Source organism: Schistocerca cancellata, chromosome 6 (assembly GCF_023864275.1).
Source record: "Schistocerca cancellata isolate TAMUIC-IGC-003103 chromosome 6, iqSchCanc2.1, whole genome shotgun sequence".
NCBI lineage: Eukaryota > Metazoa > Arthropoda > Insecta > Orthoptera > Acrididae > Schistocerca > Schistocerca cancellata.
In genome coordinates this window covers 168,816,665-169,970,097 of record NC_064631.1, presented here as the reverse complement: position 1 = coordinate 169,970,097, position 1,153,433 = coordinate 168,816,665, and the positions used below count along the sequence as shown (strand labels likewise).

The window sequence follows — 1,153,433 nt, the reverse complement described above, 5'->3', positions numbered from 1 at the left end:
CATTTCGGCTACTTCCGAGTGGCGTGGCTGTCTTGCTACGCCACAACAGTTTGTTCCATAAATAGCAAATGGTGTCATTCATGCAAACTACGTGTGAGGTAGCGACACGTGGTCCTCCACATCTGAAGGCATCTCAGTTGCGACTGCACCACCGTCTAACAACGAGTCGTGTAGCGTCAAAATGTCTGTTCGAATAATTTATAAACGACACATTTTTACATAAAACGACGACGCTCTTCTGACATAACTTTCTGGCTGTGTCAAGTTCACATCGAACCTGTATGACTGAAAAACTGTCCGTTCTGCTAGTATGTAATTTACGCATAAATTGATTTCCGATTGAGTTACTTTGTAGGTTTGGTGCACTTGGTACGGAAAGATACGTCTGTCTTATTACCTTTTACGATCTGGTCTTACATTGTGTTGGTCACCATAAACCGAAATTAATTTGCCTGATGTGTAGCAAAACGAAAGTAATGAAAAGAATCCAGGTAAGCGGCAGTATGAATCGCATACTGAGGATTCCCTACAAACTTAATTGTACATAATAAATGCGAGACGGCCACTGACCTCTTCAGTGCAAATGCACACCAGGCTGGAGCTCTCACGGGAATCAGCGAAATGCCGCGAGAAAAGAGGGTAGTGGGCAAGGGGAGATACATTAGTAGTGTGTGCGTTAAGTTGAGAATCTCGGTTTGACGGAAGGCGCGATCGTGTAGTCAGTGCAGTTGCGATACCCACTGGGTCTGGATGGTTTAATGGTCAGAGTATCTGCCTCGTAAGTAGGAGTCTCATGTTTTGAGTGCCAGTCCAGTACAGATTTTCAAATTTCGCCACTGATTTAAATCAATGGCCTCTGGCGGCCAATGACAGTAATTCCTTTGTGTCTCAAAACTCAATTATTCATATAGACAGTCAGCATTCCCAGGAATCGATAATTTATCGAAGAATTTTGCCTGTTATCGATACCGATAAAAACAAGATATACATCAACCCGTTACTAAGGAAAACACACCTTAACTGTAAGACGACAGGCAGTCGGATAAGTGACAAAAATATTTTTTTTTGGTGTGGTACAATTTAAATGAACAATTTCGGACTTTTTCCTCTACTGGCACTGTGTAAACTAGCTGCTTAGAAAACAAGCGAGTATTATCAAAACATGTGACCCAAGTGGTCGTATCTTTTGACCGCATTGACTCAGATATTTATTTTTTTTTACCGACAAAGGACCGTAAACCTAAAGATTTGACAAAAATTTCCGCTTGATGCGTCTACCCATTCCCGAGAAACAGAATTTTTAACAGTCGGAGAGACAAAGGGACACAGACAAACCTACAACAAAATTATTCTACAAGGCACAGACCAACCAGGGGCCGGTGGTCCAGATCTGGCCCGCGATTGGTTTCAATCCAACCCGCGGAAGAAATTCCCAAACCTACTGCCAATTGTTTGTCGACAGTGTGTGCCCATCTCATTACCGCATTTTGTTTTTGTAGTCTTTCTCATATTAAAATTAGTACACAATTGTAGTCCGTTACGGAAGTATTAGAATACTGCAGCTGTTGAAAATGAAAGTAGTTTATAATGAAATAGCTGGAACCACTCGCTTTTATATACTTTTATTTTTTTATGATTATATTTCATCATGTCTGGCATCCCCTGTTCAGACTTTTACATATGTAAGTGTAGTGTACATTGTTTCATTACTATTGGCCTTGTAGAATTGTGCAACGTAAGTTTCTGAATGTTCACTATGCATAAATAAATATAAACAACTGAAGCTGGAGTGAACATAAAATGAATGTACTCTTAAAAGCTTTTGTTTTGACGCTTAATTTTTTGGTGTGGCGTCTCGGGTAAAGTGCACCTTTCATATTGGTCCGTTACCCCCGTCGCCAACGCAGTTTCGAATTGATGCGCTGGGATCGCTGATGTCAGGTCACGTGATGAGGCGGCCTGTGACCCGCCAAGTATGTATTTGAATCAGGCCCATGCGTCTCTAAGAGAGCTGTAAAGGTTCTGTATCTACCGACTGAGATACACAGCGTTAAAAAAAAATATTGTGGTGTGTAAACAGTATAGTAGAACGAGCACATGATTCAATTTGTTGGTGATTTCGGTGTATAGGGTGCGAAATTTAGTTCAAAATAGTTCCAATGGCTCTGAGCACTATGGGACTTAACATCTGTGGTCATCAGTCCCCTAGAACTTAGAACTACTTAAACCTAACTAACCTAAGGACATCACACACATCAATGCCCGAGATAGAATTTGAAACTGCGACCGTAGCAGTCGCGCGGTTCTGGACTGAGCGAAATTTAGTGCACAGAGCTGCCACTTGCGGCAGGAACTTTGGCTCGAACCCGGCAGTACTCTCAGTCTAAATGGGCTTGGTAGACAGTTTCGAAATATGTCACTCTGTGCTGCTTCAACTGTATGCCAGAGTATCGTAGTGGCTGGCAACGGGTGGTACGCCAGTCTCCTGGAAACCTACGACCAGAGGGTTTCAATCGATGAGAGATCTGGAGAGCCTTCTGGTTAGGCAGTACTTAGAACATCCTTTATATCGCGCTTGCTCAGGAGAGCACTCGCAACAGAGCGTTATCTTAACGAGCCATACGTGAACTTCCGAGGTGATGTAAGTACAGCCAGTGCTTGTCTGAAAAGATGACGTGTTGTTACGGGATTCAACTCCAGTACCGTGTCAAGCGAAGTTGCAATATTCGTCACCATGTTGTCAGGCTGTGATTCTCCAGGCGTCGTCTTATTGATGAGGGCAAATTTGTCTTGTTGCAAACGAGATCATTTCCAGACTCAGGACACGTGATGTGGATGGCAGATCCTGCATGGACAAGAGACTAATGTGTCTGTCCTCTCGGGCGTTAGGCGCTTGGTGTCTTGAAATCCTTCTATCTCATCGACTTTCATGAACACATAACAGACGTGGGATCCAGAGCAAGTAGCAATACCACGCAGCGACGAATATCAATCTCTATAGTCCATGATCCTGCCATTGTCGAATTCGGACGCATTCTCTTTATGTATTCTTCACTTAGCATCACACGATATTCTCGCAAACAAACTACATTCAAATGAAACTTGTGCATGAGGAATAAACTACGTAGTCTTTCCTTATTCATAGAAAGCACATAGGAACATTCCTACCTTCTTTTTTCGGGTGTGTTGAAACAATAATCATCTGCATATGCAAGTCCTAGTGTAGTACACTACCACCATGTATTAATGAGAGAATTATACCTCTTTCATTTAGAGCCAGACTGTTAGGCTGTACTGATACTACACTCCTGGAAATGGAAAACAGAACACATTGACACCGGTGAGTCAGACCAACCATACTTGCTGCGGACACTGCGAGAGGGCTGTACAAGCAATGATCACACGCACGGCACAGCGGACACATCAGGAACCGCGGTGTTGGCCGTCGAATTGCGCTAGCTGCGCAGCAAGTGTGCACCGCCGCCGTCAGTGTCAGCCAGTTTGCCGTGGCATACGGAGCTCCATCGCAGTCTTTAACACTGGTAGCATGCCGCGACAGCGTGGACGTGAACCGTATGTGCAGTTGACGGACTTTGAGCGAGGGCGTATAGTGGGCATGCGGGAGGCCGGGTGGACGTACCGCCGAATTGCTCAACACGTGGGGCGTGAGGTCTCCACAGTACATCGATGTTGTCGCCAGTGGTCGGCGGAAGGTGCACGTGCCCGTCGACCTGGGACCGGACCGCAGCGACGCACGGATGCACGCCAAGACCGTAGGATCCTACGCAGTGCCGTAGGGGACCGCACCGCCACTTCCCAGCAAATTAGGGACACTGTTGCTCCTGGGGTATCGGCGAGGACCATTCGCAACCGTCTCCAGGAAGCTGGGCTACGGTCCCGCACACCGTTAGGCCGTCTTCCGCTCACGCCCCAACATCGTGCAGCCCGCCTCCAGTGGTGTCGCGACAGGCGTGAATGGAGGGACGAATGGAGACGTGTCGTCTTCAGCGATGAGAGTCGCTTCTGCCTTGGTGCCAATGATGGTCGTATGCGTGTTTGGCGCCGTGCAGGTGAGCGCCACAATCAGGACTGCATACGACCGAGGCACACAGGGCCAACACCCGGCATCATGGTGTGGGGAGCGATCTCCTACACTGGCCGTACACCACTGGTGATCGTCGAGGGGACACTGAATAGTGCACGGTACATCCAAACCGTCATCGAACCCATCGTTCTACCATTCCTAGACCGGCAAGGGAACTTGCTGTTCCAACAGGACAATGCACGTCCGCATGTATCCCGTGCCACCCAACGTGCTCTAGAAGGTGTAAGTCAACTACCCTGGCCAGCAAGATCTCCGGATCTGTCCCCCATTGAGCATGTTTGGGACTGGATGAAGCGTCGTCTCACGCGGTCTGCACGTCCAGCACGAACGCTGGTCCAACTGAGGCGCCAGCTGGAAATGGCTTGGCTAGCCGTTCCACAGGACTACATCCAGCATCTCTACGATCGTCTCCATGGGAGAATAGCAGCCTGCATTGCTGCGAAAGGTGGATATACACTGTACTAGTGCCGACATTGTGCATTCTCTGTTGGCTGTGTCTATGTGCCTGTGGTTCTGTCAGTCTGATCATGTGATGTATCTGACCCCAGGAATTTGTCAATACAGTTTCCCCTTCCTGGGACAATGAATTCACGGTGTTCTTATTTCAATTTCCAGGAGTGTATCTTTGACTGGATTTGGCAGACACCATATTCATTTTGGTGTATTTATCTTTTTAGTATTATAAAGTACAGTATATCTTTTGACGACCACAGTGGATTACACAATTACCACAAACACCTGACAGATATAATGATATCTGTGAGGTGTTTGTGGTAGCTGTGTAATCCAGTGTGGTCGTCAAATGATATACTGTACTTTATAATACAAAAAAGATAAATACACCAAACCCCAAGATTATGGCGCATGAACTATTTAAACTTCCAAGAGATACTAAGATAAGCAAGAATAAAACTAACAACAGAATGACTTTAAACTAGAGGAATGGATAATGTCGAGAAGTGACATATTGAAGAAAGGAGGTTTTTCTTCCACCTTAACGTTGGTAACAGATTTCGCGAGTTTCTTATGAATGTAGTACAAGTATGTTGCACAACATTCGATGTTATTTACAAATCCGTCTGATTAGAAAACTAAGGATAAAATAAATATTTGGCTGCTTAATTCCGAATATATGGCACATTCGGAGTATGTGATTAGGCAGGAACCTAAGAGGACCGCTTAAACTGGTGCAAGGGAAACGAACAGCAATGAAATTCAAATGGTTCAAATGGCTCTGAGCACTATGGGACTTAACTTCTATGGTCATCAGTCCCCTAGAACTTAGAACTACTTAAACCTAACTAACCTAAGGACATCACACACATCCATGCCCGAGGCAGGATTCGAACCTGCGACCGTAGCGGTCGCGGGGTTCCAGACTGTAGCGCTTAGAACCGCTCGGCCACATCGGCCGGCAATGAAATTCATATTTTTCCTTATCACAAATACTTCGCGTTTTATTTCCAAATCTCCGGCATTTTCCGAGTGTTGGACAGAAACCTAAGAATATAGCATAAATTACTGCGAAGGAACGAGCTTCAATAACAGTCATACTACTTCTTGTCACAAATATTTGGCTATTTATTTCCTAGTGTATGCGGAGATCGTGAAGAGACAAATACTTCACATGTTACAGCCAATGGTGCTTCCGATTTGTATAGTTCTGTCACTAACGATATGTGTACACTACATGCCCATTTGAAATGAGTTGCATGCCATCTACGTATGTATAATTGCATTTTTCATGCATTGCACAAACCACGTACTGCCCATGACTGATTATCCCTATGTGTTTATTAAAGCTGTAATGCTGTTTAATGAGTGCTCTTCTGTAAGATGTAACATCATGGTGTTAAAGGAGAGCTTTTCCGTAACTGCTGTATACTGTATTAATAAACCATTATTCCGATGAGGAGCTTGTTGTTGTTGTGGTCTTCAGTCATGAAACTGGTTTGATGCAGCTCCCGATGCTACTCTGTCCTGTGCAAGTTCCTTCATCTCCCAGTACCTACTGCAACCTATATCCTTCTGAATCTGCTTAGTGTATTCATCTCTTGGTCTCCCTCTACGATTTTTACCCTCCACGCTGCCCTCCAATACTAAATTGGTTATCCCTAGATGCCTCAGAACATGTCCTACCAACCGATCTCTTCTTCTAGTCAAGTTGTGCCACAAACTTCTCTTCTCCCCAATCGTATTCAATACCTCGTCATTAGTTATGTGATCTACCAATCTAATCTTCAGCATTCTTCTGTAGCGCCACAATTCGAAAGCTATTCTCTTCTTGTCCAAAATATTTATCGTCCACGTTTCACTTCCATACATGGCTACAATCCATACAAATATTTTCAGAAACAATTTCCTGACACTTAAATCTATACTCGATGTTACCAATTTCTCTTCTTAAGAAACGCTTTCCTTGCCATTGCCTGTCTACTTTTAATATCCTCTCTACTTCTACCATCATCAGTTATTTTGTTCCCCAAATAGCAAAACTCCTTTACCACTTTAAGTGTCTCATTTCCTAATCTAATTCCCTCAGCATTACCAGACTTAATTCGACTACTTTCTATTAACCTCGTTTTGCTTTTGTTGATGTTCATCTTATATCGTCCTTTCAAGACACTATCCATTCCATTCAACTGCTCTTCCAAGTCCTTTGCTGACTCTGGCGGAATTACAATGTCATCGGCGAACCTCAAAGTTTTTATTTCTTCTCCATGGATTTTAATACCTACTCGGAATTTTTCTTTTGTTTCCTTTACTGCTTGCTCAATATACAGATTGGATAAAATCGGGGAGAGGCTACAACACTGTCTCACTCCCTTCCCAACCACTGCTTCCTCTTTCATGCCCCTCGACTCTTATAACTGTCATCTGGTTTGTGTACAAATTGTAAATAGCCTATTGCTCCCTATATTTTACCCCTGCCACCTTTAGAATTTGAAAGAGAGTATTCCAGTCAACATTGTCAAAGGCTTTCTCTAAGTCTACAAATGCTAGGAACGTCTGTTTGCCTTTCCTTAATCTTTCTTCAAAGGTGAGTCGTAAGGTCAGTATTGAACCCACGTGTTCCAGTATTTCTACGGAATCCAAACTGATCTTCCCCGAAGTCGGCTTCTACCAGTTTTTCCATTCGTCTGTAAAGAATTCGCGTTAGTATTTTGCAGTCGTGACTTATTAAACTGATAGTTCGGTAATTTTCACATCTGCTTTCTTTGGGATTGGAATTATTATATTCTTCATGAAGTCTGACAGTATTTCGCCGGTCTCATACGTCTTGCTCACCAGATGGTAGAGTTTTGTCAGGACTGCCTCTCCCAAGGTTGTCAGTAGTTATAATGGAATGTTATCTACTCCCGGGGCCTTGTTTCGACTCAGGTCTTTCAGTGCTCTGTCAAACTCTTCACGTAGTATCATATCTCCCATTTCATCATCATCTACATTCTCTCCCATTTCCATAATATTATCCTCAGGTACATCGTCCTTGTATAGAGCCTCTATATACTCCTTCCCACATTCTTCTTTCCCTTCTTTGCTTAGAACTGGGTTTCCATCTGAGCTCTTGATATTCGTACAGGTGGTTCTCTTTTCTCCAAAGGTCTCTTTAATTTTCCTGTAGGCAGTATCTATCTTACCCCTAATGAGATAAGCCTCTACATCCTTACGTTTGTCCTCTAGCCATCCCTGCTTAGCCATTGTGCACTTACTGTCGATCTCATTTTTGAGACGTTTGTATTCCTTTTTGCCTGCCTCATTTACTGAATTTTTGTATTTTCTCCATTCATCAAATAAATTCAGTATTTCTTCTGTTATCCAAAGAATTCTACTAGCCCCCGTCTTTTTACCTACTCAATCCTATGCTGCCTTCACTACTTCATCCCTCAGAGCTGCCCATTCTTCTTCTACTGTATTTCTTTCCCCAACTCCTGTCACTTGTTCCCTTATGCTCCCATTGAAACTCTGTACAGCCTCTGGTTTAGTCAGTTTATTCAGGTCCCATCTCCGTAAATTCCCATCTTTTTGCAGTTTCTTCAGCTTTAATCTACAGTTCATAACCAATAGATTGTGGTCAGAGTCCACATATGCCCCTGGAAATGTCCTACAATTTAAAACATGGTTCCTAAATCTCTGTGTTACCATTATATAATATATCTGATACCTTCTAGTATCGCCAGACTTCTTCGATGTATACAACCTTCTTTTATGATTCTTGAACCAAGTGTTAGCTATGATTAAGTTATGCTCTGTGCAAAATTCTACCAGGCGGCTTCCTCTTTCATTTCTTACCCCCCCCCCCCTCCCCAATCTATATTGACCATCTACGTTTCTTTCTCTTCCTTTTCCTACTATCGAATTCCAGTCACCCGTGACTATTAAATTTTCGTCTCCCTCCACTATCTAAATAATTTCTTTTATCTCCTCATATATTTCTTCAATTTCTTTGTCATCTGCAGAGCTAGCTGGCATATAAACTTGTACTACTGTAGTAGGCGTGGGCTTCGTGTCTATCTTGGCCACAATAATGCTTTCACTATGCTGTTTGTACTAGCTTACCCGTACTCCTATTTTTTTATTCATTGTGAAACCCACTCCTGCATTACTCCTATTTGATTTTGTATTTATAACCCTGTATTCACCTGACCAAATGTCTTGTTCATCCTGCCACCGAACTTTACTAATTCCCACTATATCTAACTTTAACCTATCCATTTCCTTTTTAAATTTTCTAACCTACCTGCCCGATTATGGGATCTGACATTCCACGCTCCGATCCGTAGAACATCAGTTTTCTTTCTCCTGATAACGACGTCCTCTTGAGTAGTCCCCACCCGGAGATCCAAATGAGGGATTATTTTACCTCCGGAATATTTTACCCAAGAGGACGCCATCATCATTTAACCATACAGTAAAGCTGCATGCCCTCGGGAAAAATTACGGCTGTAGTTTCCCCTTGCTTTCAGACGTTCGCAGTACCAGCACAGCAATGCTGTTTTGGTTAGTGTTACAAAGCCAGATGAGTCAATCATCCAGACTGTTGGCCCTGCAACTACTGAAAAGGCTGCTGCCCCTCTTCAGGAAACACACGTTTGTCTGGCCTCTCAACAGATTCCCCTCCGTTGTGGTTGCACCTACGGTACGGCTATCTGTATTGCTGAGGCACCCAAGCCTCCCCACCAACAGCAAGGTCCATGGCTCATGGGGGGGGGGGGGCGATGAGGAGATGCAATTCATTTCAATTATTTACATTGCTTGAAAGTATGCACTCAGGTGAATCTAATACCAATCGTTTTAGATATAGGTAGAAATCTCTGTTGAGTGATGGGTTTTAGTAGCGTTTTCTGTAAACTTGATATGTTCAGCCAACTATGAGAATGATCAAGAGCTCGAAAGGGGAGTGGGGCAGGCAGACACTAAAACGTTTCCGTTGAAAGCCAGGAGTCAATCAGGTACGGGACGAGAACAGAGTTCTGTTTTTTCAACCGACATAAAAACACCAGACGGTCGGTGCGGTGCGGTGCGCGGCAGGCCGACAGAAAGTGCGCAGCATGTTATAAGCTTTCAGAAAGCGAGGAGCTCAAAATATACACTTGAAAGGCAGCGGAACAACATAGTGCCCTCACGGTGGGAGACTGACGTTGCAGGCCGAAGGAGATCACAGTTGTAAATGTTTAAATTTTGTTAGAGTGACTATGGTTGGCTAACGACAATGAATTTCACAGAGGTGGCCGTGAATTGCAGATTTTTGAAGTGGACTAAAGGTGGAAACATGCAAATAGTGCGAGAAAATATCTTTTACTGCACATTCTAGAGAACGCTCAGAAGTATTGGTTAATGACGACAGTTTTGTGACGAGACGGGAAATGGTTGCATTTGTTGTAAAATTTTCGTTCGTCCGAACGTAGGAGGTTTCCGTATAATGAGATAGCCTACCACGATTCCTGTACTGGGAGAACCAGCCAGATGTTCTGGAGGAGTGAAGAGAAGACACTTTATCTTGGGGTGGCGTACAGAGCACACTTTAACAAAGGGCGTTAGAGTGAAGTGTTTTCACTTTAAAGCTCATCATAGGTACTAGCTCTGAAGTTAGGATTCCATTGCACATAAGTATCACCAGAATGGTAAACATGAGCTGCCATCATGTACATCGTAATGAGGGGCCCACAAAGTTATTTGTAGTCAAAGTTTAGTTCTTCTGACTTACTACATATCCAGCTAGCTGCACTCAGTACTCATTTAGGCACGAGCAACGGTGCTTGTTTATACTTCCCTGTGTCTTTTCTTTAGGCTATGAAGTTATTCAGCAGTCATTGGCGATATTCGTGGAACTACTTTTCGTTCCATCCTACCCCAAACCCACTCTCTTGTGTCAAGGTCTTTCGTACATATTTTTGCACCCTTGTGCCTCCTTGTAATTATTTGTAATGTTTATTCAGTGACTAGAATTATATTAATGCATCTATTATTAAATCACCCGTGTGGAGTTGCTAGTCTCCCATCGGGCGCCTCCCCAGGTGGCGGATAGGGGAATGCCCACCAGATATGGAGAGTACCGGGGAAATAAAATACCCGGGGTGGACCAAAACTAGCAACTACTGCCTTGTAGTTTAGGTATTGGATTACCAAAGGCTAAAGGAAGAAAACCTTGAGCAAAAATTACCTGGTCCTCCAGGTTGGGGGTTAATGCGATGGGCCAACTCCCCATTCATTGGAAAAACCTCACTGGTTAAAAAGCCTATAAGATTACAGCAGGATGGATATAATAGGATACGAAAAAGGCTAAGAAAACGGACTGTCTTAATTGGTGTATGGAATATACAAGGATTACAAAATAAAGTAGGAGAAGTGATTAAAGAAATGGAGGCTAGAAATCAAGATATTATTATACTCCCAGAAACTAAGAAAAAAGGACGAGGTATTGAACGAATAGGATCATATACACATTTCTATAGTAGTGTCCCAAAAAATCAAAGAGCAAAACGGGGGATATCGATATTGATGAAAAACAAATTCAAAAGAATGGTCACAAACTGGGAACCTATTGATGAAAATCTGATTAAAATTAATATTGATATTCATGGATACAAAATTACTATTATAGGAGTATATGGAATAAGCGAAGATGAACCAATTTGTAAAAAGGATGACTTCTATAATAATTTAAATGGAATCATAGAGGATATCGGGAAAACCAGGGAGATTATTATTGCATGGGATTTTAACAGTTGAACTGGAAGTAAAATTGGAAATAAAATTATAAGACCATTTGGAGAAAATGTTACAAATGATAATGGTAATAGACTTATTGATATCTGTGAACAAAATTCATTGAAAATATTAAATGGCTTTTATCAACATAAAGAAATACATAAATACACATGGCATAAAGATACATTGAATCAAAAATCAATAATAGACTATATTATAATTAAACAGCAAATGAGGATAAAAATACATGACATAAGAGTATATAGAGGGGTAACTCTTAGCGATCATTATTTGGTAAATTCCAAATTTTTATTCCCCTTCAGTGGAAAAAGCACTGAAGAAAATCGAAATTGTCCTATAGAAAATATACAAACAGAAATCAAAATTCCTAAATATAATTTGAATAGTTTGGAGAATGAAAGCACAATATTTTTATATCAAAAGAGATTAGATGAAAAACTGGTAGAAACAGAGTTTGATAATACAGAAGATCAATATCATTATATTGTAAATAAACTACATGAAGCCGCCAAGGAAGCTTTAGGAGAAACAGAAGAAACACGTACAAACCATCCATTATACTACTGGAATGAAGAAATTAAAAAGGAAGTGAAATTAAAGAAAGAAAAATATTTAAACTGGTTAAATACCAGAAATCTTCAAGATAAAATAGAGCTTAATGCACAACAAGCGAAAATCCGGAAAAAGGTTGCAGAAGCAAAAAACAAAGATTGGGAACAGTCATGTCAAAAAATTGAATCCTATATTGGTGGTAAAAGAAACACAGAAGCATGGAAAACTATAAAAAATTTAAGAAGGAATTCCAAAGAAACAACACATATTAAATATATTACTCATGACTCTTGGGAAAAATATTTTAAAAGTTTATTAACAGAAAACAGGGAAGAATACTTGGGAAACCCTGAATATAATGAAATGATAGATCTACAAACAGAGAATTACATCCATTTGGAAATAGAGACAGTGAAAACTGCAATAAAATCTTTAAAGAATGGAATGGCTACAGGCATTGGAGGTATTCCTGCAGAATTATTAAAATTAGGAACAAAGAAATTAATGGAATTGTTAAGAAACCTTTTCGAAAGATGTTTAAATGGGGAAGATGTCCCAAATGATTTGAAAGTAGGATATATTTCAGTGATACATAAAAAGGAGCGAAAGATGAGTGTAAAAATTATAGGGGAATAACAGTGACCAATACCTTCAGTAGATTATATGGAAGAATTATTAAATATTTGTTAGAACAAGAATACAAAGAAAAGGAGGCTGAAGAACAAGCAGGTTTTAGAGCTGGAAGATCAACAATTGATCATATCTTTTGCCTACAACAAATTATTGGAAACAAAATGGTTCGGGCACAACCTATACATTTAGTATTCATAGATATAGAAAAAGCCTATGATAGTGTGCCTTTATCCAGTTTATGGAAAGCTTTAATATCAATAGGAATAAATCCAAGAATAATTAAAGCAATTCAAAATTTATATAAAAATTCTATTTCAAAAATAAAAATTGGTAAATATCTGTCACATGGATTCCAAGTCACAAAAGGATTACGTCAAGGATGTAGCATCTCACCTACATTGTATAAAATATATACAGAAGTAACTTCACAGAATTGGAAGAAAAAATGTCACGCTATGGGAATACCAATAAATGATAGAACAATATACTCGTTACAATTTGCAGATGACCAACTGATTATAGCCCAAGACTATGAGGACATAGAGTATATGACCAGAAAATTGATTCAAGAATATAAAAAATCAGGTCTAAATGTAAACATGAATAAAACAAAGTACATGGTAATTGGTGGAATGAATGGAGACTTAATATTAGAATAAGGGATGGGAACAATATCAGCTACTGTGGAATATAAATATTTAGGTGTGAAAATTACAAATGATGGGAAACAGGACAAAGAAATTAGATCAAGAATAAATTCTGGAAAGACGACAATCTCTTTATTGAATGGAATTCTCTGGGACAAACACATAACAACTGATAACAAAATAAGGATTTTTAAAACAATAGTTAGGAGCATTATTACATATGGTTCAGAAGTGTGGACAACAAAATGGCAACTGAAATCAAAATTATTAGCCACAGAAATGGATTTCTGGAGACGTTCAGCAGGAATATCAAGACGAGAAAGAATAAGAAATGAAGTAATCAGAGACAAGATGAAATGTAAAAATTCAATTATTGATTTCATCGAGCACAAACAACTTAAATGGTATGGACACATCAGACAAATGGAACAGGAAAGGCTACCAAAATGCATAATCGACTGGGTACCAATTGGAAGAAGAAAAAGGGGACGACCACCTGATACATGGAAACAGGGAGTTCAGTCAGCAATGAGGAAGAACAACATTCCTGAAGATTTATGGACAAATAGAGAAGAGTGGAGAACAATAATTAGTAACTTACTGTAATCTAGAATAGGTGCTGGAAAAATGTACTCACATTGTAAATCCAGAATAATAATAATAATATTATTGAATCAAATTCATTTAGCGACCTCTGGCTTCATTTAGTAGCTCGATGGAAACCCTTACAAATACTATTATGTGAGTTGTGTTTCACATGTCTACGTTCAGCTGGGCCGTCCTTGTTTAATTCAGATAGTCAAAAAGTTATCCGTTACTCAGCTTTGCCTTTTATTTCACATGGTCTAATGTGGAGAGATCACTTGACTGAACAGGGCACAGGGTTCCGATCTTTTGGCATCTCAGGGATATGCTACATGATGAACTGATATCCGATATACGAATATTTCGACCCTACTTCTGGATTGTTCCGGGACACTGGGAGTTTTCTGATGTACGTCCAGTTCGCCACAGTTTTAAAAATTCAACCATTTACTACGTTCTAAAACCAGGAAAGTTCATGCAAACACTATAATAATAAAGAACTTCAAGTAACTAAAGTCGTATTAAGTTGCAATTGCTGTGCTAGCTAGTGAAGATTAGTATAGCCAGTCGTTGTCCTGCATCGCACCTTAGAACTTTTGTGGAAGTGCTTTATCCGTGTTTCTGTTTTTAGCAGACATTATTGGGTCTTATTGTATGCACACGGTAGAATCTTCGTAGCAGATGAGGAGTGTTTTTACTTTTTCATTTTTGTGTGCCTGCATCTGAGCATGTCGAAATCAACCCATTCTCGTGCATGCAGTTTGGAAACATCAGTAACATGAAGTGCTACAAATCGTGCACCAACGCCTCCAGTTCTGGCACCGTTTGATGTCCAAGCCTTTCTGATTGAAACGCCGTAAAAAGACGAAAAACATTACAAAACCGCACAGGAAATAAAAGAACATAACAAAGTAGTGGAGGAAATTTCTGCAAGGGGCAAAGAAAAGCTAGCAGATCATTGGAAACGGTCTGACGAGAATTTCTCCATGACGGATAAGGAAATCGGTGAGGAGATGAAGAAGTCCAAAGTCAAAATGATGGCACAACGGATGAACTGCATAAAGATGTAGATGTGATCAATGAATGGGAGTGGGAAGTTACAGAAGGAGTATCAAAGGTTAAGCAGCTCTCATTGCTAAGTGACATGGAATGAAACAGGACTGTGGCGACTAACTTAGAAGACTAGACACAGATAATGAAAGTAATGCCAACAGTGCAAATGAGTGAAGTGTTTGTATCAAGGGTTAGTATTCAGATGCTTGGCTCATCATCCCAAAACTGACGTAATCATATGAACTACTTAAGTGGAAAGTGTAACAAGTAATGTGAATCAAGTCACAGAAATTCACCAGGTGAGTGAAAAAGCATTGTCGAACTGGACAAAGCAGTGAAAAAGCATTGTCGAACTGGACAAAGCAGATCAAGGAGCAAAGTAGCTGATATAGTCAATTGCTCAACAAAATGGAAAAAGAGAGAGAGAAACTGGGTAAAATGAGGGACAATTTGCGAAATGATTAGAAATTTTGGAAGGAAACGGAAGGGAAACCGAAACATGCATCACTGAAATAGGAAAGAAGAGGGTTGAGTAGTCCCAACCAGATGAGAAGATACTAACTGCAAACATAAACGAGCAGGGGCATAAGACAGATATAGCTTAAACACGATCGTGCAAGGGCAGTGAACCGTTACCATGGAAAACCATAGCAAATATCTAATAATAAGAAATATAGGCTATGATGAGTGTGAAAGACGAAATGAACAAAGAGGTAGCCATTATGACTAATAAAATAGAATGATTCATAGACAAATACATGCCACGGTTTGCGACAAACAAAAGCAGTGACAAAGGTTCAGGATGGACGCAATGATGATATGCAATGCATAGATACGGAACCTGACTGTGAAGAGGATTCTGGGAAACGACCTTCTGAAGTTTTCTTAGTGACAAAGGTTCAGGATGGACGCCTTGCAGATGTGAAATGCATAGATATGGAACCTGACTGTCAAGGCGATTCTTGGAACCGACCTTCTGAGGTTTTGTTAGCTACCAAGGTGCAGGATGCACGTATTGAAGATGTGCAGTGGATAGATATGGAACCTGACTGTGAAGGGGATTCTGGGAACCGACCTTCTGCAGTTTTATTAGTGACCAAGATTCAGGATGGACCTATTGAAGATGTGCAGTGCATCGATATTGAACCTGATTGTGAAGGGGGATTCTGGAAACCGACCTTACGAAGTTTTATTGTGTAGTATGGGACCTAAAACAAAGATATACGTTGGTGTGAAAGTAAAAGTCAGAGACAAGTACGATGGTTTGACTAAGAAGTGTTTTGATGTTTTAGTAACTGTGATCGCTGGAGGGGGTAAAATGCTATTATAAAATCAGGATGAGGGATCAATGGATGCAGCTGAGGAGGGTTTAGACGAGAGTAATGAAGCCGATGTGTCAGACGTTGTGACGAGAAGGGCTGCGACGCATTAGTAGTCGAAGAAGAGGTATGAAATTCCTGAAGGAAACCACAAAGATGATGAGGATGTGTGGGAATATGTTTCGTCCAGCAGCTCCAAAGGCGAGAAAACACATTACCGATACTTAGGGTATAATACTTTAGGAGAGGCTAGTAGTGTAGCTGATGCTCTTGTACACATCCTCTTAACTGAAGAAGTCATGGCAAACAGATTAGCAGAAGAGAATTATCCGAGTGGAGACGAGTTTAAATAGTGTATGACTAGAGAAGGTGTGCTGAAGCTGTGGGAAAAGAAACATGCTATGGACATATGGGTCCCAGATGTTCTGATGGGTACAATAGAGATAAAAAAAAGGAAGGACACTGAACGATGATAGTGAGGATGGCCTGTGGGGCATTCTGTTTGAGTTAAGAAGCGAGTACGAACAGTAAAAAGTGGAATCAGGTGGTGTATACGCTAGAAGTTAGTTAGTGAGAGAGGTATTGATGTGAGTACTTGTGTAGATTGAAACGGAAAGACACGATAGGACAGATTAAGGTCGCTCATCTCGATAAAGTTCTATTAAAAACAAGAAAACGATAATAGAGAATTAACCTTATAAGCTACAAATATCGCTATGATAACTGTGAACCATAATACGTAAGGAGAATTATTCACAATAATGTTGTAGAGATTGAGACTATTAAGAACCACAAATCGAAGGGGCAGCAACAAATTTCCCACCTCATCCAATTTAGAGAACAAAGAGAGTCTAAAATCATACAGTTCACCCCTGTGGGCAAAGGTATGCTAAAGAGCAGGAAATGTGAACAAAAATGGTTCAAATGGCTCTGAGCACTGCGCGACTTAACTTCTGAGGTCATCAGTCGCCTAGAACTTAGAACTACTTAAACCTAACTAACCGAAGTTCATCACACACATCCATGCCCGAGGCAGGATTCCAACCTGCGACCGTAGTGCTCGCTCGGTTCCAGACTGTACGCCTAGAACCGCACGGCCTCTTCGGCCGGCTGAAATGTGAACCAATCCTTGTTTGAATAGGAGAGAAATTTTGGTGAAGAAATAAGGATGAGCCGGCCGCTGTGGCCGAGCAGTTCAAGGCTCTTCAGTCCGGAACCGCGCTGCTGCTACGGTCGCAGGTTCGAATCCTGCCTCGGGCGTGGTTGTGTGTGATGTCCTTAGGTTAGTTAGGTTTCAGTAGTTCTAAGTCTAGGGGACTGATGACCTCAGATGTCGAGACCCATAGTGCCTAGACCTATTTGAACCATTTGATAAGGACGAAAGCACTGAACAAGGTATTGGATGATTTTTTTCCAGTCATGATGGTTTGCATGTCGAAGTTCTTATTAAGAGCCAGTAGGGGCATGCATTGCGCCACGTCTGACTATAGCATGGGATCACCAAGCTTTGTTGATTTGCCAGCCGCGATGGAGGGCCATGTCAGACTTTTTTCTGTAAATGTTTAAGGGGGCCACTAGTGGGATGCACTGAGCATTTAGAGGGAGAGATAGTGTGTGTATAGACACAACACTTCACTTACAGATATGTAAGTTTGATGAACTGAAAGTGCAGGATGTTTATTCAAATAGAGGTACAGCTTATTGAGGAAACAAATATGGAAAGAATAATGTAATCTGAAGAGAGGGAAAGGTAAGAATGCAAGTTCACAGGTATGAAGACAGATTTATAAAAGATGAGTTTGTAGTTATTCAGCTGGGAATCGCAAGCCTAGTAATTTGTATGCGTGTATGTCATGTACATTAACTATTTTCATTATTAAAATAAGAAGTGAGACATTAGCATGCAACCCTCAGCACATGGATGCCAGTCAATCGAGACAGTTCTTTTACTCGGGCACAGAAACGACATTTATAAATTGAGTTTAATGGTAAAAACACCAATCATTTGTAAATTTAGAAAGCATAAAGTTTTTCTTGACTGTCGTTGTTACTTATAAACTTTATTTCTTGTATATATAAATTACACTTGTGGAAATGGAAAAAAGAACACATTGACACCGGTGTGTCAGACCCACCATACTTGCTCCGGACACTGCGAGAGGGCTGTACAAGCAATGATCACACGCACGGCACAGCGGACACACCAGGAACCGCGGTGTTGGCCTTCGAATGGCGCTAGCTGCGCAGCATTTGTGCACCGCCGCCGTCAGTGTCAGCCAGTTTGCCGTGGCATACGGAGCTCCATCGCAGTCTTTAACACTGGTAGCATGCCGCGACAGCGTGGACGTGAACCGTATGTGCAGTTGACGGACTTTGAGCGAGGGCGTATAGTGGGCATGCGGGAGGCTGGGTGGACGTACCGCCGAATTGCTCAACACGTGGGGCTTGAGGTCTCCACAGTACATCGATGTTGTCGCCAGTGGTCGGCGGAAGGTGCACGTGCCCGTCGACCTGGGACCAGAACGCAGCGACGCACGGATGCACGCCAAGACCGTAGGATCCTACGCAGTGCCGTAGGGGACCACACCGCCACTTCCCAGCAAATTAGGGACACTGTTGCTCCTGGGGTATCGGCGAGGACCATTCGCAACCGTCTCCAGGAAGCTGGGCTACGGTCCCGCACACTGTTAGGCCGTCTTCCGCTCACGCCCCAACATCGTGCAGCCCGCCTCCAGTGGTGTCGCGACAGGCGTGAATGGAGGGACGAATGGAGACGTGTCGTCTTCAGCGATGAGAGTCGCTTCTGCCTTGGTGCCAATGATGGTCGTATGCGTGTTTGGCGCCGTGCAGGTGAGCGCCACAATCAGGACTGCATACGACCGAGGCACACAGGGCCAACACCCGGCATCATGGTGTGGGGAGCGATCTCCTACACTGGCCGTACACCACTGGTGATCGTCGAGGGGACACTGAATAGTGCACGGTACATCCAAACCGTCATCGAACCCATCGTTCTACCATTCCTAGACCGGCAAGGGAACTTGCTGTTCCAACAGGACAATGCACGTCCGCATGTATCCCGTGCCACCCAACGTGCTCTAGAAGGTGTAAGTCAACTACCCTGGCCAGCAAGATCTCCGGATCTGTCCCCCATTGAGCATGTTTGGGACTGGATGAAGCGTCGTCTCACGCGGTCTGCACGTCCAGCACGAACGCTGGTCCAACTGAGGCGCCAGGTGGAAATGGCATGGCAAGCCGTTCCACAGGACTACATCCAGCATCTCTACGATCGTCTCCATGGGAGAATAGCAGCCTGCATTGCTGCGAAAGGTGGATATACACTGTACTAGTGCCGACATTGTGCATGCTCTGTTGCCTGTGTCTATGTGCCTGTGGTTCTGTCAGTGTGATCATGTGATGTATCTGACCCCAGGAATGTGTCAATAAAGTTTCCCCTTCTTGGGACAATGAATTCACGGTGTTCTTATTTCAATTTCCAGGAGTGTATTTCTTGTATTTCTAACGTGCAGTTATGCACCACGGATTGAGAACAAACTCGATGCTGGAGTCGGAGAGTGAAGGAGACGAGAGCACAGTTGACGGTGTAGCCAAGAGCTGAAACGCGACAAGTTTGGCCCACTTACCGGCGCCGGCATGACGAAAGTCCGACCTGAGTTCCAGCTGGGCGCGCTGTTAGCTTCTGGGCACTGGGACGCGGCTACCGGGGATGCACACCCCGGACAGGGTGTGCCATCCCACCGATTTACTGTCAGAGGAACAGAACCAGTAACTGGTGTTACGGCTGAGAACAAAGGGGACAAGTATCTGCCAACGTTAATCAGCAGCCATCCGCCTGCACCTCCGCGACAACAGGGCAGCGTTCATTAATCCTTCTTGGAACATCTACATTGACTGCTGCCGACAACGTCAAGAGGTGATGCTTGAGAGGTCAAATTATCCACTGCCACAGCAGTAAATACCACAGACGCTTCCAGTCGGTCTGGCACACCAGCGGTCTTGTGTGCGGTCTACACTAACCTATAATGGTATTCATCACTGTATTGCCCACACGAGGAGACGCCACATTATGCAACATCATCTACGACTGACAAATGTGTGACGCCAACCATCTGGAAGACATTAACAGTGTTACTACCTCGGATTATGTGTGAGGACGAACGTCGCTAGGCAACTATATGCAGCGTCACTTCTTGTGAAGCGATCATAATGACAATTCACAAATGGGTAATTAATGTAATTAGGAAATGATGATCTATCAGATTCTGTAGTCTTCAACGATTCAGTGACAGACATTGAGAGGAGTGGAGATAAGAGAGATCTAGTTTCTGTTTAAAAACGTGTTTCGACATGAATAAACACATTAACGAGCCCTTTGTCCAAAGTAGAGGTATGCGAACAATCAGTCAAAGGAAATCTTAATACGAACTTACTGATGGAGATGTGCTTTTGCGAAATGAACTAACAAACTCTGCGAACATTACTCATTCCAAAACCGTGTGATTTCTCGTGTCAAACTTCGAGTATAGACCCAAACAGTGCAGTGCTTTTCAGTATTTTTTCTTTGATGTTATCCTTTACAGAAGCATTTAAAGACGTGCGTTATTTCGCACTCTTTTCATATTGTAAAAATAAATAATCCTGCTGTGATATCTTTATAGTATTTTGATATGGCAATTCCGTACCTCGTCTGTTCTTAATTATCTACAACTAAAATCGTACTGACACGTGAAAGAGAACGGTAAAAATGCAATTCTTTTTTTATTTTTTTAAATACTTGAGTCTCTCTTAAGTAACTATAATGGAGTCTTACTCCCGTCAAGACCGTTTAGCTTGAAAGCGTAGTTTGCTCCTTTGAATGCATTGTAGGGGCAAAACATGCTTCCTTTATTTATTCTTCGAATCAGCGGTATCAACCTTTCCAAACTTTCCCCTCCTGCATGTCTCGAGCCATAAAGAGGTCCCTCTGGTAAATTTTGGCGAACCACAAGTCATTCTGCTGCATTCTGGCTGTTTGTCGGAACAGCGTGTACTTCCCACGGCAGTTTTGTGCGATCACATTAGCCAGAATGGCGAGCGCCACTTTCCGTCCCGTACCAAGTCGCGTCTCCACTTCCAACACGGGACAGAGACACACAGCGGCAGAGTAGTGCTCCTGCAGTCGATGGATAAGCATGTGTTCCTAGTGGACACAGCTTCAGGCTACGTCGCGATAACTGTATTAACTTTGGAATTCAGTAAGCCTGAAGGCATCAGCGCTTTCTTGTTCGCCTGTCTATTCTCACCACAGTTCTTTTAATGTTTTACGTGTGAATTTCATTGAATGTTGAGCTGTTTTGGACTCAGTGTCTAACTTTTTGTCTGTTAGTTAGGTCTCACGCACTTGGAGATACTTCATAACCTCGTTAAGTAAATTCACCTGCTTTTCATGCATTTGTTTATAACCTTTCAAAGACAAGCATCCCCTTTCAGCGAATCAAGCGGAATCTTATTTCGTGTCTAGCAATAATACACGTTGATTCGTTTCCTAGAAGGAACTACATGCGGCTAGTGTTTCGTACGTGTAGTGGTTGGAACGCCAGGTCTATTGTAATTTTTTGGTAGCAAAGTTCAGGCTCCAACATTCTTTCCTTTTTCTCACTTGACTCTTTACTAAGAGACTTAACTGATGAAATAAGTGCTTTGCATATGTTGTCTTAAATTTTGGTAGGCTAATCATGTCCCGTTTGTAATTAATACTTATTTGTTGCAAGAAACTAATTTTGGAAATTCCTTCTTTTAATTACGTACAAGTCCAACCAAGCCGTAGATGACACGAATGCAATTGTGAAGAACATGTAATGGCCTCCGAATGAGGAACATATAAGTACATATACTGAGAGGTCAAACGTTTCACTTCAAGACCCGTCCCGACCACTGCACGTACGAAAGACTAGCCGCATGTCGTTCCTTCTAGGAAACATAGCAACGTGTCTTATTGCTAGACACGAAATAAGGTTCCGCTTGATTCGCTGAAAGGGGATGCTTGTCTTTGAAAGGTTATAAATAACCTTTTATTCCTTGAGATCGTCCTATGAAGGCAGTCTTCCTCATTCGCCCTCTGAATATCGACGTTTATGGCGAAAATTTTTTGTCAAGGGATCATTACTTTACCTTCTCGCTTCGATGAGATATGATTCCTAGCAAAATCATATACCACGCTCACACGCATCTCTTTTAAGGGGCTCCGGAACGCCCTATACTTGCAATGTTAAAATAACGCTTATAAATTACATCTTTCCTCACAAAGTATTTGAGGTAGGAAGTTCAACGTTTTACAGATTATTTATTGGAATATGGGCTACAACTTAACACAGGGATTTTACAAAATTTTAGTTCAGTTATTAAAGATGAGTTTTTTTCAATTGTAATGAAAATTCACAACATTTTTTTGCAATTTTTTATTTATATATTAAAAAATATACAGTTTTTTGGAAAAAGGCTGTGTTAAATTATGCAGAAGGTACTTGTAACACCACAGCTCTTATGCTGTATGGATTCATTTTGCTTTATTTAATGTCACATTGTTGATTTTCTGTAAGTGTGATTGAATCGATAACATAAAATTGTGTACTCTTTTCTTTGCCAAACCTTTGATGTCATGATTTGATTCTATGCAAAGTAGTGTATCTGCAATTTATATTCTTTGTCCCATTTGGAGGGAACAGAACTTATTATATGTAATTGTAATTTTGTGTGAATAAATTTTTGTTGAAGTGTCAATATGTGATAATGTTCTGTTTTATTTAATGTATTTGTTTGCTGTTATGTAAATTGCTGATCCTCACTTAGGGCTTTTAGTTATTTTGTATGTAAAAGGTGTAGTGGTTCCCCTCAGGAACGGAAATAAGTAGCGCGCGCAAATTGTGGTTGGCTTAGGTGAAAAAGGTGGAACTGATAGTCAGTCGGAGACGAGCCACCAGTCGGAAAGGAGCTACCAGTCTGTGCACTGTCAATGTAAAGGTGCATATCATGCTGATTCAGAGAGAGGCTTTTACTGCTTCTTTCCAACGCCTCGGATGGGTGGATAAATAGCTGGATCTATTCTGGAATTTTGTATGAATCATCGCCATGAAGATACGATAAAGTCCGGCAATTCTACCTGTAATTCCACCTACCAACATGCAGTTGCCACCACATTGCGCAATCACTGTAACGTAATACTATATTGATGTACAGTGAAGGATCAGCCTAATGGATGTGTTAGTGTGCTGAAATAAAGGTAATTCATATCGGAATTTATTTACCTACCTTGATTTTACTCCTCATCATAACACCTCTCAGGATCCTCTCCGTTTGAAGTAAAGTGATTACCGAGTGTCCTTACTGAAAGTACGTTGAAGCCTAGAGCTTTGTTAAATAATGCCTCTTGAACTTATTAAAAAGATAGTTAAAGCTAATGGGGTAACAGAGTGAGTTAAAGCAAATGTTATTTGTCCATTAATAATTTTCCTATTGAAACTGTTATTTAAAGTGCTGTTACCAACTCCAAACTTTAGGCTGAGTCTTATAAAGTAAATGATCACGTTGTTGTCTGTAGTAAATTCTAAAAAGGATAGTCAGTTTCTTGCAATTTTGTTAACATTGTGTTTCGTTGTAGTAAAAGTGAGAAAGCTGCAGTTGTGAAACGTTACATTCTCATGTATGCCAAGTGTTTGTCTCTCTTGTGTGCATATTAACAGTATAAAGACCACTCAGCTTGTGTAAACCCTGAAAGTGATAGTGTTTTTCTGTACCTGTTATAATTTTGAAAATAGTTCCTGCTGCTCTAACTGTTAGCTTCAATCTTAAAACATATGTGTGTTAGAGTTCATTGCACTCGCGTGTTGCTAAGTCTAGGTTGTGTCTGTTGTGTTGTCCATTATAGTTACTTATACCTACTTTCATAAACGAGAATGTTCATCTTTCTCTTGCCTAATTAGGCTGGCGACCGTTTCCCTTATTCTATAAACAGTATAGCTAGGCAAAATTTTGTTTGTCACTATTCCAATATTAACGTAATTCTGACTTTCATTTCCGATAAGCCACTTCCATTAGGAACAATACGGTCAACTTAACAAAATTCCTCTCAGAGGGTAACAATGCTCTGCTGCTTTGTGCCATAGTTACTTTTACAAAATTGTTTTATGTTACAACCTGCTTCTGGCATTGAGGTTATGGTACAGTAGTTAGCAGACGGGGAGTGTTATACGTGGCGCCGCGTGACAGGACGTTGTTCAGTTTGCACCTACAGACGGAAAAAATTATAAGTAGTTAGCATTTTACAAACATTGAGTGAACATAAAACGTCCAGCGGCACGAACCTGTACATTACTTGACAGAACTAGTAGTGAAAGTTCAGTTTAAATTAAAAATAAAAGGTATCAGTACTTAATAATAGCTAAAATGGACAGGAAATTAGAAATAAATTTAGATGCGCGAGAGCAGAATGCAACCGAGAGCAGTTCAGGCAGCACACCAACAGATGGCATGACACGCGAGTTAAATTACGTACGTTATCACGCAGACGTTAATAAACAGATCGAAGCTATGTGTGTAGCGCGTACTAAGCAAGACAATGTAGGCGATGTTGTCGAAGACAGTGGCTATGCTGATGAATCGAGGGATATGTTTGAATCACCAAAAACTGAAAGGGAAGTAGAACTCGAACGCAAAAATGTAGCAGAACCTAAAAGTGAGAAGACACCAGATCTGACTGATTTACTTAGAATACTGTCTGCGCAATTTGCAGCGCAAAATGACAATATCAATGACAATATTAAGGCACAAATTGCAGCGCAAAATGACAATATCAATGACAATATTAAGGCACAAATTGCAGCGCACAGTGACAATATTAATTCACAAATCGCAGCACAAAGTAAACAAATCGAAATGCAGGGTACCAGACTTAGTAAACAAATTGAAGAAGTCAACTCAAGGGTAGGAACAGTGAGTAATGAAATCAAAAGTATCAAAAGCGAAATTACTGTCATCAATGGCAATATTGCCAATGTACAAGGACAAATTGATGACATTAACGAAAGATTTGACTCTGAAGTAATTAAAATTCAAGATCAAATTGAACCCTTAGTCTGTACTAAAGTTGACGAAAAGGTATTCGGTATTAAATCCGAAATACAAAGCGAATGTAACGCAGAATTTGCACAGATTAAACAATCTGTAACAGAAACAAGTAGAGAATTAACCAAACAGATTGTTACTTGCGAAAAGAAGTGTGAACATAACGCTTCACAAATCCAAGGCAAAATGTATGACTTGGAAAGAAAAATACAAACCGGACCTACACATTTTACTGAAAAAATGCCTTTCAGTAAAATATTAGAGGGCGAGGAAAAATTCGACCCAGCAAAGAGGCATAACGGATGGCACCCCCTAGACTTTGTAAAGAATTGCGAAAGAAATTTTCCTGAATATTTGTCTGACCAGGAAAAAATTAATGTCGTAATCAGTGCTTTAACAGGAGAAGCAAAAAGGTGGGGGTTGAATCTTGATACTAACCAGATGTCTTTTGAAACCTTCAAACAAAAATTTATTGACGAATACTGGTCAGAACAAAAACAAGACCAGTTGTGGCGTGAATTTCTAATGGCCAGACTGTATGATGTCAGAGGTAGGCAAACCATGAAAGAGTTTTGCGAATCATGGTACAGAAAACTAATACACTTAAAAGCAAGAAGGACTGAAGCCGAGATCGTTTGGGTTCTTTGGCAGAAACTGCCTGAGGATTCGAAACGATATGTTGGGAGTACACACAGTAGTTTTTCTGCGTTCTTGGAAAGGGTAGAGGATGAAGATCACTGGCGAAGAAATCGCGAGTACCGTCCCCATAATAACAATATTTATTCGCGAGAAAGTAATGACCAAGCTGAACGACACGAAAATGAAAGATATCGTGTAAACGCGATTCAAAGAGGTCATGCGAGAGGCAGGGGAAATTATACGACGCGCGGCAGAGGATACATAGCACGTAATTCCCAAACTAGAAACGAAATGGAAAACTAAAAACCGCGTGTGTTGCGGGCCGGATTCACGCGTAAACCGGTTTTGGGCCCAAAGAAAAGATGCCAAATATTGGATTCGAGAAGGAAAGACGTGAACTACGGGGCAGGAAGGTTAAGGGCGCGCCTATAGCAGACGGGCGCGGAATGATACATAGTGGCGTTCCCAGTGCGAAGTCACGTGACCGTTCGTGCTCGGGCCAGCCGTTGCCGAAGCAGCGTACATTGCACTTGGCAGCAGACACAAATGGCAGACGTCGGAACAAGATGGCTGCCGTAGAGAGAGACAGAAGAGGCGGGATCGGACACTTCCGATGGCCGGTTTCAGTAATAAATGAATGTAGAAATGAAAATAAAGTTAATATGTCATATGATAAAGATAACTCGGTATCGGAATCGTGCGAAAAGACTTTATTAAAGAATAAAAGGGAGCCAGAAAAGGCGAGTGGAAAGGAGAACATTTGTACTGTTAATGATGTGTATGAAGTAAAAGACGTAGATGTGGGGGAGGTTGTGATGAATAAAGAGGAAAGGGAGGTAGAATATGCCACGCAAAAGACGTGTACACAATTAATAATAGGTAAAAATGAGGTAGAGGAGGACGTTAGTAATCATGACATTATGAGCAGTGCAGAGGAAATTATTGTTGATGGAAAGGTGTTTAATAGTTTTGATGCAGAAGGGACTAGTAAGAATTTCGCACGATTACCTGAAAATGACAGCATGGAAGAAAATGAAATGAAAGTTATCGAAGTATGTGACGATTATACTAAGTATGAAGTTAAGGCTGAAATCGTTCAAAGTGATATAACAGAAGTGCCTGACTGTCCAAACGATGTGCATTGTGTAGAAAATGAGTCGGAAAACGAAGTGACTGAAACATCTAGTAATAATCTGCCTCACTGTTTAAAAGTTGCCTTCCTGCTCAAATCCGATAACGAAATAGAACCTAGTGATAGTTCAGACGAAGGAGAGACGACAGATTCAGATACAGATGAATTTTCGGGGGTCGACAAACATAATTATACCTTTACAGAAAGAGGTTACGAAAAAATTAACGACATCTTTTCGAAACAAAATCCGGAATGTGTAACTGAAACAAAACCGAAAGAGCCGCCGGATGATACTATATTAGGGCGGGCTTTACTAAATGAAATGACAGAAATAGATTTACAGAAACCTAAAGAATGTTCAGAGATAAATATAGTAGACCGTGAACTGTTAAAGATCTGTAAAGATGTAGAGGTCCACAAACCCAAAAAGCCACCTGATATACAATTGAAATCAGTAGGTAATATTTCCTGGAAAGACATTATGGTTGAGCAGGATTTATTATGGGAAGAACAGGAGGTAAAGGAACAGAGAATTATTAAACAAACTATAATACCTGTAAATGTTTGTAACACTGAACTGCAAGTACCTTTAGACACAGGATCCCAAATCAGTGCCATATCAGAATCTTTCTTTAATCATATTTCATGTAATCCAGGGTTAGTAATAATGTCAGTTAGTGGAGTGAAAATTATAGGAGCTACTGGTAGGTCCAGCAAGCCCATTCAAAAACAAGTATTGATGGACTTTGAAATAGGAAGCCAAAAATTTGAACATGATTTTTTAGTGGTCCCTGAACTAAGTGCTGAAATGATTCTAGGTATTGATTGGCTAGACAAGGAAAAAGTAATTTTAGATTGTGGTAGTGGTATTGTTAAGATTAATAGGGAAACCGAAACAATAGAAATTAGGTTTGAAGGTGACAACCAGGTCCAAGCGGTGAATGTAGAACCCATTTTATTAAAAATAGAATCTGAAAATGATGGTTTATCCCAACTATATGAAATATACCATGTGAGAGGTTTATTGCAGGATGATCAAAAAACTGACAGTTTTAGGGAAATTGTTGATGTTATCCAAGAAATATCATGTAAACAGAAAGATGATTTATTTAATATCTTGAATAGTAATAAAAAAGTGTTCTCTGATAAACCGGGTGTCGTAAATAATTTTGAATACCGTATGGATATCCTGGAACATGAACCATTCTTTGTCAGACCATATCCAATACCTATAGCTAAGAAAGAGGCAGTACAAGCTGAAATTGATAAAATGTTGGAATGGGGGGTAATAGAAAGAAGCAATAGTGAATACAATAGTCCACTTATTATAGTCAACAAAAAGGATGGAGGTGTAAGAGTAGTCATCGATGCACGGACATTGAATAAAATTGTCAGGAGAGAAGTAGATAGGCCTGAAAATTTAGATGATTTATTACAAAAGTTTCATAATGTGAAATATCTAACCAGTTTAGACCTTACTGCTGGCTATTGGCAGATCCCATTACACAAAGATTCTAGGAAATATACAGCTTTTTTGTTTGCAGGAAAATGTTACCAATACAAAGTTGTACCATTTGGTTTGAATACTTCTGTTTCTGTTTTCATTAGGGCTTTGGATTCTGTATTAGGAAAAGAACTTTGTGCCAGATTGACTGTATATGTGGATGACCTATTGATTGCTACTGATAACTGGGAAGAACATTGTGACCTGTTAAACAAAACCCTTATTGCTCTTCAAGCAGGGGGCATGACGTTAAAGTTAAAAAAGTGTGAATTTGTGAGACAAGAAATTAAGTTTTTAGGACACATAATAACCACATCTGGGATTAGCAAGGACCCAGAAAAGCTTAATGCTATTGAAAAGTGCCCTCCTCCAAAGAACAGGAAACAGTTGAAAGCGTTTTTAGGTCTTTGTGGGTTTTACCGCAAATTTGTGAAAGGGCAAGCTTTTAACAGCCCACATTTGAATAGCTTGTTAAAGAAAAATAGTGTATATATTTGGACATCTGAATGTCAGAAAGATTTTGAAAATTTGAAAACCGAATTAGTAAGGGAAAACATTTTACATCATCCAGTTTTAAGTGAGCCATTCCACATGATTACAGACAGTAGTGCTTATGGTATTGGTGTTGAAATATTTCAAGAAAACACAGAATCTGGGGAAACTGAACATAATACCATTGCTTTTGCTAGTAGAACATTAACTAAATATGAGAAAAACTATACTATTTCAGAGAAGGAGGCTTTAGCAATCATTTGGGGATTAAAGAAATTTAGGAATTATTTATGGGGTCATAAAACTATAATTCATACAGACCACAAGGCATTAACCTTTTTAAAAAACTGTAGACTGTTTACCGGCAGGTTGAGTCGATGGGCCCTGTACTTACAACAGTTTGATTATGAGATATTATACATTAAAGGTAGTGACAATTATGTAGCTGATGCTTTATCACGGTTGCCTGAGGGTATGAACAACTTACCAAGGGAATATAATGAAGATGGCAAATTTCATGTAAGATATATTAAGGAGGTTCCAGGTAGAAAAAGAATTGAGCAAATTTGTAAAAGTATGAGGTTCCACCAGAATGAGGATGAAATTTGGAAATCAGTGAAAGTTAATTTTAGTAACCCGAATTACCCACAAATCTGTAGATTTTACAAGATATTTAATGGAATTTTATACAGGAGAAAGAATACCAGCACTGAAGAATGGAAGGTGTGTTGGCCTAGGCAATTTGAGACTGAAGTAATTGATTATTTTCATCTTGCCTTAGGGCACTGTGGTCCTAAGAAGTGTATCGAAAAATTAACTGATGTGGTTGTGATTAATGTAGGTGCTACTAAGAAAATTACTGAGAGAATAAGATCTTGTGATGTATGTCAGAGGGCAAAAGTAACAAATAAAATAAGTCAAGGTTTCATGCAGAATACAATACCCGAGGACACATTAGAATTATTGTCAGTGGATTTGTATGGTCCTTTACCTAAAACCTTAGGTAATTGGTCTTACATTGTTGTAGTATTGGAAGTGTTCTCCAAATTTATTAAATTATTTCCAATCAGAAAAGCCACTGCTAAAGCAGTCTTTAACAAGATGACTGAGTATTTTAACACTATTGGTAAACCTAAAGCAGTTTTATCTGATAATGGACCACAGTTTACCTCAAAAATCTGGAAGGAAGGTATGAAGCAACATGGTGTTCAAGTTAAATATATTTCAGCTTACCACCCAGCTAGTAACCCTGTCGAAAGATATATGCGTGAATTAGGGAGGTTAGGTAGAACCTACTGTCACCATAACCATAAGGCTTGGGGTAGATTCGTAAATGACTTTGAAAAGACCATGAACACCTTATACCATGAAACCACAGGTTTTACCCCTGAAGAAATTCTGTTGGACCATAAAAGTAAAAGTATTATTGAAGAGATCTTGCAATTCCCCCCTATTGTAGGAATTAACCTGCATGAAAAGAAAGAGTTAGTTAAGAAAAGAATGAAAGAGAAAGCGGCCGCTAGATCTAAAAGGCATGACAATAACCTCAAAACAACTAAATTTAAACTTGGAGATTATGTTTTAGTGAACACCCATGAAAAATCTAGCGAAATTAATAGTGAAATTTCTAAATTCAAATATATTTACAATGGACCTTTTGAAGTGCAAGGAACTCCACATGCAAATGCTTATTTTCTTGTGTACCCTAGGTCAAGGAAGCCTTTAGGAGTTAGAAATATAGTTGACCTGAAAATGTATGTCCACAGAAACCAATAATGAATGAAATGTACAACCCTCAGGGGGCAATGCACTCTTTGCATTGTCAGGTGCCTGACGAGCACCAGGGACCCGAGTTGTTGTCAGCACTACTTCCATTTCTTTTCGTGCTGCCAACCTTCCTCTTCATCATTCAGAACTTTTACTATCTTCTTTCTTTCTTCTCTATCAGAGTGTATTGAATAGTGTGGCAATAATGTAAGATACTGTGTATTGTTTGTGGACAAGTAAATGGAAAAATAATATGGGTACACTAGAAAATGACCAAGAATAATGAAAGTATAGTGGGTACTGTAAAGGAAAAATGTAATGGAGAAGTAAAGGGAAAAGTGTAGATGAGAAAAGAATAGGTTACTGAAAACAAAAAGATAAATGAATGCCATAATATAATTAAATGTAAATGTTTTTGAAAAAGAAAGGGGCAAATATGGTATTGAAAAACTGTATATGTATTTAAAACTGAGGAGATGAACCTGACTAAGGTATGTGAAATAGGTGTGTGAGGTATGTGTCTAGTGCCAGCAAAAGGGTTGGCAGAAATCACTTGCAATAGGATATGAAATTATTGTCCTGATCTGGATGTATGTAATGACCTAACTGTGTGTGGAAAAGCAATGATAAAGGAGTAGTAAGAAATACTTTATTCTAACTTGATCCTGAATATGACATTTAATTCTTTCTCGATTAATGTATATGTTACCTGATTGTGTCATTTGAAAAGAAATGGTTTTGTTGCCAGTGTCTAATTACTGTTTCAAAGTTGCAGGTTTTATGTTTTATACCATTAATGCAAATTTTACCAAAGATGTGACAGAATGATGAAAAGCTTAAAGGTGATGACAATAAACTGCTCAAAAATATGTTGATGGGCAGTAAAACAAGACAAAATAATAAAAATGCTGTGGTCCTGAAGCTAAGGACTACAAAATATACTATGTGAGCAGTAGCAAAAGGACTTGCCATTGTGGGGCAAGAAGTTGATAAGTGGTCACGAACTGCCAAACCTAGAGGATGGGGAAGTGTGTCAATTTAAAAATGTGTTTTTGTTTTTTGTGTGTTCTTTATCTAAATTGTGTTTTTGTGTCTAAATGTGTATGTAAAAAGACTGCTAAACCAATAATGGGCAGAATGTGTAACATGGACTGCTAGTGCAGAGGCAAGCAGTGAATTAAGTTAGGTTTTTTGAGCAATATGTTATGAACTGACTATTCTTATTGAAGTCAGTGAAAAGTTATTATAAAATATATATGCAACTTATTTAAATGGATGTAGATGTTTTTGAGACTAAGTTTTCTTGGATAACTTAAAGTTTTGGACTGCCTTGTTTTAAAACACAGCAGTGATGATTAAAGATAGGCTCTGAATATGTTAGTGTGTTTATGTGTAACAAATACTTTGGACTGCTATTAGTGAAGAGCAGCTTTAAAGTTAATTAATTTGAAAAAAAACCTTGCAAAGTTACTTTGGTATTTAAGGAGTCAGTTGGAAAAAGGTTCTCATAGTTGTTTGTATAAATAATTGTGCATATCCGGATGCAAACTGAAATTTTCAATATTTCGTTAATTGCTGAACCTTGTAAAATGTACTGTGATCATTAATATGCTTGTGTGTCTGTGAAATTCTTTTAAAAATATTGAGAGACAAACTTCTGTTTTGCTAACTTAGAATGTTCTGTGTTGTTGTATATGTGTATTTTCTTTATTTTATTTGAAGACTATATCATATTCTACTAATATGCAGATTAATTTTGTACTGATTGCCTATTAATTGAACTGTGTGTGTATGAAAAGAACATGCTTGAAGATATCTTGTGTAATGGTGCAAAATTAGTTTCCTTAAACCAGTGTGAAATTGAAAATTGCTTTAGATGTTTTACTTTGAAAATATTTTGGAAGAAATACATGCAATTTCTTAATGTATATACTGTATATTTGTAATGTGTGTGTGTGTTTTTTTTCTCCCAACTGAAGTTGGATGGAATAATTTTTTTTTGCAGCCAGCACCACTTAGGTGTTATGGATGTTTCCTTGAAGTATCCCTGACAGGAAACTTCAACGAAACATGGGGCATGTGTAACACCACAGCTCTTATGCTGTATGGATTCATTTTGCTTTATTTAATGTCACATTGTTGATTTTCTGTAAGTGTGATTGAATCGATAACATAAAATTGTGTACTCTTTTCTTTGCCAAACCTTTGATGTCATGATTTGATTCTATGCAAAGTAGTGTATCTGCAATTTATATTCTTTGTCCCATTTGGAGGGAACAGAACTTATTATATGTAATTGTAATTTTGTGTGAATAAATTTTTGTTGAAGTGTCAATATGTGATAATGTTCTGTTTTATTTAATGTATTTGTTTGCTGTTATGTAAATTGCTGATCCTCACTTAGGGCTTTTAGTTATTTTGTATGTAAAAGGTGTAGTGGTTCCCCTCAGGAACGGAAATAAGTAGCGCGCGCAAATTGTGGTTGGCTTAGGTGAAAAAGGTGGAACTGATAGTCAGTCGGAGACGAGCCACCAGTCGGAAAGGAGCTACCAGTCTGTGCACTGTCAATGTAAAGGTGCATATCATGCTGATTCAGAGAGAGGCTTTTACTGCTTCTTTCCAACGCCTCGGATGGGTGGATAAATAGCTGGATCTATTCTGGAATTTTGTATGAATCATCGCCATGAAGATACGATAAAGTCCGGCAATTCTACCTGTAATTCCACCTACCAACATGCAGTTGCCACCACATTGCGCAATCACTGTAACGTAATACTATATTGATGTACAGTGAAGGATCAGCCTAATGGATGTGTTAGTGTGCTGAAATATAAGGTAATTCATATCGGAATTTATTTACCTACCTTGATTTTACTCCTCATCATAACACCTCTCAGGATCCTCTCCGTTTGAAGTAAAGTGATTACCGAGTGTCCTTACTGAAAGTACGTTGAAGCCTAGAGCTTTGTTAAATAATGCCTCTTGAACTTATTAAAAAGATAGTTAAAGCTAATGGGGTAACAGAGTGAGTTAAAGCAAATGTTATTTGTCCAATAATAATTTTCCTATTGAAACTGTTATTTAAAGTGCTGTTACCAACTCCAAACTTTAGGCTGAGTCTTATAAAGTAAATGATCACGTTGTTGTCTGTAGTAAATTCTAAAAAGGATAGTCAGTTTCTTGCAATTTTGTCAACATTGTGTTTCGTTGTAGTAAAAGTGAGAAAGCTGCAGTTGTGAAACGTTACATTCTCATGTATGCCAAGTGTTTGTCTTTCTTGTGTGCATATTAACAGTATAAAGACCACTCAGCTTGTGTAAACCCTGAAAGTGATAGTGTTTTTCTGTACCTGTTATAATTTTGAAAATAGTTCCTGCTGCTCTAACTGTTAGCTTCAATCTTAAAACATATGTGTGTTAGAGTTCATTGCACTCGCGTGTTGCTAAGTCTAGGTTGTGTCTGTTGTGTTGTCCATTATAGTTACTTATACCTACTTTCATAAACGAGAATGTTCATCTTTCTCTTGCCTAATTAGGCTGGCGACCGTTTCCCTTATTCTATAAACAGTATAGCTAGGCAAAATTTTGTTTGTCACTATTCCAATATTAACGTAATTCTGACTTTCATTTCCGATAAGCCACTTCCATTAGGAACAATACGGTCAACTTAACAAAATTCCTCTCAGAGGGTAACACTGCTCTGCTGCTTTGTGCCATAGTTACTTTTACAAAATTGTTTTATGTTACAACCTGCTTCTGGCATTGAGGTTATGGTACAGTAGTTAGCAGACGGGGAGTGTTATATACTGTGTAACGTTTACTGAAAGTTTGAAACAAATCTGTTTGGAAGATCCTTAGAAAACATGTAATTAGTATGAGAAAATAAAAGTTTTGGGAATCGAGCGACAAAGATTGGATTAACTTTTTAGGGCATTCCAGGTCCATAGGATGGATTATCTTCATCCTCTGCAAACTCCTCCTCCAGCTTCCTCTTGTTCCTCCTCCTGTTTACTCTTGCTTGTATTTCTAGACTCTTTACAGCCCTGTCTGCAGCCCGAAGGCGTTCCTTGTCTAAAACAAGCATCACTCGTACCATGTTAGAATGTTATTATTTACAGTAATAACACATACCTTTGGCTTTCCAACATTTCTCCTTTTCTTAAAAGCCTTCGGAGGATTTCTAATAATTTTACTTTTACTCATTATTGTACTTCAACAAAACAGAGACTCAAGAAACAGAATTAATTACGAATATTTTCGAGATAACGACAGAGTAAATAAACATGAAACAATCGACAATCACACCAGCGATATATATTGAACCATCACAGGTTAGCCAATTTATCTCACATCACTAAAATGTACCTGATGAACACGGACGTTAATAATAACACCATTTGACAGCAGTTTAACAGCGCCACAGTGGGTCACGCCCATGTAGAACACATTTAAAAAAAATTTAAAAATAGTTGTAGTCTTCGGAATTGAATAAATTATATATTTATTAAAAGGTAATAGTCTGCAGATTTAGAAAACGCAAAAAAGTAAAAATTGAACTTTTCATGATTTTGAGCCTTTCCGGAGCCCCTTAACATCCTGTATGAATGTACTCATATATGTGTTTGTCTATAAACGTGTTAGCAGCAACTGATCTATAGGCCCATAATATCTCGAAATTAACTCACATAACCACAAATTGGCATGTAATATGGGAGAGCATCCCTGTTTCGTAAATATCCGCACGGATTGGTTCAAATGGCTCTGAGCACTATGGGACTTAACTACTGCGGTCATCAGTCCCCTACAACTTAGAGCTACTTAAACCTAACTAATCTAAGAACATCACACACATCCATGCCCGAGGCAGGATTCGAACCTGCGACCGTAGCGGTCGCTCTGTTCCAGACTGTAGCGCCTAGAACCGCTCGGCCTCTCCGGCCGGCCCGCACGGATTCTCATCACATTAAGGTCAGGTTCTCACTCAAAATTGTCGAAACTTCGATTTCTTTGACTGCATTTTTCGAAAAGTGTATGTGTCTACAACGTCGCGACGAAAAGGTTTTTTAATTCGTGTGTTACAAAGTTTCTACAGCTCATTGTTCGAATCAGTGTCACGACCGCCGAGGGACGCGCTAAGCTACAGATTTTGGTTTAGTGACGCCAAAAATATACAATAACATTTAGTTTTCAAACGAATTCAACTAGTAATACATATAAAAGTTTTCCCGAAACTTCAAACTCAAAAATGATGATCGGGCGCTTTTATATACCACCTGGGTCAGGATCTGTAGTTGTAGAGCGCTCCGGACAGAACTTGCAGAATATCATTAGTAATTTTCCTGATCGTGACGTTGTAACAGGTGGTGACTTCAACTTGCCAGATATAGATTGGGAGTGTTATGCCATCAACACTAGTGCCAGTCATAGGGATTCGCGTGGCATCGTTCTGGGTGTCTTGTCCGAAAATTACCTTGAGCAGATAGTTAGAGGACCAGATCGTGAGGCTAACGTCTTAGACCTCCTGGCAACAAACAGACTTGAACTTATCGGATCAGTTAACATAGAGGAAGATATGAGTGATCACAAGGCTGTGACAGCATCTATAACGACGGGTCCTACAAGGAATGTTAAGAAAGGTAGGAAGATATATTTGTTCAGCAGGGGTGACAGGATACAAATTTCAGGATATCTAAGTAGTCAGAATTATATATTCGGTGATGAGGACAAAGATGTGGAGAACAAATGGAAATAAATTCAAAGGCATAGTTCAATATGCCCTAGACAAGTGTGTTCCGTGTAAGGTATTAAGGGATGGGAAAGATCCAGCATGGTTTAATGGTCGTGTTATAAAAGCGCTACGTAAACAAAGAGCACTCCATCTCAAATTCAAGCAAATTCAAGAGACGTAAAAACCTAGCTGATAAACAAAGGCAGAACGAAGCGGAAATGAAAGTATGGAGAGCAATGACAGAAGCGTTCAATAATTTTGAAAGGAAGATGTCTTTCGTCCTGAGTAAAAACCCTGAGAGATTTTGGCCATGTGTAAAATCAGTAAGTGGGTCAAAATCATCTATTCAAACTCTCAGCGACCACACCGGCACCGAAACTGAAGATAACAGAGAGAAGGCAGAAATATTGAATTCAGTCTTCCGAAGTTGTTTCACGGCGGAAGATCGTAGCACTGTCACTCCTTTAGATCGTCGTACGAACATCGAAATGACTGATATTGAGATAACAGATCGCGGAATTGAAAAGCAGCTACAATCGCTTAGTACGACTGGAAAGGCGTCAGGACCAGATGAGATACCTGTAAGATTCTCTAAAGATTATGCGAAAGAACTTGCTCCCCTTCTAGCAGTAATTCATCGCAGATCGCTTAAGCAACGAAAGATACATAACGGCTGGAAAAAGAGCAGGTCATTACCGTTTTTAAGAAAGGCCGCTAGACAGATCTACACAATTATAGACATATATCGTTGAAGACAGTATGTTGTAGAAATATGGCTAAATCATAGCCTCCGAACATATCCTTTGTATGCATTTTCAGTGTCTCAAAAAATTTCCAAACTTTGCCTTCTTTTTGCTCATTTAACTGAGAACCCAGTTTTAGCCGCTACGTGATAAAACAAGTGAATTCTTGGTCCCTAGCCACAACATCGTACAAAAAAGTCACGAATTTATCAAGAGGTTCCTCTCCAAGAACTTACGCATATTCCCCACACTTCAACGTGCCAAAAATACACGATGGAAAATCGGCCACAGCAACAGTATGTGACTTCGCAAAACGGATCATGGTAAGGAACTCCAATCGATGTGTAGTGTAGACACACTAATTTATGAAACATTAGATCATAGCAAAAAACTGCAAGGCAAATCATTTACGTACCGAATCAAGGTAATATTGAATCCGAGCAGGACAGCGAGGGGTTTGAAGAAGACCCATTGAAGGAAAGATTTTAGTTTTCAGTTTCATGAATCACTTCACAAAATATGGCCTAAATAATGAAACTGAGAAGAGGTGTACAAAGACAAAAAGAGTTCCTAGTTAGTGATTGCTGTCTCGGCCCAGCTCAGCATGGCAAAAGAACATATTACGTAAGTATTGTGATAGGTGTATGAAGACCTATAGCAGACAGAGTCTCCTACAACAGTTAGTGTGACAGAGGCTCTTTGTTTTCCACTTCATATCTAAATCCTTGAGCTGCGGACCCAGGATGTACCAGATGCCTGTGGTTACAGGGCTACCTTAGGTCGACAGTCAGTTGTTTTACTAAAACAAAGCTAATGTGACATCTTTGACTAACATGACAGCTAGAACAACCATTAGAAATAAATGAAAAAGAAGAAAAAGAAAACTGAGTGCCCCATAGACGGCCAGTAGTAATGGATAAGATTGAAAGGCTACGCAATAATAATAAGTTCATTAACTTTAGAAAGAATTTCAAGAAATGCATGAAAACTTTGCTGTACTGAATTTTTTACACTAATTTCTAAAAGGTTCGGTTCCGAACGATCGTCTAGGAAAACAGAAAAATAACAGGAGTTTTATATGTCATACAATACGCAACAAGTGAATTCCATACTACAGTTTAAGCTAGAACACATACCAAACGCTCACAGCAGGTCAGTGTTATTTATATAATGTAGACTGAATCTTGTGTGCCTCAGCTAAACGATGCAAGTTTACTTACACTGAGCGTTTCGTATGTGCTCTAACTTAAACTGTAGTGTGCCATTCAATTGTGTCATGTTGTATGATATGTGGAAACGGAATAATTTTTATGTTTTTCGGAACCCGATGGCGTAGAACAGAACTTGTTAGAAATAAAGGTTTACAATTCAATACAGAAAAGCTGTCTCGCATTTCTTGAAATATGTACATGATGTTGAGTGTCGCCTACAAAAAACTTTTGAAATAAACTGCGCTGCTAGACAACATTGTGCCGTTTGTGGTCAGTATTAACAACATCATTGGCCGTTTCTCGCATGCTATGCAGACCAAGGTTAGTTTTGTAGTTGCTATACTGAAAATGAGTTGAAAACAAGACGAAAGGGCAGTAGTATCATATTGCATCGGACTGTGTAAATGATTTCGAACGTTAGGGCAGATGCGTACAAAAACAGAAGTGTTAAGTAATATCTCTCAGAAAACATAGGAAAGACGTTTTAAAAATTTTTATTAATGCGAAGCTATGACTAAAGGTGTAAATAGCTATTTATCTGTACGCATTTATTGCTTACCCGAATATAACCCTTTACCGTAAGTATTATTGCATAACACGTTTCCATAACGATGTCACAGTTACTTTAAGGTGGAACTGCACTTATAAATTTCAAGTCCTCGAAAGGGTTGGCAGTGTTTTCTTCTTTCCTTTTTGTTGAGGATGCCAATATTTGGGGAAAAAGGACGGCTATTCCCAGCGATATCAATTTTTGGACCTCAAAAAGCTGTGATAACGTTTCTTTTTCCTTCACTCTCATTTAAATCACCAAATTTTCGTGAGTGATCTGCGACGCTCCTTGAAGCAATTTTTGACCCCCCTTTTTTCTGATTGCAACAAAGTGGAGCAATTGTCACAGGAACAACGTCTTTACCTTCAAACATTCCGAACCACAATATTATACCGCAGTATTACCGGCAATGTTACTCACCGGTCTAGGGAGAACGACAGTAATGTTGCCCAATATTACTGTGCTACATTATTGTGCGACATTACGATGTATGGAAACCTCTCTCTCTGCTCTCGCGCACTAAATATGTAAAACAGAAACGTAATAAAAATTTAACTGCAAAATGTTTCTCAGTTTCACATAGCAGGAAACTTTCACACCCTATAAAACGTATGACATTTCGCTGCCTTCCGACTGCATGCCAAAGACAGAAAAACAGCATCACACACACACACACTCACACACACACACACACACACACATACTCCAAATCTGGATAACTGTGACTCCCTAGGGAATGGGTGTGAGTGTGAGTGCTGTCCGTAGGGTTAAGTTAGTTTAAGTAGGGTTTGAGTCTGGGGACCGATGACCGCAGCAGTTTGGTCCCTTAAGAAATCACACACATTTGAACATTTTGTAACTGTGAGATAGATGCGATCAGTCATACACGAACAATGAAGATTCGTGTGAAAGGTAGGTAATGCTGTGCAACCTTTTATCACGTCGTTTGCCGTGTAGTAAACACCTATTTGCTGGTCGACTTTACATGTGCATCCCGCAGCCTGCCGAGATCGACTTCTCACACTATAACAAAGCATTAATATTGAAGTAATTAAGTTCATTCTTTCTCGGTACTGTGACTATATTTATTGTAAATGATTAGTGCCACTATTGTAAAAATAATGTAAACTAAATATCAGAACTAAATTTGTCATAAGTGAATTATTATCTGATACTGTCGAAGACTTCGTATAATATCGAGTCACTGAAACTGTTTGAGTGGTTGAAACAAAACCTTTTGAGAGTAGAAAATCTTTGACAGAAATGGACAGTAAGCTGCGACTGAGAAAGAACGCATGTGTGACTTTGGTGCAGCGAATTTGTGTACTCAATTTCTTGCGATTGCGAAAGGCACTGCAAAGGATCACAGTCCATCGGTTGTTTTTGCTGTGGTTCCAAGCGAATAAAGAAAAAATTATTGTTTGACCACAGATGGAATAAGTATTGGTTCAAATGGCTCTGAGCACTATGGGACTTAACTTCTGAGGTCATCAGTCCCCTAGAACTAGACATCAAACACATCATGCCCGAGGCAGGATTTGAACCAGCGACCGTAGCGGTCGCGCAGTTCCAAATTGTAGCGCCCAGAACCGTTCGGCCACCACGGCCGGCGGAATAAGTAATATTTGATTCGGGAACGAGATGCTACAATTACAAATTATGAGACATTGTTGCTGCTGGGCTACTAATTCGAACTTGCAGCATCCTAAATTCTAAGATTGCATCATTTCAGAGTTTCAGCTTTGCATAAGTTTTGTGAGTGTTTGGAGTAATTCGGACAATTTATTTTTGTCTGAATTTTAACCATGATTTCATAGACATCATTTACAAACCTCATTATTACCTGGGACATGATCCATGAACTGTTTCCCTATATTCTGTGCAACGCATCACGAATCCTAATTTGAATAATATCAAAGATATTAACTTTGCCAATAATTAAGGAAAGTCTCCCTTGATTTTTAAGTTTGTATTGTTTTTCATTAATTTTTTCTTTAAATAATCTTTGACCAGAGCAATAGCGACTAACTTTTAGAATCAATTTTTCAAACGACTTTTGAAACGATTTAATCGTGGAAATGGCACCAATTCTTATGGAACTATATTGATTAAATTACTATAAATCTGGGTATTTTTTGTATCGATTTCTTTTTTGCCTTATTGACGATTACCATGGCGGTTCACAAATAATTCCAAGTGATTAACGTTTAAATGGGATAATATCAAGAGCGAATTGTAAGTATTTGGAAAAGTTTTCCTTTGACAGTTTCTACCAATAAAGATAATATTATAAAGAGGTTATCCTACGTCACGATTATAGCGCTGTGTGCTCCAACGATCCATTCACTTTTCCCTATGTCTATCATTACTTTCAATATTTCCCAAGTGTTGAGTAAGAACTTACAATTAACTAAATATTTTTGATCCTATGAGAATTCACTCCCTCGCAGATAAGAGTCTAAGCTCATAGATACGTCTCTTACTGATTATTGTATGGACTTAAGTCTGTTTGTAAGCATTTTGTCTTAGAAATGAAGTTTGCTTTTAGACCGGAGACAGACTTTTATTGCACGATTTGAATTTCACAAAATATAAATTTTAGATAATGACAAATTCGACCAGCGAATTTAATTGGACCTTTGCAGTTACACTACTGGCCATTAAAATTGCTACGCAACAAAGGCGACGTGCTACAGACGCCAAATTTAACCGACAGGAAGAAGATGATGTGATATACAAATATGCAAATGATTAGCTTTTCAGAGCATTCACAGAAGTTGGCGCCGGTGGCGACACCTACAACGTGCTGACATGAGGAAAGTTTCCAACCGATTTCTCATACAAAAACAGCAGTTGACCGGCGTTGCCTGGTGAAACGTTGTTGTGATGCCTCGTGTAAGGAGGAGAAATGCGTACCACCACGTTTCCGACTTTGATAAAGATCGGATTGTAGCCTATCACGATTGCAGTCTATCGTATCGCGACATTGCTGCTCGCGTTGGTCAAGATCCAATGGCTGTTAGAAGAATATGCAATAGTTGGGTTAAGGAGGGTAATACGGAACGCCGTGCTGGATCCCAACGGCCTCGTATCACTAGCAGTCGAGATGACAGGCATCTTATCCGCATGACTATAATGGATCGTGTAACCACGTCTCGATCCCTGAGTCAACAGATGGGGACGTTTGCAAGACAACAACCATCTGCACGAACACTTCGACGACGTTTGTAGCAGCATGGGCTATCAGCTCGGAGACTATGGCTCCGGTTACCCTTGACGCTGCATCACAGACAGGAGCATCTGCGATGGTGTACTCGACGACGAACCTGGGTGCACGAACGGCAGAACCTCATTTTTTTCGCATGAATCCAGGTTCTGTTTACAGTATCATGATGGTCGCATGCGCGTTTGGTGACGTCGCGATGAAAGCACATTGGAAGCGAGTATTCGTCATCGCCATACTGGAGTATCACCCGGCGTGATGGTAAGGGGTGTCATTGGTTACACGTCTCGGTCTCCTGTTGTTTGCATTGACGGCACTTTGAACAGTGGACGTTACATTTCAGATGTGTTACGACCCGTGGCTCTACCCTTCATTCGAGCCCTTCGAAACCCTACATTTCAGCAGAATAATGCATGACCGTATGTTGCAGGTCCTGTACGGGCCTTTCTGGACACAGAAAATGTTCGACTGCTGCCCTGGCCAGCACATTCTCCAGATCTCTCACCAATTGAAAACGTCTGATCAATGGTGGCCGAGTAACTGGCTCGTCACAATACGCCAGTCACTGCTCTTGATGAACTATGGTGTCGAGTTGAAGCTGCATGGGCAGCTGTATCTGTACACGCCATCCAAGCTCTGTTTGACTCAATGCCTAGGCGTATCAAGGCCGTTATTATGGCCAGAGGTGGTTGTTCTGGGTACTGATTTCTCAGGATCTATGCACCCAAATTGCGTCAGTTCTAGTACAATATATTTGTCCAATGAATACCTGTTTACAATCTGCATATATTCTTGGTGTAGCAATTTTAATGGGCAGTACTGTATAAATTTTTTTTTTGTTTACACTAAATATTAATCAGGATGGTGAATTCAGTTGCCACTTTGCTCATATGTACTACACTTTCCCCATCACTTCTTCGAAAAGACATCGGAATGAAAGCTAGGTACACGTAATCAAGCTCGTTGCTATAAATGTAACTAGGTGGTGAGGCTGATAGGAACTGATAGTAGGTTCTGTAAAAATTGCCTTTGTGATGTACGCGAGTGACTCTATTTGGACTACAAGAGATTTCAGATGGTGCCTGTGAACATTGTGGTCTCCTCAACTCGAAATTCATTTCCTAGACATTACGAAGTGCCCCCATCAGCTTTCTTCCAGAACGGGGACAAATTTATTACGTTAACGACGGGGTCCAAGATCTTAATGTCAAACACGTTATTGAAAATAGTTTTCATTGTGTTCGGAACGGAAGTAGAATCTATAATTTAAGAGACAATATTTGGTATGTATGACAAACGCAACATAGAGGCATGATAATTGGTGTAGGGAGATCTGCCTCAGTTGTTGTACTTATTTATTCAGAGCACAGCCCTTTGTGAGATTTTAAAATGTCGCCTTCAGGTCTATAAAACTGTAACATATAAAGGAGAAAAGTGAAGAAACATAATGCAACGTATCTGTAAAAACCAAGAAAGCAGATTACGGAAGCAGGGCAGCTTACTTATTGCATTCGGTAACACGTAACATGCGGTCGGGCCAGTCAGTGTAAGAACTCCAAATCAATGCACATTGGAGAAACTAGTAAAAAGGGGAGTGCGTAAAAATTGAACTGACCGGAAATGTAACGTCGAGACGGGTGGAACGAAGGAAACAGAAACCGAGATCAAACACTGTACGCTCACTGTGAGTCTCCAGGCAGCCAAACTGTGGGAGCGCCAACCACGACTCAGCGGAGGTGTGGGGGCGCGGTGCGCCGCAGGCACCAACGGTGACATCATCACCAAACACACGGAAAATACAGACCGACTGGTCCGAGCATTTACAGTACTGCATTTAAGAACATATCAGAGTACGAACGAGCTGTGGTATGTCGAAACGCCAAATAACTTTCAAACATGTGACTACATGTTTAAAAAAAGGAAGTATAACTCCTGAAATTAAATGTATCGAACCAAGTGAGCGTACAGTCTAGATGGCAAGAAACTCGTAACCACAGACAAACCGCAGTGTCAGGAGCCTATCATATTAATTGCAATGACTGTCAATTCCTTTAAGTTGGACAAACAGGACGTACATTCGTAATTCGGTTCAAAGAACACCAGGATTTTAGTAGTTCAGTATATGCCTTAACTAACTATCTACAAACACAAAAGCACTCTAGCCCTTATTTCGGTAGTATCATCTATATACATCCGAAAGGTCGAGTTCTTAACTTACTGGCAGAGTTTGATATTTTACGTATTTCAGCCAGAATTCACTATATACACTAAATGAAAAAATCACGTTAAAAGTAGGGTTGTATTGAATAACTATAAAATTTGGAAATTTGTGATAAGGTCTTATGGGGCCATACTGCTGAGGTCATCGGTCCTTAAACTTACACACTACTTAATCTAATCACACCCATACCCACGGGACGACTCGAACCTCCGACAAGGGGGGTGGGTAGAGGGGGTGGGGGTGGGGGAGCCGCACGGACCATGGTGACAAGACGCCTAAGACCGCGCGGTTACCCCACGCTGCTCTGAATAATTATGAGTTTCTAACATAATTTACTACAGGTTCAGGCCTATTTCTCTAAACTCCCATTCGTTTATTAATTGTTTTACCTGAAGTATATTTCCATATTAGTATTATTTCGTCTAATAAGGGATGTTAATGCCAGTCCTGTCAATTTGTCATTTCGCTTCTACCATCGCTATACTTAGATAGAAATTTTATGATGGTTTTTATATTTATACATGACTATACCCACCACTTGAACACAAATACACGTAAATGTCGTGTGGCTATGGTCTCCCGTCGGGTAGACCGTTTGCCGGGTGCAAGTCTTTCGATTTGATGCCACTTCGGCGACTTGTGCGTCGATGGGGATGAAATGACTGTGATTAGGACAACACAACACCCAGTCCCTGAGCGGAGAAAATCCCCGACCCAGCCGGGAATCGAACCCGGGCCCTTAGGATTGACATTCTGTTGCGCTGACCACTCAGCTACCTGGGGAGGAAACTTAATACCATAAAGTATATTATATATGTATATATGATGATCCACCCATTACTTTTTACCACTGCTTTTACTGTATAATCCTATCTTCACTCATTTGGCCTATCTGCCATTGCCTTGTTGCGTATTAGGGCATATATTTTAACAAGCCTTTGAGTTTCAGTCTTACTTTTCTCCCAGTCGTTTGGTTCCTTCCCGTCTTAGCCGCCTTTCAGTATCATTACTGCTTTGTATAATGCACGGCACCCAGCCTGCTAATTTTTGTTTGTTGTTTCGCTGCTTCCATTACTATACTCTCATTTCAGATTAGTGGTAGTTTTTATATATTTTCATTTTTGTCACTCGAGACCTTAATGCATCATACGAGGAACGCCCGGAAAGCAATGCACCGCATTCTATTTCTCATCCGAAAACAATGTCACGAATGTGAAACGTTACTTATGTATTATTTGAAGTCTCCTAAGTGAGCACGCCAAGTTTCCGTCAGTTCCGACAGGTACAGTAGCTGCAGGACAGCTTCAAAATGGCGTCTGTAGGTGATGTACATTACAAGCAATCTGTCGTCATTAAGTTTCTCACTGCGGGGGAAGAAACGGCGGGGAATATTCGCAAATGCTTGGGCAGAGTCTATGGAGCATCTGCTCTCGCAAGAAGTACAGTTAGTCGCTGGGAACGAAGGGTGACATTATCAGAAGACGGTTCGGTGGAGCTTTACGATTTGCAGCGGTCGGGGAGGCCATCCACAGCTGTCGCATCTGACATGTTGCAGCGAGCTGATGCTATTCTTCGCGAGGGCGCCATTCGTGGAAGGCGTTTTGAGGACGACGAGGAGGTGATGCACACAGTGAAGCACTGACTGTGCCACCAGAACAAGGACTGGTACCGACAGGGCGTACACGCCCTTGGCTCGCGCAGGAGGAAGGCCATAGAACGGGACGTAGATTACGTGGAAACATAAGGTGTGTAGGTAAAATACCATTCCCTCTTGTGTGTACTTCTCATTATGTTCTATAACGAACAAAATAGGCTACATTACTTTCTGGTCAATACTCGTGTATGTGACGGCCTACTGTACTTGGCATGGTTTATGTTACCATTAATTTTCATCACTTTTGTTACTGTTCTTATCCCTTGTTCATTCATTTGATCTATGCACCATTGCCTTGTTACCAAGAAACGTCTCATCTTCTCACATGTTTGAGGATTACTTGGCCTCTCCGCGTACCACAGCTCGTTCTTATTCGATTTTGTTCTTAAATGAAATATCGTGAGTGTTCGGAACAGTCAGTCCATATTTTCTGTATCTTCCCTAATAACGTCAGTTTACTAGCTTGTACACCATCGCCACACCGCGCCTTCTGACCTCCGTCGTGGCCCTTCACTAAGGCAGGGTTGGCGTTCCTACCGTACGGCTGCCTGACGGCGCACATCGTGAGTACAGTGTTCGTTTTCGCTATCACTTTCCTTTGTCCCACCCATCCAGCTTTATATTTTTAGGTCAATTTCATTATCAAGGGCTCCCCTTTTTTCTAGTTCCGATAACGTGCAGTGATTTGGAGCTATAGCACTGATTGGCCTGACCGCATGTTATGTGTTACCAAACACAACAATCAGTCTGCTCTTTTGCTTTTTTCAGATAGGTTGTATTATATTTCCTCCATCTTCTCCTTTGTATGTTATAGTTCCATAATCTGGAGATGGGATTTTAAAATCCCGAAACCGGTCGTGGTTTGAATAAATAATTATTACGACTGAAACGTATCTATCTAAATTAATTATCGTTGTAATGTAAGAGCCTTCTCTTATCAGGAACAGAATTTGGTCCGCACATGCGGAAAAGGGCAAGCGTAAAGGACTTCAGAAACGTCCTGCATACATTTTACGGAATCATCGGTCTCTTTATTACGGAGAAAGGAGACCGATCATCAGTGTGAGCAGCTAACAGAAGCCGTCCGGAGTGGCCGTGCGGTTCTAGGCGCAACAGTCTGGAACCGAGCGACCGCTACGGTCGCAGGTTCGAATACTGCCTCGGGCATGGATGTGTGTCATGTCCTTAGGTTAGTTAGGTTTAATTAGTTCTAAGGCGACTGATGACCTCAGAAGTTAAGTCGCATAGTGCTCAGAACCATTTGAACCATTTTTTCTAACAGAAGTGGGTCCTAGCGGAAATTACAGGCAGCCCTTTAATTTCACGTTGTGTATTAGCCTTCTTATACCTCACATGTATGGAGGTGAAACATGGACGATAAGTAGTTTGGACAAGAAGAGAATAGAAGCTTTCGAAATGTGGTGCTAAAGAAGAATGCTGAAGATTAGATGGGTAGAAAACATAACTAATGACGAAGGATTGAACAGAATTGGGGAGGAGAGAAATTTGTGGCAAAACTTGACTAGAAGAAGGGGTCAGTTGGTAGGAAATGTTGTGAGGCATCCACGCATCACCAATTTAGTATTGGAGGGCAGTGTGGAGGATAAAAAGCGTAGAGGAAGACCAAGAGATGACTACACTAAGTAGTTTCAGAAGGATGTAGGTTGCAGTAGGTACTGGGAGGTGAAGAAGCTTGAATAGGATAGCGTAGCATGGATAGCTTCATCAGACCAGTCTCTGGACTGGAGACTACAACAACAACACAACCTCACATTGAATTCAGTTCTCGTTGAAGGAAATAATGCTTGCTTCATATTATGAAGGAAACATTGCCTATTGACTGTACTCCACAGGCCAATATCGAATGTTCCGTGTGTGTCAAATGCTAAGCTGGATGAACTGGTCCACGTAATGCAAGACTATAGAACATGAACAACACTAATAATTTTTAAGAGGAAACCACGTACACATATATAAATGTTATGTGGAGTCAAGAATACCCTTAATAGTAACTCCGCATGACGGTTAGTCTGCCCGAGTGCTATGTAGTTATAGAAAATTGAGACGAATGATACGCAGTCTCACTTGCTAGGTCAGTTAGGTTTACACTATAGAGTACTACTATTCATTTATTTCACCTGAAGTTCCGTTAGTAGCGACCTGTGAATTCATGTCAGGCTGCCTAACTTGGCTCTGCGGCCGTGGTCGCTTACATTCTCTGGAGTCAAAAATGGTTCAAACGGCTCTCAGCACTATGGGACTTAAAATCTGAGGTCATCAGTCCCCTAGAAGTTGAACTACTTAAACCTAACTAACCTAACGACATCACACACATCCATGCCCGAGGATGAATTCGAACCTGCGCCCGTAGCGGCCTCGCGGTTCCAGACTGAAGCGCGTAGAACCACTCGGCCACAGCGGCCGGCTCTGTGGTCAAGTAGGAAGCACGTAGCCATCCCAGCGCCTTCGGACACAATGCCCACCTGGAAAGATTAGCGGAAGCAAAGCTCGGTTCTACAGTTCCCTGTAAGGAAACGCCGGCGCTGGAAAACCGTCAGATGTTTACACCTGATGTCTCTTGAGAGAGTGGGTTCCCCCAAAACATAGGTTTTTCCACCTTTACCGACACGAAGCCAGAATACGGAGATTTTTCCGCTTGAAATACAGGTTTCCCATTCGTTAAATATGACGAACTGTCAAACAGAGATTGATTGAGGTATTCAGAGAAGATGAAGAGTAATTGCAACGGAGAGGGCTTGTGGTAGGAAGAAAAGTAAGTGTTAGAACTTGAAACGAACGACACCAATTTCTGGAGACAGCGATGTGGGAGTCGAGAGGACATTTCCGCCTTTGGATAAACTGGTGGTTAAGCACAATAAACTATAACATTAGAAGGAGAAGTTTACAAAAGTAGCAACAATTCGTTTCGCTGAAGTCCACCACACCTGAGAGGCAGCTCCACCTCATGTACATAACCGAAAAGATAAATGTTATAACTTAAGAAACGACTTGTTTTCTGCCGCCGAGAAGCACTGTTGTTGCTGACTTCATCCGAGAGGCGCCGTTCCACGATACGATAAACCGCTACAATCCGACCTTTATCAAAGTCGGAAACGTGATGGTACACATTTCACCTCCTTACACGAGGCATCACAACAACGTTTCACCAGGCAACGCCGGTCAACTATTGTTTGTGTATGAGAAATCGGTTGGAAACTTTACTCACGTCAGCACGTTTTAGGTGTCGCCACCGGCACCAACCTTCTGTGAATGCTCTGAAAAGCTAATAATTTGCATATCACAGCATCTTCTTCCTGTCTGTTAAATTTCGCCTCTGTAGCACGTCATCTTCGTGGTTTAGCAATTTTAATGTCCAGTATGTAGAAGGTGAATTACCTAAAACTAGCACCGGAAGTATTGCGGAATGTGAAAGTGCTGTTGGTGTGACGTTTTCACAGAATTAATTGGTATTCATGTGCTTGTATTGTTAATCAATATACAGATTGTAATAATACTTAGAAAGTGTGCTTTTTGTACAAACATACTTTTTTAACGTGGAACCATGCCTATTGACATTAAAAAACTCAAAGTGGGACAAATTAGAATATTAGTGATGTTTGCGTCTTCTGTGAGTCGTTTACGAAATAAAGTGTTTTGACAAGTTTCCACACCGACACTTGTTTGCACTATGCCACTTGCGTAGTTGTTAGGTACGATGTTGTAACGTTTTCTAACAGTGTGCCTGTTTGTTCCTGGAGTGCAGTGCGACTTGCTAGTTAGTGTGTGACACTCTAATCGGGAGATAATGAGTGGACGATGGGATTTACGAATGCTGAGAAAGTCGACATGCTAGTGGTGTACGGAGAGTGTAGGAAGAATGTAGTTCGTTTTTGTACGGTATATGGGACAAGATATCCAAATAGACGCCAACCATCTCGACAGTTATTTATCAACCGCTTCAACCAGTTACGTGAAAATGTAAATTAACTCTTAAACAACGCAACAGAAGGAAACAAGTGACGACAGAAGAGGAGCAAGTTAGTGCTTTTGCTGCTGTTGTAGTTGCTACGTACGTTAGCTCCCGTGCAGTCGCAGGAGGAAGTGCGTGAGTCAGGCAAGTGCCCAAACGATTATGAGAATCGTGTTAACTTCTGTCAAAGGTCATTAGGACAGGATACTCCAGATGTACCACGTGTCTTGTTCAGTACTTAAGCCACATGTACCAATCACGGTCAGGAAAACCGCAAAACATGCGTTACTGGTCTGCTGACAATCTCCGTCCGCTTAGGCAGGTGGTACGTCAGCGTCCATGGCGTGTAAACGTGTGGTGCGGGATCATGAACCATCAGCTCATAGTACCGTTTTTTAAAGACGGAACACTGAGCGCGCACATGAATTGCAGCCTCCTAACCAACCATCTTCCGCAGATGCTAGACGACGTCCGTCTGCAGACTAGGAGGAGCCTGTGGTACCGACATGATGGCTGTCCAGCCCATAGTGCAAGATGTACTTCAACATGTCTTCACGAACTATTTCCAAATCGTTGGATTGAATTCAGAGGGCCTGTACCTTGACGGACCCGTTCACCAAATTTGACGCCTGTAGACTTTTTTCTGTGGGTAAAGCTGATATACGAGTCTACAAGGACATACCAACTACAGCCAATGACGTACAACGGTGTAACGACGTATTACTGTAGCCTGCTCAGACACGTCCGCCGAAATGCTAGCACTTACGCAGGAGTCGTTTTTTACCAGACGGGAAGTGTATATTGCAGATGCCGGTTGTCATTTTGAACACAGCTTGTGATGGTCAACTGTCTCGTTGCTGGCCAGAATCCACATATCTAGTGCATGCACTCGTGTTGTTCTGCAGTGTGTGCTGCTACAGGTGGTTTACAAATGTCAGTGTGGGATCTTTTCAAAATGCGATATCTCGTAAACGAATCGCATTAGAATCTTGCAACAAACACCACTGACATTCCAAATTACCCTGCTTTTAGTTTTTACTGCCAATAGGCATTGTTCCATTTAAAATGTGTATATTTGTACAATGATATTACAATTCGTCGAGTGGCTTCAGTACAAGTCCCTGACTACCAGTCCATTCTGTGCAAACCGCAAATCAGTAACACTGAATATCTGAGGTGCAAGATTTACGTGATTCATCCTGTACCATACGTAGACAGACACACCCATACGGGGAGAAAAGGCATTTCATCGCCGGTGTTTTATATGGTTTCTCTGAGGTATACTCTGAATACTTTGGTACTCACACATACGTAGTCTCAGTCGCTCGTTACAGAATAATTACATTTAATTCTTCTTTTCCTTACCCCCATTTATCTTTATATCCGTATTTCACAGAAAATATTTGTACGATTTTGCAGATGGGCTCGGTCTTGTTAGGAAATAAACTTGTTTGTTCTGTGCCGCGCGGTTTTAGCCGAGCAGTCTAAGGCGCTGCAGTCATGGACTGTGCGGCTGGTCCCGGCGGAGGTTCGAGTCCTCCCTCGGGCATGGGTCTGTGTGTTTGTCCTTAGGATAATTTAGGTTAAATATTGTGTAAGCGTAGGGACTGATGACCTTAGCAGTTAAGTCCCATAAGATTTCACACACATTTGAACATTTTGTCCGTTCTGTCATGCTACTTGTTGTCGAAAACAGTAATGCCTACTTTGCTCTTCATTATCAAGCTCAAATCAGCATTATTTGGTCCCCGCTTGGGTATGTTTTTTTCGGCTGTTTGTTATGCGTTAACAGTAATAAACAGAAGTATAGATAGGTCTACAGATGAAGAGTTAATCTATATGCACCTCGTATATGGGTTCACTTAATACAGTAGTAGAGCGACAGAACTACTCTATGTTGACCTATTCCCTCAGAGACGGCGAATACATTGCAACTATTTAACACACGTGTCTTTGTTGCTTTACTCTGCGTTTTGTGTTGTAAGTTTTGGAGATATCTGTATCACATATTCCTAGATTTGATGCTGTTGTGATGGTACTTTCACATAAAATAATCTAAACAGTGATATAAACTAAATAATAGTAATTGTCTTTATTATTCTGAACGAGCAACAAGAGAGTACGGGTCTCTTATACGGAAATACTCAAAGAATATGCATGAGAAACATCATCAAAATTTGTCACTGTAGTGGCAGTTTACAAAATAATTACTCACTTATTATCAGGCATATGCTTCTTAATCAATAATATTTAAACAAAATTTATTAATCTGATCATTTAATTCAAAATGTTTACACCTTCAACTCTGAGGTTTACCACATTCCATATCAGTAACGGAGGGGTCAAATTTTTAATTGGCATTCTGGTTTCATTGCCAGATCAACTTCTTGATCGACACACATGGCAGGCGCCACAGCCATATCTGGAGCCAGAAACCCTTCTAGTAGATTTTGTTCTTCTGTTTCTTACAGTTCTTGTGCTTAAATGTCCAGCCGTTACTACTAGTGTGTTTCTCGCTGCTGATGGACTGCTCTTGAATTGTCTTGATTCGCGTTCCTTCTAGGCAGCATAGATCCCAAAAAATTAGAAATTTATTCTCATCCGGAGATTTCTAAACGTCGCTGAATATGTTGCCGCAGATCATTGGTAGACACTGTGGTGCTGGGTGGTGTCCGTTTCCTGTGGAAGAGAAAACCAGGAATGATTATGTCCTTAAGTGGCGTAGAAATTCTGCGTTTGCCACTACAGATACGTTATGATAGGGGAATTCCAGCGTGCCCCTCAATCCACTAGTAACTTGGGATGATAAGTCCAGCCTTATTTTTCTTTCGCCATCACTAATTGTAATGATTTTATCGTGATAACGAACGTAGGGGCAGTTCTTATTCCATTTCTTAGAATCAAAAGGGCAAATTTTGTATGTTACTGTTCTTTCTAATACATATGTTTAAACGAATCCTGGATAAGTTTTAGAACACAGAGTCTACGGATAAACTGATTCAGGAAATTGAGGATTAAGATACCTGTAAAGAAAATGTTTAGTATTAGTTCCGCAATGGATTCACAGTTTGTCTATGTGTAACTATGTGGTCAATCGATATTATTGTAAATAAACTACTTTACGCGTAACATGATTATAGAATTATATGCTGATGCAGGTACCTCATCGAATCACACAGGGTGGCTGGAGCGATAACACACAAAACATGTAAGTAGGCTGTTCAGGTTTTTATGTTGGTAACGCCACGTAGCGCTCTGTATGAAAATCACTGGCTGTGCTGTGTGCAGTCTGTGGCTAGTTTACATTGTTGTCTGCCATTGTAGTGTTGGGCAGCTGGATGTTAACAGCGCGTAGCGTTGCGTAGTTGGAGGTGAGCCGCCAGCAGTGGTGGATGAGGGGAGAGAAATGGCGGAGTTTTGAAATTTGTAAGACTGGATGTCATGAACTGCTATATATATTATGACTTCTGAACACTATTAAGGTAAATACATTGTTTGTTCTCTATTAAAATCTTTCATTTGCTAACTATGCCTATCAGTAGTTAGTGCCTTTAGCAGTTTGAATCTTTTATTTAGATGGCAGTAGTGGAGCTCGCTGTATTGCATTAGTTCGAGTAACGAAGATTTTTGTGAGGTAAGTGATTTGTGAAACGTATAGGTTAATGTTAGTGAGGGCCATTCTTTTGTAGGGATTTTTGAAAGTCAGATTGCGTTGCGCCAAAAATATTGTGTGTCAGTGTTAAGCACAGTCATGTATAATTTTTCTAAGGGGACGTTTCATAAGTCGACCCTTAGCTGAGGATACCTCACTGGAATCTTCTGATTTTTTCTTGTAGTTTGTGTAATTAGTGTAGCTATTGTTTATTGCTAGCGCCTAATCACAGAGAGAATTTCCTTTGTAGTTGTAATTTTTCATTGTTGTACAGTAAGACTGTTGTGGCATACATGTAGATTTGCACCAAGTATTTCGCAGCTGCGCTTGCAATTAAGTAGATATTATTTTCAGTGCTATGTTAATGTGTTCTCTTATTTTTGCTCTTCAAATTGTGCTTTTGTGTGTTATCGTGTGAAATATTGTGACAATAATGGCGTGTGAAAAACGTAATACTAGGCTCCAAAGTAAACTGAGAATTGCCAGTGACAACGAAAGCAGTGTGTTAGCGCCGCCGAGTAATGAATTAACTAATGTTCAAAGTAGTAATTTGGTAATTGTGCATAGGGAAATGGAGCGGGCTGCAAATAATGGCGCAGACAGTGAAACAAATAGTGAACAGGGAAGCATTATCGATCGATCGGTCGGCAACAGCTCGCCTCAGGAATCCGAAATGACAGGGCACAATCTTGCAACTACTGTAGTTTCAGGTTTTGCGTCCTCACAGTTTTCTCAAATAAGTCAAGACACATTTTCTGATTTTCAAAATGCGAATATTGCCGGTTCAAATGCACTGCCGAATAGCACTGAGGAACATGTTTCAGACACCAGTGCATCGTTATTACAGTTAATGCAACAAATGGGACAAAGGCTACAAAAGTTAGACACAATGGAACAAAATCTTCAAAAGTTAGACATGATGGAACAAAATCAGAGACAAACACAGAAAAAGCTTCTAAAGTTAGACACAATGGAACAAAATCTTCAAAAGTTAGACACAATGGAACAACACCAGAGACAAACACAGCAAAAGCTTCAAAAGTTAGAGACACAATGGAACAAAATCTTCGGAAGTTAGACACCACGCTTGAACAAACACGTGAAGATTTAACTACTGAGTTACATAACATTGAATCGAAATGTCAAAAAGTCTGTAATGACGTAAAATCACAAATTTGTGAGCATTTTCAACGTATTTTTTCGCGGCATGAAAATGCATTACAGATTCACGTAGCAGCCATAAAAGAACTGCAAACTATTGTTCATGAAAATCATGAGACCTTGCAAGCTAAAATTGACTGAGTTGCATGTACCGATTCGGTTACGCAACTTGCAAAAACTCAGGAAAACTTAAAGGACACAGTAGATACGATTTCAACACAAATGGACTCTCTCAAACTTGGTTCAAAAAAACACAAAGAGGAGATAATTTCACTATCGGATAAAGTAGCCGACCTTTCAGATCAGTTCACTAACTTATCTACAAAGGTAGATGATGATCTGAATGACACAAGACCTGTATCCTTCACTGACACTGAAGAGTATGAACAAATTAGTAAATTCAAACAAAATCAAAATCAAATCAATAAACAGTACAAAAGAGAAATCCATGAAGTACAAGATCAGTTGGCACAAGTAATACAAGAATTACATATTTCAGAGGACACTAGCGCTCCAGTACGGGAAGAAGGACTTAGAAATACGGAAAAGCCACAAAATAATAACACGGGGCATTTCGGAAATTATGAAAGAAATTTGGAAGGTGCACCGAATTTTGAGATGGAACCGCTGACAAGACGTAACAATGACCGATATGCGACTCGCCGACACGATGATTTTGACTATAAGCTGTTCATTACTACACGTAAATTCAAAACATTTAAGAATTGTGGCAACGACATTCATCTACAAGCGTGGCTCCATCAATTCTCTCATTGTCTCCTCCCAACTGGTTATTAGAGCACAGATTAGAATTTATGTGTGGTTATTTAGAGAATGAACCATGTGTAAGAATGCGATCGGTCATTCACGATTGCCACAGTGAAGGAGAATTTTATCATGCCTTCTGTGGTGTCACCGCCAGACACCACACTTGCTAGGTGGTAGCTTTAAATCGGCCGCGGTCCATTGGTACATGTCGGACCCGCGTGTCGCCACTGTCAGTAATTGCAGACCGAGCGCCACCACACGGCAGGTCTACAGAGACGTACTCGCCCCAGTTGTACGACGACTTTGCTAGCGACTACACTGACGAAGCCTTTCTCTCATTTGCCGAGAGACAGTTAGAATAGCCTTCAGCTAAGTCCATGGCTACGACCTAGCAAGGCGCCATTAGCCTTACAGTGCTTGTATTTAAAGACTCTCAATTGTATCGTCACGAGCGATGTACCACAATGATGGAATAAAGTTAAGTATTCGAGGAGCTACGTACTTTTCTTTATAGCAATCATTAAGTATCCTGTTTCAGACCTCACGCCAGCCAGCGTGTGTGTACGCGTGCCTTTCGGTTACCCGTCACTGTGTACTGGCTGTCTTGTCAGTCCACAACACCTTCCTCTCAGCATATTGGTCTCAAGCTACACAAGACCGAATAAAACATAGCATCATAATGATGAAACATTTCGAACAATCTTAATCCTCCAGTCTTGTGAAATATTTTGAAGACATGTTGCACAAGAATCAGTACCTGTAAAACCCATACAGCCCCTCAGAACTCATCCGCATTTGCTTAATCAAATTACCTGAACATTTTCGACATATTATTTTGGCAGGACGTTGCAAAGACGACATTGAAGCTTTTTGGGGACTCTTACAAGAATTAGAAATTGACACTGACAATCGCGGAACGCGAAAACAGGAACACAACAATTACAGGTCACATCCGTCGCAATTCCGCGATGAAATAAATAATAACTGGACACGACAACGCTATTCTCACAACACAAATCGTGACCAAAACAGACACCACCCCTATGACAACCGTTGGCAGAGTAGTAATAGTTACAGAGAAAGATCGCACTTCCGTAGTAATGAATATGACAGAGATAACCATAGAAACAGACAATATGGGAACCAAAATAATTATTATCAAGGGAGACAGAATAACTTTAGATGCAATGGTCCAGCGCACAGTTACGATTCAGAGAGAAATTCTCCACCACATGACTGACAAGAAAGAAACCATGGAATCTACCAACATGACGACAGATGATATGATCGTAACAACAGACCAGAATTTCATCAGAACTGGCGGGATGCAAACAGGGCTGGGCCCTCTCTACAAGGTGAATTTGTAGAAGTTAGATCTCCAAATCCCAATAATGACGCGTGCCAACAAAGAGACAAGAGGCAATGACTCGCACCGCAGGCACTGATGTATCATATACCATATGATAATTCTGTTCAAGCTAGAGCTCTGCATAGTAGGAATATTAAAAGATTGCACCACATTTCACGTGTAAAACCATTTATTGAAAGATAATCTGCTTTTTAACTTAGCCTTTGCCATAAAATTTTTCACTTCTCATTACTAGTACATGTTGTCACACTTAGAAACTGTTTTCATGCAACAGTGTTTTGAAGTTAACTATCCAGTCTAGAAACTAGGGAACACATTTAGGCAGTAATTACCACTGCATTGTGATAGTGATCAGAGGACCCAGAATTATTGTGTGTGTACATTCTTGCTTGTTAGTTGCACAATTACGTAACGAGTATAAGGCTGACATACTTAGAACATGTACCGGTACTGCTAATGAGATTTTAATGCAACATTTTGGTTTACTTGAAAATACATTCTGGATTTAAAGTACTCTCTGTGAGATACCAGATGACACAGTGGTTAGTTTATGTGACGGCTACACGATTTTATCACGATGCTACTAATGTGTGGTACAATTTACATTTTTGCTTTTGTGGTGTATCTGTTTCGTATCTGCACAGTTTTTCTGTATTATTCTGGAAAGTAAATCATGTTTTAGTAGTAACTTTTGTGGTATAGCTACAATGAGATAGCCTTTTCCGTATATAGCGTCCCCAGTGCTATGTTGCAAAAAGACTTAAAAAACAGTATTTATAAAGAAGAGACATTAAAAAATTGAATAATATACTTTTATCATGTAGCCATAAAATAATAAGTTCTCTGTGTAGATTTAGATTGCAAAGAAATAATTTATGACAAAATGATCTAAAGAGACGACAAGATACGCTCTTTTGTTAAATTTTTAGTCGACTTTACTTCCTATTTTGTCTTGAGTGTGTATAGACGAACATCTTTCGAGTACTGACAAATGTAAGCATATTTGTATGAGTTAAGCAGATAATATATTAATTGAATATTATTGTGCACTTTTAATTTGTAAGAGGTGATCCCGATTTCATGTCCGCCTTCCTTGAATTAACCTGCATTCAAGTAATTTACAGTTCAACAATCGCAGCGGCCGATGCAGCGATGCAGCCAACGACGCCATTACGTGGCGATATTAACTTATGAAAATTAGCAGAAGCGGAATACTCGCCCGCTATTAACATAATATTAATTTTTCTCCACAGCTGCACGAAGTAGCAGAAATATGTAGCTTTAAAATTCTTATTTTCACTACCATAGCCAACAGCCAGAGCCAGGACTCCGACTACAATACAATGGTTAACGGAGGTAAGAAAAATACTCTCGCGCGTGTGTGGGCCGCAATTATAATTAATAACTAAAGATCTTTTGTTTTAAAGTGAACTGACTAGCCGAGGAAATTAATATGAAAAGTTTATTACATTGTTCAGCTTGTATGCTCATGTTTTAAGATGCAGTAAGTCTAACATTCATTAACGTAACAAATAATTTGAGATTAATATTGTTAAAAAGGAGAACTTCAGGAAAGCATTTAACCGTAAAATCCAAATTGAATGGAATATCATTTTTATTAAGGCCCACCACGTAAGTCGGCAACAATAAAAATAATAATAATAACAATAATAATATATTAAATTACGATGGCCGATGGACGCGAGATTGGCGCCCAACGTGGGGTCCGACCAAAGAAAATTCGAGATTTATTAATATAATACTTACTATTGTATGGAATGTAATTATGTATGTGTCTAATTGTTGTAAAATATTAATGCCTATACGAATTCTTTTACATGTACAACAACAAAACCACACCCTGAGGAGATCTGGAGAAGAAAAAGTGTAGAAAAGAAAAAGGATTGCGAGAAAGAAAAATAAGTAAGGTAAGGCCTATTGTGCAAGCATCCTGTGTAGCTCTGTGCGGAATATCGAACCCATGTATACATGAGATACCTTCGGTGTTTTGTGTATTTATGTGTTTATTTTTGGAGGGGATAATTATTTGTGTGTATATCAGTGTTAAAGATTCGTCAGTGGCTTAAAGTGAATTTATTATGGGTAAGATAGGACAAGCTAAAGCATCCGTACCAGACGAACAAAATTTTGTTAATATTTAAAGTGAGGGTCATTTGCAATACGTAAACGAATCCCAAGCCACCGCCTTGGATAACATAATTTCCGGAGCGGGGGGCGAGGATCTGTGGACGGTGAATGACGCTCCACAGCAGAATGGGAATAAAGTAACAACTCCACTGCCTGGGCAGGGGGCCAATCGAGTGCTAGATTAAGCGGGGTACCAGTATGGTCACCGATTGCAGACACATTTGCAGAATTTCTGCGCAGGTTAGAAGAAAGAGATAGGGAAAGAGATCAGAATCTGGCTCAGATGCTCTATGAGCAAGAGCAACAAAGAGAACAGAAAGAAAGGGAAAAAGAAAGAATGTCAGAACAGAGGGACAAAAAAAAGAGACGAAAAAGTGGCTCCGATGCTCTATGAGCAGGAGAAAAAATTAACGCAAATGCTACATGACCAAGGGAAAGAATTTACGCAAAAGCTCAGTGAGCAAGAGCAGCGCAGTGAAGCGAAACTAGACCGTATACAAAGTGAATTTGCCGAGATGCGGGACGCGTGCAAAGAAATACCCGATCTTGTGCATAGCTTAGCCGGCGAGATGCAAAAACTACAGATATCGCAGGCTAGGCTTGAAGACAATGTCCAGACTTTAACCACCCGCGTGGATAATGTGGAGATAGATGCACGGAAAAGTAATGATACATATTTGGAAGCGCAAGCTCAAAAAGTCGACAAAGAATTCAATGAATGGCTAGAAGTAAAGGATCGCGAGATATGTGCAAAGATTGAAAGCGATGTAAAAACAGCTGTAGAACAAGCGACTGCGGCCGCGAGTGTAAATATTGACGCTAGCGCTGGCGCACTGCACGCTGAATTAACACAGATCAAATCCCGTGTGACAGTGGAGTTGCCAAAATGGCAACAGGAGGTCGCGCGGAGACTGTCTGTGTTGGAAAGCAATGTAAACAGTGGCGGACAGATGAATCCGACTCCGCGTACTGACTACTATAATAACGCAGACTGTATGCAGGGTGCGAGTGCGCAACCGCAACCTAATGTGAATTACGGGCACGAACAACATGCGATACCATGCAGCGCACATCTCGAAGTAATAAATGTCACAGAATGTAGCAATTAGATGTGCAAAAAAGAGGACAATGTAATAAAACACAGAACATTCCAACCCTTCAATAGCGAAAAACGAAATGTCCACCCTGTGGTATTTATTAAGAGCTTCAGGAATGTGTTTCCCAGGACATGGACGGAAAGACAAAGAATACAGTTCGTGGTCTCCTTTATTCAAGGTGACGCGGCACTGTGGGCCACCGACGTGTCCGAAAAATGTCTAACGATGCAACAGTTTGAAGGTACATTCTTGCAAAAATTCTGGTCCGATAGCGCCCAAGAAAGACTACGAAAGGAGTTGTGCAGTCCAGAAATGTACAATCCTAAGATGGGAACGTTACGCAAATATTTCGGAAAGTATATAAACAAAACCAGGTACTGGGACGAGCCAATGTCCGATCGTGACATAATCAGATTGATAAAAATGAAGTTGCCCAGTGAAATTAAAAGATATTTCATCAATGTGCCGGAATACGATACAGAACAATTCATGGAAATCGTGGATTCTGTTGACTTATTGATCGAAGATATGAAAACCGAAAACAAGTGGAACCATGCAGGCCGTAATCAACAAAAAGCCGATTACAATAGCAGCCACAGTAACGGTAGTAACAACGGGAATAAGCAAGAGCACCGGCAACAGAATCGAGGCACAAACAATGGCAACGGTTATAACGGCAACGGTTATAATTGTCAAAATCGGAAGAGACATCATGATGGACGCATTACTAATGGATATAATGGTAACGGCAATCCGCAATGGCGGAACAACCGAAACCAGTGGCATGGTTGTAATGAACCGACACCACAGTGGTAACAGAACACAGCACCACAATGGAACGCCAACCCAGGTCCGTCACAGAACATGTCAGGGAGTTACAACCGACCACCGCAAAACCAGAGCCATACACAATATCAAATTACACCATCGGGGAGGCAGGGTGGCCAACCCAACAGTAGCAACAACAACAACCAGAACCACAATGTGAGGTTAGTGGAAGTGACAGACAACTGTCAACCCACCAATGCTCATCCGTTAAACTAAAGACAGCCACAATACGCTCTCCGTTGTCGGCTGCAGGACGGTGTAGTGACGGCACATCCACGGATGACAGCCATAAACTTTGTATGCTGAGATACAATGAGGGAACAAAAATAGAAAAGGAACTTGTAGACATACCGCAGAAATGTAACCGAACCGACAAAAGTGTTGTGCAGGCTATATTGCAAGCAGATATGTACGGAGCACCAATACAGATAGTCGATACCGGCGCTTCAACCAATGTCATGAGTGCAAATTTTTACAAGTACTTGAGTCAAAATAATAGAATACCAGTATTGCCAGTGAAGAATTGTCGTGTAACAGGTGCAATAGGTGCACAATCTCATATCATAAAGCACCAGGTGCAAGTCGAGTTTACGGTAGCAAATGAAGCAATGAAAAGCTGGTTCCTAGTAGTTAAAGGATTAGGTGTTGCTTGCATCCTGGGGATGAAATTTTTACGCCAGAGGGACGCAAAAATCGACCTCTTGTGCGAGGAAGTAAGCCTTATGAATGAGGGTAGACGGGTAATTTTGCCGTTGTTGGGGACAAGGGAAGTGCACGGTAAATATTGCCGGAGCTTTCAGTCGAGATTCGAAGGAATACAGGTAATGAATTTATATTCTGACTTAAGTACAAGACAAACATGTTTTAAAGAGTTTATTACTGAAGACAGAGAGGAAAAAAGGAAACTGATAGCCATGAAAGTCAGGGAGTGAGAACATTTGACTGAAGCACAACAAAACGAATTGACACAGCTACTTACAGATTATGAGAATGTGTTTTCGGAAAAACCCGGTGTTATCGAGGGCTACACCTATAACATCGAAGTGGTACCTCACGATACTTTCTGTCACGCAAACTACACCATCCTGTGGTCAAATAAGGAGGCAATTACGAAGGTAACAAGAAAAATACTTACAAAGACTTAAAGACGTTTGCTCAGTAGAGCAACTTTTACATATGTGAATAATAGGTTAAGTTTAGAGTGTATTTTTTTCTGTGTGCAAATGTTCAGATTTTAGTGTAACATTTAAAGACAGTCAGGCACACAAGATTAGTGTGATTCAATTTTGTAGATGTTAAGGAATAACAGTATTTTTAAGCAATTGCATTTTGAAAGAAAAAAATGAACATAGGTTTAAGAATATTTTACAAATTTCATTTTTAAAAATGCTTTAAAAATATTTTTAAAAAAATTCAACAGCATGTAATGATGAAAGAATTTGTCATTAGTGTGTCATGAATATTTTTGAACTGTAGTAGTAATGAAACTTACGAAAATTCAATATTAAAGTGTATATGTTGTTCCATGTATGTATGTCTATACCGATCCTGAAATATGCTTAATCATAATTTACTAAACAACATGAGTGCGGGGTGTACATCACCCAAGGTACCTCATGTGTTGTGGACAAGGCACAAAGCAAATCAGTAAACGCGACTACCGCTAACCACTGTTAAAATATATTGCCATCTGCTAAGGCAGAGATTTGCACGAATTTATCGTGTAAACAAAAGTCACAAATCTAACATTAATCTAGGAACTTGCACGCTAGGACTAGATTATAAAATGTGTACAATAATGCGAGAGGCAAAGTTTTGTAAAGTCGAGCCTGGCTCTGGAGGGCAAGTACGCAATGAGTGGGCAGACATGACATGGGGACTTACCTCAGATGAGACCGAAATACTATTGTATAGTAAAAAAAAAAAAAAAATCTGAAGGCAAGTACGACTCTAAGTGGAAAATGAAAAGAGATAATTAGTGCGAGAGACTGGTAAATTCCAGCACGAGCCAAAATCTAGTTCAGACTGAATGAAGTACGTTACTTTAAGCAGTGTGAAAAATTGTGAAGGTGAAACTGTGAAACGGACAGTGAAGTGCTAGTATTGAACGTTCAACAGAGGCAAGGACGCCAAACGCCAATATTACGCACGAAAAACTGCGAATTTGCTTATAAATATGAACTGTTAACGTGAAGTGAACCCACAGTCAATATTTTTGGGACAGACTGTAATTTCAGTGAGTACAATAATGCGAGATTGGAATGCGATGCGTGGGCTGTTGCAAAACAGCGACCGCAGAAACGGCGAATGTTTGTGCTAAGCTCGTACTGGGACACTCACCAGTGCCTGCGAGTGCGGCGAAAACATAAATAATTTTATCAAGACAAAAATTGACGTGTAATGGTAACAGTGGCGTATCAAAACTTCATTCACGGGAGAAGATCCATGTCATGTATTTTGCAAGACAGTGCTAGCTTGACACTCTGAAACTGTCGAAAACTTAACAACAACTGCTGCACTAATAAATGCTTCTTTCCCACTAGCGTAACCATCTGCAGCGGGAAACAAATATTAGGTTGGATGTGTGTATGTTTCATGTACTACATCGGAGATGCGTAGTAGAGCTGACTCCTGCCAATAAGCGCAGGAGGCGAATATCATCCCACTCCGCCACGCCTGGGCGAGACAGAAGCGCATTGCCAACCGTGCAGCCGATCAGCTGATTCTGACGTTCCGCGACGGCGAGAGACACGCTGGCGACAAGCGGGCATTGACCTCTCCGCAGCCGCCGCGGACGCCGAGCACCGAACACACCAACCGGCGCCGTCGCAAGCTAAACGTCGCGGCGTAGATCATCGACACCGCAACCAATTGCTATAATGACCTCATTCTTTGCATAGTGCAACAAAAAATCTTTGTAATGTATGCACATCTTGTACTCCAATGACATCCCAGAAACATTTAAGTGAAAGTGACCAAAGCAGTTAGTCTGTCGCTCCGCCGAGGTTTTCCCCAGGTTTCCCTACGGCCGCGCCAAATGGGGGGCCAACAGTTGACACCCCTGGGACTTCAAGTTTATGGACTAACTCGTGATTGTATACCTTTGAACACTGCAAAAGTTGCAACCCTAAAAAGAAGCAGCCAAAATGAAACTAATTGTATTCTATGTCCTTTTCTTTTGTACATGACTGTACCAATTGTATATTTTATTGTTATGTAGATAACTTCATCTGTATTACACCTTGTGTGCAACACGCCTCAGTAATTACTACGGTGTAAACATACGATGTGACATATGTAGAGTGTGAAAGAAAAATCTGCCTGTGGACACTACGGACATGAAAGAGCAAATATTTATGTCAAAAAACACGAACATTTTTTATGACATAAACATTTTGGGGGGCAATATAGCGTCTCCAGTGCTATATTACGAAAAGACTTAAAAACAGTATTTATAAAGAAGAGACTTTAAAAAATTGAATAATATATTTTTATCATGTAGCCGTAAAATAATAATTTCTCTGTGTAGATTTAGATTGCAAAGAAATAATTTATGACAAAATGATCTAAAGAGACGACAAGATACGCTCTTTTGTTAATTTTTTAGTCGACTTCATTTCCTCTTTTGTCTTTAGTGTGTATGAGTTAAGCAGATAATATATTAATTGAATATTATTGTGCACTTTTAATTTGTAAGAGGTGATCCCGATTTTATGTCCGCCTTCCTTGATTTAACCTGCATTCAAGTAATTTACAGTTCAACAATCGCAGCGGCTGATGCAGCCAACGACGCCATTACGTGGCGGTATTAACTTATGAAAATTAGCGGAAGCGGAATACTCGCCCGCTATTAACATAATATTAATTTTTCTCCACAGCCGCACGAAGTTGCAGAAATACGTAGCTTTAAAATTTTTATTTTCAGTACTGTAGTGGACAGCCAGAGCCAGGACTCCGACTACAATACAATGGTTAACGGAGGTAAGAAAAATACTCTCGCGCATGTGTGGGCCGCAATTATAATTAATAACTAAAGATCTTTTGCTTTAAAGTGAACTGACTAGCCGAGGAAATTAATATGGAAAGTTTATTACATTGTTCAGCTTGTATGCTCATGTTTTAAGATGCAGCAAGTCTAATATTCATTAACGTAACAAATAATTTGAGATTAATATTGTTAAAAAGGAGAACTGCAGGAAAGCATTTAACCGTAAAATCAAAATTAAATGGAATATCATTTTTATTAAGACCCACCACGTAAGTCGGCAACAATAAAAAAAATAATAATAACAATAATAATATATTAAATTACGACGGCCGACGGACGCGAGACATAGCACAACAATACGTTACATTATAGTACTTTCTTGATCATGGTAAGGTACGTAATAACTACGATATCTATACGCAAAGCATTTCACTTTCGTTTATGGTGAGGTAAGTACATTGACTTCAGCAGAACTTTGCTTACAGAGGACGATAACTACGACACTTCCACAGAATTATCTTACAACAAGATGCACATTTAGCGCTACAGGACACGCATTTGAGTGATTAATTTCGTACTTAAACCATTTATTTTTCAAGATTTTTCAATTACAAAGAAAGTTTTCTGTGATACATTTCATTCCATTGCTGTAATCGGTAACACCTGAGGGTATAATTACATTCATCCTCAGGGGCTACACACCTACATTGTGTACTATGTGTCTGGCAAGCACAAGGAGCCCTAGCTAATATGGTATTTGCTTATACAACTTTACACATCGGTACCATATTCCTCTAACACAGAATTACACAGCTATCTGATTATTTAACAGAGACACAAACAATTTTTTTACTACGTCAGTGACACATGTTTACGCAGTTACACAGTGGGATAACTTCACACTTATGAAATTATATTTTGTCTGTACTTTGTGAACTGTTAATATATTTTTTCGGAACCATTGTGGTACTATGAGAGCTTTGAATTTTGTGATTGGTATGGGATCATGATATTTAAAGCACGTTTGAGGTAGATGACACTATTTAAATGAGCAGATAATTTTTTTAGATTTTGAAATTGTTGCAGAAAGCTACAACGTTTTTGAGATTTGACTGAGGTGTTATGATGTTATTATTACAATGACGAAGTGTATTATCCTGTTGCGGTATGTTTATGATCAATAAGCTGATGCTATATGAGGAATTTGATTATCCTATGTATTTATTATGATGAAATATTGAAGTGTCGCTGCAAGATTGACGTGTCGACGAATATGTACATGTGTAATAAGGTAAGGAATAAGGAGTAGTGGTTAGGGACTCTGATTTATGAAAAGGATGTTGGAAACCAAGAATCGTACTTTAGAAGTTATGAAATGTGTGTATATGCGTGAATGTATCACAATGACGCCGAAAATTTTTTGGACACTGTTATATTTACAGGATTTTGTTTCTACACATTTGTAATGCAAATTTTCGACCTGTGAAATTTTTATATGAGACTGTCACTGTAGCAGAAACTGCTGTCGTGAATATTTCGGTAAGAAAGGTAAGTGACCGTGACGTAATGCGTTGTGAGCGGCCAGGTGTGCCTGCCGCCTTGAGAAAAAGCCATTAGGTGGAGAAAAAAGAGGCCATTATCCTCGCTATTGACATTTCTTTGTATAAAGCATCGCAAATATGACACGCTCAAACTTGAAAACATGATTACACTGTAGAGTTCTTAATTTATGATATTTACTGAAATTAAATGATGAGGGACATTTCACATCTATTGTCTTGCTAGTTGAAAGATTGTTTACTGCATTATGAAATGCCATATGGCTAGTGAATGACGTTTCACGCCTTGCTTTGCCTATTTTGTGTAATATCGAGTTTCTAGCTGCACTGCAGCATTGGTTAAAATAAAATTTTGTAGATGTACTAATATAAATATTTTCTGTCTACAGATCCAGTAAATAATAATTTTGTGATATACATCCAAAAAATGAGGGAGCACAAAAAGACATTTCCCTTCACAGGAACTGCATACATAATTTTCTTTTCAAGTACTTGGTAATTTATTTCATAGAATAAGTTTTTGTGGTGCACCACTTTAATTACATAGACATTAAGATGTGATTATACATTTCTCTTATCTGCATTGTTGTCTTTAGTGTACTATTTTTTTGGCTTGTGGGTTTGTCATGTTTAGATATAAGTTATTACAGTTACTGCTGCTTGCTTTGCCAATTTGCATTTTTTTGCCATTGCTGTTTGTGTTAATTGTTTGGTGCTGCTGCATTGCCTCGTCCCTTAGTTTATGCACCTGACCTCAGTAGATTTAAGTTAGCTTAAGATGGGGTACGCTCTATATGAGAACAAGTTATGATGAATTGGATGAAATGCACTGAAAAGCTATAAGAAAATGGTCTGGCCAAAAAAGGATTTTAAAAAGAGGATATGAACCAAAAAGTAGGGTATAGGGACAACAGGTTTAGGTAGGATTTTCTTGGAAATAAATGATGAGGTAAGATAATGGAAAATAAATAATGAGGTAACAAATATGTGAACATATAAATACAGAAAGCATGCTTGGATAGGATGTTTTGGTGGAAACAAATGTTGAAATAAAACGAAAGATCTATGGAATGAAATCTTGGCTTGGACTGCAGTACCAAATGTTACCCTGAAAACGAACCCTGTCTTTCCTTTTGTATTATTCTGCTATGTGTTTATGTATCCTTGTGTATTTGTCTTTTTCCTGTCTTTATGTGTTTATCTGATAAGAGTTACGTTGTAGAATTATTATGATGATATGTTTTATACTTTGTAAAGATGTTTAGACATTATTTATTCGGTTTTGTCTCAATGCTCATGAGTGAAATGAATGTTTCGAAAACTATTCTCATTATTTTATATATTTACTTATTTCATAATTTCCCCTCAGCATGATTATTGAAAGCTATACGATGGCCGAATACAGACTTTATTCGTGAGATACCTGACATATGTTCTTTGTACGTTACTGCAAAATTTCGACCTGTTTGGCCGATGTATATTTTCTCACAGTATCTACATTAGATCTTGTACACTCCTGATCTGGTAAATATTCCATTATCCTCACTTACTGTATGTCTTAATTTTTGTTGTAAAGTATTGTCAGTTGTAAATGCTATTGTTATTCCAGAGTTTTTGAATAAATTAGTAATTCTATCTGATATGTTTATCATATATGTCATCTTCATATATTGTGGATTACCTATTAGTGGAGTACTTTGTGATTGTTGTACTTTATTAAAAGTGATATCTACCTGTCGTGTGTTGAAAGCATTGGTTTTTGCAATTTGTTTTAAGATGGTCATTTCTTTTTTGATCTCATTAGCTTCTAGCGGTAGTTTTAGTATTCGGTGTGTCATAGACTTAAAAAATGCTTTTTTATACTTATCACGCTCACATGATGTGGCATTAATAACATCAGTGGTTGTAGGTTACCTGTGTATGGTGAAGAAATGTTTCCCATTGTTATTAGTTATAGTGAGTTCTAGGTAGTTAATAGATTTTCGATTTTCATGCTCAACCGTTAATTGTAACTTCGGATGCATAGAGCTTAATTTTATAGCTAGCTTCTCAATTTCATCTTTTGAACCATTATAAAGCAATAATGTATCATCTACATATCGCTTGTAATATATGATTTTATTTGCGATATCAGGGTTATTTTTCAGGAATTGCGTCTCAATGTGGTTCACGAAAATGTCTGCAACTGTCCCAGCCAAAGAATTGCCCATTGCTAAGCCATCTTTCTGACAATAGATTTTAGTATTAAAAGAGAAATAGTTGTAATCTAAAGTGCATTCAAGCAGTTCTATAAATTCGATTATTTCGTCTTTAGTCATATTTTTGTATTGTACTAAGTTATCCCTAATTATATTAATCATATACAAATTTTTATTATCTAATGAGGAGAAACTGGCAGTAGTTGTAATGTCTATATTGTGGATTTGTTGTGCTAGTTCATAACTGTTTTTGATACTGAAATTGCTGTCATATATATAGAATGCTTTCAAAATTTTATTAAGTTTCATATTTAGTTTATATGAAGGACTACTTTTGTAATTGACAATAGGTCATATAGATATCTCTTTTTTATGCAGTTTAATCTGTGATCTTAATTTAGGTATTTGGGGATTCATATTTTTCATCATATTCTTTTCTTCAGGGGTCAAGAGGTGAATATTTTCATCGACTAATTTCTTGATCTCTATCTGGAATTTTGGAGTGGGGTCTTTAGTTACTTCGATGATCCCATTTTCATTAAAAAATGAGTGTTTTAAATATATAATCGTCTTCTCTAATAATAACAAGGGTATTTCCTTTATCGGCCTTTACTACAATTGCTTTCCCTGCTAGTAGTTTATTATTGATATTTTTAATTGTTTTATCTTCAGTTTTTCTATGTACTTTATTTTTATCTTTTAGAATTAAATCTTTTTAGGGCTGTCTTACATGCTTCGGGTTTATTTATTTTCGATATTTTGCTTGTTCCTATAACATCAGCAATTATGTGTTTAACATTCATATTATTTAGTGGCGGAGTTAGGTTATATTTTAAGCCTTTGTGAAGTAGCAACATTTCGAACTTTGTGAACTGAATATCTGTAAGATTCATTGTCCTTGGATAAAATTCTTAACCTTTTCTAAAAGCTTATATTGTTGTTCAGCTACCCAGTAGATCAATTTTTCTCTCATGTCTTTGGGTAATCGCTTTACGTAAAAAGTCTATTTTCTCATCAGTGCTGCTTAGTAAAATAGAAAAAAATCAAAGAAGAGAGTTCATTACTTAGCAATTAATGCAGACTATATTATTCGGAACTTCCTGGCAGATTAAAACTGTGTGCCCGACCGAGACTCGAACTCGAGACCTTTGCCTTTCGTGGGCAAGTGCTCTACCAACTGAGCCACCGAAGCACGACTCACGCCCGGTACTCACAGCTTTACTTCTGCCAGTACCTCGTCTCCTACCTTCCAAACTTTACAGAAGCTCTTCTGCGAACCTTGCAGAACTAGCACTCCTGAAAGAAAGGATATTGCGGAGACATGGCTTAGCCACAGCCTGGGGGATGTTTCCAGAATGAGATTTTCACTCTGCAGCGGAGTGTGCGCTGATATGAAACTTCCTGGCAGATTAAAACTGTGTGCCCGACCGAGACTCGAACTCGGGACCTTTGCCTTTCGCGGGCAAGTGCTCTACCAACTGAGCTACCGAAGCACGACTCACGCCCGGTACTCACAGCTTTACTTCTGCCAGTACCTCGTCTCCTACCTTCCAAACTTTACAGAAGCTCTTCTGCGAACCTTGCAGAACTAGCACTCCTGAAAGAAAGGATATTGCGGAGACATGGCTTAGCCACAGCCTGGGGGATGTTTCCAGAATGAGAACATTTAAAAGATCTTTTACCTTAAAAGCTTCTCTAATATCAGATGTAATCCATAATACACTACTCTTTTGTTGTACATATGTTACATTACTAGATTTGGATTGGATATTGATTATAGCATATTTTGGTATGATATGTTCCATAAGGCAAGTTTTATTAAATTTAATTTTCATACTGAGTTTCATAATTTTGGTTCTAATATTTCTAAACCTTAAGTAATTTCCAATTGCCTGACTAGACAAACTTTGTACAATTTTGGTAAACATTTTTGGAATACAGTGATCAGTATAATATTATATTTTGACGTAAGTTCAGTCTTGATCACACCATTTATGTTTCAATGACATAGGTAACCGCTTTCGGTTATTTTTACACAACCATCATCAGACCTGTGGATTAATTTTAGGAAATACTAGAAACCAATCTTTAAATAAAATGATGTGTCTAATGATGTCAAAATTTAACAAGATAAAATAAAATTAATTATACCCATGACTCCCTCAGGATGGTATGTGGAGCTCACCTCAGCTGCTACGAAGTCAACTGATGGTTATGAGTGCTAGGCACGAGCTTAAATATGCAGAGGCTCCGCCTACTTCCTGTCACACTACTTCACAGCTTCCAATCGGCGTTCGTAATATGACGCCATCGTCAAAGTATAAAAGTAGGAAATACATAATAACATAAAAATGATTCATTTAAAATGTCTGATTAACAGATAGTTAGTATGTGTACAGCTTATTTATATTTTAGATAAAAACAGTATACTACGCTGTGTAATAGTTGTGCCCTCCATGGGCAACCTTAATATTATTACAGTGTCAGTTACATCAAAGATGTGAAGGGCCTTGGAGTTGTGGTATATATCGATTATACCGAGTCACCTACATCACAATTGCATCTTTGTTGGATGTTATAGAATCGTCTTACTTTAACTGTCGTTGTCATAGTAATATTCTTTATAGCAGTAGGGTAGCAGCCAAGAGTACGTTCCGCATTATGTATATCTGAATAGCTGATGAGACCACTGATTAAATTTTTTAGAACTCATGAATCTAATGGTTTTTATAATAATCAATGTCAATTTAATAGAAACGTTTATATGTTGTACAGCATATTTCACATACATTGCTTTTGCCATGGGTTTAACTAGTCTTATATTTCAAAAACAAAAGAGTAGGTGCTTTTATTATAAAATTTCGTCAAAAAGGTCGTAAAAATATTTTTCGCGAAATTCTAATTGGTCATTGGGCAGCATTGATTATTTGGTTTTCAAATGAGCATATATCTCGATTTCTTCTACGATATTCATAAGTAAGCCTTTACTTGCATAAAGAAGAACTTGTAAATTCTGCTCTACTGTTCCCTCAGCATGATTATTGAATGCTATATGATGGCCAAATACAGACTTTGTTCGTGAGATACCCGACATATGTTCCTTCTACATTACTGCAAAATTTCGACCTATTTTGCCGATGTATATTTTCTCATATATGACTAAAGACAAAATAATCCAGTTTATAGAACTGCTTGAATGCACTTTAGATTACAACTATTTCTCTTTTGATACTAAAATCTATTGTCAGTAAGATGGCTTAGCAATGGGCAATTCTTTGGCTGGGACAGTTGCAGGCATTTTCGTGAACCACATTGAGACGCAATTCCTGAAAAATAACCCTGATATCGCAAATAAAATCATATATTACAAGCGATATGTAGATGATACATTATTGCTTTATAATGGTTTAAAAGATGAAATTGAGAAGCTTGCTATAAAATTTAACTCTATGCATCCGAAGTTACAATTTACAGTTGAGCATGAAAATCAAAAATCTATTAACTACCTAGAACTCACTATAACTAATAACAATGGGAAACATTTCTTCACCATACACAGAAAACCTACAACCACTGATATTATTAATGCCACATCATGTCAGCGTGATAAGTATAAAAAAGCATTTTTTAAGTCTATGATACACCGAATACTAAAACTATCGCTAGAAGCTAATGAGATCAAAAAAGAAATGACCATCTTAAAACAAATTGCAAAAACCAACGCTTTCGACACACATAAGGTAGATATAATTTTTAATAAAGTACAACAATCACAAAGTACTCCACTAATAGGTAATCCAAAATATTTGAAGATGTCATATATGGGAAACATACCAGATAGAATTATTAATTTATTCAAAAATTCTGGAATAACAATAGCATTTACAACTGACAATACTTTACCACAAAAATTAATCATATTGTAAGTAAAGATAATGGAAAATTTACCAGATCAGGAGTGTACAAGACCTAATGTAGAGAATGTGAGAGAATATACATCGGCCAGACAAGTCGAAAATTTGCAGTGAGGTACAAAGAACATACGTCGGGTACCTCACGAACAAAGTCTGTATTCGGCCATCATATAGCATTCAATAATCATGTTGAGGGGACAGTAGAGCAGAATTTACAAGTTCTTCATATTGAAATTAAGGCTTACTTATGAATATCTTAGAAGAAATCGAGATATATGCTCATTTGAAAACCAAATGATCAATGCTGCTCAATGAACAATTAGAATTTCGCGAAAAATATTTTTACGACCTTTTTGACGAATTTTTATAATAAAAGCACCTACTATTTTGTTTTTAAAATTTAAGACGAGTTATACCCATGGTAAAAGCTATGTATGTAAAATATGCTGTACAACATATAAAAACTTTTATTAAATTGGCATTGATTATTATAAAAACCATTAGATTCATGAGTTCCAAAAAATTTAATCAGTGGTCTCATCAGCTACTCAGATATACATAATGCGGAATGTACTCTTGGCTGCTACCCTACTGCTATAAATAATATTGCTATGAAAACTACAGTTAAAGTCCAACAAAGATGCAATTGTGATGTAGACAACTCTGTATAATCGAGATATACCACAACTCCAAGGACTTTCACATCTTTGATGTAACTGACACTGTAAAAGTACTAAAGTTGCCCATGGAGGGCACAACTATTACACATCGTAGTATACTGTTTTTATCTAAAATATAAATAAGCTGTACACATACTAACTATCAGTTAATCAGACATTTTAAATGAATCAATTTTATGTTATTAGTTTATTTCCTACTTTTATACTTTGACGATGGCGTCATATTATGGACGCTGATTGGCAGTTGTGAAGTAGTGTAACAGGAAGTAGGCGGAGCCTCTGCCTATTTAAGCTCGTGCTCAGCACTCATAAACATCAGTTGACTTAGTAGCAGCTGAGGAGAGCTCCACATACCATCCTAAGGGAGCCATGGGTATAATTAATTTTATTTTATCTTGTTAAATTTTGACATCATTAGACACGTCGTTTTATTTAAAGATTGGTTTCTAGTATTTCTTCAAATTAATCCACAGGTCTGATGATGGTTGTGTAAAAATAACCGAAACCGGTTACCTATGTCATTGAAACATAAATGGTGTGATAAAGACTGAACTTAAGTCAAAATATATTTCATAATTCCTGTAACACTGATGTATATGTTTATTTCTATTCTTTTGTAAAGTCTGTCTTACTACAAACGTTATCTGTATTGTTTGTTCTTTAATGATGTATTTTGTACCTTTGTTATTATATTCTTAAGTTATAAAATTGTAATTGACACCAGTTCATCAAATTAAGTAACTTGTAAGTTACATATCACTGCACAAGTTTCTGTTGGTCATAGTATATTGACAATATGTGAGAAGTAGGAACTGTTAGTGTTTGCACGTGTGTTAATAATTCAGCAAGGGACTGGATAACAGCATTGCTGGTTCGAAGGACAATTCCAGAAACATTGTGAGTGCACAAGTGGTGGTTTATGGACTTGCTATATTGTCCGCAAGACTCTTCGATGGTGCTTGAGCACCTGCACAGTTGCAACAGATGGCTGCTTGCTGTCTGTACAAGGACTATAGTGGGTCTGCATCTTTGATGGCCCACCAATACCGTAATCTCTACCAGGACTACAGTGAGTCTACTCTGTGATGACCTACCTACCAATATTCTTCAAAACTTCGACTGACTCTGCGGTGGGTTTGCTCTGTTGTGGCCCATTATGTGTCTGCATGTCAAGAGTAAGCACAGTCTTTCCGTTGGAAGGACAACACTACTTCTTCAAGACTGCACGGAAATCCACTACTTCCGTGTGCATTTTCTTTTACTGCTCAGACTTCGAGAAAAAAAAAAACACAGCAATTTTACTGTGATGAATGATCAGGACTGTCTTTATGAACTGTGAGAAAATTTTAGCGTTTGACCAACATTGTATCAATAAGTGTGTGCATTTGATTTCTTTGTTATTGTAATTATGAAAAATTTTTTTCAAATCTGTATTTGCCACTGCCCAAAACAATTTGTAAAATTTTTTGTGGGGAGAATAGGGGCTATGTAAGTAGGCTGTTTAGGTTTTTACATTGGTAACGCCATGTAGCGCTCTGTATGAAAATCACTGGCTGTGCTGTGTGCAGTCTGTGGCTAGTTTGCATTGTTGTCTGCCATTGTAGTGTTGGGCAGCTGGATGTTAACAGCGCGTAGCGTTGCGCAGTTGGAGGTGTGCCGCCAGCAGTGGTGGATGTGGGGAGAGAAATGGCGGAGTTTTGAAATTTGTAAGACTGGATGTGATGAACTGCTACATATATTATGACTTTTGAACACTATTAAGGTAAATACATTGTTTGTTCTCTATCAAAATCTTTCATTTGCTAACTATGCCTATCAGTAGTTAGTGCCTTTAGTAGTTTGAATCTTTTATTTAGCTGGCAGTAGTGGCGCTCACTGTATTGCAGTAGTTCGAGTAACGAAGATTTTTGCGAGGTAAGTGATTTCTGAAACGTATAGGTTAATGCTAGTCAGGGCCATGCTTTTGTAGGGATTTTTGAAAGTCAGATTGCGTTGCGCCAAAAATATATTGTGTCAGTTTAAGCACAGTCATATATAATTTTTCTAAGGGGACATTTCAAACATTTTTGACTTTTAAGATTGTTTCGTGGAAATGCTCTCGTTCATTCTGTAATGGCTAACCCACTTCCCACTGAATAGTCATTATCCATAGCCGATAAATGATTCATAGCCGATGACTGCTTCAGACGAAGCTCCTACTAGAGGACATATTAATTGTTTCTGACACATTTTCGAGCTATACGGACTAAGCAAATTGAAGCAGTGCTCATCATGGAGACGTCAGACACTGTGACACTTTAATTTCGACGAGTTTTATCATTCTAGTCGGGGGACACTTGACAGTAAATTATGTGAAGGAGCGTGGGTGACTATGCTCTCGTTTTATGAAAGCTCGAGGTGAAACATCATGTTTCAGTAACCGATTCGGATCGAGCAGAGTCATTATAGCTCAAGAAAATATTATTGACGCCCATCATACCTTAAGATAACAGACTAGGATGAAAAAATAGTCCTTATATGCAAATTTATCTAGACATGTACATCATCTGAAAGTAAAATGCAAGCAGCGGCAAAGCACAGCGATGAAGCGAGGCTGCCTACGTACTCGGCATCCGCTGTTTGGTGGTGCCCTTGTTCAGCTGATGGCACAACTCTATATTTGCTTGGAGTGCGGTTGTGCCGGTAACCAATACCATATCCGAACAAGTGTATCCTATTAGCAGACAGTTATTTCCAGAATGATGTTAGTTATTAACAAATTATGTAATGGTACGCACAGTCCATGACAGAGAGCGCAATTGATCTCATACCCTTGGAACATGGCAACTCATGTGACCAGAGGTGATACATCGTATCGCCTGTCGTTCCTCGGACTTACGATGTATGTGGGACTCTGTTTAGGTAAATATTCATTTTCGTAATTATTCATGGAAACAAAAAAGTTCGAAACTCAGCAACACAGTCCGCATGGAATGGATGTATCGCATGCAACAACCGATCAACCAACAATTCTTCAGTTAAATCAGTGAGAGTCAATGGCCCAGGTAAATTCGTTGAGAGCAGCTCAGTAAGAAATTAATATAATATACACTATGTCACCAAAAGTATCCGGATACCCACAAAAATATACGTTTCTCATATTAGGTGCATTGTGGTGACACCTACTGCCAGGTACTCCATATCAGCGACCTCAGTAGTCATTAGACATCGTCAGAGAGTAGAATGGGGCGCTCCATAGAACTCACGGACTTCAGTCGTGGTCAGGTGATTGGGTGTCACATGTGTCATACGTGAGATTTCCACACTCCTAAACATCTCTAGGTTCACTGTTTCCGATGTGATTATGAAGAGGAAACGTGAAGGGACACGTACAGCACGAAAGTGTCCAGGCCGACCTCGTCTGTTGGCTGACAGAGACCGCCGATAGTTGAAGAGGGTCGTAATGTGTAATTGGCTGACATCTATCCAGACCATCACACAGCAATTCCAAACTGCAGCAGGATCCGCTGCAAGTACTATGACAGTTAGGCGAGATGTGAGATAACCTGGATTTCATGGTCGAAAGGGTGCTCATAAGCCACACATCACGCCGGTAAATGCCGAACGACGCCTCGCTTGGTGTAAGCAGCGTAAACACTGGACGATTTAACAGTGATAGAACGTTGTGTGGAGTGACTAATCACGGTACATGATGTGGCGATCCGCTAGTAGTGGGTGGGTGTGGTGAATGCTCGGTGAACTCATCTACCCGTGTGTGTAGCGCCAATAGTAAAATTCGGAGGCAGTGGTGTAATGGTGTGATCATGTTTTTCACGGAGGGGACTGCAACCCTAGTTGTTTTTTGTGACACCAACACAGCACAGGCCTACATTGAGGTATTAATCACCTTCTAGCTTCCCACAGTTGAAGATCAATTCCGGGATGGCGATTGCATCTTTCAATACGACCGAGCACCTGTTTATAATGCACTGCCTGTGGCGGAGTGGTTAAACGATAATAACGTCCCTGTAATGGGCTGGCCTGCACAGAGTCCTGATCTGAATCATACAGAACACCTCTGGGATGTTTTGGAACGGCGACTTTGTGCAACGCCTCACCGACCGACATCGATAAATCTCCTCAGTGCAGCACTCAATGAAGAATGGGCTGCCATTCCCCCAAGAAGACTTCCAGCCCTTTATTGAACGTATGCCTGCGAGAGTGGAAGCTCTCGTCAAGGCTAAGTGTGGGCCAACACCATATTGACTCCCAACGTTACAGTTGGAGGGTGCCACGAACATCAAAGTCATTTTCAGCCAGGTGTCCGGATACTTTCGATCACATAGTGTACTTTAAGTGTCTACATTTATTTTTGGGGGAGACGTCGTAGGTGTAAAGAAAGGAGAAGCGAGGAATCCACGGATAATGCAGGAAATAATTGAAGTTACAGAAAGAGAGAAGAAACTATAATCATAAGAATGAGTTCCGCAGCCAGTATTGTAGGTTGCTTATGATTAAATTTAACATAGAGAGAAAATGGGCCAAATCTGAATACATGTGATGACCATGTAAAGATACTGAGAATAACAGACTTGTAACTTATATAGCAACCAGCTTGCAGGTAGATTATACGTAAGTTTGGGTAAGTAATATGTAAACTAATGAACCTCATAGATACAGATCTAAATGCTGTAATACATGTACCGCAAAACTCTAATGGTTGACAGGAGTGTATCGAAGGCCTGTGCAAGGAATTGTTGTTGAAGTGTGACAGAAGACTAAGGGGAATTGGAAGTGATATATGGTCAAAATATGAGGTCTGAGCCTCCCAGAGCGATCAATGATCTCAGCTCAAACAAATCAGTAGGTGTCGATGATACCTCTTCGGAGTTACCGATATCTGCAGTAAGCTTATATGAATTGAAGTAAAAAATACATGAAATGGTTTTCTTACCACCACACTATCCAAGAAGATTTGTGCCTATGTACAGAAGTTGGTATGACAGCTTACCCTTTTAAACTACTAACTAAAATAATGTACAGAAGAATAAAAATATACGTTTAAGACGTAGTAGACGAAGAACGGTTTTAGCTACAGAAGAGGTACATCTACACCTACATCTACATGTAAATGACTGCTGTGGAATTCACACATAAGACTTTGTCAGAGGATACATAGAACCACTTTCAGACTAATTCTTGACCATAACACTATCGAATACCTCATGACAGTGGTAATTATACTAAGACTCGCTTTACTTTATCTTGAATGCGCTGACGAGTATGTGGGCTCTTGGAATAAAACATTAGCCAATTTGGAGCCTAACTGAAGATTCTTTGTGAATGGCCTCCGATTGCACTAGACGAGAAAACGTGTGTCATAGGAACCAGGTGGAATGACTAGAGGTCCAGTAGATACCTACGGCCACAGCAAGAAAACAAGTGACAAACGATGTTTGCCTTATTTTAATAGAAACAAATGTTATCAAAGAAGCTGAATCCCATTCAATACCAGCCATAGAAAGCTGATAATAAATTGCGTGGAATGACTAGAGGCCCAGTAGATACCTACGGTCACAAGAAGAAAACAAATGACAAAAGATTTTTGCCCTATTGTAGTCGACCCAAATGTTATCAAAGATGCCGGATCCCATCCAATACAAGCCATAAACAGCTGATAATAAATTATCCTTTTCAACATATCTGCGTTGCTTAACCAATTGTGCAACCGTAAGACGGGTTCATTGTGGGAATGTGTCATGGATATCGACTACGTATCCCATAAACATGACAATGTGCTTGTGGTGGTGGAGAGTAGTGTCTGCATGCCTAACTGTTGGACTGGTAATTTGTGTACTGCTCGATGAGAGACTGTTCGAGCAAGTGAAGTGAAAAGGTCGTAGACTCTTGCCTCTGCACTTCCTTGTAATAATCTGAATCCATCTTGTTTGCAGGACAGCGTAGTAGCTTCAGTGGTAAGGAAGCGGTATCATTATCCGTCTACTGGACAAACCTACGTTACATAGTATTGGATAAGACCATTGTATTTCCCATCACATTCGGTAACGATAAATCTCTGGTTTTTTTATTTTCAAAGATGATCGATTAACAGAAATGTGTCAGAATTAAGCAATGATTAAAATGTCTGCTGTGGACAGTTACTTCCTTTTCTTCTCCCTTATGTGAATGGAAAGCGCAATTCGTACAACATAATCCATATAAAATTGTCAGTCTACGAAGCCTTATTGGACTTCATGAAAAAATATTCCTCTTCTGCTTAATCATTTACTTAATCTACACTGCATCACATACGTCTGAGGTGGTTTACCAGCAGCGTTACATTTCAAGCGCTAGGCAAAAAATCTCTTCGTATGTCAGAGGAGATGTGCTACAAATACAACAAGTTTTCTTCAACAAACCCAAACAACATATCGAAATAAACTCAGCACACTTTAGAGCTAAATTGTCCCTTGTACGACTCACTTGTAGGTTGAGCAAAAACATGAAGGCTTGGCTAGATACGTTGTGACCAGATGAGTCAATTTCAGACAGTATGATAATTTTTTCAAGTGTACGTGGGACGTGGACATGTGGACCGCCACGTGAGCTGTGGTATTTGTCGTTTCGGATTCCTAGTTGATCTAATACCAGTATTAGGACGACAACATAAAGGTAGATGCACTGGTAACGTTCAGTGTTTTTGGTTTGACATAGCTCTTCACGCTAGTCCGTCCCGATCAGTTACTGTCATCTCAGCGTAACTATTTGAGCCTACATCCATTATAAGTTGCATGCTGTGTTCAAGTCTGTGCTTCTCTCAAAATATTTCACATGTTTCACCCCACACGCACTTCTCTGCAAGACAGAATTAACAATTCTTTCTAGTCTCTCAGCGTGTCCTGACAATATATGGCCTCTTTCACTCTAATTGTGCCATGAAACACTTTTCCGCCAAATTCTGTTCAGTATGTATTCATCCGCGGCTCTACCCACTCATCTGAACGTCACCATTCTCCTGTATTATCACATTTTAAAAACAGCTACTTTTTTCTTGTCCGTACTGTTTATCTTCATTATGTAAATATTACATAATGCTACACTTTAGGGAAATACGCTCTAGTTCTGTCATCCTCAGTTCCTGCCCAAATAGCAGAACCTGTCTACCACATTTCCTAATCACATTTCCTAACATTCAGTTAATTTAATTTGAATACGCAACATCAACATTTTTTACTATTATCCATTTTCAGTATCCATTCTATCTTGCAAGACGTTTACGGGCTCTGGCGAAGTTAATATGACATCATCAAAGCTTAAAGTTTCGTTTTCCCTTCCTGAACTTCCGCTCCTCTTGGAAGTTTTGTTGTTTTACTGTACTCCTTGACCTATTTAAAAACTTTAATGAATCAGGGGTAGGCTACAACTCTATCTCACTCACTTCTCAACTACTGTCCTCTTTCATGTCCTTGGACCCTTCGTAAAGCAGTCTAAAATCTGTAGAAGTTGAAGATAATCTGTCGCTCACACTGATGAAGAAATGTGACTATTAATAATATTGCTTGTCGTCCACTCGGATGCCATCGCAAACTTACCGTGCTTTTATTTCTTCGCTGATGTATGGAGACGGCACGAAATATCAGACGACCACTTTCATAAGCACACTGTTCGCTTAGGGGTTCTGTAACTGATGTGGAACTGCTAACAGATGATCACGTGACACTCCACCATTGACGTAAGAAATGACAGTGAAGTGTAGGGCTTGGCAGACAATACTCGCGTTCGAACGGGATCGAGATTTCCCGAAACACCGCAGCGTCCGATACAGTATCGAGCTTGTTCGAACTACCACGTAACGTTTGACTCGCACGGAACGAATGCAAGGGATACACAAGAAACTACGAACTTGTCACATGCGCCGCCAAAGCAACAACTGCCGTAAAGACATAAAAAAAAACAGAGACGAAGTAAATGTACACGAACCTTATGTGTTTCACCGACGGATTGGGCGTCGTAAAATTTTCTTGTTTTTTAGTAAATATTAAATTTAATCTTAGTATTAAGGAGTAAACTTCTAAAATTATATTAACTTCTATGCAATTGATAAGAGAGAAGAAGGCTCCTAGATTGTTCTCTCCCTCTCTCTTCGCTTGTTTCTTGTAACAGGCAGCAGACATATTGTACCGCGAAAATAATGTAAGCATTTGTAGCGTTTGTACTGTTAACCTTGTTAATATAGTACGTTAAAGTTTATATGTGAGTTATTTCGATGTACAGTGAGCCGTCTGTCATGTTCCTTGCACTGAATTAAGTTTTCATAAGACATTTACAGCTCCATAATTTTAGCGGCCGCTGCTTCAAAGGACGTCATTACGAGTCGACCTATAAAGCGGAATCATAGCGGAAGCACAGCGATCACCCGCTTTAACATTTAACAAACATTTCTTCACAGCAATGAGCCGCAGCTGAGAGCGACGCTAGTTTTAAGATTTTACTTTTCAGCTTACGCCAAAAGCCAGGATTCGATTACCACAGCCTGAATATGATGGTGAGAGGAGTATTCTTAGAGTGTTGTGTGGGACCACAAAAATTTCAGTATTTGAATCTATGCTCTTAAAGTACAAGTACGCCGAGGCTAATTTTAATACTGTTATATTTTCAAGTAATGTTCCTGGAAGTAAGTCAATCGATTATGTTTCATGATTTTTCTTCAGTTGTGAGTTACGTAAAAGTAAAAGCTATTTTGAAATAATTTTCTAAAATAGTTAAATAACTCAACCATTAAATTCTCTTTGAATGATAGCTGTCATGTAAAAATCACTTAACAATTTTTGCGTATTGGACCACACTATTACACTCATTCTTGTTTTTAAAGACACCAAACTAATGAGAAAAAATATAAATAAATAAATAAATAAATATACTCCTCCCAAAGAGGAACTTCACATAACAACAAACTATGACTCTGCATAATCTTTACAATTTTGTGAAAAAGTGGAGCAAGCAGCGTTGTATCCTAGCACTGCACAAACTCGTATTGAGTTTAAACAAATTTACAATACGAGGTCTCATACAGTATATATGTATGTACGTACGTATGCATGTAGATGTAAACATTCATGCCGATGAAGGTAACAGACAAAGTTGAAATTATTGTCCTCCAAAAAAATAAATAAATAAATAAATAAAAATAAAAATAAAAAAAATCTTTGAGTGAAACCAGCATAATATTTTATTTCCTTACGAGAGCTGGTAATGATTAACCAAGTATGTTGCAAAATAGCAATTCAATCCCTGTTCACATATCAGAATAACAGATTGAAACGTCCCCTTTGAACAATTTTACATGTGAAACGTCCACTTAGAACAATTATACAAGCCTGTGCTTAACCTGACACACAATATTATTTAGCGCAACGCAATCTGACTTTCAATAACCCCTACAAAACAATGGCCCTGACTAACTTTAACCTATACCTTTTACAAATCACTTACCTCACAAAAATCTTCGCTACTCAAGCTACTGCAAAACAGCGAGCGCCACTACTGCCAGCTAAATAAAAGATTCAAACCACTGAAGGTACTAACTACTGATAGGGATAGTTAGCAAATGAAAGATATTAATAGAGAACAAACAATGTATTTACCTTAATATTCATAATTGACATTCAGTCTTACAGATTATCAAAACTCCGCCATCTCTCTCCCCACGTCCACCACTGCTGGCGGCTCACCTCCAACTGCCCAACGCTATCTGCTGTTCACATCCAGCTATAGCAGTTCATGACAACAATGGCAGGCAACAATGCAAACTAGCCACATACTGCACACAGCACAGCCAGTGATTTTCATACAGAGAGCGCTACGTAACGTTGCCAATAAGAAAACATAAACATCAAACTTACATAAAGAAAACATAAACAGCCTACTTACAAGATAAACACTTTGCCAGATTTTAAGCAGTTTGAAAACAAGACTGCTACATTCAAATGAAACGCACTTGATTGCGGAACGAGCGAAATCTCGAAAATTACACGCAATCATGATTTAATCTTTTATTTATTTATTACTTGTCGTTGTTATGTGCGACCTGCCCTGTAGAAGATATTTCAGTCCCTCATTCTGAATTATTGTTGTTGTTAAAATCCGCCGACACAGCCCTAGTAAAGTAGTGTCTGTGCTCCAATAGACAGTGCGGAATCATTGCATCGAAATGTAGACATGGCAGAAAGGTATAAAGGAGTTGTCATTTTTAAACATGCCAATGACAACACCTTTGCCCGATTTGTTCGTGTATTAATGGGCACAGTACAATATGCCTACAAGGAATGGTGTGCCACTCACAGCCCGGACACAGAGCCTTAAGACAATGGTCGCAAAAATGTCCGACGGGGATTGGTGACAGCTGTCCTGCCTTGTCAGTGACAACAGATCTAAAATCAAATCCCAAAACAATTGTTGCACACTGTTTCACCTCAACTCGTGTTCGAATGAACGGTGGCATATAACGCCGTACGTCGTCACAGCTAAGCAATACAGTTGCTAAGGGGGCAAGTAATGTGTCCGGTCAGTCTTGAGTTTGCCTCTTTTCGCATGATACACGCCATCGAATTTACCGACTCCCAACTGGTGCTTGTAGCATTCCATGGGTGTGTGTGTGTATGGGGCGGGGGGCTACATTCAGGTCCGAGATGTTCCTTTCATTTTTTGGAATGTTTTCCATAATATAACTAGGGGACACATATTTTTGTTGCCGTGAATGACAACCAGAATTTATATTTAAACATTCTCGGTTGTCAAGTGTTGCTATTGCTTCTATGTACTGCGTGGCCACAAAGAGTGGGTTCACAGTGAATTCTAATAAATTCCGATAAATATTCAATATTCTATAAGGATTAGTAAGTAAATAACTAACAATAAAATAAATTCTAATAATTTGTTTCCGAATTGAATGATGATTCTGTCTGAAGAAGAAAGAGTGAAGTTGCTACTTTTAAGTAGACAAGAAGTATGGTAGTATCGAAAAATTGCGGAAAAATTTATTCTTCGACACTGCCATCGTCAGCGTATTTGTTTTACTGACGTCACGAAATTAATCAGCAAGTTTAAAGAAACAGGCAGTCTGTCGCTCAAATCACGTTCCGGAAGACCAAAGACATCAGACGAAACGAAAGAGGTGTCGTGGCCAAGGTCTAAGCTAGCCCAAAGAAATCGCTTCGTCGGGCACCAACGGAGTTTGGTGTTCCAAGGTCAACCATCCACAAAACCGTGGTAGAGGAGAGGTTTCATCCGTACAAGTTACAGATATTGCATCACTTAAATGAAGATAACCCCAATAGAAGCAAGCGATGTTGAATGGTTTGCAAATAAATTGGATGAAAATATCAGTTTTACTAAAGACTGTGTTGTTCAGTGGCGAAGCTGTGTTTTACGTTAATGGTGAAGGGAGCGGACAATATCTTCGATACTGGTGTCAAGGCAATCCACATGGGGTGAGTCCATCCAAACACCACAACTGCCAAAAGGTGATGGTGTGGTTTGTGGAAAGCCCAATTGCTAGGATCTTTCTTCTTTGATGTACATGTAACATGTGAGACTTGTCGGAACACGTTGAGAGACAAACTGATGCCTCAAACTGAGCGTCTGGAAGACAGACTTCCAGACCGGTTTCAGCGGGATGGGGCCCCTGTCCATTTTGTCACAGCTGTTAGAGATTGGTTGAATAACAATTTTCCTCACTGGATTGGGAGAAGTGGTCATGTAGAGAGGTAACCTTGTCCGCCAGACCTTCCTCCCTTTGATTTCTTTTTCTGGGGCATGCTGAAACTGAAAGTTTACTCGCTGTAGATTACAAATTTAAACCACCTGACAGAATGCATTACTAGTCAGTGGGCTAAAATCGACGGTAATTCAGACCTTTTCCATCTAGTTCACCTTAATCTTGCAGAACGCATCAAATTTAGCATTGAAAAGCACGGAGATCGTGTTGAAAACGTTGTTTATTATCATTAAGGTGACCATAATGAGCTCTATTATTATTTGTTAGAATATACAGAAAGATTCCCACGCTTCTAAACATCCCTAGGTCCACTGTTCCCGATGTGATCGTTTCATGTAGGGTTTAAATACACCATATTATTCCCCAATATTTTGCCTACAAAAAGATATTTTTCAACATAATTTCTGTTAATTGCGACGGTCTTACGCGACCTTCCTGGGAGGGTCTGTATGCCTGCATGGTACCACTTTAGGAGTCTTGCTGGATCAATCACCTCCCCTCCATCCAAGCACTGCTTCCCGGAGTGCATCCTTCATTGGCCCCAAGAAGATGCAACTTAGGAAGCGCGAGATCCAGGCGATAGGGTGGATGAGATGAACAGCCAGCCAGCCGTTGTGGCCGAGCGGTTCTAGGCGCTTCAGTCTGGTACTGTGAGACCGCTGCGGTCGCAGGTTCGAATCCTGCTTCGAGCATGGGTGTGTGGGATGTCCTTAGGTTAGTTAGGTTTAAGTACTTATAAGTTCTAGGGGACTGATGACCTGAGATGTTAAGTCCCATAGTGCTCAGAGCCATTTGAACCATTTTTGAAGAACAGTCCATTGAAGTTTTGTGAGCTCTTCTGGGGTGCGGAGACTTTCGTGAGGCACTGCGTTGTCATGGAGAAGGAGCTGGTTGTTTGCATTTTTGTGACGATGAGCACGCTGAAGTCGTTTCTTCAATTTCCTAAGGGTACCATAATACACTTCGTGGTTGATTGTTGCACCATGATGGAGGACATTAAACAGAATAAACGCTTCAGAGTCCCAGAAGACCTGTGCCGTGAGTATGCTGGCTGAGAGTGAGGTTGTGGACTTTCCCTTTGGAGCAGAAGTGGTGTGGCACCACTCCAGGGAATACCATTTTGTTTCCGGATCGAAATGATGAACACATGTTTATCATTTTATTTCCGGATCGAAATAATGAACACATGTTTCACGCCCGTGACGATATTCAATAAAAACTGTCACAATCAGCCTCGCAATTTCCGAGAAATTTGGCACAGATGGTACTTCGTTGCACTTTATGTTATTCGGCGGGAACCCTGTGGGCACCAATCTCTCACTACTCCGATTGGTGGACGAGTGTGTCAGCATTACCAAAAGAGACTTTCACTAGTGGAGAGAAATGGTTGACTACGATCGAATGAGAATTTCAGCAAGTTCCAACGCTGCAGGAGTCATAGCTGTGTGCGGCAGGTCACCAGCGGGAGATGGGACAGAGTGATACACTATGTGATCAAAAGTATCCGGACACCAACAAAAACATGTTTCTCATATTAGGTGCATTTTGCTGCCAGATACTGCCAAGTACTCTATATCAGCGACCTCAGTAGTCATTAGACATCGTGAGAGAGCAGAATGGGGTGATATTTCCACGCTCATAAATATCCATAGGTCCACTGTTTCCGACGTGATAGTGAAGTGGAAACGTGAAGGGATACGTACAGCACAAAAGCATACAGGCCGACCTCGTCTGTTAACTGATGGGGACCGTCGACAGCAGAAGACGGTCGTAACGTGTAATAGGCAGACATCTATCCAGACCATTACATTCGAATTCCAAACTGCATCAGGATCCACTGCAAGTAGTATGAGAGTTAGGCGGGGGATGAGAAAACTTGGATTTCATGACCGAGCGGCTGCTCGTAAGCCACACATCACGCCGGTAAATGCCAAACTACGCCTCGCTTGGTGTAAGGAGCATAAACATTGGACGATTGAACTGTGGAAAACTCTGTGTGGAATGACGAATGACGGCACACAATGTGGCGATCCGATGGCAGGGTGTGGATATGACGAATGCCCGGTGAACGTCATCTGACAACGTGTGTAGCGCCAACAGTACAATTCGGAGGCGCTGGAGTTATGGTGTGGTCGTGTTTTTCATGGAGTGGTCTGGTACCCCTTGTGCTTCTCCGTGGCAGTATCACACCACAGGCCTACATTGATGTTGTAAGCACATTCTTGCATCCCACTGTTCAAGAGCAATTTGTTTATGGCGATTGCATCTTTCAACACGATGGAGCACCTCTTCATAATGCTCGGCCTGTGGCGGAGTGGCTACACGACAATAACATCCCTGTAATGGACTAGACTGCAGAGAGTCCTGACCTGAATCTGTACAACACCTTTGGGCTCTTTTGGAACGGAGACTTCGTGCCAGGCCTCACCAACCGACATCGATACCTCTCCTTAGTGCAGCATTCCGTGAAGAACGAGCTGCCATTCCCCAATTAATCTTCCAGAACTTGATTGAACTTAGGCCTGCGAGCGTGGAAGTTGTCATCAAGGCTAAGGGTGGGCCAACAAGATGTTCAATTCCAGCATTATCGATGGAGGGTGCCACGAACTTGTAAGTCACTTTCAGCCAGGTGTCATGATACCTGTAATCACATAGTGTAGTTCTCTGCTTGGAATGCACCCGCGTTACATATGCCACCTCTATCCGAAATCCATGACACTGTAGGGGCTGAAGCGGGAATGTTTTACGATATCCCACAACGAATTCCGCATTTTTTCAACTGAAACTGGCCGAGAGAGAAAATTGTGTTTCATTACTTACTGAACGCCTCTCGTTTATTACTTCACAATAAATGTTTGTTATGACCATTTGTTATGCAACATTATTCATAACTATACTATTATGTGTGTAGGAGCTACTGTCTGATTTTAAGAAACATGTTTCGCTTTTTACATCGGCATAAATTATCGCCCATATTATGATTGCCCTGGTGGGAGAACCCATACAGGTATATATATGCTTTTCCATCCAGCTGAGATATAATAAAACTGATATCAATAGTTGTGGATATCCTATGCCCAAGATAAATAGCATATCGACAAACAGTAATATACAATACATATTTGGCGTTAGGCACTGAAACAGTATGGAATGATTCGGAAATGTGGTCCACCATAAGATGGAAGTTTGCACTGAAGTTTAGGGCTGCCATTACGTTAATTTTGATGTTAATTGCTGTGGGGCTAATGATAGTATACAACTTATACAGCTGAATGTGTGATATATTACATTTATAAAATCTCACCTCGCCGGGTGTTGCCTCTAATGCCACGGAAGCTTTTGCTGTTCTGGCGGCAGTGGTGTCAACGGCAAGCTGACCTCAGGCTGAAAACGCGAAAAAAGCAATTTCTGTAAACCATTCCAATATCTCATGAGTGCATGTTTAGCGTACTTCTGCAGGTATCTCCATGCGCATTTACCTTCCCTTAACAAACAAAAATACGAAAGAAGTGAGTAATGTTATACTGCAAGAATGAGGCAATATTGTTAGGTCTTAATAGAAACCATCATATGTCTCCAGACACAGATAGGCGTGGCTGAAAGCGAAATATACGTCTTATTACTTTAGAAACGGGATGTTGACTGTGTTAAGTAGATTACTAATTAGGGTAACTTCTTAAATTTAGTATTTGCAAGAAATGTAGGCTTCATTTGAGAAAGATCACTTTGTGTTCAGGCCGCTTCATTATGAAATACTAAACAAATTTAAAATAACCTCGTTGTGATAGAGCGATTCATTTCCTAGATGTAGAAGAATACGATAATCAAGCGGCCAACTGGGACATAAAGTATACAGGAAACCGAGATACACCAACGTACACTCTAAGACAACAATAAGAAAAAGCGACCAACGAGAATGAATTGTAAGTATTCGACTGGCACAGAATCGGTAATTGTGACGTACTTGTGCAGGAAAACAAATGATTGCAACATCGGCAAAATTGGATGATTCATTTAAGACAAAGAGTTTCGCCAGTTGGTAAGTCAGTAACGTGTTTTTTCACCTCAGGCAGCTACTCGCGTTGGCATTGAGTGACACAGTTGTTGAATGTCCTCCCGAACGATATTGTGCCAAATTCTGCGGAACTGGCGAGTCAGATCGTCAGAAGCCCGAGATGGCTACAGGAGGCTGTCGATAATGCTCCAGACGTCGTTAACTGCGGAAAGATTCGGCGACCTTGCTGGGCAAGGTAGTGTTTGCCAATTTTATTCAATTGTATTGTATTGCATTACACTGGGGACCTAGAAACGATGGAGAGACTTCGTCCAGCCGTAGCCCTCAGTGGTTCACAGCCCCACAACAGGCTACACCGATCCCAGGGTTATTGTCGGTTCGACCCCCAGTGGACCCCCCCCCCCTTCCTCCCCCCAGGAACGTCTCATACCAGACTTGTGTAGCCCCAAATGTTTGCGTGGTAGAGTAATTATGGTGTTTCCGAACGTGGAAACGGTGTTTTCTGCTGGGCGGATTCGTGCCGGGTACCGGTACGCCTTCCTGCTAGGGAACCAGCTCGTTAACCGCCCGGGTAGCCGGGCGAGTGCAGTGTTTTCCAAGCACGATGACAAGCAGTATAAAACCCTCGCAGTGTGCGGACAAGCATTATATTGCTAAAATGTAAGCTCAGGATGGCTTTCCGCGAAGGGCAACAAAACGCGGCGTAGAATATCGTCGACCTACCGCTGTGCTGCAAGGGTGCCGTGGATTACAAACCAAGGGGTCCTGCTATGAAAAGAAATGCACCGCACACCGTCACTCTTGGTTATCGCGCTGTATGGATGGCGACAGTGTACTTGTTATTGCACTGCTGTCCGGGGCCTTTTCCGTCACGTCTTCGGCCTGGAACTTCATTGAATGGAGTAGAATTGTCTTCATTGATGAGTCCCGCTGCGAACTGAGCTTCGATGACCAGCAAAGACGCCTTTGGAGACGCCCCAGACAGTGGTGGTCTACCAACCTGACAGTCGCTCGGCGAACGGCCTGACAACTACGAGTAATGGTCAGGGATGCCACTTGTTTTCACAGCGGAGCCCGTTTGGTTGTCATTGGCGGCACCCTTACGGCAAAGAGTTACGTCGACGATTATATTCTAAGCCCCGTTTTGTTAACCTTAATGACAAGTCATTCTTTGATTACTTTTTAGCACGATAACGTGATCCTGTACACGGCGGGAGTTTCTGCTGCTTGTCTTTCTGCTTGCGAAACCCTGCCTTGGCCAGTATAGTCGCCAGATCTTTCCCCAACTGAGAATGTTTGGAACACTAAGGGCGGGGTCCTCCAACCAACTCGGGACGGTGGAGATCTAGCGCCCCAGTTGGACAAATTTTGGAGTGATATCCCTCAGGTGAACACCCAACAACTCTATCATAAGTGCCAAGTTGAAGAAGCGCTTCCATAAGGGCCACAGGTGGACCAACGCTTTACTAACCTGCTCAATCTTCGAAGCTCTTTCTCTTGAATAAATCATCCAATTTTTCTGAAACTGTAGCTACTTATTTGACTGTACATGTACATCACATCTACCGATTTCAGTCCCATTCGGATAATTTCTTCGTGGAGCGCCGTTTCAAAATACAACCAGCTATGAGGTGAGGCGCAGTGAGGATACGACAGACAAATGAACAGAAGACCCTCTTACGTGAGATGCGTCATCCGCAGTGTATGTAAATTGCTGCACCTCATGGGAATTAAGACCCTCAAAGGATTCCTAGAGTGCTTTTACACTATAGACGCCTACGAACTTGATGTGATGTGGTGAAATCTACATCAGTGAAATTGGGAGACTGTTTAGCACTCGCATGCCAGAGCATGAACGCTACGGACCACTGGAACAACACGAGAAATTAGATATAGCACGAAACCACCAGGACTGTGGTCGATTTAATAAATTTCATAAACTTCTTGTGCTCGCTAGGCGCCCGTGGATGCAGCAGTGAGAAATAAGAAAGGCTGTCGAAATAATTAAACGCCCCAGCGGCATGAACAGGTAGGACGACTGCAAGTAATCGGCAACTTGGATACCAACGATTCCCGACCAGCGGAGAACATGTGTTCAACAGCGAGTAGCTCCATATGACCCTGGTTTGGCGCTATACGGAAGTGGCCACAAGAGAACTGCCGCTCGGTATCAACCCATCTCTGCAGGAAAGATTGACACGGAGTACGAGCTGCCGATTCGGTATTGCCTACCAGTCACTTGCCGTTGTAATGAAGACGAATAGCCCACTGTACAGCCATCTGTCCACATAAAAACTTCGCATTCTGGCCCAGATGAATCAATGAAGACTGACCGTCAGTCGTGTCATCCTCTGTCAATGGCTTCACTTTGGTGCCGTACGGAATGGCACGGTGTGCACACACCGTTCTCGCGGTCATCATCGGCTTTCTTGACTTTGGAGCCACTGCTAATCCGTCAAGTGGCTCCTTAATTGGTCTCATGAGACTCAGGTGGAGCCCAGTCCAGTCCTCCCATCAAGGAAAAATCTCTGGTAATAAGGGTAATCGAATCCTGATCCTCCGCAAACTAGTCAGGAAATCAGATCACGCAGCTACAATCCCTCTATAACAATCTACCTTGATTTGTCAAACGGTATACCAGAATATGAGAACGGTAATCACCTAACAACCAAATTCACGCAGTATGAAGAGGAAGACAATTATCGGAATCCGGCATTTGGTCGCCCTTGGAAGAATTGCTTCAAATTAAACATGAAACAAAATATCAGACAAATTTCCTCCACGGTTTCGTATGCACACACCCACTCTGTGTAGAAACATTTTGGACACTCCAGAGCACAGTTCCGCTTGAATTTGACCCATGACCCGTCTTATTTCTGTCTTTTCGGTTGGTTCCTGGATTGTTCAGATAAATACAACATTTTACATACCCCTACAGAAAAGTCACATGGTGTCGAATCACACGGCCTCGCCATTGCGAGAGATGAGACGAGCAGGGAATATTTCTCTCAGCGCCATAGTTTTTTCTACATCAGTGTGGCAGGTTGCCCAGTCTGTTGGAACCACATATGTTCCACATTCAATTCTTGCAATGACGACCACGACAACCGTGTGATCATGTGGAGATAACGATAACCAGTTATTGTCACTGCTTTTCCAGTCTCGTCTTCAAAAAAGTGCGGCCCATTTAGTTAGCCCGCCCATAACTCGCACCAAAATGTCACTAGCTTTATATTAAGACACTTCTCACGGATCGTGCGAGCATTCTCCGCGTTCAGTATCTTTTTATTCACATAACCAATAATCTGTAAGTGTGCCTCGTCATTGAACATTATTTTGTTATGAATATCACTAGCCGCACGGGATTGACCAAGCGGTCTCGGGCGCAGCAGTCACGGACTGTGCGACTGGTCCCGACGGAGGTTCGAGTCCTCTCTGGGGCATGGGTGTGTGTGTTTGTCCTTAGGATAATTTAGTTAAAGTAGTGTTATAAAGCATCCTAAGAAAAAAAAGAAAAAAAATTTTTGTTTACCGCTACTACTACTAGGTTAATTATTGTTTAGCTCTACAGGACCTTTATACCGAAATGTTCCCCCACACCACCTTGTATTGTCTTCCTATGTGTGTGAGTAACTGTATGTTCACTGTTGTGGGTAAATACATACAGCGTACACAGGGCGATGTGTGAAACTGATAGCGATTACACGCTTCCGCTGTTGTAGAAATCTGCTCCAGATGCTGCTGATACCGCGTTGAGCTGAAAGTGGTAACCAAAGTACGGAGAAATATTCTTCGGGGCTCTGTTGCATAGCAATCAGATTGCTTACAGTTCTGAGAAATGTCCAGGTACTATTGTGGATTTGAATGATCCATGAAGTGACCTCTTTTCCGAAGAAAACATCGAACTACACTCCTGGAAATGGAAAAAAGAACACATTGACACCGGTGTGTCAGACCCACCATACTTGCTCCGGACACTGCGAGAGGGCTGTACAAGCAATGATCACACGCACGGCACAGCGGACACACCAGGAACCGCGGTGTTGGCCGTCGAATGGCGCTAGCTGCGCAGCATTTGTGCACCGCCGCCGTCAGTGTCAGCCAGTTTGCCGTGGCATACGGAGCTCCATCGCAGTCTTTAACACTGGTAGCATGCCGCGACAGCGTGGACGTGAACCGTATGTGCAGTTGACGGACTTTGAGCGAGGGCGTATAGTGGGCATGCGGGAGGCCGGGTGGACGTACCGCCGAATTGCTCAACACGTGGGGCGTGAGGTCTCCACAGTACATCGATGTTGTCGCCAGTGGTCGGCGGAAGGTGCACGTTCCCGTCGACCTGGGACCGGACCGCAGCGACGCACGGATGCACGCCAAGACCGTAGGATCCTACGCAGTGCCGTAGGGGACCGCACCGCCACTTCCCAGCAAATTAGGGACACTGTTGCTCCTGGGGTATCGGCGAGGACCATTCGCAATCGTCTCCATGAAGCTGGGCTACGGTCCCGCACACCGTTAGGCCGTCTTCCACTCACGCCCCAACATCGTGCAGCCCGCCTCCAGTGGTGTCGCGACAGGCGTGAATGGAGGGACGAATGGAGACGTGTCGTCTTCAGCGATGAGAGTCGCTTCTGCCTTGGTGCCAATGATGGTCGTATGCGTGTTTGGCGCCGTGCAGGTGAGCGCCACAATCAGGACTGCATACGACCGAGGCACACAGGGCCAACACCCGGCATCATGGTGTGGGGAGCGATCTCCTACACTGGCCATACACCACTGGTGATCGTCGAGGGGACACTGAATAGTGCACGGTACATCCAAACCGTCATCGAACCCATCGTTTTACCATTCCTAGACCGGCAAGGGAACTTGCTGTTCCAACAGGACAATGCACGTCCGCATGTATGCCGTGCCACCCAACGTGCTCTAGAAGGTGTAAGTCAACTACCCTGGCCAGCAAGGTCTCCGGATCTGTCCCCCATTGAGCATGTTTGGGACTGGATGAAGCGTCGTCTCACGCGGTCTGCACGTCCAGCACGAACGCTGGTCCAACTGAGGCGCCAGGTGGAAATGGCATGGCAAGCCGTTCCACAGGACTACATCCAGCATCTCTACGATCGTCTCCATGGGAGAATAGCAGCCTGCATTGCTGCGAAAGGTGGATATACACAGTACTAGTGCCGACATTGTGCATGCTCTGTTGCCTGTGTCTATGTGCCTGTGGTTCTGTCAGTGTGATCATGTGATGTATCTGACCCCAGGAATGTGTCAATAAAGTTTCCCCTTCCTGGGACAATGAATTCACGGTGTTCTTATTTCAATTTCCAGGAGTGTATTTCACTAGAACTGAATGCTCCCGTCGGAACTGTTCTCAAGCTGGTGTTTATTAGTAAATCACAATAGAAGTATATCGCTGGGTGTATAATAACACGTACCTTCTTGAAATGAACAATACCTTACTGTTCTATTAACTGATTTCCTTCCATATACACATATATTTTACGATGTGAATCAAAAACTCGCAATGGCGTCGATTTTTACATCACAAGAATGACTCTCCTCTCCTAAAATTTTTACTCTTAAAAAGAACAAAAGCTCTATCTCCTAAGAATAATTATGTGAGCACTGACCGCCACAGAGTAATAAACAATATCTTTCTCTCTCTCTCTCTCTCTCTATCTCTCTCGCTCTGTCACAGCAAGTTACGCTGCATAATACATCATGTATCTTTTTATTCACATAACCAATAATCTGTAAGTGTGCCTCGTCATTGAACATTATTTTGTTATGAATATCAGTAGCCGCACGGGATGAGCCGAGCGGTCTAGGGCGCTGCAGTCACGGACTGTGCGACTGGTCCCGACGGAGGTTCGAGTCCTCCCTGGGGCATGGGTGTGTGTGTTTGTCCTTAGGATAATTTAGTTAAAGTAGTGTGTAAGCTTACGGACTGATGATCTTAGCGGTTAAGTCCCACAATATTTCACACACATTTTAACATTTTGAATATCACAATCGAATTCTGGTATTGCGAATACCCAATCGGTAAATGTTGGACGATTCAAATGGTCCACCTGCTTCCGGTCTTGTGTTAGTTGGATCGTAAAAGAATGCAAATGCAGATCTTTAATTAAAATTGAATGGAAACTGCTTCTCGGAATGGTGGATTGTTGAGAACGGCGGCGAATCGAGTTCACAGAACTTGTAGCGACAGTCCCTCTGACGAGAGTGGCTTTCTCTACTGATAGACGAGAATAGCGACGTCCAGGTGGTTAGGTGTTCACTGTCGATCCTGTATCTTCAAATGTCCTTCCCAGTTTCCCTACTGCTGACACATTAGCCTCATTTCGCCTACCCAAAATTACATGAATTCTTCGAACGGTCTCTGCACAGCGTTCGCCGAACTTGAAATGCACTCTCAAAATCTGAATGCGTTGATCCATCTTGTATTGGTCCTTTTTAGCTGATAACAACATGCCTGAATGCCAAATGACCATAAGAATCGGTAGTCGAAATATCAAGAAAAAAAGTCCCATGCTTATTGACAGAGCGTAGGGGAACGACGCGGGAGACCCGCACCGCCGCACTAGGCAACGTCCTAATGAAGGTAGTTTTCCATTGCCTTCCTCCGATTGTAATGGGGATGAATGATGATGATGAAGACAACACAACAAACACCCAGTTATCTCGGGACAGGTAAAAATCCCTGACCCCGCGCTCGGGTAGTTAAGAGCGCTACCGTGAGACCACGAGCAGCAGAGTCAAGAAATGATAGTCGGTTATATTTCAGGTCCAGGAGCCTAACAAATTGAGTGAGGTGCTCAGTTTAAAAATTGCGTTATTTATGGGACACCATTTATTATGGGTCTGATTTTTGAGAATGTTGTTCATCCGTGGTTGTGTGGTCTTAATTGTCCCAGAACTTACGCAAACTGTGAGGTTAATGTTTACATGCGGGTGATAAATATAAACATATTAATAAGCGTCAACTGAGGGCGAAAATGGCAAGTAATCTCTGACATGTGACGGAGTGAACCAAGTCCCTATCTGAATGGAGAGTGGAAGTAATACTAGGCATACATTGACCACAATGAGCATTGCGTGATATTTATGTTGTTTCCAGTGCTCTCGGGTGCCCAGCCGGAAGCGATCGTTGAAGTTCCACGATATTTCGGCGAATCGCTTGTATCTGTCGAAAACGGGTGAATGAAGACTATTATGCTGGGCAACAGATCGTTGCACTAAGGTGCCTCACTCATGGCCGTTGACATCAGTAAAGCTGTACCCCCTATAGTTCCTCGTAGTATTGTGGAAATTTCTCCCTGACATCGAACAAAGTTCCTATTATCTTGTCCCTTCTAATAATTAATGTTTCGAACCTATCAATTTCCTTACTGTTTCTGCGGAGAAACGCCTTATATCGTGTATTATCTGTCCACATACTTTTCAGCGTTCATATGTAATACCACAGCTGCAACGCTTCGATTCTCTCCTTTGCTGTTCTTCCCACAGTCCACGAACATTGTCTATACGGTGCTTTGCTCCAACCGTATATTAGCAATGTCTCTTTCTCAGATTGAGTCTTACATTTGGTACTAGGAGAATACTTTCGCCGAAGAACGCTCCGTTTGAAGCTGTTTTTCAGCTTGTTGTGTCCTTTTTGCTTCGTCTGTCAGGCGTTATTTTGATTCCAGGCAAGTAGAAATCATTCAGTTCATCTGCCACGTATACTTTACTTCTCATGTGGTGTTTAACAACAATGTTACTTATCCCTGAAAGCTTTTATTAATGATTCTGTCAACAGTTGTAGTGTTTATTAGGTTCGAATCTTTTTCTGAGGCTCCACAGACAGTGTCTGATCTTAATAAGATACTTCAAGATCAGGCACTGTAAGTGCAGCTTCAGTTAGCCACGTTTGAAAATCAACCAAAAAAATGGTTCAGATGGCTCTGAGCACTATGGGACTTAACATCTGAGGTCATCAGTCTCCTAGATCTTAGAACTACTTAAACCTAACTAACCTAAGGACACCACACACATCCATGCCCGAGGCAGGATTCGAACCTGCGACCGTAGCAGTCACGCGGGTCCGGACTGAAGCGCCGACAACCGCTGGGCCTCCGCGGACGGCGAAAATCAACCACCAAGGGTTCAAAACCAGTCGCCTGACAAATACTGCAAATGTTGATAGAACCTTCGATAAACACTAAGGAATTTAAACAAAGTTTCTGTTCCTTGTCAACGAAATACTGAAACTGAAGAATGTAATTTGTTCAGCCCTTCATTACTCATGTCTTACTTTGGCTTACACTCAGTCCATGTTCAGTCTCATCGACGTTTCATTCCACTGATCATATCATGTAACGTTTTTACAACCGCTGCTAATCAAATCTTCTGTTTCTGTCTCTCTTCTTCGAAGTACAGGTTGAACAGTAGGCGAGATAGCTGCAACGCCTTACACTCTTTTTAGTCGTAGCACTCCTCTTCGTCTACGATTCTTAATAATACCCCTTGGAATTTGTAGATCTTGTAACAACACAGCAAAAGAATTTTTCATCGCTATGAAAAGCCACGCTAATACGGTGACACCACTTCTATCCAGTTAATTGTCTATGTTTGGCGAGGAAGAGAGTCCACGAATGTCTTCAGGTATACCCTTTCCATCTGAAGCCACTCATTGATAATTAGATCCCGTAGAAACACTAAAGTGCAGGGATATCTAAATAGTCCGAGACATTTTCCATGATATTAAAATGGATGATGTAGAGGTCCAGTAAGAAAAGTCCCCCGACTGTTCTTTAAACTGGGAGCGAATACACGCTACCTTGTGAACACGAATTTTGTCATCCTGGAAGCCGATGCGTGATCACAACGCAGTCACGATGAAGATGTAGATGAAAAGTCCCAAAGTGTATTGAAATAAATTTGAAGCTCAAGTTCATGGTAACCTAAATGACTGGGCCCAAGTCTTGCGGATTCACAACGCCCAAAATACCACAGAACCACCTCAGACTTGAGCTTTATTCTTAAGACAGTGTGATTTAATCAGATGTATGGGTCGTCGGTGCACTTGACCCCTTGCATCATTGGAAAAGTAACGGGCCTGGTGGCCCGTTGGTAAAGCGCGTCCCAGGAAGCTGAGAGGTCGTGGGTTCGAATTGGTAGAACCCACGAACTTTTCTAGTTGGCTTTAACCTAGCCTGTCACGTTTCCTAGTTAACCCACAATACTGGACTGATTTTATACAACCGACTGACACATACTCAGATCTATTTTTTTTTTCTTTCTATTTACGGGCTTTTGGGTCGTGCCCATTGAGCAATGTCAGTTATGGAACGTCAAATAAGACGATACCAAAGTGACGACAACACAACACCCAGTCCCCGGGAGTTGAGAATCTCCGACACGGGCGGGAATCGAACGAACCCAGATCCATTCGGTCAGCAATCCGCAGCGTTTACCGCGCAGCTAGGGGACACACGTACACAGCACTTGACTACCACGACCTACGCCACCAGTGGAGGACCACGTGAGGACCTGGCAATAGTTCTACACCGTCTACTGTGTTCCGAAGTGACCTGTGTCCTCCTTTAACAGGGTAACAAATATTTAGTTCGGTGAGCTTAAATTACCGGTGTTTCCTCATAGCTTATATCTACTATTTCTGAGAGTTGCAAACATATTTACATTGTCAAATTATTTTTCTACTACGATAAATTCTGTAAAGTATTCTGGATTTTTCTTAAATTTTGCCTCTCGCGCATTCCAGAACTGCCTCTCTGGTACTTTCACGTTACCTAGCGCCATACTGACCGTAGTCTAACGGATTCTCAATTTTCTCTTCATTTCTTCTGTATGCTTATCGTAGCTCTTTGGCTCCATGGGCTGTTAAGATGACCCTGCCATAGTTCAAATTTGTCTTCATTTTGACATCTTTCGGGTTGTGTGGTTGTTATTTTTCCGAAATTTAGATTGCATGACTCTGGTCTGAAGGATTCTGCACACTAACTAGAGTTGGTTGTCACTTCTTCCTGTTATTTCAGAAATTCCGAAAGTATGTTAAGTATTCCCGTTATCTCTTCCTCAAAGGTGACGTTGATTTCTTTTTCTATCTCATCATCAGGCAGTTGCTCCCCTTGCAGAGGCCCTCGATGTACCCTTTCTACTATCCCTGCTCTCTCCTCATCGTACAACAGTCTTAATGCCTTGCATTTTAATTCAGAGAAAGTTATTTTTACTTTCCTGTATGCCTAATCTACGATCCTTACCTTTCCATTCTATTCAGTTTTCTCCTGTTCTTCCTACAGCATTTTCTGCTTACCTTCTCTGCACTCCCTTTTATTTTCATTCTTTAGTGACTTATCTGCTGTATACCTTTCTTGTCTTGAACATATATGAATTTCCTTTCCTTATCGATCAATTGAAGTTTGGTATTTCTTCTGTTAGGCAAGGTTTCTTCTTTCAATTTCACTTCACTAATTCCTGCTACATCAGTACTGAGCATCTGCTTCGGTTTTAAAGATTTTCTAGTTTCTCTACTTCTCTTCGACTCTCTATTTCTCGACTCTTAGACTGTTACCCTTTCGTCGATTTGTCAACCTTTTTCTCATGTCACCTCTCCTGGAGTTCTGAATGGTGACCAATCAGATTTTTTTGGCAATGGAGAGACGTCAGCGCCTTTATACGTCTTTATACAGTGGTTTACGTTGCCTTCTTCGTCTCATTTCATTGGTAATTCCTGATTCTACTGTTTATAGGGAAGTTTCTCACATCGAGGGGAATATGGGGCCATAAGCATCTAGTCTCTCTCTCCTGCCCTCTTGGACAGGGCCGCTGGCAGAATGAGTGAGGCTCCTTCTGCTGGAACTCTTGGGATGCTACTGTAGCTTAATTTTTATCAAAAGCCTCCCAGTGTCTGGGACTGAACCCGTGACTTATGCCTGTAACACTTTTGCTGAATGAAATTAGATACGGGCGATGAAATGGACGACTAGGATGGTAGTCAAAGGCGTTACTGAGTTTAGCGTGCATCTTCCGAAAGCTGACTTCGTCTGTTAACGGCAGCTGCTGCCAATTCAATTCGCGCACCTCTTTCTAACAGGATTACATGTAGTCGCAGCGTTCGTCTTTCATATGAACTGGGTCTTTATCTAACTGCTAAACAGCGGAAAATTTCACTAAACGAAACGTCAATCATGAATGGCAGATCCTGTGGAGCTCTGGACACTTTTCGTTACGTTCCTAGTACCTCACTTTTAACGCTCAACTACGTGGTACACCTCGCTTAAAACTGCTCTGTTGTCCCCTTCCCATCAGATGTCGTATCTATGAGCCAATTCTCCGTGAGTGAAACATTTACCGGTAATATTGGACAGGTACTCTGGTCGGGTGGATTCATTCTGGCAAAATGAGGCCAAGCAGTTCCATTAGCTGCCGAAGCTGTGGATTTTTAGTGTGTTTCCGACTCCGCTTCGGTATAACCGATGTTTCTCACATCTCCTGGAATTAAGGAACACCTGTAGACTAGGAAAAGCCACTTCTCTATCCAGACGGCTGCTTCGGCAGGCAACCAAAACTGTAGTGATCAATTGTCGTAATGACTACAAGGTGGGTGAAACAAAACTGGTTGTCCCCTTTGCCGATAGTATATATTGGGTGCCCTATCTTCCTCGGAATAAATAAATTACCAAAAGAAAGGCGAATATGTTCATGTTTAAAATACTCTGAGATGGGGTACCAGATGCCTTATTCTGTTTTTCTCAGCACCTTTAAAAATTTTCCCTTGCAAGTTTGGCATGCGTAGATTTCACGCTGTTATAACATGCTACACATCTGTGACTCCCCAAACTCTCATAACTGTAACTCGTTCATACCCACTAGTCCATCGCTGTAAGTACCTATTCACATCCATTCCCACCACTCCCACTTGCCCATTCTCACTCACTCATTCATCACAACTTATTTTCATTACCTGTTCGTGTCTCTATAGCTGTCACTGTCTCCTGTCTCATAGCCATAGCCTCCTCCGCTCTATCCTTCTAGTACTGCCTCCTCTGACCTTCACTGTTTACCTCTTGCTTCGTGATACTGCTACTTTCTCATACATTCCTGTCCGTTGTTGCTGTTGCATCTCACTGTCGCTATCTCTGTGTTCCTCGTTGTCATTGTCATACACTCTGTCTCTCACTATCAATGGCTCCCACCCACTTCCAGGTTTCAACGTCTCTTTCTTTACTCCTCTCCCAATGGCTTTGTCTCCTTCACTTTTTCCCTAGCACTATTCTATCACTATCAACTATGGTCCAATGCCCGTGCGTCCCACTGTTTCTATCACACTGCCATTTTCTCCTTTGTTCCTTCTGTACCACAACCACTGTCTATTATCTTTCACTATTTATCAATCTTCCGTCTCTTTCCCACTATTAATGTTTCCTTTTCTCTAATGATAAAAAAAGCGCGAATGTGTTCGCTGCAAGAATCGTTTGGAAATTTTTTAAAGGTGCTGAGGAACGTAGAACGTGGCAGCTGGAACCCAATTATTCATTCACTCTTTTATCAGAAGCATCTTTTGTGTTCGGAAAGGAGGATTTTTCTCCTGGTTGCCTTCTTTTCCCTGATACAGCAGGCCTTATCGCTAATATGGAAAGAACTTTAGGGACAGTAAAATTTTAATAGTTTACTTACGTGAAAATGAGAGAGCGCAGCATTACTTTTACACATCATACCAGGTTGCAAGTGCACAAAAATTTTCCATGCGCTACAGTACTACAACGTGGGGTTCAGAGAAATCTTCTGTTGACATCGGAGACTCTTTACAGTATATTTCTCCGTGATCCTTCACTTTAAAAACTACGTTTTCGTCTGATACCATGTTTTACATGTACAGGTAGGGTAACTTCGAACCTGTATATCAGAAACGGGCAAAAATATCAAGAAAGTTTTCAAGGTAATTCGAGATTGTGGTCTTACGAATACATAAAAAAAATTACACTCATTTTCTGTGCATAGCCGGCTCGGACTTGGAACGAAAATAAGTTAAAAACCTCTTATTTGGATTTTCTAAGGAACCGCCCGTGAAATAATAGTGCGTCCAAAAGCTCCTTAAGGCAAACCACGAATGACAGCAGACGCAAAAATGTCCAACAGATTTTCTCCATTTGTCTAAGCAGGAGGAAGTGTATAGTATTGATACTTTGACCCTGTGATGTAGGATACTGACACAAAGACGATTCTTCTGCTAGGTATACAAATGATTCCGAATCCAAGAGCTACCCAGAACGTTACCTTCCTGAAAACCCGAGAAATGAGCCCCGAAAGAATCACGTTTTAATGCGTGGCGTTTTGGAACAAATAAGGTAGCGCACGTTCTCACATCCTGTGCGATAAATAAAAAGTCCTCTCCTAAGACTATAGGTGTAGGTGTGTATATAGTAAAGCAGTTTTACTGGAGGAAAAGTGTGTTGGCTGAGCAGTGGTCGCAGTCTCACCTGACAGTCCTTCTCTGTGTCCTGCTGCTGCCGCCGCTTCCGGCGTTCGTACATCTCGGAGAGAGACTCCGTGGCCGCGACAGAGAAGCGCAGGCCGGGCTGCGCGCTGGTCGCCTCCCCGGGAACGTGGCCTGCACAGTTAAAGGCGCGCAGTCATCACTGTGCAGGTAATACTTCGAGACCATTGTCAGCCGCACTCACATTGTGGCTTTACACAGCCCATCGACAAGGAAACTGATAGTGACGTTGTCTCTGAGACAGACTGGTTCCGTTGGCAAAATATTGTGTCTAACTTCTCGCCTACCTCTGAGCAAAGTATTATCTTCTACATCAACATCTATGTACATACGCCACAAGCCACTGTGCGATCCTTGGCGGAGGGAACTCTGTACCACTAGTAGTCACTACCTCACCTGTCGTTGTCGCACATAAAGCACGCAGAAGTGCCGCACCACGACGTGACATGGACATGACTGATATCTGAAGTAGTACTGGAGGGATCTGACACCATGAATCCTGCAGGGCTGTACATAAATCCGTAAGAGTAAGTGAGTGTGGAGATGTCTTTTGAACTGCACGTTGCAAGGCATCCCAGATATGTTCAATAATGTTCATATCTGGGGAGTTTGGTGGCCAACGGAAGTGTTTAAATACAGGAAGGAGTTCCTGGAGCCGTTCTGTAGCAGTTCTGGACCTGTGGGGTGTCGCATTGCCCAAGTCCGTCGGAATGCACAATGAACATAAATGGATGCAGGTGATCAGACAGGATGCTAACGTACATCTCATCTGTCAGAGTGGTATCTAGACGTATCAAGGGTCCCATAGCACTCAAACTGCACACGCCCCACACTATTACTGAGCCTCCACCAGCTTTAACAGTCCTCTGCTGACATGCAGGGTCCATGGATTCATGAGGTCGTCCCCATACCCGTACACATACAGTCGCTCGATAAAATTTTAAACGAAATCCGTCATGTTTCCCGTCATCAACAGACCAATGTCAATGTAGAAGCGCGCATGTGGGGTGTAAACGTTTGTGTCCTGCAGTCGTCAAGGGTACACGAGTGAGTCTTCGGCTCCGAAAGCCCACATCGATAATGTTCCGTCGGGTGCCTCGCGCGATGACACTTGTTGATGGCCCAGCATTGAAATCTGCAGCAGTTTGCGGAAGGGTTTGCAGTTCTGCCACGCTGAACGCTTCTCTTCATTCGTCGTTGGTCCCGTTCTTGCAAGATATTTTTCCAGCTGCAGCGAAGTCGGAGATTTGATGTTTACCGGATTCCTAATATTTACGGTACACTCGTGAAATGGTCGTACGGGAAAATCCCCACCTCATCGCTACCTCGGAGATGGTGTGTACCATTGCTCGTGCGTCGGCTGGAACACCACGTTCAAACTCACTAAAATCTTGATAACCTACTACTGTAGCAGCAGCAGCCTATCTAACAAGTGCGCCAGACAATTGTTGTTTTACGTAGGCGTTGCCGACCTCCGCCCCGTGTTCTCCCTCTTTACATATCACTCTATTTGAATACGTATGCCTACACAAGTTTCTCTTGCGCTTCAGTGTCTATACCTCCGTATGAGCCCTAATTTCCTCGTGGTCCTTGTGCAGAATGTAAACAGGCAGAATTGTCCTGCAATCAGCTACAAATGCTGGTTCTCTGAATTTTCTCAACTGTGTTCCTCCAAAAGAACGTCGCCTTCCCTCCAGGGATTCCCATTTGATTTCCCGAAGCGTCTCTGTAATATCAGCGTTTTCTTCTAACCTAACGGTAACAAATCTAGCAGCCCGCTTCTGAATTGCTTCGATGTCTTCCCTCAATCAGCCCTGGCTCAGAACCCAAACACCCGAGCAGTACGCTAGAATAGTGGCTGTAGCCGGCCGCCTATATAAGGCCTCCTTTATGAACGAACAACAGTTTCCCAAAAACTGACCACTAAACCGAAGTTGACCATTCGCTTTCCCTACTAGAATCCTGACACGGTCGTTCCATTTCATATCGCTTTGCAGCGTTATTCCTAGTTGTTTAAATGAAGTAACTGTGTCAAGCAGTACACTACTAATGCTGTACTCGATCATTATGCGCTTGTCTCTCCTACGCATCCGCATTTACTTAGATTTTTCTATATTTGGAGCTAGCGCCAATTATGACACCAACTATACATTTTGTCTAAATCATCTGGTATCCTCCTATAGTCATGCACCTCCAACACTTTCGCGTACACGACAGCATCATCAGCAAACAACCGCAGGTTCCTACCCACCCTGTCCGCCAGATCATTTATGTTCACTGCTAGCCTTTAAAATTGCTACACCACGAAGATGACGTGCTACAGACGCGAAATTTAACCGACAGGAAGAAGATGCTGTGACATGCAAATGATTAGCTTTTCAGAGCATTCACGCAATGTTGGCGCCGGTGGCGACACCTACAACGTGCTGACATGAGATAAGTTTCCAACCGATTTCTCATACACAAACAGCAGTTGACCGGCGTCGCTTGGTGAAACGTTGTTGTGATTCCTCGTGTAAGGTGGAGAAATGTGTATCACCACGTTTCTGACTCTTATAAAGGTAGGACTGTAGCGTATCGCTATTGCGGTTTATCGTATCGCGACTTGCTGCTCGCGTTGGTCGAGATACAATGACTGTGAGAAGAATAGGGAATCGATGCGTTCAGGAGGCTAATACGGAACGCCGTGCTGGATCCTAAAGGCCTCGTATCACTAGCAGTCGAGATGACAGGCATCTTATCCGCATGGCTGTACCGGATCGTGCAGCCACGTGTCGATCCCTGAGTCAACAGATGGGGACGTTTGCAAGACAACAACGATCTGCACGAACACTTCGACGACGTTTGCAGCAGCATGGAGTATCAGCTCGGAGACCATGGCTGCGGTTATCCCTGACGCTGCATCACAGGCTGGAGTGCCTGCGATGGTGTACTCAAAGACGAACCTGGGTGCACAAAAGCCAAAACGTAATTTTTTACGATGAATCCAGGTTCTGTTTACAGCATCATGATGGTCGCATCCGTGTTTGGCGACATCGCGGTGAACGCACATTGAAAGCGTGTATTCGTTATCGCCATACTGGCGTTTCATCCGGCGTGATGGTATGGCTTGCCATTGGTTACATGTCTCGGTCACCTCTTGTTAGCACTGACGGCACTTTGGACGTTACTTTTCAGATGTGTTACGACCAATGGCTCTACCCTTCATTCGATCCCTGCGAATCCCTACATTTCAGCAGGGTAATGCACGATCGCATGTTGCAGGTCCTGTGCGGGCCTTTCTGGATACAGAAAATGTTCGATTGCTACCCTGGCCAGCGCATTCTCCCGAACTCTTACCAATTGAAAACGTCTGGTCAATGGTGGCCGAGCAACTGGCTCGTCACAACACGCCAGTCACTAATCTTGCGTGAAAATGTAATCAAATGTCAGTTGTAGTATAATATATTTGTCCAATGAATACCCGTTTATCATCTGCATTTCTTCTTGGTGTAGAAATTTTAAAGGCCAGTAGTGTATATAGAGAATATCACACTTCCTTCGAGCACTCGCCGTCGAGGATTTGTTAACAGTCTGCTGTTGGGCACCGTGTCAAATGCTGTTCGGGAATTTAGAAATGTGAAACTTGCCTGTGCCATCATCCACATTTCCCAATATTTCATGTGGGAAAATGGTAAGTCGAGTTTCGCACGAGCGACGCTTTCTAAAACCATGTGGACAGTAGCTTTCCGACCTCAAGGAAATTTGTTATATTTCAATTTAGAATATGTTCAAGAATTCCACCAACGTTAAGTATATTGATCTGAAATTTTTCTGATTCATTTTTTACCCTTCTTATACACAGAAGTCGAAATCGGCCCCTTACTTAACTTTTATTTCCCACGAATTTCTCTCCCAAGCCACTGGAATAAAGCGCAGCTGGTTCCTATATATCAGAAGGATAAGAGAACGGATCTGTAAAATTGTAGGCCTATTTTCTTAATTCCAGATTGCTATAGAAATCTTGAGCATGTTCTAAGTCTGAAAATAAAAAAAAATCTTGAGAGATAAAATCTTCTGTCCGCAGAACAGTTAGACTTAGAAAGTATCACTCGTGCGATACTACTAAAATACAATATCTCTTCGCTTCCAAGAGGAATGCTTCTGTTTAAGACAAATACTTCAAGCTGAATAGAGTCATCTAAGAGGGATGTGAGAAAATATAACAGATAGTAGCGCTAGTAACCGATGATAATACCGTAAATGAAGAAATAAAAGGCAGGATTGCCGCGAGAAATGGAGCTTACTGAGCGATGATTAAGAATACTGCCACGTCTCCAGAGTAGAAATTGAAGGTTACTGTCTGTCATACGGTTATAGGTCCGGTGATAGTGAATGTCTCAGAAACACGGACAATGACTGTGGCAGAAGAGGAGTTCCTGAGAAGATGGGAGAGAAAAATATTAAGACAGATTTTTGCGCAAGTGAGCGAGTTAGGGTAATGATGAATACGGAAAAATAAGGAACTGAAATAACTATACCGTTATGCTAACCTAGTTTCGGAAATCAGAAGGAACAGATTACGGTGGTTGGGCCATATAGCGCGAACGTCGGAGGGTAGATCTGACAACAAGGACTACAGAGGTAATCCAGGTGGCAGAAGGTCCAAAGAAGGAGCACGGAATGAATGATTGGATGACGTGAAGGATGAAGTGAGAAAGAGAGTAAAAAGAAGATGGACGAAGCGTGCAGAAATTTTTCAAGACTGGGCTGCGATAGTCAGAGAGCTCAAGGCCCTACAGGGTCTGTACCGCCAAGGAGAAAGTAAGCAAGTCTGGAACCGCGCGATCGCTACGGTCGCAAGCTTGAATCCTGCCTCGGACATGGATATGTGTGTTGTCCTTAGGCTAGTTAGGTTTAAGTAGTTCTAAGTTCTAGGGAACTGATGACCCCAGATGTTAAGTTCCATAGTGCTCAGAGCCACAAAGAAAGTAAGCAAGCTCGAGCACAACTCAGCTTGCCCTGTCCTCATTTGACGTCCTGCGAATTACGGATGAAGTGCAACAGGCAGCTTCCATATTCCTAGATTTGTGGAATGCGTTTGACATGGCGCTCCAATATAGACTTTTGTACTGTTAACGGTAGTGCTAGCATACTGAGTAGATTTCCAGGTGCGTTGGTACCTGAGAGAAATTTTAAGTAATAGAATCCAGTACGTTGTTCTGGGCGGAGAGTGTTCTTCAGAGACGAGGGTATCGTCAGTAGTACGTCAGGGGACTGTGATAGGACCGCTCTTGTTTCCTGTACACTTGAAAGATCTCACAGACCGTGCGAGCAGCAGTTTGCGACTGTTTGCTATGACGCTGTCGTGAATGGGAAACTAAAGTTGTTGAGTGATTACAGAAGGATACACGCTAGGTCAGTGGATGACTTCGGTTTGGTAGGAGAAGTCTAAGAGAGTGTTCTTCATGTATATAGGAGGCCAAGTATAGAATACCAGAGCAACCCATTCTTGAGTACTGCTGGAGTGTTCGGGATCCCAACTAGATCGGATTAAAGGAAGACTTCGAATCGATTCGTAGGCGTGCTGCTAGATACGTTACTGGTAGGTTCGATTAGCATGTGAATATTACGGAGATGTTTCGTGAACTCAAATCGGAAGTCCTGGAAGGAAGACTACGTTCTTTTCGTGAAGTACTATTGAGAAAATCCAGAGAAATGGCAGATACGTCTGACTTTAGAACGATTCTGCTGCCGCAGACGTACATAGCGGGTTAAGTAGAATGAAGTTAGGCTAAGAGAGATTAGCAGTCGTACGGTAGCATACAGACAGTCGTTTCTCCCTGTTTCCACTTGCGAGCGAAAACGGAAAGAAAATGACAAGTAGTGGTACAAGGTACCCTCCACCATCTTCCGTATGACGGCTTGCGGAGTATGTGTGTAGATATAGATATACACTCCTGGAAATTGAAATAAGAACACCGTGAATTCACTGTCCCAGGAAGGGGAAACTTTATTGACACATTCCAGGGGTGAGATACATCACATGATCACACTGACAGAACCACAGGCACATAGACACAGGCAACAGAGCATGCACAATGTCGGCACTAGTACAGTGTATATCCACCTTTCGCAGCAATGCAGGCTGCTATTCTCCCATGGAGACGATCGTAGAGATGCTGGATGTAGTCCTGTGGAACGGCTTGCCATGCCATTTCCACCTGGCGCCTCAGTTGGACCAGCGTTCGTGCTGGACGTGCAGACCGCGTGAGACGACGCTTCATCCAGTCCCAAACATGCTCAATGGGGGACAGATCCGGAGATCTTGCTGGCCAGGGTAGTTGACTTACACCTTCTAGAGCACATTGGGTGGCACGGGATACATGCGGACGTGCATTGTCCTGTTGGAACAGCAAGTTCCCTTGCCGGTCTAGGAATGGTAGAACGATGGGTTCGATGACGGTTTGGATGTACCGTGCACTATTCAGTGTCCCCTCGACGATCACCAGTGGTGTACGGCCAGTGTAGGAGATCGCTCCCCACACCATGATGCCGGGTGTTGGCCCTGTGTGCCTCGGTCGTAAGCAGTCCTGATTGTGGCGCTCACCTGCACGGCGCCAAACACGCATACGACCATCATTGGCACCAAGGCAGAAGCGACTCTCATCGCTGAAGACGACATGTCTCCATTCGTCCCTCCATTCACGCCTGTCGCGACACCACTGGAGGCGGGCTGCACGATGTTGGGGCGTGAGCGGAAGACGGCCTAACGGTGTGCGGGACCGTAGCCCAGCTTCATGGAGACGGTTGCGAATGGTCCTCGCCGATACCCCAGGAGCAACAGTGTCCCTAATTTGCTGGGAAGTGGTGGTGCGGTCCCCTACGGCACTGCGTAGGATCCTACGGTCTTGGCGTGCATCCGTGCGTCGCTGCGGTCCGGTCCCAGGTCGACGGGCACGTGCACCTTCCGCCGACCACTGGCGACAACATCGATGTACTGTGGAGACCTCACGCCCCACGTGTTGAGCAATTCGGCGGTACGTCCACCCGGCCTCCCGCATGCCCACTATACGCCCTCGCTCAAAGTCCGTCAACTGCACATATGGTTCACGTCCACGCTGTCGCGGCATGCTACCAGTGTTAAAGACTGCGATGGAGCTCCGTATGCCACGGCAAACTGGCTGACACTGACGGCGGCGGTGCACAAATGCTGCGCAGCTAGCGCCATTCGACGGCCAACACCGCGGTTCCTGGTGTGTCCGCTGTGCCGTGCGTGTGATCATTGCTTGTACAGCCCTCTCGCAGTGTCCGGAGCAAGTATGGTGGGTCTGACACACCGGTGTCAATGTGTTCTTTTTTCCATTTCCAGGAGTGTAGATGTACATTAGGAAAAAGCACAAAGTGCATAGTATTAACCAAAACGATAGGCAGTTTACTGTCAGCACTTACAAACACAGGAGTCGAAACGTTAGGCAGAAGTTATGACTAACACTCAAAAACCATATGCCCCAACACAACGTAACGCTAGCCAAGAAGCCTTACAGTATATGTACAAAACTATCACTCACTAGCACTCAGTCTTCAGGCCACAAGTGGCCCAACGGGACCATCCGACCGCCGTGTCATCCTCAGATGAGAATGCGGATAGGAGGGGCATGTGGTCAGCACACCACTCTCCCGGCAGTTATAATGGTTTTCTTTGACCGGAGCCGCTACTATTCGGTCGAGTAGCTCCTCAATTGGCCTCATACTCCGAAAAATGGCCACAGTGCATGGTGGTCCGAATGGTCACCCATCCAAGTGCCAGCCACACCCGAAGGTGCTTAACTTCGATGATCTGACGCCAAGTGGTGTATCCACTGTGGTAAAGCCGTTGCCATGTTTAACACTAGCCCATGTACAATACACGCGTAGCGTAGCAAGTTTGTTTGAGAAACACCCAATTATCGAGTTCAGTACATTCTGTCTGTACCCATTTGCTGCTGCAATATTAGATAAGAAACACTTCCTAATGTTCTACAAAATTACATTTATTTGGTCACGAATCGCCTTTCGGCACCGATGCATATATAATTATTATATTACTATATTAAATCATAAAATTGTTAGATATCCATGAGTATAATTGTTTTTGTGACATCTCTGATCATAGGTTTCGGTTTTAACGAAATGTAATTTCTTGATTTTATATTTCTTATCTCAGTGAATATTAGAGCGCTAATAATTAATAAAGCGCTTCAGTATTCTGCAAGGATTTTTCAGTGCGCATCAACTGCCGCAGACAAATGGTAATTTTAGTAATGATCACTTCTATGGGCGTGAAGTGCATACGTGTAAATTAGTTCTACAATGGAAGACGAGAATTTACAGACAGTTATAAGACGGCAGGAAAGAGGAGACAATGAGATATAAACCTTACCAGTCCGTAGCGGCGGTGAATCAAACACTGGTTTAATCTCGCGAGTGGCCCTCCGTTTACCTCCGTTTTGGCCACAGAATCCAAAATCTTGGTTTGCACAGGAGGAACCAAATTTCCTCTATAATGGAATAACGAACGTTAAGACAGAGTTCTCGTATGTGGACAGCCAATTTGGACAAAAATATGGAAACACCGCTAGAAACGAATGCTAGAACCCTAAATGCCGATGCTAGCAAAGCCTCACGGTTTAGCTGTAACATTTGATCGTGAACGGCACCTATGCAATGTACTCAATACGTTGCAGGTGTCACTCGTGGTCGTAATAGTGTTATGTGTAATTTTGTTTGCATTATGTCGGATCTAAGTGAATTCGAATGTGTGAAATTGTTGTTAGTATGGTGGCTCTGAGCACTATGGGACTCAACTTCTGTGGTCATCAGTCCCCTAGAACTTAGAACTACTTAAACCTAACTAACCTAAGGACATCACACACATCCATACCCGAGGCAGGATTCGAACCTGCGACCGGAGCGGTCACGCGGCTCCAGACTGAAGCGCCTAGACCGCACGGCCACACCGGCCGGCAGTATGGTGGCTTCTACCTTAACCAAGGTAGCCGAAATATTTGGTGTTTCAAGAGGCACTGTACTGAAGATTTGTCCCACAAAGAAACAAAGAGGGAAAACATCTTGCCCCTAAATCACAACGTGGACAAAAGTGTGTGTTGAGTGATTGTAGCAGACAGTCATTGAAGAGGATTGTGACGAAAAATAGGGGGACGACTGCTGCAAAAGAAGTTCATATTAAACATTTTGAAAGAATCGCAGCTTATCTCGATCAAGCGGTCCTTTCACTATCCATTCGACGTGCTCGTGGAAATACTGGATTCCGCAATGTAAATTATGTTCTACACCCACATTTACTTTAATCGAGATTTCTGTGTGGCGAATAATGCAGTTTTGTACGTACCTGCATATCCAGGAATCATCGGATGGCTATACTTGATGATGCCACAGGTGCGGTGCTGCACAATGTCTATGTCACGTTGAGTCGGGCGCTTCTCCTGGAATATGGGAAAAAATAAGTCTTTCTCAAATTAGGAACATTAAAACTGAGAAAATTCTCTCATTTATGCAGAGCCATTTTGGCGTATACGCCTGAGAAACTTTCTGGAAATTCTATAAAAGAAAGGTAGGTGGTCTTACAGTATGTATATTCTAAAATTTGCGGGAAACTCTTCGTATCTGAAAGGAGACAACAGAACAACAGTCCATTTCTAACCCTTACCCTTTCATTAGATTCTCTCGGTGACCATATCTGCACATGGTGTCTATATCGAAGCAAGATGTACATACGTGCGACGAAACCTGGTTGCGAATTATTCCACAAAACATAAACTGTATTCAGATTGTGTGTGTTAGCATAAAAATGTAATGGTTATAGACTGGAAAAAAGCAGAAAATTATCACCGGTCATTTCTTTGAGAGATGTGCAGTAATGCATATAATGTACAGAATTAGGTTTAAGATGTGGGAGTATAAAATGGATAGCGATCCTGTAGGTGAATCTTGTTTTGTTAGAATATGGCAACAGGAAGACGAACATGGACTCATGATTCCATCCAGTTGGGGTGGATCTGAGCAGTAAAGATTCCTATGAACGTTATGAAGGTAATAGATTTCCCAGATGTTTAGTAGTCAAAGTTTTTGGAAATAGATCATTTCGTTGATTGAGAGTGAAGTCATGTACCAGTTTTGAATGTAAATCGACAACCCTTATGAGCAGAAGATCTGTTATTTTGTTTATCTGCAAAAATAGCCCAAAACTTAAAATTTTGATTATTATGTAATAGGATTTATTAAGCTCTCGTTTCGTATATTGTACTAGGTTTGTCAAAGCAGTAGTTGGCATCACGACGTGCAAAGTAATCGGAGGCGGCAAAGAATCATCTGAACGAGCCATGGGGTCAAGGAATTACAACGACTAGGAGATCATAGTAATAAAGTAAATACTGATGTACTGATGCTCTCGTTTCTCTTCGGAAGTTTGGAGTTTGTTAAAAAACAACATGTGTCCAGTTGAATAACCTCAGATCACGTTTTCTAAGTAAAGGCATAAGAAAAGCTTTCCTATAAAGCAGAGTTGATTAATTCTGGTTTTGGTAGAAGAAGAGATCTTCTGGAGACAAAAAAAGAATTTTCATCGAGTCAGTGGTTCGCACACTTCTCGGAGCTGAAGACCAGCGACGAGGTAATTTATGAACCCTCGCAACATACAAAGCAGGTCTCTAAGTACATGCTCATTAGTGATATCGCGTAGTCTATCAGTGCCCATGACCCTTGACTTGAAAACGAACTTACTCATGTTGTGTATATGATGTTTCCGCAATCAACACTAAAACGCCACGAATACTGATTACGGGTTCCACACCCTGTTCTTTCAACGTGAATGGTTTGATCGTTCAAATTAAGAACAGTGTCCCTCCTCAAATTATAATAGGTATGTTTGCTACGTAAATAATTAGAGTTCCGAAAGTTATGATGCCACCTGTTCAGCCTCTCATACATTGCAACTGTAAAATTTCGATTCAAATCGTGAATCGTTACTACGCGTATACAAAGACAGTGCAGATGTTGACATATAAGCTGATTTACCAAAATACTTATTTGCAAGTTCAGCGACACGATAGGTACGATAAGCAATAATGTCTCTATCAACAAAACTTTCCAGTCCACCAACACTAGGTACACCTGTACCTCCACGTACTGTGAGCCAACCATTACCGTGTGAAAATGTGTCATTAAGGTCAATACTAAAGTTAAGTCTACAACCACAAAAAACACAAGGTCCTTCGACAAGGGCAGTAGCAGCAACACTCTTGACTGGTATCCGATTCTTCTGATCACCAACTGTTGTTGCGAATTCTATGTTCTCGATGGTTGTAGACTTAACTTTAGTATTGACCTTAATGACACATTTTCACACGGTAATGGTTGGCTACAATGAGGTATGTTAAGCAGACAGACCCAAAGGCTCGAGCTGTGACTGAATTATGTGACAAAGGGTTACACTGATGTTCCACATATAAAGGATTGGTGATTGGTTTAGGGAACAGATCAGATTTTCGGCGGTAAGGAAAGCGACTCAGCCATAAGAGAAATGATTGCGTTTCTTTGCACGATGAAATAAAAACAACACACGGAGGATACGTGAAAGTAATTAATAATAGGAGCGACGGAAATTCTCGTTGCAGCAAAAACGTCTCCTGCTGTCCACAAAAAGCGACAATCTTAAATGAAGTCTGTGGGAAGTATGAAAGTAAGAGACAGAAAGGTAATCCCAATATGAAAACAATCCATTGACCCTCCTGAAAACATATGGTGTAATCGATGCAAAACATGAAGTCAAATTACTAATAAGTTACGAATAAGAACCAGGATTCAAATGAACTAATAGATTTCAGAGAATTATATTTCTCGAAGATACAGATCATAGCAACATACTTACTAGGTTAACATTCTACCAGTTTATGACACACTAGAAATATTCGATTGCACATCAAAAAGTTGGACTGTTATCTGAAAGGTGAATGAAAGAAGTAAATTGTAGAAAAGTTACGTAAGAATAAATGCGACATCACAGTGGCTTGCTAATCTTTTGTAGCTCAATAACGAAAATATACCACCACAAATAGTGAAAATAGATGATTCTGCTACGAAGACAGTGTAATGAGAGTTATGTATCTAAGCTACATGGGAACAAGTAAATTATCTGCGCCACATTCCGATACTAGACCAATGTAAGTTCGCTGTAAATAGTGTCCATGGAGTTAACAAGAAGAGCAACAATTTAATGGAATGTGTAATATGTAATATAAACCAAACTAAAATTAATGGAATCACTACTAGAAATAAGAATTACACGCATAAAGATTTAAAATCACTTTCTTTGGTCGAGAAAGGTGTCCATTGTTAATGAGCACACACTTTTAGTGATCTTAGATTTAGCATATAAAAAGTTTGCGAAGAGAGTGTAGGAACTGTTGAAGGTCAACCCCTTCTTCCACGCTTAAGGATTTCGTAGCATAAGCAGTTGATGTAGACATTATTAATAGTATCAGAGTACCTGAGTGTTACGCAAAACCTCATATCTGCACATATTCAGCACTGAAATAATATCAATGTTACTACGTGTTGCAGACTGATTTTTTGTTTGATGATACGTGGATAAGAATTGCCACAATATTTTCTTCAGGCAGCTTTTGACAACAACAATATTTTGGGAAAATTGCATGACCAAAACAGTGCTGTTTTGTAAATTAGTAAATGACAACCGGTTTCGGTCATAAACTATCTCCAAAGTGGAAAAATATCTTTTACAAAGGCAACATCGCGTGGCATTCATGTTTTTAACCATGAGATGAAGAACACTGACTACCTGAGAGACGTAAGAAAACCCGTGTACTCAGCAGCGTAACACTGACTCAAACCAGCACAAGTAGATTACTCCATCTACCTGTGGTGGTTTATGACCGAAACCGGTTATGAAGAAGTGATTTACAAGACAGCACTGTGTTAATCATGCACTTTTCCATATTATCATAACAATTCCCATGTATTAAGCATTTACATGTATCACGGAAATTTTGTTTCACTTCTTCAGCTAAGGGGTACCACCTCTGTACAATTAAAAAGAAACATTTTTACTGGCTTGAAAATGCGTTGAACCTTCCAAAATATGAGGCAAAATGTGTAATCCCTAAAAAAAATTATTGTGTGGAATTCTGAGTCTTCCTCTAGCACCTCGAATGATCCGAAACGGCCTACCTGCGCCAACACAATACCTCCAGTAGTGTCTGGGTGCAGTCAGAAGCATTTCAGAACAATAATACGTTCGCTTGGCGTCAAAAACCGTCCGTACATGCACAAAAAAGACAATTCGTTTGCTCGGAATCTTGATTTTTGTGTGCAGAATTACCTTTTGATGATTTATTTGTTATCTCATAGTATACAGTTTTGTCTTTCAAGTAAGAATGAGTGGTAAGAAAGTGTACTCGGGCAAAAACGCTACGAAAACACTGAATCCAACGCGCCGTCGAAGCAGTGGCTGCTTCTGCTAAGAAATTGAAAGACAGTGACCAAGACTTTGATATGAATTACGGATAGAACTACAGGATTATAAATTTTCTTGCCGTTTTCTCTGTTATTTCTCAGCACATTGAAATGTAAAATGTGAAGTGCAGACATCACGCTGCAAGAACGTAGTCCTCGATGTTTACAAAACACAATAATTGTTTGTGGAAAGTGCCCAGACGTTGCTGTACAAAGGAGATAGCTTATATGGAACGCATATGGAATCAACCGTCAAATCGTCCTAGCAGTGTGCCGGCTTGGGGTTGGGCTAATCGGAACTGTAAAGCTTTCTGCTTTCATTTCATTGCCACGAATGATATTTCAATCGTTCTATGGTATATTAGTGGATATGATTCCAATCGCAAAGCCTTCAGTACGACAGGAGAGTCATGAGATTTTTTTAATTGTTCATGTCTATAACACATTTCAAAACTTCAAATGCGTTTTTCCCGGAATATAGTTTTTCTAAATGGCACACAGCGTAACTCCAACAGTAAGTAATCTTTATATCTGAAAGTTTAACAAAACAACTTTAAAACAGTATTTCAAAGTCAGTCACCAATATTTATTGACAAATGATCATCCTTTCTTTTGGTGAAAATCGAACTATTTTATTCAAACACACGCCAATTGCACGAAGTCAATTTTTTTGAAATCCCCTACGTGGTTCAGTAGCTACGCTTATGTACGAGAATCATTCAAACATAACCTTTGCCTTACACGTAAGGTGGCACCACGTAACTGCGGGTATGATGGCGCCATCTACTGGCAGAGAGACTGACGCGTGAGCACAGTTTGATGTTGCATAGCGCCAGAGTGGTTTCACGCCGCAGATAAGGTGGTCACACAAGTTATCGTCCACTACTGAACACGCACGCGAGTAAACAGGAACAACGAGAAGTAATCCGACTTTTGGCGGCGTAGGGAGTAGGAGGCCGTGAAATGTATCGACGGATGAAGGCCGTGTACGGTGAGCACAGTCTGAGTAGCTCAAGTATTGTGGAATGGCGCAAACGATTCCTTGTAGGGCGCGTGTAACTGGAAGACGATGCTCGTCCTGGACAGACTGATCGTGCCATCACCTCGGAAATGGTTGCGGAAGTGAATGCTTCAGTCTTTGACAACCGCATAATCACCGTGGACGAGATCTATCGGTTACTCGGTATTAGAGTGGGCACCGCTGACCTATAATGCATCAACGCTTGAACTTCCGAAAAATCTGTGCGCAGTGGGTTTCCCACCAACTGACCGCCGACCAGTGCAATACTCGAATGGCGCTATCTTTGAGTCATCTGCAACGTTACCGTGAGGAGGAGTACGGCTTTCTGCCTCGTATTGTCACAGGTGACGACACATGATGTCACCATTTTGAACCGGAAAGTAAGCGTCTGAGCAAGCAGTGGAAACATGCGACTTCACCACCTCCAAAGAAATCAAAGGCCGTGAACACCAGTTAAGGTAATGTCAGGATTACTTCTTTTTTTACCACAAGTGCCCACTGCTTTTCCAGTTCCAGGAACGGGGAACCACCATCAATCCCCTGCGTTATCAAGCTGCTTTACAGAACTTTAGACGAGCCATCAAATCGAAACGCCGAGGCATGTTGTCCAATGGCGTTATCCTCCTGAATGATAATGCCCACCCACAAACAGCCAATGCGGTGATGACATTTCGGCAGTTTCGGTGAGAAACGCTGGAACATCTACCGTACAGTCTCGACCTTTCACCGTGTGACTTTTTTGGACTTCTAAAACAAGCTATTCACGGACACCGATTCGCAACGGATGACGAAGTGTGCGATTGGATGCAGGCCTGGATCCGACAGCACCTTGCTAGCTTCTTCTAGGATAGCATCGACCGGCTAGTGTCGTAAGGGGATAAATGTGCCAACAGTTTTTGCGACTGTTTTTGAGTATGTGTACTTTGTATAACTGCAATTTTAGTTAATAAAGTCGTTACCGTTACTTTACACTAACGACCGGGTTTTATTTGAATGCCCCTCATAGATTATATTGATCTTTTTCTTTTTTCCAGAGCCAATCTGGCACCGGTTATAGTGCATGCAGCTGATCGCCACATGCCTCGGCAGAATTGCAGCAGTACTGTATTTTTTTTGTTATTTTGCGACAAAAATTTTTTGTAATGTATCTATGTGGATGCTCAAAAACTGCCCCAGGTGTTATTTCTCTCCCGTCTTTCGTTCCGACCAAAAGAAACTGTCAAGGAATTGCTTTTTTGAGACCACTGCATTGGTGTTACCTCTTAGGTTCTTTGACTTATTCCAAATGAGTGAGGACCATTTCACTTAGGACTATGGGAGCATCATTACGATATTTTTGTTTGTAAATACACTGATAAGCCAAAACATTGTGACCGACTGCTTAACAGCGTGGTTCACCTTTGGAGCAGGACACTGTAAAGATTGTACGCGGCATTGTTCCTACTACTTCTTGGTAGGTTTCCAGAGCTATTTGGTTCCTGATGTCTACGCAAGGTTCAGGTTCCGTCGCGTTCAGATCAGGCGAATTTCATGGCCAAGACATCAATGTCAATTCACTAACATCTCCTCAAGCCACTGCAGCATGATTTTGGTCTTGTGACATGGACGGATATTCTGATACAAGATGGCATCACAGTCGAGGAAACATATCGTGCATGAAGAGGTGCGGGTAATCCACAATAAGGTTTATGTTACACTCATGTGTCATAGCGCTTTCGATTACAACATAGGTTCAGTAAATTCCTAGATGAATGTTCTCCATTGCATAATACTGCCGCCACAAGGGTGCGTCTGTAGCATGGTACACATTTGGACCACGCGTCTGCGAGGACGACTGCGTGTGGTTAGCCAAACATCGTACTAGTGTACAAAAAAACCACGAATTAGCTGGCCATGTGACAAGGATCCATTGATCTACGGTCCATTCTCGGTGAGTCCGTGGTGACTGCCATCATTACTGGCGGTGCAGTTGGGGCAGTCCTCGGCCCCAAGGCCCCATCTTCAACGATGTCCGCTGAGTGATGAACTCTGAAACACTGAGACCTTCACCAGCATTGTCCTCTGTCATCAGATCAGCCACAGTTCGCCGCCTGGCTTGCTTTAAAGAGTAGGTACGTCCCCGAGATCCACGTTCTCTGATTAGCCGTAGACGTGCAACACCTTGTCGCCCACTCGTGATTTCACCACGCTTCAACGGCTTTCCATAGATGATTACGACGGAGGCAGACAAACTCCCGACCAGCTTCGACGTTTCCGAGGTGCACGATTCCAGACTTCAGGCCATATCAATTTGCCATATCTGAAAGTCGCTTATGTCTGTAGATTTCCCCATTTGCGTTACACATTGTCACTCGAATGAGTCCCCGTTTGTCTCTGCTCCGCTTGCGCACGAGATTCTTAACCACCTATGGGAAGGTAACACACACCAACAAGCGACAAACGTCGGCAAGCCCCTGCATATCAGCAACGTTGACTGGATATACCAGCTGCTATTAAAGCCGACCAACAGGCTACTGCAGGGAAACCGACGAGCGCGCCCACTGACGCACAAACAAATCGCCAACATCTCCCTACACTGTGCATCTCATATACGACGTATTGGACACAAAACGATGATGGACCTAACTGTTGCAGGTTTGCTGACGCTGACGAAGAGATCAACATCGGCACCCAGCGGCAGCCGCCAAGTAACAGCACCGCCCAGCGTCAAAGGTATCGACATGCAGGATACCAACTACTAACAAAACCCACCCTTGCATGACCTGTCGCAGGCAGCAAGACATCCGCTCCTGCTATAGCTACCCGACCTAGCTATCGCAGACGTTTTTTCCCTTGACTCTTGCCTTGGCACTTTATATTTTCCTCTGTCCTTCAAACCAGTCCCCTCAGTTAGACTTTCGACCAAATCTATCTCCAGATGAGCGCGTATTAATGGTTATCCTTAACCAGACGTACGCAAACATCGCAGTACGCACATCTTGCGACACCTTACTTTAGTGAAAAATATCCCTTATGCAGAGATGGCAGCAGTCCTTTTTAGTTGGCCATCATACCGGTGTGGGCGTGGAGGGGCTCCACCTCTTGAGTTGTATGTACGAGAAGCGTTCAATAAGTAATGCAACAAACATTTTTTCTCAAACCAGGTTGCTTTCATTCAGGATTCCAATACACCACATCATTCCCCACTCTTCGGCTGCAAATCCCTATTATTCAACATGATCTACTGAAACGTCCCCTTTCAACAATTATACAAGACTGTGCTTAAACTGACACACAATATTTTTAGCGCAACGCAATCTGACTTTCAAAATTCCCTACAAAAGAATAGCACTGGGTCTGCACGTCTGATGGCCCACCAATACCACAATCTCTACCAGGACTACAGTGGGTCTGCTCTGTGATGACCTACCTACCAATATTCTTCAAAACGTCGAATGACTCTGCTGTGGGTTTGCTCTGTTGTGGCCCATTACCTGTCAGCATGTCAAGAGTCAGCACTGTCTTTCCGTTGGAAGGACAACACTACTTCATCAAGACTGCATGGAAATCCACTACTTCCGTGTGCATTGTCAGACTTTGAGAAAAGAAACGGCAGTTTCACTGTGATGAATGATCAGGACTGTCTTTATGGACTGTGAGAAAATTTTAGCTTTTGACCAACATTGTATCAATAAGTGTCTGCATTTGATATCTTTGTTATTGTAATTGTGAAAAAATTTTAACAAATATGTATTGGCCAGTGCCCAAAAAAAATTGTAAAATTTTTTGTGGGGAGCATGGGGGCTATGTAAGTAGGCTGTTTAGGTTCTTATATTGGTAACGCCGCCGCCACGTAGCGCTCTCTGTATGAAAATCACTGGCTGTGCTGTGTGCAGTCTGTGGCTAGTTTGCATTGTTGTCTGCCATTGTAGTGTTGGGCAGCTGGATGTTAACAGCGCATAGCGTTGCGTGGGCAGCTGGAGGTGAGCCGCCAGCAGTGATGGATGTGGGGAGAGAGATGGCGGAGTTTGGAAATTTGTAAAAATGGATGTCATGAACATGTATATTGTGGTTTTTCAACACTATTAAGGTAAATACATTGTTTGTTCTCTATTAAAATCTTTCATTTGCTAGCTATGCCTATCAGTAGTTAGTGTCTTCCGTAGTTTGAATCTTTTATTTAGCTGGCAGTAGTGGCGCTCGCCGTATTGCAGTAGTTCGAGTAACGGAGATTTTTGTGAGGTAAGTGATTTGTGAAAGGTATAGGTTAATGTTAGTCAGGGCCATTCTTTTGTAGGGATTTTTGAAAGTCAGATTGCGTTTCGCTAAAAATATTGTGTGTCAGTTTCAGCACAGTCTTGTATTTTTTTTTTAAAGGGACGTTTCACTACGATCAATGCGGCGGCCTTATGTCACCTTACTGGGAGGGTCTGTGTACCCACATGGTACTGCTCTACTGGTCAACGTCAGAGACAAAGTCTTGCTCCATCAGTAACGTCCGCATTATCCACGTACTGGTTCTCACGGAGTGCATTCTTCACTGGGCCAAATATGTGAAAGTCGGAAACTACGAGATCTGCGCTGTAGGGTGGATGAGAAAGAACAGTCCAGTTTCTTTAGGTTGCGGAGATTTGCGTGAGGCCTTGCGTTATCATGGGGAAGGAGGAAGTTCGTTTGTATTTTTGTGGCGACGAGCACGCTGAGGTCGTTTCTTCAGTTTCAGCGTGCGGCACTGAAGGTTTTCTTCGTAGGAGAGCTGGTGTCGCACCACTCTATGGATTGCCGTTTCGGTTATCGATTCGAAGTGATGTTTCATCGCGTGTGACAGTCCTTGACAAAAAATTGTCATGATCAGCCTCATAACTCGGAAGCAATTCCACGGAGACGGTCTTCCGTTCCTCTTTATGATCTTTTGTTAAGCGGCAAGGAACCGAGAGAGCATGCATCTCTGAGTGCCGCAACTGGTGGACGACTGAGTTGGCACTACCAACACAGGCGTCCAGTTGAGCAGCGGAGCGTTTGGTTACGATCAGTTGAGCACCTCGAATGAGAGTGTCCGCACGTTCCAACACTGCAGGAGTCACGGCTGCGTGCGGCCGGGCAGCCCGCAAGGGATCGGACAAGTTCGCGCGACGTTGTTGCTATGACGGTATACGCATTGCCCAACGACTCGCCGTGGTTTTGTTCACCGCCAGGTCTTCCTATACATTCTGCAAGTGCCTATGAATATCCGCGTTGCTCTGGTTTCCGCTAATAGAAATCCAGTGACAGTTGTGTGCTTCGAACGCACCTCCGTTACAGCCGCCATTGTGAAGGCTACGTATACCGCCTCCAACTATCAGAACTTCATGAATTTAGGGGCTGAAGCGGGAATATTCCACAGTGTCCACCAGCAAATTTCGCATATTTTCGAGCCGAAAATGACAGAGAGAAGAATGTGTTGTTATTCTTATTTAACCCCATTTCCTTGCAGATTCGAGTGCTTGCAACGGCACCAAAAGGTACTGAATCTTCCGGTAGACAATGGTCGTAAGGTCTCAGCCCAAGTGTATGTTTTATGTATTGTTGTTTTAAAACATTTTCTGCGGCCCTAAGTATCTTATCACTATGGATCTATGGAAGAAAAAGTACATCTAATCTAATGAAAGAACTACTTGTTCTCTGACGGGGGTTGGCATGGACGCTGTACTGACCTGATAGGGCGGTCCCTTGATGGGCGCCAGTACGGTCAGCGCCTTCCCCACGAGCAGCAGGTGAGTCGCGTGTCCCTTCGTGCGGCCCAGAACGTACTTGAGGCCCGGCGTGTGACCAGTGTACCTGCGCACCGGATCCACGATTTAGTCACCACTTTCATTTATAATGGAGTTTCTACACCCAATGATCTGATGAGCTGTTTCAAAAATTCGGCAGTAGAAATCCATTACTGATGATGAAATGTGGAGCAAAATACTAGGAAGGTTTATAGTGGTTCAAATGGTTCTGCTCACTATGGGACTTAACTGTTGTGGTCATCATCCCCTAGAACTTAGAACTACTTAAACCTAACTAACCTAAGGACATCACACACATCCATGCCCGAGGCAGGATTCGAACCTGCGACCGTAGTGGTCGCGCGGTTCCAGACTATAGCGCCTAGAACCGCACGGCCACCCCGGCCAGCGAAGTTCATAGTGTTTGGAGATCAAAGATGTAGACGATAACATTTATAGAGGTTTAAGTACAGCAGTCCCAATAACACTATCAGAACTAAGAACAACATTAAAAGGCACTTTAAATGTAAGAGCTTGTGGTCTAGACTATGAACTGCTAAAATATAGGAGAAAGTTTTTCTTAACCACGGTTCTTACACTTCATAAACGACCGCTGGAAGAAGTGCAACACACCATCTGCATAACACACAAATGGATTAATATCTTCATTTTAAAAAAATGAAAGAAAAAACTGCGAAAACAACAGCAGGATTAGCCTACTTAACTGCATTTATCGGCCCATGTACTACAGTGGACGTAACCATTATGTTCAACAAAATGGTGTGCTAAAATGCAATTTTGCAGGAGGTCATATTTCGCGTTCTGTTTAACCATGAGGGAGGATATCAAACAGAATAATCCCTTCAGAGACTCGGAAGGCCGTCGCTATGGCATTACCGGCTGAGGGTGCGTGTCTTGGACAGCCCTAGGTTTAGCGACCACTTGTATACCTATTGGAAAAACAGGCGTATTGTAGTTATCTTGTAGTACAGGATCAGAATTTAAAAAAAAATTACGCACTTCCTACGCCCAGGAAAGCTGAGAAAATGGGAGTGGTCCATCGTAAACCTTAGACGGTTTATAAAAGCACCATTTGTTCATGAGCAGTTCCTGAGGAAACCTCGAAATACAATGATATTTGTTCACGAAAAGTACCAGTTGTGGGGAGGACCACTTCTATAGTTTCTGTTCATGGAAAATCGTCGAAATTCTTACGATATATTCTCACGATGACATTCTCGGTGAAATTCGAAACTTTTTTCGCTTTATCCGTTACCGAGATCCAGAAGTTCAAATGTACCGTACTTACGCGGAAAAACAAAAAAAAAAAAAAAAGAAAAACGCAAAAGCGAATTATTAGCCATTTTTGCACTGTGGGCAGCATTATTTAAGGAACTAACCATAGCGAATAGGTCAAAGTTTAACCGTACATTCTTTAGGCATTCACTTAGGAAAACCATATTCGTGTTTTCAAACAATCTGTATCCGTTATCGGGATACACCCTTGCATTTCTAAAGTACCAGTTGTTGCGATGGCCATTTCCATAACTTCTACTCATGGCAAATCGTCGAAGCTATTACCATATATTCTTAAGCTCATGTGCTAGGAGAAGCTTGAAACTTTTCTCGACTCATTATTCATTACCGAGATCCAGAGGTTCAAAGTTACCGTACTTACGCACGTAAAATATGCACGTAAGATCCGGTGTGAGGCGTAAATGTAATTTTAATTGACGTACTGAACATGTGCCAAGGGTACTAGGTTTATCGCAAGAGTTCCGAGAACGCCGAACTACGTTTTCCGTCAGCATATTTTCACCAATAGTACCTCGTGACGCGCTGTCCCTGTATAATGGGCACTACAAAGTGGAACTGCAGCGACAAAAAGTGTGGTGAAAACGGTCTTAGCACGCTTGAAAAGGATTTAAAATGGCTGCCAAACTTATGTAAAACTGGAAAGACTGAAAATTCAGTAAAATATTTCTAATGACTTTTTACTCTTTTTCGATACAAAAGGCCAGGTATTTTCGACGAACTGCGATCGATAAGCAAAGCATACAGAAAAATTGTAAACAAAAATTTTTATGTTAACCTTATATTATGAGTATTATTTGTCGTTTATATCTGTAACAGTATATAGTCCGCAGCTCGTGGTCGTGCGGTAGCGTTCTCGCTTCCCACACCCGAGTTCCCGGGTTCGTTTCCCGGCGGGGTCAGGGATTTTCTCTGCCTCGTGATGACGGGGTGTTGTGTGATGTCCTTAGGTTAGTTAGATTTAAGTAGTTCTAAGTTCTAGGGGACTGATGACCATAGATGTTAACTCCCATAGTGCTCAGAGCCATTTGAACCATTTGTAACAGTATACTAATGTTTCGAAGTATACGAATAAACTGTGCAAACTTCACTGGTCTGTAGAATTTGTTTTATATAGGTAGCACACCCTGAGGCAACAGGAAAAACAAGCGAATCAGCGGGAAAATGGTCTTTTCGGAGCCCAAAAAAGGCAGATATATTCCTGTTTGAAAGACTCTGGCAAAATGCTGGGAACCAGTTCCCACAATCCTCATTCCCCCTTCCTCACAAATATTTGGGCAGGCTGTAACATTCATTTGCTGAAAGAGAGTAGCAAACAGACAGGGACGGTGGAAGTGAAACGAGACAGCGCCAGAGGGCGATCAAGGGAGAGGAGAAAGTGATGGAGGGAAAGATAAAGCGGCAGAGAAAGACTTAGAGCGAGGGTAAGACAACAGCAGTGGCAGACAAGATACAGAGGAGATATTGATGATCAGTGAGAGACAGGGGAAATAAAAGAAAAAAAGAGTTGGATGGAGACAGAATTAGTATGAGCAAAAGGGAGAGGAGACTGTGGAAAGGACGAGACGTTTGTAGTATTTCGTCCACATTATTTAACATATACATTTACCATACGTTAAAGAATGGAAAACAGAGATCTGGGATAAATATAAATCATGGTACAGCAGTAGTTGTTTAGTTGCTTGTGAATAATCCTACATTTATACAGGAAAGAGAGGATGATCTTTAAAGATACGTATGCTGACCTTATTAAATTACCAAAGAATATAACACAAAAATATCGGCAGGGGAAAGTGTTCCTTGTAATAGAACTTTTCCTATTCCATTTTTAAATTATACCTTTCTTTATAGATACCGCCGTCTTTCTCCGAAATTAGAGTAAGTTGTCAGGAGAATCAAGTTTTTTTCACGTGTGAAAAACTGTTTCAAGGCACAACATGGTCATGTACCTAGGAACTAGTATTTTATTTACGTTTAAAAGGCTTATAATTGAGAAAAATCTTGTCGGTACTGTATTTAGTTGTCTGTGTTACATCATTTACCTTCTGTATGCCAATAATCAGTGAAGGAAATCAATCTGAGATTAAATATTATTCAATAGCAGTCAAAAAATTACAAGCTTTTTGAAATAGAAGCTACTGCCAGCCAACTCATATTTCTATTTTAAAGGCGGGGACAGTTGCTGAAACATCCAAGGAACTCAATTTGCACGTACCAAATGTTCCATGGTAGAAGACCATACATTTCAAGATAGAAGGTGGTGCATGATGACCAAATATAGCTTAAATGTCCTCATGTTATGTTACTAGTTTTAAAAAAATACAGAATTTTACTCACCATAAATCTCTGTAACTGAAGAATTAAGAGTATCCTCCAAATATATTTAATATATTATACAGCACCTAAATATGTCAAACCCGTAATGTTTACAAACGCTCCACAAAAAACAACCTCATATCCTACAACAATAAAAACTGTAGAAAACAGCGGAAATTGTTTATATACGTTCCTTCTTGTGATTCTAGAGTCAGTCACTAGATTAAAATACTGACCAGGAAACATTAAGTTTTCGTAGGTACATTAGACTGCGGTTGCTGCCCCGTCCCATACCCAAGGCTAGAATAATGGCATTTTGGGCAAAATACCCAATCCGTTCAAAACCAAATGAAAATCCGTGGAGCTATATTCTCACTTCTGTTTTCTAGGAGCAGATATAAGATACAATAAAAATAGTGCTAGAGAAACTAAGACTCACTGTTTTGAAACATATGAGGTGCTACAAACTGAAGATTGAATAACAATGCTAGAATTAATAGATGAGAGTGATACTTGGGCACGGACATAGACAGAAATGAGTAGGATACAAAGAGCATAGACGAATACGTACCGGAGACATAAGAACAAAATTAAATGTTCACCTATTTGCGAAAGAGTGAACGATTACGAAGAAATCGAAAAAACAAACAAACATATGAACAGAATTAATGAAGATAACTGCCAAAATAGGTAAGCCTTTATAAGTCACAACAAAGGAGAGATTCTGGAAGACATAGGGAAATAAGGGAACAAGTACGAATGTGAGCTCAGAACAGGCATTACTACCTAAACAGTGGTCTGCGGAGGAAGAAGGATTCCATGAGGCATCTCTTGTTCGCGCACGGTTTGGTATTCACTGCGAAGTTTTGGTATGCATGCTTATTGAGTCTTGATGAAAACATTTATATTACTTCTCAATCACCGCGTATGTTGTCCTAAGCGATACCATAAATATTTTGTTAGCATAATCAGTAACTGTTAAAATAAAAGCTAACCTCCGAAAGTGCTCAGAGCTGCAAAAACATTTTTACCTTGACAGTTGTCATTGTCGTTACTTTTACTACAGTCGTGACTCTATTGCACATTTGTAAAAGATGTAAAATGATTTTTGTCAGTTCTGTCTCGGTTCTGCAGACGTATGTGACCTACAATCAGTAATACCGCGGCGTAAGTATCGTATCTCAGTTTGGTACATATTCGTTCGTAGTTTAAACGCGAAAGAGTAGCCAGAGGTTTGACTGCTACTCAGTAATACACGAAACATGATAGGACTTGTAAATCGGGTCAAGTGGTTGTACATCCACGAGCACTGAGCAGATTGTTCCTTGGCCATTGTCATGTGGTAACCGACAGTCGAGTGTGTGTGTGTGTGGGCGCGCTCGCGCACGTGTGTGTGTATGTGTGTGCGCGCGCTTTCGTGGATGGGTGGGTGGGTCGCTGTGGGTGTGTGTTTTGTGTTTTAATTTCTGATCTATTAACGTTACTTCAAGTGACAGGGAACTACCAGTGGACAAAATGCCGCTTCTCAGCCACTGAACTGCATGATTTACAATTTTAGTATAATAAATTTAATCCCCTGTAGGGATTCGTTGCCTTCGCCAATGAGGGTGATTACTAACTGCATTGTTTTTGTGTTCTTGTTCACATTCAGAAGCATGTCCACCTTCTTGCCCTTTCAATATTGCGAGGGATCCTGCGACGCTATTTTGCCATTGTATAATTTCAGAGACACCAGGAAGTCGCCGATCGGCTCCTCTAAGCCATACTTTTCCCCTGCCTGGTCCCTTCGACACAAAGAAGTGTTTTTCCTTTTTGAGCGCCATGCAGTTACAGTTTAGTTTTGTTACATATGTAAAAACACAAAAGTCCATTAATTTTATTCAGTCGGCACAATGTCGTAGTTAAGTGAGTATATAAGTACGGGCCAACATAGTTCTATCCGGTACGAAGGATAGAAGCATGTCCACGCCCTTGACCTTCCAATATTGCGAGGGATCCTGCGACGCTATTTTGCCATTGTATAATTTCAGAGACACCAGGAAGTCGCCGATCGGCTCCTCTAAGCCATACTTTTCCCCTGCCTGGCCCCTTCGACACAAAGGTGAACTACGATGGTGATTGATGTATATTCTCTTCATTATAGGGATGGTTTGAAGGGGGCTCTGGTGTTTGTGGGTAGTGATTAAAATGTGCAAAATAGTAGAAAGGATATTACGTAAAAAACAATGTCATATGTAAGTAGCATAGGTGCAGGAGATTAGTGGCATGATATAAGGGCAGAGGAAGGATATGTTAGAGGTTTCATTAAGGATAGGTAGGGTTGTTTATGAGTGAGTGAGAGGATGAAGTATGCTGACGGAAAGACGTCTCAGCACCAAGAAGGAGTTGTGAGACGTAAAGACAGTTGCAGTTGGTATTCGTGTTTCTACATCTGAAAGATGATGTCTGTTCAGATTTCGTGCCAATCGGATAAGAGTGGCACTAGTATCGCCGCTGTTAGGATGCAAATCAGGTTTACTTTAAATACACGCTGTGTCGGTCGTGAGCGTTAGTTACCTTTGAGATTGGACGTGGTGAGTTGATGTTAGTCACGAATGACTTTAAGGCGACAGAGACACCGTTATCAAAACGTTACTGACTATGAATGAGGTCTTGTAATAGGACTACGAGAAGCTGGACGTTCCTTCTCCGATACTGCAGAAAAACCTGGCAGTAATGTAGCTACTGTACATGTTTGCTGGCAGCGGTGGTCACGATGACCTGTCTCCAATCCAGCACGTAAGGGACATCATTGGACGACAACTCCAGCGTGATCTACAAACATCACAAACTATCCCCTTATTCACCGGCCAACTGCAACAGGCAACAAGGCAACGGCTCCGGAATGACACGTGGCGCTACCGACAGGAAAGACCATCGTGTTTGGCGTATTGGTCTGACACATCGTACTGCATATGTAGCAGCAATCTGGGCAGTAGTAGGCACCACAGTGACACAACGAAAGGTTACCAACCGGTGACTTCAAGGACAGCTCCGAGCCAGACGCCTTCAACCGTGCATTCCACCGACCCCGAATCACCCCCATTTGCTACTTCATTGCTGTCAAGCGAGAGCTAATTGAAGGGCACGATGGAGTTCTGTTGTGTTTTATGATGAAATCTGGTTATGTCTCGGTGCCAGTGAGGGCCGCGTGTTGGTCAGGAGGAGTCCAGGTGAGGGCTTGCAACCAAGTTGCCCGCGTGTTACACACACTTCACCTATATCTGGAGGTACGGTGTGAGATGCGATTTTGTACGGCAACAGTAGCAATCTAGTGGTTATCCCATGCGCCCTGACGCTAAAACTGTACCTCAGTCTGCACGCTGCTGTGTTGCCACTCATGAACAGCTGTCCGCAGCTCGTGGTCTCGCGGTCGCGTTCTTGCTTTCCGAGCACGGTCTCCCGGGTTCGATTCCCGGCGGGGTCAGGGATTTTCACCTTCCTCGAGATGACTGGGTGTTTGTGTTGTCCTCGTCATTTCATCATCATTCATGAAAGTGGCGAGATTGGACTGAGAAAAGGTTGGGACTTCGTACGGGCGCTGATAACCGCGCAGTTGAGCACCCCTCAAAGAAAACATCATCGTCATGAACTACTCGGTGTTTTCCAGCCGACTAACGCTCACGCAAATACAGCTGTCGTGACCCAAAATGCTCTACACAGTGTCAACATATTGCGATGGCCTGCTCGATCGCCCGACCTGTCTCCAATCCAGCACGTAAGGGACATCATTGGACGACAACTCCAGCGTGATCTACAAACATCACAAACTATCCCCTTATTCACCGGCCAACTGCAACAGGCACGAAACTTTACCCCACAAACTGACATCAGGCTCCTGTAGAAACAGTACATGCATGTTTGCATTCTTGCATTCAATATTCTGGTGTTTACACCAATTATTATTAATGTAGAAATTCTTCGAATCGATATGTGGCATACAGCAAACCAGTGCTTAACAGTATTGGTTAAAAAATGTCTTGGTTGAAATTTTATTTTTTTTAATTTTTCAATGACGCGTTTCGCCTTATTTAGGCATCTTCACACTGGCAATGACGTGTCTCGCGTTTATCTTAACCTGCTACCTCCCAGTGTTAATCACTTACACATGTTACCTAGATAAATGTTCTCCCGGAATTTCGTGAATCTATGTTAATTGTTATCTGGTGTTGCGATTTTTTCCATCACTGTATTTAACGAATGAGTTAGTGGTCTGGGGAAGGAGCACAGAAGGACCCAGTGAGTTTTCGGCGGATAAGGGTGTCAAGGAAAGGAAAGGTACCGTCGTTTCAAACATCCGTCATGAACCTGATGACGTCATGAATGCCACTGAGATTTAGCAACGGCATTCTTTGGAAATAAAAGGGACATAAAACTGCACTCAGAGAGACCGCTGTCATCATGAAAGCTAATGACCTTTACTACAGTGCAATTAAAATATCTATAGAAGTCGAAAGCGCTAGTCAAGTCACCAACAAATACGGATTTTTGTAGCACAGCACAGTGTGCAATCCAACCATCTAGAGGAAAAACCGGGCGCGTCATATTAGAAGCCAAAGACTTTGTTGCACAAACACAGTCGAGTCACATTATCACAGCCACGGCCTATATTCGACGTGAACTTGCAGTAACCACTCCTAGACAGCAGGTGGCAGGGTATATAAGCCTATCCTGCTGGGCGTCACACAGCTCGCAGTGTACATGCGTGGGTGTAGGAGCACCAGGATGGGTTACCGTACTCCACTCGCCACCAGACTCCCGGATTTAAATCCGATCTAGAATGTGTGTGACCCCGTCACTCGAGCTGTTTGCGCCATGGATCCACGACCGATAAACCTAGCGCAGCTGGCCATCGAACTGGAGCTGGCATGCTCCACATACCTGTCGGTACCTTCCAGAACCTCACTGACATCCTTCTTGCACCTCTCACAGTGGTCCGGCCCGCAATAGGTGGTTCTTCAGGCTTCCGATAGTTTGTCACATTAATGTGACTCGACGTTGTATATGTACCAACTAATGGGTACACCTCAGTTGTACCACCACCGTATAAGGACTTGGCCTGTAACCTCACTGCTGTCAGTTATCACTCGACAGTGACCGAGGAGTACTCGGCTGGCAGCTCTTGTATTTATAACAACTTGATCCGGATGGGGGCACGATGGATGGAAGGAAGTAGAAATAGGGTTTAGAGCTCCGTCGACAACGAGGTCCTTACAGAAGAGCACAAACTCGAGTTAGGTACGGAAGTGGAAGATAATCTGTCGTGCCCTTAGGAGGACCCCTCCCGGCACTTGCCTCAGATGATTTGAAGAAATCATGTAAAATCTAAATTTTTATGGTGAGACGGGGATATGAACTTCCGTCTTCCCGAACGTGAGTCCAGTGAGCTAACGACTGCCCCACATAACTTGATTGGGCGCTCGAGAAGATTTTTTTATTCAGTCACATAGGCGCGAGACTACGCATTCATACAATACCCGACAGTACATTTTGCTGCTGTCTTATAATTATATGAATACTGGAAAAATGTAGGCAAATGTCTAGGCTCTTTGAAATTGGTGACTGATGGCTCAAGCAAACAATATTTTCTGTTATACATCGGAGTGATCGCACTGAGGTCATCTCCCTAGCCCCACTAAGAAAAACAGCATTTGCACAGTGACATGTTGTTTGTTGTTGTGGTCTTCAGTCCTGAGACTGGTTTGATGCAGCTCTCCATGCTAATCTATCCTGTGCAAGCTTCTTCATCTCCCAGTATCTACTGCAACCTACATCCTTCTGAAGCTGCTTAGTGTATTCATATCTTGGTCTCCCTCTACGATTCCTACCCTCCACACTGCCCTCCAATGCTAAATATGTGATCCCTTGATGCCGCAAAACATGTCCTACCAACCGATCCCTTCTTCTAGTCAAGTTGTGCCACAAACTTCTCTTCTCCCCAATCCTATTCAATACCTCCTCATTAGTTACGTGATCTACCCACCTTATCTTCAGCATTCTTCTGTAGCACCACATTTCGAAAGCTTCTATTCTCTTCTTGTCCAAACTAGTTATCGTCCATGTTTCACTTCCATACATGGCTACACTCCATACAAATACTTTCAGAAACGACTTCCTGACACTTAAATCTATACTCGATGTTAACAAATTCCTCTTCTTGAGAAACGCTTTCCTTGCCATTGCCAGTCTACATTTTATATCCTCTCTACTTCGACCATCATCGCTTATTTTACTCCCTAAATAGCAAAACTCCTTTTCCTAATCTAATTCCCTCAGCATCACCCGACTTAATTTGACTACATTCCATTATCCTCGTTTTGCTTTTGTTGATGTTCATCTTATATCCTCCTTTCAAGACACTGTCCATTCCGTTCAACTGCTCTTCCAAGTCCTTTGCTGTCTCTGACAGCATTACAATGTCATCGGCGAACCTCAAAGTTTTTACTTCTTCTCCATGAATTTTAATACCTACTCCGAATTTTTCTTTTGTTTCCTTTACTGCTTGCTCAATATACAGATTGAATAACATCGGGGATAGGCTACAACCCTGTCTTACTCCCTTCCCAACCACTGCTTCCCTTTCATGCCCCTCGACTCTTATAACTGCCATCTGGTTTCTGTACAAACTGTAAATAGCCTTTCGCTCCCTGTATTTTACCCCTGCCACCTTCAGAATTTGAAAGAGGGTATTCCAGTTAACATTGTCAAAAGCTTTCTCTAAGTCTACAAATGCTAGAAACGTAGGTTTGCCTTTTCTTAATCTTTCTTCTAAGATAAGTCGTAAGGTCAGTATTGCCTCACGTGTTCCAACATTTCTACGGAATCCAAACTGATCTTCCCCGAGGTCGGCTTCTACCAGTTTTTCCATTCGTCTGTAAAGAATTCGCGTTAGTATTTTGCAGCTGTGACTTATTAAACTGATTGTTCGGTAATTTTCACATCTGTCAACACCTGCTTTCTTTGGGATTGGAATTATTATATTCTTCTTGAAGTCTGAGGGTATTTCGCCTGTCTCATACATCGTGCTCACCAGATGGTAGATTTTTGTCATGACTGGCTCTCCCGAGGCCATCAGTAGTTCAAATGGAATGTTGTCTACTCCCGGGGCCTTGTTTCGACTCAGGTCTTTCAGTGCTCTGTCAAACTCTTCACGCAGTATCTTATCTCCCATTTCGTCTTCATCTACGTCCTCTTCCATTTCCATAATATTGTCCTCTAGTACCTCGCCCTTGTATAAACCCTCTATATACTCCTTCCACCTTTCTGCCTTCCCTTCTTTGCTTAGAACTGGGTTGCCATCTGAGCTCTTGATATTCATACAAGTGGTTCTCTTCTCTCCAAAGGTCTCTTTAATTTTCCTGTAGGCAGTATCTATCTTACCCCTAGTGAGACAAGCCTCTACATCCTTACATTTGTCCTCTAGCCATCCCTGCTTAGCCATTTTGCACTTCCTGTCGATCTCATTTTTGAGACGTTTGAATTCCTTTTTGCCTGCTTCATTTACTGCATTTTTATATTTTCTCCTTTCATCACAGTGACATATTAGTTGAATTAGTAGCAGCTCCTGGTTTCGTGCACGGAATCGATGATGCATTGAGTATTGTGATCTCTCGAGTGGAAGAATCTTAACTCTGATATTGGATGCTGTCTTTAGATTTAGGTTTTACTGCAGTATCAGGTGTCGTTGTGAATTGCTTCATCCAGTGGACCCTCACCGACCTGCGCTGTTTCTTTTACTTATCGGAACGATATCTTGTTCTCTTGGAAGACGTACCGTTATTCTTCAACTATATTTACACGCATTAGGAGGCTTGAAATTCGTCAGAGAGTGTTAGACTGGTTAGCCGCTTAGGACTCGATATTCATCATCTGATAATGGCTTATATTTCTCGAAATCTACTTATGACGTATCTTTATATAGGCGAAACTGTAGCCATGCCACTTAAATCCAGATAGGTGAACTATACTTTCTTCGGCCAGTTATTATCAAGGGAAAGGTTTCTTGCGAACTCAGTTTTGGATAGGCTACACGAAGTTTGTGATTCTGAACCTTGAGTTGAACATCATGTGAGACCTTAAGGTAAAGTGAAAATGTCAGAGATTATCAATTAATAATATACTGTCATCAGTCTAAATTTATTTATTTTATAATTTTTGTCCAACGCATTTTAGAGATGCGACTCCGTTTTTAAGGACTGTAGGAATATAAAGGGTGTTACGTCTCCTTCCGGTTATGCACCTAACAGTAACAGAACGACACAGTAGATTTAACAAGATAAACTATACTTGTTTAGGGAACTAGTGATACTAACTACTGCTTCCCAATATGTTTATTACTTAATGAAATTTGTCATTAAAAATATATCACTTTTTAAAACCAGCAGCTCAACTCATGAAATCCATACTAGATATAGAATAATCTCCACAAGGATTCAAAGTCACTTACTCTTGTACAAAAATGTGTGCATTATTCGGAAACACACATTTTAAATAACTTGCCAGCAGCCATAGAAAGCTTAAAAACCAATGAAATTCAGTTTAAGAGAAGCCTAAAGGATTTATTGGTAGCCAACTCCTTCTACTCCAGTGATGAATTTCTCAGTAGAACCAACTGATTTGTGGGTGTGTATATAAGTACAATCTAACTTCTGCACCATTTCAATGCAGTAATGTGTTCATTGTAAAGAAGTATTGTAGTAGTTATATGTTTATTATCTTATAAATAAAAAAACCATTTTTTTGAATTTTAAATTCAGTGCATTAATGCGATCTTAGTAAATGAGTGTTTGTAAAATGATTCTTTCATATAGTGTTCATTAAAAAGAAACGACGATAATTCCACTTGGGACCTGTGAAAGGCACTTTAGATTATTTGTTTCAGTTGTAAATATTTGTCATGTATTATTGTTTTTTCTGACATGTTCAACATACTGGAGGACCTCCTCATCTACGGATCGATCGGAATGAAAGTAAATTTAACTTAATCTAATCTAGCCTCACGAAGGATTAATGAGAGAAAACTATAGAAATGAGGGAAATAAAGTATCATGACATATTACCTTCAATGGACAGCATAAAATTCGTCTTCTGCATTGGCGAAAAAATTCCACATTTGCACTTACGTTTTAAAACTATTTAACATGAACATGGCAGCACTACAAAACTTAAACGGCGCATATCTCACCTATGTTACAGTGATTTTAATGGAGTATAGCATTTACTACTGTTTCCATTTATACAACTGACGAAATTAAACAGGAAATAAAACAATAATTAGGTGAATTTGATATTGGGGTGGAACTCGCTTAATTGGTTCCATGACGGAATATTATTATTTAATAATGCTTAGCCTAGAAGGTACAGTCATGAACAGCCCAAAGCTTAATGTCCATAATGACGTAAAGGTGCCTTGTGAGTCAGAAAGAGGCATGTATGTGTTAAAGAACTACTCGGTTCAATTAGCGACAGCGATACAACATTCAACAGACCACGGTTCAGAAACGGAGTAATACCCACCTATGCACGGATTGTAATGAAAATTAACGGCAGAAATGCTACAAATATGATTGCACGTGACAAAAACTGTGGATTCTACGCAAAATGCACTCTATTTATATAAAAAAGAAATATATCAATAGAGCCATATACACATTACAACTGCAATTTGGTATGGTTACACATACGAACGAATATGAAAACATAATAACACTATTAATGATAAAGTGGCAGAGACAACGAAAAAGTAGAAGAAATCCTTTCCTGGAAGCTGCTCAATCTTGAAACACGACGATATCCGTCAACATTTCACGATAATATGCAGAAGTGCCAGCCTCCAGTCATAAACACAACAGGTATCCACTTTGAGAGGGACGAAATCTGTCTGCAGCAGAAAGACCTCAGTGAAAACTTTAGGCACAGGTTACAGCAACAAACAATGGATCATACTCTCAGTGTTGTTACAAAAACTGCACAATTCGGAATAAAAACTCCTCAGAAAACGTAATATTGACTCATAAGGCCACTTCAGACCTAAAACTGTATGATGTCACATTTAGAGAGAAAAAATATCACTAATATTTAGTCAAAAACTGAAAGAAAATATAGACATAACTATCAAATTTGACAAAGAAAATGCCACTGTCATAATGAAGGTAGATAACTGTACGAACAAGAGTGAAGGTATTTGTCAAAAACAACACCCAAGAAATTAGGAAAGATCCCATACAGTGTTTCAAAATTCAAGAAACTAAAAATATAACAATGATGAAACCTCAAGCCCAAGTCAAGTCCTCAAGGATTGTGCTCCATCAAGGCTGTAACCAACTCCAGAAAAATCCCAGCATTACAGTTAATGAAGAAACTGTCCAACATTCTAAAGAAGGAAAGCACCATTGAAAGCAACAGATCTATTAAGAACAATAGAGAATCCACTCACGCGGTCACGAACTTGCAAGTACACAGTGAAGCTAGACTAACATCTTTTAAAGTTGTGAATTTGTATGCCAGTGTCGCAATAAAACCAACATTAGATATCATTAAGAAAAATTTAAATAAGCTAATTGCAACAACAGAAGTTAAGGTTCTTATGGACTTCCTTGAACTTGTGATGAACCATAATTACTTTCAGTTCAGCAACTAATTTTACGAACAGCCAGGTGGACTCGTCACGGGATCAGGTTTCTCTGGCTTGTTAGCTAATATCAGTATTGATAATTTAGGAAACCATGTTCTTTGTCTAGTCAGCATTACTTAGTAAAATAATTTACTGTTACGGATATGTTGGTGGGATAATCATAATTTTCCAATGCAACAACACTGAAGTAGGGTAGCTGTGTAAACTATTCACCAGTTCCACCCCAATACAAAATTCACTGTCGAACGTGAGGTAGACAGCACGTTAAGTTTCTTATGCTTAACTGTTTACATAAAAACCAACAGACACGCCTTCACCACACACAGAAAGAAAACAGTTACAGGTACAAACTGTTCACAGCAGTTCCTTCCTTCTTGCTACTCACAAAATAGAAGCATATAGATGATTAATAGGGCAGTGAGTATCCCAATGGCACAGCATGATCTTGGTGATGAAACTGAATTAAACAAACAAATAGACACTAGTACTTGCTACTCTCATCATCCACAATAAAATTTATCACCTCTTTAATCCCATGAAAAAGGAAGAAAATAGAAAGGTAATAACACACTTGTTACCAACAGATACCGAAACCATAAAATCTTCCTGTATTTCATTCATCGGAAGAGCTTATAAAATTGCTAACCGAGAATTTACAGTCACGGCCAACCCTCCACTTCATGTCTATTAATAATATAATGTGAAAAGAAATGAACATTCCTGAATACATTGTCAGAGACCTTTAAATTGATCCAAAGTCTGCCGGCATGAGAGACTAGTTTACAGCCATAGCGTATAAAGAGCCATTCCAAGTCGATCAGTAGTTAACAATCTGAAGTCTCCTGTTAATAACCTTGATGGAAAGGTTTCAAGGCTTCCGCTATCCAGTACCCACTGAGACACGTGGCTCAGCCGGTAGGTCGAAGGAGGCACATATCTGCAGTCCGTAGGGGCTAGAATCTAGGCTCAGGTACGTCTCTTCGAGTAGGAGAAGTAGCGTTTATGTGATTCTTCACGGCCTCTGGAGTATTGCCACGATACGTTGTGACTTGATATCCGTCGTGCACAGTGTATTTCCGTTCTTCTCACTTTGGCTGCACTGTGTCAGCTGTTTACGCGTAAAGAACGATTAACCAACTACAGCCTCTGTTTTCCGATCAGTGATGTCTGTAACTCTTTTTCAGTCATGATCTCAGCTGGTATAACTAATAACAGACGTAAAATGGTATTACTTGCTTAGCTCACTCTGTTAAGAGATGACTTGTGCACGAAGAGTGCCTATGATAGAGGAAAGTGGTGTCTGTGAAAATCGCTGATGAAAAGATTGGTAGACCAGATGATTTATGAAGAAAGACATTTAAGACACAAATAAATCAGGAAAAGTTTTTAGGCATCAAGGAGTAGCTAAACTGGCAGTAGAGGGAAGTGTAAGTGGTAAAAATATAAGAAGGATAACAAGACTTCGCTACAATCAAGCAGCGTCAAGTGGATGTAGTTGTGCAGAAAACATGAGTCTTTCAAAAGGATAGAATAGAGACCTGTGTTCATATTAGCCCTTATAAGTTGGTATTACTTCACTTTCAGTATTCAAATTAGTACATGATTCTCTCGTAAAATACATTAAGCGACTGGAAACGGAAGGAACTCTAGTACTGGCACTATGGAGAGATAACTCTAACAGCACCTCACACCGTCTGTCATAGTTTGGATGTGGATGTAATGGGTGGCCATAATTAAAGTTCCGGTTTCAAAACACTATAAAAGTTTACCACTGTCCAGAATGATGTAAAAGTTGAACAGCATATTGCTCACGCAGGGGCAGACTTTATGAAAAGGAAAAAAAAGGAAAAATGAAAACAGTGAAATAAAGAATTAAACGAAAATTTTACCAAAAGACGGCGGTGTAAGCGTCTTCACATAAACGGGTCAGGGAGTCAGCTACAAATGGCAGATGAATGGCAATAAGACGGCTATGGACTGAGTTGCACATTACACCATTAGTAATGTTCATTGTGCACGGCTGCACAAGATCGGTTGTCAACAGTTGTGGCACTGTAACTTTAGTGAGCCCATTCACCTCGGCAACATCTTACCACATCGGGTGTAAAAGGGCAGTTTTTAATTGTTCTGAGGCCACAAACCACAGAAGATGAAAAATGACGTCAGTTTTAATTCTTCCTGGGCCAAAATTTGCATATAAACCAAGAACCGAGAAAAAACAAAATGACATCGGTGTTTTGCTGTTGTAAGACTAGCATAAGACATGTTCTATACGCTGTCCACCGTTTTACGTCACAAGTTGAAATCGAGAAACAGCGTATTCCACAACAGATTGGAGTGTCTCGGGGGTCACGTTCAGAATGCTTTGCGTAATGCGTACCTTCAATTCAGCTACGCTCGTAAATGGAGCACTGAACACATCTTTCAGATAACCCTGCGGCCAGAAGTCATACAGATTAAGATCAGGTTATCTGCATGATCAGGCTGTAGGGAAATGCCGGCTGATAATTCCAGAATTTCCGAGATAGCTCTGCACCAGCTGCTTCACTGTTTGTGCAATGTGCAGAGAAGCTCACTTTTGCTTAAAAATGCTCGCCTCCACGAAGAAATACGGCTTACTATAAACGATGCGGTCAACTCGCACCACACTTTTACGGAATGAGGTGGTACCGGACGACATACGAAAGGATTTTCCGTGCCATAGTCTACAATTCGGCGTATAGACAAATACTGGGAGACGGAAATGGGCTACGTCTGTCCACAGATTGTTCCGTGGTCTTTCATCGTCCACTAACACGCGAGCAAGAAAATACAAAGGCAGCGTTGGTTTTGCTGGCAGCTCAGCAGGAAGCATCTCCTGAACATGGGTGATTTTTTATGGATAGCAATGAAGGATGTTTCATAGGATATTTTGCACCGTGCTCGCAGGCATGTCAAACGTTCGGTCAGTTCACATCATGTTTGCACACCACCGTTCGACCCCTTGTGCAGTGCTGTGGCTGCATCTTCGATAGACGTCGGATCAACTGTTTTCCTCCCTCTGCCACATTGCTCTCGAAAGAACTTGTCTTTTCGAATTTAGTAATCATTTTCTCCAAATCCTTCGTAGACATCGGACCAGTGCCTTTTTTCATGCTCCTGAGTGTCCAAAATGTCTGCTACTGGCGCACAGTCACCGTTCTTGTAAAAGAGCTTCATATGCTGCGCGTGATCCTTCATGAAGACAGTCATGTTGGGTGTGTGGGACGCAAACAGAGGAACAGCTGTGTGCCACATGTATGTTGGTGATCATGTTCTGCCGCTTACAGCGCCATCTACCAGCGTTTTCAAACTGGAAATTTAATTATGGACGCCCTGCATGTATAACTTGGTGATCCGGGTGTTTAGCGCATATTGTGTGAGATACGAGGTCTGCCACACAAATTAAAACAAGTAAAGAATGTTGACAGGTCATTGCTCTTCATATTATTTACCCATTCATGACACACGTCGTCTGGATATGTTATAACAATTTCCAATACGAGTTTTTTGGACTTTAGCTTTTACATCTCCATTGAGTACATCCACGGATTTAATGGAACAAATACAGTCGTTGACGGTAGAGTTAAGTATGTCTGGAAGCACAATCTATGTAGACCAAATGTTCCCAAAATGGTCCTTTCTTACGCAACAAGCCGTAATCAGCTTTTTCGTCTCCTCGTATCCTTGTAGGTTTCGACAGCCACAGTAATATTTTCCACTGGGTGCTTCGCTTCTTTACTTAGTGCAGAAATTTACTGTCATGAATCGTGGACAGTGATGAGAGGTGGCGAATCGACTGTTTGAACTGATTCCAAACGGGTGTCCATAGCTTTGTGAGTTCCGACAAGGCCATATTTACGCTACTACCTCCATTTGCACATGCCGTCCGTCGTTTACTAGCCTGTATAACATGAAAATTATGCTTACTGTTCCTAAATTAGTCAAATTTGGCACTCCTGTGAAACACCATCCACTAATCACATGTGCTTCACCTTTCCAACTAAGGGTACGGAATACAGCTCACTGTCTCGGAGGTACTGTGATGCCGACTACAGTCTACAATAAATCATAAACATTACGGTAACTTTTATAGACATTGCCGGCCAGAGTGGCCGAGCGGTTCTGGGTGCTACAGTCAGGAACCGCGCGACCGCTACGGTCGCAGGTTCGAATCCTGCCTAGGGCATGGATGTGTGTGATGTCCTTATGTTAGTTAGGTTTAAATAGTTCTAAGTTCTAGGGGACTGATGACCTCAGAAGTTAAGTCCCATAGTGCTCAGAGCCATTTGAACCATTTTATAGACATTAGAAACAGTATAGATATTTTTATTTATATCGTATTTCGTACTAGTCCGACTCTACGCTCTTTTGTAACACTTCTCCTTTATGACGAAACACCATGCCGGAGGAGAACTTCCTACTATATTGCGCACACTTTTACAGTTTGGTAGTGTTTTCTCGGGCGTACAATGAAGACATATGATAAAATGTAAATGTCGTGTGACAAGGGCTCCCGTTGGGTAGACCAAAAATGGCTCTGAGCACGATAGGACTCAACTGCTGAGGACATCAGTCCCCTAGAACTTAGAACTACTTAAACCTAACTAACCTAAGGACATCACACACATCCATGCCCGAGGCAGGATTCGAACCTGTGACCGTAGCGGTCGTGCGGTTCCAGACTGTAGCACCGAGAACCGCTCGGCCACTCCAACCGGCTCGGGTAGACCGTTCGCTGGGTGTAAGTCTTTCGATTTGACACCACTTCGCCGACTTGCTCATCGATGGGTTTGAAATGTTGATGATTAGGACAACACAACACCTAGTCCCTGAGCGGAGAAAATTTCCGACCCAGCCAGGAATCGAACCCAGGCCCTTACGATTGACATTCTGTCGCGCTGACCACTCAGCTACCGGGCGTGAACAACACCTATGATGAGTAGTACCGAAATCCCAGAATTGTATTATTATTCCGTACTGTTTAGATCTGGTGCTAAAGGAAAATAGTTTAAAAATCACGATAAATAAGAGTTTACCGTAGATTTACTTCAAGTTTATATCGTATCCTGGGCAAGAAAATATTTTACTGTGTTACTTAAAATCTAACGTAACACAAACATCGAAACAAAGGAAAATGAATAATTACTTACGATTTACTCACCCAGGTAAATGGTGCGGCTCGGCTGTGGCCACCAACTCGGTCATTTTAATGCGTAATTTAGGAGCTTTCCGAAAAGGTCACAGGAATTTGAATGGAGACGTATCTAAGCAACGAACGAACATTGTTGGCGGTATTAAGTATTTGTGCAGCAGTACACTTCATTTTTTTCAAGAACGAAATAAATACTTCTCAAAGCTTAGTCGATTTATTATCGTAGATATATAGTTTTACGTCAGTTTCAGTAAATATGGATTTACTTAGGTAAAAATACAGTTTAGGTCGATTTCTGTTTACAATCCGTCGTAGTTGGATGCTTTCTGAACCTAGTAGTGTCAGTGGGATACGTGTGTTTAGTTACAATTATACAGCAAAATCAAAGGTGTAAAGCATTTTATATTGGTACCGACTTTAATGAAAGTGTATTTATACGGAATTTGTTGCATTTTGTATTAAAAGGAAAAAAGCGCTGATCTTACAAACCGTTGTAACTGAGCCATGTATTGCTAGACAGTACGACGTGGATCAGGAAAACCGATGTGCAGGAGGTCGTAAAAGCAAGAATGTATCGAAAATTTGTCGGAACAGTATTAGAAGAAGAAAACCATCACTTACACAAGGCACGTGGTCAGAGGAACTGTCATTCGTCAGCGTCATCCACCGTGGCAACGATGTGTTTCCGGACACATGTGCTTAGGACCTTCTTCCCTCCATTTCCAGTCAAGAATCCGTCCATGCTGTTTGTTGGTTTTATTAATGTTCAACTTGAATAGGCGTTTAACGCATCGGTCCCTCAGTGCCTTGATAATCCTCCCCACGATCTTTTCTCTTATTTGATACTGAACGCTTCTTTATGGGTCATTCTCCCTGTCCACCAAATCTCTCGCTGTTCTTCAAGGACTTCTAAAAAGCCGATAACCTCTTCTGGCTTCTATATTATCCATGCCTCCTAGCAGTGTATGGCAACGCTCCAAACAGAAGCTTTTACATACTGTTTCCTGCTGTTTAAATTTAGGTAATTCCATTTTAGTTGCTTTCTGGCCTAGTTGAATGTTATCATAGCTTGTTCCGTTCCACAGTTAATCTCCTAGCATTATTTACGACCCTCTGTTGTTGTCCTACGCAGGTACTTGCCACTGCTGCAGATCATCTCAATCAGAGGTAGGTTTGCTGCAGCTGGAACTTATACTAGGATTTAGGTTCTGTTCTAAAAAAAATGGTTCAAATGGCTCTGAGCACAATGGGACTTCACTGCTGAGGTCCTCAGTCCCCTAGAACTTAGAACTACTTAAACCTAACTAACCTAAGGATATCACACACATCCATGCCCGAGGCATTCGGGAGGACGATGATTCAAACCCGCGTCCGGCCATCCAGATATAGGTTCAAAAGGCTCTGAGCACTATGGGACTTAACATCTCAGGTCATCAGTCCCCTAGAACTTAAAACTTCTTGAACCTAACTTACCTACCACACACATCCATGCCCAAGGCAGGGTTCGAACCTGCGACAGTACCGGTCGTGCAGTTCTGGACTGAAGCGCCTAGAACCAGATGTAGGTTTTCCGTGATTTCCATAAATCGTTCCAGGCATTCAAATGCCGGGATCATTTTACGTCCCCACCCTAAACACAATCCATGCTTGTACTGTTTCTCTAATAACCTCGATGCCGACAGGACGCTAAACCCAGTTTTCCTTTCTTTGTCGAGAGGAGCAGTGTATGTCTAGAGTTGTCAGTGCTAACAGATAAGAAACACTATATGAAAGAACCACAGAAATCTATGTGGGACGCTTGATTATCGTGTCCGTTAGGAGAGTGCGGTGGGATTTGATATTGCTGGGCTGTGGCAGCAGACGACTGACGCTAGTGTCTTTGCTATCAGCACGACATCGCCGTCAGCCCCTCTTGTCGGTTCGTGACCATAAGTTTTGGACCATAGACGATTGAAAAACCGTGGCCTTGTCAGATGAGTCCTGATTTCCGGTGGTAATAACTGATGATGGGATCGGTGTGTCGCACACCCCACGAAGCCATTGACCCAAGTAGAATACAAGGCACTGTGCAAGCTGGTGGCGGCTCCACAATGCTGTGGGCCGTATTTGTATGGACTGGACTGCGTCCTCTGCTCCAACTGAAGCGATCATTGATTGTAGTTGGTTAGGTTCGACTACCTGGAGACCATCTTCAGCCATTAATGGACTTCATGTTCCCAAACAACGATGGAATTTTTATGATGATAATGCACCATGTCACCGGGCAGCAGTTGTTCGCGAATGGTATGAATAACATTCTCGAAATTCGAGCGAATGGTTTGACCACCCAGATCGGCCGACATGATTTCCATCGAGTCGGCAACACTTCACAATTATGGACGGCTGTAAAGGCAGTATGGCTCAGTATTTCTGCAGAGTACTTCAAAGACATTGTATCGCTACCGCCCGGGTCCGGACACTGTTTCAAGTATACTCACGTGTACTCAATGAATGTGACGAAAAGAGTGTAATATATTACCACCTAACTTTCTCGACATTTGCGTCCGGCAAGAGCCTGAATACAGCACTTCTTTGGAGGAACGGACACAAGAAAGAATCATGATAATATGTGGGACCTGAATCTACACTTTCGTAAAATAATTTTCTGAACTCCGATTATTTAACAGCGCGCGACTCACCGCGTTGTTAATATAGGATTGCGTGAGGTGCTTTCCGAATTTGTTGAAGCTGATGTCTACGTGGAGCGTTCATACTGACAAAAAAAAAAAAAAATAGAAAATAATCCCAGGGATTGAAATTCGTGTTGTCACATTAAAATATTGTCGCAGGATATCTATACTGTAGTGAAATTTAATTAAAAGAAACCTTGTAATGAAAGAAAGTATTTCCCTTTTTTTTAAACGTAATAATCTTCTTCTTGCCGAGAAGTGGCCTATATCTGAACCAGTGTGCGATTTGCAGGGGGGGGGGGGATGGGGGTATTTGCCCCCCCCCCCCTGCATCACACCATCCACCCCTCTGGTTTTAGTTCATGCATCCCAACCTGGGATGTTTATTTCCCACGCACTGGAGTAACACTTTACATATAATTTAAATTTGTGGAGACGAACACTGAAAGTTGTTAATACAGTCTTACTATTAATACTGTTAATATGTTTGCTTATTAATTTTGAAAAAGTGTTATGTAGTAGGTAAGCATTTCAAACCGATAAACGTATTTTCTGATGAAATAAAAAAAACTCGTATAACGTTGGGAAAACTGCATTGAAGTCGAGGGAGGTTACGTAGAAAAATAACGCATGTTTCAGTTTTCTATCATCAGAATAAGTACAGCTTTTCACAAATGTGCCTTTACTTTTTGAATTCCCCTCGTATACCTGTATGTAGATGATTTTGTAAATAAGCTTTACCTATAACGTACTTTTAAAGATATAACAAGGGATGGCTTTTCTGACAGCGCTTACGTGTCAGTAGTAAGTTTCGGCACTAACATCTATTTATAAATAACTGTTTAACCATGGGTAACGCCACGGTCCAAGCTAGTAACATATATAATTATACTAACCCCCTAAGACATTTCCCCCCCCCCCCCCCACTGGTAAAAGCACAAATCGAACACTGATCTGAACTTAACTGAATGTTCTTAGTTTTTACCTTAATGCCACATAAATTAATATATTCAATTTCTTTTCCTTTATAATTGTGTGCGAGTCTTATGAAGCGTCCGTTGATTACGGACCGCAATGAAATTATAATGAAATCATTCCTACGCAAGACGTCTGCCAAGAATGACGGATAGTTCGGCCGTTCTTGTTAATTACCCAGCGTACTGAAAACCTTACAATTAGTATTTCTACTTCTGCATGAAGGTCATTAGGCATATGAAAGAAAAATTCACGGTCAGCATAGATTACCATATATTATTTAAAAATTTACAACTTACAATGCGAAATGTCCACCGTAGCTTCGAGACTAGAGAGTGAGCAATAACGCTGGTCTTTTCAGATTCTTCCGCCAGCGAGTAAAAGAACAATTAACTAAAACATCCTAAACAGTTATAGAGTCTGTTTGTACCATTATTATTTCACTTCATTATAAACTACCGTTATGACAGCTAATTGCACGGGCATTTTCAAAGCTTTTTATTTTTAATTTTCATTTTATTTTGTTTTGCGTCTGACTTGTCGTCGCACGATCTAATATATTGTACCGTGTATCGGTACACGATGCCACGTCAAGTTGCTGCACTGCTCTGGGCAAAGGAGGTCCGACACGACATTAGTAGATACCCGACGCCTTTTGTCGCCCTGATGCTGAGACTGCAGTAAACGAATGATACGACACGTATGTTGAAGGAATAACTGTAGATGGAGAAAGTATAAGGATTTTCAGATGATATAACTGTGTTACCCGAAGGCAATAGGAGGCCAAACAACGTACTTACAGCAGCTCAAAAATGGTTCAAATGGCTCTGAGCAATATGGGACTTAACATCTGAGGTCATCAGTCCCCTAGAACTTAGAACTATTTAAACCTAACTAACCTAAGGACATCACACACATCCATGCCCGAGGCAGGATTCGAACCTGCGACCGTAGCTGTCGCGCGGTTCCAGACTGAAGCGCCTATAACCGCTCGGGGACTCCCGCTGGCCTTTCAGCAGCATTTAATATAAATATAAATAAGAACAGAACGTGGCCGAACGGTTCTAGGCGCTACAGGCTGGAACCGCGCTACCGCTACGGTCGCAGGTTTGAACCCTGCTTTGGGCATGGATTTGTGTGATAGGTTAGTTAGGTTTAAGTAGTTCTAAGTTCTAGAGGACTGATGACCTGAAATGTTAAGTCCCATAGTGCTCAGAGCCATTTGAACCTATATCAGGGTGGACGGACGTGGGTTTGAATCATCGTCTTCCCGAATGCATGTGCAGTGTGCTAACCACTGCGACATCTCGCTCCGGCGATGTGGAGGCATGTGGAGGCATTTCGGCGGTGTGTCGTCCGTTGTGAGAGTTAATGCCCGAAATTCGTTATTCTCAGCGCACACTTGACATTGTGGACCTCGGAATACTCCAATTACCACTCCGCGTTCAAAATCTGTTAATTCCCGTCGTGCGGTGATATGTCCGAAGCCTCTTCACATGAATCACCTGAGTACAAATGACAGCTCCACCAGTGCACAGCCCCTGTATACCTTATGTACGCGATACTACCACCATATGAGTATGTGCATATCGCTGTCCCATGACTTCTGTCACATCAGCGTATAGTGATCGATTCTCAAAGCAGGATTAATTACGTCACAAGAATGTGAGGTTGCATTATACAGCGATACAAGGTCTATGGAATGTTTCGAAACTAAATGCACTTATTTAGTATCAAAGGCACTTAGCAGTGATGTCAGGAGTGCCTGGAAAGAACGTAGTTCTTTCTTTCATTTAATGGCTAGAGCATTTACAAACACACACTTGCTCCACAAGCATCATCCAATATTCACATCTAACGTATTGTTTGTCCATTCCGCGCTAACATCGTAGGTATGACACCTGAGATGATGTCCGTTGTGTACCGATGGCATATAATGTTGTAAGGAATCCTAAATCACCTTATCTGTACTCCACCAATCTTACTGTGTCATCAGCGTCAGCTTCAAAATTGCTTCTTCTGCACTGCGATGACGTTACTCTATTTGTACAGATCCTGAATGTCTATATTTTCTCTTATCCTCCACAATTTGATAAATTCATCGATTACAAGTCAATAAATTAGTGTTTATGTTTCATTTTAAAGTTATAGTTCATATTTTGTTCCAAGCTTTAAGCTTTCAAATCCATACAATATTATGGAACTAATATTAAATTAATGTACGAAAATTCTGAAGTTAGTTTCAGTGTGCTCGCCCTTGGGATTTTGGCGTAACTGTAAAATTTTCTCCCAGCAGTTCGTTGATGTACATAGAATTCTGCACTGACAGGAATGATGAAGAATCTAGAAGACATGGTCGGACGTCAGACATCAGAGTAACTTCGTTCATGTACACACCGTCGGTGGATGTGTAAATTATTAGGGTTGCAATTTTCTGTGCCAGGTGCTACGGCCACCAGAGTGCATCAGTTTTGTTCGTGTTTAGTGTTCTTACCTGGCCTGACAGAGAATGTAGCGTCAGATGTCGAGTTATCATTATGTAGGAAATGAAGATGCCGCAAACTTGTGTGGGGCCGGCCGCGGTGGCCGAGCGGTTCTAGGCACTTCAGTCCGGAACCGCGCGGCTACTACGGTCGGAGATTCGAATCCTTCCTCAGGCATGGATGTTTGTGAAGTCCTTAGGTTAGTTGGGTTTAAGTAGTTATAAGTTATAGGGGACTGATGACCTGAGATGTTAAGTCCTATATAGTTCTCAGAGCCATTTGAAACATTTTGAACTTGTGTGGGACAGTGTTTTCATTCGTCGGCATCTGGGATGGCCGGCCGATCGAATCGTCCGATATCAAGATTTTCGGGTCATTCGATGTGGTAGTGGCAGACAACGTCGGACCATCCCAATGGATTGAGAAGATACGATCCCTACCGCTTTTTTTTAGTAACACTTGCAACCTACGTCTTCAGCGGTTTGCTGGATGTATTCATAACCCCGGCTACCTCTACAGTTTTGCCCTTCTCCTGCTCCCTCTGCTACCATGGGAATTGTTCCCTGGGGTCTTAATAGATGTCCTATCATACTGTCCCTTTTTCTTGTCAGTCTTTTCCATATATAACCTACCTCGCCGAATCTGCGGAGAACCTCGTCATTCCTTAGCAGTCAGCCTAATTTTCAACATTTTTCTGTAGCAGCACATCTAAATTGTTTCGCTCCTTTTCTTTTCCGGTTTTCTCACAGTCCATATTTCACTACCATACAATACTGTGATCCAAACGTAGATTGTCAAAATAAATTTCCCTCAATTTAAGGTCTTTGTTGACACTAGTAGACGTCTCTTGGCCAGAAGTGCCCTTTTCCCCAGTGCTAATCTGCCTTTCACTTCCTCTTTAGTCCGTCCGTCACTGGTTATTTTGCTGCTGCGGGCTTTCCAATAGCAAATGAATGGAATGATTTGGTGTGGTGGCCTTCAACTACGTACCCTCCGACTCAACGTTTCAGTATTAAAAGTTTTGGCTGGTTTCGTTGTCTAGGGGCTGGGATATGAAGTCGCTGCAATACAAGTCAAATACTGCAGAGTCTACAGTATACGATAAGAATAAACACATGAATCGAATGGTCAAAGTTTTCTATCACTCAGCAATTGCGAATTATGAATGTAACATATAAATTTATAAATGAAAGATTGCAGTTAAATAAAATCTGCTGGTACTACCTTAACGACTTTAAATGACAAGTACGATAGTGGAAGTCTTCTTGAGAATGTTGTATATTTCGGCAAAGCACTTATTGGTGTCGATGGTCCAGCAGTTACATAAAATATAATTTGAATAACAGGGAAATAACAGATTCCTACTGCACGTAATTAGTCATGAACAACAGCATAGCTCGCGAGATATTCACTTCTAAGCGATCGCTACGTTTTCACTGTAGAAGCCACGGAAATGACACAAGTTCACAAGCCCTCACTCCGAGGTATTTCTACCACTCGCAAACCGCCCCACACTACCAGTCCCTCTCACGACCGTGCGTCCGCCGCGCCGTCGTCTCCAGCACTTCCTGTCCTTGGCGGCTGTCCCTCGTGCCGCACTCTCCCGAACTCCTCACCCGTACTCGCTTCCACCCGGTCTCCCCATTCACGAGCGCTGTGATTGGCTAGAAAGCTCGCGCCATGTCTTCATGCCAACGCACCCACACAAACATAATGAAACACGTTCGAAATACTGGATTTACATTTAAATAACTTGAAATTATAAAAATATTCCTACGGCTGGACCATAAACAGGCTGTAACAGACACTATTAGATACATAAACCAAATAAATAAACATATATCAAACGAACAGAACAGAAGGTAGGCCAGTAGCTTAATGTCTCTGTGCTTAAGGGGCTCCGGAACGCCCTATACTTGCAATGTTAAAATAACGCTTATAAATTACATCTTTCCTCACAAAGTATTTGAGGTAGGAAGTTGAACTTTTTACAGATTATTTATTGGAATATGGGCTACAACTTAACACAGAGATTTTACAAAATTTTAGTTCAGTTATTAAAGATGATTTTTTTTCAATTGTAATGAAAATTCACAACATTTTTTTGCAATTTCTTATTTATATATTCAAAAATATACAGTTTTTTGGAAAAAGGCTGTGTTAAATTATGCAGAAGGTACTGCGTAACATTTACGGAAAGTTTGAAACAAATATGCTTGGAAGATCCTTAGAAAACATGTAATTAGTATGAGAAAATAAAAGTTTTGGCAATCGAGCGATAAAGATTGGATTAACTTTTTAGTGCATTCCAGGTCCATAGGATGGATTATCTTCATCCTCTGCAAACTCCTCCTCCAGCTTCCTCTTGTTCCGCCTCGTGTTTACTCTTGCTTGTATTTCTAGACTCTTTACAGCCCTGTCTGCAGCCCGAAGGCGTTCCTTGTCTAAAGCAAGCATCGCTCGTACCATGTTACAACCTATCTTCATTCCCATATTTCTAAATACCTTGCACCTTACAATGTTGCCATCATTGAAAGTCCCAACAGCATCATACACACCAAAGTGAAGTGTTTCTATCCCAACAAATACAGTCTTGGGGATTCTCGACCATATAACGCTATTTACACTTTCATTGGGGTTTTCAGTTTTTTCCGTGAATACACTTTTTCAACAGTTCAGCTGCTGCTAAGTCTCTGAAAATAGGTTAGCCACAACACATACTTTATATCACATCACTAAAATGTACCTGATGAACACGGACGTTAATAATAACACCATTTGACAGCAGTTTAACAGCGCCACAGTGGGTCACGCCCATGTAGAACACATTTCAAAAAAAAATTAAAAATAGTTGTAGTCTTCGGAATTGAATAAATTACATATCTATTAAAAGGTAATAGTCTGCAGATTCAGAAAACGCAAAAAAGTAAAAATTGAACTTTTCATGATTTTGAGCCCTTCCGGAGCCCCTTGACCAATTTCTTTATGAATAGCGTATAGAGGATACAAACAAAGGCATAGATGAGTAAATATATTTATAAGCATGCTGCTACTGTTTTGTGCCGTGTGCTCCTCCGATTTGATTGTTCCGGTGTATCTTTCGATTCGCTTTGCCGTGTGCGGGATGGTGCGCCCTCTGGAATTCCGTGCGGGAAGCCGAAACGGAGTCTCGGGCAGAGAGAGAGACAGAGTCGAGCCGGTCTGGGCGGAGCGACGCCGGAAGACCGCGGAAGTCGCGTCGGCAAGTGGTGTGAGTGTGGCAGCTGCATTGGGGCCGGCCGAGCAGCCGAACTGGAGGTGCTGCAGTGACTCGCTGTCGTTCGTTCTGTTTACGAGTTCAACCTTCCTCACCCTGTGGCTTCGGACTGGTGTTATTCTGGCCATTGCCTTATTAGCTGCATTTTGATTAATATTGTTAAAGGTGAGCTGTTAGTCTGGTGCATCTTCATCTGGTGGAGTTTCAGAGAGACATGTCTGCCGTATTGTGGCTTGCGCTGCTAGAGCAGTGAGTGTTCCCACGTCGCGTGTCGAAATACTGACTTGTGCTCTGGTTGATTTAGGTATGAACAGGAGCGCCTATGTGGGCGTATTTGCTTAAATTGTTGATGAAATGTTTCACAGTACCCTTACTTGAGTGTCTTTAAATTTCATTTCCGTTTGTTACTGAACTTCTGTCCGTTAAGGGACGCCCAAATTATCACGCTAGTCAACGAAAGTTTAAGTCTACTGTGACACCTCTGTTTAACCTGTTGGATTAAAATTAATTCAATCTTAACCACAGATAGGCAAAATTCAAGGCTAATTGTAAGTGCCGTGTGTGTTTGTTTCTTTTGTCCTTTTCTCTTACTCACTACTGTTGAGTGTTAAATTGTTTTGGAAACCCCTTTTTCGCCATTTCTCGGTGTGGTTTTAGAAAGAGTTCTGTGGGTACCGTTGTTAACAGCTCCTGTTGCAACGGGGTTTCTGGCCCACACATCTATCGCACGCCAGGGGTTTAGTGCCAACCGCCAACAGTGTGGTAACTTGTTATCAGTCCTTTTCGAATCACCGTCTGGCCTACGACTATCGATGGATTTCTGTGGTAAAATTCAAATAGAGGCACTGCCTGGTTAACTTGTCTGAACTGAATATGCGTTCCTTATAAAACAGTTGATTACTGATTCTGAGTAGTTTAATCAGTGGTAGGACACTCGTTGTTCTGGACCAGACTGTACTTGGCATTAATTGCATTGTCTTGGTAAATCGGTGTGCTACGTAAGATTATAACGCAAGCGCCATTGTGCGTAATATTTACCACTTAACTACATGAGTTGTGAATCATTGTGGCTCACAAGGTTACGTAAGACAGTGCTGTAGTGGGCAGATATTGCTGTACGTCTGTGATATTATTTTGTGTAAGCTATTGTGCCCATTAGGTTATGTAAGGCTTAAATACAGCGACCAATTTGGTAATTTTCTGTGTTTCGTAATAACATTTTACAAGCATTAAAATTTTGGGAAAGGTTTAAATGTTATATTTGCAGATTGTTTAATGCTAGATAACGTTTTGATGATTCATGTTAAATCAGCTGATGTGCATTTAAACTGAACAAGTTATATGTCAATATGTTCTTACCAGTACCTTGCATGAATAAATTAAATTTTATATTCTATCCTCAATTTGTTGCTCAGCCTTCCACTCCAGCAGTCTCTGTATCCTGCTCCCACCCATATCAGTTTTTTAGTGTAACTGTAGAGTACTTATGGCCTGACGTGATCGATAGTAATCGGCCTCTTTGACCTCCAATAACTCATGAACTATTTACGTTACATGCCTGTAATTCATACCAATTTAGGTCTACACTAATAGCTTTCTAATGACACGTAGATCGACGAAATCGGATGAACCGTTTAGATTTTGGAAATTCGTTGCTGGGTGTTACTATACAAGTTATCATCAGATACTAAACTTTAAACTAATAAATATATTGAAAATCTGATTACACCATCAGAATCGTCGCGCAAATAATAGCAATGTTCATGTTTCTTTTTGAGGTATCATGATTCATCTAGCTACTATTAACTTCTATACGAACTGTGAAATGTCTGCCATTAAGGTTTTACGAAGTCCGCCATCTTTGGCCCTCCCAGCTCACAGCGTCACCAAGGAATTCCCAGCCAGGTGCTCGATGGACCACGCGGTGGGGGGCTACCCCTCTCGTCCGGCTAACGTTCGCCACCAAGTGTTTGCTGCCGGGCCTCTGCTGGCCGAGCGATCCGTGCAGCCATTGCTTCCTCCGAACTTATACACTCCTGGAAATTGAAATAAGAACACCGTGAATTCATTGTCCCAGGAAGGGGAAACTTTATTGACACATTCCTGGGGTCAGATACATCACATGACCACACTGACAGAACCACAGGCACATAGACACAGGCAACAGAGCATGCACAATGTCGGCACTAGTACAGTGTATATCCACCTTTCGCAGCAATGCAGGCTGCTATTCTCCCATGGAGACGATCGTAGAGATGCTGGATGTAGTCCTGTGGAACGGCTTGCCATGCCATTTCCACCTGGCGCCTCAGTTGGACCAGCGTTCGTGCTGGACGTGCAGACCGCGTGAGACGACGCTTCATCCAGTCCCAAACATGCTCAATGGGGGACAGATCCGGAGATCTTGCTGGCCAGGGTAGTTGACTTATTACACCTTCTAGAGCACGTTGGGTGGCACGGGATACATGCGGACGTGCATTGTCCTGTTGGAACAGCAAGTTCCTTTGCCGGTCTAGGAATGGTAGAACGATGGGTTCGATTACGGTTTGGGTGTACCGTGCACTATTCAGTGTCCCCTCGACGATCACCAGTAGTGTACAGCCAGTGTAGGAGATCGCTCCCCACACCATGATGCCGGGTGTTGGCCCTGTGTGCCTCGGTCGTATGCAGTCCTGATTGTGGCGCTCACCTGCACGGCGCCAAACACGCATACGACCATCATTGGCACCAAGGCAGAAGCGACTCTCCTCGCTGAAGACGACACGTCTCCATTCGTCCCTCCATTCACGCCTGTCGCGACACCACTGGAGGCGGGCTGCACGATGTTGGGGCGTGAGCGGAAGACGGCCTAACGGTGTGCGGGACCGTAGCCCAGCTTCATGGAGACGGTTGCGAATGGACCTCGCCGATACCCCAGGAGCAACAGTGTCCCTAATTTGCTGGGAAGTGGCGGTGCGGTCCCCTACGGCACTGCGTAGGATCCTACGGTCTTGGCGTGCATCCGTGCGTCGCTGCGGTCCGGTCCCAGGTCGACGGGCACGTGCACCTTCCGCCGACCACTGGCGACAACATCGATGTACTGTGGAGACCTCACGCCCCACGTGTTGAGCAATTCGGCGGTACGTCCTCCCGGCCTCCCGCATGCCCACTATACGCCCTCGCTCAAAGTCCGTCAACTGCACATACGGTTCACGTCCACGCTGTCGCGGCATGCTACCAGTGTTAAAGACTGCGATGGAGCTCCGTATGCCACGGCAAACTGGCTGACACCGACGGCGGCGGTGCACAAATGCTGCGCAGCTAGCGCCATTCGACGGCCAACACCGCGGTTCCTGGTGTGTCCGCTGTGCCGTGCGTGTGATCATATATATACACACTCCTGGAAATGGAAAAAAGATCACATTGACACCGGTGTGTCAGACCCACCATACTTGCTCCGGACACTGCGAGAGGGCTGTACAAGCAATGATCACACGCACGGCACAGCGGACACACCAGGAACCGCGGTGTTGGCCGTCGAATGGCGCTAGCTGCGCAGCATTTGTGCACCGCCGCCGTCAGTGTCAGCCAGTTTGCCGTGGCATACGGAGCTCCATCGCAGTCTTTAACACTGGTAGCATGCCGCGACAGCGTGAACGTGAACCGTATGTGCAGTTGACGGACTTTGAGCGAGGGCGTATAGTGGGCATGCGGGAGGCCGGGTGCACGTACCGCCGAATTGCGCAACACGTGGGGCGTGAGGTCTCCACAGTACATCGATGTTGTCGCCAGTGGTCTGCGGAAGGTGCACGTGCCCGTCGGCCTGGGACCGGACCGCAGCGACGCACGGATGCACGCCAAGACCGTAGGATCCTACGCAGTGCCGTAGGGGACCGCACCACCACTTCCCAGCAAATTAGGGACACTGTTGCTCCTGGGGTATCGGCGAGGACCATTCGCAACCGTCTCCATGAAGCTGGCCTACGGTCCCGCACACCGTTAGGCCGTCTTCCGCTCACGCCCCAACATCGTGCAGCCCGCCTCCAGTGGTGTCGCGACAGGCGTGAATGGAGGGACGAATGGAGACGTGTCGTCTTCAGCGATGAGAGTCGCTTCTGCCTTGGTGCCAATGATGGTCGTATGCGTGTTTGGCGCCGTGCAGGTGAGCGCTACAATCAGGACTGCATACGACCGAGGCACACAGGGCCAACACCCGGCATCATGGTGTGGGGAGCGATCTCCTACACTGGCCGTACACCACTGGTGATCGTCGAGGGGACACTGAATAGTGCACGGTACATCAAAACCGTCATCGAACCCATCGTTCTACCATTCCTAGACCGGCAAAGGAACTTGCTGTTCCAACGGGACAATGCACGTCCGCATGTATCCCGTGCCACCCAACGTGCTCTAGAAGGTGTAAGTCAACTACCCTGGCCAGCAAGATCTCCGGATCTGTCCCCCATTGAGCATGTTTGGGACTGGATGAAGCGTCGTCTCACGCGGTCTGCACGTCCAGCACGAACGCTGGTCCAACTGAGGCGCCAGGTGGAAATGGCATGGCAAGCCGTTCCACAGGACTACATCCAGCATCTCTACGATCGTCTCCATGGGAGAATAGCAGCCTGCATTGCTGCGAAAGGTGGATATACACTGTACTAGTGCCGACATTGTGCATGGTCTGTTGCCTGTGTCTATGTGCCTGTGGTTCTGTCAGTGTGATCATGTGATGTATCTGACCCCAGGAATGTGTCAATAAAGTTTCCCCTTCCTGGGACAATGAATTCACGGTGTTCTTATTTCAATTTCCAGGAGTGTATATATATATATATATATATAGCGTTCCGTGATATATATATATATATATATATATATATATATATTTATTTATTTATTTATCACGGAACGCTTCTTACTTGCAAATAAACTGAATTACTTTAATAATTTTTCCCTGTCTCGAAAACGGAAATTTGATTTTAGTTGCTAATAGATTTCATTTCATAGTGGTTTCAAGTTGTAATTGGCTTTTCATAATACTCTTCTTAATGGGATTTCACATACTATTTATTATTTTGTAGTAAAGTAATAATGTAGCAGATAGACTATTAAATAAAGCATTCAACAGATTGAAACACTTTTCAGTTTGAATACAATGGTTGTTTCCAGGAACATGATCATTTTATACAACGGAACAGTTATTCACTTAAAAAGAAAAAAAATTACTTTTCTGAAGTAATTTTTGTAACTTCAGAAAATGACTATTTAAAGCGAAGGCTAAAGTTTCAAAATCATTAAGAAAATTATTTTCAATGACATGGTTGACTAGAGCCAGAAGTCTGAACAGTGTTACAAGGTACGACACTCTCCGTAGAGTTTTATTCGAGTTTAATTCCGTTTCAGTGAATTCGTAGTTGGCGTACAGAAGATAAAGTCGAACAATACAGTAATATTTGTGAACGTATAGCGTTGGGCAGTAGTGCATATGAAAATCTACAAATGTTCGCTATCTTTAATTCTGGACTGTGGAGCAGCTTATAACTGTGATTGTATATTCGACTGCGATAAATATTGCGTGAAACACTGCAGTGTGGGATAAATTCCTGGCAGTACACCTTCACAAATTACGTTCTCATTACTGTAAAGTAGAGATGCACATTCCTATAACAGATACATGGAAACGTATCGCCAGTGGAACCACGACCATGAGAGATGTTGTGCGAGAGGGGCACAGCTTTGGAAGACGCGGGATGATCAGACAGATCATTCGTGATGCGTTACTGACGTGCACATGTCTACTTCTAAGTAACACATGAACTGTTAGGTTGTTACAACCAGCCCCACCCTCATGTTCTTGAGGCGCTGCACTGCATCAAAGAAGACAAACTGTCACATTAGCCACAGCCATTATACAAAAATTGTGAAATATTAAGAGTAATATTAATTGGATCACAGAATTTAACGAAGATATAAGAGGACTCCAAATTACAGTAGACGACCTAAAAAACAAAACAGAGAAGATCAGAATCGTGGATAACCCACAGACCAGGCTACAAACGAAGATCAGTGGCTACAGGAAATGTGATCTCAGACACAGAAAGGAAGAAAATATCTGAAGGAATGATTAAGTATTAGGCAGAGAGAAGAGCAAAACACCCTTCATATAATAATAAATTATAATTATCGTTGTATAACCAATTGAATTGTCCTGTTGAATGATTGTTGAACTATATTGTACTATTGAATTACGACAACCTGTATAAATCTTTGTACAATTGACTAGAGTGGTCCACCGAAGGCCATAAAATAATAATAATGGACATATGACAATATTGAGCCCTGGAAGACTCACCAATCATATGATCACCAATTTACAGGAGAAGAAAACAAATGGGCCTGGTTCACAGAGGTGCAGAAAGATCTTAAAGCAGTGGAGATCACCCATGATGACACCTTAGAGCGTGTCCCACTCAAGTAGAAACTTATGGCGTGGCAGGGTTTCCAAGAAGAGCCAAAACTAAAACAGGAAAGACCTAAGAGGGGAAGAAGCAACACCGAGAACGAATTCAGCAGCACTGGGCAAACATCAGAACACATAAAGCAAGACAGTTGAAATAACGTTGTCCAAAGATGCCTATACGAAATGAAAGAATGCATTACTAGTAATAACAATAATACAAGACTCACAGATTAGGGAACAAAGTAAAAACACAATCTGCATGTTCCTCAAGGCAATAACTTCCAAGTACTTTATTGGCAAGTAATGCTGCTTGATGATCACGTGGTCTTTGGTCATGCCTGAAACCCTTGTGATTTAACATCGGCTATTTTGCCCATTTACCATATATCCATAAATCACAGCTTCTCCAATGCGCATAACTAAACTTTTGACATTCAGATATTCTCGTTTAGATCGATTACCTGTTATAGCGCCTTGTAAATCATTCTTATCAAATCTGTCAACTTCACCTACTCATTATGAAGGCATATCTCTTGCGGAACTTTAGAAAATTCGCGTCCGTTAGCATTAAAAGACGTGTTCGCTTCGTTCATTGTTAATAGCATTAAAAGACGTGTTCGCTTCGTTCATTGTTAAAGCTAGAAAGGTAATGATTACTATTATATGTACTCCTTATTTCAGCGTTATTTTGTGGTGTTACAGTTCGTTTTTAGAGCAGTTTCTCGACATGAGATTTGATTTCATAATTCTGAAGGTAAAGTGCCGTATGGGGTGATTGTTTAATTATAGCTTAGTTATACAGAAAAACATTATGTTTATAGCTGCGGGAGTAGTGAATTTCTATACAAATTTCGTCGTTTTGTTACGATTTATTCAAATAAGGTGGTGAAGAATGGCATGTGGAGGTACTTGCACTAAGCAAATATGTCAGTGGAAAAGCGTAATTCGATTCCCGGTAATGTAGAAGTTCAGTATTATCTTGGATCTTCTACAACAGAAAAAAAGTGGAGATTTTTGACAGTCAGCTTAGGACAAAGTCTTTTTCGTACCATACTCATGTGTACTTCTACAAAGAGAGACTTGACTACCTCAAACTTTCCACAGAGTGGTTGGCAGATGTCACGCAAAATGATATGACTTTTCCGAACACTTTTACAAAGTTGACTTGAAGACACGAGAATTGTAGGAACCTGTGGTAGTTCTTGCAGCTTCCATGGAAGTAACTTATCATAGGTAGATCGATTACAAATGTTTTAAAGTGTCATGGGCCTTGCTAAGACCGAGTATGATTGTTAGCATAAATAGCACCCTGCTTTTTTTCCGGGCTCTTTTCTGATAAAACCTCACTGTTTTCTTCTTTTCTGTTGCAAAAGGCTTTCAGAAAGTTTTGCACAGTCGTCTCTAATTTTTTTATTTTTAGCAGGAGGAGAATGAAGTTTTTTGTGAATGCACTCGGAACATTTAGCTATACATTGAGTCTACTAAATGTAGCCTCCATCATCTGTGACGCATCTGGCCCAACGTTCTTTCTATAATGTAAATGCTCTTTGTTAAAATTCTGGGGATTGACAGGAAATAACGTCTTTCTCACTATCAAATGTTTTACCGCGCAGCCGGCCGGAGTGGCCGAGCGGTTCTAGGCGCTACAGTCTGGAACCGCGCGACCGCTACGGTCGCAGGTTCGAATCCAGCCTCGAAAATGGATGTATGTGATGTCCTTAGATTAGTTAGGTTTAAGTAGTTCTAGGTTCTAGGGTTCTAGGGGACTGATGACCTTAGAAGTTTAGTGTCATAGTGCTCAGAGCCATTTGAAGCAAGTTTTTACCGCGCAGGTGTAACTTCTGACGGAGCCAAGTCCGGACTGTAGGGAGGATGAGGAACAATTTTCCAACCTGTTTTCCTGATATTCTCCTGCGTCATAAGGGCTGTATGGGGTTTGGCATTCTCATGGTGTAGTCTGAAGAGCTGACGCCCAAGCTGTGGTCTGTGTGCGTCTTGATGGCACGTCGCAGTTTGTCGTGTCGTTCCACATCTGTCATGTTGGGTGATTTGATGAAGGGTCTCCTTTTCACATCACTCACTGCCGTCGATGGTTTACAGCATCATGGATTGTCCACCTTCTTGCAACTTGCAACCGCCGATGGATACTGCTGCGATCCACTGTGTCCTCCCCATAAACAGGGAGCAACTTCCTGTGAATCGATGTGGCGGAATCGTCGCCGTTCTTGAAGAGGAACTCCATCACCAACCGTTGTCGCAGCTTGACATTTACTTCACGGTCCATTATGGATCACTTGTAAATAAAAGAAAATAATTTTATATAGCAACTTATAGCTAAATGTTCCAGGTATGCTCACAAAAAATTTCATTCTCCTCCTGCAAAAAATTAAAAAAAATTGTGAAGACTGTGCAAAACTTTTTGAACGCCCTTTGTACATTACGTTTGAACTGTACGAGGAGAAAATCTGAACTCATACAAACTATACATCGAGTAGTTCTGAAACATGACTAACTTCTTCACTCATGTCAATTCACAGTTTAATTTATAACCGAGCTGAACACTTAATACACGTAGGTAGGTCTAACAAAATAATGTTGGAGACATACAGTTCTCTCAGCTGACACTCACGACATTTGCTGTCTCACATGCGCCAAACATGTCTAAAATCGACAAATCCTACTGTCTCTCCCTGAGTGCGACTCCTAACACACGTGTGAAAGAAAGCATGGCCCAACTGATAATGTATTATGAACTCCATATCAGTAAGTACTTGCTCCGCTGATAGAAATTGGAGGAATAAGAAACTACCGAGCTGGCACGAAGCAGTTTATTTATTTATTTATTTATTTTTTTTTACAATTAGCTATAGTGACTCGAGCATACAGTCATCTCAACAGTGGAATGTCAATTATGACGAACGAACGTAGGGACAACGCAAAATCCACTTCCGGGCGGAGAAAATCTCCGACCCGGCCGGAAGTCGAAATCGTGCCACTTCGGATAGCAATCCTCTGCGCTGACCGCAGAGCCACCGGGACGGACAGGGCAGGAGGTTTGTTGGCCAGACAAAAGGGAGAGTAACAAAACATTGCCTTTGCATTATCCCGCTGAGGATAACGAGTTGGAAGAATACGGCAGATAACAAGTCCATGATCTGCACATGGGGAAGGAGACATGTCAGTAACGAAGCTTCTCCTGCAGTGACGGAACAGTGCTTAGAATCTGGTGGGACATTCGTTAGTAACGAATACATATTGTATGCACAAGCCCATCTTAATGACCGCTGCACTTTGTCGTGGCCTGACAAGACAGAGGAAGTTTATCAGAACTTGAGGGGGGTTCAGGACAATCTGCAATTTTCGTGCTGTTAGGAGTAATTGCAGAAATAGAAACTTCCAGTGATGGCAGGCGACTTCTCGGATCAGCGCCAAACACTGCCACAGGGCAACTGCGGGAGGTGCGGATTTTGTGACTCGATACATATACTTGTAGAAGACTCGATAAATATGCTTTTAGAAGACTCAAGCAATTCAAGGGTAAGAATAACACTTGTTAAATTCAGACTAAACTACTATGCTAAAGACTACTTCTAGTCACTAGCAAAAGCGAAGTATTCGATTATTGTCACAAATGGAAGTCAGTTTTTGAGTCCAAGAGGTGGGAGCTAACAGGCGCAGCAATCACTAGCAGCGTCAAAGATGTAAAAACATTTGAGCAACACTCCAAGTGAGAAAACTTAAATCGGAACTTACCCAAGGATAGCGTTGAGCGACAAGGTGCTGGCATCTAAACACTCTGACTTAGAAACCTTTTAATAGAAATCGAGGGATTTCAGCGGATTTTTGCTGCCCAGTATTTATCCTTACCTTTAGTGGGCCCGCCAATCCACCGGCACACCACAGGAATTGACCAATCTTACGTGAAGCTCTGCACCTCCCTCGTGACTCTGGCCAACCACCTTTAAGTCCTTTTCCTTCTCTGTAAGTAGGAACGTACCTGGCCTTTACGGTTACAAACTCCATCGTTGGTAGCAACAGCGATCAGCTGATTACTAAACGTCGCCGCCCATCCTAGGGCATCTGACAACAACAATGTTCTAAGTCACTTTACTCCCCCCCCCCCCCTTATGGGTAGAGACTTCATCCTCATTTCTCATCTCACTCTAACCTGGGTCAATCCGACAGAATTTTCTCATTCTGAGGAGACAGAAGGAGCGATCTGTTTTACTTGCTAAAAATTTTCTAAAGCCAACATCACATCAATAATCAATAACTCCTTGTTTAAAAGAACCGTTATCGACAGTCTTTGCTATCATCTTATGTCCAGTTTATGTAAACAGATGTTCTACTGTGTATTGTGTTTTTGTAACGTAATAAACATGTGTTAGCGGTATATACAGGGCTATTACAAATGATTGAAGCGATTTCATAAATTCACAGTAGCTCCATTCATTGACATATGGTTACGACACACTACAGATACGTAGAAAAACTCATAAAGTTTTGTTCGACTGAAGCCGCACTTCAGGTTTCTGCCGCCAGAGCGCTCGAGAGCGCAGTGGGAGAAAATGGCGACAGGAGCCGAGAAAGCGTATGTCGTGCTTGAAATGCACTCACATCAGTCAGTCATAACAGTGCAACGACACTTCAGGATGAAGTTCAAGAAAGATCCACCAACTGCTAACTCCATTCGGCGATGGTATGCGCAGTTTAAAGCTTCTGGATGCCTCTGTAAGAAGAAATCAACGGGTCGGCCTGCAGTGAGCGAAGAAACGGTTGAACGCGTGCGGGCAAGTTTCACGCGTAGCCCGCGGAAGTCGACGAATAAAGCAAGCAGGGAGCTAAACGTACCACAGCCGACGGTTTAGAAAATCTTACGGAAAAGGCTAATGCAGAAGACTTACCGTTTACCATTTCTATAAGCCCTGACACCTGATGACAAAGTCAAACGCTTTGAATTTTCGGCGCGGTTGCAACAGCTCATGGAAGAGGACGCGTTCAGTGCGAAACTTGTTTTCAGTGATGAAGCAACATTTTTTCTTAATGGTGAAGTGTACAGACACTATGTGCGAATCTGGTAGGTAGAGAATCCTCACGCATTCGTGCAGCAAATTCGCAATTCACCAAAAGTTAACGTGTTTTGTGCAATCTCACGGTTTAAAGTTTACGGCCCCTTTTTCTTCTGCAAACAAAAAAAAAAAAAAGTTACAGGACACGTGTATCTGGACATGCTGGAAAATTGGCTCATGCCACAACTGGAGACCGACAGCGCCGACTTCATCTTTCAACAGGATGGTGCTCCACGCACTTCCATCATGATGTTCGGCATTTCTTAAACGGGAGATTGGAAAACCGATGGATCGGTCGTGGTGGAGATCATGATCAGCAATTCATGTCATGGCCTCCACGCTCTCCCGACTTAACCCCATGCGATTTCTTTCTGTGGGGTTATGTGAAAGATTCAGTGTTTAAACCTCCTCTACCAGGAAACGTGCCAGAACTGCGAGCTCGCATCAACGATGCTTTCCAACTCATTGATGGGGACATGCTGCGCCGAGTGTGGGAGGAACTTGATTATCGGCTTGATGTCTGCCGAATCACTAAAGGGGCACATATCGAACAATTGTGAATGCCTAAAAAAACTTTTTGAGTTTTTGTATGTGTGTGCAAAGCATTGTGAAAATATCTCAAATAATAAAGTTACTGTAGAACTGTGAAATCGCTTCGATCATTTGTAATAACCCTGTATTAGTACGTGACCATTTGTAGAAGGTGCTTTATCTTTTTAAATATTTTAGTTATATCAAACACTTTATAGTGTGCTGTTTTCTATTCACAATTTCCCGTGAGTCCAATTAAAAATGAACACCTTTCATAATGAAAAGACCTGGATATGACAGCAAAGTCCGTCGAAGCCAGTCCCATCAAATAAAGAAATGTTGATGCTATCTTGGCTTTAGAAAGTTTTTAGCTGTTTAAGTCCACCGACGTTGCTGTTCTCAGAAGCAAGGATCGTGGTTGTTGGATATGCTAAGACGTGCCTGTTTGCGACTAATGTCCACTGTGACACCCTACAACAGGGACTAGTCGGTGTTTGAAGTTACAAGTTAATTCTATGAACTGAAACTGCTACCCTAGTACAACTGTCCTGGGGGCCGGTAATTCTGAAGCTACTCCTATTACCGTGTACATCATGTAACCTAAACGCTACCGTGTACGCTTTTGGCCTGCGTTATGTCTCTGGTTTCCGTTCTTGGAGTTCGCTAGCTGGCTTCCAACAGCCTCCAGTTTAAAATGGATAACTCAATAAGTCGTCAATATATGACAGCCATTCTACATCCTACACAATATCCTTCAGATTCTTTTGTGTGCCGTTTGCCCAAGATAAAGTGGGACCCCGTGGGTAGACACTGGTTGCCTACTAGTCTTATCAGAAGACATTATGTACACGAACCATTACAGCGGGAACTTCTTTGACCGAGACTGCTTTTTTATCCGCTGCCTTAAGGAATAACACCAGGGCAATGTTGTCGTCCGCACACGCGTGCTTAACTGGAAAACGATAATGTAGATCCAAAGTTCAGTAAAGCGTATGAACGCACAGAAATAAAGGGACGGGAATATATTTTATTACAAATGCAGTCAGGACCACAAATGTTCATCGATCAAAATATGTGCTTCACGACTGGATTTGTATTAAAATAAATACTTCCTGTATCACGCGCATGCCTTAATATGTCTATATCGCTACTTGTGAAGGAATGAACTTAATGTCTACGGGGTGAAAAAAAAACAAATTTTCTTGCTACTCTACAGAACTTTAGCAAGATGTTTACAGCTTGTGGTGCAACAGAAGTGTTTCATAAGATGACATGAGAGCAGAAGAAAGAGGGCAGACTGCTGCATTGATTTAGTGGATTCATGTTTATAAGCTCAAACTCTTGTTGTTCTTTTTCTTCTTCTCCTTGTGTGTATCTTATGACCGCTTTCAACTAGAGATAATCCATTGAGTCCTGTTCTGAGCATCTACCTCCATCTACTTATAACTTCATCCTCTTCTACACTACTGGCCATTAAAATTGCTACACCTCAAAGATGACGTGCTACAAACGCGAAATTTAATCGACAGGAAGAAGATGCTGTGATATGTAAATGATTAGCTTTTCAGAGCATTCACACAAGGTTAGCGCCGGTGGCGACACCTAGAACGTGCTGACATGAGGAGAGTTTCCAACCGCTTTCTCATACACAGACAGCAGTTGACCGGCATTGCCTGGTGAAACTTTGTTGTGATGCCTCGTGTAAGGAGGAGACATGCGTACCGTCACGTTTCCGACTTTGATAAAGGTCGGATTGTAGCCTACCGCGACTACGGTTTATCGTATCGCGACATTGCTGCTCGCGTTGGTCGAGATCCAATGACCGTTAGCAGAATATGGAATCGGTGGGTTCAGGAGGGTAATGCGGAACGACGTGCTGGATCCCAACGGTCTCGTATCGCTAGCAGTCGAGATGATAGGCATCTTATCCGCATGGCTGTAACGGATCGTGCAGCCACGTCTCGATCCCTGAGTCAACAGATGGGGACGTTTTCAAGACAACAACCATCTGCACGAACAGCTCGACGACGTTTGCAGCAGAATGGACTATCAGCTCGGAGACCATGGCTGCGGTTACCCTTGACGCTGCATCACAGGCAGGAGCGCCTTCGATGATGTACTCAACTACGAACCTGGTTGCACGAATGGCAAAACGTCATTTTTTCGGATGAATCCAGCTTCTGTTTACAGCATTATGATGGTCGCATCTGTGTTTGGCGACATCGCGGTGAACGCATATTGGAAGGGTGTATTCGTCATCGCCATACTGACGTATCACCCAACGTGATGGTATGGGGTGCCATTGGTTACACGTCTCGGTCACGTCTTGTTCGCATTGACGGCACTTCAAACAGTGGACGTTACATTTCAGATGTGTTACGACCCGTGGCTCTACGCTTCATTCGATCCCTGCGAAACCCTACATTTCAGCAGGACAATGCACGACAGCATGTTGCAGGTCGTGTACGGGCCTCTCTGGATACAGAAAAAGTTCGACTGCTGTCATTGCCAGCACATTCTCCAGATCTCTCACCAATTGAAAATGTCTGGTCAATAGTGGCCGAGCAATTGGGTCGTCACAATACGCCAGTCACTACTCTTGATGAACTGTGGTATCGTGTTGAAGCTGCATGGGCAGCTGTACCTGTACACGCCTTCCAAGATTTGTTTGACTCATTGCCCAGGCGTATCAAGGCCGTTATTACGGCCAGAGGTGGTTGTTGTGGGTACTGATTTCTCAGGATCTATGCATCCAAATTGCGTGAAAATGTAATCACATGTCAGTTCTAGTATAATATATTTGTCCAATGAATACCCGTTTATCATCTGCATTTGTTCTTGGTGTAGCAATTTTAATGGCCAGTAGTGTAGTATCGTTATTGACACCAGTTCTCTTCCTACCCATTCCCCTCAGTCCTTCCTGTTTTTCATTTTTCACTCTATAATTCTTAGTTGCAGACAATTTCTTGGCAGTATCTGTTCCAGTCCAGATTTTTGCCTCTTTCTTATCACTTACAGCAGTCTTACTCCTTCCCCTATTTTCTTCAGTACTCCTTCATTCTTAAATGTAAGTCCATTTTACCTTAAGCTCCTCCTATCCACACCCGCATTTCAGAACTCTGTAAATATCCTTCCTCTTCTTTTTTTAACTGCCCATGATTCACAGTTTTATAACGCTTCACATCAGACAAAACATTTGGTATATCTTTTATCGGGTTTGATTCCATATGGAAACAGATGTGCCAGAGATTTTACTTATTACAAGTAATCGAAGATACAGCAATCAGCTACAAATTGTGTTTATTGCAAATCCAGATTTCGGTCACTGTGTGGCAATCTTCTAACATTTACTGCGCTGAAGTTGGCCACACTGTGACCGAAAGCGAGATTTGCCGCGAACATGATTTGCGTATGATTGCTGTACTCCCTACTGCTTGTAAGAAATCTTTTCCTCGACTCCACTTAAATTGTTTTAGATTTTAGCAACTGCTTCACCTTTTCACATGACCTCTTTGTCATAGATATACGAGATACGTACTCCTTCTTATTTCTTCTGTATAGCTTCCCTTCAGTGTCATCAAAACTTAAGAGCTACAGAGAAGATTTTAATTTTTCTCTGTTTTTTCCATAGAAGAATACATTAGCTGGGGCTTATTTATTGCTTATGCTCATCGCTTTTGCTTGCCTGTACTCATCGTCATTCCTTAGTCGTGACCCATTCTCGCAGTTCTCTTCAACATCTTCTGTATCTGCTCTTCTAAGTCCTCTCTCTCTAAGGGCGGTCGAAAAGTATCTAGCCAGAGATAGTTACCGTAATGTCTTGCAGAAACAATATTCTTTGTGGGTATAAAAGTCAAATGTCACAGGTCCAGCTTCGTTAGTTTTGCCTCTAGGATGCGTTGTATATTGTAGTGTAAGCAAATTGGCGAATACAGAGAGAATCAAGAACTGTGCTGTGATTGAATATCTTCATTTGAAGTGAATGACGCCCAAGAAAATTGCGGAGAACATGCGGAATACACTTCAGGACAGTGCTCCGTCTTATGCAGCAGTGAAAATCTGGGTGTCCACCAAGCAGCGGAAGGCTTGTCACCGATGCCACTGAAGAAACGGAGAATGAAATTCACGATAAGATTTTGCAGGATCGTCGAACAACGTTGCAGGACATTGAAACCACATGTGGAATCTCCAGTGGGTGTGCTCATGACTTTGTCGTGGATATTTTGGGAATGCGGAAAGTTTCATCTCGGTGGATCCCGAAAGACTTGAATGCAGATCAGAGACGGGAGTGTGTGCAGTGCTGTGAAGGTATCGCCCGCTAATTTGAAGCGGATGAAGACGGCTTTCTTGCAATGTATGTGACATTGGACGAAACGTGGGTTCACCTCATTGATCCTGAAATGAAAGAACGGTCACAATAATGGAAACATTCTTCATCCCCTACCCCAAAATAATTCCGGGTGCAAAATTCAGCCAGTAAGGTGATGGTATCGGTCTTCTGGGATGCAGAATGGGTAATTATGGTGGATCACTTGCAAAAGGGCGTAAATATCAATGTATCATACTATTGCACGCTCCTGCGCCGTTTGATAGAAGAGATAACAAATAAAGGCCCGGAAAACTGACACGTGGAGTTCTTTTGCATCAGGGCAACACACCGGTGCACAAAGCCCTCACGACACGGGAAACTCTGCATGACTACCGGTTCGAGCTGTTACGTCATCCGCCATATTCTCCACACTTGGTTCCATTAGACTTTTTTCCACACTTTTTTTCCAGTGACAATAATGATGCAGTGTTTGATGCTGTGAATGCTTGGTTGGACTCGGAATAGATGATAATGCTATAGCAGAGACTTATTTGCAGCAGAATGATCGAATTTTCTGTCCATTCGCGCGTCGAGCGATGGAAAAATGATTATCGATATGCGTCAAATGGTTCAAATGGCTCTGAGCATTATGGGACTTAACATCTGAGGTCATCACTCCCCTAGACTTAGAACTACTTAAACCTAACTAACCTAAGGACATCACACACATCCATGCCCGAGGCAGGATTCGAGCCTGCGACCGTAGCGGTGGCGGGGTTCCAGACTGAAGCGCCTAGAATCGTTCGGCCACACAGGCCGGCGCCGATATGCTTCTATACGCCCTAATCTTTCGTTTCTACCTACGCAGCATATACAGTGTGTGGCAACAGAATTACCTCACAGTCTTCTTCGAATACGTGTTGTCTAATTTTACCAAACGGACTTCTCGAGAACTACGTCGTCTTTGTTCAAACGATTCCCATTTAGGTTTCCACGTAAGTCCTATTACACTTTCGCATAGGCTAAACCGGCCGTATACAAACCCAGCAGCACATTTCTGAATTAGATCGGTATTTATTGTCGTGCCTACTTGACACGATATCCAAACGATGGAACAATTAACTGAGCTGCACTAGCAGTCATGAATCTCACAAGCGATTTACTAGATTACTCGATTTTAAACTTTTCCCACATTTCTTCGCCGTCCCCGTGAGGAAATCATCAAGTCGCTACGCTAAAGAGGAAACGTCAGCGTGTTCGCCATGCCAGCCGCCTTTTCTGCTCCCCGGCCTCTTCTCCGTAACCCGGCTGCCGCTAACAGTGAAACACAATTTTCCCGAACACAATGCAGGTCGACGCATTGTAAGAGCGAGCCGGCTGCCTCCCCCACCCGGGGGTGCACGCCGCACGACGCCTTACTCCAGGGGCAGGTGAAGGACGCGTGCATGCACCAATGCACGAAATACGTGTCGCGTCGCAGGGCGGGCGCCTGCTCGAGTACCTCCGACAACTTTCCGCCGGCGTCTGCACCCTACTGCCAAGTTAATGGCAAAGTTTAACCCACTTCCGGGCCTTTATGCTGTTCTTTTTTTTTTTTTTTTTTTACCTCCAGCGCTTCCGTACCGGAATAATGTAATTATAGGAGGAAATTGAGTGAGCAATTTGGAATTCAGGAGCGCAAAATTGTGTTTGAAAAAGTTAATGAGAGAGTTTAGTTTCTAACGGAGAGACCCTTGCCACTAGCAGTCCAGGTTATTTCCAACGATCCTAAAGAGATGTTTCATTACCAGCATTTTTCAACGCTCCTGTGGCATAAGTAGCTATCATATCACTGCAGTAATAGTGAACGGTTTTTAAGTGTCTTCGTTTCGTCTCAGTATAACAATAAAATTTAGTATTTCCGGAACCAATCGTGTTCCAGTAAATGAAATCGTACGCTTGTTGATTTCGGGCTCAGTCTCTGGAACGATGTTATGGCAGGGTACTTGATATTATGGAAGTCAAGCCAAAAGTGTTTATTATCATAACCGTTGCCAACATTTATCACATGACCTTGCTTCTTTCGATCCATTAGCGTACATGTTTCTTTCGCCGGTTACCTCATTCTCCTTGCTGATGACCCGTGACGTATAGCGTTAGCAGATGATGAAATGATGGCAATCCTTGAGGGTGTTTTCGTTCTGTCGTTGCAACTACACCAGGTACGTTTCCCTTTATTGAGGTAAAGCATCATCTGGTCTAGGTTGTAATTAAGTTGTTTACATGTTTTCTGTCTTAAAATCAAATCAAATTGTAAACAACTTAATTACATACCACTCATGATGCTTTACCTCGATAAAGCGAAACGCGTCTGATGAAAAAGACACACATTTTTGTAATTGCAACGACAGAACGAAAATACCCTCAGGAATGTAAAGCAACTACGGACAATATGACCACACAGACGAAGAATTGAAGGCAATCCATTAAATATTTATGTTGGTGTTTTTATTGAGCGTAAATCTTTTTTTCATCGTTCTTCTTTTCTCATGCAATATATATTCGACAGCATTTAATTCTCCATAGATTTTTCATTCATTCACCCGAATTTACTTATCCACGTTTCGATACAGAAACTTGTAGCTGTGGTAATCATTGTATAAGCTTACAATAATCCTAATGTATTATTCTGCACCACATTCCTGTCCTTATTTGTTTCACTGCGCTAACTCTCTAAATGCAAAGACATGTTAGAAAACCTGTACTGTCCTACCGTTACACAGATTTCCTTTTTTTGTATCACATAATTGTTTATCCGTAGTACGGCGGTACATAGGTTTTTACCTTTAGTACTTCGAAGCTATTGCTTATTTTGAGCTTGTTGAACGAATGACTGGTAATTATAAATCAGTTTCAGTTGTCTGATTGTTGTGATGAGGGTGGAAAAAGGCAGGAAGGAAGACAGGAGTTTACCAACTCGTAGGCAACGGGGTCATTACAGACGGCGCATTTGCTCGGATTAGTGAAGAATGAGTAATGAAACTGGCCGTGTTTCCTTTTCAGGAAACCAACGCTGCATGTGCGTGGAGTGACTTTGAAAAATCTCGGAAAACCTAAATCTGGGTGACCGGACGCGGATTTGAACTTCCGTCCTTCCTAATGTGAGTCCAGTGTGCTAACCACTACACCTCTTCGCTCGGTGGTTGAATACTGTCATATATATCCTCAGTAATGCAGAAAATCTCATTATTTGTTATTTATATGAAATAATCTAGAATGCTCGCTTTACTGTCGATATCTCGGACTGTAAAATTGCGTCTAACTATTATTTTTGTGCCGTGGAAAAGTTCTTCAAAGTATATCATTTCAAAGGAAAGGGCGATTAGTTTTACTACAGACGTAAATTTGCACTCCGCTTGAACGCAAAAACGATTGAGCTTGAGCGCAACTTCATTGAAAACGAAATGCAAGAACGATTTAACGGTGAAATAAACGGATGCACAAGTGTGGGGGCTCATGAGGTTCGCTGTTTGAAGGCGACCATAACTAACTCACCATGCTTAGTGCATAAATTTAGAATCGAAGCCATGGTTCTTTGTTACCACTCATTGTACACGACCCAGCAGTTGTTAAATAACATTTGGGAAATTTGGAAAAAGGCATCAGTAACGAAGCTAGACGATATTTATTTAAGTCTTTCCTGTGGACTTATTAAACAATGACATATTTAAGTCTGTCTGGAAAAAATCTTTATGGCAGTGACGCACTACATATATACGGACATTACTTATTAAGTTAGAGCCGGTCGCGGTGGTCTAGCGGTTCTAGGAGCTCAGTCCGGAACCGCGGGACTGCTACGGTTGCAGGTTCGAATCCTGCCTCGGGCATGGATGTGTGTGATGTCCTTAGGTTAGTTAAGTTTAAGTAGTTCTAAGTTCTAGGGGACTGATGACCACAGATGTTAAGTCCCATAGTGCTCAGAGCCATTTGAACCATTTTTTTTTTTTTGTTAAGTTAGAACACCACTTCAGACAACTGTTTGGACTTCCATATATCCTATAAGAGCTTTTGTAAATATGCTAACTTCATTGAACGCTGTTGTTGCTACCTCTAGTTTCTTGTAGTTTTCTGGAATGACATTTTTAATATACTCTTTGTTCCTTCAGCTGAACCATTATATTCTTTTTCTACGTTATTCATTGCGTTAGGACTTTACCATGTAGTGATTAGCTCCGGTCTTGGCTATCATATTCTATCTTGAAAGCTTGCATGGTTGATGCATTATTAAGTGACATTTAATGATAATGATGATGTGCTTGTGATAAATTTTCAATGCTCCGTTACAATGAAACGGCAAACTACAAATTATAAAACAAGTGCGTTTCATTCTTAATTTACTAGTTACTGACGATAGTAGCTCACTCCTAAGGGAGCACTCTTATGTGAAATCATTAACTTACGATAAATCATTACGTGACATAGCAATAACTATAATAACACTAGCGTGAAATTTGGTGAGAGGCCCGTTTCAAATGCGAACGAAATTCGATAGCTGATCATGCGATCGTCGATATTGTATGTGATTTCAAAATGACGTCACGTTTGCGGGAATTTTGTGGAACGAGCATTCTCTCGCGTGAACAAATTACTGCATACTTTACCGACAGAAGTATATTTAAAAGCCACGGCTTAAGTATGTCTAGTAAAGAGATAAGTTAACGCTCTTTGATTATAGTAAAAGGTTGAAACAAACTACTTGTGTTAAAAGGTGAGAGTACTTATCTTGTCTGAAGAGTGTTGGAGTGCGTAAGAATCTATAGGTAGATTCCATCCACATAGACATCGGCTCCAATGAAGAGTAATTGCCGGTTCTAGGCTGAGCACGGTCCAATTCCAAGGAATTGGATCCCTTTTGCATACCTGTCTTTAAATACACTGAGGTGAAATAAGTCATAGAGTACGTCCTAATATCGTGTCGGATTTCTGTTGCCGAATGTAGTACAGCACCTCGACGTGGCATGGACTCATCAAGTCGTTGGAAGTTCTTTGCAGAAGTTATGAGCCATTCTGTATCCGTTGTCGTGCATAGTTGCCAAAGTGCTGGCGCTTCAAGATTTTGTGCGTGAACTGACCTCTCGATTACGTTCCAGAAATGTTGGATGGTATTAATGTCGGGCCATTTGGTTGGCCAAATCAGTCGTTCCAACTGTCCACAATGTTCTTCAAACCAATCGCAAACAGTTGTGGCCCAGTGACATGGTGCATTGCCATCCATAAAAATTGCTTCGTTGTTTGGAAACATAAGGTTGATGAATTGCTGCATATTCTCTCCAAGTAGCCAAAAGTAACCACATCCAGGCAATCATCGGTTCAGTTTGATCAGGAGGCCCAGTTCATTCCATATAAACTCAGCTCACACTATTATGGAACCATCACCAATTTGAACAGTGCCTTTTTCACAGCTTCGGTTTATGGCTTCGCGGGGTCTGCGCCACACTCGAATCCTACCAACGGCTTTTACCAACAGAAATCGAGGCTCATTTGAATAGGCCATGGTTTTCGAGTCGTCTAGGCTCCAATCGATGTGGCCTCCAGCCTCCAGTGCTGTTAGCAGAGGCGTCGGTCGTCTGCATAGCCCATTGACGCCAAATTTTGTCGCCCTGTGCTAAAGAATACGTTAGCCGTACTTCCCATATTGATTTCTGCGGTTACTTCATGAAGTGTTGCTTGTCTGTTAGCACTGACAACTCTACTCAAACGACGCTGCTCTCGGGGGTTAAGTGAAGACCGTCGGCCCCTGCGTTGTGAGCGGTAACACTTCAGATTTGGTGTCCACGGCACACTCTTGGCACTATGTACCTCAAAATATTGAATTCCTTAACGATTTCCGTAATGGAATGTCCCATGTGTCTGGCTGCAACTGCCATTTCGAGTTCCCGAGTCCGGCCGGAGTGGCCGTGCGGTTCTAAGCGCTACAGTCTGGAGCCGAGCGACAGCTACGGTCGCAGGTTCGAATCCTGCCTCGGGCATGGATGTGTGTGATGTCCTTAGGTTAGTTAGGATTAATTAGTTCTAAGTTATAGGTGACTGATGACCTCAGAAGTTAAGTCGCATAGTGCTCAGAGCCATTTTGTTAATTCCCGATGTGCGCCCATAATCACGTCGGAAACCTTTTCCCATGAATTGCCTGAGTACAGATGAGAGCTCCTCCAATGTACCGCCATTTTGTACGTTGTGTACGAGATAGCACCGCCGTCTGTAGGTCTCCACGTCGCTATGCCACGGTTTTTGTCACCTCAGTATCGTAAAGCTTTTCCTCAGTCGGATCTCAACATCCAGTTTTCACTGGCACAACATCGCACTACCTACGTGGTATCAGGCTTGCCTAGCGTGAATCTTGAATAAGAAGTGGTTAAGTAACAGATATCGACGGAGTTTAACAGCAACGAAGGCGCTGAGTGGAGGAGAATCTTCAATTTTCACCAATTTTTGCTCTCAGCTCTACGAATCTGCGGCGACAGTAATATTCAAGTATACGTTTACTGTAAAACGCGGCTAGATAAACTACAGAGTTTAAATAACTTATGCTTTTTCTGTGGGTCAGATAAATAGTAGTAACATTAACAGAAAAGGGTCTTCTATGCTGGTAAGTAACGTTTGAATTTTTAGTTAAGTGATATCAGCCTTCCATTCTTTTTGAAAATAACATTTTAGTCACACATTTCATGCGAATACTTTTCCGTAAATAATAAAAAGCATTGCTACGACCTATTTTAACCAGGTATTTACTTCTTATTGCCTGCGAAGTTGCCAAGTGGAGCAAACTGCAGGGTACTGTCTCTAGATGATAAGCAGGAAAGAAGGTCATGTTGAAACACAGCCGTAGAGGGTGTTACACCAGCTTGAAGGTGGGGACAAAAGATTTTTGACAGTATAGGTTTCAATGACTGCAAGTACACAAGGGAATACACCAAGCCAGGGCCAATGTTCTGCCTTTACAAGTGTTTCAATTTCACATTCATGCACCCAGACATCGTTACTATAGGGGCATGCGTTTCACTGCTGGTGTCGCCTCACTCTGGTATGACCATGTGTTATGTAGTGCAGCACTGAGACACCAGAGCCCGAGATACGACACAGGAACAGGCCGACATTGATTTTACGTACGGACAGGCAAACAACAAAGGAAAGGTGGCAGCACAACGGTACCGGCTGAATTATCCTCACTAACAACACTGTACCATAAACTACTTGCAACAATGTTTCGTTGTTTGTGTAAACAGTCTTTACGGGAGTGGGTAACGACAAAAGGCTGGAGGGCAACTTGCGTACACAGGTCTTGGTGGAAGTGATGTTGTGCACTATAGAATACGACCCTGGTATCACCACTAGAGATGGGCGATCCGTTCCTGAACTGATTCAAAGAGACAGAGTGTTCTAAGCACTGTACGATCAGTGACCCAAATAAAAGGAGCGATAGCGCATCTAATGCGAACTGACTCTCTATTAGCGATAGGCAGCAGAACAAACAATCTGTGGCAAGCTGCAGCAACAATGTCTTGCGCCATGTGCTGAAGGAAACGTTTCCCACTCTGAAAGAAAAACACAAAATAAGAGAGAGAGAGAGACAGAGAGAGAGAGAGAGAGAGAGAGAGAGAGAGAGAGAGAGCGCTAAGCTGCAGCAACATTTCACCATACCATGTGCTCAAAAAACGTTTCCCAGCCTGCAAGAAAGAAAAAAAAAAAAAAAAAAAGACAACGCTATACACCATGTTCATGTATGGATTTGCAGATATTTCTATGAGCAGCTTTTCTCAGCCATGAAAAGAACAGAAAATGCGTTTATATCAGTTCTTTGGAATACTACATTAGCTCTGGAAACACTTAGATGCCTTAAACATGGTGTAAACGATAACTTTTACAGTGTACCGTAGATGTGTAGAGGAATTCGAGATGAACTATCTCACGCAGGACACTTGTAATCTATCAAGTCGTGAAACAACCTCAATTTGGCCTAGAAAAGAATCTAATCTACAGTGCATGTGTGTCATGTGAGATTTTCGGCACTGTCTCCCACTCTCTGGGCAAGCTGTTAGTACTAGAGTAAAAATTAACAGACCCACTTTTTTAGGAAATCTAATTTAGTTTAATTTTGTACTGGGATACACTTCTGCTAGCATAAAAGCAACAATTAAATACTTGATTTGACTTCTTACTACAGAAACACTGTAGTAGTTAAGTTTATATTAAACTATAAATGTGATTCGTTTTTACGTAAGTTCATAAAAGCCTTTTTTCTTTCATTACCATCACAGGAAAGTTTAAAAATGTTAGCAAAATGATCGACAAAGCCCACTGCGCAGTAGCCCCGTCAATGAAGACAAAAGGAGATTGAGTATGGAATATAGTTTTTTTTGGTCATCAGTATTCTGACTGGTTTGATGCGGCCCGTCACGAATTCGTCTCCTGTGCCAACCACTTCGTCTCAGGGTATCACTTGCAACCCACTTCCTAAATTATTTACTAGATGTATTCCAATCTCTGTCTTCCTCTACAGTTTTCCCCTCTACAGTTCCCTCTAGTACCATGGAAGCCACTCCCTCATGTCTTAACAGATGTGCTATCATCTGTCCCATATCAGTGTTTAAAACATATCCCTTTCCTCTCCAATTTGCGCAGAACCTCCCCATAGCTTACCTTATCAGCCCACGTAACTTTCAACATTCGTCCGTAGCACCACATCTCAAATGCTACGATTCTCTTCTGTTGCGGTTTTCCCACAGTCTATATTTCACTACCATACAATGCTGTACTCCAGATGCACATTCTCAGAAACTTCTTCCTCAAATTAAGGGCGATGATTGATATTAGTAGACTTCTCTTTGACAAGAAGGCCCTTTTTGCCAGTGATAGTATGCTTTTGATGTCCTCCTTGCTCCGTCCGTCATTGCTCATTTCACTGCCTAGGTATCAGAATTCCTTAAATTCATCTACTTCATGACCGTCGATCCCAGTGTTAAGTTTCTCGTTGTTCTCATTTCTACTACTTCTCATTACCTTCGTCTTTCTTCGATTTACTCTCAATCCATACTCTGTACTCATTAGACTGTTCATTCTGTTCAGCATATCATTTAATTCTTATTCACTTTCACTCGGGACAGCAATGTTATCAGCGAATCGTATCGTTTCATTGATATCCATCCACCTTGAATTTTAATTCCGTTCCTTAAACTTTCTTTTATTTCTACCATTGCTTCCTCGATGTACAGATTGAACAGTACGTGCGAAATGTTACAGCCAAGTCTTACACCCTTTTTATTACGAGCACTTCGTTCTTCGTCGTTCACTATTATTATTCCTTCTTGGCTTTTGTACATATTGTATACGACCCGTCTCTCCCTATAGCTTACCCCTACATTTTTCAGAATTTCGAACATCTTGCACCATTTTACAGTGTCGAACGCTTTTTCTAGGTCGACAAATGCTATGAACGTGTCTCGATTTTACTTTAATCTTGCTTACATTATTAACGACAACCTCAGAATTGCCTCTCTCGTGTCTCTACTTTTCCTAAAGTGAAACTGATCGTCATCTAGCGCATCCTCAAGTTTTCTTTTCCATTCTTCTGTATATTATTCTTGTAAGCAACTTGGATGCCTGAGCTATTAAGTTGATTGTGCGATAATTCTCGCACTTGTCAGCTAGTGCCGTCTTCGGAATTGTGTGGATGTGCTTTTCCGAAAGTCAAATGGTATGTCGCCAGACTCATACATTCTACACACCAACGTCAATGGTCGTTTTATTGCCACTTCCCTCTCTGCTTTAAGAAATTCTGATGGAATGCTATCCATCCCTTCAGCCTCATTTGATCTTAAGTCCTCTAAAGCTCTTTTAAAATCTGATTCTAATACTGGATCCCCTATCTTTTCTAAGTCGACTCCTGTTCCTTCTTCCATCACATCAGACAAATCTTCTCCCTCATAGAGGCTTTCAGAGTATTCTTTCCACCTTTACGCTGTCTCCTCTTCATTTAACAGTCGAGTTCCTGTTGCACTCTTAATGTTATCACCCTTGCTTTTAATGTCATAGAAGGTTGTTTTGACTTTCCTGTATGCTGAATCTGTCCTTCCGACAATCATTTCGTTTTCGATGTCTTCACATTTTTCCTGCAGCCATTTCGTCTTAGCTTCCCTGCACTTCTTATTTATTCCACTCCTCAGAAACTGAGTTTCCCGGAACATTTTTGTACTTCCTCCTTTCATCGATCAATTGAAGTATTTCATCTGTTACCCATGGGCTCTTCGCAGTTACCCTCTTTGTACCTATGTTTTCCTTCCCAACTCTTGTGATGTCCCTTTTTAGTTATGTCCATTCCTTCAACTGCACTGCCTACTGAGCTATTTTTTATTGCTGTATCTATAGCCTTAGAAAACTTCCACTCTATCTCGTCATTCCTTAGTACTTCCGTATCCCACTTGTTTACGTATTGATTCTTCCTGACTAATGTCTTGAACTTCAGCCTACTCTTCTTCACTAAAAGTATTGTGATCTGAGTATATATCTGCTCCTGGGTACGCCTTTCTATCCAGTATCTGATATCGGAATCTCTGTCTCACCATGATGTAATCGAACTGTAATCTTCTCGTAGCACCCTGCCTTTTCCAAGTATACCGCCTCCTCTTGTGATTCTTAAACAGAGTAATAGCTATTACTAGCTGAAATTTATTACAGAACTTAATTAGTCTTTTTCGTCTCTCATTCCTTGTCCCTAGCCCATATTCTCCTTTAATCTTTCCTTCCACTCCTTTTCCTACAACGGATTTCACTCCCCCATGACTATTAGCTTTTCATCCCCCTTTAAGTACTGTATTACCGTTTCAATATCCTCATACACCTTCTCTATCTTTTCATCTTCAGCTAGCGACGTCGGCATGTATAACTGAAATATCGTTGTCCGTATTGGTTTTCTGTTGATTCTGATAAGAACACCCCTAACACTGAACTGTTCACAGTGACATACTCTCTGCCCTACCTTCTTATTCATATCGGATCTTACTAGTGTTACAGCTTTTTCTGCTGCTGTTTATATTACCCTGTACTCATCTGACCAGAAATCCTTGTCTTCTTTCCACTTCACTTCACTGTTGTTGTTGTTGTGGTCTTCAGTCCTGAGACTGGTTTGATGCAGCTCTCCATGCTACCCTATCCTGTGGAAGCTCCTTCATCTCCCAGTACTTACTGCCACCTACATCCTTCTGAATCTGCTTAGTGTATTCATCTCTTGGTCTCCCTCTACGATTTTTACCCTCCACACTGCCCTCCAATGCTAAATTTGTGATCCCTTGATGCCTCAAAACATGTCCTACCAACCGATCCCTCCTTCTAGTCAAGTTGTGCCACAAACCTCTCTTCTCCCCAATCCTATTCAATACCTCCTCATTAGTTACATGATCTACCCACTTTATCTTCAGCATTCTTCTGTAGCACCACATTTCGAAAGCTTCTATTCTCTTCTTGTCCAAACTATTTATCGTCCATGTTTCGCTTCCATACATGGCTACACTCCATACAAATACTTTCAGAAATGACTTCCTGACACTTAAATCAATACTCGATGTTAACAAATTTCTCTTCTTCAGAAACGCTTTCCTTGCCATTGCCAGTCTACATTTTATATTCTCTCTACTTCGACCATCATCAGTTATATTGCTCCCGAAATAGCAAAACTCCTTTACTACTTTAAGTGTCTCGTTTCCCAATCTAATTCCCTCAGCATCACCCGACTTAATTCGACTACACTCCATTATCATCGTTTTGCTTTTGTTGATGTTCATCTTCACTTCGCTGACCCCTACTATATCTAGATTGAGCCTTTGCATTTATTTTTTTTCAGATTTTCTAGTTTCCCTACTACGTTCAAGCTCCCGAAACTGCACTCCTCGACTCGTAGAACGTTATCCTTTCGTTGATTATTCAACCTTTTTCTCACGGTAACGTTCCTCTTGGCAGTCCACTGCCGAATATCCGAATGGGGGACTACTCCGGAATCTTTTCCCAATGGAGAGATCACCATGACACTTCATCAATTTCAGGCCATATATCCTGCGGATAGACGGTACGTGTTTTCAATGCAGTGGTTTCCATTGCGTTCAGCTTCCTCATGCCGTTGATCATTGCTGATTCGTCAGCCATTAGGGGCAGTTAATAGGAAAATAGTTATAGCCACAAAATTTTGTACAGTGGTGGTAGGGAGTGCAATGCCTGGCCTGTAGGGAGTGTGTGTGCGTGCAGACGTGCATTTGAAGATTACTTTTTACATTTTTTCAGCAACTCGAAAAATTAGGCTTGTAACGAAAATGTAACCCAGTACAAATTTAAACTACATTAAATATGCTTCAAAACAACTTCTATTCGTTTTTTTTAATCTCTTGAACTTACAGTTTGTGCAAAGACAGAATATTGAAAATCTCGCACACTGTGCATGTGCTGTAGCTTTGATAGTTTATCTAGCCCAATTTCAGGTAGTTTCCTGACCTGAAAAACCACAAGTGTTCTGTATCAAATTCGTCTCAGCCGCCTCTGCACCACTTAAATACGATGTAAGCAGTTATATTTTATACCATGCACTGCTCTCGGTTTGAAAAGAAAATCTCAAATTTCACAACTCCAATAAACGTATACATGCTTCTGAGTGAGCTGCTGCATTACATTTGGCGTATCGTCGGCGATTATGTGAGTTGCAGGAGCTGCGATCAACAGGCAAGACTTGCATGGAGAGAAATGCGAAGTAACTCAGGAGTCAATCAGCTTTCCACGGCTCATACATCGCGGATCACAAATTGACACAGGAGTCACTCCACTTTCTATGCTTTTGGCTCATTCAGTGATTAAGCTCTCTACTCGCTTTCTGGCTCTGTGCCTTTCCGTTTCAGTTTGGCTCTTCGGTATTGTTAACGATAGTAATAATTTGGTGTAAGAATATATCACATAATTATTTTGACATACATGAAAGAGAATATATACACCACTTTCATTTTTGTTTGTGTACCCCTATACGATTAATGCCTTGAGGATCCCTCTTACAGCAGACATCTTGAAGATCTCCTGCCCACTACATAATAATTCATTACTGAACTTGGTATTTTGTGGTTTTTCATTCTCATTTCAACATGTTGTAGTTTGTACTGACATTGTACTACAGAACATGGACAGTATTTCCTTTGATACTTTAGTTCCGAGGGTTCTAGATGATGGTCCGAATCATTCTGAGAAGCTCGTAAGACTAATGTAGGGAAATCTGCTCTGAGAAGTAGATCTTAAGAAAAAAATCGGTATGTTGCGCCATTTCCGGCTAATTAACATTGAAGATAGCCGATCAGGCCGTTGTGTGCGCAAATCAAAGCGGCCCACCACGGTCAGTTAGTGTCAGTTGTTCTCACTGCACAGAGACCGCTCAGTCTTTGGCTTAGGGAACCAAACGAAGAATACGATCGGCGACACCGTCTCTGGCTGGTGGCTTGAATTTACGCACTCTACGGCCTGATTGGTCCCCTTCAATGCTGATTAACTCGGAAATGACACAACGCATCCAATTTTTTTCTTAAGAGAGATTTCCCAGAACAACCAACCCTGCAACAACCATACAATTTTCTCACACTGTTTCTGACCACGCTGCAAAAATAGCTCCGCTAACGTAATTAAATCTTTCTAATGCATTTTTTATGGCTGAAAGACGTATGGTAATCTGATACATCTATCAAAGCATTATAATTCTCCAACTCGCCAAATAACAATATTTATTAACCAGTCTGGTTTGTATACGATCTGGTCATACGAATGCTAGGACATATGTTTTATTTTCATTTTCCCTATATCGCTATGAGTGGTCATCAGCCTCTAGTTTGTGCATATTACAAACCTTAGATGATGTGCATGTTGTGACTTAGCAGCGTGTACGAGCTGTCTTCTTCTCCATCTATCTGGAGGAGGCTGGGGAGAGGGTCCATTAGCTTCCCCAGGACAACAGCAGGATGGACCGTCTCAAAGGCACCTGCACATTACTGTATGGCCTACGTGTCGAGTTCGGCGTACTCATTCTGAAACTTTAGTGGCATATGTGAAGCCTCCCACCAATTTTAAAGGTGAGACATGTTAATGGCTCTTCAGCTTTCCTTGTAGAAACTTCTAGAAGGTTCGAGAACCTTTTGTCCCGTTCTGGACGGATACTAGGTCTTACGCAGTATTCTTTAAAGCAGTACTTAGGGGTAGGGAAAGGGAATAAACTGTTGACAGCCAAATTACCTTTATGTGAACATAGACTTTTTATTCAAACTTAGTACTTGGTTGACGGAAGTTAAACTGCTCTTGTAAGTAGATATTTTATACAACGGAGATGTAGCCTTACCTCGCCAGTCAGGTTCTGTGTTAGTTCTAGAGCGCTTACTATACGAGGTGCATTCAAGTTCTAAGGCCTCCGTTTTTTTTTTTTTCTAATTAACTACTCACCCGAAATCGATGAAACTGGCGTTACTTCTCGACGTAATCGCCCTGCAGACGTACACATTTTTCACAACGCTGACGCCATTATTCCATGGCAGCGGCGAAGGCTTCTTTAGGAGACTGTTTTGACCACTGGAAAATCGCTGAGGCAATAGCAGCACGGCTGCTGAATGTGCGGCCACGCAGAGTGTCTTTCATTGTTGGAAAAAGCCAAAAGTCAATAGGAGCCAGGCCAGGTGAGTAGGGAGCATGAGGAATCACTTCAAAGTGGTTATCACGAAGAAACTGTTGCGTAACGTTAGCTCGATGTGCGGGTGCGTTGTCTTGGTGAAACAGCACACGCGCAGACCTTCCCGGACGTTTTTGTTGCAGTGCAGGAAGGAATTTGTTCTTCAAAACATTTTCGTAGGATGCACCTGTTACCGTAGTTCAATGGCTTTGAGCCCTATGGGACTTAACTTCTATGGTCATCAGTCCCTAGAACTTTGAACTACTGAAATGTAACTTACCTAAGGACATCACACAACACCCAGTCATCACGAGGCAGAGAAAATCCCTGACCCCGCCAGGAATCGAACCCGGGAACCCGGGTGCGGGAAGCAAGAACGCTACCGCACGACCATGTTACCGTAGTGCCCTTTGGAACGCAATGGGTAAGGACTACGCCCTCGCTGTCCCAGAACATGGACACCATCATTTTTTCAGCACTGGCGGTTACCCTAAATTTTTTTGGTGACGGTGAATCTGTGTGCTTCCATTGAGCTGACTGGCACTTTGTTTCTGGATTGAAAAATGGCATCCACGTCTCATCCATTGTCACAACCGACGAAAAGAAAGTCCTATTCATGCTGTTGTTGCGCGTCAACATTGCTTGGCAACATGCCACACGGGCAGCCATGTGGTCGTCCGTCAGCATTCGTGGCACCCACCTGGATGACACTTTTCGCATTTTCAGGTCGTCATGCAGGATTGTGTGCACAGAACCCACAGAAATGCCAACTCTGGAGGCGATCTGTTCAACAGTCATTCGGCGATCCCCCAAAACAATTCTCTCCACTTTCTCGATCATGACGTCAGACCGGCTTGTGCGAGCCCGAGGTTGTTTTGGTATGTAGTCACACGATGTTCTGCCTTCATTAAACTGTCGCACCCACGAACGCACTTTCGACACATCCATAACTCCATCACCACATGTCTCCTTCAACTGTCGATGAATTTCAATTGGTTTCACACCACGCAAATTCAGAAAACGAAAGATTGCACGCTGTTCAAGTAAGGAAAACGTCGCCATTTTAAGTATTTAAAACAGTTCTCATTCTCGCCGCTGGCGGTAAAATTCCATCTGCCGTACGTGCTGCCATCTCTGGGACGTATTGACAATGAACGAGGCCTCATTTTAAAACAATGCGCATGTTTCTATCTCTTTCCAATCCGGAGAAAAGAAATCGGAGGTCTTAGAGCTTGAATGCACCTCGTACATGATAGTCCGAATTTACCCTTGTTTCTTTCCACTATGTAACAGAGATACCATAACACCAGCATTCACAGGAACCCATCCATTAGGAGAGTACAATCCCATCAATGCACAGAGGTGTCCCTGTTCTGCCGTAACCACGAGGGCCGGAACGACGGAAGAACAGCGAAGGCGGTGAGGAAACGTCGGCCAATGGTGCGCGGAATAGGACCGCGGCGTGCCAGGAGCGACATCTGAAAGAAGTGAATATAAGAGCCGCTCCTGCCAGCCTCGGGCCTCAGGTCACCTCAGTGTACTGACATTTGTGGAACGTATTTGCGGAGCATGCTACAGAACAACTAGTTGTGACCCTTATAAGTTAGATGTCTGGACTTTGCCTAAAGGGAGAACTATTACTGTTTGCATGTTACTTGTGACACCTTTCTATCTCCAAAGTCAGGTATTGTCAATTGTTTTATAGAAATAAAACTACTAATGTTATTTGTTTGAATTGTTATATAGCATTCCGAGAACGCTACATCCCTTAGGCACCCTATTAGCGACGAGTGGGCAGGACCTCACAGTCCCAATGGTGATCGCATTGCGAGCTGTGTTAATTTCCCACAACAAATACACATGGGCAGTCGCTTTTAGACACCGTCTAAATCTTGATCTTTAATTTTGTGTTCAACATTCATACTAATTTAATGAACTGTAAGCTTTACATTTACTTCATTCTTTGCTAGAGTAATTCATCTTGTTCCCTCCTACTTCAGCTTTGGCGTCTGGTATCTCGAATCTGAATACGAAACAAAGCAAGGCCCCAACACAAGACTATATCGAGTTTGGGTGTTATCCTTGCGTGGATTTTGTTAGTGGATACCTCAGTTTAATTCAGGGCTTTGGTTGTTCAGGAAGAACTTAGATCTGGGCGTAACCATTGCACTTAGGTGAACAAACAAACAAAGAACATGAGGTAACAGCAGAATATTGGGAGCATATTCATAGGACGTAATTCAGTAAATGACCGACACTTTTTCATAAACAGCAACTAATATTACAAACCTTCAACAGATGCTCCCACCTTGTAAACCAAATTACTAACTTTCATGTCCATATCTGTCATGAATCAGACAGTATTTCCTAAGAAGCGTACTCTTTCTATTTTCTGATCATTTATTGCTATTTTGCTGTGAATTGACCCTGGCATCTGTAGCCACTACTTTTGTTTTCTTTGAAAATACAGAGAGACTATATAACTAAGCTGGTCTGGATAAAATATAAGCAGTAGTTTGGAGTGTGTCTTCGGCTCCAAGGAAGTCACGAACCGGGGCATGCAGCTATTGTTTATCTGCACACATAATTAACTGAGACATATTTGTCTAGGAACAGCGATTCCTTAACTGGTGGGTTCAAATGGTTCAAATGGCTCTGAGCACTATGGGACTTAACTTCTGAGGTCATCAGTCCCCTAGAACTTAGAACTACTTAAACCTAACTAACCTAAAGACATCACACACACCCATGCCCGAGGCAGGATTCGAACCTGCGACCGGAGCGGTCGCGCGGTTCCAGACTGTAGCGCCTAGAACAGCACGGCCACCCCGGCCGGCCTATCTGGTGGGAAACGAGAAAAATGTGTAGCAATTGTTTCTGAAAATATAGTATATCCCCACCACGTCGGTATCCTAACATCACATCTTAAAAAAAAAAAAAAAAAAAAAAAACCAGAAGAAATAAGCACTAAACAGAACCTAGTCACTTGGGGCAAAATGAATCAAATTTTATTTAGGAACCATGATATTGACTAATTTTTTTCTTATTGGGTACGTATATTGTAGTACAGATTGTAAATTACGACTTGAAACACTTAATTACAATTACGATTTTACTCTTAGAGTGTATTTTATTTCCAATAAAAGTGTGAATATATATGAGGAGACAGTCATATTTTTAATAATTTCGGACTTGATAAAAAGATAATTAGGATATTGTTGTAATATTTTTAAGTTTTACAACAGACGAAATGTAGAACTTGTCAATCTTAGAACTACTAAGGACGTAACGTAAATTTATTATCGTTTATTGCATATTCTTTCAAAATAGGACCAAACCAGGTAAAAATACAGTAGAGAATCTTGAACTAAAATTGATGGGTGCCTTCCTTTTATTTATTTTTCGAGTGGATGGAGAGTGGTGAGTCATGAATAAGAGTTAGTTTATACCAGTGAGTCTTCTGTTCTGATCCAATCTCTGAGAAGTGCTGTTTTGCCCATCTCCAATAGCACTAGGCAGGTGGCCGACTAGCATAAGGGTAAGAAACACGACCATGTGATATCTTACGATACCGCAGTGTCTGTGTTATTCTGAATTACGATGCAAAGTTCCTTTGGACATGCATAATTGTCCAGTGGAACTTGGTATCGTAATTCAGAATAACTCAGGCACTGCAATATTGTATTTATCAACTGACATCGGGCTAGTGACATTCAAGTAAACTGTCTCACCTGTACGGGAATATATATAATGGATGTGCGAGTACAGGTTGTAGATGCATGGTTGACGACCTACGGAAGTTTGGGTGTGGCTGTGAGTCATTCACGAATAGCCAAGTGGTGAGGCGACCACTCGCGATAGGCGGGAAACCTGGGATCGAGACCGGCCGGGCACAGATTTTCATCCTCGTCATTCCTTTTACAGCTCATGATGGTCCATATTCGCATTTGATGATATGTTTAATGTGCAGTCTTCTCCACAACTATCACGATTTGTATCACCTGCAATTTTTGCTGGTTGTCTTATCTATGGACTTAATTCCAGGGTGGCAGTTCCGTTGCTTGTTCATTGCATGGCCTGGAATTTCGGTCATTCACGCGATTCACGGCTGAGGAGTGGAACACTCAATGTTCACAACAGCCACCTGTGGGCTACAGGGAATCCCCGTGACACTTTATTTATTTGTTTGTTTAATCTGATCTGAAGAGAGCCATCAGGCTGTCTCTTACATTGGACCAGGGTTTCACACATACAGTAGCCTGTTTACATCATAGTTGGCTAAGCAATAATAGCTATAATTTGAAAAAAATTATTAAACTAATTTGAGTGACTATAGTAGCAATGTGAGTATATATTAATGACTAATAACTATGTCCGCCCCCAGTAGCTGAGTGGTCAGCACAACAGAATGTCAATCCAAAGGGCCCGGGTTCGATTTCCGGCTGGGTCGGAGATTTTCTCCGCTCAGGGAGTGGGTGTTGTGTTGTCCTAATCATCATCATCTCATCCCCATCGACGTGCAAGTCGCTGAAGTGGCGTCAAATCGAAAAACTTGCATCCGGTGAACGGTCTACTCGACGGGAGACCCTAGTCACACGATATTTATTTACTAATAACTATTAAAGTTAATAACGGCAGCACTTGTACTGCTGCTGCTACTGCCACTAATAATAATAATAATAATAATAATAATAATAATAAACCCCGTGGAGGCCCGGGAAAAGAATAGTCCTCCGGTATGTTCTGCCAGTCGTAAAAGGCGACGAAAAGAACAAACCACTAATAGGGCTAACCCCCCTTTTAGTGTGATTACTTGGTTCAGGACAGAACTAAAGAAGCCTCGGACAAGCGCCATCATGGTCGGGGATGACGCTTGAACCCTATGCCCGCCCACAATGGTAACGACACTGCTAGCCAACTGGAAAATGATTTAAATCGAAATAGAGGTGTTTTGCAGGATATGCTCCCTGCAACCACCCTAGAAGGAAAACAAAGACAGAGGATGAGATGGTCAGATGAAGTTAATCGACACCTCATGTTCTGTTATTACCAAGCAACAAACCTAGGAACCAACACAACTGGATCATAAGTATACACAACATTTATTACCAGATACCCGGAATTAAAATTTTTAACAGAACAACGACTAGCTGATCAGATTCGTGTAATAATAAAAAATAACAGGATACCCCAGTCAGAATTAGAAAACATCAAACAAAAGTACAACAAATACTGGAACAAAACAATGTGCAATTAGAAGAAGAAAAAAATACAGTAATGGACTCAAACATCCCAGAGAAAACAAACAAAGAACAAAACGCGTCAATTAAACAATCAGAGGGAAACGAAATCTTAAGACAGCCACCAAAACAAGCACAAATAGAACATGAAGTGACACACATGTTAGATATAGAAGAAAAATTTCAGTTGACATATATAGAATACAAAGACACAAATACAGACATTAGACCATTATTGCATAGACCACCAAATAACCCACAAGTCGAAACAACAATAACAACTATCAACACAATCATACACAACAAAATAAATGAAAAGACAACTATGGAAGAGTTACAACTGCTGGTTTATGTAGGAGCACTCACTATACTAAATATACACACTAGGCAGAGATCAGAACCAACCAACACACAGAAGAAACCCACAAAACCAGCATGGCAACACAGGCTACAGATCATAATAGAAAAACTGAGAAAAGACATCGGACAGCTAACACAATTTATAAGAAATGAAATATCAGACAAAAAACGAAAAAGGATAGGTAAAATCTCACAACAAGAAGCAATAGAGCAATTAGATGAAAAGAAGCAGAAATTACAAGCATTGGCCAAACGACTTAGAAGATACAAAAAAAGTGAAATAGAAGGAAACAAAACCAAACATTCAACACAATCCAAAAGAAATTTTACCAAACAATAGATAACACACACATTAAAATAGACAATCCACCAAGCATAACAGACATGGAACACTTCTGGAGCAACATATGGTCAAACCCGGTACAACATAACAGGCATGCATGGTGGATACAAGCAGAAACAAACTCATACAAGATGATACCACAAATGCCTGAAGTGATAATTTTGCAACATGAAGTCACCCGAGCAATAAATTCTATGCACAATTGGAAAGCCCCTGGAAATGACAAAATAACAAATTTCTGGCTAAAGAAGTTCACCTGAACACATTCACATCTAACTAAATTATTTAACAGTTACATTGCAGACCCATACACATTCCCTGATACACTTACACATGGAATAACCTATCTGAAACCTAAAGATCAAGCAGACACAGCAAACCCAGCTAAATATCGCCCCATAACATGCCTACCAACAATCTACAAAATATTAACTTCAGTCATTACACAGAAATTAATGACACATACAGCACAGAACAAAATTATAAATGAAGAACAAAAAGGCAGCTGCAAAGGAGCACGAGGATGTAAAGAGCAACTGATAATAGATACTGAGGTGACATATCAAGCTAAAACTAAACAAAGGTCGCTACACTACGCATACATTGATTACCAAAAAGCTTTTGATAGTGTACCCCCCTCATGGTTACTACAGATATTGGAAATATACAAAGTAGATCAAAATTAATACAGTTCCTAAACATAGTAATGAAAAACTGGAAAACCACACTTAATATCCAAACAAATTCATATATTATCACATCACAGCCAATACAGATTAAATGTGGAATATACCAAGGAGACTCATTAAGTCCTCTCTGGTTCTGTCTTGCTCTGAACCCACTATCCAACATGCTAAATAATACAAATTATGGATATAATATTACTGGAACATACCCACACAAAATCACACATTTGCTATACATGGATGATCTAAAACTACTGGCAGCAACCAATCAACAACTCAACCAATTACTAAAGATAACAGAAATATTCAGCAATGATATAAATATGGGTTTTGGAACAGACAAATGTAAGAAAAATAGCATAGTCGAGGGAAAACACACTAAACAAGAAGATTACATATTGAATAACCACAGTGACTCCATAGAAGCGATGGAAAAAACAGATACCTATAAATACCTAGGATACAGACAAAAATAGGAATAGATAATACAAATATTAAAGCAGAACTAAAAGAAAAATATAGACAAAGACTAACAAAAATACTGAAAACAGAATTGACAGCAAGAAACAAGACAAAAGCTATAAATACTTACGCTATACCAATATTGACCTACTCATTTGGAGTAGTGAAATGGAGTAACACAGACCTAGTAGAACTCAATACACTTACACGTTCACAATGCCACAAATATAGAATACATCACATACATTCAGCAACAGAAAGATTCACATTAAGCAGAAAGGAAGGAGGAAGGGGATTCATCGACATAAAAAACCTACATTATGGACAGGTAGACAATTTAAGAAAATTATTTCTAGAACGAGCAGAAACTAGCAAAATACATAAAGCAATCACTCATATAAATACATCGGCTACACCACTGCAATTTCATAACCACTTCCACAACCCTTTAGATCACATAACACCAACAGATACGAAGAAAGTAAATTGGAAAAAGAAAACACTACATGGCAAGCACCCATATCATCTAAAACAGCCACACATCGATCAAGACGCATCTAACACATGGCTAAGAAAAGGCAATATATACAGTGAGATGGAAGGATTCATGATTGCAATACAGGATCAAACAATAAACACCAGATATTATAGCAAGCATATTATTAAAGATCCCAATACCACAACAAATAAATGCAGACTTTGCAAACAACAAATAGAAACAGTAGACCACATCACAAGCGGATGTACAATACTAGCAAATACAGAATATCCCAGAAGACATGACAATGCAGCAAAAAGAATACATCAACAGCTTGCCATACAACATAAACTAATAAAACAACATGTTCCCACATACAAGTATGCACCATAAAATGTACTGGAGGATGATGAATACAAATTATACTGGAACAGAACCACTATAACAGATAAAACAACACCACATAACAAACCTGACATCATACTCACCAATAAAAAGAAGAAATTAACACAACTAATCGAAATATCCATACCCAATACAATAATTATACAAAAGAAAACAGGAGAAAAAATTGAAAAATACATCCAACTGGCTGAGGAAGTCAAGGACATGTGGCATCAGGGTAAAGTTGACATTATACCGATTATACTATCAACTACAGGAGTCATACCACACAATATCCACCAGTAAATCAACGCAATACAGCTACATCCAAACGTATATATACAACTACAGAAATCCGTAATTATTGATACGTGTTCAATAACCCGAAAGTTCCTAAATACAATGTAACATATACCGTACAGTTAAAAGGAAGTCACGCTTGATGAAGGTCCGCGTCACTTTCCATTTTTAACTAGACCTAAAGTCTGAGAAAAATAGAAATAATAATAACGGTAATGGTAGTGGTAACCATAAAAAAGACATCGGAATACAAAACAGATGTTTTCTGATATAGCGAGTTCCGGGGAAAGGAAATTGAAGGAGACAGCAGCAGTTAACACCAATGGGAAATATGGAAGATCTGATAAGAATGAACAATGTACCACAACGAGTGAGTTAAGTGACTATGATAACCATAATAGTTGCTTTAGTAGATATGTCATTAACTGTCTTCTATAGCTGGAGATGTCGTTCAGTTCTCTAATAGAATGTGGAGCTTACTCTGCAGTTCCGTTCCTGCTGATGAGAGGAAATTTGAGGAAGTGACTAAACGATGGAGTGGGATGGAAAGGATTTTGCTCTGATGGGAACGGGCGTTCCTGTCATCTAGTTCCTGTCATCTTGTTTAGACGAGAGTGTTCGTTTCGAAGAATGATTTGGGGACAGTGTTTGTTGATAAAATACAGAATGTATGGATATCTCTGCAATTGTCCACACGCAGCTAGGATAGCTGTGCTAATGATGGTGGAATATAATCAGTGAGTCGAACATCTTGGATATACCGAACAGAGTCAACCAGTTCCGGGCAGTGTGAGCTTTCCTGAGCATAATCTTGCAGGATAGCATCATTGCAATCAATAATTGGAAGTATGAGTGTTTGTACAAGTTTATTTTTCAGGTCAAGGGAGAAGAGTTGTTTACATCCTCGCAGGGCATGAAGAAATGCTCTTGTCTTCATGTACGTTGCGGTTACGTGCTCAGTCTAATTTAGATATTTATCTGTTATTACTCATAGACTGTTTTCTGAAAAAGAGAAGTCGATATTTGTCCCATTTAGGGCTAAAGATTCTGGGGATTCCGGATATTACGAACTAATGAGCCTAGAAGGACCAATCATTACAGCTTGGGTATTGGATTGGCTGAGTTTTAACCCTCTATTCTGCGCCCTTTCTGACAGCGTACACTAGTCGGTATTGAGATTCTCGATAGCTGTCTTCAGGTTCGTTCCTTTTTCTCTTACATACAATTGGAGGTCAGCAGCGTACATATGGTACTTTCAGTAGAACAGAACCGACGCCTTAGCACTGACGTTCAATTAAAAGCGTATAGGACCTAATAGAGAACACTGTGGGACGCGTGATACTACCTTCCTCCATTGTGATGCCGGACATGAGGCAGTGCTGGCGAGAGGCCAAGTATCGTAAATGGAAATGAGCGTTTGGCGTCATTGGCTGGGAGGCCCCCTGCGGGGCAGGTCCGGCCGCCTTGGTGCAGGTCTTATTACAGTCGACGCCACATTGGCGACCTGCCCGCCGGATGGGGATGAAATGATGATGAAGACAGCACAACACCTAGTCCCTGAGCGGAGAAAATCCCCGACCCAGCCGGGAATCGAACCTGGGCCCGTAGGACGGCAATTCGTCACGCTGACCACTCAGCCATCGGGGCGGACGCCAAGTACGGTGACAGCAAAGCAGCAGCACCGGTTAGGCCTCAATATGTGGGGAGGGGTTACTGGTGACCACCACGTAGGACCACTCATCCTTTCACAACGCCTCACAGGCGAGGAATATCTGCACTTCACTTGCTGTGGGTGACCCTGCCTCCACTGCTGGCCTCTGGTGTTAAGAATGGCAATGTGGGTAGTACATGAAGGTGCTCCAGCGTACTTCCACATTTCCCCTGACTGATGATTTGGAGGATATGGTCCCTTCTCATAGCCCACTCGGTCGGCGGACCTTTAGATTTCTACCTCTGAAGGCATCTGAAAGAAGTCGTGTATACGGAACGCATTCTCGACGTGCACCCCTGAGACGCGCTCATGCTGCTTGTCATGCCATTCGGTTGCAGGATTAGACAAGTGAATGTGTGCATCAGTTGCTGCTGCGTCATGTTTACTATTGCTTAGAGGCCCATGTGCACCACTTCGGTAGCCATGTCTATAAGTGATCTCATCACAGCACATCGCACACTATCGTATGTGTATGATGAAATAAAGAATACGCTGCAGAAAAGACGCCATGCATTTCCGACCCCATGTTCATATGAACTATTTTGCTAGTTATCAACTCAGGGATCGCTTCTCCCTTTTTGTCAAATTTAGAAAATTCTGCCTGTATAAATTTCTCTTTTCCTCGTACGTTTCCTCTTTCATTTACCATGGTTTACTTCGTTATTAGAATGATTTCTGGACATCTTTCTAGGAAGACTAATTTCAAATATGGTATCAAGTTAATTTTATCCATTTCAAGCGCGTGAGGTAAGAGTTGTTACACTTCAACAGTACAGATTGCCAGTAGTCACCTTCACTGTCCTATGCAAGACTCAACGATGCATTTAGAGACAATTCTCCCATTATCGGGTTGTCACGCTTATCTCATAAGGTTAGAATACAAAAAAATCTACATTTGCTGCATTCATAAAATGAAATACAACAAAAACACATTGAACAGTGGTGCTATCTTGTGTCTTGTCTATAATTTCCTGACAATAATTGGAAAAACCCGTTAAGAAAGAATCTTCTATTCCTTAAACTGGATGGCCTGTTTCACACGTACAGTTAGGAAAAGCTGACCAGTCGCGGTTGCACACTCTGAATTCATGTTTATGACTCTTGTATCCGATCGAAAATGTTCTGCCCGTCTGCGCAATTCACTTTGCATCGCAGGACGTGTAGTATATTTTAGAGACTCACATTATTTGAGACTTATCTTTTAACCAATATCATGCTTCAGCCTTTGCTTAACTCGATTATTTTATGGAACGCTATTTTGACAACGACAGTTTTAAAAATTTTTGCGACCTTTCGCGAGTTCCGCAGTATGGCTAGTGACAACTTTCACTTTTTCTTCATTGAGATTAATCTTCCTCCCTTTTTAATGTTTGTGCACCAATTTATTAATAATGTATGCTTTGTAACCGTCATTAACGGCTGTCTTCTAACTGATGTTTTGTTCCATCTCTGTGTCCTTTCTGCTCATTGGTACATTGACTGCCCTGCGTATTAAGCTACAAAAGGCAGCCCTCTTTATAGGCCTGTGAATGGCGTGAGTTGTTGGCAATTACAACATAAGAATACAGTAAATGCGTGATCGTTGCCCTGCTTTTTAATGTTCAAATCAAGGAGTCGCAAATGGCTGTCAGTTTCGTGCTCCACGGTAAGCTCAATTTTACTGTGTATGTCCTAAGCTTTTATACATCCGCTCTTATTTTTATCAGAACCATTATACATTGTTGCTTGTTGATGGTTCTGACGAAGACATAAAGGAAAAGTAAAACAAAACTCTTGACGAATTTATAGCTTTTTATTACAATTTTAATAGTAATAATAATTTATCTCCTATGGCGTATATGGGTATAAAGTTATGTTATCTTGTTAAGATAAATTTAATATTCATTCAGTTTCCAGTGGAGTTTGCTGATTCAGCTGTAGCTATACACGTGCCAACATTTTACGTGGATATAATGAAACTAAAAATTTTACTTATTTGGTGTTCTTTGCAAAAATTAGTCTTAGCGCATCACAATTTGTGCATAAAGTGTAGTGTTAACATTTTTTATGAAATAGCCGTATTTGAGGTTTAGAATACTGTGGGAAAATGACATTGATGAACTCACTTTCAAACAGTACGTATATTTAAATACGAGATATTAAGCAAACGCAAATATAAGGTTAATAAGTAGTTTTAAGTTGTGGTGATAGTGTCCTTCAAATTTAGTGGAAATTACAGCCCTGAAGTTGAAACGCATGTAGACATACACATAAAATGTTATGGAAATTAAAATATGAAAGCACTGCGTAGACATAAACTATTGTCAAAATTTTCGAAGTGAAGAATTACATGAGCATAGTTTTGGTGCTGTATGAATAAATGTATCTAAATAATTATAACTGACAAAGTGAGAAAAGTATATAAGAAGCGTCACAGCACTATGAAACTGCAGACGTACGTCTCCATTGCAAATCACAAACGTGTGTTAGTCATTAGGAATTGATCTCAAACTAGATTATTTCATGTTCACAAGGACTTCCATGTGCGCAGTTCCATTCAGCTGGCAAGCCATCATATTTAAGGGAATAATTTCTATTTGATTCACCTGCAGTGATACGTGAACTGCAAAAAGAACCAATTACCGTGCTGTCGTGCAACCGCAACCACAACAACAACAATGTTAAATCATTAGTCTGTATACGGGCTTTGCGTAAGTGTATTTAAACGTGAATTAATTTAATAGCCAATAAAATCGTTGCGGTAAATCGTGCATACAACCCGTCGAACTAGCTTACTCTGTAACCAATTTGTTCGACATTTAAGCATCTATAGAGGCATAGTGCCGTCATAAAGTGAGAGCTCAGTTTCAAGGAAATTCTCGGAAGCACATCGCTTGCACAATTTACCCAGACGACGTGCGACGTCCAGTCAAAGATAAGGACAATCCAGAAGAAGAACATCTTACGCTAAGAGACGCCTCTACATTTAACGTTCAATTTAAAGCTAGTGTACTGGGAACCATCTTTAAAAGCTTTTGTGCCATAATATCTAGATCATGACTACGATTCTATTTCTCTAAATGCGACACAAAACCTCGCCAACATCATCTGCAGCTTAACAGGTTGATTCTGTTTTTCTTACAATTCTGAGTGGCATACTACGATGTAGCACATTTTCCATTGATAACGAAGATAGAACGATACGGTCTATCCTGGGAGATGTATCCTGTATCGATATATGTTTTGTGGAACGGGGTCAAGTATATTAAGATGGTGAGTGAGTGTTAAAGATATGCGAACGCAGTATTTTTGCTGCCCACAGTTTTTATGCAGGGCCAAAGGTACTCGTTTCGCTAACGATCTTGTTGAACACAGACAGCTTTGGTGGACGTACCTGTTAAGGGAATGCAGAACTACCTATAGCTGTTACCTCGAGATATACTGAAAGGCTACTCTCTTAGGATCTGAAGAGTGTAAGTGCTTCACCACAACAAAGAGACAGAAGGATAACTCTACACTATCCGTTTACAAGATATGAGATAGGCTCTGGAGTGGATCCCACCGTATAGTATGTTGGCGTTACTCTAAGAGGTGATATTTAAAAGGCCCGTCGCGGGAAACCAATAGGAAGAGCTAGAGCTGGAGCGACTTGCGAAAGTGCAGAGAATCGCATACAAGGAATCCAACTCTGGAGTTCTGCTCCAGCTTTTGGATGACAGCAGAAATCTAAAAATTTCAGGGACACTACCCTACGAAAGTGCAGCGGAAATGCTTAGAAACCGTCTTGTGTGGGTTTAGAGAATCAGTGTCCTTGGAGTAACATACTGTATGCTTTGCACGCCAAGAGCATGAAATTCATGAATGGTTTCGTGTGCTCTACCACAGTCGTAACATCGAATACTATCTCCCGGTAACTTCCCTGTTTCTGTTGATGTCCACTCCATTCCTTCATCTCTTGTAATCTTAATATGGGACACGCTGTCAGAGATTTTCAGAAAGCTGTGCCCTGGACACATCTGTATGAGGTTAATGTTGTGCTGGCTGTTGAAGACTAGTCCGAGCGTGGAAAAACCATCTTTAACAGTGCGAAGTACGCTACAGCGTATGCCGGCCGCGGTGGTCTAGCGGTTCTGGCGCTGCAGTCCGGAACCGCGGGACTGCTACGGTCGCAGGTTCGAATCCTGCCTCGGGCATGGGTGTGTGTGATGTCCTTAGGTTAGTTAGGTTTAAGTAGTTCTAAGTTCTAGGGGACTTATGACCTAAGATGTTGAGTCCCATAGTGCTCAGAGCCATTTGAACCATTTGCTACAGCGTATAGAACAGTGAATACCTGTCAACACAGGCAAATAACTCGGACACCTGCAACATGTATGGTCTATATCTGTCAATGATAAATAACTTCAAGTGCCTTGACTCTAAAATACTGCATAGTCATTCCCGAAATCAGAAATATCCTTAGCAATGCCTGTCTTCAACAGCAGACAATAATTGATGTTCTTTGTTTTCAGAAGATCCCGGAAGGACTCAAGTCAAAAATATACCGCCCGTCGATAGGTTGCCCTATGCGGTGTAGTGTGTTGACTCGCAAACGGAGTGGCATGTATCGTTGAGAATAATAAGGGAAGCTGTCTAAGCTGGCATGAACATGTAATTCTAGATCAATAAACGGCAGCAAAACTCGGTTTTTGTCGCAGATCGTTGGTATGACATGTAATGGGGGACTGTGGAAACGTTGACTTGACAGCCTCCATGTACACTTAAAGTGTAACACTTCTGCTACTACATGTAACTGGGTTTTAGCTTTTGATGCTAGTCAATTGTCAGGATGAGCATTACTGCAAAGGGCTTTTAATTCTAAAGCATAATGTCAGGGTGAAAAACACTAAATAGATTACTTCTCCTTTCTTAACAAAATGTGGGCAGGGTAGGTTCTTCTTTGGCTCCGGTATGAGGTAGAATGAAACAGCATTTTTACATAAGATAACTTTTATTGAAAGTTTCGTAAAACCGTTTCCTTACTGGACTGTTCTGGCTGGGGGAACGGCAGGTGTGTCGCTTGCGAAGACTTCTGCTGCGGCAGCGGCGGCGTCTGATTACGCGTGACGGTGTGTATCTCGTGTCGCCGTATCGTCCTGTTGACTGGAGACGCGCAGCGTGAGGTGGCCCGTTTAATTATTGGGAGCGAAGTCGTGCATCGGACGGTGATACCTCGTATGTGGCGCCCCAGTGTTTCTCTTCTCTAAGCGGCCGCGTGTGTTGTGCGGCGGCCAGCGGAGCGGCGCGGCGGGGGAAGGCCAGTGTCCCGGACTCGAACAACTGACTCCCGCTTGCCAGCCTTCGGCTGTCAGATCTTCATCCCAGCTCACAGGTGACTGCTGATGTGAGGCCGTCTCCTTCTCGTCCTCACGAGTCACCCGGTTACGTAAAAATCAGACTTCAAATACCTTTTAACTTCTGTCTTCTGGCGCCGAGGCTGCTGCTTGCTATTCCATTACGGCGGCGGACTTGGTGCGTCTGTGTATGATGTAGTCTCTTCTTGCATGACGGTCTTCAGCACCGAAAGTGACTGAAAACTACTGCTACTCTCTTTCTTCCTTCTTCTCGGGGCCACCGCGTCTCGCCACACTTTTTTTAGCGTGATAAATTTGTGACGTTATGCTATTTCGGCGTTTCAGTGTGCACCACAGGCTTTCGCTTATAGCTCCCTCGGCGGTGAATTAAAATAGTCCGATGTGCACCAGGAATATTCGCACAATGCGATAATCAATAACCGCTGTGTTAAAACTGGAAAATTCCCTTCAGTTAATAAGTTACTTGATGCCGTGGCTTTATAGAGATAATTTGAGGGTCAATAATGCAATGCAACGTATTACGAGAGTAGGTTTACAAATTTATTGAGGCATCGCCAACCATTTGACATGGACGCTGACCCCTAGGGTATTATCCTGTGTGGAGCTGATACATTATGTTGTACGCTAGCAGCATTGATATTGAGCTCATGCATATTTACCGATTTTTGCAAAAGAAAAAGAACGTGGGGTTATTAGTTTGTAGAAACTATTTCGACTATATATATTTGCAGCAATACTGCGCTACGTTTTTTGGTCAGATCTTCATGTTGTTGAATACACCAACTCTTACGCCAATTATGCAGGTGCCCTTCAGTGTTGTCTATAAGACAGTGTAACGACGCAATAGCATCTGCAGAAAATATGACGATGGCCGCATGAGTGTACGCTCATATTATGTAAAAAATAATTTATGAATGTCAACTAAGCATATGATTGTAAGATGCGAGGGTAAAGCTGATAAATAGCCAGAAATGATCAAACGCATTCATCAGGCAGATATGAAAAGTAAACTAGTGGAATATTTAACAACTGGAAGCTAGATTAAATTAAGAAACAATGTCATAATCTTACGAAGTAAAATTATGGTAGCAAAGTTGAAAGGGGTAATAATGAAACGAAAGTGCATACATAAACAGAAAAAGATGTCGAGGCTTCAACAGAACAATGTTTATTCTGAAACTTCCTGGCAGATTAAAACTGTGTGCCGGACCGGGACTCGAACTTGGACCTCTGCTTTTCGCGGGCAAGTGCTCTACCAACTGAGCTACCCAAGCACGACATCCCGAGATCGAGTCTCGGTCCGGCACACAGTCTTAATCTACCAGGAAGTTTCATATCAGCACACACTCCGCTGCAGAGTGAAAATCTCATTCTGGAAACATGCCCCAGGCTGTGGCTAAGCCATGTCTCCGCCTTATAAGGAGTGCTAGCTCTGCAAGGTTCGCAGGAGAGCTTCTGTAAAGTTTGGAAAGTAGGAGACGAGGTATTGGCAGAAGTAAAGCTGTGAGGACGGGGCATGAGTTGCGCTTGGGTAGCTCAGATGGTAGAGCACTTGCCCGCGAAAGGCAAAGGTCCCGAGTTCGAGTCTCGGTCCGGCACACAAGTTTTAATCTACCAGAAAGTTTCATATCAGCGCGCACTCCGCTGCAGAGTGAAAATCTCATTCTGACAATGTTTGTTCTGAAAGAGCTTGAGATGATTCTAGTTCTGTTTTTTCTCATGGTTTAAGTAATCGGACTCACCAGAAAATTAAATCAAACCACTTCATTATACTTTCAGCTGTGATACAAGAGCACTGTCAATGGCCGATTCAGGCCTTCTTATTTTCATTAAGCATCAGTCCGACCTTTAGCAGAGATAGTTCGACGACCTAATTCGTATTTCTCGGAGACAACCGATGCCAGCCGATACAGAATTCGCGAGACCACTCGCCTTTCCGTTATGCTGAAATGCAAAGCCTTGCTGGCTGTTACTTAACATTACAGGCAAGGAACACAGTGCAACCAAGATACTTCAACCCACCGGTGGTCCTACTATGTCTTACAGGAAACATGAAGTGCGATACCAACTGAATCGAAGTTAAGAATTAACAAAAGAGGAATTTTAAGCAAAAATGTTTCAACAAAAAAGGGTTAGTATTTTCTACCATAAAACGGGAAAGAAAATAGTCGTATACGAACGTCAAAACTTATAATAACAACATTCTTCGTGACAGGAGGTTTGCTTTAACGAGTGAACTAGAGCTCATAAATCCATTTACTAACTGATCTGCAGTTCTATTTTTCCCATACCGTTTTAAGCTCTTCACGACTGTCGCATTGTCACATTCTTTCCTACATTCTTGTTCAAATGGCTCTGAGCACTATGGGACTTAGGTCATCAGTCCCCTAGAACTTAGAACTACTTAAACCTAACTAACCTAAGGACATCACACACACCCATGCCCGAGGCAGGATTCGAACCTGCGACCGTAGCGGTCGCGCGGTTCCGGACTGAAGCGCCTAGAACCGCATGGCCACACCGGCCGGTCCTACATTCTTGTCATCGCACCTCCAGTGTATGGAGATACCAATAATAATAATAATAGTAATAATTTTATGAAGATACCAATAATAAAAATACGAATTTATTAGGCATTTCTAAGGGACCCCCGTTGGGTCGTTAAAGAGCCTATAGCGATACCTTCAGAGAAAGATGAGACGAAACCCTTCATCCTATATAATCGGCGGTATTAAAGTGAATTTATGTATACAAGTGAATAATGATATGACTTAATGTAGTATGTTAGTTGCACTAAAATCCACATAAATTTTTTCTGTTATTTCTGTCAAATATTTACGTAAAAAGAAAACAGCCACTAACAGCACTTATTCCTAGGCGAAACTGACTGGAGGAATACTGTTTTTCACCCCACTCCCCCTTGCCCCCCACGTTACGAAGCTCTAGAGGCTACAGAAAATATGCTCTGACTGTGGAAATTCAGGTAGCCACTCAGATGAGGGATGTGTGAGATTAGAAATCGCAGAAATCCAGTTGTGATTCACTACTTCTTTAGTGATACCCTGACAATTTAAGTGAACAGCCAATAATGTCACGTAGAAATAGGTGTAAGTAGCTGTATAACGAACACCAACTTCGCTTAACGAAGGTTTATTTTGCACTTGCACATACAAGAGCTCGGAGCGAACTGCCTCCGGGCAGAACACACATGGTATATATACAGTTACAGAACAATCCAGTACAATGATTCTTGACATTTGTGGATCTTCAAGAATAAACTCGAACCATGTATAAGAATTAAAATTCTACAGTACACTTGAGTTTTGAACACATGGAACTCCATGCAACAGTTCTGTGTCATAACCAATACACCACGCTGCTATTCAGCTTCTGCTGCGACATTGCTCCCTCCTTAAGAGAACAACGTCTCGGTGTTAAGTCGTCCTAGTTCGGGAACGAGTCATCGGTCCTGCATACTCCGACTCCCGATGACTGATGCTCCCCCTCGCAGTGGCTATCTTAGAACTGCTTTTGCCGCTACGCTCTTCGTCACCTTTCCACTTTTTGTCTATCGCTGGAGCTTCGAATTTACCCTGGGCTGCGGGATCCTTATAGGGCTTCATTCGAAGGACGTGGACCGTATCTCAGATCTTTCGTCGTCTTGTGTCGGGGTCGAAATCTTCAACTTCATAAGCAACATCAGACAACTGTCTTACAACCTCATAAGGTCCAAAGTAGCACCTGAGGAGCTTCTCAGAGAGACCAACCTTCCGAACAGGAGTGAAGATCCAGACGAGGTCACCAGGCTGGTAGACAACAGGGCGGTGGTTCGTTCTCTTGAGTCTCCAGCGTGCGGAGTCGAGATAACCAACGAGCTCCTCAGCTCCGGTTAACACCTGGCCGATGTAGTCGTCGTCCACGTCATCAGGATGTAACGGAAACACAGTGTCCATCATCGTAGTCGCCTCACGCCCATGCACCAGGAAAAAATGGCGTAAATCCTGTGCTGTCTTGTTTGGCAGTGTTGTAGGCAAACGTCGCGAAAGGTAGCACCTCATCCAGTTGCTCTGCTCAACATTGACGAACATTGATATCATGTCGGCCAAGGTCTTATTAAGGCGTTCAGTAAGCCCGGTAGTTTGCGGATGGTAGGCAGTCGTCATGTGATGAGTAATGTTGCGCCGACGGTTTATCTCTGTCAGAAGATTCGATTGAAAAACTTTCCCTCGATCTATAGTTAACGACCTTGGGGCACCATGTCTTAATAAAATGTCTTCCACGATGAATTTGGGTACCTCGGATGCTTCGGCTGTTTTCACAGCTTTTGCAATGGCATAGCGTGTCAGATAATCATTGCGAACAATAATCCATCTCCAGAATGAGATTTTCACTCTGCAGCTGAGTGTGCGCTGATATGAAACTTCCTGGCAGATTAAAACTGTGTGCCCGACCGAGACTCGAACTTGGGACCTTTGCCTTTCGCGGGCAAGTACTCTGCTCTTCTTGCGGGCAAGAGCACTTGCCCGCGAAAGGCAAAGGGCCCGAGTTCGAGTCTCGGTCGGGCACACAGTTTTAATCTGCCAGGAAGTTTAATAATCAATCTATTGCCACTAGCAGACGTTGGAAATCGTCCGAGGAGATCAATCCCAACACGCTGGAAAGGCGTTTCGGCTGGTGGAATTGGTATGAGTCGGCCAGGTGGTTTCTTACTACTTGCCTTTCTCCTCTGCCACTCTCGACACTGCGACATATAGTGACGTACACCCCTAAATAAGCCTGGCCATAAAATCTGTTGCGGATTCTATCGTATGTCTTAATAAATCCTAAATGTCCGGCCTCATGTTTGTCATGGAATTTCTGTAGAACATCTAAGCACATGTGTTTGGGAATCACTGGTAACCAAATCTTTCTAGCAAAGTAATCCATTAACTACCTTCAATTGTCCTTCCACATCCTCTGACCGATTTAAGGCGGGCATAATTTGAGATATCTTGGGGTCCTTCTCCTGCTCAACAGAGGGATCCTGGAGTGCAGCAAGACAGTCACTAACTTCATCAAAGTCTTGATGGTCTTGCACAGGGTATCTTGAGAGACAGTCGGCATCTTGGTGTTTTCTTCCACTTTTGTACGCAGTGGTAATGTCATACTCTTGAAGACATAGTGCCCACCTGTCGAGTCGTCCTGTTGGATCCTTAAGACCTGTCAACGAACAAAGTGTATGATGGTCTGTAACAACAGTGAATGGCCTTCCACAGAGATACTGTCGAAATTTGCGCATGGCCCAGATCACATCAGCACATTCTCTTTCTGTAGTTGAGTAGTTTCTCTCGGCGTTTGTAAGTCTCCTAGAAGCATACGCTATAATCTTCTCTTTTCCACCCGAAATTTGCACCAGAACAGCACAGATACCATACCCACTGTCATCTGTGTGTAGTTCTATAGGTGCTCCTCATCATACAGACCAAGTATTGGGTCAGTCGTCAGAGTTTTTCGCAGCACATCGAAAGAATCTTGTTGAGCACCACCCCAGATAAATTTAGAGTCACCTTTTAACACCTCTTGAAGTGGCCTGGCCTTGATACAAAAGTCTTTGATAAAACGATGGTAATAAGAACATAATCCGAAGAAGCTTCTCACATCTCTAATACTTGTACAAATAGGAAATTCACTTATAGCTCTCACCTTTTCTGGGTCGGCCGCACACCTTCGTATGACATAAGGTGTCGAAATATTTTGATTTCTTTTGCACCAAAGCGACGTTTTCTTGGATTAAGTTTCAGTCTGCCTTGTTGGAGACACCTTAAGAACGGCCCTTAGTCCTTTTATATGTTCATCAAATGTCCCTGAGAACACTATAATGTCATCTAAATAACAAAGACACATAGTCCACTTCAGGTGACGTAGAAGGTTATCCATCATACGTTCAAAAGCTGCGGGTGCATTACACAAACCAAACGGTATTACCTTGAACTCATACAAGCCCTCAGGGGTGATGAATACAGTTTTCTAGTGATCAGCCTCATCTACTTCGATTTGCCAGTATCCGGAGTACATGTCTATGTTTATCTAGTGTATCTTCAGTTCGTGGAACAGGGTAAACGTCCTTTTTATTTATCTTAGTAAGCTTCCTGTAATCAACATAAAAGCGCCAACTGCCATTCTTCTCCCTGACAAGGACCCCCGGTGACGACCATGGGTTCTGCGAAGGCTGAATGATGTCATTCTTCATCGTTTTCTCTACCTCGTCGCGAATTATTCGACGTTCCGTTGCTGACATACGGTATGGTCTCTGCCCTATTGTTCTCCAGTGCTAATCCGGTGTTTCACCGTCGATTTGTCTAATTTGATCTTCACCTGTGGATTGAAGAATTAAGAGAACTCGTGAAGAATGGCACTTCTCTTCTTCTGTTGTTCCTTAGTGAAATTTGGTGATAGTCGAACTAGAAGATCTTGTCTGGTAGTGATAGCGCTAATTTCGCCCACAGACTCGGCAAGGGAGGTTTCTATGACACTCAGCTGTTCTCCAATTAACGGCTGAGCGTTTGCTACACACATGTGTCTTGGAAGGGTCTGTGGTTCTCGGCGACAGTTAACTATCCAGAATAGACCGAATCTGTTCTTAAACGAGACGACTGAGGCTGGGATGACCAATTTATTCTTCAGTGGGATGCTTCTCTTACATTACTCTACAAGATACATGGTTAATGATTGACACATGACAGTTACCTTTCTAGCGCTAAAAGCAGGAATGATCATTCCATCCACCACGCATAGTCTCCACATACTCGGATGCGCGTCTTCCTGTCCACAGTATCCCATCTCGTCTAGTATAATATTTGAGCGACCACAATCTATAATTACCTGAGAAGCTTACAAAAAGTCTCATCCAAGAATGAGTTCATGATTACACTCTTGTAAGACGATGAATTCTAAGGACTGTGTATGGCCACTTATACCCACACGAATGGTACATCTTCCTTTAGTTTTTACATATTTCCCATTAACCACCTTCAGCAGAGATATTTTTCTCTCGACGAATACGGTTTTCTGCAACTGGCGACGGTACTTCTCCAAAATTACTGAATATGATGCTCCAGAGTCCAAAAAAGCTAGGGTTCGCCGGCCATTCATGAGGATATCGACGTAGTTTCCTATCATTTTTGTGGTTATCTTCGGCGGAGGATTTTTCTCTTCGGCGGCTTCACCTCCAAGGAAGGTCGCACCCTTTGGTTTTCCAGGTTGCGGCTGCTAGGTGATCGGCTGTAGCTTCGGCGAGGGATACCTTGATCGGCGTGCAGGGGAGCGTCCTCTCCAGGGTCTAGCTCGCGGCGATGGTGACCTATGTCGTCCTGCACCCCATCTTCTTGTTCATCTTCGTCGTTCTGGAGTTGGCGTCGGCTAAGATCGATCTTGTGTCTTCTGGCGCGGGCATCATCAAATATCCGCCGCCTTTCTCGACAATAGCGCACCATTGGTCCCGGTCGTCTGCAGTGGGAACATACTGGTTGGTTAATCTGGGTCCTCGAGACGTCAGTCTTCCTTGGTACCCCAACAGGTTCTTCATGCGGCATTGTAAGAACGTAGCTCCTCCAGCGTCACGACCTTTTCACCGTTTTAAAGGGTAATGAAGGACGAGAGATTGGGTTCAATGTCTGTTCCACTTCCTCCCTTATGACCACTTGAAGCGTCTCGGTTTCTTGCTCGCTGTGTAATCCAGTGCCTTCTGAACTTCCTCTCTCACTACCTAACGAAGAACCCTTGTGAAAGCAGTTGCTTCCTCCATCACAGACATCGATACGACGTTTGGAAGCCGTTCAAACTTCTTATTTTTTGATAATTTGTCTCTATATACTGGCAACGTTTCATGAAGTCGTCTGCTGTCGATACCTCCTTCAGGAGTAGGGCTTGATACATGTCCTCAGCAACACGCTTCATGAGATGTGCAACCTTATCTTCCTCCTTCATTCTAAGGTCCACTATTTTACACAGCTCGAAGACGTCTTGAATGTAGGATGCTGTAGTTTCTCCTGGACGCTGTGACCTGCACTTTATCTTCATCCTTGCACTTCTGTCGTCGCGTGTCGCCGAAATACATGCGCTGTTCCGCGTGGAATACATACCAGCTTGTGAACTTCTCCTCGTTGTTCTCATACCATTGCTTTGCAGTGCCCTCCAAGTAGAAAAATACGTTAGCCAAACTCACGGACTCCTCTATTTGTTAAATTTGGCTATACGCTCATATACCTTCAGCCACTTGTTTGGATCTTGGCCATCTTCACCAGAGAACCCGGAAGGATGTCTCATGTGGTGGCACATAGTTGCTATCATCGTAACGCCCTGTTCTTCTTCTGTCTCCGGTAGATTGTGATTTGTTGAATATGGCTCGAACTCGGGTTTCTCGGCACGTAAACGGCGGCTCTGTCGTGGTCTGTTGGGAGCCACTGTGTCCTCGATAATGTGAGCTGTCACAAGTTCCAATAATCGGCGCCTCCACCAGTATAATATCACGTACAATAAGGTGTAAGTATTTGAATGACGAAAACTAACTTCACTTAACGAAGATTTATTCAGCACTTGCACATACAAGACATCGGACCGTACTGTCTCCGGCCAGATCACATACAGTATAAATATATAGCTACAGAACATACCAGTTCAATGATTCCTGACATTTGTGGACACTTCTGGAATGTACTCGAACCGAATGTAGAAATTGAAATTCTACAATGGATGTGAGTTTTGAACTCACGAGCCTCCATGCAGCAGTATAGTATCACAACCACTACACCACGGATCTATTCAGCTACTGCCGTGACAATATTCTTGCATTCGCAGACAACGCGACCTGCTGTGTACGTCATCTTGAGTGAAACATGCCGAATGTTGAAGTCAATATTTAGGGCATAATTCTCGTCACTTCCATTTTCTCAGTTATTACCTATAAAAGTGACGCCAAATATGACATACAACTAATGAGAAAGAAAATTTTCATTAGCTGCGTTCGAAGTTCTGCGAAGGGGCTTAGTTATTTGCATTAAGAGCAGTTTCTCCCAAAGCGTACTGTTATCCTTCGTCCTGTTGCTCAACACTTCGACGAAGAACAAAGCAATATGTAGGTAGTATGAGATGTAACAATCTTTATTGGAGCTGCAGCGGGGCTGTTTCAACACTTCGATGAGGAATCTATTCTTACCTTCCATAAAATGACTATTGATAGTCGAATAACTTACGAGTGCCGGCGTAATACTCCAGGTGATGATGGCCGTCAGCTTATTTGGCACAAGGAAGCAGCTGGTATATATGCGGCTTGAAAATAATATCGGCATTTTAGGGCTTTGTAGCGTTTATTATACTGAACTCACACTCGTAAATAATACATGCAATGCAAGAGAAACTCAAACATTTCAGTCTGTATACCCGTGTTTGCAAAGGAAAGACTATTAAACTACCAAGGGTGACTGAAGAGCGTGTTGAACTACTAAGAGAGTCTTCTCGGATGACCGAAGAAATTAATTAGGAAAGCTAGAAGTGAGTGAGCATTTTCAGTGATGTCTGCGTGGAGACTTTTAAGGTGACGATTGTCGTTTCCAAACAAAGTGTTGCAGCATGACGATGAAGATTTTCTTGATCGTGTCGTCTTCACTGATGAATCGATATATCACGTAAAGGGAAATGTAAACACACATAATACGCATATCTGGCAGTCCGCAAATACTCACGAAATGGTACAGTTGCAACGAGGATCTCCTAAATTAAATTTGTTTTTGTGCCGTATGTATATGGACCTTTATTTTTCGATGAACTAACTGTAACTGGTAATTCTTGTCTTGATGCGCTAGAAGTGTGGCTCTATCCTCAACTGGAAAAAGATGAACCAAAGAACTTGACTTGGCAGAAACATGGTTCGCCGCTTAACTGGCATAACTCAATACACGATAGGTTCAATGACGTTGAACCCGCATGATGCATTGGGACAAGAGCCCGGATCACAGAGCTTCTTTCGCATGGTCTCCACATTCACCCGCTCTGGCGCCATGGGAGTTTTACGTTTGAGTGTATGTGCCTCCGCAACCAAATGAGTTGTTCGACTTAAGAAACATGATTGAAGCAGTTGTTGCAACAACTACCCCAGACACACTAATCAAGATTTGGGAAGAACTCGCCTATCGACTCGATGACGCCGGCCGGAGTGGCGCTACAGTCTGGAACCGTGCTGCTGCTACGGTCGCAGGTTCGAATCCGGCCTCAGGCATGGATGTGTGTGATGTCCTTAGGTTAGTTAGGTTGAAGTAGTTCTAAGTTCTAGGAGACTGTTGACCTCAGATGTTAAGTCCCATAGTGCTCAGAGCCATTTGAAATATTTTTTGTACTCGATGAGTGCCGCTTGACGAACGGTATTCACACTGCACACGTGGAAGCAAAACTGTATGAGGTGATGCTTTATTTATAATTGTAGGTTGAGTCTAATAAACGCTACAAAGCTATAAAACCCCGATATTCATTTTGAAACACCCAGTATTATGACGTCGACTTCACAAGGCCTAGAAAGCCTTAGGAACAGTAACAAATGGAACCGAAAGGAGCTAGGGACACTTTGTAGTTTTGGCTTGCCACAGAAAGACATTACGGAAATAGGTTTGGACATCCACAAACAAAACGAATATGCAAAATACTGAGTTAGGAAACAGGATAGTACGAGTAACCAGTAACGTATCGATTGCTGAAATTGCTAAGAAATCATTTACTAGTTGTAGGACTTGTTTTTCCATGACGGTCACAAAGAAGACATTAGAACAACTAAGGGATTACCATAAGAACGATCTTTGAACTGTTTGTCTTTTTCCAGAGAAGTGTCTGAATATTACTAGAAGCGTACATCAGATTGTGAAAATAGCTGCACAGCTGCTCTAACGTCGCACTGTCCAACCTGCTGAAGAACAATAAGTTATTTTTATTGAACTACTACACTAGAAGTACTAAATTCAAATGAGAGGTGTTTCCAGGGATGGACATGCAATCTCAGTTTTAAAACCGGGAGAACACTATAAAAATATTTTTCTAAGTTTGGTTTCCTATGATTTTAGCGATAGGAAAAACAATTCCAGCATTTCAGAAACGTTATTTGATGTCCGAATCGAATGTCGAGTACGTATCATTTGCGTTTATGACATTTGCTTTAAAATGAGTAGTGCTTGGTATTTCGGTTGCTACGGAAATATGTTTCAGACAACCATTAGCGGTAATTGCCATGTTTAAGGAATAAAAAGTCGTTACGACATTTTTCGGCACAACTCTTATCATAAAGTGACGATCTCTTCCCGTGATGGTCTATGAGTAAAGCGAAATCGTAAGGACGTACATGTTGAATATCAGTAATATACAGAATGGCCTGAAACAATCTGCAAAGCTTGTGACGGTGTTGCAGTGATGAGAAATGGATGTTAAGAAAACAATTCGATTCGTTACACCGTTTAAAATCTCATTAGCATTGAAGTTAGCAAATCAGCCAGTCGCCACGCCAATTCAAGCGGCTCGCCGGATACAGTTTGTGTCAGTTGTTCTCATAGCGTAGATCATATTGAACGAGACAGCTCGACCTTTGACGCCGATCTTCGGTAGCGTCCCATGTCCAGTTTCGGTATTGCTCTCCGGTTCGGTTTTAGAAAACAGAACGAAGAATTCGTTTGGCGACACCGTCTATTGCTGGCCGCTTGAAACGGCCTACTGGCCAACTTCATCGCTAATTAACTCGCAAATGGTGTAACATATATAATTTTTTTCTTTTCTCAGCGCAATCTATCCTGCAACACCATTACAAGCTTTTCTGACTGTTTCTGAATCACCCTGTATAAGGGGTAAGCAAACAATTTCCGTACGAAGGCTGTACAGTCCAGAATCGGTATACCAGTCGAGAAAAATCGCGGTGATCACTGTGGAACTCATCCCACCGACGCGCCAGGTTGAAGAGACCCGTTTGGTAAAGCGCTTCGTCCTGCTGCATGACCAACTCCGCACCTGCCTACTGCACAGTTTCATCCGAAGGAAAACTTTGGCCCATCAATGCCTTCTTTAAGGGACCGAGAACTTGATAATCGCGTATTGAATGAGGCTGGCCTTCCAGATCGACTGGCGTCTTGTTACGAATAGCGACCAGCGTGGAGCTTGGCTCACATTCCGCAAAGGTGGTGTTCTACAGATGTGGTGCCCCATATACATTCTTCATTCTCCGATAGATGTCTAGCCGGTGTTAATCCTTCGGCAGTGAAGGAAAGAATAACAAGATGTTGGTCCTGTGGTAAGCATTTACTGATAATGTCGTCATAGTTCACGTTTTAGCGTTTACCTCACGCATGTACGAGAGAAACGAATGCTACACTAGTCTCGCATCGGTGTCGCGCTGCCTTACATTTACGCTGAAACCACGCCCTCAAACGGAAACCTTTTGACCTGTCCTCATAATAACAACAACATGTGCAAAAGTGACGTATTTAACGTTCATGAAGCACACGCAAATAACGACAAAACCGATTTGACCCAGGAGAGGTTTGGTTAATGCCACTTTAAAATAAGTAAAAAGTTAGTTCGTCCTTTATCTCATGCATTGTCACAATCTTTTACAGCATGCTGAATATTGCCTCTCAGTTATGGGTAACTGTGTATTTTCTTTGAATGTACAGCGATAAAATTCTGTATCTTACTTAGAGACAAGCCAAACACCTAACTTTGCTAATCCGACTTGTAATCTTCATGTTCTGAGGATATCCGTTTAGAACTAAATTATACTTTATACACTAGTTTGCGCTCACAGACCCAAGTGTGATCAACAAAAACGATTACGGAGAAACAACGATACTTTGTGACCAGAGCATAGATAAAGATGTTACCATGAGCTATGGGACAGTTACACCTGCTCTTATTTATATGAGCGGCAATTCAGTACTCGATAAAAAACTAATACAAATCACAGCACTGTCCGAACAAGAAACCAATAATCCTTGGAGAAAACAGCTAAGACTATGACCAGTTTACCGCGGTGTATCTCTGACGACGTCAGATAAGATTGCCATGCTTGACAGAGTTTCGCGTAGGAATACGGAACACCCCCCCCCCTTTTCCACTCTGGTTGAACACATTCGAGACGTCGAGACGTACAGCTGTATGTATTGGCGAGGTCCAAGACCTCAAATGACTATTGCATGTACACACATCAAAAAAGGTTTTTCATCACCTCGGTTACGAGAGTTCCGGAACCTGTACGGGAAAACTGAATAGAGATCAACATAAACATCATTCCCGCCCTTCGAAAGGCTTATGAAAAGCACACATTGCATGTAGCACCACCATAAAGCGAGACCTTCTGAGATGGTAGTCCAGACTGGTATAAACTCCGGTACCTCTCACACCCAGCAGTACGTCCTCTTGCATTGATGCATGCCTATATTCGTCGTGGCACACTATCCACAAGTTCATCAACGTAATGTTGGTCCAGATTGTGACACACCTCAACGGCGATCCGGCGTAGATCCTTCGGAGTGGTTGGTGGGTCACGTCGTCCGTAAACAGCCTTTTAAATCAATCCATGGCATGATCGACAGGGTTCATGTCTGGAGAACATGCTGGCCACTCTAGTCGAGCGATGTCGTTTCCCTGAAGGAAGTTATTCACAAGATGTGCACGATGGGATGTGCGAATAATCGTCCATGAAGACGAATGTCTCGCTAATATTCTGCCTACATGGTTGAACCAGCGGCCTACGTAGGCCCCACATTAATGCCATCCCAAAACAGCAGCGAACATCTCCACCTTGCTACATTCGCTGGACAGTGTGTCTAAGGCGTTCAGCTTGACTGGGTTGCCTCCAAACATATCTCCGACGATTGATTGAAAGCATATGTGACACTCATCGGTGAGGAGAACGTGATGGCAACTCTGAGCGGTCCATTCGCCATGTTGTTGGGCCCACCTGTACCGCGCTGCATGGTGTCGTGGTTGCAAAGATGGGTCTCGCCATGGACGTTGGGAGTGAATTTTCACATCATGCAGCCTACTGCGCACAGTTTGAGTCACACGATGTTCTGTGGCTGCACGAGAAGCATTACTCAGCATGGAGGCTTTGCTGTCTGAGTTCCGTAGGTAGCCGTCATCCACTGCAGTGGTAGCTCTTGGGCGGTCTGAGCGAGTATGTCATCGACAGTTCCTGTCTCTCTGCATCTCCTCCATGTCTGAACAACATCGCTTTGGTTCATTCCGAGACTCCTGGACACATCCGTTGTTGTGCCCTTCTTGGCACAAAGTAACAACGCGGACGCGATAGAGCAGCGGTATTGACCGTGTTTTCTTGGTTTAACTACAGACAACACGAGCCGTTTACCACCTTCCTTGTGGAATGACTAGAACTGATAGGCTGTCGGAACCCCTCCGTCTAATAGGCGCTGCTCATGACGGTTGTTTACATCATTGGGCGGGTTTACTTACATCTCTGAACAGTCAAAAGAACTGTGTCTGTGATACAACATCCGCAGTCCACGTCTATCTTCAGGAGCTCTTTGTTGTGTGTAGTTCCCTCGTAAGCAACGTTGAGGAGATGTTGGCTACAAAGTTGTGTGGCAGCTGTAATCGCGGGAAAGATGGATAGGAGCAGAGATGCCTAGCAAATAAGTTAACACGGTAAACAAAAGAATAGCTTAACATGTATTTTTCCAAGTGTGCGAACACTTATTATAAATAACGTAGTAAGAAACATGGTCCAGCTATCAGAAGGTCAACATGAAAGACGCTCTATGAACTAAGCACGAACGACGGCGTGTCAGCAAAGGGCTCTAGGTGCGAGTATGGCTGTTTGACTGCCTCCAGCCATCCTATATCGCTGCGGCAGAAGGTGATAGTCGGAGTCGCTGGAGGCATGGCTTAGCAGACGATCTCCATTGGGGCCGCCAGATCCCACAAGAGCACTGTCGGCGTCAGATGCAAACCTGCAATTCCACTGCCAACTGTATGACGTGATTCCAAAGTCTCCCTTGCAGTGTTAGTCGCTGAGAAGTTCAGGTGGCCCTGCTTTCACTGACACCAGCAATTCGTGTCGAATTTGGAACGGATAATACCGCCAAGGCGCGACGCACGTTTCCTCCGGCCCCTACTGCTGAGGATTCCTTTACGTGCACCGCTCTCGTACCGTGTTACACAGGGTAATCCTTACTAACGTTTAAAAGCCTCAAAGTGATGTAGATGTCGCCGAGGCAATTAATTTGGTGTGAGACATATGGGGTCGCAAAAGTCGGGAAATACCCCAAAAGCGGATGAGAAATGCTGAACACGTGAAGTCCCTAGATGATGTACCTCACCGTATGTGCAGCGGCTGAGACTATCAGTGTGTCGCACCTGACCATACCTGTGGTGTCACCGCCAGTCACCACACTTGCTAGGTGGTAGCTTTTAAATCGGCCGCGGTCCGCTAGTATACGACGGACCCGCTTGTCGCCACTGTCAGTGATGGCAGACCGAGCGCCGCCACACGGCAGGTCTAGTGAGACGTACTAGCACTCGCCCCAGTTGTACAGCCGACTTTGCAAGGAACGGTTCACTTACAACTACGCTCTCATTTGCCGAGACGATAGTTAGCATAGCCTTCAGCTACATTTGCTACGACCTAGCAAGGCGCCGTATTCAATTGATATTGAGATTCTATTAATGTATCATCAAGAGCGATGTTCTACAAATGTGGATTAAAGTTAAGTATTCCAGAAGCTACGTACTTTTCTTTATAGCAGTCAATACGTATCCTGTTTCAGACCTCACGCCAGCCTGCGTGAGTTTAAGCGCGTGCCTCTCGGCTTCCTCTCATTGTGTATAGGCTGTCTTGTCTAGACACAACATATTTGGCGACGAGAGTAAAAACGGTCTTCTTCTTTCTACTTGCTTAAGTTAATTGTGTCATGGCTTCGCCACAATCTCCAGATGTACTGTCCGAATTTTATCGCTTGCAGAATCAGCAGACGCAGGCGTTATTGGATGCCCTTGGACAGCTCGTCCAGGGTCAACGTGCAATGCTAAACGATGCGGCCGCCGCCGCTCCACCGCTACAGCAGCCACACCACGCTGTTGCACCACCTTTTCGCTCGTTTGATGCGGCGTTGGAAAGCTGGACAGAGTGGTCACGCCAATTTGTATTCCATCTCGCCGCCTACAGAATTCAAGGTAACGAGCGGCAGCCTTTTTTGTTAGCATCCGTCGGGGTGCAGACGTATCGTGTGATAGTGAAATTGTTTCCCCGACGCGATGTAGCAACTCTGTCCTACGAAGAAATTTTGTCTGCATTAGATGCCTATTTCAAAGAATCAGTCAATGTCATTGCAAAAAGGTATACTTCCTTTCGTACAAAACGTACGGCCGGTTAAACTAATTGGGAGTGGGTTGCAACTTTGCAAGGCCTTACTAGGGATTGTGCTTTTGAGTGTGAATGTGGCCCCCCTTATTCCGATACTATGGTAAGTGATGCAATTGCACAGAATGTTTCTGATGTTCGTCTACGGGAAGAGATTTTGAAACTAGTCAATCCCTCCCTTCAACAAGTGATAGACATATTGGATAGGCAAGACACACTTGACTTGGCTCAGGAATCATTTGCAACTTCGCCAGCCGTGTGTCACGTTAACCGGCCCGCCAGGTGAGCTGCACGGAACTGTAAACAGCCCTCGCGCACGTCCGCACAGCCACGTGTGCCGCACAAGCAAGCAAAATCATGCCCGCGGTGTGCAACTAGACATTCACGTGAGAATTGCCCGTCACGCCAGGCTATTTGTTTTTTCTGTAATAAAAAAGGTCATGTTCAAAGTATTTGCCAGAAAAAGCTCAGAACGGACACTCATGGCCCTTTGGTTCGCACCAGACTCGAACCAAGAATACTCGGGCTCGTGAACCTTCACCCATGGAAATTCATGTAGTTAATGCCACTCCGCCCAGTGCTTCTCTCTCTAACAGTGACTGTGTACATCCCACAAAAAGTGTGCGTCGACATCGACGGAAATCACGCCAAGTCGTAAGTGACTCTGTATCAGTGTCAGTTCACGTTGCACGAGACAGTCGCTCTTGTCGTCAGCAGGACAATAACCTTTTTGTAGATTTGGTCATAAATGGCAACGTGATCCCATTCCAGCTCGATAGCGGAGCTGCGGTTTCTCTGATCAATCACGACACGTACAAATAGCTGGGCAAACCTCCGTTGCATGCCGCAAATGTTAAGCTCCGTAGTTATTCAGGACAGCATATCCCTGTGTTAGGACAGTGCAGCCTTCTTGCAACATACAAGGGACAAACAAAACTTGTGTCATTTTACGTCCTTCGTTCTTCTTCTGCAGTGAACTTGTTTGGTTTAGATTTGTTTCAGTTGTTTCACTTGTCTGTCGTAAAGGAAGTCCTATCAGTGAACCAGACTGTGCCTTCAGCCAGTGTTTCTCGTCTATGTGAAGAATTTGCAGACATTTTTGCACCGGGCCTTGGTTGCGCTAAGGACTATGCAGCACATTTGGAACTGAAAGTAAACGCGCAACCGAAATTTTTCAGAGCGCGCAATGTTCCTCATGCATTGCGTGATGAGGTCGCAAGAACATTATACGTTTTAGAATCACAAGGTGTCATTGAACGTATGTAGGCTTCTCTCTGGGCTTGACCCTTAGTCATTTTGCAAAAACCTTCCGGAAAATTGAGACTTTGCGTGGACTTCAAGGCAACAGTGAATCCACAACTAATGACTGCTACTTTTCCTTTACCCCGCCCGGAAGATCTTTTTGACAAACTGTGCCCGGGAAAATATTTTTCAAAGTTGGACCTAGCAGATGCGTACTTGCAAATACCGGTGGACGAAGAATCCCAGCGCGTATTGGTGGTTAACACGCATCTTGGTTTGTACCGATTCAAAAGACTGCCATTCGGGTGTGCATCGGCCCCTGCATTGTTTCAGCAATATTTACAAACTGTTTGTGTGTCGGTCCCTACTGCAGCAAACTATCTGGACGATATTGTGATCTCTGGAAAGACAGAAGACGAACATTTAGCCAACCTCCGAACATTATTTCAGGTCTTGCGACAAAATGGTCTTCGCTTGCGGAAGGACAAATGTGTGTTTTTTGCTCGTGAATTGCCCTATCTGGGACATGTACTCAATGCCCAAGGCATACATCCCAGTCCAGAGCACCTCTGTGCCATACAAGACTTGCTTCCGCCCCTGCATTGTTTCAGCAATATTTACAAACTGTTTGTGCGTCGATTCCTACTGCACCAAACTATCTGGACGATATTGTGATCTCCGGAAAGACAGAAGACGAACATTTAGCCAACCTCCGAACATTATTTCAGGTCTTTCGACAAAATGGTCTTCGCTTGCGGAAGGACAAATGTGTGTTTTTTTCTCGTGAATTGCCCTATCTGGGACATGTACTCAATGCCCAAGGCATACATCCCAGTCCAGAGCACCTCCGTGCCATACAAGACTTGCTTCCGCCCCTGCATTGTTTCAGCAATATTTACAAACTATTTGTGCGTCGGTTCCTACTGCAGCAAACTATCTGGACGATATTGTGATCTCCAGAAAGACAGAAGACGAACATTTAGCCAACCTCTGAACATTATTTCAGGTCTTGCGACAAAATGGTCTTCGCTTGCGGAAGGACAAATGTGTGTTTTTTGCTCGTGAATTGCCCTATCTGGGACATGTACTCAATGCCCAAGGCATACATCCCAGTCTAGAGCACCTGCGTGCCATACAAGACTTGCTTCCGCCCCTGCATTGTTTCGGCAATATTTACAAACTGTTTGTGCGTCGATCCCTACTGCAGCAAACTATCTGGACGATATTGTGATCTCCGGAAAGACAGAAGACGAACATTTAGCCAACCTCCGAACATTATTTCAGGTCTTGCGACAAAATGGTCTTCGCTTGCGGAAGGACAAATGTGTGTTTTTTGCTCGTGAATTGCCCTATCTGGGACATGTACTCAATGCCCAAGGCATACATCCCAGTCCAGAGCACCTCCGTGCCATATAAGACTTGCCTTCGCCGCAGAATTTGAAGCAGCTACAGAGTGTGCTGGGTAAAATAAATTATTACCATCGATATATCCCCCATGCCTCTTCCATTTCAGCTCCGCTTCATCGCTTACGCCGTAAAGGTGTTCCGTTCGTCTGGATGACGGAATGCGAACGCGCCTTTCCCCAGTTGAAATCGGCGATGCTTTCCAATACTTGCCTTACGCCATTCGATCCCCAGAAACCCCTTTTGTTGATGGTAGATGCATCGGATTTCGGGATCGGTGCTGTGCTTGCGCACAAAGATGGATCGCATGATCGCCCTATAGCCTTTGCGTCCAAATTGCTCTCGTCAGCGCAAAGAAATTATTCACAGATCGAGAAAGAATCATTGGCACTCGTATTTGGTGTTACAAAGTTTCATGATTTCTTGTATGTTCGTCACTTTACCATCATTACAGACCACAAACCTTTGACATCGCTTTTTCATCCGAACAAGCCTGTACCTCCACGTACAGCGCAGAAATTCATTCACTGGTCTATTTTCCTCTCACAGTACCGCTACGATATCTTGCATCGGTCCACTGCTAAGCACGGAAACGCCGATGCGTTGTCCCGTTTACCTGTTGCTGCGGATAGAGTATTCGATTCTTCCGAACTTTCTTGCATGTTCATTGATTCGGATACCGATGACGTGGTCGAATCGTTTCCGATTGATTTTCGTCGTGTAGCTACAGCCACAGCTGCTGACCCTGTCCTTGCTACGGTTTTGCGTTTAGTTGCTACGCAATGGCCCTTGTCAAAGGCACGGATCGAGGATCCGTTGGTTCGCCGAATTTTTGCTCACAAGGAGAGACTTTTTGTTCGACGTGGTGTTCTGCTGTTGCGTTCTGATAATGATCAGTCCAGGGTCGTGGTTCCACGTTCGTTACAGTCCTCTGTCTCCACCAAGGACATTGGGGTATAGTGAGAACGAAACTACTTGCTCGTCAGCACTGTACTTGGTTCGGAATCGATGCTGCGATTACGAATATGTGCTCTTATTGCATGGCGTGTGCCGAACAACAATCCGCACCACCGCAGAAATTCTTTGCATGGCCAAAAGCCACTTCCACTTGGCAACGCTTGCACGTCGATTTTGCTGGTCCATTCTGGAATGCTCGATGGTTGGTTCTGGTCGATTCCTTCAGTAATTTTCCTTTTGTTGTCCGGATGTCTTCCACGACGTCTTCTGCCACCATCCAAGCGTTGTCCGCTATCTTTTGCATTGAAGGTCTACCACAGACTATTGTTTCCGACAATGGCCACAATTCATGTCCGCAGATTTTCAGTCATTCTGCAAGGCCAATGGTATTCAACATCTGATATCCGCGCCGTTTTCGCCTCAGTCAAACGGTGCCGCTGAACGTTTGGTCCGGACTTTCAAGTCAGAGATGTTGAAATTGAAAGAGTCGCATTCTCTGGAGGACCCGTTATTGCTCTATTTGTCCTCGTATCGCTATCAGCCCCGCGATGGTCGCTCGCCGGCTGAGTTGCTCTATGGTCGTTCTCATCGAACCTTGATGTCTTTGCTACATCCGCCGCATCAGGTTCCTGTGCAGCGGCGGACACCTGCTTTTGGTCCCAGCGACGTTGTATACTATCGCAACTATCGCGGTTCACGGCGTTGGCTCGCAGGCGCATTCTTCGCTGCCTCGGCCGCGCGATGTATCTGGTTTTGGGGGCCTCTGGTGAGGTGCGTCGGCATCTCAATCAGCTGCTCCTCTGTCGTCGCCCGGGTTCTGCCGCTCCCCGTCTGCTTTCAGCGACGGTGCCGTCCGGTCAGCGCCCAGGGGACCCATCTACTGGCTCGCCTCATCCCCAAGTGTACCGACGCTGCCTTCCATTTTGCCCCATGGCGACGAGCCGCCGCCGCCGGGCGCCTCCCTGGGTCACGCGCCGCCGATCGCTTCCCGTGACCAGTTGTCCTCCGCCATGGAACTCTTGCCCGCTCCGGACCATCTGTCGTCTTCGCCAGTCGGGTGCTCCGACTCGATGGAGGTCGACCCTATCTTTGGGCGCATACACCGCATGTTGGCGTGCACCCTGGACTAGGTTTTCAGGCGTTTCCTAGCTCCCCTCAGACCGAATGGCCGGGTGCGGGGGGCAAAGCCTCGCTTGTTGTTAGGCTCCCCACCTCGTCGCATACGTCAACATGGGGTCCTCCCCACGGCGGGCGGAAGCCGTATACCAGTGCCGTTCGCCGATTTGCGGGGGAGGAATGTGGTGTCACCGCCAGACACCACACTTGCTAGGTGGTAGCTTTTAAATCGGACGCGGTCCGCTAGTATACGACGGACCCGCGTGTCGGCACTGTCAGTGATGGCAGACGGAGCGCCGCCAATTGATATTGAGATTCTATTAATGTATCATCAAGAGCGATGTTCTACAAATGTGGATTAAAGTTAAGTATTCCAGAAGCTACGTACTTTTTTTATAGCATTCATTACGTATCCTGTTTCAGACCTAACGCCAGCCTGCGTGAGTTTAAGCGCGTGCCTTTCGGCTTCCTCTCATTGTGTCTAGGCTGTCTTGTCTAGACACAACAATCCCAACCTAAGTCACGCATTTCTACCGTTGTGCCTCTGGGTTCATGTGCGCCACTTTAGCACATATTGCTCAGTGTGCCAGTCTTGTATTTGGCAGGCAGTATTCTTGTCATTGCGTTAGAAAATTAAATGCCTACATTGAGGTACAATTTATTATGTTATTTACCGGTCTCGCGGTCTCCGATACTTTGTTACGAAGTAACGTAAAAGAAAAAAGTGCTAAATTGCGTCACAAGTAAATGAGTGTAACGTTCCGAATTGCGTCGTTAGCAGTAAATTATCTACGTCTACATCTACTTGAATACTCTGCTAATCGCACATAAGTGCCTGGAATAAGGTTCATCGAACCTCCTTCACATTGATTCTCTGTTATTCCAATCTCGAACAGCGCGCGGAGAAAACAAACACATACATCTTTCCGTCTGAGGTCTGATTTCCCTTATTTTATTATGCTGATCGTTCCTCCTTATGTACGTTAGCGTCAACTAAGTATTTTCGTTTTCGGAGGAGAAATTTCGTGAGAAGATTCCATTGCAACGAAAAACGCCTTTGTTTTCATGATGTCCGCTGCAAATCATTTCAGTGACACTCTCTCCTCTATTTCTCGTTAATACAAAACGGGCTGCTTCTCTTTGCACTTTCTCGATATACTCGGTTAGTCGTACCTGATGAGGATCCCACACCGCGCAGCAGTACTCCATAAGTGGACGGACAAGCGTAATGTAGGCAGTCTCCTTAGTAGATCTGTTGCATCTTCTAAGTGTTCTTGCAATAAAACACAGTCTTTGGTTCGCCGTCACCACAACATTTTTTGTGTGCTTTCTAATTTAAGTTGTTCGTAACTGTAATTCCTAGATATTTAGCTGAATTTACGGCCTTCAGGGGTGACTGATTTATAATGTCACCGAAGTTTAACCGATTCCTTTAACGGGTTTCTTTACTGAACAACGCCTGTAAACAAAAGCCGGCCCCGTTGCCCGAGCGGTTCTAGGTGCTTCACTCCAGAACCGCGCGACTGCTACGGTCGCAGGTTCGAATCCTGCCTCGGGCATGGATATGTGTGATGTCTCTAGGTTAGTTAGGTTTAAGTAGTTCTAAGTTCTAGGGGACTGATGATCTCAGTTGTTAAGTCCCATAGCGCTCAGAGCCATCTTTAAACAAAACGTGAAGGGACAAAACGAAAGAAACGCAAAATATGAACAGCTTTTATATGGATACAGCGAAGACAGTAATTTTGTAATCTCTACGTTTACAATAGATCATATTTACAAAAGGTGTTCCAAATTTACACCATATTTTCGACTGCAAATATTGCGTCGCTCAGTCATCCCTTCACAACTTGGTGACGTCACCTATTCCACATTTCCTATTTTTGGGATATTTCCCGACATTTGCATCCCATGTCTCTAACATAAAATCATTTGTCTCAGTGTCATCTATGTCACTTCTGGGGTTTTTAGTTGTTAACAAGAATCAGCCTGTATGGCTTCGAGTCGCTAACAAATCAGGTAGCTTCATTCAGGGTTGGGTAGCGGGCACGTCTTAACACGATACTTACTGACAGCTATCCTGTCACGTCTCCACATAGATCCTCTGTACTGCAGCGATTCCGTACAGCTGACTGATACACAAACATCATCCTCACTGGCATGATTTACGTCACATGTGGAACTTTATATGAGTCCCTGGTATCAATTTTGTATCTTTTGCATCGCTCTCAGTGCATGAAATGAAATGAAATGAAATGATCGTGTGGCATCGAATATCGGGAGGCCCCTTCCAGCGAAGTTCGGCTGCCGGGTTACAGTTCTTACTTCAGGTAAAAAATGTCATGTGATAAGGGCCTCCCGGCGGATAGCCCGTTCGCCGGGTGCAAGTCTTTCGAGTAGACGCACTTCGGCGACTTGCGCGTTGATGGGGATGAAATGATCATGATAGGTCAACACAACACCCAGCGCCTGAGTGAAGAAAATTTCCGACCCAGCCGGGAATCGAACCCGGGACCTGAGGATTGACAGTCCACAGTCTTTCGAGCTGACCACTGGTCCTTGCGAACGTCACATGACATCCGTTAAAGTTCGTTTATTGATCCTTCAACTCTGTTTTTTTTTATTACGGAGGCCAGCCAGCTCCCTGACCGAACGCGCTGAGCTACCGTGCCGGCATTCAGCTACCGGAGGCGGACTTACTTCAGGTGACACCACATCGGGCGACTTGCTTGTCGGTGATGATGAAATTATGATGTGGACAACACAACACGCAGTCCAGTAGCGGAGAAAATCTGGGAATCGATCCCGGGCCCACTGCGCGCTAGGCAAACACGTCACCACTCAGCAAAACAGGCGGACTCAGTGCGTAGGAGTAGTCACCGTAACAACCAATATTCACTGCAGCCGCTGGTATCTCGTAAGACAGCCAGAAGCTCTCTCACGGAGCGGCTTCTACCGCGACCTTCGACAATTCCTCTCCGGTGGTTCTTTGCGTCGAAAATGCTACACCCGCCTCCTTGCAGCAGACGGCACAAAGAACCGAATTATTTCTGAATCAGAAAGCATTGTCGCGCGGCACATTAAGAAAGATAAATATCCGCAGCAACTTATTTATCACGGCCTGACAGTTTTAATAAAATGCCGGGCGGCCGTAATTGAAGTATTAATAACCGCCACGGGGCGGCAGTCGACTTGGCCGACGACGACGAGATTGATGGAGCTGGGGAGGCGCAGGCGCTGCCGATAGACTGCGGCCAACGCACAGAGGGGGCGCAACGCCGCACTCGCTACTCCAGAAAATGAACCCGCCTCTCGGCTACCGGCTGCGTTAGCGCCGGCTCAGGAAATGCGATCTATATCAATAAAACCGCGCCGTCACGGCCGCTGGTTTACGAGCTCAAAGTGCGGGCTCGCAGTGAATTCACCCAGTATAAACATTTAACAATGCTGACTGGAATAAAGTCTTTCAAATGTATAAGTTATCCTACGTAAAATACAATGGTCGGCAACAAATTGTACATAAACGAGACTGTAGGTCTAAGAGACAAATGACATGAAATAGAAGGAGTCTTTGACTATGGAGTGCCGGCCGGAGTGGCCGAGCGGTTCTAGGCGCTTCAGTCTGGAGTCGCGCGACCGCTACCGTCGCAGGTTCTAATCCTGCTTCGGGTATGGATGTGTGTGATGTCCTTAGGTTAGTTAGGTTTAAGTAGTTCTAAGCTCTAGGGGACTGATGACCTAAAATGTTACGTCCCATAGTGCTCAGAGCCATTTGAACCATTTGACTGTGGAGCAAGGAAAAGTTATGGCCCATCCTCCATCTCACTCAGTCTGCACATTAAGCAAGCACTAAGGGGGAATTTGGAAAGGGAATTAGAGTTCAAGCAGAAGGGATAAAAATCCTTGCAGGCGACAGTTTATTGCATTGATATTTAAAACAATTCTCACTTATTCTTCAGCCTTCGAAATACTTTGTAAATACATGACGTGTTTAGATATCTCTGGAGTATCTTCCGATCCGTGTAGTAGCTTCAACAAGCGGTCGTTTCTGTGTGAGAATCTCATATTAGAGTACTGTCACCATACAGGCAGTAGGCGCCACACTGACAGTACTCTGATGTTAGGTTCTTACGCGGACACAATGGGTCCCTGATGTAACTACTCAGATCTGAAGATGGTTCTGAGATCGAAAAGTGACATGTACAGGGCTATTACAAATGATTGAAGCGATATCATAAATTCACTGTAGCTCCATTCATTGACATATGGTCACGACACATTACAGATACGTAGAAAAACTGATATAGTTTTGCTCGGCTGAAGCCGCAATTCAGGTTTCTGCCGCCAGAGCACTCGAGAGCGCAGCGAGACAAAATGGCGACAGGAGCCGAGAAAGCGTATGTCGTGCTTGAAATGCACTCACATCAGTCAGTCACAACAGTCCAACGACACTTCAGGACGAAGTTCAACAAAGATCCACCAACTGCTAACTCCATTCGGCGATGGTATGCGCAGTTTAAAGCTTCTGGATGCCTCTGCAAGGGGAAATAAACGGGTCGGCCTGCAGTGAGCGAAGAAACGGTTGAACGCGTGCGGCCAAGTTTCACGCGTAGCCCGCGGAAGTCTACAAATAAAGCTAGCAGGGAGCTAAACGTACCACAGGATGGTGCTCCACCGCACTACCATCGTGATGTTCGGCATTTCTTAAACAGGAGATTGGAAAACCGATGGATCGGTCGTGGTGGAGATCATGATCAGCAATTCATGTCATGGCCTCCACGTTCTCCCGACTTAACCCCATGTGATTTCTTTCTGTGGGGTTATGTGAAAGAGTCAGTGTTTAAACCTCCTCTACCAAGAAACGTGGCAGAACTGCGAGCTCGCATCAACGATGCTTTCGAACTCATTCATGGGGACATGCTGCGCCGAGTGTGGGAGGAACTTGATTATCGGCTTGATGTCTGCCGAATCACTAAAGGGGCACATATCGAACATTTGCGAATGCCTAATAAAACTTTTTAAGTTTTTGTATGTGTGTGCAAAGCATTGTGAAAATATCTCAAATAATAAAGTTATTGTAGAGCTGTGAAATCGCTTCAATCATTTGTAATAACCCTGTATTTTGTTATGTGTAACTGAGGCTGAATAATAAATCAGAGATGTTTTAAAATTTAAAAAAAAGCAGGATTTGCCGAAGACATTATATTTACGTCAGAGAAGCCAAATGATCGGGAGTTACTGGAATTTAACGTAAAGTAATATGTGGTCAATGCTAAATAGAAACATATAAATCATATTAGGTTTGTAAGTAGAGTCGATAAGGCGATGGCTGCATGGTCTGGATCTGAAACGACTAAATTAATAAGAAGTCGTTGGTAAAAAATAATATATATTGTACTTAACTGGTTGTACAGGATTCTTCTTGGCTGCATACACATAATTATGAACAGATAGCTATTGAGGCCTCACTTAGGCCATACGTTACCAAGCACCTTGTTAGAGGTTGTTTCCTATCAGCTGAAGGCTATGCTACTTTTTTTTTTAAATTTTTTATTCAATTCATTGCATTATACATATTCAACCCACTACCTGACTGCATTAGTGGGTCCTAATAATGATACAAAGAAATGCAACTTTCTATTCTACACTACAGGTGATTTTATTATTATTACTATAATCTTACCGCTATGTGCTTCTAAGCTACTTAATCAACAAGGAAACTTAATGCTACCTGCAGCGTTACAGGTGTGCCAGTGCTGCTATAAACCTGATGGATGTTGGCCAGACCCACTGAGCTAATCCCAGTGGGCATGCCCCTGGCACTGGGCTGGCCCTCAACTTTGTATCGCTGCAGTCTATTCTAAGGTCTTATCCTATCTTCTACATCTAATCTAAGTTGCATAAGTCATAATTGGTGCGTGTTCCAGTCCGGTGTTTTTGTACCCCCCTCCCTCCAAGTCCGGGGCAAGGCGGATTCCAGCCGTGAAGCGGCTATCCAAGTCCCTACCCAGCGGTACAGGAAGCGTGCACGGCGTCTGAGTCAGTGAAGAAATTTATTGTCCCTTAAAAAGTTCTTAAGGACTTTTTTCGATATTTCGTCTGTGAGTTTGTTTAAGATGTTGAAAGTGGTGTCGTGCCTTAGTAAGTGGTACGTGTCATTGTTTGGTAGCTGTTGTCTTAGGTCATGGGCTACGTCATCGAAGAGGTGGCACTCATACACCAAACGTTCTGGGGTGCCTTGCACAGCACCACAGTCACACGCAGGTGTAGCCTGCTTCCCAAACCGACATAGATATGTTGGGTATGGTCCATGTCCAGTAAGAAAGTGCAGCATTCCTCTCGTAGGCGTGAAGAATGTAAGTTTTATCTGTTCCTCTATGTCCGGTAGCAGCTCATAGGTTCTGCATCCCGTATCCTCGTTGCTCCACTGTTCTTGCCACAGTTCGATCCCTGTCTTTTTGATGGCGTTCTTATCCCCAGCATAAACCCCAAGTATCTCCCTAATTTTGTCCCTGTTCTCCTTCTTCGCCCAGTAACAGGTGGCCTGCTCACGAATTTTTATGTCCAGTGGACAGATCCCCATTAGCACTAAAAGCGCTCCCCCAGGTGTTGTCCTGTAGGCCCCTGCTGAACGTAGGAGCATGTTCCGCAGCACTCTTCTTACGGCCATGGCAGGCATGACCCTCGTGAGTCTGTGTGCCCAGACCCCTGATCCGTATCCTACTATTGAGGTCAAGATGCTATTATGATATAATTTGATTAAGTTGGGTGGAAGGTGAAATCGTTTGTGACCAATTCCAATGAGATTGTTTAGTAAAACCAAGGATTTTTGAGATACGGTACCAATGTGTGATGCAAAGCTCCACCTCTCATCGATGATTACACCTAGATATCGGGCCTCGTGGTGCCGAAGAACTGGCGAGCCATTAATTCTTACAGTAGGGTTTCTGACCAGTTGGCCCTTGAGAAGTAGGTATGTAGATTTATTGGGCGCAATCATCATTTTGGTTTTATTACACCATGATGTAAGTATAGTTATGGCTCTCTCCACATTGGGCCCTAAGTCCTCGCGGCTTCGGCCGCCGACCAGCAGGAGGAGGTCGTCTGTGTATGCTATGACCTCTAGCACATCGTCACTGTTCTTCAGGTCTTCCAGTAATGGCTCCATGTTGATGTCCCAAAAGAGAGGTCCTAGGACAGAGCCTTGAGGACATCCTTTGGTCACAGTCTTCCTGACTATGCCGCTAGGGGCCGATAGCCAGACCTCCCTGTCTGCACAATAGCTCCTCAGACAGCCATATAGTAGCCCTGGACAGTTCTTCTCCCGCAAGCAGGAAAAGAGTGAGGGCCACCACAGGTTGTCGAAGGCGCCACTGATGTCCACTATGATGCCGACGACATACTTGTGCCGGGTGGAGCCGCAGACTTCGGCGGCCAGGGCGATTGCGTCAGACGCAGAACGCCCAGACCGGAAACCGAATTGTCCGTCACTCATCCCGCACAGCATGCAGTGTGCTGTCAGTCTGTTTGCCAGTAGCCTCTCAAAAAGTTTGCCCAGTATGTCTAGCAAGCAGATGGGTCTGTATGATTTAATTTCGGTAGGATCTTTATCTGGACCCTTTTTGATGATAATTATATTTGCTTTTTTCCAAATTGCTGGGAATTTCCCGAGTCTCAGGCACTCGTATAACTTAGTGAGGGGAGCTACGAGCTGGGGGGCAAGGAATTGCACTACCTCTGCAGTAATGCCGTCTGGGCCAAGAGCTTTTCCCCTCTTGAGGGCCTTGATCTGGGCAGCAACCTCTTCTTCAGGGAAGCGGTAAGTTCTGATATTATTGTCATAATCCCTTAGGTCCTCTCTCCTTATTCTTTTCTGTTCTTCTGTGTCATTTTCCTCCACATCGTCAGGTAACAGGACCCAAAGGAGGGCGTCAGTAGTTTCCTGCCATGTGCCCATCATCCAGTCCCCGTCCCTGACGGTGGATAGCACCATGGGTGATCTTATGTTTTCCCGTACCAGTTTGTACGGGACTCCCCAAGGGTCTGTAGCCAATTGGGTTTTCACGTAATTTACCCCACTTCTGAACCTTAGTGCCCTAAGCTCCTGCTGAAATTGTTCCTTGCTTTCTCTATAGATCTGCAGCTATCTTTGTTTTTCTTCCCAGACGACACTCCGCTGGTAGTACCTCCTTGCCCTCCTTACAGCCTGGCGCATGTGTCCTAATTCCACCGACCATGGTGTGGGGGTGGCCGCAACGGCTCTCCTCCTGGTTGGTACAGCAGCTCGCACCGCCCTGGTGATCGCTTGTACCAGTTCTTCAGCGTACTCTTCCACGTTTTCGTCACTCTCGAGCAATGCCGGGATGTTGCACTCTTCCGCGAGACAGTCCCAGTTGGTCTTGTTGTAACTGAGCTGCAGCTACCACCCCATGTCCCAGTGGCACTCCCTTTCCCCAATAGTAAAGGTGATTACGTTATGATCACTGGTGGTTGCACTGTCCCACACTTTCCAGTTGGCGACTTTTGTAATGAGGTTTGGTGTTACTAGTGTAACATCAATATTTGTGCCTTCTCCCCCGCCGCCGGAATAGGTGGGGGTTCCCTTGTTGGTTGGCAACCACCAGTTGCAATGCCTTGATTGTCTCCTCAGCCTTTAGCCCCCGATCGCCGTGTGTGCCACTGAACCATAGGGGGGACTTTGCATTTATATCTGCCGTCACGAGCATCCTGCGTCCCTGCAATGCCATGGCAACTTGTGTAAGTGTCTCCAAAAATTCGTCTATTTCCCTTTCATATTGAAAGTATATGTTGGAGATGTATAACACTCCTGTGGGTGTTTGCAGTTCCACGACATTGCAGTGTTCGCCAGAAAACTGCGCAACGACTGTGGCTCTAAATGTTCTGTTGATAATTACCACTGCAGCTTTTGGCTCTGTGTCAGAGTGTATTACTTGCCAGTTGGCAGCCATGAATGGGATCTGCCCCACTTGGGAGTACGGTTCCTGCAAACAGAGTACATCTAGACTCTTCTCTTCCACCACCTTCCGGAGTTCCTGCAAGACTAGTTTGCTATTGTGGGTGTTGATCTGACTCACGTTTAGTTGGCTCACGTGGGAAGTAGGTATGAATGTGTGATTCTGGCCAGTTTTTGGACCACTCGTGGGCTACTCTGCCATTTGTTATTACTGATTGACAGTATAATTCATCACTCGTCTCTTGGTCAGCCATGTTGATTGACGAGTGAAAAAAGGTTGGGAGCCCGTCTCTTGCCCCGGACCCGCTCCTCTGGCATGGGTTGGGGGGGGGGGGACTTTTGCAGCTCGCCCACCGGCCTCGCCCCAAGGCCAATGGCACTCTTCGAACTGCAGGGTTCAGCGCGCCGTTGCCAGCGCACTGAGCCCCTTCGGTGGCTCCGTCATCGTCGATTTCACCCGACGCTTCTCGGCAAGTGCACCCTGCACTCCGGAGAGGCGGATGCACCTCTCGCCATTCGCCGCTCACTACCCCGAGCTTCCACCTCTCGGCCAAGGACCCACTCCTACTCAGGTGGTGGGTCGGTCTCCCAGTCGTTCAGCGGTCTGGACCCATCTAACCAAACCCAGGCGGTGTCACCACCTCCTGGGTTTGGCAGAAAACGCCCCGGTTACCCAGGGGCGCGGCGAAGCACCCTTGCCGACTCGCGCCGCGATCCCACGCCGACAAACGAGGTCGCTGGCATGCAGAGCACCTGCTGGTCTGTGCCCTGCGAACAGAGAGGGACTGGTGTTCGGTCCCTCGACACAGCTCCCCCATTGCCACACACCCTTCGCTTTCGCATCGGGTTGGTTTGCAGCTCTCCTTTTTGTCGCAAGGCAGAATGCCGAGCTTAACATCTGGCACCACGGGAAGGCGGAAAGAGCCACTTGGGAAAGGAGAGGCTATGAGAGACGCATCACTTCCCCGAGTGAGGACTGCCGCAGCACGCCCAACGAAGCGATACGCCCCAGTGCGAGCTTCCGTGCTATACGGCGCGCCGGCAACGGTCGGGTCTGCGCCGAAACGCGCCGTCAAGCGACTGACCTCACGCCAGACAAGGCTATGCTGCTTTACTACTTGACGTCCCGATCAAGAGTGGACGAGAGCTCCCTAGAAACTTGATGCAAGCCGCTGAGCGGCGCTAGCGGCCATGGTCGCGACTCGCGGGTCCAACGATACTAATACAGACTGCTGTCGATAACTGCAATCCCTAACAACAACCTCTTCATTTCAGAGATGCATTTGCAACCAATTTCCTCAATTATTTGTGTGTATTCCAGTCTATGTCCCTTCTCCTTATCAGTATTTTCCCCATATCCATTTCTTCTCCAGTTCTGCACAGAACCTCCTCATTCCTTACCTTATCAGTCCACCTAATTTTCAACATTACTCTGTAGCACCACATCTCAAATGCTTCGAATCCCTTCTGTTGCAGTTTTCTCACAGTCCATGTTTCGATACCATACAATGCTGGGCTTCAGACGTACTTTCTCAGAAATTTCTTCCTCAAATTAAGGCCCATGTTTGATACTAGTAGACTTCTCTTGGCCAGGAATGCCCTTTTTGCCATTGCTAGTCTGCTTTTGATGTCTTGCTTGATCTGTCCGTCATTGGTTATTTAACTGCCTAGGTAGAAGAATTCCCTAACTTCATCTGCTTCGTGACCATCAATCCTGATGATAAGTTTCTCGCTGTTCTCATTTCTGCTTTTTCTCATTACTTTATTCCTTCTTCGATTTACTCTCAGTTTATATTATGTACTCGTTAGACTGTTATTTCACTCAGCAGACCATGTAATTCTTCTTCACTTTCACTCAGGACAGCAATATCTTCAGCGAATCGTATCATTGATATCCTTTCACCCTAAATTTTAATTCCACTCCTGAACCTTTCTTTTATTTCCACCATTGTTTCTTCGATGTACAGATTGAACAGTAGGGGCGAAAGACTAAATCCCTGTTTTACACCATTTTTAATCCGAGCACTTCGTTCTTGGTTGTCCACTCTTATTATTTCCGTAGCGTTCTCGCTTCCCACGCCCGGGTTCCCGGGTTCGATTCCCGGTGGGGACAGGGATTTTCTCTCCCTCGTGATGGCTGGGTGTTGTGTGCTGTCCTTAGGTTAGTTAGGTTTAAGTAGTTCTAAGTTCTAGGGGACTGATGACCATAGATGTTAAGTCCCATAGTGCTCAGAGCCATTTGAACCATTTTTTTCTTATTATTTCCTCTTGGCTCCTCTCCCTATAGCTTACCCTTATTTTTAGCATAATTGCGAGCACCTTGCACCATTTTACATTAACGAACTCTTTTTCCAGGTCGACAAATTCAATGAACGTATCTTGATTTTTCTTTAGTCTTTCTTCCATTATCAACCGCAACGTCAGAATTGCCTCTCTTGAGCCTTTATCTTTTATACAGCCAAACTGATCTTTATCTGGCACATCATCCATTATCTTTTCCATTCTTTTGTCTGTTATTCTTGGATGCATGAGCTGCTAATCTGACTGTGCGATGAATCTCGCACAAGTCAGCTCTTGCAGTCTTCGAAATTGTGTGGATGATATTTTTCCGAAAGTTAGATGGTAAGTCACCAGATTCATATAACCTACCCACCAACGTGAATAGTCGTTATGTTGCCATTTCCGAAATTATTTTAGAAATTCTGATCGAATGTTATCCAACCTTTCTGCCTTATTTAATCTTAATTATTCCTAAGTTCTTTTAAATTCTGATTCTAATACTGGATCCCCTGTCTCTTCTAAATCGACTCCTGTTTCTTCATCTATCACATCAGACAAATCTCACCCTTGCCTTTAATGTCACCAAAGGTTGTTTTGACTTTCATGAGTGCTGTCCTTCCGAGAATCATATCTCTTTCGATTGCTTCGCATTTTTCAATGCATCAATTTCGTCTTAGCTTCCCTGCGCTTCCTATTTATTTCATTCCTCAGCTACTTGTATTTCTGTATTCCTGAGTTTCCCTGAACTTTTTTGTGCTTCCTTCCTTCATGAATCAACTGAATAATTTCTCCTGTTACCCAGGGTTACTTCCCAGTTACCTTCTTTGTACTTATGTTTTTGTATCCTACTTCTGTGATGGACCATTTTAGAGATGTCCCTTTCTCTTCCACTAAACTGCCTACTGAGCTATTCCTTGTTTCTATATCTACATGATTACTCTGAAATTCACATTTAAGTGCTTGGCAGAGGGTTCATCGAACCACAATCATACTATCTCTCTACCATTCCACTCCCGAACAGCGCGCGAGAAAAACGAACAACTAAACCTTTCTGTTCGAGCTCTGATTCCTCTTATTTTATTTTGATGATCATTCCTACCTATGTAGGTTGTGCACAACAAAATATTTTCGCATTCGGAAGAGAAAGTTGGTGACTGAAATTTCCTAAATAGATCTCGCGGTGAAGAAAAACGTCTTTGCTTGAATGACTTCCATCCCAACTCGCGTATCATATCTGCCACACTCTCTCACCTATTACGTGATAATACAAAACGAGCTGCCCTTTTCTGCACCCTTTCGATGTCCTCCGTCAATCCCACCTGGTAAGGATCCCACACCACGCAGCAATTTTCTAACAGAGGACGAACGAGTGTAGTGTAAGCTGTCTCTTTAGTGGACTTGTTGCATCTTTTAAGTTTCCTGCCAATAAATCGCAACCTTTGGCTCGCCTTCCCCACAATATTATCTATGTGGTCTTTCCAACTGAAGTTGTTCGTAATTTTAACACCCAGGTACTTAGTTGAATTGACAGCCTTGAGATTTGTACTATTTGTCCAGTAATCGAATTCCAACGGATTTCTTTTCAAACTCATGTGGATCACCTCACACTTTTCGTTATTTAGCGTCAACTGCCACCTGCCACATCATACAGCAATCTTTTCTAAATCGCTTTGCAACTGATACTGGTCTTCGGATGACCTTACTAGACGGTAAATTACAGCATCGTCTGCGAACAACCTAAGAGAACTGCTCAGATTGTCACTCAGCTCATTTATATAGATCAGGAACAACAGAGGTCCCAGCACGCTTCCCTGGGGAACATCTGATATCACTTCAGTTTTACTCGATGATTTGCCGTCTATTACTACGAACTGCGACCTTCCTGACAGGAAATCACGAATCCAGTCGCACAACTGAGACGATACCCCATAGGCCCGCAGCTTGATTAGAAGTCGCTTGTGAGGAACGGTGTCAAAAGCCTTCCGGAAATATAGAAATACGGAATCAACTTGAGATCCCCTGTCGATAGCAGCCATTACTTCGTGCGAATAAAGAGCTAGCTGCATTGCACAAGAACGATGTTTTCTGAAACCATGCTGATTATGTATCAATAGATCGTTCCCTTCGAGGTGATTCATAATGTTTGAATACAGTATATGCTCCAAAACCCTACTGCAAACCGACGTCAATGATATAGGTCTGTCTGTAGCTCGATGGATTACTCCTACTACCCTTCTTGAATACTGGTGCGACCTGCGCAATTTTCCAATCTGTAAGTACAGATCAATCGATGAGCGAGCGGTTGTATATGATTGCTAAGTAGGGAGCTATTGTATCAGCGTAATCTGAAAGGAACCTAATCGGTATACAACTGGACCTGAAGACTTGCCCGTATCAAGCGATTTGAGTTGCTTCGCAACCCCTAAGGTATCTACTTGTAAGAAACTCATGCTAGCAGCTGTTCGTGTTTCAAATTCAGGAATATTCCATTCGTCTTCCCTGGTGAAGGAATTTCGGAAAACTGCGTTCAATAACTCCGCTTTAGGGGCACAGTCGTCGGTAACAGTACCATCGGCACTGCGGAGCGAAGGTATTGACTGCGTCTTGCCGCTTGTGTTCTTTACATACGGCCCGAAGTTCTTCGGATTTTCTACCAAATTTCGAGACAATGTTTCGTTGTGGAACCTATTAAAGGCATCTCGCATTGAAGTCCGTGCCAAATTTCGCCGTCTGTAAATTTTAGCCAATCTTCGGGATTTCGCGTTCTTCTGAATTTCGCATACTTTTTCCGTTGCCTCTGCAACAGCGTTCGGACCTGTTTTGTGTACCATGGGGGATCAGTTCCATCTCATACCAATTGATGAGGCATGAATCTCTCAATTGCTGTTGCTACTATATCTTTGAATTTGAGCCACATCTCGTCTACATTTGCATAGTCAGTTCGGGAGGAATGTAGATTGTCTCTTAGGAAGGCTTCTAATGACACTTTATCCGCTTTTTTAAATAAAATTATTTTGCGTTTGTTTCTGGTGGATTTGGAAGAAACGGTACTGAGCCTGGCTACAACGACCTTGTGATCACTAATCCCTGTATCAGTCATGATGTTCTCTATTAGCTCTGGATTATTTGTGGCTAAGAGGTCAAGTGTGTTTTCGCAACCGTTTACAATTCGCGTGGGTTTCTGTATCTATAGCCCTAGCGAACTTCCAGCACATCTCGTCATTCCTTAGGGCTTTCGTATCCCACTTCTTTCTTGAATTCTTGAATTTTAGCCTACTCGTCACCACTACTATATTGTGATCTGAATCTATATCTCCTGCTGGGTACGCCTTGCAGTCCAGTATCTGATTTCGGAATCTCTGTCTGACAATGATGTAATCTAACGGAAATTTTCGCACATCACCAGGTCTTTTTCAAGTACATCTCTTTCTCTTGTGATTATTGAACAGAGTATTCGCTATTTCTAGCTGTAATTTATTGGAGAACTCAATTTGTCTTCCTCCTCTCTCTTTCTTTGTCCCTAGCCCATATTGTCCTGTAACCTTTTCTTGTACTCCTTCCCCTACTACTGCATTCCATCCCCCATGATTTTGAGATTTTCATTTCCCTTTCCTTACTAAATTACCCTTTCACTACCCTCATATATTTTCTCTATCTCTTCATCTTCAGCTTCCGATGTAAGCATGTTTACCTAAACTATTGCTGTCAGTGCTGGTTTGCTGTCGATTCTGATAAGAAGAAGCCTTAATCACTGAACTGTTCACAGTAACACACTCTCTGCCCTACCTTCCTAGTCATAACGACTCCCACTCCTGGTACACCTCCTTTCTGCAGCTAATGATATTATCCTATACTCATCTGGCCAGAAATCCTTGTCTTCTTTCCATTCCATTTCACTGACCGCTACTATATCTAGATCAGGGCGTAACAACTGGCCGGTTTTGAGCGCGAGTACTCGCGTCTGCTCAGGCACGTGCTCGCGAGCAGCTGCAAGGTCGCGGAGTAGGGAGGTTGGGGAGGGAGGGGAAATGCGCGCGCACGTTTGAATAGGGCCGCAGCGTGCCTATTGAATTCGCGCCGATTGTGTAACGTTTAAAGTACTACGATCAGCTCTTAACAGTCACTTCGCTGGTTAAGAATCATATGAAGTCGCCGTTGTGTAACCCCAACCATGCTTTTGCAGTTCAACCCCCATTGGGAGGAATTGTATCTGTTTACTGAAAAAGATGGTATTGCAAAATGTTTAGTATGTCACAAAACGCTGAATTCTTTTACGAAATTTAATTTGCAGCGACATTATATGTCGTACCACGCGAAAGACTACGGACGTGGAAAATGTGATTGACCAGATCATGCACAGGAAGTTATTAAATGGAAGCTACCCGAAGAAGATCTGGATGACGAAGAAAAATCAACTGAGGCAGCTCTCAGAGTGGGTTACAAAATTGCTTTGCCTTTAGCAAAATCCCTGCGCCCCTTAACTGATGGCGATTTAATAAAAGAATGTTTGGTAGTTGCAGCGGACCGAGCGAGGTGACGCAGTGCTTAGACACTGGACTCGCATTCGGGAGGACGATGGTTCAATCCCACGTCCGACCATCCTGATTTAGGTTTTCCGTGATTTCCCTAAATCGCTCCAGGCAAATGCCGGGATGGTTCCTTTCAAAGGGCACGGCCGACTTCCTTCCCCGTCCTTCCCTAATCCGATGAGACCGATGACCTCGCTGTCTCGTCTGCTTCCCCAAAACAACCCAAGTTGCAGCGGAACATTTGTGTCCATCTCAAGTTGAACAGTTTCGGATTGTGCCATTATCTAACATGACCACTATGTGTCGCATACAAGACATGGCAGACGTCCAGAGCCAGCTTGCAAATATCTGTAAAGATTTTATGGCGTATTCTCTAGCTCTGGACGAAAGTGTTGATATCACTGGAACAGCGCAGCTTGCCATATTTATTAGAGGTGTTAATAGAGATCTTCAGGTGAGGGAGCAGCTCCTCGATGTAGTAGCCATGAAGAACACTACAACCGGAGGTGATATTTTAAGTAGTGTTGGAGACAGTGTTGAAAATATAGGATTGTCGTGGAATTCTTTAATTTCAGTGTCCACAGATGGTAGAGGCATACACTAAGCTAATAAAATTATGTGGCACGTGTACATTCTCCTTTTTTTTGTTTCATTTGTCGCAGTAATAATTCGTGAGTGATATCCCTGCAAGTGGCCGCGGCTTTACATCGACTGGCGGCAGCTGTTGTGTACCCCACGTGACTCTCCCCACTCTCCGCTCTGGTCCGGTAGTGGGGGTAGCGTGCTCGCTCTGCTCTGTGCTCGCGCCTTGCTGCTCACAGCTTGCTCCGCGAGCACGTATGTTGTGAAGCCCTCATCTAGATTGAGTCTTTGCATTTTCCTTTTCAGACTTTCTAGCTTCACTACCATATTCAAGTTTCAGACACTCGTGGAACATTATCCTTTCGGTGATTATTCAATCTTTTTCTTATGGTCACCTGGCTCTTGGCAATCCCCTCCTGGAGGTCCGAATAGAGGACTATTCCGAAATCTTTCGAATGGAGGTATCATCATGACACTTTTTCTATTACAGACCACATGTCCTATGGATACAAGTTACATGTCGTTACTGCAGTGGTTTCCATTGCCTTCTGCATCTTCATGCCGTTGATCATTGCTGATTGATCCACAGTTAGGGACAGTTTCCCATGCCTAGGACAACCGAGTGTCCTGAACGTCTGGCCATTCGTCCACCCTCTTTAATAAGGCCGTTGGCAGAATGTGTGTGACTTCTTATGTTGGAAGTCTTAGGCCGCCAATGCTGATTATTAATCATAATTTGAGCAGTGGTGGGTTTCGAACCCAGGACGTTTTGATTACAAATCAAAGACCCTACCCTCATTTTTGCGGTGTCCTTTTCAATTTTTTTCAAAAGAGTAGAGTAGAGTAGAGTAGAGTAGAGTAGTCAGCTCTGAGCTGGTGGAGACAGGGTGGGCAGCAGTCGAGGTCCAAGGCCTGACCACGATGCCTCCCCCTTCCTATCCCTCAATCTCTCCACTCAATTTTTTTTGTCCGGAACTGGGTAAGTGCGGTAAGTGATTTGCAGGGAACTGCCCAGCGGATGAAGCGTGGAGGCAGGGTCACCCGCGTGTGGCACCATCCAGCTGAGCGGGAGTGACGTAAATATCGCGTTTAGATAATAATTGGCGAAGAAGGCGCGGTAGCGCGATCGGTGCTTGACTTCACTGTGGGTGGTTTGTAAGTACTGCCTGAAGTCAGGGACTGATTTATCACTATTGCTATACATGTAGTTGATGGTCCACCCCTAGACCCATACAATCGCATAATTTTTGGTGGCGGGATAATAAGTATCCCCAGAATGGATAAAAATCCACAGGTCAATCGAATCCGGGGTAACGCGGAGGTAACAGGCAACGAACCGTCGACCAAGTTTCCATACGTCACTGGTGGCAGCACAACTCAGATTTTGGACGTCGTCATCCACGAGGTGGCAAATTGAACAGAGTGGAGGGTCCAATAGTCCGATGGCGTGAATACATTGATTTGTGACGAATTTTCCACATACAACGTGGTACCATGTTGCCCGGACGTTGGAGGGAAGAAAAAGCTGGTGGACATGACGCCAAACCGTGGACCACCGAGTCGACGGATGCCTAAGTTCGATGTTGTTGCTGGATATGTAATGAAGCGGTGGGGTGTAAAAGTATTTAGGTCGAAGAGAACGCGTGTTTGGTAAGTTGGCGTAACAAAAGTCGACGATGAAATCAGAAATGTATGTCATATGATGACTGATGTGTGCGACGGGTACTGGTGGCGTTATGGTCGCGGGCATAAGTATTTCCAGCAAGCTGCGCGTAATGCATGGGCCCCCCGTTCCACTGCTTGCACATGGTAGATATGTACAAGGGCGCCGCTAGGAGTCGCACATTGACAAGGCCGAGGGCTCCCGCTTGCGGGGGGAGGCTGAACGTTGCGTAACGGACCTTAAAGAGAGTAACGGTCGTAAGGAAGTATCTTATAGCAGCTCAGAGGCTGCGTCCAATAGATGATGGCAGCGCGAGTACCTGTGGACCACTTTGAACGCCACATGTTGATTGAAATATTGGACACGTTGTAGAGAAGCGAGTCAGCAGAGGAGATTTTATCGCATCGCCTTGCTCAAAATGTGGAGTGCACGCCGAAAATTGATGGCAGCGGAGCGAAGCACGGTGGACGTGAAAATTATACCAGGTATCGTAGTTTCTGTATACACGGGAGAGGTGCTAAGTCGTCGTGTGAGAGGCCGTATCCACTGGACATCGCCGTGGATTTAGCCACATTCATGTTACTGGCCGCTGCAGTTCCGTATGTTGATATAAAATGAAGTACCGTTTCTATTTCATTCCGTGAGCGGACTAGGAGGGGGAGGTCGTCCGTATACGCACGACATCAAAACTGTGCTGCCGCAAACTGAGACCAGAAGGGTGGCTCATCAGTCTCCCAATGAGTGGTTCCAGGTTTATGGCATAGATAGGGTCGAAAGTGGGTAACCTTGCCTTATGGAACTCCGGATTGGCACTGGTCTCGCCACAAGGCCATTGACCTGAATCGGGGATGCGGTGGTGCTTTACAGGTGCCGGATGACATCGATAAAGGCAAATGGAAAACCCATTAGGCTCATGAACTGAGAACAGAAAACGATTCCGCACCTTGTCGAATGCGCTGTCAAAATAAATAGCAATCACGGCGACGCGGAGTCTATCGCGTCGCCAGGAGACGTGTAAAAATTTTATAGTCTGCGTCAAGCTGAGTCAGGGAACAGTAATGTGCTGTCGTCACCCCCCGGTGTCGGTTTGCGCATGGGTATAATAATTCAGGTGACAAAGGACGGTGGTACGGCGTTCCCCATCGTCATTAGTGCATGAAACATCGTCGTCCACCGTGACGCCATCAGCGCGAGGAGAGTGCGATAAAATTCTATCGGCAATCCGTCGACCCCAGGTGACTTATTCAGAGCACCTTTGTTGCTTTGCTGGCTCCATCACCTCGTCCGCTTCGTCGCTGAGTGGCGGTGCGATTTACGTGTGGTAACACAAACTCCTCAGCGTGGTTGTTGGTAGTCTCCTCCTGGTACACTGTGCGGTAGTGGTTTACAAAGGCATTGACGGTATCGGCCTGGCAAGTGACTTGCTCGGCGCGACTGGTGTAGATCTCTGCGATGAGTCGTTGTCGCCGGTGATTCCTATCGGAGGTGATACGATGCATGGTGGAATGTTCTTGTTCCGCCGAATCTTGACGTTGAGTCCGCACGCAGTCTATGGCGTGTCAGTGTTACAATTTTTGACTTAATCCTGCTGCGTTCCCCCTGGGTTTCAGGGGTGGGTGGCCGGGCGTCCAGGCCGCGCAGAACGGCGTAGTGATAGTCGATAGTGTGCCGGAGTCACGCAGCTACTTCCTTGCTGTACTGAATCAAGGTACGCGAATGGCAGGTTTGGCACGTTCCAGCCACCAAGTTAACGTCGTGCAGTACTTAGGTAAGCGACGTTCACAGATGGCCCATGGCTCGGTAAAATGTTCAAGACATTCGGGATCATGAAGATGGAAGGTGTTTAGCTTCCACGGTGCACGATGCGCCAGACCACTTGTTGCGAGAGGAGACTGTTGCAGATGTAGGCTCACTGGTCCGAAAAGACCAAGGGCCACAGTTCTGCACCTTGGACTGGAGGTGTGAGTTTCCTAGAGACGTAGCTTAATCCTATCAAGGCGGCTCGTGGAGTGTATGTCCAGGTGCGTCACAGTGCTGAACTTCACAAGTGTCGTGGAGCAACGGATCACGGATGACAAGGGGCAGTTCTTGACAGGTGTTGTAGTGAGGCATATTAGCCTTAGGTTGCAGATCACAATTAAAATAACCCCCAAGCAATTAACGGTCACAGCGTCCAAGAAACAAAGGGGCGATTTCTTCGAAACAGAAGTGTGCCCTGGCGCGTCTGCGGGTGGAGCCTGACGGAGCGTAAACGTTGACAATACCCGTCCCCATGTCGGTGACGGCCATGCCTCTGGCGGATGGAAGGTGTGTGATATCAGCCACCGAAATGCATTCATGGGCGTAGATGGCTACGCCGCGTCCCACGTGGTCACCAGGACAAGGATAAAAGTTAATAAATGTTATATCCTGCGATGTCTGGAAATGTGTCCAAGTGTTCTTGTACTAGTGCGATGTCGACGTCCGATGCCCATATCATTTGTCGCAGCAGTTGAATTTTCACAGGGGAGCTAATGGTTTTAGTGTTGAACGTCGCTACTTGGTAGGATTGGAGCCGAACCCCGCCGTGGAGGGGAACTCCATCAGCGGAGGGTGAAGAGGGGCGAGGCAACGGCGAGTCATGCCGTACGCCACCTGACGGCGTTATCGGCAGCGTAACGTACCTTCAGTCTTGGGTAACTCCATCCGCGGCGTGTGGTTCGGGCCTTCGTCGACGTAATCAATCCACACCATTGAAGCAGCTTTCGTTGTGATGTTCTTACGTTGCACTTCGTTCGTAGGTGCGGAGGACGTCTTGGCGGCAGTCGCAACGGTGGAGTCCATTGGTTGAGGTGCACCTGGGCGAGCCAGCAGATTAGGCACCGGCACAGCCGCAGCCGGCGTGATGTCGTCTTTCGTGTCATCGTGCAGGTTCTCCGAGGCCTAGTCGGGCCGGACGGCCTCTGGAGCCTCAGGGGAAGGTGATCTGTCTCGTTCTGAAACCACACGGCGCCTCCTATTGCGCCTTTTAGGTGAACGTTGTTTGCCTGTTCGTCCCTCTGTGTCGGAAGATGGGAGGTGGTCGCGGCGGTTTTGGAGGAAGGCCGACGCGGGAACTATAAATGAAGGGGAGTCCATATCATCGGCCGGGTGGGGATCAGAAGTTGTCGCTGTTGGTAGATGTGCCGGAGTAGCGTCAGGTTGTGAGCGCGACGCGTCGACCCCGGCAGTATCCGTAGCAGCAGGAAGGGTCACCAGTACATGGTCTGGAGGACGGCGGCCGGTGGGGGAGAAGAGAGCGTCGATGCGTAGGTGACCGGTAAAACCATCGTCGGAGCAGGAGGCGCCACGGTAACGGCTGACAGTAGGGTGTTTCGTCGCTGAAGACACTACAACCTGAGGTGGCCTTCTTTGCCGCACCCGGATCAGGTCTTGGGTTGGTCGTGGTATATGACGACCGCGCGACACTCGCTGATTTGTAGGTAAGATGGCACGTGGGGATGGAGATCGATGGTGAACTGTCGTACACCGTTAAGAACGGGGTACGTTTGGAATTGCGCCCAGCATTCTGCATTGTGGCCATGTACAGTCCCATAGGGGCGGAGAGCCGCGATAACGTCTTCCGCCGGCAACTCGAATAGGAGGTCGAAAACTCGTATGGTGCACGTTCCCGGGTCTGCGTGGTCGGCAGTGACCGCACCCACATTTCCGTCTGCGTGGCAAAAGCCTAGTCAGTATTTGGTGTCACAAAGTGTGCTTTCGCACACTGCGTCATTGACGACTTAGACGTACACCATACTGCTTAATATGGGCAGATGGATACCCAAGATGTCGGAAGCTGGGATCTTAGCAACGTCTTGTAGAAAGCGTTCCATTTCCAAGGCCTTTGGTCGCGTGTATTCCTTGCAGAAACTGTATCGTAGTGTTGGGTTTCTAAAACGGTTGGCCATGGTCCTACTACACTTCAGCGACACGTAAGTGACGGCCGCTGATAAGTAAACAACAGTGACCGCGCGTGTTCCATAGGCGGAAACAGGAGCACGACCACACTGCATGGCTGTGAAAGCCGGACCTACCTCTAGACGACGGGAGTGTAGATGAATGATATGAGATGATGGCGTGAGATTTAGATTATGAAATGAAACACTAAAAGCAGCACAGGAGTTTCAGTAGTTGTACCTTAAAACAACTCCCGATGGAGTAAATACAGAGAATAGGTCATGTAGACTCGCATTAAAAAGAAATTTTTTATAAAACAGAAAAACGTATTAATATCTGATACCCAATTTGTGTCGGAATGTGTTTTCTGAAAGTGTTTGCGTTGATTGGGGCGTTATTTGAATGCGATAAACAGTACAGTAAACAATACAACCTCCTTGAATGCGGTGCAAGTGCGAAATATTAAACTGAATTGTGCAGATAGGGTTACTATGTATAAGGTACTGACTCGAACTTGGAGGAAGGGAAGTAATGGCATAACTTCACTAATAGATATGACAAATCCATAGAAAAAAATCCTGCCATCAAATAACAGCTTCGTGGGTAATTCTGTGACTTGAATGGCACCCGGTCGGAAATCCTGGAATCAGAACAAGGCTTGACTACAGTAAACAAGTTGAAATGGATATGGAGAACAGTATTTATGCAGAGATGAAGAGGCTTCAACATTACAGCCTAGTGTGGAGAACTAGAGGAAACCACAATAACATTCTTGACATTTAGTTAGCGGTTAATTAAAATGCTGTACAAAAGAAAACTGAATTCGTTTCTAGATTATATACGTGATACACTGTTTGCACCTATGCTAGTCATTTAGAGGGAAATATATGGAAGAAAACGCCACACAAAACTTTTGCTGACATCGAAAAATGTGGTATGGTAACACCTTCTGAGTATTATGTGTCAGATAGGTACGAAATACAAAGATAGGAAATTTATTTGGTAAATAGATAAAGAGGAAGTGGCATTGGTAAAGTATGGAAAACAGGAGCAAAATACAAAATAAGGTGAGATGTAACAAAGGAATGCTCATTACTAAGAGTGTCATTGGAAATGGAATGGAAATGAGCGTTTGGCGTCATTGGCCGGGAGGCCCCTCGCGGGGCAGGTCCGGCCGCCTTGGCGCAGGTCTTATTACATTCGGCGCCACTTTGGGCGACCTGCACGCCGGATGGGGATGAAATGATGATGAACACAACACAACACCCAGTCCCTGAGCGGAGAAAATCTCCGACCCAGCCGGGAATCGAACCCGGGCCCGGAGGACGGCAAGCCGTCACGCTGTCCACTCAGCTACTGGGGCGGACAGAGTGTCATTAAACAAGTGCATTCAAAAAGCCATTTAAGGAATCAGACAAAGTTACGAAGAAAATAAACTTGTCTAAGGCGATAGAAGAGACATGTTGCCATTCACTCGTGACGTAGCAATATCTACGGAGGAAATGAGCAACTGAATCGTATGATAATAATAATTCAGTCAGCATTGTAAGGAAAATACATCCTAAAGTTAAGCAAAATCGATACAAACACTTCCGTGTGTGAACAACACTGGTAAAGAAACGAACATTTGCATGTTAGGAAATACACAAACACATTTTAATACAAATCTGTGATGGCCGAAATGATATTACAGTTTTTACTCCATTACCTCTTTATGGAACGCATGAAATAATCAGATAGCTTTAGTGCTCTTTCACTTCTTGTCACCTCAAAATTTCTTCACCCTGTAAGTATGACCTCGCCATCTTTTTAGTGTTCATGGTTATTTGACTTCCAGAGGGCTTTCTGTCACATTTCAGGACGTGAACTCACAAGAGACGAGCTAAGGATTCTATATGGTTAATGTTATAACTAGTGGGTAACCATGACTTAGTGAAACAGTTTTTGGCGTAAGTTAGCTATAGTACTTTGGGTTTCCGATTCCGTTAATGATGGAGGTTTTCTTGATTAATCGCATGTTGTTCAATTGGCGTGCTGAGAAAACAGCGAAGGGAAACCAAGGAGAAATTAGGAAAGGGAATTAAAGTTCAAGGAGAAGATACTAGTATAAAAACTTTGTATTTGGTTGATGAATTTGTATTCAGCCAGAGACTGCTAACTAGCTGGAAGAGCATCTGAACAAAATGGATAGTGTCTTGATAAGAGGTTACAGAAAGAACATAAACATGAGTAAAACAAGAATAATGGAATGTCGTCGAAGTAAATTTGGCGATGGAGAGGTATATAGATTAGGAAATGAGACACTGAAAGTAATACATGAGTTCTACTATTTGTTCACCAAAGTAGGGACCATAGAAAATTCTCACTATTGACAGCAAGAAAAGCATTTCGGAAAATGAGGCATTCGTTGGCACCTAATGTAAAGTGTTAGGGAAGTCTTCTTTGAAAGTACTTGTCTGGAGTGCAGCCTCATCGATGAAATGTGGACGATAGGCTGTTAAGGTAAGAAAAAGATAGAAGCTACGGAAGAATGCTGGAGAATCAATGTTTACATGGAATAACAAATGAAAACGTGCTCAATCGATTTGAGGAAAAAAGGAACGTTCAGTAAAAGGAAGGAATCGGTTGATAGGAGACATCCTGAGGCAGCATAGATTTGTGAGTTTGATAAGGGAAGTGGTGAAGGGGAGGGAGTACAACTTGTAGAGAGAAAGACAGTAAGAAGGTTTAAATAGTTGGCGGTAATCGTGCAGAATTGGAGAGCCCCGCACAGCATGACTAGCGTGGAGACCTGCAGAACCAGTCTTTGGAATGAAGACAACAAAGGCCACACACTAAGTCCTCCAGTTGGGCTACAAGCCTGCGAAATTTCAGAGGTCATTTTCCTGTAGTAGGTATAATGGGAAGGTATTTTTTGTAATAGTTAAAATGCTTCACAATGTTCTCAGTATATCTTGTGAAATAGCAGCCGCGCTAACCGTTAGCATACACACGCGATCCGAAAATAACAATAGAAGCATTTCTGTACAACTGATGTTCAAAATGGTTCAAATGGTTCTGAGAACAATGGGACGTAACATTTTAGGTCATCAGTCCCCTAGAGCTTAGAACTACTTAAACCTAACTAACCTAAGGACATCAACCTAAGGACATCACACACATCCATGCCCGAGGCAGGATTCGAACCTGTAACCGTTGCGGTCGCGCGGTTCCAGACTGTAGCTCCTAGAACCGCTCGGCCACTCCGGCCGGCTGTACAACTGATGTACTCAGCTTACTAGGATTCACTCATGAAGACCTTACCACAGCGGGAGATTTTGTGTTTCGTCACACGAAGATCATAAACTACAAACGGTAGCGAGAAACTTTGATACTTCATTAACGGTCTAGATACAAAGGATGTCAGGGAGCTACATCACCAGGGCATCCCTGCACGCACATCAGCAAGCAGGTTAGACCACTTTTACGCATCACGCAACATGTGTTCAAAATATCTAGGATACAAATTTGGACGGTCACTTTTACAGATCACAGTGCTTATCAATGTCCAATAAACCTACATCGTTAGAATAATTATACAGATCGAACTTTGTCGAACTACATGCAGTGGTCTTCAAAAACAATCACATATACAATGAGGTACGACTGAAATGGAAACAACGCAGAGAGGTTAATGGAAAACAACACAAATATAACCCAATGGTGAATAAAATTCGGGAAGGCAAAACTCAGAAGAACGTCCACACATTCGTCTATAACTATACGCGAACTGCAAAACTCAAATAAAGAATTTCTGTTCCACGCTCGAAGAAACTTTTACGAGAAAAACGATACAGCACAAAGCTCGAAAATAAATGAGCGAACAGTCAGTCTTAAAGGAAAACAAAAATTTGGATTCCAAACGAGAGCCAGACAACAATCCATGCTACAAGCCGGATGCTTTTCTTCTTACCACCAAGAAAGGCCTAACGCGAAGAGAAATTAATATCCCGAGTAAACCCAACTGATGTAAGAAGTATCATGATCCAGTGAGTAATACTAGCGATAATGGAAGACTATCTATTCAGATTATACACAGAACAATTGACAGACGAAAATGAGATGAAAAACTGATAACCTTCCTTCAAGCAGACGTCAACGAAAAATGCATTATTGATGGCACAGATCAGAGATCAAGAGGTGTTTGACGTCATTAAAAAGAGCCCCATCAACAAGGCACGAGGCCATTGATAGCCTACATATTGAATCTTGTGCGGAATGTGGGAAACCGCCGAAAATTCGACAAATGGATATTTGTAATGAGATGCAACATAGGAGAGACCACGAACTCTGCTGATTTTAAGACATGCACCAGTATAACTGTGGAAAGGTCCGCCCCGATAGCTGAGTGGTCAGCGTCATGGATTGCCGTCCTACTGGCCCGGGTTCGATTCCCGGCTGGGTCGGGGATTTTCTCCGCTCAGGGACTGGGTATTGTGCTGTCTTCACCATCATTTCATTCCCATCCGGCGCGCAGTTCGCCCATGTGGCGTCGAATGTAATAAGACCTGCACCAAGGCGGCCGGACCTGCCCCGCAAGGGGCCTTCCAGCCAATGACGACAAACGCTCATTTCCATTTCACTGTGGGAAGAATGAAACTCTTCGCAATTAAACATGCCCCTAAATATACGGCTTGTGTCTGGAGTGGAAGATCCAACCTTCTATTGCACCGCAAAATAATTTTATGAAAGCTCTAAGCGGCGAGTTCGGAATATAGTAGTTTAGCACTGGTTTGGTGTCCGAGTTGTTATGTCAACACAGTACAAAAAAATGGTTCAAATGGCTCTGAGCACTATGGGACTTAACATCTATGGTCATCAGTCCCCTAGAACTTAGAACTACTTAAACGTAACTACCCTAAGGACAGCACACAACACCCAGCCATCACGAGGCAGAGAAAATCCCTGACCCCGCCGGGAATCGAACCCGGGAACCCGGGCGTGGGAAGCGAGAACGCTACCGCACGACCACGAGATGCGGGCAACACAGTACACCGCTATTACAGTAGACCTTGGAACAGGCAAGTGGAGCCGCAAGCACTGCTGTGCTATTTAATGAGGTATAGTGAGGTAACTTCATGTAACTTCACCACCTCCAAAATGAAACCTAGAAGGAAAGGACAGACCTCAGCCACCAGAATCATCATTGACATCAGCATGGCGAGGCAAGGAGCTCCGACGGATGCGATGAGTCAGAACAAACGTGCTCACACATCCAAAGCCACTATCTCACAGGCGCGGGTTCGACCCGTTAAATGGAGATTCTTTCGGTGATCGAGATAACGTTCTGTCATGCTGCCATTCTGTCAGCGTCGCTAAAACCAGTGTGAATGACACTCTATATTGAGTTTCTGTGAAACCACGACACACAGAGGTCGGCCAGCCTGCTACTTGATTGTTGCTTCTGACACCGAGGGGCAGCCAACCAGATGCAAACCAAAGTCGTGGTATGCCACTACTGCCTAGTGGGTCATCACAGATGAGAAGACTGGGATGCAGCCAGCTCTCCTCCACTACTGGGTCATCACGGATGACCTGCAGGCTGCCATCTTGGCACAGATCATTGGAGGTGCATCCTCGAAGCCTCCTGCCAGTTCTTGAGCATCTGCCGCAATCTCGATCGATCCAGGCTAAGTGACCTGGCCTCGAAGTCCGTCATCCAGGACCATAGTCAGCATCACGGGTTATCTCTGATAGCGCAGCAGTGGTAGGTGTAACAGTTCATCGCAAAACGTCTTGGCGGGCAGTACTTCCTCATCCTGACACCAATGCACAGCACAGCACATGGCCGAGGCACCAAGCTGCAGCGGCGACGTAACGACTCAGTGACGAGGCGTCAGCACTCCTTCGCGGCTAGTGCACACGCGTCCGGCCGCCAACTGCAGCTCTGAAGACAGTTGTACAACTGTAAACTCTGCTAGACCAACAAACGTTATTACAGGTATTGCTGTATCACTGACGCCCCCGGTTATGCGCTGGACGACACACCCTCACCCTATGTTCGACCTCTTGATCACAACGCGACCCCAGCACTATGATGCCGCAACGTTGGTGCCAGGCAGTGACTGGTCTCAACACTGGTTTCTGAACTGGCTGTCAGATCAAGACTCTGCTGACAGGGAAGCGGCATGTACAACCCCATCTGGCTGTCAGATCGAGATTTTGGTGACAGTGAAGATGCATCTACAGCCCCATCAAGCAGTTCCAATGTGTTGGTGGGTGAGCTTTCTCTTCGTTGGAGGCTTCTGGTGTGTATTTGTCTATTTGTGTACTTGCTTTGGGCCATGTCAAATAACGAAGATAACAGTAACACTCTTAAGGTGTCATTTGTTAAATCACACGACCCTGTGGATTTGTCGCTATTTAAGGGAAATGTTAGGGAAACCTATTTAACACCAGTTCGGTGTAAGTTCTGGAACGTTTTTGGGCATTAACGACCGTGTGCCAAGGGGGATTTCCCATTTATGTGTAATACTTGCAAGCGATATGGGCATGTGGCAAAACAATGTTGTGATTCTCATTGTGTGAAAATACGCTGAAAATATTAGTGTGCAATTAATGTTTATGTGTTGGAGGTACTGTTTTGTATTTTTATTTTGTTGTTGTTGTTGTTGCAAACGGCAGTAGTGAATTACGCAAAATGCCAGTCACATGTTCTATTACTATGGGTGAGACCTTTGCAACATTGACGGAGCAGGTACACGTATTGCCACGGTTGAATTCCCGGCAACAGCAGGAGATGGAGGAGTTAGTAGGTAAATAGAAATGTAGCAAGCTGTGGTTCAGCAGTTACAATAAGGGTGTGAGAAATCCGCAATTATCTTTTGTTCCTTCGTCAGCCACATCAATAACACACTTTCGTTTCAAATAAATACAGGGAGTAACTGCGTTCATTGACAAATTTTAATGTTGCTGCCGCAGTGAGTGGTTTGTCAATTGAGATTACTCTGTATGACTCTTAAGAGTGACAGGCGAAGCTAAGATATACATACTGTGCCATCAAGTCCTCAGAAAAAAAGCAGAGACATTCCGGCAATTAGCTGGTGTGTTACGACAGGATCATTGAAAACAGAACAGTACGAGGTTTTTCCGGGAAATATTGAGTTCCTTAACACAGAAAACTAAGGAATATGTAGGAACATTTTCGGAGAGCATACGGAATGCTAATTTCCAGGCTATGTAAAATGTAAAGAACATACACTTTTGGTGGACACAGCTGCCTACGTCTCAGTCGTCAATCTAGACCTCGAAGGCAGGAGGTTGCCCATACCACATAACAGTGTAGAGTCATTGGGTATGACACTGCTCATTATCAGTATTGAAACTAGGGCCTTTCAGGAGTATATGGAATTGCTATCATACTTAGATGAAGGAAAGTACAGGAGATAAACTTAGCAATGTTTTAGCACATAGCAAACGTGGAATTTAATACAGGAAGGCCAAAGTGATACATGTACGTACTCCAACCAGTCCTAGAGATGAATCTGCAGTATGACCCTTATAGAGCAAGGTGGACAGTAATGTGAAAATGGATTCAAGTAAAGACGTGGGACGTGTTAATTATTTATGATTATAAAAAAGCTCACACACTTATTCACCAAGGCACCTACCAAAGTGTTTGATGGAGGATATCATCACTGGTCCAGCCAGAGAAGTGCAGATTGATGCACTGACATACGAAATGCAGTTGTGGTAATGGAAAACATAGGCAATAAAATGTCGTAAAAAATATTGGCACCTCACTCTCAATTATAAAACAAAGGATCACGTTGGATATACTCAGTCTTTTCATCGAAAACTGCAGTTATAAACTTCTATAGGGAAGGAAAATCTCAGGGCATGATAATGTCCGAAGCACATGCCATAGGTATTTTGGTGAGCGGTATAACTTGTGTGTTATGTGGGACGAACGTTCAACCTCCCAACTGCGCTTGCGGGTACGACTACTTCACGCTCTCTGTATCGTCTTGGTCATGAAAACCGTTTGAGATACTGCCACGATAAAATCTAAGTTACCCTAACAACAGGTCGCAGGTACGAATCCTGCCTGTGGCATGAATATGTGTCATGTCCTTAGTTAGGTTTATGTAGTTCTAAGTTCTGATGACCTCAGCTGTTAAGTCCCATAGTTCTCAGAGCCATTTGAGCCATTTTCAACCTTAACAACAAAATTTCCATGGGGCGAATTTTACAACGTTTTCAACACCAGGAGAACCAACTTCGAAATGTGGTAACCTTAAGCGTTACGATCACTAGTTTTTCCTTGCAAATGATAGCACTCTGCATACTTTACTTTCTCCTCTGACGTAGTAACATCCATCCCCACACTTACATCAGATACCTGACGAGTGATTAAGTAACATAAATAGAGAAACGTAGAACAAGGAATTTGTAAATTAGTATAGTTTGTAAGAAAAGGAAATAACGACAATGAAGCGTAACTGTAAAAAAAGGATCAAACCCTAGTATGATTGTACAGAATTAGGAAACGATACATGTGATGCGGCTCCCAAGAGCATCAAAGTTTTCTCTGGGAACAGTTACGTAAGAAGATCTGAGAAATAGTGTTGTGGACAAGCAGAGCCAAATTCGTGCCGATGTTTCTGAAACAGGGGAGAAGTGTTGCGCACCAGAAATATTTTATTGGGCAGGATTAAAAATTTGTTAAAGTTCTACCAGGCGATCTCGGAACAAAGTTAATTTGTGCTGGGATGGTGTGCCAGCCTTTATGTTAACAAGGGGTACCGCCATTGCAACGGACCTCAGAACACGGAAGACAGAAACACAGGCGCTTCTGTATTACTTAACAAGGCACTTCGAGGTTACAAAATGTACACTACGGGCCATTAAAATTGCTACACCAAGAAGAAATGCAGATGATAAACGGGTATTTATTGGACCAATATATTATACTAGAACTGAGATGTGATTACATTTTCACGCAATTTGGGTGCATAGATCTGGAGGAATCAGTACTCAGAACAACCACCTCTAGTCGTAATAACGACCTTGATACGCGTGGGCATTGAGTCAAACAGAGCTTGGATGGCGTGTACAGGTACAGCTGCCTATGCAGCTCGAACACGATACCATAGTTCATCAAGAGTAGTGATTGGCGTATTGTGACGAGCCAGTTGCTCGGCCACCATTGACCAGACGTTTTCAGTTCGTGAGCGATCTGGAGAACGTGCTGGCCAGGGCAGCAGTCCAACATTTTCTGTGTCCATAAAGGCCCGTACAGGAGCTGCAACATGCGGTCGTGCATTATCCTGCTGAAATGTAGGGTTTCGCAGGGATCGAATATAGAGCCACGGGTCGTAACACATCTGAAATGTAACGTCCACTGTTCAAAGTGCCGTCAATGCGAACAAGAGGTGACCGAGACGTCTAACCAATGGCCATACCATCACGCCGGCTAATACGCCAGTATGCCGCTGACGAATACACGCTTCCAATGTGCGTTCACCGCCATGTCGCTAAACACGGATGCGTCCATCATGATGCTGTAAAGAGAACCTGGATTCATCCGAAAAAATGACGTTTTGCCATTCGTGCACCCACGTTCGTCGTTGAGTACACCATCGCAGGCGCTCCTGTCTGTGACGCAGCGTCAAGGGTAACCCCAGCCAAGGTCTCTGAGCTGATAGTCTATGCTGCTACAAACGCCGTCGAACTGTTCGTGCAGATGGTTGTTGTCTTGCAAACGTCCCCATCTGTTGAGTTAGGGTTCGAGACGTGGCTGCACAATCCGTTGCAGTTATGCGGATAAGATGCCTGCGATCTCGACTGCTAGTGATACGAGGCCGTTGGGATCCAGCACGGCGTTCCGTATTATCCTCCTGAAGCCACCGATTCCATATTCTGCTAACGGTCATAGGATCTCGACCAATTGCAGCAATGTCACGATACGATAAACCGCAATCGCGATAGGCTACAATCCGACCTTTATCAAAGTCGGAAACGTGATGGTGCGCATTTCTCCTCCTTACACGAGGCATCACGAAAACGTTTCACCAGGCAACGCCGGTCAACTGCTCTTTGTGTATGAGAAATCGGTTGGAAACTTTCTTCATGTCAGTACGTTGTAGGTGTCGCCGCCGCCGCCAACCTTGTGTGAATGCTATGAAAAGCTAATCATATTCATATGTGAATGCTATGAAAAGCTAATCATATTCATATCACAGCATCTTCTTCTGTCGGTTAAATTTCGCATCTGTTGCACGACATCTTCGTGGTGTAGCAATTTTAATGGCCAGCAGTGTAACTTCGCTACCAGAGCGCAACTACAAAATGAAATGAAGACAATAAAGGCAGAGCTAAGATACCCAAAATCATTATTGAAACTAATATGGCGAGGAAAGCTCTGACGGGAACGATAAATATGGACAAACGTGCCCATACGTCCAGAGCCACTACCTCATGGGCGCTGGCTCGACCAGTTAAATAGAGAGCTCGAGAACTCATCCTGTGGTGCTGCCACCAGTAAGAATGACAGTTTACTGAGTTTCAGTGAAGCCACGACTTGGAGATGACGGCCAGCCTGCTACTTGCCTGCTGCCACCAACACAGAAAGGCGGTCAGCTTGATGCATGGCACAGCTATGGTCTACCAGTGCTGCCTATTGGGACATCGCACTTAAGATGACTGATCAGCAGCCAGTCCTACTCCATTTATTGGGTTATCGCTGATAACATGAAAACTGTCACATTCGCACCAACCTTACGAGGCCCATTCGTGCAGCCTCCCGGCTGACTCGGGAGCATATTTTGCATTCTTCATCGATCCGTGTCAGATCACCAGGGCCTAGTCTTCACGAAAACCGTCATCGTGGACAGTAGTCGGCAGTGTCCACCAGAGTGCATGATGGGCTGTCTTCGGGAGAGCTGAAGTGCTAAATATATCTACAACTACATATACTTGATATCTCTGCAGAACACAACTGAGTGCCTGGCAAAGGGTTCACCTTTAAGCTACTTCGCTGTCGTTCTGCTCTCGAACAACGCGCACGGTCCATCAGTGTTCTGTGGCGGAGTTCTGAACTTTACTATTAGCAACAGTGATACCTTGCAGCGTGGTAACGGCTGGGTAACCGTAGCCCTCGTCCGTAGACGCAAATTCGACAAAGTTCCCGGGCTAGACAGTTTCAACAGCCGTGACGACACCGTTTATCGGACATTTCACATCGCAGAGGTCTATAATAGAGATATGGGTAAATCATATTTCCTGTCGACCATGCCTTTCGTTCTCAGGACCAGGGATCATCGTAAAATAAATGAATTGGAACCAGTGTCAGTGTGCTGACAACTGTAAGAAAATTAAACTCGTCGGCGATCTCACACATTATTATAGAAATTAAATAAAATCATTCATTTCCCTTATCCTCACCAAAAAAATATATCAAACAAAGAAAAATAATTAAATAGTCTATAGCATCAGCCACATGGGAGAAACTCTGTGTGAGCGTTGACCCTGGTCCTTACGCAACCGCTTATCTCTCTGTGTTTACAAACATGACAAGCCAAGTGAGACTTGAATCTTTACGTGCGAGCTCTGACTTCTCTTAATTTATTGCGATGACCATTTCTCTCTTTGTAGGCTGATGCCAACAAAATATTTTCACACTCTGAGGAAAAAGTTTGTGATTGAAATTTCATGAGAAGGTCCTACCGCAGAGAAAACGCCTTTGTTTTATTGACTTCCATCCAAATCTGCGCTTAATATCCGTGGAACTCTCCCCTATTCCGGTGTAATACGAAACGAACTGCCCTTCAAACTTTATCGATGTACTCTGTCAATCCCCTCTGATGCGGGTCGCACACTTCACAGCCGTACTCCAAAATAGGGCGGGCAAACCTAGTGTAAGCAGTCTCTTTAGTAACTCTGTTGCATTTTCTAAGTGTTAAGACAGAAAATTACAGTCTTTCGTTTGCTTTCCCTACAGCATAATCTATGTGACTTTTCCAATTTAAATTATTCGTAACTGTAATCGCTAAGTATTTATGTGATTTATAGGCTTTAGATTTGTGTAATTTATTCTATAACCGAAACTTTGCAGATTATTTGCAGTGCTCGTGTGGATGACTTCATATTTTTCATGATTCAAAATCATATACCACCTTTTGCACCCTACAGATATCTTGTCTAAATCATTTCGAAACTCGTTTTGATTATCTGCTAGCATTAAATGACCGTAAATGACAGCATCATTTGCTTCATTGGCGTCATCTGCTCAGATTGTCTCCTAAATCTTTTATGTAGATCAGGAACAAAAGAGGGCCTATAACACGTTCTTTGGGGACGCCATAGATTACTTCTGTTTTACTTTATGTCTTTCCGTCAATTATTACGAACTTTTCTGGCAGGAAATCACGAATCCAGTCACACATCTGAGGTGACACTCGATAAGCTCGCAGTTTAATTAGAAGTCGCTTGAGAGTAACGATGTCAAAAGCTTTCGGGAAATCTAAAACTACGGAATCAATTGAGCTCTTGTTTGACAACTAAGTTATTGCTAAAAACGTAACTTCTTTACATAGTACTGTGGTTCTACTGCTACGATATAAATTCAGTATTTCCGTATGTGGACCACATGGAAAACTTTAAGCGGATGTGGTACACGAATCTGCTCTTCAAATGCGTCGGAGAAATAATTCACTAAGTGACGTTCGGGAACATCTAAAAAACGTGTAGATATCAAGTCTTCCCTTGTCAGCAGGGATAAACATTATGCACTATTCCTTGAGGCTATAGAGAGTGTATCGTTTAGCGCAGGGTCACTAATTTTTGGGCCGCGGCGCTGTTTCATGTCAAAGAATAATTTAACTTTTATTCCACCAAAAAACCCAAAAAGGTCATTTCATCAAGCGTCTTTCATATGATATCGAATTACAATAGGAATATCTCAGTTCACTGATTCAATTTCCGTTGTATATTCGTCTATATTCATGTTTGAAAAAATCGTTCTATTAGATTTATTTTGAAAATATTGCGCGCCATCTTGAAGCAAATATAGTTCGCATTGGCGATAAGCAACCAACAATCAGCAGTATGGATTGCGCAACCAGATACGTTTGTTGGGCAGCGCGAATGAGACGAGTGCCAGACATAGCCATTTGTTGTTGTTGTTTTGGTCTTCAGTCCTGAGACTGGTTTGATGCAGCTCTCCATGCACAGTAAAGCTGCACGCCCTCGGGAAAAATTACGGCTGTAGTTTCCCCTTGGTTTCAACCGTTCGCAGTACCAGAACAGCAAGGCCGTTTTGGTTATTGTTACAAGGCCAGATCAGTCAATCATTCAGACTTGCCCCTGCAACTACTGAAAAGTCTGCTGCCCCTCTTCAGGAACCACACGTTTGTCTGGCCTCTCAACAGATACCCCTCCGCTGTGGTTGCACCATCTGTATCGCTGAGGCACGCAAGCCTCCCCACCAACGGCAAGGTCCATGGTTCGTGGGAGGGACATAGCCATTACATTCTATATTTAATTTTTCTGCAAACTCACAACCCTACCGGCTGTAAAGTTACGGCCCTTCACGTGTATGCGGAGTGCACATTCGATTTCGATAGACCTCTCACCACTTCAGGTAGCTAAAGCCAGCTGTTACCTTTTTACAATTAATCTGTGATGCTTGTCCTTAATTTTAGTTTGCTTATATTTATTTTATGTATTCAGTTATAGTGCGTAGGTACAGCAATCGACATTTGCAATGGTTTCGGCCTCAGTACGTTCTTTTCATTTTTTAAGTACAAAATAAATATATACTTAATGTTAACCATGTATTTCTACTGATGACGTTTAAGGATTCCGCATTGAAAATATAAAAAACGGACCCTCATAGTGCAACTTCACCCACCTGTCTTTCTCTCTTATTTACATCATCTAATAATGTTATCGACTTCAAATGTAGATTAGCTTTAAGAAATATTAAAGTAAGATTGCTAGGTTAAGTTTAGCATACGTAACTTTTTATATTTACCAGGGCCGGCCAAACGCTGCACAGTGTGCAGACGTGCGGAAGTGCTGCACATGTGCGCACGTGTGCGACAGCGAGCAACAGCGACATCTGTTATTAGACATGTGTCCTAAATGAACGGCGGCGGCTCCACTTCCCTGTTTATGTGGTACAAGCAAGAGCTTGTTTGTGAAAGATTTTTCTCGGTGATGAAAATGAATAAATCAATGTTTCGATGAAGTATAAGTGATGAAAATCTTCACAACTGTTTGCGTTTATCAATGAGCCGTGCTTTTGCGCACGATTTTAACTATATCATTTCTCATAACCAGTGATAAACGTGTTCGGATTTATTCCTCTCATAATTAAAAATTACTGTTAACTAATTGTGCATTATTGCCTTATTCTGCTCCATGTTACATTATTATAAGGAAAAGTGGTCATTAAACCGATAGTTCCAAAGTATACTTACATTTAGGGGTTTTTATTAACGTGAGTAGGGCTACGCTCAGCTGAAGTCGATAAAACATAACATTCATCTAATTGTCGGTTATTATGCAGATTTCAGACGGAACTGATGAAAGATATAGCAATAATGGTACTGAAATAACAGCCCATCATCGAGAGGTCTGCGGTTATCATTCTGTTCCAAGATCAGTGAGACAGAAATTATGTGGGTGTAACTCAGGGCACCGAGAATTAGTTATAGGAGACCTTGCATTAGTTTAATGTTACTTGAAATCATGAATAAGGTTCGCTCTCTTTCTTAAATACTAGCTCAAAAACATTACACGTATTTACGTGCCGTCAGTCAATCTGCCTTAATAAAAACCCACGGTTGTTAACTGTATTGCTTGTCTTACTGGGTTAAACTGTTAACATGAAAGTAGACGTCTCAATGAGCAGTGACAGTAATGTTTAATAGGCGAAATACCTTCCCATGGTTGACTTGCAAGCTGTGGAATGAGCACTAGAATTCGCCGGTACAGAGTATCCCAGCAAGTGGATAAAGTGTTATCTGTGCGTAGATACATGCACCACATGAACGCTGACGGCTGCGGCGTACACGCTGTGACCCGGAAGTTGCACATGTGCAGGAGCACCGCACGCGTGCAGAATTTCTTTCCGGGCCTGATATTTACGATACATGGCGCTCAAAACTAAGATATCAGTTTCCTAAAGCAGTGGAATAGGACTCCCCAAAATTCTCGAGAGAACAGACTATGAAGTTTCCCAAGTGCCTATAATACTGAAAGACCGATAATTCGACGAGCAGTCCTTCGGTCACCGAATCTGTTGTTGAGAAGCGTACGAACACTTCGACAGGAGCTCCATCGCGCATGAATCACATGTTGTGTCGTGCTTGTAAAGGCACATGTTCTAGCAGCACAGGTAGAGTATCCCGTATGAAATCATGATAACGTGCTCCATTGAGCGTAGGTGGAAGAACATGGGGCCCAATCAAGACATCACCAACAATGCATGCCCAAACGTTCACAGAAAATCTGTGTTGATGACTTGGTTGCACAATTGCTCGTCAGCCCACACATGTTGATTGTGAAAATTTAGAATTTGATCACGTTGGAATGAAGCCTCATCCGTAAAGAGAACACTTGCACTGAAATGAGGATTGACACATTGTTGGATGCACCATTCGCAGAAGTGTACCCTTGGAGGCCAATCAGCTGCTGATAGTGCCTGCACACGCTGTACATGGTACGGAAACAACTGGTTCTCCCGTAGCACTCTCCATACAGTGACGTGGTCAACGTTACATTACATTGTACAGCAGCAACTTCTCTGACGCTGACATTAGGGTTATCGTCAACTGCACGAAGAATTGCCTCGTCCATTGCAGGTGTCCTCGTCGTTCTGGGTCTTCCCCAGTCGCGAGTCATAGGCTGCAATGTTCCGTGCTCCCTAAGACGCCGATCAATTGCTTCGGACGTCTTCCTGTCGGGACACATTCCTTCTGGAAATCTGTCTCGATACAAACGTACCACGCCACGGCTATTGCCCCGTGCTACTCCATGCATCAAATGGGCATCTACCAACTCAGCATTTGTAAACATTGCACTGACTGCAAAACCACGTTCGTGATGAACACTAACCTGTTGATGCTACGTACTGATGTGCTTGATGCTAGTACTGTAGAGCAATGAGTCGCATGTCAACACAAGCACCAAAGTCAACATTACCTTCCTTCAATTGGGCCAACTGGCGGTGAATCGAAGAAGTACAGTACATACTGACGAAACTAAAATGAGCTCTAACATGGAAATTAAGCGTTTCCGGACACATGTCCACATAACATCTTATCTTTATTTGTGTGTGAGGAATGTTTCCTGAAATTTTGGCCGTGCCTTTTTGTAACACCCTGTACATTATTGCCAATACGTGTGAGAGCATTGATAACGCGGTCCCAGCTTTCATATAGACTTGAACATGCTTTCTCTCTTGCAGACAAACGTGTTTTTGATAAACATTTTATCGTTTTGCTTCCTGGTTTCATGAAAGAAAGAAGTTCACCCCAGTGCTGTGTAGAAGCAGAGAAAAAATTATAAAGGTTTTGCACTACATTGAAAAATGAACATGCTTCCCGACAACAGCTTGCGGCACTAATTCCGGCTACATTTAAAGAATGCGCTGCACAAGGCACACAATGCACTTTCCGACTTCATTCTGTAATGCTTGCCTGCAAACCAGTGTAGGTTCCTGACATATTGCTTGCGTTGTCATGTGACTGACCTCTACAGTCAGTAATATCAACAGAATTTGTGGACAGGACTTATAGTACGTCCTCAGCTAAGTTTTCGGACTTTTGTCCCAGGTTTGTTAAAAACAGAAGGAAACGTTTAAGAGGGTTCACCATTCGTTTTTACATATCCTAATATAATAGATAATTGATCAATATGTGAAATGTCCAAAGAAGAATCTATTATTATATACACTCCTGGAAATTGAAATAAGAACACTGTGAATTCATTGTCCCAGGAAGGGGAAACTTTATTGACACATTCCTGTGGTCAGATACATCACATGATCACACTGACAGAACCACAGGCACATATACACAGGCAACAGAGCATGCACAATGTCGGCACTAGTACAGTGTATATCCACCTTTCGCAGCAATGCAGGCTGCTATTCTCCCATGGAGACGATCGTAGAGATGCTGGATGTAGTCCTGTGGAACGGCTTGCCATGCCATTTCCACCTGGCGCCTCAGTTGGACCAGCGTTCGTGCTGGACGTGCAGACCGCGTGAGACGACGCTTCATCCAGTCCCAAATATGCTCAATTGGGGACAGATCCGGACACCAGTGGTGTACGGCCAGTGTAGGAGATCGCTCCCCACACCATGATGCCGGGTGTTGGCCCTGTGTGCCTCGGTCGTATGCAGTCCTGATTGTGGCGCTCACCTGCACGGCGCCAAACACGCATACGACCATCATTGGCACCAAGGCAGAAGCGACTCTCATCGCTGAAGACGACACGTCTCCATTCGTCCCTCCATTCACGCCTGTCGCGACACCACTGGAGGCGGGCTGCACGATGTTGGGGCGTGGGCGGAAGACGGCCTAACGGTGTGCGGGACCGTAGCCCAGCTTCATGCAGACGGTTGCGAATGGTCCTCGCCGATACCCCAGGAGCAACAGTGTCCCTAATTTGCTGGGAAGTGGCGGTGCGGTCCCCTAGGCAATGCGTAGGATCCTAAGGTCTTGGCGTGCATCCGTGCGTCGCAGCGGTCCGGTCCCAGGTCGACGGGCACGTGCACCTTCCGCCGACCACTGGCGACAACATCGATGTACTGTGGAGACCTCACGCCCCACGTGTTGAGCAATTCGGCGGTACGTCCACCTGGCCTCCCGCATGCCCACTATACGCCCTCGCTCAAAGTCCGTCAACTGCACATACGGTTCATGTCCACGCTGTCGCGGAATGCTACCAGTGTTAAAGACTGCGATGGAGCTCCGTATGCCACGGCAAACTGGCTGACACTGACGGCGGCGGTGCACAAATGCTGCGCAGCTAGCGCCATTCGACGGCCAACACCGCGGTTCCTGGTGTGTCCGCTGTGCCGTGCGTGTGATCATTGCTTGTACAGCCCTCTCGCAGTGTCCGGAGCAAGTATGGTGGGTCTGACACACCGGTGTCAATGTGTTCTTTTTTCCATTTCCAGGAGTGTAGAAATATTTTGCCTGTTTTATTTCACTGATGATAATTATTTTTATTCAGTCAGAAAGAAGCTCTGTTATTTCATCACAGATTGTAGAAGAAAGATAACTTGTATGTCCCTGCCCTGTATTTCAATATCGGTCAATGTGCTCTACGAGAAAAGTATCAAACTCGGCCATAAGTTCAAGAGACATCATAAATTGACCATTATGTAATGAATGGAATCTTTCAACGTATCTACGCAGGGGAAGCCCACGATTTGTTAGCTTCTTCACTACTGCAAACACCCATTTCAACATACTGCACCACTACTTTCTTTCTGTCTCAACATATGACTCGAAATGGTTATAAATATTGTTCCAAGTGACTTTGAATTGTTAAGAGTGATAACTCAGAATTTCTGTGTTCTAGTGAATTCTCATGATGAGATAAAATAATAGAGATATTTTTCCAATGTGCAATACTATTAGTAGCAATCGCGGCCTTACCGCTGAACAGTTTACATGGTGCACAAGAAACAGCAGCGGTGCTACAGGAGTATACTAGAATGTCACGCAAAGTTGTTTCACCATTTAAAAGTTTAGGGTAAAATACATTTTTTTTTTCAAATAACTCGTTTGGTTCGCCTATTGATCTTCTTGAATTAGAAAAACCATCGTTACAATTTTGATTGATGCCACGTTGTAAGAGAATGTCGAATGTTGATTCATTAACACACCATTCTGCAGGATCATTACTTACGAGGCTATTTTGCGAAAAATTTATCTACTCTGTCAAGCGTTTTTTGACCATTGGCTTCTCGCTCTCACCTTTCCTTCGATAATTTCCGAAATGCCACCACACTTAATTTAGCACGTTTGCTTTTTTCGCTGTTATTCACGTTCAGGCACTTGCAAAATTGTCAACCAACAGTCAAAACAAAAGAAAAAATTTGTAAAAGGAAAGAAAGAAAGACTGTATCCAGTTCCCATCGTATTACACCGTACGTGAGCAGAAAGTATTTAAAGTGAAACACGGCACACGAGCACAAAGATTTTGCCATTAAACACGGAACGATGAACTGACCAACTCGGATTACTCGATGTAACTGTGCTACGAAAGAACCACAATGCAGAATAATTTAATTTCATTGTCACCTGTTTCTCTGTTGTCAATGAATAGTAGAAGCACACCTGCCGCCTAGAATTCGTCTCGTAAAGAAAACGGGACAGTCCCTTTTTTGGCTTCTGTTTCCCGCGTCCCGGAATTTTGGGCTGGGACGCAAATATGTTCTGAATATTCTTGACACTGTCTTTCTAATTTAAAAAGCAAATAATTTTTGCAATATCTTCCAGTGAGATGTGCTGGATCGACTCTTATTCCACTTGTTCTTATTATATTTTAGCGGTTTGTGTGTGTGTGTGTGTGTGTGTGTGTGTGTTTGTGTGTGTGTGTGTGTGTGTGTGTCTGTGAATTCTTAAGGGATTAAACTGCTGAGGTCATCGGTCCCTAAGCATATCCACTACTTAACCTAACTTAAAGTGATTTACGCTAAGGACAACACACGCACACACACACACACACCCATGCCCGAGGGAGGATTCGAACCTTCGGCAGGGGACTTACGTGGGCAGAGAAGACAGAATAAGTCTTGTTGGCAGTTGATGTGGTGTGTTGTCATTTGCGTGAAGACTGCTGTAATGTTTACACGGAAATGCACCTTTTGTTCGAACACAGAATAAAAATAACTTTTCCTCGAAGAAAAAAGGCTGAGTTAAGAAGTTTAATATAAAATTTACAATACCACGTTCAGTTCGATTGCACAGAGTGGGAACTTCCGTATTGTGTAGACCGCAGCACGATAGATGAGACAAACAAAATTTGGTTTCTTCCTCTTTTTTAGCCAAAAAAAAGTAACTAAGTAAATATAAAAATTAAATTTTTAAACTGTTGTGAAGTGTATTTCACACATTATTAGATTTCTGCTTGTGTTCTTTTCGTATAAACATGTGTATAAAAATGTTAAATATTCTCAGTGTCAACATAGTTGTTGAGCCGATGTTACTAAATCAAAGATCAGATACTGAAGACCACTGAGCTTTCACTTTCATTATAGTACTGGGGGTTGATTTGATACTTCCCCGTAATTTCTACAAAAAATATAAGTAAAGTCTGATTTTACATACTGAGGCCCACATATGTTACAGTATTTAAGAAACTGCTGATTAGTTTATCACAGCTTTTCAAGAGTACCAGTGATTTCATTGGGAAAATATGGTAAGATTAAGTAGAAGCAGACAATATTCTCGGAATAATAACGTTTCAAACATTGTATTGCAGATTGCCGTCCTGACAGCTTACTTCAAAATATTTTGAACTATCGTGAAGATCATAATAGACAGACACCCAATGTTTAATTTCCATTCAGTAACCAAGTAAACTATGTATATTCACAAGCTTGTATTGTCGAATTTAGTTCTTAAGGCTTATTTAAACTAGAAAATTGTTTAACAATATTAAAAAATTTTTTCGTTTGTAAGCGCAGTTATTTTACAACGTAAAAGGTTGAAATGAGTACAAAGCAAAAAATGCCGCCTCCCTTCAGGCGCCTAGTGGGCCTATGTGTAAGTCCACCACTGGGAGCAAGGAGGTCAAGGCGTAAACTTATTTTGCGTAGTCCTGTATACTGGTAACTGTTATTTCGTTCGCTGTAACTTGTATGATTGAAATAGGGTAAGATGGTAAAATTTCGATATAGGTAGAATTCCGACCAACATGTGGTCTCCCGCCATTTGCCAATTTTGATGTGTTCGTAGCTCTTGCCTTTGTCTGGCGTTGCAGTGGAGATAGTTCCTGGAGCTCCTCCGTCTTTTCTCTGAATACGCCAGTTTATGCCACAAACATATATTATTTTTTCCTTGTTGGAAAGCAAGTGAAGTTACTTAGTTTTACCCGCCCTTACAAGCTGACTAGTTTCAATTTGCTTCTAAATTCTTCATTAGTGATTTTCAAGACTTGTTTCCCGTTCCCACATTTTCTGACGCTTCTATAGAGGAAGACTGTGTGCCATGTGCTGTCATCTCTTGGTATAGTTCATTACTACTTATTCATCATTTCATCCTCACCAACAGCACATTTCCGGTCAGGAAAAAGGTACAATTTCGATACCCTAGAACAATTCCGATCAGTGCTGTTCTTTAATCTAGTCGAGACTGGTAGCTCTAGACGTACTAAACACTATTACTACAAATAAGTTCTGTATATTGAAACACATTTTCTCTCTCGAACTGGCCGCTCGGGGTAGCCGTGGCGTCTCAGGCGTCTTGTCACGGTCCTCGCGGCTCCCCCCGTCGGAGGTTCGAATCGTCCCTCGGCCATGGGTGTGTGTGTTGTCCTTAGCATGAGATAGTTTAAGCTAGATTAAGTTATGCGTAAGCCTAGGGACCGATGACCTCGGCAGTTTGGTCCCATAAGACCTTACCACAAATTTCCAAATTTTATAGTTATTGAATACAACCCGATTTTTCAACGTGGTTGTATCATTTACTATATATAGTGAATTCTGGTTCAAATACGTAAAATTTCAATCTCTACCAGTACGTTAAGAACTCAACCTTTCGGCTGTATATAGAGGAAACTTAAGTTACTACCTAAATCAGGGCTAGAGTGCTTATGGTTTTGTAGATGGTTAGTTAAGGCAGATCCTAAACTACTAAAACCCTGGTGTTCTTTGAACCGAACTAAAAGTAAGTCCAGTTTGTCCAACTCAAAGGCATTGATAGTCATTACAATTAATGTGATTGACTCGTGACATTGCCAAAAATTTCCAGTTTATTCTCTCGAGGTGTAAAGCAAACCCTTATTATTCCTTTGGATGCCCCGAAAACGACCAGAAAAGAAAATCTACAATAAATGGATTTCAGCTGCTTTACATGAAGCGATAAGGAATGTAACGGACGAATATTTCAGCTTTCGAGCCGCATTAGAATTATACGACATTCCTTTGAACACCCTGCATGGTGAAGTACAAATTAAAAAGGAAATGCAAGCTGGATTACCTCCAACGACAGAAAACAGAAGTGATCATCCAATGGCACCCCATTCTGATATGGAAGCTGCTTTGGTGCAGAGATCTTTATTCCTAGAACAGCAAGTATTGGGTTAGCAAGTAAGGTTGTTGGAATCGATTGGTTAGAGCATTTGTTGAGAAACACGCTAACCTTGGTCTGCGATAACCTGAGGTCTTTCAGGAGCAAGAGCTGAAGGCTTAAATAAAGCGGAAATAAGTGAATATTTCCAGAATCTGGAAGAAATCGTAAAGGACTTTAATTTGTTTGATAAACCAAATTGTATTTATAATGTGGATGTATTTGGCTTTCCTATTAACAAAAGACACCAAATACAATTAATCGTGAAGCTAAGCGAGAAGTTGTTTCTCTACCAAACGCTGAAAGATGACAGAATATGACTGTTGCTGCATGCATGAATGCATCTGGCACGTATTTACCACCAATGCTAATTTCCAAAGGAGTGAGGAAACGCCTTAAATTGCTAGACACCTTACCTCCTGGTTCCATTGTGGAGATGAGTGAACCGGGATACGTTGATGAAGAACTGTTTATGATCTGGCTTCGACACTTCAAATTGGGTAGTATTACAGTTCTTATTATTGAAAACCATGGCAGGCATACCAGCATGGATGCTATAGAGTATTGTCGGGAAAATGGGATAGAAATTTTGGGACTGTCGCTTCACAGTACACATGGAGAAATATAAAACAAAGATTCTCTCCTGGTTTTTTTTATGCCTGGAGCAAAACTGCATGTGTTGGATGTTCAATCAATGGGTTCCTGTGCTCAGAAATAATGCCCTTCTGCAAAGATATTGATATTGTTGCTGAGAAGAAATTTGCACCTTTAGCAATATTCGAGGCTCCTGCTCCAACAGCCCCCACCGGTCAGGCTACTACAAGCATTCTGGACGAAGAGCGTGTATCTTTAAAAGATGTAACTGAAGTGCACGGCAAATCCGTAACGTCAGCATCTGGTGCCATATCTCAGCACCATGATGTCAAGGACATGTTGCCAATTGCAGAGAAGGAAGTGTCTCGAAAAAGGAAGCAGAACGCCAGTCTACTCACTTCAGACGAAAAATCTGGATACCCTCAGCATCAAGAGAAATCTTTTTCAATAGGAAACAAAGAAAGAAACAAACAAATGCAACAAGAACAATAAACAAAAATGTAGGTCTATGAGAATTGTACGAAGACGTTATCGCAATTGTACCTAATGTGGTATATTTTCGAAGAATTTTATTCAATTCTGTAACCTTTTGTTGTGTTTAAACCAACACTTGTAATGGTGTAATATTTGTGTTGATGTTAAACATCAAAGAACATGTGCCATTATTTAAGTTATTTCTCCTTGCTATGCTTCCAGTTACAATAGCATTTTTCCGAAATGATCGAAACTGTAACACCTTACCCTATAGATTTTGCTGCTCAGAAATGACAAAGTATTAGGTGTAACGGAAGTTTTTAAATAATGTACATTGGTCAGATAAGAAAATTTGTTTTCGTATGAAGTTAAATACCTGTTCAGAAGAAAGATCCCACTGAAGGCAGCGAGGGAAAGAGGGTGTTCTGGAGGTTGTTAGACTTTAAAAATTAGAAGCATCTGTCATGAAACTCCTGTGTGGTTCACCATTTTTACGCGGCCTCGGCAGAATTTAGCATTCCAGTAGGAGCAGGAGGCTGGGACGGTATCTTTTTGCTTTAACTGTGATCAGGTAACTACTATTAACTTTTAAAACTGTTGTACAGTTGAAGAATAATGCTAATATCTGTCTTTTTACAGTTTTTTTAAATATTTTTAGACAAAATTCCCGGCTGATAAATGTATAAAACTGCTTTCTTACATTTCGCCTCCAACTGCGGGAGAGGTAAAACAGCTATTACCAGTAAGACTTAAGGGGCTATAATATTTATAGACAGTGTAGAGTGCACCACCGTACGTCACGTGACTATCTCAGATGACGTCATCATTCCCGATTAAAATTATTCGAATGTCATTCTGTGACGTATGTGCCCTGTAAATGAAAGAGCCCCTCAAGCCTTAGTGGCAGTAGCCGTTTTATCTTCGAATATGTCTCCCGCAGTTGGAGACGAAACGTCACAAAGCAGTTTTACACATCTACCACGGCCCCTCAGCCCGGAAGCTTTAACCAAAGAAGGCTCCGGCTGTGAAAGCCCACATCGTATGTCACTACCTTAATAAACATACGGTTAAAAATACGTTTGACGAGAATAAATTGTAGGAAATCTAACGCTTTACAAGAGAGGTCAAAGAACGACGTAAAAAGTTATAGAGAAAAATCTGAAGAAGGTACTGCAAAACATTTTGCAGTTTTGCGGCTCCTCCCAAGTTATCACCGAGATCTCTAACTCTAAAACTTGGATTCTACGCTAGTGCCCTCCTAGATCCAACATACTAAAAGTTGAAAAAAGTCGGACCAGTATACCTGTCCACTGGATCGAGCACATTCTCTTTGTCTTTGATCGATGTTAGCTGACCTAGTTTTGGCCATCTCTACTAAGTGTATTCTGCCCTTTCGCATCTTCTGTAAGCGTCAGGTAAGGTCACACTCTATGCCACCACCCGCTCCTAGGGTCGTGCTGTACGCAACCCTAGTGATGCGACGCATTGGTCCGGAGAATCCCTCAGAAACTTTCGTTAGAGGACGCAGATTGCTTTTACGCACTGATGCACACGTACTGTCATGTTAAATAACGATCGCGAGCAACAGTTCTACTCTCGAGACAGAGTTCAAATAATTACTTCTTCTATACCAGTAAACAATGCCCTGTAGGAACCCACTTTCGAAATTCTCTTACTTCCGTCCACTGGGCTCGAAAACAAGCACGACAAACAGCTACTACACCGTCTCCCTTCAGTTTATACCATCTCTTCCATAAACAATAAAGGATAAAAGTGTAAGCTGAAAGAAAGAGGTCTACAACAAAAAAAAACACCACAATTTTCTGCTGGAACAAATGGGAATTATTTTCTCCTATAAGACCTCATCTAATCGTTATCAAACACTCCCTGCAGTCAGCTCCCCAAGCTGCAACATGAGACGTCTTCTAATGTAGCAAATCTCCGCCCCCGGTAGCTGAGTAGTCAGCGCGACAGAATGTCAATCCTAAGGGCATGGGTTCGATTCCCGGTTGTGTCGCAGATTTTCTCCGCTCAAGGACAGGGTGTTGTGTTGTCCTATTTTTTGTATCCCGCCTGGAACGCGGCGCGTGGGTAGGAGCAGGAGCAGTGAGTAAAAGTGGTTTACCGGTGCAAGAAAGAGTACATAACTTTGTACAGATGCGAAGTCTTAGACGCGTCGTATGTAGAGCAAAGCTGAAGCGAAGTTTCCTGGCTGGCTGCATCTGATATGAAATGGGCTGGATCATCTGTAGCGGAGCTCGTAGAGCTGCACAGTACCAGCTAGAGGGCGCTGTCGTCGGTGTCTCTTGGAAGTGCCAATCTTTGAAACTATGCCGTGGCACCGTTGCTATCGATACCACACTAATCATCATCATTTCATCCCCATCGACGCGCAAGTCACCGAAGTGGCGTCAAATCGAAAGTCTTGCACCTGGCGAACGGTCTACCCGACGGGAGGCTCCCTAGTCACACGACATTTCATTTATCTATCAAATTGCTCTCTTATTAATTCGCTCCCTTCCACTCAAAAATCGGAAAGCAACTTAATCGTCTACTCATAATCACTCGTTCACGACTTCGTACAGATTAAAAAGCTTATCTCCGGCCCACAGGACCGTCAACTCCCGACCTACCCCTGCTAGGGCTGCCAGGTGACTTCCGATTTCGTGAGCTAGCCAAAACCACTAGAAGAAATTGTTTACCATGCAGATATATCGGTCCGTCAGCTTGCAGAGCCGAAAGTAGGCACTTCAATTGACAATTTCTTCCTAACGCTCCCAGCACTTTCTGTAAGGTGATGCTTCCTGTCAGTCCTCCCAGAAATTTCTTTTCGAATGGGATTTTTAATATATTAAACATCCTGTGGAAATCACTCACGTACGTTTGGACCAGGTAAATGGGAAGGTTACCTCATTATCTCCAGGCTGGAGAGTTGTCCCCGGACCCTTGAAAGCGGAAATCCGGCGTTGTCGTTCTCAAAAGCGTCCCCCACCTGCCGACACACACAGCCAAGAACTGATACGTTAACAGGCTATCATTTTTTTCCAACGTGATGCAGAAGGTGTTCGTACGCATCACTAAGTCGGTGTTTCAATGCAGCGGTCACCTGTCGTGGTTCCAATCTTGTGGACCCTCTCTGAAATTTGAGTACATCATGTTAAGTGTGGTACACGGAACCAGGACTAACACAGAAAATGTTAATATCACCTATAGTTAGGTTCGACAATATGAAAACTCATACATTAGGGTTTAATGAAAATCGGTGAAGTAGACTTGTATAGCTACTGGTTTGCATCTTAGGTAGTGCGAAAAGACGAGACAAGAAGACGAGAATGAAGAGTGAAACGGCCTGTTGTTCAATAATTTTAACGCTTTTCGCAACGAAGGTAGTCTTTCAATAATTTATTTCTTGTTAATGAGGCTGAAGTGGTAAAATACAGTTAATTCACCAGACAAAATTATCTCTTGGGTAAACTTGCTGAATTTTTCCGTGCTTTGTAAGAACCTATAATCTCGAACAATTTAATGTCGAGGATTCTACGAAACTGATTTTTTGCCTTTCTCAGAAGCTGAATTTCAGTCGTATTTTGGTAAACACCAGCACGTTTATTTATTACTTCCATATAGTGTCGATTTCTGTGAGATTAAATTCGGAAGAACAGATCCTACAAATGCCCTTTCTTGATAGCCTGAACTGATATTTCCACACGGAACCACTGGAATTAGCTTCTCCGAAAAGCAATAAGCGTTTGTATGTAACTCGTACCCCGCGCATATAATTTTTGCTGGGAACCGCCTTCAGAATTTCGCTAAACGTAACGGAATTACCTCGGCGCTAAACTATTTTGCAGAGATGCGCCAGAGAAGCACTGCAGGCGCGCCGCTACGGCAGTGGAGTTCCGCTTAATATCAGTTCTATTAATCTCCCCTTTATTCTCCGAAACCGGTCGGGAATTATTCATAGCGGCGACTCACCTCCAATTCCAGGCAAGTTGCCGAACAGAACCTGCGTAAACGAATCAGCCTTATGTTGAATGCAAGGCCGACGGCTGGTAGCAATGTGTATACATGTCCATCCTCCAAGTCACGTCCCGTGAGCGAAGTACACTGGGGATGTAGGTTTAAGCACTTGGGATACCGAATTGACCCTTGAACCTTCAGCATACTGAAATCCGCTTAATTTTCATCAAAGTCTATAGGACGCAGTCTACAGTACTTTTTACTACGCTGCCAACGAGGCATTTGTTGGAAGAGTCATCTCCATATGAATTTACGTCACTTAGGACACTTCTCAAAAGCATTTTTGAAAGTGACTACGGCCTTGGAGAGTCTATGTAACTAAAGTGACGAAAACTAACTGTTAGTTTTGAATTCAAATAGAGAAGATTCTGATGATGGCATACATGGAGCAGATAATACTGTCGCGGTTGCCGGTTTAGTGGGACGTGGTCCTGACACGCCTTTGCAACATAACTGTGTGTGCTGGTGTCTATTACTTTCTATTTCACCTTGGAGGGCAGTATTAAACAATGGACGGAGATAAAGAACTTACAGGCGATTGATGATTTAATGGCAACGAATTTTCATAAATGTTGCGTTAACTATGCAGAGTGCAGAAATTTCGCACGTCAACAAACAGCAATGTTCGCACCATGTAGCTACTGCTAATGCCATCATAGACTGAAAGTTACTTCTCCTGTTAACCTACAGACCCCTTTAGAAGTTGTTCCACGATTTCTTGACATATGTTCTATCGTCCTGTCCGTTTTACTAGTTTTCCAAACACACCTTTCCTCAACACTTCCATGGTTGAAGTTTTTTGTATCGTCACTCCAATTCATTTTCAGCACTCTTCTGTAACAAAACATCTCAGACGGTTCGATTTTCTTCTTTTCTGGTTTTCTCACAGTTAATGTCACTTCCATTCAATGCTGCGGCCCAGAAATTTCTTCCTAAAATAGAGGCCCGTATTTCATAAAAGAGGACTACTTTTGGCGAGGAATGTGCTCTTCAGCTGTTCTATTCCGCTTCTTACGTCCTCCTCGCTTTGTTTGCACCTACCTACTACCGTAGGTACCAGAATTCCGCCCACTCGTCGCCTACGTAATCCCAAAGACTGATGTTAAATTTTAGCTTAATCTCATTTCTGTTGCTACTCATTTCCATTTTCTCGGGTTCATTGTCAGCTCATATTGTGCGCTCAGTATACCATTGCACTTCAGAGATCTTGCAGATCTTTCCCACTTTCACTGAGAATGGACCGTATATGTAACTTTAGTCACTCATTTCTTTCTCATTGTATCGGTCACGGGCTAGCTTTTGGGCTGTCATTTGCGACTGTGAGATAGCCAAACATATTTAGTCTGTGAAAGAAGAAGTAACATTTGCTTTCCTCAGCGTTTCGATAGGAAGGAGGAAGACAGTCTTGTTTGAGTTGTTTTTGCTGTGTCACCATTTGTCGCGACATCGTCCGTTTTAGAGTGAATATTCCACCATTAGAACAAAGGAACGAGAAGTATTATCTTCGTAGAAATTTGTAGTCGTTACGACAAGCGCGAAAATACTAAGAGCTTTTCGGAGGACTACAAAATCATATAACGGAGGGGTCTTTATAATATGTAGATCATATTTGCGCTATGTATTGACAGTCTAAAAGTGTTATGCTTGCGTGTATATCTTGAGTTACGTAAATATCAAAGAACGCCATGATTTATATTTCCAAGTGACTGCATGTATGTAATGACAGTAAAGTTATTGAAACTGTACGTAATGACTGTAGCACACTTTATCACGGTATAAGTATATATGTATTTGTGTGTGGCCACTTTATAACGGGATAGTTATATATTTTTATTTTTATAATTATATTTTATGATTTTGGTTGGGATAGCTTTAAATATTGTGCGCTAGCATGAGAATTTTAATTAACTTATACCGCGATAACACTCGTACGGACATCGGCTGCCCCGAAGTACGTACGATATAACATTTTTTTAAACACAACGCGCGACTCACCGGCTTCTAATAAATAGTTTGCGTGAGCGCTGCTATTTAGAAAAGAAAATACGCGTATACTTACGCAAACTGTAATTATTAATATGGGTGTCAGGGGCTACTGGTTATTTACGTACCAAACTACATAAAGATTAACTGGGATATTGCGAAATGTAATGATTTGCAATATTTCTTGTTCATTATTTGCAAAGCAAAACAGGAGAGAATCTCATCTGCCGTTAGACGGCCAAAATGGAACATACTGAACTCATTCAGTGCTGTGGATTTTAGTAAGTGAAATTCATCACTACTGTCTTTAAGTTTTAAATTAATGAAAGATCAAAACTGAGAAGTCTCTCGCATTTACATTTATTATTATGATATGAAACTTTAATTAAATATACAGTCAGCGTAATGGCCGACTAAATCCTACTAGGGGAGATGAGCTCCCTGCACTACGAAGATCTGTAAAAATTTTGATAATTATAATTAAAGGTTGCTATCATGAGAGGTGACAACTAAGTCAATAATGCATACTTTCTAATAACAATTGTAAGTATATTTTACTAAATTACAACCAAACTTACATTAAATATTATCCAGCGCTACAATGGCGGCCTCTCTCTAGACGAAACAAAACAGGAGAACTTTCAATAAAGCAATCGTCACTGTTCATGTTCATTTTCATTACACAGATAAAAAGAATGTTCTTTTATCTTTTATATCACATCGCTGTTTGTGATTTTTGGTGGCATTACTTAACTTCTTTTTAATCTTTCTTATACATCGCGTACTCGTACACAGTCTTGAAATATTATACAATTCACACGTGACACTAGCAAAAACCTCTTTTCTTTTAGTAAAATGTCAATTTATATGACGTACCGCCACAACTTGCAGCCATAACATCCGTTGTTATTAGATGCTGCTTGAAGATGATCATGATCGTTAAAGCCCGCATAAAAGCAAAATAAAGAAACTATAAGCAGCAGCTGGGATGAATTTAAAGATCTGTGTCTTCCGTACGTACTGATGAAACTTCAAACGAGGAAAGAGATTTTGTGTCCTGGCGGCAAAATGGAACAAATCAGAGGTAACGATTTCGTTCCATGAACAGCATATACGAATTACTCAAAGCTGGGAACCTACCAGCGTCACAGTGTATTTCGTATCTTTTCATGCAAGATATTGTTATAGACTCTTATATCAGCACATAGATCGTTCTACCGGGCATTTCTGTGCGAATCAGAGAGTCTGTCGCCAATAATCGGCTATAAACTAATCTCTTAGCTTTTCTTGTCACATGTGCTGTTGTGCCTGATTTGAATCCTGATCATGAATTAAATCTGCAAATCCAGAATTTGGTCAGCAATGATGGCACAGCATCTCCACTGTCAGGATGTGTGCGAATGTGCTCCTTTTAAATTCATACGGCATTCTCGCGCCAGGAAAACGCAGAGCACACTTGATTATAATCCCTGTGACGAATTGAAACGTTTATCTCTGCTGCACCGTCACTGTTAGACGAGGGAAATGTGCTTTGAACACGCTGCGAGCTGCACCAACTCCTGTTGCTTCATTCAGCCAAAGCTTCAAAGGATGTGCTTCACGAGCAGTCCTCATCGTCGTTTATGCGGTTATAGGCTTAAAAATTTATCTACGTACTGGAGGAATGTAACTACGAAAGATGTTCAAGAAAAAAATACCTCGCTAAATGTTTCAGAATTTGTGATCCTCGACGGTGATTTTATGAACAGTTGAATGTATTTTATTTTACTAGCACTATTGTTCACCTGCACACCCAGTCTTGAGTTCGATTTTGTCTACAAACTAATTAGATACGTAAACGAGACACACATATTATTTACGTCTGGGGAATAACAGCAAACGTTTTTCTGTGGGGAAGAAAATGTGGCGTATGGCTGCAAATAGAACATGTGCTTTAGACGTATGGATGGGAAGTTAAGAAGCCTCGAATAGGTATGATACGCCTCACTTCAATAGCGTGTACATATTAACAAAGCAACGAGGTATTCTTCGCATGTGTAAAGAAGCTAATACCTTGTTGACAAATGAAAGAATATTAGACCCGTAATGTTTGTAAGAAAATCAAAGTGAGAGGTGGTCAAATAGAATGAAAGTAAAATTCGATTGATGACGTATTTTAAGAAACTACCCCAGACGTAATAATCTGTGAACGAAAAAAATCATTAATTTATACGGTCGCTCATTCGTTAGACTGGCATTGAAATAGAGGATGGAAGGAAGAAGGCCGTAATACAGTATCTAGTGTGCCAAACTGTTCCGCTGAGCGTTATTCTAATTCAGTCGCCTCACCATGAACGATACGGACCTAGGCTCTCACAGAATAGAAAGCTGACTAATTCCGAAAAAAGAAGAAAAGTCTTAAATCACTGTAGTTGAATCGGCGTAAGTTGGTGCCCGGCAGTTGTAGTGGGATCGGTGCGAAATCTTCGCGGGCCTACATCAACCAATAACGCATCACGATTTTGTAAACGTCTCTGTGGCAATGCGTCAGTATTGTCAGCTCTGTAGACGGCTATTGTTTTCGCCTGCAGCCGTCAGAGCTTCGCAATAGAAAGCTGGTAGCAGCGTTGAGAGCGACCAGGGACCTTCTTACGCCGTATCGGCTACAGCTTCTTTATCTTTCCTCGGAAAATGGTACCACCTGTAGCTGCAGCCAGTAGTTGACAGAATTCTTGAGGTCATCGCCGGTCGTGAAATGCAGAGTAGCTAGCCAAGCCTTCATTTGCGGGAAAACATTAAATTGCTTTGGTGCCAAGTCCGGACTTGAGGGGGGATGCTGAAAAATACCCAGCTGAAAAGTGTGAGACTTTTAATTCTTCGATTCACAGTACGAGGTGATGCACTTCTCTATGACAATATCACACGGAACTGTCCTTGAAATTTTCCGGCCGGTGTCGCCGAGCGGTTCTGGGCGCTTCAGTCTGGAACGGCGCGACGGCTACGGTCGCAGGTTCGAATCCTGCCTCGGGCATGGATGAGTGTGATGTCCTTATGTCAGTTAGGTTTGTAGTTAGAAGTTCTAGGGGACTCACGACCTCAGATGTTAAGTCCAATAGTGCCCAGAGCCATTTTTGTCCTTGAAATCTCGGGCAAATCTTCACTGAGTTTGGAAACTGTGATCCGACGTCTCGCATGCGCTTTTTTGGCAGCTTACTGGACAAGTTCATTGGACACATCTGAATATCTTCCTCGATCTCTGCCATCAAGCACATCTGCACGACCATCCTTGACGTCTCTACACTACTCATAATGGAACCCCATTCTTCCAACGATCGTCGATGAATCTCACCTGTGGTGAGACTTACTGCTTGTGTCGAGAGAATCACAGGGCGTACATTGCAATTGGAGGGAGGCGTTACAGCACCGCTCATTTCAGTCGCTTGCTGCTTGTACACTGAGAAACGCGAAAGACAGCTGAATAACGTAACATGACCTCCGGAGTCCGTTTTACATACCACGCAAGCCGCCATGCACCCACTAGCCTCTATTTTTAATAGTAAACCGGAGGTTAATTTAAGAACGGACTTTGAAATATTGTTTTATAATCGTTAAGTGTAATCAATTAGCTGAAACACGTTACACACTTTACATCTACAACTACGTAACAAGCCACCGCTCAGTGCGTGGTGGAAGGCAATTTGAACCACCAGTAGGGAAATATGGCTATCTATACGCCTCGGAATGAGCCCAAATTTTAATACTTTACCTTCGTGGTACTTAAAGCGATACGTACGTTGGTGGCAACAGAACAGTTCTGCCGTTAGCTTCAAATGCCGTTTCTCTAAACTTTCTCAACAACGTTCCACGAAAAGATCTTCGCCTTCCCTGCAGGGATTCCCATTTGAGTTCCCGAAGCTTCTCCATTGCACACGCATGTTGATCGAACCTGGTAACAAAATCTGCCAGCTCACTTCTGAATCGCTTCGATGTCTTAGTTTAATCCGACCTGGTACAGCTCCAAAACGAGCAATACTCAAGAATGGGTCACACTAGTAAACTATAGGCGGCGATCTTTACAGAAGAACCACATTTTGTTAAAATTTCTCCCAGTAAACCGAATTCGGACATTCGCCTTCACTACTACCGTCCTTGCATGTTCATTCCATTCATATCACTTTTCAACGTTACGCCTGGATATTCAACCGACGTGACTGTGTCAACCAGGACACTACTAATGCTGTATTCCAACATTATTGGATTGTTTTCCCTCATCTGGATTAACTTACATTTATGTACATTTAGAGTGAACTGTCGCTCACCACACCAACTAGAAATTTGGTCTAAGTCATCCTGTATCCTCAATGATGACATTATTCTGTGCATCACAGAATCATCAGGAAACAACCGCAGATTGCTTCTCACGCTGTCCATCATATCATTTACGTATACAGGGAATAAGAGCAGTACTATCAGATCTCGCTGCGGCTCTTATGACGATATCCCTGTCTCTGATGAACATTTGTCGTCGAGGACAAGACATTGTATTCTCATACTGAAGAAGTCTTCGACTCACGTATCAGAGAACTTATTTTGTATGGTCTTACCTTTGATAACAGTGGCACACCGTGTCAAACGTTTTCCGGAAACCTGGAAGTCATTCTTTCTCACCATTATTACATACAAAAGTCACCTGTGATTTTTTCCAGTCGTTTGCGACGTCGTGCTACACGAAGATCGTGATAAATACAAGGTAAATGCCATAGTTTGTCTCTGTAAAATCGAGCTGTGATTCCATCCGGAACTGGCGACTTTTTTGTTTTCAACTCTTTCAGCTGCTCTTCTACTCAGTGGATCCCTATTACAATGTCTCCACAGGTGAGTCTGTACAGGCGTCAAGCGAGTGTACGTTTGTACGATAGTCCTGCATAATTGGTATCTTAAACATGAAATTTGAGGCTTCGTCTTCCCTTTTGCTACCTTTTATTGCCATACCAGGCTGGTCAATTGACTGGGTAGAAACCTTCGATCACTTAATGACTTTATGTAATACTTGAGTTCTGTTAGGTTTTTGGCCAGAAATTTCGCTAAGGTATGACGGTGTTAGATGTTGTGCCCTTTACACATCGATCTTTTATAGAAGCACGAACTTCTTTTAACTTTGGACAGTCGCCATTGGCGTTTTCTTTTTCAACCGAGAGTGCAACAATCTCCATCCTTCCTTAGCATTACCGGATTCTGTTATTAAAACATAGAAGATCCTTATTCCACTTTTCTGGCACGTGCTTGTCCAGAGCAAGACTTACAGTCTCTTTAAACTTCGCCAGTAATCCCTCTACACCCATAATCCTAGAAGTAAATAATGTCCATTCATTTTCTAAGTGAGACGCTAACTGTTGGTTATCTGCTCTTTGTAGTAAAACTACTATGCTAGCCTTCATGATTGATACTTTAGTAGCCATTGTCGATATGATGTCATCATGATGACTAATCCATGTCTTTATACTTATAAAGTAGATCACGTTAGGCCTTCTGCAGCTGCAAGGTCTAAAATATTTCCACTGAGTATGTAATGTCGTATTAGCTGTTCAAGACAGTTCTAGGAAAACGTGTTTAAAAGTACTTCACAAGATTGCTTCTTCATACCACCTGCAATGAAATCCCAGACGTCACAGTCTATACTCGATGGGATAAAACCGCCTCTCACTAGTACTGCATGATCTACAAGACCTCTTCATCTTACCTCCCTTACTCTGTGATCTGAAACACATCAGCAAAAAAAAAAAAAAAAAAAAAAAAAAAAAAAAAAAAAAAAAAAAAAAAAAAATCTTAATCGATTCCAAATTACGTACGGTAGTCTTTGATTTTTGTAACGCCTCACGTTGAGTAGTTGGTTAACGTAGTGTTATGTTTATCTTCTTCAGGACTATATTTACAGTCGGTGTATTACAAGTAATATGAGAATTATGACATCTTTTTCAACTGTATAAACTCACGTTTGGACGAAATGCGTTTCGATGTATGTGAAGCGTCATTAATGAGCAGTTTTCTTTTTTGCTTTCTATGTTTTCTTCTATACACGTGAGTTGGATTTTTACCGCATTGCGCTGTAATAGGCACAATATTTTCTCGTCTTCTTGTCTAAGTGTTTTCATACAGTCTCATTCGTTTTGTTGTTGCGTGTACTTCGTTTCGAAACACGTAACTGAGATGTGAACATAGATATATAAAAACATGTAGACGAGAAATAATTGTGGTTAGTCCATTGCAGTGTGGTGAAAATCGGACGCCTGTGTACAAGAGAAAACATGAAAATATTGTAGCAGCCGAAAATAATAACCACATTTCACGCTACAAATAAAGCACAATGCGTATGTTCCAAATAAGATTTCACACAATCGCTAAAGACGGCACACCTCTTGTATTATTTATACTGAATATAATGTTGGATTTAGTTCAGGGCCTACGTTGGACTCCACTCACATTGTGTTGGATTCTTGTTAAGGCTCAAACTGGACAAGTGATTACTGTTGATTATATTTATTAGTTACTACCTTAGCGCCCGCTGCTTCACTCGGGCTGCAGAGATATTTTTTTAATGTATTCGAATTTTCATGTCATTTACAAATTGCAACACTTCTAAGATTTTTATGCTAATTAAGGCCATATATGCATGGTCTTTTCCGAATGTACTTCTGACCAAAAAGCGATTTTACTAGCTAGAGTTCAAAGTTCATTGTTAATCATGCCTTTTGCATTCTTGTGGAGATATTTCCATAGCAACTTCCATCGCCTGACCAATGTTTCACAGAAATGAAATAAAAATTTACATAAATTTAGCAGAAAATTTTTTTAATGTAAGGAAAAAGTTCATTAAGATGTTCATCCCCTGTTGCGCTTCCTTATGCGTTGAATTTACAGACACCTGAAACACGTATTTTCTTTTATTTCTAACCGAGAAGTCACATACCGGTTGTCATATTTACAGCCGTAAGAGTACTTTAGTACTTCTCTAGTAATTATTTATTTTCAAAAAACTTTCATCCAGTCTTTTCCTCGCGTAGTGGTTGAAATTCTGGAGAGAAACCAAATACCAGTTTTCGTAGTTCTAGTTTCAAAATTTTCTTAATGGAGACATAGTTTCAGAAAACCTTTCATCCCCTCTTTCACCCCCTTACAAGTGGAATTTCAGACTATCCATTATGAAACGATGTCTACAGTGTGAGATCCACATCCTCTCCAAACTTCAAAATTTCTATCCTCAACGGTTGGAGCTGAGTGAGTATGAGTGAATGAAACAGTCATGCACTATTTCAGCCCCATAGGGGTTGAATTTACATGCGTATAATTTATTTATAATACACAAACCAAGTACACATTTTCAAAGAATTAGCTTCAAAAATCCTTGCACAATGAAATATTTCTATGAAAATTTTCATTCCCCTTTTCACCCCCATAGTGAAACACTTATTATTTTCATTTCTAACTGAAAAGCCAAAGTTAAATTTTCATAGATTTATGTTCAAAAATGCTTTAATAATAAAATATTTTCATAACAAATCTCATCCCCTGCTTCACACTCATTGAGGTTGAAACATTCCCTTAGAAAAAAATTTATAATTGACAGTGCTGGAAAACCTCAAACAGCTGAGCAAGACTGAACGTACCCAGACATTTTTCTCTTTACTTATTCTGATCATCACTAAACTGACACACAACATATTTTTTAACGCAACGCAATCTGACTTTCAATAATCGCCACAAAAGAATGGCCCTGACTAACAATATCCTATACCTTTCATGAATCACTCACCTCACAAAAATCTTCGTCACTCGAACTAGTGCAATACAGCGAGCACCAATACTGCCAGCTAAATAAAAGACTCTAACTACTGAAGGCACTAACTACTGACAGGCATAGTTATCAAATGAAAGATTTTGGTAGAGAAAAAACGATGTATTTACCTTAATAGTGTTGAAAAGTCCTCATATATATATCTATCAATTCATGACATCCATCTTTACAATTTTCCTGTTGCTGGTGGACACACGTCCAGAGCGTCTGCTCTCAAAACTCCGCCATCTCTCTCCCCACATCCACCACTACTGGCGGCTCACCTCTAACTGCACAACGCTACGCGCTGTTCACACCCAACTTCCCAACACTACAATTGCAAATATTCCAACAATGCAAGCCAGCCATAGACTGCACACAGCACAGTCAGTGATTTTCATACAGAGCGCTACGTGGCGTTACCAACATAAAAATCTAAACAGCCTACTTACATAGCTCCCATGCTCCCCACAAAAAATTTTACAAATTGTTTTGGGCAGTGGCCAGGACTGATTTGAAAAAGTTTTTCATAATTACAATAATAACGGAAAGACAATTTTGACTCTTGATATGCAGACAGATAATGGGCCACAACAGAGCAAACGCACAGCAGAGTCAGTCGATGATTTGAAGAATATTGGTAGGTAGGTCGTCACAGAGCTGAACCACTGTATTTCTTGCAGAGGTGATGGTACTGGTGGGCCACCACAGGTGCAGAACCACTGTAGTCCTTGTAGAGATAATGGTATCGTTAGGCCATCAAAGGTGCAGACCCACTGTAGTCCTTGTAGAGATGACTAGCAGCCATCTGTTGCGACTGTGTGGGTGCACAATCAGCATCGAAGAGTCTTGCAGATAATATAGGAAGTCAATGAACCACCACTTATGCACTCACATAAACTTTTTTAAATGTTCTTAAAACCCGCAATGCTGTTAACTAGTCCCTTGCTGAATTATCAACGCATGTACAAGCACTAAAAGTCCCTTTTTTTACGTATTTTTCATATGCATTGACGAACAGAAATGTGTGCAGTGGAATGAAAATACTTAATCTGAGGAACTGGTGTCTATACAATTACAAATTTACGACATGAGAATACAATTAGAAAAGTACAAAATACATCATTAAAGAACTTAATAATACAGATAACATTTGTAGTAATACGGGCTTTCCAAAAAGATAGAAATAAACATATACATCAGTGTTACAGGATTATTACATAAGTAAATAAATAAAAACATGATAAGAGCTTTCGAAACATTATCTTCACACATGAGCATTAAAACAGAACAGAATAAATAATGTCTAAACATCTTTACAAAGTAAATAACACAGGATTAGAAAAATACTACAACATAACACATATCAGATACACATATCAAGACAGGAAGAACACAAATACACAAGGGTACACAAACACATAGCGTAATAACACAAAAGGAAAGGACAGGGCATGTTTTACTGCAGTATTTATAGTATACGATTTACAAACAAAACTTTCTTTAGTTCTTGGAGATCTCCCTTAGTTCATCATTATTCCCAACAAGTTCTATCTATACCTTTTGTCCCTAAACCCTACTGTTTGGTTCATATCCTCTTTCAAAGTAATTATTTCTCATTCTACAATACTCATTTTCGCCCAAATCTTTTTCATATAACTTCTCAATGCATTTCTTCCAATTCATCACAACTCATTCTCTTATATACCCTACCCCATCTTAAGCCATCTTAAATTTACTGAGCTCAGATGTATAAACTAAGGGACGAGGTAATGCAACAGCGCAAAACAATTAACACAAACAGCAATGACAAAAAATGCAAATTGGCAAGGCAAGCAGCGATAAATATAAATTAGCAAAGCAGATGCAACATTACAACTAATATGAGCCAATGTGCAGCAACAAGAAAAATAAATCTGTAATGAAACTGGCTTAATACAGTATAAAATTCTGTAGAACTATGCCTGGCAAACAGCGGCAACAAATGCAATATCTTATACCTAAACATGATAAAGCTCAAGCATAAAGAATATTACAGTAAAGATAGGAAATGTCTAATACCTATATCAGATCTTAACACTAGAGTGATACATCAGAACAACTTACACTGCCAAAAACTTAACAAATCGTTGAAAAAATTATGTATGCAATTTCTGCGAAGGGAGCTGTCTATTTGTGCTCCCTTTTTTAAGAAAGTAGATCATAAGATTATTATATACAGAGTCTGCATACAGAAAATATTTCTATTAGTACGTCTATTAAATTTTATTTTAACCAATGCTGCAGTGCAGCTAGAAGCTAGATATTAAGCAAAGTGAGCAAATATATACATAAACCAAGGCGTTAAACGTCATTCACTAGCCATATGGCATTTCATAAGCAGTAAAAAATCTCTCAACTAGCAAGAGAATAGACGTAAAATGTTTCTCATCATTTCATTAGGCATTTCAGTAAATATCTGAAATTACAAGCTCCAAAGTGTAATCATATGTTTTGTAGTATGAGTGTAATGTATTTGCGATGCTTTCTACAAAGATATGTCAATAATGAGGTTAATGGCCTCTCCTTTTTTTGTTGCGCCTCTGAAAGGAACGGCTTTTTTTTTCCAGGTGAATGTTGCATAGCTGGGCGTCTACAGTGCATTACGTCAAGGTCACTTAGCTTTCTTACCGAAATATTACGATAGCAGTTTCGGATACAGTGACGGTCTCATATAAAAAAAATTCACAGGTCGAAAAATTATAGTAGAAATGCGTAGAAACAAAATCTCACGAATATCAGTGTTGTGATACATTCATGCATGGACACACGTGTCATAACTCTTAAAGTACGATTCTTGGTTTCCAACATCCTTTTCCACAAACCAGAGTCCCTAACTTCTATTCATATACATGTAAACATGTATTCACATTCCTCATATAGCATCAGCTTATTGATCATAAACATACCTCAACAGCATAATACACATCGTCGTCGTAATAATCGTAATAATAACATCATAACAGATCAATCACATCTCAAAATCGTTGCAGCTTCTTTCAATAATTTGAAAACCTTCAATAAAGTCATCTACTTCAAACGTACTTCTAAAATCATGTACCCTTACCAAATACAACATTCAAAGCTCTCATAGTATCGCAATCGTTCCGAAAAAATATGAACAGTACGTAAAGTACAAACAAAATAAAATTTCATAATTGTGAGGTTATACAACTATGTAATTGCATAAACATGTGTCACTGACGTAGTAAAAAATGCAGGTTTCTCTGTTAAATAATCAGATAGCTGTGTAATTCTGTGTTAGAGAAATATGGTACCTATGTGTAAAGTTGTATAAGCAAATACCATATTATGTAAGGCTCCTAGCGCTTGCCACACACTTAGAACACAAAGTAGGCGTGTACCCCCTGAGGATTAATGCAATTATACCCTCAGGTGTTATAGATTACAGCAATGGAATGAAATGTATCACAGAAAACATTTGTATCTTAGTAATTAAAAAATCTTTAAAAATAATTGTTTTAACTACAAAGTTAATCACTCAAATACACTCCTGGAAATTGAAATAAGAACACCGTGAATTCATTGTCCCAGGAAGGGGAAACTTTATTGACACATTCCTGGGGTCAGATACATCACATGATCACACTGACAGAACCACAGGCACATAGACACAGGCAACAGAGCATGCACAATGTCGGCACTAGTACAGTGTATATCCACCTTTCGCAGCAATGCAGGCTGCTATTCTCCCATGGAGACGATCGTAGAGATGCTGGATGTAGTCCTGTGGAACGGCTTGCCATGCCATTTCCACCTGGCGCCTCAGTTGGACCAGCGTTCGTGCTGGACGTGCAGACCGCGTGAGACGACGCTTCATCCAGTCCCAAACATGCTCAATGGGGGACAGATCCGGAGATCTTGCTGGCCAGGGTAGTTGACTTACACCTTCTAGAGCACGTTGGGTGGCACGGGATACATGCGGACGTGCATTGTCCTGTTGGAACAGCAAGTTCCCTTGCCGGTCTAGGAATGGTAGAACGATGGGTTCGATGACGGTTTGGATGTACCGTGCACTATTCAGTGTCCCCTCGACGATCACCAGTGGTGTACGGCCAGTGTAGGAGATCGCTCCCCACACCATGATGCCGGGTGTTGGCCCTGTGTGCCTCGGTCGTATGCAGTCCTGATTATGGCGCTCACCTGCACGGCGCCAAACACGCATACGACCATCATTGGCACCAAGGCAGAAGCGACTCTCATCGCTGAAGACGACACGTCTCCATTCGTCCCTCCATTCACGCCTGTCGCGACACCACTGGAGGCGGGCTGCACGATGTTGGGGCGTGAGCGGAAGACGGCCTAACGGTGTGCGGGACCGTAGCCCAGCTTCATGGAGACGGTTGCGAATGGTCCTCGCCGATACCCCAGGAGCAACAGTGTCCCTAATTTGCTGGGAAGTGGCGGTGCGGTCCCCTACGGCACTGCGTAGGATCCTACGGTCTTGGCGTGCATCCGTGCGTCGCTGCGGTCCGATCCCAGGTCGACGGGCACGTGCACCTTCCGCCGACCACTGGCGACAACATGGATGTACTGTGGAGACCTCACGCCCCACGTGTTGAGCAATTCGGCGGTACGTCCACCCGGCCTCCCGCATGCCCACTATACGCCCTCGCTCAAAATCCGTCAACTGCACATACGGTTCACGTCCACGCTGTCGCGGCATGCTACCAGTGTTAAAGACTGCGATGGAGCTCCGTATGCCACGGCAAACTGGCTGACACTGACGGCGGCGGTGCACAAATGCTGCGCAGCTAGCGCCATTCGACGGCCAACACCGCGGTACCTGGTGTGTCCGCTGTGCCGTGCGTGTGATCATTGCTTGTACAGCCCTCTCGCAGTGTCCGGAGCAAGTATGGTGGGTCTGACACACCGGTGTCAATGTGTTCTTTTTTCCATTTCCAGGAGTGTACGTGTACTGTAGTGCTAATCTGTGCGTCTTGTTGTAAGATAACCTCTGTCATTACTTAGGGTAAAGAAATGCCAAGTGTCGTAATTATCGTCGTCCATAAGCAAAGCTCTGTAGAAGTCAATGTACTTACCTCGCAATAAACAAAACTGAAATGCTATGCTTATAGATATCGTAGTTATTATGTACATTATCGTGATCAAGAAAGTACTATACTGTAATGCATTGTTGTGCTACAGAAAAGGCTGTTTCATTGTAGCTATAACACAAAGGATATTACTAAAGCATGTTTTAATTTCCAGAAGAATTCAGAAAAACTGTGCAGATATGAAACAGATACAGCGCAAAAGCAATAATATGAATTGTGTCAGTAGTGTCGTGATGTAATCGTGTAACTGTCAAATAAACTAACCAATGTGTCATCTGGCATCTCTCAGAAAGTACTTTAAATCCAGAATGTATTTTCAAGTGAACCAAAGTCTTGCATTAAAATCTCATTAGCAGTACCGGTATTTGTTCTAAGTATGTAAGCCTTGTAGTCGTTACGTAATCGTGCAACGAACAAGGAAGAAGGTACACAAATAATATTGTGTCGTCTGTTCACTATAAAAATGCATTCATAATTACTGTCTAAATAAGTTGTCGAGGTTCTTGACTGGATAGTTAACTTTAAAACATAGTTGCATGTTAACAGTTTCTATCTAAGTGTGACAAAGCGTACTAGTAATGTGAAATGAAATATTTTATGGCAAAGACTAAGTTAAAAAGCAGATTATCTCTCAATAAACCGTTTTACTTGTGAAATGTGGTGTAAACCTTTACTCTTCCCAGTACGCAGAGTTTCTACTTCAACGCAGTTATCACGTGGTATACGTCGAATTTTGTAAGGCCCATCGTAAATCAGAAAGAATTTGTGACTCAAGTGATTCTTCTTAAGTGACAATGAATGAACTTTAATGAGAACTTTCTGACCAATATACAGTTTCTTTGCAATTGCTTTACCACGTAGTTTTCTCCTTTTGTCTGCAGCAGAATTTATGTTTTTAATAGCCAAATCAATTATATCTCTGTGTCGAAGTTTACGTGTATTCGGAAAAGATACAAGCTCTCTGATACTGTTTGGTGGTTCTTCATTCTTCAGTATAAGAATAGGTGGAAAAGCAGTGGAGTCATGAGGCATTTCATTCAGCACGTTTTGAAATAAGTGCAAATATCTCTCCAAATACTGATGCTTTCTGTGACAATAAAGTATGCAAAGCTTATTGATTTCTTTCATAATCCGTTGAGACAGATTACAATGTGGTGAGTACAATGAAATAAAAACAGGTTAGATTTTACAATTCCGAAGCATGAGTGACCAAACAGCAAATCTGAATCGCGGTCTGTTATCTGAAATGACTTTACTAACGTGTCCAACTTCACGTAAGAAATTTTTAACAAAGGCGTATGAGACCGTCCAGTGGCTTTACATAACGGTGTGAAAGAAACAAATTTTGAAGTAAGTTCCACAGCGACTAGAACGTACGAAAATCCATTTGATGTTCTGACAAGGGGTACCAAGAAATCAACAGCAGCAAATTCTTTTAATTTATGACGAATGACAGGAAACAATGGAGCACGACGTGAGATAGTATATGGTTTAGCCTTTTGACAAAGTTTACAAATAGACAAGAATTTTTGAATTCTCTTTTCCATATTGTTAAAATAATAAGTCGTCCGAAGAATATGATAACATTTTCGTGGACCAAAATGTGCGTAGCTGAAATGAATGTACCAAATGAGCTTATTAACAAAATCGTCAGGAATGCAAAGTACCCATAGCTTGTCATCAACAGTGCAGCGTTTCAAGACTATGTTGTTTCTAACCAGATAATAATGCCGAATCTGTGTGTTTCTCCTTTCATGCCATTTACTTTTGATCTCTTTCCAAATTGGATCCTTATCTCGTTCAGGAGCAATGTCCTTTAAAGATGTGGTGATGAAGTTTTCAAAGGAGACTTTCTGAATGTAAAGAATACTGAATTTTTTGTCTAGGTTGCCTTCTGTGTTACTTATCTCAAGCCCCGCCGGTGTACGTGATAGTGCGTCCGCAACAACGTTATCCTTGTTCTCCTTGCTGGGAATGTACACTATTGTGAAGTGGCATTCTTGCAGAAACAATGCCCAACGATTTAACCTGTCATGGTTTCATTTTGAAGACATAAGAAATTGTAATGCACAATGATCACTTTATACTTTTACGTGCTTACCAGAAAGAAAGAAACGGCATTTGTTAAATGCCAGAACGATAGCTAAAGCTTCTAATTCAGTAACGAAATTTTTTTTCAGATTTTGTCAGCACTCGGCTAGCAAAATCAATGGTTTTCTGAACAGTAGTGTCATTTTCTATGGCTTCTTGAAATAAATGGGCACCAGGACCGACTTTAGAAGAATCCGTGCTAAGGCAGAAATCTTGTGACAGATCGGGATGAGATAGAATTGGCACGTTAAGAAGCGCTTCTTTCAAAGAATTGAATTCCAATTGTGCCTGTTCGTCCCAGTTCCAAATAGTATTTTTTCTATTGAGAGAACAAAGTTTTGGTATAACTAGAATTTGCATACTCGTTTTTTTTGTGTGGAAGCAACTGGAATGGCTCTGATTGCTTCTAACTTTTCAGGATCCGGTTGAATGCCTTCAGAAGAAATAATATGTTCCCAAAAACTTGACCTTTAACCTAACCGCATTCAGACTTTTCCAAGTTAACTGTAATTCTAGATTCTGCAAAAATACGTAACACACTGTTGAGGATGCGATTATGTTGTTTCCATGAGGCTTCTGCTACTACAATATCGTCCACATACAAGGTGATGTGACGTTTTATGATCTCAGGTAATACGGAATTTAGCCCACGAATGAATGCTGCTTAAGAAATGTTCAAACCAAAAGGAAGTTTACGAAACTGATGACAAACGCTGAAACAAGGAAAACCTGTGTATTTTCTACATTCTGGATGAAGTGCGATCTGATAAAAGCTGGATCTGAGATCAATAGAAGAATTGAAGAAGTTCTTCCAACGTTTTCGGCCTGTCTGTTTCAGGAATGATGATAGTATTGATTTGTCTCTAATCTAAGACAAGCCTGATCGATCCATTTTTCTTCTCAACAACTTTTAATGGATTGTTGTATGAGCTTACTGCAGGCTGAATAATGACCTCGTCAAGCACAGATTGTATTTCTGTTCTAACATGGTCCCTATAATGGCCTAACACAAAATTTAGTATGCTAACGAACACGAAATTGGTATTGGAATCCCTTGACTGTTCCTGTTTTGTGAGTAAAAATTGTGGAATGTGCTTGTAAAATCTCAAAAAGGTTCTGCCTATCAGTGTCATTACAACTCTCTTTTGTTTGAATTTTCTTCTGAATTCGCTCTTTAGAATCAAATACGTCGTCGATATCATCCTTGTCAATACATGCAGAGTGTTCGTTACTGTCCAGTTCCGTCGAAAATTCCGAACTGTTGTTTAACAGAAAGTAAAGCCGATTAATTTTTTCGTCATGGTTTGAGAGCCAATCTTCAAATTTCAAAGCTATTGACTTACCTTCTTTCTCTAAACTTATTTCAGCATCATGAATTTTTAGATTGCTTTGTATTCATACAAAACGTCTACTCCCAGTATAATTTCCGTCGACAATAATGGAACAATAAGAAAGTTCAAAGAGAAACTGTGGCTTTGACAAAAGAATTCTAAGTTTGTTTGTTGGCGTACATCTACACTTTTTCCAACGATTGCACTTTGTAATTTAATCTTACGTAACGGAAGTGTGGTGCAATTGTTCGATTTGTTGCATTTGCTAAAGGCTGTTTCATAATTACTGAAATGGGACTGCCAGAGTCAAGTAGTGCCGTAAATTTTACGTCATTTACTGTAACGTGAATTACAGGATATGCAATGTTGTTATGTTTTACGTCATGTTCCTGGAGTAAGATGTCCCTAATGTCTTCCATTTTTACTTAATTACTAGCCACGGCAGCTACATCGTCAGCTTCATAAGTATGTTTTGTGGCTGCCAGCGGTGTGAGTCATTGCCTATTGTCTCTTTGTTGGCGTGCGTCATTATTGGGATTTGGAGATCTAACTTCTACAAATTCACCTTGTCGAGAGGGCCCTGCCCTGTTTGAATCCCGCCACTTCTGATGAAATTCAGGTCGGTCGTTATGTCGGTAGTTTCCGTAGTTTCTTTTTTGTCGATCATGTGGTGGAGAATTTCTCCTGGAATCGTAACTGCGAGGTGGACCATTGCGTCTGAAGTTATTCTGTTTCCCTTGATAATAATTATTTTGGTTCCCATGTTGTCCATTTCTCTGATTGTCTTTGTCATAGTCATTACCACAGAGAGGTAATCCTTCCCTGTAATTATTATTACTCTGCTAAAGGTTGTCATATGGGTGGTGTCTGTTTTGGTCACGATTTGCGTTGTAAGAATAGCCTTGTCGTGTCCAGTTATTGTTTCTGTCGTCACGGAATTGTGATGGATGTGACCTGTGATGATTGTTTTCCTGTTTTCTCATCCCACGACTGTCTGTGTCAATGTCTAATTCTTGTAAGAGTCCCTGAAAAGCTTCAATGTCGTCTTTGCAACGTCCTGCCAAAATAACGTCTTAAATGTTTAGGCAATTTGATTAAGCAAATGCGGATGAGTTCTGAGGTGCTGTATGGGTTTGACAGGTACTGATTCTTGTGCAACATGCCTTCAAAATATTTGACAAGACTGGAAAATTCAGATGGTTTCATCATTATGATGCTATGTTTTACTCGGTTTTGAGTAGCTTGAGACCAATATGCTGAGAGGAAGGCATGATAAAATTCTCCTTCACTGTGACTATCGTGAATGACCGATCGCATTCTTATAGCTGGTTCATTCTCTAAACAGCCACACATAAATCCTATCTGTGCTGTAATGACCAGTTGGGAGAAAAACAATGAGAGAATTGATGAAGCCACGCTTATGGAAGAATGTCGTTGCCAGAATTCTTAAATGTTTTGAATTTACGTCTAGTAATGAACAGCTTACAGTCAAAGTCATCGTGTCGGCGAGTCGCATATCAGTCACTGGTACGTCGTGTCGGCGGTTCCATCTCAAAATTCGGTGCACCTTGCCAATTTCTTTCATAATTTCCGAAATGCCCTGTGGCTTTTCTGTATTTCTAAGTCCCTTTTACCCTGTTGGAGCGTGAGTCTCCTCTGAAATATGTATTCCTTGTATTACCTGTGTCAACGGATCTTGTACTTCCCGGATTTCTCTTATGTACTGTACTTTGTACTTTGATTTGATTATGATTTTGTTTGAATTTTCTAATTTGTTCATACTCTTCTGTATCATTGAAGGCTACCGGTCTTGTATCATTCAGATCATTATCTACCTTTGTAGATAAGTAAGTGAATTGATCCGAAAGTTCGGTTACTTTCTCCGATAATGAATTGATTTCCTAAGTGTGTTTTTCTGAACCAAGTTTCAGAGTGTCCATTTGTGTTGAAATCGTATCAACTGTGTCCTTTAAGTTTTCTGAGTTTAAGTTGTGTAACCGAATCGGTAGATGCAACTGAGTCAATTTTAGCTTGCAAGGTCTCGTGATTTTCATGAACAAAAGTTTGCACTTCCTTTATGGCTGCTTCGTGATTCTGTAATGCATTTTCATGACGCGAAAAAATAGGTTGAAAGTGCTCACAAATTTGTGTTTTTACGTCACTACAGACTTTTCGACATTTCAATTCGATTTACGTAACTGAGCAGTTAAACCTCCACGTGTTTGTTGAAAAGTGGTGTCTAAGTCTTGAATATTTTGTCCCACTGTGTCTAACTTCTGAAGCTGTTGCTGTGTTTGTTTCTGATTTTGTTTGATTTGTTGCATTAATTGCAATAATAATGTATTAGTGTCTGGAATCTGTTCCTCTATGCTTTTCGGCAGTGCATTTGGGCAGGCAACATTCGCATTTTGAAAAGCAGAAGATGTGTCGCGACCAAATTGAGAAAAAGGTGTGGACGCAAAACCTGAATTACAGTATCTGCCAAATTTTTTCCTGTCATTTCGGAATCCTGAGGCGTGCTGTTGCCGACCGATCGACCGATAATACTAATTTTTTCACTGTCTACATCATTATTTGCCGCCCGCTCTATTTCCCTATGCACAATTACCAAATTATTACTTTGAAAGTAAATTCATTACACGGTGGTGCTGACACACTGCTTTCGTGTTCAAAATGGTTCAAATGGCTCTGAGCACTATGGGACTCAACTGCTGAGGTCATTAGTCCCCTAGAACTTAGAACTAATTAAACCTAACTAACCTAAGGACATCACACACATCCATGCCCGAGGAAGGATTCGAACCTGCGACCGTAGCGGTCTCGCGGTTCCAGATTGCAGCGCCAGAACCGCGCGGCCACTTCGGCCGGCGCTTTCGTGTTCACTGTCACTTCTCAGTTTACATTGGAGCCTAGTATTACGTTTTTCACAAGCCATAATTGTCACAATATTTCACACAATAACCCAGAAAAGCACAATTTGAAGAGTAAAATAAGAAAACACATTTAAATAGCACTGAAAATAATATATAATTAATTGCAAGCACAGCTTTGAACTATCTGTTGAACATCTACATGCATGCCATAACTGTTGTACTGTACAACAGTGAAAAACTACAACTACAAAGAAGATTCTCTCTAGAATTACGCACTAGCAACGAACAGTAGCTACACTAATTACACAAACTACAAGAAAAAATCAGAAGATTCCAGTGAGGTATCCTCAACTAGGGGTCGACATATGAAACATCCCCTTAGAAAAAATTTATAAATGACAGTGCTGGAAAACCTCTACGTTATTTGTTTTTCAAACAGCTGAGCAAAACTGAACGTACTCAGACATTTTTCTCTTTACTTTTTCTGATCATCACTAACCTGACACACAATATTTTTTTTTAGCGCAACGCAATCAATAATCCTCACAAAAGAGTGGCCCTGACTAACAATAACCTATACCTTTCATGAATCACTCACCCCTAAAAATCTTCGTTACTCGAACTACTGCAATACAGCGAGCGTCAATACTGCCAGCTAAATAAATGACTCTAACTACTAAAGGCACTAACTACTGATATGCATAGTTAGCAAATAAAAGATTTTGATAGATAACAAACAATGTATTTGACCTTAATAGTGTTCAAAAGTTATATATATATATATATATATATACTCCTGGAAATTGAAATAAGAACACCGTGCATTCATTGTCCTAGGAAGGGGAAACTTTATTGACACAATCCTGGGTTCAGATACATCACATGATCACACTGACAGAACCACAGGCACATAGACACAGGCAACAGAGCATGCACAATGTCGGCACTAGTACAGTGTATATCCACCTTTCGCAGCAATGCAGGCTGCTATTCTCCCATGGAGACGATCGTAGAGATGCTGGATGTAGTCCTGTGGAACGGCTTGCCATGCCATTTCCACCTGGCGCCTCAGTTGGACCAGCGTTCGTGCTGGACGTGCAGACCGCGTGAGACGACGCTTCATCCAGTCCCAAACATGCTCAATGGGGGACAGATCCGGAGATCTTGCTGGCCAGGGTAGTTGACTTACACCTTCTAGAGCACGTTGGGTGGCACGGGATACATGCGGACGTGCATTGTCCTGTTGGAACAGCAAGTTCCCTTGCCGGTCTAGGAATGGTAGAACGATGGGTTCGATGACGGTTTGGATGTACTGTGCACTATTCAGTGTCCCCTCGACGGTCACCAGTGGTGTACGGCCAGTGTAGGAGATCGCTCCCCACACCATGATGCCGGGTGTTGGCCCTGTGTGCCTCGGTCGTATGCAGTCCTGATTGTGGCGCTCACCTGCACGGCGCCAAACACGCATACGACCATCATTGGCACCAAGGCAGAAGCGACTCTCATCGCTGAAGACGACACGTCTCCATTCGTCCCTCCATTCACGCCTGTCGCGACACCACTGGAGGCGGGCTGCACGATGTTGGGGCGTGAGCGGAAGACGGCCTAACGGTGTGCGGGACCGTAGCCCAGTTTCATGGAGACGGTTGCGAATGGTCCTCGCCGATACCCCAGGAGCAACAGTGTCCCTAATTTGCTGGGAAGTGGCGGTGCGGTCCCCTACGGCACTGCGTAGGATCCTACGGTCTTGGCGTGCATCCGTGCGTCGCTGCGGTCCGGTCCCAGGTCGACGGGCACGTGCACCCTCCGCCGACCACTGGCGACAACATCGATGTGCTGTGGAGACCTCACGCCCCACGTGTTGAGCAATTCGGCGGTACGTCCACCCGGCCTCCTGCATGCCCACTATACGCCCTCGCTCAAAGTCCGTCAACTGCACATACGGTTCACGTCCACGCTGTCGCGGCATGCTACCAGTGTTAAAGACTGCGATGGAGCTCCGTATGCCACGGCAAACTGGCTGACACTGACGGCGGCGGTGCACAAATGCTGCGCAGCTAGCGCCATTCGACGGCCAACACCGCGGTTCCTGGTGTGTCCGCTGTGCCGTGCGTGTGATCATTGCTTGTACAGCCCTCTCGCAGTGTCCGGTGCAAGTATAGTGGGTCTGACACACCGGTCTCAATGTATTCTTTTTTCCATTTCCAGGAGTGTATATATATATATATATATATATATATATATATATATATATATATATATATATATATATATATATCAATTCATGACCTCCGTTTTTACAATTTTCCTTTTTCTGGCGGACACACGTCCAGATCGTACGCTCTCAAAACTCTGTCATCTCTCTCCCCACATCCACCACTGCTGGCGGCTCACCTGCAAATGCGCAGCTCTACGCGCTGTTCACATCCAGCTGCCCAACACTACAATAGCAAATACTCCAACAATGCAAGTCAGCCACAGACTGCTCATACCACAGCACGTGATTTTCATACAGAGCGCTACGTGTCGTTACCAACATAAAAACCTAATTAGCTTACGTACAAGGTTCACTTTCCAACAACAATGAAACACCAATTTTTTTATTCAGTACCCACAAGTAAAATACCAATGTTCAAGGCTGTGACTTTAAAAATATTTCATTATTTATTTAATAATTATATATTTTCAAACAATGCTGCCACCCACTATTTCACCCACATATCGTTAAAAGTCATCCGAATAAAAGTACAAACCATACAGAAATACTTTCTGTTGTGACTTGGCAAGGCAACCATAACAATATTGAGTATCTCAGAATATAAACTGAAGAGCCAAAGAAATTATTACACCTGCCTAATATCGTGCAGGGTCTCCGTGAGCCCGCCGAAGTTCTGCAGCACGACGTGACATAGACTCGACTAATATGTGAAGTAATATTGGAGGGAACTGACACCATGAATCCTGCAGGGCTGTTCATAGATCCTTAAGAGTACGAGTGGATGGAGATCTCTTCTGAACATCAGATATGCTCAATAATGTCCATGTCTGGGGAGTCTGGTGGCCAGCGGAAGCGTTTAAACTCAGAGGAATGTTCCTGGAGCCACTCTGTAACAATTTTGGACGTGCAGGGTGTCGAATTGTCCTGCTGGAACTGCCCACGTCAGTCGGAACACACAATGCACACAGACAGACGCAGGTGATCAGAGAGGATGCTTACGTACGTGTCACCTGTCGGAGTCATATCTAGACGCATCAGAGGTCCCATATCACCCCAGCTGCACACGCCCCAAACCATTACAGAGACTCCACCAGCTCGAACAATCCAGTGCAGACATGCAGGTTCCATGGACTCATGAGGTTGTGTCAATACCCGTAAACGTCCATCAGCTGGATACAATTTGAAACGAGACTCGTCGACCAGGCAACATGTTTCCAGTCACTAACAGTCGAATGTCGGTGTTGACAGGCCCAGGCGAGTGTAAAACTTTGTATAGTGCAGTCATTAAGGTACACGAGTGGGTCTTCAGCTCCGAAAGCCCACATCGTTGATGTTTCTCTGAATGGTTCCCATGGTGACACTTTTTGCAGGAATTTGCCTAAGGGTTGCACTTCTGTCATGTTGAACGATTCTCTTCAGTGGTCGTTGGTCCTGTTCTTGAAGGATTTTTTTTTCTGGCTGCAGCCGTGTCGGAGATTTGACGTTTCACGGGATCTCTGATATTCATGGTACACTCGTGAAATGGTCGTACGCAAAAATTCCCGCCGCGCGGGGTAGCCACACTGTCTGGGCGTCTTGTCTCGGCTCGCGCAGCTCCCCCCATCAGAGGTTCGAGTCCTCCCCCGGGCATGGGTGTGTGTGTGTGTGTGTGTGTGTGTGTGTGTGTGTGTGTTGTCCTTAGCGTAAGTTAGTTTAAGTTAGATTAAGTAGTTTGTAAGCTTAGGGACCGATGATCTCAGTAGTTTGGTCCCATAAGATCTTACTACAAATTTCCAAAATTTTCGGAAAATTCCCACTTCATTGCTATCTTGGAGATGTTGTGCCCCATCGCTCGTGTGCAGACCCACCTTCAAATTCAGTTAAATCTGGATAACCTGCCATTGTAGCAGCAGTAACCGTTCTAACAGATGCGCCAGACGCTTTTTTCTTATACAGGCGTTGCCGAACGCAGCGCTGTACTTTGTCTGTTTACTTATCTCTGTATTTGAATGCGCGTGCCTATATCAGTTTCTTTCGCTCATCATATTTGGCAATTACTTAAAATTTGTTGCCAAATACTTACACAATATGTGTAATCAGTTTCTAAATGAAATATTTTTAATTTTTAGAGTAAAATGCCTAATAATTTGACTAGACGTTTTACTCCAAAAATTAAAAATATTGATTGTATATGGTTTATTTTAGGCTTAGCAAGCGAAAAGCAGAGGCCAGGTCTCGTGGCCTTTGGGATCCTGAAAGATTGAAGGAAGCTATTGCCTGAATACAGGCGGGAGATAAGTCTTAATTTTAATGTTTTCAACCACCAATAAGCAGACTAATTACCTAAAGCAGTGAACTACTTAGATTTGCAAATATATTATACAAAAACTCCTGACAACACTTCGATTTTTCAACACCGCCATGGTGGTTCTGCGGTTTTTAGGTTGCGGTTTGTCACCCATGGGATAAGGAACAGACACCGCAATGTAAAGATGTTTTCATGGTCAAATATCATGTTTAAACATTACACTGAAAAAATCAAAAATTATGTCACAGCCAACTGTCGTGTTTAGTTGTACACAGTAAAGTTATAATAAAAGTGCTCCATGTGACTTGACATATGCAATTTTGAGAATGTGCACAATCTCTGCCAGGTTTATCCTATATACCGGGTAGTTATAGTTAAACTTTCCTTATTTAACACGTTATAACACGGAAACTAATTACCGTACGAGTAACCAAACTTGGTAGCATTAATGTCCACAGTACGGCGCGCATGATTCCGAAGCGTCACAGCGACACCGCCCAGTTCCAACTGCGGCCATCAGGTGCCGCGAACAGTCGTCGCGGTTCATAGTCTCACACACCTGACCTGTCGCAGTGCAGTTGTTGACATGGCAACATGACCCTGGACAAAAGGAGCAAGACATCTAGTATCAAAACAATAGTAATGCTGCAGCTGCACTTCGAGAATATCACATGCTGAAAGGATAACGGTAGGGTCCTCTTTCTCTTCCTGATGTGCGGAGGTTGATGAAGAACTTCAAATGAACTGGAGAACTGGGCGTCCCTCAGGGGAGAGGCCGACGTCCGGTTGCACCACAGGTGGTCGATAAAATCGCTGTTGCTATGGCAGACAACCCTGCGCGCGATTCCCGATTGTCAGCCAGTGCGCTTGCTGTGCCACGACAGTTGAACATCCCGTGGTCCACTGCACGGAAGGTGTTTCGAACCTTTCTCAAATGGTATCCGTAAAAAATCCATATCGTACAGCAGTTTGCACCACAGGACGCACAACAATGTGCTAACTTTTCTCTACACTTTTTCTGGACCGTCTTATGGAAGGATGAAACTCATGATTCCCTGAGGGGTGTGGTGAACACACTGAATAGCCAAGTGTGGGGGATCTTCACCTCCAGTCACTTTGCATAAAGTTCCTCTGTATGTTGAAGTGTCACCGTATGGTGTGGCTTCACGGCTACGTTCATCATTGGCCCATTCTGTCTTGAACAGGCTGCCGCTCAAGGACCAAAGACCGTGCAGCGCGACTCGCCAGCGTTACTGTGATACGCCTCGCTAGCATAATATGCCGGCCCTGCAGGAGAGTAACTTATTGAACTCAACAGTTTTCATGCAAGATGCGGCCCCACAGCACATCGCTGGTGAAATTCACCTGCTTCTCCGAAACACATTTGGAAACGATCGAATTATCAGCCGATCGTTTCCAAACGCTTGGCCAGCGCGATCACCGTGTCTCACTCCCTGTGATTCCTGTTTGTGGGGGGTATCTGAAGGACAGGGTTTACCAGGACAACATTCACATATATGTTGATCTGAAGAGCAGCATATCAAGAGAGGTAGCCAGCATACATACTGGCATGATTCGTTCTGCTGTGCAGAATGCAATCCTGCGCTTTCAGATTCTTCTGGACGCTGGACCATTCATGAGGCTTCACATAAAGTGAAACACATTTAGTCAAAATGAAATGATCGTGTGGCATTGTGGGTCCAGCGGCCCCAATCGGGGAAGCTGGACAGCCGGGGTTCAAGTATTATTTCTGATGATGCCACACTGGGCAACTTGCGCGTCGATGGTGATGAAATGATGATGAGGACCACAGAATACCCAGTCCGCATGTGGAGAATATCTCCAACCCCGTCGGGAATCGAACTTGGGCCCACTGCATGGTAGACAAACATGTTACCACTCAGCTAAGCAAGCTGCCACATTTGGTCCACACGATACTTTATACAGTCGCAAAAGGCGGCATAACTCATTTCATTAAGGAAACGTTTTTAAACAAAATCTATAAAAATTGTATTTAGATTCTTCGTCAGAATTAAAAGAATTCGCATTTCATTGCTTTTGAAAAATTAACCACTAAGGGGAGTGGAATATGGGGTGAAATTCTCTATGATAATATTTTACTGTGAAAGCGTTTTTAAGGTGCAGTGTGTGTAATAATTTTGTATTAAAACTATGTGCTATATATGGTTTTTCAAAGCAGAAAAATACGTAAAGACTTATTATAGATTAAGTGAACATTTTATAGAATTTGACACGTTAAGCCACAATATTCGGAAGCGGCAGTAGTGGAACAAGGAAGGCCGGCACTTGTGTGACTTTGGTCACGTTTCAGCCCAACATGAAAAGGACTATAACCAGCGGAGTATGTGCAGCAGCATTCATCATTTCGACAGATCATCGACCGAGTAGACTGACAACGCTTCCAAGGTGAAAAACGATCAGTACTGTTCGTACATCAGCGGTTAATGCTCCAGAAACTGTTAGTATACTAAACTCACGTGCGTGACTTATCTTGTGATGCGGAGGAGGACGACAGATCAATGCCCGACCACGCCAGCATAGAGGTCAAACGGTGGCAAGCCGGCACACGCATGACATCGGTCACGTTTCGGCCCAACGTGAGACGCATAGATCAACGACCGAAGAGAGTCGCTACCCTAGATACTTAGCAACATTGGCAGAAACACCGAATAAATACCTCCGACAAACAGGGGTGAGGGGGTGCTCCTCTGAGGAGGTCCTTCGAGAGGAGAAAGAAGACAAGAAGAAACGTCGCCTGAACGGACGGACCGATGGTGAGTCAGCGGACGTCATATTTCGCTACAACGATTTAGCCGCTACGTCGCTCGACAGAAGAAGATGTCGGTACCGCTCCAGTAGGTCCGCGCAGAAACGCTATGCCAGATGATACCAGAAGACGTTCGTGTGATACCTACCCAGGTGGATGGGGAGGATGAAGGGATGCGGTCTCACCAAATGGGTCTCCTGTTAACTTAGAGGCTGATGAACTCCACCAGAAGACGCCGAACCTGAAGGTCACTGGTTCGATTCCAGCACGGGGCCCTCCGTGCCACCTCATAGCTGCTTGTTAATAACGCAACGAGCGATTTCACAAGCAGAAGGCTGCGCCGCCGCCTAAGGGTGCTAGGGGCACTGTACTGAATGGAAGAATACGCTGTCGGCGCGCCGCTGTAACACGAGCCGTCGCCGCGGCGGCTGTCACCGGAATTTGCACGCTATGACTCCGCCCCCGCGAGGAATTGAGCGAGTTTGTTAGTTTAAAGAATCTTATATCTCAATAAATGACTGTTAATGGAACCACCAATGTTCACTCACACCTCACCCACTGAGCCAAGAAAAGAGCCCCACTACACCACCCACGAAGTGCCGCTTCCTTCCCGTCATCTTTGACAAAATAATTACCTTTACTCCCCTCTGTCACTGACGCACAATATATAGTGTCACTAAACTCTGAACCGTCACTAAAGCTATAAGAATGGTAATCGGTATCTGGCCTCTCGGTTAGAAATTAAAAATACTGTTTTTGCAAATTCAACCCCTAATGTGGTGAAATACTAGATGAAATTTTTTTAGAAATATAGTTCGTTATTAAGACAGGCACAGACATTCGATGTTAGAGGACATTGATTTAAATCAGTGGGGAAGTTGAAAATTTCTGCCGGACCAGGATTTGAACCAAGATCTCCTGCTTACCAACCTGATACTCTGACTGCTTTCTTTGTTTTTTGTCTGTTTTTTTTCTTTCTCCTTTTGTTTGGTGAGTGATCGTCCGTCTTAGTGCTTTTTTGATGCTCTGGCCATTTTCTTCTTTTTATTTTTTTTTTTTTAATTTTTATGATTGAGAAAAGGAGGCGATGGAAAGTTTTATTGCATAATGGTGTACCAAATAATAAACACAAACTACTTCTTTCAGTAGAAAACAACAACGGGCTATGTCCATCTTCGTGACCACGCTCGAGCTCAGGGATTTTCACCTGCTTTTAGATGACTGGATGTTTGTGTTGTCCTCATCATTTCAACAGCATTCATGAATGTCACGAGATTGGACTGAGTAAAGGTTGGGAATTTGTACAGGCCCTGATAACCACGCAGTTGGGCTCCCCACAAATAAAAAATCATCGCCGGCCGCGGTGGACGAGCGGTTCTAGGCGCTACAGTCTGGAACCGCGTGACGGCTACGGTCACAGGTTCGAATCCTGTCTCGGGCATGGATGTGTGTGATGTCCTTAGCTTAGTTAGGTTTAAGTAGTTCTAAGTTCTACGGAGCTGATGACCTTAGAAGTTAAGTCCCATAGTCCTCAGAGCCATTTGAACCATTTTTGAAACATCATCATCATCGTGACTACGCTCGCCGATCACGTTGTGCCTCACGCTGCAGCCGGACGCGTCGGAACTCAAAAGTAGGAAAAGAATATGTCGTTCTTGAAGGTCGTTCCAGAAGTCCAGCTCATTCTTCAGGCCATCACGAAGCAGATTCTGCGCCTTGGGCTCGTAGCCATGTCACCGCGTTCATCTTGGCTCGTGGGTAGTACGTTGTGTCCAGAAGAGAGCAGTCGTAGATTCAGTGGCGTGTTGCCTTAGGCGTAGAATGAAGAAAATTATTGGATACCACATTTACGCAGATGCGCCGTACATAAAGACCGGTTCCCACTATAGTGCGGCAGCGCGGCGTGTGGCAACGTCAGCGGCAAGCGTTTTCCGCTTTGACGCGGCGGCTCGCGGAGTTGGCGTTCCCACCCGGAAGCGGCAGTCGCTAGCGGTAGCCATTCACAGACAGCCATTGAGAAACGGGTGGGGGCCCACTAAATGGCGCTTCTACGTTCACTTTGGAGAAGGGTTCATTCGCTAAGGTGGCTCGTACCGGTGACTTGGAATGTGCGGTTGCAGTGCTTTTTAATGTGTCCGTGCAATCCCTGAAATGAGATGAAATCTGCTGCAAATACGGCAATGCAAATGACTAACAAAACTCTAAAATTATTCGAAAGAGGGAAAAAATGGAAGCGCCAGAAATGGTTTGACGAGACAGAGTACCATAATATGCAGTATGGTGTGCACAACAAAACTGTGGTTCGTGCCTTGCATGGGTCATTTACAACAGCTTGCATCTGCTGTTGCCACGCAACATACAAGAAGAACGAAACACATAGCGTGCTGCATCCACATTCTGTGCAAACCACTGGAAGCATACCACGGTGACAAGTCCCGGCGCAGATTCTGGATATGGCCGATCCTTCGTAATAGAGGTGAAGGAGAGTTTCACACCATCGCACGGGATATGCGGGAAAAGCACATACAGAGGTTCTGTATATATTTCCGAATGACACCCCAGAGGCAAATATATGTTACATTTGATGGTTCAAAATGGTTCAAATGGCTCTGAGCACTATGGGACTTAACTTCTGTGGTTATCAGTCCCCTAGAACTTAGAACTACTTAAACCTAACTAACCTAAGGACATCACACACGTTGATGCTAGAGGCAGGATTCGAACCTGCGACCGTAGCAGTCGCGTGGTTCCGGGCTGAGCACCTAAAACCGAGCGGCCACCGCGGCCGGCTTACATTTGACGTTCGTAACTGAACAGTTAAGCTGTAGTATGCCACGATAGAGATGCAAGAGAGAGCAAAATTTTTAAACATTAAAGGGCAAGTCTGTACAGTCTGTACAACAGCTAAAGAGGCATGCCACCCATTTCTAAAAGACATAACTTACTAATATTGTATTATGTGAAACACGAAGCTAGTTGAAGACATACCAGTTTTGAAAGTTCTTTACTTCTTTTCTTATTTACATAATATACTGTAATGTATTTCATTATTTGTCGCCGGCCGAAGTGGCCGTGCGTTTCTAGGCGCTGCAGTCTGGAACCGCGAGACCGCTACGGCCACAGGCTCGAATCCTGCCTCGGGTATGGAAGTGTTTGATGTCCTTAGGTTAGTTAGGTTTAAGTATTTCTAAGTTCTAGGGGACTAATGACCTCAGAAGTTGAGTCCCATAGTGCTCAGAGCCATTTGAACCATTTGAGCCAGTATTAATAGACAAGGTGAGTTATTCTCAATGATTGCTCTGTACGTCATGAAACAGACGACTAAATTTAGAAAACAAATCACCCCAGAGGTAAAGCTTGCCACAACACACAGGAACAGGAAAATACAATAGTTGAAGCTGTTATAAGAAGAGTTAGCTGAAATTGCTGTTCGTTGTTTTTGTATGCAGTTCTACATGTCTGAGTTCAGTTAAGTAATGTGCTGTACTACTCACTGCATTTTAAAAATATGTTTGTGAGACTAATTTTCTTTTATTTTACTACAATCTAATTGAAACTAATATTGACTTCGATCACTTATGTTGTTATACGTTTTACGGCAAAACATTTTCTTGCACTGTAGGCTTGCCATATATCACCTGTATATGTCATGTACGCCATTTTTACTCGCTGCATTCAGCCTGCAACGAATGTTACAATTCTAAAGAAACATGCTGTGTTAATTCCAGAAGCATATAAAATACTACTGCTTCAAGCAGTGTTGAGTACAAGTCAGCAGCTTAAATGAATTTTGCCTTTAACGACCTTGGAACAACGTGTAGTTACTAGCTGCTGCTGATAACATATTGTACAAATAAGTTGAAATGGTTCAAATGCCTCTGAGCACTATGGGGCTTAACATCTGAGGTCATCAGTCCCCTAGAACCTAGAACTACTTAAGCCTAACTAACCTAATGACATCACACACATCCATGCCCGACGCAGGATTCGAATCTGCGACAGTAGCTGTCGTAGACCGTAGACTGAAGTGCCTAGATCCGCTCGGTCACAGCGGCTGGCTACAAATAAGTTCTGCGTTTGATGTAAATCATAGTTAAGTTACTATTACTTTCACACACTCATATGATATAACAATCTGTAACAATCTTTCTCTTGTCAATTGAAAATGTATTTTATTTGTTTGCAGATATCTCGCTCACGGTGACAGACCGCAAGTGATTGCACTGACTGACAGTGTTGAACGATCAGCTATATCCAGGGGTATCCGTAAGACCTGCCAAACACTATGGAACGTCCTCCAGCCTAAGTCAGATCCGAAACCAACAAGGGACGATTGTTTAAGCATTACTTACGATTTTCGGATGAAGTGGCTGTTCCCAAACTGTGTAGGGGCTGTCGACGGCAAACATGTAGTAATGCAGTGCCCCGCAAATTCTGGATCAGAGTATCAGAATATTTCAATTATGAAGGGACCCACAGTGTAGAGTTAATGGCGGCATGTGATGCCAATTATAAGATTACGTTGGTGGACATTGAAGCTGCAGGAAACGACAGTGATGGGGGCATTTTTGGCTACAGAAGATTTGGAAATCGCCTCATGAAGCAAACATGTCCGCCTCCGGTTACTGAGTGGTCAGCGTGACAGACTGTCAATCATAAGGGCCCGGGTTCGATTCCCGGCTGGGTCGGAAATTTTCTCCGCTCAGGGACTGGGTGTTGTGTTGTCCTAATTATCATTACTTCATCGCCATCGACGCGAAAGTCGCCGAAGAGGCGTCAAATCGAAAGGCTTGCACCCGGCGATCGGTCTACCCGACGGAACGCCCTAGTCATACGACATTTACCTTTCAATTTATGAAGCAAACGTTAAACCTACCTCCACCATCTGTGCTACCTGGCACTGATGTCGTCCTGCGACATGCATTTGTTGCAGACGAAGCTTTTCCTCTAACACCAAATATCATGAGACCAAATGCAGGCTGATCGAACGACGCGCTACTATCTCCTTGTGAGGCAATTTTTAATTACGTCTGTGTCGGACATGCGGATTAATTAAAAATACGTTCGGCATTTTGGCAATGAAATGGAGATTATGCCATCGTGCTATAACGGATGATGTAGAAACAGTGAAATTAATTATTATGGCAACTGTGGCCGTGCACTATTACTTGAATCTAGCGGACTGTATTGTTCACCAGGACTGTAGAATGGGAAATTTGCGTTTAAGAAATTATACATGGCACCGGGCGTCGAGGCGTATCGCAAGAGGATACAATTAGAGATGTTCGATCCTTTGGGAAAAGAAATTACAACAGAGTTGCAGAAGCTAAACGCTGTGCCTACAAAGACTACTTTAACAGTGATGCTAGGAAGACCAGCTGGCAAGCAGGTGTTGTTACACGTGGCTGTAGAGGACTGTAACAGTAAAATATAAACAAAATGAAATAAGTAAAACTAGTAATTATTTAGCATCCATATCCTGTGACTTAGAAGTAAACTTTTTTTCGGTTAAAGCTCAGTGGGCCTACAGAGAATATCGTGGTAATTATGACGAATAATTCTGATTGTATAGTAGCATTTCTGCTGCGTACAGAACTTTGTAATTTCATTGCATATTTACGCAACTGCGCTGTTCTGGTTCCTTTTTGACCACTGAGTGATTGCTATTTCTGCGCATATCCACATCGTTTATTTTTGTCCAAGAAACCAATATTATGGTTCTGAGATTACAGTCTGGCGTGCAATATTGGGTAAGAAAAGGAAATATGTTGCTGCACTCTAATAACGAGAAGCCACACATTATTGTGCAGACTGTAGTATTGATGACATAAAAACATTGTTGCAAGGCTTGTAGTGCTTGTTAACACTTTAAATAAAAAAAACCATTGCATATATCACCTACGGAAAAGAAAGAAATAACATATATTTTTCTTTTACTGAAATAAATTATAGGCCTTCCGCTGGCTTTACGTTGCCTCATTAGATTTACTTGGTAATTCTAAATCATATAGCAATTTGTCAGTTCCGATTTTTGCCTTTGCGCGGGACCGTGTGTCTAGTCGGCGTAATATAGCAGCACATTCAAGCAATAATAGTATTCAGCATCATCTGTGGTTGACGTTTTTCACAACATCCCACTGAATGCCTGCAGCATGCTGTCGAGGTAACCACTGGTTTTCATGTTCATTTTGCTGCTGGAGGTTTTCACTGCATCTAGAAATTAGAAAAAAAATGTACACAGTTATTAAATTAACTTTCAGTGTCCGTCATATTACAGCAACATTTAGGTAGACCATGTACCACTATTTTTTTGCGATGACGTTCTATGATTGGTACCTGGAGTTGGAAGTGTTCCACTGCATAATGTTGCATGTGTTGGGATCTGATGTAGCAGACAGAGTTATGGCCACCTTCTTTGATTCTTCACACGTAGAGGAAGGTAATTCCCGATCTTCAGAACGACTGCTATTTAGGATTCTCTATTCCTGGTCTGCTTCACCAAGACTGGAAGCTTCGCTGTCCAACGTATCCGTAATTAAAGAAGAATACATATAAGTTATAAAGCACAAGTTCCATAACGGCAATTTACTGAAACGCTAGTACTAACCTGATACTTTAAAGCCAGAATTGTTGGCGGGGGGGGGGGGTGATTAGTGTTTAACGTCCCGTCGACAACGAGGTCATTAGAGACGGAGCGCAAACTCGGGTTACGGAAGGATGTGGAAGGAAATCGGCCGTGCCCTTGCAAAGGAACCATCTCGGCATTTGCCTGAAACGATTTAGGGAAATCACGGAAAACCTAAATCAGGATGGCCGGAGACGGGATTGAACCGTCGTCCTCCCGAATGCAGAATTGTTGGCTTCTGATTCGCTTTCAGCGGACATGGAGGACCAGCAGTTGCCAGTGGTTCTGAAAATAAAATCAACGTTTACTCGATATGTCAGATGTAGAAATATTGACCTTGCAGTTAAATGCTAAATAACACGCTACTTTTTTCATCTTACGATTTATAGCGTATCACTCATCTCATAAACTCCATTTGCTTCATCTGGGGCCACGTGCTTGTGACCTCTGCGCCAGATCCACTGGGATGCTGCTGCTCACGCACTACTTTGCAGTACCGATGGCGTAAACACTTCCATTTACTTTTTGCGTCTGCAACTATAACTCACAACTATTCAGAAAAGAGCTCAAAAGCTGGGTAGAAAGTGCCATACATCTTTCACATGACATGTCTCCATAAAAGCACTTATGTCGAAGGAGTTGAGAAAGGAAGGAAAAATGTCAATGCGAAGTTCTGCGAAAATTTTGTTCGTTGAAATTATTTTTCTTGGATGTTGTATCCCTGATATATACATAACTCTTTTGCACTTCACTCTGCCAGTTCCTTCAGTTACAGCACAGAGATAGTTTTATAAATTAAAACCAATCAAAATGTTCCTCAGAAACTCAATGTCCGACTCCAGAGTATGTGCTTTAGTAGTTCTACGTATTACACATAAAACATGTTATTAACTTAACTTCGATGACGTTGCTGATAAAATTTGTTTTTGAAAGTCTAATGATTCATATCCGCTCTTTGAAAGTTTATTAGTAAACAAGGCCCCTTAAATTCATTTGCAGAGGACCCCCTTAACCTTAGTTACGCCACTTTTATTTGTCGTTAATTTATAGGTATATACTAGAACACTCTGTACGATATACGTACAATTTCTTGACTTTAATTTCAGCCTGAGTGCTCCTGAGCAGGCAGAAATCCTTTGAGTCCTAACACGGAACAATCTCAATTAACACCATCGTCTCACATGAAAGCGTATATTAGGTACGTTTCATTTGCGTGTATAATCATGTACGTAGATGCTCGATAAACAGCACGCATTTAGCGCGAGGGAGGTAGCTACTGTTTTCCCAACCCTACGCTGCCACTCTTCATGCGGAAGTCAAGATGTGTGCAGAACTTCCTTCTTTCGTGTTCTAGCCCTGGTGTCAACTTCAAGTTCACACATATAATTTGAACGATCTAGCGACTAATACTATCAGCTCTGGAAGAATCTTTGAAATACTGGATGTTGATGAACAGTATAAGTTATGAAATCGAACCGTGACAAGATTTTGATCAACTAAGTTATGCCGTCTACGTAACTGGACTGGTGCAAAACGAGAATCAGATATAAAATCGACAGTTATGTGGAACACATTACAGGGAGGTTTCACAATTATAAAGGTTGCTAATTAAGAAATATACTTAACAGTGTTTTCGAAACGATCTATTCACAGAACTCGTGTCCATACGATGTACAGGATATCTCAGGAGGAACTGTCACTATTCAGGGATGTGACGAACGATCGTTCGATGAAAACAATCTAGCTATGAACACTTTATCTTCACGCATATGAAACACACGTCTTCTGCTGAACAAGTGATCATGACTTTCAGGGCAAGAACTTTAGTGCCCATATTTACTGTACTTTTTCCTTCGAATAATCGTTCGCGTCATATCCGTGAATACTGACAGTTCCTCCTCCGACATGCTCTCTAGTAGATTTTCGCATCTTTCATTAAAGAAAGGCAGTTCCAAAATATATTGCACTAACGTATATCTTACTACACAGGCCCAAACTGCTTAAATTACGAAGAGATTTTTACTATCGAGCCACAAAAACATTTTCCGTTTCCCTACTCGTGGCGAAAAAAGTAATATAGGTCAAGCCTTAGGTTTAATATTATTGTATACTGAGCCACACCTTAATATCAGTGAGTAGTAAAAACGCCTCAAATTCCTAACCGTTAACTTTTACAACAGTTTTCTATGTTTATTTGTGCGTAAGTACAAATTCTTAAGCACATACTACGCTAAACTAATTTAGCGGCCAGAAATATTTTCCATTTTGTTAGCCGCGAATATGATTAAGCATCTACGGTGACGCCGGCCGAAGTGGCCGTACGGTTAAAGGCGCTGCAGTCTGGAACCGCAAGACCGCTACGGTCGCAGGTTCGAATCCTGCCTCGGGCATGGATGTTTGTGATGTCCTTAGGTTAGTTAGGTTTACCTAGTTCTAAGTTCTAGGGGACTAATGACTTCAGCAGTTGAGTCCCATAGTGCTCAGAGCCATCTACGGTGACGGGATTTCATAATAATGGATAGCATTCTATCAACGTATTAAATACATACCTGTCATCCCAACAGTGTTGGAGAATGTCTTCCAACCATTTCTTTTCCGCTGCACATCCTTATTTTCTGGGTGGCGATGGTCGTAGAGCCACGGATAATTCATTAATGAAGACGTCTGTGTTGTCTGACATCTTGCTTTGAAGGGTATCTGTCGTGAAACATCTGGCACACTCATGACAGGTGAATAACTGTTAAATAACTTGGCCATATTTATCTGTAGCACAATGAATAGCAGAAGAGGTATAACTGCGACCGGAACGGCCGCGGGGTTGCCGTGATGGAAAGCTCGGCGGGACCCACGGAGCGGCCCGTGAACAAAAACACAAACGGCAGACGATGGACACAAACAACGAGGGACAACCGAGCGACATCTTATGAACCACAACAAGCAAGAAACAACGGAGTCACAAGAACACCTAATGAATCAACCGCGTCCACTCGTAAACGGAACAAAGTAACATAAATAATCTGTCTGAGGCGAGATGTCAATAGATGCATGCAAAGATTAGACTGACTGGCTGAGCTTTTTTTTCTTTATTGTGATTTCATTCCCCTGCCCCATATGGGCAGGGGAGGGCTGTCAGCGGCACAATCCGCCTCTCTTCAGCCGAGAGACACGACAACTAAAACAAGAATAAAATGATACATACATAAGGAGATAAAAAAGGGGAACATAAAACAGAGTTAGGGGAGGAAATGGAGGTAAAAAGAAGTGGACAAGTAGACGTTAATGGGGGACAGTTAAAAAAGTCACCATAAAGTTAAAAAACACAGTTGGCGATTCTTGAAACACAGAGAAGACACTGAATGCGCATGCACAGGTTAAAAGTTGGCCACAGTATTAAAAACACTGCGAAACAACACACTTAAAACCCACTTGGAGCACACATGACGAAGAGTAAAACTACCAGGTGGGACCTGTCGAGGGAAAGGTCAGAGAGGATGGAAAAGGAGGAGAGAGCGTGGGGCAGCTGAGGAAGCAGCGGGATGAAGAGAGGACGGGCAACCGTGGGTTCACAAAGAGGCAGGAGACACGTGGGGTGGGAGAGGAAAAGGGAAGACAGGGCAGGAGCGAGCGCAGAGACACTGAAAGGAGGCACAAGAGATGGAGGGGGAGTAGGAGGGGAAATCCACTCAGAACGAGGGAGGGGGAGGAGAGGGAGCCCTGAGGAGGAGGCAGGAAGAGGGGGTTAGAGTTGGTAGGAGGGGTAGATATCAGGGCGAAGCTCATCGTCTGGGAGGGGTAGATGGTGGAAGTTGTGTTGGGAAAGGAGATGGAGGGTGAGGAGAAGGAGAGAGGGAGGGACACAACAGTAAAGGCGCAGCAACTGGTTGGGAGTGGAGAGGAAGGTAAACATCAGGGGGTGAGGGGGATCAAGGCGGCGGACAATATATAGTGTGTGGATGTGTTCAAGGAAAAGGAGAAGGTGGGGGAAGGGGATGAGGTCGTAGAGGATGTGTGTGGGGGACGGTAGGCGGATGTGGAAGGCGAGGCGGAGTGTATGGCGTTCGAGGATTTGGAGGGCTTTATAGAACTGGGGAGGGGCCGAAGTCCAAGCAATGCTGGCATAACAAAGGATGGGGCAGATCATGGATTTGTAGGTGTGAAGGATGGTGGAAGGATGCAGACCCCACGTCCGGCCGGACAGGAGTTTCAGGAGGCGGAGGCGGTTGTGAGCTTTGTTTTGGATGGTAAGGAGATGGGGAGTCTACGTGAGGTGGCGGCCGAGTGTGAGGCCAAGGTATTTGAGGGTAGGAGTGAGGTGGATTGGACGGCCATAAATGGTGAGGTAGAAATCATGGAGGCGGAAGGAGCGGGTGGTGCGGCCTATGATGATCGCCTGGGTCTTGGAGGGATTAACACGGAGGAACCACTGGTTGCACCAAGCGGTGAATTGGTCAAGGTGGGTTTGGAGGGTACGTTGGGACCGTTAGTGGGTAGGATAAAGGGCTAGGAAGGCGGTGTCTTCAGCGAACTGGAGAAGATGAACAGGAGGGGAAGGTTTGGGCATATCAGCAGTGTACAGGTGACTGAGGAGAGGGGAAAGAACAGAACCTTGGGGCACGCCAGCAGAGGGGTAGAAAGTACGGGAGTTGGGATTGTGGATAGTCACATTGGAGGGACGATGAGAGAGGAAGGAAGCCACGAGATGGACGAAGTTGATGGGGAGAGTATAGGTCTGGAGTTTGAAGAGGAACTGGCTGAGCGAGAGGCAGGCGCTTATATACATGAACGGGAACGCCTGGATTGGCGTTGGGACCACGTGTTCCACTGTGGCGCCCTCACACTAAACGTGGGCCAGGAGGCGCGCGCCGCCACGGCCTACGGCGCGATGGTGCAGAGACCTCTAGGGGTGTTCGACATCCATGCCGTCTGGCGCGGATTCAAAATCCGCGGAGCGCGGTACCAGAAGTAGGACGTAAAATGGACTTTTTCGTGGAAATACGTAAGCATGCACTCTGGTCTAAATTTCACTTTTATGGTCGGAACAGCAGAACAAAATAAGAATCTAAACAAGTAATAATTGAGTGATGTTTGCTGTTCTTCGTAACACTCTCGGCTGAACTATGAAGTCACATTTAGAACTGAGTGTTGGACACCAGCACGATTTATCATTAATTATTAATTATGTCAAGGTCAGAGGAGTCTTTCAAACGTGACATTCACGCACATATGCACATACAATAGAAATTCAGGACAAGTATATGGTATAAGAACGAAGAAAAACACCAGTGTGCACTTGGTTGGCAAACGGTCGTTCCCTTGTCTTGAGTGCATGAAGCAACGTATTAAAGCAGTTGGTGGTGGTGGTGGTGGAGGTGTAAGTTCCTATGGGACCAAACTGCTGAGGTCTCGAAGCAAGTGAACAACAATTCACAAATAAGAAACGACTTTTAACAGTTGCTCCACACAAGAGGTTCTGAAACTGATTTGAAAGTTTTACCCGGAGAATCAGTAACTGTGACACTCAATGACTTTCACAATCCGCGAACACGTGCTCGTCACAAACAGGAAATCTGGTTAAAATGAGTGCTAAAATTCAGAAAATCTAAGCAAATTAGACAGGATATATTACTTTGAGATACGATCTGCGGACTTAACGCTCTCAGATCCGTACTTAATATGTGCTAAGACGTCGACACTGACGTGCTGACAAGTGGAAACTAGATTATGAACTAAAATCTAAATTAGCGAAGTTTACGAAATGTGTTCAATTATAGTACACTCGTGAGATCAACAACGAACTAAATCAGACTGAACTGAGAAGGTACTTCACGAGTCCACATATTTGAACAGAGGTACAGCGGAACAATAGATTACATTCTTGGCTAAATGCAACTGCTCGTAATGTTCCAAAATTAGGTTGAAAAATTCCTCATACCACTCAAAGAGCGATGAGCGAAGTCAGCAACAAACTGAACTGAAATCCACAACAATAAGATAAAGAATGAACTATGAATAAGCACTTGGTGTCGCCCGTCTCGCGTCTCCCGGAACAATGCCGAACGAATCTTTGGGACCCACCACGGATTCCGTTCTTCCGGAAGTGTCCGAGAGCTCCTTATTGTGCCGTGCCGACTTGTGCAAGAGCTTTGTCCAAGGCGAACAGAAACCTGTTTCCTACGTGGTACGTAATTTATAGGGTTAACTATTCTGCCACAGTAGCAGACTGCTTTTACTCCCACAGATGTAGATACTGAAATAACTTATATGTATTCTTCTTTAATTACAGATACGTTGGACAGCGAAGCTTCCAGTCTTGGTAAAGCAGAACAGGAATAAGGAGTCCTAAATAGCAGTCGTTCTGAAGATCCGGAATTAGTTTCCTCTACGTTCATTCATGCTTTTCATTCATCAAGAAAGAGGAGGAAAGCATATGTAGACTGACGTACTCAAAAATGGCTCTGAGCACTATGGGACTTAACAGCTGTGGTCATCAGTCCCCTAGAACCTAGAACTACTTAAACCTAACTAACCTAAGGACATCACACACATCCATGCCCGAGGCAGGATTCGAACCTGCGACCGTAGCAGTCGCGCGGTTCCGGACTGCGCGCCTAGAACCGCGAGACCACCGCGGCCGGCAGACTGACGTACTGCATGATAGTATTGAACTGGCGAGTGGGGCTCCTATATTTACAAAAAATCGTAGTAAAATGTGACGTGAAATAAAGATAATACACCTTGTGGCCACTATAGATAAACACAGGTACTCAGCCAATTTTTTTTCCTATAGTTTACAGTTTGCGACCAGAATTGACCTGCCAGAGATGGATACATTAAGTTAAAAAACAAAATGATGAAGACCCTCATGTACACACCCTTCAGCTTCTAACTAACAGCCTTGCCTACTTGCTCTGTAACATACGAAAGTAGGCGCCCAGCGTGTAACCCATCCACTTAACATATCGCCTAACATCTCGCCGTTAATCATATCGGCCAGTATCTCAAGAACGAAAAGACCTACTGTGCTCTCAGTTTTAATATAATTTCGATACGTTGCCTACATTTCATATGCATTAATGTGAGACTCAAAACGTACCAAATGCAAAGTCTACCCAATGTTCTTTTATCTCTGGAATTTCTTTAAAATTTCGTGCAATCTTTTACTTGGTTTCGTGCAGCACAGCAAAAATGACGAATAGCGAAAAGAAATGCAGTCCTTTATCGAGGGAGGACATGAGGCTCTGAGATGGAAAACAGTATAACTTTTTATCACGGGATATTTTCTTACAATCAGGTGATAAGTATGTCATAGCAGCGGGTATGTCCGCTAGAGCGCTTCGCCGAAAATTCTCATAGTTCCGAGGGCCACACCTGACGTCAAGCTCAGATCCATTCAATGAATCACAGTAAAAGATTGTTTCCTAATGTATTCGACTACATTTAGAAAAGTGATCAATCCAGAATAACAACTTCTCAACCCTCTTATAACAGTTTTTAACATTGCGATTTGCAGTACCTATATTCAGTTTACTATAATGATGGTAAATTACATTTAATATGGTAGGTAGTTATTTGTAACTGAACATGTCTGTCAGTTGATCTTCAGTATTTGGTCTATTAAGATCACGTATTTCAACCACTCTGCGAGTATTTGATAGTGAACCAATCAATGAAATTGTTTCACAATACTCAACTCCATCCTAAACTGCCTTTAACATTAGCATAACAAATAGAGACATGAATTAACACCCACTCACCAAAGTACAAGTTCACACGTCTGCCAATACCGCAGATGATGAACAGTCTGGAAAGATGTACTGTAAAATAAAGAAATTATTCAGATTGTTAAAGGAGACAAAAATTTGAAATATAATGAAAGAATGGAATTCGACAGCAGGGACTGAAATATGAAATAGTAGCAGAAGATGGACTAGGAGGAATGAATGAAAGTGGGAGCCGCCTGATAAAATTTCGCGCAGAGCCTAACTCAATCATCGCTAAATCTTTGTTCAAGAATCATGAAAGAAGTGCGTGAACATAGCGGACTTCTCGAGGTAAGATTTTAAATTCTAGGACATTTCCAGGTGTACATGCAGACTGAGGATAATTTATTGCTTATTACAACGAAAGACACAGCTAAATGTAGTGTATTAAAAGATGAAATCTGAATAAGTTAAGACCATAGCTTGTCGATAACCTTAAAGGGGACAATAGCCAACGATAGATTGAAACAGAGGAAGGAATACAGTACAAGATGAATGGGTGCCTTTGAGAGAACACGTATTGAGACCAGCAGAAGATAGAAATAGGAAAAAGGTGCAGTAGAAAGATTTGCATTACACACCATATATTGACTTGAATTGACAACAGAAGAAAATGTAAGGAAGGTGTAAGTCATGTGGGCAACAGGAAACCCAGAAGTCTAAAAAATTGCACTGGCAGAAAGTGCAAAATCGTTAATCAAAAAAGTCTTGGCAGTTGCACATGGAAAAGATAGATGCTGCATGTAGGACAATCAAAATAATAAAAAATCTTTGGAGCAAAGAAAAGCAACTGTACGAATTTCAACAGCTCAGGTGGCAAGCCAGAACTAACCAGAGAGGGGAAGACTGGAATGTGGAAGCAATATGTATATGGGGAGGAGGAGGCTATATAAATAAAACTGAGCACAATGTTAAAATCCTGTGAAATATGTGAACACGCGATACAATACTGATACTAAAACCTCTCTTAATAGACAGGCAGAAGAAAGGCAAACCTACGTTAATGGTTCCAGAATGAGATTTTTACTCTGCAGCGGAGTGTGCGCTGATATGAAACTTCCTGGCAGATTAGTCGGATAAGACTTCAAAGGTATTTGGTCAGGTCCTGGTGACGTATTGGGCGCACGTAGCCTACAACTTCTACCACTTCCTCCTCGTTAAGTTCCTCCAGTAGTATGCCTTCCATCTCTCGATCGAGTGACCCGAAGAGCTTGTGAGTAACGTCTTGTAAGGCCTTCTGTCATTTCTGTCCACTGTGAGTGTCCGTGCCCAGATGTAACCAGTGCACACTTTATCGCTGGTTTGATACATTCCAGCTACCAATGTAATGTTTGTCGACACCCTTCACAAGACTGCCAAACTCCTTCACCAACTTGGTGACACTCCAGAGTGTTAAGTTGGGCCACATTATTTTTCCACAGGGTGCGTGCGACTTCTCTACACCTGCTGTCTGTGGAGGGTGACAGTACAGATAAACACCATATTATCAGTGAAAGACCGCTGATAATAGTTTTGCGGCATGGGTGGTGGTTTGGAGGTGGTTTCGTGATGTACACGCGATCAATGCTACTTTGATGGCGTGGCTAGTTATATGTGCAGTTAGGTTTCCATGGACACGTTCCCACGAATCTACGAAGTGCAGATCTCGTACCAATAATCTCATTTCTGGCGACTGTTATAACTTGGGAAATGATCCTTCTAAATTTTTTTTGAGGATGAATCAATTTTTTCTTTATTTTTTCTATCAACAATAATATTTTCGAATGTTCTCCACTCGGAATTCGTTGTAAATGAGCTTTATAATAATATTTAGCAATAATTTTCTCACAGACACAAGGAATTGGATTTCCATTATAATTTTTACGTGATATTTATTTACACAGTGTCTACACATCGTTCGATATCCATTTTTAGTATTTTTCTGTGAATTAAAATTGATTTCTTAGTTTCCCAATATTTACAAAGTTTGGATTTCACAGGACACATGCTCTAGTTGTTGTTGAGCCTGCTCTATTTATATAGCCAAATTTTATTAACTGGTGTAAAAGCAAAATTTTCTAAGTGATCTTTCAATATATTACCTTCTTCCAAGAAAGAAGAAGCAAAAAAATATGTGATACTCATGATGTTTTACCATCCATTAGGAAGGACACTGAATACAAATTACAAAATAAAATGAATTATTTAGGAAATAAAGCAACGTATGAAAAATAGTAATAGAATTATGTTCAATGTTGCTAGAGATATAAAACAAGAGAAAAATGACATTGTTAAATATCATACCACATCTTCAAACACTAATCAAGATAAACATAGTGAATTTACTTTAATTAAGGAAACTCATATGTGGAAATACCTGTATTATGTTGTAAGAACTTAAAATATTAGATTGAATGAGTTACAAGCAGATTATCCAGAAATGGAAATAATTTTGAGAATCAAGACTCCAAACTAGATAGGTTTATATAATTTAAAGAAAGAAAGGTTACCAATAAGTTCTCAAAGAAAATATAAGAGATATAAGGGATGCCAAAATTGAGCCTTAAATAATTGCATCATCTCTATTTACACAATGATTGTGTGAATTATCAAATCTCAACCATTTGACATAAATGTTATTTCCTTTCTTTCTGAAAACTTTTTCAGTGATATATACATCTGGATATTTTGTTTTCTGTGATTCATATTCGTGAAAATTTCCTTTTATTTCTTCTCCTTCTAGTGACTTTAATTTATGTGACTGGATTAGAATGAATAACAAAAATTTATGTTGACCAATTTGCTGTACATCCTTTCTCAAATATTCCTTTTAATTTACTAATTCTAACTTTATCACCTTTCTTTATTTTTATCATTAGTTACAATGGTGCCTATCTTATAATTCTTTACATTTACTTCTATTAGTTTCATATTTAGAGTTGAATGAAATGTATCATTATGCTTCCATTCTGTCATCAGAATTATGTTCATAAAGTAATTCATCAAACGTGATTAACTGACCTGAAACAGGTATATTTTTAACAGATACATTTAGAGATATAAATATTTTATCTATATTTTTCATTTCAAGTGATGGACAATCAAATTATGTTGGATATAATATTTGCAGTTCATCACCAGTGAATCTTTTTATCTATGTTTTAAAATCAGTTGCTGGCAGGTAATGATTTACATTGGCTCCAATTAAAATAATTCTCTTGATTTTTGCATCATACCCTAATGTGTATTTCAGCATTTCTATACCAATATTAAAATCAAATTTCAGTTTATGTTTGTCACACAGTTTTTCTAAAGGTCACTTATTGAACTTATATATGGTGTTAAATCTGCCTTTGAAAAATAATCTGTAAAAGCTTTTCTATTTCCTTTTTTGTAAAGAAATTCGTTATAATGGAATAATTATCAGTATGAACCAGATTAATTTTTCATTAAGCAGGGCTGCAGTGACATAGTTATTGAACTGTGTTAAAATACTTATCTATTCTTGTTTTGTAACATATTCTCATTCTCTGTATTGATTAGCAAGTGCATCATAATCATTTACCAGATCTTATAGAACTGTCATGGTACAAAGTTCTTTATGAAAATTTTTGATTAAACTTTCTATTTATGAATCAATTCTGTTTTTGATTTTTTCAAAATCTCCATTCATTAATTTCACATTATTTACCCACCTTCAGACAGTAGTTTATTTCCGAAAAAATATAATTAAAAATCAAACAACAGTTCTAAGACAAAAGAGACACAAATAACCACATATTACTTCATCAAAATTTTGAATTTGTTGTCCATTATAATAGAGCTCATTTGAACCAATTCTTCAGGAATATTTCCTCCAAAAGAATCAAAAACAATTTTTTTATCATTATCTTAATTATAAAAAATCCAGTGAGTACCAACATTACCGGATGTATCTAAATGTACTATTCCTGATTCATATGTTTTTGGATTGTTAGATAGTTAATTAATCATGAAGACATATATATACTGATTGATTTGTAATCGTTTAACTTTATTTCCTGTGCGAAAATAAGGTGAAGGATTAATATGCTGTTTGATTATTTTTTGGAAATCTTTTTTGCTTTTTTGAGTCCAGCACCAACTTTCTTTTCCATTGGTTCACTATGTCTTTTTTGTTCTTTCAACTTTTTGTCTGCTTTCTTTTTATTAATAACTGAATTTTCTACTGCTGCAAATCAGCCAGTAAGTCAACCAATCGTTGCAAAATAAGTTAAAGACGCTAAACGTAAAGGCAGACACCACCATCATGTTGTGTTAGTCCATTATCTTCCTTCTTTCTTGTTAGACATTCATTAATTTTCTTTAACAACAGGAATACCTGATGAAGGAAGTAAATTCCCACCAGTTTTATCTCTTTCTTCCTTTTTTGAAAATCAGTAAAAATGTTTGAATAGTATTTAATGGATAATTATTCAATTTAAGTGTAACTGATATTTTTTTCAGTTTTGCCACCTTGTAGCAAAGTGTAATCAATGCTAAGATCATTCATTTATATAAATTAATAATTTATTATTAGTTTTTACAATTCCCATCCATTTTCATCCACATCCATACCCATTCCCAATTTTCTTTTATTCCTCTAACTGCAGTAGCTGTAATTTTATCTTTCAAAATAGCATCTAAACTGCACATGCTTTCTTTTGCCACTCACTGACGTTTTTTGTCAGCTTGATGTCTAGATTCTAAATCTTTATGATCAAGACGGGGACTTTTTCCTGGATCACCACATGCTGATCTTTCTTCTAGTTTAGTAAGAGGTCCACAGTATGAATATCCTGGTAAATGCAGTTACGACACTGGTAAGTTATTTAAAGCCAAATGGACAACTATATTGCATATTTTTCACTTTTCCAAAATGTATGTGGTAAATAATTAATAATCTAATGAAATTCCATTAGGATTTTTGATTAAAAATCACTAAATTAGCTTTTCACTGTGATTATTTTTATTTTGTACTGATTGTTCAAAATCCATTACTACTATTCATTTGATGAAATCTCTTACATCATTCATCCAAAAATTTTCAAATGGTTTTTCTATATATTTTTCAACTAACCCTTTAACCTATTTTATCAAATGAACTTATTTATGAAGGATCTGAAGAGTCTGAATCTCATGGTTCTTAATGTACTTTTGGAAAATAAATGTTAGTGACTTATATTATCAGTTTGTTGTATTTTTTCCTCTCCTTGATTTTATTTAATTTGGATTATCTAAAGAATATAATGCTCCCAAATGGTACAAAATATCTGAATAACTGGATAAATCAATAGAAGTGAAGTTTTCATTTAAATCATCTATAGTAATTAGTTTCTTAGTTAAAAGAATATTTAATCCATCTGTTCCTTCTTATTCTTTTCCCCTAGTGTTTAATTTGTTGCCACCGAATTCAACCACAAAACAGGCAACTAATTCAAATCTATCGACAGGTTTTTATACAAAAGTGGGATCTTCACTATGATTAACGTACTTTCACTTACATTGACATTTCTATCATTAGCCTCATGTATTTTTTATCATCACTCCTTGCTCAGCTTATATTTCTTGTACTTTTAGTCTCTCCACCTATCTTTGTACTATTAGACTCTTCTTGATACTTCTTCAGTGCATCTTGAACTTCTGATTCACTTAATGCATAGTCATACTTTCCTGGAATATCATCAGACCAATTAAGTAATTGTTTCATTGGTTATGAATCTCCAAAATCTTCTGTATCATGAGTTACAGAATCATTAGTTTTTAAACTTCTCTGCACTCTTCAGTAGCTTTCAAAACATTGAATTTTTTGATTCATTGTTAAGTTGTTCAATATGATTGATAACTGGTTGATCTTCTTTTTCATATTTTTCATACTCTGTGCTTGGTTGTTTTTTCCAAAGCTTGAATTTTGTTCGCTTCTACAACTTACTATTTTGTTTGGATTTTTTAACAACCTACTCATCATATTTTACATACATTTATTAAGGATGAAAAACATTAATTAAACATTTAATGATTATGTTGTACTTTCGTTTTTTTATGAAATGTTGTATTTTAGTTCTGAACTTCCCTTCATTTGGTTTTCTAGTCATGCCTATCATAAAAAATGCAAACTCATCATTCCAACATTTACTACACTTTACCTTAAAATCGTCAAATTTTAAATCACCTTTAATAGTATCATGATAAACGTGATTTAAATTTGTCATCTTCTCTAAATATATTCAAAAAATTTAAATTGCCTCTGACTATTTGTTTCAGGACTTTTGAATGAGTTGGACCTAAATATAAACAACCTATCTCTTTATGTCTTCTTCTAATAAAATATTCTCTAACAAAACCTTAATTTTTTAAAATGAAGTCATCAAATACAGCAACTGAATTTTCTTCACAATCAGTAATATAATAATTTCATAATAATTTTAAAAAAACTAGCAGTTTTTACAATATTTTGATTTTAATTTTTTTAACAATTTTAACATAGAGTATTTTGGCTTCTGAAAAGTATTTGAATAAATGTACTAACGATTAATTTTATTCCAATTCAACCATTCTGGTGCTAGAATACAATTGTCAATCATTAATGTTGTTTTCCATATACGCTCAGCCCAATTATTGCACATAAGACAGAATTAGGTAAGAGTTTACTGTGTTTACTTTTTGATTTCTTCTTTGGAATTCATATTTTTGATTCCTAATCAATTTTATTTATTTATTTAAAATTTTATTAATCAGTAATCCAACTATTTCAGTTGACCGTTAAGTGATCTGTTCTCGAAAAAAGATCGACTGTACCCATAGGAGATAGTTAACTTACATTTCAGTTGTTGGTTTGTATACAACTTTTTTTATATACCAAAGGAGAAGCAATAGAAATTCCTATCGGTCAGTATGGTTTTAAAAATGTAAAAAAATGTGTGAAACCAAACATTTACATTAAAGCAGACGCAATTTTACATAGAGTTACTACTGAGAGTGATGTTAAACTATAATGGATAAGGAGGACTGTATTGGCCAAGTTTTATGAATTGACAGTCAGATTATTAAGGCTAATAAAAAAACTGTTGCGAAAGATGTCCCTAAAATTATTCCATTTGCTTTAATAAATATAAATTTTAACTGGAGAGATGGGATGTTTGTATGGCATGCTAATCATTTTCATTGAGAAACTAATATTGTTGCTTCCTTTAAACCAAATGCTGAATTTGGAGGACCAATAATTCATGAGAAACATTAACCCATCAATATTCCAATTTTTGATCCTACTCAAGATCCTAAAATAACTGTAATTGATGAAAATTATAATCTAAGTATCTTTAATGAAGTTACAGTAGCAGTAGTTTTAGAAATGTTTTATTCTTAACAAATTTTTCCCTAATAAATCATCAACAAAATCGAGAGTTATCAATTCTACTCATTTCCTGTGACTAAGAAACCTGAAACTAATTTAAATATACCAAATAATGAGAAATTGAAATAGATGTTAGCAATGGATGGCTTCATCCAAATCATGGACTACTTTATATGAATTACAGTATTATTGGAACTGATGGAGTAGATTATCAAACATATGATGGAAAATCTAATAAAAAATTGATAGATAATTACGTGGTAAAACCGTTTGTTTTTATAACCATAAGGAAAGAAAATAATATTCTATCTAGAATGGAACATGGTTTTATTTCCTCATTAGTTTTACTCATTTAACTTTACAGCTAAAATAAGCTTAGTATGGCTTATACTTAAGAATGGAGAAATAAATAGTAAGAGAAATTAAGTACTTTATTCATTATCAATGCTTGGTGTTTTTTTTTAAAGTCTGTAAGGATATTACGTGGGAAGGAGATTTAACTATATTTCCTACTGGTGGTTCAAGTTCTGGAGATATAATTCTTCTAGGGTCGGATTATATTGATGCCATAATTGAAATAAAAGACACTCCTCCAAAAGAAGCTAAAATTGTTATATAATCGATGGATATTCGAGAACTAATTCTTAAATATGAACCACATTACAAGTTAGACCAATGAGAAAATATTCTGAAAAATCCAAAAATTCCAATATCTTTTTCATGAACTGCAAACTGTAGAAGTAGCTGGATTAAGTGGTAAAAAAATTTTGAGTTACACATCACAAATGAATATAACATAGTGAAATTTGATATGCCAGCTTTTGTATTTGTTTCTTTTCTGAAAAATCGTAAAAATAATCAGCTAATTGATTAATCATGGTTTGATAATGTTAACCTACAGAGTATATATTTGAAAAATGGAAGAAACGAAATTTTCCCGCAGGAAATGTAGAATATTAATCCTCAATATAATTTTCTCAAAGAATATGATGCTTTTCTTCAGTTTAAACCAGTCACTCTATTAAAGGAGAGGTAGATGTGAGTAGATTTCGTTTCATAAGAAATTATCCAATTTATGTTATTAACATGACTCAAAGAGAAAGTATTGTATCTTCACAAAAAACGACTATGATATTTTGCACAAATTTTAATAACAAAAATTCTGCAGACACTTTACAATATATAGTAATGTATGGGAAGAATAATCTTACATAAGTTTCACAACACTTACTTACTGAAAACTTTTGAATAGCTCTTTATATTAGCACTTTGAATTTTTAAATCGGTTAATAATTTGGGTGAAAAATCGGTTTCGCTACAGAGAATACTTACTTAAAATTTTGGAATAGTTTTTTACATAAGCACTTTGAATTTTTAAATCGGTTAATAATTTGGCTGAAAAGTCGATCTGCATACATACAATACATATCAGATAATATTAACTCCAAATTTTCAATTGTGTATTTTCTGGATAACTCTTTTGAAGTAGACAAGAAGAAAAAACCTTCCAGGTTTCCCTTCAAAGGCACCGAAGATTTTGCACTTTTGAGAACGAATTTATTTTGATTCATTTTATTTTTTTCCTATTGAACTTTATAGTCTTTAAATGGAACAGTTTAAGGAATGTAGTATAAACGAATTTTACAAGGATAAACGTTGAAAAGTTGGATGTTGTAGAATGTGTAGAGTATATAGTAAAGCAGGGCTTCACAACATATGTGCTGGTGGAGCAAGCTGTGAGCAGCAAGGCGCGGGCACGGAGCAGCGCGAGCATGCTATCCCCCCTCTACCGGACCAGAGTAGAGAGTGGGGAGAGTCACGTGGGGCACACAACAGCTGCTGCCAGTCAGTGTAAATTTGCGGCCACCTGCAGGGATATCACTCACGAATTATTACTGTGACAAATGAAACAAATAAAGGAGAATGTACACGTGCCGCATAATTTTATTAGCTTAGTGTATGCCTCTACTTTTGTATTAATTTGTGAACTGTTACACAATAAAAGGTGTCACAGAGGTCTGGGATTCTCTGTTATCTTGTACTTTTTACCCTTTACAATTGCGTCTATGTTCGGAGTAATCGTTCTTGTGCATCGTAGGCGCAGCATGCAGTTTAAATTTCGATCAGACAATGTGTTTCTCAGGCGCGTCTTGTTACATTTCATTGCAGAGAACAGTTATTCACAAACATACATGGAACCGAACATTGATATTATTCTAGCCGCCAATTTGTGCAAATGAGGAAATCTATCCTGAGGGAAGTGTGTAAAATTCCAAAATGTTTTTCTTGTTCTGAAATTTGTCTCTGTATTCTCAGTCACACTGCAGGTCAATAATTTCTAGTTGCAGCTCAGGACGAATCTCTTCAATATTCGCTGAATATGGAGAGGAGAACAGATCAGACTTACTATCTAGTGCTGTCAGATCTTGAAAGCGTTTATCAAATTCTTCCTTAAGGGCAACTAAACTATGAGAATAACGTTCACACTCTTTGCAAACATCTTGCATGGATGATAATTTAGGGAAATGAGCTAGATTTCCTGTTTCCAGCTGACTCACCCAAAGTGTCAATTTCATTTTAAAACCTAGTATTCGATCTATGAAATGAGTAATTAGCAGATCTTTACCTTGTAGTGAAATGTTCAAAGCATTCAGATGGCTAGTTAAATCTGCTAAGAACGCACGATCACATTTCCAAGAAGGCTCTTTCAATTCAGGAAAACACACGTTATTTATTTACATGAACATATTTATCTAATCTCATAGGCCAAAATTAGATTTAATAATTCGCCACGACTAAGCCAGCGGACCTCGCTGTAATAAGGCAGGCTACCATACTGACTTTCTACATCCTCAAGAAAGCTTTTAAATTGTATGTGTTGTAGCCCATGTTTCCTTATACAATTGGTTGTGTGAACAACAACACTCATCACATTTTTTAGAGTGATACTCTTTGCACATACGTTTTCCTGGTGGATCACACAGTGAACGCCCCTTATTTCATTCAGCACAGTAAGTTTTTGCATTTTCTCCTTCACCAGCGCAACGAAACCTAATTTTTTCCCTGTCATCGCTGGTGCACCGTCTGTAGACACTGAAACTAAATAATACCACGACAATCCTATATTTTCAACATTTTCTTCAACACTACTTAAAATATCACCTCCGGTTGTAGTTTTCTTCATGGCTACTACATCGAGGAGCTCCTTCCTCTCCTGAAGATCTCTATTAACACCTCTAATAAATATGGAAAGCTGCGCTGTTCCAGTGATATCAACACTTTCGTCCAGAGCTAGAGAATACGCCATAAAATCTGTATAGATATTTGCAAGCTGGCTCTGGACGTCGTCTGCCATGTCCTGTATGCGACGCATAATGGTCATGTCAGATAATGGCACAATCCGAAACTGTTCAACTTGAGATGGACACAAATGTTCCGCTGCAACTACCAAACATCTTTTATTAAATCGCCATCAGTGAAGGGGCTCAGGGATTTTGCTAAAAACAAAGAAATTTTGTAGCTCGCTCTGAGAGCTGCCTCAGTTGATTTTTCTTTGTCATCCAGATCTTCTTCGGATAGCTTCCTTTTAAGTTTAATAACTTCCTGCGCACGATCTGGTCCATCACATTTTCCACTTCCGTAGTCTTTCGCGTGGTACGACATATAATGTCGCTGCAAATCAAATTTCCTAAAAGAATTCAGCGTTTTGTGACATACTAAACATTTTGCAACACCATCTCTTTCGGTAAACAGATGCAATTCCTCTCAATGGGGGTTGAAATGCGAAAGCATGGTTGGGGCTACACAACGGCGTCTTGACATGATTCTTAACCGCGAAGTGACTGTTAGAGCTGATCGTAGTACTTTTAATGTTACACAGTCGGCGCGAATTCAATAGGCACGCTGCGGTCCTTTTCATACGTGCGCGCGCATTTCCCTTCCCTCCCCACCCTCCCTACTCCGCGACCTTGCGCCTGCTCGCGAGCACGTGCCTGAGCAGACGCTAGTACTCGCGCTCAGCACCTGCCAGTTGTTAAGCCCTGTAGTAAAGGATATCAGAAAATTAAAGTTACTTGTGAATGTGGCAGAACTGTATTCAAGAAATCGCTCAAATAACACAAAAAATCAGCAGTTCATAAAAATCTTATCGCTGCTGACGAACAAAGAATGAGAAAAATTTTAGATAAGGTATAGATTGCCAGAATTGATTATCTTATGTTCACTGTTTATAAAAGATTGTATTAAATTTATTTTCTTACATTCACCTCTTATAAGAAATATATTAAACTTATTTTCTTACATTCACCTTCTAAAAATATAGTGAATTTGGCCTGAAAGAGTATTTTATAGTAGCTAAAAGAGGTGGGTTCAGAGCAAATAGCTCAATTTTTAGTGAAATTGGGCTTAGCTATTGGGCCAAAACCAGCCTTTCTTAGGTACTACAATCCATTTGGCTATACCATCAATTTCATACCATCTCAGATTACTACAGTTCTCACAGTCAAAAGCCTTAAGCCTTGCACGATACACTGAAAATATCAGCAAGTACTGTTTTATTTTTGTTTGTGGATTTCATTATGAAATGGTCTAATGACAGAGCATCTTGTTAGTAACATAACACACGATCTTCATGCATCAACACAAAAATTCACTACACTGCTATACTTTACTTATTGTGCTTGATTATGAGAGACATTGGTGGAATCAGATCGCTGATTTTTGTATATATATGTAATACAGTTTTTACTTATCTGTTGTTCTCGTTGTCTAGAGGATTATTACTCATAGGTAAGGATTTTGGTGGTAATTTGATAACACAATTTACAAATGAACTGATTCACTTATCTTCGTCCCATTCTTATTCCTTTATTGAATCTTATATTTCAACACAGATCCAAAATTACCTAATAAGGAAAGTTCACAAAAACTGCCAAGGAAATTTTTTACACATACATACATTCTTACAGCATTTTCACTGTGTGAACCCCTCACAAAAGTGTACAATAAAAGCTTGCATGATGTTGTTGTTTTGCTAGCATAGCCTATTTAAGTGATTATTTGTGTATTTACGTATGAATGGTAAAAGTTAAAATTGTTGACCTTTCTCAGTTGATACAAAATGTAATTTATGAAACTAAACGAATTTTAAATATTTTGCACCACAGATTTAGACAGTCTTAACTACCTCCATTATACTTAAAATGAGTAGAAATAAGATTAATTTTCACAAATTTATCAAACTTTGCTGTTTCAAAGAACGTGAAAAATTTACAATGGAGAGACAATTTTTGAATAATACAAAAATTTATGTTCGAAGCAGGGCTCCAAAACAGGATAATTTTTGACATGTCAGGTTTCAAATGACATCTAAACTAGGATAAAATTGTATTTCTTAAATCAACAGTATATTTAACAATGTAATGCATAACTTACATAATTACAATTTATATAAGTGAAATTAAAGTATTAATTCATTTGTCTGTGGTCTGATGACAATTATTTTCATGTGAATAATAACCAAACAGCGTTGAAGCACTCAGAAATTTCATATATGCGCATGTACATGACCTCAGAACAATTATCTCCTTGCACTGATCGTCAGAAAGGTACTGTCATATACTTTTTTACACCTGTTTTGAATATAACCATCTTCATATGATGGAAGCTAGGGATAGACACAGCTTCACTCGAAGGTCACTGTGTTGACTGCTGGTCTCAGAGCCACACATTGAGGACTTGTCTACACTGACACTCAAGAAGTCACAATCGTAATCCTGGTAGACTCGCGTTCAACGCGACAATATACATGGTGAATCATATAAAACTTGCGCTCTCTCAAAATCAACATACATGGTGAATCACATAAAACTTGCAACACAGATATTGCAGGAATGCACAGTGGTATTGATGTGCATTTTTAACAGAATGATAGTCAAGGCCTCGTGTTGTTAGCCGATCAACACATCATAATACTATTTAGAAAGTGTTTTTTTGCGCAAAAATACTCACATTAAATGGAATAACGCCTTCTGACGTTAACAAGCTAGATGTAGAGTAAGCTAGAACGTCTGTGGTGTTTGCTGCAGGATTCTAGTGCGAATCGTTTATGAGATATCATATTTTGAATCATTCCTACACCGTCCCTTGTATAGTACTTGTGGTAGCACATCACTAAAGAACAGTACAACTGCATGCACTAGATATGAGGATTCTGACAAGTAACGACACAATTAACCGTGACCACTGGCAATGGCAATACACGCTACAGTCTGTTGTGGAACGACTGCTGCACGAGTGCATGAGCATTTCTGCAGAGATGTCTGAGTTGGCTGCTGTAATACCTCATTGCATGTCACCGGGTATATCTGGTATTTCCTCATAGACATTAGTCACAAAAATTAGTTTATATGCATCAAATCTGGGGCATGGGCCAACCAGGTTACATGACTTCCATGAGCAATCCGACGGTTTGGAAATAGTTCATGAAGACATGCTGTAGTACTTCGTGTACTACATGGTGGACAGCTGTAATGTCGATACTGCAGGTTTCCCCTAGTCTGTTGAGGAACATCTTCTGGTATCAGTGGTAAATGGTCTGTTAGGAGCCTGTGATACTTATGCACGTTTAGTGTTCTATCTTCAGAAAATGGGCTTATGAGCTTCACTGTCCCACACCACATGTTTACACTCCACGGATGCTGACATTCCACCTGATGAAGCCAATGGTGATTGCCAGCAGACCATTAGTTCACATTTCGGCGGTTTACCTGTCGATGACTGGTAAATGGGTCGTAATACATCTGGAGTTTCTCTCTTAATGCCCATGTACAGAGGTTAAGACAATTCTCATAATCGTTTCCATGTACCTCTTGATGGAGAGAGATGTGAGAGGGATATGACGTACGTCGATGGAGAATGTACAGGGCACCTGCCAGACTCATGCCACTTCCTCATGGGATTGCGCGGGAGCTAACCTGTGGATCGACAACAATATCTGCAGGAATGTTAATTTCCCCCTCTTTTGTCGTCACTTGTTTCCTTCTGTTACGTTGTCTAAATGTTACACTACCACTTTCAAGTAACTGGTTGAAGAGATTGATAAATAATTGCCGAGAAGATTGGCGTTGGATATCTCGCCATATGCACAGTATACCATGCGCCATGCACCACACACGATAAGCATGTCGACTTTTTCTGCTCTGGCAATTCCCATAGTAACCTACTGAACTAGTGCTTGGACTGTCACACAGTAATTGACTAGCAAGTCGTAATACACTCAAGGAACACACAAGCACACTGTGAGCATACACTGATGAGCCATTACATTATGACCACCTACTTAATAGCCTGTTTGTCCGTCTTTGGAACGAAATACATCACGGAGCTGGAACAGTTGCGCAGAGTGACGTTTTAGGGAAGTGACACTTGCACGGAGACTGGGACTCGTTCTGGCTAACAGGTACACACGCACCAAGAAGTTTAGCAGTTCAGCCCAGTTGCACTTGCTATATGGCTCACGTTCACAACAAAGCACTGAGCAACCACGTACCACTTTAGGGTGGCCTATTAACGCGTTTCGTGACAAATTTAAGACTGTTATATTAATGTGAGCTAACAATGAAATCCAACAGAATGAGAACTGACTATGAAATGCTACATCTCTAGTAACATTTTGGTCTTACAAGAGACAGGGAACAGCTAAGTAAGAAACATAGTGTTTCTTATGACTGTAGCAGCCTTATGATGGCTGCCTTCTTAGAACGAGATTTAAGTTGACAAATTTATATTTCATTGTCATTTTACTTAAATGTTAAACAGAATAACACAGAATGTCAATGAATATCACTTAAGCTTTTCACTAAAGGATCAATGTCTGGTACCACTTAATTAATGTTGATTCGAAGACAAGCTCTTAAGCTGAAGTCTGCCAGCCAGCTTCTGTGGTTTGATGTGATCCATTCACGGCGAAAAAAACAGCATGTACATGTAAGTCGATACGTCGACATAATCTCAGCCGCAGACTTGTAAAGTCGTCAAAATTTACATTGAGGAAACAGAAGTCTACGAGACTAATTTTGCTATGAAACTAATCACGCAAGCGTGACACAGCAGGTGTATAAGTTCTAACTGTAGTTGAGTTTCCACACTGTCAACGTAACCTGGAAACCAGAGAAAAGCGCAACCCTTCGCAAGCTGAAAATCGATATGGTAATTTGAGCTAACGGCAGATTCATTCACTTAATGTTGTTCTTGAAAACAAAAATGTGTTTTCGTAGTGAAAATATTGAGAAAATTACTGAAACGTTTATTTCTCTGCGCCCTTGTGATGAATGCTTTCATCAATTTATCGTTTCAAAGCATTTTTTCTTTTTCTTTTCGTGGAATCTACTGTAATTTTTTCGTTGTGTTCAAAGTTCTGAAGCACGTTAATAAGACACTAAGCATATCAAGACATCATCACAGAATAAACATGTTGACGAAGTATCCTGCATTGATACGTTGACGATGTGTCTGACAGCTGTGAAGTTCCTACCCCAACCGTCAGGCTATTTTTCATCCCTTTAAAAACGGCTACTCTCCATTTTAAGGGGAGATTCCACCATAAATTTTCTTCAAAAATAAATTACTTTGCCTGTTGACTGTGTAAACATAAATTTAGGGAACACACGGAAGTCGTGTTAGTATAGTCAACAGGTTCCAAGGGAGTAGGCACGAACTTACAATCAGATATCCCTACAACTGCGCCTCCTCAAGAAGACTGTGAGTAAATTTTTATTCAGAAAATCCAGGAGAAAGGCTACAAATATTTTGAAAGTATAAGAAGAAACTTCGTAAAAGGAGGAAGGGAAAACGTTATGGAGGTAGTGAAATGTAATGCATATGTGTTGTAGCTAGATTCATTTCTTGCTAAAATGTTTAAAATCAATTTTACCAAAAATTTGTTTTTCTAAGCTCAGTGCCTACTTTTTGATCATAAATATTAACCAGCCTGAAGGAAATTTTTGCGGCAAGTTGTCTTGATGTGTTTTCATACTTGTATGCACGAATATTATCGAAAATGTCATTTATTCTACCATCTCAGTTGCATACCGATAATTAAAAAAATGTAATGGTGAAATTTTAAATAAAGGCTTGAGAAAAATTATTAATGTTTGTCATAACATTAATACACAGAACCGTTTAACTATGTCTTGTGACTGTACCTGTGAAAACTGCGGTGTAAATACCAAATGCTGATTTTAAACAATACCATTACAATCATAAATAAAATTGAAAACTCGAAAACCAATGAAGTTGTGGAAGTTATGGAGTTCGTAATTCGGGTATTGTTACATCTTTACACAATGGATACGATTTTTAAATTTAATTGCTACCGGAAAAGTAGAAAAAAGTTAAATTTTTGGGTGAAGTCTCCCCTTAAGCACTGCGCTGTAGGCTCTTATCTATGGATACGCCGAACGTATTTATGGTCATTCCTCTGAAGTAAAGACATTCTTTGCACTTTTCCTGCGATACTTGTCGCCCGTCCCGCGCTGAGTAACAACGTCAACCGTCCCGTTTTACCGCCAGCAAACACAAACCAGGTGGCGAGCGAGCGTTCTCTTCGTCATTGTAACATATGTGCATAGCCACACAAACGAGAAATGATTTTGTTTCCTTTGGTTTGGAGTATTTTTAAGCGTTTACAACTGTTTCGTCAGTCTTCATTGTTGATTTGTTTGCGTCAGACTTTACAATTTGTTGGTAACCTGGTGGCCGTGGTACTCTACATCACCTTGAAGATTTTTCACTAATGAGTAAACACTCGGATGAACTTTTGATTTTAATGTATTTATCGTTCGGTTCCATCCTTCTGAGACGTTATTAGTGTTGTGGCACCTTCCACTGGAATTTCACATCTCTCGTAGTATATGTTCGTTCCCGAGCCACTGGTCCAAAAAATAGTCGTAAAAGTCCTGAAGCTTCTGGTTTTCGTGCGTACTCTCCTAAATATGTAGCCAAACATAGCCCAACATTTCCCGGGAAGATGTGCTAGAGCAGAACACATTCTTATGTGACAGCGTATTTCCTCGTTTTCCTTAAGGGCTGGAACGAGGCCGCAACACTGAAGTTATTTCCACAAACATTGATTAAAATGATAACTGCAACCAGTAATCTCTGTTCCAGGAAGGAAATTGTTAGCTGCTTGGACGATGGCAATTTCGAAGTCCGTCATCAGAGATGCCGGTTCCATACAGGTCACTGTTTCAATAGCTTAAAAAATGTTCATAGTTTCTCGCTCTTTATTTGGCAGCAAAGCGTAAAGAACTGGAATGGCGTTTGTTCCCTCCCAAGAACTATTAAGCTCTGCGAGGAGTATAAATAACTGTCCAAATTGCTTACTCAAACTCCTGAACGTTCCCTCCACAAAGAATGACTCGCAGTTTGTGAACACGCTTTTCGCTGGCATACACCAGTATTCCGTCTTTCCAAGCCATGTTATCATCGTCAAAAAATAAAATAAAATAAAATAAAATAAAATAAAATAAAAATAAAAATAAATAAATAAATAAATAAATAAAAATAAAAAAATTAAAATTTGCTACCAACATTGATCAGCAAATCATATTCTTGGGACCGTGTGTGGTTGCCACATATTTTCTCGTAATGCAATGTAACGATTATTTCACACTTCTTTGTGATGATAACGAGGTTATCAGGTCGTAGCCTCGATTGAAGAGCTGCCCTACTTCTTGTATGTAAACTGATGAAAATGTAGCGTCTGTTTCTTTTGCTCGCTTCTTTGAGCTGACAAAATGTTTCGGCACTTCATTTGCTGCTCCATCTGGAATACAAACGAGGCTCTCTTCCCCTAAAACTGTTATTTTTGGTTCTTAGTCTTCCTTTGCGTTTGTTCTTTTTAAAGTTTTCGCAACGCCATTAAGTCACTTCTTGATTGTTTGTATACCCCACTATATACTGATGCCCGTTGTAAATCAGTACAGGCTTAACTTTGGTGGTCTCGGTGAACTCAGTGATCTCAGTATGAAAACACGGAACGCTACTTGCCAGTAAGAGGTCACATGCAGTACTGAACCCTGGGAGAAAGCCATACACACTACGAACTGGTGCAGGGGCAAGGAACTTTGCGCACGACAAGGGCCTTTACCTTCCCCAGAAGACGTCGCAGGTAGCGGCAGACAGTCCGGTGTATCCTACTTCTGGAACATCCTGTCCGCTGCCTACAGTGTCCTGGACTCGGTGGAAATTTCTACACATTGCCTGTCCTTACAAGTGCCAGTCCGTGCAAGTGTCACAAACTCATACATTACTGATACTGCGTTTCAGAAATCCATCAGTTTGCTCGTACGTTTGTGAAGCATGTGGCACTAGTGTCTACGCACAGGTAGTGAAATTCGGAAAATAACGGGCAGCTGATTTGCGTACGCGGTGATAACGCCCGATTGCGAACCGGATTGTGTGTTAACTACAATCCTGGAAATGGAAAAAAGAACACATTGACGCACCGGTGTGTCAGACCCACCATACTTGCTCCGGACACTGCGAGAGGGCTGTACAAGCAATGATCACACGCACGGCACAGCGGACACACCAGGAACCGCGATGTTGGCCGTCGAATGGCGCTAGCTGCGCAGCATTTGTGCACCGCCGCCGTCAGTGTCAGCCAGTTTGCCGTGGCATACGGAGCTCCATCGCAGTCTTTAACACTGGTAGCATGCCGCGACAGCGTGGACGTGAACCGTATGTGCAGTTGACGGACTTTGAGCGAGGGCGTATAGTGGGCATGCGGGAGGCCGGGTGGACGTACCGCCGAATTGCTCAACACGTGGGGCGTGAGGTCTCCACAGTACATTGATGTTGTCGCCAGTGGTCGGCGGAAGGTGCACGTGCCCGTCGACCTGGGACCGGACCGCAGCGACGCACGGATGCACGCCAAGACCGTAGGATCCTACGCAGTGCCGTACGGGACCGCACCGCCACTTCCCAGCAAATTAGGGACACTGTTGCTCCTGGGGTATAGGCGAGGACCATTCGCAACCGTCTCCATGAAGCTGGGCTACGGTCCCGCACACCGTTAGGCCGTCTTCCGCTCATGCCCCAACATCGTGCAGCCCGCCTCCAGTGGTGTCGCGACAGGCGTGAATGGAGGGACGAATGGAGACGTGTCGTCTTCAGCGATGAGAGTCGCTTCTGCCTTGGTGCCAATGATGGTCGTATGCGTGTTTGGCGCCGTGCAGGTGAGCGCCACAATCAGGACTGCATACGATCGAGGCACACAGGGCCAACACCCGGCATCATGGTGTGGGGAGCGATCTCCTACACTGGCCGTACACCACTGGTGATCGTCGAGGGGACACTGAATAGTGCACGGTACATCCAAACCGTCATCGAACCCATCGTTCTACCATTCCTAGACCGGCAAGGGAACTTGCTCTTCCAACAGGACAATGTACGTCCGCATGTATCCCGTGCCACCCAACGTGTTCTAGAAGGTGTAAGTCAACTACCCTGGCCAGCAAGATCTCCGGATCTGTCCCCTATTGAGCATGTTTGGGACTGGATGAAGCGTCGTCTCACGCGGTCTGCACGTCCAGCACGAACGCTGGTCCAACTGAGGCGCCAGGTGGAAATGGCATGGCAAGCCGTTCCACAGGACTACATCCAGCATCTCTACGATCGTCTCCATGGGAGAATAGCAGCCTGCATTGCTGCGAAAGGTGGATATACACTGTACTAGTGCCGACATTGTGCATGCTCTGTTGCCTGTGTCTATGTGCCTGTGGTTCTGTCAGTGTGATCATGTGATGTATCTGACCCCAGGAATGTGTCAATAAAGTTTCCCCTTCCTGGGACAATGAATTCACGGTGTTCTTATTTCAATTTCCAGGAGTGTATAATGCTCCTCAAATCACTGTAGCACGGTTCCGGCTCCGAGGCTCGGACAATTACACTACTGAACGATGACATCGCCGTCGCGGAAGACATCAAGCATGAAGGGATGCAGATGGTTTCGCATTTGTCAGTGTGTCTTCGATAACTGCTCCCAGCAGCCTGTGTCAGTGGCGCGCTGTACGTCTCGTGCCGCTGTTTAAATCGACGACGGCGTTTGTGAGTACGACCATCGGCCTATCGTAACTCAGATGTGATTCATCCGAAGAGCCGACACGTATCCATTGATGGACGGTCGAATCCCCATGGTCCCGTGCCCACTGCAATCGTAACTGACGTTGTCACTGGGTCAGCATGTGAACACGTAGGGGTGATATGCTGTGGAGCTCCATGTTCAACAGTGAACTACGAACAGTGTGCTCCGAAATATTTGTGCGTGCACCAGCATTGTGCTCTTTCTTCAGAGATGCCACAGAACACCATTTATCCTACTTGACAGAGCCCCCGAACTTCATTTTCTGTGAAGAGTCGTGGACGCACAACCGTTTAATGCCTAATGGTAGTTTCACTGTCCTTCTACCTCTTTCCGGAGATGCTCACTATGATAGCACTTGAACATTCGACCTGTTTCGCCGGTTTAGAGATACACGTTAACAGGCTCTGCTTGCTAATAATATGCCGTTTCCCAAAGTCGCCTATCTCAGTGGATTACCCCGTCACTAGTGTGATCCCCCTTCCTTGTCAGCTTTGCTTACATACTCTTGTTACCTTATCATGTGCCCGCAACCCCATCAGGCGGCGTCCAGCGTCTCGATGGGCAGTGGTATAATGATTTGGCTTATCAATGTACATAACAATATCGTAGCTAGCAAACGCTGAGGCTGAGTGGGACAAGTAAGTTTCGGTGTGGAAACTGTCCAAAATACGATATCTCTTAAACGACTGGCAGCAGAAGCCTGCAACAAACACCACTGACTTTCTGATTTAGCCTACTATTACTCTGTTAATATGAAGAGGCGTTGTTCCTTTCAGACAGCATATGTTTGCACCCAAGATACATTTTGTACGTTTTATTTCATTCTATGTATTGGCTAAAAATACGAGCCCTTGACTACCAATCCATTCTGTGAAGCAGCACTTCGATAGCACTTTCCATTTCCGCAGTATTTGTGGTGTAAGTTTTATGTTATTCACGCGTTATTGATCAATAGCGACAACTACGTGCTATACAATGCAGTAGAATTTGTTAGGGAATAATACCTCTAGGTAAAAATACTTTTGCATAAGAATGAATTAAGGTATCCACAAGGTTGTGAAGGAGGCTTTGAGCAATGGGACAAATGGATATTAAAAAGGCACGTAAACATTTGCGGGATATGTACTCATGATGAACCGAACGGAGATAAACTGAAGCGGCGAGCCCAGCTGAAGTAAAGTGTGAACAAGTAACATTGTCACCTACCGTAAGTCAGAGCCCACCTTAATTCTCGCGAGAAAAACCAACCGCAGTCATTGCGGTGAAATGTGAACAATAATTCCCTACCAGTGAACTGACCTAATGAGTAATGAGGGACTATACGAAAGTACTTCCGCTTTTCAGCCGTGCGCAAGTGTTTCTGTTTGGTGTGAAAATTTCGCTGATTCCAGAAAGTATCATATTTTTCTTGTTGTTTCACTTTTTATATCTTTGTAGCAGTGAGATATTGCCCATATCTTTGTTGATGCATGTGTTACGTACTGTAGCAGACATGAGGTGGCTTGTGTTACTACGACCTTAAACCGGCCCTGGGCGAGTGACATATCGATGGTCAGGGAGTCAAACACTGGAGTGCAAAGACAATTCAAGTGTATGCAGGGAGTAGATGATCGATTTTGTGTCGGAATAAAATCTGAAACACGCACTGCCGAACACTTACATTCCGATTATAGTACGGGCTTGATATCGTCATGAAACTACTATAGCGTAACGAAAGTATTAAACAGGACTACACTGTGCGAGCCTCGTGAAGTGCTTCAGACTATACTGACGATGTATACTATAGTAAGCCGTGGCAGTTGCTTCCCTTTAATGAACTGGTTGCTTTGACGTGAACTGAAGAAACTGATATCCATACCGATGTTATAAATGCGAAAGTAACTCTGTCTGTTACGTTTTAGCGACTAATTTGCTTTACTGTTTTGGATGGAATTTGGTATAGAGTTTACTTGAATTCCGAGGAAATACCGAAGCTACTGTAGAAAGTGTGTAGTAGAACACATTTATTTATTTCAAGGACATTACGAGAATTAGGAAAAATTGAAAAAGACATGTACTCTTTGGCTATATCACATTTACGAAAGTGCTTTTATTGCTTGATTCGTTCTCCGTTGCTTGTTCACCGAAACGAGCAGCAATAAAATTCATATTCTTCCTTCACACACACATCTGGCTCTTTATTTCCAAATATGTGGTGAATTCGGAGTGTGTGGTTAGGCAGGAACCTAAGAGGACATCTGATATTGCTGCGAGTCAAACGAAGAGCAATAACCTCACTCATATTCAGAATGAGATTTTCACTCTGCAGCGGAGTGTTCGCTGATATGAAACCTCCTGGCAAACTAAAACTGTGTGCCGGACCGAGACTCGAACTCGGGACCTTTTCCTTTCGCGGGCAAGTGCTCTACCAACTGAGCTTGGGTAGTTCAGTTGGTAGAGCACTTTCCTGCGAAAGGCAAAGGTCCCGAGTCCGAATCTGGGTCCGGCACAGAGTTTTAATCAGCCGGGAAGTTTCTGTCATTCATATTGTTCCTCGTCAAAAAGTCGGTAACAATTCCCGTGGTTGTCGATATTGCGAGTGAAGTCAAAATGACGTCACGTTTGCATAAAGTCTTGTGAGATGAGATGTTACTTTAAAAGTCCACTTCTCACAGAGTATGTAGCTCGTCCTAAGAATAATTACTTTGGACAGTTTTGCGATAGAATTTTCGAATTAAATCAAATACTGCACTGACCAGTAATCACCATGAAACCTCACTATACTTAAACACCAGAGAGAAAAACCCGAACAACAAACTAGAACAGCTAAACTACTGTAACTCACTTCAAATACATTTTAAACTTTTCATAATTTACACGCTGCGTCCTGTATTCTCTGCGTATCTTTAAATATTTCAAATATTTCAGAAATTAGTTGCAATAAATGTCTGGCCTGGCGCAACATGAAATAACGTCCGTCAATGAATTGTACAGGAGCAAGACTGTCTATACAACATTTAATTTCATGTTATCTTCCAAGTAGCTCCATGGCAGCCGGAATAAGGTCACCCCTGCTTTCTCAACCAAGAGGTCTGTACAAGCAGTCTTGGCTGGGCACCTTTATCTCATAGAGTGTGAAACGTCCCCTTAGAAGAATTGTACACGACTGTGCTTAAACTGACACACAATATTATTAGCGCAACGCAATCTGACTTTCAAAAATCCCTACAAAAGAATGGCCCTGACTAACATTAACCTATACCTTTCACAAATTACTTACCTCACAACAATCTTCGTTACTGGAACTACTGCAATACAGCGAGCGCCACTACTGCCAGGTAAATAAAAGATTCAAACTACTGTAGGCACTAACTACTGATAGGCATAGTTAGCAAATGAAAGATTTTAATAGAGAACAAACAATGTATTTACCTTAATATTCATCAAAAGTCATAATATATACAGCAGTTCATGACATCCATTTTTACAAATTTCAAAACTCCGCCATTTCTCTCCCCACATCCACCACTGCTGGCGGCTCACCTCCAACTGCGCAGCGCTACGCGCTGTTAACATCCAGCTGCCCAACACTACAATAGCAGACAACAATGCAAACTAGCCACAGACCGCACACAGCACGGCCAGTGATTTTCGTACAGAGCGCTACGTAACGTTGCCAATAAGAAAACATAAACAACCTACTTACATAGCCCACATGCTCCCCACAAAAAATTTTACAAATAGTTTTGGGCAGTGGCCAATAATGATTTGATAAAATTTTTCATAATTACAATAACAAAGAAATCAAATGCACACACTTATTGATACAATGTTGGTCAAAAGCTAAAATTACCTCACAGTCCATAAAGATAGTCCTGATCATTCATCATAATAGCACTTACAGTTTTTTTTCACAAAGTCTCATTAGTAAAAGAAATTGCACACAGAAGTAGTGGATTTCCATGCAGTCTTGAAGAAGTAGTGTTGTCCTTCCAACGAAAAGACAGTGCTGACTCTTGACATGCAGACAGGTAATGGGCCACAACAGAGCAAACCCACAGCAGAGTCATTCGACATTTTGAAGAATATTGGTAGGTAGGTCATCACAAAGCAGACCCACTGTAGTCCTGCTAGGGATTGTGGTATTGGTGGGCCACCATAGGTGCAGAGCCACTGCAGTCCTTGTAGAAATGGTGGACAGGCCCACTGTAGTCCTGGTAGAGATTGTGGTATCGGTGGGTCATCAGAGATGCAGACCCACTGTAGTCCTTGTAGAGATGGCCAGCAGCCATCTGTTGCGACTGTGCAGGTGCCACAATCACCATCGAAGAGTCTTGTGGACAATATAGCAAGTCCATGAACCACCACTTGTGCACTCACAAAAAATTTGTTTGAAATGTCCTTAGAACCAGCAATGCTCTTATCCAGTCCCTTGCTGAATTATTAACACACGTGCAAACACTATCAGTCCCTACTTCTCACATATTGTCCATATACTATGACCAACAGAAACGTGTGCAGTGGAATGTAACTTACAAGTTACTTAATTTGATGAACTGGTGTCATTTACAATTTTATAACATAAGAATACAATAACAAAGGTACGAAATACATCATTAAAGAACATAACAATACAGATAACATTTGTAGTAAAACAGGCTTTACAAAAGAATAGAAATAGACATATACATCAATGTTACAGGAATTATGACATAAGTAAATATATAAAAGATCAGAATAATTATTGAAACATCAACTTCACACATGAGCATTAAAACAAAACAGAATAAATAATGTCTAAACATCTTTACAAGGTAAATAACATATTATTAATGCCAATTATATTTGAGGATAACAGTATTCCTCATCATAGTGAATGTAACTTAATATTAAAAGAAGAAAAACTTCTATGAAACTACACAGAGACAGGAAGAAAACAAATACACAAGGGTACACAAACATATAGCGGAATAATACAAAAGGAAAGGACAGGGTTTGTTTTAGTGCAGTATTTTGCAAACAAAACTTTCTTTACTTCTTGGAGATCTCCATTCATCATTATACCCAAAAAGTCCTATCTATACCTCCTTTCTGTATTCAAAATAATTATTTATCATTGTACAATACTCATTTTGGCCCAAATCTTTGTCATATAACTTCGCAATGCATTCTTTACCTATTCTCCATAGTCAGTTTCTTATATAGTCTACCCCTCTTAAGCTAACTTAAATCTACTGAGCTCAGATGCTAAACTAAGGGACGAGGCAATGCAGCAGCACAAAACAATTAACACAAACATCAATGACAAACAAATTTAAATAGGCAAAGCAATTGCAGGACTACAACTAATATAAAGCACTGTGCAGCAAATAAGAAAAATAAATCAGTAGTAAAACTAGCTTAACAGAGTAATACAAAGTGAAATTTAGTAGCACTATGCCTGGAAAACAGCAGCAGCAAATAACTTATATCTAAACATGACATAGTTCAAGCAGAAAAAAAAACATTACACTAAAGACAACAATGCAGACAAGGGAAATGTATATTCACATCTTAATGTCTATGCAATTAAAGTGGTGCACCACAAACACTAATTCTACAAAAAATTACCAAGTACTTGAAAAGAAAATTATAGATGCAGTTACTGTTATTAGTCCCTTCTTATTGTTCTCTCCATTCCAAGAGCTCCTTTTTCAGAGAATGTGGATCAGAAAATAATTATTTAATAAATCTGTTGACAGAAAGTGTTCACACTAGCAGATGCATTTAAGTTTATTTTATAAAACCAATGGTGCAACACAGCTGGAAAACAGGTATCAAATGAAATAAGCAATTATGCAAATCAAAACATAAAAACATCATTCAATAGCTATGTGGCATTTCGTAAGTCAGTAGCTCTCAACTCTCGTAGAAAGACACTTGTCATAATCAGGTGTGCAGATGTACGAATATTTCCCATCAATTCATAAGCATTTCAGTAATTAGCACAAAGTACGAGTAATCATATGTTTTCAAGTAATGAGCGTGTCATATTTGCGATGCTTTCTACAAAGGAATGTCAATAGCAAGGTTAATGGTCTCTTTTTTTTTCTCCACCTCTGCCTCTGAAAGGCGCACACACTAATGGCTTTCTTTTGTCAGACAACTACCTCTCAGCTGGGCGCCCAAAACGCATTACGTCAAGGTCACTTACCTTTCTTACTGAAATATTTATGACAGCAGTTTCCGCTACAGTGGCAGTCTCATATAAAAAACTTTCACCAGTCGAGAATTCATGTTGCAAATGTGTAGAAACAAAATCCTATGAATATAACAGTGTGCAAAAAATTTCGCCTGCATTGTGATACATTCACGCATTTACACACATTTCATAACTCTTAAAGTACGATTCTCGGTTTCCAACATCCTTATTCACAAACCAGAGTCCCTAACCACTACTCATTATTCCTTACCTTATTACATATATACATATTTGTCGACACTTCTTCAATATTTCATCACAACAGATATGTAGCATAATCAAATAACTCATATAGCATCAGCTTATTGATCATAAACATACCGCAACAGCATAATACACATAGTCATCGTAATAATAACATCATAACACCTCAGTCAACTCTCAAAATCGTCGTAGCTTCCTCCAATAATTTCAAAACCTAAAAAAATTCTCTGCTCATGTCAAAAGTGTCATCTGCCTCAAACGTACTTTAAAAATCGTGATCCCATACCAAATATATCATTCAAAGCTCTCATAATATCACAATGGGTCTGAAAAAATATGAACAGTTCACAAAGTACAGACAAAATACAATTTCGTAAGTGTGAAGTTATACAACGGTGTAATTGCGTAAACATCTGTCACTGATGTAGAAAAAAAATGTTTGTCTCTCAGTTGAATGATCAGATAGCTGTGTAATTTATGTATTACAGAAATATGGTACCAATGTGTAAAGTTGTATAAGCAAATACCATATTAGCTAGGGCTCCTTGTGCTTGCCAAACACATGGTACACAAAGTAGGCGTGTACCCCCCTGTGGATTAATGTAATTATACCCTCAGGTGTTACAGATTACAGCAATGGAATGAAATGTATCACGGAAAACTTTCTTTGTAATTCAAAAATCTTTGAAAATAAATATTTTAAGTACAAAATTAATCATTCAAATACGTGTCCTGTATCGCTAAATGTGCGTCTTGTTGTAAGATAATCTCTGTGGGAGTGTCGTAGTTATCGTCCTCCGAAAGCTAAGTTCTGCAAAAGCCAATGTACTTACCTCATGATACACAAAAGTGAAATGCTTTTCGTATAGATATCTTAGTTATTACGCTTATTGTTCTGATGAAGAAATTACTGTGCTGTAACGTATTGTTGTGCTACGGAAAAGGCTGTCTCCTTGTAGCTATACCACAAAAGTTACTACTAAAACATGTTTTCCTTTCCAGAAGAATTCAGAAAAACTGCGCCGACATAAAACAGAAACACCGCAAAAGCAACATTGGAAATTGTCACTCATTAGTAGCGTCGTGATAAAATCGTGAAGCTGTCACATAAACTAACCACTGTGTCATCTGGTGTCTCACAGAAAGTACTTTAAACCCAGAATGTATTTTCAAGTGAACCAAAATGTTGCATTAAAATCTCATTAGCAGTACTGGTAAATGTTCTAAGTAAGTGAGCCTTATGGTCGTTACGTAATCGTGCAACTAACGAGCAAGAATGTACACACACGATAACACTGTGTCGTCTGTTCGCAATAACAATGCATTCGTAATTTCTGTTTAAATAAGTTCTATTGGTTCTTGACTGGATATTTAACTTCAAACACTGTTGGATGTTAACAGATACTAAGTCTGACAAAGCATACTGGTAATGTAAAGTGAAAAGTTATATGGCAAAGACAAAGTTAAAAAGCAGATTATCATTCAATAAACGGTTTTACATGTGAAATGTGGTGTAAACCTTTACTCTTCCTAGTACGCAGAGTTTCAACTTGAACGGAATTACCATGCGGTATACGTCAGTGAAGAATGCTAAAAATTTTCTCAAGGTTAGCGTCTGGAATCTGTTCCTCTACGCTTTTCGACAGTGAATTTGCACCGGCAACATTCACATTTTGACAAGCAGAAAATGTGTCTTGACTTGTTTGAGAAAACGGTGAGGACCCAAAACCTGAATCTACAGTATTTGCAGTAGTGTGTTCTGTCATTTCGGATTCCTGAGGCGAGCTGTTGCCGACCGATCGATCGATAATGCTTCCCTGTTCACTACCTGTTTCACTGTCTACACCATTATTTGCCGCCCGTTTCATTTCCCTATGCACAATTACCAAATTACTGCTTGGAATGTCTGTTAATTCACTACACAGTGGTGCTGATAAGCTACGCTCGTCGTCACTTTTATTTCTCAGTTTACTTTGGAGCCTAGAGTTACGCTTTTCACACGCCATTATTGTGACAATATTTCGCACGATAACACAGAAAAGCACAATTTGAAGATCAAAAATAAGAGAACACATTAACACAGCACTGAAAATAATATCTAGTTAATTGCAGCTGCTAAATACTTGGTACAAATCTACATGCATGCCACAACTGTTTTACTGTACAACAATGAAAGACTGCAACTACAAAAGGAGATTTTCTCTACAATTACGCGCTAGCAATAAACAAAAGCTACACTAATTACACAAACTACAAGGAAAAAATCAGAAGATTCCAGTAAGGTATCCTCGGCTAAGGGTCGACATATGAAACGTCCCCTTAGAACAATTGTACTTGACTGTGCTTAAACTGACACACAATATTATTAGTGCAATGCAATCTGACTTTCAAAAATCCCTACAAAAGAATGGCCCTGACTAACATTAACCTATACCTTTCACAAATCACTTACCTCACAACAATCTTCGTTACTGGAACTACTGCAATACAGCGAGCGCCACTACTGCCAGCTAAATAAAAGATTCAAACTACTGAAGGCACTAACTACTGATAGGCATAGTTAGCAAATGGAAGATTTTAATAGAGAACAAACAATGTATTTACCTTAATATTCATCAAAAGTCATAATATATACAGCAGTTCATGACATCCATTTTTACAAATTTCAAAACTCCGCCATTTCTCTCCCCACATCCACCACTGCTGGCGGCTCACCTCCAACTGCGCAACGCTACGCGCTGTTAACATCCAGCTGCCCAACACTACAATAGCAGACAACAATGCAAACTAGCCACAGACTGCACACAGCATGGCCAGTGATTTTCGTACAGAGCGCTACGTAACGTTGCCAATAAGAAAACAGAAACAGCCTACTTGCAAGTGCTACCGGACGCTGCATGGCGTCGCAATTATGGTTTCTAAGACATTTTTGCAACCAATAAGTGTAACATAAATACCTACTTGAATTTCCGCCACGTCATAATTCAGCAATGTTCTCCAGTACATCCTCCTATCCTTATTATTTACAAGGGGAGTAGATTTTACATAATAACAGTCGTTACAGGTGAACCGTTATATTACTGACGTCAATGAACTACAGTTCAACGAAATGACTACAATACTTAAACAATCCTAAACATGTTTAATCCTTACTTTCACAATAATTTTATTGAATGCGAAAGTAATTCTGTCACGTTTTCATGACTAAACTGCTGGGTGGACATAGCTTGAGCCATGAGGATGAACCTAGGTTACATAAAAAAGTATAATAAAAAGGAGTCCCCTGAGAAGTTGACGCTTGAAATCGAACATCTTTTTCTACATCACTGAACATACACAACGTTAAAAAGTTATAAAATTTGTTGCATAATGTACACGTTGTTTAATGTGTAGCTGCCTCATTAGCAGGATGTATAGATGTGCAATCCTGCTCACGCCGTTTCGCAGGCACCGCTCGTCTGCGACGCTGTTCTTGCTGCTGTGTCGTGGGTTTGGGGGTTGGGACATCACGAGTTATGTTACCTGGAAAAGCTGACACACCAGGACAGCAGACGTTATTGCACTTACAGTAGCTTACCTACTGTCCTCGCCGTCACTCACCTGTATGAAATTCTTGTATTGAAAAGAATAGAAAACAAAAGAAAAGGAAGGTAGCTAGCAGCACATGTCACTCATATTGGGTATTGGTGGGAAAGGAATGTTAGTCGCTTTGCGGCGTTGCAGTTCATCTTGTTGCCACGAGCAGCACCTCATGAATTCACAAGCAGAGAAAAAGAGCTCTCTTATTGTCTGTGTTGTCGGCTTCACGCTTCCCGTTTGTCTTCAAGATGGCCTAACATGATGATGAGAAGGGTTTCGTCGAACAGTAGTGATTCTAAGCTTCACGATAAAATCTAGTTTCGAAAGTAGTCTATATCTACATGGTTACTATGCAATTCACACTTAAGTGCCTGGCAGAGGGTTCATCGGACCATTTTCTTACCATTCCGCTCTCGAATGGCGCGTCGAGAAAGGAACACCTAAATCTTTCCGTTCTAGCTCTGATTTCTCTTATTTTATTATGATGATCATTTCTCCTTACGTAAGTGGGAGTCAACAAAATATTTCCGCATTCGGAAGAGAAAGTTGGTGAATGAAATTTCGTAAATAGATATCGCCGCAAAGAAAACCGCCTTTGTTTCTATGACTGCCACCCCAACTCTCGTACCATGTCAGTGACACTCTAGCCCCTATTGCGCGATAACATAAAACGAGCTGCCTTCTTAGCACTTTTTCGATGTCCTCCGTCAATCCTACCTCGTAAGGATCCCACACCGCGCAGAAATATTCCAGCAGAGGACGGACAAGTGTAATGTAGGCTGTCTCTTTAGTGGGTTTGTCGCATCTAATAAGTGTTCTGCCAAGAACGTGCAGTCTTCGTTTCGCCTTCCCCACCATATTATATATCTGGTCTTTCCAATTTAAGTTACTCGTAATTGTAATCCCTAGGTATTTAGTCGAATTGACAGCTCTTACATTTGTGCGATTTATCGTATACCCAAAATTTTTCGTATTTGTTTTAGTACCCACGTGGATGACCTTGCACTTTTCTTTGTTTAGTGCCAATTGCTACTTTCCGCACCATACAGAATTTCTCTCTAGATCATTTTGTAATTGGAATTGATCGTCTGATGATTTTACTAGACGGTAAATTACAGCGTCATCTGCAAACAATCTAAGGGGGCTGCTCAGATTATCAGCTACATCATTTATGTAAATCAGGAGGAGAGGAGGGCGTGTGACACAACCCTGCGGAACGCCAGATATCACTTCTAATCTACTCGATGATTTACCATCTATCACAACGAACTGTGACCTCTCTGAGAAGAAATCAGGAATCAAGTCACACAACTGAGACGATACTCCATATGCACGCAAATTGATTAATAGTCGCTTCGGAGGAACGGTATCAAAAGCCCTCTGGAAATCTAGGAATATGGAATCGATCTGGGATTCGTTGTCGACAGCACTGATTATTTCATGGGAATAAAGAGCTACCTGTGTTACACAAGAACGATATTTTCCGAATCAGCGTTGGTTATGTATCAAAAATGGCTCTGAGCACTACGGGACTCAACATCTGCGGTCATCAGTCCCCTAGAACATAGGACTACTTAAACCTAACTAACCTAAGGACGTCACACACATCCATGCCCGAGGCAGGATTCCAACCTACGAGCGTAGCGGTCGCGCGGTTCCAGACTGTAGTGCTTCGAACCGCTCGGCCACACCGGCCGGCGGCTATGTGTCAATAAGTCATTTTCTTCATGTAATGATCGTAAACTATTTGTTTTGTCGCACTTTCTCTGCAAACGTACTTATTGTCTACACTTGTACGCAAATAAAGCTAATTAGTATAATTTCTGCTATACAAAAAGAAGTCATTTCTGACAATGAAGCAGGTGAGCATGCTCTGAAGATGAAGCTGCTGATGTTGCTACTGTCTCCTCCCATCAATCTGTCTCTTTCCACTGAGCACTGGACAGACGACGACACTGCCGTTCCACAGCTTCCAGTATTTGAAGAATTGTGTAGAATTCAGATTGTCGAGAATTCATCTGTATTTGACTGCCGTACCTACATTTTTGATGAATTACCTCTGAAGATGGTAAAAATAAGACACGAACCGCTACGCTACAACAATCTCTGACAAGCTAAATGCAACAGGGAACTTGAAGCCGCACTCAAATGGCATAGGTGGAGATTTTGATGCGGTTTTCCTAATGTGCTTTATTAGAAAACCGAAACTGACCGACTACTGGTCCACTTATTCCGTGCTGCATACCTCCTTCCCAGGAAGGTGTTTACTAAGACATATTTTTCTCTCAGTTTTGCGAATGTTACATCTCGTAGATAATACGACTTCCATTTCAAAAAATCAAGAAGGGCACGGCCCTGTTCATAAGGTGAGATTCATCTTTGATATGTTCTTGACAAAAAGTGAAAGAGCGTACAAAGCCGAAGAAAATCTCACTACAGAAGAAGGAATTTTGCTGTTGACGTAGTTTCAATGTCAATATGAAAAATGAGCCTAAAATATAGGACATAACATTTTGTATGTTATATGAACGTGAAAGCGGACACATTTTGGTATGTGAATGAAATTCTGGAAGTCAGGCAAATGCTAATAATAGTGTTTTGCACGTAAAACTGTGTGAATTTTTCCATGCTAAAGGCCATACCCTATACGTGGATTGTCTTTGCACTGGTCCTGATCTGCTCGACAAGTAATGGAGAAACAAAACTAATGCAATTGGTACGGTAATGAAAACTAGAAACGACTTAGCTGAACATCTAGTAACACAGACGAGTCGATTTGCTGTTTGTGAAATGGAATTGGCTGTGATTGTTCACTTAGCTGTCACATGCGCAACAGCGTGGGCCGCTTTCCACGTGTGTCTCCTAAGGCTCTGTCAGCATCCTGAAGACCAAGACAAGGTGCTGCATAGTATTCTTGTATTCTTTGGCACCGAATCTTGTGAGTATCGAGTGAGTTGGTGACATTGTGGCGGACTATTATGGGCCTCTTGTCAGTTCTTCTTTACTCTGGTAGCCTGTGGCCGCGATATTATCTCAAAAATGGTCAATTGTCTCTAACCACTGTGGGACGTAACACCTCAGGTCATCAGTCCCCTAGCCTTAGAACTACTTAGACCTAACTAACCTAAAGACATCACACACATCCCTGCCCGAGGCAGGATTCGAACCTGCGGCCGTAGCAGGCGCGCTGTTCCGGAGTGAAGCGCCTAGAACCCATGGGCCACAGCGTCCGGCTTTATTTCTACGTGGTCTTGAGAGCTAGCTCTCTTCCTCCTGGTTCTCCAGTGACAGATGAGATCAATTATTCTTGTTCTACTCCTCCCGCACATCTGAAATCCGAGTAATGTGTTTACTCACCTGTCGAGTTTTGAACAATACCATGGCCTCAAGTCGGTCGTGTATTGTTAAGTTAGAAATCGGTAGCTATTGTGAGTAACAGATACCACTAATTCGTTCTTTGTTTAGCGTAACTACTTCTACATGATTACTCTGCCATTCACAGTTAAGTGCTGGAAAGAGTGCCTTCTCTTACGTTTTATGTATGTGGCTCGCTTGTGGTAACGAATCTATGTTCTAAGCACTTCTGTCCAAATCTCCTGCACTATAAAATGCATTGTAAAGGGTACAATGATGATTGCTGTTTTAAAAAACGCACAAAGCACCCATTTGACAGTGGGGTGTGTGCCTGTATATTACTATTTTTAGCCAGGCTATTACGTAATATGGTTTTTCTTAGTTTATCACCCCAGTGTAAGTTTCCAGTTCTAGCTGTTATTTAGCTTTTCAAGTTCTGTGTATTGTGGAGACCTTTGGTTACAAAAATTGGCTGCTTAGTTCCAAACTGTCGTTACTATCCTTTGAACTGTCTGATTAAACTGAGTGTCGTGCAGTACAATAAATCGTTTCCTATAGGTACATACCATTTTGAAAATGCTGTGTGTCCATGATTAATATATATGAAGAAGATACCTGTTCTTTCGGACATGTCCCTGCAGTCGCACTATCCTCTGTGTCCTCGGTGGCTCAGATGGATGCCGGCACGATAGCTCAGCAGCTCTCGCAGCGGTCGCACGCTCCTCAAGTTTGCTCCGTGAACGTTCAGTGCTTACACCAGTGTTTTCGTGTTTCGTGCTCGTTTATTGACGTTTTGCACGTGAATTAAGCGTTATCATTTGAGCATTTGGTCTTCATTCGTGTCATCTTTCTACGTAGTGCCGTGGGATTTCGGCGTTGTCCGAGATTTCTTCGCTGCAGAACACCATGGCAAACTCCGTGAGAAAAAACACCGTGCTTTTCAACCTTCGACAAGTACACCCGTCGAGTACAGCCCTCTGCACTTGAAATACGCGACTGGATTACCGAGGTAATTGGCCTTCATTCTGAATCTGTTCGTACCATGCAGCTAGACTCTGATGAGTACTGCATTTTTGTAAAGTTTAACGATTCCGTGAGTGTAGAGCGCTTTCTGACAAAATTTGGTCATGAAACGGAATTTATACACCGTGATGGTACTTAAAGTACTGTCAAACTCCGGAATTCCGAGTCTGTAATTAGGAATGTTAGGGTTTTGAATATTCCCATAGAAGTAGACAACTCGAAAATTAAAGATGTCCTTTCAAAGTATGGGGTTGTCAGGCAAATAGTCAACGAAAGGTGGGCTTCGCATTTCAAGCTGCAGTGCTTTAACGGCATTTGCTCAGTGGAGATGGAAGTGAAGGCAAACGTTCCCTCCCACATCTTTGTTGACGGGCACAAGGCGCATGTTATGTACTCAGGGCAAACCCCTACATGTCATGTATGTAACGAGTCTGGTCACCTCCGTCAGGACTGCCCTCGCCGTGTTTTTGTGCTAACAAATAACCTTACGCAACGCCGGAAATTAACACTCAACGATTTGTTGCCAGCCAGTAATACAACAGAGCCGGCGGCTGTCGTGGATCCTGTTACTATGTCTGAAAATTTTGCACTTAATGTTAATGACTTTCCGTCTTTAAAACCTGCATTAAGTGCTGAAATTCCGTCCCGTGACAGCGAGATTCCCACTAAAAAGCGTCCTCTAGAGGACACTGAAAAAAATGTTGATGAGGATTCTTCCTGTGGAACACCCGTTGCCAGGAGGCCGAAGCCCAGTCCTGAAGATCTGTTGGAAGTGGAAAAAGGAGATGGAATGCAGGTCGATGTGGCTCCCACTTCCGCACAAGGACTTATACCGCCACGAACAGATAGTGACGCAGCTGGTAGTGACCTTTCACGTAAATGTGACCCTGAGCCTGACGTCACTGCTGAAATAACCGCATCAAGTGCACAGCCCATACAGTGCGAACAGTACGAGAAAGTACCAAGTAAACAACCTGCTGACTCCGAAGGGCAACGCCGCGCCGAAGGAGGTAATAAACAAGCATCACCGCCTCGCCAGCAAGACAACACAACAGACACCACGCCGGAACCAAACACTGACGAATCGCAAGCCACGGCCGTTGCCCCATTCAGCCACCGCCGGCGGCTGCGACCGAGACCGGGTCTTGCTGTCACGCGTCATCAAGCGAAAGCCACACCAGAGAAGAAAGACATCAAGAAAAAGAATATTAAATATGAAGTCATCAGGGCCAACACTGACGAGGAGAAAGAGAATGGCCACAGTGACTTATAGCAATGCTTTGCCAGGATTTCAGGATACTTTTCTTCTCAAGCTCTTTGTTTAAAAGCAGTGCAAATTTTTCTAGGAAGTTAGTACATATAATGGACACACAGCTTGTTAAGATCGTGCCTTGTAGGGAAGCACGTTGCTGCTATAATCATACCGATCCTCATCCCAAATAGCTTCTTCTGGTATGTCTGTGATGCAAGGTTATAGCATTACTACTATTAACATTAATAAAATACAGTCACCCTTGAAATTGGCAGCACTAAAAGAATTCTTGTACCAGTCCGGGACAGATATCGCGTTGCTACAAGAAGTTGCGATAACAGAATTTCGGATCCCAGGCTTTTTTGAAATTGTTAATGTTTCTACGGAAGCCAATCTCGGTACAGCCATTCTTATAAGGGAAGGCATTCCGGTGACTGAAATCGAACGACTAGAATCAGGAAGAGCCATAGGCATAAAAATTTTCGATGTGACAGTGCTTAACCTTTACGCCCCATCAGGAAATTCCCACAAATTGGATCGTGCGAAGTTTTTCAAGATGAACTGATTTATTTATTGAGGAAAAATCCGTGTTCTCTTATACTAGGTGGAGATTTTGACTGTGTTTTAAACCAGAAAGATCAACAACCCAACTTCAACTACTCGCCACAGTTAAAAAAGTTAGTAAGTGATCTACACCTTAAGGATGTGTGGGAACTTCAGCACCCAACGTAAGTCGGGTTTACGTATATAACTAGCCACTCCCGCAGCAGACAAGATAGAATTTACGTGTCACCAAATTTGCAAAATTATTTATTAAACGTTGAAACTATTCCCGTGTATTTTAGCGATCACAGTACACTTTTAACTTGCTTTAATTTAAGTGTACAGCCAACCCGTCGATTCAGAGGCCAATGGAATTTAAATATCTCTGTTTTAACTGACGAAGAACTGGAACAGGAAATAAGAGTAGCGTGGACTGTGCGCCTCCGCACAGTAGAAAAGCACCCAATAGTCATTGACTGGTGGACTAGGAGGGCTAAACCAAGGCTGCGGAAAGTTGTCATGCAGTATAGTGCAGCGAGGCCCAGGGAGTTGAGGAATACAATGGAGTTTTATTATAAAGTTTTAAGAGACTTACATCAACAGGCCCATGACGACGTAATTCGACTGAATGATATCAAAAAAATAAAAGCCAAGTTATTAAGCATTAAACGGCAACAGATGGAGGGACTCAAAATTAAATCGAAAGCCACATCAGTCGTAGCAGATGAAACAGCTTCTCTGTATCACTTGGTGCGGCATGCTAAAAACAGACGTCTAACTTTAATTGATGAAGTCCAGACGCATACTGGTACGAGGCTCACATGCCAGAAAGAAATACTGGACGAAGTCCACAGGTACTATGAAACCTTATATGCCCCTACCACAGTGGAAGATGCAGCTCTCGAGGACTTTCTCACTATTTTAGGTCCACAATTGTCGGGAACAGACAACGCTGACATTCTATCACCTATTACTAAAGATCAAGTGCATGAGGCAGTGCGTAACTCACCTCTCAAAAAATCTCCGGGAGTCGATGGCCTCCCAGTGGAGTTTTATGCCCGCTACTGGTCTATAATTGGGGACAAGATCACTTCCATGGCAAATGAGGTCCTGAACGGAAAACCGGTCCCTGAAGAGTTTAAGGAAAGTAAAATAGTACTGATTCCTAAGAGTAAAGGCAAAACCAACTTAAACAATTTTCGGCCTCCTTCGCTACTAAATTCTGATTACAAAATAATTTCGCGTATCATCAACAAAAGACTCTCTGCCTTTTCCAACAAAATATTGAGTCATCATCAATATTTTTCTCCGACCAGAACGATATTCGAAAGTCTATCTGCATACAGAGACGTCATTGCAATTACCTCAGTGACAAGTATAAAATGTGCGTTAATCTTTATAGATTTCAACAAAGCTTTTGACCGCGTTAGTCATAGATACCTCTTTGCGACGCTGTCAAGAATGGCTTTCTACCCCCTGATTGTGAACATGCTAAGGAATATTGCAACAGGTATAAATGCGAAAATAGCAATCAATGGCCAGACATCTAAACCCATACAGTTGAGGCGAGGGGTTCCACAGGGCAGTCCCTTATCTATGTTTTTATTTTCCGTATCTTTAGAGCCCTTCCTCCGCACTGTCCACGCAAGATTAACAGGCATAACATTGAGTGGTGAGAAAACTGTCATACGAGCTTATGCTGATGACGTGGGCGTTGTAATAAGGAATAAGGAGGAGACAGTTACACTGGAAAGAGATATCCTAAGGTATTGTCTAGCGTCGGGAGCGACAGCAAATGAAAACAAAAGTCAAATATTGAATCTACGGGGCCTAGATCACCTTCGACTGGCATGGGCAAAACAAGACAACAAACATAAAACTTTGGGAATAACATAAATGGCATGTCCGATGCGGATGGCTGCTTTTAACTGGACGGAAACTAGGAGGAAAGTTCATGGTGCTGTAATGGAGAACATCCATCGAACTATGGACCTGGTGCAAAAAGTCAGATTCATCAACTCATGCGTTTTGTCTAAAGCGTATTTCACTGCGCAGGTATTTCCAATCCCTAAACTAGTAGCGAAAGGGATCATGTCCACTGTTACTAATTATTTATGGCGAGGAGACATATTCAGGATTGGTGCGACTACTGTTATACTGGATGTCAGAAACGGGGGCCTCGGTTTGGTGGATATTCGCAATAAAGCGTCTGCTCTGTTCCTCAAACGGACTTTCCATATACTCAGAGAACTTCCACAATGTATAACCGCAAAGCTCTTTGAGGCTGTGACACCCCATAGCCTGCAAGCACCGATTGATGTGCGAAGGATTAATGCCCGTCTGCAGTATGTGAGGAACTTTTTCCTCGAAGCAAGTTATCTTAGTGACGAAATCAGAAGCAACACACGTATCACAGCGCGCGACATCATACTTGAAAGGAAGTTAAATGAGGGTAGAAACAAAATTGACACGAAATTCCCAAATTGTGTCTGGAAAGCTGTATGGCGGAACATCAACTAAGCCGGGCTATCTACAGACGCTATTTCCGTATGGTACAAAACAGTTAATAATGTCATCAGCACCAACGAGAGACTATATGGAATCGGTTTAAACCAGACACACCTTTGTGGAAAATGCAATCTGGTGGATACACTCAGCCACAGATTCATCTGTGGTGGCAATGTGCATAACTGGAATAGGATCAGGCAACAAATCGCCTTTCTCACCAGATCCTCCACGGAATATATAACGCCATCGCTCCTCCTGAGACCGGACATGACATACTTTCCGAAATTAAAAACCAACGCCATTAGCTGGTTACTGGGAAAATACACTCCTGGAAATTGAAATAAGAACACGGTGAATTCATTGTCCCAGGAAGGGGAAACTTTATTGACACATTCCTGGGGTCAGATACATCACATGATCACACTGACAGAACCACAGGCACATAGACACAGGCAACAGAGCATGCACAATGTCGGCACTAGTACAGTGTATATCCACCTTTCGCAGCAATGCAGGCTGCTATTCTCCCATGGAGACGATCGTAGAGATGCTGGATGTAGTCCTGTGGAACGGCTTGCCATGCCATTTCCACCTGGCGCCTCAGTTGGACCAGCGTTCGTGCTGGACGTGCAGACCACGTGAGACGACGCTTCATCCAGTCCCAAACATGCTCAATGGGGGACAGATCCGGAGATCTTGCTGGCCAGGGTAGTTGACTTACACCTTCTAGAGCACGTTTGGTGGCACGGGATACATGCGGACGTGCATTGTCCTGTTGGAACAGCAAGTTCCCTTGCCGGTCTAGGAATGGTAGAACGATGGGTTCGATGACGGTTTGGATGTACCGTGCACTATTCAGTGTCCCCTCGACGATCACCAGTGGTGTTCGGCCAGTGTAGGAGATCGCTCCCCACACCATGATGCCGGGTGTTGGCCCTGTGTGCCTCGGTCGTATGCAGTCCTGATTGTGGCGCTCACCTGCACAGCGCCAAACACGCATACGACCATCATTGACACCAAGGCAGAAGCGACTCTCATCGCTGAAGACGACACGTCTCCATTCGTCCCTCCATTCACGCCTGTCGCGACACCACTGGAGGCGGGCTGCACGATGTTGGGGCGTGAGCGGAAGACGGCCTAACGGTGTGCGGGACCGTAGCCCAGCTTCATGGAGACGGTTGCGAATGGTCCTCGCCGATACCCCAGGAGCAACAGTGTCCCTAATTTGCTGGGAAGTGGCGGTGCGGTCCCCTACGGCACTGCGTAGGATCCTACGGTCTTGGCGTGCATCCGTGCGTCGCTGCGGTCCGGTCCCAGGTCGACGGGCACGTGCACCTTCCGCCGACCACTGGCGACAACATCGATGTACTGTGGAGACCTCACGCCCCACGTGTTGAGCAATTCGGCGGTACGTCCACCCGGCCTCCCGCATGCCCACTATACGCCCTCGCTCAAAGTCCGTCAACTGCACATACGGTTCACGTCCACGCTGTCGCGGCATGCTACCAGTGTTAAAGACTGCGATGGAGCTCCGTATGCCACGGCAAACTGGCTGACACTGACGGCGGCGGTGCACAAATGCTGCGCAGCTAGCGCCATTCGACGGCCAACACCGCGGTTCCTGGTGTGTCCGCTGTGCCGTGCGTGTGATCATTGCTTGTACAGCCCTCTCGCAGTGTCCGGAGCAAGTATGGTGGGTCTGACACACCGGTGTCAATGTGTTCTTTTTTCCATTTCCAGGAGTGTATGTTAGTCATGTCATCCACACACTTGGCTCGGACAACGAGATAGAATTCCGCGTTTACGTAAGTGTGAATATGCAAAAATCAGCCCGTATCGCAACCACAAGAAGCACTAAGGCAACATGCTGAAGATCATTTTTGAAAGAATGGGTGTTGGTTAAATATGTGGAACCACAACACCTTGAACCAGAACGAACAGAAGAAAATTAAAAGTCACTTGGTTTCTTATTATTATTTACTATTACCTTGCTTCCAGAACATTTGTTTTTCTTTCTTTTTTTTTCAAAACATTTTGTTCAAAATTACTCGTGTTCGACTTCCAAAGTATTGGTGTGATTCGAGAAGAATTGTTAAGTTTTTTATTGTTCTTTTTTTTTATATACTCAGAGAAGAGGTTTCTTTGTCTATCTTACATCGGAGAATGGGAATATTGTGTTTAGATTTCTGCACACTTAGTGCTATGACCCAGCAGGGAACACGAAAGAGGGGTGGGAGGGGTTTAGGCCTCGACGCACTGGCAGTGCCGTGAACAGACCCCACTGCTAGTGCGGCGTGTACCACGCCCTGACCATCCTAAAAATACAAAAAAAATAAATAAAAAAATAAAAAATTAAAAAGAAAATAAAAGTGGTTAATAAAAATTAGGTCGCTGGAAAAAAAGGATGGATAAAAAAGTGGATAGAGAAAACTACAAAAAAAGATGGAAAAAAGTGAAAAAAAAACAGAAAAAAAGCGTGTTCGGTCAGAGAGCTGGTTGGCCTCTGTAATAAAAGACTGAGTGGAAGGATCAACAAAACGAACTTTCACGGATGTCATGTGACGTCCGCAACGACCAAACACAACGCACAACACCGAAAAAAAAATCGATAGGGCGTCTGCCATGTAAGCAGGAGATCCCAGGTTCGAGTCCCCGTCGCGGTACATATAGCTCGTGGTCTTGCGGTAGCGTTCTCGCTTCCCGCGCACGGGGTTCAGGGTTCGATTCCCGGCGAGGTCAGGGATTTTTCCTGCCTCGAGATGACTGGGTGTTGTTGTGTTGTCTTCATCACCATCATCATCATCACCGTCATTCATCCCCATTACGGTCGGAGGAAGGCAATGGCAAACCACCTCCACTAGGACCTCGCCTAGTAAAGCGATGCGGGTCTTCCGCATCGTCCCCTACGCTCCTCTGAGTATGGGACCTCGTCATCAGCCATCATGGTAGCTCAACCTGATCTGTCAGAGGGTTCGTTGCCTTTTGTAATAAAAAGCTGAGTTAATCGATCAACAACGAAATTATACGGGTGTCTCACGACGTCCACCCCGAGCAAATGCAACGAACGTAAGCGAAGAAATATGAGAGTTAAAAAAAAATTGGATAGAGTGCCTGCCACGTAAGCAGGAGATCCCGGGTTCAAGGCCCGGTCGGGGTATACATTCTCAACCGTCGCCGTTCATTTCTATCAACGCCTGTATGCAGCTAGGAGAATTCATCTTATGTTATAGCTGCTAGTTCACATTAGCTTGATCACGTGGAAATATTGTAACTGGATTACGTCAAAATTACGTAAACACAGTTAACTTGTGTATCAAGTGGATATGTTGTTTCATAGCTATCTAAAGTCTATTAAACTCGTTTGAGTTTTGATACCTTCTCTTTTCCTGAGCTATTTGCACTGTGTAAAGTTTGTGGTTTCAGCGTGATTACATATGGGTCACCATCAGATTGTTAAACTGTTATATCTTGCAGCATGATATCAGCAGAAATCGTAATATGAAGTACAGAGCATGTGTTATTCATTCTGTGAAAGTTAAAACAAGTTTTTTGGGATTTAATATTGACGTTTTAATTTCTCTGTAGTAAATTAATTAAAGTGCATGCATGAAAACTACACATGCCAGATTCAACATCAAGGTCTGCTTTCAGATCCAATAGCAGTGAAAACAGGAGTCAAGCAAAGCTGCATGCTCTCACTGATACTTTTTAACATAGTACTTAATCTTGTAATGACGCAAGCAATAGATAAAGTGAGAGGAATAAATTGGAGCAATGGGACACAGCTAGAAGACCTAGATTTTGCAGATGACCTCCTATCCCACAGCCTCAACGACATGAAAGAGAAGCTAGAAGATCTGAAATCTGCAGCGGACGAAGCTGGCCTGAAAATTAAAGCCCAAAAAACTAAAGACTTGGGGGCAAATGATAATAGCACTGCAGAGCTTAGGCTTGGGAGCCAGATAAATCAAAAGGTGGATAAGTTCGCTACCTTGGAAGAATGATTACACCAGATGGCGGTGCAACGGAGGACATTGACAGCCGCATCAACAAAGCAAGAGGAGCTTTTAAAACTCTACGCTCCATCTGGAGATCGAAGGAAATATCACTGAGGACTAAATTGCGGATACTTGAAAGTAATGTAAAATCTGTGCTCCTTTACGGATGTGAAACATGGAAAGTGACATTCAACAACAGATGCCTCAGGGACATCCTGGGAATTCGGTTGCCAAATGTCATCTCTAACGAAACTCTTTGGGAAAGAATAAATCAGAATCAGAAGCTAATTGAGCTGCAAATCAGAAGCAAGAAGTGGGGATGGTTAGGACATACTCTCAGAGGGCCAAATGAACATATTGCGAGAGAAACACTTGACTGGATCCCGCAAGGACGACGGAGACGAGGCAGGCCCAAAATGGCATGGAGACGGTCAGTTGAAGCAGAAGGCCATCAGGAAGGAATAGGATGGGAAGAAATGAAGATACTAGCAGAAGACAGAGCTAGATGGCCATCCTTTGCTGCAGCCCTATGCTCCGCATAAAGAGTTAAAGGAATTAATAATAATAAATAGATAAATTATTTAAAGCAAAGTGTATAATGAAACTTCGATCCAGCGTCTTACCACTTCCTTTCCTCTCTTACCACTTTGGGAGCCAACATAGGAATCATAAAGCTGATCAAACCTGATTGTATTTTGGATGACATAAAAAGAAGACTTCTGTGGATCACAACTACGCTAATTGACTACTGCCCTTTTGAGAGCAAACAAGTAAAATGGTGGAAGAAAGCTTTTTTACATCTTTATGCGATGATGGCCATAAATGAAATGTTTCAATATAAAGTCGAGGCCTACTAACAAACATCATGTTAAACTCATTACTGAATTGGCAGAGGCTTTGGTGAAAAAAGGTGGGTGGTATACTTGAATCAATTTGGACCAAAAACAATTCACTTTTAAATAGACTCAGTGGAAGATGTTTTCATAAATTGAGTGCAGCTTGATAAAAGTCGAAATGGCCTTGGAGGAGGTGTAAGGTTTGTGCAAGATCGGTCAATTTGGGAAGCAGATATACCAGATACTATTGTGATGAATGTGATGTAGCACTTCGTTTCCCGGAATGGTTCCAAATTTTGCACACTAAACCAAACGTAGGCCGGTAATTTTCAATAAAGGAAACTACACTTCGAAACAGTTTTATTTTTAGAGCAACAAATTTTAATCTTGTCTCCATTTAGAAAAGTAAAGAGGAAAAATAATTTTGTTGTAAAAGCAACAAATTTTCATTTTAATATAAAACAGTGTTGTATAGTAGAACCTGCTACATAAAATTTAGAAAAATCACAGTATCAGCGGGTTGAAAAACAGCCCAGCCACCCAGTCCTCAAAGTAAAAGTAATTACAAAAACAAACTGTTTTCACCATGTGAATATTATTCACCAGACTGTGAGTTCACTGGTGTGAGGAGTGTGGAAAAACAGACGAAGCGGAATTTATGTTAAACGAGTCGACGTGACTTTCTCCTGCTTTAAAAACTGTGAAATTTTATATTAAGAGTTGTATGGTGTGGCAGAAATGTTATCGTCGTGCGTTTACTGTGGCGTTACTCCGTATCGGGAGGTGTGTATAGAAGACTATATTTAGAACTGTGTATCAGCTCACGCACTCACGATTCTGACCCCATCAGCGATTATTAAAATCTTTGGTTCAAGTGAGACAACTAGCAATTCGTGCCTAATATTAAATCACCACAATATGTACAACAGATATTTACTAATGATTGCCATTAATATTGATCTGACTGCGTTGTAGCTATATTTATTCCCCGCACGTAATAAAAAAATTCAGACTAACACTCATCTAACAAAACCCTCCGCAAACATGATTTCTTTTTGACGTCACAAGTAATACCGACAGTCGGTGCAGTAGGAGTCATATTCAAAAATGGTTCAAATGGCTCTGGGCACTATGGGGCTTAACTTCTGAGGTCATCAGTCCCGTAGAACGTAGAACTACTTAAACCTAACCAACGTAAGAACATCACACACACCCATGCCCGAGGCAGGATGCGAACCTGCGACCGTAGTGGTGGCGCGGTTCCAGACTGTAGCGCCTAGAACCGCTCGGCCACCTCGGCCGGCACGTCATTTTCATTTTGGCGTTTAATAGGTTTTGTATTATAACGTTTCAAAGTAACGGCTCACCGAGTGTTTATCAGAAACACATCACCATTATAATTAGTCAGTTACTAACGCATCAAAGATGTAGGCCTTGAAGAGATACTATAATAAGCAAGACAGGGGACCTAAATTACATTATCGAGCACTGGCGTAGTGGATAATGTCGTGGTTTACGAGTGCCAAATTTTTCCATCTTACCGCTGTTAACATATTCTGGATCTTTCTTATAAATGCCATACAAGTAAGTTGTGCAGTATTCGATATTATTTACTTTCGACTGATTAGGGAACGAGTGGCGTAGAAAATATTTGGCGATGTTCGAGTGGGTGGTAAGGCAGAAAACTAAGAGAACGTCTTAAGCAGTTGCGACTAAAACGAGCTGCAATAAAATTCATATTCTTCCTCCTCACACACCTCTGGCTTTTTATTTCCAAATATATGGTGAATTCGGAGTGCGTGGTTAGGCAGGAATCTAAGAGGACAGCTTATATTGCTGCGAGTCATACGAAGAGCAGTAAGACTCATATTCTTCCTCGTCAAAAAGTCGATAGCAATTCCCGAGGTTGTCGATATTGCGTGTGACGTCAAAATGAAGTCACATTTGCAGAAAGTCCTGTGAGATTAGATGTTACTCTAAAAGTTCACTTCTCGCAGAATATGTAGCTCTTCTTAAGAATAATTACTTTGGACAGTTTCGCAATAGAATTTTAGAATTAAATCAAATACTGCACTGATTAATAATCGTCAAGAAAACTCACGATTCTTAAACAACAGACAAAAATTCCCGAACAACAAACCAGAACAGTTAAACTACTGTAATTCACTTTAAATATATTTTAAACTTTTCATAATTTACATGGTGCGTCCAGTATTCTTTGTGTATCTTTAAATATTTCAAATAATTAAAAAATTACCTGCAATAAAAGTCTGGCCTGGCACAGCATGAAATAAAATGTCCGTCAGTCAACTGTACGGGAGCAAGACTGACTATACAGCATTTAATTTCATGTTGTCTTCCGAGTAGCAACAGCATCTCGACGCTCCATGGCAGCCGGAATATGGTCACACCTGCTTTCTCCAGCAAGAGGTCTGTACAAGAAGTCCTGGTCGGGCACCTTTATCTCATCGAGTGTTACAGGACGCTGCATGGCGTCGCTAATACTGTTTCTAAATCATTTTTGCAACAGAATAGTGTAACATAAATACCTACTTGTGTTTCCGTCCCGTCAGAATTCAGCAATGTTCTCCAGTATACTCTCCTACCCTTACTATTTACAAGAGGAGTAAATTTTACATAATAACGGTCGTTACAGGCGAACCTTTATATTACTAGCGACAATGAACTACAGTAGTAGTTGCTTCCTTGCAGCCTATATCCAGAGGGAATCGAAGGAGGCGTTTTATTGTTGTCAAACGAATTATGTTCGCATGAGGACGATGTAACCTCTGTACTTTAACATTATTTATTTATATTTATTAATGTGTCCTTCACAAGTACAGCCTATTACGTGAGAATCTAAAAAAGGCCGTACAACTCACATTTCCGAGAGATCATATTTATTCCTGAGACTTAATAAAAATGCTAACACTACAAAAATGCTAATACTGCAAACACTTTTACCACGACGAGCCGGCTACAGTTTTGCACACGGCATTATCCAACACGTACACATAAGCAACTTGCATTGCATTAACCTCTACAGAGGAGGCTCTTTACAGCCTCTGAAGGTGGTTCAAATAATTTCTAACGTCACTTCTTTCTAACTGTCTTTATGAAGTACTTGTTTCTTTCTGTAAAATGTCCGTGCGAGTGGAGAGTTTTGCATCTTCATATGATACTGACAGGGAAATATCACCAACTTAACGTTACGTTTTAAGCAACATAAGGAACACTCGCAAGACGCCAGCCCTAGCAACCGACCCCGCGAGAAACTCTGAGTCATAATTCTTATAGCACGCCTGAATGATGTTTCCAAGGTACAGCTATTAAACTTTCCCGTGCATCTATTCGTTGTCAGTCACATCTCAACACTGCAGCTGCGTAGTGTCTGAGAGAGAGGGGTGGGGCGGAGAGGAGGAGAGGGGGAGGGAAGATACATCTGCCAAACGTATTTCGAAACCTCGTTCGAGAACACGCGAAAAGAAGGTAAGTAACATGAGTACGTAATGTGTCGTCAGACACATATACGTTAATTATTATTTTAACATAATTATTATACTAATATTGCGCATCAGTTTTTATGCATATCAAAACGAATAAACTTAAGCAGCTGAAGAATTAGTACGCAACAAGCTAGCGCCCCCTGCTTCACTTGCGTAGGCTCTATAGCCTGCACAGTGTTATTGTTTTTCCTTAACGGAATTTTTATTTTGTTCACAAACTGAACACTTTTTAAACTTTTCACGTTAAATAAGCCTATAGAAGCAGTCTTTTCCGATTATAAGTCTGACCAAAAAGCGATTCTAACAGCAAAAACAGAGTATTTGTTCATCATGCATTGTGCTTTCCAGTGGAGGTATTTCCACAGAAACTTTCGTCCCCCAACGTATATTTCTTTATATATAACCGAGCAGTGAAATTCCAGTTTTCTCAGATTTAACGTTACATTTTAAAAATATAAGTAAATATTTCCTTAAAAACTTCCATCCCCCTATTTCACAGCTATAAGGACAGGATATCCAAAAGCAGTGAAACATATAATTTTTTATTTCTAACAGAGAATCCAAATACAAATTTTCACAGATTTTTCTTTGAAAGTGCTTCCATAATGTGTAATAGACTTTTTGAGGGGAAAGAAAAATTCTGTGTTGAATAAGCATGCTGAGTAAGACAAAGAATTCATTTAATAAATTTATATACATGTGATAGGCTTAAGACATAATATCTCAGGTAATATTTATTTCTAAAACAAACGACAAGACTTTTAATTATTATTCTTCTGCTCTGTCTGATAGAGTTTTAAGTGGAACGTCTTAGAATAATCTAACAGACACTCTACAATTATTTAGTTGATAAAGTAAGTCATCAAAGAGTATCAGTGTTTTTTTTTTTTAAATAACAGTATACCGAACCCAGTTGGTCCTGTCACAAACAATTTGTATTTGTGTAGTATTATTTCGCAGCAATCAGCGTGGAGATAATTGACGACGGATAATGGCCATTAACTAACATTTTACTAGCAGTCTCGTATTATAATACGTGCCATTTCACACCAGAAACTTGTATCTTTTAAATACCGAAATCTGTTGTTTCCTTGTCGGGCGACCGTAAGTCACAATATAATATTTTAATTGTTTCATTTAAAAGAGCCATTATTCCTTCGAGGCTTTCGCAAAAACCTCTAAAAAGGAAGTCATCATAAACGTCAAGCAAAGTTACATTCATATTAAAATCGAAATTCTAATTGAGACATCACATCTCAAACCTGTAATACGAAAATTTATCTCAGCCGCAAATTAGCCACCTTTCATTGGCGGCATGTAAATATTGTAATTGCGTGTTAATGTTTATTTTATTTATTGTTTCATGCCATGAAACAGTAGATGTTCGAGGAATCAATGGAACAAAAAACTAAAATTTATCTGACGAGAAAATGAAAAGGAGAATTTACGAGAGAAGAAGCAGAAAAGGTGAGGTTCAGGAAATACTTAGCGGCATCATATTAGCCAGAGCATATATGTGTCGTGGACTTTATTATGTGAACAGTTTGAAGCTGATGCAGCACTTATCATTTCAAAATTCATATAACACACAGTCTCACTACAATAGAGTATAAAACGTAGAACATTGTTCAAACAAGATGGCTTCGTTTGGCTACGTGATACATAAAATGGCGAGCCGCCATTAAGAAAATAATATTGGTACCGATTTCTTTTTTATTTTTTTTTTAAATTTCAGTTTACGAATATTAGGAGCAGAGTGTGTTTAAAAATCAGACATTTGCTATCAAAATAAAATTTTATTAATAGAATTTTTGTACAAGGATGGTTAAAACACGTAGCTACACAATTAGCAAAAATTGGCAATAACATTGAAAATGCTGATTCTGACACGGACAGTATTGTAGCTAACAGAAATTACTGATGTTTCTTACAGAATATCACAGTAACTACACAAAAGTAGACAATAATGAAAATCTGTTAGGTAATATGTTTAGTAGGATGAATACATCAGAACCTTTGATGGGGACCGGCGTATTACTGTTAGACGTGACGACTGTGGTATAGCCTACGCCGTCGTCAAACATCACTGACCCGTTGCAAATCATATTAAGCAAAATCGGACACAGTCCAAACTAAATTGAATAGCATACAAACTGATTTCACTCCTGTAAAAACCAGACATGATGAAATAAAATGAGAATTAGTTACACTGCAAAACAGTTACACTGCAGTAAACACCTAAGCTGACGAAATAAATACTCGGGTCGCTGGTCATGTTACAGGTTTAGACAAACTGAATAAAACGATTAGTGAGCAACAGGGCCAATCAACTGGTAAAAGTGAAACTTTGTTTAATGAGGATAAGGAATATGAGGATCAGCAAAAGTTACTTGTATCTGATGTTGAGAAGTTACGTCCCAATCTTGATACATTCAGTTACAAATAGTAGGTGTTGATGAGGCGCAAGCTACTGTAAACACTCGTGTCACAGAGCAAAGTACCAAGGTAGATACCTTAGCAAATACTTTGAAGGACAGTTTGCAATTATAAACCGACAATCATTTCAGTCAAGGTAACAATGATTTTCACACTTGGATGGGAGAAGAAGGAGAAGAACTTTGAAAGTTGTTTACCACAACATTTGCCTACGATTGTCAATGACACAGTTAAAGAAATTTTAAAGGGTGATACATATACGGTACATTTTCCACCACAAACTGACAGACACTTAACATAAACAGTGAAATATTTACATACTTAATGAGCACACAAAACGTACGGGTAGTAACATACACGCAAATGAAAAAAGTAGTGATGGTTTTAATGCTAATCGTAGATATCCTTGTGAGTCAACAAGTGTATGAACATGTACCGCCGTCATATAACAGTAATACAAACAACATACCCTCTCCAATGTGTATGGGAAACGAACATATTTTAAAGCAGGGGGCAGGAAATGCATTAGCTCAAATGTTACAGGATGAAAAGTTATCAAACTACAGGCAATTCTAAGTCTTCATTTATGTAAAGAGAACAGTCCATCCAATTGTTTTTCCCAAATCTTTTAGAAAAACGTGTTCCTGTAAATGGACAGATAGGCAAATGATATGTTATGTCATCGAATTCGTACTAGGTGAAGCAGCCGTATGGGCTTGTAACTTTGCCGATCGTAGTACATATTATGAACAATTCGAGCGAGCTTTTCTGAACAAATTCTAGTCAGCTTTGGTTCAGGAGAGGCTTCGAGCTATGATTTTCGAACCAGAATCGTTCTATTCATGGCACGATAATCTTCGTTGTTACTTTCAAAAGCTTTTGAACAGGATATATCACTGGGATGATCCCGTGTCTTCGTGAGACGTAATCCGTGTATCAAAAAACACGATTACCATGCCACATAAGGGAAAAGTTAATACAAGTACCAAATCATGATGTAGAACAATTTCTTTCGGTCCTAGATTCACTTTATATCATAAATGAAGACATGCGTAGTGAGCGGAATAACAGTTACGGCACAGCTCAGCCAAAAATGCAAACAGCGCAGGTTAGTCTACCGAATCCACACAAGCAGAATAATGTCAACTGCATGGCCCAGCAAAACAGGCAACCATTTCTGAATGCGTACAATAATAAATAATGGCACGCATTCAAATGCTGGCAATCAAATTAAAAAAACGAAACGCCAGTAACAATAACAGAAACTATCGCCGTGAAAATAATCACAGTTACAGTCGACATAACATGCAAACGTCACCGTATCAAAACAATACGCAACCACAGTATTGCGGAAACAACTACGGACATGTTGGCTTTTCATACTTTGATAATTAGCAAAGTCATTGGCAACCACAACCAATGTTACGCAGCAAACCAGTAATTTAATGAATCAGGGTCAACCAAGCAACAATAATTCGACGAATCAAAACACGACACCACACGCACCAAGACAACAAAACGGTGACTGGAACATACAATTTCCGACTGTAAATATTGTGAAGGTAGTGTGTAATGTCACTCCAACAAAATACATTCGACAAACTAAATAAAGCCACAACTCACCCCCAGGTGGTGACTGAGGAATACCTGGGGGCGATAATACAGTAACAGACATGTTTGACTCACCAAATGAAAAACAGTACACTAGAGATGCAAACAAATCATACACACTTTTACTGAGGTGTGATCTCGATGCACCTTTTACAGACCATCTACTTGAGTATCATACTCAGTGCCGATCACCAGTAATAGATGTGGGTCTAACAACGACTAAAGGTATTGTAGGTGGTATACCGACGAGTAGCACGATAGATACGAGAGCGATGATTACCGCCATATATCACAATTTTTATAAACAAATTGGCTATTAGGAGCGATACCAGAATTTCTGTTCAAAAATGCCGAATCTTGACAGCGGTTGGATGCTAATCAAATAGGGTAAGTATGAGAATATTTGTCGCTGTGGTACTAGGAAACTGTACAGTAGACTGGCCGTTCCTTGTTGTAGAAATATCCTGGTCATAAACTGCCTGACTGGCGTAGTTTTATTAAGAGAATAGGACAGTATGATTGGCTTCTCAAAAGGTAAATGTTTTATGAAGCACAATGGCAATCAGATCGACATTAGTGTGGACAAACAGGCACTGAACCACAATAAATAATGTTCGGGATACAAGATCCAGTTGGTATGTGAACAATATGACACTACTAGCAATGAACCTGTATTTGATCATCAAATGGAAAACCTATAATCCCTAATTAATGGTAGACTAAATGAAACAACAGATTTAACAAGCAACAACAAGAAACGCTACACAGACTATTGCTTAAGTCCATCTACCTATTTACAAAGGCACCATGTGTGATCAATATGGACGTACATATCACGGAAGTTAAACTTCAGGAAATCTTTTGCTATAACACATATAAGATTTCTCTCGCCAAGCAGCCTGCGATGCGTGAATAAATCAAGAAAACACTGAAGAGGAACACCATAGAACCTTTAATATCTCATTATTGTAGTCCGTTATTAACTGTAATCAAACAAAACGGAAACGTACGCTTAGTTTTGGATGCGCGTGTGATCAACAAAATCATCGTGCCAGTTCGCATAAAACGATAAAACCTCGAAGAATAATTGCAGAAAATTTTAGGAATAAAGTACTTATCAACTGTGGATTTAAAGAAATTCGTTTTGGCAAATAGCTCTAAGCAAAGAGTCAAGGAAGTACACTGCGTTAATTTTTGGTGGCCGCAGTTTCCAATTTTGTGTTCCACCATTCGGACCCAGTGTTAAGTTCAGGTATTTTCATTACTGCTGTTGATACAATTCTAGGCACAGAATTACTGGAAAAGGTAAAGTTGTACGTTGATGATATCCTTATAGCCACAATGACATCGGAATATCACATACATAGTTTAGAAAGGATATTATTTAAATTCGCACAACCTGGTGTTACAGAAATCAAAGCTGGCACGAAATGAGATTAAGTACTTGGGACCCATTATCAGTTGTGATGGCATTAAACAAGACCCTAGTGACTTGGATACCAGGGAACAAATAAAATCTTCCCTGCGTTTAGCCTCATTTTTAGGCGCTTCGTGCCAAATCAGTTACTCCATAGCAAACACTTCGTGGCACTTTTAAAGAAGAATCGTGCTTGGGTTTGTGTGGAACAATGTATAGGAGATTTTAACATAATAAAGGAAGCACAGGTAAACTCAAATGTATTGTCTCATCCTGACCTTAATGAAGATTTCTGTATTGCAAGTAATGCATCATGCATAGGGCTTGTATCACATCTTTTTCTGGTAATAGGAACTGGGAACGATAAAGAGGTGAAAGCTATTGGTTTTGGTAGTCGAACTCTAAGTGAGTGCGAACGTACTTATTCAACCACAGAGTTCGAACCTTGAAAATTATATGAAATTTTAAGATATTTAACTATCATATCTTTGGAAGACCTGTGAAGGTATACACTGACCAGCAGGCGTTAACTTCTTTAATGATATGCAGACTCGTAATTCACGATATCCACGATGGGCAGTGATCTGACAGAAAAACTCGTTCGAAATAGTATACATTAAAGGTAAAGACAAAATAATTGCAGACGCGTTGTCACGTCTACCCCAAGGACAATTTCATGACGTAGATGATCTGGAGAAAATGAACGATTATCGCATCTTGTTGATGCAGAACAAACACTATCGTTAATATTATCTAGACTTGTGTAGGAATACACTCCTGGAAATTGAAATAAGAACACCGTGAATTCATTGTCCCAGGAAGGGGAAACTTTATTGGCACATTCCTGGGGTCAGATACATCACATGATCACACTGACAGAACCACAGGCACATAGACACAGGCAACAGAGCATGCACAATGTCGGCACTAGTACAGTGTATATCCACCTTTCGCAGCAATGCAGGCTGCTATTCTCCCATGGAGACGATCGTAGAGATGCTGGATGTAGTCCTGTGGAACGGCTTGCCATGCCATTTCCACCTGGCGCCTCAGTTGGACCAGCGTTCGTGCTGGACGTGCAGACCGCGTGAGACGACGCTTCATCCAGTCCCAAACATGCTCAATGGGAGACAGATCCGGAGATCTTGCTGGCCAGGGTTGTTGACTTACACCTTCTAGAGCACGTTGGGTGGCACGGGATACATGCGGACGTGCATTGTCCTGTTGGAACAGCAAGTTCCCTTGCCGGTCTAGGAATGGTAGAACGATGGGTTCGATGACGGTTTGGATGTACCGTGCACTATTCAGTGTCCCCTCGACGATCACCAGTGGTGTACGGCCAGTGTAGGAGATCGCTCCCCACACCATGATGCCGGGTGTTGGCCCTGTGTGCCTCGGTCGTATGCAGTCCTGATTGTGGCACTCACCTGCACGGCGCCAAACACGCATACGACCATCATTGGCACCAAGGCAGAAGCGACTCTCATCGCTGAAGACGACACGTCTCCATTCGTCCCTCCATTCACGCCTGTCGCAACACCACTGGAGGCGGGCTGCACGATGTTGGGGCGTGAGCGGAAGACGGCCTAACGGTGTGCGGGACCGTAGTCCAGCTTCATGGAGACGGTTGCGAATGGTCCTCGCCGATACCCCAGGAGCAACAGTGTCCCTAATTTGCTGGGAAGTGGCGGTGCGGTCCCCTACGGCACTGCGTAGGATCCTACGGTCTTGGCGTGCATCCGTGCGTCGCTGCGGTCCGGTGCCAGGTCGACGGGCACGTGCACCTTCCGCCGACCACTGGCGACAACATCGATGTACTGTGGAGACCTCACGCCCCACGTGTTGAGCAATTCGGCGGTACGTCCACCCGGCCTCCCGCATGCCCACTATACGCCCTCGCTCAAAGTCCGTCAACTGCACATACGGTTCACGTCCACGCTGTCGCGGCATGCTACCAGTGTTAAAGACTGCGATGGAGCTCCGTATGCCACGGCAAACTGGTTGACACTGACGGCGGCGGTGCACAAATGCTGCGCAGCTAGCGCCATTCGACGGCCAACACCGCGGTTCCTGGTGTGTCCGCTGTGCCGTGCGTGTGATCATTGCTTGTACAGCCCTCTCGCAGTGTCCGGAGCAAATATGGTGGGTCTGACACACCGGTGTCAATGTGTTCTTTTTTCCATTTCCAGGAGTGTATGTCAACACTGCAGAAGGTTGTCAGTAGGTGCAGTAAAGTAAGATCGACAATAGCAAACAACCCTCACCATCCTATTGGAAAGCATCATAAACTGTATCAGGAGGTCTCATTCAATTGTCGACGTACAGACAGTAGCCAATGGTGCGTCTGTATTCCACAAGAATCAGAAGCAAATCTAATGTGGGGTACATAATTTACCTGGGGATACTACGAAACAAAGAAATGTAGGCAGAAATCAAACACTCACTGTTATTTTACAAAAACGTGGAGGAAAATTTAAAAACTTACCAAAGCATGTACTATTTGACAGACATAGGTGGAACGTATTCTAGATGCAGAGGCGGTGTCAACTATGTACTCCCTCTGTATGATCTTTTCTCAAAGTATATGAAACGATATGCTATAAAATGCGTGACAGTCAACAAAATCGTTAAACGGATAAGTAGAGATTATATACCTAGCATTGGCGAACCTGTCGCCACCCTTCGGGCAGTGCATCATATTACACAGGTTATAAGTGGAGGAAGTTTCTGAAAGATAATGGCATCAAAATTATCCTCATTTCAATATTTATCCCTCAATCTACTCCGTGTCAAAGGGCATTCAAGGAACTAAACCGTTATAAGCGAACGTACATATCAGTGACTGGAATTCGATATTAGGAAATGGAAGAGAGGAGAAAGTAGCAGATGACTATGAAATGGAGATAAGGAATGAATTTTGCACAGAGAATAACTTAGAAGAAATTTGGTTTAAGAATCATGTAAGAAGGTTGTGGAAGAGACCTGGAGACACTGGAAGGTTTCAGATAGATTATTATATGGTGAGACAGAGATTTAGGATCCAGGTATTAAATTGTAAGACATTTTCAGGGGCTCTCACCACAATCTGTTGGTTATGAAATGTAGATTAAAGCTGAAGAAACTGCAAAAAATATGAGAATTTAAGGAAATAGGGCCTGGACAAACTGAAAGAACCAGAGGTGGTAGAGAGTTTCACAGGGAGCATTAGGGAACGATTGACAAGAACGGGGGAAAGAAATACAATAGAAGAAGAATGGGTAGCTTTGACAGATGAAATAGTGAAGGCAGCAGAGGATCAAGTAGGTATATGACGAGGGCTGGTAGAAATCCTTGGGTAAAAGAAGAGATACTGAATTTGGCTGATGAGAGAAGAAAATATAAAAATGCAGTACATGAATCAGGCAAAAACGATTACAAACATCTCAAAAATGAGATCGACAGGAAGTGCAAAATGGCAAAGCAGGGATATCTAGTAGGCAAATGTAAGGATGTAGAGGCATATATCACTAGGGATAAGATAGATACTGCCTGCAGGAAAATAAAAAGACCTTGGAAAGAAGAGAACCACTTGTACGAATATCGAGAACTAATATGGGAAATCAATTCTAAGCAAAGAAGGGAAAGCAGAAAGGTGGAAGAAGTATATAGAGAGTCTATTGAAGGGCTGTGTACTTAAGGGCAATATTATGGAAATGAGAGAGGACGTAGATGAAGATGAAGTGGGAGATACGATACTGCGTGAAGAGTTTGACAGAGCACTGAAAGACCTAACTCGAAACAAGGCCACAGGAGTAGACAACATTCCATTAGAACTACTAACAGCCTTGGTAGAGCCAGTCCTGACAAAACTCTGCCATCTGGTGAGCAAGATGTATGAGACAGGCGAAATACCCTCAGACTTCAAGAAGAATATAATATTCCAATCCCAAAGAAAGCATGTGCTGACAGATGTGAAAATTACCGAACAATCAGTTTAATAAGTCACAGCTGACAAATGCTAACGCGAATTTTTAACAGACGATTGTAAAAACTGGTAGAAGCCGACCTCGGGGAAGATCAGTTTGGATTCCGTAGAAATGTTGGAACAAGTGAGGCAATACTGACCATACGACGTATCTTACAAAATAAATTAAGGAAAGGCAAACCAACGTATCTGCAATTTGTAGACTTAGAGAAAGCTTTTGACAATGGTGACTGGAATACTCTCTTTCAAATTCTGAAGGTGGCAGGAGGCAAATACAGGAAGCGAATTTCTATTTACAATTTGTACAGAAAGCAGATGGCAGTTGTAAGAGTCGAGGAGAGAAGGGAGTGAGACAGGGTCCTAGTCGATATCCGATGTTATTCAGTCTGTATAATAAGCAAGCAGTAAAGAAAACAAAAGTACCAAAAGTACCAAAAACCAATATGAAGAGTGAATAATACGGGTGTGAGAAGCAGTGTATAACTCAGAAGGCGAAATGTTCTCGGAAACGTGTAGATAACCTACAAGCCAAGTACAGCATCCAAAACAGGGGACAATGCTGCTCTTCTGCACGGCTCTGCAAAAAATTAGTGGGTTATGGCACTTGTTCCCACCATGAAGACCACCAGATGGACATCGTTGTGTGCGTGTGTTCTACAAAAAAAAGGGGCATCATAAAAAAATAAAAAATGAAAATAATAAAAAACGTTTTGTGTAAAGCATGGAATGGACATTGATTATGAGAAAAGACTCTTTTAACAATGTCGTCGAATAAACTGTTTTCAGAAACACTAACCTTACTTATAACGATTTTAAGTATGTCTGGGCACGTAGCGAACACTGCACATGGTGGAAAATCTGTAGAGTCATTAAAAATCATTAAATTGATTCATCACTATAATATTGTAAGTATACGCAATATTTATTTTCTGTGTAAAAAACGAATTATATTTATTGTACTATCTGTCACCTATTTATCTAGGCATGATTTCCTCTTTTATTGAAAATCTTGATGTTAAAAGCCAAATATTTAACCACGTGTGACAAAGTATTGAACTGTTACACATTGCACTGTGGAAAGACTGGCATAGTGCGAGCTACTGTGCGTATCAGAGACAATTGAAATATAAACGTTGCGTGGCGTCCACTGTGACGTTTTCTGTTCGCACTGAGAATATGAGTATAATAATGCGCCAAGAAGCGCAATACGATGAAACGTCCCCTTTGAACAATTATACATGACTGTGCTTAAACTCACAATATTTTTAGCGCAACGCAATCTGACTATCAAAGATCCCTGCAAAAGAATGGCCCTGAGTAACATTAAACTATACCTTTCACAGATCACTTACCTCACAAAAATCTTCATTACTCGAACTATTGCAATACAGCGAGCGCCACTACTGCCAGCTAAATAAAAGATTCAAACTACGGAAGGCACTAACTACTGATAGGGATAGTTACCAAATGAAAGATATTAATAGAGAACAAACAATGTATTTACCTTAATAGTCATAATATATATAGCAGTTCATGACAAATTTCAAAACTCCGCCATCTCTTTCCCCACATCCATCACTGCTGGCGGCTCACCTCCAACTGCGCAACACTACGCGCTGTTCACATCCAGCTGCCGCTGCCCAACACTACAATGGCTGACAACAATGCAAACTAGCCACAGACTGCACACAGCACAGCCAGTGATTTTCGTATAGTGCGCTACGTAACGTTGCCAATAAGAAAACATAAACAGCCTACTTACAACAAGAATTTAAATTTGGTTACTGTATATAAATGTAAAAGAGGACTGGTATACATATGTTTCTAAAGAATGCGGTAAACAAACCGTATAAGTAAACAGTTGGACTGTAGTTTCATACTCAGCTTCACTATTTAGGGGGCAGTATAATAGGTCTCTTTTAAGAGAAAAGAAAAATTCTACATGGAATAAATATATCGAGCAGCGTCAAAGAATAATTTATATCGTATGATAGGTGTAAGAGAGAATATCTCGGGTAATTTTTATTTCTAAAAAAGAAAAAAAAAATTCAATTACTATTCTTCCGTTATATCTGTTGTGAGAGGAACGTCTTAGCGTAATCTACCAGACGCTGTATAGTTATTTAGTTAGTCATCAAAAGTATCGGTGTTTCATTTAAGTAAAGTTATGTAAAACAAAATTTTAATTGCTTTAATTACGAGAGCCATTATTCCTTAGAGACTTTCGCAGAAATCACTAAAAAGTAAGTCACCATAAAAGTCAAGAAAACCTACTTTAGTATTTAAACTGAAATTCTATTTGAGAGACCATAACTCAAACCAGTAAAACGAATATTTGACATATCTGCGAATAAGCCAACCTTTAACCGAAATAATTTCGCAAATTTTTACATCGTCTAATCCACATGATTAGGGGGTTGAATTTCCAAAAACACTAGAACAAGTATTTTTTTTTTCAATTTCTAATCAGCGTCAAATATCATTTTTATAGCTTTAGTATTAAAAATGCTTCAGTAATTCCTTTGGCAATAATTTATTTTCAAAAAAACCTCTCATCTACTATTTTAACCCCTTAGTGGTTGAATTTCAAAAAATTGAGAAACATATATTTTTGTAAATTCTGAGTGAGGAACCAAATTCCACTTTTCGTAGTTCTAATTTCAAAATTGCCTTAATGGGGACGTGTTTTCAAAAAGCCCTTTGTCCCCTATTTCATCCCATTAAGAATGTAACTTCAAAGAATCCTTTCCTAGACGAAACCCACAGTTAGTCAGTGAGTTAGTGACACGGGGACATTATCTTCACCTGAGCAGTGGCTGGATCATGTTACGCGTTGGATTAAGCCTTGGTTGCTATTCTGTGTTTAGTCTCCCGCGGTTATCGCGACTGTGCTGTTATCCTCTTTCTCCGCGAGTGGAAGCAGCGGCGTGTATCGATATTTGCAACTTGTACAACATTTGGCCCGGCGCTTTTAGTTTCCGGCTGTGCTGTGTGCAACCAGTTGTTCGGCTGGCGTGGAACAGTGAGGAAATCTCTGAGGCGTGTAGTTTGGCCAGGGGCCGCGGGTGGCGTCTACAGGCGGTCGGTGTGTGTGGCGCTGTTCCCATTGCAACGAGATCCGTGGCACACCGATCCTGGTCACGGAAGTTTAGTTTTCACTTAATCTACCAGCAAGTTACGACTGTTCACATTGTGTTGTTTGGATTTCGTTGTCGGTTGTTGGGACATTCCCACGAGCAACAACGTGCGTTTTCAAGTTGGCAAATTTTAGCCACCCTCATGTGTAGTTTAACTGTATTTGGTTATTTTGAACTGAAGTGCACCAGCGGAATCTTCAGCCTTGTGGCCGTTAACGTTCCGGTTACCTGCCCTTGCCGTTGGGGTTAATTCAGGCAGTGTATTTTCCTCATCGTGTTGTGGCTGTCCAGCAATGTGTGTAGTTTGAGAGCTCAATGTATAATTGGTTGTGGTAGCCAGTGCTTTCTACGTTGTTCCATTTTACTCCCTGTTGTGTGCTGGTCGGATGGAGTGGAAGTTATATCGTTGGTGGATACGTTGACTGTCTGTCGGTTGGGGTGTCGTCGGATCGAGAATGGTTGGGCCGACTGACTGTCCCACCTAAGTGAGCGTTAGTGTTTGAATTCCAGGCTGACCCTTGGAAATTTCTGAGCGCCATTGGGTTTACTGCCTTTTCTTATTTGTTCTTGTTGCTTGTATTTGTATGGCTTCCAGCCGCTTTTTTAAAAATTAAGGCTGTTTTACCCTTAAGGTGTAAGATTGCTGGGGCCTTCAGCCTGATTTAAATAACTGTGTTAAGTAAGGCCTTTGGCTTTAAAAAAAATTAATTTTGTTGAATCTTAAGTGATGAGCCTTCAGCCGATTTTGAATTAAAGTTGTTTTGCTCTTAAGGTGTTAGATTTTTTGGGCCTTCAGCCTAATTAAAGAACTGTTGTATGGTAAGGCCTTCGGCCTTTTAAAAATTTATTTTGGTTTGAGTCTTAAGTGGTGGGCCTTCATCCGATTTTTAAATTTCGTTTTGCTCTTAAGGTGTCAGATTGTTTGGGCCTTCAGCCTAATTAGAGAACTGTTATAAGATAAGGCCTTTTGCCTTTTAAAAATTCTGATTTTGGTTTGAGTCTTAAGTTGTTGGCTTTCAGCCGATTTTAAATTAAAGTGGTTTTGCCCTTAAGGCAAGAGATTGTATGGCGTATTCAGCCGCTTTTTAAGTTCAAAAAATTTGATGCTGGGTTTTGTTTTTTAAATTTTCTTGGCTTTTGTAATGTTTGGTCAAATGAATAAAGTTTTATGTTCGAGAGTAACTGACAGCCGCATATTTTGGTCCCTTTCCACAATTTAAACTACCTATCCTATCAGGCGGGTTTAGCAGGGCGTCTCATTATTTTACAATTTAGTGGTGCCCCTCACGTTGAACAACAGCTCAACAGCTGCAGAAGTAATTCACTTTAACAGTACCAGCTTGGCAGTCGAAGAAAGGTAACCCATAACAGCGACGATAATGTATGTCAATAGCACAACTCTATTTCTTTAATGACACTCATTTATAATATTAATTTGCACTGCATTTGTTAATCGCTAAATGAGTGTGATCATAGGAAAGACATCTCTGGCACCAGCTACAGGTTCGAAACCGTGTACTTTGACACAATGAACAAAGCACTATCACTTGTTGGTTCTCGGACGTTATAAGCACACGCCTCACTCGACTGTACAGTACGAGTACATTGCACTTGGACATTGGGCGGAGCAAGTAGCTAACAATCTGTGCGTGCGAATGATTAAAAGCTATGCTTTCAGATGGTCGTATTGCGTACTGTCACAATTGCGGCCAAAATTTTCGCACGGGTTGACACCTGGGGCTGACTTTAAGCTAGCGTTCTTTTTTCTCCCGAACAGGACTTAGTACGTAAGTAAATAAATAAGCACGTAAGTAAATATTTTTTGGTAACGCTGGCAGCGAAACTGGTGTTTTCCAGCTGTTATGAGAATAAAATGTTTTTTCATTACGGTTCTGAGTCAAATATTTACGCCCATTCACGGTGTAAAGTCGATAGTTTAATCTCTCCAGAGCCACTTTCATTACTGTGTGTGTTAATGGCTGCCTGCATCGATGACGTCGAGAGAAAATGAAAAATAAATGAACTTCTCTTAGACAGAACACGCTACAAACGTGTGCGCTCCATTTTAATTCGTTTATTACTACATTGAGATCACTGTCACTGAAACTAGATGCTCCGTTATTCCTGATGCGTCCAGTTACGGTGTGGACAGGTTTTGCTGTAGGCACATCACAGAAATCCCTATTTGTATTTACGGAATGACCGTGGTACAGCGAAAAATAATTCCTCACCCACGGCGTAACTCGAATCTAAGTCGGCAGCGAGCGCCCCTCTCGCTTTTTCCCGGAAGCCCGGGCATCCACAACTGCAAGGTAGAGACCGCCTGCGAGCACTCAATCAAACTCTTAATTTTTCATCCCTCCTCCTCCTCCCTGACGCGTATTATTCTGGCTCCTAATGCCTCATTTAGCCCTGTCTGAGGTGCTGATGCTGGCGCTCCAGGCGGGGGTTGAGGGGGAGGGGTTAGGGGGACGCGCTGCTGTGGGAGGTAAGGGAGGCTCGGCGCCGCGAGTGAAAAGTTAAACCGGAGCTATCGGTAACGCCGAAGAGATTTCTTGCGATTGGGCGCACGCCGCGCCCGTAATTGAATATTCCGCAGCGTGCTCATTTTTAAGTCTTCCGGCCTCTTGCTGCCTCTACCCTCATTAGAGGCGCTGAGTAGTAGCGGGTGGAGGAACGGTGGAGGTGGGGGTGGTAGGTAGGCGGATGTGGGGGAGTCGGCAGTGGAGTGAGGAAGCCGAGATGCCGAGGCAAGCAGCGCAGACTTCCTTTGCTTCATTACTACGTCGGACGCCGCATAAATTTGGGGAAACATCGGCCTGTCAGGGAAGAAGAGATGGGCGGTACGCAACCGAAGCTCTGAAACCGCCAGCCTACCCACTGATCTGAACCACAATGATCCCGCAGGGCGCCTGTTTCCCACGCGAAGAGCAACAGTCACTGCCGGCAGCGGTCGCTACTTTGTGTGCAGGTACAGTTAGCGACAAGAAACTCATTCAGTAAACGATGTTTGTAAGTGTCTTGGCGAGATCTTACAGTACGTATAAACAGGCGGTGAGATATTTACTGGAGGTAACATCTTCCTCGTGACTGGGGAACATGGTATTTCATTTAAAAAAAATGCCCCGAAACTTTACGTCTCTAGATCATCTAAGGAACTCTTGTGCCCTGGGTGCCAGGCATGAAATTACGAGGAAGGCCGGCGGGAGGTCGTGACCATCAAAACATATTTCGGTAAATGTCGTTAGTTCGCAAATTTATCGGCTAATTGTGGGAGACTAAAGTAGCATGAAAACTAATTCTTGAAAAGTTATGGAATTCTAGAAATTACTAGCTATGAAGCGTGACAAATAATTACGGTGAATGATTTTGTTAGAAACATAGTAATAAGATTACACAGAATTTGATATAATATCGTACAAAGTATTCTCCTTGGCGAGCAGTGCGGTTATTCCAAGACTGGAACCATATCTGGAATTCTTTTGGAGGGGGGGGGGGGCGGTTTTTGAGCTGTTTTGTCGTGGCCTTCTCAACGTCAGGAATGGTGTCAAAACGTTCTCCTTTCAGCATGATTTAATTTTTTGGGAAAGTGGGAAATCACATGTTGGTAAATATAGTAAGGCGAATGTGAGCAGACAGGAACACTTTTTCGCGCCAAAAACGCGACAGTCAAAAGCGATGTGTGGCGCGTCGGGTTGTTGTGATGAAGAAGGAAGCCGCTGGCTACTTTTCCTGGTCTCATTCTCCGCACGTCGTTTCGCGGACGTTAGAGTAAGCCCTAGCATAATTCATCGATTACAGTTGTTCCCCTTGCAAGGAACTCTATTTGCAGTATTCACTCAGTATCGAGAAACCAATGAACGTCAACGTGACATTGATATTCCATTTTGACTGCCGTATCTTTTTGTGGCAAGGAGATTCACTGGTTTTCCATTGGAAACCGTGAATTTCCGTCTAGTGTCAAACCCATCTCATATACAGCGTGGTCGATTGATAGTGGCCGGGCCAAATATCTCACGACATAAGCGTCAAACGAAAAAACTACAAAGAACTAAACTTGTCTCACTTGAAGGAGGAAACCAGATGGCGCTATTGTTGGCCCGCTAGATGGTGCTGCCATAGGTCAAACGGATATCAACTACGTTTTTTAAAATAGGAACCCCAATTTTTATTACATATTCGTGTAGTACGTAAAGAAATATGAATGTTTTTGTTGGACCACGTTTTTCGCTTTGTGATAGATGGCGCTGTAATAGTCACCAACATGTAAGTACGTACTATCACGTAACACTCCACCAATGCGGACGGTATTTCCTTCGTGATACATTACCCGTGTTAAAATGCACCGTTTACGAATTGCGGATAGGGTCGATATCGTCTTGATGTATGGCTATTGTGATCAAAATGCCCAACGGGCGTGTGCTGTGTATTGTGTATGCTGCTCGGTATCTTGGACGACATCATCCAAGTGTCCGTACCGTTCGCCGGATAGCTACATTATTAACGGAAACAGGGAGTGTTTAGCCACATGTGAAACGTCAACCACGACCTGAAACAAATGATGATGCCCAAGTAGGTGTTTCAGTTGCTGTCGCGGCTAATCCGCACATCAGTAGCAGACAAATTGCGCGAGAATCGGGAGTCTCAAAAACGTCGGTGTTGAGAATGCCACATCAACATTGATTGCACCCGTACCATATTTCTACGCACCAGGAATTGTATGGCGACGACTTTGAACGTCGTGTACAGTCGTTTTTCTGCGGGGAAAGTTGGAGGATATTTGCTATCGTGATCCACCGACAACGCCTGACAACATGCGTCAGCGCATTGTCAATGCATGTGCGAACGTTACGGAAGGCGAACTACTCGCTGTTGAGAGGAATGTCGTTACACGAATTGCCAAACGCATTGAGGTTGACGGACATCATTTTGAGCATTTATTGCATTAATGTGGTATTTACAGGTAATCACGCTGTAACGGCATGCGTTCTCAGAAGTGATAAGTTCACGAAGATACATGTATCACACTGGGACAACCGAAATAAAATTTTCAAACGTACCTACGTTCTTTATTTTAATTAAAAAAAAAACTACCTGTTACCAACTGTTCGTCTAAAATTGTGAGCCATATGTTTGTGACTATCACAGAACCATATATCACAAAGCGAAAAAAGTGGTCCAACTAAAATATTCAAATTTCTTTACGTGCTACACGAATATATAATAAAAAATTCGGGGTCCTATTTTAAAAAACGCAGTTGATATTCGTTTGACCTATGGCAGCGCCATCTAGCAGGCCAACCAAAGCGCCATCTGGTTTCCCCCTTCAAGCTAGACAAGTTTCGTTCTTTGTAGTTTTTTCGTTTGACGCTTATTTCGTGACATATTCGGCCCTGTCACGATCAATGGACCACTCTGTATATACAGGATGGATAAAATTTGTGTCACGAAATTTGAAGCCTGGACAGTTCATGCCAGTAGGAACCAAAATTACTAATGTTGTGTAGGTCGACAACACACAATTTTTAAACAACGGAAACTTGGTGCCACGAGCTCCGATTGGCCAGGGGATTGCCCTGTTGCCGGATGCTCTCGACAACGCACGACGGAGAAAGCTTTGCTTGCGGGAGATCTCGATGAATCCAAGACGGTGGTAGCGTGCCAGCCTTCCACTCTGGCGGCCTGGGGGAAGTTGCATGATAAAACGTACTGAGAACAAACCCGTCAACAGCTGTTAGTTCGTTTACAGAAAGCTTCTACAAATTGTGTCAGCCCTGAAAAAGGCCTTCTTTTTTAGCTAGGACGTTGTTTACTTAAAGTAGGTGGTCGAGCTGGCGACCCTCTGACGCGACACAAGCTTGGTAACGTCCAATGGGGTTTTGCCGAACTCTTTCAAAGATTCCTGAAATTGCTCTGATGTGATTGGTGGCATGTTGAATGCGATACATTAATTCCTTCGTTTCTAGGTGGTTCGTGTCCCTCGAAAAATCCCCACAGGACAAAGTCCTGTAGCTTGAGGTCTGGCGAGCGCGGGGGTCATGTCCAACGATCACCTGTGACAATTATCCAGCCGTCGAAGAGTTCATTTAAATATCTGCGCACAGCACGATTGTTACCTGCGCCCCCCCCCCCCCCCCTGCAACCCTGAAACAACATGCGTAGCAGTGTATCCAGAGGAATGTCTTCCAGCAGGCCAGGTAAAGCTTTTTGCTAAAAGTGAAAGTAATTTGCCCCAGTAAATCGAGGAAGTAGATATTTGTATGTGTGAACCGAAAACCATAGCGCGCTGCCCGTCAACCGACGAACGGGAACCGGGGAATCCCACAGCCAATTGGAGCGTGTGTCGCCAAGTTTCTGTGGTTTTAAAATGGTGCGTAGTCAACCTACAAAACATTAGTAATTTTGGGTTCTACTGGCATCTGCTATCCAAGGTTAAAATTTCGTGACATAATAGTTCTCCACCCTGTATATATGGTTTTAGTCGATCTTTCGATACATAGCACTGAAAATACGGTGTTCCGAGTTTGACCTCATTTTTTTCAAAAACTGGGGAGTATCTAGTGAAAATCCGAAACACGTATCTCCTTATTTTTAGTATACAATATCCCTGCAAAACTTGATAAAAATCGGTGACCCGTTTGTCGGCCCTAGCACTTGTAAGAAAAATACAGCAGACTGTCTTCTCGGATGAAGGCGGCAAGAATCAACACGCCAGTAACGTACATACCCAGAAATTTTCTACGGACCTTTGTCCACAATCGTAATGCTAAGAGAAGTACTGATAATGCTGAGTGCACACTTCTGCTTATGTTGTGTGAATTATAACGTCGTGCAACTTTGTGAGGATTTGTTGCTATTTAGTTCTGCGTGATACACCTACCGGTATTTCTGAAATTTCACCTCTTAGTCAGGAACTAACCTCAATATTTGTGCCTGCAGGGTGACTCAACAATGTCAAAATCAATATAGCGTCCACTTCTAAAAGGCTGTTTCCTGACGTTATTTTGAATTAATGCAGTTACTGGGTAAAGTTTTTGAGAAATAATAATTAGGTAGGTATTGATAGCAGAGCGGAAAGGAGCCGGCGAGGAGACACATTATCGCCGCCATGCTGCTGAGGTGCCTTGTGATGAGTTTTTATGTCTCTTGTATTCCGTTGCTGGGCAATTACTTCCTTGTTGGCAGGAATCCATGAAACTGAACATCTTTATTGAAATTGTACTATCCTTCTATAAATATTACTAGCACTGACATGTAATTAAAATTTTTAGTCTTTACACTTACTTCCTGGTGCTCCTCTACCTCGGATTTTGCATCATATTTAAACGTTTTAATGTTGTAGTCCTCATACCAATGCTATGACAGAATTTTACTTAAGATGACGGTTACTAAAGTAGCAAACGATTCCCTTAATAGAGGAAGGGGGCTATTCTTCGTTCCTTGTATTTCATCTGAAGGCCCCATTCAAAAGTCGTGATGAGAATAGACTAAGACCTTACCAAACATATGATTTTACCTTCAGTTTAACAGCGACTCTGGCACTGCAAGCAGTAGGTCATATACATACATTGGTCACAGCAGGGGAAGTTTGATTGGGGGACATGTGACTGGCAAGTTGTAGCACAGTGGGCGTGCCAGATTAGTTAGCAAGACTCATCGCACGGTCACAGAGGCCACAGAGAGAGAGAGAGGCGAGGCGTTGGTAGGTCTCAGGTCGGCTATTGGGTGGATGTTGCTTCGGACTCCCCACGGGGGAGAGGGATGAAACTAAGTCACTGCCTTGCTGTGGACGCTGAGGTGTGTGCTGTGGTTCTGACTGTGTTTAAATCTAAAATACTGTATATATATTCACCAAAACACTAAAACTGGCTCCAAAAGGGGTACAGAAAATGTGGAGACAACACTGATATCGAGGTAAAGAGACAACTCCTATAGTTGTTAACATTTGTGTATGAAATCGTTTATATGAACAGTAACGAAAGCCACAGACACATAACAAATGCCTGTGATACTTCATGTGTTAGGGTTTTTGAAATCAGCTTTTAATGAACATACCTGACGCACAAATAAACAGATTATGCACTTACTATAAACGAAATATATATGTTATTACTGTGTATGGAAACAGAGAGTTTTCCTCAGTTACACGAAAAGGTTAGTCTCTGGATGAATTACTTGTGATAATGTTTTTACATGTCTAAGTGTGTTTCGTGACAAATATGCTTATTAATATTAGCAGAGAAGAAATTTAACTAACGTACTGTGGAACTCACGAGCCACTATAGATTAGCACATTTGACTAGTGGTTGTTCTGGTTTAAGCGGCATTCAAAATGTATTAAAAATTTCATTAAATAATTCTATATGAATGAAATGAAATGATATTAAAACGCATTTACACAAATATCTATTAGATGTAAATTAGGGGTACTTAAATCTTATACAGTGTGTTTGTAAGGGAATGATACTCATGCACGTAGATATTCGTTTGACCACGGTGCATTTGGAGCGAGCATAGTACGTGGGTGTGAATTCCTAAGGGACCAAACTGTTGAGGTAATCGGTCCCTAGATTTACTCACTACTTAAACTAACTTATGCTAAGAACAACACACACCCATACCGAAGGGAGGACTCGAACCTCCGGTGGGAGGGGCCGCGCAATCCGTGATATGGCGCCTTAAACCACGCGGCCACACTGCATGGCAGTAGGGTACGTCTTGGGGTCTTGTGCTCTTTTTCTCTTCATGGCTAAGGACGTTATGCTATTGGGCGAAGTGAGCTGCAAGTTTGTTAAGTGACAGCAGAGTATGTAGTTTGGACTTATGATATTTTAGGGCGATAGCCACTTTGAAAGTGCGAAACCACTGAGCAATGGTATACACATCTGTAGCTCAACTCTGTTTTAAAAGATGGAACATTGCGCTTAGTCATGAACAAATACTTTAAATATTAGAAATTTGTTCACATTATTGGTTTGTTGTTGAGCATTAAAAATTTATTTTGATACATTATAAGTACACTAACATTTGACCATTCAGACAGCATGAGGAACTACTGAAGCTGTTACGTTATATGTACACAAAAGCAATGACGTTAAATTGGCAACCTTCACAAACATAAAATTATATATGAATTAAACCGATTTTTCCACGTTTCTAAGAATACTAATTGAAATTATCTTTAAACAGATGAGGTTAAAAGAAAATGATTTATTGTAATTTTATTCTATATTGAAAAACGTTAATTAAGAACTTATGTTGTAAACAGGCTTAAGCCCAATGATTATTTTCATGCATGTATACTTTCTACTTTTAGCTTTAACTTATACAAAAAAATATTAAATTGACTTTTTAATGTCTTCACGCCAGACACAGGATTTCACTGACACGCAACCCAGTATGTCGATACCCTTCACCCAGTCACCGACTTTTTTTTTCTCTACACAAACAGATTTCACAATAGTTTCGACATTGGATTACACTTTAGAGTTTTATCATTTATGTTCATGAACGCCTTCCAGATTAGTTCTAATGGATCTTGTTGATCTTAATGGAACTCAAAAATCTTTTCAAACCTACTGTTATCTTATTTTCTTGTTAATTACAAAAGTATATACATTGTATAATGTATTAGTGAACTACTGATTAGACTGAGAAAATTCTGCTTTAAATATTTGCAACTTTATGGTCTCAGCACGATTTAAAGCTTGAACAACACATCTTACCTACTTCGCGAATACAGCTCATCTGCTGAAAGCAGAATAATTAGAGTGTGGATGTGTGCAACGCACATCCAGATCCACCTGAAATTTTATAGTTACTCTCAATAAGAGGAGCATCATGTCTTACTACAAGTACAACTTTAACATTAATATGTTCATCCCTAACTTAACTACATCTACATGTTTGGTTACAGCTAATGGACTAGAAATTTTGGTCATCAGCCTCGTGAACTTTCATTTTACGAATATAAACTGTGTAGAACTGTACAGCTACACCCAAACCATTGATTATAACGTAAAAGTTACGTTCTGTGTTCTGCTTAAGAGCTCTTATGAACGTCAGTCACTTCGGTGTTTAGGCAAATAACCATTCATTACTCGCAAAACATCTTAAAGGCCAATACATACACATACTAGAACTAACTCTTGAGATTAGGAGGAGGAGGAGGAGATTAGTGTTTAACGTCTTGAGGTTAGGAAACTAGTGATTAGTTTACATCAAAGAAAATAAGTCTCATTTCAGACAAGATGCTAGTTTAGTATTACAGTGCTTCTTCAACTTTAATATGCATCCATGTCACATATAGGCACACAATTCGCAAAGTACATAATTTCGCAGTATATACTTGCATATCGTTCTCTTTTTCTCATTCGAATAGCCACATAGAAACATATTCGTTTGCAAATTTCAGCTAAAACCGGTCAGAGTTTTATGCCTTATTTGCTATACTTAAATTGGGTAACTAAAATAAAACTATTTAGATACGAAATCGCTTAGACCATACTTATCGGTGAACCGTACTCATAGATTTTCACCTTTTACATTTTCTCAGTTCAAAGGAATGCAGATATGATTTTTTTTGAGTCATCAGTCTTCTGACTGAGTTGATGGCGCTCGACACGAATTCCTCTTCTGTGCCACCCTCTTCGTCTGAGAGTACCACTTGCAACATACGTCCTCAATTATTTGCCGGATTTATTCCAGTCCCTGTCTTCCTATACACTTTCTGCCCTCCACAGCTCCCTCTTGAACCATGGAAGTCATTCCCTGATATCTTAACAGTTGTCATATCATTCTCTCCCTTCTCCTTATCAGTGTTTTCCACATATTCCTTTACTCCCCGATTCTGCGCAGAACCTCCTCATTTCGTACCTTATCAGCTACCCTAATTTTCAACATTCGTCGGTACCACAACATCCCAGCTCCCCCGATTCTCTTCTGTTCCGGTTTTCCAACAATCCAAGTTTCACTACCATACAATGCAGTGTTCCGAGCGTACATTCTCATTAATTTCTTCCTCAAATTAAGGCCTAGGTTTGATACAAGTAGACTTCTTTTGGCCAGGACTGCCCCTTTTGTCAGTGCTAGTCTACTTTTGATGTCCTCCTTGTACCGTCCGTTATTTGTTATTTTACTGCCTAGGCAGCGGAATTCCTTAACTTCATCTACTATGTTACCATCAATCCTGATGTTAAGTTTCTCGATGTGCTCAGTTCTGCTACTCCTGATTAATTTCGTTTTTCTTCGATTTACTGACAATCTATATTCTCTACTCATCACACCGTTCATTCCGTTCATCAGATCGTGTAATTCTTCTTCACTTTCACTCAGGATGGCAATGTCCTCAGCAATCGTATCATTGATATCTTTTCACCGTGAATTTTAACTCCACTCCTGAACCTTTCCTTTATTTCTATGTTCTTCGACGTACAGATAGAACCGTAGGGATGTAAACTACATCCTTGTCTTACACCCTTTTTAATCCGAGCTCTTCGTTCTTGGTCGTCCACTCTTATTGTTCCCACTTGAGTCTTGTACGTGTTGTATGTCACCCGTCCCTTCCAATAGCTTACCCCTACTTTCTTCAGAATTTCGAACATCTTACAGCACTTCACACTGTCGAACTCTTTCTCCAGGTCCACAAATCCTATGAACGTGTCTTGATTTTGCTTTAGTCTTGATTCCATTATCCACCGCGATGTCAGAATTGCCTTTCTGTAGCCTTTATCTTTCATAAGGCCAAACTGATTGACATCTAACACATCCTCAATTTTCCTTTCCATCTTTCTGTATATTATTCTTGTGAGCAACTTGGATGCATGGGCTGTTAATCCGTTAGTGCGAAAAATCTAGCACTTGTCAGCTCCTGCAGTCTTCAGAATTGTGTTGATGGTATTTTTCCGAAAGTCAGATGGTATGTCGCCACACTCGTACAGTCTACACACCAACGTGAATAGTCGTTTCGTTGCTACTTCCTCGAATGATTTTAGAAATTGCAATGGAATGTTGTGTATCCCTTCTGCCTTATTTGATCTTAAGTGCATCAAAGCTCTATTAAATTCTGATTCTAATACTGGATCGCCTGTCTCTTCTAAATCGACTCCTGTTTCTTCTTCTATCACACCGGAAAAATCTTCCCTCTCACAGAGGCCTTCAATGTACTCATTCCACCTGTCCGCTCTATCCTCTGCATTTAACAGTGGAATTTCCGTAGCACTCTTAATGTTACCATCCTTGCTTTAATTCCACCGAAGGTTGCTTTGACTTTCCAATGTTCTGAATCAGTCCTTCCGACAATAATTTTTTCGATTTCTTCACATTTTTCATGCAGACATTTCGTCTTAGCTTCCCTGCATTTCCTATTTGTTTTATTCCTCAGTGACTTTTATTTCTATATTCCTGCGTTCCCCTGAACAATTTTGTACTTTTCTCTTTCATCGATCAGCTGCAGTATTTCTTCTATTACCGACGGTTTATTGGCAGTTATCTTGTTGTACCTTTGTTTTCCTTTCCAACTTCTGCGAAGGCCTGTTTTAAATATGTCCATTCCTCTTCAGCTGTATTGCCTCCTGAACTATTCCTTATTGCTGTATCCATAGCCTTAGAGAACTTCAAGTGTATTTCGTCATTCCTTAGTTCTTCTGTATCCCTCTTCTTTGATCATTGATTCTTCCTTGCTAATCTCTTGAACTTCAGCCTGCTATTCATCACTACTGCATTGAGATCTGAGTCTTTATCTGCTCCTGAGTATGCCTTACATTTCAGTATTTGATTCCTGAATCTCTGTCTGGCCAGTATGTAATCTAACTCAAATCTTGTACTACCCCGCCTTTTCCAGTTATACCTCGTCGTCTTGTGATTCTTTAACAGAATATTCGATATTACTAGCTGGTATTTATTACAGAACTCAACTAGTCTTTCTCCTCTCTCATTCCTTGTTCGAAGCCCAAATTCTCCGGTAAGCTTTTCTTCTACTCCTTCCCCTACAACTGCATTCCAGTCTCCAATGACTATTAGATTTTAATTTCCCTTTATGAATTTTAGTACCCTTTCAACATCCTCATACATTTCTCTAATTCTTCATCTTCGCTTGCTGCGTCGGCATATATAGCCGAACTGTCGTTGTTGGTGTTGGTTTGCTATCGATTCTGATAAGAGCAACCCTATTACTGCACTATTAACAGTAACACTCTGTGCTGTAGCTTCCTATACATAACAAATCCTACTTCCATTACTCCATTTTCTGCTGCTGTTGATATTACCCTGTACTCATCTTACCAGAAACCCTTGTCTTCTTCCTAGTTCACTTCATTGACCCCTACTATATCTAAATTGAGCCTTTGAATTTCTCTTTTCAGATTTTCTAGCTTCACTACCACGTTCAAGCTTCTGGCATTCCACCTCGACTAGCAGAACGTTGTACTTTTCGTTGGTTATTCAATCTTTTCTCATGATAATGATTACTACCCATGCAGATGCATTTCAAATCTTGATGACTATAAAGTCTTTGAAACTTCCTGACAGATTAAAACTGGGTGCCGGACCGAGAAGTTTCATATCAGCGCACAGTCCGCTGCAGAGTGAAAATCGCATTCTATAAAGTCTTTAAATTTTACTGTATTTGGAAAATCCGAAAGGTAGCCCACTGAGTGTGGGATCTGGATAATTTTGTAGGGTTCTATCTGCAGTAGCTGCCATTTACTATTTCCTATCTGCTTGGCTGATGATTTCAGATGAGATTTTAACAACTGGATTTCTCCTGCTGAGTATTTTCAACCGTCTGTCACAGGCATTCTTTCAAAACCTAGCCTGATCAGTGAGTCCAGTGAGCATATTCCTTACCGCTTCTTCCAGCATTAATCCTTCTTCAGCCAATCGTGGCAGTGGATTTATCCAATAATTAACTTCTTTACAATTCATTAACAGATCTGAGGATATCTAAAGGGTGGCGTAAATTGACAGTTTGTTTCATATGTACTCAGATGGTTCAAGGACTTTCCAACAAAGCACTCGTTTTACTTCTCGAGAAACAGCCTTTCGTTTCACTCACAGGATGGAGTAGGATATCGGCCAAACATGTCATATGGCATCATGTCCGTGTGCACACATATATATTTATTATGACTGGTCTTCCGTCGAATATATGTAAATACTTCATAAGTATATTTCTTAATTTTTGTCGTTTTTCTGAACCGAGGTCTGTGGATTCCGTTACTATGTCGTGGATGTAAGGATTGTTATCCTCATTCTAAGTATAGCGGCTTGAACAATTATTCACAGGTACAGTCTTTGTTATCAGGAATTTTACCTTAATACCTGGGAAAAAATTTTCGATATTCCCCTGGAGTTTGCGTTAAGTCAACCACGATATCTTTGCCTTCGGTGCGCCAATAGTATTTACCGAAAGAACAGTTTGTATTTAGTCAACATACCATGATGACCTCAGAGTTGACGTCACTTGGGCAGCGTAATAGCCATTTCGCTGAGTCGTGTGCTGGTCTTGCATGTGTAGCTAGTTTGGCGGCGGCATTACTATAATCTTTACTGTCATTATTGTTTACTTTTTCATGTTCTCATATTATTAAATCAGGTAGGCTGCGATGAGCGGGTCACGTAGCTCGAATGGATGAAGGCAGGGCAGCGCGCAGGGTATTGGTAGGGCACTTAGAGGGAAAACGTCCTGTGGAGAGACTGAGGCGTAGAAGGGAGGACAATGTGAAGGCTGATTTGAGGAGCCTAGGAATTGAAGGTGAATGGAAGGAAATAGCCAAAATAGGGACAAATGGCGAAAATACGTTGCTGCGGTAATGGACTCTCGAGTCCGGTATGACCAGTGAGTGAGTGTGTTGTGTGTGTGTGTGTGTGTGTGTGTGTGTGTGTGTGCATGTGTATGTTCTCGTATCAGATCTATGGAGTGTAGTATTGATATAAAATGACATCATCCGGTACGTGTACTAATTTCTCGAAAATGTCTAAAAGCAACTTCGCCTTCAGAATTCTTAACATGTCTTTATGAGAAATTTGCTCGTCCCTAGAATATCATGGAGCGGCTCAGGATTGAGTATCTGTGTCCTGGCCCTGTGCTGATGGCATCTTGACCGATACTTAGACATTAATGCTCGTTGAAATTGTACTTATGTTTGATAAAATTCTGCTATGTCCGTGACGGATAGGGCGCCATCATCTTGTATATATCCTGTTATAAAGTGGACATTTTGTTGTTCACTACAGGACTGGAGTAACCCAACAGAATGTGGTGGCTTCTGGCAAAGAGATTTGGAATTTTCTGTGTTTGGTTGACTTACTTCAAACAGTATTGAAGATAGAGAAAGCACTACTCCTGCTTTTGTTACCATACATCATATGACGTGGTAGTGGGACTGCTGTAACTATCTTTTTTTTCCAGATGACGGGTGCTTTGACCTATGGCCCAAAACACAAAGAATACCTGTTACACTGCTGTAATTTGCAAAGTCACTTGGACATGCCATTCTAGCAAATTTTGGCTTAACGTGATTTTTATCTGTGCTAATTCAGGGTTATTGATTCGCCAGAATTTTCCCACTTAGACAAACTGGCAGTGAACATTTCACTTACAACAAGTTGTAATTCTGGATTTAATGTATCGTTAACTTCTACATATTTGTGTGAAATACATTGTGAAAAGTCATCAACGATGTGCTTTCACTGATCATGAAATTGCTTTCGTATTTCACGTTCTTCGCGAAACTATGTAATATTTTCTAATTTCTCTGCAGTTGCTTTAGATTGTTTTTGTTCTTTAGAAAAGGCTGTATGGCTTCTTGAAGACCACGAGAAGCCTCTTTTAATTGTGAAATAGATCTCTTAAAGTACTATACTTCACTGACAAAGTGTTAAAATTAGCAGTCAGTTTCGCTACATCATTGGATTGTCTTTATAAACTGTTGGATTGTTTTTGTGATTCTTCTGGCATTTTCTGCTGCGCCACTTGCTTCTGGGATTACGCCGATATGTTGCTTCCACTGCTTTAAAATATTGTATCAATAGTGTAATTGGGTCAATGGGCTAATCACTTATTTGCACGTTCGATTTGATCATTTACTTCAGGTGAAGCTTCATCAACTTGAACAATCACATTACAAGAAGGATTGTCTGAGTCATCATCTACTTCACATAAAAGATTATGATTTGAAATATTTGCATCACTTTCAGAGTGCGACTCTAAAGAGTGCTCTGAACTGCATAAATTTTCAATTTTCATGCCGGTCGTCAGTTCACTTTGCTCAGCGTAAAACTTCATGTTATCATTTTCTTCCATAGTCATTTTTCCGTTCTTTTGTATTTTCACCATAACACGAAATCTAAGAAAAAACGTTTACAATTACTTTGAGTAACTTAAGATCTGAATAAGTACTACAGGTAATAGTTCTTAACACTCACGATTACCGGAATAAGGAGTTAAAGATAGTGTGTACTACAACTTGACACGACTTCGCCATTACGTGGACTATGTTATTAGAATGGTCGTCTTGTGAACAGAGAAAATGTTACATAATGAAATTTGTCTTACATGAAATTAAAAATTTTTACTTGCAATGAAGAAACATCTTAATGTCAAAAGCCGCGCGCAGATAAAGACAAAGAAACTACGTCTATTGTCTTTACATTAAGCAGCGACGTCTTGTTAATTATGGATGAATAGTTCCCTTCTTTTATATGTTCCTGTTTTCTTTTGTAATTTATTATTCGCTTTCCATTACATGGATTAGTTTAGTACCCTTTCTCGCAATATTTGTTCTCCATCAAACATAAAACAGACAGTGTGAGATTTCTTAAGTCCTGTTGCGGTCTTACCACAGTAATTCTTACTCCTCTTGAGTTAAAAGTTAGATGCAATTTGCTTTATCCGATTAGCAAAAAGAGGAGGCGGAACTACTTTAATGACGGGAGCGGAAGTAAAATCAGCACAACTAATGATTGTCGGTCCATTATTAACAGAGTGATGCCTGACAATGAAAGAAATATGAATATTTCAATGCTAGTATTTGTGTTGCATAGCAATCCTTCTTTTAAAAGGATCGGTCTTCCTGAAATGGATTTAGAATAAGCGCAGGTTTCATTATTGATCATCGAATATGCATTTGAGGCAGTATCAAAGACGGTTGATGAGTAGCGTCACCGTATTAGTAACACACAAACGTCATTACGCACTCACCGTTATAGAGCTGTAGAGATATTTAAAACAATGTTAGAGCAGGAAATATTAGTAACATTAAATAAACTTAATACAGCTTTGAATTGTATGTAACTGATCTAAATTGTACAACAACATCACCTTCTGCCCGCTTTGCGATGTAATCATGGAACGGTGTTAGATAAACCGAAATTCGCATATTAGTATGGATTCAGCGTTTTGCTATGTGATTGCACACATGTTTCTAATTAGTCTGAGTCCTGATGTGTGTGTGATTACGATGACGTGGTTTTGACAGTCGTTGACAATATTAGCAGCTGATTATAGCTATTTACCTCCGCATGTTATTAGATACTACTTACTCCGATTACCTTGCCCTGGTTTCGCAGCTCTGCTTTCAGTTACCAGGCGAGACAAACGCAGCAGTTGCGAACAAAAAATTGAAATAAAATTACATCACGAATTCTCTTGCTTTCAAATACTCGCAAACGTCGAAAAACGAAAGTTACATGTAAACGTAAAAAAGGAATTCAGCTCCAGGCAGCAACGCAGAGTTTTGAGTGGAACAGTTTGTATTTTCAGGAAGTCCATGAAATGTATTTTTTGATCTACTCAAGCTTTCGACGCGTCTGGTTTTGAGTTACGGTCACAACGAGTTCGCTGACGCTGCTCGACTAAAACTGCGAAATAAGGTTATTCCGACGCATTTAACAAGCTGCGATTTTTCTGCATGATATGCTGACACAGGAGACTTACAAGTTAGACACCGCAGCAAGCGACATACACGCGAATGTTATTGGAGGGCCCCTCGTAGATTTATAGCTGTAAGAATTACCGAGGAGCGCGGAAAAATTTCCCTCCCCATTCATTAATAGGTGTGTTGCGAGCAGAATAACTTATTGTAGCTTCCTCTCCGTACTTTCACTTGCCTAAAGCTTTTTTATGCATTGTCTACGAGATACGCACGAATGTGTCTCAAACAACTTGTAGTTTCTGCCCAGAAAGAAGGTTCATGAAGATTTCTATTTTTTTCTTGTTACCCACCATGTATAAGACCGAAATGCTCATTTAGTGCGACCTGATACTAGTTCCATACTCTTTATCAGTATTCAAGTATCGGCCGTATACAGTGACGTGATAAAAGTATAAAAATACTTCTAATGGCTCTGAGCACTTTGGGACTTAACATCTGAGATCATAAGTCCCCGATAACTTAGAACTACTTAAACCTAACTAACCTAAGGACATCACACACGTCCATGCCGAGGCAGGATTCGAACCTGCGACTGTAGCGGTCGTGCTGTTCCAGATTAAAGCGCCAAAGTCCTTGGATAGCGATGTCCACATATATAGATGGTTGTAGTATCGCGTACACAAGGTATAAAAGAGCTCTGCACTCCCGGATCAGTCCTTTGTATCGGATGATTCATGTGAAAATGTTTTCGACGTGATTATGGCTGCGCGACGGGAATTAGCAGACTTCTATCGCGGAATGGTAGTTAGAGGTAGACGCATGGGACATTCCATTTCGGAAATCATTAGATAATTCAATACTCCGAGATCCACAGAGTATGCCGAGAATACCAGATTCCAGTCGGTACTTCTCACCAAGGACAGTGCAGTAGTCGGCAGCCTTCACTTAACGATCGAGAGCAGCTGCGTTAGCGTACAGTTGGTCAGTGGTAACAGACAAGCAACACAGCGTGGTATAACCTCAGATATTCACGTGGGACCTACGTCGAACTTGTCCGTTTGGATAATGCGGCGAAACACGGCATTAATGGGCTACGGCAGCAGACGACGAACGCGAGTGCCTTTTGCTAACACCACGATATCCCCTGCAGAGCTGACGGTAGGGTTCGCGAGTGCTGCAGACACCACGAATTCAAAGTGCGAACAAGGCTTTGATGAGGTTGATGGTGGTTTCTTATTGGTGTGGGCTGTGTGTATATGGAATGGACTGGGTCGTCTGGTCAAACTTAACCCATCATTGATTGGAAATGATTATATTCGATTATTCTGAAACCATTTGCAGCCATCAGTTGATTTCATATTCCAAAACACCGACGGGGTTTTTGTGGATGACAAAGCGCCATGTCACGGGGCTACATTCTGGACCATTTGAGCTAATTATTTGACCCGACATGAATCTCATGGAACATGTATTGGACATAATCAAGAGGTCAATCCATGCACGAACTCCCACTCACTTTGCAGTCATGGACAGCTCTACAAGCAGCACGGCTTAGTATATCTGCAGTGGACTTCCAGCGACTTGTTGAGCCCATGCCACGTCGGGTTGCTGAACTTTACCGACCCGCTATTAGGATTTCTCCCGTAACTTCTGTCATCCTAACGTGTGTGTTTTGTATGGAGTCCACTTTGTACTTACTGCACACTTTAACTTGGCGCCTCTCTTGTCGGCGAAAGTCAGCTGTCTTCGCCCCGCTCCGGAACGTTTACGCTCGTTGCCTATTTTAGGTACTTAAGACTATCCTGGGCTCCAGTAATAAACAGCCACTGTGAAAACGGTGTTGATTACCGTGTAGCGCTCATGCTGATTACTATTATTCAGAAAAATGAGTGAAGAGGCTGAACCTCGACCATTTAGAGGCTCGTCATCAACTTTCGTGCCACTTCTGCGACACATTGGCCCGTAGTATGTTCCTTTCAGTTACAAACTACTGCTATGGGAGAACGAGGAAGGCTTCGTCTCAGCAGCCAATCCGCTGCGAGCCATACGCAAACTTTCGCACTCAACATCTTCTGCAAAGGGGCCAAGTTAATGTGTGCGACTTGTACGAATGTTATAGTTTCCTAGTACTGTGCCAGTGAATCGTATTTTTACATTTGCTTCAACTACAACGAAGTTTATTTGATGGTCTCAGTTCACATTAGTTAACTTTGTTAGCAGTTACCCATCTTTTGATTGGGGTGAAATTCTCATTATCAGTACCATAATACGCGAGAAGTATGTTATTACAACTATTCACTGAGTCATTAATTCATCGTAAACACCAATAAGTAATTAATGTATAATAATGATATTTCGCGAATACATTTGTCTGGTTAAAATATTTCTTTGATTGGCGTTGCAAGATGACAGGGTCTATGTAAACGAATTAATGACCGGTGTAACTGCAAGAATGTTGAATGCAAGCATGCATACCTGCATGTAGTGCGTTGTACAGATGCCGCACGTTAATTTGTGGCATGGGTTTCCACGCTTGTTGGCTGGCTGGAGTGGCCGAGCGGTTCTAGGCGCATCAGTCTGGAACCTCGTGACCGCTACGGTCGCCAAAAATGGTTCAAATGGCTCTGAGCACTATGGGACTCAACTGCTGTGGTCATAAGTCCCCTAGAGCTTAGAACTACTTAAACCTAACTAACCTAAGGACATCACACACATCCATGCCCGAGGCAGGATTCGAACCTGCGACCGTAGCGGTCGTGCGGTTCCAGACTGTAGCGCCTTTAACCGCTCGGCCACTCCGGCCGGCGCTACGGTCGCAGTTTCGAATCCTGCCTCGGGTATGGATGTGTGTGATGTTCTTAGGTTAGTTAGGTTTAAGTAGTTCTAAGTTCTAGGGGACTGATGACCTCAGAAGTTAAGTCCCATAGTGCTCAGAGCCATTTGAACCAACCATTTCCATGCTTGTTGCACTTGGTCGATCAACGCATGGATGGTCAATGCTGATTGTGGATGACGCTGGAGTTCCCATCTCATTATGTTCTATATGTGCTCGATTGGAGAGAGATATGGTGACCGAGCAGGCCAAGGCAATATGTCTACACTTTGTGGAAAGTGCTGGGTTTAGCGGTGGTACGTTTTCGAGCGTTATCCTGTTGGAAAGCACGCCAAGGAATGCTGTCATGAATGGTAGGGCAACAGGTCGAATCACAAGATTGACGTACAAATTTGTAGCCATGGTGCGTGTGATAACCACGAGAGCACTCCAGCTGTCATAAAAAATCACATCCAGGACTATAAGTAGAGGTCCAGTGTATCTAGCACGCAGACAAGTTGGTAGCAGATCCTCAACTGGCCTGCTTCTAACAACATATCCATCACAGGAACTGTGGCAGAACTAGCTTTCATCAGAAAATCCAACAGACCCCCACCGTGCCCTCCAATGAGTTCTCGCTTGACACCATTTACGCCGCAAATGGCGGTGGTTGTTTCTAATACATTTCACCTATACAGCCCTTCAGTATACTCATTCTACTATACAGCTTTATCTTCTATCCTTGGCATTGGTTTCCCACCTGAGCTTTTGTCACCCCGTAGATAAATATGCTTCTGCATCCTTAAGTTTGTCTTCTAACCATTCCTTCTTAGCCATTTTGCATTTTCTGCCAGGTTCATTTTAAACTTTTGTATTCCAGCTTCATGTGCTGCATTCTCATATTTTCTCCGTTGATCAATTAAATCAGTATGTCCTGTGATATCGAAGGGTTGCTGCCAGGCCTTGTCTTTTTATCTATTTGAACCTCTGTTGTCACTACCATTTCACCTCTCTCAGTATTTTTTCCCCTGTTTCAGTCAATCATTGTCTAGCTCTTCCTCTGAAACTCTCAACAACCTATGATTCATTCTACTTATCCAGATTCCAACTCTTCCATATACTATCTTCTGGCAATGTCTCCAGTTTTCATCTTCAATTTATAACCAGTACTCAGGGCCTACGTCTGGTCCTGGAAACGCATTACAGTTTAAACTCAGGATTCGAAATCTCTGTCTTATCGTTATGTAATCAGTGTGAAACTGTTTATTGCCACCAGACCTCTTCCACGTATACAACCGTCTTTCATGATTCTTACACCAGGAGTAAACGATCGTTAAATTATGCTCTTTACCAAACTGTACCAGCTTTCTCCGAGTGTATATTCACCTACCATTTTACCTCCCCTTCCCTTTCCTGCTATAGAGTTCCATTACCTTGTCACTATTCTTCTCCTTAGCTATCTCACTGATTTCTTTTATCTTATCACCCTTTTTTTCCAATTTCTTCTTCATCCACAGAGCTATCTGCTATATAAACTTGTACTACAGTGACGGATGTCCGCTTTGTGTCTATCTTGGCTACAATAAGCATTCACTATGCCGTTCGCAGTAGCCTTCCTGCGTTCTTCCTTTTTTATTCATTGTTGATAAGGGGGAGCGGTGGGGAGAAGTGGAATCGAAACTGCCTGAGATAAATTTATTTGCCAGGAATATCACATAAGACTTTATTGATAATTGCTTAACTCACAGATACAGAATGTTTTAATCATAAGATAACAGATAATCTTTCTATAGTTACTGAAGAAAATCCCAAAATGGCAACAGGAAACGCAAAAGGCGTTTCAACTTACAGTTACAAAACATTTTATCAAAGTATAATTAAATAACCTTTTTAAAATTACTAAAAAATTCAAAAACAAAATAACAGAGTTCGCAGAAGGCGATCAGGAACCAGAAGACAGTGTAGTTTATATAAAATCACTATTTGCTAAGATTTCTCAGTAGGCGACTTACTGCATTTAGAGAAAAAAATGGTTCCAATGGCTCTAAGCACTATGGGACTTAACATCTGAGGTCATCAGTTCCCTAGACTCAGAACTACTTAAACCTAACTAACCTAAGGACATCACACACATCCACCCCCGAGGCAGGATTCGAACCTGCAGTAGTGCAGTTCTGGACTGAAGCGCCTACAACCGCCATTTAGAGAATAATTCACTTGAAAATTTTAACAGACACGGAGGCAGACTGAAAGAAAACACAAGTAGTAATCAGCTGAAGGCTCTTGCTTAAATGAGAGGCACTATTATTAAATTACTATCGTGCAAAGGACACTATTTTGAAAGAAATATACTTGCAAAGCAATTTCACTGCACTGCGAGATTACTCAAATTGCACAGAAACCAACTTACAGCGTTAAGAATCTATGATTTGTGTTATGAACATAAGGAATCAAACAGAAATACCATAGTTGGCGAAACGCAAAACAAAGGAAAACAGTGAAATTAATTTTATTTGAATGCCAAGCACATTCAAAGTCCAACCACCTAGATTGTTTCCGCTTATTGTTGACGATTTAAAATTTACAGTGAACAGTCTCGCTACTAGCCAATTGCCCTTCAAGAGCTTATCCGCTCTAGTAACATCAGATTAACTGTAGGTGAATGGCAGACCAGCAAAGTCCCCAAAACAACTCTAATTGCAGCGCAGACAATAGTGACCAGCACTACAACATGTATAAGTCACAATTAATCTCTATAGAATCTCTATATAATTAAGACCGTAAAACCGGGGGAGCACGTATCTCACCGTTAGTACATATAAGCCTTATTAATTCGAGCAGTCATGGACTGTGCGGCTGATCCCGGCGGAGGTTCGAGTCCTCCCTCAGGCATGGGTGTGTGTGTGTGTGTGTGTGTGTGTGTGTGTGTGTGTGTGTTTGTCCTTAGGATAATATAGGTTAAGTAGTGTGTAATCTTAGGGACTGATGACCTTAGCAGTTAAGTCCCATAAGATTTCTAACACATTTGAACATTATTAACTCGATTCAGAAGGAAATAATGCTATAAGGTTAGCTGAACTACAGTATAATTTTTTTGCTTTATCAAATTATCCACTCGATACTGAAGGTGATTCAACTGTTATTTCGGTGATGGCAACTACAAACGTCTGACATGACGAACGTTACATTTGAGTCTCGTTAACCACCCCCGACAACACGGAGAGTATAAGATTCACAAACCACTCACCATTCAATCTTTTCTCGGGGACAACCAGTCCACATTGCGTACAGAAATTGACCAACACTCATAAATTCAGGCTGACTTCCTTTCTGAGAGACAATTCCTCATAACCAGTGCCACTTAAAGATCGACACTAATTTAGATCTAAGTCCGCTGCACCGCGTCACACATCACAGGCCAAGTTGACTCCGGGTGCTATGACTAGCCAGCAGCCGTGAGGAAAACCCCGTAGTCACTACTGTAGTCGGTAACTTTCCTCTACTCGTCTGCGGAGCCGCTTAAATCGTCCCCCTGGTCATGCTCTCTCCCGGCCAGCTAGGGAGGTCATAATATTCTCTGAGTAAAGATAGACTAGCGTAATAACTATAGATATGCACGGATCAGTTATTACACCTACGTCTGTAGTACCCCTATTTGATTTTGTATTTAGAATACTGTGCATACGCAGGCACAAGTCCTGCCCATCCTATAAGCGAACTTCACTAATCACTATTACATCTAACTTCGAAGTATCCATTTCACCTTTTAAGTTTTCTAACCTATCTACCGCATCCTTAGACTACCAGGTTTGTTCTTCCTCATAGCGACATCCTCCTGCTTAATGAATGTAATTCCATCTTCTGTCCTGCTTTGTCTCACACCGGTATATACGAACGGCAGACTATTCTACTTCCGGAATAGTTTACCCACGCGGCTGCCATCGTCATTTAATAGCGAAAAACAACGGCTGTAGTTTCCCCTTGCTCTGAGCCATTTTAGCAGTACCAGCACAACACAGCCATGTTGGTTCATGTTACATGGGCGCATTAGTTAATCATCGAGACTGCTGCTCCTACAACTACTGAAAGTTGCTGCCCCTCTACAGCAACTGTACGTTTGTCTGACCACTCTGATACCCCTCCGATGTACACTGAAGAGCCACAGAAACTGGCACACCTACCTAATATCCCGTAGGGCCTCCGCGAACATGCAGAATAGCTGCAACACGACGTAGCATGGACTCGAATATTGTCTGGACTAGTGCTGGGGGGAAATGACACCATGAATCATACAGGGCTATCCATAAATGCGTATGAGTACGGGAGTGTGGAGATCTCTTCTGAACAGCACGTTGCAAGGCAACCCAGATATGATCAATAATGCTCATATCTTGGGAGTTTGGTGGTCAGCGGAAGTGTTTAAACTCGAAAGAGTGGTCCTGGAGCCATTCTGCACGCTTGGGGTATCGCATTGTCCTGCTGGAATAGCCCAAATCCGCCACGGAATGCGCAATGGACACGAACGGATGCAGGTGATCAGACAGTATGCTTACGTATTTGCCACCTGTCGGAGTCGTATACAGATGTATCAGGTGTCCCATATCGCTAAAACTGCACACGCCTCACACCGTTACACAGCATCCGCCAACTTGAACAGTCTCCTGCTGACATGCAGGGCTTATGGATTCATGAGGTTGTCTACTGACCCGTACACATCCATCCGCTCGATACAATTTGAAACGAGATTCGTCCGACCAGGTAACAAATTTTCAGTCATTAACAGTTCAATGTCGGTGTTGACGGGCCCAGGCGAAGCATAAAGCTTTGTGTCTTGCAGTCATCAATGCCACACGAGTGGGCCTCCGTCTCCGAAAGCCCATATCGATAAGGTTTTGTTGAATGGTACGCATGGTGACACTTGTAGAGGACCCAGCATTCAAATCTGTAGCAATTTACGGAAGGGTTGCACTTCTGTTACGTTGAACGATTCTCTTCAGTCGTCATTGGTTGCATTCTTGCAGGATCTTTCTCCGGCCGCAGCGATGTCGGATATTTGATATTTTGCCGGATTCCTTATATTCACGGTACATTCATGAAATGGTCGTCCGGAGAATACCCACTTCAGCGCTAACTAGGAGATGCTGTGTCCCATTGCTCGTGTGCCGACTATGACACCAAGTTCAGACTCACTTAAATCTTGATGACCTGCTATTGTAGCAGCAGTACCCGATCTAACAGCTGTGCCAGACTCTTGTTGTCTTATATAGGCATTGCTGACCGCTGCGCCGTATTCTGCCTCTTTATATATCTCTGTATTTGAACACGGATACCTATACCAAAAAAAAATGGTTCAAATGGCTCTGAGCACTAAGGAACTTAACTTCTAAGGTCATCAGTCCCCTGGAACTTAGAACAACTTAAACCTAACTAACCTAAGGACATCACACACATCCATGCCCGAGGCAGGATTCGAACCTGCGACCATCGCGGTCGCGCGGTTCCAGACTGTAGCGCCTAGAACCGCTCGGCCACTCAGGCCGGCTACCTATACTAGTTTCTTTGACGCTTCAGTGTAGTTTCTACTAACGTACGGTTATCTATATCGTTGAGGCATGCAAGCCACCCAACCACGTCAAGGTCCATTGGAACGTGTTTGCCTTGGACGTATAGAAACACCACGTAAACCTGGTTTCCTATATGCGTATCACTGCGGTTAGCACGTGCTAGGAGCGTCAGCTGAGATGTTCTATGTAAGTCGTAATCTTTGGACTAAAAATATGTTCAATGGTTCTGCTATGAAATAGTGTAAGTTTTTTTTTGGATCAGTTGTTTTCCTGTTTGGCAGTTGGGAGCTGTATCTCTTCTCACAGTTCTCTGAGTTTCCTTTTAGGAGGTTCATTTGAAGACAGAATTTAAGGTTCTATGCCGCTTGATCTATTTGGCTTTCTATCTCGTCCACACTTTTCGAAATCTGATTTTTGTGCCACTGGCAGCTTCAGCACTTTCCCAAGCTTTCTAGGGGTTTTGGAGCAGAATCTGTGACTATCATTTGCGACGGTAGCTACTGAACGCTTCGCTCAGTGTGCTTCTGACATCCTACCACTTTTGAAGTAACACCTGAGTACATCCGGATTTAAGCTTTGCTTTGTATCTACTCTGTAGTATGCGCTGTTTCTTAAAAAACTTCTTGATATGGTTTGTATACCCATGGAGATTTCCTAGTCTTTAACTATTCTGCTGTGCACATATTTTTTTTAGAACTTGGCCGTTTGTTTGTATGAAACTGAGTCACAGTTCCTCTATCTGTTTACTGTGCTGTAAAGAAAAGTTAGCTTGTTTTGGAGAAATGAGATAAATTCTTCCTTATCCGTTGTACTTATCGTGCAGACTTCTGTGGTTACTTTTCTAGCGGTTTATACGTTGGTGACCACTGTTTATACAGTTGCATCGTAAACACATGCTATTTACGCTAAGGAATTGTGCAAAAGAAATGTTAAAATACGGACTGTGAGGGTAGAATAGCTACTTAGACGCAAAGGGATATTACAGTGTATAACGAACAGTTTTTTTTTATAAGATGGCAACGAGACTCAGTCACAGACATTATGATGCAGGAACGGAAGTTGTTCGATGACTCATAATGGGTGGTATATTAGATGCGTGATAGCTCGTCTGAAGACAGCTCGTATTACGAAAGACACAGCTGCACGTGTTATTTATATTATTGTCCAAACTGGTTAAAGGAGCATGTTCGTCCCGCCTCCTCTGTTTTAGAACTTTCTATACATTAATACATTCGTGTTTTATTCAGAATCATTTCACGGGATTCGCATGCAGTCGAGCAATATATTTGCAAAACGCAGCTGTGCGTTTCCATTATTATTTCTCATCAACATCTAAGACAATACTGTTGCACCCAGTAGTTTGACTGGGACCTTGTCTCTTCTTCGTAAGTCATGTTGCCCCCACCGCAAATTACCGCACAACGATCGAGCGCCGTATAACGTTCATCTTTTCAGCCCTGATGCTTTTTCGTTTTAAATTCAATTACCTCTAGTTTTAATTTGTTATGCACTCTCGAGTTATATCGAGAAAAATACGAAAGATATTTTTTTTCAAAACGTTAACGAAGAAAGCACCCAAAGATCGTTGGAGTTGGAGTTCACATACATGCAGTACATTTGACAAGTATTTAATACCAGGACTGAGAGATGATCTCGTATTTGTCTCTTCTTAATGCGATTTAATACTTTAGTATTTATTTATGTGTAAACTACAATATGAATTTGAGTAATCAATTTAAGTGATTGGAAACAATCACATGAAACCATTCATGATAATCTAACAGGCTAAAAACCTATTACTTCTGTATGTAAAACTGCCTGAATCATTGATATGCTATTAAAAAAAATCTATAAGAGGCAGTCAAATGACAACGAGACACACAGAAGACAGTAAGCAAACTGTTTATTTTTTCAAAAATGAAAGTCGTAACTGTTAATACATTTATCCCTCTGTGAGATTAGGTGGTCAATGCCTTCATGGAAAAGTGTTTTCGGTTACCTAGGGAACCATGTTTGTATACAGGCGTGCACCTCCCCATCCGAAACAAACCGAAAACCACGAATTTCCTGCTTCAGGGCTCCAAATGTATGGAAATTGCATGAGGAGAGATCGTGACTGAATGGAGGATGTGTAAGTGCTTCTGAAGCGTACTCCAAATAACTTTGGCAGCCATGTCGCGTGCCATCATGGTTCCATAGGCAACCGCAAATATTTTTCTATGAAGACATTGACTGTTATATCTCACAGTGGTATAAATTTATTAGTAATTATGGCGATTATTTTTGAAATAATAAACAGCTTATTTACTTTTTTCGATCTTTTCCATGTTCATTAGAATGCCGCTTGTACATTGCAATTTTTGCACTGCATTTTGGTTTTGGTACTACATGATGTTAACTCACACATTCGTGGAAAGGTCAGATCACCAGCGATGGAGATATAATCGTTACAATCTACTCTGCTCTGATCGCAAGGAAAAGGGGTGGGAGGACTGCACGGTTTCGACATTTTACATGGCTCGGTTTTAGCTTCGTGTTCTGCTCGTATCGCGAGTGTTTCTCTTCACGGGAGTTGACAAACAGCTTCATAAATTTCCCATCGCAAGCACATGTTACTTTCCAGAAGAAATACAAAATATTTTTCTTTTCAATTTACTTTCTGGATACATTCATGCTAGTCAGTTTCCTTTATATGAGTTAGGTTTCTTCAGACTAATAATGAATGATACGTTTGATTGGTGAGACAAAGTACGTGTCCAGATGACGAAGTTTTCTTTTTCTCAGACATGGGCTAGGGGAGGGGGGGGGAGGCGAGTGGGCAGCTACTGCCATCGCCCCTTCCCCCTCCCCCCTCCCGGATGCACAAACCCTTCTGTGAGTTAACACCCCCTCATCGAGGTATCAAGGATTTCTCCTTTAGTGCAAGCGCGCTCGATTATTTTAATTGGCATGGGATTGTTCATATACCGAACTCGTCACCAGTAACAATGAAACTACCACGTCTGTAATAGTAGCACGTTGGAACTATTCTGTTGCTTAAGTCAGGGCCCTGGTAGCTTGCAAAATAGCTCCTTCTTTGAATTCAAAAAGAAGATGCTATCCAAAATTTTCGGGACTGGTGCTGCCATCTGCTGAAAACCTTATCTTTGGGTTAATGGTCACCATCACACTCGCAGTACACTACTGGCCATTAAAGCTGCTACACCAACAAGAAATGCAGATGATAAACGGGTATTCATTGGACAAATACATTATGCTACAACTGACATGTGATTACATTTTCACGCAACCTGGGTGCATAGAACCTGAGAAATCAGTACCCAGAACAACTACCTCTGGCCGTAATAACGGCCTTGATACGCCTGGGCATTGAGTCCAACAGAGCTTGGATGGCGTGTACAGGTACAGCTGCCCATGCAGCTTCAACACGATATTACAGTTCATCAAGAGTAGTGACTGGCATATTGTGACGAGCCAGTTGCTCGGCCACCATTGACCTGACGTTTTCAGTTGGTGATAGATCTGGAGAATGTGCTAGACAGAGCAGCAGTCAAACATTTTCTGTATCCAGAAAGGCCCGTACAGGACCTGCAACATGCGGTCGTGCATTATCCTGCTGAAATGTAGGGTTTCGCAGGGATCGAATGAAGGGTAGAGGCACGGGTCGTAACACATCTGAAAAGTATCGTCCACTGTTCAAAGTGCCGTCAATGCGAACAAGAGGTGACCGAGACGTGTAACCAATGGCACCTCATACCATCACGCCGGGTGATACGCCAGTATGGCGATGACAAATGCATGCTTCCAAAGTGTGTACACCGCGATGTCACCAAACACGGATGCGACCATCGTGATACTGTAAACAGAACCTGGATTCATCCGAAAAAATGACGTTTTGCCATTCGTGCACCCAGGTTCGTCGCTGAGTACAGCAAAGCAGGCGCTCCTGTCTTTGATGCAGCGTCAAGGGTAACCGCAGCCATGGTCTCCGAGCTGATAGTGCATGCTGCTGCAAACGTCGTCGAACTGTTCGTGCAGATGGTTGTTGTCTTGCAGACGTCCCCATCTGATGACCCAGGGATCGAGAGGTGGCTGCACAATCCGCTACTGCCATGCGGATAAGATGCCTGTCATCTCGACTGCTAGTGATACGAGGCCGTTGGGATCCAGCACGGCGTTCCGTATTAGCTTCCTGAACCCACAGATTCCGTACTCTGCTAACAGTCATTGGATCTCGACCAACGCGAGCAGCAATGTCGCGATACGATAAACCGCAATCGCGATAAGCTACAATCCGACCTTTATGAAAGTCGGAAACGTGATGGTACGCATTTCTCCTCCTTACACGAGGCATTACAACAACGTTTCGCCAGGCAACATCGGTCAACTGCTGTGTCAGCACGTTGTAGGTGTCGCCACCGGCGCCAGCCCTGTGTGAATGCTGTGAGAAGCTAATCATTTGCATATCACAGCATTTTCTTCCTGACGGTTAAATTTCACGTCTGTAGCATGACATTTTCGTGGTGTAGCAATTTTAATGGCCAGTAGTTTAGTTACCATCCTTACGTACTCACTGGTCCCAGCGGTTCTGCCACTGGTCAAACGTTTTCTGAAAGTCGTGTTCTTTGAGGGTGTGTATCACGGCCTGCGATGCTTCTTCAATCCTCTCTAGAGAGTCGAACCGACGGCCTTTCAACTTGAGTTTCAGTTTTGGAATAGCGTGAAGTCGCAAGGTGCCAAGTCTGATGAGTACAGTGGGTGGGGTACAACCGCCATGTTGTTTTTGGTCCTGTTGAGCAAGGACGTGTGACAGGGCGCGTTGTCGCGATGCAGCAGCCAGTTCCCTTGACGCCCAAGTTCGAGCCGTCGTTGGCCGCACGTTTTCACGCATCCATCGCAAAACTTCAGAGTAGTACGCGGAATTCACTGTTTGGTTGAGTGGGACGAATTCTTTGTGCTCAATTCGCTTGGTATCAAAGAAAACGTTGATCATGCTCTTCACTTCGCTGTTCACCTGTCTCGCTTGTTTGGGTCTTTGAGAGCCCGGACTCTTCCACTGGGAGGATTCTTGCTTTGTCTCTGGTCATAAACATAAATCCAGATCTCGCTGCCGGTGATAACCCGTGACAAGGAGGTTGGACCATCAGATGCGGTCTGACGCGCTGTTCTGCTCGCGGATCCATCGTAAAATCGCCACACACCGGAGTACTACGGAAATCACCGTGGACACACAACACGTCCTCCCACCTGAATGCCACTCCGCACACTGACTCATCATATACGCAGCTCTCGCCACCTAGTGGTGCAAATATCTACTACTGCTACTTTCCAGATAGCAGCACCAGTCCAGAAAATTTAGGATTCAACCTCGTATGTTATTGAGAATATATCTGCTGTTGATAGCCGAAGTAAATTCTTGTGCTGGTCTATCTCATCTTTTTCTGGTGGATAAAGGAATGTGGTCCAGTTGGGGTGAGTCACTGTAATTGGGGTCTACAGTAGCAGTATTACACGAGAAAGAAAACAAGAAATCCAGTCTAAGCGGGAAGTACCCTACATAGAGTCACGTGTTACTTTGCGGTGCAGTCAGAGAAAGTGATCGCGGAAATAGCTTGCTGTTAACGTCATTAATTTCATTGACAACATGGAGATAGGAGAGACAATTCTGAAGGAAATGTTAGAGGAACGTGTAAACAGGTAGCTTGGTTCAAATGGTTCAAATGTCTCTGAGTACTATGGGACTTAACATCTATGGTCATCAGTCCCCTAGAACTTAGAATTACTTAAACCTAACTAACTTAATGTCATCACACAACACCCAGTCATCACGAGGCAGAGAAAACCCCTGACCCCGCCGGGAATCGAACCCGGGAACCCGGTCGTGAAGGTAGATTGAGCTACGTCGATGATGCGTAAAATATAACGGGAGGGATGAGGCTGAGTGGAGAGTATCTAGAAGCAAAGTACTCGCAATAATTATCCCATTGACGATACGGACAAATGTATTGTTAAGCAACTGTTTCTAAGGTATTCTGGAGAACCTTAATGCGCGAGAACCTCACAGCCCTTTAATACAATGAAGCCATCGTTCCACAGAATTTTAATTCCAGGAAACCAAGCGATCTTTGAGAAAAATTATGCTGTTGGATTCGGAAAAAAGTATGAGAGGTCACGAGTTGCCCTTTGTGTGTGAACAAGATGAATTAATTTCGAAAAAGCATACCACATTTTAATTTTCACAAAGATAAAAAAAGGTATAGGCATTTATGCAGACGAAACGTGGATTCATACGCATTACAGTGTTAATAAACGTCAAAGGGTGCGAAGAGCATAATTAAACATAGTGCCAGTCGTTGTGTAATTATGCGCTGTGCTGTGCCCTGGCATGCAGATATGTAGGGTATGACGGCGCATTCCTTTTCTGGGAACGCTGTTATTACGTCGATTACCTGTGTCTCGGGTTTAGACCTGACAGTGATACCGGTCTGGCCAGGTCTTTACTTTGATTTTCTGAGTAACAACTGGACTTAGTTAAACGATAACTTTGGAGTACTTATCAACACTCATCTTGCACCAGACCTTTGTAACCATCTAAACATAATTTATCCTGAATTTCCCTGAAAAGCCTAGTTAAAAGCGCTAACAAGAGGTACATTACAGAACCATATATGATCTGCCAATGTTTGATACCAGTATTTATTGCTAATAAATTCTAAAGCTAGAATTTATTCTGATTTAAGAAAGCCGTGTGTTAGTACTAACACAATTCCGTGGTCGAGTGTATGTATTTCTTACTTACTGGAGTGATTGAGCGGTACTGTACATTCTTAATTCATCATTGAAGCGGTCAGTGTTGTAGAATTTTATCTACAGTGTGTTTACTCCTACAACATTCTTTCATCAATGTTTCTAAAATATTTTGGAGATAATTCATTTTAATTAGTTCGTCAGTTGCGTAATTCTGACCGAAAAAGACCGGTTGGCCGTAATTCTAATTCATAGTTCTGCATAGCTGGTGATATTAACGTGAAACCGATTTAAAAGCGCTGAAGAATAAATTTTTAAAAGAACAATACTCGTAACGGTGGCTCTCTATACGCAAACTTTACCTTTACGTAGTATTTGCAAGTTCATATTTAGCTACCTAAATTCCGAATGGCGTATTTGCCTAACATGTTCTCTATTTGCATGTTCCATTCTACATAAATCCAACTCAGCTGTTCCGCTACACCTCTTGATATTCAAACTATGTGGCAACTCCAGAAGATTGCAACTGATCTTTCAATCCGGTACTGTCAAGTTGTTTGTGTTCTTTACTGTTGATATATTGCAATTATCACCATTTAATGAGAAGTAAACTAAGTCCTTCTGCATTATCTCTCGCTTGGAAAGCTGGCTGTTCTTTCTTTCGGAACCAATACTTCTGATCGTACCACTGCTACGCACTTGCACATGGCTAATAGGTCATTTACTACTACTACTACTAGTAGTAGTAGTAGTAGTGCGTGTTCCAATGTTAAAATATGCTTGACATGTGACATGTTGTCGCCGGAAAAACATATTTCTACTCTTAAAGACCAGTTTTCGTTCTACAGAATATACGACAGCTGGTCTACAAAACCATAAATATGTGTTTTCAACGATGACACGTCAAAGACTGGTCAGGCACATTCCAGTATTTCAAAATGAACTTGAGAATGACCATAAGGTTGAAATTATGAATGTGTAATATAAATGTAATATAAAGTGTAATATAAACGAGCCAATTCGTTCAAAAAATTCCGCAGGAAGGTAAGACCACGTCTAAAAATGGGTTCAATTCGTTACTGACCAATAGGAATATCTGTTTCATCTAACGCTCTGACAAAAAAAATTATGAATGAAAATTTGCTCCGATTTATTCAAATTAAAAAGTTACGCCCCGAATTCATCAGCTTCCTTGTCCTGTGACAGCTACATCGTCATTCTACAATACACTAAACTACATGAAACAGAAATGTGACTTAGAATAAAATAAAGATGTAATGATAATGGAAATAACAGCGGTAAAAAATCTAGAAAGACAGCGGTCTCTGTCCAAAGCTATGCCGAAAACTGACGCTTCATTGTAATATCTGCATACGCAAATAAACACAAGATAACAAAGGGAAACCCATCTAACATGGATATCACAAAACTATATCACATATGGTCAGCGTGTCTGGATACATACGTGTTATAGCCGCAATGATATAGAACGAGTGCTATACATGGAAGAAGACAAATTTAATCGCTACGAAAGCTCTGCATGACGTGGCCTTTTACGCAATATCGGAAAAGACGAGTCATCGCGAGACTCGTCACGCTTAGGTGATTTATGACACATGATCGCAGCAGATATCACAAATTGGAACTGTTATACCCGTAAAAGGCGCATCTGAGTGTGGGCAATTACTTTAGATCAAACTTTACTACTTTGAACAGTTGTATCGCCAGAATTTATTTTTAACTTCTCATGACGCGTTTCGGTTAACCCGTAATTAGATCTACAGCATAAGGATGCAACGAAAGACTGTTACGTAACACGTGATGTAAAGCTACATACGTTTTCCTATAAGCACCGCACTGAGGCTGTACACCATTTGGCTGTCTTAAAAACGCTGCTGCTTCCTCCATCCCATACATTATAATAGGTTTCATTCTCATGCACTGTGCAGCTTGATGCCTAGTTAAAGGATTCACTGGTTTATTTTTAAATAAATGGGGTTAAATCGCTTGTTAGATAAGTTGTATAGAATTTCATTATTTGTTTCCCAGAATCCAATACCCTTAAAAATATGATGCATTCGTCTGGCAAATTGTAATGTAAATGTAATGACAGTTTCGATAACACAAACATTTTAGACCACTGGACTTGGTTCAAATGGTTCAAGTGGCTCTGAGCACTATGGGACTTAACATCTGTGGTCATCAGTCCCCTAGAACTTACACCTACTTAAACCTAAGTAACCTAAGGACATCACATACATCCATGCTCGAGGCAGAATTCGAACCTGCGACCGTAGCGGTCACGCGGTTCCAGACTGAAGCGCCTAGAACCGCACGGCCACAACGGCCGGCACCACTGGACTGTATATGGCAGAAGTCCTATGTTCTATCAATATGTCTAATATCCTTGGCTCCTGGGTTACCATTTTTAACTGCTCCTGTATTAATTTTTTTATGTAATAGAAGTTAAATAGCTTATGTACTTGTAATAAGCATTGCCACAGGATTTCTGATACTGACGGTTACTCTGCTTAGTGGCGAAGACATTTACTTTATAACATGCAGTATTACCAGAGTCATGTTTTGCCCTGATGTTGTAATGGATTGATTATAAGGCACACCTCTGACAGGAAATCACATATCCAGTCACATAACTGAGACGATATTCCATAAGCACGCAATTTCACTACGAGCCGCTTGTGTGGTACTGTGTCGTCAACTGTCTGATGTAATGACAGATGACAGGAATGGAAAGTTTGTAGATGCATGATGTGAGTGACACTCGTATGGCTGACATTCCTTGGCAACATGTCTCGTACCACTGTGCGGACTCACCCGCGTCGTACCCAGAACAGATTCTTCGTGTTCTCTCTATAACTGAAACGAGGAAAAGATAATGTTACTTTTGGAACAGTACTGCAGAAGAGAGAGAAAAAGGGCGAGAGATGATATAATGGCATCGTGCTAGACTGGATTAATCAACTTATAGTCAGAATATTTGCTATCTAAATTATCCGACAGAAGTATATAAATAAAGAGAATATCTACTTCTACTGGAAGACTGAAGAACGAATGAAAATTGCCGCAGGAGAAATTCAGCATGGCAGAAGAGAAGAGATAAGAGATCGCGAACCGTTAATGGCCGACAGCAATCACTTCAGGTTTGAAGAATATTAGTAACTGTGTGAACCCTAATTGGAGACACGTGGGCAGAAGGAGAGAAGGAAGGGCTGAGTGGCAAGTGCAGTAACGTGTCATGTTTATTGTTCAGCAAAGAATAGTGAGTAGCATGAACTGTGAAATGGTATTTAGAATGTGTATCGGCGGGTATTTTCATGAACTTGGGGATATAAACAAGTTAAAACTATTAATTCTGTGATCTTCATGATTTTACTATTGACATTCCCATCTCCAAGATGACAGCCGTGTTCAGATGACAGCATTCTTACATTCTCGGTTTCGGTAGCACTGAGGCACGATATGGCACCTCGACTGGCCTCTGAATCCTGTAGAAAATCGCTGATGCAATTTGCAACAGTGGGTTCAACACAGCTGTCAATATTCCTGCTGTCTGGTAAATATAGAGGATCTCATCATATGTGTTCAGCTGCATATGTCGTACCCGGAAAAATTTGTGGTCCGACTCTCTTTCGTTGTCAAGTCTAGAGGCGGTCTTACACGGCAACAGTGTGACCTTCTGTTGAGTGCCGTAATTAATTTTTAATCTGGCGTGCTTACATTCGTCTTTGGCTCTAGTTACATAAGGTGGCCTTTAGGGTCAAATTTTCAGTTGATTACCCTGCACATTGTTTGTGTCAAAATGATACATATTCCAGGTTTGACTTTCTTAGCAGATTAAAATTGTGTACTCGAACGTGGTTTGAACCCACTACCTTTCCCTTTCGCAGGCAAGTGCTCTATCAATTGAGCTATCTAAGCACGAATAACGATCTCACAACTTCACTCAATACCTCATCTACTAACTTCCAAACCTCATAGAATTTCTCGTATGAAGCCTGCAGAACATTGCTTAGCCACAGCTTGGAGAATTTTCACTGAATAAATTTTTCACTGCGTAGCGGAGTCCGGACTGGTTGTCAGTCTTGCTTGGATAGCTCACTTCATAGAGCACTTGAAAGGAAAAAGGAGTTTTAAACCGCCAGCATGCTTCGTATCAGCACAAACTCCACTGCACGGCGAAAAATTAATTCTCGATATGATAGAGATGATGTTATCAAAATTGCCCACCCGTCTGGCCGCACAGTCTGTGCGCTGCTTCCCGAGCGGGAAGGCGTGCCGGTCCCCGGTACGAATCCGTCCGGCGGATTAGTGCAGAGGTCCGGTGTGCCGGCCAGCCTGTGGATGGTTTTTAAGGCGGTTTTCCATCTACCTCGTTGAATGCATGCTGGTTCCCTTTATTCCGCCTCAGTTAGACAATGTCGGCGATAGTTGCGCTGACACCGTTTCCAGGTACGCGTATACCATAATTACTCTACCACGCAAGCCGGCCGCTGTTTCCGAGCGGTTCTAGGCGCTTCAGTCCGGAACCGCGCTGCTCCTAAGGTCGCAGATTCCAATCCTGCCTTGGGCATGGATGTGTGTGATGTCCTTACGTTAGTTAGGTTTAAGTAGTTCTAAGTCTAGGGGACTGATGACCTCAGATGTTAAGTCCCATTGTGCTCAGAGCCATTTGAACCATCTAATAAGCAAACATTTGGGCTGGTATGAGACGTTCACTGGGGGTCCACTGGGAGCCGAACTGCACAATGACCCTGGGTTAGGGGTGGAGCGGCAGTGGGTGGGTGTACTGCTGTGGCGTGATGTGGGGCTGTAACCACTGAGGGATACGGCGGGAAGAAGCCTCTCCGTCGTTTCTAGTCCCCGGTTTCATACAATACAATGCAATACAATACAATCAAAATTAATTTGACTGATAGAATGAGATTTCATAGTTTCTATCATATTCTGCCTGCCGTGGCATCGGATTGACATATAGTGATGTTCTAGTTTACTGTTGGGTGGGCTGCGGTGGGTGGTGGGAGCGCTTCTAGCATACGCAAATAAGTGAAATTGTCAGAGGAAACTGGCTAAAAATTCTTCACTCCTCACCCACAGTATGGATTGCAGCAAAACCACTACCCTCATTAACATTATAAACGTAATTCCTTGTGTGAGTCAGCAATATTTTAGCTACTGTCAGTTATTTATTCTGTACGAGACGACAAAGTACTTGACAGATCAGTTGAGCAGAATGAATAGTGCCTAAACATGACAAATGTTCAAATGTGTGTGAATTCCAAAGGGACCAAACTGCTGAGGTCATCGGCCCCTAGACTTACAAACTAATTAAACCAACTTTAACTTAGACTAAGAACAAGACACACACCCATGCCCGAGGGAGGCCTCGAACCTCCGGCGGAATGGGACACGCAGTTCGTGACATGGCGCCTCTAACCGCGCGGCCACTCCGCGTGGCCTCAAAATGAGAATGAGAGGAACAAAAGCAGCAGTAAAATAAGGGAACTGAATGTAGTAGATGAAATCAGAGATAATGAGGTAATTAGAATGTAAAGTGAGACGCTTAAACTTGTAAATGTCCTTTAGTATTTTCGCAGAAAAATAACAATGATCGCAATAGACAGGAAAAACGTATATGACTGCCAAATAGCAATAAAAGAAAAAATTGTTAAATGTAAGTACTAGAAATATTATGAAAGTAACTGGAATTTAGATTTGTAGGGAAGTGAAGCGTGAATAATAAACAGTTCAGACAAGGAGACAATATCTCGATGGTCGTAGGCCTCATCTTCCACCTCGGAAGTGCGTTATGCAGAACGGCCTAGTATATGGAACCAAGACTATTTCGGACTGATACCACTTCCCCGCCTACATTAATCATCTGATATCGGTCATAAAAAGGAATTTATATTCAGCCGTCTGTGACGTTAGGTCAACACTAGCAAACCAACATACGATTCCGTTGTACACCTACATACGTACTTGGCAAGCCACCGTACGTTGCGTGGAGAAGAGTACCCTGCATCACTACTAATAATTTCCTGTTTCGCTCGTAAATAGAGAGACAAAAACGACTATCTACATTCCTCCATATGAGACCTAATTTCCAGCATCTTGCCTTCATGGTCCTTATGGGAAATGTGTGTTGACGATAGTAGAATCATTCCGCAGTCAGCTCCAAATGTCAATTCCATATATTTTCTCAATAGTGCTTCTCGAAAAGAGCTTTGCCTATCATTTAGAGATTCTCATTTCACTTGCCGAAGCATCTTCTTAACACTTGGGCGTTGTTCTAACCCACCGGTAACAGATCTAGCAGCTCGCTTCTGGTTTGCTTCGATGTCCCCCTTCAGTCGTTCCATTGCGACGCAGAAGTTCGAAATTTAGCTCGAAGGTTCCTACAACCTTCTTCCGTCTTAGAGGGTTTCTGTTTTATTCAAGCGTGTATCGATGTTGCACTCCGATGAAAAACGTCACAGAGCGGTGCGGAAAAGGATGGATGAAAAAGCATAAACACATTTTTCTGTTTCAGGTTCGTTCAAATTTCGTGGAACGCTTTTGAACGGTCTCCAGTGCTTCCACTCTGAGTACCAGAGCAAATATTGCGCTCACGCTATACTCCGAAGAGGTGCGGTTGGAGGCCCGTCACATCCTTAGAGAAACTTGCAGTTGTCAGCAGTATTAAATATAGTCGAGAGCGACGCCCTGTTGCACGTTGCACTGCAAAAAGCCGTTTTTGTCCAGGAAGATCGAACACTCCAGAGGAAGGTGTGATTTTATTATGACACGTCCTGATATTTATTCGGCGAAGGTTTGTAACGTGCGCGCGTGGGGCACACAGTACTCATTAAAGCCTGTACTATGGTAAGTGAGCGGGGTTGACCTTACGAGACAGGATTTTGGTATAGATATTGACCGCGTGTACCTGAATGGTGGCTAATCAGACTTACACCCACTCTGTAATAACAATGATCCGTCAAGTAAGTTCAAAATGCAATTACACGTCAGTATGTACCAAAAGCAACACTGAAGATGCTACCAATTTGATCATAATACGGTCGCCAGCCTAATTAGGCATTAACTGAGTTTCTTCCCTGTACAAGCTGATGTATATTCATGCAAAACAACACGTAGTAACACTGCATAATATAGTAAAATTTTAGAACCAGAAAATCTATTGAACTGATAGTTTCACGTTCTGTACTGATATGGAAAAACCATGAATGCATAACACTACACTAAATGTATACTACAAAACTTCGTACTGTCTATTGATCTGGTTAAAATCGGGCAAAGGTTATCCTAGAAATAGCACTTTCGAGCCACACACAAAATGTCAATTTTGATAAAGATAAAACACTGATAAATTTTGGCTTTTATATTGACTTTAACTTTTGATGGTCAAATCAACACTTCAGAATTCCAATGAATAAAAAGAGTGGGGGTGGGACCCTGAAACTGTTATGATCACTATATTAAAATATTTGATTACTGAAATTATCATGCGTTCAAGATTTCCAGTATATGAGTTACTACTCTTTTTGTCTTATTTACTTCTCATTTAAATACCTTTATATGTGTCTAGAAATAATTAAACTTCATTACAACATCAATATTAAAGTTACCTTTCAACTTCGTTAGACCTTCGTTATTCATTTACTGGTTCATTAACAAAAAAGTTCTTTAAACACCATTCTAACATAACTAGGTCTGCAAGTAATTATTATTAACACAAAATTTAATTCTTCATTTGGAGACACTCAAATTGCACAACATTTGGAAAGGGCCCTGCCTAGGTTAGTTGCGAGGATAATTAAATGAAGGGAAAATTCTGGTAAAATTTAGGTTATTATTGAACAGTTCACTCTATGGTCCATACGCATACAGTACTAAAAGTTTCAACCTGTTTGTATCGATGCGGCGGTTGGCGGGCGGCGAGATGGCGAGGCACAGAGCACACATACAACCACAGCTATGGCTCTTGACGTATCGGCACTTTCATTCTTCTTAGCGTCGCAATACTTTTCCATTTAGCGCCTATGGAATATTGCCATGCTGTGTGGGCGTTGGAACAGCATACCCGAGGCTCAGTGAAACTAAGTCTTCCAGGAGAGCCTCCTCGCTCCAGAAGGTGTTGCTCAGACCAATGCCAAACTCCAACTACTACTGCTGAGCCCGTTGTGCCGTGCAGTGCCCGTGTGCATTTCCCCGCGCTCGCCTGTCATCCACCTTTTACCGCTCCCTGACAGGCCGCGTATTCACCCGAGGTTTTGCATTCTACATATCCTAAAACATTGCCTACGTATGGACCAGACGCGCAGTTACAATTTTAAACATCTTACAACAGTTTCAAAATTTGTTACATTTCAGTTCTATCACAATATTGCTTGACATTTGACATAAACATTAATATTCACATTGAAACTTGTTTACAGTTTTCACAACACAGTGGGATGAAACAAAAAAAAAAAAATGAAATCAGAACATCAATTACACTACTTTACCGAAAAATAAAAAAAGTGTACTTATATATACAATAGTACAGCGTCGTTGTTGTTACAGGTTTTCCTCTGCCACTCATAAGAAAACTGCGTAATGTCAGCGTTGGACGTCCCGGTTCTTATCTCCGTTGCACGGGTGTCAAGAGAAAGGTTGAGATACGAGTGAGAAGAGATGTGACAACCTTCACATCGTGTGTCCCGTCCTCGGTGTTGTTGGCATTGTGGTAAAATTTGCTGCCAATGTGACATCATTAACGCGCTTTGCACCTGACGTGAAATTCTCAGGTCTGGTATTATTTTTGCACTTGTTCACATCTTCCTGTCTGAAGCGTGGCCAACCCCTGGGATGTCATCGCAAGACACCACGCTCTACCACCATAAAAGAGAAATGCTGTAGGGACGTTCGAACCATATTTTTAACTTCAGTGTCGTAATTCGAAAAAATGATGCTGTTTAAAAAAAGTGGCCCTTTATTTTTGACGTTTAATTTTGGCGCGCATAGTACTATTGTCAGTACAGTAATTGTGAATCATGTTTCATTATGGAATGTCGATTATTTACAAAACTCCACAATCTGTCTAACGAGGCGGTGCTGATACGATTTTTTTCTCATCCTTCACTGTCCTAGAAAGTTGATGACTGAAGTATATTCTTGGCATCTTCAAAATTCATCTTACGGCCCTTACTAACGGCGTTGCACTGTCATGATGTTTTCGACGTTTATGAGGTGTAAGTGTTCACTGTACCGCTCAGACACGGTACGAATCTACATCTACAACATTACTCCACAACCGTCTTTACAGTTCTTGGTGGAAGGTACCTCGCACCAATATTAGCGGTTTACCGTCCTTTTCTCCATCCTCTTGTTGAGCTCTCTAATACACTCCTGGAAATGGAAAAAAGAACACATTGAAACCGGTGTGTCAGACCTACCATAGTTTCTCCGGACACTGCGAGAGGGCTGTACAAGCAATGATCACACGCACGGCACAGCGGACACACCAGGAACCGCGGTGTTTGCCGTCGAATGGCGCTAGCTGCGCAGCATTTGTGCACCGCCGCCGTCAGTGTCAGCCAGTTTGCCGTGGCATACGGAGCTCCATCGCAGTCTTTAACACTGGTAGCATGCCGCGACAGCGTGGACGTGAACCGTATGTGTAGTTGACGGACTTTGAGCGAGGGCGTATAGTGGGCATGCGGGAGGCCGGGTGGACGTACCGCCGAATTGCTCAACACGTGGGGCGTGAGGTCTCCACAGTACATCGATGTTGTCGCCAGTGGTCGGCGGAAGGTGCACGTGCCCGTCGACCTGGGACCGGACCGCAGCGACGCACGGATGCACGCCAAGACCGTAGGATCCTACGCAGTGCCGTAGGGGACCGCACCGCCACTTCCCAGCAAATTAGGGACACTGTTGCTCCTGGGGTATCGGCGAGGACCATTCGCAACCGTCTCCATGAAGCTGGGCTAGGGTCCCGCACACCGTTAGGCCGTCTTCCGCTCACGCCCCAACATCGTGCAGCCCGCCTCCAGTGGTGTCGCGACAGGCGTGAGTGGAGGGACGAATGGAGACGTGTCGTCTTCAGCGATGAGAGTCGCTTCTGCCTTGGTGCCAATGATGGTCGTATGCGTGTTTGGCGCCGTGCAGGTGAGCGCCACAATCAGGACTGCATACGACCGAGGCACACAGGGCCAACACCCGGCATCATGGTGTGGGGAGCGATCTCCTACACTGGCCGTACACCACTGGTGATCGTCGAGGGGACACTGTATAGTTGCACGGTACATCCAAACCGTCATCGAACCCATCGTTCTACCATTCCTAGACCGGCAAGGGAGCTTGCTGTTCCAACAGGACAATGCACGTCCGCATGTATCCCGTGCCACCCAACGTGCTCTAGAAGGTGTAAGTCAACTACCCTGGCCAGCAAGATCTCCGGATCTGTCCCCCATTGAGCATGTTCGGGACTGGATGAAGCGTCGTCTCACGCGGTCTGCACGTCCAGCACGAACGCTGGTCCAACTGAGGCGCCAGGTGGAAATGGCATGGCAAGCCGTTCCACAGGACTACATCCAGCATCTCTACGATCGTCTCCATGGGAGAATAGCAGCCTGCATTGCTGCGAAAGGTGGATATACACTGTACTAGTGCCGACAGTGTGCATGCTCTGTTGCCTGTGTCTATGTGCCTGTGGTTCTGTCAGTGTGATCATGTGATGTATCTGACCCCAGGAATGTGTCAATAAAGTTTCCCCTTCCTGGGACAATGAATTCACGGTGTTCTTATTTCAATTTCCAGGAGTGTATCTCTGACCTCGTTCTTATGATACCCAATTAAGGTATGGGATGGTTGTGGCACAAAAATTTCGTCCAGTCCTCCTCAAATACGGGTTGTCGAAATTTACGGTGCAGGGATTCACGAGAACTCTCATTTAAGTTCCCCCATCGTCTCTTGTCACGCTATCATATGACCTATACCGAATTGTTACGAATCTCGTTGCCCGTATTATCGTTCGTAGTCTTGTCATGCCTACTCGTTAACGACTCCATATACTGAACCAAGAGCACATTACACTAGCGTCTCGTTTGCGTCTCGTTTGCAGTCTCACTCCAAGTTCTCGGGACCCTTCCAACTAATCAAATTCTTTCATTTACCTCCCCAGTACTGATTTTACGTGTTCGTCGAATTTCACATCGCTACTTAGTTTTATCCCCAAACTACATATAGGATATCCGTCGGTTTCCTTTACTTTTCTGTAGGCATAATCGAACAATTATGAACATTTACAGAGAGTGGACTTTTCGTCCAAGTCTTTCTGCCATTCCTTGTTTCCTTCTAGACGCTTCAGTCCGGAACCGCGCTGCTGCTACAGTCGCAGGTTCGAATCATATGAAGTTTCATATCAGCGCACACTCCGCTGCAGAGTGAAAATATCATTCTGGAAACATCCCCCAGGATGTGGCTAAGCCATGTCTCCGCTATATCCTTTCTTTCAGGAGTGCTAGTTCTGCAAGGTTCGCAGGAGAGCTTCTGTAAAGTTGGGAAGGTTAGAGACGAGATACTGGCAGAAGTAAAGCTGTCAGTACCGGGCGTGTTTCGAGCTTCGGTAGCTCAGATGGTAGAGCACTTGCCCGCGAAAGGCAAAGGTCCCGAGTTCGAGTCTCGGTCGGGCACACAGTTTTAATCTGCCAGGAAGTTTCAGAACTCCGAACACTTGAATTAATCAAAGCTTATCAGGGGATGGCGATGAACAGTTGGGACCGCACGGCAACCTTCGTTGTGGGAGGAGTCCGTACTCGACTCATTATTAGAAACGTATTCTGCACTTAATGTCGGCTTCCTTAGTCGAGTGGTCAGCACGTCTGACTGCCGTGTAACGGGCCCGGCTTCGACTCTCTGCTGGGTCATAGCTTTCTGCGCTCAGGGACTGGGTGCTGTTGTCATCATCGCCATCCACTTGGAAGTCACCCAGTGTGGCACCAACTGAAAAGACTTGCAACTCTGCGGCTGAACTTCTCCTGTTGGGGAGGCGATTTTCGAAGGCCCTCGCAACTCCAATAATCCCGCTAGAGGTCAGAGCAAGACTTTCGCTAACATGGCATCTACCACGAGGTCCTTTTTGATGCGCATTGACTGCGTAAGAAAACAGTGGACTGTTAGTGTAGGCATCCCCAAACGGCCATTTCCTCAAAAAGCTGTGTATTGGAAGCGAGTTCTAAGGAAACCATGCAGATCTATTAGGTTGCCTCTATCTGGTTGATCCTAACCACCATCGACCCCACAGAAGTTCCTGACGTCTTTCCTCAAACCAGGAAGCCTCTCTGTCACCACCGTCTTAGTGTGTCTCCTGCCATTAGTCTCAAAGGGGTTACATTAAAGAAACCAGGACCAAAATTACTCCTGTACCAAGAGAGGCAATGTCTTTTTTTGTTTTAATGTTTAACTTAATTATTTAACAAAGTATATGTAGTGTTGCAACCACCGGGCGTAGCATTAAATAAAATGGCTTTCGGAGCTCGCGAGGCTGGTCAAGTTTTGCTCTCCGTCTGGGTACTGACAACCACTGACTTTCTGGTCGCTCGACGCAACTCGTATAGCACGATATACGGGGAGTGAAATTTCAGGTCATTTGCTTTAAAAAATATTTTATGTGGATAAAGCAACGCTAAGCATCCGTCTCTGTGATTAGTTTCTCAGTAAAATTTTTACTTTTCGTGTACGAAAAGATAAAGAAAGAAAGAATAAATACAAGTACCACTGTTTTCGGATTCGCGCCTGTTCTCTACAATGCAGTGTTTCTCATTCGATTTTGAGGGAATTATTCGGTAGGAAAATATGATATTCCCCATCTTATATCCTCACATTTGAAAAGTTTGGTATGAAAAATGTAGTCGTTGGCCAGTTCACGTTTGGTGTGTTTGATGCCAATCATTACCGCCTACGGAACTTAGCTAACAAATGTCAATTGCTTTTAACAATGGAAGGAGCATCATACCTCTTTCCATTCTGAAGAAAATACGAGAGATATATTGGAGATGATCCGCGATGAGGCTGGTACCAGCGCGTCAAGCTAGAGGCTATTACCGCCTGCTATGTGAAATGCGGTGGTGCTTCGTGTCTCTCTCATTCGCACGCTACTGATACAAAACGAAGCTGGAAATGAAAGAAAACGTCAATGAAATGAAAAGACACGGGCAGCCATCAGGCCATGAGGGTGACTGTATGTCTTTCTTCAGTCTGTGCGTCTTACCTCAGGAAACATTGTAACCTATATTATCTTGTTCATAAGGTTACCTATAGTATTGAATTTATTCGTTCATTTATGTATAACCTCTTTACTTTACTATTACCGTTTCAGCCGTGTGCGCTGCGAAATGTTGAAGTGTGCCGGTATTGTTTGTTTCGAATGAGGCACGAGCGATGTAACTACGCTCTATCAAAAGGCAACACGGTTCCTGAACTGAATTTGGTATACGCGCAGCAAATAAAACAAACATTCATTCTGTTAACACATTCTTCTACAGAAAAAACACTCGAAATGAACAATAGGAAAATAAAACAGTATTACTGTCGGACAATGCTTCTGTGCGCGTAGGAGACAACGATACTTTCGCTTTTAACACTTTCTTCTACAGAAAGCGTAGAAAATAAAAAAAAATAAAACCTTTGTATTACTATCTAGTAACTGACAGTGAACGCGTAATACATTTCCTATTAATACATATTTCAACAGAGAAGTGTATGTAGTTAAAATAAAGCTGTTTTTCTACGATCTAATAACTGGAGTCGCGGATCATATCACAGTCGTAAGTTTCTTCGTATCTTTCTTGTTTTCTCTCGTTGTTCGAAGAAAGCGTGCACCCCATGCCACAACGTCCTCCCTCTCAACCAGAAATGTTCTGGTTTTACATTTCTAGAAACGAAACAAATATTCCGTTTCCTTCTAGAGAGAATTGAACAGTGTTATTTATCAATACTTTTTCTTCTGAGCGTACTCCTCGATAATGTTCACTTGTGTGATGGCTATCCATTTCAGCAGACGCTACCAATTCGGCAAACTATAACGTGACTGTATAACGCCGAGCCGCGTGCGTCAATCGCGTGCTGTAGAGCATTGTCGGTCGTCTTCGGTTGCGTCTGTAGGTGAGCACCGAACAGTTCCGCGTTCTGCAGCCGGCAATTGTAAAATAAAAGGCTTTAACTAACTAGAAAACTAACAAATCTAAAGAAAACCCGATAGACAGAAAGGCGAGATGAGGTAGTGCGTATACAAGAAAATGCAGAGAAAATACCAGCGAGACTGGTGCTGCGATAGCCGCGTTAGGTACCAAATTGGCTGTGATGGAAGGGTGCCGGGGGTTTCCTACCGTGAGGTTTCCTACGAGCAGTGGCGCACTAAACCTGTCATAGGCACGGGCCGGCAAAACAAATTGAGGCACACCTTGCTGCCCCCTCCCTCCCTCCTCACCTCACAGTTCTCCGAGAGTTTCAAAAGCAAACGAAGCAACGTTATTTTACCTAACACTGAAAGTGACTGCTCTCGTAATCTCGTTGCTATTATTTAATAGCTATGTTGCCCATTATACGACAGAAATCATTACATGACTTCTGTTGTTCGAATCTATTATTTATGTTTCTCAACTAAGTCGGCATAGAGCGAGCGGGTTGTATAAAAATGAATCCCTATTTCCCCAACCAAGAGGAAGGTCACTGTCTACATAAAACTTCGTTCAGTGCATGGTGGAGGGTACTTTACTTACGGAAAAGCCACAGTGTTGCTCCGATCTTGACGAAATTTTGCACATATGATCTTCAAAACAAGGGGAAACTCACCGTCTACGTCAAATTTCATACGGTGTACGGCGGAGGGTACCTTACAACAGAATTGCACACCGTTAGACTGATCAGCTTGGGAATTGGTTCATGTATGTATATTTTCGTAGTGAAGGCATTTATACAAGCCAACGTATGCTGGATGGCGGAGGGTTGGCCTACCTTTAAATAAATTCAACATCGTTTCGTGACTCAGCATGAAAGTTGGCAGATATACGTATTTTTTCATAGACGGGGAAAGAGGAGACAGTGGCCGAGGAGGAGATATATGGAGAGAGGAGAACGTGATGGGGACGGGGAGGGGGGAGGAGGTGCATCCAGAGAAGTGAGAGAAGCAGATTAAAGGAGAGATGGAGCAGCAGGTAAATAGAGAAAGGGGGAAGGTGGTGAATGGCTAATGGAATACTGTAGTAAGTACATAAATTAAGGGTGTTATTGTGAATTTGATGTACTATTAGAAAAAGCGGAGAAGGAAATGGACAGACACGGGAAGATGCATGGAGAGGGAGAGGAGGATGAAGAGGAGGAGAAAGTGTTGTGAGAGAGAGAGGGGGGGGGGAGGCAGATGGAGGAAATGGATGTTGATGATGTTGATGTTTGGTTTGTGGGGCACTCAACTGCGTGGGTATCAGTGCCCGTACAATTACCCAGTCTTTGCTCAGTCCAATTTCGCCACTTTCCTGGATGATGATGAAATGATGAGGACAACACAAACACCCAGTCATCTCGAGGCAGGTGAAAATCCCTGACCCCGCCGGGAATCGAACCCGGGACCCCGTGCTCGGGAAGCGAGAACGCTACCGCGAGACCACGAGCGGCGGACAGGAGGAAATGGAGAGACGGATGGGCGGCAGGAGGAGGTGCATAGAGAGACGAGATAGGACTAAATGGACAAGATAGATGAGGAAAGAGGGGATGAACCGACATAAAACTGGGATGAATAAATATCCGGGCAACGCCGGGTTTACTGTCAGTAATCAGATACAGATTTACGCGACAATGGGCGTGTTCATCTGGAAGAAATTATCGAATATTTTCCTATGGTTAGATGCGGCGTATAAAGTCTCGAAAATTAGAGTGTTGTTCTTGATGTCTAAAGACGATAATATTGGTTGCTTAATATAGATGACACCACCAAAGTTCATTTAGTTGGAATTTTATCTTTATAAAATGAACTACATAATGATCAGCTGAAAAATGCTTCTGTTGGAGTACAATAAATGGAAATATGATCGTGTTTGAAAGACTCTGATAGAAAAGTGGGCAACCAGCTGTCTGAGTCCTCATTCCGCCTTCCTCACCAAAAATTCTGGAAACTTCACAAGACGAGTGACCATTTTATGCAAGAAATTTACCAAGTAAAATTTCAGGTTTGTTGAGTTAAAAATTCAATAAATAGCAGATTTTGTATTAGAACTTTAGAAACACTTAACAGCGTACTTTTGCGAATGAGATCCGCCAAATACAAATAATTAGTTTCGTATGACACATATGACGAAACTCCAGAATCGGCAAGTTAAGTTCGCGAAATTATTCATGGTAGTAAAATGTGTGCTGTATTTACACTTACCGTTTTGTAACAACAATATTTTTAAGGCCCACAGCAAATCCCAGAACTTTTCATACAGAACATCACTGTAAATTTTTTATCATCCAACTTTTCGAATCTCTAGACCCCTCCGTGGTGACGCTCGTGTTTCCGACTTCAAATAAATATCGTAACCGTGAACTTTCCGACTGACGTGAAAATATGAGCACCCCTTCACATTTTAGCCAGGCTTAGGACTGCCTAACGCACGTAGTACGTAGGTATGTTTAAATGTTTTTTTTCATTTTATTTATTTTTATTTATTTTTTGTAGTTTTTGTTGTTGTTTATTTTTGTTGTTATTGTTGTTGTTCAGCATTACAGTAGCAAATTGATAAACTTTGTTTCTTATCAATCGTAATTTCTTATTCAATTTTTTGTAAAAAAGCTAGAGATTTTAATCATATTTTTAAATCTCCAGAGTCTTCACATGTTTTCATAATGTCTTTTGATTTTTTGTCAAGATCTATGCACCGTTTGTTTCTTTTTTGAAGACGTAGGCCAATGGAATCTTTTTTAATTTCAAAAATAGCATTCACTGCCTCCTCCTTCAGCTTTTCAATCAGAAAGTACACATTTGGATGTTTCTGATTTATTGAGGAGTTCAGTTGTCCATGGCAACCTTCGACAGCATTCGTCTTCTGTGTCGTAGGTTAAAAACATTCCACATTTCAATAGGTATATTAGGATTTTACATCCACTGAACAACCATATAGTCTGCAAATGCTGTGATCTTATCTCCACTGGGCATTTGTCCCATTATTAAAATCCACGCTTCATCGAAAGTGTTAAGTGGAAGATGTGCCACTGCAGCACACATGCGACAAAACAATCGGACTTTCTCCCTATCCCTGTAGTCTTCTGTTAATCCCAATTACTGTATCTTCTTCCACAGACACTGGTTAAAGAGAAATTTACAGCCGGAAAGTTGTGTTTCAGGAAACACTGAATTCATTGCTTTAATTGTAGCCATTTCAAAATATAGCACTGCAGTTTTTGGTGACCACCCAAGCATCTTACACTTCAATCCAGAAAAAAGTCTTTCATATGAATTATGACTTTTGTCTGGCAGCAAAGCAAATAAAACAGGTAATACCTTGGTTGCCTCTTCTGTATTTCCGATGTCGACATGGATTGTGTACAATTGTTTGAACTGTTTCGAACAGCTGTCAAATGCCCCATCCATAAGCACAGTTCCATTATCACAAAGGATATTCTCTGCTTCTTCACAAGCAAGTACTAGAAGTCTCTTGCCTGGAACAGAGCCATCATCATTCATCAAACAACTATTACCTTCCGTTACTTTCAAAAGGTCTTCGCTAAGGTGAATTTCCGAACTAGAGCCAGGGTTCTGGGTTGTCCCAATAGCTCCTCTTCTCGCCTTACACAATTGAGTCTTGGAGTTGCCATAATTCGGAATATATGCCACGAATTCTAATCTTTTATCTTTCAAAACTTGGAATTCCTGCTTAAAAATTTGCGCTACAGGCACTACTTTTTCGACACGAACTCTTTTTCTGCAACTATGTAGTCTTTTCTTTATCTCCACATCTGTTTTGTCAGGTGGACAAGAATGTTGCTGCTGAGAAACGATTTCACCATTTGCAATTTTTAAACGGCCTTTGCACCTACTCCGTTCATAATTGACGCACATCCAGTTCGTATATTCTTCATTTTTCCTATAAATACAGTAGCGATGACCATGCTTGATAAGACACGGCCTCCATTTTGTTGTTGTTATCACTGCCATCGTGTACACTGCATAGAACAGAAGTCGTATAGGAAAACACACGGAACGAAAGCTATCGATGACGACACTGTGTGAGAAACGGTGACAACACCTGCACTGAGGGTGAGTGACTGGGGTAGACAAGCAGTGGGGGAGGATCAGTTCGCAAGCACCCCGTTAGGGAACCGGTTGCTCGGGACAGCTTCGCTACCTGCTTCACCCTTGTAGGAAACCCCTCGATAGGAAACCCCACGTAGCCGAAGGAAGGAGGGGGGGCGGGGTTCGAGTCCGGTCCTTCGAGATTGGAAAGACTCCTCTACGTACTTCTATGCTCTGTAATCGTGACCGTCACAATTATGCAGGGAAAAAAGCGGCCACCCGGGCTTCATCAAAACAGCCTTCGTACCGAAGCCACCAAAGAAGAGAGATCAGACCACCGTCGGCCTTTACGCCTCCTCAGTCGCTGTGGGGTGAGCGGCGCCAAAGAAGGGCGGCCGCTGATGAGATAGGTCTAGGACGCCGCTAGGGGACTACGCCCAGTGCCCTGCGGCCTGCGCTGGCGTGGCTGCAGCCAATCCGCGATAAGCGCTCGGCATTTGTCAGCCGGTGTCCGCGGCGGCGACGGCCGAGGGCACTCCCCGCGATGACGTCGCCGAGATTCGGCGCTCCAGTCCCGAGTGCTCGCTTCTAACGAATCGCCGCGGACTCCGACTCCATAAAAGATACCGACGCGGACATACAAATCGCCTATCTGCTCTGCAGTCCTTGGGGCGCAGACTCGTCGTATCTCAGTTCTCGGAACGGAACTGATTCTCTTCTACTTCGACCAGCTTCGACGGTCTCTTGTGCGTCGATTTTCTCCAGTATCCATTGCCTAAAAATAGTCATTTGGTGGTACTTAAAAGAGAAGAGCGAAGAGCAAATGAGCAGATTTGAAACTTATCAGTGTGGCGTTAAGCTTCGTATTAAATGCACTGCTAGAATAAATCACGAAGAAAAAAGTCTTTCTGGCAAAACTGTGTGTTGGATGGGACCGAGACTCGAATCCGAATACTCGCTATTCAGAAAATAAAACTATTACCGACGGAAGATTTTTTTTTCAGCAATGTTCTGAATCAGTTTGCGTCTCCCCACAGAAATCCTGACTATCCACGTAAGACTCACGGCCCTACATCACAGCTTCTCTTTTACCTGGATCTCTCTCAGTTCCACTTCATAGAACCTCTCCTTCTAACTTTCTGTTTACCACTCCTAGATGAAAGGCAACTGCAGGAAAATACATCAAAAAAAGATTTGCATCACCTCGGTTCCGAGAGTTCCGGAACACGTACAGAAAATTGGAATAGAGATCAACATAAACATCATTTCCGCCCTTTTTATTGCTCATGAAAACCACACACTGCGTGTTGTACACGATATAGAGAGACCTTCAGAGGTGGTGGTCGAGACTGCTGTACACACCGATACCCCTAACATCCGGTACCACGTCCTCATACACTGATGCATGCCTGTAATCGTCCTGGCATACTATCCACAAGTTCATCAAGGCATTGTTCGTCCAGATTGTCCCATTCCTCAGCGGCGATTCAGCATAGATCCCTCAGAGTGCTTGGTGTGTCACGTCATCCATAAACAGCTCTTTTCAATCTATCCCAGGCATGTCCGACAGGGTTCTTGTTTGGATAACATGCTGGCTACTCTAGTAGAGCGATGGCGTTATCATGAGGTAAGTCTTTAACAAGTGCATGGGGGTTTAATTAAAAAGAAAAATGAATGCAATAATGCAATAACTTTAGTAGCTGTGTGTCCGGTTACGAAATCTCGTAACTGGTTGGCCCTGAGTAATATTAGGACGCAATCTGACTGCATAAAATAAAAATAAAGAATGACAAGAAATTTCCATTAACACGATTAATTAATTAAGTCCCCTGCAAATATAAAGCTACGAAACAACAAAGCACGAGTGTAACTGTTCTGTGTGTGGTAGTGTGACTCAACTTACATGTATCTGGCACGGTTCTTCCTCAATACGACAAGATATTTTAACACCATTTACAATGAACTAATTGAAAAACCAGAACTATTATAATTGCACATAGAAGCCAGAATTACAAGTCTAATACATGAACACGAGCCACATACTTTGTTGACTGAACCTGTGACCAAGAGGCATTGTCATTGAAGAAATGTAAAATTATTTTTTTTACCTCAGTATATACTGACGAAAAATACACTGGGATCATTGCAACAACGTCCATCAATACATTACACCAACCGAACAGCATCTACTCTCTCGCCCAACAGAACAACAACTGCACTCGACGTCCTCTGAACTAGTACTGCTCTCGACATCCTCTCTACAAGTACTGCCCATGGCAACCTCTGGACTACTACTGCCAGTGGAGGTGGCGGAATAATAATCTTTGGCCCAATCTCTGGCGCTGTGACTCAGTGTAGCCACCTTTCACAAGATGGGCACGATGGGGGCGCGAATTGTCATCCATGAAGACGAAAGCCTCGCCAATATGCTGCCGATATGGTTGCACTATGGGTCGGAGGATGGCATTCACGTATCGTACAGCCGTTACGGGGCCTGCCATGACCACCAGCGGCTTACGTCGGCCCCACATAATTCCACACCACAACAGTGTATCTAAGGCGTTGAAATTGATCTGGTTGCCTCCAAACACGTCTCCGACGATTATCTGGTTGAAGGCATAAGCGACATTCATCGATGAAGAGAACATGATGCCAATCCTGAGCGGTCCATTGGGCATGTTGTTGGGCCCATCTGTACACCGCTGCACGGTGTCGTAGTTGCAAAGAAGGACCTCGCCATGGACGTCGGGAATGAAGTTGCACATCATGTAGACTACTGCGTACAGTTTGAGTCGTAACACGACATCCTGTGGCTGTACGAAAACATTATTCAACATGGTGACGTTGCTGTCAAGGTTCCTCTGAGCCATAATATGTAGGTAACGGTCATGTATTGCAGTAGTAGCCCTTGAGCGGCCTGAGCGAGGCATGTCATCGACAGTTCATGTCTATCTGTATCTCCTCCATGTTGGATTAACATCGCTTTAGTTCACTCCAAGACACTTCCCTTGTTGAGAGCCCTTCCTGGCACAAAGTAACAATGCGGACAAGATCGAAACGCGGTATTGACCGTCTAGGCAAGGTTGAACTACAGACAACACGAGCCGTGTACCTCCCTCCTGGTGGAATGACTGGAACTGATCGGCTGTCGGACCCCCTCCGTCTAATAGGCGCTGCTCATGCATGGTTGTTTACATCTTTGGGCGGGTTTAGTGACTGACATCTCTGAACAGTCAAAGGAACTGTGTCTGTGATACAATACCCACAGTCAACGTCTATCTTCAGGAGTTCTGGGAACTGGGGTGACGCTAAACTTTTTTTCAAGTATACGTTTCAGGTAATTCATGACACCTTGCTGCGTTAGAACGATTTATTATTTTGCTATTATTTATGTCACTGTCCATTATCTGAAACGATAAATTCCAGTCATGGTGACCACTGAATAGTATTAACTGTCATATAATAATATAAGAAAAAAATATTTTTTCATACATCAGCAACCTTCATGCACGCACATGACGCCGTGTGTGCATGGAGCTAAGTTACTGATGTATGAAAAATGTGACCTGCAGTAGCCAATTTTTCGTGCTGTATGATGGTCAGTGAACGAAACCAGTAGCAAATTGATAAATTGTTCTAACGCATCCATATGTAACGAAATTCCTGAAACATGTATCCACTGCTGACAGTTGCCTGAAGAAAACATTTGCCGCCAAATACAAAGGCTGACAATAAAAGTAAAGACCCAGATGATATGGTCTGATTTCATTGTAGCTTCGTACATGGACATACCATCGTTGCGCATTTAAAAGCTTTACTTGGTATTCTCTGTGACAAGTAGAACGGCCGCCAGATTGCGGTAGTGTTGTTCGTGCTTAGTGTTGTAACCAGGTGTCGTAGTATATGTAAAGGGCCTGAATAGCTCAGGTGTTGACTAACAACCAGTCCTCGCAGTGTATATAAAGGACCGAAACACCGCCAGATGTTGGTTGATGACTGTGTAGAACATGGGTATTGTGCGCACTCTTGTGATACAGCGGTATCAGGCTCCTGGAAGAGTCCGAAAGACACCTCACCGTCCCATGTGTAGGCTGCTGTTGATACGCAACACGGATTTGGAGCGTTCCGTGACCGGGAAGCATAGTCACCCGACGAATGGTGTCGCATTGTGTTCAGTGACGAATCGCGGTTCCCCATAGCCGCGAATGACCATCATCGGCGAGTATGGGGGAGAAGTCGGCTTATTCCAATGTTTTATAGTGGCGGAGCGGTGTTGTTTCTGACGTCATTTTGTGGGGAGCCATCTGGTACAATTCTGTGTGACGCCTGGTGGTGACTGACGGCTCTGACACAGTAGAAATGCACGTCACGAACATTTTTGTGGCTGGGTTCGTAGCGACAAACACTTCGCTGTAGAAACGGCTTACGAAGTCACCGCCACACTTTCAATAGCGGGCCGACCGGTCCGCTGGAACAGTGAACAGAAAGATGAAAACCCAAACACTCTGATTAAATAAAAGTCGGTACTTATCTTTATTAACGAAGATACAGAAACACAGTAGTGAACTCCGTGCCTACAGAAATCTGTCTAGTTCGAGTCGGAGCGGTTAGGGCAGCGTCGGCTGACGACAAACAACAACTCTGCTGCGATGAACACACAACTGACTAGCAAGTACACAAATCGGTGGCGAGTATACAACTGAGCGGCGAATACAGAACTGTCCTAGCGCTCGCGACTCCAGCGCTTAAGAAGCCAGAAGCCAGAAGCCAGCGGTGGCGCGCGCAGACTTGCGGCCATTTCCTGTATCGCTGGCGCTGCTTATGCGGACGGCGTCCGGACTTTGATGCTGCCAACCTTTTGGCAGCGGGCTCGGCTGGCATTACTGGTTAGGATATAACAAACATCATGCATCATCATGTGTTACCTCTCATGCGACAATATCGTAGTATCATTTTTCAACAGAACAGCGCTCTTCCACATGTATCTCTGTGAACTGCCGGCGCGACGTCGAGAAACTGCTGTGGCCACAACAACCCCAGATCGTCCTCGATAGAACGTGTGTGACCAACACGGATGTAAAATCCGTCCACACTGCAAGTACTCAGGATCTCAAGGACCAGTTACAACAGTTGTGGGACCAGACTGCGTTCAGAAAGGAAACAACCAACTGGCAACGACCGCCCGAATAGTATCAGCACGTGCATCCAAGCCAGAGGGGAGGTAATTTCATACTGCTAAGTGGGCTCATACTGTTAAGTTGTTTGTAAATTTGACTCAATTTTCTAATCATTTGGCTAATATCACACATTTGCTAGCGCACGAAGTTCCTGATACTTTCATACAGGTGTTTTGATAAGCTAGCGGTAGTGCTTTCACTTCGGGTAGCGGGTCTTCCCTTGGCACGCCGGGACATGACTCGAGTTGCACATACCGCAGTATTAAGACGGTGCGCAAATGTAGTACAGTGAAAAGGGGCTGGAGCAGTATGGGAGTCTCCGGTAAGCGGTGAGGACGTCAAGACTGCCCAGGAGCGACGAGTACCATGTTGAAAGTCGGTAGGTTTTCCTGTTTGGATGTGGTTGTCACTCGTGTAGCCACCTGTGAAGTCGTGGGTTCCTTCGAGCAATTTCCATCGCTGGTTTGCAACATTTCCGAACGGTGAAGTCAGTCCCTTATTCTGCCACGAATTCTGGGGTGTACCTTGTGTGAGACAGTTGTAGCAATCTTTATCACCTCACAATGGAAATTAATGGTGTGCTCGTTGGCTCAGTTACATCTTAACTTAGCTCAGTTATTCCCAAGGCAAGTGAAAGTACCTTTTGGAGGTGTTAATCTTAATGGCGCTCTTGAGAGATCGCGTACCCCATCACTTGCATGTTTGTGTTTGTATTGGCCTTTGAGAAATCAGGTACCAACACTGCGGTACAAGTTGTCACATCTATATGTAACTATTATTTAAGGTACCAAAGGGAGTGCCAGAGGTAAATAGCATAAATTTATCTGTAAATGTTGTACTTTCTGGGCGACGTTTTGCCGTAAATGGCTTTTGTGTCGAATAGCCTGAGCTGGCACTAGGTTTAAATGCGCACGACTCAGTCAAACGGGCCGTTTAAGTAACTGAGTACTGGAACACCCACTGGATAAATTCGTTTACGCTTAAATTGTGGGGAAAGGTGCTAAATTGGTACCATCTTTAAACTGTATGTAGATGTTTTAATAGGTCATAGTATGTGTAGTTACCAAGGAGTCCTTAATGCAGGAGAGCCACAGCTGTGTAAGCCCATGGTGCAAAATGAAGAAACCGCATAGAGATCGCTGAATCAACAATCTTTTATTGTACAGACGACCGTTCTTGGAACATTTGAGGTCCCATCATGTTGTGTAACAAAAAATCACTTAACCATCTGAGGTCATCCTCAAACCAGTGTTGTCATGGAGCCAAAAGTTAGGTGTCAAGACGACAAAATGGTGGAGATAAGTTCCACAAAAAAAAAAGAAAAAAAGAGAAAGAAACCGTTAGCCCGGGCTGCGCGACCAGGAACAACAACAGGAAAACTATTTAATGTAAGAATGTTTCTGACGTTGTTATTCTCCTAATTTTAGATTTCTGAAATCTAATTATTTTATTTACCTCTTTAAATATCGCGAGGCGGCATGTTGGTACCTATAGATACGTTCATACCAGCTTCTGAACGAAGTTTCTCAGGATGAAGTCTTGACGATCTTCATCTCTTGATAGTCTGCTGTTCGGTTTGTAGGGAAACAAAGGGTTATGATTCAAATTTTGTTGCTCGAACTTCGTCAGTCGTTAAGTTTACTGATTTGCTCATCGGCGCCCTTAACTCTTTGGTAATTACTCACTGATGCTTTTAAATGAGTTTTATGCTATGGGCGCCTTTATACTACCTTCCTGTTTGCTGTGTCTTAATTATTGGTGCTTTTAAATAATTCCGGTGTCGTATTGTCTGGTTATTTGTTTTGTTCGTCGACACCCTTAAACTATTTTCGTGTTATGGCACTTGACTTATTGGCGCTTTCAGAGTATTCAACAATGGTGTTCCAATTGCTAACCATAATTATTAGCGACGCTGAGTTTACCGGCTTATGCCTTATGTAAATGTTTTGAGTGAAATCAATATGTAAAATTTTTGTGCTATGGGCTCAGTCATTTACCGCTCCCGGATTCCCGCATCCTTACCGTTCCAGTTCTACGCGGGCTATTCTGAAAGTAACGCCCGATCGCACACGAAATGAAAACCGCAGTGAAAATAAAAAAAAGAATTATTCGCAACAGTTAGTCAGACCTTCCAGCTACCTTTTAAATAGTCGCTGCTCCGACGTTGACATTTGTCGTGGCGGTGTACAAACTTTTCAGAAGCCTCGTCACAGAAAGCAACCGCCTGTGCTTTCCGCCAATTCTGTAAGCCAGTCTGCCATCGTTGTTAGTGCCAAAATGTTGTCGTCGTAGTCAGCAGCTCAGGTGAGAAGAGATGAGCAACGGATGGAGCCAGTTACGAGCTGTGTTGTAGAGGATCAAACACTTCCCACCGAAAATGCTGCAGGAACGTCTTCACTGCCCCTGCAGAATGCGGCTGAAAATTGTCTCGAAGAAAGAAACCCATGATATTTATATGTTATGTGGGCTGCATAGCTCCAGGCGAAATCTACCACCAGATCCACCTAATGGCGGGAGACACTGTTGGTTTGGGCATTTCTATGTGATTTTTTTGCTCTGCGAACTGAAAAGTGCGATGTGAAGTGATGGACAGGCACACTGAAGACACTGCCCAACATATCAATCGGATCTTCAAAGTAGTTTGCATTTCGCGCCTAATTGGACCTTAGTTTCTGAATACGCCTCTTCTTTCGTTTCCTTCTCCACTTCTGTGTGCACTTTTGTGCCAGGTACTGTAGCTTAGCCATATCAAATCTAATCCTTCCCAGAATTAAAATTTCACTCTCGGGTCTTGTGTGCATTGCTTTCAACTTTCTGGTAGATTAGTGATGTGTGCAGGGCAGGTACTTGGGCATAGATTAATTCTAGGAAGAATGAAATGCTAAAAATTATCATTGTCTGTTTTTATTCTTTACAGAAATTTGGGAGTGTTTACCGCCAGATGCGTTTCGCTTTTATTTAGCTGTCCACTTCATTGGTTATTTTGTAAATACGGGACAGATAATATGTTTGTATGTTTAGCTTTTTGTAATTAAAAACGTTTTTATCTATAAAATGTATAAAGACAGATTTTAGAAACATATTATGCACACCATGTCTGCAGAGTGATTTTTGAAGATGCTTTGTATGTAAAAGCGAAACGTGTCTTGTGAAGTGTAATGTTAAATTACAAAAAGCTAAAGACGAGAATATAAAAAAATGAAACTGATAAACAAGAACTGCCGCGCAAGATGTCCATGCAAACGAACGTATCATTATTTAAAATTCTTGAAGAGCAAAAAGAGTCTAGTGGAAATGCTACGAACGGGAAGCTGACACACGACTTGAGAAACCTGCGAAGAAAATTTTCGCTAGGTACAGATACAGATCGAAAGATTGTGGGTAAGTGAGGAAGGTGATGAAGATGCTTTGCAACGGCGGGTAACTTGGAACGGCGCTATGTATTCGCAATCTACCATTAGTCTTCATCTACATCTACATTTATACTCCGCAAGCCACCCAACGGTGTGTGGCGGAGGGAACTTTACGTGCCACTGTCATTACCTCCCTTTTCTGTTCCAGTCGCGTATGTTTTGCGGGAAGAACGACTGTCTGAAAGCCTCCGTGCGCGCTCGAATCTCTCTAATTTTACGTTCGTGATCTCCTCGGGAGGTATAAGTAGGGGGAAGCAATATATTCGATACCTCATCCAGAAACGCAGCCTCTCGAAACCTGGCGAGCAAGCTACACCGCGATGCAGAGCGCCTCTCTTGTAGAGTCTGCCACTTGAGTTTGCTAAACATCTCCGTAACGCTATCACGGTTACCAAATGACCCTGTGAGGAAACGCGCCGCTCTTCTTTGGATCTTCTCTATCTCCTCCGTCAACCCGATCTGGTACGGATCCCACACTGATGAGCAATACTCAAGTATAGGTCGAACGAGTGTTTTGTAAGCCACCTCCTTTGCTGACGGACTACATTTTCTAAGGACTCTCCCAATGAATCTCAACCTGGTAGCCGCCTTACCAACAATTAATTTTATATGATCATTCCACTTCAAATCGTTCCGCACGCATACTCCCAGATATTTTACAGTAGTAACTTCTACCAGTGTCTGTTCCGCTATCATATAATCATACAATAAAGGATCCTTCTTTCTATGTATTCGCAATACATTACATTTGTCTATGTTAAGGGTCAGTTGCCACTCCCTGCACCAAGTGCCCATCCGCTGCTGATCTTCCTGCATTTCGCTACAATTTTCTAATGCTGCAACTTCTCTGTATACTACAGCATCATCCGCGAAAAGCCGCATGGAACTTCCGACACTATCTACTAGATCATTTATATATATTGTGAAAAGCAATGGCCCCATAACACTCCCCTGTGGCACGCCAGAGGTTACCTTAACGTCTGTAGGCGTCTCTCCATTGATAACAACATGCTGTGTTCCGTTTGCTAAAAACTCTTAAATCCAGCCACACAGCTGGTCTGATATTCCGTAGGCTCTTACTTTGTTTATCAGGCGATAGTGCGGAACTGTATGGAACGCCTTCCGGAAGTCAAGGAAAATAGCATCTACCTGGGAGCCTGTATCTAATATTTTCTGGGTCCCATGAACAAATAAAGCGAGTTGGGTCTCACACCATCGCTGTTTCCGGAATCCATGTTGATTCCTACAGAGTAGATTCTGGGTTTCCAAAAACGACATGATACGCGAGCAAAAAACATGTTCTAAAATTCTACAACAGATCGACGTCAGAGATATAGGTCTATAGTTTTGCGCATCTGCTCGACGACCCTTCTTGAAGACTGGGACTACCTGTGCTCTTTTCAAATCATTTGGAACCTTCTGTTCCTCTAGAGGCTTGCGGTACACAGCTGTTAGAAGGGGGGCAAGTTCTTTCGCGTACTCTGTGTAGAATCGAATTGGTATCCCGTCAGGTCCAGTGGACTCCCTCTGTTCAGTGATTGCAGTTGCTTTTCTATTCCTTGGACACTTATTTCCATGTCAGCCATTTTTTCGTTTGTGCGAGGATTTAGAGAAGGAACTGCAGTGCGGTCTTCCTCTGTGAAACAGCTTTGGAAAAAGGTGTTTAGTATTTCAGCTTTACGCGTGTCATCCTCTGTTTCAATGCCATTATCATCCCGGAGTGTCTTGATATGCTGTTTCGAGCCACTTACTGATTTAACGTAAGACCAGAACTTCCTAGGATTTTCTGCCAAGCCGGTACATAGAATTTTACTTTCTAATTCACTGAACGCTTCACGCATAGCCCTCCTTACGCTAACTTTGACATCGTTTAGCTTCTGTTTGTCTGAGAGGTTTTGGCTGCGTTTACACTTGGAGTGAAGCTCTCTTTGCTTTCACAATTTGTGGAAACTTATCGAAGTGTAGAGAATGAAACAGAGGTTTGCTTCTGTCGCAACTGATGTGTGTGGAGTTGGGACGTGTTTGGAACCTGAGCTGAGACACGCTGACTGTTTCACTTTTGTCTGTAATCCGGCAAAGTGACGTCAGATTCTGATAACTCTTCTCAGATACAACGTGAATAGCACACATCTACTGGTGGCCCCATTGCAGGGTATGGAGCTCTGCAGAGCACATTAGATGGGCCGCACTATGCATATTGGTAACGAAATTTTTCATTATTATTACAGATATTTCAGGTGACAGATCGTTTAACAAGAGAGTGCAAGTGTAGCGTTTGCTTGTGCTGCGAACTTGCAACCAGTAAGCTACCTCGCCGGAGGAGCATGGGTTTAGCCTGTAGGGCTTGAACATGTTTCGCGGGCCTAATATTGCCCATCGTTATCGTTATGTATATTCTGACTGTCGCTTTTTAAGTAATTGGTAATAACACATCCTGCAAAAGTTTCACACTTGTTTAATGGTCGACATAATTTGTCACGAGTACATGCCCTTAACCACAACCTTCTTTCCCGCGTTCCTTATTTTCGATGCCTTATATTTATTCTTCGTGCGTTTTCTTGATCCATTTTGTAATTACTGTTCGACTATAACTTTTTGTAGAGTGTACCTCAACATACGTGGACATTTATTGTTATCTTCCAACTACTGTATACGTGCGCCAACAGTAAAAACCTGGACCTCTACTCCTTGTTTTTCCTATATATTCCCAGCGTCACAATCTCTTACTCCTCCAACATGTCATGCTACGTTCATTACACATACATTTACTTGAATGTACAGAGATTCGCAAAACGTATGGATGAAAGTAACTTTTGTATAATGTCACAGCCAAGGGACATAGCTCGATGAAATCTGAACCATACATAGAATCAAATTCTACAGGATAGGCCAGAAAGTAACTGAAATAAATATGCAAAGAGGCGGGCAGAAGTGAATCACATATGCAAAGACAATAACTACATTGAAGTAATGACGATTTACAACTTCCCGCTAGACTTTACAAAATGCGAAATATGGTTCTTAATAGGGTCTGTGATCATCACGGATGGCAATGAAATCTCTACAACGTCCTCCCACGCTGGCACGTGTTTGTTAAGCAGTTCCCCCCACCAGAGACGGCCGCTGTGGCGTAGCGGTTCTAGGCGCTTCAGTGCGGAACCGCGCTGCTGCTACGGTTGCAAGTTCGAAACCTGCCTCGGTAATGGATGTGTGTGATGACCTTTGGTTAGTTAGGTCCGATGACCTCAGATGTTAAGTCCTACAGTGCTCAGAGCCATTTGAACCATTTTAATTTCCACCAGAGCTGTTGGCCACTGCTGAATGGTTGTCGGTCCATGTGTACGCGCTACAATACGTCCTGAACGGTGCGCCACGCGTGTTTCATGGAAGTTAATTCGGAGGAACGAGCAGACTAGTCCGTTGCCCAAATATCCTCTCGTTCCAAGAGATCATACAGTTGCGCGATCGCATATTGTCATCCGTGAAAAAGAAGAACGTCAGGGCCGAAAGCACAACTGCAAATACCCACGTGGGGAAACAGTCTATCTATCTATATCCGAATCCCGCTCCAGCTACTGCCGGGTCTGGGTGCTGACGAGTCCTCTCCATTTGGCTCGGTCCTCCCACCACTTTTCTTCCTCCATTTGCTGCCAGGTCACACCTCTCCTTTCAACAGATATTCTCATTCCCATTTTCCACCGTGTTCTTGGGCGCCCTCTAGGTCGTTTCCCATCCATCTTTAGTTCTTCCATAATTTTGGGGAGTCTCTGCCCAAGCATCCTCTTAACATGCCCATACCATCTTAATCTCTTTCTTTCAATTTCTTCTCTCATACTTTCTTGTTTGAGGTCCTTTCTAATCTCTACATTCCTTACTCTGTCCATTCTTGTTTTTCCCTTAACTGCTCTGAGAAATTTCATTTCCCCTGCTTGCAGTCTGCTCCAGTCCCTTTCTCTCATTGTCCATGTTTCTCCACCATAGGTGACAATAGGGAAGTAATAATTCTTATACATCAGGAGTTTTGCTCTTTCTGAAACTTCATTATTCCAAATCAGATGTTTTATTGTTTGGTAGAAATTGCCTCCCTTCTGTAACCTCCTATTAATTTCGTTAGTTATTCTTCCATCCCTAGATATTTCACTCCCTAAATAAGTGAAACTTTCTACCACTTTGAGGGGTTCTCCATTCAAGGTAATATTTCCATTGATTCCTTTCTCTCTTCCAAATACCATTACTTCACTCTTATCTTTATTAATCTTAATCCATACCTTTTCATTATTTCCTTCCACGCATCAAGCTGTAACTGTACATCTACTTCTTTATCACCCCATATTACCATATCATCTGCAAAAATCATCTTTTTGTCTTTTTCTTTTACTATATCTTTAACTGCCCTATTCATTCCCTCCATCACAACATTAAAAAGCGCAGGAGATAGAATACTTCCTTGCTTAAGTCCTTGTCTTATTTCGAAGTATTGAGAGTTCCCCAATGGTGTTCTAAATCTACAATTGTGGCCTCTGTACATTGTCTTTATAACATTAATGTATCCATCTTCTATATCTATCTTCTTCAGTTCTTCCCAGAGTCTTTCCCTGTCAACTGAGTCATATTCCTTTTCTATGTCTATAAAAACCATTATCACCCTTTTGTTATACTCCCAACTTGTTTCCATCAGTTGACGGATAGAAAATATCAGGTCGATTGTGCTCCTTCCTTTCCTAAACCCATGCTGTTCTTCACTCAGCTCCTTTTCTATCTTTTCACTTATTCGATTTAGTAAAATTCTTTCAAAAATCTTGGCTGTATGACTCATGAGGGTTATTCCTCTGTAGTTTTTACAAAGTCTTTTATTGCCTTTCTTGAAGATGGGAACAATGTCTCCTGTTCTCCAGTCGCCAGGTATTTTACTATTTCTCCACACGCTTGATAGTACTCTATACAGCCACTGCCCTTTGATTATGGCACCATACACAATCATTAACCTGGCTCCAGGGAGGTAGGGTGCCCTTCCCTATTCCTCCACTGGGGTAATTCCTGTCTGGCGCGTCCACGTCGCGGGGGTGGGCATCCTACACTTCAGTAGGCCGTAGTGCTAGGATGGCTGAGTTCAGGCAGGGACCAAATCCCGTGGGGTATAACACGGAACCCATGCCCAGGGTTACGGGTGAAGACCTTAATGGCAGCGACGGCGGAGAAGGAAGACTTCGGAACGGCGTAGCTGGCAGATGAGGCAACCGTCCTTTCTGGGGATTAAATGAGAAGGGAACCACTGCCTTGTGGTGGAGGAGAAACTCCAAAGGCTAAGGGAGACAACCCCAACAGAAAATCCTTCCTTGCGTTAGGCCTAGCAAGCCAGTAGGAAAGTGTTCATATATTGCTTTCAAAACACAGACGAGGGGAAACAGTACAGGGTCAAAACAACGTCCACTGATGACGGTACCGTGTTAAGAGATTTTGAGGTGGCCGTGCAACACTTTGCTTCCCCACACCGTAACACCTGGTCCATCAGAACAGTCACATTCGACAATGTCCCTGCGTGCATTGTTTCCACCTCTCGCCAGATGAGTGTGCGTCCAGCACTGTCGAACCAGATCGTTTTGGTGGACAAAGTGGTATGGTGTGGGGATGCATACTGTAGCACGAGTACTTCCAAATCTTTGAACACGGCACTCTCACTGGTCAGTGTTGTTCTCACTGTACTCCTTCCCTATGTGGATATTTTCGGGGGTGCAGTCTCCCCTAATTTCCTTTTTTATGGATGACTGTGCGCGACCGCTCGAACTGTGCCAGTGTAGGATGGAAACGGGAGGATATTCGGCGAACGAACTGGTCTGCCAGTTCCCTCCAACTAAAATAGGTGGGAAACATGTGGAATGGGGTGACATGAATCGTGGTAACCTCTATGTAATTATTGTCTTTGAATAAGAGTGTCAGTTCTGTACGTCTCATTGAGTATTTCTTTCAGTTGCCTTCTGTAGTGTACTGCACTGCACTGTACGGTGCGACTGCGTAATTACAACCTTTGCTCATTTTCAAGCTTTTATCTTCAGTTTCGCTGGTACATGTACTATATTATGTCGCTAGTACATGTATGATAATGTAATACGAAGGTGGAAGCTTGAAAATGGCCAATGATTCAAATTGACCAATCGGACATATAATAAAAAAAATTCTTTCAGTTGCCTTCTGTAGTGTACTGCACTGTACTATACGATGCGACTGGGTAATTACAACCTTTGCTCATTTTCAAGCATTTATCTTCAGTTTCGCTGGTACATGTACTATATTATGTCGCTGGTACATGTATAATAATGTAATACGAAGGTGAAAGCTTGAAAATGGCCAATGATTCAAATTGACCAATCGGACATATAATTTAAAAAATCCAGGTTTTTAGGACCATGTTTTCAGTATAAAAACGCGTCGAGTCTTTGAACCTCCACAAAATTTAAATTTAAAAAAGTTATTTCTATGCATAGTCCAAGTTTCATCGATGACCGTTACTTGGTAATGACATAATGCGAAAGTTGCTTTCGTCCTTAAGTTTTGTACACGAGTATAAATTTTTCTCAGCATATAATGTAAACTGTCTCTGTAGAAATCCAAGAAGTGCAGAATAGATACACAGAGAATATTCTTTGTTCATGATAGCACAGGTCTAACACCCAAATCTTCGCAGCTTCAGGGGTTAAACTGATGGCGTAGAGTCTTTCTTACAATGCAGAGTATTTCAAACGAATAAGTTCACTGCGTTTATTGATTTTTAATAGAAAAAATAGCAGGTCTTTACTTGCATCCACTGAATAAAATTCATGAAAATGTTGATAAGTTTCTCACAACAGTAAATTACGTAACGTGACACACAGAAGGTTTTTTTTTTAAATTTCGGGTTCAAAAATTTACCAAATAATTGGGAGCAGTAGTACGAGAATAGGAAGTCTTCTCCTATTTTGGATGCAAATTCTCCCATGATGCCGTTAACAGAGAAGGTGTAAGATGTGCATCAGTATAGGTGCAGGAATCTTTCTTTGATAAAAGGGCTTTCCTGATAAACTGCTACGGAACTAAAGAAGAAATGTGAAAGCGTCTGTCAGGGGTAGGGCACTGTGTACAAATGAAACGTGGGCGATGGGAAATCTACAGAAGAAGAAAAAGGAAGAATTTAAAACATGACGACGACAAAGAATGTTAAAAAATCCAGTAATTAGATGAAGTGCGATGTGAAATAGTACTTATCAGAAATCTGCGTTGAACGCTGATCAGAAGAGGGGATAAGTTAGTGGAACATGTGCTAGGGTATACAGAGATAGGTAAGTTATTGTCAGGAGGAACTGAAGAGAGGAAGAGTAACAGAGGCAAAGACTAGAAGATGCAAAACATATTACAGAACATACTGGATCTAATAGCTAAGTACAAATGAAAACCTAAACTCCGTCCGAACAGGTCTCTGAAAGCCCAACGGTACCGGCCGACCGCCGCGTCACTGGATGTGGATATGAAGGGGCACGTGGTCAGCACATCGCTCTTCCGGTGTCGCTGCTTCTCAGTCAAGGTGTTCCTCAATTGCCCTCACAAGGGCTGAATGCATCCCGCTTGCCAACAGCACAGGGCAGACCTGGATGGCCAACCATTCAAGTGCAACTGTGTGCCGGACCGAAACTCGAACTCGGGACCTTTGCCTTTCGCGGCCATATGCTCTACCAACTGAGCAACCCAAGCACGACTCACGACCCGTCCTCACAGTTTCACTTCCGCCAGTACCTCGTCTCCTACCTTCCAAACTTCGCAGAAGCTCTCTAGCATGTCTTGCAGAACTAGTACTCCTGGAAGAAAGGATATTGCGGAGACATGGCACAGACACAGCTTAAGGGATGTTTCCAGAATAAGATTTTCATTCTTCAGTGGAGTGGGCGCTGATATGAAAGTTCCTGGCAGATTGAAACTGTGTGCGGGTCCGGCCACCCAAGACGTTATTCTTCTTTACTCTTATTTCATCCCCCTCGACCCACACGTTTGGCCTGCCAAATGTACAGTATCCCACTTTTGAGCCCAAGGCCTTTACAATATAAATAAGAGGCATGAAAACAAGAAATTAAAGATACGAAGTTAAAAATCCCTTAAAATCCATGAGAAGGTGGTGGTATAGTGGTATTTACACAAAAATACAAAGTTATTTTTCTTTGTTTTAAATTAAAGTACTAACAAGTAAAGGCAAAAAGAAAAAAGCACTGGACTTTCACTAAAAGGCTGAAATACGTTTGGTCCATTGGGTAGGAAAGGAGGAGATAATGTTAGATGTTGGGGTGAGTTATGGCAAGACTGAAGGTGAAGAGTAGACTGGTGCGTGGGAAGAGCCGTGGTATGATGGGATGGGATCGATAAAGGTGGGTAGGGAAGAGGGTGGCAAGAGGAAGATCAGGTACAGAATGGGATTGATTGGAAATTATAGTTGCTAGAACGGATTAATGTTGTGGTGGATTCCGTTGGCTGGGAAAGGGAATCGGTTGAACTAGGATTGGATAGGGGTAGGGATAGTGAGACGAGTTTGAAAAGGCGCGGCACTGCACCAGGATTGCTGACCAATGGGGAGGGGGGAAGGGTAATACACTGAGGTTATTGGAATCTAGTTGGCGCATAGCGTAGGATGTGCAGAGGTTTTCGATGTCAGTGATGAAGGATGGAAATTTGATGAGATGGCATGAAGGAAAACGGAAACCATGGTGGCGTGTATGATATTTATGGATTTGGTGGGACTAATAGAAGGTAGGCGGAGCGGATATCCACGCAACATTTACGTATTAGAGGATGCGTCGGATCAAGGTTTTGTAGGTGTGGAGTATAGTGGAGGCGTGCAAGCCCAAGTTCGGCAAGACAGTACTCATAGTAGTTTTAGTCTGTTGTGGTCTTTCTGTTGAATGGTTAGCAGATGACGTTTCCAAGCTATTTGGCGATGTAGCGCTAGCCGGAGATATTTCAGTGTGTCATTCAGTGGAATAACACGGTTGTAGATGGTGATGTGCACTGAAGCGCCAAAGAATCTGTTATAGATAGGCATGCGTATTCAAATACAGATATATGTAAACAGACAGAGTATGGCGCTGCGGTCGGCAACGTCTATATAAGACAAAAGGCTCTGAGCACTATGGGACTTAACTTCTGAGGTCATCAGTCCCCTAGAACTTAGAACTACTTAAACCTAACTAACCTAAGGTTATCACACACATCCATGCCCTGCCTTCAGGTATGGGTGCCCTTACTGACAGACTGACCAAACTGAGAGGCGGGCAGCGCCCTCGCTGGTGGAATCGCGGCGCACAGCTGGCTCTGAGCACTATGGGACTTAACATCTGTGGTCATCAGTCCGCTAGAACTTAGAACTACTTAAACCTAACTAACCTAGGGACATCACACACAGCCATGCCCGAGCCAGGATTCGAACCTGCAACCGTAGCAGTCCCGCGGTTCCGGACTGAGCGCCTAGAACCGCTAGACCACCTCGGCCGGCGCGCACAGCTGTCCTCAGGATTGCCGTTCGCCGTGGCCATCGGCGTGGTATGTCGTCTTCGGTTTGATCAAACCGCGGAAATATTGGGCTTCCACGCATTATCCGTGTGGTAGCCGCTATACTGGTTCATCAAATATTCTGCCGTGCGTATTTCCGTAGACCCTTTAGTAACGAAGGCCCAAAAAGATTTTCCTGTGGGCAAAATTGTTGATTTATCATATTACGTTGAGTGTTGTAGGAAATACAATATTCGCCAATAGGGGACTTGCTTGACTGCAAAAGGTGAGTGCATCGTGATGTTCGTTGCAGTGTTCATTCACGATCTACATGGTCTGGGCTATTGAAGTCGTATCAAACAGGCATGCTATTATGTAAATTTTAGTCTTTCACGATAACGGATTGTCTTTCACTGATCCCAGAAGGTCGGCAGTTTTAGATGGTGTGCGAAAGACCACTTTCACTTCAAAACACTCCATAATTCCACTAGCGATAGCGCTGTCGTCCGGTAGTGTGGTCACTCTGTCACCACTATCTGAGAGCACACTGATAAAGTACGAGACGGAAGGCATCTTCGTCAATCTGCGACGGAGCACCTAAACCTGAATGGCAGGAGCCCAGTAATATAGTTGTTGAGGCCAGCTGCAAGCCCGAAATTTCTTTGAACAGCATTAATCCAGGAGGAGACTGATGTGTACGGAATAAAAGACGGCAGGTTATTGGAGAAGGTAAGATACAAATTAGTAAATCTTTCAATCTTTACCAACCAAAGTGCCTATTTACAAAACCTAAGATATCGATTGCGTTATAAAAATGAAAATAAGTTTTAACTTACGTCTAACATCTAAGTAGAAAGATGTAATAGAGAAAGAAGCACAAGAATGTTGTAGAGGTAAAACAGAATTAGACTATGCACAGCAAATTTAAGACAAATTTGAGGGAAGTAGTTGCGTAGTGCTCCAAAGGTTAATTCCTGACTGAATGAGCGGCTACGTAAATAGTGAGAGACACTAAAACTGAAATAAACAGTAGTACAAAAACTGTGGTTAGTAAAAGCATTTTTATTTAATTCCATTGGCTGTGATTACATTGTGAAACATTGTAATTATTACACCGCAAAACACACTTTTGCTTGTGTTTTATTAAATCTTATTTTACACGACTTAAATTCAGGGCCACAAATCCCCTTTACATTTTTACGCTGTTTCGAAGATGTTATTCGTCTTTTCTATTGTACTGTGAAATACAAAATTGACAACCATCACATAAAATCAATTATCAGTCCTTCACGCATAGAGTATTTGAACGCACAGCAAAGACATTAAATGGGGATGCATTATTCATGCAATATCTGACACTATGGATGAAAAGGGGTGTTGTACTACAGAAGGGTGCTGTTTACTACACAACAGTCAGTCAGGGTTATTTAGTCATTCTCACAGTAACAGAGGATGGAACTTTTAGTTCAAATTGTGTTACTGAACACAACATACAGAGATGGAGAGATGGATCAGGTTTTCCTTTAATTACTATACAAATGTTGTTTGTTGATGTTGTGTTAACGAACTGTAGAAATTTCATCATTAAGATCTATATCTACACCTACTTATACAGGATGGTCCATTCATCGTGACCGGGCCAAATATCACACGAAATAAGCGTCAAACGAAAACAACTACAAAGAACAAAACTTGTCTAGCTTGAAGGGGAAAACCAGATAGCGCTATGGTGGCGCATTAGATGGCACTGCCATAGATCAAACGGGTATCAATTGCGTTTTTTAAAAATAGGAACCCCCATTTTTTTATTACATATGCGTGTAGTACGTAAGGAAAAATGAATGTTTTAGTTGGACCACTTTTTTCGATTTGTGATAGATGGCGATGTAATAGTCACAAACATATGGCTCGCAGTTTTAGACGAACAGTTGGTGTAAAACGTCCCCTTCGAAAAATTTATACAAGACTGTGCTTAAACTGACACAATATTTTTAGCGCAACGCAATCTGACTTTCAAAAATCCCTACAAAAGAATGGCCCTGACTAACATTAACCTATACGTTTCACAAATCACTTACCTCACCAAAAATCTTCGATACTCGAACTATTGCAATACAGCGAGCGCCACTACTGCCAGGTAAATAAAAGATTCAAACTACGGGAGGCACTAACTACTGATAGGGATAGTTAGCAAATGAAAGATTTTAATAGAGAACAAACAATGTATTTACCTTAATATCATCAAAAGTCATAATATATGTAATTGCAAAACTCCGCCATCTCTCTCCTCAGCCCGCATCTCGTGGTCGTGCGGTAGCGTTCTCGCTTCCCACGCCCGGGTTCCCGGTTTCGATTCCCGGCGGGGTCAGGGATTTTCTCTGCCTCGTGATGGCTGGGTGTTGTGTGCTGCCCTTAGGTTAGTTAGGTTTAAGTAGTTCTAAGTTCTAGGGGACTTATGACCACAGCAGTTGAGTCCCATAGTGCTCAGAGCCTTTCTCTCCTCACATCCACCACTGCTGGCGGCTCACCTCTAACTGTGCAACGCTACGTGCTCTTCACATCCCGCTGCCGCTGCCCAACACTACAATGGCAGACAACAATGCAAACTAGCCACAGACTGCACACAGCACAGCCAGTGATTTTCGTACAGAGCGCTACGTAACGTTGCCAATAAGAAAACATAAACAGCCTACTTACATAGCCCCCATGCTCCGCACAAAAAATTTTACAAATTGTTTTGGGCAGTGGCCAATAATGATTTGATAAAATTTTTCATAATTACAATAACAAAGATATCAAATGCACACACTTATTGATACAATGTTGGTCAAAAGCTAAAATGTTCTCACAGTCCATAAAGATAGTCCTGATCATTCATCATAATAGTAATTACAGTTTTTTTTTCACAAAGTCTCATTAGTAAAAGAAATTGCACACAGAAGTAGTGGATTTCCATGCAGTCTTGAAGAAGTAGTGTTGTCCTTCCAACGGAAAGACAGTGCTGACTCTTGACATGCTGACAGGTAATGGGCCACAACAGAGCAAACCCACAGCAGAGTCATTCGCGTTTTGAAGAGGATTGGTAGGTAGGTCATCACAGAGTAGATCCACTGTAGTCCCAGTAGAGATCATGGTACTGGTGTTGGTGGGCCACCAGAGGTGCAGACCCACTGTAGTCCATGTAGAGATGGCCAGCAGCCATCTGCTGTGACTGTGCGGGTGCACAATCACCATCGAAGAGTCTTGCAGAGAAGATAGCAAGTCCATAAACCACCACTTGTCCACTCAAGAAATTTTTGGAATTGTCCTTAGAACCAGCAATGCTGTTATCCAGTCCCTTGCTGAATTATTAACACACGTGCAAACACTAACAGTCCCTACTTCTCACATATTGTCCATATACTATGACCAACAGAAACGTGTGCAGTGAAATGCAACTTACAAGTTAATAATATGATGAACTGGTGTCAATTACAGTTTTATAACATAAGAATACAATTACAAAGGTACAAAATACATCATTAAAGAACATAACAATACAGATAACATTTGTAGTACAGGCTTTACAAAAAAATAGAAATAAACATATACATCAATGTTAGAGGAATTATGAGATAAATAGATATATAAAAGATCAGAATAATTATTGAAACATCAACTTCACACATGAGCATTAAAACAAAACAGAATAAATAATGTCTAAGCATATTTACAAGGTAAATAACATATTATTAATGCCAATTATATTTGAGGATAACAGTATTCCTCATCATAGTGAATGTAGCTTAATATTAAAAGAAGAAAAAATTCTATGAAACTACACAGAGACAGGAAGAAAACAAATACACAAGGGTACACAAACACATAGTGGGATAACACAAAAGGAAAGGACAGGGTTTGTTTTCAGTGTAACATTTGGTTCTGCAGTCCAACCCAAAACTTCATTCCATAGATCTTTCGTCTTATTTCGATATTTGCTCCAGCCAAAAATTTCTATCCAAGCATGCTTTCTGTATTCTGCTCACTCATTTCTTACCTCATTATTTATTTATTTACCTCAACATTTATTTCCAAGAAAATCCTACCTAAACCTGTTGTCCCTAAACCCTCCTTTTTTTGTTCATATCCTCTTTCAAAATTCTTTTTTTGGCCACACCATTTTCTTATAGCTTCTCAATGCATTTCTTCCAATTCATCATAGTTAGTTTCTTATATAGTCTACCCCCTCTTAAGCTAACTTAAATCTACTGAGCTCAGATGCATAAACTATGGGACGAGGCAATGCAGCAGCACAAAACAATTAATACAAACAGCAATGACAAAAAAATTCAAATTGGTGAAGCAACAATATTACAACTAAGATAAGGCACTGTGCAGCAAACAAGAAAAATAAATCAGTAGTAAAACTAGCTTAGAAGAGTAGCACAAATTAAAATTCAGTAGCACTACGCCTGGCAAACAGCAGCAGCAAATATAAAAAATATAAAACTTATATCTATACATGACAAAGCTCAAGCAGAAAAAATATTACTGTAAAAATGGCCATGTTTAATACTTATGTCACATCTTAACACTAGAGTGATGCATCACGAGAACTTACACTAGCAGATAAGTTACCAAATCGTAAAGAAATTATTTATGCAATTCCTGTGAAGGGAAATGTCTATTTATGTGCCCTCGCTTTCTTGGAAGTAGATCATAAATTTCTTATTGACTGGATCTGTAGGCATAAAATAACTATATTAGTACATATATTAAATGTTATTTTAACCAATGCTGCAGTGCAGCTAGAAACTAGAATTTAAAGAAAATAGACAAAGCAAGGCGTGAAACGTCATTCACTAGCCATATGGCATTTCATAATTCAGTAAACAATCTTTCAAGTAGCAAGACAATAGACACGAAATGTTTCTCATCATTTCATTTCAGTAAATATCATAAATTAAGAACTCTACAGTGAAATCATGTTTTCAAGTTTGAGGGTGTCGTATTTATGACGCATTCTACAAAGGAATGTCAATAGCGAGAATAATGGCCTCCCTTTTTTTTCTTTTCTACCTGTGCCTCTGAAAAGGCACGCACTCTAATGGCTTGTTCTCCAGGCGTCTGACACAGCTGGGTACCCACGACGCACGTGCAGGTGGTCACTTAACTTTCTTACAGAAATATTGACGACAGCAGTTTTCGCTACAGTGACAGTCTCATATACAAATATTTCACAGGTCGAAAATTTACGTTACAAATGCGTAGAAACAAAATACTATGAATATAACAGTGTGAAAAAAATTTTCGCCTGCATTGTGATACATTCACACATTTACACACATTTCATAACCCTTAAAGTACGATTCTCGGTTTCCAACATCCTTATTCACAAACCAGAGTCCCTAACCACTACTCATTATTCCTTACCTCATTATACATATACATATTCGTCGACACTTCTTCAATATTTCATCATAAGAGATACATAGCATAATCAAATAACTCATATAGCATCAGCTTATTCATCATAAACATACCTCAGCAGCATAATACACATCGTTGTCGTAATAATAACATCATAACACCTCAGTCAAATCTCAAAAACGTCGTAGCTTTCTGCAATAATTTCAAAACCTAAAGAAAAATCTCTGCTCATTTCAGTAGTGTCATCTACCTCAAACGTACTTTAAAAATCATGATCTCATACCAAATACATCATTCAAAGCTCTCATAGTATCACAATGGTTCTGAAAAAATATGAACAGTTCACAAAGTACAGACAAAATACAATTTCGTAAGTGTGAAGTTATCCAACGGTGTAATTGCGTAAACATATGTCACTGACGTAATAAAAAAGTTTGTCTCTCTCAGTTAAATGATCAGATAGCTGTGTAATTATGTGTTAGAGAAATATGGTACCGATGTGTAAAGTTGTGTAAGCAAATACCATATTAGCTAGGGCTCCTTGTGCTTGCCAAACACATGATACACAAAGTAAGCATGTACCCCCCTGAGGATTAATGTAATTATACCCTCAGGTGTTACAGATTACAGCAATGGAATGAAATGTATCACGGAAAACCTTTGTATTTCATTGTACTTCAAATATCTTGTATTACTACAAATGTTATCTGTATTGTTATGTTTTTAATGATGTATTTTGTACCTTTGTTATTGTATTCTTATGTTATAAAATTGTAATTAAAATCGTGAAAAATAAATGGTTTAAGTACAAAATTAAGCACTCAAATGCGTGTCCTGTAGCGCTAAATGTGAATCTTGTTGTAAGATAATCTCTGTGGAAGTGTCGTAGTTATTTTCCTCCGAAAGCTAAGTTCTGCAGAAGCCAATGTACTTACCTCATAATAAACAAAAGTGAAATGCTTTGCGTATAGATATCTTAGTTATTACGCTTATTGTTATGATGAAGAAAGTACTGTGCTGTTACGTATTGTTGTGCTACGAAAGAGGCTGTCTCCTTGTAGCTACACCACAAAAGTTACTACTAAAACATGTTTTATTTTCCAGAATAATTCAGAAAAACTGTGCAGATATAAAACAGAAACACCGCAAAAGCAACATTGTAAATTGTCACTCATTAGTAGCGTCGTGATAAAATCGTGTAGCTGTCACATAAACTAACCATTGTCTCATCTGGTATCTCACAAAACGTACCTTAAATCCAGAATGTATTTTCAAGTAAACCAAAATGTTGCATTAGAATCTCATTAGCAGTACTGGTAAATGTTCTAAGTATGTAAGCCTGATAGTCGTTACGTAATCGTGGAACTAACAAGCAAGAATGTACACACACAGTAACACTGTGTCCTCTGTTCACTATCACAATGCAGTGGTAATTACTGTCTCAATATGTACCCTAGGTTCTAGACTGGATAGTTAACTTCAAAACACAGTTGCATGATAACAGTTTCTAAGTGTGACAATGCATACTAGAAATGTGAAGCGAAACGTTTTATGGCAAAGACAAAGTTAAAAAGCAGATTATTTTTCAATAAACGGTTTTACATGTGAAATGTGGTGTAAACCTTTACTCTTCCTAGTACGCAGAGTTTCAACTTCAACGCAATTATAATGTGGTATACGTCGGATTCTGTAAGGTCCATTGTAAACTAGAAAGAATTTGTGACTCAAGTGTTTAGTCTTATGTGACAATGAATGAGCTTTAATGAGAACTTTCTGACCTATATATAATTTCTTTGCATTTGCTTTACCGTATAGATTTCTCCTTTTGTCTGCTGCATATTTTATATTTTTAAGAGCCAAATCAATTTTGTCTTTGTGTCGAAGTTTACGTGTATTCGGGAAAGGTACAAGCTCTCTGATTCTGTTCCATTTGTTGCATTAGCTGTAATACCAATGCATTAGTGTCTGGAATCTGTTCCTCTACGCTTTTCGGCAGTGCATTTGCACCGGCAACATTCACATTTTGACAAGCTGAAAATGTGTCTTGACTTATTTGAGAAAACGGTGAGGACGCTAAACCTGAATCTACAGTATTTGTAAAATTGTGTCCTGTCATTTCGGATTCCTGAGGCGAGCTGTTGCCGACCGATCGGTCGATAATGCTTCCCTGTTCACAACCTGTTTCACTGTCTACACCATTATTTGCCGCCCGCTCCATTTCCCTATGCACAATTGCCAAATTACTACTTGGAATGTCTGTTAATTCACTACACAGTGGTGCTGATAAGCTACGCTCGTCGTCACTATTATTTCTCAGTTTACTTTGGAGCCTAGTGTTACGTTTTTCACACGCCATTATTGTGACAATATTTCACACGATAACACAGAAAAGCACAATTTGAAGAGCAAAAATAAGAGAACACATTAGCATAGCACTGAAAATAATATCTAGTTAATTGCAGCTGCTAAATACTTGGTGCAAATCTACATGCATGTCACAACTGTTTTACTGTACAACAATGAAAGACTGCAAATACAAAAGAGATTTTCTCTACAATTACACGCTAGCAATAAACAAAAGCTACACTAATTACACAAACTACAAGGAAAAAATCACAAGATTCCAGTGAGGTATCCTCGGCTAAGGGTCGACATATGAAACGACCCCTCTGAACAATTGTACAAGACTGTGCTTAAACTGACACAATATTTTTAGCGCAACGCAATCTGACTTTCAAAAATCCCTACAAAAGAATGGCCCTGACTAACATTAACCTATACGTTTCACAAATCACTTACCTCACCAAAAATCTTCGTTACTCGAACTACTGCAATACAACGAGCGCCACTACTGCCAGCTAAATAAAAGATTCAAACTACGGAAGGCACTAACTACTGATAGGGATAGTTAGCAAATGAAAGATTTTAATAGAGAACAAACAATGAATTTACCTTAATATCATCAAAAGTCATAATATATGTAATTTCAAAACTCTGCCATCTCTCTCCTCACATCCACCACTGCTGGCGGCTCACCTCTAACTGCGCAACGCTACGCGCTGTTCACATCCAGCTGCCACTGCCCAACACTACAATGGCAGACAACAATGCAAACTAGCCACAGACTGCACACAGCACAGCCAGTGATTTTCGTACAGAGCGCTACGTAACGTAGCCAATAAGAAAACACAAACAGCCTACTTACATTGGTAACAGGTAGGTTTTTTAAATTAAAATACAGAGCGTAGGTACGCTTGAACAATTTATTTCGGTTGTTACAATGTGATACATGTACCTTTGTGAACTTATCATTTCTGAGAACGCATGCTGTTACAGCATGATTACCTGTAAGTACCACATTAAGTCAATAAATGCCCGAAATGATGTCCGTCAACCTCAATGCATTTGGCAATACGTGTAACGACATTCCTCTCAACAGCGAGTTCTTCGCCTTCCGTAATGTTCGCACATGCATTGACAATGCGCTGCCGCATGTTGTCAGGCATTGTCGGTGGATCACGATAGCAAATATCCTTCAACTGTCTCCACAGAAAGAAATCCGGTGACGTCAAATCCGGTGAACGTGCGGCCCATGGTATTATGCATCGACGACCAGACCACCTGTAATGAGATATGCTATTCAATACAGCATCAACCGCACGCGAGCTATGTGCCGGCATCCATCATGTTGGAAGTACATCACCATTCTGTCACGCAGTGAAACATCTTGTAGTAACATCGGTAGAACATTACGTAGGAAATCAGCATACATTGCACCATTTAGTTTGTCATCGATAAAATGGGCTCCAATTGTCCTTCCTCCCATAACGCTGCACCATACATTAACCCGCCAAGTTCGCTGATGTTCCACTTGTCGCAGCCATCGTGGATTTTCCGTTGCCCAATAGTGCATATTATGTCGGTTTACGTTACCGCTGTTGGTGAATGATGCTTCGTCACTAAATAGAACGCGTGCAAAAAATCTGTCATCGCCCCGTAATTTCTCTTGTGCACAGTGGCAGAATTGTACACGACGTTCAGTCTACTACTTATGTGCGGATTAGCCACGACAGCAGCTAAAAAATTTACTTGGGCATCATTTGTTGCAGCTCGTGGTTGACGTTTCACATGTGGCTGAGCACTTCCTGTTTCCTTGAATAACGTAACAATCTGGCGAACGGTCCGGACACTTGGATGATGTCGTCCAGGATCGAACTTTTCCGCGATTGGTAAACGGTCCATTTTAACACGGGTAATGTATCACGAAGCAAATACCGTCCGCATTGGCTGAATGTTACGTGATACCACGTACTTATACGTTGTGACTATTACAACGCCATCTATCACAAAGCGAAAAAAGTGGTCCAATAAAACATTCATATTTCTTTACCTACTACACGAATATGTAATAAAAAATGGGGGTTCCTATTTTAAAAAACACAGTTGATATCCGTTTGACCTATGGCAGCGCCATCTAGCGGGCCAACCATAGTGCCATCTGGTAGATTAGATTAGATTAGTTTTTCGTTCCATAGATCCGTGCTGAGAAGATCCTCGTGGATGTGGAACATGTCAATTTTTTTTAAGCTGAAATAATAATACTAATAGTCTGAATATATACAGTACAACATTTGTTTCTATTAAAAAATTCGTCAATGGAATAGAAGGAGTTGGCCACTAGTAAGTCTTTCAGGCTCCTTTTAAACTGATCTTTATTTGTAAATAAATTTTTTATGTTTACTGGCAAATTATTGAAGATGAGTGTTCCTGAGTAGTGGACCCCTTTTTGAATTAAAGTAAATGCTTTTAAGTCCTTGTGCAGATAATTTTTGTTCCTGGTATTGTATGTATGAACTGAGCTGTTTGTTGGAAAAAGAGATACATTATTTAGGATAAATTTAATTTAAGAGTAAATATACTGCGAGGCAGTAGATAGTATACCCAGTTCTTTGAACAGGTTTCTACAGGACGTCCGTGAATTTACTCCACAAATGATACGTATTACACGCTTTTGGGCTCTGAAAACTTTTGTTTGACTTGAGGAGTTACCCCAAAATATTATACCATATGACATTATGGAATGAAAGTAGGCAAAGTATGCAAGCTTTTTCATTATTATGTCGCCTATGTCTTCTAACACTCGAATTGCAAATACAGTTTTGTTAAGGGGTTTCTGCAGTTCTGTGGTGTGCTCCTCCCAACTGAAATTATTATCAAGTTGTAATCCCAGGAATTTAAGACTGTCAACCTCTTCTGTCTGCTCTTCTTCGTACTTTATGCATATGCTGGGTGGAAACCTATTACAGGTTCTGAATTGCATATAGTGAGTCTTTTCGAAGTTTAATGTCAGTGAGTTGGCTTTAAACCATTTACTAATATCCATGTAAATATCATTAGCAGATCTTTCTAGAACTACACTCGACATACTATTTACTGCAATACTTGTATCATCTGCAAACAAAACGAACTCTGCTTCTGGCAGTGTGACTGATGAGAGATCACTAATGTACACAATAAAAAGCAATGGCCCTAATATGGATCCTTGTGGGACACCACATGTAATTTATTCCCATTCTGATGATGACTGATGACTTAATTAACTAGTCCCTTGCACTGAGACCCTTTGTTTCCTGTTAGTGAGGTATGACTTGAACCATTTTGCAGCACTGCCCGTGCACCATAGAATTCTAATTTCCTTAAAAGGATGCTGTGGTTCACACAATCAAATGCCTTTGAGAAATCACAGAAAATACCTGCAGCTTGTAATTTGTTATTTAATGAATTAAGTACATTTTCACTGTAGGTGTAAGTAGCTTTCTCGATATCAGAACCCTTCAGAAATCCAAACTGTGTTCTTGATAATATTTGTTGTCAGATGGTTGAGCAGCTGCCTGTACATCACTTTTTCTAAAATTTTTGAGAATGCTGGCAAAATTGAAACCGGTCTGCAGTTTGATGGTATCTCTTTATCCCCTTTCTTGAATAGAGGCTTAACATCTGCATATTTTAGCCAGTCCGTAAATGTCCCAGTTATAACTGACTGGTTACACAAGTAACTTAGAATTGTACTAAACTCACAAGAACATGCCTTAATTAACTTTGTTGATATTTCATTGTAACCACTCGAATGCTTTGTTTTTAAAGACTTTATTATAGAAGTTATTTCTTTTGGTGAAGTGAGTGACATATTCATGTACCTGAAGCTATTTGTAAAGGCTAGTTTCAGATATTCAAGGGCATTATTTACTGATCCTGAAAGTCCCATTCTGTCAGTAACAGATATAAAGTACTTGTTAAATAGCTTTTCCACACTATGCCCATCAGTTACTAATGTGTCATTTACCCTTAGTGCTATTTGCTCCTGTTCCTTTCTGGTTCTACAAGTCTCCTCTTTCACTATGTCCCATATTGTTTTTATTTTGTTCACTGACATTGCTATCTTCTTCTCGTAGTGCATTTGTTTAGACATCTGAATTACTTTTTTAATATTTTACAGTATTCCTTGCATTTAGCTAAATCATCAGCATTGGAGCTATTCATGGTCGACAGATACATATTCCTTTTTGTCTTACAGGAAATCTTTATTCCTTGTGTAATCCATGGTTTTATTATAGACTTTTGTTTAATTTGAGTAACTTTTAGAAGAAAACAGTTTTCAAACATGCTACTGACATTGTTCATGAATGTGTCATATTTTTCATTCATGTCATGAGCACGATACACATCTTTCCAGTTCATATTTTTGAGCAGTTTTCTAAAACACTCAATTTTTGGTTGATTGACTACTCTCTTGTACTCAGATTTACCAGTCTTGATAATCTGCTTAGAATTTACATATAAAACGAGGAGCTGCATGTCATGATCTGATAGTCCATTTATAACAGGTTTTATGATATGATTTTGTTCCTTTGATTTGTCTATAAAAATGTTATCAATGGCTGTCCTTGAGGAATTAGTGATCCTAGTTGGAAAGTTTACAGTGTGAGTTACATTGAAAGACAACATTACTAACTGCAGTGAATGTTTACTGGAAGATTGCAGTAGAAAATCTGTATTAAAGTCGTCAGCAATCAAAATTTCTTTGTTTCTTCCTGTTAAAAAACCCAAAAGAGCTTCCAGATGATTTATGAATAGATTATAATTTCCTGCAGGTGCTCAGTAAATAGTTACTATTATATAGGATCTGTTTCTGTTGCACATGCTTCTAGACTGGCAGTTTCTGATTACTTTCTGTTAAACATTGTTTACATGGAGGCTGTATGCTAAAATCTGACTCCTGTTCATCTGTTTTCTCAAACTGAGTGTATCTGCCAATCTCTCTTAAAACTCGTTTTCTTTCCCCCTTCCCTATCCTAAAAAAGGCATCCCTCTGACACCTGTGACCACTGGTATTTTACCACTTGTGACAGCGTCCCCCTTTAAGTTTTCTGCAATCAACCCACACAGTTTTCCCTTCCCTTTCCTATTGAGGTGAAGGCCATGCCCAGTGTAGTCCCACCTATCGATAGCATCCACAGGAATCAAACCAATATAGGACCCTATATCCGTCCTAAGCAGCCACTCCAACTCCAAGTTCACCCTCCCTATGGAAGAGTTCAAATGAGGCCGATCATGGCGTCTCAACACAGACACAAATCCCACACTCGTATGCTTCGTTGCTGATGCTATCTTCACCATGTCACTCTCTATCGAATAATCAGAGTCTCTGTCAATGCTATTTCCCGGACCACCCACTATCCACTATAACCACAGCATCCTCCTTTGTGAAATCCTTGCATAAAGCACCTACATCCTCTGTTACCTGACCCAGATCTGCACTAGGCTTGAAAAAGTTTGTGACCTGGTACTCTGGCCATTGATTTTCCTGCAGTAGTTGGTCAACACCTCTACCATGGGAACTACCTAACAACAGAACTTTCTTTCTCTTTGCAAATTTCCCTACCTTTTTCAAGTTCTTGAAAGCTTGTTGTGCCCTCCCTACAGCTTCAGCTACACGAGGCTCATCCGATTCTGACTGAGGCAACAGGTCAAATCTATTTTCAAGATTAATGACAAAGCTGTCTGATGCTCTCCTTTGCGTGTTCCCCCTATTACCTGTTGCCACTTCCCACCTCTGTTCACGCTTCTCCCTCTTTAACCTGTCCAGATCCTCCCTTGACTTGTCTAGGTCAGCTTGAAGAGCTGCAATTTTCCCTTCCTGTTCCAGTATTTTCTTATCTCTACTGCAGAACCAACAATACCACTGGTGAGCCTCATTTATGTCCCCATTTCCCACGCCACTACATTCGCCCCAATGAAAGAAACTACAGCACCCATCACACCATACCCTGGAACTAACGATCCTACGGCATGTCACACACTTCTCACTTATGGTAGAAACAGAAATTGTATAAACTGATTTAAGTGATTACATATAAGTTTAAGTCACTGTTTACTTACGATACGCGCGCGTGAAATTAAGCCTATAGTCCGTGCTATAGGCGCGAGAGGGAAAATAAACTTCTTACCCATTTAATCCTCTTTGACATTTAATTAACACTTCCACTAATGGAGCAACACTTATATTACATTTATACCAACTGGAAACGTTTATCTAAAAGTTTAATTCACTGCTTACTTACGATTCGCGCGCGCGAAATTAGGCCTAGGATTCGTGCTACAGGCGCGAGAAGAAAAATACGCTTCTTACCCCGTTTAATTTTATTTTATACTTCACTAACACTTCCACTAATTTAACAACACTTATGTTATATTTATAACACCTGTAAACGTTTAAAAATAGCTGAATAACAACGCTTTTTATAATTATTTAGTGCAGCAAATACTCGACGAGTCCGCGTCGGCGCAGTGTTGGCAACCCTTCAAGCTAGACGAGTTTCATTCTCTGTAGTTTTTTCGTTTGATGCTTATTTCGTGAGATATTTGGCCCGGTCACTACCAATGGGCTACCCTGTATACTGCGCAAGCTACCGTGCGGTGCGTGGGGGAGAGTACCCTATACCATTACTACTCATTTCCTTTCCTGTTTCAGTCAGAAATAGAGCAGGGAAAAACGACTATATATGCCTCCGTATGAGCCCTAATTTCTCATATCTTATCTTCGTGGTCCTTAAGTGCGATGTGTGTTGGAGGGAATACAATCGTTTGGCAGTCAGCGTCAAATATGGGTTCTCTAAATTTCCTCAATACTGTTTCTCGAAAAGATGTCGCCTTCTCTCCAGGGAAACCTATTTGAGTTCACGAATCATCTCCGTAACATTTACGTGTTGGTCGAACGTACCGGTAATAACTCTAGCACGTCGCCTCTGAATTGCTTCGAGGTATTCCTTCAGTCCGAGCTGGTACGGATCCCTAACACTTGAGCAGTAGTGAAGAATAGGTCGCACAACCGTCCCCTATGCGGTCTCCTTTACAGGTGAACTACTATTTCCTAAAATTCTCCCAATAAACCGATGTCGACCATTCGTCTTCCCAGCCAAAGTTCTCACAGTTTAAGCTGGTGATCAGTTTGTTCTTTATTGTGAAATCGGTTCGGATTCAAGACCTTTATGCAGCACGTATTGTACACTCGCAACGGACACAAGAAAATTTCAAGTACAGCTGTGGTAATATTATTTATTTTTATTACGAGACAAAAATGAAATGAAATTATACAAATACTGCATTTATAAATAAAGTTCAGTCATGCAGAGACAGCTGCACGGAATTTCAGTTGCAGACAGCTATCCGAAGAATACCGAATATAAAGCGACAAACGATCACCAGCAAAAGTTTGCCTGAAACATCGCTGATCCGAAAATTCTGCAGATTTACCTCGAGTCAGTCGATCCTAGTGACTTGTGTTAACTTCGTAACAAGACACCACTAATATTTTGAGTATGTTTTTTGCTTTTCAGTTTGAGATGCTCATTCAAAATTCTATATGAAACGCGACAGATCTGTGGCGATATATCACATAATGCGAAGAGCAGGATGACCCGTTTTTTTCGACTTCTAGAATTTATGACAGTCTTTGATTGCAATTTTTTTTAAAATTTTATAACTGGTTTCGATCTATATGATCATCGTCAGTAAAAAACTTCACTTTTTCCAGTGACAACGATCCTGCACTCTTCATCATGTATTTACCGCATTAAAGTATGTATGGAAGTTTAACTATGCTTAGTATAGATTTAGCGCGCGTACGAAACCGGCATGAATAGTTCCTCACACACTTTTCAGTGGAGTAACAAATGTTTGCGCCCATCTGAGTTCAATGAGACTCACAAGAAATACTTCTGTAAGAAGAAAATTGCAAAGTTTAATAAACGAAGGATTCAGCAACATTCGAAGTGTGGTAGTCTACATCTACGCTTAGAATTTTTATTTGCTGCAGTCAGGCATGTGTTTCTCTGTCTCAAAATTAATATAAATCGTCATGAACTCCAGGAGAAATTACTTGCACTTAAAAGCTTAGGCGTGATATGGTGATGTGGCCAACTAATCGTTATGCTCTTATCATAATAAATATAGCATTCTGCAGAAGCCAAATGCATGATCAGTATTGCTATCTGATACTTTGGGCGTCCTTGTGAGTGAACTGTTGTAGTAATTGCACCCACTGTTCACTTTAAAGTATAAAAGCACGTATGACATACTTACAACGGAAATATTGAAGTCTTCAAAATTTGCATCATTATTTCTGCGAGCAAGAAGGAAAGTGTAATATTCTCCGTTTCTTACAAAAAAGTCTCTCTCGTTTTAGCGGAACGATTTAAAAGAGCATTTACATTAACCAAGATTAAAGGGGATTGGTGATGCCGATTTCGCTGACCAAGAGGCTACGTCAAGTTTCCGATGGGGAAATTTGCGAGTTGATTAACGAGCTAAGGTCCAAGCCAGCCTTACCACTCTTTTAATTTGAAAGAGTTTAACTCTGCTCGAGGAAAAATCCTTTAAGAACTTTGGCGTTCAGACGGAGAGAAACGGATGAAACGATTCAAGGTACGTAAAAATATTCAGTTCCACGCTATTTCAGAAGTCAAAATCAGTAGCTGTGTAGTAAATACTGACCGCTCCCTATAAACACAATATCTGACTTTTTTCTGCTTAAATTTCCATCTAAGACGTTAATTGCTACATATAGCTCTGACGCTTATCACAGGAGGATTAGCGTTGATCGAACCGTCAACAACAGGGTTGTAAGAGACGTCTCACACGCTGAGAATGGACAAGGAAATTGCCGTGCCCTTTTCGTTGGAACCATCCTGGCATTAGCCTCAACTGAATCTGAGAAACCAAGAAACAATAATTAGTTTGCCCGTATTACACTGTCCAAAGACATTAATGTGACTACCTGTCAAAAGCCTCAATAACGACATTTTGCTACCACTGCGTGGCGTGTAGGAAAAGAGTTCAGGAAGTTACCGACAGGGATTTGGAGCCATGCCGGCCCCAGTGCCGGCGCAAGCTGCACTAGGTTTCTTGGTGCAGGATCCATGGCTCGAACTGCCCGATGGAGATGGTCTGAGAGATTCCCGACTGGGTTCATATCTGGGGAGTTTGATGGCCAGGGAAGTACGGTAAGTTTATGATGGTGCTCTTCGAACCTCCCACGTAAGCTGCGATTTGATTGACACGTTGCATTGTCGTGCTGGTAAAAGTCATCGTGCAAGGAAAAGCAAATTGCATGTATGACGCTGCGGTCGGTCGGCAACATCTATATAAGACAAATGGCTATGAGCACTATGGGACTTACACACACATCCATGCTCGAGGCAGGATTCGAACCTGCGACCGTAGTAGCAGCGCGGTTCCGGACTGAAGCGCGTAGAAGCGCTCGACTACAACGGGCGCCGTGTTTTCTTCTGTTGTGAGCTTGCGCCTTGTGCGTTATGCTCTAGGGACAGGCCAAACTGTTAGTATCTCTCACACTTTGTGTTTTGCACTTAAAATATGTCAATGTTTAAGTACGTGTCATGAGAACGCTTATTGACAATGACCACGCAAGATCAGCATTCCTGTAGGAAATTGTAGCAGTAGTAATGTGAAGTTAAAACTGAACGAAAATCGAAGATCGTTGTAGCCTGATGTTACTTGTGATTTTAGAGCGTTATTGTTAACAAGTTTTATGTAATTGATTAAATGCACATAACATATTTATTACTCTGGTATGAGATGACAAAAGATACTAGGAGCTTCAAATACAAGGATGCCGTCACGATAAACACATAAAAGTGACAATTTTTATTGAGGTTCTACTTTGTTTCTAAGTGGTATTGTAGAGGAAGACGCTTGGCTTAGTATATGCTTAGTTATACAGTAGCCGACTACTTGCGCTCGGCGCCCGCCCCACCAAATGTTGAGACTGTAGCAAGCGAGACGAGTACCACCCCTGAGAATGGCGCGCGTCCCTCCCGTTACAGGCCATGAGCGCTCGGAACGACCCCGAGGCAGTTGGCAGGCCTGATTGACTGCCGCTGATCCGGCCGTTAGATGCGCGCTGGGGAACCCCCTAGTACGCAATAGCACCGTCCGGTCTTTTATCGTGGCCTGGCGTGGCCGGCGCCGACCCGTCGGAATGGCCAGGGTTTGTTTCTCGAACGCCGTAAGCGCTTTAACTGCTGCAAACACGCGTTAAGCTGGAGATAGCACCAGCGGCGTAGAGCAAACATGCCACTGCCTGTAATTGTATCTCGCGAACAATGTGCAACATACGTAAAACACCAGCGATAGGTCTGTTTGCTTTCTGTTTTTTTTCCCTGAATTTACACATTTACAAGAGAAATGGCAACGCTATCTGAAATTCCATGAAACGAAATTCCTTATGAACCTCAATCACAAAAAATCATTCAAAACGAGTTGTTATTCATTTCTTCTAGAATTTTGTCTTCTAGTAACATTTCAATATGGGATCCTGTGGCAGTTATGGTCTACACATGGCTGTACCACATTAACTACTTCAGTCACTAAATTACTTCCTATTTCCACTGCACTGTCAGACATCATAAAAATTTTTTTCTTCTATAATTCTACAAGGTGACCTGCGGGATATAGTCTACTACATTGTCAATTAGCCACCGTACTAAAATACAGATGAGCTGGCACTATTGCTTCTAATCTGACCCACACAGTATGCCATTTCAGGACGGAAACCCGGCCAGTGCAGATGCGTATTGAAGCAGTGTAGAAGTTCAGTCGTGTGTAGAGCGTTGCGCAACGTGAAAGAGATTACCATTCCTGTGTTCCTGACTGAAGGACAACATCTAGCTAGATACAACAATGACTTCAAATGCGTTCTCTAATCATTGATGAATCATAATGGACCTGAAGTGACAGAATGCTGGAAAGTATCCAAATAGTTCGTGATGCTCTGCAATGAATCACACAGTGTTGAATCTGTCATTATTCTAAAACATCACTAATTCTTCGAATATCTTTGCAGGTGACTTTGAAATTAGTATTTAATGATCATTACAAGCTGCAAGTGCCTAAACAGTTGTGAACTAGGAGATATGATCGTTGGACCCAATGTCTTCATATTACAGGACGGAACAGACTAGAATGACTCATTTCTAACAAATATTGTGGTGTCTGATGAGGTTAACTTTCATCAGACTGAGTTTGTCATTTAACGAACCTTCTAATATTACTGAGACACAAACCCGCAGATCATTGATGAAAGGGAGTACGGTAGCACAAACGACGTCATATGGTGTGTTGTCGGGCAGTTCATTGGAATCATATTTGTTTAAGATAACAATGGACAGGCAACGAGTGTAAATGCGGCCATAATTAACAACTGTTCCACTCCAAATCTTCCAGGACACTACCGTCTGGGCTCGATACGACTACAGCAAGATAGGACTACAGCTCACACCGTCAGTAATTCAATGGTTATGCCGAGTCATCACTTTTCAATTAGACTAATCGCACGACCCGATGATATCCAACGGACAGCGAGTTCTTCTGATTCTCCAAGCTCTGATTTTTTCCGTATAGTCATCTCAACAACAAAGTCGACTCCAAAATACTGATGATCAGAAAGCCACAATACGGGGAGAAATAGAGGCCATTTCCCCAGAAATGTTGCAGAACGTAATCAGAATGTTCCGCAAAGGCTTCAGCAGTGCATCGCAAATAATGGGGGCCATGTGTGTGAGGCACTTTTTAAGAAATAATCGTCTTTGACCTTGATACGTGGCTCAGTAGACGTTGCTTCAGTGGTTGTCCCATTTTGAAATCTCGCGCTAAAAAGAAGCTCTGATTGATAGGTGAACTCTGTCGTGTTTATTTTTCGAAGGTCGAGCGCGGTGGTGCTGAAGAGAGTGAGACTGGAGAGCGAGAGAAGAGGTGGAGCCATCCTGCAGTTAGCTGTACACCGTGGTCTGTATGTTGTGTGCTGTGTGGACTGGCGGTCGTACGTGTCGGTGTTATTTTCTCCCTGGCTGAACGAAGTATGCAGTGTCTCAGTGCCTGCACTCGGCCCGTGTTAGCTTGCCTTAGTTCCAAGTGTGGATAGCGCTTTCGCCAAATGTAGTTGCTGTTTGCTTCCTGTTGAAGGCACCACTCCACATACAGTTCGTGGAACACATTATTTCCCATTGTGTGTCGAACGCCGTCAGCTTTGGCTGGGGCTTTAAGTGTGGCTAATGTATATGTGAATTGAACTACAACACTACCACTGAAGTACGCAATGAGAGTTTTATTACTGGTAAGCTCTGCCCTGCTTTAAATATACGTGCTAAAGTAAAGCTGTGTGAAGTTCACCATCCTGGTTAGCAGACGTAGATTTAGTATCAGAGTTCATGTAGTGCGGTGACTTAAATTTAAAGAGTGCAGAGCACCAAGTCATTTAGGAGCTGTTTATCGATATTTAAACTTGCTAGTTGATTTGGTTAATTAACTCGAGTAGCTCCTCCTCTTGTTAAGTAATAACCTTTCTTGGGAACTTAAATTCCTTGGCTCAAATCTGATAATTATGTCAACCGCTGGTGGTTTCAAGGTCAAAAAAAATTTTATTTGCGTTACCTGATAATTATAAATGCTCAACAGTTGTGTTGCAGCTTCTGCTATGTATTGAAGCTATATCAGTAAAATTGATGAAATGCCACACTGTAAATCATAAAAGGGATACATGTAAGTGATACAAGCCGAGTGCCCAGTTTAGAGTAAATTTCGCCATGCAAATAGGGTTTCTTTTGGGAACAAGTCTGATTTCCACTTGCAGTTAAAGGGATTGGTCTACTTACCATTTTATTGCTTATTTTTTTATGATTTAAATTTGTTGATAAATATGGATATATTTTTTTAATTTGTTACGAAGTTTTATCTAAAGCAATTACAGTTTATGAAACCTAAGAAAGTTGAAAGTTTTAAACGTTTTGTGTTTCCTTGTTTACTGTACAGTTTACTTAAAAAATTTTGGAAACTTGTTTCATTGTAAAGGTGACTTAAATTCAGATTTATAGTTTCATGGTTTGCTAATGAAAGGAAACGAACACACTGTACTAAGTCCAATAAATAAGTTCCTTTGAAGCAGTGATTAAACATTTTTTGCGCCAACACCTCTCTTTATCGACAAGCTTGGAACTGCCTATTTGGGCCAAAATAATTAATATTTGATAAGAAAATTCTTAGAACTTACCTTTTTTAAAATTACAAGATAAGCAACATATATAGAACAGGTATCTATAATCTATGATTGTGTAAATATGCGCAAAATTTCATAATAACCAAACAAAAGTTTACTACAACCCATGATCCGTTCTGTGTTTTATAGTTTAAATTGGAGGATCTTCCTCGATTTGACTCCTTGCTCCTCTATCAATTTTGCCGTCACTCAGCAAAAGCTTACTTTAGATATGTCTTGTCAAGCTGACATTGGAACTCCTTCAATACAATCTAGACCAAAGTATCGGACGTACTTCATTGCAGAATTTGGATGTTTTTTTCTGTTGTCAATTTCTTGGCGTATGGTATCATCCAAAGAAGCGACGCTACCTAAATAATAAACGTTCTCAATTACACCTGTATCTTTGTTTCAAATCGTAGACGAAGTATCAGTGTGATATGCGCAGTCATGGTTTCCCTGATCTTGAGACTTATTACTATAAATTATTAATGCAAGGTATTTGACTGATGCTTCCACTTCTGCCTCAACCCATACCATTACACCATTGGTGAAGACTAAGGCATTATGTGCCAGTCCTGTTTTTCAACTGACTGACTTTCCATTATTTCGTTGGACAGAATTAGTGACAGATTCCTAGTTGGATTCCACTCTTCGGTTTTTTTGGGAAAGCATGCTTCACTTTGTCCTCTTACGAAACCGTATTCTTGAACCGATATTCTCAAACATTTTCCCACTTCCTAACCATTACCATATATTATACGAATTTGGCATTGGATCATTTATTTTTTGTTTTCTTTTGGTGTCCAGAAAGGTAATTCCATCGACAATGTGTCGGGAATATATTACAGTTTATTTTTTTTGCTTGTAATGAAGCGTTATTGCGACCGAAACGATGTCTGCGTAAGTGGTCTAAAGGTATTTCCAACTCCCTAGAGATTTGGTTCTACAGATTTATATTTATTCTATTCTCCAGGATCGATTCAGAGATTCTACGGCTACGTGAAAGCAACGTGACAACTCCGTCGTTGATGGATTTCTTCCTGTTATTTAAACAAATGTAACCAGACGGTGGCAAGTAAGAACGTACTTTCAAGAAGGGGAAAAAAGAAATACCGCGTCCTACAGTGCGAAACGTGAAATATATTTAGTTTCCTTTATGAAGTAATATCTGATGGTGGATCGCGAGTTACCTAATATTCTTGTATTTTAGGAAGAGCTTCACACAGTTTTAAGAAAATATGTACAAGTAATTTTGATTATTTAATCTACTTCATATTATACAGGGTGTTTGAAAAGCAATGACCTGCTTCCAAAACTCCATATTTATTGATAAAAGCATATTACAGCCGTGGGATGGATTGCAAAATACAAAATATTAAAGTTTCACCTATGCGACTAGAAAGGCTGTATGTGTCTACCAGCAGTAGCACGAAAAATATCTAGACGATAGCTAAATCCGTCATAAGCTTTACATAGTGCATCGGCTTTTACAGAAGTTATGGCACCTGTTATTCTTTTCTTTACTTCATCGTTTTCACCAGCTAAATGGAAAATGAACACACTTTCCATCACATATCTCCAAAGGAAAAAAATGTATTGTGTCATGTATGGTGGTCTCGAAGGGCAAGAATGCAGGGCAGTGTTCGGAGTCCCATGAGACCGAATGTCACTGATAAACTGACGTACTTTGTTGAGTCAGTGTGGTGGAGCTCCATACCGTTAAAAAACGAAGTCATCAGAGTTCTCCCGAAGTTGTGAAAAAATCAATATCTGTTGAATCTGAAGGTAGATCGTTTCATTCAGTGTGTTTTCCTCAAAAAAAGGAGCATACACTTTTACGAGAAATGCCACCAACATTTCAAATGGTTCTAATGGCTCTAAGCACTATGGGACTTAACATCTGAGATCATCAGTCTCCTAGACTTAGAACTACTTAAACCTGACTAACCTAAGGACATCACGCACATCCATGCCCGAGGCAGGATTCGAACTTGCGAGCGTAACAGCAGCGCGGTTCCGGACTGAAGGCCCTAGAAGCACTCTGTCACAACGACAGGCACCAACATTTCACCACTAAAAAGTAACGATACTAAAAATGTACCGCCTTCCATGTCCTCTAACATAGAATTCCTGAAAATCCTTTTCCACTCATCAGAAACCTGAAGAGCTAACAGTAATTCTAGTCTGTATGGTTTGTAGACCAAACGACGCGGTAATACTCGCCCGACAGTCGTATTGGGCATTTCCAGTTATCTGCTTGCGCGGCAAGTAGACTTTCGGGGACTCTGCTCTCTGCTCAAGCTTTGCCGAATTCATCCACCCCGTCATCACAAGTACAAGTTCGGCCTGGACACTTACCTTTGCGCAGGCATCCTGTCACTTCGAATTGGCGATATCAATGACGAATGTCTTTGGGTGCTGGCGGATGTGTCAAAACGCTGACGAAAGGCTCTCTAGACTGAAATTACTGACACAATCTTTGTAAATTGCAGCACGCAAAACGGCTTCTGTTGAGAGGATGCCACCTTACTCCGGACTGACTGCAAACTGAGAAGACGCACTGACTGACATCTGACGGCGGTTTTCTGAAACTCTAGTGCACGCCCATGCAAACTCCGAAATAGGTCAACAGTGATTAACTGAACGCAGCTTTCGCTTCCGTATACAACCATGGTGGAAAATGATAACGTATTTCAAAAATTTCTGGTTGGGCCTATAACGCTAAATTATTAAACTTGTGTTAACACACATATACATAGGAGAAGTTTGGGTAGTGATGGGAAGGGTTTGTATCGGACAAGAACGGTTTCGGAACTTTAGCTCCAGTGGCAGCATCTGTCAGACCACTGTAGTGTGAAGTACGGAGTACAAGAGCGCTCACACGATTTTGAATAAAAGTAACACCTCGTTTCCCATATGTCATCTACACTCCAGGAAATGGAAAAAAGAACACATTGACACCGGTGTGTCAGACCCACCATACTTGCTCCGGACACTGCGAGAGGGCTGTACAAGCAATGATCACACGCACGGCACAGCGGACACACCAGGAACCGCGGTGTTGGCCGTCGAATGGCGCTAGCTGCGCAGCATTTGTGCACCGCCGCCGTCAGTGTCAGCCAGTTTGCCGTGGCATACGGAGCTCCATCGCAGTCTTTAACACTGGTAACATGCCGCGACAGCGTGGACGTGAACCGTATGTGCAGTTGACGGACTTTGAGCGAGGGCGTATAGTGGGCATGCGGGAGGCCGGGTGGACGTACCGCCGAATTGCTCAACACGTGGGGCGTGAGGTCTCCACAGTACATCGATGTTGTCGCCAGTGGTCGGCGGAAGGTGCACGTGCCCGTCGACCTGGGACCGGACCGCAGCGACGCACGGATGCACGCCAAGACCGTAGGATCCTACGCAGTGCCGTAGGGGACCGCACCGCCACTTCCCAGCAAATTAGGGACGCTGTTGCTCCTGGGGTATCGGCGAGGACCATTCGCAACCGTCTCCATGAAGCTGGGCTACGGTTCCGCACACCGTTAGGCCGTCTTCCGCTCACGCCCCAACATCGTGCAGCCCGCCTCCAGTGGTGTCGCGACAGGCGTGAATGGAGGGACGAATGGAGACGTGTCGTCTTCAGCGATGAGAGTCGCTTCTGCATTGGTGCCAAAGATGGTCGTATGCGTGTTTGGCGCCGTGCAGGTGAGCGCCACAATCAGGACTGCATACGACCGAGGCACACACGGCCAACACCCGGCATCATGGTGTGGGGAACGATCTCCTACACTGGCCGTACACCACTGGTGATCGTCGAGAGGACACTGAATAGTGCACGGTACATCCAAACCGTCATCGAACCCATCGTTCTACCATTCCTAGACCGGCAAGGGAACTTGCTGTTCCAACAGGACAATGCACGTCCGCATGTATCCCGTGCCACCCAACGTGCTCTAGAAGGTGTAAGTCAACTACCCTGGCCAGCAAGATCTCCGGATCTGTCCCCCATTGAGCATGTTTGGGACTGGATGAAGCGTCGTCTCACGCGGTCTGCACGTCCAGCACGAACGCTGGTCCAACCGAGGCGCCAGGTGGAAATGGCATGGCAAGCCGTTCCACAGGACTACATCCAGCATCTCTACGATCGTCTCCATGGGAGAATAGCAGCCTGCATTGCTGCGAAAGGTGGATATACACTGTACTAGTGCCGACATTGTGCATGCTCTGTTGCCTGTGTCTATGTGCCTGTGGTTCTGTCAGTGTGATCATGTGATGTATCTGACCCCAGGAATGTGTCAATAAAGTTTCCCCTTCCTGGGACAATGAATTCACGGTGTTCTTATTTCAATTTCCAGGAGTGTATTTATACTGAGTTTTTTGGGGAAAGAACTTCGCTTCGCAGTTTTGTGTTCGGATGGCAAGTAAATAATAACTCAGTTTTTACGCGTCTTCACTGACAACCGTAAACTGTGACAATATTTAGCCCAAGTAACAATAATTCGAATATACGTTCCTGTTGCATCGCATCACGAAGAAGAAATTTCTGATAATACTGTAAAAAAAAACCATGTACAAATAGGGAAGTCAGGATGTGAATGAAATGATAATAACATAAAACCGGATAAAATGTCAAATTACTTTAAATAAGTTGGTGAAGAGAGAAATATTAATTTACAAGAAGTACATTAGGTAACAGACGTAAGGCTTTAGTGGAAAACTAAAAGGTACCCATGAAACTTATTTTCGGCAATAAAGTACTGCAGCTCACTGTAATGAATTCAAGTATTTTGAAAACTTCCTGATAGACGATCAGGGATGTGAGTGTTTTATTCATATGTTCTACGTTTCTTCTCCCCCCCATGAACCATGGACCTTGCCGTTGGTGGGGAGGCTTGCGTGCCTCAGTGATACAGATAGCCGTACCGTAGGTACAACCACAACGGAGGGGTATCTGTTGAGAGACCAGACAAACGTGTGGTTCCTGAAGAGGGGCAGCAGCCTTTTCAGTAGTTGCAAGGGCAACAGTCTGGATGATTGACTGATCTGGCCTTGTAACAATAACCAAAACGGCCTTGCTGTGCTGGTACTGCGAATGGCTGAAAGCAAGGGGAAACTACGGCCGTAATTTTTCCCGAGGGCATGCAGCTTTACTGTATGATTAAATGATGATGGCTTCCTCTTGGGTAAAATATTCCGGAGGTAAAATAGTCCCCCATTCGGATCTCCGGACGGGGACTACTCAAGAGGATGTCGTTATCAGCAGAAAGAAAACTGGCGTTCTACGGATCGGAACGTGGAATGTCAGATCCCTTAATCGGGCAGGCAGGTTAGAAAATTTAAAAAGGGAAATGGATAGGTTAAAGTTAGATATAGTGGGAATTAGTGAAGTTCGGTGGCGGGAGGAACAAGACTTCTGGTCAGGTGACTACAGGGTTATAAACACAAAGCCAAATACGGGCAATGCAGGAGTAGGTTTAATAATGAATAGGAAAATAGGAATGCGGGTAAGCTACTACAAACAGCATAGTGAACGCATTATTGTGGCCAAGATAGATACGAAGCCCACACCTACTACAGTAGTACAAGTTTATATGCCAACTAGCTCTGCAGATGACGAAGAAATTGAAGAAATGTATGATGAAGTAAAAGAAATTATTCAGACAGTGAAGGGAGACGAAAATTTAATAGTCATTGGTGACTGGAATTCGAGTGTAGGAAAAGGGAGAGAAGGAAACATAGTAGGTAAATATGGATTGGGGCTAAGAAATGAAAGAGGAAGCCGCCTGGTAGAATTTTGCACAGAGCACAACTTAATCATAGCTAACACTTGGTTTAAGAATCATGATAGAAGGTTGTATACATGGAAGAACCCTGGAGACACTAAAAGGTATCAAATAGATTATATAATGGTAAGACAGAGATTTAGGAACCAGGTTTTAAATTGTAAGACATTTCCAGGGGCAGATGTGGACTCTGACCACAATCTATTGGTTATGACCTGTAGATTAAAACTGAAGAAACTGCAAAACGGTGGGATCTTAAGGAGATGGGACCTGGATAAACTGAAAGAACCAGAGGTTGTACAGTGTTTCAGGGAGAGCATAAGGGAACAATTGACAGGAATGGGGGAAAGAAATACAGTAGAAGAAGAATGGGTAGCTTTGAGGGATGAAGTAGTGAAGGCAGCAGAGGATCAAGTTGGTAAAAAGACGAGGGCTAGTAGAAATCCTTGGGTAACAGAAGAAATATTGAATTTTATTGATGAACGGAGAAAATATAAAAATGCAGTAAATGAAGCAGGCAAAAAGGAATACAAACGTCTCAAAAATGAGATCGACAGGAAGTGCAAAATGGCTAAGCAGGGATGGCTAGAGGACAAATGTAAGGATGTAGAGGTGTATCTCACTAGGGGTAAGATAGATACTGCCTACAGGAAAATTAAAGAGACCTTTGGAGAAAAGAGAACCACTTGTATGAACATCAAGAGCTCAGATGGAAACCCAGTTCTAAGCAAAGAAGGGAAAGCAGAAAGGTGGAAGGAGTATATAGTGGGTCTATACAAGGGCGATGCACTTGAGGACAATATTATGGAAATGGAAGAGGATGTAGATGAAGATGAAATGGGAGATACGATACTGCGTGAAGAGTTTGACAGAGCACTGAAAGACCTGAGTCGAAACAAGGCCCCCGGAGTAGACAACATTCCATTGGAACTACTGACGGCCTTGGGAGAGCCAGTCCTGACAAAACTCTACCATCTGGTGAGCAAGATGTATGAAACGGGCGAAATACCCTCAGACTTCATGAAGAATATAATAATTCCAATCCCAAAGAAAGCAGGTGTTGACAGATGTGAAAATTACCGAACTATCAGTTTAATAAGCCACAGCTGCAAAATACTAACACGAATTCTTTACAGACGAATGGAAAAACTAGTAGAAGCCAACCTCGGGGAAGATCAGTTTGGATTCCGTAGAAATACTGGAACACGTGAGGCAATACTGACCTTACGACTTATCTTCGAAGAAAGATTAAGGAAAGGCAAACCTACGTTTCTAGCATTTGTAGACTTAGAGAAAGCTTTTGACTATGTTGACTGGAATACTCTCTTTCAAATTCTAAAGGTGGCAGGGGTAAAATACAGGGAGCGAAAGGCTATTTACAATTAGTACAGAAACCAGATGGCAGTTATAAGAGTGGAGGGGCATGAAAGGGAAGCAGTGGTTGGGAAGGGAGTAAGACAGGGTTGTAGCCTCTCCCCGATGTTCTTCAATCTGTATATTGAGCAAGCAGTAAAGGAAACAAAAGAAAAATTCGGAGTAGGTATTAAAATCCATGGAGAAGAAATAAAAACTTTGAGGTTCGCCGATGACATTGTAATTCTGTCAGGGACAGCAAAGGACTTGGAAGAGCAGTTGAACGGAATGGACAGTGTCTTGAAAGGAAGGTATAAAATGAACATTAACAAAAGCAAAACGAGGATAATGGAATGTAGTCGAAATAAGTCGGGTGATGTTGAGGGTATTAGATTAGGAAATGAGACACTTACAGTAGTAAAGGAGTTTTGCTATTTGGGGAGCAAAATAACTGATGATGGTCGAAGTAGAGAGGATATAAAATGTAGACTGGCAATGGCAAGGAAAGCGTTTCTGAAGAAGAGAAATTTGTTAACATCGAGTATAGATTTAAGTGTCAGGAAGTCGTTTCTGAAAGTATTTATATGGAGTGTAGCCATGTATGGAAGTGAAACATGGACGGTAAATAATTTGGACAAGAAGAGAATAGAAGCTTTCGAAATGTGGTGCTATAGAAGAATGCTGAAGATTAGATGGGTAGATCACATAACTAATGAGGAAGTATTGAATAGGATTGGGGAGAAGAGAAGTTTGTGGCACAACTTGACCAGAAGAAGGGATCGGTTGGTAGGACATGTTCTGAGGCATCAAGGGATCACGAATTTAGTATTGTAGGGCAGCGTGGACGGTAAAAATCGTAGGGGGAGACCAAGAGATGAATACACTAAGCAGATTCAGAAGGATGTAGGTTGCAGTAGGTACTGGGAGATGAAGAAGCTTGCACAGGATAGAGTAGCATGGAGAGCTGCATCAAACCAGTCTCAGGACTGAAGACCACAACAACAACAACAACAACGTTTCTTCTGTTGTACTTCCTGACATGTTCCTCAACCACGAGAATCGTCTCAATTTTGGGTCTGTGGAATGGAAACTGAATCTAATCTAATTTAATCTTTAACGAGAAAATCTTGGGACGATCATGATAAAAAAATTTTATGATGACTGTATTTATGACAGCGTTATTTTATGGCTGCGCCCAAGATAATTGTGACCCTGTAGGACGGAACTGTCTTTCTACATGTGTGATAAATTTTTCACCAAAGGTCAAATTAACATTTTGATTTAGACCTAGTTCAAAACTAACAAGTTTATTATAATTTTTTCCTCATCTGCGTCTACTGGCTCCTGACATGAGAATATAATACTACAATTTGTAACTTGTAGATACTGTAATTTAATCTTCATAACCATTTCCGTTATGGTTGATACTTCTTTGTCATAAATATGATGATCCGGGGTGTCAGAGTTTCATGTTAGATACAGACCTTCGAAAATTTAAGCAATCAAAAATGCAAAGGCCGGAATATATATGTCAACGGACGTGTATTCTCATGACATTTCGTTTTAAAATTGTATGATGTAATGTATCCCAGTGTTCTTCTTCGTGTGAAGAATGTTCCAGTACAACTATAAAAAAATTATAATTTTGTAAAACCGGACTAGGAGACTTCTTATCACAAAAACTGCTGGAAGCAATCCGAAACGACATTTTCAGAATTCTAAGCTGAGAAAAAGGAAGAATACGTGTTTATAGAAAATTTCTGAAGTTGTACTGAGGATGTGATACTTTTCTTCTTACGGTAGGTAAACTTCATCACCTGTTAAAACAACTTCGACTGTGGATCTGAATATCGATTGTAAGAACATTAACATAACGTAGAATCAGCAAGAGAGAAAGAATGTAGAAATAAACAACTATGTTAAAAACCGGCTGGAAAATTTTTGAGTTTAAGAAAGTGATGACGTTGACTGGATGGTGATGAAAACAATCAACAGAAGAATAGGAATGGCTCAAAGTGCTGTTGGAGGAATTGTGAAGCCAAGTTTCTGATACGTTTGAGTGCTACGCTTATATTCAGTCTGTATTGATCGTTTTCTCTGTTATCAGTGAGTCATGGGTTTTCCGTTCTAAAACAGTTTACAAGAGAGGGTTGATCTGTAAACAATGGAGAAATTAAGTACCTTACTAGGAGAGACAGACACACAAGAATATCAGGGTACTGGAATAAAAAACTTTGTTAAGACATATTAAAACTGTCAGTAATCAGTACATGTCGCTAAGAAATCGAAAGAAAGAACAACCAAGGAAATTCTTCGGGAAATTGAAGGGGATGAATAAAGACCTATAAGATGTAGAAGAGAAATTTGGAAAAATTACATTACATAACATGCACAGACAGCATGGATACGTAAGGTTAAAGATTGTAATGTTTGGACTGGTATCAAGGAGACATTTATACAGTAAGCAATGTCTAATGGACGATTATGATTGTAAAGATGACGAGTAGGAGCAAAACTAATGGGCGTCGGAGAGTAAACATTCAGCAACCAATGCTGTGGTACGGGTGGACTCATCATTAGAGGGTGCTGTGTAAAGGCTGTACGCTTGATAGACCGGCAACCTACCCATAGCAGTGGTGTACAGGTGGCCTAACCTTCGAGGGGTTACATCAGCAGACGACTGAACCTGAATCATGCAGGCTGTCTAGGCCAGCAGGCGGGTGGTTCTGTAAGAGTTGTTGGCTGACGAATCGCACGACTCACTACTTCTAATCCAGTACATCTCATGCATACTCGATTGGAGAGAAGCCCGGAAATCGTGCTGGTCAGGGAAGTCGCTGCAGAGCACAATGAGTTTCATAGGAGTGTGTGGGCGAGTATTATCCCGCTGGATCAACACATCACCTTCCTGTTGCAAGGACGGCTCTAACAACTTTCCGCATGTATCAAGCGCTGGTGAGCGTCCCCTTCAGAAGCTCCCAAGATGAACGAGAGTTGTAACTTATCGCTCCCCGGATCATAAAGCCTCAGGTTTGGCCAGAGTGTCTTCCACCAATGTACTCTACGAGACAGCGCTCTAGGCTGAATCTGCTTTCATCGCAGAATACCACGCCACTCGGAAGGCCACAATTTGACCCGTTTCAAACTCGCTCAGTTGCCTGTAGGAAGCCACGACTGCTTCTCCGTGGCATGTTTGCCAGCTTGCTTCACATGTCTTAACTACATTGAGCTTCTGGCTGTTAAAGGGTAGATATACTAGTAGATGGCTCTTCGGTAGCTACGCCAAAAGGCTAACTGATGGCCGGCGACGTTAAAACCGATATCAGGTGGCATATGTCGTCATCGGATCAAAATCGACGTCGTCCTTCCCAGTGTACTAATTTCTTTTCGGCAGTGTATTTTCCAGTATTAGGACTACATCTTGTAGAATAAGAAAACAATGAATACTTTAATGAAATCGAACAGTTCTGAATAATTTCTGAAACCAACTCAGTGTCTATTAAAGTCGTGAAGAGCTGTAATAACATTTTGTGTATATTGTCTCCCATGTTCCGTCAGAGTATAAATTGACAGCCTACTTGCAAATTCATAGTATCTTTCAGCAACGCACATGGCGAAGTTTAAGTAAGAAAATAGTATCTGCTTAACTTAGAACATTCTGTTCGAAAATTTGCAAAAGTAATCGCAGAATAAAACGCCCTGTAACCAGATACGTCCATCTAACAGACAATGCCTTTGCGCTGCCGAGCTACAGCAAAAAAATTATTGTGTTTATCTGTGAGAGACAGGCAACCTAGCCCAGGTAGTCTTCCAAACCTATGATGCGTGCAAGAACTCCGGTCGGATATCGCAGCACTCATAGCGTATGTAGCAGTGCAGCAGTAGAAGGCTGAATCTCTCCTAACTGCAAGAGCATGTGGTCAAACTTCTGCTTCGTAATTTCAGACTCCTCAGCTTCCAAAGACCAGACCAAAAGAACTGTCCTTAGTCCCAGTACAGATGTGAGATCTTTCTGCATCTGGTGGAACAGCTTTGAGTCCGCAGCTCGAGGACGTGCGGTAGCGTTCTCGCTTCCCGCGCCCGGGTTCCCGGGTTCGGTTCCCCGCGGGGTCAGGGATTTTCTCTGCCTCGTGATGATTGGGTGTTGTGTGACGTCCTTAGGTTAGTTAGGTTTCAGTAGTTCTAGGGGACTGTTGCCCATAGATGTTAAGTCCCATAGTGCTCAGAGCCATTTGAACCATTTTTGGAACAGCTTTGAATATCTGGGTTCGCATACTTCCTTTCTTGATAGATATGTCATCGTTCAATCGCGATTCGAAGCTAATGACTGACTTCACCGTCTGTCGTAGGCACTGATATACTGCATTTTCGTGTGTTTTTTCCGGCTCGCTCGCCTCTGTATTCCTGCTTGTTGGTTTGTGCTACCACCAGCTGCTCAAGAATCCACAAAGTAGCTGTTTCTGGCTCGTCCGCCTCGTGTAGTTCTCAGAAACTTGTATCCTCCCCATTGTCGGCTAGATAGCGGTTCGCAGGCTCCGTCCGTGTTCTACTGATGTTTTAATGACCCAATCTCCCATGAATTCAAGAGTCTTAAACTGGGGGTTAATGGGCAGCAGAATGTGAGAACACTTCAGTTTTGCCACCCAAGTGTTTTATCTGCGAAGCGTTGGTGGCAGACCATCCCGTCACTCGTAAATCCTCCCTCCCTCACTCGCTTTGTGGAATTTCTTCAACTGGTTGAAGGGCAGCCTAATGACCTCTGTGAGAGGGCGGCAAATCTCGTACCTTTGATGAGTACTTACTAGGAAAGACATCATCGATTATAGGCAATCAGCATATATCGCTCCTAAGCGGAAAGCATTGTCGGACACAATAAAGAAATAATTTATTAATCGAAATTTTCACTCCAGCGTCTTGGCCATTGATATAAAATATCCTGGCAAACTCTCTGCCGGACCGAGACTCGACCTTGGAACATTTGCCTTTCACGGGCGAGTGCCCTATCGACTAAATTATCAAAGCTCACAACTCGTCCTCACAGCTCTGCTTCCGCCAGTAGCTCCTCTCCTACCTTCCATACTTCAGTGAAGCTGTGAGGACGGGTTGTGAGTCGAATGTTCAAATGTGTGTGAATTCCTAAGGGACCAAACTGCTTAGGTCACCGGTCCCTAAACTTACACACTACTTAAACTCACTTATTCTAAGAACAACACACACACACACACCAATGCCCGATGGAGGACCCGAACCTCCGGCAGGAGGGACCGAGCAGTCCGTGACACGACGCCTCAAACCGCGCGGCCACTCCGCGCAGCTTTGTTGTGAATCGTTCTTGGATGCCTCAGTCTTGGCTACCTCAATCAGTAGAACACCTGCCGGCGAAAGGCGAAGTCAAGAGTTCAGACTCGGTCCGGCACACAGTTCTAATCTACCACAAAGTTTCAAATAATGTCTCGGTTTGTGACAGTGAGGCTTCGTCGTAGTTTTGTGCTCTCTTTCGGTACGAAACCGATGGCCATCCAGTGGCATGTGTTGGCAAGCATGTGGCACATGGGCGCTATTAGCAAGTGCTTAGTTGAATATCACTTTGGCGGGAGTGTGGTGTTGCTAAGCTATCAGTTTACATGCTTGAGAGACAAGTCTCTCGGTTTTGGTGGAAGATGAGCTTGATATTGCGTCTGCTGTTTAGTATCCACAGAGATCACAGGCATTGTGGGACGGCTGAGCCATTATAAGGAAGTGCATGGTGAGCGTCTTAATGTGTAGAAAGTACGAGCTGCTATTCCGAGCCGGCCGGTGTGGCCGAGCGGTTCTAGGCGCTACATTCTGGAACCACGCTAACGCTACGGTCGCAGGTTCGAATCCTACCTCGGGCATAGATGTGTGTGATGTCCTTGTGTTAGTTAGGCTTAAGTAGTTCTAAGTTCTAGGGGACTGGTGAACTCAGAATCATTGTTTTGCTATTCCGAGCTATCCACTGTGCCGTATGGGACTTTATACTGTGTGTGTCGAGCTAGAGCAAATCACAGTATTGTTAAAAATTTACTACTTGCCATAACATATAATAGTAAATTATTTTGTGTCACTGATATTGTTGTCTATCGGATTTGAGCTCTATTGGAAATTTATGATCGTTATATGAGTCATTTCATTAATCTATTGTGAACTAAGGATAAATTTAAGTTCAATTTTCCTATTTTAGTTGAAGGCGTGTGCGTGTTCCCAAAGAAATGGTTCAAATTTCTCTGAGCACTTAACATCTGAGGGCATCAGTCCCCTTGAACTTAGAACTACTAAAACCTAACTAACCTAAGGACATCATACACAGCCATGCCCGAGGCAGTATTCGAAACCTGCGACCGAAGCGGTCGTGCGGTTCCAGACTGAAGCGCCTTGAACCGTTCGGCCACACCGGCCGGCGCGTGTTCCCATTCAGAATTATTTTTGCGGAATTAGCTTCAAGAAACTAAATCTGAAATGGAGCTGTGTACATTGCGTTTTTGTCTGTCAATGTTGTCCATATTCTTATCAGGTTTGATTGTAGTATGTAATTTCATTATTATTTGGGCTGTCTTTTGTACTCGGGATTAATTTTACTAACTGTTGTTGAAGGCAGCTGTCATCATATTTTCCATTTTATTTATATAGTTTTGACGGTTGTCTGGTGTCGGTAGGTGCAGAAGCTGACTGCACGCCAGAGGATACCAACTAGGGGAGTCAGTGCTGCACCGCGCGCTTGTGCTGCGTGCCTGCGCCTCGCTGTGGGAATGCGCCACTCTCCGTACCATGTGAAGTACGCCGCCAATTGTATTTCCCGCGGTAATATACACTCCTGGAAATGGAAAAAAGTACACATTGATACCGGTGAGTCAGACCCACCATACTTGCTCCGGACACTGCGAGAGGGCTGTACAAGCAATGATCACACGCACGGCACAGCGGACACACCAGGAACCGCGGTGTTGGCCGTCGAATGGCGCTAGCTGCGCAGCATTTGTGCACCGCCGCCGTCAGTGTCAGCCAGTTTGCCGTGGCATACGGAGCTCCATCGCAGTCTTTAACACTGGTAGCATGCCGCGACAGCGTGGACGTGAACCGTATGTGCAGTTGACGGACTTTGAGCGAGGGCGTACAGTGGGCATGCGGGAGGCCGGGTGGACGTACCACCGAATTGCTCAACACGTGGGGCGTGAGGTCTCCACAGTACCTCGATGTTGTCGCCAGTGGTCGGCGTAAGGTGCACGTGCCCGTCGACCTGGGACCGGACCGCAGTGACGCACGGATGCACGCCAAGACCGTAGGATCCTACGCAGTGCCGTAGGGGACCGCACCGCCACTTCCCAGCAAATTAGGGACGCTGTTGCTCCTGGGGTATCGGCGAGGACCATTCGCAACCGTCTCCATGAAGCTGGGCTACGGTCCCGCACACCGTTAGGCCGTCTTCCGCTCACGCCCCAACATCGTGCAGCCCGCCTCCAGTGGTGTCGCGACAGGCGTGAATGGAGGGACGAATGGAGACGTGTCGTCTTCAGCGATGAGAGTCGCTTCTGCCTTGGTGCCAATGATGGTCGTATGCGTGTTTGGCGCCGTGCAGGTGAGCGCCACAATCAGGACTGCATACGACCGAGGCACACATGGCCAACACCCGGCATCATGGTGTGGGGAGCGATCTCCTACACTGGCCGTACACCACTGGTGATCGTCAAGGGGACACTGAATAGTGCACGGTACATCCAAACCGTCATCGAACCCAACGTTCTACCATTCCTAGACCGGCAAGGGAACTTGCTGTTCCAACAGGACAATGCACGTACGCATGTATCCCGTGCCACCCAACGTGCTCTAGAAGGTGTAAGTCAACTACCCTGGCCAGCAAGATCTCCGGATCTGTCCCCCATTGAGCATGTTTGGGACTGGATGAAGCGTCGTCTCACACGGTCTGCACGTCCAGCACGAACGCTGGTCCAACTGAGGCGCCAGGTGGAAATGGCATGGCAAGCCGTTCCACAGGACTACATCCAGCATCTCTACGATCGTCTCCATGGGAGAATAGCAGCCTGCATTGCTGCGAAAGGTGGATATACACTGTACTAGTGCCGACATTGTGCATGCTCTGTTGCCTGTGTCTATGTGCCTGTGGTTCTGTCAGTGTGATCATGTGATGTATCTTACCCCAGGAATGTGTCAATAAAGTTTCCCCTTGCTGTGACAATGAATTCACGGTGTTCTTATTTCAATTTCCAGGAGTGTATTTAGGCAGCCGCGTGGCACTACCCCGGCAGTCTGGCACTCGCCCTAGTTCGCGTGTTCATCTCAGCCGTGCTACGTTCAAGTTCCTTGTGTTGAGATACATACTGTCGTTGATTGGAGTGTTCCTGCGTTGTTGTTATCTCCCTGTGTTTATCACTTCAGTTCTTGCTTGCTTGCCTCGTGTCCTGGTCGGTCATAGTGCCTGTCGTCCCCTACTTGTTCATCTGTCCTGTCTGTTCGTTGTTAGCGATACCTCCAGTGGCTCTCACGCCTGGCGGCTTCGCGTTTCCATTCTCTGCCATGTACCTCTCGACCATCGCTCGTGGCTATAACACTGACGACGAGCTACAAGATTCAGCAGCACGGAGGCTAAGTTGGTCTGTCTCCTGTAGCAAAAGCTCATGTACGATCAACAGCGCCAGTTAGACGTCTTGCAGCAATCCTTGCGGTTGCTGACAGACAGAGCCATGGCACAGTACGCCCTACCGCACCAGCTCCCGGGTGTCCCGGTTTCTGATGCTTGCGCATGTCCTCCATTGTTTCTGCACTTTGACGACAGTACAGCGTTTCAGGTCACATATGACTCACTACAGTGGTGGTTATTCTTGTCTTTCTGCTCCGCAAGTTTAACTGTTGTGAGACCCCGTGGCTCTCTCCTTTAACGAGATATGTGTGCTGCTGATTAACTACTATTCCCAGCAATACCGTGTAGTGGCGTCCGGCTTGAGTTCCACCAGCACCATAAAGAGTCTGGTCAGTCACACCGCCCTTGGGTGATGGACTTTCAGGGTCTCAGCCGCAATGGCGACTTCACTTGCACCAGTCAGCACTGCAAGGCGTCATATGTGGCCTCCTTGATGCGTGATGTTGTCGTTCAACTAGCATCCGATCCAAAGGTCCACACGTCTGCTTTGAAACTCGATAACCCCTCGCTGGAAGACATTCTGCACATGGCCCACTTCGTTGAAATAGCACAAGCAACGAATGAGCGTCTCATGGCGAGGCCACAGGCGGCAACAGGAGAGTCCTCCTTGCGGGTGCCGTCGGTGTGGTACAGCCCACAGAGAGCAACATCGTCGAGTCTCCTCGTGGTTCGACGTCTCTATGGCTTCGGAGCTGCCGGTCGCCCCTCATTGGCGGTCACGTGAGGCACTTCCATCTTGCCCCCAGTGCTTTTCCGCCCACTCTCGCACAGACTGCCACATCGCTGGAAGATGCACACTCTGTCAGAGAGACAACGATCTCCAATCTGTCCGTCGCAGACTCTCAACCCTCTCCCGCTTCTCACCCATGGGGCATCAGGATACCGTGCACACGGACGTCCACCTGAATGCAGCCTTGACATGGAAGTTGTTCCTTATGCTCCACATTTTTAACCTGGACGTTCATTTCCAGGTCGATACGGGGGCCACAGTGTCCTTGATCAATCTGGCGACATATACATGCCTGGGTTTCCTGGACTTCCCTCCGGTGACTTTTCTATCACCCTCCATGGGCAGTATCGGTCCCGGCCACTTGGAAACTCGTTCCCGCTCTCCTGACCGGACTTATGGTTGACCATCCCTCGGCTTCAAGCATTTTTGGACTCGATGCTTTCACACTGTTTGTCTTCTCGATTTCTGACGAAGTTAAGGTCGTTTCCACTGCCGTCCCATTCAGGACCTCGACGATTTGTGCTCTGCCTATGCCTCTCAGTTTCCGTCTGACTTATGGTGTCCTTCAGACTTACAGGTGCTCATTGCTCTCTGGCAAGATGTTCAGCAGCCGTTCTGCTGGACTCAACCCGTTCCGGTGGCCTTACGTAAAGCAGTCAAGCAAGAGCTCTATCGACTGCAGGCCGCTGGCGTCATCGATCCATGGAAGGGTTAGCTTGAACGACCCCACTAGTGGTGATCAAGAAACCTAACAGCTCCCTTCGCCTATGAGGGCATTTTGGAGCTACAATCAATGCACAGTACATTGTTGAAACTTATCTCATTCTACAGCAGGAAGTACTTCTCGCAAAACTTGCGTTTGCCGAGTACTTCTCTATATCGACCTGATCGAGGCTTACCACCCATTACTCTTAGATGAGGAATCTTAGAACGTTGTTGTCATCAACACGCCTTTCTGGTTAGATACACTACTGGCCATTAAAATTGCTACACCACGAAGATGACGAGCAACAGACGCGAAATTTAACCGCCATGAAGAAGATGCAGTGAAATGCAAATGATTAGCTTTTCAGGGCATTCACACAGGGTTCGCGCCGTTGGTGACACCTACAACGTGCTGACATGAGGAAAATTTCCAACCGATTTCTCATACACAAACAGCAGCTGACCGGCGTTTCCTGGAGAAACGTTGTTGTGATGCCTCGTGTAAGGCGGAGAAATGCGTACCATCACGTTTCCGACTTTGATAAAGGTCGGATTATAGCCTATCGCGATTGCGGTTTGTCGTATCGCGACATTGCTGCTCGCGTTGGTTGAGATCCAATGATTGTTAGCAGAATATGGAATCGGTGGGTTCAGCTGGGTAATACGGAACACCGTGCTGTATCCCAACGGCCTCGTATCACTAGCAGTCGAGATGACAGGCATCTTATCCGCATGGCTGTAACGGATCGTGCAGCCACGTCTCGGTCCCTGAGTCAACAGATGGGGACGTTTGCAAGACAATTACCATCTGCACGAACAGTTCGACGACGTTTGCAGCAGCATGGACTACCAGCTCGGAGACCATGGCTGCGGTTACTCTTGACGCTGCATCACAGGCAGGAGCGCCTGCGATGGTGCACTCAACGACGAACCTGTGTGCACGAAGGGCAAAACGTCATTGTTTCGGATGAATCCAGGTTCTGTTTACAGTATCATGATGCTCGCATCCGTGTTTGGCGACATAGCGGTGAACGCACATTGGAAGCGTGTATGCATCATCGCCATACTGGCGTATCACCCAGCGTAATGGTATGGGGTGCCATTGGTTACACGTCTCGGTCACCAGTTGTTCGCTTTGACGGCACGTTGAACAGTGGACGTTACATTTCAGATGTATTACGACCCGTGGCTGTACCCTTCGTTCGATCCCTGCGAAACCTTGCATATCAGCAGGATAATGCACGACCGCATGTTTCAGGTCCCGTACAGAAAATATTCGACTGCTGCCCTGGCCAGCATATTCTCCAGATCTCTCACCAATTGGAAAGGTCTGGTCAATGGTGGGCGATCAATTGGCTCGTCACAATACGCTAGTCACTACTCTTGATGAACTGTGGTATCGTGTTAAAGCTGTATGGGCAGATGTACCTGTACACGCCATCCAAGCTCTGTTTGACTCAATGCCCAGGCGTATCAACGCCGTTATTACGTCCAGAGGTGGTTGTTCTCGGTACTGATTTCTCAGGATCTAGCACCCAAATTGCGGGAAAGTTTTATCACAGGTCAGTTACAGTGTAATATATTTGTCCAATGACTACCCGTTTGTCATCTGCGTTCCTTCTTGGTGTAGCAATTTTAATGGCCACTAGAGTAAATACAAGCATCTTCCTCTTGGTATTTCCTTGGCACTGGCCATTTTCCATAGAGATCTGGAGCAGCTCATATGACCCATCCGGCTTGTGTCAATTATTTCGGTAGCATCTTGCTTACCAGCCGTACACCCCACGAGCATTTGCAAAACCTCAGTACTTTCTTTCACATCCTGCAGGCTGCAATCTTCAATCTTGCGCTGTCGTTTGGCAAAGTGTAGTTTCTTTCAATCGGAAGTCGAATACCTGGGCCATGGCTCAGTAAAGACGGCAATCGTCCGTCGGATCGCAGCGTCACGGCCATCAACTCCCTTCCCCAATCCAAGGATTTGTCTGACCTCTAGGTGTTTTTGGGCAAGATTAACTGCTACTTAATTTTTTCCCCAGGCTGGTGATGTTGGACAGCCTCTCAACTGCTTGTGTCGCAAAGAGCTGCCTTTCAACTTTACTCCTGCCTGTAATAACCTTTTCTCCCCTTAAAAACTATGCAGAAGTCCGCCCCTTGTCTGAATGCCTTCTCTCTGGACCGCGCGTTGGTTATTGCGGCTGATGATTTGGCCTATAGTACTGAGATTCAAGTGGCTCTCAGCACTATGTGATAACTTCTGAGGTCATCAGTCTCCTAGAACTTAGAACTACTTAAACCTAACTAACCTAAGGACATCACACATATCCATGCCCGAGGCAGGATTCGAACCTGTGACAGCAGTGGTTACGCGGTTCCAGACTGTAGCGCCTAGAACCTCTCGGCCACCCCGGCCGTCTGGTACTGAGGCAGTCCTGGTTCCTGCGGATGGCTCAGAACAGCCCACTGCATCCAAGACGCTATCCCCATCTCGGAGGAACTACTCTCAGATTGACAAAGAGGCTCTGGCGATTGTGTTCTGTGTTCAAAAGTTTCACATATACCTGTTTGGGACGAAGTTCACTCTCCTCACTGATCACAAGCCTATGGTTACCATATTCAGCCCCCCCCCCCATACACACACACCTCCCAGAGTGAACTTCTCGATGTCTCCAGTGCTGGGTGCTGTTTTTACGCAATTGCACTTACGTTATCCGTTGTAAACCCACCTCTCAAAACTCCATGACTGCCGTTGGGCCCCGATCCCGAGTTCGAGAAGCAGGAAGTCCTTTGCTTTCACATTGATACAGTCCACCGAGGTACACTGGACGGATTTCCCACCGCAGCTGCACGGGTCGTCTCTGCCAGACGCTGGGATCATATTCTGTGGCAGTTTCTCTGCTAAGTGACCCATGGTTGGCCTATCTGACTCGCCGCTTAAAAGCTGAATTTAGCACCTCTCACACAGGCTCTCGGTTGTGGCAGGTGCCCTTCTGTTGGCTGTGGAGGCTGATGCCCATTGTATGATCATCCTACCCTACCAAACACATCCGCACCTCTCCGATCCATCCATCCTCCAATGGCACAGCAGAATGACTGGTCTGGGCATTTAAACAACAGCTAATAAAAGTGGTCGAATCCTCTCCCACCACGTTGGCCCTTACCTTGTTCCTGAGCACTTATCGCACCATGCAGATTGATGGTCATAGTTCAGACCAAATCCTCCATGGGCGGCAACCACGGACCCTGCTCAATCTGCTGACGCCATCACCTTCTGAGCCCCAGTTCCGACATTCTCAGCACTAGACACCACGCACAGCAATGTGGGGCATGTGGGCCCACTCGTGTGGCTGCAAGGCTGGTTTGACTTCCGCCACAGTGGTCGATGCCCATGGTCGGTGTGTGACGTCGCTATAGACACAGAAGGAGCTCGAACGCCGCCCCATGACCAACTCCGGCCTCGTATCCCTATCTGGCACTCCTGCCTCCTTCTGGTGTGCTTCGAGTCAGCCCCACTGCCAATGGCCACTGGCTCCTCGCAGGCATTCCGTCCCACATCCACAAGGATCGGTGGCACTGTACGATGCCCTCCCCTCTAGTGACGTTTCCACGGATTTTATGGACTGCCCTCCCAACCCACCGCTGGCGGTCGACGACACAGTGTCTCACTCCATTCCCTCCTTCTGCCCACAACAACACCGTCCCGGACGTTTCCGCCCCTACGCGCAGATTTCAGAGGGCAGCGATTCGATGATGGAATGGGCGAAAGTTGAATGCGCACCAGAGTGTATGTACCTTGATACACTCTAGGGTTCTCTGTGCTCCGGCAGGCGTCTGCGCTGCGAGCCTTGCCCTGCGAGTGCGCCACTCTCTGTGCCATGTGAAATCCGCTGCCAACCGCGTTTCCCACGGCCATGTATTTAGGCAACTGCGCGGTACTCGTCATAGTTCACGTGTACATTAGAGATGGGGCATCCGCTCCTGAACTGATTCATAGAGTTGAATCTTTCAAAGGAGTGAACAATCAGTGATTCAGAAAAAAAGAATGGTAGCTCCAAACGTTTCCCACGGCAGAGAGAGAGAGAGAGAGAGAGAGAGAGATGGAGCATATCAGCGGCGCCTCTGCTGGTCAGAGCACAGTGCACACCAAACAACACAGCCGGCGCCGGCCTCTGCCCTGCTTCTACCTTGGCTTCCTGCATTGTGCAGTGCCCCATTGGATTTTGTGTTTCACATATGCCGTGCCGTCTCTGTGCGTCCTCTGCCACGTGCAGTGTCTGGTGCAGCTTAACTTAGCATCAGACTCCGTCGGCGATTGTTTCAGTCGCACGTCCTGCCCTCTGGGCAGTTGATGCGAGCAACAGGACAGAGAGCCTCCTAGCGGATAACATAGGAACTACTTGCAACAACCTGCTCGGAAGAGAACGGACGATTTGTCTCGGAGCGGGTGATTCGTGGCCGTTTACCACTCCCCCCACCCTCGGAACTCGCCCGCTCAACGCTCACCCCACCGTTCTCGACTCTAGCCAGAGCATTGAGCAGAGCAACTCAGGTGTCACTCTAGTCTCTGCGGTCTTAGCTCACGCAGTGATACAGCTCGCGGCTGGACCTGCTTGACTCAGCACCTCTGCATCGGAGTTTGTCCCTACTGGATATTGTTCTTCGTAGTAATACCGCTATGTATATTACATTATTATGTTATGTATTGATCATTTCTTTTTATTTTATTTTTATTTGTTTAAACTGGTCAGATTAGGTCTCTGACAACTCCTCTTACTATAGGATTTTTATTATGGACACTCGAATTTACGCTTTAATTACGAGGGAACCGATAAACGTATCGCAAAATGTGATACACCAATATTTTCCTTGTTCTGCGTAAGGCTATATGCAGCACTTTAGTCTTACAGTCAAATTTATATATATTTTTTTCTTATTCTGGTACGGATTTTGCGATTTTAGGCGTCTTTGGAAGGAAACATTCACTTTAAAAATATGTGGCTTGCGATGTATTTGTACGAGGTTAATGAAATTTTAATACATTATAGCCAAATATATTGTTAATGTAAACGTCAAGTTACAACATTTTCCGATCACCCAAAAAACCACGATAGCGCAAAATAAATCAATAAGCAAAAACTTTCATATCGTGGAAATTTCAATAAACAATACAAAATTCTTACTCATTATCTGTGTTACTTCAAAATAGGATCAAATAAGATCAAAATACAGGTATACTACTGGAATAAAGGGCAATGTGCCTTCCATTTATTTTCTATTGTGAATGAGTGGTGAGTCATGAAAAAGAGCTAGTTCATTTCAGGGGGTGAACAGTTCTGATCCGATCTCTGAAAAGAACAGTTTTGCCCATCTCTAGTGTACATCTCGGCGGTACTGCGTTCCAGTTTCGTGTGTTGAGATACATACCGTCCTTGTTTAGAGTGTTCCTACGGTGTTGTTGTCTCGCTGTGTTTATCACCTCATTCCTTTCTAGCTTACCTCATGTTGTGTCCTGGTGTCTGTCGTCCCCCTGCTAGTTCGTCTGTCCTATCTGTCAGTTTCCAGCTATACCTCCAGCGGCCGCCCCACCTGGCGGCTTCGTGTCTTCATTATCTGCCGTGCACCGCTCGGCCGTTGCTCGTGGCAATAACAGGTTGCCCATTAGTTTCAGAGTGTTTTTCTGTTGTAGTCTCTCATTGCCTACACTGATGACACAATTAAATCTTTTTTCGTATTAGGTGTATTATTATACAACACTCGTTCAATAAAATAATTTTCTCTCTTTTTTAGATCAAAGTGTACTTAATTTAATCTTTGCTGAAACAGAATCACTGGAGTGGGGTGAAACTAAACAGCTTGATGTGTTAAATAGTTCAATTTGTAACACTGAAATTGTATTGCTCATTTGCTTGCATTCATGTGAGACTCTACATGTCAACAAGGTACATAACAACTATTTGCAATATCCTTTTAGAAATAAAATTGTCTGTTCTGGATCAAATGTTATATTTTGTGGCGCCTTACCAGTCGTGTCTAGCTGGAGTATACCAGTAATGAACAGAAAAAGGATACGTTTAGGGTACACCGTTGTGCTGCTGGTATCAGCACCGTCACATGACGTAAGCGACTGTGTATTTGCAGGTAAAACTGTCTTCCTACGGCACACGGCTGGACGTATGACACTGAAGCAGTTTCAGCTATTTAAAATATATTCAAAAAAAAAAAAGCAAATGACGTGAGCGTGGGATGTAACACAGGAAAGGCACGGTGCATATTTGGTAACACAATGCTCATGTTCACGTGTCGTGGAGAATGTCGTTGAAGAGTCGCTTCTTGGGGATGGAAGTAAGAGCGCGACCGCTAAACCCAAACTTAGTAGAGACAACAAAGGTAACAGACCTAGTGGAAAATCGAGCTTCCTTGACAATTTAACAAAGTTAAATGTTCAATGTTATAAGAGACGAGGGACATGAAAGGGAAGCAGTGGTTGGGAAGGGAGTAAGACAGGGTTGTAGCCTCTCCCCGATGTTATTCAATCTGTATATTGAGCAAGCAGTAAAGGAAACAAAAGAAAAATTTGGAGTAGGTATTAAAATCCATGGAGAAGAAATTAAAACGTTGAGGTTCGCCGATGACATTGTAATTCTGTCAGAGACAGCAAAGGACTTGGGAGAGCAGTTGAACGGAATGGATGGTGTCTTGAAGGGCGGATATAAGATGAACATCAACAAAAGCAAAATGAGGATAATGGAATGTAGTCAAATTAAGTCAGGTGATGTTGAGGGTATTAGATTAGGAAATGAGACACTTAAAGTAGTAAAGGAGTTTTGCTATTTGGGGAGCAAAATAACTGATGATGGTCGAAGTAGAGAGGATATAAAATGTAGACTGGCAATGGCAAGGAAAGCGTTTCTGAAGAAGAGAAATTTGTTAACATCGAGTATAGATTTAAGTGTCAGGAAGTCATTTCTGAAAGTATTTGTATGGAGTGTAGCCATGTATGGAAGTGAAACATGGACGGTAAATAGTTTGGACAAGAAGAGAATAGAAGCTTTCAAAATGTGGTGCTACAGAAGAATGCTTAAGATTAGATGGGTAGATCACATAACTAATGAGGAAGTATTGAATAGGATTGGGGAGAAGAGAAGTTTGTGGCACAACTGGACCAGAAGAAGGGATCGGTTGGTAGGACATATTCTGAGGCATCAAGGGATCACCAATTCAGTATTGGAGGGCAGCGTGGAGGGTAAAAATCGTAGGGAGAGACCAAGAGATGAATACACTAAGCAGATTCAGAAGGATGTAGGTTGCAGTAGGTATTGGGAGATGAAGAAGCTTGCACAGGATAGAGTAGCATGGAGAGCTGCATCAAACCAGTCTCAGGACTGAAGACCACAACAACAACAACAAATGTTCATCACACCAACTCACCCTATAAGCAAGGAAAAAATTCGGATTCATTCCTATTTATTTAACAGACTCTGACTGAAGAATGTGAAACGTCCCCTTTGAACAGTTATGCATGACTGTGCATAAACTGACTCACAATATTTTTAGCGCAACGCAATCTGATTTTCAAAAATCCCTACAAAATAATGGCCCTGACTAACATTAACCTATGCGTTTCACAAATCACTTATCTCACAAAAATCTTCGTTACTCGAACTACTGCAATACAGCGAGCGCCACTACTGCCACCTAATTAAAAGATTCAAACTACTGAAGGCACTAACTACTGATAGGCACAGTTAGCAAAAGAAAGATTTTGATAGAGAACAAACAATGTATTTACCTTAATATTGTTCAAAAGTGATATTATATATATCAGTTCATGACATCCAGTCTTACAAATCTACTCTTTCTTAATGAGACACGTCCAGCTCACCGCTCTCAAAATTCCGCCATCTCACTCCCCACATCCACCACTGCTGGCGGCTCACCTCCAACTGCGCAAAGCTACGCGCTGTTAACAGCCAACTACCCAACACTACAATAGCCAACAACAATGCAAACTAGCCACAGACTGCACGCAGCCTATCCAGTGATTTTCATACAGAGCGCCACATGGCGGTGGCGTTACCAATATAAGAAACTAAACAGCCTACTTACAAATGTTGTACCAGGTGCATCATCCTACCTTCTGCAGCACCTCTAAAAGTTTTCCCAAAATCCTTCGCGTGTGAACATGGTGGTGCTTTGTTTTTAACTATTCTCAAACTCTCACACTTTCCCCTAACTGTAACTCACTCACACTCTTTACTTCATAGCTGTAAGTCGCTTATACCCATCCACTTCCACTTGCCCTTATCACTCATTCATTCAGTTCATCTAATTGTCATTAACTTTTTGTTTCTCTGTCATTTTCTCCCGTGTTAAAGCCCAGGTCCTCTTCGTTCTGTCCTAATGCCACACTCTTCTCTAACTACCACTGTCCCTCTCTTGCGCTCTCTCACTGCTACTATCTCATTTCTTCCTTCCTACTGGTGCTGTTTCTTCTCACTGTCACAATGTCTCTCTTCCTCTTTGTAATTGTCATATACTTATTGCAAAAATTGTTAATGGAAACCTAGGTATCAAAAACTGAAATAATGCCGATCTTCTAAATTTGTATTTTGGAGAAGATTTCACAGTAATGGTTCCTTAATCTACGCAATAAGTAAATAGTGGTTAGTCAATGCTAACTCATGTGAAATGCATTCAGTTTGCAAGTAAACGATGTTAATTACCAATTGTGTAAGTACGACTCACCTGCATAAAAAAGTTCCAAAGCGTGTAATCGAAATATCTCATTTCTTATTTTATAGAAAATTTAGTGTGCAATTTCTCTCACACACATAACAATGCCTTCAGAATCTGACGTGTATATTTAAAGGGTAATGTGTGCCCCTTCCAGCTCTTCGATTCCATCCACCTTTACGGTGTCGTATGTTCAGAAGTATGTACGGGCATATTTGTGAACTGTTGACTGCGAATGTTTAATATTAAATAAATTTTCCATTTCCCTGAGAAATAAACGTTAATTTGTCGTGAAAGTAGCTTCATGTAGTTCCCCAAGAAACATTAGGGCCTCAGAAATGTCAGGGATGATGTTAAATGATTTAGTGTGCAATTTCTCTCACACACATAACAATGCCGTCAGAATCTGACGTGTATATTTAAAGGGTAATGTGTGCCCCTTCCAGCTCTTCGATTCCATCCACCTTTACGGTGTCGTGTGTTCAGAAGTACGTACGGGCATATTTGTGAACTGTTGACTGCGAATGTTTAATATTAAATAAATTTTCCATTTTCCTGAGAAATAAACGTTAATTTGTCGTGAAAGTAGCTTCATGTAGTTCCCCAAGAAACATTAGGGCCACAGAAATGTCAGGGATGATGTTAAATTTCGATGCAGTAGTTACTATGACAAGGTTAAGTTTCCCCCGCAGCAATAATTCCAAGTGTCAGAGCTAAGCAGTTTGCCACTCATATACAGTTGCTTTATTTTGTGTTTCCCGTCGTTAAGAGTGAGCCAACAGGATGACGTATTATTTGGATGTCACGAGTACAGTTATTAAACAGAATACTTCCTTCCTTCTATGTCTAGATGGGAGTGCAACCACGCACGCGCAAATGTGTAGATAGAGCTATGTACCTACCCTTAAGCCTCTTCTTGCGTGTTGCAAACAGCCTAAGTGTAATCGCTCCTTTAGAGAAGAAACTTGTCGAGAGGTTGTCTCAATGAAGAATGAGCTTCAGATTCCGGCGCCAGGTTCGTGATTGGGGTCATTGCCGCCGCAGCAAGCCACATTGCGATATGTAGGTAAACTCTCTATGAGCAACAAAAGCCTGGTGCACATGTCCTACTGATTCCTCTCACGCTCAATAGATTATTGAGCGTTTTAGTTTTAGCGTGTGCGATGAATGTCATTAAGAATACATGCCGCTTTTAGCTGGATTCCTGTGTTTATAAATTCTTTTGCATGACCAGTCCATGATGGTGTGTTGCGATCCCCACTCATCCTGCAGCTCTGCAATCGATCCACGGTTACAATATTGCAGTTGAACACCGGAGGAGGGGTGGAACGGATGCCCTTTGATCCAGAGGATTAATGTGCGCGATTACTGTTTCAGAGGAATCGTTGAGTAACGTTAATCCGGCGACCGCTATTTTGTTCAGTCACTTCAGCTATATGCACTGTGCCTGTTGCCCACACATTTTGAATCTGTCGCTGATTCTACGGCGAGATGGGAAGTGCATACCGCACCATCTAATGAGAACCGACCGCACGCGCGGGCCGCGCACTTGGGCCGTAGGGAGTGTGTGTCTAGCTGGACTCAGCCAGTGTGCTGTGGACTGGAGACAGTGGTCGTGAGTTTGTGAAAAAAGGAGGTTCTACAGGTACGCATTATACAACTTTGTTTGGTAGGCGGCGAGTAGAGCTCCGCGTGGCAGTAGCCAGTGTTCGCACTGTAGATGATAGGAATGCCCACTGTATGGAAGAAAGGACCTCTGGGTTGTGTTATATAAACTGGCTGATTCATTGCATTCTGAGTCGGAGCTAGACAATCTTGAGATTCCTGTTTACAGTGACTTAACCTGACAAATGTGGAGGACGTAATGTGTGCTGCAGTTACAAGATACAAGACGCTTAACAGCTTCCTACAATAAATATCGGTGTCTTGAACTCAATTTAGAGTAAATGATGCTATTGTTGTCGTTAGTAGTTCACTGTGTCGGTACGACCGGGAGGGAGGTAGCAGAGGGTTGTACTGCTTTGCTACGTATTATTCGGAGTTTTTGATTTCCTTCTAGACATACCTTAAGCCATAGGAGTAGTATCTGCAGAGTTACTACTTTGCTCAGAATGCTGTGACTGAATGGATATAACGCCCCTTTCGTTTACTGAATGTATTTTCTCTTGACCACGTTGTAGCTGAATGTGCATTATTGTCCTATGAAAGGTGTTGAACTCACTGGCTGTTTAACAAACTGTGTATAAAAAATTAGAACTCCCTGTAGTAGTCTTAAGTAAAGTTGCTTTGTACCGTAGTTTGTAAGTGGGGCTCATCAATGATTTTACCGTGGTTTAAATTTTAATACATGGTATTAACACTAAATTTTAATATTGCCGTCTAAATGTAAGCCCCTGCTTTGCATTTGTTAGAAATGAACAATGACACAGAATGCTACTGAAGGTTTTTCCCAGAACACTGTACACCGATCAGCCAGACATTATGACCACCTACCTACTATCGCTACATACCCGTCCAACCGACAGCAACGCCACCTGGCGAAGAATGGCTGCTAGTCAGACACACACTGTGCATGTAGTATCGGTGAGTGTGCTGTCCGTGTGTAGAATGTTTGACCGACGGCCGGTTTTGATGACCCGGGAAGTCGGCACGCCTGCCGGTGTGGCCGAGACGTTCTAGGCGCTTCAGTCTGCAATCGCGCGACCGCTACGGTCGCTGGTTCGAATCCTGCATCAGGCATGGATATGTACGATGTCCTTAGGTTAGTTAGGTTTAATTAGTTCTAAGTTCTAGGGGAATTACGACCTCAGATGTTAAATCACATAGTCCTCAGAACCATTTGAACCATTTTTTGAGGTCGGCACCAGGATTTTGGATGCTGAACAACTGGTCGAGTATTCAAGGAGTGCTATGTTGAGTGTCTTCAGCATGTGTCAAACCAGCGTGAAACCACGTCCAGACATGGTGTGGTTGGGCGGCCTCCCCACGTTGCAGATGTCGCACATCGTAGGCTGGGCAGGCAATGTAACAGGACAGGCGGCGAACTGTGGCTGAACTAACATCAGACTTTAATGCTGAGCGCAGTACAAGTGTGTGTGAACGCACAGTACACCAAACGCCCCTAACAATGGACCTCCGCAGCCGACAACACATGAATGTGCCAATGTAAACACGACGACATCAGCAAGTACGACTGAAATGGGTTCGTGACCATCGGCATTGGATCATGGCACTGTGGCAGAGCATTATGCTGATGGGAGGGCGCGCATCCGTCTTCTTCCTGGGGAACAGCTTCCCGACACCTGTGCTGCGGGCCGGAGACAAGCTGGCTGCGTCTTCACTGTGGTCTGGGGTTCATTCAAGTGGGCATCCATGGGCCACTGGAGCTCGTCTAAGGCACCATAGTGACCAAGCCGTATCGTACATATATCACCAGGCCAGGAGAGTGATAGAGTGGTTCGAGGAACACAATGGTGAGCTCCAGTTGAAGTGCAGGTCCACCAGTTTGCCAGGTTTATCGAGCACATCTGGAATGTGACTGGACGTGGCGTCAAAGCTAATAGCAACCCTCCCCGGGAACTTACCTGAATTAGGTGACTTGTGCTTGCAAATTTGTTGCTATCTCCCTTTAGCGACCTAGCTAGGCCTCATTATTTCCATGCCACCACGCTCCACCACTATTATCCGTACTAACGTGGACACACCAGCTGTTAGGTAGGTGGTTCAAAAATCTTTGTGAATTGCTAAGGGACCAAACTGCTTAAGTCGTTGGTCCCTAGCCTTACACACTACTTAAACTAACTTATGCTAAGAACAACACACACACCCATGCCCGAGAGAGGGCTCGAACATCCGGCCGGAGGTGCCGCGCAATCCGTTACATAGCGCCTCAAACCACGCGGCCACTTCGCGCGGCTAGGTGGTCATAAGTTCTGGCTGATCAATGTATGTAGCAGTAATCAGAATCCGTTTATGTTTATGTGGTGGCTACAGCGGGAACGTCGCAGAATTTCTGGCATTTTTGGAATTATTGGCGATGCCTCATAATTTGAGCTTCAAAAGATTTTAATAATTATATTTAGCTAAATATTTTACAGTATTTTCGGTTATTGAGCTAAATGTGTATTGATAGTATACTTAAATGAGCTGCTGACTGATAACTGTTCTGGATTTCACTAATGGTGCAGACTCTAAACCGCCTGGGTATTGGTTGCTATTTTATGTCTTGATGTTAACAGCGCTAAAATATATTACGCACTAATGTCTTCTATTTGATGTCATTTGTTTACATGGAAATAAATATGCAAAAAAAATGCATCATGTACAGTGTGAGTCACCTAACGTTACCGCTGGATATATTTCGTAAACCACATCAAATACTGACGAATCGAATCCACAGACCGAACGTGAGAAGAGCGGCTAGTGTAATTGGTTAATACAAACCATAAAAAAATGCACGGAAGTATCTTTTTTAACACAAACCTCCGTTTTTTTTAATGGAACCCCGTTAATTTTGTTAGCACATCTGAACATATAAGCAAATACGTAATCAGTGCCGTTTGTTGCATTGTAAAATGTTAATTACATCCGGAGATATTGTAACCTGAAGTTGACGCTTGAGTACCACTCCTCCGCTGTTCGATCGTGTGTATCGGAGAGCACCGAATTACTTAGGGATCCATAGGGAACAATGATGGACCTTAGGTACAGAGGAGACTGGAACAGCACATTACGTCCACATGCTAACACCTTTTTATTGGTCTTTTTCACTGCCGCACATGTACATTACCATGAGGGGTGAGGTACACGTACACACGTGGTTTCCATTTTCAATTACGGAGTGGAATAGAGTGTGTCTCGACATGTCAGGCCAATAGATGTTCAATGTGGTGGCCATCATTTGCTGCACACAATTGATCTCTGGTGTAATGAATGTCGTACACACCGCAGTACATCTGGTGTAATGTCACCGCAGGCTGCCATAATACGTCGTTTCATATCCTCTGGGTTTGTAGGCACATCACGGTACACATTTTCCTTTAACGTGTCCCACAGAAAGAAGTCCAGAGGTATAAGATCAGGAGAACGGGCTGGCCAATTTATGCGTCCTCCAAGTCCTATGAAACGCCCGTCGAACGTGAACCTCACCCCTCATGGTAATGTACATGTGCGTCAGTGAAAAAGACCAATCAAAAGGTGTTAGCATGTGAACGTAATGTGCTGTTCCAATCTCTTGTGTACCTAAGGTCCATCACCGTTCCCTTTGGATCCCTACATAATTGGGTGCTCTCCGATACACACGATCGAACAGCGGAGGAGTGGTACTCAAGCGTCAACTTTAGGTTGCAATATCTCCGGATGTAATTAACATTTTACAATGCAACAAACGGCACTGATTACCTATTTGTGTATATGTTCAGATGTGCTAACAAAACTAAACGGGTTCCATTTAAAATAACGTAGGTTTGTGTTAAAAAACATACTTCTGTGCATTTTTTTATGGTTTGTATTAACCAATTACACTAGCCCCTCTCCTCACGTTCGGTCTGTGGAATCGATTCGTCAGTATTTGATGTGGTTTACGAAATATATCCAGCGGTTATGTTAGGTGACTCACCATATATATATATATATATATATATATATATATATATATGGTGAGTCACCTAACATTACCGCTGGATATATATATATATATATATATATATATATATATATATATATATATGTGTGTGTGTGTGTGTGTGTGTGTGTGTGTGTGTGTTTGTGCACTCCAATACGCCATTCCTTCCTAGTAAGTCTTGGTTTTAATAGTATAAAGTTTTGATACTGTAATGCATTTCCGGGCCGAACATTCAGCTCGCTCAAAGTTACTCGATACATCAACTTGTTCTCAAAATATTTCTGTTTGCCCATCTTAACGATTTTACCCCGTATTTACGGAATTTCACTACACCTGAAAGAGCGTGCGATTTTATAAAGACGATGTCACTTGCTAGGAAACACTTACTGATAATTAAGTATTGCTTACTTGAACACATACGAGTATGCCATTTTAATTCATTAAGCCACGATGTTTCATGAAATTGTAGGAGTGTGAACCATAAACGTACAAGCATTAATTCATACATGTGTATGAAAAATGATTTATGCGGTTATTTCACACGGTATTTCTTGTCTGTTAGCACTGGGAACACTACGCTAACGCCGCTGCTCTCAGTCGTTAAGTGAAGGCCATCGGGCACTGCGTAGTATGTAGTGAGAGATAACGCCTAAAATTTGTTCTGGGCCAACTGTGGATTACAGAATAATGAATTTTCTAACGATTTCTGTTGCGTCTACTTCTCACTATTATTCTGCGTTCAAAGTCTTTTAATTCCCGTCGCGCTGCAATAATCATTTCCGACAACCTTTGAAATGGATTACCTGAGTACAAATGACAGCTCCGCCAATGCACTGCGCTTTTATACCTTTTGTAAGCTTTACTACCGCCATCTGTGTATGTACATGTCACTGTCCCATGAATTTTGTCGCCTCAGTGTATAGATTATTAAGACCAATGAAGAAGCATGTTTTTTACTTTTAAATGTTGTGTAAGAACAAGTGGTATTCCTAAAATGTAGTTCCTGCCTCAAAAAAAAAAAAAAAAAATCAAATTGCGAATATAAACCTTAGTAATGGTGTTAGACATCTTCATCTACATCTACACCATACTCTGCAAGCTACTTAAGGGTGTGTGGCAGGGGGTACTTTTAGTACCACTGAACCGTCCAACCCCGTTCCACTCGCGAACAGCGCATGGATCAACGATCGTCGGTAAGCTACTGTATTGGCTCCCATTTCTCGAATTTTCTCCTCATTATCATTACGCGAGACGTATGTGGGTGAAAGTAATATGTCGTCCGACTCTTCCCGGAAAGTGCTCTCTCGAAATTTCAGTAGTAAATCTCTCCGTGATTAACAATGCTTCTTTTGTAACATCTGCCTATGAAGTTTGTTGACCATCTTTGTAACGCTTTCGTCCCAACTAAACGATCCCATGAAGAAGCTTTCATCTTTTCGCTGGATCTTCTATTACTTCTATCTTGTAGGGATCCCAGATAGATGAACAAGCGCCTTATTTCCTTCATGGGTGTGTTACATTTTCTTAAAATTCTTCCTTTGAATCTAAATGTGGCATCTGCTTTTCCCATTATTTGTTATACGTGAACGTTCCACTTAAGGTCGCTCTGGATATTTACTCCTAGATCTTCACAGCAGATAATGTTTCTAGCGGTTTGTCATCAGTAGTGTAGATATACAGCAGTGGATTTCTTTTCCTGTGTATGCGCAGTATGTTACATTTATTTACGTTCAGGGTCAACTGCCAGAGCATGCACCATTCATCAATTTTCTGGAGGTCATTCTGCAAATAGTTACTATCTTCTGGCGTTGCTACTTTGTTGCAGACAACAACAGCATCTGCTAATACCTTAGACAGTATCCGACGCGCTGTACTAGATCATTAACGGTCCAGTCACTCTTCCTTAGGGTACTCCGGAAATCACATCCGTCGATTTTGTTCCGTTGAGGGCAACGTGTTGAGTTCTATCTGCAAAGGAGTCTTGAATCCAGTCGCAATCTTCTCCTTTGCTTGAAAAGCTCTTTTTTTTCACTTAATGGCAGTACGGGGTGGTGTTAAATGTCAAGGAACACGGCATCAACCTTAGCGCCATTGTCTACGGCGCTGTGGGTGTCAAGGGGGAACAGAGCGACTTGAGTTATGCAGTATCTCTGTTCGCGGAATCCATGTTGATTTTCATAGAGTAGATTTTCCTTCTCGTAGAACGTCGTACTTCTCCAGCATAAAACATGTTCCATAATTCTAAAACAGATTGACGTCAACGATATAGATCTATAAATGTGTGCATCTGTCCTATGGCACTTCTTAAAAACGTGAATGAACTTCACTTTCTTCCAGTCGTTAGCTACCTTTCGTTGCTCGAGCGATCAACGATAAATTACTGCTAGAATGAGAACAAGTTCTTTCGCATTATCTTTGAAGAATGTTGTAAGTCAGGGCTTCACAACATACGTGCTCGCGGAGCAAGCTGTGAGCAGCAAGGCGCGAGCACGGAGCAGCCCGAGCACGCTACCCCGCACTACCGGACCAGAGCAGAGTGTGGGGAGAGTCACGTGGGGCAGACAACAGCTGCCGCCAGTCAATGTAAATCCGCGGCCACCTGCAGGGATATCACTCACGAATTATTACTGTGACAAATGAAACAAATAAAGGAGAATGTACACGTGCCACATAATTTTATTAGCTTAGTGTATGCCTCTACATTCATATTAATTTGTGAACTGTTACACAATAAAAGGTGTCACTGAAGTGTGGGATTCTCTGTTATCTTGTACTTTTTGCCCTTTACAATTGCGTCTATGTTCGGAGTAATTGTTCTTGTGCATCGTAGGCGCAGCGTGCAGTTTAAATTTCGATCAGACAATGCATTTCTCAGGCACGTCTTGTTACATTTCATTGCAGAGAACAGTTATTCACAAACATACATGGAACTGAACATTGATATTATTGTAGCCGCCAGTTTGTGCAAATGAGGAAATCTATCCTGAGGGAAGTGTCTGTAAAATTCCAAAATGTTTTCTTGTTCTGAAATTTGTCTCTGTATTCTCTGTCACACTGCAGGTCAATAATTTGTAGTTGCAGCTCAGGACGAATCTCTTCAATATTCGCTGAATATGGAGAGGAGAACAGATCAGAATCACTGTCTAGTGCTGTCAGATCTTGAAAGCGTTGATCAAATTCTTCCTTAAGGGCAACTAAACTATGTGAATAACGTTCACAGTTTTAGTAAACATCTTGCATGGATGATAATTTAGGAAAATGAGCTAGATTTCCTGTTTCCAGCTGACTCACCCAAAGTGTCAATTTCATTTTAAAAGCTCGTATTCGATCTATGAAATGAGGAATTAGCAGATCTTTACCTTGTAGTGAAATGTTCAAAGCATTCAGATGTCTGGTTAAATCTGCTAAGAACGCGAGATCACATTTCCATGAAGGCTGTTTTTATTCAGGAACACACATGTTATTTATTTCCATGAACACATTTATCTCATCTAATAGGCAAAAATTCGATTCAATAATTCGCCACGACTAAGCCAGCGGACCTCGCTGTAATAAGGCAGGCTACCATACTGGCTTTCTACATCCTCAAGAAAGCTTTTAAATTGTCTGTGTTGTAGCCCATGCTTCGTTATATAATTGGTTGTACGAACAACAACACTCATCACATTTTTTAGAGTGATACTATTTGCACATAAGTTTTCCTGGTGGATCACACAGTGAACGCCCCTTATTTCATTCGGCATGGTAATTTTTTGCATTTTCTCCTTCAACAGCGTAACGAAACCTAATTTTTTCACTGCCATCGCTGGTGCACCGTCTGTAGACACTGAAACTAAAGAATTACATGACAATCGTATATTTTCAACACTTTCTTCAACACTACTTAAAATATCACCTCCGGTTGTAGTGTTCTACATGGCTACTACATCGAGGAGCTCCTTCCTCACCTGAAGATCTCTATTAACACCTCTAATAAATATGGAAAGCTGCGCTGTTCCAGTGATATCAACACTTTCGTTTAGAGCTAGAGAATACGCCATAAAATCTTTATAGATATTTGTAAGCGGGCTCTGGACGTCGTCTGCCATGTCCTGTATGCGACACATAATGGTCATGTCAGATAATGGCACAATCCGAAACTGTTCAACTTGAGATGGACACAAATGTTCCGCTGCAACTACCAAACATCTTTTATTAAATCGCCATCAGTGAAGGGGCGCAGGGATTTTGCTAAAAACAAAGCAATTTTGTAGCTCACTCTGAGAGCAGCCTCAGTTGATTTTCTTCGTCATCCAGATCTTCTTCGGATAGCTTCCTTTTAAGTTTAATTACTTCCTGTGCACGATCTGGTCCATCACATTTTCCACTTGCGTAGTCTTTCGCGTTGTACGACATATAATGTCGCTGCAAATTAAATTTCCTAAAAGAATTCAGCGTTTTGTGACATACTAAACATTTTGCAACACCATCTTTTTCCGTAAACTGATACAATTCCTCCCAATGGGGGTTGAACTGCGAAAGCATGGTTGGGGTTACACAACGGCAACTTGACATGATTCTTAACCAGCGAAGTGACTGTTAGAGCTGATCGTAGTACTGTTATCGTTACACAGTCGGCGCGAATTCAATAGGCACGCTGCGGTCCTATTCATACGTGCGCGCGCATTTCCCCTCCCTCCCTACTCCGCGACCTTGCACCTACTCGCGAGCAGGTTCCTGAGCAGACGCGAGTACTCGCGCTCAAAACCGGCCAGTTGTTAAGCCCTGTTGTAGGTATTTCATCTGGTCCTGACGCCTTTGTACTACTAAGCGTTTAGAGTTGTTTTTCTGTTCCACTATTCTATCTCAGTATCTGCCATTTCGACGTTAGTATGATGATTGAAAAGAGGGACCCTCTTAAAATCATCCGCTGTGAAACAACTTCGGAGGACCGAATTATATATTTCGGCCTTCTATCAATTATCTTCCGTTTCGGTGCCACTGTGGTGACTAAGTGAATGAACAGATGATTTTGACTCTCTTATTGATTTGATATAGGATCAAAATCTCTGGGATTTTGCTCAGACCGGTTGACAAAGTTTTACTTTAAAAGTCACTGAACACTTGCTCTCCTTACGCTCATTTCCGCTTCGTTCACCTTTTCTTTGTCAGCTACGTTTTTACTTCTCTTGAATCTGAGATGAAGTTCTCTGTTGTCATAGCAGTTTTTCTAACACGTTTATTAAATCGTGGGTGGTCTTTCCGTCACTCAAAACCTTACTCGGAACATACTTGTCTAGGACATATTGTACGATTCCTTTGAACTTTTTTCCATTCCTTTACCACATTTTCGTCCTCATCACCGATTAGTTGATGCTGACTGTTCAGATACTCTGAAATTTGTACACTGTCACTCTTGGTAAGCAAAAATATCATCCTACCTTCCTTGACATCCTTTGTCAGACCGTTGTCATAAATGCCAGTACAGCCTCACAATCACTCATACCTTCCTCTACATCAACTGATTCCATCAGTTCAGGTCTGTTTGCTGCCAGGAGGTCTAAGACGTTACACTCATCATTTGGTTCTCTAACTATCTGCTCAAAGCAATTTTCGGACAAGGCATCCAGAACAATGTCACACGAATCCCTGTCTCTGGCACCAGTTCTGAAGCATGAAACTCCCAATGAATAACTGGAAAGAAGAAGTCACTCCCTATTACAATAACATGATAGACGTTCTCTATATTTTCATGGTTCTGACAAATTCTTACAACGATGGATGACTTGATCGAGTGCTTGTTCGTAGAAATCTACAATTTTGGTTGTTGAGGAAACGTTCCACCTCGAAAATTAATTCGTCATCATTTTGGAAAAGCTTGCCACGCTTTGTCACGCAGCGAAAAAAGAAAAAGACATAGGTTGGCATGTTGATCGAATATACGGACTGAGGCTAAATTTCATATTTCAAAGAATAAGCATGCATCACTGTGCCGTATGGACGAGAAGCCGAAACTTTGTCGTGAAGAAAAATATACCTTCGGACTGTTTCCCCCGACGCTTCTTGTTAACAGCCTCTGGACGCTTCGTTAGTATGATCCTGAGATGGTGTACCCCTTAAACGCATTGTCTGAGAGCATCATACGATAACACTCACATAAATCACTGAGTATAATGTTGACCGATAAAGGTCATTTCGCCATTTTCGGTGGCGGCGAGTGTAGATGTTTCCACTTCTCGAGTTATCTATGTTCATTAGGCGGCTAGAGAAGTCACGGGGATCGGACTGACTTAACTGCAGTATTTCCATTGCTGTGTCTGTTCAGTTGGCTTTTTGTACGGATGTGAATAGTCACCTTAATTCAGCGAACGGCAACGTTTGTCATGTTCCAAATTTAGTTCAGGATGATGAAAAATGATCCGTGACCGATCTTCACATTTTCCTTTGATTGTGGTAGTCCGTTGTCGGAGCACCAGGTTTACCTGGTCTGCCTCTTGGTTCTTCAAGACACCCTTTGCGTTTAGTAGATTGCTTTCGGTCTCTAGCTAAACTTGAGCAACTGTACGCGATGAGATCGTCCTTGGCAATATGCAGATCCCTCACATTTCGCGGTTGTTGATCTGAAATCCATTAAAACGCTTCTTCCAGATGATATCTCTTTCGCTGGAGTGGAAGCGCTGTTAGGGGACTCACCGGATCTAGGTACAGAGGTAATGCAGCAGTGGTGGGAATTCTCTGCTACTCGTTTAGTCAGTACAGAATGTTCACGATTTAAAAAAGGATGCCACATAATTTCGTTTCTCCAGTGGCTTAGTCTTATACGAGGTGCATTCAAGTTCTAAGGCCTCCGATTTCTTTTCTAATTAACTACTCACATGAAATCGGTGTAACTGGCGTTACTTCTCGACGTAATCGCCCTGCAGACGTACACATTTTCACAACCCTGACGCCATGATTCCATGGCAGCGGCGAAGGCTTCTTTAGGAGTTTGTTTTGACCACTGGAAAATCGCTGAGGCAATAGCAGCACGGCTGGTGAATGTGCGGCCACGGAGAATGTCTTTCATAGTTGGAAAAAGCCAAAAATCACTAGGAGCCAGGTAAGGTGAGTAGGGAGCATGAGGAATCACTTCAAAGTTGTTATCACGAAGAAACTGTTGCGTAACGTTAGTCCGACGTGCGAGTGCGTTGTCTTGGTGAAACAGCACTCGCGCAGCCCTTTCCGGACGTTCTTGTTGCAGTGCAGGAAGGAATTTGTTCTTCACAACATTTTCCTAGGATGCACCTGTTACCGTAGTGCTTGCCCTTTGGAACGCAATGGGTAAGGATTACGCCCTCGCTGTCTCAGAACATGGACACCATCATCTTTTCAGCACTAGCGGTTACCCGAAATTTTTTTGGTGGCGGTGAATCTGTGTGCTTCCATTGAGCTGACTGGCGCTTTGTTTCTGGATTGAAAAATGGCATCCACGTCTCATCCATTGTCACAACCGACGAAAGAAAAGTCCCATTCATGCTGTCGTTGCGCATCAACATTGCTTGGCAACATGCCACAGGGGCAGCCATGTGGTCGTCCGTCAGCATTCGTGGCACCCACCTGGATGACACTTTTCGCATTCTCAGGTCGTGATGCAGGACTGTGTGCACAGAATCGACAGAAATGCCAACTCTGGAGGCGATCTGTTCAAAAGTCATTCGGCGATCCCCCTAAACAATTCCCTCCACTTTCTCGATCATGTCGTCAGACCGGCTTGTGCGAGCCCGAGGTTGTTTCTGTTTGTTGTCACACGATGTTCTGCCTTCATTAAACTGTCACACCCAGGAACGCACTTTCGCCTCATCCATAACTCCATCACCACATGTCTCCTTCAACTGTAGATGAATTTCAATTGGTTTCACACCACGCAAATTCAGAAAACGAATGATTGCACGCTGTTCAAGTAAGGAAAACGTCGCCATTTTAAGTATTTAAAACACTTCTCATTCTCGCCGCTGGCGGTAAAATTCCATCTGCCGTACGGCGCTGCCATCTCCGGGACGTATTGACAATGAACGCGGTCTCATTTTAAAACAATGCGCATGTTTCTATCTCTTTCCAGTCCGGAGAAAAAAAAATCGGAGGCCATAGAACTTGAATGCACCTCGTACACTGCACTTTACACTTCATTACATAAATATATCCGGCTTGCAATTCTGGGAACATTACCCCCAAACATATTTCACACATGCCACGAATATGCATTATGAGGAATTAACTCTATAGTAACTGTGGAAAACTACTTCCGATATGTTGACTATGGAGGCCACTGATAACGAGTCGACGGCTGATTCCCCAAAACTCAGCTATTAAAGTAATGAGCAGGTGCTACAATCTGCACAGTTCATTCATGGTTGCTTCCTCCCAGTGACTCTCCCGTCAGCTCTCTGTGACACGGTGGAGGGGTTTGCTGCTTTTTGTTTTGGTCACTCAAAACCGCGGAAATTTTGACTGATCATATACAAAAAATGACCCTGAGCACTATGGGACTTAACTTCTGAGGTCATCAGTCTCCTAGAACATAGAACTACTTAAACCAAACTAACCTAAGGACATCACATACAGCCATGTCCGTGGCAGGATTCGCTCGGTCACTCCGGCCGGCTGATGATATACACTGACGAAAAAACCACAACATCAAAAAATGATTAATGTAGAGTAAAGAATTTACAGGACACATTTGCATAGGTAACATGTTTCAGTTATTAACATTACACGATCAGAGGTCAATGTAAACAGGAGCTAAGCCGTTGCAAATGTGAAATACTGGTACATTAACAGCCGGTATAACCGCCAGGATGTTGAATGCAAACGTGCGTGCACTGTGTTGCACAGATGGCCGGATGTCACTTTGTTGGATGGAGTTCCATGCCTGTTGCACATGGTCGAGCAATACAGACATGGTTAATTAATGCTTTTTGTGGATCAGCTAGAGTTGTCGTCCGATGTTCTCCTATATGTGCTCAGTTGGAGACAGAGCAGACCAGGCAACATGTCGAAACTCCGCAGAGCATGTTGGGTTACAACAGCCGTATGTGGGAGAGCGTTACCCTGTTGGGAAGCAACCCCTCGAAAACTGTTCATGAATGGCACCACAACAGGTCGAATCACCAGATAGACGCGCAAATTTGCAATCAGACTGCTCTTGCTGTCATATGAAACCGCAACCCAGACTTAAGACCAGGTGTAGTTCCAGTGTGTATAGCACACAAACAGTTTGGTTACGGGCCCTCAACTGACCTCTTTCTAACCAACACATGGCCATCACCGGCACCGAGCCAGAACCAACTTTCATCTGGAAACGCAACACACCTCCACCCTGTCCTGCAATGGGGTCTCGCTTGACACCATTGAAGTCTTAAATGGCGGTGGCATGGCATCAGTGGAAAGCACGCTACAGAGCTCCTGTCTCGCAGCAGTCCCTGAAGTAGCCGATTTGCATCAGTTCTTTGTGCCACTGTGGTGCAACACCTGTCCAAATTGCTGCTGAAGATGCAGTACGATGCGCCAGAGCCATACAACTAACACGATGACATTCCCTCTGTGTAGTTTCACGTGACCCGCAGACCGGTCTTCTTGCGACCGTACAATGTCGTGACCACCGCTGCCAGCGACCATGTACAGTAGCTAAATTCTTACCAAGTCTTTCTGCAATATAGCAGAAGGAACATGCAGCTTCTCGTAGCCTTATACATGTCCTCATTCAAACTCAGTGAGGTTTTTATATTGGCTTCTTTGTCATCTTAAAGACACTCTTGACTAACATCAAATCACCCAGTCTGAAACGTAACTAAGGCTGACGTCCATTACGGCGTGTATTGAGAACAAAACAGAATTGCATTCTCATGGTGGCGCCACTTGCGTCATTCTTAAGTAACGTTCAAGACATTTCAATAGAAAACATATTTCAGACCTAGAAACACGCCTACCAGCTTTCGTTAATTCGCACAACTCCTTCCTTGAGTTGTGATTTTTTTCCGTCAGTGTACATGGCTTCCTAGCTCCGCCACTGGTGTTCTCTTACGTGGCTAACATTAAGCCAAGTCAGCAAGGTTCAGCGCTGTATGTTCTATGTCATCTCCTCTCTCTCTCTCACACACACACACACACATTATGCAGGCAACATGCTGTACAACATATGAAATAGTAGGTACCCGTTACTTGACATAAATGTTACAGTTAATCGCTCTTCAGACCTGTCTAATCACGCTGGAAGTATCAGTGCATTCGAACCTCTGGGCATATAACGTTGCACTGTTGCCACACACTGCCACCAAATAATCATAATGCATCGTCGTTACCGCTCAGTATTCCATCTCGTCACTCGTCTAGAAATATGAAATTGCATTTTTGGGGTGGTAATCAAAACCTTGCTATTGCCCATTCTATGTTAAATTAGGACACATCAACAGTATTTAGTTACAGGCTTACCAAAGGTACAATCCTTGCAGACATTATACTGTTCACTCATCTCGTTGAAAAAGTGATTTCTTCGTTGCTGATGTTAGCGGACAATTGTATCTTCTTCACGGCGTGATACCAAGTATTTTACATGTTTCAATTTTGAAGTACGCTACATAACTTTATTGGAAACTTATTTTAATTTTTTTCTGTGTTGTAGATCTGAAGATGACTGCTGACGCCTAACGATAGTAATTTACATTTTAAACTAAATGTCGAAGTATCCGTCACAAAGCGTTTTATTCAGAATGTAAACAAGAACTGGCTCAAAAATGGTTCAAATGAGTCTGAGCACTATGGGACTCAATTTCTGAGGTCATCAGTCCCATAGAACTTAGAACTACTTAAACCTAACTAACCTAAGGACATCACACACATCCATGCCCGAGGCAGGATTCGAACCTGCGACCGTAGCGGCCTCGCGGTTCCAGACTGTAGCGCCTAGAACCGCACGGCCACTCCGGCCGGCCAAGAACTGGTCACGCACCGAAGTCTTAGAAGAAACCAACACCGAGTTAAAGTTTGCCTCCTGTGCGTAGCACCATATGACCATTGAGCCTTAGTTTTGTGTGTAGCACGTAATCATTAGGTTAAAAAGATCGTCCTTAACAACGAAATTAAACTAATAAACCTTGCTTGGTATCTGACTTTTCCCCTCTAACGTTTCTCATAATATAAAGAAATGAGTATTTAAAATTACCCTAAACCAGAACGATTAGTTGAACCCCACAAGGATACTAGGCTTCATCTTGTTGAATGTAATATTCCTCCGACTTTTGAACTAACATACCCAGTGTGCTGAAGTGACAGGGAAATTTTTAAATCAACAAATTATTCCCTGAGATGAAACAAGCTATAACTGATAGAAAAAATATCCCAGGGGTGACTGATAGATAGTTGAACCGTTTAATATCAACAAATTATTCCCTGAGATGAAACAAGCTATAACTGATAGAAAAAATATCCCAGGGGTGACTGATAGATAGTTGAACCGTTTAATTTACAACTTTTAATCTGCCACCTACCAACCGAACTAAACAGTGACGCATTAACTTTCGTAAGCAAACGCCAGTGATACGTAGCGAACAGATATTGCTCATTTGCGCCTCTTACCCACCATCACTAGCACAAATCACTCCCTAGAAGCAACCATTTCAACATAACAGTGTTATTGATGGCGCCTTTTCGTGATATTAGATGACCATGTTACTAGGGTGATGACTACATTCATCTGCATTAGTGTGTGTATGTGTGTTTACAGTTAATCACCAGAATGGAGATAATTAGTTCCTTTATTTGTTTACTGGTTTACTAGCTCAGCAAACGTACAGTTAATTACTTACAAATAGTGGTTTCTTCTGATTGTGACTGAAGTCTCGTTTTCATTGAATGTTTAGCAGCAATAATGTAGCATGGGATACTTTCCATGTGAAGTCAAGGAATAGCTTGGTATAAAAAAAACTCATATCGGTATGATGGTGTACTTCAGTACTCCGGAGGAACAGAACGATGTGTGATAAAAAAAGTTTCTGGGTAACTTCTTCCCAGCACCCGCTTATCTGACTCCGTGGCATCACAACGAGTTGAAAGCTGCCACAATAAATAACAAGCTATTTACACAGAATAATACCGGGGCTTTTAGCTGTTATTAGATTCAGATCACAAATGTCACGAGGACATAAAAAAGAAAGTTTCTTTTGAAGAGGCGAAAAGGGGATTTGCGGTATCTTTTCTGCTTAAATCAGAAAAGTTTCCTCGCCTCAACTTCGGTAAGAAATAATCGAGTTTTCGGTTGCCTTTCAATTTCCATCTGGCGAGCAGCGGACAGGAGGCAGTGCTAAGTCAGAATCCGATAACGTCTTCTCCCCCGGCCTGTCGCTTGCATTCCCCATGATCACCCTCGTAGACTGCGGCGTGGAGCGACTTTTACGAGGGCTGCCCCGAAAGTAATGCACCGCATTTGTTTCTTTAATAAGTCTTTATTGATCACAGTGAGAATTATACAACGAAAGAATGGTGTTTTATCTTAAAACCTTATTTTTCCACATAATCTCCATACCGTTCTATGGCCTTCCTCCAGTGCGAAACAAGGGCGTGTGTGCCCTCCCGGTACCTTGTCCTGATGGCGGAGCCAGTGCTTCACTGTGTGAATCGCCTCCTCATCGTCCTCAAAATGTCTTCCACGAATGGCATCCCTTAATGGCCCAAACAAGTGGAAATCCGAGGGGGCTAGGTCAGGTGTGACAGCCGTGGATGGTCTCCTCGACCGCTGCAAATCGCGGAGCTATGCCGAACCGCCTTCTGATGACCTCACCCTCCGTGCCCAGTGACTAACTGTACCTCTGTCGACAACGTATGCTCCATACTCTTTAAGCAAGCGTTTGTGAATATTCCCCACAGTTTCTTTCTCAGCAGTGAGAAATTCAATGACGGCACGTTGCCTGTAACGTATATCACATAAAAACGCCATTTTGAAACTGTCCTCAATTTTATTTTCCATACTTATGTACGCTTTTCTTGTCATCAGCTTGGATGGATGCGCTGTTAAGCTGATTGGGAGACAATTCTCGCACTTGTCAGCTCTTGCAGTCTTCGGAATTGTGTGGATGAAATTTTTCCAAAAGTCAGATGGAATATCTCCAACCTCATAGTTATACACTCCAACATGGATAGTTGTTTTGTTGTCACTTCCCCCATTGATTTTAGAAATTTTCATCGAATTTTATCCATCCATTCTGTCTCATTTGATTTTAAGTCCTCCAAAGCTCTTTTAAATACGGATTCTAATAGTCTCCATTCTATATCCACTCCTGTTTCTTCTTCTGTCACATAAGACATGTCTTCCCCATCATGGAGGCCACTCATGTACTCTTTCCACTTATCCGCTCTCTCGTCTGCATTTAGAAGTGGAATACCTATTGCATTCTTAAATGTTACCACCCTTGCTTTGAGTTTCCCCGAATGTTAGTTTGACTTTTCAATACGCTGAGTAAGTTCCTTCGACAACCATTTCTTTTTCGCTTTGTTCACATTTTTCATATAGCCAATTCACCTTCGATTCACTGCACTTCATATTTACTTCATACCTAAGCGACTTGTATTCCTTTAGTCCTGATTTTCCCTTAATATTTTCGTACTTTCTTCTTTCATCGATCAGCTGTAGTATTTCTTCTGTTAACCATCGTTTCTTCACAAAGTTTTTCTTTCAAACTTCTGTGGTTGCTCTTCTTAGAAATGTCCATTGCTCTTCAACTGGACTGCCTACTGAGGTATTTCCTATCTGAATATCTATAGCCTCAGAAAACTTCAACCATATCTCATTATTCCTTAGTACTTCTGTAGCCCCCTTTTTTGCGTACTGATTCTTGCTCACTAATCTCTTAAACTTCAGGTTAGTCTTCATCACTATCTGAATTTATATGGGCTCCTAGTACGCCTTACAATCCAGTATCTGATTTCGGAATCTCTGTATGACCATGATATAATCTTATCGTATCTCTTGGCCTTTTCCAGGTATGTCTTCTCCTCTTGTGATTCTTGAACACATTATTTGCTGTTAATAGCTGAAATGTATTGCACAACTCAATTAGTCTTTCTCCTCTCTCGTTCCTGCTACCAAGCCGTACCCCCCCCCCCCCCTGTAACTCCTCATCCTACAACCACATTCCATTCCCCCATAACTATTAGATTTTCATGTGCCTTCTTTATGCACTAAACTATCCGTTCAATATCCTCATATAACTCCTATCTCTCATTATCTTCTGCGTGCGACGTCAGCATGTATGCCTGAACTATCTTCGGCGGTGTTTGTTTGCTGTCGATTCTGACGAGAACAACCCTAACACTGAACTGTTCACAGTAACTCACTCCCTGCCCTATCCTCCTATTCATACATTATTCCACTGCTGACATACCATGTCCCGCTGCCGTTGATATTACCCTACACTTAAATGACCATAAATCCTTGTCTTCTTTCCGTTTCACTTCCCTGACCCCAACTATATCTGGACTGAGCTTTAGCATTTCCCTTTTCATATTTTATAGCTTCCCTACCACCTTGAAACTTCTAACAATCCACGCCCCGACTCGTAGAACGTTGTTCTTTCGTTGGTTATTCAATCTTGACCTCATGGCAGTCCCCTCCCGGACATCCGAATGGGGAACTATTGCGGAATGTTTTGGCAATGGAGAGATCATCAAAATACATCTTAAATTACAGGCTACATGTTCTGTGGATATATAATTACGTGTTCTTAATGGAGTGATTTCACAGGTCTGCAACATAAAAATTGTTTCAGAGTTATTAATTGTTTTTATAGTATTTTCAAAGCTGATTTCGGAAAAAATAGTGAAAAAATTCCATCACGTGCAGTTATTTCACAAATTGCTTGTCTAGTTTTAACTGTTTTCGATATTTTAGCACTCTAGTGGCTTTGAATTTTGGTTTTTGGGATCTCCATAAACTGTTATTTAGCAGTTTTTATACTAGATGTACTTAAAATAAAATGTAATTAGTAGAAACCAGCAGTATTTTCATATCAGTGCCTGTCCGTCGCGCTGCTCCTTCCCCCGAGATCACCAAGCAGTGAGCTTCTGCTATTGTCCTTCAGTTCACAGTACCTCTTCACTCTGTGCTATTCACGTGTTGTTGTTACTAGTGCTTTAAATTAGTGACTGTTTTCTTGCGTTGTGAAGTTGTATTACGGACAATGGACAATGACTACTATACCGTTAAAAAGCAACAAAGAAACATTTCCGATTTTGTTGAAAAAGAATATTTCGCCTATTTTGGTGTAAAGTTAGGTGATCAAGATAAGCCTTGGGCCCCACACATAGTTTGTTCAGTGTCTGTTAAAGAACTGAGGCAATGGTTTTAACGTAAAAAGCTGTCCTGACGTTTTGGAATACCAATGGTTGGGAGGGAGGCAAAAAATCATAGTGATGACAACTATTTTTGTTCTTTCGACGTACGGGGTTCCAATTTGAAACAAAAAAAGGATATTTCTTACCCCAACATTCAATCAGCCGTTTGCCTTGTTCTTCATGGACCTAAAGTACCAATACCTTCTCCTCCAGATTCTTTGGATGATATAGATGATCACGAGCCATTGGCTCAGCAAGGTGATAGTGAAGAAGACAGAGATTGCTACGATCCTGGCACAACCGATCCCATTCCACTCTCACAATCTGAACTGAACGATTTAGTTAGAGACCTAGGCCTTTCTAAACAATCGTCAGAGGTTGAAAGATAAATAAATGTTGGCTCCGGGTACATCCTTTTCTTGGTATCGATCTAGGGAAAAGGAGCTTAAATCTTTCTCCTCTCACGAAGGTGACCTGGTGTTTTGCAGTGATGTTCCTGGACTTATGGTACATTTCAAAATCGAATATGCTCCTGATGAGTGGAGACGTTTTATTGATTCTTCAAAAAGAAGCCTTAAAGCAGTACTTCTACACAATGCTAATAAGTATGCTTCTGTACCACTTGGACACTCGGTTCACTTAAAAGAATGTTACGAAAACCTTGAACTGGTTTTAAGTAAACTATGCTATTCAGACCACAAATGGACACTATTGGTGAATTAAAAGTTACTTCAGTGCTGCTTGGCTAACAAAGTGGCTATACAGAGTTCTCTGGCTTTCTCTGTGAATGGGACAGTAGAGACAGAAAGCAACACTACATAAAAAAGCTTATGCCTTGAGAAAAACCCTACAGGTAGGGGTTAAAAATATTGAGAGGAAAAGCCTTGTGGATCCCAAAAAGGTGTCACTTCCACAACTTCACATTAAGTTGGAGCTGATGAAACAATTTGTTAAGGCATTGCCAAAAGAAGGGGAGTGTTTCAGATGTCTTTGTGGACAGTTTCCTGGTTTATCTGAAGCAAAGCTAAAGGAAGGAATCTTTGGAGGACCAGACATTAGAAAACTAATGATAGATCCCAACTTTGTGGACAAAATGGAAACAAAAGAAAAGGCAACATGGAAATCTTTTAAATTAGTTGTTACTGATTTCCTAGGGGACAAAAGAGATCCAAAATACGAGACAATCGTCGCAGACATGCTCGATAACTTTAAGAAGCTGCGCTATAACATGAGCATTAAAAATCATTTTCTCCACTCACATCTTGACTACTTCCCGGCAAACCTTGGTGATGTAAGTGAAGAGCAGGGCGAAAGATTCCACCAAGACATCAAACAAATGGAAAGAAGATATCAAGGAAGATGGAAACTCAAAATGATAGCAAACTACTGCTGGATGATGAAAAGAGATGATCATCAACGAGTCCACAGCCTGAAAAGCAATAAAAGAAGCTTCGACAGAAAGCGAAAGCGTTATTATAAGGACATATGAGCTTAAAGAGAAGTGGAAGTGTACTGGAAATGTAGTTTAGAACATGATTTATAAATAAAATAAAATTTTATAACGTTGGAAAAATTGTGATAATTTGCTTAAATTTTGCTATTATACCCAAAAATACTCCCTTTTTTTTTAGAAAACCTGACGTGATAGAAAAAAATGGATTGCATTTTTGAAATCAGCGCTGAAAGGTACATAAAAGCCAGTTATAAAATTTCAAATAATTTCAAAAACTATTTTTTTGCAGAGCTGCGTTTCCATTGCGCTTTACACCCTCGTTGCTGGTTCTTCTCCCTTGAGGGGCATTTTTCCGCCCGAAGGGCAGGAGAGTGCCCTGAACCTCTGCCCGCTCCTCCATCTTCTTTGAATAGACCGTTGGCAGTATGAGGGCGACTTCTTATGCCGGAATTATTCGGCCGGCATTGCTGATGGTTTTTGTTCAAATTTCAAGTGGTGACTGGTTCGAATCCGGGACCAACGACGTTTTGATTACTAATCAAAGACGCTACCCCAAGACCACGGGTTATCCCTGCGTATAAGGTGCATCCCTGCACATAAAATCCGACCATTAATGAAAACAAGCTTGAGGGCGAGTAGTAAAGTGGACGCATTACTGTTGTCAAGGCGAAGTACCGTTAGTGATTATTAACAGCACTAGCTGTTTATTTTAATGGAAAGTGTAGTATCTGATTTCCACTGAGGTGATAAAAATCGTGGCATAGCGTTATACACATACACAGATATGAAAGTATCCTGATCCCGTCGGAGGTTCGAGTCCTTCCATGGGCATGGGTGTGTGTGTTATCTTTAGCATGTTAGTTTAAGTTAGATTAAGTAGTGCGTAAACCCAGGTACCGATGACCAGAGCAGTTTGGTCCCATAGTCCTTACCACAAATTTCAGATATGAAAGTATCGCTTCTTCAAAGTATAAAAGGGCAGTGCGTTGGCGGAACTGTCATTTTTACCCATGTGATTCATGTGAAAAGTGTTTACGACTTGATTAAAGTCGCGCGACGGAATTGACAGACTTTGAACGACAAACGGCAGTAGGAGCTATAATCTTGGGACGCACCATTTCAGAAATCGTTAGGGAATGCAACATTCCCTAATTGTCAGGAGTGTGCCGAGAATGCCATATTTCAGGCATCATCTCTCACCACGGAGAAAACACTGGTTGACGGCCTCCACTTAACGACCGAGAGCAGCGGCGTTTGCGTGGAGTTGTCAGTACTAGCAGACGAACAATGCTGCTTGAAATAACAGCTGAAATCAGTGTGGGACGTACGATGAACGTATTCATTCGACAATGTGGTCAAATGTGGCGTTAATCGGTTATCGCTGCAGACGACCGTCGCTGGTGTGTTTCTTAACGCGACGACATCGCCTCTCTTGGACTCGCTACCACACGAAGAACGTGCTCTGGTCAGATGAGTCCCGATTTCAGTTGGGAAGAGCTGATCGTAGATTTCGAGTGTGGCTCAGACCCTACGAAGCAGTGGACCCAATTTGTCAACAAGGCACCGTGTAAGCTAGTGGTGTCCAATAACTGGGTGGGCTGTGTTTACATGAGATTGACTGGATCTTCTGTATGTTCTGCTACTTGGAGACCATTTGGAGCCATCATGGACGTCGTATTCCCGAACAACGATGGAGTTTTTATGGATATCATCGGGCCAGAATTGTTCGCGATTGGTTTGGAAAATCTTCTGGACGGTGCCAGCGAATGATTTGACCGCACACATCGCCTGACGTGAAACACATCGAACATTTTTGCGACATAATCGAGCGATCATTTCGTGCGCAACATCATGCACCGGCAACAGGTTCGCAATTATGGACAACTATAGAGGCAACATGCTCAGTACTTCTGCAGGGAGCTTACAACGCCTTTTTGAGTGCGCGACACTGCGCTGTGCTGGCCAAAAGGGGGTCCGACACGATGCTAGGAGGTGTCCCATGACTTTTGTCACCTAACTGTGTCTGCGTTGTACGACGACCACAACTAGGCAATTCACATTTTGAATCGAAATTCCACGAAGCAATAGCATAATTTATGAGGTGGCCACTCTCAGTTGTCTCAGGCTATTCTTGTGGGCTGTAGTGTTTCTGAGTGCGTGATCTGGAACAGCGTCATCCTGCGAATATCAACGATGATCGGTTGCTCACGTAGAGACGTCTTTCTGATTATTCAGAATTTTGTCCGTGTGTATTTAGTAAGGAGATGAATAATTTCTTTCCTAAAAACACATTTATATCTAGTTGTTCTGATAAGAGAAGGAAGATTCTGTTTCTTGTCGCCTACTGTATTCACGGCGATTCCGTGATGACGCTGCAGACTTTCAGGGATGATGGAGAATGGTAAATGTGTCAAGCTCGTGCGACGGACCCTGGTCCGGAAACGACTGAGTCGAGAATTTAAAGCGAAAAATCTTTCTGATGCCTGTGATAGTGGAATATATGTACTGGTATCGTCGTTCTGAAAATTTTAGGGAAGCCAGCTTTCAGAATTGGTAGTACAAGATACTTTTAGTAGAAATGATGTCTAAAATGCAAATTTCAAGAACTATAGGCATTTGTTCATTTTCGAAACTGTGAAAAACATCCCATTAACTTGCAAGCTCTTTAATTTCCATGTTTTTGGAGGAGGCATTCTTGAACATAAAAAGGCGAAAATGTCCTGTAAATGTGACCTCTCATACCTTAAGAGCCATGAGCATTTGTTTATCCGCGCTACTGTGCAACACAGCACTTCTACTGAACAAGCGCCACTATCTCGTAAAGGAGAGTTTTAGAGCCTGTGTTTACTGAATGTTTTCTTCTTGGTTTGGTCCATACTACTGCCTCTGAAGTCTGCCCAGCCTAACGTCTTTGTATATACAGTTTCGGTACGTGTAATCTACTCTGAGGGCTATCAGAATGATTTTCGCTTTGAACTTTCGGCTCTGTCGTCTCCGGACCAGGGTCACTTACCCAAAAGTAATACACTTACCCTTCTTCATCGTCCCTGAAAGTTTTTAACATCATCACGGAATATCACGCAATTGAACAGAAACTGAAAAACAACAACTGTGGGAAAACTATGTTACAGACTCATGCATTGACGTTTAAATTCATACACCGTGTTTCAAAAAGAATATACATGTTACAAAATATTATTTTGTCCAAACTATCAATCGCTGCGCCTCGGCTCGGCTATTAGAGAAACGAGTACGTAGTCCAGTTTATATTAATAGCCGCCACATGTTAGTTGTCTTCTGTTTTGCGAGGTAACCGTCATATGTTTAAAATGGCTACTCCGGCAGCAGAAATCATTTTGTGTTCTCGAGGTTGCGAAGTGCAATTCCGTGAATACAGTGCAATGAAGTTTTAGGTTGAGATATCAAATTGATCCTCCGATTGGGTAGAACGTTCAAAGATGGTATCGACAGTTTCTAGATACAGAATGTGTGTGTAAAGGAAAGTGTCCTGGCCGTCCTCGTGTTCCTGAAAAAAATGTTTCACGAATTCAAACTGTTTTCCAACGTAGTCATTCAAAATCACCTCGTCGTTCCAGTCGGGAGTTACAACTGCCTACAACAACAATTTGGCCTGTTTTGAGACGTCGGTTGGTTATGAAGCCGCACAGGTTACAACTGTTACGAGCTCTGCGTCCTGATGACAAACGGAAACGTGTGGTATATTGTAACGAGATTCTTGATGCTACTGACAATGATAACACTTTCGCACAACGCATCGTGTTTAGTGATGAAGTGACTTTCCATGTTAGTGGTCAGATAAGCAAAGTCAGTGTTCGAATTTGGGGCCTACATAATCCACATGCAGCCACTGAACATGTACGAGATTCGCCCAGTCTATTTGTTTTGTGCGATATCGCGATCATCTGTTTGAGGCCCATTCCTCTTTGATGGAAACACGGTTAACGGTCAGCAGTACCTCACTATGTTACAAAACTAGTAGTTTCCAAGGCTCCACGAAGACAATTTCATTTCTCAAGACGGGGCAACCCCTCACTGCAGTCCCCAAGTGCGTGAATATCTGAATGAAAGTTTATCGAACCGTTGGACTGGTCATCAAGGAGCTGGCGACTTAGCATGTCTCAGCTGGGCTCCACGGTCACCGGATTTGACACCCTCTCAATTCCTCCTGTGGGGTCTCGTTAAGGACGACGTTTATGTACCACCACTCCCACAGAACCTGAAAGAGTCGAAGAACCGGATCCGTACTGCCATAACATCAGTGACGAAGGACATGCTTGCCCGAGTATGAGAGGAATTTGAGTATCGATGAGATATTGTTCGTGTCGCTAAATATCTGTAATCTGAACTTCAAAGGTTCGTAAATATTTGTGTACAACAGTTTCATATTCCTATGTCAAAGTTTAATAAATATATGCGTTCTAAGTACGTATATTCTTTCTGAAACACGCCGTATATCCTGTGACACTATTTGTGGTCTCTTTTATTTATGGCAATAAATGTTTCGCTAAATAATCCACTGGTGTACGAATGTTTAGTTACACTTACCTGTAATTGGATCCGTTCTGCAGCTCCTGATGTCTTCGTTTTGATGTCCACTGATGGCTGATTACGGATGAGAAGTGCTTTTCCATTACCTTAAGACGGCTAAAGGTGACGTAGACTGTAGATAATGCTGATATTTAATTTCTTACCACCTTTCAGTCGTCGGACAAAAGTAACGGAGGTTAGCGTTCTGATAAAACCACAACCCCAAACACAAGTCCATTGTTCCACCACTGAGCTACCCCTTTCGGTTTCAGATACCGACGATTTGTTAATTAGTGTACTAAAAATTTAATTATTTTCAGGGAAACATTGTGGAATTCTCTAGTTTCACAAATAGCCCAACTCCAACACTTTAAAGGGACCATTCAAGTAATACATGTTGTCAATAATAAATTTAAAGAGAAAGCAGATGTACTGTGATTTCCTGCTTCTTCATTTATACTCCCTGAGCCATTTCATGGTATGGGCGGAGGGTACTTGGAGTCACTTCCCCCTCCCCCCCCCCCCCTCCTCCTGCTACAGTTGCGAATGATTCACAGGAAGAACGCCGTGAGCTCGAATCTTTGTAATTTCATCTTCATGGTCTTTTCGCGAGACATACATGGGAGGAAGGAATATAGTGGCTGCCTCTTCTAGGGTCACAACCTCTCGGAATTTTAACAGTAAATTGTACAGTGATTCAGAACGCCTCTCGTACATTGTCTGCCACTAGAATTCGCTGGGCTTCTCCGTGGCCCTTTCACGCTTACTGAATGAGGCTATAACAAAACGCGCTGTTCTTCTTTGGATCTTCTCTATTTCTTCTATCAGTCCTGTCTGGTACGGATCCCCGACGGCCGAGAAATAATCAAGCACTGGCCGAACTAGGGTTTTGTAACCTATCTCCTTTGTCGATGGACGACATTTCCTGAGGATAGCCCCAAAAAGTCTCAGTCAGGCATCTGCCTTACTCGCGATTAATTTTATGTGGTCCTTCCACTTTAAATCACTCCGCGCGCATAGGTATTTTATGGAAGTAACTGTCTCCAGCAATTGTTATACAACAGTGTAATCATACCTAATGGGCCTTTATGTCTATGTACATACAACAGGTTACATTTGTTGATGTTAAGGGTCAAACCTTTGCCGGTCTTCCAAAAATTTATTACGGTTTTCTAGCTTTGCGACTTCTCTCTTTGCAAGAGCAGTATCCACGAAACGCCTCATGGTACATCTGATTTATCCTCTAGTTTTTTTACCTATGTTGTGAGAAGGAATGGTCCCGTAACACTCCCTTGGATTACGCGCGATGTTACTTTTACGATTCCTCACCATTGAGGACGATATCCTGCATTTAGTTTGTTAGAATCTCTTCAATCCAGTAACACAAATAGTCTAATATTCTAAACGGTCTTACTTTGTTCGTTAGGCGAGAGAGCAGAAAACGGTGTTCAACGCTTCCGGAAGTTAAGGGTCAAGGGAGACAGTATCGATCTGGGCGACGGTATTTACTGCTTTCTTGTTCTCGTGGGCAAAAAAGATGTTCATTCCTTTTGCGTACTCCATGTAGACTCTTACTGATATCCCGTCTGGCCCAGTCACCTTCTCTCCTCTGTTCCATTGCAGCTGCTTTTCTATTTTGTGGCGTCTTATTTCGATATCTGTCCCTATTACGTTCATGCGATTGTTTAAGGGAGGAACTACAGAATAATCTTCCTCAATGAATGAGTGCTGGAAAAGATTGTTTACTGTTTCGGTCTTGTGTCTGTCATCTTCGGATGGGATAGCACTATGGCGACAGTATGTATGACAGATCTGTTTACTGATCTACCATAAGACCAAAACTTCTTAGGATTTCGTGTCAAGTCGATAGACAGAACTTTACTTTCGAATTCTTTGACGTTTTACTCATGGTTTTCCTTACACTTATTTTGATTTCGTTCAGTCTTTTTTTGTTTATGCGACTTTGGATACGTTTAAATCTGAAGTACAGCTATCTTTGCTTTCATAGACCCGGGCGAGGTGGCGAAGTTGTTGTCACACTGGACATTTGGAAGGATGGCGGTTCAAATCCTGGTCTGGCCCTCCAGATATAGATTTTCTTTGATTTCCCTGAATGGCTCCAGGCGCATACTCGGATGGTTCCTTTGCAAAGAGCGCGGCCAAGTTCCTTCCCCATTCTTTCATAAACACGGCGGATCTTTCTCATCCCTGACAAGTCTGTTCGTCACATACCTGTCTAAAGAGTGCCGAACAATACTTTTGAACATTGTCGATTCATGCTCAACATTTTCGGTACTAGACAAGATTTTTTTATGTTGACCGCTCAGGTTATCTGGAATCATTCTTTTGCCACTCTTAGTTTGAGGTAATATGTTCATGCTTTTGCTTACAGTCTTATTTACAGCCTTACTCAATCATGTTATAACATCCTTAGAATAACATATTACCCACTCTACGCTGATTCGTAAAGTTCAGGTCTGTTAGCGACCAGGAGGACTAATTTATTACTTCTTCAGTTCGTTCTCTGATTAGGAGCTCAAGTTAATTTTCCGATAAATAATTTTGCAAAATTTCACATGCCTTCTTGTCATTACCAACCCTAACCTTTTGAGTCTCCCAGCCTATAGCTGGTAAGTCAAAATCTCCACTTAATACACGATCAGATAATTTAACTGAAATATTCTCAATTTTTCCGTCAAGTATTTCGCCATTACAGCTCCGGGTGCAGGGGGTCTATGAAATCAACCGATTACTGTCTTCCTGTAACATACAAATTATTTCACGTTAGGATTCTATACCAACCTCAAAAGATACTGCCATACGTCTCCTCCATCTGTGTTCAGCCAATCTTTGCGATGTACATTACAATCGGAATTTAGAATTTCACTGCTGGTAACATCTTCTGTGAAAAATCCATTAGCTTCTTACGTAGAAGAAGCCAAAGCAGTTAACGTAGTTGTACGGGATGGAATTATTTTATACTGGCTCGCTTATCGGAACTTTGAACTTATTATAAACATCATATTTCTCACTCTCATTCATTCATTATAAAGGAGTCGTATGTATATAATACGTGGATCTTTCTGAAGGTCATTAACTTTTGTTTTTCCAGACATTTTGTTTAAGATTACGATTGAAAATTTATTTATCGATTTACGATGAGAGATCAATAAGTAACGCAACCAAATTTTCTACTCAGCAAATTTTGGTTGAAAAAATGCTGAATTTGCTGTCGGGTACGTTGGAATATTCGCGCTTCAGACACTTTAGTTCCTTGAAATTTCTATAGGTAGCGCTGCTGTACAAAAAAATGGCGTCTTTAACGGAGGTGCGTTCCAAGCAGTTAGGTGTTACTGCTTTTCTTTTGGTGGAAAACCAGAATTTCACAGATATTCATAGGCACTTGCAGAATGTCTACAGAGACCCGGTAGTGAGTAAAAGCACAGGGAACCGCAACAAGATCACGCAAATCTGTCCGATATCCCCCCCTGCCGGCCGGCCGCATACAGGTGTCTCTTGCTATGTTGGAACGTGCGGACACTCCCATTGGAGGCGAACGATGCATCACAATCAAACACCTCGCAGCTGAATTTGCCGTCACTCTCGGTAGTGCTGACACATTCGTCCACCAGTTGTGATACTCAAAAGTGTGTTCATGCTGTGTTCATCGCCTCCATAAAAGCAACGAAGCACCATCTGTTAGGAATTGCTTGCGCTTTGCGATGCTGATAGTGACCACTTTTTGTCGAAAATCGTCACATACGATGGAGGACGGGTTCATCGCTTCGAACAGGAAACAATAGAACAGTACATGGAGTGGCGTCCACTACATCTCTTCCGAAGAAAAAGTTCCAAGCCGCACCCTAAGCAGGGAAAGTCATAACGATGGTCTTCTGGGAGTCAGAGGGGATTATCCTTTTGATGATCTCTTTCATGGTGCAAAGATCAACTGTTAAGTGTACTGCGCTACAGTCAGGAAATTGAAGGAACAACTTCAGCATTTTCAGCCGGCCGGGGTGACCGAGCGGTTCTAGGCGCTACAGTCTGGAACCGCGCGACCGCTACGGTCGCAGGTTCGAATCCTGCCTCAGGCATGGATGTATGTAATGCCCTTAGGTTAGTTAGGTTTAAGTAGTTCTAAGTTCTATGGGACTGATGACCTTAGAAGTTAAGTCCCATAGTGCCCAGAGCCATTTGAACAATTTTTTCAGCATTTTCGCCGTCACAAAGTGCAAAAAAACATCACCTTCTCCCTGACAACGCAAGGCCTCAAAGAAGTCTGCGCACCCGATGGCAGTTCACAAAATCGTACTGTGATGTTATTCCTCATCCACTCTAGGACACAGATCTAGCACCTTACGACTCCGATCTGACTGACCCAACGGTGGATGCATATGGCCGGGTCCGGTACATGGGTGTTGGGAGGTTATTCACACAGCAAACCTTGACTTCGACATCGGCAGATAGAGTGGTACCATACGGAAATACACTCCTGGAAATTGAAATAAGAACACCGTGAATTCATTGTCCCAGGAAGGGGAAACTTTATTGACACATTCCTGGGGTCAGATACATCATATGATCACACTGACAGAACCACAGGCACATAGACACAGGCAACAGAGCATGCACAATGTCGGCACTAGTACAGTGTATATCCACCTTTCGCAGCAATGCAGGCTGCTATTCTCCCATGGAGACGATCGTAGAGATGCTGGATGTAGTCCTGTGGAACGGCTTGCCATGCCATTTCCACCTGGCGCCTCAGTTGGACCAGCGTTCGTGCTGGACGTGCAGACCGCGTGAGACGACGCTTCATCCAGTCCCAAACATGCTCAATGGGGGACAGATCCGGAGATCTTGTTGGCCAGGGTAGTTGACTTACACCTTCTAGAGCACGTTGGGTGGCACGGGATACATGCGGACGTGCATTGTCCTGTTGGAACAGCAAGTTCCCTTGCCGGTCTAGGAATGGTAGAACGATGGGTTCGATGACGGTTTGGATGTACCGTGCACTATTCAGTGTCCCCTCGACGATCACCAGTGGTGTACGGCCAGTGTAGGAGATCGCTCCCCACACCATGATGCCGGGTGTTGGCCCTGTGTGCCTCGGTCGTATGCAGTCCTGATTGTGGCGCTCACCTGCACGGTGCCAAACACGCATACGACCATCATTGGCACCAAGGCAGAAGCGAGTCTCATCGCTGAAGACGACACGTCTCCATTCGTCCCTCCATTCACGCCTGTCGCGACACCACTGGAGGTGGGCTGCACGATGTTGGGGCGTGAGCGGAAGACGGCCTAACGGTGTGCGGGACCGTAGCCCAGCTTCATGGAGACGGTTGCGAATGGTCCTCGCCGATACCCCAGGAGCAACAGTGTCCCTAATTTGCTGGGAAGTGGCGGTGCGGTCCCCTACTGCACATACGGCTCACGTCCACGCTGTCGCGGCATGCTACCAGTGTTAAAGACTGCGATGGAGCTCCGTATGCCACGGCAAACTGGCTGACACTGACGGCGGCGGTGCACAAATGCTGCGCAGCTAGCGCCATTCGACGGCCAACACCGCGGTTCCTGGTGTGTCCGCTGTGCCGTGCGTGTGATCATTGCTTGTACAGCCCTCTCGCAGTGTCCGGAGCAAGTATGGTGGGTCTGACACACCGGTGTCAATGTGTTCTTTTTTCCATTTCCAGGAGTGTACATATCGTCCTAGAAGGTGGCATAAGACTGACGCATTCAATGGAAATTCGGTAGAAAATTGGGTTATATAGCCAAAAAATGAGTTTCATTATTTATCGAACGCCCCTCGTATGTTAATATTTTAGCTGTTTTGCTTGCCAATCGCCATCAAATTTAAGCATTTGTCCTACTGCTCGACAAACTTTCCTATACCTTCTGCATACTCAGTAGCAGCGGAGTTATTGACGCAGTCACTCACGACCTCTTTCAGTTCGTTGTCATACCCACACTGTTTTCCGCCCAAACCATCCTTCAATTCAGAAAAAATATTGCAATCACTCTGAGTTAACTCCAGGGTTATACACAGTGAGGTGGCAAAAGTGATGGGATACCTCCTAATATAGAATTAGTCTTCCACCTATTGCCCGGTGTGGTGCAACATCCCGGCGTGGCATGGTATCAACAAGTCGTTGGGAGTGCTGTCTCTCTATATCCGTCCGTAATTGCGAAAGTGTCGCCGGTGAACGAACTGACCTCACGATTATGTCCCAGAAATGTTCGATGGGAATCGTGACAGGCGAACTGGATGGCCGCACCATTCGTTCGAATTGACCAAAATTTCCCCCAAACCCGTCGCTAACGATTTTGGTCCGGTTGTCATCCGTAAAAATTCCGTGGCTGACTGAGAACATGAAGTCCATGAAGGGGTGCAAATGAGCTCCAAGCAGCAGAACATACAGAGGACCCGTCCATATAACGCAAACAAAGCCAACACCATTATGTAGCCATCACAGTATCTTACTGACAACTTCCGTCTATCGTTTCTTGGGGTCTGCACCACACTCGAACGCTACCATAAGCCATTATCAACGGATATCGGGACTCATCTGACTCGTCACGGTTTTCAATTCGTCTAGGGTCTAACAGATGTGGTCATGAGACCAAGAGAGGCACTGGAGGCAACGTCGTGCTGTTGGCGAAGGCACTCCCGTCGATCATCTGCTGCCATAGCCCATTAATCCCAAATTTCGCCACACTGGCCAAACGGATACGTTCGTCGTACGTGGTCACTTATTTCGGCAGTTATTTCACGCAATGTTGCTTGTATGCTAGCACTGACAACTCTAAGCGAACGTTTCTGTTATCAGCGCTTAAGTGAAGCCCCTCGGACACTGCGTTGTCTGTTGTGAGAGTTAACACGTGAAATTTGGTATTATTGTCGCACTATTGACACTGTGGGCCTCGGAGAACTGAATTTGCGAAGAATTTCCGAAATGGAATGTCCGATGCGTCTAGCTCGTACCCCCATTCCGCGTTCATAGTCTGTTTACTGCCGTCGTGTGGTTACAATCACTTCGGGTACCTTCTCACACGCATTACCTGAGTACAAACGAAAGCTACGCATTGGCAGTGCCCTTTCATACACTGTTTACGCGCTGCTACCACCGTCTGTATATGTGCGTCTAGCTATCCCACGACTTCTGTCACGTCAGTGTCTGAGAAATGTTGAAAAAGTCCCATTTAAATTACTGTAGCGCATCCTTCGGCAACGCAGCAAAATGCAGGAGAGGCGCAGGAAGATGCACATCCACACTGGACAACAGTTCAAAAATTTTTTTTGAACGGTTCCTCTTGGTCGGAGAACGGTATGACAATAGACCATAGCATTCATGGTTTTTTCTCAAGGCATAAACACCCATTCCATCAGAAAACAGTGCGGTCACAATCTGTCTGGTGATCAGAATTTGTCTATCTTTTATGTTTCTTTAGGGGGGAGGGGGGAGGGTTGTGGCTGATGCCACTGTGTTGACTGGCGCATTGTTTCTGGACATTTTTCAGAAACTCAGCTCTCGTCACCAGTAACAGTGTAGCTCGAAGTCTCCTCGCCATCCTTATAGTACCGACTGAGAAAACTCAGTGTAGCTCACTTAAGTACACTACTGGCCATTAAAATTGCTACACCAAGAAGAAATGCAGATGACAAACGGGTATTCATTAAACAAATATATCATACTACAACTGACATGTGATTTCATTTTCACGCAATTTGGGTGCATAGATCCTGAGAAATCAGTACTCAGAACAACCACCTCTTGCCATAATCACGGCCTTGATACGCCTGGCAACTGAGTTAAATAGAGCTTGGATGGCGTGTACAGGTACAGCTGCCCATGCAGCTTCAACACGATACCACAGTTCATCAAGATTAGTGACTAGCGTATTGTGACGAGCCAGTTGCTCCGCCACCATTGACCAGACGTTTTCAGTTGGTGAGAGATTTGGAGAACGTGCTGGCCAGGGCAGCAGTCGAACATTTTCTGTATCCAGAAAGGCCCCAAAAGGACCTGCAACATGCGGTCGGGCATTATTCTGCAGAAATGTAGGGTTTCACAGGGATCGAATGAAGGGCAGAGCCACGGGTCGTAACACATCTGAAATGTAACGTCCACTGTTCAATGCGAACAAGAGGTGACCGGGACGTGTAACCAATAGCACCCAATACCATCACGCCGGGTGATACGCCAGTATGGTGATGACGAACACACGCTTCCAATGTGCGTCCACCGTGATGTCGCCAAACACGGATGCGACCATCATGATGCTGTCAGCAGAACCTGGATTCATCCGAAAAATGACGTTTTGCCATTCGTGCACACAGGTTCGTCGTTGAGTACACCATCGCAGGCGCTCCTGTCTGTGATGCAGCGTCAAGGGTAACCGCAGCCATGGTCTCCGAGCTGATAGTCCATGCTGCTGCAAACGTCGTCGAACTGTTCGTGCAGATGGTTGTTGTCTTGCAAACGTCCACATCTGTTGACTCAGGGACCGAGACGTGGCTGCACGATCCGTTGCAGCCATACGGATAAGATGCCTGTCATCTCGACTGCTAGTGATACGAGGCCGTTGGGATCCAGCACGGCGTTCCGTATTACTCTCCTGAATCCATCGATTCCATATTCTGCTAACAGTCATTGGATCTCGACCAACGCGGGCAACAATGTCGTGATACGATAAACCGCAATCCCTATAGGCTACTTGTCTCAAAGTCGGAAACGTGATGGTACGCATTTCTCCTCCTTACACGAGGCATCAAACAACGTTTTACCAGGCAACGCCGGTCAACTGCTGTTTGTGTATGAGAAATCGGTTGGTAACTTTCCTCATGTCAGCACGTTGTAGGTGTCGCCACTGGCTCAGCCTTGTGTGAATTCTCTGAAAAGCTAATCATTTGCATATCACAGCATCTTCTTCCTGTCGGTTAAATTTCGCGTCTGTAGCACGTCATCTTCATGTGTAGCAATTTTAATGGCCAGTAGTGTACTTTTGTGCTCATCTACCAGAAGTTGAGGAACCCACCTGGCACACCCTTTTCTATAACCCAAACAACCACTAACAATTGGATAAGGAGCTGATCGTGAGATTTCAGAACAAAAAAGGCACGGTTCAATCGTGAAAAGTGAATTTGTTAAATTGTTTCGTCAGGCCTTGATTTGAGGTCGTCTGTCACAACAGGAGATCTGGCTGATAGATTTTCGTCCTGGCTGTTGCTTCGTATGCTATCAAACATTTAACGTAATACTGTCGCTAACGAATAGAAAGGTTTATGACACGGCAGCGGGGAGTGCAGAAAAGCGCGGCTGGTCATATCAAAACTTTCTTTACTTTTAGGCGACCCTGATGTTTAATCTTAACTGATACTCCAGTTTTAACGGAAAGAATTCATAACACTTCTGAACTACTGAAGACACGTTGCAATTTACCTTACCATGAGTGTTCTTTGGGGTAAAGGAGAAGCGAGAAGTGAAAAAAAAAGTTCAGCACATTCAAATAAAATCCGTCAACCTTTATTTCGATTCATATTTCACAGCATCAGGACAACTTGTAATATCAGTGAGGTAGGAATTGAATATCTTTTCCATGACCTCCAACATTAATATATAGTACGTGTATTGCATATATAGAAGTTGTATTTTGCAAATGCTTCTCTCTTCGGCCCGATAACAAGTAATATAGCTACAAATATGTACACTGTCATATACATGCGATATTATTGAATGATCTAACATAGAATTTCTTACAATAAGGCAACATTCAACGTGGTCTTATAAAGCTTGCTTGGCAGTCCAGAAAGGACTAGCCTCACGGTCGAAGCACCGTTGGTCCGAGCTGGTGGAAGGTGGCATTTACTGCGGTTCGAGAGTCGCTTAACAATCACGATGTTATATGATGTATGAAGAAATATACATTAATAATTTTTTACATGGTTCTTCCTTTTCTTGTAATTTTTATCTTGCCTTCAGGAATTTTCCCTGTCTTAATTCGTTTTGTATTATTATAGTCCGACGGTCATCAGCTATATATTCTCACCAAATATATAATTCATATTTTTATTTGAAACTGTATTAAACAACAACAGGATTTTGTAACGTGAGAATATTACAGGCTTGGTGTCCTTGTTGCTAATAATATTCTTCAATGTGTGCTCTTGAACACCAACATTACTGCAGATATCAAAAAAGTTCGACTGTCTGCATAGCGATATCTTCTTGTGCCTGGCTACATGGGGTTTTCTCCATTTTCCACCTGTAGTGAGAAGTAAATGTGTTGGTATCACTGACTAAGTGCACAAGGGCAGGATATTCTAAATATTTGCGAATTCATTGAGATACAGCATTAAATTTCTCGACAGAAAGTTTTTTCGGGAAATGAAATCCACTGAAATCTGAAAAACTCTCTCTCACTTACATTTCGTACTATATCTTAATTATTCTTCTCAGTCCTTTTAATGCCAATCCGGATTTTCAAATACTTAAGTCCACCACTCCAGTAACCAGAATCTAAAACAATATTTGTATTAGGCTCGCTGCGGTGTTGTTTACACCACTAAAATGTAAGCAAAATACATATTGTTCTTATATGTATTTAGATTTTGAGTTTCCGATGTCAAATAAACGGCAAAAAGCGGCATTTTCTACAAAAGACAAGGCAGGTCTCCCCAGAACGAGGAAAAAACTAATTAAGTCTATGGCACTTAACATCCATTGCCATGCATAGCCACCAGCTGCGAGGGCAAACGGTGCTTCGACCACATCTTCCAACAGGTTTCCGCCAATAACATTTTTACACTACACTAACGCTTTACTCTGTCTCTTTATTGTCACTCCGCAAATAGTCGCGTGTAAGAAAATGTTTCGTCATGAATCCTCGTCGTCATGTCTTCATGAGAACTTCTTGAGTCTGGCGTTCCTTGTCAAGCCAGAAATAAGTCACAGTCTAATATCTGCTACACACTCCAGTAAAACTCTCACAGATCTGTCGCAAAACGTTCATTTCATTCAACAGGAAGATAAGTTCGGATACGCATTTCATCAAATCGTCTTAACAGTTTCAAAGCGGACGATCTGATATTAGTATCGTATTGACGGTTCTGTGTAGAAATTAGAATGTACTTCCACGTTGACTTTGTTATTCTGCAGCCACGTAAGCGAAGCAAGTGGATCACTTCGCAGAAGGGAAATGTTTATTATGAAGGGAATGTAGCTGTAAGATGCGTTTGAAGTCACTTTTGCTGTTGGAGCAGTAGCTAAATGTTGACAGTCTAGAATGAAAGTTACTCTCAGAACTGATTCGGGTTCTCGAGGTGTCTACTGAGTTACACACCGTTTGTCTTCTTATTACTTGTTCAGCCACCGACTGTGTTATTTTTCGCAATAATGGGCAATTACGAGTTTGGGAACGCTTTTTGCCGATAGCAAAAATGATTATAATGAATAAGAAAGAAACGGTCTACCCGATACTCTAGTAGACATTTAATTTCTTTTTTTATAATATATGTTGGAGTGGGACAATTATAGAACAAAATACAATGAGGCTAGAAAATGTTGCTGAAGAAAAGGATATGGACAATTTATCGGATTTTGTTAGGTGAAGTAACTTGAAGGATGCATTGTGGTATTTATTTTCTAAAAAAAATGGAAGAGAATAATATTGTAACAAACCGGGATGTGTTATCGTGGCAGGAAGTGGGTAAAAAGGTCTGTGGGAATACCAATGGTGCGACAGAAAGTGGAAGAGAGACACGTCATAGACAGTATAAAAACTCGAATATGGGCAATATAGTATGCCAGAGTTAGGTTTACATAATACAAAGGAATTCAATAACACTGGTCGGAGGGCCAAAGTGGAATATTTCGCAAAATTAGTCGAGTAATGTTCTACATTTGACTATGTTAGTCACTGCTCACTCTCCTTTCCATGTCCCAGACAAGGCACTCAGAGAAAATGAGAATAAACATATAAAGAGAAGTAAACAGAAGAGAAGAGAAAGGAGATGTTTTGATCACTTTAAAGAGCACGAACGTAACACGTCAGAACAATCTTTGGAGAAATGAAAAGCGAGAGTGTCTACATTAAGAGTGCAATGGGACTCTCACTGTTGAAAACAGAGCACAGTGGGGATAGGTGGAAAGTGTGCTTTGAAGGTCTGTATAAGCGGGATGAACTGTCAGATAATGTGATAGAAAAATAAGTATGTATACTGCAGTAAGCGGAACACCAGGAGATCTCTGGCCACGATCAGTATTTTAATAACATACTTGTCATAGTCAAAGAACGTAATATTTGTGGAAGTGAGTCCGGGAAGCAGTTGATGTAACAGAGAATGCGTGTAATTTCGATAGAGATGACATCTAGAGACTTACGGCTTCGTCGCTTATATAAAAGACTCTTTGAAATTGCTGACCGAACGTCAGTGCAACGAATTTATTCGTATCGGCAACCAACGTCTCTCGAATCCCGCTACGGAGGTGTATAAGTATCTTTCAGAGAATATACATTCCCCGGGCCAATATTCATTGGATTTGTTTTACTGTTCTGATGAGTACCATCACCTATCCAAATATTTAACACTTTCTTTTGCATCTTTAATTACTTACAGGAGTCGAGCTAGGGGAAGATCGATTCGGGTTACGGAGAAATGTAGGAACATGCGGGGCACTCCTGAAACTACAAGTTATGTCAAAAAGCAAACCGATGTTTATAGCTTCCGTAGATTTCGCGGAAGATGTGGAAACTGAGATAAGGAATATCACAGTAGGCAGGAGTGGACGTCTCTAAAAGCGACACTCACAGATCTCCGAGAGTCAGATATAGGTACAAAGAAGGTATCTGAGAGCAAATCCTCGGTTATAGAAGAAATACTTCAATTGATCGACGAAACAAGGAAGTACAAAATTTCAAGAAAACGCATTAATACAATAATAGAAATCACTTAGAAATGAAATAAATAAGCAGAGAATCCAGAGCGAAATGGCTGCAGGAAAAGTGTGACGGGATCGAAAGAGAAATGATCATCGGAACGACTGATCCAGCATATCAAAAAATCAGAACAATCTTTGGAGAAATGAAAATCAAGAGTATCAACATTAATAGTGCAACGGGACTCCCACTGTTGTAAACAGAGGAGAGTGGGGATAAGTGGAAAGTGCGCTGGTATGCAAGAGAGAGTGATGAAGTTGGGTGGGAGTGGTACTCACTTATGAAGTGATTGGCTCGGAAGAGGAATTCGTGGGGGGCTGTTTGGAGAAGACTTTTGAGAATGTTGACTGGAATACATTCTTTAGATTTTTAAAGTGTCAGGGATAAAATGTGGAGAGCGTAAGATTATTTACAACTTGCAGAGGTACCGGACTGCAATTGTAAAGGTCGAAGAATATGAAAGGGAAGCAGCTGTGGAGAACGGAAGAGAGAGGATTGTAGCGTATCAGCAATGTTATTCAGTCTGTAGGTGGAGCAATCCGTAAACGAATCCAAGGAGAAATTTTCAGAGGGAATTAGAATTGAGGAAGCAGAAGTAAAAAACGTTTAGGTTTGCCGATGAGATTGTAATTCTGTCACAGACATCAAAGAATTAGGAAGAGCAGTTCAACGGAATGGATGATGCCTTGAAAAGAGACTATAAGATGAACATCAACAAAAACAACGGAAAAGAAATGGAAAGTATATGAAATGAATCAGGTAATGCTGATGGAATCACATAAGAAACTGAGGCACTAAATGTAATCGGTGAGTTTTACTATTTTGGCAGAAAATTAACTGACTATGGCCGATGTCGAAAGGATACGAAATGCAGACTGGTAATGGCGAGAAGTGAATGTTTGAGAAACAATAATTTGTGAACATCTAATATTAATTTAAATGTCAGGAACTCTTTTGTGAGGGTAAAGTATGAAGTGTGGCATTGTACAGAAGTGAAATGTGTTTGACATGCAGTTCAGACAAGAAGAGAATAGAAGCTCTGAAAATGTCGTTGTATAGAAGAATACTGTATGTTGGATTGGAAAATAGAAAAAGAAAGAAGGAGGAACTAAATCGAAATTTGGGAAAAATATTTATGGCATAACTTGACTAAAATAGAACATCGGTTTATAAAACGCATCCCAAGGCATCAAGAAGTAGTCAGTTTTGTAACAGTACAAAGTTTTAGGAAAAGGGGGGGGGGGTCTGGTAAGAATTGCAGAGGGAGATTTAGGCACGAATACAGTAAGAATGTTCAAATGGATACAGGCTGTAGTATGTTTCAGAAAATTAATGACATTTGGCTACATTAGAAAGATTTATAAACTTTGCTACTCAGTGACTATCATCTGGCACCTAAATCAACGTCAGAAAAGAAGAAATGACCACATAATCCTATATGCAAAACGTCATAAAGACACTAAATCCAAAACGATAACTTTCGAAAAAAACATAGCATGAGAAGCCAAAGCACTTGTAACCTCAAAGTAACACGAAGAATATGTCCAATCGATATAAGCACGACATACAAAGATAATTTTGAGATAAAACAAACAACTGTAATTACAACAATTACAGGATAGTCATAAGTAAAAAATTACAAAAAGGCAAGCATAAATTATAAAAGACAGGTTTTGTTTGCTAACTAATTAGTAAGCGTTAAGCAATGCACGATAGTAATGTAAATAAGGTGACCTATGACAAAGATCTTTGAATCAACATTACAACAAGAGTACCAAATCCTAGCTACAATGTATAAATCTCTGTATCACATTTCCCAGCCAAAAGCCCGGGACAAAACAGTACAAGATGTACAGTGTTATAGACAAAAAAAAAATAAAATAAAAGCACTACAACTGTTTATGACAAATGATTGTGGTTTTTGTAAATTTTTACTTATGGCTGTACTGAAATTGTTGTAATATGGTTGTTTGTTTTCTCTTGAAATTATCTTTGATTGTCATGATTTGTATCGACTAGACATCTTGTTGGTGATGTCTTCGAGGTTAAAAGTGATTTGGCTTTTCATGCTATGTCCTGACAACAAAGGGCCAGTTACATGATTGTTCATGAAACTGACAGTTAATACGATTGTATGGTTCGGCATGACTGACATGTGACTTGCAGCAGCCAATTTTTTACCAAGTTAACATTTTGGATTTCGTGTCTTAATGACATTATGCACGTCAGGTTTTGTTGTCATGAGTGTTTTCTGAGGTTGATTTAGCTGCCAGATGATAGGTACCGAAACTGGTAGCAGATTTATAACTTGTTCTAATGCAGCCAAGGGTCGTTAACTTCCTGAAACATGTATCCGCTGCTGACAGCTGCCTCAAGAAAATGTTAGGTCGCCGTAGTAATTCAGGGATGAAGGGGCTCGCACATTGTAGACTAGTATGAATAACAGCATTGAACCTGAAGTCTGACTGAAGACCATAACATCAACAACAATAAGTTTACCAGTAGTTTGCAAAGCAGCAGTCAGTGCACGGTTAGCCAAAGCACGTGTCGTTAGCCCGGCGCGACCCCCGGGGTGTGACTGTGACGTGGGGTAGATTGCGCTGAGGTGGCGTGGGCGGCGGCGGCGGCAACGTGAGAGTTTGCGCGGCGAAACCGCCGAGCCGGGCAGTTGTGGGCGGCTGGAATGCGGCCGCGGTCTGCGGGCACTCGCTACTTGCTGGCAGTGGGCAGGGCTGGGCTGCCCCAGCCGCCCGCCACTGTGCGCTCTCTGCAGAGGGCGCTGGGCGACTAGCGGCCTGTCAGCTGCGGCCGCGCCGCGTACCAAGTTGGTCCACAGAAGCGCGCCGACCTCCGCTCTGCCGATTAGCACCGAGTTCCGTCACATCCAGGATACTCGCAGCTATTTACTGCGGTGAACTCGACCAGTGTAATGGCTCCGTAATTTGCACACTAATAACCTCGTAGATGTGTTATAATCACCATTAGATAGGCTTTACGAAACATTACAACTCGTCGGAAACAGTCTGATTTTACAGTTAATAGAAGGTCCCGGGCTATTATGTCGTGATTGAATTGATTTCGCAGTAAAATCCAACGTTTCGTCCCCATCTGCTGAAGACATTTTCAAGGGCGATCGTAGCTACTTTCAGGACACCAAATGATACAGAATCCCCTTAAGGTGCCCAAGGCGCTCACCAACCGCTAAAAAAAGCAAGAATTTATAGGATTCCGTGTATTTTTGCGGAGCTGTACTCAGGTACTATAAAAAGAACGGTCAAAAAAGCTACTAGAGGAGAACAAGGAAAACTGTAAAAAGGGGGAGATAGATCAGTTGTTGCGGAATATTTATTTTGATAAAGCTCAAGTACAGGCAGCCACAAGCGGCGGTATGTAAGGTTATACAGAGAGGTCATAGAGATTTTTAACACCCCATAAATTTCAGTAGGCGGGAGGAGTGCGTGAAACTGAATGACATCTGGATTTCGGTGCACAAGAAGATGTGTATGAGTCTTTCACCATCGGGAGATAACAACAACGGATGACGGCAGTCGACAAGGGCCAGTTGCACTCGGGCATTCAAAGAACGTGACGTCACGCCACTGCGGAGGAGCACGCGTAAACGAGATTTTGCTGCAGTCATCAGCGAGCCAGGGTGTGAGTCGGACACTCAAAGTAGCTACGATCTCCCTGGAGAATGTGCTCCACAGTTGACAACGTAACCTTGGATTTTAAAGTGTAATCCACTAGACCACGGCATAATAGCCCGAAGCATTTTATTAATTGTGACTTTTCCGGCCGACAAAAGTTTACGTTTTACACAATCTAATTTTAAAAACCTTTAGGTTTATTTCCCTATCCTTGCTGGAAACATATCTCACAGAAGCATCATCGAACTTCCCAGACACGTACAGAGCTATTCAAAGGCACCTCCACGTTTGCAGGAGATAACTGCACGAAAAATATGCATATATACATGTGTGTGCGTGTGTGTGTGTGTGTGTGTGTGTGTGTGTGTGTGTGTGTGTGTGTGCGTGTGTGTGATTTCGTGGACGTTGTCATTACGAATATAATCTTCAGCACCTTTGGTGTCGTCGCTATTTTTGATCTTCAGCACTCAGTGTCACTCCCACTAGCGCAACCCTCTCAGGTGGCAGCATTTATTACATGTCTGAGCTACGGACACGCAAGCAACAGCTGATGAACGTGACAACCCACACAGTTACTCGAGTCTCACAGGTATGGAACATATTCAGATGCTTACTTCATCGAAGAACGGAAGGAAATGTTGTAACAGATTAAGAGGAAACTAATTTGTTTTAAGAAGAATTAGGGACACTCGAGATGAAATTCTAGCATTGTGGCTAATTAAACTTTAGGGGTAGACTGAAGGCCCATATAAAACAAATATTATAATGAAGCAAGCTGTAGAATCTCCCGGTGTCTGTGGTACGCCTAACGACGGACAACAGAAGATTCTGAAGAAGGGTCTAAACGTGGAATGTGCAAGAAGAAAGTGAAAGGGTTCCTGACGCAGCGTAATAACTTAGATGTTACGTTGAATGACAACGAAAACGAACCTCTGCAGACGTACGTACATTGCATTCGTTGGTATCGAAAAAGCTTTTGATGCTGCCAATTGGTGTAATACGTCATTTAATTTTGGTCATTTTGGTTTTAGCTGCAGAGACAGAAGTATGAGTTATTCTCTTCGTGCGAAGAAGACTGGCGTAGCAAGTAGTATCATATTGTTACCGCAGACCAGAGTAAAGAAATCAGTGAGGCAGAGTTGCTCTTTGACATCATTGACGTTTAAACCCTATATTGAAGTGTCAGCAAGAGGAGTAAAGAGCTGTCTCATTGTATGATTTCTTGTGGGCACAGAATCAGCATGAGTCACGTATGATAAAGCTGATTACTAGTTTGGCTTTGGGAAAAATGAAGGCACAACAGAGGCTATTCTGACGTAACGCCTGATAATGAAAGCAGGCCTAAAGAAAAATCAAGAAACGTTCAAAGGATTTGTCGACCTGCAAAAAACATCCGACGGTGTAAAATGGTGAAAGACGATAGAAATTCTGAGAGAATTGGGGCACGCTAAAGGGAAATATGGGTAATACATAATAACTGAAAGACCCAGGAGGGGAACAATAAGTCTGGATGACCAAGAAGGAAGTGCTCGGATTGAAAAGAGTGTAAGACCTGGGTGTAGTCTTTCACCTTTACTATTCAGTCTGTACATCGAAGAAGCAACGTCGGAAATAAAGGAAAGGTTCAAGTGTGGTATTAAAATTCAGGATGAAGGGATATCGATGATAATATTCCCTGATGACATTGCTATCCTGACTGAATATGAAGAAAAGTTACAGAACGTGTTTAAGGGAAAGAACAGTCTAATGAGTTAATAATATGGACTGAGAGCAAATCGAAGAAAGATGAAAAGTAATGAGAAGTAGCAGAAATGAGAACAGCGAGAAACTTAACATCAGAACAAGGGATCACGAAGTGGACGAAGTTAAGGAATTCTGATACCTAGACAACAAAATAACTCACCACACACAGAACAAGGAGGACATAAAAACCACACTAGCATTGGCAAAAAGGGCATTCCCGGCCAAGAAAAGTCCATTAGTATCAAACATAGATCTTAATTTCAGGATGAAATTTCTCAGAATGTACGTCTGGAGCACAGCATTGTAAGGTAGGGAGATATGGACTGTGGGGAAACCAAATCTGACATGTGGTGCTATAGACGGATGACGAAAATTAGCTGGATGCTAAGGTAAAGAACGAGGAGTTTCTGCGCAGAATCGGAGAGTAAAGAAATATGTGGAGAACACTATCAACGAGAAGGGACAGGATGATAGGATGTCTGTTAAGATATCAGGAAATAACTGACTTAGTTCTAGAGGGAACTTTAGAGGGTAAAACCTCTAAAGGAAGACAGGGATTGGAATACACCAGCAAATAATAGGAAACGTAGGCTGCAAGTGCTACTCTTAGCACAGGAGAGGTATTCGTGGCAGGCAGCACCAAACCAGTGAGAAGACACAGATATTAAAAAAGAAAGTGTAAGTCGCCGCAAGTGAATAGCAATTGAATTGAGTACATTGAATGAAATGAAAAGTGAGATACACGGTCGTTTTAACAAAATAAAAACTAACATAACGGTGTATACGCTAGATAGGAAAATTTTAAGTTTGAGCCAGATTCCTGAAAAGTTGGAGAAAATTTTCTATTTGGCAAGTAGACAGATAGAGAGAGAGAGAGAGAGAGAGAGAGAGAGAGAGAAGTAAGGTGCGAAGCTGACATAGTATCTAGGATTGGAGATTACATAAAAACTTTCAATAAAATGAGATAAACTAAGGAAACAAACAAAAGTATAAACCTTGATATGAGAAAATATTAATGCAATCTATAACTGGAGTACATTTCCCGTTGGAAAACATGGATAGTGGGGAAGGGAGAAATAAAACAAGTAGAAGACTATGAAAAGAGGTGTTACTGGATAGAGGGTAAGATTAAATGGATTTATCAAGCATGATGACGTCTTTAAACGAATCAACATAAAAATTACCAATAAAGAACATAATAAACAGAAGAGATGGACTCGTCTGGACGCACATTACGACGCGAATGGTAGCTGAAACTGTAGCTGAAACGTATATGGAAGGAAAGACTCGTAGAGCAGTCCTAAGTTTGAGGTAATGTTCTATGTAGCGACCCTGCCAAAATGGATAGCTCGCAAGCCACAGGACTGGATAAGCGCGTAAGACCAATTTTGGAGTTAACGGTCATTCGTGATCCGAAATACAACAACTTAAAGCTCTGCGATCGATTCAGCATGATCTCAATGTTTCCAACTTTATGGGAGATTTTGTACATGCAAAGCTTTTTAAAAAGTAACACTTTCAGGCAGAGGCCACTGGGAAGACCAGTTTCTAAATGTTGTTATGATTAATTAAATTGGTAGATGGTAACCGTAAGTAAGAAAGCATAAGAACATCTCCGACGATCTTAAATCGTAAGGTGAGTCTCTTGCCGGCAAATCTGGTGCAGACCTGTTAGGGCAATCAATTAGGTTCTGTTCTACTCGGAATGTATGTGACAGAGTAACAAATTACATGTGGATTTTAGAATTTATTGAAATTTGTTACATATGATACGCACCCGGATCCGGCACTTTTTTCCGTCATGTTACTCTAGAATAGTTTACGTATTAAATTTTCCGACAGCAGAGTACGATAAATGATTACCAAGTTAAGTCAGTAATGACCATCTGCAGACATCTGTGGTCATCGTCATCTCTGAAGGAGTTATTATTCATTACACTTTGCTATCACAAAGACTGGATTACCGAAACGTCTAAACAGTCTCATAATAGTTGCCCTTCACAATGACTGATACCACATTTTACTAACTCTGTGCGATGTCCACCCATTGTCTGGGCCAGCTGCTGCTCAGGGAGGAGCGTCAGTTCTGTAAGCCCTTCTAGACAGGGATGACAACCGTGTAATCAGTTACAGGTGTCCTTCGCAAATTCTAAGGAAGAACTCGTTAGTGGGAGTGTACAAAGTGGAAGAATGCGCGGATAAACAACTCAAATCTGTATTTAAGGTCAAAGCCGTTATCTCACCTGTGGGAGTTCTGAGATGGGATATTTAACGCAACTGTTCGAGTCTTGACATGGGATCTTTTTCTGACGTACGTGTTTTGCAATACTTTCACGTAGCATGCTAGTTCTTCCACACACTGAATTCATAGTTTTGGGGACGAATGAAATACAGCACATAATGTAATTCATGAAGGAGGCTTTCATCTGACTTAACCCATAAATTCCGGTGTGAATGTGTGCAGTATGAAATTTCTTACCATCATGATATCGCGTAATAAAAAAGCAAATACACAGTCAAATCACCTCCAGCGATTAGGAGGAAAATATAAATATTACCTTTACCTGCTGCTTGTTTATTTACAAACAGAAGCAGACTGTAGCTTTTAAGAAACCAAGTAAACAACCTTAATTGCTAGTAATGTAGTTGCACAGAATCTGAGGGCAGCTGCATTTATCATTTGGCGTGTGAGATTACTATAAATCAATGTCACGGCATTCTTCGTATCAGCCTTATACTGTTTACGCTAATCGCCCTTTGGATGGAGTTGGGAGAAGCCAACACAAATTCTCAGCTTGAAAGCTTCATTTTGAAATTATGATGTTGTAGGCAGCACATCGACTCACTATTAAGACTAATAGTGTTTACTCCGTTTCATACGCTACTTGAGGGATTGTTTGCACTATGATTGTAGATCAGATTTCCATCAGACAGCCAATTTACTTGATATTGAGACCTTCGAATACTATCGGTCTGCTTTTGGTGTGCATAAACGTTCTTAAGAGGTTGTACTTTGTGAACAGATGTGCATCTGTGTGATAACTCTCCGAATAGTCATTAGTGTGCATGGATATGAAGTCAAGTCATGGTGCAAACGATCTTACCGTTAGGAGACAGGAAGAATATAAGTTGGGCTATCTCACACAAATCATTGAGAATAAAACGCTGAATGAAGGGAGATTGTGGCTGAAGTAGGCTTCCCAACAGGCCGAAAAACTTCTAGCCCTGAACGTTCTTGGCTAAGACGATATAGTGAAAGACTGGCAGTACTAATATCAGTTAACTGAATTCGTTTTATGTAATAAAATCCGATAAATAAGTAGTAACGTTAACTTTCAGCCACGATAATGCTATTGCTATTACATAATTGTAACGATGGAGGGAAAAACAACTCAAAATAATATTGTAAGTCTCTAATAATGGAAGCGTTTTGATATACAGATCATTACGATGATACTCAACACACTCTAATGGCCGGAAGCCACGTATTTGGAAAATTTTCATGAGCAAGGAAACTACCCGCATGAGAATTGGTGAAGCGCTCTCGCAGGATGTTACACGAGACAGTCTCCAGGAACGTCCCCTTTACTTGGTATCTTTACACGTTCGTGTGAAGACGAATGATTATGACGGACAACTTCAGGTGCTTCATTCCCAGAATAAAACGATAACTAGGAAGCAAGTGGAGCATCAGAGGCTGTCCGTGGAGTGGGGATTCGAGCAGATAACAAGTAGGACGCGAATCGATAAAAATGTGCCTGTTTCCGTCATCATTAAGCAATTTGACGAGAGTGCCCTTTCAAGCAAGCGCAGAAGCAGCGCCCACTTTCGGTGTCCTCGCTGTCGCGGCTACCGACGCACGTCCCCTGAACGCCTGGGAGTGACCGTTTCCGCAGGCGTGAGGTCGCGTCAGGTTAGCGCAGCGGACTGCGTCATAGCACCGCGCAGACGAGAACCGCTGCGGCGGCGGAGACCACGGCGTGTGACGTCACGGCTGGGCGAGTCGTAGAGCCGCTGGCAGGTCGCCCCGCGTTGCCAGGCGACGAGCCCCTTCCGCCGCTGCCTCGACTGCCGGAGCCGGTGCCCATGCCTGTGGAGGATAATTAGTACAGAAGCTTCAGTCCACATTCGAAATTGTACACCAACGAGTTAAAATATTATGACCGCTGAGTACCGCCTGGTTGTCTTACAGGCAGTTGACGCAGTAAGGCCAGTTGGAGGTGGATCAAAGTATTGAAACACCACAAGAAATTCCCGCTCGAGCGTAAATGTAAATGCTAGCTACAGTCTGGGACCGCTACGGTCGCAGGTTCGAATCCTGTCTCGGGCATGGATGTGTGTGATGTCCTTAGGTTAGTTAGGATTAAGAAGTTCTAAATTCTAGGGGACTGATGACCTCAGAGGTTAAATCCCATAGTGCTCAGAGCCATTTCAACCATTTAAACTAGCCAACATAGCAGACGGCGCTGTTGTATTTGACCGCCGGCCGGGGTGGCCGAGCGATTCTAGGCGCTACAGTCTGGAACCGCGCGACCACTACGATCGCAGGTTCGAATCCTGCCTCGGGCATGGATGTGTGTGGTGTCCTTAGGTTAGTTAGGATTTAGAAGTTCTAAATTCTAGGGGACTGATGACCTCAGAAGTTAAGTCCCATAGTGCTCAGAGCCATTTGAACCATTTGTATTTGACCACGAATGGCATTTATGCAATGTCCTCAATACGTTTCGAGTGACACTCGTCAGCAGAGCAGTGTTCTTTGCAGCTGTGATGGCGTTGTGTCGGAGCTAAACAAATTCAAACGAGGGCAAATTGTTGATGCCCGTACGATGGGTGCTAATGTAACCGAAAGGTTAGGTGTTTCAAGAGGCACCATACACAGGGATAGAGAAAAAACGTCATCCGCTAAACCACAACGCGGACGAATACGTAGGTTAAGTGATCATGACAGGCAGTCATTGAAGACGATTGTAATGAAAGTGGACAATCGCTGCAAAATTCATTGCAGATCAGAAAGCTGCACTCGCGAACCAAGTCAGCTCCAAAACACAAAGGGAGCTCCATTAGCATGGAATTGACGGCGAACAGTGCATCTGTATGCACTGTAAATGTACATTACACATTTTTTGACATCTTCGGAAACGGAATTTTCGACTTTTTTATGTTGCGTGAAGAGTTTGACAGAGCACTGAAATACCTAGGTCGAAACAAGGCTCCAGGAGTAGACAACATTTCATTAGAACTACTGACAGCCGTGGGAGAGCCAGGTCTAACAAAACTCTACCATCTAGTGAGCAAGATGTATGACACAGGCGAAATATCCTCAAACTTCAAGAAGAATATAATAATTCCAATACCAAAGAAAGCAAGTGTTGACAGATGTGAAAATTACCGAACTATCAGTTTAATAAGCCACAGCTGCAAAATACTAACACGAATTCTTTACAGACGAAGGGAAAAACTGGTAGAAGTCAATCTCGGGGAAGATCAGTTTGGATTACGTACAAATGTTGGAACACGTTAGGCAATACTGACCCTACGAGTTATCTTAGAAAATAGATTAAAGAAAGGCGATCCTACGTTTTTAGCATTTGTAGACTTAGAGGAAGTTTTTGAAAATGTTGACTGGAATACTCTCTTCCAAATTCTGAAGGTGGCACGGGTAAAATACGGGGAGCGAAAGGCTATTTACAACTTGTACAGAAACCAGATGGCAGTTATAATAGTCGGGGGAAATGAAAGGGAAGCAGTGGTTGGGAAGGGAGTGAGACAGTGTTGTAGCCTCTCCCCGATTTTATCTGTTCTGTAAATTGAGCAAGCAGTAAAAGAAACAAAAGAAAAATTCCGAGTAGAAATTAAAATTCATCGAGAAGAAATAAAAACTTTGAGGTTCGCCGATGACATTGTAATTCTGACAGAGACAGCAAAGGACGTGGAAGAGCAAATGAACGGAATGGACAGTGTCTTGAAAGGAGGATGTAAGATGAAAATCAACAAAAGCGAAACGAGGATAATGGAATGTAGTCGAATTAAATCGGGTCATGCAGCGGGAACTAGATTAGGGAATGAGACGCTTAAAGTAGTAAATGAGTTTTTATTTTGGGAGCAAAATAACTGATGGTGGTCGGAAAGATATAAAATGTAGACTAGCAATGGCAAGGAAAGCGTTTCTGAAGAAGAGAGATTTGTTAACATAGAGTATAGATTTAAGTGTCAGGAAGTCGTTTCTGAAAGTATTTATGTGGAGTGTAGCCATGTATGGAAGTGAAACGTGGACGATCAACAGTTTAGACAAGAAGAGAATAGAAACTTTAAAAATGTGGTGCTACAGAAGAACGCTGAAGAGTAGATGGGCAGATCACATAACTAATGGGGAGGTATTGAATAGAATTTGAGAGAAGAGAAATTTGTGGCACAACTTGACTAGAAGAAAGGATCGGTTGGTGGGGCATATTCTGAGGCACCATGGGATCACCAATTTAGTATTGGAGGGCAGTGTGGAAGGTAAAAATCGTAGAGGGAGACGAAGAGACGAATACACTTAGCAGATTCAGATGGATGTAGGCTGCAGTAGGTACTGGTTGATGAAGAAGTCTTGCACAGGGTAGAGTAGCATGGAGAGCTCCATCAAACCAATCTCAGGACTGAAGACCACAACAACAACATGTTCATTTGCAAATGAGCCTCGGCCCAAAACTATTCATTGAATGAAAAATAAATATTTGCAGCTCGGACTGGCATTTCGTTCTATAGATCAACAGAAGTTGCTGACCCTAGTTACTCCAGTATACTGGAAGGTCGTGAGTATAATTTGGTCGAATGAGTCTTCTTGCACACGCTGTTTCCAACCACTTGCCGAATTTGCGTCCTTAGAGTGAAATATGGATGGTGTTCGGTGATGATTTGGGCAGCCACACCATGGTATTCCACAGGCTCTGTGGGTACTATGCAATGGTGCGTTACTTCCTAGGATTAGGTGACCAATTTGGCTAATAAGGTCCATTCCATAGTACAGTGTTTGTACTCCAAAGATGTTGCTGCGTTCCAACACCACAGAACGCCTGACCACACAGGTCGCAACGTCCAGGTCTAGTTTTGTGAGCAAGAGACTGAATTATCGCATCTCTCCTGGCCACTAAGATCAGCAGATTTCAGTATTATTGAAGCATTGAAGAAATGGTACGAAATCGCTATCCACCTCCACTGTTTTGCAGGAAGATTGGTTTAAAATTCGCTTGAAAGCCACAGAGGACTTGTGTTTAACTATTTAAAATTCCCTTGAAAGCCACAAAGGACTTACGAAGGCAGATTGTTATCGTCAGGCACCTAGGAATGAAAAGCTCGGAAACAGTGATGCTGATCGTGCGTTCGCGTGCTACAGACGTGTGCACCTCTGCAAAATACACTATGGTATCAAAACTATCCGGACACCTCCAAAAACATACGTTTTTTGTATTAAGTGCATCATGCTGCCAGCTACTGCCAGGTACTCTATATCAGCGATCTCAGTATTGATTGGGCATCGTGAGAGAGCAGAATGGGCCACACTGCGGAACTCACGGATTTCGAACGTGGTCAGGTGATTGTCACAGCGCGCGCCGGGCGTTGTGACCGAACGGTTCTAGGCGCTTCAGTCCGGAACCGCGTGACTACTACGGTCGCAGGCTCCAATGCTGCCTCGAGATGGATGTATGTGATGTCCTTAGGTTAGTTAGCTTTAAGTAGTTCTAAATTCTAGGGGACTGATGACCTCAGATGATAAGTCCCATAGTGCTCACAGCCATTTGAATAATTTTGTCTGTGCGCGAGATTTACACACTCCTAAACATCCCTAGGTCCACTGTTTCCGATGTGATAGTGAAGAGGAAACGTGAAGGGACATGTACAGCACAAAACCGTACAGGCCGACCTCGTCTGATGACTGACAGAGACCACCGACAGTTGAAGAGGGTCGTAACGTGTAATAGGCAGACATCTATCCTGACCATCACACAGGAACTGCTGACTGCATCAGGATCCACTGCTAGTACTGTGACAGTTCGGTGGGAGGTGAGAAAATTCGTATTTCATGGTCGAGCGGCTGATCGTAAGCCGCCCATCACGCCGGCAAATGCCTACCGACGACTGGCTTTGTGTAAGGAGCGTAAACATCGGACGACTGAACAGTGGAAAAACGTTGTGTGGAGTGACGAATCACGGTACACAATGTGGCGATCCGATATCAGGGTGTGGATATGACGAATGCCCGGTGAACGTCATCTGCCAGCGTGTGCAGTGCCAACAGTAAAATTCGGAGGCGGTGGTATTATGGTGTGGTCGTGTTTTTAATGGAGAGGGCATGCACCCATTGTTGTTTTGCGTGGCACTATCACAGCACAGGCGTACATTGATATTTTAAGTATCTTCTGGCCTCTGACAGTTGAAGAGCAATTCGGAGATGGCGATTGCATCTTTCAACAACATCGAACACCTGTTAATAATGCACGGCGTGTGGCGGAGTAGTTACACTGCAATAACATCCCTGTAATGGACTGGCATGCACAGAATCCTGACCTGAACCCTATAGAACATATTTGGTATGTTTTGGAACGCCGACTTGGTGCCAGGCCTCACCGATCGACATCGATACCTCTTCTCAGTGCAGCACTCCGTGAAGAATGGGCTGCCATTCCCCAAGAAACCTTCCAGCACCTGATTGAACGTATGCCTGCGAACACCATATTGAATTCCTGCATTACCGATGAAGGGCACCACGAACTTGTAAGTTATTTTCAGCCAGGTGTCCGAATACTTTTGATCACATAGTATATATGTTTTCATCACATGGTGTGGTTAAAGGACAGAGAAACCCTGAGCAGGCGACAAGGCGTTTGACGTTCACCCTCGTCCTAGAACGTGAAGGTTTGAGGTTGCCCACTCTGTAAAACAGGACAGATTGCGATCAATGGCAGGTCTGATGACAAAGTACAATCGATGTAGTAAGCAGAGGCCCCACAACAAATTTGCTGCTGACGATCTGCATCCCTTTATCCTCGATGTGTTTCCAGACGGCGGTGACGTATTTCTTCAGAATAACAGCGTCAGAATATCTTATTCTTCATACAGCGGTTTGAGGACACGAAATTTGCCTCATCTGAGTACGACGGAACAAAATTTTGACGCTACCGCGTGTCTACTGTTCGCCCACAGACCACCAACCGATGTTTAATGAGAGTTATGTGGGCTCTGTAGATATTTGGTGCCTCATACCTCCATAAACGTAGGTAGGACTTGTCGAATCCATGCCAGGCAGACTCGCTAGTCGGCTGTGTTCCAATGGCGGACCAACATGGAATTCAGCAGTAGGTTGTAATGTCTTGTCTCATACGAGTAAATACTTTTAAATTCAGTCTTCCCCCCAGAGAAAGGAGTATAACCGGAATGCTTGATTTTATAGCTCCTCTGTTGTAAGTACTGAGAAAATGCGACAGAACATTCAGCAACGCCTCAAAACAATGCGTCCTGGGGTACTGTGGGACCATGTCTAGCGGTTCTAGTAATATACTGCGGAGCGATACTTCCGTCAAGGCACAGGCACTCCGAAGAAAATGTTAGGAAACAGTTTCCTTAAATCAATGATCTTTTCCAATAGAGCCAGTTTACGACTGGGCAATAAAATACTGCGTGGCTTTAAAATGTATTTTATAGGAAGTATTCTGCAGGTTTATTAATCGGAAGAGATGGATACAGAATTAAGAAACAGTGACGTACAGAGAGCATAAGAAAAATTACATCGGTAAACAAAAAGCAAGGCGAGTCGATAAGCAAGATCTCAGTGTTTCTCGTAGTTCATTGCCTGTATAGTGCGTCACAACGACATTTGACCACCTTGCCGTCGTTCTGCGTCACCTGTCCATGTGCGGTAGTGAAAAGTTATCTAATCTGAATGACTAAGAGTCCATGGCAGTAGATTCAACCGCCTAATTGGAAAGATTTTTCTGCACTCGGCACATAATGGCTCATATCCTTCGCGAAATGTGAGAACTGTGTGTTCAGTAAATCTACTGAGTGTAGGTCACTGAAAGGGGTGTATGTGTTTGGTGTGATGTCATGTTTTTGTTGAAAAAATTGAACCTAGCGACGACGCTCATGTCAGGAACGTCAACAAAATTGTTCGTACCAATCGAAGGCTGACTCTCCTAGACAATCTAGAAGAACATAATATTTCAGTTAGAAAATTCCATGAAATCCTGACCCAGCATCTTGGAATGCATCGTGTTGCCAGAAAGTTCGTCCCACCGCCCCTGAGTCAAGACCAGAAACACCTTCGCCTCAAAATCCGTGAAGAGCTTTTGCATCGCGCAAATGAGAACTAGATGTTCCTTTCATAACTGGTGATGAGACATGGGTCTACGGTTATGATGTTGAGACCAAGATTCAATTTTCACAATGGGTCGGGAAAGGTTCTCCATCGCCAAAAAAAAAGCTCTTCAGGTCAGGTCAAACGTCAAAGCCATGCTGATAGCTTTCCTTGATTTTGAAGGATTAGTTCATCATGAATTCGTGCCACAGGGGCAAACTGATAGTCGATGGTAGTATCGGGTCATGCTACAACGGCCTGAAACGGGGCGAGACAATTCATGGCTCATGCATAAAGATAACGTACTCGTACGTTCATCCCTGTTGGTGCGCGATTACTGCACAAGAAACGAAATCAGTGTGCTGCCTCATCCTCCATACTCTCCAGACCTGGCCCCTTAGGACTATTTTAATTTTAAAAGTTGAAAACCCTGTTGAAAGGACTAAGATTTGCAACTGTAGAAGAGATAAAAGAAAATTCGCAGCTGGCACGTCGTGCGATCCAGTAAGATGCGTGCGAAGACTGATGCCGGAAGTTGAAATGGCGTTGGGAGCCGTGTTCCGATTGTGGAGGAGAGTATATCGAAATAGACAACACACAATAAGTCAACGATGAGCATAGAAAAATTTCGTCGACAAAGTTCCAGAAATTTAGGAACAGATCTCTTATACCGGGTGATCAAAAAGTCAGTATAAATTTGAAAACTGAATAAATCATGGTATAATGTAGACAGAGAGGTAAAAATTGACACACATGCTTGGAATAACATGGGGTTTTATTAGAACCAAAAAAATACAAACGTTCAAAAAATGTCCGACAGATGGTGCTTCATCTGATCAGAATAGCAAAAATTAGCATAACAAAGTAAGGCAAAGCAAAGATGATGTTCTTTACAGGAAATGCTCAATATGTTACCATCATTCCTCAACAATAGCTGTAGTCGAGGACTAATGTTGTGAACAGCACTGTAAAGCATGTCCGGGGTTATGGTGAGGCATTGGTGTCGGATGTTGTCTTTCAGCATCCCTAGAGATGTCGGTCGATCACGATACACTTGCGACTTCAGGTAACCCCAAAGCCAATAATCGCGCGGACTGAGGTCTGGGGACCTGGGAGGGCAAGCATGACGAAAGTGGCGGCTGAGCACACGGTCATCACCAAACGACGCGCGCAAGAGATCTTTCACGCGTCTAGCAATATGAGGTGTTTTTTCGGTTCTAAGAAAACCCCACGTCATTCCAAGCACGTGTGCCAATTTTTACCTCTCTGTCTACATTATTCCGTGGTTTATTAAGTTTTCAAATTTATACTGGCTTTTTGATCACCCGATACTTATGGGTTTCAGCTGAAAGCCGATATGCTGTCTCACGACTCCGTGAAGGCGTGAATGTGACATAGGAGACGTTCTTTCATCCGACTGGGCAACGCCCAAACGCGCGTTCTGATTATCTGTCGTGCTAGATATTGCTCCGTACCTTCGTAAGGGCTCTCCCATACGTTTTTTCCACGTTATGACGTCCGAAACTCAACATGCCCAACGCTCAACGTTCGAATGCACGGTCTGCGTACCGACGGCTACAGTCACTTGTCGAACATCCGAATCAGCTTACTGATAATTTCATAGAAGTGGCGATCACAGAGAAAGACGATTCTACAGAATTCTCTCATCTGCAGAATAACTATAGAAAATTCATGTTATTAATAAAGCCAATAAATTCCTTAAATGATTCTGTGAGCAGTATGGTTTTTGTGGAATAATATCGTCTAGAACACTTAATATATTTTCATTTATTATTTGTTTCGCCTACTGCCGTCATCAGAACCAAAAGTTTAGGCTTTACTGGCGGTTGTTGCACTACTTTGGCGGTACTGGGAGTATGTTTCATGGAGGTAAACCATGCTTCAATTTCATAAATCTCCACTGAGGGATGTCAGAAGTTGATTAGCTGATTTTAGAATTGCTATACGATGTGACACGAATTTGTTTCCTCTCTTCTAGCTTGTTCAGTAAAAACCTCAACTAATTGCAGTTCAAACAAAGACTGTTGTTCCAGGCAGGTAGCTATGCTTGGTGCTGTTACCTGGGACGCGCTGAGCACAGGACGCGGCTGAGGTGGGGCCCCGTTGGATGCTGGTAAGATGAGGTAAAAATGCGATATATCGTCATTTATACGGTTCGTGATGTATTAGCTAAGTTAATTGTCGCTGTAGAAGTAAGTAATGACGTCGTAACCGTTATTATTTTGACCAAGTAGACAACTTTGTAGGTGTCAGCTGCAACGGTTTTGTTCTAGAATGATCCATCAGCTCTTTAAGCTGTATCATATCATATGTTTTCTCATTTCGTTAATGAGTGAAAATATTAAGACCACAATACAATTTTGTGGAGCAAAATTAACTTTTTCGAGTAGTTCTCTCTGTAACATAGAGGCGAGCACACGTTCTTTGAGAGAAACGTATTGAAAGCTGATTTTGTGAATACTAAAGCACATCTTCTAAGAGCCTGAAATACCGATGTGTGTGGTAAGTAATCTGCATAGTTCCTTTATCCTTTAGGTTTCACATGCAGTCCGATCTAATTCACAATAATCTAATTATGATGATGGCCTTAAGCCACCCCCTCCCCCCCCCCCCCCCCGCCCACCACTTGTAAATGATTGGTGGATTTTATTGAAATATTTTAAAGATAGAACGCGGCTTTCTCGTTCCCGCCAGCAGATATTTGAACTAGATAAGAGAGATACATATCACGTCATTCTCACTGATGTTACGCAGCCATACGATCACAATCAATCAAAACTGGTGTCGTCTAAACTCTGTAATTAGTTAACGTCCTCTCTTGGCTAGCCTCTCGAGCTCAGATGAATATTGCGTGTGCTCAGGCGTTTCAGTGTGTAACTTTCCATCCCTGTGTGACCGTGCTTTCACTTTAATTCACATAGCAGTGAAGTTTAGCGTAATGCTTCGCTGTATACTTCTGCATGTCGATGCATGGGAATCTCGTGCCCTAGACAGACAGAGAGAGAACTAATCTTCCCCGCCCCCCTCAATCTCATTTTAATATCAGCATTGAAAGCGTAAGCGCAGGAAACCAATTATGATTTTCATCACATATCAAAAGCAGTTACACTGTATGGAGCTGAGTAGCATGTTAAGATATGCAATAAATTTTCACTTACGTTAAAATACTTCCTGGAGTTGCTGGCAGGTACCTTTCCTACCTCAGTTACTGAATAATTAATTTCACCTCACAGTTATAATGGAGAAGGAGAAGCCGTGTAGCAATCTTAAATGATGCTAAATCGAATAGTCATTTCTCCCTTGGCAATTCGTTAGAAATTTTTTGTCAGACATGAGTAAAGCAAGTAGTTACAAAATCCCTTACTGAGCGCGTTGGTCTTGTGTGCGTGCCGCTCTATTCGTTCCATGAATTAACCCTTTGCCATTAATTAAAATCAGGCCCGTTCTAATTAATCATACAACAGAAATAAATTTTCACGCACACTTAACCTGAGCACGCAGTAGGGGAAAGGATGAATTATAACGCAGTGCTGCAGTATTACAAGAGCTCAGTTCAATCAAGCCACTCTCAGACGCTTCATGTCTAATAGCGCAAACCGTAAAAATCATCAAAACAGAAGAAGAATACATTAACTTCGTAGCTTCAATAAAACTGACGACGATCTTTGCTTCACATGGCCTAACTTTAGGATATCATGCTAATAGTAATCGAAACATACCGTAATGAATTTAAATTCCAGCAGTGTTATTAATAGCCTTTTCGTTCGTAAGGAATTCTTATGCGTAATATCTCTATCCTGTATAGCTGAAAATGACATGTTTATTTAGAAAGTCGTAGCTTGCAGAAACTCTTCGAAGCTCTAAGCGATCACTGAAACAGCCAATGACAGAATATAACCCTTTTTCATTTCAAAGCCAGAAATCTGATAATTGCAGGAATGTGCGTTGTCACCGAAAGCTAGATGCTGGAGTGCTTTTCATTCAGGTTGGCACTCAGTGAGCCAGAGACACAGCGGAATGTCACGAGACTGAGGCGAAGTCGAGAGGCCGGCAGCCAAGACGTCCTGCAAACTTTTCATGGAATGTTCAGACACTAAGTCCTGTTCCAAATAAATATACGTGGCAGAATAAGGGACAGCACACATTACACGATAACGTTAGCTGTCGCGGTCTGCTATCATCACATCCAATAAATTGTCGAGTCTGCCACCACTGTTGGCACTAACAGGGAACGATCGGCTGGAAGACGAATACCGTGGACTCGTCACTTTTACGACATAAGATCCGTATTCAATATCCGTATTGATCATGACGAGTTACTATGTCTGAAAATGAAAATCAGTATTCAGAAAAGAATGAGGGAAGAAAATGGAACTTCAAAGGTTTAGAGCAGTGGTTCTCTAAGTGTGCACCAGGGCGCACTGGTGCGCCTTAGAAGATTTACGGGTGCGTCCTGTAATATTTTAGAAAAACAAATGGCCAAATATAAAAGAACTTATAGCTACCCAATTTTATCCATTTCAAGACAGGTATAACACGGAACGAGTCCTTAAGTTTTGTCGAATATAGCCGGCCGTTGTGGCCGAGTGGTTCTAGGTGATTCAGTCAGGAACCGCGCTGCTGCTACGGTCGCAGGTTCGAATCCTGCCTCCGGCATGGATGTGTGTGCTGCCCTTAGGTTAGTTAGGTTTAAGTAGTTCTATGTCCAGGGGACTGATGACCTCAGATGTTATGTCCAATAGTGCCTAGAGCCATTTGAACCACTTTTTGTCGAATAGTTCAGGTTGGTTAAGGAAATAAAGTGGTTTATTCTCCTTGTAGTGTCGACATTATTCCGAAAATTTCATGCCGACAGTCTGCTCTCTTTCATTGCTACTAATCTTAGCTATCTGACAGTAGCGGCAATTTGGGAACTGGGAAAAGGTATTTCAAAATAATTAGTGATGATAAAGCCATTGCTGCCCCATCGAAGTCATCCCTTACACCAGTGAGAAGTGTAAGGAATTCAAGGGAAAGTGTTATTCGCAGTGTGGGGAGACAAATAATTAAACGGATGGCAGAATGTTGCGGTCTGGAGAAACACAATGGTCTGATAATGGTCACATTGCTACAGTCGTAACAATATGTAGTGATGGGAAAGATTAATTCATTTAATAATGAATGTAAGTGTATTTATAAAAGTAGCACTTCATCCATGATAATGTTTGATGTGGCCAACACAGTAACTTATTCGATAAGTTGTAAAAATCTTGCAGTCCAAAACTGCAACCATGGACTGCCAGTTGCTTACAGCATAATGCTTCATGGTCATTCGTAACTAATAAATGCCTCAGATACCATTTTCTTCAACTCCTTGCACTAGAACTGCATTACTACAGCCTTATCCTAATTTCACAATATTTGATAGAAATAGTGCGCTTTTAGCGAATCCTTTTTACTTTTATGTGTAAAATATAATTATCTTAGTCGCTGCTTGGTACCAGGCGCACAGACATCCATGGATGACTAGCACTGGTCGTGAAATTTTCCAAACCATCCTCCCCTCTCACCACCCTTCGCCCTGTAGGCACCGCGCAAATTCTCTTCGCACATCACGTTCCGTGCCTTCATTCCGTAACCAAACGGTACGACACTTTTGCCGGTTTTAAAGTTTCTAAATAAACATTGAGTCAATAGTGTAGTCAAGCATTGATGGATTTCTAGACATATCCAAACGTTGAGAATCAGGAAAAAACGGTGAAAAATTTGACGACTGACAGCATTTTTCCGACGGAAACTCTTACGGATATTAACTGGTCGTGTCATGCTTTTGTTTCGCAGTTGATTTGATTATGGACGTTTTCCTTTTATGATGGCAGCCATGCTGAAACTGAGCCTTGTGCGCTATGCATGTGATCGCAACTTGTCCATAGAGTTCGGAACGATTCGTGTCGTTCCCAATGATTGCGAGCGTATTCCACATAATCCTGAATGACGCTGCATCAGCACTTAGGAAGTGAATTGCATATTATCATTATTGGCCATTATGACCTGTTTAGGAAGCGCGACAATGTATCAAAAAATTATAAATAACATCCTCAACCAGCCACTTTTTAATAATATTTTACTGAAAATGCATACCTTTCTGCTGTCACTAAAATATTATTGAACAGAGAAAGTGGGAGAGGAAATCATCTGTGAGAGTTGCTTATTGTTTGACCTCGAGCTGTTCGTGACTAAAGAATTTCATTTCATGTTCTTTGTTACAGATGAGTAGCACATGTGAACATGATCGCCATTGTTAATGAAGCCTTGCAACTTCTGAGCGTCATTTCCACTGCAATTTAGTGATCCAGCGGATTCATAACAGAAGTTTCCAGCAAGGTTAACGGAACCTGAAAATTATCGTTGGCGGCATTGTTAACCCATGGTGGCACAAGAATCCAGGCCCACAAGGGAAATGCATTTCTATTGTTGTGCGCCTTACGTTATCGCCTGAAAGGTGATATGTCAATGAGGTATTGTTAGCGTACGTGGGGCTCGTGTATTTTGTACTGTGTACTGCTTATTTACAAGGCGCTAGAAGTGAATCTTATATGCAAAATACAATCGAATAAAATGGACAGATTTCTGAAAAACAAGAATGACGTCGAAGAGTTCGAATCTAGAAGTAAAAAAGCAAAACAGCGGCCTACTCGTGAGTACAATGAAAGCTATTTAAACTGTGGTTTCACGCGGACTGGGAGTGAAGATTATCATTTCCCACCATACATAGTACGTGGGTATAAAATTTAAATGGCAAATGAACATCTGCTTCCTAGTAAACGTGAAAAAATTTTAAAACAATGCATTTAAATTTGCAAGATAAACTTGTAAGCTATTTCAAGAGATTGCCTGAACAGCAAACAAATGCAACAGATTGTTTTAAGAGTGTAATGTCTGTTTCTGATAAAGCTCTAATCGCTTCCTACCAAGTCTCTGAACTAATAGTAAAGAGTATAAAAGCTCATACTGTAGGTGAGTAATTTATTTTGCCTGCTTGCAAAAAAATTGTCATGACGATGCTAGGAAATGAAGTGGCTATGAAAATAGCTAGATTGCTTTGTCGAATGATACAGTTCACAGGCGTGTTATAGAAATTTATACTGACATTGAGAAACATTTATGCAGTAATAAGCTCACGCACTCAACCTTTGCATTGCAAGTTGATGAATCAACAGACATTACCAACGAATCGCAAATTTTACGATTTGTCCGTTTCATTAATCAAGATCAAATAGTAAACCAGTTTCTTTCTTGTGCCTAGCGTGTCTACTAAGTGTGAGGACGTCTTCAACATTTTAAATAATTATCGTAATAAGTGGCAGCTAACGTGGAAGGCGTGTGTACGCATTTGTAGAGATGGGGCCCCTTCAATGTTAGCCTGTGTTAACGTGTTCTACATCCTGGAGGACCTCCTCACTACGGATCAATTGGAATGAAAGTAAATCTAATCTAATCTAACCGGTAATTTGCGAAACTTGTGCAATGAAGCTGCGATCTAGGGTACGTATTATAATAAAATGGTGTCAAATGACATAGCATTATCCCATCCGAACTAATCTCACTTTATGAGACAGTATAATCATAAATTCGTCATTGTTCATTTGCCAGCAACTACTCACTGTAACCATACACTGACATACTGAACCGTTGTAACAGACTTTGCGAAGATGACCCACAGTACACGAGATGACCGAAAGGCAAAATCATGTCAGAGTGGTTCCGTCCTCGCGTTAGATGCATTAAATAGCATGAAATTACATACTTTGAGCCTTGATACAATTTTTGAATAAAAAATTTACTGTCTACTACTTTCTTACATACTTAAATTGAGGCGTAGCTCTGAAAAGCAGATAAGACTTCACCTACATCGACATCTATGTCAGTACTCCGTAAGCCACCTGACGGTGTGTGGAGACGGGTACTTCTCGTACAACTAAACGATTCCACCCCCTCCCCCCTTCCCTGTTACATTCGAGAATGTCGCCTGAGAAGAGTGACTGTCGGTAAGCCTCTTTATTAGCTCTAATTTCTCAAATTCTCCCGTCGTGCTCATTTTGCGAAATATATGTGGGATGAAGTAATATGTTGTACGACTCTTCTCGGAAGGAGCTCTTTCGAAATTTCGGTAGTAAACTTCTTCGTGATGCACAACGCCTCTCTTGTAGCCTCCGCCTCTGGAGTTTGTGGAGCATTTCCGTAACGCTTTCGCGCAGACTAAACGATCATGTGACGAAAAGCGCCGCTCTTGGATTGATCTTCTCTATCTCTGCTATCAGTCCTACCTGGTAAGGTTCTAGATTGGCGAATAATACTGACGAATCGGTCGAACAAGGACCCTGTAGGCTATTTCTTTAATGGATTAATTACGTTTCCTTACGATTCTTATTATGAATCTCAGTCTGGCATCTTCTGTTTATACGGCCATTCTACTTAAGATCGCCCCGGATGGATAGTCACCAGGTAACTCACGGTAGTCACCCTTTACAGAAAATTTTTCTCCAGTAGTGTAGCTGTACAATAGTTTATTTCTTTTCCTATATACAATCAGTGTGTTACACATAATTCCGTTTAGCATCAACTACCATTCATCTATCCTACTGTCTTCTGGCGTTGCTACCTTCTTATAGACAACTGTTACGTCTTCGAACAGCCTTAACGAGCTTCCGATGCATTCTACCGAGTAGGGCTAATAAAAGTGGCCTGGACGAGTGGATACGATTGAGCATGAGTGTATGCATATAACCACAACCCGGGACTCGTATACCACGTGTACGCCCGCCACATGATTCACACCGATTCACAGCGTAGAGCGGGCTATGTCAGTTTGAGTGGAGCAGTACAAAGGTGACGATGATACTAACTGTGGAGCAGAGCGTCTTCACTCTGGAATGTTACGTCACAACAAAGTCGTCGAGACTGTGTGATCAGTTGTTTGTTGAGAAGTTTAACGGTGACAAAACTCCAGCAAAGAGTGCCGCGCAATGCTTAATCCGAAAATGGCTCTAGACAGGATGTGTTATGAACAAGTTAAAAAAAATTCCGGAAAGTGACCGCAAATCAGTTCACCAGAAAACGTTTCACTGTCCTACCAAATCAAACCGACTCCTGTCACGGCAGACCGCAAGAGGCATCGGACTATTTTAGTCTGATGCCTCCTGCACTGTGTGTGTGTCGGTCTTAGCCGTCCGGCTACAGCTGTTAACATGTGCCGCCTTCTTGAGTCATGGAACACAAACATGTCGTTTGACGAGACCGCTGTTGCTGAAATTTTAAAGTTATTATGTGATTTCATGTAACTTTTACCATTCTATTGAAGACGATCTTAGAACTATCGACACTTGGTTAATGTGTTTTTTTTATTATGTCCAAACAGTGGGCTGACTATTGCATTTTATATACGAATGAAATGTATGAAAATGATACTTCAGGTTTGCGATACAGTTTTTGGATTACCGGTATTGTCTAAGATAAAGACGACTTAACAGTACACGTCAATAAGTTGAACATTTGGCGGTACCAATGTATCTAAACTATAACGCCTGTTCTCTGATGCAACGTCATATGAAGGGTGAAAAATAAGTACACCGATATACTTTCAGAGGTCTTTCAGCGATACCTTCTGAGAACTTTGTTATGAGACACCCACGCTATCCGACGGCACGTTACAAAGTTATTGCATTTCGTTTGGTTTCTTGCCCCAATTAGCTTTGTTTCTGTATTTCTGTGTAAATACTGGACAGCTGTGCAGATGTCAACGGTATGCGCTGTGTTTCTTGGTCCCATTCACTCACGCTACCTGCTATTAACAATAGTAATGCCCTATTAAACTCAGTTCCCTGACGTCTGCACGCAGTACCGCTCGGTTTTGGCTACGGTTTTGTTTCCCGGCAGTGTTATTTGCGAGTTAACAGTGTAAGTGGGCTGTTCAGGTTTTTATATTGGTAACGCCACGTAGCGCTCTGTATGAAAATTACTGGCTGTGCTGTGTGCAGTCTGTGGCTGGTTTGAATTGTTGTCTGCCATTGTAGTGTTGGGCAGCTGGATGTGAACAGCGCGTAGCGTTGCGCAGTTGGAAGTGAGCCGCCAGCAGTGGTGGATGTGAGGAGAGAGATGACGGAGTTTTTAAATTTGCAATACTGGATATCATGAACTGCTATATACATTATGACTTTTGAACACTATTGAGGAAAATACATTGTTTTTTCTCTATTAAAGTCTTTCATTTGCTAACAATGCCTATCAGTAGTTAGTGCCTTCCGTAGTTTGAATCTTTTATTTAGCTGGCAGTAGTGGCGCTCGCTGTATTGCAGTAGTTCGAGTAACGAAGATTTTTGGTGAGGTAAGTGATTTGTGAAAGGTATAGGTTAATGTTAGTCAGGGCCATTCTTTTGTAGGGATTTTTGAAAGTCAGATTGCGTTGCGCTAAAAATATAGTGTGTCAGTTTAAGCACAGTCTTGTATAATTTTTCGAAGGGGACGTTTCAACAGTCAAACACGGCAGTATTATGCATGGGTTCACCGATGAACAGTTGACAAGAATGCAGTTTGTGTATGGCTTCACTGAATGCAGTGAATGAGCGGCGCAACGACCCTGTGCCGGGCTGTTCACGGAGCGATGCCAACCACGTCAGCCGTACGTAGTCGCCTACTAGAAACCAAATCCTGTGTTTTGTGACGGCTGAGTTGGCGATTACGTATTATAGTTGTTACGTATGAGGCGGAACTATGGGCCTCATGGTAAAAGGGTGACTCGGCTGAGTCATGCAATCTGACTCTTAGTCTGATCACGAGGTGTGGCCATTAAGTGCACCCGTTGATCAGGTAGGCTGACGTGAGGATCAATGAACTATACTTGACGGGATGTATCTGAAACATCTTAGATGATTAAAAAGTTAGTAGACAGGAATACAAATAAATACTTAGCTTTATTTCAGCATCAGCGGTGAACGTCGATCTTGAATTTTTTGCAATAATATTTACAAGTGCAGTTATAGACTGAACTGCGAATACTTCTTTAGAATTCTGATTGCTTCACACATATAGATCAATTGTCAATGCATAAACTGTATGTGGCGCCTGGCTAGGTCGTAGCTACTGACTTAGCTGAAGGCTATGCTAACTAGCGTCTGTGCAAGTGAGATCTAACAAGTGAACTATTCCCATTAAAGTCGGCTGTAGAAGTGGGCCGTGCGCTAGCTTGTCTCGTAAGATCAGCCGAGTGGCGGCGCTCGGTCTGCTACCGTAGACAGTGGCGACTCGCTGGTCCGATGTGTATCGACGGACCGCGGCCGATTTGAAGCCTACAACCTAGCCAGTGTGGTGCCTTGCGGTGACACCACATTAGGCTATTTCAATTTTGTGCAGGTATTTGGAGTAATTGCATAATTCATAATTACATTACTACTCTGTAACGAGGTGCTGGAGATCGTACGTCCTTCCAACCAAAATGCTAAGGAGGTGACCCTGAACAACCCCTAAAACTTTGTTAGTGGACTTCTGGTGCTAACCTTGTAATTGCGGAGTCTTTGCGATCTTCTCAGGTGTAAGGACACGCACCAGCTATCACCGATGATCCTCCTATGCTTCAGGTAACCCAACCCGATACCTTTACACAAAAATATATGCAGAAATCGTAAACTACTTTGATGATACGGTATAATTAATGTTATTGTTGTACGTCTGAAGATGGTCTGATGCTGCCGAAATTTGCAGTGAAAGTAAAACAAAAATGTGATCCAGACTGTTTTTATAAAAATGTGATCTAGACAGTTTTTTACAAACAGTAAAAACAATAACCTAGATTACTAAACCGCTGTCCCTAAACCCAGTACCAATCGGAGGTTTACTGTTTAACAGCTTTCAGGGGCAACAAAAATGATTTTCAGTACTTGGCTCAGTTATCGACAGAATTAGAAAATTTAATATGCTGTCTTCATCTATTCATTAAGAAGTATAGTATTATGTTAAATGTCTAATACAAAAAGACAAGGATTACAGTTAGAAACTGTATGTCCGTCATGGTGCATCGCATCTGACAGCTGACAGCGCAGAATATCCGGATTATATTCATCCAGTATTTGAGAATGAGAGCACTTAGCAATCTAAAACAAACTTTACCCAAAATTTCATACCCTTATGACATTTTTCCTCGCTGACACCTCCGACGAAATGATCAGAGCAGAAAAGCTACTACTTACTACATTTCCAGTAAACCTTCAGCCTTAGACATGACATTTTTATTTATCACTTCTTTATTATCGATTGTATTTGCAACAAAGTTTGCTGGCGGAATCATCTTATACAGCTGAATGTACCTGCAATATACCATCAGTGAAAGGCTCATAGTTCAGGAGATTCGTCGAATACTAGCGTTTGCTTAACAGGACTAGTGCCTGGCAAAGTGTCAAAAACTTTTTTTTATTTTTGTCTTAAAAAATTCTCGGTAGCTTTTATACAGCAGGAAGCCTCAAGATCAGAGGAATTTATAAGTGTCTGCACACATAACGACGCCATCATGCCAAGCAGACATCTCTCTGAAAAACACATTTTTTTAGAGAGTTTTAGTCTCTGTAGTTTTAGTGGCAGAAGATTATTACGGAAGAAATTACATGCTAGGACTGAAAACCGTAAAGAGAATTTTGACAGCCGTATATGGGAACCGATACCAAAAACTGTTCTGGTAGGACTAAATACTTTGAAACATGGGTGTGCTAGGTGCTCTTCTATGTTTCAACGATGGTGCAGTGAAAGGTTGAAGATTATGGAATTGGCGGGAGCGCCTCGTGGACTAAATATGCAAAGAACTCTGACTGCCACTAACCGCAGGAGACTATTCGAAGCAGAGAAATCGGTCTTGGAAGCCACCAAAGAAGCAAGGACAAGACGAAGAAGTCTGAAAAAGAGAGGCAGAACAACACCAGAAACGAGATGAATGTAGACCTGAGATCCATTAGTGTTATGCAGGGTATACAGAGAAACAACCTTTAACACCACCTTAAATGTTTCACAAATCCACTTCTTTATGTTCTGGTACACATTAGTTAGAAAATGCTAGAGGCCTGGAATTCTGTATAATCTTTTAAAACATTCTCAGGTAAAGTGTATTATTACGACTTAAATTTGAAAATTTAGGTCTACTTTCAAGTAAGACCGTGAGTTACTCAATGACATTTTTTATAATCAATATTAAAATTCTCTTGAACCATAATTAATGGCAGAAACATCTATTTCAAACTGTACTTGAAATATAATAGTGTAAAGAACATTAAGAAAAAAATCAGCCTCTACTTTGATCTTATTCCGAGATATATGTACCTATGCTGAACATAAATAATGAACACACTTAATTTCACTTTCAATACAAAATACAATTCAGAAAAAAGTGTGAGACCTACTAAGGACACCTTCCGATATATTTTTGGCGGTACATGGTGAAACACGGCGTAAGTGAGATTATTCTTATTCAGTGTGAATGTTCTTAACGTAAATAATAGATGGTTTTTACAATACTTTGTTATTCCTTTGGATTCATTACTATAGACAGAAGAGCAAAAGAAACTGGTACACCTGCCTAATATCGTGTACAGCCCACGCGAGCGCGCAGAAGCGCCACAACACGACGTGGAATGGATTCGACTAATGTCTGAAGCAGAACTGGAGGGAACAATACCATGATTCCTGCAGGGCTGTCCTAAATAAGTAAGAGTACCAGGTGTGAAGATCTCTTCTGAACAGCACGTTTCAAGGCATCGCCGATACGCTCATTAATGTTCATATGAGGTGAGTTTGGTGGCCAGCGGAAGTGTTTAAACTCAGAAGAGAGTCACTGGAGCCACACTGCAGCAATTCTGGACGTGTGGGGTGTTGTATTTTCTTGCTAGAATTCACCAACTCCGTCGGAAGGCACAATGGGCATGAAAGGATACAGGTGATCAGGCAGGATGCTTACGTACGTGTCACCTGTCAGATTCGTATCTAGACGTATCAGGGGTCCTATATCACTCCAACTACACACGCCCCACACATTTACCGAACCTCCACCGGCTTGACAGTCCCCTGAGTCCATAGAATGATGAGGTTGTCACCATGCCCGTACACGTCCATCCGCTCGGTACAATGTGAAACGAGATTCGTCAGACCAGGCAACATGTTTCCCGTCATCAACAGTCCGATGTCGGTGTTGACGAGCTCAGGCGAGGCGTAAAGCTTTGCGTCCTGCGGTCACCAAGGGTACACGAGTGGGCCTTCGGCTCCGAAAGCGCATATCGGTGATGTTACGTTGAATGGTTCGCACGCTGACACTTGTTGATGGCCAGCGTTAAAATCTGCTGCAATTTGCAGAAGAGTTGACCTTCTGTTAAGATGAACGATTCTCTTCCGGCCTCTCTGGTCCCGTTCTTGCAGGATCTTTTTCCGGCTGCAGCGATGTCGGAGATGTGATGTTTTACCGGATTCCTGATATTCACGGTACACTCGTGAAATGGTGGTACTGGAAAATCCCCACTTCATGGCTACCTCGGAAATGCTGTGTCCCATCGCTAGTGCGCTGAAACTCACTTAAAACTTGATAGCCCGCCATTGTAGCAGCAGTACGCCACACATCTGTTGTTTTATATAGGTATTGCCGAAGGCTGCGCCGTATCCTGCCTGTTTACATATCTCTGTATTTGAACACGCATGCCTCTACCAGTTTCTTTGGCGCTTCAGTGTTTGATGTAATACTTTTGGGTTTTTCTTCTCTTGGCGCGATGAATGCGCATGTAATTGATGTTAGTTTTTTGCAACACTATACTAAATAGATATTCTAGTTACGCATTTGCGGTATTATTGGTTCACTAATTAGAAGCCGACGTCGGCGAAGATCAGTTTGAATTGCGCAGAAATGTTGGAACACCTGAGGCAATACTGACCCTATGACTTACCGTAGAAGCTAGATTAAGGAAAGGCAAACCTACATTTCTAGCATTTGTATACTTAGAGAAAGCTTTTGACAATGTTGACTGGAATACTCTCTTCCAAATTCTAAAGGTGGCAGGGGTAAAATACAGGGAGCGAAAGGCTATTTACAATTTGTACAGAAACCAGATGGCAGTTATAAGAGTCGAGGGGCATGAAAGGGAAGCAGCGGTTGGGAATGGAGTGAGACAGGGTTGTAGCCTGTCCCCGATGTTATTCAATCTGTATATTGAGCTAGCAGTAAAGGAAACAAAATAAAAATTATGAGTAGGTGTTAAAGTCCATGGAGAAGAAATAAAAACGTTGAGGTTCGCCGATGACATTGTAATTCTGTCAGAGACAGCAAAGGACTTGGAAGAGCAAATGAACGGAATGGACAGTGGCTTGAAAGGAGGATATAAGATGAACATCAACAAAAGCAAAACGAGGATAATGGAATGTAGTCGAATAAAGTCGGGTGATGCTGAGGCAATTAGATTAGGAAATGAGACACTTAAAGTAGTAAAGGAGTTTTGCTATTTGGGGAGCAAAATAACTGATGATGGTCGAAGTAGAGAGGGTATATAATGTAGACTGGCAATGGCAAGGAAAGCGTTTCTGAAGAAGAGAAATTTGTTAACATCGAGTATAGGTTTAAGTGTCAGGAAGTCGTTTCTGAAATTATTTGTATGGAGTGTAGCCATGTATTGAAGTGAAACATGGACGATAAATAGTTTGGACAAGAAGAGAATAGAAGCTTTAGAAATGTGGTTTTACAGAAGAATACTGAAGATTAGATGGGTAGATCACATAACTAATGAGGAGGTATTGAATAGAATTGGGGAGAAGGGGAGTTTGTGGCACAACTTGACAAGAAGAAAGGGTCCGTTTGGTAGGACATGTTCTGAGGCATCAAGGGATCACAAATTTAGCGTTGGAGTGCTGCGTGGAGGGTAAAAATCGTAGAGGGAGACCAAGAGATGAATACACAAAGCAGATTCAGAAGGATGTAGGTTGCAGTAAGTACTGGAAGATGAAGAAGCTTGCACAGGATAGAGTAGCATGGAGAGCTGCATCAAACCAGTCTCAGAACTGAAGACAACAACAACAACAATTACCTTCAAGCGGCATGGCGAATATCACGATTTTTTTAATGTTTGTGGCCCTTCCTGTAAAGTGTGGAGCGCAATTTTTGCAAAACCGATGTGGCGCCTCCGTGTTGTTGAAGACAGGACCCAGTACTCGTGCCCGGGCGACAGCTGCTACCGCTACAACCCTCCCCTTCCCCTACACCCCTCAACCCCCTGCGCCGCCGGCTAGGGGTGGGACACGAGCGGGCCTCGGGGTCCACCAGGCGAATTTTGCATCGAGCGCTTGCCGCACCCCCACCTCCCCTACCCACACCAGTTTCACCCCCCCCCACCACCCCCTCACCCCCCACCCCCCTCGCGCCTCACCGCAACACGCGCCTCCCATTACGACAGCCGCACAGCTGCGTTGCTACAGCGAAACCATTGGTCGTCATAGCCCAGCACCGGCACCACTCAGCAGGCCTGCAGAAATTATGTGCCTGCCACGGTAAGCACTGTCTTTTTGTATCATCGGTTCTATTAGCTCACGTTAACGAATTCACACCGTGAGCTTGCTGCAGCCGATGCAATAGGATGTTACTAGTATACCTGACAATCTTTGTACCCAACCATTTAGCTACAAATCTGCCCAAGGATAAGTATGTAAAACTGACTAAACAAGTTGAAATTTTTTGCCATCTGATACTTTTTAGCATATTAGAAAAATTGTCTCCAGTCTTCAGAGTTTAATTCGTGCTATAAATGATTTAAAACCCACCTGTTTTTAAGGAATGCGCAGTGCAGCGCCCCCTTTTTTACACGACTCTATTCTTGTTTGTGGCATTTTACTATTTCCTGCCATCAGAACATATATATATATATATATATATATATATATATATATATATATATATTCAAGTGTGTGTGAATTCCTAAGGGACAAAACTGCTAAGGTCATCGGCACCTAGACTTACACGCTACTTAAACTAGCTTATGCTAGGAACAACACACACACCCATGCCCGAGGAAGGAGGAGGAGATTAGTGTTTAACGTCCCGTCGACAACGAGGTCATTAGAGACGGAGCGCAAGCTCGGGTGAGGGAAGGATGGGGAAGGAAATCGGCCGTGCCCTTTCAAAGGAACCATCCCGGCATTTGCCTGAAGCGATTTAGGGAAATCACTGAAAACCTAAATCAGGATGGCCGAAGACGGGATTGAACCGTCGTCCTCCCGAATGCGAGTCCAGTGTGCTAACCACTGCGCCACCTCGCTCGGTCCCATGCCCGAGGTGGTGTATAATGATGGTAACACTGGAAGAATCAGGACCTTAACGAGACAATGATTTGATACAACTTGATTCGCTGAAAACCTACTGACAAAGACTGATGATGGGTGTATTGCTATTTCTGAAATGTCAGTGAAGGATATTGCCAAAGAGGCTCGCCAGTAGGATTAGATTAGAAGAAATGAGTTACACGAACACCAGAAAGACCTAATGTATGGCTAGGGTCAATAATATTACAATACTTGTTTCTGGTAGCAATGCTACTATTTTTTAATTTTTTTTTTTTTTGAGTTTCCTGTAAGTTTCATTTTTCAGTGTATCAGAAACATTTCTTGCTGAACCATTGCAGATAAAAAGGTGAAAATTGCTTCAGACTTTGTAAATATTATAATAGAACATCTTGTAGTACAAAAGCATTCTAAGTGCAACACCGTCAAATTTATTTAAATTTTTGTGAAATAAAAATTGCTGTGTATCATACACATAAATTAAAAAAAGCCGTCGCGAGAGTTTTACTACTGACATTAAAAACTGGTACACCGATTTGTTTATCTAATTATTAAGGATAAATTACCACGTTTTGAAAGTGGTAATAAAGTAACCTTTGAGGAAGTGTTCTTCATGTGATAGTGTATATTCATCAACGTCCTGAAGTCCGAAGTTCGTGCTCTAGTCGCTAACGTTCCTGCCTCTGGGTCACAGAATCCCGGGTTCGATTCCAAGCCGGGTTGGGGAATTTCTCTGCACTTGGGAATGGGAGTTTATGTTGTCCTCATCATTTCATCATCATCATTCGTGACAGTCGCTAGATTGGACTATGAAAAAAATTGGACTGTGTAAACTTTGGGACTTTGTACCGGGGCTGATGACAGCGCAGTTGAGCGCCTCACAAACCCAACATCATCACCGTCCTGATCTAATTATTTGACAAAATTATTGAAAAAAAAGATCTAGATTAGAATCAATAACGTATTGCAAACATGGAAAAATATAGTTCAGTTATCTTTAACCTGTAAAAGTTACATTAACTTATATGTGCCCAAATGTTTTTTCATAGGTCTTCCCTTAACTGAGACACTGACTGGTCCCAAATAACGATATACACATGTTCTCATGTTAATCTGGTTCCTTGCTTGGTATAGGTTTCCCATGGAAATATATATCTAAAATAGCTTTCAATACCATTCAAGTGATACTTAAATTCGCTATCATATTTGAGAAGCGTTCTTCAGCATCGCACATTAAACACATTAACTTTCCTTCACCTCCAATTACAACAGTACTTCGACTGTAGCCACACCAGCCTAAGTTCTTTGCCGAAGTGTGTCGCCAGTAATTTCTTTTACTGAAGAAAGTCTCTCCCCTTGTGTACAGTCACAAGGGATTTTAGTTCACAACAGCCGAATTATTCTCCTAAGGTATCATCTCACGATTTGATACAGAGTATGCATCACTGTTGTCTTTGCTACCAAACACAGCCTGTCTGTTAGATTTGGTCTTGTCTCATTTTTGATCAAATGTCTTCCCTTGTCTTTTCTGTCGTTCTCGCTCCCACTCTATCGTTCACTATGACTCTCATGAACATCTCTCCAGCCCATTCGCCATCTTCTTCTCGTTTCCCTTACCTCTGTATATAAAAGGGAATGCCCTGATTGACTGATTCATCATCGCCCGGACCTAACTCCAAAATTGGAAAGATTAGTGATCTTAGGCTGTAGGTATTGTTTAGGGAGAGATGTTCCGAAATTCCACCCCTATGGTGATGAAATAGAGGATGAATTTTTGTTTCTTTGAAATATATCACTATAAAGGCAGTTTTGAAGCTAAATCTACTAGAATTGGTATTTGGTTTTGTTGCCTGAAATTAAAAAAAAAAACGTGTTTCAGCAATTTTGGAAATTCAAGCACTAAGTAAATGAAAGAGTAAGTGAAAGGTTTTTTAAAATAACTTAATACTAAAGTATTACTAAAGCGTTTTTAAAGCTCAATCTATGAAAATTTTTATCTGAATTTTAAGGAAATGTGTTAGGGAATGAAAGTTTCTATGGAAATATCACCACAAGAACGCAAGAGGCAGACCTCCGATTCCAGTTTCCAGAATCACTTTTCATTCGAAAGCGACCGTGCTTCTACGGATTTAATTAGTATGAAAAGTTTATATGATGTAGCAATTTGTGAATAACATGAAAATGCAATTTAAAAAATCGCTGCAGAAGATACAGTCTACGCAAACGAAGCAGCGGCCTCTCAGCTAGCTCCTTGTATATGCATCCAATACACCCTTATCTTTCTATGCCTGCCATTGTTCTTTCTTGCCGGGGAGAACGGAGTTCCTGGTCATGCTTGTCATAACCAATTTCCATTAGTCTTCTTTAAAAAATTAAAACAGTAAACACAAGCTTGCCATTGAAAAAGTGGGATTTGAATTTGTAATATTTATTTCATCTGGGCAGAATTGCAATAATATTATTTATTTTTGGTCGGTTTCGCCCATAGATCGACAATGTTCAGAAACAGCAACTCTCACTGAACAACGTGAGCACGACATGCGTCTTTATAGTTCGTTTGAATGTATCAACTCCTCTTTCTTAACATCCAAACGGAAACAAGCCAGCCGCAGCTTATTTCTGCGCGCCGAGCCTTCCAAACACGGTCTTGCCAACTAAGATATCCTGATACGGCTCACGACCCGCCCTCACAACATCACTCACGCCAATGACTTTGCTCCTGCGTGTTAAAGGAAGAAGGGTGTAAGTAGGCTGTTTAGGTTTTTATGTTGGTAACGCCACGTAGCGCTCTGTATGAAAATTACTGACTGTGCTGTGTGCAATCTGTGGCTGGTTTGCATTGTTGGAATATTTACCATTGTAGTGTTGGGCAGATGGATATGGTATATATATATATATATATATATATATATATATATATATATATATATATATATATATATATATATATATATATATAATGACGTTTGAACACTAGTAAGGTAAATACATTGTTCTCTATCAAAATCTTTCATTTGCTAACTATGCCTATCAGTAGTTAGTGACTTCAGTAGTTAGAATCTTTTATTTAGCTGGCAGTATTGGCGCTCGCTATATGGCAGTAGTTCGAGTAATGAAGATTTTTGTGAGGTAAGTGATTCATGATAGGTATAGGTTATTGTTAGTCAGGGCCATTCTTTTGTCGGGATTATTGAAAGTCAGATTGCGTTGCGCTAAAAAATATTGTGTGCCAGTTTAGTGTTGATCAGAATAAGTAAAGAGAGAAATGTCTGAGTACGTTCAGTTCCGGTCAGCTGTTTGAAAATCAAATAACGTAAGGGGTTTATCAGCACAGTAATTCATTGATTTTTCTAAGGGGACGTTACAAGGGTTGTGAGATGTGCTTGGATATCTCATTGTGTAACTGTAAAATTTTTCAGCATCATGTATTTGGTTTTGAAAAGAGGCATGTAGAAGAAGATAGTGTTGTTAAAGTCTAAGTTATATGAACCAAAAACCATTAACAGTCATAATTTATAGTTTTACTATTTTCCAGTATTTGGCGCACCGTCTTATAATGCTTTATCTATTAATGTTTTAAATCCCAGCTTGGGAGTAAGGATGTTCCGAAAACGTGCAGTGACAAATATATTGCTCTAGTCCGTTTTAATTTGAACTGAGATATGTATATGTGGAGGAAGCGCATGAGAGCAGCATCACAACATTCGAAGGTTGGATACATTATATTTGGAGCTGTCATATTAAATTTTTGCTCTGTTCTCTTGTGCTGAGTAATGAGAACCCTTCTGTCCGAAAACAGTTGTATGAATGTAGTCTGTGGCATGTCCTCAGCACTTGGATTGGTGAAAGCTGGAAAACATCGAATTGATTTCTTTGACTCACAGGTGAAGAACTAATTTTTTCATGTGAAAATATGTTATGAATTTTCAGGGTATAATTAGACAATGTATTGAGGGCGTAAAGGAAGTCAGTAATTTCTTTGACACGTACGTGTTTTCAGACGATGTTGTGTTACATAATTTAAAAGTCCTAAGAACTTTCCCCAGATAAAAATCTGAACGGCAGTCAGGTTATACAATGACTGCACCCTGTGATACAGACGTGAATATTGTAAGCCTTTGCTTGTTAAGGAGCTATGTTGGTCAACCTTAGAAACCAACATCAATGTTCTTGTATGCTTTTTTCAGGTCTTTCATTCTGCTTTTAGATTCTGAAATACTGAGGCATGTTGAATAAAAAGTTCTCGGGCTTCTGGCCACGTAATTTGGTTAAAATTTCACGAGCTTTCGACCAAGCGCTCTTTGGCCGTAGTCCAGTGGTATGACTGTCAATGGGCTGCTGTACTAGCTCACGTAACATAGCTGCCAGCTTTGACGTCGCTGGTGGTCGCCGTAGCGCCATATACGGGCATAAGTTGACTCGGTGTTCGATGTGCCCAGGATCACGGGATGCCACGTATGCCCACACGTTACGGTGTGCACCAGTGACGTCACAGCCGGTAGTTAGCGTATTTAACGGAGTAGAGCAGCGCACTGCCAGTCATTCCACTTGACAACGGAGCAAGGAGTGCTTGGTCTTACGGTCTTGGCATTTTCACCACGTGACGCGGATTGAAGCCCGTGAACCTTTCCTTAAGTGTTATCACCGTGAGATTCTGCTTGCTTAAAGTGAGGTATGTGGTTTGTAGCGATCACCCTGATCTATTTATATGTTGCAATTGCATTGTAGCCATAGAGTGGTGGTGGAGTTTCATGTTCCGCTAAATAAGTCAGGTGTCCACTACACACAGGAGGCGGCTACACGGGTAGCAGAGGCTGTGTGGCGTGGACTGGGCGATTTTTTAGGTTAGACTGTCTCGAGAAAGATCAAAAAGGTCTCCAGTCTCAAAGGGTACAGGGCAAAGAAACGACGATAATCGACCAACAAACAGTCGGTATTGTAGTTGTAAATTGTCGTAGCTGTCTTGGAAAAGTACCACAGCTTCAAGGGCTGATAGAAAGCAAAGGAGCTGAAATCGTTATAGGAACAGAAAGCTGGCTAAAGCTGAAGATACATACTGCCGACATTTCTACAGAGGTGCAAACTGTGTTCAGAAAGGACAGATTAAATAAAGTAGATGGTGATGTGTTTGTGTCTGTTGGTAGTAGTTTATCTTGTAGTGAACCCCCCCCCCCCCCCACGACTCAGATGATATAATAGCTGAATGGTTCAAAGAAAACTTAGGTCTTATAACAAATAAGTACCCCACTCATAGAGTTATAATTGGTGGAGACTTCAATCTACCCTCGATTAGTTGGCGAAAATACATGTTCAAAGCCGGTGGAATACAGGAAACATCTTCCGAAATTGTACTAAATGCTTTCTCTGAGAATTATTTTGAAGAATTAGTTCATGGGCTCACACAAATTGTGAATGGTTGCGAAAACACACGTGGTCTCTTATCCACAAATAATCCTGATCTGATAGAGACCGTCATGGCGGATAGAGGGATTAGTGAACACAAGCGAGGCTCAAAACCGTATCAACGAAAACCACTAAGAATAAACGCAAAATATATATATTTAAAACAGCAGATAAAAATTCGCTTGATGCCTTCCTAAGAGAGAGTCTCCATTCCTTCCAAGCTAACCATGTAAGTGTAGACCAGATATGGCTCAAATTCAAAGCTACAGTATCGACAGCACTAAATAGATTCATACCGCATAAGTTAATAAGAGACGGGACTGATCTACTATGGTGCACAAAACTTGTCAGATCACTGTTGCAGAAGCAACGAAAAAAGCAAATTCAGAAGAACACAAAATCCCCAAGACTGTCTAAATTTCACGGAAGCTCGAAATTTAGTGCGGAAGTCAATGTGAGATGCTTTTAATAGTTTCCACGATGAAACATTATCTCTAAATATGGTAGAAAACCCAAAGAGATTCTCGTCATATGTAAAGTACACTAGGGGCAAAAAACAGTCAATACCGTCACTGCGTTATAGCGATGGGAATGTTACCGATGATGGTACCACTAAAGTGGAGTTACTTAATACAGCTTTCCGCAATTCCTTCACGAATTAAGATGAAGTACATATTCTAGAATTAGAAACCAAAACAGCTGTTAGCATAAGTGACATAAAAGTAGATATCTTAAGTGTTGCGAAACCAAATCACTTCAGAAAGTTAAGTCTTCCGGTCCAGATGGTATAACAATCAGATTCCTTTCAGAGTATGCAGACATAATAGCGCCTTTCTTAGCAATCATATACAACCACTCACTTGACGAAAGTATCAAAGGTCACACCAATATTCAACAAAGGAAATAGAAGTAACCCATTGAATTACAGACCCATATCACTGACCTCAATTTACAGTAGAATTTTGGAGCATATTCAGCACTCAAACATTATGAATCACCTTAAAAAAATGACTTATTGATACATAATCAACACGGATTCAGAATATATCGTTCTTGTGAAACACAGCTAGCTCTTTATTCCCATGACGTAATGAGTGATGTCGACAAGGGATCTCAGATCTATTCGATATTCCTTGGTTTCCAGAAGGCTTTTGATACCGATCCTCACAAGCGACTATTAATCAAATTGCGTGCATATGTAGTATCGTCTTAATTGTGTGACTGGATTCGTGATATCCTCTCGAGAGGTTACAGTTCGTAGTGATAGACGGTAAACCATCAAGTAGAACAAAAGTGATATCTGGCGTTCCACAAGGTAGTGTCATAGGCCCTCTGCTGTTCCTGATTTACATAAATGATCTAGGTGATAATCTGAGCAGCCCCCTTAGATTGTTTGCAGATAACGTTGTAATTTACCGTCTAGTAAAATCATCAGACGATCAGTTCCAATTACAAAATGATCTAGAGAGAATTTCAGTATGGTGCGGAAAGTGGTAATTGGCGTTAAACAAAGAAAAGTGCGAGATCATCCACATGGGTACTACAAGAAATCCGATAAATTTTGGGTATACGATAAATCGCACAAATGTAAGGACTGTCAATTCGACTATATACCTAGGAATTACAATTACGAGCAACTTAAATTGGAAAGAGCACATATATAATATGGTGGGGAAGGCGAAACGAAGACTACGCTTTGTCGGCTGAACACTTGGAAGATGCGACAAACCCACTAAAGAGACAGCCTACATTACACTTGTCCGTCGTCTGTTGGAATATTTCTGCGCGGTGTGGGATCCTTACCAGGTACTATTGACGGAGGACATCGAAAAGTGCAAAGAAGGGCAGCTCGTTTCGTGTTATCGCGCAATAGCGGTGAGAGTGTCACTGATATGATAGGCGAGTAATGGTGGCAGTCACTGAAAAAAGGCAGTTTTCTTTGCGGCTAGATCTATTTACGAAATTTCTAATCACCAACTTTCTCTTCCAAATGCGAATATATTTTGTTGACACCCATGTACGTAGGGAGAAATGATCATCATAATAAAATAAGAGAAATCAGGGCTCGAACGGAAAGATTTAGGTGTTCCTTTTTCCCACTCGCCGTTCGAGAGTAGAATGGTAGAGAAATAGTACGAAAATGGTCCGATGAACCCTCTACCAGGCACTTAAGCGTGAATTGCAGAGTAACCACGTAGATGTAGATGTAGCAATCTTTTCTTATAAGTTTACACCCTTTGACACGTCATAAGCCCAGGAAGAAGACTAGCATCTATTTTATATGTCTACGACGTGTATTTACCTGAGGTAAAATATTTTGATAAAGAGTGAAAAGACAAAAGAGTTGCTAGAGCACTTCCCCCAAAAGGCAAAACTTATAAGTTCGAGGCCCGGTCCAGCATCGATTTATCTTCCAGGAAAATTTACTACTATATTTTATCGGAACTCCGGCACTACAATGCTTAGATCAGGATTCCTTATGCTTCAGAACAGGCAAAGAATTAGGAGAAATAGAAAAAAAGAAAATCAAAATAACCAGGAAGGTGTTGGGAAATTAAGAGATGATAAACGAGTTTATGAAGAAAGTAGATGGAATGGAGAAAGAGTCGTATTCTATCGGCGCTTCATTTACTCCGAAGTGCCTTTTGTGCTGGAAAGTGTCATCGAATTGTAAATAACATGCCTTTTTGACGAGAGAAAGTTAAATTTTGTTTCGGAAGGTACACCGAAAGCCCTCCCCGCCTCGGAAGTGGATGAAATGGTCTAAAGTTGCTTGATGAGGGGGTGATAGGTATTCACATAAACAATATAGTGAATTTGATATGCTAAATGTACAAATAAAGACGTTTTGAGAAATAAGTTAGGGACGCTAATGATAGCGAAAAACTTAAACACGCTGATGGTTGTATTAGCAGAGGCCCTATACGTGATACAAAAAGCAATGCGCACTGGCTCGCACCTGCGGTGGCGGGCGGCGGCGGCTGCTGGTGGTCCCTGGCCGGCCCCAGCGTGGCGGGGGCGGCGGGGGCGGCACCGGCGCCGGGAGCGTAGCCGCCGTCCAGGTCGAGCTCCTCCTCCGCGGAGCCGTACTGGTCCACGTACTCGTCCCGCTCGTACGGGTAGACGCGCCTCGTCGGGCCCGGGATCTCTGCAACGCGAGCACAGCAGGTGTCACGCGCGCAGCCTCGATGGGACACTCGGGCATGCTGCAGGTGTTCGCCGGAAATACGCCTGTCACCTCAGGCATCCGATGGACTTGCGCTTATCGAATCAACTGCCTCAACCCCGCTCAGAGAGGGGATTATCTGCTCCTATACCTCTACAGCATAGACAAAATAAAAGAAAGCCCGGAAAAGTTTTCATGTAGGTTAAAATATTTATTTATTTATTTGCTATTTTCCGTCGGTCTGCTATCTAGATATAAGAACGGACCAAATATTGCACTTGAATTGACAGAGAATGTAGCACACAATATTTTAACCTAATTTCAAATGTGTCAATATAACTAAACATTATGGCCTTTAAGGGGGAATAACCTACGTAAAATATCTACATAAAAGTAATAAAACGAATTTTTTTTAAATATGAAAAAAATTATTCACACCCCATTTTGCCATCTGGTGTACAGATGTACTCGTATGTTCGTCTGGAATTCAGTAGACACGTGCTACTGTATTGCTATTCTATGCTGTACTGGTGAGTCACAGAAGCTGTAATTTATAACTCTGAACTACACAACTACACAATGCTATACCACATAGCACTACACTACACTGCACTACACTGCAAAGAACAAACACTACTGTGCTTCGTATTAACCAAGCTAGATTTATCACTTGTCTCTATAGTTAGCCCCTGGCACACTGAGGTACGACTCAGTATTCACAGGGGCTGCGCTGCTCTGTCACCCAAAGAGCAGAGATTGAGCGGTGGTTCTCAGGGTCTCACAAAATCCTTCCTTGTCTTCCAACAGTCACACTTCCTCACTCCTTCCGGAAGGTTGTTGCAGCTGGATGTCTTGCCGACTTGCGTCTCGTTGGCACGATATATAGCGTCTTCTTTCAGAGATGTAGACTTGCAGTTCATAAGCTGATATTTTAGCTGACATCGAGGGTAGCTTATGCCACATTTCCCCATTCCTTAATATGTTATTACCGAAGATGTTCCTGCCCTGGGCTGTAACATCTTATCTAATAGGACACACGCAGACGATGCTGTCCGGCATACCGAATGCTCCACATTCACAAGTTTATGTGAAGCGTTGTCGTATTTTCAGTGAATAGCTGGGTTGTGTACCAAGTCTGGACAGGTAGTTTGTAGCTCCCTTCTTCAGAAGAATAAATAACATTCTTCGTCGATCCTTCGCGTTAGGAAGCAACTAGCACGTTCGCCTCCGTGTTTCTGCTCTGTCCCAGATTTCTTGCCATTCGCCATCAATGCAAGCCTTTATATCTGCATTCGATGTGGCTCTTCTGTCCCATATATGATTTACTTTTATCATATTCGCCCTTCTTGAGCCGATATTATACATCTCTCTTGCTTGCTACTAACTCTGTAGGAAGCAAACCTCGTATTGGCGTTATTCTATACGCGCCAGTCAGGCGCTGGAGTACACTTCTCTGTGTTCGCCGTAGAGCCTGGGCCGTCTTTACAGTTCTCGATTTCTACGCCGAAATGGTCGACTCGTAGCCCACAATAGGAATTAAGATTGTTTGTGATAGCTGAAAACATCTTTGCCCAGTTGTTGCTATGTTGTTTAGGATTTTACTGCCCCATGTGCATGAAAGTTTTGGTTTGAGTCGATATTTATATCAAGGTATTGTAAAATTCCTTTCTTTTCACAGGCTGATTATTTATTCTGATTGTTGAGTTTCTTGCGCCAGACAATTTCCATTCAGTAATACATAAACGGTTTTGTGTGCTTGTATCGTTAGTTTGTTTCCTACACGCCAGATGCTAAGTCTTTCTAGAACTACTCTACTACTATTCTCTGATTTAGCAATCCGTTGATAGGTCCTATAATCACCAGATAGTCTGTGTAGGCGATGCCTACTCTGGAACCGGTTTAATAATACATTTATGCCGATATTCTAGAACTCAGCACCACGAACAAAGCCCTGTGGGCCGTCTGTGGTGACGTTTTTCTCAATTCTCTGCGAGTGACGTTTTAATTACACCTCCACGTCTGTGCAATAACCTTGCAGTGGTTATAGAGACTCCATGGACAGCCCATCTCTTTCAGTCATTTGAACAGGGCAGGTCACCACAATTTATCAAACGCCATGGCTATATCAGTCATTATGCCTATACTTGTCGACCGAGGTGTTCACAATGGCCATTGCGAATTTTGTCACATTCTCTGTGGATTTTTCTTTCCTGAATCCGAACTGCAGGGGGTCATGCCTGCCACTGGTCTGTGGTTCCTCAGGGAGCACCACAGAATCTTTTCCTGTAGTGTGGTTAGAGCATTTACCAAACAAATCTATTTGTAAGATTTCGGTTCTTTCGATCTTCCATCTTTTTTTTAGTATAGTGGTAGTCGGAATCTTCCAGAATTTTGGCACCTGCCCCTTACAAAACACATTCGTTTAATAACACTGTCATGTATGGTATAATTTGGTCCACTAGCTTGTGTCACACTTCTTCCATTTATTCTACCAGGACCTGGCGCTTTCTTCTTACTTAACTTCATTATTGCCAGCCTCACTTCCTCGTGGGCAACTGGAATCACAACACTAGTCTTCAAATGCTGTTCTAGCAGTTCAGAGCGAAGCTGCTGATGGTACTCTGTGTTTTCCATTTCGTATAGTCTGGCTACAGAGTTCTGAGTGGGTACTGCAATGATGTCTCCCAGCCTCTCCTCAGCTTGCCATCGCATCGTCTCAGATTTGATAATACTGTGGGTGATCCAAACTTGTTTATTGCAGGTTTGTATGGAAATCCCCTAATACCTCACAGTATTTTGTCCTTAGCGTAGGCCTACTAATTTTCTACTTATTTGGTGTAGTAGCTCTTTATATTGCTGTCTGAGTTTTCAATGGAAACTCAGCCTTCTTTGTCGTTCTCTTTCCCCTAAGAATCTCTGTTAGTATCTTCTCGCCTGCCTTCCTCTGCGTCTTAAAGACTGTATAGAGGGACTCCAGGGAATTTTAAACCCTTTTGACTTCGTAACCAATGTTGGGGTCGCCTTCTCTTACGCCGTCTGCGACGCTGGCACTAATTCGTCGCCTTTCGCTTCAACATCAAATCCGCTTCTTTGAAGTGATTGTAACTTGAATTCTGCCTTTCACAGTTCCAAGTTCACTTTGCATAGATTTTATAGTGCTCATACTGGATGTTAGCGGCTAATTCATTATCTGCGTCTCCAATTGTGAAGTGGATGTGATTGTGGTCACTTGTTAGTAAGACAGGCAACTCAATTTACCTCATATCCCATGACTGTGGATGATATAAGTTGGGTTGCCTATCTTAACGTCCGTGAAACATTTTTCTCGCAGTTTTGTTTCACTCTTCTGTATATAACAAGAGCTGATCATAATTTGTAAGGAGGTACTATTCAGGGAGACATAGATTCTAATAGGAGGACGAAAATCACCTGATCCTCCATGTATATGTCGATCAATGGGGAATATGTGTAAGACAAAAGAGGAATAACTGAAGGAGCAAGTTTATCTATTACCTCTGTAAGAGAAAGGTACTCACGTCAAATGGTCGCGCCAGTCATTCGGTATGGTAAGGAATTCGGAGATTCGTGGTGACACCATTTATTGGCATTTGTGCGAGGTGTTCTAAGAAGGTCGCCCAAAAGTTCTTTACTTTTGTCCTTTAATTTGATCGTTCATCTAAATGACGAAAATAAATAGATACACACGCTGATGAGCCAACACATTTTCAACACTGTCCACCGCGACGTTGGATGCCGCCAGGTGGCAGCAGACACGTAGCGAAGATGTAAGCTGCAAATGAGGAAATCCATTGAGATAAGTGACTTTGACAAAGGGCAGATTGTTATTACGCAGAGACTGTGAACGAGTATTTCGAAAGTGGCGAAGTTGGTCGAATGTTCACTTGCTCCTGTCGGAACGTCTACGGAAAGAGATAGAAGAACAGTGAAATCACCACCAGGCGCTAAATGCTTGGACGTACCCAACGATTCACAGACCGTGGGGTTCGAAGGCATGTCTGCTCTTTGAAGTAGGATGGATTGTGATCTATGGCATCCCTGCCTAAAGCGCACAATGCTCGTGCACGCACAAATTTGTATTGTACATTGTTGAAAATGGAGCTCCACATCAGACCACCCCTACGTGTTGACATATTGATCCCAACGACATCGTCAGTTACGATTGCAGTGGGCGAGGAACTATCGAGATTCGACCGTCAATCAATGGAACCGTGTCGGCCCTTCGACTGAATTACATTTTACCTACACTACGTCGATAGTCGTCTCGACAAACGCCGTCATCGAGATCGAGGTGAATAGCGGCAGACTACTGCCACGGACGCAGGCTGGTGGGAGCAGGATTACGCTACGGGAAAGATTCCGCTGAGCTTGCATGGGACATGTGATAGTAATCGAAGAAACGCTGACAGCTGCGAACTACCTGCATCCCCTCATGCTTGGTGCCTTCCCCGGCGGCGATGTCATCTTTCGGCAGAATAATTGCCCGTGTCTCGGACCCACAACCGTGCTACAATGGTTTGAGGAGCATTATAGTGAACTCACGTTGACGTCTTGGCAACCTAATCCTATGGAACCCATCTGTTTGCTATCGGGAGCCATTACTGCGTACGCAGATCTCAGCAGCCAGTTTAGCGAATTACATGACCTGCGCGTTGACATCTAGTGGCACATACCTCCATAAACCTACCAACAAACTGTCGGATCCCTGATACGCAAAATCAGTGATGTATTTCGTTTCAAACACAGACAAACAAGCTATTATGCAGGTGGTCATAATGTTTTGGCTCGTGAGTATATTTTACAAATGAGTGACGCACGCTTGAACAGCGGCTTGTTTAGTCAGTGCGAGAGCGACTGTACCTCTGGAAGATGGAACGATGAAACCAAAATTCCGCGAACTATGTTTTCACGACATGTTTACATGTTAGACACGAATCGAACTGTTAGTTCAATTTTATATTGGTTCTCGGAGTGCTAGTAGTTTTACATGAATGGTGTGTGTACAGAATATCAGCTGATGATGATGATATTTGGTTTGTGGGGCGCTCAACTGCGTGGTTATCAGCGCCCGTACAATTACCCAATCTTTGCTCAGTCCAATTTCGCCACTTTCCTGGATGATGATGAAATGATGAGGACAACACAAACACCCAGTCATCTCGAGGCAGGTGAAAATCCCTGACCCCGCCGGGAATCGAACCCGGGACCCCGTGCTCGGGAAGCGAGAACGCTACCGCGAGACCACGAGCGGCGGACACGAGAGAATATCAGCAGTCCGATTTGGTCTATAAATTGAACTTCGAAGTGATTTAATGAAAAGGGAGCAAGATTTCCTCATGCATGTCATTGAAATCGTGAGGAAGATGATTGGAAGGCGCGAGGAAGAGAAGGAGTAGGAGTGAGGGGAGGTAGACTCTTCACCAAGACGTCTCAATAATTATATCTACGCCACTAAAACGTACGAAACCGTTTTCTTAGGCGTTGTAAATTACGTGCGTTGTGTTGTGGAAAAAAGTGAGCAGTTGTCAGTAGTGGAATATTATTCTACTGCATTTTGAAGACCTTAACCCTTTGTTGCCTGACGGTACTTAAAAGTACCAGTAAGTTTTGACTCTCATTATTTTCTCGTGGTGCAGTTTCGTGATCTGAGAGCCTGTCGGTACGTAACAGTAACTCTGCTCTACTGTTTCATAGTTGTTATTGTGCAATACATAGACCTCTCTGGCGGTCAGAGCTTGAAATTGTTTTTCGCGCGCTGCTGTGAGAACAGAAGATTGTATGTGCTTGTTTCCATGGTGTTGCCTGAATTTGTGCGCAATTTATTGAAACTTCCGTTGAGTTTTCCATTGTACGTACTTATCTTCTTTGTTTTTTTATAACAGTTTGAAGCATTACGTTACAAGTGAATGAGATAAAGTGGAAAATATAAGGCGGACTTATTAGTACCGTCAGGTTGTGCGAACACTTTATTGTAGCAACAACGCGTTACCTCTCACTAGTTGTTCTGTCCACATTTTCTCACACAGAAATCCGTAAATACATTTGCCTGTGGAACAATTAGAAAAAACAGGAAAGGTTTGCCAGGGAATTTACCTAAAGAAAAATATTTAAGTCAAATCTCAAAGTGTCATCTTTAGAACAAACAATATTTCAATGGAAGGAAACTAAAGTAGTATATTTTGCGTCAAACGTCCATAGCACCGAACAGAGCGTTGTGACAAGAAAGTAGAAAGATGGAACTAGTATGACTATACCATGTCCAGTTATTGTATGTGATTACAGTAAAAACATGGGTGGTGTCCATCATGCAGACAGATTACGTTCAACTTATGGTCTTGACAAGCGATCAAAGAAATGGTGGCACCGTCTCTTTGGGGGAGGAATAGAAATTGCTTTTGTCAATGCTTACGTCATTTTCAGTGATCTACATGGGGCACTGCCACTGCTGGAATTCAGGCGTGCTGTGGCACTAGGGCTAATGAATGAGCAGCAAGTGCCAAATCTCAAAAAGAGAAACTCTGGTAAAGATGAAATAACTCTCCCAAAGAGAAGGAAGGATAACTTTTCTGTTCCGAAGGATGTACGTCTTGGCAACCGAGGAAACCATTTTGTAGTGTTCACTTGTGAGAGGACGATGCGAAATGTGTGCAAAAAATAAAATTCAGTCGAGACCACATTCACAATGTAGTACATGTAAAGTGTATTTGTGCTGCAATGAGAAAAAGAACTGTTTCCTACAATTTCATGAGGTATCAGTAAATATGTGATATGTATATACTGTCAAAAATGTATAGCCAAGTTACTATGTATTGTGAAGTTGCTCTAGAATAAATTTATGCAAAATTTAAAAAAATTCAGAAATATCATATATCTGTTAATTATCTAATGTAAAAATATTTAATATTTATGTGGAATAAAGTACAAGTTATAAAAATTGGAGCATTTTTCTGCGCATGTTGTGATTCTGTCCATGGAGTCTGACGGTACTTCTGAGTACCAGGAGAGAAATAAATTGCAAAAAATAAAATAAAATTTTACAAAAAATCCTACCGACATTTGAGGCCACAAAAGCATAAATTATGCAAAGAAAATGTTAAAAAGTAAAAATTTTCTTATGTCAGGAAACAAAGGGTTAAAAAGACTATAAAATTTTTGAACGAGCTAAAGCACATTTCTGTTGCTGCAATTTCTGGCTATTTGGAACGAATTGTTGCTGCCACTTAGTTTGGATTTCGTAATACAGGGATGATCCATGCATGATTATATACATATTTGTTATTTAAACTGTATAATTAGTTTGTAGTACTACCTTATGCGATCAAAAATATCCCGACCCCCCTAAAAACATCCATTTTTCATATCAGGTGCATTGTGCTGCCACCTACTGCCAGGCACTGCATATCAGCGGCCTCAGTAGTTATTAGACATCGTGAGAGAGCAGAATGGGACGCTCCACGGAATTCACATACTTCGAACGTGGTCAGGTAATTGGGTGACACTTGTGTCGTATGTCTGTATGAGACATTTCCACATTCGTAAACATCCATAGGTCCACTGTTTCCGATGAGATAGTGAAGTGGAAACGTGAAAGGACACGTACAGCACAAAAGCGTACAGGCCGACCTCGTCTCTTGACTGACACACACCGCCGACATTTGAAGAGGGTCGTAATGTGTAATAGGCAGACATCTATCCAGACCATCACACAGGAATTCCAAACTGCATCAGGATCCACTGCAAGTACTATGACAGTTAGGTGGAAGGTGAGAGAACTTGGATTTAAGCGGCTGCTCATTAGCCACACATCACGCCGGTAAATGCCAAACGACGCCTCGCTTAGTGTAATTAAGTGTAAACATTGTACCATTGAACAGTGGAAAAGCGTTGCGTGGAGTGACAAATCGCTGTGCACAATGTGGCGATCCGATGGCAGGGTGTTGGTATGGCGAGTGCTCGGTGATCTTCATCTGCCAGCGTGTGTAGTGCCAACAGTAAAACTGGGACGTGGTGGCGTTAGGACGTGGTCATGATTTTCATGGAGGGGGCTTCAACCCCTTGTTGATTTGTGTGGCACTGTCACACCACAGGCTTACATTGATGTTTTAAGCACCTTTTTGCTTCACACTGTTGAAGAGCAACTCTGGTTGGCGATTGCATCTTTCAGCACGATCGAGCACCTGTTCACATCGCACTGCCTGTGGCGGAGTGGTTATACGACAATAACATCCCTGTAATGGACTGGCCTGCACAGAGTCCTCACGTGAATCCTATAAAACACCTTTGGGATGTTTTAGAACGGCGACTTGGTACCAGGCCTCACCGACCGACATCGATAGCTCTCCTCAGTGCAGCACTCCGTGAAGAATGGGCTGCCATTTCCCAAGAAACCTTCCAGCACATGACTGAACGTATGCCTGTGAGAGTGGAAGCTGTCATCAAGGCTAAGGGTGGGCCAACACAATACTGAATTCCAGCATTACCGATCGAAGACTCCACAAACTTGTAAGTCATTTTATGCCAGGCGTCCAGACACTTTAGATCTCATTGTGTATACAGCAATGTTTTACTAACAATCCAGTCCAAGTAGTAAAAAATCTGATTTTAAATGAGTGTTGTAGTGGTCTTCAGCCCGAAGACTTATGATGCGGATACCCAAGCTAGTCTGTTTTAATCTCATAATACCTGCATATCTCCTTCAAATTACATCCGCTGCCTGCTACAGCGAAGTTTGTATCTCCATTTATTTCTGCCACGCGAATTTCCCTTCAGTTGACGACATCTTCGTGCCTGACGATGTGATGTGTAAATGAATCCCTTTATTTAGTCAAGACGCGCCATAATTCATTTTCTCCCCATCTACCCGTCTAATCTTCAGCATTCATCTGCAGCACCACTTTAAAACGCTTCTACTCTAGTCTTGTCTGAAAGCATTGTCGTTCTTGTTTCATTTTCGTGCAAGCCTAATTTAGATAAATAACCTGAGAAAATATTTTCTTGTTATTGCCAGTTTCATATCTAATTCTCTCTAATTCGGCCATTGTAAGTTATTATTCAGGTTAAGTATACCACATCTAGTGTATGATTTACTAATCTCATTGTTTCAGCGTCGCTTGATTTACTTCGGCTGCATTCATTTATCAATGTTTTCTGTTGTGAAGTTGCTACCATAACCTGTTTATGAGACAATACACATGATCACATGATCTTTCAAATCCCTCGTCGTCTCTGACAGTCTTACTACTTCGTCACCAAAATAGAAAGATTTACATTCTTCTCCCTTCTTTCCAATTTCTCCTCGGTTTACTTTACAGCTTATTCAATATACAGACATCCGGTATATGCTCCAAACCTGTCTCCCTTCTCAACTATTGCTTCCTTTTCATGTCATTCGACTCTTAAAACTACAAAAAAATGGCTGTGAGCACTATGGGACTTAACTTCTGAGGTCATCAGTCCCCTAGAACTTAGAACTACTTAAACCTAATTAACCTAAGGACATCACAAACATCCATGCCCGAGGCAGGATTCGAACCTACGACCGTAGTGGTCGCGCGGCTCCAGACTGTAGCGCCTAGAACCGCTCGGCCACTCCGGCCGGCTTAAAACTACATTCTGGTTGCTGTTCCCGTTAAACGTAACGTTTGGATCCATGTATTAGATTCCTGGTTACTTCAAAAACTTAGATGTTCGAGTCAGTAGTCTCAAAAGATTACCCGTTGCACCTACTTTATTATGTGTTTAACACCCTCTTCTCATCTGAAGTGAGGTCGTCTACTTCCTCCAACAATACTTCAATAAGTCCCACTCTCTCTAATCATCCATTTCTCTCGGTAGAGATCATCAGCGCACACTCCGCTGCAGAGTAAAAATCTCATTCTGGAAACATCTAGTGGTTAGTAGTGCGCTACACAGGGTTGTCCATATAAGATAATAAATACGGCTCCTATCTTCAGGTGTCTAGCTGTTCAGGATTTTTATTATTGCTACCGTGTTGCTTTTTCACGAGTCTAACAAACCTGTGACCAATCACACTTCCTTTTTTGCAAGAGGGGTAAACAGAAAGTTGTATCTATAACCTGGAAAAAAATGAAATTCGCTGACTGATATGCTGCTGGTTCGCCGATATGAGTCGGTTGTTCTGGAAAATGTAAATCAGTACTGTAGCCCATTGTTAAAAAGGTTAAAACGAAATTTATCGAGGCTGTGGAGTCCGCCCAGAAAAAAATTATGAAATAAAATATTTACTTTAAAACTAGAGACGCAAGAACATAATTTCTGCCCTTCCAATAAAGCTCTCTGCATCCACCCTCAAACGAAACCCAGAATCGGGACAAAAAACTTCGTTTTAACCGCTTTACTATAGTACTTTCGTTAACTCACATCGTTGTAATGCTTGCTCAGGTATTAATCAATGGACAGTGAGTATGTGTACCTACAGACTGTATAAATAAATAGTGCGTAGCGCAGCCTCGCGTGTGCTGAACACAGCCGTAGGCCGGACACTCACCGTACAGACGTATGCTGGACTCAACTTCCCCCAGTGAGTTCTTTGCGACGCAGCGGTAGGATCCCAGGTCCTTCTCCTGGAAGTTGCGCACCACCAGCACCATCCTGGTCTCGAACATGGACTTGCTCACCGTCTTCACCTCGTACTTCTCGCTGGAGATCAGCATCTCGCCTGTGAGGACACACACTTCTGAGTCACTCCGGAAAACACCCGTTTCATTGTTTATTCATTTATAATTTTATTTAGCCCGACCAGATTAGGAATTTCCGGTCTTCATCGCACAGCGTACCACGAAATACACGTTTCAAAAACTATTACTAAACCTTGTTTATCAAGTTTCTTAATTCCCCTACGTACTTGTGGCTCAGTTAATTTTAAGTGGAAAAACCATATGAAGAGCCCACAGAAAAAATGGAGCAAGTTACATTTGTACATTTTTCAGGAGAGCAAATATAAACATTCAGTATTACAAAGAAATACTTGAAAGACTCGAATAGAGTGTAATCGATGTAATTATGATGACAAATTTAATAGCTGTAAAGTAAGCACATTACGAAAAGTAATAGCTGAAACTATATGACAAAAAAGACAAAACTTGGAAATAAACTACACCTTTGTAACGGAAATAACGTGGCAAATCCATCAAATTCTGGTAAGCTTTCTTCTCATCTTTGTGTTGTTTAGCTCATATTTGCCAAAGATAGGTTTTGTTGATAGTCCGTGCATATTTCTTCATTTTCGGCTATTGTTATTTCCTCTCTTTTCGCTTTCTTGAATAAAATGTAACAGTTCTAACTTGTGAACCCGGTATTCCTTACCAAATGCTTAAATTTCATTTCTAATTTCTAACTTATCTTTTTCAGACATATTTTGGCAAGGCTTTTCATTCAGACTTTTTAATTCTGCCTGAAATTTGTCACATGTTGAGTAGGTATCTGAATGCGGGTGTCCAAGTGATAAGTTAAAGTTCCTGTTAAAGATTTTCCGGCGTGTCTCTTTATAAAATTTATGCCATTTTTTATTGATAGTTCTTCGGGAAGGATTATGGTGTCTGTCTTTCCCTTGCATAGTGGCTACTTCTTCTCTTAAATGGATTTATGTGGTTTGTAACGGCTGCTTCCTTTTCTTTGGGTAGTTTCCAAGCATGGGTAACATTCATGTCTCTCTTGTCTTTCTGATATTCCTGTATCCTTTGAACCACCTGCAGTCTGTGCTTTGATATTCTATGCAAAGCAATGAAGTTCTTTCGGCAAACAGGAATTTTGCTCATCGTAAAATTTCGTTTGATTCTGGCAATGTATCGGCAAGTGCAATCTCTGGCATTGGCATCGCTATGCTTAGGCCTTCTTCGACCACTTAATGTCACTGAAATTAAGCTGATTAAATGAATGGTTATTCCAGTTACCTAACAAATTAAATTTGTTTAGGAGCTTTTCTCACTCGTGTGGTTTCATTTATTCGAAACATTCAGACCGCGAGCATTTACAGCCACTGCCTAGCGCATGAGACATTGACCTAAGGTCACTACAAACATTTCTCATTCTGCCATTAAGTTTATTTCTAACAGACTGGTTAACAGATGGCGTTCCACCTTCACCTTGCAATGAACCAACACGTTAAAGATCTTAAGAGGCTCACGTTACTGTCACATTTCAAACTGAGCACTGTTATAATGTAAAATGTAGAAGCAAACCTTGGATTTACCCCATTCTTTCGGTGAGAAGAAAGCCTTAGAACGGTCTTCCCGTTGCCACTAAAAGTAAAGCCCTTTGTATCCTGGTGAAAATCATTCTAACTGTCTTGCGTAATCGGCGGGTACCGTCAAAATCTACCATAAACCCATTTCCCTATTAAACAGACACCCCATATTTTCCCTGGGGTCCTCATGTTGTACACCCGCTATAGCACATAGTTTCGGCTACTTTTGCCACAAGAATAGTTCCAACTTTGGCTATATTGAAGTTATTATTTTAACGTATTTTCCATACTTTCATTCACTGATGTCGCACAGGGTAATATTTCAGGGAAATTCCATACTTGCCCAAAAAGTATTCACTGCACAAAAGAAAGTAATTAGAAATATGGTGAGGTTCCCAACATGTACAACTAGCAGGCATCTCTTTAAGCAGCAGAAAATTTTTCACTTAAATAATTATTATCAACAATCCATCTGAGTTTGAGGATAACAGAAATATTCATAAGTATAACTCTAGACGAAAAATCACCTGCATTACAGTTTAATTAAACCAACTTTGGCGCAGATAGGGATAAAATATGTAGCAGCAAAACTATATGTCGTACTAACTGAAATGTTTGGTAGACAGCAGAAATATTTCAAAGGTACAAGTTAAAAGTGATACTCCTTAAGCGCTCCTTCTACACCGTAAAGAAATTTCTGAATAGAAATAATCCCTCGATTATTCGAGAAAGGAAACACTAAATTGTTAACATGAAGCTATTCAATTATTTTGTTGATGTTTAAGATGTACGTTTATTTGAGTACATCCTTCGTTAGAGTAGGTTCTAATAAGTAGATACGGTATTTTATCATTTTTATAAGTAGTCTACATCAAATTGTACTCGGACCAGCGCCTATAGGAAACGATTATTGGGTTACGTGTTTTATATTATCCTAACTTTCCCTTTTTGATCAGCAACTTCTGTTTCATGAACACTCCCTGTCTTGAATGAAATCCATTCTGTAAGTTTGGCTGTGGGCTAATGCGAATTTTGTGCTATCTCCGAGCTTATAAACGAAGGGCTGAACCTTTGGAACGGACAGGATAATAGCAAGGGGGAAAGGATACAAGAACAAGTAGAGAAATGATGGCAGAGGACCCCAACTTGCTCGGTCTTGGCGATGTTGACGTGGAGCACGTAGGTGGGAAGATCTTTCCCGACGAATTATTGGGCGTTTGCTGCCAGTGGTTGCAGGAAGTTCGTGGTAGAAGCTTCGACAGTTTGATAGAAAATCTGTCAGTTAAAACGGGTAAACATGGGATCCGTAGGACGTGCTTCTGACGCGAGGCTATTGGACCGTTATGTTGCTGACCGCTGTGTTGCTCCCAGAAGCTAGGTCTGCAGTTGGCAGGAAAGTGTGCCAAATTATGCGTCCTCTCAGGGGTGTTGAGGAGCGAGTGGTGGTCAGTTGAAGACGGGACGAGCTACAGTCTAGAAGCGTTTGAGGTGCTGTTGGCCGGTGGGGACGTGCTGAGCAGCTGTACTACGAAGCAATGACGGTTAGAAGCAGCGCAAATGCTTGCTGGCGTGCTGTTAGTTAGGTTACGAACAGGGCTTGTTAGCAGTCACAACTCTGTGTATCGTACCCTTTCCGAATATCTGAAATCCTTGCCACATGTGTCGTAAGCTAAATTCTTTACACCGCCTTGTTTTTGGTTCACCAGTGTGTTCCTTATCTTGCTTTAGTAATGGGAACGAACATTAACTTCTCTCTCGCTCTGCTCTTGTCCCCTAAAAAATGGTTAGCCAATCTGTAATGAATAATAGAAACTTTATTTCCTGTTCTTTTCCCTCAACAATTTTTTCTCTGCTGCAGCATGTTGAATCAAGCACAAGCTTATGAAATTCTCTCCATTATTCCGATAGAGGCATCCCCCTCTCCCTATGCTGATCACTTTGTCTGCCAAGTTTTTGTCAAGTCTTCATTTAGCAAGAGGCAGCAGAATTTAAGAACCTTGTTTGATACATAGTTCAAATTTCCTTCGTGTAAAAGTAACTCTAGATAAATTCAATAGTTTCAATAGAGTCTTTTATTTCAAGCATGCCACGTCCTTTATACATGCATTAGGTAATAGATTAAGAAATATATGAGGTACAGCTAAACATTGTTTGTCTCCATAAGGCCATGCTGTGCTGCTTGTGTCCGTTGTGTTAGGTCAAAAAAATGTTTTGCGTGTTTTTAGGGCAAAAATTGATCCAACTTTAACTAACCATACTGTGACCATTGCACTTAGGGCGCACGACACCACCATCAGTGGTTGTATTAAAAGTACAATAGGAATTAGTCGTCAAGCGTATTAATGCACATTTGTTTCCTGTTTTCAACCAAAAATTAAGATCACTAGTTTACCATCATATCACTTCATACTACCAAACATAAAATCAAAGCCGGTACCATATAATGTCTATGAAATGTGTGTTCTACTTGCATGTTTATTCGGACGCCTCGTTGCAGACCTACGTGACCTCTAATCTGAAGAATATTAATGGATAACCGCAACCGTGGTCAGGAACTGTAACCTTCAAACCTTACCTACGTTCCAATTACACATAGGAAGTTTGATGCCGTCCTTGTTTCCCAGCTGCTCGCTGTGAGGTATCTTGTTTTTAACAATAGAGTCGTATCTGCCAGGAGAGCACAATCAACTACACTGCCTCGCCCCGAACCAACCTCAACCAACTTTCCGTCCCACATTTGACACACTAAACGTTAAAAGCAAGACGAACTGCGTAGCTATAACGCACCTTTGAAAACAGCAAAGAGACCGAATTATGGAACCTCACTGGACGAAAAAAGGAAATCCAGCCGGATTTGGCGGATTCTAAGTAATGACCAAAAAGTGGATCTCTGAAGTTTGGAAAAACATCACTTCTCCCGTCATATACTGCGTTACCTAATCTTATTATTGTGCTGAACATACTACCCCGTCTTTTGCAGAAGCAAAGCAAAACACATACAAACAAACACTGATCTTTAGACGGTAAGTTGCTAAGACTAACAATAAAAATGAAGTACATAGCAGTCCTTTTCAGGTCTGACGTGAATTCCTCGCTCCTTGTGGAAATTACGTTAAAGCGGAATCCGACTCGCAGCAGCAATCGAAAGGATTAGTGCGCTATGAATCCAATGAATAAATTACATTAAATTAAGTTTTAATAGGATTTATAATCTATTTCACCAAGTATGTAATACCCTTGTAGCTTATTTATTTAAAATTCAAATAAGTGCCTCGGCGAGTCGCACAAGGACCCGGACCGCGTATAATGAAGGCGCCCCCATCTTTGATGTTCCGTTAATTGGAAAACAAGAGACTTTTGAGGGAGGCGCGGCGGCCGCTCCCCATCGAAAAATGCGTCCCGCAGCGGCAATGGCGCATACAAATACCGCTCCGAGCAACTCCTGTTTAGGCTGCAGCAAATTCACTTTCATTCTTGACACCGATGAAACAGACTGAGTCGATTTTACTGCGCTAGCTGTGTGTGTGTGTGTGTGTGTGTGTGTGTGTGTGTGTGTGTGTGTGTGTGTGGTGTGCGTGTGTGTGTGTGGTACACTGTAAACCTAGTTATGAGACATTTGCTCTCTTATTATTATTAATTTTATATTCAATTATGATTCTAGACTGCAATTCTAGTGATGTAAATTTTAGTAAGGGATAAAAGATTATCCTTTTCATTACAACTTTGAAGGTTATTTGATTAATTACCTTAATTCCTTAGTGTAGTGAAATTAAGGTTGATGTTGAACTTAATTCTATTACTGAAACTATCACTCTGGTGTGTGTGAGTGTGTGTGTGTGTGTGTGTGTGTGTGTGTGTGTGTGTGTGTGTGTGTTGTAAGGGATCCGTGATCCCATGAACATAGATATTAATATCCGACACCCAGGTCGATAGCAGACAGAGGTTGATTGTCGAGCGCTGCAGGAGGCAGTAAGACTAGTGTCGAGTGAGAAGTAGTACCGAAGAGACGGGCAAGAATGGTGGTCGAGTGAATAGTAAATGGTAAATTCACCGGAGTATGACAGATTAGCGCGTCCCCCTAATCGTCGTGGGGTTGACCCTCATCGATACCGATTCGCGACTGATATGAAACCAACAGTGACAAGTGCCGAATTACGTGTTTGGCGTCAACCGCGTCGGCCAGCAACAACAATGGATTGCGGTGAGGATTGTTGTGAATATTAACCATCATCATTGCGTGTGACGAAGTACTTAAAATCTGCAACCAATAATAAATATAACCGTAATTTGACGTCTAAGGCGAAAGTAACAACTGCCTCAGAATTTATGTGTTAGTAGAAAATACGTGTCAGTTTGTACGTCACAACCTTCATGGACTTTTATGATAGACAAACTTTCAGTCATTAATTATTCCGTCTCAGAACAGCCGCACTCGGTTCAATACCCCCGAAACCACAGCAGAAAAACCGATAGCCTTCATCCATTAAGCACATAGTCAACTAATCATAATATTTTACTGTTTAGCTGCTTCGGTAGATCACACAAAACCTAATAAAGGACCAAAACAGGGGTGTTTCAGTGTGTATAAGAAAGAGTGAGGTATAGAGAGAGAGAAATTGTCAGTGCGCATACAACAGCATGCGTTGCCTAATACTACTGTTTCAAAACTCTGCGCATAAAAACCGGATTCTTCCGAAGCTCATACCTCAGCTTCTGTTGGTGAATACAAAAGTAGCGCCAAGTGTTTTGGATAGAGTTTAGGCTAGGGACCATTTGTATAACAAACACGAGGATGGTCTTAGTGCCTCTGTCATACTGTACAGTGTCAAAGTATAAATTTACATACTTCTCCCTCCTCAGGCAAATGGAGCAAATTGGTTGCTTCATTTTGCATTTGGCGTGGTCTACAGTGAGGCTTAAAGAGCTTATGAAGGTGCCACTACCTCATAGACGGTCCCTTAGCCCGCATCTCGTGGCCGTGCGGTAGCGTTCTCGCTTCCCACGCCCGGGTTCCCGGGTTCGATTCCCGGCGGGGTCAGGGATTTTCTCTGCCTCGTGATGGCTGGGTGTTGTGTGCTGTCCTTAGGTTAGTTAGGTTTAAGTAGTTCTAAGTTCTAGGGGACTGATGACCATAGATGTTAAGTCCCATAGTGCTCAGAGCCATTTGAACCACGGTCCCTTAGAAAATAACAAAGAAAGAAATACCTTCTTTTCGTACCAGTGAAAGTGAAAACTAGAGGAGACTGCAGGAGAGAGCAGGACTGAACGAAGGAAACTGTAGCTGTGAGACAGAGGTAGTGACAGTTGGAGAGCCACAAAGAGATAATGGTGAGCGAGTTACAGTTAGTGGAGCTCATGGGGGTGAGAGGTGAGCTGAATGTTAAAATGAGAACGAATATGTTCGCATGCCAAGATATTTGGGAAAATTTTTAAAGGTGCTGAGAAAGGACGATAGAATGAGGCAGTTGGTACCTCACTAGTCTTTTAAACAGGAGCATATTCACCTTCTTTGTAGTCCGATAGGGGAATTTTTCTGTTTCTTATCTTGATGCAGTTAACGTGTTAGACAATTTTTATTTTATCTTACGTTATCCATTAGGACTATTGGTGGGGTGGTGACTGATTTACAATTCTGAGATGTAAAATAATTAACATGAAGCTTCAGCCGCAAATGTAGCATGATGTAACCTCACCCAGTAAAACATTAGTGATTTTTTTAGAAGAGCGCATTGGTCTTCTTGGAGTGCTATACAGCTCCTCAACTAGCAACAGGCAATCGCGTGACTCTTCCACAGCTAACATAAGTCTTGGTGGAAAAGAGATGCGTATTTACCGTTTGATTACATGGAATGGGAGAACTAAGTTGGGTGTCCCTGGAGATGTGACGGAATGACAGAAAGAACCTATCGTGTGTTCCACGTGCCAATGTTCCCAACGTGAGTGAAGTTACCCAATTTTTGGTGTATCGATCACGACTGTCTAGTGTGTCTGCAAGGAATGGTACACCACACGCAGGCGTGCAACACAGAACAGGAACAGCGCTCATAAAGGAATGCTGACCGATAGTGACTGGAGACGAGAGTCAAGTCTTATCAACGAAAATCGTTTCCATGCACGACAGGAGCTTCTTCTTTTCTTAAATTATAGAACGACAGGATCTGTTGCTGTGAGTCGATTCAGATGCAACTCAGTCAGTTTCATAGCGAGCTTTATAAAGAGCACGGCGTACAATGAACGTTTGGAGTCGGATATCTCGCAATAGTCTGTGGTTAGCAGCGGCACTGGGAGCTGCAAATCTTTTATGGCCCAAACAACACAGAAAATGCACAACAGCTCATTAGAAGCTTATGGCGTGCTCCAACGAGCTTCGATTTGGCCTCTTTCCAAATCATGCCAGGTGCCGAGTGCGCCAAAAGTCCCGTGAGGCGCTTAACTCCCAGTATTTGGAGGGTGTAGCCTAGGCCAGAGGGATTTTTCTGATGTTTTCACCTTGGTTTTCGTAGCTCTACTTCGACTCACTCACGCAGGACACAGTGAAAACGAGCAGGAATTAAAATTTCAACATTCTTTGTGACCACTTTTTGTTCTTACACGTACGTCTTCATATTGAGTCTGATACATGCGTTCCGTGTGCATAGCGGACGTATAGTTGGCCAGAGCGTTTAACCAACACCGACTCAAAGGAAGGCCTCGACGCTTGTTGGTGACGTCACGTCAGCTAGGCACGGCGAACGCCAGGTCTGTTGCAGGCAGAAACGCCTGGGCGTGCTTATCACTATAAATCTCTTATTTTTGGACAAAATGTTTGGTATTGTTTTGGGTTCTGCAGTTTTATTTAGATGAAAGAATTTCTTACTATCGTAAAGCTACAAATGAATATCATAGCTCTGTATTACTGAATCCTGTCGAAACAAACGTAGATCAATATGAGGAGATGCTTTGCCCCATTGCAAGCTTCGGAACTTTTACATTCAAGTAACTACATTTACTTGATCCATTTTGTTATCGAAACTTACCCCAACTCCTTACAATTAACTCGTTTCTTTCATTCATTTATTTATTTTCGTTTGACATCGTCACTGGAAATGTGAACTGAATTACATGTGTAAATGTCCAACTGTTGCCAGTCATTAGATTACAGTCGTTTTCAACGAAAGGAATTCTAAACAGGAAACAAAATAGCTTCATACATCGAAAATACTGCTGAGCTTAAACTTTTTTAAACATGCACATTAGAAAAGATAAATATTCCCCTCTTGCAACTGAAAGAAGAAACTTTATAAGATAAAAAAAAATTATTTGATGAAACAAGTATCTCTCCAGAATGAGATTTTCACTCTGCAGCGGAGTGTGCGCTGATATGAAACTTCCTGGCAGATTAAAACTGTGTGCCCGACCGAGACTCGAACTCGGGACCTTTGCCTTTCGCGGGCAAGTGCTCTACCAACTGAGCTACCGAAGCACGACTCACGGCCGGTACTCACAGCTTTACTTCTGCCAGTACCTCGTCTCCTACCTTCCTACCTCCTACCTTCCTACTGCCAGAAGTAAAGCTGTGAGTACCGGCCGTGAGTCGTGCTTCGGTAGCTCAGTTGGTAGAGCACTTGCCCGCGAAAGGCAAAGATCCCGAGTTCGAGTCTCGGTCGGGCACACAGTTTTAATCTGCCAGGAAGTTTCATATCAGCGCACACTCCGCTGCAGAGTGAAAATCTCATTCTGGAAACATCCCCCAGGCTGTGGCTAAGCCATGTCTCCGCAATATCCTTTCTTTCAGGAGTGCTAGTTCTGGAAGGTTCGCAGGAGAGCTTCTGTAAAGTTTGGAAGGTAGGAGACGAGGTACTGGCAGAAGTAAAGCTGTGAGTACCGGCCGTGAGTCGTGCTTCGGTAGCTCAGTTGGTAGAGCACTTGCCCGCGAAAGGCAAAGGTCCCGAGTTCGAGTCTCGGTCGGGCACACAGTTTTAATCTGCCAGGAAGTTTCAAGTATCTCTCTTTTGCCTCTTCTTCTGTCCCCCACCCCCTCCCCCAACGTGTACAATCGCAAGATATTTCATTAACATTCAGTGCTCCTCACCCCACAGTCAACCAAGATACCTAAAGAAGAGCACCAATATGTTCACAGTTTCTTGTAAAAGCAACCCAGTACAAACGTAACTTCCTCAGATTTACAAATAAGATAAAGAAGCACGAATTCTGTTGCTGCTGGACCATGAAGTTGTTTTTGTATGTCAATCCTTAAAATAGGTGGAAATTTAAGTTCAGGAGTACACTATTTGTTAAGAAGTGTAATGAATTGCACAATTAATTGATTGCAGAAATCTCTCAGGACAATGTGTGTTGGTCAACTACTGCCCACAGTTTCACATTTTCCTGTGTCAGGGAGGGAGACACCACCATTATGAGTATGCCTGCAACAGACCTGGCGTTCGCCGTGCCTAGCTGACGTGACGTCACGAACAAGCGCCGAGGCCTTCCTTTTAGTCGGTGTTGGTTTAACGCGGGGGTACTGTTGGTGAGTGATCTCTTGGGTCTCGCTGTTTCTTGAAACGGAGCAATCGCGAATTTGTAGACAGAGTCGGGAGAGGGAAGTGTGCACTGTCTCACGGAATTGTTCGCAGTATAGAGCCGGTGTGAGCTGCTCTGCTGACTACTACCCTTATTTGCTTGGGAAATTGTTCTTCGGTTCTCTCGTTTAGCGGTTACTGTTAAAGCTTCCATGTCCGCAGTGTACCGTGTTTTCCTACACCACGTCGGTGTAGATGTCATTTCAAACGTTCAAATGTGTGTGAATTCCTAAGGGATCAAACTGCTGAGGTCATCGGCCCCTAGACTCACACACAACTTAAACTAACTTATGACAAGAACGACCCACATACACCCATGCCCGAAGCGGGACTCGAACCACCAGCGGGAGGGGCCGCGCAATCAGTAACATGGCGCCTCTAACCGCGCCGCCACTCCGCGCGGCTGGTTATATTTGATTTGGCTTGGATGCGTCAGCGTTTTTAGTCCCGTCCAGCATGTCACTTTCTACGAAACTTCCGGCTTGTTAATTAAATGTTGATAACTGTAATTCCTGGACTTGTGCCTCTGAATTTAGGGGGACCTGGAAGTTAAAGTGCTCGCCCTTCGAGAATGTCTCAGTGCAACCTTAGTAATGTGAATTTAAAGTCTGAAAGGTTTTTACTACCCGTTAAAGATGGCTCAAGTGTAACTTTTCTATTGTTCAAATTGTGGACATTTACTTAAAGATTTAGTTCGCTCTTGAAAATTGGCTTAAGCTTTGGAAAAGGTTTATTCATTCTTAAAAGGCGCCTCACAGTAAAACTTACTATTTTTGTTGACGCAGTTAAGACAGTTTAGAGTAACTGAAATTAAAATTTGGAAAACTTTATCCACCCTTTAAAGGAGGCTCACTATGAATTGTGCTCTTTTGTAAGATCTGATTTAAACTAAAGTTTGACGCTGTCTTTGACACTATTAGAGGTAGTGTTACGGCTAAGCATAGGTCTTAATCACTTGTTAACTAGCAGAGTACCATGTACCTAAAACCTTTTGGTGCGTTTAGATCTCCTCAAACTATTTGTGTAACGTTGCTGAATTCGTTCCGCCTATAGCCCGAGGTCGAGATCAACTAGAGGAAGAATGTTTTTAACTTGCAGAATAATTTCCTTTCATCTAAATCGAAAGAAAAACTATGAAATTTGTTTGCACGTTTATTTTCACTTATTTGGAAGTTCTCAGTTTTACTGCACTGGCGAACTTTCAGTGTTTTTAGACTTACAGTCAAACTTTTCTTTGCTTAAAGATTCTCCAAACGTTTGTTTTGAGTCCGCTTCACTAGTCAAATTTCTGAGATTTTCTCTAAAAATTGTGTTTTGCTAAATTCTTTCAAGTTAAATTTTGCTTTAACCACACTCTCTGTGAACGTTTGTTCTTATTCTCTGTTTCACTATTTACATCGTTGAGCCTGCCTGAAAAGTTACATTTTGATTATTTGTTTCAAGTTAAATCGTTGCCTTAAAGTCTATCTAAAATCTTGTTCTGAACCTCGGTTGTACTACTCGCATTGGTGAGCTTCCCTATAAACTAAAAGTTGCTTAATTGTTCTATGTCTATCGACAAATAGAAGAAAAAATATATTTTTGCTGTATCCTCGAGTCGGGTTTGGTCTTTCGTCTTCAACAGCCCGTGTGCTGGCGCCTTATCATATCAGAGCTACTACTACTACTACTACTTCTACAGAGTATGCTGTGGACACTCGTGTCTTCCAGGAGGACGACAGCCGTGTTTGTAGGACGGCACGTGTAAGTTCCTGGTATCATAAACACACAGCCACACTAACGCACCTCAGCTGGTCCACTAAATCATTTGAGCTTTTCTGTTCTTTAAGGCAGGTCATTGACAGCGTATAGTGCAGTGATTCCCAGTCTTTCTGAGACTATTACCCATAAGTGCAATCAGATATTGGCACTACCCCCCCCCCTCCCTTTCACCCGCCATTAGCAACATTAGTGCCTAACTGAACTTTAGAATGAAAAAGAATTTTCTTCGAACGCTTTTATTTCTTAAATGATGGAAGAAATATGATATTTAGTTTTCGTAGGTGTTGGTTGGTTGGTTGGTTTGGGGAAGGAGACCAGACAGCGTGGTCATCGCTCTCATCGGATTAGGGAAGGATTGGGAAGGAAGCCGGCCGTGCCCTTTCAGAGGAACCATCCCGGCTTTTGCCTGGAGTGATTTAGGGAAATCACGGAAAACCTAAATCAGGATGACCGGACGCGGGATTGAACCGTCGTCCTCCCGAATGCGAGTCCAGTGTCTAACCACTGCGCCACCCCGCTCGGTTTTCGTAGGTGTCTTAAATGTCGAAATAATAACTCAATGAAACAACTGGTGTCGCTTAATTCTAACAACATTTTATTTACATTTATAGAAAGATGAAGTAATTCTCGGTGCAGCGCGAGTGTTCCCTACAACTCCTCCTCAGAAAAGAGAACTAATCATCTACATTGATGGTAGATACTTATTACAGAACGTGCTTCCTCTGCACCACTTCTCTCCCTAGTGATACATCCTGCAACCCCACTGTAAAATCAACAAAGTCAAAGGGTGTACACAATACCGTGTGCTTCTGTACCACTATATTCCTGGACGCCTTATCCCTGAAAGGGTAGGTACTGGAAGACTGCCAATACTTTGCTCTGAACATTGCCGCACAGGAGTCTAGTAGCCATTACGTAATTACTGCTTTGTTGTTATCACAATTAGATAGTTTCTTGTAGCGATATGACGAATGAAGCAGTTTCTGGTCCATTGTGGGAAAAGGCAGTTTGCTGAGATATTTAAGCACACACGTATAAACTCTACTTTCACAGAGGGATGATACAAAGTATATGTTCTGTAGGTGGACTATGTGAGAAACAAGGAAGATGTCGTTCATACATGCGTTTCCCAAGCTTTAACCTCCGGCACATTATCTCACGCGTTAATGCTGTTATTTGATATAACAAAATGTAATTGTTGGTACTTGATGTAATCAGGATTACAGTTTTACGAAATAGTGGTGATACTAACAATGATTTTTTGAAAATAGTTCAGTTTTGAGAACCAAAAACTACTGAACCCTTTTTTTACCCATTAAAAATTTTCATTTTACTGCTTTAGTATGTTCCATGCGTCGCAGTTCCGCTTCTTTTCAAATAACGCAAGGTATCGAGTGCATCTACAGCCGAATGGGGCGCTAAACTGGCAGTATGCAGACACAAGTCTCCCCGAATGTCATATGTCGTGTGCTAACGCGCGTATCTATCCGGGGAGAGGGGTGAGGGGAGGGGGGTAGTGACAGGGAGATTTTATAAATGCTATAAAGTGGTGCCAGATAGACAACACTGCACGCTAAACTTAATTTCGACTTACAGCTCCACAAGTATGTTTTAGGCAATATTTCATGTTTTCTGGGAGTTGGTGTTTCCATGTATGACCGTTTCTTTTAATTTACTCACACATAAAATTCTGATGTGTTATCGTGCACTGAATGTAGCCACGATGACCAATGTCATTACGTCGTAATACTTTTTAGAAAAGATCTGAAATTTTCTATCTGAATAGTGTGGGACACCCGTCTGTTGATACCATTTGCACTGATTTTCGTCCAATGGGACATCATCCACTAAATGCGGGGCAGATTTGTTGGGATTAGTAGGTACTTGCTGATATTAAGTGTCCCATCGAACAACACTGCTAAAGACCAGTGTCCTTGTATATCCACTTCCTTCAGTTAGGCCGGCCCTGGTGGCCACGCTGTTCTAGGCGCTGCAGTCCGGAACCGCGCGACTGCTACGGTCGCAGGTTCGAATCCTGCCTCGGGCATGGATGTGTGTGATGTCCTTAGGTTAGTTAGGTTTAAGTAGTTCTAAGTTCTAGGGGACTGATGACCTCAGATGTTAAGTCCAATAGTGCTCAGAGCCATTTGAACCTTCAGCTAGCGCAGAGTTTCATCTGATTAGTAAGCATATTTGCTAAGACTTATTGATGTGTACGAGACAATTCATCCAGAAAAAAAATCTTGGATAGATTGGATCCATCACTTAGCAGTTTTCGGGACGGCAATCGGAGAACTGTAAACGGTTTTGAACGTCATGTAGCTATCGATGGAACGCATTGTGTAAAGCATTAATTGTATTGGAATGTGGCATTAGCAGGACACCACTCTGGATCTCCCCACTCGCAAATTCAAGCTACCTTATGATGACTTATGGACAGTGGGTTCTCGCTGGTAAAAACATTAGTTTTGTTGGTCTCATTAGTTTCTGGTCGTTTTCAATGGCGTATTTTATTCTTCGGGCTTAGGGGTTCATGATTCTTTCCTTCTTTTTTGTGTAATGGTTGATAAGAAAGCGTGAGGAATTCGCTGATAACCGCATCACTACTGTTGAATAGTACGCTAGGTTAATTAACTCTTAAGGCCAACTAACATTTTTATAATTGCAAGACTAAATCCGAAAGTGTGGAAAGGCACATCAATAGATCAGCTGAACCTAATTACTCATCATCCTATCGTTTGCTTACAGATTTGTTTCTGACACATGTACGGAACATCGTGGAAGCATACGTACAGATGCAAGGACGACTGTTGACACATGCAGAGGCTAGCTGCAGAGGCTCGATGACCCGCTTGCATAGCGTGAAGACGTATGAATTATCACACGGTAACTTATTACCCTCGGTGCTAGTAATGAACATTCGACATCTGATTAGTTTCGTACAGTATATCAAATATTCCATGAAGTTTCGGGACTGCACATGTACTACCTCTTCAAGCGTGCGCCTGTGAGCTATAGATGGAGAAATATTCGAATTGGACGCGTAGCTTGACAGAGGTCACACATGTAGCAGCTGTCTCTGCGTATGCGTCATCGCGCCAAATTTTTGTGTATAGGTAGCAATGTGAACTAGCAGTCCCCAGTGCAAAACACTCACCTGAAGATGGCTGAATGTTTGTCAGCCGAAATATCGTGGTTAGAACCCGACGTTACCTGGTTGCAATCTCGAAACTTCAAGGAATACTCTATTCCCCCGGAAATTTTTCAAGTGTTTTGAACTACTTTTGTTTAGAAGCAAGATTTAGATCCGCATTTATACGGTAAGTCTTAGTTTTATTTGTCGAGCAGACAGTGACTTTTGTCTACGAATTAGTATAACTATGCCTGCGAAGTTATTTAAACCATATTAATACCATGAGCAGTTTGTCTTCTTTAGTCATAACGCAACTACATCTAAACCTGCGTGATTCGCGCTCTTGACTTCGCCTTTGTGTATTTTGCGTTGCTGCTTTACTTACACACACGCTGATCACTTTTTGGTTGCGTGCAGTAGTTTAATGTTTCGATATATTACCAAGTTCAAAATATGCAAGAGTCTAACCATCTCTTTCCCTGTTGACCTCTTTAATATAGTCTATAAAAGGCCATTACAGTATACACCAGAAATGGCGGAGCAGAGGGACAACCCTTGGAAGCAACAATTACGGTAAATACTTTGAATTTCGGTGCTAGCAAAAACTAGAATACGTAGAAATTCTGTTGGTATGTGGCCTTCACAGACGAATGAGAAGGAAGGCTCCGAGGCAGAAACGTTACTGGACCCCACCCTTATCAGATCTCAGGCCTGTTCCATTCAGGTTTAGTATTCAGTAAGTAAAATGCTTCAACTCAGTAACATAAGAGGTTAAATAAAATTACAGCCCACAAAGCGATAAGTTACACAAGTTCAGAATTCAGCAGGTATTGAGGGTAAACTTTATCTGTCTTCGTCAAACATTAGTCACTCTGTCCGCTTTAACGGAGTGGAAACTGTAATGCGATGTATTTCCTCATTATGGATTTATTTGTGATTGCTTGCCTTAACTGGGTCTCCCTTTGTTTGAACAAATGCTTTATCTAGAACGGTTTTCGTGCTTTATTCGTTCAGTGTTGTGTAGGCTACATTCTCTCACCATGGACATATAGTTTACTTGTGATTTTAGAAATTTTTCCAAAATTTGGTGACAGACGTTCTGACCAATCTTTTTCAGAAAGTCTGTCGGCACATGTTTACCTCACGCTCAATGGCAAATCCGAATATTGACATTCTGCTGAAAGCCAGTTAGTAAATATGAAATATCTGCACGAATAAGCGTCGAATATAGTTCTCCCTGTACCCTGTCACCGAATCAAAAGACTGTAATCCCGGTAGTGTAGCCATTCTGCCATAATATACAGGGTGTTTAGGGAAAATTTGACATATTCTTAAGGGTCCTAGTATTGGTCAAAACTCGAAGAAAAGTTATGATATCGATATGTGTGCGTAAACCAATGCCTGTTGAATTGTGGGACGGCCTGCCCGCTAGTTCCCATCTGCCCGGTACGTAGAAGTAAACACTATGGGTAATGTTGCATGTGGGTACCACGCGTCCTGACAAACCCGCAGTGAATAATGCTCCTTTTCAAATACTCCTGTCTCCATTCGGACTGCGTCACATACAACGGTCTCACGCTCCTATAACGTCTGTGCATTGTCGATGGGTTGGACACACACGAATGCCTTTTAAGGACCTCATAACTGGAAATGCGATTCAAATCCAGTGAACGACGAAGCAATGCTATCGAACCACCTCGATGTATTCCTCACCAGTGAAAGATTGCGGTGAGCGCTCACGAAGCGTTATGGTGAGATACTGTAACACGATCCGTCAAAAAAGTGGTAGTGCCCGTTGTGCACAAACCTCTGTCGTTGTCTTTGTGCAAGGGTAACGTTTGACAACTGCGCTGCTAGCTTATCGCACAGAAGTCGGTGATACACAGTAAGTGGTAATGATATTGTGAAAGTATATATCATTACGAGTCCTTCAACGACAATTTCTGCCCTTACACTGATACTGATACGATCTTGATGTTTCGCCTCCATGACTGCTCGAGGATTTGTGTCTGCACACACGTGCGTATTGTGGTAATTTGCAAAGCATCTTACTGCAATATGTGGTGTTACTCAGTAGGAGACAAAAAGTTTGTGATAAAAATTATCATTCTAAAAACTTGTAAGAGGCACGGATCTATTAGAGAAACGTAACTGCTATTTTATATATCAATCGCATTATAATTATTGAAAATGTCACAGAATTATTGCTGGAAAAGAATAAGTGAATTTTTAAAATCCTTTTTTTGTCTTTCTTTATGGGACAATTTCTTTTCTTGTTCTAATGAACGTGTGAGATCCACAAACCTGTTGACTTGTTTGTGTATTCTACACGCAAGATATACAGTATAAAACATACAAGTATTCGCGCATTAATTCATCATAGAATACGACGGTCAGAGCCAGTTCTAAACCGAGAAGTCTTAGCAACATTAATGTCTAATGAACCTCTATTCCAGGTAACACAAGAATAACTATTGAAAGGAGTGCGACATAATAGACGTAAAACAACGATCACGAGAAACAAAAAGATAAAAACTCGAACTTCAGAATATTTACGGTCAGTGGACTGCCTGAGAGCGTCAACGAACTGAGATACGGAGCTTCTCCAGAAATACGACTCGCCACAGCCTCATGATTTTACGTTAACATAACGTTCCAATTAATAGTGTATGGTTTCCTTATAAGACGGACTGCACCACCGAGTAGTACACATTACTCGACACAAGGAAAACTATCATATAGCAAAAGAAATTGATTTGCGGGTATATTTATATGAACACAATGCTGCTTCGCTTGCATACTCTGTAGGCTTGCAAAGATTTTTGTATTTTTTTATTTAATCGAATTTTTATGTTGTTCGGAAATTGCTAAACCTTATAAGCTTTTCACGCTAATCAAGAGTCTATAATCATGGTCATTTCTGAATGTAATGACCAAAAAGCGATTCTGGTAGCTGGAGTCCAAAGTTTTTGTTAACCATGCCTTTTGGGTTCTTATGGAGTTATTTCCATAGCAACGTTTATGCCCTAACAAATATTTCTTTATATTTAACCGAGAAGTGAAATACCAATTCTCATATATTAAGCTTTAAAATTAGTTTAATGTAACGAATTATTTTCTTAAATATTTTCATCCTTTGTTGCTCTTCCTTAGGGGTTGAATTTCCAGAAACACGTATCTTTTTTATTTCTAACCAAGAAGTCAGATACTAGTTGTCACAGATGTAGCCTTAAATATCCATTAGCAGTCTTTAGTAATTATTTACTTAAAAACAAACTTCCACCCACCATTTTACCCCCTTAGTGGTTCAATTTCCAAAAGTGCTGAAACACTTATTTCTTATTATATGACTGAGAAACCAAAGATCAGTTTCCTTTGTTCAAACTTCAAAATTCTCTTTGTAGTGACATACTTTCAAAAAGATTTCTATCACCTTTTTCACCTCCTTTAGTAGTGGAATTTCGAAACATTCCTTCTTAAAGGTACCTGCAGGGTAAGGGCCACACCCTCTCCAAACTTCCAGTTTTTGTCCGTAGCGGTTTGGGAGGGGCGATGGTGACTCAGTGAATCAGTCTGAATCTGTTTCACCCCCTTACAGTGAAACACAAATTTTTTTCATCTATAACTGAGAAGCGAAACAGCAGTTTTCAAAGAATTAGCTTTGAAAATGCTTTTGCAATGAAATATTTCCATAAAACGTTTGACTCCCTATTTCACCCCATTGAATATCCAAAAACTGTGACCTGTGTATGTTGTAATTCTAACAGAGAAGCCAGCCAAATACAGATTTTCATAGATTTAGCCTCGAGAATGTTTTCACAATGAAATATTTCCATAAAAACTTTCATCCCCCAATTTCATCCACATAGTGGTTAAATATCCAGAAACAGTGAAACATGACTTTTCTTATTTCCAACTGAGAAGGCAATTTTAAATTTACATAGGTTTAACTTCAAAAATCATTTCACAATAAAACATTTTCATAAAAACCTCACTCCTTATTTCACCCCTTAGAGTCGGAGTTTCGAAAAATCCCCTCTTAAACGACGCCAGCAGTGTAAGATCTGCACCTTTTCCAAATTTCAAGTTTCTGTCCTCAGCGATTTGGGCTGGACGATGATGACTTAGTCAGTCAATCAGTACATTGCCTTTTATATGCAGAGAAGACGAATATTTGTTCTCGATTTGACCAATAATATCGTCTGCAAGAATATGAGACACATTTTCTGAAATGCCATGTTGATGTGAAGCACAAACCTGATGAAGGTTGCCTGCAATTGTGACTGAAACCTCTGTTGCTTTGCCACATAGCGAGCGGAAAACGGCACAGAAAAATTTGCTTGAAACGGAGGCATACCGCTGAAGCGTACGTTTGGATCCCAACTAATAAATTTTACATGATAACAGGTGACAGTCGCGGCACTTACCAGTGTCCCTCACCCAGTAGTTGATGGACGTCGGAGACGCTTCCACGTTGCACTCCAGTGTGACGTCAGTGCCCAGTGGCGCACCAACCAGCTGGTTCGGTACCTGAATCACTGGGTGGACTGAAAAACAGGTCAACAGCATTTTAGTCATTCATTACTAGCGTGCTGGCAACAAGAAATTCAAGTATCTGCAGACGAAACGGTTCTGAATAGACGTCTCTACTCATTCAACTTGCTCCTATTGTTCGACATCTAAATAAACGGGTCGTTAAGTAATTTGGGAGAACGAAGGCATTAACTGTACATCTTAAGCAACATATCTGCAAACACTGCATCTCGAATGCGAAAATTGCCACACGTTTCGTCGTGGTGTCTTCGTGGGCTATAAGAAGTGCAAGACCGTGTCCGTGTGTAACGTAGTAAGGGAAAGCGAAACGATATGTTTTTGCATTGTGTTTACCGAAGGACCAATAAGAAATTGTAATGTCTTTGCGTATGCGTTATCAGAAATACGGACATGGAGTGCCGTATAATAAAATTAATGGCACCCGCACAAGTATTGCCACCGAGCACTTTAACGTCGAAGCTGACTTAAAAAAAACCGAAAGCACTCAATCAAGAAAATACAGTCCAAATGATTTAACATTGCGGAAACACAAAACATTTTTGTTTTTTCAAATTATTCCGTTTTGCATCTACAAGCGATCCATTTTCAGATCTATTCTATTCACGAGATTACTCATCAAATTCTATGGTGCGTCCACACATATCAAAGCTTTCTTTACATGTGGAGGCTAGTTAGCTCTGAACTGACGAGTTCTCACTGCTCGACTCAATTACTCTGTCGATACCGTTTAAATGTCTGCAAAATCGTCCTAGTCTCCCCTGTAGTATAGTCAGGCTCTGAACCAACGGTTGCGCAATTTATTAAAGCAACTGAGGCAGACTTAACTGAAATTGATTTTTATAATTGCCTTTAATTAGACATGTTCGCAATACACTGAAATGAATTATTTACACTAGAACGGATGAATGTAGGAACACGTGAAACAATAACAACATATCTTGGAACGCATACGTAAGAAAAGCAAACCTACATTTTTAATTTTTATAGATTCAGAGAAAACTTCTTGCAGTATTCACTGGAACAGACTCAACGACCTTCTAAAGGTAACAGGGACAAAACACAGAGAGCGGAACGTCATTTACAGGGAGTACATAAAGCAGTTACACAAGTCGAAAGGCATGAAACGGAAGCAGTAGTTAAGACGGATGTGGGGAAACATTGTAGCCTATTCACGATGTCGTTCAACATGAAAGGGTACAAGCAGTACAATAATCTTAGGCCAGTTTTAGATAGGGAAATAAAGTTCAAGGACAAGAAATAAGACTTTGAGGTTTACCAATTGCAATGTAATCCTGTCAGAGATGGCGAAGGACTCGGTTGGACAGAAGAACATTAACGGATGTGAAACAAGAGTAAAGGAATGTTGTTGAGTAAATCAGACGTCCTTGAAGGAAGTACACAGGGAAGTGACACACCAAAAGTAGTACATGACTTTTGCTATTTGGGCACAAGAATAACCGGCGATGGCCGGTGTAGGGATGATGTAAAATGGGGACTGCCTTTAGCACGAAAAATGTTTTGTCAAAAAGGAATTTTTAATATTTAACATCAGTTTAAATGTTATGAAGTCGTTTCTGATGACTCTTTCTTGGAAGGGGGGGGGGGGGTGTGGTAGCTTTGTACTGCAGTAAAAAATGGACGATAAGCAGTTCAGACAAGAAGAGATAAGAGGTTCTTGAAAGGATGTGCTGCAGCACGATACTGAAGATTGGAGAGGTAAATAGAGTAACTAATGAGATGGAACTGGGTCGAATTAGGAACAAAGAAATTTATGATACAACTTGAGTAAACGAAGCATAGGTTGATACGTTATATCCCGAGGTACGAAAGACTCGTAAGTTTGGAGAAAGATGTTGAGGATAAAAGTCACAGAATGAGATCAAGGTATGAATACAATAATCATATTCAGATGAATATGGGTTGCAGTAGTAATTTGGAAATAAAGATACAATAAACAAGCCTTCGTACTGGTGACCGCTACAACAATTCAAATTCAAGTATTACGCTGAAACTCAATCACTACTTCTCCAATAATGAATTACGTGATGTACAAACGGGAAACTAAATCATATCAAAGGAAACGGCCCACCCAAATGATTATATGAAGTGTATCAAGAGAAGGATAAAGCAGAAATCGAATATACAATTAGTGTGCAGCAGTTTTGGTGTGTCGTCGAAACCTTTTGTGAAGGTTGAGAATATGTGATGAGATTTACAGATGACAAAATACTTTTATAATTTCATATATCGGAAACTAGCATTTGCAGTTGTGCTTATGTGATCTATAGTAATGCATTCATCTGACACTGACGATCACTTACTTTACTCTTGTAATTGTCAAATGGCAAGCGGTTATCTCGTCTAAATTTTCTTCATGTGCGTTAAAAAGTATCTGGAGCGTTCTGGACAGTAGAGAGGAGATTATCAGAGACCGGTTGCTGGGTACTAGCAATATATTTGAAGTAGCAGAAGAAAGTATGTCTAATCAAACACTAGTATACTTGTAGCAATCAATTCCTGAAGCAACAAATTAAGGCACTGTTTCTAAATCCCGAGCATCCTGTCTGAGGTAAACAGTATATATATACTGACGCGAAAAAATTGCAGTACCAACAAGAAGTTGTGCGACGTAAACGGGAATTGGTAGATGTGTTTCTACATCTGAATAATGATGTATATTCAAAATTCGGACCAGTCGCATAAGAACGGCGTTAGTAGCGCCAGTATGAGGATGCGAACCACGTTAGTTTCAAATACAGGCTGTAACAGTCGTTAGCGATAGTTATCTTCAAGAATAGACGTGGTAAGTTGATATTAGTCGACAATGCTTTTAAGGCGTAGAACGACCACATGTCACTACCGAGAGCGATGACCATCGTTTTCGTCGTATGTCTCTGCCGCATCCTACTGCTTCTGGAGAAGCAATTTGAGCAGCAGCTGGCGCCACAGTGACACAACGAACTGCTACAAATCGGTTACTTCAAGGGCAGCCAGACAGTCAGTATCCCTAACCGCTATCGTTTGCCACTTCAGTCGTATCAAGCGGAAGCTCATTGGTGGCCAGGGTGGAGGTATGTTGTGTTTCTTGCTGAAAGCTCGTTCTGACTCGGTGACCGTAATGGCCGTATGTTGGTTAAAACGAGGCCAGTTGAGGACCTGTACACATTGCGTCTGCGTGCTACACACACTGGACCTAAAGATACCAGGAACACTCTCTTGTTTCTCCCTTGCGTCCTGACTGCTAAAGAGTACATCAGTCTGGTAATTCCCCCTATAGCGATGCCATTCATGAACGTATTTCCGAAGGGTGTTTTGCCACAGGCACCTTCAAAACTATTACCTATACAACACAGTGCACGCCGTTTGCATGCTTGCATTCGACATTCTGGCGTTTACACCGTTTTACTGTACCTCCATTTCACATTTGCAATGGCTTAACTCACTCTTCCATTAACCTGTGATCTTGCAGTGTTAATCACTTAAATACCTAGACAAATGTATTCCCGAAATTTCATTACTCTGCATTAATAATTTTTTGGTGTTGCCAAACCGTTGGTGTATATATATGCTACGGATGGTAGGGTGGTTCAAGTCATTGACACACATACTCACAGTGCACGTTGACCATGACTCGCTTGCTGACAGACGGGGGTACGCCATTGGACGCGATGCACAGGTACGCCCCCATCTCGGAGCGGGACACCTTGGTCAGCTTCAGGACCTCTCCCTGGTATATGGGCACTGCAACAGGAGGAGCTATCAATAGCAGCAGGAAGCGACCACACCGTAAGAGATTCGCACTGGAAAATAATCACTCAAACATCGTTGATACAACACACAGTACAGCCGAAATACATCGACAAAATCTCGGAAGTTGTTCAGGGACATTTTCTAAGGACATTGATGTAAGCGATCTGTGGCCTCCAGTAATTTGTTACAGGGTAACGGTGTAATTATGATTTATTCGGTTTGTTACTATACTAAATTTTGTGCTCATCTGGACCCACAGCGTCATATAAGGACATTAAATGTTATCATAGAACACCAAGATGCTGTTCTTTTTGATTATGTTTTCTATTACAGTAGGCCTACTTTAGGTTATCTGTGGAAAGTTCTTAGTTTGGTTTAATATGTATTTCAGATTTTGAAATAGCTGATTTAACATATTATAGAATTATGCTTTGCTACGTACATCAGGTGGTCTTGATATTCATATGACATCAATGTCTCAGTTGCTGTCACTGCTGTATAAGTTTGTTCCTTTGATGTTGGTGAAGCTACATCCAGTGTTGAACTTAGCTGGAGGAGTTATCTCTGTAGTTATAGAATTATGAAAGTTATTTCAAGAAAACGTAACTTGACAGCTGTATTGACTGTTGAGTCATCATTGTTATATGGTTACAGGCTGTTTGGGTCTATGGTATTCTGCAGGTCATATCCTTTATTTACCAGCAATGTTATATTGCTTATATCATTCGTATTTACGTGGTTCTACGCTGACACGCGGTTGAATCTACTGTGTTTTTTTTTTAATTGGTTATGCCAGATAGTGTCTTAGTGCACGAGATTTACGACATTTTCCCCGTGTTTTTTTTTCTTACATGTATGCTGTGTAACGTTTGTGTATCAAAAGTGGTGGAAGAAAGTTGATGGGTTACTGTCGCTCTCTCTAATATGTTCTCGGTATAGAATACCGAAATTCCGTCCAGTTTGCCATATATAGAATTTATCACATATTTAGCACTGAATTTTATATATGCCTGAATTTCAATACATGATAGGTTTTGTTCGTCCGGAGATTGTGTCGCGACTGAAACGCAAATTATACTTTAGTGTATTTTAGCAATAAGAAAATGGTATGCCTCTTACATTTTGTGCTAATAATCTAGAATTTTTTGTTTTGTATTGTTTATTAAAATTGTGTAGTTTCATTAGGACGTTGTGTAGTTCTTTGCTAAGCAACTATGGGGGACTACCTAATTTGTCAATGACTGGACGGACAGGCACTGATAATTCATGGATTTTCCGATGTTCAAATACACTCCTGGGAATGGAAAAAAGAACACATTGACACCGGTGTGTCAGACCCACCATACTAGCTCCGGACACAGCGAGAGGGCTGTACAAGCAATGATCACACGCACGGCACAGCGGACACACCAGGAACCGCGGTGTTGGCCGTCGAATGGCGCTAGCTGCGCAGCATTTGTGCACCGCCGCCGTCAGTGTCAGCCAGTTTGCCGTGGCATACGGAGCTCCATCGCAGTCTTTAACACTGGTAGCATGCCGCGACAGCGTGGACGTGAACCGTATGTGCAGTTGACGGACTGTGAGCGAGGGCGTATAGTGGGCATGCGGGAGGCCGGGTGGACGTACCGCCGAATTGCTCAACACGTGGGGCGTGAGGTCTCCACAGTACATCGATGTTGTCGCCAGTGGTCGGCGGAAGGTGCACGTGCCCGTCGACCTGGGACCGGACCGCAGCGACGCACGGATGCACGCCAAGACCGTAGGATCCTACGCAGTGCCGTAGGGGACCGCACCGCCACTTCCCAGCAAATTAGGGACACTGTTGCTCCTGGGGTATCGGCGAGGACCATTCGCAACCGTCTCCATGAAGCTGGGCTACGGTCCCGCACACCGTTAGGCCGTCTTCCGCTCACGCCCCAACATCGTGCAGCCCGCCTCCAGTACTGTCGCGACAGGCGTGAATGGAGCGACGAATGGAGACGTGTCGTCTTCAGCGATGAGAGTCGTTTCTGCCTTGGTGGCAATGATGGTCGTATGCGTGTTTGGCGCCGTGCAGGTGAGCGCCACAATCAGGACTGCATACGACCGAGGCACACAGGGCCAACACCCGGCATCATGGTGTGGGGAGCGATCTCCTACACTGGCCGTACACCACTGGTGATCGTCGAGGGGACACTGAATAGTGCACGGTACATCCAAACCGTCATCGAACCCATCGTTCTACCATTCCTAGACCGGCAAGGGAACTTTCTGTTCCAACAGGACAATGCACGTCCGCATGTATCCCGTGCCACGCAACGTGCTCTAGAAGGTGTAAGTCAACTACCCTGGCCAGCAAGATCTCCGGATCTGTCCCCCATTGAGCATGTTTGGGACTGGATGAAGCGTCGTCTCACGCGGTCTGCACGTCCAGCACGAACGCTGGTCCAACTGAGGCGCCAGGTGGAAATGGCATGGCAAACCGTTCCACAGGACTACATCCAGCATCTCTACGATCGTCTCCATGGGAGAATAGCAGCCTGCATTGCTGCGAAAGGTGGATATACACTGTACTAGTGCCGACATTGTGCATGCTCTGTTGCCTGTGTCTATGTGCCTGTGGTTCTGTCAGTGTGATCATGTGATGTATCTGACCCCAGGAATGTGTCAATAAAGTTTCCCCTTCCTGGGACAATGAATTCACGGTGTTCTTATTTCAATTTCCAGGAGTGTAATTTAGGTGTTCTAGGATTGATTAACAAACATATTCCATTCGGCCTGTTTGTGTAACAGTAATGCTGGTATCTGTATTACTCATAGTTATTCTATGAACATTCGGCCTTTAAATTTTGACATTTACTACCTACAAAATGTGCTACATGTCACACGTGAAAGCCCACTGCCTTAGTTACTAAAAAACCTTCAGAAACTTATAGCGGAGTAACAAAGTAATACTTAAAACAATGTACTTGTATCAGTTGCTTTCAGTTCACTTCCTGGAAGTAATCGTCTTTTTGTCTGTTGCAATTATTAATTTACATCTTTCTGACTCTGGTTCCCGGACAGCCAAAATATCGGAATAATATAACGAATTTCATCTTGCGTTCTGTAATAACAGATCTACACATCAGAAAGTTATTCATGTACTGTATAGATGTAAAATAACAGTACACATCCATTGTGGTAGAAGCATAAAGAATTCTCGTGGTAATAGACTTTACTATGCGCAAAGTTTTGCGCATTCAATGCTGGAATTAATTCCCATAAACAGAAAATATGTAGCAAGAAATGAGATGGTGAAGTGTAGTTTCTGATCATGTGTATCGCAAAAGTTCCTGCACTTTCTCATGGTGTTATAGAGTGTGATACCATTGTTACATTTTTCGTATGGAGTCTATTTCCCGGAGACATTCATGGTGCTCATAGAAATGCGTGGACTATGTGATGATACCTCTTATCATTCGATGCCTCCCTCGCATCAACACATTCTTATGCATAAGATCATCCCACAAACACCAATGAGACCGAATGTTTGTACTTGCATATAAATCTGAGCAATTTTCAGTGTAATATTGATCTCACAAACCCCAATGAGACCGAATGGTTGTACTTGCCCATAAAGCTGAGCAATTTTCAGTGTGACATTGATCTAGTTAATGGCTTGTGATTTTGTTTGGGCTGGTAGAACAGGCCACAAAAAAGCAGCTGTTGTACTTACGACCAGATTCTTTTTCAAAATACAGGAATATGGTATGATGTTCCCACCGGAGCACATCGTCTCCGGCGAGCCTGAAACCTAGGGTAGCTCGTACTAGTCAGTTTAAGACGTAGTTGATGTCCCGAAGATGCACATTTTAGTGTGTTATTCTTCAACTTCTCCCAGAATAGCTCATGACGAATTAATTCGCAGATGAATGACGGCTGTCACTATCCAACGGTGAACTATTTTCATTAGGTGACTACGTCGCAATGAGGAGATGAGCTGATGTACTGCGCACTTCACGATGGCAATGTGGACGGTTGCCGAAATATTGTCCACTTTGTACAGTGACATCTGACCGTTCACTTGTGAACTATTTTACTACGAAGATTTTAGTACGATATTATTCAACGTTTTAGTGTTTCTTATATTACATGTAAACAGAGAATGTGTAAAGTCAACAGTGATCAGCTTTCAAAGTTTAGCAGTTGTTACCTGACTGGCCCTCGGGTTCAGTTACCGATTTTGTCAACGAGTTTTCTTAGCTGGGAGACTTGAATACGATACAGCGAGTCTAGTTAGAGAAAGAAACGGCTCAGATGTTACATCCGATTTCGACAGCAGGGAGACCGCAGTATAGTCTTAGACATAAAAACTGACCACCGGACCGCCGCCACACAGACACTAAGTCCAAGTCGTTCACTTAAAGTGACCAATAAAACCGACCGCCTTTGACAACGCTAAGTCCGGCCATCTGCACAATCCGGAAACGCTGTAAGATGCGGAAATTTCAGGAGCAAGTGTTGTGTAGTTACGAGATATTCTGGGGTTGTGTTAGCCCGCAGTCTAGTTGCCGGCACGGTAGGTCAGCGTGTTCGGTCAGAGAGGCGCTGGCCCTCTGTAATAAAGAAACTGAGTAAAGGAATCAACGAAAAACTTGAACGGAAGTCCTATGACGTCCGCCCAGACAAAACGCTACGAACATTACCGAAAAAAAAGTGGTATTCGTCGTGAATACAAAAATTATAGTCGTGTGTTCGCGTCCAACCGTATCTCTCTTCTTTTCTTTTACCACATTTCGGCCCTCGTCTAAATTTATGAGTCTGATTGAACGTCAAAGATAATTCTTTTCACATTCTACCCGCTAGTAATTACAAAAACTTTCAGAAACAATTCCGCAGGACAGGTAGTGGTTGCGTCACAACCAGTGCAGTATACGCTCGAACGTTCCCTCGCGGTGCAGCGGCTACCCGCCACCGGCCAGTTGCCGTCCGAGGCCTGAAATCGGGCGCCTCGCAGGTGAACGCAGCGCAACAATATCAATGTACGTATCAACTGTAATTTTCGAATTTGAAGTTCTAGTTATCATCTTGCAGTCAAGCATTGCATTTTGCATGCTTGAAAATCATGAACATTGCTTAAGCATTGTAAAATTGTGCCGCAACTGACGTGAGTGCAGAGAAGGCAGCTCGAAAGATTTGAACTGTGTGTGGAGCGAGAGCTTTTGGGAAATATACGCCACAAAAAGATAATCTTGTTTCAACAAAGATCTTTCTAGCATGAATGATTTTCCACACTAAGAAAGTCACGACTTCTGATATACGTGATGGACTACCATTTAACCATCATCCGACATTTGCATCCAACATGCAAGCTTCAGAAGTCTGGTGCAGGAGTCCTGCACGCTCTAATTCGAATCAACAAAAGCCAACGGAGTGACTATTATTGCAGTTTTGCTTGAACGTCATCAGGCCGCTCATTGAGCAATACTATTACCGGTGACTAGTTATTATGCTAATAAAAATGGTTCAAATGGCTCTGAGCACTATGGGACTCAACTGCTGTGGTCATAAGTCCCCTAGGACTTAGAACTACTTAAACCTAACTAACCTAAGGACATCACACACATCCATGCCCGAGACAGGATTCGAACCTGCGAGCGTAGCGGTCGTGCGGTTCTAGACTGTAGCGCCTTTAACCGCTCGGCCACTCCGGCCGGCACTAGTTATTATGCCTTTATCGTTAACTTCCTAACAAGAAATGAAAGGCTGAGCTCCCCAAAAGAAGTAAACTCGAGAAAAGAGTAGTGTGAACATAATATTTTCCATCTGATAGCTCCAAAAGTGTGTTCTGCACTACGAATTCTTCCCCAAGGGTGTGTCCATCACAGCTGGAATTTGTTGACAACATCTGAGACACCTTTCGGTCGCAGTGTAAGAAAAGCGACCGGCAAAACTACATCACGTATTCTAGTGCGTGATAACGCACTCTGTTGATCTGAGAAACAAAACTATCCAGGAAATTGATACGGAAGTCATCTCTCAGGCACTTGTATTAACCGGGAAGTCATGTCTGAGGCACTCGTCCCTCCGATCGTACACTCGTAAAATTTAAATTTTCCCGCTCTTGGGAGATCAACCGTCAAGGCAATTCATTTCTAGAAGAAAATGCTCTTCAAACTACATTGGTTTGATGACATTTTGCAGGAGCGTTGTCTTACGATTCCCGTAATGAGTTTATATCTGACTGCTTGTAGCTCTGGTACAAAAGAGTTTAAAATATGAATTTCAGGCGAACGAAAGCAGTTTGCAACTGGTAGGCAAGCATGTTACATCGGAGCTGGCTTTTTCCTAAAGTGGATACACTTTATTATGATTTTGAGTTTTTGTCAATCAGACGTGTGCCGTTGGTTTTAGTGTTTCGGTGTGTTCAATTTTTACCAATGATTTTGCTATATTTTTTTTCTGTCGCAAATTGAGCGTTGAATTCTCTCATTAGCATTTTCACGTTCTTCTTGGTGAATTTTGCTCGTAATTTTTTCGAATGTGTTCCAGAATTTTTCGACGTTTTCGGGATTTTTTTATTTTCGGTGTTGGGGGAGGGGGGGCATGTGCTATTTTCATTGTCGCTCTGGATGCGCATAGTGATAAGTCGATTGTTGATGGGTGTGACTTATTTTACAGAGCTAATGATGGATCTTTCTACGACAAATTCCATGCCGAAGGTTGGTGCGCCTTTTGTTACGTTTTTTGTGTTTGCTCTTAAAGATGCGTTAGTTTCCGTAATGCAATGTTTCATTATCAGTTCGCCATGTTTCTAGAAGAGCAACGATGATAATTTTTTGTCGGTCGAATTCTTATGTGAGATTATTTTTTTTTTCCACTTTGGATCAATCTATTGTTATTTAGTGTTCCACTGAATGTTTTCTCCTTGTAGGGAAGTTTACCAGAGATGTGCGATATTCTCTGCCGTGCTAGTCTGGACTCCCCAGAATCCGAAAGTTCAGTTGCTGTCTGTCGACGGGAAGATTGTGTACCACCCGGAGTAAAGTTGAATTTACTTGCACAGTATGTTTGCTAGTGTTGAAGACTTTGGATTCAAATAGTTTCAGCCGAGCTCGTTGACCTAGCAGACAGACCAGAGTACCGGTTATTTTCAATCAGACGTGTCTGGATTTTGGGTTCAATGGGTTGAATAGCCGTTGACGATTTTGTTAGTAGTTGGTCCTCCCAAGTATTTGATTTCCTCGGTACCACCTACATCTGGGAGGTTTCCACTATCCGCCACCTGGGGAGGCGCCCGATGGAGAATGTAACAACATCAAACGGGATTATTATTATTCAAAAAATGGTTCAAATGGCTCTGAGCACTATGCGACTTAACTTCTGAGGTCATCAGTCGCCTAGAACTTCGAGTTACTTAAACCTAACTAACCTAAGGACATCACACACATTCATGCCCGGAGCAGGATTCGAACCATCGACCGTAGCAGTCACGTGGTTCTGGAGTGAAGCGCCTAGAACTTCTCGGCCACAAAGGCTGGCAGTCAATCTTCATGGGATTATCGACTACGGCTCTCATCATATTATAGACTCAATAAACCACATTCCTAATAGGACTGTTGAATCTAGATCACTTATCTATGACAGGGCGTGAATTCTTGAACACTATGGAAAATACTAATACAATGCGATTATTACAAAAACCTTATTTAATTATAAATATATGAAGTAACGAGATAACTATTTATAGGACCACAGCCCGATCCATCAGAGCAGAACAGTGCAAGATTGATTTCAGGGAGAAGAGAGGATAAAGCTGTTGCCGTTTGTTCTGTGATTAATCGACAGAGAATATGTGGGGAGAGGTAACGAGGTCATTGTCATGTGGACCTACAAATGCAAGCGACCTTTCGAAGAATATTGTAAACGTACGGTGGGACGTAAAAAATGGTTCTGAGCACTATGGGACTTAACAGCTGAGGTCATCAGTCCCCTGGAACTTCGAATTACTTAAACCTAAGTAACCTAAGGACATCACACACATCCATGCCCGACTCAGGATTCGAACCAGCGACCGTAGCGGTCGCGCGGTTCCAGACTGAAGCGCCTAGAACCGCTTGGCCACATCGGCCGGCGGTGGGAAGTAAACCATCACGCTATACTATCGAGGACCTTAGTGGAATCAATGCCGCGACGCCTTCGAGAAATCTTACGTAGTGGTAGTGGGTGGGTAGGTTACTAAAAGGTAATCCATGTGTACAATTAGACACAAGTAACAATAAATATTGCGTCAAACATAACTTTGAAGTATTTTAATGCAGTGGCTAGTTACTACAAACTGAATTTTTATCCAACCCATGAATCCATGTATTGCATATTATGTTAAGTAAGATGTATTGACTCCATAATATCGTTACCAGAGACAGTGCGCTACTGTTGTGTCGGCTCGCGACAAGTGCAGTGATTAGCAGTGCCCAATGCCACCGCGATTTGTTTATGTTGACTGAGCGTGGACACTGCAGCACACGCTTCGCCATAAATAGAAAGAAATCACCTTGGCTCTGACTGTAGTGGGCGGTCATCACTGCCAGCATGTTCTTATATTAACCAACGTGAGACTGTACTTACAGGTGCCACGGAGCAGTTGGTACGGGTATCATGTCATTAGTCATCAGAATATTAACCAGTGAGGAAATCTCCATTCTATTTGGGTCCCAATAAAATAGGAGCCTTCTCACAAGGTAATGTCAGGTGATATCAAAATTTATCTAACACACAAAAATTAAATGCAGAGGTTTCATGCATGCAGTAGTAGCACACAAGGAAATATTATGTCTTGCAAGCGTATATTTCATTACCTCCTCTCATATCAAGGCCCTTGTTTTAGTATGAAGTGAGAAAATAAAGACCAAAAACTAAAGTTTATGAGAAGCTTGTAAGTCATTTCCTCTTCTCATATCATAGCACTTGTTTTAGTGTGAAGAGTTCTGGAGCACAATATGACACCAGATCTCTATCGTAGGCCCTATCGGGAACGCAAGAAGCAGGGAGCTCTACATTCTTTCGTCCAAGAGTCTGTTTCATTTCATGCATTTCTACCGCTCGCAGATTCTTACGTAAGTACTTGCGGGCATCAAGTTATTCAGCAGCATGAGCCTTATGCTACTGGACTAACTACGGCATGGAAAAAAATGCAACAAAGATGAGTTACCTAGAGCAGTGAAGATATTTGCACATGTCTGTATTCAGCAATGACTGCCAGCTGCCACAGTGCTTTACAGAATTCATGCCGCAGACATCACAACTGTGAGTGCACTTCAGACTTCATTCATAAGTCGTCAGGAGACGGACGGAAACGTCAAATTAACGTCGCTTTCCTAGTCATATTCAATCCAAAATGAGGTGTTATTGAGGTAGTTGAGCGTTCTAGGAATTACATTTTGATAATTTTCGTATGAGTATTCCTATAGGCCAGCCGGAGTTGCCGTGCAGTTCTAGGCGCTGCAGCCTGGAGCCGAGCGACCGCTACGGTCGCAGGTTCGAATCCTGCCTCGGGAATGGATGTGGGTGATGTCCTTAAGTTAGTTAGGAATAATTGGTTCTAAGTTCTAGGCGACTGATGACCTCAGAAGTCGCATAGTGCTCAGAGCCAGTACTCCAATGGCCAAAATAACCGGTTACTGTGAAACAATCGGGAACTACATTAAATCAAACTGCAACAACTTGAAACAATACGTGATTCTTCCCTTCTCTAGGTAAGCTCTTATTGTTATTTGGGATTCTCTCTGTCCTACGCCTAATGCAAATGGAACTTCACATTCGTGAGGCGCTTTCCGCTATTCTTGAGAAACATCAGGTGCTTGTAATCACTGCGAGTAACAACTGCGTGATGATAATGGTTCGGGTTGCAGTGCATGTGGTGGTGTTATGTTTTCATACTGCTTACAGTAACGTTAATGGTGGAGTACGTAATCTAACGTTGACAACCTACGTAAATAAAGATGCGGTGGCGTCGTCGCTTCACTTTATTTGGCATCAGATCGAGTAATCTGATTTAACGAACATAGTACTCCATTCACGAGCTGCTAGTGATACAGTATGACTACAGAGATAATCGTGCAGGTATTACATTAATTCTACAGTGAATTACTTGACAAATATTACCATCAGCTATGTAGCTGAAATGACTAACTAAACAGGTACTCTATGAAACTTTCTGGCAGATTAAAACTGTGTGACGGGCCGAGACTCGAACTCGTCAGAAAGTTTCATATCAGCGCACACTCCGATGCAGAGTGGAAATCTCATTCTGGAGACATCCTCCAGGCTGTGGCTAACCCATGTCTCAGCAATATCCTTTCTGTCAGGAGTGCTACTTCTGCAAAGTTCGCAGGACAGCTTCTGTAAAGTTTGGAAGGTAGGGACGAAGTACTGGCAGAAGTACAGCTGGGAGGAAGGGGCGTGAGTCGTGCTTGGGTAGCTCATTTGGTAGAGCAGTTGCCCGCGAAAGGCACAAGTCCTGAGTTCGAGTCTCGGTCCGGCAGAGACTTTGAATCTGCCGGAAGGTTTCATATCAGCGCACACTCCACTGCAGAGTGAAAATCTCATTCTGTGAGAATACAGGCTGTGGCTAAGCCATGTCTCCGCAATATCCTTTCTTTCAGGAGTGCTAGTTCTCCAAGATTCGCAGGAGAGCTTCTGTAAAGTTTGGAAGGTAGGAGACGGGTACTGGCAGAAGTAAAGCTGTGTGGACGGGGTGTGAGTTGTGCTTCGGTAGCTCAGTCGGTGGAGCAGTTGCCCGCGAAAGGCACAGGTCCTGAGTTCGAGTCTCGGTCCGGCAGACAGTTTTAATGTGCCAGAAAGTTTCATATCAGCGCACACTGAGCTGCAGAGTGAAAATCGCATTCTGGAAACATCCCCCAGACTGTGGCTAAGCCATGTCTCCGCAATATCCTTTCTTTCAGGAGTGCTAGTTCTGTATGGTTCGCAGGAGAGCTCCTGTAAAGTTTGGACGGTAGGAGACGAGGTACTGGCAGAAGTACAGCTGGGAAAATGGGGCGTGAGTCGTGCTTGGGTAGCTCATTTGGTAGAGAAGTTTCCCGCGAAAGGCACAGGTCCCGAGTTCGAATCTTGGTCCGGCACACAGTTTTAATCTGCCAGAAAGTTTCATATCAGCGCACACTCCGCTGCAGAGTGAAAATCTCATTCTGGAAACATTTCCCAGGCTCTGGCTAAGCCATGTTTCCGCAATATCCTTCCTTTCAGGAGTGCTAGATCTTCAAGGTTCGCAGGAGAGCTTCTGTAAAGTTTGGAAGGTAGAAGACGAGGTACTGGCAGAAGTAAAGCTGTGAGTATGGAGCGTGAGTCGTGCTTGGGTAGGTCAGTTGGTAGAGAACTCTAAGTTTCACTTGGTTAAATGATCAGCTGCTTCCCGCTTCTACTGCTCGTAAGTGCTTGTATACAGAGGATTCATTACTTGACTAAATATGTGCTACAATCTTATTCGCATCTATAAGGCATGAGTTTAGTGCCATCACAAAGCAATGACAAAGGAATGGACGCAGCTGAAGTCCCGTTTCATTGATGCCAAGACAACTGTTCGCAAATCACTTGTATTGCCTCCAAAAACAGTTGCATCTTAAATTGCGACAGATAGACGCCCACACTGTCACAGGGCTTCTTTCTGTCCTAGCCTATAGTACAGAAATGAGTGATTGCTCACATCTTGATACCTCATTTGATGTGCTACTGCAACTGTAGCCAAAGATTCCAATCCCGCTGGAAAAGTATATTTCAAGTCAGATAGTTTTGCTTCTCCTCTACTGTCATTGAAAACTATCACCACGAAATTAAGTATAGGAATCCTACAAAACCCTTGAGTTCATACAAAGGTGCTGTGCGGATGAAAAAAGCAGTTTTTCACAGTTATCAGATGACAGATGGAGTTTGTCAGATTCCGCTAATTATGACTGCATTATTAATTTTTGGTTCACAGGCGCTTTCCTGCCACTTATTGCAACGGTGTTTTGAATGTTAGAGTTGGATGAATAGTAAATATAAGTTTTTCGCCGTATGGAATATTCGAATTCACCTTAAGTGTTCACGTTTCGAGCAAAGGCAGAATATCCGTCAGAAAAGACGACAATAAGAAATCAGGTCATGGCTGTCTTCTGGCAGGTTTGCCAGTGACAGTCATCTCAATAACAATATTGTATAGCAAACATACGTTGCCAACTCATCCACTGGAGAAGCTCCAAAATTGTGAATCGCGGCTGGTGAATACGATTTCATGGTTTCGGTCCGATTAAGACAGTAAAACACAAATAATCGTAGCAGTTATTAATTTCTGACGTTTCGTTTGCACTCAGTGCATCGATGTATTATAAGTAATTACACTCTAGTCCCTAAACCTATCTGCAGAAATGCGAATTTCTCATTGAAATATAATGAGGATATTCCGGCTCTTGCCAGTCACGACTTTGAGACGAAGCTGTAGTCATTTCCGATGTTTCTCACAGAACACATCAGCTGGAATCCTTCCTGGCAGTATAACTGAAACTTGGCAACAACGCAGATGTGTCTGTTAAATCTGTGACCGACAACTTACTTCCTTGATGGTACAGAACTATCCTGATAAATTCACTTTATAGTATGGTGTCACTTCAGTTGAATAATATGACAGATTTTCTCTTGATGTGTGATATAAGGCTATCAGTTAACACTTTTGAGTACATGAAAGTCGTTCCACACGGCAAATACAACTACTCTAGTCTCTTATGTTGCGATTTATCTTTCATAGCGAGTCAGATAAGTAACTCAAAGACGCCTCCCTTTTTCGCTAGTTACGAGGTAACGTGCCTGCCGGCCGGTTAAAGCTACTTTAGTTCGCCTATCGAGAATCGCTGAAAGACGTATTTTTAATTCTTTTGTAGCAGAACTACAAGCAGGCAGATAGAAACTCAATAAGGGAAACGTTAGACAACGCTCGAGAGAATTCGTCTTGCTACTTTCAGTACCTCTCAATGTCAGAGCGGAAAGGTTATGGTGTTGCAAAATTCGTAATGCGTCTGTTTGTTTTCAGCCGACATATTTTTTGTTGCTGTGAATACATAACTTTATGTATGAACCACCACATTTTCATAATACTTCAGTATGATACAGAACATGAAATAAAAAGAGACCTTTTCGAAATCAAAAGTCGGTAATATCCTATTAATATGTGTTAAATTAGGCACAGTCATCTTACAGACACTTAATGCTTTATTAAGACAGACTGCCGTCGTGATGTTTCCGTAGAAAGTTGAATTTAATTTACATTAGTAAGGTGAATATTTAATTTCTCTTTGATCGTTAGCGTTCAATAAACTAACGGAAAACGCAATTATATCAGCCACAGTGTATTCTTTGACAATATCTAAAACAATCTGACAAAGCTGAAGTAGATTATAAATTCTAAGAATGTAGAAACCCACTTATTCTAACAAAGTTATAGAACCTCAGTATTTTAAAGAGCAAGTTCGTTTAAAAATGAATAGAATTGACGGTTGATCGATCAAGAGCGGGAAAGGTAAAGTTTTACGAGTACACGATCACAGGGACAAGTACCTGAGAGAAGACTTCCCTATCAATACAAGTGCCTAGAGATGACTTCCCTATCAATCTCCTGGACAGTTTTCTTTCTCACAACAACAGAGTGCGTTATCATGCATTAGCATACGTGATTCAGTTTTGTCGGTCGATTTTCTTACACTACGACCGAAAGGTATCTCAACTATTGGCAAAAAATTCCAGCTGGGGAAGAATTCGTAGTGCAAAACACACTTTTGGAGCTATCAGATGGAAAATATTATGTTCATACTACTCATTTCACGAGTTTACGTCTTTTGGGGGGCTCAGCCTTTAATTTCTTGCTAGGAAGTTAAGTACTGCTCAGTGAGCGACCTGATAACGTTCAAGTGAAGCTGCAATAAAGGTCACTCCGTAGGTTTTTGTAGTTTCGTATCAGAGCATGCAGGACTCCTACACCAGACTTCTGAACCTTGCCTGTCGACTGCAAATGTCGCATGATGGTGAAATAGAAATCCATCACTTATATCAGTAGTCGAGACTTTCTTAATGTGGAAAATCATTCATGCTAGAAAGATCTTTGTTGAAATAAGAATATCTTTTTGTGGCGTATATTTCCAAAAAGCACTCGCTCCACACACAGTTCTAATCTTTCGACCTGATTCCTCTGCACTCACCCCTCCGTTATATCAAAAGTAAATACTGTGTTGCAGACGTTACACATTTTTTCCACTTGCGACCAATTTCACAAAGCTTAACCGTAGTTCATGATTTTCAAATATGCAAAATCCAATGCTTGACTGCAAGATGATAACTAGAACTTCAAATTCGAAAATTACAGTTGATCCATACATTGACATCGTTGCGCTGCGTTCACCTGCGCGGCGCCCGATTTCTGGCCTCGGGCGGCAACTGGCTGGTGGCGGGTGGCGGGTAGCCGCTGCACCGCGAGTAAAACGCTCAAGCGTAAGCTGCACTGGTCGCGACGCAACCACGAGCTGTCCTGCGGGATTGTTTCTGAAAGTTTTTGTTATTACTAGTGGAAGCGAATTATCTTCTATGTTCAATCAGACTCATAACTTCAGACGAGGGCCGAAATGTGGTAAAAGAAACGAAGAGAGATACGACTGTAAGTTTAGAATGCACGACGATTACAACTAGACCACGGACTAACACAACCCCACACTATCTCATAAGTACGCAACACTTCCTCCTGACACTTTCGCATCTTACAGCGTTTCCAGATTGTGCAGATGGCCGGACTTAGTGTTGTAAGAGGCGGCAGGTTTTATTGGGTACTTTAACTAAACGACTCGGACTTGTGGCGGCCAGCCGGCGGTCATTTTTTTATGTCTAAGACTGTACATACACTATGTGATCAAATGTATCCGAACACCCCTAAAACATACGTGTTTCATATTAAGTGCATTGTGCTGCCACCTACTGCCAGGTACTCCATATCAGCGACCTCAGTAGACTTTAGAAATCCTGAGAGAGCAGAATGGGGTGCTCTGCAGAACTCACGGACTTCGAGCGTGGTCAGGTGGTTGGGTGTCACTTGCCCCATACGTCTATACGCGACGTATCCACCCTCCTAAACATCCATAGGGCCACTTTTTCTGATGTGATAGTGAAGTGGAAACGTGAAGGACACGTACAGCACAAAAGCGTACAGGCCGACTGACAGAGACCACCTACAGTTGAAGAGGGTTGTAATGTGTAGTAGGTAGACAATCACACAGGAACTGCAAACTGCATCAGGATCCACTGCAAGTACTATGACAGTTAGGCGGGAGGTGAGAAAACTGGGATTTCATGGTCGAGTGTCTGCTTGTACGCCACACAACACGCCGGTAAATGCGAAACGTCGCCTCGCTTGGTCTAAGGAGCGTACACATTGGACGATTGAACAGTGGAATAAAGTTGTATGGAGTGACGGATCACGGTACACAATGTGGCGATATGATGGCAGTGTGTAGGTATGGCGAATGCCCGGTGAACGTCATCTGACAGCGTGTGTAGTGCCAACAATACAATTTGGAGGCGGTGGTGTTATGGTTTGGCCGTGTTTTTCATCGAGGGGGCTTGCACTCGTGGCACTATCACAGCACAGGCCTACATTGATGTTTTAAGCACCTTCTTACTTCCCACTGTTGAAGAGAACTTGGAAATGGCGATTGCATCCTTCAACACGATCGAGCACCTGTTCGTAATGCACGGCATATGGCGGAGTGGTTGCACGACAATAACATCCCTGTAATGGACTGGCCTGCGGAGAGTTCTGAGTCCAACAAAACACCTTTCGGATGTTTTGTAACGCCGACTTCGTGCCAGACCTCACCGATCGACATCGATACCTCTTCTCAGTGCAGCACACCGTGAAGAATGGGCTGCCAGTCCCCAGGAAAACTTCCAGCCCCTGATTCAACGTATGCCTGCGAGAGTGGAAGCTGTCAGCTAGGCTACGTGTGGGCCAACACCATACTGAATTCCACCACTACCGATGGAGAGCGCCACGAACTTGTCACTTTCAGCCAGGTGTCCGTATACGTTTGGTCACATAGTGTATTGTGTGCCACGCTGTTCTCACGTAGAACGGTGCTGTAGTCAACTCAAGTGGCTGAAATAAACGGAATAGACCGAGAGCTACAGCCAGCACCTGGCACAGCTTCTCGCCAATTTCTAGCTTTGTGATCTGTAGAAATTCAATGCATTTTTTTTCTGAATTGGACGTATTGAAAGGTGAGTTTTATTTGTGTGTGTGTGTGTGTGTGTGTGTGTGTGTGTGTGTGTGTGTGTGTTTGTGTGTAATCAATGATTGTCCCATTTCATGTTACCTGGGACAGACTCTTTTTCCTTGCCCTGTAAGTGCACTGAGACTGCGTACATCTAATAGAGATTTCAAGATATACTCGTACATATGAATAGGCGAGTAATGCTGTCAAAACAATAATTGCTGGAAGGAATCTCTGTTTTTCTGTCTGGTAACTGACCGTGACCTGATGTCTGAACGATGCACGCATGCGGAACATTATCTCTCCTGTGTACAATCTCGTGGGATCAGAATAATAAGGACTTTACCATCAAGGAATGTAAACGGTCGTTGGACTGCAAACACGTGAAGTACCTTCGAAGTAACAAGCTAAGCATAAACACCTGAACCATAGCCAGTGTATTAAATAAATAATATTGAACATTTGGTGTAGGAAACTTAACATTTACCTCAATATTGTTGGATATGAATGTCTATGGGTGTGACATTAGTTTGCAAAAATGAATCGAAAGGAACGGAACAAGATAACAGCGTAGGCATCCAGCAAGGAAGCCTCCTATAACCTCGCTCTGTCCACACCTCGTCCATCCTCCAATTCACATTTATTGTCAGGAACCACAAGTATAGTATTGTCGTTTTTGCAAAGGGTCCATTCTGAATTTATTATTGGCTTGATTAAAACATGATTATAAGCACTCATGTGGAACGGACGTCTCTCCCCTTACTCAAATTAAAGCCTCGTTACTAGCTTTGGCGTTGAGTTAAAAGGAAATATTGAAACTTACGACCGTGTTCAGTGGGCTAGCGACGCTACTATGCGTCCTTTCGGTGCAAAGGTGTGCGCAGCTACCGGATGCACGCCATTAACCTGAGAACAGGAACATAAATTGACGTACCTCTGTACATACTGGTTTCGCTATTTCCTTTCTCAGACCTTTTATTATGACGTATATGTCTCTGATAAAGCTGCAGGAACCCTGTTTCTGCCGGAAGAGGGCAGACTAATTAGTGCATGGAATCTGATTTGCACGTCACGCTTGGCCGTGAAAAGGGAGAATTGGCGCAAATGAAGAATTTAATTAAATTTCTTACTCAGTTCTGCTCTGTTCAACTCCGGCGGCCCAAATATTCGTTGTAATTCCGCATTTGGCTCTTCTGAAAGTCGAAATTTAATTTCTACGACGGCTTATTTGTCATTGGCGTCGTTCCTAAGACGAGCTGATTTTCCGTCATTTCCTTTTGACTTGAGCGTGGCACCAATACATAACTCTAGCGAAAGCTTCAGAAATCTCGCTTATTATATTTCCTCCAGCCCCAGACGCTTTTGTCGCTGTTCTCCATTGTGTGTTATCGAGTACTGAACTGTAATTTTAGGAATACGGAAACTTTACAAGAGTAATAGCCTCGTTATCCTTTGTCATTTTGTTTTCATTAGTCCGTTATCTTTCGGTTGCCTTGCTACCCTTTTGAAGTGTAGGCCAAATTTTATTCTGATACATGAACAAATACCACGTAAGGATCATGTTATTCCGACTTCCACTACCTTATCTTCAAAAAGTAATATTTATTAACAGGTCAGAGGTTTCGGTAAAGGCAGATTTTCTGTTCTCTCGAAAGTAATAATTTCTCCGATACAGCCGTATTTTAAGAAAAGAACCAAACATGTTAGCCAAGTTAATAAACATTGTCGACAACGAACAGCAAAGTAATCTTAGGCAACAGAAAAAAACACTACAACTGATCGGTGAATGAAAGAGTACAGAACTTCTTACGGAAATTTACGAATACAAATACAGAAATGTAAGACACTCAGGAGTGAAATGAATAAGAAGTTCAAGGAAGCCAAGGCAAAATGGCCGCAGGAAAAAAGTGAAGAAATCGAATAAGAAATGCTTACCAGAACGACTTATTCAGCCTATATGTAAATCAAAACAACCTCAGGTGAAACGAAAACCAAGATTGGCAACGTGAAGCGTGTAATAGAAATTCCACTGCTAAGCGCGGGGTAAAAAGCGCATAGGAGGAAAGAGCTCAGTAATGGTACCCATGACGGATAGGAATTGTGTGATGAATTGATTCATTAACAAGTGGAAACTGATATGAAGCACATAGGAGATCTAGTGTTATAGTATAGTAGAGATTTGGAAGCCTTGCGACAAAATAAGGTAGATGAGAAATAACAATACATCAGAATTTCAAGAATCATTGGAGAGTGGCAGCGTAGCCACTACTCAAGTTGGAGACAAGTATAACAACACAAGAATGGATAAGAAAATTAAGGATGTGTCAGATGACGATCAGCTGGCTCTCGGAAAGCTAAGGGCACCAGAGAGCAGTTCGGACCTTGCAACTGATAATGGAAGCAAGATTTAAGAAAAATTGAGATACGTTCATGTGATTGGAAAGCCAAGAAAAAACTTTCGACAGAATAAAATTGTGCATGATGTTCGAAATCCTGAGAAAAATAGGGGAACATGTAGAGAAATACGGGTATACACGGATGCACAAGAACCAAGAGGGAACAACAAGAAAGGAACACCAAGAACACGTAAGTGCACGAACTGAAAAGGGTATAAGAAAGGGATGAAGAAGAATTACAGGGCCTGTTAGTGGGATGAACAGTCTAATGAGTATGGAACGTGGATTGATAGTGAACCGAAGAAAGACGGAAGTAATGAGGGACTGCAGAAATAAGAGTAGAAACAAACTTAACATCAAAATTGATGATCACGAAGTAGAGGAAATGAAAGAATTTTGGTACCTTAGAAGCAAACAGCAAACGCGAAGATGTACAGTCTATGTGCTCACAGAAACAGAGGAGTAGCCACTCTAGAAAGGCCTTCATCTGCAGTGCTAGCTGAGGACAACAAACTTGTGTGTCTTACTAGTGCTGTACAATCAGCCCATTTGCAGTTTGACTCTGGAGCGTCAGTCACTTTGTACCACCGTAGCACTTACAATTTGCTGCTGGCTCAGAGTCTAACTGATTTGTAACACAGCGGGAGCGCAACATCCATTACTATCAGTAAGTAGGTGTCCTCATTTCATGGATAAGTTGCGTGCCGGCCGCTCTTTTTCCAAAAGTGGCTTGCGCTATACTTATTTACAAATATCTCTGTATGAGCAGTAGGAACAAGTCTTTGTCATTAACATCTGCATCTCTTCAAATTTTTTAGGTTGCCGTCTAGCAGAGCTTCTGCGCCTGCCATTTTTCAGCGTTTTCTGGAGCAGCTGACTGCAAATGTTCCGTTTCGCTCGAATTATTTAGATGACATTGTTGTCTCAGCTCGCAATTATGAAGAACATATTCGTAATCTTCGCACTCTGTTTCAGGTGTTGCCTGCAGCTGGTCTCATGTGTCACACTGACAAATGTGTGTTTTTTCAGACAGAATTTGAATACTTACGGCATGTCATTTATAGCCTGTGCGTTAACTCGTTGGAATCCCATGTGCTTGCTACGTGTGACCTTCCACAACCATACAGTGATCGGGAATTGCAGTCTGTGTTAGGGTAGCTCACGTATCACATCCTTTTTATTCCTAACGCCTCTCATATCGTGACTCACTTGCATCGCTTGCATAGGAAGAATTTTCCTTCTGTGTCGTTACAAGAGTTCCAGTCCGCTTTCCACGAGAAGAAAGATGCTATGCTTAGTGATTGAGACCTTGTTCATTTTGATCCAGTCAAACCTGTGGTCCTGTCCGTGGATGCTTTCTTTTATGGCATATGTGCAGTTTTGTATCTTAAATTTGGTGCTGTTGAGAGTGAAATTGACTTTCCTACGAAATACACTCCTGGAAATGGAAAAAAGAACACATTGACACCGGTGTGTCAGACCCACCATACTTGCTCCGGACACTGCGAGAGGGCTGTACAAGCAATGATCACACGCACGGCACAGCGGACACACCAGGAACCGCGGTGTTGGCCGTCGAATGGCGCTAGCTGCGCAGCATTTGTGCACCGCCGCCGTCAGTGTCAGCCAGTTTGCCGTGGCATACGGAGCTCCATCGCAGTCTTTAACACTGGTAGCATGCCGCGACAGCGTGGACGTGAACCGTAAGTGCAGTTGACGGACTTTGAGCGAGGGCGTATAGTGGGCATGCGGGAGGCTGGGTGGACGTACCGCCGAATTGCTCACCACGTGGGGCGTGAGGTCTCCACAGTACATCGATGTTGTCGCCAGTGGTCGGCGGAGGGTGCACGTGCCCGTCGACCTGGGACCGGGCCGCAGCGACGCACGGATGCACGCCAAGACCGTAGGATCCTACGCAGTGCCGTAGGGGACCGCACCGCCACTTCCCAGCAAATTAGGGACACTGTTGCTCCTGGGGTATCGGCGAGGACCATTCGCAACCGTCTCCATGAAGCTGGGCTACGGTCCCGCACACCGTTAGGCCGTCTTCCGCTCACGCCCCAACATCGTGCAGCCCGCCTCCAGTGGTGTCGCGACAGGCGTAAATGGAGGGACGAATGGAGACGTGTCGTCTTCAGCGATGAGAGTCGCTTCTACCTTGGTGCCAATGATGGTCGTATGCGTGTTTGGCGCCGTGCAGGTGAGCGCTACAATCAGGACTGCATACGACCGAGGCACACAGGGCCAACACCCGGCATCATGGTGTGGGGAGCGATCTCCTACACTGGCCGTACACCACTGGTGATCGTCGAGGGGACACTGAATAGTGCACGGTACATCCAAACCGTCATCGAACCCATCGTTCTACCATTCCTAGACCGGCAAGGGAACTTGCTGTTCCAACAGGACAATGCACGTCCGCATGTATCCCGTGCCACCCAACGTGCTCTAGAAGGTGTAAGTCAACTACCCTGGCCAGCAAGATCTCCGGATCTGTCCCCCATTGAGCATGTTTGGGACTGGATGAAGCGTCGTCTCACGCGGTCTGCACGTCCAGCACGAACGCTGGTCCAACTGAGGCGCCAGGTGGAAATGGCATGGCAAGCCGTTCCACAGGACTTACATCCAGCATCTCTACGATCGTCTCCATGGGAGAATAGCAGCCTGCATTGCTGCGAAAGGTGGATATACACTGTACTAGTGGCGACATTGTGCATGCTCTGTTGCCTGTGTCTATGTGCCTGTGGTTCTGTCAGTGTGATCATGTGATGTATCTGACCCCAGGAATGTGTCAATAAAGTTTCCCCTTCCTGGGACAATGAATTCACGGTGTTCTTATTTCAATTTCCAGGAGTGTATTTGAAGAAAGCTCAATGTAATGATTCATAAATTGAAAAGGAGGCTTTCCCCACTGTCTATGGTGTAACTAAGTTTCACCAGCATCTTTTTGGCAGAAAATTTTGATTGGTGACTGACCAAAAACGCCTACAATCTTTGTGTAGCCATTATCAGTCGCTCCCAACTCGCACGGAGGAGAATCTGCTACCGTGGGCTCTTCTTTTCTCAAATTATTAATATGAGATTGTGTATTGGCTCACTTATAAGCATGCCCATGCAGATGCTCTTGCTTGCCTCCCTGTTGGATGAGATTCAATATTCGATGAGTCCAGGTGCTTCTTGTTGCTACATTCATGCAAAAGACATGCTTTGCATAGCTTTCCGTTTAACCACCGGAAGCCGCAGCAGAGGATCCCGATTTGCACATTCTGTTGCACGACATGCACACTGGTAGGCCCCGTTCAGCCAGGCAGATTTGTAACCCTTTGGTTCACCGAAAGTTTGCCCGTCGGCATGCCACTGCAGTTCGCTAAGGTGTCATTTTCCTTCGTACGGTAATAATTGGTCATGTCTTATGATTTCCCAGGCTCCCAGCCTGACATGCTTTATTTCTACTTTAAGGACACTTGGACATCGTTCGCAGCAAGCAGCTGGCACGACGTCATTGCACCTTGCATGATCTGGATGGACAACGTAAACAGTTGACTTCTCAGTGGCAAACCTGTGCTGAATATCAGTCAGTCCCGCCTCAGCAGTTCTTTGAATTGTCCAAACCTCAAGCAACTTGGCAACGCCTGCACTTTGATTTCTTGGGCCCTTAGTGGAATACACGTTGGCTCATCATCGTTGACGCTTTCAGCAAATTTCGCTTCGTGATTCCAATGCACTCTACTATAGCTCATTCCACAATCCAGGCCTCATCGGCGATCTTTTACCTCGAGGGTTTGCCTTAAGTGATTGTCACTGACAACAGACCTGAATTTGTTACCGCTGAGTTTGAACAATTTTTCACATCCATCATCACATACATGACGAGAGCACTGTTCCACCTGCAATCCAATGGAGAATCTGAACGCTTTTTTAGGACCTTTAAGTAAGAAATGAACAAACTGCATGCCTCCCACACGCAGGCTCAAGCTCTGTAGCTTTTCTCATCTTCCTACCGCTTCCAGCCAAACGACAGACCATCGTCAATAGGGCTGTTACATGGACGGCACCACCACACTTTGCTTCAGTTGCTGCAGCTGTCATGGCGGACGGCGCTCAGTCCTACCAGACAAGCGAAGTATCACAATACCGATTGGATTATTTACAGATTGTATGACGGACAGAGGCGTTGGGAGTGAGGCACCATCATTGTCATTCTTGGACATTCTCTCTGTTTGCTGCAAGGATCGAGAGCGCTGCTGAGCCCATATCAGTTTCAGGATCCTGTGGCGGGCTTAGTGCCCTCGGATTTCATTCCTGCATGAACACAGCAGCCCTCGCTGCACCCAGCTCCCAGAAGCCTGTCCCAGAACTGATGGAAGGCGAGGCCCATTCATGGATGTCACTGCGTGCCATCTGTCCAGTTTTTTGGCTAGTGTTCACGGGAGGGCTAAGGGCGTATGTCGGGGCCTGGGCAGAAGCTTGGCATGAGCCTCACTTTCGGCTCCCGACTCCTCTCATTGCGACTTGCATGCAGTCCTCCGCCTCAGTAATTGTTCTACACTACAAGATGACAGTGAGTAGGCGTAGAGAGAAGGGATGTGCCCACAGGCTTCAGAGTTGACAACGGAATTGCAAGTTTGTGTCTGACGCCGACAGCGGTCGCACAGGATTTAGCAGACCCAGTGGTGCGTGCCTGCTGACCCACGCCTCCAGCAGCTTTGGACTACGAGTGCTCTCTGCCACTACAATACAGGACGGCTGGTGGCCAGCACAACAGACTTGCACCTGGACGCTCTTCGCTATAACACCATCATTTGTGCTTAGTAGAGAGAGTTTCATTGTTGTTCCTGTTGTAAGAGCTGGACTCTATCTCATGCAGCGTTTTTTGTAATGAGTTTTGGTACAATGGAGAAATAAAGGATAAGTTAATTCTCTTTAAGTTGTACCCCATACATATACTGCGACTCAGATGTAACGTGCTGTTCGTCTGGAAACCAAGCTCTGATACTCCGCTGATGGAAACCTTGCATTCGACTGTCACGTTGATGGCCAGTTCAGTCCGCAGCTGAGGAAAATGCAGCCGAAAGAAATGTGACTGCGAGTCGGTAACGTCGATTATACGGTACAGTACACGAAATTCTAAAGAGATTTTAATGAATTCAACTATGTTAGTGATTAAATTAACTCATTTGAAAATGTTCCAGTGATGTAAATACAAGAGACAGTCAAATTAAAACGAAACAGACGGAAAGAGTAAGTAAATTGCCTTCATGGAAAAATGTTTGCGGTTTGCCAACACATCATGATTGTATCCAAGCATGCACGCGTTCATCAGAAGCAAATAGATTGCCTTGAATGACTTTGTTGAGGACTAAAAGAACGGAAATCTAGTGGGGAGACTGGGGGCCATATGATGTGTGGGGGCTGCCTATCGAAATTTCTGCAGCGTACTCGAAACAATCTTGGCAACATGCTTGAATGACCCAGTATTGATGAAATGAGTGAATAACCTCATGCAATTTTTGACATAGTATGTCACATGTGGCCAAGGTTGCTTCGACTACGCCGCAGAAGTTTCGCTGGGATGCTCTTACACATCATACACAAAGCCCTCATCCCTCTCCAAGCGATTTCCAGATTCTTGAAGCTCTGAAGGAAGATATTCGGGGCAAGTGATTTGCTTTGGTTCAAGAGATGGACGCCCGGATTCAATCATAGTTTAGAAATATTAAACTGTTTACTTATTTTATACATCTGTCTCGTTCTCATTTGACTCTCGCTCTCTTTCTGTCCAAACAGGCCGCACGGTACCAACTGACGGCCATGTGATCCTCAGCCGATATGCATCACTAGGTGCGGATATGGAGGGGTATGTGGTCAGCACACCGCCCTCCCAGTCATTGTGAGTTTTCGCAAAGGAAATCGTTACATATCAGTCTATAAGCTCCTCAGTTGGCTTCATAAGGACTGAGTACACCCATCCGAGTGCTAGCAAGTCAGACAGTGATTAGCTTTGGAGATATGACGAGAGCCGGTGTTACGACTGCGTTGGATTTTCATCTGACTGCCTCCGGTATATTAAATCGTCTCACCTCTTCGGTGTACTGACACTTCCGAAATGATATTGGTCAATCTGTGTGTGTGTGTGTGTGTGTGTGTGTGTCTGTGTGTGTGTGTGTGTGTCTGTTTTTTTTGTTTTTTTTGTTTTTGGTTTTAGGGCGCAAAACTTCTATGGTCATTAGCGCCCAACGTTTGTGTGTGTGTGTGTGTGTGTGTGTGTGTGTGTGTGTGGATGCTGTATAAATAGTTCATTCACAGTGATACTGCTTATACGACTATTTAAATGCATTGTTTCTTTGCGAAACACGTTTCGCTTTACTCAGTTGGAACATCTGATAACAATGTTTTCTTTTCCGTGTCTTGCTCACAATGTGTGTGTGATGTGTGTTCCATTAGACCTTCTGTTTTTCTCACAGGTGATGTACATAAAAAATAAACAACTGGAAGACAGTAAATGGTGAACAGTTAAGCTCAGTAAGACTGGCGCTAAAGTGCACTGGTAACACAATGTTGGTTGGTTGTTTTGGGGAAGGAGACCAGACAGCGAGGTCATCGGTCTCATCGGAATAGGGAAGGACGGGGAAGGAAGTCGGCCGTGCCCTTTGAAAGGAACCATCCCGGCATTTGCCTGGAGCGATTTAGGGAAATCACGGAAAACCTGAATCAGGATGGCCGGACGCGGGATTGAACCGTCGTCCTCCCGAATGCGAGTCCAGTGTCTAACCACTGAACACAATGTTCTTCGAACGGTTAGTGATACAGATCACTGGCAGCTACCGGGTAAGAGGGTGGGAGAGGAAGGGCTGTTTCCTCGCTGCCCGCCGCACAATTCGCAACCATTCTTCTCAACTGCCTAGTGTACGAGGTCTGACAACATATCAGTGATTCGACACTAACCATTACATTCGCCAAATACATAGAAACACCTTGTCTCCTGCATATAACCTACCTCTAATTCAGTTGCTCATAAGATTGTTTTTTTATGTAATTGACGTATTGCCAACTGAAATTATTGAACTTAGTAAATGTTTGTTTCATAGCTAATTACAACACGATCACTTAAATTTGTATAAAATATTCGCGCTACCGTTCTCGCCAATTACCTAGTATCCTTAAATGTACTTAGTCCACGAATCTCTTTAGTGGAGTAAGAACATCTGGAAGTGGTAACTTTTTTCTTTTTTCTCTTTTTTTAGTTTCATTCCATCCATGAAGAGGATGGCGAGCCCAATTTCGAAAAATCGATGGTTTCGTTTGAGCTAGGGGCTACATGTTCTGCTGTGGTGACTCTAAATATTTTTTAAAATTTGGGACTGGGTGATATTCTATTTCCACCTATTGTCTGATTTCTTAGTTCGTCTTCCATGGGGATGGATATTACAAATCTCAGCATATCCTTTACAACGAACAGAAAAATCTCCCTAAAAAACATGAGTGGTGTTGATTCACCTAATCTTCAGGCTGTTTCAGATGTTGCAAAAATAACTTCAATCTAGGTACACCGCAGGCTTAATTGAGTTTATCGAGCAAATTACGTACAAGACTAGTTTAAGTTAATAACATTAACTACACTAACGAGAAAGAGGAAAGGAGCACAAGGTATAGTGGTAAACAGAGAATGTATTATTCAAATATATTTTTATTCAGATAATTATGCAAATAAGTAAAGAATTTAAAAATAATTCACAAATAAATTAATCATAGGTAAGGGGATTATTCCTCTTTACAAAATTTATTTATTACTTATTATTCGTAATTTAAATACCGAATAACGTGGAATGTTACAGCATTTACTTTCTTTACTTCATTGACAGAATTTAATAACCACCTTTTGTTTCTGTGGCTCAGTGCTGTTTCTAGTTGACAGATGGTTTGTCCAGAAATATGCCTCAGTGGCTCCTTGGGTTATGTTCCGGATTGCAAAGCTAGAGAAAAACGACGTGCCACTGTTTTGTAGTACGTGTTGTAATGTAGGTTGCCCTCTAACTGGTTCCGTTAGTCGGTTCAGATGCGGGACTAAGGCAAGGGCGCATCTACATGCCTAATAACACACTGCAATGTGCACCAACTTTTGTGCTGAGCACAGCTTTACTTGCTCCAAAGCGTAACGAATGCAACGTAAATATGCTTTGTAGGTGGATGGTGTCCGGTTCAACTATCTCTGCACTTGCCAGTAACCCCCCCCCCCCCCTCACTCCCTCACTTGTGACATACTGAAGTGCTCTACATAAGTAGAAAATGCAGTCAACAGAAACTCTCAATCTACAATATCTTCCTCCATTGTACCAAGGTTGGTATCAGTATTAGATACGTGCATTTCATTGCTATAATTACTTACTTCGTCCTTGTTTGTAGTGCTACGAAGTGAGTGAACGAAATTAATAATTCAGTAATCGCTAATAACTAACACCAATAGACTTAAAATAAGTCTCCAAAAGCGTTTTTGGAATGCTGCTGAACGTCCTGTCACCCAGATCTGAGTAAGCTATTACGTTAAATGATGATATAGCTCCGAAATGATGAAATACATCCAACAAACGTAAACGCAGTTACATAATTTTGAGACTGAACCATCTGGAAAGGGACGCTGGGTTCCAGTACGTAAAAGAGTTCACAGTTTGCAGTAGGCTAAAATGTTTTTTAATGAGAAAGTGTCAAGAGACAATAGGAACATATTTTTCGCCTTTCTACATCAACTGCAACTACAGCAGCAATGCCTTACTCCCGATTTAATGGGTTGCGGCCCATGACCAAGAAAGGTTTACAACAATCTACAGACATGTAATAGCCATTGAAATGTCTAAGATATAGTTTTAGGAGTTTCAGTTGCTGCTATGACGTAAAAAAGGAAATTTATTTTGTACGTGATTTGCGATGTGAAGCCAACGTGGAATCACAACGACGGTATTTGCCAAAATAGTTGATAATGTTTCAGTTTTTGCTAGAAAAGATTGTTGTTTCTCAGTCTTATATCGTTATCCGGAAATAAAGACGATTTCAGGAGGTGTAACACACCGATATCCTCTTCCCATGTATAGAATGTATTTTCTTTTGTGCGTCATAATTGGAAATCTTTGAAAATCAAAATGGCTCTGAGCACTATGCGACTTAACATCTGTGGTCAACACTCCCCTAGAACTTAGAACTACTTAAACCTAACTAACCTAATGACATCACTCACATCCATGCCGAGGCAGGATTCGAACCTGCGACTGTAGCGGTCACGCGGCTACAGACTAGAACCGCACTGCGACACCGACCGGCGAAAATCAAATAAAGTTGTTGATGAGAATTTTAGAAAAAGAGTAGGTCTGAAAACTAGTTTCAAAGCAACAAAAAGTACATTGGATTAAAAAATGACAAAGTGTAGGAACAGGAAGTCTCAGTCGATTTTAGATTTATCAATATTTCCTAAAGATTTTTATTCTCTGACAATGAATAGATGCTTCCGTTAATGAAGATTAATATTGTTTCGAATAAATATTTTTATTCGCTATTCACGAATAGCTAATACAATTTGTTATCTTTATTCCTTATACGCCAGTCGAATAAATTTTGCCGAACTCTGGTGGTAGGAGAAGTACGTGACGCATGCGCACACTGCAAGTACGCAGCCTGTGAGCAAGTGATCTGAGCTGTTGACACCCGCGTGAGCGTGGGCAAGTGCTCCCTCGGCCGTGTCGCGCCCAGTCCATACACCTGCACGTTTCTCAGAGTCTTCTCTCACGTACCATGGAGTAGAGGGGAACTAGCCAGCAGTGTGTGGCTACTCCAGGAGCTGTGGTGATACGTTTTTCCCTCTTTCATCTACATCTACATCCATACTCCGCAAGTCACCTGACGGTGTGTGGCGGAGGGTACCTTCAGTACCTCTATCGGTTCTCCCTTCTATTCCAGTCTCGTATTGTTCGTGGAAAGAAGGATTGTCGGTATGCCTCTGTGTGGGCTCTAATCTCTCTGATTTTATCCCCATGGTCTCTTCGCGAGATATACGTAGGAGGGAGCAATATACTGCTTGACTCTTTGGTGAAGGTATGTTCTCGAAACTTTGACAAAAGCCCGTACCGAGCTACTGAGCGTCTCTCCTGCAGAGTCTTCCACTGGAGTTTATCTGTCATCTCCGTAACGCTTTCGCGATTACTAAATGATCCTGTAACGAAGCGCGCTGCTCTCCGTTGGATCTTCTCTATGTCTTGTATCAACCCTATCTGGTACGGATCCCACACTGCTGAGCAGTATTCAAGCAGTGGGCGAACAAGCGTACTGTAACCTACTTCCTTTGTTTTCGGATTGCATTTCCTTAGGATTCTTCCAATGAATCTCAGTCTGGCATCTGCTTTACCGACAATCAACATTATATGATCATTCCATTTTAAATCACTCCTAATGCGTACTCCCAGATAATTTATGGTATTAACTGCTTCCAGTTGCTGACCTGCTATTTTGTAGCTAAATAATAAAGGATCTATCTTTCTGTGGATTCGCAGCACATTACACTTGTCTACATTGAGATTCAGTTGCCATTCCCTGCACCATGCGTCAATTCGCTGCAGATCCTCCTGCATTTCAGTACAATTTTCCATTGTTACAACCTCTCGATACACCACAGCATCATCTGCAAAAAGCCTCAGTGAACTTCCGATGTCATCCACCAGGTCATTTATGTATATTGTGAATAGCAACGGTCCTATGACACTCCCCTGCGGCACACCTGAAATTACTCTTACTTCGGAAGACTTCTCTCCATTGAGAATAACATGCTGCGTCCTGTTATCTAGGAACTCCTCAATCCAATCACACAATTGGTCTGATAGTCCATATGCTCTTACTTTGTTCAATAAACGACTGTGGGGAACTGTATCGAACGCCTTGCGGAAGTCAAGAAACACGGCATCTACCTGTGAACCCGTGTCTATGGCCCTCTGAGTCTCGTGGGCGAATAGCGCGAGCTGGGTTTCACATGACCGTCTTTTTCGAAACCCATGCTGATTCCTACAGAGTAGATTTCTAGTCTCCAGAAAAGTCATTATACACGAACACAATACGTGTTCCAAAATTCTACAACTGATCGATGATTTAATCGCACTGGCGTGAAGTCACGTTTGTAGAAGTTGATGGAACAAATTTCTATCACCCTGAAAAGTGCCGGAGAGTAGAGTTGTATACTGTTTTATAATCTTCTGAGCATCGGAAGTGCTTAGAGCACTTTGCTCAGCTGTGTGATGGTGTGGTTATTCATTTGGAAGAATGCATCGGCTAGAGTTGTTACCTTCTAACACCAGTAGTTAGTTCGTTTACTGTTGTATGGACTGGCAAGCTGACGTCTGCGTGGCTTCACAGTGGATTTAATGTGCGTGTGTGCACGCCTAGTCAATTTGCTATCAGGTCTTCGCATATTGGATTTGCATGTTTTCAGGCTATTTCCGCAATGGCGTGTTGTTGGTGGTTAAGGGCATTTGCTTCTTCTTACACTACGCCAAACTCGGAAAGGATTAGTTAGTAATAGTTGTCGGTCTGACAGTTTGCCTTGGTGAGCACGTGTGCTGCTGGTACTTTTAGACACCAGGTCTAGGGAAATTGGTTCCGGCTCGCTTGCGAGTGTTTCCATAGTGAAGGGTTGTTGCTCATTTGGAACGCTTACGTTTTCCTTGTGTGCGGAACGTGTGGAAGATCAATGGCCAATAGTTCATTTGTCAGATACTTTGCACCACCATCTCTTCATTGACACCCTTGAGTAGCGTAACTGAATGAATTCTTGTACTAGTCTCATATATCAGCGTGCACCATTCGTGTAGTGAATCTAATCATGTGGAAGGAAATGTGCAAGGAGTTAGATACTACACAGCATACTTCAAGAAGTTGAAGTGTTTTCGAGTTGTTACTCTAAGTTACCACACGGCTTGTTAACCAACTTATGAACTGTGAAAATACCGTGTAACATCAGTCACGTTCTAATAGGAGCTCTTTAGTGTTCGTTTCCTACTGCAGCCTTCGACAAGCTGACCTCAGAGTTGTTTTTCTGGTGAATTTGGTGAATGTATGTTTCCTCGGACAGTCATGTATCACTTCTTGAGTAGTTCGTTTTGCCTTGCTTATGAATGTATGCACAATGACGTGTGTCTGGTGCTTTTGGGACGCTTGAGTTTTTTATCCTCTCATATGCATTCGGAAAGGGGGACGATCAGTTACTAATTATTTTTCTGTCAGGTGTTTGGAAGTAAAATTGTGTTTCGAGATTTTTCATTTGGTAGAATCCGACTGAAGTGCTGTAATGATTCCTTCCGGCAGTGATTGCATAATAGAATTATTGCGTTTAGTGATGGGGGAGAATTATTGCGTTTAGTGATGGGGGAGACGAATTTTGAGCGTTATTCAGAAAAACTGAGTAAATCTCGCTTGTGCACTGTGCCGAATTTTGGGTAATTGTAGGTGAGTGTGACCATCATAATTAAGACCGACTGAATCGCTGTTGTTTGATTGTCCACGAGCTCGTGTTGGACCCTGTTACGACTGTCCGAGGAGGTGTGGCTTGCAAAAGTCGTGTCCGAACTAGCATCGAGTTTTGTTGGCAGTGCGAATGAACTTTTATTAATTTTGGAAGCCTTTTTTTTATGAAATTTACTTAATCTTGTTAGCTGTGTTTCTTAAATGGGTTTTGACTGCACGCACGTCCACGTATCCGATTTAAGTTGTTGGTTTGTCATCATCATTGTCTCGCTGGTGTTGATTACTGTCAGCTGGGTGTAAGGAATGACGTACGTCAACAAAGGTGTCCGCTTTGGTCAGTACCTGTCACGAGACGTTAACTAATTCTGCAGCGAGAGCTGTTCTATCAGCGATAAATCATCATGTGGGAGCTGACTATTAGCAAGGATACCGCTGTATGCCGTGTCCTGCTGTCAGTCTGGATTAGGCTAGTGGCCTTCTAGGTACATAGCTGTCTCCGTTGTAAACTGATATCCTAGATTAAGCTACGGCTAGTGCCATGTAGCCTAAGTGGGTTATCACACGACATCTGATTGATATTGTATGATAAAAGTCTACTATCTTAGGTGTGACTGGTGCCATCGTCATTAAAACTAACAAAATCTAATGAACCTTCTAAATTTAGAACTAGCTTAGGTTTAGCTTAGTGTGCGGCCACTAGTGTGTTTTTTAATAAGTAGTAACTATTATTACTCGCCAGCCACAGGGTAACGTCTGAGATTAAATAGTAAACTAACTCTGCCGTGGATGTGGTTTCTCATTAGTAATCTGCAGGTACCATTGAAAATACGTGTTTCTCAATGGCACTAAGCAACTGTTTCTGTATTAAGTGGCATACACGGCTTATGATCATTTCAGTGATTACCAATTCTACAATAGCGATTTAAAGAGCGTTTCTCCCTTTTCGTTTGATTTTCATTGGGATTAGAATTTTGTTTTCTTGAATTGTTTGTTAAATGGTGATTACTGAATGCATTTCCACTGAAGTGGTAAGTCATTGATTAAGGGAATGTTTTTATTTTGTATGTGTGTAATGTTTCCAGCCAGATGTACTGTTAAGTAAACTGAGAGGTAATTTAAAACGTTCAGAAGATCACATTAGCCATTCAGCTCCCTGTTTCAAAAAAAGGGGCCCTTCCGCTGTCCATTCGTCTACCATTCACAGCAACTGAAAGGTTCGCACCGTCTTTTCTAGCGAAGTTACGCTGGTCGACCTGGGTCAAACTGTCGGTACCTTACAGAACTTTAATAATTTTAATTACATGTCAGATCATAAAGGAAAGAGTGCGCAGCGTTCTATATCCAATCCGATCTGCTTCCGTGACAGATTGAAGACAATCAGGATATCGGGCGAGGATAAAGCTACTTTTTTCTCGAGGCTGATCAAACATTGCAGTAAGCATTACACTTGACATCTCGCCGAAGGCGCCGAGGGTCGATGTCAGTGGAATACGAGGAAACGTTCCAACAGGCGTGATGCAAGAATCCCGAGTGAAATTTAGAACAACAAAAAAACGTTGAGGCGATCACATGTCGAGGGAATAAAAGGGAATGTTCCAGATAGGTAATGAAAAGGACGGTGTGCATCTAGAATCAATTAAGAACGTAATGAATGGTCAGTCAACAGCAGATTAGGTGTCAGCAGTCTGTTAGAGAACCGAGCACTCAGAGGGCAGTGATGCTCCGCAGCAGCATCTGATGGAGCAATAGACATTCAACTACGAGAAAACGGGAACTGATTGTGGTGGACTCTTGCTAGCTGCAAGCTACTTAGCGTTTTCAGTACTCATTGTAGTAGTGATGAACACAGACTGCCTGCCCCTGTTCCGCCGAGCTGGAATAGGAGAACGTCAGTGAATAGCGGGGAAATGTCACTGCTTGGTACTGGTCTCTTGTGTGGTCGAGCAAGTGCCCTTGAGTACAAGTGAATTACACTCCTGGAAATTGAAATAAGAACACCGTGAATTCATTGTCCCAGGAAGGGGAAACTTTATTGACACATTCCTGGGGTCAGATACATCACATGATCACACTGACAGAACCACAGGCACATAGACACAGGCAACAGAGCATGCACAATGTCGGCACTAGTACAGTGTATATCCACCTTTCGCAGCAATGCAGGCTGCTACTCTCCCATGGAGACGATCGTAGAGATGCTGGATGTAGTCCTGTGGAACGGCTTGCCATGCCATTTCCACCTGGCGCCTCAGTTGGACCAGCGTTCGTGCTGGACGTGCAGACCGCGTGAGACGACGCTTCATCCAGTCCCAAACATGCTCAATGGGGGACAGATCCGGAGATCTTGCTGGCCAGGGTAGTTGACTTACACCTTCTAGAGCACGTTGGGTGGCACGGGATACATGCGGACGTGCATTGTCCTGTTGGAACAGCAAGTTCCCTTGCCGGTCTAGGAATGGTAGAACGATGGGTTCGATGACGGTTTGGATGTACCGTGCACTATTCAGTGTCCCCTCGACGATCACCAGTGGTGTACGGCCAGTGTAGGAGATCGCTCACCACACCATGATGCCGGGTGTTGGCCCTGTGTGCCTCGGTCGTATGCAGTCCTGATTGTGGCGCTCACCTGCACGGCGCCAAACACGCATACGACCATCATTGGCACCAAGGCAGAAGCGACTCTCATCGCTGAAGACGACACGTCTCCATTCGTCCCTCCATTCACGCCTGTCGCGACACCACTGGAGGCGGGCTGCACGATGTTGGGGCGTGAGCGGAAGACGGCCTAACGGTGTGCGGGACCGTAGCCCAGCTTCATGGAGACGGTTGCGAATGGTCCTCGCCGATACCCCAGGAACAACAGTGTCCCTAATTTGCTGGGAAGTGGCGGTGCGGTTCCCTACGGCACTGCGTAGGATCCTACGGTCTTGGCGTGCATCCGTGCGTCGTTGCGGTCCGGTCCCAGGTCGACGGGCACGTGCACCTTCCGCCGACCACTGGCGACAACATCGATGTACTGTGGAGACCTCACGCCCCACGTGTTGAGCAATTCGGCGGTACGTCCACCCGGCCTCCCGCATGCCCACTATACGCCCTCGCTCAAAGTCCGTCAACTGCACATACGGTTCACGTCCACGCTGTCGCGGCATGCTACCAGTGTTAAAGACTGCGATGGAGCTCCGTATGCCACGGCAAACTGGCTGACACTGACGGCGGCGGTGCACAAATGCTGCGCAGCTAGCGCCATTCGACGGCCAACACCGCGGTTCCTGGTGTGTCCGCTGTGCCGTGCGTGTGATCATTGCTTGTACAGCCCTCTCACAGTGTCCGGAGCAAGTATGGTGGGTCTGACACACCGGTGTCAATGTGTTCTTTTTTCCATTTCCAGGAGTGTAGTTCAAAATACTGATAACTGATTATTTATGCCAAATGGCAGACCACGTGCCTCTAAGCAAATGTATTTGTTACAACAATGAATTGATTAAAAAAAGAGTAACAAGTTGCTACTTCAGCGAACCATTCCTCCCAACTCTATAAGAGTTGGAAATCTTGTGTAACCGAATCCTCTCCATCTCCGCTATAAAGGCTGACAAATGAAAAAAAAAATGAAACAAAGTCTACACTTCTGATTGCACAACGGAAAATTTGGTGCAGTAAACCTGTGCTGAGACGCAACCAAGTTCTGACGTCTGGAGCCGGTTATTCCAAATTCGGCTCAGACCCCGAAGAGGGGAAACGGCTTGTGTTGTAACCGCGACGGAACGGTCGTGGGATTGCCGATAACAGAGCGTAGCCGGATCAAACGGGAGCGGCCCGCAAACAAACGAACGAACGGGAAAGAACGGACACGAACAACGACGGACGACCGAGCAAGATCTTACGAACAACAACACGCAAGAAGCAATGCGGTCACAAGCGACAATCTCACGAATCCACAGCGGCCACTCGTAGACACAAACAAAGTAATGTAAGCGCACTGTCTGTCGGCGAGATGTCGATAGACTCACGCTAATGTCAGACTGTCTCGCTGAGTTTTTTTTTCCTTTATTGATTTTCAATTCCCCCCGAAGGGGGCGGGCTGGCAGCAGCTTAGTACGCTGCTCTACAGCCTACAGACTTCTATTTAAAAAAAAAAAACGGAAGTAGAAAAGAAACAAGAAAAAAGGGGATAAAACGGTGACGTCAAGTGTAAAATGGCGGAAAAATGCGGAAAGTTAAAACAGAAAGCAAAAGTGGTTGGCAACGTTAATAAAAGACACAGGAATCAGACAAGTTACATAGTACACACACAATTTAAAAAAAACGGCGACACAGTCTGGTTTCTGTTCGCAAGAGATAAAAGGCACAACCAGCGACAGTATGATGGCCGTTCGTAACACTTCCCAAAAAACACAACACGGAACACTCACTGCAGAACACTCACTGTAGAACACTGCACGAAAGTGGCGGCACAAAGATGACACTCCCGAGCTAAAGGCGGATGGGGGGGGGGGGACCTGGAGGAGGGGGAAAAACAAGGAGGGAGGGAAAAATAGGGGGGATCCAAGGAGGGAGAGGACTAATGAATGGGGAGAAGGGCAGACGCAAGAGGGAATGAGAGGAGGCAGAGGAGGGAAATGTAAACGGACTCGGGGAAGAGAAGGGGGCAAAGAGAGGGGAGGTGGGGAATAAAGAGGATGGAAGGGGGGGAGAGGGAGCCCGGGAAAAGGACAGAGGAAAGGAGGGGGAGTGAGGATCAGAGTTGATAGGAGGGATAAATGTAGGGAAAGAGGGCATCATCCGGTAGTGGGAGTTGATGGAAGCCACTTTGGGAAAGGAGATGTAGGGTGTAGAGACACAAGGGGGACACAACAGTGAAGACGTGGCAGGGGGCGGGGATGGGAGAGGAGAGGAGCAACCAGGGGATGAGGGGGTTCAAGGCGGCGGGAGGTGTAGAGGATGCGGATATGTTCGAGGAATAGGAGCAGATGGGGGAAAGGAATGAGATCATATAGAATCCGCGTGGGGGACGGGAGGCGTATACGGAAGGCGAGGTGGAGTGCATGACGCTCAAGGATATGGAGGGACTTATAGAATTTGGGGGGGGGGGGGGCTCGCTGAGTGGGAGGCAGGCGTTTAAATACAGGATAGGTTACGTCGCTATTGGCTTCTGGGACCACGTGCTCCACCGTGGCGCCCTCACGTTATACGCGGGCCAGGAACGAGCGCGACGGCTGCAGAGACCTCTAGTGGTAACCGAGGTCGGTGCCCTTTGTCGCGGATTCGAAACCCGCTGCACTCGGTACCAGAGCTTGTTTACGAGAACTGAAAAAATGAAATAAAAACTAAAGCAATGTTGTATCAGGCCAACAGTTCTCAGTCGGAGGACAAAACCAAACTCTTCTTTCGCCAATCACGTTTCCTGGCTCAAGATTTAAAAGGTTGATGAAACACAACAACGAATTGGTTTAGTACTATCACTATCATCGGGATAACTACCACATTAAGCGACACACTGTACGCTGCCAAACTATCTGTGCATATATCTTAATAAAGAACAATACTACAGTATATACAGTTGATTATTCACATAGAATGAGATGAATTCTTAGCAGTTATGCTGACAGCGGGGTTTAAACAAGGCGTCTTTGGACTGATACGGTTAATCACGCTTACAGAGTGTGGTTAACAAAGGGAACTGCTCTCACTCACAGATCACCCCCCCCCCCCTTCCGTGTGCCTTCAGTACACAAGAATAAGTTGCCACACAACAACTACAGACTTCTGACCAGAACGTATTGCTACCGAACATAGACAGTGAACCATTCGTATACCACACAGTGCACTGTATCTATCATGCAACGCCAGTGTGCAACTACGGGTTGCAAAATCTGGTAGCCCTCCTCTTGAAGTGCAGAAGGGCACTTCTCCATCTCGACTGGGATCGCTGTGCATCCCGTTTGAAAAAGTCACCAACCACTCCACCAGGCTGTTGTATCCACACCGCGGCCGCGCCCTGTGCATCCCGCACCGATGTCCGGCTGACAAACCCACAGCACATCATGTTCTCGAGGGTCTCGCTCACGGCGGTACTCAGAACTCGCTCGTTAGTGTCCGTGCAGCGGCTGACTACAAAACTTTAAAGCCCAGCCTGTGATCTTGCAAGCTAAATCACTTAAATGTATTACCTAGACGAATGTATGCCAGAAATTTCATTACACTGCATTAATTGTCTTTTGCTACAGCGATTTTTTCTCATCAGTGTATTTCGAAATGACGAATGGATTTCAAAGGTCGAGGCAAAAGAGGAAAGCGCAAGTATGCTAAAGACGGAAAGAGGACCTTCTAGTGAGGGGATTACATTTAAGACCATCGCAGAAAACATGGGAATGGAAACCGAAAAAACATCCGAAGCCAGTAGCAATCACACTGAGAGAATGGAATTATATCGTGGTTCCTTCGAGAAGCAAGGCGAGTTGATTTTTTGTACGGGAGACAGTAAAATACTGAGAGTTTTATCATTACGAAGATTGATTACAAGTGGAGACCAGCCAATATTGTTCTGTGCATTGAACTGGCTAAGTCTCCGATCATATTGTTTGCGTTTAGTTAATAACAGGACAATCTGCCATTTGAAATCTAGTCATGCAGACATTATTGTTATATCCTGTACATTTACTAACCCAACACGTCCCATGCCGTATCATACTTGGATATAGTTCAAAACTTTTGTAGTTTACTTTACAAAGGTACGAGACATTGGAGCAACCACTAGAAATTTATTTGAATTGTTATTAGTTAGTCCTAATCTACGATCTAGCCATCGCTATTTTCCTGTGATCCAGTGGGTTTGCCAAAACAAGCAGCATTGCATCGGTAACGAAAAACTTCCTCGACTGCAAAGCGCCTCGAGGTGAGCCATATCTGTGATCCAACGATTACCATTCAGCTATCATCTTCGATGTTATATCACGTGGAATTAAATGTAGTTTTGGCAAACTGTTAAACGAAATTCAATAAAGACCTGGGAGCACTATTACCTTGTCCTTAAGAAATTATAAATATTCCACGGCATATCATTTTTTTTTAACAGCAATATAATTCTCTATCATGGAATCTGCGATTTTACACTGTAATCGCAACTGTGTAAACATCTAAGCCTGTATGAGAATTACCATATTAATAACTTTCTCAACGCGGTGAATACATTTATGAGTTGTAAAAGAAAAACGTCTATCATAATTGTGCTAAACATACAAGACTGAATTCAGGAATCAAAGTGACATGTATAATCAAAGACAATACGTAACTGAGAGCTATGCTAACCTTTCATTTTCTTTTTTCAGAAGTGTCGTTATACAGTGTATCAAGTACCCTTCTACACGTATACAACTTACTTCTTACTAATCTTTGCTCACTCGTACATGACGAATCTTTACGACAGCAAACGTTTTGTTTTTATTTTCGATCGTAATATGGTTCGCAATACCGATTCAGTGAAACACGTCAATGAATCACTTATTTTCACTTGTTCTTTGCATAACAATTGCAACAAACATAATTGAGACACTGATCCACGTATCTGTTTACAACAGCAGACAGTTAACGTCTTTGCAATCAGCTTTAAAATAGACCTTCTGGTATGTATGTGTATTTATATTTACTTATATATCTCTTTGTATATATTGTTTCGTAAGAGTGATGGCGAGTGCGTGGGTCAGTCAGATATAACAGGAAAGATAGCCACAAGGTGATTTCATGGACTTATTTAGTCAATTCTGGATCATTCAGGATTAAGCCTAGTCTGTCAAAGGGGTGTGGTACTCCAAGTTAAATTTGATCAGGAAATTGTTGTTATGAGCACGTTGTGAACTTAGATATTAATAACGGGTGATAACATAGTAAATATTGCTGTCGGATGGCTCTAGAGAGAATGGGATGAGAGGATTGCGTTTGCACATGCTTAACACTTATAGTAAGGGGCATGCATTTTGCATAAGTTACATCTTCCTTAATTAAAATATCGTACAATTATCTTAAAGAGTCCAGCATTCATATTACCAGTGATGGATTAGGTTAGGAGGAAGAGCCAAAAAGAAGTAAGTTACGGCCGTTTTAGCAGGTCTCACAGTCGTTTAAGAACACGAGGAACATCAACGATTCTACCAAGACCATCTGGCCATTGATATTTATTTCTTCCCTACGAAAATAGCGGGTGTTTTATATTACAACCAGTCGCTTTAAAATGCTTAAAAAACACTTATTCTTCAGAAATTTTCAAGAGATCTCGACATCAGATAGCTTAACATGTAGACCCCCACAAAGCACTATATTGTTTTACAAGTATCTCCCTGCCTCACATATCTATAATCATAGATTGATATGTCTAGTCCTCATTGTCTGTGTATTACCAATTTACATCCATTAGCTCGAAATGCAGAAGGCTTTAAATATATATTGTCAAGGAAGCCAAGTAATCATAATTACTGCCCATATCTTCTTAACAGCCTCTAGTTGTTACAGTATGCTCCACATTGTATCTACTCATCACTTTTTCACTGGTGATAGCTTGCAACTTCATTCATAACATGAAGTCCCAACGTGTCTGGAATATTTACACCCAGAGCACCCCTTAAACCTGATTACGGGAGAACTTCAAGAAGTAAGTTACATGCTGTTGTGGCAAGCTAAACAATTTTTATGGACATAAACACATGACATTATTTTTTTACGTAGTGATGAAACCTCTATGGACAACGGTCGGAACGTACTGACAATCGCTCAATTCCTCTATTATAGCAATCCGGTCATTGGCCACGAAGTCATTCGAGAACCGTAGAGTGAACGTCATCACCGTTGATAGATCTACTGTCTGCCCCCCCGCCCTCCCACAAGTTCTTCTTTGATTGCCTGGACAGGTATTACCAAAGTCTGTGCGGCCTTGACGAAATTGTTAACACCATTTCACTATGGTTGGAAGCTGCATTACATTTGGTCCAAATTTCGTCAGAATTTCATGGACAATGTGTGTGAAATTTATGACGTTTCACCCACAAGAATCATACTGTCCCGCGTACTTCAACTTAGGAAAACGTTTCCGGTTGCCGAGCCATTTCACTAACACACTGTTATGCAGCCGTCATCCACAGCACAGCAGAACTGGGTGTGCATAACACCCTCTCTTCTGACAAAGCACCACTACTGTTGCATAATGATTGTAGCGTGGCAGACATGTGTAATTTACTTTCTTAAGTCCCTAGGTACAATACATACAAAAAACAGATACACTGTAGTGGACAGAGCTTCTATGCAAGTTTATAGCCTACACCACAAATTGTCAAAATGGGCACTGTTTGCGTTGCGGCAAATGTCAATATGTACAAACAGTTCATTTAAGTCCCTGCTGCCTCTGGGAAGACAGGAGAAACAGCAGCAGCTTGGTAATCGGTGTACTGGGTTACCTATTTACAGGCTCGATCTAATAAGAGTGGATGATTTCTCTTCATGTTCTGGTACTCCTGCCTGCTAGTTGTGCAATCTGCAATTAAGCCATGGCGTGTAAGACAACTCAAAACTTAGAGAGATGCTCTATACATTGACACCTCTTGTCTGTACATCTTGTAGTTTCACGTGGCAGATTTTTTAAATGCTGAAGAGATGAAAACCCCTGTATTTAACTTATTTCATACTGCGTACTTCTGCTCCTTGCCCCTCTCTCTGGCCATCTCCTCCTCTCCCAGTTCACCTTGACCACCTGCTCTCTCTATCTCCTCTCTCCAGCTCTCTTACGATCTGCTCCTCACCCTTCTCTCTGCCTGTCTCCTCCCCTTTCCTTTCTCTGTATATTTCCTTCTTCCCCACCCCTCTCCCTCCATCTCCACTTTCTTCGTCCATTTCCCTGTCCTCATCTGCGCCATTCTCTTCTTCTGTCTCTCTCAGTCCATCTTTTCCTCTTTCCCTTTCCTTTCTCTTTCCTTCCTCCCCCCCCCCCCCCTCCCTGTCCATCCCCTTCTCCTTCTATGTCCATTTTCCCTTCCCCCTCTCTCTGTGTACTTCCTCCTATTTTCTGTCTCTGTCTGAATCCTCCTTTCCCTATGTCCGTCCACTTCTTCCACCTCCATCTCTCTCCACCTTATCAGCCCCAACCGCGATTGTAGCTCGCAGGATTTTAGCTCCACAGCATTTCATTCCAAACAGTAAGTAAAATGTGCACCAAGTTTGGCGGCGACGGTGCCAGTGCCAATTACTATGGTAGGACGGGGTGCTACGGCATGGCTTATGAGGAACAGTACTACCCTCTAGGAGGAAAGCATGCATACTGTAACAGTGGCTGCATGGTACAGCCCATATTAGACCGTAGTCTCTGTAACAAAGTATGACTTAATAAGTGGTCTCTAGCATGGAAACCATGCATTTCCAGACATACGTGCATTAGACCATTTTTGTTCCGTATTCTTTTATCGATCGGCCCCTGGAATTTGTACAGGATTGCAAAAACAACCTTGAAGTGGCAAACAGCAACGACCGAATGAGTCAGGCCTTCTGCATGCAGGAGTAACGTATCTGAAACAGAGATTTCTCGCGATGTCCAGGAAAAGCAGGTCAGAATTCCGATGTGAGAGAGATTTTCATTTTTCCCGATGTATGGTCTAGGGGTAGCGTCTTTGATTCATAATCAAAACGTCTTCGGTCCCGGGTTCAATCCCCGCCACTGCCTAAATTTTGATAAATAATCAGCATTGGCAGCCGAAGACTTCCGGCATAAGAAGTCAGCCTCATTCTGCCAACGGCCTTGTCAAAGAGGGCGGAGGAGCGGATAGAGGTTCAGGGCACTCTCTTGTCCCAGGGGTGGGAAATTGCCCCTAAAGGCGGAAGAATCAGCAATGATCAACGACATGAGGATTCAGAAGGCAATGGAAACCACTGCATTAAAGACACGTAACGTGTATCCACAGGACATGTGGCCTGTATTTGAAGAAGTGTCATGATGATCTCTCCATTGGCAAAAGATTCCGGAATAGTCCCTCATTCGGATCTCCGGGATGGGACTGCCAAGGTGGGGGTTACCATGAGAAAAATATTGAATAATCAACGAAAGGATAACGTTCTACGAGTCGGTGCGTGGAATGTCAGAAGCTTGAACGTGGTAGGGAAACTAGAAAATCTGAAAAGGGAAATGCAAAGGCTCAATCTAGATATAGTAGGGGTCAGTGAAGTGAAGTGGAAGGAAGACAAGGATTTCTGGTCAGATGAGTATCGGGTAATATTAACTGCAGCATAAAATAGTATAACGTGTAGGATTCGTTATGAATAGGAAGGTAGGGCAGAGGGTGTGTTACTGTAAACAGTTCAGTGACTGGGTTGTTCTAATCAGAATCGACAGCAGACCAACACCGACCACGATAGATCAGGTATACATGCCGACGTCGCAAGCTGAAGATGAACAGATAGAGAAAATGTATGGTAGGGTAATGCAGTATGTTAAGGGGGACGAAAATCTAATAGTCATGGGCGACTGGAATGCAGTTCTAGGGGAAGGAGTAGAAGAAAAGGTTACAGGAGAATATGGGCTTGGGATAAGGAATGAAAGAGGAGAAAGACTAATTCAGTTCTGTAACAAGTTTCAGCTAGTAATAGCGAATACCCTGTTCAAGAATCACAAGAGGAGCAGGTATACTTGGAAAAGGCCGGGAGATAGGGGAAGATTTCAATTAGATTACATCATGGTCAGACAGAGATTCCGAAATCAGATACTGGATTGTAAGGCGTACCCAGGAGCAGATATAGACTCAGATCACAATATAGTAGTGATGAAGAGTAGGCTGAAGTTCAAGACATTAGTCAGGAAGGATCAATACGCAAAGAAGTGGGATACGGAAGTACTAAGGAATGACGAGGTACGTTTGACGTTATCTAACGCTATAGATACAGCAATAAGGAATAGCGCAGTATGCAGTACAGTTGAAGAGGAATGGACATCTCTAAAAAGGGCCATCACAGAAGTTAGGAAGGAAAACATAGGTACAAAGAAGGTAGCTGCGAAGAAACCATGGGTAACAGAAGAAATAATTCAGTTGATTGATGAAAGGAGGAAGTACAAGCATGTTCCGGGAAAATCAGGATTACAGAAATACAAGTCGCTGAGGAATGAAATAAATAGGAAGTGCAGGGAAGCTAAGACGAAATGGCTGCAGCAAAAATGTGAAGACATGGACAAAAATATGATTGTCGGGAGGACAGACTCAGCATACAGGAAAGTCAAAACAACCTTTGGTGACATTAAAAGCAACAGTGGTAACATTAAGAGTGCAACGGGAATTCCACTGTTAAAAGCAGAGGAGAGAGCAGATAGGGGGAAAGAATACATTGAAAGCCTCTATGAGGGTGAAGATTTGTCTGATGTGATAGAAGAAGAAACTGGAGTCGATTTAGAAGAGATTGGGGATCCAGTATTAGTATCGGAATTTAAAAGAGCTTTGGAGGACTTACGGTCAAATAAGGCAGAAGGGATAGATAACATTCCATCAGAATTTCTAAAATCATTGGGGGAAGTGGCAACAAACCGACTATTCACGCTGGTGTGTAGAATTTATGAGTCTGGCGATATACGATCTGACTTTCGGAAAAGCATCATCCCCACAATCCCGAAGACGGCAAGAGCTGACAAGTGCGAGAATTATCGCACAATCAGCTTAACAGTTCATGCATCGAAGCTGCTTTTAAGAATAATACACAGAAGAATGGAAAAGAAAATTGAGAATGCGCTAGGTGACGATCAGTTTGGCTTTAGGAAAAGAAAAGGGACGAGAGAGGCTATTCTGACGTTACGGCTAATAATGGAAGCAAGGCTAAAGAAAAATCAAGACACAATATAAAATGGTGCAAGCTGTTCGAGATTCTGAAAAAAGTAGGGTTAAGCTATAGGGAGAGACGGGTAATATACAATATGTACAACAACCAAGAGGGAATAATAAGAGTGGACGATCAAGAACGAAGTGCTCGTATTAAGAAGGGTGTAAGACAAGGCTGTAGCCTTTCGCCCCTACTCTTCAATCTGTACATCGAGGAAGCAATGATGGAAATAAAAGAAAGGTTCAGGAGTGGAATTAAAATACAAGGTGAAAGGATATCAATGATACGATTCGCTGATGTCATTGCTATCCTGAGTGAAAGTGAAGAAGAATTAAATGATCTGCTGAACGGAATGAACAGTCTAATGAGTAATCAGTACGGTTTTAGAGTAAATCGGAGGAAGATGAAGGTAATGAGAAGTAGTAGAAATGAGAACAGCGAGAAACTTAACATCAGGATTGATGGTCACGAAGTCAATGAAGTTAAGGAATTCTGCTACCTAGGCAGTAAATTAACCAATGACGGACGGAGCAAGGAGGACATCAAAAGCACACTCGCTATGGCAAAAAAGGCATTTCTGGCCAAAAGAAGTCTACTAATATCAAATACCGGCCTTAATTTGAGGAAGAAATTTCTGAGGATGTACGTCTGGAGTACAGCATTGTATGGTAGTGAAACATGGACTGTGGGAAAACCGGAACAGAAGAGAATCGAAGAATTTGAGATGTGGTGCTATAGACGAATGTTGAAAATTAGGTGAACTGATAAGGTAAGGAATGAGGAGGTTCTATGCAGAATCGGAGAGGAAAGGAATATGTGGAAAACACTGATAAGGAGATGGGACAGGGTGATAGGACATCTGCTAAGAGATGAGGGAATGACTTCCATGATACTAGAGGGAGCTGTAGAGGGCAAAAACTGTAGAGGAAGACAGAGATTGGAATACGTCAAGCAAATAATTGAGGACGTAGGTTGCAAGGGCTACTCTGAGATGAAGAGGTTATCACAGGAAAGGAATTCGTGACGGGCCGCATCAAACCAGTCAGTAGACTGATGACCAAAAAAAAAAAAAAAAAAAATCAGTTGACAAGTTCTGCCACAGATTACAGTTACTGCGTATTTCAATGTTTTAAAATATGTTTGTAGACTGTCTAAAACGCCATTATTCCTCTTTGTGACTAGTTGGGACCATCAAAAACCTTGGTCAAATATGATTGCAAATGGATCGTGTATACTTAAAATCAATCAAAACCTGGACATAAAGATAAGGCGACGTAAACACTTCTAGAATCAAGGCCTACAAAAGGAAAGCTTGACACGAAGTATTACATCACAGCTCGATGCTGGTGAAACGTAGATCTCCATTTTCCTCGATTTCCAGTAATAGGAAGTAGCTTTCAGAGGAGAAACTGATGCCATTGCCGCCGCCTTACCCCTGGTCTTGATACCGGAGGGATCCTTGACGACCAGGTCGGCGCTGTCCTCGCGCCGCCACTGCACGTGCGGAGCGGGGTGCCCACGTGCGCGGCACGTCAGCCTCACCGTGCCGCCCTCGGGCACCACCATGTCCCCTGACGTGTCCTCCGCGATGAAGTCCGGCGGCACCACCACGTGCAGAGTGCCCATCTGCAATGCGACATCAAACTGGTTCTTTAGACACACTTACGCACAGGTCTTCTGATTTACTTTCAAACTTATAAAACTATTCTACTAATGTCATCTCGTAGAATCGGATGTACTGCCGGTGGTCCGCGTCTTTCCAACACGATATTTCGTCGTCGTAACTCGGCGTCTTCATCAGGTGTTCCCTGAGACTGGTTGACGAGCTGACCTTGTCCCATATTTATGCCTGGGCGGTGTGTGGCGCTCCCTACGCCGTCCGCGTCCACTGTGGTCATTTCTGGCGGTGATATCAGTCTCTAGGCGCTCCATCTTCGGTCGCGGACAGCGTAAGGAACTTCAACAGAGCCATGATAGTGCTAGGATCGTGCCTATCTGGCGCGGACCCAATACCGAACGCCTTGGGATATCCGCTACCTCTGAAGACAGGCGCAAAGGGCGCGGACTGCCGTATCTGTAGCGAATGGTCTCCTTATCTTCCGGCTCTACCTTCGCCCGATTTTCGACTACGCCTGCGAGGTCTGGGGCGGTGCAGCCCCCTCCTATCTTCACCGGCTGCAGACGCTGCAAAACAAGATCCTGCGTCGGATTTATCATGTTCCTGCGCGTTTCCCGCATCGCTACCTACATGACGCCGCCAACGAGCTGGAGGTCGTGCAGCGCCGTCAAGTCATCGCCCGTCGATTTCATGCTACGCTGGAGTCTTCGATTAACCCCCTCATCAGGCGACTGGGGGAACCAAACCCACAGCGCGGGCCGCATAGGCGTCCCCTCGCACTGCTCGACCTTTAGGTTGCCGGGGCAACGCCCCCCTCCGTTCATCTCTGGAAATTTGAAGTTCCCACCTACTGTCCCACACACACCTCTGATACACACCAAAATAAAGAACAGTACCTACCGTCCTTGATGACCCCATGATGAAGGAAATGCTACATAGTAAACCCTTAGTTTCATAGCTGCCTGGAGAAGCCAGCAGAATGTGGGCTGGAAAGGGCGCGGACCGAAGATGTAGCGCCTAGAGACTGATACCACCGCCAGAAATGACCACAGTGGCTGCGGACGGCGTAGGGAGCGCCACACGCCGCCCAGGCATAAATATGGGACAAGGTCAGCTCGTCAACCAGTCTCAGGGAACACCTGATGAAGACCCCGAGTTAAGACGTCGCTCGAAATATCGTGTTGGGAAGACGCGTACCACTGGCAGTACACCCGATTGTACGAGATGACAACAAATCGCCGCAAAGTCTTAGTAATTATATTCTACTAATGATAACTTAAATTCTGCATGTGGTGATACCAAATTGTCTGGCTTGACGCGACATCATCAAAATCACGGAAATGAACCAGTCACAGAAATCCAATATACACTAACGGGGAAAAAATCACAACACCACAAAATAATTGACGTAGAATAATGAAATTTCTGGCCTACAACTGCCTAGATAACATATGTAACTGATTAACATTGCAAGATAACAGGTTAATGAAAACGCGAGATACCTCAAAGCAAATGTGAACTCCTGCTACGTTAGTAACCGGTGTAACGACCGGAATGTTGAATGAAAGCATGTAAACGAGTTTTCATCGTGTTCTAGAGGTGCCAGACCTCGGTTTGTGAGAAAGTTCCATACCTCTCATAATTGGTCGGTCAATAAAAGGATGATGCCCGCATCTCGTGGTCGTGCGGTAGCGTTCTCGCTTCCCACGCCCGGGTTCCCGGGTTCGATTCCCGGCGGGGTCAGGGATTTTCTCTGCCTCGTGATGGCTGGGTGTTGTGTGCTGTCCTTAGGTTAGTTAGGTTTAAGTAGTTCTAAGTTCTAGGGGACTGATGACCATAGATGTTAAGTCCCATAGTGCTCAGAGCCATTTGAGCCAATAAAAGGATGGATATGCTGTTTGTGAATGACGATGAGGTTGTCGTGCGATGATGTCCCATATGTGTTAGATTGAAGACAGATCTGGTGATCGAGCAGTCCAAGACAACATGCCGACACGATGCATAGTAAGTTGCGCTTCAACGGCGCTGTATGGGTGAGCATTATCCGATTGCGAAACAATCACTGGAATGCTGTTTATGAATGGCAGCACAACAAGTCGAATCACCAGGTTGACGTACATATTTACAGTCAAGAGTCGTGGGAAAACCACGAGTGTGCTCCTGCGGTCATAAGAAATCACATCCCTTATCGTGACTCCTGGTTTAGGTCTAGCGTGTGTAGGACGCAGACAGATGGGTTGCCAGCCCTCAACCAGCTTCCTTCTAACCAACACAGGGCCATCACTGGCACAAAGGCAAAATCCCTAGAAAACACAAAGCTCTTCAACCTGACCTCAAAAGGGCTTTCAGTTGACATCACTGGAGTCGCCAATGGCGGCTGTTTGGGGTTAGTGGAATGAACGCCACTGGGCGTCTGGCTCAGTGCTCTCCTTTCAGTAACGGATTTGTAACAGTTCGTTGTGTCACTGTGGTACAACTGCTGCCGAAACTTATGTTGTAGATACAGTAAGATTGCCAAAGCCTTCTGCACTATCGCAGAAGGAGTATCTTGTCCTCGATGGTGAGTGTTCATCGGAGGTGAGGGTATGATCTGGAGTGCCCCAGGGAAGTGTGGTACGTACGCTGTTATTTTCTATCTACATAAATGATCTTTTGGATAGGGTGGACAGCAATGTGCGGCTGTTTGCTGATGATGATGCTGTGGTGTACGGAAAGGTGTCGTCGTTGAGTGACTGTAGGGGGATACAAGATGACTTGCACAGAATTTGTGATTGGTGTACGGAATGGCAGCTTACTCTAAATATAGATAAATGTAAATTAATGCAGATGAATAGGAAAAAGAATCCTGTAATGTTTGAATACTCCATTAGTAGTGTAGCGCTTGACACAGTGACGTCGATAAAATATGTGGGCGTAACATTTCAGAGCGATATGAAGTAGGACAAACATGTAATGGCAGTTGTGGGGAAGGCGGATAGTCGTCTTCGGTTCATTGCTAGAATTTTGGGAAGATGTTGTTCATCTGTAAAGGAGACCGCTTATAAAACACTGATACGACCTATTCTTCAGTACTGCTCGAGCGTTTGGGACCCCTGTCAGGTGGGATTGAGGAAGGACATAGAAGAAATTCAGAGGCGGGCTGCTAGATTTGTTACTGGTAGGTTTGAGCATCACGCGAGTGTTACAGAAATGCTTCAGGAACTCGGGTGGGAATCTCTAGAGGAAAGGACGCGTTCTTTTCGTGAGTCGCTACTGGGGAAATTTAGAGAACCAGCATTTGTGGCTGACTGCAGTACAATTTTACTGCCGCCAACTTACATTTCGTGGAAAGACCACAAAGATAAGATAAGAGAGATTAGGGCTCGTACAGAGGCAAATAGGCAGTCATTTTTCCCTCGTTCTGTTTGGGAATGGAACAGGGAAAGAAGATGCTAGTTGTGGTACGAGGTACCCTCTGCCACGCACCGTATGGTGGATTGCGGAGTATGTATGTAGATGTAGATGTAGATGTAGATGGAACATGGAAAAGGAACATCCGGCTTCTCGTAACCCTATTAAACGACCTCATTCAGATTCATTGTGGTGTTGATATGTCGCCTTAAAGGCATTCTTAGCTAACAAAAACTAACTAAATCCAATTTCAAAGTTAACAACCTCTTTCGGCTGTTACAGTGTATATTTCAAGCAAACCTGATTTGCATCCTCATAGTGGCACTACTAGCGCCACTGTTAGCCATTGGCGCGAAATAAGAATAGATATCATCTTTCAGATGTAGAAACACGCCTACCACTATCCTTCTTGATGTTGCGATTTTTTTTCCGTCAGTGTGTTTAAAATACACGTCATAAAACTATCTTTGGTGATTTTGCCAGTTCCTATTTACACTGTCACCTTTCAACCTAACCTAGAGTCCGAAAAAGTGCAGGTCACTGCGACATTATAATTCATGAACCACGAATCTTGTTGAGGCGGGATGGCTTGCATGTCTCAACGATACAGATATCCTTATTATAGGTGAACGACAGTGGAGGCGTGTCTGTTGAGAGGCCAGACCAACTTGTCCGTCCTGAAGAGTTGCAGCAGCCTTTCCAGTAGTTGCAGGGGCATCAATCTGAATGATCGACTGATACGTCCTTGTGTCAGCAGCAAACATTTCCTTGCTGTGCTGGCAATGGAAACGGCTGAAAGAAACGGTAGACCCTGCAGTTCTACTGTATGCTTCATTGCTGATGGGAATCTTAAATAAAATATTCCATAGGTATAATAATCCCTGATACAGAGGTCGGAGCACGGAACCTTTGATAGCTTTTTCTGATAGATAGGTTAGATAGTTTAAAAATGGAAATGGTTAGATGTAGTGGGAATCAGTGAGGTTTGGGTGCAGGATGAGCAGGACCTTTTGTCAGGTAAGTACACTATTATAAACACAAAATGAAATAGGGATAATGCAATATTAGATCTGCTAATGAATCAGAAAATAGGAATGTTGTTAGGCTACTACAATCAGCGTAATGAACACATTGTCTTAGCCAAGATCGACACGAAGCCAACATTGTCCACATTTGCGCCAGTGTATATGCCAACAAGTTTCGCAGATGATGAAGATTCTGAATGAATGTATCATGAGGTAGCAGAAATTATTCAGATGAATAAGAGGGAGGAAACTTTAACCGAGATAGATCACTAGAATTAGGTAGCTATAAGAAGGGAGAGATATATAGTAGGAGAATGTAAAGTGTGGGAATGGAAAAAAATAGTAACCAACCGCTAGAATTTTGGACAGAGCGTAACTTACGTATCGCTAACACTTCGTGAGCTGTGGTAAAAATTGATGTTTTGAAGAGCGCAGCGCAGCGCGTAGTGTGAAGCACTCTCCCTCCGATTCTGGCGGTTGCGTCGCTGTGGCAATCGCAGCTTTGGTGTCTCCCTCTGGTGGGAAAGGGGAAAGATTGCCTGTACACGCGAATTTAAGGGGGCTATGAACTCGCCAAGGATTTAAAGTCTTCCAAATCCTCGAACGCCATGTGCTCCTCCTCGCCTTCCGCATCCACCTTCCGTCCCCAACGTGCATCCTCTACGACCTCATCCCCTTCCCCCACCTTCTCCTTTTCCCTGAACACATCCACACACTATATATTGTCCGCAGCCTTTATCCCCCTCACCTCCTGGTGTCTCCCTTGCTCTCCAGCCCCACCCAGTTGCCGCGCCTTTGCCGTTGTGTTCCACCCCCTCTTCATCTCCACATCCTCCATCTCCTTTCTCAACGCTACTTCCACCGTCCACCCCTCCTGGATGATGAGCTTCGCCCTGACATCTACCCTTCCTACCAACTCTAACCCCATCATCTTGCCTCCTCCCATTATTTTGTTTTAAGTTCCCCTTTATCGCCTTATGTATGTAACATTTTATTCTTATTTTAAGTTGTCATGTCACTCGGCTGAAGAGCGGCAGATTGTGCCGATGACAGCCCTCCCCTGCCTATATGGGGAAGGGGAAAAAAAAGAAAAAAAAAGCCTCGCAAAGGAGTCAGTTAGTCAGTCGGAGTGAGTCTGGGTCAGTCTCTCGTCCCCAGCTTGCTACTCTGTTTCTCGTCCGAATTTGTGGGGCAGTCACTGTCTGTCGTCTGGAGTGCCAGGATGTCTGTCGTTCGGATCTACCCTTGAGGCAGGTTGGATCGATCGGTTGGTCGGTCGCGCACAGAGACACAAGATGCCTTGTCCGTCTTGAGCGTCGGCGCATATGAGGTCACCAGGTGAGTTTAGTGGGCCGCGCCGTTTAGCAAGGGGTAGTGGCTTGGCGGCCGCCACGAGAACAACAGGAGTCAACCCACGACATCGGTCTGGCCGGTGCGAGCTGCGACGCCGTGAGACGGGAGATCGGCGCGCTTTCCTGCGTCCGTTGAAGCGGCTGGCAGCGGATGGTTCGGGAGAGCGTTTTGGGGGTGGTGCGCCAGGTCTTCGCCAGACATCGCGGTTTATTAGAAGTTAAGCGATTCGTCATATGTCGTATCATTTACTTGTTAAATTCTACTTGTTTTCTTGGTCAGTCTCTCGTCCCCAGCTTGCTAGTCTGTCTCTCGTTCGCATTTGTTAGGCAGTTAGCGTCTGTCTGTCTGTCTGCCGGTCTGCCGTACGTTAATAGTTGCCTCTGTCATGTTTGTCGGATTCGAATTTATTGCTTGAAGGGTAATGGCCGAATTCGTGAAATATGTTTTTATCTTGGTTATCATCTTGAGATGCGGTATATGTGTAATGTAGAGCATGTTTGGCCAACCTTATATATTTTATGTAAGACTGTAATTCATGGGTTTTTATTTAAATGGTCATTTCAGTATATAAAGTTGCCACCTTTCCACCGTAAGTTTTTTTTTTTTTAATCGAGATGCACCTTCGGTGGCAAGTTAATCTTTTGATGTTAGTGTTTTATACCATTTCCATCCCTCCTACGGGGTGCATAATTTACGTGCTTGTGTGAGTTGTTAAAATTTTTTGTATAAAGTAATCTTGTGTGTTGCAGATTTGCACCAGTGTAGTCTTTCAGAGATTGTTGTGAGCGGTCGTGACAACAGCTGTGTCAAAAGGGAGCAGCAAGGTTCTCAGCCCGAAAGCTCATACAGTCAAAAATTTGTTCTTTCTGCCTCTGAAGAAATTGTAACTTGATATTTAGAGGGTGCTTTCTGATTATAATTTTTAAATCTGTTTCTAAAAAAAGGGTTTTAGGAGTAAAATTTCCATTTGTTGAAAAAAATTTGATTTGTTTTCATCAGTTACCCACTGGCAACTACTTCTACGCTCACATAGTGTGATTAAATGTGTTAATGTTCTTGATGAATAGCTAGTAAATAAAGAAAATTCTTAAGAAAAAGTTTTGAAAGTAAATTCTCGGTTCAACTTGATTTAAGAATCATGAAATATATTGTACACGTAAAGAGTACATTAGACCTGGAACCGCTAGACTGTTTCATAGTGATTATACAACTGCAAGACAGAGATTTTGAAACCAGATTTTAGACTAGAAGACATTCCGAGAGGCAGATGTAGACTGAACGTAATTTACGATTATAAAGTGCCGATCAAAACTGCAAAATTTTCTAAATGTTAGGAAATTCAGGAGTTGTGATCTGGATCAGATGAAACGAATAGAGGTTGTAGATATTTGGAGCATTTGGAAACGATTGACAGGAAAATGGAAAAGGAATACAGCAGAAGAGGAATGGATAACATTTAGAGATGAAATAGTGAAGAGGGTATACACAGGGAACATTAACTTGACAGCAATGTTTTGGAAAAGGAAGAGGAAATAGTTGGATATGGATGTAAGATATTATATTGCGAAAAGAATTAGACTAGTCAATGAAGGAACTAAGTCAAAACGAGTATCCTGCAATAGACGATATTCCCTCAGAACTATCGATATCCTTGGGAGAGTCTGATATTACAAAACTAGTTCACGTGGTGTAAAGATGTATGAGACAGGTGAAATACCCTCACAAGCCAGGGAGATCGCAATAATTTCAAATGAACTATCAATCTGGTAAGTTGTGCTTGCAAAATACTGACACGAATTATTTATAGAAAAACGGAAATAGAGGTATGTAGGTAACGCGAGGTAATACTGACACTAAGACTTAGATGATAGGTTACGGAAAGGCAAATCTACGTTTGTAGCATTACTTTATGCATTTCACTAGTTACTGAGTTCCGTTTCTACGGGTTATATTACTTTTTAAAATAATACGTTTATAGCATTTGTAGACTTAGGAAAAGCTTTCGGCAATATTAAGTGGCGTACATTGTTTAATATTCTGACGGTAGCAGGGGAAAATACAGAGAGCGAAAGATTAAATACAACTTGTGCCAAAACCACACATCGGCTATAAAAGATCGAAGGACATGAAAGGGAATATACAGTTGAAAAGAGGCTGAGACAAGGTTCTGACGTTAATCAGTCTGAACAATGAGCAAGTAGTAAAGGAAACCTTGAGAAAAAGTTGGAGAAGAAATCGAAGGTTAGGAAGAAGAGATAACAATTTTGAAAGCTGTCCATGACATTGTAATTCCGTCAGAGACAGAAAAAGACTCGGAAGAACATTTGAATGGAATGGACAGAGTTTTGAAATAGGGATATAAAATAAACACCAACAAAAACAAAACGAAGGTAATGGAAAGCAGTCAAGTAAATCAGGTGCTGCTGTAGGAATTGGATTAGGAAATGAGTTACTAAAAATTATAGGTGAGTTTCGTTAGTTTGTTGAAAAATAATATTATGGTCGAAGTAGAGAGGATACAAAATGCAGACTGGCTGCAGCAAGGAAGGCATTTAAAAAAATACGACTTTGTTAGAATCTAAGTCTTGTTTGAAAGCATCTGTTTGGAATGTAGCCTTGTACAGATATGAAACTTAACAGTAAGTTGTTCACACAAGAAGAGGTTAGAAATGTGGCGCCATGGAAGAAAGCTGAAGACTATATAGGTAGAGGAATGAGGGGGAATTGAACAGAGTTGGGAAAAAAAGAAATTTGCACTGCAGCCTGACTAAAACAAGGGATCGGTTGATAGGAATGGTTGATCCCTTCTTGATAGGTTAATAGGAATGGTAGTTTATCTCCGCATTCGTTTGTTTGGATAAGTGTAAGGGCGCTGATGACCTCGCCATTGGGCACCCATAAAATCCAAACACACACACACACACACACACACACACACACACAAACAATAGCAATGGAAGGAAGTGCGTGCGTGTGTGTGCAGATTCAAATATTTGTAGTTTGTGGTAATTATACAGATATGAAGAGACTTTCACGGGATAGAGTAGCGTGGAGAGCTGCATAAAATCAGTGTTCGAACTCAAGACCAACCCAACAACTAAGTTTACTTATTCTTATTCTTCTAATATTTCGGCTGTTTACCGTCCAGTAATCTTCAGAGTGAGTCGAGGTGACTAATGCTCCAGTACTTGCTCCGTCCTTTTAAACCTCTGGACCGCACCATTGCACACATTGTCACAGGTACACAATGTGCCAGAGACGTTGATCGGCGGCAAAGAGGTATGACATATGCGTGGAACTAGATCTATGGCTGCGTGATCGATCCACATGGTGATATCTATGTATTAGTACGAGCTGCAACGTCGCGACCTTTTTGTGAGTGTACTACAGAATTATAGAAAGTGCCGGAATCAATCTCCATTAATTAAATTCTTCGTACAGTCATAGTTGAAATGAAGGACAGTGGGACGTCAGCTGGTATAAATTTATATTAAAAATGATGAAATTCCTCCAGCTGTATTTAAGGTGTCGATTTTATTTTGGCAACTAGTTTCAACGTTGTAACAACGTGATCTTCAGGCCCATACACTTGCTGACGTCAACTGCGTGCGGCTGATACTAGAAGTCAGTGGTGAGATATGGACGTGCTCCGTGTGGAAGGTGGGTAGTTACTACCCACTGAAATGCCCGCTAAACCCGCTGGGCAGAACAGGTAAAAGGATGGAAAGGCCAAGGGTTGAAGTCAGTTTCTGCTTCTAATTGTCATTTATTGTAAATTAGCAACTATTTCAGGGCTGAAGGCCTCCTACAAGAAATCTTAACAAGATAAAAATTCAGTTAAGATAGCAATAAAGTAATTCAAAAAGCAACATACGCAAAGTGCAACACAAAAAGCTGAGGGCCACAATTAATCTTCAAAATTTGAAAATATATTACCATAATCTTTAAAGGCAGAAGGCCGCAGTGTTTAACCTTCAAAGGTAAATTTAAAATTAATTTTGCAAAATTTTAAGAAATAGACAGTAACCATAAGCCTAAAATTTAAAATAGCTGACAACAGATAATTGAACACCGGTGGCACTCGGAAGGCCTCCAGAGAGGTCGGTCTGCCCTCGTGAGACAGGTGGTGAGCCCAACCGACTGACACAACAACTTGCTTCCCGTCAATCAGTAGATGAGAACCCCAACCGGCAATGTTACAAACGTGATAATCCACAATGGAGTACGTAATAGCTGTCAAAATTACACAACAATATTGGACAGCGACAACAGGTGAGGAAAGGACGCTGCCTGTGGCCAGGGCAGGTAACCGGAACGCTAACAGCCCCTAGGCAGAAAATTCCACTGGTATACTTGAATATGAAACTGGTAATAGTTAAGTCGCTCAACAGAACACTGCCTGGATTTACGTCAGTGCCCAGGGCAGGTGACCACAACACTAACGGCCACAAGACAGAAAATTCCACTGGTGCACTCAAATCGTAGTCGACCAAAATAGTTAATAGCACCACATGGCGGCTAAATCTCAACAGTAGAACCACTCGGTGTTGCTTACTGGAAAACCTCCCCATCAGCAAACCACCGAGGCGAACCACCACAACATGGATAGACGTGGCTTGGTTAGTTGAAACGAGTACTCTGCTTTGATGTCCTGAGTCGGCGAACCACGAAGCTCGTAGCGATCGGAGAGCTACACACACGCTCCAACATTGCGCAGGGACTGCCAGCGGCTCCAGCTGACTGCACAGCGCGGAGAATTTCTCTCGTCCGCAACAACCGACCGACTTCTCTCAGAATGCCGACAACAACTCCAGGAACACCAACTACACGCACAACCTGACAAACACTTGCACGAAGACCTGAACGATACGCAACAGTAATTAAAAACGCACAAAGACAAATCGGGAGTCGATGCACACACACACACACACAGCCGACTCATGGACGTTGGGCGAGCCAAAACGCGTCATCCGGTAGGACGACTGACCGACGATCGACCAAGACCGTGGCCCAGCTCAAGTCATGCGTAGCGGCAGTGGTCGAGCGAGCCATGTCGAGGCAGACCTTACTGCTGCTCCAACACGACTGCACTAGTGCCGCACTGCAACTAGCAAACTGGCAGGTCCGGACTGCGCTCCAAACACGTTCCAACTGACTGACAGACCCGAACCTGTTATCCGAACTGCCTTACGGCAGACAACGACCGGGAAGTCATAGCAGTCGGGCGAAGAAACTACGAGAGGGGATATATCGATACGCGCTGCTAGCGACGCTCACGATCAAACAAAGCAGCAACTCATTGACAGCAGTAATTTAAATTAACGTAGTAAAGTGGAAATACGTTAAAAACAGGGTGTAAATTACATGATGGTGGTCACCCACCTTCCACACCGAGCACGTCCATATATCACCACTGACTTCAGTATGAGCCGCACGCAGTTGACGTCAACAAGTGTATGGGCCTGAAGATGACGTTGTTACAACATTGAAACTGCTGCCTTTGCTGGAAGGCGAAATATCACTTTCACTTTGTTCGTACTGAGAATGCGTCCTATGTTTGAGCATAGGCTTTCCACGTATGGCAGAAAATCTATGGATTTAAAATTTTCTTTGTCTTTTTCTGCATTCCTTGTACCCGCTGATTTCATTTGTAATGCCTTCCGTATCTGCTGTGAGGATTACCCGTTGGCTTCAAAAATTCCTCTCTAGTGTAGAAGCTCGTCCTTCACACTGCACTCATCAGCAATGGCGTGTGCTCTGTGTACCAGTGTTCTGAGTACACTTTTCATCTGCGGAGGATGGTGGCAGCTATGTGCACGTCAACATAAATACGCATGGGCCGGTTTTCGATATATTGCATGTCCCAAAGTGCCGTCACATACAGAAATGGAAGGAATCTATCTTTTTCGATTTACATCGTGAACTGAAAATTCTATTGATGTAAAAAAATTTTTCACTTGTCTTCATGATGGGGCCACACTACGAGGTGCATTCAAGATCTAAGGCCTCCGATTTTTTTTCCGGACTGGAAAGAGATATAAACATGCGCATTGTTTTAAAATGAGGCCGCGTTCATTGTCAATACGTCCCAGAGATGGCAGCACCGTACGGCAGATGGAATTTTACCGCCAACGGCGAGATTTAGAACTGTTTTAAATACTTAAAATGGCGACGTTTTCCTTACTTGAACAGCGTGGAATCATTCGTTTTCTGAATTAGCGTGGTGTGAAATCAATTGAAATTCATCGACAGTTGAAGGAGACATGTGGTGATGGAGTTATGGATGTGTCGAAAGTGCGTTCGTGGGTGCGACAGTTTAATGAAGGCAGAACATCGTGTGACAACAAACTGAAACCTCGGGCTCGCACAAGCCGGTCTGACGACATGATCAAGAAAGTGGAGAGAATTGTTTTGGGGGATCGCCGAATGACGAGCAGATCGCCTCCAGAGTTGGCATTTCTGTGGGTTCTGTGCACACAATCCTGTATGACGACCTGAAAATGCGAAAAGTGTCATCCAGGTGGGTGCCACGAATGCTGGCGGACGACCACATGCCATTTTTCAATCCAGAAACAAAGCGCCAGTCAGCTCAATAGAAGCACACAGATTCACCGCCACCAAAAAAATTTCGGGTAACCGCCAGTGCTGAAAAAATGAAGGTGTCCATGTTCTGGGACAGCGAGGGCGTAATCCTTACCCATTGCGTTCCAAAGGGCACTACGGTAACAGGTGCATCCTACGAAAATGTTTTGAAGAACAAATTCCTGCCTGCACAGGAACAAAAACATCCGGGAAGGGCTGCACGTGTGCTGTTTCACCAAGACAACCCACCCGCACATCGAGCTAACGTTACGCAACAGTTTCTTCGTGATAACAACTTTGAAGTGTTTCCTCATGCTCCCAACTCATCTGACCTGGCTCCTAGTGACTTTTGGCTTTTACCAACAATGAAAGTCACTCTCCGTGGTCGCACATTCACCAGCCGTGCTGCTATTGCCTCAGCGATTTTCCAGTGGTCAAAACAGACTCCTAAAGAAGCCTTCGCCGCTGCCATGGAATCATGGCGTCAGCGTTGTGAAAAATGTGTACGTCTGCAGGGCGATTACGTCGAGAAGTAACGCCAGTTTCATCGATTTCGGGTGAGTAGTTAATTAGAAAAAAAATCGGAGGCCTTAGAACTTGAATGCACCTCGTACAAATGTGTCATCAACATACCTCCAGAACACTGTGGGCTTGAAGCTAGCAGAATCCAGCGCCTTCACCTCGAAGTCCTCCATAAAAAAGTTGGCCACAAAGGACGACAAAGGAGTATCCTTGGCTTCACCATCAGTCTGTTAATTGAATCTAAAATATGTCGAGGTCAAAACATGTTCAAACAATGCTGAAATCCCTTTATCGAAGATTTTACCAATGAGAAACAACGATTCTGAAAGAGGAACCTTTCTGAACAATGACACTACATCGAAACTGACTAACATATCAGAACTGTTCAGTGTTAGTGATTTTAGGTCACCAATGAAGTCCACAGTGTTACGTTTTCCCACCAGAAGTCTCAATAATGACGTTAAGTGTTTGGCAGAATTATAGGTTGGAGAGGCGATGTTACTCATTATCGAATGCGAGGAACATTATTCTTATGGATCTTTGAAAGTCCATAAATCCTTGGAGGAAACGCACCAATTGGTTTCAATCTTCGCACAACTCCAGGTGAAAAGAGAAAGGCTTTCATAAGCGAAGCACTCCACCTGACCAACTGTTTGCTGGGGACTTTACTGATCTTCCGGTATGTGCTGTCAGTCAGATAACTGTTCATTTTAGCATGATAGTCGTCACAAGACATTAAAACAGTGGCACCAGCTTTATCAGCTGGAAGAACCATCGTCTCGTTATCCTGACGAACCTTACGTAGTGCAGACCTCTCTGCCACAGATATGTAAGTTCTTTGTGGGCAAGCCTTCATAGCTACTCGACAACTTTCGCGTCTTCTGCTGAGCCCTTAGAAACAGGATGAACATCTTCTTCAACAGGCACTGATGAACTCTGGTATTGGTGAAATCTTTAGCGTGGGTGCATAGTTCAGTTCTTTACTTAAGACCGTCCTTATACATCTACATCTACATCGACCTCTACATCTACATACATACTCCGCAATCCACCATACGGTGCGTGGCAGAGGGTACCTCGTGCGACAACTAGCATCTTCTTTCCCTGTTCCATTCCCAAACAGAACGAGGGAAAAATGACTGCCTATATGCCTCTGTACGAGCCCTAATCTCTCTTATCTTATCTTTGTGGTCTTTCCGCGAAATATTAGTTGGCGGCAGTAAAATTGTACTGCAGTCAGCCTCAAATGCTGGTTCTCAAAATTTCCTCAATAACGATTCACGAAAAGAACGCCTCCTTCCTACAGAGACTCCCACCAGAGATCCTGAAGCATTTCCGTAACACTCGCGTGATGATCAAACCTACCAGTAACAAATCTAGCAGCCCAGCTCTGAATTGCTTCTATGTCCTCCTTCAATCCGACCTGATAGGGATCCCAAACGCTCGAACAGTACTGAAGAATAGGTCGTATTAGTGTTTTATAAGCGGTCTCCTTTACAGATGAACAACATCTTCCCAAAATTCTACCAATGAACCGAAGACGACTATCCGCCTTCCCCACAACTGCCATTACATGCTTGTCCCACTTCATATCGCTCTGCAATGTTACGCCCAAATATTTAATCGACGTCACTGTGTTAAGCGCTACACTACTAATGGAGTATTCAAACATTACAGGATTCTTTTCCTTATCATTTGCATTAATTTACATTTATCTATATTTAGAGTTAGCTGCCATTCTTTACACCAATCACAAATCCTGTCCAAGTCATCTTGTATCCTCCTACAGTCACTCGACGACGACACCTTCCCGTACACCACAGCATCATCAGCTAATAGCCGCACATTGCCATCCACCCTATCCAAAAGATCATTTATGTAGATAGGAAACAACAGTGGACCTACCACGCTTCCAAGGTTCCATGGGGCACTCCAGATGATACCCTCACTTCCGATGAACAGTCACCATCGAGGACAACGTACTGGGTTCTATAATGTCCTTGTAACGTCGTCAAAATCTTTGCCGGTCATATTAAGCAGTGCCGCTGCATGGCGGTAGCAGTCAGCATGATCAAGGGCGGTGCTGTCGCTGTAGGAGTACTGATGGTTCTTCGTGTTTGACTATCCCTGTTAATACATATAGCTAAACTAATTCGAGACGTAAATGGACACGTCAAATTCCGCTTTAAAAATAATTTTGTTTGTGACGGGAAACAAGCCGACGTCACATGCAAGACGTAATGTGTAGTACATTTTGTTTTTTGTTTTTTGTTTTTGTTTGAGTCATGATTCTGCTGACTGGTTTCATGAGGCCCACCACGAATTCCTCTCCTGTGCCAACGACTTCATCTCAGCGTAGCTCTTGCTACCTACGTCCTCAATTATTTGCTGGATGCATTACAATCTATGTCTTCCTCTACAGTTTTTGCTCACTACAGGTCCTCCTAGTACCACAGAAGTTATTCCTTGATGTCTGAACACATGTCTATCATTCTGTCCCTTCTCCTTCTCTGTGTTTTGCACATATTCCTTTCCTCTCCCATTCAGCGCAGAACCTCCTCATTCCTTACCTTAACCCCTCCACCTAATTTTCAACATTCGTCTGTAACACCACATCTCAAATGATTTGATTGTCTTGTGTTCCGGTTTTTCCGCAGTCCGTGTTTCACTACCATACAGTGCTGTGCTCCAAACGTACATTCTCAGAAATTACTTCCTCATAGTAAGGCCCATGTTTGATATTAGTAGACTCCTCTTGGACAGGAATGCCATTTTTGCCAGTGCTAATGAGCTTTTGATGTCCGGCTTGCTCCGTCCATCATTGGTTATTATGCTGCCCATGTAGCAGAATTTCTGAAATTCATCTACTTTGTGACCATCAGCCCTGATGTTAAAGTTTCTCGCTCTTCTCATTTCTGAGCTGGCCACTGTGGCCGAGCGGTTCTAGGCTCTTCAGTCCGGAACCGCGATGCTGCTACCGTCGCAGGTCCCAATCCTGCCTCGGGCATGGATGTGTGTGATGTCCTTAGCTTAGTTAGGTTTAAGTAGTTCTAAGTCTATGGGACTGATGACCTCAGATGTTAAGTCCCATAGTGCTCGGAGCCATTTTTTCTCATTTCTGCAACCTCTCATGACTATCTTCGATTTATTCCCACTCTGTGTTCTGTACTCATTAGACTATTTATTCCATTAAGCAGATCATGTAATTCTTTTTCACTTTCACCGAGGATAGCAATGTCATCAGGGAACTGTATCATTAATATTCTTTCACCTTGAATTTGAATTCCACCGCTGAACCTTTGTATTTTCCATAATTGCTTCTTCGATGTACAGACACAGTAGGGGTAAAAGACTATATCCCTGTCTTACAATCTTTGTAATCCAAGGACTTCTTTCTTGGTCGTCCACTCTCATTATTCCCTCTTGGCTCTATTATATATGGTATATTACCTACCCCTACAGCTTACCCCTATTTTTCTGAGACTTTCGAACGTCTTGCACCATTTCACATGGTCGAACGATTTTTCCAGGGAGACATTACAGCAACGAATTAACCAAAGACATTTCGCACAAAGTCGTCTGTAGTTGCCGAACGATATATATACAGGGAGGTAAGATATTTAAGACTTCATTCCACACGGCTCATATACAGCGTCTATTAGGATGTTTTGGACTGCGATACATGCCAGTCCATTGCACTGCATTAATCACTTAAAGACCGATAAAGGTACTTGAAAGCTGTCTAAATAAAATAAGGAGAAAATTATTGACACTTGCGCCAAATGGAAGTCAAGAAGTCCCAATAAATAAGAGACATAAAAATAAAATTACGGATTACTTGAGAGGGTGCTAGGTCGTTATTTTGAAGCTGAGTAACGATTCTGCACAACATCAACACAACTACTCACTGTATAACACAGTCATGGAGAGTGATTTCCCGAATCCCAGCACGAAAATGCATCCCACAATTAGTAATACAAATATCAGGAAAACATCAGTATCACTATACTCCCAACAAAGCTTCACTCAAACATGTACAATGCTGTGCTTTCGAAAAAATTCACAACGTAAATCAGAGATCCAAGCCGAACAGCACAGGCTACCAGGTGGTGGGTACTCTAGGACACTTATTCATCTGCATAAATCAAACAGTGGCAGGGAATAAGCAAAAAAGAACGGCCTGTAATAAAAACAACAACGGAACAGAGACTTAAAATAAATCACATGTTACTACCACTTTAGAAAAGGCTTCCCAAATTCCAAACGATACCTGACTAACAGGGCACTATATTTGTTGCGTTACATTTAAAATAATGTCATTAGAAGGATATATGTAGTATATCAGAGGAAAACATGAAAGATTTGTAGCAGAGCAGATTTACAGAAAAATGATCCCAAGTTTCCAAGCAAGCTCTCTCTCTTATTAAGATAAGTCATAAAACATAAGAAGCATTTCACTCCAGTTGCATTTGCAGAATATTAATAAAGCCAAATAACTAGATCAAGAAACTTCGTTCAAGAACACAAATGTTAATCTGGCGAACATGCCGTTTGTTCTCTTGTTGTTTTTAAGCTATACACAGAAGAAAATTTATATCATTAACTATACATAATTCCTTGGTACAAAGTAAGAAAGCAACAGTAATAATACACAGAGAAGATATACTTAAGTGTGGCTCAAAAGTATTGCTAATTTTACTGACAGAAAAGATTTTTAGCTTTGCTTGGGAAATAATATTAGGTCTAGAAGAAGATAATTATGATGGCACAAGAGGCATTTTTCGTTTACAGTCGAATATTTTTTCCCTAATAGGGCCAAAGGAATTCATTTTTCGGCAGAGCACTATTTTTTATTGTTATTCAAAGAAAAGTTAATTTTGGACCGGAAAGAGGGAACAGAGAAGCAACGGCAATGAAGTCAGGCAATAATAATAATAATAATAATAATAATAATAATAATAGTGGAGTGGGATCGAATCCTTATCGGACGGCTGATATTTTCAGTCTGCCTGAAATCTAGAATTCACCTCTCAAAGACGTGCAGATTCGCCATGAATGATACGTGGATCGGTTTACTCATGAAACAATAGTCTCTCTTTTCCTGGTAGAGATATCGGAATGAGTTAGATGAGTTAGGGACACACAAATCAACAAAGTGTCGTCCAGTGAAAAGACAAGCTCCAGGCCGTTAAGTCACACGATATTATCATAATTAATATTTGGATGAGTGAGGTGGTCAGACGTTAAATGAAAGTACTCTACTATAAGACAATAACAGGTGGGAAAGCCTGCCGTCACATACAAAGTTAAGTATTCTGTGAACTAAAAATAGAGAAATTCGCCTTTCAACAATTATGAGGTAGAAATCCCTACTCTACAGTGTTCCTTCACATTCCCTTTTGTCTCATGTCGTATCCAAGCTATGAAACATTCATTCTTTCTCATATATACTGACATACATTACTGTGCAGAAATGCATTACCAAAACTCGGATTCAAAGCTCTAGTACGGTGTATAGTATAACGAGACAATCAGAAAGAAAAAAAATTATTTTAGTACTGTAATTATTCTTCGTTGACCATAATAAACTATTAGTAACATATATAAAAGTGCTGGGAACTGTCAGTGAAAGACTTATTTGTTAGTTTATTGGATGTCATTCGCTGCGATGATGTTTGGCTAGACATGTTAATGAAACTAGTGGAAATTAAGAAAGAATCTGAGTCGAGAGAATATTAGTCTAGTAATCTAAAGGTATTTGATTCAGTTCTTGTTTAAATTCTATACTTACTATAAAATAGGAATTGACAAATATTGTATCATATTTTTTAAATAGTAGTAACGTATTTTGATTTTAATTAGTAACGGCATGAAAATGAGACTACCAAAAATAAATTAATATTGGGTGCAACAATGCGAAACTTCAAAGAGAAAATATAATACGAGGGGCGTTTGAGAAGTCCGTGCAAAAATAAAAACTACTTACGTGTTTGGGGTAAACCATTTTATTTTTCGACGTAGTCTCCTTTTAGACTTAAACACTTCGTCCTACGCTGTTCTAATTTGTTGATCTCTTCCGAACAATAGGAACTGTCGAAGTCTGAAAATTAGCTATTAGTTGCTGCAATCACCTCTTCATTTGAATAAAATCTTTGTCCCGCCAGCCATTTCTTCAAATTGGGGTAGAAATAATAGTCTGAGGGAGCCAAGTCTGGAGAAGAGGTGGTATGTGAAATGAGTTGCAACCGATTTCCAATAATTTTGCGATCGAAACGGCTGAGGTGTGTGCTGGGACATTGTCGTGGTGGAAAAGAACATTTTTTTCGGTGCAATCGCCGGTGTTTTTCTAGCAACTCGGATTTCAAACGGTCCAATAATGATGAATGATATGCACCAGTAATAGTTTTACCCTTTTCCAGATAGTCGATGAAGATTATCCATTGCTAATCCCAAAAGACAGTCGTCATAGCTTTTCCGGCCGGAGGAATGGTCTTCGCCTTTTTTGGTGCAAATTCTCCCTTGGTAATCCATTGTTTAGATTGTTGTTTGGACTCAGGAGTATAGTAATGTATTCATGTTTCATCCACAGTGACGAAACGACGCTTAAAGTCCTGCAGATTCTTCCTGAACAGCTGCAAACCATCCTTGCAACACTTCACATGATTCCGTTTTTCGTCAAGCTTGAGCAATCGCGGAACCTATCTTGCGGATAGCTTTCTCATCTCCAAATAATTATGCAAAATATTATGTACCCGTTCATTCGAGATGCCCACAGCACTAGCAATATCACGCACCTTAACTCTTCTGTCATCCGTCACCATATCATGGATTTTATCAATGACTTCTGGAGTCGTAACATGCACAGGGCGTCCAGAACGTTCAGCATCACTTGTGCCCATATGGCCACGCCGAAAATTTTGAAACCACTTATAAACTGCTCTAATCGAAGTTGCAGAGTCACCGTAAAGTTTATCAAGCTTCTTTAGACTCCTTAGGCGTTTTCCCTTTCATAAATTAATGTTTAATCACCTCACGAAATTATCTTTCGTCCATTTTTGACAATTATTCGGCTTCCTTGATTCACACGAATGCCAAAAACAAAGAAATAGACCAATAGGGCTGAAACTTGGTGTGTATTATTTCCAAAGATGCTACTAACTAAACATGAGCTCGATAAGCGCCGGTGGTGCCATCTCTTGGACTTTGCACGGACTTTTCAAACCCCCCTCGTACTTCCTTATTTCTATAGATGGTTTAATATTTCTGATGTACATAACTTTTCATTTAATAATAAGGCATTTCGTACACCTCTATCAAAGATAATTTATTCTCATTATAAATTTTGGTTAAATATAAGGCAGCTAGCATGCCCATTCGATAACTGATGTATAAGTTTGAAGAATTTAAAAATGGTATTAGCGAGATTCAAGGCAGTTACTGAACTGAGTAACAACCAGAGATTTCATTAATAATAGAAATCCAATAATTTCATTTGAAGTATGATAAGAAGCGTAGTCTGTACTGTTTTAGTAAATTGATATCCAGCTAAAATCGTTTCCTCATGAAGAAAATTGAAGCAGAAACACTTGCAAGAAATTTTACAAGAGGTTTTTAGTGGACATTGCTTTTCATGTTAGTGTGTGGAGTCCATCCCCAAAGTTTGTAAAGATATTGCTGAGTAACCTTTGATACCCTTCACGGAACCTTCATAGCACAACATGACTGTGGTTTTGAAGCTGTCAACTTGCCTTACAATATTTCCCGCCCCACTCACCCGCCCCACTGGACCGAGAAGTGCAGCGCTCGGTGGCCGCATTGATCTGCGGCTTAGAGAATATGGATGCGCGCTATCCGTCCAGCGGGGAAATCTGCTAAGAGGGCCGGCGAGTGCCGGATGATCCCTCATCTCGGAGACGTATGCCCTGCCCGCGCCGTGGCGCGGTCGCCAGACGGATGGCCCCGGGCCGCGCTGATTCTGGGGGCGGGCGGGCCGCTGACGGAGCGACGCGTCACCGTGCGGTCTGCACGAGCGGCGGCCGGCGCCGCAGCCGCAAGTGGCCCAGATATTGCCCTCGCGGGCTGCCTACGTGTTCTGCCATGGGGCGCGATGTAAACTTCATGCGAACACAGAAGCAGGCACCCGATTCTACCACCAGGTCACCAAACAAGCTGCCGTAGTGTCTTCGTCCGAATACGAAGCGAAGCAAAGTAACACAAGCTGTGCAGATCACACAGAAACTAGAATGTGGATGTAACACTAGAATGACATGAAAGTGTAGGTACAGCTGAGAAGGGAATGGCACAGGGCTATAGCCTCTCACCGAAGTTATTCAAATGGTTGAAGTGGCTCTGAGCACAACGGGAGTTAACACCTGAGATCATCAGTCCTCTAGAAAGAACTACTTAAACCTAACTAACCTAGCCGGCCGGGGTGGCCGAGCGGTTCTAGGCACTACAGTCTGGAACCGCGCGACCGCTACGGTCGCAGGTTCGAATCCTGCCTCGGGCATGGGTATGTGTGATGTCCTTAGGTTAGTCAGGTTTAAGTAGTTCTAAGGGACTGATGACCTCAGAAGTTAAGTCCCATAGTGCTCAGAGCCCATAACTAACCTAAGGACATCACACACACCGATGTCCATAGCAGGATTCGAAACTGCGACCGTAGGTCGCACGGTTCCATACTGAAGCTCCTAGAACCGCTCCAAGTTATTCAGTTTGTGCTTTGAGCAAGTAGTTCAGGAAACAGAGGGAAATTAGGAAACCGAGCTTAACTTCACCGATTAAAAAAAATAAAAAAAACTTTGCTGTTTGTCAGTGACACTGCGAATCTGTCAGAGGCGACAAAGGATTTGGATGAACATTAGAACGAAAATAATACACGACACTCTTCAGAGTTTCCATCATCAGGTAGCATTTTCGGCGTTTAGTTCAAAAGTATCACTATCAAGACATCAGAGATGCCGAAATACCTTCAGAATTGTGCACACGATAAAAATGCGCAGACTGCACGTAAAAAAAGGGAAAGATGATATCTTCGTTGAAATATGGATGGACGGAATAATTATATTGAGGCCTTGTTGAAAGAAAGGAAATTATTGACGTTTTAATACGGGAGACGAAGCACAAGGACCAGGGATTTTTTTTTAATATCTTTCTCTGTCTCTAGACCCGCCAGGGCAGCCGAGAGCGCTAATGCGCTGCTTCCTGGACTCGGGTAGGCGCCCCGGCCCGGACCGAATCCGCCCGGTGGATTAACGACGAGGGCCTGTATGCCGGCCAGCCTGGATGTGTTTTTTAGGCGGTTTTCCACATCCCGCTATGTGAGTACCGGGCTGGTCCCCAAGTTCCGCATCAGTTACACGACTCACAGGCATTTGAAAACGTTCGCACTATTTCATGACTTACACTAGACGCAGATAGCTGGGGTGCACTACTTCCGTCCCAGGGGGGTTTGGGGTGGCGTCAGCAAGGGCATCTGGCCACCCTCTGCCATTAACACTACCAAATTCGTAATAACAAAGCCGACACCGCGTTGAAGCAGGACAAATTCCCCGAGAAAGAAAGACAGAAAGAAAGAAAGAAAGAAATCTTTCTCTATCTCTGAAAGCAGAACAGGTTGTTCAAGTTTTGACCTAAAGCGGAGTTTGTGTCCCTTCAGGAAAATATCAGACAAGCTGGCAGTTAAGTACAGGGAGTGGAAATACATTGGTGGGGATATCTTACGGACGAAAGTAGCTTCCGACTGATTTGCCATTAGCAAGTAACATAGCTCGATGAAACTTGCACCGTACATAGAAATACGCAGTGAGACGAACCGGAATTACAATATAATTACACGGAAGTAAACATGATTTGTAATTAACCCCTGGACGCTTCTTAATTGTGTCAGAAAGGACGGCAATGCATCTTCTGCAAAGTGCTCCCATTCTGGCCACAAGGTTGGGAAGGAGTTCTTGTCATAGCGCTTTACAACTGCTGAATGGTCCCTGGTGCCTGTGGACTTACTGCACTGCGTCTGCTCGACGCATCCCACACGCGCTCGATGTGATTTAAATCGGAGGAACGGGGAGGAAAGTCCATTCGCCGAATATCCTCTCATTCCTAGATATCATCCGCCTATTATGTTCTATCCGGTCGCGACAATGTCATTCATAAAAATGAAGACATTGTGTCTGGGAGCATACGGTGTTACAACAGCTCGCCATACAAATGAAAGTACATGCGAGTTCCAGCGGTCCAGTTATCATGGTGTCGGGAAGCGTAAGGATATATGCGCATATTGTCCTCCAAATCTTTGAACACATCACATTTACCATTCACTGTTATTGTGGGACTATACTCTTTCTCATGTGTATCTCTTCAGTGGTGTATCCGGCACTGATTTCATTGTTATATGTGAAAAAGCTTACATGGTGCTCTAGAATGGAAAAGGAAATATTTTGCTTTTTTTCTGTTAGTTCATTGCTTAGAATTCAGACATACCAGTCAGAATTCACAGAAATCGCCGTCGAACAGATCGACTACACTGCAAATGGTGGCGAACACGACAAGAAAAACTAAATGTAGAAGCAAGTGTCAGCCTGCATTAGCAAAGATGCAAGAATGATAAAAAGTTATGAGCAGAACCGCTCACTATCCCTAGGTTTCTTTATCTTGCTCAAAGAAGATGAAGTAGAAGCCGGCCGTAGTGGCCGAGCGGTTCTACGCGCTTCAGTCTGGAACCGCGTGACCGCTACGGCCGCAGGTTCGAATCCTGCCTCGGGCATGGATGTGTGTGATGTCCTTAGGTTAGTTAGGTTTAAGTAGTTCTAAGTTCTACGGGACTGATGAACTCAGATGTTAAGTCCCATAGAGCTCAGAGCCATTTGAACCATGAAGTAGAAACCACAACAAAATTCCACAAGACATAAAAATGTATATTAAGAAAGTTCACAGCATCATATTTTATAATATCTCGATCACAGCTGTTTCTAGAAAGATTATGAAATGTTTGCGGAAGCTCAAGAGGGAGAAAAATTAAAATATAATTCTTTTTGTATAAACTGAGCACAAACTCCACGACATTTATCGCCCCAAAAATAAAGCGGACTGATTTTGAAAATTGGATAGTACAGCAGCTAATGACATTTGAACCATAAATGATATTGAAGAAAGTATTGTAAAGCATTTTCAAGTGTGTGGAAGCATAAGTAATATATTGACAACCAGTCACTCACCTTGGAAGAAAAAACCACGACTTATTTAACGAGCGTTCTTGAAGAAAAAAGTAATGAGCAAATACTCCGGGATACGACAACCTAACGTTGCTTAACACCATAAATATGATACAAATCAAACTAACTGGATAAATAATTCGCCTGGATAATTGATTCGCCGTAACAGTTTTCTGAAGAACCATGTTTAAGTGTTATAATATGGATGAAAAGTCAGTGGTAGACATGAACATCACTACTGCTATATATTGTCATCAGAAGAATAAGTTTAGTGGTGCGTTTCATCACAAGAATAAGTTCTGCTATTCATAGCTGATTGAAAAAAATGTTAAGAATGCTTGTAATAAGAAAACAACGCCCTTAGATAATGGCTATGGCAATGATACCGCTATTGGAATGCCATAGCATTAACCGAGGAGGTGACACACAGTCTAACACACAGTACGTATTCGGTGATGTGGTTATAAAATCACCTTCGGGAAATCGAGATTCAGGTATTCACAGTAATCTTTGATTTACTTTACCCCTTCTGTGTATACAAGACTCCATCTCTAAGAACAGCGGCGATAACATGCTGTAAGCTGTGACTCGATTTTCCTTCCACTGAAACATTGTGCCTTAGTTATCTTAAAGTCAACGGCATACATACGTTTCTGAGGCACACAAGGATTTCTGGTGTGTATGAATGTGTGCTCCGCGTGTAATCGATAAAATTGCAGCGTGAAAGTAAATTTGACGAAACAACAAGAAGTAAAAACCACTTCAAGGTGTAAAATATCTGGAGAACTCTTTCGCAAGAGAGTGAACAGTAATAATAGAGTCCAGAACACTCTTCCTGATGTCTCTGAAATACCAGTACTGTTTGTCAGTCTGTCAAGAGGTAATTCAAAGAGTAGTCGTTAAATCCTTAGGTCTAGTTTCACAAAATTTATTTAGTAAAAAACAAGAATAAAAGCCATAGTAGAACAAAACTACGTGTAATGTTATGTTCATTCAGACTTCATAAAATTCACGCCTTCTTCAGGAAACGTATGCTGGGACGTCCTGCAGTGAAAAATTTGTTAAAGCCTTTGAAGTGGTTCATATAGTGCACAAAATCGTAAAAAATTTTTGGAAATTCGCAATCCAAACGTGTTGCTGAAAAGCACAGCCTTCTTCGTGAACAAATTCTCTAAATTTATCCAATGAGTCTTTCCTACAGCGATGTAGATTTTCTTCAGAAAATGCACTTTTTAAAATTGCTAAGCATCGCATTTCGTATTGGTATCGACTATTACGATTTTAGCAGTACGTCTCTGTGAACGGAAGATGCCTATTGTCATACTTAATTTATAAGGGCACCGTGTTAGCACTGTAGTAACGAGCTGAAGTTCTTGATTTCGGAAAAAATGTACCGCATTTGTCAGAACGCCACATAATAATCCTAAGGCATCAAACATGTTTGTCTTATGTCAGCGTATCCACCTATAAGGGGAAAGGCTGCTCAGAGGAAGTGTAAGAATACAATGTATCAGAGGTAGAACGTTCCGAGGCTTGTTTTGATATTTTGCAGGTATACGGTGTGATTAATACGGGGTGATTACGTGATGATGTTATAAACGTTCAGTGATAATAGAGAAGGTAAATGTATCTACTTGACGTAAGGCACTATGGTCCGGAAACGACAGAGTGAAAGGTTGTAACCCAAAATTGTTTTCGTACCTCTGCATGTGGCGTAAATTAAGACAAGAAAAATGTCAAGTAGACATGGTCTCTAAATTGCATACCTTAAGGATGATGAGCATTTGTATGTCGCTACTGAGAAACATATCTCTTCTATTGAATAAGTGCCCACAGATCTTTAGGTACGCATTTTAGACCCCCTTGTATACTTGGCATTTTCTTCTACCCTACTAGCTACACGAATAATATGGAAAGGTGTTTCACAGTATCAAAGTTGAACAAGTGCTCAGAGTTTTTAATTTACGCCTGTTAGAGCCCATGTTTAATTGACTTTTTTCCTTGGTTTGGTCCATGCTACCATCTCTGAAAGTTGCATACCCTACGGTCTCAGGAACAACAGCACCCGTGCATGTATTTCTCTGTCAGAGGTATTAGAAAGATTTCCGTTTATTACTTTCGATTCTATCGCTCCCGGACCAGAGTCCTTTATCTCAAAGCGATGCATTTACTTTCCTCCATCATTTTGTAATATATCATTCCCGAAAATATTGTAATAACATCATGGAATCATCCTGTATAAATCCACAGAAACATCCACGACCAAAGTTGTTATCAACTATTCTGCAGCGATGCGCGTCGTGCCAGTATATGCAATCAATTTTAACCAGGAACTGTGGAAGGGAAAACAGAAGCCAGAAGTAAATGTTGTGCCAAACTCTATCATAATTAGCGCTGGTGTCACGACAGCTTTAGCGTCTCACTGAATATCGCGTATGTCGACAGTGTATTACGTTTATGTTTTATGTCAAGATCTAAGACAACTAAGAAACAGTCTGCGTCTTTCACTCTGCAGCGTTAGTAGAAGACAGAGATCTAATGAACACCAACACGTATAGATTGGGTTCGTCCTGCAAGCGTGAGAGTGTCACGGAGAAGTCCACGCAGCTCCAGCGGCAGAGCCTACAAGGAGACGTTGTGTTTCACGAAAAGATTTTCTTTTAAAAACCCGGGTCCTTGTCGTTGTTGTTTTTGTGGGCTCTGGTCGGATGACTGGTTTGATGCAGCTGTCCACAGTACTCTAACCCGTGCCAGCTTCTTCATATAACCATAACTACTGAAAAATACACTGATGGGCCAGAACATCACCGATCTGCATGGGTATAAATCCGTCCAGGCGGTAGCAGCTTCATCTGGCCAGGAATGACTGCTAAGCAGACGCACGCACAGTGCGTGTAGTGTCAGTGAGAGTGCTATAGAAGTGTAAATGAGGAAGGCACGCGATGTATCGTAGTTTCACCGAGGGCAGATTGCGGTGCCCCGTAGAATTACTGTGTGAGTGTCTCTAACAGGTGGCGAAACCAAGGTAAAACCATGCCCAGACATCGTGGGGTTGGGCGGCCACACCTCATTATTGCTTTCGGACGTCGTAGGCTGGGCGGAACGGTAAACGAGGACAGGCAGAGAACTGTGGTGACACTAACATCAGACTTCTGGGCAGAGTACAAGTGTGTCTGAACACACAGTGCACCCAACAATTTTAGCTATGCGACTCAGCAACCGATGACCCATGCATGTGCCAAATACCACGACGTCAGCAGCTACGAATGAAATGAGCACGTGGCCATCGGCCCTGTCTTAGGCTCAATGGCAGAGCGTTGCATGGTCTGACGAATTCCAATACCTCCTTCATATGCCGAATACCTCCTTCATATGCCGATGGGAGATTGCGAGTATGTCGTCTTCCAGGGGAACAGCTGCTTGACACACGTACGGCGGGACGGAGTCAAGCTGGCGACGGCTCCACCGTGCTCTGGGTATTATTCACGTAATCTCCATGGGTTCACTGGAGCTCGTGTAAGACATCATGATAGTCAATGTGTATCACACACTGGTTTCACATGACGTACTCTCCTTCATTACGATCATGTTTGCCGATATCAGTGGCATTTTTCAGCAAGATAATGCGCCATGTCTCAAGGCCAGCAGTGCGGTGGAGCCATTCAAGGAACTCAGTGGCGAGTTACAATTGACATGTTGGCCCCCCAACTGACCAGATCTGAAACCGATAAAACATATCTGGGATGTGATTGAACTTGGCGTCACAGCTCAACGCCACCCTCCCCGGAATTTACGGTAATTAGGTGACATGTCTGTGCAGATGTGGTGCTAACCCCCTCCAGAGACCTATCAAGGCGCCATTTCTTCCATGCCACAACGAGTCGCCACAGCTATCCGTACCAAAGGTGGACATACCGGCTATTAGGTTGGTGTTCATAATATTTATACGTGTCAAACTGACCATAGCAAAAAAGATTATCTGAAAATAGGAAATTTGCTAACATCGGATCCAAATTGAAAAGCTAGGGTCTCTTTTATGTTACAGTATTCGATTTTTTGTCGCCCTGTACAATTTTTACCTATCACTCTTACTTCCATTATCAAACCGACTATTCCTCTGAGAGATATCCGTAGGTTCTGCCTAGTATTCATTTTCTTTTCTAAATTGCTTGTTGGCCTTTTCCACTTGCTAATTATTTGCAGGTAATTATCTTTAACCTCTTGGATGGAGGTGAGTGGCATTTTATCCATTTTTTATTTTTATTTTTCATTTATTTACTTTTCTATGACTTACATGTCAATAAATGGTAATCTGGATCCGTACTCATCGTCAATTATGCGGAGAAACTCTTCATTCCCTACCTTATCAGTCTATCTAATTTTCAGCTGTAGATCACATATCAAAGGCTTCGATTCTCATCTATTGCGGTTTTCCTAAAGGCCGTGTTTCAGTTCCATACAATGCCGCGCTCCAAACGAACATTTCTTCCTCAAATTAAGACCTATGTTTGATACTAGCAGACTTTTCTTGTCCAGGAATGCCATTTTTTGACAGTGTTGGTCTGCTTGTTATGTCCACGTTGCTCCGTCCGTCACTGGTTGTTTTGGTGCATAGGTAGCAGAATCTCTTAACTTCGTCTGTTTTGTGATCTCCGATATTGATGCTTTCTTGGTATTCCAGTCTTATTGTTTCTTCTTGGTTCTTGTACATATTGTATATTACCATTCTTTCTCCGTAGCTTACCCTATTTTTCTCAGAATTTCGAACGTCTTGCCCGCTTTTACACTGTCGAATCCTATTTCCAGGTCTGCATATCCAATTAACGTGTCTAGATGCTTCTTCTTTTCCATTATCTTCTTTTCTATTGTCAACCACAAAGTCAGAACTGCCTCTCTGGTGACCTTCCCTTTCCTAAAGCCAAACTAATTGTCATCTAACAGATCTTCAGTTATCTTTTCCGTTGTTCTGTATATTGCGTGTAACATGGATGTATCAACTGTTAAGGTGATTGTGCGAAAATTCTTGAACCTCTCGGCTTTTCCGACAGTCTGGTGATTCATAGCGTTAGTCTCATACATTCTACACATCAACGTGAATAATCATTTTCTTGCTACTTTCTCCAATAATTTTAGAAATTCCGATGGAATGTTATCCATCCCTTCTGCCTTATTCGATCCTAAGTATTCCAACGCTCTTTTAAATTCTAATTCTAATACTGCATTCCCTAAGTCTTCCATGCCGACTGCTGTTTCTTCTTCTATCACATCATCAGAAAAGCCTTCCCTCTCATAGAGGCATTCAATATACTCTTTCCATCTATTCGCTCTCTTCTCTGAATGTAACAGTATAACTCCCACTGCGGCCTTATTGTCAGTGCCTTTGCTTTTAATTTCACTGTAGGCTGTTTCGACGTACCTACATGCTAAGTCGGCCCGTGCGGTAATCATTTATTCTTGGATTTCGTCATACTTTTCATGGATCAATGTTAGCTTAGCTTCGGCGAACTTTCTATCTAGTTCATAACTGACTAGTATTTCTGTATTCCTGAATTTCCCTGAACATTTTTTGACTTCCTGCTTTCATCAAACAGCTATAGCTTTTCATTTCTTATATATGGCATCTTCGCAGTTGCCTTCCTTTTACCAACGTTGTTCTTCAAATAGCCGAAATCTCACACGAATGGCGCGCGGATTTCCAGCTAGGTGTCACCGTCGGTCTTCCTCAAGTAAATTATCTGACACGGAAGCCGCTCAGTGGGCCGCCGTTTTCTGAAACTACAGGCGTATGCATTGCAGACGACACTCCACTGATTGACGATGGGGACACGCCCATCACAGACTGGCAGGCTCCAGGCCGGGACGATGGGTACGAAAAGTAATGTCCGTTTCACGCACACTCGCGACATAGCGGTGGCAGGGTAAACTTGACAGTGTTCTGATTAATCTGGAAGTTACGCTCCAATTAACTTATTGACTCCTCGGGAATTTGTCTCCAACCTTTGGAAAACTTGAGATGCCTTCGAGAGATATTCAGGAGGGTAGGGGAAAAAACAAGCATTTGCTCACTGCTCAGAAACTAATCCCAAGACCAAAGCTTTCATTTGGAGCTAGTATGTGACGTAATTCGCAATGACGTTAGTAAGACGAGAGTACGGGACTCTTTTGTCGAAATTTACCTGTTTTTGGATCCCTGGTTGGCTGGAACGAGTTTTGGATGGAATTAGATTTGTTGAGACGCAGGAATTAGGGATTCTAGCAACAAGAAGGATTTTATGCTTTCGGTTTGGGAGAGTGGATGAGGAAGACTGAGGCTGTTCTAGGTAGAGGTACAGCGATTTCAGGTTTCAGAGTTCGATGAGGAGCTGTAGGTGTTCGTTCGGCATCCGAGACACCAGCTGATGAGGTGAGTGTGTTCTCTGGCGTTATAAGGCTTTGATCGAGTGTAGCATCGTGTGAAATTTACGGTTCTGAAATCAAGCTAGAGTTTCTTTCATAGTCGAAATCATGATTTATAGCTTTGGCCTTAAATTCTTTCGCAATTCAGAACTTAACGTTTTGGTTACAGTGAATGGTAAATGAGCTGACTTGCTTGTTAACTTGCTCAGTGCATGTATTAATACTGGTGCTGGTATAACCCGCCATTAGTGCCATGCGTAGCTAATTGTTTCTGCGAAATCATATAAGGTGCACTCAGTTCCGATTGTTTGGAAGTGACGTCTCTGTTACACGGTGTTCTCCAGTACCTTACTGACCCACCACTAACACGCATTAACTGTAACTGAGATAGGTTCAAACTTCATTGTATTTCACATCATTCTTTTGAAAAAAAGACGTTGCAATGTTTAGTTCATTCTATGTGTACAAATAATGATAAAATAAATGTGTTTTAAACTTAATTTTTATGAATATCATCTAAGTAACTTATAGATACAGTGTCATTTCACTAGAGATCAACCAAGGCCATCAGTCATACGTACACGAGGAGCACATTTTTTATCTTACGACATTTAAATGTTGCTAAATTTCTCTTCTAAAATTACAGATAGCTCTAGATCTTACAGGAATTCGCACAGGTTACTTTAATTTCTGCTTTTGTGAGGGATGCCCAGGCAATCCGGCGACCCTCGAACTGAATATTAAAAAAAAAAAAAAAGCAAACGAACACAGCTCGCTTGGTTTATCCCCATATAGGTGCGCCGGAACAGATTTAGTTTTCGTTAAGCTTGATGCATCGGGATCAGCCCTACCAACTGGACTAATTTTTTTCACTCTTGATTTGCTATAAATTTATTTTCCCCCATTGTGACTCAGCAGCTCATCATTAAAGAAACAATCTGCCCATCTAATCTTCAGCACTCATCTGTAGCACCACTTTTCAGAAGCTTCTATTCGCTTGCTGTATGAACTGTTTGTCGTTCGTGTACCACTGACGTTCACTACACCTAACAAAAAAGATTCCCTAACACTTACATTTAGATTTGATGTCAACAGATTTCTCTTTTCCAGAGAAAATTTTCTTTCTATTGTCAGCTTGCATTTTATATCCTCTCTACTTCGGCTCCAATCAGTTATTTTGCTTACCAGGTAGAAAAACTATTCGACTAGTGTCTCATTTCCTAATGTCACACTCTTAGCATCGCCTGGTTCAACTTTACTACATCCTTTACCCTTCTTTTACTTGCCTTAGTATTCATCATACAACGTTTCTTCAAGGCACTTTCTATTCGATTCAACTAGTCTTTCAGTCCTTTGCCGTCTGTGACAGAGTTACAGTGTCATCGGCAAACTTCAAAATTTTTATTTTTTCTCACTGAACATCAGTTCACTTTTCAAATTTGTTCTTTCTTTCATTGAAAGATACCTCATTGCACCAACTGCATAACAACTTTGAGAGACTGCGATTACGTCGCACTCCGTAACCACTGCTTCCCTTTCATATCTTTCGCTTGCTTATAATTGTAGTCTGGTTTCTGTACAACTTGTAGATCAATTTTCGCTGCTTGTATTTTATCCCTGTTACTTCCATATTGTCAAGGAGTCATCGTCCTAAATTTCCAATAGTATTCAAGTAATACATAACTTCCTCTCACGTACAGTCGTGGACAAAACCAGCGAGACCCCTCGCCTATTCGTTATGCTGATCTGCACAGCTTTTGAGTCTGCTATACAGCATAACAGGCAAGGCGACGAAGTGCTACCAACATACTACGCACAGGCGTGAAATTGAAAAACTGTCTGAACTTTGTCAGACTATTTTCAATCATGTGTAAGACTATATTAATGCTGATTAGTGTGTTAAACACAACACGTAAATACAAGATATAAATGAAAGAAGAAACGCTAATCAATATGAACTGTACTAATAAAAATTAATTTCAGCTTATCGAGATAACATAACTGTTTTAGTAAGGCAAAGTACCCCAGATCGTTACGAACTAGCAAAACATTATGCTCATTCGACTGCGAAACTGTCTGTGTCAACCTTCAGACCAGTCATACTGGATTACCGTTGCTGACCTACCATGAAAGTGTGGAAATTTAGCAATGCGTGAAGATTCATAACGAAATTCAGCTAAAAATGATTCAGTGCGGTACTTAATTCAATTATTGTCTGAAGCGGAAAAACTAGGCAGAACAAGTATGAAATTCTACAAGAGTTTCATATTGACATCCACAGGGCGCCAGTACAGGATAAAGGTAGCATTAAAACGTATTGCGGGGCGCGAGAATTTCTTAAAATTGCTTTACTGATAGTCTCTCTGCCTCTCGAGATTAGAACCGAAAACAAACCAGACCGTTTAGCGTGTAAGGATTCAACTGAGGCGGTGGCTCAGCTGCTAAAAGGTATATACACTATAGCAACAGCGCATTGAAAACTTTGACCGTCGTTTTCTCAGAAGCGGTCGTGTGCAGATTAGCCGAGACACGTGTCCACTTATTTTTGTCCCCTCTTTCATTGAGCGAAGCTTCAGCAACATCGGGGTATGACACCTGGTGGGTACCTTCGAAAGTGGTGTGCGTTGCGATTTAGTAGACAGAATGCGTCCACTTTCCTCGACTACTCATTGACACGTTTGAAACTTTCGCTCTAGTAGCGGCAGTTTGCATTGTGAGGGCTGGTTTTCCTGATAACGATCTACTAATGGACTTTGCTCCTAATTTAGGTAACTGTGTATTAGACCTTTTGCAACGGCATGAACCGGAAATGTTTGCTTATTTGGATAGTTCGCTACTTAGCTGCCATATTACGCTATAATATTTTCCTTTGTTTCAAAACGGCAAGTTTAGATGACCACTGTAACTTGGTGACATCAGTAACAATTTAATACTTTGAAACAGTTACGTGTGGTGTACGAGGAGTGTTCTCTGTTGAATGAGGAATACATCAAACACAAAAGCTGCGTCCAATAACAATAATTAACTTTCGGTTAAATGACAAAACACAAGTCGAAATACTGTCTTTTAATTTCAGTACCCAGTAAAACTTAAACTGGAACAATCGCAAACATACTTTTGTGGGGAAGGCAAACGAAAGACTGCGTTTTATTGGCCGCAAGCTAAGAATACACAACAGATTTAGGGAAAACACTGACTACACTACGTTTGTCCATCCACTGTTATAGTCTTCCTGCGCGGTATGGGATCCCTGACAGACGGTGCACGTCAAAAACGTCCAAGGAACGGTAGCACGATTTGTAGTGTCACGAAATATGGGAGAGAGAGTCCCAGATATTATAAGCGAGCTGGGGTGACATTCATGGAAACAAAAGCGTTTTTCGTTGCCGCGAGGTCTTTGCACGAAATTTCAATCGCCAACATGTGTTCTGAATGCCAAAACATTATTTCCTCGGGAAGTTACACAGAAAGAAATGACCATAGTAATAATGTAAGTCAGGGCTCGTAAGAAAAGATTTAAGTGGTCCTTTTTCCCGCACGCTGTTAAAGAATAGGGCCTGTAGAGAAATAGTCCGAAGGTGGTTCGATGAACCCTCTGACAGGCACGTAAGTCTGGACTGCAAAGAAATCCTGTAGATGTAGTCATGTAGATGTAACAACGAAATTAAATCGTAATATGCTACATGTGAGTTACATTTGATTTGAACATCGAAGTTGTTTGCTGTTTATTCATTTTTTGTTCATTATTTTCAGCCATAGACTACACCTAGGAGCGTTAAATTGATACTGAAATAAAGTGTCATGCATGGACCAATAACAATAAATTAATTACTACCTGTTGTGGTACTGCAGTATCTTGCAGCGTCTTTGGGAGTGGACATCGCAAACGACGTTCCTAGGGTGTGTATAAGTGGATATTGCAGACGACTTCGAACAACATTTGAATGTAGCTTCGTAAAAGTTGAGTGATCAAACGATCTGAGTTGCTGGCGAATACAGTTTATCCTAACTAGACAGTATATATTATCATTATACATGAGGTGAAAAGGGAGTCGCCGGGTGCGGTGGCCGAGTGGTTCTAGCGCTTCAGTCACGAACCTCGCGGCTACTTCAGTCGCAGGTTGGAAGGGCCATTTTTTGACCTTTCGCTTAAATTTTCTTTACATAAACGGCTGTATCTCTAGATTGCGTTGACATAGAAGCTCAATTTCTTACACCATGAAGGAATCGTATACCGCAGGAAGTGCAAAACATTTCGGCTTATTATGTCTACCCGTACTCGAAGCAAACGGGTTTTAAGGGTTGGGTAGACAGATAGGCGGTCAAGAAAGTGAGACTAGTAGGGTTCCATTTTTACCGATATCATAACAACGAAAATATCTACGACATGTACTGAAGATGAGGGCCGCATAAATAATTCCCCCTACTCTTTATTCAAATGTTCTAGTTGCCGTCGATACATCAGCATATTAGTCGCTTTCGATCCAAATCACGTTTAAAGGAACGCAAATAAAATCCATTTGCCTATACACATGGTAATTCAGATCCCAGTATTAATACCACCGCGTTTTAGAAGTGCGATCATTCCCATTGCTAGCTAGCTAAAGAAACATTTCGGCTAATGAACGTTTTCTGACTGCGGAGAATTCGGAACATTGTAGAATACGTTTGACAGCTGTGTCGCCGTTTATTTCCTGGGGTGGTGCAGAGTTATCCGACTAAATTTACTCGCTTATAACAGTATTTTGTTAATTCGATAAACATCCCAAATGATTGTCATATAAGCGGTGACATAAAGGTAGAAAACTGCAGATCATTTTGCCATTTTCATTGCGAAATTGCTGACTCATTCATATCTGCGTAATAATAGAGGGCTGTTTGTCTGGGTTGTCTGCTAGCGTAGTGAAAGGTGTTTGCTACTGCAAGGGAGGTGTGGTTTGTTTTCGGTTTTAATCTCGATGGAGGCAGATACACTATCAGTAAAGCCGGCCGGAGTGGCCGAGCGGTTAAAGGCGCTACAGTCTGGAACCGCACGACCGCTACGGTCGCAGGTTCGAATCCTGCCTCGGGCATGGATGTGTGTGATGTTCTTAGGTTAGTTAGGTTTAAGTAGTTCTAAGTTCTAGGGGACTTATGACCACAGCAGTTGAGTCCCATAGTGCTCAGAGCCATTTGAACCATTTGAACTATCAGTAAAGCAATTTTAAGAAATTCTCGCGCCCCCAATACGTTTTATTGCTACCTTTATTCTGTACTGGTGCCCTGTGGATTCAATATGAAACTCTGGTAGAACTTCGTAGTTGTTACTGCCTTCTTTTTCCGCTTCAGTCAATAATTGAATTGACTTAAGTATGACACTGAATGATTTTTAGCTGAATTTCATTATGAATCTTCAGGCATTGCTAAATTTCCACACTTTCATGGTAGGTCAGCAACGGTAATCCAGTATGACCGGTCTGAACGTTGTCACAGACAGTTTCGCGGCCTAATGCGTATAATATTTTGCTAATTCGTAACGACCTGGGGTACTTTGCCTTACTAAAACAGTTATGTTATCTCGATAAGCTGAAATTAATTTTTATTAGTACAGTTCATATTGATTAGCGTTTCTTCTTTCATTTATATCTTGTATTTACGAGTTGTATTTAACACACTAATCAGCATTAATACAGTATTATACATGATTGAAAATAGTCTGACAAAGTTCCGAAAGTCTTTCAATTTTACGCATGTGGGGAGTATGTTGGTAGCACTTCGTCGCCTTGCCTGTTATGCTGTATAGCAGAGTTTAAAGCTGTGCGGATCAGCATAACGAAAAGGCGAGGGGTCTCGCTCGTTTTATCCACGACTGTAAATCTCGCGAAATTCATGTAATAATATAATCAAAGAAATTGGAGGTATACGGACGCTGACCTCGTATCCGTTGTGCAGAATTCGGGAAAAGACCAGGGAAGGGAAAAATGATGACGGTAACAGAAGTAACCTGTGCTACTTACCATAAGGTGTCTTACAAAGGAAGACACTGTCAATCCAGAAATATTACAAACTAATTGTCGTTCTGACGTACAAGCGACGTCAACGCAGTAAATGTAGTGTTAGCTTAAACTAACAACTGTAAATAACAGACGCGCATTCGAACAGTAGGTTGTGAGTGTCAGCGTACTGTGTTGATGTTTTGTCACAAATCTTACTGGAGCAAGGAATTAAACATCTGTAAATCACCTGTTTAAGACATTTTTCAGAATATTTTGAAGTGTGCAAACTTTGTCCCACACATCTTGACTCTCGAACAAAACGCCTGCCGCGACGTGATTGAAATGCAGAACGCGGACCGTTCTGTCCTGCAAGAATATTAGCACACGTGATGAGACTTGATGCCATCAAGACGAACTACCACAAAACGATCAAGTGCAGACATTCACATTAACGGTCAACGCTTTCGCCACACAACTAATATTCAAGGCAATGCGGAGCGCGAGTTGAATAACATCCCAAAGAAGGACGTTTTTGACAGTTTCACATTGTTGCATGACACGTTCTGTGCCTTGTACTGAAGTGGAGAGAAACTATGTGAAACACTTGAAGCGCTAGAACCACCATCTTCACATTTCTCAATTTTTTACTGATCAAGTCTTGAAAGTTTAAGGACTGACGAGGTAAGTATCGACTTTACGTAATTATAAACAAACGTAAATAACTACGATTCTAATATAGGATATAATTTAATTTCAGTACAAGTAAAATGGAGAGTGGATGAGAGCCTTCATATCTGATATCAACAAGATGACTAAAATTTCAACAAATGATATGTGTCGTTGAACGCAAAACTTGGGCGCTACGATTGGAGAAAATGTACGCAAGAGATGGTCTCGGTGTGGATAGGAAAATCTGATTGAGAAGTTAGAAGCCAAGAGGAGGAAGCTTTTAAGGAATATCTCAGGTTCAATAGGATTGGACGCCATAACAACGAACTGCGCACTCCCCAGTATTAAGATAGGTACCTTACGAAAAGGGGGAATGCCTTCTTTATAGTCGGAACATGAGTAAACCCAAACCGGCTGACCAGTGACCAAACTAATTTTACGAGCAAATGAAAAAAGGCCCTGTATTACTGAGTTTGTGCTGGATATTCAAGACATAATTATCACAAATTCAGACACCCAGATCCATGGCATTTAAAACGAGGAACTTGGCACAATCCGGTATTCTCAAGAGGAATCAAAGCTGACAACTTCTTGACACATGATCTAAATAATGAAATTAAGTTCGCAGAAAATGACAGTGGTGGACCGAATGATAATGCTGGACACAAAAGTGGCACCACCGCTTGTTTTCAGACGTGTCCCGGGTCTTCCTATAGAATTACTATGAACATATCCTCATACAGAGGCTCCGAGGAAATCGAGCGAGGCCAGATTGCATTTAGTATCACGTTACTGGCAAAGCGTTTGGCGTGCTGATACGGGGTGCCTTTCGGTTCGCAGAATCCGTAATTTGGACAGGAGCGGTTAAATTTCTGACCTTTGAACTGCATTCGATAGCTCTGTGACGTTGTCTTCCTACAATGTGACACAAGGCCGTTGTGCTGGCTACCACATTATTCACATCTTTCATTCATTGAACACACCTGGTCACGGTTTGCGGAGAGACTGGCACGCCACCGTATGTCACGTGCTAACATGGATTAACTGTACTATAGCTGGAAATAGCAAGTAACTATGTGACCAAATGCTTCACACTAGTCTCCATTCTCAGCCTGGCTAGAGTCAAAGTTACTGCTACATCTGGCAGTTCCACGTATTAAACTTCGTACGCTGAATACCCTCGAATGACCGACAAATTTAATCGTGGAATTTCCAAATGAATATTGGGGTTTAATGGCTTTGTAGCATTCGTTACTGTCAACTGAAAATTATAAACATTACATCAAACAAAAGAGCTCCGGCCGGTGTGGCAGAGAGGTTCTAAGCGCTTGAGTCTGGACCCACGCGACCGCTACTGTCGCGGGTTCGAATCCTGCCTCGGGCATGGATGTGTGTGATGTCATTAGGTTAGTTAGGTTTAAGTAGTTCCAAGTTCTAGGGGACTGATGACCTGAGATGTTAAGTCCCATAGTGCTCAGAGACATGTGAACCATTTTTCAAACGAAAGAGCAATTCAAACACATTTTCTTACAAGTTTTCAATGTGAACACTATTCATCGCGCGGCACACATTGAGTCGACAGGCGATTTCTTCCCAATCGTGGTTCAGTGCATCTGATGTAACTGTTGTAAAAACTGCTTCACTCCTGTATCTGAAGTCGACTAGATTTGCTGGTAGCGGAGGCACATACCAATGATCTTTTACGAATCCCCAAAGGTAAAATTCACATGGCGTTAGATCGGATGAACATGGAGGGCATGCGGTACAATATCTCTCGCCCCGCCCCTTGCGGTCTGTCCATCGGTCGGTTACATCTTCGTTTATACATAGTTGTAGCGCATCAAGGTAAGAAACACTATTTACAGCTGTTGCACCTCAGAGGGAAGCCCATAACCCATCGGCCAGGATATGGCAGAAGGAACATCCAGTTTACGGGTGTCTCATTGCAGCTCTGCAGTATCATATGGATCTTCTACCGCCCAGGCGCGCACATTATGTGTGATCGCATTTAGGTCTAGGTGAAATGTTGATCCATTACTGAAGACGGCAGGATCCAGAAAAATCCTCATCGTCATGCAACAACATTTCGGTAAAAAAACTAGCACGTTGGTTGATTGATTGATTTGGGGGAGGGGACCAAACAGCGAGGTCATCGGTCCCATCGGATTGGGGAAGGATGGGAAAGGCAGTCGGCCATGCCCTTTCAGAGGAACCATTCCAGCATTTGTCTGGAGCAATTTGGGGAAATAACGGAAAACCTAAATCAGAATGGCCGGACTCGGGTCTGAACCGTCCTTCTCACAATTGCTAACCACTGAGGTGACGTCACTCGGTGGTTGGCAGGTACACCGTAGTCTGCGCGATTCAGAGCTTGCAACAGCTGTCAACAATAAGCATGTAGCTGTAAGTGTCTCCTTAAATGTCTCCACACAGACGTCACTGAAACTGCTTATTCACTACTGCCCTGCCTAACTGTTTTCGTGTTCCTACACATGAGAAACTCTCTCACTTGTTAACACACTCTTCGCTCAGTCGTGGTCATCCTGTACCCTTGCCTTTGCCAAAACAGCTGTTGTTTCAAACTGATATGATACAATATATGGATGTTATCATAACTTGGAGGATTACAGTGGAACTTGACACGGAACGCACATTGCACTACAACAACGGATTCAGTCTTTGCAAACTGTAAAACACAAAAAGTTTTCAATTCACTAGTCGCCACCTTCGTTGTAGTGTTTTATAACGGAAGTCACAGGTAACAGCGCATGTACACGCACACAAGTATAGAAGCAAAACTGCTGAGTTGCTCTTTCATTTCATGTATTATTTATAATTATTATAAGTTGAATGTAATAACTGCTACTAAGCCTTGAAGCTGAGAAATTCATTTTGTAACACTAGACACTTTACTGTATATGTAGAATGAGTAAAATTTCGTAATTTCCTTTCTAATGTAATTTAACGGTCAGCAGTGTAGTATAATAATAAACCTCGTAGTTGAGTGTTCACCGTGTGTGGCTGTCAAGTGGACGACCCAGGTTCGATTCCCGGTACTGCCCAGGACTTTTACTTGATGAGAGGACCGGTACGGGATGTACTCAGCCTTGTGATGCCAACTGTCAAACTACCTGAACGAGTAGTAGCGGCTCCACGGTCAGAAAAGTGGGCAAAATAGCAGAGAGAGCTGTGTGCTGACCGCATGCCCCTCCACACCGCATCCTCATAACGCCATACGGTAGAGGTTGAGACGGCGGCCGGCCGACATCCATAGAGCCTTCACATCCCGGACGAGGAGCTCATAGTGTACTGTAAGAACGAGAGAGAAGACCAGATCACAAATCAACAAGGACTTAGAAAAACTTCGCTGTACGAAACCTTGCATGATTTCCTGAGAACGTTGAATGAATGGCAACGGACAAGATTCCTTATTCCTACATTTGCAAAAAGCATTGGAAAGAGTGCTACACTATATGTTATTATATGTAAATTGGAAGTGGAGGGAGAGGAAAGGATAGGAAAGGGATAACTGATATCAGCTGCATCGGGTCAGTATGCGGAATCGGCAGCGACGAGTGGAACTGTGTGCCGGATGGGGATTCGAGCAGGGGATCTTCTGCTTCTTAGGCAGGTGCAGTAACTACTGCGTCATCCGGGACACAGTTTTATCACAACTAGGATGAGTATGTCTGCTGGCTTCACGGCTGACCCACATCCCACATTCCTACAGAGCACCGCCTGTCCTCGCTCCCTGTTCATTTCCTCCGTGCTCGCTACTCTGAGATTCCCGCCGGAGATCGGACCTATTTTTGCGCACGTGTTGAAGAAAGCAGATCCATTGCCCATCGAGGCGAATCAATTATATGAACGCATAGTGTCTGTTGTGTCAGACACGTCCAAAAGAACAAACATCATGCATTCTTATAACGCTATATACTGTTAACAAGGATCCCAGCCTACGGAATAGATTCTAAGGTATGTGAGTAGCTTGAACACCTTTTAAGTAATAGAACCTAGTACATTGCCCAGGGCGGCGACTGTTCGTCAAGGACAAATATATCGTTAGGAGTGTGAGACACGACCGCTCCTATTCCCTATATACAGGGTGGTCCATCTGAAGTTTCGGATGAGATTGTCTCGAAAACTACACATCGGGTAAAAATGCTGGGTAAGACAAGTTCGTAAGCTCAAAGGGGGACGTCAAATGATACTAAACGTGACCTCCAGCCCCCAAACCCTTGGGTGGGGCTGGGGGTAGCTTTTAAATCTTACACAGAAACACCCATTTTTTATTGGAGATTGGGATTCTCCATAAAAAGGTAATCAGGTATTGTCTGAAACATTTTTTAAACCATTGATAGATGGCGCTGAAATCGAGAAAAAAGTAAAATTGTGGAAGAACTCTGATTTGTTTAGAATTAACCGAGAAAGACGCTTCAAATCGATAAAAAATGTGCACCAATTCTTTCGTTATGCCAAATTAAGATATTATTGTACAAAATGTACTGCATCCTACTTTTAGCGCTACCCAGGAACAACGACATTGACGTAGTAGAATGATTTTCCCATGGTGTGCTTCATTAGTGTGAATCCCCTTGCCTCTCACAATTTGGGATGCTTAATTAATGAAATTACCTACGAAGAAATTGTTGAAAATTATGCCCATTTGCTTCAGTGCATAAAGTCAATCGTCTGCGAAAGCTAGCCACAGTTCTAAGCAGCACATCCCACGGTATGTCTGCACACGCTCTTTGAATGCGTTGCTCCATATCGTTTCGGGTTGTGGGCTGTCTTTCATAGAAAGTAATTTTTAAATAACCCCACAATAAAAAATCAGGAGATATTAGGTCTGGTGAACGTGGAGGCCACGGAATTGGTCCACCGTGTCTTATCCACCGACCAGGGTACCGTAAATTTAAAACGTTCCGCACATCTTTAGCATAATGGGGAGCTGCTCCGTCCAGTTGGAACCACATTCGTTGCCTAGTTTCTAAATCAACATCTTCCATTAGCTCCAACAAATCAACGCGGAGAAATTGTAAATAAGATTCCCCAGTAACATTTCGGTAAAAAAAAGGTCCTATCAAGTAACCGTTTAAAATTCCGCACCAGACCATTAACGACCATTTGTGTTGATTGTCACCGGGTCTGTGCCAGTGTGGATTGACAGGGGACCAATAATGACAATCATGACGATTTAATTCGTCATTGTTTTTGAATGTGGCTTCATCGGTGAACATAACGTATCTAAAAAATTCATTCTCACCTCTTATAATTTTCAAAGCCCCATTGGCAGAAACGCACACGTATTTGCGCATCTTTCGGCGTTAATGCCCGTGTCAGTATGATATGATACGCATGATATTTATGTGCCTTCAAGATCCTCACAACAGTTTCTTTCGGTATTCCAGTTGGTCTATGAATCGCACGACTACTCGTTTCGGGATCCAGTTGAACACAGATTAGAATTGTAAGGGTACGAGAGTCATTTTCATTGTATTCGCGATGACAACGTGGACGGTGCTTATATCCATTTCGAGCTCATTGAGTGCAATTTCGAATAATGTTTTCCTTGGATGTCGTCTGTTTGCGAAACTATCTGCATACAATTGTGCAGCTGCAGCGTAATTGTTATAGCATTAACCAAAAATTAACATCATATCAGCAATCTCTGTAGGAGGATAGTGAGCCATGTTTCGCTATAGAATAATTTGCTTTCGTCAGTTGATGTTTACGATTCACAAGCTGAAAGTGAAGTGACGTCTGATCGCGTTGCACCGACCTTTATACTGAGCCGTAGTTCGCAGTTTGGCCGATGTATAGTTTTCGAGACAATCTCATCCGAAACTTTGAGGTGGACCACTCTGTATATTAACGATTTGGCAGGCAATGTGAAAAGCAATCTGCGACTGTTTGCTGACGAATCTATAGTTTAAGGGTTTATATCATTATTGAGTAATTGTAAAGGAATACAAGATGAAGTGGACAGCGTTTCTATTTGGCGTGATGAATGGCAGATTGGTCTAAATTTAGAAAAACTGGAGTTAATGCAAATTAACAAGAAAAACATCCCTATAGTGTGTGATTACAGTATTAGTGACTTGCTAGTTGACACAGCGATGTCGCTTAATATGTTGGTATAAAAATTCTAATTTGACATGAAATGAAACGATTTCCCGTTTTTGGTACATTTCTATGAAATTGTCGCTTATCTGGGAATAAGATCGCATAGAAAATAATTATGCGACCGATTCTTCAGTATTGCTCGAGTGTTTGGTCCCCCACTGGGTCCGATTAAAGGAAGACATCGCAGCAAGCGAGAGGCGTGAGGCTACGTTTGTTAGATATATGTTCGACCAACACTTGAGTACAGTGGAAATGACTCATGAACTCGAACGGATATCCCTGGAAAGTCAAAAACATTCCTTTCGCAATGTATTAATGAGAATTTTTTTCGATTTTTGAATGACATTTCTGTCATTTGATTAAATGTTTTAATGGTCATTTCTTTACCACAGTAGCGTTTTCAGCTATATAGCCAGTATCAAACGCAAAGTTGAAATACCACAGAATACCCAAGGTGTTTATATCGCAAGTAATTTAGAAATGTCGCAGCATGTAGTTGCTCATATATACCTGTCGTAGCATTACAGGATGCGAGTACGAACTAAAAGTGGATAATGCGCCTGACACTGTACACAGCAGAAGCACGTTACCAGACTTCGTTGCGCTTATGATGACCAAAACAGTACTGTGGCATGCACTCTCCATGTTTATGCAGCAACTAACGATAATCACTGAGAAAGTTTAGAAAACCGACGAGAACAGACAGCCGCAAAGTTTCCTTCCCCATGTCTGAAACAAACCAAGCTTGCGCTGCGGCTCCAGTGATCTCGATGTCACCGGGACGTTAAGCCCAAATTCTTTTCCTTCCTTCGTTCCTTCCGACACACATCTCGCTTAGATCCGCTCCATTCACGAGTAGATCAGTATAGTCACAGACTAGCAGAGGCGCAATAATCCCTGCGCAGTGCACCGCATTGTGTCTGTGGGGTGGGATGGTGGTTGATCTGGGGGAGGAGACCTGACAGTGAGGTCGTCTGTGTCATCGCATGGGGAAGGAAGTCGACCATGCCCTTTGAAAGGAACCATCCAGGCATTTGCCTGGACAAATTTAGGGAAATCACGGAAAATCTATATCAGGATGGCCGGACTTCGTCCTCCCGAATGCGAGTCCAGTGTGCTAACGACTGCGCCACCTCGCTCGGCTTCCGTATTGTGGCTTGTGAAGCATATGCAGGTGATTATAACGAAAATGCAGGTACTCAGAGAGGTCCAGAGTGGGCCGCAGTTACTGTATGGCAGTGAAACTGGGTAGGTATTCTGATCCGTTAATGCGGAATCGATTTACTCTAAAAGAAAGGTAGTTCCAATTTTGGTCACCAGCTGCAAACCTCGCGATGTAAATGCAAGAAAGACGTATAGAAATGTTTCATTATGTAGTGGATTACGAACGGGACGTGTTCAGAAAAGGTCAAAGATGTGAGAAAGGCGTAACTTTTATTTTACTGTTAACCGCTGCTTATACAGTTTATTCAGCATGAGCTCCGTGCACGTTGACGAGATGCGGCATCTGTAAAACGACGTGCTCAGCAGTTGCTTGCAGGAGATCAGGTTGAAACTGAGCAACACATTCCTCTGTATTGAAATCTAGAACAGGTACAGACCGAAGGTGTCCTTGGTATTCGCCTTCTTTTAGATATCCTCTGAACCAAAAGTCGCATGGATTCATCTTAGATGATACCGAAGGCCATGAATCTGGGGTGGCTCTGGAAATAACACGTTCATGGAAGCTAGAATTAAGAAGGCCTTCTACTGGGCAAGCGACATGAGATGCTGCCACACCTTGCATTAAAATATTGGTGTCCAGACAGTTAAGCTCTTCCAAATCAGGAATTACGTGCTGTACAAGGAGGTGTCAATAAGGTGCGGACGTCACGGTGAAATTTACAGGACCACTGGGTGCACTCTCTTCCATGAAGAACGGCCGGAGTATCAAGGTGTTCGTGAATCCACACCGCACAGTCACATGTAAAATGTGCCTCGTTACTCCATACAATATTGCGCTAGCACATGTCATCTACTTAGATCCGTGTCAGAAACCAAAGGGCAAATTTAGAACGCTGTTGTGGATCATGAGGTTTAATTTGCTGCGGCGACAAGGGTCTTGTGTTGATACTAGTGTTAAATAGAGCGGGAGCTTTCCATAGATTTGGCCATGGGATGGACCGCTCTCGTGGCGCCGTGCGAGCACTAGCACTATCAGTGCATAATCAGTTACAGCAGCAGCTACCCGGTCAATGACTTCCAATGGATACGAAGCCTGCCACTTCCATTTGCCACACCAAAATCACCTGTGTTTTCCGATTTCATCATCGGTTTCTTGAAACCAGTTGATGATGTTGGGCGTCTCTTGAGATCCATCAGTCAGCAACACTCTCCGTATGCAGCACTGTAATTGCTGGCGTTCGTATAAAGCAGTTTCACTAATACCGCATGGTCTCTCCTCGATAGCTACATTGTTCTCTCAAGTTAAAGCTTGTCAAATTACAGCGTGGCTGGAATATTGTCAGACGAACAGTATACAGCACCAGGTTTCCACATGGTGGCCACTGCTGGAACTAATCTTTTTCCAGCATAAAACGGTTCAGTAGTAACGCAATGGCATATCTGAGATGTTTCGCTGCCATTTGATACACTAATGGCCATTAAAACTGTTACATCAAGAAGAAATGCAGATGATAAACGGTATTCATTGGACAAATATATTATACTAGAACTGACATGTGATTAGATTTTTACGCAGTTTGGGTGCATAGATCCTGAAAAATCAGTACCCAGAACAACCACCTCTGGCCATAATAACGGCCTTGACACGCCTGGGCATTGAGTCAAACAGAACTTGGATGGCGTGTACAGGTACAGCTGTCCATGCAGCTTCAACACGATACCACAGTTGAAGAAGAGTAAAGACTGGCGTATTGTGACGAGCCAGTTGCTCGGCCACCATTAACCAGTCGTTTTCAATTGGTGAGAGATCTGGAGAATGTGCTGGCCAGGGCAGCAGTCTAACATTTCCTGTATCCAGAAAGGCTCATACTGGACCTGCAACATGCGGCCGTGCATTATCCTGCTGAAATGTAGGGTTTCGCAGGCATCGAATGAATGGTAGAGCCACGGGTCGTAACACATCTGAAATGTAACGTCCACTGTTCAAAGTGCCGTCAATGCGAACAAGAGGCGACCGAGACGTGTAACCAATGGCACTCCCTACCATCATGCCGGGTGATACGCCAGTATGGCGATGACGAATAGGCGCTTCCAATGTGCGGTCACCGCGTTGTCGCCAAACACGGATGCGACCATCATGATGCTGTAAACAGAACCTGGATTCATCCGCAAAAATTGCGTTTTGCCATTCGTGCACCCAGGTTCGTCGTTGGGTAGACCATCGCAGGCGCTCCTGTCTGTGTTGCTGCGTCAAGGGTTACCGCAGCCATGGTCTCCAAGCTGATAGTCCATGCTGCTGCAAACGTCGTCGAACTGTTCGTGCAGATGATTGTTGTCATGCAAACGTCACCATCTGTTACGGATCGAGATGTGGCTGCACGATCCGTTACAGCCATGCGGATAAGATGCCGGTCATCTCGACTGCTAGTGATACGAGGCCGTTGGGACCCAGCACGGCATTCCGTATAACCTTCCTGAACCCACCGATTCCATATTCTGCAACAGTCATTGGATGTCGACCAACGCGAGCAGCAACGTCGCGATACGATAAACCGCAATCGCGATAGCCTACAATCCGACCCTTATCAAAGTCGGAACGTGATGGTACGTATTTCTCCTCCTTAGACGAGGCATCACAGCAACGTTTCACTAGGCAACGCCGGTCAACTGTAGTTTGTGCATGAGACATCGGTTGGAAACTTTCCTCGTGTCAGCACGTTGTAGGTGTCGCCACCGGCGCCAGCCTTGTGTGAATGCTCTGAAAAGCTACTCATTTGCATATCACAGCATCTTCTTCCTGTCGGTTAAATTTCCCGTCTGTTGCATGTCATCTTCGTGGTGTAGCAATTTTAATGGCCAGTAGTGTATTTACAGCCCACACTTGACTTCCTTGAGTAGCTACAGTTTAATTATAACCGCCCGGCATGCACAGGTAGATCGCGTGGAACTGGAGAAGTTGGCATGTGATACTAAAACAAGCAGTGGACGTACGTCCAGTTTCCCGTACACTGTGTGGTAACGATGCGGAAGATCGGAAAACGTGCAACAGGCAGTAATCGGGCAGGGCTGCCTGTGGCTTCTGCGGCATGTCTGTCGGTGGTTCGGCTTGTCGGATCGGATGTGTGGCACCCCCAGCGGTGGCGCCACATCGCATCACATCGCATCGCATTGCACCGCGCGGCGCGTCGCGGCGCCGTGTGCTGTCAAAGGCGGCAGCCCACCAGGTGAGCGTCGGAGAGAGGCGCCATTTCATTAGCGGAGCCTCCAGAAAGCCTTTGATGGCGGCGAGTCGGCGCGTCTGCAGGAATGCCGGCCGACCTGCCGCCTCCAGCGGAACAAGAGTCGCGCCCACGCCTGCGCCTCTGTCTGTGCACACAATGGTCAGGCCTCTGCAGGCCGATAGCCGCAGCGGCAGTCCAATATCGGCGAGGTTTCATACCAAGTAAATACTATTGTTCACCGCTTCTTATTTAAATCACCAGAATAATACACAGAAAAACGGGAGAGAAAATTAAGAAATGTTTAGATAAGGATACGTTCGGCATTCCGAAAGGTAAGGGTTCCGAAGAAGCGATAGATAATGGAGCCAAGACCCACAAATAATTATTTAACTAAAATTAAATTACTAATATAACAAGTTATTAAACTGGACTAAAAAGTATAAAATTATACCTTGTAATTTTTCCTCCCATCTATGTAATTATGTAGTTATGTAGTTCTCAATTCGTTCGAGCAATCAATCATTTGTAATAGGAAACACAGTCATAACTCACACACTCAAAATGATTCAGAAATTTTACTTGTTAGAATGAAATCAGGCGATGATTCTTCTTCTCTGCAGGCTCGTGGTTTGCGGCAGTCTGCTAATCTGTAGAAATAAAATGCCTCGTATTTTTGGGAGCGTTGTATAATCAGTCGGGAAACCTCATATCAAGCGGATATTTGGCTTTGATGAAGTTTAACCTTCCGAAGAAGTAATAGAGCTCTTGGATTATTAAATGCAGGTTCGTATCCAGTCTTTCGGAAGTTCCCTTCTGATTAACAACTACGCAATATATCGATGAATATCAGTAATTCTCAACTGTCAAATAATGTAAATTGTTACCGACCTTTAGTATGAAGGACCAATATATATATATATATATATATATATCTTTTGTCATAAATCTCAATATTCAGATTACCAATCTTCAAACAATGCTCAGGCTAATTGGCACGAAGACAATCTCGGAAGATTTTTTTCTACCAACCACCAGAGAGAGTACTACAAAGAATAATTATGCGCTCATGGCATAGCTATTGTATGAAACTACTTTGCGCATGGATTCTGCGAGTATGAAGGTAGAAAATTAGTAAGCGTCATTCAAGGGTAGAATTGTATCAGAATAATTCATCGAATATAAAGAGAAAGTACAACCTCCTGCTTCCAATACAGACTCCCAACCCCACACAGAATATTTGTGTTTATGGACACTTGTAAAATTTATACCCAAAACGTGCAGCAATATAATTAATCCACGAATTGTTCATGTCGTAACTATTATTTACTCTATACATCCCACGTTTGTAGTTATAACTGTTACAAATATTTTCATACCAGGCTCTGGCTAAGCCATGTCTCCGCAATATCCTTTCTTTAAGGAGTGCTAGTTATGCAAGGTTTCGCAGGAGAGCTTCTGTAAAGTTTGGAAGGTAGAAGACGAGGTACTGGCGGAAGTGAAGCTGCGACGACGGGGCGTGAGTCGTGCTTGGGTAGCTCAGTTGGTAGAGCACTTGCCCGCGAAAGGTAAAGGTCTCGAGTTCGAGTCTCGGTCCAGCACAAAATTTTAATCTGCTAGGAAGTTTCATTTTCATACCTGCTAAAAATCCACATAGAAAAATCTCCAGTACTACCCTTTTGTGGCAAGACTTTGTGTGGGGCTAGGAGAAAATACTTTATACTTTTTAGCAAGATTAAAAACATGTTTCATTGAAACTTTTTTATTCACACAATTATCTTCCGCTGTTTAGTCCAGTGTGTGCGAAATTTCTCAGTGGATTTTGAACATGTTGAGATTGTAAGAGATATGTGTTACCCTTTCACATTCAATGCAGTGTCTATTCACCTGACAGTGTTATACCTACCTAATAATAATACATCAAACTGTTTACCTGATATTTTCCTAGAAAATAAAGATGCTGGAAAAATTAATTCTGTACGAGTTTTACAAGATTTTTACTTCAGTATTAAAACAAATTAATGCCACATCATTGTCAGTTGCCAGTTTCAAATTATTAGTGACTTATGGTGTTCGTGGTTTAACTTTTTACTTTATTTCCCTCCTCTCTCTCTGCCCACCCATGTCTGTCTGCTTGTATACGATGTGGAACATATTCCGATAGTACAAGTACAATTTGACAGTCGCCATGGAAGCTAAGATGGCAGGCACTGAAACTTCCTGGCAAATTAAATCTGTGTGCCGGACCGAGACTCGAAATTGGGACCTATGCCCTTCGCGGGCAAGTGCTCTATCATCTGAGCTACCCAAGCACGACTCACGCCCCGTCCTCACAGCTTTACTTCTGCCAGTATCTCGCCTCGTACCTTCAGGACTGCTAGTTCTGCAAGGTTCGGAGGAGAGCTTCTGTAAAGTTTGGAAGGTAGGAGACGAGATACTGGCAGAAGTAAAGCTGTGAGGAGGGGGCGTGAGTCGTGCTTGGGTAGCTCAGATGGTAGCCGGCACGGTAGCTCAGCTTGTTCGGTCAGAGGGCTGTGTGCTCTCTGTAATTAAAAAACTGACTCAATGAATGAACGATCAACTTGAATGGATGTCTTGTGACGTCCGTCCCGGAAAAAAAAAGGATGGTAGACACTTGCCCGCGAAAGGCCAAGGTCCCGAGTTCGAGTCTCTGTCCGGCACACAGCTTTTAATCTGCCAGGAAATTTCATATCAGCGCACACTCCGCTGCAAAGTGAAAATCTCATTTTGGATGGCAGGCATTACCAACTCGTTTCATTTCCATCCCCTCGCCTATGGATTAGGGGATGAGAGAGACAAGAAATTGGGTTAATATTGCATAGTCTTCGAGCTCTGAGCGACTTTTAAAATTTCAAGTTTCCGTATTATCAGGAAAATAATTTAAAACCAACTACAAAATTTTTACCATTAAGAGAATATTAGAAGGAATCATTGAAGGAAGAACTCGCCGAGGACGACCTAGATTAACCTACATTCAACAAGTAATAAATGACATCGGGTGCCAGACCTATGCAGATATGAAGAAGAAAGTTGACAAAAGAACGGAATGGCGTGCTGCTGCCAACCAACCTGTGGGTTGATAACCGAAGAAGAAGAAGAAGACAAGAAGGCGTCCTATTAGAACCGTATTAAAAATCAAAAGAATGTCATAGGGTTTACCAATCTAGAAAAAACTTTCCACAGTGAGAAAAATAGGGAACTATGGGGAGTACACGGTATGTATAAGAAGTGTGAGGAAACAATGACCAAGAGCGGAGTACTCAGACAAGCAATGCTGTAAGACAAGGATGCGGCCTTTCTCTAAGTTACAATTGTGGGTTTAAAATTCAGGATGAAAGGCTACCACTATCCAATTTGGTTACTATAGCTTTCCCTACTCTTAATTTATTATTTATGCCCTATAATGCCTGATAGATACTGTAAAATTTTCGTTGCTTCCTTTCGTTTTCAATAATTCCTTTGGCTTGTAAAGCTACACAATGTATATCTCAAAGATGTCGTAATTTCATGGTTCACTTCAAAGTACATGTAATGGGTATTACATGTACCAAATCACTATTTTGTCAACGCTTAATACGAAGTTAGCTTTCAGAAGGCTCAATCCAAGACACTCTTAAAGTTTTACATGAATCCGCAAAACAAATTTCATTTGATGTCCTCGAAAAAATCGAGATTAATGGTCAACATAGAAATCAGCCTCTACGTTTGTTGAATGAACAATCAGATTTTAAACAAATAAAATTTGGTAGGCAATTTTGTATGCCATTTCATTTACTATGAGGAATGATTCAGTAATTAGACAATACTAACAGCAATGTTTTTATTAAAATGTAGCGGATCACAGTGACTGAACATACTGAGTCCTCCCGGCTTTACATTTAACGTGGTGATTGACTCCTTTGTTCTTCTGGATGGTTTCTGTGTGTGTGTGTGTGTGGGGGGGGGGGGGGATTACGACAGCGCGATGGATTTGGGACATACACGGCAGATAATTCAGCTGAAAAAAGTGGTCCCTTGCTGTGAACCCAGACTGGAGCCCCAGGTGTTGTCTCCATTGAAATCAGCCTTTGGGGTAGCAGGCAACTGTGTGTTTTACAATCGAGGCCTGCCCAGAGGTATAAATGAGGCTGGTATGAACATACTAAAAGCGACACAGCAGCACTTTCTCATGCTTGGAGAGAGCCATTTGAAGATAACCACGTTACACTTTCTGAAATAAACACAGGTTGCAGAAATAAATGGCCTAGTCTTATGAGCAGCTTTCTAATTTCAGAGAAACTCTGATGCAAGGCCAGTTGCTGGGCGCAAAAATTAGCTGTTGGAAAGTTCGTCAGTGATTTCATGGAGACGGTGCAGAAGCAAACGTTTTTTAGAAGTAGAAGAGCGGATTGTAGTGTAGTTGGGGTTTTATCATGATGTGTTACGTTGGTGGGGTTCTGTTTGATTGAAGGCACTCGCTATTTGGCGGCTGTGTAGTTTACCGCTATTAGTGGAGATTTTCTGTCTGGCGCGGAGAAATGGCAGCATGTCAGAATGCGCAAAAAATTATAGAGGACCTGTGTACATCATGTGGATATCAGTCATGTATGTCAGCGAGTAACAGTGGTGAGCATTTTGACATATGAGCAGAATCCAGAATTGTTACGATGGCAGTGTGATCACGTCCTCTGTGACAGAGTCATTCGTACGAGGTGGAATTTTACATGACTGTTGGCAAAAATTATGATGGGCATGTCCAGCTGCACCGGCCTGATAGGGCCTTTCTTTGTCTGCACTTGTGAAAATCAGTACTATCACCTGTCTCAGGTTCAGCATTGTTGTAGTGAATGAATGTGTTTTTCAGAAACATCAAGGCCACTGCCATTGTTTAGCGTTGGGGTTAACGAAATTCGAGCATAGTTTCCCGACCACCATTACAATTAGAAGTGCCTGTTTGTTCTTGCAGCGAGTACGCTGCAAATCGAAAAAACCAACTATTTAGAGTTTTCATTCACAATTTTTTGGGGTTATTATAATTTAATTCAATAAATTTCTGTGTTAATCGATAGTGTGTTTCCGATAGATACCTTCTGTTCATTTGACATAATTTGATTGTGGAAACCTCTACTTTAGGATCTGTAGGTAGGGCCTCAAGTCATTTGTATTATCCATTTCAGTTGTGCACACCTAATTAGAGTTATGATCTTAATGGCATGTTCGACTCTTTATTACTTTTTTGGATCAAGGTAACATTTCACACACTCAGATTTCAGAGAAAAACACTTTTATGATCTGTTTGATGATCTGTTATAGAATATTGCTGTTCTTCTGTTCTTAAAAAATTCTTAAAATAATTCCTTTTAGTGTTCTTGTACATGACTATTTCTCAAATTTTAGTAACCCACTTTTTTTGGAAGCTTTATGATGTTTAAACTATTCGTCTTTCAGTACAGCGTCTGGTGAACATTCTGTATTTTTACACAATGGAACTTTTATTAATCTTCTAATATAATTATAAGAGCTATTATGTTTATTTTTTGTAGGTTATTATCATCTTAGTCACTGTAGCTTTTGTCAACTGTCAAAACTAACATCAGTCGATCTATTGTTTAAATATAATTGTTTGTTTTCTTTTTATATTGATGTAGAGCTATAATGAGTGTAAATATTTTTGCCACATGTGACCATCATATAGCCATCCATATGTCGTGATACTGGACGAGAAATGTCCCTATTTTGTTACGATATGGTAACAAACTTCGATGTCTTCGTCTCCTTGGTAAATGTTGGAGTCCTTTGTCGATATAGCTCGTAATGTACATCTAACTAAGCGCAGACACTTATCATCATTGAAATTCAGGTCATACATGTCCATAGCACCGGTAGTTATGTCAACAAGCTTCAACGTTATCGTTTACATGGTAACTACTGGCGTCCTGTAGCGTTACATCTTTGAATGGACATCTGCCTTTCCGTAGACGCTTATCATCGTTGGATTCAAGCCATTCATCTCCATGGCAACTGGCAGCGTAATTTTTGGTACGTCTATGCTCATAGATGTTTCTAATTAATAAAATATTATAATACAATCTTTTACACGACCTCTACGTTCGTTTAGTTTTATGTATTGCTCACTGGTAGCAGTTATCTTAACTGAATTCAGTGTTTTATTCTTCTTCTATTACTTTTTAATTATTACAAATGTTATTTAAACACATTTGACAATTACTATTGATTTTCAGCCATTTATTTACTTACATTTCCGATATTTTGATATCCTTTACTGCCGTATTTTTAATCTCATTGGTTCCTTCTGTAATCACGTGGTAGACATTGTGAGAAGCCTCGCATTTGAAACCTGTAGCACTCACTAGCTGCTCAGCTGCCGCAGACTGTGCCTTCTGGCATACAATACAGCTCCGCTCAGCATCTATGTAGGTCGCCGACGTGTATAAACGTCTCATAGTTTCATAATATTACTATATTTCTGCATATAGTTAACATATATGATTCCTGAACGAGATTTTCACTCTGCAGCGGAGTGTGCGCTGATATGAAACTTCCTGGCAGATTAAAATTGTGTGACGGACCGACACTCTAACTCGGGACCTTTGCCTTTCGCGGGCAAGTGCTCTTGCCCGCGAAAGACAAAGGTCCCGAGTTCAAGTCTCGGTCCGGCACACAGTTTTAATTTGCCAGGAAGTTTCATATATGATTCCTGATTTCCCTCGCAGAAACTTTTGTTAAATTTCAGTGATTCGCTATAGTCTCACGATAGTATTTCGAGACTGAAACCGTTTCCAACAAATAAAACATCCCTTTTTTGTGATCAAGAATGGTTATTGTTTTAAACTTAGATTAAGACCGCTGTGTTTCCCAGATATCTTACCAAGCATTATTAACTTTCTTGGTACTTTCTGCAAAGGGTACACTCTCCTCCTGAAGAAAGGGACTGAAATACAAATAACTGAGGATGTAGTTTGCAGTTGTCACTCTGAGGTGAAGAGCATAAGGTTTCCACACAAGTGATGAATTCGAGATGGGCTGTATCGGACCAATCAGATTGGGGGGAAGGGGGAAGAATGAAAATAAGTGTCCTCCTCTGGAACGTTTTTTCGTTTGAGGTAGGTGATCCTGGTAATGATATCTCCAGACTGGTTTAGTTTCAGTGTGGTTAGTGATAGCTTTTCAAATGTACGAAAAGTGAGGATCCTGGTTTCAGTTTTGGGCGATCACAGTTGTTTATGATCCATCGCAGTCCCCACCCTTCTACCGAACATACCTAACGTGCCATCAGAAAATAATTATGCTAATATTTTGTAAGTCAACTCTTAGGGCATGGACTACAAAAAATATTATGTTTTGTGGAAAACCTTTGATTACATCGAACTGTGTATGAACTTCTGAAAGAGTTTGGAGCAGACAGAAATGTAATATACAGCTCAGCCAAAAATTGTGGAAAAAATTTGTATTGAAGTGACAATGTCTAATTATGAGTTCGGTTTTATTTAAGGTACAATCACAGAATATGGTTGCAATCATAAATGGTTTCGGGCATAAACTGGCTTCAGATTATATATGCCACGTGGTCCTTTTACAGAAGAATGCTGACGATTAGATCGCTAGATCACCTAAACACGTAACTAATGAGGAGGTACTGAGTACAACTGGGTAGAAGAGGAATTTGTGGGACATTTTGCCTAGAAGAAGCAATCGGTTGGTAGGGCATGTTCTGAGGCATCAAGGGATCACCAATTTAGTATTGGTGGGCAACGTGGAGGGTAAAAATAGTAGAGGGAGACCAGAAGATGAATACACCAAGCCGATTCAGGAGCATTCAGGGTGCAGTGGTTACTTGGAAATGACGGAACTTGCACAGGATAGAGTAGCATAGGGAGCTGCATCAGACCAGTCTCTGGATTGAAGACCACAACAACAACATGGTCCACTTGGCGAACGAAGTGTTAACGAAATGCGTTGTCGTAGCGGGAATACAGCACATGTCACGAACGCTTCTTTCACCTGATATCACTTCTGATTTATAAAATCTGAAGATTACCTCAAGTCCTAAACCGGTTGTGACTGTGATCAATCTTTTTGATTTTATCTATAAGAAAGGGGAGACCATTAAGGTTATTTATCAAGTTAAAATATCTGGTCCTTTCATATTCGTACTGCAGTTAGACAGAGGCATCGTCTGTCGTGGATAGTGTACAAGATTGTCTTAAAAATGGAATGTAGACATGGAAGTTGCTATAAAAGGAGTTAGATGGCATCTGTCTACTGTATAATATACAAGTCCTAAAGAAACTATAGAATTCTTGGATACTCTGCAGGTATAACCCATGGACTTTGCCACTGGTGGGAGGCTTCCTTGCCTCAGCAGTTCAGTGAGACGTACCGTGGTGCAACCATAATCGAGGGGTATCTGTTGAGAGACCATACAGACGTGTGGTTCCAGAAGAGCGGGAACACACTCTTCAGTTGTTGTAGGAGAAACAGTCGGGATGATTGTAAAATCAACCAAAACGGCCTCACTGTGCTGGTATTTCAAACTGGTAAAAGTAATGGAAAACTACATCCATAACTTCCCGAGGGCTTGCAACGCTGCTGTATGGTCAGATGATAATGGAACAATCTTGGGTAAATTATTTAGGAGGTAAAATTGTCCCCCATTCGGATCCTCAAGCGGGGACTATTGAGGAAGATGTCCTCATCATAAGAAACAAAACCGACATTCTGCGACAGGCAGGCAGGTTATAAAATTTAAAAGAGACATGGACAAACTGAGGCTACATATAATGAAAATCAGTGAAGTTCGGTGGCGGAAGGAACAGGACTCCTGGTCAGGTAAATCAAGAGTTATAAATGCCAAATCAAATAGGGGTAATTCAGGAGTGCGTTTAATAGCAAATAGGAAAATAGAAATGAGGTTAAGCTAGTATGAATAACATGTGAACGCATTATTGTAGCCACAACAGACTCTAAGGCCACACCACCACAATAGTAAATGTTTGTATGACAACGAGCCCCATAGAAGATAAAGAGATTGAAGAAATGTATGATGAGAGAAAAGAAATTGTTGAGATAATTAATGGAGACCAAAATTTAATTGTGATGGTAGACTGGAATTCAATAGAAGGAAAAGGAAGAGAAGGCAATGAAATCCCTAGGCTAGCAGGACAGAGCAGGTGAGGTTAAATTTGTGGAAAGAGGTCAAAATAAGTTGCTGTCAGTTACATTTAACATATAAATTTTATTAGTTAAAGCACACAGTAAAATAAGCAAGAATGAAAAACTCTCATGATTTTCACAAAAGAGCTTCTTTGATTTGAATTAAATGGGCTGAAAGCGACATACGAAATTCCCGGGCCCAAGGCCTATGCAAGGAATTGAGGTACAGGAGTTCTTCTGGACGTTTCACTGCTTCCAAATTTTTTTATCTTCAGTAGAAATAGGCTGAAGGCCACACATCAAGCAAGAACAGTGTTATGGCTTAAGGTCAAAACAAAGATGACACAGTGTTAATTCTAAACAGGCTGAAACCCGGCTGAAGGCCGCATATCAACCAAACAGCTTAAGGGCTTCAAGCCTACGAAGAAGGGCTTTCAATTTAACAGGCTGAGAGCCTTAGCTTAAAACATTTCATGCAAACTCGGCTGAAGGCCTCATACTAAAGAATAACAATGTTATGACTTAAGGCAAGACGAAGATTATAAATTTTTAGTTTAAGACAGATTAAAACTCGGCTGAAGTCCACACACCATGCAGAAAACAATTTTAAGGCTTAAGGCCTAAAAGAATAGCCTTGCAATTTAAAGAAGCTAAACCTCAGATGAGAGCCACTCACAGTACTTAAAAGTAAAAAGGAAATCACTATGTAAAACGGGAGCGGCGCCCGGAAGGTTTCAAGGGTCCGCATGGGAAGTAACACTAACGCACGCTTAGGTGAGGCAGGCAGCAAGACCGACAAGCTCTTAATCGGAAGGAAACACAACCAAGTGACGGTTCACGACCGACAATCTGATCGATTTCGAACAGTCAGATCCAACTGCACAGACAATGGAAACTATCGGCCGATGAAGAGTAACCGAGATACCAATAACTTCAAACTGGGCCTCACCAAGATCAAGGCATCAAACATCAGTCAAGACGAGTTTAAAAGAATCCGAAAACACAAGTCAGAACTGTCAAGTCACTATCGGAGGCTGCAGATTCTAGGCAAGAAAACACACGACTTGTTATCACAGGCATCATGGGCTGGGAAAACAATAGTCCACAAATAACGAACAAATAGTAAAAGTCGAGTTTTACGAACAGGTAACTAATTACTCAACTTGACGATCCTGCTTCGGAAGAAGGCGAGAAGTCGCTCATACAGCTAGTGCCTCCAAATGCTACAGCGCGTGCCCGCCGCCAAAAGCCCCGACCTGGCTTCGCGCTGTGGAGGCTGGGTCGCTGCTCAGTTCCAACGAACCAACAAGGTCCAACCACATCCCAGTTCGGAAAATGGTGTTCGTCCTGAGGATCCAAGACGTCGTCGACCCAGACGACCGGCCGAGCAAAAGACCAACGGCACCCCATCTTCACCGACAGCGGTCTCGGTGAATAGTAACACCTTACGGACCCGACTGTTGCTGGCTGCCAAGTGCCAACTCTTCCCCAAATGATACTGGTGTCAGTGTTCAGCAGACCACATGTCGCCATCCGACAGTCCGACCAACGGCCTTCCGTCTGCGTCGGCCATGGTTCCGGCGCGTACTTGCACCGTACGGACCCGCCTGCTACTGATTGCCAACTCGGTGCCCGACTGCTGCTCCCAACTGAACTGACTTCCTTCGGACGGACAACGTCTCGGAAGCTGGCTCGGACCCAAGCATGCCAAGGGAACACAGCGACATCTCTGCTCAGGAAGGAACAGACCCAAATACACGTCGTCGATGAGACTACCGACCGAACGACCAACCAACGGTCGTCCCCGCTGGTACTGGCTGTGCGGACCTCACTGAGGCTCCGTCCCCGACTGCACTGCTGCTGCGTCCCGACCGCCCTCCTGGTCCAACTGACTTCCAGACACACGACGACCCGGAAATACTATAGGTCGCTCCAGAGATTCTTACGACAGTGAACTATCGATAAGCGCTGCTGCTGCCACTCACGGGCAAGTAAGGCAGGAAGTTAATGTCGTCAGTAAACTGAATAAGAGAACGAGGCGGCAGTACCGTAATAGAAGATGACAAACAATAAATTGCATTAACACGAACCATGCACGGCTCAGGCACAATACTATGTGAATATGGATTGGTGAAAAGGAATGAAAGAGGAAGTCACCTAGTAGAATTTTGCACAGAGCATAATTTAATCACCACTAACACGTGGATTAAGACTCGTGAAAGACGGTTGTGGAAGAGAGCTGGAGATACTGGAAGGTTTCAGAATGATTGTACAGTGTGTTTGGAAATTACCCGTTAAAACTTCTGGGACTTGTAGAGGGTGCGAGTAGACAATATTCTGAACTGGTACCCATGTCCGAAAAAGTCAAGTTTCCGTTCTACAGCTTATTGAAAACATGTTTTCTAAGTAGATATGAATGGGGTAGTCATGTTGGGGGGGGGGGGGAGGTGCATCGTTTGATCTCATTTGGCGTCCATGCTACCTTTCTGACGTTCTCGAGCCTCATTCACATGTCTGTGAGTGCAATCACACGGTAATGGGACAGCTGCTCGTCGCGTTTATCAAGATCGTTATCGACAATCTCTGGCTCCATCGCATACCCTTTTCGGCACAGTTAGCAATGGATTAGGGAAAGTGGTATCTTCACCGTTAGCTAACGTGACTGTACTGTTCGAAGGACACGCCACGCACCCGAACTGGGAGAGTATTCGAATTTTATAATACCATCTGTATGTTTTAATAGTTTACTATCTCTAATAGTCATAATTCTCGCGTTTTGGTTTGCGTCGGAAAGTAAACCGATTTTGTGCCATATTACAAGTTCCCAATCAGGGTCGAATTATTTAGTGCTTCGGTAATTAGGTTTCCGAATCGCTCCGTACTAATCTAATTTATTAGACACAGTTGATGCGTTTTCGTCAGTTTCTAAAGTAGAGTCATACAGCACACGCCGATAGTCCATTTATCTGGGTAGTTTAGTTTTCCACGGTGTTTAGTATGGATGGGGACTATGATTGTTGTGTGCAGATGCGAGCCAAGTTGGTGACATTCTCAGCTCCAGGCTGCGACGGCTGTGGTTACACAGCATGAGGCTGCTGTGGCTGACACTGTCGCTGAGCCAGATGCTGTCACGGACGGCATGAAGAGTACAGAGTGTAGCCAACTGCAGGTGCTGACTGACATCGTTAGCAATAATGTGTGTCACTCTGGATCAGAAGAGATTTTTTTCTATTTTCGCGTGCCTAACAGAAGTGGTAAAGCCTGCCAGTCCTGCTTTCCAGATGAAAGAAGAGCTGACCAATGGAGCACAGTCGACACGGCCGATTGGAGAGGAGGGTCTGAACCAGACGCTCAGAAAGTTCAGCGACCTTGTAGGCTGTAGGTTCATTGACTTACGCCAAAGGGTGATTGGGTTTCGGGTTCCGCTGAATAGGTCAAGAGTCCACTATATGCAGGAGGCGGCTACACGGGTAGCAGGGGCTGTGTGCCATGGACTTGGCGGTTTCTTAGGTTCGAGGGTCTCGGGAAAACACAAAAAGGGCTTCAGTCACAAAGGGTGCAGGATGAACACAGGAAGAGCGTAGATACAGGAGCCACCGGTATGACAATTGTAAATTGTCGGAGCTGTGTTGGGAAAGTACCAGAGCTCCAAGCGCTAATAGAAAGCACTGATGCTCAAATCGTTATAGAGACTGAAAGCAGGCTAAGGCTGGAGATAAGCTCAGCCGAAATTTTGGGAAGGACTTAATCGTATTCCGAAAGGATACTCTAAACACTGTTGGCGGTGGAGTGTTTGTTGCTGTTAGAAGTAGCTTATCTTGTCGCGAAATTGAAGTAGATATTTCCTGTGAGTTAGTATGGCCAGAAGTCATTGTAGGTTTCAGTAGCAATAATAGGCTTATGTTAATTCGGGAAGACAGAATATCATAACATACATTTAGGTCATTTAAGCATTATTATGTCATGTCACCAAACTTTTGGTGAATATTGGACTGCATTTCATAAGGATACAGATACATGAGACTATTTTTCAACATAATCACCAAGTCTCATTAAACAAAGTTCGGATCGTCCTACAAACCACTGATTTCCTCGACTGCAGAAATCAGTTCTTTTATCACGGAGACCTCCGAGAGCCGCTCTGTGAAGGTTCTCATCGTTGTTAAATCTGTGATTGCTGTGAATCAGTTCCACAACTCTATGGGCGCTGTCGTCTGTGGTCCATGTCGATGGCTTTCCTTCCCGATCAATATCACCCACTTGATGGCAACATTTCCCTATGGCGGAACGCGACATTACATTTTTTCTCTACAAGATGGTCACAAACAGTCTGAAACGCTTGTAAGGGAGAAGCTTAGTAGGCTGTGCTGAGAAATAACTGCTAGGAAAAAGAATTCGATCTTTCATCTTGTGGTGCAGTTCTTCTTGTTGTCTCCGTGCTTGCTAAGAAAATGGGATGAGAAGTTCCGCCCTATGCAAGACACCTTTTTTCTTTTTGTTTCACCCATACATGTTTCAGTACTTTTGTGCTATCATCAGTGGGTTCTATTTTTATTTTTAACTGTAAATTTGTTGTTAACATATTAACATTTGCGTCGTTTACAACATTATGTGTAAGTTGCATTTATAACTTAATTGGCGAAAAGTAACATACCTTACATGATGTTATTGTCCTCTTGTGTTGGTAGCTGTTCTGCTACACAATATACAACTTGTCATCTGAAAACAGCAAAACGTAATTTATTTTCTGTTTGTTATGCATTTACGAACGGAAATAAGACTGTTTCACGTTTTCTTTCTGTAACTTACAGTTTTGAAGTTGTGGTACGTTTTCTGTGTTGTTGGCGAAGTAAATACGCTTACTTCTTTGCCTGTGTTCGCGTGGCAATGCAGTTTTTCCGATTACTCAAAACATAGGCGGAGTTTTCGCTGCCATTACGTGTTGTTGTGGCTGTGTGGCGTTCATTTGTTTCGTAGCGTGTTCTGCTGGGTGAGGCGCGAGAGTTTGAATTGTATTTGGTGTTAGTGGTATGTGGTTTATGTGGGTTACCGTGTGTGTGACGAGTACTGGGGAGAGAGAAAGAGAGAGAGAGACTGAAAGAAAGAAAAGAAAAGAGCGAGAGAGAGAGAGAGAGAGAGGTTTTGTGTGTGTGTGTGTGTGTGTGTGTGTGTGTGTGTGTGTGTGTGTGTGTGTGTGTGCGTGTGTTACTTGTATAGTTCTTCTATTGTGGCGAAGAGAGTTTTGTTGCACAGTGATGTGTATTCATTGAGTACTTTCTTTCCTTGGGACATTGATTTTTGGATGTGGTAGTTTTCTTCTATAGTTAATTTTTGGTATAGGCTGCTGCTAGTTTTTAGGATGTGAAGGTCAGTTTCAATGTTTGTTGGGTGATGGTTGTGTGCTACCAGGTGGTCTGCAAATGTTGAGTGTGTGCTATTGCTTTTTAGTGCTCTGAGGTGTTCATTATATCTGGTTCTGAAGGTCCTGCATGTTTGGCCCACATATACAGACTGACAGCAGTTGCAAGTAAGTTAGTAGATACTGGACTGGCTGTATTTTTCAGTGTTGGTGGTAATTCTTCCGAGTCTGCTCTGTATTGTGTTGTTGGTTCTGTATGCTATGTTGAGTCCTTGTTTCTTCAGTATATTACCCACCCTGTGTGTGACTTTGTTGTTGTAAGTCATTATGTGCCATTTGTTGCTTCCTGTCTGCTGATTTGTTGTGTGATGAGTTGTGTTTGTAAGTGTGTGTGTTTCATGGTTATGTGCTGTTTGTTTTTGTATTTTGTGGTTTATTTTGTCTACTCTCTTTGCGTCATATCCATTCTCCTGTGCAATTTGTTTTATTGTGTTCAGCTCTTGTATGTAGTCATGCTTATTCATGGGTATTTTGTTCAGTTTGTGAAGTAAATATCTGAAGCTGGCTTCTTTGTGGGTTTTTGGGTGATTGGATTGCTTATAAATAATGGTGCTGGTGAGTGTGGGTTTTCTGTAAATAGTGAATTCATGTTTGTTGTTTCTCTTGTGTATAGTGAGATCTAAGAAATTAAGTTTTTCATCTGTTTGTGCTTCTATGGTGAATTGTATTTGTGGGTGGATGGAGTTTATGTTATCATGAAGTTCTTTTATGCGAGACAGTGGTTCATCTATTAAGCAAATTATGTTATCTAAGTATCTGTACCAATATATTATTTTGTACTGTTTTGGTATTACTATTTTGTCAAAGATTTGTTTTTCTATCTGGTTGAGGAAAATGTCAGCTAGGAGGCCACTGATTGGGGATCCTATGGGTAGTCCATCTTGTTGAGAGTAAAATCTGTTGTTGAATGTGAAGTAGTTCTGTTCTGTGATGAGCCTGAGTATGGCTAATATTTCTTGTATGTTTGTTGTGGGTATGTTTCCTTGCAGTTGGAGGTTTCTTTCTATTATGTTGATGGTTTCTTCTGTTGGGATGTGTGTGTACATTGAAATTATATCGAATGAAACCAATGTTACTGTGTTTGGTATGTTTTCATTTTTTTTCTTTTTTCTGTAAGTCACTTGAGTTCTTTAGACCTCTGTTGCCAGTGTATTTGTATATTGTCTGTAGCAGGGTGTGTGTGTGTTTGGCTAAGTGGTATGTTGGTGTTTTGGTGAACTTTATTAATGGACGTATGTTTGTGAACTTTAGGCAATGATTTTAGTGTGGGGGCTTTGGGATTTTTCTGTATAATTTTTTAAATCTATGTTTCTGTGAAAATTGTTTCTATGTTTCTCAGGGTTTTCTGTAACTTACTTTGGTATCGGTTTGTTGGGTCACTTGTTAATTCGGTGATGTTGTTGCTTTGCATGAATTCTAATGTTTTGTGAATATATTCCTGTTTGTTTATGACTACTATTGAATTACCTTTGTCAAATTTTGTGATGATGGCATTTTCTTGTATTAATTTCTTCTGTAGTTTTCTGTAGGTTTTTTCTTCAGGAGCCATAGTGTTTTCTTTTATGGTGGTTTTGTTCTCTTTGATTATGTTTCTTATTTCCTCAGCAACTAGTTCTCTTGTTAGGTTTGCATTGAATTCAGGTGTGTTTAGATTTTCTTGTTGCTTTATGATGTTTTCAGTTTCTGTTATGATATGTACTACTGTCCTGTGCGACACCCTTGTGTTAATGTTATGTTTGGTTCCCTTTTCAAGTAGGCTGCTTTCTTGTTCAGATAATTTTATGTCTGTTAGGTTAATCACTCTTTTGTGAAAGGTGTGTTTGTTGTATTGGTGGTGGGATTGGTGGGTGTTTGTGTGATTTAACATTTTTGTGGGTTTCTTTTGTTGGATTGTCTGTTTTCTGCCTATTATGATCTCAGTTTATGTTCTAACCCTGTACATCTTCACCAAAAAATGGTGGGTATGTTACGTGATTAGCTAGTTCTAAATGCAATCTGTATAATTCAATATTCAGCGTCTGTTTTTAGGAATACAAAGACCGATCTTTGGCACCATTTACGAGTTAATTAGTACTGACGTTAGCTTGTCAGACCGCTGTGCATGCAAACTCAAGCGGCTCGCCAGATACAATTAGTGTTACCAGTTCTCGTACTGCAGATGATTGCATACGACATCACTCAGCCTTTGGCTCGTGTTCGACCCTGACTACCGTCCCGTGTCCCAATTTTTGCATCGTTGTCTCGTTCGATTTTAGGAAATCAACGAAGAACACGTTTTTCGAATCCATCTCTGGCGGGCAGTTTGAATTTGTGCGCGTAACGGCATTACTGGCTAATTTCAACTCGGAAACGACGCAACGTATCGAATTTTTTTTCTTAACAATTATTTATCACCACAACCTCCACTGCAACACCATTACAAGATCATCCCGTATACCGGCGGAATTTCAGAGTGAAACTACGCAAAATTCAGACGTTTTACCCACATCAACTGGACTGTGCTGCGTGCTTCAACTTTTGAGTACGTTTCCCGTTGTCGCGTCAAAAAATGGTTCAAATGGCTCTGAGCACTATGGGACTTAACATCTGAGGTCATCAGTCCCCTAGAACGTGGAACTACTTAAACCTAACAAGCCTAAGCACATCACACACATCCATGCCCGAGGCAGGATTCGAACATGCGACCGTGGCGGTCGCGCGGTTTCAGACTGAAGCGCCTAGAACCTCTCGGCCACACCGGCCGGCGTTGTCGCCGCATTTCATCCTCATAGTGATGTACGTGATAACCGTACCACATCAGAAGTTAGTCTGTAGGGAGTCGAGTACGTGTGCAGTCTTGTGACAATGTGCCAGTCTTGTCGTACAGTGGTCTTAGCATGGGGCGACATTCGTGACTTGCTTTCAGATTTCCTCTCGTAATTCCATAACGCTTACTGACATAAAAAATTGCTCGTAATTCAAAGTTGGAAAAACGTGTTTAAATCTTGAAGAGATTTGTACTAATCCATTGAGTCAGATGCTACGAAAGCGGAAATAACAAGGAATAACACTAGAAAAATACCGAATTAAATGTTTTGCAAGGCGAAGTGTCAGCTTACCGACACTGTTCGTCAACTACTGTCTAGGAGTAGTAGCACTGCGGAAAGCGAAAGGATATAGCCAAATAGTAATAAAAGTCCACAGATGTCCTCTCGATAAGATTCAAGATTCACGTTTGCAGAACTGCAAATAACTTACTGCTCAACGGTGTCAAGTTATGTTCCCTGATGTCATAGAAAGGAGACATGATTACGAGGGTGAGTCAAATGAAAACCTTAAATATTTTTTCAATATTATTTATTGTGCAGACGTGATACAAATCTGTATCAGCTTTCAACATAATCTCCCCCACGCTCAATGCAAGTCCTCCAGCGCCTAGGAAGTGCATAAATTCCTTTAGAAAAAAAATTCTTTTGGTAGTCCGCTCAGCCACTCATTCACCACGTGGCGTACCTCTTCATTAGAACGGAACTTCTAGCCTTCCATTGCGTCTTTGAGTGGTCCAAACATATGTAAATCACTTGGGGCAAGGTCTGGTGAGCATGGTGGATGAGGAAGACACTCAAAATGCAGGTATGTGATTGTTGCAACTGTTGTACGGGCATTTTGGGGCCTTGCATTGTCATGTTGCAAAAGGACACCTACTGACAGCAATCCACGTCGCTTTGATTTGATTGCAGGCTGCATATGATTTTCTAAGAGATCTGTGTATGATGCACTGGTGACAGTGGTCCGTCTAGGCATGTAATGCTCCAAAATGACACCATTTTCGTCCCAAAAGAGAGTCAGCATAACCTTCCCCGCTGATGGTTCTGTTCCAAACTTCTTTGGTTTAGGTGATGAGGAATGGCGCCATTCCTTGTTCGCTCTCTATGTTTCCGGTTGGTGGAAGTGAACCCAGGTTTCGTTCCCAGTAACGATTCTTGCAAGGAAGCCATCACCTTCTCGTTCAAAGAGCCGAAGAAGTTCTTCACAAGCATCTGCACGTCGTTCTCTCACATCAGGAGTCAGCTGCCGTGGCACCCATCTTGCATACACTTTGTGAAACTGGAGCACATCATGCACACTGTGGTGTTCTGACCCATGACTAATCTGTAAACATGCTGCAGTGCCATTCAGTGTCACTCGGTGGTTTTCGTTCACTATGGATTCAACTGCTGTAATGTTTTGTGGAGTCACAACTCGTTGTGCCTGACCTGGACGAGGTGCATCTTTCACTGAAGCCACACCATTTGAGAACTTCCTACTCCTTTCGTAGACTTGCTGCTGTGACAAACATGTATCACCGTACTGAACCTTCAGTCGTCGATGAATTTCAGTATGTTTGACACCTTCACTACGCAAAAACCGAATAACAGAACGCTGTTCGTCCGTGGTGCAAGTCGCAAGTGGGGCGGCCATCTTTATACTGATACTGCAACAATATGTATGCATCTGCACTATGCTGCCACCTACAGGCCATTCTACACGCTGTTTGTAGCACGCTTACCAAATTACAGGATAGCGGAGCGAAATTTCGATTTGTTATTACAAATTTAAGGTTTTCATTTGACACACCCTCGTAGTTGGAGTTAGTGGCTCAAGGGAGCGAATGAATGTTAAATCTTATGAATCTGATATTTCAGGAGTTGAAAATACTAGTGTTAAAAGTGTAAACGTTTCGTTTTATTTTGTAGTTATTAAATCATTCGAACTTGCACAAGCCTCGAATTAGTATGTATTTTCCGCACAATGAAGGCCTGTGGCTCCAGTCATGCTCCTGATAAGTAGACAACGAGACTCAATCCAAGGAAATCAGCTAAGTAAGAAACTTTGTTCTAGTAAAATGAACATTCCCTCCAGAGACACTTCTTAAGAATAATAACGAGATTCCGTTCGTTATATAAGCTCTGTTGAACAGACGTGTTCACTTTGCACTCCGGTATTTGACGATGACGTCGGTCTTTTCCGTAGACGCTTAGTGTGAATAGGCGTTTAGAGGCTTAAAATAAAAGAAGAACCCTATTGGCACAGATTGCAAAGCAGCAGGAGGGGGGCCGGACGGTCGTAATGAGGTGTCAAGTGTCAGCTGGACAGAGTCTGTTGGGTGCTGCCGCGCTCACGTCAGATCCCCCGGGGCAGTGCGGTGTGGGGACCGTAACCGTGTTAAGCGCCGCTGATCGAGTGCCCGGCCCGGCGGAGCCGCACCTGCGCCCCGCCTTGCCGCCGTCCCACTGCAGGTCCCAGGAGAGAGGAGGGGAGGCGCAGCCACCCAGCCGGCAGCCGGAGGCCCAGCCTTGCCGGACAGCGCGACACACCGCCGCGCGACACGCCACCCCGTGCCACCCCGGTGCTGGACTCCAGCGCGCGCCGCCGGCAGACAGATCACCTGACGTCACAGAGGCTACCTGCGCTGCTGCCATTCCACTACGTTCCCAACCCTAGTCTCTCGGACGATACTGAAATATCACGTTTCTCCCTTTTACTACCCCAGTGTCACACACAGAGTGATTTTTTTTCCACCATGTGCGCTAGGGACTGATCGATGAGAGGATTCGTAACAAAAAATGTTTAATGGCCGTATGTCCGGAAATGTACGATTTCCGTGCTAAAGACCATTTATTCAATCATACAGTGCTACAGCGACTGCGGTCTATTACGAGCGGTGCGATGCAGCCACAGTTGCAGTATGTGTTGGACCTGGTTTCCACGTACCTCAACGCAAGCATATGTTCGCCGTAGCATGTTCTGTCTCACACGTCCACATCGGCGAGGCTACATCCGAACCGTGTCAAAGGTAGCCTGAATATGCTGCTCCACTGTCTTCACATCTGAAGTAGACTCAGCACGCACGAGACTTTTGAGCCGGCTTCTGTGGCCGAGCGGTTCTAGGCGCTTCAGTCTGGAACCACGGGAGCGCTACGGTCGCAGGTTCGAATCCTGCCTCGGGCATGGATGTGTGTGTTGTCCTTAGGTTAGTTACGTTTAAGTAGTTCTAAGTCTAGGGGACGGATGACCTCAGATAGTCCTATAGTGCTTAGAGCCATTAGAACGATACTTTTGAGATGGTCCCATAACCAGAAATCGCACGGGTTGAGATCCGGTGAACGAGCAGACAATGCAGCTGGACCTCCTTGTCCGATCCATCGACTAGGAAAGACACGATTGAGATGCGTCCGGACATTAACGGCGAAGGGGGCTGCAGCACCACCAAGTAACAGCCACATTACCCTGTGTATCATCAATGGCACTTCTTCCAGCAAAGTCAATGTCACCCGCAAGAAACGCCGATAGTTGAGGCCTGTGCGGTTGCGTGGAAGGAACACTGCTCCCAAAATACGGTAGCCAGTTTCACCGCTCCACACACTCCGGCTGCGCTGATGCTGATGATTCGCTGTCACCGTACCAAGGGGGTTCTGCATACTGACCCACAGATGACTGTTAACGAAAGTTGAAGGTACCACTCTGCGTAAAGGTACCCTCATCTGTGAATAGAGTGGATGACACAAATCCCGGAATCGTGGTTACATCGTGAAGAAACCACTGACAAAACGGTTCCCGACGTGCAAAGTCTGCCACTAGTACGTTTTCCGCACGCTGTAGGTGATAAGTGTAGTAACAGTTGAGATGGAGAAGTTCCACACGAACGTCTGGCTTACCCCGTACTGGCGGGCGAACTGCCTTCTACTGACACAGAGGTCGCCTTCTTCAGCGTTAATCACTTTTTCCTCCATCTAAGGTGTGGGAGATTACTGGAGAAGAGATTACAGATAGACTGGGTCTCAAAAAATGGCGTAATGTAACGTGGCAAAAAGTATGGGACTCCTCCGTCAAGGGTCGTCACGTCTATTCCTTGTTTCCGGATATTGAGGAAAGGCTGAGGTTAACACATGTAGATCCAAGCAGTGGGATGGTCCACTTTTTAACGGGCCATGGGCCATACCCAGTACATCTAACACTGTTGGGTTCGTCGAGAGTGACATATGTGTCTGTGGAGATTTAGGGACCCCGAACATTTTATGCTTCAGTGTAATACCCTTACGCACGTACAATAAGTACTAGTTGATACGGACATAAAATAAAAAATATGTAACCAAGAAACATTGAATATACTCAACGACACAAAAGATAAGGTCTCTACAGGAATGTATGATCTTTTCAGAAGGCAGAATCCTTATGGTAGGAAGCAGGAACATCATGCAAGACAAGGCCGAAATTACACCACAGATAGAACTACTTACACTAACTCTGGAAGTGACACACAAAGTGAAATGGACCTAAGATGAGAATTAGAGTCGATATCGAGAATATAACTCGAATCGAAGTATCCAGGCTGGAAGTAATCATGAAGGTTCTTCTTTCATGTGAAAATTCTACACTAGTAACTATTGTAATTATACATATAAACAGATGTCTGGAAACGTCTGTAGTTGTCAGTGTCTTTTACATCTCTTGTAGTTATACTACACCAGTATCTGATGGCTAACGCCCAAACAAGGAAGGGAGTGCACATACTTTAGGTAATGTGTGTATTAATTGCAATTTAAAAGTAGCTACATTTAAAGGGCTTGTGCCCGCTGCTACAGGTGGCATATATAAATGTGGTTCTCAGAGCCTTTAATGTTTTGTATTTCCTTAATGGAGATTTAACTAGATGGGGATAGCACCCTCTAGAAGACTAACTGTATAATTTTCAGTAAATCTGTGTAATTACTAGTAATTACTTGTAACTATTAGTAATAACTAATTTCAGAACCCATATACTGTCACATTCACATGTATTAACATACCAATCATAAGTGAGTGTGACATGCAAGGGTTAATACAAGTATGAAAAAAAGTCCCAACATTTCTGGTACGTCCTTTGTGATTTCCTGATTCCTGCAACGACTCTGTCTCAGACAAATGGTGGAACACTGTTACAAACATTGAATGCTGTGGTTGTTGTCAGCAGGTATGGGTTCCCTGGTACGGCCTAGCTGCCCGCTGCCCATTGCCATTTGCCTTTCTGTAAGTAAACACCATCTAGACGAGCTCTCGATTCGAATACGAAACCATTGTCTACCGCACTATATCACATCCACTACAAGGTTAATCAGCATGATAAGTGGATCGGGCTCAACATTACCAATTAATATGGCAGGAGAGAGCGCTAGGACATGACCTATGAAGAACACTACAACTCTCTAGGGTTACTGCATGGTACAGCGCGTATTACGCTGCTGTCTGTGTAATAATGTATGCTTGAGTAAATGGACCCTAGCATTGAAACCATGCATTTCCGCACGTACGATCATTACACCTTTCTTGTTCTGTATCCTCTCATTTTGCATAGAGCATAACTTAATCATAGCTAACACTTGGTTCAAGAATCATGAAAGGAGGCTGTATACATGGAACAAGCCTGGAGATACTGACAGGTTTCAGATAGATTATATAATGGTAAGACAGAGATTTAGGAACCAGGTTTTAAATTGTAAGACATTTCCTGGGGCAGATGTAGATTCTGACCACAATCTATTGGTTATGAACTGCAGATTGAAACTGAAGAAACTGCAAAAAGGTGGGAATTTAATGAGATGGGACCTGGATAAACTGAAAGAACCAGAGGTTGTAGAGAGTTTCAGGGAGAGCATTAGGGAACAATTGACAGGAATGGGGGAAAGAAATACAGTAGAAGACGAATGGGTAGCTCTGAGGGATGAAGTGGTGAAGGCAGCAGACGATCAAGTAGGTAAAAAGACGCGGGCTAATAGAAATCCTTGGGTAACAGAAGAAATATTGAATTTAATTGATGAAAGGAGAAAATATAAAAATGCAGTAAATGAAGCAGGCAAAAAGGAATACAAACGTCTCAAAAATGATATCGACAGGAAGTGCAAAATGGCTAAGCAGGGATGGCTAGAGGACAAATGTAAGGATGTAGAGGCTTGTCTCACTAGGGGTAAGATAGATACTGCCTACAGGAAAATTAAAGAGACCTTTGGAGAGAAGAGAACCACTTGTATGAATATCAAGAGCTCAGATGGCAAACCAGTTCTAAGCAAAGAAGGGAAAGCAGAAAGGTGGAAGGAGTATATAGAGGGTTTATACAAGGGCGATGTACCTGAGGACAGTATTATGGAAATGGAAGAGGATGTAGATAAAGATGAAATGGGAGATAAGATACTGCGTGAAGAGTTTGACAGAGCACTGAAAGACCTGAGTCAAAACAAGGCCCCGGGAGTAGACAACATTCCATTAGAACTACTGATGGCCTCGGGAGAGCCAGTCATGACAAAACTCTACCATCTGGTGAGCACGATGTATGAGACAGGCGAAATACCCTCAGATTTTAAGAAGAATATAATAATTCCAATCCCAAAGAAAGCAGGTGTTGACAGATGTGAAAGTTACCGAACTATCAGTTTAATAAGTCACAGCTGCAAAATACTAACGCGAATTCTTTACAGACGAATGGAAAAACTGGTAGAAGCCAACCTCGGGGAAGATCAGTTTGGATTCCGTAGAAATGTTGGAACACGTGAGGCAATACTAACCTTACGACTTATCTTGGAAGAAAGATTAAGAAAAGGCAAACCTACGTTTCTAGCATTTGTAGACTTAGAGAAAGCTTTTGACAATGTTGACTGGAATACTCTCTTTCAAATTCTGAAGGTGGCAGGGGTAAAATACAGGGAGCGAAAGGCTATTTACAATTTGTACAGAAACCAGATGGCAGTTATAAGAGTCGAGGGGCATGAAAGGGAAGCAGTGGTTGGGAAAGGAGTGAGATAGGGTTGTAGCCTCTCCCCGATGTTATTCAATCTGTATATTGAGCAAGCAGTAAAGGAAACAAAAGAAAAATTCGGAGTTGGTATTAAAATTCATGGAGAAGAAGTAAAAACTTTGAGGTTCGCCGATGACATTGTAATTCTGTCAGAGACAGCAAAGGACTTGGAAGAGCAGTTAAACGGAATGGACAGTGTCTTGAAAGGAGGATATAAGATGAACATCAACAAAAGCAAAACGAGGATAATGGAATGTAGTCAAATTAAGTCGGGCGATGCTGAGGGAATTAGATTAGGAATTGAGACACTTAAAGTAGTAAAGGAGTTTTGCTATTTAGGGAGTAAAATAACCGATGATGGTCGAAGAAGAGAGGATATAAAATGTAGACTGGCAATGGCAAGGAAAGCGTTTCTCAAGAAGAGAAATTTGTTAACATTGAATATAGATTTAGGTGTCAGGAAGTCGTTTCTGAAAGTATTTGTATGGAGTGTAGCCATGTATGGAAGTGAGACATGGACGATAACTAGTTTGGACAAGAAGAGAATAGAAGCTTTCGAAATGTGGTGCTACAGAAGAATGCTGAAGATAAGGTGGGTAGATCACGTAACTAATGAGGAGGTATTGAATAGGATTGGGGAGAAGAGAAGTTTGTGGCACAACTTGACTAGAAGAAGGGATCGGTTTGTAGGACATGTTCTGAGGCATCGAGGGATCACAAATTTAGCATTGGAGGGCAGCCTGGAGGGTAAAAATCGTAGAGGGAGACCAAGAGATCAATACACTAAGCAGATTCAGAAGGATGTAGGTTGCAGTAGGTACTGGGAAATGAAGAAGCTTGCACAGGATAGAGTAGCATGGAGAGCTGCATCAAACCAGTCTCAGGACTGAAGACCACAACAACATCCTCTCATCGATCAGTCCCTAGACTATGTACATAGTGGGAAAAAATCACACTATATATCTACGTGTAAATAGGGTGATCCATAGTTTTTTTCCAATTTCGTGTTTCTTCACCCACATCCCCTAGCTTTTTCCATTTTTTTTAAGAAGTATATGAAGACGTATGTTGTTGGAACTGAAGACGAGGGACCCATGCCGCAGTGTCTGAGAAGTTGCTTCATGTAACTACATGTTCTGTAAGATGGCACGAACTATACCCCTCACATGAAGTCATTAAGATCACCGAACTCACGTTGAGCAAACAGTAAGGCTGAACAAAAAAGACTGACAAGGCACAATGAATCTTGTAGAGGATATAGTATGGACATATTGGAATCCTTAATGTTGGGTGTTGGTTTTAGAGTAATTCACGCGACGTGAAAACTTTGTGGAAACACATTGATTTACTGGAGGCTACTTTATCCCAGGAAAGTATTCAGAGTTGACCGCAGCCGGGTGGCGGCGCGCGAAGGGAAGCGACAATAGGCAGCTTAGGGCGGCTCAAACTCTGAGGAAGTGGTAACGGGGCATGGACCCCAGCTGCCTTAAGATGAGTGATTGTGAGGGGGTGGTTGACCCCATGCTGGTGTACCGGGAAGCAGACAGAAAACGGTATGCCTGTTGATAAATGTCAGACGTCCAATTTTGATTGAAACATGCGAGAAAGCCGCGCAAAGCTACGGCGTAGTGGTCAACAGAGGCCAAAATATGCGTGTTCATGACTATAGGAACTTCACGCTGAATTCACGATCCGCAGAGTCTGAAGTAAATCAGGTGAAGAGTGACAGAATGAAATACGCCGGCCTCCGATGGGAACGTAGGACCAAGGAATTTGAAGTACTCCCTGGGAGTCAGAATTTCGGAGAAATTGGTGTTTTATGCAGATGCAGACGCTAAACTTGATGGGTGGCCTGCGAGGAGCTAAATAGTAGAAGTTGAGAAGAAGGGATATTTTGTGGGAATTTGTTAACTTTCCAGAGCAGGCACTGGTCGGCGCTGGGAAGCGATGTAGAATTAACGCGACTGGCGCTGCAATTGGCGTAAGTGATTTTGCTGGAGGGGAAACCAAGGCGAAGGGTGGACTGGCAGAAGTCTCTGTAGAGGTCTTCCAATCCCAGCTTGCCTAGAGTGCGGACGTGGCGTTCTTTATTCAGCTTCCCTGAGAGAGAGTGAGCATCTCTGAAAACGGAACGATTGAGCTTGGAGATAGAAAGTTTTCGTTCAGCTATGTACTGAGAAAGATAGCTAAGAGTGAGTAGACGAGCGCAGCCTTGCAGCACCATGAGGCCGGCCGACGTCCGCACAACGATGCCGCACCACCGCGCTGAATTCTGTGATATTGCGCCCGCTCCGGCTTGAGTTAGGCCACTGATTAATTTGTTGGATCACGTCGGCAAAGTTTCCACGAGGGTTTCATGGACCGTGTATTGTAGAATTTTTCTCGCACTTCGCATTACGCCTGGGTCAGTCGATAGGAATTAATTTTGATTCATTGTGCTTTAGTCCACGTAAACGCAATTTATTCCCACTGCCTGTTAGGAGAGTCGTGTAATGTGATGATGGAAGGTCGGGAGTTAAAATAAATGTGGGCTAATCGACTGCATCTGTTTTCAATCAAGTAGTTGAAATCCCAAGTCACTTTCTTAATTATATTTATGTTCAACAGTTGCATCTGGTGTTCAATAGCTGAATATAACATCAATGTGCACCTTATTTTAATTAAAAGGGATCAATTCTGAATCAATTAATGTCAACACTGCCACCGCAGTTCAATCAGGAGTCACAGGGCCTTATTCCTTTCTTTGCGTTATCCGATACTGTGGCAGTTGTGCATTCTCTGTTGGTCTGTTAGTCAATTAGCTGGGGTGAACACTCGCCAAAACCAGATAAGAGACAGGTGAGGTGTTATACTTCCTCGTTATTGCTTACGCAAATGCTTCAGTGCTATTGTTAGGGTGGTCCTTATCAGGAGGATACGTAAAAATGTCAAGTGATTTGAGAAAATCCTCTATTTTATTTATTTTTGCCATTTTTTGATAATGTGCTAAATTTCATTACAATTAAGTAATACTAACCCATACCAAAAGACTTAAACATTCAAAGACTTATATATTAAAATAAGTGAATGTATTTTGCACCGGAATAAGCAACTCAAACTAACCTCTTGCACATATTTTTGAAACTGTGCTTCAATATATTTAAAGAAGAGAAATTTAAGTACTACAGTGCAACAGAACATACAAAGTGTATGAATGCAATACTAGTTTTTGCACAACAGTCTTTCAGTATCCATTTTTTACAATCAGTGTATTGTCTCCAGTGGTCTTGCACACATCGAAAAATTCATTCTTTTTCTTCTTCGTCAACAGTTAACAGTCCATTAACATCTTACATTAACGTCACTCCTCTTTTCCGCCGTATCATATGTCACTGTAATTTTTCATAGCCTCTTTGGCTAAGTAGTGCAATTAACCTTGCCTCCTCAGAGTTTTCGTACATCAATTTAAATGTTCGATTCCATATAAATTTCAGTCTGGCTTCAGTTAATTTTTTTGTGTAAATTATATATTCCACACCTAAAGATAGTTTTACATACATTTGATCATCGAAACACTACTTCACTGATAACATAATTTTTTTTCACCTTGATCCATTTAGCGCTACGACCATTAATCACGAAAATTAGGAATCACGATTGTTAACTTGAATAAATCAAAAACCACTTTACAGAGACGCTAGTATTATTATGCTTTATTTTTCATGTCAACATAATTTATGTTTCATTTTTAGTTTTCCTAATTTTACTGTCGATATCTGTCGGCAGTTACACAAAGAGAGGAAGGATATAGTTTTTATATTGTCAAAATTTGGAACCTTAATTATTAATTATTAGATGCATAAATCTTTACATAAATAATTATTTCCAGAATATATTATATATAAAATACCCGAAAAGTAATCTCCATTAAGTCAGTAATAATAAAATTAATTTAAACTACATCTTGTTTTAAAAGCATCTGGATGGTATGTACATAATACTTTTAGAAGTTTTAGCCACCAAATACGCCATAATAGTTTCAGTTGTTGTCGAGATTGGTTAATGTAACTATCTAGTTTTTTTTGTGTTGAAATGTTTCACAATGCATTTACTTAGCAAGTATTGACGTAGAAAGTGTCAAGAGTTTACGAATAAATACTGAGGGTGCCAAAAAGCAACAATAGTCTAGCGACTTTTATTGAAACAAAAGACCTTTGACCTATTAAATGGGAAGCACAATCAGGAAACGATACCCTAGGCAAAGAGATCGCCATTGCAAAATAAGTAACATTTGACTGCTGATAAAATGTTTCTGCCTTTATGAAGTTACATAACGTTGACAACTCTGGAATAGTTATTTCAACGTGAGATATTTTCTTTCTGTGCGTCTACGAACATCTTACTATTAAGGGCTATGGAACACTGTAGTAGGAAATGTCTGGATATGAAGAAAAAGAAACCTTAGTTAAGAAATACATATCGTTGTTTATTTTCGCCAAAACTCTTGTCTGGAATGAACCCTTCACTGCGCTGCAGAGTGAAATTTTATTCAGGAGAATGATAGCTGGCAAGTACATCACTTAGTGGCGCGATGCAACTCCTCAGCCAATGCGGCATGAGTTCATCGTCTTCAACAAAATAGATTTTAAAAGGCTTCTTAAAGAAAATAACTAGGGAGTGTGCACGAAGAAACACTAAATTAAAAAAATAAGTATCACTCTAATGTACACTGTTGGGTATTAAAACTAAATCACTTATTAGTGGAAGGCTATAACCCTAAAAATTGAAAACGCAGATCTCGTCGGTCTCGCTTTCTTCCATACATGCATCTGTAGGAACTAAAAGACTGTGCTGTCATTGTCATGTACCTTGTAGAGTGCAGATTTAATTCAACATTTGTTTCTAAAAGGGGACATGTCTAGAAATTGTCAAATTTGTAGCAGGCTTGGAGTCATGCTGAATCATTCGGAGATTTTCGTTGTGAAATTTGATTAACAGCTGATATTAAGACGGGCAGTTCAGAGTCTGAAGTTGCATATAGGAAGGACACAGGGATTCCTCAAACAGAGACCTACGAGGGGAAAGTTCCCATAGACAAGAAGAGCATGAATGATACTGAGAAACTACTGAGGTACAGATCCAAAGTAACAGACCATTTATAATGAGCTGAAGACGTAGCCTACCTCAGAAGTAGATGAAGCTTATTCAAAATTGACTAGAACCTGCATTGTTTTGTAACATGTTTTGTATACTTTCTGTATAAATGTTTTATATCCTTTTTGTATAAATGTAAAACAATTTTTATGAAGAAGTGGCCAATATTCTTCAGTAACATGTTTCGTTTTCATTTTTGTATGAATTCAGGTCAGATTTGTGAACATTTAGCTATAAAGTTAATTTTAAACATATTCAGGGGGCTAGGTTCAAAAGCGCTGAGAAGCCGTATGTTATTTCGTTATCATTCAAATGTGCTTCATAACATTATTGTGTGCGATGCGTTTTTCTTCGTACTGGTATGCTCAAGATAGTCATATTTACTTTATATTACATTCAGTGTGCTTCAAAACACATTCATTCATTAATTGCACTTTCTTACATTCATGTAGTTTAAATAAGTGATTTAAAAATATTGATTACCTCATTAGTTGCTAAGAGAGGAGAACTCCATGTGATAAAAATCATCATAGTGGTTACAAATAATTTTCAAACTTGGTAACACTAACGAAACTTCCTGGTAGATAAAAACTGTGTACTGGGCCGAGACTGGAACTCGGGACCTTTGCCTTTCGCGGGCAAGCGCCTGCAAAGGTAAAGGTCCAGAGTTCGAGTCTCGGTCCGGTACACTGTTTTTGTTATGTCCGCACTATAACACAACAAATATTCCGTGATAATCAAATTTATTTGACCTTCTGTCACTCAAAACATAACTTAAGTTCGACTACACAACACTTTGCTGGCTGTAGCGCCAAGGAGAAATCAGAGGCACTAGTAGAGAATACAAGTCAAAACCACTGCCAATCAGTCGATACCGACGCGTCGCAAGTTTCCAGCCAGGGGGGCCACAGTACGGTTCGGTCGTCGTGAATCCAGCAGCCGGGTAGTAACACAGTCATCGGCGAAGATTGAACTGGTTTAACGGGCTCAGGGAGCTCGCTCAAATCCGCAGGTCCGGCCTTATACGGTTGGCGGCCTTATACGGTTGCTCACTCTGGTGGCAAGGGAAGCGCCGCCAGGGTAATCCGTATCGATAGTGGTGTGTATGTTGTCGCTAACCCCATGATGACGCGTTCACTTGCGCCAGTTGTTGACATCGTGTGCAACGCCAGCGGTACTCGCTGTGTGCCGTGCGTGTTATCGCACGCCGCGCCGAGTTGACGGCTGCTGTGCGGCGGCCGATACTACAGTTTTAATCTGCCAGGAAGTTTCATATCAGCGCACACTCCGCTGCAGACTGAAAATCTCATTCTAGGTAACAGGAACCTTACATATTCCAGATATTAAACTGTCTCACATGCCAGAAAAAATTCGCCATTAGGTTGTTCAATAAGGTCGTGCAATGTTTTCCCTTTCTCCTGAATAATTTATCAATCGTGAGTTGTCCCCTGTTAGAAGTATGCGATCCACCTGTAACAGCATGAAGCTGATGTGCCTAGGTGTTCAGTAAACTGTGCAGTATAAATTTGCGTCCAGATAAGGCCGAGAGAAAGTTTGCTAACACCATATCAGATTTCCGCAACTTTCCAGGCAGGCACGAGAGTCGTGGGCTCTTCCAAACAACTGTAACGCCAAAATTTTCGCATTAGGAACTGGTCGTAACATATTTTTATCTGGCGCTATCACAGTTTGTTTCTATTTCCGTGTGATATCCCTCGGTGGTCGCGCAACATACTCTTCATTGTTTGCTGTTCTACCATTCACTAAATAGTATCCCTAATTGCTCAAGTGGCCTAAATCTTCGGAAAATGTTTGAGACATCAAAGTCTGCTCCCCTTGTGCCCTATTTCTGTGCCTGATTTAGAGGTCAATGTGCTTTTGAGAATGACCTTATAATCTTTGATATTAATCATTCTGTAGCGGCGATACAGTTTTAAGGGCGAAATACGCCCCATCCGCAATGGACTCGTTGGACAGAACGGGCACATTGGATGGTTGATAGTAAAGGGTGACCCAAAAGTCCGTTAACATTTGAAAGTGCACTAATTCACGGTATAATGTAGATAGAGAGGTAAAATTTGACACAATTGCTCGAAATGACATGTGGTTTTATTGAAACCAAAAACGAGTGCAAAAACTGACTAGCAGATGACGCTGGACAGCAACACGTCAGAGAAGCCACATAAGAATCGCGTACAAAGTGAGCAGTATTAGGAAAGGGAGATCATCCGTAGCTCGGCTGATAAACAGCTGCAGGAAGGTACGACTTTTATGCAGCTTGGCGCTCCTCCCCAGTTTGCTACACCTGTGGAAGATCTCTTGCACACATCGTTTGATGAGGATCACGTGCTGAGCCACAGCTTCCGTCATCCTTGTCCTTCCATGTCCCCAGATACCAATCCGTCTGATTACTTGTTGTAGGGCTACGTGAAGTCGGAAGCCTGACACGATTGTCCGACCTTATTAGGGATGCTAAATGACAACATCCGATGACAATTTCTCACCACACCTACTGCAATGCTGTACAGTGCTGTTCACAACGTTGTGCCTCAACTACAGATATTGTTGATGAACAAGGACGAAATGAGCATTTATATAAAAAATATCGTCTTTGCTGAAATTCAGTTTTTGTGCTGATTATTTTGAGATTCGATTCCATTAGGATCTTGGCACACCACGATCACACAACAGCTATTGCAAACAACGAAACTTCAGCACTGGTCGTACAAATTTGAAACAGTTTTTTATTATTGGATGTCGATTTAAATTACAGTGATCATCTTCAGTGCAAGAATACGTCTAGTGGAGTCATATAATGAAGCAGAAAATAAATGTTGAAACATAGGTTTTATCGTGAAGAACGTGGCAACTAGCAGGTAAGATTCAACTCTGATTGTATGAGTCAACTGAACTTAAGTTTGCACTGAAGATGATCACCCTGTGATTGAAATCGCTATGCAATAATAAAAAAACGATTTCAACTTTACAAGACCAGTTCTTGTGCTTCCCTTGTCTGCGATGTTAGTTATTGCTTTTGTATCATATGAAGTACAATCTACTGGTCATTTTATGCATTTTTTTCTTAGTTTCAGTGAAAACCCACGACATTTCAAGAATGTGTGTAAATTTTTCCTTTCTATCTACATTATTCGTGAAGTATAAAATTTTCAAATGTTATCGGATTATTGGGTTACCCTGTACATTAAGTTACAATGTGAACTCACAAGACAGTGATTCCGATACAGATCTTCCTTTTCTCGTGTTTGCGCACAGTTCAAAGGTCCACACGACTACAAGGTATCTCTGTACAAGGAGGTGTGTGGAATGAAAATTCCTTTGCTGTTTGATATGACTAAGGCGAAAAGAGACAAAGACGGAGGTCGGTATGTAAGTTTGCGAGAACAGTGAGGTATGGAAACGGATGCAATAGACAAGCACCAACGCACTAGAAAAGCAGGAGGAAGCCGTGAAATGCACGGGGAGTTTACCATAGTATAGGACAGAGAATGATGTTATCCAGACCTTATGCACCGAACGGTAAGGCAAAGAAATTTCTCACGATGTAACAAGGACCTATCACCGCGATAGAGACCACGTATCTAGTCAGCTGTAGGCTACCGTTGCCGACGAGGTCGACAATAGTACACATCGTTCAGAGGCTCTCCGGAGTAGATCCCAGGAGCAGTCATTTCTGGTTGTCCTTTCACAGGGTGATGTTGAAACAGTTAGTCCCTGTCAAGCATACTGCGTGCAAGACTACTGTATTACTCAGTCTATAGCGAATTACAGTAATGGCAAATGCATTCATTAATCAGTAATATGCGCTAAATATGAACAATGGACATTCATTTGTGTAATGCCTTGAATTTAAATGTATTGAATATTGCTAATATTATATTGGTGTCTGCTCTTTTGGCCATGCCTGAAATGACAGGTACCATGGGTACACGGCATTACTGGTAGAAGCAAAGACTTTTTTATTGGTGACTGAGGACAATGTGCTGAACAACATTATATTAGTATTTACTTCAGTTTCAGAGTAGTAATAATAGTTAGTGGGGTAGTATGCTTTTAGGTTGATTAGTACGTCCAAGTACACGTGAAAAGAGCGAACCATTAATGCATATTTCCCCTTTGCACCAGGTAAGGTGTTGAACTGTGGATGCATGGGTGAAAAGCTTTTAGGCTATACTGACAGGCGTAGTCCACATAATGGTGCAGATCCCATATATATCAGAGAGGGCATTCGGCAACGATTGACTAAAACTGGACAAAAGAATTCAGTAGAAGACGAATGGGCACCTTTGAAAGATAATAAAAGTGCAAGAAATGGAGCAGGTGAAAGGTAATACAAACGTCCACAAAATGAGACTGATAGGAAGTGCAAAATAGCTAAGTTGGAATGGACAGAGGACAATTATAATGATTTAGATATATGTATCGCTAGGGGAGGGATAGATACCGCTTACAGGAAACTGGAGAAGTTTTTGGAGAAAAGAGAAGTAGCTGTATGAATATCAATGGTTCAGATGGAAAAGTCGTCCTCAGCAGATAAGGGAAAGATGAAAGGTGGAATGAGTATACGGAAGTTCTGCGGAAGGGAGATGCACTTGAAGGCAATAGTATAAAAACGGAAGAGGACGTAGATGTCCGTGAGACAGGAGATACGAAACGGCGAGAGTAATTTGACAGAGCGCTGAAAGACCTAAGTACAAACAAGGCCCCGGAATGGAAGACATTCCGTTAGAACTATTAATACCTTTGGGAGTGCCAGCCATGACAAAACTCTTTCATCTTTTGAGCAATAAGCGTGACTACTGACAGGTGTCATCATTACAGAACTTAATTTAGTTAATTCATGGTTACATGAATTATTTACAGAAGAAGGGAAAACTGGTAGAGACCGACCTTGAGAAAGATCATTTTGGATTCCGGTGAAATGTAAGAACGCGTGAGGCAATTCTGATCTGTTATCTTGGAGCACAGGTTACGGAAAGGCAAATATAAGTTTATAGCATTTGTAGACTTAGAGCCAGCTTTTGACAATGTCAACTGGAATACTCTGAGATTCTGAAGGTAGCAGGTGTAAAATACAGGGCGGAAAAAGCTATTTACAACTTGTACAGAAACCAGACGGCAGTTTAAAAGTCGAGGGGCACGAAAGAGGGGCCGCGAAACGAGTGAGAGAAGCTTATAGCCTATCTCCGATCTTATCCAGTCTGTACAATGAGTAAGGAATAAAGAAAACGAAAGAAATATTTGGACTAGGTATTAAAGGTGAGGGAGAATAAATAAAAACTTTGAGGTTTGTCGATGGCATTTTAATGCTGTCAGAGACAGCAAACGACTTCTAAGAGCAGCTGAAGGGATCGTACAGCGTCTTGACATTGACAAAAACAAAACAAGGATAATGGAATGCAGTGTTATTAAATCAGGTGATTCTGAAAGGATTAGATCAGGAAACGAGGCTCTTGAAGTAGTAGATGACTTTTCCTATCAACGATGGCCGAAGTAGAGAGGATATAACATGAAGACTGCCAATGGAAGGAAAGAGTATCTATAGCAGATAAATTTGTTAACATTGAATCTTGATTACAGTGTCAGGTCTCTCCTAAAAGTATTTTCCAGGAGTGTAGCCGTCTCTGGAAGTTCAAAATGGACCATAGACAGTTTAGACAAGAAGAGAATACAAGTTGTGCTACAGAAGAATTCTGAGGACTAGATGGGTAAATCACTTAACTGACGAGAAGGTATTGAATAGAATTTAGAATTGGGGAAAAAAGAAATTTGTGGCACAGCCTGACTAGAAGAAGGGATTCGTTAATAAGACGAATTCTTAGACATAAAGGGATCACCAACTTACTATTGGAGGGAAGTGTGTGGGGTAAAACTTATAGAGGGAGACCAAGAGATGAATACAATAAGTAGGTTCAGAAGGACTTAAGTTGCAGTAATTATTCGGATATGAAGCAGATTGGCAGGGATAAGCGAGTAAGAGGTTCATTGGGAGATGACGTTAGGTCAGTAGTGTGCAACAGGCTGGGAATTTCGATCGGAGGGGAAGCGTGCTCGGGTGGTCAAACCTATTAAGGCTACGAGAAAATCCAGGTACGAATCCTGGTTGGGCTCAAATGTTGACCTATTATCGTTAATTCATTTCGAAGGCGCGTCGGGTGACGTCAGTTACACATTTGAATAATCTGTTATTGTCATTTGCTTGTGTAATGTAGACTCGCCGCATTCTATATTATTGCAAAAGTGAAGCTTACAATATAATACACTCCTGGAAATTGAAATAAGAACACCGTGAATTCATTGTCCCAGGAAGGGGAAACTTTATTGACACATTCCTGGGGTCAGATACATCACATGATCACACTGACAGAGCCACAGGCACATAGACACAGGCAACAGAGCATGCACAATGTCGGCACTAGTACAGTGTATATCCACCTTTCGCAGCAATGCAGGCTGCTATTCTCCCATGGAGACGATCGTAGAGATGCTGGATGTAGTCCTGTGGAACGGCTTGCCATGCCATTTCCACCTGGCGCCTCAGTTGGACCAGCGTTCGTGCTGGACATGCAGACCGCGTGAGACGACGCTTCATCCAGTCCCAAACATGCTCAATGGGGGACAGATCCGGAGATCTTGCTGGCCAGGGTAGTTGACTTACACCTTCTAGAGCACGTTGGGTGGCACGGGATACATGCGGACATGCATTGTCCTGTTGGAACAGCAAGTTTTCTTGCCGGTCTAGGAATGGTAGATCGATGGGTTCGATGACGGTTTGGATGTACCGTGCACTATTCAGTGTCCCCTCGACGATCACCAGTGGCGTACGGCCAGTGTAGGAGATCGCTCCCCACACCATGATGCCGCGTGTTGGCCCTGTGTGCCTCGGTCGTATGCAGTCCTGATTGTGGCGCTCACCTGCACGGCGCCAAACACGCATACGACCATCATTGGCACCAAGGCAGAAGCGACTCTCATCGCTGAAGACGACACGTCTCCATTCGTCCCTCCATTCACGCCTGTCGCGACACCACTGGAGGCGGGCTGCACGATGTTGGGGCGTGAGCGGAAGACGGCCTAACGGTGTGCGGGACCGTAGCCCAGCTTCATGGACACGGTTGCGAATGGTCCTCGCCGATACCCCAGGAGCAACAGTGTCCCTAATTTGCTGGGAAGTGTCGGTGCGGTCCCCTACGGCACTGCGTAGGATCCTACGGTCTTGGCGTGCATCCGTGCGTCGCTGCGGTCCGGTCCCAGGTCGACGGGCACGTGCACCTTCCGCCGACCACTGGCGACAACATCGATGTACTGTGGAGACCTCACGCCCCACGTGTTGAGCAATTCGGCGGTACGTCCACCCGGCCTCCCGCATGCCCACTATACGCCCTCGCTCAAAGTCCGTCAACTGCACATACGGTTCACGTCCACGCTGTCGCGACATGCTACCAGTGTTAAAGACTGCGATGGAGCTCCGTATGCCACGGCAAACTGGCTGACACTGACGGCGGCGGTGCACAAATGCTGCGCAGCTAGCGCCATTCGACGGCCAACACCGCGGTTCCTCGTGTGTCCGCTGTGCCGTGCGTGTGATCATTGCTTGTACAGCCCTCTCGCAGTGTCCGGAGCAAGTATGGTGGGTCTGACACACCGGTGTCAATGTGTTCTTTTTTCCATTTCCAGGAGTGTAGCTGACCATCTTCAGAAACAACAGTGAAAACATACCTACATAAACTTGAAAATATGCTTAGGCGGTGAAGTGAATAATTATTTGAAATTTATTCGTAGCACCAAATGAGAGAAGGAGATGACTTCTGAGTCATCTGTTCAGTGAGGCCAGTGAACTTTCACGTGGAAAGACGTACCCGTGTTTTCTTCCAAGCTGAGCTCGTCTTGAAGCCCAGCGAGGTTAGAGCGGCTGTAGCTATCGGAGGTGGAAAATCTGCATACTGATCTTTCAGGCGCTGTACATTAGAAAGTCTACATCAGATATAATGTATTCTTCCTACAGTACTCTACACTTACGATGAGCTAACTTTGGTTGTTTGCTCTTCTTCGTGGTGTTGCTATTTTAGTGACCACCTGTGTATATACTTTATTGGCCAATACACAGTACATCACAGGGGTTACTTAATACCAATATTAGAGGCTATTGTATCAGTTTCTATTGACCGTAGTTCCACTTACCTTACTGTCGCGATATCTTGCGAGATAAGCTACCATGACAGCTGAACAGTACGCGTAGTGTAGCCTTCCTCGAATACAGATTCTCGAAATTTACCCAATAGACTGGCACGAGAACGAAGTATCCCAAGTATCCCAAGTATTCCCGTTTCATTCCCTTAACGCGTCTCTTACTTTTCATGTGGGTGTAAATCGCTCGCTGTTTTTTGCTTACCTGCAAGGGCACCAAACAAGAGAACAGAAGAATACTCTAGACTATCCATGCAAGCAGACTTATTTTGTAGAAGCTGTAGTCACATAGAATCAACTCTATAATGATACAATCTTACTGCATGCAGTGTGTTTGGGAAAACTTCAATGTCTATGCAAATAAACAAACACTCTCCGTAGCGAGCTAAGCGCTAATACCCTGCAGAGCTGCGACGAAGTCTAAAGCCCATACTTTCGAACAACGTGGGAATGAGGTATATCAAAATAGGAACCTTGTAGTTCAATGGGAATTTGATCTGCTACTTACGCTAAGTGCGTGGAAAGTCATAATCGTTGTGAGCTAACGAAAACAGTCCAAATAATGCTGGGACGAAAGTCCTAAGTAACAGCAAGACTGTATATGGAAGAAATGTATAGAGCCAAACGATAAAATTTATTACAATGCAGAGAACTAACTTTGGAGAGACGATGGTCGTGCTTAGACAGCCAGTAGTTGTGTACATCCCAAGCGTGATTAGCTCTTGAAGCAACGGCAGTGGCCTCGTAAACTGGTGTCGGTACTAGCCGATGTACCAATACGATCTGTGATGTATACAGGCAGACTGAAGCGAGGAATGAGAATTTGTACCAATTCGAACGAACATCTGCTGCTCACAAGGCAAATGTGCTAACCACACTACGACATCCTGGCACAATGGATTTTCACAACTGATACTAATGGAGAGCCACTGCAATATTTAGGGGTATACAAAGTCGGCTCATACTTGAATGGAAATTTAGACTCTGGAGGGAGACGTTCTGGGGTAGTCTGTGCAGTTGTGAAAAACCACTGTGCTACGGTGGCATAGTAGTCAGCACATCTGCCTAGTCAGCAGAAGACCTAGGTTCGAATCTTGGCCTTGGTACAAATCTTCATTCATCGCTCCAGTCTGCTTATGTACATCACAGAAGTTTGGGACTTGATAAGGTCTATGGAATCATATACACTACTGGCCATTAAAATTGCTACACCACGAAGATGACGTGCTACAGACAAGAAATTTAACCGACAGGAAGAAGACGTTGTTATGTGCAAATTATTAGCTGTTCAGAGCACTCACACAAGGTTGGCACAGGTGGCGACACCTACAACGTGCTGACATGAGGAAAGTTTCCAACCGATTTCTCATACACAAACAGCAGTTGTCCAGCGTTGCCTGATGAAATGTTGTTGTGATGCCTCGTGTAAGGAGGAGAAATGCGTGCCATCACGTTTACGATTTTGATAAAGGCCGTATTGTAGCCTACCGCGATTGCGGTATATTGTATCGCGACATTGCTGCTTGCGTTGGTCGAGATCCAATGACTGTTAGCAGAATATTGAATCGGTGGGTTCAGGAGGGTAATACGGAACGCCGTGCTGGATGCCAACGGCCTCGTATCACTAGCAGTCGAGATGACAGGCATCTTACCCGCATGGTTGTAACGGATCATGCAGCCACGTCTCGATCCCACACTCAACAGATGGGGACGTTTGGAAGACAATTACCATCTGCACGAACAGTTCGACAACGTTTGCAGCAGCGTGGACTAGCAGCTCGGTGACCATTGCTGCGGTTACCCTTGACGCTGCATCACAGACAAGAGCGCCTGCCATGGTGTACTCAACGACTAACGTAGGTGCACGAATGGCAAAACGTCATATTTTCTGATGAATCCCGGTCCTGTTTACAGCATCATGACGGTCGCATCCGTGTTTGGCGACATCGCGGTGAACGCACATTGGAAGCGTGTATTCGTCATCGCCATACTGGCGTATCACCCGGCGTGATGATATGGGGTGCCATTGGTTACACGTCTCGGTCACCTCTTGTTGGCATTGACGGCACTTTGTACAGTGGACGTTACATTTCAGATGTGCTACGACCCGTGGCTCTACCCTTCATTCGATCCCTACGAAACCCTACATTTTAGCAGGAGAAAGCATGACCGCATGTTGCAGGTCCTGTACGGGCCTTTCTGGATACAGAAAATGTTCGACTGCTGCCCTGACCAGCACATTCTCCACATCTCTCACTAATTGAAAACGTCTGGTCAATGGTGGACGAGCAACTGGTTTGTCACAATACGCCAGTCACTACTCTTGATGAACTGTGGTATCGTGTTGAAGCTGCATGGGCAGCTGTACCTGTACACGCCATCCAAGCTCTGTTTGACTCAATGCTCAGGCGTATCAAGGCCGTTATTACAGCAGAGGTGTTGGTTCTGGGTACTGATTTCTCAGGATCTATGCATCCAAATTGCGTGAAAATGTAATCACATGTCAGTTCTAGTATAATATGTTTGTCCAATGAATACCCGATTATCATCTGCATTCCTTCTTGGTGTAGCTATTTTAATGGCCAGTAGTGTAGTTTCATTTGATTAAATTTGATCTATGTTGGACAGCTTGTTCATTGCCGCGTAACTATTGCTGACCACCGGAAATACAATGAAAACAATATGAACATACTAAAGTAAAATGTCCTCATTGATTAAACTCCTCTCGTTTAATAACGGTACGTTTTGATTCATCTGCTTGTATCTTCATCACGTGTCTTTTGATGTTCCCTAGAGACTGAAAACTGTCGAACACCAGTCGAGTTCATGTATAAAGACGTTTACTAAGCTCTTTCTCCTAAGGACAGGAGTTATCGGATAAAACATTCCTTTCACTCTACATGGTAGCCTTTCGTTATTGTTTAATTACCCATAACAGGCTGTAGAATCAGAAAAATGTTTCAAAAACAGATCAGTTAACCACAATATTATTGTTATTGAGCTACCGATGTGTTTTCGTGAGAACTCTTGAATTTCCGCAAGCGGCAGCCTGATAGTTACTTCATTTACGGATGGAAGTCATGATCCCAGAAGGCTGTAGGAGTCGTCTACGGTTTCTTTAACTTCCTTCCGTGCGTAGCAGCAATATGTTGTACGGATTCCCTGCGCTATGCTATATCAGATATAAGACACTGTTTCATACCTGCGTTTTGGTAGTGCTGTTTAATATGTCATTTTGCTGCTCTCCCTGTTTCATAACTCATTTCTACAACTGCGGCAACTGAGGAAACCATCAAGAGAGTCCATACGACGCCTAAGAAAATCTTCTACTTAAAACTGACTGAAAACGCGTGCTCCATAACTGTTTTCCTAAGTATAAAACAGCTATTGTGTAACCGTCCAATAAAACTACAAAACGGGAAGCAGTTTTGTCGTTTATCCTTGCACATATAGTACGGCACGTTATGAATGTCGTTCAGAGATATCTAAACACAATGTTAAAACCGTGTAAGAACAACTTAGGCACCCAAAAGAGTGTCAAACTTCCTGGGGATTGGTGTACATTAAAAGTGAATTTAAAACACCAGAACTTCTGGCGTATCGTACATTGACTCGCAAATATCAGGAGCGTGTAATAGATCGTTTTGATTTTTTCTATTCACAGACTAAATGTGTTGATAACATTAAAAACTGTCATGTCACAGACGTACAGACTGCAGTAGAAGTTTAATTTATTTTTCAAGGAGGTTAACAGCATCTCGGCACGCAAATCCAAATGCTTGGAAAAATGCAAGCGCCACCGGAAAAAGTGATTATCTAAGTTCCACAGCCTTTTCGACTTACTGTTCGTATTTATGTGATCGAAACACGGACTGTAATCTATTATTGATCATACTTTTGCTAGAACAGTGCACCATGCACTTATCCCTATATACGGAATGAGGAACAAGTCGGTCACACTGCATGTTCTCATTCGTCTGTAATACAAAACATGTGCTTTTTCCAGTTGATTCCAGAGTTGGTAAAGCAGCCAGTATGTATACGTCACAATTTGCACTACATCTTCGGCATGTTTATGATGTAATGTTTACTGTAGGCCTGGTTCCGCTTGCCGTAATAAGGACTACCTTTTTGACAAGGCGCATTTACCTGCTGGGATATTTTATGCGCAGTATCCCACGTGCCAACCGCTACCAAATATCAGCCAATCCGAAGATGACTAAATTAAGGTGAAACGATTCATTGGTAAGCAATAAAAATTTTTAAAACTGCAACCAACGTTGCTTGTTTATTCATAATCAAAATATGTGCTATTAGAACCACTGAAACGTCGGTATTACACTGAAGAGCCAAAGAAACTGGTACAACTGCCTAATGCCATGTAGGAATCCGCGAACAAAGAGAAGTGCCGCAGTACGATGTGCCATGGTTCAAATGGCTCTGAGCACAATGGTACTTAACAACTGTGGTCATCAGTCCCGTAGAACTTAGAACTACTTAAACCTAACTAACCTAAGGAAATCTCACACATCCATGCCCGAGGCAAGATTCGAGCCTGCGGCTGTAGCAGCCCCACGGTTCCGGACTGAAGCGCCTAGAACCGCTCAGCCACCGATGCCGGTACGTGGCATGGACTCGCCTAATATCTGAAGTAGTGCTGAAGGAAACTGAGACCATGAATCCTTCATGAATGTCCATAAATCCGTAAGAGTACGATTGGGTGGAGATATCTACTGAAAAGCACGTTGCAAGACATCGCAGATATGCTCAATAATGTTCATGTCTGTGGAGTTTGGTGGCCAGCGGAAGTGTTTAAACTCAGGAGAGTCTTCCTGGAGCCACTCTGTAACAATTCCTCTGTACTTACCTGAGATGCCGTACGGCGAGCGTTGGCGCATGTGCCTTCGTGTGGCCAGTGTTGACGCATGTGTTAGCTGCACAGCTCTCCCTCCACTTACCTGAGTCTTGATGAGGCTGACGTCGACTTGGCATAGGTGGAGACTACGGACCTCCAATTGCACTCACCTGACTCTTCATGGGGTCAGTGTTGACTTGACACATGTACTGGCCGCGATCTTCCTCTTGCACGTTGCGCAGGTGCAGGTTCCACGTTGAGTGGTCGTCGTGCGAGACAGATACACGCGGGTTGTGCGTGATTACGTGGTCGTGGATCGCCTGGATGGCCTTCGTGTCTGCCTTCACCCAGCCCACCTGCAAAAACAAGCAGAAATTGTAGGCGAGGTTAGTTCGACACCAAATAGTTTTCTTCGGCTGCCGAGGTGATCACATTAATAAAAATTGAAAACGACAATTTTAAACGTAAATGTAAATGCGTACCTCGACTCGCTTTGGTTTTTCTGACTCAGTAATGAATGGTGCCTTATTATTGAGAGGACAGAGTCAATGGGCACGATTATTACCCTATAGATACTTAAGCTGCTGCTTATTGTACGATAGTGTGGTGTAGAGCTCGTACCGGCGTAAGACATGTGCAGTACCCTTAAGAATGGAGTGCAACTCATGGAACGTAGTCCTATGTTAACTCAGCCCGAATTATCGGTACTAGTCGGCAGCGGTTACGGAGATCTGCTGTGTAGAGAATTTTTCAGGCGTCCAGGTAACTCTTCGGAAAATATAGGCAGCGGAACTCAAAAAGGAAAGAAGAAAGTTTTTTGGAAGGTGGTGCCTCGTAGCATGCAGGTATTCGTCGGAAAAGGTGTTTTATTTCCGTCAGCTGGTACGAAAATCTTTATTATTGTACGTTACTAAAAAATTTCAAACAACTAACGGAAAACATCACACTTTCTGAAAATAGAAAAAAAATAGGATTTAACGTCCCACTGGCTACTTGATTAAATCTATATCTGAGTCTGTATTCCTACTATGCAAACGACTGTGAAGTGCATGGCAGAGCATACTTTTCTGTGTAACTGTTATTAGGCATTCATTATGCCCCATTCGTGTACTGAACACGGGAAAAATGTTTAACCGCCTTTGTAATTACTCGAACCAAGTTTTTGTGGGAGCAATACGTGTGAGGTGGCAATATATTCCTATATTAGTCGATTAAATCTACTTCTCGAAGAGATATATTAAATACCAATCATCTCTCTCTTCTGCGTTTCATCGAAGATGGTACATATGTCCGGTTCAGAAAAAGAGAGATAGGGAAGTAGTTAGTATTCTTCTCAAAGGAAGACCCATAGTATTCTCCTCAGCAATTTAGGAGAAGTACTCAAAGCATAAATATAGTTGGCCGCATGGGCATTTAAGATACACTCCTTAGCTTAAATATAAATGGCCACATGGGCATTTAAGGTACACTCCTTTCGAAAGCCAGTACGTTGTTTTATAATTGCGCCTCCTGGTCAATTATAGGTCACAGTTTTGCCTCCACTGTCACGTACATTTTAGATAAATTGCAGAAACTGCAGTAAATCTAGACAGGCGGCGATCTGTGATAGGTCTAACAGCAGAGTACAGCGCTTGTGCAGACGTAAATAATTCGGGGCACACGGCACAGCGCACATTATTGTACACGGCACCCAGCAGCAAACGACGTCTACCTCTTCCCATCATGACGGGACGGCATCGTCAGGTATAACTGCATCTGACACGGGATCATCGAGATACGACGGGGAAACGATTAGCCTAGTCGGAGGGCTTTTCATGAAGAACAACAAAACCGGGCGTCTTTGCCGGCCACCGGGGCTCAGTTCGAGGCGGGACTTATCACTGAAGACAATTCTACTCCATCCAATGGGATTACAGGCTGAATACGTGTCTGAAGGCGCCCCGGAGGTTGGTGAGATACCATAGTGACTATCGCCAGCCATACGGCCCAACAATCAGGAGTGGTGGTCTGGAGTGCCATTTCTTTACATAGCAGGAACTCTTTGGTTCTGATATGCGGCCTCCATTACGGCACAGAGGTACGTCGACGATATTCTATGCCCCTTAACGGCAAGCTGTCCCAGGCTTACATTTCAGCGAAATAATACCTCGCCTGCAGCACGGTGGAAGTTTATACTGCTTGTCTTCGTGCTTGCCACACCCTACTTTGGCCAAAATTGAGGACGTTTTGAGCATTAAGGGCAGTGCCCTCCTACCAGTTCGGGATTTTGACAATATAACGCACCAGTTGGACAGAACATGGTAAAACATCTCACGAGAGGATATCCAAAAACTCTGTCAATTAGTACAAACCCGACTAGCTGCTAGGATAAAGGCCAGAGGTGGACCAGCTTATTATTGAACTGCTTAGTCTGTGAAGCTTTTTTTCTTGAATGAATCTTCCAATTTTTCTGAAATTGCAATCATTTGTTGCCTGTACATAAACGTCATATCTACTGATTTCCGTCCCATTTGGATAATACCTCCCTGGTGCGTCTTTATTTTGTCTTACAGTATAAGTTTGGCCCACATGTGTTTCTTCGTGCTTGATCTCTTACCCGGTGGCACTTGTATCTTACAGCAGGGTATCTGTCTGTGTGAAAAGCCAAGATGTTTCATACAGTGGTCTGAGGAACGTGATAGTGAGTTCATTTTGGTCATGGATAAGAAATGCGCCTAATGTGCAGCAGACGGAAAACGTCTGGAACGGTGCCGGACACCACTTCGGGATCACAGGTCACGGGCCCGTAATTTACGGACACTGCGTGACCAGTGCGTGGAAATTTGGTTTCACGTACCTCTGGAAATCTATCAAGGACTTTCTGACTTAATGCTCCGCTAAAGTGCAACTGTTTAGTGTTTTAAAATTTGAAAACCTCGCTATTACCCTGGAGATCACAATGTGTTTTAAAATTTGAAAACCTCGCTATTACCCTGGAGATCGCAATGTTCTGGGTCATCAGTGTAGAATTTTACCGAGTTAAATCACTGGACAATGCATTAGTCACTTTTATACGTAACAGTATTGTCACGCGGTAACTATACGATACGTATATCAACTGTGTTCCGTTGCAGCACAAAGCAGACAGTATTTGTTTTACATGAGTCAGTAATGGCCGACAAGACTTGCCTCAACAAATAAAGAAAGTGAATGCGCTATGTAGATGATGTGAATGACTTTCTGAGTTGTTCTATGTGATTTCAGACGTTTTTAATGTTACACAAATGACAAAACTTTACACCAGCAGAAAGAAACGCAGATTAGCTTCCATTCATCGGCCTTTCGTCGTGTGTTACACATCCTCTCATACTCAGAGATCCAGGATATTACGGGCCCACAAGTATCACACGGGAAGATGATTCACTTTATTCCCTCTGCTATTTCTCCTCTCTCATTAAGGTCCACAGCAAACAGGTAAAGATTTTATGCAGGCATTCTTGTATGAGAATCAAGAAGAAAAAGTCTAAAGTAATCCTATGCAGTGCTGAAAATAATCAAGAAGCAAAAGGCTACATTAATGCTATTCATGCTAGAAATTAGTATGAACCTGAAAAGAGCAAGAAGTGATTGTCGAATTTATATATTTGGAAAGCAGGATAATAAGGGCAGGTAGAAGCTAGAAAGAAATTTTAAGCAGAATATAGCATGCTAAAATTACATTTAATTTCAGGAAGAACTTACTCACTAACAAGAACATCAACCTGAAAATAAGGAAACGGGTCATGAAAGAATGTGTTTGGAGTGTGGCTCCACACGGGTGTGAAACTTGGACAAGAGGAAAACGTGACAGAAGACCGCTAGAAGTTCTGGAGATATGGTGCTATGAATGGTGATAAAAAGCTGAGAAGAAAAGGTCACTAACAAAGACGCGCTGGGAAGAGTACAAGGAACCACATCTCTGTGGAGACTCATCTAAATAACAAGAGACAAACTCTTAGGGCACATTTTCAGACGCAATAACATCATTGTAACTAAATAAGAAGTAGCTGTTGGTTGAAAGAAGCTCCAGTGTCGATCAGGGATGTCACACACGCAGTAGATTACGAATGATGTGGGATGCGCTAAATACATGGAAATGTAGAGGAAGGTAGAGAAAAGAGGAGAAAGTGAACCGCTGCAAACCAAACACAGGGTTTGACACTAAAGAAAGACAGACGCTCTCATTTTGTAATCCAATCTTTATTGACTATGAGTTTCTAAAATTTGTAAAGTAGAAGAACATGACTATATATGTGCCGACTTTGAAGAAATGTAAGAGAAAGAGAGATAGAATTCCATGTGTTGCTCCGTATCCTGGGGTTAATGACTAATCAGTACATGTCTGACGCTTATGTAGAACTAAACTAGGAGGTTCATGCTATGTAGGGAGTTTATGTTTTTGCAGTTGTGGCAGACATAGAGAGGAGTGGCCTAAACACTAGGATTTCGGTTGAGCTAAGGTAAGCAGTGTAGTTCGTATGATTTGTCATTCTTAGTCGTACATTTTCAATTCTTCGGTGCTGATCTCAGCTGTATACAATTTTCTTGTCTGTTGTTATGATTATGTCGGTCTCTTTTACACTAATATGACACCCAGTATAGTTCGAATTATGCTCTGCATTACCAAATACCACTCTCATAAGAAATGTCTGGAGTCATTTCTAACAGTTGGTGTATCAAGGAAATCAACGTCCCCTCCATTTATTAGGTCTTCGGTATCTGTTCATCAGCGATTTGCCTCGGGTGGACGCGGCATACCCAAATAATTTTATAGACTCTCTTCCTCGAAGCACTGGGCCACTATCTAGGCTGGAACGAGTGATACATAGTATCAACGTGATGTCTCCTGGTGGTTAGCTTAAGATCAAATTTTCTTCCGAAGCAAAATGTTTTTTGAATGGCTTTATAGAAGCTGTCATACGATCAGATCATTGGATTACAAATAAACTTCAAAGGAAATTACGTTTTTGGTTCAGCAATATAAGATAATTTGATTTCTCATCAGATTGTTAACATCAGTTAGTATATCTAAGTCCTTACAGATTTGTCTCTATTCTCTTGTGCCACATAGGATGTAAGGTATTGGTTGAGTTGGATATGTGACTAAGACCAATAAAAATTATTTGAAAGTTCGTAGTTGGTTATAAATGTGTGCCGGACTGGGATTCGAACACGGAACCTTTGCGTTATGAAAGTTAGGCAACCATGAATCACGACCCGCCTCGAAAGCATTGTGTCCGCCAAGCTGTGAGAGTGGATCATGAGACGTGCCTGCGCAAGTCAGATGTTAAAGCGAATGTCCTAAAAGCAAAGTTTCCTGCTTCGAATTTCGAAGCGATACATAGTTCCAAGCTGTAATGAAGTTTCAAAGAAGTGCAGAATCAGCTGCAGAGTGAAAACTCATACAGTAGTACAGTAACAAAAGTACGGAGCAATTCAAGATCAGCGCTTAGTATTCAAACACAAGTACTCCAGCAGCCGGCAGTACTGACACGAATAATAGCATCGGTGCTGTCGCTGCTGCAGTACTTGTTACGCAGTATTCATTACTCTTCGTGCTTTACTGTCCCTGTTAACATAAGTCGCACAGGACTACTGTGGGACTGCTCTATCGAACGGTACTGGGTGTCGAATGAAGACGTCATGAGGAATATTGGTGTGGTCTGACTCCCACTACATGTTGCAAAAACAAAACTTCAAATATCTACCGAAGCATCAGAGACAATGCACATGAATACTCTTAGATATATATACATGCTGATTCTTATTAACATTTAAAAACTCGTCTAAGAGCTCAGTCTTGGTATTTCCTTCAAGCGGTTTAGGAGAGCTACTGACGTTACAGATCTGGTTAGCTGCAGGGACAGCTGAGAGACACTCCCGTGGAATGCCAGTCTAGTGTCTTCACCCATTTCGCCTCGTGGATACTTTCACTTTAGAGTAATTACGGAAAATTCCGTATATCCGACAGCACAGAACAATGCTGACGCAGACGAAGGTATTTCAAACACCGCTCACTGCACATTATTGAACATGGCCCTCCGCAGCTACCTATTACCATGCTGACCGAACGAAATCGTCAGTTATGACAGCAGTTGACATGGAATCATCGAGGTTGGACCGTGGAAACGAGTAGCCTGTCTGATAAAAAACATTTCTCTGTACGCCAGATGGATTGTCGTATCTGGATATACCCGTCATCCAGAAGAAAGGCTGCTCCAAACGTTCACTGCGCCACTAACGCAGTTCAAATTGGGTGGTATTATGCCACGCGAGATATTTACTTGGGATGCCGTGGGAACTGTGGTAGTAATCGAAGGCACTATGGCAACGGTGGAGTACGTGAACATATTTTGGGCACACATGCTTAATGTGTTACCAGGTGGCACTGGCACCTCAAAACAGGATAACTCTGTGTGACAAGCCAAGATGTTTCATTGAGCGATTTTAGGAACACGATATTCAACTGAAATTGATGTCTCTGACACCAAATTCTCCTAATATGAACCCGACGGAACACATTCAATCCACTACCGGAAACCAATGCCGTGAACACATGTCAGTGGCCGGTAAGGTAGACCGACGCCGTTTTAAGTAGGTGGTCGTAATGTCTTGGATCTTCAGTGTACAGTTACATTCACTAAAATTACTGGATAGTATATTAGTTGCTTTTATAAGTAACAGTATCAGCGTGCGACAGCTGTGATTCCTGTCTGCGGATGCAAGCTGTGTTGGTAACACTTCGAGCTCAGCTCCAGGCTCTGTCAGCTTTTGTTACACAGCTTGAGGCAGCAGTTGGTGGGCAACACTCTTGAGGATCCAACGGAAGTCTAGCATGACCCACGGGTCCGCCGATCGGTCTGCACCGGTGGCCAGCCCAGTTACTGCTCGCATTGATGTTGACCTCTCACCCACGGTCGAGTGGGAGGTCGCCTTGGGGTATGGCAGGCTGCAAACAATTTCTGGGGGGCCGGACGTAAGTTTCGCCTGGCTGGTCTGGCAAACACATTCTAGATGTTTCCAGAATGAGATTTTCACTCTGCAGCGGAGTGTGCGCTGATATGAAACTTCCTGGCAGATTAAAACTGTGTGCCCGACCGAGACTCGAATTCGGGACCTTTGCCTTTCGCCGGCTAGTGCTCTACCATCTGAGCTACCGAAGCACGACTCGCTCCCGGTCTCACAGCTTCACTTCTGTCAGTACCTCGTCTCCTACCTTCCAAACTTTATAGAAGCTCTCCTGCGAAACTTGCAGAACTAGCACTCCTGAAAGAAAGGATACTGCGGAGACATGGCTTAGCCACAGCCTGGGGGATGTTTCCAGAATGATATTTTCACTCTGCAGCGGAGTGTGCGCTGTTATGAAACTTCCTGGCAGATTAAAACTGTGTGCCCGACCGAGACTCGAACTCGGGACCTTTGCCTTTCGCGGGTAGAACTGGCAGAAGTGAACCTGTGAGACCGGGCGTGAGTCGTACTTCGGTAGCTCAGATGGTAGAGCACTTGCCCGCGAAAGGCCAAGGTCCCGAGTTGGAGTCTCGGTCGGGCACACAGTTTTAATCTGCCAGGAAGTTTCACATTCTAGATGCTGTCTGTGACTGGCTCGGTCCCTCAGCGAGATGCAGTCGCTTGTCCTATTTCAGAGGAAACCTCTCAGCCTGCAAGATACAGGCAGTCATAGAGAGTAGCGGATCCAGGCAGTCACTGAGAGTAGCGTTATTGGTCCCTTAGGGACATGACTGCCAAGAAAGGGAAACAAATTTAGTGTGCACACTCTGTGCATAGCAGGTGGAGTCATGCCTGACGTGAAACGGGTACTTTTGGATGCTATGAAGAGCACAGAGTGTAACCAGCTGTAGATGGTGGCTCACGTCGGTATAAATGATGTGTGCCACTATGGATCAGGAGAGATTCTCTATGGCTTCGAGTGGCTATGAGAAATGGTAAACACTTCCAGTCCTACTTGCGAGATCAAAGGAGACATCACCATTTGTAGCATAGTCGACAGGACCGATTGCGGACCTTTAGTACAGTGCCGACTGGAGGATCTGATCAGGGGCTCAGACGGATCGGCGACCGTGTAGGCTTCAGATACCTCAACTTGCGCCGTAGAGTGGTGCGATTTCGGATTTCACTACATAGGTCAAAAATCATTATACACTGGAGGCGGTTACACGGGTAGCAGGGCAGAGTGGCGTGTACAGACAGGTTTTTTAAGATAGAGGCTCTCGGGGAAACACAAAAAGGGTTCAGTCTCAAACGGTATAGGTCGAACACAGGAAGAACGTAAATCTAGGAACCATTGACATAACATTTGTAAATTGTCGTAGCTGTTTTGGGAAAGTACCAGAGTTTCAAGCGCTAAAAGAAAGCTCTGAAGCTCAAATCTTTATAGGAACTGAAAGCTGGCTAAAGTCGGAGATAACCGGCAGAAATTTTTGTGAAGCGTCAAATGGTGTTCAGAAACGATTGGCTAATTACAGTTGGCTGTGGTGTGTTTGTTGCTGTTATAACTAGTTTATTTTTAAGCGGTGTTGAAGTATATAGTGCGTGAGAGTTAGAATGGGTAGAGGTCGTTCTTGGCAGCAGTAATAAAATAATAAATGGATCCTTTTACCGACTTTCCAACTCAGATAATACAACTACTGAAATATTCAAAGAAAACTTGAGTCTAATTTCAGACACGCACCCGACTCATTTTATTACAATTGGTGATGACTTCAATTTAACCTCGATATGTTGACGAAAGTACATGTTTAAATGCGGAGGTGTGCTTGAAATAGCATCCGAAATTACAATAAACGCATTCTCTGAAAATTAATTCGAGCAATTGGTAGATGAGCCCGCTCGAACAGTAAACGGTTGTGAAAACACATGTGACCTCTTAGCAACTAGTAATCCTGAGCTAACAAAGAGCATATAAACAGATACAGAGATTAGAAAGATCGAATACCGTAACTCTCTAATCAAGAAAAAATAAACGAAATATAAACCTACTTAAAAAAGCAGGGAGAAATTCGCTTGATGCCTTTCTGAGAGACACTTCTTCCAAATCAACGATGTAAGTGTAGATGGCATATGGCTTGAATTCAAAGAAATACTATTGCAGCAACTGAGCGATTTATAATAAATAAATTAACAAACCAAGGAACAAATTCCCCCCCCTCCCCCCCCCCCCCGTGGTACACAAAACACGTTAGAGCATAGATGCAGGAACAATGAAAAAAGCATGCCAGATGTAGACGAAATGAAAATCTGTAACATTGGTTACCTTTTACAGAAGCTCGAAATTTAGCACGGTCTTAAATGTGAGATCCTTAGAATATTTTCCACATCGAAACTTTGTCTCGGAGCCTGGCCGAAAATCCAAATGGTATGCAAAATTTGCTAGCGGCAAGACACATTCAATGCCTTCTGTGCTCGATAGCAATGGAATTACGAGGGCAGTTCAATAAGTAATGCAACACATTTTTTCTGAAACAGGGGTTGTTTTATTTAGCATTGAAATACACCAGGTTATTCCCCAATCTTTTAGCTACACAACACTATTTTTCAACGTAACCTCCATTCAATGCTACGGCCTTACGCCACCTTGAAATGAGGGCCTGTATGCCTGCACGGTACCATTCCACTGGTCGATGTCGGAGCCAACGTCGTACTGCATCAATAACTTCTTCATCATCCGCGTAGTGCCTTCCACGGATTGCGTCCTTCATTGGGCCAAACATATGGAAATCCGACGGTGCGAGATCGGGTTTGTAGGGTGCATGAGGAAGAACAGTCCACTGAAGTTTTGTGAGCTCCTCTCGGGTGCGAAGACTTGTGTGAGGTCTTGCGTTGTCATGAAGAAGAAGAAGTTCTTTCAGATTTTTGTGCCTACGAACACGCTGAAGTCGTTTCTTCAATTTCTGAAGATTAGCACAATACACTTCAGAGTTGATCGTTTGACCATGGGGAAGGACATCGAACAGAATAACCCCTTCAGCGTCCCAGAAGACTGTAACCATGACTTTACCGGCTAAGGGTATGGCTTTAAACTTTTTCTTGGTAGGGGAGTGGGTGTGGCGCCACTCCATTGATTGCCGTTTTGTTGCAGGTTCGAAGTGATGAACCCATGTTTCATCGCCTGTAACAATCTTTGACAAGAAATTGTCACCCTCAGCCACATGACGAGCAAGCAATTCCGCACAGATGGTTCTCCTTTGCTCTTTATGGTGTTCGGTTAGACAACGAGGGACCCAGCGGGAACAAACCTTTGAATATCCCAACTGGTGAACAATTGTGACAGCACTACCAACAGAGATGTCAAGTTGAGCACTGAGTTGTTTGATGGTGATCCGTCGATCATCTCGAACGAGTGTGTTCGCACGCTCCGCCATTGCAGGAGTCACAGCTGTGCACGGCCGGCCCGCACGTGGGAGATCAGACAGTCTTGCTTGACCTTGCGGCGATGATGACACACGCTTTGCCCAACGACTCATCGTGCTTTTGTCCACTGCCAAATCACCGTAGACATTCTGCAAGCGCCTATGAATATCTGAGATGCCCTGGTTTTCCGCTAAAAGAAACTCGATCACTTCCCGTTGTTTGCAACGCACATCCGTTACAGACGCCATTTTAACAGCTCCGTACAGCGCTGCAACCTGTCGGAAGTCAATGAAACTATACGAGACGAAGCGGGAATGTTTGAAAATATTCCACAAGAAATTTCTGGTTTTTTCGACCAAAATTGGCCGAGAAAAAAAATGTGTTGCACTACTTATTGAACTGCCCTCGTACTATAAATGATAGCGCTGCTGAAGCAGATTCACTAAACACAGGTTTCTGAAATTTCTTCACCAAAGAAGTAAATGTTCCACAATTTGAATAAAGAACAGCTGCCAACATGAGTAATTTAAAATAGTGAAGCAACTTAAATCCCTTAATAAAACTAAGTTTTCCGGTGGAGACTGTACAACAATTAGGTTCCTTTCAGAGTATTCTGATGCAATAGCTCCATACTTAACAATCGTATACAACCGCTTCCTCGACGAAAAATTCGTACCAAGGATTGCAAAGTTGCATAGGTCACACCAATATTTAAGAAAGGCAATAGGTGTAACCTACTAAATTATGAACCCGTATCATTAACGTCGACATGTAGCAGGGTTTTGGAACATTTATTGTGTTCGAACATTATGAATTACTTCGAAGAGAACGATCTATTGACGCATAGTCGACAAGGATTTAGAAAACACCGTTCTTGTGAACTAGAACTTGCTCTTTACTCACACAAAATGTTGAGTGCTCTCGTCAAGGGATTTTAAATTGATTTCATATTTCTTGATTTTCGGAAGGTTTTGACACCGTACCTCACAAGCGGCATGTAATAAAACAGCATGCTTGTGGAATATCGTCTAAGTTATGCGACTGGATTCGTTACTTAGTAACAGAAAAGTTACGGTTCGTAGTAATTGACGGAGAATCATCGAGTAAAATGGAAATGGTTTCTGGGGTTCTACAAGGTAGTTTTATTGTCCCTCTGCCGTTCCGTTTCTATATAAACGATTTAGGAGACAATCTGAGCAGCTGGCTTAGGTTGTTCGTAGACGATGCTGTTGGTCATCGTCTAGTAAAGTCATCACAACATCAAAACAAATTGTAGAGTGCTTTAAAAAAATTGCAAAAATTGGCAGTTGACCCTCAATAATGAAAAATCTGAGGACATGCACATGAGTAGTAAAGTGAATTCGTTATATTTTGGTTGTACTATAAACCAATGAAATCTAAATGCCGTAAATTAAACTAAACACATAGGAATTACAATTACAAACAACTTAAGTTGGGAAGAGCACACAGAAAATGTGGTGGAGAAGGCACACCAAAGGCTCGGTTTTACTGGCAGAATACTTAGAAGACGCTACAGATCTACATCTACATCTACATTTACATGGATATTCTGCTAATCACATTTAAGTAAATGGCAGAAGGTTCATCGAACCACCTACTAAAGAGACAGCCTTCACTAAGCCTATCTATCCTCTTTTGGAGTACTGCTGCGCTGTGTGGGATCCTTACCAGATGGGATTAACGGTCTACATCCAGAGAGTTCAAAGAAGAGCAGCACGTTTCGTACTATCGAGAAATAGGGGAGAGAGTGTCATGGGTATGATACAGGATTTGGGGTGAAAATCATTATAAATAATGGCACTTCTGCTTGTGGCGGGATCTCCTCATGAAATTTCAATCACCATCTTTCTCTTCCAAATCCGAAAATATTTTGTTGACGCCAACCTACATAGGGAGAAAAGATCACCTTAACAAAACAAGGGAAATCAGATCTCGCACGGGAAGCTACGGGGTATTCGTTATTTCTGCTCGGTGCTCAGGAGAGGAAAAATGAAGAATTACTATGAAGGTGATTCGATGAACATTCTGCCATGCGATATGCAGTGTATCAGTGTATATGTAGTGCAGATGTGTAAGATACTTTACATTGGCTGTGACCGGGTGCAGCACAAAGTAGACAGTTTTCGTTTTAGATGAGGCAATAATGGCCAAGAAGACTTGCCGCAGCAACTAACGAAGATCGACGTGACTGGCTTGTCGATTTGAACTAAGTGTCTTAAAAACTTTTTAATGTGCTACAGGTGGAAAATCGTATATCATGAAAGAAGTCAAGGTTAGCTTTGGTGTTATAGTTCACAGGATGTTATGAGTTGATATGTACCATTCACAAAGATCATTTAGTTGACTCGTTTTGCTGTTTCTCACCTCTAATTAAGATTCTCAGTACAATAGAAAGGATATTCTGCAGTCATACTGGTATGAGAATCAAGAAGCAAAAGGATACAGCAATGCTATGCAGTGTTGAAAATGAGTATGAACCTGAGAAGAGATAGAAGTGATAGATGAGTCTACGTATTCGGGGAGCAGGATAACAAGGGATGGTAGAAGCCAAAAAGAAACTGTAAACAGAATACAGCTCGCTGAAATTGCATTTAATCTAAGGAGGAACTTACTCACTAGCAAGAATATAAATCGAAAAATAAGGGAACGAGTCATGAAAGCATTTGTTTGGAGTAAGGATCTATACAGGCGTGAAAATTCTGCAATGGGAAAACAAGAGAGGAAACGGCTAATAGATATGGACTTTTGGTGCTACAGAAGGATGATTATGAGTTGGAAAGAGAACGTTACCAATGAAGACGCACTGAGAAGATTACAGGGAACATGATCTCTATAGAGACTGGTCTAAATAAGAAGAGACCAACAAGAATGACACGTTTCGGGACACAGCTACATCATTGCAGAAGGAGCTATCGAGAGAAAGAATCGCAAGGGACGATCAATAATATCACACATGCAGCAGATTGTGAATGAAATGGGATTGAAAAGCTACGCGGCAACGTATAGGAAGGCAGACAGAAGAGGGGAAAGCGTAATGCTGCAAACCAGCCTCCGGGTTGAACAGTAAATAAAGACAGACTCATTTTGCAATCTAATGTTTATTCAATTTAAGTTTCTAAAGCAGAATAACCTGATTCGTCACTGAATAGACAAAGAAACACGTACACCTGCCTAAAATCGTTGTAGGGTCCCCGTGAACACGCAGAAGTACCTAAGCACTACGTGGCATGGACTCGTCTAATGTCTGAAGTAGTGCTGGAGGGAAGTGACACCATGAATCCTGCAGGGCTGTCCATAAATGCGTAAGAATACAAGGGGTGGAGATCTCTTCTGAACAGCACGTTGCAAGGCATCCCACATGTTCTCAAAATGTTCATGTCTGGGGAGTTCGGTGGCCGGAGGAAGTGTTGAAGTTCAGAAGAGTGTGCCTGGAGGCACTCTGTGGCAATTCTGGAAGTGTGGGGTGTCGCATTGTCCGTACGAATGCACAATGGACATGAATGGATGCAGGTGATCAGTAGTGAATATTATTTAGACATACCATTCCAACTGCACACTCCCCACACCATTACAGAGCCTCCACCAGTTTGAACAATCCCCTGCTGACATACAGGGTCTATGGATTCATGAGGTTGTTTCCATACCCGTCACGTCCATACAATTTGAAACGAGACGTAAAGCTTTCTGTCATGCAATCAAGAGTACACGAGAGGGCCATCGACTCTGGAAGCCCATATCGATGATGTTCCGTCGAATGGTTCGCATACTGACACTTGTTGATGGCCCAGCTCTGAAATCTTCACCAATTAGCGCAAATGTTGCACTTCTGTCACGTTGAACAATTCTCTTCAGTCGTCGTAGGTCCCTTTCTTGCGGCTGCAGCGATGTGGTCGATTTGATGTTCTACCAGATTCCCGATGTTCACGGTACACTCGTGAAATGATCTTGCGGGAAACACCCCACTTCATCGCTAGCACGAAGATGCTGTGTCCCATCGCTCGTGCGCCGACAATAACACCACGTCCAATTTCACCTAAATCTTGATAACCTACCATTGCAGCAGCAGTAACCGCTCTAACAACTTCTCCAGATAATTGTCTTGAGGTTCATACTGCCTGTTTGCATATCTGTGTATTTGAATATCCATGCCTGTACTAGTTTCCTTGGCGCTTCGGTGTATATATGAGTTGGCTTTTAAGGATCAAGGCCAGTGAATGTAAGAGAAAGAGAGGTGGAATTCCATGGGCTACACCGTATCCTGAGATTAACGACTAACCAATACATGTCTGAAGTTTAATGTAGAACTAAACCAGGCAGTTCATGCAAGGTAGACAGTTAATATGTTTTAGAGTCGGGGCAGTAAGAGAGAAGCGTGGCCTAAACACCGGGATTTTGGCTGAGCTAAGGCAAGCAGCTACTCTGTAAGATTTGTATTTTTTACTTGTAGATTTTCAATTCTCCGGTGCTGATCTCTACTGTATACAATTTTCTTGTTTATGTGTGTCCTTATGACCATTCGGCCTCTTGTTTACCAGTCTTACATCCTGTTACAATTCGACCGACACTCTACATCACCAAAGTAAACCCTGTACGGAACGCCTGGGATAATTTGAAGCAGCTGGTGTCAGAAGGATGTAGGTTGCAGTAAGTACTGGGAGATGAAGAAGCTTGCACAGGATAGAGTAGCATGGAGAGCTGCATCAAACCAGTCTCAGGACTGAAGACCACAACAACGGTGAAACATAGTAGTCGTCCCTATAGTTTAGTAGCTCTTCTGTAGCTAATCATCAGTGAGTTGCATCATACGGTTACGGAATGCTTAATGATTTTTACAGACTCTCTTTCTCGAACAATTGTGCCATTATCTAGGCTAGAACGAGTGTTACATAAAACCAGCGTAATGTCTCCCGCTGCTACGCTTAGCAGTGAGGTTTTTTCCAACGCAAAACGGTTTTTTACCATCAATAGAAAAGAAGCCAGTATAAGATGCCACAATACGATCACAGTGTTATATTACAAATACAGGTCTCAAGAAATTAATTCGTCATAAACATTTGTGTGTATGTACTGGATGAGTTTTGTACGTAATTTTATTCATTGAAACGTATATACTATTAAGTACTGAGTTGTCTATCGCATTATTTTTTACTTATAATGAATTGGCTACGAGTACACTGCGAGTGCACATGGCGACAATCTTCGACTGTTGTGTTTCACTCTGGAGAGCGAAATGTATACGGCACGAAAAAGAAATCTTCGTTTGTATTATCATCATCTCTTATCTAGAGATTAATGGAAGCGGACGCCACAGTGAGATAGTCTCAGTGGGAAATTATGGCTATTATTGTGATAGCCATTACAGTCTGTCACAAACATATGTAATAAAAACATTTATACAGCAATTAATATTTAAATGCAAGTATTATTTTTTGTTTAGTCAAAAGTGATTTATTTCATATTGTGGACGGCGAATACGGCTGTAGGAGGTTCGGAATATAAGTTTTGGACGCTACCTGGCGAATAGGCGGATGCGGTCAGTTCATGGGGAAGAACGTAACATTAACCGTGATGATATCTGTCAATTTCCTGCGCAACCAGTTGGATATCACTGTTTGATTTGTATACTGACTTGCAATCTTGCAGCCTCAGAAAGTTCCATGAGTGAAATTACAGAATTATTTTAGTTTTCAGGTGACCGAACAAGATTTAATAGCTTTGCAGCTGAGCGGCGAAATCTTCGAGACCATCACTGTTGCTTTAACTGTTTTCAGGTTTCATTTACAATTTCAACGCCGTGCAATACTGAGCACACTTCATCATCGAAGCTAACTCAAACTCACGCTAAATAAAAATGGAGTGTAAATAGAATCAAAAACTAATAACCACAAACTTAAAGATACATTCAGACTTTTTATATTGTTTCGGCGATTCTAATATAGACGGCTCAATAATGTACAGGAATTTTGTTTCTTACCAGATTATTAAGACCAGCCATTATGTCTAAGACTTAATACATTTGGCTCCAATAACTTGTGACGCTTGCGTTATACGCTGCATAGTATGTATGACTAAGGCGAATGAAAATTATTTGAAGCTTCGGGATTCGAACCCCAAATATTTGTCAGTATGTCAGTTTCCACGCTAACCAAGCATGAATCACGACGCGCCCTCATAGCATCATGCGCGCCAAGCTGTGCAAGTGGGTCGTGAGTTGTGCCTGGACCACTCAGCTGGTAGAGCAAATGTCCTAAAGAGGAAGGTTCCGCGTTAGAATCCCGATCCACTACACAGTTTTAGTCAGGCACGAAGTTTCAGATCAGTACACAATTGCTGAAGACTGACATTTGAAATAATAAGAAACGTTTTAAGACCGGAGCTTAGTACTCATACACTTCCCGGGACAAAACAATTAAAAGGTGAGTTTTTTATAACCTCGTAACTGTCTCCCATTGGGATGCAGAAGTTTGAAATGTGACTCAAAGGTGTTTACAACCTTCGTCCCCTCGGTATCTGCAGCATTTCAGACAGCGGGGAGTCGAAAAAAAGAAGCCTCAGGTTTCACCACAATTCTGCCAGTGCCACCGTGTACGTTTCACACAATGGAATGTTCGTTATATCCCAGGTAGCACCCACGTTTCGCACATACCAGTGATGACACCTCTGTGATGGAGATCAGAACCTCGACGACCGACAAGCAGAGCCTGTGGTTGTCAACAACGGCGTCCTGTTGCTCATCACGCTGTGAATTTTGGATTTCGTCAGCAAAATGTATGGGAGTTAACGCAAAAAGGGGTAGGGGTGGTTTCAATATCGCCCTGTATGTCACCTTCTGAGGCCTTTTCTTGTCGACTCTGGACGGCGGTGTGTCTGAAATGTTTTCCTCGGCCACACATAATACATCCGGGTGATTTGAAGGTTGCGCGTCGCCGTCCTGACCTCCATCGCAAAGGCATCTAGAGAATAACTGAGATGTGGCTAACGGTGATGGCGGGAAATGAGGGCGGGTAGGGTGCTGTAACGACCTTCTCTTCGTGTCATATGTCCTCTGTGATGTTGCGCAGAATTGTGGGAGGTTACGCGCCAATGTGGACATCATTACCCGTCTTCAATCTCGCATAAGCTTCTGAGCTCTGGTCTGTCTTTACCACGTATGTACCTAGCTGTCTGAAGCGTCACCGATTGCGAAGATGAAGACGTCGTAGGGCGACGCACTTTGACACCATTACAGAGGAAGTTTGTACGTACCCTAGCGCCTGATTTCGAACTTCTGCGTCGCACACACACACACACACACACACACACACACACGGAGAGAGACAGACAGAGAGAGAGAGAGAGAGAGAGAGAGAGAGAGAGAGAGAGAGAGAACAGACTGGAAATGGAGGATAAAAGGTCCTAAGATCCTGTGAAAATGCGTTCACAAATGGATGGTGTGCTTGCTACGACAATACATCGTCCCTGAACGCGATAAAGGGCTACATCGCAACAACGTCACAAAGTATGTTCAAAGCGGCCTCCATGGGAAGCAACGCACGCGCTCTGGTAAACGTTGCTTCCTCGGCAAAGAGGATGGTGACAGAAATCCAATAATTGTGATGGTCTGGTGCAAAAACCATCGACAAAGTCCTTTCTGTAGAGGGAAATGCTCTGCTGATGATCCTTGCACTTGGTGCACGTGACAGGGATGCTAGCGGTTATCATGCAGGGTACTGGTAATCGTACATGACACCATGTTGGCAGGCCAGTTGCCTAGAGCTTTTACTGAGGTTTGTATCAATATCCTGACCAAACCGGTCCTCCAAATCCGGTATACGCACATTCCACCACCTCCCTGCACTTTCGTCTGTCTGAATGGAATCACGATCACACAAACGCACAAACGCACAAAAAGGGCTTGAAATGTTGTGTGATGTTGTTGGTGTCTGTGAGCTGGCCGTGGTGGCCGAGCGGTTCTAGGCGCCACAGTCTGGAACCGCGCGACCGCTACGATCGCAGGTTCGAATCCTGCCTCGGGCATGGATGTGTGTGATGTCCTTAGGTTAGTTAGGTTTAAGTAGTTCTATGTTCTAGGTGACTGATGACCTCAGATGTTAAGTCCCATTGGGCTCAGAGCCAGTTTTTTTTTTTGTGTATGTGAGGGTACTCGTTATGCTATAGTGGTGCTGTCTCTCGACCGTTTCCTTCTTCTTGGCTGTACCAAAACACAACCTCGACTTGTTCCAGACGCCAGCCGAGGTGGCCGAGCGGTTCTAGGCGCTACAGTCTGGAACCGTGTGACCGCTACGGTCGCAGGTTCGAATCCTGCCTCAGACATGGATGTGTGTGACGTCCTTAGGTTAGTTAGGTTTAAGTAGTTCTAAGTTCTAGGGGACAGTTGACCTCAGCAGTTAAGTCCCATAGCGCTCAGAGCCATATGAACCAATTTTTTTTTGTTCCCGACGTGAATACCAGCACATTCTATTGCTTACAGTACGCTGCGTCAATCTCACAGCTTGCAACACACGGGAAACACACGTCACGTGGTTAGAGGAACTTTCACTCGTCAGCCCCATGTACCATATCAACGATGCATTTCCGGACACATGTTCACAGGCCATTTTTGCTCCATTTCCAGTCAGGAATCCGCCCCTGCAGTTTGTAAGTTTCTTTAATGTTCAGAAACAAAATGACGGAAAAAATCGTAACAAAAAATAATTAATTTAGCGTAAAGAAATTTTCGGAATATATTTGTTTGTGTGCTATATTTAAGTGTTTGACACTACAAGAAAATAAGTTATTGTAAGCGAGAGATATGTGACAGCAAATGTGAAATGCTGATACATTAATAATCGCCAGACATTCACGCATTGTGTTGTACAGGTGCTAGAGGGAGCCAGATGTCAGTTTGTGGGACGGTTAATGCTGTTCGTAGATGACGCTGGAGTTGAATGCTGATGATGTCCCATATGTACCCGATTGGAGACAGATCTGGTGATCGACTAGGCCAACGCAACATGTCGGCAAACTGTAGAGCATGTTGGATTAAAACAGCTTTATGTAGGTAAGCGTTATCCTGTTGGAGGTTCAAATGGCTCTGAGCACTATGGGACTCAACATCTTAGGTCATAAGTCCCCTAGAACTTAGAACTACTTAAACCTAACTAACCTAAGGACATCACACACACCCATGCCAGAGGCAGGATTCGAACCTGCGACCGTAGCAGTCCCGCGGTTCCGGACTGCAGCCCCAGAACCGCTAGACCACCGCGGCCGGCCTCCTGTTGGAAAGCACCTCCTGGAATGCTGTTCATGAATGGCAGCACGATAGATATAATCATCTGATTGACGTACAAATTTGTTGTCAGGGTGCGTAGGATAACCGGAGGAGTGCTCCTGCTCTCATACTTTTTGTACCCCAGACCACAGCTACAGGTATACGTCCAGTTTGTCTAGCACACAGGCAGGTTGGTTGTAGACCCTCAACTGGCCTTGTAGTGGTGCTGGTAAATGGGCATGGAGAACGCAGCGATGGAGCTCAGAATTATGTCTGTGCATCATCATTTCTTTGGCATCGTTTTAAGATCTTAAGTGTTATATCCTAGCCAGTGGTGCCAGCCGAGCCCGCTGCCAAAAGGTTGGCAGCATCAAAGTCCGGACGCCGTCCGCATAAGCAGCGCCAGCGATACAGGAAATCGCCGCAAGTCTGCGCGCGCCACCGCTGGCTTCTGGCTTCTTAAGCGCTGGAGTCGCGAGCGCCAGTTCAGTTCTGTGTTCGCCGCTCAGTGGTATGCTCGCCACCGATTTGTGTACTTGCTAGCCCGTTGTGTGTTCATCGCAGCAGAGTTGATGTTTGTCGTCAGCCGACGCTGACCTAGCCGCTCCGACTCGATCTAGACAGATTTCTGTAGACACGGAGTTCACTACTGTGTTTCTGTATCTTCGTTAATAAAGATAAGTACCGACTGTTATTTAATCAGAGTGTTTGGGTTTTCATCTTTCTGTTCACTGTTCCAGCGGACCGGTCGGCCCGCTATTAAAAGTGTGGCGGTGACTTCGTTAGCCGTTTCTACAGCGAAGTGTTTGTCGCGGCATCACCGCCATAAAATTAAGACCTTAAGAGTTTTAACTTCTACAACACGTACCATCCGTTTTCCCACTTTCATCGCATCTGAAACCTTCACCATGGGCTACTAAACTTTGTTTCGTTAATTTATTTCGCTAACTTACAACTATGGAATATAATGAAAAATATTCGGCTCCTTGTGTACTTAAGTTCGTCAGCTATGTCTTCAAACTCTTGCAGAAAAAAATGTAACTGTATAGAGACTCGTGTATCCTCTGAAGATAATCCGTGTCTCCAATCGCGAACCGGGAGCGGCTATCGCAGTTAACTGCATCAGACATGAGTACGTGCTTTGCGTGCTGTGTTGGGGAAACTGGAGACTGCCCAGACCGAACCGTGTTAGCTAATGAACCAGGGCGCGCTTGTTCGTTTCAGCATGCCTGGCGCGTCTGGCAGAAATGAATCTCACACAGCTACTTTTACAGCCACATGGAGTGTATCGCTCCCTGGAATTGTTTTATATGATACACGTTCGTGCCCATTTCGTACGTTCAAGTTACATCCTGCACATGTCCTGAAACAGAAAGTGAATCTTAATTAAAAGTATTACACTGATACAAAAGTTAGGTGAACGTTTCCACGGATTACTTTTTCATGACTGTTTGTGTAAGAAAGTATTTAATGAAAATGAGATTTTTTGAAATTTAATTATTCATTTCATTGGGATCATCATTTCAGTTCTACTAGAGCAAAATTTCTCATCTCACTATCGCTCACGAAAGAAAAATTTTAAACAATAATGTAGGACGTTCTTAAATACACACTACTTTTGATATCTATCAGTTTTTTGCATCCAGAAGAAGTTTTCTTGATCACAAGGCAAACAATACAAACAGTATCGAGGTAGGCGTATTCACATGAGAGGATATATAATATGTAGACAATGGAATTATGGAGAATGAATAACACAAGAATATTATAAAGTATTAGTCAATATTATTATGAAACAGTCAAGTTGAGTACAGCTGTTTATGAAGTTTTTATTATGTTATTTTGGTTCAGTAGTGAATGTAGTTTCGATTATTGACCAATCTGGAAAATAATCAGCTCATTGTTATTGATACAGGTACTTTAGTATCATAGTGCAGTTAATTTCTACTTTGTGTGAAAACATTGATGAAGTGTAGTTCTAGAACGACAGTAAATTGGAAGAAGTATCTATAAAAATTGCGTTGCGATGAAATTGTAATAGAGCATTTAAAATGAAAAGAGTTATTGTGTGCAGAGAGGGTAAGATTAATGCTCGCAATATTCTTAATGAGTCAAGAAGTTATTCAGAGGCCTCGAAATTATTGCTGGGGGGTGATCAAGGAAACAGGCTTTAGCCTAGGAAGAAAGGAGGTACAAGACGTATCAGAAAATACATGTGCACACCTTTACCAAATTCGTGCATCTGGACATCAATCTGAATAAGCCGTGAGTAGATAGTACGGTTAGCATCTATGCACAGTAATGGAATCATTTATACTTTCTGGTGTCAAATCCAAGCAACGTCTTTCCCTCTACATCCATTTTTTATACTGCTTACTCATTGTCTTTGTGACGACTTTTAATCGAGACTTTCTAAATAGTTCAAATGGCTCTGAGCACTATGGGACTTAACATCTGAGGTCATCAGTCCCCTGGAACTTAGATCAACTTAAGCCTAAATAGCCTAAGGACATCACACACATCCAAGCCCGAGGCAGGATTCGAACCTGCGACCGTAGCGGTCGCGCGGTTCCAGAATGAAGCGCCTAGAACCACTCGGCCATGTCGTGTCACTTGGCATCCTACACTGCTATAGAGGCAGAATTTATAGCACTCGTCACAGAGCTGTATCTGGAAAAATCCACTTATGAATACGACACAGGGCTGATAATTACACTACACAACATTAAAATTGCTACACCAAGAAGAAATGCAGATGATAAACGGGTATTTATTGGACAAATATATTATACTACAAGTGACATGTGATTTCATTTTCACGAAATTTGGGTGCATAGATCCTGAGAAATCAGTACCCAGAACAACCACCTCTTGCCATAATCACGGCCTTGATACGCCTGGGAACTGAGTTAAATAGAGCTTGGATGGCGTGTACAGGTACAGCTGCCCATGCAGCTTCAACACGATACCACAGTTCATCAAGATTAGTGACTAGAGTATTGTGACGAGCCAGTTGCTCCGCCACCATTGACCAGACGTTTTCAGTTGGTAAGAGATCTGGAGAATGTGCTGGCCAGGGTAGCAGTCGACCATTTTCTGTATCCAGAAAGGCACGTACAGGACCTGCAACATGCGGTCGTGCATTATCCGGCTGAAATGTAGGGTTTTGCAGGGGTCGAATGAAAGGTAGGGCCACGGGTCGTAACACATCTGAAATGTAACGTCCACTGTTCACAGTGCCATCAGTGCGAACAAGAGGTGACCGAGATGTGTAACCAATGGCACCCCATATCATCACGCCGGGTGATACGCCAGTATGGCGATGACGAATACACGCTTCCAATGTGTGTTCACCGCGATGTCGTCAAACACGGAGGCGACCGTCATGATGCTGTAAACAAAACCTGGATTCATCCGAAAAAGTGACGTTTTGCCTTTCGTGCACCCAGGTTCGGCGATGAGTACACCATCGCAGGCGCTCCTCACTGTGAAGCGGCGTCAAGGGTAACCGCAGCCATGGTCTCCGAGCTGACAGTCCATGCTGCTGCAAACGTCGTTGAACTGTTCGTGCAGATGGTTGGTGTCTTGCAAACGTCCCCATCTGTTGACTCAGGGATCGAGACGTGGCTGCACGATCCGTTACAGCCATGCGGATAAGATGCCTGTCATCTCGACTGCCAGTGATACTAGGCCGTTGGGATCCAGCACGGCGTTCCGTATTACCCTCCTGAACCCACCGTTCCCATATTCTGCTAACAGTCATTGGATCTCGACCAACGCGAGCAGCAATGTCGCGAGACGATAAACCGCAATCGCGATAGGCTACAATCCGACCTTTATCAAAGTCGGAAACGTGATGGTACGCATTTCTTCTCCTTACACGAGGTATCATAACAACGTTTCAGCAGGGAACGGCCGTCAACTGCTGTATGTGTATGAGGAATCGGTTGGAAACTCCCCTCATGTCAGCAAGTTGCAGGTGTCGCCATTGGTACCAGCCTTGTGTGAATGCTCTGAAAAGCTGATCATTTGCATATCTTAGCATCTTCTTCCTGTCGGTTAAATTTCGCGTCTGTAGCACGTAATGTTCGTGGTGTAGCAATTATAATGGCCAGTAGTGTAAATAATGTTTTGTGAATAGAATAGTGTCCCTCGCAGATAATGTTTCGTTAGTGAGCAAGCAATGCAAGGAATTGTAGTGGAAGGGCCGTAGTCAGAAGTAATACTGCAGTGAAAGATCGGCAGACTACAGTTTGCAATCAGACGCGGACCCTAGTGGTTCGCTATCGCTTGCGCGTCTGTCCACCCAGCAGACAGCGGAGCGCGCCGGGTGGCCGGCATGCCCGGCGCTATGGGACCTGCACGCTCACACAGAGACGGGCTGAGGCTGGGGCAGACAACAGAATCGCCGATAAATCAGCGGCCTCGGGGAGCGGCGGCGACGCCGCCTGCGCCGGACAAGCGACAAATAGGGCGCGTGCCGGGCCGCTCCGGTCGCTCCTCGCGGCACCTGAGGGAGCGTGGGGTCGGCCAGCTTCGGCCGGAAGCGGGCCTGCGGCAGGCCATTCCTCGGCGTGCGTTAACTCGGTCGGAAGAAGTCGTGGTTGCTCTGCTTCATTTGCATGAGACGCTTTATTCACCCCTAACGGCCAGTTTCAACAAAACGGTCGACAAAGTCGTGTATACAGGCAATTATCCAGGAAGCGCAGAAGCTAGTTCTTTACATTCACCCTCTGATGACAAAAAATGTCGTTAGACTACCGATTTAGGTCACATTAACCATCTTCATATTTTTCTCGAGGAGGGAAACCAAGTACAACTACTGGGCAATCTACATGTGGAAAAGAGTAAATTCTGAAATACTGGAAAGCTACCAATTTAATTTGTATACAGAGTCCATACTTAAAGTTCCGGTTTCAGAAGACTGTAGAAGAGGGCACTTCTCAGAGAGACGTCATATTTGAACAGTACCGGCTCTGAGCACTATGGGACTCAACATCTTAGGTCATAAGTCCCCTAGAACTTAGAACTACTGAAACCTAACTAACCTAAGGACATCACACACACCCATGCCCGAGGCAGGATTCGAACGTGCGACCGTAGCAGTCCCGCGGTTCCAGACTGCAGCGCCAGAACCGCTAGACCACCGCGGCCGGCGAACAGTACCATTCTGAGTAGTGATTTTCTTTCTACAGTGTTTTGAAATTGGAACTCTAAATATGGACACCACGTTCGTAGTATACAGAATAAAAAAAATGGTTCAAATGGCTCTGAGCACTATGGGACTTAACATCTATGGTCATCAGTCCCCTAGAACTTAGAACTACTTAAACCTAACTAACCTAAGGACAGCACACAACACCCAACCATCACGAGGCAGAGAAAATCCCTGACCCCGCCGGGAATCGAACCCGGGAACCCGGGCGTGGGAAGCGAGAACGCTACCCCACGACCACGAGATGCGGGCTACAGAATAAAAATGAAGCAAAATTTACCTCCTTAAAACGTAGGAAGCTTTATATTCTCTTAACATAATACAGCCAAGAGATCGTCAAGAGATACGCACATAATTATTTGAATAAAATAAATTTTTATATTGTACGACATGTATATTTCTACTGCCTATTGTCAAACCACGAAAACTTTACCTATAGATGGCTCTGTAAGCGTCTTAACGTAGTCGGCTATGAATGACAGATGTATCGCAATACGAGAGCTATTGTTTGAGCTACACATGCACCATCCATACTGTTTAATGTGCGTAACTGCACAAGTTCAGCAGACAACAATTTTGGCACTGTTAGATGAGCCACATCTTCGACCGACGTCAGATCCACTTTCACATTGCCACATTGCGCACCAACAGAACATGTCATTTAGAAATTTGTACTCATTTTCTCCAGACCCTCAGCAGATACCGATATAACGTCTTTTTTCTTATCCTTGAGTGTCCGTAACTTCTTCAGAGCTACTAGCGCACCGTTCTTGTAAAAAAGCCTTGCCGGCAGCTCGCGATTCTTCATTGAGACAGTCATGCTGGGCGTCGCCGACGCAAACTGAGGAAAAGTCGTGACCTGTGCGTCTATTGGTAGGGTATATTCTGAGCCGCCTATTTGCCAACTTTTCGTTAAACTTTTGTTTTTTTATTCCGTGACGTTTCCCCTGCGTCAATGACAATCTATTCAAATTTCAAGTCATTCTGAGTATTGGTTTTCTTTCTCCAGTGTTTTGAAATTCAAACTCTAAATATGGACACCACGTTCGTAATATACAGAATAAAAATCAAGCAAAATTTACCTCCATAAAACGTAGGAAGCTTTATATTCTCTTAACATAATAAAGCCAAGAGATCGTCAAGAGATACGCACATAATTATTTAAATAAAATAAATTTATATTGTACGACATGTATATTTCTACAGTCTATTGTCAAAGCACGCCAGCCGCGGTGGCCGAGCGGTTCTAGGTGCTTCAGTCCGGAACCGCGCGACCGCTACGGTCGCAGGTTCGAATCCTGTCTCGGGCATGTATGTGTGATGTCCTTAGGTTTGTATGTTAGGTTTAAGTAGTTCTAAGTTCTAGGGGACTGATGACCTCAGATAAGTTCCATAGAGCTCAGAGCCATTTGAACCATTTTTGTCAAACCACAATTTATAAAAGATGTTTATATTTTATTAGTAGGATTAAGTAGAAGTAATTAATATTTGTCATGTTGGAAATAATTGTGCTAGCAGGGAATGTCGGCACCAAAGTATTGTTGACAGGAGAGACCGCACATTGATATAATTTTAAAAAGGGCGGGAGAGCGCTTATGGATACATTTTAAGAAAAGAGCGGGAAAGACCGCGCATTGATACATTTTGTCATGGTAGCAGGGGCTGTCTGCACCAGAAAGCATTGTTGGCGGGAGAGACCGCACTACAGCTTTCGTACGAAGTTAGTAGTACGCGAGAAGTGAAGCGAGTCGGTAGCAGGTCTGAAGCGAGAGGTTGAGAGGAGCGGTGTGCCTGCCAGCCACCAGCTATGATTTACAAGAGATTATAAACGAATGTACAGAGATATCAGCTAACTATCATCATAAGAGGAACTAATATTTTGGATTATTTCTTTGAGAAACTCAAGACTACTGAAGGTATGTTTGCGCTATGCTAGTTGTAAGATTATTGTAAAGACCAAGTCCAATTTGAACGTTTGTAAAATCATTTCATTCAGAACATAATTAATTTTTGCCAGCAGTATTGCATTACTGATTATAATCCATCTAAAAAACCATCAACGTAAAACTTTGCAAAATTTTATTGTTGTCAAGAAAAAGTTTAACTATGAATTGCGTAACTTCAGTCAAATTAATCAAATAATGACGTCAGCTTTGCCATTAAAGAATGACGTCAGATTTGGTAATATATACAGCCACTTATTATGACAGCCCACCAGCAGCTAATAGAGTATAGTAAAACAGAGTAAGTATATTCATGTCGCAATTCGATGTAGCAGTCAGATGGTGATCCAGTAACTGTAAAAAAAGTTACGGAACAGTCTTGGGTTATTGCACGTAACGACTGAGGGCCACGACGACGACACATTCTAAGTTTCGTCGAAATAATCAGAAAATCACATTTAATAAGCAGCATTTAAATTTGAATGCGAAGACTGAGAAAGAGAATTAATTTCAAGGGGAAGATTTCATTTGTTATTATTAAGCACGAGATAGAAATCCTAAGAGAAAGTTTCATAGGTTATTGTAGAAGGGAATGTTGCGTAACAAAAGAGATATAGAGGAGACGGGAAGGTTTAAATATATCAGATTTTTAAATCGGAATAAAAAGTAGAAAATAATTCCTCTAGCCCCATGCAAACTCCAAATCTCATACAGATTGTTTCGAAAATTTGTGTTTGTGAATTTTTAATAACTGTGGGAAGGCTTGTAAGATTTACGATGAAAAACGCGTGGGACATGAATTACGTTATTGATACATAAATACACTGGTGTTCAAAATAGAAGCAACAAACAGATATTTTGAAACTTTGCGTTTATTTTTCCATAATACAGTATAAAAATGTGATAGCAAAGTAGAAACAACGTAAAGAAGGCAAAATGTAAACAACAGCAAAATGGATAAAGGTGGGCAACAGTGTTCTTCGTTTGTTTTCAACTTAACGGATTTGCACACACATTCCGTCCACTGGTTAATGTGCTCAGTATGTGGTGTGACCACCTCTGGCAGCAATATAGGCATGACAGAGACGCCGCGTGATGTGAACGATATCATCCATCTCATCTTGAGGTAATACCGATCATTCTTCCAGCAGAGCTGCCCACAACTCTTGGAGAGTGGTTCGTGGATGCTGACGTGATGCAACTCGTCTCCCCAGTGCATTCCTGGCATGCTCTATCGGACTCAAATTGGGAGAGAGAGCACGCCACGTCATGAGTGTAATATCTTTCGTTTCCAAAAAAACATCAGCCATTCGTGCTCTTTGAGATCGGGCATTATTGTCCATCACTATGAAGTCTAGGCCCACAGCACCTCTCAGCAACTGCACGTGATGTCTCAAGATACCGCCGCCATACCTGACAGCATTTAAACCTTGCCGATATTCCAGTACAATTTCATGAAGACGTTTTCTAGTGGTCAGCATAGCACCTGCCCCTCCTCCTCGAATCTGTCTCTTTCCACAATGTTTGGATCCCGAAATCATGTTGAACGTTCCATCCAGGGAGAAACCGTCGGGAATCATTCTCCAGACCAATCGGGACTCATTTGTGAAAAGAACATCGGACCACTGTCCGACCGTCAGAGTGGCGTGCTGACGACTCCCCTTCAGACGTTCCCTTCTGTGACGACGCGTCAGACATAAACATACAGCAGTCTTCGACACTAAAAGTCACTCTGCCAAAGACTTCTGAACACCGTTTGTCTCGATACAACACCTCCGTTGGATGATGCTAGTTGCCGTGCAGTAACGAGGCGGTGCAGTCATGCCCTTACACCCAAATACCGGTCGTTTCTTTCTGACGTGAAACGTGGTCCTCCCTGTCCTAGTCTTCGGTCTCTATAAACCGTCGCCACATCCGAAGAACAACAGAACGTTTCCCATTAAGCCAGAGGCCTGTATCAGTTTGCAACCGTCCTGCTTCCATTCTTCTTATGGCCATGCACTGCGGAAAGGCTGGTCGCGAATTCTCTGTGCCACACTATATCGTCTGTCTACACAGGGATTGTGGATGTGGGACTATCCGGCAAACACTACCCCTCTTGATAGGTGTCAGGACGTGATCGTTGACGTGTTTGTCCATCGACCGGAATGCTATCCCCCGTGCAGAACACGATCGTGCAGTCATCTGTCGACAGTTTATATGATTGTATAGTGAATCAGGTACAGGCCGGGGAAATGTGGTATATTGATTTAATTTTGGAGACCAGTGTAGTTCGCCACCTAACCTAATCTACGCTCCGTACTTTTTCGTCATAAATCTTACAAGTATTACTTATATCTCGTTAATTATGTGTGCCAAATTTCGCCATGGATTTTAAAATCTTTTTAGTAAAATAATTATCTTTGTACACTGACGAAGACGAAACATTGTGACCACTGCCTATAGCGACTTTGGATGCCGCCTTTTAACCAGAATCTGTGAACGAGTATCTCGAAAACGGCAGAGATGGTCGAATACTCACGGGCTACTATCAAGACTATTTACGATAAGAGGTAGAAGGACTGTGGAACTACCACTAGGTGCTAAATGGTTGGACGTCCCCGAGTCTTCAGTCAACGTAAGGTTCGGAAGTTTGTCAGCTCGGTAAAGTACACTACTGGACATTAAAATTGCTACACCACGAAGATGACGTGCTACAGACGCGAAATTTAACCGACAGGAAGAAGATGCTGTGATATGCAAATGATTAGCTTTTCAGATCATTCACACAAGGTTGGCGACAGTAGCGACACCTACAACGTGCTGACATGAGGAAAGTTTCCAACCGATTTCTCATACACAAACAGCAGTTGACCGGCGTTGCCTGGTCAAACATTGTTGTGATGCCTTGTGTAAGGAGGAGAAATGCGTACCATCACGTTTCCGACGTTGATAAAGGCCGGATTGTAGCCTATCGCGATTCCGGTTTATCGTCTCGCAACATTGCTGCTCGCGTTGGTCGAGAGCCAATGACTGTTAGCAGAATATTGAATCGGTGGGTTCAGGAGGGTAATACGGAACGCTGTGCTGAATCCCAACGGCCTCGTATCACTAGCAGTCGAGATGACAGGCATCTTATCCGCATGGCTGTAACGGATCGTGCAGCCCTGTCTCGATATCTGAGTCAACAGATGGGGACGTTTGCAAGACAACAACCATCTGCACGAACAGTGCAACGACGTTTGCAGCAGCATGGACTATCAGCTCGACCGTCTATGAATGTAAACGTGTCGGTTCTTCGGGTGAATCACATATTTGCTAAACTTGGTCCATGGTCGTCTCCAGGAACTCCTTCAGTGAGGTGAATGGCAGCTCGAAACCTGCAGCGCGCAGGCAGTTGGGAACATTATTGTGCTATGAGAGACATTATCCTGCGTATGAGTATGACCTTTGGTAGTAATCTAAGACACGCTGACAACTGCGACGTGTTCGATATTATCCCCGACGGCGATGTCATCTTTCAGCAATGTACTTGTCCGTGCCTCGGAGTCAGAACTGCGCTACAGTGGTTTGAGGAGCATTATAGTAAACTCACGTTGATGTCTCGGCGACCAAATGCGCCTGATGTAAATCTTATGGAACACATTTGCCTGGATATCGGGTACCATCACTGCGTACGAAAATCAACGGCTCGTTATTTACGCGAATTACGTAACCTATGCGTAGTCACCTAATGCCACATATCTCCAACGCCTACCAACAAACTATCGGATCCCTTATATGCAGAATCAATTATGCATTTTGTTCCAAAGACGGACAATCAAAGCTATTAAACAGGTGGCCGTAATGTTTTGGCTCATTAGTGTATATAAAAGCATTTTATCTGCGACATCGGCCGTGTAGGCGTATGTCTCCTTGTCGATTTTCTCTTCCCCCTTCTTTCAGCTCATCTATTTCCATCTGCTAGTATACCACTTGGAACGCATATTGTCGCATACCGCCGTACAAATCAATTTACTTAATAAAGACAACTCTTCCGGAGCAGATTGTGTAACAGTTATGCTCATTTTACAGTATGCTTATACAATAGGTCTTTACTTGTCAGTAATATACACTCCTGGAAATTGAAATAAGAACACCGTGAATTCATTGTCCCAGGAAGGGGAAACTTTATTGACACATTCCTGGGGTCAGATACATCACATGATCACACTGACAGAACCACAGGCACATAGACACAGGCAACAGAGCATGCACAATGTCGGCACTAGTACAGTGTATATCCACCTTTCGCAGCAATGCAGGCTGCTATTCTCCCATGGAGACGATCGTAGAGATGCTGGATGTATATACGCATACGACCATCATTGGCACCAAGGCAGAAGCGACTCTCATCGCTGAAGACGACACGTCTCCATTCTTCCCTCCATTCACGCCTGTCGCGACACCACTGGAGGCGGGCTGCACGATGTTGGGGCGTGAGCGGAAGACGGCCTAACGGTGTGCGGGACCGTAGCCCAGCTTCATGGAGACGGTTGCGAATGGTCCTCGCCGATACCCCAGGAGCAACAGTGTCCCTAATTTGCTGGGAATTGGCGGTGCAGTCCCCTACGGCACTTCGTAGGATCCTACGGTCGTGGCGTGCATTCGTGCGTCGCTGCGGTCCGGTCCCAGGTCGACGGGCACGTGCACCTTCCGCCGACCACTGGCGACAACATCGATGTACTGTGGAGACCTCACGCCCCACGTGTTGAGCAATTCGGCGGTACGTCCACCCGGCCTCCCGCATGCCCACTATACGCCCTCGCTCAAAGTCCGTCAACTGCACATACGGTTCACGTCCACGCTGTCGCGGCATGCTACCAGTGTTAAAGACTGCGATGGAGCTCCGTATGCCACGGCAAACTGGCTGACACTGACGGCGGCGGTGCACAAATGCTGCGCAGCTAGCGCCATTCGACGGCCAACACCGCGGTTCCTGGTGTGTCCGCTGTGCCGTGCGTGTGATCATTGCTTGTACAGCCCTCTCGCAGTGTCCGGAGCAAGTATGGTGGGTCTGACACACCGGTGTCAATGTGTTCTTTTTTCCATTTCCAGGAGTGTATAACTGCTCGATCTATAACAGATCCGTACCAAAAGATTGGAAAAGAGAGAGCACACCACTACGCAAGTAGAGGATTAATGGTAATTCGACGAATTACAGACCCATATCACTGACGTCGATTTGCCATATGATATTCGAAGATAAACTGTCATGTTCTCAACACAACTAACTCCTTATCACACGAAGTATTGAGTAATGTCGACAGGAAGGTCAAACTGATTCCATACTTCTGTACTTCCAAAAGGCTTTTCGCACCATTCCTCACAAGAAGCTCCTAACCAGATTGCTTAGCTACGGAGTATAGTCTAAGTTGTACAATTGGATTTTGAAGTTGCTGTGAGAAAGGTCTAGGATTGTAGCAATTTCCGGAAGTCATCGAGTACCACAGATGCGCAATATGGAATTCACCTAGGAAGTGTAATATGCCCTCTGCTGTTCTTAATGTGGATGAAGGATTTAAGAGTGAAATGTGGAGTATTAGATTTTAATTAACAACAACGGAAGAACAACTTTCACAGCTATACCTTCATAAATGAAAGTTCGTATCAGCAGCTAAAAATAGAGACAGGTTATCTCACAAAAATAGGTGTATATATCCCTGAAGATGGAATAAGGGTAGAAACTAAAGTATTCTACGAAGACCTTCGAAAGCACGTTGACAACAGTAAGAAAAATTCTGAACATGTAGGGAATTTTCCGATACTTGGAATATTATAAAACTCTGGATGGCTGGTTCTAAATAACAATGGGCACGAATTACGTCATTTTTTAACATGTAACGAAATGGAAATAACTAACAGTTTCTTTAGAAAGAACATTATTCTTAAATTGACGTGGTGTGCAAGACGCTATAGATTTATTATTGATTATGACATAGTGAATGGAAAGCTCGGAGGACTCGTACAAGATGTAAGGATACTTAGAAGCAGCGACACAGAGGCAGATCATTTCCTGAAGATTGCCAAGTTAAACCTGATTAACAGATAGAGGAACCAAACTATTACGAAGAATAATCTCGGAGACGAAGTTTTCGAAATCTACTTTAGGCAACGCTGGCTGTTAATTATATGCACGAAAAATTCATATCAGATTGAAAGAATACCTAACGCTATTTTTACAGCGATTTACGAATTATTTACAAACAAATCTAGGAAAATAATACAAATACAAAACGGTAAAGCATAAAATAATGGGTGTTGCAAGTGACGCTGGAGGGCCCGCATCTCGTGGTCGTGCGGTAGCGTTCTCGCTTTCCACGCCCGAGTTCCTGGGTTCGATTCCCGGCGGGGTCAGGGATTTTGTCTGCCTCGTGATGGCTGGGTGTTGTGTGCTGTCCTTAGGTTAGTTAGGTTTAAGAAGTTCTAAGTTCTAGGGGACTGATGACCATAGATGTTAAGTCCCATAGTGCTCAGAGCCATTTGAACCATTTTTTTTTTTTTTTGACGCTGGAGGGAAAAGGAAAGAAAAAGAAATTTAGGGGGAGAAAGGGTGTCAAAATATAGAATGATGACATAGCAAACGCAGGTAACGAAAAACGAAGAACTTACATTACAAATCTACAGCACAATACAGAACAAACAATAGCGCAGTATAAAGCAAAATGTAACTAGGCTAAGAAAATTGTTGGAGAAGCTCATTAAAAATTCTGGGATAGAATGATACCAAACCTTCAAAATTAAATGCATGGTAGACAAGATATGCCTCAGGAACTCCCGAAACAAGTCAACCTACAGGAGAAACATTCTTCACGATTACACGTAATAGACAAAGGAGCTTGGAAGAAACACTGTCATAGATTACGGGTAGAAAACAATAACAAAATTTAACTAATGAAAATAAACGAGGTCAAAGTACCAGATGTTGAAATATACCAAGGAGGCAATACTACATTGGCGCAGATAGAATAGGCATTAAGGCAGATTAACAACAGAAAAGCACCAGGACGCGTTTATGTGGACGTCTAGTGCTAGAACTGAGGCTGTTGCATTTATTAAATGAACGTTGGAAAATTGATTGTGGTATCTGATTCTTGGAGATTGGCGGAAGTAACATCATTCTACAGAAAGGGAATGATAAATGCTTGTCAGAACTACAGAGGCATAAGTCTGTTGAGCTCTGTCTCTTAATTATATGCACGAATAATTGATAACAGACAGAAAGGATAGCTAACGCCCTCTTATTGAAGGAAAAAAAGTGTTTTAAAAGAGGACGATCATGCAGAGACAATACTGCAACAGTGTGACAGATAACTGAGAAGAGACGAAAAGATAATCTGGAGACTCATATTGCATTTGTGAATTACGAAAAATCCTTCTACAGAGTCAACAGGATGTGCCGTGGATTATAATGGAAAGACGACGGTACTCGAAACATTTAATGCAAATAACATAAGTTCGTATTTAAATAACGAAATTTCAGTTAAGACCGACAAAGAAAGAAGAGAACCAATAGCAGTTAAGACAAGTATGACAAGAGTGCAGTCCCTCACCCACTGCATTTAAAATGTATACTGACGACATCGTGAGACAATGGAAACGTGACGTTTACCCAGGAATAACACTAAAATTGAAAATATCAGAAACTAAAACCAAAGTTATGATTTTTAACAGAAAATTCCGAGTACTTTCAAAAATTACGCTAAATAGAAAATCAGTGGAACAAGTATCTCACTTTCAGATACTGGGATGTGATGCAAGCTACGAACATTATAATGACATCTACAGTAAGTTAAGTAACCTTCAATTCGTGTGCGGCACTATACGTAGAACATTAGCTAATAAAAACAGAAAGGATACGAAGACAATACTTTACAACTAAGGGCAACGTCTATGCTCACACACGGATGTGGTATGTGGACAGTAATAAGGAAAAATCGAAGAAGGATAAAGTCAGATGAAATGAAGTTTTTAGGGTAAGCAAAAGATGTTATCTGAGAAATCAAATATAGAATTCTGTATCAAGATTTAAACATATTTTGCATGGATGAAACAAGAGAAAACGAGTTTACAAAATGGAAGAAGTATATAGAAAGAATGGAAGTGAAGAAGAAGAAGAAGAAGAAGAAGAAGAAGAAGTGAATTTAAGAGACTATCTGAACAGTCCTCATAGAGTATTTGCAGATGATGCTGTCGTTAGTGTCTAGTAATGTTATCGGAAGATCCAAATCAATTGCAAAATGATTTAGACTTTATCTCTTTATGATGCTAAAAGTGGTAGCTGATTGAGAATAAGTGTGAGGTCATCAACAGGAGTACTAAAAGGAATCCGTTGAAATTCGGTTACATTATAAATCACACAGTTATAAAGGTTGTAAATACCTAGGCATTACAGTTATGAACAACTTAAAACGGAACGATCTCGTAGAAAACGTTGTGTGGATGGCGAACAAAAGGCTGCCAATTTATTGGCAGAGAACTTAGAAGACGCAACAAATCTACTAAACAGACATGGTTTCATAAGCAAATAGATAGTCTATAATTTATTGTCTGTTTACCACACTGTATTAGTTTTATGATTCTGGGGATCCATTTTTTGGTAGCTACTTTTAGTTCAACCAAGTGGTCTTTCCAAATAACTGTCATAATACATCAACCAGTTCATAAGCAAAGTCGATTAGAACTGAGTCGTAGGAACAACATCAAGACTAGATCCGCAGAAGAGTCAAGCAGAAAGACTATAGTCTTGGGTCGAAATCATGGAGGGGTGTAACCCAAATGGTAGAAGAAAAACTAAATGTATGATACCACTTCAGAATCATTGTGAAATGTAGTGCTAAGCTTACATCTACATCTACGTGATTACTCTGCTATTCACAATAAAGAGCCTGGCAGAGGGTTCAATGAACCGCCTTCAAACTGTCTCTCTGCCGTTCCATTCTCGAACGGCACAAGGGAAAATCGACCACTTAAATCTTTCTGTGCGAGCCCTTATTTCTCTTATTGTATTGTGATGATCATTTCCCCCTTATGTAGGTGGGTAGTAACAGAATGTTTTCCCAATCGGAAGAGAAAACTGGTGATTGAAATTTCATGAGAAGATCCCGTCGCAACGAAAAACGCCTTTGTTTTAATGAATGCCACTACTATTCGCGTATCGTGCCTTTGACCCTATTTCGCGATAATATAAAACGAGCTGCTGTTCTGTGTACTTTCTCGATGTCATCCGTCAGTCCCACCTGATGCGGATCCGACACCACACAGCAGTATTCCAGAATTAGGCGGAAAAGCGTGGTGTAAACAGTCTCTTTAGTAGACCTAAGTATTAAGTTGAATTTACAGCCTTCAGATTTGTGTGACTTATCGCGTAATCGAAATTTAGTGGATTTCTTTTAGTACTCTTGTGAATAACTTCACACTTTTCTTTGTTTATGGTCGATTGCCACTTTTCGCTCCACACAGATATCGTATCTAATGCATTTTCAAATTCGTTTTGGTAACCTGATGACTTTACAAGGCGGTAAATGACAGCATCACCTGGAAACAGTCTATGATATTCTTAATATTGATCAGGAACAATAGAGGGCCTATAACACTTCCTTGGGCAACGCCGGATATTACTTCTGTTTTACTCGATGACTTTCCGTCTATTACTACGATCTGTGACTTTACCGACAGGAAATCACGAATACAGCTTCAACAGGTGACAGAGAAAATGCGGGATCTCATGGGAGATTTTGATAAAAAGATGGGGAGCTTATAGTAGGAGGAACAGGAAACATATTGTGTAGCAACTTCGATTATAGAATTAAAGGTGATCTGCATAAAACAGGAGCAACAACAGCCGACACCATGACCAGCTTAGTGTTTACTCTGCTGCAACCCAAGTAAACAATGATTCGTATCAGGGCTGCACCTGTTGCTGCAATTGGGAGATGACAATACACAAATCATAGCTTGCACCTAAGTAAGAGGGGAAAGTGCAGATTACTTGAGGATCTTACAGAAAGAGTAAGGAGACTGCGAGAGAAATTTTTTAGGGTAGAGTCAATTTATAGGTGCAGTCATGTAAGAAATCAAAACAGATAAAGATCATTATGTAACATTTCCACTAAAGCAAAATTAGTTTGTTTCTTTAAAATATATCTAGGAAGTATATTAAAAACAAGTAAGATTAGGGATAACTAAATAGGTTACTATCTCACGAAAGATGGAAAGAGAAATTTATAAAAAGACCAAAACAAGTCAACATCTTACGTTACTCTCATTCTACGAAATATATTATAATGTTGTAAGGAAAGTTTTTAAAACGTCTGGCATATGCCCATCTTAACATAAATTAATGTGCAGATTGTAAGGTGATGCTGTGAAATGGGAGGCAATACAAGTCAGTGCACAAGATACCATAATAACTGAAAGAAATGACAAAGCTGTGACTCCCAATTTAGAGGCCGAGTGTATTTTTAACACTCACGTTTCAAATGTAGCAGCAAAAAGAGGATTAAATAGTTGTTGAAGAATCAATAGGATGTATTAAAATTTTACTTCTAAAAGACTTAAAACACCTAGAAGTACAGGGTGAGTCAAAAAGTACTTAACTTTCTTGGGATGATAAAGAAATTTTTGAGATAACTTACAGGATCAGTGGATGTATCCTTTTGTAGCAAACAACGTCAAGTTTGATTTATGTAGTGCATCAATACCCCTTCCCGCCATCAGGAGTGCCAGCGCAGTGCACTGTTTCAACGGTTACTTTCATTGGTGCTGCGTGTGATCGCTGTGTGTTTTGATTTCATTAAACAAACTCTGCAACGACTGTTCGACGTAAACGTCACACCGAATACGCTAAAGAACATCCAAGCAGAACTGCAATTTGCTCATGGCGCAAACACTTTGTTGAGAAGGGTTGTGAACTGTGACATAATAAATCATCAGTCGCCGACGTGTTGATGTCACTGATGTTATGTGTCTGGAGATGCTTGGAAACACTGAAATTCCACAGATCGATGGAGAGGATCAAGACGAGATAATTTACTATCAGAAAGACGATGCACCATCTCATTTCCTCACGGAAGTTTCAGGTTTCCTCGATAATTGCTTCCTGACCGATGGATTGGCCGTGAAGTGCCAGTCGCATGGCCACCTTGGTTCCCACTCTGTGTTCCTACTCTACAAACCGATCAGAAAAATCGAATTTACGCTGCACAAGTTACGCCCAATTTACTGTAACAAGTTTGGGAAGAAACTGATTACTGGTGGGATGCTTACTGCATGACAAACTGTAACCAACTCATACCAAAATAACACTTGACAATTTTATGTGAAAGCTGAGGTTGTTTGCTACAAAATGACAAGTATACCGATTCCGTAAGTTATCTCAATAAATTTCTATAATTTCACTCCGAAGTGATAAGGTCCTGTCTGACTCACTCTGCATCAGCAGTATTTCTCACTCACTTTAACAGAATTATAAAAGTTCTCAGAAACGAAGCTCATATAATTTCGTATAGAAATCAGAAATATTTTTTCTAACGTAATAAATAATATACCTAGAGAAATATGTAATGCATTTCAGGCACAGGAAATTTTTTCCAGACGTTTTAAATTAATACAGTGTTAAACCTCTTTATAAGAAAAAAGACCAGAAAGAGTTTAATCATTACTACCCAGTTTCCTTACTGGCCTCTTTTTCTAAAAATTCCGAAAAAGTAAGATACTCAAAACTGGCCACTTATTTCAGTAGAAACAAATTACTTTGCATAGCACCTACTGCATTCCGAACTTGGAATGTTATTTATACATTCACTCACAAAATACTATAAGAAAAAATTCCGCAGACAATTTTAGCAACTGAGGAGAAATCATGACATAATTCTTACTTAATTCAATAATGGTCCACAAATATTCTTTGTACATGTAAATGACCTTCATATAACTCTCATCAAGCAGAATTAATACTTTTGAGGTCATAAGAGCATTGTTTTTAATATCATTATTACTATTAGTGATATTTTTATTGCTATTACTATTATCATTATTATTATTTATTTTATGACCTTCATTCGAGCACTGTGGTCAATTGTACAAAGGATTTTAAAAAGAGTTGTAGTTGTTAACTAATGCAGTTCAGTGCAATAATAATTCAGTAATACAGTTGCTGTACAGAGAATGATTATATATTATTATTGTATGGAGTTAAGGATTTTTTTTTCTCTTTTGGCTACCCCATACTATTTCAGAGCTTTCATTCTTGCTTCATTTGGGTTCAGCCTACCTGTAGTACTTTTATAGATCTTAATTTGAAAATTGGTTTTTGTATTTTTGGTTTTGTCTGTCTTGTTTCTTACGTCATCTACTGTAATTCTATTATATCTTCCCTGATTTCTGTAATCTATTAATGTTGCTCTTACCATTCCCCAGTTTTCCTGTTATTCTCTTACTAATTTTGTTTTCTGGTGTTCTGATCAGATTCCTAAACAGTGTGATGTGTTTTTACCTGAATGTCCTCATTACCAGTTCTATTTTCTCCTTCATTTGAAACTGTTCTCCAGTGCCCATTTACTTCATTTTGTTTATTTCTGCATGCTGTAATTATTCTTGTTTCTATATTAAGTATTCTGTCGATTTCTGATGCATTAGATGTTTTGAAGTGGGTTCCACCTACATACGTTGTTTCTGGTTGTGTACGTCTTTTATAATGTTTCAGTTATGCAGCTATCATAGTTTTTTTGTTATATGAGTTTTTGGTAGTCATTAACTCTGTTCAGTGTTTCAATTCTTTTTCTCCATGTCGGCTTCTCTTTTAGAATTATGTTATGGCTTCAGCTAAATGTTTTAGTTTATCAACAGTTTTGATTTCCTGTACTTCCACTGTAATCTTTCTTTGCTTTTTTTTTTTTTTTTTTTTTTTTTTTGCAAGTGGTGGATTATTCAGCACAGTTTGCATAACTTCTGTTTTAGCTAACTGTATTATAAGGTAGATTTTTCTGTAATATTTCTTGTAGCGATTTAACTTTTTGTCTGGTTTAAGGAACATTGTTGGTTAGAAGAGCTACATATTCAGCAAATCACAAGCGGTTTTAAGTTAAACGTCTTTTTTGTGATTACCATTGTTATTTTCTTTGGATTACCCTTGTACAATGTTCTTGTCATATATTCCATAGCGCAGTTGAACATTAATTGTGGAGACAGACATCTTGTGTTGGGTCTATTTTCATGAGGAATGTTGCAGAAATTTCTTCTCTGTACTTGGGTTTTGATTTGGTATTTATTAGAGTACGTTCCATTAGTTTAAGTAGTTTTGCATGAAGTTCTGTGTACCTTAGAATTTTTAATACTGAGGATCTTTGGACACAATCATAAGCGTTTTTAAAATCTACAAATGTTGTTGCCAGAGTTTTGTTCCCTTTTTCATAACACGCCATAAGTAATTTTTAAATTAAGATCTTCTCTGCACAGTTTGTCCACGTTCTGAAGCCTGCGTAGTGTTCCCATCGTTCCTGTTCTAGTTGTTCCTTGATTCCTCCAAAAAGGATCATAGATAAAATCTTATTTGTGCAGTATATGGGAGAGATATCTCTGCCATTGTTTGGATTGCTGTTATTCTCCTTCTTGTGTAGTGGGTGGATGATGGCCGTGGCCCAGTGTGTGGGAAATTGTTCACTTTGTCAGGTTTTGTTTTTTTACAGTCATACGTCAGGAGGTCTTGACTGTGCCGCTTGAATATTTCCAAATTTTAACTAAAATCTGATCTCCTCCACATGCCTCATATATTTTTCTCATTTCATTTATTTTTCTACATCTTGGAAAGCTGGAGGTCTAATTTGCTGATTTAAATTCGTTTGTAAAATTTCCTTTCGTTCTTCACCATTCAAAAGTTTATTAAGTGCCTTTGCAACATTTTCAGCACTCTCTTTGTAACTGTGTGCCAGTCGGCCATCTTCATCTTTGTATATTACCATAGAGGGCTCATACTATTGTAATAAATCACATTAGAGCGAAAATAACAAAAGAAATTGCTAACGAAGTTTTTTAGCAAATTATTGAGTGGTTCTTTGAAAACAGACTTCCGCTTATTTACGAGAAAACATACCATGTTCATTTTGGTACAACAGCTGACTTAGCAGTTGAATAGAAGTCTTTATGCTTGCTAGTGAAATTAGTAGTAAAAATCCATCTCATTTTGAGATGTTCCATAGACGAATTTTTATTTTAAAGATAATAGCGCGAAAAAAACCCAGTTTTATGTGTACTTGCATGAGTACAACTCAAGAATAATGCTTTCATTAATTCTGAAACTATTCACGTATACATGTCTTGTAAACTGATTCCTTCCACGTTATTCCAGTTTCTCAAATGGTCTGTGGAACAAGTAACTAGCTAACCAACTCTCTTTTTTTAACAAATTATGTTTGTAATAGGAGTTTTTCAGCAAAATCTTTAATTTTTGTTCAGTTGTTTCTTACAGATATTTTACGAATATTAGTTATGCCGATTAATTTGTATCTCCTTGTATTCATGTACGTATTAGCTTTCGGTCTTCTCTGACGGGAATAACAAGGGTCATAAATTTGCGAGAATTTGTGGGGTGGACACGTGTCAGAAGTCGGATCATCCTGCCGGTGACGACATGGTGCGGCTGTCGCCCTGGCACGGTCGCCGCGGGTGGATGTCGGCGGGTAATCGCAGCGCGCGCCACAGGATCAGAGGCTAATCCCAACTGTGTGGCGTTGTGAGGCGGGGCGGCGTAATTGCCGCCCCTGCCCGCCGCCCGCACCCCGCAGCACCGCCGCCCCTTGATGCGATTAGCACGGCCTGTGTCACCGCTGTAGATAGCGGGCCGCCGCCACAGGTCAGCCCACTCCAAAGCCGCAATCGGCTCGTTACCGCCCGGGCAGACCGCTCGACCGCGACACTTGTGTCTGACCATACGCGGGTCGCCTCCGCAGCGATCTACTTGCGACATTTGCTGCTTTCCTTCAGACGTTCCTCGGCACCTGTTGCTCGACTCAACTTGAAGTTCCAAACATTTTTGATAGGTGACTGTCGACATCCGTTAATTCATGAAATGCATATTTACTCACCAGATCTTTTATTGTAAACCTCAAGCACGAACCGGTTTCGGTCTTAGCCCATCATCAGTGGATATCGATCCAAAGGTACAAGCTCAGATAAATACGAGGTGCATTCAAGTTCTAAGACCTCCGATTTTTTTCTCCGGACTGGAAAGAGATAGAAACATGCGCATTGTTTTAAAATGAGGCCGCGTTCATTGTCAATACGTCCCAAAGATGGCAGCACCGTACGGCAGATGGAATTTTACCGAGAATGAGAATGAGAACTGTTTTAAATACTTAAAATGGCAACGTTTTCCTTACTTGAACAGCCTGCAATCATTCGTTTTCTGAATTTGCGTGGTGTGAAATCATTTGAAATTCATCGACAGCTGAAGGAGACATGTGGTGATGGAGTTATGGATGTGTCGAAAGTGCGTTCGTGGGTGCGACAGTTTAATGAAGGCAGAACATCGTGTGACAACAAACCGCAACAACTTCGGGCTCGCACAAGCCAGTCTGACGACTGATCGAGAAAGTGAAGAGAATTGTTTTGGGGGATCGCCGAATGACTGTTGAACAGATCGCTTCCAGAGTTGGCATTTCTGTGGGTTCTGTGCACACAAACCTCCATGACGACCTGAAAATGCCAAAAGTGTCATCCAGGTGGCTGCCACAAATGCTGACGGACAACCACATGGCTGCCCGTGTGGCATGTTGCCAAGCAATGTTGACGCGCAACGACAGCATGAATGGGACTTTTTTTTCGTCGGTTGTGACAATGGATGAGACGTGGATGCCATTTTTCAATCCAGAAACAAAGCGCCAGTCAGCTCAATGGAAGCACACAGATCCACCGCCGCCAAAAAAATTTCGGGCAACCGCCAGTGCTGATAAAATTATGGTGTCCATGTTCTGGGACAGCGAGGGCAAAATCCTTACCTATTGCGTTCCAAAGGGCACAACGGAAACAGGTGCATCCTACGAAAATGTTTTGAAGAACAAATTCCTTCCTGCACTGCAACAAAAACGTCCGGGAAGGGCTGCGCGTGTGCTGTTTCACCAAGACAACGCACCCGCACATCGAGCTAACGTTACGCAACAGTTTCTTCGTGATAACAACTTTGGAGTGATTCCTCATGCTCCCTACTCACCTGACCTGGCTCCTAGTGACTTTTGGCTTTTTACAACAATGAAAGACACTCTCCGTGGCCGCACATTCACCAGCCGTGCTGCTATTGCCTCAGCGATTTTCCAGTGGTCAAAACAGACTCCTAAAGAAGCCTTCGCCGCTGCCATAGAATCATGGCGTCAGCGTTGTGAAAAATGTGTACGTCTGCAGGGCGATTACGTCGAGAAGTAACGCCAGTTTCATCGATTTCGGGTGAGTAGTAAATTAGAAAAAAAATCGGAGGCCTTAGAACTTGAATGCACCACGTATAGTTCACAGAAATACGGTAAGAAACTATAAAGGAATATAAAACTAACGTTATTATTTACAAGCTTAAAAACAGTTCAAGTAAATACAGTTCTCATGTCAGTGACAACGGATGCATCTGAGTTGATACAATATGTAATACATTGCAGTATAGTAAGTTGTGCAAACTATGTTTGTGGCAGACAAAGTGGTGACATCAATTAACAAGACAATAATCATATTAATGAGGAGATGAGAGAAGTAAGTACTGTCATGGTACAATCACTGAAGAGTTAGTCAAAAGCTATCACATTCAATGCTTTATAGATACATTACGTTTTTAGTGGGAAAACTTGCAACTAGCAGTCCATAAAGCCAAATTTGATCACTCGCCTAGTTATGTTGTGGTTGGCTGTATTTTTGTGACAGTAATGTTACTGCTAGATCTGGATATTAAAATAAACACTCTGACCAATATGACAATCTTAAATGATGTGATCCTTCATACGAATTCGTTACGTCACAGTAATGGCTGATTAATGTACGTAGGACGTAAGTGAATAGTAGTTGAGGATTTGTATCTATTTTTAAGAACTCTGTTTTTCAACCGATTTTTTGTTATAAACACCATGAGCATTTACTTTTACGTTGCGACTGACATTTGTTTTTAAACAGCTGACCGAGTATTATGCAGCAATTTTGCTAGTGTTTAGCATCTAGATGTTGCAGAAGTTTCTACCTTCTTCCTGTGGGATAGGTGTTTTTCTATACTTCTACATTTGTAATGGCAACTTCGTTTTTGACTTTCCGTTTACACGAGAAACTAACAAAGAAGTTTGACAATGTAGTCTCCTGGTACCTGCAGTTAATTGAAAACCGATATACTTCGTAAAAATACCATGAAAATGTTTAGTGAAGGTCTTGACCAACGATTCAGTATTTGTAACAAAACAGTACCTACTTCTCTGTTCTTCTCATTGCTACAATTACTCTTCTCTTAACTAAATGTCCTATGTGGAACTTACTGTAATTTTGGTTTATTACATGTCATACCACATAAGATGTCTCCACTGGTAAATAATGACATGAGAGCTCTAGCTACTTGAACTGTTTTTAACCTTGCAAGCTCTCACGTTCGTTTTGTAACTCTTTATAACTTAAAACTTCCTGGCAGATTAAAACTGTTTGCCGGAACGGGACCCGAACTCGGAACCTTTGCCTTTCGCGGGAAAGTGCTCTACATCTGTGCTCCTCAAGCACGACTCACGAGCCGTCCGGCACACAGTTTTAATCTGCCATGAAGTTTCATATCAGCGCACACGCCGCTGCAGAGTAAAAATCTCATTCTTTATAACAGATTAAATTATTTCTGTGCACTATATTTATATATTCTTGTTCCATTGGATAGCTATGCATTGAAGATGGTCTAGGACAGAACCCGGTTGATACTCAAGGTTTTCAGTAAAACAGCTGATGGTTATAAATCCATTTCATAAACCTAAAGTGATTCACCTTTTATTTTTCTCTCTTAAAATGAAAACACTTCAGTCCACAACTTCCATATCGATAAACGTGTCACGAAAATGAATTTTTGTAACAACGCCAAATTTTGGCGTACTGGTACATTTATGTGTAATAATACACAAAGAAATTATAGACCTTGGCTGTTAGTGGGTATTGATTGAAATCAATGGGGGAAGTTGAATGTTTCTGCCGGACTGGGATTCGAACCTGGATGTCCTACTTAGTAGGTAGACGCTCTGACCACTGAGCCATCTGGACTCATGGTGATTGCAACTGCAAGGACTACCATTGCACGTCTCCCATCAGACCCAAATTCTCAACTTACCCACGCACTATACCTGTAGTGTCCCTTGCATACTATCCTCATTACTCGCGGCATTTAACTGATTTCCAAAAGAGGTCGGGCCTGGTGTGCATCTGTACCGAAGAAATCGTTAGCCATCTCGCCTTGTGTTTGTTCTTTCCGATTTCAACCAGAGACCACTCGCATCCAATGTCTATGATATCTTTGTGAATTAATTCATAATTGATGCTGGATCAAAAATGATGTGTGTATTAAATCTGAACTTTTTTTCTGTAAGATACTGGTATACCTGTGTTAGTATCTACCACTGCAGTCCAAATCAAAGAGATAAGGATTGCTGGCTCGATGAATGTATGGGAATATCGACAGGAGTACAAAATCGCACACATGGATTAGGTCTAGTTATGAATAGCAAGTTATGTCAGTACCAACATTCCTATATGGAAGTGAATCTAGGATAATGAAAAAGAAAGATCAAATAAGCCTACAAGCCAATGAAATGAAATTCCTCCGGTATATAACATGATACATGAAACTAGACTACAAAGGATCTACAGATATCAGGAAGGAATTAAATATTTTCGATATAAACAATAAGGTTGACGAATACCGACAAAAATGGACATCCCATATGTTACGAGTGGACAAATCAAGATTACGACTACATTTTTAGCCATATACTCCGTAAGTTAAAGGATGCATTGGAAGACCTGCAAAATGATGGAAAGACCAGGTGTACCTGCAACAGGCTGATGGAAAGCTAATGCATGATGGAAGAATAATGAATAGGAACCCGGGGCCAAGAGTGAGTTGCTGAGAAAAGTCCAGCACAGAATTATCCTCATCAAAAGCGTCAGGAGATGAACGCTAAAAACAATGCCCTTCGGACGATACTGGAGGAAAAGGCAAATTCTGAGACCAACGTCAGAATAACTTTTTGAAGAAACGCGATACTGAGCTACCAAGAGAGGATGTGCTGCTCAAGTTGTCTGAGGCTATAGATACTACGATAATGGATACCACAGAAGCTATTCCAACTGAAAATGATTAGATGATCAACAGGAAGGGCAATTACAGAAATTGGACAGGCAAATATGGCTTCAAGGAACGCAACTGCGCAGAAACCTTGGATAACATGTGAAGTACTTCAACCGATCATCGAAAGAAGGGATTACAAACGCACGCGTGATGCTGGTTGTCGTTGATAGGCACCGCAGTAATTAATCCTGGCGTACTTGAATGGCGAAGACAGTTGCCGTTTAGAACTTCAGCTTGGTTCTGAAGCACGCGTTTAAATAAGACTTTTTGTTATCTCATGTATTCTTCTCTGATCGTGTACACGTCTGTATTCAGTTTCGAGTCCGCATACGTATCTGTATGGATTACATCCAGTTTAAATAATATGAAGATCGTACTTTCATTATTATTATTATCATCATCATCATGTGAATTACATTAAACTCATCCTGATGGTGATAACGCGACTACTGAGACGGTGGGATTTAAAACAAAAGTGTCTGAAGCAGCATATTGAAGGATTTTATTTGTTCAGTGCCAATAATGTTTTAATGAATCAAGCCAAAGGATGAAGAGAACGTAACATGTAAAGTGTTTCGGGAATTTTCAACAAGTTGGAGCGTTACACCAACAATTCCTCATGAACCATACTGGTTAGAGCCCTTGAGGAATACCGGCTGCTTATTTACCGATGTCTTGTGAACAAAATGGAATTGTAACCTTGGTTGGACACCTGAGAAAATTCCATAACGTTTGCGGCAAGAAAATTAGTCAACTACCTATAGGTCAAGTACGAATAGTCATCATAATTCAAAAATTCAAAAACTTCTTTTTGTAGAGCGCAACGAAGCCGTTTCCTTTTTATACTTTTTTGTATTATCTAATGTCACTACTACAGTCAGACTTCCGGCACTTCACTACCTTCCAACAAGGGAACTTGAAAGTTAGGTGCTGAAATGTCAACATTAATACGATAAAAATTTTGGAGATGTGCGTCGTTCCGCAGATATGTTCGCTTCTCTGTATGAGTTAAAGGGATTTCATAACTTATACGTAAAATGCGTTGTGTTCATACTCAGCTGCTTCAAGTATCACTATTAAGATAGTACTAACACAACGGCAGGCAATTAAACATTGTTGAAATTGATTATAATTATATGCTGACGAATAAGCCTATCATTTGGTACAAAGATTCCACTACCTTGACTTAGTTACTGCCAGAGATGAATGTGAAAATACAAAATTATTTTTTGAGAGCTTCTTGCTGATGACGTTCCTGAAAATCCAAAACACCTCTCACTCTCTTTCCCTCTCTCCCATAGTCGTAACTGCTAGATCTATCGATCTGCTGTAACACTGAGGTTACAAACAGGTTATCGAGAGTCGTAGCGTTAATAATAGCAGTCGTGTACTACAAAAACTGCAATAACCTTCGGATGATGTTGTAAAGAACAGTGTCTTGTGAGAAACTTAGTGCACTGTTCTGTATCACTTATAAACATTACCCTTTGATGTTATGCCTCACCCTCTATGAAGAGATATTTGTACCGACGGAACTAGGGTACAGGGAAGAGAACATGAAGACAAATATAAGTGTCACACAGGTACCGCCGTGAGGCAGATATTTTAAGACATTAGATAACCTTATATAGAGATTCGACAGCAGTTGTTGCAGACGCATCTGCTTAGTGACATGAATAGCTCACCTGTATCCTGATTCTGCTTAAAATTAGCGGATTTCATAGCGTAAAGACTTAGACGTTAGCTACAAATTTAATTGATAGGAAGCAAAGGTTCTACAAATGTACAGACTATATATACAATTACTTACTCCTTAGAGTGGAGGGTAACGGATTCCGTTTGTCAAGAGTCAGTTACACACAGGAGGCTTCTACAAGTATACCAAGGGCTCAGTAGAATAGGTTGGCGGCTTTTTTGATTAGATGAACTCAGGCAAGCACAGAAAGTGCTTCAGTCTCAAAGACTTGCTTCATTTATGCAGCACTTTCTCTTGAATAAATCAGTAAATTTGTCTGTACATGTACATCATATATCGATTTCAGCCCCATTCGGATAATTCATTAGTGGGGTGTAGATTTTTTTTCATCGGGTTTATTTTGTTGGCTTCCACTTGCACAAGGAAAAACGACCATCATAAAAAAGTGAGAGGAATCGGAGCTACCAGAGAAAGACTTAGATTTTCCTTTTTCATGTGCTGTTCGAGTGTGGTACGCTGAATGATCAGCCAAACGCTTACGCTGGAATCGCACAGTGTTCAAGTTGAAGCAGACGATGTAGAAGTAGCTTTTACCTGCTATTTTGTGATTCCTAAATAAGTCTCCTTTATTTCCAGAAGAACGATACAGTTTGGTGCCTACAAGGACGAAGTTTCATCGTTACATTCAAGTTTCTGGTGATTTAACTTGAAGAAGTTCTATATCCGCAGACGGCAAAGTGGGGTGGAACTTTTGTGTGTCACCTGCCCACGAGCACAATTCCCTAAAAATCTGTTCGTACCAGTGGAAGGCAGGTGCACAGCGCAGCTTTCGGAACCCACGCGTGAAATCTGGGCGCACTAAGCGAGCCTCACAGTTCGTGCAGCAGATTCCAATTCCGGTGAAACAAATAGACTGTGCTCCTCAGCGAGCGCCCAGAAATTGGACTGCATAGCGACAAACAAGGGAGGGCCCCCCTGCATTTTTACGGCTCAATCAATTTGTCGGCACTGCCTGGGACGACAGAAGAATCCAATTAGCTGCGGTGGGGGCCGGCCGTCGGACGCTCCCGCCACCCCCGGGGCTTCTGCATTCAGCCGCAGCCTCGCAGTTCATCAGCGCCTCGTAGCATGTATGAGAGGCTGCAGGCGCTGCTGCTTAACAAGCACCGGACACGCCTGTACTTCTTGAAAAATCCGTGCCCGTACGAGGAAGAGCAACCTGGCGAACAACACATCATCCACAACAAACTGTAGCCACATTTATGGGTATTAGGCCGTGGTCCAATGCATATTTCTATGCCTCAAGTCCTGGCCGGCCGGGGTGGCCGAGCGGTTCTAGGCGCTACAGTCTGGAACCGCACGACCGCTACGGTCGCAGGTTGGAAAACTGCCGCGGTCATGGATGTGTGTGATATCCTTAGATTACTTAGCTCCAAGTAGTTGTAAGTCTGGGGGATTAATGACTTCACATGTTAAGTCCCATAGGGCTTAGAGGCATTTTGAACCTAAAGTCCTGTATATCAGTGCTAGAGACATAATCAAGGGCGAGAAAGATGGCAATTTCAAACTTAAACGTCCTCATCGCGTCGAAATATTTATACGCATCCATACAAGGGTCGGGACATGACGTCATCAGACTGCTGTCACGGGAGTCGTGACTACGTCTATTACGAAGCTTGTGAAGGTTATGTTTTGCCGCTGTTTGCTTTATTCACCACTAGAAGGTTACATCAGTTTCAATCCTTCTTTCCTTCTGTTGAAGTTGTATTTGTGGCCGCGCGGGATTAGCCGAGAGCGGTTGAAGGCGCTGCAGTCATGGATCGTGCGGCTAGTCCCGCGGAGGTTCGAGTCCTCCCTCGGGCATGGATGTGTGTGTTTGTCCGTAGGATGATTTAGGTAAAGTAGTGTGTAAGCTTAGGGACTGATGACCTTAGCAGTTAAGTCCCATAAGATTCCACACACATTTGAACATTTTATTTATTTATTATTATTATTGTTATTATTATTATTATTTTGTACTTGTGATTTCGAATTTCTAGGGCTCTCTGTAGATCCTAGCACAGAATTTTCTCATTATGAGGCTACCAAAGGGCGAACTGCTTTAACTGTTAAAAACTATCGAAAGCGAAGATAAAAATGATTTTGTACGATTTTAGCTTTTTAATTTTGTCCTATCATAGAAATACCAAGTGATCAAAAAGTCAATATAAATTTGAAAACTGAATAAATCACCGAATAATGTAGATAGAGAGGTACAAATTGACACGTACGCTTGGAATGACATGGGGTTTTATTAGAAACAAAAAAAAAAAAAATTACAAAAGTTCAAAAAATGTCCGACAGATGGCGCTTCATCTGATCAGAATATTAATAATTAACATAACAAAGTAAGACAAAGCAAAGATGATGTTCTTTACAGGAAATGCTCAATATGTCCACCACCATTCCTCAACAATAGCTGTAGTCGAGGAATAATGTTGTGAACAGCACTGTTAAGCATTTCCAGAGTTATGCAGGAGCATTGGCGTTCGATGTTGTCTTTCAGCATCCCTAGAGATGTCGGTCGATCACGATGCACTTGCGACTTCAGGTAAACCCAAAGCCAATAATCGCACGGACTGAGGTCTGGGGACCTGGGAGGCCAAGCATGACGAAAGAGGCGGCTGAGCACACGATCATCACCAAACGACGCTCGCAAGATATCTCCCACGCGTGTAGCAATATGGGATGGAGCGCCATCCTGCATAAATATCGTACGTTCCAGCTGGGGATCATGCAATTCTGTAACATATCGGCGTACCTCTCACCCGTCATAGTAGCAGCTACAAAACCAGAATCACGCATTTCCTCGAAGAAAAAAGGCCCGATAACGGTAGATGTGGTAAATCCAACCCATAAAGTGACTTTCTCGTCGTTCATTGGAGTTTCCACGACAGTTCTAGGATTTTCGGTAGCCCAAATTCTGCAGGTGCAGGCGTTGAGAGACCCTCGGAGCGTCAAATGAGCTGCGTCGGTCCACAACACGTTACTCAACCAATCGTCATCTTCCTCCATCTTTTGAAACGCCCACACCGCAAATGCCTTCCGCTTCACTAAATCGCCAGGTAACAGTTCATGTTGTCGACGGATTTTGTACGGATAACATCGGAGGGTACACCTCAGTGCCAACCAAACAGTAGTGTACGGAATGCCGGTGCGACGTACGACTGCACGAGCGCTGACTTCCCTGTGCATAGACGAACCTGCTACAGTCTCCATATCTTCCAGAACTGTCTCAGCAGCATTACGCCTTGTACTCGGTCGGCCACTATGGGATCTATCGTCTCAACAACCCGGGCTTCGAACTTCGAAATCATTCACGCCACAGCTGCATTTGTCAACGGACTTTTACCCGTTCGAATCCCCTTCCTATGGCGATAGGATCGTAGCGCTTAACTAACACATTCCCCATTCTGATAATAAAGCTTCACTAAAAGCGCCTTTTCAGGTAACGTCAAGATGCTGCGACTGCTGGCGCATCTGATTTTCTCTCTCATTACAGCTCCCTTTATGCACGATTGTCATGCGCAGTCACTGACGTTTTGCAGTCCAGCGCCATCCGTCGGACAATTTGTGAACTTTGTTTTTTTTTGTTCTAATAAAACTCCATGTCATCCCAAGCATGTGTGTCAATTTCTACCTCTGTATCTACATTATTCCGTGGTTTATTAAGTTTTCAAAGTTATACTGACTTTTTGATCACCCAGTATATTGATGCTGATAAATCCATAGTGTTATAGAAACAAATTCGGTAGTTCTCTGGTCCCCGTGCATGATCTTAATGTTCCCAGGTGACAATTGCTCATGTGTTCATTAAAACGTATGCTAATGCTTCTTTTTATAGTTTCTATGTACGCTTGATGGCATGTGTGAGACAATTTAATACTCTGCGGTGCCAAGTGATGGGCGTAACTACCTTGCAATGTTCAAGTACTCACGCACCTTTCTTGTTGGTTCAGACGCTATCTCAGTAACGTGTGGTCTTACTACGCAACTAATGCGTTGTGGGGTTGTTTTTATGAATGGGAGGAAAAATTTCCCTTTAATTGCTTCTTTATCAGAGTACCGTTTTCCTGTGGTTCAGTTCTTAAATGCCTGAGCTCGTCCGCTAAGAATTGCGGTTCAGGGACTGTTTTAGCCTGGTCTACCAATGCTTTGACTATTCTGCATGGGATGATGACTGGAATTTGTCTGAAGGTATCTATCTGTGGTAGTGTCCGCCCCCGGTAGCTGAGTGGTCAGCGCGACAGAATAACGTTCGTCAATCCTAAGTTCCCAGGTTCGATTGCCGGCTGGGTCGGAGATTTTCTCTGCTCAAGGACTAGGTGTTGTGTTGTCCTGATCATCATCATTTCATCCCCATCGACACGCAAGTCGCTGAAGTGGCGTCAAATGAAAAGACTTGCACCCGGTGAACGGTCTCCCAGACGGGAGGCACTGATCACACGACATTTACATTTATTTGTATGTGTGGTAGTGGGATTTTTGTAGACCTTGTGCACTAATGTTCTGACTGATTTCCTAATTAACTGTAAATCTCGAAATCTGGCCCTCTTCCACATTCGTCATACTGATATTACTATTAAAATTAATATCACCTAGAAAATTTGGAAACTTTAAGACTTCTGTCTCTCAAATAGTCCATACAACGAAAGTTTCATCAGTTCATCAACGTACCGAAATTAACATTAGAGCTTCTTCTCCTTTCTCAGAAGGACTGCTTTCTTAAAATTTTTCCATACAAAAATTCACTCCAACTTCGATAAGTTGCTTCGCAGTAGCCACGTCAACCGATTGCTCATAGAATTGTTATCCCACAGGAAATAAGTTGATGTAATACAATGTTCAATGTTCTCGGAAATTATTTTGATACGCCTTTCCACGCTTTTCTACACTGTGCAAGCCTCTTTATCTCGATATAACTGCTGCAAACTACATCCATATGAACCTGCTTACTGTATTCATCTCTTGGTCTCCTTCTACAATTTTTACATCACACTTCCTTCCTTACCAAGTTCACTATTCCTTCATGGTACAGGATATCTCCTTTCAACAGGTCACTTGTTTTAGTCGCCTTGTTTGTCAATTCCGTTTTTCTCTTTTTCAGTTCAAATGTTTCAAATGTCTCTGAGCACTGTGGGACTTAACATCTGTGGTCATAAGTCCCCTAGAACTTAGAACTGCTTAAACCTAACTAACCTAAGGACATCACACACATCAATCCCCGAGGCAGAATTCGAACCTGCGACCGTAGCGGTCACGCGGTTCCAGACTGAAGCTACTCGATCTACCCGTCTACCATTCAGCATTCATCTGCAGCACCACATTTCAAGTCATATAGTCTCTTCTTGCCTGAGTTGCGTCTGTCGTCATCTCATGACCTTCGACTGTTGTAATTGGTAATAGGTTCTTTGTACAAGTTGTAGATAACCTTTGGCTCCCAGCATTTTATCCTTGTTACCTATATAACTCCAGCGAATGGATTCCAGTCAATATACTCAAAAGCTTTCTCCAAATCTAGAAATGCTATAAAGGTGATTTGTCGTTCTTCAGACATTTTCTGAGGTAAGTCGTAGGGTCAGTACTGACCTTCGTGTTCCTACATTTCTGCAGAACACAAACTGATCCTTTATCGGATCTATTTATAGCAGTTTTCCCATTCTTCTTTAAATAGTTCGCGATAATATATCATAAACACGACTGATAGTCCTGTAATACACGTTTCAGCACCTGCCACTTTTTGAACTGGAATTATAATATTCTACTTGAATTTCGAGGGTATTATGCATGTCTCACATATCTTTCACAGCACGTGGAACAGTTCTGTCTTGGCTGGCTCTTCCAAAAATTTCAGTAACTGAGTGCATGTTGTCTCCTCCAGGAGCTTTGGTCCGACATAGTTCCTTCAGTGGTGTGAAAAACCTATCTTGCAGCATCGTATCTATTGTCTCATCCCTCTACGTCCTTTTCCTTTTTTTACAATGTGGCCTTCTAGGTCATACCCCTCGTCTGATGTAACAAGAAGCTGTATGGCTGGGTTGAGCGGTGAGTAACCATAATATTAAATTTTTTATTTAACAAGATGGCAGAGGTTTTTTTATTACAACCTGTAATGCCAGTGCCTGAGTAACAGTAAACAATTAATTTAAATCCAAATCTAGCTAAAAAGCCCCATAGATATTAACCATAACACCAAAAACAATAACATAATAAACTTACATTGTGACCACACAGATTAGAAAATGAATTGACAGCACACAGGCCAGAGCACAAAATATAAGCTTACTATTACACTGACAACTTTTTTATACTAAGGTGCTTTGAATAATCATACCCACAGTCTCTGTTAAATAACACGATAGCAATAAGGCGTAAGGAATTTTGTTGCAGTTCAAAATTGCAATAGGATAAGAGAACTTTTCCAAAGAAGGCCTTGTACTCAAAACGGGTGTCATTGGCAACAACAAGGAAACACAAGGTTCATAACTCACTAACAGCAATAGGAAGCAGAGCGGTTATTTACTACACTAGATCAATCTCATCGAAATGTGACAAGGGTTTGCTGTATTTAGGCATGCTTAAGTCACCTGGCACTGGTAAAATAACATAACTCTGTGGTTCGCTGACTACTAGTGCTTGAAATCCCAAAATGATTACAAGTACTCAGAATTACGGGGAATCTATCAAAACAGAAAAAAAAACAACCTAACAGTCACGTGACAATTACAGTACATACTAAGAATCTATTATCCATGAACAATGGAATAATGCTGACAGCTGTTTCCTACAAGCGTGAGACCGGTCATACAAGGCAAGGCATAGAGTTAACAACAAATGGCACCAGAAATGTGGTAAACGCTCAAATTGGTCAAGACGCTGTCTCAATATGTGTTTTCCTCGAACCACCAGGGACAGACTGACCTGTAGCAAACGGCACAGTGCATGCCGTAATGAACGGAAAACAACCTCTACTTATCGGCCACAGTGTATCCGGTGGCTGTCTACGTGCCCAGTCAGATCCGTCCTGTGGTGATACTCCAGAGTTCCGTCTCATGTTACTCACTCGGTCACACTCCGAGTTCTGCCCGATGTTTCCCGCTGGCCTCGCACACCCGTTCGTTTCAGCGATGGGGTCGTTGCACTTTCCCTGACAGTGCCCTCACGGAGCCGTGCTGCCGCAGCTGCAACTTCTCCAGTGGCCGAATGATGTCTTGTGACAGTACACCCTGCACAGCCTTTCTGTATATTCCATCTCTCACATTTTCCTTCTTTACTTAGTACTGAGGTTTTGATATTCATATACCTGCTTCTCTTTTCTTCCAAGTTCTCTTTAATTTTTCTATAAGCATGCTCTATCTTTCTTCACTTTTGCATGCATCTGTAGGTTTGTCTTTTTCTTCTAGCCATTCCTGCTTAGATAATTTGCGTTTTCTGTAAATCTGTATTCCACTCAGTCTGATGAATTTGCTGCATTTCTATATTTTTCCTTTCTATGATCAAATTCATTATCCCCTGTGCTTTCCTTAACTATCTTAATTTTTTTATTTTTACCGTGTCATACATTCTTTTAATCCCTTCATCATCTGCGGAACACAAATTTGTACTATTGTGGTGTTTGTTAACTTCTTGTTCATCTTGGCCACAATGAAGCATTTACAATGCTGCTTATAGCAGCTTACCTACGTTCCTATTTTATTATATATTAGTAAACCACTTCTGGGCCAGAGCTTATAACGCAGTATTCACTAGACCAGATCTCCTTCCTGAAAACTGTATTTCATTCTATCTAACTTCATCCTGTCCATTTCCATTTCTAAATTCTCTTGTCCACGTCCACTATTATCTAATACTTCACATCTCGTCCCCTGATGATGTGCTAATTTTGTTTTTCTGGATTACGACATAGTCGTGAGTAGTCCACGCTCTAGATACGAGTGGGAATATTTTATCAAAGATATGTCATCATCGTTTGACCATACAATAGAGGTTTATGCTCTCTGGAAGAATAACAGCTGCAGTTTCACTGGCTTTTAAAATGGTTCAAATGGCTCTAAGCCCTATGGGACTTAACATCTGAGGTCATCAGTCCCCTAGACTTACAACAACTTAAACCTAACTAACCTAAGGACATCACACACATTCATGCCCGAGGCAGGATTCGAACCTGCGACCATATCAGCAGCGCGGTTCCGGATCGAAGTGCCTGGAACCGCTCGGCCACAGCTGCCGAACCTGTGTTTTAGACGTTCGCAAGACCTGCGTAGCAAGACATTGTTGGCTTATATTAAGGAACCGCACATATTTGCATGAGATTTCGAACATCAGTAACATATTTTTGAAGTGCATGACCTAAATACTTATCAATATTTTTGTATTATAACCCGTTTCGGTACCGTGATGATGGTACAATGTAGAAATTGCAGTTAAAGATCATTAAACATTTTTGTGCAACACATTTCATATATTAATGTTACAGGGTCAGATCGGTCTGTAATCCAGTCATTTGCCCCATTAGCCAAGGAAAAGGCTGTTGGCCCAACCCAGGAACATTATGTTCGCTCGGCCTCGCCACAAATATTATTCCATGGTAACTTCAGTTATGATATCTGTATTGCTGAATCATGCAGGCCACCCCACGTTATCATCGTCGGCCCATTGTTTATGAGGGGAGAGATGCCATATCCTTTGCGAAAATACTTTCGAGGTGTGACACCCATTAAGGGGAACCATACAACATCCAAACTGACCATAGTACTTCTTACCCAAAGTATTTTCATTTTTCGATAAAATGATCTGGTCCAAGCCATATTTCTCCGCCTAAAAACTGACATATTAAAAAGCGTCAATTTATACGCTGAGAAAATGGGCTGGGACGATGGCATCATGTTCATAAAGCATAAATTATCAGTTGCGCAGATTCTGGCTGTGAGAACTGCCCAGTACGATCAATGGGGCGCACGTTCTGCATGGCACTGCTAGTGCTGTTAATTGCTCATTGTATATGTAAATAACCAAACCAGTGTAAGGCCCTGCATTTAATTAGACTGATAACACAGTGATCTCCGCCATCGTAGAAGACATTCCCTGCGACGATTTTCATTTATCCGGTCGCAGCAGTTTCCGCAGTGTAGTCGACAGCATCTGAATGGTTATCGTCAGACGGAATGCGTACAGCAGTGAGACGCACTTACCCTGTAGCCCCCCAGGTGTCGAACCTGGCACGTGAAGGTGGCGTCACGGCCCACGGCCACCGTCAGGTTGGCCAGAGGTGCCGCGAACTCTGGCTGGAAGGCTGCTCCTGGAACAAACCACAGAACGCCATGTGTGGAGTGGTGAAACAACAGTTTGCTTCAAAAAGTTTTTAACATGGATCAAAACTGTAGAGAGGCTGGTGGAGTTTCATCCATTCTGTACGCAATTCTGAAACTTTAAGAGTAAACAAATATTATTTTGTAGGTTGTCTAAGTAAGGCTAAGTTATTCTGCGCTGGAATAAAGCCTGTTACCTATGTTTCCAGCTCTTTTCTTTCATCATTGTCAAGAAATTTCGAATACGAGGAAGACGCACAAATTTCCTAACATGATTTACATCTTGTATTCGATATTGTTGCAATATACAACGATGTTACTGTCAAATGGAAAAATCGATCGAACTGAGGATAGCGGCTCCGAATATTATTCACTCGACACCTAAGATTGTGGTTTCGTTTATTTTTCCGAAACCTGTTTCCACCCCTGCCCCCAATCAGTCGTCCGCACCACACTTCCGAAGGTGAAGTTAGTTCAGAGCCGTTCGCAGTCAACCTAGTGAGAACGAAAGGTGAGGATATGATACTAATTTCAGTCCTGTTTATTTACGTTTACGTGGTACTTTTCTTCGAAGTACTACTCAGCCTCCCATCGCTGAAATGTCATCAGAACAGCTCGGCAGCCCATGAAAACAGTTCATATAAGTGGGCTACTGTGATGTCAATCAGAGCAGGCCACATGTGATACATGAGTTGCCTATTCTACTACTGCCAACAACTGCCTTTCAGTTACTGGGCTCATAATTACGGAAGTGGTTCTGCAACGATTACAGGTGTGACAAATTCCAGAAACCTAATTGTTGAATCTTATGAAGAAATGGTAGATAAGAATGATTGTATTTTGACATAAGATCATCGTGGCGTTTCCTTCGTTCTATAACTGAGCAAGGTATGGGAGTGTTCAAAACAATGGACTCCGGCTTAGATCCCTGTCCAACTATTCTGATTTACGTATTCCGTGCTTTCCTTAAGCTACGTAAGGCTTATGAAGCGGTGTTTCTTTTGCAACTTGTGTTCCATCTCTAATTACATCATCACTGCTGGGACCATAAACCTTCTTCCCTTTGCTCTTTGCTCTAATTGGAGGGACTCATTCCCTGTGTCGCTTCCGTGTCCTGTCACATTGGAGATTATGTTCACCAGGCTATTAATTATGCTCTGTGTCTGATAATTTCTTAGAAGTACCACTATATTGCGAGCGAAATGACTGTTTCTACAAATAAATGAATGAAGCACATTTTCTGTAATTCCATCGTTTCCATTGAGCCATGGCGGGGCTGCTGGCGTCGCGTTTCGAATTCCTGGGATCGCTAGATCGATTTGTCGTGTGATGCCCTTCTGGTTTGAGGCCACTAAGACCCTTACTCGCAGTTGTTGATTGGGAGGGGGCGTGCCGTGGCGTGGGAGCTGGGGAATTGTGACGGTGTGAGAGGTCCACCTGGTGACTAAGGGGAGCACTTGCGCAAGCGTCTTTGGCACAGAGTCCGGCAAGTGGTTGCTGCGCATATTTGTGGGCCGATTTGAATCCGAGTGCTGTCTTCGTGCGTAGACTGGCAAGCCAGCTCTGGAACGTGGGACACCGATGAAAGAGTAGAAGCCAGCTAAATTCGTGACCCCTTTAGAATCGGTGAGCTTTAGCTTCGATTCCTGAACTTCAGTTATATTTTGTATTTCGAAGCCTTAACTGTTATTGTCTTATTGTATACCTATAGGTCTGTTGCGGTCATTTCGACTTCTTAGCTGATCTATTTCACCACCAGTTGGTTACTTGAATTGTGGCTGCCGTTTGCTTTTCCTTTGTTGAGACTGGCCTTGGTTGTTTGTTGACAGGATATCTTAAACTGTATGAGCCGATGGTGTTTCCTCAGCCAGAGTGATAGCGTGTTTCTCTTATGCTGTGGCTGTGGCCCGCTTCCGCCCCCCCCCCCCCCCCCGCCCACAACACACACACCCCGTCGACACGCAGTACGAAGATGGTTGGGTTTTAGCCGACCTCTCTGACTGGCAACGCGTCTTCGAACACCTCGTAACCTGGTAGGTACATGTCTCTTGCGATACGGTCGGGTGTGCTTTCGAAATACCTTCGAGTATAGCACTGTTAATTATATCGGCTTAGGAGGTGATCTCAAAATTTGCAATTGCTGAGGCTATGTAAATGGGTTCGGCAGCCAAGTTTTCTCTAGGTCGTTAAGATTTCGTTGTAGAGGCGGTATCTTGAAGTGACGCGGATATGCCGTTTGGCTAGTTATTGTTGCTTTCATGTAATTAGCCTTGCTGTGTTAATATTCCCTTTGGCGGTCTGTATCCAACGGACAGGGCCTTGGAAGGCCGGTCCTCTCGTTGTTATCTTTCTTGGCTTTACTGTTTGGTGTTGTCTTTTGCTCCTTGCACATAAGCCTTCTGGTGCACCACTTGTGAGGTGGCAGTTCAAATTCTTGGTTACGTAACTGAAGCAGTTAGTCATGAAGGCCTACTGCGTCCTATGGAAGAAGGCCTGCCTGTTTTCTGTTTGGTAATTTTAATTAACTGAAGCTGTTATTATTGGAGGCCTGCTTTTTCTCATTTTGTCATTTTAATTAGCTGAAGCTGTTACTAACGGAGGGCTGCCGGTTTTCTATTTGGTGATTTCATTTAACAGAATCTCTTATTTAGAAAGGCCTGCCTGTTTGCATTTGGTAATTTTGCTACTCTGCAAGACTTCAGATTGCTTTAGCTGCATCGGAGCCCCATCATGCACCATGATGTTGGATATTTCGGAGGAGAGAAGCAACCCTTTGTTGGCTCTTCGCCTCTACCAGCAATCTTTTTCAGTCGATAATGTTATATCCAACGAGTATATACTGAGAAATACACAAAGGAGTAGAGAGTCTTATTCTAAGAGTTATTATGAAAATCAGATGCTATTGTCACCAACTCACTGCCATCATGACAGGCTATCTCACATTCTACAATGACCAGACACCAGAGGTTTGGATGACGTATTAGAAGTGACAGCAGGCTTCGCTTGCTTTATAAGAATCACTGCATCACTAGATGATGCACGTCAGGTGTTTCCTGATAGTTCATTCTCCCATGATAACAGTCATGAGAGGTGCAAAACAGATCCGGGAGAAGCGCTCTTAGGCCACATACTTTGGGTTTTAGTGTTTTAAGGTATTCACTCATTCACTCTTGTAGTGACACAGTACCATTATTAGTTAAGGAACTAAATGCAGTACATTATAGGATGCCGCAACCGCAGTGATGTAGATAAATGATTTTGGGTAATAACAGCCAGATATAGATGACAAAATGGTTACAATCACAACGTTTCTGTGTGGGATCCGTACCAGATCGGGTTGACGGAGGAGATAGAGAAGATCCAAAGAAGAGCGGTGCGTTTCGTCACAGGGTTATTTGGTAACTGTGATAGCGTTACGGAGATATTTAACAAACTCAGGTGGCAGACTCTGCAAGAGAGGCGCTCTGCATCGCGGTGTAGCTTGCTCGCCAGGTTTCGAGAAGGTGCGTTTCTGGATGAGGTATCGAATATAATGCTTCCCTCTACTTATACATCCCGAACAGATAACGAATGTAAAATTAGAGAGATTAGAGCGCGCACGGAGGCTTTCAGACAGTCGTTCTTCCCGCGAACCATACGCGACTGGAATAGGAAAGGGAGGTAATGACAGTGGCACGTAAAGTGCCCTCCGCCACACACCGTTGGGTGGCTTGCGGAGTATAAATGTAGATGTAGATGTAGATGTATTTGCAGCGGTGATTAAATGAAATATTTTGTGTTGATGTAACGAGATCTACCACTGAATCACAATCTGTCACCAGACCTTTCCTGGATCTCTTTGCGTAGTCACGTTCAATCAGTTCCCAATGACACATTCGGAACAAGGAAGGTGCCGTTTACTGTACATTGAGCGGCAGCACCGAAGTGAAATCGTCGCCATGGACGAACGCGTGGCCTCAGTTTTGCACCGTTCCATAGCAGATGTTTTCGTCAAAATACCAATAGAAGAACTTCCAAGCAGAATCTCTTCACCAGAAGTGGTCGGCATGGCATGCATGACCGACATCAGTATAAGAGCAGCCTTAAGAATCTTTCATTGAAGTGAGTGAGGATCTAATTTAGTCTCAAAAGTTGTGGTTGACTGAATTCTGCAGTTCTGGAAAGCAATTAAGAAACAAACTACGTTAGGGGAAGCAAAAATAACAACTTGCGTTTTGTGGTGGGAGTAGCTTGATTTAAGACTCCTACTTACTCCTATTACATGCAGTAATTGTAAGTAGGGATCTGATAACCATGATGTTGAGCGTCCTAAACAAGCAACAACAACAACTATGGCCACTGTCACTGAAGATAGAAATTTCTGTTTTGTTAGGCAGCGTCCTATCTCACCTATGCGATCGACATTTCGACCCCTCTGCTGGGATCTTCTTCAGGATCGTGTGATGTTCACAGTTGACTAATCATTCAGTGTTCCCAGCGGTAGGCTTCACACACTTTATGCATTCATCTGTAAAGCGTTGGACTCAGTATTTTTGTAGCCATGACATATCATAGTGATGGTTCCATAGCATTCACACCTTTAAACACTTACCTTCTTTGTAATTGGAATTATTACACTCCTTAGAAGATTCAAGGTATTTCCCCTTTCTTATATACCTTCCTTATATTTTTCAAATCAAGAGGGATTATTCGGTCACAGTAATACCTCTAAGGTATCTCAATAACTCAGATGAAATTGCGTCACTCCAGCGAACGAATTTGGTCACCTACAGCTTTACACGTCTGCAGATTTATATTTATCCTCTAGCTATTCCTGATTTGGCGAAAGCCATTTGCTATGTTTTATTCCTACGTTTTTCAGTGCACTGTCTGACTAGATTGCCAGACTTTGATTTATGTGTCCTTTACATTCGAAAGAACTCATCCACTTCTCTCAGAATGAAGAATGGAGGTTTTCTTGATGACTTACTGGACACACAACCTAGAAACCATTCTTCCATTTGGATTCCTTCCTGTTTGAAAGAGTCCATCTCGAACAGTATCTGGATCTCTCTCGAGGCGCTAATATTCGAGTGATCGCTCAGGGGGAAGTACGCAGTCGGTGCGAGGCGGACGATCTCAGGCGCGAGATGAGAAGCGAACCGGGCCGCTCATGAAAATGTACCGCAGCTCGGCCGTATAAATCAGAACGGTGTCGCGTCGCGTTATCTGGCTTGTGCGCACGCGCTCTGCGCAGCAGCTGCGGCTTGTGTTGCGGGTGGCCGCGCGCGCGGCTGCAGGGGACGACCGGCGCGTGACCGGAATACTTGTCACAGGCCCGAGGGGAACGGGCTCCTGATAAGGAAATGAAATGGCCCGGCCGAAACGACCCTGGCTCCCTTCCTCAAACATCTCATCTCTTCCGCTGTCTTTCAATCAACTACGTCTGTGGGCCCTAAAAAGGAGGGAAAAGAAAGCTTCCGTCCTCTCTGCGTCTCCTCCTTGCCATTCCAGCCGCATTCGACGAAACACGCGCACTGGAGCTGATAAATGTGACAAAGCCGACGCACTTGATTAAATTTGTCCCTCGCAAAGCAGCTTTGTCCTCGCGTCTGCTCCCTGTATCGGCCCAAGGATATCGGGTGCGACTGTGGCAACAGCACACAGGCGGTTACCGTTCTCTTGCTACAGAGGTGCTGGAGAGGAAACTTAAATCCAGGGCAGGGTCGACAGCTAGCAGCGAAGGATGATGCTTCGCTGAAACCTTAAAGAACGATGTCTTACTGAAGCTCAGTAAAGCACAAGGACTGACAGTATTTAAAATCAATATACCTCTCTCTCTGTAAGCCGTCCTTTCATGATCCACAACATTCTTATGTTTAGGCTACTACTGCAAGCAACCGTCATTAGGGTGACTGCATCAGGAGCATTGTCGACATGTAGTGTTATTAATTCAACACAAGATGCCCAACTGAATCTCATTCAGTGGCTTCAATACTAGGAGTATCTTCTTTGGTTCTACAAAATCGTAGCTTCGTCATACATAAGGTACTAAAACGATAAGCAGCATAACAAGTTGAAAACACCAAATAAATAGTTTATTTCACTGTTGTTGATTCATTGCGTAGGAGTGCTACAAGTTAGCTTCGTGCAAAACAGAGTTACTGTCACTGTAATACAGAGATCTATAGAAAGACTGCCTCATATCTAATGTTGCTATATTTACGTTATTATAAAGTTATGTTTTGGATGTAATAGTCTAACATCAGAGCTATTTCCAGAGAGAGGCCATTCATTCCTCCCGTGTGATCGCGACTTTGGACAATATAAGTGGAAAATAAAAACTCATTTCCGCATTTACACGCCGTATGAATACATGGAACGCCGGCCGGTGTGGCCGAGTGGCTGTAGGCGCTACAGTCTGGAACCGCGCGACCGCAACGGTCGCAGGTTCGAATCCTGCCTCGGGCATGGATGTGTGTGATGTCCTTAGGTTAGTTAGGTTTAATTAGTTCTAAGTTCTAGGCGATTGATGACCTCAGAAGTTAAGTCGCATAGTGCTCAGAGCCATTTGAACCATTTTTTTGTAAGTACTGGTCACATTTCCCGCCTGCCTTGCCATTCAAAGGTAGACGGAGGAATTTTTAAAAGCTATTGTGTACCTATATATTGCTATTTTTATCCATTTTCACATAGTTTATAGAAAAAGGAAGCACTAGAATGCGATAGTAAGTATTCGAATTCTAATGTTCCAAACGGCAGTTTCAATTTAAAATGGTCGAAATTGCAGTTACAGTTAATAAATACATTCATCTACATCTACATCTACATCCATACTCCGCAAGCCACCTGACGGTGTGTGGCGGAGGGTACCTTCAGTACCTCTATCGGTTCTCCCTTCTATTCCAGTCTCGTATTGTTCGTGGAAAGAAGGATTTTCGGTATGCCTCTGTGTGGGCTCTAATCTCTCTGATTTTATCCTCATGGTCTCTTCGCGAGATATACGTAGGAGGGAGCAATATACTGCTTGACTCTTCGGTGAAGGTATGTTCTCGAAACTTTGACAAAAGCCCGTACCGAGCTACTGAGCGTCTCTCCTGCAGAGTCTTCCACTGGAGTTTATCTATCATCTCCGTAACGCTTTCGCGATTACTAAATGATCCTGTAACGAAGCGCGCTGCTCTCCGTTGGATCTTCTCTATGTCTTGTATCAACCCTATCTGGTACGGATCCCACACTGCTGAGCAGTATTCAAGCAGTGGGCGAACAAGCGTACTGTAACCTACTTCCTTTGTTTTCGGATTGCATTTCCTTAGGATTCTTCCAATGAATCTCAGTCTGGCATCTGCTTTACCGACAATCAACATTATATGATCATTCCATTTTAAATCACTCCTAATGCGTACTCCCAGATAATTTATGGTATTAACTGCTTCCAGTTGCTGACCTGCTATTTTGTAGCTAAATGATAAAGGGTCTATCTTTCTGTGTATTCGCAGCACATTACACTTGTCTACATTGAGATTCAGTTGCCATTCCCTGCACCATGCGTCAATTCGCTGCAGATCCTCCTGCATTTCAGTACAATTTTCCATTGTTACAACCTCTCGATACACCACAGCATCATCTGCAAAAAGCCTCAGTGAACTTCCGATGTCATCCACCAGGTCATTTATGTATATTGTGAATAGCAACGGTCCTATGACACTCCCCTGCGGCACACCTGAAATTACTCTTACTTCGGAAGACTTCTCTCCATTGAGAATAACATGCTGCGTCCTGTTATCTAGGAACTCCTCAATCCAATCACACAATTGATCTGATAGTCCATATGCTCTTACTTTGTTCAATAAACGACTGTGGGGAACTGTATCGAACGCCTTGCGGAAGTCAAGAAACACGGCATCTACCTGTGAACCCGTGTCTATGGCCCTCTGAGTCTCGTGGACGAATAGCGCGAGCTGGGTTTCACATGACCGTCTTTTTCGAAACCCATGCTGATTCCTACAGAGTAGATTTCTAGTCTCCAGAAAAGTCATTATACTCGAACACAATACGTGTTCCAAAATTCTACAACTGATCGACGTTAGAGATATAGGTCTATAGTTCTGCACGTCTGTTCGACGTCCCTTCTTGAAAACGGGGATGACCTGTGCCCTTTTCCAATCCTTTGGAACGCTACGCTCTTCTAGAGACCTACGGTACACCGCTGCAAGAAGGGGGGCAAGTTCCTTCGCGTACTCTGTGTAAAATTGAACTGGTATCCCATCAGGTCCAGAGGCCTTTCCTCTTTTGAGCGATTTTAATTGTTTCTCTATCCCTCTGTCGTCTATTTCGATATCTACCATTTTGTCATCTGTGCGACAATCTAGAGAAGGAACTACAGTGCAATCTTCCTCTGTGAAACAACTTTGGAAAAAGACGTTTAGTATTTCGGCCTTTAGTCTGTCATCCTCTGTTTCAGTACCATTTTGGTCACAGAGTGTCTGGACATTTTGTTTTGATCCACCTACCGCTTTGACATAAGACCAAAATTTCTTAGGATTTTCTGCCAAGTCAGTACATAGAACTTTACTTTCGAATTCATTGAACGCCTCTCGCATAGCTCTCTTCACACTACATTTCGCTTCGCGTAATTTTTGTTTGTCTGCAAGGCTTTGGCTATGTTTATGTTTGCTGTGAAGTTCCCTTTGCTTCCGCAGCAGTTTTCTAACTCGGTTGTTGAACCACGGTGGCTCTTTTCCATCTCTTACGATCTTGCTTGGCACATACTCATCTAACGCATATTGTACGATGGTTTTGAACTTTGTCCACTGATCCTCAACGCTATCAGTACTTGAGACAAAACTTTTGTGTTGAGCCAACAGGTACTCTGAAATCTGCTTTTTGTCACTTTTTCTAAACAGAAAAATCTTCCTACCCTTTTTAATATTCCTATTTACGGCTGAAATCATCGATGCCGTAACCGCTTTATGATCACTGATTCCCTGTTCTGCGTTAACTTTTTCAAATAGTTCGGGTCTGTTTGTCACCAGAAGGTCTAATATGTTATCGCCACGAGTCGGTTCTCTGTTTAACTGCTCAAGGTAGTTTTCAGATAAAGCACTTAAAAAAATTTCACTGGATTCTTTGTCCCTGCCACCCGTTATGAACGTCTGAGTCTCCCAGTCTATATCCGGCAAATTAAAATCTCCACCCAGAACTATAACATGGTGGGGAAATCTACTCGAAATATTTTCCAAATTATCCTTCAGGTGCTCAGCCACAACAGCTGCTGAGCCAGGGGGCCTATAGAGACATCCAATTACCATGTCTGAGCCTGCTTTAACCGCGACCTTCACCCAAATCATTTCACATTTCGGATCTCCGTCAATTTCCTTCGATACTATTCCACTTCTTACCGCTATAAACACGCCTCCCCCTTCACTGTTCAGCCTGTCTCTGCGGTATACATTCCAATCTGAGTTTAGGATTTCGTTACTGTTTACGTCTGGTTTCAGACAACTTTCTGTCCCTAGTACTATATGGGCGTTGTGATCGTTTATTAATGAGAGCAGTTCTGGGACCTTTCTATAGACGCTCCTGCAGTTTACTATTAGCACATTAATATTGTTATTCCCTGTTGCATTTTGCCTACTCCTATCTTGCCGCGTCTGAGGAGGCGTCTTGTCGGGCCTAGGGAGGGGATTCTCTAACCTAAAAAACCCCCATGTGCACTCCACACGTACTCCGCTACCCTTGTAGCCGCTTCCGGCGTGTAGTGCACGCCTGACCTATTCAGGGGGACCCTACATTTCTCCACCCGATAGCGGAGGTCGAGAAATTTGCACCCCAGATCTCCGCAGAATCGTCTGAGCCTCTGGTTTAAGCCTTCCACTCGGCTCCAAACCAGAGGACCACGATCGGTTCTGGGAACGATACTACAAATAGTTAGCTCTGATTCCACCCCGCGAGCGAGGCTTTCCGCCTTCACCAAATCCGCCAACCGCCCGTACGAACTGAGGATGACCTCTGAACCCAGACGGCAGGAGTCATTGGTGCCGACATGAGCAATTTGCAGTCGGGTGCACCCAGTGCTCTCTATCGCCGCCGGTAGGGCCTCCTCCACATCTCGGATGAGACCCCCCGGCAAGCAGACAGAGTGAACACTGGCCTTCTTCCCCGACCTTCTCGCTATTTCCCTAAGGGGCTCCATCACCCGCCTAACGTTGGAGCTCCCAATAACTAATAAACCCCTCCCCCCGTGTGCCTGCTCGGACCTTGCTGAAGGAGCAGCCACATGTCCCCTCACAGGCAGAGCGGGCGATGCCACACGGCCAGCCTCCACATTGACCTTCACCGCCACGTATGGTAACTACCTCGTTTAATAATTATTGCTCGAAATGGACAAAAGTTGTCAGATCGAGGAGTATCAGACATATCTCGGTAGTAAAACAAAACGCAACTCATAAGTCATGCGTGTAGAGCGCTAATAGTTAGGCATTGCCTATGTCCTTTATGTACTTAAGGGTGCTGCAGAATACACGTGATTTCTTCCACAAGGAACTACTAGAAAGATAATGAAAACATTGCAGAAATTTAGTATATTCATGTTAATGCCCTTCGTATTATGAATCAAAGTTTGAAATAAACAGGTGCCTTTTTGAGTGTTTGAACTTCCACAAACATCAAGTTCTTGACGAGTAAATATGTAGCAATTTGTACTTGAACAAGTAATTCGGATTACTTTTGTCGTGAAATTGTTTTGAGACACGAACAATTCTTACTAGTTTATAATAGGGTGGAAGGTAGTGGTTTACGATGTCAATGTGTACACTCAACTTATTTTCTTAGTTTCACAAAAGAGGTATATACACTATTTTAATTTTGTGCTCTGTACTGGCAGGTTAATTGACCGTAAGCAGTTCAGATGTGTGAACATATTCCAACATGTAATGCAGATTTATCACAGCTAGAGCCATCAACATATTTATAATGCCTTAATTCCACATTCTTAATTCATGGTCTTCGTAACAGTATGATGTAGAAAAAAAAAGTGTCGCTAAAGTTTTCAACCCTGTACTTGGGTGTAACTTTTGGAGGACAAAGACGAAGTGTCCAGAATGAGATTTTCACTCTGCAGTGGAGTGTGCGCTGATATGAAACTTCCTGGCAGATTAAACCTTTGTGCCGGATCGAGACTCGAACTCGGGACACAGTTCGAGTCTCGGTCCTGCACACCGTTTTAATCTGCCAGGAAGTTTCAAAGACGAAGTGTTTCATCTTCCTTGTGTATCACTAGTACGCTGTATTATCTCAACAACAATCAAGTCTTTTATCCATTGTGTAATATTTATTCTCTACCTCTTTTGTACCGAGTGTGCAGACTGCAGACAACAGTTACCTGGAAAATTCATCTAAGAGAAGAATTGACTGTCATGTCTTTTTTTTTTTAATTTGTGAAAAAGCTACGACTCAAGGTGCTATAAAAGTAAGTAGATTGTCAATTAATGTACAGCTTGTACTGTAAGTCGTCTGGCGTGAAGACATGTTACATTAAAAATATTTTATTGGCAGTACTAAATGAACAGGACGGTCAATCAAAAGAAGAAACGCTCAGTGCAAGACTTGTTTGACCTCTATGGACATAAAAGGAAATATATCCCTAAAGAAGAGCTTTGATCAAACGCAACATTGATTATGGACTTCCAAGAAACCTGCACTGAGAACTTAACGCCCCACTGCAGCTAATTCTGTAGGAAAAGGACGATGATAATTCAATAATCAAAGGGGATTGGAATGAGGTAATAAGAATGAGAGAAAAGGAAGGCTAATTGATTATAGCAATAACTTTGAAATAACAATAGAGAGTACACAGTTCAAAAATCACAAGAGCAGGAGCTACACGCAGAGACAGCTCAAAGATACGGGAAGATTCAACGTGAAATACAACATGCTGGGACACAGACTCCGAAATCGGATACTGGGTTTTCTCACCCAGGAGCCGATATAGCTCATATCACAGTGTAGTAATGATGAAAAGTAGACTGAAGTTTAAGAGACCGGTCCAGAATAATCTGTGTGGAGGTTGAAGTACTGAAGGATGAAGAGGTGTGTTTGAAGTTCTCTAAGGATGTAGACACTGCGATAGTCAGTACTACACCAGGAAGATCTGTTCAAGAGGAATGGACACCTCTAAAATGTGCATCCACAAAAGTCTGACAGATAGACATAGGTATAAGGAAGGCAGCTCCGAAGAAACTTTGGGTGCCATAAGAAATTCTTCAACTGATCAGAGAAAGGTGGAAGTACGAAAATATTCAGGGACAGGAAGGAATAAAGGGATAAAAGTTACTTTGGAAGGAGTAAACAGGTAGTGCAGAAATGCTAAGGCAAAATGACTGCAATAGAAAGACATCAAAACAGAAATGGTACCAGAAAATTTCGGTGAGATTAAAAGCAAGGGCGGCAAAACTAAGAGTGCAAGAGAATTCCACCGCTTAAGTCATAGGAGAGAGTGGACAGGTGGAAAGGGTACATCGAAAGCCTTAAGTCATAGGAGAGAGTGGACAGGTGGAAAGGGTACATCGAAAGCCTCTGAAAAGTGAGACACTACCTCATTACGTTATAGAAAAAGAAATGGAAGCCAATAGGGAAAACAAAGAAAATTTACTAATACAGTCAGAATTGAACATAGTTATGGAAGAAGAAAAAATATTCAAATGTGTGTGAAATCGTATGGGACTTAACTGCTAAGGTCATCAGTCCCTAAGCTTACACACTACTTAACCTAAATTATCGTAAGGACAAACACACACAACCATGTCCGCGGAAGGACTCGAACCTCCGCCGTGACCAGCCGCACAGTCCGTGACTGCAGCGCCTAAGACCGCTCGGCTAATCCCGCGCGGCCGCTTTGGAAGACTGGAGATGCAATAAGACAGCAAGAGAGGTAACTGCGAGAACTATCGCAAAATTAGCTTAAAAGTTAATTTATTCAAGTTGCTGACAAAATTTACATACAAAATAAAGGAAAAAAAATATGAGAATATCCCAGATCGCGATCAGTTTGTGTTTATTAAAGGCAGAAGCATCAGAGAGGTGATTATGACATCGTGCTTGAAAATATAAAGAAGATTTAAAAGGAAAATCAGGACCCATTCAGTGGATTTCTTGATAACGAAATTGCGTTAACCAATGTACTAAAATACAAGATGTTCGAAATGCCATACATATCAAGGGAATCAAACTAATATGGACCGATGACGGAATATTGTTTCAGTGACACCGTCATCTGACAGAAAGGTGATCCGTTTAACCTCTTCTCTCGATTGTATTCACGTGTTGCTTCTTCTCAGTTGCCGTTGTCCATTATTCATGTGAAAGCTACTCTTAGCTTTAAATATTGAAGAATAAGACACTATATTTATTCAGATAAAAGTAATATAAAGAAAATTTTCACAGATAATGGACAAATAATTGGTCTGTAGTGGCACTGAACGCTACCTTGATTGCCGACACACCATGCCTGCGTGGAATTGCACAGAAAACGAAAGCAACAGCAAAGTCAAATGTAGCACCAAGAACCTGTGAAACACTATGCCATCTCCGTGCAACAGGGGTGCGCAGTTGGGTCGGTCACACATTTAAAGTAACTTGTATATTTATGCTCGTGGTTATGTAATTATTCACGATAAGCCAAAATTCACAATATAATACTGGCCAAAATATTCCAAATAGACACATAAGTAAAGACAATGGTTCAGAGCCTCCGTTAAAGATGTATAAAAGAAAGTTTTAAGTCGTCTATTTACACAAGCCCTCCCGCCGGAGGTTCAAGTCCTCCTTCGGGCATGGGTGTGTGTGTTGTTCTTAGTATACGTGAGTTTAAGTAGTGTGTAAGTCTAGGGACCGAAGATCTCAGCAGTTTGGTCCCTTAGGAATTCACACACATTTGAACATGTATTACACAAGGAAAACCGTCAGGAAGCATTTCTAAAATGTTCCGCATATATTTAAACCAATACAGTTGACTTTTTTTAGATCAGTCGGTGCAGAGTGATGTTTCTCAAACATGTTATAACCAATCTTAAGGATACGCCTTGAATTGGCGACTAGCTCTACCTCAAAATAGCAAAGTTTTCCGGGCGTGGCTTCGACAAAGCGCCCGATGTAGTTGGCTTCTAGAACGATCAAGTCTTACCACCTTCCACATGATTATTTTGTTCCGCTATTTACAATCTAGTGGTATCAACAGGCTGACAGAACCTTAACTCTCGGATACCCATCTCTTTGATATCTCGCTATCGATGTTGAGTATTAAAATTTTGATGATAATCGAAGATACTTCTTTGTTTCTGACATTAGAAATTCTATGCACTGCTGTAATGGTAAGCTAAGTTCGTGACTGTCTCGCTATAACGCACTGAATACGGTAATGTGTCAACATCTAGCGAGCGTTTCACAAATGGCAGACAGTACATGTCTTACCTTTCGCTTTCTACCAGATTCCTTGCTTGCTAATGGCGTTTCATTCATGAAGTGTGTTATTTAAGAAAGTTCTTAGTATCACCACCTGAGGTTCATTTTGACGGTTCTCGCAAAGCGTCCATTACAAGTGCCGAAAATACTATCATGATTAACTGACAGGTGAGAAAAAAGAAGATTAACGGTATTTTGAGTGTCAACCGGGCAAATAGAAAAAAAAATCGATCAAAAGAAAAACTGTAGGTCTCTCCTGCAGTCGAACATTTAAGCAAATTAGTACATCATTATTTTCCCTCAATATCCGCCACAGTTACAATAACAGTAATTTATTTGTGGTGACTAGTTTCGGACAGTCAAGTCCATTTTCAAACGACGGCCTACAAAAGATTTTATGGTGTTAATAAAAGTAATCTAACAATGTACCTCCATGACCGTTTACAAAATTTGAACGTTTTATAGAGCATTACTAAAACTTTACGTCTGTCCGATACATGTTTCACATATTTTAGGCGTAAGAGTAACCATATACACTACTGGAAATGGAAAAAAGAACAATTTAATACTCCATATTTCACTCTTAAATCCTTCATCCACATTAAGAACAGCAGAGGGCATATTACACTTCCTAGGTGAATTCCATATTGCGCATCTGTGGTACTCGATGACTTCCGGAAATTGCTACAATCCTAGACCTTTCTCACAGCAACTTCAAAATCCAATTGTACAACTGAGACTATACTCCGTAGCTAAGCAATCTGGTTAGGAGCTTCTTGTGAGGAATGGTGCCAAAAGCCTTTTGGAAGTACAGAAGTATGGAATCAGTTTGACCTTCCTGTCGACATTACTCAATACTTCGTGTGATAAGGAGTTAGTTGTGTTGAGAACATCACAGTATATCTTCGAATATCATATGGCAAATCGACGTCAGTGATACGGGTTTGTAATTCGTCGAATTACCATTAATCCTCTATTTGCGTAGTGGTGTGCTCTCTCTTTTCCAATCTTTTGGTACGGATCTGTTATAGATCGAGCAGTTATACACTCCTGGAAATGGAAAAAAGAACACATTGACACCGGTGTGTCAGACCCACCATACTTGCTCCGGACACTGCGAGAGGGCTGTACAAGCAATGATCACGCGCACGGCACAGCGGACACACCAGGAACCGCGGTGTTGGCCGTCGAATGGCGCTAGCTGCGCAGCATTTGTGCACCGCCGCCGTCAGTGTCAGCCAGTTTGCCGTGGCATACGGAGCTCCATCGCAGTCTTTAACACTGGTAGCATGCCGCGACAGCGTGGACGTGAACCGTATGTGCAGTTGACGGACTTTGAGCGAGGGCGTATAGTGGGCATGCGGGAGGCCGGGTGGACGTACCGCCGAATTGCTCAACACGTGGGGCGTGAGGTCTCCACAGTACATCGATGTTGTCGCCAGTGGTCGGCGGAAGGTGCACGTGCCCGTCGACCTGGGACCGGACCGCAGCGACGCACGGATGCACGCCAAGACCGTAGGATCCTACGCAGTGCCGTAGGGGACCGCACCGCCACTTCCCAGCAAATTAGGGACACTGTTGCTCCTGGGGTATCGGCGAGGACCATTCGCAACCGTCTCCATGAAGCTGCGCTACGGTCCCGCACACCGTTAGGCCGTCTTCCGCTCACGCCCCAACATCGTGCAGCCCGCCTCCGGTGGTGTCGCGACAGGCGTGAATGGAGGGACGAGTGGAGACGTGTCGTCTTCAGCGATGAGAGTCGCTTCTGCCTTAGTGCCAATGATGGTCGTATGCGTGTTTGGCGCCGTGCAGGTGAGCGCCACAATCAGGACTGCATACGACCGAGGCACACAGGGCCAACACCCGGCATCATGGTGTGAGGAGCGATCTCCTACACTGGCCGTACACCACTGGTGATCGTCGAGGGGACACTGAATAGTGCACGGTACATCCAAACCGTCATCGAACCCATCGTTCTACCATTCCTAGACCGGCAAGGGAACTTGCTGTTCCAACAGGACAATGCACGTCCGCATTTATCCCGTGCCACCAAACGTGCTCTAGAAAGTGTACGTCAACTACCCTGGTCAGCAAGATCTCCGGATGTGTCCCCCATTGAGCATGTTTGGGACTGGATGAAGCGTCGTCTCACGCGGTCTGCACGTCCAGCACGAACGCTGGTCCAACTGAGGCGCCAGGTGGAAATGGCATGGCAAGCCGTTCCACATGACTACATCCAGCATCTCTACGATCGTCTCCATGGGAGAATAGCAGCCTGCATTGCTGCGAAAGGTGGATATACACTGTACTAGTGCCGACATTGTGCATGCTCTGTTGCCTGTGTCTATGTGCCTGTGGTTCTGTCAGTGTGATCATGTGATGTATCTGACCCCAGGAATGTGTCAATAAAGTTTCCCCTTCCTGGGACAATGAATTCGCGGTGTTCTTATTTCAATTTCCGGAGTGTATCTTCCTTACGGTATATTACTGTCACATATTAACTGTTTTGAAGACGAGTGGTTCTTGCTTATAGCGAGTGGCTATAATTATACTATAATTCTACGTCATTTTTAGCACATTAAGAAAATATTAACGATAACACTACAAAAAAGTAGTTCAAATGGCCCTGAGCATTATGGGACTTAACATCTGAGGTCATCAGTCCCCTAGACTTAGAACTACTTAAACCTAACTAACCTAAGGACATTACACACATCCATGTTCGAGGCAGGATTCGAACCTGCGACCGTAGCAGTCGCGCGTTTCCGGACTGATGCGCCAAGGAACTGCTCGGGCACAGTGGCCAGAGCGATAACACTGCACCCTTTAATTGATAATCCTAGGCGCTCTATTGCATTATTCTCGACATGTATTCTGTGTCCCACAAGCCAATCCAGTTACTGCTCATACGTTTCATATGTGTGGTAACCAGCTGACTGACCAGTAGTCCATTCTCCATTTGTACTTTAGATTACTTCCTTTTTCCTTCTCATGACTTGTAGTCCGTAGAGTACTTGTGCATTAAGTAATTTTAATAACACAAGCTGCTGGTTCTATCCCCATTTATATGTTGGAACTTCACATATTGGGAAGAGATTGTTTCAGCATATAATCTTACACACAAATGGTCCTTCGTTGCTCTTTGTGGTATTCTGTTAGGAGGTGGGTAGTCCGGTGGGCACACAACTTTGAGCGTCCCAAGTGATGGACGAATGTGTAAGCTCAACCAACAGAAACCTCCAGTCATGCACCGACGTGTTTCATTGTGATCCTTCGATCAATGAAGAATGAGAGTATCCGCACATTTCTACACTGTTCCACGTAAGAGCTGTGCGCGGCGGGCCAGCAAACGGTTGATCGGAAAGGTTTGTGTGACCTTATTGCGACAATGATAGACGCTTCTCCCAAACACTCGCCGTGCTTTTGTTCACTGTCAGTTTTCCGCAAACATTCTTCAAGCGACTACGAATATTTGCGATGCGCTGGCTTTCCGCCAAAAGAAACTTAATAACAACTCACTGCATGGAATGTGTTCCGTTACAAGCGCCATTTTGAAGCCTAATTATAGCGCCGCCATCTATTGCAACTACAGGGGCTTTAGCGAGAATATTCCGCCATGTCCTGCGACAAATTACACATTATTTCCACCGAAACTGACCAAGAAAAAATGCGTTTTATTTTTATTGAACGCATTTCGTACATAGATGCCACTACACAGTAATAATCATGGAATCTAGCGCTTTGGAAAGAGCGCCATCGATCCTAATGACCAACTGAATTCAGATTTGGAGAATGGGGTATTTACGGGGACTAGCGGGAGGCTATGATGTGAGGATCTACTCCTTATGACCGAATAAGGCGCTCTTCTTTACTAGTTGTCAGCGTTCCTTGTTCCTCTGTGTTTACTTAAGCCGAGCGAGGTAGACCAGTGGTTAGCACACTGGACTACCATTTGGGAGGATGACGGTTCAAACCCGCGATCGGACATCCAGATTTAGATTTTCCGCGATTTGACTAAATCCTTCTCCGACCTTTCCTACTCCGAGCTTGTGCTCCATCCCTAATGACCTCGTTGTCCTCGTTCTCCGTGTTTGGTTAACAGTTTCATACAGGCTATTATCAGCATTAAGACGTCTCTGGTATGCGTTGCTGCGTGCTACATATTGCTTGTTGATCAACGTAACAAGCGGTAACGAGTATACAGGGCGTTACAAAATGGTACGGCCAAACTTTCAGGAAACATTTCTCACACACAAATAAAGAAAAGACGTTATGTGGACATGTGTCCGGAAACGCTTACTTTCCATGTTAGAGCTCATTTTATTACTTCTCTTCAAATCACATTAATCATGGAATGGAAACACACATCAACAGAACATACCAGCGTGACTTCAAACACTTTGTTACAGGAAACGTTCAAAATGTCCTCCGTTAGCGAGGATACATGCATCCACCCTCCGTCACATGGAATCCCTGATGCGCTGATGCAGCCCTGGAGAAAGGCGTATTGTATCACAGCCGTCCACAATACGAGCACGAAGAGTCTCTACATTTGGTACCGGGGTTGCGTAGACAAGAGCTTTCAAATGCCCCCATAAATGAAAGTCAAGAGGGTTGAGGTCAGGAGAGCGTGGAGGCCATGGAATTGGTCCGCCTCTACCAATCCATCGGTCACCGAATCTGTTGTTGAGAAGCGTACGAACACTTCGAATGAAATGTGCAGGAGCTCCATCGTGCATGAACCACATGTTGTGTCGTACTTGTAAAGGCACATATTCTAGCAGCACAGGTACAGTATCCCGTATGAAATCATGATAACGTGCTCCATTGAGCGTAGGTGGAAGAACATGGGGCCCAATCAAGACATCACCAACAACGCCTGCCCAAACGTTCACAGAAAATCTGTGTTGATGACGTGATTGCACAATTGCGTACGGATTCTCGTCAGCCCACACATGTTGATTGTGAAAATTAACTGGTGGTGAATCGAGGAAGTACAGTACATACTGACGAAACTAAAATGAGCTCTAACACGGAAATTAAGCGTTTCCGGACACATGTCCACATAACATCTTTTCTTTATTTGTGTGTGAGGAATGTTTCGTGAAAGCCGGCCGGAGTGGCCGAGCGGTTAAAGGCGCTACGGTCTGGAACCGCACGACCGCTACGGTCGCAGGTTCGAATCCTGCCTCGGGCATGGATGTGTGTGATGTCCTTAGGTTAGTTAGGTTTAAGTAGCTCTAGGTTCTAGGGAACTTATGACCACAGCAGTTGAGTCCCATAGTGCTCAGAGCCGTTAGAACCATTTTCTTTGTTTCCTGAAAGTTTGGCCGTGCCTTTTTGTAACACCCTGTATATCCGCCACTCTCTCACAGTGGACGCTTCACTGAATGTGTAACTGGCACTTAGCAGTTCGTGACGATGTTGCAAACTCTGCTCGTTTATGCAACCGACTTACAGTGCTGATTGCTTCTTTCTGTTGCACAGCTATGTTACAACCACTGCCTGGTGTCGCCCGTGCCAGTGACAGCATGAAGAAAAATGTATTTTCTGACATACAGACGACTTTCAAGTACGATTTTTGAATTAGCGGCCCGCTGCGTAGTGTTTCCTATCATTGTAATTGGAGTTACTTCTCCCAATCTTGAATATTCTCGCTCAAATGCTAATCGTTTGGATGTGTGATTTTTCGTTGTAATGTGACATCCTCAAGATATTACTATTTTGATGTCCAGTGGCGTAAATGGTGGAATTAAGTTACTTTCAAGGAAGCTGTCGTCTGGCGGAGCAGTCGAATGCCACGCTTTCATTCCCGTTTGCGGCCGGGCAGGATGTTATGACGTGAGGTTCTGTTCGTTATGACCAAAAGTGGCCTTCTTTACTAGTGACCGGCTGTCCTCGTCCCGTTGCCTTTCCTTAATAATTTTTATAGTAACTTAGTTGCACGGTCAAACCTCTGGGAGGTGCTTTGCATCCTATATATTGCTTGTCACTTAACGTAGCACAAGCTTACAAATATTGCCCTGTTTCGGTTGCTCAGTGGACGTTTCGCTGAATGTGTAGCTTGTGTCTGGTAGTTGGTGCCGATGTAGCAAACTATGCTGGTTTACGCAACTGACATATTACTGACTGTTTCTTTCCGTTGCATAGCTGTCATCACCTCTGCGTGGTGTCGACAGCGGCTGTGCTAGTGTGAACTTACATTTACGTCTACATCTACATCGACATGAATACTCTGCAGTTCAGAATTAAGTGTCTGGGAGAGGGTTCATTGAACCAACTTCAAGCAACTTCCCTACCGTTCCACTCTCGAACACCGCGCGGGAAAAATGAACACTTAACTCTCTCAGTGCGAGCTTCGATTTCTCTTATTTCATTTTGACGATAATTTCTCCCTATGTATGTGGGCGACAACAAAATATTTTTACATTCTGAAGAGGACGTTGTGGATTTGAACTTCATGAGAACGGCCAGCTGCAGCGAAAACCCCTTTGTTTTAATGACTGTCACCCCAATTCATGTATCATACCCGTGGCACTATCTTCCCCATCTCGCAGTAATAGTAAACGACCTGCCTTATTTCATCCTTTTAGATGTCTTCCATCAATCTGATGCAGATCCCTCAATACTAAGAAAAAAGCAAATACTAAAAAAATATTTCATTTTCCCCCTTTGTTATTTTGTGGTGTAACAATATTCTACACTATTTTTCATTCCCTACAGCTTACTCTCCTTTGTGTCAGAGTTTCTCCCTGCACGAGGTGTAACACAATCTTCTCACAAACAAAAAACATTCATCTGATCAAGAAACAAGATGTCTAGAATTTCATTATATGTTGTGTTTAAGTAGAGTTACTTCACCATACCTTACATACACAACTGACCATTAGAATTGCTACACCAGGAAGATGACGTGCTACAGACACGAATTTTAACCGACGCGAAGAAGATGCTGTGATTGGCAAATGATTAGCTTTTCAGAGCATTCACCAAGGTTGGCGCCGGTGGCAACACCTACAACGTGCTGACATGAGGAAAGCTTCCAACCGATTTCTCATACATAAACAGCAGTTGACTGGCGTTGCCTGGTGAGACGTAGTTGTGGTGCCTCGTGTAAGGAGGAGAAATGCGTACCATCACGTTTCCGACTTTGATAAAGGTCAAATTGTAGCCTATCGCGATTGCAGTTTATCGGATCGCGACATTTCTACTCGCGTTGGTCGAGATCGAATGACTGTTAGCAGAATAAGGAATCGGTGGGTTCAGGAGGGTAATGCGGAACGCCGTGCTGGATCCCAACGGCCTCGTATCACTAGCAGTCGACATGACAGGCATCTTATCCGCATGGCTGTAACGTCTCCATCCCTGAGTCAGCAGATGGGGACGATTGCAAGGCAATAACCATCAGCACGAACAGTTCGACGACGTTTGCAGCAGCATGGACTAGCAGGCGGAGACCATGGCTGCGGTTACCCTCGGCGCTGCATTACAGACAGGAGCGGCTGCGTTGGTGTACTCAACGACGAACCTGGGTGTACGAATGGCAAAACGTCATTTTTTTCGGATGAAACCAGGCTCTGTTTACAGCATCATAATGGTCGCATTCGTGTTTGGCCACATCGTGGTAAACGCACATTGGAAGCGTGTATTCGTCATCACCATACAGGCGTATCATCCGGCGTGATGGTATAGGGTTCCATTGGTTACACGTCTCGGTCACCTCTTGTTCGCACTGACGGGACTTTGAACAATGGACATTACATTTCAGATGTGTTACTACCCGTGGCTCTAACCTTCATTCGATCCCTGCGAAACCCTACATTTCAGCAGGATAATGCACGACCGCGTGTTGCAGGTCCTGTACGGGCCTTTCTGGATACAGAAAATGTTCGACTGCTGCCCAGGCCAGCACATTCTCCAGATCTCTCACCAAATGAAAACCTCTGGTCAAAGGTGGCCGAACAACTGGTTCGTCACAGTACTCCATTCGCTACTCTTGATGAACTGCGGTATCGTGTTGAAGCTGCATGGGCATCTGTACCTGTACACGCCATCCAAGGTCTGTTTGACTCAATGCCCAGGCGCATCAAAGGTGTTATTACGGCCAGATGTGGTTGTTCTGGGTACAGATTTCTCAGGATCTATGAACCCAAATTCCTTAAAAATGTAATCACATGTCAGTTTTAGTATAATATATTTGTCCAATGAATACCCGTTTACCATCTGCATTTTTCTTGGTGTAGCAGTTTTAATGGCAAGTAGTGTATTTTCGCTGATACGCTAATCATGACGCTACAGTTCTAATGGCCACGAGTGTATGCGATGGTATTAAGTTACTTTGCGGGAACGCGTCGGCAGCCGGAGCAGTCGAATTCCGCGCCGTTCATTCCCGTTTGAGTGACTGCGCCGGGCGGGCAGTCGCGCCAGCCCGTTGCCGGCCGAGGCCCGCGACTTGATAAATGAAGCGCAGCGCTGCTCGCCGGCTCTGACGACGATGAATATGCAAGCCACCGGGCGCGCGCCGCGCCGGTCTCCCGAGGAGCCAGCAGGCCCGGTCGACGAATCGGCCCCGCCCCGACAACGTCCCAAGGAGAGAGTGCAGTGCAGCAAACTGCGCCGCAAGAAAAACTTATCTCGGCAGGCGCGCCCGCACGCTGCCGCCCCCCATAAATCAGGGGGCTGTGCTGGGGGCGGCGGAGGCGGCGGCGGCAGCGGGGGCGGCCACGTCTTGCAAGGCTACCAGCCGTCCGCTCGCCCCGCTTGCTGGCCGACGCTGCCGCATGAATAATTAGTTCGCTGCGTGGTCTGCTCCTGAGCTGCAACCCGTTGTGTGCTTCCGTAGGATTTTAAACCGAAAGGATATTGTTTGGGAAGATGTCACTACGTAACACGAAACCCTGGGAGACTGTTTAATTTGTGACAGTGGTACTGGATGTGCTTTTTACGCATCTGATTAAGTCTTAGAGAATAAAATTTTAATAATTTTTATATTTTTATTGCGTAATTTCGTTGTATAGTTTCTTAGAATTCATGATCTCCTCCATATATTGTAGATGACTGGAAACACAAGATATCTTTTTTCAGGTTTTCTACACGAACTGCAAGAAAATAAAAGGGTTATTTCCAAAAACAACAATTTGATATTTTTATCCATTAAGAAAATTCCGGTATTCATGCCGTACTAATATGCAACCAGTTTGGATACCTAATGGCATTAGCAAATCATATAGCAGCGAACAGGAGCCATATCAAAAAGCCAAGGTAACTCAGCACCATGTTTCAGAATTTCTCTACGGAGAATACCGTAAAGTGTCGATGAATTTTACTAGGGAGTCTGAAACAATACAGTGCACTAAGACAAAAAAAGAACTACCACAACAGAATTAAAACTATATGATCACAGGACATAAAGTCGGTGCACAAAACATTACTCCCCTCCTGTTGGGGAATGGAATTTAGTCATCCACCAGAAATGTCCAAATATTTAATAATCACTTGACCTCAATAACCGGCAACGTAAATCAAACGCTCCATTTGTACAGGTAAACATCTCAATTTGTAGTTCCGAGAAATTTATGCCAAAATCACCTACAGGAAAAAAAGCAAGAAACGAAATAGAATGAGTTATTAAATCAATACAGAATAAACATTCCCGTGGTTACCATGAAATATCGAATAGGACTATAAACATCAGACGACTTCCAGTGTGATGTGGGATTCATCCGTAGACCATTTGCAGACAGAGTCAAATGATATTGAGTTAAATCAATTTATAAAAAACAAAATGATGTAATGTAGATAATTACTTACCAATAACTGAGACGGAAGAAGACGCAAAGGCACAACTCGGCAACTTAAGTAAGGTAATCAGAAATGTGGGTCTGAGGATCGCCTATAACAAGACAAAGACATTAAATACAACTGCAGATTGGGAAGCATCAGAAGGCACTGTTGAAATGGTGGACAAATTTAAATACATGGGAGAATTTATAATGGGAAGGAACAGGAGCAAGGAGGGAATAACAGAGAGGATAAAGAAGATGAGGTCAGCCTTCCGTATGACGAGAGAGATATACAATAAAAAGAATACATTCACAGAGGCAAATCTAAGCCACTACAAGGCAACGGTGCGGAATGCAGTATTACATGCTGCTGAGACGATGACACTAGGAAGAATTCGGGCAGAACAACTAGAGAAAGAAGTGAGAAAAATACTGAGAATAATACTAGGTCCGAAAAGAGGTGGAGAGGGGTCTATGCGGAGACCTAGGGAAGAATTGTACCGGTACATGAGAACAATATCTGGGGAAATCACACTCAATAGAGCAAGGTTTGCTGGACATGTAGTTAGCATGAGTATAGACAGAATGACGAAGAGAGTGTGGGAAGCAACAGGGAGGTCAAGGGGAAAGATAGGAACCAAGTGGTTTGTTGAACTTCGGAAGGACTGGTTGGAACTGGGGATCAAGGTGGAAGGAAAGGAAAATTGGAGGAAGAAATATACACCGGCCAATATGCCCGATATCAACGACAGAGATGAATACAGGAAAAGATTAGAGTGTCACCAGTGGAGCCGACAGGACGAAAGGACAATGAACATCTCGGATGAAGAGCGGGACTGAAGAAGAGAAAAAATGAAGAGGTTCTGGGGGAAGAAGAGGAAAATGCAGTCCACGAAAGGGCTACCCGTGGTCCTACAGAGGCCGTAATGCAACAACAAGAAGAAGAATTACTGACCAGATTCCTTACTTCCAGTGTTTTCGAAAATGTTTCAAAAAACAACGTGTAAGAAAACTATGGCATATCGCACTACGCACATACAGTTGTCAGATTCAAAGTTTTGCATCACTAAAGTGTTATTCACAGAAAATGACATTTCTTGTAATGTGTGTGAGGTATTAGCAAGACTAACTGACGGTTTGGGAACAGAAGGGATTTTCTTTGATTTGGTAAAAGCACTTGTACGTGTGGACCATGCAGTACTTTGTATAACTTCTAACACTACTATATCAGGGAAAACGCTCAACTATGGCTCACTTCATATCTGGGAAGTAGGAAACACAAGGCAGTCTTCCAGTGAAGGGGAAAAAAGCAATAAGAAACTTGAATCTTCCGTCCACGGCTCGAAGCCCAACACTGCTTAAATAGTGAATACAGGTCAACAGAAATGGTCGCCGAAGACTTCCGACATAAAAAGTCGCTTCCACACTCGAAGACGGCGGAAGAGTTGACAGATTTTCAAGGCACTCTCTTCTCCTTGGGGTGGGAAACTGCTCCTAAAGGCGGAAGAAAAGTCTGAACGTGACAGGAAAGTTAGACAATCTGAAAAGGCTCAGTCTAGATAAGTGAAGTGAAACGGAAAGAAGATAGGAATTTCTTGTCAGAAGAGTATAAGGAAATATCAACGGCAGCAGAAAACTGTATAACGGGTGTAGGATTCGTTATGAATAAGAAGAGAGGGCAGAGAGTGAGTTACTGTGAACACTTCAGTGATAGAGTTCCTCTCATCACAGTCTGCAGCGAAAAAACACCAACAACGACAGTACAGAAATACATGTCGACATCAGAAGCCGAAGATGAAGTGATAGACAAAATATATGAGGGTATTGAATCGGTAGTTCAGTACATAAAGGGGGACGAAAATCTAATAGTTATGAGGGACTGGAATGTACTTGTAAGGGAAGGAGTATTACAAACGGTTCCGAAAAACTATGGGCTTGGTACTGAGAATAAGAGAGGAGAAAGACTAAAGGAGTTCTGTAATAAAATTCAGCTAGTAATAGCAAATACTCTGCTCAAGAATCAAACGAGGAGGAAAAGGCCGGGAGATACGGAAAGATTTCAGTTACATTACATCATGGTCAGGCATATATTCCGAAGTCGGATACTGGATTGCAAGGATATAGACGATCACAGTTTTGTGGTGAAGAGTAGGCTGAAGTTTAAGAGCGTAGTCAGGAAGAATACAAAGAACTGTGATACGGAAGTACTAAGGAACGAAGAGGTACGTTTGAAGTTCTCCAAGGCTATAGATACTGCGATACGGAATAGTTCAATAGGAAATTCACGTGAAGAGGATTGAATACCTCTGAAAAGGGCAACCACAGAGGTTGTAAAGAAAAACGTAGGTACAAGGAAGGTAACTGCGAAGGAAAAAGGCATAATAAGAAATACTTCCGCTGATCGATGAAAGAAGGAACTACAAAATTTCAGGAAAGTTCAGTGATGCGGAAATGTAAGTCACTTAGCAATGAAATTAATAGGAAGTCACTTAGGAATGAAATTAACAGGAACTGCGGAGAAGCTCAGGCGAAATGATTGCATGAAAACCGTGAGGAAATCGAAAAAGAAATGATTGTCGGAAGGACACACTGAGCATACAAAAAGGTCAAAACAGTTATCGGTGGCACTGAAAGCAAAGGTAGTAACATTAAGAGTGCAATGGGGATTCCATTGTTAAATTCAAAGAAGAGAGCTGCTAAGTGGAAAGAGTACATTGAAGATTTTTATGGTGGGGAGGACTTATATGATGACTGGATAGGAGAAGAAACCGGAGTCGATACAGAAGAGATAGGGAATCCTTTATTAGAAGCAAAATTTAAAACAGTTTTGGAACACTTACAATCGAATAAGGCAGCGGAGATAGATAGCGTTCCATCATAATTTCTAAAACCAGTGGGGCAAGTAGCAACAAGAACACTGTTCACGTTGGTTTGTAGAACGTATGAGTCTGGCGCTAATTATCCGACTTTCGGAAAAATACCATTCACATCACTCGGAAGGCTGGAAGAGCTGACAAGTGTGGTAATTGTCGTACAATCAGCTTAACAGTTCATGCATCCAAGTTCTTGACAAGAATAATATAAAGAAGAATTGAATAGAAAATGTTAGATGGCGATTAGTTTGACATTAGGAGAGGTAAAGGCACCAGAGAGCTATAGTTGGAAACAAGACTAAAGAAAAATCAAGACACGCTCATAGGATTTGTTGACCTGGAAAAAGCGTTCGACAATGTCAGATGGTACAAGATGTTCTAAATTTTCAGACAATAGGGGTAAACTACAGGGGAAAACGGGTAACACTCAATATGTACAAAAACCAAAAGGGGGTAATAAGTGTGGGAGACCAAGAACGAAGCCCTCGAATTAAAAATTGTATAAGGCAGGGACGTAGTCTTACGCCGCTACTGTTCAGTCTATACATCGAAGAAACAATGATGGAAATAAAAGAAAGGATCAAGAGCGAATGAATGTGAATGATAAGAATGACAGGATATGCTGAACGGATTGAACTGTCGAATGAGTACAGAATATTGACTGAAAGTAAATCGAAGAAAGACGAAAGTAATGTGCAGTAGCAGAAATGAAAACAGCGAGAAAGTTAACAATAGGATTGGTGATAACGAAGTACATGAAGTTAATAAATGCTGCAATCTAGACAAGCAAACAACCCATCACGATCGGATCAAGGAGGACGTCAAAAGCAGACTAACACTGGCAAAAAGAGGATCCCTGGCCAAGAAAAGTCTACTAGTGTCAAACACAGGACTTACGTGGAGGATGAAATTTCTGTGAATAAATGTTTGGAACACAGCATTGTATGGTAGTGAAACGCGGACTGTGGGGAAACCGAAAGAGAAGAGAATTGGAGCATTCGAGATGTGCTGCCATAAAATAATTTTGAAAACTAAGGGGACTGATAAGGTAAGTAATGAGGACGTCTTTCGCACAATAGGCGAGGGAAGGAATAGATATAAAACACTGACAAGAAGAAGGGACAGGGCGGTGGACCATCTATTAAGACATCACGGAATAAATTCAGCGATGCTAGAGGGAGCTGTAGAGGATATAATCTGTAGAGGAAGACAGAGAGTGGGATACATCCACCAAATAGTTGTGGTCGTAGCCTGATAGTGTTGCTCTGAGATGAAGAGATGTTGGCACATGTAGTGTCCCTTTTGCAATATTCACCATTATCGAGGTGAAACATAAATAAAAATGACTGTATGTGACTCAAAATGAATTACAAACATTGATTTATCTGCGAAAGGTAATAACACTAACTGTAAAAATATACAATATAAATCGATAAATGCAGAAAAAACATTATTTTTATTGTATGAGATTACAATGTGATTATCTTTGTAAGAGTATAAAATGCAATGCAATGCTCATTCTTCTGACTAGTCTGTTTTGTTCTGTTCCTTCTGGTGTTAGCTGGAATAAGGTACGCAAGCTATTGTGCTGCGCTAGCATTTGTTTCTGTCGTAACGTAATTGCAAATATTTAATGGTGTAAACTGTGTCCCAGTAAGAATAAAGTGATCTCCGTGTGTTATTTCAAGAACCTACGCCACGTTTATCTTATTAAAAGTATATTTAATGAAAATTATTTAGCATGTTTCCAGCTGCTGCGGAGCGAGTAACAGGGATCTCTGACTGTTAACAATTAGCCACCATTACGCGGTACATTTAAAAATATTGTTTCACAGCACAATGTCTGATAGCCGGAGCGGAAGAAATTATGTAAAAATATTCAGTGAGATTAATTGAAGGAATCCAGTGAAATAATTTTATTAAAACTTGTCTATTTTCTGTGATAGTAATAATTTCAGAGCTGAGTGATACTATGCTATTGCATTTACAGTAATTTGTATAGAGCCTGGCGCTCGATAAAACCAGGTATAATACGTAATTGGCAACCTACGAAATTCATTATTTAGCTTATTATATCTCTTTTGTATTTTTTTGAAAGCTGAAAGTAAAAACTAACTTCACTAAAAACCAGTAACAGATCACGATAAATCAAAGGACAAATAAATTTACTAGGAGAGTGTTTCCTCTAAATAAATAGTTACATTTTTGTTTAAGAGATATAATAAGTGGCGCCCTGTTACGTGGGGCCCGAAGAGATAAATTTTTTTTTTAGGTTTTGTATGTATGTAATTGTTATCATGTATTGTATGTATTCTAATGTCTATCAAATTCCATTTCATGTATAAACTTGAACGAGGAAAGCGGAGAAGAACTGTATAGACCCTGAAAGGACGAGACAGAAAAAAGATATCAAGGTAAGGACCACTATGCATAAAAGCTTGCTACATAGGCCCGTATCATCAAAGTATAGTATCATAGATGGTACATGGTGTACAGTGGTGTAGATATTAATATTTTGTGATTTTGTAAATAATAAGCAGTTTGACGTGTGAACAATTTTTGTAGTTAGCCCAGTGAAAGTTATCGTCATTATGGGAAAAGTAGGACGTGTGTTAGATTTGCAACCAGATAATGTGTCCAATGTTACCAATAATGTGCAATTATTGAGCGATATGGATAGTGACACTGACTTACTAAATATTAATAGTGATGGGGGGGGGGGGAGAGAAAATGTAAACAATGTAGTTTTCGGTGATATGCCAGGAAGTAGCCAGCAGACGAAAGCAGTAAAACCAATAGGTACTACTAGCAGGGCTAGTGATAATTTTCCAATGATTAGAACAACTACCACACCGGTATGCTCACCAATACCGGATCCATTTGCTGAATTGTTACGGAAATTAGAGAAAGAGAACGAACAGCTAGTCAATGAGATAAGGGAACAAAACGAAGAAAGAGAGAGATTGAGGGAAGAGAGTAATCAACAGCTAGTCAATCAGACAAGGGAACAAAACGAAGAAAGAGAGAGATTGAGGGAAGAGAGGAATCACCAGATAGTTAATCAGATAAGGGAAGAAGACGAAGAAAGAGAATAGGTCTTAATAGAAAGTATAGGTACAATGTTCGAAAAGATATATTCAGAAATGACAGAAATAAAGAAAGCCCATGCCGAACTGCCGAACATTGTAAGCAACATAGCACAAGAGGTGCAAACGCTTCAGACGGCACACACAGTCATCCGGGACGAAGTGAACAGCTTGCGAACCGAATGGACAATTTAGAAATGACACAAAAAGAAACCATAGAAACGCATTTAAATGATCAAGCCCAGAAAGTAGAAAAAGAGTTCCATGACTGGCTCACTGAAAAAGAAAGCCAGATCACAGAACGTGTAGAAAGCAAAATACAGTCTGCTCTGCAAAAAGTAACTAACGGAGCAGCTGTATGTAAACAACCCGCAGTAGACACGCTACCACTCGCAGGTGAAAAAAGCAAAGCGAGGTACAAATTGCCAGTACCGCAATGGCAGCAAGCATTGACACTTATGATTGCTAATCTCGCTCATTGTGTGATCTGTTGCTGGATTCTCTGCAGACAAGATGTGTAATGTAAACGGAGAGGCAGAAGGTATGTTATCTCAAAATCGTGGAAACTCGGCTTTGCAATGTTTCATGCTGTAGTTGTTACCCCTGTTACTGAATATTGTATGTATAACACTCACATGTTGGTAGATTTCATTAGTTTCCTGTTAACGACAGATAATATATTTTTGACTACAAGTCTTATACTAATACTTCTGAGATGGGTGACAAATAAGATTGTATTGGTAGCTCATGTATTGTCTAATAAACAATGTATGCAATAGCAATATTGGGCATATCAAAATTGCAAAATAAGAAAAAGGGGACCTGAACCCGGAATAGAACTCTCCAACTCAGCAATAGCAAAATTACACCGACTGGCGTAACTGGGCAGGATTGCTGTATTTATTGACTAAATAGTTTGTATCGAAAGACAACTGGAGTATTTGGAAATTGTTCGTGCTATATATAGTTGGTGTTTCGGTTATCATTTGCTTCTGTTTTCAATTTTCCTGGTACTCCTGCTTCCTTGGAATTTCTTATATCCCCCGTGCCATTTTTTTTTTCTTTTCTCTTGGTGGGAGTTTAAGGTACAGCTAAAAGCATCTACATGTAGTATTTAAGACGCAAATTGGAAATGAATGGTGGCTTAAATATCTGTGAGTGTTTATCCTGACTCAGAGCTGTAGGTTTCTAAAGTTTATGAATGCTGTTCCCTACAAATTCGTTAAACGAGCAATGTTCCTATGAGTGGTGACAAGTCGCATCTCACTTAAAAGGTATGTGTATGTGTGTGTGTGTGTGTGCGTGCGTGTGTGTAATTCACTATTGAGCATCGCTCATGACGACAAATACTGCATATACTGATAATCGATATTTAAAATACTACAGCTGGAACCATTTAAGTGTTCTGAAAGAATGTTTTAATTACCTGACACTGTCATAGTTTGTAGATTTGCTTCCAGTTCTCTCTCTCTCTCTAACTGTGTGTGTGTGTGTGTGTGTGTGTGTGTGTGTGTTTGAGTGAGTCAACACGCTCGTATATACCACAGCGTGTTCCATTTATATGGTGACCCCAATCACGGCGCATTAGTGTGAGCTACGCAGCCCGGCGAACTAGAATAACGTGTCGCAAGTCTGCTACAGCAGTACTAAATTTAAAACATTTAAATACATTTCGTACTCACCGACGTCATGCGGGGAGATGCTGGAACCGTTTCACATTGTTTTCAATGCCTTTCTAACATATACTCAATAAATTATTCATCATATAATGCAATTTTCTGTGAGAAACTGAATTAATTGATGCATGGATATTGTCCGTGAGTTCTAGTAATTTTTACGTATTTGTTGCGTGCTTTTTGTCCTTTCGTGCTCCACACAAACTGAAATCGCACGGGGTTAAACCGGGACTTCTAGCGGGGCAAATATTGTAGTTAATGACTCTGTCATGGAACACTTAGTGAACCGCGTGCTAAAAAACGTTGGCCGTAAGAGCCCTTGCCGAATCGTGTTGAAAAAACATGAAGCTTCTTTATCTTTCACTGAATTCGTTAAAAACGATTGCAAAATGTATTGCACGTATCTTTCACTGTTAACTGTGTCATTAAAAGAATTGGGCCTATTTTTCTGTCATCACTAACTACGCACATCACTAATATATTATGATTTCCTCCCGTCGGAGGTTCGAGTCCTCCTTCGAGCATGGGTGTGTGTTGTTACTAGCGTTAACTTAGTTTAAGTTAGAGTAAGTAGTGTGTAAGCTTAGGGACCGATGACCTCAGCAGTTTGGTTCCGTAAGATGTTAACACCTATTTCCGAATTTGTTCTGAACGTGAATGGGTTCGTCATGGAGCAGAATAGGTCTATCGGCACCCAATTAAGTCATTTTTACGAATTAACGTACCCAAGTGGATGAAACCAAGTAACTTAGCAGCTCTTTGTACAGAGGTGCAACAAATTTGCGTTTGCCTTGAAAGTCATTTGAGGGACTTTTTATGGGAATTTTCCAGGTGGTATGCAGTGTCATCGAGATGAGTTTCTGAAGCACTGTAATTTTATGGTTTACGCTTCTTGCCGCAAACTCTTCCCTTTCCACGAAATTTATTCGCGAATTTGTGAATTTGTAAGAGGTCAGAGCAGATGTAATTTTGATGTATTGCTCATGCGCTGCCTGCGATATGCAAGGTATAAGAGAATCGCTGACCAGAGAGCAGTGTTGACTGCAGTAGGTACTGTGTGTAGCTGTAGCAGTAAGTTGTTGCTAGTCTGCGCTAGTATGGAGTCTGCTCTGGTCTGGTATGGTGTATCGTGTTGGCTGGTCGGTCGCGGTGCAGCGATGACGGAGTCTGAGTATTATTGTATAAGGTAAAAACCAGCCTCGCGCATATCTAGTAATGTTATCTGAACTCCCATGTAAATCTTTTAAAAGTGTCCTAATAATAATTTTTGTCATATAAAGTAATTTTTTTACAAGCATTCATTTCAATTTAAAGAATTTACTAATTTCTCCAATCTATGATCATTCCGAATGTTTGCGAACGAAAAATCAGTTGCTTCCTTTCATAAATGACCAATCTATCGGCCAGCATTGCACAGAGCTGTGACGGAAAAATTTATTGTAAGAGCAGATATATTCGACAATTTAACTGAGGTAAGAATTTTCCTTTTTTATTCAGAATGATCTTACAGGGCCATGACGCAGCACTGCTGTCGTCCAAATTTTACCAGGTTACTCAATTTATTTTTTATTACGAGGTTTAGGAATTTTTCTGTTTCGAGCTTACATTAGATGAGAAAAGAATTTTGTGGGTACATTAAATGGGAAACCAATTTTGTGTGGAGGTTAAATGTAAATGAATTTCTGTACGGAGGTTATAAATGGGAACCAATTTTGTTCCGAGGTTACAATAGAAAAAATTAGAATCATTACCCAAATAATATTTATTTTATTTTGTCGGGACGTTACACTTGGCGAAAACCGGCCAGGATCGTATTTCTTTGTGAATCTCTGAGAAGTAGTCATATATCTGCTCTTATTTACTTAAATGTAGTTTGCATCTGGCGCAACGCATTTACTAATTTGTCACTTTTTCATTCACAGATGATCGGCAATTTATTGCTCTTTGTTGTAATTGTGTTTGTTCCATTTTTTGTTTTGTCTTTGTTTCACATTTGTGCTTAATTTTGATTTGTGAAAAATGCCGCGAAAAACTGTTAACAGTACATCGCGATGTGCAATGAGTGAAATAGTCGACTCGAATAATTGGACCGATAATACTTGCGACACTCAGTGTCTTAATGATAGTCCTCCATTTACAGACAGTGCGTACCGATCACTAGTAATGATTTTAATTCTAATGATGAGCAAACAAATTCAACTATGTCCACAGTAAATGTAACAATTGGTGACGCGGCACGTTCCGTTACAATGAACGCTGCTCAGTTTGTCACACCCGGTTTGCAAAATTTGAATTGTGAACAAATAATTGTTTCTAACAAAGGTGAACAATATACTCAAAGTACGTCAAATTTATTTGATTCCGATTTAGCGACCAACAGTGGTCATCCGATGGGCAAACCTTTTTGTGAATCACAGAATGACCAAATGGTTATACAAAAGGTGACACATACAGATGAATCATTACACAGCACAGAGTATACAGTAGCTAATTTTGGCATGGATAGAGTTATAGCATTAATGCTACAACATAATGAAAATCTCAAACAGCCTAAGAAAGAACAGGACAAACAATTACAAACAACTTAATGAAAATCTCAAACAGTCTAAGAAAGAACAAGACAACAATTACAAACAACTTAATGAAAAACTGGACAACTATTCCAAACAGTCGAATGAAAAACAAGAAAGGTCGATCGAACATATTAATGAGAACTTTAAACAGATTCATGAACAGATTGCAGCCGTTGCCGTGCAATGTCATGATACTAAAGAACAATTACGTGAGGAAATTAAGGCTTGTGCTAGGAATAGTAGTGAAGAAATTAGATCTGTGGCTCAAGAATTAAATAATACACTTGCAGCCACAACTAAATTACTTAGAGATGAAATTAGTGCAGTCGCTAAACAATGTTCAGAAAACGCAACACAGTTACGCAACGAGTTTAAATTAATGTCAGCAGAACTTTCACGCACACTGGATGCGAAAGTAGACACGAAATTTGACCAACAGAACAGCCAAATTGACGAACGTTTTAATCACCACCTACAGAACAGTGAAACGTGTTACCGTAAATTTATACAGAAACAGAATAAAGTAAAGCAACAAGTAATGGAAACAATTACTGCACAGAGACAGGAAGATAAGCGTAAATTGCTTACGAAAGCAAAAACATATGTAGACAACAATGTTGCTACAGTATCAGACGAAATTAATGCTATCAAACAGTTGAACACCGAATTGCATTATGAAATCTCTGATCTTAAAACAAAAACCGACACACACACAGTAGACTTTCAGACAGTGACCGACAGACTTGAACAATTAGAACTAATACAGGATCCCGATGCCATCAAAGCAGACGTTAAGAAATTAAACAAAACCAGACGTAAAATACAAGAACAAATTAATGTTTGCGATACTAAAAACGATGATCAGGAAAAAGTACTGACTGAAAAATATGATGAATTGGCCAGTCGTATTGACGTTATCGAAAGTAATAATGACACCAAATCAGACGATACTTCACCAATTTCGTTTAATCAAACACCTGAATTCCAAAATTTACAGCAGACGATCAGTGAGATAGGTACGTCCAATAACACATTACGTAGAAAATTGTCAACTTTACAGCAAGGAGTGGCAGAGATGAAAAATGTTTCAGCCTTTCACACATCACAGCATACGCCACTTTGCGAACATTTGTCAGACTCACACAGCCAGTATAATTTAGGTAATTTACAGAGAGTACGTGAGTTAGATTCCGAACAGTCAAAGACAAACAGATTATCATACAATCCTGAACCTGTTCAGACATACAGAGACGATAATTTTGATTTCAAGGACTTTCTATCCGTGAGAAAATTTAAAGTATTTAAAAATGACAGAACACAGATTCACCCTTTCGACTGGATACGACAATTTGCTTTTGTATTTTCATCAGCTTGGCCTGTAATGCAAAAACTAGAATTGGCCTGGATACCACAACTTGCTTTGGAATCTTCACCGGCATTGCCTGTAACGCAGAAACTAAAATTTAATTGTAGCGCGTAATAGACCTCAGGGAATTCATGATGCTTCGATGGATATGTGCCGTAGCGTGCACAGGGCCCCAAGCTGTAGTAGTGCTATTTCATCTTTAGTTTTCTGCACTGCTGCCTTCTCTTCTACTATCCTTTATGTCTATCAAAACAGCTCTCCAACTATCGATCTATCTAGGATTAAGGATGTATAAAGAAAACCTGATATGACGAGTTTTACCTGTAAGTGACAGTTTTCATTAGACACTCTCGAGATGACAAGAACTACAAGCATAATTTTAATAAGTGACAAATGTTTTAATTATCAGTATCGTCAAAATTATCAGCAACAGGAACCACAGTTTGGTAACAATAGAGGTTTTTCCCAACAACAGCAACAAAGCCAGCCGGTTAGCATACCTAACCAACAATGTAGTCCGCAAGGTCAACCAAGCTTTAATGTTTCGCCGCGTAGACATATAGCGTCGTCTCCACCAAATAGTAACGCACAGCAACAAGGAAATCAGTACGTACGGAAAACACACCATTTCAACTCATATCGCAACTTGCCGTATAGCAATGATTATTATGACAGACGTAAAAGTAATGACCACAATTTTCAGCGTACGTTTAATAGCAGTCGGTCTTACCAGCAGCAAAATCATCCGCAACAACAAATTATCATGAATGAACCAGACAGTAGATATCATCCCGAACGTAATACGTCAGGACGAAATAACAGAACAGTATAAATAGTCGAAATATCACAGCATCCTCCTGCAAATAATAGCACGTCAGATAGAATTTGACTAGATACAGTACAGGTTGCATCTTCCAGCAACGCAAGCAATACTTTTGACACACAGAATCTTGTTCACGAAAATGTTATTACTTTTGACGACATCCGAGACACTCTTTTGCAGGAAAGACCAGTTATTCAAAAAACCATATCCCACCCTGTCATTGAAGTGAAGATTGGATCATCCAAATTTTCAGCAGTAATAGATTCTGGATCACCTATGTCAGTTATAAATGAGGAAACTTTCAACGAATGTAACAAAGAGAATAGCTATCCTACGTTACCATTAGGCAAAACTACAGTAAAAGGAGCAGTATCTGGTAAAGGAATAGATGTAAAATTACAGATATATTTAGCATTTTGTGTTGCAGGTCATACGTTTCACTCAATATTTTGATTGTTCCCGTATTGACAACAGACGTTATTTTAGGTACGAATTTTCTGGTGCAACACGACGCAATTATTGACTTTCAAAATTCCTATTTAATGTTAAAAGATGAAAATGTACAACTGGCATTAGAATTTCAGCACTCTTTATCTGTTGAAGAACAAACAATTAATCGTACAGAGGTCATTTATGCTTCACGTAACATAGACTGTCATTCCACATTGTTCACACATACGTACGTACACAACTATAATACTCCAGACGAAGCCGACTATGACGTTATACAGATGATTTCCGATAAAGTTAAACAGAGCAGTGCAAATACAGACGACGAACGCACGCAACTACGCAAAATTCTTTTACAGCAAGGTCCAGTTTTTGACAACGTCCCTGGTACTATGTCCGGTTTTATGTATGAATTTCAAGTTAAACAGCACAACACATTTAAAGCCAAACATTATCCCATTCCGTATATTCACAGAGAACAAGTTATGAATGAATTGCAAGCTATGCTTGACCAAGGTATTATTGAACCGACAGTTAGTCCGTACATACACCCGCTCCACATTGTTAAGAAAAAGGATGGTTCACTTCGTCTCGTACTTGATTCGCGTGACATCAATGACATTATTATTAATGAAACAGATCGCCCTCAAACACTAGAAGAACTTCTACAGAAATTTTATGGTACTGATATTTATTCCACATTAGATTTGAAATCGGGATTTTGGCAAATTCAGCTCCATCCGGACTGCAAAAAGTACACGGCTTTTCTCTGTTTTAGTGATTGTTATCAATTTTGTAATTTACCGTTCGGTTTAACTATTTCTTCAGCAGCATTTATTCGCGGTTAGAATACTATACTTCCGACAGAATTAAAAGACAGAATCACAATGTATGTAGACGACATTCTTATTGCAGAAACCAACTGGTCTGAACACAAACTGACTGTAGAACAACTGTTACGAACTTTTCATGTACAAGGACTCACAGTTAATCTCAATAAATCGCACTTTGGCAAAACTTCTATAAAATTTCTTGGACATGTAATTTCAGCAGAAGGCATTGCGCCTGACCCGGAAAAACTTCAAGCTTTACGTGACATTACTGTTCCTACGCAGCTTTATGGGTTTAATTAACTTTTTTCGTAAATTTATTCATTACTCCGCTTTAAACACCCCTAGATTATGTCAATTGACGGGTAAAAACACTATTTGGTCCTGGGATAGCCAAGCACATTCTGAATTTGTCAATCTGAAACAAGCTTTGTTGAATGCACCACTTTTATCACATCCAGATCTTACTAGAAATTTTTCTATTGCCACCGACAGTTCTAACACGTTTTTCAGGAAATTGAAGAAGATGGTTGTACAGTAATTAAAAACATCGCCTTTGCGAGTCGCATTCTGTCAACTGTTGAACGTAATTATTCTGTTACAGAACTTGAAACATTATGTGTTGTATGGGCATTTATGAGATGTAGGCATTTTATTTATGGAAGACACACTACCGTTTACACAGATCATAGAGCTATACAGTTTTTACTTTCCGCAAAATTTACACATGACTGGTTAAGCAGATGGAAACTTTATTTACAGGAATTTCATTTTACAATTGCTCACATTCCCGGCACACAAAATATTGTTGCAGACGCACTATCCCGTTCTCTCATCAACAATCAGCAAGACATCGCAACCATCTTCTGCCAAGCAAATTTCAGCGTCATGTATATTCAACAAGTTGCATTCGAAAATTTTATTTCGGCATCATTGCGAGACATAGCACAGGAGCAGTGTAAAGACAACGTATGGAAAGAAATTAAACACCTTTGGCAAGATAGGAATAATGTTACCATTAGAAAACATTACACTGTACGCAATAATATTCTGTTCCGCCGCTCCCACCCTGACAATTGGTTACTATGTATTCCTGACGAGCTTGTTAACAAATTAATTTGGTATACTCACTTAAGTTATGCACATTACGGAGCCAGAAAATGTTTTCTTAAACTGTTATTTTGCCAACATGGAGAAACGTATTCGACGAGTTTTAGCGTCATGTAAAATCTGCCAGAAAGCTAAGTCAGACACGACTTCACATATTCCTCCATTACATCCCATTGTACCTGTTAAATTGAGACACATGGCCGCTGTAGATATTTTCGGTCCGATTCCCAGATCTAATAGAAGTTTTTGCTACATCTTTTTCTCTGTTGAACTCACTTCAAAATTTGTTACCTTCACTCCGTTACGCAAAGCTACTGCTAAATCTGTTTAGAAAGCATTTACAAAACATTTTCTATTGCATGTAGGGCATGTATTGAAAGTAAATTCCGACAATGGATCACAGTTTCGATCTGCTATATGGACACGTATGCTACGAGCTAGAAACGTTTCTCCGATCTATATATCCAGGTATCACGCTTCTTCGAACCCCTGTGAACGACTAATGAAAGAGATTGGTAAACTGTGTAGAATATACTGCCATAAAAGACATATTGATTAGGACACACACATACTCTCATTCCAGGATGTACTTACTTCCATACCAAATGAATCTACTATGCTATCTTCGACTGTTATATTAAAAAATGTTGAACCACCTAACAAAATTAAAGAATTAGTATCCCTTCCTACATCTCGTCGACTACGACACCATGATATAATTGACATTGCGCTGAACAATATCAAACGTGCCGCAGAGCGCCGTAGAAGACAGCAGAAACAGGTTTGTACACGCCGTGACTTTCACATTGGACGGAAGATATTAGTACGCACACATTATTTATCTAATAGAGGAAAGAATAGATGTAGTAAATTTGAGCTTCTATACGCAGATCCATATCGAATTCGCAGCATTCCTCACCCCAATGTAGTACACGTCGAAACTCTGAGAACCAGAAAAAGTAAAGGCAATCACCATGTCTCCAATATTACCCTTTATTGAATGAACATACTTTATGAGTGTAGCATCAAGCTACAGGTATTCATATATGATATCATGTAAGTGACATAAGACAAATTTTAAATATAAGAAACAGTGGCATTCATGGGCCAGTTACAAAGTATTCATATAGTTTTATAAAACATTATTATGTATCATTCAAAAGTCATAATTCAAAATGAGAGTTAATTATTGGCATAGCATTTATAGAGTATAAAAAAATATTATTTACAGAAATCTTGACTATTCTACACTTTTGGCTACTGCATTATGAGACTGTGTGTACATTTTTGCACCTGAACACTGTCTATGTTTTTGACATAATACGTTTCTTATATTTTAAATTTGTCTTATATGATATCATATATGAATACCTGTAGCTTGATGCTACACTCATTAGCTCCTGTTTTGAATGATGACTTCTGATGGTTTGTAACTGGCCAATGAGTGCAAATGATTACTATAACTAGATGAATGATGTAAATGGTATGCCATTAATGAACTCTTGCTTTGAATGATCACTTTTGAATAATGCATAAAAATGGTTTGTAACTGGCCAATAAGTGCCAATGTTCACTGTAATCAGATGACTTATGAATAATATTCTGTAATACTTCATACATAGTACAAAAATGTTTAGTAACTAAGCAATGAGTGCCACCAATTACTCAAATCGGTTGATAGACTAGTGTAATTCTCAATGATGACTAGCATAAGCCTTAATGTCCTTCACCTTCTGACCTAATTACCAGAAATTACTGCAATGTCCGTTGGTCCTGTCCATCCTCTTGATCATGGAGCACTATACTTGGTTTTTGCACTAATTCTACGTTGGTGAAAGAGTATGGATTCTGCAAGAGTGTGGTGTTGACACATCATGCTGTCCACCACCTTGAACAATTGAGATGTTATTATGGTCCCACTGTTTGGTGTACCTAATGTACTACCAAATGATAACATTAAATATTAATACGACATGTCAGTGTCTTGGCTACACTGATTAATACTTGAGGGAAGAGAACTTCGGATCGTCTCACTTGGTGTTGTGCTTCTGTAGAGAGATATGGACTTCCTGTGCAGCTACGTGCAACCTACTGTGCTACAACCATGATGCAATCCTTCTCTTTCCTATCCTAGTTCTTGTAAAATGGTAAAAAATATATACAGTGCGTGTGCACTTTATGTCATTTGTTAATATGTTTTGTACTTATTGCGTATACATTTTGTCATTTCTTGATATGTTCTGTACTCAGTGCATGTGCACTCTATTTCATTTCATGTTCTGCACTTATATATATGTATATACTCTGTGACTGTAAACTTAGTTAATTAAGAAAAATTTGTTGCTCATGCCAAGTCCAATTGACTTACCATCGCTGCCAAATTTTTGCCCCCCCCCCCCCTCCCAGTGGAGGGTTATGTAAAAGGTCCGAGCAGATGTAATTTCGATGTATTGCTCATGCGCTGCCTGCGATATGCAAGGTATAAGAGAATCGCTGACCAGAGAGCAGTGTTGACTGCAGTAGGTACTGTGTGTAGCTGTAGCAGTAAGTTGTTGCTAGTCTGCGCTAGTCTGGAGTCTGCTCTGGTCTGGTACGGTGTATCGTGTTGGCTAGTCGGTTGCGGTGCAGCGATGCCGGAGTCTGAGTATTATTGTATAAGGTAAAAACCAGCCTCGCGCATATCTAGTAATGTTATCTGAACTCCCATGTAAATCTTTTAAAAGTGTCCTAATAATAATTTTTGTCATATAAAGTAATTTTTTTACAAGCATTCATTTCAATTTAAAGAATTTACTAATTTCTCCAATCCATGATCATTTCGATTGTTTGCAAAAGAAAAATCAGTTGCTTCCTTTCATAAATGACCAATCTATCGGCCAGCATTGCACAGAGCTGTGACGGAAAAATTTATTGTAAGAGCAGATATATTCGACAATTTAACTGAGGTAAGAATTTTCCTTTTTTTATTCAGAATGATCTTACAGGGCCATGACGCAGCACTGCTGTCGTCCAAAATTTACCAGGTTACTCAATTTATTTTTTATTACGAGGTTTAGGAACTTTTCTGTTTCGAGCTTACATTAGATGAGAAAAGAATTTTGTGGGTACATTAAATGGGAAACCAATTTTGTGTGGAGGTTAAATGTGAATGAATTTCTGTATGGAGGTTATAAATGGGAACCAATTTTGTTCCGGGGTTACAATAGGAAAAATTAGAATCATTAACCAAATAATATTTATTTTATTTTGTTGGGAGGTTACAAATTTCATCACAACTTGGAATTCCAACACATGGAAAATTCTGTTCAAATAATGTCCAGACAACATGACCCGATTCTGTACGTATATCCGAATCATTCTGGAATAGAAATATTTGATCTTGCCATAGTTGCGTTCGCAGACTTGGTTACACTCGAGGTGTATGTTTCGGTGTTCGAATTACACTCTCCGCAGTGTATTAACATTGACATGCAGGACCCATTCAACCGACCTGTTCGGCCCCGGTGGCCGTCAAACACAGCCCAAATAAATGAAACGCCTTGTACTATAGAGAATTAATGTAAGAGTTAATGCAAACAACTGATCATGAAAAAAGAAGACTTTATGGATTTTTTTACCTGCAAATGTGGATGATGGATCAGGACGGCGACCAGGCTGGAAGAAACGGGTAAGTGATATCACATTGGATGATGAAATATTATTTCGTGATGCCAGGAATTGAATTATATGTTTAACGTGGTGTCAATAAACTTTTTCTTTTTTTTTTTTTTTCGCTTTTCTCAGCACACAGACGAGATGTGCTTCACTTAAAACTCCCAGCCTAACTGGTAACACAGTCGACGCCATCACCACTTTTTAATTCATATCATCCGAACTAATCTAACAAAATAATTTTGTATGTAACTGATATAGACAAAATACATTGACGGAAAAGGAAACCATAACACTACGAAGGAGTTGTACGAAATAAACGGAAGTTGGTAAAAGTGTTTCTACTTGTGAAACATTATGTCTATGCAAATTTCACACACGCCACATGCGACGGGGGCTATTAGCGGCACTATGATGAAGTAAATCAAGTTATGTATTAAACATACTCTGTAACGGTCTTGAGACTAAACGTGATGAGATGATTTCCGTCAGGAATGCCCCAACGCGACAAATACTCCATTATCAGCACCTTCCTGCGTTCGAACGGGTAGTCTAGGCACTGTAGATGATTGCTGGCAGCGGTGGTTACGAAAGGTACTGTCGCAATAAGACCGGGCTATGGACGGTCCCGTGGCACTACCGATCATCGTGTTAGACTTACGGCTCTAACGCATGCTACTGCATCTGCAGCAGCAATCTGAACAGCAATTGGGACCACAGTGACACCTCGAACTGTTACCAATCGATTACTTTTAAGGACAGTTGAGAGCCAGAAACTCTGTAGCCTGCATTCCACCGACCCCAAACCACTGCTACGTCAGTGGTGTCAAGCGAGAGCTCATTGGAGGGCAGGTTCTGCCTCGGTGCCAGTGATGGCCGTATGTTAGTTTGAAAGAGGCCAGTTGAGTACCTGTCTGCATGCTAGAAACGCTAGATCTACACCTGGAGTTATGGTCAGGGATGTGATTTCTTATTACAGAAGCAGCAATCTCGTGATCGTCATATGCACTCTGATTGCGAATTTGTATTTAAATCTGGCAACTCGAGCTGTTGCGCTGCCATTCGTGAACGGAATCCCAGGGGGATTTTTCCAACAGGATAACGTTCACCCACGTACCGTTCTTGTAACCTATCGTGCTTTACAGATTGTCAACGTAATTCCCTGGCCAGCTCAGCCACCACATCTGTCTCCAATCGAGAACATATAGGACACTTTCAGATGATATCTCTATCGTCATCCACAACCAGCATTAACCGTCCCTTTATTAACCTACCAGTAGCATTAGGCATTGAACTCTATACCACGAACTGACATCAGAGCACCTGTACAACACAATGCACGCACGTTTGCATGCTTGCTTTCAACGTTCTGGCGGTCACACCGATTGTTAGTGCACCAGCATTTCACATAGCTAATCTCACGTGTACATTAACCTGTGGTTTTGCAGCGTTAATCACTGAAATGTGTTACCTGGACAAATGTATTCATGAAATTTCGTAACTCTGTAATAGTTATTTTTTGTTTTTGAGACCTTTTTTTCCGCAGTGTATATCACGCCAGGTTAGACCACACTGGCGTACAGCCGTTGGTAGTATCGGGTTTCCCATTTGGGCGAGGTTCTGAAGCGGGCGTCGCATTTCAGTGACGTAGCTTGGTGTACCGGCGCGCTTGTCCGCACACTGTGCGCAGCGAGCAGCGGCAGCTACGGCGCATCGTGGCAGATTGTGGCTGACGACGGGACAGAACAGCGCCGGCGCAGAGGACGCGTCACGGCCTGTCGGCGGCTGCGGCCGGTGCCCTAGGACGTTACACGGGGGCAGCGTGATGGCAGAGCGTGCTGGCGCTGTCGCCCTGCCACCAAATATTTAAAGGTGCAGCAATGGCAACATCGTAGGAGCTCTCTGGCAACATGGCACAACAAGGAATATCCGTCGATTTCGGGAGTAGTCGATCCTATATTAGTGTTTGGCACATCTTCGGAAAACCTACGGTGAAAAAAGGCTGAAGGGAATATTTAACATTACTGAAGAACTTCTAAGATTCATTTGTGAATTGTAGAGGGAACTATTACTGAAGTTAGTTTGTGTAACCTACGAGGGATACTAATGTATCTTTAGGAGAATGTCAATCTTGTACTTGGAAAGTTCTTCAGTCCGAAGACTGGTTTGATACAGCTCTCGATGCTACTCCAGCCTGAGCAAGCCTCTTCATCTCCGAATAACTACTACAACCTACATCCTCCGAATCTGATTACTGTATTCAGCTCCTGGTCTCTAAATAATGGTTCAAATTGCTCTGAGCACTATGGGACTTAACATCTGAGGTCATCAGTCACCTAGAACTAAGAACTACTTAAACCTAGCTAACCTAAGGAGATCACACATATCAGTGCCCGAGGCAGGATTCGAACCTGCGACTGTAGCAGCCGCGTGGTTCCAGACTGACGCGCCTAGAACCGCATCGGCCACAAAGGCCAGTTCTCCTGGTCTCTCTCTACGTTTTTACCACCCACATTTCCCTCCATCACTAAACTGGTGATTCCTTGATGCCTCAGAATGTCTCCCACCAACCGATCCCTTTTTCCAGTCAAGTTGTGCCACAGATTCCTCTTCTCCCCAGTTCCATTCAGTACCTCTTCATTAGTTACATGATCTACCTATCCAATCTTCAGCATTCTTCTGTAGCATCACATTTGAAAAGTTTAAATTCTCTTTGTGTCTAAATTGTTAACCGTCCATATTTCAGTTCCATACTTGGCTACACTCCAGACAAGTACTCAGAAAAGTCTTCCTGACACTTAAATATATATTCGATGTTTACAAATTTCGCTTAAATTAATAAAACATTCTCGGTTTTCAAGCCGCGTCAAGTGGCTTACTGCCCACGAGCTTTAGGCAGAGATCTCCTCTGCCATTTTCAAGTGGTTGACTGTCGTTTGGTTGTCATCGCCGTACTTATATGGCAGCGCTGTCACTCGCGACGTCGCTCGTGACGTAACTGGTGCTCGATCCCGCACCATATATGGTAATGTTTTGGCTGCGCGACCGCCGGGCCCGCTTCAACTCCGTCAACACCGGATCCCATGCCGTACTCAGCTGCAGTCCACCGTCCCTATTGAAGGTGTTGTCAGAAATTCTAATCTCAATGACCCAGTTTATCACGCTGTCCCAGGAGCCATTAGTCCGCTTAATAATAGACGTCTCATAGAATGCAACTCAGTATCCCATTTCTAGAGCATGTTCTGCTACAGCTGACGGTAACACCTTTCATGTTCTATGCGGTGCTGTTCAATAGTGCGAACCGTGTGGCCGACATGAAAGGTGTTACCGTCTGCGCTATCAGCTGTAGCAGAACATGCTCTGGAAATCGGATACCGAATTGCATTCGATGAGACGTCTATTATTAAACGGACTAATGGCTTCTGGGACAGTGTGACAAACGAGGCCATGGAGATTAGAATTTCTGGCAACACCTTCAATAGAGACGGTGGATTGCAGCTGAGTACAGGGTGTTGAAGCGGGCCCGTTGGTCGCGCGGCCAAAACATTACCATATATGGTGTGGGACCGGGCACCAGTGACGTCACTAGCGACGGCACGGCTGTATAAGCACGGCAATGACAACCACACGACAGTCATCCACTTGACAATGGCAGAGGAGACCTCTGCCGAAAGCCCGTGGGCAGTAAACCACTTGACGCGGCTTGAAACCCGAGAACCCTAGACTGTTTTACTAACGGATATCGCCGCGAAAACATGCATTTGTACACAAATTTTCGCTTCATCAGAATCGCTTTCCTTGCCATTACCTATCTAAAGTCTATACCCGCTCTACTTCGAGTATCATCAGTTAGTTTGCTGCCCAAATACCTAAACTCATCTACCGCTTATTTTCTAATTCCATCATCATCACCTGATGTAATTCGACTACGTGCTATTATCTTTGTTTCGGTTTCGTCGATGTTCATCTTACACTCTCTTTTCAATACACTGTCCATTCTCCCATGTCCTTCGATGTCTCTGACAGAGACATCAAAGACCCCAGATTTCTCAGTTCTTCTTCTGAGCTACTCCAAATTTTTCTTTTGTTTACTGTCCTTTCGTGCTTGTACACTGTACAGATTCATTAACGTCGGCTACAACCTGTCTCACTCGCTTCTCAACCACTGGTTCCCTTTCATGTCGCCTCCCAGCTCCCCCCCCCCCCCCCCACATCACCTACCTTCATAGTTTCAAAGGAAGTCGTCCACTCAGTATTGTCAAAACCATTCTCTAATGTTATAATCGCAGGTTTGCCTTTCCTTATTTCATCTTCTAAGTTATGTCGTAAGGTCAGTATTGCCTCGCTTGTTCTTACATTTCGCCGAAATCCAAAGTGATCTTCACGGATGTCGGCTTCTAGCAGTTTCCAATTCTTCTGTAGAGAAATCGTGTTGGTATTTTGCAACCACGACTTATTAAACTGATAGTTTGGTAACATTCACACCTCTCAGTGCCCACTTTCAGTGTAACTGTAATTATTACATTCTGCAAATTCATCTTGTAGTATCACATCTCCCAGCTCTTCTTCATACACGACCTCTTCCATTTCTATAACACTGCGTTGAAATTCGTCTGTCTTGTATAGACATTCCATATACTACTTCCACCTGTCAGCTTTCCCTTCTTTGCTTTGGACTGGTTTTCGATCTGAGCCATTGATATACAAATCCGAATACAGCATGAGTAAGTAAGTGTGAGGTGTACCCTGCAGTCAGTATGACAGCTCTAATGGTTCAAATGGCTCTAAGCACTGTGGGACTTAACATCTGAGGTCGTCAGTACCCTAGACTTAGAACTACTAAATCCTAACTAACCTAAGGACATCACACACATCCATGCCCGAGGCGGGATTCAAACCTGCGACTGTAGCAGCAGCGCGGTTCCAGACTGAAGCGCCTAGAACCGTTCGGCCACAGCGGCAGGCACTATGACAGCTCGTGAATGCAAGTAACTGAACAGAATAACGTAAACAAGAACGGAAAAAAGAAAAAAAAATGTTAGACGATGTTAGGTGCGGCTTTAAGAAAGCTGAAGGCAGGAAGATACAGTTCTGACAATTTGATTTATGATGGAAGCTAGACTTAAGATACATCAGGAAACTCTCATAGGATTCGCACCTAGAAATAGCGTACAATAATGTGAAAAAAGTACAGCATTTTTTAATTTGTGAGGATAACAGAACACCGTAGAATACTGTATACAATGTCTCACCTTGAATGAACAGTTGCAGAAATTCCTGTACTTTCTGGTTAGTGATAATGTGGTTGATGCTGTGGTGTCGCATGGTACATGAACAGCAGTAACCATTATACTGACCACAAGCAGGCTCTGATGAACAACAAACATTTCCATGCCATATCACTGTATCATGGAAGATGTGAGATCATGGGCACTACTGTACTGCTATAGAAAGCTGCTGACACTGAGAACATGAAACAGGAGTGAAACTAATGACGATGAATTACACAAGTTACAGAGAAAGACGGGTACTATGCAGTATGTACAAGAACCAAGATGGAACAACTGGACATCACTGTATCATGGAAGATGTGAGATCATGGGCACTACTGTACTGCTATAGAAAGCTGCTGACACTGAGAACATGAAACAGGAGTGAAACTAATGAGGATGAATTACACAAGTTACAGAGAAAGACGGGTACTATGCAGTATGTACAAGAACCAAGATGGAACAACTGGACTGTATCGGTAACATGAATGTACTCCTATAACAAGAGTCATTAGATCCTAAGCTGTTCAACTTGGCTTTCAAAAACAACCCAAGAAAGTATTAAAGCTGAAAGTGGTAACAGACTATGCAGCACTGAAGTGGTTAGTTGGCCAGGAGGATCTGTCTAGCAGATTGGATGTTGAAACTGAATGAGTTTGATTTTGAAGTAGTCCATAAAGCTAGTAGATATTATAACAATGGACAGCAGGTTATACCAATGCGGAATGGCAGAAAGCGCAAGTCGTTTAGATGGAGTGTAGACGTTTGGCAATGTATCTGTAGTTTGTTGTACACAACAGTGTGTTGTGTAAGACAACAACGCTTGGACGGCATGTTATGGTTCCAGTCAAATTAGAAGGATAACTCTTAAAACAGGCACATGGTCACTTATATCCGGTCACGTATGGTGTAGAGCTACAGACTGAGCGTTACTGGTGGGGTACATAGCACTGGCGCCAGGCTGGCTGATGGCCGTGGGGACCGAGCGGTTCTAGGCGCTACAGTCTGGAACCGCGCGACTGCTACGATCGCAGGTTCGAATCCTGCCTTGGACATGGATGTGTGTGATGTCCTTAGGTTAGTTAGGCTGAAGTAGTTCTGAGTTCTAGGCCACTGATGACCTCAACAGTTAAGTCCCATAGTGCTCAGAGCCATTTGAACCGGGCTCGCTGAGGGTGGGGCCGAGTGGTTGGCCGGTGTGTCCAGTGACAGACTGATGGTTAAAATGAAACTTTATTGTTTTAATTACAACATTCTTCCATCGGTAGCGAGAGGTGGATACGCCCCACACTGGTGCAGCAGGCTGACGATGGTCAGCGGACAGAAAGCCCCTGAATGCTGGCAGCAGACCTGGGAAGAGATATGATGGTGCGTCAGGATGCCATCTCAAGGCTCTGGCGTCTATGGTGCGCTCCTTCTCCTTGCTGCATTGACCCTCTGATATCAAATGCCCAAGCCCGTGAGACTCAGGTATGTCTCGCGTCTTCTTCGGTCATGATGAATGGCTAATGTGCATGGAACAAGATCCACTGCCTCATGCCAGGTGTCTGGTGACGATTGGTGCAAACGACGGTTCGGCTGTGTAGTGGCGCCAAGTGCTCTTAGGCGGACTTATTGCGAGATGTTGCTACTCCATCCCGCGTGCAGCTGACAGTATACAGTCGCCTCGTCGTCTATAATCCGTTCATCGTAAGAATAAACCTGATATAAACAAACGCAAACGGTCAGAAGCCGTAGCACACGTACACTGGTGTTCTTACGCTCTTGGAAGTAGTTCCTACTTACGTATTAGATATCTTATTACTAAGTTACGTTAAATGAAGCTTTAAGATATTTAAATGTATTAACAGTTATCAACGTTTTTCTTAATCATGCTTTTGTAGTGCAGTTTTTATTTCATAAATCGTGTACAGTCACAGCCACTGTAGAAGCATTGTGCTATGATAGTCGCAATGTTAATGCGCAGTATAAAAATGGCTGAGACTACTTTCTGTTCCGTAGCGAAATATGCGAGTGGAACACTATTACAACGTGCCCAGAAATAGACTGTTCGTAATATTTTTCATAAATTTACAGAGATAATCGGCTTTGAAGCTCTACCGCCCTTTGTGTATATTATAGCGCAGTCGTTAACGTAATGGAATGTGAACTACGTACGACTATTCTTGCGTAGATTCAAATTTCTCCATGCTCACTTTCTTTATCTTGTTCAATTTGAAATACCTACCTCTCGTAATTATAACACTCATCATCATTTTTAATGAATAATGCTCGTCTTCTTATTTGTAATTACATATTTGACGCGAAATTCCTGTCTCCATTTTAAATAGAAACTCTCAGTTATCGATGTTTTATGGAAGACTGTTCATAAAAGTTGTTTGGATTAAGAAAACATAACAATTTAATGTTTAACACAAAAATGAAAAATTGAAAAATCAGACCCTCTTTATTTCGACTACGTCCACAGTTTTATACCACAGAGGTAGATAAGTATCGTAGAAACATAAAAAAACTATCATTTACACAGCATCGAGCACATCATACTAATGCTGTATTTTTACACTTGCCACTGTACCATTACAATATGAACCTAACAGCATTGATCAGGAGCCAAGCTGCGGGATTAGGCCCGAGAAGCAACAAGACTGTTAAACTGCCAGACGCACTGGAACTAACACACGAAGCGTTTTCGCACTCACTGCCGAACGCTGGCGGGATATAGAACGGCTCGCCATAAAATAAGTAGAGAAGATGCTGCGCATGGTTGGCTTCGTGGATTCTGTCGTCGACAGGCTCGTTATCAACGTAGCAGGTAATACTCCCACAACTGAAATGTATTTCCCTGCTTCGGATAAGGAAGCAGCTAAGAGATTACAAGACGTCTGACCGTAAGTAATATGTTCAGTGGCTTCAATATTTAACTATACGGTGAAATCCATCAATACTCTTAAGCAGAAAAATTATCCTGTGGTCAACTCAGGAATTTTCATCATTCTTGATTTTAGTTGCAATACCCTGTTAGCTAAAAACGATATCGTGTTGCGGTTTTCGTCTAGTCGTCTAAGGAGCGTATTGTGGGACATTTTTAGTGTATTATTTCATTCTGCTTAAAAATGAAATGGCATTCGAAGCTGTATTGCTCCTTTGCTTTTCTCATTTTATGTGTGAACTGCACCTGGCCACGTCATTTCAGCCGGCCGCTGTGGCCGAGCGGTTTTAGGCGCTTCAGTCTGCAATCTCGCGACCGCTACTGTCGCAGGTTCGAATCCTGCCTCGGGCATGGATGTATGTGATGTCCTTAGGTTAGTTAGGTTTAAGTAGCTCTAAGTTGTAGGGGACTGATGACCTCAGATGTTAAGTCCCATAGCGCTCAGAGCCATTTTAACCATTTGAACCGCGTCACTGCAGACTAGCTGTATCAGCTGACCGACCAGTTGTGTCCAAGTTAAATGCGTCGGTAAAGCTTTTGTCCTGTATGAGGTTCCAGCAAATGTGGAAGAATACATAGTGCAATGTTTACATCAGATTTATTCTTATTATGGACGGATGACAGCATAGTCCTGGAGTTGTGGTAGTACCAATGGGCTCCAACGCGTTTGTCTCAAATTCGTAGTTATTTATACTGCTCCAGGACGCGCTTGTGTCGCTATTGGCCAGCTCAAGGTCACAGAGCTCATGACATATTTCTAGCCTTGGTGTGGTGACACCATCCTGCCTTCTCTGGCTACTACCAATGCATGGTGTAGATTTTGCACAGCATAGCTATCCCGTCTCGCAATTCCTTGTATAGCGTTGCTATAACATACATGTCGTCCCACTGCATGTACTGGCCAGCAGTAGCTAACACAGCGCCCCATGGCAGCTTCTTAGAAAGTTTGCTTAAGACTAGGTTGCGGCGCTATAAGAGAGACTATATTTAGAGCAATATGTTACAAACTGTGCACAGCTTGTGCAGTTGAGCCGTCATCGTTTGCCAGTGCAAAGACTGGATTAAAAATCGGGATCAAAAGGTATTCATAACAAGATTTACTGATGATATTGCTGTCCTCTGCGAGACCGACAAAGATTACGTGACAAAATGAATGGAATGGTTCACTAAAAACCGAAAATTGGTTAAAAGAACATAAAAGAAGAAAAAACAAAGTAGCGTAAATGAGTCTGATACCTCGAAAAATAACGGATGGCAGATGAAGCAAGAAACACTGAAAATGCAGATTAGCTCTGTATGAGGAAATTACAGCGAAAAGGAAACTCTTCGTGGTGAACTTAAGACTTAATTTGAGGAACAATTATCTGAAACTGTTCCTATGGTGTGCAGAATTGCAAGACTGTGAATTATGTAGTGACAAAAGATTACGTGACAAAATGAATTGAATGGTTCACTAAAAACCGAAAATTGGTTAAAAGAACATAAAAGAAGAAAAAACAAAGTAGCGTAAATGAGTCTGATACCTCGAAAAATAACGGATGGCAGATGAAGCAAGAAACACTGAAAATGCAGATTAGCTCTGTATGAGGAAATTACAGCGAAAAGGAAACTCTTCGTGGTGAACTTAAAACTTAATTTGAGGAACAATTATCTGAAACTGTTCCTGTGGTGTGCAGGATTGCAAGACTGTGAATTATGTAGTGACAAAAGAAGAAAAATGTTGCGTGTGCGCTGTTAAAGAGCAATACTGAAGATTAAGTGTACTGATAATAAATCAGGGAGTGCTGCTGTGAGTGGATGAGGAAAGAAGTATCTGGAAAATGCTAACTAGGAGACGGAACAGGATGGCGTGACATTTCGTTACACATCGAAGAATACTTACCATGCTACTGGAGCGAGACGTAGAAGGAGAAAAGCATTGGGGATAATTTTAGTAAGTAGAACAAATAATTAACAACGTCAGGTTTAACTTCAAAATAGAATCTGTCAAATGATTTGTGACCTTTTCTCTACAGGCCCAGTCGTCGACAGCATGTTAATTCTTTGTGCAACTTTGTCTTATGATGACGTAGAGACCGTGGCTGTTATTTGAAGACAAATGTTGATGGTGTTGAGACAGCAACCAGCCACAAATGTATTTTCAGTTCCTTTATTAAAAAGGTATCGTTACCGATTTCGAATCATTACGATTCATCATCAGATAGTTTTCATGCTTTCATTGCAACATATGGTGTTTTTTAACAGTTTAATTGAAGCGAAATGTCGGTTCGGTGTGTTTGTTTTCTTAGTTTTCGTCCAACAGATGTGAACTCATTCCCACTGCAATCTTATTGTTGCACACGTAAATTTTTCTCACTGAACAGTTTGGATTTGTCACAGAATAGATTGGTAACACGCGCCACATGGTTTGATACATAAAGTGCTTACAAACACCTCGGTTTCATACCTCACAAAAAGTTGTTTTCAGAAGTTTTACTGACCTTCAAAGTAACCACCAGCATTGTGTATGGCCCGTTGCCAGCTATGTGGAAGTCGTAGGATACTCCTAGCAGTGCCCGTTATATTGACACTTCGAGCGGATTTGGTCTATTGCCCGACAAATGTGTAGCAGTTCTGAAGCGAATGCCGTGAATTGTTTCTCTCAGTTTAGAAATCGAGTTGAACTCATGAGGGCTTAAGTCAGGCGAGTGTAGTAAGTGGTATAGCACTTAGCAGCCCCATCAGTCAAACAAATCAGTAACAGCTTGCACTGTACGTGCTGGGGCATGGTCCTGCAAAATGATGGTCAGGTTCTGCAGAAAGTGTCACCACTTGTGTCTCTAAGCTGGTCGTAGGTTGTGTTCCAAAAATCATGGTCTTACATCGGTGTGGGACCACCTTCTGAAACAAAACCGGACAGATAAAGAGAAAATTAATTTCGAGTAGTACGAGAAGGGATAGGGAAGCTTTTGCGCATACGTTAACAACATAGTGCTCATTTTGGAAACCTCAATCTTGGACGTAACCCGTAATTTTCATATGACATTGGCTCCATGTGACGAATAATCACACGAGAAAGCCATGATGTCTTTCACTTGAGGATAGCTTAATTCAGTCTCTAATTATAATTGACGTTTCTTCTTTACAGGTTTAGTGAAGCGTGATGTCGTTATCATAGGCCGAACTCGTCGTAATATCAGAAGAAAGAAGTAATATAAATATCGCAGAGTATTTCCACCAACGTCACCCACATTAATCACAGAGAGGTTCAGGGAAAGCGTTAAGAAAATCATCAAGAGCAGTCATTTCGCTCACAGATGTCAAGTGACGCATTTCAATACATCGACTGTGTGACTCGTCGATATTTTTATTCACTGCTGATCACGATGGACTTGAATTGCCTGTTTCCCGAGTCTGGCTTCTATTTGAAAAATTAACCAGCTGGGACAACTGTATCAAGTGTCTAGTTTTGGCACAATAGTTAATGACCGCACTGAGTGCTACAACTATAAAACTATACGATCAACATTTATATGCTTTGATACAACTTTCTGCTTCCCTGTTATTTAGTTTCTATTGCTTAGCAGATTCTAAAGCCAAAACCATTACGCACCGCTTTTTTTAACAGCTCTCTTTTATATGTCAAAAACTTCTAGTCACACGTTCTTATTTAGTTTGACGATTCCACGTATCATACTAGCGTTTTAGACAGTGTCCATCTTGCATTGTTTTGTTGATATCGTTAATTAGCCATCTCTGTAACGTTTTCCGAGAAAGGCTTGAAAGTCACTACAAAGTGGAAGACGATATGCACACATTTGCATTCTGAGGGGGGGGGGGGGGTCCCCAGAATATACCCAGATGCAGTTTATTAACTCATGAATATCAGCGATATCCAAGTCGAGGCGATAAATATTTATGAAGAAACTTACGACTGGAGTTGCATTGACCCCATGTCCTTCCCTCGGCGCTCTGAAAATTCTCATCGACTCCAGTTATCAGCTTGATTTACCTTAACGAACACTCAGAATCGTTTCACCATCCATATTTTTAATACAATTAACCATCGACCGATTCGCTGCACCCATTCCACAGTTCGCTTGTTTCAAACCATTATGTCTGCTTCTTGAAAACGTTTCTGCAATTCATTGTACAAATCAGAGGCACTCAAATGCGGTTTTGTTTCCTTAAGATAATAGTGTACAAAAACTGTTCATCAACGAAACAGAAAATATTTCATCCTTTAATTTTCATCTCGACCGTGATAAAGAATTCTTAGTTTATCCCAGAAGACAGGAATAACTTCTATTATAGTACATATGAAAGACAATAATAAAAGTAACATATCAAACTACAACGAAAATTGTTTTACTTTGACCGATTTTTTCGTCAAAAGTCGGATTAAAAAAAAACTCGTATGACTAAAGGCCATTCATTGAGAAATTGCAGTATTAAATTGCACGCTTACTCCATCAGTTGTACTCAAGCTTTTGTTGGTGCTATCGTAAGTTCAAGGGTATAAAGAGAAAGAAGAAAAAAGGCGGAAAGTTTGAACTTTCCCTAACTGATACGAATCAGACTGTCTGCAAATGGTTCCTATCCGTTTTTTTGTGGCTTTAAGAAATTATCAAATCCTAGTAAATAATATGTGTGGAAAATGGACAACTACGTATTCCTCTGCAGTGAGGACGAGAAGCTTTTATCATTTTTTCATATATCAAATAGGTTCGTTAAATCCTGTTTCTACTACAGGATACTAGAGAATACAGTGTGTACCGTTTTGGCCTATGAGGTTTGGGTAGCAGGAGAAGTACATAGATTCAGGGCTGTCCTAATAACAACGAATTCCTTTTTTCTCCACTTCAAACCGCGCATTCGTCAAAAAGGGATATAAATGCCATAATCGAGTGAAATAAAAGTATCCTACATCTATTCGTATTCCACTATCATCATCGGCTTGATATATGGACATCACCCGCGTTTAGTCTTTCACGAATGAGCCTTATTCATGGCCTCTCTTCTTGAACCTTCCTAGACCTCTTTTTCAATGCAGTACGTATTTTATGTCTGATAGTGGTAATAGCCGCTCTGAACTCCGTTCGACATGGTCGTTACATTTATCTCCTGAATCATACATCCGATTATTTTTGGTTCTACTTTAAATGTATTGCAATGCCTTCTTATTTTACTCGATCTAATCTTGTACATACTTTCACAAGTCTTAGAAACATCGTCTCCTTGTTAAGGGTTCTGGTACTAATGCCATAGAGAAATAAAGGAACTCTCACAGTTTTATAAATTTAATTTTGGTTCCTTGTAGCACATTATTTTTTAAACTTCTTTACACCGTTTCCAAAATAATATATTCCAGTTTTACAAGAATTGTATTTATTTGTTGTTCTAGATCACACAATTGATTTCCAAGACAGGTAAAACTTGTTGGCACCTTTGATGTGGTAATTACAGATTACAGTGATTATTACTTATTACATTATCTTATAAATGACCACTACACGTTCAGCTGATGTATATGCCATTAAATTTGATTTTTAGTAGAGATCTTCGTATTATATTCCTGGCACAGTACACTCAACACCAGTTTGTAATTTACGTTCTTCATGATATAGGATTAAAAGCTCATTAGCGAGTCAACAAATGTCATTTGTGTTTCATAGAATATTTGAAGCTTCGCAAGACGTCCACTATACGTTTATGAAGAAGAGCAAGTTAAAAACTATACCCTTATCTAACGCCCTGACTTACTTGGCTGCAATAGAAGCATGGATCATTTAAGTGTTTTCGATTCATCGAGAATGTGAAAGGCATATTTTTCGAATTAAAGCTATCTAAAGTAATTGGCACGGTATTAGCCGAGAAAATTCATTTTTTAGTCTTTTCTGGGCCAAATCCTTTGATCTTCTCGGTAAAATTGAAATTAAAACGGCACCACGATCTCTCGTGGGTAGGACTTTGATGTTGATGCTGCGGAGAATTTACTTCATTTTCCGACGCAGCACAGTTATTTCTGCCGTTAATCCTCAGTTACTCATAATATTCGCTTTCGTGAAAATTTATGTTTTTCTTCAACTTATATTCTATTGTATTACACACAGGTCTTCAGCACTAAAAGCATTATGTTCCATCAGCAAAAGTACTATTGTTTTCGACTTCTGAAAAATAAAAGAAGTACTCTTAATATAGAATTACATTCGCTGATTCTGGAGCATCAAACAGGCGCTTCTGTTATGGTCTGACTTTTTGAACCTCTCAGTACAGCTTCGACTGTAGCTCAACTGTCCATGTCAAACTGAGGCTCCTGTTTGAGTTGCAAATTCAGAAAATCCACTGAAGTAGTTATACTAGTCCTTGTGCGGTCCTGTCCTCGAAAAATTCGTTCTTTTCGTTAATCGATTAGTGCGCAAGATTCAAGCGCCTCGACAGCACAAAGAAGTTTACGTTGTTCATCTACGATTTATATCTTCACCTAGGATTTTTAGCTTCAATGTTCGGTTGACATGAGTCGTAGGTAACAGTGCTGGTTAGTAAAATGAAGATTTATTGTTGCAACAGTGCATATGCAGTACATGAAATGATTATATTTACAGATCAATAGGACAAGCGGTTCTGAGGCACCACCTATGCCGGCCGCTGTGGCCGAGCGGTTCTACACGCCTCAGTCCGGAACCGCGCTGATGCTACGCTCGCAGGTTCGAATCCTGCCTCGGGCATGGATGTGTGTTAGGTTTAAATAGTTCTAAGTTCTGTTGGGACTGGTGACCTCAGAAGCTAAGTCCCATAGAACTTCGAGCCATTTGAACCATTTGGGGGAGGCAAAGCATTTGCTGGCTCTAGCATCAAGTCGATCGTACCGATGGCGAATACTGTCTTTGGATATGTTATGCTCTGCCTGCTCCCGCAGCACTGTAGGATTTGTTGGGTGACAGGTCGCCTGAATCACTTCTCGTTCCATCATATTCCTCACATGCTCTATCAGACGAAAGTCTGGGGATCTTGCTGGCAAGGGAAATTGCTGCACTACTTGCAGAGCACGTTGACTTTCACGGGCAGTGTGTGGATGAGAATTATCTTGGTGGAACAACATTCTGCACATATTGAGCGTTGGTTAGAATCCACTCCAGAGACACCATATGGGGGATTTGTAGCTTATTGCGACCCAGACCATAAGGCTGCGGTGCGACCAGTGTATCTTGGACTGTCACCAGATCTACGTCGTACGCGCAGGCAGAATCTGCTCTCATTGCTCAAGATCTAGGCGCTCTATTCCATCTTGCAAGAGATCCTCTGAGGGCGCCACTCGAGCCGTGCACGTCAGGGGATGCTGCGTCGTGAGTACAAGACGGGCTAGAGGTGTGCGTGCCTGTAGTCTCACTGCTAATAACCGGTTCGCACCACGCTGACCCTTAGCCTGTGAGCATTCCCTATTAAAAGGCAAACACAGGCGGCACTCTGGTATCTGTTGATGGATGACGCTGAAACCACTACCAGTACATCAACTATAACCCAGGTGGCATACGCCGTCATCGGAACCAAATCGATGTCGTCTTTCCAGGAGTACAAAGTTTTTCCCGGCAGCGTACAATAGGGGAAAGTTCTAAGTGCGAAAGTTAACCTTTTATATCGGCTCTTACGCTCCGACAACTATCTCATGATACGTACCACCGTCACTGCAACCGCGTCCTACATCCCTCACACGCTCTGCACCACTCACGAACATGTTGCGGGAAGAAAAGTTGTTGGTTTTGATAAGTCTCTGTTTAAGCTCGAATCTCCGTAATTTCAGTTTCTTGGTTTCTTCGTAAAATATGCTTAGGTGGAAGTAATACATTTTCCGAAACGCGTAGAAAAGGAATTTTGGCAGTAAGCCAATCAGGCAGCAGCGGCCAGTCGAGACAAACGCAACAAGAGGGAAGTAACCGATTTTGTGACTTTTACGAGTTCCTAGCAGGGAGCGAATTGTATAGTTTCATCTGTCTGCGTTGACAGTTTAGTTTCTTCAGTTTCTGCGTGTTAGTTTAATTTGTAATACCCACAATCCCCCATTTTCGTTTGCATCGGAAAGTAAACCGATTTTGTGACATATTACAAGTTCCTGATCACAGGCGAATGATTTATCCTCACCTGATTACTTCGGTAGTTCGGTTTTAGAAACTCTTCGTATTAACCTAATTTATTAGACACAGAACCTGCGTATTAATCTAATTTATTAGACACGGAACCTGCGTGTTTGTCAGCGTCTACAGCAGAGTTCCGCAGTCCTTTTATCTGGGTACTGTAGTTTTCCACGGTCTTTAGTATGGATATGGACTGTGATGGTTGTGTGTGGATGCGAGCCGAGTTGGTGACACCTCGCTCTCAGCTCCAGGCTGTGATGGCTTCGGTTACACAGCTTAAAGCCGCAGTGGATGGACACCAGTGGGCTGGCCGAGGGGATCCAACGAATATACAGCACCAAAGAGTCCTCAAATCGTTCTTCACTGGTGGCCAGCCCAGTTACCACTCGCACTGAGGTGGGAGGTCGTGAGGCGTGGGAGGCAGTGAAAGACTCCCCAGGGGGCCACACGTAAGGCGTCCCCTGTCAGTCTGACAAACAGCATCCAGGTGCTGCCTGTGGCTGACAGTGCCACTAGCCCAGATGTAGTCGTCCATCCCGTTTCAGAGGAAACCTCTCAGCCTGCAAGATCCGAGCTGTGGATTATTGATTATTGATAGTTGGGAGTTCCAACGTTAGGCGCGTTATGGAGCCCGTTAGGGACATGACTACCAAGAAGGGGAACAAGGCCAATGTGCACTCCGTGTGTATACCGAGTGGAGTCATTCCAGACATGGAACAGATCTTTCCGGATGCCATGATGAACACAGAGTGCAGCCAGCTGCAGGTAGTGGCTCACGTCAGTATCAATGATTTGTTTCACTTTGGATCAGAAGAGTTTCTCTCTGGTTTCGAGAGGCTAACAGAAGTAAAGGTTGACAGACTTTCTGGCGAGATGAAAGTTGAGCTGACCATTGGAGCATAGTCGACAGGACCAATTGCGGACCTCTGGTACAGAGCCGAGTGGACGGTCTGAATCAGAAGCTCTGACGGTTCTGCGGCCGTGTGGGCTGCAGATTCCTTGACTTGCGCCAGAAGGTGGTTGGGTTTCGGGTTCCGCTGAATAGGTCAGGTGTCCACTATACGCCGGAGGCGGCTACCAGGGTAGCAGGGGCTGTGTGGCGTGGATTGGGTGGTTTCTAAGGTTAGCAGGTCTCGGGAAAACACAAAAACGGCTTCAGTCAAAACGGAAAGAATGTAAATACAGGGACCATCGATGTAACAGTTGTAAATTGCCGTAGCTTCGTAAGGAAGGTGCCAGAGCTCCAAGCGCTAATACAAAGCACTGATGCTCAAATCTTTATAGGCACTGAAAGCTGGCTAAAGCTGCAGATAATTTAAGCCTAAATTTTTATGAAGAACCTAACGGTGTTCCGAAAGGATAGCTGAACACAGTTTGCGGTGGCGTGTTTGTTGCTGTCAGAAGTAGTTTATCTTGTGGCCAAATTGAAGTAGAAACTTCCTGTGAGTTAGTATGGGCAGTGGTCATTGGTGGCAACCGGAATAAAATAATAATTGGATCCTTTTACCGACCTCCCAATTCAGATGATACAGTTGCTGAAAGGTTTGAAACTTGAGTCTGATTTCAAACACGTACCCGACTTTAATTTACCCTCGGTATGTTGGCGAAAATACATGTTTAATTCGGGAGATACGCACAGATCATCATCCGAAATTGTGTTAAATGCATTCTCTGAAAATTATGTCGAGCAGTTAGTTCATGAGCTTACGCGAATAGGAAATGGTGGTGAAAACACACTTGACCTCTTAGCAACAAATAATCCTTAGCTAATAACGATCATCAAAACGGACGCAGGGCTTAGTGAACAGAATGGGTTGTCGCAGCGATATTCAATATTGTAAACCCAAAATTCCCCAAAAATAAACGAAATATATACCTCTTCAAAAAGGCAGATAAAAATTCACTTGACGCGTCCTAAGAAACAGTCCTTACTCCTTCCACATCAACAACAAAAGGTTACATCAGATGTCGCTTGAATTCAAAGAAACAGTATCGGCAGAAACTGAGAGATTTATACCACATAAATTAACAAACAAAGGAGCTGATTCTCCTTTGTACGCAAAATGGTTCAGGAAACTGTTGCAGAAGCAACGATAAAAACATGCCACATCTAAACGGACGCAAAATCTCCAAGATTGGCAATCTCTTACAGAAGCTCGAAATTTAGTGCGGACTTCAGTGACAGATACTTATAATAGTTCCCACAACGAAACTTTGTCTCTAAACCCGACATATAATCCAGAGAGATTATGGTCGTATGTGAAGAAATCTAGCGGCAAGACTCAATCAAGTAGAATCGGCGACAATGCTGCCAAAGCAGAGTTACTGAACACAGCTTTCCAAAATTCCTTTGTAAGGAAAACAAAGTAAATATTCCAGTAGCGAATCAATAACAGCTGCTAACATGAGTAACATACAAGTAGATATTCTCGGAGTAGTGGAGCAACTTAAATCATTTAAGAAAAGCAAGTCTTCCGGTCCACTTTGTATACCAGTTAGGTTCCCTTCACAGTATGCTGATACAATAGCTCCATACTTCACAATCACTTATAACCGTTCACTCGACCAAAGATCCGTACCCGAAGACTGGAAAGTTGCACAGGTCACACCAATATTACAGAAAGATAGTAGGAAAAATCCATAAAATTATAGGCCCATATCATTAACGTCGATATGTTGCAGGCTTTTGGAACATAGATTGTGTTAGAACATTATGAATTACCTCGAAGAAAACGGTCTATTTACACAGTCAACAAGGATTTATTAAACATCGTTCTTGTGAAGTACAACTAGCTCTTTACTCGCACGAAGTGTTGAGTGCTAGGAATTTCAAACAGATTCCGTATTTCTGAATTTCCGGTAGGCTTTTGACACTGTACCACACAAGCGGCTTGTAGTGAAATTGCGTGCTTGTGGAATATGGCCTGAGTTATGTGACTGCATTCGCGATTTCCTGTCAGAGAGGTCACAGTTCGTAGTAACTGACGGAAAGTCATCGAGTAAAACCGAGGTGATTTCTGGCATTCCCCAAGATAGTGTTATAGGCCATTTGCTGTTCATTATCTATATCAACGAATTGGGAAACAGTCTGAGTAGCCGTGCTAGGCTGTACGCAGATGATGCTCTGTTTTAGCGACTAGTAAAGTCATCAAAAGATCAAAAATGGTTCAAATGGCTCTGAGCACTATGGGACTTAACTTCTGAGGTCATCAGTCCCGTAGAACTTAGAACTACTTAAACCTAACTAACCTAAGGACATCACACACATCCATGCCCGAGGCAGGATTCGAACCTGCGACCGTAGCGGTCGCGCGGTTCCAGACTGTAGCGCCTAGAACCGCTCGGCCACACCGGCCGGCCATCAAAAGATCAAAACAAAACATCAAAAGATCAAAACAAACTGCAAAACAGTTTAGAAGAAGTAAATGTATGGTGCGAAAATTGGCAATTGACCATAAATAACTAAAAGTTTGAGGTCATCCACATGAGTATTAAAAAGTATCCGTTAAACTTCGGTTACACAATAAATCAGTCAAATCTAAAGCCTGTAAATTCAACTACATACCTAGCAATTAGAATTACGAACAATTTATAGTGGAAGCAAGACATAGAAAATGTTGTGAAGAAGGGTAACCAGGGCTTTTACAAAATGTAACAGAGCTGCTAAAGTGACTGCCTGCACTATGCTGTCCGGTCTCTCTTAGAATACCGCTCCGCACAGTGGGATCCTTGCCAGATAGGATTGACGGAGTACATTGAAAAAGTTGAAAGAAGGGCAGCACGTTTTATATTATCACGAAATAGGCGAGAACGTGTCATTGAATTGGTCTAGTATTTGGAGTGGACGTCATTAAAACAAAGGTGTTTCTAGTTGCGGCGGAATCTTCTCACGAAAGTTCGGTCACTAACATTCTCCTCAGAATGGACAAAATTTTTTTTACATCGACCTAAACAGGGAAAAACGATCACCATAATAAAATAAAGGAAATCAGGGCTCGCACGGAAAGATATAGGTGTTTGTTTGTTCCGCTCGCTATATGAATGGCTTCAAATGACTCTGAGCACTATGGGACTTAACATGTGATGTCATCAGTCGCCTAGAACTTAGAACTACTTAAACCTAACTAACCTAAGGACACCACACACATCCATGTCCGAGGCAGGATTCGAACCTGCGACCATAGCGGTCGCGCGGTTCCACACTGAAGCGCCTCGAACCGCTGGCCACTCTGGCCGGCTCGCTATATGAGATGGCAATAATAGAGAATTGTGAAGGTGCTTCGATGAACCCTCTGAGAGACACTTACAGAGTAACCATGTAGGTGGAGATGAACCACATAGCGATGCGCCGGGTCTCTGTAGTAATGCTGGGGTGGGGACGAGCATCAGTGTGGCGCTTTAACGCTTTCTAAACGAGACGCACTGTTCTTCTTTAGACACACTCTACAATCTGTGTCAGTCCTAACTGGTAAGAGTAATAGTGAAATATCTGTCGGACGATGGATTTATAACCTATTTCTTTCGCCAGTGGAGTACCTTTGAGTTGGTAAACTTTTCTGAGCATTCTTGCAACGAATTTCTGTTTTAACAATTCCTTACGCTTCGTTATGTCTGGTTGATGTACTTTAAATACTTCCAGTTGTGTAATAGATGTAAATGAGTGATTGTTATGCAGTAGTGTAAGCATACAAAAATAGGATTTTACTACTATTTATACGCAGTACGATGTATTTCTTTACGTTGAGAACCCACTGTAAACCCCTGCACCATATCGATCATTACTGTAAACAGAGAGCGGGCTGGGGTGGCCGAACGCATCTATGTGCTACAGTCTGGAACCGCGTGACCGCTACGGTCGCAGGTTCTAATCCTACCTTGGGAATGGATGTGTGTGATGCCCTTAGGTTAGTTAGGTTTAAGTAGTTCTAAGTTCTAGGGGACTGATGACCTCAGAATTTAAGTCCCATAGTGCTCAGAGCCATTTTGTAAACAGAGAAACTCAGCTCAACCTGTTCATAGATGGTGTCAACAGCGGTCTAGACATCGGGGATCAGGTTGATGCCTTGTTCCACGAACTCTGGCAGGTATTTGGCGTTCTTCCACCATGCCTTTCAGTGAAAAAAATACGATCTTACCAGTATCGGACGAAATTTGAGACTGCCTTACAGAGAGAAGTCACCATGCCATTCTTAACGGAACTAAATCATCAGACGTAATGGTAATATCTGGAATACCGAGGGTAAGTGTGTTAGGACCTTTACTGTTTACATTGTATATATATCATATAGCAAGGTCGTCGAAAGCTCTCTAAGACTGTCTGAAAATGATTCGGTTGCCTAAAATAAGGCAGCAACACCAGAAGACAGTAACGATTTGCAGAAGGACTACAGAGGATTGATGATGGTGCAGAAAGAAGGAAGGATGAATGATATATCGTCTCTTCGACATCGAGGTCATCTCAGACGGAGAAAAGCTCGGATTGTGTCGAGCATGGGGAAGGAAATCTGCCGTGTAATTTCAAAGGAACCATCCTGGCATTTTCATGATTTAAGGAAATCACGGTAAACATACATCAGGGTGGCCAGACGCGTGTTTGAACCGTCGTCCCCCCGAATGGGAGTCCAGTGTACTGCCCACTCCACCACCTCGCTAGGTAGTGGTGCTGGGACTGGCAGTTGATCCTGAACGTAAATAAATGTAAGATACTGTCCATGCAGAGGAGAAGAAATCCACCACTATACGGCTACACTACTGACGATGAACTGCTGGAATCAGTAACCACTGCAATATATCTAGGAGTGGAATGACCACATAAAACAAAGAGAGGAAAAAACAGATGCCAGATTGAAATTCGCAGAAAGAGTCTTAAGGAAATGTAATTCACCAACTGTAGAAGTGATTCACAAGATAGGGACTCGATCCTACGACCACCGGATTATCGTTCCGTGTTTCCGCTGCACCAATCGCTACCTTAAACAAATGGCTCATATCTGCACGACCGTCGCCGATAATGCCATGTTTTCCAAAAGTGTCGCCATATGATGCTTCCACTTCTGTTACTTTCATCTGTGACCAAGCCCTGAATACACCAGAACCCTCGACGAAATCGGTGATGACGGGTAATCGCGGTCCCCTGGTAAGTGGACTCATTGTGCCGAGTTCTGTATAAATCTGAATCGGAAATCTCTATATTTAAAAGGCAATGTTGTCACTGACTGATTGACTCATCATTATCGAGCCCAAACTGCAGTGGACAGGTACCTGAAATTTGGAAGTGCGGTGTTGTAGACGTCGTTTAAGAAGGGATTGGAAGGAATTCCACTTCTGTGGTGTGGGGAGACGGGTGTAAAGATGAATTGGGGTGAAGCTTTTTTTGTTAAATGTCTCTGTTAAGGAAACTTTGAATCTAGACCAACGAAAATCGGTATTTGTTTCCTCGGCCAGGGGTAAAGAAATACGTCTTTCAGCATTTTTGGAAATTTAACCCTGTGGAGGTGATATAGTGGGTGAAAGTTTTCACTGAAAATATATCATTATTAACTACTAATGTAATTTCAAAGCTACATGTATGAACGTTAGTATTTGAGTTTTCTGTTATAAGAAAAAAAAAAGATTTCAGGGTTTTTGGAATAAACTCCTATGAGGGTGAAACACTAGACGAGATCTTTTATGAAAACATTTTATTATAAAAGCACTTTTGAAACTAAATCTATGAAAATTTAAATGTGTCTCTCCTGTTAGAAATAAAAAAATACGCGTTTCACAGTTTCTAGAAATTCACCCGCCATAGGGGTGATATGAGGGATGAAAGTTTTCCTGGAAATTTTTAATTGTGCATACATTTTCGAAGTTAAATCTATGAAAATTTGTATTTGGTTTCTCTGTTTGAGAATAAAAAAACATACATCTATGACAATTTCTATTTGACATCTCGATTATAAATAAAAACACGTGTTTCAGTGTGTTTAGAAATTCAACCCCTAAGGGATTGCAATAGGGGGTGAAAACTAATAAGAAAGTATTTCGTTACATTAAAAAAATCTTTAAGCTAAATTTGTGCAAATTGGTATTTCTCTTCTCTGTTAGATTGTTGTTGTTGTGGTCTTCAGTCCTCAGACTGGTTTGATGCAGCTCTCCATGCTACTCTATGCTGTGCAAGCTTCTTCATCTCCCAGTACTTACTGCAGCCTACATCCTTCTGAATCTGCTTAGTATATTCATCTCTTGGTCTCCCTCTACGATTTTTACCCTCCATGCTGCCCTCCAGTACTAAATTGGTGATACCCTGATGCCTCAGGACATGTCCTACCAACCGATCCCTTCTTCTAGTCAAGTTGTGCCACAAACTCCTCTTCTCCCCAATTCTACTCAATACCTCATCATTAGTTATGTTCAAAATGGCTCTGAGCACTATGGGACTTAACATCTGTGGTCATCAGTCCCCTAGAACTTAGAACTACTTAAACCTAACTAATCTAAGGACATCACATACATCCATGCCCGAGGCAGGATTCGAACCTGCGACCTTAGCTGTCGCGCGGTTCCGGACTGCGCGCCTAGAACCGCTAGACCACAGCGGCCGGCCATTAGTTATGCGATATACCCTGTTAGATATAAGGAAATAATTGTTACGGGATGAAATTTGCTACCGAAATACCTCCAAAAGAACGCAGAAGGCATGGTTAACAAAAACTTTGGAATCCAGCTACCAGAATCGCCTTTTGGTCAGAAGTACATTCGGAAAAGACCATGCTTATATGGTCTTAATTAGCGTAAAAAGCTTACAAGGTGTTGCAATATGTGTACTTAAAAATTCGATTAAATGACAAGAAGAAAATCTCTTCAGGACACACAATCTACGAGAACGAAGGACATAAAGAGGTATGCAAGAAAGAAGAACGTGCAGATGGTATGTGAGCTGTACAGTATGGCGAAACCTGTCTAATGGCCAACTAACTGTGCTGAAATCTCACCATCATCGACCACAAAGAGAAAGAGCTGTTACTTGTTTCCATTTATTTTTATTACAAGATGACGATTAGTGTTTTCCTAGAATTTAATAACGTATTATGTAACAAATTTAGCGTTTAACTGACTGCAAATTACTTTGTTGTAGAAGTCATAATTCGTATCCTACAGCAGATGAATAAATTTCATAAAGTATTTGTTTCATTAGCATTACCGAAAGATGGAAAATTATCAGTGCTGCCTCACAACGCTGAGAATTAGTGTGGATTGCAGAACTTGTTAGTAATTATTGTGCTCACTGGAAAAATAAATCATTAACATTTTAGTTAAATTTAGAGAAGTACAAGGAATCAATTCGAATAGTTACGATTAATGTTATGCGATTTGTACTGGTAGTTAGTGGAGTGTTTCTGCATTCTCAATCTTCAGTATGAAAATTCATCTTTCAGATTCGAAACACCTTCAGCGTTTCAGTGCAGAGTTTTTAAAGCAAAAAAAAAAGAAGAACAACTGAAACTGTTTCATTGGATAGCTTGTTAGATACTGTGGGAAAGTGGGGATAGATTGCAAGTATGTGATTTTATAGCTGATATAAATTTATTTTAAAAATTTTATAAGGTGGCTGTGTAAACAAATCAGTAAATTAAATAAAAATATTTGCTCATTCTAACAGTAGACACAATTCGAATTATTATCGGAAGCCATGTTACATAGAAAGGATAGTAAATAAAATATATAAAATAGTAAAAAGTATAAATGCTATTAGGGAGTGTAACGTGATCCATATTTAATTACCGCGAATTGCAGATAGTCATCATGATAGAGATTCAGTTAGTAATTCGATATCGATCTGAAAATATCTTGTAACAAAGGTCAAAACCATTAATCTGAATAAACATAACAAGTGACGATTTGCTACATAGTCTCAGTATTACTCTCCAGCGAATCCGGAGTCATTTATTATAAATCCAGTCACAGACCACAATGTTTAATAACCAGGTTTTTAATTTCAGCCAACGATGACAATCTCACGTCTTAAGATGGCTATCGTTGACTGAATTTAACAGCCTGATTAAACAGTCTGATTAATAAACATTGTCCTCCGTGACTGGATTTATGATACGAGGGCAGTTCAATAAGTAATGCAACACATTTTTTTCTCGGCCAATTTTGGTTGAAAAAACCGGAAATTTCTTGTGGAATATTTTCAAACATTCCCGCTTCGTCTCGTATAGTTTCATTGACTTCGACAGGTGGCAGCGCTGTACGGAGCTGTTAAAATGGCGTCTGTAACGGATGTGCGTTGCAAACAACGGGCAGTGATCGAGTTTCTTTTGGCGGAAAACCAGGGCATCTCAGTTATTCATAGGCGCTTACAGAATGTCTACGGTGATCTGGCAGTAGACAAAAGCACGGTGAGTCGTTGGGCAAAGCGTGTGTCATCATCGCCGCAAGGTCAAGCAAGACTGTCTGATCTCCCGCGTGCGGCCCGGCCGTGCACAGCTGTGACTGCTGCAATGGCGGAGCGTGCGAACACACTCGTTCGAGATGATCGACGGATCACCATCAAACAACTCAGTGCTCAACTTGACATCTCTGTTGGTAGTGCTGTCACAATTGTTCACCAGTTGGGATATTCAAAGGTTTGTTCCCGCTGGGTCCCACGTTGTCTAACCGAACACCATAAAGAGCAAAGGAGAACCATCTGTGCGGAATTGCTTGCTCGTCATGTGGCTGAGGGTGACAATTTCTTGTCAAAGATTGTTACAGGCGATGAAACATGGGTTCATCACTTCGAACCTGAAACAAAACGGCGATCAATGGAGTGGCGCCACACCCACTCCCCTACCAAGAAAAAGTTTAAAGCCATACCCTCAGCCGGTAAAGTCATGGTTACAGTCTTCTGGGACGCTGAAGGGGTTATTCTGTTCGATGTCCTTCCCCATGGTCAAACGATCAACTCTGAAGTGTATTGTGCTACTCTTCAGAAATTGAGGAAACGACTTCAGCGTGTTCGTAGGCACAAAAATCTGAACGAACTTCTCCTTCTTCATGACAACGCAAGATCTCACACAAGTCTTCGCACCCGAGAGGAGCTCACAAAACTTCAGTGGACCGTTCTTCCTCATGCACCCTACAGCCCCGATCTCGCACCGTCGGATTTCCATATGTTTGGCCCAATGAAGGACGCAATCCGTGGGAGGCACTACGCGGATGATGAAGAAGTTATTGATGCAGTACGACGTTGGCTCCGACATCGACCAGTGGAATGGTACCGTGCAGGCATACAGGCCCTCATTTCAAGGTGGCGTAAGGCCGTAGCATTGAATGGAGATTACGTTGAAAAATAGTGTTGTGTAGCTAAAAGATTGGGGAATAACCTGGTGTATTTCAATGCTGAATAAAACAACCCCTGTTTCAGAAAAAAATGTGTTGCATTACTTATTGAACTGCCCTCGTAAAATATTTAAAAAGTGACCCAGGTGGCGTGTGTCTTTCTTCGCTATGTTGAAAGTGGTCACGATATCCACAGATGTCATGTTGTCAATTATGAATTAGATCTCGCCTGTATGAATGAGAAGCATCACGAATCAATTTCAGATAGGATTATAATGAAATAAACGCATCGCCTAGGCTTCAGGAGCCAATGATCAGCTTGTGAGACCCTACCTCCCAACATTACTTTCGGCCATTCAGTGTGCATTGAACAACCTTGCAATTGACAATATTGCTATTAATATCTCTAACTACGTAGGTGCGCAAGTGGTCCTGCATGGTCCGTCAGTGTTCTGTGGTGGAGTTCTTAACTTTACCATTACTAGTAATGATACCCTGCAGCATGGTAACGGATGGATAACCGTAGCCCTTGCCCATAGACCTAAAGTCCATAAAGTTGCAGGACTTGAAAGTTGTCATGTTGTCAATTATGAATGAGAAGCATCAGCAATCAATTCCAAAATGGATTATAATGAAATAAATGCATCCCCTAGGCTACAGGAGCCGATGATCAGCTTGTATGACGCTACCTCTCAACATTACTTTCGGCCACTCAATGTGTAACCTCCCAACAAAATAAATTCCGTAACCTCCCAACAGTAAAAACAATATAATTATTTATTTCATTCACATTCAGCGTAACCTTCCAATAGTTTATTATTCCGTAACCTAGGAATAATAAAAATGTGACTCACTTATAACTGTGAATTTAAACTGGTAAATTTAGGACGTCAGCAGTGCTGCGTCATGGCTCTGAAAATTCATTCTGAATAAATTGAAAAATCTTACCTCAATTAGGTCGCCGGATACGCGTATATATCTGCTCCCATAAGAAAATTATCTGGCGCAGCTCTGTGCAATGCTGCCCAATAGATTTGTCATGTATAAAAAGAAACAACTGATTATTCCTTTCCATAATCGGGATGACCAAGGATTGGAGAAATTAGTAAATTCTTTAAATTGAAATGAATGATTGTCAAAAGTTACTTCTTATGAGAAAGATTATTATTAAGAGATTTTTTTCAATATTTACATGGGACTTGATATAACAATACTACATATGCGCGAGGCTGCTTTTACTTTATACTACAACGCTCAGGCTCCGCCATCGCTCCACCACGACCGGCCCAGCCAACACGATACACCAGACTGCTAGCTACTACTTACTGCTACTGACACACAGTTCCTACTGCATACAACACTGCTCTTTGGTCTGAGATTCTCTTATTGCTTACATATCGCAGGCAGCGCGTGAGCAATCTATCGAAATTACATCTGCTCGAGTGCGCTAACAACAAATTCCTTAATCATGGACCTCTTACAAGTGTGCATTGAACAACCTTGGCGATAAACTATTACCTTGCAAGACACCTCTATATTTAAATCAGACTTGTCTAGCAATACTACCTTGATCCTCTCCGTGGTTTATTGTCCTTGAGGAACTTCCAAAAAAGAGAGAGAGAGAGAGAGCAATGGCAGAGTACCTTTTAAAAGGGCAGAGAACAACAGAGGGGTTGGTAGTAGTAGATATCCGAGCGAAGATAAACATTCTGAAGTGATTACCACAGTGTGGAAGACTAAACCAGCGGTATTGGGCCGTAGGCGTGGGGACAGAAGAGTTGCCCGGAACACTTTGCCGCCTCCCTCGCCGCCGCGACGCTGATGACGCAATGCTGCCGCGGCTAATGCGTTTCTTATGTCCGGACGAGGGCGCTGCGCGCGGAAGTAGCAGTTTGCGAGTAATGAAATTCTGGTGGCTCTTCAAACTGCTCGGGGCAGGGGCGGCGGCCCGGCCCGACGTTGCGCGCCGTCTCGCGTCGCTTGGGCGGCGAGGGCGACAGGCAGTGCCGCCCAACTTAAACGCGCTTTTCCCACAATTAGTCTGGCGAGCACCACTCGCTCCAGGGGACGCAGATAAGTACTATACGCGTGTCTAGGGCCCTGCCAGTGAATGGGTGAGAGGTGAATCGTCCCCCGTAACATTTGGACTAGTACTCGGTTTGCATGATACCTCTCCAAACGACAAAATTTCAGCACTAGGGAATATATCGAAGAGCGATATTTTACTTTTTGTTCGTTTAATATGTAGCGCAAAGAACACAAGATTAAATTCGAAGCTGTGTTCTTGCGATATATTGCTTTCAAAATTTGGTATGCAGAGCTCTGTAAGGAATTGAACTACGTGTGGGTGTTGAAAACGGGTAGGTCAGTACATGCTGCTCCAAATCAGTGCCATAGTCAGTGGGTGAGAGATCTGCAAATCGTGCTGGCCAGACCAACCGTTGAATATACGCTATATCGTGGTACGCCAGTTCAGCATAGGCAACACACGGTGTTGCATTATCTTGAAAAAATATAAAGTCGTGGAGACCTCTAAGATAGGGTACAGCCACTGGTCACAATACGTCGCCTGCCGTCTGTATTATCTACGTGAACCAGAGTTAGGAGTGCTGAGCAACTACACACATCAAAGAATGTTTTGCATCAGCCCGGTTCCCAGAACTCCTGAACATAGACGATGACTGTGAATATTGTGTCACAGACACAGTCCCTTTGACTGTTCAGAGATGTCACTAAACCTGCCCAAAGATATAAACAACCATGCACGAGCAGCGCCTATTACACGAAGGGGGTCCGACAGTCGATGAGTTCCAGTCATTCCACCAGGGAGGAGGTGCGCGGCTCGTGCCTAGACGGTCAATACCGTGGTTCGATAGCGTCCGCATTGTTACTTAGTGCCAGGAAGGGCTCTCAATAAGGTAAGTATCCAGCGTAAGTGTAAGCGTCTCAGAGTGAACCAAAGCGATGTTGTTCGGAGAGAGGCAGGAAATGTCGATCAATTGCCTCGCTCAGGCCGCTACCTACGGAATATGGCTCGGAGGACAGCAACGCCACCATGATGAATAATGCTTTTCGTGCAGCCACGGAATGTCGTGTTATGACTCAAACTTTGCGCAACAGGCTGCATAGTGCGCAGCTTTACTCTCGACGCCCATGGCGAGGTCCATCTTTGCAACCACGACACCATGCAGTGCCGTACAGATGGGCCAAACATCATGCCGAATGGACCGCTCAGGTTTGGCATTATGTTCTCTTCACTAATAAACTGACAAATGGTGCATATGCCTTAAACCAGACAATCGTCGGTGACGTGTTTTGAGGCAACCCCATGAGGTTGAACGCCCTACACACACTGCCCAGCGAGTGCAGCAAGGTGGTGGTTCCCTGCTGTTTTGGGTTGGCATTATGTGGGGCCGACGTACGCCACTGGTGGTCATGGAAGGCGCCGTAACGGCTTTACGAAACGTGAATGCCATTCTCCGACCGATAGTGCAACCACATCGGCAGCATATTGGAGAGGCATTCGTCTTCATGGACGACAATTCGCGCCGCCATTGGTCGTATCTTGTGAATGACTTCCTTCAGGATCATAACAAAAGCTCGACTAGAGTGGTTAGCATGTTCTCCAGTTATGAACCCTATCGCACATGCCTGGAATAGACTGAGAAGGGGTGTTTATGGACTACGTGACACATCAACCACTGTGAGGGATCTGGCCCAAATTGCCGTTGAGGAATGGGACAATCCGGACCAACAGTGCCTTGACGAATTTGTGGATAATATCCCACGAAGAATACAGGCATGCATCATTGCAAAAGCATGTGCTACTGGGTATTAGAGATACCGGTGTGTATAGTGGTCTGGGCCAACACCTCTGAAGGTCTTGCTGTATGGTGATACAACCTGCAATGTGTGGTTTTCATGAACAATAAAATGTCGGAAATGTTGTTTATGTTGATCTCTATTCCAATTTCCTGTACAGCTTCCGGAACTCCCGGTATCGAGGTGATCCAAAACTTCTTTTTTAATGTGTGAAATAGCACTCCGCACCATCATACCAGGTGCTGTGCCCGTATGACGATACGGTCATCCTCGTCAAAGCCTCCATATGAGAACTGGGATCCACCTGAAAGGACGACATAGTGCCTCTACTGTACCTGGTATAGTCTTTGGTCGCACATCTATCGGGGCGATATTCTATGCAGCCTCGTCAAGGAAAGCTGCAACAATGGTCGCTAGCAGGGGTAACCGACTATGTCGTGCAGTTGTGTTGATACTCACTTGCTGCAAGCAGGCGCATTTCCCAATTCATGTTCCACGATTCTGCAAGAAGGAACTGCCATCTCGGGGCTAATCGTGCGCGATCAGATCCTCGTTTGCGTCGGGTGTGACCGTCATGAGCTCACTGATTCTGTATTCCCATGATCTTCGTGAAACCTTGACCAACGTTAGCTCTAATACCTCGGAGAGATAAAACCTCTCAGTGGGCCACACACGTGGCGCTGTCGTGTTTTGACACGTGCTGACACACAGTTGCCTTGTTACACGAGGCATGAGACCTTCTCACAAACAACCATCGTTGTATTTCCTTTTCTTTATTGTCTAAGAACAGAGTTTGGTGTTACGGTAGGCAGTACGCTGCTAAGTGAACGTGAATGATAACAGTATCAAGCATAGTCAATACGACAGAGTGGTACCACAAGAATTACCAAAGTGGTCAAAATGACCCTGTTTTGTTTTTAATTGACAGCTATGTTTCATAGAATCATTGGAGCAACATTTCCTATTATGAGTTTTATTCGTTTGGAATGTATTTTCATTATAGTGAAAAATACGCATTTTTCGAAAGTGATTTTCTAGGTTTCATCTTTAAAGCCCAGAGTGATCATGTTGCGCCATAATAGAAAGTGTTGTCATTTTGTTTACTGTTACGCCTTAGATTTATTTCATTACTCTCCCAGATTTCATCTACTTTACTTTGTGATGCAATAATTAAGTTTTGTTTGTGTTACTATGCAGTGAACAGACAAAAATGAACTCAATAAACTTTATCTCTGTTTATCATTCCGTCGCAAAAATCGCTTTATTTTGTGCTCTTCCTTACTCAAGCCACTTGATTTCATGATGTAATAAATGACTTTTATTCATATTATTGTGGTATAAGTGGTATTGATAGCAACGATGCCACGGCAACTTCGTAAGTTGGCTCTACGAGACACCGACGCTGTGCTCTATAAGCTCCGCTCCGGATTCTCCCCATTTGATCAAGAGCAGACGGCAGGGACACTTCGCTTCATATAGAGACTTTACTCTACTTACGACGGGTCTAGGGCTTCGCACCTACGTACAAAGTTACGTATGCTTGTGTAAATATTCATGCACCACTAAACCACTTTTACTTTCTTGCAGTACCGACGTGTATTACCTTTTCCTGCTCCTACTCACTTCCTTCATTCGGCCTACCTTTCAGTTTTCAGGAGCAGACCCACGCACCGCCATTCAGGCGGAATACAAAAGTATAAATTAACAACAATATTCATTATACGACGTAATTTTGTTGCTGACCCCTTACAAGAATCAGTATAACGAAACTGATACTGAGATGAATCTTGAAATGCATCGAAAATCTAATTTGCGTAATGATGAGCTACTTTCAGAGTTACAAAGCATTCAAGACGATGATTCAGATGATGGTGGACTTTTTTCTGACGACTTACAAGAGTCTGTGTCGCAAACAACTACATAATATGAATCGTCTACTAATAATGATATTGATTCTTCAAATACTGAAAATTTGAATATACTGTCTAGTAAATGTATTGTTATTATTATTATTATTATTATTATTATTATTATTGTTGTTATTGTTGTTATCACAACAAAGAAGTTTCTCTTGATGGCTCAGGCTGCATAGAAGCAGTGGGTAATTCAGAAGGTGGATGTCGTTCTAACCACAATATTGTGAGGTAACTCCTGGACCTGCACCACACGCAAAAAGAAATGTAAGTGATTAACATGTATGAAGTGTTCGGCAATTATTGGAAGACAATTGCTAATCAAATATATTTTGAAACGTAGTACAATAGAGGCACACAGAGTGCTAGAAAATGAAAGCTGGTCATTGAACACGAAAGAAATAGAAGCATTAATCGCAATTATTTATGCTCATGGTGTAAGTGGTTGCAGACGTACAGATATCCGCAGATTAACGTCTGAATCCTGAGGCCTACCTTTTTCCGTGGGAAACATGATTAGAAATGAAGGGCTTATTTCAATAGTGGTACAGGTCCATTTTTGTTCATTTTGAGATACACAGCCCTAAAGCTAAACGAGCGCTGATAAATCTGCAGTTGAGATACCAGAAATATTCAAGGTTCTTGCTAGAGATGAACCTTCCTTACTGTTTGTTTGGATAATTAATTTCAGATGCATTAAGGGCAGAAAAGTGGAGGTAACGAATTGAGATTCGTGAGGTTCAACGAGAAGTCTACACGCTCTCTACGTTTGCAAACAGGCAAACTTGTATCGGTTTCTGCTGCATAGAACAAATTCATAGAAAAATGCACCCTGTGTTAGAAATCCTGATCTGACATAACGACGAACAACTCTTCCTGAGTATAACTAGGTGCCAGCCTATACATTTTCTCACTTCGAAGCCCGACAAGTATGGACAAAAGCAATGGTTAGGTGTATATGCTGACAGCAAATGTATTCTCAATTATTTATCTTGGTAAGGATATTTCAAAATCTCAAGACAAAAGGGGTCACATTATGTAGTGATGCGACTTATGTTACTATTTTGGTCCAAAGGGAGGAATGTCACTACAGATAATTACTTCGCATCCCTCAAACTTTCCAAGATATTGAAGGAAGAGTAAAAGCCTATCATAGTAACAGTGAATTGAGCAAGAATAGAAATACCGTATGCTCTGAAGGCCCTGAAGGCCACTCTATATTCGACAAAAACTTGAAAACGTGATGATTTCGTTGTTGGTCTATCAAGGAAAGAAAGTAAGAAAATGTGCCAGTGATGAGTTCTCTTCAGCCTGGTGTTATTGTGAATATAAATGAGGAAAGACTGAAAAAAACTCAAAGATATTACAACAGGACAAAGTTTGATGTTGATATGGTAGACAAAATGGTCAGGCAATATTCAGTCAAAGTCTCCTCCACTAGATGTCCAGTACAGTACAATATTTTGACGTATCAGGAATAAATGGATATGTAGTACTCAGGACTGTTACCGGGAAGAAGATGAACATAAACTTTTGCTCACGAACTTGCGAAGGAACTACGCTCTGAGTATGTGAAGCCGCTATGTCGTAGACTCACAGAATATTATGAAAAGAAATGAAATGAAATTGAGGAAAGGCTTTGCACCTACGTACAAAGTTATGTATGTCCCTGTAAATATTCATGCCACTAAACCACTTTTACTTTCTTGCAGTACCGACGTGTATTACATTTCCCTGCTCCTACTCACTTCCTTCATTCGGCCAACCTTTCAGTTTTCAGGTCATAAATGTCAAGTTCTTAAGTACTGCAAGTTACTAATCGTCCGACTTTCTAAGAAGTTGGTTTGTGGAAAATGCACAAAGAAAACTGAATACAAAGACTGTGTAGAACTATGAACTAATTACATCGCTGTAAACATGAATAATACAGTTTTTCAGTGAATTTAAAACCAAGTAAACTCCCTCACTTGCTTACTCTTGTTTGGGTTTTACGTTTCCAATAAAATTAGTTTATTTTTAAATAATGGATGTTGCTGGTGTTCTGTTGCATTTTATTCACAACTATGTACCTTAAATGTAAGATAACTCAGGTAGAAACATTACATATACTAACTCCACTCAATTTTGAGATAATAATTGAGAACATTATTGTTGTACAGTAATTGTCAAAATGACTTTTGTGGCCATTAGAGATGGCAGCGAAAGGCTGGGCCTCGTAGTGCTAAAGCCACACGTTGCAGCCTGCTCTTACTTTCTGTACACAGTACCAGGAAGCTATAGCAGGACACTTTAAATATGTTCAAAACAAGGAAATACACCAAACTGCTGTTTTGCTAAGTTACAGCGGCTTTTTGCTTCCACAAATGCTAAACTGTGCCTTTTCTGACTGATTAAAAAGCGCTTTCGGAGAGAGCTCAGCAATATACACAAAATAATCAAATACCATCGGGACAATAGCGTCATCAAAACACAGTTTCCTCGCCAGCAGAAGAGGTAACATAAACATTTGCCACAGAAAACGTATCTACACTGATGAGGCAAATCATTACAGCCACCTGTTTAAATAGCATGTTTGTCCACTTTCAGAACATAACATAGCAGTGACTACGTGGAACGGATTCGACGAGTACTTGGTAGGTATGTGGTACCACACGTCTACGCACAGGTAACGCAAATCCCAATCTTCTACTGATAGATGATTCATGCTAACATAGATGGCACCCGATAGTATCCCAAATAAGTTCCATCACATTCATATCAGACGAGTATGACGGCCAGTACGACTAGCAGCAAATATGATTGCTGGGAATTTATTGCTAACCTTATTGGGATAAACAGGACCAGGGAGACATCGATGTGAGTTCAGTATCATGCTTCACAGACCATTGCAAAAAGGTTGTGGCTTTGTGAAACGGACAGTTGTCCTTCTGGAAGACGCCCTCAGCGACGGGGAATATGCGAAGGATAAAGAGACTGCTCGTCCGAAATAATGATGCTGCATCCGTGGTGCGGTGTATGTTACAAGTAGCCTTGATGACAACTAAACCAGACGCGACCATCGACCTAGTGTCATATGAAACGTGGTTTCATCCTACTAAGCAACACGCTTCCAGTGATCCGTGGTTCTCTCTCTATGTTAATGAGCCACAATGCAAGCATAGTTAACAATGTCGTTGGGTACAATTGGAGACACATATGAGTAGCGTGGAGATCTACATTCAACAAAATACGCTTAATGCGGTACTCCGAAACACTGATGTCGTCAGCAGCAATGTAATCAGTCTGCAGGTAAACCTTTGGGTATGCGAGGTCGTGGTCCAAGAAACTCTTATGTTGCTGACGTTACGTCCAGGACTGCGCTGGATATCCTCAGAGGCTCTCCTCTGCTGAAGGTTGCCACGAACAGGAGCGTAAATACACGGCTAAAAGAGCACTAAAGTCTTTGCCGACTCGGAAATAAAGAAAAATCAGCAGTAGCTGAGCATGCTCTTCTGTCAGGAAACCTCGAAGTAAAGTTTCCTGAAACACAAATTTTATCTACAGTGTCAAATTATTATCCACGACTATGTAGACAGGCAATTGAAATTTATAAGGTTCAGGATATTTTTAATAGGAAAGAGGAAACTTCCAACTTCCTCGTTCTGTGATAAGGGGTGGATATCCAACACCTTGCCGCCTTCTCGTTGTTCCACCATCTTCCATCTACTTTTCATAATACTCACGACAGCACCACGCGAAGAGCTGACCAGCTTCGCCGTTCCACACACATAACCATCAGTCCTTTGACAAAGTCGATTACGTCTGTACTTCCCCTTTCGCGACCCGTATAACCAGATCCTTTCCCCATTCGACTCTGCTCCAATCATGTACACTCTTTACCGCGTGACGCGCCAGCAGTGCTCACAATGTATTAGTTCATCAATGTAGTTTCATCTAAAAACCATAGATACGGTCACAATAGGATAGCTATAAACGTTAGAGATTAGTGGCGTGTGTGCACGAACTTTTCCGCTATAACATGGCGTAAACCACACCTCGATATACACTATCTGATCAAAAGTATCCGAACACCCCCAAAACTATACGTTTTTCGTGTTAGGTGCATTGGGTTGCCACTTCCTGCCACATCATACATCAGCGACGTCAGTAGACATTAGACATCGTGAGAGAGCAGAATGGGGCGCTCCGCGGTACTCACGGACTTCGTGGTCAGGTCATCGGGTGTCAGTTGGATCATACATCTGTACGCGAGATTTCCACACTCCTAAGCGTCCCTTGGTCCACTGTTTCCGATGTGATAGTGAAGTGGAAACGTGAAGGGACACGCAAAGCGTAAAAGCGTACAGGCCGACCTCGATTGTTGACTGACAGAGGCCGCCAACAGTTGAAGAGGGTTGTAATGTGTAATAGGCAGACATCTATCCACACCATCACACAGGAATTCCACTTTGCATCAGGATCCACTGCAAGTACTATGACAGTTAGGCGGGAGGTGAGAAAATTTGGATTTCATGGTTGAGCGGCTGCTCATAAGCCACACATCACGCCGGTAAATTCCAAACGACGCCTTCCTTTGTGTAAGAAGCGTAAACATTGGACGACTGAGCAGTGGAAAAATGTTGTATGGAGTGAAAAATCACGGTACACAATGTGGCGATCCTATGGCAGGGTATGGGTATCGCGAATGCACGGTGAACGTCATCTGCTAGCGTGTGTAGTGCCAACAGTAAAATTTGGAGGCGGTTTAGTTATGGTGTGGTCGTGTTTATCATGGAGGGGGCTTGCACTCCTTGTTGTTTTGCATGGCATTATCACAGCACAGACCTACATTGCTGTTTTCAGCACCTTCTTGCTTCCCCTTGTTGAAGAGCAATTCGGGGATGGCGACTGCATCTGTCAACGCGATCCAGCACGTGTTCATAATGCACGGACTGTGGAGGAGTGGTTTCCCGACAATAACATCCCTGTGATGGACTGGTCTGCACAGAGTCGTGACCTGAATCCTATACAACACCTATGGGATATTTTGGACGCCGACTTCGTGTCAGGCCTCACGGACCGACATCGATACCTCTCTTCAGTGCAGTACTCCCTGAAGAATGGGCTGCCATTCCCCAAGAAACTTTCCATCAGCTGAATGAGCGTATGCCTGAGGCAGTGGTAGCTATCATCAAGGCTAAGGGTGGGCCAACACTAAATTGAATTACAACATTACTGATGGAGGGCGCCCCGTACTTCTAAGTCATTTTCAGCCAGGTGTCCAAATAGTTTTGATCACATAGCGTATTTACTCTTCGCTAATGTACACTGACGGAAAATAATTGAAAAACCAGGAAAGAGTTGTGCGATATAAACCAAAGTTGGTCGGCGTGTTTCTTCAGCTGAAAGATGATGTTTATTGTATATTCAGATTTCGCGCCAGTTGCATAACAGATACGTTAGTAGAGCCACTATGAAGGTGCCAATCACGTTTCTTATAAATACACGATATAACAGTTGTGAGCGTTACTTACATTTGAGATTGGACTTGATGAGTTGATGTAAGTCAAGAATGCCTTTAAGGTGACAAAGACGGTTCACCAACACCTCTCTGAGTTTAAACGAGGTCGTGTAATAGAGCTACGAGAAGCTGGATGTTCCTTCCACGATGCTGGGGAAATTTTCGGAAGGAATGTAGCCAATGTACACGATTGCTGGCAGCGGTAGTCACGAGAATCTACGGTCGCAATAAGACCGGACGCTGGGTGGCCACGTGTAACTACTGACCATCGTGTTCGGCCTATGACTCTGGCGCAATGTGCTGATTCTGCAGCAGCAGTGTGAGCAGCAGTTTGCACCACAGTTCCACCACAGACTGTTACAAATCGGTTGCATCAATGACAGCTCTAAAACAGGAGCTATGTAGCGTTTTTTGATGAGTTTTGTGATGAAAGATGGTTCTTTCGCGGTACCATTTACACCTGTGCGTTCTTTAGGAGGAGGACAGTTCAGAACCTATAGCTAACCATTCTGTGTGCTACACACACTACATCCACATCTTGGGTTATGGTGCGGAGTACGATTTCGTTTGTGTAGGAGCACTCTTCTCGTTATCCCAGTCAACCTGACTGTAAAACTATATATCAATCAGTGATTCTATCTGTAGTGCTGCCATTCATGAACAGCATTCCTATGGATGTATTGCAACAGCTTTAACCGTTCCTGTGTTGACCGACCAAGTGCAACAGCCGTGAAGATCCATCCTACAAATTGAACAAATTGACATCCGGCACCTATACAACATAACCCATGCACGTTTAGATGTTTACATTGACCATTATCGCGGTTACACCCATTATTAATGTGCTGTCACCGCCAGACACCACACTTGCTAGGTGGTAGCTTTAAATCGGCCGCGGTCCATTAGTACATGTCGGACCCGCGTGTCGCCACTGTCAGTAATTGCAGATCGAGCGCCACCACACGGCAGGTCTAGAGAGACGTACTAGGACTCGCCCCAGTTGTACGACGACTTTGCTAGCGACTACACTGACGAAGCCTTTCTCTCATTTGCCGAGAGATAGTTAGAATAGCCTTCAGCTAAGTCCATGGCTACGACCTAGCAAGGCGCCATTAACCATTTCTAGAGAGAGTCTCACTTGTATCATCAAGAATGCTGTATACAAATGATGGATTAAAGTTAAGTATTCCAGCAGCTACGTACTTTTCTTTATAGCATTCATTACGTATCCTGTTTCAGACCTAACGCCAGCCGGCGTGTGTAAACGCGTGCCTTTCGGTTACCCGTCACTGTGGACTGGCTGTCTTGTCAGTCCACAACAATTAATTCACAAACATTTAACATATTCAGTGGCTTATCTCACGCATACATAAACCTGTGATCTTGCATTGGTAATGACTTAACTATGTTACCTAGACGAAAGTTTTCCCGAAATTTCATTACTCTTCATTAATTAATTTTTGATGCTGCATTTTTTTTCACTGTATGTTTACAGCCTTCCACTTAACATACATTAAGAAGGGCTTGTGCTTCCTGCAAACGAAACATGCGTTACTATTAATCATGCGGAAAAGAAATCAGCCGAAGATATTACAAACAACATCTTTGAAAAAGTTATGGTTCTCCCATAATTTGTAAATTAAAACGATATATATTCAATTCTCTAAAAGAAAGAGGATCACACCCCTAAATAATGTATTTTGATAGGAGTATGTGTTGAAAAGCTGAACTGGAAGTACCAGATTACTGAGCTCATTAGACAACCAGGCACGTGGAGTTGCTGTTTTCGGAAACTAACAAATCAACATCTTAACATTCTTCCATTAATTAATGACTCATGGCATAATTGTCTATGATAACACACCGCTTCGAAGGAAAGGACTGATTGCACAAATTCATCTCCTTCACAACATATATCTCCAGTAATACATCAATAAACCACGACAATTTGAGAAGACTAAGGCTTCTCACAGCTGCGACACTAGAAGAATAAATTACTAATTATCAGAGCTGTAAGTGGCTCAGATTGGTCTTAAGTACGCAGCCACAAAAATGCAAAGATGAATATGGTCTAAAATCATTTCTTCTAGATAAGTACCGCTATTCCATAAACTAAGTTTTACGCGTATTTGATAACAGGTAACACTTGTGGCTGGTTGCTGTTTCAGTTATAAACCTCCTGGTAGCACGTGTTGCTAAAGAAATGTAAAGTGCATCAACTTTTCATGAGTAACGTCTAACGTGGATTGTCTTATTAAATTTCAGACATTGTGTTTCTTAATAACCTGTAACTGGCCATAATGAAGCCTTATTTACAATGAAAACAATGTATATGCAGCCTGTACACTGACTCGTTCCACATCATTTAGTTAAAAATCGAGCCACTGATGTACGGAGCACATCACTAAATAAATAACTTCTTCAGTAATGACGTGATGTTACTTGCACATGAATGCTTTGTCAGGAAGGGAAAGATCCCGGAGAACCTGCGCTTAGCCTGGTCCTCTCGAACAGCAACAGGACGGATGTAGAGATAACACATTGTCAGTATGCGAACGGCGCACCACTGGGAATGGTTGACATTGGTACGATATTCCAAACATTGTCCCGTGCAGTCGACACCTCGAGTCGCGTTAAACTTATGAGATATTCTAATGGCGAACACAAGGCGTGATACGTATGTTATGAAAGTATTATTGTTTATAACGTTTATCGTTATTAAAGTTTTAATACTGTTTGAGAATGTCAGTGGCAGACCTCAATTAAAACTACGCAGAAGAGCATTTCGTAAATTCCGGAGGATATTTAAAATGGAAATCGTTGCACTAATAGGGCGAAGAAAGATGTAAAAGATGTTACGACTATTTCTCTCTGCCTCATTGAGTGTCAAATACTAAAGCGACCGTATCGTTGATAGTTTTCATCTATCATCCACAGAAGCGCTTTGATCAGGCAGACCAGTTTTAATTAAGAGTTCTCCGTGCGGTAAAGTAAAAGTCTTCTTGGGCAGCCCAAGTTTTAGAGTAATTTAGGGACTGCAATATCAAAGGAAAATTAAACGGATCTTGCTTATTTCCTGGTGTGGTTTGCAGCCCCACTTCTATGATGAGTACGTTTTTCTATTCATTAGTGAGCGTTACCATTCAAATGTATTCCGTATCAGTTTTCAGGGTACAAGTAACTGAAAGCGGATACTTAAAACTACAATTTCCGAATACTTCGTAGATCACTCGAATTAGATCCCTTTCCACTTTCAGTGTCGTAATATTTTAAAAAGTATTATGTCAATAACCTGCTCTAATTTCGATTTCAGTTTCAAGTCTTAAAAGATAATACCTTCGTTCAACCTACATCTTCTGTCTTAAGAAGTAAACTGATATGAGAAGACAACTGTTAATATCTACCTTGTGTTACACCAAGTGACTTAATACATTTGCAGACTTATGAAGAATTTCATTTTTGGCTAGTAACAGAACCAATGGAGAAATTACTATATTCTTCAAATTAACTGCGTATTATTAAAAAAAACAGGTGTAGTTTCCTAAATGTTCGATTAGTAATTGAGGCAAACGAAGTACGGTAATCATGTAGTCCCAGTCCTATTAACTACGCTCCACTTTCTTATGCACTAGTGTTCAGAAAGCACTTTCTTACTCACTCAGACGTTTATACAGCTACCAAATTGTTGCAACCGTTATGCAGAATTTTTGAGTTATGTAAGGGTTTATTACTTCACGCAGGCTATGTGAAACTGGCTCCCTGGTACTTTAAAGGCTTCTGATATTTGTCTTTTCTAATTCATATACATCAGCTTCCATAGCCGTAATTCCTGCCGGGCGCTAATGAATTGACGCGCCGCTCGTACGTAGCTATTTCGAATCCTATTGATCGCAGTTTTCAAAGGTGGTATTTAACCAGAGACGCGATAAGAGGGAGTTGTGTAAAATTCTTGATCCACAGACTTTGTGTCAAACTTCAAACCTTTCCACAATGCCGCGCGGGGAAGTCGCGCGTTCTAGGCGTCTCGTTGCACGGTCCAAGCGGCTCCCCCCGTCGGAGGTTCGAGTCCTCCCTCGAGCATGGGTGTGTGTGCTGTACTTAGTGTAAGTTAGTTTAAGTTAGATTAAGTAGTGCAGGGACCGATGACCTCAGCAGTTTGGTCCCATAAGACCTAACAATAATTTTCAAATTTCCTTTCCGCAGTGCCTTATGAAGTGTTGATGGTGAATGGTTCGTCGGAGGCGGACATTTAACTTGGCTGCCCCTCTGGTGCTATTGAAGCACAGCATATAGTGTGCTGACGTCATGTTTTACCCTCTCCCTCCAAGTACACTGCACAAGCACCCATCACAGTCATTCCTACAGAAATTCTTCCAGTCCATCTATGGCATGAATCAGCAAACCAGTGTGTAGTAGTATTCGCTGAAAACAGCCTTGGTTGCAGTTATAGTTTTCTTTTATTTATCAACTTAGCGTTTCACCTTATTTAGGCATCTTCAGGGTGATCTTAATTTGGTATTTCTTAGGACGAACCTTTAGACAGTGTAGCTAAACGGCATCATCGAGCACATCAGGGCAACTGAGGTTAACGAAGCCGATGTTGGCCTGATTTTTTTACGTACGCTTATTCCGTTACTCTGAATGTCTGGTAAGATTTATCTCGTGCTGTAGTCGGTAATACATTGCACACGTTCGTAGGCGGTTGTGAATTTGTTACCTGGTGATTGCCAGTCCGTCTCATCTGGATGGTCCGGTTTAGATGGACCAGTAACCAATTTCTATTTTCTTTTACCCTAGCGTACTAGTAGACAATTTTCAGGAATTTTTCCTGTGAATATTGCTAATATGTTCGGTATTATAAAAATGTCTATCGTTTTAATTATTATAATATGGCTGAGGTTTTCTGGAATTCATTACAAGAAAAGGTGATGCACCTCTCCCGAAATTACCCTTCCCAACCACTGGGGTACATAAAGTGAAATGGATCTACCGTAGATGTCCAAAATTGTGGAAAAAAAACAAACAGTAGGTTCACATAGATACGAGGGGTAAGTGAAAAGTGGTCAGTCTGGCAGAGAGAGGGCTTGATCTCAATGGAATTTTGTTGCACGTTTTTCAAAATACACGGTCCAATCACATTAATGTTACTACCGCCCATTTTCGACGTCAACGTGCGATAACCACGCACAAACGGCAGGTGGCAGCACTATCAGTGGAGGGTATATAAAGCATGGCTGGGGAACGGGGAAAAACGTTCAGTTGTTATCGTGACGCGAAAACTTTGCGGTTCATCCGACTTCTAAAGTGGCAATATCATTGGCTTTGGGGCCAAGGATGCAAGCATTCCGGAACGGCTAAGTTTGATAACTATTCACTTGCGGCCGTGGTTGAGCTACGCCGTGCATGGCAAAACGGCGTTATCCAAAAAACGACGCCAAGGCTACAGTGCCGCACCACGGGCCATAGATGACAGGGGTGAACGACGTCTGCGGAGCTCTGCACGGGCTAATGATCCCGCAAGTGTTGAGCAGCTGGCTCCTCAACGACCGTCTAGCGAACGCGGAAGCGTATGGGCCTCTGCTGCAGGCGCATGGTTCATGCACCCATGCTGATTGCTCTCCATTGGAGAGTATTGCAACTGAATGGCTACAGATGGCCTTCTAAGTTCAATTACTTCTTATGACTTCCGTCGGACAAATGACCGTTGAATGTACGGCGTGAAACGTTTGAAAACAGACACACTGCAAGCGTCCAAGGTAGGAAGAAGAAGCGTTAGAGTTTGGGGAATGTTTTCTTCACATTCTCTGGGCTATCTCGTTATTCTTGGAGGCATAATGGATTAATACAAGTATGCATCTGTCCACCCTTACACGCAGTTGGTTTTTCCTCGGCATGATGACATTTACAAGTAGGAGAATGCAACGTGACATATAGCTCGCCGTTTACGTGTGTGGTTCGAAGAGCTCCAGGATTAGTGTACCGTACTACCCTGACCACCAGAGAATCGAGAATTTGTGGGACCACATCGATCGGGGATATCCGCCGTGGCTCCTCAACCGAGAAACATAGTGAAGCTGGTCATGCAAGGCTCCACCTGTCTATCGGTACTTCCCAGAACCTTCCTGGCTCCCTTTCAGCACGTCTCGCAGAGGTTCACCCTGCAAAAGGTGGGTATTCGGGATTTCGACAAGTGGTTACGATAACGTTACTGGACGATGTAGCATTACTGAAGTGTCTTTGTGATGACTCTGAAAAACAGCTTTCAATTGTAAAATAAACGAACGTTATCACGTTGTGCCTGTTTCGGTCAAAGAGAGGAACTGGAGTATCGTGGCGTCATGTTATTCGCTATCTTAACGGTCTACCGCCAGTGCGAAAACGTGCAAAGTTGATAAGGATTCACAAAGCGTTTGCTTTCTCATTTACCAGATAGGGCAGGGTACATCGTATTGCAACATAAGTACTGCTAATAACCTAACATGTTAGATGGTAGCTGTATATAAAAGCTCGGTTAGCTTATTCTTCTTTCTTTAATCTCAGAGATTACGGATCCCCCCACGAAAAAATGGTTCAAATGGCTCTGAGCACTATGGGACTTAACAGCTGTGGTCATCAGTCCCCTAGAACTTAGAACTACTTAAACGTAACTAACCTAATGACATCACACACATCCATGCCCAAGGCAGGCTTCGAACCTACGACCGTAGCAGTCGCGCGGTTCCGGACTGCGCGCCTAGAACCGCGAGACCACCGCGGCCGGCATCCCCCCACAGCAGAACATAATTGATGACTGGCTGGTGGCTGAAGGTGCAACTACAGAAACTGTAACAGAGATAGTAAGCAAGGAACCGCTACCTTAACCTTAGGTTAATTAAATCTCTCAAAGTATATTGAAATGGTAGAAATGGCTCTGAGCACTATGGGACTCAACGGCTGTGGTCATAAGTCCCCTAGAACTTAGAACTACTTAAACCTACCTAACCTAAGGACAGCACACAACACCCAGCCATCACGAGGCAGAGAAAATCCCTGACCCCGCCGGGAATCGAACCCGGGAACTCGGGCGTGGGAAGCGAGAACGCTACCGCACGACCACGAGATGCGGGCTCAAAGTATATTGCTACTTTTTCAAACGACATATGCTATATACACACAGTAGGTAGCGTGCTAATTCACCGGATTATATACGATAAATAGCATTAGGCAGCTCTGTTATGACTACGCTGGAGTAAGTGAATTATTTCGACAGAAGATACAGCAGCTAATAACAGGAAGACATAGTCACACTTGTCACTTTTAGAGGTGTTGTACGGTTAACTCCCTTGTCAAGCTCTTTTTTACTTACATCAATCAATTTCTAGTTGATCATGTAGTTAGTTAAATTTATAAATTTTTCTTTGCATTAATGCTGGTTCTGTTGGCGATTGTACAATGTGTATCAAAAACAGTCATCCTATTTCACAGCACTACATCTTCAACATGAATAAAGACAGGAACTTGGTGAACATTTTAACTTATGCATCACAAATGAAAAATTACCTTGGCGGCAGTTGAAAATTCTCATTTCATACTGTTGCTGGTGGAGGTCCACCTAGCGCTGCTATCTAGCTCGTTCATTACACAGTGTGCGAAGGACCGACAATTAACAAAGCAACAAAAGACGTTTGTGTTCTCCATTTCAGCGCTGAAAATTCGGTGACAACTGTGTGGCGTGATTTTACGCAAGTGTACGGTTTTGCATCTCTAGGTGTAAAGGGCGGACCAATAACACATTGCGTAATTGGTCTCTAAGGTCACCTAATTTAGGGTATGTAATTTTTCTTTTTTTATGAAGATTTGGGAATGGTTCCGAGTTTGATTATTATCTTGATCTTCGTAGCGCGTCCAATCGAAGTCATATTTAAACGGTATTGACTGTCAGCTCAGTTCCATAAGATTTGTCTTGAGTTTCTCCGAGGGTTTTATTATTACGTGAACCACACTGGATCTGACTCTTTCAGTTTTATGACGAGCCTCTGGAGAAAAAAATGAACAGGAAAATACATTTACGTATTATGTATTGATATGCTTTTAACACACGTACTTGGTGTTTACAATTAAAGTGCCGCTACTCAAAGAAGTCCAGTGTGGGCTGTAATTATAATATGGCAGCGAAACTTGGTTGATATGCTAATACGTTAATGTGAAACAGAATTGCACTGGAAAAAAATTAGTTCCAGTTTTGGCCACCAGGTTCAAATCTGGCACCGTGAATCCAAGAAAGACGTATAGAAATGATCCCATATGTAGTGGATTAGGAACGTGACGCGAGCAGAAAAAGTTTTGTTGATTTTATTACTAACCACTTTCCTAGTAATAATTATTTCCACACAGTGCAGGAATCACATGCTATACGAGGAGGTCTCGAAAATGAGCAAACGTCACGGTACACTTGACAGGCTCTGTACATGTTTTCTCTTCAAAGAAGGACGGACAGACAATGAAGGTTCTTATAAATACATCACGCAGTCACACACGGCGAATGCACAACATGCGATGTAACAGTACATCGTCACTCCATAAAGTATTACATGGCCACATGCTATCAGCTTCCATCCGTGCGAAAAACCGGATAGTAAATTCTGGACGTTACTGCGTATCATGAGATTTCAGTTGTACGGGTCCAGCATAATACAGACTCCAGAACTTTCCGTACCGTTGACCATGAGATGGACAATTCTGGTGACACTGCACAAGCACTGCCGTTACCCGGGGCGTGTGCTGTTTGGTCAGTTACAGCGACAACAACGTCATCAGTAATTTCCACCGGGATGGAAAGCCTCCTTATTCCAGGGGTCACGCCAAACTCAGCCGAGTTTTCGAATTCTTCAAGTCACTTAATGACATCGGACTCCTCCTCAAACGATTCAGTCAGCAGTAGTCCTTCATTGCTGCACTATAACAGTTACCATTCACATCAAACACTTCACTACTTAGGGAGGAACGATCACCACGATAAAATAAGGGAAATCAGAGCTCGTAGGGGAAGATATAGGTGTTCACGATAGCCATACTGTTCACTCACGTTATGACTTGGCATATGACAGCGTGGATGTCATAACGTCATGCAAACGGTGCACAGCGTCAGATTTATGTCTTTTGGGGAAGGCTAACCAAAGACGCGTTTTATTGGCAGGACAAGTAGAAAATGTAACAGACCTACTAAGGAGACTGCCCACACTGTGCTTTTCCGCGGTGTGGGATCCTTGCCAGATAGATCTGACGGAGTACATCGAAAAAGTTCAGGGAAAGGCACCACGTTTTGTATTATCGCGAAATATGGGGGAGAGTGTCACAGAAATGATACAGGATTTGGGATGGAAATCGTTAAAAGAAAGGCGTTTTTCGTTGCGACGGAATCTTCTCACGAAATTCCAATCACCAGCTTTCTCCTCCGAGTGCAAAAATATTTTGTTGACACCGACCTACTTAGGGAGGAACGATCACCACGATAAAATAAGGGAAATCAGAGCTCGTAGGGAAAGATATAGGTGTTCATTCTTTCCGCGCGCAATACGAGATTGGAATAATAGAGAATTGTGACGGTGGTTCCATGAACCCTCTGCTAGGCACTTAAATGTGATTTGCACCGTATCCATTTAGATGTAGATTTGCATCTGGTGGCCAAAACTGGAACTATTTTTAGCAGCGTCAATCGGTTCCGCATTGATGCATTAGCATATATACGAATTTTGGTTGCCTTACGAGAATTACAGCCCTCACTGGACTTCCGTGAGTAGGTGCACATTAATTATAACCACTCGGTAGCTTGTCTGAGTGATCAGATTAGTGAGTCAGTCTGTTTTGAAAGTTCCTCGAGCGTCCAAAAAGATACACCTGTACGCCTGTGCTGCACGAACATAACCACAGGATGAGATAAGGAAGCAGCTTTTCCGGTAAATGCCGTTGGGAACAATCATCAATAGGTTTCAACCTGCCGTCACCCCTCCCCCACCACCTCCTCCACCACCACAACAACCATCAGCTCCACACCAATTCCCGGGAATGCGGCCGGCCAAAATTAATTGGGAACAATCAAATACATGATTCCGAGACACTTGATTATTGAACAGTACACTTTCTGAGACTACTGGTGTGGCTTGGAATGAAGTAACGGTTGGTTTCATTTTAACCAGTACTGAATTTCAGTCCATTGCACTCTGGGGATAATTCAGTAGATTTTTAGGGCATTATATTTGTTGGTAGAATTTATTCCTGTTTATAGCGCCGCTATTATGTTTTGGTGATCTGCGGAAGCACAGCGGCGTAGTGACGCATGAGTTCAAAATGGTTCAAATGGCTCTGAGCACTATGGGACTTAACATCTTAGGTCATCAGTCCCCTAGAACTTAGAACTACTTAAATACAGGGTGATTCAAAAAGAATACCACAACTTTAAAAATGCGTATTTAATGAAAGAAACATAATATAACCTTCTGTTATACATCATTACAAAGAGTACTTAAAAAGGTTTTTTTTCACTCAAAAACAAGTTCAGAGATGTTCAATATGGCCCCCTCCAGACACTCGAGCAATATCAACCCGATACTCCAACTCGTTCCACACTCTCTGTAGCATATCAGGCGTAACAGTTTGGACAGCTGCTGTTATATCTCGTTTCAAATCATCAATGGTGGCTGGGAGAGGTGGCCGAAACACCATATCCTTAACATACCCCCATAAGAAAAAATCGCAGGGGGTAAGATCAGGGCTTCTTGGAGGCCAGTGATGAAGGCTCTGTCACGGGCTGCCTGGCGGCCGATCCATCGCCTCGGGTAGTTGACGTTCAGGTAGTTACGGACAGATAAGTGCCAATGTGGTGGCGCTCCATCCTGCTGAAATATGAATTGTTGTGCTTCTTGTTCGAGCGGAGGGAACAGCCAATTCTTTAACATCTCCAGATACTGTAGTCCAGTTACAGTAGCACCTTCGAAGAAAAAGGGACCAAAAACTTTATTGGCTGAAATGGCACAGAAAACGTTCACCTTAGGCGAGTCACGTTCATACTGAGTTGTTTCCCGCGGATTCTCAGTGCCCCATATACAGACATTGTGACGGTTGACTTTCCCGTTAGTGTGGAAAATTGCTTCATCACTAAACACAATCTTTGAAACGAAAGATTCATCTCTTTCCATTTGAGCAAGGATAAAATCACAGAAATCGATTCTTTTAATCTTATCAGCTGCAGACAGTGCTTGAACCAATTTCAGACGATAAGGGTTCATAACTAACCTTTTTCGTAGGACTCTCCATACAGTTGATTGTGGAATTTGCAGCTCTCTGCTAGCTCTGCGAGTCGATTTTCCTGGGCTGCGAACAAATGCTTGCTGGATGCGTGCTACATTTTCACCACTCGTTTTCGGCCGTCCAGAACTTTTCCCTTTGCACAAACACCCATTCTACGTGAACTGTTTATACCAACGTTTTGATACACCACCTATCAGGAGGTTTAACACCATACTTCGTTCGAAATGCACGCTGAACAACTGTCGTCGATTCACTTCTGCCGTACTCAATAACACAAAAAGGTTTCTGTTGAGCGGTCGCCATCTTAGCATCAACTGACGCTGACGCCTAGTCAACAGCGCCTCAAGCGAACAAATGTACAACTAAATGAAACTTTATAGCTCCCTTAATTCGCCGACAGATAGTGCTTAGCTCTGCCTTTTGTCGTCGCAGAGTTTTAAATTCCTAAAGTTGTGGTATTCTTTTTGAATCACCCTGTATAACTAACCTAAGGACAACACACACATCCATGCCCGAGGCAGGATTCGAACCTGCGATCGTAACAGTCCCGCAGTTCCGCACTGCAGCGCCTAGAACCGCACGGCTACCGCGGCCGGCGATGCATGAGTCATCGGGAATGGAACAGCGCAGGATGTCGACATGCCGCTGTCAGGAGTGTTTACACACTTGCAAGACAGATCAGGCGCCGTAGGGTACGGCGGGGCTAATTGAGCATGGGGGTAAGTTGGGCAATCGAAATCTCTCGGAAACTATTCACCACACACTAATGCATCAAATTGCGCAAAGAAGCGGTGGTGGGAGGTGAAACCATCGGGAGACGGCCGATGGCGACTTGTTGATAGAGTGAACCACACGCTTGTATTGTTTATTTTGTGATAAAAAATTAAAATAATTGTAAATCGGAATATTTATTCTGTACTAGTAAAATGTAATCCGTTTCCTATCAGGTTAGTGTTAAACTTACATAAATCTAGTATGTTTTTTATATGTATAACTGTTCTGGTTATAATTGAATCGTAAATTGTTGAAGCCAAGTAAGTCAAAATTTCAATTTTCGTTTTTTCACTGAGTAGTATGTTTAAGAGTACTGTCTATCGTTTGGTGTTGAAATGAAACACGTTATGCTACTACAAATAGTAGAAAAGTTGGTGCACTTTGCGCTGTTTGTTGTTCAAACCAAATAAGTCACTGACTTATTTCGTTTCAACAGATGCTGATCATTCCTTCAATACTACACACTGTTAATATAATTATCCACTTCCTTTTTATGGCTCTAACAGCCACTGTTAATGTTCACTGAGCGGCAGTTGACTGTATTGCCATTGCTCCATAAAGGTAGAATAGTAGTGGAGTTTACGATAGAAATAAGGTAATGGCAGTTCGTACCAAAGAATTGCCTTCTCGAAATTTCAGAGGAGATAAAGTTCCAGGGACAGCAGTTAGAGAATCTTGCAGGTAAATATCAGTCTTCCCTGGAACAACCGTAGGGAACTGTATAGGTGTAAATAATGATCAGTATTAGCAGCAATACCAATCTTATATTATTAATTTCCTTTCAGCTGCAGAATGAAATGTTATGAGTCCGTTGACGTAATTCAACATAGTCATATTTTGGTCAAATGTCTTGATCTTCCTACCAAAGATGCCCAGGACTGAGATCTACAGCTCCTTATTGAAGCAAAGGAAGTAAAGCGGGGGTGTCCTCGGAACTCTGATGCAGAGTGTTATGAAAACTGTAAGAATGCAACGTTTCTTTACCATATAATGCTTGGGTGAAAGGAAACTGGTTTGCAAGAGAGCTTTCCTGATTATACATGCAGTGACCAATTCGCGCATGTCTCGAATCTGTAAATTTCTACCTATGCAGATCGTAAAGTAAAATCTGATGTTTATCGTAATTATTTTCGGGACAATTTTAATCATTCCTTTGGCAGACCCCCAAGTGGGTGTATGTTGTAAATGGGAAGAGCTTGAATTCAAACGGAAAAGCCGATATTTAAATGAGAGACCCAAGCTTGTAGCCAGAGCGGAATTAAATGTTCATAAGTGTCGTAGATTTAAATTTTACAACTCAAGTGGCGATGCCAAGAGAAGAGCCCAATCTATAGATACTGTGGGAGACATAGGTTTTCATTATATGCAAAACCTGCCACTTCCATATATCCCGATCCAACAGATATCCTATATGTGCCAACAGTGGGTGTACTGTTCCAGCATACATGATTTGAAAACTGAGCACTCCGCTGTGGTCTTGTACCATGAAGGCTTAGGAAAGAAAGATGCAAACGAAGTAGCAACTTTCGTTTCTGATTACATGAGAGAAAGGCATCCCCAGTTGTACGACGACTTTGCTAGCGACTACACTGACGAAGCCTTTCTCTCATTTGCCGAGAGATAGTTAGAATAGCCTTCTGCTAAGTCCATGGCTACGACCTAGCAGGGCGCCATTAACCATTTCTAGAGAGTCTCACTTGTATCATCAAGAATGCTGTATACAAATGATGGATTAAAGTTAAGTATTCCAGCAGCAACGTACTTTTCTTTATAGCATTCATTACGTATCCTGTTCCAGACCTCACGCCAGTCTGCGTTAGATTATGGCGTGCATTTCGGCCTCCTCTAACTACAAGGTGTTGGCACATCTGCCAACACATCACATTCCTCCCGTGTGATCGCAACTTTGGACAATATAAGTGGGAAATAAAAACTCATTTCCGCATTTACACGCCGTATGAATACATGGAACGCCGGCCGGTGTGGCCGAGTGGCTCTAGGCGCTACAGTCTGGAACCGCGCGACCGCTACGGTCGCAGTTTCGAATTCTGCCTCGGGCATGGATGTGTGTAATGTCCTTAGATTAGTTAGGTTTAAGTAGTTCTACATTCTAGGGGACTGATGACCTCAGAAGTTAAGTCCCATAGTGCTCAGAGCCATTTGAACCAATACATGAAACTGATAGTAGGCCGTAAAAGAAATGTGACAGTAAAATTAGTTAATGGAGCGGAAATACTAGATTTCGACAAATGGTGGGCAAAATGTTTTAGTAAAAGTGTTCTTTCGTGTGAGACAGTGACAGAACAACGTAATAAAAGATCTTCTTCCCTCCGAGTAGCTTCAAAGAAATACAATATCTTGAGACAGGAGAGGTGGTTGGCCTTTCGTATATCTGTGTACCAGTAAGACATACTATTCAATGGCATGAGCCCATCATTCTAGGATTAATGGACAGCATTCCAGTGACCTACCCAGAATGCCAAGTACCTGGTTCCAGAATGAAGATGGAATCTGTGAAGAAAGTCATTCTATATGTGCCTGCCGCCAAGAGATCATTCTATGAACAAGTGTTTTCTTGGCCGTTGATTGATAAAATTATAGCTAATGTACAGTTGATCATTATTGCTGTTAAAATAATTCAGTTTGTTATATTTCTTCAGACTATGCTAGTGTATTATGAAGTGTTCATATAATTAAATCCTAAGAATACAGAAAACTTTGAAATCATTAAATATCAAAATGATGTACTGTAAGTTAATTATATCTCTCTCAATAAAAGCAGATATGAAGCCACTTTCAGTTTTGAAAAATTCCAGTAATGTAGCAATAAATCATATGCCAGTGTTCGGTTTCTTGTTTCTCCTGAAAAGTGTAAAAAAAGTGACTTAGTTGGATTCAAAAACTGAAAATTCAATCCTAACCGTTGTTTCATAACCCCACTTTTGTTCTAAATTTTTGGGTTCGGAATAGTTGAGCAACAGTTGCTCAACTAACCCCAAGACTTACAACGAAATTAATCTGGTATACCGGTCCGACGATTTGGAAATCCCGGCGGAAGACATGGACTTCGATGAGGGTCGCTAGAAGGCACTTGTCAAACCCGCGAGCGCTGCCATCCCGCCACAGCGCTGTGCACGGAGGTCGGCCCGCCGCGTCAGCCAATGACCGGAGCCACTACACGCTCTTCAGTCGTGTCTCGACTGCGAGACTACGAGAGGCTCTTACATTACTGGAGACTCAAATGGAGCTTCAAAGGCTGTCAATGACGAGGGGAAAAGTGTGGATGACGCCGCCAAAGAATTCGGTATCAAACGAAAGACTTGGACAAGATTTTTGAAGAAATTAATTGAAGGTGGTAATTAATCCATGGGTTATGCAACATCGAGGCACAATTTTCTCCCACGCAAGAGGACCGTTTAAAAAAATGCTTGTTACAAATGGCTTCAATCTTCTAAGGATAATTCCCAAAAGATGTTCGTCGCCTTGTCTACGACTGTGCTGCTTAATTTGGCATTAAAATTCCATCCTCCTGGACTGCAAGTAAGATGGCCGGAAAAGAATGGCTTCGTCTTTAAAACGAAATACGGAGCTATCCATTCGAAAGCCAGAACCCACCAGCCTTGGGGTGATCAAGTCCAAGTTTTTTTTGACACATTAGCTAAACTAATGGCTAAACATGGATACAGTGCGTCAGACATAAGGAATGTAAATGAAACAGGATGTCCAGTCTGCTGAAGCCAAATAAAATCGTAGCCCCCAAAGATAAGCGTAACGTCGGCGCCATGACTTCTGAGGAGCGAGGGACTAACGTTACAGTAGTAACTGCTGTATCTGCTTATGGAAATACAGTACCTCCTATGCTTGTGTTTCCCAGAAAAGATTTTAAGGGATAATGGCAGTGGGTGGGTTACAGACGAAGAAGTCCATCAGTTTATGTAACTTTTCATGAAGCATGTGAAACCGTCCATGGAGCCTCGTGTTCTGTTAGTATTAGATAATCACGCCTCTCATTTTAGCGTGAAGACACTAGATTTGATCAAAGACGACGGAGTTGCAATGTTGTCCTCTCCTTCGCATTGTAGCCACAAGCTGCAGCCATTGGATGTCTCAGTGTTTCGGCCATTCAAAAAGTATTGCGCTGCTGCTCAAGATACATGGCTACGAAATAACAAGTGAAAGACCCTAACTAGTTACGATATACCAAACACTGTCGCTGATTCATTGCCAATTGCTCAGACAGGTATAAATATTGTCAATGGTTTCATAAAGATCGGCATCTTCCCGTACTATGCGAAATTTTTAGTGATGATGACTTTTCACCATCATTTTTAACCGACCGTCTAGATCCAGAAACTGTCGAGCTGGAAGAAGATCTTTCAGATAAAGCGATATGTCGCATCGTGCCCACTTGTCTAATATAGGGTGCCTAGGAAGCTGTTTTGTCGGATAACTAGACAAAAATTCAAGCAAATCTTACTAATGGACTTTATTCACTAAGTTAACTTGACAATAAATGAGTTTTTACATAAAGGTGTCGCAAGCATATGGCGACAAGCAAATTACACTCCTGGAAATTGAAATAAGAACACCGTGAATTCATTGTCCCAGGAAGGGGAAACTTTATTGACACATTCCTGGGGTCAGATACATCACATGATCACACTGACAGAACCACAGGCACATAGACACAGGCAACAGAGCATACACAATGTCGGCACTAGTACAGTGTATATCCACCTTTCGCAGCAATGCAGGCTGTTATTATCCCATGGAGACGATCGTAGAGATGCTGGATGTAGTCCTGTGGAACGGCTTGCCATGCCATTTCCACCTGGCGCCTCAGTTGGACCAGCGTTCGTGCTGGACGTGCAGACCGCGTGAGACGACGCTTCATCCAGTCCCGAACATGTTCAATGGGGGACAGATCTGGAGATCTTGCTGGCCAGGGTAGTTGACTTACACCTTCTAGAGCACGTTGGGTGGCACGGGATACATGCGGACGTGCATTGTCCTGTTGGAACAGCAAGTTCCCTTGCCGGTCTAGGAATGGTAGAACGATGGGTTCGATGACGGTTTGGATGTACCGTGCACTATTCAGTGTCCTCTCGACGATCACCAGTGGTGTACGGCCAGTGTAGGAGATCGCTCCCCACACCATGATGCCGGGTGTTGGCCCTGTGTGCCTCGGTCGTATGCAGTCCTGATTGTGGCGCTCACCTGCACGGCGCCAAACACGCATACGACCATCATTGGCACCAAGGCAGAAGCGACTCTCATCGCTGAAGACGACACGTCTCCATTCGTCCCTCCATTCACGCCTGTCGCGACACCACTGGAGGCGGGCTGCACGATGCTGGGGCGTGAGCGGAAGACGGCCTAACGGTGTGCGGGACCGTAGCCCAGCTTCATGGAGACGGTTGCGAATGGTCCTCGCCGATACCCCAGGAGCAACAGTGTCCCTAATTTGCTGGGAAGTGGCGGTGCGGTCCCCTACGGCACTGCGTAGGATCCTACGGTCTTGGCGTGCATCCGTGCGTCGCTGCGGTCCGGTCCCAGGTCGACGGGCACGTGCACCTTCCGCCGACCACTGGCGACAACATCGATGTACTGTGGAGACCTCACGCCCCACGTGTTGAGCAATTCGGCGGTACGTCCACCAGGCCTCCCGCATGCCCACTATACGCCCTCGCTCAAAGTCCGTCAACTGCACATACGGTTCACGTCCACGCTGTCGCGGCATGCTACCAGTGTTAAAGACTGCGATGGAGCTCCGTATGCCACGGCAAACTGGCTGACACTGACGGCGGCGGTGCACAAATGCTGCGCAGCTAGCGCCATTCGACGGCCAACACCGCGGTTCCTGGTGTGTCCGCTGTGCCGTGCGTGTGATCATTGCTTGTACAGCCCTCTCGCAGTGTCCGGAGCAAGTATGGTGGGTCTGACACACCGGTGTCGATGTGTTTTTTTTTCCATTTCCAGGAGTGTATTAATACCCTTTGATATATACAATTTCAATGCAACGAAGTACGAATGTAGTGTGTGGACATTAAGTTGGGAATGTGGGTCTCACAGGGAGCGTAGAAGGGATAAATTACAGATCCCTGCATTCTCGGTAAATGGAAATGTCGTGTGGCTAGGGCCTCCCGTCGGGTAGACCGTTCGCCTGGTGCAGGTCTTTCGATTTGACGCCACTTCGGCGACCTGCGCGTCGATGGGGATGAAATGATGATGATTAGGACAACACAACACCCAGTCCCTGAGCGGAGAAAATCTCCGACCCAGCCGGGAATCGAACCCGGGCCCTTAGGATTGACAGCCTGTCACGCTGACCACTCAGCTACCTGGGCGGACTGCATTCTCGGTGGCTCAGAGGGATAGAGCGTCTGCCAGATAAGTAGGGGAACACGGGTTCAAGCCCCGGTAGGGGCACACATTTTCAACTGTCCCCGTTGATGTACATCAACGCCTGTCGACAGCTTACGGTCTTCATCTAATTATCATTTCAACAGTTCATAAGTCACGGCTAAAGCGTCTGGATGACGGCTCGTCTTCTAGTGCGGCCGCGGCTAGGGAGAGCGGCGCTTATATTCTCTTCGTATAGGGGCCGGTCCTGTCGAGGTGTCGTCCCAGTCAGCGTACTATCGGCTGACGTCGTCTCACAGCCCTCTCTGCTGTAACGTTCCAGGGCGGCGTTCGATGTTACGCCGGAACCTAATCTTCGACGTCCACAAGCCAAACTGAACCCGAACCTAGAGCAAGCAACAAAGAAAACGAGCTGTTCCATCTCCACAAATTGGTCGACCATATGCAAAATCAGGTTCTAGAAATGCAACCAAAACTAACAAAAGAAAGAGGATAGCTGCTGTTCTAACAGACACTTCAGAAAAAAAAAACCGCACTGCAAGAGGAACAAAATAAGACCACTACAAAAATTAAAAAGCCATGAAAGAACATTAATAAAAAAAAGAAAGAAGAGTAGCTCTAAAACATACTTCAATCAAGTGAGGAAAGCAACGAAGATAACTGTTTCTGTCTGCTTTACAGAGAAGGCTGTAAGGGGAAACATGGATACAGTATAAAGTTTTGAGGCAATGGGCACAAATAAAACGTGCGCCAGATGCTGGTTTTACTTTCCTTTCTGCAAACTGCAACAGTGACAACGACGGTGAAGTTTCCAAGATCTTATTAATATTTTCTTTTTTAGTATAAGCTGTACTGATAATTACATAAATATTAAAGTATGCTTTTGAATAGCAAGACTGAGTCTAATCCAGAAGTTAATCTTAAGGTAGTTTAATGCTTTGTTGATTCTCTTTTTTTGTTCATTATTAAAGGAAAATTATTTCTAGATTTACTATTACGACATTAAAAGACAAATGTTGATTGTCAAACAGAAATTTTATTTCATGTCTAGCTAATATTGAACCCATGGTTTGGCTAGATTTTTAAGTGCTCAATTTGCCCCATATCCTTGATCAATTTACCTCATCTATGGGGTAGATTGAGCGTACTTCACTGCATTTAAAAAGCTCTTGCTCTTAAATGTGACTAGTTAGAAATAAATTACTATGGACACGTTTGAAAAAGGATAAATTACTTACCCATCAGTATGTATAACAAGCCATTAAGACTATCGTTGAGGAGCTATAACCAATCAAGTGAAAAATTGCTCAAATATCCCCGCCCTACTCTACAGGAAGCCTGCCAGTGCAGCTGTAAGGCATGAGCCTTACGGAAGCGACTAAGTGTTTTTTTTTTCACCAAAGAGCTGCGTAAATATTGTCTGGAGCGTGACTGGAAGTGTAGCATCGGCACAACAAGTAAACCGCTACCTTTTATGAATAACTGATATGTTTCAGCAAATATATTCACAGTCCGGCAGAGAGACTACAATGGGTCAGCAAGCAGCCATCGCGATCCCAGTTGGTCACTACAGTCTCTTAGGCGCCGGCACCTGTATATGTATGTATAGAGGGAGTGGTTCCATAACGATGTTACAGACTTACATGGCTGACAGAGAATGATACATGTATAAATATGAGATGAAGGAGTCCGGAAACGAACGAGTCGAATATTATAGACAAGTATTGATCTGATACCTCTGACAGTGGAATACTCGTACCGGTACTGTTCTCGCTAAGATTGTTATATGGGCATCTTTCAGAGATGGTAGTATGGGCCAAAACAAGGAAAAAAGTCCAGTAGAAATGGACTCTTAAACGCATACCTTACGACATATGAGCCCTTATTCAGTAAATGGGATATGTTAAATAGCAGCCAAGAGTAACAAGTGCCCATAGCTCCCCAGATATGCATTTCGGAATCCACATTTGCTGGACATTTCTTTCTTGTTCTGGGGGGAAACGGGACGGTGACTGGAATGACCAGTCGTTGCCGTGGTCATGCGAAATCCGTCAATAACCATGCAGACCTTGCGACGATGCGGAAGAAAGGAACATCCTTCAATAAATTCATACTCTAAGTGCTTCGATTGTCTTCGTTTCGAGCTCTGTGTAATTTATTTCAGTGCAATGCTACGGTATAGACATGCATTCTCAAAAAACTCAGAATTTAAAACCAACGATAGCAGCTACGTGACATTTTAGGATGTGAAATGCTGTACTAACTTTTCATACTCTACTTGCACTACACGTCTTTTGGACCATTTTTTCATTGTAATCATCAATCTTGTGACTGATTTGATCGGCCGCCACATTTTCCTGCCAATGCATTCATTTTAAGGTAGCACTTACCCGCTACGTCCTCAATTTATTTCTGTATGTACTCCATTCTCTGTCTTCCGCTATAGCTGATGCTCCCTATGGCTCTGGTCTCAGTACATATCCTATCGTTCTGTCCCTACTGATAACCTTTTTCACGAATTCCTTTCTTCTGGGATATTGCGAAGGATCGCATTTCTTACTTAGCAATTGCTATGAGACAACACGCTTCTGATGTCAACTATAAGCTTCCTACGACGGAATTCTTGAATGGATAAGGACTTTTTATTTCTTATATAGTTGATGTCGTGACGTAGTTCGCCATGCCGCAGCTGCACATTTGCAGTCTAACCAGGAATAAAACGAACCCATCTTAATGTTCATGCAATTAATCTCCTTTCTGTTAAGTCCAATTTTTCAATAGCACATACTTTCCGCTAACAAAAAATAGAAGCATAAATGTTTGGGGCGTGGAATGCTGAATTCTCTTCGTGGGTAAAAAGAGTGCGATTTTATGAAACAAATAACGTCACAGTAAACCGATGCTCAAACAGTTTGTTGCAATTTGTTGTTTCATATAGATATATAAAGATAATTTCTTCAGATAAGCCGTTCAAGAGTACACAAGCGTTTGAATACCTGCCTCTGCTAACTTTCACACTGCAGATTCCTTTAATTATGTCAATCATCAATGTTCAAACCGAGTACGAAACACGATCGGAGGTAACACGCATACCAATAATCGTAAGTGAGCGTGCACAGAGTTCACTTCACTATTTTCCGCTGAAAGATTAAATTAACTGCATTAAACTTGTAGTGTTTCCAGTTAGGTTCTATAAACCCCTTTCCAAGTTAAATGCCGGTAACAGTTGAACCTGAAACGCTCGGCCCAAAATTCACGTGAATCAAATTTGAAACTTCCTTGTAATAATAATCGTGGGTACCCTTGAAATAGCAAACGACTATTAACTAGGTTAGACAGTTCCTAATTTTTTACAGGAAGTCCAAAATGCGATTTAACACTGACATGCCAAATTATCTTCCAAGTTCATTCAGTAATCGCGATCAGAGATATCATTACTTCAGATCACACGCGATTAAAACTTCTAACGCCCTTATCATCCATTTAAAACTTTTCTGGACTTCACCAGGGCTGTAGCAAACTGCTTGAAATTGGAAAGGAAGTCATCCTTTGAATCATCATCATCAGTTATCTGCTATATTAGCAGGTCCTTTGCCTCTCCATTTTCTGCGATCCATTGCTTCCTTCTTAAGTCTACTGTATGTTGTACCGTCCAACATGTCATCCAGTATCTGGAATCTCTTCCTTCCTCGCTTCCTTTTCCCTTCTACGTAACCTTCTAAAACTGTTATTATCTGTCCGTCATTGTTTCTTAATATATGCCCAATCCAATTTCTTTTTCTTCTCTGTATTACATCTAGTAACTGTCTTTTCTCTCCCACTCTTCTCAGTACCTCTTCATTTTTTACTCTGCCCATCCAACTTATTCTTTCCATCTTCCGCCATGTCCAGAGCTCAAAAGCCTCCAGCCTTTCTCTGTCTTTTTTCCTCATAGTCTATGTTTCAGCGCCATATAGAAGAACACTCCATACAAGGCATTTCATGAGTCTCTTTCTGAGTTCTCTGTCCAGACCGCTGCAGAAGATTCTCCTTTTCTTATAAAACGCCTCTTTTGCCATTGCTATCCTTATAAGTCCTAAATATTATATAACTAAGAGTTTAATTATCAATAGCTTCTGAGCTGTCTAAATACTTATTATTGTTTCTTGAATAACAATAATCACCATTACACACACATATATTACACACCACAATTTTTTTATGTTTACGGTCTGGTATCAGATGCAGTAGTGAGTAAAAATTCATCGTCTTATTTTACCAGTATAACATTTTAATTATCGACGTATAGGTCTCGATGAGGGACGCTGGCCGTTGGCTGAACTCTAAATTGTGAGCGGTACACCCGCTGCGGCGGAGTCAGCACAGCGCTGGAACACATCGTCTGTACTCGACCGTAGAACATCAAATAAATAACAAACATAGCATGTGTAATACAACAATTCATTTAAAAGCCTAGCACAGCTCAGCGGAACATATCAGTGTTTACTACGATTATCGTAAGCACTACACAGTTCACTTAATTTTCAACACAGTTGTTGAACACCTACCTCAAATTCTTCGATTCTCATCTTTTACCATTACTAAATGTATATTGGCGCGAAAGTATTCTTTTACCATCGAATTCTCGCTATCCTCTACGGTATCATGGCACTGGCGTGCATTATCGACGTCGGCCAAGACGGAGTGGGATCCACGGTGTCTCACGGTGGCCGCCACGAGGATGTCCCGGGGTTTCGCGTTACCATTGCGGCGGCGCCCATCGATTGGCTCTTGGCGCGGTCGTCTCGCTACCCTAATCTGTAGCGGGCCCCCGTCAGAAGGTGTTTGGTTTCCGTTAGGCGCGGCGGTAAGTCGGCTCTCCGCTCCCAGCTCCCAGGGGAAATTATTAGAAGCGAGCGGAGGGGCAGCCGTCCTCAAGGTTCATGTACCCTTAGGGCGCGCGACCGACCACGCCCCACCCGCTTCTGTCACGGGGGGTGGCCGCGGGGATGGGAAGGTGGACGCCTTAGAGGACGATCTTCTCTGCCACATTGTGGGGCTGAAACCTTCTGTATCGTCCTGGACCACAATTCACATTCTCACTGCCATCCAGATACCAGTTGCTGGTATATTAGCATGTTTGTACTATCGTAGAAACGTACAACGTGGCGATAAATATTCAAGTACTCCTGTGCAGTGCAGGAGCGGACGTCATACTGCTGAGCACAACATCAGTTTAATAGGAAACTTTAGCCATCTGAAGATGGGCATGATAGCCCGAAACCGGTTATAGCATTGAAATAAACCAAGTTAAAATATTTGTTTCTGGTTGCGTTATTGGCCAACAATCATTAACGGCCGCGAAATTTAGGAGATCGGAAATAGGTAAAATAACATAAAAGTTAATACTCCTCGACTTAGCGTAATTTCGATCTATTATTACTGGATTCTATAGAATGCAGAACAACTGTGAAATGCAATTATTGTTGTGGTAATAAGTTCGAAGACTGATTTTATGCAACTGTCCACATTACTCTGTCTTTGGAAGATCTTTCACAACTAATCCACATTCCATCCATTTGAGGTTCCTTACCACATTTTACCCTGGGTCTCCTTTTACAATACTTAACATCCAAACTTTGCTCAAATACTTCAAAGTCTGACGATGCTTCCTATCATCTCTCATTCAAGCTCTAACCTAAACTCATCCCCATCTGCCGCAATTTATTGAGTACCGGATCAGCCCATTTAATCGCTAGATACCGCAGACAGAATTCATTGTTTCAACGGCTAGCGTACGGTAGCTGAAAAACTTTCTCCTGACCCTCTTCAGTTCTGCAAGAAGTTGATGAATGGTAATGCCTGTCTTTGGTCATTTTCTGGATGAACACTGAACAATTCATGCTTTACTAAATGTCAAAATTTTTAAATATCATAAAATACATAGTTTGTCGTCATATGGTCCTTCTTCAGTGACGGCCTATTAATCGTTCTAGGCATCATTTGTAAAACCACTGCAAAGTACTTGACATATCCACTGCTTGGTAGTAAAAAAAGTCAGAAGCCAAGATAGCAGTCGTAGCTTTTATAAGTAAATTATATTAACTGTGGCAGACGACATTTTAAAAAGTTATTTGACGGTTAATCAAATCCAGAAAAAGATGATTAAACATTATCAGTTACCTCCCCAGAATGCGACAGTTCTAATCCGATAAAGATACGCTGATATTTCGTATGGTATTCAATATTTTGTTTCGATTCTTATACTGTAGGCGTCGCAATACTTACTCACGTCATCGTTGAAGAAACAGTGGCGCTTAACTGTCTCTGTGTAGACCTGATGGAAAAATGTCAAATGGCGCTCAATTAAAACACGTCATTACTGGTTGCTAACGTTTCTCTCCGTGTTGGAAAGCAGTTCTTGAGTCAAGTCTTCAAATGATGGACAGCATCTCACAAAAAGATATTTGCACCGAGAAAATAAATTGTTGTTCACTTGATTGTACCGTCTGAAAGTGGAAAATTGTTTCAGAGAGTGATGGCTGTCAGACACTGCACAGTCAGTCCTCTATAGATCTTGTTGCATTTTGCTACTGCCTTCTTGTGTTGGAATTTCGCTTTGGAGTCTTGAATCTCCGGTAACGGCCGCTAAGTATTCCTCTGTTGCGTCAGTCGCTTAATCTCAGAGTGACTCTGGAACGCTACGTCGTTATTTCTTGAATGCTCTCAAATTTCTGCGTTCCACTATAGTTTTTACCCTGTACAGATCCTACTATTAGCAAGGAAGTTCTCTCCTGATAGCTTGATAGCGATCCCATCCTCCTATTTCTTCTTTTTGGCCGTATTTCATATATGTTACCTCCTTCATCGATTCAGTGGAGAGGCTCATTATACGTTATCTCATGAGTCCACATCTTCAACATTATTTTATAGCACCACATGTCACACTGTTCTGTTCCACTCTTTTCCGGTTTTACCACATTCCACGATTCACTAACATACAAAGCTGTGCTGCAGCCGTACATTTTCAGAAATGTCTCCCTCAGATGAAAGCCGATGTTTGATACTTTGATACTTTCAGACCTTGGCCTTTTTTAAGTCCTTCTTGCCTCGTTTGTCATGAGTAATTTTGCTTCCAAGTCACTGAAGTTCATTCTCATTTCCTGATTCATGGTCCCCAATTTTCATCATAAGTTGATCGCTAATCTCATTTCTGCTGCTCCTCATTACTTCCCTGTTTCTTCGGTTCACACTCAGTCCATATTATGTACTGATTAAAATGTTCATTCCATTCAACATGTTGTGTAACTCTACTTCACTTTCTCACAGGATAACAAGGTCAGCGGTGATTCGTACCAATCATATCCTTTCACCCTGAATTTTAAACTCACTGTTGAGTCTTTCTTTTATTTCCGTCTCTTCTTCTTAGAGTGAATAGTAAAGGACAAAGACTGCATCCCTATTATGAAAAAAGAGAGAAAAACTCTGCGAGCAAGCACTGAAGATCATGTGATAGTCGACCGACCACAGCGTCATCCTCAACATTCATCAGCAGATGCGGTAGGGGGAGGCCATTTTGGACGTTCCGAACTTGGAGCCGCTGCAACTGGTTCCAGTTGCTCCTCAGTTGGCATCAAGAAGTTGAGTGCACCCGGTCGAGTCCTCCCACCAAGGAAATATCCCTGACAGTACCGGAAATCGACCTCAGATCGCCAGCATGGAGGTCTGTCCAGTTCGTCACTCGGCTCCGGAGGCGTAGCTCTCCACCTTACACGCTTTTTAATCAGAGCACTCCGTTCTTGTTCTTCCGGTCTATACCACTCAACAGAAAACATCACTGTCTCGAAAAAGCGTTAGCTTCCGACTGCTAGAGTGAGGCGTTATTTATTCTGCATCTGTACATTACATTTTTTGTTGTATTTCGCTACATGCTATTCTTTGACATTATTTTCCATTGCTGAAGTGCTGGTCATTGGCAGCACGTGTACTGAATCGAGTGTGCCAAATGATGGAAATCGGGAAAGGCAGTTACGCGTTCAAGGACGATATCCGCATTGGGTTTCCGGGCCGTAGATACACATATAAAATTGTCCGTTTTTCATTATCTATTAAGGTTTATAACTTTAGCTGTCCAATATTGGACACAGGAGCTCCAATATTTTTATGCTCGTTCGCACACTTCAACGCGGGCGTCGTTTCTAGAGCAACAGATATCTAATGGCTGCTACACGTCTCCCCAGACGTTCGTGAGAAAGACAGGTAGTGTCGCCTCTACTGCGGCGTTGTCTCAGATGTACCAGATCTCGAACTCTTGTTTCGCAAACAATGTTGTTGATGGACCCCCAGGAACTGCAAAATCAGTAACGTCAGACGTCAAAATCAGACGTCCCATCCTTCCGATCCAGTACAGATGAAACATCTCATGGAAAAATGGGGAAACATCCCCGTGATAATGGGAGAGGGCTCTAACGTGCTGTGCAGTGCTGTCGGGAGGCTTAAAGGGAATTGCGTGCATACGAAGGTAATCCCAAAAGTAAGGTTCAATGGTTCAAATGGCTCTGAGCACTATGGGACTTAACTGCTATGGTCATCAGTCCCCTAGAACTTAGAACTACTTAAACCTAACTAACCTAAGGTCAGCACACAACACCCAGCCATCACGAAGCAGAAAAAATCCCTGACCCTGCCGGGAATCGAACCCGGGACCAAAAGTAAGGTCTCAAATTTTTTTACACGTACATATACCTGTTTATTTCTACAATGGTTTACATCAGGTTACAGCTTGAACATACAGCTATTTTTCGACATAATCACCATTTCCGTCGATGCATTTTTATAGACGCTGTGGCAGTTTTTGTATGCCCATGTCATACCAGCTCGCCGCCATGCTGTTCAGAAAGTTATCAACCTCTCCTTCCACCTCGTCGTCGGAGCTGAATCGCTGGGACCACAATTAACGCTGACAGGTACTGTGAGACTCTGAAAAAATTCAAACGGCCAATTCAGAACCGGAGAAGAGGAATGTTGAGCAAGGGCGCACACATTCTCCAAGACAACGCTCGCCCACACATTCCTCGGCAAACCGTTGCTCTCCTGCAACAGTTTCAGTGGAACATAATCACCCACCCACCCTATAGTTCTGAGTTGGCGCCCAGTGACTATCGCCTGTTCCCTAGGTTAAGGGGGGTAGGAGATCAAACGGGTCGACTTGAAGCAGGAGAGGCATCACAGGACATTTTAATTATCGCTGTCTGTACTTTTACAAATAAATTTATAAACCTTTGTCAGCATGACCAGGAAGGATTCCGAATTTACACTCACAGCAGTGGAAGTTCGAAAACATAACAAAATAATTTATTTACATGTGAAATTTCATCATTTTTTTCACTTACTAATGGCACCATTTGTTGCTAAAGGTACACTTTTCTTCATAAGTAAGAGAGATTCTTCGATGAATTTTGCACAGCATACAAACCATACTCAGAGGTGTATGAAACTAGAATTTTACAAATCTATTAAAAAATGTGGCAAAAATTGCGGCAATTAACTAGAAAATTCGTGTTTTTACTAAACATGAAGTTTAAAATATAACAGCTCAATTGTTTTTTCATAAATTAAATAAATTCTAGAGTTTCATACACCAGTAAGTATGGTTTGTATGCTGTGCAAAATTCATCGAAGAATCTCTCTAACTTATGAAGAAAAGCGTACCTATAGCAACAAATGCAGCCATTAGTAAGTGAAAGAATGATGGAATTTCACTCGTAAAAAATAATTATTTTTTTATGTTTTCGATCTTCCACTGCAATGAATGTGAATCCTGAATCCTTCCTGGTGTTTCTGACAAAGTTTTATGAATTTATTTGTAAAAGTATGGACAGTGGAAATTAAAATGTCATGTCATGCCTCTCCTGCTCGAAGTCGGCACGTTTGACGTCCTGCCCCCCTTAAAAGAACATTTGGCCGGAAAGCGATTCAGCTCCGCCGACGATGTGAAAGAAGAGGTTCCTAACTTTCTGAACAGCGTCTTCAAAAATGTATCGACAGAAATGATGATTATGCCGAAAAATAGCTAAATGTTCAAGCTGTAAACTGATGTAAACCATTGTAGAAATAAACAGGTCTATGTACTTATAAAAAAATAGGAGACCTTACTTTTGGGACTACCGTCGTAGATCGTCAACATGTCGAGCTAGGTATTCTCTGTCACTGGCGCGTATGTGCCATGCGACTCAGCGCTGTTCATGTAATGGTGGGTCACACATCTTGGAAAGTGTCTCTATCGACTGCGTACCTACCTAACAACATGAATTGTCGAGTTCTTTCGTTAGAAGGGTCTGTTTATACCCGGTGATAAAAAAAGTCAGTATAAATTGGAAAACTGAATAAATAACAGCATAATGTAGATAGAGAGGTACAAATTGACACACATGCTTGGAATGACATGGGGTTTTATTAGAACCAAAAAAATACTAAAGTTCAAAAAATGTCCGACAGATGGCGCTTCATCTGATCAGAGTAGCAATAATTAGCATAACAAAGTAAGACAAAGCAAAGATGATGTTCTTTACAGGAAATACTCAATATGTCCACCATCATTCCTCAACAATAGCTGTAGTCGAGGAATAATGTTGTGAACAGCACTGCAAAGCATGTCTGGAGTTATGGTGAGGTATTGGCGTCGGATGTTGTCTTTCAGCATCCCTAGAGATGTCGGTCGATCACGATACACTTGCGACTTCAGGTAACGCCAAAGCCAATAATAGCACGGACTCAGGTCTGGGGACCTGGAAGGCCAAGCACGACGAAAGTGACCGCTGAGTACGCGATCATCACCAAACGATCCGTGCAATAGATCTTTCACGCGTCTAGCAATATGGGTGGTTCTAATAAAACCCCATGTCATTCCAAGCATGTGTGTCAATTTTTACCTCTCTTTCTACATTATTCCGTGGTTTTCAAATTTACACTGTGTAGTGGACTGACAAGACAGCCAGTCCACAGTGGCGGGTAACCGAAAGGCACGCGTTTACACACGCCTGCTGGCGTTAGGTCTGAAACACGATACGTAATGAATGCTATAAAGAAAAGTACGTAGCTGCTGGAATACTTAACTTTAATCCATCATTTGTATACAGCATTCTGGATGATACAAGTGAGACTCTCTCTAGAAATGGTTAATGGCGTCTTGCTAGGTCGTATCCATGGACTTAGCTGAAGGCTATTCCAACTATCTCTCGGCTAATGAGAGAAAGGCTTCGTCTGTGTAGTCGCTAGCAAAGACGTCCGTACAACTGGGGCGAGTGCTAGTACGTCTTTCTAGACCTGCCGTGTGGTGGCGCTCGGTCTGCAATTACTGACAATGGCGACACGCGGGTCCGACATGTACTAATGGACCGCGGCCGATTTAAAGCTAACACCTAGCAAGTGTGGTGTCTGGCGGTGACACCACACACTAACTTTTTGATCACCCGGTATATTCCACTAGTCCGAGCTGCGACCCAACCCGATGCGAAAGCGAAGGGTGCGTGGCACAGGGGGAGCTGTGTCGAGGGACCGAACACCAGTCCCTTTCTGTTCGCAGGGCACAGACCAGCAGGTGCTCTGCATGCCGGCGACCTCGTTTGTCGGCGTGGGATCGCGGCGCGAGTCGGCAAGGGTGCTTCGCCGCGCCCCTGGGTAACCGGGGCGTGTTCTGCCAAACCCAGGTGGTGGTGACATCGCCTGGGCCAGGTTAGATGGGCCCAGACCGCCGAACGACTGGGGGACCGACCCACCACCTGAGTAGGAGTGGGTCCTCGGCCTTCAGGTGGAAACTCGGGCAAGTAGGCGGCGAAGGGCGAGGGGTGCATCCGCCTCTCCGGAGTGCGGGGTGCACTTGCCGAGGAGCGTCGAGTGAAATCGTCGACGACGAGGCCTTCGACGGGGACCAGTGCGCTGGCAACGGCGCGTTGAACCCTGCAGCTCTGGAGTGCCCTTGACCTAGGGGCGAGGTCGGTGGGCGAGCTGCAATAGTCCCCCCCCCCATGCCAGAGGAGCCGGTCCGGGGCAAGAGACGGGCTCCCACCTTATTTTCACTCGTTAATCAATATGGCTACACCTGAGACGAGTGAATCGAGTGCGCTCAAGCGAGCATCTGTGATGCTTGATCCCTCTCCTCAAGATGAGACGGGACTAGCAGAAGACGAAACAGTGACGCAAAGACATGCACGTATCACGCTGCTCTTGGAGCAGAACATAAAGAATGGTAAAATAAGTCAGGCGGCACTGTCCATTATTAAGAATGAGCTGGCTGTATGGGCCATAGCCCACGCCAAGCTCGAAGGCCGCGTAGAAGAGTTGGAAAAAGAAAACGACCGTCTGAGAAGGCAACCGACAAAAACCTGGGCTGGGGTGGTTGCGCAAGCGCCACCAAAGCCAACCACGAAAGAAACGATCGCCAAGGTGACCAAGCGGTCAGACACGGCGGTCTTTCTAAGAACTTTACCGGGACAGGACACCAGTGTTAAAAAGATACAAGAACTGTTAACTAAAAGTATTGACCCGGCGAAAGACAAAATCAGAATAAATAAGGTAAAACCCAGTAGGAATTCAGTAATAGTGGAGGTAGCTACAGAGGAAGACAAGGAGAAATTGTTAAAGAATCCCAAACTTAACTCGGTGGTCAAGTGTGAACCACCGAGAAAAAGAAACCCACTAGTCATATTGTACGATGTACCATCGACGATGACGAATGAAGAATTGTACAAAAGCATAAAAGACCAAAATTTTGATCAAATGGCTGAAAACGAATTCAAGGACTCTTTCAAGTTAAGATTTAAAACGGGACCTCGTGATCGTGATGTTGTCCATCACGTCGCAGAGGTAACTGCACCAATGTGGAAGCAAATCATGACAATGGGCAGACTATACATTGGCTTCCATGCCATCAATATTAGGGATTACCTAGTGGTACCTCGTTGCCACAATTGTGGAGACCTGGACCATATTCTGAGGCATTGTACCAGGGGGTCGGCCTGCTCCAGGTGCGGTGAAGATGGTCACACACGTAAAGAATGCAAAGCTGCAAGCGTATGCATTCCTTGTAAAAGACGAGGGAAGAAAAGCTGCGGAGCCTCAGGACGGAATTGCCCTACATATCGCATGTTAGAGCAAAGACTTATATCTCGAACTGATTATGGCTGAGTACGCTAAACAGAACAGGATGCCAAAGAGGAAATCCCCTAGCAAGAGGAGGAGGGATGCCATTAGGGCAAGTAAATTCAAAGAATTTATAAAATCCTTCTTAAGGGACCCAATACCTGAAAGAGTCGATAAAAGCATCCAAACAAATCCACCAGAAACAGCTGATAAAAACATCCAAACAGATCCACCAAAAATAGATAAATGCTTTCAGACAGAAACTATTCCCATGGATACTCCCTCCTCTCTTAGCAGGGAAGTGAAGCCGATTAAACATCTGCACCGGCAAAGGCATCCTGGGCCTGAGGTCTCAGCAAAAGAAAGTAATCAGAAAATAGAAAAGCCTGTGCAAGAGAGCACAATAACAAGCTCTCTAGAAACCCCAGTGGTTAAACTACCACCAATAGATCCGGTTCGGATCTATCCTAACTTAGAATTCACCATGCAATTGGCGAGATTGGAGCAGCCGGCTACCTTGACCACTGCCTTACGACATGTGGTCCGTGTAGGGCATGAATATGGAAGAAGAGTCACCTTCTCGGTAATGGAGGCTGTAGATAGAATACAGCTTAAGTCAGTGAATCTCCCCACTGACTTCGGAGCCCTGCGAGACTTACTCAAGAAAGTTTTCGAGAGACGTGGAGAAAAGTTTGACTTAAACGACATTTACGAACAGTCAGTTTTGGCTAATGGACGAATCACGTATGACTGGAATAAGACTTGGCCGGACGATCACATACATACATACTTTCCATAGATGACGAAAATCACTATTGGCCAACTTAACACACACAACAGTCGACTTGTAATGCAGGAGCTGCGAAGGGAAGTGGAGGAGAGGAGGCTAGATGTGCTCTGTCTACAGGAGCCGTACTCCCTGGACGGAAAGATTACATTTACAGCCGCCACATGGCAGATAATCAGCCAAGGAGACAATCCAAAAGCGGCAATAATTATTACAAACAAAGCCCTGAAAGTGACCACCTTATCACAGTACACTAATAGTCACTGCAACGTCGTGGAGCTGTTATCTCCCCGTGAATCGATCGTATTGATCAACATGTACTTTCAGTACGGAGATAACATTGAAACGCATCTCGACCATCTGACAACAGTAACCACGGCGTTGCGGGGACGAAGGATGATAATCACGGCTGACATAAATGCAAAATCCCCCCTGTGGCACAGCGGCACAAGGGACACCAATGGAGAGAAAGTAGAGGACTTTATTATGGCATCACAGCTAGTAATAGCCAATCAACCTGGTAATCCTCCAACCTATGCGGCAGGAGGAGGACCGGGTACGAATATTGATATAACCTTAGCCACCCCCAATGCAATTAATATGATACAAGAGTGGAAAGTGGAAGAAAACGCTACTACAAGCGATCATAATTTAATTACGTTCATTGTAGGTGGAAGGGGATCTTGCTGGGCCACGGGGTGGGAGATGCAGTTTAATTACAGAAGGGCTGATTGGGAACGACTAGCCAGGGAGTGCGTCATTCCTGCCTTGCCGGAGGGTGAAGTAGACCTTGACATTGACGTAAACGACCGAGCGAATGAACTGACTAACGCTATAACCAGTGCGGTGAAAGCTGCCGTACCAACCAGGAGGAAGGCCATTGCAGCCTCTCCATCACCATGGTCGCCCGAATTAGAGAATATGCGCCGGTCTGTTAGAAGGCTGAGAAGGTATTACCAGCGCAGTGCTGTCTGGCCAGAACGGCAGAGATGGCTGATGCAATATCGGGAAGCTAAACTTCGTTTTCAGAAAGAACTCCAGGCTGTTAGGATACAAAGCTGGGAGAATTTCGTCCAGAGCCAATTGGCATTGGACCCCTGGGGTACACCGTATAAATTAGTACGAGAAAAGATCCGCTCTCCTCTGGAATTAACAACAGTCAGGCATGGGGACAGGATGACGGAATCTTGGCAGGAAACTGCTGAGGTCCTCCTCCGGTCCCTGCTGCCTGACGATAGCGCGGATGGAGAATCTGTACAGCAACAACAACTAAGACAAGACAATCTAAATGAATACATTAACAATACGGCAGTCTACCCTTTCTCGGAGGAAGAGGTGGCTGCCCACATAAAATCACTTAAAAGAGGCAAAGCTCCCGGGCCAGATGGCATTGTAGCTGAGGTGGTGCAGTTCCTAGCTCCCCAGCTAACTGCACCACTCACTCACTTATATAATGAGTGTCTGGTACAGCAGAAAATTCCAAGGGTGTGGAAGTCTGCAAACGTGGTCATCATCCGGAAAGGACCAGACAAAGATCCTACAAACGTAAAATCTTATAGACCAATTTGCCTAATCAATATACTAGGAAAAATATTAGAAAAGCTACTTGCTGACAGACTGGCTGCACATAGAATGCTGCGTGGGGTGAGTGACAGACAATTCGGCTTCAGGCCTGGGCGATCAACATCTGATGCGATCGCCCTGGCTGCTGAGGTCTGTGGCTCTACCCCACACAAGTATGTGGTGGGCATTATGGTTGACATCAGTGGCGCCTTCGACAACCTGTGGTGGCCTTCGCTCTTCTGCTGCCTGCGGGAGAAGGAGTGTCCAGGGCCGCTATATGGTTGTCTGAGGAGCTATTGTGAGGAACGGGAGGTCTGGCTATCATCCTCTAGCAAGAGAATTGGAAAAGCTATAACTAAAGGATGTCCTCAGGGTTCCGTGTTAGGGCCCCTATTTTGGGACATCCACATGGAGCCCTTATTAGACACACTACAACAAAGTGAAGAAGTGCTAGAGGTGATAGCCTATGCGGATGACCTCCTCCTGCTGGTCGGCGGCCGTAGCCGCGAAGACATCGAACCTAAAATAGAGAGTGCTTTAAACAAGTTACAACAATGGTGCCAAAACACCAAAATGACGGTGTCACCAAGCAAGTCCACCTACTTACTATTGAAGGGACAACTAATCCGCAACCCAACTGTAAGAATAAACCGCTCGCCGGTTCTTTGGAGACGTGACGCACGATATCTGGGCATCATCATTGATGAGAAGTGGAACTTTGGAAAGCACATTGAAACCGTAACCCAGAAAGCATTACAAACGCTAAATAACCTCATATCAATAGGACACAGAAGATTTCACCTTCCATCACATCTGATCAAACTCTACCACAACAGTATATTAACATCGATAGTTGGTTACGGTTCGGGAATCTGGGCACACAGGCTCACGAGGGTGGTGCCCGCCATGACAGTGAGAAGGGTTCAAAGGAGCATGATTTTGAGATCGGTAGGTGCTTATAGAACAACACCAGGGGGAGCACTACTAGTCCTAATGGGGCTTTGCCCCCTGGACATTAAAATTAGGGAGCAAGCTGCATTGTTCTGGATCAAAAAGGAAAATATAACAAAAATAGAGGAGATCTTAGGTGTTAGGGCAAGGGACAAGGGAGAAATTCGGCAAAGAGGAGTACAATTATGGCAAGAACTTTGGGATACGGATGAAACAGGGAGGAGGACACATGACTTGATACCAAGTATTAGGGAACGGCTCAAAATGAAACACTTTGAACCTACCAGGGGGCTAATCCATTTTCTCACTGGACATGGACCCTACCCGGCATACCTATGCCGGTTTGGGAAAAGGGCCACACCTGCGTGTGAATGTGGTGAACCGGAGGGCACTCCCGATCATGTGATTTACGAGTGCCCCCTCTTCAATGATGTTGCCTCTACATTACGGGACCAACTACCTAATCATGACACCTATAACCTAATAAGACAGGAGGACACCTTCCATATTATAAATAAGCTTGCCAACGAGGTATCACAGAAGGTGTTAAGGGAATACATGAGGGAACAAGATTAAATAGCATCGATCATGACCATTGCTCCCTACTCCCATTCCGCCTGCGCGGGGATAGGCCGACTTTTAGTCTGGAATCCGCCACGCGCTGGATTAGGGGGGGTGGGGAATATGACAAAAACCCGAAATTGACAATACACTGAAGATGACGTAGATTTAGAATTAGTTAGTAGGAATTAGATTAGAAACTTAGATTTTAGAATCCTGCAGCGATTTACGACCTGGCCAGCCCAGTGTCAGGGGCACGCCCATCGGGATTAGCTCGATGGGCAAGGCAATATAGTAGGTTTGTACATTGCTGACACACCTGTGACGCTGCAGGAAGTAGAATGTAGGTTAGACAAAAACTTAGAGATTAGCATAAACTATATAACTGCCCATTTAAATTAAAATTAACCTAGCTGTAGCTCACAACTAAATATAAAATAGAATTAGCTGCAATTGTAACTAACAGTAGCAAATAAGACCCACTAATCAAGTAAGGAGGTGGGTTGTATGTATAATTATTATTTGATGGTTAATAAAGAATTTTTTTTTTTTTTTTTTTTAGTCCGGACACCCCGTGCGGCTTTGACCTTGTGTTGTGATCGCTCTGCACTGATCCCCGAGTGTATGTGTGAAGACGTGTGGAGGGCGAAGGCGCAAGCAATGAGGTATAGGAATAGCCAGGATGCGGGGCACACTGCCAGCCCCGTGTGAGGCGTGGGGAGCGGCGGGGGAGGACGAGGGAGGGGGTTGGGGGTGGAGGATAGCTAGCTGGTTGCAGCTACTGCCACAGCCAGCGCGATAAGGCGCCGGCTGCGGCTAACGCAAGTTGCCAACTGCCATAACCCATTAGCGAGATAACGCGGCCGCCGAGCCGAGCCGCGGCGTCGACGTCGGCGTCGGTGGCGTCGCGGCGCCTCCACTCCACTCCGCTCAGCACGGAAGGGCCGGGAGAGAGGGGGGAGCCGGACGCGCTAGAGCGCCAGAGTGCTGCGAATCACGGGGGCGCCGGCGCGCACTTCGGCGCCGTGTGAGTGGGCCGGTGTTTGTGCTTTCGCGAGCGCGCCGCCCCGAGGGCGGTCGTTAAATTACCGCGCAATTAGCCGCAGCCGGAGTGCACCGCGGTAAAAGCCGGGACCCGGTCTCAGGGGCGAGCGGGCGCCGACGGCTGAGCGGCGTCCCTGTACCACCGCCCCGTGCAGGAGCAGAGGGAGAAAGTCGCTTGCATCCCAAAAACTCGTCGGGAAATGCGTTTCCCTCCAAGCTAATCTGATACGCATCCTGCCAAGGCCACCATGTATGACAGAATATGATGACAACAGTGAAACGTCTCCTTAGAAAAATAAATGGATTACTGTGCTGATAAACCTCTTACATTATTTGATATTCAAACAGCTGAGCCCAACTCAACGTACTCAGACATTTCGCTCTTTCCCTATTCTGGTCAAGACTAAACTGACACACAATATTTTTTAGAACAACGCAATCTGACTTTCAATGGCCCTGTCTAACATTAGCCTATACCTTTCATCTATCAATTACCTCACAAAAATCTTCGTTATTCGAACTACTGCAACACAGCGACCGCCACTACTGCCAGTTAAATAAAAGATTCAAACTACAGAAGGGACTAACTAGTGATAAGCGTAGCTAGCTAATGAAAGATTATGATAAAGAACAAACAATGTATTTACCTTAATAGTGTTCAAAAGTCTTTTATATATATATATATATATATATATATATATATATATATATATATATATATATACTCCTGGAAATTGAAATAAGAACACCGTGAATTCATTGTCCCAGGAAGGGGAAACTTTATTGACACATTTCTGGGGTCAGATACATCACATGATCACACTGACAGAACCACAGGCACATAGACACAGGCAACAGAGCATGCACAATGTCGGCACTAGTACAGTGTATATCCACCTTTCGCAGCAATGCAGGCTGCTATTCTCCCATGGAGACGATCGTAGAGATGCTGGATGTAGTCCTGTGGAACGGCTTGCCATGCCATTTCCACCTGGCGCCTCAGTTGGACCAGCGTTCGTGCTGGACGTGCAGACCGCGTGAGACGACGCTTCATCCAGTCCCAAACGTGCTCAATGGGGGACAGATCCGGAGATCTTGCTGGCCAGGGTAGTTGACTTACACCTTCTAGAGCACGTTGGGTGGCACGGGATACATGCGGACGTGCATTGTGCTGTTGGAACAGCAAGTTCCCTTGCCGGTCTAGGAATGGTAGAACGATGGGTTCGATGACGGTTTGGATGTACCGTGCACTATTCAGTGTCCCCTCGACGATCACCAGTGGTGTACGGCCAGTGTAGGAGATCGCTCCCCACACCATGATGCCGGGTGTTGGCCCTGTATGCCTCGGTCGTATGCAGTCCTGATTGTGGCGCTCACCTGCACGGCGCCAAACACGCATACGACCATCATTGGCACCAAGGCAGAAGCGACTCTCATCGCTGAAGACGACACGTCTCCATTCGTCCCTCCATTCACGCCTGTCGCGACACCACTGGAGGCGGGCTGCACGATGTTGGGGCGTGAGCGGAAGACGGCCTAACGGTGTGCGGGACCGTAGCCCAGCTTCATGGAGACGGTTGCGAATGGTCCTCGCCGATACCCCAGGAACAACAGTGTCCCTAATTTGCTGGGAAGTGGCGGTGCGATCCCCTACGGCACTGCGTAGGATCCTACGGTCTTGGCGTGCATCCGTTTGTCGCTGCGGTCCGGTCCCAGGTCGACGGGCACGTGCACCTTCCGCCGACCACTGGCGACAACATCAATGTACTGTGGAGACCTCACGCCCCACGAGTTGAGCAATTCGGCGGTACGTCCACCCGGCCTCCCGCATGCCCACTATACGCCCTCGCTCAAATTCCGTCAACTGCACATACGGTTCACGTCCACGCTGTCGCGGCATGCTACCAGTGTTAAAGACTGCGATGGAGCTCCGTATGCCACGGCAAACTGGCTGACACTGACGGCGGCGGTGCACAAATGCTGCGCAGCTAGCGCCATTCGACGGCCAACACCGCGGTTCCTGGTGTGTCCGCTGTGCCGTGCGTGTGATCATTGCTTGTACAGCCATCTCGCAGTGTCCGGAGCAAGTATGGTGGGTCTGACACACCGGTGTCAATGTGTTCTTTTTTCCATTTCCAGGAGTATATATATATATATATATATATATATATATATATATATATATACTCCTGGAAATGTGTATATATATATATATATATATATATATATATATATATATATATATATATACACTCCTGGAAATGGAAAAAAGAACACATTGACACCGGTGTGTCAGACCCACCATACTGCACACAGCACAGCCACTGATTTTTATACAGAGCGCTACGTGGCGTTATCAATATAAAAACCTAAACAGCCTACTTACAACAGGTGTGGGATATCTCCTGTATTCCGGTCTAGTACAGCAACTCGACGTGACATGGGCTTAATAAGACGTTGGAAGTCAACTGCAGAAATACTGATCCATTCTGCATTTAAAGCCGTCCATAATTGCATTGGTTTAGCCCGTGCAGTATTTTGTGCACTAATCAGGTCTCGATTATGTCCAGTAAAAGTTCGATGGATTCTTGTTGGGCGCTGTGGGTGGTTACATCATGCGCTCGAATTGATCACAATATTCATCAAACCAATCGTGAACAACAGTGGCCTGGTGACATGGTGCATTGTCATTCATAAAAATCCCATCGTTGTTTGGGAACATGATGACCGTGAATCGCTGCAAACGGTCTCTAAATATCCTAACATAAGCATTTACAGTCAATGATCGGTTCAGTTGGACCAGAGGACCCAATCCATACCACGTAAACACAGCCCACACCACTATGGAGCCACCCCAGCTTGCACAGTGCCTTCTTGACAACTTGAGTCCAACTGTGCTACATTCGAACCCTACCAGCAAGTCTTACTAACCGAAGTCAGGACTCTTCTGACCAGACTACGGTTTCCCAGAAGCATAATTAAAAATGTATACTCTGATCACATACTATTATCATTATCGAGTATTATTTGTCTGTTGGCTGATGTTCACAAACCAGGCCGGGAAAGCAGATGGTTCAAATGGCTCTGAGCACTATGTGACTTAACTTCTGATGTCATCAGTCGCCTATAACTTAGAACTAATTAAACCTAACTAACCTAAGGACATCACACACATCCATGCCCGAGGCAGGATTCGAACCTGCGACCGTAGCAGTCGCGCGGTTCCGGACTGTAGCGCCTAGAACCAAAAAAATGGTTCAAATGGCTCTGAGCACTATGGGACTTAACAGCTGTGGTCATTAGTCCCCTAGAACTTAGAACTACTTAAACCTAACTAACCTTAGGACATCACACACATCCATGCCCGAGGCAGGATTCGAACCTGCGACCGTAGCAGTCGCGCGGTTCCGGACTGCGCGCCTAGAACCGCGAGACGACCGCGGCCGGCCGCCTAGAACCGCACGGCCAGTCTGGCCGGCGGGAAAGCAGATAAATTAAACCATTCATTCTCAACAGCCGAAATCTCAGACGGTAGTGAAGTCAGTAGCTGTAGTCTGGACCGACGTCGACGTTCAAGCTCATCCCAAAGGTGCTCCATTGGATTCTGATCTGGACTCTTGGCGGTCCAGTTCATTTAAGGTTTATTACTGTTCACAAACGATGATTATAAAGTCAGTCATTGACTCCGGGTTCCTCTACTGGACACCGTGCACAATGCTGCGAAACGTGTTGATATCCTCCCACATTCAGCGGTTCCTTAAGCACAATAAGAGTACCATAACCTAACAACGAAAATGACCCCCCTACCGTAATATAACCACCTCTGTATTCCAGCGTTGGCACAACACATGACAGCAGGTAACTTTACCCAGGCATTCTCCAGTTCTGTTGGACAGAAGAGGGAATAGCGCGATTCATCACTACAAATCCCTCGTTTCCAGTCAACCATTGTCCATTGCCACCTCTCTTTACACCACCTGAATTGTTGCTTATCATTTACTTTAGAAAAGTGTGGCTTATGACGAGCTGCTCTACCACCGTATCCCATTCATTTTAACTCCATACAGACAGTCGCTCTGTTAGCTGGACCGCTGGTAGCATTTTGGAATTCACGAGTGGTTCCGTCCGCTTATTTCATACGATGTTCTGCAGTCACCCTCCGCAATGCAAGACAGTCCCTGTGCGTCAGTATATAATATCTGCTTGATCATAGTGTACCTGCTTGAGGTTTTTCCTTCTGCTTCTCAGTCATATTAACAACAAGTGAAGTGAGCAGCTTTAGAAGGCTGTAGTGTCCCTGATGGTTATGTTGCTGAGGTGGTATCCAAGCATTAGTCGGTGTTTGAAGTCACTCAACTCCCCTGACCGACCCATTCGGTTGATACTGATTCCCTAACGACAAAACAATATCACCATCTCCTTTCGTGCTGGCCTTGTTGAATTCCACAGTATCTGCTGGATACTTTTGATCGGATAGCGTACACTTGATTGTAAGCAAATATGTAGAATATTTTTACAGCGTGTGAGGTTAAGTTTCAGAGCAACGGTCTTCCGTTGACATATTACTGACAAATATCCCTGAGATCTACTACTTACTTCCTCTTTTCCTCTTACAACGAATCAGATGGCTGTGGATATTTTATATGTGGTGTTAGATAGCAAAACAAATAAACTTTTTCGTAAGTATTAAACGAGATGAAATTCAAGGGAAGATGAACACAGGGGTTAGAAGAACCGAGACGTGAACTACTCGCTTTAAATCGTATAGTTACTAAGAAACTTACCTCAAACCTTTTGAGTCAAACTGGAACAAGTGAGAGTGGAACAAGAACAGATTATATTGAGACAGGGAGCAATGGTCGAAATGCACATGCATTGAGTTACGGACATACGAAGTGTACATTCCATAACAACACCGTAGCCCATAGTAATTGTTCGAAGTGGGTAATGTCAGTCTCAATGCATGGCAACGGCACACGATCTTCGGCCCCTCTCTCTCAAAGATCCATGTTGTCTCTCGTACCAAGAGACAGTCAGCTTGGACCCTGTCAAGCATTTCCTCATTTGCTTCTACGAGGATTGCGTATACCAACGTCTTGACGTAACCCCAGTAGAAAAAGTCCTGAGGTGTGAGATCCGGTGACCGCGCTGAACATGGCACAAGACCTCCCCTCCAGTCCACCTATGATAGTATGTGCTGATCAGATGCTCGTGGAGCTATCTTGTTATACTGCGGTGTGCGCTGCGTATGTCATTAAAACAACAGATATGCACTTCCGACCATTTGTCCCCTATCGCAATATAATCTGTTGTGGTCCCTCTTCCATATGTTTCAATTTGACCCAAAATGGTTGGTTCAAATGGCTCTGAGCACTATGGGACTTAACTTCTGAGGTCATCAGTCCCCTAGAACTTAGAACTACTTAAACCTAACCAACCTAAGGTCATCACACACATCCATGCCCGAGGCAGGATTCGAACCTGCGACCGTAGCGGTCGCGCGGTTCCAGACTGTAGCGCCTAGAACCGCTCGGCCACTCCAGCCGGCAGACCCAAAATGTTCGGGACACCATGTATGGTACTATGTGTGAACCCCAAGTAAATTACGGTTCTTTGCATACTTTCCAAAAATGTGGATAATTGTAAACTTTCCCAGCGTACATGCGTAGTTGATGAAATCTTCTCGTGCTTCCATTTCGGTGTCTGCGTCGAATATCCACGACGTTTGGATGAGTGTCACTTTTAGCATTGTGCCTAAGCATCGAGACTGCACCTGAGGGGCGAACGTTTCTTCCCACCCCTATACAAGGTGAGTGGTTCGGCGACGAGGTGGTAGTGGGGGGCAATGACCGCAGTTTGATTCTTAGTGCTCAGACTTGCGAAGAGTCAACTGCTGGGAGCGTTCTTGCGTATACATGTTACTACAGCGTTCCATCTCGAAGTTAGCTGGTATCCCTCGTCCCTGTTGGAAATGGTTGTCATGATGCCGTATCTCAATTATTTGATTATGCTCACCCAGTAGTTAGTAGCTGGGCATAACAGTTTTGTTTTCTGAAATTCACCTCGTTGTGTGTGTTTCCTGCCATTGCTGATTTATCTTTATGCCCTAGACACACGCACCTAATTTATTCGATGCAGCGTTATGAAATGGATTCAAAAAATCTTTCGTTTGCTGGCACCGAGAATAGAACGGCGGTCAGTGTCCCCCCCCCCCCCCCCCCCCGCAGAACCTAGCCACCACAGTTCACCGAATTCCCCTCCTTGCGGAAGGCGTGAGGAGGTCCAACTGCCACTACTCACACGTAACAATTGTTTTTAGTGACCACTATAAGGCAGAATTATACAGTGTATGTCACATATGTGTGTTTAATTTCTGTCAGGCGCTTTGTGAATACGTTCTAATGTTTAGAAGTCTGATCATGCACAACTTCGTGGAGTTTCGAAACGATGGAAGGCCAAGATCGTCATTGTATAGTAGAATAAACGAACTATGCAGTGAAATGGCGGAACTTCAATTTGCCGACCGGAGTAGACGAGCGGTTCTAGGCGCTACTGTCTGGAACCGCGCGACCGCTCCGGTCGCAGGTCGAATCGTGCCTCGGGCATGGATGTGTGTGATGTCCTTAGGTTAGTTAGGTTTAAGTAGTTCTAAGTTCTACGGGACTTATGACAACAGCAGTTGAATCCCATAGTGCTCAGAGCCATTTGAACCAAAAAGTCTCTTTGGCCCGAAAACATAGTAAAATTATCGACAGGTAAGCACTATAGTAAACTGAACTACACAAAAATCCTTGTATCTTCCATGCTGATGGAACATGTCGAGATGACAGCTGCTAACACTCTGCCGGCTGAAGCGGCCGTGCGGTTCTAGGCGCCGCATTCTGGAACCTCGAGACCGCTACGGTCGCAGGTAAGAATCCTGCCTCGGGCATAGATGTATGTGATGTCCTTAGGTTAGTTAGGTTTAACTAGTTCTAAGTTCTAGGGGACTAATGACCTCAGAAGTTGAGTCCCATAGTGCTGAGAGCTATTTGAACCATTTTTTGCTAACACTCACGTGGCTGACAGTACTTACTACTTATTTGATTTTTATTTATGTATCTCGATAGGTGTATTTATTGCTTTTCGTCTGAAATCCAACAGATATCAATGATTAAACGCTCCATCTTCAGGCACATTACCCGGCAGTCAATGTGCGCAGTATATCTGTCACCGGAATATGATGTGCCTCGTCCATGAATCAACATAAATGACAACACCTCACACCTATTTATGAATGGATGAGCCACCTTACGTTCGTATGGCAATCTCCGTACTTCGATTTCTTTAATATAGACCTGGAAGTCGACATTTACTTTTTCTAAATAGCTATCAATTACACTCCTGGAAATTGAAATAAGAACACCGTGAATTCATTGTCCCAGGAAGGGGAAACTTTATTGACACATTCCTGGGGTCAGATACATCACATGATCACACTGACAGCACCACAGGCACATAGACACAGGCAACAGAGCATGCACAATGTCGGCACTAGTACAGTGTATATCCACCCTTCGCAGCAATGCAGGCTGCTATTCTCCCATGGAGACGATCGTAGAGATGCTGGATGTAGTCCTGTGGAACGGCTTGCCATGCCATTTCCACCTGGCGCCTCAGTTGGACCAGCGTTCGTGCTGGAGGGGCAGACCGCGTGAGACGACGCTTCATCCAGTCCCAAACATGCTCAATGGGGGACAGATCCGGAGATCTTGCTGGCCAGGGTAGTTGACTTACACCTTCTAGAGCACGTTGGGTGGCACAGGATACATGCGGACGTGCATTGTCCTGTTGGAACAGCAAGTTCCCTTGCCGGTCTAGGAATGGTAGAACGATGGGTTCGATGACGGTTTGGATGTACCGTGCACTATTCAGTGTCCCCTCGACGATCACCACTGGTGTACGGCCAGTGTAGGAGATCGCTCCCCACACCATGATGCCGGGTGTTGGCCCTGTGTGCCTCGGTCGTATGCAGTCCTGATTGTGGCGCTCACCTGCACGGCGCCAAACACGCATACGACCATCATTGGCACCAAGGCAGAAGCGACTCTCATCGCTGAAGACGACACGTCTCCATTCGCCCTTCCATTCACGCCTGTCGCGACACCATTGGAGGCGGGCTGCACGATGTTGGGGCGTGAGCGGAAGACGGCCTAACGGTGTGCGGGACCGTAGCCCAGCTTCATGGAGACGGTTGCGAATGGTCCTCGCCGATACCCCAGGAGCAACAGTGTCCCTAATTTGCTGGGAAGTGGCGGTGCGGTCCCCTACGGCACTGCGTAGGATCCTACGGTCTTGGCGTGCATCCGTGCGTCGCTGCGGTCCGGTCCCAGGTCGACGGGCACGTGCACCTTTCGCCGACCACTGGCGACAACATCGATGTACTGTGGAGACCTCACGCCCCACGTGTTGAGCAATTCGGCGCTACGTCCACCCGGCCTCCCGCATGCCCACTGTACGCCCTCGCTCAAAGTCCGTCAACTGCACATACAGTTCACGTCCACGCTGTCGCGGCATGCTACCAGTGTTAAAGACTGCGATGGAGCTCCGTATGTCACGGCAAACTGGCTGACACTGACGACGGCGGTGCACAAATGCTGCACAGCTAGCGCCATTCGACGGCCAACACCGCGGTTCCTGGTGTGTCCGCTGTGCCGTACGTGTGATCATTGCTTGTACAGCCCTCTCGCAGTGTCCGGAGCAAGTATTGTGGGTCTGACACACCGCTGTCAATGTGTTCTTTTTTCCATTTCCAGGAGTGTATGTAAAGCAATAAACGCCGCTGAAATAAATAAATTGGGAATAAATAGAATTTAATTTCCAACATGAAGCTTACCCGTGGCAATGCGTGTGGTGCCTGTAACATAACCATTCTACGTTTATATGTCTGGGATCAAGGGAGGAGATGGTTCAAATGGCTCTGAGCACTATGGGTCGTAACTTCTGTGGTCATCAGTCCCCTAGACTTAGAACTACTTAAACCTAACTAACCTAAGGACATCACACACATCCATGCCCGAGGCAGGATTCGAACCTGCGACCGTAGCGGTCGCTCGACTCCAGACTGTAGCGCCTAGAACCGCACGGCCACTCCGGCCGGCCAAGGGAGGAGGGTGAAGTCTAGGAATTCACAGAATGACGTCTACATCTACATCTAAATCACTCTGGACGCCGCTCCATTTGAGACAAGGCGGGTGGGAAGAATGATTTGCGGCAACGACCGCCGTAAAAACACAAATTTTTCCGATTTCCTTGTCGTGGCCTTCTAATGTAACTTGTATTGGAAGAAGCAATATGTTGAATAACTCTTCGCGAAATGCAAGTCCCCGGCATTTCACCAGTAGACGTCATCGTGATGGAGAACAGCTCTACAGTGTGTGCTGAACACCTCTGAAATGATCTCGCGCCGACTAAATGATCCCCTGACGAAACCACCGTTTTATCTTTTCTGCCCCTTTAATTTATTCAATTAGTCGGACGAGTGTTTAGTAAGCCCCTTCCTTCACCGATGAATTATTATTCATCAAATGATTATCAGCCAGGTATCTGCTTTTTCTATAGTTTGTCTTATGTAGCTGTATCAGAGGGTTATTCCCACCTATTTTAAGGTAGTTATTGTTTCCAGTGTTTTTTTTTCTTTTCATTGTACACTAATCAGGCAGACCATTATGATCACCGACCTACTGTCGATATAACCCCTTCCACGCGATAGCAGGTCACCTGGCGAGGAATGATAGCTAGTTACACACACGCACGTTGCATGTGGTATCAGTGAGCGTGCTGTTCGTGCGTAGAATGGGGGCGGCACGCGATCTATCTGAATTTGACCGAGAACAGGTTTGATGGTCCGGAGGCTCGGCACGAGCATTTCGAAAACTGGATGACTTGTCAGGTGTTCGAGGAATGCTGTGGTGGTGTCTACAACAAGTGGCGAAACCAAGGAGAAACCACGTCCTGACGTTGTGGGTTGGGCGGCTACCCATTATTATATATATATAGCTCGTCGTGCCTGGGCAGACTGGTAGAACAGGACAGGTGGTGGACTGTGGCAGAAGTAGCATCAGACTTTAGTGCTGAGCCGAGTACAAGTGTGTCTGAATACACAGTGCACCGAACACTCCTAAGGCTAGGCGCTAACAGAGACGCGTATAGCACGTGTGACGTGACACGACACCACAGCGCGACACGCACGTGCATCGCGAGTCGCGCGGGTGCAGCGTATATTGCGACGCGTACACCATACTTCGCACGCGCCGACTGGCGACGCTGTGCGCTGACAGAACCGAAGCGCGTGCAACCTGTTGTCTTTCTCAAGTCATTTTACAGAGACTATCCACTGAAAATATATGATTTTTGCCTTACTTGCAGCGTTATATGTCAGCTTCGTGACAAAGTGTCCATCACCTCGCTAATGACCATTCTTATTGTGATGTGCACATTTTAGTAAGGCACTATGCAAAACTCAAAAAGTTTGCAACCAAAATTATGGGTCGCTATGATTTTGCGTTGGGTGCGTATTACACCACATGTTGCTCATTATGAAATTTAGCTAACATGCTGAATTTTTGTTTAGACTTGGGAGGAGGTCTCTATCTGCCTCCGATTTCGAGAAAATGGATCCCATGTAGCGCACTCACTTTCGATCTCACGCCGCCGACAATGAAATACTCACATCTCTCATATCTCCTAATAGCTCGAGACATCGAAACGAAAGTTTGGCGAATGATAGCACACAAGATGGAGAGTGTTTTGCTAATTCTTAAACACACGGAACTTCCTTATCTATGGCGATATATCAAAACTTATACTTCCCTTTTTGTTTGTTTCACTCCAGTGACTATAAGTTTTTAAGAGTTATCGACAGCTAGCGAAACAAGAGCTCCCTAGTAAGAAAATAAAAATGAAATTTCTTCTTTTATGTTACTGCAAACCGACACTATGAGGTTTTTAGTAAGTTTTTCAGCTCTGTGAGTGCCAATTACTTGATTAATGAGGCAATGTGTTTCGGAATTTTGTCTCAATAGCTGCTGTGAGACGATGAGTTTGGCAAATAACACTCTGACAAAGAAAGTACAATTAAACCAGTTACCAAGAGAAATGTGGCCGTTACTCACCGGATGCTTCTTCAAATGAGAAAAGGTTAACTCACACATGAATAGATTGCCAGTTCCGTTGGAATTTTGGTGGAATCCCCGTAATCCATAGTATACTCCTGGAAATTGAAATAAGAACACCGTGAATTCATTGTCCCAGGGAGGGGAAACTTTATTGACACGTTCCTGGGGTCAGATACATCACATGATCACACTGACAGAACCACAGGCACATAGACACAGGCAACAGAGCATGCACAATGTCGGCACTATTACAGTGTATATCCACCTTTCGCAGCAATGCAGGCTGCTATTCTCCCATGGAGACGATCGTAGAGATGCTGGATGTAGTCCTGTGGAACGGCTTGCCATGCCATTTCCACCTGGCGCCTCAGTTTGACCAGCGTTTGTGCTGGACGTGCAGACCGCGTGAGACGACGCTTCATCCAGTCCCAAACATGCTCAATGGGGGACAGATCCGGAGATCTTGCTGGCCAGGGTAGTTGACTTACACCTTCTAGAGCACGTTGGGTGGCACGGGATACATGCGGACGTGCATTGTCCTGTTGGAACAGCAAGTTCCCTTGCCGGTCTAGGAATGGTAGAACGATGGGTTCGATGACGGTTTGGATGTACCGTGCACTATTCAGTGTCCCCTCGACGATCACCAGTGGTGTACGGCCAGTGTAGGAGATCGCTCCCCACACCATGATGCCGGGTGTTGGCCCTGTGTGCCTCGGTCGTATGCTGTCCTGATTGTGGCGCTCACCTGCACGGCGCCAAACACGCATACGACCATCATTGGCACCAAGGCAGAAGCGACTCTCATCGCTGAAGACGACACGTCTCCATTCGTCCCTCCATTCACGCCTGTCGCGACACCACTGGAGGCGGGCTGCACGATGTTGGGGCGTGAGCGGAAGACAGCCTAACGGTGTGCGGGACCGTAGCCCAGCTTCATGGAGACGGTTGCGAATGGTCCTCGCCGATACCCCAGGAGCAACAGTGTCCCTAATTTGCTGGGAAGTGGCGGTGCTGTCCCCTACGGCACTGCTTAGGATCCTACAGTCTTGGCGTGCATCCGTGCGTCGCTGCGGTCCGGTCCCAGGTCGCCAGGCACGTGCACCTTCCGCCGACCACTGGCGACAACATTGATGTACTGTGGAGACCTCACGCCCCACGTGTTGAGCAATTCGGCGGTACGTCCACCCGGCCTCCCGCATGCCCACTATACGCCCTCGCTCAAAGTCCGTCAACTGCACATACGGTTCACGTCCACGCTGTCACGGCATGCTACCAGTGTTAAAGACTGCGATGGAGCTCCGTATGCCACTGAAAACTGGCAGACACTGGTGTGTCCGCTGTGCCGTGCGTGTGATCATTGCTTGTACAGCCCTCTCGCAGTGTCCGGAGCAAGTATGGGGGGTCTGACACACCGGTGTCAATGTGTTCTTTTTTCCATTTCCAGGAGTGTATTTTTAATACTGAGCGGCTAGAATGGAAACTGACCAAAATATTTTATTCGTTCTCTTGATCTGAGCAGTACTAAAATAATGACGAGCGTTTCTTCCGGCGGTATGATAGGCACATGCCAGATATTTGTTACTCGCCTACGGGTTGCCAAACTAACAATGTGTGATCGCGAATAAAATAGTTGTTATTGAGAAAAATAAACAATTGATCTGTCGCATAACACAATGGTCAGTGTACTGACAGCACAGAAGGATGATGCGTGCGACAGGAAAGCACAAGCTAGCCATGTGTGCCTTGTGAGTTGGAGTTCGAAAAATATTGTCATGAAAGTAGATCTGCGTTTGTCAGCAGTAAATTTCAACAAATTAAATATATCTAATCATAATACTCTTTTATGATTTTCCTACTTTCGTAATAATACTGACCATTTTCTTCATTTGTGTAGCCTGTTTTATAATTAGTTTATTAATGCTGATAAAGTGCGTGCAACAATTGAAATGCTTTTTCTCATCACGGCAAACCAATTAAAACATTGTTATTTGTGACCGCTTTTCGACTGTTTCTAGCTTGCAGTGGAAATGTGATTTTCACATGCATGTAGTACAGTGTGTCGTATTACATTATTACATCCATATCAGAGTAACCACAGTGAGACTTCTATACTTCAGATCTTGGACTCTTTTTACCAGGAGCACAAAGGGATCACACCTGTGGAGATTATCCCTTTCTAAATTTTTGTAACAGACCGTACAGATACCCCAGCATACTAGGAAGCGAGAAGATAATCTTGTTTTACTTTCCTACCTTGATTCTAAATCACATGATTTTATAATATTCCTTGCTTTTTTATTCAGCACCCTCTGTCCCTTCTTGCGATCTGAAAACATCGCAGAGGCATATCATACAATTCCAGCGGCCAATGGCTCATCAGTTACTGAAGTGTGTATTTTTCTTCGCAGAATAAAAACAAAACAAAACTATACAGATATAAATAACACAAAAGTATAATTTACTAACGAAGGAAGCTGGAGCGTTTAAATGGCGAAAAACGAAACACTACCCAAAGACAATGAAATTTAGTACACAGTAAGGCAAAATTTATCGTATGGGCAATACTATCACTGCTCATATGCGCCGTTCCGATGTGAGCATATGGCCGGGCTACTTTTCCGCTCCCCGCCTCAAATTTCCCACGTTGCTAGCGAGGCACGCCCGACGCGCGGCGCGAGAAACTGTGCCTCAACCACAACGCCGCGCGACCTGGCGCAGGCGCGTGTCGCGTCCCAGTCGCGTCGCGTCGCAGTTTGCGCAGTCCCATTTGAACCTGTGATGTTACAAAAACGCGCTGCGTTGCGTCGTGCCACACGCGCTATACACTTGTCAATTTGCGCCTAGTCAAACGCAGGACCTCCGCTGCCGATGAACCATTCACGTGCCAATGTTAACAACGCAACAATGGCAACTACGCCTAAAATGGGCACGTGACCATCGACACTGGACTTTGGCTTAACGGTAGAGCGTTTCATGGTCTGACGAATCCCGATATGTTTACAATGCTGTTGGCAGGGCGCGAATCCGTCGTCTTCCAGAGGAACAGTTACTTGAAACCTGTGCTGTGGGACGGAGACAAGACGGCGGCAGCTCGATTATGCTCTGGGGAACATTCACGCATGATTCCGTGGGCCCAGTGTAGCTCGTGCAAGGCACCATGACGGCCAAGGAGTATCGTACACAGGTTGCCGACTACGTACACCCCTTGATGACGATCAAGTTTCCTGATGGCAGCGGCATTTTTCAACAAGATAATGCGCCATGTATAAGGGCGGAAGTGTGATAATGGTTCGAGAAACACAGTGGTTAGTTCCAATTGATGTGCTGGCTCCCCAGATCTGAACCCTATCGAACACATCTGTAAAGAGTTTGAACATTGTGTCAGAGCTCATATTCCGCGCCCTACCCCCTCCCCCCACCTCCCTGGAATTTACGAGAATTAGCTGACCTGTGAGTGCAGATGTGGTGCCAACTCCCTCCATCGACCTCCAAAGGCCTCATTTATTCCATACCACGATGCGTCATTCCTGTTATCCATGCCAAAGGTGGACATAGCAGCGGTTAGGTACTTTGTCGTAATGTTCTGACTGATCAGTATATGTCAATAATCTGTCATCAGTTTTCTCGTACTGCAAAACACCACGTGTGTGCTGATGACCTACAGCTCTATCGAAGTGCAAAACCCGCTTTCGAGAAAAGAGGGGCACCGAATATAAGATTAAAGCTCAACCTATCAGAAACCCAGGCGGTACTGGTGGTCATTCTAGGCTCATTAGCCTAAATTATCTGGAATCCGTGTTATCTTTAGCCCTAAATAGGACAAATATCAACTTCTCTCGTTCAACAAAGAGCCTAGGAGTAATAACTGACGACAATCGAAATTTGATGGGACACGTAACTGGAATGTGCAAAAAGACCTCAGCATCTCTCAATGCCTTACGAAAATAGAAAAACCTCTTCCCTCTATGCCGGCCCCTGGTGGCCGAGCGGTTCTAGTCGCTTCAGACTGGAACCGCGTGACCGCCACGGTCGCAGGTTCGAATCCTGCCTCGGGCATGGATGTGTGTGATGTCCTTAGGTTAGTTAGGTTTAAGTAGTCCTAAGTTCTAGGGGACTGATGACCTGAGATGTTAAGTCTCATAGTTCTCAGAGCCATTTTTTTTCTTCCCTCTCTACCTGAAAAAGAAACTTTTACAAACACTTAAACTTCGAATTACTTACTATAACGATGTTATCCAGCAAGGCCTCTCTAAGGAAATATCATGGCGCATAGAACTGGTTACGAATGCCTGTGTACATTATAAGTGTGATGTTCGACTCTTTGATCGCATTTCACCATCATACGCACAGCTATCCTGGCTGCGTGCAGAAAAGCGCTGAGATTTCCATACCATCTGTCTTTTCTACTGTCTCATCGACGTACACAGTCCCGCATATCTCCCTCGACCTTAACGCTCTTGTCTGAACAACATGGCAGAAACAACCATTCTCATCAGAGTAACATCCTTTATGTCTTACTCCATCTTTCCGGTCCTTCCTCGAATTATATTAGAGATCGCAATAACACCTCCAGCGTTAGATGTATCTACTAAAGCATTGGCACTGTATGCTCTCGTTAACATTGTACATCCTTCTTTCCAACCAGATCTTCCTCATTTTACAGTATTCTTAGCTGCTGCCATGTCCTTAAATTTCCTTTCCCAATAACTCGCTGTATTATAAGTATTTTGTGCAGCTACAAATTCTTTTTACATATCCCATTATCAGTATTCTTATTATGGTCATCATTACTATTATTATTATCAGTATTAGTTACAGCAGCAGTAACACAAGTCGTACCAGTATTAAATTTATTAGTTCATATTATTTCTCCCACACACTCACTGTAGACACTTAAATCATTTTAAGTCTATTTGTCAAACTAAAAGTGTTATTTATTAGGGAGCTATGATGTGAAATACGTGTAAAACCCTGGTCCAGTGTAATAGTCTGTTCGTCCTAATCAGAGCAGGTTAAATATATAAATAAAATTTGTTGCGTAAGTGTAATCGAAAAGTAGCTGACTTCTCCGCCTATTATGAGTAATACCCTATATTTATTTACTGGCAGGACCTAGACCAATTATGACGGCATGGAAATGTACATTCTAATCTGCTAGTGTAAGAAAGATTGGTTCAGAAAGTGATGGTGTAACTCATGATGGCCGGTGTAGCCGAGCGGTCCTAAGCGCTTCAGTTTGGAACCCCGGAACTGCTACGGGCGCAGGGTCGAATCCTGCCTCGGGCGTGGATGCGTGTGATGTCTTTAGGTTAGCTAGGTTTAAGTAGTACTAAGTTCTAGGGGACTGATGACCTCAGATGTTAAGTCCTATAGTGCTCAGAGCCATTTGGACCATTTTTTTGTGTAACTTATAAACAGTGCTCAGCTTCGTTATGGCTGTAGCTATGAATATACACTCCTGGAAATGGAAAACAGAACACATTGACACCGGTGTGTCAGACCCACCATACTTGCTCCGGACACTGCGAGAGGGCTGTACAAGCAATGATCACACGCACGGCACAGCAGACACACCAGGAACCGCGGTGTTGGCCGTCGAATGGCGCTAGCTGCGCAGCATTTGTGCACCGCCGCCGTCAGTGTCAGCCAGTTGGCCGTGGCATACGGAGCTCCATCGCAGTCTTTAACACTGGTAGCATGCCGCGACAGCGTGGACGTGAACCGTATGTGCAGTTGACGGACTTTGAGCGAGGGCGTATAGTAGGCATGCGGGAGGCCGGGTGGACGTACCGCCGAATTGCTCAACACGTGGGGCGTGACGTCTCCACAGTACATCGATGTTGTCGCCAGTGGTCGGCGGAAGGTGCACGTGCCCGTCGACCTGGGACCGGACCGCAGCGACGACGGATGCACGCCAAGACCGTAGGATCCTACGCAGTGCCGTAGGGGACCGCACCGCCACTTCCCAGCAAATTAGGGACACTGTTGCTCCTGGGGTATCGGCGAGGACCATTCGCAACCGTCTCCATGAAGCTGGGCTACGGTCCCGCACACCGTTAGGCCGTTTTCCGCTCACGCCCCAACATCGTGCAGCCCGCCTCCAGTGGTGTCGCGACAGGCGTGAATGGAGGGACGAATGGAGACGTGTCGTCTTCAGCGATGAGAGTCGCTTCTGCCTTGGTGCCAATGATGGTCGTATGCGTGTTTGGCGCCGTGCAGGTGAGCGCCACAATCAGGACTGCATACGACCGAGGCACACAGGGCCAACACCTGGCATCATGGTGTGGGGAGCGATCTCCTACACTGGCCGTACACAACTGGTGATCGTCGAGGGGACACTGAGTAGTGCACGGTACATCCAAACCGTCATCGAACCCATCGTTCTACCATTCCTAGACCGGCAAGGGAACTTGCTGTTCCAACAGGACAATGCACGTCCGCATGTATGCTGTGCCTCCCAACGTGCTCTAGAAGGTGTAAGTCAACTACCCTGGCCAGCAAGATCTCCAGATCTGTCCCCCATTGAGCATGTTTGGGACTGGATGAAGCGTCGTCTCACGCGGTCTGCACGTCCAGCACGAACGCTGGTCCAACAGAGGCGCCAGGTGGAAATGGCATGACAAGCCGTTTCATAAGACTACATCCAGCATCTCTACGATCGTCTCCATGGGAGAATAGCAGCCTGCATTGCTGCGAAAGGTGGATATACACTGTACTAGTGCCGACATTGTGCATGCTCTGTTGCCTGTGTCTATGTGCCTGTGGTTCTGTCAGTGTGATCATGTGATGTATCTGGCCCCAGGAATGTGTCAATAAAGTTTCCCCTCCCTGGGACAATGAATTCACGGTGTTCCTATTTCAATTTCCCGGAGTGTATATGTCATAAATTATGTTAACGAAACCACTCTATTTATTCAGAATAGTCTCCTGCTGAATTAATTCGCAGCTGAAATCGTTTTAAAGTGTTTTGAAACAGACACCATAGCCCTATTTCGGAATTGCATTTGGTACTGCCGTACAAGTCGTAACGGTATCTTTTCATTGGCACCTTCAATTTGGGGAACAAGCAGAAGTCATCTGTGGCCAAATCCGAGGAATACAATAGCTGGTCCAGGACTGTGATCCGTTTGCGGGCCAAAAGCTTGCAAGCTATCTTCACTACGTGGGATGGAGTGTGATTGTGGAGGTGAGTATCTAGGTATTTGGGTTAAATGTAAATGCCGTGTGACTAGAGCCTCCCGTCGGGTAGACCGTTCGTCGGGTGCAGGTCTTTTGATTTGACGCCACTTCGGCGACTGACGCGTCGATGGGGATGAAATGATGATGATTAGGACAACACAACACCCAGTCCCTGAGCGGAGAAAATCTGTGACCCAGCCGGGAGTCGAACCCGGGCGCTTAGGATTGACATTCTGTCGTGCTGGTCACTCAACTACCGGGGCGGACGGTATTTGGTTTAAATGCTGCGAAATCTTGCCCACAAACTCAACACAAAACTTGATGTTGTCTCACAGCTCCACCGTCATTTTCCAACGAATGTCGGACACGCACTGTAACATTCGCGACCGGGATCCCTGCTGCAACGATGCAAGCTCTTTGACCTTCTACACGGCTGCTGTTGAAACTTGAAGGATCACCCCAACTCGCCACGACATAGCACTGTAGTTTGGAATTTCGCACGACTAGTCCTACCGGAACTGGGACACAATGTTCAAAATGAAGCCATAGCATTATGCGTTTCTGGGAACCCTCGGTTACAGGTGTGGGGGGATCTAGCGGCGTATTCCTTCCCAACAAGAAACCTTTGTCTTCATCACCACGACCTTCGCCTGGCACCTCTTATGGGATGACAAATTCGAGCACGCGGCTGAGCTGAGAAATGGCATGCAATCCATTTTATTCTCACCAGGAGTCTCATCAGCAGCAGATAACATCGCCAATTTGGAAGGCGCTCCCTCGCCTAACGCATTTTTTGCTCTCCGGCGACGCAGTATATCAAACCCGTAGACAGGCAGCGGCGGCGCTGCGTACGTGTCTGGGCGTATGAGCGCGCGTGGTGCAATTATAAGGCATTTTTTGGCAACGCTATACGGCGACCCCCGCTTCAGTGCGGCGAAAACAAACATATCATCCCCGACGCGATAGCGATAGCGCGAGGTCGTGAATTACTCTCGCAGAGCGAAATTATTCCGCAGAAGTGGTTGCACCACGTGTATCCGTAATAAATAAGCGACACCTCCTCCACACTAATTTTCTGCGTTCATTCCCTGTTACGCCGAGACGAAGGGATAGTACGTACGAGATTCTCTTCATGTTTCATACCCTGTTATCCTAATGCATCAAAATTAGAGTACCAGTGTAAACGAATCGCAACAACCAAATTAATAGATCTCGTTTCTGAAATACAAAAAAGTATGATTCTTACGATTAAAAGAATTCCAAGAATATATTTGTGTCAATGATATGTGCCATACAGGTTAAAGGGAGTCAATTTCCCGTTTGTAATGATCTAAGGTAATAGATACCTCTGTTCAGGTCTGATAATTTTTTCCACGGAATTATTTTCAAAATTGGAGAAACAACTGTGTTTTTTAGATATCACAGTAACAGTATAAACCTGTAATATAGTTTTATACGACATGATGAGTAGTTTCTTATTTCACGTGATAATGGTACTCTAACTGTACAACACGTTAGCTCTTTCCAAAAAAATTTCTCAATACATGCTATCCGAAATTATTTGCGAGAACAGGGATATGAGGTGATAAAAACTGAGGAACACTTGAGTCATATGTCTCGGTCATCTACGCTTCCGGGCCAAAGTACGTCTCTAACATACTAGCTATGGGAACACAAAATTGAAGTTATATTTGATTAAAGTCTGTGGATGAGTTTTCTGATAGTTCAATAGTCAGCAATGATAATTTCTGTATTTATCCACAAGCTTAAGCTACTGAAAATAATCATACGTTATCGCCAAACTCAGTAGGGAACTAGCGTAAATAGTTGTTCTACAAGAATTATTCATTGCAGTTTGATCGATAAGAGAAGTAATAGGGGTGATGTACAATTACAGATATACTGGGTTAAATTCTTTCTAAACGTCTGCGCAGAGTAAGTTCATGTGCGGCGGTTGATGGCTCGTGTGTGGCCTTTCAGTTAAGCTTGCTGTACGCCCCCGGTAGCCGAGTGGTGCCGGCACGGTAGCTCAGCGTGTTAGGTCAGAGGGTTAACTGCCCTCTGTAATAAAAAAAACTGAGTTAATGGATCAACGACGAAATGAAACGGGTGTCTTGCGACGCCCGCCCCGAGCAGATACAATGAACCAAAGCGAACAAAATGAGAATAAAAAAAAAAGAAGAAGAGTGGTTAGCGCGACAGACTGTCAAACCGAAGGGCCCGGCGGGGTCGGTGATTTTCTCCGTTCAGGGACTGGGTGTTGTGTTTTCCTAATCATCAACATTTCATCCCCATCGACGCGCAAGTCGCCGAAGTGGCGTCAAATCGAAAGACTTGCACCAGGCGAGCGGTCTCCCCGACGGGAGGCCCTCGTCACACATCATAAATATATAAAGTTAAGGTTACTGAACCATTTGGTACAATTTGAAGAAACTAAACTGTATGAAGGCACCAGCGCTCACTAAACCATTTTAACATGCTTCTTTTTTACATTAATCTACTACAGCCACATTGTAACTTGGAAGCGTACGACGAAAAAAATCTCATATTGCTTTTAATACTACCCCCATTTACTCCCTTATAGATCGAAAAGCACCGAAATTTCATACACAGTGTGTTAAGTAAAGGGTTACAGATATGGAAATAAATGATACAATAGCAACTTTTTATTGTCAATTATTATGTATACTGAAGAAGATTGCTTCATATACAGTGTATTATGCATGGACTTTCTGCTATGTTTATCACTTAAATATCTAGTTACAGGATATCATAAAGGCTTTATAGTATGGAAACGCAGCGAATTACTTGCAGGTATAACAGTAACAAAATCATGACCGCCTGTCAACGGCAAGAGATCTAGTTAGTGTAAGTTCGTTGCACAGTTTGTTGCGTCCATATCTGTTAATATGAGGGCTATTCAGAAAGTAACAGACTTTATGGTATGTCGCGTGGATTGGGGGGGGGGGGGGGAGGGGGGCTGCAGCCACTATCATGGTTTCATAATGTTTCTACACTCAATACGCATCCAGAGGTGGTAGTGGGTGGCCTCAGTCTCTGCTGCTTTGCCTTCTGTGACATGTTATAAAGTGTGCTGCAATAGAAAACGCCGCCACTTGTAGGATGTGTTCCGTAATAACATTTTCGTTGACAAATATTGAAAATGAGTCGAAATTTATGGTGACCCGTCTGATGCATACAGAAAAGGGATAATGAGTGAAGCCTAAGTGAGACAACGGTGTCTTGATGTTAAAAGTGACCGTACCAGTGGTCGCGATGAGGACTGCAGTGGTAGGGCTAGCCTTGTGAATGACGACAGAATTAGTGAAAATCGTCGTCTCACGATTACGGAACTTTTGCAACATTTTCCCGAAATTGCACTGCGTTTGGTGTATGGAAATATGTCGGAGGAGCATGATTACCGCAAATTATGTGCTAGGTGGGCTCACAAAATCGTAACGGAAGACCACAAAGAAAAAGAAACAGACTGACCTCCCTTGAAGACTATGAGAAAAATGGTATCAATGTTATACGTTGTATTATGACTAAGGACGAGACTTGGCTCGAGTATGCCAACTGTAAAGCAAAAAGGCAGTCGATGGAAGGGGGACACACAAATTCTCCCAAAATACCAAGGAAGTGTTTGCAAACGCTGTCGGCAAGAAAGATCAGGCTGTGTTTTGGGACTGTAAGGGAGTGATTCTCGCTGATTTACTTGAACGTGACAAAACAGCTCAAAGAGGTATTATCAGAGACTGACAATGTCAAGGCTGGCGATACAAAACAAGCGTCGGGGAAAACTTGGGCCAAAATTTTGTTTTTTTACGACAACGCAGTCCAACCATGGACAATCGTACCCGGAGGCCAGGAGGTCACTTCGTGGTTGGGGATAGAAGTGTTTGATCATCCATCATACAGCCTTGACTTGGCGCCGATCGGCTACCACCTCTTCGCAGCAATGAAGACATGGTTCGCTGCAGAGCCCTTTGATACTGACACTGAATAGCATGCTGGTACAAACCATTGGCTATAATCGAAGGTAGAAAATTTCTACGCAGGTGGTAAAGAAAAACTTGTGTCGCGGTATGATAAGTGCCACAGTTTCAATGGTGATTATGTAGAAAATTAGCTTTACAGTGTATCATCTAGATGTATATAATAAATCTTGATTTTTCCGCATTGTTAATTCTTAATTTTAAAACATCTGTTAGTCTCTGGACAGGGCTAGTACAGTGTGTCTAGTGGATGTCACATTTTTTTTAATATATATAAATTTTCAGTACGGTGTTTCCTACTTCTTCTGCTAGTTATACAGCGTAGAATATTTACAACATATGACATTCACAGTGTACTTTTAAATTACTTCATTTACAGTCAGTTGTTTTCTGATTCGAATTTCATAACTTCATCCTCAGGTGACTTAACATGAAAAGGGATACAAAACTAAGTTACACATTGTTATGGCAGGACCAAAATTTTTACTGAATGCTAAACTACACGTCAAAGTGAGACAGATACAATATTTTTCCTCTTAGCCACCAAGTCTACGTAAGCAACGGTCGGGACGTACTACCATTCCCTCAGTTCCTCGAAGACAGATCTCCGCTCGTTGGTCACAGAGCGATTACAGAACTGCTGTATGAACGTCCTCATCGTTGTAAAATATCTCTCCTCCGCGATATCCTTTCAGGTCGACGAAATGGTGTAAGTGTAATGGTGTAACATCTGGACTTCCCTATCAGCAGCCGGCCGGAGTGGCCGTGTGGTTCTAGGCGCTACAGTCTGGAACCGAGCGACCGCTACGGTCGCAGGTTCGAATCGTGCCTCGGGCATGGATGTGTGTCATGTCCTTAGTTAGGTTTAAGTAGTTCTAAGTTCTAGGCGACTGATGACCTCAGAAGTTACGTCGCATGGTGCTCAGAGCCATTTGAACCAACCCTATCAGCATCACTGACGTTCCTGCGCACTCGGTCAAATTATTATCCATATACCGCCAGCACTTATCAGCGAATCTGCATTAGGAAATGTACTGTACCGGTTTGTAAAGAGGTCGAAGGACTTAATATTATCCGATAACACTGTAAAGCGCTGTAACGCCAAATAACTAGGAATACTGGTCCACAGAAATAGTGCTGACCCCGTATTTCCACTTTGGAGTGCGTTTCCAGTTTAACTGCCGCGCCACGCCATGTCTAGCGAACACTGTGATGATTCTTTTTATTTGTACCGCAGCAGAACTCTACTCTTTTCAGTCCTCAAGGAGGCGGCACTACAGATATCTTGAGCTACCTTTACATTTACCGTAATAAAAAATAGTGAATGATACACACGACATAAAATCCCGGCTGAGGTCTGCAATCATTTTTATGTTAATAATTGGCAACCAATGCTGTACAATCGCAATAGAGTCATCAGATGTTCAGTTGACTCTTTTATTATAACATGTTACGCGTTTCGGGACTACAGGCATCTTCTGTAACAAAAAAAGTACAAAACGTAAGTGAACAGCACACTCAACACGTCTCAAAGTTACAGAAAATGAGATCTGGTCATATGAGTTACATACTACAAACTTCAGCTCCTTCCTAAACAACCACGCGTACAGCCTTGACAACTTAAAGAGAGTGCCCAATAAAATATGACTATAACTGCGAGACAAGCAGTCTTGAAGCAGAGCGTATACTGACGCTAAACAAGTCAACTAGCAGCGAAGCGCCTTCGTTAGGAGGCGCCGCATGGTCATGTGCTCCATGCGTTCACATGTACTATAATAATAATATAGTCAGCATATAACATCTAAGAGGGTGTAATTACGACTGGCTATCGGAGCGGTTCTTCCGTACACGCTAGCTCTAAAGGATATTTAATTATTTTTTATTTTAATTTTTTTTTACCTCCAAAATTTTTACATTGCCATACTATACCTATATGTACTATACTATACCAACGTCCTATATTATACCAATAAGTCAATATAAAATAAATAATAGGGTAGGGGGAGTTCCTTCGTGAATAAACCCTTCAACCTCCCAAATTTCTAAAAGAATACCACCAAATTAAATATAACCAACATTATCCATCATAAACTAAAACCATGTGATCAGCTCGCGTACGCAAATGTCTTAGGCGCCATCTGTTAAAGCCAACGGCAACCAAGTCGTCGGCAGCATCGAATTACAGCTAAGTGTTATTCATGGGTCATGATTGCCCAAACAGAAGCCTTCAAACAACAACTTACACCCCTCTACTACATGGAAAACAGTTAAATGGTGAGAGAAAGAACATTTTCATCTGTAATCCCGAAACGCGTAACACGTTTTAATAAAAGAGTCAATTGAACATCTCATGACTTTATTGCGATTGTACAGCACTGGTTGCTAATTCTTAAAAATAATCAAGTCACATGCAAATTTTAAGAGAGTTTTATTTAATCTGATTATACATATGTACAAGACAGCGCTATCTTACGATATAAAAAAGTTAAAATTGTGGTTTTCTTCCCGAAATGATGAATTTAATGCGCCTATTATTCCCGGAAAATTGATTAATTACATCGTCAATAGGACAATCAATGTCAAAGCGCGGCGTGGGTGGCAATGCGGGCGGCCCCGCATCCCCCCCCCCCCCCCCATATGTGTCCGCCACTGAGTCTTTGTGGAAATGTGTCACTCTTAGCGTGGGACATGTATAAGATACTTCTTGCGGTCCCTGCGAATTTCTTTTCCTTTCTTTTTCTAAATCTGCCTTCATTTTCGTTGTGCGTGAGTTTTCATGTACGAAGAACAGAAATCTATTAACAATTTCAAATTTGCGAAAATAATAACCGAGTATGAAACTGACATTTAAACTTTGTTGTAGAGAATAGTGTACGGTAGCTGATCACCAGGAATATTGTTTCGTTATAACTTCCAACAGCGCTCATGCACCGAAACTGAGCATAATATTGAGAAGGTATTTAGGTATTTCGAAATTCACTATGTTCTATAGTGTTGCAGTTCGTTCTTTCAACTGTTGTACGAATGTAGAAAGTATAAACATTACGTCAAGATACTGCAGGACATCAACTTAACTGAAGCACTTCAGGATAGGTGAACTGGGCCCGATGGTATTCCTAATCAATGCATAAAGATCATACGAAAGAACTATTTTTGCTTTATTTCAGTCCCTAACCAACGATGCGTTGCAAGCGATTGGCAACAGGCAGAGTTCATTCCTGCTGTTAACAAAGCTACTGGCACAGTTGCGCGTAAGTATAGGTCTACATCACTGATACGAGTCCTTTGTGGATATATTGAAGTCTTTGATGCCAGCGGTATGACCTATTTTGAACATTAAGGGAGATATGATACTGCGTGAAGAGTTTGACAGAGCACTGAAAGACCTAAGTCGAAACAAGGCCCAGGGAGTAGGCAACATTGCATTAGAACTACTGATAGCCTTGGGAGAGCCAGTCCTGACAAATCTCTACAATCTGGTGAGCAAAATGCATGACACAGGCGACATACCCTCAGACTTCAAGAAGAATATAATTATTCCAATCCCAAAGAAAGCAAGTGTTGACAGATTTGAAATACCGAACTATCAGTTTAATAAGCCACGGCTGAATAATACTAACACGAATTCTTTACAGACGAATGGAAAAACTGGTAGAAGACGACCTCGGGGAAAACCTGTTTGGATTCCGTAGAAATGTTGGAACACGTGAGGCAATACTGACCCTACGACTTACCTTACAAAATGGATTAAGGAAAGGCAAACCTACGTTTCTAGCATTTGTAGACTTAGAGCAAGCTTTTGACAATGTTGACTGGAAGACTCTCTTTCAAATTCTGAAGGTGGCAGGGGTAAAATACACAGCGCGAAAGGCTATTTACAATTTGTACAGAAACTAGGTGGCATTTACAAGAGTCGAGGGGCATGAAAGGGAAGCAGTGGTTGGGAAGGGAGTGAGACAGGGTTGTAGCCTATCCCTGATGTTATTCAATCTGTATATTGAGCAAGCAGTAAAGGAAACAAAAGAAAAATTCGGAGTAGGAATTATAATCCATGGAAAGAAATAAAAACTTTGAGGTTCACTGATGACACTGTAATTCTGTCAGAGATAGCAAAGGACCTGGAAGGACAGCTGAACGGAATGGACAGTGTCTTGAAAGGAGGATATAAGATGAACATCAACAAAAGAAAAACGAGGATAATGGAATGTAGTCGAATTAAATCGGGCGATGGTGCGGGTATTAGATTAGGAAATGAGACACTTAAAGTAGTAGAAGAGTTTCCTATTTAGGGTGCAAAAAACTGATGAAGGTCGAAGTAGAGAGGATATAAAATGTAGACTGGCGATGGCAAGTAAAGCGTTTCTGAACAAGAGAAATTTGTTAATATCGAGTATAGGTTTAAGTGTGAGGAAGTCGTTTCGGAAAGTATTTGTGTGGAGTGTGGCTATGTATGGAAGTGAAACGTGGACGATGAATAGTTTAGACAGGAAGAGAATAGAAGCTTTTGAAATGTGGTGCTACAGAAGAATGCTGAGGATTAGATGGGTAGATCACATAACTAATGAGGAGGCATTGAATAGAATTAGGGAGAAGAGAAATTTGTAGCACAACTTGACTAGAAGAAGGAATCGGATGGTAGGACATATTCTGAGGCATCAAGGGATCACCTACTGGAGGGCAGCGTGGAGGGTAAAAATCGTAGAGGGAGACCAAGAGATGAATACACTAAGCAGATTCAGAAGGATGTAGGTTGCAGTAGGTACTGGGATAGAGTGGCATGGAGAGCTGCATCAAACCTGTCTCTGGACTGAAGACCCAACAAAGACAAGGACTCTAAATAGGTATCTACATCGTTTGTTAAAATTAAAGATCGAAATCAGTTTGCTCCGTTTACGAACAAAATCCAGAAGGCAGCAGCAGGACCTTGGTGTACGTCGTGTTCGTTCACTTCCGGAAGGCGTTTGGTACAGTATCGTTCTGGCGCTCATTGAACAGGAGCTTACGAAATATAGGACAATCTTTACTTTTGTATTTACGTTCCCTTACAGACAGAGATCAGCATGTCAGTAACTTTGGATATGTTAAAGGGCTGTTACTGTTCACTGTGGTAGATAACCTCCACATCTCACTAGGGCTTTCCAGACACTCTGAGACCAAAATGGTACTGAAACAGAGGATGACATACTAAAAGCCGAAATAGTACATGTCTTGTTCCAAAGCTGTTTCGCAGAGGAAGACTGCACTGTAATTCCTTCTCCATATTGTCGCACAGATGACAACATGGTAGATATCGAAACAGATGAAAGAAGGATATAAAAACAATTAAAATTGCTCAAATGAGGAAAGGCCACTGGACCTGATGGGTTACCAGTTCGATTTTACACAGAGTACGCGAAGGAACGTGCCTCCCCCCCCCCTCCTTCTTGCAGCGGTGTACGGTAGGTCTCTAGAAGAACGTAGCTTTCCAAAGGATTGGAAAAGGGCACAGGTCATCCCCGTTTTCAAGAAGTACAGATGTGCAGAACTATTGACCTATATCTCTAACGTCGATCAGTTGTAGAATTTTGGAACACGTATTGTGTTCAAGTATAATGACTTTTCTGGAGACTAGAAATCTACTCTGTAGGAATCAGCATGGGTTTCGAAAAAGACGGTCATGTGAAACCCAGCTCGCGCTATTCGTCCACGAGACTCAGAGGGCCATAGACACGGGTTCACAGGTAGATGCCGTGTTTCTTGACTTCCGCAAGGCGTTCGATACAGGTACCCACAGACGTTTAATGAACAAAGTAAGAATATATGGACTATCAGACCAATTGTGTCATTGGAGTGAAGAGTTCCTAGATAACAGAACGCAGCATGTCAGTCTCAATGGAGAGAAGTCTTCCGAAGTAAGAGTGATTTCAGGTGTTCCGCAGACGATTGTTGTAGGACCGTTGCTATTCACAATATACACAAATGACCGTGTGGATGACATCGGAAGTTCACTGAGGCTTTTTGTGGATGATGCTGTAGTATATCGAGCAGTTGTAACAATGGAAAATTGTACTGAAATGCAGGAGGATCTGCATTGAATTGACGCATGGTGCAGGGAATGGCAATTGAATCTCAATGTAGACAAGTGTAATGTGCTGCGAATACATAGAATCAAAGATCCTTTATCATTTAGCTACATTATAGCAGGTCAGCAACTGGAAGCAGTTAATTCCATAAATTATCTGGGAGTAGCCATTAGGAGTGATTTAAAATGGAATGATCTTATAAAGTTGATCGTTGGTAAAGCAGATGCCAGACTGAGATTCATTGGAAGAATCCTAAGGAAATGCAGTCCGAAAACAAGCGGATAGAGAAGATCCAAAGGAGAGCAACGCGCTTCGTAACAGGATCATTTAGTAACTTGACAAAGGGTCAACCGCCAGTGGCTGCGCCGTGTGTCCTCCGTACTCTAACTGCATTTGGCTACGGTCCGCTAGAGTTGTGACTTTTCTATATGCAACAGTATCATTTGTGAACAGCCTACATCTACATCTACGTCTACATCCATACTCCGCAAGCCACCTGACGGTGTGCGTCTTAGAGGTCAAATACATGCTGTCAGACAACTGTCTTTACCTACACTGCTTTACGTAGTATGGGATATATTCGTTGAAGCAATTGTTTTATTCGAAATACTTTGGTGACCACCTGTACACCGCAGAATATATATTCTTCTTAATGAAATATCGTTTCATGCTGAACGTAAACGTGTAATGACAGTGTTACCAGCCACGTGCAATGCACCCTGTCGAATTATTTGACATTGCGTTGCATAGGTAACTACTCAAATCACATAATATAAATTTTGTCTCCCAAAAAAATAACTATATGTTTTGACAACGCATGTGTTCAAACTGTTGATCATGAACTGATAGGCACATTTCCAACCACAGTTCGAAAGAACGATAAACAGATGTAAATACAGTGCATCATATGGTACAACATGCATTGGCGATTCGACTACACATATCGTCTGGCGTACTGGGACTTCGTCTTAGACTGTGTCTTGGAGTGATCCCAACAGAAAAAAAATCAAGAGTAGTCGAATCGGAGGACCTCGCAGGCCATTTGGCAACGAAATTTTGTCCTATTCTACGTCCAGATAAGTTTTTTTTCAGTATTTGCATTGTAACATGAGACGAATGAGCTGGACAACCATAGTGCTGCAGCCACATACACTGTTGAACATCCAGTGATACCTATACTAGAAGGGCCGGCAGAATGTTCGTCTGAAAGTGTGCGTAAGAATGTCCATTTATAACGCCTGAGATGAAGTGAGGTCCCACAAACTAATTTCCTAGGATACCGCATTATTCTTTTACGCTACAAGGCTGTTGATGTTGCACCTGACAAAGCCAATGTGGATTTTCGGCTGCCCAGTAGTGCATATTACGCAAATTTACATTAGAGTGGTCACTAAAATTGCTTCTTCGGTAAGGAGCACACGTTGGAAAAAAGTAGGGTTATCTCTCAGTTGCTGAACGGAACACCGACAAAATTCTGTACGACGTCTGAAATCGCGGTCGTCAAGTGCCTGATGTAGTGACAGATGATAGGAATGGAAAGTTTGTAGATGCATGATGCGAATGACACTCGCATGGCTGTTTCCACATTCCTTGGCAATATGTCTCGTACTCATCAGAGTCGTATCCAGAACCGATTCTTCGCGTAGTCTGTCAGTTGAAGTCTTCTTTTTTGTCCTCTGGCTGACGTTCGAGCAGCCTGTCTGCACTAGCGCCTTAATAATTCGTGCAATTGCCTGATGTGTGGGACAATGGCGATCCGGATAGATAACCCTATACCGTTGTACGGTTTTTACGGCAGTTCTGTTGCATACGCCATATAAAAGAAGTATATTGAACTTCTTCTCATTGGTATACATGACTGCATGCGACGAATGTTGAAGCAGAAATGGGTGGCCTGCAGTGCAGACAAGTAAACAAGCAAATGTGTTGACATTCTGACACAGTGTGGCACGAGAGCTTTGCTTGGCGGCGTCTGCACCGCAAATACCGATTACGACTTCTGTGTTCTCCAATTCTAGGATGTTTCTCGAATTTTTTAACGATACGTTTCAATGTCAGTATTAACAAACTCTGTATCACTGTAATCGTCTTCTCAAAAGCTGTCGAATGCAGTTATAAAAATTATATCACTCTATTTTAAAAAAAGTACTAGCTTCGATATCTCCATTGATACCAGCGCTAAAAACGTTGACAAAACAAAAGAAAATAAAAGTTGCCTCTCGACGCTCTAACATTTGCCGAAAACCGTGTTTCGATATACGTAACATCTTACGGAACTCACGCTCCGAAAAAATTGATTTACTATGAATGGTTTCAAAGTCGTCCGACAATAGATAGCGAAGTGTCATAGCTACCAGAGCGCCATCTGTGTCTATCCTTTGATAGCGAATGCTCACAGCGAAAACCATTAGTGTGGTGCAAACGTGTGAAGCAGATAACCATACCACGGAGACAAAAATGGTTCAAATGGCTCTGAGCACTATGGGACTTAACTGCTGAGGTCATCTGTCCCCTAGAACTTAGCACTACTTAAACCTAACTAACATAAGGACATCACACACATCCATGCCCGAGGCAGGAGTCGAACCTGCGACCATAGCGGTCGCGCGGTTCCAGACTGTAGCGCCTATAACCGCTCGGCCACTCCGGGCGGCACCACGGAGACGCACTCGTGCTTCCTACAGCCATCTGAGTGAAAGACGTTAAATTGTGGCCTTCCGAATACCGGGATGCTCCTTTACGAAAATTGCCACCCAAGTCTGACGTACTGCTGGTATCAGTGGTCAAGTGAACATTCTCACACCCGCAGCCGAGGTTCTGGACGAGAACCACACAGGACAGACGCTCGCCATGTCGAAGTATCGTAAGGTCAACGGTGGCAGATCCTACAGCGACAACGGCACAGATAAGAGGGCTTGTGAGCCAAGATGTGTCAAAGAGCTGTTGCGAACCGGTTATTAGCAATGGGTCTATGGGCACGTATAATTCTAGTCCGTTTTCCACACATACCACAGCATCGACGTGCTTAGCTCGACGGGTCAGAGGAACATTTGGAAGAAAGAATGGCTTCCCGTTGTCTTCAGCGATGGAAGTAGACTCTTTCTGTACGCAAGTGGTGGTCGTTTGTGCATACGACGTAGATCTGGTGAGCGCTGTCTCGTAGACTGCACTCATCGAAGACACGCTGGTCCCATCCCGGGGTTATGGTCTATGTCGCGACAAGCTACAAAACTCTTACACATATGGTGTTTCTGTAGAGGCCGCTAACCGGCGCTCAGTATGTGCATAAGTGCAAAATATCGTTACATCCGTTCTTTTGATGTACTTTCATCAGGAAGATGATGTGTTGTTCGAACAGGATAATGCTAGTCCACCCATCAACTGTAAAACTCAACGTGTTCTGCGAGACATGCAACACCCTCCCTGTCCAACACGATCTACGGACGTATCTCTAGTCGAACACGTGTGGGGCATGATGGAACGAGAAGTGACTCGTGCGACTCGTCAACCAACAACTTTTACATAACTACGTCCACAGATCGAACAGGTGTGGCACGACGTATCCCAGGACAGTATTCGTCATATGTACGATCGATTGTATGCCAGAGTCGCGCCTACATTGCCTTAAATGGATGTTTCAGCTTATGTCGATACCTGGTACCTCAGAACCACTTATGCTATTGCTCTGTAAATGTAATCATTGCGTGTACTCTTTACAGACTATTGCAGGAAATCTAGAGTGAATTGGAAGTTCCTAAAAGGGTATACAGATTTGTGTGTGTGTGTGTGTGTCTTCACACGAGTTCTCAGGTGTACTTTCTCTCGTGTTTTGACTGATATTTTCAATTTAGTTTTTGTAATCTGTGGTCGGAGTCAGTCCAAAGAATTACTGCTGCTCATGTCATGTGTCACGCACTGCCAACAAAAATCGGTGGTTTGTTTCCTATTACTCGCAAAATTATCATTAAAATGGTATTTTATACTAATTCGATAAAGCGTTCTCAGTTTATTACACCCCGACGTTTGTTTTATCGATATGTATTAACAGGGACAGTAAAATACGAAATATAAACAGCAGTCTAGCAACGACTGAGCAGTGCTACGTGCTTAGCGGTAGCAACTATCGACGGCAGGGCAGTGCTGTCGCAGCTGGTGTATTTGTTATTCATAGTATTTTATTGCCCATGTTAATATATATCGATAAAGTGCCCAAGTCGAAGGATAATTAAACTATTATTTTGAGAAAGCCATGACTATTGCAAAACAAATGTTGATATGTGTGTGAAATCTTTTAGGAGTTAACTGCTAAGGTCATCAGTCCCTAAGCTTACACACTACTTAACCTAAATTATCCTAAGGACAAACACACACACCCATGCCCGAGGGAGGACTCGAACCTCCTCCGGGACCATGACTATTGCACATGCTCAGTTTAAGTAGTACGACGCTGCCCAGTACACTTATAAGACACTTAAAGCTTCAAAGCCACTAAAAAAAGTAATAACTTATGAGACATCCGTTCTACCGATTTCTGAGCCTTCTCATTATTGTGGGGTTAATGAATGTGATGAAAAAATATCCTAAGAAGAAAAGTGTGTTCCGTCGTCGGTGCACAAGAGAGCGTTAGTGAGTGGCAGATACTGCAAGGGAGACGTCGTAGTTTACTTACAGGATTACTAACAAAATCTCGACCTCGAGAAATGATCATGACAGTGAATGTAGAAAAACAGGCTTATATCGTGCTTTACGACAATCGTTCATCCTGCAAACCATTCGTCAATGGAAGTATTCTAGGAAATGCTAACGGAAGCTGAAGTACATTTTGTGAAGCCACTTCAGCACTATCCACAAAGTGCATTACGTTTTGGAATTAAAAATAAATAAAGTATTGGAAATTTTTTTTATTATATACAGATGAAAGCCACACTTAAATACAACTTTTCTACATAGTTGCCATTTAAGTTAAGGCATTTATCGTAGCGATGGACGAGCTTGGAAATTCCTTCGTCGTAAAATTCGGCCGCTTGCGCCTTCAACCACGTGGTTACCTCTTTTGGGACAGAAAAGTAGTGATTTTTGTGGATTTCCTGGAAAGAGGTACTACAATAAACTCTCAAAGGAGTTGCCAAACTCTGCTCAACCTCAGAAGAGCAATACAAAACAAGGGCAGGGGAAAGTTGGGCTCAAAGATCTTGCTGAATCATGACAACGCCCGGGCCCACACGGCAAATGCCACTCGTGAAGTTCTCGAATCTTTTAAGTGGGAGTTGTTTTCTCATCCACCGAACAGTCCCGACCTGGCACCGAGCGACTTCCACTTAGTCCCAGCAATGTAGAAGTGGTTGGCTATGCAGCATTTTGATGACGACTCACAGCTTCAAGAAGAGGTAACCACGTGGTTGAAGGTGCAGTGCCTTAATTTAAATGGCAACTATGTAGAAAAGTAGTATTTAAGTGTGGCTTTCATCTGTATGTAATAAAAATATTTTCCAATACTTTACTTATTTTTAATTCCAAAACGTAATGTACTTTGTGGATAGCCCTCGTATATATCATGTCACGCCTTTCTAAAGCATATATTTTCAATGGTCACCAAATTTCTAACTGCCGTGCATGGGTTAGTATTATTATTACTTCGTGGTTCGAGGCTTAGAAGTATTGCGGAACAATTTACTGACGCAGCTTCTATAAAGTACCGGTTGCTGATACGTCTGCTTCTCAGGTTGCCTCGTATTCCGGAGCGCCACTCGACGAACGCAACAAAATTTTAAATGACTAAATAGGACCGCAGAAAAGTATTCTTCCGTCAGTGCACCAGGCGCGGCAACTTGTCGGTTGGGCTGTGGTCCTGCGTAAGGAGCTTACGGTGGCCGTCGCTAGGATCGCGGTTAATGGGCGCTCGCCCCCGCATCCTCTTACAGGGGCGCTGCTTAGGGAAGGCGAATGCACTTGCTGGCCGGTCGCCGGTGGAATTCGCGGTGGGCGTCCGATGGCGCTACAGGGAGAGGAGAGGGTGGCCAGGGTGGGGGAGAAGGAGGCGGGGGAGGTCTAATGAAAGGAGCGCCTGACTAAAGACAGCCACAACAAGCCGCTTTCAGCCACGTGGCAGGGCTTTACTTGGCAGAGCGGTTCTGAGCCCTCAGGAGCCACGTCATTGAGGACGTAAAGGAAGTCACTCAAACAGGCCGTCCAATAAATGAATAATGCACTCTGAAAGCATTCTACTTTCTGTTAAATTTCATCTCGGTTCGTAATTGCTATGACTTTAGTACAATGCCCTAAAAATATTGCCCTCTTATAGGTAATTTACAACAATGCAATCTGCACTGAAAGATTCGGAAGAAGGCATAACTTTCATAGCACAACAATAAAAATAACCGTATCCTGAACATATGTTAACGCAACCCAGTTTTATAATCAAGATGTTCACACCTCCTGCTTTCAGTATCTATGCCCAACTTCCCGATTATAGAAAATGTTGACTCATGAATGAACAATGTGATCTGACCTCTACCTATAAAATATTCGGAAGTAGCCACAACTTTCGTAGCGCAACGATAATAATAGGGGGATCTCGAACATGTGTTAAACTTACGTAAATTTAAAACCAAGATGTTGAAATACCCTAACACAATACGAAAGTATAACACGCACTCTCTCGTAGTGAAAAAGCTTTCTACGGAGTCAACTTTGTACAGGCTAGCACCCGTTCATTAATAGTATGAACACAATATCCACTCTTAACTTATTCAAGATCAGCACGTGTTTCGAAATCCTCAGCAGCACAGACCTCTTTTTCACTTTCTGTAATACGCATGCAAAGAATACAATATATGTTCTTCCTATGGAAGTTTATCAGAAAAACGGTTTGTGGTGTCACAGCCAGACACCACACTTGCTAGGTTGTAGCCTTCAAATCGGCCGCGGTCCGTTAGTATACGTCGGACCCGCTTGTCGCCACTATCAGTGATTGCAGACCGAGCGCCGCCATACGGCAAGTCTAGAGAGACTTCCTAGCACTCGCCCCAGTTGTACAACCGACTTTCCTAGAGATGGTTCACTGACAAAATACGTTCTCATTTGCCGAGCTGATAGTTACCATAGCCTTCAGCTACGTCATTTGCTACGACCTAGCAAGGCGCCATTACCAGTTACTATTGATACTGAGTCATGTACAGTCAAGAGCGACGCTCATCATTAATGGATTAAAGTATTCCCCCAGCAACGTCCGTTTTTCTGAAGTCTAATTTCCTTGTCCTGTTCCAGACCTCACGCCAGCCTGCGTGAGCTAAAACGCGTGTCTTTCGGCTTCCTCTAATAATATGGTGTTGGCTCTCCTGCCAACCCACAACATTGGCGACGAGGCAACACTGCGTTCGTAACTATACTGCCCTGATTTTCTAGTGTAATGGCTTCACCACCATTTCCAGATGTAACGTCCGAATTTTATCGCTTACAGAATCAGCAGACGCAGGCCTTACTGGATGCCCTTGGACAGCTCGTCCAGGGTCAACGTGCAATACAAATCGATGCGGCAACCGCCGCTCCACCGCTAATGCAGCCACAACACGCAGTTGCACCGACTTTTTGTCCTTTTGAGGCTGCACTGGAAAGCTGGACGGAGTGGTCACGCCAATTTGGATTCCATCTCGCCACCTACAGAATTCAAGGCAACGAGCGGCAGCCTTTTTTATTATCTTCCGTCGGTGTGACCACGTACCGTGTGATAGTCAAATTATTTCCCCTACGCGACGTAGCAACTCTGTCCTACGACAAAATTTTGTCTACATTAGATGCATATTTCAAAGAATCAGTCAATGTAGTGGCCAAACGGTATACCTTCTTTCGTACAAAACGTACCACAGGTCTGACTAATAGGGAGTGGGTTGCAACCTTGCAAGGCCTTACTAGGGATTGTGGTTTTTAGTGTCAATGTGGACTCCCTTATTCAGATTCTATGGTATGTAATGCAATTGCACAGAACGTTTCTGATGTTCGTATAAGGGAACAGATTTTGAAACTAGTCAATCCCTCCCTTCAACTAGTGATAGACATATTGGATCGGCAGGACACACTTGACTCAGGAATCATTTGCAACTACGCCAGCCGTGTGTCAGGTTAACCGGCCCACCGGGCGAGCTGCACAGAACAGTAAACAGTCCTCGCACCCGCCCACGCCACTGCCGCCAGGCTCTCAGACACGTGTACCGCGCCGGCAAGCAAATGCAGTGCTAAAATCATGCCCGCAGTGTGCTACTAGACATGGGCGCGAGAATTGCCCGTCACGTGTGGCTATTTGCTTTTACTGTAATAAAAAAGGACATGTTCAAAGTGTTTGCCACAAAAAGCTCAGATCGGAAGCTCTAAACCATTCCAGGCCCTTTGGTTCGTGCCGGAATCGGAATCGAACCAAGGATACTCAGGCTAGCGAAACTTCGCCCATGGAAATTCATATAGTTCATGCCACTCCACCCAGTGCCACTCTCAATAACAGTGACTGTGTTCGTCCCACAAATAGTGTGTGTCGACATCGCCGGAACTCCTGTCAAGTCGCAAGTGATTTTGTACCAGTGTCAGTTCACGTTGCATGAGACAGTCGCTCTTGTCGTCAGCAGGACAGTAAATTTTTTGTGGACTTGAACATTAACGGCAAAGTGATACCATTCCAGCTCGATACTGGGGCTGCAGTTTCACTGATCAATCAAGGCACTTACAAACTGCTGGGCACACCTCCATTGCGTGCCGCAACTGTTAAGTACCTACTCAGGTCACAAGATCCCTGTGTTAGGACAGTGCAGCCTTCTTGCAACATACAAGGGACAAACAAAACTTGTGTCATTTTACGTCCTTCGTTCTTCTTCTGCACTGAACTTGTTTGGTTTCGATTTATGTCAGTTGTTTAACTTGTCTATAGTAAATCACGTCCTATCAGTGAACCAGACTGTGCCTTCCGACAGTGTTTCTCGTCAATGTGAAGAATTTGCAGACATTTTTCCACCGGGCCTCGGTTGCGCTAAGAACTATAACGCACATTTGCAACTGAAAGTAAACGCGCAACCGTAATTTTTCAGAGCGCGCAATGTTCCCCATGCATTGCGTGATGAGGTCGCAAAAACATAACACGATTTGCAATCACAAGGTGCAATTGAACGTGTGCAGGCTTCTCTCTGGGCATCACCCTTAGTAATTTTGCACAAACCTTTGGGAAAATTGAGACTTTGTGTGGACTTCAAGGCCACAGTGAATCCACAACTAGTGACTGCAACTTTTCCTTTACCCCGCCCGGAAGATCTAATTGACAAACTGTGCCCAGGTAAATATTTTTCGAAGTTGGACCTAGCAGATGCGTTCGTGCAAATACCGGTGGACGAAGAATCCAAGCGCGTTTTGGTGGTTAACACGCATCTTGGTTTGTATCGATTCAAACGAGTGCCATTCGGGTGTGCATCCGCCCCTGCATTGTTTCAGCAATATCTACAAACTGTTTGTGCGTCGGTCCCTACTGCAGCAAACTATCTGGACGATATTGTGATATCCGGAAAGACCGAAGTAGAACATTTAGCCCATCTCAGAACATTATTTCAGGTATTGCGACAAAATGGTCTTCGCTTGCGGAAGGACAAATGTGTGTTTTTTGCTGAATGCGAACGCTCCTTTCGCCAGTTGAAATCGGCGTTGCTTTCCAATACTTCCCTTACGCCATTCGATCCCCAGAAGCCCCTTTGGTTGATGGTGGATGCATCGGATTTCGGGATCGGTGCTGTGCTTGCGCACAGAGATGGATCGCACGATCGCCCTATTGCCTTTGCGTCCAAATTGCTCTCGTCTGCGCAACGAAATTATTCACAGATCGAGAAAGAAGCATTGGCTCTCGTATTTGGTGTTACAAAGTTTCATGATTTCTTGTATGGTCGTCACTTTAACATTATCACAGACCACAAATCTTTGATATCGCTTTTTCATCCGACCAAGCCCGTACCTCCACGTACAGCTCAGAAGTTCTTTCGCTGGTCTATTTTCCTCTCGCAGTACCGCTACGATATCTTGTATCGGTCCACTGCTAAGCACGGAAACGCCGATGTGTGGTCCCGTTTGCCTGTTGCTGAGGATAGAGCATTCGATTCCTCCGAACTTGCTTGCATGTTTATTGATGCCGAAACCGATGACGTGGTCGAATCGTTTCCGATTGATTTTCGTCGTGTAGCTACAGCCACAGCTGCCGACCCTGTCCTTGCTACCGTTCTGCGTTTTGTTGCTACGCAATGGCCCTTGTCAAAGTCACGGATCGGGGATCCGTTGGTTCGCCGATTTTGTGCTCACAAGGAGAGACTTTTTGTACGACGTGGTGTTTTGCTGTTGCGTTCTGCTAATGATCAGCCCAGAATCGTGGTCCCACGTTCGTTACAGTCTTCTGTCTTACAGCTTCTCCACCAAGGACATTGGGGTATAGTGAGAACGAAACAACTTGCTCGTCAGCATTGTACTTGGTTCGGAATCGATGCCGCGATTACGAATATGTGCTCTTCTTGCATGGTGTGTGCCGAACAACAATCAGCACTACCGCGGAAATTCTTTGCATGGCAAAAGCCACTTCCCCTGGGCAACGCTTACACATCGATTTTGCTGGTCCATTCTGGAATGCTCGATGGTTGGTTGTGGTAGATTCATTCAGTAATTTTCCTTTTGTTGTCTGGATGTCTTCACGATGTCATCTGCCACCATCCAAGCGTTATCTGCTATCTCTTGCATTGAAGGTCTACCACAGACTATTGTTTCCGACAATGGCCCACAATTCATGTCCGCAGAATTTCAGTCATTCTGCAATGCCAATGGTATTCAACATCTGACGTCCGCGCCGTTTTCCCACAGTCCAACGGTGCCGCTGAACGTTTGGTCAGGACTTTCAAGTCAGAGATGTTGAAGTTGAAAGAGTCGCATTCTCGGGAGGACGCGTTATTGCTCTTTTCGTCCTCGTACCGCTCTCAGCCCCGAGATGGTCGCTTGCCGGCTGAGTTGCTCCACGGTCGCCCTCATGAACCTTGATGTCTTTGCTACACCCGCCGCATCAGGTTCCTGTGCAGCGGCAGACACCTGCTTTTGCCCCAGGCGACGTTGTCTACTACCGCAACTATCGAGGTTCACGGCGTTGGCTCAAAGGGCGCATTCCCCGCTGCCTCGGCCGCGCTATGTATCTGGTTTTGGGGGCCTCTGGTGAGGTGCGACGGCATGTCAATCAGCTGCGCCTCTGTCGTCGCACGGGATCTGCCGCTCCCCGTCTGCTTTCAGCGACGGTGCCGTCCGGTCAGCGCGCTGGGGACCCATCTACTGGCTCGCCTCAGCCCCAGGTGTTACCGACGCTGCCTTCCATTTTGCCCCATGGCGACGCGCCGCCGCCGCCGCAGTCGCCGCCTGTTCTCCCGCCGGCGACGCCCGCAGTGGACGCGTCGCTGCAACCGCTGGGCGCCTCCCTGGGTCACGCGCCGCCGATCGCTTCCCGTGACCAGTTGTCCTCCACCATGGAACTCTTGCCCGCTCCGGACCATATGTCGCCTTCGCCCGTCGAGTGCCCCGGCCCGATGGAGGTCGACCCTTCGGCCCCTCCTGTCTCTCTACGGGCGCATACACCGCATGTTGGCGTGCACCCTGGAGCAGGTTTTCAGGCGTTTCTAGGTCCCCGCGGTCCGAATGGCGGGGTGCGGGTGGCACAGCCTCGCCTGTTGTTAGGCACCCCACCTCGTCGCATACGTCAACATGGCGTCCTCCCCACGGCGGGCGGAAGCACTATGCCACAACCGTCCGCCGATATGCGGGGGAGGAATGTGGTGTCACAGCCAGACACCACACTTGCTAGGTGGTAACCTTTAAATCGGCCGCGGTCCATTAGTATACGTCGGCCCCGCGTGTCGCCACTATCAGTGACTGCAGACCGACCGCCGCCACACGGCAGGTCTAGAGAGACTTCCTAGCACTCGCCCCAGTTGTACAACCGACTTTGCTAGCGATGGTTCACTGACAAAATACACTCTCATTTGCCGAGACGATAGTTAGCATAGCCTTCAGCTACGTCATTTGCTACGACCTAGCAAGGCCCCATTACCAGTTATTATTGATACTGAGTCATGTACAGCCAAGAGCGACGCTCATCATTAATGGATTAAAGTTAAGTTTTCCACCAGCTACGTCCGTTATTCTAAAGTCTAATTTCCTTGTCCTGTTCCAGACCTCACGCCAGCCTGCGTGAGCTAAAACGCGTGCCTTTCGGCTTCCTCTAATAATACGGTGTTTGCTCTCCCGCCAACGCACAACACGGTTCTACTAAGACCAGAATGTATCCAGGAAATTGTGCTCCGATGAACTGCTAACTTAGGTAAAGGGAAATAACCACGAAAATCGTCATAAATTATAAAACGCTTCAGGATACTTGTATTTAGGAAGAAACATTCAAAAAACAAGAAAGAAAATCTACTTATGAAGCTTCATATATCCACCAATGGATCATCTTGAATACAGCAGCAAAAATCATAAAAAGCGGAACAAAACGGATAACTGTACTCGTACAATCTTAAATCGCCGTGATAATCTTTGTATACAAAACGGAACCTGCTGTCTGACTAACAGATTATCGTCCAACACGAACCGCTATGGATAGAGTCTTTAAATTCGGAAATGATGTTTATCTTATACTGCTGACATTATTTAAGAAGGGATTTTTCGAAATTCCACCCCAAAGTTGTGTAATGGGAGACGAAAAGTTTTTTGAAAATATGTCGCTATTAAGACAATTTCTAAGCTAGAACCACGAAAACTGATGTATATTTTCTCGGTCGGAAGCGAGGAAACAAGTGTCTCAACGTTTTCTGGAAATTTAACACCTATTGGGATAAATAGCAGGTGAAATATTTTTTTGAAAGTTAATCGTTGTTAAAGAAGTCCTAGCGACTTTTACATCTACAACCATGAAAATTGCTACTTGAATTCCCTGTCACACACTAAAAAGATAAGGTTTCAGTGTTACTGGAAACTGAGCCCCAATGGGGGTGAAACATAAAAAAATATTCCATTATGACAGAATTTTTAAAGCTAAATCTATAAATATTTACATTTAACTCCTCAGTAGGAAATAAAAGATCCTGGGTTTCAGTGTTTTTTGGAAACGCAACTCCTAAGTGCGTTAAATAGTCGATGAAATTTATTATGGAAATTTTCCATCATGAAAAATATTTTTGAAGCTAAATCTATGAAAATTTATATTTGGCTTCTCAGTGAGAATTTCAGCCCCCAATGAAGTGAACAAGGGATGACAAATTTTATGAAAGTATTTCGTCAATATTGAAACTACCTGGGTTTTGCTCTTACAGTGATCCTCTTAGGGGATCAAATAAAGGAAGAAAGGTTGTTCGAAGATATATAGGTATTAAGGTAATTTTCAAACTAGTGCTACGAAAATTAGTATATGATTTCTCGGGTAGAAATGAAAAGATATACATGTCCCTGAGCTTTTGGAAATGCAGCCCCTATTTTACTAAATAAATCATTAATTTAGAGCAACTAAGGCATTTTAAAGTTACATCTATGAATATTAGTATTTCGCTCCTCAATTAGAAATAAAAAAATACCTGTTTCAGTGCTGTCAGAAAATCAACCTCTAAGGCGGTGAAAGTTTTCTACATCTACATGATTACTCTGCAATTCACATTTAAGTGCTTGGCAGAGGGTTCATCGAACCACAATCATACTATCTCTCTACCATTCCACTCCCGAACAGCACGCGGGAAAAACGAACACCTAAACCTTTCAGTTCAAGCTCTGATTTCTCTTATTTTATTTTGATGATCATTCCTACCTATGTAGGTTGGGCTCAACAAAATATTTTCGCATTCGGAAGAGAAAGTTGGTGACTGAAATTTCGTAAATAGATATCGCCGCGACGAAGAACGTCTTTGCTTGAATGACTTCCATCCCAAGTCGCGTATCATATCTGCCACACTCTCTCCCCTATTACGTGATAATACAAAACGAGCTGCCCTTTTTTGCACCCTTTCGATGTCCTCGTCAATCCCACCTGGTAAGGATCCCACACCGCGCAGCAATATTCTAACAGAGGACGAACGAGTGTAGTGTAAGCTGTCTCTTTAGTGGACTTGTTGCATCTTGTAAGTGTCCTGCCAATGAAACGCAACCTTTGGCTCGCCTTCCCCACAATATTATCTATGTGGTCTTTCCAACTGAAGCTGTTCGTAATTTTAACACCCAGGTACTTAGTTGAATTGACAGCCTTGAGAATTGTACTATTTATCGAGTAATCGAAGTCCAACGGATTTCTTTTGGAACTCATGTGGATCACCTCACACTTTTCGTTATTTAGCGTCAACTGCCACCTGCCACACCATACAGAAATCTTTTCTAAATCGCTTTGCAACTGATACTGGTCTTCGGATGACCTTACTAGACGGTAAATTACAGCATCATCTGCGAAGAACCTAAGAAAACTGCTCAGATTGTCACCCAGGTCATTTATATAGATCAGGAACAGCAGAGGTCCCAGGACGCTTCCCTGGGGAACACCTGATATCACTTCAGTTTTAGTCGATGATTTGCCGTCTGTTACTACGAACTGTGACCTTCCTGACAGGAAATCACGAATCCAGTCGCACAACTGAGACGATACCCCATAGGCCCGCAGCTTGATTAGAAGTCGCTTGTGAGGAACGGTGTCAAAAGCATTCCGTAAATCTAGAAATACGGAATCAACTTGAGATCCCCTGTCGATAGCGGCCATTACTTCGTGCGAATAAAGAGCTAGCTGCGTTGCACAAGAGCGATGTTCCTGAAACCATGCAGATTACGTATCAATAGATCGTTCCCGTCCAGGTGATTTATTATGTTTGAATACAGTATATGCTCCAAAACCCTACTGCAAACCGACGTCAATGATATAGGTCTGTAGCTCGATGGATTACTCCTACTACCCTTCTAAAACACTGGTGCGACCCGCGCAATTTTCCAATCTGTAGGTACAGATCTATCGGTGAGCGAGCGGTTGTATGTGATTGCTAAGTAGGGAGCTGTTGTATCAGCGTAATCTGAAAGGAACCTAATCGGTATACAATCTGGACCTGACGACTTGCCCGTATCAAGCGACTTGAGTTGCTTCGCAACCCCTAAGGTATCTACTTCTAACAAACTCATGCTAGCAGCTGTTCTTGTTTTTATGAAACTATTTCATTATAGTTAAAAAATTTTAAAGCTAAATGTATGAGAACTGGTATTTAACTTCTAAAGAAGCGAGGTGAAATAGGGAAAGAAATTTTATGAACGTATTTCATTATATTGAAGCACATTTAAAGCTAAGTCTATGAGAGCTGGTATTTGGCTTCTAAAGAAGCATCTGTCTGGGAATGAAAGTTTCTATGGAAATATTACCACGAGAACTCAGAAGCCAGGACAATGGTCTCCGACTCCAGCTACCAGAATCGCGTTTTGGTCCGAAGTACATTCGGAGAAGATCTTGCTTGCGTCGCTTTAATTAACGTGAAAAGTTTAGATGATGTAGTCAGTTTGTGAACAACATAAAAACTCGAAAAATAAAGAAAAATTTCTATGCAGACGATGCCGTCTACGCAAGTGAAGCAGCGGGCACATAGATAGTATTAAATAAGTGGAAAAGTAACATGAGCTACGACCTACAATCACAGGAGACGTAATGAAACACCTATTATTATCCTTGTAGACAGAACAAAGCTTTTATCTGAGCTGAGAATCATGTAACCAAAATATTACGCCAGTGCATACCGACATTCAAACGTCTCACCAATAACTAATTCCTGAGTTTTGCAGCTAAGAAACGGCCATCACAGCCAAACAAAACGCAAAGGCGCCCAATTGTAACAAACAGAATCACACTGTTATTTAATACAGCAGCCGCAATGTCAAATTTCGAAATTTTTTTCCGCATCGGATTTCGAAATGAGTCAACGGTGAAAGGCGAAAATTTGTTCAGGGCCGGGACTCGATCCCGGAACCCAAACGTCCTGCTTAACGCAAGCACTTGCCGTAACTGCCACGGCCTTCTTTCTTTTAATCAGTGTGACTCGACATTACCACGAAACTACAGAAGACCACAGTCAAATTATCATATAACATAAGCTGCAGATGGAGAAAAAGTTAATTATGATAATAGAATAATAAATAAATACAGAAAGTAAAAGAAACGAGAACGTACCCGACAAACCATTACCCAGCTATCATGTTTTTATGAACAAGTTTTTTATATGTCATTAATTTTCTTCAAAATTATTATTTTTTTGAATTTTTTTTTATTTTTTTATTGAATCAAAGAGGTGGAAGACAAAGAAATCATATTATATTCTAAATCGCACACTAAACCTTCGGCCTAGAGAAAAATTCCAATTTGATTGCAGGAATTAGATACGTTCACGTGTATATGTGCTTCATCTATACACATTGTACTGAGACAAAACACAAAACAAAACTAGTAGGGAAACTAGGAGACAACAAGCCGGAGCAAAACAGATGGGAACATACATAACAATAAAAACACCTGTCATTAGGAAAATGAAATTAACCTACACTTTGCCGACGAGAAGCAAGATTCAACATGGCGAAGAGGCCTCGGTATCGACGCAGTCGTAAGCATGTCCAATAGGTCGTGATCATGTCCTGCCTAAGGGCCATGTGATCTTCCCTGTGGCCTTCTACGACATAATGATCGAAGTGTACCAGTAACCATATTACGGTATGTGTTATCGACCGTGGAAAGAAGTAAGAATCTGGACGGTACATGATGTCCGTAGTGTATACAGTCTCAAAAGATCGAGTGAGGAAGGCCAGTTATGTACTAATCCAAAACCAGTTTGCCATTTGACCTACACAAGTAAAGAGATCTCGAATCGTATATGTAGACGTACAAAGACTATATAAAACCGTGTGGCGAAGCTCAATACGAAAAAGTTGCTCGTTCGTTGGAATCAAGTTACTTACTACGTTACACCTCGAGGACGCTACGCCCTTCGGCCAGATCGGAAGAGTGATGTATGAAACTGTCGTCCAGCGTGTTTGTGGCGATTTTCTTTCAACGAGATTCGGGCAAGGTACTCCCTCCCTTCATGGTGAGGTCGGGTCTCCGTAAAATGTCAGCCCCTAAATAGCTCACCACAAGATAGAGGTGACGAATGAGTTTCAGCTTGTAATGTATGTGACCAGCTTCAATTGGGGGGGGGGGTCAAGAAAAGCAAGACAGACGCAGAGAAATAAAAGGGACGTTAACAGTGAGTTTCTTGAGCTATCTTCTAAACAGTACGTCGCACATGTAGCATGTGCGTCTTCTTTCGTATATCATCCAGGCTCACACCCCCAAATGAATGACGCTTCGACACCACCCCATACCGTAAGATATGTCGCTTCCATAAGAAACGACCAGACAACTGTTGTAGTTTCTCGCCATTTTGAGTGGACAACGATCAATGATGATACCGAGAGACGCATCTGGTCCATTGCTGGAGCTCAGGGAACAATGGCGTCATCAAAGCCTCTCAAAGAAAGAAGCCTGCCTTTACCTTCATTAAGTAGTACACCAGAACTCAGACAATAATTATCGATTACAGCCCTCAGTCAAGGTATGTCGGCAAAATTGGGGAGTGGAACCGTCACGTCATTCGCGTATGCACGAACGGATGTAGTTTTCCGGAAAGCGTCCAATCTTTCAGCTGGGATGTCAGTGTCCGAAGTAGGGGCTCCAGAGACAACTGGAACTGGGTCAGTGACAGCGGTCTTCCTTGAGGCACTTCTCGACACCTATTTATCGAGGTCATCAGTTGGCATTAACAACCACCGAAGCTGAAATGCCCGTAAACAGATTTGAGAGCACTCTCCTTGTTGCAGCTATAAAACCAACAGTCTCCAGAATCCTAAGCAAGAAGTTGTGATTAAAACGGCCAAATGCATTATCAAAGTATAGGAAAGCAAGGGCACCGGGGACGGAGGTTACAGCAGAGACCGGAACCATGTCACGGCACTCCACTATTCGTGTAATAATGGTACGATCAGGTGCGAAGTTTTGCCTCCATCAGAGCCGACATCCCAGTATGAATTACTCTAGTCACAGTCATACAATTAAAGTCTAACAAAGCAATTGGGTGTAGGCTATCAGTACAGCCGGTCCAGGGCGTTTCTGGATTTAAAAAATTTTCTCCACTTTGAACTATCTTGGTACTACTCCCCCCAGTAACACTTCATTCAAAAGTGACGTAAAGGTAGCACTCAACAGCGGTCAAAAACACGCGTAAAATTCCTTGGAAAGTCCATCTAGGCCAGGGGGCTTTTGAGAAGGCGGTCCTGCAATAAGTTTATAAAGTTCCTCAGGTTGAAAGTCAGCTGAAAGCAATTCATTATGTTCAACTGTAATTGTCATATCCAAGGTGCTGAGTAATGGATCGTAAAAGGTATCACTGGACTTATCGACGCCACAGATATCTACATACACTACTGGCCATTAAAATTGCTACACCACGAAGATGACGTGCTACTAACACGAAATTTAACCGACAGGAAGAAGATGCTGTGATATGCAAATTATTAGCTTTCAAGAGCATTCACACAAGGGTGGCACCGGTGGCGACACCTACAACGTCCTTACATGAGGAACGTTTCCAACCGATTTCTCATACAAAAACAGCAGTTGACCGGCGTTGCCTGGTGAGACGTAGTTGTTGTGCCTCGTGTAAGGAGGAGAAATGCGTACCATCACGTTTCCGACTTTGATAAAGGTCGCATTGTAGCCCATCGCGATTGCAGTTTATCGGATCGCGACATTGCTGCTCGTGTTGATCGAGATCCAATGACTGTTAGCAGAATATGGAATCGGTGGGTTCAGGAGGGTAATACGGAAAGCCGTGCTGGATCCCAACGGTCTCGTATCACTAGCGGTCGAGATGACAGGCGTCTTATCCGCAAGGCGTTAACAGATCGTGGAGCCACGTCTCGATCCCTGAGTCAAGAGATAGGGATGTCTGCAAGACAACAACCATCTGCACGAACAGTTCGACGACGTTTTCAGCAGCATAGACAATCAGCTCGGAGACCATGGCTGAGGTTACCCTTGACGCTGCATCACAGACAGGAGCGCCTGCGATGGTGCACTCAACGATGAACCTGGGTGCACGAATGGCGAAACGTCATTTCTTCGGATGAATCCAGGTTCTGTTTGCAGCATCAAGATGGTCGCATCGGTGTTTGGCGCGACGTCGCGGTGAACGCACATTGGAAGCGTGTATTCGTCATCGCCATACTGGCGTATCACCCGGCGTAACGGTATTTGGTGCCATTGGTTACACGTCTTGGTCACCTCTTGTTCGCATTGACGGCACTTTGATCAGTGGACGTTACATTTCAGATGTGATACGCCCCTTGGCTCTACCCTTCAATTGGCCGTGCGGTTCTAGGCGCTAGAGTCTGGAATTGCGCGACCGCTAAGGTCGCAGGTTCGAATCCTGCCTCGGGCATGGATGTGTGTGATGTCCTTAGGTTAGTCAGGTTTAAGAGGTTCTAAGTTCTAGGGGACTGATGACCGCAGAAGTTAAGTCCCATAATGCTCAGTTTGCATAGTGCTCATAGTGCCATGTTTTTCTACCCTTCATTCGATCCCTGCGAAACCCTACATTTCAGCAGGATCATGCACAACCGCATGTTGTAGGTCCTGTACGGGCTTTCTGGATACAGAAAATGTTCGACTGCTGTCCTGGCCAGCAGATTCTCCAGATCTCTCACCAACTGAAAACATCTGGTCAATGGTGGCCGAGCAACTGGCTTGTCACAATACGCCAGACACTACTCTTGATGAACTGTGGTATCGTGTTGAAGCTGCATGGGCAGCTGTACCTGTACACGCTATCCAAGCTCTGTTTGTCTCAATGCCCAGGCGTATCAATGACGTTATTACGGTCAGAGGTGGTTGTTCTGGGTACTGATTTCTCAGGATCAATGCACCCAAATTGCGTGAAAATGTAATCACATGTCAGTTCTAGTATAATTTATTTGTCCAATGAATACCCGTTTATCATCTGCATTTCTTCTTCGTGTAGCAATTTTAATGGCCAGGATGGTAGTATTACTGTAAGACCCGCGCTATATCAGCTTGCACCATTACGATACGACCATTATTTGTCGTGAGAGAATACAAGCGCGCCGGCGAGGGGTCTGATCCCGAATCAGATGGTACAAGGAAGTCATTTCTTCCGTTACCAATTAACGTGCCTTGAATGGCAGTTTCAAACCTAGCAACATCACACCGAACACTCGTAATTCGCAGAGGGGCGTGATCCGCAGCATCATGAAATTTACGCAGGATGGAATAGCAAGATTCGTAAGTTCTCTAAATGTCTCTGGCTTTGCAGTACAAAAAGTATCAAATCTTGCCTGAGCCTCGTTTTTGACAGTTGGGACCACGAATTAAGGATGGAAGAGTATTTCCCAGCGGACCGGATAGCACGCTCCCACACGGCTCACATTACGTCATCGAGAGAGTGGTCAGCTAGGTGAGCGACGTTCACCATCCACGGAGTGCGAAACAATATGACTGGTTGCCGAAAACGACTGAGAGTTGCAACCATAGCGCAGTGATCCGCAAAGGAACCAGCGACGATTTCAACATCAAGAAAACTATCACTTAGGCAGTCCGTTAAATAAAACCTATTTAATCTGCTGCTAAGAGTCGCAGTTAAGTGGGTAAATTTAATTAACGCTGGATATTTAAATATCCAGACCTCTTTCACGCGTATGGAGCAGACCAATTTATGTAATCCACCACAGAAATTAAAATTTGGATGTGCAGGACGCAACACTCAGTTAATATCGCCATCCAATAGAGTAACCGGAGGATTATTATGCAACAGATAAATTAATTTCCTCTTTATAAAAATTGAAAGGTCCACTGTGCGACCAGTGCCAGACGGGGATATATAAAAGAGCCAAGGTAAGATTAAAAGTTGACAACCAATGCCTCTGCCACAATCCAACATTTCCCCCTCAGCAATAGGAATGCATTCCTGAAAGAATAATGCAGTCCCCACAGAATATTCTGGTGCTATATTAAAGATCTGACGAAAGGCAGATAAGGAGAAATGCCTGAATAACACCTCCTGTAAGAGTACTGCGTGCGTATATGAATCATATATTCTGATTCCACACGATTAACGTTTAAGGAAAGGAACGTTTAGGCTTATGTCACTGACCACAGTTAGATAGGGATGTACGGATGCACCGAGCAAATTTATGCAGACAGCTGAGCGTAAGGGTCCGTTGCGGAGTCCACAGATGAATCAGACATCGAGGGACCTGAACCCCCGACATCGCAATCTTTTTTCTTAGATTTCTTATGTGGCACGGCATGACCAGTTTGCATACGCTGTTTCTGTCGGCTACGTGGCATGGCGGCCTCTGCACACGGAGGCACAGATACCTGTCCCTCAGAACAAGGGACATGTAGTGCAGGTCCAGTCAGGAGGAAGCATCCTATGGAACCATCAATGCTACAGGTGACACTTTCTCGCTGATTTTCTGCTCTTGGTCCATCGTCTTCTGCCGCCGACTGTTTCCTGAAATTTCCGCCTACATGCCACGTCTGAGACTGTAACGGGGGACACAAAGACGAGGAGGGGAACCTCGCACCATCTCCAGACAGAGGCAGGTCGGAAGAAGTCACTTCGCGATCAGGAGGGATGCTGGAGATAACTTCTTCGCCACTCATCGTACAACAGACGGGAGATATTGTAGCATCAGGACGAGCAGTGGACAAAATCGATGCGGAGGATATTGGGCGAGAAGAAGGCACAGCCAAATCCTCACCCTCACCATGACGAGTACGACGTCGCTTGTTTGTCAATGTTGCAAGTTCTGTCAATTGAGACAATAGGATTCGGATCCCGTAGGGGAGGTAAAGACGGAAATTAATTACGCGATTATCAAAAGTGTATGATCTGAAGCAGAAGTAAGTCCGACTTCGGAAATGGAAGGAACAAGATTAGCAAACGTTAATTTTTTAGACACTGCACTAATGACGGCGCTGGCCGCTGTGACCGGCGGTTCTAGGCGCTTCGCCACAGAACCGCGCTGCTGCTACGGTCGCAGGTTCGAATCCTGCCTCGAGCACGGATGTATGTGATGTCCTTAGGCTGGTTATGTTTAAGTAGTTCTAAGTGTAGGGGAATGATAACCTCAGATGCTAAGAGCCATTGTGCTTAGAACCATTTGAACCATTTTTTGAATTAATGACGGCCTTAATACAAACACGCTTCGCGGGAAATTAAACCCGACGTGGTCACTTTCATTACATTGGAAGCAGATTCCCTGTTGACCAGCATACACGACACGAACGCGGTAACCACACACTTATAAATGTGATGAAGTATTACGTTTGACAAGCATTTCCACGGAACGAATTCCACTAAAACACTGTAATTTTTGTTGAGTAGACCAACGTTCACGACGGACGTTTTTCACATTAGCATAAGGATTCAACGTATCCTTTAGAAAGTTTCATCTATCTCCGGCGGGCGTTTGTACACTTGAACATTGGTACAGGCAGTTTCAGCATCTGCGAATGAAACCGTACTAACTAAATTATCGCGATGCTTGCACGGAATATGAGAATGATGTCGCGATAGTAATCTTTCGACGTGAAGGAGTTCCATAAATTTCACTTAAAACACGCATTCGAACGCATCAAAATAAGCGATGTGGACCTGATCAGAGTTCACAGGTACTGCATCGACAAGCCAATCGTGGATATCTGAAGACCCTGGCTGCCCGTGCCGCGTTGTTTTATCGAAAGTACTGCTGACAGTACCTTTTCATGAAACTCACGGTGAAACAATGGTACCCATAGCAGAATGGTCGACGCCGCTGCAAGCAGACGAACACAAACAAACAGTAAGGTGGAGCGGATGCGCTACGATTCAATCGACAAACAGAAAAACACTAATGAGCAAAACATCACACAAGTGACGCTACGGCAAGTGAGATAAACAAGAACCTTCCCGCTCGGTGCTCGAATCCCAACTGCCCCATCAAGACATACTTCCCATCCGACCTCAATTTTCAAGTTGTCACACGCTTGTAACGTCTTCCGTCCATTCAACTATTTGCTTGCAGCTAGTTCTTTGTTCCTGCAAGAGGCACGAATCCTGTGGTGCACTGCTACTCAAATTATAAAGGTAGTCGTGTATGTATGTGTTGTTTCCTCGCCAATGGACGCAGTCGGAGCAGGTGCACTGAGACAGTTTCCAACTGGCGCCACGGGTGGCGTTGTGAAGTTCACCGCCATCACAAACTCGGCGCAATCAGCAATCTCTGTATCGCCGCCAATGGGAGGAACTTCTGCGTTGTGATAAGCGCCCGGCCACAGACAGCGACGGTTCACGTCCGGCGTAGGCGTGCGCCAGTTCTGCGACGGGTTGCTGTTCGTATTAGGAGAGGGCGAGATCAGCTTGTCAGACTTAGTCTACAAGTGGAGTCGCTTATAACCTTTGCCTAGGGAGAGGTGTTTATTACGGTGATTGACAGTGTCGCGCCCAGGATGAGCATAGTTTGGTTGATATTGTGTTTAGTAACTCATGCCACTACTTAGTTGTATCTGTCCGCAGGCCCATCAAATGGGTTGCTGTAAAACTTTAGTTAAGTATGTGTCATAAAGTGTATATTTGTGTGTCACTAATCTGTTTGCGCTGCGCCAGTGCCACCTCGGAGCACCTAAACCTAATATGTCGTGTGCGACTTTCTTTACCCAGATGACCTGCACACATCAATACGTGTGGTGCCTCTTCTGTCAGATCTCTTCAATTCAACAGCAGATCCGATTTCTAGCCTCAATCTCGCACAAATTTTCAACTGTCACTGACACAACAGGCACAAAAACCTATATGCATTATATCTGCAGTAATGACCGCCACGATCACTTCATTGTGAAGGCGAAACAGCGTCCCTGTCTTTGGCAGCAATACTAGACTCGATACGAGGAGGTAGGTGCATCGACAGTGGACGCTACTAGCATGAGAGAACTTGAGAATTTGGGTCAAACGGGAAATGTGTCCAGGTGGACGGGACAGTTAAGACAACCGCTTGCATTAAGTGGGAGATCCGGGTTCGAGTCCCAGCACAAAACAAATTTTCAACTTTCGCCACCGAGTTACTCCAATGCCCGTTCGCAGCTGGAGTCGGTGTCACTTCGGAAATAAAAAAGAACCACGCTAAATGAATATGATATTGCAATGCCTATGTTGTTCAGAAATACGATGCCATTTTCCTTCAGACTTGCATGCGTGTCCGAAGAAATATTGCATCATGTTTTTGATCAACACAGACAATGCAATTCGTATTTTCTCCGCCGACACCAGCAAGCGACGTTCAAATCAGATGTCTCCTCTGTACGGAAATATAAATAATGAATGTACCCATGGTTGACGACATATCGAAGTTGGTTCTGCCTGTAAGTCGTGTTCGGATAGGCTTAGGTAAGGGGACCTGTCGCAATAAGCGGGAAAATAGGGAACAAGGCCGGGTCCGGCACAAATTTTCATTGTCAGTTTCAGGCAGTACCTCTCACCATGGACAAAGTAGTGGTTGGTCGACGACCAACAGCAGCAACGTTTGCGTAGAGTTGTCAGTATAACTGATAAGCTACATTGCGTGCAATAACCTCAGAAATCAATGTGGGAGGTACAACGAACACATCCGTTAGGACAGAGCCGCAAAAACTGGCGTAAATGGGCTATGGTAGCTGACGACCGACGCGAGTGCCTTCGCTAACAGTTCTAACATCGCCTGCTGCGCCTCTCCTGGGTATGTGACCATATTGGTTGGACGTCCCATGACTGGAAACCCGTGGCCTGGCAAGACGAGTCCCGATTTCAGTTGGTAAGAGCTGATGGTTAGGTTTCCAGTGCGGTGGAGGAAACACGAACCAATGGGGCCAAGCTGTCAAGAAGTCACTGTGCAAGCTGGTGGTGACACCATAAATGTGTGGTTTACGTTTACGTGGAGTAGACTGGATTGTCAGTTAGGTTCGCTACTTGGAGAACATTTTCAGCCGTTCATGGACTTCATGTACCCACACAAGAATAGAATTTTTATGGACGACAATGCGCCATGTCACCGGGCCCCAAATGTTCGCGATTGGTTTGAAGAACACTTTGGACAGTTCGAACGAATGACTTGGCTACTGAGATCTCCCACATGAATCCCATCGAACATCTGTGGGACATGAGCGTTGGGTCAGTTCGTGCGCAAAATCCTGCGGCGGCAATACTTTTACAATTATCGACAGCTAGACTGGCAGCATGGCTCAACATTTCTGCAGCGGACTTCCGGTGACCTGTTGAGTCCGTGCCACGTTGAGTTCCTGTACGGCGCCGGCAAAAGTATGGCCGACACGATATTGGGGGAGGTATCCCATGACTTTTGTCACCTCGGTGTACTTCTGTAACTTCGACGGTTCATTTCTGCTAAACTGAGAACCGGTATTCGTAAACAGAGATACAGGTCATTACAGACACTCGTGTGTCAGATCTCTACATTTAACAAAACTGTTTATGATGAGATGTACAGTAATTTACCATTACTGCCTTTAAATATAGGAAACAGCTTTAAAATAACAGATTTTTACAAAACAATATTAGCTAACTAGCGAGGTGACCCAGTGGTTAGCACACTGGACTCGCATTCGGGAGGACGACGGTTCAATCCCGTGTCCCGCCATCCTGATTTAGGTTTTCCGTGATTTCTTTAAATCGCTCCAGTCAAATGAAGGGATGGTTCCTTTGAAAGGGCACTGCCAACTTTCTTCCCCTTCCTCTCCTAATCCGATGAGACCGATGAACTCGCTGTCTGGTCTCCTTCTCCACAACAACCCAACCCAATATTTGCTTTGTTGCCAAGTAATGTATGTATCGTGCAGCGTCGAGAAGTGATGAAGGTCTGAAGCTCACGGTTCTATCATATATATATAGAGTCAGTTTTCGGCGCTACACTGAATTTCATCAGGTTTATTGTTGGAATTGTAATATCACATTTTTGGAACCTAAATCGTAAACGACGTTGTGAATGGTAACATCGACAACCTTTATCACCCACTATTGTTAAATGGGACTAAATTTCATATTATGCAGTATGATTAGTACGCAAATGAAGTTCTTCGCGGCGTATCATAGAAATAAAATCTCGTAGCATTTCTGGCCGCATCAATTCGTAGTGAGTCCGCAACTTTTCAGAAGACATGATCTCTGGCGAAGAAACCAGAGAAGAATTTAGTACAGTATGTTTATTGTTCAAATAATACATGTAAATTACACTTGTATTTAAAGGTACTGCACGTCTGGTGACGCCCGCTTAAAGTAATGAAGGTGAGAAAAAGAACTCTCTAAATGGAAATCAGGAGTAGTTCGATTAAAGTCACTCGGTAGCAGCGGCATCTGTGGAACAACTGAGATCTTACGGACCAACATCCTACGAGTTAACTCGAGTATTCGCAGGGTAAATGAATATAAGCTGAATGTCATATAGGCTGAACATAAAGTTTCATCTAGTGTGAATTATTTTTGTAGTCTATTTATGTAGGAGAAGAATTGCTGTTCCTTAGATTTCTTTAGTGAGGAGAACTCCATATTGAGACCTGGCCGGTATGGACGCATTTTAATGGGAGACACAACTGAATGCATTGTTTGGTATCGCATAAATTCAACGCTCTCGAATCTTATTACAGAGTGACATTTTCTTCCTCCTGAATCCATCGCTTGGAATGTAACAGTAGTCAGAGTGTGGTGGAATGGGACAGGATAGTTGGATAACATCCGAAACGGAGGAATGTATTTTTTGTAGTTTTAAGTAAGAGACAGCGATATCAGAGTTAACGATTTAGTTAGCCTCTTTCTTTTCAATTTTTCCTTAAGGTAGCTAATATGGCAGAGAAGAATAGAACACATTAGCAGTTTTTTTAAATATCTTTCATCTCACTGAATGTAAGCATTGTACAGAATGAACAATTTGGTGTACTTACTACAATTCTGTCTCCCTTCTCAATTACTGCCTTCCATCGCTTGTCTTTCGACTCTTATCTATTTCTGACCACGCTACTTTCATAATTTCAATTAGTGTATTCTGTAAGAAGTTTCATTTCATCGTTTTGCAACCAAGACTTGTTAAAATGACAATACGTAATGCACTTGTCTCATTTGGCTTCTTTGTCAGTGTGATCATTTTTCATGAAGCTTGACTTTAAGTCACCTGTATCACATACCTTCAATAGTAGAAAAATACTTTTTCATGGTTTGGTCTCATAAAGGTCTTACTAATTCAGAGCGAATACCGTTCGCTCATGTTGCCTCGTTGTCATTAAGGTATTTTTTTCAATAATCGTTGGATCATTGAGGCTTGTGCTCTCTGCTTATTTCTGATTTGCCATCGGAAATATTGATATTCATACAGCAGTTTCTCTTTTTTCCGAAGGCTTCATTAATTTCCCGGTATGCGGCATCCATCTTTCCCAGTACGCATCAATTCTCCTACTGCTTAGTGTTTTACGATTTGCGTTTTATGTCGGTGTCACAATATTTCAGAATTCTATATTCCCATAGGCATAATTAATATCCTTGACTTTTGTATAGTCTCCTTCCAACAAATAAAATTACTATCTCCGGTGTTATTCAAAGATTTATATTGCGCCTTCATTTTTTCTTTAGCTTTTAGTCTGCCATCAGAAGTACTTCATCTTCAAAGCTTACCATACATCTCATATCGTAATCTTTTCCTTCTTCACCACCTCTAGTTCTTTTAAGTTATCCCGATTTCATGTCATTTTCATCCCATCTTTCTGCAATATTTCCATTTTAATCTACTCTTCATAACGAAGGAGTTGCGATCATAGTCTATATCTGCTAGTGGAAATATTTAACAGCTTATAACTGGATCCGAAACATCTGTCTTACCACCATATGTGCTACCTCCGGTGTCGCCAAGTCTCTATCACGTACGCAACCTTCCTTCCCCATTCTTAAGCCGAATGTTTGCAATGATTAGGTAGTCTATCAGCCAACTCCTCATAGCTATTCTCAAAACAAAACAAAACAAAACATTAAAAACAGCAGAACATAATGCACACAGCTGTTTTTCGTTTATTCATAATACCAGAAAACAAAATAACACCTTCATTTAAAGTTCGATTACACAAGTCATAATCTTGGTCCCGCAGCATACGTTTACTGTTGGCCTACATGCAGGGGTAGAAAGAAAAGCGCACTGTGAACCACCAGCAATCTAGAGATACAACTTGGACTGCCGATAGTGTTGGACTTTAAATTAGTGATATGAATAATTAACATGGCCGGCGTTCCAGGGGCGCAGCTCATCTTTATCGTCCAGTTTCGGCAAGAAGGCAGCAAACATAGTTGTAATTGGAACTGTCACATCAAACGAGTAGTCAACGGTGATCGAATGGTGACCGTAGCACCGAAATTAGGATCACTGCTTCACCCAGAGTGCCTTGAAGACAGTATTAGGTAGAACCAATAGTAACCAGCGCTTAGAGCTTACTATACAGACTCGTCACCCGCTCAACTGATGTCACACGTCGTCACCATACAGACAACCTCCGATGACGTAATGAAAAGTGCAGTGGGAGTGACAAATCTTAAAGACAAAGGAGCTGAGTTTAATGGATATAACCATTGTGATGTAGTATGATAAAGTGTTATCTTTGAGCGCCATGTCAACCACGAAAGCGGTAGCTTATGAAAAGTAACACGAGACGACATACAAGACTAGACTGTGGCGTGAAATTAAACTACAGTCCGTTGTGACCAGACCGTTCTTGAGATGTCCTTCAATAGTGCTCTATGCACCCACTATATTTTAAGTTCATCACACTGCAATAACAGGATGGGCACAATAATTCTGGTCCCAAAAATACACTGCCGAAAAAAGTTTTTACACCCTTTTAGATGTTTCCAATTTACTCAAGATCTGTTGTTGCAACAGACCATAAAGAGTACATGAAATGACTGCATTTGTAGACCAATAGCACAGGCAGTTCGTATGTACTAAGTATCGACTATGCTGCAACTCTCATACTAGTACGGCAATGCAAGCACTGACTCTGGCATCCAGTCTATCACAAAGAAGGCAAAAACTGTCCTGGGATATGTTAGGTACGCCTGCTCGACACACTTATATAGTTCTGTAAGAGTTGATGGTTGGCGACTCGCACGAGTTACCTGTCGTTCCATCATATCCCATACGTGCTCGATTGAAGTCCCGCGATCTTGCTGGCCAGTGAAGTTGCTGAGCATCTTGCAGATCACGTTGAGGCTCCAGGCAATGTGAGAGCGAGCATTATTGTATTGTAATAGCACAACACGGCGAAAGAACGGGACTCACAACATTCGGCGCGTAAAGAGCGCTGGTTAGCGTCCCTCCAGAAACATCAAAGGTGAACGGGAGCTGCAGGTTTTCGCACTCCAGTACACAAGGCCTGGGGTGGGGCCACTGTCTTGGACGAATGTACCATACAAGATAGCGCTTACCAGGTGTACATCCTACACTCAAACGGCCATCACTTATGTGCAGGCAGAATCTCTTTTCATCGCTGAACAACCTAGAGCGCCATTTCATCTTCCAAGTGATCCTCTGACGGCACCAGTCGAGCCGTACGCGTCGATGCTGTGGCGTGAGAGGAAGACAGGCTACAGTTGAGCGTGCCCGTAGCCTCACTCCCAATAACCGGCTCGCAACAGTTCGTTTTGTACTAATGTAGCTGTACGATCTGCCACTGCTGCCCTTACAATGCGACGATTCCTGCGAGCGTTTGTGCTGTGTGGATGTCCATAACCATGTTTATGGGTGTCAGAACGTTCACGTGACCACTGAAACCAGCATCGTTGCACAACTGACGAGCAGGTCCAACGTTTGTGACCAACTGGACCAATCTGATCCCTTTCAAACTCGCTCGTGTGGTTTTAGGAAGCACGAGGGCTGTTTCGCGGCGTGGTTGCCTGCTTGCTTCATACGTTTGCACCACACTGAGCCTTCTGGCTGTGAGTGTTCTGTAATACAGGGTAAATGCAGGCGGCACTCTCGTAGTTCTGCCACTAGTATATCTGTTGGCAGACGACGCTGAAACCATTATCAGTAGATCTACTGACCCGTAGCTGGCATACTCCGTCATCGGATCAAAATCGACGTCGTCTTTGCATGTGTATTAATTTTTTTCCAGCAGTGTATTTCATGCACCTCAGGACTGGCAACCCAACTTACATCATCATTACCAAGGGAAGTTATGTATGAAACTTCTTGGCAGATTAAACCTGTGTGCTGGACCGAGGCTCGAACTCGGGGCTTCCGCCTTTCACGAGCAAGTGCTCTACCGATGGTAGTTTTAATCTGCCAAGGGGTTTCATATCAGCGCACACTCCGCTGCAGAGTGAAAATCTCATTCTGGGAAGTTACGTATGTTGGGTTGCCTGTTTGAAGGAGCAAGAAATGTAACCGCCATTAAAACTGCAACACCACGACGACGTTATGCAACAAACGCTAAAGTGGCAAGAAGCGTGATATGCCCGGAATGGTATAGTATCTGAGCGCAACCACGCGAAACACATTCAAGCCATGCTCGTTCTGTATACAACAAGTGATTACGGAGTGAATCACTCATTTTGAAGTCCATGTGAATGTTGCCTGCTTATCAGAAGATCGTGGAGAGGACAAACGTTAAAAAACTTGTCCCGTAGTTCGACCGAGTCAGGGTTGTGGCCATTCGAAACTGCTGATAATCGTTGCGTCATACTGCTCCTCGCGTGGGCAAGGACCTACGATTGCAATGATTATACAGAATCAATGGGTTCTTGAAGACCATACTGAACGCCCTGCAGAGACGCGGCCTCGGTTGCGTAATACCAAAAGGACAGACGTATTGTTTGCTTGGCACTAAAGAGTTGTACCCCTATGTCAGTCAGATCAAAAAATAGTATTACCTGTAATGACGTCTGAAGCACCACTGAATGTCAGGTCGTTGACAGTTGTGGTTGCTTTCGTGGGTGCAGAAGCGTGGCAACTGCGCCAAACGACAATACTGGACACAGTTGCACCGTGTAGCCTTTCAAGTCTCGGTTCTGCCCACATCATTACCATGGAGGTATCCGAGCACGGAGAGTTCGAAGAGAACGAAGTTTGCCAGGCCATGGTCATACAGATCCAGCAGATGGCGTGATGGTATGGTGTGACACTGGGTACACCTCAGATTCGCATAGGCGGTAATTCGGACAGCGGGTGTTACCTTTCAGAAGGGTTCAGGGCGGTCGCTCTGACCTGTCTTCGATGTTTCCGTTACGTTATATTTTAAGAACGCGAGCCAAATCTATTGGTTCGTGTGCTGTCCTGATCCACCTCGAGGGTATGCGACTGTTGTCCTGGCTGGAAAGTTCTCTATAACTCGCACAAATTGAAAACATCTGGTTTCTGTGAGACTGGAATCGTACTAGCCACCTCAGTTCATGAAGCACGGTGTTAACATGAAGAAGCATGCTATGACGTACACGTATCTTCTTGCGGTTGGTGTACGTCGACAACTTTCCTTGTCATTACAATAACCATTATGAAACTGTCTTGAGTTGCACGTTTATTTATGAATGGCCGGCTCCGGATTGCATGTACGTTGTCAAATTACCCTGAGAGATAAAATACAAAAGATGTTACAGTATGCAAAGCAAGGCTTACAAAACCCCATTACAGTAGCAATATATGCGTTTTAGCGTTAATACTATTAACAAATAGGCGACGTACCTTAAATGTAAATTTTGAGTTACACCAATCATATAAGTGGAACACAGACCAAGCATTGGGACATTTTGTTATAACGCCAACAGGGTTATATAAATTCTCGAAAAGTTTATCATGGAATATACGACAAACATATGAAACACTAACTGGGATATGCAAACACCAGGTACAAAGATGGCAAGCACGATGTATTTTAAAGCACCAGGCGGGGGCGCTGCATAATAGGATTTGTAAATAGTAAATATTAAAACTATCAAAATTAATAAAGTGCATTCTTGTCAAGTTGTTACAGGTACAGGATTACACTTGATAAAATATAAATAAAATGCAAATACATCAAGTCCCCATGACGCCACATACAGCATCTCCTAGAATCATCGTATAGTAACATTACGACAAAAGATTTCCGTATTTCATTACGAGTAATTTACAAATCATTAGTAAGGAGCCATCAATTAAGTAACATTTTGAATAAAACGTTACGAAATATAAGTAGGATCTACATCTAAGAAATACAAAGACGTCACACCAGGCATATTCTACGACCATCGCAACACGACCTAAGATGCAGATTACAGAACAGCGTGGCTTAATATGAGGCATCCATGTGGTGTGGACGTGATGGCCCGTGTTACATACAAAAGGCAAAAAGGATGAAACAGACAAGAAATGTCCCCAGCAAACAACTATGCGCATAAAAGGCACCATATCTCTTACAACTCTGGTCCAACAGCTATCAGGTACTCACTGGCGCGTTGTTAATTTTGCCTGTCACAAGGTCTTAATCAAGAAAGAGTGCCTCCTTTTTACATATATGTTAGCCTGTTAAGGACGCAGGTGTAGACAAGCGAGTAAGCCAAGCAAATGTTACGTAAATTCTTATGATAAAGGATGCCCATTTGATAAAGCATACAGGAATCACACAAGTCGGTGGACCACGGTTAAGCTATGTTCCCTCAATTGCAGATATGCCTATTTGATAATAACAAGTTGTAGATGTATCTGTCATCCCACTACAGTTCGATTCGCACCGTAGTTGGTTCCACACGTGGCAGCTCAGATTACTACGTTTTTTCACCCTGCAATATTTCTTGCCAAATATATTTGATTTATAAAAAGTAGGTTTATTGATTCAATAACAAAACCATTACTGCGAAATAACTTACGCATTTAATCACGTATTCATTCTACTATTCTGTATAACCACAGACGTTAAGTTTCATTATTTACTAACCTTTCCAGTGATTTTAATTGTGGTTCTGTAATTGATAATAGAACGTATTGATCCTCAGCTCGACAGCTTGTTGTTTAAAGTTTTTATTTTTAATTTTTTATAGAGTTTTCATTCGGCCCCCACTACAGACAATATAAACGTGTCAGTGTGTTAGACATTCCAAATAGGAGGACCCTCAGGCAGTAATGGAGCAAACAGTAATAGAACCAATGAGCAGTGTCAAAGCTTAACCACGCAAAGGCGCCGCCGCCGAAAATTCTGTACGTCTTGACGTAGAGTCCGAGTTCACCAGACATACCCACAGTCAAGACCAGTTCACCGCAAGCGCAGCCAGTTGCCATTAAAAGACATTTCATCTTTACTTAATTAAGCACTCTTTTCCCCAAGATTATTGTCGCTAAAGTGTTGTGTCAAACACATATTTTCTCGGTAGAGTGCAGCCACTGCACTGCAATGAGGAATTTTTAATTTTCCTAATCTTTATGAATGATCAATACGTCAGAAAGAATGGGTCAGTAGGTTTTCTTAAATATAGCATTTATAGGTTTGGAGTACTTAAGATCAAATGAGGAAGATAACATTCCATCAGAATTTTTAAAATCATTGGGGGAAGTATCAACAAAACGACTAGTCACTTCGGTGTGTAGAATATATGAGTCTGGCGACATACTGTCTGACTTTCGGAAAAGCATCATCCACACAATTCCGAAGACGGCAAAAGCTGACAAGTGCTATAATTATCGCACAATCAGCTTCTCAGCTCATCCATCCAAGTTTCTTACAAGAATAATATACAGACGAATGCAAAAGACAATTGATGATGTGCTAGATGACGATCAGTTTGGCTTTAGGAAAAGTAAAAGCACGAGAGAGGCAATTCTGACGTTGCAGTTGATAATGGAAGCAAGACTAAAGAACAATCAAGACACGTTCAAACAATTTGTCGACCTGGAAAAATCGTTCGACAATGTGAAATGGTGCAAGATGTTCGGAATTCTGAAAAAAGTAGGGGTAAGGTTTAGCGAGAGACGGGTCATATACAATACGTACAACAGCCAATAGGGAATAATAAGAGCGGTCGACCAAGAACGAAGTACTCGTATTAAAAATTCAGTATGAAAAGAATGTAGCCCTTCGCCCCTATTGTTTAATCTATACATCGAGTAAGAAATGATGGAAATAATAATAAAAAAAACACACACACACACACATTCAGGTGTGGAATTAAACTTCAAGGTGAAAGTATATCAATGATACAATTCATTGCTCTCCTGAGTGAATGTGAAGAATAATTACATAACTTGCTGAACGGAATGAACAATCTAATGAACACAGAGTATGGACTGAAAGTAAATCGAAGAGAGGCGAAGGTAATGAGAAGTAGTAGAAAAGAGAACAGCGAGTAACTTAACATCAGAACTGATGGTCACGAAGTAGATGAAGCTAGAGAATTCTGCTACCTAAGCAGTAAAATAACCAATGAGGACATCAAAAGTAGACTAGCAATGGAAAAAAGGGCAGACCTGGCTAAAAGAAGTCTACTAATATCAAAGATCGGCCTTAATTTGAGGCCGGCCGGAGTGGCCGAGCGGTTCTAGGCGCTACACTCTGGAACCGCGCGACCGCTACGGTCGCAGGTTCAAATCCTGCCTTGGGCATGGATGTGTGTGGTGTCTTTAGGTTAGTTAGGTTTACGTAGGTCTACGTTCTAGGGGACTGATGACCTCAGAAGTTACGTCCCATAGTGCTCAGAGCCATTTGAACCATTTTGAACCTTAATTTGAAGAAGAACTTTCTGAGAATATACGTCTGGAGTACAACATTGTACGGTAGTGGTAGATGGACTGCAGGGAAACCGGAACAAAAGAGAAACGAAGCATTTGAGATGTGGTGCTGATGACAAAAAAAGTTTTACCCCTGTAATAAGTTATTTCCCTGTGTAGATTTCATTTGTATGGACCAATTAAGGAAATGTAGAGAAACTGATCCATTGTTAACAGCCAATAAGGAAGTCGGACGATAGAGGTACCTTTGACGTGGACTCCTTGTGTAAGTCCTTCAGTCAATCATTCGACAGTAAACGTTGGTGTAAAGAAATTTTTGGTTAAATTTTAAAAAGAGGGGTGTTACTGGAGACTAGAAATCAAAAGACTCAGGATTCACTCCAAATTGGGTTCTGTGAAGAATAATATCGTGCTGCGTGGTTCAGAATCCAAATGATACTGCTGGTCCTCCTACAGATGCCAGCGTAAGTTAGTTCAAAGTGTGATAGAAGGTAAGCGCATAAACCCACCTTTAGCATAGCAAAGCACTCTGGTATACGAAAAACTTTGGTCTAAGAACAGATTTAGCCTTCATAGATAGTATCGCATCATATAGTACTGTAAAGGTGTCTGGAAGCGCAATACTAAAGATACTGCTCAGAAAATTTATTTCAGGTTCGAGAAAGCATTTCTCAGAGCAAAGCTGTGCAGTCTGCTCAGAGACTTTGATGTAGTACTGCAGAGACATTGGATATTAGCAAAGGCTGAGATCTCAAAAGTTGCTCTAACCTTCACCTGTAGCCCCACTGTAGTCATTTCGGTGAAACCTCTCTCCCATATTTGACAAGTCAAAATGAGAGTGAACCTCGTTACACACATGCATGTGATGCATGTGATTTCGAAAACAACTGAAGTGGTGACTACTATCAAATCAGTATCATCAGGGCTGGATAGACTCTCATATACTTGTGAATACCATAATGTGGGGCTCTAGGACTCGACATTTTAACAACGTATGTAATTGATGAATTACGTTATTTAATGCTTGAACATATCTTGAGATCTTATGGTAGCAATGGTAGCAGGCATCAGCAAAAGCGATACGCCTCTACGCCTTTGTGAGTAGGCAACCATCGCACTTCCCGCGCAGCGCGGGCTTTAAGCGGCTAGGCGGCGCGGCGCGGCAGAGAGAGAGGCGTTGATAAGCCCGAGCAGGCGCCTTTGTGTTTGCCCTGGGCTCGCGGCGGCGCTGAGAGATTGTGTCGCCGGTAATGGGCGGCTCTTCGCGCCCCAGCCGCGGCCCGCGGGCCACTCTAATGAAGAGGGATGGCTACACAGTCTAATGACGCGCTCACTGCTGCTGCGTAGAGAGGGACGGAGCGCGAGCTGCCGCCCGTCCTCTGCTGGCAGTCGCGGCCCACTGTGCTCTCGCAACAACCCCCTGGCTCAAACATAGTCCAGCGTGATACTACGTCTTTTAAAATACATTAAGTATACATTTAGTCATGCCTTCTGCCGTATTGTAACTTAGTGTCGGCCTAGGAGTCGAACCAGGAACCTTTATATTTCGACGACAAATGCTCTATCGACACAGTTAATCAGCCACGACTCTCGACGCGCCTTTGACTAATAGCTTGCTAGGAAATAGGAGAGAAGTACTAGTGGAAGTAAAAGTAGGTCAGTCACTGGAGCTTTCACCAATGAGAGACGAAGTTTTCATGTCCTAATGCCAGTACGGCACACGGTTTTAATCGATCAGAAAGTTTAAGAGCAGCACATACTCCATGTACAATGTATACTGCAACAGTCATAACAAATGTAATTTACATTTGGCGTTAGATAGAGATCCCATTATGCAGTATTGCGAGGCCACTATGCTTACTCAGGTTGGCTATCTAGGCCTTACCATCTAGTGACATGACATAGTGTATCAACACTGAACCCACATTCTGAAAGAGGCACTAACTGATTCCTGGAAGGGGATGGCATTAAAAATAATATCATGGTCGTGGTAGTTTCACTTTACCTTACACGCCCGTCTGGGCTGCTGTATTACTACAGCCTGCCGCGTAGGCCGAGCGGTTCTAGGCTCTTCAGTCAGGAACCGCACGGCTGCTACGGTCGCTGGTTCGAATCCTGCCTCGGGCATGGGTGTGTGTGATGTCCTTAGGTTAGTTAGGTTTAAGTAGTTCTAAGTTCTGGGGGACTGATGACCTCAGGTGTTAAGTCCTATAATGCTCAGAGCCATTTGAACCATTTTGTATTACTACAGACCCAAGGTTTCACCCAAGCTACAAACCAACACCGGATGAAAAGGATCTGCTACGCCTTGGCTTGCGTGAGCCAAATAACTCCCTTGAAATTATTTACCTATCTAATGTGATACCAAAGTGAAGCACTAATTATTTTAATGGAAAGGAGCTCAAGCTAGACAAAAGTAACTAAGTTGTCGTGTTGCTCCACTGCATATAAGATACCTGACGTGATGTCGAGTAAAATATTTAAGTACTAAAATTGAATTCAGAGCCCAGTTTGAATAATGCATGTAGTAGTTAAATTCACAGGAGAGCAACAGGGTATAATTATTCTACGTTGTGTTTTGAATTTGGATAACGACGTTTTCCTGCGGCAAACGTGGACACAATTACTCGATACACAACAAGGGTGGAAAGACCGTGCTAGAAGGAGGCAAATAAATAGATTAAAACATAATGAATTTGAATGATAACCATGAAAATTACCGTCTGAGGCTAGTTGTGTGACTGGTTACGTAATTCTCTCTGCGATATTATACCAAGTCACTTACACCATGTTTACCGAATAGGTCTCTGGTGAGCAGTGTGAACGTTCACAAATATGAAATGACGGTTACAAAATATAACCTGTGTTCCCATCGTGCCGAAACTCTCGGAAGTTTCGAAACTCAGCTCCTTCGGTACGACTTACTAGCTATAAATGACGGCTGACTGAGCGTCAGCCATCAATTGAGAGACAGCCAGATGTATCTCATATCCAATGCCCTCTGCCACTCATCAGCGTGAGATTTCTGTGAGAAGACTACACGCGGATGGTACTAAATGAAAGCCAATCTTGCGACGACTTCTCGCCAAGGGTACCTCTCGAAAAATCCTCCAAACTCTCCTAGCACCTTCGCTCCAGACCTCGGTGTTACAATTATGAGTACCTTCTTCATGAGTCAGATGGCTCGCTCCACAACTTCCGTTGAATGAAAGTTAAATAACAACATTACTCCTCCCACAAATGGTAATTTTTTAGAATGAACCAATATGCAATACTCCAGCTCCCGAGAAACTGACGTCCGAAACCTTTCGCAGGCTTGGAGCCAAGGTTTAACTTTCTCTCAGTCCTCTCCCCACGCCAATGGAACAGAGAACGAGAGATCACCTAAAGTGACTTCTCATGTAACACAGAAAGACGCAGTTTCTATAGATTGTTTTTCAGACGGACTCCATGAATGCGCCCTCTTAGCAAATAATTGCGAGTTCCTACAGCTGGAATGTCACTTCTTGGAAAGTATTAACTGACCAACTGAAAGGCCGTCACTGGTTTTTCTGCATTTCTGTTGAGTTCCCATACCTCCACAGACGAAATTATCGTGCACGACCAGTGCATTCCCCCGATAGTCTTCACCAAAGCAGCAGGAAATGCACCGGCTACAATGTGTTCGTCATCTCGAGGCCTCTGCTTTCAGGGCGACTTTAATTTCCCCTCAAGGACAGCGTTCAGGCAAACAGAGGGCGACCTTCTCTTTCCACTCATTCCCTCTATCACACAGTTCCCTCGACGAAAGATCCGTACCCGAAGAATGGAAGTTGCACAAGTCACACCAATATTCAAGAAAGGTAGTCCTAGTAACCCACTAAATTACAGGCCCATATCATTAACGTAAATATGCAGCAGGATTTTGGACCATATATCGTGTTCGAACATCATGAATTACCTCGAACAGATCGGCCTATTGATAGATAGTCAACACGGATTTCGGAAACATCCTTCTTGTGTAACCCAACTACCTCTTTACACACACGAAGTGTTGAGTGTTACAAGGGATTTCAAATTGATTCCGTATTTCTAGGTTTAAGAAGACTTTTGACACTGTACAACTCAAGCGGCTTGTAGTGAAATTGTGTTCTTGTGGAATATCGTCTCCGTCATGGGACTGGATTCGTGTTTTCCTGTCAGAGAAGCCTCAGTTCGTAGTAATGAACGGGGAGCCATCGAGTAAAGAAGAAGTAATTTCTGGCGCTCCCCAAGGAAGTGTTATACGCTCTCTGCTGTTCATTATCTATATAAATTATTTAGGAGACAGTCTGAGCGGCGGTCTTAGGTTGTTTGCAGAGGGCGTCGCCGTTTGTCGTCTAGAAAAGTCATCAGTAGACCAAAACAAGTTGCTAAACGATTTAGAGAAGGTATCTATACAGTGCGAAAATTGCCAGGAGACCCTAAATAGTGGAAAGTGTGAGGTCATCCACATGAGCGCTAAAAGTAATCCGTTAAACTTCGGTTGCACGATAAATGATTCAAATTTAAGGGCCGTGAATGCAACTAAATAACTAGGAATTACAATTACGAACAATTCGTACTGGAAAGATCAGATAGAAAATGTTGTGGGAAAGGCAAACCAAAGACTGCGATTTATTGGCAGAACACATAGAAAATGTAACCCAGTCTTTGTCATTCGCTGCATGTTTTCCCCGCTACAGCTCTATGAAGCACCGAGAACCTCTTCGTTTAGCAAATTATCGGTCTACTTACTATAGCATCACATCTCAAATGCTTCAATTCCCTACTTTTCCAGCATTACCACACTTCATGACTCACTACCATACGATGTTGGGCTCCAAACGTATTTTTACTGAAATTAAGAACAATGTTTCATACTAGCAGGCTTCTCTTGGCCCTGTGTGCCTGTGCTAATTTGTCCTTTATGTCCTCCTTCCTTACTCTGCAAAGCGTTTTTCATCTTCTAAGTCAGTAGAATTCCTTCACTTCGTCGCTTCGTGGTCCCCAGTTTTGATGTCAACTTTCTTGCAATTCTTATTTCTTCTACTCCTCATTACTTTTGCCTTTCTTCGGTAGGCCCGTAGTCCCTAATTTGTGGAAATTAGACCGTTCATTCCATTTAGCAGGTATTGCAGTTGTTCCTCATCTGCTCTGACGACATCAATTTCATTAGCTAACCTTATTATTAACATCTTGTGGCTAAGAATTTTAATCCTTCTCCTGAAACTTCTTTTGATGTCTTTGATTGTTTCTTCGATGTATTGGTTTAACGATAGGAACGTAGGACTACATCCTTGTCTTATACCGTTTCTAATCCGAACACGACATCATAATTCTGTTAGAAACGGCAAAGCACTTGGAAGAGCTGTTGAACGAAATGGGCACTGTCCTGAAAAGAGTTTATATGATATTCGTCAACAACGAAAATAGTACGAGAGGAATGGAATGTTATTGTGGAAGGAAGTGTTTAGGAACTGAGACCCTCAAAGAAGTATATGCCACTTTCGCAGCAAAATAACTGATAATGGTCGAAGTAAAAGATATAAAAGGCATACTAACAGTATCAAGGAAAGGGTTTCAGAGAAGGAAATTTTTTTAGCGTATACACTCACGGAAAAAATAACGACACCAAGAAGGAATTGTGAGACTTAAGCAAAAGTTGGCAGGCCTGTTTCTACATCTGAAAGATGACATCAATTCAAATTTCGCGCCGGTCGCATAAGAGTAGCCACTATGAGGATGCAAATCATGTTTGCCTTAAATAAACATTACAACGGTCGTGAGTGATAGTTACCTTCGGTAGTGGACGTGGTGAGTTGGTGTTGGTCAGGTATGCCTTTAAGGCGGCAATGACTCTATTATCAAAACGTCACTGACTCTGAATGGGGTCGTGTAATAGGGCTACGAGAATCTTTGCAGGAATGCAGCCACTGCACATGAATGCTGGCAGTGGTGGTCGCCAGAATGTACAGACGGAAGAACACCAGGCTCCGGATGGTCTCGTGGCACTACTGAGAAGGATTACCATCATGTTCGGCGTATGGCTCTGGCGCATCGTGCTGCACCCGCAGCAGTAATTTTAGGAGCAGTTCACACTACAGGGAGACAACAAACTCTTACAAATCGGGTACATTAAGGACCGCTCCGAGCCAAATGTACTATAGCGAGAATTCCACTAACTCAAAACCACCGTCATTTTCGACTTCTGGTGTCGGTCGAGAACCCATTGGAGGACATAGTGGAGGTCTGTTGCATTTTCTGATGATAGCTATTTTCGTCTCGCTGCTACTTAAGGTCGTGTTTTCTTTACAATGAGTTGAGGGCCTGCAACCAACTTGTCCGTGTGCTACACACACTGAACCTACAACTGGAGTTGTGGTCTGAGGTGTGATTTAGTATGACAGCAGGAACATTCCTGTGGTTATTCGACGCAACCTAGCTGTAAATCTGTACGTCAGTTTGGTGATCCGACCTGCTGTGATGCCATTGATGAACAGCATTGTAGAGGAGATTTTCCAACAGCACAACGCTCGTCCACATACCGATGTTGCAACCGAGCATTACAAAATATCGTCATAGTGCTTTAGGCTGATAGATCACCAGATCTGTCTTCAATCGAGCACATATGGGACATCATCGGATGACATCTCTAGTGTCATCCAAAAACAGCGTTAATCGTCCCTGTATTGACCGTTCAAGTGGAACAGGCATGGAACTATATCCCACAAACTGCGAACTATGTCCCACAAACTGACATCTGGTATCTGTAGAACACAATGCCTGCACGTTTGCATGTTCGCATTCAACATTCTGTGGGTCGTACGGGTTATTAATGTATCAGCATTTCACATTTGCAGTGGCTTATCTCGCACTTAGGTAAACACGTGATCTTGAAATTTTAGTCGCTTGGTGTGGCCGAGCGGTTCTAGGCGCTTCAGTTTGGAACCGCACGACCGCTACGGTCGCAGGATCGAATCCTGCCTCGGGCATGGATGTGTGTGGTGTCCTTAGGTTAGATAGGTTTAAGTAATTCTAAGTTCTAGGGGACTTATGACCTCAGATTATGAGTCCCATAGTGCTCAGAGCCATTTGAACCCTCTTAATCGCTTAAGTATGGAAATTTGGAAATTTATGGGATGTTCCTATGCGACCAAACTGTTGAGGTCATTGGCCCCTAGGCTTATACACTACTTAATCTAACTTCAACTAACCTAAGGACAACTCTCACACCCATGCCCGAGGGTGGACTCGAAACTCCTACAGGGGGAGCCGCGCGAACCGTGCCAAGGCGCCCCAGACTACGCGGCTCTTACGTATGATACCTGAACAAAGTTTTCCCGAAATATCGTTACTCTACATAATTTTTTTGTGTTGCGAATTTTTTCTGTCAGTGTAATATAAAAGTCAGTGTTAAAATGACTTTTCTGAAGAAATTTGTCTGCAGTGTAGCGTTGTATGGAAATGAGGTGTGGACGATAAGGGGTTCGTATAAGAAGAAAGCGGAATATTAGTTGCGTAAATCGAAAAATTAATTGGGAATAACTGAATCGATTTTGGGAAAAGAAACTAATGGTACAATTTAAATAAAAGAGAGGATCGCTTAGTAGGACACATCCTTATTTATGAAGGAGTAGGCAGTCTGGTAATGGAAGTCTGGGGGTAAAATTTTTAGAGACGGACATTTGCTTCAATTTAGTGAGCCAGTTTAAATTAAATTGATGTTACAGCAGTTATGCAGGAGGCTAGCACTGGAGCGACTGGCATGGAGAGCGGCATCGAATCAGTCTTCTGACTAATGGCCACCACAACAACAATCCGAGAACTTCGTTCTTCGTCTTCCATTCTTCTTTTTTCACTTGATACTTGTATACAGGGTGGTCCATTGATCGTCACCGGGCCAAATATCTCACGAAATAAGCGTCAAACGAAAAAAACTACAAAGAACGAAACTTGTCTATCTTGAAGGGGGAAACCAGATGGCGCTAAGTTTGGCCCGCTAGATGGCGCTGCGATAGATCGAACGGATATCAACTGCGTTTTTTTAAATAGGAACCCCCATTTTTTATTACATATTCGTGTAGTACGTAAGGAGATATGAATGTTTTAGTTGGACCACTTTTTTCGCTTTGTGATGTTTTCTGCAGGGCCATGACTGCACCAGTAACAAGGGACACCTTTGACCTCTAACGCTCAGAACAGCACGAAACCACGGTTAAACTAACACACGATCAGAAAAACAACAGTGGTCTGTGTCATTTCCATGCAAAACTCTGCATTTGTCTGCTATCGCCATCAGACGGCTGCGTGCTGTAGCTGCACTAACAAGTGCTCTAGTTAGGTGAATGGTATAGCGGCAGTACGAAAGTGTCTGTTGGAGCGTTCACATGCGGGTTACTGTGTAAACTTCATTGATATCGTAAAGGGAATTAGTCCAACAAATGTAGTCCAAATGATAGCGACAAAGTTGCGACGTGCTTAAAACAGAAATGGAAACGGCGTCGGGAATAGAGACCTCGCGGATATATTATGTAATATAATAATTCCGCATTACCAAAGAGATGTGACAGAAATACATGACGTTACGCTGCATAGATACACTGATTTTGAATTACAAGAAAAACTTGAACCGCGTGGAAACTGTTCAAGCAGTTCCATGCGGAGCAACAGCAACAGTCCAGTAAAGAAGACTACGAACTGCCTCTGCCTAAACAGTCGAAGTCCTTTGTGTTAGAAAATACTGATGATAGCGCACTAGAGAACATTAATGAAGACTATTAAAATTGTGGCTTCAGTTCCTATATAAAACTAATGAGGTGTTGTAAGTACATTAAAAGTAAATCAAATTGCACATTAATTCTGAATTATGTTTCTAGAAAAAGGTTCGCACGGGCTTGTGTCAAAAGACACACACTATTGCAGTTACAAACTCCATAAAAGAGCATGTAATATCGCAAATGGTTCAAATGGCTCTGAGCACTATTGGACTTAACATCTGAGGTCATCAGTCTCCTAGACTTAGAACTACTTAAACATATGTAACCTAAGGATATCACACACATCCATACCCGAGGCAGGATACGAACTTGCGACCGTAGCAGCAGCGCGGTTCCGGACTGAAGTGCCTAGAAGCACTTGGCTACAATGGCCAGCTGTAATATCGCAGATTGATAGAGCAAGATCGTATTAATCAACTTTTCACTACTGGCATCTGCAAATGTGAGCACTAGAAATGTCTAAAATAGTTGCCTTGGACTACACTCCTGGAAATTCATTTTCCCAGAAAGGGGAAACTTTATTGACACATTCCTGGGGTCAGATACATCACATGATCACACTGACAGAACCACAGGCACATAGACACAGGCAACAGAGCATGCACAATGTCGGCACTAGTACAGTGTATATTCACCTTTCGCAGCAATGCAGGCTGCAATTCTCCCATGGAGACGATCGTAGAGATGCTGGATGTAGTCCTGTGGAACGGCTTGCCATGCCATTTCCACCTGGCGCCTCAGTTGGACCAGCGTTCGTGCTGGACGTGCAGACCGCGTGAGACGACGCTTCATCCAGTCCCAAACATGCTCAATGGGGGACAGATCCGGAGATCTTGCTGGCCATGGTAGTTAACTTACACCTTCTAGAGCACGTTGGGTGGCACGGGATACATGCGGACGTGCATTGTCCTGTTGGAACAGCAAGTTCCCTTGTCGGTCTAGGAATGGTAGAACGATGGGTTCGATGACGGTTTGGATGTACCGTGCACTATTCAGTGTCCCCTCGACGATCACCAGTGGTGTACGACCAGTGGAGGAGATCGCTCCCCACACCATGATGCCGGGTGTTGGCCCTGTGTGCCTCGGTCGTATGCAGTCCTGATTGTGGCGCTCACCTGCACGGCGCCAAACACGCATACGACCATCATTGGCACCAAGGCAGAAGCGACACTCATCGCTGAAGACGACACGTCTCCATTCGTCCCTCCATTCACGCCTGTCGCGACACCACTGGAAGCGGGCTGCACGATGTTGGGGCGTGAGCGGAAGACGGCCTAACGGTGTGCGGGACCGTAGCCCAGCTTCATGGAGACGGTTGCGAATGGTCCTCGCCGATACCCCAGGAGCAACAGTGTCCCTAATTTGCTGGGAAGTGGCGGTGCGGTTCCCTACGGCACTGCGTAGGATCCTACGGTCTTGGCGTGCATCCGTGCGTCGCTGCGGTCCGGTCATAGGTCGACGGGCACGTGCACCTTCCGCCGACCACTGGCGACAACATCGATGTACTGTGGAGACCTCACGCCCCACGTGTTGAGCAATTCGGCGGTACGTCCACCCGGCCTCCCGCATGCCCACTATACGCCCTCGCTCAAAGTCCGTCAACTGCACATACGGTTCACGTCCACGCTGTCGCGGCATGCTACCAGTGTTAAAGACTGCGATGGAGCTCCGTATGCCACGGCAAACTGGCTGACACTGACGGCGGCGGTGCACAAATGCTGCGCAGCTAGCGCCATTCGACGGCCAACACCGCGGTTCCTGGTGTGTCCGCTGTGCCGTGCGTGTGATCATTGCTTGTACAGCCCTCTCGCAGTGTCCGGAGCAAGTATGGTGGGTCTGACACACCGGTGTCAATGTGTTCTTTTTTCCATTTCCAGGATGTATTTGAAAGGTTAGCTTTATTTTATCGACATCTTAAGGGTGAATATAGCGCTTAATCGAGGCATATTACTTCATTTGCGTGTAATAGCACATAAGACGCGAGTAGTATATGTCAGAAAGCACAACAGTTTGTGGAGGAAGTGAACATGTTTATGACAGATTAGGATGTGGAGAGTAGTAATGTTTCTAACAGTGAGTGAAATGTCTTCATCATCAACACTGTCTCACAGAGGAGAGAAAAGTACAGCTAGAGTGTTGCAGTCTACACATAGGTCTACCACAGCTACACCATAGATGGAGCTTCACCAGTGACAGGCACAGTCGCAAACAAGTAGTACATCCATTCTCAAGAGGCACAAGGAACTTACGGCACAAATATCCCAAAGAATCCTGAGACAACCGGACCACGAAACAGTCATGCGGAGACAAGCAAAAGTGGGAAAATCAGTGAATAACACATGAAATATTTTCTAATTCCCTTCCGTGAAAAACATGTAACTAGTGAAAAGAGCCTATTCCTGTGTGATTTCTGGTCAAGTCATACAGATCGTACGCTTCCAGATGCAATATTCCCAACCGAAGATGTTACACTGAAGACATTGCCATCGAAAACCACAACATATTGTCAACCCCTTAATCTTGACTTCTTTCGGAAATATAAGCCCTATACAGAAGGATTGTTGATTTTTTAAGACTAAAATGCACCAAACCACAAGTGAAGGTACATGATCCTTATTTCATCACCAAATTTCACTCTCTGAGTAACAATCAACTTTCTGCACTACAGTGCATGCTTATGTTGCAGTATGCTTTGCAAAATGCAGGTAATCACACTGACATACCCATACATCGGACTGCTTCAATGCGGAAATGATTTTGAATGTAAAAATGAGGCTTTTAGCGACGTGAGCACATTATTCTCTTCCACTTCATTTTCAGCACTGTCAGTTGCGTAGGATATGTTGTGATTTGTGCTGTAATAATAATTTGAAGCACAGGGTGTTTGGCACTGTTGATTCAAAATGTAATGATACATTGAGTTGTTGAATTAACTACACAGGCCAAAGTAAAATTTTTTGAAAAAATTTTTTGTGCTTTGATAGCTGATCATTATGGATTTTTATGAGCTGAATCCAACTCTAGCCTTAGGATCTTTGTACGACCCATATTCTTAAAACAATATGCTTTTTATTACATAGTATAAAAATCCTACGCTATACAGTAAACGGGTAAATTAATGATATGCATGGTTTGTATTTACAATAAGCTACTTAAAACAATGATATGTGTTAATAGAGGTTTCACTTGTCAGCTGGAATTGGTTTTTATTTTTTCTCTTTATTCATTGAAGCTTCTTGTGTAGCTTTTTCTACGATGAGTCGCTTGCTGAACTTCTCGGTGAAGTGACCGACGGTAGTCCCCCATCATGTTGGTGTTCCAGCGGCCTTGGTAGCGTTTTTCCATCCCTTTAATGTCGTGCTGAAAACGTTCTCCTTGCTCCTTACCAACATCTCCCATACTGTCCGGGAAGTAATCAAGGTGCTGTTCAAAAAGTGAACTTTTAGGATCTTTAAACATCCTAAAGTTTTAAACTTCCTTAACGTTGTAGTTGTAATAGAAACATGTTATGGATCTTCATGTCCTAAGAACTTTGTAATGACTTGCTTGAATGATACCCATGCTTCTTTCTCATTTAAGGTCATTGTGGATTCAGAGTTAACATCAAACACCAATTTTCTAATGTTAGGCCCGAAAAAGACGTCCTCTTTTAGTTTAACCTCGGAAAGGTGTGGAAACTTTTGACAGAGATACTTAAAACATGGTCCATCGTTAGGTAAAACCCTTACGAACTGTTTCATTAGGCCTTACTTTATATGTAGAGGTGGTAGGAGTATGATTTTTGGATCTACAAGGTTTTTCGGTAGAGCGTTCTTCTCATCGGGTTTTTAAGACTCCTTCACAGGCCAGTTCTTTGTGTACCAGTGTTGATCCCTATCCCTACAGTCCCATTCACACAAGAAACATGGAAATTTCGTAAAGTCACCTTGCTGACCAAGGAGCATGCATGTTACTTTTAGATCGCCACATATCATCCAACCATGAGTAGAATAGCTTATTTTATTTAGGACTATTTAAAGGTTTTCATAGCTTTCTTTCATATGTACAGAATGTCCAACAGGTATAGATGCATATACGTTACCATTGTGTGATAAAACAGCCTTTAAACTAGTTTTAGATGAATCAAGAAACAGCCTCTAGTCTTCCTTTTCGTATTCAATACCAAACTCATTCATCAGACTAGGAATGTCTCAGCAGTACACTAAATCACCTTCTTGTTGAAAAACTTGAAAAAATGCTGCTCTCTCTTTCTATACATGTATATGTTGGTTCCACCTGCCAATAATTTCTTTACTTTTAATCTAGAGCCAAGAAATTCAGCTTTTTCTTTCGTTAAGCCCAGATCCCTAACCAAATGGTTAAGCTCGCTCTGAGGAAACAATTTAGGCTCTAGACTTTCTGTATTCCGATGGAATTCATCATCTGGTTCACCTGAATCAGATTTTACATCAGAAAATACTTAAGTAGAACTGAGATTTCATATTTCCAAAAACATTTCAGTTTCGTAAACTTCTTTAACAATAACGAACTTCATCCAGCGGTGTGCCAATGACATTGTTCCAGAGCTGTAGTATTCCTGTGGAAATGCTGCAAAATATTCATCTACATCTCCAGCCGCGTCTTCTTTGGACGGTAAACGCTGATCAGTAAACTATACTTCCATTTCTGGCAACAAATCCGTGAGTAATGTGGATCTTCCAACGCTCTACAGCACCGAATTCTCAATTTTTCCGTGACCAAGGTATTTAGTGGAAGTATAGTTGATGAAGTATGGTTTTTATATTTTTTGCCTACGCAGGCCTCTTGACTCGTAATTTACGTGTAGATCTGGTAGAAGAATAGGTTAACACCAGCAGACCCCCGATTTCTTAAATCTAACTCCCATTCATAAAACTACTTACGATTACTTTACATATGAGTTAACATCTCGAATATTTTAAATTCACAATGTAAGAGAGAAGAAGTTTGCAATAGTTTGGAAATTACGCCTAAAGTTTGTGGGATGCCGCCAAGTGCTCTCATTCTATTAAACTGGATATAATATAGTCTGCGTAATTTGCGCTCCGTTTTAAACAACAGCAGGTTTTTCACGCATCTCAGTGTTAGTCCTGATATATGAGTGGTGCTATGATATACTTTTGAAGGCACACTCAGTGGTATAGATAGGTGCTGTCTGCAAAGTAAACATCATGCCTGAGGTTGAAATTTAACTGCGCGCCATTTTTGAGGGGGAAACCAGATGGCGCTAAGGTTGGCCCGCTAGATGGCGCTGCCATAGATCAAACGGATATCAACTGCATTTTTTAAAATAGAAACCCCCATTTTTATTACATATTCTTGTAGAACGTAAAGAAATATGAATGTTTTAGTTGGACCACTTTTTTCGCTTTGTGATAGATGGCGCTGTAATAGTCACAAACGTTTAAGTACGTGGTATCACGTAACATTCGCCAGTGCGGACGGTATTTGCTTCGTGATACATTACACGTGTTAAAATGCACCGTTTACCAATTGCGGAAAAGGTCGATATCGTGTTGATGTATGGCTATTGTGATCAAAATGCCCAACGGGCCTGTGCTGTGTATGCTGCTCGGTATCCAGGACGACATCATCGAAGTGTCCGGACCGTTCGTCGGATAGTTACGTTATTTAAGAAAACACGAAGTGTTCAGACACAAGTGAAACGTCAACCACGACCTGCAACAAATGATGATGCCCAAGTAGGTGTTTTAGCTGCTGTCGCGGCTAATCCGCACATCAGTGGCAGACAAATTGCGCGAGAATTGGGAATCTCAAAAACGTCGCTGTTGAGATAGCTACATCAACATCGATTGCACCCGTACCATATTTCTATGCACCAGGAATTGCGTGGTGACGACTTTGAACGTCGTGTCCAGTTCTGCCACAGGGCACAAGAGAAATTACGGGACGATGACAGATTTTTGCACGCGTTATATTTATCGACGAAGCGTCATTCACCAACAGCGGTAACGTAAACCGGCATAATATGCACTATTGGGCAACGGAAAATCCACGATGGCTGCGACAAGTGGAACATCAGTGACCTTGGCGGGTTAATGTACGGGAGGAAGGATAATTGGCCCCCATTTTATCGACGGCAATCTAAATGGTGCAATGTATGCTGATTTCCTACGTAATGTTCTACCGATGTTACTACAAGATATTTTACTGCATAACAGAAAGGCGATGTACTTTCAGCTTGATGGATGTCCGGCTCATAACTCGCGTGCGGTTGAAGCGGTATTGAATTGCATATTTCATGACACGAGGATTGGTCGTCGAAGCAACATACCATGGCTCGCACGTTCACCGTATCTGACGTCCCCGGATTTCTTTCTGTGGGGAAAGTTGAAGGATATTTGCTGTCGTGATCCACTGACAATGCCAGACGACTTGCGTCAGCGCATTGTCAATGCATGTGCGAACATTACGGAAGGCGAACTACTCACTGTTGCGAGGAATGTAGTTACACGTATTGCCAAATGCACTGAGGTTGGCGGGCATCATTTTGAGCATTTATTGCATTAATGTGGTATTTACAGGTAATCACGCTGTAACAGCATTCGTTCGCAGAAATGGTAAGTTCACAAAGGTACATGTATCACACTGGAACAACCGAAATAAAATGTTCAAACGTATCTACGATCTGCATTTTAATTTAAAAAACCTACCTGTTACAACTGTGCGTCTAAAATTGTGAGCCATTGTTTCTGACTATTACAGAGCCATCTATCACAGAGCGAAGAAAGTGGTCCAAATAAAATATTCATATTTCTTTACGTACTACACAAGTAATAAAAATGGGGGTTCCAATTTTTAAAAACGCAGTTGATATCCGTTTGACCTATGGCAGCGCCATCTAGCGGACCAACCATAGCGCTATCTGGGGTCCCACTTCAAGCTAGACGAGTTTCGTCTTTGTAGTTTTTTGTTTGATGCTTATTTCGTCAGATATTTGGCCCGGTCACAATCAATGGTCCACCCTATATACATGGATACTGTCAGGAAACTGTGTTGCAAGTAGAGTCGTTAATGATGAAGTTATAAATTAAAATCTCACGTCTGATGCTGAAGGTTTACTGGATGAACAGCGGCAATTTAGAAAGTGCTGAAGTTTTTCTCCTTTCGTCAGATTTTGCAGGTGGTCAGCTTAAAGAAGTTCCGTGCAAAATATATTGTATGTCGGTAACTGGCCTTATTCTCAAATACTGTATGAATAAAGTCCGGGTATACCCAGCCGTCATTTACTATGGCCCAAGACGAACACACACATTCTCTACCCGTAATACTTCCCTTAGTCTGTTTGACATAAGATTATACCTGTCAATGAGTAGATCTTGAAAGCATTTTAAATTGTTAAATTCTGTCAATAACTACGTAGAATATTGAAAATCAAATTGTTTTTGGCCTTGGAGGCTGGTCGTTTAAATAGAAGTGAAACAATGACTGTGGGAAAAACGGAAAAGAGACGACTCGAAGCATTTGACATATGATGCTGCAGAAAAATTTTGAAAATCAGGCAAACTGATAAGGTAAGGAACGAGAAGGATCTCTGCAGAATCGGCTGGGAAGGGAATGTATGGAAAACACTGACAGGAAGAAGGTACAGGGTGGTTGGTGGACATCAGTTAAGATATCTGGAAACACCTTTCGTGGTAATAGAGGGAGCTGTTGAGGGTACATATTATAGAGAAAGACAGAGATTGGAATACATCCAGTAGATAACTGAGGACGTAGATTGCAAGTGCTCTCCGAGATGAAGACGTTGACACAGGAGAGTAATTCGTGGCGGGCGGCATCATACAATTCAGAAGAATGATGACCCAGAAAAAAAGAGTAGTAGATTCTCCAATTTTTGTTTCATACTTCTGAAGAAGGACCATTAACAAAATTTCTTTCGCACCCTCAAAACGTTAACCCCATGACATTCCCCTGCGATGACAGTCATTGTGTTCTTTCGAGGCGACATCCAGTGTCTGTCCATGGTTTCGATTGTTGCTTCACTACTCGTATCTAGTATTTGGGTGCCAACAGAGACGCAAAAGATCACTATCGTTTTTACGAAAATGCACCAAACACTGTTATAAAATTGTTGTGCGTACCCTTTAATGATCCTCAGTAAGCAGGCGCGTCGCCTTCTCGCACAGAGCTTTGTCTTGTGCAATTCTTCAGGAAAAATGCAGCTTACACTTTCTTTTGATATGCGTACATACCCCTACGATCTTGTATATATCATGCTCCTTCGTATACCAACCTTTCAAGATATTGCCTACACTTTTTCGTCGATTTCTTGTACAATTCCGCTTTTCAGCCGATTTTGACGTGGATCAGCTTCAGTATTTTCACAGCTTTACTTAAAATCGGCAGCTCATTTATTCACAATGGTTATATTTATGAGCCACGAATAAATTTTGATTGGAATAAAACCTTTTCTACAAAAAAATATCGAGGTTGCACAATGTTCGACTTCAATTACTACGCACCCCCCGCCCCCCTTATATCTGTCAGCAACGGGCTGTAGGGAATGATTTATAATTTAAAACTGAGATCTATTTAGATCACCATCGGATATAACTAAAGGCACCCAAAACGTTGACGTCCATCAGGATTCCCACATGCGCTTCAGCCGTGTATAGTCTAACGCACATGTAGTGAAGCAGTTCGGCTGTGCGTCCTGCGTTTCACCTGATGAAAGTAATCGTGTGACAAGGTCCTCCACCAATGTTACAGCTGCAGTACCCAGCACAGTCCTCGTAAGAAAATAGTGAAGAGGTTTAAGACTAGGTATCTGTGGTGCCTATGAAACAGTTCCCATTTCACCGGTCCACCTATTTGTGTGTATAGCCTCCATGAGATACCGCACATCTGCATCAAAGTTCCGTTCCATAGGTCACCAATATATTCTGCAGCTGAAGTCTAATCACAGTTTCAATTACGTATTCGGTTGCCTATTTCATACAGTTGTAAATCATATCATAGTCTGTTACCTGAGACAAGGATGCATCTCTGAAGCACATTATCACAATACGTGGAGAAACACAGATACTGAAAAGTAGTACATATTTGTCGACTTTTGCTCTGGTCTTGATCAGTACCATTCCCGTGAGAAATACGAGACTTTCTAAAATCATTGTATACTCCCTACATCAAATTTATATCTGTAGAAAGCTTCGGCTTCATTTCCCGCTCAGCTTTGAACCTGCGCTTTCGTGTACACTAAGCTTCAGAGCACTTTCTTCTTAGTGAACGTAGTATGCCGCTTCCCGTGGCTGTTTCATCGTTGATTTCAGCGAACAGTATGGGTACGGCAGTAACAGCTGTGCCCACAATCCAGTGAACATAGAGCACTGACTTCGCATTGCAAGATCGTAGTAGCTCTATCAGTTTCCTGTGTTTTTTCGCTGAGAGCTTGAGGAATTTTGTTACGTAAGTTAAACAAGTCGCTGTGAGAAGAAACCGGAAGCTGTCATAGCATTTAGGGTACAGGTCACTGTAGTTGTCTGAGGTAACAGGGTGAATTGACAGTGCACAGCGCAAAAGTCGTAACCAGTTCATTCTCTGAGCTGCTGTTGCTATTCGTCGTCCCTGAGACTACATGTCATTCACTTTATTACTCTGATGGAGATGTAGTCAATCAGGGAGAGACCGTAGATTTCTGTAGCAGATATTGTTCTATTATATTTGACAAGGAAAATTTCCGTTCAATACGACGGCCTCATGCTGCCTTACTGGTAGGGCGTGTATGCCTGCTTGGTACTACTCTATTGGGCGACGTCGGAGCCAGCGCCTTGCTGTATCAGTAACCTCCCCATTTCCCACCTACTGTTTCTGTAGAGAGCGCCCTTCACTGGGCCATACAAATGGAAGTCGGAAGGTGCGAGATCGGGGCTGCAGGTTGAATAAGGAAGAACAATCCAATGAAATTTTTGAGAGCTGCTCTCGGGTTCGCGGACTTGTGCGAAGCTTTGCGTTGTCATGGAGACTGAGAAGTACGTTTGCATCGTTGTAGCAAAGAAGTCGTTAATTCAGCATCCTGGAGTTAGCACAATGGACTTCAGAACTCATCTTTCAATCATGAGGAAAGATATCAAACAGAGTAACCACTTCAGAAATCCAGCCGCGCTATGTGGCCGCTAGGTTTGAGGCGTCATGTCAAGAACTGCACGACCCCTCCCACCGGAGGTTCGAGTCCTCCCTCGGGCATGTGTGTGTGCGTTGTTCTTAGTTTAAGTTAGTTTACGTAGTGTGTAAGTTTAGGGACCGATGACCCAAGCTGTTTAGTCCCTTAGGAATTCACACAAATTTGAACATTTCTGAACATCAGAGTTCCAAATTATTGTCAATATGACTTTAGTGGCTGAGGTTGCAGTTTTGAACTTCTTACTCGGAGGAGAGGTGGTGTGGCGCCAGCCCATGCGTCGCCGTTTTTTTTCCAGTTCGAAGTGACGGAACCATGTTTCATCGCCTGTGACGATGTTCGACAAGAAATTGTGATGATCAGCTACGTAACGTTCAAGCGGTTCCATACAGATGGCCCTTCGTTGCTCATTACGATCTTCTGTTAGGCGGCGTGGAACCCAGCGCTCACACATCTTTGAGTACCCCAACTGGTGGACGAGTGTATCAGCATTGCCAACAGAGACGTCCAGTTGAGCAACGAGGTGTTTGATTGTGATCCGTCAGTCAGTACATGACCTTGAATGACAGTGACCGCACGTTCCAACGCTGCAGGAGTCACAGCTCTCTGCGTCCGCCTGGCACGTGGGGGATTGGAAAGTTTGCGCGACCTTGTTGCGATGAAGACAAATGCCCTGCCCAACAACTCTTCGTGCTTTTGTTCACTGCCAGAGCTACGTAGACAGAGACTGCATGTTCCAACACTGCAGGAGTCACAGCACTGTGCATCCGGCCGGCACGCAGGGGATTAGAAAGTTTGCGTGACCTTGTTGCGATGACGACAAACGCCATGCCCAACGACTCACCGTGCTTTTGTTCACTGCCAGATCTATGTAGACAGTGGCCGCATGTCCCAACACTGCAGGAGTCACAGCTCTGTGCATCCGGCGGGCACGGAGAGGATTAGAAAATTTGCGTGACCTTGTTGCGATGAAGACAAACGCCCTGCCCAACAACTCTTCGTGCTTTTGTTCACTGCCAGAGCTACATAGACAGTGACTGCATGTTCCAACACTGCAGGAGTCACAGCACTGTGCATCCGGCTGGCACGCAGGGGATTAGAAAGTTTGCGTGACCTTGTTGCGATGACGACAAACGCCATGCCCAACGACTCACCGTGCTTTTGTTCACTGCCAGATCTACGTAGACAGTGGCCGCATGTCCCAACACTGCAGGAGTCACAGCTCTGTGCATCCGGTGGGCACGGAGAGGATTAGAAAGTTTGCGTGACCTTGTTGCGATGAAGACAAACGCCCTGCCCAACGACTCACCGTACTTTTGTGCACTGCCAGATGTACGTAGACAGTGACCGCACGTTCCAACACTGCAGGGGTCACAGCTCTGTGCGTCCGGCTGGCACGCGGGAGATTACAAAGTTTGCGTGACCTTGTTGCGATGAACACAAATGCCCTGCCCAACAACTCACCATGCTTTTGTTCACTGCCAGATTTACGTAGACATAATGCATGAGCCTATATATATCTGTGATTATCTGGTTTTCAGACAAAAGAAACTCAGTGACAGCCCTCTGCTTCTTATGCACTTCAATTACAGGCGCCAATTTGAAGGCTACGTATAGCGCTACCACCTCTCGGAACTTCATGAAGCTATAGAGACTGAAGTGGGAATATTCAGCAATATACAGCACCAAATTCCGCCTTTTTTTTTCAACAGAAATTGGTGGAGAAAAAAATGTGTTGCATAACTTATAGAACTCTCCTCATACAGGAAAAAATTTCCGTAACCACCAAGTGTCGTACCAGAAAAGGAAATGTATCGGAAGTTATACAGGACAAGAGCAGGTCTTACGCGTTCATAGAGAGAGGCATCAATATTTTAAAGCAAAATTAGAAGATAAATGAGTACACATTCGGGACGGTTGCAATTGCTTGCTGACTTTCATGCACAAAAGCTTCAACATAAGTTCAAGATTGGCTAGCAGATGACTCTGCAGCCATGAATTTCTTTGGTTTATAACCGAAATTTGTGGACTGTCTTACTTAAATTTCGAATACGAGTACCATTTAATATGACCCATAACAAAAGTACTCGTTCGTTAAATGAAACAGAATTTCGTTTATATACACGTTAATGTTTTTGTAAAAGCCGAAAAATTTACTGTTGTTCAAACTTATTAACGGGTTCTACATGCGTAATTAGATTTTAAAGTTATAAAAATCACAGCTATTATAGTATAGTAAGACCCACAATAAGAGTACGAAAATATTAAATGGGTCACAAATACCGTTTTAAGGCAAGTAACTTACGACGTAACATGCAAAAAATACGTTGGTTATTAGTAGCATTAAATGATTTTGAATGGTTACAATATAGGTCTTGGTTATGAGATTTCTTCCAAATATCCATCCATTTTTATGATTATGTATTCTAGCAAATCTATTTGTACTTCATGTGAATGTCACCGCTGCACACTCTCATCCCATTGTAAACCTATTATGTGCAACATTTTAATTCCCTTTTTCTTCAAATCTCCATCATCAGTACCACAAGATAGTTTTTCATTATTCCCACCAACAGAATATACCTGACACGCTTTCATTCTCAGCCTGCTGCATCGCCCCTTCCGAAGTGTCATATCCATTTCCGCGTTCATGACATCATGATCCCATTTCAATTAAGCTGTTCCTGTTCCTGAATATTTCATTAAAGCGTTATGATCACCAACCAATACATCAATGCCACAATTATCGCCATGCAAACCATCGTTACCACAAGGACTTGATGTTTTTTAATAATATCACCTGGGATTTTAAATTTTAATTTTTTTCTCATTGTGTTGAATAATAAAGATGTACACATGAAGACATCCATTAGGCAGAACTCTAAGACACCACATTTCCTAATATGACACATGTGATAAATGTCTTGCTGTGTTCAGTTGAATTTAGTCCTATAGCGCGTCTAGCCATTATGACGCAGTCCCGGGTTTTCTCCACTTGGGGACCAGCTAATGTGTCGTATTCATCACTGTTTCATCATAATCGACGCACAAGTCGCACAGAATGGTATCAACTGAGAAGACTTGCAAGTCGGCAGCCGAACTTTCCCCGGTGGGGACTCCCGGTCATAAATTCCATACGATTAAAGATTATATGCAATAGATTTGACCAACTGCCAGAGTTGTGTGGAGAGGAGCCTCTTGTAGTTATGGATGTAGGGAACATGGAGCAGTCCTCGGCAGTTAGGAGGCATAGGTAAGTTGTAAGGTCTAAGAGAAAGAAGAAGGTTTTGCTGCTAGGTTATTTTTCCGTTAGGAATGGTCAGTTTCCTGAACGATGAAAGTATTTAGTAGTAAAGCCGCTTCATAAAAATGGAGGAAAGGGCAATGTAGACAATTTTAGAGTTATGTCTATGCCATCAATGTTTGCTAAAGTTATCGAAAAAGCTGTGTATGTAAGGATAATTGATCATTTTATATCAGACGATTTGCTATCAAATGTACAGTTCGGCTCTATAAGTCGTTTAACAACTGAAAATGCTATATCTCTTTCCTCTGTGAGGTACTGGATGGATAAAAACAAAAGTTTACGAACGCTAGGCATATTTTTTGTTTTAAGTAAGGCTGATCACAGAATATTGCTACAGAAATTCGTTCATTACAGAGTACGGGGAATAGCTCACAATTGGTTCACCTCTTACTTTAGCAACAGACAGATGTTGAGAATAGCTGTGATGTGGGGTCTGAGTGGGATACAGACAAGTGGAGGGAGGGGGGGTTGCCCCATGGATCAGTGTTGTGGCGACTCCTGTTCCTTTTTATATAAATGATATGCACACTAGTATTACGGGTAAGTCTAAAATATTTCTGTTTGCTGACGACATTAGCTTCGTAATAAATGATGTTGTGTGCAACATTGGTCCGGTTTCAATTAGTGCAGTTCATGACCTAAGTTCATGACTTGGAGAAAATAAAGTAACGCTAAATCACAGTAAGACTCAGTTCTTACAGTTTCTAACACACATTCAACAAAATCTGACGTTTTCATTTCACCACAGCACACTTTCCAAAAATTAATACAGATGCACAAGAAAATGTTGCCAGCATCCTATTCTCTTTCTGTTTGGGCGCATATGACGTCAAACGACATTTCATAGTTACGTCACGGGACGAGGCCAACATGCGGTGTCGGTAAGTTCAGTCGACTTAAATGTTGTGCAGTACACAACAGAAGATAGTTAATTGTAAGAGACGTCTGGATTCGTATCGTCGCTTGTTATAGTATGTCATTGTCAAAGCCTTTTGTATAGTCTAATAGAGCGATGCAAATCGACAACAAGAATTAAGTTATCCATTAGCGAAAATATAATGAGGATTGCCACGGGGCGCCGCATCTAAGGTTGCAAGGAATTAGTGCCCTTGTAGCCCGGCTGAGGAATTTAATGCCTAGCTGCTGGAAATAGTAATTAACGTGGCTCGGGAGTAAAATATTGGCTGGCAGTAAGCAGCGCGGGTACCTGCCCGGAATGGCTTTAATTTACGTCCGCGCAGTTAACTGCAGCGTCTTTGCCGCCGCCCCTTAAGAGTCGGAATAATTAGTTAAAAAGGAGGCTAACGGCGGCCGCTGACGAGAAATGCGGAACGACGTCGCCCCGCTCGCTGCTCGCTGCACGGCGCTGCGCCGAGTAGCCTAAGCAGAATTCTAATTACTGCAATCACGGCCATCCGAGGATACGCCGCCGCGCGCCAGACAAAGGGGCGCTTGTTCTGTCGGCTTTATGCTGGAGAAATGCGTTTCACAGGCGGCGACGGAGGTTGTTCTTCAAATGTTATGGAGGTGAGGTGCTGCTGTTTCCCCCTCATTTGTCACTGTCAGCTTTAGAAATGTACTTATGTTTCGGAGCATATTGCGGAAATATGAGCGATATTTTACGGAGAGGATGTGACGGGTCTTCTCTAAGGGCATCGTCATTATACCAAAGAGCAATGACAAGGTATGTTGGATTAGGAAACCTTCTGGGTACAGGCACCCAGTAGTTAGACATCTTCGACCTTTAAAATACTTACATCTGAGTTCATATCAGTGTCAGCTGGGTCTGTTTCTACATTATCTTACAAAAACATTTCGTTTTGTAATTTTTCAGTTACTCCTTGGTAAAAGAATTCCATATTTTAGGTAGATTAACAACGGCTTACTGGACCATTGTCAGGAAACAACTAACTAGTGTCTGAAACGGGCGATAGTTCTTAGGTAACCAAACATTATAATCAAAGATCCATTCCACTTCCATAGATAGTTGTGCATCACACTTGTTTCCTAACGTTGAATTTACACTTTACACAATGGACAAAATCAAGCAGAAAAACATAATTGAGCTACTCAATATTACAGGTTAATCTATAATACTGTGCAGTTGAATTATTTATTGCGATTAATGTTGTCCATTACTCAAAGCGTAATTTCAGTGTTAAGAAACTAGTGTGATGAACAACAGTCTATGCCAAGACGATTCTTTGTTTATAATGTTTGCTTACCTAATACGTAGTGACCTAAGCAGCCAAAAACTAGTTGAAATTAACAAATATCAGTAGAACAAAAAAGGGTGCCTGTTGATCAACCATAAATACTCACATTTTTTCGAAAGGACCATGTCGGTGATATATTTTCTTAATTGCTGATCAAAACTAATTAAGCACTAGTTTGAAAAATTTATGAGCTGAATATCGAACTCATCTATATAGAATTTTTTGGCAGATAGTACTGTTACTTTATAATTTATTTAAAATTGCTTTTAAATTTTCTTTAGATTATTTGTATTTGGGTTAGAATACCATTATTAATTTTTTTCGAATAAAAAGTTTTATATTATGATAATTTTCTTAAGCATCCTAATAATGAAGGTTTCGTTGATATTCCTCAACCTTAAATTGGTTTTTCAGAAACAACCAATGCCTACTTTATCAAAATATTTACTTTCTAATTTTTCTGCTGTTTTAAGTAAAATATTTTTCAGCTACTTAAGTAATTTTTCCTTATTTAACTGACATATGTCTTGTCTAATATGGTTTTTGATTATTTATGCTTTACTAGATTGGATGTTTACAGTGCAATGCCTGGTGGGTGATCATGAAGTTGAGATTCGTCCTTGTTAGGTGTTCTTGCAGTGTGTTAACTGAACTACTTGAAACGAGGTTAGATTGACTTTAATTTTATTATTTCCCTTCATTTTATTTGATAGTTTTAACAATTTGATTTCAGAAATTATAGACTTCATTGATGATCGTGGTTGTTTCTCTTTCTATAGCCCTTGCATTTTTTGGTTCAGTTATACTTGAGACTAACCATATCCTTTCGATTTTGCTGAAGGACAATTTGAGTTAATTTCCGGATTTAATATTGAATGTACCGCAGGTTCTTTTACTAACTTTTTAGCTGAATATATTAGAAATGTTTTTAGAAGTATATGGACAGCTTTAATTTTTTTAGAGGTGATCTTCTTAGTTTAATACTTCAGTTTTGTTTTTCTGTTTATTCTTTAGTTTTATTTGGGTTTGCCAGACAATATTACATTTCCATTATTTTGAATTAATATATTTACCTCAAAAACTTCTATGTTTATCTCTAAATTTCTATCCTGAGAGGCCAGAAACACAGAGAAATTAGAAATTTTGTGTTTCATTTGTATATTCATCTGTATACTATTGTGTGTTTTTCCTTATCGGCTGAGTGCTGTCTGCAGGTCACTTAACAGCTAATTCCTCACAGTAGCACTAATTTTGTCCCTCACTACTGAGCCAGTAGGTGAAATGCGTGTGCTTTCGGGTAAGAATTGATCTTTGATGAGTCTGTATTCTTAACTAACTTGGTTACAGTTTGGCGTCCCATTTTTTTATTGATTATATTTATGCTTGTGCACATCAGTATCGTCTAACGTTAGGAAAAAAATCTGACTTTTGGGCACTGCCCAGGATAGCGAGCTTGGATAGTGAGGTTCTCGTTCTAAGCTTGGCCAAACCCCATTTTCAGAAAGACCTGTGTGAAAGATTATGCATCCACACAATTCAAATAGATACCAGACAAAGTTATGCAAAACATTTTAATCAAACGGTCTTTAACGTCTCTCCATAGTGAATCTGACTCTTAAACACCCTTAAATTGTTAAAATAATAAATATTCACTTGATAGAACGATACTCAGTTACCTGCAATTAATTTCATGTAGGTTGGAAGGAAGAACTCGTTTCGTATCCTCACGTTATCATCAAAAAATCACTCTTCTTCCAGCAGTCCTGGGTGCAAGCAGCCCGTTTATATGGGAGGCTCACTTTTGTTAATTAAAAGAAAAACCCGCAAACATACCAATTCCATCGATACATTTTGTAGTGAGTGAAAGTGTCACTGACAGTGTGCAAGCTAGCGTAAAGAATCATCTTAACACTTTCTGATAATTGATTTGTTGTTAGCTAACCGGCCTCCATAACTGGGGTCGCACTCGAATAGAGCTTCAGATTTTCGTACTAGGTTACCTGATACAAAATGTGGTCAAGAGCGTTGGCACAGATCCTTACCTTTAAGACAATACATTACTAGTTAAATGAAGTAAATAAAAGATTCTCTTTTATTCTTCTACGTAAATAACATAAACTGCATTACGAGCCTCATTTGGTGAAAATGGTAATCAGATTAAGTCCTTCCAACAATAAATTTTTACTCTGAATTCAGGACAGTTACGAAATATGTTTAAATACGCTACTAAACGAATGTTATCACAATACAAAACCTAGCCATGATTATTTACTGAACTAATTACGTAATTTTTAGATACTTGTGTAATTCAATATCATCTACAACTGTACACTTATGCTAGAATTATTTAATATTTAATGCTATAATTTAACTGAATGGGAAAATGTAATTTGAGATTATCTGAATCGATCAGAGTTTTCCGTGCCTGTCTCCACCGATGAGGTGGCTTTCATAGTGATTCACTGTCGAGTTTCAATGGTTTCCTGTGGCGGAATGTACTGCACGCTAGACCAGCAGCGTAATATGATTTGTTGTTTGTGTTAGAGGAAGTAAATTATTCAGAATCACAGTTAAGGTAGCGATATTGACTGTTATTAATCAGGTAACCATTATTTGTTTTAGTTCGCACTGTTTATGAAGCTTATTGCTGGAATTAGAGAAATTTTGCTGTTATTGCTATAATCTGTATATATTGGAAAATTTAGTTATCAGCAGCTTTGACAGTGAGAGCTAATGAGATTCCCACAGACAATCAATTAACAACCGTAACATCCCGTTTCCAGTTGTTGTGTTGCTGAATGATGTACACCGTTGGATGAAGGAATACCGAGATATTTGATGAGAGCTAACGTCCAAAATGTTTGTAGACGTTTCTAATAAAGTTGGCTATCGGGGAAGAAGGGAGGGCAGTAACGGTACAGTCCATAGGATTAAACCCAAATCAAGTGTTGCTTTGAACGGCTCTCGCACATAGCCACATCTTCCGTATCACGCCACGTCACAAAAGATACTCCAGTACTGGAAGTGAATGTGAATAGATGAGTTACTGCGTCTCAGCATGGAATGGCGAATTAGCTCGATGATACCCGATCCCATCGACTATCTCCACATCTGCAATACTTACACTTAGACCGCTAGCGCTGTTAACAAGAGTACATGCGCTACACACGAAATATTGACTAAGGTAATAGGTCACTGCCATATTCTGATTTTCAAGAAAACACATTTATGTAGCTTTCTCTGTTCACTGCAAATAATACAAACAGCAAACATGGGAACATCGTTTGGTTATATCTGTTAAACTATCCTTAACATTAAACTATTACATATGCTAAGAAATTTACCTTCCGATGTCTCCTTAGGCGAAGAGCAGTAATCCTTATTGTAAAGTATTTGGAATTTTTGGGAAAACTTGAGCGTATCAACGTCATACATATTCGTTGCATGAACGTTTTAAACAGATTCCTCAAGTTGACGGCATGCTCATTCACTAACAGAACAGCAGAACTTCCTTCGTTGACAGAGCTGAAGCTGCTGGTTTCCTCATCATCTTCAGCAATGAATGTGCCATCTTTTCCATTAACTCTATCCTTTGTTGTTAGATGATACTGGCAGAAGTGTACTTTAATGATACGCAAGGAACGCTATGTGATGCAGTTTCTGCTTTACCCACATTACGTGTATGCTGCTTGTCAACATTTTTCAGTGTTTCCCTACATCTTCCAGTTGCTGTCTGGTTATCTATTTTAAATTTATCACGTTTCCGAGGTTTTTTTTTTTGGGGGATATATTTTGGGCATATACGTTAAGTGGCTATAATTCCCTTTCTCAGCAAAAATTTTAAATAAAGGTCTTCTACGATCATATTCCACTAAGCAAAAATCTTAAATTATTTCAGATACCCCGAAAACTAAACACTCGGTTGATAACGGAGACTAGAAAGGCCAACACATTGGACTACCGCGACGTCGGATTTATCCCCAAGAAGTAGTTTCATGCAAGTTGCAGTGTACTTCTAAGTAGAAGTGCCCTTGAGCACCATCATGTATGAATTACACACTTGCCGAATTGTGTATAAGGGAGTGGTTGTTTCCCCAAGGTTAAATGCACTAATTTAATTGTCAAAGTAGCATACATGGGCCGACCAGGCGACTATGGAAAATATTTTCCAACGAACTGCATCCAAGTCATTGTTGTTGACAGATACGCGTACTATAGTATAGCAGCTGTTCGCATGTAAGTGAATGTGATGGGATCTCGTCAAAATGTGACATCAGGAAACATAACATTGTGTTTGGCCCTATACTGCAAGCTGTCTCACACAACCAGTTGAGTCATGTGCTGGTCACCTGTAGTCACAGTTCTACAGCTGCGGGCTGGCACAAGCCGTTCTCAGGACGTCATAAAACCAGCAACACTGCGATAGTGGCTTGCCGTACCACTACACTGCGTAGCGCAGCGTGGCGCTCCCACAGTCAAGTAAGTAACCGGAGCCTGCCTCCTGCGACAGCACATGGCCGGAAGGAGTATAAATACCCCTGACTCAGCTCGTAAAATTATTCGGGATCCTGTATTCCACCACCACAGTCACCTCGCCTATGATCGCTCGAATGTATGGCTAGCGCACGCCAGCCCTCACCAAACAGCAGCATCTACTAGTCGGAGCCACAGGAATGCACTCTTAACAGCCAATGCTGAAGGCTCTGGGCTCGAATAGAATACTCTGGGATGAGCTCTCTCGATGGCCGCTATCGCCTGGTACCAGCCAGCCACCGAAGGTCCTTAGTTCGACAAGGAGAGCCTGCGCGCTTTTACCAGCCGCCGTGACCTGTGGACGAAGCACGTTTGACTATCGCCTTGTTTTGGCGACGATAGTTGACTCGCTATTTGTTCAGCATGACAATGGCGCCTCCAGTTGCTAATACGGCTAATACGTTGCCTCATCATTCTGCGGTATGGAAATCATACATTGCTTGTGGGGCACTGGCTACACTACGGCAGTGGCCACCGTACTATCAGGAGTTCGTACCCCACAGCTCGTAAAAATTGGAAAAGCGTCAGAGGAAAATAGACGAAGTGAGTTACATAGATTACGATATATAGCAACAACTAATGGTTGCTGTAACGTCGTCGCCAAGGTAGCCCCTGCGGGCCGGCAACACATCTAACACGACATAGGACCGAGGTTGCCTAAGCCCAAAGGCGTAAGCAATGGTAAACATCGGCTGTTTTGGAAACAGACATCCCACGTACTGCTTCCTGCAGAGGGAGTTCGAGGCAGCCTGCAGGAAGTATTACTACACCAACATCTGATTGGCCGGCCAATACTATTTAAAGGCTAGAACCAGCACCGGACGCCAGCTCATGCCGAATACCAACCTCTAGGACGTCTCCACGGAAGACTACGTCTTCGACATCGGGTTAGGAGTTGCAATTAAGTGTATGTGTGTTACAACGGACTCTTGTGAGGAAACATAGAAGTTATCTTTTGTTGCCTCTATTAGGAAATTCTTACTGGCTTTGTGGTTGTGACTTTTCGTTGTTATTCCGTCATTTGCATGTAGACTCACTTCAGTAAAAGTTGTGTTGTAAAAACGCTCGAATTGTCAGTTACAACAGTTGCACATCAGCCATGCTAGATAGACACTTAAGAGGAAATTGAAGGCTACGAAAACTTTAAACGAAAGATAATTACCGTAATAAATGTAGACTGTGGAGGAAAAGATGTTTGTCACGCTCCTATATATAGCTAAAATATCCGACAAAACTGAAAACATATTTCGTAATATCAATATTGCACTATTTTTCCATACAAACAACGCTATCGGAAATAATATAGTGCACACAATCCAATGCAAGCCAGTTAGATCAGTCCAGAGAATATATATAATTGATTTCAAAGATTATGATAAACTTTGTATAGGACAAACTCGACGGAAAAAAGGGAGAACAATCGGTCAATATTATCTGTATATCTGAAAAATAAAAACGATCCCGTTTCTGATATAGTGGAAAATATTCATTTGAGGCGTTGAGAATAATAAGGTCCTAAAACACACTGCTGTCGATTTTTGAGACTTTAGCACATATGCTTGCTCCTGGAATCTGTTGATCTAACGGTGAATCACCTTTATCAAAGCTGTACCCCAAAGCTGTAGATATGAACATTTTCGAAAAGCTGTCACATCGATTTCTCCCATATTCACCTCCTAAGGGCCGAATGCACAGGTTTTCATTGCTGAAGGTATACTAACTGCCCACACTAAAGCTCATTTCTTCATAACAGTTGGAATCTGTTGAGGAAATACCCCCACCATAATCTCACGCTGCATGATTTCAGCGTACCAGTGTGAGGATTTCAGAACCCTTAAGTGTGTTACCGACCTAAGTATCAAAGAAGAAGTTCATGTTGGTGGTAACAATGTACGTTTCAGAAATTTACAATGGTGTGTGGTGTTCTTGGTATCTGTTCATTATGTCCTAATTGTAGTTTCACATTAATTAAAAACCACGCTACAGTCAAAGAGACCACTATTGCCACTAACCCATATAAGAAAAGTTTGTGAATTAACACGTCACAGGTTGCGAACTGCCAATTTCCCAGTTTTTTAAATTAGTTTTCTGTTTCATACACGTTTTATATGAAAGTCTTTTGTACACATGTATCCACAGCCGCTGCCAATTTCTTGAGGGAAAGAAGGCTCTCATTTCCTACTTTATACTTCCGTAATTGTTAGAAATAGACTATTCATAATTATTGTCGTCATGAGATTACCAGACATTTCGAATCTCGATAGGTTATCCCCTCAAAAATCCATTGTAACAGTATCGTACCCCAAATTTTTATAGAATAAAATTGTATTCATTTATTAGGAAAAATATTTTATTTCACATAATATTATATTTCTAGAAAAATGTAGATGAGCTCTGGTGGGAAACCCAAGAGGGTGCTGGAATGTGTCTCTAAAAATCCAGTCCAGAATACAGAAGATGAAATCAAACTTATTTCAGTAATGTATAAGCAGTAGTTAAACTGTAATCTCATTGCCAGATATGTGGGACCATAAGCATTTGTCATAATCGCATTGTCAGGGGTGTCATTGCTAGGTGTAAGTATATGTATTTATCATTTCGTTTTTTATCATTGTGTGGTAACCTTTCCGCAAGAACAACGCTACAGTGAGTTTCAGTTCGAATCCTGTTAAGTCCCAGTAGCATATGGGAACACAGCCGAGTAGCTTCCTCGACAACCGCGACAACTAGCCTTTCAGCACGCACCTGCCACTCTCTTTTCATTCTTTCTTTTATAGTGACGGAGGTCATCAGCTGACTATTGTTGAGGACAGTACACGGCTGCATTGTCGTAAGGTATGTGAACATAAGGTACGCCGGCAGAATTCAGGAAGACTCACTGCTAGTAACCAAAGGGATGAGATCTGCATGAAGTTTCTTCTTCTTCTTATTCTTCTTCTTCAGCCATTCCAGGATTAGGGCGTATGATATGTTACAGACTCGCCATATATTACTCCTTCTTCTAATCTGACGGCGTAACGTTGTTCCACCAATTGTAGAGGGATTCTATGAGGCGACACATGAAATACATGCTCTTTTTAATCTTACTTTCGTTCGATTACTTTCCCAGTTAATGTGTGTATCCTCAGTACATTCGTTATTTTTTTCAGTTCTTATTTTTTCTTCTGATGCGCAGCTTTTCACATATGTAAGAAACCTTATTTCTGGTGCTTCAAGTAATCTTATATCTCTTGACTTTAATGTCCAAGTTTGTGGTCCATATAGTACTCTGGGTAGTGGTATGAAAGGCAGTTTTACACATTTCTCTTTAATAACTCGTAAGCCACAGCCCCCAGCGGAATAGCGTTTGAAAGTAAGTTTTCTACGATTCACTTCGATAGCTTGAAAACCATAGCCTCCAGCGAAAACGCATCTGAACGTGTACATTTTTCTTCAATATCTCAAAAACCGCAGCTTCTAGCGAAAACGGGTTTGAAGATCACTTTTGTACATTCTTCTTTAATAACTCGAAAACTGTAGCCTCCAGTGAAAACGTCTCGCTGTACAAAGTTTAATTACATTTCCTACAAATGCGTCCTATTCACTTTTATGTAGAACTAATATCTGGCACACAGCGAGTGAGATAATATGAAAATCTTGCACATATATGTGAACGCCTTGTGGATTGAATAAAACCTACCGGTAGGCGCAGCTGGTTCAAATGGCTCTGAGCACTATGGGACTTAACATCTGTGGTCATCATTTCCCTAGAACTTAGAACTACTTAAACCTCACTAACCTAAGGACATAATTGGAAGAAGAAACAGCATTGGTCGTATTTTTTTGTTTTATTATCCGCAAAATCGATTTTCAGTCACTTAGTGACCATCCTCAGTGCTGTAATATCCAAATCAAATTGAAAGGCACTGGTATCAACAAGCTTAGAGCGATCACATAAACTGAGCACGGTTTATGTGATCGCTCTAAGCTTGTTTGTACCAGAGCCTTTCAATTTGATTTGTATATTACAGCACTAAGTGACCGAACAAATACGACCAATGCTGTTTCTTTTTCCAGTTATATCCATTATCTGATCGTGGTGCTCAGAGAACTCCATGGAATCGCCAATCAATAACCTAAGGACATCACACACATCCATGCCCGAGGCAGGATTCGAATCTGCGACCGCAGCGGTAACGCGGTTCCACACTGAAGCGCCTAGAACCGCACTGCCACACAAGCCGGCAGGCGCATCTAAATCACTATACATATTTTTAGGAGACTTATGACACTGCTGAATAGTCACTAGAATAATTGATCACTTGTCTTTCGATAATTCATATTTACTGACGCATATTGATTACAGTCCATCATTAGAACATCATAAAGAAAAGTCATCATACAATGTACAGAGCCACATTTGTTAGACATTAGCATCAACAATCAATCTTCAGTTTTTAAGGAAATACCCAAAGAAATTTTCAAGACAACTTACTGTACACCTGTCAAATTCAATATTCTTCGTTATTTTCCATGTCCTTCCTCCGTAATAGATTCCATTTCGTCATGACTCATGTTTTCTCAACATTCCACGTGAGTGTAAGGGCCATTGACTGAAGTGACTTAAATATTTAGAAATGTATATCCGATTTTTAAACGGTCGTTGCGGTGGAGAATGACTATGACTGGCCACAGCCCGTGCACCTCAGGTTGAGTTTTGTGCATATATTTGCGCAACATTTGCGTGAAGCCATGATGGTAGTTGTCACTTTTAACCTTTGACATAGGGTTAAATTCATCGCCCAAATTTCGAAGAGTTCTCATTGTAATTGGTAATTCAATCGTCAAGTCTGTTTGTTCTTAGAATTAAAACCTACTCGCAGTAACGGAGTTACTAGAATATCTTAGACTGTTAATGCCATAAAACCAAATTTCAACAACTTTTACACGTTTTTACTCTCTTTTTCTAAAAGTATACTGTTAGATGCAAATGAGAAAGTGTCTTTTCAAGAACTTGGAGTTTTATATGTCCATTGTACTTCTCTTTAGTTGCCATGACGCTGTTCGGACAGTGCGACAAGATGCGACTCATATATTCCACGAGCGAGCAATTTCCCTGTAACACCTTTACCTTGTAGTATGATGACGTGACAAGAAGATGATAATATCATTGCGCTACCCAGCACATTCCAGCATAGTAAGAAGCGGAAAACGGCCTTGTTGCAATAGCATATCCTGAAAGGAGGGCACGCTGGGATATAGTCTAGTAGTAGCTTCGTTCCCAGTGGGACTGCACTAGAAGGAGGCTGAGCATTAGCATAATGGACCATCCTCAACACCCACATTGCACGTTCCAGTTGCAGAACATCGAATTATACTTCGACGCGCAGTGCACTTCGGTAGCAAAGATAATCCATACATCTGCAAACAAATTTCAGATGGTGCTGCTGCATTACTATGTATCGTATATTTACAAGAATGTCAGAATTTAGTTTTGCACCTAAACAGTATGTTCTGCGTTACACGTCTAACGTATAGTTCAACGATTATTTTACATTCATACGATTCATACGATATGGTAGAAAGTAACCCTGACAAATATCGTTACCGTTCAGTTCTTTTCTACGGTTAAGACAATCCAAACTAAGCAAACGTCACAGCATCTTTTATTTTATTTTTATTTCTGCAGTCAAAGAGAATCCAAGGTGTGCAGATAGAATTACAGTGTTTGTGCTGAATACTAACTTTTTGTGTTCCATATTCTTACGAAAGATAGTACTGACCAAAACTAGGAAAACGTTGTGTTATCATGTGGCTGGCAGCCAACATTTGTTCAGATATGGGCCAGTACCTCCTAAAACAGTGTCTCCTTTGGCTTTATAAGACGCACTCACTATTCCCAACACTCAGAGTTCCTTCTCAAAGAATCGCGAACTCATACGTTAAATTTCGGGAGTACTGGAGCGCAAACTTTATTTCTTCTTGCTCTAACGTTGCTCTAACGTTTCAGCCATATATCTTACGGCCATCATCAAAGCGCAGACTGAATCTACAGTGCGTTTCAGTACCTGTTCCGTCGTTTTATACCACAGAATACACAAGTGGCAGAGACATTGGTCGGCGGTAAAGACCATGCTCAAATCGAATCTGTGGCTAAACGGTCGATCCATGCTGGCCTGTAGTGAAGTCCTTGCGAGATTATGAATTTAATTAACAAAGATATTGTATACAACCTAACCGAATAATGGAAGCTGGTGCCTTCTTTAATACACTCGCAAAGACTTCGCTACATTACAGCTAATAATGACACATCCACATCCCAGCATCGATCGAGTGCGCCTATCAACTTCTCTGGGCTTGTGTTTCCTGTGTTTGAATACGATGTAACAATTACTGGCTGGTACTGTAGTTTCAGTCATCTCACTCGGGAGATGGCCGGAAGATATATACCGGAAATTTTAGACAAGGAAGGAATAAAATTTATGCAGCTGCCCTCTAGAAATGTAATTGATACATTATTACGCCACCAAACATCAGGATGAAAATCACGAACAAGTCAGTTCGACTGCCCTATGACTTAGTCACATATATTTAACTTAAGATCCCGTTACGTGACCTCGTTGTCGGTAGGTTTGTGGTACTCCTGTGCCTTATAAGGTCGCCATAGCCAGCAATGTAAGGGAGGTCATTTTACTCGTCATCTTACATCCTACACCAGTCCATCGCTCACTAAATGTTCGATCTACGTACTGTCGTGCGTGCAGCAGAAAACTAGTGCTCCGTAGTGCATAAGCCACATCTGACGTCTCTCTGCATGCGTTAAGTCTCTTATGGGGCGGATAATAGTGTGTCGTGCAGTTTCGTTATCAAAACTTGAGTCTCGCACATTTCCATCCCACAGACTGATGTTAAATCGAACCTGGTGCCTTGCTTTTGTGATCGCGCAATGATTTCCATCTCCCTAGACGTGGCCACCACTATAATTTGGTATCCCACACCGTGTTATTTTCAGATCATCATTGAAATCACTAATTTGTTCTCATGCCAGCAGATCTCACCATGATACATACTGAATTGTTGATGAAAGAGATAGTTGCATGTGCTACGTGCGGCAAAAGCATCACAATCGTAGGACTAATGAGGCTAATACCTGACCTCGAATGGCTAAAAGCGAACAAAACGCAGAGATGTTCCTATTACAACATCGATCCACGCTCAATTACCTTTAAAACGGCCAATTTCTATACGACTGACGTTCACAAGGCGCTGGAGGAACAGTAGCGTATAACAGATAAACAATATTGTGTAACAGGTAGATAGTAGCGTGTAAGGGGTAAACAAAAGGGTATGACCGGTGAACAGTACCGTGTGCCGGGTAAACAGTAACGTGTAACGAGTAAATACCAGTGGATTCGCATATGCCATAACGAACGTATTATTTGGCAGAAAACTTAAGATCTGTTCCAAGTACTATACTTGCACTTTTTTATTTACAAGTATACGACGAAAATTAGCCAGTGATACCTTAAAGATAGATTGAGTCACCAAATTTGCGAAACATTCTGCAAACTTTCAATGTGTCCACCATTGGTCACCCGGCACATATTCAAACGATAATCCAATTCCGTCTGTATGTTCACTAACAAGTTTCTGTCAATGACCGTCACAGCTGTTGTGGTGCGTTCCTGCAGTTCTTGCAGCGACGTTGGAATCGGGGGTATATAAACTTTGTCTTTAACATAACCCTACAAGAAGAAAGGATAAGGTGTGAGATCTGATGACCTGGAGGATAATGACAACGGAAGAACTTCACCCAGACTTGCTCGCCCTGTCCAGCGACGTGACAGTTCTCTGTTCAGAAAGACCTGTTGAAAGATGGAAGTCGAGATGTCAACAGTCAGCTGTGGCAACAACCACAACTGCAACATATCCTGGTACATGGAGCCAGTCAAGGTGAAGAGAAAAGGACACACATCTCTGTCTTGTATATGGCACATAAGCCATTCACTTTTGTCGAATCTCTTTCCAGCCCCACATGGACATGCTACGGTTCAGTACCCCACATTCTCACGTATAAACCTCCCCACAAAGTAATCATGATCTTGTACAGCTTCTTGCATTCGGGTACAAAACTCCAATCACATAATCACTTGCAGTCAGGTACTGTAACAGCTGCGAAAAGTAGGGTTTGAAATACAAACGACACCACAAAACACTCCACATTGTTTTCTGCAGAATCCTCTGTTCACGGCTCGCACTAAGCGTTTGACTTTTGTAGGCTGTTCACAAAGCACTGTGCCGCGCGTACCACGATTTCCTCGAAGACACGCGGTCGCCCCATGCATTTCCTGTTACAAAGACAACCAGAAACACGAAACCGGTGAAAGCAACGCAAAATGCTCAGTTGACCAGGTGTAGCTTTTCCGTATTTATGCACGAATGCACGCTGAACGCTCGTAACAAACGGCCCCTTCACATATACTAACACACATGAACTCTTCGACTGCATCGCCACCGCAGGCCGTCACAGTCCTGCCGTCTATCGTTCACGCAACTCATGAGAAGGGCTTTATAAATTTGGTGAGCGTATCTATCTTCTCACCTATCACCCGTCTTTGTACGTCATATGCTTTGTCTGTAAATAGGGCTCTGAAACCCGACGCATCATTAACGATAAACCTGTATGGTGTATATGGTGTCACCGCCAGACACCACACTTGCTAGGTGGTAGCCTTTAAATCGGGCGCGGTCCGTTAGTATACGTCGGACCCGCGTGTTGGCACTATCAGTGATTGCAGACCGAGCGCCGCCACACGGCAGGTCCAGAGAGACTTCCTAGCACTCGCCCCAGTTGTACAACCGACTTTGCTAGCGATGGTTCACTGACAAAATACGCTCCCATTTGCCGAGACGATAGTTAGCATAGCCTTCAGCTACGTCATTTGCTACGACCTAGCAAGGCGCCCGTACCAGTTACTATTGATACTGTAATCATGTACCGTCAAGAGCGACGCACATCATTAATGGATTAAAGTTAAGTATTCCACCAGCTACGTCCGTTTTTCTAAAGTCTAATTTCCTTGTCCTGTTCCAGACCTCACGCCCGCCTGCGTGAGCTAAAACGCGTGTCTTTCGGCTTCCTCTAATAATACGGTGTTGGCTCTCCTGGCAACCCACAATAGTTTACTCTGTTACGTATCTACAGCTAAAATTTTGCAGAGAGATACGTTGTTAAAACATGCAAGCCAAAGATCTGGTTACGAATTTGATATTCCTGTGGCATTAATTGATACTCTCAACAACATCGCATCTGTTATTTATCTACTGCAATGTGGATGCACCGAATGTTATATAGCAAGTCTCAGTATTGTCCTGATGAAGAGGGCGTGTTCTTCCTTTCCGCAGTGTTTTAATCACTTGGTTGAAACTTCACATTAGTACTTCGACGACAGACAAGACAAATGCAAATGGCTAATAAAGCAACTTCTACTCTGTAAGTAATCCTTGTGTTAATATATATGACTTCAAGCAAAGTTTATCTTTATACCAAGTACGGTGCCGGACAAAAAAAGTGAAACTTTACGGGTTGCGACAGTTGTGTATTGTTACTGCAATCGAGTAAAATGTGCAGCGAACCGGCTTGACGTTGCACCCTCTCCTGCCTGAATGCATGCACTGATGCGGTTGCGAAGGGTGTTATAAAGCTGGCAAGTAAATATTGTAACTGGTCCCTGATGTCCTCGATACATCCCCTGATATGGAGTTTACGTCATAGCCGGGCCACACATGTATTATCGTGGATTTCGCTAGGCATGGAAGTGCCTCAACAACACGCAGACGGTTGGTAGAGCGATGTGCCACTTTTCCTGCTGGAAAATGGCACCAGAGTACTGCCTCATGACAGGTAGCACATGAAGACGCAGGGCGTCTTGATATACCACAGTGACATCAGAGTTCTCTCAACACGATAATGCCAGGAGTAACACCGCTGTGCCACTGCAAAGCGTTGGAAGAATGAGACCTTTCCTTAGGTTGCTGCGACACTCGCTGACGATAATTCATCCAAAGTAACGCAGACCCACAATTCATCGCTCGAAACAACGCACTCCAAGCTTCCCGGTCACGGCACCATGACATACTGAGCCGTTCGTATTGTGATGTTAATGGCAGCTTAATCGTGGAATGCCAACTCCCTAGTCCGACTGCCACTGGTCTCTGTTGAGTGATGTGAGATGACACAGAATGTTATAGGGAACCCATTACTTCGGATGATACGCATATACAGTATGTATAGTTGTTACGTGGTGGACTGCCACCACCTTGACTGCACTCACGATCCTGTACATTCCAACATCTAGCTACTGCCTCATTCGAGTTCTCCACAATTTGGGTATTGCACGATTCGACCAGCCAGCGAAATGGAGATGCACAATGAGCCCACTTTCAAACTCTGTCAGGTGCTAATAATGCTGCATCACACAAGTACTCAGCGCATCGATTGCTTTCACAATGACCGCTCAACATCTAACGCTGTTCACACGTCATATATACCCAACCATGCCTTGTGACAGCATTAACCTCGTACAACACGGATGCACTCTTATGAGCGTTCTATTCGTCACAGAGAACTGCAGCTCTAGTCATTTAGCTAACGCCTCACCATTCCCCCTCCGAAGATGTGTATAAATGTAACTTTATTCTGAGACTAGACCATGTCTTGTGGGTGCTTCATTATTTTTGACAAGGGTTCATTTCAGAATTACTTATAAAATGGCATAGATGATGTCACGGAAGCAACAAAACATCGCTCAGTGAATGGAACAGAAGAAACACTCTAGTCAAATCTATTTATATTTATCAACCCAGAGAAAATGTTTTGCGCTAACGCTGAATTCATTATTATTATTATTATTATTATCCATTATTATTATTATTATTTACGTGTATGTGCCCTACTCTACCACGTGACGTACGACAAAGATCATTTCCGAAGTTTTGTCTTTTTCTTTGTACTCACAATACTTTACTCTCTCGGAATGGGTTCTTTTCCGCTAGTCAGAACACGTCGTTCTGGTCTTCTTGGGAATTTATGGCAGGATAAGTGTCCAGCGACAGATTTTTTGCGTAGAGTATTTCTGTCTGGTACATAATGCTACATTTTTCTTGCTTCTCTGAGGTCTTCCATTACTGCTCCGAGCTATTTTATTATTTCAATTTTAGCTTTAGTACGACTTTCGTTGAATTCCACAACTCTCTAGTTCATCCGGTTCGTTCCATGCTTTTAAAACGCTCGGAGAATTTTAGTCTGTGTTTCTTCACAGCGCAATAAATGTTGACACCATTTTCAATTTCATTAGTCTACATGTTCCTTCTTCAGTACGATTTGGACCCAAAATTTTCAGAATCACATTTCGTTCTTTCTTCTGCGAATCCTCAATATTTTGCTTTCGTTTGAGACAAATATTTGAGACCCATAAAGATAGTCTCGTTTGTTGAATTCTAGTGTCTCAGTGGTGTGTATTTTGAGACGCATTTTTTGTTAGAAACATACTTACTAAGGTTAACACTGTTTCCGTTTTGTGGCAACGAATTTTGTAACCAGTATTTCCGATGCCAGTCTTCTTGATAGTTTTGCCTAAATATTTATCCTCACAAACTCTCTCGAATTTCTTCCATTTAGTTTTTAGAATTTGAATGTCATGTTGTTTCTAGAAATGTATTTTCATTTTTCTAACGACAGTTAAAACCTGTGCGTCCTACAGTTTCTTTAAGAATTCATTTGTTTTTGTGCTGTTTGACTGTCCAGGCATGGAATCACCAGAGCGTCTCCAAAAGCTAAGCAGTCTTCCTTATATTATTTCATGCTTCTTTCCACTCTGGACATTGGTTTTTCATAATTTGAAAGTGAGGCTTATGGTCCACTGAGTCATATGCGTTTTTGAAAATATCTAAAGGAATGAATACTTTTTAATGTAAAAATTTTGATATCAGAAAATTAGTTTCGGAACTAAAATTTTTTCTGAGCAAAATATTATTTAGCCTGAAAGCTCACAGAATTTGTACCAGAAACTGTGAGAAAAATAGTTCTGTACGATTTGATTTCAAAAATTGAAAGAATAAAGGAGATTTCATATGTGAAAGAAATGATGTACCAAAAAAGGACATCATCAGATCTTAGCAAAATTATGAACATTTATTTTTCCCAGCAGGATACTAAACGACGATTCATATATGTTGCACCATGACATCTGCACTGAATGATTAGAATTATTTGCAAACGAAAATACTATTCAAGTGTTGTTTGTATAAAGCCCCAAATTGTGTCAGCTTGTCCCTGAAACTGTATAAACATGTCCCAAAACGTTATTGGCTTACACCACATCAGTATCAACGTGTCATCATGCCCTCAAAGCTGTATAAACGTGGCACCATAGGTATATCAATTTACCCCAAATCTGTATCAACTTGTACCCAAAATTATAACAAATTGCTCCCAAAGCAGTATCAACTACCCTCCAAAAGTGCATCAACTGGCCTCAGAAGCTGTATCAAAAACTCCAGAAATTGTAACAGTTTGCCTCCAAAAGTGTAGCAAAGTTGCCTCAAAAACTAACCATTTCCTCTAATAACTGCAGCCATTACCACCGTCATCCATAAGACACTACCTGGTGAGGCACTAGTTATGGTTTCAGGACAATTTATTCCAGTGTCGGGGCAATTCGTAGTCATTTCAGGGCATGTTATTGCAGTTTTGCTAGTAATATGTTACTGTTTCTGGAGAAAGCTGCTATAGTATAGGGGCAAGTTGATAAATTTGTGGTGGAAAGTTGATACAGTTTTCTGAGCAAGTTCATAGAGTTTTAGTTGCAAAAAGGTATAGTTACAGAGCTCAGTAGGCAAAGTTCATAGGGAGCTGATAAAATTTTACATCATGTTGACGAAGTTTTGGCGCAAGTTGGTAGAGTTTAAGGGCAAGTTTATACTAATTTAGAGTAACCTGATACTGTACTGCCACTTTTAAACACAAACGCAAACACACACACACACACACACACACATGCATGCATGCACAAAGACACATCGCATTATAGTCCGCCTCAGTAAATACTATACTTCCCCAACGTTAGATTTTATCTCACATTTGTGCACACATCAAAAATCTATGTACCATATTTCCACATATGCCTCTATATCATCATATTTAGTAAATTTCATCAGCCTGATTTATCCACCACATTATTTTACTCTTTCTCGCTTACACTATATCTGTCTTTCTCTCTCATTGTGTAATGCTTACTTTAATGAAGCAACAACATTATATTACAAATGGGATCACAGTATATAGTCTTCCCAGTACCTTACACCCTCACTCATAATAGTCCCACACCACAGTAGCTGATTCCCTCAGTAGCTAACATTCCCAGTAGCTGACCACCACTGCACTGTGAGAGAAAACTTGCTGGAAAAGTCCCGACTTGCTTAGTTTACGTCATGATTAGACTTTTTGACATCTCTGAATGTGTAACGATGCAATCTCCATATTCTAACAAGTCAAGACAAATACAAATGGGTATGACCAGTCAGAATGTAAACTGATTATTATTTCCCCACCCAGCAGTATCCTAGGATAATGGAGGTCACTATATTGCATTGCTGGGTAATGGTAGTCACCATGTCAACCTACTGGCCCACACAGAAGTATATGGGTAGTGGAAGTCACCCAAGTTTATACTGTAATATGAAGAAGCGACTAGTAGTAACTCGTCAGGAGTAGTCAGAACTACTGAAAACTATTCTGAACTTCTCAGAACTTAATTACTTTTGAATACATTGTGGGAGTATGCAGTGATCAATGTTATTACACATATTTACTATCAAAAACTGTGGTCATCTTCAGACCAGTGAGTAAGAACCTCCTTCTGGTTGTAAATCAATACTCAAAGTGATTTAGTGGTTTACCACCAGAATGAGTCTGGTCTGACGATGACCACAGTTGTGGTCGAAACCGGTCACTGGAATAAATAATTTGTGATCAAGACTGTTTTTGATAGTAAACTCGGAACTTGCCAACGAATGTGAGAAATTCAGGCGTAAATGTACACACGTGTTTTTCCAAGGTAGAGGCAATAGCAAGGTAGTGGCAATCGCACATCATTGCACCCCCCTGTAACCTGGGCATACGTAATTTTCTCCGAATATGAAAGCCTAGTGTAGTTTTCATAATCTCAGAGAACAAGAAATTTATGACAGTAGTGCCACATATGTTTAGTGAGACCTTACGTTTTTGAGAAACAATAAAACTTGATTTTGGTTCAAAATTCTTCGTTCATGATAAGTAATCTGCAAATACACTTGCATTTTACAGTAAGCGAATGTGTGTGTGTACTCAAAATCGTTATTTATTACGCCAATTTTATTTCTGTGGGAAATATTGTACACCGAAGAGCCAAAGAAACTGGCACACGTGCCTCATATCGTATAGGACACCCCCCCCCCCCCCCCCCCCCAGCGAGCACGCAGAAGTGCCCCAAAACGACGTGGCATGGACTTGACTAATTTATGAAGTAGATAACTGACACCATGAATCCTGCAGGGCTGTCCAGAAATCCGTAGGAGTACCACAGGTTGAAGATCTCTTCTGAAAAGCATGATGCAATGCATCCCAGATATGCTCAGTAACGTTCATTTCTGGGCAGTTTAGCGGCCAGCGGAATTGTTTAAACTCAGAAGAGTGTTCTTGGAGCCACTCTGTAATAACTCTGTTCGTATGGGGTGTCGCATTGTCCTGCTGGAATTGCCCAAGTCCGTCGGAATGCGCAATGGACATAAATGGTTGCAGCTGATCAGGCAGGATGCTTACGAACGTGTTACCTGTCAGAGTCGTATCTAGATGTACCAGGGGTCCCATATCATTCCAACTGAACATGCCCCACGCCACTACAGAGCCTTCACCAGCTTGAACAGTCCCCTGCTCGTAGAGGAGTCCATGGATTAATGGGGTTGTCTCCATAACCGCACACGTCCATCCACTCGACACAATTTGAAACGAGACTCGTCCGACCAGGCAACATGTTTCCAGTCATTAACAGTCATTGTCTGTGTTGACGGGCCCAGGCGAGCCGTAATGCTTTGTGTCGTGCAGTCGCCGAGGGTACACGAGTGGGCCTTCGGCTCCGAAGGCTAAAACGATGATGTTTTGTTGAATGGTTCGCACGATGACAGTTTTTGATGGCACAACACTGATATCTGCAGCAATTTGCGAAAGTGTTGCACTCCTGTCACGTTGAACGATTCTGTACAGTCGTCGTTGGTCCCATTCTTGTAGGATCTTTCGACAGCCGCAGCGATGTCGGAGATTTGGTGTTTTACCGGATTCCTGATATTCACAGTACAGTCGTGAAATGGTCGTACATGGAAATGCCCACTTCTTAGCTACCTCGGACATGCTGTGTCCCATCGCTCGTGCGCCGATTATAACACCGCGTTCAAACTCACTTAAATCCTGATAACCTGCCACGGTATCAGCAGTAACGACCTAAGAACTGAGCCAGAAACTTGTTGTTTTATATAGGCATTGCAGACCGCAGCGCCGATTCAGCCTATTTACATATCTCTGTATTAGAATACACATGCCTATACCAGTCTTCCTGTACACTAACTTTGATCATGTATCATCTCTGCCTTGTTCCAGCACTGCATTTGGTCATGTTGTGTAAAATGTTCCCCTGTGTGCTATGAGAGTAAACAGTTTAAGGGTTGTATTACAATTAAAATATGGTCAAAACACCTTCTATCTTCCTTTCTAAAATCGTGTTGATTCACTTTCCTTGTCCTTTAACTATGATGTGTGTGGTTGTACATTGCATATTTTGATTAGATTTTGGATTTTATGTAGTAGTTGCTTATACGAAATATAGTCTTTAAAAACTATTGAGAGCATTCTTCCATAGTTCCGATTGGTTAATATTTCAGCTTCCCTCAAAATTTTTGTTGTATATCACCGAGATTGACCTAAATAATTTGTAATAAAAGCAATAACTGTTTCTTAATATCAGTAATTATATTTATCTAATGAATGGTACAGTAATTGCAGTCTGCTAAAATGGTGCTTCCTAAGGTAAGACAATACTGGAAAACTTATGTGAACGCTGGGTGATGCCAATTCGTTCTCTGAACCACCACTAATATATCCTCAAATTGAAACGAACACTCTTTATGCATTTTAGATACACAGATATCATTGTAGCGCTTGACAAGCACCATGAAACAGTTTAGATGTGGAATATGTATTTTGAATGTGCATTGTGCATTAGACCAATGTGGGACAGTACATTCTTCCACTAGCTGGTACTAATTCAGACTGCCTATCTGATTTTTGTGCTTGGTTGGTAACCACATTATTTTAGGTAATACTTGCTCTCTGCAATTATCAGGTTGGTCTGGCTAGCTTTACTACCTCACCTGGTATGATAAAAATCGCTTGTATTTTCTAGAATGTCATTTGCATCTATTTAAGCATCTGTGTGTGTGTGTGGGGGGGGGGGAGGGGGGTGAAAAACAACATTCAGACACTTGAGATAAACAATGCATTTTTTTGTATTCCCAAAGAATTTTTGCAGACATTTTAGGCCTAGAGGGAACGTTGTTACACTTGGCTACGTCAGAGAACAGTTTAAATGGCGCTCTATTGTGCTTTACACCGTATATAGCACGAACTACGAACACTGGACATTCAATAGTTCAAATGGCTCTGAGCACTATGGGACTTAACATCTGAGGTCATCAGCCCCCTAGAACTTAGAACTACTTAAACCTAACTAACCTAAGGACATCACACACATCCATGCTCAAGGCAGGATTCGAACCTGCGACCGTAGCAGTCGCGCGGTTCCGGACTGAAGCGCCTAGAACCGTTCGGCCGCCCGCGGCCGGCTTGGACATTCAATACAGCTGCGGCATGAACAAAACGTGTGTATGTGTGCGTGTGTGTTTGTGTGTGTGTATGTGTGTGTGTGTGTGCATTGCTGACATATTTCAAATGTGGGAATATACCAGTAAGATGTGTGTGGGTGTGTGCATTGCTGACATATTTCAAATGTGGGAATATACCAGTAAGATACACCTGTAGTATTACTTTTTGGAGAAATTCTTTTAAACCACTAACAAAATATCTGATGGTTCAGATAGTTTTGAGTACATCGCTCTGGGGCTACACCGCAGTTGGCTGCTTCATTTTAGTGTCCACTAAACTACAATACTATGATGGTCTGTTTCATTACAATACTATACAGTAACTTGCTCGAGAGGGGAGTGTGCTGGAGAGGGTTGGCAAATAGGAGGGATAGGGTGTGGTACGTTACATGACGCTGCTGCTGATGATGATGGCATTACAAATAACGTTGACACGGCTTGTCATGTGACAGAGAAGGGGTATGGCCCACTACAATATTGGATGCTTGGATTTTCCGCTGCCATCAGTGACTTCAGTGCTAAGACAACAGTGAAATTTAAACTGCACTCTGGAGTTGTTTCAGATATAGTGATAGAGGCAGTGTTGGTATTGCTGTGTGGTGAACATTGTTGTAGAGTTATTGATGAGTATATCGTCCGTGAAAATAAATGCACAACTGGCATCCGTCTGTTAATAATTGTCTGACATGCTCAAAACAATCAGTTTTTGACCAATAACGCCTGCAGCTTCGCCAAATGGGCAACCAACTATTCTGAAGGTGTGTCGATTTCTCGTACACCAAAATTTTTATTTTCCACGACAAAAGGAAATCCACAGCATGTCAGGTTCATCTCTAATATAAGATTCAGCAGACAGCAATTTGAACACCTTCGGTTCAGAGTAGTGTCAAAATCTTCGTGAACCCCTAGCGCGGAAACTTCTCATGCGAAATATTTTTGTCATATAATCAAAGTGTGTCCCATTATGTCCACGAAACGTCCTAACATTTTTAGTACGTAGTTGTTTTACATCAGATATAAAACTGTTCCCCGACCTTTCATCTTCTATTTTGAGAGATATTTTCGGAGGGGAAACAAAGACAAATGCATCATGGATATTATGGGTCTCCGATTCCAAAGACATATGGAAATACCGCTACTATTCGTCACCTGATGCCAAATACGTTACTCTCCGTGACTGGAATCATCATTATCGATGAAAAGCAATCGATTGTCGTTGGTAAATGGTCGGTATCTTCAGTCCCAGAGATTAGAAGTGTTTGAGATGAAACTTAGGTGATCTGAGAAGGTAAAAAATGAGGAGGTTGTTCGAAGAATCAGAGAGGATAGAAAAATATGGAAAACATTGACAAGAAGGAGGAACAGGATGTTTGGAGAAGTCTTAAGATATCGATGAGTAATGTCTATGCTTGTGGAGAGAACTGTAGATTGCAGGGGAAGACCGAAACTGAACATACGCAAACAGTAATTGAGGATGCTGGGTGTCTGAATCTGACTCCACAAGATAACTCTGCAATTCCCACTGAAGTGCCTCGCAGAGAATTCATCGAAATACTTTCAGTCTGTAACTCGACCGTTACACTCTCGATAAGCGTACGCAAAGATTCGAACACTTGTATCTTTCCGTGAGAGTTCTGTGGGTACAAAAAATTCGTTCGAAGGAGGACGTTGCAGATTGAAATTTTGTGAAATGATCTCACCACAACGATTAACGCCTTAATATTGGTGACTACCACCATAATTGGCGTCTGTTATCTATGATACTGTCTCCCCTATTTCGCGATAACACAAAACGAGTTGCCCTTCTGTAAATTTTTTGAATGGCCCTCGTCAGTCCTATCTGCTAAGAATACCATACTTCACAGCAGTACTCTAGCAGAGGACGGACAGGCAATCTCTTTAGTGGATTTGTTGCATCTATTAAGTGTTCTGACAATAAAACGCAGTCTTTGGTTCGCCGTCTCCATAAAATTGTGTGTGAGACCGTTCCAATTAAAGCTGTTCGTAACTCATATCAGTAGGTGGCTAGTTGAACTTATAGCTTTTAGGTTTGTGTGATTTACCATACAACAGAAATTTAACGAACTTTCTTTAATTCTAATGTGGCTGACCTCAGGCCTTTCTTTATTTACGGTCAATTACCAGGTTTTGCACTATACAGATATCTTATGTAAATCATTTTGCATTTGGATTTCATCCTCTGATGATTCTGCTACAGGCAAACGACAGCATCGTCTGCAAACAATCTGAGAGGGCTGTTCAGACTGTCTACTAAATGACTTTCATAGATTACAAACAGGACAAAGCCTACACCACTTTCTGGTTAACGCCACACATCACTTCTGTTTTATTCGATGAGTTTTCATCAGTTACTACGAACCGTGCCCTTTCTGACTGGAAGTCACGAATCCAGTTGCACAACAGAGGCAATTCTACGTAGGCATGTAATCTGATTAGAAACCGCTGTGAGGAACAGTATCAAAAGCTTTTGGAAATCTAGGGATACGGCATTAATTTGGAATCCCCTGTCGGTAGCACTCCTCGCTTCGTGAGACTCAAGAGTTCTAGTTGTGTTTCACAAGACTGATATTTTCTGAATCCATACTGAGTGTCTGTCAACAGACTGTTTTCCTAGAGATATTTCATAATGTTCGAACACAATATATGTTCCAAAATCCTACTGTGAATCGACATCAGTAATCTCGGTTTGCAACTTACCGCATTACTCCAACTTCCTATCTTGAGTACCGGTGTGAACCGTGCAACTTTCCAGACTTTTGTGTATGATTGTTAATTACGGAGGTATTGTATGAGATACTCTGAAAGGGACATAATTGGTATACAGTCTCGAATGGTGGACTTTCCTTCATTTAGTGATTTAAGCTGCCTTGCTGCACCGAGGGTAGGTAATGGTAAGGTTTTCGTGTCAGCAGCAGTTCTTGTTTCGAGTTCTGGAATATTTACTTCGTCTTTTTTAGCGAAGGAATTCCGTAAAACCGTATTTAGTAACTAAGTTTTAGTGGCTCTGTCAATGGTAATGATGTCAACGCTTTCACGCAATGAAGAGATTGATTATGTTTTGCTGTTGGTGTGTGTGACATAAGAACAGATTCTCTTCGGATTTTCTGTCACCTTCTTGGAGTGAGTTTAGTCGTGTCAACTATGAAAAGCATCTCGCGCGTAAGTTCTACTCCGAGATTAAGAGTTTGGCAAAGGAAGGAATTCATGGAATGCCGCATGAAACCAGTCAGACGTGTGACGACCCCGAAAAAATTGGCCCATTGCAAGTAGGAATCGCGCACTGAAGGTTTCGCGAAACTTAATTCGGTATATATCCATAGTTCATTAATACTAGGCATCGAGGGTATCAACGAGTTTTGCCTGTTTTCGACAAGATATTGGCAGTATATCCGTCACGTGAATTCCAGGACGGTATCATAATATTCTCAGACTATACTGGACATACAAAAAGAAGCGAGCATGGTACATCAGTTTATAATGTAGACTACCAGATTTAATAAAATACATTTTATTGGCTCACTACTACTTACATTCTTCTTTCATATGCAGTAATTTTATTCTGTTATGCTTTCGACGGATGATAAATGTACTTCCAATGGCAAAAAGATATTGTTGTGTGATGTAATTAGAAGTTACCAATTTTCCGCTTTTTCTACTTCACCAGTATTGTGAAATATTGCTTCTTGCCAAATGTCATGAATCCTCCTCAACGGAACCTTCTGAATTAATTAACTTAGAAGTTTACATTTTTTGCTGCTAGCAAGAGACCATACACGTTAGTAAGTGACATATATTTCAATTTGATGTAGCAACCATTCAGTAGAAGAAGAGCTCTTGACAGACGGACAAACAGACAGAAGCATAAAAGTATTCCAAAAATTTTTTTCGTGTTGTATACTTCCAAATTAACAATTTTCGAAATTTTTCCTTTACCTGTACTGTGAAACTTTGCATCTTGCCAAGTTTGACGATTGTACTTCAACGAAATGTATCCTATATATTTTGATGAGTGGGTTTGTGAGTTTCCAAATGTGTAACATAAATGGCCAAATTCTGTGACTCAATTGGCTTGGAAGCTAAGAATTTTAGCACCGTCAGGGACCTAAAGATTGTGGTACGTAACATAAATTAGAATTTGATACTGCGAACTCTTCGAGGGAAAACGCGGTCTTAACAGACAGACAGACGAACAAACAGATGAATAAAAAAAAGAGAGAAAAATTTTTGTGATATTACATAATTACAAATTAGTTATTTTAGGATTTTTCCGCTACTTGCATTATGGGACATGGCTCCCTCCCAAATTTCATGGTACTAAGCCAACAGGGGGTACCCCATAGGTTCTGATGAGTGAGTTTGCGAATGTCAAAATAAGTGACAGAAATGGCAGAATAGTTTGACTGCACTGACTTAGAAGCTTAACATTATTACACCAGCAAGGACCCATTGACCTGCGTATGTGACATAAATATGAATTTGATGCGGCATCCTGTTCAACAGAAAAGGGGATCTTGACAGACAGACAGATGAAAAATTCAAATTTTATCGTGATACATAACTACAAATCAGTAAGTGGCATAAATTTCAATTTGATGCAACAGCCTGCTAGTAGAAAAAGAGGTCTTAATAGGCGGACAAACAAACAGAGAGACAAACAAAAAAATTACAAAAAAACTTCTTCATGTAATATAATTACAAATTGGTCTGCCCAGGTAGCTGAATGGTCAGCGCGACTGAATGTCATGCCGAAGGGCCCGAGTTCGATTCGCAGCTGGGTCGAAGATTTCCTCCGCTCAGGGATTGGGTGTTGTGTTAATCTTTATCATCTCATCCTCATCGTCACACAAGTCGCCGTAGTGGCGTCAACTCAAAAGACTTGAACCAGACGAACAGTCTACCCACTGTGAGGCACTAGCCGCACGATATTTCAAAATTACAAATTAACAATTCTTGAATTTTATCCTTTACCTGTACTGCGAAACCTTGCCTTTTGCCAAAATTCACGACTCTAGGTCAACGAGACGGCCGTATTTTTTAACTGTACTTACTTGTTGTTGTTGTCGTGGTCTTCAGTTCTGAGACTGGTTTGATGCAGCCCTCCATCCTACTCTATCCTGTGCAAGCTTTTTCGTCTCCCAGTGCCTACTGCAACCTACATCCTTCTGAATCTGCTTAGTGTATTCATCTCTTGGTCTCCCTCTACGATTTTTACCCTCCACGCTGCCCTCCAATACTAAATTGGTGATCCCTTGATGCCTCAGAACATGTCCTACCAACCGATCCCTTCCTCTGTTCAAGTTGTGCCACAAACTTCTCTTTTCCCCAATCCTATTCAATACTTCCTCATTAGTTATGTGATCTACCCATCTAATCTTCAGCATTCTTCTGTTGCACCACATTTCGAAAGCTTCTATTCTCTTCTTGTCCAAACTATTTATCGTCCATGTTTCACTTCCATACATGGCTACACTCCATACAAATACTTTCAGAAATGACTTCCTGACACTTAAATCTATACTCGATGTAAACAAATTTCTCTTCTTCAGAAACGCTTTCCTTGCCATTGCCAGTCTACATTTTATATCCTCTCTACTTCGACCATCATCAGTTATTTTGCTCCCCAAATAGCAAAACTCATCTACTATTTTAAGTGTCTCATTTCCTAATCTAATTCCCTCAGCATCACCCGACTAAATTCGACTACATTCCATTATCCTCGTTTTGCTTTTGTTGATGTTCATCTTATATCCTCCTTTCAAGACGCTATCCATTCCATTCAACTGCTCTTCCAAGTCCTTTGCTTTCTCTGACAGAATTACAATGTCATCGGCGGACCTCAAAGTTTTTATTTCTTCTCCATGGATTTTCATACCTACTCCGAATTTTTCTTTTGTTTCCTTTATTGCTTGCTCAATATACAGATTGAATAACATCGGCGAGAGGCTACAACTCTGTCTTACTCCCTTCCCAACAACTGCTTCCCTTTCATGTCCCTCGACTTTTAAAATTTGCCATCTGGTTTCTGTAAAAATTGTAAATAGCCTTTCGCTCCCTGTATTTTACCCCTGCCACCTTTAGAATTTGAAAGAGAGTTTTCCAGTCTGCATTGTCAAAAGCTTTCTCTAAGTCTACAAATGCTAGAAACGTAGGTTTACCTTTCCTTAATCTTTCTTCTAAGATAAGTCGTAAGGTCAGTATTGCCTCACGTGTTCCAGTATTTCTACGGAATCCAAACTGATCTTCCCCGATGTCGGCTTCTACTAGTTTTTCCATTCGTCTGTAAAGAATCTGTGTTAGTATTTTGCAGCTGTGGCTTATTAAACTGATTGTTGGGTAATTTTCACATCTGTCTACGCCTGCTTTCTTTGGGGTTGGAATTATTATATTCTTTTTGAAGTCTGAGGGTATTTCGCTTGTTTCATACATCTTGCTCACCAGATGGTAGAGTTTTGTCAGGACTGGCTCTCCCAAGGCCGTCAGTAGTTCCAATGGAATGTTGTCTACTCCGGGGGCCTTGTTTCGACTCAGGTCTTTCAGTGCTCTGTCAAACTCTTCATGCAGTATTGTATCTCCCATTTCATCATCATCTACATCCTCTTCCATTTCCATAATATTGTCCTCAAGTACATCGCCCTTGTACAGACCCTCTATGTACGGCTTCCAGCTTTCTGCTTTTCCTTCTTTGCTAAGAACTGGGTTTCCATCTGAGCTCTTGATGTTCATACAAGTGGTTCTCTTATCTATAAAGGTCTCTTTAATTTTCCTGTAGGCAGTATCAATCTTTCCCCTAGTGAGATAAGCCTCTACATCCTTACATTTGTCCTCTAGCCATCCCTGCTTAGCCATTTTGCACTTCCTGTCGATCTCATTTTTGAGACGTTTGTATTCCTTTTTGCCTACTTCATTTACTGCATTTTTATATTTTCTCCTTTCATCAATTAAACTCAATATTTCTTCTGTTACCCAAGGATTTCTATTAGCCCTCGTCTTTTTACCTACTTGATCCTCTGCTGCCTTCACTACTTCATCCCCTAAAGCTACCCATTCTTCTTCTACTGTATTTCTTTCCCCCATTCCTGTCAATTGTTCCCTTATGCTTTCCCTGAAACTCTGTACAACCTCTGGTTTAGTCAGTTTATCCAGGTCCCATCTCCTTAAGTTACCACCTTTTTGCAGTTTCTTCAGCTTTAATCTACAGGTCATAACCAATAGATTGTGGTCAGAGACCTCATCTGCGCCTGGGAATGTCTTGCAATTTAAAACCTGGTTCCTAAATCTCTGTCTTACCATTATATAATCTATCTGATACCTTTTATATCTCCAGGGTTCTTCGATGTATACAACCTTCTTTCATGATTCTTAAACCAAGTGTTAGCTATGATTAAGTTCTGCTCTGTGCAAAATTCTACCAGGCGACTTCCTCTTTCATTTCTTAGCCCCAATCCATATTCACCTAATACGTTTCCTTCTCTCCCTTTTCCTACTACCGAATTCCAGTCACCCATGACTATTAAATTTTCGTCACCCTTCACTATCTGAATAATTTCTTTTATTTCATCATAGATTTCTTCAATTTCTTCGTCATCTGCAGAGCCAGTTGGCATATAAACTAGTACTACTGTAGTAGGCGTGGGCTTCGTATCTATCTTGGCCACAATAATGCGTTCACTATGCTGTTTGTAGTAGCTTACCCGCATTTCTATTTTCCTATTCATTATTAAACCTACTCCTGCATTACCCCTATTTGACTTTGTGTTTATAACCCTGTATTCGCCTGACCAGAAGTCTTGCTCCTCCTGCCAGCGAACTTCCCACTATATCTAACTTTAACCTATCCATTTCCCTTTTTAAATTTTCTAACCTACCTGCCCGATTAAGGGATCTGACATTCCATGCTCCGATTCGTAGAACGCCAGTTTTCTATCTCCTGATAACGACATCCTCTTGAGTAGTCCCCGCCCGGAGATCCGAATGGGGGACAATTTTACCTCCGGAATATTTTACCCAAGAGGACGCCATCATCATTTAATCATACAGTAAAGCTGCATGCCCTCGGGAAAAATTACGGCCGTAGTTTCCCCTTGCTTTCAGCCGTTCGCAGTACCAGCACGGCAAGGCCGTTTTGGTTATTGTTACAAGGCCAGATCAGTCAATCATCCAGACTGTTGCCCTTGCAACTACTGAAAAGGCTGCTGCCCCTCTTCAGGAACCAAACGTTTGTCTGGCCTCTCAACAGATACGCCTCCGTTGTGGTTGCACCTACGGTACGGCTATCTGTATCGCTGAGGCACGCAAGCCTCCCCACCAACGGCAAGGTCCATGGTTCTTGGGGGGGGGGGGGGGGGGTGTACTTACTTAGGAGCTTAAAATTTTTACAGGGCGCCAAAGACTTAAAATGTGACGTAAGTTTTAACTCATATGTCTATCCGCTCGTGAGAAAGGAGTTCTTAGCAGTCTGACAGACAGGCAGAAGGACAACAAAATGGTTCAAATGGCTCTGAGCACTATGGGACTCAACTGCTGAGGTCATTAGTCCCCTAGAACTTAGAACCAGTTAAACCTAACTAACCTAAGGACATCTCAAACATCCATGCCCGAGGCAGGATTCGAACCTGCGACCGTAGCGGTCTTGCGGTTCCAGACTGCAGCGCCTTTAACCGTACGGCCACTTCGGCCGGCGAAGGACAAGAAAGTTATCCTGTAAGGGTTCCACAGACTGAGGCACGGAAAACTAAGAAGATGAAAAACGTTTACGAGATTGAGTGCACGGTTGAAGGAGTGTGTATGACAGTTTGGTTGAAAGTCTTGTCTGCTTTACGTCTGTTTTGGGCGTGCTGTGGTAGCGATCGAGCCGGCGCTGAGCAGCAGGCAGCAGGCAGCTGTCGAGAGCAGCGGGCGGGCGAGGGCAGCTGCGACCTGTCGGAAGCCGCGCCACGCCCGCTCATCAGCCGAGAGCGGCCGCCCTTTGATGTGTCCGTAGCCTGAAAAGTGTTTCCGGGACGCGCCGCTGTCGCTCGGCCCGCTCCGCGCTGCGCTCGAGGCTCCAGCGCCCGCCGACCACCACCCACTCCAGCCACGCCCCCCCCCCCCCCCTCCTCGTACTCCAGCTGCTGCGCAACTATCCGTACGCCGAGCATCTGTCACGCCAGCCACTTCTGCCGCCCACCTGTTTCAACAACCGCCCAATTGTTTCCACGCGTCCGATCAAAGCGCCGTCCCACACATGTGACTCTATTTTAAAATCCGCGCCCACTACTTTTACCAGCCACGTTGGGTTCGGAACCCGTAAAAGTTCGTCGTGATTGATATACTGCACGGGGCAGTTCGCACGCTGAAAAATGGAGATGTCTTTTGATTGAAATGAACAGTGCCTGGAGTTTTTTTCCGAATGAACAGAGTTTTACGGTAAAAAGAGTAATCATAAAATTTTAGCTGTCGTAATTCATTCCAAAGCCCTTTGGTCAATACACGACATAATGACTGTTCCGTGGTTGCACTACAAGACATGTTATAAAACACCTTTTTCTGTACTATATTTTATGGTTTTATGAACTTAGCGGAAGCAGGTACCAATGTTAAGGTTTGGAGACGGCATTACACCTCTGGATTGATGTAAAGAACGTTTCACATCTTGAAAATACCGCGTACTCAGTATGGAAAATGGCGAAGGGATACGAAGAGCAAAGCCAAAGGTAACGAAGAGTAGTAGAATAGAGAATCGCAGTATCAAAACTGGGAGCGCTGGTAGAAGAGGCAAAAGAAAACTGCCACAGTTTTCCATATCTACGGTCTGGGCACTTAACTATATTGTAAGCAGACAGTCTCGAATTATATGGCTGTGTAGATCCGTGTAGTTGTTGTCTGCATTCCTTTATAATTGTTATTAAATATGAGGATCCACTGAGCCACATCCCAAGTTCGTTAAAAGTATCGAAATTAAACTGTCGTTGGGTGGTGTCCTGAGATACCTCTGGGGTATATACTGATCGGCCCTTTCACGTCTTAAATATCTGGAGCGCAGTCTCGAATTAAATTGCTGTTGTTGTCTGCATTTCTTTAGTGCTGCATTACGAAACTTGTAAGGTGCTACCCTTGATAAAACCGCCAAGTTACTATATAGGCATTCTTCGGAAACATCAGTTGCTATTGAACTTCCTTGAGGAATGAACATGATTTTCATTTTGTTGCAAACTTTTATGTATGGCCATAAAGAGGTATGGAAATACACTCCTGGAAATGGAAAAAAGAACACATTGACACCGGTGTGTCAGACCCACCATACTTGCTCCGGATACTGCGAGAGGGCTGTACAAGCAATGATCACACGCACGGCACAGCGGACACACCAGGAACCGCGGTGTTGGCCGTCGAATGGCGCTAGCTGCGCAGCATTTGTGCACCGCCGCCGTCAGTGTCAGCCAGTTTGCCGTGGCATACGGAGCTCCATCGCAGTCTTTAACACTGGTAGCATGCCGCGACAGCGTGGACGTGAACCGTATGTGCAGTTGACGGACTTTGAGCGAGGGCGTATAGTGGGCATGCGGGAGGCCGGGTGGACCTACCGCCGAATTGCTCAACACGTGGGGCGTGAGGTCTCCACAGTACATCGATGTTGTCGCCAGTGGTCGGCGGAAGGTGCACGTGCCCGTCGACCTGGGACCGGACCGCTGCGACGCACGGATGCACGCCAAGACCGTAGGATCCTACGCAGTGCCGTAGGGGACCGCACCGCCACTTCCCAGCAAATTAGGGACACTGTTGCTCCTGGGGTATCGGCGAGGACCATTCGCAACCGTCTGCATGAAGCTGGGCTACGGTCCCGCACACCGTTAGGCCGTCTTCCGCTCACGCCCCAACATCGTGCAGCCCGCCTCCAGTGGTGTCGCGACAGGCGTGAATGGAGGGACGAATGGAGACGTGTCGTCTTCAGCGATGAGAGTCGCTTCTGCCTTGGTGCCAATGATGGTCGTATGCGTGTTTGGCGCCGTGCACGTGAGCGCCACAATCAGGACTGCATACGACCGAGGCACACAGGGCCAACACCCGGCATCATGGTGTGGGGAGCGATCTCCTACACTGGCCGTACACCACTGGTGATCGTCGAGGGGACACTGAATAGTGCACGGTACATCCAAACCGTCATCGAACTCATCGTTCTACCATTCCTAGACCGGCAAGGGAACTTGCTGTTCCAACAGGACAATGCACGTCCGCATGTATCCCGTGCCACCCAACGTGCTCTAGAAGGTGCAAGTCAACTACCCTGGCCAGCAAGATCTCCGGATCTGTCCCCCATTGAGCATGTTTGGGACTGGATGAAGCGTCGTCTCACGCGGTCTGCACGTCCAGCACGAACGCTGGCCCAACTGAGGCGCCAGGTGGAAATGGCATGGCAAGCCGTTCCACAGGACTACATCCAGCATCTCTACGATCGTCTCCATGGGAGAATAGCAGCCTGCATTGCTGCGAAAGGTGGATATACACTGTACTAGTGCCGACATTGTGCATGCTCTGTTGCCTGTGTCTATGTGCCTGTGGTTCTGTCAGTGTGATCAAGTGATGTATCTGACCCCAGGAATGTGTCAATAAAGTTTCCCCTTCCTGGGACAATGAATTCACGGTGTTCTTATTTCAATTTCCAGGAGTGTATAAATAATGCTGCATACTATCCCTATTTCTCATTACTTGGCAATTATCTGTCACACTTACTATTAATACTTCTGCGTTTTGTGATATTTCATAGAAAATTTGAAACTGAGACGTAACTATAGTCCAAAATGTATATCTAGAATGTGTTCATGTTAAATTATTTTACTATGCTGGTATGGTATTTCAACACCTGCAATTAAAACTACGTCTTTTCATACAAGTTGTAGGCTACACTACTGTAAATATCGAATAAAAAACCATCAAAATAGAACAGGTGAGAAGCCATATTTCCAATATGCTCCATATAATATGGACCTTCGTTTAAAGCAAATTTCCAGATAAAGATTCAGTCATTGTCAAATATGAGAGCGAAGTATGAGCTGGTAGAGTCATTAAAGATTTCAAAACTGGGGCAGGAGCGAGCTGTATGGCAAGAGATGCCAAACTATGGATTTGATAAAAAGAAAGAAATCTTACGAACAAAAAATCTAATATCACACGCAAAATTGAACCCCCTACTAAGGTGTCCAACAAAACAGAATTCTGTGCCGTAAAAGAACTCTAAGGTGCAAAATTGTGGGGTGAATTGAGTATTGGTACTTAAATCTCTTAAACTTGAAATAAATGTGCAAATAATTTTTATTTTATTTCATAATAAAATAAATAGACATAAGAACCCAACCTGTAAGACACCATTAGAAAAGTAAGAGGGAAGTACTTAGGAACGTCGGCTCCAAACTATGTTCCAATTTTTAGCAACTAATATACGTTTCGATAGAACTTGAAGTTAGAAATTGGAAGCTCCTTTCACTTCAATGAGCATTTGCGAAAACAAGAAGTCGTAATTTAAATGTCATATACACATACTCTGCGGACAAAATTAAACAGAACTGCGAAAATTGGGGTATAGTTATGTGAAACTACAGCATATTGAACATCTTACACAGTAATTTTAAAAAAAAATTCGATGTACGTATATGTTAATTTCTTTGTATGTGTTGCTTTAACAAAAGAATATACCGAAAGCAGCGATTATAAACTTGGGTGTAACTCAAGATGCCCAAGAGAATTGTATTTTGTTACTATCTTGAAATTTTTGGTACAAGTTGCGCTGATAGTGATTCAAAATAAATTTGAGAAGGAATAAAGTAAAATTAGGTCCTTCAGAGCTTGATCGTAAATTCGTAGGTAATAGCATTTATTTCAGATATGGGATCATAAGGTGAATTATACGTAGCTCTCATCCTGTTCCCGCAGAGAATAACTGCGTCATAAAAGATAACGAGGATGGGCTGTGATAAATAAATTGAAGCATATCTATACTTGTATTAGATATATGATCGGGCCCCTACATCCACCATTTGATTTGGGGAACAACAGTCGACAGCCTTTTCCAACAATGGTCCAGATTAGGGCAGAAATTTGCAGCTAGTAACGTGATTGTTAATTTACTAAGGCTGTATAGACCACATTGAGCGACTGAACAAAACTTTTATATTTTCTAATGGCTGTCGCCAGATCAAAAGTCACTATGCGTTTCCCAGTCAGAAGTCGCGTGCCACGATTCCGCCTTCGGCTGTTTTTTCGCGCAGCGGCCTGACATAGGCACTGTATCTTAATTAGCTCAGTATAAAAGTTAAGTCACGCTCGGCGTGTATAAAAGATGTAATCTGACGAAACGAAGAATCCGTAAGATCACACGGTCACTAAAATAACAGTATCTTGACAACTATTATATATTACATGAAATACAATGAAGCACCAAAGAAACTTGTACAGGCATACGTATTCAAATAAAAAGATATGTAAACAGGCAGAATAAGGCGCTGCGGTCGGCAACGCCTATATGTGACTACAATTGTCTCGCGCAGTTGTTAGATCGGTTACTGCTGCTACAACGGCAGGTTATCAAGATTTACGTGAGATTGAACGTAGTGCTACAGTCGACCCACAAGCAATGGGACACAGCATCTCCGAGGTAGCAATGAAGTTGGGATTTTCCAATACGACCATTTCACGAGTGTGCCGCGAATATCTGAAATCCGGTAAAATATCAAATCTCCGTTATCGTGGCGGTCGGAAAAACATTCAGCAAAAACGGGACCAATGACGACTGAAGACAAACTTTCAACGTCACAGAAATGTAACCCTTTCTCAAATTGCTGCAGATTTGAATGCAGGGCATCAACAAGTATCACCGTGCCAAGAATTCAACGAAACGTCATCGATATGGGCTTTCGGAGGCGACGGCCCACTCATGTACCCTTGATGACTGCAAGGCACAAAGCTTTACGCCTCGTCAGTGACACTGGACTGTTGATGACTGGAAACATGTTGCTTGGTCGGACGAGTCTCGTGTCAAATTGCATCGAGTGGATGGACGTGTACTGGTATGGAGACAAGCTCATGAATCCATGAACGCTGTATGTCGGCAGGGAAAGTTTCAAACTGACGGAGGCTCTGTAATGGTGGGCGTGAGCAGGTGGAGTGATATGGGACCACAGTTAGATATGACTCTGACAGGTCACACCTACACTAGCAAACTGTCTGATCACCTGCATACATTCATGTCCATTGTGCGTTCCGCAGCAGGGACAATGCGACCCCCCCCCCCTCGCCCCCCACGTCCACAATTGCTACAGAAAGGCTTCAGGAACACTCTCCCAAGTGTAAACACTTCCGCTCGCCACCGAACTCCCCAGATATGAATATTATTGAGCATATCTGGGGTGCGTTGAAACGTGCTGTTCAGAATAGATCTCGACCCCCTTGTACTCTTACGGATTTTTGGCCACCCCTGCAGGATTCATGGTGTCAGTTCCGTCCAGCACTACTTTAGACAGTGGTCGAGTCGATGGCACGTCATGTTGGGGCACTTCTAGGTGCTCGCGTGGGCTCTACACGATATTAAGCAGGTGTATCAGTTTACTTAGCTCTTCAGTGTATATTTGCAGTTGCCAATACTGACAACCATCAACTGTATAAGGGAAAGACGACAATGAAAATTTGTGCCCGACCGAGTCTAGATTCCGAATTTCCCGCTTATCGTTAGCGGTCGCCTTACCGGTTGTCTACCCGAGCACGACTCACGGCCAGACCCACAGTTCCATATGTCAGCAACAACGTGTCCATTACCTATACTCTTTCATCCATCACATACAGGGTGCGGCAGCGTTCATAGTATGATATTACAAACAAACCATCAGTCAGTAACTGTAATTTATTTATTATCTCTTCTGTCAATTAATAGTTAAAGGTATGCCGTTTACTGTTATGTAAGTCATTGTCCATTGCGTAGATTACTTTTTGATTATGACTCCTGTCAGATGATGCCCCCTCTGCACAACACATTCATGTAAGCGGCGCTGGAAGCTTTCCATAGCTCGGCGTAACGTATTCGCTGGGACATTGCCGACGGAAGTTCTGATGCGATCCTTCCACACATGAATGGTGGCCTGAATTTCCATGGATTTCTTGCGACAGTCATTTTCCGGTAGAGTGATTTCCCGGTTTGGTGACGTTTCCTGGCCACCTCGCTCACCTGACCTTTCATGTGTAGACATTTTCCTTTGGGGCTGCCTAGAGCAAGAAGTGTTCCGAACACGTTGTGCCATCATTCCTGAGTTGAAAGATCGTATCAGAACTGCCGTCGGCAATTTACCAGGAAAGACGTCACGCCGAGTTATGGAAAGCTTTAAACGGCGCCTAGATGAATGTATTGTGCAGAGGGGGGGTCATTTGACCGGAGTCATATTCAAAAAGAAATCCATGCAATGGACAATAACTTACACATTAGTAAATGGCACACCTTTAACTATTAATTGACATTGTTGTTGTTGTGGTCTTCAGTCCTGAGACTGGTTTGATGCAGCTCTCCATGCTACTCTATCCTGTGCAAGCTTCTTCATCTCACAGTACCTACTGCAACCTACATCCTTCTGAATCTGCTTAGTGTATTGATCTCTTGGTCTCCCTCTACGATTTTTACCCTCCACGCTGCCCCCCAATGCTAAATTTGTGATCCCTCGATGCCTCAGAACATGTCCTACCAACCGATCCCTTCTTCTAGTCAAGTTGTGCCACAAACTTCTCTTCTCCCCAATCCTATTCAATACCTCCTCATTAGTTACGTGATCTACCCACCTTATCTTCAGCATTCTTCTGTAGCACCACATTTCGAAAGCTTCTATTCTCTTCTTGTCCAAACTAGTTATCGTCCATGTCTCACTTCCATACATGGCTACACTCCATACAAATACTTTCAGAAACGACTTCCTGACACCTAAATCTATATTCGATGTTAACAAATTTCTCTTCTTGAGAAACGCTTTCCTTGCCATTGCCAGTCTACATTTTATATCCTCTCTACTTCGACCATCATCGGTTATTTTACCCCCCAAATAGCAAAACTCCTTTACTACTTTAAGTGTCTCATTTCCTAATCTAATTCCCTCAGCATCACCCGACTTAATTTGACTACATTCCATTATCCTCGTTTTGCTTTTGTTGATGTTCATCTTATATCCTCCTTTCAAGACACTGTCCATTCCGTTCAACTGCTCTTCCAAGTCATTAGCTGCCTCTGACAGAATTACAATGTCATCGGCGAACCTCAAGGTTTTTACTTCTTCTCCATGAATTTTAATACCTACTCCGAATTTTTCTTTTGTTTCCTTTACTGCTTGCTCAATATACAGATTGAATAACATCGGGGAGAGGCTACAACCCCGTCTCACTCCTTTCCCAACCACTGCTTCCCTTTCATGCCCCTCGACTCTTATAACTGCCATCTGGTTTCTGTACAAATTGTAAATAGCCTTTCGCTCCCTGTATTTTACCCCTGCCACCTTCAGAATTTGAAAGAGAGTATTCCAGTCAACATTGTCAAAAGCTTTCTCTAAGTCTACAAATGCTAGAAACGTAGGTTTGCCTTTTCTTAATCTTTCTTCCAAGATAAGTCGTAAGGTCAGTATTGCCTCACGTGTTCCAACATTTCTACGGAATCCAAACTGATCTTCCCCGAGGTCGGCTTCTACCAGTTTTTCCATTCGTCTGTAAAGAATTCGCGTTAGTATTTTGCAGCTGTGACTTATTAAACTGATAGTTCGGTAACTTTCACATCTGTCAACACCTGCTTTCTTTGGGATTGGAATTATTATATTCTTCTTAAAGTCTGAGGGTATTTCGCCTGTCTCATACATCGTGCTCACCAGATGGTAGAGTTTTGTCATGACTGGCTCTCCTGAGGCCATCAGTAGTTCTAATGGAATGTTGTCTACTCCCGGGGCCTTGATTTGACTCAGGTCTTTCAGTGCTCTGTCAAACTCTTCACGCAGTATCTTATCTCCCATTTCATCTTCATCTACATCCTCTTCCATTTCCATAATATTGCCCTCAAGTACATCGCCCTTGTATAAACCCTCTATATACTCCTTCCACCTTTCTGCTTTCCCTTCTTTGCTTAGAACTGGGTTGCCATCTGAGCTCTTGATATTCATACAAGTGGTTCTCTTTTCTCCAAAGGTCTCTTTAATTTTCCTGTAGGCAGTATCTATCTTACCCCTAGTGAGACAAGCCTCTACATCCTTACATTTGTCCTCTAGCCATCCCTGCTTAGCCATTTTGCACTTCCTGTCGATTTCATTTTTGAGACGTTTATATTCCTTTTTGCCTTTTCTCCTTTCATCAATTAAATTCAATATTTCTTCTGTTACCCAAGGATTTCTATTAGCCCGCATCTTTTTACCTACTTGATCGTCTGCTGCCTTCACCACTTCATCCCTCAGAGCTACCCATTCTTCTTCTACTGTATTTCTTTCCCCCATTCCTGTCAATTGTTCCCTAATGCTCTCCCTGAAACTCTCTACAACCTCTGGTTCTTTCAGTTTATCCAGTTCCCATCTCCTTAAATTTCCACCTTTTTGCAGTTTCTTCAGTTTCAATCTGCAGTTCATAACCAATAGATTGTGGTCAGAATATACATCTGCCCCAGGAAATGTCTTACAATTTAAAACCTGGTTCCTAAATCTCTGTCTTACCATTATATAATCTATCTGAAACCTGTCAGTATCTCCAGGCTTCTTCCATGTATACAGCCTCCTTTCATGATTCTTGAACCAAGTGTTAGCTATGATTAAGTTATGCTCTGTGCAAAATTCTACAAGGCGGCTTCCTCTTTCATTCCTTCTCCCCAATCCATATTCACCTACTATGTTTCCTTCTCTCCCTTTTCCTACTGACGAATTCCAGTCACCCATCACTATTAAATTTTCGTCTCCCTTCACTACCTGAATAATTTCTTTTATCTCGTCATACATTTCATCTATTTCTTCATCATCTGCAGAGCTAGTTGGCATATAAACTTGTACTACTGTAGTAGGCATGGGCTTTGTGTCTATCTTGGCCACAATAATGCGTTCACTATGCTGTTTGTAGTAGCTAACCCGCACTCCTATTTTTTTATTCATTATTAAACCCACTCCTGCATTACCCCTATTTGATTTTGTATTTATAACCCTGTAATCACCTGACCAAAAGTCTTGTTCCCCCTGCCACCGAACTTCACTAAATCCCACTATATCTAACTTTAACCTATCCATCTCCCTTTTTAAATTTTCTAACCTACCTGCCCGATTAAGTGAGCTGACATTCCACGCTCCGATCCGTAGAACGCCAGTTTTCCTTCTCCTGATAACGACGTCCTCTTGAGTAGTCCCCGCCCGGAGATCCGAATGGGGGACTATTTTACCTCCGGAATATTTTACCCAAGAGGACGCCATCATCATTTAATCATACAGTAGAGCTGCATGTCCTCGGGAAAAATTACGGCTGTAGTTTCCCCTTGCTTTCAGCCGTTCGCAGTACCAGCACAGCAAGGCCGTTTTGGTTAATGTTACAAGGCCAGATCAGTCAATCATCCAGACTGTTGCCCCTGCAACTACTGAAAAGGCTGCTGCCCCTCTTCAGGAACCACATGTTTGTCTGGCCTCTCAACAGATACCCCTCCGTTGTGGTTGCACCTACGGTACGGCCATCTGTATCGCTGAGGCACGCAAGCCTCCCCACCAACGGCAAGGTCCATGGTTCATGGGGGGATTAATTGACATAAGAGGTAATAAATAAATTACAGTTACTGCCTGATGGTGTGGTTTTAATATCCCACTATGAACGCTGCCGCAGCCTGTATATTCCCGCACATGGGAGACACATTGCTTGAAAGTCGCTTAGGCCGGCCGGTGTGGCCGTGCGGCTCTAGGCGCTTCAGTCTGGAACCGCGTGACGCTACGGTCGCAGGTTAGAATCCTGCCTCGGGCATGGATGTGTGTGCTGTCCTTAGGTTAGTTAGGCTTAAGTAGTTCTAAGTTCTAGGGGACTGAGGACCATAGATGTTAAGTCCCATAGTGCTCAGAGCAAAATGGTTCAAATGGCTCTGAGCACTATGGGACTCAACTGCTGTGGTCATAAGTCCCCTAGAACTTAGAACTACTTAAACCTAACTAACCTAAGGACATCACACACACCCATGCCCGAGGCAGGATTCGAACTTGCGACCGTAGCAGTCCCGCGGTTCCGGACTGCAGCGCCAGAACCGCTAGACCACCGCGGCCGGCCCGTGCTCAGAGCCATTTGAACCATTTTTTGAAAGTCGCTTACCCGTTGTCAGCGGATAAATACGATATTGCATTGCCTCTGTTATTCCGAATGACGATGTGAAGTTCCGTCGTTGATGCAAGTTCTAAGGAGCTTTCCGTTGTAATAATACAGGCACTGCATTGTCGTACTATACGTTAATTAGATACGGTTACACTCAATTTGTTACCTGAGAAATGAAGAAATTGGTAACAAACGTTTAGCCGTGAGGGTTCAGGTGTAAATAATCCTGCCTAGAAAGAGAGGTTACACAGTAGGGTATAAACACGGAAGGTATTCGAAAGTAGGCAGACGCAAGTGCAGCTACCTTTATTTAGTAAAAGTGTTCCACTATTATCAGCTATGGATTTGGAACTCAACGGGGTTTCGTGTAAGTGATCGCCTGCAGCATAGCATTGTATGTACTGGCGGGCCATCGAAAATTCAGAAAAGAAATATTATTCTGAGTTATCGTGTTATCGAAGAAACAAAGAAATGAAAGTTATGTACGATTGAAGAAGTGCTAAGAAATAGGTGAGGAAGAAAACTGTGGAAGACCTATCCATGAGAACAAACTTATTTCTGATGCATCTGCTAGAGCTTCTAGGAAAGGTTAAAACAGCGCTGGAGAAAAAGGAAAAACAGAAGGGACAGATCAAGGCTAGAATATGAGTACAAATGCAATGGCAACTATCGATCAAATGTACACATCGACCATTCCTCGAAATGTAACATGTGAAGGCGAGGAGAGCAGGCGGGTATTTTATCAGCAGAACCCATGCAGAATTTGTCGGCAGAAAACACACACACACTCACACACCCTCTCCCAAACACGACCCTGTATTTTACAGGCCATTACAAACACATGGCTAGTCACAGCTCACGTTTTAAGTGACCATTAAAATGAGTGTGTCAAGCAGTATATACTTCAGAGACTGCTAACTTTTTTCTCTAGACCCCACCTAACAACAATCTAATATCGATGCTTGTAACCCACTTGTTATGTGGCGTAGTGTGCCATCGTATTTAATGTCAATTATACTACTACGTTTGTACTCTCTGTTTTATTTATTAAAATATGAGCAGATATAGACATTACTGTCTTAACTTACAGGTTAAGATGCACTTGACACTAAAGCATTACTGTGAACTCTCAAATTAAGAGTCACAATGTTATTTCCACGTCTGCGTTCTGCAGGGTGAAACGGAACTCCACAGTCAAACTTTCAGAGGCTGTTCAAGGACACTTTGTGATTGTTTTGGTACAAGGGCCGCTTGGTATCCTGCGTATCATTATAGAGTTTATACGTTTATTACTGCAGCCATCCTTGTTTCTGCGAAAATACTTCCACAACAGTAAAGAAGTGTGTAATATGCAATAACCAAAACATACAACGCACGAAGCCTCAGACGTAAAAGAACTGTGATGCAGTGGATGTCGATGCGAAAACAGATCGGCACAGTGTTGTGCTGCCCATCCTTTGCAGTCGGTGAAACCATACACGAGCTGCACATTGGCCAGCTCTTCTTCAGTGAACCTATCCATACTACTGCTATTTATCACTGCTAACACGCAACAACATTGACAGGCAACAAAACCCTACACTGAACCTTACAGCACTGGATGCAAACATAAGATTGAGGTATGGCAGGCATTACTGTTATCAGTGCAAATGAAAACAAGACGCACAGCGCATGCCGTCGAAATTTGCGTTGTCATGCACTATTTTCACTGCACTTCAGGTACAACGCTAACTGCGTCACGAAACCAAGCGAAACTCCGTAGCAAACTACCAGAGACCGTAGTCCTTAATACCAAAATAATCAGAACATACCCCTGAGCAATCTCTGAAAGCTTGTCAACTTAGTTCTCGTTCTCGCTATACGTAAAGATATTGGCAATATTGGTTAAGGTACACCTTACGCCTAAAAGACGACAGTGGACTCTGAAATTCGGTATCAAAACATTATTTCTAGGTCTAAATTATCTCTGCAAAACGCAATTGGGGGAATTAAATAACGGTTGACAATTACTCTTAGGCCTATTTTAGGTCTTTAGTATATTAAATGTACATGATCAACCATCTTCCGCGAGTAGTCCAACATATGGCCGGCTTACACTGCTGTTTACACCAAATGCCGATAATTTCAATCTTTGCCCTTCCTATACAGAATTTTCTGTACGCTGTATTTCAAGGAATCTGCAGGCCCTGTTTGCAAATCTGCGATAGATTTTTCAATTTTCCTGTAGAGGTTATATTCTTCCTTCCTGGCAGATGCTTTCGCCAAAAACTCTAGTTTGCGTTTTTTCACTTGTGGCTCTTCCATCTTCAATTTTCTTTTACGTTCAAAACCCGTCAACTGCCCTTAATAGGGTAGAATATGTAAATGGATTAAGTCCGTTCGATACGCAGGTGAGTCAAATGAAAACCTTACATTTGTAATAACAAATCGAAATTTCGCGCCGTTATCCCGTAAGTTGGTAAGCATGCAACAAACAGCGTGCAAAATGGCCTGTAGGTGGCAGCATAGTGCAGACGCACACCATCGCAGTATCAGTATAAAAATGGCCGCCCCACTTGCGACCTGCACCAGGGAACAACAATGTTCTGTTATTCGGTTTTTGCGTAGTGAAGGTGTCAAACATACTGAAATTCATCGACGACTGAAGGTTCAGTACGGTGATGCATGTTCGTCACAGAAGCAAGTCTACGAATGGAGTAGGAAGTTCGCAAATGGTGTGACTTCAGTGGAACATGTTCCTCGTCCAGGTCAGGCACAACGAGTTGTGAGTCCACAGGACATTGCAGCAGTTGAAGCCATAGTGAAGGAAAACCGCCGAGTGACACTGAATGACATTGCAGCATGTTTACAGGTTAGTCATGGGTCAGCACACCACATTGTGCATGATGTGCTCCAGTTTCACAAAGTGTATGCAAGATGGGTGCCACGGCAGCTGACTCCTGAAGTGAGAGAACGACGTGTTGATGCTTGTGAAGAACTTCTTTGGCGCTTTGAACGAGAAGGTGATGGTTTCCTTGCAAGAGTCGTTATTGGGGTCGAAACCTGGGTTCACTTCCTCCAACTGGAAACGAAGAGACCGAACAAGGAATGGCGCCATTCCTCATCACCAAAACCAAAGAAGTTTCGAACAGAACCATCAGCAGGGAAGGTTATCTTGACACTCTTTTGGGACGAAAAAGGAGTCAATTTGGAGCATTTCATGCCTAGAGGGACCAGTGTCACCAGTAAATCATACACAGATCTAAGAAACCATCTACGGCGTGCAATCAAATCAGAGCGACGTGGATTGCTGTCAGCAGGTGTCCTTTTGCAACATGACAATGCAAGGACTCACACTGCCCGTACAACAGTTGTAACAATCACAGACCTGCATTTTTAGTTTCTTCCTCAGCCACCATGCTCACTCGGCCTTGCCCCAAATGATTTTGTCCGCAGCTCGTGGTCGTGCGGTAGCGTTCTCGCTTCCCATGCCCGGGTTCCCGGGTTCGTTTCCCGGCGGGGTCAGGGATTTTCTCTGCCTCGTGATGACTGGGTGTTGTGTGCTGTCCTTAGGTTAGTTAGGTTTAAGTAGTTCTAAGTTCTAGGGGACTGATGACCATAGATGTTAAGTGCCATAGTGCTCAGAGCCATTTGAACCATTTTGAACCCAAATGATTTCCATATGTTTGGACCACTCAAAGACGCAATGGGAGGAAAGAAGTTCCGTTATCATGAAGTGGTACGCCACGCGGTGCATGAGTGGTTGCGCGGACTACGAAAAGATTTTTTTTGTAAAGGAATTTATGCACTTCGTAAGCGCTGGAGGACTTGCATTGAGCGTGGGGGAGATTATGTTTAAAAGTGATACAGCTTTCTACCACTTCTGCACAATAAATAATATTTAAAAAAATATTTAAGGTTTTCATTTGACTCACCCTCGTACATTATTTCTTGTTCTGAGGACCTGCGGAAGCATTGCCTGATAACATTGCAGTAACTTTCAGAGAAAAGAAGAAATGAAGGAAAGTTATTTATAGATGTTTCTGTACCAAGCTGTTAAAAACCTGAAGAATTTGTGAGGGAGGTGATCGGCCGTGTTTTGCTAGATGAATTGGTTGCTTTTCAATATCAAACATTGTCATAGCCCTTCCATTTTAATATGTGTAAGTCGTTCTTAAGATCTGTTATGAGTAAATTAATTATTTTCTGAGGATTTCCGTAGGATCTTCAGTTTTTGTTATTTAATTTATAATCTCATCACAACAACGATAATGTGGCGTTCCTGGGAGTGTAATTTGTTCATAATTCTGCTTTCGCTATTTATTTTTGTAAAACACTCCCTACATAACACTATGAGACAAGACTTTCTGTTGGGCTAGGACGCTTCCTCACCTTCGGTGATGACTGTCGTCGTTAAAATAGGTGTGAAGTTGAGCTTTCACGTACAGAGGCAGGCCTGCCCTGAACCAGGCTCAGGTGTGCGTCCTCAAGACGGTTCTTGAGAATGCATCTGTAAAAAGTACCGAGCACACAGGGCTCTTAAAATTCTTTTGATCTTCCACAGCGGTCTGCAAGCGTTCATTTCCATGCATGGTTGTGTCTTGGCTCACATTCTCTGTGTGTTACAATACTTCACCATCGTGTCCTAATCTAGTGGATGTAAATCGACAAAGGCTGCAAGTCGTTCATAATGAAATGTTTGGCATTAAAATGAGGGCATCTGTTTTATTATATCAATAAATGGTAGATGGGTAGGCCATCAGTTTCATAAACAGCATATAACAGCGCCAGTATTTTACCCGGTGACTATAATCAAAGTGCAGTTACCCGCAGAGGTCCATTATTGGCTGTAATCATCGTACGGCAGCGAAATCTTGTAGATATGCGTTAATGTGGGCCGATCTATGCAGGAAGAAAGTTATTCCCCATTGTGGCACGTAAGTGTGATTACACGCAGTCTGAGCGGCCTTCCTGCACTGGGTAATAGTGTTGTATTTAATAACAAGCACCAGTATAAAACTTCCTTTTTGCGCAAAATAGGGGGGTCCGCTAATTTTAAAATTAGATTTGGTGCACCACAGCCCCTAGGCTAGTACACATTTTAGTTATCAAACATAAGTGACACATGCAGAAATCCAAAGCTATGATGCTGGCCTGCTTGAGAAGAAATCTATCTTAAGGCGCGAAATGCTGTTTAAATTCCACTGCACGAGATATCACTTGCCTGGGCTGCTGATGCTTTGGCATGCAGAGAGCGTGATGCGTAAGTTCTACAGATAAGTTGGCACATTGTGCACTGGTAGTTCCGTCTTTACGTGTGTTGTATCCATTGGCGACTGGTGACCAGGCTTCATTTGTTGTTACATGTTGTACAATTCGTGATTGTGGAGTGGTTCTTGTTGACGAGGACAACTAAACAAATGATGAATTCACTAGCCTTTGACTATTGTTTGACGGAAGCCTATTAAAGGGGAACATTAGTCATCAAAATTTGAGTGTCTATTATCACATCATTAAGGGTTAATCTAGCGGCTGATGGTACCATTTCCAGTCAGTTTCGAAATTTCTTACTAAATAAAAACCATGGATATTAGAGAGTTTTTAAAGGCTATACGATTTCGTTAATATACATTTATGAAAGTTTTAACGTTAAATTCGTTCAGAATATCCTTGATGTAAAGTTGCTTATCTTTCGAGAAACATCTCAAATACTGCGTTGCCGGCCCTATCTTAGGGATGGTGAGGTTGTGACTGGGCCATGGTTCTTATACCGACCTCAGTTGCAGGTAGAGTCTGTGGACGTTACAGGGGGACCGGTGGTGCTGGACATTGCCTTCCAAGCTGGTAATCATGCAGCCACGATTGAATCTCCTCTGTAGCCTTCACGATTTCTGAACCTGCCGCAAATGGAAAGTTTCAATAAATGGTATTCAGTTCAGTCTCCACTCCGAACCACAGAAATCTCTGTTCATTACGATCAAAAATAGTTCAAATGGCTCTGAGTACTATGGGGCTTAACTTGTGAGGTCATCAGTCCCCCAGAACTTACAACTACTTAAACCTAACTAACCTAAGGACATCACACACATCCATGCTCGAGGCAGGGTTCGAACCTGCGACCGTAGCGGTCGCGCGCTTCCAGACTGTAGCGCCTAGAACCGCTCGGCCACCTCGGCCGGTCATTACGATCATTTCCAGCCGTCCATCCACCCATTCATCTCTTACGAGATCTGCCTCGTTCTTTCTTTCCATTCGGCCGATGATTCATTATTTTCTTCGCAATTTTACATCATTCTATCAATATGATCAGTTTCATCCTATTCCCTTGTATCTTGTCATTAACTGAAAAGAATATTAAATGCGATCTTACTGTTTCATTCCTTATTTAACCCCTTTTATTACAGCCCCTTACATACCTCATGAACTCCTTCTTTCTGCCTGTATTGGTGAAATTACATTTTTTGTTTCTTTCCTTGTTTTTCTTCCGAAAGTTCATCTGATTGTTCCTCAGATAGCTTTATATTAATTAACCTGCTTCTCAACATGTTTATTTATAACCTTCTCAATATGTTTGACAAAATTAAAACATCCCAGATCTGAAGTGGGATACTAATTCTACAATTTTGTCATTTACTATTATTTCCGTTTACAATTGATTTTTTCCCTTTGAAAGCCATTGTCTTTGTCTTATTGCAAATTTAGTTATATTGTAATACATCTCGTTTTTGCTCAGCCTATACAGGGTGTTACAAAAAGGTACGGCCAAACTTTCAGGAAACATTCCTCACATACAAAGAAAGAAAATATGTTATGTGGACATGTGTCCGGAAACGCTTACTTTCCACGTTAGAGCTCATTTTATTACTTCTCTTCAAATCACATTACTCATGGAATGGAAACACACAGAAACAGAACGTACCAGCGTGACTTCAAACACTTTGTTACAGGAAATGTTCAAAATGTCCTCCGTTAGTGAGGATACATGCATCCACCCTCCGTCGCATGGAATCCCTGATGCGCTGATGCAGCCTTGGAGAATGGCGTATTGTATCACAGCCGGAAGGCGTGAAGGCCTTGGTCCACCTCTACCAATCCATCGGTCACCGAATCTGTTGTTGCGAAGCGTACGAACACTTCGACTGAAATGTGCAGGAGCTCCATCGGGCATGAACAACATGTTCTGTCGCACTTGTAAAGGCACATGTTCTAGCGGGACAGGTAGAGTATCCCGTATGAAATCATGATAACGTGCTCCATTGAGCGTAGGTGGAAGAACATGAGGCCCAATCAATACAGCACCAACAATGCCTGCCCAAACGTTCACAGAAAATCTGTGTTGATGACGTGATTGCACAATTGCGTGCGGATTCTCGTCAGCCCACACATGTTGATTGTGAAAATTTACAATTTGATCACGTTGGAATGAAGCCTCATCCGTAAAGAGAACGTTTGCACTGAATTGAGGATTGACACATTGTTGGATGAACCATTCGCAGAAGTGTACCCGTGGAGGCCAATCAGCTGCTGATACTTCCTGCACACGCTGTACATGGTACGGAAACAACTCGTTCTCCCGTAGCACTCTCCACACAGTGACGTGGTCAACGTTACCTTGTACAGCAGCAACTTCTCTGACGCTGACATTAGGGTTATCGTCAACTGCACGAAAAATCGCCTCGTCCATTGCAGGTGTCCTCGTCGTTCTAGGTCTTCCTCGGTCGCGAGTCATAGGCTGGAATGTTCCGTGCTCCCTAAGACGCCGATCAATTGCTTCGAACGTCTTCCTGTCGGGACACCTTCGTTCTGGAAATCTGTCTCGATACAAACGTACCGCGCCACGGATGTAGCCTCGTGCTAATCCATACATCAAATGGGCATCTGCCAACTCCGCATTTGTAAACATTGAACTGACTGCAAAACCACGTTCGTGATGAACACTAACCTGTTGATGCTACGTACTGATGTCCTTGATGCTAGTACTGTAGAGCAATGAGTCGCATGTCAACACAAGCACCGAAGTCAATATTACCTTCCTTCAATTGGGCCAACTGGCGGTGAATCGATGAAGTACAGTACACACTGACGAAACTAAAATGAGTTCTAACATGGAAATTAATTGTTTCCGGACACATGTCCACATAACATCTTTTCGTTATTTGTGTGTCAGGTTTGTTTCCTGAAAGTGTGGCCGTACCTTTTTCTAACACCCTGTATACTGCTCTTTGGAAATTATCTTCTGTGTGCCGGCCGGTGTGACCGTGCGGTTCTAGTCGCATCAGTCTGGAACCGCGTGACCACTATGGTCGCAGGTTCGAATCCTGCCTCGGGCATGGATGTGTGTGATGTCCTTAGGTTAGTTACAGTTAAGTAGTTCTAAGTTCTAGGAGACTGATGACCACAGCAGTTACGTCCCATAGTGCTCAGAGCCACTTTTATGTTCTGTGTCCTCCTTAAACCTGTGGTCATCAGCATATAGCAGAAGATTTACTGGTTCACCAGACCTTATTTTGCTTCCTAACTATATTTAATATTTTCACATTGTAACTAGGTTGTCAATATTTAAATTAAATAAAGTGAGTGGTAGGCTGCACTGTTGTTGAAAACTGCATGGACACTTTCGAACCTGAACTTATAACTATTTCTGTATTAATGGACTCTTTATTAGACCAATATAGTAGTTAAGAAAACATTTTATTTCCAATATTTCACACAAAAGTGAACTTATTATCTTATCAAAGGCTTTCTCGTAATCAAAAAATTCGAAATGCATTTCTAACAGAAATACTTACAATTTTCTAATAATATCTTTCATTATTAATATATTATCCTAACATAAACGTCCCTTCTGGAGAGTAATAGCTCTTTTGAGATTATTGCATCAGTGAAAATTTACAGTCTTTGATTAAGTATTTTCCCACACCTTTTATATTATGTTTGTAGTAGAATTAAGCAGTGGAATAAGAGGGATATGATGTTACTAGCCATTGTTGCCAAATTGATCAAAGATGGCAGCTCTACCTGGCGTTCCTCACCTCCTCTCCTTGGGGGTAGATATGGTAATGTCGCATGATGTCACCACCTCCAGTTCCCCCTCCCTCTCGCAACTTCCCCTCTCATTCCTCACTTTCACCCCTCACCTCCTCACTTCGTCTACCCCTCAACCTGCAGTTTCTCTCACCATGTTCTGCAACCCCAACGCACCCAATTTTTCCTATCGTGTCTGTACACAGGGTGAACATTAATAAAACCGACAAAATGCAGGGACGGATCCCTGCCTGGAAATGTAGGAAAAAAGATTCAATGAGCATGTTTTGATAGATGGACAGTGTGTGTGCATCGACAACAAATCGGCCCAGAACGCATTCACTTCACAACAGATGTTCAGTGGCTTCCATAGGACTGCAGGTAATCGGGATAGTAGCAGCTGTCATGCAGGACACACATAATCATACTTTGGTTTACACCATGCTGCCAGGCCACTTGCCTGGACCATGTACTGGAGTATGTCCCAATATTCTGTAGAGCCCAGTCCTCCAAATCTGGTGTACACACAGTCCACTGCCTCCTGGCACATTTGTCGGTCTGAAAGGACCCATGATCACACCAACGCCCAAAAAGGGTTCGAAATGTTGTGTGATATGGTTGGTGTCTCTGAAGATACCGGGCTTGGTACAGCTGTACTGCATCTCGACTGTTTCTGTCTGCTTGGTTGAATACAAATACCATCCCGGCTTATTCCTGACGTGAATAAGAGATCATTCAGCTGCTTGAAGTGTGCTGTATCACTCACACTGCCTGCAATAAATAAAGCAAACATGGCGCAAGGTGAGAGGAACTGTCATTCGTCAGCGCCATCTGCCATGGCAATGATGCACTTCTAGACACTTGATCATAGGATCTTTTATCCTGCACCAGGAATGCAACCCTACAGTTTGTCTGTTTTATTAATACTCGCCCTGTATGTCACCTCGAAATTTGAAGAACGACTGCTCTAGTCCTCAGTACCGCCACCAGACGCTGCCCAAAATCGTCTTACAATCACCCCTACCCGCCCCCCCCCCCCACCCACCTCCACTTTCTGTAGCCCCCCTCGCTTTTTCTAATCGCCTGTGTGCATTAGTCGGCAATATCACTCGAAATTGGCAGGGCATTGCTAAAACGATAACTGGAATAATCCTATAACCTGGTCAACAAATCGAAAAATGCTTTGTACATGGTCAGTTCATAACTGCATATCGTGAAAGAAGAAGTCTTGGAGCCACACACAGAAAATAAAAAAAAAATAGTCCATTTGCATTATTTATCAAATTAATAGTTCAACAAAATACAGAAATCAAATACATTACTTAAAACACTCACCACCGCCTTACGATGATTCTTTTTCATAATTAAGTGCGTATGAGGCCTTGAGCTTTTGAGAATCAGACATCCATTTTACAAATCAAGTAACTAAATGTCCACCACATATAGATAATAGCACTATACACAACCCAGATTTTCAGAACACAGGCACCCCCCTTCACGTGCTGTCCAAAACCAACATACGGGCGAGCGTAAGTACTGTTTGTCCACTACTGTTGCCACTCAACCGGCATGCTGGTTAGTACGGTATTCAGCTGTCCAGAGGGCGCTGCGAGCGCCGCCGCCCAGTCAATCGGCAAGCATGTGGCGACGGCTCGCTTTCATCTCACTGTCCAGCGAATGCTGACTATAAGCGTCCTTTGATATTCGATACCTGGGAAACCACCTCTGCTCTCTCTCAGTAGGCTACTTCCTGTTGTAACCCTTGTATCTAAAAACTGTAGATGAAGTTCTCCTCCCCCATCTCCCCCACTTGTGAACTGATGGGACAAAGAGTCAGTCTGTTCTGAGCTGCTGAAGTAAATTGGCGTGAAACTGTCCTACAGACATCTCTACTCTTTACAATGACCAGACGTGAAACTTTGGCGGTTATCAGAGGCGTATGTGTTTACAGGGCAAAGACTCACAATCTGGGTGGTCCATTTTCACCGTGTTATTGAAGATAAAGATCTGTGGGAGTTGCACACAACACCTGCTGGTCCTTCCACTACTCGCCAAAGAGGGCTCACCTTGGTGTATGGGTCTCAACTGAGCTAGTTCACAGAGGGCATTCGAAATTGATGGGAATGCCACATTCTGCCTTTACCCCCGGGGGGGGGGGGGGGCGTGACGATGTTGCAAGGAGGGCGCGGTAGGAGTTAGCGGTATAAACCTATTATTTCTTTTTAATATCGATATTTTAATAAAAATGAATGTGAAGGTATTAATGATAGATTATGGTGCTAAATGCAATCATTTGGCGTCCCACTTCCCGCAATCCTATCTCAATAACCTATCCTAGAACATACAGCTTTCGAAGATCACGTTTAAAATGTAATGTTTAGAATGTCACACACAGAAACTCTCAAAATTACGAAGGCGATATGCGTTATTTCTAATACATCAGATATGTAAACAAATTACTTCTGACAATTGGAAAACTGAAAAGTCAGGTATTAACAATTCTGTACATTTGTACACATGAATTGAACGTAATCATGTTATAACGTTTAGCCGTAGTAAGCTATGTTCATCAGAGTAATAATCACTTATACTGCATAACTGCAAAAATGCCGTTTTATTACCCTGTCAACCCACGGATCCCCATGTGATGCGATTACAGTAACTTTAACAGTCTGTATACGCTTCAAATGTACTGGCGGGTTCGTAATTTGGACGCCAGGGTTATGCTATTTGTCGCCAGAAAAATGTGCACGATGTGAATGCGAAAGTAGTACAAGTGTTCGTTCTGATCAGAGTACTTCACACCGTTCTGGAAACATTGTCGTGAGTGCTAACAAGAAAACATAACCCAGCTAGGAAGACAATGAAGTCCATTAGTGAGGCTATAAGTTTTTTCCAGTGGTCAGTACTACAGCGATTTCAGTCGGATTACTTATCTGACAAAACAGTTATTTTTCTTCAGCCTTTCTGATATATGGCATAATTTCGTTTGAAATTAGTGTATGTTCTTTGCTGCGACAATGGCTTCTTTTGGTATGAGTACAGAGATAACTGCTTGGCACTGTGCACAGTTTCCAGCGATGTGTGAGGTGTATCCATGAGCTTACTTAATTACTGAGAAATTCGACGACCAATTCATTGAAGCTATCACAAAAGTTATAACGTTTCGTTTATAAGTAACGAAAGATAGGGTCACGAAAACGATTTTCGCATACAATCCCAGGCTGCACTGCTCAGAACAGCACCGCAGAACATGTAGCAAATTCTTAGGGTGCCTGTGGGCTGTTTCTGCCCTAATCTGTGAAAAGCCCGTCTCTCCCAGCAAGAGCCCAGCTCGGTCACCAGGTCACAGACAGACAGTGCATTGACTACCTGCACTGTGGCTGGGCTTACCCATTCTTTGCCCCACTCCTCACAGGCAGTCATCTGAGGTGACAACAGATGACAGTAGCATTCCTTTATTTCAGTTGGTTGCTTGCAGTTGTTGACACATCTGATGTATTGGATATTGCTGAAATCACGTTGAATGTTTCACAGTTGTGCCTCAGTAAAATCAGTGTTAGTGCGAAATTATATTATTAACTTGTTTTCTTTTCACTTCACCATGAGTGTCGTGGAAAAACGTAAATATAATGATGATTATATCAAATAAGGTTTGGCTTCTATAAAAAAAAGGTGTTGACCAGCCGCAATGTGTTATTTGCTATGAGGTATTGAGCAATGATTCCATCAGACCTTCTCGCCTGGAACGCCATTTGTGGGCAAATCATGGTGCATTGAAAGAGAAGCCGAAGGAACTTTTTGCTGCAAAATGTGAAAATTTGAAACGGATGAAGTTGGACAGTGCTGGATCCTTCGCTCAGGCATCAGAAGAGGGACTGGAAGCCTCGTATGAGTTATCGCTACTTATTTGAAGGACCAAGAAAAGCCATATTATTGGAGGGACGCTAGTCACATCCTGTTTGTTGAAAACTGCTGAAATTGTTCTTGGGCCAGAAAGTAAACAAAAACTTTCACAAATACTGCTTTCAGACAATACTGTGAAATGCCGGATTGATGATATGGCCGAAGACATACAAAATCCATTAGTTACGGCCGTCAAACAATCGCAGTTTTTCGCAATACAGTTAGATGAGAGAACCGACGCTGCGAATTGTAGCCAACTGCTAGCTTTCGTTCGTTGTGTAGAAAATGAAGCAATTAAGGAAGAGTTGCTGTTTGCTACAGAGTTAAGTACAAGTTCAAAAGCAATTCATATATTAGCAGCTGTCTCTGAATTCTTTTGTAAAAATGAGTTATCATGGCAGAAACTGATAGGCGTGTCCACAGACGACGGCCCATCAATGCTTGGATGTCGCTCAGGATTCGTGCAGATGGTCAGACAAAGAAACCCTAGTGTTACTGATATCCACTGTGTAATACACCGTCAAGCATTGGCAGCTACGACACTTCCCAAGAACCTCAATGATGTCTTGAAATTGTGCATCAAAATTGTGAATCATATTAAAAACAGTGCGTTAAATTCCAGGTTATTTACGGCTCTTTGTGAAGACTTGGGAGCAGAGTATAAAACACTTTTATTTCATATAGAACTACGCTGGCTCTCATAAGGAAATATGCTCGGAAGATTATTTGAACTTCGAGTCGAAGTGATGCAGTTCTTGGAAAATAACAAACTAACTGAATAGTATGTGTAATTTAGAAAGCCTGGTGTTCATGTTGCATTGACTTAGTCGAGCCTTTTGCAGCACCTCAATTGATGAATTCGAACGATACTTTCCCAACAGTTGTGATGATAAATTTTATTACAGGTCAGCTACGGATCCCTTTCACGGTGACGTGGATGTGTAGCCAGACAGACTACAAGAGGTAATCATAGAAATTAAAAATGATTCTGGAGCAGAGTATGACTTTAAGAAGATGGATATGCCTTTATTTTGGGTGAAATATCTCACGGTGTATCACAGCACAGCAGAACAAGCACTGAAACTGTGTTTACCATTTTCAAGCACTTATTTGTGCGGAAGAGCATTTTCAGCGGTAGTGGCTATAAAAAATAAGGTTACTAGCAAATTCAGTATTGCCAATGATTTGTGTTGTGCAGTTTTTACTATTCAGCCAAGAATTCAATATCCTGTAAAAAAATATGCAAGCTCATTCTTCACATAGATATATTTGTTAGTTTCTTGCCATATGTGTGTGGAAATAATATTTTTATAATAAATACGTCACATTATAAGAGAACTTGTTATTTTTCTCCTAACTAACCTTACATGTAGGTAATACTGTAAAATTATAAAAAAAAAATTCGAAAAAACAATATAAAATAAAAATTGTGAATCTGATTTAAATATAAATACTGTGTGTGATCCTTATGGATTCTGATGTTATGTGTGGTATGTTATTTCAACTAATAATAGTTTTTCTTCTGGATGAAGACACAGCGAAAGTTTATCCTAGATATGGAAAGTGAAGAGTAGTCCTAAAATCGTATACTGGTGATGAAATGGTGTGCAGCAAGGGAATGTAATCAAGGTATGGAAGTTGTTTTATTCATAGTTTTTAAAGTTCTTTGTAGTATGCAAAATTATTTCGTAAAACTTATTTTTTATTTTTTGTCTGGTTCTGAGAACTGGGCGTTTGTCGCCGTTCGGTAACTGTCGTCGTTGATATAAATGCCAACTTATGCGCAATGACAATGGGGAGCGCTATAGGCGTACAAATCAGTGATGTTCGTTAACACCGTGAATGAGTGACTATTTTTGGTAATGAGTGAAAGTAATAAGCTACACTCAAAATAATGGCCCGCATCCACTAATCTGCAAAGGTCGCAAATATTTTTCCGTGTTTACCAAGGACCTTCTTTAGTTTAGGATTGGCTTATAATCACTAGACTAGAATGATGACGTAGTAACTGTGACTCGATACATTAGCAGCCCACCATGTTACATGACGTCACCATCACAAATTCTTCAATAGTTTCTTGATCATTAATAAAAATCTCTATATTTTTTTAGGGGGGTACGAAAGTTTCGTTTTCGGCAAAAGGGAGGCGTGACAAACAAAAGTTTAGGAACATCTGTCCTAAGGTGATCCCCTACGGACTCCAAAATACATTCATGCTGCAATTTTGTATCCAGCACACTATGACGACAAACTTTAAGATGGTAAAACATCTTGGTTGTGCAATTCTTTGTAAGACATTCAGGAATGCGGCATTGCTGTATGCTCTGCACAACAATACCATTCGAAATACAAACCACTTTTGATGTGTCATCCAACAGCTGTCTCCACACATAACTGCCTCCACCCACCCTCGCTATCACTTGCCCATCAGACATGTACAGCTCTTGTACATGTCTACCGTGAGTAAAATTGATAACACACCGGAAACTTCCACTATTTTGTGGTGAAAACTACAGAATGTCCTCGTTATTTGGGAACATCTGCTTGAGTAAAAGTGAGAGCTATTTCAGGTCAAATGTTAAGCTCCGAAACATTTATGTGATAAGCTGTTTTGTGATGGGAAACATCAGTGGAACAGTCGTATCTAACGCGAACCTACTTCTTATAAGCGACCAGCTATTAAAAAACACAACTGCAAAGATGATAAAACAGTTGTGGTTCCTCAAGAACTGGTACAAGCATTTCTTTCAGTTTGGTGGTCAAATTAGTATAGTTTTAGAGCATTCGTCATGTTCAAAATTTTTAGAAGTCTTGTAAATAAATTGTAGTACACATGTGTATTACATGCATTTCACATGTATGAAAAATCAATACAGAACAGTGTCTTTCATGCATAACATACAAAGAATATTGTCTTTTTATGTTCGACAACAAGCTACAATGAACACCTATCTCTGTCATTGTTATTTTGTAACATCCAAGGTGTACAACTATGAGCAATATTTTCAACCTCCTACCTCTGTTTTGAAATGAGCTGCCCCTTTATTGAACCTACTGGCTAACAGTGCAGAGCAATAGACGGTCTCTCTCTATGCATCTTGCAACTACTCTTCTGCCTTTGGCCAACCTGTCCTGCAAACATTGCCTCTGATTTAAGATGGAACTGACCAGAAGTGAGAGGGTGCTATATCAACTACATCTGATGTATCATGACTGTATAGAGCGAGCTGAGTGCCATGTAATCAATACACTCCGATATTTTGCTGTCAGAAAGAGCATAACATGTGTTCCAAACCTGCACAGCCAACCAACTCTAATGTTATAGAATGGTATTCTCATTAAAGTACAGTAACTGCCATTCTACAAAGACTGTTCTGCACCATCTCTATATGATATGTAGGGCCATATTTGGTACTAATATTATAGCTCATTACAAAAATTACTAAAAAATATTGAAGAAGGTTATCCAGAAATCTAAACACCTGCTTTATGAGAAGAAGATAATTACATTAAGCAATAACATAAAAACAATATGGCATATAGTTAAGTCACAGACAGGTAGGACCAGAAACGAGGAGGAACAAATAGCTCTAAAAATAAATGAAACCCTGGTAATAAACGCATGTTGTGTTGCATACCATTTAAACAAGTATTTTGTCTCTGTTACTGATAGCATGGGATTGTCAGGTTCTGTAAATAATGCAATGGTATATCTGAGACCAGTGCACATGGGCAACCTCAGTAAAATGGAATTGACACTTACTTCACCCAAAGAAATAAAATCCATAGTGAAGTCCTTGAAATCAAAGCATTCTAGTGGTTATGATAACATATTAACAAAGTTAGTAAAAGAGTGTTCATGTGAGCTTAGTCATATCTTAAGTTATTTGTATAATCAATCACTTGCCACAGGAACATTCCCAGACTGGCTTAAATATGCCGAAGTTATACCTCTCCACAATAAAGGGGACAAAGAAGTGCCATCAAATTACCGACTGATCTCACTTACGATCTTTGAAAAGGTTATGTTCAAGCATCTAGTTAAGGACCTTAGTGAAAATAACATACTGTCAAAGTCACAGTTTGGGTTTTTTAAGGGTTCTGACCTTGAGAAAGCTATTTACACATACAGCGAAAATGTCCTTAATTCATTGGACAACGAATTAGAGACAACTGGCATATTCTGTGACCTGTCAAAGGTGTTTGACTGTGTGAATCACAGCATTATTTAAGTAAATTAAAATATTATGTCGTCTCTGGTAGTGCTGCAAAGTGGTTTCACTCATATCTTACAAACAGAAAATAAAGGGTGTCATTACATAACACTTCAGCAGTAGGCAATCAGACATCATCTGACTGCGAATAAATTACATGTGGTGTTCCCCAAGGCTCCATACTAGGTCCAGTACTGTTTATTGTGTATATTAATGACCTGCCATCTGTTACATTACCAGATGCCCAGTTTGTCTTATTTGCAGATTACATTAACATTGCAATAAATAGTAAATCAAATACAAATTTAGAAAGGGCACCTAATCAAAATTTAACTGTCATTAAAAAGTGGTTCATAGCCAACTTTGAAAAGACCCACTATATGCAGTTCAGATCTTCCAAGAGATTTCCTTCTTATGTGTGTATAAAATATGACAGCATGTAGATAGGAGAAGTTGAGAGTGTAACATTCTTGGGATTACAACTCGATAATAAATTCAGCTGGGAGCAACATACTAGCGAACTGCTAAAGCGCCTAAACAAGTCTGTCTTTGCAATGCGAATGATGTCAGACATAGGAGATATAAATATAAAAAAACTGGCATATTTTGCTTATTTTCACTCCATTATGTCTTATGGTATCATATTTTGGGGTACCTCCACAAACAGAGAAAACATTTTTGAGTACAGAAGCGTATAATAAGAGTAATGAGTAATGTAAATCCAAGAACATCATGTCGAAACCTATTCAAACAATTGGGCATATTAACCACAGCCTCTCAGTATATTTATGCCTTAATGACGTTTGTTGTAAATAATACATCTCTTTTTCCATCTAACTGCTTAGTACACAGTATCAATACAAGGAATAAGAATAATATACATAAAGATTTAAACTCACTTACTCTTGCCCAGAAAGGAGTCCAGTATTCAACAACGCGTATTTTCAATGAGTTACGAGCAACCATAGTTGCAGACAAGGCACAATTTAAACATAATTTAAAAGAATTTTTGGTGGCCAACTCCTTCTATTCCATCCATGAGTTTCTCAACAAGTGTAGTAGACTATTTTAATGAAAATGTATTATAGTTTAATTTTTGACAGTACTTGGTTGTAACAGCCAAGTAACTACCTACTGTGTGAATGATGGATGTATGGAAAGCAGATATAAGTCTTAAGCCTGTAAATAGTGGAAGTTTAATCTTAAATCTTGTACATAATCTGTCTGTTCTTAACTGAGGATCACTGAAATGAATAATTTACTTTACTTTTTGCAATACTTGGTTGTAATGGCCAAGAAACTAGCAAATGTCTGAACAATGGATTTAATGAAAGTAGATGTAAGTATTAAACCTGTAAATATTAGAAGTTTAAATTTAATTCATGTACATAATGTTACTGTTTACTGACTGAGGATCATCAAAAATAATGAAACTCAAGTTTTTCTAATTACATTTTTGTTATGTGTTTATCTGACATGTTCCATACCCAAGAGGATTCCCTCTTTATGTGTCTATGGAATGAATAATTAATCTAATCATCTAATCTACTCTGAAGTCTAACTCATGGCACCAATCCAGCTACACCCCATCTCTCTAAATGTGACCATTATTCTAGTTTTTGGAGCCCATACCAAGAAGGTTTTGGAAACAGAGAAATGATCATAGACCATAGACACACAGCCCTAATGCTACAAGGTTGTGCACTTGAACATGCTATATTGTTAAAGGTGTGTGGTTTTCCGATTCAATAGCCATGTGGAATGCAACACTTTTAATACTCCAATACAGAAAATGTATTTCCTACAAATGATGTACTTTCAATCTGCAAGTTTTGTATCCCTCTCACTATGGAGAAACTTTAAGATGGTAGAACTACTGAGAACCACATAAAAAAATTGATAATTTGTGACACTTGCACATCTGATTACAGTCGAAAATTATGCTATGCATGCATCAGTCCTATGAAATAATCGTCAGCAAAGGAAAGTGTCTGAAATAATTACATATTATGAGGAAATAGACAAATGCACAGCAGTGGTGTCTGACATGCGAAATTACAAATTATGATGTACTAAATCAATGAACAGAACACAGTCTCTCCACAAACACACACACACACACACACAAACTGTCAAGCAAACCTGTGGACAGGTTTTACATGCCTCACACACCCCTGCCACTGATTTAGAATCTCTGCAGTTATGAAACTGAAGACTCGATTTATGGAGAGAACACTTTGTAAGTGGATCCAATCTGTGGTTGTCATGGTTGAATGCTGGACACCACTAAGATCGCAGAAAAGCACTCGTAGGTCATCAGGAGCTTGCACCCCACCTGACCATTTCAGGGAGGCTCAGTGGGGACCTGCTCCATAATCTGGAAATGTCTATGCATTTCGCATGTGCCCAAGACTGCTGACATAACCCCAAGCCACAGGTCGTGGCCATCGAGTAGGTCAGTTTATCGTGCTCTTTCCTTCTATCGTCGTATTTCATGCAAGTCTTGACGACTTTCCATCACTCCTCAATGACGGTCATTCAGTCCCTTAGATGCCACACTTTAAACAATTGCTCAGGCATTGTATTATTATTACGATTCAGAAATTGCATACAATGTTCAATGCTATCAATATGTTTCACATTCACAGTGGAAAATTCTAGCTGTAAGTCCAAACAAAAACCTGATAAACAGTATTACGTTTCTTATTAGTCAGCTGGCTGTAAGTCACACCACTTCTCTTAATAACTATGTCCTCTGAATGTAGTAGGAAGTGTCTCACTAACCTGGTAACACAACAGTGCCATCTCTAACAACACGAAGGGTTCCTATGTTGCAGTTTTGTAAGCAGTTTGATACACGGTTTTTTACTCCAAGTAGTGTATGGCTACAGCTTTGTACACTGCCATATATTCTCTCTTTTCATACCATGAGTACCATGAGTATGAAGTCTATATCAAGGGCTAAGTCAACATTTACACATCTTGATCGACTGGCTCTCACAGAAAGCTGGACATCGAATGGTGTAGGATGTGCTGCTCCAACATACACAGGGTGGTAGATATAAAAGACGCAGATGTTCTTTCTTTTTTACGAAAATATGGAGAACATCTCAACATTTGAAAACTGGAAGAGTCTGCAGCATTGTGGAGTGTTTCCAAACTGCTCTCTGAAGGTGATGATTTCTACATTTAATCTCATGTTCCACAGTGATGGAGTAGCAGATGTGATGACGTTTCATTTTCGAAGAGACTGAGAGCATTGATTCCTCATATAGCACTTATGTACACGATCTTTGTTTCGGTGTCTTAGGTGTTCATCGTCATGACAACCAGATCTTTAGATATTCCATGTTTCCTTTTTATGGTTCGTAATAGATAACTGTGTGCGGAAGTGGGTGTATTCTACAGACTTAAACCCAAAGGGCGCATATAATATGAACCATAAGTTCTCTATAGGCAGTGGAGGAATGGAAAGATTTTCATGAACTGAGGCTTGCATGTAAGTACCTTCATTCATGTCGTATTTTCCTCCGTCCTACGTATTTTTATGAATTTAATCAATTTTTCTGGGTTTTGTATAATTTCAGTGCATTTTACCCAATTATTTGAGTCCCAAAGCACAGCTCTAGGCGACTTGTTATGTCAACAAAACATCTCATTGCATCAATCCCGTGAAGCACTCAACCTGTAACATTCAGAATGGTTGTCCATTTCTGTATCATTGCTATACCACCCCTTCATTACTAACGTGTGTGATGTTGATTAAAATAATACAAAGAGCAATATCCTCGTGTGAACTCCTAAATGTCGAATGGTTCTGCATGTGTGTGATCCTAACGATTTGTGTATACCGTGAAGACAGAACTTATCCCAAATGTGTTTGTGCTTGCAAACGTATAGAGGCGACTTCATTGTATTTCTAGGAAGGATCCAGCACTTAATTGTCACTCAGGACGGCCAGATATGCTAGCCTCATTGAGTGTACCAACCCCAATTTTTTTAACACAGCTTACACTACTACAACAGTCGGCATCTCTGAGGATGCTTTCATTTCTGTGACTTACAATGCATAACTGCATGTGTGGGAGTTCTTGGTATGATGGCAGTCATGATCTGATGTTAAGTAGTATTGGTGATGTGTAGTGGGATATGGCAGTTTCATGTCTGTGTTGCATCCTCCTTTCACTATTAAGACATATATATTTATCATCAGTCCATCCTCCATCCCAAACACGCATTTGTATCCATATAGGCCAGTACTTCAACATGTGCCCAGTTTACATTACTGTTTACTGTAAATACTAAAAGCTCCTGCACCCTCCTCATCATAATCATATTTCCCCTTACGTGATGTCTCAATCCATACACAAACACTGCTTGCACGTCTGCAATTGTCTCTCCTTTTTCCAGTTACAGTTGTTTTCTAAATAAACCCCAGTTCACGATTCATGACTTCGATGATATGTAGAACCAGTTTTCTTTTCCACACACTGTACTTAAGGGACTAATCTCTGTAATAGGGAACGATTTACATCTGTTCAGTACACTGGTTCCTCTTCTTAATACTTGTGGAATAAACACTGTTTGCGAGAACCAGATTTAATATGTTAATATCTATATTCGGTGGTATGGTGGAGAATACTGTCCTGGATTGGGGGAAATATGTTTCACTTGCTTTGATAAAGCGCTTCAGTGTAACACTTAGGTTGTCTTTGTTGGAGCCAGTGTTACGAATCCCCATGTAGTTTAGAGGTGGATAATTAAAACTGAATATAGACAGAGCATAATTGATAAGCTTTTATGCTTGTTGAGTGTCTGGGAGACTGACGTATCAAAATACTCTCCATCAAAATATCTGTAAAAATACATCAAAACCACAATAAACACCCATCGTGACAACCATCAACTCTTCCACCACTTCAAGAATTCACAATACTAACTTGGCATTTATCCAATAGAGGTGACAAAACTACACACATGTCATCATAAATCTGTGGAAACGACTTCGATCAGATACCCTTAAATGCAGCGTGATAGGTAAAATCCCAAGCAATTATTCTGTGAACTGATACATTTCTACAGTTCTCTAAGTATAAATACAAATATCCTGCAAGAACATATCATCATTTGAATTTTACTGATTTTGTGATGTTTTTCTTTACTTTTGATATCTATCCATATGTATATACACAAATTGCTTACCAGATGCGGCTTGCTATTTCTGTTTATACCATCCAACTCCATTACATAGACCCCAACCCAGTCGGTGTACCTATAAACTATCACAAAAACATACACGCACATAAATAGATTACTACGCTGCGGCAGGGTGTCGGCATCATTCTGTTGCGAACACGCATGTGCATGCATGTTTACACACTCACACATACACACACAGAGCAGAGCACAGTTACACAATTTCATGTGTTGGATCTCTAAACCGAAAACTCCCACACCCTCTTCCACTCACTCTGCTGGCACCAGAGGCGTCAATCGGTCACTTTGGTATCCACTTAAGATAGAGTGGAGATGGTTTCCCAGGTATCGAATATGAAAGAACATTGTCTTCCCGTATGTGGTCGCTGGACTGTGAGATCTAAGGAAGCCATCGTGCCACAGTTGCTGGCCGACTGTGTGGCTGCACTCATGGCTCCCTCTGCACAGCTGAGTGGTGAACTAACGAGTAGGCCAGCTGAGTGATGACAGAGGCAGGCAATCAGTGCTTTTACTCGTTGCTGCATGATTTATGGACAGCATGTGGAGTAGAGTGCTTGTGTTCTCAAACAACGGTGCATACAAAACATGGGATATGCTTAGCGCTAAAATCTATTTGTGATGGAAATAGGATAATTACTTGACTGGAAAAATGTTTATGTCAGTCTCAAATGTTGAAGATGTCGTAGAGGTATATGTTTTAGTATGAAGAAGAATGACCGAAAAGTGTTGGTGAGTGTTTTAAGCCATATATTGGACTCCTGTAAATTGTTGAGCAATTAATTAGACAGGGTAGTGCATATGGCCTATTTCCAACTAAGAACAAGCGCTTGCTTTTTCTTTGATATTTTTCTTTATGTAGATCGATGTTTCTTTTTCTTCGCAATATACATCTATGATCAGTCCTATTTAGATTTGTAGAGCAGTTTGTAAGACTGTTTCAGTTATGATTTTATCAATGTCCATCAAATGTCGAAAGGTGTTGTCCACTAGGATACACAACAAGGTGAACATATACTCGAGGGATCGGCAGAAAGTGGGGGCGGGTGAGAGTGGCTGCAGGACAGCGCCGAGCACTCTCTGGTAGCGGTACTGTGGTGCAGAACATTCGATCTTCTGCTGTGCCATCCGAACAAGACAGAGCCAACGCAAAAGCACCACAATCGCAGAGATGTGTGGTGGTGCCAGTGCCATACAGACTCGCCACTTGCGCGAGTTCCACCAGCGCCAGGGTGGGCGCTGAAGATGAAGATATTGACTTCGCCTCTGCCGGCAGCGTACAATCCGTCAATGACCGGACGACAACAGACAGCCTACTCGGAAGACAGAAGAGCAGCTCTCGTCCATTTGGGTATATATCATCGTCCAGGGCTGACTTAGACTGGGAAAGTCTTTCAGTGAACTCTTTTTGCACTTACTCATTGAGAGACTTCTTGCGTTATACTGGGTGACCAAAAAGTTTCTCCTTAGTGCCGTATAATTATTAGCAGCGCGTACCGTATGATTGTTCGCCTGCCTGGGTTACTTCCCTTCAAGTGAACTCTCCCAGCATTCCACTGTTTCGTTTATCCCAAGCAGCGTCAGTAGTATCGTTGGTGTGTGTCGCTACGTGTTGACGTCAACGTTTAAGTTTGGTTCCTTTGTTCGCCTGTTTCGTTTTGGTCGCTGTCAAAATGCTAACCATTGAAGAATGTGTGTTTTTAGTCGAACAAGTGTTCGAAGCTGGCGGTAAATGCACAGTTTCAGTTCGTCAAACATTTAATTCAGTTTTCCCGGAGGTAACACTCCCACATCACGATACTATGCAATATTTCATCAACAAATTTCGAAGTACAGGTTCAGTGACACATGCACCGAGAAGTGGTCGTCCCAGCGTTTTGTCTGAGGAAAAACTACTTGATATTTTCGACCAAATGTCCGTGATACCGAACAAGTCAGTAAGAAAAATCGCCCAGGACATCGATGTTAGTGTCGGAACGGCCCACACAACTGTAAGAAAAAAATTAGAACGTTTCTCACACAAAGTGACAGTCGTGCAAGAACTGGAAAATACTGATCATGGCAAGAGACTGCATTATTGTCAATGGTTCAAAAATTTCGTTCAACAAAATGGAAGGGATTTTCGTAATGGAACGTTTTTCACTGATGAGGCGTGGTTTCGTTTATCCGGGTACACGAATTCGCAAAATTCTCGTATGTGGAGTACTGCTAATCCATTGTGTATTCATGACAAACCACTTCATTCTGTGAAAATAGGGGTATGGGTGGCAATTTCTAGACGTCGGATTGTGGGTCCCATATTTTTCAATGAAACAATAAACGCACAACAATACTGCAGTGATATTCTGTAACCATTCATAGGAGAACTTGAGTTAAGTGAAATACTGAACTGTTATTTTCAACAAGATGGTGTCACCGCGCATACAGCTCGCGTTTCAATGTCACTTTTTGCTGATGATTTCGGTGATCGCATAATTTCACAGGGACTTTGGCCACCACAATCGCCAGACCTAACACCACCTGACTTTTTATGCTGGTGTGCAGCGAAAGCAACTGTCTATAAAAACCGTCCTAAATCCATCGATGAACTGAAAACTAAAATACCCACTTTCACTGCTTCTGTTACAGAAGAAATGTTACAGCTTGTGTTTGGAAACGTGATTAGACGAACTGAATTGTGTATTCAACAACAGGACGGGTGGGGGGGGGGGGGGGGTGGCGCTTCCAACATTAAATGTGAAAATTTGTATGTAAAAATGAATATTCAATCAATTAATTAATAACTTGTATTTCACAGAGAATCATTTCGGTATATTCACTGCGGCATACGGCACGCGAGGCTAACAAACATAAGGAACTGCGGAGAGACGTTTTGAACGCCCGATATTACATGCCGTGTTGCAGACTTAATCATTCAACAAGTCACAAAGGTAAGTAAACCTTTTTAACTCATTTGTGTCACTTTGTTAATCATTTGTTGGAGTCTTCTAGAACCTTCGTTCTCCTATCCTGTTACCTGACCCTTGGATATAGCTGTATAATCGTGGCAGGGAGAAATTGTTTTAGTGGAATACTGCACCAGAAGCCGTTTCACAACTCACCAACTCGGCCTCCACAGCAGTAGTGACGAAGCCTTTAGGAAATTGACGACGAGGGTTTACAAAACTGGTGACAAGGGTTTACAAAATCTTCAAACTTCGAGGCAAACATATACACACGCGATCGGAAAAAGTGGGGGTGGATAGGTGGTTGAAAGTGGGGACAGAATGTGAGGGTAGATAACCGTGGAGTGTGGAGGACAATCCAACTGGAAAATAAATAAAGTATATAAATAAAGACATTACCATATAGCCTTTCCCCTGGGCAAGTCGGCAAAGACTGGGTCCTTTTCCCACCAATTTTCAAGCAGAGGATGGAGGGCACGTGGGGGAGGAGAGGGAAGGCAGTGAGGGACAGGGGAGCAAGTGAGGGAGAGGGGGATGCAGCAGGAGTGGGATGATGGGATCTTGTGACACTGCCACATCTACTCCCAGGGAGAGAAGGTGGGGGATCCCCAGGGACAGCATTCATCTTGAATAAATTTGTCAACATTGCATCATACCCGTCTTATTCTGCTACTGACTTATTCCTCTGAAATTTCTTTTGTGTTTCCTTTTATCTTCTTGAAATATAGAAATAACATTAGCTGCGTTCATTCTTCATGTATGGAACATTTCTTCCAAGATACATTTTAAAAAATGGAGGCAGCAAAATTGTAAAATGTTTCCTTTGTATTTGCTTAATTCAGCATTCATGCCGTTTAGGCCAGTAGCTTTTCTATTTTTTGTTACAATTAAGGCTGCTTTTAACTCTTTTGTGTATACTTGATCTACAGAGCTACTTTTTCCCCTATCTTCACCATACCCAAATTTCTGTAGTGGTGCATCCATTGATCTTCTGTTATTATATTGATGTTTGGAGTATTAGTCTTTAATTTATTCAATGCTTCTCAAACTGAAACAGTTTATTCTCTCTTCCATGAATGTCATGTTCAACGTTAGCAGTGAATCCTTCGAAGGAGTCAGTATGGTATCGTTTTATTATATTCTTTGACTTTTTCTTTCCTGTATATATATATCTCTCAGGCTACTTTTCTTCATGTTTGTAAATAGGTGTTATAAGCATTTTGTTTTCTTTATAGTAGTCGACTATACAAGTATTTTATATTTTCAGACCCCTTTTCTGGTTTTATACTTTTTTCCCTAATACCTCATTAGTGATATTCAACATTGCTGATTTGTATCTTTCCCATTCTTCCTTATTATTATCTTTGCTTTCAACCATTTGCAATTCATGTAAGGGTCTTTGTTGATGCAGATTCCTAATGCTTTCTTCCTGCCTGAGATGAGTTTTATATTTGAAATTGTGGATTTGGATTTTCTGTATATTTATGTGTTTCCACCAACTCGACCATCTTACCCATATTTCACTGTTTCGGGTGACTACGAAGAGATGAAAGCCTACATCATTACCTCAAAATACAGGAGAATTTCGAATTTGAGAACTTACTTTTTATTAGCTGTTATAGTGTCTGGTATTGATCGTGACCCTGTAGTATTCCATGCGTATTTAATTATGTTTTTCTTTCTAAAAAAGGTATTCGTAATTTTTATCTGATTGAATGTAGCATAAACCCCTACAGCTTCCAATTTGCATTTAAAGTTATTTCACCAAGCATTCCTACTGTGTCTTCTATTTGTATCTTTCCAGTTTTTACATTTAAGTCTCATAATATTAACAAATGGTCAGTTGCAGTACATTTATTTACTTTTTTTTTAACTCTTCGTACAGTATTTCAGAACCACTGCATTTTCCTCCTTCAGGTGCATATACTCCCATGGTGGATGAATGTACCGTATCAGTTCTAAATCTATCAGTTACTACTTACTCGTTTACATAGCCATAAAAATCTCACTTTGTTTTCCAATTTTCATCCAAAAGAATGCCTACCTCACTCACTCCTCGTTGCATTTGTTCGACTCCACTGTATATTAATATGTAATCCCTTAAATCCTACGTTCTTCTGAGTTTCATCTTTGTTTCTGTTATTGCACCAATGTTTATACTTCGTTGTTTCGAATTTTCTATAAGCTCTAATTCAGAGGTTCGCAAACTTTTGTTTGTCACGCCCCCCTTCTGCCGAAAAGGAAACTTCCGTGCCCCCCTAAAAAATATAGAGAATTTTATTAATTGTCAAGAAACAATTGAAAAATTTGTGATGGTGATGTCATGTAACATGTTGGTCTGTTAATGTATCGAGTCGCAGTTATTACGTCATCATTCTAGTCTAGTGATTATAAGCCACTCGTAAACTAAAGAAAGTCCATGGAAAACGTGGAAAAATATTTGCGACAATTACAGATTAGTGGATGTGGGCCATTATTTTGAATGTAGCTCATTATCAAAAATAGTCACTCAGTCACGGCGTTAACGAACATCACTGATTTGTACGCCTATAGCACTCCCCATTGTCATTGCGCATAGGTTGGCATTTATGTCACGACGACAGTTACTGAACGGCGACAAACGCCCAGTTCTCAGAACCAGACAAAAAATAAAAAATAATTTTTTCGAAATAATTTGGCAGACTACACAGAACTTTAAAAACTATGAATAAAACAACTTCCTTACCTTGATTACATTCCCTTGCTGCACACCATTTCTTCAACAGTATACGATTTTAGAACTACTCTTCACTTTCCATAACTAGGATAAACTTTCGCTGTGTCTTCATCCAGAAGAAAAACTATTATTAGTTAAAATAACATACCACACATAACATCAGAATCCATAAGGATCACACGCAGTATTTATATTTAAATCAGATTCACTATCTTTATTTTATATTGTTTTTTCGAAATGGTTTTTTTATAATTTTACAGTATTACCTACATGTAAGGTTAGTTAGGAGAAAAATAACAAGTTCTCTTATAATGTGACGTATTTATTATAAAATATTATTTCCACAGACATATGGCAAGAAACTAACAAATATATCAATGTGAAGAATGAGCTTGCATATTTTCTTACAAGATATTGAATTCTTGGCTGAATAGTAAAAACTGCACAACGCAAATCATTGACAATACTGAATTTGCTTGTAACCTTATTTTTTATAGCCATTACCGCTGAAAATGCTCTTCCGCACAAATAAGTGCTTGAAAATGGTAAACACAGTTTCAGTGCTTGTTCTGTTGTGCTGGGATACACCGTGAGATATATCACCCAAAATAAAGGCTTATCCATCTTCTAAAAGTCATACATCGCCCAGAATCATTTTTAATTTCTATGACTTCCTCTTGTAGTCTGTCCGGCAACACATGCACGTCAACTTGAAATGGATCCGTCGCTAATCTGTAGTAAATTTTATCATCACAAATGTTAGGAAAGTATCGTTCGAATTCATCAATGAGGTGCTGCAAAAGGCTCGATAATTTACCCTTAGTATCAGTATCCTTAAAATTGTTGTGAAATCGGGCTTCTTCTTGGACTCCGAACAATCTAGGAAAGCAGGAATAATTGCAGGCTAAAATTTTACATTTCCATAGTTGAAACGTATCTGTAAACGCTTTCATGGCATCCTGAGGAAAAATTATGTTTGACCCTCCACCTTGTAATTTCAAATTCAATGTGTTTAAAGATTCGAAAATATCTGAAAGATAAGCCAATGCAACATGAACACTGGGCTTTCTAAATTCCATATACAATTCAGTTTGTTTCTTATTTTCCAAAAACTCATTTCGTCTCGAAGTTCAAATAATCTTCCTCGCATATTTCCTTTTGAGAGCCAGCGTACATCTGTATGAAATAAAAGTGTTTTATACTCTGCTCCCAAGTCTTCACAAAGAGCCGTAAATAACCCGGAATTTAACGCACTCTTTTTAATATGATTCACAATTTTGATGCACAATTTCAAGACGTCATTGAGTTCCTTTGGAAGTGTCTTAGCTGCCAATGCTAGACAGTGTATTACACAGTGAATAGCAGTAACACTAGGGTTTCTTTCTCTGACCATCTGCACATCCAAGCATTGACGGGCCGTCGTCTGTGGATACGCCTATCAGTTTCTGCCATGATATCTCATTTTTACAAAAGAATTCAGAGACGGCTGCCATTATATGAATTGCTTCTGAAGTTGTACTTAACTGTGTAGAAAACTGCAACTCTTCTTTAATTGCTTTATTTTCTATATAGCGAACGAAAGCTAGCAGTTGGCTTCAATTCGAAACGTCGGTACTCTCGTCTAACTGTATTGCGAAAAACTGCGATTGTTTGACGGCCGTAACTAATTGATTTTGTATGTCTTAGGCCATATCATCAATCCGGCATTTCACAGTATTGTCAGAAAGCAGTAGTTGTGAGAGTTTTTGTTTACTTTCTGACCCAAGAACAATATCAGCAGCTTTCAACAAACAGGGTTTGACTAGTGTCTCTCTGAAAATATGACAGTTTTACGCCCTTGAAATAAGTAGCGATAGCTCATACGAGGCTTCCAGTCCCTTTTATGATGTCTGAGCGAAGGATCCAGCAGTGTCCAACTTCATCCGTTTCAAATTTTCACATTTTGCAGCAAAAAATTCCTTAGGCCTCTCTTTCAATGCACCATGATTTGCCCACAAATGGCGTTGCAGGCGAGAAGGTCTCATGGAATCATTGCTCATTACCTCATAGCAAATAACACATTGCGGCTGGTCAGCACCATTTTTTGGTATTGAAGCAAAACTGTATTTGATATAATCATCATTATATTTACGTTTTTTCACGGCACTCATGGTGAAGTAAAAAGAAAACAAGTTAACAGGATAATTTCGCACTAACACTGATTTTACTGAGGCACAACTGTGAAACATTCAACGTGATTTCAGCAAAATCCAATACATCAGATGTGTCAACAACTGCAAGCAACCAACTGAAATAAAGGAAAGCTACTGTCATCTGTCGGCACCTCAGATGACTGCCTGTGAGGAGTGGGGCGAAGAACGGGGAAGCCCAGCAGCAGTGCAGGTAGTCAATGCACTGTCTGTCTGTGACCTGGTGGCCGAGCAGGGCTCTTGCTGTGTGAACCGTGCTTTTCCCAGATTAGGGCGGAAACAGCCCACAGGCACCCTAAGAATTTGCTACATGTTCTGCGGTGCTGTTCTGAGCAGTGCAGCCTGGGGTTTTATGCGAAAATCGTTTTCGTGGCCCAATCTTTCCTTACTTATAAACGAAACGTTATAACTTTTGAAATAACTTCAATGAATTGGTCGTCGAATTTCTCAGTAATTAATTAAGGTCATGGATACACCTCACACATCGCTGGAAACTGTGCACAGTGCCAAGCAGTTATCTCTGTACTCATATCAAAAGACGCCATTGTAGCAGCAAAGAACATACACTAATTTAAAACGAAATTATGCCGTATGTAAAAAAGGCAGAAGAAAAATAACTGTTTTGTCAGATAAGAAATCTGAATGAAAGAGCTATAGTACTGACCGTTCGAAAAAACAAATAGCCTCACTAATGGATATCATTGTCTACCTAGCTGGGTTATTTTTTATTGTTAGCACTCACGACAATGTTTCCAGAATGGTGTGAAGTACTCTGCTCAGAACGAACACTTGTACTAGTTTCGCATTCACGTCGTGCACATTTTTCTGGCGACAAATAGCATAACCCTGGCGTCCAAATTACAAACCCGCCAGTACATTTGAAGCGTATACAGACTGTTAAAGTCACTGTAATTGCATCACATGGGGATCCACAGGTTGGCAGGGTAATAAAACGGCATCTTTGCAGTTACGCAGTATAAGTGATTATTACTCTGATGAACATAGCGTACTACGCCTAAACGTTCATGTGTGCAAATGTACAGAATAGTTAATTCCTGACTTTTCAGTTTTCCAATTGTCAGAAGTAAGTTGTTTACATATCTGATATATTAGAAATAACGCATATCGCCTTCGTAATTTTGAGAGTTTCTGTGTGGGACATTCTAAACGTGATCTTCAAAATCTATATGTTCTAGGATAGGTTTTCGCAATAGGATTGCGGGAAGTGGGGCGCTAAACGATTGCATTTAGCACCATAATCTATCATTAATACCTGCACATTCATTTTTATTAAAATATCGATATTAAAAAGAAAAATTAAGTTTATACCGCTAACTCCACCCGCGCCCCCATTGCAACATCATCACGGCCTCCCCCCCCCCCCCCCCCAGGGGGGTAAGGGCAGAATGTGGCATTCCCATCAATTACGAATGCCCTCTGTGAACTAGCTCAGTTTAGACCCATACACCAAGGTGAGCCCTCTTTGGCAAGTAGTGGAAGGACCAGCAGGTGTTGTGTGCGACTCCCACAGATCTATATCTTCAATAACACGGTGAACATGGACCACCCAGATTGTGAGTCTTTGCCCTGTAATCATGCATAAAATACCTTTAAAATCTCCTCATTTTCCTTTATCATGTCCTTGTTGTCGTTTCTAAGAATTGTTCAGCTTATCACTTAGAGACTTACGAGTTGTGATTTTGTTTAAAATGCTTGTCCAACCCCCCCCCCCCCCCCCTCTCCCAAACCTCATCCTGGGGAACCGGATTTTAAACCAGAGTACATTCTCCTAGGTATAATGTCGACCATTCCTTCAGAGATCTGCTTCCCCTTTTCATCTCTGTTAAATAAGCCCCAACAGAGAGGGTTCAACACAGAAATGCGATTCGTTGCAAATAGTAGTTTGATTCATGCGCACCATTAGTCGTTTTGAGACGTCTCAGCGATACTCAATTTTATTTCCACGTTTTCCAACGCCTTTTCCGTCGCCAGCTCTTGCGACATAAGAGTTTGAAGATCAATAACTGGTGAGTTAAACACTTTACCCTTATCCCTATAGAAATGTCAACAGTTGTTACTTCTGGTGAACGTGGTGCCCATGATGCTGCGCTGTCTGCACTAATCAATTGATCCGGAAAGGTTTTGCTCAATAACTGGCAAAAAAATAATCCCCAGTGTCATGGTGCACCATGTTATTCTGACACTACCCGTGGTTCAAAATTCCCACAACTGAAGTGGAAAGTAAAGTCAGAGCACACTTAGACATGTATCCATAAAAGCATGTGCTAAGCTACTCAGCGATGGTGACTCATATCCTCTTCCCGCTATCGATACTGCTAGCTGGAGTCTAACCACGTGTATTACTCCCTTGCATGATTATCGATGTCCCGGCTAGGCTTCAAAAGCGCTACAGTGGCGTCTTTGTGGCCTTCGAACAGAACAGTGCACGCACTTTACGTGTAGTCTTCGAGCAGAGAGAAGGTTGGGTGAGTGGCAGTGCTTGGAACAACGGATATGCTGTGCAGTTTGGCACAGCGTCTTTTCTGGGTTGTGGTTCACTCTTCTTCGCCAGGAATGGGTGGAAGGCAAAAGGTCTGGTTCACCAATGCTGTGTATATCTGGTAGTTAAGCTACGTGCACCGATTTCCCGCTCCGAAAGTTGTTTGTACTGGTGTTTTGCGTTTACGTTCATTGAGTCGTCATGCACTCCTTTATTATTTGACTCTATGTGATACCAGGACAAATTTATTGGCGCACTTGCTTTGTGTGTTTTTTGAAGTGACTTGTGATAATCTGCTGGCCAGGGTTCTCTCTAAATATTTGCTATGGTTAATGTTGTTATGACGATATGTGGTACAATGTTATGTGCCTAGATTTCGCGCTTAATTATATATGAGGTCTATGAATTATCTAGTTTCTTTTAAATTTTGTGATTTGTTTTTAAATTGTTTTATGCGAGAGAACATACTGGTCCTGAATATTAATATATTTTGTTCTGACTATGTTTTAGAGACTGGAGTGCCCTTTGGTATTATTATTATCCAGCCGTTTGTGTCTTGTATGTTGTCACCTCCAGCTAATGGTAATATCTTAACGAGTTGTTATTTATATTCCTTCCTGGAAGAATTTACGGCTCCCTTTCAATAGTTCGCCTTTACACCTTCCATTTTTAGCGAGGCTTACATCCTAGGGCGTATTATCTTATTGAGAAGGTTCGGCAAGCGCAGTCTTAGTTTAAGAATAACCTTCAGTCGTAATGTAATTTAGTGGGACATTTATGTTCGGTGTTTGATGACGGCACCGACTTAGATGCCGGGCGAGCATTCCATGTCGGCGGCTTCTTGCTGCGTGGGCCTGGCTTGCTTGCGGCCGTGTCGACGGCTCTTGAGTATTTCCTAGGGCAGCTTGCTATTTGTTAGGAGTCACGTTTCCGGACTGTCTGTGCTCAAATTCAGTACCCGTAAATGAAATTATGCTGTCGGTGAAGAGGCCTTTATCTGATTAACTGGCTTCGCACAGAGAATTTCCCTTTAATGTTGTTCTGTGTACTACATGTAACAACTTTGTTCTAAATTTTATTTTAAATTGTTTGGTGTAAGTCCTTTGGGTAAGCCGTAGAAGCAAATTGTTATGTCTTGTTAACCGCTTAATATATATCATTTGGGGCGGTCTGCCTTAGGTCTTGGTTTTGAGCTAGCTTCAAGAAATATATCTAGAGCTCACTTTTAATTATTTTCCTGTTTTATTTAAAACTTTTTTAAATTAAATTTTTTTTTTTGAAGGCCAGTATTGGTAAGTTTTGTAATTTGATCAACAGGTAAGCAATGAAACCCGAATTCAAGTCCCGACCATGGCACAAATTTTAATACATTTCTTCCGCTTGCATCATTATCGTACATAAATACGAGACTCAAATGTCTCAACGAAAATTTAATTGTATCAGGTATTATTATAATTCAGTAAGTGTGTTATTCACCATTTTGAACGCTTTCCAAGTGTGTAAATTTAACATGGCAGATTAACTTGGAATTTTCCTACCTTTTTTTTCATAAAGATGACCTGTTGTTATTTTTAAGAAATAAATGTTTGTTGTCAAAAGGATAAATGTCGTCAGTGAAGGGACCTAGTCCGTCCATGTCATTTTTCTGATCCTGGTAACTCCCGACTACCTACCATTTGTAAGAAATCCCATAGATATTTTGAAGTGTATTCTTAAAAACTTAGTTAAGCTACCGTTCGCAACCAACCATGTAACTGCATCCTACAGAGTTCGTTAGAAATATCCTTTTTTATGCACATCCTTTACCGCAGTTAGGCACTACATGTACCCTGATGTTGTAGGCTAACACTGTTAATGCTATATAGTTTCACGTACGTAATTATCACTCGCATTCTGTTTTTGACTCAGCTGCAATGCATGTGAGTGTGAAACCGAGATGAAGGCGACTGAATACTTGTCAGCGGTAACATTGTGGCAAGACGTCAAAGTTATCCGGCTACAAATCCAAAACCTCGTAGGGTACTCATTAAAGTGAGAAAATTGAAAGACTCACAATGGTTTCCATGATTTTATCTTCCTTCTCTGAAGCGTTTGACGTTTGATTATCGGTTTATCAGAAAGATACAGTACTGCTGCTGCCACATGGCTTTTGGAGGATGATGTACTCTACATATGTTGGTACCGTTACATTAAGAAAACGGCGAGCGGGCTGGTCAGCCCATTTGCAGACGGCAGTGGCATAAATATTCGTGCCTGGGTGCAGAGTACCGGAGAACGACTTCCTGCAGCTGGACTAGGATCAAGGGTGCCTCTCAGTAACCTTCCTCTCAGATTTCATCGCCAGGAAACTCGCCGTTGTTTGTACATCGTAAGGCCATCTGAAGATATGGACAGCGCGTAGTTGTTCTTAGTCACGAGACCACTTTCTGCCTTACATCCATTTATGGACGATCCTTTTTTGTGGTTGTTGTATGTTATTTTCACAATGTGTTCTACCAGTCTTCTACTTTCCTAGAGTAAGCCCTACTAGGATGGTTCTGAACGGCACTGTACGTGAATGTTCTTGAACGATTCGTAAACAGTTACTGAAATAAAATAGCAAGTAGGAGGTCGGAGCCGATCAGACAAATGAGGAATACTGTTCATATCAGGGAACGATGTGCAGGAGGAGATGGTCCTGGACGGAGGAACCATACATTACAACCGCAACACTTACGACATAATGCCATAAATCTGCATCTACATACATCATCCTCAGGCCGCCGTGTGGAGCATGACGGTGAGTAGCTTTTGCCACTGTTAGTCATTTCCTTTCCTGTTCTATAAGCAAACAGAGCGATACAAAAACGACAGCCTATATGCCGCAGTATGATTCCTAAATTCTCTGATCTTCTTGATACTTTCACGAAATGTAGCTAGGCGGCAGTAGAGTCGTTTTGCAGTCAACTGCAAATGCCGATTCTCTAAATTTCACTCAATAGTATTTCTCGAAGTAACGTCGTCCACGGATTACGAAGCATCTCCGTAATACCCAGAAGTTGATCGAACCTAGCGGTAACAAATATAGCGACTCGCCTCTGAATTGTTTCGATGGCTTCCTTTAATCCTAGCGAGTGGAGACCCCAAACAATCGGTTAGTGCTCAGGAATCGTTCACACAAGTGTTCTACACACAGGTATCCTTCACAGATAAGTTATACTTTTGAGAATTCTCCCAATAAACCGAAGTCAATCATTCGCCTTCCCTTCTACACCTTTACATGCTCGTTCCATTTCAGATTGCTTTGCCACGTTATGCCTAGGTATTTAATCGATGTGACTGTGTCACGCAGTCCACTAGCAATGCTGTGTTCATACTCATCTGCATTTTCTTACTTTTTTTCACACTCAGAGCAAGCCGCCATTCATCAACTAGAAAATTTGTCATCTTGCAGCCTCGTGCTGCCACTCAACAACTCCACCTTCAAGTTCACCACAGCATCAGCAACAGCCGCAGAGAGCTGCTCAACCTGTCAATCACATTATTTATTTTGATAGAGAATAAGAGCGAACCTATCAGATTTCCGCTAACCACTCCCGATGATACCCTCGTCTCCAATGGACACGAGTCGTCGAGGACAACGTACTGGATTCTATCACACACTCACGTATCTGGGCACATAATCTGTATTCTCTGACCTACGTCAACAGGCGTGATACCCAACAGATGTACGATTTTTCCATTTTATTACATGTGAGAAATGGAGTCTGTTTTAATTAAAAATCTTGTCGCTTTTGTTTATTTTTGTTGCAAAGACAAAATATGTGAAACACTTTTATTTAAATAATAATGAATGGAAGTATTGTGCGATCAGTGGTTCCTGTTCAGGGGTTAGGGATGATAGTATCTTTTGAGGTTGAGAATGGTAGCTAGGGGAAGCGCCTTGATTATGGAGAATGAAGGCGCAGCTACTGAGCTAAGCACGCTATACTGGCAGGAGTCTGTTACGAGTAGTCTGACCCGTAAGGCAGAGCCACAGATGTAGCAAAACCGCAGAGTTATAACAAAGCGCTCTGAACGATTGGCAGCGCTTATAACGGGGCCAGCGAGTACAACAGCATTACTCACCCAGAATGAGATTTTCACTCTTCAGCGGAGTGTGCGCTGATATGAAACTTCCTGGCAGATTAAAACTGTGTGCCCGACCGAGACTCGAACTCGGGACCTTTGCCTTTCGCGGGCAAGTGCTCATCATCTGAGCTACCGAAGCACGACTCACGCCCGGTACTCACAGCTTTACTTCTGCCAGTATCTCGTCTCCTACCTTCCAAACTTTACAGAAGCTCTCCTGCGAACCTTGCAGGACTAGCACTCCTGAAAGAAAGGATATTGCGGAGACATGGCTTAGCCACAGCCTGGGGGATGTTTCCAGAATGAGATTTTCACTCTGCAGCGGAGTGTGCGCTGAAATGAAACTTCCTGGCAGATTAAAACTGTGTGCCCGACCGAGACTCGAACTCGGGACCTTTGCCTTTCGCGGGCAAGTGCTCAACCATCTGAGCTACCGAAGCACGACTAACGCCTGGTACTCACAGCTTTACTTCTGCCAGTATCTCGTCTCCTACCTTCCAAACTTTACAGAAGCTCTCCTGCGAACCTTGCAGGAGACGAGATACTGGCAGAAGTAAAGCTGTGAGTACCGGGCGTGAGTCGTGCTTCGGTAGCTCAGATGGTGAGCACTTGCCCGCGAAAGGCAAAGGTCCCGAGTTCGAGTCTCGGTCGGGCACACAGTTTTAATCTGCAAGGAAGTTTCATTTTAGCATTACTCACCCCCTAGAATCTTGAGCCGAATGCCATCGGGGTGAGAAGACTGTACGGAATAACTTATTGACTACTTTACAAGGCGACGTCTCACGACTGCCTGCAGCTCGTCTTCCTCATAATAGTACAATTTATACCATTCCAGTAGAAATGGCGAGGATTTGGACAAGTGTCAATATAAATTATGTGATTGCAGGGTAATTTCTGTGAATGGAGAAAAACTGCCTGAAACCATCATTGAGAGACTAAGGACCGAAAAAGGTGGTATGCACTACACGGGGACGTGGCGCCTGAAGATGGAGACAAACGATCTTTGACTGTGTAGGTTCATTCACTGAAAGAAAACATAAAATCTAGCTCTACTGTTAAAAAGTACCATCATTTAGGAGCCACATCACCAAGCGTACCACCATAGACACCTCTTCAAGCAGGGGAGGCAGCGTCACCCGCAGAAAGTACAGACGTGCCTGGCCTGTGAGGTGCTGTGGAAGTGTGACTGGTCGCACGAGGCGGCCATCAATAATTCACCGCTTACACACTGGGACTGAACCAGTGATCATGGCTCACTGTCACCATTCCATGACGATTCTCCGTTACCTGCGTTAGGGTGTAATGGAGGTTAACGATAGCACACCTCGTAAGAGTAGTCTCGTCTCTGAAAAGGATGGATAACAAGACTACCAGTACCATGGTGGACTGTGCGACGAACCAGCGACGCAACTGTCGCCTTGCAAGAAACTCTGAGGGCAATGAGGCCTGAATGCTTTGAAGTGAACGCGCAGCCGAGACTTTCATTCAGGTCGTTGCCATTTTCTTATAAGTGAAGAATATGTGCGCTATTAACTTAATGTGTCAAAAGTCCATACTGGCCAGTGGCAGTTAAAACGAGGTGCTAATTTAAAAACATACACAGGTGGAACTTACAGATCTCATACTTCAATGCAGTGTTCTGTTCCTGCCAGTCTTACTCGTTGCTTAGGGCAAAACACTACATCGTCGTTACCAAGTAAAATAAATACATTTGAGAATGTGTACCTGGTGTGTACCAAGAGCAGGCAGGGACGTTGCTTAGTGGCGGCACGCCTCGAGTGGACACAGATTAATGCAAGTACCATTCAGAATAGGTTTTGTCCACTTTGTTTCCTCTTATCTCTTATATCTTTATAATGACTCAGGCTCCCAGTAAGGCAACGCCAGTATATATGCTTCTCATCTCCTAGATGATAGTCAGCTCTCCTCAGAAGCACAACGACACATCTCCCTACATATTCTGGACAGGACATCATTGGAGAGCGTCTGTTGCGTCCTTAAATGGGACCAATAACAGGCGCAAGTAGCAGGGAGCACGTCTTTCCTAGACAATTCCTAGACAACATCTATTAGCTTTAAGATCGGGTCTGTCATCTGGTCACCATTGCATGGCTACTTCACAACTACTGCATGCTTTAAGGGATACTCAACTGCTATCGAAGAGCATTTATAGTGTGCAAGCTGTGAATGTAACAAGATTTTATTCCTGTGGGAATATTTTAGCAACACTTCATCTTCGCTGTTTCGCGTATCCGTGCAAGGCTGCAAAAAATAAATAAAAATAAAAAATAAAACAAAAACCAGTCACTAAACTGGTAAATATATTTAAAACAAGTTATTATTTATTATCATAACCGCTTGCGATAGTCACCTCACTCGGTCAACGCTGCACTTTTTTAATGCCCTTCAACTATGCATTTACATAACAGAAACGATAGGTGCAGTTAGAAAACTGTTATGTGTTATGTGTTAACTGTTCACAAAATAATATAACATAAGTAATACACTGGCAGTTCTGATATAGGGTCCACCGATAATGTTTGATGCTTTTCTGACAGATAGTGAGAAAAAGTTTTAGTAACAGAATTGCAACGAATGTAAAACTAACTTCACAGCTGCTTGCAAAAATAAATATCTTAAAAATGGCTTTTCTGACACCACATAAGTATAAATCCAGCTCAGTCCTAATCGTATTATCTGTTTAAAGGAGCACAGTCACATATTCTCATGCTAGAATATTGCTGAAATGTCTTACCATATGCCAACAATAGCATAGTGTCTCATAATTTATCAGTCAAAATATATTTAACAAAGTGTTTTTTATCTTCCATGTATTTACTTTGACCATTTGAATATGAACTAACCGATCGAAAACCGCAGTTCACTGAGCAACAAATTTATTTAGAAACACTGTGTGATCAAAAGTATCAGTACACACCCCAAAACATACGTTTTTCATACTAGGTGCACTGTGCTGCCTCCCGCTGCCAGGTACTCCGTATTAGCGTCCTCAGTAGTCATTAAGACATTGTGAGAGAGCAGGATGGGGCACTCCGCGGAACTCATGGACCTCGTATGTGTTCAGGTGGTTCGGTGGCACTTGTGTCATACGTCTGTACACGACATTTCCACACTCCTAAACATCCCTAGGTCCACTGTATCCCATATGATAGTGAAGTGGAAACGTGAAGGGACACGTACGGCACAAAAGCGTACAGGACGAACTCGTCTGTTGACTGACACAGACTACCAACAGTTGAAGAGGGTCGTAATGTGTAATATGAAGACGTCTATCCAGACGATCAGACAGAAATTCCAAACTGCATCAGTATCCACTGCAAGTACGATGACAGTTGGGCAGGAGGTGAGAAAACTTGGAATTCGTATTCGAGTGGATGCTCACCGGCTCATGCCGCTAAGTGCCAAACGACACCTCGCTTAGTGTAAGATGCGTAAACATCGGACGATTGAATAGTGGAAAAACGTTGTGTGGAGTGAAAAATAACGGCACACAATGTCGGGATCGGAGGCAGGGTGTGGTCTTGGCGAATGTCCGGTGAACGTATCTGCCGGCGTGTGTAGTGCCAACAGTAAAATTCGGAGGCGGTGGTGTTACGGTGTCGTCGAGTTTTTCATGGAAGGGGCTTGCACCCCTTGTTGTTTTACGTGGCACTATCATAGCACAGGGCTACATTGATGTTTTAAGGACCTTCTTGCTTCCCACTGTTGAACAGCAATTTGGGGATGGCGATTGCATCTTTCAACACGATAGAGCACCTGTTCATAAAGCATTGCCTGTGGCGGACTTGTTACACGACAACAGCATCCCCGTAATGGACTGGCCTGACCTGAATCCTCTACAACACCTTTGGGATGTTTTGGAACGCCTACTTCGTGCCAGTCCTCATCGACCGATGTCGATAACTCTCCTCAGTTCAGCAATGGGCTGCCATTAACCAAGAAACCTTGCAGCACCTGACTTGAACGTATGCCTGCGAGAGTGGAAGCCGTCATCAAGGCTAAGGATGACCCAACACCATACTGATTTCCAGAATTACCGATGGAGTGCGCTACAAACTTTTAAGTCATTTTCAGCGAGATGCCCGGATACTTTTGATCACATAGTGTATTTCCACTATTTAGTTGTTATTAGCCATTTCATAGTAACGTACCTTATCATACAGCCACAGTTTATCCAAAATTTTATTGTTTAAGAAACGAAAAGACCTGCTGATATAGCTTAGCGAGCAGCGTGCTAACTTGCGAGACAGGGAAGTGAAATATAGCCTCACCCCGCCTTGATGTCTGAGACTCTGTCCCATCAACCGGTGTCCTCCTTTGGTCAAATTATGCCTCAGATTTCTGTTTCCCAATCCGATTCAGGATCTGAACATTGGTTATTCGATCTGGCCTTCTTATTTTGAAAGATCCTCTGTAACACCATATTTCAAAACTTCCGTTTCCTTCTGCTAATCTTCCACGCTTCACATCCTTACAAAGCTAATCTCCACGAGTATATGTTCAGAAGATGCTTCCTGAGCACTCAGTTTATATTCAATATCAACTTTTTTTTTTTTTTTTTTTTTTTTTTCCCTCCAATCTCCACTTATCGTCAGTACTTCGGCCATCGTCATGTATTTTTCTGCCACAACAACAAAACCTTTGACTATTTCTGGTGTCACATTTGCTAATCTGATTCTGTTAGTATCACCGCATTTAATCTACATTCCATTATTCTTAGTTTACATTTATAAATATTCATCTTGTAGTAACTTCTCAAGACACTGTTCGTTCTGTTCAACTTCACTTGCAAATTTAGGCGTCCTTAACACAATTACAATGTTACGAGCAAACAGTTTCTTTTATTTCTTCTGTCGAAACTTTCATTCCATTTACTGAATCCCCGTGTCTCCTTGACTGATTGTTCAAAGCACACATTGAGTAAAATCGGGGAGAAGCTAGCATCCAATCTCACTCCTTTCTGAATGACTGCCTCCATTTCTTACTCTTCAGCTCTTTGATCTATAGTCTGGTTTCAGTACAAGTTCCAGACAACCTTTCGCTCGCTGTATTTTACGCTTCAAAGAGTGAATTAAAATCAGCACTGTCTAAAGTTTCTGCTAAAATTACAAACGTAGGTTTGTTTTTCTTCAGTCTAAAATAAGTCGCATGATCAGTACTGTCTTGTGTGTCTCTACATTTATCCTGAACCCAGCTGATCTTTCCCAAGCGCGTATTCTAAAAAAAATGGTTGAAATGGCTCTGAGCATTATGGGACTTAACATCTATGGTCATCAGTCCCCTAGAACTTAGAACTACTTAAACCTAACTAACCTAAGGACAGCACACAACACCCAGCCATCACAAGGCAGAGAAAATCCCTGACCCCGCCGGGAATCGAACCCGGGAACCCGGGCGTGGGAAGCGAGAACGCTACCGCACGACCACGAGATGCGGGCACGCGTATTCTACCAGTTGCCATTTTACTATAAATGATTCACATCATAATTTTGAAACCACAGCTTATTAATCTAATGGTTCGGTAATATTCGCACTTGATTGCATCTCATTTCTTTCGTAGATAATTTGCTACATTCATTGACGTCTGAGGATATTTCGCCTTTTTAGTGTATTTTGTATTAGACGTGGAACAATTTTATCATTTTCGACTCTCCGAAGGATCTGAACAAATGAGTGCTCTGTCAAATTCTTCTCACTGTATCGTATTCTCATTTTCATTCACTTTCTATTCATCCTCATTTACGAAAGCTAGCCCTGTTTCAGTCAATCGTTGCCTTTCTTGTCAACCTTTGGTTCTTCTTATCTAATTCCCATCCCCTTAATTCCCTATCTTATATGCAACTTCTTCAGTTTTAATATGCACTTCATTGATAAATTATGGTGCACATAAACTGAAACTCAAAAATTTAATAAAAAATTGGGAAGACGTGAAAACAACGAACCCTTTACACCGACAAAGAGTTGAACCACAAACAAAACGCCAGATATTGACAAATCTAGGGTTCCGTTTGAAAATTGCCGAGAAAAAAGTTTGCAGGAAATAAGGGGAAGAAAAATAATAACCCTTCCGTCAACAAGAGTGATTACACGAGCAGCCCAGAACGCCTACGCCAAGCTTCCGGCGCCGGGGTGCTGACCGCAGCTGAGCCTGCAACCGCCGACACAGTCGGCTGGGCGCCGCGCCGTGGTCCGCCATTCAGTGCCGCGTCGCGTATCTTCATTACGCTGCGACTCATCCGGCTAAGCCGACGCCAGCCAGCGATCAAAAGCGCGCGCTATTCCTGTAAAGTTCAGGCCGGGCTGGCTGACTGCTGACCACGCGCGCACGAAAAATAGAGGAGACGTGGGAGGCGCTGTGGGGAGGCGCTGTGGGGGTGTCTAAATGACGGCCGCGGTCGCTGTCACCGCACAGCCGATCGCTATTAAAGAAATAATCCGCAGCCTACACGCCGCAGCCGCTCTGCGTGTCGCGGGCCGGCGACAGCCCCCTCCGCCAATCGCACTCCGGTTACTACCTCTCCTATACATTGAGCGAAATATTTTTGTTGTGTAAATATAACAACTGAACTGCTCCACTCCAAGTCAACAGCATATTTCATGTAGACTCATGTTCACAAATTAAGGATAATTGCAGAATGTGGTGCCAAACAACGTGGCTACTACACAAAACTGTCGCTAATAGCTTAGGCACATAGGGAACACACACAACACAGATCTGTAAGTCCACGGTGTTGGTGATAAGTTGAGAAAACCGTCCCGAAACACATGTGCTACAAAACGCCACTATTTCCTGTGCATGTACCTCGCCATCAATATGGGATATGATCACCATGCGCAAGTACACAGGCCGCACAACAGATTGGCATACTCTGGATCAGGTGGTCGAGCAGCTGCTGGGGTATAGCCTCGCATCCTAGCACCAGTGCCTGTCGGAGCTCCTGAAGTGTTCAAATGGTTCAAATGGCTTTGAGCACTATGCGACTTAACTGCTGAGGTCATCAGTCACCTAGAACTTAGAACTAATTAAACCTAACTAACCTAAGGGCATCACACACATCCAGGCCCGAGGCAGGATTCGAACCTGCGACCGTAGCGGTCGCTTGGCTCCAGACTGTAGCGCCTAGAACCGCTCGTCCTGAAGTGTCCTATTGGTTTGAAGACGTGCAGCAATATGACCGAGAGTATCCCAGACGTGCTCGATGGTGAATCTGGAGAACAGGCAGGCCACTCCATTCGCCTGATATCTTCTGTTTCAAGGTACTCCTCCACGATTGCAGCTCGGTGGGGCCGTGCGTTATCATCCATCAGGAGGAAGGTGGGACCCACTGAACCCTTGAAAAGGCGGACATACAGGTGCAAAATGACGTTCCGATATACCTGACCTGTTACAGTTCCTCTGTCAAAGACATGCAGGGGTGTACGTGCACCAAACATAATCCCACCCCACAACATCAATCCCCGACCATACAGGTCCCTTTCAAGGTTCCTCGTTCACGCCAGATGAAAACCCCTCGAGAGTCACTGTTCAGACTATACCTGGACACGTCCGTGAACATAACCTGGGACCACTGTTCCAATGACCATGTACTGTGTTCTTGACACCAGGCTTTACGGGCTCTCCTGTGATCAGGAGTCAATGGAATGCAAGTTGAAGGTCCTCGAGTGAATAAACCATGTCTGTTCAGTCGTCTGTAGACTGTGTGCCTGGAGACATATTTTCCAGTGGCTGCGGTAAGGTCCGGAGCAAGGCTACCTGCAGTACTCCGTGGGCGTTTGCGGGCACTGATGGTGAGATATTGGTCTTCTTGTGGTGTTGTACACTGTCTACGTCCCGTACTGTAGAGTTTCCTATCTGCTGGAATCGTTTCCAATAATCTTGAGATCACACTTTGTGGCACACGGGGGGCCTGTGCTACGACCTGCTGTGTTTGACCAGCCTGCAGTCGCCCTAGTGTTCTACCTCTCACAACGTCATCTATATGTGTTCTTTGAGCCATTTTCAACACACAGTCACCATTAGCACGTCTGAAAACGTCTGCACACTTACTCTCTGCACCGTACTATGACATGCATCAACACACCTCTGCGTATGTGGACTGCTGCCAGCGCCACCGTGCGACGACCGCAGGTCAAATGCACCGCATGGTCATACCCTGAGGTGATTTAAACCCGTAAACTGCCCACCAGGGCGTTGTTTCGCCATGTATCAGCATTATCCTTAATTTATAAGCATGAGTGTACATTACTCCCCGTGCAGGAGGACGGCTCTAGGATAGTTTCTTATCACATCATTCCGTATTACAGAAATGTTTCAAATAGTGTGCATATGTAGGTAGTTAAAACAGCCATTGTGTCAGCATGTTTCATTCCTAGGAATAATGGGCTAAGCTTTAAAGGCAGAGAAAAGACGAAACGGTAGCCCTACAAGTAGTCAAGCGCTTACATCACCTGTTATGATTGACAGTCTAAGTATACAGGCCAAACAGGAAGATCCCTTCAAGTTAGGTTTATGGAGCGTATTACTGGTTCGCCTCACATGTTCTGCCATGAGTTCACATCCACACGAAACGGGTCACTTAGTTCCTAATATCACATCTGACATTACGATTTTGCTTATAAAATGCAAGGGTAAAGTTCCTAAGATCTTGGAAGAGTTGCAGATCTTTCGCGCGTTAAGAAAATCTTACAACCTAACATCTAATTTTGAAACTAATTTAAGGCATTAAGTCATATTGGTTAACTTTTATTAGTTAAATGAATAGCACGGTTAATTTGGCGTCTCCGTCCTACCTCTTTCCCGTTGATGTCTTTGCAAGGGTTATTCCCCTTTTTTTTACAAAGTTAAAAAAAATTGACATATGTTTTCCAAAATTTAGAATTTTTTTAAATATTGTAGCAATTTTTAAGTTTTCTTAAATTCTAAATGTTATGTTTATAACTGGCCCACAACGATTCTATGCCTTTATCCCCATGCCTATAAGTTATTCACTTCAAATTTGCTGTCTTTAGTAATACGTTTTTTTCTGTATGCCCGTTTACCAGCAGTTTCTTTGAAGCTTATCGGATACCATGTAAGCTTCCACGCATTCTCTGCTTCCCTCTTGGGCCTATGTTTTGATACCTTGTCAGTTTGTGTACGGCAGTGGCAGCGATCCATTCCGGCGCATCTTCATCTGAAATGTTGTTTATTCTCTACTTCATCTTCTTCCCCCTTCCCTCCTTTTTCTAGTGCTTTTTGCTATCTTTTTTTTTTCTCGTTCATTTGCGCATCGGTTCGCGTTTCAACACCGTGTTTTAATCCTTGACTACGGTTTTTGCGACACTTCCCTAATTGTAAAGAAGGGCTTGGTATCAGACCGGTAGAGCGGCTTCACCACTGTAGTGTATGTATTCAGTCTAGCGAACACACTATCGCTGGTGTAAGGACTTTGCGTAATATTGTTTAGTCTCTTTCTTTTTTTTATTCAGATTTGCACCTGGTGGTGTAATTTAAATTACGAAACGAGTTGTGTCTTTAATAACAGATGCAGCGGTTTATATTCAACATGTTGATTATTTTCTAGTGAATATTCCTGGCTTCATGGAGGTTGACAGTTACCTGCATTTTGTGTATTAGGTAAGATTCTTTATATGTAAATGCTGAGAGATTATCCCAAAACATGAACACAGTAATGTAATAAAATGTAATAGAGTAGGAGCTGAACTCTAGGACCAGGGAGACAGAATATCTGCAGCATGTCAGTCACGTGAAGGAAATACAGTCATGTTTTACTATAATGCCGTAATTCCTTAAAACATATCGGTACTCTTGAGATACGGATGTAGTCTATTGATTAGAGCCATCTTATGTGCGTTACAATGAAATTAAAGAAATAAATGAAAAAGGAATCACGTACTGATCCACTGAGAAAACTCGAAACTTCAAAAGATTTCGGTCAGTTCACTAACCATAAAGTGTACGTGAGGAGCGATAACGCATACAGGATGAAATGTCAGCAGTATACAATAAGGCAACTAAAAGTCAACAGTATCATATAGAAATTACCTACATTCTATATGTTGAAGAAGCGGAGCATTAGTGTTTTAAAGTGTTTTAAAACACTTCAAAACTATTGAAGTGCTTGAGTAGAAAGGCACTGTGGCTTTCAAATAATTGGAAAACATTCGGGAGGGATATCTTTTCATCAAATGATTTCATTTTTGCTTTTATGTCAACTGTTCCCTAAAATGTAAGACATAAGAGTTTGCGAGTAACTCTTAAATCATGTTTATCGCTGTATTGATAAGGCTGCTGGTCTGGCAGATAGCAACGTTGTCTGTATAGGTAGCTTACCGTAGCATTTTTTTTAAAAATATAACCAAAATTAAAGAAAAAAAAGGCATCAGAGACTCTAACCATCCAACTATCCGTATTAAATCCTGACTCAGTTGCACTTAAGAATTCCAATCTCTGACATACGTAAATGCACTAAACATGTAAGCAAGTACCATTTTTGTTCTTATCCACACGATAACTGAGGGAGAACGGCTATTGACAGACCTTAACTATATAACGATAAATCTTAAAGACGAAAAAAATTAATTTATGAGAATCTATGCTAACCCACGGAACATACGATGCTAAAAGTGCTTTTCTATGGACAGCCACAAAGCACATTTGCTTTCTAGCTGTGCATCACACACTCTGACGTCGTACTGTGCAATGTTACGCACGGCATGCTGTTTTTGTTTGACAAGGAAGATGTATTCACATGTATTGTAGACATACTTCAGAATGAATTACCCTGGTAACTAGTAGTGCTTAATAAAGTGAAATTTGAAATACAGGCCGGTGGAAGTCTGTCTCTTTTCATAAGCCTTTAGCTGAAGCAGAAGTTTCTGAAAATGTGTTTTTGAAGCATAGCAGTGAGCCGTGGAAGAATCTCGAAACTAGACAATTGCAACGTTTGTGGTGTGGTGTATGTGTAGATCTCAAAATTATTTGGACCGATAACGTAAAGATTGATATCTCTGCACAATCTGTGGGAAACGAACACATGAAAAACAGAAATAGAGGAAGGGAAATGCTGATAGGACATGTACGAGTATTAAGACATCAGCGAATAACATCCATGGTAATAGAGAAAGCCATATAGAGCAAAATCTACAATGGAAGACACACATTAGAACAAATCCGATAAAGGGTGAAGAGGTTGATGTGGAGTTACGGGCAACAATGAGATGTAGAGGATGGCAAGGGAACGAAGTCGTGGCTGGCTGCATCAAGCCAATCAGTAAGAAGAATAACAAAAAAAAGGTTGAGAATTAGAGAAGTATCGGAGGGAGGAGAAAGGAAAATATTAAATCGATAGCAGTTTTTACCAGAAAGAAGATCGAGTGCGTAGGATAAGTGCTACGTCATTCTAGATTAAGCATCGGAGAAACTCAGACGGCAGCGATATGCAGGTGACTTCTGATCAGGGTCAAAGCTTATTAAGTAAAGACTGTTGAGCGCAAATTGGTGTGACGGACACTTTTCTTCATCGTAATCCTTGGCCTCTTTATTACTTATCTGCCAATTATCAAAACCCAATGGTTGAGCTTTCCTTGCTTTACAGTCCATTTTTCGCTGATCCTCCAATCAGTAGACCAATGCTGTTGACACGGACAACAAGACATCTGAAGTGTAGATTCTCGATGTCAACTTGAATGTTCCAAGTTCGGTTAGCAGACAGTAACTGATAATGCTGTACCAATTCTCGCACTCAGTGTGTCGCTTTGTGGAGCACTGAATTCCGTGTTCTGTGATGGGTAGGTACCTTAAGCGAAGTGGAGGACATTAAATGGCCAGTGCATGCGCTGAATGGGGAGAACACGCTACTGGCCATTAAAATTGCTACACCACGAAGATGACGTTCTACAGACGCGAAATTTAACCGACAGGAAGAAGATGCTGTGATATGCAAATGACTAACTTTTCAGAGCATTCACACAAGGTTGGCGCCGGTCGCGACACCTACAACGTGCTGACTCCATCTATCCATGTGCTTCTCTAGGACCCCCAGGATTTCCATCTAATATCCGTTCAGCCACTTATATATAACACTTCTGTGGCTCGTGCGTCTCCTATCTCAGTCTGGTTGATTTTACTATTCTCCTAATAGGTGGTGTAGCATTACGTAGATAATAAAATAGGGAAATAGCTTAGTAGTATTCGCTGAGATCAATAATTTCCACAAAGGGACGAGCGTAATTTTTAATATCGCTGTCAGCCGTGTACTTCCTCGAGGCTTTTGTATAAACTGTAAATGCAATTGAATATTCCACCGTTATTCATTCTCTCTTTTGTCTGTTATGTAGAATGCCACTGACGCTATCACTGTTCGTCAGAGACATCGGTATCGTGAGTAGTGGCCCAGGGAAATGTGATAGGACTGCTCTTACTTTCTGTATACATGCATGATCTGGTTGACAGGTTGAGGAGCAGTTTTACGACTGTCTGCTTATGGCGCTGTAATGTACTTGAAGAGGTAATCCTTGAGTAACGATAGGAGTGTACAAGATGACGTAGACAGAATTTTTAGCTGCGGTGATGAATGTGATCGTGTTCTAAATGGACAAAACTGTAAGTCAGTGCGGATAAGTGGTAAAAACAATCCTGTAATGATCCTTACAGCATTAGCCTTGTGCAGCTAGACACGGTCTCGTTCATTAAATCCCTAGGTGTAACGTTGCAAGTCGACATGAAATAGAATAAGAACATCAGGTAGGTAGTAGGGAGGGCGAATGCTGGGCTTCGTTTTAGTGGGAGAATTTTGGGAAAGTGTGGCTCATCCATAAAGGAGACGGCGGGTAGACTCTAGTGCGCCCCTTTCTTGAGTATTGTTCGAGTGTTTGGGTTTAGCACTAAGTCACATTGAAGGAAGACATCGAAGCAATTCAGAGGCAGGCTGCTAGATTTGTTACTGCTAGGTTCGGACAATGCGAGGGTATTACGGAAAAGTTTCAGCAACTCAAATGGGAGCCACTGGGGGGGGGGGGGGGAGGGGGAAGGCGCACTATTGAGTAAGTTTAGATAACCGGCCGAATGATTCTACTACCACCAGCGTACGTTTCACGCAAGGACCGTGATGATAAGATTAGGGCTCACGGGGAGGCATACAGATAGTTGTTTTTCCCTCGCTCTATTTGCGAGTGGAACAAACGTTAAATTATCATGTTTGAGGTTCACAGTCTTCAGAATTTAAGATAGGATATTTTTCAATTAATGTAGAAATTATTTATTTTAGCTACTACAGTTTTCGTCTTGAGGCCACAATTAAGTGACGTACTCAAAAACGCTCTCCGTCAGCACATGTGAAACCTTAAAAATCATTCAGCATGTAAAAAAATTATCGTCATATCTGAGTCGTTTAGCAATGTTAACGCCCTTAACACAAATCCAGGCAATAACTGTTCCTGTATACTGTTGATATGTAAAGAGTCATATGGTTTAATGAACCTGGATCACACAGATTGAGACCCATTTCAGAAATGAGAATTATTATTTAACTGGTAGTTCAGTCATAATTCACGCTGTCAATTTTCTTTTGATTTTTTACATTTAGCATCCAACCCTCGCATGTACTTCTTTAAAGAAAGGAACTGCTTCCTACTTCTGTATCTCCTCTTCCATCCTCCTCTTTCACAGGCTGGTACGGCGATTCATCGAAGTACCTTTCAGTCTTCGGCTTCTAGCATTTCGCCGGCCGGTGTGGGCGTGCGGTTCTAGGCGCTTCAGTCTGGAACCGCGTGACCGCTACGGTCGCAGGTTCGAATCCTGCCTCGGACTTGGATGTGTCTGATGTCCTTAGGTTAGTTAGGTTTAAGTAGTTCTAAGTTCTAGGGGACTGATGACCACAAATGATGAGTCCCATAGTGCTCAGAGCCATTTGAACCATTTTTTCTAGCATTCCTGTATCTGTCGTTATTAACAGCAGCTTAAGCTGGCGCCGTACACACTTTTATTCTGTCTATGGCATGGTATTCCGAGGTCCAAATCAGTTTAATCATGGACTTTCGCTTTTAGCATGCTGTCTGTTTCTATCTTGACTATGAATGATGGGACTCGGATAGTAGCAACCACTTTGTCCCTCCAAGACTGTTTAAAAATCAGTTACCCGAAGATGAATCTTTATTGTTTCAAAATGGGAAGGATTTTTAATAAAAGTGTTTTCAGAGCCAGTGTGAAAGAATTCATTCACCGTGGCTGGCTCATGTTATGCGTTGGATTAAACCTTGGTTGCTATTCTGCTATTCTGTGTTTTAGTCTCCCGCGATTATCGTGATTATACTGTTATCCTCTCTCTCTCTGTGAGTGGTAGCAGCGGTGTATATCGATATTCGCACCTTGTACCATCTTTGGCCTTGCGCTTATAGTTTCTCGCTTGATGTCTGCGAGCAGTTGGTCGGTTGGCGTGGAGCAGCGAGGAAGTCTCCACGGCGCATAATTTCGGCGGGGCCGCTGGCGGCGTCTACGCGCGGTCGGAGTGTGTGGTGCTGTTCCCATTGCTAGGAGGTCCGTGGCTCACCGATCCTGGACACGATAGTTGAGTTTTGACTTAATCTACCAGCAATTCACGACTGTTCACATGGTGTCGTTTGGATTTCGTTGTCAGCTGTTGGGGCAATCCCGCGAGCAACAACGTGTCTTTCCATGTTGGCAAATTTTAGTCACCCTCACGTGGAGTTTAACTGTACTTGGTTATTTTGAATTGAAGTGCACGAGCGGAATCTTCTGTCTAGTGGCCGTTAACGCTTCGGTTACCTGCCCTCGCCGTTGACGTAAATTCAGGCACTGTATTTTCCTCATCGCGTTGTCGCTGTCCAGCATTGAAAGCTCAATGTATAATTGGTTGTGGGCGCCAATACTTTCTACGTTGTTCCATTGAACTCCCTGTTGTGTTCTCGTCGGGTGGAGCAGAAGTTATCTTGTCGGTGGGTCCGTTGACTGACTGTCGGTTGTGTTGTCGTCAGAATTAGAATGGTTGGGCCGACTGCCTGTCTCACCTGAGCGAGCGTTAGTATTTGAATTCCAGGCCGACCCTCAGAAACTTCTGAGCGCCATTGGGTGTACTGCTTTTTCTTATTTGTTCTTGTTGTTTGTATTTGTATGGATTCCTCCAGATTTTTAAATTAAGATTGTTTTTCCCTTAAGGGGTACGATTGTCTGGCCATTCAGCCTAATTTTAATAATTTAAAAATTTAATTTTGTTGAGTCTTAAGTGATGGGCTTTCTGCCGATTTTTAAATTAAAGTTGTTTTGCTCTTTAGGTGTCAGATTGTTCGGGACTGCAGCCTAAGTAAAGAACTGTTTTAAGATGAGGCCTTTTACCTTTTAAAAATTTAATTTTGGTTTGAGTCTTAAGAGATGGGCCATCATCCGATATCTTTTTATTTAATTAAAGTTGTTTTGTTCTTAAGGTGTGAGATTGTTTGGGCCTTCAGCCTAATTGAAAGAACTGATTTAAGATAAGGCCTTCTGCCTTTTAAATTTCTGATTTTGGTTTGAGTGTTATGTTATTGGCTTTCAGCCGATTTTAAATTAAAGTTGTCTTGCCCTTAAGGCATGAGATTGCAAGCCGTATTCAGCCGGTTATTAAGTTACAAAAATTAATGCTGTGGTTTTTTTTTAATTTTCTCGGCTCTTGTAATGTTTGGTCGAGTAAGTAAAGTGTATGTTCGAGTGTAACTGACAAACGCTTATTTTGGCCCCTTATCACAATTTAGACTACTTGTCCTGTCCTGCAGGTTTAGCAGGGCGTCTCAACCAAGTTTCTCAGACGTTTGGAAACACTTGTCTTAACGTTTTATAAATGGTTAATTTGGTGATACTAGTTACGAAATTTGAGGAAACAAGTTTTTTATGCAAAATAGGCTCTGTTGCCTGGTATTAATTTCTAGTCTGTAACAGAAGAAGAGAGTCAAGAAGCTGAGGCCACAAACCGAAACTGGATAGTAGTCCGGAAAACATCTTGGAAAGAAGGATAGAGTGCAACAAGAAGTAACACTTTGGCGGCGGAGTGCTCCAGGAGAGAGGGGGCAGCCGTGGCAGCGGGGGTGAGGCGGGTGTCAGCTGGAAGGCGATCCAAGGCGCGGGCAGCCGGCAGCCGGCAGGCCCGCCGCTGTCGAAGGCCGTCTGCATTATTGATGCGGCTGGACGTGTCGGCGAGCGGTGAGTGGCCTCCGCCTTCCAGGACATTTGCGGCGTCGCGGGCAGAGCACCGGCAGGCTGGAGCTGGAGGCAGACCAACGGCCCTGTTCCGTGACCGCCTCCAGACTCCATACTTGGTGACACGCCAAAACGCGTGGGCATACGACGGGACCCGTCAGTCACTTGCTCTCAGATGGCTTCATAGCACAGCTTCAATAATTTAGGGCAGCGCGTACCACGTGGGAAGTCGACCCAGTTCCGAACCATGCATTGAGGTTGGTCTTAATCAGGGCGGCTTCCCCTGAATGATTGTGGGTGGCCACTAATTCTCGCCTACAGGCTGTGACGTTATCAGGCTTGGGTTGTGGTGACCATTAGTACATCGTTGTTCTCAGAAACATTTTGTAAGTGCGTCTACTTATACGATCAGTGTTATTTCAAGTAACCTAATTTTGAGTATTGGACTGCATCGTGATAAACTACTAAAGCAATAAATTGCCGATGTTTAGACAGCTTGCTGCGGTTCTATTCACTGACGTTCACTCCCTGAAGAGGACCGCAGCAAGTCGGTCGAGATGTGGCCAATTTAGGGCTTTAATGTTCATCATGGCACGGTCCGATATCCAAAATTATTCTATTCAAAATGACAGCGACCGTGGAAGCTTACGAACTTACATGTAAGAGAAGCATAGTCAGTGTCCTGATGTGAGCTGACGCTTTAGACTCTTGTTTTCCCTAAAGGGACAATATATGTCCAAAAAATATATGAATGTAACCCACCACCGTATGTTAGCAGTGTTGACGTGCCACCATGTAACAGGATAAGCGCCGAGACGAAATAGGATAAAACAGCCGCGGGTATACAGACCAAGACAATATACAGTAAAGATACATCTACTCATATGCATACGCCTCTCGTTCTTTGGCTATATTATCTTGCTTCATTTCACGCTGCCTCGTCAGCACTGCTAGCGTATGGGAGGTGTTTTTGGGAACGGTGCTAGGTTAATTTAATATATTTTTTGTGTCTATGACGTCCCCTTAACGAAAGCAAGAATGCAACATGTCAATACACATCATGACTCTCGCTATGCATCCATTAGCTATATGTGAAGTGATTCGAAACATTGTGTTAGCCTTGGCAACAAGGAAGGTGTTTGCCCCTCTCTGCTGTCACTTTAAGCAAGACTCATACTAACCATGTTTCAGTAATTTTCGCTATATCTCCCTGACATTACCGGCGAGGCGTGCACTACTGGGCAATTTTGTCAAATGTGGTCAAGCTGCAGGAGACGATTGCTGAGAGGATAATGACCAAAAAAGGTCATACGGACATGACCGTAAATACCTTCTAAGGGACGTACATCCACTTGGAGGTGGAGTTAAAAGATATTTGGCAGGGACCCTACTTGAAAATAGACATAAAACATCACTGACTGCAATCAACACCAGTGACCCGGCACGCCACCGGTTGCAAGCCATACGTCCGTGTGGAACAGTCTCACCGACAACTACGATTGTCCATATCACTCACAACACGTGCCAATCTTATTACCTACGGACTTGCGTCCACAGCTACGTTTCTGTCGCTAGGTCGTCGCATGGACCACCATGCTGTTTGGATTTCTGTTATCAGTCCAACTCAACGCCTCAAACGTTTTCCTGGCCCGTTTTCCTGTGTGTGATGGGTCGTTATCATGGAACAATATGACTTTGTGTTGCCTTTTTCCACATTCCGGTCGTTTTTCAAGTGATACTCGATTTAAATCGATCATTTGCTGCTGGTAGTAATCAGTGTTAACAGTTTCAACAGGCTTTAGCAGCTCATAATAGATGACACCGTTCTGATCCCACCAAACACCGAGCATTGTCTTCTTCCCAAAGCTATTTGGTCTTGCAGTGGATATCGATGGTTTACCTGGATTCACCCATGATTTACGACGCTTAGGATTCTCAAGATGTGTGCAACTTTCATCATCTGTCACTATTCGATGGAGAAAAGACTTTCTTTTGCATCTGGCGAGTAGCTTTTGAGAAGTGGTCTTTCGATTTGCTTGCTGTATTTCATTCAGTTCATGCGGAACCCACTTTCCCATTTCCTGCACCTTTCCCATAGCTTTCAATCGTAGAGAAATGGCTTTATACGTCACGTTCAATTGTTCAGCGAGTTTATTTTGAGTTTGAATATCATCTTCATCCTATAAGGCCTGCAATTAATTGTCATCGAAATTTTTCGGTGGTTTCCCGCCCTCGTCGTTTGTCACGTCAAAATCACCACTTTTGAATTTTTTGAACCACTCGAAACATTATGTTTTTCCTAGTGCATGTTCACCGAAAGCTTAGACAAGCAAGAGATTCTGCAACATTTTTCTTCAAATGATATCAGAAAACCAATGCTGTCCGCAAATAGTAGTTCGTAGTCAGAAAAGTCGATATGTTTGTCTATTTGAAACAGATACCGATGTATCGAACTTGGGTTACTGTGTGTTGACATTCGTCGTCAGCCGTTATAGGAAGACGCAGTCTCACGGGCTCTTCGCTGACAGCTAGCACAATATATAGGGACATTCTGGTTTCATACTTCTGCTCCTGATACATCAGCACACTGGAGCCTCATGTGGGATGCATTTAGAGATGAGAATGTGCTACAGGGTGTATTAAAGTAGCAATAGATTCATTTATCTCAATCCAAATACACTGAGTAAGAAAGAATAAGGACTTGCATCAGTATGTCGTTTAAGGACATCTCTCTACAATCATCAAATGTTTACAAAAGTAGAGGGCTTGTGATGTTCAACGGTATATGGGTAGTATGACAAGACTATCCTGTAGCGTTACCTTGGGATACACTCATGCAGGAAATCAGTAATATAGGTATAAAATACTCGAAGACATCTTGTTGCCAATGGGAGAGTAACAGTGTGGTAAAGGGAGCGGAGAACACTGAGTTCAGATCCATACCTATACATGCAGGAGCCTAACTACATATACGTCTACAATTTGTTGTCTTGTAGATGATCAGAGAGAAATCGGAGGTGTCAGAGACACACGTCAAGCCTGCCTAGTCCTATTCACGACCATCACGTGAATGTGGGGATCGAAGATATAACAGTTTCGCACACAAGTATACGGGAATCATGCTCAGGATTACGGATCCTATGACGGAACTTGGATCGTGCATCTGTGGTGACCAAATTCAATACATATGACGTACTGAGAAACAGAATTCACACTATATCCAAGAAAAACAAAACTTGGAATATGCACAGATATTCTGCACACATTTCGATATTCATTACATTCGTTGCTTTTGATCTTGCATTTGAACAACATCATTTATAGCAAAGTAGTGTGTGTTCAAGTGTGTGTGAAATCTTATAGGACTTAACTGCTAAGGTCATCAGTCCCTAAGCTTACACACTACTGAACCTAAATTATCCTAAGGACAAACACACACACCCATGCCCGAGGGAGGACTCGAACCTCAGCCGGGATCAGCCGAACAGTTATAGCAAAGTATTTATACCATAGTATGAAACGCGTGGGAACTTAGCAGTAAAAAATTACACCGGCAGATACAAGGGCAACCTCGTGAAGATATCGGAAAATCAGGACTCACAACTCAATACTCTAGGTATCAAAACGCTGACATACATACCTGATAATATCGATCATAATAACTTAATCTTGTAGGCAAGAGCTGCACTAACCTGCTCCTCTAACAAAACGAAGCTTTAGTACACGAATTTACGCTAAAGTGGAAATAGGTCGTCGCGAAGCACTTGCATATCCACCACTAATGAAATGAGTAAAACTAATCATCATCTCAATTTAACGTACAGGAGGATAACACCTTTGTCTATAAAAGAAAAGGATGGCATATTGAAGCGTCCAATGTTTACAAAGCCCAACGGAAGAGTGCTAGAAGCCGCTCTCGTTCGAAATGTCCACCCGGCGTTCAGTGAAGGCGTAAATTCCCATTGGAGGGGAGGTGGATTACTACGCACGTATCTGTGTCGTACTAAACTTACATCCGCCTCTATCACTGACGGAATCTCTCTGGTCCCTGCGGTTCCCATCTACGAAGTTAGATTGGTAATACGGTCCCACAGACCTACGAACTCTGAACGTACAGAGGCAATTTCGAAATACACCCATTCTCGCGTCCCACTCTCACACACACATTTACAGGGTACAGTCACAATCAAACTGACTGTGAAGAGGTAAATAAAAAATAAATAAAAAAAATTTAAAAAAAGCAGCTCCTCCGTCTTTCAGAGACTACGTGTACCTGTGACAGTACGAAATAGCAACAGAACTAAACAGTGCCAATTTCTAAATTTCTAGGGCGCCAGATAAGTCGGATTCAAGTGGTCCGTTTCAACGCTACGTGCCTCCTAAATATATGTAAACAGTTAAATAATATGCTTTATATTACAGACCATCGACGATGCCGAGTGTGGCTAGAAGAAACACGTCTGGCTAAAAACAGAATAAACATTCAGAATACAAAATAGTTGTTCTTATCTACATGATAAACTTAAGTGAAGCAGCAACTAACGAAAATGTCTCCAAATGTTAACGATATTCTAGCGCATTGTTCACATACCTATCAGAATGTGTGGTAATTTGGAAAAAAATCTGCCTAGTGATTGCACTAATTACAACATTACTGGTTTATTTATATCATGGAGACGACATGATAAGGATTTTCTGAACTCCGTCGACTGTTTTGCAATTTCGTGTACCCTGATAAATGCGGCCATATTTCATCAGAAACACAAGAGCACTTTAGGTTCAGGCTCTCCATCACATGCGGACTGCAATAACTAGTTCCGGTACTGATGTCTAGCAATAGAAATTATTCAGTCGGTCAATGTACGACAATTATCTCGTTTGTTTTCAGTTTGCATACAGGTCCGTAAACCGATGGTACTGAGATACTCGTCTGAAATTCCAAATGTCGCTACGATTTCGTCGCACTTTTCTCCAAAACTGGTGATTAAGTTTATTCCTGGTTAGTACCAATACGCCACTGGTCAAACTTTCAAAAAATGTTCAAATGGCTCTGAGCACTATGCGACTAAACTTCTGTGGTCATCAGTCGCCTAGAACTTAGAACTAATTAAACCTAACTAACCTAAGAACAACACACACATCCATGCCCGAGGCAGGATTCGAACCTGCGACCGTAGCGGTCGCTCGGCTCCAGACTGTAGCTCATAGAACCGCACGGCCACCCCGGCCGGCGGTCAAACTTTCGGAGCAACAGGACGTTGCAGTCTGTGCCTAATTCCCGCCATGTGAACAACGTACCACAGGCAGCTGAGGCACCGCTACGTCTGACAAGAAGTGTTAGTGTTTATGTAGTTCAGTGAGGCTTCATGGGGGAATAGAAAAAAACTTTGTCAGTCGAAATATAGTAGTATTCAGATAAACTAAGGAAACCGCGTGAAACTGTTTTATCGTTTCCGGCTATCCGCGTCGAGGAAGCTGACAGCGAAGGAAAAGTGCTAGACGAACTGGCACAGGGCATTGTGTTGTCACCGTTATCGAATGCTTTTAACATATTACTAAATCAGGGGAATACAGGACTGGAAGACGTCAGTGCAGTAACAGGTATTGACAAAGACATTGTATTCGCGGAGATCTGCTAGTATACTTCCAAAGAAACGATTAGGTCTCAAAGTGGATAAGTACCCACACCGTCTTAAAAACTCATTGACAATTTTCAGGGGAGGTAAACCTATACAGCTCAACAAAACCTCCGATCTTAATGTAGGCGGAATGGAGCGTATTGACTGTGCTGTACCATGTATAGCGAAGCCCAACGAACTGTCAACATCGGTGGTAGAAAGTATCGAGGGAATAGAGGGAACATGGGATAAGACGGAAGTTGGTGTGGATGTGAATGTATCTATGACAGGGAAAACTCATCATCATACCGAAAGAGAAGGCAGATGGAACGAGACAGGGGATCGACACGGGTCTCTCCAATACCGATTAGGCGACTGTGGTCCAGTTGTAAAATCCGATGTAATGCCTCAGTCTCTGAGCAACTCCTGAGTGTATGTCCGTCTTTTAATTGATTTGAAGCGTCCCGCCACGAATTTCTCTCCTGTGGCAAACTCTTCGTATCAGGTGTCAGAGTATCACTTGCAAAGTAAGTCATACATTATTTTCTGGATGTATTCAAATCGCTGTCTTCCTGTACAGGTTTTGCCCTCTACAGCTCCCACGAGTAGCATGGAAATTGTTCATTGACGTCTTAACAGCTGTATCATCCTCTCCATTCTTCTTGTCAGTGTAACCAATATATTCCATTCTTCGACGATTCTGTGCAAAGAACCATTTCTTACCTTATCAGTCCACTTCACTTTCAATATTCTTCTGTAGTACCAAATATCAAACACTTCGGTTCTCTTCTGTTCCGGTTGTTCCACAGTCCATGTTTCACTGCTATACAATGCTGTACTCCAGACCAATAATCTCAGAAATTTTTTACACAAATTGTAACCTATGTTCGAAACCAAAAGAATTCTCGTGGCCAGGAATCCCTTTTCCGCCAGTGGTACTCTGTAAACCCGTGGTCTAGTCGTAGCGTCTTTGACTAGTAATCAACGCGTCCTTGGTTCTGGGCTCCAGCCCTGCCGCTGCTTAAATTTTGAATAAAAATTATCATCTGTGGCGTCCGATGGCTTTTGGCAAAAGAAGTCACCCTCATTCTGTCAACGGCCTTGTTTAGGAGGGCGGAGGGGTTGACATAGGTCCAGCGCACTCTGTTCCCCTTGGGGTGGGAAACTGTCTCCAAACGCAGAATAATCAACTATGCTCAACGGCACAAGGATGGAGAAGGCAGAGACACATAATGTGTATACTCAGGAGGTATGGCTGTAATTGAAAAAGTGTCATGTTGATCTTTCCATTGGTAAAATATATCGGAATAATGCTCCATTCGAATCTTCAGGTGGGAACAGACAACGAGAAGGTGACCCTGAGAAAAGATTGAATAACCAAAGAAATCATAACGTTCTACAACGCAGGGCTTGGAAGGTCACAGTTTGGACACGGTAGGACAGATAGAAAATCTGAAAAGTGAAATACTAAGGCTCAATCTAGATATGGGTGGGGTCAGTGAAGTAGAATGGAAAGAAGACACGGATTTCTGGTCAGATGAGTATAGGCAGCAGAGAATGGTATAACAGCAGTAGGATTCGTTTTCAATAGGTAGGCGGGACAAAGAGTATGTTATTGTGAACATTTCAGTGACAGGGTTGCTATCCTCAGAATCAACAACAATCTAACACCGACAACAATATTTCAGGTATACATGCCGACATCGGAAACTGAAGATGAAGAGGCAGAGAAAGTATATGAGGATATTGAAAGGATAATTCAATACGTAAAGGGAGATAAAACTATAATATTTATGGGGTACAGGAATGCGGTTGTAGGAAAAGGACTAGACGAAAGTGTTACGGAAGAATATGGGCTTTGTGTTAGGAATGCGAGAGAAGAACGACTAATTGAGTTCTGCAATAAATATCAGCAAATAATAGCGAATATTCTGTTGAAAAATCACAAGAGGAGTATGTATACATTGAAAAGGCTGGGAGACATCGGAATATTTCAGTTTGTTTACATCAGGGTCAGGCAGTGATTCCGAAATCAGATACTGGATTGTAAGGCGTATCAAAGAGCAGATACAGACTCTGATCACAATTTAGTAGTGATGGAGACAAAGCTGAAGTTTAAGAGACTAGTCAGAAAGAATCAAATCGTAAAGAAACGGTATACGGAAGTACGAAGGAATGAAGAAGTACACTTGTAGTTCTCTGAGGTTCTAGATACTGCGTCAAGGAATAGCCCAATAGGCAGTTCAGTTGATGAGGTATGGACATTTCTAAAAAGGACTATCATAGAAGTTGGAAAGGGAAACAGAGGTACAAAGAAGACAACTACGAAAAACCCATGGGTGACAAATGAAATACTTCAGTTTATCGACGAAAGAAGAAAGTACCAAGATGTTCAGGGAAATTCAGGAATACAATAATATGTCACATAGGAATCAAATTAATAAGAAGTGCAGGGAAACTATTGTGAAATGCCTGCAAGAAACTTGTAGAGAAATCAAAAAAGAAATGATTGTCGGAAGGATTGACTCAGCATATGCAAAAGTCAAAACAAACTGTCGTGACATTTAAAACAATCGTGATGACATTAGGAGTGCAGTGGGAATTCCCCTGTTAAATGCAGAAGAGGGAGTGGATAGGTGAAAAGAGTACATTGAAGGCCTCTAAGCAGGGGAAGACTTGTGTGATGTGATTGAAGACGAAACAATAGTCGATAGGGAACAGATAGGGAATCCAGTATTAGAGTCAGAATTTAAAAGAACATTGAATGATTAAAGATCAAATAAGGCAGAAGGCCGGCCGTGGTGGTCGAGCGGTTCTAGGCGCTTCAGTCTGGAATTGCGCTACTGCTACGGTCGCCGGTTCGAATCCTGCCGCAGGCATGGATGTGTGTGATGTCCTTAGGTTAGTTAGGTTTAAGTAGTTCTAAGTTCTAGGGGACTGATTACTCAGATGTTAAGTCCCATATTGCTCAGAGCCATTTCAACCATTTAAGGCAGAAGGGATGGGTAACATTCCATCAGATTTTCTGAAATGACTGGGGGAAATGGTAACAAAACGACTATTCATGTTGATATGTAGAATATATGAGTCTGGCGATATACCATCTGACTTCCGGAAAAATATCATTCACACTAATCGGAAGATTGGAAGAACTGACAAGGCTAAGAAATATCTCACAATCAGTTTAACAGCTCATGCACCACAGTTGTTCTCAAGAATAATATAGAGAAGAATGTAAAAGAAAAATAAGGATGTGTTATAGGATGATCAGTGGGGCTTTCGGAAAGGTTAAGGTACCAGGGATGCAGTTCTGATGTTACGGTTGATAATGGAAGCAAGGCTAAAGAAAAATCAAGACACAACCTGGAAAAAGCGTTCTACAATATCAAATGGAGCAAGATGTTCAAAATTCTAAGAAAAATAGGGGTAAGCTATATGGGGAGACGGGTATTATACAACATGTACAAGAAACAAGAGGGAATAGTAAGAGAGGAAGATCAAGAACGAAGTGCTCGGGTTAAAACGGGTGTAAGGTAGGTATGTAGTCTTTGTCCCCTAGTGTTCAATTTATCAAAGGAAGGTACAATAATGGATATAAAGAAAGGTTCTAGAGTGAAATTGCAATTCAAGGCGAAAGGGTGTCAATGATACGATTCGCTGATGACATTTTTATCCTGAGTGAAAGTGGAGATGGATTACAAGAGCTGCGGAATGGATTTAAGTCTACTGAGTACAGTATATAGACTGAGAGTAAATCGAAGAAGGACGAAAGCAATGAGCGGTAGCAGAAATGAGAATAGCGAAAACTTAACATTGTCATTGATGGTTACGAATTAGATGAAGGCAATAATTTCAGCTAGCTAGGCAATAAAATAAACCGAGGCGGACGGGGCACGGAGGACATAAAAAACAGACTATCACTGACAAAAAGGCCATTACTGTCCAAGAGAAGTCCATTGGTATAAAACATAGGTCGTAATTTGAGGCCGAAATTTTTGAGACTGTGCGTCTGGAGCACAGCGTTGTATGGTAATGGGGAAACCGGAACAGAACAGAATCGGCGTACTTGGGAGGTGGTGCTACAGAAGAATGTTGAAAATTGAGCGGACTAATAAGGAATGAGGACGTTCTGCGCAGAATCGAAGAGGAAAAGAATGTATGGTAAACACACTGACCAGAAGGGACAGAATGGTATTACATTTGTGAAGACATCCGAGAATAGCTTCCATGTTACTAGAGTGTAAAATCTGTAGAGTGAGACAGAGATTGGAATACATCCAGAAGATAATTGAGGACGTAGGTTGCAAGTGCTGCTCTGAGATGAAGAGGTGTACACAGGAGAGGAATTCGTGGTGGCGGCATCAAACCAGTCAGAATACTGATGTCCCTCGTCCATCATGGGTTAGTTTGCTGTCCAGGTAGCAGACTTCCTTAACTTCGTCTACTTCGTTGTCCGTATTACAGCTGTTAACTTTCTCGCTACTCTCATTTCTGCTACTCCTCTTTACTTTCAACTTTCTTAAATTTACTCTCAATTCATATTCTGTACTCACTAGACTGTTCATCCTACTCAACAGATCGTGTAATTGTTCTTCAATTTTATTGAAAATAGCCGTGTTATTAGTGAATCTTGCCTCTGATATTCTTTGACCCTGAATTTTAATTGCATTCCTGAACCTTTCTTTTACTTCCATCAGTGCTTCTTTGATGTATAGACTGAACAGTAGGGCGAAAGACTATAACGATGTCCGACTTTTTTTCTTTTTAATCCGTACATTTCGTTCATGGTCTTCCACTCTTATTGTTCCCTCTTAGATCTTGTATTTATTGTATATTACCCGTCTTTCCGTATAGCCTATCTCTGTTTTCCTCGTAATTTCGAACGTCTTGCACCATTTTATACTGTCGAACACTTTTCCCAGGTCGACAAATCTTATGAACGCACGGCATTCGCAATATATGTACGAAAGCTGAAAACCAGATGAGCTGAAATCGATTCAGTGGTCAAACCGTATAGAAGCTATTGCAAACCACTAATTAGTGAAATTTTATATACTTCGTATCTTTGTCGTCAAGGATGATCTGGTGCGAGACACAGATATTAAAATAACCGACGAAGGATCTTCGGAGGAAATATCTTCGGAACTGAAAATTCTTGATGCCCACGATATCTTGAAAAAAAAATTGTGACACGGAGAAGTTAAATATGTCTTGTCTCAGTCAGCTGAAACTATTTTCGCTGGTCAGAGACTTCCAATGGTCTACATCATGAATATGAGATGCACAGTAGATCCTTATGTTCAGACTGTCATTCAATTTTATAAATGCCTTACATGTGGCCACACCCAGGAACAGTGTCACAATGGTGAACGACGGACAAATTGTGCCGGACCGCAAAACATAACCGAATGCAATTCAGAGACAGTTAATGTGTGCACTGTAGGGCCTCCAGCTGGCCATGAACAAAAATTACTCTGAACTTGTCAATCAGAAGCGTCTTAAGTATGATACAGCGTAGTATAATGTGACTTTGGAACTGGCACTACAGATGGAAAACGGTAACCCTAATGCAGGACGTGCTGCCACCCTCCACCAATCTTGTGTGCTTCCGAGTTCCCACAGCTGCAGTATAGTTTATCGAAGAGGATCACAAGTACCCCGCGTGCTAATTCCTGGCCGGTCTCGCTGCCGGTGCCGGCGTTTTAGTCCACAGGACGCAACAACTTCCAGAGAGCTTACACGTAAGTCAGGACCAGCGGACACAACCAGTTGTCAGAGTGTGGAGAAACTTACACTAAGATGTATATTTGATAGCATACAGCTAGTTGATAATTTATGTGAAAAATATGTGTCAATCATTACTATGGCTCAGTCGGGTATAGTGTCAAAAGATGTTCAAAATCGTATTGTGTAGTGATTCAGGTACATCCCGTTAGCCCAAACATATAAAAAGAATGCATGTACTTTATGTATGTGTACATTATCTACATCTCCTCCTAAACTACAGGATCAATTTCAACCAAACGTGGTACACGGATCACTTACTGTCTGGATAGAGTCACTGTGTGGTCACAAACCAGCTACCTATCACAGGGGTGGTAGTATAGTATTAAGTAGCGTAGCTAGTGACGCGCAAATAGACTACAGAGTCCTCCAGAAAAATGTATACACACTTTAAGGAACGAAATGTATTACTTATGTGTTTATTTTACATTTAGTGACTGGTGACTCGTGTTATACAACCTTCAGTTTAGCACATGGTTATTTTTAATGTTCAAAATGTTCACCGTTGGCGGCTATACACATAATAAAACGACCAGCAGTCACCGCAACTACGTCAATCAATGTTACAGTGGAGATCGCTGCACATGTCGCTGTAAACTCCTGGCGAAGTTCCTCCAGGGTGCGTGGCTTACGTCGGTAGACGTTATCTTTCACAGTTCCCCGCAACTTAAAGTCCATAGGTGTTAGATATGGCGACCATTGAGGGAGTTCAATGGGCCACCTTCGTCCAATCCAATCCCCCGGAAAACTGTCATCCAGGAAAGCTCGTACGTCTAGGTGGTAGTGTAATGACGCCCCTTCCCATTGGTAGAAGACGTCTTCACCAGGTCCATAAAGGGCACTTATACATGACGAAATTGATGTGCGTAACATTTCTAGGTACACTTCTCCAGTGACAGTAGCATCAAAGAAATAGGGTCCTACTAAACCCCTAGATGATAGTCCACACCATACATGAACCCTTGATAGATTGACCGCTTTATCCACATAAACATGCGGATTTTAAGGTGCCCAGTACACATTGTTATGCTGATTCACAGTACCATTAATTTTAAATTGTGCCTCGTCATTCCACACTACCTTCGTCACAAATTTTTCGCCATCAGTTACCATTTACTGATACCATTTGCCAAATTGCATTCAGTGATCAGGATCGTCATCATGAATCGCGTGCAGTAATCGTGGAATGTGAACTTTCCATTTTGCAGCTTTCAGAATTCTTCGCACACTTGTACTGCTAAACCCCCACTTCACGTGCACATTGCGTAGCAGACTTCTGTGGAGAATTAACAAACGTTTCCAACACCACAGCCGACGAAGCAATACTTGTAGCCGTAAACTGCCTTCCTGGTCTTCCTTTGTGAATATCACAAATCGTTCCATGCAATTCAAACTTGTCAATGATGCGTTTAATTCTTAGGTGGATTGGCGGTTCAGTGTCGAACTCCCGCCTACACTGACGTTGCACTTCAACGGCATTGTCAAACTTGAAAAATCACATTACAATTAATTTTCGTTGCTAGAATGTCAAGCGTGTTCCTGTCATCTTGTTTTCTCAATACCGAGATGAAAGTACTAACATCTGTTGAGCCGAAGACCATACTACAACACATTCGTAACTCATACCAAACGACAATATCGATATATCGATAAAGCGTGACAAAGAGTGTATACACCTTTCTGGCGGACTCTGTATATTCATCCAGTATGAGAGCACTCCAGCAAGCAGGTGTGATGTCATAAACATTAGGCTGCGTGAAACTGCACAGTGATATTCGCTAGAGATAGAGGTGAAATACGTGTACAAATATGTGAGAAATATGTTAAATATAGGTGAAATATATGTGAAACGTGACTACCCTGACAAACACGCAGGTAAAACGTTCCTCCTCAGCTCGTAGATCGATTTCAACCTCATTACGTACATTTATTACTTGCAACAAACATTACACACAATTCCAAACCTTTACGAACGTTTTTCTCGCTGATACCCCCACCTCCCCCCACTAAACGCTGAAAGAAAAAACGTTTATGGCTTAATGCGTTTTCGATATTCATGCGGTAAAACTGCATCATCAGATATGACGCTTTAATTTATTATTTCTTTCCTATCAGCTGTGTTCCCAACACGTTTTGTCGACAGTATTCACATATATTTAATATATCACTCAATGTACCTATCATTTTACGATACACAGTTCACGAGGTACGGCGTCATAAGCACTGAGATGTGTGAAAAACTGTCTGTTGATATATGACGTATTAATTTGTTACTTCTTTAGTATTAACTGTAATCGAAAAATTTTTCTGAGGCACTATTTATCTATTCCACTGAATATACCTATAAATTGTATCACTCTACGGCACATAGTCAAGCATGTGTGATGTCATAAACATTAGGCTGCGTAAAACTGCACAGAGAAATTCGCTAGAGATAGAGGTGATTGACGGAGAGCCGGGAGAGGAGCTAATGTACAGAGAGAGGGACAGGAGATTGATAAAGAGATGTGACCAGAGAGAGGGGGCGAGGAGGAGATAGAGACGGAGAGGAGGATACAGCAGGGATATAGGAGATAGACTAATATAAGACTGGAATGAATACACACTTAAGCAATGCCGAGTACTCAACTAGTGTATTACAAAACAATCTACATCTACATCCATACTCCGCAAGCCATTTGACGGTGTGTGGCGGAGGGTACTTTGAGTAACTCTATCGGTTCCCCGTCTATTCCAGTCTCGTATTGTTCGTGGAAAGAAAGATAGTCGGTATGCCTCTGTGTGGGCTTTAATCTCTCTGATTTTATCCTCATGGTGTCTTCGCGAGATATACGTTGGAGGGAGCAATAACTGCTTGACTCCTCGGTGAAGGTATGTTCTCGAAACTTCAACAAAAGCCCGTACCGAGATACTGAGCGTCTCTGCTGCCGAGTCTTCCACTGGAGTTTATCTATAATCTCCGTAACGCTTTCGCGATTACTAAATGATCCTGTAACGAAGCGCGCTGCTCTCCGTTGGATCTTCTCTCTCTTCTATCAACCCTATCTGGCACGGATCCCACACTGGTGATCAATATCCAAGCAGTGGACGAACAAGCTTACTGTAACCTACTTCATTTGTTTTCGGATTGCATTTCCTTAGGATTCTTCCAGTGAATCTCAGTCTGGCATCCGCTCTACCGACGATCAATTTTATACGATCATTCCTTTTTAAATCACTCCTAATACCTACTCCCAGATTATTCACGGAATTATCTGTTTCCAGTTGCTGGCCTGCTGTATTGTAGCCAAATGATAAAGGATCTTTCTTTCTATGTATTCGCAGCACATTACACTTGTCTACAGTGGGATGCAATTGCCATTCCCTTCACCATGCATCAATTCGTTGCGGATCCTTCTGCAGTTCCGTACAATTTTCCATTGTTACAACCTCTCGATGTACCACAGTATCATCCGCAAAAAGCCTCAGTGAACTTCCGATGTTATCCACAAGGTCACTTATGTATATTGTGAATAGCAACGGACCTACGACACGCCCCTGTGGCACACTTGAAATCACTCTTACTTCGGAAGACTTCTCTTCATTGAGAACGACATGCTGCGTTCTGTTATCCAGGAACTCTTCAATCTAATCACACAATTGGTCTGATAGTCCAAATGCTCTTACTTTGTTCACTAAACGACTGCGGGGAATTGTATCGAACGCCGTGCGGAAGTCAAGAAACACGGCATCTACATGGGAACCCGTGTCTGTGGCCCTCTGAGTCTCGTGGACAAATAGCGCGAGCTGGGTTTCACACGATCGTCTTTTCGAAACCCATGCTGATTCCTTCAGAGTAGATTTCTAGTCTCCAAGAAAGTCATTATGGTCGAACATGATACGTGTACAAGTGATAGACGTTAGAGATCTAGGTCTATAGCTCTGCACATCTGTTTGACGTCCCTTCTTGAAAACGGGGATGACCTGTGCCCTTTTCCAATCCTTTGGAACGCTACTGTCTCCTAGAGATGAATTTAAGCAACTACGTACAGCTACTGGATATAATCCGTTGGGGGTAAGTGCTATCAGAGCATGAATAAAAATCGTTTAATGTCCGTTGTGGTAGTATACCGGAACCCACGAAATGGCAGCAACAGAGGTGACTTCCTCAGTCTGTTGAATAAGATAACGTATCTGGCGTTTATCATGGGAGACTTCGGTGGCATGGGGAAGCTGTAGAAAGGACACGTGGGCCCACTTGTGCTTCATGTCGTGTACGACACTAATTTTATAATCTTAAAATTTGGTTAATCAAATGTAAAATTATAACAAATTTAAAAACTTACTAAATTTTCTGTACACAGTCTCAATCGCATTTAACATTAATTTTTTATCACATAAATTTAATATTAAATGCGTTTTAGACGATATGTAGAAAATTTTAAAAGTTAAAAAAAATTATTATTTTATTTCATTATCTGCTTACGATCGTTTTCTCCTATTCTGACAATGTTAGATAATCTCATTACAACTTTTATATGGCTGGAGCAGCGACCATAATACGTAATTTGCGTGAAGAAATAATAAGCAACTTCTCAGTTGCATAATGGAAGGTTTATTTTAACCCCTTGATCATTGTTTCAACGTTGATATAAGGTCTTCTTCGGAACTAAATTAGTGACAACTGTGTTAAATTTTGTAGTGGAGGTACGTTAAAAAATAGCCGAAACGAGTCAGTATAGCACAAAATTTACAATTTCACCTCCATAATATTAAAAACATGCCCAACACGGTGCTCGTCATTGAGTACTACGCCATCAATACATGGCACATACACTAGCCTTGCGTAACTTGTTAACCATGACTGCCGGTTCCACCACTAGAATATCAAGACCAGGCGAAGGCAAGTCGGCGGTGGATGTGGTTCTAGCGTTCCCTGAGCCGACGTCTCCTGACATGTGGGGGATGCTGCAAGACAATGGGGTTTTGGTCAACGTTCACACACATACACACACACAAGCAGATGAAAATGGTAGGAATCACTGTCGAAGTCATTGTCCATACAACAAAGAGGCAGAGGAAGAATTATCGTGGTATCGTGATACATTGAATCTGGAGAGGAAGAGGAAGGCCACAAAGGGTTGGTGTTGATACGGATTACTGAAGAGGCATACGCATCAGGCATGCCAGCCGAAGGACGGGGAAGAATAAAGATGACAAACAGCGATTTCAGAAAGTAGCAATGCGCCAAGAGCATACAAAAAATTTAATATGCAGGGAAACTTCATATGGCTTAAAGCGTGTGAGGCATGGGTGGAAACAAGCAACGAAGGAAGGAAGATAAGGATTTAACGTACCGCCAACAACAACGGAGTGCATGCTCGGATGTTGTCCCGGATGGGAATGGATATCGGCCGTGCTCTTTCTAAAGAACTATCTCAAAAATTGCCTCGATGGTTTAGGGAAAACACAGAGAACCTCTGTAATCATGCTGGTCGCCGCCCCCCCTCCCTCCGCCTCCCCTAAATGAGAGTACATCTACTGATCACTCTGAGACAGATAGATCACCTTAGGTGAAAAGGAAACGTAAAGAATACAGACCATCCAAACAAGTCAAAGGTTTATAACACTATGGACGCGCAGTCTGCCACACCGACAAACTGCCTACTGATGGAAGAAATATTTTCAGGGCCAAGCCCGCCAACGGTACGAAGCGTGACTGAGCAAGAAATAGGCATCAGATCATCCAAAACCACTGCCCCCCGGACCAGATAACATCTGCTCTATCATGACAAAACTTGCTCTCACGGGAAAAACAGGTGTTATTAGTCGTTTTAATAAAGCAAGGGAGGATAGAATTGAGATGGCAGATAGTACATATGAAAACAATACCTGTCGTGCACGTTATAAACAAAGGGAAAAACACAACCCGAGCCGATTCATATACCGATATAGATGTTATCCAGTCTGCATAAAATTTTGAAACCTTGGTTAAAAGGTGTTTCGAATGGTACATGAAGCATTTAGAATACGTACCGAACTCTTAACTACGTTTCCGGCTTGGACAGGGCTCGGCAAATGCAGTGGTGGGTCCCCCTGCGGGTCCGGGGATTAGAATAGGCCCGAGGTATTCCTGCCTGTCGTAAGAGGCGACTAAAAGGAGTCCATCCCCCTCACGGGGGTAGTTAGCGCCTGCGTCCGGAGACGGACGGTTTCACGATCTATAATCGTGGTCTTTTTGGTTTTTCACTTCTCGTTTCTTCCTTCCTTTTGTTGGTTCCTTTCTTTGCTCTTCTCCACCTCACTGTCTTCCTTACTCTTTCCCTTGACTTCTCCTTGCCTTCTCATTGCCTTTTTCTCCTTGCCTTCTCATTGCCTTTTTCTCCTTGCCTTCTCATTGCCTTTTTCTCCTTGCCTTCTCATTGCCTTCTTCTCCTTGCTTCCTCATTGCCTTCTTCTCCTTGCCTTCTCTGGTCTCCGCCTCGGCGTTTGAGACAGTCTGTCCTCTTTCTCCCTCTCTCTCTTCTTTTTCCTCTTCTTCCTTCCTCCCTGTGCGTGTCTGAAGGCCGACCCACGCGTTCGCACGCGTAGCCGGTGACGGGGTAACGCGTAAGTCCCCGCCTTGGGTAGACATGTAAGGCACGCGCGTACCCCCTGGTAAAGGCCAGGCCCAGGGAGGGGTGATTGCCTGAGCTGATACCTTCTGACCATGCCGATTGGTCCCTCCGTCTGTTTCTCGGGAGGTGTGACCTGAGGTGTAAACATTCACCTAAGGCGGGAGTGCCCTCTGAGAGGGTCCCCACAAGGAAGGAGCGCGCCATCGGAGACGCTGGCAATCATGGGGGATTCCTCCGCAATGGATTCTACTCCATCGCTTTCGACTTCGACCCAAAAACGGAAACGTGACCAGCCAACAGTGACAAAAGTACTACCGCCTGCCCCACAGTTCCTCGTAGTTTCTCGATCTGAGGACGGAAAGGATTTTTCCTCTGTCAACCCTTTCGTTATTCAGAAGGGCGTAGATGCCATAGCCGGATCTGTCAAATCTTGTACCAGGTTGCGTAACGGTACCTTATTACTAGAAACTGAGAATGCCTTTCAGGCACAAAAACTGCTTCGGGCCACACTCTTGTACACGTTCCCTGTCCGGGTGGAGGCCCACCGAACTTTGAATTCGTCTGGTGGTGTAGTCTATAGTAGCTCCCTCGACGGATTGACTGACGAGGAGCTTCAATCTTTCCTCGCTGAGCAGGGCGTGACGGCTGTCCATAGGGTCATGAAAAAGGTCAACAATGACCTTGTACCGACCCGGACACTTTTCTTGACCTTCGATAGTGTTAAGCTGCCATCGCGCATCAAGGCGGGCTACGAGGTTATTTCTGTTCGCCCCTATGTCCCGACACCTACGCGCTGCTACCAGTGTCAGCGTTTCAATCACACTCGACAGTCTTGCTCCAATGCGGCTAAATGTGTCACTTGTGGCAGGGATGCCCATGAGGGTGACTGTCCACCTCCGTCTCCTCGTTGTGTGAACTGTCAGGGTGACCATGCCGCATCCTCCCGCGACTGTCCTGTCTATAAGGAAGAACGCTGTATCCAAGAAATTCGGGTCAAAGAGAAAGTGTCCACCTCGGCTGCTCGCAAGCTATTGGCTAGTAGGAAGCCCACGCTGCTCCCAGCGGGGAAATACAGCACTGTCCTCGCCTCTCCTCGGACTACCCGGGAGGTAACAACCCAGACATGCGATCTGACCTTCAGCACCACGGTCGTCCGTTCGGCCAGTGCTAAGATCGCACGGTCGACGTCTCCTCTTCCTCCCATCACCCCACAGACACCAGCCACTTCCACAGCTTCTGCTAAGTCGAAGACCCCGAAGTCAGATGCACGGGCCTTCAAGAAGGAACCATCCCGTGCAGACTTCCTCCGTCCCTCGACCTCCCAGCCTTCGACCGGTACTTCCACCAAACGTCCTTCTAAAAAGGCGCATAGGAAGCACAGTTCTCCTTCTCCGCCACGGCGCCTTTCTTCTCCTGCGCCACCCAGCGGTTGCCGCCCCAGGCCGTCATCCGTTTCGCCTGGCCGCACCGCTGGTAGCCGAACATCTGGCCGTTCACCGGCGGAGGAAGCTCCCCCTCCCGGCCATCCTCCCGAGATGGCCGATGACCCTATAGACCCCATGGACGATGACTGTCCGCCTACTGATAGCGGCGGCAGTGCTCGCTCGAAGCCAGGCCCTAAGCGGCCTTCGAGGTGACCCCTTCTCTCATCTTCCTTTTCTTACGATGGCACTTATTAACTGGAATATTCGCAGCATTCGCTCCAACCGAGAGGACTTGAAGTTGCTGCTCCGCTTGCACCGTCCGCTCGTCGTAGCCCTCCAGGAAACGAAGCTCCGCCCATGCGATCAAATTGCCTTGGCACACTACACCTCTGTGCGTTTTGACCTACCCCCTGTGGTAGGTATCCCAGCTCATGGAGGGGTTACGTTGCTGGTCCGGGATGATATTTACTACGATCCCATCACGTTGCACACCGGCCTGCAGGCAGTTGCCATCCGCATTACTCTCCCCACCTTTACGTTTTCCTTTTGTACCGTTTACACTCCATCGTCATCTGCCGTTACCAGGGCAGACATGATGCAACTTATTGCTCAGCTACCTGCACCATTTTTGTTAACTGGAGACTTCAATGCCCACCATCCCCTTTGGGGCTCTCCAGCACCCTGCCCGAGGGGCTCCTTGTTAGCAGACCTTTTCAACCAGCTCAATCTTGTCTGCCTCAATACTGGCGCCCCTACTTTTCTTTCGGACACATCTCATACCTATTCCCATTTAGACCTCTCTATCTGTACTCCCCAACTTGCACGCCGGTTTGAGTGGTATGCACTTGCTGATACATATTCGAGCGACCACTTCCCGTGTGTTATCCATCTCCTGCAGCATACTCCCTCTCCGTGCTCCTCTAGTTGGACCATCTCCAAGGCAGACTGGGGGCTCTTCTCTTCCAGGGCGACCTTTCAGGATCAAACCTTCACAAGCTGCGATCGTCAGGTCGCACACCTCACGGAAGTCATTCTCGCTGCTGCTGAATATTCCATCCCTCACCCTACTTCTTCTCCACGTCGCGTACCGGTCCCCTGGTGGACCGCAGCATGTAGAGACGCTTTACGTGCTCGTCGACGTGCTTTACGCACCTTTAAACGCCACCCTACAGTGGCGAATTGTATTAATTATAAACGATTACGTGCTCAGTGTCGTCGTATTATTAAAGAAAGCAAGAAAGCCAGCTGGGCTGCTTTCACAAGCACCTTCAACAGTTTTACTCCTTCTTCTGTTGTCTGGGGTAGCCTGCGCCGGCTATCTGGCACTAAGGTCCACTCCCCAGTTTCTGGCTTGAAGGTCGCGAATGAAGTCCTTGTGGCCCCTGAGGCTGTCTCCAATGCCTTCGGCCGCTTTTTCGCCGAGGTTTCGAGCTCCGCTCATTACCACCCTGCCTTCCTCCCCCGCAAACAGGCAGAGGAGGCTAGGCCACCTGACTTCCGCTCCTCGAATTGTGAAAGTTATAATGCACCATTCACCATGCGGGAACTCGAAACCGCACTTGGCCGATCACGGTCCTCCGCTCCAGGGCCTGATTCTATTCATATTCAGATGTTGAAGAACCTTTCTCCTGCGGGTAAAGGTTTTCTTCTTCGTACATACAATCGCATCTGGATTGAGGGACATGTTCCCGCATGCTGGCGCGAGTCTATTGTTGTCCCGATTCCTAAGCCGGGGAAGGACAAGCACTTGCCTTCCAGTTATCGACCTATCTCGCTTACCAGCTGTGTCTGTAAAGTGATGGAGCGAATGGTTAACTCTCGATTGGTTTGGCTGCTCGAGTCTCGACGCCTACTTACCAATGTACAATGTGGATTTCGAAGGCGCCGCTCTGCTGTTGACCATCTGGTTACCTTGTCGACCTTCATTATGAATAACTTCTAACGGAAGCGCCCGACCGCGGCTGTGTTCTTTGATTTGGAGAAGGCTTACGACACCTGTTGGAGGGCGGGCATTCTCCGCACCATGCATACATGGGGCCTTCGCGGTCGCCTCCCTCTTTTTATTCGTTCCTTTTTAATGGATCGACAGTTCAGGGTACGTGTGGGTTCTGTCCTGTCAGACACCTTTCGCCAGGAGAATGGGGTGCCACAGGGCTCAGTTTTGAGCGTCGCTCTCTTCGCCATCGCGATCAATCCAATAATGGATTGCCTCCCAGCTGATGTATCAGGCTCCCTTTTCGTGGACGATTTTACCATCTATTGCAGCGCGCAGTGTACACGTGTCCTGGAGCGCTGTCTTCAGCGTTCTCTTGACCGTCTTTACTCCTGGAGTGTCGCCAATGGCTTCCGTTTTTCTGCCGAGAAGACGGTCTGTATTAACTTCTGGCGCTACAAAGAGTTTCTCCCACCGTCCTTACGACTCGGTCCCGTTGCTCTCCCAATCGTGGAGACAACCAAATTTTTAGGCCTTACCTTTGACAGGAAACTTAGCTGGTCTCCACATGTGTCATATTTGGCCGCCCGTTGTACCCGTTCTTTAAATGTCCTCCGTGGTCTCAGTGGTATGTCGTGGGGAGCGGATCGAACCGTCCTACTTCGTCTATATCGGTCGATCGTCCGCTCCAAGCTGGATTATGGGAGCTTCGTATAGTCCTCTGCACGGCCATCCATCTTACGCCGCCTCAACTCCATACAACATCGGGGTTTACGACTTGCGATCGGAGCATTTTATACCAGTCCCGTAGAGAGTCTTCATGCTGACGCTGGCGAATTGCCACTCACCTACCGGCGCGATATACTGCTTTGTCGGTATGCCTGTCGGCTACTGTCAATGCCCGACCATCCGTCTTATCGTTCCTTTTTTGACGACTCTCTTGACCTTCAATACGGGTTGTATGTCTCTGCCTTGCTACCCCCTGGAGTTCGCTTTCGTCGCCTCCTTCAACACCTTAATTTTCACTCCCTGCAACCTTTCGAGTGGGCGAAAGCCGCACGCCACCTTGGCTCCAGGCTCAGGTCCGCGTTCACCTCGACCTCAGCTCGCTCCCAAAAGAGATCACCCCCGGTTCGGTCTACCACTCCCGTTTTTTGGAACTTCGTTCGAAGTTCATCAACATGACTTTCATTTATACAGATGGCTCTAAGACCAATGACGGGGTCGGGTGTTCCTTTATTGTCGGGGCACAAAGTTTCCAATACCGGCTCCATGGCCATTGTTCGGTCTTCACAGCTGAGCTCTTTGCCCTCTACCAGGCTGTTCTTTACATCTGCCGCCACCGACATTCTGCTTATGTCATATGCTCAGATTCCCTGAGCGCCATCCAGAGCCTCAGTGATCCGTACCCGGTTCACCCTTTCGTACACCGGATCCAACGCTCTCTCCAGCAGCTGGTGGACGTCGGTACGCCGGTTAGCTTTATGTGGGTTCCTGGCCATGTCGGTATCCCTGGGAACGAAGCTGCAGATGCCGCGGCCAAGGCTGCGGTCCTCCAGCCTCGGACAGCTTCTTGTTGTGTCCCTTCGTCCGATTTTAGCAGGGTCATTTGTCGGCGCGTCGTGTCGCTGTGGCATGCCGATTGGGCTGCACTTACCGACAACAAGCTTCGGGCCTTAAAACCTCTTCCCGTGGCTTGGACGTCCTCCTCACGCCCGTCTCGGCGGGAGGAGGTCGTTTTAGCAAGGTTAAGAATTGGACACTGCCGGTTCAGCCATCGCCATCTGCTGACGGCTGCGCCGGCGCCGTTCTGCCCATGTGGGCACTTGCTGACGGTTAGGCACATTTTAATGTCCTGTCCAGATCTTACCACACTGCGCCTCGATCTTAACCTGCCTAATACTTTCGATGCCATTTTAGCGGATGACCCACGAGCAGCTGCTCGTGTTCTTTGTTTTATCAATTTGACAAACCTCGCTAAGGACATTTGATGATGTTTTTTAATCCTCTGCCTGTCCGTCTGTCTTTTATTGTGTTTTCCCTTTTAGTTGTTGTTGTCAACTTGTGCCTCGCGGTGCATTTTTAGAGTAGTCAGGGCGCTAATGACCATTGAAGTTGTGCGCCCTAAAACCACAAAAAAAAAATAAATGCAGTGGTGGTATTTAATATAAGGGAAAGAGCTTATACGTGGAAAACACATGTTTCATTACGTATGTGGTGCTGCACGCTTTTTTCCCGTACAGTTTACAAAGAAGCAAAACAAAATATATTCTCGTTTCACCATTAAAATTACGCTAAGTACTTAAAAATTGGAAAAACGTGGCCTTATGGTTAGGAAGGTACAGAAATTAGTATAAGGCAGGTCAGCTAGATGACGCGCACAGTGATAAATGTCAACAGTTCGTTACAGTCGTACGGCAGTTATTGTGATAATGCTGCGTGGGAAGCAAGTATTAAGACGTGCAAGGAAATGGGTCTGTCTGATCACCAGACTGACAGGAAATCAGAATAGAAATTAGGGCGTTCCAGTGGTGTTATTCAAAATATTGTCAGGCTGGATGCACAGCTTGGCAAAAATGAGAAATATGAGCCAATACTGTCAGATACACTTTTGATTCTGCGTATAGCAGATGTTAACGGATTTTGTTGCTCTCAAATCGTGGCTCATTTGTAGTTTTCAGTCACTCATGAGGCTTTAGACAAATTCTGGCTCAAGATGAGGATCTGGCATTGAAGAAATGGCTCGATAAGCCACCTTCAAACAATGCGCATAAGGAAGAAGATATGTTATCGACGGTATAATGAAAGAAAGTAATTTTCAGTAACGAGAAATTTAATTTGGATGGGACAGATGGTTTTCAGTATCACCGGCATGATCTATGTAAAGAAGAAAACGTTGGGACGAATAGAAACTTGGCGGCGGCATCGTCATGATCTGGATAGCATTTTGTGCTAAAGGCACGTCCATCATAGCTTGGTTGCACCCCAAAATAAAGTCCTATGATTATACAGGAAGGCTGGAGATTGAATTGGTTCATATGTATCAGGAGTCTGACGATGATAATTTACTGTTCCAACAGGATAACCCTACAAACTTCCTGGCGGATTAAAACTATGTGCCGGACCGAGACTCGAACTCGGGACCTTTGCCTTTCGCGGGCAAGTGCTCTACAATCTGAGCTACCCAAGCACGACTCACGCCCCGCCCTCACCGCTTTACTTCCACCAGTACCTCTCATTGCCGGAAAACTCTAGCATTCACAGGTCTGCCAAGACAAACTCGTGGTTTCAAGATAAAGGAATTCCACTTCTGAGCTGGCCATCGAGAAGTCTGGATTTAAATCTCGTGGGGAATCCCAGCACGACGTGCTTATCGCAGTGGACACCATTCGAACTGTGGCCCAGCTGAAAGCTGCACTTCCACTGGAGTGGAAGAGATGTCCTTATACAATCAATGCCTAAGAGGATTTTCGCAGGCATTAAGAACAAGAGAGATTCGACTAAATACTAGGTCATGGTTGTGATCTATTTACTGTGTACGTTCGGTTATTCTGACAAAAATTAATAAGTGGCTTTGTAAACCACCACTAATGTTGTTTTGTTCCTTTAAATTCCTTAACTACCGTTGCAAATGGTGAAATGAGAATGTAATTTGTTTTGATTTGTTGTAAAAGAATGCAAAAATGCGTGCAGTATCAAATACGTGATTAAACATGTTTTTTCCACAAATAATCACATTCCTTTATACTAATTTCCACAACTGTATGTCATCGCATCTGATACTGGCCAACCGGCTGTGTTACTCCATGCATGAGAATTTAATGGCGTTTTATACCGATGTAAGTAGATGTGTACAACAACGTCCTGTTGCCTAACCTTGCTCAGATATTGTGATACTTACAGCTACCACAAAGTTTTGTCTGTAGCCTTCTGCCTCTGTCACACGAAATAGGGTTATTAACGATCAGACCTAGGTCAACCAGTACGAGCCTGGGGTAAGGATGAGTCCTCTCCCACTTGCTGTTTAGCGGTTGTACCAATGAATTCCGATGGGATCCTATCACACAAAACTACCATATTACAGTATGCCTCAAGTCTGCGTATTTATGTTATTGAACATTCTTTGGAGAGCGTTACAGACAACTTGAACGAAAAAGTTCACAACTTCTGACACTGGCTATAGGTGAACGGATTGAACACTGCCCCTAGTAAGTCAGAGGTCAGCACATAATCACGATACCCATTCAAAACGATTGAAGCCACGCAATTAGGGGCTTACAGAATTCCACTTAAATAATGTGGTAAACCCTCTGTAAGGCCAAAAAGCCGACGTTCCTCGAAGGAATTATCGGAATGGTACGGTTGTCTGACGATTTCACGTATAGACAAAAAAAAAGATAACAATTTCAGAAAGAATGGATGGCTCATTCCAGAGAAAGAGCTCCACAAATTGAGCAACTCAACAACACGTTGATCCACCTCTTGCCCATATGCAAGCAGTTATTCGACTTGTCATTCATTGACAGAGTTTTGTCTGTCCTCCTGAGAGATATTGTGTCAAATTCTGTCCAAGTGGCGCATTAGATCGTCAAAATCCCGAGTTGGTTGGAGGGCCCTCCACATAATGCTCCAAACGTTCTGAATTGAGGAGAGACCCGATGACCTTTCTAGCCAAGGTATGTTTTGGAAAGCACGAAGACAAGTGGTAGAAACTTTCGCCCTGTGCTGGCGGGCATTATCCTGCTGAAATGTAAACCCAGGATGGCTTGCCATCAAGGGCAAGGAACCGTGGAGTAGAATATCGTGGTCGTGCCGCAGTACTGCAAAGGTGCCACAGATGACAAGCAAAAGGGTCCTGCTACGGAAAGAAATGGCACCCTAGACCATCAGTGCTGGTTGTCGAACCGCATGTCGGGACAGTCACCACTGCCCGCATCTCGTGGTCGTGCGGTAGCGTTCTCGCTTCCCACGCCCGGGTTCCCGGGTTCGATTCCCGGCGGGGTCAGGGATTTTCTCTGCCTCGTGATGGCTGGGTGTTGTGTGCTGTCCTTAGGTTAGTTAGGTTTAAGTAGTTCAAAGTTCTAGGGGACTGATGACCATAGATGTTGAGTCCCATAGTGCTCAGAGCCATTTTGAACAGTCACCACTGTCCGAGACATCTCCAGACACGTCTTCGCCAGTAATCGGGGGTCACTTCGAAGGGGGACTCACCACTGAAGACAATCCCACTCCAGTCAATGAGATTCCAGGCCGCCCCAGACAGTGGTGGGACACCAATCTGACTGTCGCCCACCATATTCTCTGGCGTGCCGTTTCATTCCATAGCACGACCCCTTTGATTGTCATCCACGGCACCCTTGCAGCACAGCGTTACGTCGACGATATTCTACGCTCCGTTTTGTTGCCCTTGATGGGCTTACATGTCATCAAGATAACGCCTGCTTGCAAATGGCGAGAGTTTCTACTGCTTGCCTTCGTGCTTGTCAAAGGCCACCTCGGCCAGCAAGGTCCCTGGATCTCTTAACAATTGAGAACGTTTGTAGAATTATGGGCAGGGCTCTCTAACCATCTCGTGATTTTAACGATACAACGCACCATTGGAGAGAATTTGGCACGATATCTCTCAGGAGGACACCCAACACTCTATCAATCAATGCCCAGCTGAATAATTTCTTGCGTAAACGCCAGAGGTGGATGAATACTTTACTGGCTTGCTCAATTTGTAAAGCTCTTTCTCTTGACTAAATCATACAGTTTTTATGAAATTGTAATTATATCTTTGCCTGTAGGCGTACATCATATATACCGATTTCCGTCCCATTTGGATAATTCCTTCGTGGTGCGTCGATTTTTTATTGAGTGCAGGTTGTAGTGGTTACTTGGACATAAAGCAGCTTGCGCAGGATAGAGTAGCATGGAGGGGTGCATAAAACCTGTCTCTTGACTGAAGACCACAACAACATCTAAGCGTTATACAATTAAGCTTCGATGGTCGCACCACATCGACCATATCAGACGTAATTGTCAAAGCATTCTGAATATATGTCTTGACACGATGGGAAGCACATGGGGCACAGATTCTGTAATAGCTCGACACCTATATCGTGCACTGGGGCTACCTGACCTACATTACGCCCTCATGTTGTATGGCACCACACAGCGGCTGCACTTGACGGGTGTCTATACAGAACACTGCGACTATGCATTGGCAATCTAAGACCTACTCTCAAGATCACTGTGTCTGTCGGAACAGTGGAAGAATCATTACCACCAGACACAAAGTATGTCAGTAACAAAATTAATCAGGAAACTTCAACAGTGCTTAGGGCATAAGCTACAAGTAAAATTCACGGCCTTACAGTGACATGCTCCAATAACGGTTATTGGACTCGTATGTGAATGTCACCTCTTGCGGAGGAATTAGAACTTTAAGCAAATACCAGAAACTCATCCAAAAAAGCGACCACAGCTGCCCTACTTTGAGCAAGTGTACTAACATATGAACCTGGTGCTGGACATAACGTACTAGCCGTAATAATCAATAGCAGCAATGCGGTCAGCCTTCTAGTGTGTGTATACCGACAGGTCTAAATATAAAAGCCCCATCGGCTATGTAGATATTACAAATAAAATGAGTGAAGTATTTCGCATGCCGAAACAGGCATCAATTTACGCAGATGAAAACCTATTCATTGAAACGTCACTAAAATAGGGCATGACTATAGCAGCTAACCATATCGTAATAATCACGGACTCGCTCTTCGTGGTGCGAATCCTGGCATCAATAAACAAGGACAAGGAGAGTTGTTCCATATCATACCGAATAGCTGTGTGGGGCAAGGTCCATGCTGTGATTGTGGGGAAGAAGAAAGCTGACCAATATTGGCTAAAGACATAACGACGAATAGCTTACAAGAGCGATGCATTCCAGAGGATGACCTCATCGCAGTAGCTAGAGACAGGGCTAAAAGCGAATAGAATAAGGCGTAGGAGATAGTACATCTGCACTAGATCACATGGTACAAAGAAACCCATCAACATTTATCGAAGGCCCAGTGACATCTGGAAACTGGGCTATGAAATGTAACTCGGCTGGTATTTTGTAAGGGTCATTCCCTTGTTGAAATTCAACCATGGATGCTACTGTCAACATCTTTATAGACTCCACATCATACCATGCGTCATACTTTCGCTGCACTCAGCAGAGAAGAGAATCAGACTGGCTGCTTACGGAGTTAGTCCTCATGAATACAGAGCTTCCTTCGAATGTGTTGACACTCTCGATATGTTCGTGTGGTGTGTGTGTGTGTGTGTGTGTGTGTGTGTGTGTGCCGGCCGGGGTGGCCGAGCGGTTCTACGCGTTACAGTCTGGAGCCGCGCGATCGCTACGGTCGCAGGTTCGAATCCTGCCTCGGGCATGGATGTGTGTGATGTCCTTAGGTTAGTTAGGTTTAAGTAGTTCTAAGTTCTAGGGGACTGATGACCTTAGAAGTTAAGTCCCATAGTGCTCAGAGCCATTTGAGCCAGTTAAGTCCCATAGTGCTCAGAGCCATTCTTGTGTGTGTGTGTGTGTGTGTGTGTGTGTGTGTGTGTGTGTGTGTATGTGTGTTTTATTTCGATTTATTACAGTGTTGTTCACCATACCTCAGAAATTTGTTTTAATTCTCTCAGAAGTTATAGAAACGACGCACTGAAGCCTTCAGATGACAGGCAGCACCTGAAGTTTGCCCTGGCGTATTGGTGTACCCTAAGACTAACTAAGAAATAAAAACGAACGGTGTGCCATGTGCTGATAGCAACATACCAGCGGGGTAATGGTTTCCACCACATCGGGAACTGTGCTTGCCTCCGACGTACAATTTGTTTAAACAGCTCTTGTGTGTGTGTGAAATCTTATGGTACTTAACTGCTAAGGTCATCAGTCCCTAAGCTTACACACTACTTAACCTAAATTATCCTAAGGACAAACACACACACCCATGCCCGAGGGAGGACTCGAACCTCCGCCGGGACCAACCGCACAGTTCATGACTGCAGCGCCCAAGACCGCTAGGCTAGTCCCGCGCGGCTACAAAAGTTCTGCACATATTCTAATCTGTATGGGCGTACGCACAAAACTCTAAAAAGTCCTTTTATTTGTTTTTATTCCGTATTTCAGTGAATTACGAGGGGATTTATTACGTTGATGACGAGTGATACATGCAGAACACATACACACAAACCTTGTCTTACACTCATAGTTGTCAAACAGTCCCTATGTACTATACAAATACATATGGTGTATTCCTGTATAAGTGCATGAAAAATGCGCTTAAGAGCACAGGAAGTTAATAAAGACTGCAGACATTATCATAACAGATGAACAGTCTTGTTGCTGAAAGCCTCTTCCCTCATATTTCGTGCCCTAGGGAGAATGAATTATTTATCCTGATTCCAATCACTGGAGTGCACGGATATCGGTCTTTCCAGATAGGCTGGTAACGATTTCTGCTGAAACCAGACTCTTACCGAGACAAGAAACTGCTTTCTCCTGTGTTTCACATTTGAAATCACCGAGATATTCGTTACCTTACCATACTCCGTAACTGTAAAAGAGAAGACGACGAAGAGTATGTAATAGTACGGACGGAAATACGTCGTCTTTTGTCTGCCACTAGGCAACAATAATTTCTGCTTCGCCTGCACCGTTCCCAGCGTTTGTTGTTCTCTTACCTTTCACAAAGCAAAGTATCTTCCGCTCATTATTCCTACTGCACTCCAGCGGAAGCTGCTGGGGCAAGCAGTGGTCGAAATCTATGGTCCTCTCAGCGGCCCGGCTAGAGAGAAGCAGGGAAAACAATGGTACGCACTATTTTACAAGAACCAAACATTTTTCTTTACAAATTTACAGCACCTCATGAAATCAGGTAGCTTTTACGCTATTGCTGGAAGAAACAAAACATATTTTAGAACATTACGTGACATCATAGGGAAGGAGTTACATGACATGACAAATAATTCGTTATTTACATCTACGAGGGGACTATTAACCCTTTCTGGACGCGAGGCTCGTATACGTGGCCCGATTGCCGCGTCGTATACCAAGCGCTGTATCTAGGGACTGGCTAGGAGTATCGACACGGGACGGGGTCCATCCTGACAAAAGGGTAGTTGTTCTGGCTAATTTCAAGTGGGGATTGTGGTGTCACCGCTAGACACCACACTTGCTAGGTAGTAGCCTTTAAATCGGCCGCGGTCCGTTAGTATACGTCGGACCCTCGTGTCACCACTATCAGTGATTGCAGACCGAGCGCCGCCACACGGCAGGTCTAGAGAGACTTCCTAGCACTCGCCCCAGTTGTACAGCCGACTTTACTAGCGATGGTTCACTGACAAATTACGCTCTCATTTGCCGAGACGATAGTTAGCATAGCATTCAGCTACGTCATTTGCTACGACCTAGCAAGGCGCCATTACCAGTTACTATTGATGATGTAAAACATGTACCGTCAAGAGCTATGTGCACCAATTATGGATTAAAGTTAAGTATTCCAACAGCTACGACCTTTTTTGCTAAAGTCTAACTTCCTTGTCCTGTTCCAGACCTCACGCCAGCCTGCGTGAGCTTTATCGCGTGCCTTTCGGCTTCCTCCTAGTGGATTGGCTGTCTTGCAGTCCACAACAGGGATAGTCAAAACTTTCTTGCTATACGTCATCATAGCAAAGAAAAGACACTAAAGGGTCATTTGCAGTTTCGGAAGAGTCCCATCAAGGACCTTGTGGGCGACGTCAGTGCTCAACCAACCCATCGAGGAAGAGGCCACGCTCTGAACATGGTGACCTACAAAGGATGGACGGCCTGTACCATCCTATCGCAACCGGAAAAAAGGGTGACTGTGTCGTTCGCAGTGATCGCTCCAAGCCAGGAGGGCGAAAACGGTCCCACTGTTTTTGAGAAACTTGTTCGTCCATCTCGTCTCTTCATGTGCCTGAGTGCTTCAACAGGTACCAAAAAGTAGCAGAGTACCGAAAGGACTTGTAAAATATGGCTGCCTATCGAAACATCGATATGCCAAAGTTGCAAAGTTTGTTTTAAGCAAATTTTATGAAATTTTGTACTTTATTGACATTAATTAAAATTTCTTCGCTCAAAATGGATTCTTTTATTTTTCTTCCCACGGACGTCCCATAAGAGATAAAACTGTATTTTATACGTCGTTTTAAAGATAAAACGTTAAAGAATAAGATACATCTAATTTTAATATGTCTAATTCAATGCCTCACCTCCTAACTAAAAAAAGTAACAAAAATCAAATTTTTGGTTGTTTTTCTATTTTAACACCACCACCATGTCAAAAAGTGCGCGATGTGGAATAATGAAAATAGTATGCCAGTAAAGAGCATGTCTTAAGCTTTATTTACAAATGAAATTACACCTGTAAGTCAAAAACTGTAGATTTTTATGAGTAATGAAAGAAACACAAGGGATATGGAGTCCGCACAGCGCCGCCGAATTGCTCCACTTTGGGGAAACGCGCTTCGACCCGAAAGGGTTGAACCAAGCCTTAACACGTCATTTCCTAGGAGATGATTCACACAGTAAACAAGAATGTTCACAGTAATCAGTCGACATATACGCAGTTACTTACCCTGAACAGCCAATACATTATGACCAGTATCCACCCCGCGTTAGATGCCGCTTCCAGGGGTTGTGCGCACGTGATGCGGAGACAAAAGTACATAAGCGGAGCAGACACGGACGGGTGATTGCCTTGGCGAAGATACGTGCTGTAAATGGGGAAATCCATTGAGATAAACGACTTTGACTACTGGCAAATTATTGTTACGCAAAGCCTGTAAACGAGTACCTCGAAAGCAGCGAAGCTGGTCAAATGTTCACGTGCTACTATCTTGGGCATCTATGGAAAGAGGTAGAATTACAGTGAAACAACCAACAGACGCTAAACGGTTGGACGTCTATGAGTCTTCACAGAATGCGGGCTGGGAAGCTTGTCTGCTGTCTAAACTATAATAGATGGTGATGTGTGGCACCTCTGCCGAAAGAACACAACGCTGGTGCACAGACGAGTGTTTCGGAGCACATGGTTGATCGCACTTTGTTGAACATGGAGCTCCGCAGCATACAACCCTAGGTGTTAGCATGTTGACCAAACGGTATCGTCCATTATGGTTGATGTGGACATGAGACCATTGGGATTTGACCGTCGATCTATGGAAACGGGTCGGCTCTTCGGGTGAATTACATTTTTGCTACACTAGGCCTGTGGTCATCTCCACAAATGCCGTCCTCGAGCTGAACGGCGACACGAAACGTGCAGCGCGCCACGGGCTCAGGCTGCTGGGATCAGTGTTATACTACGGGAAACATTCTCCTGCGCTTGCATAGGGCCTGTGGTAGTAATCGAAGACACGCTGACAGCTGCGAACCACCTGCATCCCTTCGTGCTTGATGTCTTCCCCGGAGGCGATGTCATCTTTCAGTAGAACAATGGTCTCGGAGCCATGACGGTGCTACAGTGGTTTGAAGAGCATTATAGCGAACTCACGTTGATGTCTCGGCGACCAAATTCACCCGATTAAATCCCATTGACCCAGTCTGCGTCGCTATGGGGCACGATCACCGCTTATGAAAATTAGCGGCCAGTTATTGACGCGAATTACATGACCAATGCGTTGACGTCTAATGCTACGCACCCCCACAAACCTACGAACAAACTGTCGGATCCCTGATACTCAGAATCGAATCAGTGATATATTTCGATCCGAAGACAGATAAACAAGCTATTAATTCAGGTGGTCATAACGTTTTGGCTCATCAGTGTGTATACATTCTGTGACCGCCAGTAGCCAACGGTCACCACAGAATTATTGCTTTTTCTTCGTCTGTTCGCTAGCTAAAATAATGTCTATTTCAGTCACAAGGCCATAATGAGATCTCTATTTACTCAATAACGTAAAAAACGTATGAGTGTCCAGTACTACTACATCTGCAGTAAATTAAAATATCTCCGAAAATACATAAACTAGAAATTAGAGATTCGATTTCTTGATTGAGAAATTGGAATAATGTCGAATTTCAGCATGGCTTGCATTCATGGGAATTCTACAATCAATGAAGAAAAAACACAAACATCAGTTTCGTGCATTCGGGGAATGTCGTTCAATATGGTACGAAGACAAGTTACGGGACAGTTCTGTGTAACGCACATTGTATGAGATTTCAGATAATGTGGCACCTGAGTAACATCTGGTATGTACTTCTAAAGAACTTAGAAGCAAAGTTAGGTCACTGGCAGTAACGACGGAAGCTGAGACGTGGAGTTGTCTTGATTCACGGTAATATACGCCTCTTAGCCGCCTTACTGTCACTGGGTTACCCGAGGACTCGCATTAGAACTTTGCAACATCGTCTCTTTCAGCCGGTATTTCGCACGTAGTGAAGGCCATCTGTTGCTACACTGCAGTGCCTTCCTCTCTATGTTTTCAGGATACTGAAGTGTTAAGAAATTCAAGTGAGCACTAATGATGATTAGAGGCAGTCAGTTATATGCCGACTTGGGGATTAAGAAGCCGCTGCAGTGGTATTTACTCTTTTTATTTCCAGATTACAAACGGTTTCGCAGCACTCAAAACCACTACTTGAAGTGACACGTAACTAAGTCACAAGAGGGAAATAGCCTGAAACATAGAACCCAACACTCATTTCCAGACCAAACAAGTAAACCGTTAAATACGGGCCATTTAGTTGATTACTGGTTTTGTCTAAAAACGAATATTGGGTTCCATGTTATGACCCACTTAGGTCTTATGATTCAGTTGAGCTCCACCGATTATTTTGCACTTGAGTCCCTACGTCCAGCTGATTTTTGGTCATTGACGCACCGCCGTTTAGTGGTTTGTTGTTTTGATCTGACAACGACTGTTGAGTTCCATGTTCCGGGCTACGTAGCTGTTACGACTTAGCTATATATTAGTTGAGGATGAGGTTTTCAGTGACAGGAAACCGGTTGTGATCTGATTACAGGTATGTTACATACAGCTGAAGCCCTTTCTTAATTCCTGTGATAAGTCGTGGCTGTGGTTGCCCTGTTGACAAGGCTTTCGGCTACCTACGGAGTATTAAATAATGTTAAATTCCACCGTACTGGTTCGGTCATTAACGTAGGAAAGGTAATATCTATGCGCCAGAAATTAAATTTACAGTATGCATCTTTTGTGATGTTTCCAGGCACTTTTTTCACAGTATATCTAGTTGTTGTTTACACACTGCAGTTAATCGGGTATCTGCTGTTATAAAATTAGACTTTCCAACTCGCTACTACTACATCTTATTGAGGCTGTCACACGTGAACATAGAAAGTGTGAACAAAACACAAAAGTTCGCTGCTTGAGATGCTATTGACGCTTGTTTCAAGGATATCATGCCTGAATCTTTGCAATAAAGACGACGTTGTAACCACGAAATTGCTGTTGACAAATCAAAGAAAAAAGAAAAGAAAAAAAGAAACATTTATTTAAAGAGGGCTGTAGATGTTCCCTATATCATTTATTTTGAAAAAGGATGATGCGACCAAATAGTCAAATATCTCGCACTCCATTCGTGCGGGGAATTGAAAGGAAAATGACAACGCCGCGAAGAACTTTGTATGTCCCTGTGCCTTTCTGGGTGTATATGTAAATGCAAATAAGGTCGACCGAATTATACCCTCTTGAAATGAATGAGATGCTCTTCACGCATTTATTAACTGTTCCAGAGGTCGCAATATGGAGGTATTATTGGACGGCCCGTTGTAAATGGAAATGGAAATGAAGCTTGACAGAGCGTGGGGGAATGTTGAGGGAGATCCGCACCACCGCACTAGGCTAGGTCTTAATGGAGGTGGTTTGCAGTTGCCTTCCTCCGACCGTATTGGGGATGATTGATGTTGATGAAGACGACACAACAACACCCAGTCATCTCGGGGCGGGTGAAAATCCTTGACACCGCCGGGAATCGAACCCGGTACCCCCTGCTAGGGAAGCGAGAACGCTACCGCGAGGCCACGACCTGCGGACCTTAGTAAATGGCCATAGATAGATCAGCAAAACACTGGTTTTAAGACACAACATACAGGGATAGTTTTTACAGAATATAAACATCGTGCATAGACCTCTTCGCAATCTTTTGATAAGTGTTCTGAAAACAGATGTCTTTCGTCGTTACCAACACCTAAAGCGCTATGAGGAGCCAGATAAATGGGTACATATATATTCGACAACCTACCGGACTATTTTAAAGGCTTAGTTGGTAATGTAGCCGAGTTTAAGGGTAAATCAGAGAACTTTCTGTTGTACAACTAGTTCAGTGAATAGTATCTTTAATGTGTTAGACAGAAACATAATTAATATTAGCACTGAGAAGCTATGGCATTTCATGTATTTCCCGTTTCTTTTTAGCGCACTTGAATAAAATGAATATCCATTCCTTCCTCCACAGACCAAATACGCGGAGTTCACGGATTATGGCCCGCATAATGTACAGTAACGTAATAGACGAAATGATGGTCGATCTGCTTTTGACACCAAATTAAATAGAGGATGAAGCAGTATGGTTCCTAGATTCCAGGAAGAAAAGTTCTTGAGCATACATCTCTACGGCAGAAAGGGGACATCTGTACAAATCTTGGACAAACGGTCAACAAGACACGGCTATCTTCCGAGATAAGGAGACACTTCCGTCTAAATGACAACAGCCTCTTTTTATGGTGGTTAATGGGTCTGATCAAACTGACTAAAGTCAACAACATAGGACGCAGAAATCAATGGAAGACTACTGCAGTAAAGAACCTAGTGGTACTACCTGTCGCAATGTATCAATCTCGCAGGAAGGTAGGTTGTGATAATAAGAATTCTAGGCGGTTTCTGGACAGTTCTGATCTGTCGTTGCGGATAAATATGCAGAAGTGAAACGCTCAGAATGACGAAAGTAAATGTTTCTAAGAATGGGAAGGAAAAGAAAACCACTTCCCTTGGAGCACTTACATTTTCATGACATTTTGCAGTTCTACGTTCTACAAGACGGCTTTATTGCCTACAGATATCACGGGTTTGCAACACCGCTGAACATGATCCCACAGACATGGAGTGTAGCGTGACGGCCACGTTTGCTCCGGTGCAGTAAGGTGAATCACTAGAGACCGTTCAAAAGTATTCGACGAAATCCTGGACTCATACAGAGCGAAAAGGGTCTTTATGCTTTTGTATCCCTTCCTTTTTCGCGCCCTACTGAGACACTAGCGTGAATACACTACTGCCATTAATGTTGCTACACCAAGAAGAAATGCAGATGATAAACGGGTATTCAATGGACTAATATATTATACTAGAACTGAAATGTGATTACATTTTTACACAATTTGGGTGCATAGATCCTGAGAAATGAGTACCCAGAACAACCACCTCTGGCCGTATTAAACGGCCTTAATACGTCTGGGCAATGGGTCAAACAGAGCTTTGATGGCGTGTACACTTACAGCTGCCCATGCAGCTGCAACACGATACTACAGTTTATTAAGAGTAGTGACTGGTGTATTGTGACGAGCCAGTTGCTCGGCCACCATTGACCAGACGTTTTCAGTTGGTGAGAGATCTGGAGAATGTGCTGTCCAGGGCAGAAGTCGAATATTTTCTGTATCCAGAAGGGCCCGTACAGGAACTGCAACATGCGGTCGTGCATTATCCTGCTGAAATGTAGGGTTTCGCAGGGATCAAATGAAGGGTAGAGGCACGGGTCGTAACACATCTGAAATGTAACGTCCACTGTTCAAAGTCCCTGCAATGCGAACAAGAAGTGACCGAGACGTGTAACCAATGGCACCCCATACCATCACGCAGGGTGATAAGCCAGTATGGCGATGACGGATACACGCTTCCAATGTGCGTTCACCGCGATGTTGCCAAACACGGATACGACCATCATGATACTGTAAACGGAACCTACATTCATCAAAAAAAATGGCGTTTTGCCATTCGTGCACCCAGGTTCGTCGTGAGTAGACCATTGCAGGCCCTCCTGTTTGTCGTGCAGCGTCAAGGGTAATCGCAGCCATGGTCTCCGAGCTGATAGTCCATGATGCTGCAAACATCGTTTAACTGTTCGTGCAGATGGTTGTTGTCTTGCAATCGTCCTCACCTGTTGACTCAGGGGTCGTGACGTGGCTGCACGATCCGTTAGAGCCATGCGGATAAGACGCCTGTCATCTCGACTGCTAGTGATACGAGGCCGTTGGGATCCAGCACGGCGTTCCGTACTACCCTCATGAGCCAACCGATTCCATTTTCTGCTAACAGTCATTGGATCTCGACCAACGCGAGAAATAGTGTCGCGATACGATAAACCGAAATCGCCATTGGCTACTATCCGACCTTTATCAAAGTCGGTAACGTGATGGTAGGCATTTCTCCCCCTTACACGAGGCATCACAATAACGTTTCACCAGGCAACTCCGGTTAACTGCTGTTTGTGTATGAGAAATTGGTTGGAAACTTTTCCCATGTCAGCACGTTGTAGGTGTCACCACCGGCGCCAACCTTGTGTGAATGCTCTGAAAAGGTAATCATTTGCATACCACAGCATTTTCTTCCTGACGGCTAAATTTCGCGTCTGTAGCACGTCATCTTCGTGGTGTAGCAATTTTAATGGCCAGTAGTGTATGTCGGCAAAGGGTCCGTGTAACCTCCGTGTGCACACTCCACAGGAGAGAACGAAAAATAAGAGATAAAATAGCGTTAAAACCATTTTCTCGCTATGATCACGTTCTAATTTCGTCAAAATGTTCTAGGCTGTATATCAGAGCAAAAATCGTGGCACATAGTAATCGAAAGGGGTTGCAAACTCGCAGTGTTGACTTGCTTTGGGGGGGGGGGGGGTCAGCAGTGTCTAACCTTTGACATCACACTGCAGACTGTCGTTTTCGACAGTAAAATGTGTGATGAAGAACTCCACGAGGAAAGAGATGGCTCCATTCAAGCCCCTTGTGACACATCGTGAGGCCTTTTCGTATCGATTCTGAGCATCAGTGTGTCCGAAATGTTTTCCTCAGCCACCCATAGAGAAATCGCGTGATATGAACACTGGATGTCGCAGTTCTGAGCCGACCTCTGTGGCCGAGCGGTTCTAGGCGCTTCAGCCTGGAACAGCGCGACCGCTTCGTTCGCAGGTTCGAATCCTGCCTCGGAATTGGATGTGTGTGAGATCCTTTTTTACTTTGGTTTACGTAGTTCTAAGTTATACGTGACTCATGAGCTCAGATGTTAAGTCCCATAGTGCTCAGAGCCATTTCAACCATTTTTGAACAGTTCTGACTTCCGTCGCTGAGGCACGTAGACAAGGGATGTGAGGTGGGTAAGGGGGGAGATGTAAAGACTGCCCGCAGTGTGACGCGTCCACGGTGGCGTTGAATAGAATTGTTATGAAATTCGGTGCAAGTATGACATAATTAACCCACGTTAAACGTCACATGAACATCTGGGGTGTGGTTTTCCGCGTGTCGACGCCTCGCTGTCTCAAACGTCGCCGAGGCCGAGCGTGACATAGCAGCACGCCATTCTTTTGCGCCATTACGTACCTTTCCGTCAATATTCGGAATTCAAAGCTGAAACGAGAAAAAATGGAGGGTTTCGGAAACGTGATCCTTTAATTTCGTTGCACAATGTATATTCCCGCATTTTTCTAATATCTTCATTAAGTCGTCGCCATACTCACATGTGACGTGGCAAGCTAAATAGTTAAAAATGTTGTATCTCTTCTGTTTGTAATACAAACACCTTTCTCTTTACAGTGAAGTTTACTTTAAAAAATCACTGGTTTACTCTTATTTCTGAATTCATCAAATGGTATTCTTCACAAATCTTGCATTATCAATGTCTTCCCCTGTGCAGGTCCTCTTGACTCTCCGCTAGTAATGTGGCACTGCATGCATATAGTTCACTCCTCACGATCTAGTGGTTATCATAGCTGAACCTAGAGCCTGGCATCTCTGGTTAGATTCCCGGATGGCCGTCTATGTTTGTTTTTTCGTCATTATTACATGTCATCATGATCGAGGTGCAAGTCGCCGAACTGACGTCAAAAAGAAAGACTTGCCGAGCAACCACAAACGGGCTCTCTCGGCCAGTAATTTTACATGATAATTTCATATAATCTGCCTACATACAAAAAGCAATTCCAACGTGAATTTCAATGGATAGTACGTACAACAAATCTACAGTCTGTTAACATTCACACACTTACATGATTTGACAGTGTGTGCGTTCAATAACTAGTGCAACACACTGTTTTCCTCGGCGAATTGCGGTTGAGAAACTGCGGAAATTGTTGTAGTAGGATATCGCGGAATATTCCGGCTTCAAACCCTACAGTTTAATGGAGTCCCGACGGCTGGCGGCGATAAACGTAGAATTCAAAATGGCGTCTATAACGGAGCTGCGTTCCAAAAGATACGTGTCAACGAATTTCTTTTAGCGGAAAAGTAGAGCACCGCAGAAATACATTGACGGTTGCAGAATGTCTATGGAGACTTCCCAGTGAACAAAGGTATGATGAGTCGTCAGGTAAGTGGGCTGCCATCTTCGTATCAAGGACTGGCAAACATGTCTGATCGCTCACGTGCCGGTCGACCAAGTGCACACAAGTGTGGCTCCTGCAATGTTGGAACGTGCGGACACTGGACGTCTCTATGGATAGTGCTGACACACTCGTGCAAACTTCATTGGCCTGCTAGTCTTCATCCACCCTACCGCCCAGGTCTCACGCTTACCGACTTCCGTCTATTTGGCCCACTGAAGAATGCACTTTCCGGGAAGCAGTAGGTGGACGATGGAAAGGTTACTGATGCAGCAAGACTTAGGCTCCGACGTCTATCGGTAGAGTGATAACACGTGAGCATAAGGGCCCTCCGAGAAAGGAGGCAAAAGAGCGTCGCAGTGACCGGAGATTATATCGAAAAAGAAGGTTTTGCTGCCAAAAGAGTAGGGAATAATAAGATGAACTGGAGTCCAGAATAAAACCAACGTGCCTTCAGAAAAAAGTGTTGCATTACTTATTAAACGCCTCTCGTAAACTACGGAATTGTCGTATGTTAAAAATAACAACGCCCTTGTATCGGTGTGACACTCTTGACGGAAACAGTCAAAGAATGTAATCATCTTCATCTTCTGTTCAGGTAGTTGGCAGGAATTGCCTGTTACGGTACACATCTCTGTCGTGGTCTTCCTCTGTCTCTCCTCCGATGGCACTTATAATTTCTTGTCTTTAACGGAATTCTCACACTTCCCATTCTATGTAGACGTTCGTTCCCAAATCAAATGTTCAAATGTGTGTGAAATCTTATGGGACTTAACTGCGAAGGTCATTAGTCCTTACGTTTACACACTACTTACCCTAAATTATCCTAAGGACAAACACACACACCCATGTCCGAGGGAGGACTCGAAGCTCCGCCGGGACCAGCCGCACAGTCCATGACGGTGAGACTTTCGTTCTATTTTCTTCTGTAGACTCGAATTTTATCACTGAGGCTAAAGATTTTCAGTTCTTCTCTAATATCTTGATTTCTTAGCCTGTCTTCTCTTGGGCAACTTTTAAAACCTCTAAGGAATATCATTCCTTGGGCCTGAATCCGGCTTTCTTGCTTCGTCGTAGCCACGCAGGTCTCACTTCCATAGAGCAATGTGGGAATTGCAACAGTTCTGTACAATTTAATTTGAGTGTCTTTCCTCGTTTAGTAATTTAGGTTTCTGTTAATTGTTCAACATACCTGGCTGAATTTACTAAGCTTAATTTCAATATCTCAGCTGTAGCCACATGTCATTTCACATCCGAGGTATATGAAAAGGTTTACTTGCTCTAAAATCTGATCTATCACTGTTTTGGTTCAGATTTGTTCTTTCCCCACGTAGGCCATTATCTTGGTTTATTCTTTGGAAATTTCCATGTTAAATTTTGCACTTATTTGTTTTAGCAACTAGATTCTTATATGAAGGTCATCTTCCTGATTTATTAGAATCATTGCATCATCAGCAAATAGTAAATTATTTAAAAAAATGTTCCGGTCAAGGTAGATGCCTTTCTGAAATTCTGATTTACATATATGTGTTATTTCATTAATGTAGATCTTGAACAAAGTTGGAGAGATGCAGCAGCCTTGTCGTACCCCTTTGTTAGTTGGTACCTCATTAGCTGTTTTACCATTGAGATCTAGAGTGATATTTGTCTCTTGATATACGGTTTTTATCGCATTTTGTAGATGCTTTGATATCCGTAATTCATCATTATTTCCCAAAGTTTCTGTCTACTGACATTGTCAAAGGTTTTTTTTAAATTCAATAAATGCAATGTGCGTTTCTTTATTATACTCTCTCAGTTTTTCTATTATCTGCTGTAGAGTAAAAATTGCATCTATTGTGGAGCGTCCTTTCCTAAAACCCATTTGTTCCTCATGCAGTACTGCTTCTGCTGTGTTTTTAAGTACTGTATTTAAAATCTTAGCATCACCTTGTATGCTGAGTCCAGTAAACTTATCCTCTGTAATCCCTCCATAAGCTTTTATCTACTTTTTTAAAAACTGATATCTTCTTCCAACATTCGTTGAAGAGATGTCGCGGTCGTTGGTGTAGCATCATTCCTCCATATTTTAATAATTGAGCATTAACCGTCGTTTCCTGATGATTTTCTGTTCTTAGGTGATGTTAGTGCAGATTTTAATTCGTCAGACTGTGTGCTGTATGATCATACCACAATTCGCTGTAACGATTTATCCACTGTTCTTCAATAAAATTTATTTGTGTCTTCTCTCTTTCTGTTTTGTTTAAGGTTTTTAAGACCTTCTATACCATTTGTTATCTTCCGTGGATATCATGTTAGAAATAAACCTATCCCACTGTTCCTGATGTCCTTTCCTTACTACGCATTTAGTTTTATGTCTTTTCTCCTTATAGTATTGTTTGTTCTCAATAGAGGGGTTGCTTAAGTATTTTATGTATGCATCCTGTTTTCTTTGACAGCTTTCATTATATCCTCATTCCAAATAATTAGGCTTTTTCTTTTCCGTATTCTTTTCTTGTTACTGAGAGCTTCTCTTGTTGCTCTGCAAACAGTGTTCTTCAGAGTTTGTCATTCTTCTATTGTCTTTAGTTTCTAAGTTTGCTTGTACTTCATTTAATCTCCTCTGGTACAGGTGTCTCATACTGTCCTCTTCAAACAAGTATACCTTATAAACGCTTTGATCTTGTTAATTTATTACTTGTTTAGTTATTTTCTTCCATTTTATAAAAATATCTACTCTCGAGATTAGTAAGAAATGATCTGATCCTATATCTTATCCTCTATAAACTCTTGTATCCCTTACTTGGCCCGCTAGCTTATCATTTACTAAGATGTAGTCAATTATTGATCTAAGAGCTATGCTGGCCCAAGTATACTTGTGTATATTTTCTTTCTTAAAAAGTGAATTTCTGATATTTAAATTGTTGTGAGGGACAAAATCTCTTACTAATTTTCCATTTTCATTACATATTGGTTCTCCAAACGGACCTATAACGTTTGTTGCTGGGATATTTCCTACTCTCGCACTGGAAACACCCACCATAATAATCTGATCAGTAGCACTGTATTTACAGAGTCTTCTGTAGTTCTTCATAGAAGCTTTCAAACTCTTCTTTCTTCCCTTCTTCAGGTGAATGTACACTTATAAAGTTTGCGTTACTCCTTACCAGTTTCAGCCTGACTCTAAGTATTCTTTCCCTTACGTATGCACAATCTTGAAGGTACTTTTCCCATTTTTTTTATGCAGGAATAGTGCTACACCTTTGCTTACTCTTCAATGCTGTTCAACACCACAATACAACATAATGTAATCCCCTACATATTTATTTTCTCTTAATATCTTTTTGGGTTCTGTGAGTGTTACAGCATCGATATTCATGTGGCTTAGTATATTTACTAGTTTTACCTCCTTTTGAGAAATTCCTCTGACATTCCAGGTTGTTACTTTGATATGTCCATTTATCCATTTTAGTTTGTCCTTTTTCATAGCTTTGACATTTACTTTTCAGACTGTCCTGTTCCTGAGGCTCGTTCGGGGACTGGGAGTATTCAGCATTTTCTGAGAGTTGGTTACCAACCATCTGCTCAAACCCCTTCTAAAGGGACCAGGATTTTATTTCAGGGTTATATCCCTTAGTCGATATGTTCCTTTCATCCTCTCCCATGGGGTTTGTAACATGTATCCACTGTGTGTCATACATTGTCTAGGGGTCTCACAACTTACGTCTTCAAGGATGTGGGGGGTTTGTTAGCAGAGCTGCATTGAAATCCTTGAGGTCTCATTCATTTCTCAAATTTTAGTGGACGTTTCCCAGAATTTTGTTTTTGCATATAGGTATCGGCTGCCTGAGCAGATCCAGGGTCCTTTGCAGGCCTTTCATTGCTGGAGAATAGAAAAGAGAAATGAAAGACTTTCTGGCCTCGAAACCTAATACCACTGTGGTAGAAAGAGTAAGAGTTGGCCAAGGGAGGCCGATAGGAAAGAAAACAGAAGAAGCCCGACACAAGTGAGTGGAAGTAATGTCAGACTTATTAGCTAAGGGCTCATGTGGTTGCCACCCACGTACTCCCAAGACAGGAGTCCCCTGCAAACACTATTCTGTTATCAATGAACGAATAACATACGTAGATTTGTGTTAATTATACACTTGTTGAAGAAACATGGGGCAAAAAGCGTAAATTATAGAGTAACTAATTAGCATGACCGAGTTACTCCATTTCATAAAGAGTAAAACTGATTGGAGTATGTACACCGCAAATGCGATTTTCATAGAAAAGTTACGCTTATAGCACATTGGAATAACTTCCTTTCCTGATATGTGTGTCTTCATTGAGTATATCGTACGCTTGCTGTTACACTGCTTTAGACCTCAATTTTCTCCAGAGTTTCAATTAATCTTCTCCTTTCCGTCCTGTGCATTATATCTGAAGGTTGCTCAATGCTTTCAGTTTACGATTGTAATTACACAGATATGCGCCAAGTGACAACTTAAAATTTTCCTTTATATTTTTCTGCTTTCTGAACCTAATATAGAAACACCTGCTTGTTAGTTAGTTCGCCATTTAGTTTCATGTTGTATGGATATTTGCTAAGTGTTTTACGAGTACATTGACATCGCAAATTAATTTGTATATATGGCTACGTGTTGATCGTCTGTAAATTTTATTTTCTTTTATTATTATTGAATAAGTAGATTTACACCTTTCACACACTAAAATAATCGAAAATTTTCACAGTATAGAAGGTGTTGTAAAGATGAAAGTATTTTAGTTTCGTTTCAAAATTAGCTTTTCTGTCTCGCAGTCGTTTTATATCGTTGCGTAAGTAACCAAAAATTTTAGTGGCAGCATTAGGAACCCTTTTTTGTGCTAATGGCGCCCGTAATGTGGAGTAATTAATGTACTTTTCCTTATACTTTTGTAATTATATACATCATTGTTCTTTTGAACTTTAGGGGACTATTTACAACGAATACACTGGACTCGCATTCGGGAGGACGACGATTCAATCCCGTCTCGGGCCATCCTGATTTAGGTTTTCCGTGATTTCCCTACATCGCTTCAGGCAAATGCCGGGATGGTTCCTTTGAAAGAGCACGGCCGATTTCCTTCCCCATCCTTCCCTTACCCGAGCTTGCGCTCCGTCTCTAATGACCTCGCTGTCGACGGGACGTTAAACACTAATATCCTCCTCCTCCTCCTTGAGATAATAAATAAACTGTGGAGAAGTAGTCACAATGCCGAACTCCTTTATGAGATGTCTACATGGTGATTGTGGGTGAGCACCATATATTGTTCTTACAGCACGTTTCTGAGCGACGAAGACATTGTTTTTTAAAGACGTTTACCCTAGAACATTATTCCATACCACGTTATTGAATGAAAGTATCCAGAATATGTCAAGTTAGTAGTTTGTCTCTCCCAAAGATTTCCAAAGATTCTAAGCGCAAATGTGTCTGAAATAAGTTGTCTTAGGAGATCCTAATATGCTTTTACCTGTTTACATTCTCATCAGTTTGGACACCTGACAATTTTGAAATTTTCCCGCCATTTCCTATTTCCTCGCCGAGTGTTACAATTACTATTGTTGTACCACCTCTAGAGTATGAGCATTTGCAGAAAACCAGTCAGTCACGCCGTTAAGGGCATTGTTACATTGTTTACCGTTGATTTTATTGCTTTATGTACGCTTGACTACAAAAGCGGTGTCATCCGCAAAAAGAACTAAATCTGCTTCTTGCTTATTAGGCGGAAGGTCGTTTATCTACATGAGGAACGCTTGCGGATCTAAGATTGACATTTGGGGAACTCTATATGTGGTTTCTTTAGAGGAATCTCTCCTGACAGCTTGTCCGACATAGAAACTTTGACATTTACCACTTTTGCGTCCATAAATTCCTGTGAATATCAGACCTTAAAATGACGTGAATGTTAACAAACTACAAATATGTTGTACATCAGGTAAGAGGCCCAAATTTCATCAGCTTAGTATGTTAGGACCTGTATGAGCTCTGATGTGCTACGGAAAAGGCCACATGCTCCATTTTAAGGCAAGTTGCAATTAAATTGCTAAACGTACTAAAGCCAGTATTTGTCATAAACGGTAACACTGCAAAAACAAAAACACAAAGTGATCGTAATTTTGTCCCCCACAAAAGGTCCCTACATTACTATTAATTCCAATGTATTTTCAATTCTAACGTTACCAGAAGGTTTCACTACTATGACTCACTTGAATATCATGAATCAATAATGTTTTCACATTCTTTCATCCTTCAAAACAGGTGCACTCTATGAATTTGCGTGTGTGTGTGTGAATAAACACCATTTTTAATGATAACAAGCTAAGTATTCCGTTCAACGGATCCATTTCTCTCCCATAGCGTTTTCCCATGTTAAAAAAGTAAAGCGCTCTCTTTATAAATAGCAAATGAAATCAGTGTTTAGTAACAGTTCCAAATTTCGTCCCCGGACGTAGGGCAAAATTACAAACATCCACAGAGGCCAAATCCTTGACTACAACGATTATACATCAGAAACTGCAACAAACTACTGAAACACAGCCCAGGACTTGAATACAATTCCGTGCTCACACAAGAATTGCAGGCTGTTAGTTTGACCGCTACACTAACTCACCACAGCATACTACACTAACTCACCTCAGCATAAAAAATGAATTATGTTGTGCACGCAAGCCACACGTGCTCCACACGACAAACTCAATACAATGGACAGGGATCAGCTAAACATTTTTACCAACTGTGGAAACCGAAAATTCCTAGGAGGACGAAATTAGGAGCGGGACATATTAGGGCACCTTACCGTTTTGTTGTTGTCCTATAACGTTTCCTCAGTACGTTTTATTATATCTTTGTAGTTGTTTGACGACGACACATAACGTGACATTGCAACTGCACGATAGAAACGGTTACAGTTAAAAGCGTAAAATGTCATTTAAGGAATTTGTGGAAGCTATTGCCCCGTGTTACTAGAAGTTAATGTTTTAGTCTCTCTGTAATTTTTAATTCTATTAATTCGTGGAAAAAAGACCGATGTCTTCAATGGAAAGACAGCCATTCGAGCATATATTTCTGTGGGAAAAAAAAGAAACAGTACGCATCGGATTTACTTTTCTCAGGGCAGCCTCTGTGCGATGCCCTAGCGCTTATTCTGATGATGTGTCGCGTGACGGCTCGACATTTCAAACCCCAGGAAGTGGACCTGCCGCCGAGAGCCGCTTTTCCTGGATTCCGCCGCACACGGCTCTGGCTGGGCTCGCTAGAGCACGACCCTCCCACGGAATCACTTTATTAGGAACCGCGGCAGGCCCGGCGGCGCGGAGCCAACGTAAATTGAAAGTTGCCGACGTTCTGGCGCGCGAGATTTTAAATTAAAATTGTTTGTTTTCCTTGCGGCTCGCGCCTCCGCGCCGGTGGAGTCCGCTGAATTATTCACCACTGGCATAAATATTGCCGCTACTAATTAAATCCCGTTAATTATTGCGGATGTTTTTATTTTATCTATAAAAAAAAGAGAAGCCCGTCGGCTGAGCGGATGTGTTACGGAACAGGAGTACCCCTTTACACCTCATACCGTGCAATGCATTTAACGCACGTACGCTGCTGCTTCCCACAGCCGTACGTCAGTGAAATTCTCGCGTTGATACCGATGTTTTTAGCCGTGTCGGTGCCGAACATGCGTGAAGCTGTTCAGTTATCTGTTTTTAATTGCATCAAGCGTGGATATGTAAATGGATTATGAGGTAATTTTGCCGAGCACTTTAACAGCTTTAGAGCATAGACGTGCGTAACAACAGCACGATAATGTAATTATGCGTGAATTCTGGAACGGGCGAACAGGCACTACAGTTGCTCGTAAGCAAAATACAGCATAAACACTGTTGTGTGATGAGCTAATTAATGCCACTTCGCACAGAATAGACCGGAGGAAATGCTTTGCGATCAACAGCCGTTCGCTATAGAACTTGCACACGAATGAAGGCTGCCCTCTCCACATTAATTGGCAGATCCCCCTCCGTTGAATGTGAGAGAAGAGGAAAAGTGGATTTGTCAGAACAATTTCAAAACAATATTATTGCTCCTGTGGAAGAAAAGGTGAGACGGAAATATCTGTAGCGTAGAGAAAATCATCCAGATATTCGCTCCAATATTCAGTCTGGAACTTCCGAGATATCTCTGTATCTCAGCATTATCAATTCTCAGGATAAAATTACGTCACATGAAACATAGTTGGTATGGTAAGGACGCATTGCTATGTTACGTGTCACATTTACCACACTTTTTACGAATGTTACTTGAATCGACGTGACTGAAAATACTTACCCCATACGCAGAAACACGCCCTCCAAAAGTTTCAGAACATATGACCACAAAATGTGAAAGTAAGCCTTTTCCGTCACTCGTCCTACCAAACCGCTGCTGTTGCGAAACGAAAACTGTAGACTGTTAGAACTAACCATGAATTATTGTCTGCGTTACATTTGCAATTTCCGTTTATCCGTTTATTTGACCACGTCAGCTGGGAAGGTTGTAGGTATGTCTGCTTCATCTGTATCGCAGCATGTGTTTGTATCCCTGTAACTTGAATCAGAGATTTTGTAACTGTCACCTATACGTAATCAAAACACAAGCCCTCACTATATAATGTCCTATTTGTACTCATCCAAAAACCAGAAAACATTTACAAACTCCTTCCCTTTTGCTTTTGTTCACCTTCGAAACAAGCTACCTTCCACTCAGCACACGATCCAACGCCCTGTTGCATTTGAGGGAAAGGTAAATCTCCTTTGTCTGACAACATTGTAACTTCTCCCCCAGAAATTAAAAATACCCCCACCATCTCATAGTTAAGCCTTTTTCATCTCTGCTTTATTTTATCCTGTCTCCATTACTTGTTTTTTTTCCAGATTCCTCTACCTCTCTCTCTTCCATATCTTTTTGTTTCTGTTTTGTCCATTGCTGCTAGCGCGCGTGACTTAAGTCTAACGGCTGTAATTTTTCTATACTGTTCTACTTTTCATGAACGAATGCAAACCCAGATTTTCTGTTTTAGTCTCTTCTGTTAAACGTGCCAAGTTCTGAAAAATCAGTCAACAAAACAAATAAACAACGGGTGTGATGCTTTTTGCAGACTTCAGTGTTGTTGAGCCGCGTGGGATTAGCCGAGGGCGCTGCAGTCATGGACTGTGCGGCTGGTCCCGGCGGAGTTTCAGGTCCTCCCCGGGAATGGGTGTGTGTCTTTGTCCTTAGGATAATTTAGGTTAAGTAGTGTGTAAGCTTAGGGACTGATGACCTTAGCAGTTAAGTCCCATATGATTTCACACACATTTGAACAACTTCTGTGTTGAGCCGTTGTCACAAGTTAAAAGATCCGAAGAAGCTAGTTCTGCAAAGAGTTTTAGCGAGCGATTGAGACTGTCATAATTACGAGAGAGGATAAACGCGAGAATGTAAACCATGCAATTCAGTTGGCGAAATCGGAAATTCTGTATATTAACTTCAGATTTGGCTCCTCGCTTTTCTAAACAACTACGATAAGAGAGTCTGCAAAACAGACAGTTCTTTTCGCAAGAGAGTTCTTGGGTTGTTTGGGGGAAGAGACCAAACAGCGAGGTCATCGGTCTCATCGGATTAGGGAAGGACGGGGAAGGAAGTCGACCGTGCCCTTTCAAAGGAACCATCCAGGCATTTGCCTGGAGCGATTTAGGGAAATCACGGAAAACCTAAATCAGGATGGCCGGACGCGGGATTGAACCGTCGTCCTCCCGAATGCGAGTCCAGTGTGCTAACCACTGCGCCACCTCGCTCGGTGCAAGAGAGTTCTGAATATTTCAGTCGCCTCGCTGTCCATCGTGATGGCGAATCAGAGCACTGCTGTGACGGTCTACAAGATCGATTCTCGGAGGATTATTCTAGATTAAAATGTGTCACACCATCTGGATGGCTAACTAGTATCTTTACATAGTCCACAGTAATTGCACGGTATTAATAACTTGCTTTACGCAATAAACCATACAAGCAGGAACAGCCTACAGCAAATCGAGGACAGGTTAAAACGACGAACGCAATAATATACAACAGGCAGCAGCGCTTCCTACAAGTACAAAATGACAGAAATATTATTTCCTCATTTTTAGCCTTACTTCAGCCCCTCATCTTTAATAATATAAGTGAAGGCGAAAAAATATGATTAAATGGTGAAAAACTTGATACATGTTTTAAAATCCGCAAAAAGATGAATTTCATTGGTCTTTAAGTAACATTAAAATGTTGATTTTTATTGTTGCTTACATTCAAATCGAAGGGCCTGAAGACAGAGATAAAAAATTTATACATCTTTAAAACACGGAGACGTTATTTGAAAAAGGGGCGCTATACTTTCTCCCAAAAATAGTCTCGCTCTGAAATCCATCCCTACATTTTCCTGGAGCGATTTACGGAAATCACCGGAAGCCTGAATCCGTAGGGCCGGAGGCAGGTTTTAACCGTCGACCTTTCGATTGCGAGTCCAGTGTGCTAACCGCTGCGCCACCTCACTCGGTCTGGAAAAAAAGAGTGTTTGGAAAGGGGACAAAATGTAATATGGGGCTGATGGGTGTGTGAGTAAATATAGGGGTCCGTTAGGTAACATACATGGAAACGAATGTAGGTTTTGGAGTGGGTAATTGGAAGACACAATATGACAAGGAAAATGGTGTGTGGGCAGACTCTTGATACCAATATGGAAGGGATGGGGAAAGATGGAGAGGGAAAAGACAAGGGGAAGTACTGATGTGGAGTAGGATAGGTGGGGAAGTGTTAAAGTTGGTAGTGTGGATGAGGAACAAAATTACCCGATGAAACATTGTATTTAGATGTCAACATGCACCTTTACATGTTTTACAAGGCACTTAAGTATTTTATATCATGACGCCAGCAGATTTCGGCCACTTTGTATTATTTACGATTCGGAGAGACTAGTGAATATGGCATACAATATTTTATGTGCTTATTTCACAAAGTTTAAGTAAAATCTTGGTGTTGTCGAACTGCAGATAGCGTGAGTTTGTTCGTATTTAACGAAACCGGTCATATCTTAATAAATGTACCTAAAATCTCACCTTGGGTGATTGTCGTAGCATCTAACATCAGAATACTCAACTAAACACAAAATATAAGGACGGTAGTACCTGTCAGAGTTACGGAAGAGCTGTAGTTACCCAGCTGCCAGCTCACTCCCAGTAGTTGGATCATTAATAACCGACAAATAGGGCATGTTAATTTAGAAAAAAATATCTTGTATAGCGTCAACTCTTTCTTGGTTGATGGAACACATCTGTCCCACTAAGTAGAACGCAGTCATTGGGAGTAATATAAGACTTATTTCTGTCTAATGCTGCCATCCAGCGAGATACTTTCAGAATTTAGGGGGAAAAAGCTACGGATAATGGTGTTGGTATACCGAGTGCCCGTGAGCGATCAAACGGGACAGCTTGTGTTTATAGGTGGCAGAGAGCATATTTTTTTCACGGAAACCACACGAAATCACAATCTCCTCTCTTCGAAGACTATCTGAAGTAACTCTACGTATGTCTCATATATTGTTTTGAAACATAACTACACCGCTCAGTAATAATTCTGCCGCCTTTTACATAAGTTGCATCTAGTGGGACGTATATCACCCAGCAAACTTCGTAAAATATAGGAAACATTTGTACGTAATACGTCAAGGGCATCTTGAAATTAATTCTTGAAAATTTGTATGGGATATTTCATGTTTTTCATTTTCTACATCTACATCTACATTTATCCTCCGCAAGCCACCTGACGGTTTGTGGCGGAGGTTACCTTGAGTACCTCTATCGGTTCTCTGTTCTATTCCAGTCTCGTATTGTTCGTGAAAAAAAAGGTTGTCGGTATGCCTCTGTGTGGGCTCTAATCTCTCTGATTTTATCCTCATGGTCTCTTCACGAGATATACGCAGGAGGGAACAATATACTGCTAGTCTCCTCGGTGAAGGTATGTTCTCGAAACTTCAACAAAAGCCCTTACCGAGCTACTGAGCGTCTCTCTTGCAGAGTCTTCCACTGGTGTCTATCATCTCCGTAACGCTATCGCGATTACTAAGTGATCCTGTACCGAAGCGCGCTCCTCTCCGTTGGATCTTCTCTATCTCTTCTATCAATCCTATCTGGTACGGATCCCACACATGTGAGCAGTATTAAAGCAGTGGGCGAACAAGTTTACTGTAACCTACTTCCTATGTTTATGGACTGCATTTCCGTAGCATTCTTCCAATGAATTTCAGTCTGGCATCTGCATTACCGACGATTAATTTTAAATGGTCATTCCATTTTAGATCACTCCTAATGCCTATTACCAGATAATTTATGGAATTAACTGCTTCCAGTTGCTGACCTGCTATACTGTAGCTAAATGATAAAGCATCTTTCTATGTATTCGCAGCACATTACACTTCTCTACATTGAGATTCAATTGCCATTCCCTGCACCATGCGTCAAATCGTTGCAGATCCTCCTGTATTTCAGTACCATTTTCCATTATTACAGACTCTCGATATACTACAGCATAATCCGCAAAAAGCTTCAGTGAACTTCGCATGTTATCCACTAAGTCATTTACATACATTGCGAATAGCAACGGTCATACGACACTGCCCTGCGGCACACCTTAAATCACTGTTACTTCGGAAGACTTCTCTCCATTGAGAATGACATGCTGCGTTCTGTTTTGTAGGAACTCTTCAATGCTATCACACAAATGATCTGATAGTCCAATTGCTCTTACTTTGTTCATTAAGCGACTATGGGGAACTGTATCAAACGCCTTGCGGAAGTCAAGGAACACGGCATCTAGCTGGGAAACCGTGTCTATGGCCCTCTGAGTGTAATGGACGAATAGCGCGAGCTGGGTTTCACACGATCGTCTTTTCAAAAGCCATGCTGATCCCTACAGAGTAGATTTCTAGTCTCCAGAAAAGTCATTATACTTGAACATAATACGAGTTCCAAAATTCTACAAATGATCGACGTTAGAGATATAAGTCTATAGTTCTGCACATCTGTTCGACGTCCCTTCTTGAAAACGGGGATGACCTGTGCCCTTTTCCAATCTTTTGGAACGCTACGCTCTTCTAGAGATCTAAGGTACACCGCTGCAAGAAGGGGCAAGTTCCTTCGCGTACTCTGTGTAAAATCGAACTGGTATCCCATCAGGTCCAGCGGCCTTTCCTGTTTTGAGCGATTGTAATTGTATTTCTATCCCTCTGTCATTTATATCGATATCTACCATTTTGTCATCTACGCGACAATCTAGAGAAGGAACTACAGTGCAGTCTTCGTCTGTGAAACAACTTTGGAATAATACATTTAGTATTTCGGCCTTGCGTCTGTCATCCTCTGTTTCAGTACCATTTAGGTCACAGAGTGTCTGGACATTTTGTTTTGATCCACCTACCGCTTTGACATAAGACCAAAATTTCTTAGGATTTTCTGCCAAGTCAGTACATAGAACTTTACTTCCGAATTCATTGGACGCCTCTCGCATAGCCCTCCTCACACCACATTTTCAAGAGAATAAATGAGTTTTGGTACTAAATGGTTATCCAATTTTTCGATATCTTCTCTCAGGATAAAATAACTCTTCGAACAATATTCTAACAATGAAAATTTAGTCGCTGGTAACGTGTCACTCACGTCATCGATTTTCGTTTTCAAAACCGGTCCTTTGAACTGTTTGTTGAAGTAGATTCGATGGACGCGAATTACTGGACGTCAGCTATACGTATAGATCAACTAGCCAACGGCGACATAATGAAATTCGAGTCGGATTTAGCGGTTATCGCGAGCGGTCGCCTTTACTACTCCGGCTCCCAGCACACTCTCCACGGACTAACTCAAACTTCCATACGTGACACATCGTACAGCCTTTTATCGTAGTCCACCGAATTCAGCTCCAAACATTTCTTGAATTCCCGGAACAGGGAGTATGAGAGAACGAGGAATCGAGACCAAAGTTGCTGTTGTGGTGTGCCCGGGTAGGCTCATATTACATACAAGCATTCCGGGAAGAACGGCCATTGTTGACGATCCACCGCTGTACGAAACAATTCGAAAGTAATTCACTGACTGCGGATTCCCTGACTTCAGTTGTATTAGGTATGGATCAACCCAAGAGTGGCATAATTGAGAAATTGTGCCATTAAGCGAATTAACTTCAAATTACTTCGTACAGCTGTGGATCGTCAACAGTGGCTGTTATTTCAGACATGAGAGTAAAAGTTAAAGCGTTTTCTGATAGCGAAAGTGCATTATTGATGGTGACGGTATACAATTTCTGACTTCCCGTTATTTTTCAGATAAAAAATCAATTATTATTTCTGAAAAGTAAAATCAATTTTAAACGCGAAGTAGTTATAAACAAATATAAGAGTACAAATGGCAGACGCAATGGTCGCCTCCTCTACAGTCAGCTAAGCAGTAGGCTACTAGTCTTGTGGTGAACACGAGTGGACATGCAGGGCAGTGGTGGGTACTCACCGACGTTGTTCCCGGGCAGGACGACCCCCAGGAGCGCCACCCACGAGGCTACTACCAGCAGGAACATGGCCTCACATCACCGCCGTCCTCACCAGACTCCTGCAGCACAAAAACAAACCGCACCGATTTACTTCTCCCATTTATAACTTGGGTAGCAATATGGTACGTAGCCGTCTTGGAAGTTTCAGTTCTGAGACACTCCAGTCACCTCAGTTGTATGTGCGTGACAGCGCATTTATGTAAATTATAGTGTCACTGGAAAGTAGCTTTTATCCAGTATCCGAGGCTCTCGGGTGTCCAGCCGAATCCGATCGTCTAAGTTCCACGATATTTCGGCGAATAACCGTTCCGCCATCATCAGGTGGTGCTGATGGAATGATCTGTCTGCGCTGTATCCGTGGTATTTATGTTCGCGGGATCCTGAGTCGAACCCCGGCGAGGACGGCTGGCGGAGCGCTGCGTGGCGGGACGGGGGGAAGTGGTAGCTGCAGCCACGCCCGGTGGAAGGCGCAGTTCATCTCTTTAATGGTGTTTAATAATGGTTTCCAGGCCTTGCTAAGTTGAAACCCATAGGCCAGGGGCGGGCAGGAATCCTGCACGTGTGCGGTGCACTTGCACGCGTGCAGTTAACAGTCGTTTTGCGTGCACACAGGGGCAAGCTGGCCACCCGCTTATCTCCCCTCCCCACCATACCTTCTGTCCGCTCCTTCCCCTGCAATGCGTTTTGTTTCATAGCTTCCTTTATTGAATGAAGGAATAAGATTAGTAGGAGTGCTTGAAAGATATCGTGGTTTGAAATAGTACCTATTACCTACGATACGTTTTATTTAATTATCACAGTTGGAGTGGAACAAAATAAGGTTAGTAGGAGTGCTTGAAAGATGTCGTGTTTTGAAAGAGTACCTATTACCTACGATACGTTTTATTTAATTATCACAGGTGGAGTGGAACAAAATTTCTACATACAGACAAACGCAAATAGTTACTTAAATTTTCATCACTGATGTTTCCTCTTAACCGACACTTGCTAATTCAGCAAATGGTTTTCCAGCTCTCGCTATATTAAGCGTAATCTTATAATTTGCACGTACCGCTGGGCTCTTATTGTTGTCGTCCAGAAAATTTGAAAACAGTGCTCCATAAAATGTTAAATCAGTAAGATGAGAGACATGACGAAAGGAGGTCGCAGATCTCTCGTGACCACAGCAACTACGACAGATTCATCTAGTATCGTCAGATAGCTCTTCTTAAGCTCAGTCAATTTCCCCATCCGCTCAGAATCCGACAATAAATTGTACTCGTCCTTGTGAAATTTGTTATAATGGCCTTCAATACTAAACTTCCGCTGACCAGCGAGAATACTGCCACATATTAAACATTTCGAATTTTCACGTTTTTGCACAAAGAAAAAATGATTCTCCCATTACTTTTCAAAAGATAGCAAAACTCCGCTTCTCCGTTTCCTTGTTTCACTCTGCATTTTCCGCTTCTTGAAATACAACGTTCACTACGTAGTGGTCGCTACGCATCGACGTCCGCAGCTTAGCCTGGTACTAAACTGCCGCAACCTGCCGGATGTCGCCACTGCCCCATTCGACGATTGCACGCGAGCAGCACACGTGCAGCGCTGTGCGCTCATGAGCCGCGTGCAACGTTTCGCCGCCCCTGCCATAGGCCACAGAAATTCGCGTAACAGATAACCTCATCAACAGGCACACCGGGTTTCAACTTAGCAAGGCCTGGAAATCATAATTAAACACCATTAAAGAGCAACGGCGCGAGTGGAAGCGAGATCCTTCCGCCACGGCGGACGGAGATGAACTGCGCCTACCACCGGGCGTGGCTGCAGCTACCCCCCCCCCACCCCCTCCCACCGCGCGGTGCTCCGCCGGCCGTCCCCGCCGGGGTACGACCCGGGACCCCGCGGACACAAATACCACGGACACAGCGCACACAGATCATTCCATCAGCACCACCTGATGATGGCGAAACGGTTATTCGCCGAAATATCATGCAACTTCGACGATCGGATCCGGCTGGACACCCGAGAGCCTTGGAAACAGCACATTCGCCGGAAAAGTCTCAGATCACATAGCTTTTATCCACTTCAGTATTTGAACATTTATGGCAAATTAGTACCAATCCTAATGTAATGTGCAGTAGGTAGCGAGCCTTACTTAGGAGGAAGGAAGGACTTTTGCGACGTGGAGGTGATCTGGTTGGTACTTACAGTGTCCAAATGCATCCAGAAAGAGAGAGCTGTCACTTATTATTGGCTATTGTAGCAAGGAATCTCTTGGCTCCTGAATGGCCCGAAGGCCTCAGACAGAATATCCGAGGTCATTGCTGGACGGACAGATACTGTTCGCAGTGAGCGGTGTACAACTAAGTCATTCTTTACAGAAGCTCGTTAAGTGTATTGATTATTTCATTCAAAGTTTAACTGCACCACGAGAGTGCGATTTGGGAGTCAGGTGACGACAGCAAATGAAAATGAGAGCGTATGAGATGACTGTATTTTTTTTAATACTGCGTCATTAGTCAGTTTTCCTCCCATTAAGAATTACAATATTACAAGCATTGTGAAGCATTAGTGGATATCTGTTGTAGCCAGTTACACGAGGGACAAATTATGTAAACGTTGGTATAAATATTTTGTTTGGAAACTGGGCTGTAGCAAGACTTCCATCCGCAATAAAACAAGGCACCCGTCGAAGAACAAGTAGTGCTCTTCACTCCAAAAGTTCTTATCGTTTTCATAAAATGTTACTCTAGTGGCGTCACGTCATTAATGAAGTAACAGCCGGGTGCTATCTTCTGTAACGAAACAACGAAATGGATATCTACATGCCAGGAAAGAGGTTTTCTTTTTTTTTTGCCTGATGTTGTACACCTACAACTATAGCCCTTGCATGTAAGGTCAGTCTGTTGTGACCAGCTACCAGCCTCACATGGCAATTGAGATGTTATACCAAGTGGTTATTTTTCCGTATTGTTAAGGTAGAGCGCCATTGAGCTCGTTAAATTTGGCATTCAAGGTTATCAGTCAATGCTGACAAGTATTGTTAATTGGCTAAACCTGTTATAATTCGGGTACTTTTATGGACATTATTCCTCGATTTGGGCTCCAAAACGACTGTTAGTGATGTGAAAATAGTGATACAGGAATTATGGAGACATAATAGATGTGTGTGTGTGTGTGTGTGTGTGTGTGTGTGTGTGTGTGTGTGGCAGCCGAGCGCGTTGTGGCTGTGGTACTCACACGTCTGCTAACTTCAGTCGGCGCCACAAGACATATACCGAAGAGATTTATCCCTTAACCCCTGTACATATGGTCGTTACGGTGTGAAGTGGTGGCATCCCGCTATATTATAAAGATGGAGGTACGTGTATATTTATGTATGTACGTATCACCCACATCTCCTTGTAAACCACTGGACCGATTTCAACCAAACATGGTAGCCATCACTGTGAAGTTACGAACTACATGCCTATCAAAGGGTGGGGGCGGGGATGATAGAGCAGTGTTTATCGCTTACTACATTTTTCAGTCTTCATGCAAGACTACAGCATGAAGCATGATGAAACTTCCTGGCAGATTAAAACTGTGTGCCCGACCAAGACTCGAGCTCGGGACCTTTTCGCGGTCGGGCACACAGTTTTAATCTGCCAGGAAGTTTCATATCAGCGCACACTCCGCTGCAGAGTGAAAATCTCACTCTGGAAACATCCCCCAGGCTGTGGCTAAGCCATGTCTCCGCAATATCCTTTCTTTCAGGTGTGCTAGTTCTTCAAGTTTCGCAGGAGAGCTTCTGTAAAGTTTCGAGGGTAAGAGACGAGATACTGGCAGAAGTAAAGATGTGAGGACCGGGCGTGAGTCGTGCTTCGGTAGCTCAGATGGTAGAGCACTTGCCCGCGAAAGGCAAAGGTCCCGAGTTCGAGTCTCGATCGGGCACACAGTTTTAATCTGCCAGGAAGTTTCATATCAGCGCACACTCCGCTGCAGAGTG

The 1,153,433-nt window shown here is 42.6% G+C and overlaps 1 protein-coding gene across 1 annotated transcript; it reads right to left on the bottom strand.

Annotated features, from left to right (window-relative positions):
• Window positions 1-568,567: 568,567 nt before the first annotated feature.
• LOC126088227 (lachesin-like) lies at window positions 568,568-1,149,525 on the bottom strand. The gene is made up of 10 exons (XM_049906355.1): window positions 1,149,424-1,149,525; window positions 796,337-796,443; window positions 739,409-739,594; window positions 648,848-649,040; window positions 626,862-626,875; window positions 603,293-603,407; window positions 599,554-599,673; window positions 579,974-580,144; window positions 569,317-569,430; window positions 568,568-568,584 (listed from the first exon to the last, which is right to left on the bottom strand). The coding sequence occupies exons 1-10, from the start codon at window positions 1,149,488-1,149,490 to the stop codon at window positions 568,568-568,570; spliced, it is 1,104 nt and encodes a 367-aa protein (XP_049762312.1). The 5' UTR covers window positions 1,149,491-1,149,525.
• Window positions 1,149,526-1,153,433: the final 3,908 nt, after the last annotated feature.

Coding starts and splice junctions, on each gene's coding strand:
- LOC126088227 (XM_049906355.1), bottom strand. CDS start 1,149,490: ATGTTCCTGCTGGTAGTAGCCTCGTGGGTGGCGCTCCTGGGGGTCGTC. Junction 796,444..1,149,423: donor CCTGCCCGGGAACAACGTCG/GTGAGTACCCAC, acceptor GGTTTGTTCCAG/GAGCAGCCTTCCAGCCAGAG. Junction 580,145..599,553: donor CTACTGGGTGAGGGACACTG/GTAAGTGCCGCG, acceptor GTGTCCTCACAG/GCGAGATGCTGATCTCCAGC.